Source organism: Vicugna pacos, chromosome 6 (assembly GCF_048564905.1).
Source record: "Vicugna pacos chromosome 6, VicPac4, whole genome shotgun sequence".
Lineage (NCBI taxonomy): Eukaryota > Metazoa > Chordata > Mammalia > Artiodactyla > Camelidae > Vicugna > Vicugna pacos.
The window spans coordinates 28,774,823-29,842,769 of record NC_132992.1 but is presented as its reverse complement, the minus strand read 5'-3'; the positions used below and the strand labels follow the sequence as shown (position 1 = coordinate 29,842,769).

General features: G+C 41.4%; 18 protein-coding genes, 4 long non-coding RNA genes, 4 other non-coding genes and 2 pseudogenes across 38 annotated transcripts; 14 read left to right on the top strand and 14 right to left on the bottom strand.

Annotated features, from left to right (window-relative positions):
* The first annotated feature begins 12,679 nt into the window (after nucleotides 1–12,679).
* LOC107032836 (olfactory receptor 4F3/4F16/4F29-like) lies at nucleotides 12,680–13,627 on the top strand. Its single transcript, XM_072963929.1, has one exon. The coding sequence runs from the start codon at nucleotides 12,785–12,787 to the stop codon at nucleotides 13,625–13,627; it is 843 nt and encodes a 280-aa protein (XP_072820030.1). The 5' UTR covers nucleotides 12,680–12,784.
* A 1,341-nt stretch (nucleotides 13,628–14,968) lies between these two features.
* On the top strand, nucleotides 14,969–15,729 carry LOC102528491 (olfactory receptor 4F21-like; annotated as a pseudogene).
* A 935-nt stretch (nucleotides 15,730–16,664) lies between these two features.
* LPCAT4 (lysophosphatidylcholine acyltransferase 4) lies at nucleotides 16,665–106,210 on the top strand. 2 transcript variants are annotated; one of them, XM_072962747.1, is made up of 14 exons: nucleotides 16,665–16,841; nucleotides 100,160–100,302; nucleotides 100,623–100,843; nucleotides 101,219–101,331; nucleotides 101,442–101,502; nucleotides 101,787–101,845; nucleotides 102,047–102,081; nucleotides 102,619–102,673; nucleotides 102,786–102,868; nucleotides 103,076–103,201; nucleotides 103,563–103,695; nucleotides 104,795–104,893; nucleotides 105,231–105,387; nucleotides 105,629–106,210. In XM_072962747.1, the coding sequence occupies exons 1-14, from the start codon at nucleotides 16,677–16,679 to the stop codon at nucleotides 105,781–105,783; spliced, it is 1,605 nt and encodes a 534-aa protein (XP_072818848.1). In that variant the 5' UTR covers nucleotides 16,665–16,676; the 3' UTR covers nucleotides 105,784–106,210. The 2 variants fall into 2 exon arrangements, with proteins under 2 accessions (XP_072818848.1, XP_006201664.2); XM_006201602.4 differs by lacking the exon at nucleotides 16,665–16,841 and adding an exon at nucleotides 98,668–98,915.
* Nucleotides 36,031–36,981, top strand: LOC102532001 (olfactory receptor 4F3/4F16/4F29-like). The gene has a single exon (XM_006201601.3). The coding sequence runs from the start codon at nucleotides 36,043–36,045 to the stop codon at nucleotides 36,979–36,981; it is 939 nt and encodes a 312-aa protein (XP_006201663.1). The 5' UTR covers nucleotides 36,031–36,042.
* LOC102531765 (olfactory receptor 4F3/4F16/4F29-like) lies at nucleotides 43,722–44,660 on the bottom strand. Its single transcript, XM_006201600.3, has one exon. It carries the CDS (start codon nucleotides 44,658–44,660, stop codon nucleotides 43,722–43,724), a length of 939 nt encoding a protein of 312 aa, XP_006201662.1.
* LOC102528742 (olfactory receptor 4F3/4F16/4F29-like) lies at nucleotides 53,582–54,556 on the bottom strand. The gene has a single exon (XM_006201759.2). The coding sequence runs from the start codon at nucleotides 54,545–54,547 to the stop codon at nucleotides 53,582–53,584; it is 966 nt and encodes a 321-aa protein (XP_006201821.2). The 5' UTR covers nucleotides 54,548–54,556.
* LOC102529005 (olfactory receptor 4F3/4F16/4F29-like) lies at nucleotides 65,891–66,835 on the bottom strand. Its single transcript, XM_006201760.3, has one exon. The coding sequence runs from the start codon at nucleotides 66,827–66,829 to the stop codon at nucleotides 65,891–65,893; it is 939 nt and encodes a 312-aa protein (XP_006201822.3). The 5' UTR covers nucleotides 66,830–66,835.
* TRNAV-AAC (transfer RNA valine (anticodon AAC)) lies at nucleotides 90,144–90,216 on the bottom strand. The gene has a single exon. It is a non-coding gene; the product is annotated as a tRNA-Val (tRNA).
* Nucleotides 106,211–106,774: 564 nt separating the features above from the next.
* NUTM1 (NUT midline carcinoma family member 1) lies at nucleotides 106,775–117,176 on the bottom strand. The gene is made up of 8 exons (XM_072962746.1): nucleotides 117,153–117,176; nucleotides 116,272–116,367; nucleotides 113,877–114,591; nucleotides 111,768–111,896; nucleotides 110,565–110,704; nucleotides 109,770–110,056; nucleotides 109,343–109,459; nucleotides 106,775–109,005 (listed from the first exon to the last, which is right to left on the bottom strand). The coding sequence occupies exons 2-8, from the start codon at nucleotides 116,285–116,287 to the stop codon at nucleotides 107,014–107,016; spliced, it is 3,396 nt and encodes a 1,131-aa protein (XP_072818847.1). The 5' UTR covers nucleotides 116,288–116,367; nucleotides 117,153–117,176; the 3' UTR covers nucleotides 106,775–107,013.
* Nucleotides 117,177–118,023: 847 nt separating this feature from the next.
* On the top strand, nucleotides 118,024–118,833 carry NOP10 (NOP10 ribonucleoprotein). The gene is made up of 2 exons (XM_006201604.4): nucleotides 118,024–118,157; nucleotides 118,456–118,833. Exons 1-2 carry the CDS (start codon nucleotides 118,104–118,106, stop codon nucleotides 118,594–118,596), a joined length of 195 nt encoding a protein of 64 aa, XP_006201666.1. The 5' UTR covers nucleotides 118,024–118,103; the 3' UTR covers nucleotides 118,597–118,833.
* Nucleotides 118,834–123,025: 4,192 nt separating this feature from the next.
* On the top strand, nucleotides 123,026–202,304 carry SLC12A6 (solute carrier family 12 member 6). 5 transcript variants are annotated; one of them, XM_072962741.1, is made up of 26 exons: nucleotides 123,026–123,115; nucleotides 123,250–123,507; nucleotides 167,595–167,639; nucleotides 179,205–179,299; nucleotides 180,314–180,445; nucleotides 181,477–181,623; nucleotides 182,981–183,035; nucleotides 183,509–183,639; nucleotides 184,328–184,569; nucleotides 186,561–186,775; nucleotides 187,572–187,730; nucleotides 187,913–188,011; nucleotides 188,268–188,325; nucleotides 190,800–190,974; nucleotides 191,277–191,395; nucleotides 192,611–192,709; nucleotides 194,588–194,707; nucleotides 195,552–195,656; nucleotides 196,219–196,387; nucleotides 197,711–197,906; nucleotides 198,443–198,612; nucleotides 199,295–199,426; nucleotides 200,013–200,120; nucleotides 200,325–200,509; nucleotides 200,899–201,032; nucleotides 201,968–202,275. In XM_072962741.1, the coding sequence occupies exons 2-26, from the start codon at nucleotides 123,264–123,266 to the stop codon at nucleotides 202,057–202,059; spliced, it is 3,426 nt and encodes a 1,141-aa protein (XP_072818842.1). In that variant the 5' UTR covers nucleotides 123,026–123,115; nucleotides 123,250–123,263; the 3' UTR covers nucleotides 202,060–202,275. The 5 variants fall into 5 exon arrangements, with proteins under 5 accessions (XP_072818842.1, XP_072818841.1, XP_072818843.1 ...); XM_072962740.1 differs by having other exon boundaries at nucleotides 123,067–123,507; nucleotides 201,968–202,304; XM_072962743.1 differs by lacking the exons at nucleotides 123,026–123,115; nucleotides 123,250–123,507 and adding an exon at nucleotides 143,137–143,367.
* A 2,407-nt stretch (nucleotides 202,305–204,711) lies between these two features.
* Nucleotides 204,712–209,303, bottom strand: EMC4 (ER membrane protein complex subunit 4). Of its 2 annotated transcripts, XM_006201605.3 has the most exons (5): nucleotides 209,092–209,303; nucleotides 208,642–208,756; nucleotides 205,996–206,149; nucleotides 205,530–205,690; nucleotides 204,712–205,285 (listed from the first exon to the last, which is right to left on the bottom strand). In XM_006201605.3, the coding sequence occupies exons 1-5, from the start codon at nucleotides 209,175–209,177 to the stop codon at nucleotides 205,250–205,252; spliced, it is 552 nt and encodes a 183-aa protein (XP_006201667.1). In that variant the 5' UTR covers nucleotides 209,178–209,303; the 3' UTR covers nucleotides 204,712–205,249. The 2 variants fall into 2 exon arrangements, with proteins under 2 accessions (XP_006201667.1, XP_006201668.2); XM_006201606.4 differs by lacking the exon at nucleotides 205,530–205,690 and having other exon boundaries at nucleotides 204,977–205,285; nucleotides 209,092–209,284.
* Nucleotides 209,304–209,331: 28 nt separating this feature from the next.
* LOC140696841 (uncharacterized) lies at nucleotides 209,332–214,754 on the top strand. The gene is made up of 3 exons (XR_012073403.1): nucleotides 209,332–209,470; nucleotides 211,663–211,747; nucleotides 213,908–214,754. It is a non-coding gene; the product is annotated as an uncharacterized lncRNA (long non-coding RNA).
* A 6,004-nt stretch (nucleotides 214,755–220,758) lies between these two features.
* On the top strand, nucleotides 220,759–262,669 carry KATNBL1 (katanin regulatory subunit B1 like 1). The gene is made up of 10 exons (XM_006201607.4): nucleotides 220,759–220,983; nucleotides 251,100–251,230; nucleotides 252,170–252,210; nucleotides 253,493–253,772; nucleotides 257,599–257,717; nucleotides 258,579–258,629; nucleotides 258,722–258,811; nucleotides 259,149–259,238; nucleotides 260,064–260,157; nucleotides 261,691–262,669. Exons 2-10 carry the CDS (start codon nucleotides 251,114–251,116, stop codon nucleotides 261,721–261,723), a joined length of 915 nt encoding a protein of 304 aa, XP_006201669.1. The 5' UTR covers nucleotides 220,759–220,983; nucleotides 251,100–251,113; the 3' UTR covers nucleotides 261,724–262,669.
* A 26,716-nt stretch (nucleotides 262,670–289,385) lies between these two features.
* EMC7 (ER membrane protein complex subunit 7) lies at nucleotides 289,386–302,853 on the top strand. Its single transcript, XM_006201608.4, has 5 exons — nucleotides 289,386–289,698; nucleotides 293,472–293,591; nucleotides 298,707–298,845; nucleotides 300,140–300,220; nucleotides 302,386–302,853. Exons 1-5 carry the CDS (start codon nucleotides 289,463–289,465, stop codon nucleotides 302,536–302,538), a joined length of 729 nt encoding a protein of 242 aa, XP_006201670.1. The 5' UTR covers nucleotides 289,386–289,462; the 3' UTR covers nucleotides 302,539–302,853.
* Nucleotides 302,854–315,891: 13,038 nt separating this feature from the next.
* CHRM5 (cholinergic receptor muscarinic 5) lies at nucleotides 315,892–317,941 on the bottom strand. Its single transcript, XM_031672973.2, has one exon. The coding sequence runs from the start codon at nucleotides 317,867–317,869 to the stop codon at nucleotides 316,271–316,273; it is 1,599 nt and encodes a 532-aa protein (XP_031528833.2). The 5' UTR covers nucleotides 317,870–317,941; the 3' UTR covers nucleotides 315,892–316,270.
* Nucleotides 317,942–319,521: 1,580 nt separating this feature from the next.
* LOC116278054 (U6 spliceosomal RNA) lies at nucleotides 319,522–319,625 on the bottom strand. The gene has a single exon (XR_004187476.1). It is a non-coding gene; the product is annotated as a U6 spliceosomal RNA (small nuclear RNA).
* An 11,881-nt stretch (nucleotides 319,626–331,506) lies between these two features.
* On the top strand, nucleotides 331,507–486,006 carry AVEN (apoptosis and caspase activation inhibitor). Its single transcript, XM_072962748.1, has 6 exons — nucleotides 331,507–331,944; nucleotides 367,037–367,214; nucleotides 476,253–476,323; nucleotides 481,661–481,756; nucleotides 484,380–484,740; nucleotides 485,534–486,006. Exons 1-6 carry the CDS (start codon nucleotides 331,660–331,662, stop codon nucleotides 485,647–485,649), a joined length of 1,107 nt encoding a protein of 368 aa, XP_072818849.1. The 5' UTR covers nucleotides 331,507–331,659; the 3' UTR covers nucleotides 485,650–486,006.
* On the bottom strand, nucleotides 357,930–358,002 carry TRNAA-CGC (transfer RNA alanine (anticodon CGC)). Its single transcript has one exon. It is a non-coding gene; the product is annotated as a tRNA-Ala (tRNA).
* On the bottom strand, nucleotides 372,222–373,107 carry LOC102526929 (lupus La protein homolog pseudogene; annotated as a pseudogene).
* LOC140696843 (uncharacterized) lies at nucleotides 469,090–470,998 on the top strand. The gene is made up of 3 exons (XR_012073405.1): nucleotides 469,090–469,229; nucleotides 469,479–469,598; nucleotides 470,913–470,998. It is a non-coding gene; the product is annotated as an uncharacterized lncRNA (long non-coding RNA).
* A 126-nt stretch (nucleotides 486,007–486,132) lies between the features above and the next one.
* RYR3 (ryanodine receptor 3) lies at nucleotides 486,133–681,528 on the bottom strand. Its single transcript, XM_072962745.1, has 77 exons — nucleotides 681,470–681,528; nucleotides 670,684–670,892; nucleotides 668,922–669,097; nucleotides 668,000–668,036; nucleotides 666,162–666,325; nucleotides 663,230–663,395; nucleotides 656,679–656,765; nucleotides 655,050–655,276; nucleotides 652,828–653,635; nucleotides 650,469–650,669; nucleotides 645,624–645,726; nucleotides 644,673–644,810; nucleotides 627,024–627,297; nucleotides 625,342–625,456; nucleotides 623,698–623,827; nucleotides 622,620–622,723; nucleotides 619,288–619,423; nucleotides 609,627–609,807; nucleotides 608,304–608,415; nucleotides 605,699–605,819; nucleotides 597,155–597,324; nucleotides 594,549–594,769; nucleotides 592,142–592,232; nucleotides 590,366–590,506; nucleotides 589,026–589,189; nucleotides 586,887–586,965; nucleotides 583,217–583,306; nucleotides 581,922–582,068; nucleotides 581,652–581,714; nucleotides 580,424–580,499; nucleotides 580,179–580,302; nucleotides 577,613–577,728; nucleotides 577,010–577,077; nucleotides 575,939–576,060; nucleotides 570,904–570,953; nucleotides 570,449–570,509; nucleotides 568,282–568,520; nucleotides 566,662–566,743; nucleotides 557,438–557,568; nucleotides 553,058–553,378; nucleotides 550,551–550,791; nucleotides 542,064–542,151; nucleotides 541,870–541,962; nucleotides 534,391–534,561; nucleotides 534,014–534,073; nucleotides 532,378–532,509; nucleotides 531,798–531,910; nucleotides 528,855–528,951; nucleotides 527,135–527,241; nucleotides 526,677–526,728; nucleotides 526,072–526,128; nucleotides 524,851–524,950; nucleotides 524,622–524,701; nucleotides 523,129–523,205; nucleotides 520,570–520,643; nucleotides 520,297–520,314; nucleotides 519,801–519,881; nucleotides 519,239–519,327; nucleotides 518,180–518,308; nucleotides 515,028–515,132; nucleotides 513,182–513,263; nucleotides 511,196–512,526; nucleotides 509,281–509,339; nucleotides 507,896–508,067; nucleotides 506,712–506,798; nucleotides 504,605–504,805; nucleotides 501,363–501,493; nucleotides 497,709–497,751; nucleotides 497,119–497,246; nucleotides 496,511–496,571; nucleotides 496,042–496,188; nucleotides 493,089–493,223; nucleotides 491,742–491,898; nucleotides 490,625–490,689; nucleotides 490,153–490,253; nucleotides 487,988–488,039; nucleotides 486,133–487,080 (listed from the first exon to the last, which is right to left on the bottom strand). Exons 2-77 carry the CDS (start codon nucleotides 670,846–670,848, stop codon nucleotides 486,985–486,987), a joined length of 11,013 nt encoding a protein of 3,670 aa, XP_072818846.1. The 5' UTR covers nucleotides 670,849–670,892; nucleotides 681,470–681,528; the 3' UTR covers nucleotides 486,133–486,984.
* Nucleotides 491,893–498,569, top strand: LOC140696842 (uncharacterized). Its single transcript, XR_012073404.1, has 2 exons — nucleotides 491,893–492,857; nucleotides 492,979–498,569. It is a non-coding gene; the product is annotated as an uncharacterized lncRNA (long non-coding RNA).
* TRNAA-CGC (transfer RNA alanine (anticodon CGC)) lies at nucleotides 502,967–503,043 on the bottom strand. The gene has a single exon. It is a non-coding gene; the product is annotated as a tRNA-Ala (tRNA).
* Nucleotides 675,432–768,457, bottom strand: LOC140697036 (ryanodine receptor 3-like). Its single transcript, XM_072963890.1, has 23 exons — nucleotides 768,278–768,457; nucleotides 767,150–767,249; nucleotides 764,112–764,205; nucleotides 759,236–759,310; nucleotides 756,551–756,707; nucleotides 741,195–741,368; nucleotides 738,636–738,757; nucleotides 727,184–727,352; nucleotides 725,720–725,855; nucleotides 723,478–723,573; nucleotides 721,897–722,015; nucleotides 713,527–713,660; nucleotides 711,561–711,802; nucleotides 703,321–703,513; nucleotides 693,660–693,876; nucleotides 689,565–689,669; nucleotides 687,878–687,981; nucleotides 686,611–686,694; nucleotides 684,820–684,979; nucleotides 683,328–683,475; nucleotides 682,239–682,444; nucleotides 681,470–681,644; nucleotides 675,432–675,499 (listed from the first exon to the last, which is right to left on the bottom strand). Exons 1-23 carry the CDS (start codon nucleotides 768,455–768,457, stop codon nucleotides 675,432–675,434), a joined length of 3,258 nt encoding a protein of 1,085 aa, XP_072819991.1.
* Nucleotides 768,458–770,216: 1,759 nt separating this feature from the next.
* On the bottom strand, nucleotides 770,217–829,910 carry LOC140697035 (ryanodine receptor 3-like). The gene is made up of 6 exons (XM_072963889.1): nucleotides 829,899–829,910; nucleotides 828,937–829,056; nucleotides 803,535–803,642; nucleotides 776,843–776,917; nucleotides 774,131–774,209; nucleotides 770,217–770,251 (listed from the first exon to the last, which is right to left on the bottom strand). The coding sequence occupies exons 1-6, from the start codon at nucleotides 829,908–829,910 to the stop codon at nucleotides 770,217–770,219; spliced, it is 429 nt and encodes a 142-aa protein (XP_072819990.1).
* A 121,904-nt stretch (nucleotides 829,911–951,814) lies between these two features.
* Nucleotides 951,815–964,635, top strand: LOC140697094 (uncharacterized). 3 transcript variants are annotated; one of them, XR_012073915.1, is made up of 4 exons: nucleotides 951,815–951,947; nucleotides 955,233–955,283; nucleotides 959,191–959,234; nucleotides 964,322–964,635. It is a non-coding gene; the product is annotated as an uncharacterized lncRNA (long non-coding RNA). The 3 variants fall into 3 exon arrangements; XR_012073913.1 differs by lacking the exon at nucleotides 951,815–951,947 and adding an exon at nucleotides 953,017–953,588; XR_012073914.1 differs by lacking the exon at nucleotides 951,815–951,947 and adding an exon at nucleotides 954,793–954,913.
* Nucleotides 964,636–1,027,690: 63,055 nt separating this feature from the next.
* Nucleotides 1,027,691–1,039,786, top strand: LOC102534147 (transmembrane and coiled-coil domain-containing protein 5B-like). 5 transcript variants are annotated; one of them, XM_072962736.1, is made up of 13 exons: nucleotides 1,027,691–1,027,808; nucleotides 1,028,096–1,028,164; nucleotides 1,028,640–1,028,684; nucleotides 1,029,373–1,029,522; nucleotides 1,029,829–1,029,946; nucleotides 1,030,259–1,030,309; nucleotides 1,030,877–1,030,945; nucleotides 1,032,426–1,032,482; nucleotides 1,032,974–1,033,033; nucleotides 1,033,580–1,033,644; nucleotides 1,037,937–1,038,012; nucleotides 1,038,261–1,038,304; nucleotides 1,039,385–1,039,786. In XM_072962736.1, the coding sequence occupies exons 2-13, from the start codon at nucleotides 1,028,112–1,028,114 to the stop codon at nucleotides 1,039,581–1,039,583; spliced, it is 987 nt and encodes a 328-aa protein (XP_072818837.1). In that variant the 5' UTR covers nucleotides 1,027,691–1,027,808; nucleotides 1,028,096–1,028,111; the 3' UTR covers nucleotides 1,039,584–1,039,786. The 5 variants fall into 5 exon arrangements, with proteins under 5 accessions (XP_072818837.1, XP_072818838.1, XP_072818840.1 ...); XM_072962739.1 differs by having other exon boundaries at nucleotides 1,027,692–1,027,808; nucleotides 1,028,096–1,028,168; XM_072962737.1 differs by lacking the exon at nucleotides 1,032,426–1,032,482.
* The last annotated feature ends 28,161 nt before the right edge of the window (nucleotides 1,039,787–1,067,947 follow it).

Sequence of the window (1,067,947 nt, the reverse complement as noted above, 5' to 3'; positions counted from 1 at the left end):
GTAACATGTCGTCAGCATATAATGACACTTTTACCTCTTCTTTTCCAATTTGGATCCCTTTTATTTCTTTCTCTTGCCTGATTGCTGTGGCTAGGACTTCCAGGACTATGTTGAATAGGAGTGGTGATAGTGGGCATCCTTGTCTTGTCCCAGATTTTAGTGGGAAGCTTTTGAGTTTTTCACCGTTGAGAACTATGCTGGCTGTAGGTTTGTCATATATAGCTTTTATTATGTTGAGATATGTTCCCTCTATACCCACTTTGGCAAGAGTTTTTATCATAAATGCGTGTTGAATTTTATCAAATGCTTTTTCTGCATCGATTGAGATGATCATGTGGTTTTCGTCCTTTCTCTTGTTGATGTGATGGATTACATTGATTGATTTGCGTATGTTGAACCAGCCTTGTGTCCCTGGGATGAACCCCACTTGGTCATGATGTATAATCTTTTTTATGTGTTGTTGGATTCTATTTGCTAAAATTTTGGTGAGGATTTTGGCGTCTATGTTCATCAGTGATATTGGCCTATAATTCTCTTTTTTTGTAGTGTCTTTGCCTGGTTTTGGTATCAGGGTGATGGTGGCTTCATAGAATGAGTTTGGGAGTATTCCCTCCTTTTCAATCGTGTGGAAGAGTTTGAGAAGGACTGGTATGAGTTCTTCTTTGTATGTTTGGTAGAATTCCCCGGTGAAGCCGTCCGGTCCTGGACTTTTATTTGTAGGGAGGTTTTTAATTGCTATTTCTATTTCCTTTCTAGTGATCGGATTGTTCAAGTGTTCAGTTTCTTCTTGATTCAATTTTGGTGGACAGTATGCTTCCAGAAACTTGTCCATCTCCTCTAGGTTATCCAGTTTGGTTCCATATAGTTTTTCATAATATTCTCGTATGATATTCTGTATTTCTATTTTGTTTGTTGTAATTTCTCCATTTTCCTTTCTTATTTTGCTAATTTGTGCTGTCTCTTTTTTCTTCTTTGTGAGTTTGGCCAGAGGTTTGTCGATTTTATTTACTTTTTCAAAAAACCAGCTTTTGGTTTGGTTGATTTTTTTCTATGGTCTTGTTAATCTCTATTGTATTTAATTCCTCTGTGATCTTTATTATTTCCTTCCTTCTGCTGCTTTTTGGGGCTTTTTGTTCTTCTTTTTCTAATTGATTCAGGTGGTGGGTTAACTTGTTTATTTGAGATTGTTCTTCTTTTTTGAGGAAGGCCTGTATCGCTATAAACTTCCCTCTTAGCACTGCCTTTGCTGTGTCCCATAGGTTTTGAGTGGTTGTGCTTTCATTATCATTTGTCTCAAGGTATTTTTTAATTTCAGCTTTGATTTCCTCATTGATCCATTGTTTTTTCAATAACATATTGTTTAATCTCCATGCTTTTCTTTTTTTCTCCTTTGTTTCTCTGTTGTTGATTTCCAGTTTCATGGCATTGTGGTCAGTAAAGATGCTTGAGATAATTTCTATCTTCTTAAATTTGTTGAGGTTTCTTTTGTGTCCAAGTACATGATCGATTCTGGAAAATGTTCCATGTGCACTTGAAAAGAATGTATATTCTATTTTTGGGGGGTGTAATGCTCTGAAAATATCCACCAAATCTAGTTTTTCTATTGTAGTATTTAATTTCTCTGTTGCCTTGTTTATTTTCTGTCTGGAAGATCTGTCTAGTGATGTTAATGCAGTGTTAAAATCACCAACTATGACTGTATTCCCATCAATATCCCCCTTTATCTCTGTTAGTAATTCTTGTATGTACTTAGGTGCTCCTATATTGGGTGCATATATATTAACGAGTGTAATATCTTCATCTTGTATCACTCCTTTAATCATTATAAAATGTCCTTCTTTATCTTTCTTTATGGCCTTTGTTTTAAAGTCTATTTTGTCTGAAATCAGTACTGCAACACCTGCTGTTTTGGCTGTTCCATTTGCATGGAATATCCTTTTCCATCCTTTCACTCTCAATCTATATGTGTCCTTCTCCCTAAAGTGGGTCTCTTGTATGCAGCATATTGAAGGTTCTTGCTTTATTATCCAGTCTGCCACTCTATGTCTTTTGACTGGAGCATTTAGTCCATTAACATTTACAGTAATTAATGATAGATGTGTGTTTATTGCCATTTTGAACTTATCTTTGCAGTTGAATTGGTATATCCTCTTTGTTCCTTTCTTCTTCCTTTTGTGGTTTGGTAATTTTCCTTTGTATTATCATGGATTTTATTTAATTTTTGTGACTCCATTGTAAATTTTTGACTTGTGGTTACCCTTTTTTGTAAATCTATTAACCTATACCCGTTTTTAATAAACTGATAATAACATGATCTCAAACCCATCCTACTGTTAAAAAAATTTTTAAAAAGAAAGAAAAAAAATTCTATATTTCCCTGCCTCCCTCTCCCACTCTCAGTGATTTGTATGTCTTCTTTTATAATTTCGTGTTTTCTTTATTTGTAATTCATGAGTTATCACCTTTCCAGTTGTACGTTTCTCATTTCTGTAGCATCCTGCTGCTTTTCTATTTAGAATAGCCCTTTCAATATTTCTTTTAGCATGGGTTTAGTGTTGCTAAACTCCTGCAGCTTTTTTTTGTCTGTGAAACTCTTTATTTCTCCTTCTATCCTAAAGGATAGCCTTGCTGGATAAAGTATCCTAGGCTGCATCTTTTTTTCATTCAGGGCTTTGAATATATCTTGCCACTCCCTTCTGGCCTGTAGTGTTTGTGTAGAGAAATCAGCTGAGAGCCTTATGGGGGTTCCCTTGTAGTTCACTCTTTGCTTTTCTCTTGCTGCCTTTAGAATCATTTCTTTATCCTTGACTCTGGCCATCTTGATTATGATATGTCTTGGTGTGGGTCTATTTGGGTTCTTCCTGTTTGGGACCCTCTGAGCTTCCTGTACTTGTATATCTGATTCCTTCTTTAAGCTTGGGAAGTTTTCAGTCATGATTTCTTCAAAAACCTTTTCAATCCCCTTTGATCCTTCTTCCCCTTCTGGGACCCCTATTATGCGAAGATTGGGACGCTTTATATTATCCCATAGGTCCCTTATGCTATTATCATTATTTTTTATTTGCTTATCTTGTAGTTCTTCTGAATGGGTGCTTTCTGTTGCCCTGTCTTCTAGATCACTAATTTGTTCCTCTGCATTAACTAGTCGGCTTTGCACAGCTGTTAGATCATTCCTCATCTCTGTCATTGAGTTTTCCCATTTTGCTTGGCTCTTCTTTATAGCTTCAATTTCATTTTTGACATATTTTATTTCTCTAAGCACTATCTCTTTTAATTCCTTCAGCAATTTGATGACTCCTTTTTTGAAATCTTGATCTAGTAGGCTATCGATGTCTATTTCATTGAGCTTTCTTTCAGGGGATTCCTCTTGTTCTTTTAATTGGGAAAGGTTTCTCTGCTTCTTCATCTTGCTCATACCTCTCTGGCACTGTGGTTTATGAAGTATCAGTTGTCTATTTTGGATCTTAAGGATTTTATCTATCTAATGCCTATTTAGGAATAGAACTTAGGAAAAAAAAAGAAAAAAAGAAAAAATAAGAGAGAGAGAAAGATTTTTAAAATAAGGGAGAAAGAGGGTTTGAAAGCAGTGTGTAATGAATAATAGAAGAGCAGGTTGAAGCAGAGTATTAATCGGGTGGAGACATCCTTTTAAAACCTTTAAAAAAAAGAGAGAAAAAAGAAAAAAAAAGGGGTGGGGAGATGAATATATGTGTTTGAAGCCTGTGTCTAATCAATAACAGGACATCAAAACTCAAGAGAAATAGAAATGAATTAAGAAGTAAAAATTAAGAGAGTAATTGAAAATAGAACAGGTAAAAACAGATTTTAAAAAAACAAAAACAAAAAACAAAAACAAAACAAAACAAAACAAAAAGGGGTTGTCGGTGTTCTCCTGGAGTCTGTGTGCTTTTAATGTGAAGTCCTTCTGTCTTTGTCCTGTTTTGGAAGCTCAGCTTGTTTTCATAGGCCCTCCGTCGGCGCCCTCTTCTGTGCTGCTCCCAGCACCCGTGGGCAAGAAGATCGCGCCTCCTCCTAACAGGGGGTCAGATGCAGCTCTCCTCTGCTGCGGGTGAGCGGGTCACCGCCCCTCCGGATGCCGTAGTCAGATGTTGCAGACTGGCCAGGCAGGATGGCGGGTCGTGCCCCCTCTCAGCACCTCGGTCAGGGGCTGTATTCCTACCCTACAGGTGGGGGGCCGCTCTCCCTCTGCCTGTGTCGCCGGTAGCTCGGCTGCTCTGTGCGGCTGCGCGCTCCGCCCTGGTCGGCGCTCCACCCTCCCGGCGCTCCACCCTGGCTGGCGCTCCGCCCTGGTCGCGCTCCGCGGTTGGGCTCCAGGAAGACCGAGGGGCAGCCTCCTCCCTGCTCCGAGCCAAGACCCAGCTGCTTGTTTGTCTTTGTGGAGCAAGTTCTCTGAGGGACCAGGATGGAAGGATCCTATCTGCCCCGGGCTGTAGGCCCGTCTCAGTCTGGCCCTTGAGGCTGCTAAGCCCTTCGGTGTGGATGCAGGTTTCGCCTCTGCCCCCGCCTGGGTGCTAAGCGCCGGAGAATATGGCGGCTGTGCCTGGGCCCCGCCTCTCTTCCCCTGAAAAGTTTCCGCGGGTTTTCAGAGATGGGGGTATGCACCCTTCCCCCGAGAGCACCTCAACCTTGCTGTTTTATGGAGGGCCCAGGTTGTTCTGTCCTGTACACCCACAGCCACGGCGCCCAGCCCCTTGCAGTCCCCCGGAGCTGCCTCCGTGCAGCCGCCCCCGTCCTGCGCCCGGCTTGTGCAGCCTGGCCCTGCCCGCTGCTGCCGGCCCGCGTCTCAGGCTGGGTGTCGGGGGGACACTCTGTGCCCGTTTAACTTAGTTCTGTCAGACAAGGGCTGCTCTGTACAGATCCGAGCCTTGGAGGCTCCCCCTCCGTCCCGCTGGCCTCTCAGTTGGAGAGCGGAGACCCAGCGAGCGAGCGCCAGTCCTCTGCTGCTCCCTCCCCGCGGGACCCTTCCCGCGCTGCTTTGCCTTTTGTTCTTTCTTTTTTCCTTTTCTCCTACCAGATTTTTGGTGTCTTTATCTTTTGAAGAGGGCAATGATCTGTTGGAGTTCCGCAGGTGCTCTGGTTGGCTGAGTGGGTCTGTAGATGTGGGTCTTGGTGTATTTGTGGGAGGGGGTGACTTACAAGCGTCCTTCTACTCCGCCATCGTGCCTCTTCTAATTCATTCTTAATTGATACTAAACAGTGGCCATAGCGCATAATTGGTCTCTGCATAGATTCAGTGATGTGAATTTCCCCTCACTAGGTGATCTGGCTACCATCATGGCTGAGTGCCCAAGCTGTCCATGCAGAAGTAAATCCTCAATACATTCTAAGGTGACATACCTCACTGTACTCTCAGTAGACTCACTGTCCAAGTGTTCTGGAGGGTTAGAGACTTGTGTTTATAGTGCTATAAATGTATTCTTGGTACTGACTTTTCTTTCCCAAGCATGGTGCTTCTGCTAACACTACTATTTATGGACTTACACCTTTTCTGACTTATCTGTTCCATCCAACTTTGGCTCTGGACACATTTTTATACAAAATGAAGTGTGACAATAGGCTCACACCCATAAAATTCACTATACTTATTCATGCTCCATAGCCCAGAAAAAAAAAAATCAGTGATTGAGTGATGGAATGACCTGGTGAATGCTCAGCTTTGTACCAACTGGAAGGTGAACAAACACCTTGCATGATTAGGATGCTGCCTATTTGATGTACATAACTTAAACCAGTGACCAATATATATTGCCATCTGTTCTATAGTCAGCATATGTGAACCCAAGGTAGAAAAGTTCACTTTAACAACAGGACCAAATTATTTACTATGGAAATTTATGCTTTTTATTTTTGTGAACTTTGGTTTAGTTATTTCAGAGGTTCTAGTGCCCCAGGAAAGAATGTTTCCAATGGGAACACAGCTAAGACTGGCCTCTGACAACTTTGGGCTCCTCATGGCACTGAACAAGCAGATGGAAAAGAGCTTGCCTCTGACAATTGTGGGCACAAGGGCAAGAGTGAAAATAGAAGTCCATAGGCAGTATTGAAAAATTTTAAAATTATAAATCAAGGTAATATAATCTTGAGTACACGGTGTTCTGTCTTTCTATGTTGATAAATATATGTTGCTGCTGCTGCTTCTCTAGTGTCTTGTTATGAATCTTTAGGACCTTTGTTCTAGTCAAACCAAATAGGTCCCTATGGGTAAAGTCCCTTGATCAATAAACTTCTTCTAAACTGTGGTCTTTGCCATATCACTTGGTCACTGTCCTCTAGAACTGTTCATTAGCTTTATTTCCACAATAGCAAGATATTATGGCACTTTTTGTTAGAGGACACAGGAAAATCCAAGACTGTATGAAAATCTCTTTTTCTTTGTACAGGTAAAATTAAAGAATGAAGGTAAATGTAACAATAAGTAGAGTGGCTCTAGTGTCAGACATGATTCCTTTGCTGAAACCACTATGGATATGAAGGCATGTGTGTTCTAAAGCAAGGTAGCTAGCATCTGGAATAACAAATTGACTAGTAGTGGAGAATAATTGTGAAAAGGGTATTGACATGTTGGAGAAGGTAAACAAACTAGATAAACAATTTAACTAGAATCACATAGGTTAGAGTAATGTAAAAGATACTAGGAAAAGTCAAATGACTTTATAATGTTCGGGGTCAAAATTTTGTTGCCAGCAATGATCATATGAATGCTTCTCACCCTCTGCAATTTGATGAGCAGGTAAGAAAAATTAGTGACACATGAAACTTAAGAAAACAAGGGTTCTTGTAATCTTCATTAGTTTTTCAAAAGAGACAAAGTATAAGCTGATTCTCAGTGAAAATGGAAGAAAATCTATTAGGTACTTGTAAATTTTTCAAGATGTAAGAGTCTTACAGATACCTGAATAGAAGAGACACCCAAAGACCCAAATCTGAATAAATTATTTCCACTGTAAATGTCAACTTAAGATATGATCTGCAAAATTCACAAACAAAATGAAAACTACCAGGAGATCAACTGGTTTTCCTGTACTCTTATGTTCATTACAATTTAGAATGTATTTTATAAATTTTACCTCTAAACTGTCATTAGAATGCAGAAAGGTTCAGAGAAAGTTGACAAATGTGATTTTTTAAGGTGAAAGGTAGACGGGAAAGAGTTCCTAAGAGGAAATGTAAAAAGGAATTTAGTTTTTGAGTCTTGAAAACAGAAACCTAAGGGATGGCTTAGTTTGTTGAGTTTTTATAGATAAAAAGTTAATGAAAGGGATTCTGAAAATTATATTGCATACAGTTATAAAAAGCTTTAAAATGGTCTTGAATTAGGGAGGCAGACTTTTTACTCAGGTATAAAGGAGAGTTTTATGACAGTTTGAAACATAAAATGCAGTCCACTTTAGCTGAGGTAGATTCTAAACTCAGTATTTTTAGATTGAGAAAGTAATGTATATGAATGATGGTTTAGATTTTCAAAACTGTAAGATGTCTGTACATCATTTCAGCTTGATAATTCAATTATTTGGTATCTCAACTACCAATATTTCTGTCATCTATAAAGAATAAAATTTCTAGGAATCTGTTTCTGGAAGATTAATCAATTCTATATGGATCAAGAGAAAGGATTAATCACAATAAAAGGAAAACAGCTGGAACTTTACTTTTATAACATGTATATTTAATTAATTACATGATTATAATTAATGTTTGAGAAAAACAATTTTAAAACTTTTTCTTCTGATCACAACTAATCAATTAGCGATGGTGGTTTTAGAACTTAATCAACCAGGAGGTTGATTGTAGGTATTTGATGACTTCCAGGTAAATAAACATCATATCCTGGTGTCTCCATCTAGAATCCTATTCATTAACTGTTGCTCAGGGCATAAATAGGATCCTGGCTATGCATGCCTCAAGTGTATTTAAAACGCTGACATGTGAGTTTCACGCATCAAACTGAATTTCAATATTTTCCGATACTTGGTTTTATATTTCTTTTCCTTTTAGTATATCTAGGGGAAATTTATTTTTGACATATTCTTTCTTTTTTCCATTACTCATTTCAGGATAACTAAGAACAATTAGTATTATCCTATTAGGTTTCATATTTATAGCTCCTTCCCCTTTGAACTCACTTTCTTCAAATTCCCAGTTCTTATGCAGTTGAAGTGTATTGGAGAGCAAAAACACAAATAAATTCACAGCTAGAGGTGTATAGCTGATAGAGGCATATGGAGAAAATCTTCCAAGACACAGAGCTTTAAAACACTTTAGACATAGTACTAAAAGTTGTTTATCATTACAGAATTTCTGAAAAGTAGACCCAGAAAGCAAAGCAAATCATGTCTATATTCTCTTGGTCATTACATACATACTTTTCCTTAATTCTTCTTCCTTTTTAGTTTTCATTTTGACAAAGTTTATTTCTTTTCCCTTAATCCTTCCCTTTTATAATCTTGATTTGAGGAGGGTGGTTTTGTGTGTGTGTATGTGTTCTTAAGAACTTCTCTCAGTCTTTTTATCCATCTTCTTAGTTACATAATCAGCCATATTTTCATGTTTTTCAACCACCTAGTTATATCCTCTTCTGACTTTGTTGAATTACTATATGATAAACACATATATTCTATACCTACTACTATTTTAATTGCAATCTGATTTTCCCATGTTGAAGGCTACCTTCATTACGTTTAGGTCATAATTTCCACGTCATTGAAAGCTTTAGCCAATTTTTCATAAAGGCGATATTTTTGGTATCTCCCTCCCTCCTTTTTTATCCTAAGCATGTGTTAGCAGTTGAGGTTACAAAAAAAGGATAAACACAATTGTTCTTCTCAATCTATTTACATGTAAACTAACTGTAAAGTAATGTGATCAGTGATGCTTTCAGGAATGATAAAGTGCTATGAGTAGGACCATAGAAAAGGAAGGTATGAATCTGCTTAGACTGTGAAGAGGTGGTATATGAGAGAGTTTAAACATTATAGCATGTGTTTACTTTGACATGTGGACTATACTTCTCTTCCATAGAGAAGAGTAGTGGTGGAAAGGCAGTTGGGAAGAAGAACCAGTATATTTAAAGTCATGGAGGCATGTATAGTTTAGGGCATTGTCAGATAATAAATAGGTGATGTTGGATCATGAAGTGCAAAAAAGGAAGTAGGAAAAATGAGAAAATGAGGTTGTAAAGAATCAGATACCAGAGGGCTTTGATTGCTCTTTGAGCAGTTTGAGAGTGATCTGGAAGCAAAAAAGGATTCATTAAAGTGTTAACGCTATGATTGGAAATGTTTTGAGAATTGTTCGATTTTGTTGGAATAGCAAAAACACTTGAATGATAAGATCCTAACGAGGTTTTTCTGTACAACTAGTGAGAACTGATGAAAGCAGGGGTGGGGAGAAGAGAAAGGAGCAGATACATGGCAGATGCATTCAGTTAGAAAAGAAATTGTGACATATTTTATCCATTTAAAAACTACCCAAAACTTTATGATTGGCACTGGGTGTTTAACTTCAGTATTTCACAATGGACATATGTTATTTTTAATCAGATTTTTTGGCAGTTAACCTATTACAAACAAATTTGAAATCCTTTATCCTATCAGATTCCTCTCTTCCTCTCCAGAGAAAATAACTATTCTGAAGTTTGGAGAGTTCTGTTCAAACTTTAATATTTCTACTACTTATAAATGTATTTATATTTAAAAATAGTTAATATTTATCAAAATTTACAAATATTGTATTACTTTACATGCATTCTTTTATAATTTGATGTTTTTTAGTCAATATTATATTTTTGGTACTTGTTCATGATGACAAATATCAGTCTAGTTGGTTCAGTTTCCTTTCCAATTAATTTATTACATTGTCTTAATTTACAAAAATTTACTTATATATGACCTTGTTTTGGACATATATGTTATTTCCATTACCAGGGGCATATTAAAGAATTAACTGGATTAGGTGACAAATACTATCTCACATTCTTGGTTCTATAAGACATGAATTTTCTCCATTTTACAGATGGGAAAAGAGGTCAAAGACAAAATATGTGTTACCCAAGGTCAACAGGTAGTTAAGTGACAGAATGTGCAATATAGTTTTTCAGATACTATATTCATTTCATTATCCCATGCAGCTTTTAAAATAGAATAGAAATAACTGCCATAAGATTTTGCAAGAGCTAAAATAAAGATACATTCAAAGAATGAAGCAATCATACATAGTCTACTTTTAATATGAAGTCTCAGATGGAACATAGAGTCCCTGAATCGACACTAAGATTGATGATCAACCTCAATATACCTTGACTTGAATGCAGCACTCAGGCTTTTTATTGAAGATCTGTCATGTTCTCTAGCATTCTTCTAGGCACTGTGGAGCTTACAAAGAAATGTCAAAAGTAAAATCACCTTATAATCTGTTCTGGGAGTTAAATACTAGAAGCATAAAACTACTCAGGTTGGAAGAATCAGGAGTGATTTCATGAAGGCAGTGAATACAGACAGCTTTATGGAGGCTTCTAGTTAGTTAGCTCAGTTCCCTGTGAAGAAAAAAAGATTGAGTAGAACGAATTAAACTAGAATCTTATACCATCAGTCCGTCCAAAAAACCCTCTGTTCCAAATAAGAGTATTTGCCTGAACAAGTAAAGTGAAGAAATGTTTCAGCAAACTGCCAAGTTTCCCAAGACACTGTGATACATTAATTAGCTGAAGACAGTAGTCAGGGATGAATAATCATGGAGATCAAGATAGCAGTTACCAGTATGTCAATATGTGGCAGTCATTCGTTATTAGACGGGCTTATCTACCATCATCTCGTCACATGTTTTTATTCAGGAAGTCATGAACAAATAAACGAAAATAGGAACTGGTCAGAAACCGAATCTTGGAGTCAGTAGATTGAGGTTCTAATATAAACTGTAACACTCAGTATATTTATGGTTTTGGTCAAGTTATTTAACATAATTGGGTATTTATTTCCTGATCTATAATGACTTGAGATTTCCCTAAATTAGGGATATTGAATTTATCACTAGATCCCAAAGCGATCTTCTACTTTTGATTTTCTTTCAAATATTTCACTTTACTGAATTCCACAGACTCTTGATCTTTCCTTCTTTCCTCACGTAGTCAGGCTCTAATGAGAGCAAATACATTTTATTCACTCTTTCAGCAAATAATTTATTTGTCATCTAAATTTTTGATACATTGAATTGAAGAAGATATATTTGGTATATACCTTTATGGGGCTTGCAGCCTAGTTGGGAAGGACAAATTGAACAAATAGTAAATTAGATTTGTGGTAAGAACTAATAAAAAATAAAGTTCTTTGAGAGCAAATCAAACTTGCACAAGAAGATAGTTTAATTTCTGTCACTAAGAAAATGTGAATATTATATTCATCATAATTATTTATTGAGATATATTTTCTGATATGAAGTTTTATGCTCCCTATTAGTCAATAGTGCTTTTTTTAAAATTCATTTATTTACTATATCTCACGTGCTGAGTGCTGTTAGGGCAAGTGAAATAAAGAGAAGTAAACATAACATTTACTGAATACTTAATATAGCTATATAATTAAGATGTATCAATTATTTTACTAATTACAATTTAATAGATATATTAACTGAGAGTCAAAGAGTTTAAGTCACTTGCCCAAGATCAAGTTGTTGGTGGTTGAACATTGGTATAAATCTTGGTAATCTAAACCCAACACCCATATCCCTTTAACTAAGCTATGATGTATTTCTAAATAAGAGTAAGTAATTACAAGATAATATAAGTCCTTATATAGATATTTGTACAAAATGGTTTTCAGTACAATATACATTTCATAATTTTAAGCTTTTCAGGTCATATGCTAAGTACACTAAGACAGTGTTTCTCAAATTACTTGTGTTATAGGATAAGTTTTTTTCTTTACTTTCTAGTCTTTCTTAGACTATTACTTCTGTGAAATACAAAATCAGAAACTTGGGGTCACTGTATATCAAATTGCTAGAGTACTCACTCACAAATTCTGTACCAAATATGATACAAACTGGTAACACCCAGCTTATGGACCTGCACATCACTGTGTGGATGACTTTTCTTTGCTTCAAGGAGTACAAATATGAATGAGTCAAAATCCCTGCCTTCAAGAAGCTTAGAGTCTACTTGGTGAGTTAGTAATCAGCTCACTATGATACAAAGAATAGTAAAATAAAAACTACTAACAATAAAACAAGACTTTGTAGATGTGGTAAACATTTAAGTAATATTGAAACTAAATATAGTCCCACAGATGGGGCCAAGTGAAGGTTTAATAGGCTTGGAGGAGATCGCAATAGTGGTTAGTTCTGTGACTGGAGCCAGATCATATTGGTTTTTAACCCAAAAAAAAACAGTTGGGACTGAAGTCCTGTAACTCTTGTTGACCGTCTTACTATCATGGCATCCATCCTGGGCAGAAGCAGAGAGTATTAAATGCAGAGACAACTTGGTGTTAGAGAATATGCATGACAACCAATAATGTTTCTGCGTGAGCACACTGCAAAGGCTGTGAGATAGTCTTAATGCTAAGGTATAAATAGACATTCATAACTTGACCTCTCTTCTAATTTATTTACATAATTATGAAAATTTACATTTTCTCCTATTATCCTCCTTCAGGTAGCAGTGCCTACAAAACCAATATATGGAACAAATCACTCTGTGGTGTCAGAGTTTGTGTTCCTAGGACTCACCAATTCCTGGGAAATACAACTTCTCCTCTTTGTATTCTCCTCCATGTTTTATGTGGCAAGCATGATGGGAAACTCCCTCATTATTCTCACTGTGACTTCTGACCCTCACTTACACTCCCCCATGTACTTTCTGTTGGCCAACCTCTCCTTCATTGACCTGGGAGTTTCTTCTGTCAGTTCCCCCAAGATGATTTATGACCTTTTCAGAAAGCATAAAGTCATCTCCTTTGGTGGCTGCATCACTGAAATCTTCATCCACGTCATTGGTGGTGTGGAGATGGTGCTGCTCATCGCCATGGCCTTTGACAGATATGTTGCCATATGCAAGCCTCTCCATTATCTGACCATTATGAGCCCAAGAATGTGCATCTCCTTTTTAGTGGCTGCCTGGATGACTGGCCTTGTCCATTCCATGGTTCAACTGGCTTTTGTGGTAAACTTACCCTTCTGTGGTCCTAATGTGTTGGACAGCTTTTACTGTGACCTTTCTTGGTTCATCAAACTTGCCTGCATAGACACCTACCAACTAGAGTTCATGGTCACAGCCAACAGTGGATTCATCTCTGTTGGTTCCTTCTTCATTCTGATCGTTTCCTACATCGTCATCATTCTCACTGTTCAGAAACACTCTTCATCAGGTTCATCCAAGGCTCTGTCCACACTTTCAGCTCACATCACAGTGGTGGTCTTGTTCTTTGGTCCCTTGATATTTTTCTATACATGGCCATCTCCCTCCACACACTTGGATAAGTTTCTGCCTATCTTTGATGCAGTTCTCACTCCTTTCCTGAATCCTGTTATTTACACATTTAGGAATCAGGAAATGAAGATGGCAATGAGGAGGGTGTGCAGACAGCTAGTGAATTACAGGAGATCTCTTAAGTGATGATTGTATTGTAAGAGCTCTTGTTGGTTACTGATGTTCATTACTGATGATCAAACTCAGAGAGAAGCTCTGGTTTGTCCTATCTTGACTTGATTATACATATTGAATCCATTTTGTCTTTCTGTTAGGAGGGAAGAAAATCCACTTTTGAAAATATAAAGTATTTGTAAACCAAAGCTTATAGTAATCTTGAGCCTCAATTCCTAAGGAATAATATTTATATGAAGTACTTTTTAGAAATACCTCAGAGGGAAAGTTTCTTTAAGGCCTTCAGAATAGGGGGAAGTATCTCCCAATCTACCCTAAGTCAAGATGACTTCATCTTAGTTTGACTACACCTGCAAACACCTATTTCCAAGTACAGTCACATTCACAGATACTGGGGCTGAGGATTTCAGCATGTCAATTTAGTAGACACAAATCAACCCACAACAGTAGTGTAAGTAGTATAAGTAACTGAAAATGTTGGATAGCTACCTATTAATGAATAAAAATATATTTAAAATACAAAGTAGATGTAACTTTAGCTCTGTCATTGGCAATTAACTGTATGTTCTAAGTAATGGAGCATGTAGAGTCAACATAAGTCAAAACAAGTTATTCTTGTGAGCTAAAGAATCTGCTAACTAGGAATATGACACATACATTAAAGAATAACATTTACAACTTTTAGTTGAGAGTAGAATGAATACGCTAACATAAATTTGTCATGTCATTCTAACAGAGAAAACCAAATTCTAGTCTTCATGCAATATAGTATTTAATGGTAAAAGCATTGCTAACTTTTAAAAAATAAACCCATCAAAGCTGAGCTATTCCAACTTTGCCAAAATACTGACATATATCATTTTTTCTCTTTACTCATTATTTAAATATTATATATTTATTTATACTTATATTCATACATGTGTATATGTATATATGTGTGTGTATATGTATATATATGCATGTGTATATATGTGTGTGTGTGTATACATATGATCAAGGCAAACAGAATTCACTTCTTGAATCTTCTACAGCTTTCAATCTCTATTTTGTTTCATCTTTTACTGTCCTCTTTAAGATTTTGGAATAAGCAGATATTTTATCATAGGATAAATTTATCCTTTTTTCACCTTAATGAGCAAAACCAGATCCCATTACCTTGCATTGTTAATTGTTTTTTTTTCCATAATACTTCTAGTACAGTTTTAATCATCCATTTTATGACTTTAACCAAATTATGAAGAATGGAACGTTGGTCGATGGAAATTGCTAAGAGGAGACACTTAAGATACAGACAATTATGCTAAACTGACCAAAAAAGCTTCTTGCTGAGGGCAATACATATATTTAATAACTATGTATTTTCTGTTAGCTAATCTCTCCATCATTGACCTGATATTTTGCTCTATTGCAGCACCCAAGATGATCTGAGATCTTTTCAGGAAACGAAAAATCATCTCCTTTGGGGGCTGTATAGCTCAGGTCTTCTTTAGCCATGCTGCTAGGGGCCCTGAGATGGTGCTGCTCATTGCCATGGCCTTTGACAGATACGTGGCCATATGTAAGCCTCTCCACTACCTGACCATCATGAGCCCACGAGTGTGCATTTTGATGTTAGCAGTTGCCTGGACCGTTGGTCTCACTCACTCATTGGCCCAGTTGGCTTTTGTGGTAAACCTGCCCTTCTGTGGCCCTAATGTCTTAGACAGCTTTTACTGTGACCTGCCTCGGCTCATCAAACTTGCTTGCATAGTTACCTATAAACTGCAGTTCATGGTCACTGCTAACAGTGGGTTCATTTCCTTGGGTGCTTTCTTCTTGCTCAACCTCTCTCACATCTTCATCCTTGCCACTCTCCGGAAACACTCCTCAGGGGGTTCACCCAAGACTCTTTCCACTCTGTCAGCTCACATTATTCTGGTGGTTTTCTTCTTTGGTCCACTGATTTTTTTTCTATATGTGACCTCCTTCACCATATCTGGATAAATTTCTAGCTGTATTTGATGCAGTTTTAACTTCTTTTATAAATCCAGTCCTCTACACTCAGAAACAGAGTCATGAAGATGGCAATGAAGAGAGTGTTCTGTCAGCTTATGCATTTTAGAAAAAATCACTAAGTGGCTTTATTGAAACACACAACATCCAAGGGACCATTGATAAATTTCTATCCCTAAAGAGCCAGTTCTCATGCAAGAGGGACCATCTTTCTGAGGTTTTATCTTTTTCTTTCATTTAAAACACATTCCTCTGTTTCTTCTTTTTTCTTGACTCTCTGTGTTAATTCTCTGTGTGAAATAAAACAGCCACTCCTCCCAGTCTTGAAGGAGCGTCTTGCGTAGGATATGAAGCTTATGGTTCAACCCTGCCCTAGCTCTTTCTTGGTTGTCTCTCAAAATTTTGTGATTGAGCACCCTATTTTATATTTAATGGCCCTGGTAGTTGAGGTGGGTGCCAAGACCTGTCAGCCCCCAAAGAGGAGGATCCTAGATTCAGGGTGATAGGAAACTAGACCCTTAGGCAGCAGCTTTTAAAGTCTGCAAATAGGTACAGTCCTGAGGGGCCACACCATAAGCCCCACTGTCCACCAGAGCTCAGCGATCTCCAGGGGTCCCCTGGGTGGCTGTCGCAAAAACTGGGGCTCCGGAGGAGTGTATGGTCCTGTCTGGGAGACAGAGGTGAGCTGTAGTGAGGCAGAGAGAGCACAAAGATGCCTTTGTTCCCTGGAGCAGGTCCATCAGAGGCCCCTACACTGGGGGCCACACCTGAAGCTGCCCCTCAGGCTGAATCTCCAGGAGGAGGTAATCACAGAAAGCCTGGGGGTGAGTCAGTCTGCTGTCCGTCAGGTGCCCTGGGGTGGTAGCCAGCCAAGAACTGTCTGTCCAGTTGTTACAGTCCCATGGGACCCAGGAACGGGAAGCCCTCGGGCCACCAGAGCCAGGTGATCAAGGGGCGTCGCCTGGGCGCAGCTGCAGAGACAGGGCACCAGCCCCGTGTGAAAGCTCCCTATATGTGGGGGCGGGGGAAGAGGGAGGTCCGGCGCCTGGAGCGCCGCCAGAGCGGGAAGATGGCGCCAGGCTCCGTCCAGGAGGCGCTTGGCAGCCTCCAGACGTGTGTCCAACCAGCTGCCTGCCTCCCAGGCCGAGACTCCAGGACAAGCAAAAAGCAAGCGAGCTTCTCCCACACAGTCTGGGCGGCCCTGAGTCTGCGGCTCCCGCGCCGGGCCGGGCAGGTGAGTCCGAATTCCGGCCCTTTAAGAGCCGATTCTCAGGTGTTATGTGGCAGTGAGCCCTGCTGGTTTGCACAGCTAGATGTTTTGGAGGCTTGTCATTCAGGTGCAGGTCTTAAAATCTGGTGGTGCCTGGTGTGGGGTTCAAACCCTTTGCCCCTCAGCGAGAAGCTCTGGGTTGGGAGCTCCTCAGACTGTGGGGCGGTGCGCCGGCCGTGGGGGAGGGGAGGTCAGGAGGCGGTTGGGCCCCGGCCTCGCCTTACCTGCTTTGATATGGGCTTTCTCTCCTTGGCCAGATGTGTAGGAGCTGCTCAGCCAGATTTTAGGCCTTTTCCAGAGGAAGTTGTTCCACATGTAGCTGTAGGTTGAATGTGTTCACGGGAGGAGGGGAGTCCAGGACCCCCTTATGTCGCCATCTTGAGCCAGATCGGGAGTCATGGTTCTACTGTGGATGGAAATCATCAATGAACAGTGTATAAGAGGAACAGAAAAGAATTTAGTTGAGCAAACTGAGGACTATAGCTCAGGAGACAGATTCAAGAACTTGAATTGTGCTCCACAGGCTGCAAAACAGGGCAGGCTTACATAGGCCAAAAAATGCAAAATTTTGTAAGTTGTTAAGAATTGGATTGGAGCTGGCAAGAAGTTAAGGAGCTTGTTAAACAAGGGTTTTGGGGGCCCAAAATGGTTGCAGTTACTAGAGGAGACTTTGCGACTATAAGATTGCAGTAGGCAGCTGTTGGCAGATACTGTTTTGAGAACAGCTGGTGGTGTCCTTAACTGATAATATTCAGAAAATTGAAGTTCTCAGGAATACAGGGATATGTCTGAAGCCACATTCACAATGGCCTCCCAGCTCCATTTTGAATGCCTGAACCATAGTTACTCCATTTTGAATTTCAAATGCATTATTTTCTTTAATAGTTAAAGCAGATATACAATGCATGTTTAATGGGCTACAAAGGGTTATTTTGTTTCGCTGGAAGTTTAATCCTGCCTAAACCAGAATGACTACCCCATACCTCAATATGAAAATTTCTTTCATCACTATTATACATCACTGAGCGTTCATGACCTGCATCATTGATGTGGTGGGTCTACTGTATTCTCACTGAAAAATGAGTGTCATTCTTCTCTGAAAAGAAGGAGGGACTTTTATACTGAAAGTATAGAAATTAAAGATTATATTAACTCTTGCTTTTCAGTTCCCAAATTATGATGCCAGTAACATGTTTTACACATACTAAATAATGATATAAATAAGTTTGTTTCTTAGGCTGACCATACTAGTATTTTCAAACTATTCTGCCCTTTAGTTGGTACATTTGTTAACATGCTTCATTATCTATTTGTATCCCATTATCTTTTTCTCCTATTCTACTTTATTTAATCTTTTGGTAATAGATAAACAGTAGAAAACAGCTTTCAAGTCTATGGTTAGTTACAAATTCTAATTTACAGATCTTGTTTTCATGCTTTTTTCTATATGTTGAAAAATGTTCTTTAGTTTTAGCCAAGTAGATCAGGTATTGGCACACTTTTTCTTTAAAGAGCCAGATTATAAATAGTTTTGGATTTGTGGGCCATATGATTTATGTTGCATATACCCAATTCTGCTGTTATACTATCCAAATAGCCATAGACAACATATTAATGAATAGGCATTGCTCAGTTCCAATAAAACTTCATTTATAAAAACAGGCAGGCCAGATTTGGGGTGCCCACCTTATAGATCTGGCTATTCCTCCAAATATCAGTCTTTGTCTTAAAACAAGAGTCTGAAATGAAAAGCAACATAGCATTTCACAGTGTTCGCAGTTAAAATTCAGAGATTCTGGTCCCAACAACACGGACTCATTTGCTGTGTTATCTTACCCAAGTCACTTAACCCCTGAATTTCAGTTTCTTCAAAGGCTACAATAAAATTCACAGGTGTATGGTTATGACTGAGATGATATTTGAACAAACTTTATCAATTTAAAACTTAGGCTAGATTCCTTTCCTGGAGTGTAACTGTTTGCTTGGAGTATATCAGCTTAAAAAAAATATGTTTATCTTACAAAGCACATTAAACTTACCTTCTGCTTTGTACTTTCTCTCTCTCTCTCTCTCTCTCTCTCTCACACACACACACACACATACTACACATCTTGTGATGATCTACATTATCTTGTCTTTTCATAATATTGTGGTATGTATTTTCATTGCTTTATGTCACCTGCCAAATTGAAGATTTAATACTTCCTTCTTCCATTCATTGGTAAAAATAATAATGGGAAATAGTTACAGAGTACATACTCTGAGTCATGCACTGCTCTTAGCTTTACCTGTATTAACTGATTTAATCCTCACAGCATTCTTTGAGATAGATACTATTAACATCCCCTTTTACAGACTAGGAGAGTAAGGCACAGAGGTTACATAACTTGTCTAATGTTACTAAACATTATATTTCAGTTTAAATCCAGCAGTCTGAATCAGAAGCCAGATTTTTTTTTTTAGTTCCACTAGCTTTATTTACAAAATATTTGAAATACAGGTTCTTTTTTAGCTACAGGTGTTTTATTTATTTACTTATTTTTTGATAATCAGTTCTTTTTCTTTATTGAGTTATAGTCAGTTTACAATGTTGTGTCAATTTCTGGTGTACAGCACAATTTTTCAGTCATACATGAATACACATATATTCGTTTTCATATTCTTTTTCACCATGAGCTACTGCAAGATCTTGAGTATATTTCCCTGTGCTATGCAGTATAAACTTGTTTATCTATTCTATATATACCTATCAGTATCTATAAATCTCGAACTTCCAGTCTGTGCCTACTCACCTCCCTCCCCCCTGGCAACCACAAGTTTGTATTCTATGTCTGTGAGTCTGGTTCTGTTTTATATTTAAGTTCATTTGTCTTCTTTTTTTTTGAATTCCACATATGAATGATATCATATCATATTTTTTTTCTCTTTCTGGCTAACTTCCCTTAGAATGACATTCTCCAGGGACATCCATGTTGCTGCAGATCACATTATGTTGTCATTTTTTATAGCAGAAGCTAAATTTTTAATCATTGTTTTATTTTTCTTCTTACATAATTGGTTGAATATTGATCCCTGGAGAATCCTAGTTTACCTTTCTTCATTTAGGGCCAATTTGTCTACGTTATTTTTCCCTATATTTATGTCAGTTCCTTATTGATGGTAAAACATTTCTAAATTAAATAAATTATGTTGTGAACACACTGAAATTATGTTATATACATACAGCTCATCTATTATATAGTGAATATTTAATAACAGGGGAAGTTGCTCAAGATAGATAAATAAGTGAAGAAGGCAGTGGGGAGGTTATAGCTCAGTGGTAGAATGCATGTTTAGCATGCATGAGGTCCTGGGTTCAATCTCCAGTAACTCCACTAAATAAATAAATACACTTAATTACCTACCCCACCAAAAAAAAAAGTGAGAAAGGCAATAACAAAACAAGACTTAAAACGATCTGTTTTGTAAAATAATATATGTATATAAGCTAACATGTTAATAGTGATATTTCTTCCTTGGGAGGCTATAGATGGTTTTTATTATCTTCTTGTACTTACAAAAATAGATACAAAAAATCTCAAACCCTGGTTTTTTTCACAGATTTTTTTATGTTGAATTTTGTCAGAAGCATTTGCTAGCCTTTGTAAATCATAATCACTGGTGATAATTTATTTGCCTTCATAATTGGTCTCTAAAAGAATTCTAACAGTCTTAATTTTTAGTCTCAGAAATTGCATTGCTTTTCTCCTAGTATGTCTTTGGTGAACCTACAAATCATTATACATTTTGTCGCCTTCTCCCATGGGAGAGTATATCTAAGTGATCTGGAGGTACATCATTCACTGAATGACTTTTAATCAACCTCTGAGTTTGGTACCACTGGGAATACTAGGATGCTTTCACATACAATTGCTGGACCTTTTAAAAATGAAGGTTACAATGGCAATTCCTAATTGTCTCTGTAATTTATGAGAAAATACACTATGGACTGGTTGATTTTAGTTTTAACCTTTGGTGTTTGTTTTTGAAAATGAGTGAGACCAACTGGAGTTGTCACCAGGAATATCCTGTAGGCTAACTTAGAGGCAAGCACTGAAAGCCGGTCACATACAAGAAAGTTAAACTCCTTTTGACATCTTTATAAAGTAATCAAAAATGATAATATTTATGCAAGAAACTATGGCAGATTTAGGATATGTGGTCTGCGTGTCTCCTAATGATAACTGATTGTCTGCTGTATGCACAGTGTTCCAGGAGTTATGGGTAGATGGGATATAAATATGATTAACTGCCCTTGACTTTGGAACTTCACAGTCCAAGAATATTGGGTCTTTGGAGAAGGAAACGGTATCTATTTTCATTGCAAGTTAGCAGAAGGGAGATAAAGAATGAAAGGAGAAAAAGGCTTCCTATGTGTGGATTTAGCAACAGTTGAAGTAAAGGGAAAGTTGACCTTATGCTCTTTAATCATTCTGTATGGTGCCAATTGATTAGATAAATACATTTCCAGTATCAAAGGAGGAACAGAGCTCATTAATGAGAGAATTCACAGACGAATGTTGTTAAAATCCCTAGATCTTAAAGTAGTGTGATATCTATATTTTCAACTCTTTTTGATCACTTAATTAAAATTACTGTTTGAAGCCTGAAAGCATGAGTCTCTGATGCCTAGTATTTAAGATTATTACGCTTTAAGCTTTTATGACCTAACATTTTTAGAGCCCTGCCTCATGCATTCTGATCATGGGTTTTCAAATTCTCTATTTAATTGTCTCTACACCAGGTAAAATTTAAAGGACTATATTAAATTAAAAAGCATTGCAATAAGTTATCTTATAAGGAGAGAGACTAGAAGCCTAAGTTCAGATGTTTCTGAAAGTTTGAATAATTTATTGAGAATTATTTTATACCTTTTATATAGTTAACTTTTTTCTTCCAGTTTTATTGAGATACAATTGACACATACCACTGTATAAATTTAAGGTGTAAAGAATTATTTGACTTATATACATCATGAAATGGTTATTACAATCACAATAAGTTTAGTGAATATCCAGGATCTCATATAGATACAAAATTAAAGCAGTAGAAAAAAATGTATCCTTGCAATGAGAACTCTCTTAAGAACTTTCATATATATCATACAGCAGTGTTAATTATATTTATCATGTTGTACAATATATCTCTAGTATTTATTTCTCTTATAACTGAAAGTTTGTAACTTTTGACTGCCTTCATCCAATTTCGCCTCCCTTACCTCTTGCCTCTGGTAGCAGCAAATCTGATCTCTTTTTTCTATGAATTTGTTCATTGTTTCTGAATTATGATTGACCTAAAACACTGTGATGGTATGATCGTTCCTGTTACACAACATAGTGATTTGGTATTTCTATACATTTCAAAACAGTCACCACAATAAATCTAGTTATGATCTGTCACCACACAAAGATGTTATGTATTTATTGCTAAACCCCACTCGGTACATTTCATACCCATGACTCATTGATGTTACAACTGGAAGTTTGTACACATGTGATTTGATGACTATCTTTAGTGTTATGTTTGGATTCAGTTCTCTTTTTTGTATGTGTATCTATTACACATTTTTGGTTTGTGGTTCCCATGAGGTTTATATATAGCAATCGATGTATATACATTATTATTTTTAGTTGCTGATCTCTTAAGTTCAAGCGTATTTTAAGCCCTGCATTTTAACTCCTCCCTCTTACATATTTGCTGTTTAACATCATATTTTACAACTTTTTCTTTTGTGAATCTTTTAACAAGTTGTGGGTATAGATGATTTTGCTCCTTTTGTCTTTTAAACTTCCTACTAGCTTTATACCTGGTTTATTTACTACCTCTACTGTATATTTGCCATTACCAATGAGATTTTTCCTTTTGTAATTTTCATATTTCTAATTGTGGCTTGTACTTTTTCACATAGGAAAGTCCCATTAGCATTTCTTATAAAGCTGGCTTGGAGATGCTGAACTGTTTTAGCTTTTACTTGTCTATGAAACTTTTAATCACTCCTTTGAATCTGAATGAAAGCCTTGCCAAGTAGAGTATTCTTGATTGTAGGTTTTTCCCTTTCATTATTTTAAATACATTTTGCCACTCTTCTGGTATGCAGGGTTTCTGCTGAAAAGTCAAGTGATAGCCTATGGGAGTTCCTTCTATGTACCTTGTTACTTTTCCCTTGCTCCTTTTAATATTCCATCTTTACCTTTGACTTTTGCTATTTTAATTACAAAGTGTCTTGGTGTGGTCCTCTTTGGTTTAATCCTGTTTGACACACTCTGTACTTCCTGAACATGGATATCTGTTTCCTTTTGCAGATTGGAGAATTTTTCAGCTATTATGTCTTCAGATATATTCTCTGTCCCTTTCTCTTTCTCATCTTCTGGGACCCCTATAATGTGAATGTTAAGACACTTGATATTATCAGAGGTTTCATAAACTGTCTTCATATCTTCTTATTCTTTTTTCTGTTCACCTTCAGTGATTTCTGCTACTCTGTCTTCTAGCTCACTGATCTGTCCCTCTGTATTATCTCTTCTAGTGTATTTTTTCATTTCAGTTATTATTATTTATTCTTCAGCAGTTTGGTTCTTCTTTTGATTTTCTAACTCTTTTTTTTAAAGCTTCTAATTCTCACACTCTTCATCCAGGCTTCTCCTGAGTTCTTTGAGCATCTTTACAATCCTAACTTTGAACTATTTATTGGGTAAATTTCTTAACTCCACTTCACTTAGTTTTTCTTCTGGAGTTTTATCTGATTCTTCATTTGGAGTATATTCCTCTGTCATATCATTTTTTTAATTCACTTTTTTTATTTCTTTGTATTTTGTACATCAGTTATGTTTCCCAATCTTGGAGAAGAGGCCTTTTATAGGAGATGTCATATGGTGGAGTGACTACTCTAGGTGGTCTGGTAAGTGTGGGTGGCCCCCAGTCCAGTTGGTTGCCAGGCCTGCCTTGTGCAGGCACTGCCAGCTGCTAGTATGTTGGGCTGGGCCATGAGTCAGCTGTCTGCAGAGCCCTGAGGGATCCTGGAGCTACTGCAGGCCCACTTTGCAGCTGAGTTCCAAGGTAGATAGCTGCAGGGCCAGAGGTCTCAGATCTAAGGTCACCCTGTTGGTTCCTGTTGGTTCCTGGCAGGTTTGGTTCCTGACATGGCTGGCTGTGGGGTCTCCTGGATGTCCCAAAGCTGGTGTTGGCCCTCTGGTAAGTGGGGCTGAATCCTAGGACAATTGACTCAGGGGTCCAAAGTGTCTCAGAGCTGCTTTTAACCTGCTGATATGTGGGGCTAGTTCCTGACATATCAGACTCTGTGATCTGGGGTTTCCTAAAGTTTGTATCAGCCTGCTGGCGTGTGAGGCCAGATCTGGGGTGATGGGCTAAGGGTTACAGGCTGTCCCATTGGCCTGCTGGTTGGTGGGACTGGACACAGAATTCTGGGATTAGTGCCAGCCTGCTCCTAGGTGAGCTGGGTCTTTCCATGACAGGCTTCTGGGCAACAGTGGTCCTGTGGCTGGTGACTGCCCACTGGTGGATGAAGCTGGATCCTGGGTCTCATGCTGGGTAACTGGTAGGCAGAGCCAGGTCCTGGAGCTGGTATCTCAGGGATCCTGGAGGACTCAAGTATCCTGGAGCTGGTGTCACACCATTGGTGGGCTGGGCCAAAGCCCAGGGTGTCCCAGGACAAGTGCTACTCACTGGTATGTGGGGCCAGGTCCTGGGCCCTCTGGTGGATAGGGTCAGGTACTGAGGCAGCTACGAGCTCAAGGGGTCTTAAGGCACTCAGCCTGGTGGTGCATGGGGCTGTGTCCCTGTCTGGCTAGCTGTTTGGCCAGAGTCATCCCAGTACTGTTGCTGACAGGCTAGGGGGTGGGTCTGGACCTGGTGTCCAGTGTCCTCCTGGTAGTACAAGCTTCCAAAAAAGGCTTCTGCCAGTGTCTTTGTCACCAGGGTGAGTTCCAGTTGTGTCCTGCACCTCCAGGAGGCTCTCCAAGATCAGCAGCTGGGTCTGACTTAGGCACCTTTCAAATTACTGCTTCTGCCTTTGGTCCTGGACCTTTGAGATTTTGTGTGTGCCTTTTAATTTTAAGAGTGGAGTCTCTATTTCCTACAGCCTTCTGCCTCTCCTTAAAGTAAGCCTCACAGGCCTTCAGTGCCAAATGTTCTGGGGGCTGGTCTTCCTGGGACAGGATCCTCAGACTGGGAGCCTGATGTGGGGCTCGTACCTCTTGCTTCTTGAGGAGAAACTCTGCAATTGTAATTATCCTCCCGTTTGTGAGTTGTCCATCCAGAGATATATGCATTGACTATGCTGTGTCTCTAAGCCTCCTACCCATCTTACTGTGTTTCTTTCTTTATAGTTTTGAGTATAGAAGATCTTTTTTGCTGATCTTCTGGTCTTTCTCAGCAACAGTTGCTCTGTAAATAGTTGTAATGTTGCTGTGCACGTGGGAGGAGGTGAGTTCAAGGTCTTCCTACTCTGCCATCTTGGCCACCACAACCTGAAACTTTGAGTAATTTTAACTTGAGAATTACATGTGTCCTTTCTAGTAAGCTAGAAGATTGGAAATAGTGTAAATAATGGCGTTTTTGTGTAAGTGCGAATACCCCATTGCAAGGAGTAATTGTGTACAGCCCTTACAAGGATGCTCCTGTGATACTCCCCCAAAACAGGACTTTGGAGGAGTTCAAAGGGGTCATTCTAGAATGCCAAAATTAGTTTCCATCAAAGAAAGAGTATTGATAGTGATATAGATGTAAATTATGTGTAGATAATCCATCTCTGGCATTACCAGGCTACCTGCCTTGTAGCCCCACATGATTTCAAGTAGAACCTTGTTTTAATTTTATATGAGTTCATCCACAACTTTTTAAGCTAAAATGAGAATGATTTTTTTTATCGGTTTATGCTGTAAGTCAGTCTTGTCCAGTTAGAAGCCAAACGATGACTTATTTGAAAATTTAGTTTTACCCTTTTTGTTGTCTCTTATTTCAGCTATTACTTTGTATATTTTCAGTGTGTTTAAATACAGATTTGTCTATATTATCTGGCTTTTTAGCTTATTTTTGTGTTTTAAGATGAGTCATTGATAGTGGCTGCACCCATACTAGGTTTTAATTTTCTAGATGTCACTAGTTGTGAATAGGAACAAATAACCCTCAAGTAAGATATTCATTACCTGTGATTTGCCAAGGTGGGAAAGGAAAAGTGGAGAAAATTTTAATTATGAACAATTACTCCTATAGCTGTGCCAGCTCCAAAGACAAGGAATAGGGTTCTTTCTCCCAGCAAGAGAAAGAGCAAAAGAGGAGAAAATAAAGTTTCATCTTCCCACGATACATTTTTATCTTTGTTCTACAGCTTTTCTGATACACACACACACACGCATTATTTCTTTTGACTTTTAATGTGATTGTTTTCCTTGATAATCTGGCAATTTTATGCATTGTTTTATGAATGCATAAATATCCATTCTGGAGCAAAATAATTTTGCCTTTCAAGAATTTGTGACTTGATAAATCCTTTATAGGTATACCTTTTTCTAGACTTCCTCCCTCCCACCTTCAAAATCAGCTTCTGCTTATACAGAGCATTTGAGGTAAAGGCACTATAAGATACCTTGACAATGTTTCTGTTTATCTGTATTATATCAGGGTCAACTAGAGAAACCTGACTTATACTGAATCAGCCTCAGGACTCAACTGAATATTTATAACTTTATTTCACGAAGAACACGCGCAAAGCAAATCCCTCTGGGATAGCAGTTTCAATATTCTTGCAGACCAAGTGCTCTGCAGTGAGGCAGTTAGATTTGGCCAATAGCTACCCCAGAGGAAGATTTTTTTCCTCTCTTATGAACATCCTTTGATTGGACTGTAGGAAAGACTGGTTTTTTACCTCAAGTAATCAGGTCGTGCCTAGGCAACAGGGAAATAGTTCCTGTTAGGAAAAACTGAGAATGACTTGGAAATGGGCAAAGAGATTGCTGGGCGCCCTTTCAATGGAATACTAGGCATTGCCTGCATACTGGGATCTTCTGGGACTATATGGTTCTTTGGAATGTGGACCTTTGTCTTTGACTAAGCTATTTTTTTTAACTTTTTTTATTGAGTAATAGTCATTTTACAATGTTGTGTCAACTTCCAGCGTAGAGCACAATTTTTCAGTTATATATGAACATACATATATTCATTGTCACATTTTTGTTTTTGCTGTGAGCTACCACAAAATCTTTTATATATTTCCCTGTGCTATACAGTATAATCTTGTTTATCTATTCTACATTTTGAAATCCCAGTCTATCTCTTCCCACCCCCGCCCCCTTGCCAACCACAAGTTTGTATTCTATGTCTGTGAGTCTATTTCTGTTTTGTATTTATACTTTGTTTGTTTGTTTGCTTTTTAGATTCCACATACGAGTGATCTCATATGGTATTTTTCTTTCTCTTTCTGGCTTACTTCACTTAGAATGACATTCTCCAGGAACATCCATGTTGCTGCAAATGGCATTATGTTGTCGGGTTTTATGGCTGAATAGTATTCCGTTGTATAAATATACCACATCTTCTTTATCCAGTCATCTGTCGATGGACATTTAGGCTGTTTCCATGTCTTGGCTATTGTAAATAATGCTGCTATGAACATTGGGGTGCAGGTGTCTTTCTGAAGTAGGATTCCTTCTGGATATATGCCCAGGAGCGGGATTCCTGGGTCATGTGGTAAGTCTATTCCTTGACTAGGCTATTTTATAATTCTATTGAGATAGAATTTAAATAGTAGAAAACCAATGACAATGCTTGTATGTCCTGTTCAAGAAATGGAAATGATTTCTGTTCTTGGCAATGCAAATACATTTCTGCCAGTATATGAGTCTCTGTAAGTCAAATCCCCGTTTGTACTGATTTTTAACATCTTACTAGGTCCTTCATTAATTAATAATTTTGTATGATTGTCATGATTTTAGCTTTTTGACAATGATCGTCTAACCTTTCTATCCTTGCCAGCTAGCCCTGCACACACATGTGCAGAATGTGAATAAGTGACATGACCTAGGCTGCCCCTTACCTACAATAGAACACCAACAACTGGGCCAGCAGGTGCTGCTTACCTAACACATCTACCTGGATACTGCCAAGTAAACAGTAAAATTCAAACACTGTTTTCAGAATTAGAGACAGAGTCAGATCGTGGACTTTCAGCTTTAACAGATTTAGTCTCTTTCTCCACTTTTCCTCTGAACTACCAGTCTTTGATTTTTCAGTCTGTGGCTGGACTGGATTTAATAAAATGTTTCTATTGAACATTTTTTTCTCTTAATTTTTTTCCATGTAATTGCTTTTATTTATTTATTTTTAACATTTTTTAATTGATTTATAATCAGTTTACAATGTTGTGTCAAATTCCAGTGTAGAGCACAATTTTTCAGTTATACATGAAAATATATATATTCATTGTCACATTTTTTTCTCCCTGAGCTACCATAAGATTGTCTCTTAATTTTTATTTCATCACACCAAGAAAATGGAAATTGAGACTAGTAAGACTCGAAGACAAGTGCTTTTTTAAGACTCCTACACTAGTGACTCCTTCAACAGATTTTAGTTGGGGTTTTTACTGAGATATGGCTTACAAAATATTTGTTAACTTAGACTGGGATGGTGGTACAGCTTGTGCATTTTCAACATTCTGGTGACTTTTTTCATGACTGGCAGCTCTAGTTCAAAATATGGTATCTGAAATTCAGCAACCTCCAATGGAGGGTAATAGAACAGATTACTTTAGTGCTGAATCACATGTGCACCAAAAATTAGAGCTCGAACCCTTTCTTTGAAGTTTTCAGTAAGAGCTACCTGTCTTTGCAGCCAATCTCTAATTTGGGACACAGCCAATTTGTTTTGTTTTGTTCTGGGTTTCTTTTTCCTGTAAATTTGCTGGAAGCATTAATGAGACAAGGAAAAGGAAATTGATGAAATTACAGAGTAAGGATCCAAGGTCATATGATGCTGTGAAAAGCCATACTTTTTCACTCACGAACTTTTATGAGACTCTGTGTCTGAAAGCAGTTTTACGGTGGGGAGGGTATAGCTCAAGTGGAAGAGCATGTGTTTAGCATACACAAGGTCCTGTGTTCTATCCCTAGTACCTCATTAAAAAATAAATAAATAAACAAACTTAATGACCTCCCCCAACAAAAAAACTAAAAACTTTTAAAAAATAATAAAAGCAGTTTTATGAATTGAGAAAAGAAAATAGAAGCAATAAATTCTGAGGAGTAATAAATTCTTAGGCGCAAAATCAAATCACAAGCAGTAACCACCCTGAACCATAGCTAACCAGTCACTGTAGAAAAATATTCTGGAAGTACCTCAAAGAATTGAAAATACCTACCAGGTGATCCAGCAGTCCCACTCAGGGCATATACCTGAAGGAAATGAAATCACTATGTTAGAGATATCTCCACTCCTGTATTCATTGCAGCATTATTCACAATAGCCAAGACATGGAAATAATTTAGTGTCTATCAATGTATCAGTAGATAAAGTAGCTGCGAGATTAACAGGTAGGTAGGTAATAGATGCATAGATATTGGCATCTTATTCAGTCATAAAAAAGAAGGAAATCCTGCCTTTTGCAACAATATGGATGAACCTTAAGGTATTATGCTAAGTAAAATAAGTCAGGCAGAAAAAAACACCATATGTTCTCCATTATATGTGGAATCTAAAAAAGTCAAAGTCAGAGACAGAGAACCAAATGGTGATTTCCAAGGCTTGGTGGGTGGAGGACATGGGAAGATGAAGATGTTGTTCAAAGGGTACAAACTTCTAGCTGTAAGATAAATATGTTCTGGAAATCTAATGTACAGCATAGTGACAACAGTCAACAAAATTGTATTATATACAAAAAGTTGTTAAGAGAGTAAATCTTAAATGTGATCACCACACACACAAAAATGGTAAATATGGAGGCAATGAGGTGTTAACTAACTTATTGTGGTAAACACTTCATAATGTGTATGTGTATCAAATCATTAAATTGTACACTTTAAACTTACAAAATATTGTATGTCAATAATATCTCAATAAAGCTGGGGGGAAAGCTACAGTATTTACAAGGACTCCTACAAAGAAATTTTAGTGTGATTGCTGAATTAGATATAAAACTGGTTAATGTTCAACAGGCCATCAATATCTGGGGTTACCTCTTCGACGGGACAGAAATTATGTGCATCTCTACTGACAAAAAGCTATAAGTGAAAAAGGGAACTTAACTAAGTCTATACCCCTTAATAAATACTTACTAGATGAATTAAGTGTATTCCCCTAGGTAATTTTTGGGTAAACTTCATATAATATAATATTGAAAGAATGTACCCCAAACTTTTGCGTTCAACTTTTGTATTTTTTATGAGTTTGTTGTCCTGTTAATTTTCTTCCTTTATGATTTGTCACTTCATTCTATTTATTTGCTTTTTACCATTCTACTACATTTGAATTACTAGAGCAGAAGAAGGTTACGTCAGCAATTATTAATTTATACTCCTTTATTTAAAATGTATTTTGTTTTAATGATTTTCATAATTAACATATTTTAAACCTAATAAAATTGTATTGAGGACCTTATTTTGAATTAAATAAACTTACTGCACTTAATTGCATGTCCTTGTATTAACAGTCTTCTTGTGAATTATTCTGTATTATTCAGATTTGCTGTACTCTAACAATTCTCGTGATTGGTTTCCTATTGTTTCTCCAGGAAGTAAAGTGTATGGACACACATCTCTTCCTCTCCATCTCTGTTTCCACCCTGTCTCTGTTCTACTCTGTTTCTAATCCAGGTGTTCCCATCCTTTTCCATTATTCTAACTTTCATATTTACTTACGCTTGCTGCTTAGTTGTTGTTTAAACCTTTGAACACAACATGAGACTTAGTTGACAAAATGTATCAAGATTTCTGAGTTCTGCAACTTTTTTCAGGAAAGTTTTGGACTTTTTTCCATTTAAAAATTAGAAAATAAATTTTTCTTTCACTACAGATTCCCCTGGGTCCTTTAATAAAATAAAGATTTAAAATGTATAAAGACAAAATGGTAAATCTTTATTTTTTATAAGAAAATTACACACCTCTCTTTCCCTCCCTCATAATCCTATGAGACAATTCCCTTGGCCTGATGACCTCAGTCTGAGCATCCCAGAACTCTGATGCATCACTTGGTCACCACCCTCTACTAAAGCTCATTAGTCATTTCTCTCACAATAGCAGTGTTTTAAATAGCTTCTTGTCCTAGGGAAGGTTGGTGGAAAGAAGTGGGCAATGCTTGTGCACAAGAGAAATTTTAGTTTGTGGAACTTCTCTGACTCCCTGACCCTGAGGTATCTGAGATCTTTGGATAGATTAGGTAGGTAGTGGTGGTGGAGAGGGGTGGAGGGGCTGGTGGACTATACTCTACCCCAAGAGGAATCTCCTTCTCAGGTTCCTATGCTTCCAGAGAGGGAGGCTGTAAACAATGAGCAGGAGCAGAAATTGTATAGAGAAAGGCACATGAAAGAAAATGATGTTGATTTTTTTGTAGTTTTATTGATAAGTAGTTGACATACACCACTCTATAACTTTAAGGAGTACAGCATGATGATTTGATTTATATATATATATCTGGGGTTACCTCATATATGTTACACACACATATATATAGTGAAATGTTGGGTTTATTTAACATCCATCATTTCGTATAGGTACAATTAAAAGAAAAGAGAAAAAAATTCTCCTTATGATGAGAACTCTTAGGATCTGTTCTCCTAACAACTTTCCTATGTACCACACAGCAGTGTTAACTCTAGTCACCACATTGTAGTGAAGTTGATTTTTAGTGGGAATCCAATTTGGAGAATCAAGATGGGGAAAAAAGTAGTTACCACAAGCTGGCAATTGCTGTCCCTGCTTTTAAGATCTCTGATCTGTATTCTGTGTTCTCCATAAACCAGGTCATCTTTGATTCACTTGCTGTATTGCCCAGAGTGTAAATTGGTTAAAGAATTTCAGTGTGACCTCTAGCCCCCAAAGATCTCTATCTCTTTTGATGCTCCATTCTGTTTATTATACCAAATACATGTGTTACTTGAAAATTCTAAGTATTAAGTTCCTGAGTATTTCTGAATGGTATCACAAAAATATTCCATCTAGCTTTTGTCCAAGTTTGTGATTCCAAGCTTCATCAAGACTCTAACAGTTGCTTGGAAATTTTATCTTTTAATAGATTATAGATTTCTACCACTCTACAAATTTTGTGCACATAGCATATTGTCTTACTTTCCACATTTTCCCCGAAAAAAGCTTTTCTTCTATATTATTGAAATTGTAATTTCTGATTTTTCTTTCTCCACTTGGTCACCATTTGTTATCTCTCTACAATCTTGATTTTCCATTTACTGTTTGATTTCACCTGCTATCCTTAATGGCACCAAAGATATCTCAGCCCAAAATCCATGCCTTTTTCTTAGGCCTTTTCTTTTTGATCTCTTTGTGGCATGTGAAAGTAAGAGCTATTACTTCTTTCACATTCCTTTCTCCCTTATTTTTCTTGTTGTGCACAGAAACAGGGCTTTTTAGAGGCAAATAATATATAAAATAGTGGTAATAGTAATGTAATAAGGATGGTGACAAGTACAAGATACTTGTTTTTTTGGGGGCCTTGCACGGATTCTCCATTAACTTTCTTTTATCTCTTTATATATCATCCTTTAAACAAATCAGTTTTCTCATGAATTCAAATTTGAATGACTTACAGATTTTTGATTCTACCTGGGATCTTTCTGGCTTGTCAACTATTACAGTTTCTTATGAATAAACTGCCTCTTGATTTTGGTGACTCTTTTACTGGCACCAAAACCTCAGTGTATTTTGGTTCTTTCCCATTCTAGTGAGCAACCACTTTTCTCCCTCTTACCTTGTAGCAATAACAGGTAGATTTAAATCTAGGCTCTGCCACTATTAGCTATGAAATCTTAGGTAAGATAATTTATGTATGTGTTAAATGTTTACATGTGTAGGATGGACTATTTTTCTGAGTTAAATAAGATTCTTTTTTTTCCAGCTTTATTGAGGTATAACTGATATATCACATTGTGTAAGTTTCAGGTGTACATTTTTAAAAATTCTTATTTAAAATTCACAATAGGAATAATTGTTTGAGGTTATGAACAAATAACCATATTTTTCATGATTCAGTCAAATAGCAATGGATTTGGAATCAGAAGGCCTGATGTTTGGTTCCAAACTAAGTAACTCTTTGTCTTGGGATAAGTTGCTAACTTCTCTGAATTTGAGATTCCTCATCTACAAATGAAAATAATTCTACTATTGGAAATATCTACCCAACATCTAATCATAAGAATCTAATATGTAAAAATACTTAGTAAATATGTGCCAAACAGATAATGTATGCTTTTCTGGCTCTAAAATTCCATCATTAACTATTTCAGGAATTTTTGAAATATGATTTAAGAATATCTCTATTTTCTTCTGTGACTTTTAAGAATGGCATGGAAGACAACTACTAATTATATCAAGAAATATGTAAGTTCTCTGCTCTGCTGGCTGCTGTTGAAACTGTTGCTTATCTCTCCCTCCCTTGCTCCCTCCTCTCTTTTCCTTTTACATGCTTCTGGTGTTTCTTAAAACTACAGAAGTTAAGCCATGGACCACTATATAAGCCTTGAAATGAGTTTTTCCTACTGCACAGCTGGAAATTTATACCAAGAATATCAGGCACTCTCTTGAGAGTGGTTGAGAAATGTGTTTATGCTCAGTTTTGATTTTGGAAACTTTCTTTGTTCCTACTGGACTTAATGTGAAAATATGGTGGAGTAGGAAAACAGGCACTGTGAAAATTATAGTCTAGGAAAAAAAAACAGCTTTACTTCAGAGATCTTTGCTACTTATTTCATTCAGTATTTTAAGAAACATAAGAGGCAGAAGAAATGGTCTTTATCCTCCTCGAAGTTACAATATATTTCAGGAGAGAAAATCTGTAATATTAGAGCTATTGAAGAATTATGATAAGTAGCAAAAGATTTGCTCTAAATAAGGGATCAGTTATTTTCTTTTCTCAGAATCCCTTCCCCTCTCCTCTCAGCTTATTAAACTCCTACTGAGTTTTCAGACTCACATCAAGTCCATTCTCCAATGTAAAGCTGACTCTAAATTTCCCAATGCTCTCTGTCCTTCCTGGCCAACAACAAACACCTGGAGCTTCTCCTGTGATATCATATTTTAGATGGAGAGTTATTACTTTTCAATTAAAATTTAAGTTTCCTGACTTCCAGTAATAAGAGAGGGAAGAGATTAATATAAAGTAGAGTTACTAGGGAAATTTTCATGGAAGAAATGGGGTTTTGCTTCACCTTTAAAGGATGAGCAGTGACTGGAAATGTTCTTACGTTGCACTGTGCAGTGCATAACCACTAGCTACACGAGGCTGTTGAGCACTTGAAATGTGGCTACTGCAACCGAGAAAGTGGATTTCTGATTTCATGTAATGGCCACATGGAACTAGTGGCTGCTGTTTTGTGCTGAGTAGGGGTTGGCTTATGTCTTCTCAGTCTACTTTTCTGCCATGTAGACTCTGGAGCCATATGTGGACTAGAAAATCTAGATTCTCCGTCTATAACTGGTTGCTTGTTCCTTTCTGGACCACTGTTTTCTCATTTGTAAATGATTAACTTGGACTAAATAATCACTAGTGAAATTTGCAGGATAATTTTATGACCAGTCTCACTCATCATGCACAGCTGAGGGGTGTGTGTGTACAAATGCCTACCTTAAAAGGCAAAGTTTGGGATCCATTTTTTCTGTTGCTGGGTTTCTCTTGCCTTTTCACTTACAGCCCTGAGGCTCTTTGTGTGTCCATGTACCTTTATTTTACCAGCCCTTAACTGTTTAGGCTGCAGCCTCCCCCTTTTCTCAACTCATCTAGCTTTTAGCTGCACATCTAAATATTATAGGAGCAGGAGGGCTTAACACAGACATGTTTGACCCACTAGCAAGAGAACGTATCTTCCATGGTAACAGTGTATTCCCTGCAAAACTGAGTAAGAACAGGAGAGGTTCATGTAGTACCCCACAGTTCGGGTCAGGAAAGAGACTGGGCATTAGATCCCAGACTATTGGGAGATTTGAAGAAGGGAGATGAGATAGGAAGGATAAAAGGGACTAAGGGAGAAGGAGAAACAGGAGAGGAACAATGGTTCTATGATAATTATGACGTTAGTGTGCATTTCTTCATCCCCAGCAAATTCTAAAAGTAGGGGTCCAATAGCTATAACCAAGCTATATCACAAACCTCAGGGATTGTGAAGAATCTCATGAGATAGATCAAATTGGCTACCTTACCTTCCTTGAACTTCCTATAACAAGCCCCTGGCCAACCTTGCACTTCTTGGCCCTGTCCTGGCTGATAAGCACCCTACTAGGTAATTTCACTTGTACCTGAGCACCTATTCAGATACCCTGTGCCGTGAATATCTATTCTACCCCTTCCTTGGACCTGTCTAGTCTAGAGTCACCCCTGTTGTCTGTACCTGGTTCTCTTATGCTCACCTCTACTCTGTGGGCATTACAAAAACAATTGTAGATAGTAACATATAATGACTCAAGAGGGATATTATATGCCTGAGATTTCTTAGTCTCACCTCACAACTTGAATGGCTGAAGAATTGTTTAAAGAACAATTTTAAAATAGAACTAGTTCTTTTTGGGGGGTTCTGACAAATGCCGCCTGCACTTCTTCTTTCTTCTTCTCTATGTGATGCACTGTACCACCTTCCTTGCGCCTCCCAATCCTTACCATGCACATCTACTATGTTCTCATATTTGTTCTACTCTCTTGTGCTTATAGATGAATAGTCCGGGGGGCTGTAGTAAAAGGGATATTGCATGTGGACGTGACCCAATTGCTTTAGGTGACGACGAGTGAAATGCTTACTTAGTGATGATACGGCCTTCAAAAAGAATTGCGGGGATTTACATTCTTCATCGTGTCAATATCCTTGAATAAATAATCATTATAATATAGAATTATTAACATTCTTATTTAAGTTTCTTTTCCCTTTCTTTTATCTGGAAACATTCCAGCTGATAAATCAATGGATGGAACAAATTACTCTATGGTGTCAGAGTTTGTATTCCTGGGACTCACCAATTCCTGGGAAATACAATTCCTCCTCTTTGTGTTCTCTTCTGTTTTTTATGTTGCAAGCATGATGGGAAACTCCCTCATTATTCTCACTGTGACTTCTGACCCTCGCTTACACTCCCCCATGTACTTTCTGTTGGCCAACCTCTCCTTGATTGACCTGGGAGTTTCTTCTGTCATTTCTCCCAAGATGATTTATGACCTTTTCAGAAAGCGTAAAGTCATCTCCTTCGGTGGCTGCATCACTCAAATCTTCTTCATCCACAGCATTGGTGGTGTGGAGATGGTGCTGCTCATCGCCATGGCCTTTGACAGATACGTTGCCATATGTAAGCCTCTTCACTATTTGACTATTATGAGCCAAAATATGTGTATTCTGCTTCTGGTTGCTGCATGGATAATTGGCTTGATTCACTCTGTTGTTCAACTGATTTTTGTTATTAAATTGCCATTCTGTGGCCCTAATATATTAGATAGCTTTTACTGCGACTTTCCTCGGTTCATCAGACTTGCCTGCACAGATACCTACAGGCTAGAGTTCATGGTGACAGCCAACAGTGGGTTTATATCTCTGGGATCATTCTTCATATTGATTGTCTCCTACATTTTCATCCTCATCACTGTTCAGAAACAGTCTTCAGGGAGCTCATCTAAGGCCCTCTCCACTTTGTCAACTCATGTCATGGTGGTGGTTTTGTTCTTTGGTCCTTGCATCTTTGTTTATATCTGGCCTCACTCCACATCACACCTAGACAAATTCCTTGTTGTTTTTGATGCAGTTCTCACTCCTTTTTTAAATTCAATCATCTATACATTCAGGAACAAAGAAATGAAAGTGGCCATGAGGAAAGTATGCAGTCAATTTATTAATTATAGAAGGATTTCCTAAATGCCAAAGGTATTATGTCTCCTTTCTGACTTGGAATAGCATTAAATTTCTATTATTTTAATATCAGGAATTACAAAGTACTTTACTAATATATTAAGTGTCCCAGCTTAAAATAGCATGGTTTTTTAAAAAATCTTAACTGAGAAGTTGTGTTGCTGCCTATGGTTGGAGAAGGCATGTGGTATGGTAAAAAGTGTTTTCTGGAGAAGACCAATTGCTTGTCTCTCAGAAGACATTACCTTGATGAATATACTGTGGTCTAGACTTCAAAATTTAGTCTCTTTAATGTCAGAGTGAGTTATGTAAAGGAGTGCTGTTTGACATTAAATAAATTTATATTAGATGAAAGTATATGCATCAAGATCCCCATTTATTAATTTGCCACCAAAAAATCAGGAAAATGGCCTGACCTTTCACATAGCTATAACTCAGTTTTTCACTGTGGGGAAATTTCACTGTAGGAAATTTGTTAGTCAGGTGGTGATATGAACATTAATGAGCAGGGAATCAGAGCAAGAAACATTAGCTACATTATTCAAATATTTAATCATATCAGATTTTGTTGCTTAATACCTTATCTCCCTACTAGGATATGCCTGTCATCACATTTCAAAAATAAGATCCTTAGGCCAGGAGTTTTACCTGGACAGTGCTGGTTTGTCATCACAAGGTTTACCTTTTGACTCTTATTCATACTATATCACAGGCTCTAGTACTGACAGAGTCATTCTTCTTTCTATATGTAACCAACCAGCTTCTTCCTTTTCTTCTGCTGGCAGGACTGTTCCTGTTGGATTTGAATGATTTGAGTCATTGCAAACTAAATTTTAGTTTGGGAGATATTTTATATAGGACTGTATTTAGTGGAATGAGGGACTTGCATCAACAAATTTATAAATATCAATTCATACCCATTTCAGTAAAGAAGAACCAAGGTTCATTCTGAGAGATGTAGTGCAAATGACTCTGATCCTTATACATCCTTCTACATAGTCCATTCATCTTAACTGATTTATCATTAGTCCTTTGGTCTTATAAGTGGCTCTTATTTACTTTATAACTTATGATATTTGATAATTTGTTTGTCTTTTTTAATTTCCATTCCCCTTATATTATTTATTCATTTTTTGAGTCATTTTTTTGGACCCTTGGAAAACCAATACCTGTATATCAGTTTCTTTGATTTTTGTATGCTAGTACCTTTTCAGGTGTTATTAATCTCAACTCTTTGAATTACATGTGTCAGGAATCCAATCAAAATAAGCTTGAAGCAAAAAATATAATTATCAGAGTAATGCAAATTAAAACCACAATGAGGTATCCCCTCATGCCAGTCAGAATGGCCATCATTCAAAAGCCCACAAACTATAATTGCTGGAGAGGGTGTGGAGTACAATTTGATGCAGCCATTATGGAAAACAGTATGGAGATTCCTCAAAAATCTAAAATTAGCCTTACCATATGATCCAGCAATCCCACTCCTGGGCATATATCTGGAAGGAACTCTAATTCGAAGAGATACGTGCACCCCAGTGTTCATAGCAACACTATATACAATAGCCAAGACATGGAAACAAGATTATTCTGTATAGCACAGGGAAATATATACAAGATCTTATGGTAGCTCACAGAGAAAGGAATGTGACAATGAATATATATATATGTTCATGTATAATTGAAAAATTGTGCTCTACACTGGAATTTGACACAACATTGTAAAATGATTATAAATCAATAAAAAAAAATGTTAAAAAAATGTCCATAGACAGATGACTGGCTAAAGAAGTAGTGGTATATTTATACAATGGAATACTACTCAGCCATAAAAAATAATAATGCCATTTGCAGCAACATGGATGGATCTGGAGATTGTCATTCCAAGTGAAGTAAGCCAGAAAGAGAAAGAAAAATGCCATATGGTATCACTCATATGTGGAATCTAAAAAAAGAAGAGAAAAGAAAACATTAATGAACTTATCTACAAAACAGAAACAGACTCACAGACATAGAAAACAAACCTATGGTTACTGGGGGTAAAAGGGATGGGAGGGGATAAGTTGGGAGTTTGAGAATTGCTAATACTAACTACTATATATAAAATAGATTAAAAAAATTTCTTCTATATAACACAGGAAACTATATTCAATATCTTGTAGTAATCTATAATGAAAATATGAAAATGAATATATGTATATGTATAACTGAAACATTATGCTTTACACCAGAAATCGACACACTGTAACTGAGTATACTTCAATAAATATAAAAAAAAAGCTTGAAACGAAAAATAAATGTATAGTTTCAATTTTGCAAGAGGAAAAGATATAGATATCTGTTGTACAACAATGTGAGTATACTTAACATACTGAATTGTACACTTAAAATGGTTAAGAGTTATATTTTATGCTGTGTGTATGGTTTTTTTACCACAACTTAACATAAAAATTTATTTTTGAAAAAGGAACTTTTTGACTTGGGTTTTTTAGGATTTCCAGTAGCAGAGTCCACCCTGCAAACTCCAAGGATTCTCTCAATTTCACACTTTTTTAATATAGAATTAATCTTTAATTCTTTCACTCGTTTTACACTGATGGAGCGGGGAGGGCAGTTAGGTTTGTTTGTTTGTTTTATTTTTAACAGAGATATTGAGCATTGAACCGAGAATACACAATGAGGATAGAATAGTCTCTTCACTAAATAGTGTTATGAAAACTGACTATCCATGTGGAAAGGAATAAAATTGGACCCTTATCTTATACTATACACAAAAACCAACTCAAAATGGATTAAGGACTTAAATGTAAGACCTGAAACTGTGAACTCCTGGTAAAAATCATAGGCAAAATTTCCTTGACATTGGTCATGGCAATGATTTTTTTGATTTGACAACAAAAGCACAGGCAGCAAAAGAAAAAATAAACAAGTGGGACTGCATCAAACTAAAAAGTTTCTTTACAGCAAAGGAAGCAATCAACATAGTAAAAAGGCAGCCTTCAGAGTGAGAAAAAACACACATATCTGATAAGAGGTTAATACCCAAAATATATGAGGAATTCATGCAACTCAATAGGAAAAAAATTTTAAAATAGGGCAAAGGACCTTAATAGACATTTCTGCATATCAAAACCACAATGAGATAGCACCTCACACATATTAGGTTGACTACTATCAAAAAGTCAGAAGAAAACAAGTATTGACAAGGATGTGAAGAAAAGAAGCCTTGTACATTTACACAAGAGTGTAAAATGGTACAGTTAATATGGAAAATGGTATTCAGGTACCTCAAAAAATTAAAAATAGAACTACCATATGATCCAGTAATCCCACTTATGGACATATATTTAAAAGAAATAAAAATCATTATGTCTGAGATATCTGCACTCCATGTTTATTATAGTATTATTCATAATAGCCAAGATATGGAAATAACCTAGGTTCCCACCAAATGAATAGATAAAGAAAACGTGGTATATAGATACTATGGAATATTATTCAGCCTTAAAAAAGAAGGAAATCCTGCAATTCACAAAACATGGGTGTCCTTGTGGAGATTTTCCTGGGTGAAATAAGCCAGACATAGAAAGACAAATACTGTGTGATCTCACTTATGTGTAGAATCTAAATAAAGGAAGAAACAGAATAGAATGGTTGTTACTAAGGACTAGGGGTGGGTTAAAGGGGAGTCAAAGGGTACAAATTTTCAGTTACAAGATGACCTAAGGTACAGCATGTTGACCAGAGTAGGTAAGAATGTACTGTATACTTGAAATTTGCTAAGAGAATGGATCTCAAGTGTTCTCACTACAGAAAAAAAAAAAAAGGAGAGGAGGTAACTATGTGAGGTAATAGATATGTTCATTAGTTTGGCTTTGGTAATAATTTTACAGTGTTTACATAGATCAGAATATGTTGTACAACCTAATATATATAATTGTCATTCGTTAATCATACCTCAATAAAGTTGAGAAAAAAGAAATACAAGTAAATCTCTGTCTACTGCTAACTATTGAAATACAGACATCTGTTATTTTAACATCTACTAATGTGATGCAGAAACCATTTCAAAACAAGCTCCTACTGTTAAATATAGTAACTAAGAATAGACAGTTTTGTGTATGCTGTAAAGAGAGTACTTGAAGCTTAGTGTTCTTTTTTCTTTAAGCCCTTGTTGGGGTGCTGTAGAGGAGCCTAATGGCGTACAATCAGGAAGCAGTGTATCATTTCTCATTCATTGCCAGCTGTCGGTCAGTCATTAATACTGGCTCATCTTCTGCCTGGACTAGTGCAAACTCTGGTTCTATAAGAATGAAAGAATCCCATGAGGTGTCCACCCAGGCTTCAGTTTTCTCCTCAAATAACATGACTCTATCATAAACTAAATATCTCCAAGGAGTAGATGGTACAGTGCCCTCCGCTCACGCATAACTGAGTTTGAATACAAGGAAGTTTCAAAGTTATTTTATTATGTAAACTATCTCTGAGTGTTGACCCCTTTGAAGAGTAAATAGATGAATATTTTAATGATATATTAAAATAACAGAACCCAAATCTTAATTGCATTATATTTTATTGAGTTGATGCATGTTTTATGGTTGTTATTTTATGCTATTAAGTAGAGAGAGAAAATATGTTCAGATTTTAAAGGTACAGGTAAAATGGACCCACCAATTTGGGAGGCATTGGAGTATGGTCATTAAGAGCAGAGATGCTGGAACAGAAGCTGCTAAAAGCCGGCTCTAGTACTTACCAACTACATACATTCGTCAACCCTCAGCCAAAGGCTAATTTTGCCCCCCAAAAAATCTCTAACTTGGTTAAGCTAATATATTAGCCTGTAATTGTCCTAATAAGTGTATATTTGACAAATTAACTAACACTTTTAAAGTCCAAGATAAAATAAAAAGAAAAATGAATGTAGAAGAATAAAACAGCTTCCTAAAAGATTTCTGAAAATTATCAGGGGTCTAGGAAGATGGATTCATTACAAAGATCTTCCAAAAACGTCAGGCCTAAAGGGATGTGAGTATATATATGATGTGTTAAAAGAATCTTTAAAATAAGTAGACATTAGTGTACTTTGACCATAGTTATTAGTTTTCATATTAATAGCTCATTTATAGATCAGAAAGATTTTGTCTCTGGCCTATCCTTGTGTTCCCAAAATTCTAAACTGCCACAGCTGTTCAGTCATAGAAACCATGATCCAATGATAGAAACAGATCAAGAAATGCAGTAATGTTCATATACGAAATTCTTTTTTTTATTGTTATTTATTTATTTATTTATTTATTTATTTATTTATTTACTTTTATTGAGTTATAGTCATTTTACAATGGTGTGTCGAATTCCAGTGTAGAGGACAATTTTTCATTTATACATGAATGTACATATATTCTCATATATGAAATTCTTGAAGCTTACTTAAGATAACTGCCAAACCTTAATGAATGTCTATAGAGTATTCATTAGAGTAGAAAAGCAATATAGACAGAGGACTACTATTTAATTGTGGGCTTTTAGTAAGTGACATAGATAAAAGCCATGAATGAGACCATGGGTGAGTGATATCATTATCATCCAGTTATAAAATAACCAGGACCCTGTTCGAGAAATTTCTTTTTGGGGCTGCAAATAAAGAAGGAAGTTGGAAATACCAATCATATGAAATTGACACCAATGAAAAGAGTAATGACCTCACTGGTGTCACTTTTGCCATCACTGGGTCAGAAATAGAAAGGCAGAAAGCCAGTGGTATAGTCTGTTAGTGAAAAGCTCAAGAATCCAAATTAACAAGTGGGCCTAGATTTTTTTTTTCAATTTTTTAATCTAAAGTGAGAAGAAAGGAGTTTAACTATGTGAGGTGATAGATGTGCTAATTATCTTGATATTGGTAATCATCCCATGATGTATATGTGTATCAAATCACCACGTTGTATACTTTAAGTATATAAAATTATATTTGTCAACTTTTTCTCAGTAAGTTGGGGAGGGGAGTGTAGAAACCCGACTCTTGCCCTAGATCTCTCACTTCACATATCTGTGCCTGAGTATTATCATTTATAAAACAAATGAGTTAAGACAGATGATCTTTCAAATTCCAGTTCTGAAGTTCAACAATTCTATTATAAACCAAACAGTTACCTAGATAGCCAAAGGATATGGGGAAAAAGAAAGCAAACAGATACTAAACTAAGAAGGGAAGAAAATTAAACCAGTGAGATTTTATGGCAGTTTGGTAAGTAGTTTGAGAAAACGACATTAACCAATTCGAAATAGGGAAAGAATAACGGTGAAAAGGAATAATATGTTAATTTCCAACACTGAATTGTTGGATACACTGATTGGCACCTTTTGAGGAACAAGACAATTAGAAGTGGTGGATTAAGGTAATAATTAGCTTTGGTTTGAAGGATTTTATATGGTAATTATATGGAGAATGAGCAGAAAGCATTTCTTAATTATTGAAAAAAAACAAGATAAAATACTCACCACCCAGAGTTATCATGAATATTAAATAACATAATTTACATAAAACATCTAGCACAAGGTTGGAAATTCAGAAAGCTCCAGTGTTAGCTCTCTTTATCCTTATTAATTAAGGTACTAGAGATACACAGTAATGTGGTAAATGCCTAAATGTAACCTAGTACATAAAATTCTTAGAGATCTAAAATTTTAATGACATCATTTTTTTCTGTTGTCATTGAGGGAAGAGCTAAATTTCTTTATATTTAGAGTATTTAGTTCATATTCCTGTAACTCACAAGCTGATGGCAGAGTTTCTTCATTGCTGCCTTCATCTCCTTGTTCCTGAATGTGTAGATCACTGGATTCAGAAAAGGAGTGAGAACTGCATCAAAGATAGCAAGAAACTTGTCCAAGTGTGATGAGGGGAAGGGCCAAGTATAGAAGAAGATTAATGGCCCAAAGAATAAAACCACCACAGTGACATGAGCTGACAAAGTGGAGAGAGCCTTTGATAAACCACCTGAGGAGTGTTTCCAAACAGTGACAAGAATGAAGATATAAGAAATAATCAGTATGAAGAAGGAACCCACAGAGATGAGTCCACTGTTGGCTGTCACCATGAACTCCAGTCTATAGATCTCTGTGCAAGCAAGTTTGATAAGTTGAGGGAGGTCACAATAAAAGCTGTCCAATTCATTAGGACCACAGAAGGGCAAGTCTACAACAAAAGCCAGTTGGGCCACTGAGTGGATGAGGCCAAGGACCCAGGCAGCAGCCAAAATTAAAATGCATGTTTGTGGGCTCATGATGGTCAGGTAGTGGAGAGGCTTACATATGGCCACGTATCTGTCAAAGGCCATGGCAATGAGCAGCACCATTTCTGTGCCCCCAATAGCATGAATAAAGAAGATCTGAGCTATACAGCCCCCAAAAGAGATGGCTTTGCGCTTTCTGAAAATGTCATAAATCATTTTGGGAGCGGCAATAGAGCAAACCCCCACGTCAAGAAAAGAGAGATTGGCTAGCAGAAAGTACATGGGGGAGTGCAAGTTAGGGTCAGAGCTCACAGAGAACACAATGAGGAGGTTTCCCATCAGGCTTGACACATAGAATGCAGAGGAAAAGAGGAAGAGAAGGAGCTGGATCTCCCAAGAATTGGAGAGTCCCAGGAACACAAACTCAGACACGACAGAGCGGTTGGCTCCACCCATTGCCGCTGCAAGCAGAGATAGTACAGTTTTACCTGGAAAAGAGAATAAAGAAGATATCAACTTTGTGGGGAGTCAGTGATTGCATGAAAATATTGCCTCATTTCATACAGCCAGAACACCTATAATATAACCCCTTAAACAGCAGTTGCAGAAAAGATGCAAAACTCATTGCCGTAAAGCACTTTTCTAACTCCCCCAGCTTCCCTAAAATTTTCTAGGTTTTGAATATAATATTCTGCTGAAACAGAAGGGTTATGAGAAGCAGGATAGCAATGCCCTGGAATAACATGGGGGAAGAAAGAGGAAATGGAAATGGACTTACTGATTTCTCTCTCACAGTTTGTTACTCCTGCCCATGGATTTCCCCAAACCTCTGACAGTTCTGATGACTTTCATTTTTCTTACCCCCTTGATTACCTCCTATATGCAGTGCTATCAATTTCATTAATACTCTCCTGTTTAGCCTTGCTATTGCAGTTTTATCAAATCACATTCACCTTTTCCTCATAAAGAGAGAAGATAACATAGAAACCCTAAAGGTGTCCAACTTTTGGAGCTCAGTTGAGGGAGTGAAAGTGATCACAAAGCTTGAACTGGGAGAGAATATAACAGAGTTAGAATAAGTCAGAAAAGAGATTTGTACTGCAGAATCTAAACATGGATGAGCTAATGCAATGTAGCCAGCAAAATTCTATTTGATTGATATTTGTAGATCATTGTCCATGCCATGTTCACTTTTCATGGGTTCATGGAATGTCAGAAAGAACACAGCACTTGGATTCAAAAGAGTTGTAATTTAATCCTAGCCCTAAATCCATGGAAAGGGCTTAGACTTAAGTAGGGCAAGTTATTTCTCCAATCCCTTCCACACTCAACTCACTTCTTGAAGTCAGTTTCATCATCTGGAAGATAAAGGAACTGAGGTGGATGATGCTAAGTAATCCTTTCAAGCCCAACACTTCCATGATTTCGTAGCACGGTGCCAGCCCAGTATGTAGTGAAACTCACCATAATGATGGTATTCTCTGCAATGGATTGCTATCATATTCACCACCTTTTCCCTCATCTGCAGTTGGTTATTGGTCCCATATCCCATAGAAAGCCCTCTCTTCATATTTAATCTCCCTCTTCTCTAATTCCATTTGTACCACTTACATGATTTATTAGCAAATTATTGTAAATTAGCTATGTCGTTTATTTTACCCTTTATCATAACCATCAGTAATCAATCAACAAATATTTTCTAGATACCTACTAAGCACAATGTATTGTTCCAGGACATTATGGGTTTCCTGAAGTATTAAAATATTCACTACCCTTAAGGCATTTACATTTTAGCACATACAAAAATATAAATAACAAAAAAAGTACTTAAATAAAGAAAAAGTAGTATGATCATAGAGTTTTTGAAGCAGAAAACATAACTGTGAGCCAGAGTAATCAGGGCTATCTTCAGAAAGAAATCAAGACCTGTGATGCACTTCAAGATATGGATATAATTTATTTGGATATACAATTCATATCTGAATCAATGGAACAGAATAGAGAGCCCAGAAGTAAACCCGCACACCTACCATCAATTAATCTTTGACAAAGGAGGCAAGAGTATACAATGGAGAAAAGACAGTCTCTTCAACAAGTGGTGTTGGGAAAGCTGGATAGCTGCATGTGAATAAATGAAATTAGAACACTCCCTCATGCAACTTCATATCTGAGTCTTAAAGAATCATTGAGATATAATCAGAGAATATCTCCCGGTCTGAAGTAGTGTTTGATTATCTATGAAAATAATGAAAACAAGCCAAATTAAAGCAAAAACAGTGGCTACCATGGGCAAGACACAATTAACACCTTTACACACATGATCTTGTTTGATATTTATAATAACCATAAAAGTTAGTATCAGCTCCTTTTTACAGCAAAGGATATAGAGACTAGGAGAGGGAAAGCAACAGGTTAAAACAGTAAGTGGTAGGACTTACATTCATTCTCTGATCTGCCTCTTAACTAATATATAGAGAAGACTTTTCTTTCATGACTTTCTGATTATTTAACGCACTGTAGTCCCTTTCTGGATGCCCCAAGCTCTACTCTCAGTATCCTAGGCAGATCTAAGTAAAAGAAAAGGAAGCTTTGTCCTCAAATGTTCACAAGCATCTGGGTTTCTTTAGCTGCTTCAAACACATCCATAATTGATTCTGCCTATTGAAATAACCATCGTAGGAAAAGGCAAATCTGTATAATACCTGCATCTCGGAGTTCCTGGTTGAGTTCCCGGACTGCCATTGTCTTCATCCACATGAACTCCTTCAGCTTCCCATCCAGGACTCTGCTTGTGCTACTTTCTAATTAACAGAGGAAACAAAGGTACCCTTACCTCCACATCAGGAAATAGAATAAAGCCCAGGACTACACTGAGTCAAATTCTGTTCCCACTTACAAGACTTCCTCCTAATCTTTCTAATTCCCTTTCTTGGCTCTCAATCTTGGATAGCAATTGATAAAAAGGAAAAAAAAAAGGTAATTTCAGTTTCTGACTTAATGTGCTCTTTCTTCTCATTTGTGTTGATTCTTGTTCATTAAGCTTAGCTGAAGCTGCTTCTGTTGTACAAGATAACAATGAAGTGATTTTTTACGAAATGATCCTGTCGCCAGAAATGTCTATTCAGTACTGGCCTTTGGGGACTTCAACACTGTACACCAATATTCCTAAGCTATTTCTGTATTTGTCACCACTGCACTCATTTAAAGACCTAACATGTGACTATTACCAAAGAGTTAACCTACTCAATTTCCCGTGGTTAAATCTAGCATTTCTCCATTTACAAAAAGCTGTAAAAAATGCTGTTATTGTGAAAGATACAGCTAATTGGCACACAGGAGAGTACTGACCAAATGATACTGAAGAGACAGGCTCACCAATATGGGTTCATTTATCCAGGGGAATTGTCACCCAGAATCCTGGCAGACCAACACAGGAGGCTGGGAGTGAGTCACAGAAGGGAGGAAAAAGAGATCAGAAAAAATTATAAACACCATTTTCTTTACTTAATTTGAAATATTTATTTCCTGAGCAAGGTATATACTTTTCTTATATTTATATTAAATTAACTCCACCAAAGAAACTTAGCAGAAAGACAGGGAACGTCATAGAAGCCGTGTGTGTGTGTGAGAGAGAATTATCTATAAGGCTATTCTGCTCTACAATTAAAAGCTAGCATATCCATAATCTGTATGAAAGTATTTAGCTATTGATCCAATTACACAGCCCATAATTTCACATCAAAAATGATACTTTTAACTTAGAAATAACTGTAGTGTGTTGGACTTGGTTATGGATTATGAATCAGAAGACTTAAATTCTATTTAAGTTTGATCAGTAACTTACTCTGTAACTTCAGATAATTCACTTCATGTCACTATAGTATTATTTCCACACCTGTAAAATGAGCAGATTATAGAAAATGATTTCTGCAGTCCCTTCTGGGCCCAAAGCTTTCTGCACTGCGTACAGCTATAGTTTTCTTGTTGATTCATGGGGAAAGGAAGAGAGTACAGAAAGAGGAGATGAACATCAAAGAAAAAATCTGATATAAGGTCTATTTTTGCATATATGGCTTAGCAAACATAAGAAGAAGAAGACTCAGGAGATAAATACAATTCAATCTGAGCATGTTTTTACTAATTATTATAGAAGTAATAAATACAAATTTTAAGAAATAACATATCTGTTTGCATTACGTACAGCCCTATAATAGCCTAACTCTGATGACACATAGAAGTAAAGGGGAAAAAAATTAGCTAATGAGAAAAAAATCCTGCTAAGCTTAAACACAGTGTCATTCATTCATTGACATGAATTTCCTACAAAGAGTTGGTGCAGGAAAAAATATGCCACATTTTAAAAAGAGCCAGCAGTTAAAAGAAAAGACAAGGAAGGGAAGGAAGGAAGGAAGGAAAGTGGGGGAGGGAGGGAAGGGAAAGGGAGGAGAGAACAGGAGAGGAGAAAGACAAACACTACATTGTCCCTAGAGGGTAGAAACACAGGGGGAAAGAGCATGGTTAGAGGGCCATTCTGTAGCGACCAGGGCAATATGCCTCCATGTATGGAACATCACTCTGCTTTCTCCTTACCTACCTTCACCCCAGGCTCAGAGACAGAACCTTCAACCACAAGAAATGATGTATCCAGAATGAAGAATAGACCCCAAGCTAGGCAAATGGAAAAATTACTCATTTGGAATCCTTACATTAAATTTTCACACACACCCCCTGAAAAAAAAAAGGCCTAAGAAAGAGAAAATATAAAGGAGGAAGTAGAAGAAAGAGATGGAAAGAGGGTAAAAGGATATAGAAAACAAGATATTGGGGCAATATATCGTTTTGTAATAGGAAAGAGTGTAAGATTACCACAAACAACTGTGCTTTCTAAGTTGTAAAATGCTAAGTAAATTTGAAGTAACTTGAAAAAATTTTTAATTAATTTATTTATTTTAAATTTAATTTAAATTCAAAAAATCAAAAATAAAAAGAGCCATCACAATATCTACACAATTAAAAACAATTGTTAGGAAAGAGAATCCAGAAAAATATCACCACTCAGCAGATAAAAATCATGACCAAATATTTCACCATGAATTTTTTAAAATTACGGGTGTGATCAACTTTATAAAAAATAAAAAAAGACATCAAGGTGTAAAAGCTCAAAAATATTTGACAGGAAAAGAGACTAAGTATGAACAGACATATCTCAAGAAAGAATAGCAGAAAAAATAGTCATCACAGATATGAAGGTAAAATATCTGTGAAAGAGACCAAGGGGAAGCAGACACTGCTGAAACACAATAGGAGAGATAAAGACAGGGATAAGGACAGCGAAGTGGAAATGATGTAAGAGATTAAAAGGTGTAGAGAAGACACAGATACAAAAGATTCAATGTACACATAATTGGGGTCCCCAAGAAGAAAACACAATGAAACAGAACACATCGTTAAGGCTCTCACTTAAGAACATTTTCCAGAAATAAAGGAAGACTTGACTTTCCAGATTGAAAGAGCACCCATCCAAAAAACCAAAACAAACAAAAAACTATGACACAAAGTATTCAACACAAGGTATAACATTTGACAAAATACAGCACATTTTCTTGATGAAAACTCTTAGCAAACCAGGTGCCCTAAATTTAAGAGTTAGGAAGCTATTAAGCTTGAAACTTATAAATAAATCAAGGGGAATTTGAATATATATTGATTTGAATAAAAATGAAAACACTTAGAGTCTAATCTTTTAAAAAATTTTTATTCAAGTGTAGTTGATTTACAATGCTAGTTTCAGGTGTATAGCAAAGTGATTAGGTTATACATACACGTATTTTCAGATTCTTTTCCATTATATACTATTACAAGAAACTGAATACAGTTCCCTGTGCTACACAATAGGTCCCCATTGTTTATCTATTTTATATATAGTAATGTGTGTCTGTTAGTCCCCAATCCCTAATTTATCCCTCCCCGCCGTTTCCCCTTTGGTAATCCTATTTTGTTTTCTATGTCCATGACAAATCCTCCTCATTCAGAAGAACAGTTAGTAATATGAACCAAAGCCTTAAGGATATGGTTACTCTTTGCCCAGGAATTACTATCTATTTTATTCTAGAAAATAATAAAAAAAAAATACACAATGATGTGTTATAGCGTGCTTCCTATTAGTAAAATTTGACGACTGACTACATATACACCAAAGGAAAGCTGGTTAAAAAAATATATGGTTTAATTTATTTTATTCTGAGGCAGAAGCCACTGGGTGAGGACCTTGGATATAGTCCCAGTATTTTCCCTGTTGCTCCGTTTTGTGGCTGTAGGGGTACACATCAGATTGAGAAAAGCCTACTCAGCTCTAGAGGAATTCATGGAAAGTGAGCCACTCTTCAGACCTAGTCTACAGTCTGTGGTTTAACTGGTAGTGTCTGTGGGAAGATTGGGTCTGGGGATGGAGGGGGGTTGGTGTTCACTACTGCATTAATGCCCTTGTTACTTATCTCTTGATTTGTTCACAATCCAGGTATAAGATCCTATTTCATCATTACATGTGAAGAAGGAAAAAAATCAATTGAATAATTGCAGCTTTGCTTATTTAACTCCAAAATATTTAATTAAAAAGAAAGAAAATTAATGTTGTCTGGTTATTCATTGTATAAGCATTTATAAATAATCATATAATCCACTTTCCCCCCTCAAAAAAATTTTTTTATGGTTTAAGCTTCCAGTTATAAACTAGGTCCTGAAGATGTGATGTACAGCATAGTGGCTATAGCTAATAATACTGTATTGTATATTTGAAAGTTGCTAAGAAAATAGATCTTAAAAGTTCTCACCATAAGAAAAAAATTTTAATTGTATGTAATGATGAATGTTAACTAGATTATTGTGGTGACATTTCACAATATATACAAATACCAAATCATTATGTTCTACACCTGAAACCAATGTAATGTTAAATGTCAATTATAACTCAATTTTAAAAATAGGGTGAAAATCTTTAATGCATGAAGGCAAGAACTAAAAAAGAGAAGAGCCAAAATATCTTTCCTCAAGCTTGTGAGGGTCTAATCTTTTAGCTGCTGTTTACTGGCAAATTTGTGAAGGGGAGAGGGTAAAGATTTGTTAGAGCCATTAATTTTAACCTTAAACATTACCTTCCCATCCTTTACTAACAGTCTGTTGCTGACGATGATCATTCAGAGGTTCATGGATGGCAGGCCAGCTTCATAACAAACTGCCTAACCTATATGTGACTAGTGCTTTCACTCAACACCTGGCCCTAATTCATTTGGTAACTCAAAAAGAACAGTGAGGTAGCAAAGGAAACCATTAATAAAAGGAAAAGACAACCTACAAAATCGGAAAAAATATTTGCAAACGATGCAACTGACAAGAGGTTAATATCCAAAATACACAAACAGCTCATACAACTCATTATCAAGAAAACACAATCCAATCAAAACAAATGGGCAGAAGACCTAAATAGACATCTTTTGAAAGAAGATATACAGATGGCCAACAGGCACACGAAAACATGCTCAGCATCACTAATCATCAGAGAAATGCAAATCAAAACCACAATGAGGTATCACCTCATTACACCTGTCATGATGGCTATCATCAAAAAGGACACAAAGAGCAAATGGTGGTGAGGATGTGGAGGAAAGGAAACCCTCATACACTGGTAGGAATGTAAATTGGTGCAGCCACTGTGGAAAACAGTATGGAGATTTCTCGAAAAACTAAAAAATAGAACTACAAAATAGAACAGCAGTTCCATTCAGGGGTATATATCTGGAAAAAACCCCCACGAATTTGAAAAGATACATGCACCCCAATGTTCACAGTGGTGTTATTTGTAATTCCTGAGATAATGGAAGAAACCAAAGTGTCCACCAGCAGAAGAATGGATAAAGATGTGATGTATATATACAATAGAATATTAATCAGCCATAAAAAAAAAGAATAAAACTTTGCATTTGCAGCAACATGGATGGACCTTAGTAAAATAAATCAGACAGAGAAAGACAAATACTACGTGATATCACTTACGTGTGGAATCTAAAAAAATAATACAACTGACTCTATATGAAAAATGGGAAAACAGATGCACAGACATAGGAATCAAATTCATGGTTGTCAAGGGGGAGACGGAGCAGGGTAAGGACAAGTTAGGAAGGAGTATGGGAATAACAGATACAAATTACTATACACAAAATAGATAAGCAGCAAGGATTTACTGTATGGAAAAGGGAATTATACCCAATATCTTGTAATAACCTACAATCTGCAAAAAAAAAAAAACCCAAATTGCTATGCAGTACACCTGAAATTAATACAATGTTATAAGTCAACTATAGTCCAATTAAATAAATAAGTAAATAATGAAAACAAACATTCCTTAAAAAAAGAAAAGAACAATGAGATACTCTTTAGTTATTTAAATTATTTCTGAACAATATATTTGTTTTATCATAATTATATATGATGTATTTTATCACATGAAAACTTTAATACATTACTTAATTATACCATTTATATTTCTTCAGTTAAACAGTTCTGTAACAAATTTTCTTTTGTACTTTCAACACTTTTTCATTTAGTCAGTAACGTGGTTCCCATAATATAGAAATCCTTTGCGTTTTTATTTAGTGTTGCCTCTTTCAATCCATTTATAATATTTTAATATTCAAATAGCTTTCTTTGCCATATAAAAATGGTGGCTGTTACTTAGGAAATAAACAGGTTAAAACATAATTATCTCACACACTGAGGAGTATAGGATTTTACATCATCTATTCCCCCAAAATTTGATTCATTAATGATATTAATGTTTCCTGAGTTGTCACTCTGAGTTATCTCAAATTTCACCTTCCAATCCTAACTAATTAAAACCCTTAATGTCAATTAAATCTGAGTGTGGATGGTCAAGTCCAGATGTTAGCAGCCTCAAATTCTCAAAGCTACCTAGGCTATTTTCTTCATTTTGTTTTTTCCTTCAGATACACAGACACTGAGAAACTCAGAGGGCTTGGATATTGATACTCATGTATATTAGAAAAGAAATATCTTTGAGAATCACTACCAAAGAGAAGAGCATCCAACATTTTCTTGTGATGGAAAATGTACCCAATATGCGACATTTCTGCCTTTACCGATGTCTTCAGTAGTAACTGAAAAGGACACTACATTCCAATAATGAATTCATCCCTCCCTAGTGATTTCAGTTTCCTTAGATCAAGGAGCCTGTGAAAAACTGACCAGCTCAGAACAGAGTCCTTAATGAGAGATTTCACAGAGAGTACTGAAAACCAGTAACTACACTGAAAAGATTTGTGAAAAGTATAATAAAAGAGATTAACTTCTGAAAATAATCAAGATCAATCTGAATTTCTTGTACTGTGTGAAAAAAAATTCTTCCTAAAACTTAAAACCTTACCAAGCAGTCTCTTCATTGCCACCTTCATCTCTTTATTTCTAAATGTATAGATAATAGGGTTCATTAAAGGAGTAATAAGGGCATCAAAGATGGCTAAAAATTTATCTATGGGTAAGGTAGGGAAAGGCCACACATAGACAATAATGCAAGGGCCAAAGAAAAAGACCACTACGGTAATGTGAGCTGAGAGAGTGGAGAGGGCCTTGGATGAACCACCTGAAGAGTGTCTGCGAACCGTGACCAGGATGAAGATGTAAGACACAATCAAGATAAAGAAGGTGCCCATGGAGATGAAACCACTGTTGGCTGTGACCAAAAACTCCAGTCTGTATGTGTCTGTACAGGCAAGTTTGATGAATCGAGGAAAATCACAATAAAAGCTATCCATCTTGTTGGGACCACAAAAGGGTAAGTTCACAACAAAAGCAAGCTGGGCCACAGAGTGGATGAGTCCAGTGGTCCAGGCAACAGCTAGAAGAGAAATGCACATTCTTAGGCTCATGATGGTCGGGTAGTGGAGGGGCTTACAGATAGCTATGTATCGGTCATAGGCCATGACTATGAGCAGCACCATCTCTGTGCCACCAACAGTGTGAATAAAGAACATCTGAGTTATGCACCCTTTCAAGGAGATGACTTTATGTTTTCTGAAAAGGTCATAAATCATCTTAGGGCTTGCAATGCTGGAAACACCTGTGTCAATGAAGGAGAGATTTGCCAACAAAAAGTACATGGGGGAATGTAAATGATGGTCTGAGAGGATTGTGAGCACAATGAGAAGGTTTCCCAGCATACTTCCTATATAAAATACTGTGAAAAACAGAAAAAGAAGAATCTGAACCTCCCAAGAATTGGTGAGTCCCAGCAACAAAAATTCAGACACCACCGAGCGGTTTCCTCCATCCATCAACTTCGTGCACAAGGCTGACCCTGAAGTTACCTGAAGAGCATAAGAGGGAGAAAAACATAATTTGTAAGTTGGAAGAAAAGTCCTGGCTATACAGTTGCACAAATGTCAAAAACTAAAGATCATTTTGTCGTTGTATAGAGTTACTTAGAGCTTACATAGTAAAAGGATCTCAAAGAGCCAGAATCAGACATTGTTTCATGCCTAGATCTTGGGTATCATTTAATCATGGACCTCAAATCAGGTTTGGGCATCAGTGCATAATCAAGAAGGGAAAATGTAGACAAAGGCAACTAAGAATTTAAGAGAGGTGCATTAAGAAACAAGAGAGATTTGTCCTTCCTAATATCTACAGTGAAGTATGCCACAACATGGAAACATGTGCAAACAGGCTCAGGGAGCTGCTGGAGAGGTCTGTAATTTATCGTTTTTAACAGCTGCCTATTTCACGCTGTGGATAGACCATAATTTATTTACTAATTTCCCTATTAATCAGTGTTAACCTAGTTCTAGTTTGGAGGGACCTACAGGCAATGATGCAAAGAAATATGCTTATACGTATATCCTTGTGTATTAATGCTTCCCTATCTATGGCATGAATTCCCAAGAATGGGATCACTGGATCAAAATCACATATTTTTAATTTAGTAGTTTTACCTAATTCTTTCCAAAAAGACTGTAATAACACATATTTTCATAAGAATAAATGTTTATACTTTTTCAAATTGTTGCCAGTATAGTGAGTATAAAGTGATTTTGTTACAGTAACTTTCATATCCCTGACGACCAGTCATTTTGAACATGCGTTTTCTTGCAGTTTGGATTTGCTCTTCTGTAAATTGCCCTTCCATGCTTTTTCCTATTTCCTATTATGCTATCTTTTTCTTGTCAATTTTTGAGCTCTCTTTTTATAGTATAGATACTAAGCTTTTGTCATTCATTATATATTTTTCTAAGTCAATTATGTATTATTTTTGTTTATGGTTTCTTTTGTTATACCCAAGTTCAGTTGTTACATGATTAAATACAGCTCTTAATGTTTTATAGCTTTTGAGTTTAATCTTAAGTTAAGCTATCCCTTGCTCGTGGATCATACGTGTACACTCTCAGATTTTCTTTCAATATTTTATTATTTTTTCTTTTCTGTTTAGGACTATGCTCTATTACTTTTGTATATGGTTTAAAATATAAGTCCACTTTTAACTTCTTCCAGATGAATAGAATTGTACTGGTACCTTGTGTTATGTGGCCCAATCTTGCCACACTGAATTTACTTACCATTTTCACCATTGCTGAATTCTCAAATATTTTGGGACCTGCTTCTAAATTCTTTATTCTGTTTCCACTGATACATGTATCAACTTCTGTAAAAGTATCAATATTTCATAACAGTGGCTTTATACTATGTCATGATATCTGACAAAGCAGGTCCCTCCTTCATTGTTGGTATTTTCCATGCTTTCTTGGTTATTCCATTTAACTTAAAGACCCCAAAAGCCCAATGGACCTCTTGATTCAAATTGCTTTAAATTTGTACATTAACTTCTAATGAAGTAACATTGTTATGATGGTGTCTTCCCATTCAAAAACATCATGCATCTATCTATCTGTTCAAACCTTGTTTCACGTTCCTTAATAAGATTTTGTCATTTTTTGTACATGTTCTGTAACTTCTCTGTGAAAATTATTCCTGTGTATTTTTTAAACTTTTTTTTCTTGGCAATGTGAATGGAATATCTTTTCCATTTCTAGGTTCCTCTTGCTAGAAAGGAGAAATATTCTTTTTGTCTTATATGTAGCCACCTTATCACATTTTCTTATTGAGCATAGTAGTTTTTTTTACTGAAATTCCTTAGATTTTCTTAAGGAAATGGATTAATCATGAAGCCTTTTACGTGCTATTATTGTTTTTTCTTGAAATTAGCATCTGCTTCTTCCAATGCAGCTCTTCTTTCAGATCTATTATAATACTGCAAGCATCCCATCCATCCTGCTCTTCTCAAGTCTTCATTTGTTTTCACTAATCATAACTGAAATCCTACAACATAGGATAGCTGACCTCTCCCCATCTGACCTGAATATGGCCATCAGACGACTCTTCCTAGGTAGCACTTTGATTATATACCTGCTGCCACCAAAACATGTCCAGTGGTTCTTATTGCCTTTGAAAGTACAAATTTCTAATTTAGAATGTGCTTCTATAATTTGGCTCTGTACCATCTATCCAAGATCCTCTGACTTTCAAGAAATATTTATCCCCCTCAGTACTATCTGCTCTATTGCCATCAATGACCTCCTCCTTAACTCCTTGCACTCCGACTGCTCTCCCCTCCACCTTCTTTAAACGGGTCTCATGAAGATCACCAGATACCTCAGAGTAGCTAAGTCTTCATCCTTCTGATCTCTCCACATCATCTCACACTGTTCACCATTTCCTACTTTCTGAGAAATGTTGGCAATAGTGGGATGTGCAAAGACGTTGTCATCTCTCTCCCTATTGGTAATGTCTGTTCTACAGGTTGCACCTGAAGAAGGTAATTCCTCAGGTAAGAATTCTAACTAGAGTCATTAACATAGGGAAAGACTTACATCCTTGTAGGTTAGAGGCCAAAGGGCAGATCGTGCCTAAATAGACAATGCACAGCATAACTTTAAATATGGATAAGTATGTAAATACTAAAACCTGTTGTGGGCATCCTTTTTAGGGTGCCATACATGGTTTTCTCACTCCTCTCCAAACCCTTAGACGTAAGCTACTTACGATGATTATTTAGCATTATTTCCTTCTGCTGAGTCCTCAGTAGAGATAGAAATTATTGTTACCACCAGATACTGATCTTTCATGCACATGAAAAATGTCAAGGGAGTCATAAACTAAATCTTTTGGACAGTGACTCAGCCATATAATTTTTTTATGATATCCAGGATATCTCCTTAATTTTATGATATCCAGGATAAACACTTTTAATTATTAATGGCATCTCTTTTCTCAACTCTTTTTGACATATTAGGAGTTCTCTGATCCTACTCTATCTGCACATCATTTCTATCTCTTTAATGTGTTAATAAAGCTTGGTTGTAGCATGGTAATAAGAGTCTATCTAATCATAAATACACTAAGATTAATTTCTGACTCTTATAGGTCATACTTCTCTTTATTCTGATCTCATATTGGCTTTAGAAAACATTAATATTGTATTATTATATATCACATGTTATTTAATAATGTAAATATTATTCTGTACTATGCCCTCTGGAAATAAATAACTGTATGTAAGAATATTATTCATCATTATTAGCCATATGTTATAAACTCATCTGAATTAAGAATGTTCCTATTCTTTCACATAATTTCAGCTAAGACAATTTCTTTAAGTTGTGTCCTAACATAAATGTTACTTTTAAATTTGTTTTATTAATTGTTTCCTGCAGGATATAAATACCAAAACTTGTAACATTAATTCCTTCTTCTGAAAGTTTATAGTCATCCTCTAAAAATCTTTCATACCTTTAGTTGCTCAGTAACAGGGAAGAGCATCATAGGAAAGAGGAATATGATCCCTGTGTTATAGATAAGTAAATGAGGACTCAAAGAGATTAAACGAGTTGCCTAATTTTGCACAGATAAGTGTCAAATTCAAACTCCATTCTTGCCACTGTTTTAAAGATGCAATTGAATAAAAAAGTACTTGAAGGAAATGTTAAATTTTAGCAGTTGCTTTCTAGGAAGGGGCTGTAAGTTATTTTTTCCATCTTGTTTATACTTTTATATATTTTCTATTTCGCCCATGTATCTCTCTTTAAAGAAAAAATATTAATTAAAAAGCAAGTTGACTCCAGAATTCAGACTTTTTTCACTACACTACTCGCTACGTCACTGACAACCTAAAGTAAAAAATAACTTCATGGGCATGAGGAAGTAGCTTTTACTGCCAAGGTACTTGATAGAATTTCATAGAAGGCAAGTGGGTCTTTGGTGTCTACCACATCATCCCCAGCTCCTCTCCCATCTCATCATACTGCTTTCCATCCTTGCTCATTATCTACTACTCTCATACTGTCCCTAGCTATGCAAGACCTCCACTAGACATCCTCACCAAGATCTTGCATCTTCTGAGTTCCGAGCCTTCAAAGCATCATTTTCAATTACACAACTTATACATTGGGCTACTTCTACATGAAGTGTTAGGAGGAAATCATGCAATCACCTGGGTTTGTATAAAACCCAACTTTCATAACTCTCATAGTATTTTTATTTTATTTATGTATGTCCCTAATACTTTCGTGCTTCCTGAGTATTCCTGTCTGCTCCCATATATAACCCACCCTCCTTGCACACCAGAAAGAGACATCAACAACTTGACAACTTCTGATGAGTTGCCTGTACCTGATCTTAGTTCCATATAGTGAAGTTTTCACATGACAATGGTAGCTTCCTGGATTCCACTGTCTGCTTCATTTGTGTTGCATCAAAAACAACAAATGAATATTCTCTGAGCCCTAGAAATGACTCATATCCAGTGATGAAAATATTATTAATCCTATTGGCAAAGAAAGACAGTAAGAACAAGAACCCTCTCTTACCTCAATTATACAAAGAATCAATTCTCCTCAGATGGTATATCAGTTCCCTCCAAATTGTGCGCAAAGATAGAACGCCTCCATTATATAAAAGCTATACTTCCTAAAGGAGAGAAAGAAGAATTAGATTGATAGGTTCTGAGGCCCAAATGAGAGAATTTGAGAGTTTATAGAACACAGAAATTGAAAACATCACTTGGGAATTTATCTACTGTGAAGAAACTTAAAGGAAATAACAGAATAGGGGAATAGAAAGGAATAAAATAGAAATGATGAAAAAAGTTAAGAATGTTAGAAAAGAAATAGAAAAGATGAAAACATCATGCTTTTCCTCCTCCCTCGAACACCCTCTTCTACTCAGAATTCCCAGCCTTCATTCACCAGCCTGCTTAGTGTCATCTGCTCCAAAACAATCTCCCCCAGTACCCTGAGCAAGAGCCATACTTTATTCATCTTGATGCTCTTTTTGTCTGTCTTGTTCAGATTACATATGCATCAAATATGTTAAATAACAAACTGTAGATTAGGTAAAGAGAGGAAAATACTACTGAGCAGTCAATCACTGGAGAGAGACCCAAGGATAAGTAGGATTCATTTTCAATCTGCTATTTGTTTTACATACGTTTTACATGACAGTGCTTGAAGTAGGAACATTTTTCTCAGTTCAGGAGAGGGCAGTTTCACAATCTGATTGAGATTGTAACCTTTCCAAAACAAAGAGTTTAATACTGTTTTTCCAAGTAAAAAAAAAAAATTATAATTAGCATTTGGTGACCAAATGTTGGTGTGAGTCTTGGGAATAGCCAGCCCTTCATTGATTGGATTTTTCTGGGAATTATGCCTCAGAGTCCAGACTGATTTTCACCCAGGGAATAAAAAGAACAGAAGAACAGAGGAAAGAAAGTAGCTTCTGGGTACCAGATTTAATAGTACCTTAGATCAATATACAGAAACATTTATGGTTGAAAATGAGTCAGGAAAGGGAAAGAGTGTTGCTGTACTCTAGTACTAACTGGAAGTTTCATGGCAAAAACACTCTTCAATGAGAAAAGGTGGTAACAGCAAGTGAGAAACCACAGAGCATGAAGCTGTCTCTTACTGTAGCAATTTTCGCTCTAGATCCCTTTCAGTCCCACCAGACTCAAAATTCAGGACCTTAAACTGCAGATTTGTTTCATCAGAATACTGTCAAGTTATAAAATGTTAATTACTGGAGGCTAAGAGGTATTATTATGTCTGAAAGTTTTGGAATAAATACACGTTTTCAAAAAATACAGTCTTCCATAACTACATTTTATAAAAGAGTTTCTTGTACTTTTATTATTCTATAATCTTTTCCTACACTTATATTATTACCATCCTTCTTCAGGTATTATTGCTTCATATTAGCTCCTACAAAGAATTACAGTTGATTAGCTCTGACACCCCACCACACCCTGCCTTAACCTGATCAATAAAGGCAAGCAAGCAGTGGTGCTCAGTGCTGAACAGTCAGTATTTAACAAATACTCATTTTTAAAATATGCTTGGCTAATTTTTTCTGACGTAGCTTAGAATAATTTATATGGTTAATGTATCCAAATGGTTCATTCCTCATAAACACAGCCTCTGTGATCCGCTGTTACATGAATTCAGTGAAGTAAACCTATTGTCTGGGCTCTACGTATTTGTAGAGAATATCATGATAGAATTTAAAGATGCATCTGTGTGCCATTTATAAGACATGTATATAAAAAATACAGGTAGAAAAAAGGTAAAAGTAAAAATACTACAAAAATTATATATCCAGAGAAACCCACTAGCACAGCTATATCTATATCAGACAACATATGTTAAATGAAAAGGCATTATTAGGAACAGAAAGTACTACTATATAATGAAAGGTTCGATTCACCAGGGACATTCTAAAGTTGTATACAATTAATATCTTAGTCTCAAAATATATAAAGCAGAAATTCATTAAATACAACATTCTTTCAAACATAATAGAAAACTTCAATACATTTCTCACATTATATGTCAAATAGACAAAAAATAGCTATGTTATTATAGATTTGAACAATTATGAACAATATTAATGATTGAGTAAGCAATCATAATATGTTTGAAATATAAGGAACTTTGTACCCAGCAATTAAAGAACACAGTTTTTTCAAACACACATGGAGCAATTACAAAAACTGACCAAGTGAGAGAACATAAGTAGTTTAATGTATTTCAAAGAATCAGTATTAGATAGACCTGAATCTATAACCAAATGTGATCAAGTTATGTGTTTATAAAAGAGACTTTTAAAATTCTAATATATTTTCCAATTTTAAAACTTCTAAATAATTTGTGTTTCAATGAAAAATTTGTGGAAAATTTAAAATACTTAGAATGGAACTTGTGGCGTATGAAAGCCTACATGTACTTCAATGGAAATGAGAAAAGAAAAAAGCCCAAAAATTGAAGAGCTAGCTTTCCAACAGAAGAAGCTAGAAAATAAATAGAATACATTCAGAGAAAGTAGGAAACATAAGAGCAGGAATCAAAAATCCTGAAAATAAATATAAAGTAGGGAAGACCAACAAAGCCAAAAGTTGCTTCTTTGAAAAGACTAACAACTAGGCAGTCGTCTCATTAACTATATCAAGCAAAACAAAATTCTGTATTTGTATGTCTTCTTTATAGAAATGTCTGTTTAAACCTTTGCCCATTTTTGAGTTATTTGGGTTTTGCTATTCAGTTATTTGAGTTTCTTAGATATTTTGGAAAAACCTCTTATATAACCTCTTATGGTATGCAAAGATTTCCTCCCGTTCCATAGGTTGCCTTTCTATTCTGTTGATTGTTTCCTTTGCTGTGCAGAAGCTTTTTAGTTTTTTGTAGTGCAAAGTGTTTATTTTTGCTTTTGTTACCTGTGTTTTTGGTGTTATATACAAGAAATCATTGCCAAGACCAAAGTCATGAAGCTTTACCCCTATGTTTTCTCCTAGAAGTTTATAGTTTAGACTTACACTAAAGTCATCATCCATTATTGAGGTGAATTTTGTGTTGGGTGTAAGTTAGGGACCCAATTTCCTTCTTGTTGGGTGGCTTGGGGGGCAGGTGGATCTTCAGTTTTCAGTTTTCCCAACGCCATTTGTTGAAGAGACTATTCTTTCCCCATTGTGTATTCTTGACCCTCTTGTCAAAGATTAGCTGACCATCTATACATGGATTTCTTTCTGTGGAGAAAATGGAACTCTTCAACAGTTTTGGGAAAATAAATTGGTACCACCGTTATGGAAAACAATATTGTGATTCCTCAAAATATTAAGAATAGAACTCCTATACCAAAGAGATATTTGTACTTCCATGTTTATTGCAGCATTACTCACAATAGCCAAGATATGGAAATAACCCAAGTGTCCACTGACAGATGAATGAAGAAAATGTGGTATTTACATTCAGTGCAATACTATTCAGTCTAAAAAAGAAAGAGATCTTCCATTTGTAACCACATCCTCACCAACACGTATTATTATTATTATTTTTGATGGTAGCCATCCTAACAGATGTGAGGTGTTTTCATTATAGTTTTGATTTGTATTTCCCTGATAATTATTGATAATTAATGATGCTGAGCATTTTTTCACTTATTTATTGGCCATTTGTATGATTTTGAGAAAGGAGAATAAGACAGGACATATCCCTATTCCTGATTTCAAATTATATGACAAACCTTCAGTAACTGAAAGGCAGACATACAGATCAATGGAACAAACTAGAGAGCCTAGAAAGAAATTCATAAAATGACTTACAAATACTATTGTTAAATGAATTGTAGAACAATGTGATCTTACTTTGTGTAATTTTTAAATGCATAAATAAAAATGATAAAAGAAATTTTGACAGTTACATGTGAGTGATATCATTTTGGTAATTTCTTTTCTGCCTTGTGCTTATCTTTATATAACCTACAAATGTACTTTAGATTCTACTGGTTTGTTATCCTGAATAAGTTTACTTTAACCTTTGTGCTACATCTACTAGATTTTCCCATTCTTTCCCACTTCATGTGATTCAGAAGGAGAGTTGTTTCGTTCTCCCTCTCAGCTTTTATTTACCATCGCTCTTTGGGAAAAAAACAATTATTGACTTCCCATTGTAGACCAAGCAGACCTCTAGGTACAAAGAACAAAAAAAAGAAATCTTATTTTCTGCTTTATGGACCTTTTTTCCCTGTGGAGAGAAACGAAAAATAATTACAAAGCAGTCTTTCAAATAGATGTAAAGTCATGAAGACATTAAACAAAACACATGACAGAGAATGACTAGCTGAAATCTGAATAATGAGTTACAGCCCTGTGGACACCCAGGAGAAGCTCTCTGCAGGTGGAGGGAGGGGCCAGTGTACAGGACTCAGACCATGAGCTTGGTGTACTCAAGCCACAGAAAGTCCAAAATGGCTCAGAAGAGCAAAACGTCTCACTGGAGTTGGCAGGGCCAAATGTTTTCAGGCTTCGAGGACCCTGGTTAGGCACTGAGATAGAGTAGGTATCTACCTCCTGTCATGCTGTGGTGTCAGTCTGCCCTTAGCCTCCAGAGCTCTCCGTGAGCTTCTTTCCTACCAAGGCCTGCACTTGTCTCTGAAGACTGGTATATCATGGGTTCTAACTCCATTCCATAATGTTCACAAATTCATCAGTCCCCTCTACTCAAACCTTTCTGTTGAGTCGCACATCCTACAACGTTCCTTAGTTACTTGCTGTGATTTTTGCCTCAGAGACCCATTGTCCCTTCCTACAATTAAGTTGAATCCTTCTAACACAATTTTTTGCAGTTAACTGGCACAGGATTTAGAATATAGGGCATATTCAATACCTTCTTTGATTAATTGAATTTCTATCTATGAAATTTTTTTCATAATGTAGTCAGCTTGGTAATTTCTTGGTAACTTCTTCCAGCACATTAAAAAGCACCACAGATAATAAAGAGGATGTGGTATATATACACAATGGAATACTACTCAGCCATTAAAAAGTGAAATTTTGCCATTTGCAACAACATAGATGGACTCAGAGGGCATTGTTCTAAGTGAAATAAGTCAGACAGAGAAAGACAAATACACTATGATATCACTTATATGCAGAATCTAAAAAGTACAACAAGCTAGTGAATATAACAAAAAAAGATATGGACTCACAGTTATAGAGAAAAAATTAATTGTTACCAGTGGGGAAAGAGAAGAGGGGAAGGGCAATATGGGGGTAGGTAATTAAGAGGTAGAAGCTATTAGATAGGAAATTATGAATCATTATATTATAGACCTGTAACTTACATATTATTGTATATAAACTGTACGTCAATTAAAAATTTTTTTAATTTTAAATTGTAAAAAGAACCATAGATAACCAAAACAAGCTTCATAGAACTATTGCATAGTGTCTAAGAAGGCAATTTGAATACAAGAGAAGCAAAGTGTAGAAAGTAAATTGAATTGTGGCATTTTGAACTCTCTCTATCCAAGGAATTTAATAATCGAAAATACCCTACTTCTCTTAGAACAAGAGCAATTCCTTGATGAATGTCCAATGAATGGAGTTAGAAAGGAAATAAATAATTTGTAGATAACATGGAACATCAAAACTGAGAAGTGGCTTTAATGTTTTATTTCATTTTATTGAATGGGCACTTACATACCATTATAGACCGAGAATTGTTTAAAGCACTTTACAAATATTAATTCAGTTAACTTATGAGAAAAGTACCTTTAGCCATAAGGAACTGCCATTTTTCTAAGTTAAAATATCGAGTATTAGAAATTTCAGATGTTTCATTTTACAGATGACAGAATTTAGGCATAAAGAAGTTAAGCAATTTGTGCATTAGTAAAAAGCAGAGCTAAGTTTTCAAATCATGCAGTCTGCCTCAAGAGTCTGTGCATATAACCATGTCACTGAAAAAGAAGTTTACCTAACTCTGAGGAATCAGTGCTGATTTCAGTATACTTAGGGCAAAGATCAGCACTAACTGGGACAGAATTATTAAATAGGTCATTGTCTTTGCCCATTACCTAGCCCCCATTGTTCAAATCCCCAGACAGCACAGGAATACAGCTTTTGAAAGAACTGTAGTAGTTATAAGGCTTAATTCATAGTTACCATGTGCAGTATCTGAAATGCTTAAGAAGCCATAATCTAGTAATCCAGTTTCAGGATGATATGATTTTTTTTAATCAAAAATAATTCAAAATAACTTTAGCTTTTTGCTTTTATTAACTAAAGTATAAGAGATAGCCAATAATATCTCTTTAAAATCACCTTTTTATATTTTATCTATTTTTTCACACATTACAGCTTTTCCCACATTTCTCACTACAAAACCTAATGGAAAAAAATACTATTCTGAATAATTGCAAATTTTGTCATATTTCCAAAGCACTGTTCTTCAGATTCTGTGTCAGAAACACCAAAAGTCAATCTGACATATGAGAATCCTCAAAACTCAGAGTAGGAAAAGAAATAAAAGAGGCTAGTCCAGATTCCTCTTTATCAAGGAGGGACAAGAAAATGTGGAAATAGTCCTATATTAATACTTTTTATTCTATCACATTGCACAAGAAAGAAGAATACCACATCCTTCTTGGTTGTAGGCAGAAAACGCATTAAGAAAATTCTGGACATTGGTAATTAAACTAGTAAGTAAAGCATCATGGTGCTGTGTTTCATTGGATTCACGTCTGTGGCATGGGCAGGGAATGTTAGAGTTGCTTGTCTTTATTGATATCAAAAGCACTCAAAACAGCTTCCTGAAACTCAATACCTGACTGAGTATCCTCCTCACTGCCACCTTCATTTCTTTGTTCCTAAAAGTGTAGATGGCAGGGTTCAGAAATGGGGTGATAATTATGTCGAAAATAGCAAGGAATTTATCCACTGGCATTGTAGGAAGTGGCCATGAATACACAAAAATACACGGACCAAAAAATAAGACTACCACTGTGATGTGAGCTGACAGCGTAGAGAGGGCCTTGGACAAGCCACCTGAAAAACGTTGCCAAACAGTGACCAAGATGAAGACATAGGAGATAATCAAAATGAAGAAAGTTCCCAGGGAGATGAAGCCACTATTGGCAGTGACCATGAGCTCCAATCTGTAAGTGTCTGTGCAGGCAAGCTTGATAAATCGGGGAAGATCGCAATAAAAGCTGTCCACTTTATTGGGGCCACAGAATGGTAGGTTTACAACAAATACATGTTGGATCAGTGAGTGGATGATTCCAATGGTCCAGGCAGCAACCAAGAGTAAAATACAAGTTCTGAAGCTCATGATGGTCAGGTAGTGGAGAGGCCTACATATAGCCACATAACGGTCAAGGGCCATGGCGATGAGCAGAACCATCTCAGTTCCTCCAGTAACATGAATGAAGAACATCTGAACAATGCAGCCTTGGAAAGAGATTACTTTTCTCTCCTTGAAAAGATCAGAAATCATCTTGGGAGCTGTAATGGAGGAAACCCACATGTCAATAAAGGAGAGGTTGGCTAGCAGGAAGTACATGGGGAAGTGTAAATGGGAGTCAGAGATCACTGTGAGCACAATGAGGAGGTTTCCTAAAATACCTGTTACATAGAACACAGAGAAAACTAGGAAGAGGACAAGTTGCATCTCCAAAGAACTGGTGAGTCCCACCAACACAATCTCAGACACCACCGAATGATTTCCTCCCCCCATGGTGTCAGTCACTTTGGGCTCCAAATTTGCCTGAAACAACAGGAAAAATAAGAGATTGGGATTACTGGCCATATGAGTCAGGTTCCATTAGAGACGCAGAGCCACTAGGAGACAACATACTAAGGAATTTGTGACAGTGACAACCTTACTGATTCAGCAGAAGCCAATTCAGCAGTCTCTGCACGTCTGTTGTCTTTGCCTCTTCTGGTGTAGCTTGAAGCCCACAGGACAGGCATCAGGAAGAGAAGATGGATGTAAAATGCAAGAGAACAAAAATAAACTGGAACCCACAGTCGAGAACTGAAGACCTCAAGGACAGACTAAAACCAGTGTCACTGCTCTTTGCCTCGACCTTGATGGTGTGGATACACTGCAGAAGCTAGGGCCCTTCACCCCAGAGCTAAACGCAAACCTGGCCTGAAAGTCAGAGAAGCTAAGAAGGATCCCAAAGAAGGTGTGGCATTTGTAGTCACAGCCGTTGCCTCACATCAGTGAGATAAGTCAGCAGAGAAATGACGACATGTTAGAGCTACAAATATGGCTGCTGCTTCATTTCTGCCCTTGAAATAGAGTTGTAGCATGCATGAGATCATCGGTTCAATCCCCAGTATCTCTGTTAAATAAAATAATAATAAATAAATGAATAAATAAATAAACCTAATTACCCCCCAAAATAGGAAACCTAATAATCCTATAACTGCATTAAAGAAATTAAATAATTTAAAAGAGTAATTTTTAAAACCTTCCCACAAATGCAATTCTGATTTTAGTGACAACATCCACCAAAAATTCAAGGAATCAGTAATTGCAATTCTACATGAATTGAATAGAAAGAGAAAAGTTTCTCCTCTACTTTATTTTATGAGACTAATATGATGTTGATACTAAAATTTAACCGGTGCAATATAAGAAAAAAATTCCAGGCCAATATCATCCATGATTATAAATGCAAAATTGAAAAAAAAATGACCTTGCCAAAACCATTAGGAGCAATATAGCAGTTTGGGTTCCCCAAGTGCAAACACTGAGGTGGAGTTTGGAGTACAAGATGCTTACTAGAGATCAATGCCTTAAAAGGAAATTCAGAGAAAGCAGGATTGAGCAAAGGAAGAAGTGTCACCACACGGAGTCCTGCAGTGATTTTTGCCCCATCAAATTGTCCCACATCAGGTAGAAAGAGACGGGCAATTATACCACCCTTCACTCATCAGTCACTTGTGGGCTGCTCCAGATAGAGTGTGAACTCGGGGGTCTCTACTGCTGAAGCAGACGCCAGCAGCGGACAATTAGAGGCTGTCTGCTGATGGCATTCCCACAGCTGAGCAGCAGGTCCCTCCTTGAAGGGGAATCTGGGTGGCAGGGGGGACAGGAGATGATGGATTCTAGTCTAGACACATAACGTTCATAGTGAAAGGTGGACATCCAGGTACCAGTGTCCAGTAGTATTCATCTTTAAACAATTTTTTTTGCTTTGCATACTTTGCATACATAGATGATAAAAGGAAAAAGAAAAAGCAGAGGATTGTTAACATAAAATCAGATGATAGCCAATTATAAAAAGAAGAGAGAGGAATAAAACTAGAGAAACATAGGTGTTCCTAAGGTACTAAAAAAAAAAAAACCCTTTTAACCTGGCTGATAAGTGCACAGGAGTTGTTTTTACTATTTTCAATATACATGTATGTTTTATAAACCCTCCCGTCTATGGAATATATTTTACATTTTTTTTAAATGACAAAAATAGGAAGAGATGGATAGGGACATTCCAGAGAGAAAAAACAGCATGTGCAAAGGTACAGAGGTGAGAGTGAGCAAGCAGTTTTGTGGGGAGAACGATGGCTTTTTTGGCTTCAATAAAAGTTTGTGTAGGAGGGACAAAGGAGATAAAATGTACTACATGTGGAAAACAGATTGCTGAGGCCCTGGGAAGCCAGGCTATGGAAGATCAAATACTTCATGCTGGAGGAGTAGCCACGTGGGGTTTTTAAGTTGAGAAGGGCTTTATTTATCTAAAGTCCCGTTTTTAAAAGAAGCCACGGCTAGAGATGTAATGTAGAAACCACCTGCAGACATATGATCATTGACGCCACAAGAAATATTTATCTGGGGGGAGGGTGTAGCTCAAGTGGTAGAACACATGCTTAGCACACACAGGCTCCTGGGTTCCATCCTCAGTACCTCCTCCAAAAATAAAGAAATAAGTAAACCTAACTACTTCCCCCAAAAAAGTTTAAAAAAAAATAAAAGAAAGAAAGAAATTATTTATCTATAGTGTAAAATTCCAAGATTTAAAGTATGGGAAAAAGAAACAAAAACAGCGATAAAGGCAGAGGAAGGGTGTCAGAGAACCAGGAGCATTCAGGGCTCTAGAAGCCAAAATATGAGATTATTTCAAGAAGTCGAAGAGTGTTGCAATGGAATCAGGAAGAATAAGGATTAATTCAGTGTTGCTGGGATCGTTAATTAGACAGGAGGTATTTGAAGGCAAGAATCTATTAGAAATTCTTACTCATGTTCTCCCAGTGCTTAGAACATACCTAACACATCAGATATGCTCAACTAATATTTACGGAAGGAAAGAAGGAAGGAATAGCGGAGAGAGAAACTCAAGATTGGCCAGGGTTAGGTAAAGGTAGGTTGTTAAGAAGATTATTCTACTGAGAGTATACGATTTAAAAATAAAAAGGAGAAGATTACATAAAGAGAATCCAAAATAAAAGGACTTGTTGACAACTAAACAGGAGAACTAGGAGCCATGGAGGAGAATATGGAAGGGCATAGAGTCAGAGGTAATAAATCATAAGGTTCTGGAGTAGCAGAAATGTCTGAACGCACAAATGAAAGAAGGGTTAGCCTTGCAAAATAAAAGGGTCACGTGTTGTTCTGGATCAGGAAGGGAAAGGGAAAAGAACGTGTGAAGATACAAAGAAATGTTTTACATAATAAGGATTTTTGTTACAGCATAAAGAACACTAAAACAGTGACAGGTGAATTTGAACTGTACTAGAAATCAGAAAGTCTGTCTTTTAGTAGCCATACTGTTGAAAGTTGTATGAACTTTAGATTTTTACAGATACCTAAAATTATTTCTGCCTATTACTGTTCCTTTTTCCATTTGATTTTATTATCAAATAAAAGCTGAAGAAAAGATCCTCAGGTATCCTAGAATTTGAGTATTTGAGAAGGAAAAAAAAGTCTAAATTTTCCATTAATGTATCTGAAATTTCTTTGGGATGCAGTGGGATCCAGGGAGGCAAGGAAGAGATACCAAAATAGAAATAGGGAAGGAACCAGTAGATTGGAGGTTCAAGATGGTACAGTAGTGAGGATTAGCCACCAGAAATGGAAATACAAGGGTCCTGCAAAATTTGAAGTGCTCCCTGCCCCCAGCCTCTACCCATCCCAGCACATCTACAGCAGATTAATATTCCAAAACACTAGCCATGCCTCTCTACCACTCAAAATTGGTGACTTCCCATTGGCTTAAGAGCAGCCATGGTATTTTAGGGTCTCTGTGTTTTGGCCTCCAACACTATCGCACCGTGTCTTCAGCTAAATCAGTCCCTTCATCAACTCTGAAACTATCTTTTCCTGTTTTTCTTCAAACCACCCCCTCTGCATAAAATAGCTTGCCTCATCTATCTTGAAATGGTGCTCATTTTTCACAGCCCAGTTTAAATGCTGCCCATCTCATGAAACCTCCCCAGTTCTCCTGGCTAGAAACCTCCTTCCCCTCCTTTCCCATAGCACTTCATATTTATCATAGCACTTTTTGCCCTGTGGTATAGTTACATGTACATGACTCATATCCTGTCTCCAAACCCTAGAAGGTAGCACTCCTGTATTATTCATCTCTGTCTTCATACTCAGTTCCTAGGGTAGTTTCAGAGGGCAGAATTGTCTGTTCTAGGAAGTAGGTGTCTGCTAAATTAATTTTAATTAATTCCTTTGCAATTTCAATCGAACTGTTTAAGATAATTTAGAAAATGGAGATGGATATAAGGAGAAGGAATTGAAAGATGGTGAGGAGTGGGAAGAAAAAAAGACAAAGATCAATAAAGAAAACGAGAAATTAAACAAAAGAGTAAGAAATAGAGAAAGACAGAATGATGAAAACAATCATGTAGAAGAGAAAGAGAAAAGAAAAAAAGAATGGTCCCAGAAATTTCCCTCAAGTTCTGAGACTGAAGACTCATGGGCCCAAATGGAAAAATACAGAAAAAGAATTAAAAATCAGCTTACATCTTTAAAGTCACAAAGAGCCCAAGCCACACACCCAGTGAAAAGCTTTAAAAGGAAAAGCTAATCTCACAAAGACAGGACCTGAGTTTTCCTTCTCAGAGAATATTTGACAGAAAGCCTTACGGACAGAGAGAGCAGATCCTCAGTGTGAAACCAGAATTTCTCCCATTCTTCCCACTTCTTTTCTAATGAGACATTTCCCAAAGGTTTCTCCCTTGTTACCTTTCCCCCTCTCAGCTCTTCCTGCTCCAGGACAGTGATGCAATATAATTTTCTGAGTCTTATCTCCCACCCCAGGCAGTGACCTCATGGGGGAAAGAAACTGTGTCTTTTTCTCTGTATCCCCAGCACCCCGCACAATGCTATAAACATAACAGAAGCTTAGGAAGTGGTTTTTCGGTATTTTGGGTTTTTTTTTTTTGAATGAAAAATGAATGTACAAATAACCCAGATATCAAGGTTCTCTAATACTTCAGGAAGACTGGGGTTCAATTGAATAAATTAGAATATTTGACCTCGGCAATCACTTCAGAATTTTGTCTCCTCAGTCATTTATTATAATAACTAATTAAATAGTCATTGTGGAGGAAAAAACATGCAATTCCTGCTTCTTTGGCAAATACAGCCTAAATTGCATACTTCTCTTTGGCCTATGTAGAAGTTGTCTTTGGCAACTAAGACTAATGCTCTTACCAACTCTGGAGTGGATGTTTATCAGCCGACTAATCTGAATCAAGAGCTAAATCTAAACATTCCGTGTGCATCCTAGTGTTACACTCCTGCGTGCCTCCCAGATCATGCCGACTCTCCCACAGCGTGGCTCTTCTCCTTAAATACCTGACACCGTCTCTGTCCCTGTGTAAGGACCAAGGTCGTTTCCCCGCTGAGTATTTTTCAAACCTGGCCCATGGACTCAGCTACTTCTCTCAACTCTTTCTCTTCTGGGTGCCACTTCTATACCACAACTAAGTCACAGTTTGAAATCTCTAGTGGTGATTTCGTTAGCAGAAAGTATCTTCACCGACAAAACACAACAATCTGATTGAATCTGTTCTGCCCAGCCTTCTCACCTACCTGTTCTCTAGCAGACCTGAAGTAGCAGCATCTTCAGAAAAATCACATCTGGCATATGGAGCTATTTGAAATTTCCCCAGAGTAGAGAAGAGATAGCTTATTAGTAATACAGAGGGTAATAAAAAGGGGTACCAAATAGAACAGACCAATATGACTTTAATCTGTGTTGGGAATGGTCTCAGAGAGTAAGACTGGTTTTCCCAGAGCAACATAGGAGGAGGCAGTTAATGAATCACCTAGGGGAAGACATCCTTCATGAATAAATAACCTTTATCAGATTATTTTCCTACCCCAGGGCTTGAGGCACAGGTGAAGTCCTAAAATTTACGAAGATGTCTTTTGATTAGTTTATAATGAAATCATATTTATTATCCTCATATATGCATACATATGTAAGACAGTCACAAACACACACAATTTGATATTTATTTTCTGGGTACGTGCATTGGAGCAGATTGAAAAATTAGTGTTTTTGTTTTCGTTTTTGTTTTTTGGATATATACCCAGAAGTGGAATTGCTCAATCATTAGTTTTTTGAGAAACCTCCATACTGTTTTCCACAGTGGCTGCACCAATTTATATTCCCACCAACAGTATATGAGGTTTCCCTTTTCTCCACATCCTCGTGAACATTTGTTATGTTCTTTTTCACGATGGCAATTCTGACAGGTGTGAGGTGACATCTCATTGTGGTTTTGACTTGCATTTCCCTGATGATTAGCAATGTTGAGCATCTTTTCATGTGCCTGTTGACCATCTCTTTGGAAAAATGTCCATTCAGTTCTTCTGTCCATTTTTTAATTGGGTTGTTTTGTTTATTGATGTTGAGTTGTATAAGCTATTTACATATGTTGGGTATTAAGCCCTTATCGGTCATATAATTTGCAAATATTTTCTCCCATTAAGTAGGTTGTTTTTTCACTTTCATGATGGTTTCGTTTGCTGTGAAAAGGCTTTTAAGATTAATTAGGTCCCATTTGTTTATTTTTGCTTGTTTCCTTTGCCTTAGGAAAAAAAAAATTGCTCTTGACAAAATATTTTTCTTTACATGTTCGTAGACCATTTTTCAAGATAGAGAAAAGGGTGAGAGTTTGTGGAGTTCAAATCACTTCTAAAAACACTAGTTAAGATTCTAATGTACTAAGTTCTGTTATACAAGATAGTTATACAAAAGAAGAAGAAGAGAAGGCATGAACTCTTCCCTCAAAGAATTCAGTCTATACACCAAAGATATGTAAAGAAATATTTTACATAGAGTGATGGGTGTAGTATTAAAAGGTCCATATGAAAAATATGTAATCAAATATGATTGGAAGTATAAAAATGCTTCATCAAAGAGGTAATAGCTGAGTGACAGCTTGGCTCTGAGCAGTGACAGCCAGAGTAGCATATGTAGAGCTTTGAACATCTGAAATAGAACAGCACATTCAGAAGCTTACGAGCAGTTTGTGCATGGAAGGCTGTGGTTTGTGAAGAGCTGAGGATTCTTGAAAATAACTGTGGGCACCTTGGGTTAATAAGAGAAGATATGACCAAAAATTACAAGTCAGCCTGTGGTCAAAGAGAGCAGAAGGTTTACACAGGATGGGGCTAGGCAAACTGACAATACAGAGCAAAGTGAGATTGTGATTCCTCTTGTGTTTTTATCAGAAAATCCTAAATCTTGTTAGCTTTGAGGGATTAGGAATGGAAAAACCCAATATTCTTGACTTAACATGAGTTTGCAGTAGTATAATTCTTTCTCATTACTTTATCTCTAAACTCTTCTTACTTTTTACCTTCTCTGTCTAAATCTAAATAATTGGCAAAACTTAAAAAAACAGCCAGAGCGTAAGTGTATTCTTCACTCCATGCAGTCCTCCTTAAGTTGGTACTCCATGGATAATGTGTCCATGAAGTCTCAAATCCATCTATCTGTGTCTCCATAGAATTTACAGGTTTTTTAGTTTTTGATTATGATAGCTTACTAGACAGTTTACTGAAATATGGATATATTGTGTCTTTCTCTTCTTATATAGAACTGATTGATTCATATTGGCCAAAAAAAATTTAAGTCTTGGCTCTGAGTTCAAAAGGTATCAATAAAACTTTACCACTGCTAGGCTTTCAAATTGCTGTATGATGGAGAAAATCAGGCTATTCAGTTTTATTTAACAACTCATTAATTAACAATGGTTACATCTACAAGAGTGAATAGTTGGCTTTTGATGTTACTGGTTCAATAAACACATGGTAGATTCAAATATTTTCTGCAGAGTACCTCCTGAATGAATAATATATTGAATAACCCTAGGTTTTAAACATCTTACATTTTCACAAACTTTATAAACTTACCAAATATAAGCCTTTACTACTTACACGTATTTTAGCACCGTCAGTTGTGACACATACTAGCAGAGCCCACTTCATGTTGTACTGAATTTAGGTTTTCTCATCTTCTCGGAAAATATTCTCCCCTATATTTGTTCCACACAAACTATTTATAGAGGGTAATTTTTCAACCACTTCAAACTCAGCATTGATTCCTAAAATAAACGACAACTGAGAAGTATCATTAACTGTCAAATTACTACCAGCCAAAGGAAACCCTTGAAATAATTTGCCTTGTTTTTATTTTATTTTATTATTTAAGTATAGTCAGTTTACAATGTTGTGTCAATTTCTGGCGTACAGCATAATGTTTCAGTTTTTTAATTGACTATTGACCTTGATTCAGGATCCCCAACTCTGCGAGCAACTGTCCTCACTGAGAGGCTAATAGTCTTAAAAAAGTTTATTTTATCTGGACGTATTTATTCAGCTGCTACAACCAAACATGACATAATTAACTCATCATTGTTAAATGGATTCCCTTGCTTGGTTAACAGATGAACCGCTTGGAAATGTACTTTGGATGTAGTCTCAATTTAATTTTTCATTGTTGGGAAGAAAAATTTTGCTGTAGTGAGATACATTCATTCCATGTAAGTGTTCTAGTTTTCTGACTGCTGTTTTCTGATGAGTGCTTAGTCTGCTTATGATAAATGTATTGTTCCCCTCAGCACAGCTAGTGTCATTGCCTAATATAATGATCTGCTCTATAATTCAATAACAGAATAATTCACACTCCACTATGCCTTAAAAGCACATTAGAAGTCTACTTTTCTTTTCTCTTATCTTCTTATTTTGGTATAATGAGTATGTGCTCAAATATTATTCAGGGTTCAACCAAGGGAGGAGAACCAGTAGGAGATAGACAGACAGACAGACAGACAGAGAAACAGATAGACAGACAGACAGATAGTTAGATACATAGATATCAAAATATTTATTACAAGGAATTGGCTTATGTGATTTGTCTTAGTGTTAGTTTGGGGGGTTTCAGTGGTTACTGTAAGGTTTACAATATACATTTTTAACTGATTACAATATACCTTCAAATAAATTTATACTACTTCACATATAGTATAAGAAACTTTTATTCCTGGGTCCTCTCCTTTCTGCTATGTCATACAACTTACGTCTACATTTGTTACTATGCCCGTAACATGCTGTTATTATTTTTTCTTTAAACAGCCTTTTTAAAAGATTTTAAAATAAGGGGAGTAAATTAAATATTCACACACATATTTACCATTTCTACACCTCTTCATTCCTTTACATGCATCCAGATTTCTATCTCATATCATTTTCTTTTTGCCTGAAACACTGTAATGTTACTCATAGTGTAGGTCAGCATTAGATGAAATCTCTAAGGTTTTGTCTAAAAAAGTCTTTATTGCACCTTCAACTTTTCACTGAATAAAGAAATATATTTTCACTGAATGAGTTCTAAATGACAGTGGGTTGGGGGTTGGGGGTTGGGGTAGTTATTTGAAACTTTAACAATATTTCTGCATTGTTTTCTGGATTGCTTAGTTTCTGATGACAAGTCATTTGCTCTCACTCTGTATATGGTGAATCCTTTTTATCTGGCTGCCTTTAAATTTTTCTCCTCATCATTGGTTTTCAGCAATTTAATTATTTACTTGGTGAGATTGTCACATCCTTTTCTGATAGTTCTGCCATTTCTGTCATTTCTGAATCTGTTTCTGTTGATTTCTTTTTTTTCTGGGGGTCATTTTTTTCTGCTTCTTTGCATGCCTGAGAATTTTTGCATGGATGCTAGTCACTGTGACTTTTACATTGTTAATTATTGCATTTTGTTGTATTCCTTTAAATAGGGTTGGATTTTGTCCTAGAATTCAGGTCATTATCATCTTCCACTTTGCTTCTTAAATATCTATTGTAAGGTTTGGTGAGAAATTCTCTAAAGAATGATTGCAAAGCATAACAAAGGAAGAAGGAAAATCAAATCTTCCTTGACTGGTTCAGCCTACTCTAGCATTATTATTTTTCAAGAAATGTAGAAAACTGGAATGACTTTGAGGATTTGTTAGATTAGTTGGACTAGAAGAGCTTCTTTTAAGTTCACTACTTTCTTTAAATAAATGGTTTGTTTTATTTCCTAAAACATTCATGAGCTCTCTATAAGCTAAAATAATAAACAAGTCTTTTTTTCTTGTTTTAAAGTTGTGTTCTACAGAGTCCCCCTCAAAATATATTTCATCCATAATTACTAACAAAGCAAGAGATAAAACCCATCAAGCTTCAAGGATTGCCTATTGATCATATAACTAACTTTTCCCTTCCAGCATTCAGTCCCTAAAACATTAAATTCAAGTACCTGTTCACAGTGTTTTTTAAATTATATAAAGAAAATGTCTTTATATACCATATGATTATCTCTCCATTTATATAATAAACTTATTGTCTAATATGTGTTATATAGAGAGAACAGCTGATCAAAGTTCTGTTTCCTGATTCACTCTTTAGCCTTTAATTCTTCCATCTGAGTAATCAAGACATTTTAAACCTGTTTTTATCTCTTCTATTATTGCATTGCCCTTTTCAACTTACTCTCTATATCATTTCTAAATCACTTCTTTAAAAATACAGTATAGCAATCTATTAAAGCAAAAACTAAGGCTGAATAAAAATTTATTTCCCCCGGTTCTTGAAAATGAAGTACTGTTAAGACATCACAATCTCACACAAGCACTATTAGGCTAACTTCTCATTTTTACATAAGAATAAAGAGAACTATTTTAATAGCAGTGCGCTATTTACCTAGCCTTTGGAATACCTCTGATCCTACTACCTCTCATAATTCTTCCTGCTCTGGATGGCTTTTTCAGATCCCAAGCTCCTGCTCTGAATAAAGCTCTTTTTTCTATCTCACAAAATTGTATTGTTTCAGGAACGTTAGTGTATTGTTCAGGGGAGAGAAGACTGTTTTCCTGCTGGCCAGATCAACCTCAAGATCTGTGGAATTATGATTTCATATCAGGTCACTCTAGCATCCCTGGCAGCATCCTTGTCCTCCCTTTCCATCCTTTCCATCATAGCAGTGTGACTCTAAGGAAAATTGCAACTTCAAGGCTGATGTCTTTATGTGTATCTGGTCCACTAATGTTAAATTACGAAAATATTTATACCTTACCTGTATCCTATCCTTCAAAAATATTTTTACATATCCCCAAATAAGGCTTTGAAAACTTAAGATAACTTGGACTGAACTAACAGAAGAGAAATATTTCCTTCATCTTAGATTTCCTTGCTTATTAAATACTTGGATTGACCAAAAGGGAAGTAAGAGGGAAAAACCAATGTAATATATGGTAAAGATTGGACTTAGGGTCCTAGCTCTGTCACCTGTAACAATGTGGAAGTCATTTCACCTATCTGGACCTTAATTCTCTTATATTTAAATTAAGGGGGAAGAGTAGAGAATTGGACTAGATAACCACTGACAGTCTCTTCCAGGTTTAATTTCCTGTATTGCACAGGAATATATTTGAGCTATCTGATGAAGCAGAAAAGGAAAAAACATTAAAAAAAAAATCTTCCAAAAGGGCAATTAACTGTCGTACCTACTATTAGGTGCCACCCCTGGGATTTTATCAATGAAAGAAGCAAATATATCCCTACCCTCACCGAATCCAATGACAGAAAGGAGACAAACATTAAAAAATACATACATATATATAAATACATGATTTCATTCACACCATTAATTAATGAGTGAATTGACTGCCCAAGCTATTAATACTTTAAATAGTGCTACCAAACCTAATCTGGGCATTATTAGAAAAGGTTTCCCTGGAAAACTCACTTAAGCTGAGACCTGACTCTAGGAGATTTTCAGAACGTGAGGAAGCATTTTTAAATAAGGAAAATGGGAGGGAAAAGCAGAGAGGAAGAGAGATAGGTTATAATAGAAAGAACCATAAGAAAGTTGAAAAGGAGAAAAAAATCAAAATGATATAAGAGGTGGCCAAGATTTTCATAATGTCTACTTCAGAGTTAGAAATCTCAAAACGTAGCCAAATGTCAAAATTATCCTGAACGCTTATTACTACATTAGCTTCTATTCCGATAGGTAAAGTTGTTAATCAACAGTTCAGGATATAAATAACAATGCATTCTACTGAGACCACAAAATAGCCAATTGTTTTGCCCAGGGAATTGTGTCATGTCATCACCATAGGTTTTTATTTACTTGGCAATACAGTACAGAGAGAACAAATTCTTCCTGTGTCTGAGATGAGACAGGACCCTGGCTACCAGGAAAGGGACAATGTGCAGCATATCTGTTTAGCATGATAGAGGCTCCCTTGTAATTACAAAGAGTTCATGTCAACCTCACGGAAAGAGAACCATCAAGAAGAGAAAATCCCCAAGACTCTCTGTCTGACAACAGGAAGCTTACCTACTGGTTCACCTTCTTCCAGCCTCTTGCTAGAGCACTCCTCTCCTGCTTTCCTGGTTTGAAGGTCCCAGGAGACTGTGGGTCTCCATGGTACATCAAGCCTCCCTTTTGTTTCAAGATGTCTTCAGAAAGAATAAGTGTCTTGATTAGGAACTTGACACTTATACAAAACATTATGCCCTTAGGAACTTTCATTGCACTCTACATTTAGCTACAGATAAACAACCACCTAGAAATAAGTATCAAACCAGAGGAAAATTGGAGGTTCTAAAGTTCTAAAGAGCTGGATACCTGTGTCAATGGAAGCACTTTCAGTTTGTGGCAAAATAGCATTTGGTTGGTGTGACTGTCCTGGCTGTGATTAGATAACAGAACAATTGAGATAGTTAGTATGTAATCTTTCAGGAGGTTCTCTGGTAAGTAAAGATGAGAATAGGTTTAAAGATAGTCTTTTTATCTTGTTCATTGCATGGTAAATCCATAGTTGAATATATGGCTCTTGCTCTTCATGCGATGTAAGAAAACATTCAATAATACAGGTAAAGTCATGAATTGGCTGCAGAGTTGAGGGACAGATTCACCACCTTAGCACTAAATTGGAACAGTTAGTAACAAAGTGAGTGGGCTTCATAAACTTTCTAGAATAGAAATTGAGGCTGAGAACCAAACTAATAAAGTTTACGAACCAAATGAATGAGTTAATTAGTGAGCGATTTCTTCCTGTTGTCACAGATCATCTGTGCCTTCTAATCTTCCTCCTAAAAAGATCTCAGCTGCTCATTGGACCCTTTTAGAGAGAGGCAGTGTAGCACAGTGGTTAAGAACACAAACTCTAGAGGAAGCCTCCCTGGGTTTAAGCCCTGATTCCACACTAGGTGCGTAAACTTAAACAAGTTTCTCAAACTCTTTAAGCCTTAATTTCCTCATCGTTAAAGAAGAGAAGATATCAGCGTCTACCTAAGAAAATCATTTTGAGTCTTAAGTGAGTTACTATTCATAAAGTGCTTAGAAAACATACAACACATACAATAAAATTATTCACTGAATAGTCAATGACAGTAATAAATCCAAAAATACTGTTCCTTTGACTTTATTATGTAGGCTTCTTATTTTTCTCTATCATTTCAATTAGTTTATCATCATAACAATCAATACTATTATTATTATTCCCAAATGATCTTGACCAGCTGATTGTCTCATAATCTGTTAGTCTCATCTATATCTGTGAGAATTCAGTATCGTTACTTGGAGATGCTATAGGATCTCAAGTCTAATTTCAGGCTTTTCCCAAGATACCCTCATAATAGACAAAGCAATTCAAAGTAATGAAACAAAATAATTCAAAATAATGAAACCATTTTATCTACTAATAATCTATAGAGGCATTATGTAAGTTATATCTCAGTTTTTAAAAATAATCTACATACACAAAAGCGCACTGCCCTTCAAATAGCCACCTAGAAAATTCTATACTTACTCTGATGGTGCTGGCATTGTTCAGAAAATGTGGAACACTCACAGACTTATAAAACATTGGAGCTGGAAAAGTAAATATGGTTATTTTAGAGACATCTATTTGAATTTAGCAAAATATGTGTGTAGCAGGTATGACTCTAATCCACAAATTCAGGGTTACAAGAAATAGTGTGTTGCCTTATTTTCTTTTAATCATCTAAATCTGACTTTGAGCCCCATTCTGCCAGGCTGCTAAGAAATGCCATTCCATCCACTATTTGGGTTCCCAGTTCCCTAGTTGTGCCAAGATCCTGTGACCATTCAGCGCTGAAGCATGCGAGAGTTCCTTAGTCATCTTCCTAGACTGCTTAAGAAGTCCATTGTCCGAATAGATTGTGGTCCCTTCAGATTTATCATCTCGCCTCTTCCATGCACAGTTTGAGCACCGGCGTCAGAGGCGAGGCTAGGCGTCCCTGAGCCTGGGACCCAGGTTTCTAATAAGCACAAGTCCCAGTGACTTCTATCCCCGTCCCAGGCTCGAGTATCTTTTTGCTCTCATTCTGTCTGTTCTTCTCTTTCTTACTCCTCCAGGACATAAATTAAACTCCGCAGAGGTCATACTCTATCAAAACCAAAAAAGATTTATTGACTTATCAAAATTTGTATTTATAGCCTACAATATACATCTGAAGCAAGGAATTTCTAAAAGGACCTGGCTATGCACCAGGATTGGAGGCTATAAATACATGGAAAAATACAAGTTAATACTTCCAAAAATTATCCTACCACACATTAAAAACCCAATTTAATGGCTTTTCTTACTTGAAAGGCTTGGCTCTGAATGATGTTGACTATTCCAAAAAGTAAAATCTACTCTCAATTCATTCCATCTTTTACAGACACTCAGAAGACTCTGCTACCCTGAGATTGAACCAGCAGGATTCATTCTTAAATTACAAAAAATAATGTTGACTTGGAAATATGAAAACACACTTTATATTTTACAAGTGCTATAGTGACTGTCTTAGTTCGGGCTCAGAACTCAGCCATACTGGTCCCCTGATCTGATCTTGGACTTCCAGCCCCCAGAACTTTGAGAATTAATTTCCCTTCTCTAAAAGCCACTCAGTCTATGGTTTTGTTCTAACAGCCTGAATGAAGACAATCTGGTCTCTCTAATGGGACATTGCAAAAATGTATTAGTTCCAAAACAGAATTTCTGTGGAGGTTGATTTTGGTAGAGTGTGTCTGCCACCTACTGTAATTTTTGTGAATGACCAGCCAGCAAGGTTCTTTTACCTAAAAAAAAAAATTAAACCTCAATAGCACTGTTCGAAAAACTAAGAGAAGTGCTGCAAAGAATATCACCAGAGGTTTGTTTTGTTTGTTTGTTTGTTTTTTAATTGAAGTACAGTCAGTTACAATGTATTGATTTCTGGTGAAGGTCCCAGTCATGCATATACGTACATACATTCATTTTCACCGCCAGAGTTTGAGATGACCCAAGAATTATACCTCTCTTCTACCTTATGATCAGTAATGACAGAGGCAGTAAATAAGGTGGTTGGAGGCCAAACATCACTTTTGTTTTTCATAAGCTGATGTCGGCACGTGCTGTATGAGAGCTACATGCTTCCAATGCTGAATCCCAAATTAGACCCACTGCTAAGGCTTCAAGCCGTGCTGAACCATCACAGATCTTCCCCAGTGGGAACCTGTCCCTAAAAATCTTAGCACCTGGAGGAGCAGAGAAGACTGAATGGTGCCTGAGGGCAGAAAGGAGAGAAAAGACTGTCCACCTTCCCCCTCCACAGTCACCCGTCGGATGTGGTACATCCCTGACCCCGCAGTGCTGGGTGAACGTGGTCCATCCACAAGGAAGGAGATGCCAGGAAGCAGGAAAGACTGGCCTTCCGACTCCATCCTACCACACCCCTGCCTTTAAAAGGTCAGGACATGGTAAATTGATCAGAATGAATACATTACGTAAACAGGAAAAGCAGGAAAGACAAAGAACTGAATAAAATGAAATCTAAAAAATTTTTTTACCAATTCAGACAACCAATACATAATAGAATGTTAAATTATTTGTTATGAGAATTAAATTAGCCAACATATATAAAGCACTTAGCACATGCCTGTTTCTACCCTTACCCGCCCTGTGGAGTGAATCTTTTAAAGAGGAGAATAAACCATGTCTCTTCTCCACTCAAAAGCCTCCGTTGGCCTCCAGTTCTGCTCAGAGTAAAACCTGAAACTATAAAATGCCCCACGAGGTCCTGTGCGGTCTGGCCTCTCTGAATCCCCCCACCGCGTCCCCCATCACCCCACCCCTCCTCCATCCTCCAGCAGGCCAGGCAGGCCCCTCCTCAGATCTCTCCCCTCTGTCTGGAAAGCTCTTCTCCCAGGTAGTTGCATCATTCACTCCCTCTCCTCAAATGTCACCATCTCAGTGGGTCTTGACTGGTTTCAACCCCAATCGCACCACCCCAACCTGCTCTGCACTCTGTCCCCCATCCTTATGTCAGTTTTCTCTAGCACTTAAGTGCCATCTGACACTGTAAGTTTTTTATAGGGTTTTTGTTTGTCTTTTCTGTGGCGTGTGTGTGCTCACACACACACTTTTGTTTTTTCTTTTTAAATGACTTCATTAATTTCATGTTATAAAAAGAATACTTTTTCCTGCAACTGAGTGAAATTGCCCTGTTAGATGGAAAATTTTACACTGTGACAAAACAATATTCCATTAGAAACTAGTAAATGGACACACTAAAAGGTTTACCGAGAAAAAAAAAAAAGGAAATCACAAAACTACAAGCTTGTAGAGCAGAGGCCATATTATTAACCTCAGGGAAAACCTTAGGATTCAAGTTAGAAGGCAAAAGTCATAAAGGTCGTCAGGTTTAGGAACCTGGAAGCACACATTTGCTGCTCCCTCGTGTTTCCCTCCTGTCCACCACCTGCCCTACGTACTTGTCTACGTTGTCTCCCACTTCCTTATGGTCAATATGCCAGTTGGGCATGGCGCATCGAAAATTAGGGACACGTCACCTAACCCCATCGCAGCCCGACAGTTCCTCCAGGCTTCTGGCTTTCACGCTCTCCCAGATGGTGTGATTCCTTTCCATGCTGCACAGGGGCCGAGTCCTCTCCTTCGTTCTCCTGCTGGGCATTTTCCATATTGAGATTTTTAACTGCTTCTTCCTCTTGAGCACCATTGCTCCTGGACCTATCCTTGCTCTTTCCTCCTCCTCCCAGGAGTGCGTTACCCGGACACTTAGACCCGCACACCTCCTCTTTGGGGGCACCGCACATGCCCTCAGGGCCACCAGGAGCAGGGACCAAGAAGGGAGTGAGCAACGGCCAGGTCCACACACACACACACACACACACACACTCACTTTTGAGTGAAGCTCCTAGAGAGCAGAGATTGGTCTATTTTGTTCATGGCTGTCTCCCCAGACTCTAAAACACACAGCAGAGCAGAGTCAATGCTCGATAAATGTTTGCAGTGTGACTGAAATAATAAATGGACGTCTTGCCCAGTTTTCTAAATGTATGGTCTGCAGGCTGTTTCTAAGTCACCTGGTATGCTTATGGAAAAGTGCAGATTCTGAGGCCCACCCCAGACTTCCCGAATTAAAAATCTCTCATATTGGGTCAGGAAACTTTCATCTACCTGTTGGCACACAAAATTCTGAAAACAGCTGATCCCGCCCAGTCCAGTTGTTGCACAGGAAGGGTGTGGTGGCCAAGGCCACAGAGCTAGTTTGCAGAAAACAAGGACTACAACCACCATTCTCTGCTCTTTCCATTGCAAATTATTTTCACTTGAATCATCTAAAATGGTATCAAGATCCCAGGAAGAGCTTGGAAAATGACACTAGTCTTTGGGGCTCCTACAAGGAGGCCATGCAACACTGATTAAGACATTTATTTCTGACAAATAATTATTTTAAAAGGTAACCCAAAAAAAAGTAGTTCTAAAGCTTATATATATTTTCAGGAAAATATAAGTTTTAATAATAAATTTTTTTCTTATCCTTTTTCCCCAAAATTTCCACTACTACATTTCCCTGCTGCACGAAAGAGTAATAATTGATTTAAGTGATTTTTATTAAGTGGCACTAGGGGCTGTGTTCTAGAGCAGCAGTAACAAAAGAGACAAAGTCCCTACCCTCATGAAGCAGCCATCAGGGAAGCAGTTGGGAAAACAGTCAATAAAAGCAAAAATAAGTATATAATTCAGAGAGTCATTAGTGCTATAAAAAAAAAAAGGCTATTGAGATGGAAGGCAACAGGAGCAGGATGGGAAGGGACGAAGGGTGCTGCTTTATATCAGGGGTTCAGGAAGACCTCTCAGAGGGAATGGTGTCTGAACAGAAACCTGGATGAGGGAAGGAAGGAAGCCAGAGTAGGTCCGTGTCCTGAGTCAAAAGCAGCAGACTGAAAATGAAGATTCATCCTCAGGTGATTTATTAAGAAAATGCTCCCCAAGTGTTGGTGAGGATGTGAAGAAAAGAGAACCCTTGTGCGCTATTGGTGGAAATGTAAATAGGTGCAACCACTATAAAAAAAAAAAACATTACGGAGATTCTTCAAAAAGTTCAAAGGAGAACCATCATATGATCCAGCAATTCCACCTCTGGGTATTTATCTGAAGGAAATGAAATCACTGTCTTGAAAAGATATCTGCACCACATGTTCACAGCAGCATTATTTACAGTAGCCAACACATAGAAACAACTCAAGTGTCCATCAGCAGATGAATGGATAAAGAAAAAGTGGTATGGATGTATACAATGGAATTTTATGAAGCCATAAAAAAGAAGGAGACTTTGCCATTTGCAACAACATGGATCGACCCTGAGGGCATAATGCTAAGTAAAATAAGTCAGACTTGGAAAGATAATACTGTATGATCCCTCTTGTATGTGGAGTCTAAAAAAAAAATCATAGATACAAAGAACAGATTGGGCAGGGGAAGAGCTGGAAAATGAATGAAGGTGGTCAATCGCTACAAACTTCCAGTTATAAGATAAATAAGTCCTGGGGTTGTGAAGTACAACATGGTAACTATAGTTAACAATACTATATTTTATATTTTAAGGTTGCTAAGAGTAGATCTTAAAAGATCTCATCACACACACACAAAAAAGTGTAACTGTGTGAAGTGAAGGATGTTAACTAGACTTACTGAGGTGGCCATTTCCATATACAAACATCAAATAATTCATTATGTTACACACCTGAAACTAATATAATGTTATATGTCAATTATACCTCAGTTTAAAAATACAATTAAAAAATCATCATGTTGTATATCTAAAACTAATACAGTGTTATATATCAATTATATCTTTATTAAAAATTAAATTTAAAAATGGCTGATGAGAGCACTATTTCTTGAATTTTTTCCAAGAAAGGAAGGAAGGAAGGAAGGAAGAAAATGCTCCCAAGAGAAACTAGTAAAAGAGTTGGGGAAGCAGAAAAGGGAGGGAAGAAAGACAGGAAAGGGTGCAATCTCACGCAAAGTCTGGGCCTCTGCCAGATCCTGCAGGGGACCTTTGGAATGTGGATTATTGCTCAGGATTTAGAGTTTATCTCAACTGGAGTCAGAGGGGCTGAGCTTTCATACTTCTGCAGCAGTTAAGGACTGGGAGGGTTGGTACAGGAGGAATGTAAACTCCCAGTCACTTCCTTTGGTCTTTGCCTGAGCAAAGCAGCTCTAATGCTGATTTCATTTCCTTTGGCTGCATACCCAGAAGTTACACTAAGTTAAATAAGCCAGACACAGAAAGGCAGATTCTGTATGATCTCACTAATACGTGGAATCTAAAAAAGTTGAACTCATAGAAGCAGAGAATAGAACAGTGGTTGCCAGAGGTTGGAGGCTGGGGAAGACGGGGAGATATTGGTCAAAGGGTACAATCTTTCAAAAATGAGTAAGTTCTAGGGATATCATCTATATCATCATGACTATAGTTAATAGTACTGTATTGTGTGTTTGCAGTTGCTAAGAAAGTAGATTGTGTCTTCTAACTACAAAAAAAAAAGCTAACATTGTGAAGTGATGGATGTGCTAATTAACTTGATTATGGTAATCATTTCACACTGTATATGTGTATCAAATCATCATGTTGCATTTCCTAAATCTGTAGAATTTTAATTTGTCAGTTATACCTCAATAAGGCTGGTAATAAGCAATCTAATAGCCCAAGAACAGTCCACCTTAGAGAGTTGCAGATCTCAGCCATTAAAAAAGGCACAGACATGTTTTACCAAGGGTTCTTGGCAGAGCACTGACAGGGTCCACTATGGTGTGTTCAGGAACTGAAAGGCTAGGAAGGGGAGAAATGTGATAGAACTGTGATACTGGTTTCAGAACACAATTCTATTTTTTTCATTAAATAAATATTTATTGAGGACTTATGATGAGCCAAATGTTACACCAGTGATACAGAAAAAAATGTGGCCCAAGAGGATGGCCATGTCCCAGGTCTCTGTTGAGTCCCTGGGAAGCACCTCACCAAGTGTGGGTCCTTGGCTTCATGCAGGAAAGAATTCAACAGCAAGCCACAGTTGAGTAAAGGTAGATTTATTCAGAGAGATACATCTCCACAGACAGAGTGAAGGCTGTTTCAGAAGGCAAGAGAAAGGCCATGAGGGTTGGGTGCTCAGCTTAAAGTAAAAGTAGATACACACTCCATAGGCAAAGTGTGGGCCATCTCACTCAGAAGGGAGGGCAGCCACAAGGTGTGGGGTTGTTACTTTATGGGCTCAGTTATTTCATATGCTAACAAGTGGGAGGATTATTCCAACTACTTTGGGGAAGGGACTGGGATTCCCAGGAACTGGGCTACCGCCTACTGTTTGACCATTTATGGTCAGCCTCAGAACTTCCATGGCACCTGTGGGAGTGCCATTTACCATGCTAACATATTACAATGAGTGTATAATGAAGCTAAGTTCTACAAGAAGTCAAATCTCCCGCCATCTTGGGCCTCAAGGCCTCCTGGGGGTTGAAGAGTTGAATCTTCTGCCATCTTGGTATTAACTGCTGTGCCATTTCTTAAATGGCTGTGCCCTGCCCCCTTCCTTCTTGTGTCACCAGCCCTAAGGACACAGTGATGGACAATGGAAACACAGTTATCCTTTAGCACTTATAACCTGACCATGAATAGAAACATTACATTAATGTGAAGTACCACAGGACACAGGGTAGGCGAACATAAACCAGTGTGGGATTCAGAGAAGGCCCCCTGAATGTTGTGGGACATAACGGGGGCCCATCGGTGGCATGATGATGTGTCTGTTGGTAAAAGAATTTACCAGAGCTAAATTATGACAATAGAAAAGGAGTTTATTAAGGGTACACTACCATAGACAACAGTGGGCCACACATAATGCTCTTGAGATCCATCCAAACTGTTGTGCGTTTCAATATTTCATTCCTATTTATTGCTGATTAGTATTCCATGCAGTAGATGTACTATAATTTATCAAACCATTCACCTGTTGAAGGGCATTTTAGTTGTTTCCGAGTTTTGGTTATTACAGATAAAGCTGCTAGGAACATTCACATACATGTGTTTGTGTAGACATAAATTTTCGCTTCTCTGGGATAAATGCCTAGCAGTGTGTCTGCTGATGGGGTTGTATGTTTGGTTTTATAAGAAACTGCATAACTAGGGCTGTCCATTTCACATTTGCACAAGCACTGCACGGGAAATCCGGTTGCTCCACATCCTCACTAGCATTTGGTCTTGTCACTATTTTTTATTTTAGCTGCTCTAATAGGTGTGTGATTGTATCTCATTTTAGTCTTAATTTGCATTTCTCTGACTAGCGATGTTGAACATCTTTTCTGTCATTGGTTTATAATCTTTCTTCAAAGACTTCTTCCTCCTGAACCAGAATAACTGACTGAGACCACATGTTCATGTTCAGGCTTTGTCCTAATTAATATCCTTTACTCTCCTCAGGAGGGTGGTTATTTTTTGTAAAAGTCTTTGTGTCCCCCGGTGCTCTAGAATTGCCTGGGGTGAACACTAATAAGGCTCTTCATGACAAATTGTTTCCTGAATAGAAGCGCTGTGTTTGGAGCCACTGCCTCCAGGTGACAAAAAAAAAATGTTACAATAAAGGAGTACATATGTTTGTACATGTTCTGAATACATTATCTCTAGATCTTTTTAGCTCTGTAACTGGATTTCATAGTTCATTTTATACCTTAGGGCACAGATTGGCCTCAGTCAGAAGATCTGTAATGTAATACTAAGGAGTTAGTCTCTAGAATCAGACCAGCATAGATTTTAATTCCTGGTTTTGTCACTTCTGAGCTTTGTGACCTTGGACAAGTTATTTAAACTCTCTAAGCATTCATTTTCTCATATAGAAGATGTGGATAATAATGGCAGTTACCTTATAGGATTTTTGCTAAGATTATCTGTATGTATGAGTTATTTATGGTTGCATTACATGTCATTCCAAAGCTTAGTGGCTTCCAATAAGCATTATTTATTATTTGTTTCATGATTCTGTGGTTGACTGATGCTATAGGCTGAATGTTTGTGTTCCTCCAAAAATTCATATGTTGAAGCCCTAACCTTCAATGTGCTGGTATTAGGAGGTGAGGCCTTTTGGTATTAGGAGGGTAGAGCCTTCATGAATGGGAATGTGCCCTTATAGACCCTGGAGAGCTGCCAGGTGAGGACACAGTGCAAAGATGGCTGTCTATCCAGGAAACAGGCTCTCACCAGACACCAAATCTGCCAGGGACTTGATCTTGGATTTCCCAGTCTCCAGAACTGTTCTGTTTCTTTAGTCATTATTTTTTATAACACATTTTTGTTTTTTAAAATGTCCAGGCCAAGCATCTTGATTTGTTTATTTCTTCATGCTGTCATATCACTTGTTTTTCTGTCTCCTGTATTTCCTGTATACATGATTGGAGGTTTAGAGGCTTGATTATATTCAATTTAAACAGTTTTGGCAAGAATATAGCATAGTTAATACTGTGTATTTGATATGACATCCCCTAAGGAAACAATAATGTCAGGTCATTTCACTGTTGGCGAGGGTTAAGGCAGTGAATACCAGATCACTCCATCGAATGCACATATTTTCACCTTCGCAATCGGTAACTAATCTGTGTGGTTTTAGACCAGATAGCTATTGCTGCATAACAAGTCATCTCAAAATTGTGTGGCATTTAAAACAACAATTTATTTAGCTTATGATTCTGGGTGTTCACAATTTGAGCTCAGAGGGCAGTTCTCTTGGTTTCAGCTGGACTTCCTCATGCATCTCTGGTCAGCTGGGTGTTGATGCACTGTTCCTTTGGCACCTCAGACCTCCTTGGCAAGCTAGCCTGGGTTTATTTTCATAACATTGGTCAAGTTCTAAGGGAACAAGTGGAAGTGAGTGAGGCCCAGTGGACTGACATACTGTCACTTCTTCCACATTCTGTAGGTCAAAATAACTCACAAGGACAGTTGAAATTCATGGTATAGGGAAACATACTCCATCTATTCATGGGGGAGCATCAAAGCCACGTTACAAGAGACATGGCTACAGGAGAAGAGTTGGGACCATTCCTTACAATCAGTTTACCAAGAACATCATGTTTCCTACCAGTCTCTCCTAATGATTTTAATATCCTTCGATGATTTCTTCCTGAATCAGTTATCACATTGTGGTGACAAAAGGGTGATTTCTTTTTTGTAATGACATTTTAGTTATTTTTTTTAATGGAGGTACTGGGGATTGAACCCAGGACCTCGTGCATGTTAAGCAAGTGCTCTACCACTGAGCTATACCTGCCCTCCCCTCCCCCACTGAGTGATTTCTTAATTCAATAATTTCTTCTATATTTTTCTCGCTAGCATTCATCCATTTTCCCTCATTGTTTGAGCATATTATAGGCAACATTTTCATAATTATACAAGAAACACACACTGATATAAATTCAAACAATACAGAAATATGCAAAGTAGGAGGTGAAATCTTTCCGCAGTCTTACTCTCTAGAGGGACTCTTACAATTTTGTAAATATTCTCTCATATATATATAAAAATACATATAATATATGAAATAAAAATGAGATCTTACTTTACATAACAGATTTCAGATGTTTTTGAAATATCAAAATAAGCATCTTAAACTAATAAAAATATTAATATTTAAAAGCAAAATAAAGTGGCAAAACACTTTTCTCGAAAACTTGTTCTTCCTCTTACACTCCTAGTTTTCCTTAGAAATATGTGTTGTAAATCTATCATTACTGATCACCACTTCCACATCTAATTAACCACAAAGTCTGATTTAAACCCTGTCATTGTCCTTGGATCACAGTATATCATCCTCAACTTGGCCCACTAGCTACTCATCAGACCACTCACACCTGTTAGCCCCAGCGTCACCTCTTGCCACTCACTCTTTCTGCCTCAGTCATGCCAGATTTCCTTCAGTTCCTTGAACACTCTTCATGCCTTCTGGATTTGAACATGTGATTCCATCTCTTGAAACACTCCCTCCTTACCTTCCCCCAGCCCAGCCAATGCCTGCTCTCACCTTCAGTCTAGATATTGCTCCCTCAGTGTTGTGGGACACAACGGGGCAGCCGGTCAGTGAGCCAGTGACACGTGGGTTGGTAAAATAATTTACCAGAGATAAGCCATCTTTAAATTTCTTCTATTTTTACTGGGTTTAGCTATTGATCTTGGTATCCACCTACTTTTATGTTGTATTCCTCTCTTACTAAAAACGGTTGCCTCTTTGAGGTCCAAGATCCATGAACTTAGGAGTGAATACACCCCTCCTACTAAGATTGCTGCCATGAACCAGGCCAGCATCCTGGGGAGGCAGTCCTTGGATGCCACTGGGATCTCTTTCCACTCCCACGTTTAAGGCTGCCAGGGCCACATAACCCCGGACAGATTGGCACAATAGGCAGGGACGATGCAATGCCCACAGTTCAGCAGGAAGTAGATACAGAAGATGAGACCTTCGCCCCTGTTACAAAGATTTGTCACTGCCAATCTGTTAGGGGGGAATGTTAGGCCAACTGATGTCCTTCAAAGTTCAACAACCCCCATTCCTGGGCTCTCAGGTGTCTATCAGTGATCCCTCAACAGATAAAGTACATTCTTTACTGAGTGTGTTTGCCCTAACAAACTAACAGCCCTAGGTAATGCCTAATCTCACAATAGCTCAGGCTTATCAAAGTCATAAACCCCACCACCCTTCACAGGCCCTAAACTTCCTACCTCACCTACAACCAGAGCCTTGTGCACAAACCTAGGGCACCTTGTGACCCTACCTTAAAAAAGACCCCAACAACCAGCCCTTGGTGCTCACACAAGCACTTTTGCTAAGTAGAAAAATGCCAGTCTGAAAAGGTTTGTTTCTTTTTTTAAAGTCACATGCTGTATAATTCCACTTATGTAACATTCTCAGTATCCCAAATTGCAGTGATGGAGAACAGATTAGTTAGTGGTTGCCAGGGATGAAGGGTGATGGGGAGGAGAGGGACAGGTGTGACTACAAAGAAGTAATACAATGGAGACCTTTGTGATGACAGAATGGTTCTGCATCTAGGTTGTGATGATGGTTAGCTGAATATACATACAAGATAGAATGGTACAGAGCTGTATATGCACATTCTATAACTCCTTTTTTTTTAAGCAGGTTTAAGCAGGGGGAGGTAATTAAGTTTATTTATTTATTTTCAGAGCAGGTACTGGGGATTGAACCCAGGACCTCATGCATTGCTAGGTAAGCACTCTACCGCTTGAGCTATACGCTCTCCCTTGTATATACACATTCAAACAATGCCAGTTTCCTAGTTTTGATATTGTACTTGTTATATAATGACCATTGGGAGAAACTGGGAGAATGGTACATGGACCTCTCTGGACTATATTGGAAATTTCCTGTGAATATATAATTGTTTAAAAATACAAATGTTTTTAAAATTATGGTTTAAAATATACCTCAATAAAATCGATTTTAAAACTAATGAGAGGAAATCAAATAAATTAATCTTACTGAATATAGTATCTTGTTTCTCCTTACTTATGTTTTCCCTGGTCCTGATTCTTTGATTTTTTTTTAATTGAAGTATAGTTGATTTACAGTATTTATTAGTTTCAGGTGTACAAAATAGTGATTCAATATTTTATAGATTATATTCCATTTAAAGCTACTATAAAATAATGGCTATATTTCCCTGTGCTGTGCAATATATCCTTGTTGCTTATTTATTTTATACATAGTTGTTTGTATCTCTTAATCCCATACCCCTATTTTGCTCTTCTTTTTCCTCCCCATTGGTAATCACTAGTTTGTTCTCTAAATCTGTGAGTCTGTTTTTGTTTTGTTATATACATTTGTTTTTTTTTAGATTCCACATATAAGTTATAACATAGAATATTTATCTTTCTCTGTATGACTTATTTTGCTAAGCATAATATTCTCTAAGTCCATCCATATTAATGCAAAAGGCAGAATTTCATTCTTTTTATGGCTGAGTAATATTCCATTCCACATTTTCTTCATCTATTCATCTTTTGATGGGCACTTAGGTTGCTTCCATATTTCGGCTATTGTAAATAATGCTGCTATAAACAATGGTGTGCATGTGTCTTTTAGAATTAGTGTTTTCACTTTCTTCAGATGTATACCTAGCAGTGGAATTGCTCAATCATATGGTAGTTCTATTTTTGAAGAGCCACCATACTGTTTTCCATAGTGGCTGCACCAATGTACAATCCCACCAACAGTGTATTAGAGTTTCCTCTACTCCACATCCTTGCCAAAATCTGTTATTTGTAGACTTTTAGACAATAGCCATTTTGATAGGTGTAAGTGGTATCTCATTGTGGTTTTGATTTACATTTCTCTGATGATTAGCAATGTTGAGAATTTTTTTTCATATGTCTATTGGCCATCTGTATACTTTTTCAGAAAAAAAAGTCTATTCAGATCTTCTGCTCATGTATTACTTGGGTTCTTTATATTTTTATATTGAGTTATATGAGCTGTTTATAAACTTTGGATATTAATCCTTTATAGGTCATATATTTTGCAAATATTTTCTCCCATTCAGTAGGTTGTCTTTTCATTTTGTCCAAGGTTTCCTTTACCTTGCAAAAACTTTCAGTTATAATTAGGTCCCATTTGTTTATTTTTGCTTTTTTTTTTGCCTTAAGAGACAGATTTTTAAGAAAATATTGCTGTGATTTATATCAAGGAGTGTTCTGCCTATGTTCTGTTCTAGGAGTATTGTATTTTTAGGTCTTCTTTAGGTCTTTAATCCATTTTGAGTTTATTTTTGTACATGGTGTAAGGAAATGTTCTAATCCCATTCTCTTACATGTAGCTGTCCAGTTTCCCAGCACCACTCTTTGTCATAGATTAGTTGACCATAGTTGTGTGAGTTTATTTCTGGGCTCTCTTTTCTGTTCCATTGATCTATGTGTCTGTTTTTGTGCCAGCATCACATCATGCAGTTTTGATTACTGTAGCTTCATAGTATGGGCTAAAATCAGGGAGCATGATTACTCCAGCTTTGATCTTTGTCTCAAGATTGCTTTGGCAATTGGTGGTGTCTGTGATTCTATACAAATTTTAGGATTATTTGTTCTGGTTCTGTGAAAAAATGTCATAGGTATTTTGATGGGAATTGCCTTAAATCTGTAGATTGGTTTGGGTAGAATGGACAGTTTAACAATATGAATTCTTCCAATTCAAGAACACAGGATATCTTTCCATTTCTTTGTATCATCAATTTCCTTCATCAGTGTTTTATAGTTTCCAGAGTGTAGATCTTTCACCTCCTTGCTTAAGTTTATTCCTGGGTATTTTATTCTTTTTGATGCCATTTTTAATGGGATATATATATTTTTTTGCATTCCCTTTCTGATAGTTCATTATTAGTGGATAGAAAAGCAACAGATTTCTGTATATTATCCTGTATCCTGCAACTGTACTGAATTTATTTGTTCTAGTAGCTGTTTGATGGAGACTTTAGGGGTTTCTATATGTAGTATCATGTCTTCTGCAAATAGGGATAATTTTACTTGTTCCCTTCCAATTTGGATGCCTTTAATTTATTTTCTATGTCTGATTGCTGTGGCTAAAACTTCCAATGCTATATTAAATAGAAATGGCAAGAGTGGGCTTCCTTATCTTGTTACCAATTTTGGAGGAAAAGCTTTCAGCTTTTCACCATCGAGTATGAGGTTAGCTGTGGGTTTGTCATAAATGGCCTTAGGTTATGTTGAGATATATTCCCTGTATACAAACTTTGATTAGAGTTTACAATCATGGAGGTTGATATGTTAATATTGTCAAATGCATTTACTACATCTATTGAGATGATGTGATTTTTATCCTTCCTTTTGTTAATGTGGTGTATCACACTGATCCTTTTTTTAATATTAAGTCATCCTTGCATCCCTGAAATAATTCCCACTTGATCATGGTGTATGATCCTTTCTATATATTGTTGAATCCAATTTGCTAATATTTTATTGAGGATTTTTTGCATCTATATTCATCAGAGATATTGACCTGAAAATTTGTTTTTTTTTCTAGTGTCTTTGTCTGGTTTTGGTATCAAGGTAAAGGTGGCCTCATAGAATGAATTTGGGAGTGTTTGATTCTCTTCAATTTTTTTGAATAGTTTGAGGAGCATGGATATTAGCTCTCTTATATGTTTGGTAGAATTCCCCTATGAAGCCATCTGATCCTGGACTTTTATTTGCTGGGAGATTTTTTTTTTTATTACAAATTCAATTTTGCTACTAGTGTTTGGTCTGCTCAGATTGTATGTTTCTTCCTGATTCAGTCATGGAAAGTTGTATGTTAATAAAAATTTGTCCATTTCTTCTAGGTTTTCCAATTTGTTGGGATATAACTTTTCATAGGATTCTCTTATGATATTTTTGTATCTCTGTGATATCAGTTGTAATTTCTCTTCTTGCATATCTTATTTTATTTGGGTCTTCTCTTTTTTTTCTAGGGTTTGGTTTTGGTTTGGGGGTTTTGTTTTGTTTTGTTTTTTTGGTCTCTATTTTATTTATTTTTCTCTCTGATCTTCATTCTTCTTTCTGCTGACTTTGGACTTTGTTCTTCTTTTTCTAGTTCCTTTAGATGGAATGTTTATTTGATGGTTGTTTATTTCAGATTTTTCTTGTTTCTTGAAGTAGGCCTGTATTGCTATAAATGTCTCTCCTAAAATTGTTTTTGCTGCATTCCACAGATTTTAGAGTAGTGTGTTTCCATTTTCATTTGTCTCAAGATACTTTCTGATTTATTCCTAGATTTCTTCATTGACCCATTAGCTTTTTAGTGCATGCTGCTTACAGTCCATGGGCCTGTGCTTTTCCCGTTTTTCTTACTGTAATTGATTTCTAGTTTCACTGAATACAGTTCCCTGTGCTATACAGTAGGTCTTTATTGTTTATCTGTTTTACATATAGTAGTGTTTATCTGTTAATCCCAAATTCCCAATTTATCCCTTCCCAGTCCATTGACATTTAAGGTAACTTTTGATAGGTATGTACTTACTGCCATTTCCTTACTTCTTTTCCAGTTGTTTTGTAGGTCTTCCCTGTTCTTTTCTTCTTCTTTCAGTTTCTTCTCTTGCAGTTTGATGATTTTCCTTAGTGGTATGTTTGTGTTCCTTTCTCTCTTATTTCTGTGTCTATCATAGGTTTTTGATTTGTGGTTACCATGGAGTTCATATATGTTGACCTGTATCTGTTTGTTTTAAATGGGCAGTCCTTTAAGTTCAAACAGAATAAATTTGGTATGTTCAGAGGCTCAATTCTGTCATCAAAGAGCCAGATTCTTTGCCTCTCACCACTGTGCTATCCTAAGTCATCACTGGTCCTAAGGGTTAAAGGTAGCTCAAGCAGTCATAGATGTCACACTCAGAAACCTCCAGAGAATAAAGAGAAAGTGTTCATTCATACGCATTCTCATGAAGTGTAAGGAAACTTCCCAGAAGCTCCTCAACAGACTGTCCTTTATGTCCATAGTCCAGGGTCACACATCCATTCCAAGTCAGCCACTGACCAGGTGAAAAGGATAACCTCAGCTGGATTCCACCCAACCTGGCCACCCCTGTGGCAAATGGGTGTGTGGGGCAGCTAGATTTTTGAACAAAATCCAAGTTGTGTTAAGGAGGAAAAGGGAGAAAAGATCAGCATGTTCACTACAAATCCCAATCGAAGAGTTACTCTACAAAAAAGACAACATGTATAAAACCTCTGGCCCATCAGTCCAGCACTGACAGAATAAATTATACTAGAGCACCTAAATTAGAAGGCAGAGAGGAGAAGGGCAAAAACAAAGAAACTACTTCTAATTGCAGGCACATGTGGAATATTTTAGGAAAAGTTAATGAAGCCATTTAAAATATTAAAAATTGCCACAAAGACTGATATTGTTCTGTAATCACTGATAAGAAATCAAGATAATGAAGTAACAACCTGACAAAAAGCATGAACATTGCAGGAGACATTAAAGATGAACAAAAGATGGAAGAATAGAAATCTGTACCAGATACACTAAGGGTTTTCATCAGTTCCACAGAAAGAATTGGAAATTAGGACCAAAACTTTCTCTGTATATAGATAGTACATGGTTGTGTTTAATTTAATTACATAGTAATTTGCATATAATTATTATGGATTTGAGTCCTAAATTTAATAACTCATCATGATATGGTTATAGATGATTTATGCTAAATAATTAAAGGCACAAAAAGCAAATTATGTGTAATTATACATTTAATTAATTGCCTTAATTGAAAAAAATTAAATTATAAAAATATTGAAACTACTTTGGGAAACCAAGACATACAGAACCTGCCCTCCCTTAAATAGCAGGTAAAAGATATGGATGTACATAATAATCACATTGTACACCTCACACTTACATGAGTTATATGTCAGTAATATCTCAGAAAGGCTGGAAATATATATCTTTTTTAATTTTAAAAAGAGCTATGGAATCTTTTCAAAATCCTTAAGAAATAAATCTTGACTAGGATATCCTTCCATTTCTCTGAGAATGCTGGCTACTCGCTTAAGGATATAGGTAAGAATGTAGGTAGGTCAAGAAGGGAGGGAAGGGGAGGTCTAGACAGAAGTAAAGTGACTTCTGGGTTTGCCTAGTCCCCCCTCCAATGAAAGATTAATGGTACTCAATGACCCGGTAGGTCACTGGTCTGCCATTGTGCCCATTACCCTCAGGAAATGGTGTTGGACAAGGATGCAGAAGAGAGAAAGAAAACAAGCTGAACTGAGGGCAGCTTCTTTCCGCAAGCGATGAGTCTCTCATCCCCTTTTTGTCATAGATGTTATCTTTCTGATTGTGTTAACTGGCTGTGAATCTCAAAGTCTACCCAGTTCCCTGATCTCACCATCGCCTTAAGACCAAGGGCTGACCAGTTATGAGTTTTCTAGGACAGTCTGGAGTTTGGGGATGAAGGATATTACTTTGTTCTCTCACACAGTGGAGAGAGGGAGGGGAAGAAACAAAAACAGAGAAAGGGACTAGGAGGGTACTGAGGGCTGCGTCAAGGGTCATCCCAGCTCTCCAGGTTCGCGCTGCCCTTCCCCAGCCAGTTTGTCGGGCCCGTGGTTAGTATATGGCCAGCGCCTGGTTGGTTGCCGGAACCTCGCGGACTCAAGCGGTCCTCACACAACGGAACAGGCGGCCCTGCCTAGCGCAGGTAGGACCACGCAGATGCCGAGAGGTGCGAGGCACAATGCGGCCGCCAGAGGGCGCGAGTGCCTCAAGTCCACGCGCGATGGCGTCGACCCCACCAGGAAGGAAAGGTGGTCGGTCTCCTAGAGGCGGCTGGCACCCGGGAGCCCGCGGGGACAGCAGGGGCCCCGCCTCGCCCGAGCTGCGCGCTCGGCGAACCCGCCCTTCCAGTCTTATCCGCCCGAGGGCCCCACCCCTATCTGAGCTTGCAGGGTGACCTCGACGCCCGGGCGGGGTCGGAGGGCGTTCTCAGCTCCGCGCCCACCTCGCGGCCCAAAACCCTCTCTGAGCCCGAGCCCTGCGGAGAGGGACTTCTGGAGGGCCAGGCCCCGGAGCAGACCGCTCGTGCTGCGGCGTCCTGCAGCCTCGTAACAATGGCCGGAGGGGCTGCGGACAGAGCGGCGGGCGTTGAGGAGCAGGGTCGCCCGGGCGCTGGAAGCCCCGCCCCTCGGCCGGCTCCCTGACAACGTGGGCCGGGCCGCGCTGCCTGCTCCCGCCCCTCGGCGCCCAGCACCAGGCGGGGCCCGGGCCAGAGCGCCGCCGCCGCTGCAGCCGCAGCCACTGCTCTGCAAAGAGGGGCCGGGGGCAGGGGCAGGGGCGCCCTCCCTCCCACCTTCTCCCGCCGCTATGAGCCAGGGAAGTCCGGGGGACTGGGCCCCCCTCGACCCCACCCCCGGGCCCTCAGCGCCCCCCAACCCCTTCGTGCATGAGTTACATCTCTCCCGCCTCCAGAGGGTTAAGGTAAGGTGTGGGCGGGGGGCGTCGCGAGGACTCGTGGGGATAGAAAAACGGAGGCCTTTTAGAACCATGGCAAAGACGGGGATGGAGATCCGGAAAGGAGGTGTTTGAGAGGCTAGCGGGGCGGGAGTCCGGAGGTGCGCACGTGGGGGCGGCGGGGGTGGGCGAGGAGTCCTGGGAAAGACGCAGGCTTGGGCGATAGACGAGATTCGAGGTGTGAGAATTGTCTAGGTGAGGTTGAGGACTGCAGGGGACCCAGGGATAGGGGGAGATGGAGGACACTGGAGACTGCGGATGCATCCTGCGGAGGCCGATGGCTAGGATGGAGTTGGAGGCTACAGATAGCCGAGGGTGGGGGCTGGGGCGTGCTGAGTGCTTCTCGGAGGCTATGACTTGGAAGAGGTTTCTGGGCCCGGAGCCTGCACCCCGTGCCCTTCCAACAACCCCTCTTTCCACTCCCCCTCCTCCCGCACTGCAGCACCTCCTGGTGGAGGGGGGAGGGAGGTTGAGAAGGGGGTTGGCTACAGGAAGTGGAGGGCCCCGCTGGCCTCGGGGAGCCGGGGAGTGGTGTGAGAAGGGAGTATCAAGGTTTCTGTTCCCATCACCTCCCCTGAGGCCGGCTCCTGGTGCTTGGTTTGTTTACCTGCACTCTCCCCAGGGTAGCGCTTGGAGTCACCCTGGCTCCTGGCAACCCCGACCCTGTGGAGCAGGGCCTAGCTCTTCTCTCCCTGCTCCCCCAGTGCTGGGGGAGTGCTGCTGGGCAGAACTGGAGACTGGCCTGGGCCGGAAAAGTGGACCTTTCTCTCTTTGTGTTCCAGCCCTCAGCCTCCAAAGCCCAAGTGGAAAGCCCTATGCACCTGGTTTCTGTTGGACATAAGAGCTATTTATGGAAGAGGATGTGGGGAGGAGGAACTATCTCTAACCTACTCTACATCAAGCACTGTGCTGGGCGCTTTTGCAGGAGTTATTAAATCCTCTTAACAGTTTTTTTTTATAGATGTGGTGAGGACCAACTGAAAGATAGAAAAATGAGGCCTGTGATCCTATTAATCTTTTATCCTCTTTCCCTCATTGGTATCTTCATCCCACCTTGGATTCCAGTCCCATGTCCTGTTCCCACGTCACCTGTCTCCTGATCTACAGGGGGTGATGGCCCTCTACCCCTGGGACCATGCTTGTGGGAGAGGGAGAAGCCTGGAGGTAGCATGTCATAGCCCTTAAGGAGCCTTTTGTCCCACCTTCTGCAGTTCTGCCTCCTGGGGGCACTGCTGGCCCCTATCCGAGTGCTCCTGGCCTTTATCGTCCTCTTTCTCCTCTGGCCCTTTGCCTGGCTGCAAGTAGCTGGTCTCACTGAGGAGCAGCTTCAGGAGCCCATTACAGGATGGAGGAAGTAAGTGAGGGACCAATCCCTAGAAACCTAGCTCCTCACTTCTCTTCCCTGCTATCCATTCAGTTCTCTCTGTGGGAAGAGGAGGGAGGGTTCTGAAGCTCTGGGTAGGTGAGGGGAGTCAGCCAAGCTCAGACCCTGGTACCCCGGACCCCAGTCTAAGTGATACACCCTACTGTGTCCCAAAGGGACCAGAGACTCCAGCCCCTTCCCCCAGAATAACAGAGGGCAAAAGAAGGGCACCCACTTCCCTGGGTGTCTGAGCTTGGGGTGAATGAGGGCCGGGGTCGCTGCCTCTGCTGATGCCCAGCCTTGCTCTGCAGGACCGTGTGCCACAGTGGGGTGCTGGGCCTCAGCCGCCTGCTCTTTTTCCTGCTGGGTTTCCTCCGGATTCGAGTTCGGGGCGAGCGGGCCTCTCGCCTTCAAGCCCCTGTCCTCGTCGCCGCCCCCCACTCTACTTTCTTTGACCCCATTGTTCTGCTGCCCTGTGACCTGCCCAAGGTTGTGTCTCGAGCTGAGAACCTTTCAGTTCCTGTCATTGGAGGTGAGCGGTTTTAAGAGGGGTGAGGGGGAGAGATGACCACTCTGGACAAAAAAGACAGGAATCAGGGACACTCTGGAGAGAGCTGGCCTCAAGAGGGGAGGGAGAAGTTAGAAGGGATGTTGGCTGATACTGGCAGATGAAATGCAAATTATCACCACTTGTAAACCAGCCTCTTAGAATCTAAGGGCTGTGCTTAGACAGCATGTTAGAGGCACTCTGGTCAGTTCCCGAAAAGGACAACCTACCGTGAAAGGAGGGTCCCCAGGGCAAAGAGATCACTGAGAAGCATATCCTACTGTTGAGGCAGAGGAGGCTGCAAGTGTTAATGCCTTGGGTGGGAACCAAGTGACTCCTTGTATCCTCTCTGGACCCCAGCCCTCCTTCGCTTCAACCAAGCTATCCTAGTGTCCCGGCATGACCCGGCTTCCCGGCGCAGAGTGGTGGAGGAGGTCCGAAGACGGGCTACCTCAGGAGGCAAGTGGCCCCAGGTGGGTAAGGGTCTCAAGATCTCCTCACCTTTTATGTGTTCCTGAAGAGGTTTCTTTTCCCCTTCCACTCACCCCACCTCATTCTGGTTCCTTTTTTTTTTTTCCCCCAGGTACTATTCTTTCCTGAGGGCACCTGTTCCAACAAGAAGGCTTTGCTAAAGTTCAAACCAGGTGAATGAAACAGTAGTGGATGGTAGGGCCGAAGGAAAGGGAAAAAGGAATCCCAGATTTGGAGAGGGACTCTGGAATAACCCAAGAAGTGGAGAGGTGGGGGGGGAAGGGAGACAGGGAACCTCCTAGCTGACACTGAGAAGTCTCCAGAAGTCAGAGAAAATTATAATGAGATGGGACAAGGCCACACCTCATTGTAGAGCTGTTCCAGACCCCGTGCTTGATCTCTAGCTACCTCCATGTGCTAACCTCTGCCTGGGGGGTGGGGGTGGAAATGGGTTTAGGAGCCTTCATCGCAGGGGTGCCTGTGCAGCCTGTCCTCATCCGCTACCCCAACAGTCTGGTAAGTCTTTGTCCAAGAGAGGGGAAGGGGCACACAAGTCCAGCCCGAATGGGAATCACTGAGAACTGCTAATGCTGCCATGGGGTGTGTGGGGCTTTGGGTGGGGCTGGGTCCGGACCAGGGCCTCTGCTCAAAGAGGGTCAGCCAGTTCCAGGGGAGAAAAGGAATGCCTTTCTCCCCTCGCCTCTGCTTCTCCCATAGGACACCACCAGCTGGGCATGGAGGGGCCCTGGAGTGTGAGTACTGGTGTTCCTCGGGTGAGGGTGGGGAGCGGGGTCCCTTAGAATTCCTGGCCATCTGTCAGCCTCCGAACAAGGTGATCAGCCCATCTTCATCCTGGGACAGAGAACGCCAGAGGAAAGGATGCCTGTTTCCCTCTACTTTGTTCTCATCTCCATGTATAATCTGGAAGTGCTCTCAGCTATCCCACCTAGTCGTTCCTGCTGTGATGATAGTTTCTTTTGATTTAGTTCTCAGTTTCTAGGTGATTTTCTCCCTTTTTTGAGATCCACCAGCACCAAGCTTGTCTCTTGTCTTCTCCCGGGTTGCTCCGACCTCCCCTCACGTGCACCGCGCCCTCTGGCGTGGCCCTGCAGCTCTCTCTCGTCCTTCCACCTTCCTGGACCCTGGGCGCCCCCTGCACGTTCGTCCAGCTGACTGTATGCTAGTAGTTAATTTTTTTATCAATGGGCAGAACTTTGCCACCCCCAGCCTTGGGGTAGGGGAGCCCGTAGTTAGAGGTTGATGAGCATCGGAGGTCTCTTTTCTCTCAGGCTCAAAGTCCTCTGGCTCACAGCCTCTCAGCCCTGCAGCGTTGTGGATGTGGAGGTATGACCCTGTGCATGGGGTGGGAGATTGGGCATCTGCTGACCCCAGAAACCTTGGAAGGGGGGTCACCTCGAGCTCTGAGGTCCTGATAAAAAGCGTTTGTGTGTTTCAGTTCCTCCCTGTGTACCGCCCCAGCCCGGAGGAGAGCAGGGACCCCACCCTCTATGCCAACAATGTCCAGAGGGTTATGGCACAGTGAGTGTCCCACAGAGGAGTTCCTAGAACTGATAGACAGGGCAGAGGAACCACAGGAAGGGGTAGGGGCCTGAGGTTTTGAGGCAAAGGGCAGGAATGGGGCCGTGGGAAGGGCTCGTGGGTGGCTGGCCTCATCAGGAGGCCAGAGTCAGCAATGAACCCTCAGGGGGTTCTTCTGCCTCATTCCCCCTCCACTCCATCCTATAGGGCCCTGGGCATTCCAGCCACCGAGTGTGAGTTTGTGGGCAGCTTGCCGGTGATTGTGGTGGGCCGGCTGAAGGTAGCCTTGGAGCCGCAGCTCTGGGAACTGGGGAAGGTGCTTCGGAAGGCTGGGTAAGTGACCTTGAGGATGAGGGGGTGGGCAGAGTAACGTGTAGATAGGGAAAACGAAGAAGAAGGGAAAAAAAAGAATGGGTAGGAGGAAGAAAAGTCTCAAAAAAGAAAAAGTGGGAAGATAGAGGAATGTTTTAAAAGACAGTGGAGCAAAAGCAAGGAGGAATAAAGAAAGATATGTAATAACCCCAGTGACAGAAGTGGGAATGGCTCTCCAGAGACTATGAGTCAGAGCACATCTTAAGAAAACAGCAAATGTACCTGTGCTGGGAGAACTCTTGGGGCTGGGGCCAAGGGCCTGCTGGGTGATGTGTCTAGAAAGAAACCGAGTCAGCTCTCTGCCTTCAACATTCCGTTGTAGGCTGTCCCCTGGCCGTGTGGACACTGGAGCAGAGCCCGGCCGGAGTCGAATGATCAGCCAGGAAGAGTTTGCCAGGCAGCTGCAGCTCTCCGACCCCCAGACAGTGGCTGGTGCCTTTAGCTACTTCCAGCAGGTAAAAGATTTTACCTGCTGGCTTGCTCAAGATTTAAGGATGGTATCTGAGGGCCATGTGGTTTGCATCAGATGGCCATCTTGGAGTCTGGGCTGGATGTTCTAACAGCTGTTAGTAGATGGACATAGGAGGTCCACTGGGGGATTCTCTCTTTTTTTTTGTAATAGTCCCCAATGCATTGAAGAACAGTGTTGTAGTCGTTGTGGGAAAGAACAATGGAGAGATACTGAGATCCATAGGTTTCTGAAGCCACTTTAGAGGCTGGCAAAATGGGGGACCATCCAACCTGTGGGGCACTGTGTGAGGGTTTCAGAGAAGAGTCGTGAGGGTTAGCGGGAAGGTGACATACGGAGGAGGCAGCACCACAGTGAGGGGCTAGGGGGTTAAGAGTTTGAGATCTGGAAGCATCTGTGATACTTGGGCAGATTTTTTTTTTAAATATCCCAGAGCTTCTTTGGGGGTTTCCTGAACTTTTTCAGGAATCTTGGCAAACCATGTATTTCTTGGGACTTAACTGTTTATGAACAACCCCCCAGTGGTCCTAAGGAGTTCTTTTTGATGTAAGATGCAGACCATAGTTATCAACATCCTCTGAAAGGACAGGGAGTGGCCCAGCTGTGCCAGTTCTTCAGTGTGGGGCAGACTGTCCCTGAGAGGGGCATCCCATCGTAGCCTGTAGCAGAACAGAACCAAAACCCAAGCGCCACAGTCCCCCATAGGCCTGGCACAGCAGGCATCCTTGCGGTTTTGTATTTTTTGGTAAATTATGCCAGTGGCCCTCTTCTAGTTTGTTGGACCAGTTCTCCCACATAGGCCAGGTCTGGAGAGAACCAGTTTTTCCAGCTTGGGGTCAGGAAAGCCCTAATAGTATGTCAGAAACTTACTGGTAACTTCAGCTTACCTGATGGATTCCCTCATACCTAATAGATCTCGTGAAAGGAGAGCTATGTCACCAGGTGACTTGGGGGGGCATCGCCTGAGCAAGCCTGTGACCTGAGAGAACTTTAGGGGGTCCTGGAGAGTTCAGGGCTCACAGTTCAGAGGGGAGCAGACACGGGGTTGGTCCCCGCATCGTCCTGGTTTCTCTTCCAACCTCCAGGATGCCAAGGGTTTGGTGGACTTCCGAGATGTGGCCCTTGCACTGGCAGCTCTGGATGGGGGCAGGAACCTGGAGGAGCTGACTCGCTTGGCCTTTGAGGTATCAGGAAGTTGGGGGGGCGGGAAGGGCACGGGGTTGCTGTGCTTACCCCACCTGGAGGCCTGTGTGGTGTGCTGTCCCCAGTAGCATCTAGACAGTAGGTGCTTGGTATCCACCCCCATGCCACACTGTCCAAACTGCGGAGCCCCAGTGTCTCTCTGCTGAGGCCTGGCTGGGACCAGGAAGAAGGCAGCAGCTTTGAGGATTATAATTGTACAGAAAGGGCCCGGGGGCAGGAGGGCCTGGGCTCCGCACTCTTGGAAGAGGAGCCTGTCTAGCAGATGTGCAGCGTGATGGCACGAGGAGAGAGCTTGACTTGCCTCCCCTTTCCTCCTAGCTCTTTGCCGAGGAGCAGGCTGAGGGGCCCGGCCGCCTGCTCTACAAAGACGGCTTCAGCACCATCCTGCACCTGCTGCTGGGGTCACCCCGCCCTGCCGCCATGACTTTGCATGCCGAGCTGTGCCAGGAGGGACCCTGCCAAGGCCTCTCCCTCGGTGAGCCACCGCCTCCCGGCCTGTGAGGGAACAAGAGCTGGGGGCCAGGACAGGGGCCAGGATGTCCGAGAGGCGAGGCTGGGAGGAACCAACTGGGGAGACAGGATATGAACTTGCATCTGAGACAGTGAGGCTGAGATGAGAGAAACAGGACATACCAATTCGGAGGAAAGAGCGGGGGACCCTCTTCCTCTCCTCCTGAGGTCGCTTTACTTTCCCCGTCTCACTCTTACCTGTCCAGGTCAGTTCCAGGACTTCTCCCTCCACGACCCGCTCCACGGGAAGCTCTTCAGCACCTACCTGCGCCCCTCCCAGAAACCACATGCCTCCCCCCCAGGCAGCCCCCCGGCTCTGGCCAACGGGAGCGTGCAGGCCCCCAAGCAAAAGGGCGACTGAGCGCCCCGACCTCCCCAGCTCGCACCGGCCCACAGACTCAGGGCAGCGCCAGGGGCCACCCTTGGGCCTCAAGCCCATCTCTGTCCTGCTTGACTTTTGGTTATTGCTATTTGTTTTTTTAAGTTGGTTTTCATTTTCCATTTGTTTGGCTTTATTTTGTAAGAAACTATTTTATATATAAATATATATCTATATCTATTTAAAAAAAGGCAGGTCAGTCACACTGATGGTGTCATTAGCTACAAAGGAAAAGGCTTAATGATTGCAGGCTGCCCACTGGATGACCCTGAAGCTTCCCCAGGTTAGTCCCCTTGGCAACAGCTGGATGAATCCTTACTTCCAGACGGGCAGGGCTCTCTCCTGCACAGAAATGCAAATTTCATCTCCCTTCCTGTTGTCATACCGATAAACGCACATCTTAACAGGCCTCTTCACGAACCTCTTTTCAGCCTATTCCCTCTTGTTCTGTCCTCATTAGAGATTAAAAAATAGCTAACTACCATTCCATATATAATAGTCCTACTGAGATTGATGCCCCCTGTTGTGGAGCAGAGAGCTGTGTCAGTCGGAACCAGCCCTCCTGCCTGCAGCTCAGACCTGCCACATGGAAGTTTTCTCCCATGGGAAGAATTGGGAACATAAAGGTCCCTTCCATCCAGCTTCTTTTCAAGGAAGAAGAAAAGGCCTCCGTAATGAAGGTGCTGTGTCTAGGCACAATTACCTGTAATTATAATCCCTTCCATCTGTAGGGACAGATAATGATAGGATGTCCAGAGAAGCTCTCCCAACACCAAGTCCAGGCTTTGGATGAAGGAATAAAGTGATGCCTGGGGACTTCTCAGAGCTGGGGCTTATCCAGGAGCCTAGATAAGGCTGGAAGCTGGAAAGGTACCTGGATCCATCAAATTCGAGGCCACCTCCACCTCCTTTCTTTTCAGCATCTTACGCCATCTAGCAGCAATGCCATGAGTCCAAAAGGGCACACACAACATTTTCCAACAACAAAAATGTCTTTATTCATTTTTTTCCATACAACTCCTTTCAAAGATACTTCTCACCTCTCACCAAGAGGACCACCTCCAACCTAGCCAGCATGACCTCCCCCCACACTCGCCACTTTGGCAGAACAACAAACAGCATAGGGCCGAGGAGGAATGTCTGTGGGTGAAATCTACTCTGGGCCCCACCTTCAAGGATTGGCAGGTGGAACAGGATGGGGCCCACAGCTCCCTACTGGCTGCGACGTTGTTTCTTCCTCCTGCCCGTGACGAAGCTATCACGCCTTCTCTTACGAGGCTGTGAGGCGCGAACCGCTCCCAGGGCCAGAGGTTTCTCCCCAGGCGCCCCAAGGTCAGCCCCCGAGAAAGGCTTCTTTTCAGCCGGGGCTGGACCTCCAACTACAGCTTGCTTCCCAGACTTGGCAACTGGATTTGGAGGCTGGCCAAGGCCTCTCGCCTCAGGAGTCGGGGAGGGGGGTGCTCTGTGGCCCCTCCGGCCCCCTGAGAGCAGGCCTGAGGCAGAGCCATGACCCCTCCTTGGCGAGAGGCTAAGTTTAGAGGCCAAGAGGTAGGCAAAATTGGAGAGTTCTTCATCCTCCTCCTCTCCTTTGGCCCCATCTGCTGAACTGCCTGTTCCACTGACAGGAGGGGCTTCTCTCACAATTAAGGCATCCCTGGTTCCTCTTCTAGGGGAAGCGCTTCTAAGACCCTGGGGAGGAGGTGTTGATTTGGGGGTTCTGTGTGCATAAGACTCTCGATTGGCTGGTAAGGAAGCAAGGTCTTTAGGCTCAGACAAATCAGTATCCTCCCTGGCCTCTCCCTGGGGGTCATAAGGATGAAAACCTAGTGGGCAGGCGTCTTCAGCAGCCCCAAGCTGGAGGCCACAGGCATCTCTAACACTGAGTGTGTTGCCACATTTGGTGGCTTCCACCAGAGGAGAAATGGAACTGTCTCTGCCCCCTGCCTCTGGGCTGGCCTTGGGGAAGGAGGAGGTACCCTGGGGCCCCAGGATAAGGATGTTGCCTTGACTTGCAGGCAGGGGAGCTTCTTTGGAAGCCCCCCGTGTGGAGGCATCAATGCTGCTTTCCAGCAACGGGGGGCAAGCCCCAGCCCACAGATCACTGGGATCCTGAATGGTCTCAGGGCTCTGTCCTCTGTTTACTTTAGGCTGCGAGGCCGAGCTGTTGGCCCTCAGAGGTCCCAACAAGCTGCAGTAGTTTGTCTTTTCTAAAGCCAATGGGGCATCTGTGCTCCCACAGGGAACCGCACTGCTCCCCACGCCCCCCGGTGCTGTGGTTTCTCCGGGACCCAGAGAAATGCTGCTTCTGGGGCCCAATGCCTGGCAGCCCCGCTGGTGCTCAGTTACACACTCCCCATCGTGGAAGCTCTCTATGACCTCCTCGATTTGTAAGGGCAACTCCAGGCCTACAGTGTCTATTACATTGCTCAGCCAAAGCCCTGGACTGAGAGAGGCCCCAGCCACATCCCTGTCCCCAGCTGCTCTAGGGGAAGGGTCTTGATCGTAACTCTGAACCGTGGGAGGATCTCTGTCATCTCCCCACATGGCCCCTGGAGAGCCTTCCTGGGGCACTGCCAGTGGCTCCTCCTGAGGAGCTGCTCCAAGGTTCCCTATCTGTTGTCCTGTCTGCAGCCCCAGGGCCTGCTTCCCCAACCCCTGTCCTTGCAGAGGAGTCAGCTCTGAAAGGCCAACATCCAAATGGGGAACTATCTCGAGCTGCGGGCCTTCCTGCCAGCAGAGGGGCAGAGCTTCAGAAGCCCTGTCAGCCACCAGGGAGCGCCCAGGGGACCCAGCACCTCCCAGGTGGTCATCCACATGAGATGATATCTGGCCTGTAACCTTCCCAGACCCTCTTCTCTCCCTACCCAGGGGCCCGCGAGTTCCCTGTGGAGCTGCAAGTTCTAGCTGCAGGTCCCAGCCACTGGGGGATGGCAGAGGGTTCCCGTCCCTGCACAGCCGCCTCAGGCCACCTAGGGCCCGCTCCTGCCCTCCAGGCACTTCTCTTGCCCGCTTTCCCGGAGAAGCAGCCTTTCCAAGGCGAATGGTGCCCCCAGCCACCCGAGGCCCAGGGGAGGGCCGAAGCCGCCCACCCCCTTCTTCATCCTCATCAGAAACAGAGGGACTTGAGTCCAGTTGAGTGCCACTGCAACTTGGAGGTGCCTCTGCATCCTCCTCTTCCAAAGCCAGGAGTCGCTTCTGGACCAGCTTAGAAGGAGAATAGACAAACACTGTTCTGTATGTGGTTGTGAGAAGAGGTGCCTGGTGGAGTGATAAGGAGATGGCACTTGGGCAGGGCAGGGAACGCAAGCAAGCGTCTTAAGTGACGGTATCACAACCAGATACCGCAGCTCATCTTTTCCACCTTCTTGGGTCTTATTCCCATGCTTTGAGCCCTTACACCACCACCCCCTTTTCCATGGTCCCTTGCCTACTTGTTCTGCACCCAAAGCTCAGTTCTGAAGCCATACCATCGAAGATGGCATAGGTTTAGATAAAGCCACACGAGCTTCTTGCTCTGATGTTCTCTACCTCCGGGGTTTACCTGGGCAAGACTGAGTCCTTCTTCTTGCTCCAGCTCCTCAGTTAAGGCCAAGGGATCCCTCTGTTGTTCTGGGGACAGGAGATCTGCCAAAAATTGAGGGTGAATGACGGCCTCCACCTGGGGAACGGAAGGAAAAGTGCTGTGAGTTTGCCAGCAGCCAGGTGACAAGTGCTGTGACAGGAGGTAACCTGTCAACCAAGAGGCTCAAGAGAAGCACCACGTTGCCCCACCCCTACCCCCAACCCACTGCCTGGGTGGTTATAAACCACCAGCGACACACATCGATGTACGCACATACATGCACACACACTTCTCAGTATGGAAGAGAATCTAGTTCTTAACTGCCTGGGGCAGAACCTACATCATTGGTTCCCTCGAGTTCCCACCCCAGGATCTGCTACAAAGCAGCCGTGCAGGCCCAGCCCACCTTGGAGACAAAGACCTCCTGAGAACACAGCTCATCGATGTAGCTCAGGAGACCTGCGTCTGGATACAGCCCTTCCTCCTGCAGTTGCCCTTCTTCCTCTTCCTGTTTTCCATCTGACTCCTCAGGGGCCAAGTGACTCGCCACCAGCTCTTCCATGATGTCAGAGTACTCCTTCACAGCCTCTGCTGGGATCTCCTTGGGTGCCTCAGGGGCCGGAGGCCTCTGGGTTTTGCGCTGCCGCCGGCGGGGGGCCCGGGCCTTGGAGGCAGCCTTCTTGGGAATGTACACTGAGGGGCGAGGTGGGAAGGAGAGGTGGGAAGCGGCACTGAGACCACAGCTTCTGCCTCCCACACCCATGTGTAAGGGCAGCAACCTAGGTACACGGAAACGGTTCCGGACTGGATCAGGCCAAACCTGAAACAGTACCAGCTGTGGGAGAATATTTAGGAGCTGGAGGGTCTGAGAGAGACTCTGTATGAGGAATCTTGGAATCCCTGAAGTTCCAAGAAGTCCTTGATCCAGCCCCCATTTCTTGGGCAGATGAGGTATTATGTGCCTCAGTCCCAGTCTCAGAGAGTGGTTGGCTTACCTGGCCAAGATCAATACCTAGTTTGGGACAAAGGGGGAACCTGAGAACTCAGCCTCCTGTGGATGCCCTGTTTGGAACATCAAAAGCCACTCCCTGGAGGGAGACCGGTAGAAGCAAGGGCAATGCCTCCCTGATCCGGGACTGGTTCTGTGCACCTCCCTTTGAGCCTCTGGCTCCCAGCACCTGTTGGAATTGGGTGGCCTTACCTGGCTGCTGGCAAACCTCTGGGGCCAGGGGCCCTGGAGGATCAGGTTTCAGGGGGGCTGCAGGAGGCAGGCCCTGGAGCCCATTCATCAGCTGTGTGTTCTGAATCTGCATCTCCTCCTCGGTCTCAAACTCCATGAACCTGCAGAGGGTGAGGAAGGCCCGGGCAGTGCTGAGAAGACCAATATACTTTAGAAACCAGAAGAGATCTGCTCACAGACGGCTGGATGACAGTTCCCAGGAAACTTAACAAGGTCAGCTCCTAGTCCCTCCAGCTGCAGTCATCACTTACTGAACCGTCTAGCGCTTGTAAGCCTCACAGAACAGAACCGTAGCTCTCAGTTCTTGTTCATACTCAATCTCACCCAGCATCACAAAGGGTGTCTAGCAGCCATTAATACAGGCTTGTTGGCTTCAGTCAGGCCTATGCCACAGCCTGGCAAGATCCCACACGTGGGCCCTCCTCAAGGACCCATCTGCCCCTGCCTACAACCAAAAGGAACAGCTGAAATCCTGAAGCAGGGCCTGGGTTGCAATTCAAGGCAGTTCCCACCAGGAGGCAGTGCTGAGATCCCAGAGTCCTGAAACTGGGACTGGGGTCTGGGGAGGGTAAATCTAGAAGGTCCAGAAGATTTAGGGGAAAGAAAGCTTGGAGGAAAGGGTTTATTTTCCTGAGTTATTTTTTTTAACTAGGAGATTATCATGAAGTAGTGGGGGATATGAGCCAGAAGACCACTCTGGGCACCCAGGACCTTCCCCTCCCTGAGATGCCGGGCTAAACAATTTCTGTGCCATTGTTTCTAGAGGAGTGGTGGCCCTACGGTCTGCATCAGTCGCCACCTGCCACCTGTTCAGAGATAGGAAAGAATCTGCCTTCTAGGGCTTCCCTCATTGCTAGGTCCCTTCAGCGTGGAATTTTTTACACCAGTGCAGCTCCAGTCCCATCCTAAGAGCTTCAATATCAAAGCTCCTGTCAAGATCTGGAAAAGGGAGAGCCTCCAAAAGGAGATAGGACAGAAAAACCCAAGAGTTAAGGTGGTGAGAGAAGCCACGAGGATCCAGGGGACCCTATCCTAGTGTACACCCCTTGTCCTGCACCCCTTATAGTAATTGCTCACACCCAAGCCTCTCTTACCTGCCCCCATCCCTCAGCCACACAGCCACACACTCCAACCCTCAGGAGGATGTGGATTGGTCAGACTCACTTTTCTGCCATCTCATAGAAGGTCATCCGGTCAAAGTTGCTGGTCCGCTCCCACTCCTGTACAGCCCTTGGCAGTCCCTCCTCCAGGGTCATCGTGGGCTTCCGCCGGGCCAGGGAACGAAGCACTGGGCTAAAACCCCCACAGGGTGAGTCACATTCTACAGGTGTACCCCCCTACTTGTTCTGACACCCACCTCAATGCACAACCCCTGACCCGCATCAGATCAAACATGCCCCACAGTCACACTCCACTTCTGATTAGACTTCCAGACCCCCAACCTCCCAGCTATTCATTCACCATACTGGCCTTTCTTCCCACTGAAATGTACAAACCTAACACAAAATCAAACAGATTCTTCTTCCTACCTTCTAAGCTCAACTAGTCTTAATTCTCACAGTGCTATATTCTCAACAAAACAAGAAAGCACTCCTCTTATTTTGGGATTCATTGTAAAGTAGGCTTAACCCTGCTCAAAGGCTCTTGCATTTAAAAAAAAAGGCACTCACTATCTGAAATGAATCTCTAATTAAAGGTTGGGTGGTGTTTTGATTTGTTGGTTTTTAAGTGGTTTTGTTTTGTTTGTTTGTTTTTGTTTGTTTGCCCCTGAGATACCTTTCACAGTCAAATATCGATACTCTTTGAGCCCTTTGTGATTCAGTTTTGCCCTTCTAACTTCCCAGGAGTCCTCAGTCATTATTGGGCCTAGAATCACCTGGGGAAGATTGTTATAAACATGGATTCCAGTGCCCCAGAATCGCAGTATTGAGCATTTTACCAGCCACCCTGGTGACAGGCAGAGGGTCTGATCTGCAGTTTACAGGAGACCCTGCTCAGAGCCCCTGCACGTGGAGTGCAGAAATAGGCCAGGAGTTAGAAATTCAGCTTGCCAGCCTCCAAGAGAGAACTCAGAGCTGTCTGGAGAAAGCAGGGAGTCAGTACCAGGATCCACACCGAGGACTTTGGGGAGCCTTTTGATTTACTCACTCCTGAGTCAGGGTCGAAAGGGAGATTCTTTAGCAGTTCAGCCACTGGAGGGACAACATGTATATATTTTTTTAAGTTCAGGAAAATGCAGCATGTGTTAGATGGTGGTTTACGCAAAATGATAGTACAGTGCAGTTAAGAGAGGCAGCGGGTCTGAGTGGGAAGAAGATAAAATTCCCCAGACGCCTAAGGACTTTGCTTAATAAACGTAACAGCCCATGACCCTGGGCGCCCTGACCAATCATCCACTCACACAGACATTTTGGCCTTTGTGAGTCCTTTTCCTCTTCTAGATTGCCTTTTTATAATAACAATAGCGATAGCAGCTGCCATTTAATGAGGCATTCTCCACGCCAGGCACTCTGCTCAGCCCTTCACATGACCTCATTTCATCTTCTCAGCAACCCTCTGAGGTAGGTACAATCATCGCTTCTCGGCCTTTTGGCCTAGATCAAGTGTGAGGTAGGTACAGTCATCCCCTTTCTAGATGAGAAGACCGACCGAGGGCAACGACACTCAGTGCCCAGACCCCAGATGACAAATCCAGCGAGTGGTGGGGACTTGACCACTAAGCGAGCTCTACCACCTCCCTATTTCAACCTGAATGCTCCTGAATAAAGCAGGGGCAGTGTGTGTGTGGTGGGGGGAGCACACACAAGCTCCGCTCCCACAGGAACGGGTCCAGGCCCCACGCTCCTCATCCTGGCCCATTTGGACGGCTCAACTCCAAGTCAGAAGGCGGTAAAACAGAACCCGAGGGCCCTGGCACTTGGTATCGGAGACCCAAGCTCCAGCCACTGCTCCTCACTGTATGACAGGGAACCTCTCTGAGCTTCAGTTTTCTCATCCATAAATGAGGATTGCCATAAAAATGCTCGCCTGAACTCACAGGGTTGTGAGGATCACTCAGGAGAAGACACCGGAAAGCTTGTTATAATCTGGCAAGTGGGTAAAGAGGCTTGTTATCTTTGTTATTGTTACTATTATTTTCGTTCTCATGGCATCTCCATCTCTGTCATGACCTGCTCCCGGGCACTCCTAAATAGCCTAACCTCGTTTGTCCATCCCCAAATCCTCCTTATTTAAAAGCCTCTAGCATAATGAATCTCAGGTCCCCCCACTTACATAAGGAAGCAGGAAAGGGCCTCTGCATCAGGGCTTTGGGGTAAGTGCCTCCGTGCCAAGGCTTTGTAGTGCTGCCAGCGTCGGAAGTTCTCATAAACACCCTTGGAGGCATAGGAGAGGTCACCCAGGGAGGGCTCGGATCGGGCGGCTGCAGGACCTCCTTCCTCAGGTGCCCCATGTGGCCCTGGCCAAGCCTTTTCCGGGGATGCAGTGGGGGCCAGTTGGGCAGCCGGCGGTGGAGCCTGAGCAGGAAGGCCTGGGAGGCCCTCTGGGGTCACCCCAACAGCCTGAGCGGGCAGAAGGGTCTTCACGTTAGAGGCTGTCAGGAATCCAGGGGCAGGACCCTCGGGGCCCCCGCAGGGAGCGCCGGAGGCAATCCAATTGAGGGCGGTCTGAGTGAGGATAAAGTTCTGAGTTTGAGAGGACTCAGCTGGCCCCGCTTCCGTCTTGACTTTGACGATGACCTTGCCAGCTCCAGCTCCAGCTCCACTGGGGCCAGGGCCCCCATCCCCTGTCACCAACAATGAGCTGGGGAAAGCAGAGAGCACCAGAGGGTTGCCTGGAGAAAAGGCTAAAGGTGCGGGGGCCCGTGAGGGCAGCCCCCAGGGTGGCTGGGCAGGTGGGCCGGGGGCAGACTGGGGGAAGGGAAGTGCAGCAAAGGGAGCCAGGGCAGCTCCAGGTTTCACGGTTATGTCTGGTCCTGCCAGTGGAGCCGCTGTGGAGACAAAGGAAAAGGGGGAATGGAGGGGGAGAAAAAGGAGCGACAACTAAGGGCATCTGAGTTCCACTCTAGTCCCTAAAGAATCAGAGCACTGATTCTCAACAGGTGAGGCAGGGGATACAGAGGGGGAACTTGGATAGTTTGCAAATGTCCCCCAAGTGTTTTAGATGTCCCTGCCTCCCTGCTGAGAATGACCGCACTAGAGAAGCTGCAGTGGCCCTTGGACCCACACACACGCTCACACCCCCTGACACATGCCACCCAGAATAACGGGGACATCTTTTATTCCCATCCATTCCATTCTCAAACCACCTGAATCCTGCTCCCAGCTGCTCTGTGGTCCCTGCCACCACTCACAGAAGCACTGTTCCCAGGAGAGGATGTGTGGGTTAGATGTTTGCTTCCCAGAAGTTTTGTTATATAACAGCCAGGAATGACTACAGATAAGGACCAGGAAATGGGTAAGGGGAGGGCGGCTTGGGGAGGGAGGTTTCCAGAGCTTTAAGTCGCTGCTGCACAAGTTAAAATTTTATCTGTGGTCCTTCTGCTTGGCACTCCTCCTGTCAGAAATTTAGGGTCTACTTTTGAACAAGGCACAGACAGTTAAGTCTGGAACACAGTTCCTACTGAGAGCAGGGGTGCTGTGGACTCCAGTCGAAGAGACCAGGATAAATACATAAAACGTGTACTTAATTAGTCAGGACATGTCTCTTAGAACTTTGCATAATAATAGTAGATCGTCTGCCTAATTTCATGCTACCCTCCTCCCCCCTAATAAAGACTATTCCACTGGCAAGCTAACAACACTCAGCTTCCACTTCTTGACATGAAGGAGATGTGAAATAGGAGTAACTCTTCACCTCCACCACAGAGCAGGGGGCCAGGAATATTCCTACAAGTACGGAACACAAAGAAGTGGGTCTGATGGCATGAGTTCCACAACAGGTAGAAAAACAGCATCTCAGGGAAGCCCCAGTTCTCAGCCCCAGCTCCCCTGGTCCGGAGGAACCAAGGAAAACTGCTCCCTGAATTAAAAGAGAAGCCATCTCTGGGGCTGGAAGGAGCCAGGAGGCTCTGAGCAGAGGCAATTAAAGCACCTTCTCGCCTAGCCTCCGGGAGGACATTTCTTTAGACTTGGCCACAGAGGACCCCCACCCCACCCCGAACAGTTTTCCAGCTAAGGCTTCCACTCCCCTGCACCCCGCAATAAGATCAAGAGTGACCCCAGCTCAGTTCTCTCAGGGCAAAATTCAAGAGCAGGCTCCAACTGCCTAAAGACACCAGAATGTGGGCCTTCCCTTTGAAACCGACTGTGTCCCTCCTACCACAAAGACCCCTGCCCAGGCAACACAAGCACACACTAAAGGGGTCCCTCTTCCAGAGAAGTAAGTGGCTAACTGCCATACCTTCTATATCTACTCAGCATCTTCCTCTGAGGCGCTTTGATCTGCCACCCAGGAGGCCCTCTTCCTCCCTCACCCCCCCAGCCCTCATGGCTGAGTCTCCCTCCCCAGCCTCCCTATGTGGGTTCCCTCTGGGGTTGGGGGGTGGTCTAGTGCTCTCACATCCCTCTAGGTCAGCCCAGAGAGCTCGTCCCCAGTTAAAGTGTCAAATTGTGAATCTCCAAGGAGTGAGCAGGTGGCAGGGATCCCCCCACACACACCTGCAACTCACCTCCATCTGAAGCCATCCTCTCAGGTTTGGGCACTAACTGTGGATGTCTGGAAGCCTCCAGAATGAGACAGTCAGGTCCAGGCCCCAGAAGGTAATCTGCCTCCAGTAGATATGCAGGGATCCAAGAAGGAGGAGGTAAAGATAAGATCAAAACAGAACTAGAATCTAGAACTCAAGGCATTCTGCAGTGGGGGAGGGGAGGGGGCGATGTGGGGTGGGGGTAGGGAGATATTCCACGAAAGACCTTGGTAAGTACACAGTAACCAGGAATCCCCTCCAAACCAGAGTATGGCAACACAGTTGTATACCTTTTTAGGGCAACTTGCAAATTCTTCCCCAGATTCCCAACCACATATTTTGCACCTGGGTTCCCTATACAATTCTTGACCAATATATCTAGTTTTGTGCCTTTCACTCCCACCCAGTTCTGTACCTGACTTCCTGTTAATAGCAGGTTGTGGCAAACCCTTGACTTAATTCAATGTTGGCTGTATTTTCTGAACCAAATTCAGAGCACATAGTCTATGTACTTAAGGATCCAGGGAACAGAATGTTTGAAATTAGGTTTGTCTCAGAAGTCTGTGTATGCACATCATTTCCTTGGAAAGCTGTCCTGAAGTTCCCAAGTCATTTACTATCATCACCTCTGCAGTCCACAGAAGCCTCAGCGTTACCTTTGGCTGAAAAGCCCCACTCTATCCAAAACTGCCATTCAGCCTAAAATTTCAAGACCAAAAAGTCCCTTTTGTTCGTTAAATTATTTTCCTTGTTTTAAATTTTTGCTAAATAGTTTTCGTTTTTAAAATAGGTTAACACATCAGCGTGGTTCAAGTCAAACTGTGCAAAATGGAATATATAGCAAGTCTCCCTCCACTCCTTACCTCTGGAACCGAGTTCTTTAACCCTGAGGAAATTGCAGAGGTTTTTTCATTCAACTATAAGTAAATAAAAGCTATATTCTAAAAAAAAAAAAAAAAAAAAAAAAAAAAAAGTTTTCAGGTTACTCTGGTTGTAAAGTTAATATACATTACAGTGTTTTTGTCGTCATAAATAATACGCAACGATCACATTTGTAATGATATCTAAGTTCCAATTTTCATTTCTGGAAACTAGAGGCGTATACGGATAATTTGTACGTTCTTTTAAAAATCTAAATACTCCTAGGAGGTGCATTTTATTATGCTATTATTAGCTACTCACCACTATAAGAAAGAGCGTTGAATTTGTGGTAGAGACCTAAGTTTGAATCTTGGTTCGACCACTAAAACATACTTCACCAGTTTCATAAAATAACTTAACGCTCTCTGCGCGGGACATAATATTCAATACCCATCATGCACTCTTTACCGCCAATATTTTGAAATAGGGCGAGGGAACCGGATGTAAAAGAGGGGAGGGAAGAAAACTTTCTTCTTTCTTCCCTAAGGTAAAAGGGGCTCTGGACCCTGGAGCCTTTGTTCCTCCGAGTACTAGAAACCCACTGCCTCTGAAATGGGTGTGCATCTTGGGATAAAGACAGGATTCTATTCGTTAATGTTCAGTCTATACCCATCCCTACTCCCCTCCAACGCTTAGCAGTGCCTGGCACACAGTGGGCACACTCCACTTGTCTTAGGACCCCTGCGAGGTTGCGACTGGGTTGCAACAGGCCAAGTCCTGCGCTAGTGCGCGCCCTTACGGCCAGGGGAGGAAAGGTCTAAACTGGACTACATTTCCCGGCGTGCCTCTAGAGCGAGGCTTCCGGCTGTGCAGGAAGGAAGTTGACAAACACGTGAGGACCCCAGTTAGAGGCAGCTGCGCACGGTATTGGAACCTTCGGCAGCCGCGTGGTAATGTTTCTCCAGTATTACCTCAACGAGCAGGGAGAACGGGTCTATACCCTGAAGGTGAGATGAAGAAACAGGTTGTAAAAGAGTATGGCGAGAAATGTAGTTGGGAGGAGCGGTCGAGACAAGCCAGTGAGTTGCCTGGCTGGCCGCGGGGAACTGGAAAGCCGGGAGCCAGGCGTGGTAGAAGCAGGAGTGTATGACTGCTTGATCTGACCGTCGCGTCTCCTGTCTTCCTATTCACCTTTTTGGCGCGGCCCCTTCCCCATACCCCCTCCATCTCCCTTTTGATCCCAGTGATTGGGTTTTCCCACCGCTCCAGTCCTTAGATTATGTTCTCTTTTTCCTTCTCGAGCAGAAACTCGACCCTATGGGACAACAGACCTGCTCGGCCCATCCTGCTCGGTTCTCCCCAGACGACAAATACTCTAGACATCGAATCACCATCAAGAAACGCTTCAAGGTGCTCATGACCCAGCAACCGCGCCCTGTCCTCTGAGGATCTCTTAAAAGTTCGTGTCTCTTCTGCTGCCTGCTAGCCCTCGAGAGACTCTGAAATCAAGCTCTTCAGTCTGTGAGCCTTGGAGCCTTCTTACGGCCCTTGCTGTTTGGAATCCGGTCTCATCATTGCCCTTGATCATGTTTGTGTGAAGATACCATCCCGTTTTAAGGGGAAGAAGTTTGAATTTTCATATTTTGAATCACTGCCAGGTTATTAAAATGATTTGAAAGCGCCCTTATCTTGTATGTTGTGGGAAGAAAGGAGTGGTTTAAAAACAAAAACGAAGGAGATGAGAGGGAAGAGTACCCCAGGGGTAAGAGACCTCTTGGAAGAAAAACTGGTGATTACTGTAGCAGAATAGGGCTGTGAGTCATAGGAGAGTGCTGGGGAAGTGAAAGAGAGGTTGAGAAGGACTCTTCTGCAGCTGTCAGCATTCACTGAAGAATACCCCTCTGGTCACTTAAGTAATTTCTTGCCCCTTGATATGACATTGGACTCAAAATGGAAGAGTTGCTTGAAAAGTAATAGCAGCTGTATTGTAGAGGGGAGGCATTGAACTGAAAGCCAGGAAACCAGGATTCTCTCCTCTTTGTGTAACTTTGAGAAAGTAAACTTGTTTAGTTCCATTTTTTTTAAATCATTTCTAAGTTCTCTTCCAACACCAAAATTAATAGGACTCAGTGGTGGATTTTAATATATCTAATTTTTGTCCACAGTGTGCAACCATTGTAAATGAGAATGCCTTTATTGGGGGAGGGTATAGCTCAAGTGGTAGAGTGCATGCTTAGTATGCATGAGGTCCTGGGTTCAATCCCCAGTACTTCCTGTAAGAATAAATAAATAAGTAAACCTAATTATCTCCCCCCTAACAAAAAAAAGAGAGAGAGAGAGAGAATACCTTTATGCATATTTACTGCCCCTCTGGAAATCTTCCCCAGATTTTAGTCCTCTCTATCAAGGAATTCTCTTACATTCACCTACTTTGTTTTCTCTGGTAGCTACTGCTATGTGGAACTCTACATGGGTCTTAATTTAGAAGATGAGATAGAGATTCAAACAGGGATTTTTGTTGTTTTTCAGGCAGCTCTTAGGAATTTGTTGTTTTTTAGTCCTGGAAGATTTTTTTTTTAAGGACCTGCACTTTTATCATGGGGCAACTTTAAATTTTCAACCCAGTTACTTCAGATTAGAGAGATGTTGAGGCAAAATATTGTATATAGGCATTCAAGAAATGCTAGGTTGCTTCTCCCTCTCCTTATCAAGTAAATCAACTCATTATTTCCCAATCTTCTCATTTGTAGCTTTTGGCATTGAAATTTTTTTGTGTGTATTTTTTTATTGAAGTATAGTCAGTTTACAATGTTTGACATTGATTTTGAACATTCGGTTAGTGCTATTGATTTTAAAATTGCTTTGTGGAGACTATATTCCAATTACAATCTTCTTTTTCTATCACATCAAGGTTCTAGACTCTAGAAGCAGATGTAACAAATCAGCACAAATTTGATTTATCAAGACTGGCTTGGAAAGGGTTAAATATGTTTCACTTAGACTCTGATGTCTGTCCATCTCAGCGGAAAAGTTCAGGATAGCTGTTGACTACTGATAAAAAAAAGAATCTCTATACTTGGGTCATAGTTAATAGAAGACAGATGATTTTCAAATCAATTTCTTAAATTTATGGGAATGGGAAATAAGATACTTATTTCCTGTCAAACAATTTTTTATTTCTTAGCCTATTTGCTTACAGGGTTCTTCACATTGGAGATGAGGGATTTTAAAGAATTGTCCTATCCTATTAGGGGATAATGATTGAAGAAGTGTTATAAATTCTGCAAATGCCTAGAAAAAGGATCTGCTTTGGAAGTTTTTTAAGCACCAAACTCAATAAAGGAATTCTACCATTTTTAAAAAGATGTTGACTGCTATTCTGTCTTTGTTAAGTTTCCCCAACCCCACAAAATGAAAGGATTAGCATTGTTCCATGCTACCTATTGTGTAGACTGAAATGAGAAGACTTAGTTTGGAAATAGCTCTAGAAGACTTTCCTTAAGAGATCTGGGTATTAACATCTTCTGAGATGTGCTCAGAAATGGGGTAAGAGTCTTAAGTATAGTATAAAGTGAATGAAAATACACTGTGGTTTGAAATAAAATTCGACGTTGGAGAAATACAGGATGTCTTTATAAAAGGAAAGTAGGTAAGATTTGAATGGCCTGCCTGAAGAGAAAACTGATCCCTCAGGGAGGTAAATTTCTTGCTTCCTCAAGTAAGAAAGCTGTCAGCCTAAATCAACAGTCACAGCTCTGAGATGTACATTTTAACTAGAAATTTATTTCTCACTTTGTTACCTGGATCTCTTTAACCAGACTTTGGACTTTAAGTGTCATTTGATAAAAGGGAATTTCCTGGTTCAGGTCTTAGAGTTGTGATCTATTGCTAAGGATGATCTTAAGCATTTCCACTTATGCTGAGCAAGGACCAGAGCAAAGCCAGGGCCCAGATTGTTGAATTTAAATGTCTTGATCAAAGCTCTAGGAAATAACTTTTAAGCAAAACACTGATGAGTCAAATTTATTAAACACCTCTATTCATGCATTAAATAAACATGCTAAGAAAAATATTCTGGTGGCAGTAGTAGGGAAAACACTGGGAGTGGAGTCAAGAGAAAGTATTTCAGTATCTTTTCCAGGTCTAAAATTAGGCGGTTTCTTTAATGGAAATTTCAGTCTGATTAAAAAATGAACACAGTATTTTTTTTCCCGGTTTTAAAGTGTACAAAGTGATTCGATAGGTGTGTACATTGTGAAAGCATTTTTTCAAAGGGCAGGAAAAAGAAAAAAAGTTGGCACAAAGTGTGTATAAATTTGAGCATACAATGGTTTAGAATAGGCCACTACTTAAAAACTCCAATGAGGCTCATACCTAGATAAACGGTATTGATTTTTAAAGAAATTATGAATGCTACTTTGAGGGACGCTGTTATTAAAGAGAGATGGCCTTTGAGGTTCTGAGGGCATGAGGCATCGCCTGCTCCCTGAGATACCTCCACTTCCAGAGTGAGTTTGCAACACAGCAGGACAAAGAGGAAAAGGATGTGCTTTCCCAGGTGCACGCAACTCAGGCCCTCACACCCAACTACAGTTCCCGTCGTGCTCCGGGCTTCCCACGTTCGGCCCCGCCCCTCGAGGCAAGTCCAGCTGCAACTAGAGCGAGCGCATGCGCGCAGCCTTCGCCACCGCCTCGCGGGCTGCAGAGACTGGGCGGGGCTTTCGGGCGCTCGCGGGACGGTGCCGCCCTCAGACCGCTCCCCTAAGCTTCTCTTCGGACCGTTAACCTCGAATGAGGAAAGAGCAGGGAGGAAAGGGAGGGGCTGCGGCGGTGCGGGCAGAGCCCGCCGGGCCCGGGGCCGGGGGCGGCGAGGTCACGTAACTGTCGCTCTAGCGTCTGGCCGGGGAGGGGGCGCCCTCCCCGGCAGCAGCCCGAGCTCTCCTGCGCGCGTCGCGGCTCGGAAACAGTTACCCGCTGGTAAACAACAGCTGCGCGCGCATCCGCATCAGCTGGCGCCGGCATCCCGCACCTGCGACCGCCTCCTACCCTCATCCTCGCCGCTCCCTCCTGCTCAGCCGGAGCCAGCCTGCGAGGCCGGCTCCTCTTCTCTTAGGACCTGAAGGAAGAGCAGCGAGGCGCTGACCTTGCGCCCGGGCCCTGGTAGGGGAGAAAGCTTCTCCGGCAAAGGGGTGGCCCGTCCTGTCAAACGCAGAAGAAACCCGGCGAGCCGACCGGGGACTTGATGGACTAGAAGCGACCTGCCACGACCCAGAACTGCAGTCCGAGGAGTCTCATCCGCTAGCCGCCTCCTCCCAGATCCCAGGGACCCTTCTGCCAGAAGAGCAGGCGGACCACCCCCGCAGACCTCTCGGAGGCAGGAATCCGCTCTGCCCCTGCAGCCTCCTCTGCTCACCCTTCTCTCATTCTCCTCCACCCGTAGTGTGCGATATTTTCCCCGTTATGCGTGCGCACCTCTCCCTCCAAACCCCAGTGGATTATCGGCCTCAGAAACATCGGGTGGCTCTACACACACCTCCTCCCAGCCAGACCTGTGGGGTATTCACCTGATACACAACAGGTGGCTGGGTGTACACCGTTTCGCAATCAAATCTATGCTGTTTTCGCTTGCTAAGTGTGGGCCTGTGCGCACTTTGCTCAACTAGCTGTGGGACATTGACGGATAAAGACTAACTACCTTGACCGAAACCTCAGGGTCGAGGGCAGCAAGGCTTCGTCACCTGCTTCTCTGAGACCATGACACAGAGCCCGCAGCCCTGGACCAGGGCAGATGACTAGATATCTCTTAATTCTGAAGGAACAAAGTTACACGAGATTGGCATCCTTTTGACTTTTTTTTTTCCTTAAATATTTTTCAGCTACTGGTAGCACACTTTCTAGGACAGCCCCCTTAAATTCTGAGTAGAAGGATTCTGATTTGGGGCTTTTTTGGGTGGTGTAAATCAAGGTAATTGACGTTTTTTTTTTTAAGTTATCTCTTCTGTTTTTGCAGTCATAAGTAGCCAGCATAGGAGGAAGGGTTTTGCGGAGGGGGGGGCTTTTTTTTTTTTTGCCCTTATAAAGGAAAAATGCATCCTCCAGAAACCACCACCAAGATGGCTTCAGTTCGGTTCATGGTGACACCAACGAAGATCGATGACATTCCAGGCTTGTCAGACACCAGCCCGGACCTCAGCTCTCGATCCAGTTCCCGAGTAAGATTTAGCTCCCGGGAAAGTGTGCCTGAAACAAGTCGTAGTGAGCCTATGAGTGAGATGTCTGGAGCCACCACTTCACTGGCAACGGTTGCAGTGGATCCAGCCAGTGACCGGACTTCTAACCCCCAGGATGTTACTGAGGGTAAGTAGAAATGTAGATAACAGAATATTGCCATTACTGGCTTATTTATCCAGGATGACTTTACACTGTGAGATCATTTTTCCATTACAGAATAATCATCAGGAACCAAGGTACTTCTTTTTCAGAGACTTAGGAACATTTTGGAATAATGGTTAGCTCAGTGGCTCTCTGTGCAATAGTAATTTGACGTGTGGGAAGGTATATGGCAAGAAGGCAAGTAGATGTGCATTTGGCGTCCTCATTTTGGCCTCCTTAGAATTCCAATGGGTATTTTGTTTACGGATGAGTATCAAAGGATTTAATAATTCTTCAGCACAGGGAATCCTAAATTGTAAAATTTAGTGGAGCACTGGCTTTGGTGCTGTAACTATTACAGTTTGCTTTTTAAGGCCAATTATGAGTAGTTATTGATCATATCTTAGTTACTGGCTTTTTTGTAAAGACTTAAGATACTGTATCACAAAATTCTTTTTTTAAATGTATATTTTACAGAGACACTGGTTCAAGTAGCTAAACTTACTCAGGGGGAGGCTGGGTGGATCTGAGTGGGCTATCCTGTGGAATGGAGAATTCTAAAGAGGCTTTTAGGGCCTGGTTCCCACATAATTTTTTCACTTTGAACTTTAGATGGAATGTACTGAGTACTGAGTCTTTGTTGTCAGGAAATAGCACGCAATCCACTTCTGACTTATACTGACCACTGCAGACCTTTAGCTTCCTGAACCAATCTGTGTCAGCTGGCTTGAAGGTTCTCATTGGATTTAGTAATAAAGAGGTGATGGAAGAGAGAGGTGAGATAAAACCAAGAGGTCATGACATTTCTCGGACTCTGAAGTAGAAAAGCTTGAGAAATGCCGTACTGCTTTATATATTTAGTTTTATGCTGTGTTCTAACTAATGTAGATCTGTTTGGCAGTGAAAACTTGAGAATCTTAAAGGCTCTTAAAGTGATATTCTGCCCAAATTTGAAAACCCTAGCTTCAACCACTGACTTGCCCTTTTCCGGTGTCGTAAAATATTGTTCCTTCTAACCTAAAGGGTGCAGGAAACCAGAATGATTTTGGTTCCTTATTTCTGTTGTGTTTTTCAATGTCTGAAGACAAGGTAGATTTGGTCAAGTTTCTGGTCCTAGAATTCACTTATCCTTGACTAATCTACTTAACTATTTTCAACTTCTTAACAGACTTTGCACTATGTACCATGGTGTTAAAGTTAAATTGTGGAATAAAAAATAATTTATCATTTCCTCTTTCTCCAAATTAATTATAAATTGTAGTTTTAGTTCTTATCCATCATAATGTATTTAGGTTGTAAAAATACCAGGTAAAGACTATAACAGGGTTAATTTTCTTAATGTTGTAATTGTGTCCTTAGGTAATTTATAGTTCAGTGTTGTTAGGTTTGTGACTTACATATTAAGGAATTGTATTTGTATTCTGTCTTTAAAAGTGGATTTATTTCAGTCCTGGGTTAGCCTTGCAGAACTGGAGCCTTGACCAGGCTGCTGTTCTTATCTATAAGCATTCTTTGCAGTCTAGAGTGGTATCGTTTTACACCATAGGGGTAAAACTGGGGACATGTCTAGGTGAAACCTATCTTGTTTAGGTGGGCACAGAAGTCAAAGCTTGGCTCTCTAACACATTCCTTAATATTTAAATACTCTCTGGTTCTAGGTGAAAGGGAAATTAATAGTCCAGCCATTAGATCGCACTTCTCCCTAGAGTATTCTTGGGTAACGAGTTTTCTACTTTCCCAATGACCTACTTTTTCTCTTCCTATCTTTTAAAAAAATTCTTAGGATGACAATCATCCCATGATACATTTTCTCCACCATCAGAAGGAACTGATTAGAAATATAATTATTTCACCTGTGGCCTTGTAATATGCACATGCCCTTATTAGACTTAGATGTAGATCTTCAAAGGATGCTGTTGTCAAGAAAATCAAGGACATATGTTAATCTACATTTGTCTCTGGGCTGGATTTAGTGTAGGAAAACAACTGCTTCCTTTTCTACAGTTGACTGTCTCCTTAAGCTCATAGTGTATTTCAGAATTGTGTTTGCTATTTTACCGTTCAGAATTCTGTTGACTTTTTTTTTGGCCCTTTCCACATTCCTTCAGTGCTTGCAACATTGGTATGATTCTCCTTTCCCCACAATTCCCATACCTCCACATTTCTTCCCACCTTAAGTTTCTTATCTTGTCATGTACCTTTTACTTACCTTGCATTGCACAACCGAGGGAGGTGACACATCAAGTTTTAAATACGTATTTCTAACTGTGTTTTAATTTTTTTCTTCTGTTGGCCTTTTGAGTAGTAATTATCTTTCTGCTATCAAAGTATTTATAGTTCTCTTTCATTTTGTCAAGGTTCCATTAGAATTTATGGGACTATCCAGTTGGTAAATAAGATCAACAATCTCAGCACTGTACTTGCTTATGCATGAAGAATGCCTCAAAGATACAGAAGGAGCTGTTAAGAGTGGATACCTCTGGACAGTTATGAAAATGGAGTGAGAGTGGGAATTTTCCTTTGTCTAAACAATTCAGAAGGGCATGTACAATTTTTTGTATTGAGAGTGTATCACTTTTATAATTAAACAGATTTTTAAGAGGCATAGCATTTTAGTTAGGGAACCTCAGATGATCAGGAATCAAATTTTGGTCAACCTCCATTTTAATAAAGGAGGAAACTAAGTCCTACAGAGATGGTTATTTGTGAACTATGAATGGCAGAGCCAGGACTGAAGTGCAGGCCTCCTGACTTCTGTCCAGGGCTCTCCATTATGTCATTTTGCCTCTGCCGTGATGAACATGTTTTACATTTGCCTTATAACCATTTGGTTAACTTCAATGATTGTTTAAATAATAATACCAAAAGAGAGCAGAGAGCATATTTTTATATATCTTATACAGGCTATAATACATTTCAGCCTTGTGCAATTCAACAAGTGCTCCCTGAAGCTCTAATAAATGTGAGGCACTTTAGTAGGAATTGCGGGAAATACTCAGGTAAAATACAGGTTCTGCCTTTGGAGAGCTCGTGGAAATAGTGGTGAAAATGGCAAGAACACTTTCACCACTTACTGAGCACCTGTTATGGGTCAGGCTCCATCCTGGGTGTTAAGGATGCAGGACTGAAAAAAAAGAATCCAGTAACTGTTCTAAGGAAAGATATGATCTAATAGAGAAAGCAAACACATTTTCATATAAATTATAATGCTGTATGATAAATGCAGCAATAGAAGTATACAGAAAAATACAAAAAAAAAAGTACAGCAAATTTTGGAATAATACAGTAAAAAGACACAGCAAAGGAAACTGATGAACTGAGGTAAGATGGAGGCACCAAGAGACTGGAGGAGTTGAGGTGAAGTGGTGGTGAAACATGTAGAAGGGAAGACTGTGATCAGACAGTCGAATGGATTCAGAGGTGGGGCAGTTCCCGTGTTAACATGATCTAGTGTGTAAGTCTTGGGAGTAGGTTTCTGAAGTGGAGTAAAAATAAAAGCCAGTTGAGTCAAGGAGCTCTAAGTGTACCAACCTTGAGGCTGGCAGTGACCAAGTTTTTATTGAGGGGTGTTAGCTGGTAGACATGCAAAAATAATGTAGATCAGCCCCTCTTTCAAGGAGTCATCTTCTCTCTGAAACCTTTTCTCATGCAACCTCATACTCAGATAGACTAGATCAGTTCTTTATGTGCCTGTGTCTCTTATACAGACTATTACTATAGTGCCTATTTCACTGAATTTTCGGGTTTTTTTGTTTGTTGCTTACATATTATCTTTCTCAATTAGTCTGTAAGGTTCTTGAGGACAGGGACACAAAGTTGTCTTTGTATCTTTAGCACATAGTATTGTCAGCTGAAAAAAAATGCAGTCTACTAGTTGAGAATTATGTTTTATTCTGCACACTTACTGAGGACTTACGTCCAGGAGACAGCCTCTCAGATAGCTCTGAGGGACTGTTCTAAAGAGGTAAGGGAGGAGCCAGAATATATAAAAGTTTTTGCAAAAAAACCCAGGTAGTCGGAACATCAAACGATTACTGCTAATTAAAGTAAACCAGACATCTCAAGTTAATGAATTTAGGGCTTTTCTATGTGTGGGCAAGAGTCTGGGCTTATTGAAATGATTCCTTTGATATGCACCTTAGCTGTCTGGGGCCAGTACCATGTTTTTGTCCATCCTGAATCCCCTCAGGGTGCACCCTCAGGTAGAGGGTGGCTATAGTGGCTGATGGCTTGATAGCCTTGGCATCCTTTGTTTACTGATATGACAGGCGATATTCTTTGTCCACAGTATTTAAAAGCTCTCCAGCTGATTCTAATATAAAGCCAGAGTTGGGGACCATCACTCAAAAGTGATTAATACTATATGTGTGGGAAGAGTTTTCCCACATGAGCTGGGCTTTGAGAGTGAGCAGACGTTCACCAAGTGGATAAGGCACAGCAGGCTTTTCCTTAAAGGCCAGCAGGTCTTACACAGTATTTATCTACACTTGGAGCCATCACATTGCACGCGGACGTTTAGCCCACTCAGCTGATCTCCCCATTCTGTGTGTTATCAGTACGTCACATCAGCCTCCCATTCTAGGGTTAAATAGAGTAATATTTAACTAAGAATCAGAATAATGTTGGAAAGCTGTCTTTTTTATATATATGTAAGAATATGTTTCAAAGTACCAAGCACTTTTTTTATACTTTTGAAAAAAAATTCTAGTTTTTTTGCCTGAAACAAAAATCAGTGAATTACATTGTATTGCCAGTTGCAGGTGACTATTACCCTTCTTTTAAATATACCTTTCATATTATATGGTTATTGAGTATTATCCATTTGTGAAATAAAATTCATGTTTTATGGCAAGACAAGAAAAATTTAAACATAAAAAATTCTCTGCCCTTTGGCCTCCTCTCTCTCCATTGTGCATTGTGTATCTGCCTTATGCATTGACCAAACCTCCCCCATCAGGATGAACACCTGCTCAACCATAAAGAGCAGCTTCCTCCTAGCATCAACTCCCTAAAAGATAACTTTCCTTCTTGATCTTGTAAGGGGTCACATGACCCACCAGGATGATGCTTAGATCTCAATTATGTAAACTGTCAATAATATGTCATTTGATGTACAGCCCTCTGTCTCAAAAAACTTATAAAACTGTGCCTTGATTTCTAACCGGCGGAACAGTTCTCGGAGCTTCCTGAGATGCTCTTCCCGGGTTATAATCCTCATATTTGGCTCAAACAAAATTTTCCATTTCTTTCTTAGATCACATGATTAACTTTTCATCGCCACATTTCACTTTGGCACACTAATAGGGAGCTAAAAGATTGTCAAAGGAAGTAAGATGGATAGCTGTATAAAAGCACATGGATTTGGTATCTTCTTAGTTTGTGTGGTAGCATCCTCTGGTAGATTTTTTTTTTTAAGACAGATATCACTTGTGTGAAACATTTTGGTTACAGACCAAGTGTTTTTCTCCTCTTCTCTCTAGTCCATAGCCAATGATTAAACTTCATAATTTATTACTTTACATCACAAGTAGCATTCAACCAAATCCAGAATGTGGGAAGTTTTATTGAATAACTAGAATCTTCAACAAATAAATGGCATTGGGTGGAGAAGGAGTGATGGAAAGGGAGGGAAAGCTGTTACAGATAAAAAGCACATCAGCCAAATGAAATGCGTGGACTTCGGATCCTGATGTGAACAAAACAACTGTAAAAGGACACTTCTGGGAAAATCAAGAAATGTGGCCATGTACTTGCTATTAAATGATATTAAGGAATTATTGTGAATTTTCTTAGGTATATTTATGACATTGTGGTAATGTAAAGGCCTTATCTATAGAGATACATACTGACGTATTTACAGGTGAAATGAAATGTACTTCACCTTCCCCTCTCCAAAAAAAAAAAGTTGAAGAGAGATAGACAAGATTGGCAAACATTTATAAATTGTTGAATTGGAGTAAAAGGTAGTGAGGATTCATTTTAGTGTTTTCTCTGATTTTGTGTGTATTTGAAAATATCTGTAATACAAACTTTTAGAAGGTTGGACTGCAGTTAAGAAACCTGCTTTAATAGAAAGTACTTTCTTTTATAGTCTATCCTAGAATACTCTAGATATTTGATTGAATAACAGTGATTGGTAAGGTGATTGCTTCAACTTCTGGTCTTGTATCTTCAGTGGTCCCTTCTGTGTCCTCACTAATTCTTTCCATCAGGGATCTCATTTGTTTCCTGTCAGCGACACGTTTCTTGATTCCAGAGTCTCATAAACTTACTTTGATATTACCTGTGCTGAAATGGGAAAGAAGGAAAAGGACACTCCTGGGGACCTAAGAATCTTATAAATAAATCACGCTTTTTCATGTTAAGGCTGTTAGAATAAGGGAGTCACGTCTAATACTGATCTGTAAGGACAACATTTTGCTGTAAACTTTTGGATCGTGGCTGCTCTTTTTGCCTCCTCTGCCTAATAAGCACTTCTGTACTAGCTAGACCTTTGTGCAGATTCTAAAATGGCACCCCTTCCAAGCTTCAGTGGAAAAGAGCAGACTGGATCTCAGTCCCCCACCTCCTCGTCCTTTTGGCCTGACAGTCTGCACAGCTGCACCTGTCAGGCTTGTTGACTCAGTGATGCAAATTATATGTGTTTAAATTCCTGGTGATATGTTTCTTACCAGTAGGTATGAAAATTTGGAGAACTGTAGTACAAAACTATGAAAGTATTTTATTTTGTGAATGTATGAAACAATGTATTATTTTAATGACATTCTATAAGTAAATGGAAAACCAAGAGGATGTTCTCCATTAAAATGCTATTATATTAGTGTTTTGGTGTACTTTGTAGGATCCCTGCCATTATGTGTAAAGATATGAGCACAAAACTGCAGAACATACAACACACACTCACACACAGCACCTTGCTTTCACTGCAGAAGTTCAATAGTCGATTAATAGGAAATATTATTACCACGTTTGCTCAGTTGTAAGGTGTACATTTGTCACATTTAAAAAAATTGAAGTCTAGTTGATTTACAATATTGTTAGTTTCAGGTGTACATTTGTCATATTTTTAACATTTCTGAAATGGAGGTACATTTTACTTTTGAAGAATTTTGGGAACTTATAGTTAGCAAGATTTCAGAATCAAGTCAGTGTCACAAATAAGTCAATCTGATTTCAATGCAAAACTTGAAATTTTGAAGTTACCTCTGGATCTTTAAATGAAAACATGTATGGGTTAAAGTCTTTTTTTTTTTCTTTTGAAAAGTGAAGCTTTTGAAAAAAGAGTGAAGTTTTTGTACTTGGAAAGTACAGAAATAGAGAACAAAAGCTGTGCTATCAGGAAATGGCAGGTGTACTTAGGTCTTAATCCTAACTTTAGTTTTTGTTGTTTGGTTTTTAAATTTCCTGTTATCTTTGCTGAGAGCTGGGTTTCAGTCTCCAGTTTCCTTGCTAAATTAATCAGCGGCAGCTTCTGCTTTGCATTTTTATTACCCCATTGCTAAGCCTTACTATGTTACTTACGATCTTGAGAAATCCAGGCAAGATATTCAATTGATAGTGTTCATCTGTTTACAGTTGGAACCATTTGGTAGATAGCCTTAATTCTTGACAAACTGGCACCTGAATTTCCTTCATTTTATCAGACAAGTCTGCTTTTACTTTTGGGGTAAGGGTATTCATTTTTCATATTGCTAATTTTAAAAAAGAAAACTCTAATAATAAAGTTAACTCTTGTATATACATGTACATTTTCACTTTGAGGAGCTATAGAAATTGAATCCAACTGAAATTTATCTTCATTTTGACAGCTTTTGCTTTTAACATTTAAGGGATTTTGTTTTAATTGAAGTATAGTTGATTTACGATGTTATGTTAGTTTCTGGTGTATAGCAAAGTGATTCAGTATATATATATATTCTTTTATATATATATTCTTTTTCAGATGATTTTCCATTATAGACTATTACAGGATATTGAATATAGTTCTCTGTGCTGTATAGTAAGACATTGTTATTTACCTTTTATATATCTAGTAGTGTGTATCTGTTTTTCCCACGCATCTAATTTATCCCTCCCCCACCCTTTCCCCTTTGATAACTATAAATTTGTTTTCTGTGTCTGTGCAATCTTTCTGTTTTGTAAATTAGTTCATTTGTATCATTTTTTTAAGATTCCACATATAAGTGATGTCATACGATATTTATCTTTCTTCATCTGACTTACTTCACTTAATATGATAATCTCTAGGTTCATGCATGTTGCTACAAATGGCATTGTTTCATCCTTTTTTGTGGCTGAGTAATATTCTGTCACATATATACGTTTGTATGTATACTACATGTTTTTTACCCATTCGTCTGTCAGTGAACACTTTGGTTGCTTCCATTGTCTTGGCTGTTGTAAATAGTGCTGCTGTGAACATGGGGGTGCATGTATCTTTTCGAATTATATTTTTCTCCAGACATATGCTCAGGAGTGGGATTGCTGGATCATATGGTAAGTCTGTTTTTAGTTTAAGGAACCTCAATACTGTTCTCCACAGTGACTGCACCAAACTACATTCCCACCAACAGTGTAAGAGGGTTCCCTTTTCTCCACACCCTCTCTAGCATGTATTATTTATAGACTTTTAGATGATGGCCCTTTTGACCAGTGTGAGGTGATAATTCATTGTAGTTTTGATTTGCATTTCTCTAATAATGAACAATGTTGAGTATCTCTTCGTGTGCCTGTTGACCATCTGTATGTCTACGTTAGAGAAATGTTTATTTAGGTGTTCTGCCCATTTTTTGATTGGATTGTTGTTTTTGTATTGAGCTGTATGACTTGTTTGTATATTTTGGAAATTAAGCCCTTGTCAGTTGCATCATCTGCAAATAGTTTCTCCCATTTCGTAGGTTGTCTTTTCATTTTGTTTTTGGTTTCCTTTGCTGTGCAGAAGCTTATAAGTTTGATTAGACCCCATTTGTTTATTTTTGCTTTTATTTCTTTTGCCTTGGGAGACTGATCTAAGAAAACATTGCTACGATTTATGTCAGAGAATGTTTTGCTTTTGTTCTCCTCTAGGAGGTTTATGGTGTCATATCTTATATTAAGTTTTTTTAAGCCATTTTGAGTTTATTTTTGTGTATGGTGTGAAGGGAGTGTACTAACTTCATTGTTTTACATTAAGCTTTTTTTTATATCCAGAAATAATACTTATTTTCACAATGGCTAATTTATATCTTAATATACATGTAAATAATTATGTGGTTGATTTATTTTTTTCTAGTTTAGCAGTGTGCTAATTTACAAATAAAATTTTAAGAATTAATAAGAAATAGAAAACATTCTTCCCTATTAGATGAGGTTAATTCTCTTCCCTTTGCTAAAAAATCATCAGTTTTGATATTTTTTTCATTTTTTAAAAAGTCATTTTCAGGGGGAGGGTATATAGCTCAGTGGTAGAGTGCATGCCCAGCATGCACAAGGTCCTGGGTTCAATCCCTAGTATCTCCATTAAACAAACAAACAAACAAACCTAATTACCCACCATCCCCACCCACCAAAAAAAAGTCATTTTCTCCTGAGCTAAGATGGGATTTCTTCTTCAGGAGAAAGCTGAAGCTAATAAGGTTAAGTAACCTGCCTAAGGTCATACAAGTGATGAAGAATAATTATATGAACTCTACGTGTATGATTCTTATATGAATATTCTCATCAGTACACTTGCTCTACTAACAGTGCTTGGCTCCATTGAACCATTTATTAAGCTGCAAATCTGTGATACAGTAGACGAAGCATAAGGAAATGCAATTTTTATGTTCTGTGTATATTTTTGCAATTACTTTGCCTGGCATTGGGGGCATGAAAGGAAATAGTTTTGTGGGTTTTTTTTTAAAGGTAGTAAAATGACATGTTCCCTGAATAACTTAAGGTTCCATGTTCCTAAAAAGAAATCTGACCTAAAAATGTGCATTTCACTTCTTTTACACAAATGATGTGCGAATGCCTACGGCAGTGCGATAGTGCTGAATTACACAGTTACTGATTTAGTTACATTAGTTCATCTGCCATAAAGTTAATGAATATTCATATTTTGACTCAAGTCTCAGTAGATCTGTTTTTAAAATGGAATTTTGTTGCAGGGGAGGAAGGAAGCAATAACATAAAAGCACTTGTTTTCTGAGGTGAAAATTAACAAAGAAATTTTGTTTTGAATTATGTTTTCATTTTCCTTTTTTTTACATTTTTAGAAATATATCCTAAGTTTTAACAGTATGTTGCTCAACATCAGTTTTGTTTTCCACACACTATTGGTAGTATTGACTAGAAGCCCATCTACTGTCTTTCATAATAAAAGAATGAAATGTCATACATCAGAAATGACATTCTGAGTTACCAAGTAGTCCATGCTCATAGCTGCCAGGGCCTCCTCTTTGGTTGGCGATTCTTGGGTCCTAACATACCTGGGCGATAATGACATTGAGATAGGCAGTCTTATATAGGGAGTTACAGTGTTGTGAAGATAACAGTGGAGCCTGAGGGCTCTAAGTACCAAGAAGCTTTTGATAATGCCATTCTTTAGTATTTGGATCAGTAGCCAAAATGGATGGCACAGCTGTCAAATTAGGTAGCTATCAACCATCTTACTACCTTATTTCCTCTAGTGAAGACTCACAACTTTAGGCCCCTGCAGAAGTAACTGGGCAAGGTAGCAGCGTGTTGTGCTCTTAAGATTGTTCCTATGGTCATACTGTATCATACTTACAGTCCTGGTTTTATGTTGCCTTTTATTATATAGTTAATTGGATAACAAGACTACAGGCTCCTGGAGGGCAGGAACAGTGTCTTGTTCCCCATTGCATTCCTGTTTCCTGCCACATAGTGAACACTCAGATATATAATGAATAAAGGCACGATTCCTTCAACCTCGGTAAAGCATAAGCTTTTTCTGATGCTTTGATTTGGGGAACTCTTTTGTCATCCTTACTCTATAATACTACAAATCCATCAGAAAATAATGTCCTTTATGTATTTGTTATCTTTCAGTTATTAGTCTTAAAATGTATTATGTATTCATTACTGATGCCATTATATAAAACTCCATTTTCATAGACAGTATTATGTAATTTGGGGATTTAGAAGTTTTAAGCCTATCTATGATAGTTGGTCCTCATCAAAGTGATTGATTAATTCATTTGATTCTTCTACATAATAAGGCAAAATTAGAATTTATCATTTTTATATTTTAAATTAATATTTACTGTCCCAGTATCTGAGGGAGAATAAGATTTTGAGTATGGTAGATAGGAAAATGTATATACATAATGAGAATCTGTATACTTTTTAGGCACCAGTTATAGCTCTAAATTAAGTAGTGAGCTGCTCATTCTCCTTTAGTAAGATGTTTAGAACATTCTCTAACAGCCATTCAGAGTGTTGTATGCAGATGGTGCTGGACCATGAGTTGTTCATTACCTGTGAGGAGATAAGTTCAGAAATTTGAGAGTTTTTAGAACCTTGCATAGCAGTTTGTTAGAGAAGTTTATGTCTGTTGAATCTAATAATAAAATTGGAATTTATGTTTTGTGTATTTCATTTTCTAGTAATTTTTTTTGCGAAATTTTTAGCCCACAATGAATTGGAAATTTAAAGAAAAATAGTTCTTTACCAGAGATAATTTGCAAAGCACTGTAATAAAGCAATAGTTCACAGCCTTTCAAATGTTTGCCTAGCCTGTAAATGTTGATACCACCCTCAAGGAGGTGGGAGGCAGCATTTCCCTACCCACTACCTTAGCCCCTTGGCTGGGTGAATGTTTGAATGGAGGGTGGGAGCAGGGAGTGGTTTAGCCCTTCATGCAACTCGTATTTTTCTTAAGAATTGCTGCTCTAACACATACGACGTCTTTCATCTCTCCATATTTCGAGATAAGAAATTTAAAAATTTTTGGAAGTTCTATACTTTTTTAGAAGTTCTGTAATTCACATATTGTAAATAATTCTATAATTCAAATCTTTTTCCTTTCAAACATCTCTCGTAATAGGATGAATTATTACAGATTTATTATTATAAGATTTATATAATAAGGAGTATCAAAGGTTTGCATCTGAGGATAAAACGTAGTTAACCTTGGTAGCTTGAAGTTCTTCAAAAATTTATATTGATCGAGAAAGTTAAAGCAGAATGTAGTTAGTTTTCTACTTGTATTTATATTTTCTTCTGGGAGGTTTATTGTATCTTGTCTTATGTTTAAGTCTTTGATCCATTTTGAGTTTATTTTTGTGAATGGTGTAAGGGAGTGTTCTAGTTTCATTGATTTACATGCTGCTGTCCAGTTTTCCCAACACCATTTGCTGAAGAGACTGTCTTTATTCCATTGTATATTCTTGCCTCCTTTGTCGAAGATGAGTTGACCAAAAGTTTGTGGGTTCATTTCTGGACTCTCTATTTTGTTCCATTGGTCCATATGTCTGTTTTGGTACCAGTACCATGCTGTCTAGATTACTGTAGCTCTATAGTATTGTCTGAAGTCTGGGAGAGTTATTCCTCCAGCCTCTTTCTTTTTCTTCAGTAATGCTTTGGCAATTCTAGGTCTTTTGTGGTTCCATATAAATTTTATTATGATTTGTTCTAGTTCTGTGAAATATATCCTGGGTAATTTGAAAAGAATTGCATTAAATCTGTAGATTGCCTTGGGCAGTTTGACCATTTTAACAATATTGATTCTTCCAATCCAGGAGCATGGGATATCTTTCCATTTTTTCAAGTGTTCTTTAATTTCCTTCATCAATGGTTTATAGTTTTCCATGTGTAAGTCTTTCACCTCCTTGGTTATTAGGTTTATTCCTAGATATTTTATTACTTTGGGTGCTTTTGTTTCTTTACTTTCTTTTTCTGCTGATTCATTGTTAGTGTTAAGAAATGCAACTGATTTGTGAACATTAATCTTGTAACCTGCTACCTTGCATAATTCTTCAATTAGTTCCAGTAGTTTTTGTATGGACCTTTTAGGGTTTCCTATATATAGTATCATGTCATCTGCATATAGTAATACTTCTACGTCTTCTTTTCAATTTGGATCCCTTTTATTTCTCTCTCTTGCCTGATTGCTGTGGCTAGGACTTCCAAGACTATGTTGAATAGGAGTGGTGTTAGTGGGCAGCCTTGTCTCGTCCCAGATTTTAGTGGGAAGCTTTTGAGTTTTTCACTGTTGAGTACTATGCTGGCTGTAGGTTTGTCATATATAGCTTTTATTATGTTGAGATATATCCCCTCTGTACCCACTTTGGTGAGAGTTTTTATCATAAATGGGTGTTGAATTTTATCAAACGCTTTTTCTGCATCTGTGGAGATGATCATGTCGTTTTTGTCCTTTCTCTTGTTCATGTGATGTAGTACATTGATTGATTTGCGTATGTTGAATCATCCTTGTGTCCCTGAGATGAACCCCATTTGATCATGATGTATAATCTTTTTTATGTGACCATGATGTATAATCTTTTTTATGTGCTGTTGGATTCTATTTGCTAATATTTTGATAAGAATTTTTGCATCTATGTTCTTCAGTGATATTGGCCTGCAATTCTCTTTTTTGGTGGTGTCTTTGCCTGGTTTTGGTGTCAGGGTGATGGTGGCTTCATAGAATGAGTTTGGGAGTATTCTCTCCTTTTCAGTCTTCTAGAAGAGTTTGAGAAGGACTGGTATGAGTGGTTACAGGGACTTGATAAGAATTTCACTGTAAATATTTTGAAATTTTTGCATTAGAAGCAACTGCTTGGAAGTAGATTTCACTTTCTTTACTATTACTTGTAAAAATATCATTTATAGTCAACCAGATACGGTAAGCACAAAACTATTACTTGGTTACAGTTCTAGAGGTTCTTTCAAGTGTGGCTAGATCCTTCTAGTGGATAAGGCCATCTGAGTCGTATCTTCAAACTGCAGGAGTTTAGGAGAGGTTCATAAGATTTGAATCTGTTTCCAAATCAGAATCTATTTTTTTCTCAGCATTTCCACACTTGTGTGTGTGTGAGAGAGATTTAGAGAGATTTTTGTGAAAAGGTATAGACAGATAAAATGAATTGTCTATATTGTGTGTGCTCATGGAATCTAGTCTATTTTATTTTATATTTTTCCAGCTTTTTAATAGCATGCTGGTACCTTTGATCAAGCTTTAATTGCATTTTTAATTAAAACAATGCTATTATATAGCATGTATCTATAAGATCTTTCAGAGATGGACAGAATGACATTTAGTAAAACTCATGTGGTATTCAAAAAGTATGTGGACTTTTAATTCCAGGAATTTGCTTACTGCTCAATTGTAAATTTTCTTGCATTATGGATCCATTTTTTAAAGCATGAAATACTAGGGTCGTTTTAAGAATCATTTCAGCAATGAGATTATGTCATTCTAGATTATTTGCTTAGCTTTGTACAGTACAGTTCTCAGTTTCTTCAGACTAAGAAGAAATACTTATATGATTTGCTCTAAAAGTGAGTGTTTTTTTTGGCTTGTTTTTCTTTCTTTCTTTCTTTCTTTCTTTCTTTCTTTCTTTCTTTCTTTCTTTCTTTCTTTTTTTTACTTTTGCAAAGGAAGTATTTTATTTTTATAGAATGCTTATGGGGGCAGAGCTAAATGAAGTGTTATTTGGATCCATTACTTTTTTTTTGTATACATTTTTATTGAAATATGGTCAGTTTACAATGTGTCAATTTCTGGTGTACAGCACAATGCTTCAGTCATACATGAATATACATATATTCGTTTTCATTTTCTTTTCACCATAAGTTACTACAAGATATTGAATATAGTTCCCTGTGCTATGCAGTATAAACTTACTGTTTATCTATATTATATATAGTAGTTAGCGAATTGCTAACTCCCAGTTTATCCCTTCCCACCCCCTTCCCCAACCCACCCCATAACCATAAGTTTGTTTTCTATGTCTGTGAATCTATTTCTGTTTTGTAAATAAGTTTGTTTCTCTATTTTTAGATTCCACATATAAGTGATATCATATGGTATTTTTCTTTCTCTTTCTGGCTTACTTCACTTGGAATGATATTCTCCAGGTCTGTCTATGTTGCTGCAAATGGCAATATTTTATTCTTTTTTATGGCTGAGTAATATTCCATTATAGAAATATGCCACAGCTTCTTTATCCAGTCATCTGTTGATGGACATTTGAGTTGTTTCCATGTGTTGACTATGTTAATAGTGCTGCTGTGAACATTGGGGTGTATGTATCTTTTTGAATTAAGGTTCACTCTGGATAGATGCCCAGGAGTGGGATTGCTGGATCATATGGTAAGTCTATTTTTAGTCTTTTAAGGAATCTCCATACTGTTTCCCATAACAGCTGCACCAAACTCCATTCCCACCTATAGTGTAGGAGGGTTCCCTTTTCTACACAGCCTCTCCAGCATTTATCATTTGTGGACTTTTGAATGATGGCCATTCTGACTGGTGTGAAGTGATACCTCATTGTCATTTTAATTTGCATTTCTCTGATAATTAGCAATATTGAGCGTTATTTTTACATGCCTATTGGCCATTTGCATGTCTTCATTGGAGAATTGCTGGTTTAGGTCTTATGCCCATTTTTGGATTGGGTCGTTTGTTTTTTTCTTATTAAGTTGTATAAGCTGTTTAAATATTCTGGAAATTAAGTCCTTGTCAGTCTTATCTTTTGCAATAAAATTGAGTGTTCTTTTAAATGATAGCGTGTAAGAAAATATTACAAAGTAATAGAGAATCCATATGTTGAAATTAATTTTCCATTGACTTTCCGTTGTTTCAGTCTTTTCACTAAATCTTGTCTTTGTTTTTTAAATAAGTAGGTTGAGTAAAATAAAATGCTAGTTATCATGAGTTGTTAGCTGTGATTAAAAATAATAGAATAGTATAGTGTGATAAATTGTACTGTGAAAATACTACCCAAAGTAGACACATTCTTCTAAAGAATAGGCATGCTTTAAAAAAAGCCCCCAGAAAACAGGCATAATATAATCACAAGTAAAGTGTTTTACTAAAACTAACTAGTAAAATAAATATAATACATATAATATTTATCCCAATGTATAAAGCACTGTCAAAGTCATCTCATTATAAATGCTCTTTTTACCCTAGCCTGGCCTTATATCTTAGTACTTCAAAATACTATGTTTTTTTAATGTGAAAATGAAAATATTTCAAACCTGTATGATGACTGTTGTTCAAACATTACTCAACACTCTAGAATCAAATAGGAAAGGCATTTACGCAGGTGCCTAAATTTTATGTGTGAGGTGAATGTGATAACCACTATACCACGGAAACTAAATTTTATGTGAAACGGAATTTGACCCATAGGTGGTTTGTTTTATACTCAGATCCAAAGGTCTTTAGATTTCAGTGAACTTCTTTCAGTTCACTGTATTTTTTCCAACATTTTATTACAAAAACTTTCAAACATACACAAAAGTTGAAAGAATTGGATGATGAACACCCATATCCTTATCCTCCAGACGCTATAATTAACATTTTGCTCTATTTGTTTTATCACATATTCATCCCTTCCGTTGACCCATCTGTTTTTGAAGCATTTGAAAGTCAGTTGCACATGTCAGTGTGCTTCACCCCTGAACACTTCAGTGTGCATATAATTAATGTGATGTATAATTTATATTATTTTTGAGATTATTAAATTTTAAGTGAATTTTAAGTGAAGGCTTACTGAGTTTTGACAAATGCATATACCTCTGGAACGCTAAACTCTAGTATTACCATCACTCTAGGAAGTGTACCTCATCCTAGTCTTCACTTCTGTTGCCCGAGAGGCAATCATTGTCCTGTCTTCTTGCACCATAGATTACTTTTGCCTGTTCTAAAACCTCCTGTCAGTGGCTTCATATATTATGTACTCTTTCATTTAAGGCTTTTTTTCGCTTAGTATAATGTTTTAGAGATTCATCCACATTGTTGCAGGAATCACTAGTTCATTCCTTTTTATAGCTGAATAGTAATCCTTTGTATGAATACATCAGCATTTATCCATTCTCCTGTTGATGTACACCTGAGTTTCCAGTTTTTGGCTATTGTTAACCAGCTATGAACATTCTTATCAAGTCCTTCTGCGGGAATACATTTTCATTTGGGGGGTTAATACCTAGGAGTGTAATTGTTGGAGTATAGGGGAAATTCCCAGACTCTTTTCTAAAGTTGGTGAACCAGTTTACACTCCAGTAACAATGTACGAAAGTTCCTTTTATTCCACATTCCCACCAAATTTGGTGTTGTCAGTCTTACCAATTTTAGTCATCACGGTGGATGTGTAATTGTACCTCATTGTGGTGGTTTATTGTATTTTAAATAGCTATTTCTTACATCCCACCTCCTCTTTCTAACCTCTGTTTGTATACAGCACTCACACATCTCTTCTTTACCACTTTTCCCCAAACTTTTTCTGTACTCTTTAACTTTGCCTTCAATTGTTTATGCCCTTGCACTTTTATCTACAGTCCACTCTGAGAGGGAACTATTTTTAAGTTGCTGACTATAGCGGTATCAAAGCATCAAGTTGGTAAATAAATTACTCCTATCTTAGATTAACAGGAATTTGTTAGCTTTCTGCTTGTTTAGTTTGGGGATTTTTTTAGAGGGGAGAGGTGACAGTATAACATTTATACATAGGCTTATGTGTACAAGCTGCACAGAGACTTAGAAACAGAAGTGACTGTTTCCATTGACTTAGCGAATGTTCAACTCGCTTTATAAAATAAATATGAAAAGCTAGATCCTATTGGAAATATCCAGTGGCATTAAAGTATTAAAGACTTTAGAGCCTCCTAGAATATAATATTGAAATATTTGACAATTTGTTAGTTGTTTTAAGAACCTTTGAATAAGTTAGTAGAGTAGCTACTGGAGTTGTAAATATGGAAAAAATCACTAAGGGCTCTACCACACCTGACTTAGTTTCTTTCAGAGATAAAAATAGTTTAAAAAACTTCTCAAGTGACAAACATTTCTCCTTCCCTTACAGTAGTAATTCTCAACCTTGACTGCGTGTTAGAACCATAGAGGGGAACTTTTAAAAGTCCTGTTGTCCATGATCCACTCCGGAGCAATTAAATCAGTAGATCTGGGATGGGACCCAGGCATCAGTAGTTTTAAAATCTCCCCAGGTGCTTCCAATATGCAGCCAAGGTTACAAACCAGTGCTATACAGGACCCATTAAATAAAATTTAGGTGAGTATGTATGAATTTTCTTTCTATGAGACTTCTATTATGCTGCTTACCAACAGGGTATTATAGGTTTTTTTGTTTGGTATGTTTTTGTGTTTTGGTTTTGTTTTGCTTTACTTACCTCTTTTATTTTTATTATTATTTTTTTAATTGAAGTACAGTCAGTTACAATGTGTCAATTTATGGTGTACAGCACAATTCCCAGTTATGTGTATAATACATACATATATTTGTTTTCATATTCCTTATGGAGGTTTTTAAGTTAGGCTTCACCATTTACAAGTTCTGTGACTTTGGGCAAGTTCCCACCCTAATGTTTCTGTTTCTGTGATGACTTAATGAGATTATAATGAGAAGTTTCTAGTGCAAGGCAGAGCTCAAAGTAGGTCTTTAACAGCTATTGGCTTCATTCTCTTTTAGAAGTGGTATGTATTCGAATAAATGAGGATTGCAAGCCATCATTCTTTCTGTTAAATTCAGTACAGTCTTGCTTGTCAGGTGTTACTATTAGCAAAGCCCACATATTACATCATTAACATGGAAATTAGCACAGGGCTCAATTGAACTTCTTTGTCTAAGTGCAGAGATAGGACGTCATACTCTATAGTTAAAGTCATCAACTCACAATTTAAAACAGTTACCTGATAAAATATATCGAGAGTTAAGTATGTAACTTTAAATGTGTGCCAAAAGAACTATACATCTCTTAATCAGGGCTTTTCTTGGCTTTTTTTTTGTTTCATTTAAAACAATATTTAAACCCTCTGTACAATACAAACAATTCTGAACTCTTCCCTTTAAAAATATTTTGCTCTTTTAAACAAACTTGGACTTTGGGGAAGTTAATGTCTCTTCTTGGAGGTCTTTGTATACACTACAGCATCTAAAACTATGCCTTGTATAAAATATGTAGATATTCGTTAAATACTTGCTGAATGGATGTTCTCATCTGAAAGATAATTTGTATGACTGTTTTGACTATGCTTTGAAATAAAGCAACAACAGAAGCTTACAAATTGTTTGATTTTCTAAATTGACGTAGATCCAGTCTTTCTTTAAAAAGGAAAGCTTATGAAATGAACTGTTTCCTAATCTTCTTTCTCCTGTGAAGTACGAGGGCAAGAGGTTGAGATGGTGACATGCAAATAACTTAGGTGAAGGAAACAAGAGTTAGCACACGGTGTGCCCACTCTCCAGCCTTTGGCAGCTCTGGGAAAGCAGCCTAAACACTTCTTGGGATTCTCTTGTCTAATAACTGTAAGCTACGGGTGGAGTGCTTAATCCTTTTCAGTGAATGGTAAACACTGTGGAAGGCGTGTCTTCCAGCGTTCCACTCCCTTGGGGCTGTAGGTCACGTGAGCTGAAAGTACTTCCCTATTCCCAGCCCAGGTCTCCCGTGGGCAGTGATCAGAGTCTGAAAGGGGCATAGTAAGGAAGAGATAGTCAGGGAAAGTAGACTGGAAGGAAGCGTAAATACGGGAAGAACACAGTTTCCTGGCTATAATAATGCCACACTTCACCGTGACTAAGGTAGAGGATACAGAGGAGGGGCCAGCAGCTTCGGTCTCCCAAGAAAGGGAGCCCAGCTTAGCAGAGATAAAAGCCCCGATTCAGCATTCAGATGAACCAGGTGAGTACACAACTTGGGAGTGTTGGGAAACTATAGGGGTTGTTGTGAAAGCAATGGTAACTAAACTACTCAAAACACCTCCTTAAGAGTGGAGAAAAAGTATTGTGGGTAAAGTGTTTTTCAACCAGCTGTTTCACGCCCCTTGTATACCTGATATCTTATCTTACTTTTTTCACATTCTGGTTTGTTTTTCTCTACAATGAGTTCTGTGTTCATTACCTACAGGTGAAATTGAATCTGTGGCAACACATGAAAAGAGTTTTCAAGCAAAAAGAAAGGCACAGTAAAAAATTTAGGCTGAATTTAGAATTCACCTTTTGCTCTGACAGTTTAAATTATATCTGTAAAAGTACATAAACAGGGAGCATGGTTCAGTAGTTTTGTACAGTGGACTTTGCACTTGTGACTTCTCAAGTTATTCAGTATTTTGCCTCAGTTTACCAGTTAAACAGTAATTCAATAGTGAATGGTCTAAGAATTCTTTAATGAAAGAACAAAAATACAGTAGATCATTATGGTGACTAGCACAGCATCAGATTTAATAAATTTGCTGAATATAATTATCCCTATTATTTTCTCTAAATGGTAATAGTTAAACTTGCTGGGGGAATTGTGGTTTTGAGTTTTTAACATGCAATTAAAATCTGAGTTAATATTACGGTATTAAATATAGCCATAGTTTGAAGCCCTGTATATTTTAAGTCTGTAAATTTCACACATTGTCAAAGACTTCTTTAGTGTGTGAATAAAGGCTCAGGGAATAAGTAATCTCTCAAAATTCTTCCTGATTCCACGATTCTAACTTTTCCTATAGCAAGTAACATTTCACATTCTTTTCTGTAAAGTGTTGACTCCCTTCTGTCTTACTAAGCCTTCGTGAATTTTTAAGACTCTCTGACTTAAAGCTAAGACTTATTTTTAAAAGTTCCTTTTGTTTATTTTTTCCTTTTAGTGAGAGAATTTACTAGGGGAAGATGAGAAAGAAGGTTTTATGGAAACTCTTTGTCTGCCAGGTTTTCATTTTGCCAAATAGTGTGATAATTTTAAAGTAAGGTTAACCTACTTTGAACTTGAACCTGATTCTCCACAACTCTAGCTTCTAAGGGAGTTAGGTTCTCTTTTGAGATTGTGTGTATTTGAAGCTGAACTTTCTTTGTTGTGTGTGTTTGCTGCTTGGATTTTAATCCCTTTAAGCTTTTTTTGTTGTCGTCTCATTAATTTCACAAAATGCAAACAAGTGCGTTCTTCACCACCTCTACTGTATTTTATTATTTTATTACTCTGTTTTATTATTTCATCTTTACTGATCTCATAATGTTTGGGGAAATCTGCTTTATTCAGATTAGAACAGTGTTGAGATCATTTAATCTGTTAGTAACCACCTAGAAAACCCATTTAAAAAAGTTTTATAGCAATCAACTTTGTAATAAGTGACATGGCTAGGCTTTATTTTATTCCACAGTTAATTGCTTTGGACAAGGAAGAAATGACAGATACAATCTAACTTGAATTTAATAAGGCTTTTTATTTTGGCATTTTCTGTGACAGCCCAGAAAGTATCCACTTGAATGAACTATTGTTTGGTAAGTGAACAACTGATTGAAATATGTTATCTAATTTGTATTTATTTCTGTTGTACTATTAAATTAGAGAGGAAGAAGGAATGAAATGTATATGGGGAAAACCTCAAAAGTTTTAGGTTTTTTTCTGGGGAGTAAAATGTTCTTGAGGATAGATGGTAAGTTTAGAGCAGTTACTTGAAATGTAACAAATTGTGGCCCCTTGTTCTTCTGAGTTAAAATATCCAAAATTGATTGTGGTTTTGTTGCAGGCGCTTCTAACACTAGCCAGTTATGTAACCAGTCACTTTTTTTATTGAATGCTTTTCCTTCTGTATCTGTGAGGAGAGAAAAATACAATGTACCATCATATAAATAGAACATATTTAGATAACAGATCATCCTTTAAAATGTTTTTTAGAAGGTACTTATTTGAACATGTAATTTGACATGTACATTAGACATGTAATTTGAGATAAAATAGAAATATGAATATAGATATAATCTAAACTAATTTTAAAAAATTACATTGTGGTGCTCATTTTTTAATGTATAAAAATATCTAATCACTATGTTGTACGTCTGAAACTAATTATAATATTGTAAGTCAACTATACTTCAATTTTAAAAAAAAGTAGTGCATTAATCCCTGCCATGCCAGCTACTAGAATGCCAACTTAGTAAAACCCTACTTAATTTTGGTTTTGAAGAGAAACTCAGACTTCTTGACTGTATTCCTCCTTCCCAGTCCAGTTTAGGTGTCCACTCCTATGTTTTCTCATCAACCTGTCCATAGAAATAACACACACCACACTCTGTATTGCGGTCACCTATTCACTCATCTCTTTCCACAAACAGACTGACTATAGGCTCTTTGAGGGTAGAGACCTTGTTGGACCATTTTGTACCTCCAGGCCCAGACAAACTGCACATAATAGGCATTCAGTGAATCGACTTGTTCTCTGCTCTTTTTTATTCACTAAACACATTGTCAGTGCAAATGTCATGTCAGATGTTGTACTTTTTTCCTAAGGCTACAAAGGCATAGGAAGTTTAAGTTCCCCACCAGAGGCAGCAGAATGGCTTTGGAGCCAGGGACCTGGCTTTCAATCCCAGTCCTACTAATTACTGCTAATTAGGAGTAGTGATAATTTGTATTAATCATTACTTGAGTGACTTTGGGCAAGTTATTTAACTTCTCTAAGCCTTACTCATTGACAAAGGGAATAACAGTACTACTTACCCCACAGGGCGGTTGTGAATTTCACGGGAAAGTGAACATAAAGCACTTAACACACGTGTGACACGGCATTCAAAAATAAGAGCTACCATTTACTTATATTGTGACTAGTGGTTTAATAAAAACAAAAAGAAACAGCTTCAGATAACAGATGCTGGAGAATCAATATTGCCCAGAGGAGACCATGAACAGGTATCTCAGAGGATAGGACACAACTGATTCTTGAAGGGAGGCCTAGACAAGGAGATTACCAGCAATAGGAACAATTAGAAGTAGAAGAGGAAGGTGTAGAGCATGTGGCAAACAGAGGTTTAAAGTAGTTAGCACATTGAGCATGTGGCAAAGAGCTAAGGGAGGAGGCTGCTTGGAATGTTAGCAGTTTTATCCTCTCCCCACTGTAGGATAGTGGGTGCTGTTGCCTTTTTACAGATAGCAAAACTGAGGCTGTTGACAGTAACTTGCCTCCAACTACGTGATGACTAGTAGCAGAGCCAGTGTTCAAAGTTTGTAAATTTTATGTGCCTCTTATCACGCCACGATGCCAAAGTCCTAGCTTTTTAAGAATAAGAAAAACTTACTTATATCTTAATGTACATGAGCCACAGAATTTGATGTGAACATTATCAAATCTGTGATTTTTTTATAGGAACAAGGCAAGAGTTTTGCTGTTTATTGCATTTACTTTATCAGGTGTAAATATTACATTCATTCATTTATTTAAATATTTATTGAGTTTAAATATTTCTGTGAAACAATTGTTCCAAATCTTCTCCCCCACTCATTGGATCTTCTTATAGTGTCTGTGGATTGGGCAGATTTCAACTGCTGGATTTACCTTCACTTTATACAGATAGCAGATTAGAAGGTTTCTAAGGAAATTTTCAGAAATGATCCTATAGCAGAAAAGAAAGGAGCCTAACATTGGTATTGAACAGCATCTCCAAACATTAACTCTTAGTAATCCAGATGGCATGAGTGAGTACTATGGAGAGAGATTTCCTGTTAAATGGAGTTTACAGTTTATTGAGAACCCACAAGATGTTAAACTGTTAATGAAACATTAGTTCTTTTGTACCCATGAAAGTTTATGTTCTAAAGAAGGTGCTATGACTATCTTCTTTTATTGACTCACGTTAAAATAGGTTGAAATAGACAACTAAAGAGCTTTTTTTTATTGAGATGTAGTCAGTTTACAAGGTTGTGTCAATTTCTCATGTACAGCACAATTCTTCAGGCATACATAAATATATATACATTTTCATATTCTTTTTCCCAGTAAGCTACTACAAGATATTGAATATATTTCCCTGTGCTATACAGTATAAACTTGTTTATCCATTTTATAAGAGCTTCTTTGTATTGATAAAAAAAATCTATAGTGAAGATTTAAAACCTGTTTAACTATTCATATGGGGTTTTTTACCAACCCAACTAACAGAAGTTCAGATCTACAAGTTTGAAAATCTCAGGGCCAAAAGTTTATCCTTAAACTTGGCTCTTGAGGCATGTTTTTCTGCCTTCCTCCCCACCCACCCCAATAGTGCATCATTGTTAGGAAGACTAACACCTCCCTGAAGTATCTTCCCAATTCTTTTCACCATTTTTTTTTTTTGGTATAACATCACGGCAGTTTTAATACAACCACCAGTCTTTACAAAATAATTGTAATACTTTGTGCCTGAGCTAGCAGCATTTGCACTGTGACATTCCTGTATATACATAAGCATTTTATGTAAGTACAAATGTTAAAAGCAGAGTAACTTAAACAGTTGCCTATTCAAAGGTAAATAGACACTGTAGGTTATTTTTCTTCTGGAATCATTTTTGCTGCATAGTAAATGTATTCTTTTTTTTTTTTTTACTGTGTCTAAGACTTTAATACAGGACTACAAATCTGAGTCTGATTCCTTTCAGTTCTATACATCTTAAAACTTTGTTTAGATCATTAACCCTTCTTTGTCATATTCATGTTACACTCACACAGTCTTGAACACTTTCTTTCCCTATTTCAGTACTGTTACCACCAATTTTTTTTGTATATGTAGTTTTTTTTATTTAAGTTTAGTTGATGTGTAATATTATATAAGTTACAGGTGTACAATATAGTGATTCATGACTTATCACATTTTTTAGAATCTCTTATTCTCCATATTTTTCTTACTTAATGTATCAACACTCTGTATACTGTCTGCTACTTTTTTCCCCACAGGAGACATACTAGATTAGAACTGATTTAATTTGATAAAGATAAAATTTCTCCAAAATGTATCTACATACATATTGCTTAATACTTTATATTCTGTACTCAAAGCAACATTTAGTTTAGGATTATAGAAACTTTTTGAGTGTAATTTTAGTATATTGTATAATACTCAACAAGTTTTCAAATTTCAAACTGAATTTGGACATACAGGATAGGTTTCAAAATTGAATTTTAAAGACTCTAGCATCTCTTGGTTTTGCAAGTTGAAAGAGGAAACAATTTTATATTAAAATATCAACATTATAGTAATAATTATTGAACACCTACCATATGCCAGGTACTTTACACATATTGGTGTATTTAATCCTCACAACAACCAGGAAAGGTAACCATTATCATCATTTGAGAGATGAGGAAAGTGAGGTGCCAGGAAATTAAGTCGTTTTGTGATAGATGTGAAATTCAAACTAAAGTCTCTGTGACTTTAAAGTCTTTTTTCTTTTCACCACACCACACTCTGTACTTTAAACGCATATGTTTAAACATGTGATCTTTTCTGAAGTAGGCTGCTCTATTTTCTCAGTAGTTGATAATTCTTCTGAAGTTCTCTTTCTTTTGTGTTCATAGATTTCTTAAAATTAATTGAGAGTTACTTGGTGCTTCTAACTTTTCACGTGTTAGATTGCTTTTTTGTTTGGAGTAGAATATTTCCAAATGTGGAATATTCTTTCAAATAATGCTAAATATTGAGAAATCTGAACAGGTAGGGAATCTGGCTCAATCTGACAATCCTTTGGTGACCCTCCACTCCTCGACTTTCAAGGGAGGTGCACACTTATCAGTGAGATGGGAATGGGAGGCTTAAAAACTGAGGGTTATTGGTGGGAAAAAATGGGCATATGGAATATGGAAGTGAAAGAATTACATTTTAATATAACTTTAAGAATAAATATGCTACTTAAGATATGAAGGATGTGTTTATCTTAGTGTATTAGAAAAAAATTATATGATATTTCATTTTATGGATCTTATTACTTAGAATGAAGCTAGGTAAAAACACAAGCTGTTTAAAGAAAAATACCAATATATAGGTTGAGCATAGACATGGCAAAGATTGAATGTGGAACATAAATAAGGTAAATGGGTTTGATCCATTCCAAGCCCTCATGTATTAAACTGGATCTCATTTCCTTTCTAAGGTGTTCTTTATTGTTATTTTTTTTAATAGAGATACTGGGGGTAGAACCCAAGACCTCATGCATGCTAAACATGCTCTCTGCCACTGAGCTATATCCAACCCCCTTAGTCAAGCTCCTTTAAATCCGACTCACGTCAAGATCGTCCTTATTTCTCAGAGCTTCACATTTATTTAGGGCAGTAGCTAAGCATGATATAACCCACAGGTGTTTGGACCTCACAGAGGCTTTTTAAAGTGTTGACTTCTTTGCCAAGATTTGAATGTTTTTAGGATTAGTCTCTAATCAGGACTTACTTCTCAGAGAGGGTTCTGGGAAGGTGAAATCTCCCTGTCCCTCTGTTACTAATTCCAGCCCGGATATGCCTTTCTTGAGCCAGACGGCCCCTGGATCCGAAGAACAGTTAAATGCAAGTGAGGCCTGAGCTATGGGGGAGCCCTATCAGTGAGAGCTGGCACAGGACTTGTCCCTCAGGGGCTGGACAAGATCCTCAGGGTGAGGATAAGAATGGCAGATTTAAGAAAGAGCTTGGCTTGGCAGAGATCCTTGGACTTCACTGGGTGGGGGAGAAGGGGAAAGAGCCAGGGGACTGATCTCCCTACCCCGAGGCTGGAAGATGTGAGGAGACCTGAGAGCCCGGCTGTCAGGGGCCTGCTGCACCGCCTGCCCACAGGGGCAGAGACCGCTCTGTCTTCCTGTTCTCTTGGGACTGCTACCACTTGTGGTCCTCCAGTAATGAAACCTAAGCCCCTCTGAAGGAACAAAGAAAAAGAACCCATCTGGGGAAGCCAGGCAACCAGAAAGAGACAAGCACTTAGGATAAACAATGCAGTTGACCAGCTGAATAGAAGTGCCAGAGGAGGCGAGACAATAACTTGAATATAAAAATAATAAATCATAGGAGGACTTCAGGAAGTTCAAGTGAAGTATGAAAAAAGACTTATGGAGCAAAAAATATGATTTCCTAGCTAAAAACTTATTAGTACCTGACTTTTAATTTATGCACATACTTTTTTTTTTTCAATCTCCACTAAAATGTAAGCCCCATAAGAGCAGGAACTTTTTCTCTTGTACACACTGCTGACCTGTTGTTAATGCCCAATGTCTAGAATGCAGTCTTACACATAGTAAGCACCCAGCACATAGCTATTGGATAATTGAATGAATGGGTATGATAATTGATTGGTCTAGAAGATCAAGGAGAAGAAATATTTCAAAGTCCAGAGCCAAAAATACAGAGAGACTGAAAAAGACGAGAGACTTAAAGGATAGATTCAGGATACCTAACATGGCTCATAACACAAAAGGGGACAAATGGAGGAGAAGTAATAATTAAAGAAATAGAAAAAAATTTCCTGAGCTAAGGAGTCCAGTGTGCAGGTTGATGTCCCAGAGAAGATCAGTGTTGAAAAAACACACCTAGTGTTATTTTGGTAAAATTTTTGAACTCCAAGGATTTATCTTGGAGGCTTCCAGATAGAACTTCGTGTACCTATAAAGTATCAGACTCACATGAGAATTCTAATCAATCACACTAGAAATTAGGAGACAGTGGAAGAGTATCCACAGATTACCAAGAGAAAAAGACTGTAATTCCAGATCCTTATTTCCAGTGAAGATATCATCCCCTCTACAAGGGGGAACTATGCCACAAATATATAAAACTTTAGAAAGTGTATTACCCACTTAACTCTTCTGAGATTATTTACGAAAGATTTTTAACCAAATAAATGAGCCAGAACAGAGATCACAAAAAGAAAGGGATAGAAAAAGTGGAAAATGACAGACTCTTTGGGAATGTTATATAAATGCAAAGTAAGGACTCTAATCAAAAGGGATATACTTCAGGGAACAATTCAATAGTATTTATGACGTTAAAGTGCTAAATAAGTCAAAGCAAAACCTCGAAATTGTGGAAGGGAAAAGAGATAAGAGCTTTCCAAATGGAGATGGGGAGAGGAAGAAGTGCCAGTAAGCACATTTTGGCTACTCAGCATCATTAGTCATCAGGGAAATGCACATCAAAACCACAATGAGATCCCATTTCATGTCCACTAGGATGGTTTTCATAAAAAAGATGGACAATAACAAGTATTGACAAGGATGTGGAAAAATTGAAATCCTCATATACTTACGGGGGGAACATAAAATGGTGGGACCACTTTGGAAAACAGTTTGGCAGTTCCTCAAAAAGCTGGTCACAAAAGACCACATATTATATGATTTCATTTATATGAAATGTCCAGAATAGGCCAATTTATGGAGACAGAAAGTAGATTAGTGGTTGCCTTGAACTGGGCAAGATGGGAGTGAGATGGAGGCTGACTGCTAATGGGCACAGGGATTTTTTTCGGCTGGGGGTCCAGAATGTAAAATTAGGTTGTGGTGATAGTTGCATAACAATATGAATATATTAAGAAACACTGAATTGAACACTAAATGGGTGAATTATGTGGTATGTAAAGTATAGCTCAATAAATACAGCTTACATGAATCTCTAAGGCTTTATGCTGAAGGAAAGAAGCCAGTCTCAAAAGGTTACATACTGTAAGAGTTCATTTATTTATTTCCTCAATTATGGAAGATTGTGACATTTACTAATAATCAAAATATATATGCTTGTATGCATGTGTATAAACACATACATACACACTAAAAATAGGCTTTAATTGTAACATGTCCAGTAATTTCTATTTTAACTTCTCTTTATGTTTTAAAATCAAGAAAATGTTAAATTCAGCTTGCATTAAGTAATTAACCTTTTACCAAATGAGATAAAATCGATACAGGCTCTTAAAATACCAGAAATGTTTACCACATCCTCTTAGCCCCTGTAACACAAAGCCTCAGCTTCTTAGTTCCTTGGCTCTGTAGCTTTTTAGAATTTGGATGTTCAAGTCAATTCTTTCCCCTTTTTGTTAAAGAGGTAGTCTATATGGTCGGGCCTTACTCTTCCAAAACCATCTTTTAAAATGAAGAAAATCTGAGATATGTTTTTCTGCAGTGCATGAGAAATAATTTGGGTAATCCACAAAGCCAAAGAAGAACATAAGGTGTCAATGATCTTCTTGAATGTTTGCAGCAATCCCCAAATCCCTTCTTTGTTACTTCTTGGTGAAATTTACTTGGTGAGATTTTAACTGTACTGCCCTCTTCTGTCATTTATACTTTTCTTAGCTGATCAGTTTGTGGATTTGGTCCAAGAAACTGTCTTTACCTTTATATTGTGGGGCTTGATTAAGTCTGCTTTTTGCTATTATTCTTGCTGTCTTCTAAGTGTTATAGACTGCATTAAAATCACAATTATCTTCATCTCACATGAGCTCTTCAACTTCAGTGAATTTACTCCCGTACATTTAAGAAGAATTTTAACAAAATCTAGTTACTCCAATGAGTTCTGAACATAATTCATATCGTTTTCATTTTCTTTACACAAATCTGAACACCAAACAGAAAGGTAGCCTTCTAAGAACAATTTCTATTGCTTGGGACGCTCTGCTAAACAGCACTGGTTTCCTTGAGGGAGTCTGATACTTATGCTTAAGCATATGCACCAGAATTTGAAGGCTATTTTGATGAGCACCTGGTATTGGTGGCAGACCTGCTTATAGCTCCTAGTGTCTCCTTCCACTTCTGTCTTGAGTCCTGTATTGTCCCCCCCCCCATTGCTATCATTTTCACCTCCTCCAACTTGGTACTGTACCCCTCCCTGCACTACAGTGGGGCCCTGCTGTAAGAGATGGACTCGAGTGGCCTGGATAAGACTCACAACTGGTCCTGATTCTTGATCGACTCCAGCTTCAACAACTTGCCTGCTTTCTCTTTAGACCAAGTCAGGTGAATCAGAGGGAAGACTGCTAAATGAATTCTCATAAATTTCTTTAAGACTTGTGCATAGAGTTTTCTGCTCCCATAAGCATGTTTGGCTCTGCACTTTCATACTTCCTGCTTTAATAACCTTTCTCATCCTCTTAGTATCTACATTTGTTGGGGAAAACTGAGATGACTACATTGCAGTCATAGTTCTTTCAATGATTTTTCCTCCCCTATGTCCTTCTATAGTTTCACTTTCTAATAATGTTCTGATATTTCTGGGGCTTGACCTCAGCTCCTCTCTCTTTAGTGGTGAAAGTTTATCCTTTTTATCTTCAACTCTACATTTTGATGATAACTTTGAAAGTCTTTATCTCTTTTTTTTAAATGAAGTATAGTCAGTTTATAATTTGTGTCTATTTCTGGTGTATGCATAATGTTTCAGTCATCCATATACATACATATATTTCTTTTCATATTCTTTTTCATTATAGGTTACTACAAGATATTGAATATAGTTCCCTGTGCTATGCAGTAGAAACTTGTTTATTTTATATGTAGTAGTTACTATCTGCAAATCTTGAACTCCCAATTTATCCCTTCCCACCCCTGGTCTCCCCCCTGGTAACCATAAATTTGTTTTCTATGTCTGTGAGTCAGTTTCTGTTCTGTAAGTTCATTTCTGTCTTTTTTTTTTTTAAGATTCCACATATGAGTGATATCATATAGTATTTTTCTTTCTCTTTCTGGCTCACTTCGCTTAGAATAACAATCTCCAGTTTCATCCATCTTGCTGCAAATTGCATTATTTTATTCTTTTTTATAGCTGAGCAGTATTCCATTGTGTGTGTGTGTGTGTGTGTGTACACCACATCTTATTTATCCATTCATCTGTCGATGGACATTTAAGTTGCTTCCATGTCTTGGCTATTGTAAATAGTGCTGCTATGAATATTGGGGTGCATTATCTTTTCAAATTAGAGTTCCCACCAGATATATGGCAGGAGTTGGATTGCTGGATCATATAGTAAGTCTATAAACTCTTTATTTCTGTCATTAAACTTTTATGAAACTAGTACTGAATTTCTATTTCTGGGTAGTTCTCGTTCTCTTTGAAATCACTTCGCAATCAGTCAGTTAACAAACATGTATGGAACATTTTATAGCATGTACAAAGCTCTGTGTTACAAAATGTTATGATTGTCATAGCAACATTAAAACAAAGTTCTTGCCCGCAAAGCACTTATAATGGGTAGGTAGGACCCTCCCCCTCCCCCCCAAATTGACTCACTGGGCCACCTCTCATTCTCTTTCCTTTTAAAAAAATTTTATTTATTTATTTATTTCCTCCTTTCATTGTTAATCTTGGCAGCTGTGCTGCTGGCGAGTGGGGATATATGACAGCTATGAAAATTGGTGCCATCACAAATTTGGCATTTCCAACCTCAATTGCACTTTAACACTATTCAAAAATTCTATGTGATACTAGGTTAAATTCCTTTCTCTAAGTTTCTCACAAAACTTAAAATGCTCATTAAGCCCCCAGTCCTCCATTCTCTTATATTCAGCCTGTGACTGAACTTCTGCTTCACAGAATAAACTATATTTCCAAAATACCTCTTCCCAAATTTTTAGCATCATGTGTATTGGCCCCTATTCTTAACCTTATTGCTGCTTCTTACTTAGGATTCATCTGTACACCTGTGCTGTAGAGCCTTTCTTGCCTCCTCTCTCCTGTGTTTTCTACTTTATTGACTCCTTCCCCTCAGTGTATGAAAATATTCGATCTCTCCCCCACGTGTCCTTCTCTTTCCCCCTTTCCTCCTCTTTACCTCTCTCTTTCACCAATTGTTGCTCATTTAGTCTCCCAAATATTTCTCAAATCAGTCCTCATCTCCCTATGCTCAATGTGACTACCTTTGTTCGCAATAGTCCACTGTCAACTTCGTGTCTAGCCCTTTAAAGCCACCCATTACAGTAACTACCAGAAGAATGTTTCTCAAGTAATAAATCTCATCCTTTTGCTTTCCCATTTAAATTAACCCTGTAATGTCTCCCCATTGTCTGCAGAATAAAGTCTATACTGCTTAGCAGGTCATACATGAGCTTTCACCATCTAGAGCATCCTAACTTAACAGCCTCCATGTCTGTCACTCATACATACTGAACACCATAGCAAATGGTCTTGAATGCCTTTATTGTTTCCACACATTTGTTTAATCTTCCTAGAATGTTCTTTCCTCCAATTACCAAGGAAACACTTACTCTTGCTTTAAGACCGAGCTCAAACATCACTTCTTCCTTCATGGCTTCCCCTTTACATTCTCCAGGGACTCTGATATGATGTACACACTCCCACATCTCTCTGTTTGTTTTATACCTCTAATGTAGTCTTTAAGCACCTGTGGTAATTACTTGTCTTACCTGTATGTGCTCTAAGCCCCTTAAGGGTAGCTACTGTGTTCTCTGCATCTTTGTGTATCCCCTGATACCTAGCATATAGTCCAACACACATGCTTAGTAAATATTTGTTAAATTAGTAGATTGGTTAATTAAAAGATAATACAAGACAGCATATACCCAACAGTTCAGAGGAAGGTTAAACCTTTTAGAAAATTAAACCTCAGGATAGGGCTAAGGAAAGAAGAAGCACTTGAATGGGACCTTTGAAGGATGTAGCAGTCAGGTAAGTGGGGATGAAAGAGAGAAATTTTCAGTGAAAAATTGATACAAGCAAAGGGGCTTGGGTCTAGAACCTCATAAAGCCATGGAGAGTGTGGAACAGAGGGTTCATGACTAAAACCAGCAAACGATAAGGCTAGAGAGGAGTGAACTAGTGCTGGATTATAAAGGGACTTGAAACCTAGGATTAGGTTTTGGGAGTTCATCCTGTAAGTCAAAGGATTCAAACAAGTAAACCAGGATCTATTTATAGCTGTTTAAATCATTAACCTCTGCTACCACTGTCATTACCACTACCACACCCAGCCTGAAAATTCACAGCGGGAGTGGAGACAGAGCCTGTAAAGGCAGGCCTTTCCTTTCCTTGCAGGGACTTGAATCAGTCCCCGACATGATGTCAGAATGTACATAAACAAGAAGTGAGAATGATCTCCTCTTCACAAAATGGCTGGGTGCTGCTGGCACCGCTACTTAAACATCTTTGAAAGTGCTTGTTTTGTTTTGAAACACTAAAGCAACCTGATAAATGCAGAATTAATAAGGGGGAAAATACAGGATAGTTTGAGGATGGGAGAATCGGTGGCAGGGATAATAATTGAATTGTCTTAACGGGCCAAGCTGGAAAGAGACTCTAAATGATGGCGGTGCAGTGAAAAGAAGAGATTGGTTTGGAAGCCACAATTGACTGGACTTGATGAGTGAGGAATGGAAAGAAGCAGAAATTGGAAACATATGTGCTGACTGGTTGGCTTCTTATCTTACCTATTTTTTAATCAATTTTTAACTCCTCTCTCTTCCTGTCAATTAGGAATATATTATATATTAGGTTCAATAACATATGTATAATATTATAGACATAAATATATAACAATATATATTATTATGTACTAGGAATTACATGTACCTAATATTATATATAATATTATACAGGTATATTAGTAGGTGTCTATTTCCTGTTTTATTTCCAGAACTTCTCCATTAGCTCTGTCCTCATGGTCAGTTCATCTGACTAGAATGTCTCTCCTTCTCCATTTTCTCTTCCCCATTCTCCTTTTTGATGAAGTGTCCATCCTTCAAGATTTACCTCAGTTATTCCTTTGACACCATCTTTGACAACTGCTTTATTTTGTTTTCCTTCCTTTTTTGGTTCCCACAGTATTTGTACTTATCCTACAACAGTTATTTGTATTGTTGTCATAATTGTTTGCATATTTTCTCTCCAGACTTCTTGAGAACAAAGAGGTACTCTTTTGGTATCTGTAGTGTCTAGCGCAGCACTTGACACAAGTAGGCCTTCAGAGTACTGGCTGAGTTCGTAGTAACGACCACCTGTGACTACTACCTGGAGCCCACACAAGAGATGCATGTTAGCACATGGGTAAACTACAGAGATCTCGTAATGATTATGCCTGCCCATCTCTGATAGATTTGGCATTCATTTCATTTGCATATTGCACTCTTGTTTGCTTACCTGGAATATTGCTTTTATTTTAGACTTCCACACAGAGAATTTTCAATTTGTTTTTCATCTCCCTTAGACGTCTAAGACTTTTCCTAATAGGACCCAACCTTTCCAAGCAAATGATCCCGGACATGTGCCATCTTCATTCCTCTCCTATGATTGTCACGGTTATTTTAAAGTTCTGCTTAAAGCTCCTCCTGCCTCAGTCCACGTTGCTTCTCACCTTTGGGCCCTCCCAGCACTAAAGGCAGGACCGCAGGTTGGCAGCTGTACCACCACGGGCAAATCATTTCAGCTTTTTGAGCTAGTGTCTTCTGGAATGTGGGAATGATTCTTCCCTACAGGGCTGCTGTGCAGGTTTGGTATGATGACAGTAAGAACTTTTCCCTAAATTGAGTCACTTGACTATCTATACCTTTATAACCTTTCCATTTTTGTGGATAATTTTTTGTATTTATGTAATATTCTTAAATTGAGTCACTGCTTTTTTGGTTTCCTTTATACAAGAAACTGTCACCAAATGAAGCACAACATGCTTGCCACTTTATAAATAATGTATAAACTAAAAATAAGTGTAATATAAATGATGTTAATCTTGCTAGATACTGTTGCCAAGCAGAGGCTCTGAGCCTATTAAAAAAGAGTTTTGAAGAGATGTTACATATATTCTAGCACAGACATAAGAAGTTTCTATTTGATAAAGTACTTCAACTCTCAGGTAACAGGGTTAATGACAAGGGTGTAGGAAGAAGGTGGAATCACATCCTGATCATCTAAAACCACAGTTAAAACCCACCAAGATAAAAACAAGTAAACAAAACAAAGCAAAACAAAAAACTCCACCAAGTTGTTTAGAGCTAATGAATTTAATGAACTTTTAGTGTAAAATTATGATAAATATTTATGAATGCTTATAATCTTACAGAAGTAATCAAAGGTACAAAAATAACAAAAGTGAAATAGTTTGGTTACTAAGTATTTTCAAATAGTAAAAACAGAACTTTATTTACTGTCCTAAGTAGGTAATTGTTATCTCTTCCTAATATTGCTACCCTTTCAGCCCTGACTTTGTGTTGGATTCTGTAACCACATGAGCTTCCCTTGACCTTTTCATGCTCCGGGGAGGGATTCTTTTTTAGTTTCTTATGTTGAATTTGACTCTTCAACCAGATTATGAGTTTCTTAATGTCAGGAAATATCTTATACTCATTCTTTTATTCCTCAGATATCCAACAGTTTTAGGTGTGTTTAAGACTTACTGAATTAAATTATTATCCTTTATTTGAATTGGAGTCACTAATAAACCTGTACTGGAGATGTAGTACAGACACTCCTGGGCAATTACTATTGTAGTTATTCTATCAAAATAAAACAAAAGCCTTAAATCATATGTTAGTGCATATTTAGTTCATAAATGTATCAAACTTTGAAGTAAGATGGGTGAATCAAACTATTAATATCACATGACTATACAATTTTAACTCATTCTCATCAGCCCAAAGATTCACCCACATTGCTTTTATACGTGCCTCAGTATTACTGCACTGCAAAATGTTTAAAGTTCCAAGAAATATCCCTAGCTATTTAAATCCTAACTTTTACTAGGATTATTGGCAGCACTACAGTTTTTATTATTTCTCTTGAGGATCATTCATGGCTCATCTTAATTTTCTTAATAGTTCCCATTTAATGAGTATCTACCGTCTCTGTTCCTCACAGTAATTTTCCGTGGTGTGGTATTACTCCTGTTGCATGGAGAGTAAATTAAGGCTAAGAAGTATTATATCATTTTCGCAGAGTTACATGAATATCGTGTGGTAGAGCTAGGATCTCAGCTAAGCTTTATTTGCTTCCAAATCCTGTGTTCTCCTTTCATGATGCCTGTGTTTGCCCCGGGACAGCTGCACAGCTGTCACAGTCAGTGGGCCTCCTTTCACCACCTCCACTCATCATCACCAGCACTGCTCTTCTCCCGGCCTGCCACAACTCAGTAAATGGCATCTTTGTTCATCTAATTGCTCTGGAAAAAAAGCCTTGAACTCCCTCCTTTCTCTCCTGCTCATATCCAGTCCATCAGCATGCTAATTTGTGACTCCTTTCATTGAAACATACCCAGCACCTGGGTATGTTTCTCATCACCTCCACTACTTCTGAGCTGATCTGCCCTACATTATCTTTTCTTGAATCATTGCAAAAGCCTTCTGTTTTCTACTTCCTCACTTGCATCCTACCGTCTATTCTCCAGACAACAGCTGGAGCGACCATGTTAAAATATACACCAAAACCTTCCTATGGATCCCTAGCTCACTCAAAGTAAAATCAGAAGTCCTTACTGTGTCCTACAAGGCCCCACATGATCTGTGTCCCCTCCCCCGCCACACACATCCACCTCTAATCCCATATCTTATCACTCTTACCCTGCTATTCTCTTTGGTAGCTTAGCCTCCTTGTTTATTGAACATGCCAACGTGTACCTGCTTCAGGGTCTTTGCACGAACTGTGGCCTCTGCCTGCAATATATGCCTGCAGGTATTTATATGGCTAGATGCCTCACTTGGAGTTTCTGGTCAGATGTCACTATCTGAGAGACCTTTTTTAGATTCTGTCTCTAACCATAAATTAGCACACAACCCACCCCCCCCCCGCCCCACTAATCCTCTCTATTCTCTTACTGTGATTTTCTTGTTTGTTTTGTAACTCTTGTTACTCTTGATACATATGTTGTTTACTTATTGTTTGTCTCTTGCCCGCTATCATGTAAGCTCTTTGATGGCAAGAATTTTGTTACTAAATTTCTAGTAAGTAGAGCAGTGTTTCACCTGTAGAAGGTGCACAAAAAATATTTATTGAATAAAAAAATGAAAATAACTTCAAAATTTAAAAATAACGTGGACATTACTTTTAAAGACTAACTCTTGAGCTCTCTTTCCAGAATATATCACCAGCCACTCAACGTTTGCCACCTTCACTACAGTCATTATCATATCTATCTGCGATTTCTGCAGTAGACTCCTAGTTGGTTCTCCCATTTCTGCTCTTGCTCTTCCAGCAATCCATTTTTAACCAACAGCCTCCGTCTTCAAAAAAAATTAATCAGACCTATCATGGTGCTATTTAAAACTTTCCAATTATTTCATATCATTTTTAGAGTAAAATTCACCCTCTTTACCATGCACTGCAATACTACAAGATATATCTCCTACTCAATTTGCTGATCTTTCTGTTTTTCTTTTTTTTTTAAATCACTTTCTTACCCACTGTGCTTTAGCCACATTAATGTTTCCCAAACATGCCAAGCTTATTCCCATTTTAGGACCTTTGCATAGCTACTCCTGTGTCCTGGTCAAGATCCTCACATCTGTCTCCTTTACCTGCAGGTCTCATCTTAAAGGTTACCTCCTCAGAAAGGCCTTCCCTGTTCACCCAATCCAAAATAGCCTCTCCATTCTCTTTTCTTAATTTTGGCTTAAGATAAATGTTATAAAGAAAATAATCTTGATTATTAATTTTCTTTTATTCTTTGTCTTTCCATATCTGCATGAACACAGGAAATCTGTCTCCCCTACTTACTGCTCTATCCCTAGAAGACGAACAGTGCCTGGGACCTATTCATCACTCAAATATTTAAACAGATGAATGGTTGAATGAATGAATGAAGCTTTGTCATTGTCATCTGGGGCACTTCATAAAACTGCAGAATCTCAGGCTCCTCCCATGAGATCAAGTCATTAGAGTTAGTTATTATGTGACCCAGAAATTTGTAGTCTAACAAAAATTCTAGATGATTCTTTTGACTAGGCAGATTTGGGAGATCCTGATTTAATGGGATTATTGCTGAGTGAATGAATGAGTAAATGGGAGTGATGATTCAGGGAGTTCTGTCTTAACCTTAGTATACTGATATGAATTAGTTTCTTTGATATGAACATTTCCCAAGATGTATACCATAAAACACTAATTATACAAGATGTTTGATGAAAAATAAGACAGCTCTTCTGATGCATTTAGGAATGCTGAATATTTCATTCTTTGGAGATTAGCTAGCCAGCCCATTAGCATGTTGAAAGTTCTGAGAAATAAAACATTATAGAGGTCTACTTTGTTAAACAGATTTGCCAAATTTACCTAACATCCCTGCTCCAAATTATTTTCTCATCAAAACCCTATTAATTGTAAGGAATATGTACCATACATGAAGTACAGTTCGTAGTTCACTGCTACCACCACAGCCTGATCTCTCATGGTTAACTGTCTACACAGATCAGTTACATGGCAGATCGTCTAGACTAAACTATAAATCCCACCAGAAACTGTCTTTTTCAGCAGAAGTGGACTCTACATATCTTTTTAAAATTGTATTCCTATTATATTAAAAATCCAAATAAGGACCTTTTGACTCTCCTTTATGGGGTAGGCTACAACATAAATAGTTAAATGATTTATTAACTTTTTATATGCATTGCTTTACATTTCCATCTTATTGCTTAATTACTTTGCTTAAAATTACCTGATTTTTTCACCCATCTATTTATTTGAACCCAATTAATCACAAGTAAATTTTTTTATGTCTGGCTAGTTTCATTGCAGTCAGTTCAAAATCTATATAAAGATGATATAGGTTTTTCAGATTTAACCTTATTTCACCTTGTTTTCCCTCTTAAGTTTCCTACCAAAATGAGAACCTACCCAAAATAGAGAGGCAGAGTCTAATAAAGGTGAACGGTGGAGTCTTTGGTTCCATCTTTAATCATCTTTGCCTAATTCTCAGTCAGAATGATTTCTTATGATGATACTGCTTTGGTTTTTTAGAAGTTGGGAGTCCAGAAAATTAGAAATGTGTTAAGCCTGGTGACTTAAGGTATTTGGAAAGCTGAAACAGTTTTTGTAGTATGTCTAGATAATACAGACAGTAGCATAATAAGCTAATTGCCCTGATGTATATGCCCTTGGTCATGCCTACCTCTTTTTCTAAATGTTAGGCAATAATTTCCACTGTTAATTGTGTCATTTAGTGAAATTACTGATTCTATCCTGAATGAAGACTAAAATCTTCTACAGTGTTTTAGATGCAAGATACAAGCTAGCTTTTATTTGCTTCAGATTCTCTACCAAGAATAGTAGATGAAGTGATTAGCAAAGGAAATTCAGAAAAAGACTATTGCTATGGGCAAACTATGGAAGATAATAAGGCTCTTGAGAAAAGCTATTTATAGAGGCAGTTTTGCAAGTGAATACCACCCACAATCATTTTTTTCTCTGTTCTCCAAGGCACATGGCAAGAAACTAAATAAAGACTCCATCTTTTTACCATTTACCCTGGATAAACTAAATATATTGAGCAAGTACCTATTTTATAAAACTACTATATCATTACTATTACAAGGAAATTTCCGGTTCATTTTTCTGATGGCATTTACCTGTTGTGAAAAGTTGTATGTTTCTATTTTTATTTGATCTACCATTTTGACTGGTAGTGTGTCACAGGCTTTTATAAATAACCTGGTTGTATTATGACCTAGGAGTTGCTTAATTTAGGAAGGCCATCAAAAAGTTAAAATAGTTACATTGTTGGAAGATTGTTACCATTACAGGAAGTAATTTGGTTAAAAGTTAGTGTTACTTTGAGTAATATTTAGGACAACTTCCAGTATTAGGCAACCTTGGGTGTGTCTTCATTAGTGACATACGCAGGAGAAATGTTAAATGGGAGAGTTCAGACACAGGACAATAGAAAGTTGCCCAGACATAGGTCAGAGCAGTGTTACTATGTTGACTACACAATTTGGATTGCATGCCCAGAAACGCCCTTCACCTTAAATTGTGATTTTTACAGGCATGGCTGGTTTCATTCTAATGGGCTCATGAGCTTGTTTACTCCTAGACTTGCCCTTGTTTCAGCTTTTACATATATGAATGAAGCAGAATGAAGTTTGCAGATTCTTGGAGGTTAGACTTCCTATTACTAAATAAGTGTCAAGTGAAGATTGCCCTGCATGCCTTTAATCATAATAAATAAAAAATAAAAATCTAAATTGAACTTGTAGGGAACTACACAATAGACTCATTTCTGCTCTTCTCAAATACAGTTGTCCCTTGGAATCCAGGGAGATTGGTTCCAGGGCCTTCCCTCTTTGAATACGAAAATCTGCAGATGCTCAAATCTCTTAAGATGGCATAGTACAGTCAGCCCTCGGAACCCGTGGGTTCCACGTCCACAGAAGCAGAAGGCCGAGTATACAGAAGGGGGTTCAAAAGAAGGAGTCCTGCCTTGACTAGAAAATGCACACACATCATGTGTGAACAACTCAGAAGGCAAAAAAGTATATCATACAGTATAGAAGGTGATCATTTTTTTAAGGAAAAAGGTCATTAATATACCCCCCTCTAAAATCATACCTATTCTGTCTGAGTTATCTGAGATGTTTTTCTACTTTTTTCATAGATACATTCCCTGCCAATTCCAGATAACCTGTTTTAGGCTTTTGTACTTTGTTGTGGAACAAGAATTACAGAGTCTTGAGTAGCATGAACATAGGTTCTCAAACATCAAGACTATCTCTAACCTTTCTCTTTTGTCAGTAGTGTGATGTGTCTTTGGTCACTCATTAACCCAAGCATTCATCTTCTCAGCTATAGATATGAAAATCCAAGGTTCTCAGCTTTGTTCTGTCCCAGCACACATGAGAGAGAAAGGCATTCTCATGAGTGACAATATCTGGGACTCAAAATCTTGAGAAGGGTTGTTGATATAGTTTTAGGGAGAAAAATAGATGATGCTGATAACTCTTCTGCACCTTATCCTTTAGAATCACTAGAGTAGATCTAGATGATGACCAAAGTTCTGGTTCTGAAATGCTGTGATTCTTTCTCTACTCTTCTTAGCATGCTACTTATACACGGTCTTCTCTATAATGTAGTTTTCCCCCTGCAGGAGAGAAAGTGATCTAATACATCAACATATTGTAGAATTGTTAGTCCTACTTTTGTCTATGTATAACAACAACCCATATTCTTTATTTAGATAGGAAATTTTAAAATTTAAATTAAAAACTGGGAATTCACTTTCTGGCTTGTTAGGGGAAAATCTTAAAATAGAAAGATTTGGAATTTCTCTTTTTTAAAACAAAATTAAGGAAGAAAATCTAAAATATATCATTAAATGCTCACATAGCATTTAAAACTTCAGTTGTAGGAATCAGGTTTCTATTTTATTTCTTCCTTGATTAGAGTATGTAAAGTGTACTCTAGTGAACACTACATACATCAGAAATCAGAATTTGTTAAGTATTCTGATCAGTTCTTTCTGTCTGGGATGCTTGAAGTGTTAGATTTAAATACATATATATATATATATATTACATATATATAAAAATATATATGAACACCATGGAAAAAATTTTATTTGAATTTTGTTTTATATAGTAATTCTTAATCTTTTTTGTGTCTTGGACCTCTTTGGCAGTCTTAAGCCTACAAAATCAGAATAAGTTTTTAATGTGTAAAGTAGTACCCACACACATATAAATACTTATATTAAGGATTAAAAAGATTAAAAAGAACCCTATTAAAACATAGTTATCAAAATAATAAATTTGTGATCTCTAAGTGCCTCTTTATCAATGCATTGAATAAACCTAGCAGTCATTCTAATAACTACCTTGATTTCAAAGTAATATACTAGAACCTGAAAGATATGCGATATGTGCAAAAACTATAATGTGATATAAAATATCAGATATTATTGGTGACAGAATCACGGGTACTTTTATGTGGTTTGTTGCCTACGTTATATTTGGAGAAAATACTAAACTACAATTAGAGGTTAGTGAAAATAAAGACAACTTTTTCCCTTTGTTCACAGACCCTCCAAGTCTAAATTATTTTTATTCTCCAAAACATTCAAGGAATCCAGATATATTCCTCAGTATCTTAGGAGACTTAGTGTTTCAGGAAAGTGGAGCTCAGAGTCTTTTCCATAGTTAGCCCTTAAAGTTTTTCAAGCCTTCAGAATAAGCAATTGGTTGGTTGTTAAATGGCAATTGTTAATATCTCTTAGGATTGACTTATTGTCACTAACTTTATTACAGATTACTAAAGAAAGAGATACTCATAAAAGCTAATTTCGTCGTTTTGTCTCAAAGTCAAATCAGAAAATATCTGCTAGTAGTAATGAGTGCTTTACTTATGTCTTGACTCGCAGCTGGTATGGCCACTTTGTTCCTTGGTCATTAAAGAGAAAATGTAATTCATGTCATAGACCCTGAGTCGTCCTTCTACTTTATGGAATCACTATTGCCTGGTCAAATTTGTGTGATTTTTTTTTAATTTACTTTTTATTATAGTAAAATATGTATAACACAGAATTTGCCATTTAACCATTAAATGCACAATTCAGTGACATGAGTTAAATTCACAGTGCTGTGCAACCATTACCACTGTTTCCAAATTTTCTCATCAGTCCAGACAGAAACTCTGTACTCCATTGACTTAAAGAGGTAAACTGAGGCAAGCTGAAAACGATGAGTTTATTGGAGGAATAGCAGAGAAACTGCAATTTGGGGTTAGCAAACTATAGCAGGCACAGGTGAGTCCGCTGAAAGTTTAGGGCAGGTTGTATTTATGGGCAGGGAGTGTCGAGAGAGACGAGTTCAGTTAGAGTCAGTTAAAATCAAAAACAGAAACCAGCCTTGAAAACTTCCTGAGCAAGACTCAGTCCAGTCATAAAAACAAAGCTTAATTCAGCCCACAGAGTAAGACTAACCCGACTTGGATCACCTCCCACTCATGTCTCTGGCAAAACTTCCCAAAGTTGATATGAGACAACCTCTAGTCAACCCCTCATCATCTGAGAAAATTCCACTTCTGTAAATCAGGCATTTATGGGAAATCAGCCTCTTAGTGTTTAAGTCTGTCTTCCTGGGGGCTCAAGAATGAGACTCCATTTTACCTCCTCCAGTTCTATTCTAGATTGAAATTCTTTCACAACTCATTAAGAAGTAACACCCCATTCCCCATTTCCCCTCCACCCCCCAGCCTCTGGTAACCTCTTATCTGCTTTCTGTCTCTATAAATTTGCCTATTTGCCCTTTCTAGATATCTTATATAAATGGAATCATACAATATTTATTCTGCTTCTGGCTTATTTCCCTTAGTGTAATATTTTCAAGATTTATGCATGTCATAGCAGAACTTGATTCCTTTTTATGGTTGAATAATACCCCATTGTATGTATATATAGATCTTCTTCAACTTAAAATGGGGTTGTATCCCAATAAACCCTTCATAAAGTGAAACTATTGTAAATTGAAGTGCATTTACTACCAAGCATCATAGCTTAGCCTCGCCATCCTTAAACATGCTCAGAACGCTTACATTAGCCTACAGTTGGGAAAAATCATCTAACACAAAGCATGTTTTGTGATAAAGTGTTGAATATCTCATGTAGTTTATTGAATACTGTACCAAAAGTGTAAAAGAGAATGGCTGCACAAGTACAGAATGGTTGTGTGTGGGTTGTTTCCCCTGATTGCACGGCTGCCTGGGAGCTGTGGCTCGCTGCCCTGCCCAGCATCATGAGAGTATCGTACTGCATATCACCAGCCTGAGAAAAGATCGAGATTCAAAATTTGAAGTATGGTCTCTACTGAATGCATATTACTTTCACAGCATCATAAAATTGAAAGATCTTAAGTCAAACCATTGTAAGTCAGGGATCATCTGTATCACATTTGGTTTATCTGCTCATCTGTTGGAAGACACCTGAACTGTTTCCGCCTTTTGGCTATTGTGAATACTGCTGCTGTAAACATTGTCGTACGGGTATCTGAGTCCCTGTTTGCAGTTCTTTTGGGTATATACCATGGCTCACATGGTAATCCTTCTGGTTAACTTTTTAAGGAAGCTATGGGATTATTTTTTATAATAGTTCACTCTGTTTTTATTATCCTTTCAGTAATGTTTCTTGAACAATTTTTTATTTTGCTTATTTCCTGGGTTGACTTTTGTTGCTGATTTTTAAGAAATTGTTTTGGTCATTCATTTTTTCTTTTCTTTTCAATTGTTTGTCTTTCAGACCCGAGTCAGAACTCCATCACAGGGGAACACAGCCAGCTGTTAGGTATAGTATTACTGTGGGGACTGACTCTCTCTAAAGTCACCCTTTCCCTGCTTACACTAAGAGACATTACTCCCTTCTCTAATTCTATTTTCTATACCCCATTTCTACTTTTCATGCCTCAGCTTTTTTTTTCCTGCTGTTTCTGTTCCCAACTTGGTACATTTTAGGACTCTACCTCTGCAGTTGATTGCTGAGACTCAATTTGGTTACATTAAAAAGTAATATTACATGGTTTATGGCTTTTTAAAAAGTCTAAGAGTTACAGCTTCTTTTTCCCAAGATAATGTTTAAAAGAAGATATAATATTCTATAATACCTTGTGATCACCTTCATTTTAATTCCTGAATGAACTTCGTAAGAAGCACAACCTTAAGTAAGGGAAAGAAATTGATGTTTCAGTTCCTTATCTGTGAAATAAATTATGGAAATGAATTGATTTCTTTTAGCTATCACTTATTTAAATTGCAATTAGCTTGTATGTATATATACATCTCAGAACTGATAAATTTTTTAAATATAAAAAATAAAACAAGGGGGAGGGTATAATAGCACAAGTGGTAGAGTGCATGCCTAACAAGCATGAGGTCCTGGGTTCAATCCCCAGCACTTCCTCTAAACATAAATAAATAAATACACCTAATTACTCCCCTCACAAAAATAAAAATTTTGAATAAGATAAAACATACTCTGGTGAGGAATTCAAACAATACAAAAAGTATATATATAAAAAAGTTAAGGTCCCTTAAAATATTTCTTCTCCCTACCACCTTACCTCTACTCCCCCAAGGTACTTGCTGTTGACACTTTCTTGCAAATTCTTACAGAAATTTTTACTTACACATTTTCATATTATATACTGACTATCTTTTTTCCTTTTTCTATTAGTGGCATTACACTGTACAGACTGTTCTGTGATTTCCTTTTTACACTTAATATTTTATCTTGGACATCTCATATCAGTATATAAAGATCTGCCTCATTCCTTTATAGTAGTATTTCTTTTGTTCCTGCACTGTAATTTTATTCATGAGCATTTAAGTTATTTCCAGGTGTTTTACTGTTGCAAACTATGTTGCAATGAACATCTTGTACATATATCCTTGCATTCTCATTGCCAGTATATTTTTAGGGTAAATTCCTAACAATGGGCTTCCCTGGTTAAAGAGTATATGTATTTTCAAAAAGATACATCAACTTAAACCCCCCAATAAGGAGTATGGAGACATACTCAGATCCCTATCATCAAAAGTAGATATAATCAATCTTAATTTTTTTTAACTAGTAAGTGAAAATGTCATCTCTAGTTTGTATTTGTACCTTTTTAATTATGAGTGAGTTAAGTACTTTTAAATATATTAACAGCCATTTTATGTGTGTCTGTCTTTTGATTTGATGCTTACTTTGATTTATACATTGCTGAACTTTTAGCTGTTTGAATATATGCAGAGCAGCACTGGAAAATATAAGCTATTAAAAAATCCAGAATAGGAAAAATATTTGGCTTGTTTGCTTATTCCAGACTCAGAGTATTAGTTGAAGAAACTGGGATACTCTTTTTGTTCTTTCTATATTATGCACCTGTTTCTGGTCTTAATTCTCAATCTTTGAGTGAGTTTATATGCTGAAACAGTAACTGACACCTTAGGCACTTAGTATTTATTAGGTAAATGGTTTGACATGAACATATAGCTAGGAATCTGATCACCAGGGTCCTAGCTTTGTAGTATTGGGGCTGTCACTATTCTCTTTTTTATGCTTTTATATTGGATAATTTAAACTGTTCAAAATTAGTCTTCTCTGTATAAGAATTTCATATTTGGACCAGGACTTGATTAAGTTTTCATCGAAAGATTTTGGTTGATCATGAACAAATTACTTCTGTCTCTGATACATGCACAATAGGTAGAGACATTTCGGGAGCAGTTTATCATCTAAGCAGGAACACATGTGTCATGGAGGGAGGGAGAAACTTAACTAGAGAAATGAACAGTCAGGGGGAGTTGGTACCGTTCAACGGTACTGTGCTGGGTTTTGTTTCCAGTTATGCACTTGTAATAAAGGACAGTAGATGAATTAATTGTAGACAAAAAGAAATATTATGTGATTGTGAAGAGTTCTCTTAGTATTAGCTAAAAACCCTAATAGTATTTGCAGAGACTACTCCAGATATTAATCTCATTTGGCAGCCTACAATTGCATTCACTTTCTTTTTTAAGATTTTTAAAAATTTTTACTTTATTTTTTGAGGAGGAGGAGGTAATTAGGTTATTTATTTATTTTTACATTTTTTAATTGAGTTATAGTCATTTTACAATGTTGTGTCAAATTCCAGTGTAGAGCACAGTTTTTCAGTTATACATGAACATACATATATTCATTATCACATTTATTTTTTCGCTATGAGCTACCACAAGATCTTGTCTGTATTTCTCTGTACTATACAGTATAAGTGAAGTAAGCCAGAAAGAGAAAGAAAAATACCATATGAGATTGCTCATATGTGGAATCTAAAAAAAAGAAGAACATAAATACAAAATAGAAACAGACTCATAAACATAGAATGCAAACTTACAAACTTGTGGTTGCCAAGGGGGCGGAGGGTGGGAAGGGACAGACTAGGATCTCAAAATGTAGAATAGATAAACAAGATTACTTATTTATTTTTAATGGAGGTACTGGCAATTGAACGCAGGACCTTGTGTATGCTAGGCATGCACTCTACCACTGAGCTATACCTTCCTCCCTCCCCTAGTTGCATTCACTTTTAAATGAAATTTATCCAGTCTTCTAGCTAGATTCTTAGGTAAGTTCCTCCTGCTACCCTTGGTTCTGTCTTCTAGGTTCATTAGGTCAGATTATATTCTCCCTTTTTTCTCCTACTGTTAATAATTATCATCTTCTGTCTCCCATCCTAAGTACCTTTAACTACAGAGTCAAAATCCTTAAAAGGCTGGTTAATTTTTTTTTTAATTTGGAGTTTGCAAAAGAGATAGAGATAATTTTCTTATATTTTAATAATATTTTCTCAGAAAAGGCATTGGTAGCTTGAATTAAATTCTTTCCAGATCTCTACAAAAAACCTCGTTTAGTATAATTTGGCCCAGGAGGTGAAAATCTGCTTCAGTTGTCTTGCCTGCTGAATGGAGTTTATAATAGGATCTTTCAGACCTTCCAAATGCTTTTCCTGTCAACAGGGTGCAGTTATTTTAATATATCTACTGTTCCCACTGACTGACTCATCAAATCTCTTGCAAAACTCAGGGTCAGGCTGAGGAGATACATGGAAGGGTGAAATTGCAGTTGTAATGAATCAAGCTGAAGGCTTATGATTTATGAACTTTTCTGTGTGTGTGTGTGTGTGTGTGTGTGTGTAATTTTCAATTTAAAACAGTTTAGAAAGCAAGCAAGCAAATGAGTGGTGGGCCCTGGCATTTTTAGTTTTTACCAAGCATTCAGGGAAAAACAATTCCACTCTACTGCAGTTTCTCTCAAGGAACAGAAAAACAAGTAAACATTCCCCAGCTCCGTTTGAGACTTGCATACTGTTGATACAAAAACTTAACAATGACAGTATGAGAACACTATAAGCCAATTTTACTTATGAGCACAGATACGAATATCCTAAATGACATATTTGCAATCTAAATCAAGCAACATACAGTTGACCCTTACAACATGGGCTTGAACTGCTCTGGTTCTCTTACACTTGCATTTTTTTCAATAGTAAATACTACAGTACTGCACAGTCTGTGGTTGGTTGAATGCAGATGCAGAGGAGGAACCTTGGGTACAGGGGTCAAGTATGAGTTACACTTATTAACCCCCTGAATTATTTAAAAGTCAACTGTATTTTTAAAAATTACTCCTGTGACTAGTTGGATTTCTGCGAAAATACATGGTTGATGTATCATTAAATATATTTTTTAAAGAAACAAAAATACATAATCTGAGGGTACAGAGGCACAAACTGGCAGTATCGTCTTAAATTTGCTTATTACCACTTCGCAACTTATATAGAGTTTTCATATATGCCCTCTCAAAGTGAACCTCTCCACAACCCTGAGAAAATGAAGATACAAACCCTCAGGAGTTTCACGCTCACACGCAGGCTCACATTCAGACAGACTCCTTCTGACCTCTTGGGCACTGGGCTGGCCCAGTGAGCGGGATTTTTCTCCCCTCTTCCCTCTCTGGCCTGGTACCCATCCCAGGACCAAGGAGCGGAGGCCCCAGAATGGGCTCCTCCCTCATCCTCTTTCTTGCACTGGGACCGAAGCCTAAATATTAAGTTATATAATTCAGTGTTTAACATATTAAAGGAGAAACATAATATTAATAGTTGCAGAAAAAGCATTTGACTTGAAACACATCTAGTATTTAAATTCATGAGTTCATAATGATAATTTTAAAAACTGATCACCTGTGGACTATTCTAGTGAATCAATTCATTATTCTGAGAATGGGTCAATAAAGGGAAAGAATGAAGTATTTATCTTGCCTTTAACTATACCAATGAGTAACCAAATAGTAAATTAGAGGGAGTGTCTCTTTATAAATGTACTTCAGCTAATAAATTAAGGAAGAATAATAGAATAAGAACACCATCATTTGTAACCCCTCATAAATCAATGGCTCTAGGCATTAATCATCAACAATTGCTAGTATCTCAAAAAGAAAGATATCCAGATGACATATACCTCCTGGCAGAAGATGAAAATACCATTTTGAAGGAGTTTTCCTCCCTCCCCCATAAAAATACTGAATGTGCTTAAGCCACTAGATCCAATTAGCAATTTGTAGGAAATGGAAAAATCAGAGCAACATGTTAAACAACATCTCATGGATGCGATCATCAAAATACAGACCTTCCGAAACTTTACTGAACGCATGACATAGTTCCTTCAACAAATAATTTGCAAAGAAAAAGAATAGAAAAGAATAGAAAGCAATAGACTTAAAAGCTGTGGCAACCAGTCATAATGTGTGCCTTTCACATTGACTTAGTCACATAGTTCAGACCCAGACCTGTCCCACGGGAGATTAAGTAAATTTACTGTTCCTGTTCTGCCTGGCTCAGACCAATAAAGAACATTTGACAAGGGAGGAATCTGAGATTTGTCATAGGCCCAAATTGTAGTATTAGCGTTAATGGGGGAAAAAAAAGCAACATAGTAGCAATAATAGCACTACAATAAAAAAAGTGTTTATAAAGACCATTGGTATACCATTTTTCAGTATGCCATAACAAATAGAAATCTGAAATCTTCAGTAGAGCCAGTCGCGCTCCTGTCAGTTTTCGTCTGAATTGTGCCATGAAACACCACTAAGTTTCCCAGTAGTATCAGCATTATTTATATAGTAAAATGAGAAAAAAAACATAATAGTGATCTGTTGAGCTGTTTCATTAAAAGCATTATTGAAGCCAGTCTCAGTAGGTATCCTCCAAAGGAATCTTCTTAGGATCCTGGAGAATTCTAAAACAGCCATAGGATATGGGTTTGGTTTGTAGTTCTTGCAGAGCAAATTATTTGCAATTCAGAAACTAGAATTTTTATTCCATTTGGGATTTCCTGGGGTTATAGTAGTGACCCAGACTTCTAAAGGCTGTACATCTGAAGCAGCATGATTTCCCACCAAGATGTTCAGACAGAATTGATCCATGCCTTTCAGTATAACCACTTCTGATTTCGTACCTGGTTGATCCATGCCTTTTGGTTACCCACTCCTGATGAGAGCTTTGTTCCTTATCCGAAAAGCCTTGACTTTTCATAGTAGACCAGGAGCTCTTTGGGACCACTGTGAGTAGATCCTGGGTAAAGTGATCTGGGGGGCATCATAGGTCTCATAAATGCAGGCAAAGTCTCCAGAGACATTCTCCTGCCTCCGCAAAATTAAGGAAGCAAGCAAATGGAAGTTGGGGCAGAAATATCCAGAACCACAGTGTCTGAAAGTTAAGGTGGTTGCATCTGAAACTTGAGACTAGAGAGGCCCCAGACATAGAAATGCCAGGGCTATAGCAAGGGAAACCAGAGCTTTAGGAGGTGGCTTAGACCAGCGGGCAGCAGGATGGGGCAGGATAGCTCTGAAGTCAAGTTTTTATAGCAGCCATATTGTCAGGCTATTGAATAGTAGGGAAGTCATATGCTGAGGCTGGGACTACTGCTCCTGTAATCCTCAAGGCGGATGAAGTGGTGCTGAGTCTGGGAAATAACACTATTAAATGTCTACATCAATAAAGGATGCAGTTAGGAAGATGAGCATACTACTCAGGAATGAAAGACTGTTTAAAGAAAAGGAAAACAACTAGTTGATATTTAAAAAATGAAGTTAAACAGTAGATTAGAAACAGGCGAAGAGTGTTTGTAAACAAAAAGAAAACTACACCTAGACATTTCTTAATGGAGCTGCAAGACACCTAAGAAGGAATAGAAGAGAATAACTGAATTCTCAACAATAAAACAGGTAAAAACTGTCTTAAGTGTTCGCAAAAATGTTATTATCATAGAATCATGCTTAGTAAGACACTTGGGAATAAGGGCAAAATACAGACAATTGCAGATAAGTAAAAGCTGAGCACATTTTTCACCACGAGACTTGCTCTAAACTAGTGGTTTTCAACGAGGGGGGTCCCCCAAGGGATATTTGGAAATGTTTGGAGACATTTTGATGGTCACTGTTGGAGGTGCTCCGGGCACATAGTGACTAGATGGCCCAGGGATGCATTTAAACATCTTACAATGCACTGAACAGTCCCCCAGGGCAAATAATTTTTTTTTCTGAAATTTCATAGTGCTGAGTTTGAGAAACCCTTCTCTAAAGGAGTTCTAAAGGATGTACCTCACATGAAAGGAAAATGATCCCAGAAGACTAGTATTCTGAAATGATACAAAGAATATTGAACAAGTGAAATGGTAGATGCGGACCTTGACTCAAGTCAATATTGTCAGTATGAAATCATTTTAGTGTCTTGTTTGCGCATTAAAAAAAAAGACTACTGGAAATAGCAGACAGTAATATTATGTTATTCTGGAGGAGAGAGTTGGAACTGACTGAAAGAATAGAAATAGAATGTGGAAACTCCAAGAGAGAAGAGAGAAAAAATGGAGTAAGGAAAAATAAATCCAAAAATCCAGTAAGAAAATGAGAATAAGTCATAGAGAAAGAAGACCAAAGAGGAATAAAAAGACGGTAGAATTCAGTCCAAATAATTGCTAAGGTTGATGGAATGAAGTTGACAATTAAAAAGACAGATTGTCATATTTTTTAAAATACAGCTACTTGCAGTTTACAAGAGATCTACCTAAAGTTTAAGGACCCAGGAAAAATGGGAAGTTGAAGGCAGAAAAGGTTGTTTAACCAAAAGATAGCTGGTATAGTTATCATATTTTTCCTTACACTGTCATAGGATTTATTCTGCTTTCTTTCTGTCTTCCTAAACTAGGTACTTAGCTTGTATAATTTTTATTCATTTTACTTTGCTAATGTAAAATTTTAAAGCAGTAACTTTCACGTGAAGTGCTATTTTTGCTGGATCCTACAAGTTTCAATAGGTAGTGTTTTTATTGTCAAAGTGTGTGGGTTTTTTTTTAATTTCTAAATCTGCAAGGATTTTTAACTTTATTTTTTTATAATTAAATCCTAACTTAATTACCAAGATCATGTTTTATATTATATCTATTTGAAATTTGTTGTGTCTTTAAGATCTAGTATTTGATAACTTTCCATGTGTAAATTTTCCATGTATGTTTGATTACAAAGTATGTTCTCTAATTTTGGAAGCAGAACTCTACATCCATTAAGGTCAAGGTTTTTCATTGTGTTACTAAGATTTCTTTACCCTGGCTATTTTGTCTGCTTCATTTATCAATTACTGAAAAAAGTATGAAAAACCTCCTTGTGTGCTGGTAGATTTGTCAATTTCTTGGTATAGTTCTATCCATTTTTGCCTCAGATATTTTGAGGCATGGATGGATTGGTGGGTGGTTGGATGGATGGGTGGGTGGATATGGTAGGTGGTCTTTTAGGTTGGTTCCTATCACTCCTTTCTTCCTGGTATCCATGCCCTTGTTAATCTTCTCTCCTTTGAGTGAGAGCTGTACTTAATCCTGATTAATAGAACATGGCAAAAGCATGTCAGTTTCAAATGAGATTATAAAGACTGTTGTCTGTCTTGCACTCCCTCTCTGGCTCTTAGATGGCTTGCTTTGAGGAAATCCAGCTGCCATGCTATAAGCTAACCTATGGAAAGGCCCACGTGGCAAGGAACTGAAAAAGGCCCTTGGCGCACAGCCTAAAAAGAACTGAATTCTGCCAACAGCTATGTAGATGAGGTTGAAGGTGAATCTTAACCAGACCTTCAGATGAGACCAGAGCCCTGGCAGGAGACTCTGAAGCAGAGGGACCAGCTAAGCCGTACCCATATTCTTAGCCCCTCCTAACTATGAGATGATACGTATGTGTTAAGCCACTAAATTTGGGGGTAATATGTAACACAAAAAGAGATAACTATAAACAGTAGATGTATGTTTAAAACGTAGATGCTTTGTTGGTGAATTAAACCTTTTGTCATATGATTACCCTCTCACCCATAGTAAAGCTTTTGTCTTAAAATTTTTATCTGTGAGTAATAAAACTGTATCAGCTTTATTTTGGTTAGTATTTGCCTGATACATCTCTTACCTTTAGTTTTAGCCTTTGTGTGTCCATGTTATGTCTCTTGCCTGGATTTTGTTGTCTAATCCAGTCTGTCAATCTTTATGTTTTAACTCATGAATTTTGTCTATTTGCCTTATTATTGATATATTTGAACTGTTCTGCGGTCCTAAATTATTATTTCAGTTTTTTTCCACTTTTTGTTTCATTTTTAGTCCCTTACTTAAAAAAAAATGCTATCTATGTTTACCCCATCCCCAAAATAAAGGAAATAACATTAACACAGACTCATATCACGCTCTCCCCAGCTCCGACCCCAGTCATGTTGTTATTATCTAGAATAGGTCAGCGGAAAAAGGAGAGACTACTCAGTAAATGGGTTTGGAAGAACTATCCATATGCTAACTACCTGATCTGGTTTCTTCCTGTCTTTCTAGCCGCTCTGCCCTTTCCTAACTCTATTTTGGCCATGTTATCCATTCTGTTTAATGAATCCATTAAGATTGTTTCTGTTTTAGGGTCTTTTTAAATTGCTGTTCCCTCTGCCTGAAATGCAGGTTTTTCCTGACCATCCAATGCCAGTGATGTGCTATAGCCAGCTCATAACAGTAGTATGCATCTCTTCCCCAAACCACGTTCAGTGACTTCACATGAGTAACTTAAAATTAGCACATGGGAGTATTTATACCACGGAAGTTGGCAAATACTATAAATCAATATTTTTTAAAATTCTGAAGAGCCTGCTTACCAGCACTCTAATGATCTTATCTGAAGTTGTAAGTTTTTCCCATCCCCAGTCATAATCTGTCCCAGTACTTGCTTCATTTTCTCCATTGAACTCATCATTTTTTTTCAAGTTTTTTTGTCTTCTGTAATTTCAGTATACACACAATGGAAGTATAGTCTTTAACTGCCCTGTCTACTGCTATATCCCTAGTGCCCAGCATATTGTAAGAATTGAATAAATACTTGTTGAATTAATTGAATAAATGAATTACTCAAAAATGGTGATAATTTTAAGCTGTGTCATTCTCTTTAGAATTTTCTGGCCCATTACAGAAAGGAAAATAATTGCATTTTCCTTTCTTATGATTTTTTATTATGGGAATTTCCAAAGGTACAGTAAAGTAAGTAACATAGCATAATGAACCTTTATGAACCCATCACCCAGCTTCAGCAGTGTTGCAAATCTATTTTCAAGCCCCCACCAAGTTTTTTCCTGGAATACTTAAAGAAAATTTGAAACATTAGATGATTTTATTCACTCTTTAAAATAAAAAAATAAAAAAACCCAGTTCATATTCACATTCGTCTGATTATTTCCTGACATTTGGTTTGAGTCAGGATTCTAACAAGTTTCACATGTTGAAATTGATTGGCATGTCATCTTAAGTCTCTTAATTTATAAGTTCACCTTTTTAAATTTATGCTATTTTATTTGTTGAAGAAATCAGATTGTCATGTGGAATTTTCCACATTCTGAATTTGATGATTGCATCTTTGTGATGATGTTTAACATGATAGATTTAGAGGCTTGGTTAGATTCAGCTTCCATTCTTTGGGGCAAGAATACCTTGTAGGTTGCACAGTGAATTTCACATTGTATTGCATTAGAAGGTTGTATTGTCCCACTTTTAGTAATTGTAAGATGGGTCGTTGGGTTCCAGATCACCCTGATCTATCCTTTATGGAATTTACGCCACAGCCTTTTAATTAATGGTTTTAGCAACCGTTGATGATCACTCCTTAGATTTGTTCTTTATTAGAGATTGAAAATTGGTGATTTTTTTCTAATTATGTCTGCATTTATTGGCTAGAATGTTTCTATAATGAAATTTTCTTAACTATTTGGTTACCCTAAAATACAGTTGGTACAGAAAAGGCAGAATAATTGCTTGATTCCTTCCGTTATTTTTCACACTTCAGTGTTGTTTCCATAGTAACTCTGTGATGGTGACTAGTTGTTTTAAGTGCTTGAATTTCAGTTCATCACTTTCTTTATTTTTAGTGTTCATATTATCCTGTTTTTAGCCAGTGGGAATCCCTTCAGGTGGTCTCTTCTGTCCTTTGACATGACAGATTATTTTGATAGCTTGTTGAGTATTTCCTAAGCTCATCTTATATATTGAAGGTTATAGGACTTTAAATTAATTCTTTAATTTTTATGTTAATGTCTATTTCCTCAATATTTAAAATCTTAATTCTTAATGACATTTACACAATTTTTAAATGTTCTCTCTTTCTCGCTCTCCTACCAGATGATTTTACTTACATAACTTTTACACAATTAAAGAACCAAAGTTAAGAAAGCACAAACTCCTCTACTATTTTAGGGAACCCAATCTCTTTTTCTTTTTTTTTCTCCTCATAGCTGGTTCACCAAATTTTTGTAGGGTGTGCCTCTTTTCACATAAAAAGATACGTGGCAAGTGTTTGTACAGAAATAACACTTGGTTAAATGACCTAATGTCGTTTATGAAAAGTCAGACAGCCCTGAAGGCAGAGGGCTTTTACTGCCGTTATCAACAGCAACAGTGTGTAAAGAAAGTAGTCTTGGGGTGTCAGCGTTGTACACTGAGTAGGTTCTCAGTGACTATTCAATTTTTTTTATCCTAGATTTGGGTAATATTAAGAGTAGCATCGCTGTAGGCTAGAATCCTAAAAGAATACTGTTTTTGGAGGCCTTCATAGTGTTAAGAAAAGGAACGACCTTTACTTCTTATCGATTTGTTTTTGCTCCTGTTCGAGAGGGACTCACGTTCTGCAAGCAATGCTGATTGAGTTCTACCACTCTCAGATGGAAATTTGAATATGAAAATGGGTCCTGTTGTTACAGAGGCAACATGCTGTTATTTGGTGCTGATGCTTCTACAATATCAATGAAAAACTAACTAGGTTTACTTTTTTTTCCAGATGATGGGCATAAGAAAGCTCGAAATGCTTATCTTAACAATTCCAATTATGAAGAAGGAGATGAATATTTTGATAAAAATTTGGCACTCTTTGAGGTAATATTTGGGAGAAAACCAGGGAAGAGAGTTCAGGAACAGAGATTTTTCAAGATCACTGTTTCCCATCCCATTTAGTTTTCAAACATTGCCGGTTGGATAATTTAATAATTAATTGCTAAAATATAGTACTTATTACAGCTTGTCAGTGTAGTTGATTTAATCTGTATAATCTAATTTTGCAAATAATGAATAGCCACTGAATCAAATTTCTATGAAATAAAGGGGAAGGAATGTTGATACCACAGGCATATCGAGAACTTTGCTATCTCATTTAGCTAGGGTTTAAATGTTTACAGTGGAATGATCTGCTAAGTATAAAGTAGTGTACTTTTCAACTCTGTGTTTGGGATGACTGTCATTTACCTTAGAACTATTAACCAAAAATCAGGGTAGGAAGCAGGTTGCTACAGTAAGAGGATCTGTATGTCTTATCTGACTAAGACAGCATGGACTCTGGTGGGATCTGTGGCCACGTTGTTGAAAGGACCCTGATTTAGTCTAGCACTGCCTTTACTTTGGACAGTGATTTGAATGCCACTTTTCTCAGTGTACCTATTTTTTAAATGATATTTTCTCTTAGCTTCCTTCAAGAAAAGGTCTGAGGTGAATATTTTGTTCAGTCACAAAAGCTTTTGATTGATCTGTTCATGCTTGTGCTATGAATTATAGCTATAAATGTTAGCAGACCGTTAGCAGTACTTTGGTTAAAGAATGTTAACCTTTAGGAGGTTACAGCTATCCGTAGGGGCCAGTGTGGTTTTGTTTCTACTGTAACATTAAGCTATTAGAAAGAATCATAAAGCTTTTCATTTAAAAATTGTCTAAGTACTCATTATTTGCCCTGGTTATGTATTATAATGTGAGGGAAGAATAAAGTGTCATTAAATTTTCTTAAAATATTTACCTGTGAATTATTTTCTCCTTTACTTAGCCATTTTCTGATAGAGGGGTCATTTTGATGCTTATTTCCAGTGTTCATCATTCATTTCTTCCTCATTTCTGGCTTTATAGGAAGAAATGGACACCAGACCGAAGGTGTCTTCTCTCCTCAACCGCATGGCCAATTACACTAACCTGACACAAGGAGCAAAGGAACATGAAGAGGCGGAGAACATCTCCGAGGGGAAAAAGAAGCCCACCAAGGTGAGGCCTTGGAATAACAAGGATGAATGGAAAGAGCCCCACAGACAAAAAAGGAGGAGGTGTCCGGGGCATCACTCTCTGCTCAAGGACTGCTGACTACGTGATCTATCCCAGCCCTGTTCTAGGCACTGGGTAGGGGGGTCGTAGCACAAAGTGAACATACAGCGTCCCGCTGTCATGCAGACTAAATTCTAGTGTGGCAAGACAGTCCTTAAGCTGTTTGACTATGTTAAATTATACAGTGTATTAAGTGTTGATAAATGCTCTAACAGAATATAAGCCAGGTAAGGAGACTGAGACTCACCAGGAAGAGAGCCAGGGCTGGGGAGGGGGTTGCTATTTTAGAGAGATTGTCAGGGAAAGCCCTTCTGACACGTAATTTTTGAGCAGAGACCCTAGGATGAGGGAGTGAGCCATTTAATAGCTGGGAGACGAGCAGTCCAGGGAGAGAGAATAGGACTTAAAAAAAAAAGTATCCACACCCATCTAGGATGCCACCTCTCTGCTGTGAAGTTGTGGGGGTTTTCAAAGACCAAATATCAGTTTTTCTCAAAATGAAAATATGGAACAATATTACAAGTTAGCTTGTTGGTTGTTCAAGGAGAGCATGACCCTCAGATCTTCATTTTATCTACTACTTTTACCAAGTGCTATGAAAGATTTATGCCAGATTCTGAAGGAATGCCATAAAGTCATTATTCCATTTTTTTAAAAAAGAGAAAGCTAATGGCTTTTAAGAACAGAAGATTTTAAATTGTTGAGGGTACACTTAATAGTTTATTTATGGTCAAAAGCCTGTGTAAAAACCTATGTGGAGACCTATGTAAAGTAAAAACCTATAGCTCAAAGGTATAGTGATAGACGTTTGTTAAGATGGAGGGTGGGTCTTTTAAAAGATGTTGCTTAGACTTACCATCTCAGCTTTGCAATTAATACGGTAGTCAGGGCCCAAGTTTTTATGCAGAAGTAAAGGCATAAAAGCGCCTGTCTGAATGACTGTATTTTTTTCTTTTGTCAACATTTCTTTCCAGACCCCGCAGATGGGTACCTTCATGGGTGTCTACCTCCCGTGTCTACAAAATATTTTTGGAGTGATCCTGTTTTTACGCCTCACGTGGGTGGTGGGCACAGCTGGAGTTCTGCAGGCCTTTGCAATTGTCCTTATCTGCTGCTGCTGTGTAAGTCCCAAGTTGGCTCCTGGAGATCACCTACAATACTGAGAGAGCTCAGGAATATCATTCTTGACCTCTTCGGGAATAAAAGAAAGAATATATCCTGGGGAAAGACTCACAGTCCCAACAGGAGAGATTGTTTTGATATTAAAATCTAAAGGATTTTCAGTTATTTAGTGTCATTTATTTGCTGTTTATATCTGTAATATGATATACTTGAAATTACGAAAAAAAACTTCCATAGGGAGTAGGAGATATGGTCCCTGACTTCAAAGAATTCAGAATACAAACCACTTGAGTCTGATAACGCCAATGTTGTGGCAGAAAATGTTAGAAAACGTGAGGTACTACTCCAGTATAGTACTGATAAACAAAACTGATTGTTGTTTGAGGGTAAGAGATATTTGAATTGTTTTGAAGTCTCATCCACTGTCCCTTCCCTGGAAATTCAGGTGTTCTTTCCAGGTCCTCTCTCCATTGTACTGAGAACACTCTGATCTTCCTTTAAACTTCTCTTATCTGTGTATCCCAGCCTCCTCTCTCAATTTTATTGTAAGTTGATAGATTATTATAAAAATTTTATGTTATTATTCAGCTGTCTACTGACTCCTTTTACTGTCACCACTATATATTATACTCAGCCGACTACTGGGCAAAGCAGGGTAAACAGACATAGCCATGTCATTAATAACATAGTTATACCACCATTTTTTTCAGTGTCTTAGTCTTTAAACTTCAGGGCCATATTTGGCCCCTTGATTGCTTCTCGCATCTAATCATCTATCAAGGCCAATCAAGTCTGCCTCTGAAATCTCTTACTTTCAGCCATTTCTTTCTGTTCCCACTTCTGCCACTGCAGTCCTTACCTCCCACTGAGCTACTCCAGTAGCCTACTAACAAGTCACTCTGCCTCCATCTACTCCCTACCTGCAGTCCATTCTGCCCTCTGTCGCTGCCAGGTAATGTTTCTAGAATACAGTTCTTATGAGTCTTCAGTGGTTCCCCTTCTTAATGAATTTTGTTCTTGTTATTGTAGCCAGTCTTTAGTCAGTTTCCAATCTGTTTTCCAAGTTTTTAGCTAGGAAACCAGGGCAAGATCAGTGGTTCTTAATATCACCTAACCCCCTGATTACGACGTAGGATCATTTTAACAGAACACACCAGATACTTAGGAGTGTGACGAGTGTGATGTGTTGAAGGGCATCATCTCATTTCTGTACCATTCGGTGTGGCAGGAAACTCCCTCCATACAAGTAGGTAGAGTTAAATATTCAGTAAGTGCTCTGAGGTCCACAGAGGGGAACATAGTACAAAAATGCTGTCTTTTTACAGTAACAGTCTTCTCCTGTCCCTTTCTTTACAGACAATGTTGACCGCTATCTCCATGAGTGCCATTGCCACAAATGGAGTGGTGCCAGGTCAGTAGCTGTGACTGGACTTCAGGGTCAGTCAGTGCTTACTGTGTGTTTGTCCTATAAAGCCAGAGGTGCAGAATTCCAAGGAACAGAATACTGTGGTCTGTTGGCCATGGACACTAACACCATTTGACTTTAGAATACCTTCTTTAAAAACCTCTTTGTTTTAAGCCAGAAACCCTAATTTCTGTTGCATTGTTAGCTTCTTTTAGTTAGAATATATATTTTATTGGGCTATCTCATGCCCGTAGTAAGTATCCTTTATTTTTTTTAAAATACTGACAAATCGTGCTGCTTTATTTGGAGCATTAGATGTGCAGTATAAGGGTTCATCTTCTACTTCCACTAGGAAATCTACTTTTTATCACATTCAAGGTTTTCAAAACCCTAAAACATTTATCCTCCTTATTTACGACTCGTTTACGTTCTTCTTACTAACATACTTTATCCTGTTCACCTTCTGTTTTGTCTTTTAGCTGGGGGCTCATACTTTATGATTTCCCGAGCACTGGGCCCAGAGTTTGGTGGGGCTGTTGGCCTCTGCTTTTATCTTGGTACCACATTTGCAGCAGCCATGTATATCCTTGGTGCCATTGAAATTTTTCTGGTGAGTAGTGATTTAATTGTGTCTACCGTGTAGAAAACATAGAGATTGGGATTTATTTTGCCATTTGATCTCAAAGCTTCTGAGAAGTCAGCCATAGGAATCAGTGAAGTGATTGACTGCTAACCTGTTATTGACTTCCTTCTGGGAATATGAGTCAGAAGGCTGGGGGTATCCTTCGCCTGCCTGCTCCTTCCTCTCCCACACAGTCACCACTACCCTGCCCCTCAACCAAGAAGTTAAAATCTCGGAGGCAAGACTTGCACTAATGGGGAAAAAGTAAAATAAAGTTTATCTTTTTTTGTCTTTATCCTAATGAAATAAAATGTTTTTCATTTCTTTATTTATTCACTGGGATATATTTTTTTTACTATTTGAAGTAATAGTAGAAGTAGGACTCAAGATAATCATTACAATTGTTTTATATAATAGATTTGAATAGATTGTTAACACACTGCTTGTTTTTTCCATTTGGATGTATAAGTATTCAGAACAGCACATAGACTGTTCTGTATATCAGTGATATCCCATGTATGTAGGCATTTTAGATACAAATAGGAATTAGGGAATTAGGGTAAGTCTCCAGTCATTTTCTGTCTCAGTTTTGCTTTCCTTTGTGAAAGCAGATGTAGAGGACAACAGCCCTTTTATTTAATTACCTTGATCTCCTTTCTACTTCGTTTCTTAACAGGTGTATATTGTCCCCCGAGCTGCCATCTTTCGTAGTGATGACGCACTCAAGGAGTCGGCCGCCATGCTGAATAACATGCGTGTCTATGGCACGGCCTTCTTGGTCCTCATGGTATTGGTGGTATTCATCGGCGTGCGCTATGTGAACAAGTTCGCCTCACTCTTTCTGGCCTGTGTCATTGTGTCCATCTTGGCCATCTATGCTGGAGCCATCAAGTCTTCTTTTGCCCCTCCACACTTCCCGTACGTGCCTGTCTCTCTGACTAGCTGTCATTATTGGGTATTTCTTGACGACATCTGGTGATGTGATCATTCTAAGTCAGAATTTCAAGTCTCTCCAAGATTTCCCCCTTGGATAAGCCTAGTAAGCATCTATGCAGGAAGCCTCCCAGCAAATTGTGTTGTGTTGATCCTCTTCCTTGTGTCCCAAGCATAGAACTGGAGGCTGTGACCATCATTTGAATATAGATAGTAGGTTTTTCAAAACCTCCTGATTATAACTGTGTATATTTGAACTATTCATGAAGGGCTCTTCAGACAACATAGTTATTGCCAGCAACCTTTATGAAGTATTGAGATGTTAGGTTCCTTTTATTAAAGAAAAACGAAGAGAGTCAAGGAAACCTAAACTCCTACCTAAATATTTATAATTAAATTTTTTTATTCTGCTGTTAATACAATAATGGACTTTCATCTCATAAAATAAAGGGAAATAAATGTCACATCATCATTTGCATGTATCTCCCTCTGCACGTAGATTATATTACATACCACAAGTACCGCAGGTACCTTAAGGTATATTTTTTGAAGTATAATGGTAATGGATTTGTACAGATTTGTGATTCACAGGCTGACCTGTTTCCTGTTTGACTAGTAGTGTGGGGACTAGCCAGCACTGGGTGTTGTTTATAACCTATTTATAGAGTGACTGTCTTTGAAAAATCATCCAGATCATCCAGGGATCAAACTCATCTGTCTTATGTTGATTTAACCTGACTGATTACAGAAAAGTAGATTTTTCAAGATGAAAAAACAAGTCCATAGAGATTAAATGACTTGCCCAAAAACTAATTAATGGCAGAGCAAGAGCATCAGCTCTGTGATCTCCTGACTCGCAGCCCAGTATTTCTTCTGTTGTGCTAAGTGATGTCGGTCGTAGACGCCGTCACACACTTTCATCTGCTCATCTAGGGCTGCCAAGTAACTGAAGGCCCACTTGAGTCAGAAAGTATTAAAGACTGCATTCTGCCTGTATCTTAACTTGGGAAATTCCATTTTGTCTCAAGTTCTCCTTTGGTGTTCCTCCTCTTTTTGGGTGGCTAAAAGTTCATGATGTGGGGTCTTTTCTTTAAAATATTTCAGCAAAACAAACTAAAAAAAGTGAGAGGAGTGCATGAAACAAGACTGGGAAATGTTGAGAGTTGTTGAAGCTTAGTAATGGGTACATGGTTTATTGTGCATTTATGCTGTCCTTTTGCAGATTTTGTTACATGCTTTATTCCTCCCGAGAGGTATTTTAACTGTGGATGTATTATTCCTTTGTTTGTATTTATATCTCTGAGCTAAAGAAAAAAATAAAATCAGCAGTTTGTATTTGTATTATTCATAAATACCCTCGCTCCCACTGGGTCTAGGCTTAAGTTCAAAAACAGTTTTCTATTAGTCCACCGAGGAAAGGTCTAATTCTAGCCACGCTGTCTTCCCTGAACAGTAGCCAGAAGGTTGGGCCTTTTGCATAACATTTTCAAGGGGGTTGTTTTGAACATGAGGCTTTTTCTTAGGCCAGAAAGAAAGGGGTAAATTTTGTTTGAAGAAGAACAAAAGGACTCTAGATTCTTTTAAGCCTGACAATTGGTTAATAGCCAAGAAATTCTGTAAGATAATTCAGCACATCTTCAGACAGATCTTCTATCTGAATTCTATCATTGCTACCTACCACCTGTGGGACCTCAGGCAGACTACTTTTTCTCCCTAAACTTCAGTTCTTCCATCCACAAAATAGAATTACTAATAGTATTTTATGAGAACGTAAGGATTAAATTGGCAGAAAATGTAAGACACCATTTAGAGGTAGCCAATTAATATTAGTTCCTTTTCCATCCATGATATTGAAAACTCTTAGAGATAAGATTTTTTTCCTTTACAAACCTATATATTAACCTATTTGTAACCTATTTTCTTTTTTAAAATACCTTTTTTCCTCTTGCTTTATCTTTCTCCTTGTTTTCATTTAGGGTCTGCATGCTGGGTAACCGCACCCTTTCATCAAGACACATTGATATTTGCTCAAAGACCAAGGAAATTAACAACATGACAGTACCTTCAAAGCTATGGGGCTTCTTCTGTAACTCAAGTCAGTTTTTCAATGCTACCTGTGATGAATACTTTGTTCACAATAATGTCACTTCAATCCAGGGCATCCCTGGATTGGCTAGCGGTGTTATTACAGGTGAGTTAAAAAAGTTTGGGGACACCTTTTTAAAAAAATTTTTCTCTGAGGAAAATCTTAGCCTCTTCTGTTGTCCCTGAATACTCACCACCACCGTGCCTCTTCCCTCCTTAAATTCAGCATCCTTCTGCTTTTCTTTTAGTGAAAGTATCCTTTTTTCAGGACTCCCTTGCTGTGTTGTCTGTTAAACTTTATTGCTTTTGAAATCAGAGCTGAGCAAATCACTTTTTAACTCAAGACAATAAAATATTCTGTGTGTTATTATAAAATTGCCTATGTTTTTCCCACATTGACAACTAGAATGGAATCATTTTAAGGTCATAACATCCACGTGTGTTTTCCTAACTCATCTAAATTTTTGAAACTCTTTCCTTAAGTGAATTCTATCTTAGCTGTTTGGTCCACAAATTTCATTGCATGTAAGCAAGTTTACACTAAGGCGTTAGAAATAGCATTGATGTCTAATTTTTTTTAATAAGCTTTGAGAGGCATTCAGCTTTAGTCTGCTTAACTTTTACTAATTTGCATTGGTAAACTTAACTGCATTTGTATGTACCAAAGTATTTTGTCAAATTACATTTGAACCAGATGAAAAAAGGCATTGTATTTTTATTTATGTGTGCTTTATTGTATGATGTGTATGTGCATATACCTGTGCTTGTGTAGAAGTAAACATAAAAACTATATAAATGAAGAATCTGGTTTAGAATGTTCTACCCAACAAGGGTAGAAAATTATCTAACTATGTTCTTTGCATACTGCTGCTGCTGCTTATATCCCCTTTTTCCCACTGCAGAGAATCTTTGGAGTAATTATCTACCAAAGGGAGAGATCATTGAAAAGCCCTCAGCCAAATCTTCTGATGTCTTAGGCAGTTTAAACCACGAGTATGTCCTTGTTGACATCACCACCTCTTTCACTCTTCTGGTGGGGATCTTCTTTCCCTCCGTCACAGGTAAGCAGATGGGCTGTTGCCTATTTCAGAAGCTATCAGACCCAGGGAGTGATTTTTCTTAGGAGACAAAATTATATTCTCAGGCTTCCCAGATTTGCCTGTAGTCTTTGGTATATCGGTATGAATATCTAAGTGTCCAGAAACCCAAGAAGTTAACTTGTTCTTTTTTTCCTTCTCTAAAGGTATCATGGCTGGATCAAACAGATCTGGAGATCTGAAGGATGCTCAAAAGTCTATTCCCATTGGCACTATCCTTGCCATCCTGACTACCTCCATTGTCTGTATCCTTTTCATGAATCCAGTCTGAGTCTTAGTCATAGGAACATCCATAGAATGAGGGTGATGCGTATTTTTATTCCTGATAATAAAGGTATCTGCTTTCTACCACCTCACTTCTCACCACATCTCTAAAATTCGAGAAAGAACTTATAAGATTAGTGAGTTTAGCTGCTCATCTTACTGATAGAAGAAATATCCTGAGTGTTTATGTTTATGTTAGAGGGTGAAGGTCAGTTTCCTTGACTCTCAATGTCGTAGATTTAAGCAATGTTGTCCTTTTTGGTGCATGTATTGAAGGCGTTGTTCTCAGAGACAAGTGAGTAGTTGATTTCTTTATAAGAATCACGTGTTTGTCTTTCATTATGTTGATCATCCCGTATAGCCCCAAGACAGTTATAAGCTCAAAACCCAACCTGAGGTACAGATCACGACTAGCAATTAGAAAATATCTGAGCCTTGTGAATTCCACCTTTCATCTTAACAGAGGGCATTCTTTCCCCTGTTTTTATCCCGATCACTTCGTACAGGCCTTCAGGATCTTTTGCCTAGATTATTGTAATGCTCTCCCTTTCAGTTTCACCACCTTCTAATCTTTCTTCCACACTTTCGTCAGAATGATTTTTCTGGGGGAAGGGTATAGCTCAAGGGGTAGAGTGCATGCTTAGCATATACAAGATCCTGGGTTCAATTCCCAGTACTTCCTCTAAAAAATATATAATTTTAAAAAAAGAATGATTTTTCTGAAACAGCATTTTATCATATAAACCTTCCTGCTTCAGAGCCCCTTAAAACTCAGTAATTTGATTTTACCCTCTCTACAGCTTTCTGATCTCATCTCCCGCCAGTCCCTCAAGAACTCCCTGTTCTCCAGCCATAACTCAGAGTAGAATATGGCTGCTTGTTTCTGCTGTCCATCCACCCATACATTTGTGTGCAGTGTCACTTGCTTAGGATGGGTTACTCCCACCTGGCCGACTTATATTCATCCTCTAAGACTAGACAACATGTCTTCTAGCCTGTGAAGCTTTCCCAGACTCACCCAGCAGATAACCACTTCTCCCTTTGTTCAACGACTCTATTGAACATACTGTATTATTATACTTACCAGACTATATTGCGGCTACTTGTTCTCTTATTGCTCTCCCCTACTCAAATGGGTCCTTTGAGGATAGGAACGCTAATAGATACTATATAAATATTGGTGACAAAAATAAATAACACAGTTTATTGTTTCTATACTACTGTAATTGAAAATGGGTTTATAGAGCTTTGGTAAGTTATACCGTAATATAAAAATTAATAATAAAAAAACTTAGAACACAACTTTGGAAAGCTGTTGGACGTCATCTCCTTAAGTTTACACACACATACTTGATGCCTCAGTAACTCCAGTTCGAGGTATATCCAACACAAATGCACACATGTGTTCATTAAGAAATGTACACAAGAATCCTCTCAGCAGAATTGTTCTTAATAGGCAAAATCTGGAAATAGTCCAAATGTCTATTAGTAGTAGAATAAATAAATTATGTATTCATGTGATGGAAAACTATACAGCAGTGAAAATAAATGAACCACAGCCATGTACCCAAAGTGAAAAAGAAAAGAGACAAGAAGGATTTCCCAATGTTTAATGAAAGAAACCAAACATAAAACATATATACTGTGTTTTGTTTATTTAAAGTTTAGAAATAGGTAAAACTATATAGTATTAAAAGACAGGATGAGGGGGAGGCAGAAAGAGCTAGTGATTAGAAGTGGGCATGAGAGACTTTTAGTTACTGGCAATGTTCTGTTTCTTGACTGGTTGGTAAGTTACATGAATGTTTGTGAAAATTTGTTGTAATATGCATTTTTTTGCACATTACTTTTTCATATGTGATATTTTATTTAAAAATTGTTAAAACTATAAATAATTAAACAATGAGATGCCATGTTTTACCCATCAAATTAGCAGTGACTTAAAATTTTAATACTCGATGTAAGTGTGAAATAGGTATGTGCCATGAGGCATGAACCTCCATCTGCTTCCAGTGGGGATAGAGTTTAGTCTAACCTTTCTGGAAAGCAGTTTGGTAGTGACTTTGGAATATTTAAAGACATTGTTATCTTTTGTTGCACTTATTCCCTCTGAGGAATCTACCATGAGGAAAATGGTCTGCAGTGCGAGTGTTGATATGTGCCTGAGGATGTGAGTCACAGGATTTTCTATAGTAGAAAATCAGCACTAGAGGAGTGGGTGGTGTAAATTATGATGCAATATTATTAAAACTTTGTATTCATAAAGATTTTCATGACATAGGAAAACATACATGTTTTAAAAGAATGCAGAATTATAGATGCAGTGTGATCTCATCTATGTTTTTAAAAAATAGTAGACTGAAATATGTAAGCTATGCTAAATGTTAGCAGTTATGTTATGATTATGGATTTCCTCCCTGCTTTTTAAATTTTTCTGCAAAGAGCAGGTATTTTGATAATGTGAAGGGAAAAGCTTTTTTTTTTGATCTAAGTATAATTGATGTACAATATTATATACGTTACAGGTCAAGGGGAAAAGCTTTAATTAAAGTTTTGCTTATGTTCTGCTCCTACAGATTGTTTTCTCTTAATATAGGTCACTAGTGCCTTTTGATTAAATCTACCTACCTTCATGTTTATTAATATTCATGTCTAGCTTAATTTTGATTGTCTAAAAATTATAAATAGGAAAAATCAAGTGAATATCTCTAGTTTTTTAGTCTAAAGTAATTTCCAGGTTAAATCTCCCTACTCTGATTTCTCTGGCAGGTTTGGGGATGCTGTGAAAGGTAATCTGGTGGTGGGTACCTTGTCCTGGCCATCCCCATGGGTGATTGTTATTGGCTCCTTCTTCTCCACGTGTGGGGCTGGACTTCAGAGTCTCACTGGTGCACCGAGGCTGCTACAGGCTATAGCCAAGGATAACATCATCCCCTTTCTGAGGGTAAGTGACTCTTTCCTATGCCCTCTTCCCTTTTTCTCAGGTTTTATGAGAAACCATGTGATCTTCATAGACTTAGCAATTACAGGATCATATAATATGAAGACATGTAGGTTTTTAGTTCAAGGCTCTGAAAAAAACCCTAGTATGAGTTTATCTGTGAGTGGGATAAAGATATTTAAAAGATATCACATTTGTAGCACTATTATCTTTCATATATCTGAAACTATAGCATAGAGGAATCAGGGAGCATTGACTCAAACACTCCACACACTACTGTGTCTATTTCCTTTCTGTGTATACAGGTTTTTGGTCACAGCAAAGCCAATGGGGAACCTACCTGGGCTTTACTTCTAACTGCTGCCATTGCAGAGCTGGGAATCCTTATTGCCTCCCTGGATCTTGTGGCCCCAATTCTTTCCATGTAAGAGCAAGTCATCCTCTTCACTCATTCTTACTTACGTGATGTCTAGGACATGTTGATTTCCATCAGGCATATAACAGTAGTGATAATAGAATGAGCCAAGTATAGGTGTAACTTCACCTAAATAATAAATATTCCTGAAGGGTTTCATGTAAGGTTAACTTTCATAAGTTGTCATGGTTTCTTCCTACCTGTAAAACTTCAAAAACTCTTTGCCTTCATTTCTGATTCATTATCAGTTGATTGTAGCTTTTCTTACTACTGTTAGCTTTAATCCATTCAGCTGTGACTTACTACCTACCTGGCACTCTATATGCTGAGAATAAGCATAAGATGAATAAGACACATCCCCAAGGAGCTGAAGGTAGATAAAGAGACCAATGGTCCCTGTATAGTGTGATGAATGCTGTGGTAAAAGTGAAAGCTGAGTGCTGTAGGAGCTCTAAATTGAGGCATCTAACTGAACTGAGACTCAAGAAAGGTTTTCTGGAGGAAGTGACACTTGTACCTTGAAGAAGGACTGGTTATTTGCTAAGCTATGTAGGGGTAAAAGCTAGCCCAGTTCAGGAATGTGTGAAGGAATTGAGAGATGAAATAGTGCAGCGTGTCTGGAGAACTGAAAGTGCTTTGGCTTTGATGGAGTGGAAGGTGCGTGCTGGGGAGCAGAGCAGATCACAGAAGGACCTGAAACTCTTACCTGAAAGTCATGGGTAATCCTAGAACAAAATGATCATATTTATATTTAAGAATGATCCATCTGATATAAAAGATAGGTTAGAAGAAGGCTAAAATTGAGCTGGGAATGCCAATTGGAAGCTTATTTAACTAATCCAGCAAAGAAGAAATTTGAGCCTGAACTATGGTGATAGAAGTAGGGATGGAAAGGAGGAAAAAAGGTGAGAGAGATTTATAAATAGGTAGAATCCATAGGACTTGATAAGTGAATTTGGAACAAGGGTGATAGTGAAGAGGAAACTGGGATTATCCCAAGAAGAACTGGGTAGAGTGGTTGTGTCTCTCACTGAGAGAGAACTTAAAAGGATGAGCAGATTTGTGGGGAGGTTAAGTGTCTCTGCTTCCTAGTCTTAAACACAGGCTAGTGGGCTAAAACAAAGACTTAAATACAGCAAAGCTCTCTCTCTAGTTATTTAAAATAACCCTTGAAGAATTGTTTTACAATAATAATCATTCCTCTTACTTTTTGTATTCTGCCAGGTTTTTTCTCATGTGTTACCTCTTTGTGAATTTGGCATGTGCCTTGCAAACATTACTTCGAACACCCAACTGGAGACCCCGGTTCCGCTACTACCATTGGTAAGTCTGCTTTTGTCTTCTCTTTCCCTACATTTGGAGAGACCCCATCATTGAAAGAAGAAACCAGAAGATTCTGAATTCTCAATACAGTTTTTTTCTTAGTCAGCCATTTCTTACTGTCTGTTTCAACTTCTAGTACTCATATGAATTTCCACCATCCTACCTTGTTTTTTAATGTCTGGTTTTATAATAACTGATACTACCCAATTGAGAATAAAGGTCAAAACTACGAAATAAATATGTTCAGGCTGCTGTGTTCTTCAGGTTAAAACAACCTACCCTTTGCATATCTGCCTTCCTGTTTCCCTCTTGGCTGAGCTTCATCCCTTTGCATCTTTATTCTCGTGTTCTCATCTGTCCGCATCAGTTGTCGTTCTCCAGCTCTCTTCCTTAACGACAATTTCACTAAGTAATTACAAGTGTGAGCTATGGAGTCAGATGACCTAAGTTCAAATATCAGCTCTCCTATTTCCTAGCTTTGTAACTTTCAACAAACCACATAATCACATAAAATTTCATTTTATTTATATGTAAAATGGGACTAATATTATCTATCTCTTGTATATATTTAGATTTTATTTATTTGCTTTTACTTTGGGGGAGGTAATTAGGTTTATTTACTAATTTTTTTCTGATGGAGATACTGGGGATTGAACCCGGGACCTTATGCATGCTATACACACATTCTACCACTGAGCTATACCCTCCCCCTGTATCTCATAGGGTTGTTTTGAGATAATATAAAGTGCTTAGCACAGTGCCTGGTACATAGTGAAGCTCTCAATGAAATGTTGCTACAGCTACTGCTGTTGTGTTCAAGTCTCTTCAGTCCTAAAGGAGCCATCATGTTTTTAGCTACCATCTCATTTCTTTCCAATTCTTTTCTGTCATAGCTAAAATTTCTTTAATATGCCCTGTATGTACCTGTTGATATGCTCTCTTTGCTAACTTTTTCCTTGATCCCTTTCTAGGTTCACTTACCAGTGGTGGGTAGTGATGTGACTTTCATCTGGTACAAATTTAGATCTTCAGCTGATCTTAACACCTCTAATCCTCTTTCTAGCTTTTAACTTTTAAAGTTAAAAATTTGTTATGAACTTTTTTGTGTTACTATTTTGCCTTTGTTCTTTTTTCTCTTTACATCCTATATTTTCATTACATCCTGATCTTCTCCAGATTAACAGCTGTCCTATTCATTCTTTGAAACTTGTCATATAGCTAAGTGCATTCTGTACACAGAAGAACTTCAGTAACTGTGGTTGTCTACCTAATTTATTTGATCAAAACAAGAATTTCATTGTTTTCTTCCAAGTTCCTCATGTAAAGTAAGGAAACTGTCAGATTTTTTTTTCCAGTGGGTTCTGCAGTTATGCTAATAAATGTCATAAAGTTTTTAGCAATGTTCACATGAAATATTTTTTTTTGAAAGATCATAGAGTTGTTAATAATTCTAACTACAGGTCCTGTCGCTACTTTGCCATGTAGGTATTAATTGTCCTCATAACTACAGATGACATTAGTAGCATCCCTGTTCATTTATGTTTTCCCAGCAATGGGAAACATGAGTACAGAGGATGGTTTGGGGCTCGGTGTGGATCTACTAATTGTTGCCATTCCATTATAAGACAACTATAAAAATTAAGAAAAGAGCATTTGGAAATTTTTATAGAACTTTGACATTGTCCCAGCATCCAAGCATATAACAGTTTTTCTAGTAATTCATTTTTAGTGCATTGTGTAAAAAGTTCTGTCTGCAGTATATTGGAATTGAAAAAAATAATAATTTCTCACCAGTTTAAGAAGCACCTTTAGCACAGGCTTCTTTTTCAGCTGCTTAGAAAAACATTTTTTCATTTGTTTTTGTTTTTAATTTTCTAGGGCCCTCTCTTTCATGGGAATGAGTATCTGTCTGGCTCTGATGTTCATTTCTTCCTGGTATTATGCCATCGTAGCTATGGTAATAGCCGGTATGATCTACAAGTACATCGAGTACCAGGGGTGAGTCTGTGTACAACCTTGATCACTGCTAAAACTATCGAAACTGGCTAGTTTGGTTAGAGTCAGCTCAGTGAGAATTGCATTAGAAATCTAGGTGACTTCATCCATCAGTACCTAAATTTTGTATCCCTGATTCTCTTAGCCATCTCACAGGCGTAAGCCTTTCATCATTAGGGGAACCTGTTGAGAGAGTATGAATGGATTAATGAAAAGACAACTGAAAGGATATATTGAAATAATAATGATGTGTATTGAACAAGTATAACACAAATATAGATATTCTTGCTTATCTCTTAAGGCAAGGGATTATGTCTGAAGTAAAAAAGAAATTAGTCCTGAATAACTTTGTAACAACCAAGACTTCACTAACAACTTCCAAAAAGTAGGAATAAATAACACTCTGCTCTAGATTACATTGAGTTTCACTTTCTCCACTATTTTAAAAATAATTTAAACTTTGGAACTATAGTAATTTCCTAATCCAAATTGCTATTTTACATTATTGCTTTTGGATAGTCACATCAAGGGACAGGTGAGTGACCCGTCCAGCCTTTATTCCAGATGTTGTGCAGTATAGTCGTCAGTGAAGGGTAGTATTGATCTGCTTGCAAGGGGTTCGTTATGTTAGGAAAGAGCATTAATATGAGTTAATGTATATTAGTATATTCATTAATATGTAATTATTAAATATTAATAACCGGTCGTTAATATGTAAATAATTAATATGCATTTTAATCTTCTACTTTGCATGTGTGTTACTTTTAGATAAAATAAACTTTGGTTTCTGAAATTGTACTTGCTGTAGTTTGAATCTGTCTCTGCTCTTTTCTCCTCTTACTCCCAGAGCTGAGAAAGAATGGGGTGATGGCATCCGGGGGCTGTCCCTCAGCGCAGCCCGGTTTGCTTTGCTTCGGCTGGAGGAAGGACCTCCACACACTAAAAACTGGAGGTAAAAAAAATCAACAGAGGTCAGTGCTGCTTGGCACAGAGTTAACACACAGAATTGTGTGCTTCATTGATTACAGGATAAGGAGATCATGTGGCTCAAGGAATTTGTACTGTGGACCTGTTTTGACTGATCCTATATCCTTGATCCTCTGTTCCCCTTTTTTCATGTGATATATGATCTAGACTTCTACCATTTTTATTCTTCCCTCAAGATTGATCAATTTGAGGGGGAAGGATATAGCTCAGAGGTTGAGTGCATGCCTGGCATGCATGAGGCCCTGGGTTCAGTACCTCCATTTAAATAAATAAACAAACAAACAAACCTAGTTACCTCCCCCCCCGAAAATAAAGAATAAAAAACAAACAAAAAGTGATCAATCTGAGACAGTACGGGAAAAATTGAAAATAACTGTACAACCTCATCTATTTTCTCTGATCTCTTCCTTCTGTCAAATTACATGTTTTACACAGATCTCCCGAATTAAAGGGTAGAATTGTCCTTCTGTTCCCCAGACCCAGAGTGTTTTCTCACCCCACCCCTTCCCCTGCCAACCTCTCTACAGGCCTCAATTGCTTGTGTTGCTGAAACTAGATGAAGACCTTCACGTCAAGCATCCTCGCCTCCTCACCTTTGCTTCACAACTTAAGGCAGGAAAGGGACTCACTATTGTGGGCTCTGTCATCGTGGGGAACTTCCTGGAGAACTATGGGGAAGCTTTAGCTGCTGAGCAGGTAAGAGTCAAGGCTTACTGGCTTAGTGGAATTAGCTTACGGTTTTGTGATGTGGAGTGGTAAGACCTGGGATTCCTAGGTTAATCCTTTTCCTCGTGATCTAGGATGTCTCCTCCTTAGTGCTGACTTGATTGGTCATATTCTCCCAAATAATAAGATGAATCAGAAGATGGTAGTTTAGTCTTTCTTCCCATTTAAAAAGCATTTCTAAACATAAGATTATCAAGGCTAAGCACTGTTTCCAAATAGACACAAGACTCTGACTCAGCCCAGAGAGAAGCCATGTAAAGAAGTCATCTCTTGGACTGCAGTGATGTTTCCTCTCCATCTTGTGACAGCAAGGAGTAATGAGTAAATTTTCTTCCTCTTTACTAATCTACATGGTATCATGACCAAGATTCTTTTGCTACTTCCGATTAGCTTTGGGGATATTAGAGTTTTTCCTGAAGAAGAAAGAAAGAAATTAGTTTTCACTCTAATATGTAGAACTAACCCTGGGGAAACTTCAATTACATTTAAAAATTTTTATTGGATTTCATTTTGGAATGCTTTGAATCTCTAAAACTAGAAATGCTGAAGAAAATTAGTCCAGAATGATCATAAAAATGAATAAAAAGTACAGCATACAGTGGTATAGCTCATTATCCTAGCTATAGCACCGACTGAATCTGTGCCTCTGGGAAAATCATATCCATTTTCCACACCATTATTTCCTTCACCTTTGCGGCAAGAGAATGGAGTAAGTAAATGAAATATTATCTCCAGGTTGGCTTGAATAAATAAAAGAATAGTAAAGCAAATACAAATATCATCAGTAATCAGTGATATCATTAAAATATCCAAAGGGATATGGAAATAGGAGAAACAGAAAAAGAAAACATACCTAAGAAAATTCTAAAGTGGAACTGAATCATCGTATTGAATTTCTAGTAATACGAGTCAGGGCATGACTGGGACTGAGGAAGGAAGGAGATCATGTTCACACTCACCCCTGGCAAGTAAGAGAGAATAGTGAATATTCATTTTGTGAGGATCCCTGTTCTCAGTATGTTTGGTATGTTAGGAAGAAAAGCAGAAGAGAGGAAAAGGTAGAGGAACTACATGTAGACAAGCAGCTACACACGTAGTGAGCACTTAGAAAGTGAAATAGGCAAAGGATAACATAATTTTGGGGGGATAATTTTAACTTTTTGAATTTTTCTGTAGGAGATATGCTTTCATGTAGAGTTTAGAAAGAGGAGGGAGATATAATATGGAGAGGGAGCAAAAGTTAAAAGGTCCAGGGTGAAGTAGTTCAGTGTTGGAGCTCTGTCTCTCTTTCAGACCATAAAGCACCTAATGGAGGCAGAGAAGGTGAAAGGATTCTGCCAGCTGGTGGTGGCCGCCAAGCTGAGAGAGGGCATCTCCCACCTCATCCAGTCTTGTGGCCTCGGGGGCATGAAGCACAACACAGTGGTGATGGGATGGCCAAACGGCTGGCGCCAGAGTGAAGATGCTCGAGCTTGGAAGACTTTTATTGGTACAAAACACTTCTCATTCTATGCTGAGGACCCAAGTGGACCTGACTTCACCCCCTAGCCTCCTAAAGTAGAGTCTGCCGTCGCTGAGGGCACCTAGATAACCGCTAGTAGTAATAATCTGCTCACCCTACAGCCGCACATTCTGGTCATGACTTGTTTATCTTATCAAGTCTTATGTTAGGAATTATCTCTGAAATTGCCCTCTTTTCATGTGTGAGCTCTCAATGACATTCTCACAGGAATTGGAAGAATTGTTCTTTAGCATCAAAATCTCCCAAATTCATGTATCCCCCCTTAGAAATGTAGTAATCAGAATATACCTCATAATGTAAATCATGGTTCTCATTCTGAATCTGTTAGGTATTCAGATTTTTCTTTAGGATTTTGTTTCTTGATTTCGTACAACCTTCTATGTAGATAGGATACCTTGCTCAAAGATCTATGAAAGGGCATTAGCCTTTCTTTCCTGACATGGTAGGAAGCAAGGCACTCCTAAGGATTCACCTCTACTTATCCTGATTCTGTTTTCCCGTAGGCACAGTTCGAGTGACAACTGCTGCCCATCTGGCCCTGCTGGTGGCTAAAAACATCTCCTTCTTCCCCAGCAATGTGGAGCAGTTTTCTGAGGGCAACATCGACGTGTGGTGGATCGTGCATGATGGCGGGATGCTCATGCTGTTGCCGTTCCTGCTGAAACAGCACAAGGTACGTCGACACCTTTTTAAAAAAAATTTTCTCCCTTAACTTCTGTCCTGGTTCTCCAGAAAAAGCCATCCCCTTTCATTCTATAGTGTTAGAGCTTAAAAGAGTTGGGAATTATTCTTGGCTCTCTCATGATCCCAGTTTCAACCTTATGAGAAATAGTTTTCTTTGTAGTTGATACCTACCCATCTCCAAGGGAAATTTAGCAAATTAATAAAGCTCCATATGAACCCTTGGAAAAAACATTAACAAGTGAATACGTTCTCTAAAAAAGAAAAAAGACCAAAATCTTTTAAATACTGGAAACCTAAGGATGTCTTTATGTATCTTATACATATGTTTGTTCATCCTCTGGTAAGACTGAAATTTAAAATAGTAAATATTATTGTCTGCACACTGTCAACAGTATGCTGGCTGAATTAAGCACCCTCTTATTGTATCACATGCTATCTTTACCTTTTTGCCAGTTTTTATCTTGTTATGAAATAAGAACTCCTTTAAACTGTAATGTGCTTCTTAGTCAAGCTTTTGCCCTAGTACAATAAGACACCAAGTAAAAATCTAGGAGCAAATACCCTGATACCATACAAGGTTGTTCTAGGCAAAAATGCCATGTGTTTTAAGAAACAACTCTTTTTTTGCCTTCTTGCTTTTAATTTTCCGTGTATCTATGGTACTTTCTCAGGTGTGGCGAAAATGCAGCATACGGATCTTTACAGTAGCCCAGCTTGAAGACAACAGTATTCAGATGAAGAAGGACCTGGCCACTTTCCTGTATCACCTTCGCATTGAGGCAGAGGTGGAAGTGGTAGAGATGGTAAGAAAGTGGAGTTTGAGATCAGAGACCACCCTTCCCCCAGCACCCCCCCCCGGGTCATTCTAGAACCTCTTCTGGTTTGGGAATTTCTTCAGCTGCAAACGTGGATTAGTCACTTAGTTCCAACAAAACGTTAATATACTGATCCAGATAAATACAATGTGTGTGGAATGTGTATTTGGCGGTGGTTTTTATTTTTGCTTTCTTGTTTATTACATAGACCTTATATTTCTGCCATATTCTTGTCTGCTTAATGTAGTTTTATTAAGTTTCAATTCACATATTCATGCTAAAATCACACATAGCTTTTTTTTAAATAACCTGGCAGTATTAAAAATAAAAAGACTAGAGTCTGTGTTTTGTGTTTCAGAGAAACACATATGTAATGATTAGATTATAGAAAAGACTCAGGGCTTCTGGATTTGATCCACAATAGTGTAGTTTTGTAGCTCAATGATTGAACAAAAGCTGGAACCTAGGCTGATATTGTGATACTTTCTCTGGTTTAGTTTAGTGAGTGGAAATGGAAATGTATGGTTCTTTCTCCCTTGTGCTTATTGCCCACTCTGTGTGATGCCTACCGCAGCACGACAGCGACATATCGGCTTACACTTACGAGCGTACCCTGATGATGGAGCAGAGGTCCCAGATGCTCCGGCACATGCGGCTTTCCAAAACAGAGCGGGACAGAGAGGTGAGACCTTCCTGCATCCATCGAATCCTGGTCCTGTGGAATCTGTCACTGAAAAGGATGATACTGTAATGTTCTCACACCCTGACAGAGTCTTTCTTGCTTGCTTGAATAGTCATTCCACTATAACCACATTTCAAAATAACTAAAGATGAAGTGTGAGAGAAAATTGGGTATAGAGTCATAGCTGTGTTGGGCTTTCCTCAGGCACAGTTGGTAAAAGACCGGAACTCAATGCTGCGATTAACCAGCATTGGCTCTGATGAGGATGAAGAGACCGAAACCTATCAGGAGAAGGTGCACATGACTTGGACAAAGGACAAATACATGGCATCCCGGGGGCAAAAGGCCAAGTCAATGGAAGGATTCCAGGACCTGCTTAACATGCGTCCGTAAGTTTTCCAACTCACAGGCTTATCACTTAACGTAGTATCCTAGGTAGTGCAATAGATGTGACTTTGCCTGGATACACAGGCTAGAATCTGTTCTCATTTCACCTCAGATCTAACCATCTACTATTTGCCTATGCATATCAGCTACCAATTAACACTGTACACAAACTAACCACCCTTCTTCCTGTCCATACTGTGCTCCTTGTATAAAACAAACACGGAATGAGAAAACCCACAATATCAGTATTATAAGGCAATCATTTGTTCATTACATTATTCATAATCAAAGCAAAAAAAGCTCTGTCTCAAGTTTTTTGAAGTTGACGATGTACCTAGTTTTCTGTTTGCCTTAACCACCTCTGTTTCTTCCTGCCACGCTCCCCTTCCAGGGACCAGTCCAATGTGAGGCGGATGCATACGGCAGTGAAGCTCAACGAGGTTATAGTTAACAAGTCCCATGAAGCAAAGCTGGTTTTGTTGAATATGCCAGGGCCACCTCGAAACCCTGAGGGTGATGAAAACTGTATCCTTTTTAAGAGCGGAACTACTAGTAGGGAAGATCTTAGCCAGCGTCTCAGATGAGACAGTAAGTAACTGTAAAAGTCATTTTCTATGACTTCCCCTCTTGAAGAGGGAAGATTGTTAAAAGCCTTAGGCAAAGATTCTTACTGAGTAGTGAGATTACTCTCCATTGGGGGAGTTGGGTGTAAGATGTTCTCTGTGAACCCTAAAGAGACTTTTTTAGGTGGTATATTTGCAACATGACTTCTAATGTTCAGTGTATAGACCTCTTTCTGACCATCCTAGAGATGGAACACCCACATCCTTTCTCCTTTCCAGGCTCTGCCCACTTCGCAAAGCCTTTCTCTTGGCTGGAATTACGAGAGATGTAATTGAAGTGGAACCTCCTCTGAGGGGAAAAGATAAGGGTTCTTCTTCATACCCTTATCCAGGATTGGTTTTTATGGAACCCTTTGGCACTGCAGTGGCATAGACTAGTCCATTCCCACCAGTACCATTAAGGAAATGAGGTTAAAAGAAAAAGAAAAAAAGAACTGGCAGAAAAATCTAACTTGAACAGCTTCTCTTGGAAATTACTTGGATTCTTTACAGGAATCTTACAAGGCTACCCTGTGGTGGCTTTTTCTTCTTTTGGGCTTACTTGCTATGTAGTAATAACACATTACTTGTGGGTTTACCCCATTTTAAAATAACATATAGGAAAGACTCTAAGAAATGGGAAAGAGTCCTGTATTATATATGCAAAGAGACTAGGTCCCTAGATTACTTCAGTTAAATTGAATCCAGAGTTCAGACTTCTCCAATTCTGAGTATATAATAATGAAAACAACTGTGTTGATTTGCAGCTTTGTAGTCAGATAAACTCAGATTTTCATGATGCAAGGTTGTAAAGTGTGCTCTTCTCCTGCCAATTTGTCTCCTTGACAAATTCTGAAGACATGGAGTTCCTAGAAGTGCTCACCGAGGGACTAGAGCGAGTCCTTCTTGTCCGAGGTGGTGGCAGTGAAGTGATCACCATTTACTCATAATCTACTTCTGAATGACTCTCCTTGGCCTCACCTTTCCAAAAAGGTTCCCTCCTCCACAAAAGTGCCAGCTCTTTATTACCACTCCCATCAAGTAGAGACCTGTGTTCTGTACACATTGTGCTGAACTTTTAACGAGCTGAGTGAGACTCAAGTATTTGTGCAGGAAAGTACAAATAGATCTGCTCTCCGCTACCACATGATCTGCTATCCTTACAGAAGCAGCATATACTCCCTCAACACCAGAAGAATGCTCAAGTCCTAAAAGCCATGTCTGTACCAGTTGAAGGCAAGTTAGAATTAACATGCTAAACCAATAAAATGAATTGGTAAAAGGGATGCTGCGAGTTCACCTGAAGACAAAAAGCAAGTACACATCTAACAATAAGGATAAGTCTCAGAAGTCATGGTTCAATGATGACATCATGGGCGTAACAGCCAGAGACACAGCCTCATCATATTAAAGAATTCACGGCCAAGTATATGGGGACCTAACATCCTTGTGGAGATAACTGTGGCAAGCCAAAATGAAAATTTTCATTAGTGCATCCACTGCTCTCCAGGACTCTGATTTTATACATAGGGTACTAATATGTAAAAACTGAAACATGAAACTGCAGCCTCTACTTCCTCCAAAACAAGGTTCCCCCCAAATATGTTAAAGAACACACTGTTACTGTGTATTTCAGCTGTTTCTCAAAACCTGTTCTGTGGTTAAGATTGTAATACAGGCACTGTTACCATAGAAACGGGTTTTTAAAAGGTGGGGTAAAAATTCTTTCTTTCAGGTTCTTTTCAAATGGCCAAACTAAGGGAACTCCAAAAGGTAGCTATCAAAATTTACATAAATACAATCTGGTTACCTGTGTGTGATGGGCATGATACACAAGCTGTTATCTAGGAAATATAAATGATGATGCATTTTGACCAAAAGCTTCTCCTTTCCTTCTCCCTTTATGTCCTCTGGGTTACAGGCACGGATCAAAATCATAGGAACAAACACTAGGAAGACTGAGTAAAATCCTTCCTTAAAAGCTACGGACTACCCTTCAAAGGGGGAATCCAGCAATGGAATTGGAAGTTGCGAGCCATACTCCCTCGATAGTGCCAAAGTTACTGAGCTGCTGCTGCTCTTCTTACCTACTTCACTAAAGTTGTAAAGCATACAGTTGGCGCTGGCGTGATTCAAGAAACTTCTTTAAGAAACCGGTGGACTCGTTTCCAAAGCCATAGTGAAGACCTGAGGCATACACCTCAGTGCTCAGAGTATGAGCATTTTTTTTCCTTTCAATTTTATTCTTCATCTTGACTGCAGAAACTTGGATCTGAACTAGACTACACAAGCCAACAGTCTTCTGCTATTTCAGTTTTATTTCAGAAAGCTCTAAATTTGTCAAGGAAATGCTTGTGCAAATTTATCTTTTTATTTGCTAACATAAGTATCGCAAAACACCTGGCTTTCAAGCATAAGGAAACCACCCTGTGTAGCTGAGTAGTAATTCCATATATGTGAAATCTTCACTTACTCTACAGGATAGGGTACTTACAGAAACTATCTTGCCTGTATTCATGGCTGCTTTTGAATTTCATTTTATTAATGATAAATAATGCCACTCAGTGATTACCAATAGGATATGGAGCAGGCTGACCTGCTTCATAGCCTGTAGACTATTCATCGGACCCTTAAGGACAGAGGAGAAAAACCCTTCATTACGGCTTAAGATATTGAGTCATTTGATTTATTCCCTTTGCTCTTCTTCCAACCTTCAGGCCAAGTCAGGTAGCAAAGCAGACAAGATCTTTTAAGTCTTTTTCCCTGCTGCTCTCTGCAGAGGGTAGAAGCATTGTTTACAACATTTACTGCAACACTCCATTGCTTAATTGAGTCCAGCAGGTCCCCTAGGGTCCAGGCTATTAAAGACTCCATGCTATAAAGGTCAGCCTGCCCAGGAATTCCTCTACATTTACACACACCCTCTGGAAAAAGTGATATTTGTATATTTTTCCATATAGAAAAAATACAGGCAGAAAATAAGGTTACTTTTAGAAGAGCTTTTTGTGGCTGGAGCTCTGTAAGAATCCTTTAAAAGGGTGGGGGAATTAGTGGCTACTAATACAGCCCTTCCCCTAATGCAATCACTGTTACATGGGGAACTAGTTACTAGGCCAGATTTAAACTCATCTCTGTCTAGAGCATTTCATGTCTATGTGTTGCTTATGTTGTCTGCAAAGTGTCTTGTCTCTTTTAATCACTGCAAATAAAGCAATAAGGAAAACTTGATGAGAAAATGCACCTTAGGGGAAGGGGCTTTGTGTTTCAAGAAGGAAGAGAAAGGAAAGACCTCCTCCTGCTTTTTGAATGAGATCCAGCTTTTAAGTCTTAGCTATGACTTTGCCAGGGCAGGTTATGACAATATTCATTCTCCAACTGCTGGCCCTCTGCCCTTTATAGCTATCTTAAAGGCTTAGGTTTGAATTGCAGCATCTGTTTTGACAGGTGTCAGGTTCCTCTTGGCAGGGGAAAGATCACTACTTTGTATCTTCCGTTGCCTCAGATTCCTGTGGCCCCTAGTGATCCCCTCAATCCTCATTCCCCCTAAACGTGTTAAAATCCATTTTTTGTGGATATTAAAGTAGCAATTATACTGTATTTTATGTGCTTTTTTGGTCTGGTTTATTTTTCATCATGTATAATCTGAATCCAGCATTAGTTTCTCCAACCTTCCACAAGTATCTCCAACAGAATTTTTATGTCCCAGTTTGTGTTAAATAGAAGTGAAATATTAAGGAGAATAGATTTAAGGGAAACTTGTGAAACTTTTTTTTAAAGCATTGTTCTCAACCATTTAATTTATTAAAAGGAGATGCTGCTGTGGTTCTTGATTTAGCAACAACCATTCTTTTGTTTACATAGTTACGGTTTTATTTCTTGTTTTGCTCTATACTGGAAACATAAATAAAGTTTTCTACATTATTTTCAGTCAAGGGTTGTGGTATAATTTCTTGGTGTTTGTAGTGATTGTACATTGTCTTTCTAGGATTTGTCGCCTCACCATGGGGAAAAGAGAGCTTTTGGTTCTTTTTCAGTGAGTGATAACGTTAAGGGTTAGTATGCTGAGGAGAAGCCTCTAGGCGTCAATAAGGTAGTCAGTGAGATCCAAATACATAGGCACCACCTGCTCCTTTCTCAGATTCACAAAAGCAGTCCTCCACCACTGAACTCCATCCTCTGAAACAAGAAAAAGTGAACAGGTGAGTCGTGAATGAGTTTTGAAATAACTTCCTGAATTAAGTACTTTAATCACAAGTTCATTTTGCTTAATCCTTAAAAAAATAACAACTTTCAAACACCTAATGGATCTTATTTCTTAAGAAACGAGCTCTAATACCAACTCTGATCCTCCACCATCAAATGGGCCAGCTATTGACTGTGCATTACAACTGCCCAAAATTTAACTTTCCCTTTGCCTTACCTCAGGGGGCTCAATGAAGGCTAACCAATCTGATGCATGTGTAGGCAACAGTCCCATTGACTGGCACTTATAAACAGCCAGTGCCAAACCCATAAGGTTCCCGATGAGATACACCAAACCCTGAAGAAACTTCTGGCTTGAACTTTCTAGCATCTTGAAAGCTGTTGGGATAACAGGAATTGTCAAAAACCAAAATTCAATATGAATCAGGCTATATATTAAAATAATATAAATAATACAGTCATATAGTAAGACAACAAATAGAACCATTAAAGGTGAACAAAACACCATGATGAGCACTATTTCCCCCTCCATGTCACCACCACTGCCATCACCACCCTGCACACACTCCCACTGCAACTAGCCGAGAGCTGGCTGTGCCAAAATTTCCAATACAGGTTTTGCCTAAGAATTTGCCTTTGATTCTTAAAGCTTAAGGAAGGGTTATTATTTTAAGAATACTTACTGGCTGAAATGGCCATGAGTGCCTGAATGGGTCTCCAAGCCATCATACACACCATCATAGTAGGGAAGATGGAGATAGTATTGCCCGCCATGTACATTATGAAGAGGTTCATGGGAATTTGTTTCAGGGGACCCAAGGCAATGTCCCAGCAGCGCTAAAACAAACACAGTTTTAGCCTCTGATCACTATCTGAGAACACAGTCCCACATTTATCCTATCACTGATGTTAAATCAAATGAACACAATTCCCAATTCTGTGCTTTTGGCTAAGCTGAATCCTCAATTCCACAACCTCTGCCCTTCTCCCACTTTGCCACAGGAAGCTTGCTCTTCTACTAAAGACAAGGCATCCTCACCATTTATGTTTTTCTCCATGGGCTTTCCAGTTGTCATTTTCCCCCATGACTTCAGCTAAAGAAAAGACTTCCCTACTTTTCTTATATCTCTGCATCTATCATTGTCCCATCTACAAGTGAAGAACTGGATAAATCCACATACTAGGAGATTAGCACACCTCAGTAACTAATAGAACAATCAAATCAAGATAAGATCTGAGTGCCATTATTAACTTAACCCAACTGACACAGGGAACATTGCACCCAACAGTTGCAGAATTCACATTCTTTTCAAACACACATAGGACATTAACAAAAACTGACCACTTACTGAGCCATGGAGAAAGTTGTCAATAATTCTCAAAGAACTCAAATCACACAAAGCATATTCTTTAATTATAATGCAATTAGGCTAGAAATCAGTAACAAAAGGTAACTAGAAAATCCCCTATGTACTGAAACTAATAAATGTACTCTAAATGATCAATTAACCAAAGAAGAAATTACAATGGAAAATAGGAATACTGTTAACTGATAACAAAAATACCATATATTAAAAGTGCAGAATATAGAGCTTTGAGAAACTTACACCTTTTAAATACATGTTAAAAGACTAAAAGTATCTAAGCATCTATTTCAAGAAATTAGAAAAAGTAAATTAAATGCAAGGAAATTAAAGGAAAGGAAATCAGAATAAGAGCAGAAATTAATGAAATTTCCCTTAAATCAACAAAGCCAAAGGTGTTCTTTGAAATGATTAATAAAAGCAAAACTGGTGAGCCTGATGAATAAAAAAGGAGAGAAATATTCAACAGCAGGAATGAAAAAAGGGATATCGCTATAGGTCTTGCAAGTGATCATATTATAAATTTGGGGAAATGGTTAAATTCTTAGAAAAAAATATGATGTACCTAAATGGCATAAGAAATTGGAAATTTAAATAGTCTTACAACTTTATAATATACCACTGTCCACTGGGGTTTATTCACATAAAAAAATAAATGGCCATATCTGTAAACAATTCCCTAACATGTCATTTATATAGACCATTTATCTGGGAGTTTAAATATCAAATCATTCATACAACAGAACTGTTCCAAAATATTTTATGATAATTACCTTTAAAATCAGGCTATTTTAATAGCATTTTACTATCATGTATTATTCATGTTACACTTCGATGCCAAGATGAAAAATGATAGGATAGTTATCAAGAAAATTAACAGCTCAGTCATTTTCATGTTGTGAAAATCATTGTTTCTTTTCAATTGTTTCTGTTTTTGTTTTTGTTTTTTTGTGTGTGGGGGGTTAAATAGGTTTACTTATTTATGTTTAGAGGAGGTACTGGGGACTGAACCCAAGACCTTGTGTGTGCTAAGCACATACTCTACCACTTGGGCTATACCCTCCCCCCCTAAAATCACTGTGTTTCATAAAACAGAGATCATTTAATATTGAACAATATTAAGACTGGGAGGAAAGAAAGTGCCAGACACTGTTCTAGGCACTTGGAAGTCAAAGTCTTGCTCTCGTGGTGCTTACAAGAGTGAAAAGAGAAGTAATAAGTGTGTGTGTGTGTATATATACATATATATATATACACACACACACACATATATATATATATCATTCATATATGGAGAAATAGAAGTGAATGAATGATATGGAGAAATATAAAGTAGGAGAACAGGATAGGGAGTGCCATGAGGGTAGGCTTCACTAAGAAAGTAACATTTGAGAGACCTACAAGGGATGAGACCAGCAAGTCATAAAGGTATCTGGGAGAAGAGTATTCCAGGAATGGGAAGAACAAGTATGAAAAGTTTGAAATAGAAGCTTGCCTGGCATATTAGGGAGCAGCAAGGAGCCCATTCTGACTAGAGGGGTGAACAAAGGGGAAAGTGGTAAGAGATGAAATGGCTTAGACCAGGATGATAGATTAAAACAATAAGAAGTCAGATTTTGAATCTATTTTGAAGGTAAAACCAACAGACTAACCTGACAGACTGGTTGTGAGCTATAAGGGAACTAGGGTAGAAAAAGATGACTTCATCTGGAACGCGATGCCACTACTTTCCATTTTCAACCTACCTTCTTACACCTTATGTCCCAATATCTTTTATTTTTCCATTAATTGAGCATTTCTGGAGCTATCTCAACTAATGTAACACCAATCTCAAGCAGTTTAGCTACCAAATATTCAGGGTAAGGGCCATCTACAGTAAGATATTCATATGCTGCCTGGGAGAGGAGGGTGGGTGTGTAGGTCAGGACTGGCCCAAGGACTACGGTGACATCTATACCTCTGTACCTTCTCCACTAGGATCCGGTCTGTCTCTTGCACGCTGGTATCAGGCACTTGCTTGTCCAAGTAACCAACCGGGTACAGCGAGTCTCCCTGGCCACCGCCCCGGTCACTTCGGCCCCTAGAGACCAAAACCAAGAAACTGAGGCCGCAGCCTCGCACATTTCATATCCCACATTACCTGTTCTTATCATAGGAATAAAGATCCTCAGATGCAGCTACCGAGATTACACCAAGCCCCCTCATGGGTTCATCAGACCCTTGTCTATCGTGAAGAATGAAATAACCATCCTTTGGATACAGAAACCTCCACGAGAGAGAAGCCGCTAGCTCCCCAGGAGTCGCCTTTGTGTCACCCATCCTTTTCAGAGAGTTGCGCCTGAAGGCTCAGGTCCTATGTCTTTGGGGCAGTTCTGGGGTGAAAGCTCTGATGTCGAGCTCGCCCCGGCTCCTCACCTGCTGCCTCCTCCAGGTCCGCTCAGCTCAATCGCCCACTTGAAGCGCCGGCCTCGGTTGGCCACCAGGCTCCCCTGGGCCGTCATGGCAACGGCCGCCAACCAAAGCTGCCAAGACCCCGACTCTAAAGTGTAGCGGAGTCTCAGGCCCACTAGCTTCCGCTACTTCTCGGGCTCATTCTGCAAGTCCACTTCCGGCGCGTAAGTACAGACGTCACTTCCGCCCCGGAAATTTTCCGGCGGCAGATCGGAAAGAGTACTGGGAGCTACAGACCCTGGAAGGAGAGAAAAGCGGGCGGAACGCAAAGGTTCCTCAAAGGACCCCCCCGCCCCTTCCCTCCTTTCTGAGGAGGGCTGTTGGGCGTTTCCTGATCTCAGAGGTGTGCTTTATGGGGCAAAGGGAAAGGCCATTCTGACTGCGTTAGGAGTTGAAGCCATGAAAATCTTCTGGAGCTCCACTGAGCTCCCGGGAACACAAGATTCAAATCTCTGTTTAAATCTTTCACCACGGATTGTGTGACCTTGAGTGAATTATTTAGTGGTTTCTGAATGTTGAATGTCCACCGTGCGCCAGAAACTGTGTTTATTATTTCATTTAATTCTCTCAGTAACCCTGCGAGGTAAATAATCATCCCGCATTCTGCGCAAAATCTAAGAGGCAGTGTGGGCGTAGAAAGGCGCTTTGGCTCAAGATTTGAATCCTGGCTTCAGTACTTAGTTGTGTGACCTTGGGCAAGGTAAAGTCTGTTTCAAAAGTTTTCGTATGTGACAACTGCGTAATCTACCTACTTTCAAGGCTTGTGAGGGTAAATGGAGGAGTGCTCACCACAAATGCATGACGTGTTTTTTAAATTATTAAAAGTTTGTTTAGAGGGAGGTAATTAGGTTTGTTTGTTTATCTTTTTAATGGCGGTACTGAGGATTGAACTAATACATGTTAAGCGTGCACTCTACCACTGAGCTATAGCTATAGCCTTCCCCCCTGTTTTTTTAATGTCATTGAATCATCTCCAACAATATTCGTAGCGACTGGGCTTTTGTGTTCAGTTGTATACCTGTATTGTAATTTAACTTATTATTGGGTGTTTGTTTCCTGTTTTTTCCCCTGTTTTATAACCGGTGTTGCTGTGAACATCTTTGTACGTCTTATTTCCTTAAGTGAAATTCCTAGAAATGCAAATTGCTGGATTAAAGAAATGCACGTTTTTAAGGAATTTTCGCTTAAAATTGCCCACTAGGAAAATCGCACCCATTTACATTCTACCAGCTTCACAACTTTTTTAAATTGCCAGTTTGAAAATGGTACTGTATTATTTTTTAATTTGTATTATTTTAATCCAAATTATTTGATGGGAGGGAGTGCTGTGGTGGGGAGGTAATTTTGAAAAAGGGCCTCCTTGACCAACTAAAGAGTTTGGACCCCTGAAGATGATGGTAGTCTTGACATTCTGAGTCCCACTTCCACTTTTTCTGATTTAAAAATATTGTGTTCATAGCTGGCTATTTGAACAAAGCAGGAATGAAAAAGGCTTTTCCCCTTAAAATCTATTCTAAAATATGTATCTATCTGATATACAAGGCCCAGCTTGTAAATTGGTTTCCTGCTTCTTTCTCTTTTTCTCCGTTGATCACATTGTCTCTGACACACCTTTGAGATTCATCTCAAGCTTTACAAAGGCCTTGGCCCCATTAAATATCCTATTTGTCCCTCTGTATTCTGCATACAAGCACTTAACCACATTGCATTGTTTGCTGACATCCCCTGAGCACTTTAAACACACACACACACACACACACACACACACACACACCCCACTACCCCAAATTCCTTGAGGATGGAAGCTGTATGTTAATTACCTTTGATTCCACAATATTGCCTCATAAAGTACTGAATAAATGTTTAGTAATAATGAATGATATTAGAATAATGAATATAATAGAATAAATGAATGTAAGTAAATTTAAAGTAAATATAATAATAAGGTGGGGAGGATATAGCTCAAGTAGTAGAGTGCATGCTTAGCATACACAATGTCCTGGGTTCAATCCCCAGCACCTCCTCTAAAAATAAAACAAATAAGTAAACCTAATTACCCCCTCCCAAACAAAACAAAACAAAAAAGTTAAATAATTTTTTTAAAAGGATGTATTGTACAACATGGGCAATAGGCCAGTATTAAAAAGAAGTAAATATAATACAAAACTGAATATACTATAATTAGATTTACATAAAATAAAATAAAGGAAATGCATTAAAAATGTTATATTTTGTATGTGGGTAATGATTTCCATGCAGTTTTCTCTGATTTCCAAACTATTCCTGTTACGCTTCTCTAATAAATTTTAAAGAAACACTTTAAAAAAAATACTCAATAAAAAATGTTTAAAAAAAAACACATTGTAAAATTATTATAAATCAATAAAAAATGTTAAAAAATAGTCACTCAAATCATATATTCCTTCCCTTTTAAAGTACTCCCCCAGTTGCTATAAAATTTTTTAAACTGTAACTCAAATCAAAATTTCTTTGGTCTCAATAGGGTACTCTAAATCTTTTATTCCTTTATCCTAGGACTCCTCATAGTGTTATTTTCTAAAACGTGTTCCAAAGAATGTGAAGATACTGGGACTGAACTGAGGAAAGGTTCCAAGGTCAAGTAAGTTTGAGAAATACTGCCTATTGTGGAGGGAGGGTATAACTCAAATGGTAGAGTGGTTGCTTAGCATGCATGAGGTCCTGGGTTCAATCCTCAGTGCCTCCTCTAAGAATAAATAAATAAATAAACCTACTTACCTCCCCCCAAAATAAAAGTTAAAAAAAAATACTGCCTATTGTATTCCACACATAACATCCCAGAGAGTCTCAATGCTATTAGCATAACCTTAAAACTACCAGAAATGATTCGGTAAAGAATCTCATTTTGTTTTCCAATCTACCTGAACAAGAAGCTTTTCTTTTTCCTGTCACATCTGTTAATGTCCAGTGGGATAAGTGTTCCATAGAACATAGTGGGGGCAACCTGCTGTATACATGCTAGAATTCAAGAGAAAGATGATGACACTCTTTAAAGCTCTGATTGATGTTTCTTAAGGATTGTTAGACTGTCATTAGAAATAATAGATCCTTTACGGAAATGGAGTTTCAGATTGGAATTAAACTTCTGAGGATCCAAATTTTTGTACAAAAATGTGTTTTGCAAGAAAAATAAAGGGAACCCTATATTCTACTCCTGACTTCAAATAAACTCCTAAGAGAGTTAGGAACCCTCTTGGCCTTTATTTCTTTATCTGTAAAATAAGGGACTTAATACCAGATGACGTCTTAAGGGTACCTTCTAGTTCTGAAATGTATTTTTTTTAAAGAACTTATCTTACATGTTATTCTTTCATAAACATATATGCATAGGAGAAAGACAAATGATAAGCGTAAAGGAGTAATGCGATTTCAGATCATCTTTTTTAAATTGTGCTTTCCCAGACTTTTCCTAATCCTCTGCAAGTGCATCTACCATTTTTGGATTTAGAAAAATATAAATGTTATTAATTACAACATGACGTAGTTCTAAACCTAGAAGCATCATGGTTCTGTCCTACATGCAGAGGAAACTCATCTTGGGAGCCCTTAAAAATACTGATGTCTGGGCTACACCTCCAGAGATTCTGATTCATTGGCTTAGGGTGGAGCAGGGCATCAGTATTTCTTTTATGGCTCTCCGGGTGATTCTACTTTGCAGCAAGGACAACCACTGACCTAGAGTGTTTTGTTGCTCTAAAGTAACAAGGTTTGAATCTACACTAAGTAAATTTAAATAATCTTTAGTTTTTGAGAGCCTCCTCTTATGCCTCCCACTGGAATAAACTTGAATTAGAAAATAATGGGAATACTGAAATTGTAGAAATAAAATTTAAATTTCCCTTTGTGCCTTTGAGCAAATGTAATTTTAATTAAAGAAGCTGTGAGGAGGAAAACCATGCTTCCACATGTCTTACAAATTGCTTTGTTTGACTTATAATTTGTGCCATTTACATGGTTTTGGTATTTGTTTTTGTATCTCACCCCCCACCTCTTTAGGGGTTTAAGAAGCTATTTCTAATACTTCACACCATTCTCTTCAGAGCATTTGCATTTGGATTGAAACTTAAACAAAGAAATTTGGTAGTCACACAACCAGATCCAGAATGGATCCTTCTAAAAGAAAAAAAGCTTTTATACATAGGTCTAAAGTTTTTGGTCTATGCCATTTCACAGCATCTCTGTAATAATATTCGGCTATCCTCACTGGTCCTACCAGTTCTCCCAGTGTGCTCTAAAAGCTCCCAGGCCTTTTAGCAGCTTCAGTAAAATGGGCTTCCATTGCAACCTCCAGTTGCTTGTGTTATTTAACTCTACTATCATTATTGCCTTCCGGAAAGGGCCACCTTACCGTTGCACCATTCATGATGCAATTTATTCCCTGTCAGTAACAGGGCCTTAATAAGAGGAAACTTTTTCCTCCCTTTTGTCTGTTTGGATTTACAAACCCTTTAGTGGAAAAAAAAATTACATATATATATGTATATATATATGTATATATATATAGTTTTTGATGTATATATATATAGTTTTTATATATATATATATATTTGGTAAGATCCTACCTCACAGTTCTTATTGGGTTTCTACATCATTTCTATGCAGATTACAAATTTTTCAGTTTCTGGTTCATGGTTCTGCAGTGTCATGAAATGCCCCTGTCAGCAGTTGACATGATTTTGTGCTGAGAGAAGATGTTAGTAATACCATTCTTCATTAGCAATTAACCTTTTTTTCATTTCAGGAGCACTGTTGTGCAGTTCACATTTTAACATTCCCATTATAGCACCTCCCTCCAGCACTTCCTTAGGAAGCTGGGAGGATTGCAATTCCCACAGATCCCATTAAAGGATAAGAATGACAACCGTAGCATGAGTCATAATGATACATCACTCATGGCCTAACATGTTTCTTCAAGCTTGGTTACTGTGGATTCATTCTGGTGATTAATTTCTGCTATCTTGGAAGCCGGCTAAACTGTCTCTACGTCAAGAATCCGAATGACCCATCCAGGTCTTTTGTGGCATTGTTTTCTATGTGCTAATTTTAAAAAGCCTCAGTGGGTTCAGATATAAAGCATTGTTTTATAGCCTGAGTTTTTGGAAGGAGGATTGTTGTGGACTGAATGTTTGTGTCCTCCCATAATTCATATGTTCAAGCCCTAACCCCCAATATATTTGGAGATGGGGCCTCTGGCAGGTAATTAGGGTTAGATGAGGTCATGAAGGTAGGGCTCTCATCCTGGGATTAGTGTCTTTAGAAGAGACACAAGAGAGCTTGCTCTCTCTACCATGTGAGGAGGTGGCTGTCTACAAGCCAGGAGGAGAGCTTTCACCAGGAACTGAGTCAACCGGCACCTTGATCTTGGACTTCCCAGCCTCCAGAACTGTGAGAAAATAAGATTCTGTTGTTAAAGCCCAGGCAGACTAATAAAAGGATGAAGTGGGATTCAGAAGAACTGAAGGAGAACAATAAGTACCTTTTGTGATTATTGAAGAGTTTTTGAAAGATAAAGTCATCCCTTGAAACATATAATAAATGTAGGATTGTTTAATTTCTGGGAGCTTATTACATAAATGGAAACATACTAAACACTGTTCACTGACTTGTTTTTTCACTTACTCCATCTTGGATGTCTTCCGTGTCTGTCATTCAGATCTACCTCATTGTTTTTAAAGGCTACAGAGTATACGTGGCATGGATGTATGAACTTAGTTAACCAGTCCCTAATTGATGGGCATTTATGTTTTACTATTACTGAAAAACAAATGTTATTAGGAACATCCCTGGGTACTTTGTCAACACAGTTCTGTAGGAGAGTCCTACAATTAAGGTCACTTACAACACAGGTTATACAGTTAAAATGTTAATAAGTTCAAATAGGCCCTCCAAAAATGTACACTTTGAAAGATTTGTGGGCTATTTAGTGTTATATATAGTGAGTTAAGTAGTGTCCCCCTAGAATTCATATGCACCTGGAACCTCAGAATGTGACGTTAATTAGAAATAGGATCTTTGCAGATGTAATTCGTTAAGATGAGGTTATACTGGATTAGGGTGTGTCCTAAATCCAATGGCTGGTGTCCTTATAGGATGAGGAGAGGGCACACAGATACACAGGGTAGAAGTCCGTGTGACAATGGAGGCAGATTGGAGTAATGCAGCTACAAGCTGATGCTTGCCAGAGTCACCAAAAGCTAGGAAGGGCAAGGAAGCATTCTTCCCTAGAGCCTACAGAAAGATAATGGTCCTGCCAACACCCTGATTTTGGTTTTCCAGCCTCTAGAACTGTGAGAGATTATGTTTCTTCTGTTTTAAGCCATCCAGTTTCTGATGCTTTGTTACTGTTGTTCTAGGAAACTAATACAAGTTTCTTTCTGAAAAAAGATTCCATTCAAATGAATTAAGCTAACCAGGATTAGCTTAAGTGGGAAATAATAACAAGTAATAAAATAATAATGCCAAAGCTGCCAAATCAAATCCTAAACTTTAAAAAATTTGCACAAAAAGTTTTAATTTCCCAACTGCTGTGATTAGTTTCTTTAGTAAAATGACTTTCAAAAAATTACAAAAGGAAGGCATTTGCTGTGTAAAGTGGAAAATACAAATAAGTAAAAAAAAAGATAATCAACAAATCCTGCCATGCAAAAAAAGTGATAATAATTTTCACGGACATTTTGATTTAGATTCTCCCAGGCTTTTTTGATTTATATTTGGACTTATTTAACATGTTTTATAACACGCTATTCTATGAAGGGCCATATTTTTATTTTTAAAGAAAAAGTATGGTTAAATCTTTCAGTTAAAAAAAAGTCTCTAATACCTCTGCCAGATGTTCAGGTTCTGTTGCTTTCATCCTGGCCAAGGTCATGAGGCACCACCACGCTGCCCCCAGCTTCCACACTACCCCCCCCCGTCCCCCGCCCCCGGCCTGCGCTGGCGCCACCCCAGCATTTCCCGTGACCTGAACAACTCCTGCTACTCTTTTAAGATAAGAGTAATTCTGTGGAGTATTTGTGCTCTCGCCCTTAAAGAATTCGGAGTTCAGGTGAATTTGGGTGGCGCTGCCTGTATCTTTTACAGATTTGCAATTAATGATAATATTTTAAAGACCCTGAGAAGCACTACAGTAAAGCAATATTTGTTTAATCCAGCAGTTACCAAACTTCTGTGGTGAAGGAAGCCATTTCTCTTTCTTCTCCTTCTTCCCCTTCCTCCTCCTCCTTCATCCTTTTCTTCTTTTTTCAATCTGTTAACATCCTACAGAAATGATATTCTGAAGAACACAGCCAATTTGGGGTAGGAACTTGCGTTCAGGTTCAGGCTCAATTTTGTTACTATCAGGCTGTTTTTACCTTGGGTCCAGTGCCAGAAAATGGACTTCAGTCTTAGTGATCGTCCTGCAGCTCCAGTCTTTTGAGGCTGTAGACCTGCTATGCTCTTTCAAGCCCCTTCCTCAAGGACGTTATAGTGCTTCTGATGATTGCTGTCCTGTCCACTCCATTTCCTGCCTGCCTGCCGCCTGCCCTTGACCTCCTCTCTGCTGTGCCTGTTTGTTAGGGGACCCCAATGGTATGGAACCTCCTAAACAACCACATAGTTGGACTTGTTTTGTGAATGGTCTCAGCTTTCGGATGCCCTGTGCTGATCAACAGGCCAGCAGCACCACAGCGAGTCTGTCTCCCTGGCATTGGCCCCTCACCTGGAGCTGGTCTAATTCCAAGACTGCTTTTCCAAGGCAGCAGTCAACCAATTGTGTTCTTTATCCTGGAAAAATCACTGAACAGGTGAAGTTAAGAGTGGAGAGTATTTTGCAGACAGAGTCGCAATCACTGTGCTATGTACTACTGAAGTGTCTTACGTAGGTTACTGTATTTCCCAACAGCCCTGGAGAGGAGAGTGCTACCATCCCCGTTGTGCAGTGAAGGTAAAAATGGTGTAGAAGGGCCCAAAGGCAGTGATCCGGGCTTCTGATAGAGATGAGCCTTGCTCCAAAGCTAGTGTTCTTCCTGCTCCAACATGCTGCCCCCTACCAGCTTCCACGTGGCGGCAGTGTACCTAATTGCAGGAAATCTATGTGGCAGAGAAGGGAAATGGTCTGTTTGGATTCAGCTTTGAAAATCTGTAGATAACAAATATCGTCACTGCTTTCCACTGCGGAAGTGTAACAGAGCTGCCTCTGAAACAAACTTTTAACAGGAGGATCCCCTACCACTCAACAGTCCCCACGCTCCCCCAGTCCAACCCCCGCCCCTTAAAAAAGAGCCCCAGGACTGCTGCTGCCACCAAGGAGGGCATCTGCGCTGCCGTGGTGTGTGAAATGATCATGAATCTTACAAACTAGGAGTGAGCTTTGCTCACTTCTACGGCTACTGCCTTATCTGAAACTTTCCCTACTGCCATTCTTTCCTTCCACAGCCTGCACAGGAAGGTGGGGAAGGGAGGAGCAGAAAACAAGGGATCCACTTCTCACTTTGACAGCCAACATCAACGGCCTGGAATTTTCCGAGGGCTCTGAGGCTGAGCAGTGGATGTAGTTCGCTATGGGAAGGGTGTGCTATTGTTGTCTTCAAGCTCTGTCCTCTCTCAGGTCTGGCATCAGCCTGCATGGATGAGAATGACATCATCGCCCTAAATGCTGTGACTCCCTGAACCTCCCGCCTGCACTACAACACTTTCATACCTAAGGCTCAATCCTCTGTCCCTCCCACTAGCCATCTTGTATCCTGGTAAGAGATTAATCCTTCTGAAGTGCTGATTTAACACTGTCACTTCCCCACTCATTGCCTATGCCTTTTTTTTCCCCCAGTTTCAACTGCCATTTTGATTATTATGTGCACTTATATTAATTGGCATTTCAATTAATATTATATGGATTGACCTACATAATGACATTTATCGTAAGAAAGCAGTTAACAAAGTTGTAAGATATTACCTCACTTCTATTCTTAAATATAGTTACATTTGCATAGTCAAGTATCTGAAAAAATACATGTTTAAATGCAAACAGCTCTTACCCATGAGTAATAGACTTTCAGTGGTTTCGAGTCATTTCTTTCCTTCTCAAACACCTTTGCTGGATCTTTCTAGATCTTCACAACCTGTCAGGTGACAGTCTTTCCTCCTGTTATTCTCTAGAGTTCTCTCCACTCCACTCAAATTGGGATAGATAGTGGTCCTGGAATTTATTTTGTTTTCTCCCCATCTCTCTGGAACACCCTGCCTGTCAAAGCCTGTCCAGCCTGTCAGGCCCAGCTTAAACCTTCCTGGGCGAATCCTCCTCGACTCTGCTCAGAAGTGTACCTATGACTTTGCCTGAGAGGTCTTCTCTCACGTGGGTGTTTATAGTCAGGGTTACTCTACACACCATCCCTGAATGATGTCTGTACCCCTTGGAGAGAGGCATGGAGGCCAGAAAGGCTAACTCAGCTGCCTGTCCGCTCAGATGGAAGACATATTAAAGGTAATCAGAAGGCAGGACTGAGGGAATGGCTGGAGGGGTGAACGCCCTTGGAGACTGCCCACTGTGAGGGCTTGTGGGGAGCCACCTTCTAGTGCAGAAGGTCTGGTGTTGCAGGGATAGTAAAAATATTTTATGGAATACATTTTTTTAAAATCTATTTAAAAAAACTTCATTGAGCTCCAAGGAAAAAAATTCAACTTTATTGACCGAAAAATATCAATGAAGAAAATTGACCTACATTTTCATCATTAAAATGGCATGTATTTCAAAAGTAGCAATATGAAGGCAAATTTCTTTATTTTCACCTTGTTATGTTGACACTTGGCAGGCACGTGAGATGTAGGAGCCAGAGCCACTCATCACTGGTGTAAACCCCAGGACCGGAGTCTGCAGACGAATCTGCCTGAGACTCTTGCCCTAAGAAGCTGTAGAAATGAAAACACCAAGGTTCTCCTCTGGCCTTCAGTCGACCTGAGGCCTTGTTTTAGCTGAGATCCTTGTATGTTAATATAGCAGGTGCCCTGAGTCCTAGGACTCCGTTATTTGCCTTACCTCATCACCCAAACTTCCTTAAGGGTAAGGACTGTGCTTACATGCTTTTCACCCTCTTCTAATGAGGGCCCCACACAATGCCTTTTGCATAGTGGGTCATCAGGAAATTCCTGTTTGTGATCATGATAGTGAAGAAATAGCTTGAGAGAAAGTGAAGTCACCCATGTGCTGAATTTTTATTTTCTTTAAAACAGCACACCCACCTAGTGGAACTCATCCTCAGGGAATGTTTTGCATTGCACCCCTTAGAACCCAACGCTCCTGCTCCTTTCACTCACTCACCCTCCTGGACTCTTTAAACAGTCCCACCTGTTAACAGGCGTGGCCCCACGCAGAGGCATGTGCCTGCTTGTGCTGGGTACAATCTGAGAGGCTCTCAAGAGCATTGCTTATGGAAAACATATCCTAAAAATATTTCTCCCACCGACCTAAAGTAGTGCCTGAAATTTTCACCTTTACTTAATTTTTTGTATTAAGTAAGGACTTTGTTACTAGGGAGGAAAAATACATTGTTATTGTCACCTAATGGTATTTTAGCTCTGATTCGTTTACCTGCCAGGCCTCCCATTGCTCTGAACTCCCACAGCATCTGGGATATACCTTTTATCATAGCACCCACCACAGTGTACGGGAATGACCTCTTTCCCTGTTTGTCCAAGCCACTGTGAGCTCCTCCAGGCTGTCTCCTGGTACAATGTCAGCATGGCACGTAGTCGGCCTTCAAAAATATTGTTGAACCCAACCCTGTTCCTTAGGTAGCCCTGGGGAGTTCTGAAAGGAGTGCCTAAAGAATTGAGTCAGGGGTTGTGGAGTCTTGCAGTGAGAAACTGCTCCATCAAATACGCTACTTGATTTGCTTCTCCAAGGGATGAGAGGTCCACCAAAGACAACGTTGCTTCTGCTACAATTTGGTTAACCTTGACCAATAGCTTATCTCTGAAGATGAGTAGATTGTCTCTAAGATGAAGAGAATTACCCTGAGTAATTAAGAGCATGCTGGGGACAGATCCAACCCTGACCTCATACTATAGTGTTCCTCATCCCAAAGAGACTGAGCCTGCTTCCTGGGGACAGAGTCTACATTGTTCATATTTCTTGTGTTCTTAAGAGTCTAGCGCAGAATCTGGCACATATTAGGAACTAAAAAAATAATAGCTAATGATTATATAGTGCTTACCATGTGCCAGATACATTCCTCTAAGAATTTTATATGTATTTACTCGTGTAATCCTCATAACTATGAGGCAGATACCATTATCATCCCCATCTTACAGAGAAGGAAACCGAAGCACATGGGAGTTTATAGGACTTCCCCAGGGTTACAGAGTTCCGGAGTCTGTGCTTTTAAATACTTTGCTTTAGGGCACTTAAATGGGAGTGAATGAATAAACCTATCCCTGCACCATATTTTTACAGCAGATTGTACCTCCTGGTACAACACATAAAGCACCACCTCCCCCACTAGACTTTCACTAGCACAGGTCATTCTTACCCACACTCAAAGCAGTATTACTTGCCCCACTGCAACAAGAACACCATGCCTGCCTGTGGCCCCCAGGGGGCGCTGTGGCCACACGTCCTCTTCCCCCTCCCTCCGGTCCTGCGCGGCCCGAGACGGGCGGGGCCAGCGTGGGGCGGAGTCTCCGGGACGCCCACGGGGAAGGTATCCCGGCGGGCCGCGCGCGCGGCCGCGTTTGAATGGCCCTGAGTGGGTCTCGTTCGGGAGCCGAGGGATAGTCCAGGCTGCCGGGCGCAGTCGGTCAGCGCCGGGCTGGACGGAGGCGCCGCGGTACCATGAGGCGCCGGTAAGTGACGACCGGGCGTGCGCCAGCTCCGCGCCTTTAGCTGCCCGGCCGGGGCCCGGCTTCTTCTCGGGCCTGGCCGCGCCCTGGGCCCACCTGCAGGCCCCGCGGCGGCCTCTGCTCGGCCCGGCCCGCGGCGGGCTGCCGGGGTCGGGGGTCGGGACGGCGAGGCCGCCGTCTCCCGGTGGAGCCCCAGCCCCGCCGCGGTGGGGAGGGCCGGGGCGGGCGCGAGGGGTCCGGGCAGGGAGGGGCGTGGACGGAGCCTGCTGTCACTTATTTATCTTCGGGTGGAGCCGACTTGTGCACCCCGGGGAGGGGGAAGGACGCCGCGCGTCTGAGGTGATCTGTTTGAGGACAGGTTTTCCCGAGAGCCGCCTAGGCCCGGCCTTGGTATTTCCTTACTTTCTGTCGGATCCTTGCTTCCCTGACACATAAGCTTTTGTTTAGCAGGACAAAAACGACATAACTGCATAAGAATTGCTGATTGCCAACTTTAAAAACCTCATTGTGTTTTCTGAAAAGTTGTTCTGTAACAGTACCTAGGCTTTTACCACGCTCTTAAATTGGCTTTAAATATGGAGATAACAAAGAGTTGATTTGTTTTCTTGTGGCTTGTAAAATTCCTTGAAAACAAAGGTGTCTATGTCAGTTTCTTTGCAGATTTAAAAAAAAAAAACCTAACAGAAACTATGTTTGTAATAATCACCAGCTTAGCACTGGCGAAAACTATGAGAAACGCGTCCACCAAATAGCTTTAATTTGTGTAGTTTATCCTGGTTTAAAAAAATTTTTTAACAGCTTCAGACGTGAATCAGGATTTTATGTATTGAGGCTGTTACTTGGCTAATAACTAGCGACGTAATAATAACGATGGTTAATATTTATTTTGTGCTTTCTGTATGCTAAGCAGTGTTTTTTGAGAGCTTTGCTTTGGGACAGATACTGTTGTTGTCCCCATTTTGACAAGGAGCAAATTGAGGCACAGAAAAGTAACTTGTACCAGGTTACACAGCTAATAAATATAATTGGGAGGCTGGCTCCACACTTTTAACTTTGCTGCTCTACTGCCTCCTTTATATGTGGCCCTTTTTAGTTTACAAAGCACATTCAGTTCATTTACTTCTCTCAACTAGGGAGATAGGGATATAATATATGTGTGAGGTGCGTTTGTATACCCATACATACTCACATTAAACCGAGTTCTCAGCTCTTGTTGACATAGGTTTTGTAACATTGAGCAAAAACTCCACTGGCTATTTTAAGAGTTTATAAAATTCATGTTTGTGTTGTAGTTTATAGTTTTAATCCCTTTGTATCATTTCCTAAAAATGTAGAGAACAGTTTAAAACCTATGTATTCTTTAAAGTATACCATTATATATTAATGTTTCCTTGTGAAAATTTATAGAGTTGTTACTCTGTACTTAAGTGATTATACTTAACTAATAGCTCCACGACAAGAAATAAGTTTCAAAAAGCAAAATCACTTCGTGAGAAATCCGTTTACGCTTATTTACAGCATTGCATTTATATTTCATTGTTCAGTTATCAAGCAACATTAGGCCGAATTGGTTATACAAAAGAAACGTGCCATGACAGCAGACCTTAGGGAGGTTAGTCTAGTTTGGGATATGAGATTAACAAGCAGCACCGAAAAATATATATGTGTGTACATATGCGCGTGCGTGCGCGCGCGCGCGCACACACACACACACACACAATATTCTTCATTAGTGCAGTGGGTGTATGCTGTGCTGAACTGAACTGAACAGAGCAGTAATGCTTCTGCAAAGAACCCACAACTGAAGGATGGGATGTAGGGTATTGAATATAGTGTGAATAGGGAATTTTAGTCAGGAAACATTGTGTTTAAAGACCTGGAATTGGGAATGAAAATGATTTTTCTAGGGAACAGTAAGTCTGGTCTATTTGGAAAGTTCCTTTTAAGGAAAATAAGATGATGGCGGAAGACTTACAAGGAGTGTTATACAAGACACATGTGTCAGAGAAGCTTAGGTTTGACGTATGCATAAGCAGAGAGAGATGATTTTGGAAGTTTAAAAACTTTAAAATCCCAACTGCTGACAGTTTTTCCCCTCAGGGGACATTTGGCAACGTCACAAGTTGGACAGGATTGGGGTCGGGGTGCTGCTGGCATCTAGTGGATAGAGGCCAGGAATGCTGCTTAAACATCCTGCAATAGGACAGCCCCTCCGTAAGAAATACCCCAAATGTCAGTGGTGATGAGTTGAGAAACCATCTTGTAGGTTGATTGTTTTTATAACCAGCCTCTGCTTCCATGTGCTGTAGGTAAGTATGAATGATGAATTTTCAGAGCGTGAGTACAGGCAATATTAAAGTTGGGGAGAAACTGACTCAGATCTCAAGAATGCAGCTGGCTGTTCTGAAACTTGATTTTTTTGTTTTTTAATAGTAATAAGAATGGTGAAGTACTAGGAAAGTTCTGGAAGATGCTGTCAATTTTACTTTAAAATGAGAATCTGGTGTTTCTGTATTTTATTGTTTTCAGTAAGACTTCTTAAGTGTTTTTGGAGGGAGAAAAAGCAGCGGCGGCTGTTGGAGTCTTGGGGAAAAGGAGAGGTTATAAGGAGATAGGATAGGTGCAGTGAGAATGGACAGGTAGTGCTAAAATGAGACAACTGTTTAAATAATATTTTTTCTAAGTTTGAAAATAATTCATGTTCATTGAAGGAAATTTAGGAAATGTAGAGAAAGTGAGAAAAGTAAAAACCACTTATAAACCCTCCCAAGCAGAAAGAATGACTATTAATGTTTTCACGTGGTGGTTCTTTTCGAATCTTTTTTTATGCTGGTAAGTATTTCCTTTTTATAAAACTAGAATTATACATTTTTCTCCTTGTGGGGTTTTTTTGTTTGTTTAGTTTTTTTTTTTTTGACTCAGCATATCATGAGTATTTCCCATTCTTTGAGAAATGTTCTTTTTAACAGTCATTCTTTGTGTTTTTTTGTGTGTGTTCTTTTGAAATTGAGAATTTTGCTTTGTATTCAAAAGAAATTTTGAAGGAAGAAATAATAGAATATGATGACTGACTGACTATAGGAAACAATAGGGGTAAAAGTCTGTGATATCTCTGAGGATTTAAATCTAGGAAGCTAAAATAATGGTGTAGCTACTGAGAAATTGGGATTCTCATAAAATTTTTAATCTTAGGTATGTAAACTACTGTTTACAGAGACACATAATGAGATTTTAATGAAGACTCCTGATGCCTGTCAGTTTACATTTTTCCTAAAACTGCTATAATGAAACATCTTCCTTCGTTTTCTTTTCTTTTTGTCTTTCTTCCTTTTTTGGGGGGGACTGAGCTTATTTTTCAGTTCTTTCTTAGCAAGTTTTCCCCTTTCCCTGTCTTGGAAAGTTTTTTTAAAGTATATTTTCTGTTAGAATACTAAATGAGGCTCAGGTTTGTTGGTCATGAATCTTTACTTTGAGAGATTAAATGACTGGTTTGGCTTTTTTAAATGTTTAGAATCCTAAAGTTTATAAGCAAAGATGAGTATAACTCTTTTCTGGAGGAGGAGGAATTATCTTTACAAATGCTTGTCCAGTGATGGGATGCCTCATAACATCACACCAGTTAATATTACATTGCTGTTTTATTAATTATTATACTTGTTGACCTGTATCAGTTAATTTGATGTTTTTTGGAAAATGTATTTAGGAAAGTAAATTAAAAAGAAAAAACCATTAACCTAACACAAATAATACTTTTATTGGAGATACACACTTTTCAAATTAGGTAGGACATAATTTGACCTTTTTACTTTTGACTGTTGAGTACTTCTTGCTTACCATTCTCTCCCTGCCCCATCTTCTTACTAATAGCAAATATCCATTAACTTTGGAGGAGTTTTGTATTTCCTTTGTTCTTGGGACATGGTGAGGGTAGAGGTGGGAGGAAAGAGTCTTCTGAAAGGTCCTCCCAATTTGCCTCCCCTAGAATTACCTCATTCACTTTTACAAACTGCCTAAAATTCTTTTTGCCTTTAACAAATCACCCAGGAACCTACTACCTATGTATGAATCATGAATGCCCATTCTAGCATCTCTTCTCACTAGTATAATCTGAAAGCAAGCAGCTTGGTGTTCTATGAAAGTGGCTGTAACGCTGGCAGTCACAGTTCTAACCCTGGCTCTCCTATTAGTGACTGAGTGTTCTTGGGCAAATCTCTTAATCTTATCTGTAAATTGAAATCATCTCCAAGGTCCTTTCTAACTCTACGAGTCTGTGAATCTATGAAATATTTGCTTTCCAAGGGTAATTACCAAAGGGGAGACTATTAATCTTTCACATCTTAGCGTGAATTAATCATAGAAGATTTCTTCCAAAGGTATTTGTAAAAGCTCCTCCCATATAATAAGATTTGGGCGGGGAGAATTTTAGAGTGGAATTTAAATGCCACTAGAACACAAGCTTCAGGAGGGCAGGGATCTTTGGTTCACTTATGTTTCCTCAGTGCCCAGCATAGTAGTTATCATGTAACGTGTACTTAATATTTGTTAAATGAGTAAAGGAATGAAGGAATGGTTGTTGTTGAGGAAAGACAAGCTTGTTAGAGTGCCGATGGGTGCTCTGAGTACCTTGAAAGAACTCAGAATACAAACCAACCTGATTACAACCCAGTAATTCCTACAGTGTACAGGTACCTCCTAGTTGTTGTAAAGCAGCCATTGTTCACTTGGTTGTCTTTCAGAACTATTAAGAAATCAGTGTCCTCGCTGTCCCTGATACTCACAAAATGCAGCTTTGTCTATCACCAGATCTTACTTGAGTGCCAGCTTGACTTTTCAGTGTGCCTTTTACTCTTATTTGGAAAAATCTATGCCCTGCTTATTCCCTGTACCACTTAATATCATCATTAAAGTATGTTTAGTGTTGTCACAAAAATAAATCACATATATTCATTAAAATTTGGCCTTTCATTTATGGAGGATTCATGGCACAGCAATTAGGAACTAGTACGCTTGGACTTCCTATTTCTACAAGTGCCATATAAAATAATCTTTAAGAATATTTTTAATCATGTGATTCCTATACAAAACTTCTCGATAAGTCTATTTTGTCTATAAGCTAAAGGCCAAGATTCCGGACCCGGCATTCACAGATTCTGCATTTTAACCAGTCTTCCTTTCTAGTCTGTTTCCCCTACAGTGACCTGGACTCTAAATATTATTGAATAGTCAGTGTAGATAATGATGAAAGAAAAAGCACGGTTATTCTTACCTAGAAAGTGTGTTTCCAGATAAGGAGAGTCTGGCAAACTATTTCTCAAGAAGCCTCTTGGCATTTGTTATTTGGCTGAATTATTAATTCAATGAAGAATAGCTTGAGGGACAAGAATCCTTAGAACTCTATGTGAAGTTTTTTCTCTCCTTGTTGGCAGACCTATTTGGAAACTAAGTAATAATCAGAAGGAAGTTAAATATATATACAGTGTATACGTTAAGTGGTATTAGTTGTTACTTAGTGAGAGTGACCATATCATTCTGTGGCCACAACATTGCTTGGATGGCTTACCAGTCTGGATGGGCTGAGTTATTTTGCAGGAACAAATAACCACCAGATCTCAGTGGTTTAAAATAAAAAAGGTTTATTTCTCCTCGATTCACATTACATGTGAGTTATCTGAGGGCTCTACTCTGTGTTGTCCTTGCTCAGGAGTATGGACAGATGGAACCTTAACCTCTGGCCTGTGGCTGATTACCAGAACAGAGGGAAGGTGGTAAGAGTAAATCACACAAGTGGTGCTTCAAAATTTGTTTATATTTCATTGGCCTCGCCTAACTTCAGGATAATGCGCAAGTATTATAAACCTATCATGTATCTGAAAGGAAAATGGAATATCATCATGGCACAGTTTTAATGCTTACCCCAGTTAGGCACTCTCCCACTGACATTGTAGAATATTCTGTTACTCTTCTTTTCCAGCTGACCATTATCTTTCATGATTGACAGTCTTTCTTTAGATATGCTCCTTCACTTCTCAGCTGTTCATTAAGCCCCCACTATATGTCAGGCACTGTTCTAGTTACAGTGAACGTGTTTCTTGCTCTCATGGAGCTCACAGTCTAGTGGGAGAACAGAGACAATGAGTTAATTTCAGATAGTGCTAAATGCTATGAAGGGGAAAATAAGGCACTCCTGTAGAGAATGATTGGAGATGAGGGTGGGGTTATTCTCGAGTGAGTGGTCAGGGGAATCTTCTGGGATGGGTGACATTTGAGCTGAGAAGCAGCAGCCCTGAGAGTATGTGGGAAGAATATTTTAAGCAGAAGGAATGGCTTGGCCACAAAATGAAAATGACCTTGATGTGACCTTGAACTGACCTTAAGGACAGAAGGCCAGTATGGCTGGTGAATTTAGGAAGAAACTGATACTGCAGTCCAAGGGAGAGATGATGGTAGTTTGATCTGGATGGTGGTAATGGAAATGGAGAGAAATGGACAGTTTGGGAATATATTATAAAGGCAGAGTCAGTGGGTTGGCTGTAGGGAATTTAGGGAGAGAGAAATCAAGGATTAATCCTTTGTTTTAGGCCTGAGCAACTGGGAGGATGGTGCTTCTATTTACTGAGTTAGAAACAGTTAGGAGCAGATTTGAGAGAGTATTAAAGTTCTGTTTGCAATATGTCAAGTTCAAGAATAGATGACTGTTAGACATCCATGTGGAGCTGACTTGTAGGACGCTGGGAATATGAGTCCAGAGTTCAGGGGAAACACTGAGATGACTGATTTTTTTCTTTAATAAGGCTAATATGTTAAATTTGGTTACAGTTAAGTGTTGGACCTGGGAGTTACTTCCTTAAAATAGTGTGTGAGTCCTCTGCTGGAGAAAGGAGTGTTCCCTAAGAGAAGGGGGCATTTTCAAACTCTAGTATATGTTCTGATTTCAGCCCAGGAGATGTGGTGGTAGCAAACCTTTGCAGCTGATAGGATGTGCAGTAATCCTCACAAGCGTTCGAGGGTGAGAAGCATTAATAACCGTTGTTATAAAAAGATGCTAGCATCATCTTTTGTTGATTTCTTTAATTCTCAAAGGACAATCTACTGTAACGTTCAAGGTCTTAGGGTATATATATTTCACTCTACTGATTTCAAAATTAGGCACAAGTGTTATAGACTGGTAACTCTAGTCCAAAGCATGACAATTAAGATTAGTTTATGTTAGCTTGTTTTTTAAGAGTTATTTATCTTACTAGTATATCTTTTCACATATATAGAGTCTGTCTACCTTGAAAGCATCAGAAATAACCTTTAGTAGATAAACAAGGGGTCAAAAAGGATCCTTAAGATGATGCTGTTTTTTATATGTGCATATATATTTCCATTTCTGAGTTTAAGAAAATTGAAAGGAATTAGAGTATTTTTCCTCCCTGTGAATATTCCCTGAAAAGTAGTGGAATATTCTAATAGGGAGAGTAAAGGATATTCATGAAAATATGCTGAGATAATCATCTATGTGGCTTAAGAAACCCTAAATCTTCCCAAAGATTCAGGTGTTTATACAGCCATAAGAAGATATAGATAATACATTTTAATTTAGTGAAAACATATTGCTTAACATTTGATAGAAAATTCAAAAACTCCAAAAGGGAACTCTCCCTTTCACCTCATCCCCTAGTCACACATTTCCTGTCTAAAAATGACTTTTGTCCCCAGTTTCTTATTTATCTTTCCACAGATACTCACTAAAGGGGAGAGAGGGTATAGATCAAGTGGTGGAGCACATGCTTAGCATGCCCTACGTTCTGGGTTCAGTCTCCAGTACCTCCATTTAAAAAAAACAAAGATACTTACTAAACATATAAGCAATCACTCATGTATGCTTTATTTTTTACGTAAGTAATACCATGCTGTTCTGCACCTTATCCTCCCCCATCAACTGTCAATAAAAGGCGTAAGTCACAGAAAGAAATGAAGTCTATAGGTCCAAAACTATTGATAAAGATGGTGGTAAAACAACCACCCAGTTACCAGAATTTAGGTAACTTTGTTTTCCCAGTATTAATCTCAATTCCTTAGTGTAGTATATTCACTGGGCTTTAATTACTAAAACTGAGGAGATGGTAGGAATGGTAATTCCTACTTGGTATCCATTTTTTAATTTTTATTTCAGGGTGACTTAGTCATAAGCGAGTTGGAATTCAGTTTGGTCTAATTGATTGAAATGATGTATCATCATGTCGTACCCACTGAATCACCAGAAATCCGTATTTTCATGCTTGACCTGCCTTCCTGAATTTGACATCTCTCAAACCAGTCTTCCATGAGAAACTGAATTAAGAATTTGCTGAATTTATTCAGTGAATAAAAAAGCCCTTGGGGTTTACTCCAGGTACTAGGGGGTTTGAGTTTTGAGTTGTTCTGAACATGGAATCAGAATAAGGGGATTTAAGTTTTATGATATGAATATTTAGTGGTACTAGACTCTGATAACTTGGTAAATCCATTTTCTCAAGTAGGAATAAACCTAGAAGTGTACTAGGAAATCCAGGTATCTTGATGGGGCACCGTTTTCCTGGGTAATGCGCGAAAAAGCACCGGCTGTACTTATTGCTGTGCTTCTCTTTTTCTTCTTCATTATTGTCCATCTCCTATTCCCCAGCCCCCAATCTATGCGCCATCTAATTGACACATTATTTGGGGAGAGGGTATAGCTCAAGTGGTAGAGCGCATGCTTAGCACGCACAAGGTCCTCTAAAAAAATAAATAAATAATTGACATTATTTCAGAATGTTAACTTTCAGTCAGAAGGGATTTAATCCCTAGAAGGGATTAAAAGGCTCCAAACAAAACTAAACAAGTCAACACAATGTATCATTACTGTACCAATGTCATAGTGTCTTATATCATTTCTAAAAAGCACAGTTAACATACCATTTATTTTGTCACTTTTTGAGTAGTACAAGTGTTTGCTGCCTTTGTGAACCACCACCACCCGCTCTGCCCAAACATACCTAAGCAAGGAATGTCATATTTAGAGAAAATCATGTAGTTTTTTCAATCTGGCTTGATATTGAATTTTTTTTTTAGTTCTTACTTGTGATAAGTTGTACCTGCTCTATACTGGGTCAGTGGCCTATTCAGCCCACCGTTTGTGTTGAACAGCCTTTTTGTAATAGTTAGGAAAATACATTTTACACGTTGATTAAGATTTAGTGAAACACTCATTGAGAGTCACTGGCTGAGTCCTGCTGGCCTAGCAGCTATTGTTACTCTCTGTAAAATGAGTCTCTAAATATCTTTGCTTTAAACCATTCTCCTCTATTTCATAGTTTAACTCAAAGAGCAGTTTTTTCCCTGTAAAATCTTTGATAAGTCCTATTACTATGCTTAACAAAATGTATGATAATTTCATGTCTGTGTTTCTCCCAATGTAAACCTTGTGGTGATGATGAGAGTTTTACAATAGGCAAGTTTGGGAAGTTTAAGTTTATGAGGAATTAAGCTGAAAACTACTAGTTGCTGTGATGTAGCTGTATGTCATACCAAGAATTCTTCTACTTTAAAGTGATTCAGGTCATTAAATTTTATGATTTTACAATTATTTTGTATTGCTTTCCATACTCAAGAATTTGTGTGTTTCAGGGCTTACACTATTTCCTCTAGGTGAACCATTTATGTATGTGTGTCAAGAAATAAAAGACTCATACACCAAGAAAAAAAAAAAAGAAACTTTATTTCTTATTACCGTATTGTCCTTTTACGTTAAAAAAGAAGCTTAATTCTTTTATTTAAAATGTGAATTTCTTTACTGTAGAAAATTGATACAGAAAAATAGGCCAAAGAAAAATGATTCGAACTTAACACTGTAGAAAAATAAACAGGAAAAAAAAGATTCAACTGTAATACCACTCTTTAGAAAGAACTTTTATCCTTTCAGTCTTTTTTGTTTTGTTTTGTTTTCTGTGCTCATATACAGAAACATATAACAAATTTAGGAACTGATATTAAAATTTACTGACACCACAAATCATGTTTCTCACACCGAAGATAACTTTCTTCATTAGTTTTGTTTACGTGTAACTTAATAAGAGCTAACATTTCTAGAGTGATTAACCATGTGCTAGACATTGTAGTAAGTGGATTATTTTATTTAATCCTCACAACACTACTCTGAAAATAGAAGGTTAAGTAACTTGTGTAAGATCACAGAACTAGTAAATGGTTAAAGCAGGATTCAAACCTAGGAAGCCTGACCCCAAGACTTGAAGGAAGTGTATCTCCACTTCAATGTATGGGCTAATCCTTTCAGTTTAATCACATAACAAAAATACAACTTATATTAACTCTTTCAAATGCAAACTGAACATGATATTGTTTCTAGTTTTTCAAATTTCCAGAGGGAAAAATTGATAATACAGAATTTTCTGTTATCAAGAGTACTGATAGTGGTCCTCCTCTACCTCTGTTGGCAGGAGTCTGGATCCAGAAGGCAACTGTCCATCTCTGCCTATTTGCCAAACTTACATAATTACCTAATTTAGAAAATATAAAGATTTAAAATAGAAGTTTAAAAACATTTTTTTCTATGAAAACTAGTTGGAATACTTTGGATAGACTGGATGAAGGCAAGTGACTAAAAAACGTCCTACCAAGTTCAGTGTAGGTTAGAAAGCTACGATGAAGTAAAACTATAACAGTTTAGGATTTTGCACCAATAACACTTTATATTATAAAGTTCTTGAGCCACTTTAAAGAAATCCAAAGTAGAAATCACAGCTGATGCTTATGCATTATTTTTAGATTTTAAATTAAAACGTTTAAGGTATATGTATACATCTGTCTCTTTTTTAAATGAATCTTCATTTGATATGATTTTTTAAATCAATTTGAATGACCAGCCACCACTCCCAGTAACATTATATAAAAGGGCTCTTACCATAAATTTCAAGAGCTGTAAAATCTTATTTTTCAAAGCTCCCTAAAATCATATTTTTCAACCAAGTAGTATGCTTATCCAAAGGAAATAATCAAATATGTACAAATATATGTATGGATGTTCATCATTTTCTGTACTAGCAAAAATGAAAACAAATGTTAATGGCAAAATATAGCATATAAATCTAAACTGCATGAGATGAAAATCACTAGAAAATTATTGGTGGTTGAGTTACTGGTGATTTTTAATTTTAATTTATTTTAAAGTAAGTAACATTTTTATGAAATGCAAATTTTGGTGTAAAGGGAGTATAAAGTAAAAAGTTTCTCTCCTGTTACCCAGCTTTGCAGTTCATCTTTGTGGAAGCATTCAGTGTTTGTTGAAATTTCTAAAGTGAGAGAGAGAATTTTTATCAGTGTTTATTTCTAACTTTTTTTTCCTTTTATGCAACACATTTCTTTCCTTTCTCAAATCCAGGGATGTGGAGAGCGGGCGGGAAGGACAGGACATAGTCTTCCTGTGCACAGCTGTTTTTGTTTCTCTTAACCCCCTTCCCTGACTTTCACATTATTCTTGTTGAGACAAAGTTGACTGTATCTGCAATCATTAAAGGGGACACTACCTCTAGCCCAGAGAGCAAGAACATGTCATTTAAACTATATCATTGCAGAACATTACAATATATATAGCCCATAAATGAGCTTTGCTCATTGAAGTAGTCTAGTATCTTATCTATTTCTTACAACTTATGTACAATTTTAACTATGTAGAAAGCAGAGAATGATATCATGAACATCCCAAATACCCTGCTTCAAATGTTACCAACATTTCGTTTCATTGATTTTCCCCCTTCTTTGTGCAAATCCTGTACATCTCTTTTCAGCTGTATAATGTATCTCTGACACTCTTTTAATAAAAAGAAATAACTATAATACCATTCAACTAGGAATAATTAACAGTGATTAATAATTTCTTACTTTCATACACTGCTGATGGGAATGTAAAATGGTACAACTTGTAAACAGTTGACAGTTTTCTTGAAGTTGAAAGTAACACCTTCCATATAACCCAGCCAGTCCATTCCTAGGTATCTACCCAAGAGAATGAAAATATTTGTTCATACTAAGACTTGTGCTTGACTATTCACAGCAGCTTTATTAGTAATAGCCCAAAGTGGAAGCAACCTAAATGCCCATCAGTAGGTGAATGGATAAATAAATTGTGGTATATCCATACAATAGAATACTGCTCTACAATAAAAAGGAAGGGACTATTGATATATGTAACAGCGTGGGTCTTTTTTGGTTTTTGGTTTTTTTTCTATATATATATTTTTAATTGAAATATAGTCAGTTTACAATATGTCAATTTCTGGTGTATAGCACAATGCTTCAGTCATACATGAACATACATATATTTGTTTTCATATTCTTTTTCACTGTAAGTTACTACAAGATGTCAAATATAGTTCCCTGTGTTATACAACTTGAACTTGTTTTATCTATTCTATATATATCAGTTAGTATCTGCAAATCTCTAACTCCCAGTTTATCCCCTCCCACCCTCCTCCCCTCCTGATTACCACAAGTTTGTTCTCCATGTCTGAGAGTCTATTTCTGTTTTGCAAATAAGTATGTCTTTTTTTTTTTTTCTAGATTCCACATATAAGTGATACCATATGATATTTTGCTTTCTCTTTCTAACTTATTTCACTTAGAATGACAATCTCCAGGTCTACCCATGTTGCTGCAGATGGCATTATTTTACTATTTTTTATGACTGAGGAGTATTCCATTGTATAAATACCACAGCTTCTTTATCCAGTTACCTGTCAGTGGACATTTAGGTTGTTTCCATGTCTTGGCTATTGTAAATAGTGCTGCTGTGAACATTGGAGTGCATGTATCTTTTTGAATTACAATTTTTCATCTTTTATGGATATATGCCCAGGAGTAGAATTGCTGGATCATCTAATAGCCCTGTTTTTTGTTTTTTAAAGAAGGCTCCCTTTTCACCATATCCTCTCCAACATTTATTATTTGTAGATTTTTTTGATGAGGGTCATTCTAACCAACGTGAAGTCATTCTTCATTGTGGTTTTGGGTTGCACTTCTCTAATAATTAGCAACGTTGAGCATCTTTCCATATGCCTGTTGGCCATCTATATGTCTTCTTTGGAGAAATATCTATTTAGGTCTTCTGCTCATTTTTTAGTTTGTTAGTTTTTGTATTGAGCTGTATATGCTGTTTGTATATTTTGGAAATTTACCCTTTGTTGGTCACATCATTTGCAAATTTTTTTTTTCTCTCATTCCATAGGTTGTCTTTTTGTTTTGTTGATAGTTTCCTTTGCTGTGCAAAAGCTTTTAAGTTTGATTAGATTCCATTTGTTTATTTCTACTTTCATTTCCTTTACTTTGGGAGACTGATTTAAACAAATACTGCTGTGATTTATGTCCAAAAATGTTTTGCTTTTTTCTCTTCTGGGAGTTTTGTGATGTTATGTCTTACATTTGGGTCTTTAAACCATTTTGAGTTTGTTTTTGTGTATGATGTGAGGGAACTAATTTCATTGATTTACATGTGGCTATTCAGCTTTCCCAGCACCCTGAAGAGACTGTCTTTCTTCATTATATATTCTTGCCTCCTTTGTCATAGGTTAATTAACTGTAGATGTGTGGGTTCATTTCCGGGCTCACTCTTCTGTTCCATTGAACTGTATGTCTGTTTTTGTGCCAATACCACACTGTTTTGATTACCATAGCTTTCTAGTGCTGTCTGAAATCTCAAAGGATTATGTCTCCAGCTTTGTTCTTTTTCCTCAGGATTGCTTTGGCAATGACCCAGAATAATTTTTAATGATATTTTCTTTTACTCTCAAATATATTCTGGTTTGGATAATAAACTATATGGTTGTTGTTAACTGAGTGACAAGATATGGTCGAAATGAATTGCTCTACAGTGTTGTCAAATTTGCCTTCAAAAGTATTTACATTTAATATAAGCATTATGAGTGATAATAGCAGTAATAAGTTGCATGTAATCTCATTTTGATCTTCACAACAGTCCCATTTTGCATTTGAGAAAACAGATTCAGAGTAGAATAAATGAGATCTGCCTAAAATCATGAACTAGAAAGTGATGAAAACTGCATTGTCTGTCTACACATTCATCTTTAATATCTCATGTTAATTGAGAGTCACCTAACCAATATGGTGTATTGGTTAGGAGTGGAGGCAGTTGTGACAAACTGCCTGGGTTCCAGCCCTGACTCTTGCCAGTTTTTTGCTGTTTGATCTTAGGGAAATTATGTAATCTCTCTGTGCCTCAATTTTGTCATCTATAGAAAGGGCATAATATGATATAACTACAGTGCCTATAGCTAACATATGGTAAGCTTTTCTTAAAGGTTGCTATTATTTTTAATGATATTATCATTATTTCATTAACACATTTGCAGTGGAACCTCCCTCTCTCAACAAAAAACCTCCCTTTCCCCCATATAAAAAATTAGTAAGGAATGTTTTGCTCATTTTTCCTTCTAATTAAAAAAAAATTAATCTCTAGTAGTATGGTACCTGATTATGAAGGTATTCGATATATAGATAAATAGTTTAGTCTTGATGTAGTAAACCAGTTCCACAGACTATGTTTCTTGGATCATCTGCATCGTTTAAATTTTATATATATCAGTCATGCATCAGTTAAGCTGATACATATCAGTAAAAAAGTGGGATGGTGACTAAGTCTGGGAATCAGTGTTAAATAAAATTCTACAGGCTTCTCAGAGCCTTTTTAATGTATTTAATTAATTTCTAAGGAGTTGTTTAACATCCAGCATATCTAAACTAAGTGAACAGACTAAAATATTCATCAAAATCTTTGCGGCTACTCTAAACGTAAGTTGGGAAATTCCATAGTAAACGGGTGGCAACTTTTGGAGATTTGAGGATTTTGCCAATGAACGCTATAGGTTGTAAAGGTTGATTTATAGGGACCAGGAAGAGACTGGAGGCAGGGAAATCAAATAATTCTTATAGTAATTTAGTCTGGAAGTGACTGGTCTAGAGTTCTCACTGTGGAAAAGCAATGATGTGAATGGATCATGAAATATTTTGAAGAAAGATTCAAGACTTAGCAATTGGTTTGAATAAAGGAGAGAGGAATCAGAATAACTTCTAGGTTCCTAGTCTGAGAAAAATTTGATGCCAGTAATTTAAAATGTAGTAGCTAGGAAGGGCAGCTGGTTGGTTTGATGTTGAAAGAGATAGAAGAGGTTTGTTTTAGATTTGTTGGCTTGGACCTAGCAGTGGCAGATCAGGAAGTCTAATACATAGAAGTTAGAGGAGAGACTGGGATTACAGAAATAACTGAAGCCATGAAAGCATATTTTTCAAGTTTTAGTGTAGAGAGAAGAGAGTTGTTGAAGGAAAAGGAACCAAAAGGGATTAAGGGAACAAGGAGAGTCGAGATAGTGCTGTGTCCTTTGAACAGAAAGATTGGGGGTAGGGACAGTGAAGTGATGAAAAAGCTAAATGATAATGAAGAATGAGCAGTCTGCTTGGCTGACCTCAATGGGCATCATCAGTGCTATAAAATCTCCCTTACATAAGCTTCAAGTAACCTTGAAGATGCAGGGGTTTTTTTGTTTTGTTTTTTTCTGAGATGAGAGGGCAGAATAAAAGCAAGGTTGTAAAGGGTTAAAGAGAAAATGGAAACTGTAAAGCACTCATTGTACCAATTTGGCAGGAAAGAGAAGCAGAGAAAGAGTATAGGAGTTGATAGGGGAAACCTGAGCAAGTTTGAAAGTAAAGGTGAGGAACCAGTTCAAAGGGAGAAATTGAAGATACAAAAGTGTGTGGGAGAGCTAAGTCCTGAATGAGGTGAGAAGGCAAAAATTGAGAAAATTAGATGGAGTTGCCCTAATTTTGGAAAAGTTAAAATAGATTCTTCTATGAAATGTTACCTCTGTGTTGGCATTATACTTTTTTCACTTTTTTACTATAGGGGAGTTTGTATAATTTAGCTACTTTTTGTAACATGGTAACCTGATTAGGTTAAAATATTTATTCATATTATGAAAATAATTTGTTACTGTAGAAAGTAGAGAAAAATGTAAATGAAGGGAAAAACCCATCTATAATTCCAACAGCAATAAATAACTTCTGAGACAGAAGAACAGATCAGTGAGCTAGAAGACAGATTAGTGGAAATCACTACTTCAGAATAGAAAAAAGAATAAAAAGAAATGAGGATAGTTTAAGAGAATTCTGGGGCAACATAAAGTGCTCTAATATTCGCATTATAAAGGTCCCAGAAAGAGAAGAGAAGGGAAAGGACCTGAGCAAATTTTTAGAGAGATAATAACCAAAAACTTTCCCAACTTGGGAAAGGAAACAGTCACCCAAGTCCTGGAAGCGCAGAGAGTACCACACAGAATCAACCCATAGAGGAACACACCAAGGCGCATAGTCATCAAATTGACAACAATTAAGGATAAGAAGAAAATATTAAAATTAGCATGAGAAAAGCAACGAATAATACACAAGGGAACTTCCATAAGGTTATCAGCTGATTTTTCAGCAGAAACTCTACAGGCCAAAAGGGAGTGGTATGATATATTTAAAGTGATGCAAGGGGGAAACTTAAAACCAGGAATACTCTTTCCAGCAAGGCTCTCATTCAGACTTGATGGAGAAATCAAAAGCTTCACAGATAAACAAAAGCTAAAAGATTTCAGCACCACCAAATCAGCTTTACAACAAATGTTAAAGGACCTTCTCTAGTCATCAAACCATAAGAAAAGAGAACAAAAAGAAGAAAGAGAAAAAAAGAGAGACTTAGAAAAGATTGCTTTGGCTGTTCCAGGTCTTTTGTGGTTTCTTATAAACTTTGGAATTGTTTGTTGTAGTTCTGTGAGAAATGCTGCAAGTATGTTGATGGGGGTTGCATTGGATCTGTGAATTCCTTTGGATAGTGTGGCCATTTTGATAGTGTTGATTCTTCCAATCCAAGAGCACAAGAAATCTTTCCATTTCTTTGTGTCATTTTGGTTTTCAGAGTATAAGTAACCTCCTTGGTTAAGTTTATTTCTAGGTATTTTGTTGTTTTTGATGTAATGAAAATATCTCTGCCAGTTATAAAATTCTGGTTTTAGAAGTGGGAAAAAAAAGTGAATGAAGGGCCACAAATGGCAAAATATCCTTTTCTATGGGTGAGTTGTATTCCATTACATTTATATACATACTGCATCTCCACAATCTATTCAACTATTGATGTGCACTTAGGTTGCTTCCATAACTTGGCAATAACGTTGCTGTTATAGCAGGGTGTATGTATCTTTTTGAGTTAATTCTTATTTTGTGGTTGTCTTTATTCTTTTGAAAGACATAGAAGAAACTTAAAAGACATATTGCTAAATGAAAGAAGCCAGTCTGAAAAGGCTACAAACTGTATGATTCAAGCCAAATGACATTCTGGAAAAGGCACAGCTATAGAAACAATAAAAAGATTGTGCTTTCCAAGGGTTTGGGGAGAGGGAGTGAGGGAGGAATGAATAGATGGGGCACAAGGGATTTTTAGGGCAATGAAAGTATTCTGTATGATACTATAGTGGCTACATGTCATTATGCATTTCTCAAAACCCATAGAATGTACAACAGCAAGAGTAAACCCTAATGTAAACTATGGACTTTGGTTGATAATAATGTGCCCATGTTCATCGGTTGTACCAAATTGCCACACTGATGAGGGATGTTGAGGGTAGGGGAGTATGTATATGGGGGTGGGGAGGGCTATGTGGGAACTCTGTATTTTCTGCTCAATTCTGTTGTGAACCTGAAACTGCTCTAAAAGGATAAAATCTATTAAAAATTAAAAAAAAACTTCTGTTAATATTTTGATACAGCCCGTTTGAATGGACTGATTATATACTTATAGCTTTTGAAAAGCCAGATACAGTTTTCTATTCTACTTTTAATAATACCATTATTGTTTGAGCATTCTTTCATTTCACAAGACATTTTTTGAAAATAGTGCTCTTAATATTCCATTGTAAGCACTGATCCCACTTGAATCAACATTGGCATTCTCAATTCCCTGTATATCACCTTGTTTGTTAACCTAATCCAAATTCCATTATTCAGCTTAAGGGCTGCAGATACCATAGTGGTTATTAAGAGTCTGGAGGCTAAATTTAGGAGGAAAGAATCAGTATCCCCAGGCCCTAAAGATTGTCCCAGAAAATCTCATCTTTACCTTCTAGTCCTCTTCCCTGTACTGAAATTTCTTGAAGGAAAAAGTCCATGTTCATCTTTTTCTTTCATTTTTTTGTGGGGCAGCTGCCTCCTGTGGAAGCCTATGATTTGTCTTTAAGCACTGTAAATGCCCTTGAGGGCCCTAGAAAAGAGAAGAAAAGGTTACCCTTATAGGATAAAGGAAGAATGGGAGGTAGGGCTCCCTTACAGTTTATGTTCATTTATCTCTCTCTTGTCATCTTCTCAGAAAAATTAGTACTCTCATCTTATTTTGCCTGTTTGGCTACTCAGGATTGAAAATGTTGACTCTGTTGTAGTTGGGAGTGCATTGAACTGAATGGCATGGATTCTATGCCATGTACTCTGCCACTAACTAACTAAGTTCCTTTGGGCAAGTTACTTGACCTCTTTGGGTTAAAATAATAATAATAGTAATAATAATAACAACAACAATAATAATAATAATAAGTATATGTATATGTATGTATTTATATATTAGGCTGAAGCTTTAAATTCTAAAAGCTCTTTATCTGTTACTTACTTATTTTATTATTATATAATAGTGATCAGTTTCAGCCTCAGGACCCTTAGGGAATACAGTTTGTAATAGTGAGAGTGACTCTGCAGTGGTGATTGGAGGAGAATCACTGTTGCCTGGAATGTTCATTATTATAGTTCTTTGTACACAACCATGCTTTGCTTTTCAAGAAGAGGAAAGAAATTGCCTAATGAAATTGCAGAGTTAAATACAATGCAAATAATTGATATATTGTAGTGTATTGATGTAAAAAGAAAGCTTAGTTTGATCTTGAGCTGTAAGTTTTTAGAGACAAAAGTCCAGACATGTTTCATTCCTGTAGGATGAGCTTTTCTCATTCTTGTGAGTAGTTAGGGAGTATCTGAACACTTAGAACTATTTCGTCTCTTGGTTTGGCAGCCACTGCAATAGATTATGTGAATAGATCCCTTCTCATCTTTATGGTAGGAGATAACTGTTACGTAGAGTGAATTCATCCCTCCAGCTCCTATGTGCTTTTATTTTTCTACCTTCTCAAGAATATACCCATAGCAATCCCTGTATTGCCTTGATTTAAGAAAATATGCACTATATCCAATGTTCAGAATAGTTGTAAGTTAGTATTTTGATCTCTTCTCAATACCTCCTAGCCCCTACTTTTATTCTCTTAAGGCCTTGTTTCCTTTTATTATTTTTCAAAAAGATTGTCCGTTCCAGTTTCTATAATCACTGCCTTCAACCACTCTTAATCCCACTTCAGATTATTCTATTTGTGTGTATTGACAAATGGCACTTAGAAAACACCTAGGAGCCTCAATAGTTGCTTCAAACTATTTGAATAGCACTGTTAAATGCTCTTGGAGAAAAGGTTAATCCTGTGTTATGGCCCAAGAAAAGTAATACCAAAATGTACAAAACTCAAAACAAAATGGAATTTGTAGTGTAAAAATCCCTTGTAATGAGAGTTTACTATTGCAGTTTTTATAATTTCCTTCACTTTTTAAAAATTGAGTTATAGTTGATTACAATATTGTATGTTACGCTTGTACAGCATAGTGATTCATAATTTTCATTTTAAGAAGCTACCAAACTGTTTTCCAGAGTTACCATACCATTTTACATTCCCACAATAGTATGTTAGTGTGTCAGTTTCTCTACATACTTCTCAGCACTTGTTATTGTCTATCATCTTTGTTATAACCATTCTAATGGTTGTGAAGTAGTATCTCATTGTGGTTTTGACTTGCGATTTTTCAATGATGTAAAATCCTTCACTCTTAAGCCAAAAAGCAACATTGTTTGCTCTTTAAAAACTATTTTAGCCTATAAAGGAATATTTTTCCCATATGAAAGGGGGACAGACTATCAATAAATAAATGTTATTTTCTAGAGGAAAAAAATTCAAATCTATAGACTTAAATAATACATATATACATACATATGTGTGTATTATAAACAGGATTAACCTATGGATAAAGAATTCTGGTAATCTGTACTATGAAAGAGTTAGATTAAAGTCTAAAGGTGAAATTGTTTCATCTATCATTTTTATATAGTACAGAATGGAATTTTTACTAATTCATTCAATATATACACATAGAGCACTTTCTGTGTGCTGGAGTGTTTTAGTCCGTGGTAATGTAGCAGTGAACCAGCAAGCAAGAGCCCACTACTCAAGGAACTTACATGCTAGTGGAGAATACATATGTTAAACAAATATGTATGTCTGTAGTGTAAATATTATGAAGAAAAATAGGATAGGGTAGGAAGATATAGAAGTGAAAGTAGGTGCTGTTTGAGAGGGTAGATCAGAGAAAGCCATACTCAGGAGTGAGTATTTACCTAAATAGAGCAAGAACCTAAAAGTGTTGTAAAGAAAGCCATAAGAATATATGAAGTGAAAGCATCCCTCAGATACAGAGTACAGCATATACACAGAGCGTTCCTTGGGATGAGAAATTTTGTAATCCATCCTCCACTGATCAGGCAGATTTAGGTGTCAGTAACCACAAAACAGTTTTCATACATGAGACCAAGTTACTTGCCTTCCTAAATAAAACCTTTATTGTTTTTAAATGGAAATTATAATTTCTGCATCAGAGATTGTGTTGATGATTAAACGAGGTAATGATATAAAGTATCTATAGTTCTGTGTTAAGTGATAAAATGATGGTAGTAGCTGTTACTTTGTTGGAAATTGTTATTGTCAGACTAGCCATTTTAGTATTTCAAAATTAGTCTTCTAACTAGTATTCTTTAGTGATCTTTGGGGTTGTTGTTGTTGTTGTTGTTTAATGTTTTAAAATGTGTATAATCTTAAACCACATACTACTGTTTTAAATATGTCGTAGTCTTAATGAAATAGGACCATTACTCCCAACTTCAAACTGTTATGCTTTTGATTATCACCCTCCTATATGTATTTATTTAAAAATATGAATGACGTTAGAGATCTCTTTCCTCCAGTTACTTTTCTTTCTTAAGGTCTGTTTGTGATAGGAGCAACTCCAGATTTATTGATGAGTTGACAAAAAGTTGACATTTTACAGATTGTTTAGTAATCAGATTACATCTTTTGACAGAAAAAAAGCTCTACTCATAGTGGCTAGTTTCCAAGCTTAGGTGTTAAAAGCCTATTTAGAGCTGATCCAGTAGTACTATTAGTTGGATTTCTGTAGGAAAATATAACTTTAATCCAACTCAGGATGCTAAAAATACATTTTTTAACATAGCACCTTCGAGTTGGTCTGCAGAAAGAAGCTATATCTCTCTCTGAATTCATATAAAACTAAATTTTCTATAAGTTCAATCTGTATATTATGTGAGATATACAACCCGGTAGAATTAGACCATCGTGTGATTATGTCCTGTCTTTCTGTTACATAGTAAGTTTCTTAAGGATAAGAACTTACTTACATCTTTGTTTTCCTTTCATCACTTTGTGTCGTTTACTCACGTATTTGTTTTAAATGTTATATTGACTGTGTTCAAAACTTGTAAGCAGAGCTCTGTTTTCCCATAAATCCAGACATCTTACCTAATTTATATCAGATCTCAGATCTCTCTTTCAGTAGATGGGCTTTAGAAATCTCTTCAGAGCAGTGCTCAGTTCTTTGCATACTGCATTTTTTTAAAATGTATGCCTAATTAGTATCTCTTAGAATAATGAAAATAAATCACCAGTCTTTTTATTTTTTTCTGGCCTCTCCAGTTTCCCAGAGACTTATAACAGTTAGACATTTATCTTCACTTTTCTGACTGAGCAGCTATCATTTTTACTCTATTGAGAGGGCAAAGTTTTGATTATCATTGCAATTTCCCTAGGTTTGAACTCAGAACTTCTTTGTAGGGGAGAGAGTGCTAATGTAAATGATAATATGTTTTTAATTTCAGATTCCACTTGCTCATTGATGGGATATAGGAATGTGACTGACTTGTGTATTAACTTTGCATTCTGCATCCTTGCTGTAATCATTTATTAGTTCCAAGAGGTTTGGGGGTTTTTTTGGGGTTTTTTTGTTTTTGTCTATTCATTCAGATTTTCTACATGGATGATCATATCATCCGTGAACAAAGATGGTTTCTTTTTTTTCCCCTTTCCAATCTATATTTGTTTGTTTCCTTTTCTTATCTTACTGTATTAGCTAGACTTCCAGTATGTTGAAAAGCAGTGGTGAGAGGGGACACGCTTGCCTTGTGCCTAATCTTAGCAGGAAATCTTTGAGTTTCTCACCATTAAAAGTGATGTCAGCTGTAGGTTTTTTGTAGTTGCTCTTTATCAAGGTAAGGAAGTTTCCCCCTATTCTTATTTTAATGAGAATATCAAGACTGGGTGTAAGTTTTGTCAAATACTTTTTCTGCATCAATAGAGATGATCATATAACTTTTCCTATTTACCTTGTTAATATGATGGGTTACATGGATTGTTTTTCAAATACAAAACAAATGTTCTATCCCTGGGATAAATCTCACTTGATTGTGATGTGTAACTCTTTTTTTTGTATTGCTGGATTCCATTTGCTAATATTTTGTTAAGAATTTTTGCATCTGTGGTCTTTGGCAGATACTGGTCTGTAGGTTTTATTTGTTTTTTTTTGTTTTGTTTTGTATTTTTTTGTCTTATTTTTGTATCAGAATAATATTAGCTTCATAAAATGAATTGAGAAGTCTTCCTTACTTGTCTAATTTCTTGAAAAGTGTGTGTGGAATTGGTGTTCCTTCTTCTTTAAACATTTGGTTGAATTTTCCAGTAAAATCATCTATCCTTGGAGATTTCTATTTGGGGAGTTTTAAAATTATGAATTCCGTTTCCTCAGTAATTATAGGGCTATTCAAGTTGCTTATTCATATTGAGTAAGTTGTGATGGTTCATGTTTATTGAGAAATTGGCCCACTTCTTTTATGTGGTCAAACTTATGTTTGTAGAGTTGGCTATAGTATTTTCTTATCCCTTCAGTGTCTGCAGGGTCTATAGTGATACATTCTTTTTATTCCTGGTATTGACCATTTGCATTTTCTCTTTTTTCTTCATCAGTCTCCCTGGAGGTTTGTAAAAAATAAATTTTTTTTTTGATCTTTCAATGAAGTAGCTCTGTGTCTTACTTTTTTTCCTAGTGTTTTTCTGTTTTCTTATTTATTTATTTATTTATTTATTTATTTCCTCTGCCTAGGTTTTATTTGCCTTTCTTTTTCTAAATTCTTGAAATGAAAGCTTAGATTGATTTGAGACTTTTCCTCTTTATGCATTTTAATGCTGTAAATTCCCCTTCAGCATTGTTTTAGCTGTATCCTGTAAATTTTAATGTTATATTTCCATTTTCATATTTCTCAGTGGAAGTTTTATTTTTATTTATTTCCCTGAGACTTTATCTTTGACCCATGAATTTTTTTTAGAAATATGCTGTTAGGTTTCCAGGTGTTTGGAAATTTTCCTGTTATTTTTCTTTCATTGATTTTTATTTTGATTTCATTGTAGTTGGAGAACATGCTCTGTATTATTTCAATTATTTTAATTTGTTGGGGTTTATTTTATAGCCTAGGATATAGTCTATCTTGGTATATGTTCTGTGGCCTTTGAAAATAATGTACTCTGCTGTTTTGGGATAGACTGTATTATAAATGTTTATTTGATCCTGTTGGTTGATGGTGTTATAACTTTGCTAAGTTTTTATTTGTTCTATCAGTTGTTGAAAGGGAATATTAAAGTCTCCAAGATTATTATGGATTTGTCTATTTCTCCTTTCAGCCCTAAAGTTTTTGCTTCATTTATTTTTTAGCTGTGCTTTGTGCATATGCATTTAAGATCGCTATGTTTTCTTACTATTTTGGCCCTTTTATTCATATGTAATGTTCTTTATCTCTGATAGTTTCCTTTGCTGCTTGGACATCTTTGTCTGATACTATTATGGCCACTTCTACTTTTTTAATTAATATTTGCATGATACATCTTTTTCTTTATTTTATTTTGTTTCCCCATTGTGATGAGGTCTTTTAAGATCTATCAGGATCTTTCTTTTATTTTCTGCCTGCTTATATCATTCTGTTTGAAGTGAATTTCTTTAAACAGCATATTTTTAGGTCATGTTTGTTAATCTACTCTGCCAGCCTCTGGCTTTTAACGGATATGTTTAGACCATTCATATATAATGTAATTATTGATATGTTTCCACCGTTTTATTTTTTGTCTCTGTTCTCTCCATTTTTTTTGTTTCTGTCATTTCTTTTTCTTACCTTCCTGTGGATTACTTGAATACATTTTAAGCATTACATTATGATTTATCTGTAGTGTTCTGGGGTATATCTCTGATATAACAGTAGCAGCAACAGTAGGTTTTAGCAGTAGTTCTAGGTATTATGTTACATATCCATAATTTATCAGTCTACTGATGGTGTCATTTTACAAGTTTGAGTGAGTGTGAAAACTTTACTTCTCTTTGTGTCCCTTTGCCCTTCCCCACTTACAGTATAATTGTCTTAAAAATTCTTCTGTGTATATTTTGAACCTCATTACATAATGTTACAATTTTTGTTTCAACCATCAAACGTAATTTGCCTTATTTTCTTTTTGTCTCCCTGATGTTGTAAGATTCCTTCTTTCATTTCCTTTCATCTGAGAATGTCTTGGTTTCCCCTTCATTTCTGAAGGATATTTCCTCCACATAGGAAATTCTGAGTTGACAGTTCTTTTTGTTTAGCACTTGAAAAATGTGCCACTGCCTTGTGACACTCCTTCAGTTTTCTTCATTTCCTCTAATAAGCACATGTTATAAATCAATTTCACTTATGTGAAGACTTCTCCCTTCAGCCTGCTAATCAGCTCCAATCATTGTCCTGCTTATATCATTTTGTTTGAAGTGAATTTCAAAGCCTTCATCCTGGGATCTTTCTTCATAATCATCATGAAAATTCCCTTTTCATCTCCTCTATTGACTCTCCATTTCTTGTATTTCTCACTTTTGTTTATTATCTATCTGACTCTACAGGAAGAATTTCGGGGGGAACTTTAAATATCTGAGGGTATTTTTCTCTTAGACTTGCATTCAGTTGATGATTAGGCTAGATATAAAATTTTAGATTTCCTAAAAATTTTGAAGGCATTGTTCTATGTCTATCATTTGTGTGTGTGACCTGGTTTGAGTCTCAGGGGGTTTTTCTTGTTTATTTGTTTATTGTATGTCTTCACTTTCTCTGGCTTTTTTAGTACTCTGAAGTATGACAATGATGTGCCTGGTAGGTCTGTTTTCATCCACCATGCTGACCCTCCCTGTGCCCTTCCGATTTGGAAATTCATGTCCTTAAGCCCTGTACGGTTTCAAATTATTTCTTTAATTTTCTCTTTGTTTTTTCTGTACTCTTTCTGAAATTCTTTTTATTTGGATGTTGGTTACTATAAACCAGTCTTGTGGGCTTTTAAAAAATCTTACCCTAAGTTCTAGGAGATAACCTGAACTTTCTCTTCCAACTTTTAAGATAATTTTGCTGCTATCTAATTACACCCTATTTTTAATTTCTAAAAATCTTTATCAGTTTGTTTTTGTCTCACTTGTGTTTTGTGTGTGAAATTTGTTCTTACCTTTTGAGAATTTTTGAAAGTCAGGTTTATTGAGATATTTACATGCAGTCAAAATTCACACTTTTTTAGTGCATGGCTCTTAGTTTTAACAGTTGGGTAACTACCACCATAATCAAGATATAAAACAGTTCTTTGGGGATCTTGACCATCACTGATGTGACTATTTTTAGGTGTGTGTGTATATGTCTGTTGTGTTTTCTTCTGAGACTGATCATAGTTTCCAAAGAAGCATCTTCTGTACTCTTCGCTGGAGTATATAAGCTTGGCTGCAAGCCTCTGTGGGGCAAGTGTTAGAAAGAAGGTTGGAGGTCTTAATATGTAGGATGTAAACTTTCATTGGATCCCTCTGTTTAACTTGGGGAAGGAGATCTAGGAATCTCTGTTTTAAATGGATAATCAGTCATGTACTTGTTCTTAAAGCTACCTTCATCTCACTTCTTGAGGTCTTCAGTATTGCTAATTTCTGAACCTTTTGGGGATTCTGCTTTTCACCTTTCTTTGCTGCTGATTTAGGATTTGGCTTTCTCAGATATGCTAAGTCATTTTTCACTTCTGCTTTGCAGTTTCCATAATGGTGCCATCTCCTCATCTTTTATTCTTTGTGCTAATGGAGTTTATGCCTTTAAAACCTTCCCTGCTGGCATTGTAATGGGGTTTTAGGGAAAGGTAAAAGTAATTGCATGTGTTTAGTTCATTATGTTTAACTAAATATCTCCCTTTCTCCCCCTACCCCCCTAAAAAGGGTGACTTACCTTGTGGACAAGATCCCTTTATAATCTAGCTTATGCCTGTCTCTCCAGCTTCATTTCTCACTCTGCTGCAGGCTACCCCCAGCCTAAGCTCTAGTCACATGTACCTACTTAAGAGATTGCCAAACAAATCATGTTGCTTCATGCCTTTCAGTTTTGCACATGCTATTTTCTCAATGTGCTATTTGTCCTTTAAGACTCCTCAGTGAAGCTTTGCTGACTTGCAAAGGTGCCTGCTGTCAGAGTTCTTATTGTATTACTGCAATTATTTATTTACTTTTAAAAAAGTCTTATCCTAGAGGTTTCTTACCCTGAGGACAGAAGTGGAAAGGCTCTCTCTGGATTAGCAGCAATAAATCTTAGAATATCCTGAAATTAATTACAGGATTTCATGTGTTCGTATTTTTTGAAAAATTATCTAAGACAAATTTTCTATTAAGTGTGTACATCAGAAATACTTGTGGAGGCTTTTAAAATATAATCGCTTTGGGCTTCATTCCAAATGTCTGCCAAGTTACAGTCTGAAGTTTGAGCCCAGAAAGGTGTATTTTCAAAAAGCTTCCTAAATGATTCTTTGGAACAGGATCTCTGTCTGTGATCTACATTAGAGGCCTGGCATATAATGAATACTCAGTAAATGTTTCAAGAAAGAATAAGGGAGAAGCTTGGGTACATGGCATGACCTGAAAAAAATTTGCTACCTGAAACCTGAGTGGGAAAATCGCTGACTTCCTCTGTTATATAAATGAAGTCACAGCATCTGTTTGCCTCCGTTGTATATAACTGGAGGAATAGGAGAGTGGGGATTATTTTTTTCAAATAGGGAAGAAATTTGGAGAGCTACCTGTAAGAATGAAAGAAAAATTTATAGATTAAGGATAAAACAAGTCAGATATATATAGTCTGATTTTGGTTCCCCTGGCTGCTTATGGTTTTAGATGACCCAGTGATTTGATTCCAAAAGTGTAGGTTTCTGTGCATTTGAATGTCAAGATACCACTACTATATAGACCTGACCTCATAAACTGTAAATTTAAATTTAATATATGGCTAGTGATATGGAAAATGAGGAGACTGATATGTTGCATTGGTAAAAAGTACATACCATATTATTGTAGCTGGTTGCAACTTAAGAGTGAGAACAGAAAGAGCTTTAATTTCCTGGAATGCCCTGCCTTGTGCTCGCTCTGTGTTTAAGGTTTTTAAAAATATGTAACTTAGAGCTATAGGCGTACCTTGGAGATACTGTAGATTTGGTTCCAGAGCACTGCAGTAAAGCAAGTTACATAAATTTTTTGGTTTCTCAGTGCATATAAAAGTTATGTTTACACTATACTATATGTAGTAGATTGAGTATGCAATAGCACTGTATCTAAAAAAATACATTCCTTAATTTAAAAATACTTTATTGCTAAAAAAAAAAGGCTAACAGTCACCAGAGCCTTCAGCAAGTCGTAATCTTTTAGCAGGTGGAGAGTCTTGCCTCAGTGCTGATGTCTGCTGACTGAGCAGGGTGGTGATTGCTGAAGTTTGGTGTGGCTGTGGCAACTTCTTAAAATAAGAAAGCAGTGAGGTTTGCTGCATTGATCGACTCTTCCTTTCATGAAGTTTCTCTGTAGCATGAAGTGCTGTTTGATAGCATTTTACCCACAGCAGAACTTCATTCAAAATCAGAGGCAATTCTCTCAAACCCTGCTGCTGCCTTATCAACTAAGTTTGTGTAATATTCTAAATCCTTTGTGGTCATTTCAACAATCTTCACAGCACCTTCACCAGGAGTAGATTACAGCTCAAGAAACCACTTTCTTAGTTCATCCAGAAGTAACTCCTCATCTGTTAAAGTTTTATCATGAGATTGCAATTCAGTCATATCTTCAGGCTCCACTTCAAATTCCAGTCCTCTTGCTGTTTCTACCACATTTGCAGCTACTTTCTCTGCTGAAGTCTTGAACCCCTCAAAGTCATCCATGAGAGTTGGAATCAACTCTTTCAAAATCCTTTTAATGTTGATATTTTGACCTCTTTTGATGAATCACTAATGTTTGTAATGCATCTAGAATGATAAATCCTTTTCAGAAGTTTTCAGTTTACTACATTATAGTCTTACAGAATATATGTTTCTTACGTAGTAAGACTTGAAAGTCAAAATCACCCCTTGATCTATGGGCTGCAGAATGGATGTTGTGTGAGCAGGCATGAAAACAGCATTCATCTTGTTGTACATCTCCACCAGAGCTCTTGGGTGACCAAGTGCATTGTCAATAAGCAGTAATATTTTGAAAGGAATCTTTTTTCTGAGCAGTAGGTCTCAACAATGGGCTTAAAATAATTCAGTAAACCATGTTATAAACAGATGTGCTATCATTCAGGCTTTGTTGTTCCATTTATAGAGCACAAGTAGGGCATGATTTAGCATAGTTCTTAAGGGTCCTAGGATTTGGGAAATGGTAAATGAGCATTGGCTTCAACTTTAAGTCAACAGCCATATGAGCCCCTTACAAGAGAGTCAGCCTGTCCTTTAAGATTTGAAGCCAGGCCTTGACGTCTCCTCTCTCACTATGAAAGTCCTAGATGGCATCTTAGATCTTCTGGATCACTTGCTGCAACTTATACATCAGCACTTGCTGCTTCACCCTGCACTTTTATGTTATGGAGGTGGCTTCTTTCCGTAAACCTTATGAATTAACCTATGCTAGTTTCAAACTTTTCTTCTGCAGCTTCCTTACCTCTCTCAGCCCTCATAGAATTAAAGAGAGTTAGGGCCTTCCTCTGGATTAGATTTTGGTTTAAGGAATGTTGTGGCTGGTTTAATCTTCTGTCCAGACCACTAAAACTTGCTCTGTATCATCGTTAAGGCTGTTTTCCTTTACCATTCGTGTTCACTGGAATGGCACTTTTAATTTCCTTCAAGAACTTTTCTTTTGCGTTTACAACCTGCCTGTTTGTTGTAAGAGGCCTGGCATTCAGCCTTCTCAGCTTTTGACAAGCCTTCTTCACTAAGCTTAATCATTTCTATTTTTGATTTAAAGGGAGAGACCTGCGACTATTCCTTTCACTTGAACGCTTAGAGGCCATTGATATTCATTGACATAATTTCAATATTGTTGTATCTTAGAGAACAGGGAGGCCCGAGGACAGGGAGGGAGATGGGGAATAGCCAGTTATTGGAGCACACACACATATTTATTGCAGTTATTCGCCATCTTATATGAGCATGGTTTGTGGTGTGCCAGAACAATTATAATAGTAACATCAAAGATCCCTGATCACAAATCATCATAACACATATAATAATGAAAAGTTTGAAATATTATGAGGATTACCAAATTGTGACAAAGAGACATGAAGTGAACAGATGTTGGAAGAATGGCACCAATAGATTTGTTTGATGCAAGGTTTCCATAAACTTCCAATTTGTTTTAAAAAAAAAATCTGTGAAGTGCAATAAAATGAGGTATGCCTGTATGTCCTCCGCTTTACTCACAAGCCTCTTTAACATAGCATAGAGCTGTTGCTGTATTTTTATATGTCTGTTCAGGAAAAAAGATCAGGCTCTAATGCTTTTTGTATTTTCCATTTATTATTTTTATTTTTTATCTAGGTATTTAAGAGATTATGGCATCTGAAACCCACAATGTTAAAAAACGGAACTTTTGTGATAATATTGAGGATCATTCTACTGATCTTCCTAGAAAAAGGATCTCTAATTTCACTAATAAGAACATGAAGGAGGTAAGTCCATGGTTTCTAGCAGTGGAGTGGGTAAGACAGTTATGTCAGTCTGTTTAGGGTGCTGTAGCAGAATACCGTAGCCTGGGTGGCTCATGAACAGCAGGAATTTATTTCTCACAGTTCTAGGGACTGAGAAGTCTGAGGTCAAGGCCCTAGCTTAGCTGGTATCCATTGAGGACCCACTTCCTGGTTCACAGATGGCTCTCTTCTCTCTACTTTCTCACTTGGTGGAAGGGACGAGAGAAAATTTCTGGAGTTTCTTTTATAAGGACACTAATCCTATTCATTACTCTTATGAAATAATCACCTCCCCAAAGCCCTATTTCCTAATATCATCACGTTGAGGGTTAGGATTTCAACATAGGAATTTTGGGGAGACACGGTCATTCAGTTTGACACAGTTTAAGCTGTTAAATCTATGGATAGTTCTAGTTAAATTGTTTTAACAATGGGAGGGTGACAATTTTGCTCAATCTGCCAAAATTAAGTAGAATTAATGAAATTTTGAAAACTTTTTATATTCCAGCAGCTCTAAAAACTTTTTGGCCAATATACTGTTTTGATGTAATTTAAATATTTTAGTTTAATTTTAGAGGAATCTCAGAGGTACTTTTTGCTCACCTCTTCAAGGCTCATTAGCACTGATACAATTTCTTAAAACCATATTAAAATTCAATTCACTTACCAAGCACCCTGTAAGTACAGAATGTGACTAGTAGCATGGAAACTAGCTGGATGGGTATGTTACATTGTCAGAAATAGCTACATACAATGTTGTTGCAACTAATGGTTGAGACTACGGCATTAGAACAGAAAAAGCTTTAATCCAAGAAACATGAACTGTTGAATTCAGACTTGTTGATATCGATCAACAAGTTCACATAGCTTTACTAAAGAACTTAAATATGTAGCAATATGCTATCTACTTTTATTTTTCAGGTTAAGAAATCTCCAAAACAGTTGGCTGCTTACATAAATAGGTAAGAGCTTCTTTAAACTTTGTGGGAAACAACAAATATTGAAAGCTGGGTAAGAGTGAAAATAGGGAAAAATAAGTCTTCTCTTTTATTATAATAATAATTTATTGTTAGACAGCGCCTTTGTTCCAGGGACTGTGCTAAACGTATCGATATTAGATAGATACATGTAATTATCCCAAACTAGTGATGACTGAAACTAAAGATCTGTGATTTCTTTAAAAGTCACACACCCAGAAGGTGGTAAAAATGTCATTTATTCCCAGGTCTGCCAAACTCTAAAGGTGCTTTCTACTAAACCTCTGGTTTTCAAGATATGATCTGAGGCCCCAGGGAGTCCTTCCAGGGAATTTGTGAGGTTGAAACTATCTTCACAACAATACTAAGATATTACTCCTCTTCCTCATTTTCACTCTCTTACAAGTGTACAATAGTTTTCCAGAGGCTACGTGATAATTGATGTTAACAATAGATTGAAAGCAGAGGGAGATATGAGAATCCATCTGTCTTCTATTAAACCAGATATTAGAAATTTTGCACAAATGTAAAACATTGCCCATTCTTCTCACTACATTTTTTGTTTGCTTTGGAAAATAAAATATTTTTTTAAAAAAATTCTGTGTTCATATGTAATGAACTTATTATTTTTAAATAAATTAACAAATTTTCTCAATTTTTGATTCAGTACATATCAATAGATATTGCACACATAAAAAATTCTTTTGGGGCCTCAGTAATTTTTAAGAGTACAAAGCATCTTGAGAGCAAAACATTTGAGAACCACTATACTAAACCATGAGATGTGCTCTGTTGTGTTTTATCTTATTCAAACAAATTAAATATACTTTAGCTTAATCAAAATAAGTGTTCTGTTGTATTATAAGTTAAAATATATATTCACACTTGCATGATTCAAAGTAAAATATTCAAACTTAAACTTTGTTAGAAAAAGATAAGTGACAAGAAATTGTTATAATTTTGTTGTAATTTTCTTATTCCCTGAATGCCCTGTAATACTTCATTTTAAAAGCATCTAGTTATTATGCCTCTTCATTTTCTTTTGGTATAAAGTATCATCCTTTTCATTGCTTTCTAGGTGGTTTGTAATTTCCCTTTTATTTTCCTCTTCAATCTAAGAGTTAAGATTTTTTAAAATTATTGTGCTTATTCTGATTTTAGTGGATTGTGATCACAAAATGTTGCCTGTTAAATCTTTGTTTTTAAAAACTTTTAAAGGTCTTCATATGCTTCTTTTTCATTTAAGAAAAATCAATTCTTTTTACAGAACAGTTGGACAAGCTGTGAAAAGCCCAGATAAACTACGTAAGGTGATCTATCGCAGAAAGAAAATTCATCATCCTTTTCCAAATCCTTGTTACAGAAAAAAACAGTCCCCTACAAGTGGGGGCTGTGACATGGCAAATAAAGAAAATGAACTGGCTTGTGCAGGCCACCTCCCTGAGAAACTACGCCATGATACTCGAACATATTTAGTTAACTCCAGTGATTCTGGTTCTTCACAGACAGAAAGCCCATCATCAAAATATAGTAGTTTTTTTTCTGAGGTAAGTCATTTACATAAGCTTAACTTCATTCTTGTAATTATTAGCTTCTTACTTTGCTGTATTCTACTAGTAAAATAATTCACTGCCCATTAAATTAAGACTATTTGAGAGATTGTAACTCCTGAGATAATTTTCTAGATTAACTAAATTTGAATCAGTAGTTTATTCCATTTCTCTAAGTTAGTGGTATCTCAGATGGAATGAAGTGATTGATAAGCTGCTGTAAACACCTAGAATGGCAAGATGGCCAGTAGAAATTTAAAGGAAGGGAAAAGAAGAAATTTTGCCTACAAAGTGGACCACAAAAGCCAGTTATCCAGGTTCATTTTGCTGGGCTCTCAAAATTGCCATTGGAAACTTCATTTAGGCAACCTCAAACCTGCTAAGGTTTGCTGCTCTTCCAGCCCAGGCAAAATTAGTTGTTTGAACAGGCTCAGAGGAATTGTTTTGGGTGATAGAAATATTCTAAAACTGGACTGTGATAATGCACAAGTCCATAAATTTATTAAAATCCTTATATTATATATTATCAATGTGTGACTTTTATGGTATGTAAATTATACTTCAGAAAAATCACTTTTATGAAAAATGGTCATTTGAAAGAATGGTTTGATAAAACTTATAAATACAAGTTTATAATAATGTTTATTATTACGTTTATTGTTCATGTTGTAGAAAATAAACCCAAAGGAAAAAATTATTCATGATTTCAATATTTATAAATAACAATATTAAATTTTTATATATCTTTTCTCTTCATACTATACATATTGATAACTTGATTTTTATGTTTAATAAATTTAGATATTTTTCCATGTCATTGAATAATGCTTCTACAGTTTTTTCTCTTGCAGTTTTATTGAGATATAATTGACATACAGCATAGTATAAGTTTAAAGTGTACACATAATGATTTGACTTACATACATCATAAAATGATTACCACATTAAATTTAGTGAATTTCCATCATCTCATATAGATACAGAATTTTTTAAATAGAAAAAAATTTTCTTTCCTTGTGATAAAAACTCTTAGGATTTACTCTCTTAACAGCTTTCATGTATAGCATACAGCAGCACTAATTATATTTACCAAATTGTACATTATATCCCTAGTACTTACTTACCTTACAGCTAGAAGTTCCTTTTGACTGTGTTCATTCAGTTCCCTCTCACCCACCTCTGGTAACCAAAGTCTGATCTGTCTTTCATAGTTTGTTGGTTTGTTTTTGATATATAATTGACCTATAATACTATGTCAGTTCCTGGTGCACAACATAGTGATTTGATACTTCTCTACATTTCAAAATGATCACCACGATAAGTCTAGTTACCAGTTATCACCGTACAGAGATATTACATGATGAATGGATACATAACATTACATTACTTGAATGTGCCTTAATTTAATTATGATTTGGTAAACTTAGTATTGTTTCTATCTAGCATGACAGTTTGAAAAGCATTTCCTATGACATACAAGCAGAAAAAAAATCTTTTTATATTAAAATAGTCCTAAGTATGTAGATGAAAGAAAATGAGCCTCATAAGTAGGATAATAATAATAAGTCAATAAGATGAAAGAAAGGTAGAAAACAAAGTGTTATTAACTAAAACCATAATGAAATGACACACAAAAAAGTTTCCATTTGTCAATAAAAATGTCCTTACTTGTAAAAATAAGATCCTGGAGTAATAGAAAGTTAGTAATGCTAGGAGAGGTAAAAGAAGTACATATGGTATCTGTGAGAAAAAAGGGAGCAAGGAGAATTTGATTTAATAGTGAATTTTCATGAACCCTGGAGAATAGGATGGTAACTAAACCTTAGTTTTAAAGAGAATTACTGTCAGACTAATTCATTCACAGTATTTATTGATAGCTCCTTAACTGTGCAATGTGTTCTACAGGCTCTTAGGAGATAGATTGTGGGTGAAAACAGGCAGTATCCCCTACTCAGATGTAGTTACAGAAGTGATGAGGGCAACACTGATCAGATAATCAAAGAAACTATATATCCTGAAGGATTCTGAACATGTGACTGTTATAGTCTAGAAATCTGGCCTACATTGGGACCTAGGTTGGTTCTTCATTTGAACTGAGGGAATAAACATTCCCTAGTGAGGATGCGTTTAAAAAAAAAAAGGAAAAATGCTTCAGTTGTGCGTTTATACTAGTGCCATAGGAGAGCATTTTTTCTAGGCTCTCCTTTTACTTTGCTCCCATTTTGACTACTTTCTGTAAACCTTCCTTAACCTCAAACTTCAGTAATAGGTTTATTGATTGTCCTTTTGTTTCAGACCTTTTCTCCTGATGTGGTACATGCTCTAAAAGCCTAAACCTAAAAGTGATACTTTTAGTATTTTGTTAAAGTTCACATATACATAACATTTTGACTCAATAGTTGTACTCCAAGATATATACCCAAGAGAATTGAAAACACAGGTCCACACAGATACTTATGAACAAATGCTTATAACATTTATAATAACCAGAAGTAGAAACAATACAAATGTCCATCAACTGACTATAGATAAGTAAAATCTTATATTTCATACTATATAATATTATTTGATAATTAAAAAGGAGTAAAATACCAGTATATGTTATAATGTATATAAATGTTGAAAACATTATGCTGTGTAAAGGAAGCCACGTACACAAAAAGGCCACATATTGTATGATTCAGTTTATATGAAGACTCAAATTAGATAAAATCATAAGAGATAAAAAGTAGATTAATGATTGTCAGGGGCTGGAGAGACGGGAGAATGGAGTCCAGGGTTTCTTTTAGGGATGGTGAAAAGGTTCTAGAATTCATTATGGTGATGGTTGCACAACTCTGTGAATGTACTTTTTAGTACTACTGAATTATACATTTTGAATGGGTAAATCTTATGGTATGTGAATTATATCTTAATCTGTTACTGAAAAAAATTGGAACTAGATATTCCAATTCTAAAACTAATCCTACAGAAGATTTTGTACAAGTGCACATATTTACATAGATATGTTCATTTGTATGTTTAGTTTAGGATGTTCACTGATGCATAGTTTTAATAGAGAAAAACCAGGATCAGTATGAAATTATGGTACATAAAAACTAGAGAATATGTAATTGTTCTTTTAAAAATGAGATTGATCTATGTTTTGATGTTGAAAAATCTTCATAATATATAAGTGAAAAAATAAGGTTTTAAACATACAGATATTAGACTATTTTAATTTTATATCTACCTAATATATCTAAAAAATGGTTTGAATGATGCTGACCACTCTGTTAACTGTGATTGCTTCTGGGGAGTGATATTAATTGTTTTTGTGGGCAAGTAAAGAGTATTCACTTTTTATTTTAGCAGATTTATGCTACTTGAACTTTTTACAATGGGAGTATATTTTCTTAGTTATATAGAAAAAGAAAATGAATGAATGAATTGAAATACTTGTCACAACACTGAATTTTTGTGGTTTCCCTCTCATGCTATTCAATTGGTAATGACTAGCCTATACATTTACCTTTTCCTTTAATCTGCATTATTATAAAGTAAATCTTAGGTTTGTAGGTAACTAAAAATAATTTATTCTATGAATTATTGAGTTTTAAAAGGAAAATAGTAGCAAATAAGAAAAAACATTGGTAAAAAATAAACAGGTCCTAAATTTATTCAAATCATATTGTTCAGCTGCAATATTCCTTTTTGTGGACCAGTAAAAGGAGTCACCTCTGCATAGTTTCAAAATATGTCTACCAGAATAATTTCATTGAAAAAAAAAGTTTCATGTCATATCTCAATATGCTTTTTAACAAATGAGGTTACTGCCTTTCAGGTTTCTCAGGACCATGAAACAATGGCACAAGTTTTGTTCAGCAGGAATTTGAGATTGAATGTAGCTTTAACTTTCTGGAGAAAGAGAAGTATAAGTGAACTTGTAGCTTATTTGGTGAGGTAAGTGTGACCATTTATGCTTTTGTTCAGTAAAAGTAACTTCCAATGTGTTATCTACAAATACCTCTTCTTTTTTATGTTATACTGGCTAAAATTTTAAACTTTCTATGTTTAGCTTCAGTAGTGACAGTGTGGTTTAAAAAACATTTATCACCAATCTAAGAGTAACCAAACTACAGAAAACCATCTGTTTTATCATACTGAACAAAGCTGTTTTCTTCTCTAAGATTCTTGTTTTTTTTTTTTAATATTTCTTCTTTCTTTTTTGGGGGGTCGGGTTGGGGGAAGTAATTAGGCTTATTTATTTATCTTTGGAGGAGGTACTGGGGATTGAACCCAGGACCTCATGCATGCCAAGCAGGTGCTCTACCACATGAGCTATCCCCTCCCGCTCTAAGATTCTTATCTATAAAACTAAGTGATAATATTATGGGAAAACCAACTTTAAAAAAAAATTCCCTTTGAAAATTTTAACCATTCCCTTCCTCACTATATTTAGGTCTCCTCAAATGTTACCTTAGTGAGGCCTTTCTTGACCACTTTATTGAAAAATACATATTTTTTCACACCCTGTCTCTCTCTTTCCCATTTTATGTTTCTCCATAGCACTTAGCACCATCGACATGCTTTATATTTTTACTTGTTTGTTGTCATTCTCTGCCTTCTCCTACTCCCTCATACTCAGACACACATTGAAATACAAGCCCTATCTCTTTGTTCATTGCTGTATCCCCAGCACACGACTCAGCATAGACACTCAGATCATTTGCTGAATGAGTAAATTTCTCAAAAGCAGTGTGAAGGTTATAATACGACAGTAAACAAGGAAATCAGCTCTCTAAGCAGTTTTGTTTCCCACAGGATAGAAGACCTTGGAGTTGTGGTGGATTGCCTTCCTGTGCTCACCAATAGGTAAAAAGAATATTTTTCAGGGAAAAAAGTCAGTTTAAAGAAGTGCAAATTATAACCTGTTCATATTTTTATAACTTAGTATTTATTTTTAGTTTACAGGAAGAAAAACAATACATCTCACTTGGCTGCTGTGTAGACTTGTTGCCTCTGGTAAAATCACTACTTAAAAGCAGATTTGAAGAGTAAGTGCTAATCTGAATCTCAATTCATTTTTCTCTTTTAACATCCTTGATATTGTGCCTTGTGAGTCCATAGTGGTAGATTGAGCTCCATGGGACATGCATGGTTTCTCTTTTCCAGGAACTCATAGTCCAGTTGGGAAAAGAATTTGGAATGATTAAAGAACAATTACAGAAACATCTATAAACAAGTTACATACAATATGGTTTTGTGAAAGTTGTGAAATACACTTTAAAAAGGGGAAAGATCAGTGTGTATGTGTTTTTTGAGGGGGGTGGAGTATCATTTTTTGTAAAGGCTTCTTGGATACTTGAATTTTGTAACAAAATGTCATTTCAGATATATAATAGTTGGTTTAAACTGGCTTCAAGCAGTCATAAAAAGATGGTGGTCAGAACTATCATCCAAAACAGAAATTATACATGACGGGTGAGTATACCTTTAAAGATAAACTCATGCTACTAAAATTTTCTTCAGGAAAGCAGCTTGATTAAACTAGGTGATAATTTTATTCCATGATTATTGGTATATAATACTTATTCTTTTCATTTTCAGAGGAATATTAAATTAGAATACTGTTCATATGGAAAAATTACACATGAAAGCTGAATTCCAGAACCCAGTAACCCCCTGTATCTCTTGTTCTGGCAGAACTCTACCCTTCATTTTAAGAGGAAAAAGCACAGCAATGATTTAACCCTTATAGCATCCATTATAAAGGAGTGAGAGAAAAAGAGATGGCCTTTCGTGGAATGAGTACTGAGGCACAGAAATGGAGGCAGCCTGCAGGGTCCTTTGGCTACCTAGACATTAACATATGAGAATCCAGTGTAGATGAGTACAGTTCTAAAAACTGTATTATAATCATAATTTGACTATTGCTTTGATGTGAATATATGTAGCTTTTCTACCAGATGAGCCAGATTATAATGAAGTTACCAAAAAAAGAAAAAATCTCCAGTTTGCTTAAAGTCCATAATTTACTTTCTAGGCTCTCAAAATTTTCCCACTTTATATCCATGAACTGGTCCAAATGCTCCAAATGCCTAGTTATTTTCTTACCTGCTTTAACAACTAAGTAACCTTTAATTTCCATGATTGGCATGTACTATTTTAAAGACTTGCTTGACTTCAAATGGTATAATTTTATCCTGATAAATACTTGAAAAGTTTATAACTGTTTTCATTATGTGTATTTACTACCAAAGTCCAGTCCTTCTATATTTGCATTTTTTTCTCCTTTTTTACTCCTAGAAATATTCAGATTTTAAAACAACAATTAAGTGGATTGTGGGAACAGGAAAACCATCTTACTTTGGTTCCGGGATATACTGGTAATATAGCCAAGGTAATCTATATTTAAGCTTAAAATTTTAAGCTTAAATCTATATTTAAACTTAATTAAAAATTAGAAAAAATATAATAGTGTTATGCATTCATAAACAAACTCTTTCAAATATCCAGTTCAGTACTACTCTAATAATGTCTGAAGTCAATTTCATATTTACAAATGATTAAGGTCCTCTGGATATGAATATGACTTTGACAGGGAACATAGGAATTGGTTATTGAATGCATTTCAAATATAGCCACAGAAATAATGTGCTAATAGGTATTTAATGACCTAGTTCCAATTAGAGAAAAATACTTGAAAAAAAATTAAGAACCCAGGTTAGGAAGGCATTTGAAAAGACAGTGACACTCAGGAAGCAAGAGGTGAAGAACACAATCAATTAGTTTTGGAATATTTTTACTTGGCTTTTGCTAACTTCATGGGGTTTTTTTTGAAAGTTAAATTGTTCTACTCACAGGATGAATTTGACATTGTTCTCTATTGATTTACTTATCTCTTAAAGGAAAAGTATGCTACTAGTTTAGATTTTAATTTTTAAACTTCTGAAAACATTGGTAGTTAAAAGTATAATTGCAGAAAAAAATTATTGTTAAGAAATATTTCCACTCTTTTACTGGGCATACTGCTATCATAAATAGGCATTATCCAGAAATATAAAAACTTTCTTTGGTTTTAAAAAAATATAATCTAAATAGAGGAATTATGTCATGGATTTATAAAATTCTTCTCAGAATATCTTCATGCAAAGAAGCATAATGGTGTATCAAGCAAGTGTGTTACCACTATGTATAATTTTACTCTGTAGATTTCTTAATGATGAAAATCTTACCAACAGAAATCAATTTCCTGAATTTTTTTGTTGTTGTTATTATTTTAATTCTTTTGACAATAGGGGTTGGAAATGAAGTAAAAGTTGATAGAAAATAGAATGCTTCTAGACAATACATGGTATATTACCTTGTTCTGGAAGTGCCTTGTATTCTTAGTTGTAGAACTGAAAAAATATTGTTTCCTTAGAAATTTGCTTTCAATTTTTAAATTTTTTATAAAGGGGGAACCTTTATTGTGAACATGACCTTAAAATACTGTATTTATTATTACAAGCAATATTGAATAATTAAAAGTTCTATAAAGTTCCTTAAGCTATGATAAAACCTCTTTTATAATATTAAACCCTCATTTGTAATTTTTTGAGGGTATAAATCAGAAAGGCTGTCATCAAGCTCGCCTAGATTTATATGGCACGGAAGGAACTGCGGTGATGATGTAATGATCTTGCTTAGCTATAAAAAAGCAGAGTTGTTTGATCACAGAAACTAAAACATTCACTAAGCACGTAGCAAACATTTGAGCACATGCTGTGTGCTACAAAAATACAGATAAGAGGAATAAGACAAATCTTTACCCTCAATAGTTCACAAAGGGAAACTAAGACAAAACAAGTGACAAAAAGGGAGAAGAAAATGGGGTGTGTGTATGTATATTTTGGTTACTGGCTAATAAAATGTTTTTGTTTTATTCTTTAAGGATGTAGATGCTTATTTATTACAGCTGCATTGAGAGACTTCATCTGCTAAATAGCATTTGGTAATTCAGAACATCCCTGGACTGTATGATTTCCCCAAAAATGTCTCATCTGAGAACTGAACTGTGAAAGAAATCAAAACCATTTTTTCCCTTTAAAAAGCCACATAGTGAAACCACTAACGAAACGCTAACAATCTACTTCACATTGAAGTGGAAAAATATCCAAAAAGAGCAGCTCCAACTTCAATGAGGTGAAAGTGCACTATGAAGATTGTTCGCCTTTGCTGCATTTGGGATTTATATGGTTATTTGGTAACGTTGTTTAAGAACTACTGGGTCTTAATGCAATCCTGCATAAGAATATAATTTATACTATGTGAAAAAATAAGACAGGACTTATTACTAGGAATCACCAAGACCAATCATCATTACGTTTTTTAAGATTATGTTTTATAAGAAGACACTTAAATGTGTTCAACTACTATTTTCTTATGTTGAAAGGACCTTGAAAGTTTAAACCATCATAGCAAATAATCAATACTAAAAGTTTTTTGTTCACACTGAGATACTGTGTATGCAAAATGCCTTAATTACTAATAAGCCAATGTGTAATATCTGTTTAAGAAAAGTAGAACCAACCATGCTTCTGAAATGATAAAATCATGGAATTAAATCAGGGGTTTCCACTCATGTAGAATGTTGTTGTTAAAACTTATTCCACACTATTTTTAAAACTTGAGACTATTCTTAGTATCTCTGATTTTTTTTTTTTTTTTGCCAGAATCATCATGTCATGTATGTATGTGTTATTCCTATATATAAGAAAAAGGTGAATATGTTTTTGTATGAATGCTTAACTGGAAATGTCCGTGGAGTTGGCTAATTTATATTCACTTTTTATTGCATACAGATTTCTAATATTTTCAGTTCTGTGTCATTTAAGTTTTCTTCATTTGAGTAAATTCACTAAATACTTCTATTTTTGCTTTTTTTAATTCTGATTTTATATGAATTCTGATTTTTTTCACTACTTATCTTTAAAGAATTACATATAATGCTTTAGAAATGTTTACATTTAGTGCTGACCTTGTATTTTAAATTCCAACACTTTACATTACTACCTCCTCCAATGGTTGGTATAAAATACCAGCAGACTGTATGAGGTCTTTTTTTTTTTTTAATACCAGTTTTAGTATCAATGAACTTCACTTCTGAAATGTGTGTATTATCTTGAAAGTGATTGGGGTTCAAATATCACTATTGGTGGTTCATACATCATCTTATCTTCAATAAGCCTGAAAGGCATCTGAGCAAAGATTTTTAGTAATTGAATTTCTCTGCAGTAATCCTTCCAGCACTTGAATGTAAATCTTTAGCATTTACCAAATTAGCCACTACTGATGTGAATCCCAAACAAGCATCTTTCTTTCTTTAAAAATGTTATATTTCACTGTTACATTTTTGTGTAGCTATATTTTATGTAGCTATGTATTCATCACAGTGAACATCAATTGTAATTGGTTATTCTCTAAAGTCTTTAGATTAGAATAATTTATTACTGCACTTCTAGATTTTGAGAGTTATTTAAGAAATTTGTTTTTCAGGAGGTGAGAATTTGAATTGTGAACCTGTGTCATCTCTATGAAACCTTAAGATGTTGAAATATAATCTTTTTTTGTTCCTATCCGTTTAGTTATCACTCTCTTATCTAACAGCTTCAACCAGTTAACTCAGTTGGTGCACAGTGCTAATGAGGCTAAGGACAGGATGTCAATCCTTTTAGTAGTTTATTAACTTTATACACATACACAAAATTGTTCATGGCTACAGACTGTACCTTCTCTTAGATATCGATCTCACAAATTCAACTCTTTGTCACAAGGAGGATGGTATGTATAGCAAAGCATAAACCCTTCATTCACCTCAGATGGAAAGATAACTCAAATAATTGGCATATGGGATACTACAGACCTTTAATCTTGTATTTAAAATAGTATTAAAAATAACAGTATCTAAAAATCTGTGTTACTGTAATTTTCTCTGGGTAAGATCATTAAACAGTATCTTCTAAAAATCAAACTTCAGTCAAAATTAAGTACAAATGCAAATGAAACCTAGTAAGAAAAGGTATTTTCCCATTGACACTGGTTTCCTATGCTTATGTTTGGGTTTGTTAAAGGAGAGTAGATGACACTTCATTTTAAGCACTCGGAGCTGTATAAGGCAGCAGTCTTTAACTAACTTACAAATATGATTCAGTGGCACACACTCCCAATTTCTGTTCTTGGCCTTTGCAGTTTACCTTAGTACCTACCTCTCTCAGTTACTGAGTTATGATTAGTATTAGGTAATTTTTAAATTCTTGGATAAAAGATGTTAGATAAGTAAATGTTGAACTCTTCAGTTGCTGTTAAGCTCCTCTCGTGCTTTTTAATCAGAACAGTGTTGATCTCCAGAAAGAGCCAAAGAAAGTGTTTACAAAGTATTTTGGCTGTTGTATTGACCTAGATTAGGACAATTGGTGTCTGTCATTGCTCATTTGTTGCTGAGTTACTAAGCAGTGTAACTGAAGGACTACCCAAGGTCTCTATGCCGTTTAATCTCGTCTACCTTCTTCAGCTTTCTGTACTCGACTTTGCTAACTTTGCAAGTCTAGGGGCAGGTAGTTTATTGAGGTGGTAGACGGTTATAATCAAGCAATTTGCTTCTACTAGAGATAAAGTAAATAGATTTTATAAGGAGTGTTCATGATCAGAATAAAAGGTAAAAGTTAGAAAGCAAGCATTATTAGATAGTTTTTAAAACTAATCTTTTGGCAGTAATTTCAAAGGTAATTGACAGATTATTTACATGAATCCTGAGGTGTGAGAATTTGGGTATAAATGTCTATATTTACTTTGACTAATCATTAATAACAGCATTGAACCCTAAGGACTATTAAGGAATTAAATCCCCTAAACATGCTTGGTACATATCATGTCCTAACCTTAAAAATGGTTATATGTATTCAAAGCTATATATCTAGACTTTGAAATATTAATTTTCTCAAACTTGTATTTGGCAAGTTATTGATAATAATTAATATTAATGGATAACTAATTTGAATAATGATTATTAGCTATTAAATGCTTATAATAGAAATCATTTTAAATGTTTATTTAGTTACTCAAGTTAGTCAAGGAATTTGAAAAAAAACAAAATTTAAGTTACTATTTTAGTAGTCATTCCCAGTTATTTTTCTTCCTATTTAAGAACAAGATGGTAATGTCAGTTGCCTTTGTTGATTTTAAGAAAAAAAAAAAAAAGACTCATAAGCAGCTGACCCAACTGGAGTGATCCATTTGGTTGCACTACTTATTTTTCAACACAGCCTTTTATTATCTGGATGACTTCAGATGAAAATAGTATTGCTGGACATTTGTTGGTAGGTATTTACTCCTACGTTACTCTTTCTCCCTTAATTTCTAATTCTTCTAGCTATGAAAATTGTTTTAAAACTTTGTGACACACTATTTCCCCTCCTTTTTATTTCTGTAACAGGCATATAGAATAAAAAGTTCATCCTTAAACATTGTATGATTCTAATTTGTAATACAGCTTGACTGATTCAGTAGCAACACCAAATATAACAATAAAACAAATACCACATATCATATAGCCAGTATACTGAGTACATTTTCCAATGCTGTACTTAAAATAATATTTACAATATTATAATAATCATAATTTTCTCTGGGTCAGATCGTTGACTTAACAATAAGTACTAAAATCAAACTTCAGTAAAAAATTAAGTACACTTGCAAATGAAAATAGTATATACCAAAATATTTTATCTTACAGACTGTAACTAATCATAAAACACAAAACGACATCATTACTGTGTACTGGTAGTTCTATGAAAGAGCAGCCACACAGCTGCCAGTATTTTTCATAGCAATGCTTGTTATATATTCTTTGTAGTTTACTATTCTCTGAACTACAAAGAAGTTTTCAGTTGGGAGAGGCCATGAGTCTAGATAAGGAGTCAGCTCTCAGATACATTTGAACTAGTGTTTTAAGTTCTATGCTTTACAGTATTCTGTATTTTCATTCATATTTAAACCAGGATTTCTTCTTTTAATTAACATCCTGGACCTGGCCAAGACTGTGTGACACTCTGGATTTATACAAAAGCTAAGAAGAGTTGATTCAGAATATTTTCTAGGGTAAGAAATAGTTGTGGGATTCCTGGAATACACCGAATTACCAGAATTACTTGCTTCAGAGCGCATGTTTAGGAAGCATGAAGTCCTGGGTCAATCCCCAGTACCTCCATTTAAAAAAAACCAAAAACATAGTTGCTACCCCCACCTAGGGATAAAAAAGTGTTCTGTCTGGGTCCTGCCTTTACATTCTCATTGAATATTCCTAATACCCACAGTTATCAAGTCACAAACCTGTGAGTCATCTTTCAGTCACCTCCAAATCACTCATCGAATCATATTGCTACAATTCCCTGTATTTCTCACATCTCCTACATCTCTCTCCCTCTTCTGCCATTATCTTAGTCTGCATTATTCCAGCAGCCTCATGACTGATCTCTCTGGCATTGATCCTGCTTCCCTATAGCCTATTCTCCATACAGGCCGCCCCAGAATAGTCTGCAGAGCACAAATTTTACCTTGTTACTCTTCAAGGCCTTTTAGGAGAGAGTATCAGTAGTGTGGTTTACAATGTCTTGACAAAACCCCCTCCTTTTCTCCCCTCCCGGTGCTCTAGCTAGAATGAACTTGTTTCAGTTTTCGGAAAACATTACACTTCATCTGCAAATATTTTGTTTGACTTGAACACTATTCTCCCACATCAACCCATTTATCACTGTCTTAGCCTTCAGGTCTCAGCTTAAACACACTTCCTCTGGGAAGTCTTCCCTAATGCCTCCTTGGCTGTTAGAGGTCTCTGCCACACATTCTCACTTCAGCGCTGTTTTTAGCAGTACTTGTCAACGTTCTGTAATTGCTTATTATGTGCTTTCCCAGTTGGATTGATAGCTTCAAGAGGCCAGGGTCTGTCCTCTGCCACATCCCCAGTACCTAGCGTTTACTTAGCCCACCAGTAGGCATTTAGTTCTCGTAATTCATCTAGTAAGAGTGTGGCATCTTTGGGCATACATTGTGTGTATAGAATTAATTTAGTAATCCAAAGCTATTTTGTGATAGCATAGCAGATAAAAATGAGTATTTCTAGAATCAGAATATCCAGTTTTCTCTCACTTTTTTGTTCTAGGAAATTGGTTTATCTATGTTCAGTGCTACAACAGAAAAAAACCTTAGTTAAAATCTGTTTGACTCTTAGAAGTTGTTACCTTTGTTTTTCTGTTGTATGGTTGCTACATTCCACACAAGATCTGTTCAAATGAGGACCATCTATAAAGTTCAAAATTAAGGTATTTTAATGTAATATGTATAATAATACATTTTCTTGGAATTGGTGTTTTGTGTTTCTCCTCTGCTTTTAAAACATTTGAGAATCACTTGAAATACGTTTCTTTTTCCTATAGGTTCCTTTTTTAAATTATAAAAGTAATTCATACTTACTTCTGAAAATAGAATAAGAAAAAGAAGAAAGTTAAATACCCATAATCTCATCCATGTGGAGAGGAACCACTGTGTCCGCCCTTCCAGATTTCTTATGTGCATGCGTATTTTTAATGCAAATGGATTTGTACTCTACATATTGATATTGGTATATTATTTCCTACTTTCCATATACTGGAAAAGCTTGAAGGTACCTGAAAACTGTTTTGTCTATTAAAGCTATACATTATGAGCAGTTACTATTAATTTCTTAGGGAAATTGGAAAAGGCAAAAAGGAAAAGTTTGAGAATTACTTTTGGTCTATTCTTAGTATAAGATACAGTTTTCTTTGACCATTGCTAATCATTACCTACTTTTTAAAAATTTTTAGGAAAAGGGCTTATAAGGAAAAAGAATATAATTTCTGTATTTTGGAAAGAAACGTAGGTTTGTTTAAATGATGCTAAGTATTTCGGAACAAAATTTCAACTTACACTGTAATGTATTTTCTCTAGCCATCAAACGTAATTTTTACGTAAATAGTACTTCAGTCCTTATTTATGAAACTGACATAATAATAAGCAGTACTATGAATATTGAGTCAGTACAGAACTAAGATTTGATTTTTAAGATTCAGCTCTGTCCAAATAAATTAATTCCTAATAATCTGACTCTCTCTAAAAACATTGTTTATAAAGAGTCCATCTAGTGGGTTGCTTCTAACTGAATAATTTTCTCTTTTGCCAAAATAATTATTCTTTAGAGTCTATATTCTTTTTTTTTTAGAGGCTATATTCTTAATTAAAAAGTAATCATACTACTTGTCCTGGAGAAAAGTCACTTAGTGCTGGAATGGAGAAAAAATTAATTAATGGTGACTAATAGGAAAAGAGGTAGGTAAAGCTAGTAATTATACACAAACGTACACACATAGTCATATATATATATATAATGTGAATATTATCCCATGCCTGGGATCAACCTATTAATCTATGCTGTAATCAGCCATAAAGATGATTATATCTCTATGCAGAGTAAAGGGAGGGGGATTTTCTTACAAATGGACGTACAAATGACTTACTGCATGAATCTTCTGTCATGGATTAGTGTTTTTACACTACTAATTAGGTGAAATCCCTCAACAATATGATCACGCTTTATATTGGCTTGCTTTCACAGAGAACCACTTAAATGTTTTAAAGAACAGCAATAAAATTTTATTCTCCCCATTATTTGTAAAATTATTGGTAATTGAAACTAGTATAGTCTGGTTTTCTTTGACTCACTTTTAAAACCAATTAACAGATCAACAGAAAATTGTTATTTAGTACCCTTCTAATAATTTTTAAACATTAAAATATGTGACTTTTTCAGTTTTGTCATTTATGAGCTTTTAAAAATAAAGATAAAATTGGTTTTTTAAAGGGGACTGGATAGCAACTGAAACAAAATAAACCTAATATGTTAGGCTTTTAAGACTGTCTGATAGTATTGATTCAGGGCCGTGTTATTGTTGCCTTAGTCTAATAAGTTAACCAATCAATAATTTCTGCTTAGTTAGAATATAGTTAGATTAATATGTGTAACAATTTCATTCTACAAATCTTCACAATATGAAATAGCAAAAGCTCACTTTAAAAGTTTATCATGATAACTAGAAATTATAAATTGTTAAAGTTATTTAAAGTAATTTGTAAATTTTGTTATTTAAATATTGACAGAAGTTTGGAAGTAAAAAAAACTGTAGTGATTATAATAATTGATACATGTTTGATGTCTTCAAGAGAGTAGCTGATGTTTTAGAAAACTATTACACCATGTATCATCTTAAGATTTTCTTTCACAGATGATACACTTTTGTAATTTGAACTAAATGAAAATAAAATGACTCTCTTTTTCTGTCATTTTTGTTAGGTAGTAGGACCTAGTAGTTCTTTGCAAATATAAATTGACATGGGAGGTCTTAGTCATAAAATCTGTGCTTAAATGACATAAAGCTTAGTGTTTTTCTTTTAAATGTTAATTCAGCTGTTGACTAGTATGATATTTGAGGAACTGCATTATATCTTTGTAATCAAATACTGTAATTAAAAGATATTTATAAAATATACACAGCTTCCATGAGTTGCTTGTAGCAGCTGGCACACCCCCATTTGTCAAATCACATGTGGTGTGAGTTTCATGTCTGCTACTTTTATCTCTTGATCAATCTTTTCTTTTAAGTAAAAAGCAGCAGCTGACTATATAGAAGGAAAATCTTCCTCAAATACATACCAGTAATATTTATTAGCAGTGATCTAAGTAGATTGTAACACTTGATAGTTCAGAAATGTGTACAACCGCTGTAAGCCAAATGTCTACAAATACCAAAGAAACATACTTAGTTCAGTACTCATCATTAAGCTGTTAACAAGTGTTTAAATTTTTATAAAGAACAGAACTTCAAAATTAAAATTATAAAAATCAAAGTTAAATTTTCGTTAAGAAAATTAAAGTTAAAAAATTAAAGTTAAGAAAAATCTATGGAATTTTTTTCTTCTTCTTCAAGTTAGACTAATAGAAATTTCTTTTCTCCTGGTTGTCATTCTGATTATCCCTAAAAGTCTTATTTCAACTAAGTTTCCTAAAAGTTTTATTGGAAAATTTGAAAGGTAGTTTTCAGTCCCAGCAGATGCTAACGGGTATAACTGAGGCTATGTCTAAAGTTCTCTGTTTTCTAAATATCACTGTTTCTGGATGCTACACAGAGGCATTAAGCTACCAGATACCCAGTGGGTAATAAGATGTTGGCTGATTGAGGTAGTGAGGCTGTCTGTAATCAACAGATTACTTGCTGTTAGCTTGTTGTTGTTAAGCAGAAAAGCTAGGTGCAGTACCTGTCCTCAAAGAGTTGTTCTAAAATACTAAATGTACTGTGATTCTAAAACAGTACTATCGGGAAAGACTTTGAAAGATTTAGATCTTACCTGTACTTTTTAGGAAGACCCAGATCTAAATAATTTCATACTTAAATGCATACCATAATGTATTAAACACTTTAATGTTTTTTTCTTTATGTAGTGCATGTTACTTTTTACTTCATGACTAGCTGCAGAAAAGGGTGGCTGTTTGTCCTGGTGGCAGTAGGTCATTCAGATCTTTATAATCAAAACTCAAGTAATAATTAAGTTTAATAGGGAGTTTGTATACCATCATTGTCTTTGTTTATTTTTAAGTTAGATGTATGATATTTATACTTAATGTATTAGTTCATTGTCCACACTCCTGTCTTTGAGTGCAATGCCATAAAGTGGATTAAGGCACAACTTTCAAAGACAGTTTGTCTTGGGTTTTTCCATCCTTCCCTTCATATTATGACTTAATTTAATTGGTAACTATTGGGAGGTTTTCCTTTCAAAAACTTGACCCAGAAGAACTTACATCATTTCCAGATCATCTTAAGCTTATTTTAATTTTTTAACAGCTTTGTTGAGGTATGAGTGGTATACAAAAACTGCACATACTTAATGCATATAATTTGATGAGTTTGGACATACCACAGAGTAATAAACATTCATCACCTCTAAAAGTTTCCTTTGTGTCCTTCTTGTGTGTGTATGTGGCAAGAACACTTACTATGAGATCTACCCTCTTATCAAAATTTTAAGTGCACAGTACAGCATTATGCACAATAGCCAAGATAAGGATACAACCCAAATGTCCAACAACAGACAAATGGATTTATTTTATATGTACAATAGAATATTACTCAGCCTTAAAAAAGAAAATATTAACCGTTTGCAACAACATGGATGGACCTAAAGACATGCTAAGTGAAATAAGCCAGTCACAGACAAATACTGCATGATTCTGTTTATATCACGTATTTAAAATAACCAAACTGAAGATGATGGTGGTTTCCAGGGGATGGGGGAAGTGGAACTGGAGAATGGTTGGTAAGTTGTAGAGGTCTGCTGTACAGCATAGTGCCTACGGTTAACAATAATGACCATCTTATTTAGCCATCAACACTTTTGGGAACTGAGGAGAATGTCCCTTAAAGAAACTAATATAATTCAGGTTTTTGCTAAAAATAAGGTTGATTCTTTTCACTTTCCTTTATGATACTTTGCTTTTTGATTTTCTTCTACATGTCATGTACACCCTTGTTCGCATTTGATTTTAGATTGCAAGTCTGCCCTCAGTTTGTGTCCTGCATCATGCTGAGTAAATGGCTGCTTGGTAAATAGTAAGTATCTGTTTTTCACTTTTTCTTTCCTGAATTGTTGCAGAAACATTCTTTCTAAATGGCTACGTTTGGCTTTTCAAGGAAAAAAAATCACATTTTAATTATAACTGGTGCATAAATGCAAAACTGTAACTCTCCTTTGGGTTTGTGATGCCATTATGTTTTATAGAAAAAAATTTATATATAAATAATGTAAAATCATAGTCTTTAAGTAAACCTACCACTCACCTGCTTCCAGATATACCAATTTAGCTAAAATACCATTGCCTGGTGAAATTGGCATTGTACAGTGGTTCTGCAATGACTGCAGATTGCATTCCTAATGCACAAGTTAAAGGCATATGCCAGAAGTACTCCCTCTGTAGGGGTGTGGTTTAGCCTGAAATAAATACAGTCCCTGAGCTGTCTCAAATGAAGTTGCTGAACTTTTAATTCCAAAGTTGCTTCTGTTCTAAAGTATTTGAATTTTCCCTTTTAAGGATTCAGAATGAAGCTATTCCTTAGCACATGCAGTGACAGAGGAGAAAGAGCACCAGATTAGGATCAGGGGATGCTACTTTTAAACACTTAAACACAGGCTCAGAGATTATCAGATGAAGTAGATTTTATATACGTGGATTAGGAAAAATCAGTCTGACTTCAGCTCAATACCCCAAATAACAACTCTGGTCCATGATAAAAAATCCTCAGCACACTATACAACTTCTGCTTTCACTCCACAGAAAAAGAGTATCTTGATAAAGCTATGTTAAATTTGGCTTGGAAAGACAAATTTAGACAATGTTTTATATCAACTTTTTTTTTATTTCTGATGGTTGTGCTGGAAGTTGAGCTAAATCCTTAATCCTTAATAAGCTTAGCTCCTTCACTGTAGCCTTGACCTTCCCATTTTTTGTATACTTAAGATATTAAAGATCTCAATAAATACACAACAGCTAGTTGATTATAAGCTTTCAGTTTCTGTATTTATAGAAGTATTACAACACTTTATTTGGAAGAGCACTCAGTAAGTGCATTGCCTTCTAACAAGATTTGCTGAGTCACTTGATTCAGTTTGTGATCCCTTCAGCACTTTTAGAGAACTTAAACATTGTTTCTGTAAAGCACCAGCAAAGCTGTAATTGTGTCTCATAAGCACATTTTTTTACTCCTACATGCAACTCTTGATTTTCACTCGTGAGCTCTTCCAACATTTCGTACATATTTACCCAAGACAATTTACCCAAAATCAGAGATTTATGAGAATCAGGTGGTTTCCGCCTCCTTAATTTTTCTCCCAAGAATTGTTACTGTTCAGTGTTTGCAGCTTTACACTCATAAACATTTTTCAGATCGTTTGACTTCTTGTTGATACTGTACATATGTATGTCTTATTGCAGATCAAAGATGATAATGCTGAAGGACACTAATACTTCACCCTTTTTAGAAGCTTTTGTTATAACTGAAGGCCCTCAGAAGAAAAAATTTCTGGAGATGATAATAGCTAACACTTACTGGAAGCAGTGTTCTGAGCACTTTACATGTATTAATCATTCTGTCCTCACAGCCACCGTATGGTAGGTTCTATATTGTCCTTATTATGAAATGAAGTTCAGAGAATTTAACTAACTTGTCCAAGGCTACACAGCTCATAAGTGGCAAAGCAGGCACCCTAGACTCTAGAGTTTGTACTCTTAACCAGTAAGCTATATTCCTTTACCAAAATAATAAGAGAGGAGGTGGGAAAGAGGGCTGGAGGTGGGACAGTCTAAGCAAAATTTGACCTTTGAATATGGTGTTTAATTAAGTATTACGATCATCCTTGACATACATGTGCATTTTATGATTCTTCAAAGAATGTTTTATTCTCAGGGTATGTGTCCAATCTTTTTTATAATACATGTTAAATCTTATATAGATGTTTTGATCAGTTTCTATTGTCAGTTTTTAATAGTAGTCATTTCTCTGTATGATCTAAAATATATCTATTTGTTCGTACCTGTTACATATACTTTTAACCATGTGGTTCTGCTACTGCAGCACCACACAGAATCATTCCCATGGTGCTATGCCTTTCCAGTTAAAGATGGAGCAAGAAAATTTCCATTTAAAATTTATTTTGCTAAATATAGCAAGAAATCAGTGGTGTTTATGCTTGTATTTTTCCTTGACTGTGGAGGTTGTAGTAGATACCAAAACCATCTTTGCATCAAAATTGGCAAGATCAGGTCTAATCTGTGGCCAAATTATAATCCACCAATACCCTAATAAATACAAGCAAAACTAAGAAAATTGATGCTTAAAAAACTAATAAACCTGTGCCTTAAGGTAGAGAAAAGCAGAAAATGTGCCATAAAGCAGAAAATCTGTAAGAAGAGTGTTACAGAAAGTCCTTTCCTCATTCATTCTATTTGTAACTATGACAACCTATAGTAAGGGTCACAAAATGAAAAGACTCCTAATCTGTGGGTGAACGTAAGGAATGATACTGGCTTCTTTTCTAACCTTAATTCCTTAAGTTGGAGGCTTGCATTCTGCCCACCTTCCCACCATAGTTTACTTAAAATGGACAGGAGGCTAATTTTCCTGGGAAATCTCTTGCCAACGATACATGTTTCATGAATTGGAGTCAGTTTTACAAAAGGCTGCCTTCTCTGGTCATGGGAAGCTTCACATGAGGAATGAATGGTTCCCTTTTCTGCCTCTTCCCACAAAGTGAATCTGGAGACTGAATTCTGAAATTAAATCAATCCTTTTCAAGCCTCAATTACTTACCCTCTCTTGTGTTTGGAAGCTACTTAAAACTGGTATACTAGGTGTTAGAAATAAAAAGGTCAGTAAGACTTGATTTCTGCTCTCAAGCAGCTTCCAACTTCAGCAATAGTATAGGGAAATATAGGACTTTATAGGCTCACGGAGGAAAGACATCTAAACAGACTGTGGGAAAGGAAACCATGAAGAAAAGATTCACAGAAGTATCCCAAGTTGAAGGAAGTTGAGTTAGCTAGCTGAAGAAAGGTAGTCAGGCATAGTAAACACTTTGTCTGAAGGCATTGTGATAAGAGCAAAAGGAAGGTGATAGGAGAGTTAAATGAGGCACTAAATAATAAAAGTTTTGTGAGCTTTGAGAGTAGTATTACAAGTCCTTAGATTTGAGTTAATATTCAGTGATTCAAAGCAAATAAATTACACGCAAGCTTATGTTTCAGATAACTCATTCTGGCAACAGTGTGGAAGAGGAATTGCGAGGGCTCAATGGAAGCAGGACACTTTGTTAGAAGGCTGTGGGGCTGACTCCAGCCAGATAGGGGAGAGGACCTGAGCTAAAGCACAAGCAATGGAATAAGAATAGGATATGAGAGAGGTTAAAGTGGACATTGTAGGAATAAGTGAATGATTGGTGTCCCAGTCATCCACTGCCCTAAAACCTACTGGCTTATTAAAGACTGAAGAATACAAGATCAACACAGAAAAGTCTATTGTATTATACAGTAGCAATGAGAAAATTAAAAATGAAATTTAAAAAACTATTCCATTTATGGTAGCACCAAAAAGAATAAAATACTTAGAAATAAATTTAATGAAATTTTATATGCTGAAAACTACAAAACGTTGAAAGAAATTAAAGAATACCTAGGTAAATGGAAAGACACCCTGTGTTAATGATTTGGAATAGTACTCCCGAAATTGATCTACAGATTCAATACAATCACTATCAGAATCCCAGCTGACTGCAGAAATTTTTAAGCTGATAAGCTGAAACTGCTTTAAGAAATAAAGCCTATTAATTAAGAAGAAAAAAAAGAAAGAACAGTCTGGTAGTTCCTCAGACAGTTAAACAGTTACCAAACGATAGCAATTCTACATGTCTAGGTATATACCCAAGAGAAATGAAAACATACGTCCACAAAGAAAAAAAAAACTTATACACAAATGTTCATAGCAGCAATATTCATAATAACTAAAAAGTGTGTTATAGTCTGAATATTTGTGTCCCCCTCAAATTAATATGCTGAAATCCTAACCCCCAAATTTGATATTAGAAGATAGAATCTTTGGAGTGATTAGATAATAAGGGTGGAGCCATTAGGAATGGGGTTAGTGGCCTTTTAAACTGAGACCCTAGAGGACTCTCTTGCCCCCTTCCACTATGTGAGGACACAGCTGCCTGTGATCTTGGAAGCAGGCTCTCATCAGACACCAACTGTGACAGGGCCTTGATCTTGAATTTCCCAGACTCCAAAACTGAGAAAGAAATGTTGTTTACACCACCCAATCTATGGTATTTTTGTTACAGGAGCCTGGATGGACTAAGATAAAGGGTAAACAATCCAAATGCCCATCAACAAAAAAATTAAATAAATGTAATATATCCATACAATGGAATATTGTTTGATAATAAAAAAGAAAGAAAGTATTGATACCTACCACAACATGGATGAACCTTGAAAACATTGTGCTAAGTAAATTAAGCCAGTCACAAAAGACCACATTGTATGATCCCATTTACATGAAATGTCCAAACAGAGAAATCTGTAGGGACAGAAAATAGATTATTGGTTGCCTAGGGAATGGTTTCAGGAAGGGATTGAGAAGTGACATCTAGAGGGGATAGGACTGGGGCAGGTAATGAAAATCTTCTAAAATTGATTATGATGACAGACACACAACTCTATGAATATACTATAAGCCACTGAATTGTATACTTTAAATGGGTGAATTATATAGTCTGTGAATTATACCTCAATAAAGCTGTTTTAAAAAAACATTAGTGGCATTAAAACAACTATTTTATTATGCTCACAATTGTGGGAGTCAGGAACTTGGGCCAGGCACAGCAGGAATGGCTGATATGGGCTCCACTGTGACTGGATCCTAAGTGGGTGACTGACCGTGTAGTTGTTTGGTACGGCTCCACTATGATCATATGCATTGGCATGGTGGAACCAGTTTGCACCAAATTCTGGGAAAGCCAGCTGTGCACATCCCAACTCCACCTTCTGTGGCATGACATATTTGTGGCTGGTTTTGATGGGAGTATTTATACCATGCAAGTTAGAAAATCCTACAAATTAGTATTTCTTGATTTGAGTATTAGAGCCAGGTACAAAGAAAAATGAAATGGAATGATATAGAAGCCTCTCTAAAAGAAGCCAGTGATCATTTTGTGCTTTGTTGTTTTTGTTTGTTTTTAACTGAGATTTCAACATAAGAAATAAGTTGTTGAGGGAGGGAAATAACTCGTGGTAAAGGGCATGCTTAGCATGAACGAGCTCCTGGGTTCAATCCCCAGTACCTACATAAAAAAAAGAAAAGAAATAAGTTGTTATCATGTGTCTCTCCCTAAGATGGCAGAATGAAAATTAAGACTAGAACATTCTCATGCTGCAGTAAGGCAGCCCTCTACCAACCTGGGTCTTAGGTTTTCCATGTGATCTGCTCTTGGAGAAAAGTAAATGATGTTAGCCTAAGAGTATTACAGAGCACCATGAAAAGCTCAGGAAGCTGTCATTTACTTTTCAAAGACAGCAGTTATCATTTTGTTACCAAGTTAAACTTGGGTCAGCTCACCTGTGTGCAGTAAAGCCAATCTACTGACACCAGGTTGTGATGAAGGAAAATGCAGCATTTATTGCAAGGCCAAGTGAGGAGTATGGGCAGCTTGTGCTGAGAAGGCTCGGATTCCCTGATGGCTTTCAGGGAAAGGTTTTAAAAGACATGATGAGGGAGAGGGTTTGGGGGTGCATGATCAGCTTATGGACATTCTTCTGATTGGTTGGTGGTAATTGGGAGTCAGCATCATCAACCTTCTGGTTCCAACCAGCCTGGGCTCTATGTGTTTGTGGGCAGCATGCAGTCAACCTTTTCTGCTTGGCGGGGAATTCAGTATCTGCAAAATAGCTCAAGGATATGACTGAAAATATTATTTATAGCCCTTGAGGAGGAACTAAAAGTCCTTGACCTTGTTTAATGGCTAACCTATTATTATTTTGCTTTGTTTGGCTGTTTTCCTTTGTTTCTGCATCATCTCACTCCTCTAATTAAATTATGGAACTTTGGAACTCAGGGAAGGCCTAGAGGACTAAAGTTTTTCTACAAACAGGAGGCAGGCAGAGGACATGGCAGTGTCCATCCTGGGAAGGCCCAATAGGGTCCTACTCAGTTACAATTTCAAATATTTTATGTGTTAAGTTTTTGCAATAGAAGGGACATACTGAAATCAACACAATTAGGGTCCCTTTGGCGAACCTCTTGTCCATTTGAGGGTGAAGTCCTTTGGGTTGATCTGTTCAGGAGTTCCTACTACTTCCATGTTTCCTCTCTATTTCAGCACAATAGTTTGGGAGAGTATGAACTCTAAATTCCGAAGTGTGTTCCGGCCAACAAATTGTGATGCACATAAAAGCAGAGTTTTAAAAACACATCTTCATTTTAAAAAGACCTTGTTCTATGCACCTGTTGTATGCAAGGATTTGTGGGCTCTGTAAGCAGGTACACATGAAAAAAAGAAGCTAAATAAAGTGGCAAAAAGCATATGGATGGAGGGGGTGTGGTTGTGTGTGTTGGGTTTTTTTTTTAAATATTTATTGGTGGGTGTGGTTGGACAGAGTTCTATTACTTTAGTCTGAAGGAACCTGGGAAATTACTGAAATTAGCAATGTCAAGCAATATATATCAAATGCCAAACTTATTCAGACCAAACCTATATAAACTTCCTGTGGATAGAAATTCTTTATCTTTGTCTTCTAATTGGAATAGTTGGATTACTGATGTCAGCCAGGCTGCTGTGTTCTTCATATTGTACAGTTAGTTGGGATTTGATAGGTCTGAGAAAGATTGGGGTGAAAGCATCAACACCTATGGTGGAAGCTAACCCTCTTCAGTCTCACTCGGAATCTGCTCAGATTTAATCACGTCAACTCACTGCTGCTAGTGACCTAATTGTAGCTTCCTGGCACCTTCACATGGTTTTAGTAAATTTAGAAAATTTTATGGGTAAAACTTTATGAATCTATTTGGCAGATTGTCTCTGAGGGAGGAGATTAAGAGAATTACTAAGTCTTCTCCCTTATCTTTTGTAGCGAATAGCTAGAAGGATCTTTCCAACATGCAAGAAGATCAAGATTTGAAATACATCAGTAGCTGTCCATGGCCTCAGGATAAAATACCTTGGTTTACCAGGCCCTTCATGTTCTTGGCTTCGTTTTCTTCTCCAGCTTCATCTTATCTTGACATCATACACATGGGCCCCACCCCCACACTGGGGGCCAGTGTTTTCTTTAGCTCTTTCATCTGACACACCCTACAGTTTCAATTCCAAGCTTTCAAACTTGCTGTTCCCTTTGCCAAGAACATGCCTCCCTCTCTCTCTGCCCTTCCCTCCAACCGTGCTCCCTACCGCCTCCTAAAATAACCCTTTCTTGAATCTTTGATTCTTAGCTTATTCTTCACTTCCCATTTTTGTTCATGTCAGGTTTTCCTCTTTCTGTTCCCAGTTTATTCTGCAGTGTTCCTATCATGTTCCATAAATAGAACTGGCTAGACTGCATTTCACCTGTTTTCTTGTCAGTAGCTCTTAGGATCAGTCTGTTTAACTCACCTTTGTATCCCCAGCAACCAGCTCCATGCATCCTAAATAAGAAGTGTCCAATGCCAGTTTTGTTGAATAAATGAGGAAACAAAGGAACAAAGGGCTACTGGGTGTTTTTACTAAACCATAATATTCAGATAAGACCCAGGTGTCTGTACTTATCAGTCATCCATTCTTCTTGGTGGTAGCCGCCAGCTAACACCTGTTTTTCTATCAGGGGAAGATTGATTCAGTAATAGAATTCCTGTAACAGGACCCCGCCAGGCTGTCAGTGAGCACATCTGCAAACCCTCCTCTGTTACTGCCATTGGGGTTTGTCACCTAACACATGGGATCATTAATTGTAAGACTGCATATTTTGTTGCAGAATTAATCTAAGGTGCCTGCTCAATAAGATACCCAGCACAGTACCCTTTACAGTGTCGTTGTTTGATAGATGTGTGCTGATAATTCCAATAAAACCCAGGGGACCTCCGGCAACTCATCAGTATTTCTACTAGTAGGTCCCGTGTGAATGTCGTTTGCTCCACTCTATTGGTTGCTCCTCTGACCAGTTCCCAGACAAGGATGGGGTAGGAAGCTCGGTATTCTGTTGTGAGCACTATCTACTTCTGTTCAGGGATTTCACTGTTAGCTTCTGGGCCTTTTCTGGCCTCACCTCACTCCCACTCTTAGCCATGCAGAGTCATGAAGTGTATGGGAATGAAAAGGTGTTCCTTTAGAAAAATGATTAGGGACCTTTGAGGACCAGAGTTGGGTAAGTCTGGAATAGGGGAATGGAACTGCTCTATTGGAAATCTAGTTGCTGAAGATTCTTTATCTGAAAATTGTTCATATTCATTTTAACATAATGGTCAGAGTACTCCAGCTAAAAGAACAGTGATTAATGCTGTTTGCTGATTACTGTTACCACTTTTCTGTCTGGAATTAGGGCATAAGCCTGTCACCACTGTGAGACTAATTTATTTTTGTTTTAGAAAAGCATTCTGAACCTATAAAAATATTGAATTACTATGTTGTACACTTGAAACTAATATAGTATTGTAAGTCAACTATACTTCAATTAAAAAGAAATAAATAAAATGCTTAATTATTAAAAAAAATTCTGATTTTGAAGGAGAACTTCTGTTTGAGATATAAAATTAGACTTCCAAATCTTGGATTTCCATAGCTTGTGTCTGCTGTGTGGCTTAGAATGTGTGAACAGGTGGCCATTTCAGGCTATTAATTTCTTTCTGTAAAAGGATTTTCCTGTGTGATTATAGGGGAGTTTATTTCTAAGTGATAGAAACAAATGAAAAATGGAAGGAACTAGATAAAATTACTTTAAAATAGATAAAACATTTGATTGTAGTGTGTATAATGGAAACACATAAATGTTTCCTCCTCCCATGGAACAAATATATGGTCACAGAAAGTATTTAATGAGCTATTCTGAGCATTTAATGAGCTATAATGATTCTATTTCTTGTCTTGCATTAATCACAGCAAGGTCACACTGAAATCATCTAGTGATTAGTCACCATAATAATAACAGTACTTCCATTTATTGAATGCTTTCCACATGTCTGTAACTGTGGTAAACGCCTCACTTCCATTGGTCTCATTTAATTCTCATAACAACCCTGTGAGACAAGTACTCTAGTCCCTGTTTTTTCCACCTGAAATTGAAACTGAGCAGAGTGAAGCCACTCAGCCAGGGTCGCACTGTTAGTAATTGACAGCCGATACTCAATCCCTGGTTTGACTCCAAAGCCTGTATGTCTGTTTTTAACCCATACAGTGTTTAAGTGTTAAGTTGCAGCTGGAGAGAAATTTGTATCCTGATGTAGGGACATAATGTCTGCTGCTGGAAATTTGCTAATAATTAAGAGCTGCAGACGAAGCATTCTGCTTAAAAAAATAAAGCTCAGCCAGAAAGAGAGAAAAATGCCATATGATAGTGCATATATGTGGAATCTAAAAAAAAAAAAGGACACAGATGAACTACTTATTATTTATAACTTAGACTTAAATATGATAAGCACATTTGACTGTCCTTTATGATTGGATTATACTGCATTCTGTTGATTCTTATTTTGTGGTTGGCTTTATTCCTTTGATAACTATGAAAGGTAAAATAGCTAAAGCTCTAAACTGTTCTTAGAAACAATGAACAGTACATATATGTAAATTTTAAGACAGTTTTATCTCTCAATGAGTTGCTCTTCCTAGAATAAAATTTGTTTTAAAAAAAAAAGAAAGTGTAGGAAGAATATAAAGAGGTCTTTTTCCAAGGCAGACTAGCTGTGGTAGTGGGAAAGTCTTAAATAGTGTGACTTATTTTACACTTTCTGGATATCCTAATGCTAGTTTGAGCAGTTAAATGTTTTTAGAGAGCTGACATTTTAATACCATTGTAATTATATTAAAGTACACAAAATTAAAAAAATAAAGCTCAGCATTTATATTATACTTTGTTTTCTAAGAGCTTTACCAGACTACTTATTTAATACGAATGCTTTCTCCTAAGTCAGCAGCTCTCAAACTTGGGGTGCATCAGAATTTTGGGGGGAGCTTGTAAACATGAAAATACCCAGGATCACATCCCAGACCCACTGAGTCAGAATCTCCGTGATTAGGGACCAGGCATCTGATGTTTAATAAGCTTCCCAGGTGATTCTGACACACCACACAAAGAAGTTTGAGAATCACTGAGGTCTGGGAACTGTGGGAGGGTTTTTTTAGGAATGATAATTCTCAGGTTTTAGAGTTACTTAAGACCTTACAGGAAGTTTGAGAATGGCTTTATTGTATCTCATGAATTCCAAACAATTAGCCTGTCCAAATTCGGAGAATAATTGTTAATTCCCACATTTGTATTATGACCTACCATAATGGAACTGACTGGCATCTCATTTTTCTTTTTGCTTTTCTCCTGATTGTTTATTAGTGATAATAACTAGCAAGTACTCTGTTTTGTATGTCTTGAGTCTTTTTCACTTGGTATGTGAAAGATATTCCTATAACCACTATTAACAAAATCTCAAGCAGTTTAAAACAACAACTGTTCAGACTCCAAATAAAGAATCACAAAATCCCAAGATTAAAGTCATCCTGCACAGCCATATGCTACTTGAATTCTCCATAATGGCATCTCCACCAAGTGGCTAAGTGGCCTATTTCTGCTAGATAGCTGGCTCTTCCTGGGAACAGTCTGTCAGACTTAGAAATTTCTTTCCTATAATAAGGTGAAATTGAGTTCTCTAGAGCTTCCATACACTGGTCCTAGTTCTAACCCCCTCATCAGAACTTCTTACTCAAATCAGCCAAAACTTTTGGTCAAGAAAAGTAACTGCCTGATTGCTATTTTCTGAAAGTTCACATGATGCCTCTCTCAGGCTTGTTTGTCCTGTGGCCAGGTTATCTGTCAGACTATTTTCTGTACAGGTGCACTTAGAATTATAGGACTTAGACTAAATTCATTGACTCATATTGTTTTTTTTTAAAATAAATGTTAGAAATTCTACATAGATCTATTTGGGGTATTTAACTAGAGAGGCCGATAGACAGAAGAAGGAATGTGACCTTACATTTTGTTAAAGCATTCTAAGCGTTCCATTTTATGTTAATGTTATTAGCATGCTTTGTTAGATATAGTAGCCAGATTTAAAGTTTAAAATGTTGTTTACTTCCTCTATGAGTTGTTCAGAACCTTCTAAAAACCTAGTGGTTGTTAATAGGTTTTTTCTAAATGAGAAATGTAATGTACATCAAGTTCCTGTGATTCATTTGTCCCTTTGAAGCTCAAAAACAAAAAAAAAAAAGAACATTTGTGTCCTCACTACCCAAGAGCTTTTTTCTAACCTTCCTTCTTTGAGATATGTATTTCCTTTTCACCATCCCTTCCCACAGACCAGAACTTGATCTGGAGTCCAAGAGAAAAGCAGCAAATGCATCACTAACCAGTGGTGCAGTTGCCACCAATGTTACCCTTTAATGCTCTGGATTCAAGGAAGCTAAGATAAGTTAGGTCACTGTTGGGAAGAGACATTTTCCTAGGACTTCCCTGCTGTAGTTACTCTTGATTGATTATAAGGTCCAAATTTTAGAAGATAAGCAATACAAATGTGAGTTACTACTGTGACCATTCAGGTAGGCTGGCCAGGGTGAAAGAATTTTTTTTTCTGCCATTTTAACCATTTTAATGGGTACTATTCAGTGGCATTTAATACAGTCACAATGGTATGCAATCATCATCAGTATCTAGTTCCACACAAGAGTGAAAGAAATTTTACTATGCTAATCACAGATAAAAACACTCTATACTAGCATAGACCAGCACAGAAAATCTCCAGTTCAATTATAATTTATGGTAAAGGTTAGCTATGTCCAAGAGACAGTCCCTTCTCCAATATCCTTTTCCTGGGGCCAGAGTGAGAAGCCAGCATTCTTCTCTATCTTTCCTGATGCTCCTGGACCTTTGTCCTGTCCTTACAGAATCTTCTTTTCTGAAGTGATTGTCATTTCTTTTTGTCACCCTTAACCAACCTATTCAAGATATTTTGCCACCACCTATTTAGCATCTGGTTCTATCTAGACTCCTACCATCAGTGACAACATTTTTAACATTCAGGTTGATTCCTCAGAAGTAAAACAAAGTACGAGAAAAACCACATATGTCACTTGTATTTATTTTAAAAGAGAAGAATATGAGCTTCTGAACGTGCTCCAACAACTGAAAATTACACCTTGGGAAATTATATACATGTTGAGCAATAAAGGACTGAATGATTGACATTTGAACTATGATATTAGATGTCTTAAGTTCTGATTTTTGGAAAATTATAGGCAAAAAATACTGATTTGTATCACTAAACTTTCTAGGGTTAATTGTCACACAGACTAACAGAGAAAGTGGGCTAACAATAATTTATAACTTAAAAGTAGGAAGAGCAGCAATTGAAAATTATGACCAACTCACAGCACTGCTGATAGTGTTTCAGACAGCATCTGTCTGAAAATTGTAGGAATTCTGTCTGCCTCTGCTCACCGATTGTGGGAGCTCAGCAATCTGCCAAGTACTGTATGGCTGCCAGACTTCCTCACGGAATTCTAATTTAGACTCTTTGGTGAACCAAGGCAACTTACGTATTAGACATAGTCAGCAGAGTGCCAGGGCCCAGGATACTTTTAAAAGCCCACAAAAATGTCTTAATTTCTTTTAAAATAAGAAGAAAATAAATAAAACAATAATAATATATAATAACAGACCTGCCTGGATCTTACTTGTCTTTATACCAATGCAGTCATGAAAGAGAATTTTAAATTTTTTTATGGAGGAAGGGGTGTTCGAAGGCCAGAGTGCCTGTGGCCCCCTAGAAACATGATGAGGCTTTGTTGTAAATTCTAATACTCTGCTAATGTTGCTTATGGATGCCATATTTTAATGGCTCTTAATAACTCACAAAATATAGCAGTTAATGCTATATGAAATTCCCTGGAACTGCCTGTCATTTGATAGGAACTAAAGAAAGAACTTGTATTTCAGCATCTGAATTGGAGGATCCTCATAGTCCACCCATGAGGAGAGGGCCATCCTTTGATGATCATACCTCTCCCCCACACCTTCCTACTCAAAGTATAGTCCGTAGGCTAGCACCATAAAGGAATTTGTCAGAAATGCTGATCCTTAGGCCCTACCTAGGCCTTCCTAATCAGAATGTACATTTTTACAAAATCTTAATATGTATGCATGGGAAAATTAAGAGGCACTGTCAGTTTTAGAAGACTGTGTACCTAGGAAATATTCTGAATTCTAATAGGACTTCTCCAAAAGTAGTATGATTGAGTTTAAAAAGTCCTTGATCAGCAACTCTACCCATCAAAAGATGAGTAGTTCAGATCTCACAAAAAGCAGAGAAATATTCCAACAAATGTGGAAAAGATATTCATAAAAAGACAGTAAGAAAACCATAAAATTCTTAGAAGAAAACAGGGGGAAAGCTTCATGATATTGGATGAGGCAATGATTTCTTGAATACGACACCAAAAGCACAGGCAACAAAAGTAAAAATAAACTGAACTACATCCAAATTAAAAACTTTGGTACATCAAAGGACAACAGAGTGAGAGTGCTACCTATGCATGCAATGGGAGAAAATATTTGTAAGTCATATATCTGATAAGAAGTTAATATCCCGACAGATGAAGAACTCCTACAACTCAACAACAAAAAAACAAGTCTCTTGAAAAATGGACAAGGGGTCTAAAGAGACATTTCTCCAAAGAAGATATGCAGACAACTAACAAGCACTTAAAAAGATAGTCAACATCATTGGTTGGTCCCTTTGGGCTACTATTAAACTGCATCGACTGGGTAGCTTACAAATGACAGAAATTTATTTCTCCCATTTCTGGAGACTGGTTAGTTCAAGATCAAGGCACCAGCATGGTTTTGTTCTGGTCCAGTCTGCTTCCTGATTCATAAGATGGCTGTCTTCTCGTTGTGTCCTCACATGGTGAAAAGGGCTAGAGATCTCTGTGGGGTCTCCTTTATAATACACTAATCCCATTGATGATGGCTCTATCCTCATGACCTAATCACCCTCCAAAGGCCCCACCTCTTAATACCATCAGCTTTGGGAGTTAGGATTTCAACATACGAATTTTGAGACAGTAACATTCAGACCATAGCACTAGTCGAATGAAAAACATAATGAGATACTGGGTTCTTACCCATTAGGATGGCTGTTTTAAACAACAACAAAACAGAAAACATGTTTTGTCAAGGATGCAGAGAAACTGGAGCCCTTGTGCATCACTGGTGGGAATGTAAAATGGTGCAGCTGCTGGGGAAAACAGTATGGTGATTGCTGAGAAAATTAAACATAGAATTAGTGCTAAATTAGCTTATAAAGGCTGGCACATGAGGTAGACAACACAGAGAAGGCACAAGGAGGGCTTAGGGATGCCTCGTGTGAGCCTGGAGTTCAACTCTTGTACTTCTTAGGTAATGTGACTGGTCTTGGAGACAGTCCTTTAGCCTCGGTTCCTATGGTGCATCGACCATTCCAACACTGCAGCCACAGGCCAGTGAGAAGTGGGTCTACCAAGACAGAAGAGCCCAGAAGCACAGAGGGCAGTAAGTGTTATGCAACTCCTTCGTTCTAACACTTTGGCTTCTTTTTCACTATTGTTCAAATACAGTAACTAACAATATATTTTAGCATTTACAAAGCACTTTTGCTAGAACATCATGTGATGTTTAAAATTTTGCCCCCTTTCTTAATATCAAAGATAATTATTTCCTCCTCCTGTTTGTAAGTTGCTTAGCACATCTTCACACTTTCCCACTTTATTTTACTTACGTTTTTCACAGAATTTAGTAGAAGGGAGGAGAATGGAAAATAGAACAAAGAAAGTGGAATCTTTCCATTGTGACTTAATTTTGTAGGACATTGAGGCAAGTTAGATGCCTCTTGAACTCCTTCTGAGTCCATTTCAGAGAACTTTCAAAGGGAACTTCAGAAAGCCAAACCTCAGGTCCTAGATGATGATAGGCATTTTTAAATATTAAGGGAATTGGCTCCAGTGTACTTGAGTGAAAAAGATTATCTCACCTACTTGAAGAAAATGAGGTTTGAAAACTCAAAGGGCAAAAATCACTTAAGGTAAATAGCAGGGTGTTTGAGGATTAGCACAGCTAAAGTTTCCCAAGCATTCGTCTAGTATTATTCTTTAAAAAAAAATTGGCTTAAATATAAGCAAAATAGCTAAGGGTATGATCCTCATTACTTTGTAGTCACACCTTCTAATCTACGATGACGACCAAAGTGTGAAGAATAGTTTGAAAAGCACCGTGACACTGAAAGATGCTGACCAGCAGAATACTGAGGCGGGGGGAAAGGATCAAAATCACCAAAGATGCCACTTCAAGTGATCATGAAAACTCTAGATCAGGATGGCAATTGTTTTTTGGCTGATTCAAATTTTAAGAGTTCAGTGTAAATTCTATACATACATACATACACACACACACACGCGCGCGTATATATACATATATATATTTAGTAATTTTAGCTTCTCCCGTTATTTTTAAAAACAGCTTTATATTTTAATTTATGTATTTATAAAATTTTATAACTATAAAAATATTTCAAAAAGTCAGAAACATAACACTTTTTAAAAAAAGAAAATAAATATTACCAGTAAAACCCAGCACCAACCTTTATAATCCATTTATAAAAATTCCTTCTATGGTTTTTGAGTGTTATCTCTGTCCCTATCCTTGTTCACCCCCTTGTGGCCATGCTATGAAGAAGCCAAGGACCAGGCAGCAAAAAAGAGAGAAAGCAAAAGTCCTGAATAATAAACTGATCACCTCTCATTTTAACAATATTTTCCGTAATTAAGACAAGCAGGTCTCCTTGAAATCTACATGGGTCAGGGTCTTGGAGGAAACAGATGGAAGACTTGAAATGGTGATTGTAAATTATCCCTTCATTAAACTTCTTGGAAGTATAGGCATTAGGTAAGGGAAACTAAAAGGGATGTCCAACTGATACTTCCTGTTGGCTGAACCCAACTGGAAGCACTCAGAGGGCAAAGGAACCAAGCTTTTGCAGTCCTTCAAGGTCCAACCTTCCAGGACACAAAGCAGAGCAAGCGTAGAAAATGGATCTGGCTGGCCAAACAGAGCACATCCAGTACAAAATCTTTCTATAATATTTCATTATAAGTACAGTTTCTTTTGCAAGGCATGAGTCCAAGGGCTACATTATGGAATAATTCTTGTATAATTTTTTGTTGAATATCTATGCAATTCCTGCGGTCTACTTGGAAAACACCAATGATAACAGAATTTCACACTACCTGAAAATAGTACTTAGGCTTCTCTCCTCCATCCAATGCCTGTGCAGAGGTATAAGCGTGGCAATTGAGGGGTCAAATCATTGGCTACTTCAGTTTTAGAGTGACAGTAAGGTAGGGGAATAGAGAAAGGCAGAAATGGGGATAGAGAGAGTTCAGTTGCTGTGTGCTGCAGGTCCTCTCCCACCCTTTGCCCCACATAAGAAGTAAACTTTCCAGCTTTTACTTGAGGTAATAGGACCAATACTGATTACCTATTAGTCAAACTGAACATGTGCTTAAGACACCGGCAAAGCAGGATCACCAAAAATATATGAAAGAAAATGAGAGATATTTGGGATGATGCTGTTTTTATTTCAGTATATTCATAAATTTTGTACCATTTTAGAAATGTATAATTTAACTTAATAGTTTAGCATAGTTTTTACGGTTCGTGTTGATGGGTAGCACATGACAATCTTTTTAGAGCATCCCTGTTCCTTCCAAAGAGTAAATGTGAAGAAATGGCTATCTTCAGAAGACGTAGGGAAAGTACCTCTAAGCAGCAGTTGCTGATGCTCAGAATAGAGTATGGGCGGCCCCCCCCCCCACCGGCGACTGCGTCCCTACCCCCAGGGGTTCAGGGTACTTGGCTCTTTTATCTCTTTTTTCAACTTTTGTCACTCCTCTCTGGGAGGCGAACTCTAAGAGTGGTCAAGTCTAAGGCCAACAGAAACCCTGGGCAAGGCACTTTCCTTTCTATCATAAGGAAATGAAAGGACTGGAGCGGATGGTCTCTTAAATGTTGGCTTAGCCCCCATTATCAACATTGACAGGTTTTCCCCACTCATCACGGTAAAGCAACCAAAACTGGACGAATGGTGTAATGTAGATAAATAAAAGCAGATAAATGCCCTCCAACTCTTATCCTTTTCACCAGAGGCAATCCTTACTAAATAGTTTACTTTTTTTTCCAGCTATTTTTCCATGCAGAGTTATTATTTCCATTAAACAAACGGAAGACTTTTCATCTTACACGTCTTGGGGAATCTCTAGAAGTTTTTAATTTTTAATTTTTAATTTCAAGGAGATCAAGTCTTTAATGAAAAAGACATAAAGGGCAAGTGCATTTTCCATTATGCTTGTACAGTATATTCAATCGTTAGTCTAGAAGTTTTTTAAACGCTCTTTTCTGGACTTTTTTTTTTTTTTTTTTTTTTTACTGAAGTCGGAGCCTCATTTGCAGACACTACTTCAGAGCCTTAGTCCCTCTCAGTCTTAATCATCTTTTACCCCCGTGAGATCCTCCGTCTCGCCGATGGCCACAGAAACCCACGCTTCACCACTTTCGCTTTGTCGGCGGCCCCCTTAAGCGGCGCTCCCCACACCGACCTCCGACTCGGAGAGCGCCGACTTCGCTGCCACACTTCCGCCTCGCAAGTTGATTGGCCAAAGACTGCTGCGCTCGGGTTTGAGCCCACAGCTCGCGCCGAGCCCGGCGCGCAGGGATGACGACATCGGGCGGCGGCGGCGACGGCTAGAAACGGGGAGGGTTTCCGGGGCTGCCGGCCTGACCGCCGAGAGCTGTCATGGCGGCCTCTCTGTGGGGCTTCCTTTCCGTCCTGCTGCTGCTGCTGCTATCAGGGGATGCCCAGAGCTCGGAGGTGTCTGGGGCTACTGGCGAGGGGTCAGGAGGGAGTGGGGTCGGCATAGGAGATCGCTTCAAGATTGAGGGGCGTGCGGTTGTTCCTGGGGTGAAGCCCCAGGACTGGATCTCGGCCGCCCGAGTGCTGGTAGACGGAGAAGAGCACGTCGGCTTCCTTAAGTGAGCATCCTGAGGGCAGGCGAAAGTGGTTGGGATGGAAGCTGGAAGGGAGTTCCCCCTAAGGGAGTTGAGTGTCAAGACCTGAGGACGTTGCTCTGCGAGGGTGAAGGGGCGGGTGCTGCTGGCGGTCTGTGCCTGAAGACCTAGAGAAGCAGTCAGACGCTTTCCCCTTCCCAGCCCTGTACCTCAAAAACGTGGGTGGCAGGTGCTCGCCCTAGGGCTGGAGCAGTGAAGTCACTTATCATTCAACTCCTTTTTGGTTCTGGTTGGGGACTACCATTCCTGGGCTCTGGGAACAGTTGGACCCCGTATTTTTCTTTTGCGGAATTCTTTCCTTTGCGATTCATCTGGCTTCCCTGGAATCTGGCCTCATTTTGCATTCATTTCAGTCTTTCGGTAGCTTCGTGTTGTGTAGAAAGATGCTAAGCAAGTGGGAATTCTCAAAGCCCACAGGGCTTCCAGTGATGACATAGACTGGGAGGCTAATGTTGCTGCTTCTAAGATTAATGGGCCCTGAAGTCCCTAATCAAAGCACGTTTTTTGCCTGGAGGTGGGATTGTTCTTTTTTTTTTTGTACTTGTGTTCATCGAGGGATTTGTAGCATCACATTTGTCATTTATGCGAGACTAGGGTTTCTCTACGGTGCTTACACGCTTCTGTCCTTTCTAGCTACTAGTAGAAATGGAATTTGAGTCTCTGTTAAATGAGAGTGGATTTATTAGCAGTCTAGTTTTGCAGCAGCCTGCTTTTCAGTGTCTAGGCACACGTATGATGTTTTAAATCTTTCCATCGCTGCTTGGAAAATGAAACTGCGAATTGAAAATATTTGGGAAAGGAAGTGTTTCTCTTGGGCTTGTATAGCAAGTGGTGTCTGAAAACCAGACAATTTAAATGCGGATATTTAATTCGAAATCTGATTTGCAAATATTCAGATTATCTGGGTGCCTTTGAATGAGAATTTCAACCTCAGATTAATAATGACAGGAAGCTTATATCCATTTTTAAAGTACTGTTTATCATTAAAATCTGGCATTAGGGCATTCTTTAGGTTTTACCCCAATAAATGATGTTTTAACGATAAAGCTCTCATTAAGCTTTGGAAAATTAGCCATAATGAACTGTTTGACCTCTCTTTTTTTCTTCTGCAGTGTATAGTTTTTTAAAACAGCATTTATTATTTTTGTTTGAAAATAATATATAATTAATATGTTTATCAAAGAAAAGAGAAACAAGAAAGTAGAGATACCAGCCCCTAACATTTTATTGTATCTTTTTTGGAATCATATGACCTGTTTTTAATAACAAAATACAATATACAGTACTTTGTAACCTGCCTTTTTTCATTTAATATTTTGTGAGCAGCTTGTGATACCATTTCATGTTCTTTCATTTGTGTGTAGAGAGGTTAATTGAGAATTAATATGAAGAGCTTATGGTGGCAGTCTTGTTGGAAGAGAGATAGGAATTTTGTCTTGTACCTAGCGTACTAGCATGCCATTTTGACTTAGATTTATGCTTGTTGGAGGTGGTTTGGGACTCGGCCAAATGAATTGCGGGGGAGTTTCAACTGACGACTCCTCATGCCGCTTGCTCTCACCACTGTGTATAAATAAACTGTAATTTATTTAGCTAGTTCTGTTTGGGGACATTTAGGTAGTTCTCAATTTTGGGGAATTATGTACTTTATGTTCTATATGTAAGATTATGCAGTATAATTTTTGAACTTTTTATTATGGGAAATTACAGGAAACATAAACAGAATAGCTTAGGAACCCATCACAATCTACTATTTGATTTCATGTCTCCTCTACAGCTCATTAATTTGTTTCTGGAATATTTAAATTTCATCTTAAACAGTAAAATTTCACTTTTAAAACACTATTATGAATCTATGAAAGATAAGGGCTTAAAAAAACCCTACCAAACCATTATTGATTCAACAAGGTAGATAACAGTGCCATAATATCATCAATACCCAGTCCATATTTGTCTCCCCACTTATCTCAAAAATGCTTTTATGTAATTATTTCACATCAAGATCCAATAGTGTCTACATATTGTAGAGTACATTTTAAAAACCAAATTTTCATTATAAAATTTTCAAATTTCATTACAAAATGTCTATGTTATCTTTTAAAGTAAAATATTTACCTTAGGATGAAGAATATATTTGCTTTTTCTTTAGGTTATTAGCTCTGTTATTTATTTTGCACAATCATTAATTTAATTCTCTTTCTGGATCTAGAAGAATGTTTTGAAATTTGTTCACTTAGGGTCTCATCAAGAAACAGAAGGGACACTCAAATTAGAATAACTAAAAGAAAGTTTAATGAAAAGATTAAACAGAGTAGTCATGGTGTAGGAAAACAACCAGATCATGCAGCACCCTAGAGTTTACAAGCCCAAGGTTATATCACCTCTAAGCCTGAAGGGAGGAGGGGAAGTAAAGGTTACAGGAACCTAGGAGGGAGGAAGGAACTACCTTGAGAGGAGCTGTGCCCCTTGACACAGTCAGAGGTGGCCTCTCAGGGAGAGAGCCACAGGGAAAACACACTAAACTTATTTTCTTCACTTCCTCCTGTCTGTGAGAGAAGGGTGGGGAGTGATCTGAGGGGCAAACAGAAGACATCCAGTCCAGGAATAAGTTAACTTGATGTTGCCATTTCAATTCTGTTTCAGTTCAGTGTATTTTAAAGTAGCAAGGAACACCTTTTCCTCTTACTTTTTAGTAAATATTGGGGATGTGGCAGAAAGAGCCTAATGCGAAAGAGCCTAATGATTTATGGAGCACTATTTTAACATTGTTATGAGACTGGCAATTCTCTGATAAAGACAGTCCTTTTAGAACCATTTGGTCTCCTGAAACAAACTTCTTTTTCCTCAGAATAGCAGTTTCTCATATAGCAAAACTAATTGATTTTGATTTGTGAATGTGAAATTATCAGATGGGATGGTTTTCTAAGTTGAGAAGGTTTAGAAGAAATCAGTAAGGGAAAGGTGGATGTTTTCAACTACATAAAAAATTTTAAACTTCTACATATCCAAAAAGAAGTTTTAACTTTGGTTAAAGTAAATGGGAACTATTTGTAACAAATAGAGCAAATAGTACTTTATCACCTTTTTGTAAAGAAGAAAAAAGAAGAAAACAAAATGCAAATTAAAACTAGGGGGAAAAAGCCATTTTTAAATAAATTGTTGGAGGGCACTGGCAAAATTAGAACCCTGATATTGTAGGAATGGAGCATATTATTCCCTTGAATAAAGACATGGCTGTAGAATTGGAATTGTTCTCCTGTCACCTGTCACCTCTCTTGCAGAAGGAAAAGAAGTACTTTCAAGGTCAGAGTTCTTTGCTCTGTGGAATGGTCTGGGGTATTTTCAGAACCCATGCAGTATAATTATGGAAGCTGAAGTGTGGGACAACTCTTGCCAGTTTTTGGTTTTTGTCTTTTTGCTAATTACTCTGGATGTCATTTGGAGGGTGTTGGTTTGGGAGTTAACAGATGATGTATTTTATTTCATTAAAAAATTGAAGTATAGTTGATTTACAGTGTTTTAGGTGTATAGCAAAGTAATTCAGTTATATATATATGTGTGTATATATATATAAAAATCTGTCCTTTTTCAGATTCTTTTCTGTTACAGATTATTACAAGATAGTGAATATAGTTCCCTGTGCTATACAGTAGGCTGTAGTTAACAGATGATTTAAAACATAAGAAAAGAATAAGCTGTTGATTGGAAGTGACTAAATATGATTTTCACTTTTGCAGGACAGATGGGAGTTTTGTGGTTCATGATATACCTTCTGGATCTTATGTAGTGGAAGTTATATCTCCCGCTTACAGGTTTGATCCTGTCCGAGTGGATATCACTTCGAAGGGAAAAATGAGGTGAGGACAACTGATTTAATTTTTACCAAAGGCTAGGCTACTGAATACCTACCTCATTATGTATTCCTTTTAGAATTTATAGTTAAAGTTGAAAAGCTTCTCATTTAAACTACAGACCTTTTTTAAAAAACACTTACAACATCCTTCTGTTGTTTTAATCTGAACATTGGTAATATTATAAACTTTAACTTCCTCCTGCTCTGGCTTAGAATTTATTTTAAAGCTCTTAATATGATTATATGGAAGAGAAGTACATTTTCTTACTATGGGAGCAAAGGCACTGTGAAAGTTATCATTGAAATGCTATTATTAAATTGGGAAGTAGTTTAATTTTTCTAAGTTGAAAGTATTCATCATCTGTTTTTCATTGGGATACTTTGGTGAAACCTCTTAGTGCCTATATAAAAGTTTGTTGATCTAGAAATTTCTGTAGTTCTTCCTTTCTAGAATATTTGATGTGTAATGGGAATTGAGTATTTCTTTGGAAAACAATAGATAACATTGTGGAGTTTATCTAAAAGTGAGGATCAAAATAAGAAAAAGAAAAGTACAGTATTAGAGGCTGGCAGACTAAGAAAAAGTTTCAGAATTTCTAAGCAGATAAACATACACTTTGAAGTCAAGGTGAGAAGAATTTTGGACTAATTCAGGCTGTGACTCTGGAATACCACAAACCTGTTTGAAGTTAGAATCAGTTGTGTAGAGGTCCAGTGTTCAGATTCAGCCTTCTGCTGTTATAACCCCAATTTATTTACTTGTTTATTTTGTGATTGTCTCATGCCAGTAGTGCTCTCTTTGGTCTAATCTGACCAGGAAGTATAGGAAGCAGTTTTCTTCCTTGCCTGCTTGCTTTCTTGAGGTGTAATTGACAGATGTGAAACAATTTTAATTGGTAATGTCTCTTCTTCGTTTGAGCTATCACAGAATTCCTCCATGTTTCAGTAATCAAGAAGAGGTCATGAAAAGACAAAAATAGTTGAGGGGGTTGGAGGAGCTATATTTCACTGCTGACCTTTTTGTTCTGTACCTGGCATATTTAGGTTGATTTTTTGAGACCCCAAATGGAGCTGACATAAGAGAGAGATGTTCGATTACTACCATAATATTTACGTTTGAGTTAATGTTTACTCCTAAAATGTTTCCCTTGTTCCTTTGGGGTTTTTTTTTGGTAATTGAAAGTTTTTAATGTGTAATATATAAATATTCTATAGTTAAAATAGTAAGTCATATATATAACATCTCACCCTTTATATCAGCTGCATATTAGTCCACTGATGGCAATTTCTATTGATGGACATGTAGAGTTTTCTTCTTCCTCTTTTTTAAATTGAAGTATAGTCAACTTACAATGTTGTGTTAATTTCTGATGTATAGCATAGTGATTCATATATAGATAGATAGATAGACTGACTCCTTTTCATATTCTTTTTCATTATAGGCCATTACAAGGTATTGAATATAGTTCCCTGTGTTATATAGTAGGATGTTATTGTTTATCTATTTTATATATAGTAGTTAGTATCTACAAATCCCATACTCCCAGTTTATCCCTCCCTACCCTCTTCCTCCTCTGGTAACCATCAGTTTGTTTTCTCTGTCTATGAGTCTGTCTCTGTTTTGTGAATAAGTTCATTTGTGATTTTTTTTTTTTTTTTTTTTTTTTTTTTTTTAGATTCCACATATGAGTGATAGCACATGGTTTTTTTTTCTCTTTCTGGCTTACTTCACTTAGAATGATGATCCCCAGGTCCATCCATGTTACTGCAAATGGCATTATTTTATTCTTTTTTTTATGGCTGAGTATATATACCACAACTTGTTTATCCATTCATCTGTCAATAGACATTTAGGTTGCTAATATGTCATGGCTGTTGTAAATAGTGCTGTGGTGAACATTGGGGTTCCTGTTTCTTTTTTAATTAGAGTTACAAACAGCTCATACAACTCAATAACAAAAAGACAAACAACCCAATCCAAAAATGGGCAGAAGCCCTAAACAAACATTTCTCCAATGAAGACATACAATAGCCAATAGGCACATGAAAAAATGCTCACTATCACTAATTATCAGAGAAATGCAAATCTTTTTCCTCTTTGAGAATGCGTAGTCAGCAGAGACAGTTATTCTGTGATAATTTAAATTCTTGATATTATTATTAAAACTGTTACCATAATGACACTGAAAGTATGTATAGTACTTTGTATCTGCAAATCCCAAACTCCTACTTTATCCCTACCCACCACCCCTTTCCCCTTTGGTAACCATAAGTTAGTTTATATGTCTGTGTATCTTTCTGTTTTGTAAGGAAGTTTATTTGTGTCATTTTTTAAGATTCCACATATAAGTGATATCATATAGTAGGATATGCTTTCTCTTTCTGTTTTTCTTAGTATGATGATCTCTAGGGCCATCCGTGTTGCTGCAAATGGTATTATGTTATTCTTTTTTATAACTGAGTAGTATTCCATTGTATACATTCCACATATTCTTTGTCCAGTCATCTGTCAGTGAACATTTAGGTTGCTTCCATGTCTTGGCAGTTGTAAGTAGTACTGTTATGAACATTGGGGTGCATGTGTCTTTTTGAGTTAGAGTTTTCTCTGGCTATATGCCCAGAATTGGGATTGCTGAATCATATGGTAAGTCTGTTTTTAGTTTTTTAAGAAATCTCCAGACTGTTCTCCATAGTGGCTGCACCAAATTATATTCCCATCAACAGTGTAGGAAGTCTCCCTTTTCTCCACACCCTCTCCAGCATTTATTGTTCATGAACTCTTTTAACAATGGCCATTCTGACCAGTGTGAGGTGATACTTCATTGTAGTTCTGATTTGCATTTCTTTGATAATTCTTTTCCTCCTATTTTTTAAATTGTTGTCTTAGAATATTCTACTTTATCCAGATTCTAATATTTCTTGCTATTGGCTATTCAGAGCAAGAGTGAAGCTTGGTAATACCTTGCAAATATGTTTAGAAATATTTTTTAATGGAGTAAATGGATTGTTTCAGAGTAATCGAACTTCATTAGCTGTTGACTTTCTCATGTCTTTTTATAGGCATAAAACTAAAAAAAATAGGTAAAATTCTAGTATGTTAAAATCTAAACTGTAGAGGACTTAGGACTTTTTATATATTTTAGAATTGCAAGGTTGGAGATGGAGGGAGGGTGTGTAGATTGCCATATACACTATATATAGGTTTAAAAGTTTTTTTTAAATATTTAAAATACTAAATACTAGAGGAAATGTGAGTTGTTAAAAGGGGATACTTGTCGATCAAAAGCTATAATTTATTTTCATTTATTCTTTTTACTTTGAATTTTGAATAAAGTAGTCTAAGCAAATAGAAATATTTTTCTAAATATGAAGTTTATTTGCTTTTTTACCTTCGGTAAAGAGTACTTCCTGCTTTAGCATTTAAGGACTGGTTGCAGCAGTGGGATTCATATTCTGAGATCCATTCCTGATAATTGGGTGCCTGAAGCATAGGTTAAAAAAAAAAAAACACAAGGTGCATATCATTTTAATAATTAGGAGGGGACAGAATAGAGTACAAAGTGGGATTCATGTACGATACTAATATTCTTGACCAATATTTTGTAAGTATGCCTGATAAGTTAGTTTCAAATATATGTGGACTTCCATTTCTGACATTTTGGCAGAATGAAAAATCTTAGAAGTGCTGGATAAAACATGATAAACATTATTTTAAATGTATATGCTCCCAAAAAATAAAGGAAATCCCCAGAGGATAAACTATAAACTACTTTGCCCCCAGGGGTTTTACTGTCACCAAAAGGCATAGATTTTATTAGCAGTATATAGGTGGGAGGCAAGCCTTGGGCTTGCTTGGAGTCAGAATTAGATCTAAGACTTGGTCCCCCCTTGACCCTTGGCCTAAAATCCAAAAGACCAGACTCCCAATCTGACCCTGGCTATTGGAGGGAAAAATCTATCCTGAAAATTGCTAGTCACAGTCTCACCCTCACTGAAATTTGGGGTATGAATTTATTGCTCCCTGCATGATCCAGAAATTTCCAGTCTGAATGATTCACGGGATGGTCCCTGTTCATAATCCTGGACTCCTGGCAGAGACAAACAACTTCTCTGTGGGCAGATACTCTCTATCCAGGCTCACACATGATGTCTACCTAACTTATGAAATACTAAAGAAAATAATGTATGTGGAGTCAGCAGATGAATCAGACCTCTGAGAACTTTAGATAGTAGAATTGTTGGATATGGGCTATAAAATGGTTTAAAGTATATTTGAAATGCTTAAACAAATAAAAAAATACTTATTACCTTAAAAATAAGATAATATCAAAATAGACCATAGATATTTGAAAAAAGAATAAAATTGAACTTTTACAATCAATATAGGTTTTAGAATTCAAAAATCAATGGATGTGTTAAGCAGCTGAACAGAGGTTTGATGAATTGGAAGAAGATCAGAAAAAATTACCCAAAAAGCAATACAGATAGAGGACGGGACACTGTGAAAGTTCAAGTTTAATAAGATGTGGAGTAAAGAATGAAAAGATCTAACACGTTTCTCATAGTTGTTCCAGAAGGAAATGATAGAGAAAATAGGGGAAGCAATTTTCAAAAAGTAAACTGGAATATGTATGAATGTGGGTGGTTAAAATTAGTGGCATCTCTGGTAAAAATGTAATATTACCTATGGTACTGTTGTGAGACTTTCTTAAATCCTGTTTTTCCTGCAAAATAGCTTTTAAAATTATGTGTACCCAATAATGTATTATTAATCAAAGAGCTTTAGAGTTAGAAGGATTCCAAAAGAACCTTTTTTTTTTTTTAAGAACTTTTGGTATCGCCAGAAAAGTTAAGAACTGGTCTAACCCTGCAGGACTCATAACAGAGCTATAGCTAGAAACTAAGTCTCTTGATTCCAAGCCTAGTGTTCCTTCTCTACATTTTGCTAAATATTTTGCACGTTTGATCAGATTTTCAAGATCAAAAGTTTAGATGTCAAAGCACTTTGGAAAAAGCTAAAGGTAGTTATAAGGCATTGCTGATATATTATAAGCAGTTCTTTTAACTAGTAATGTTTTTAATAGGATTATTGATGGTTTTTTTCATGTTGCTTTATCAGAGCAAGATACGTGAATTACATCAAAACATCAGAAGTGGTCAGACTGCCCTATCCTCTCCAAATGAAATCTTCAGGCCCACCTTCTTACTTTATTAAAAGGGAATCATGGGGCTGGACAGACTTTCTGATGAACCCAATGGTATGTATCAAGCTATGACAAAGTATCTTTACCAATTTCTAATTTATTTCGAGGCAGTTGAAAACTTCTAACTTTTATGAAAAAGAAAGCCTTGTCAGATTGTTGGATGAAAGGATTATTGTGAATAGTTTATGGATTTCAGGAAAATAGTAGCTTTGGGACAGCGTAATGAAAAGAATAGTAGTGAGAATGGCACGGTAGATTTGACATTGAAGTGTGCAACAGAGATTGAATAAATACTTTTGTTTAAAATGCAAATGGAATGAGTATGTGGTAAGTCACACACAGAGCTAGTAGTCTCATCCTTCAAGCTACCTGCATATTAGTCCACTGATGAATATGCCGTCATTTAATAAATTGCCCCTATTGATGGCACAAGTGAGGTTTTTCCCTCTTTTCTGAATGTGTAGTGAACAGAGAAATTACTCTGTGGTAATTTAAGTATTTGGCACTTTCATGAAACGATGTTTATGGTATTCACTAATATAAAATACTAAGCATAATTGTTTAGAAACAGGTTGACTTTTTTTTTGCTGTTTTTGAAAGTTAAATTATTATTGAAGTGTTGATCATATTTCTTGCTGATAGCACAAACAGGAATGTTTCAGGCTGTACATCCTTTGAGAGGAATAAATTAGTACCCAAAACCTGCAGTTAGGCATAAAGAAGCAGGAGGATAGAAAGGATGGGAGAAATCAGCAGTGAGACTCCAAAGCTAATTGAGAAATATCTTCCATGTTCTCATTTCTGAGATTACATGGAAACATATCCAGTGCTGCAAGCTCCTAGGTTATTTTTTTTAAACTTGTCAGCTATTTAAAGAACAAAACAACAATAACAAACCTTGTCTGCTATAGTAGTTGCCTAGCACTATATTTCACATTAATTGGTGGGGGTAGGGGACAGATATCATGTTTTCTCCAAGAACCACAAACCATCTGGAGGGAGAGCCCCACTGGCCATCAGGATCAGCAATCTCAGTGCCAGACTGCAGACTGAAGAAAGTGAATGGACAGCTCTGTGTGTAAACTATTTGTGTTAGGTAAACTGTACACTGCAGAATGACAGGTAGCACAGAAAGGAGGAAAGGTGTCTGTCAAGTCCACACACTTACAGGTAAGGCTCTCATTCTCTACAGCAGCCAGATATTCAGGAGCAGGATCATTCAGGAGAATTAAAGTGGGGGCTGCTAGTTTTATTCTATATACAAGATTTAATTTCATCACTGGTTGTTAGGTGCAGATTTTGTTCTACTGTTAAGTGGGGAAAACATTTGCTGATCTTTCTTTCACAGGTTATGATGATGGTTCTTCCGTTATTGATATTTGTGCTTCTGCCCAAGGTGGTCAACACAAGTGATCCTGACATGAGACGGGTAAGATGACTGAACCATGTTCTGATGCCTAGTCCATCCATTGTGGCTGAGTGGCTTGGGTTTTTTCAGCTTTATCCTAATTCCCAAGCCAAATTCATGTACAGGTTGTGTTGACCCAGTCTTATGTTCCTGGCACTTAATTAATTGTTTCCTTTGGACTAGATAAATTTGGTTGTTTCTGCCTGATAAGAGCTTAGGTCTCCTCATACAGCTAAAACATTCTGCTTAGTACTTGCCTTCTTGTACCTGACTTGATAAATAGTTGAAATGCATAATAATCCTGGTATACCTAACCCAAATATTGCACAAAATGGTAGCTTCTTATGATCTCTTTACTTTACAAAACTCTTTGGAGTATTCATTTAGTTTATGTGTTCAGACACACAAAAGAAATTTTGATAGACCAAGGAAGAAAAATAGAACAGTCGTTTTCAAACTCTCTGCAGTTTTCAAACTGCAAAACCAACTGTTTTGGCAAAGGGGAGGGGAGTTGCCAAGTAAGGTGCTTCAAATTTAGTGCCACCACTTTGTCTCTTTTAAATATTGGCTTCCATATAAAAGCTTCAGAGGTTTTTAAAAAACATTATCCACTCTTCCACCAAAAAACCATCAACAAATATCTCCCAAGTCCCAAGTTTTTCCATTGTATTTAATGTATTGATACATTTGCACCTAATTCATCACTAAAGAAACATTTATTAATTAATTTTTAGGTTCTGGGTACAAGGAATTCGAAAATGGATTATATGTTAGCCCTGTCATCAACAAGCCCATAGTCCAGTTAAATGTAGGAGATAGGATAGATTTATAAGGCCTTTTCTTACCATCAGAGGATTTTGTGTGTTTGTGTGTGTGTGTGTGTGTGTGTTTTAAATGCAAAAATAAGACATGTATAAATAAAAGTGTTTACCGAGGTAGTAGGTGATTAAGTTCTGTAGAAGGTGAGGCATTTATTCCAAGCTGGAATGGCGGAAAAAGCTTCATGAAAGAAGAAAGTGTTAATGATGTCAAAATTCCTTTTTGCTAAATTTTGGTGTCTTTGCCCCAGTGTTGGTCAGGAAGTATACATCCTGTACAATCCTGTATCTGTTAAGCCAGTTAACTCTGTATGATATCAATGGAAGGAAACATTAGAAGCCACATCACATTAAATGCTCATTCCTTACAAAGTGCTTTACATGGTAAGCAGTATAAAAACTTATTGATTCAAGAGCTTCAGAATTGTACAGTTGCAAAAATAGAGTTGATATATTTTTGCAGGCACTCAAGACCTATTATTATATCAAATTAATTTAATATTTAATTCTTGATTATTAGGGCATTTTAACATATTTATGTTTATAATGTTTCTTTTCCTCACCTTATTTATAAAAGCACTTTCTCCTTGAAAACTCATACATAAATTCTATCTTTGGGGAGAAAATCCAAGCCAATAATTGAATAAAAAGTTGAATTTTAAATGATAGATAATAGAATGTTGCTATTTTTTTTTCATGTCTGAACTAATACAATCTTAAGTTCACTTTTGGAATGTCACATGTAATTCAGATGAAGCAGACATTACTTTATAGATTGTTGGCTAAGTAAGGGGGAGGACAAATCCTCCAAATAAAAGTGCCAAAGTCCTTATGAGGTCCTGCCTGGGACTGTTCGTAATATTTTTGTTGCTTGCTTTAGATGCTGTAATTGAGGTCACCCAAGTCATACAGTGTTCACAGATTTACTAGTAAGGCCCTTAGGAATCAAGTCTTAGAAACTATTACAGTTATCTGATACCTTGATATATGCACCTAAAAAAAGCATGCATGTAAGAAAACACTTGTTAAAACAATAAGAAAGTATTTTTATCAAAAAACAAAGTAAAGCGGCAGGAATATAATTGTATATGTCCATTATCAGAGAAAACGCCCTTTATAAAAACATAAACTGAATCAAACCCTAGGCGACGTCTGTTGGATATTTACTTAAGATCAAAATGCTTAGTGGTGTAAAGGAGGCACTAAGCATGGTTTCTGAAGTGCTGTTGGGGATGACATGGCATCATTGCTCACAACTGGTACCTTTTACTTGTTCTGTTCCTCTCCTTCCTTAATAGAAGTGTTAGTTGTTAAATGGCTTGAAGGATCCCTGTGCCTTTCATATCATTGTGCTTTGTCTTCCTGCAGGAGATGGAGCAGTCAATGAATATGCTGAATTCCAACCATGAATTGCCTGATGTTTCTGAGTTCATGACAAGACTCTTCTCTTCAAAATCATCTGGCAAATCTAGCAGTGGCAGCAGTAAAACAGGCAAAAGTGGGGCTGGCAAAAGGAGGTAGTCAGGCAGGCCAGGGATGGCATTTGCACAAACACGGCAACACTGGGTGACATCCAAGTCTTGAGGGAAAACCATGTGAAGCAACTACTGTAAACTTGAGTCATCCATAAAGTTGATCTCTTATAACTGTTGTGTGTGGTAACTCTTCAGCACATGTTTTGTACTTGGTACACAAGAACACTCAGCTTTTGTCCTTTGTCTGTATGAGGTCGATATTGATGTCACTGAATTAATTACAGTGTCCTATAGAAAATGACATTAATAAATTATATGAAGTACTATACATTATGTATATTAAAATAAGTCTTAATCCAGAGATAAAATTATTTTGTCATTTTTTTTCCACTTAATGTTTTTTATTCCTGACAGTTTTCTTCTTTCATTATCTGAGGCTTGAACATGACCCCCTTTCTGTTTAAAAAGAAGTGTGATATTTTTAGAGCAGCATGCACCGTGGTTTTTTGTGTAATCAGATGTTTCAAAATTCTCGGTCCTGCCCTGCCATTTTATATTCCCTGATATTTGAAGTAGAAACACATGTTCCTGATGTAGTTTAAATTTTTATTTTTACAGTTGGTTTCAGAGTATGGATATATGAATTAGAATACATGTTACCGATTTTTAAATTGCGGTTTCCATCTGTGGTTTCATTTTAAATTATTGTATATCAGCTATGTGCTGTGATTCAGGGCAAGATACAGAGATGGATAATATCCAGTGCCTGTCCTCAGTCGGCTTTATTGTGTAGGGGGGAAGCACAGATTATAACAGGGAGTGAATGGCCAGGGAAAGAAGTGCAGCAGTAGGAGAGCCTTGTAGCCTGAGGGTGGAAAATCAACCTTCGCGTTCTGTGTTGTGATGTTGGTAGTACAGCAGAGGTAGCTTGAAAATCTCTTCATCTCTCCCAACGTTGATCCTCAAAGTTGTTGAATATAAATTACTACTTTCCATTCAGGAAGATCTCAAAAACCTTTTATGTCAGTAAGTTACAAAAGTTCACACCTTTTCTTTTGGTTGTTTTGATTAAATAACTCTGAGGCTACAGTATTGCTTCTAGCACGAGGCTCCTTATCCTCTCCTATGTTGAGCTTCCCTGTTGCATTCTTAGAGTTATTAAATCAGCAAAAAACAGCAACAGAAGGATTGGTTCCAAACTGTTGTTTTCCCTTTTGTAATAGGTGCCATTGTTCGTTTTGAAATGAGGTATGTGAGTTTTCTTTTAAAGAGATAAGTTCCAATGCAGGACACTTTTTAAACTGTATCTCTGTATAACATGCACTAAAGTTACCACACTGGTTAAGGTATGAATGATTAAGGTGGATAAACTAGTTAATGGTAGAACTAGGTCTTTTAAAATAGTCATTTATTGAAAATAACTAAAATATTAGAACACTAGTTGAATGAAAGTTGCAATTCAAAGGAGCCGGAATATAGTAAGAGTTGTATGACCAGAAATCATATCCAAAAATTTTTAAATTTGGATTGTCAATATTTGCACATGGAATGCCTAATAAGCTAGAAATTAGAAAGCACTTCCAAGGTAATTACCATTTCGTTTGCTAATTAAGAAACTATGTGTGGTTATTTTACATAGATTCTAACACAATCTGAATATTTTATATATATATATATATATATATATATAATATATATATTATAATATATATAATATATATATTATAATATATATAATATATAATATAATATATAATATATATATATAATATTATATATATATATTATATATATATATATATAATATAATATAATATATAATATATATATATATATATATCCCTTATCATAGTACAGAATGTTATTACATCATTCATATATGAAAAATCTTATCTTTGCCTAGACCCTTCATCAAATGCTTAGTGTGCCTACAGGTACAGAAATGATTGTATATTATTAATTAGATAATATGGAGTTGAGTGCAAAGAGCCCCCATTTAGCTGCTAACTTGCTTTGTGACTTTGGGCAAGTCACTTCCCGTCCTTGGACCATGTCTTATCTTGTTTGTTGTATTTCCAGCATTGAGCATGTAGGCACATAATAAATGTTTGTTGAATGAATAAATAAATGGGCCTCAAGTTTCCTCATCTGTAAATTGAGGGATTTGGATTAGACCTGTAAATTACTTTTCAGATCCAAAATTCCAATATAATTTTAACCCAATTCTATTATTTCCTACTCTTAAGAATTGAATGATTGGTGCCAACTTTTTCTTTTTTTACTTCCTTGGTTTCTTTCTGCTATTCCCCACTTGGAGACAAAATATTATTTTTGTTTTTCTTTAGGATCTTAGTATCTCTTTTTAAAAATAAGCTTTGTGTTTACAATTTTTTTTCTCATCTGCTAAATTAAACCTGTTTAGTGACTTTGTGGAAAACAGATCTTTGTTGCCCATTTTTGCTAGGAAATCCTGAGTGCCCAGGCTGGATTCATCGCTCCCAAGTTTTCAAGAAGTCTTTTAGGAGTCAAAACCTTGGGACTCATCTTGAGCCTGGTTAAAATTTTGAAAAAATTCGGCATTTTAACTGACGTGCCCAGAGTAGTAAAGTATTCTATCATTGTTTTCTTATGTTTCCTCTGACAGGAGGGAAGAAGCAGCCATTCAGCCTACTTTTCAGTAATTGGAAGGGCTTCAAGGTGGGAATCTTTTTCATTAAAGTAATCACTCAGACTTTCAGGAAGTTTGAGGATTTTTTAGTGTTCAACTGAAAAAAAAAACCTATTGAAAATATTTTTATTAAATATTTTAAAAATTAAAACAACTATTTTCATTTTTTTAATTGCCTTCCAAGTCACACATAGACATATTTTTGCATGATTACAGTCAATTCTTTAAAAATTGGGCAAAAAGTCACTTTTTAGGATAGTTTTTATATGCATTTTGTATTTAAACCCAACAAAAATTCTGCTAAGCACTCACCTCAGGGAACATAATACAGGCTGATGGCCCAGTCCTTTAGTGCAGTTCAAAGAGTGTGTTGAGGCAGGACCTAGTTGTACTGTGCTTTCCTTTTAGCATTTTTGGTGTGATTATTGTCATCAGAGTCAATTATTTTTTAATTTGTAAGGTATATGAGAATATCCAATTGGTAAAAGTGTTTATACTATTTAGGAGAACTTGAGGGTAGGTTTTGCAAAATTCAGATGTTGACTGTAAATTACGAACATTTTTTAATATTCCTGAAAAAAAGATGATGAAGTACTAAAATAGCTATTTTAGAATCCCCCCCCCCCCAATTTAGCTTATCTCTCCTCCCACAGTAGCACAGCTTTATCATGGGAGCATAGGGAACTCAAGCCTCTCACAGTGGCTTCAGTCTGGTAGGACTGAGCCAGCCTGTGCAAACCTGAGAAGAGGGAGGAGTAAATTAATAAGGTCAAGTGGTAAACAAGTGGAATGGGTAGAGCTGTAAAAACTAGCTGTGCACAGTATTTCTAACAGAAAACCTCTGACAAGGCATTTAATTCCACTAAAATTTAATAAACTAGTAATTATTGAAGATTCTTATATCTCCTTAGGTGATGTTGAAATAGAATTTTCCATATATATATAAATGAGAATGTAAAGAATTCCACTCAGTGAGCTTCTACTACATGTATTTGAATATTTTAAAACATTTCTAAATAACTACAGTAAAAAAATCTGAAAATATTTAGAATTAAATGATCATGAAAATTTGGTATGCAGATTAAGCAATGGAAACATTCTTAAAGTGTTATGAGGTAATTCATAAGAGACCATGAGGTGTATAAGGAAAGCTTCCTTGTAATCACTGCTGTCATGGAATTTTGTGTCACACAAAGGAAAACAAAATTTCGTTTCGCACTTGTCTCTCCACAGGCCTAGATGGACCTGCCTTCCCACTCATAACTGGTTGGACTGAGGGTGGGACTTGAGCCAGTCAGTTGGGTGGTGCTGGATCAGAGAAGGCAGTATGCTGATCCTGAGTCACAGGTAAGCAGAATCAACAATGAAATCTGCACATCTAAGGAAACTGGCCTGCAGAAGAGAGTACGGCAGACGCCCAAGTGGGAGAAAGCCCATGGTGGTCCCAGAGTTCGCTGGAGCGAGTAGCTGCTGGACAACCTTTCAGGTCCATGGAGTTGAGCTGCTCTTCCTGCAGGGAGTTGGTGAATGCTCTTCTCCACCATCTCCACCCTAACCCCTTATTTAATATCTGTCTGCATTTGGAGAATACCATGGCCAGTTTTAGCCTCTATGATAAGATGTGCAGAGCAGGTCTGGAGAAAAGCTGCCAGTGATTAATGTTGATACTTTCTATACAAATGATTCTACTGACCTCATGACTATATTAACTAGATATACTTTAAGAAGGATTAAAGTGGCTGTAATTTTTAGTTTGGTAAAGAGGGTGCTGAGGGGATTTTTCAAATCCTTGATAATCCCTTTAAAGCATATTCTGATGAACTATGTACCACTATGAAGTCTGAGAAAGGACATGGACTTAAATTTCAGCAGAAGGAACTAGCTTGTGGCTGTGAAGAGAAATTTCTTGGCATGGTAAACAAAACTGTGAGGTGCTGGTGACTGTGAGATTTACTCTTCTTTTTGTTCGTAAAAAATAGGGCAAAAGTTACCTCCTAGGATGGTTTATATGTAAGTTTCCTCCTATCCCCAGAAGTAAATTAGTTTACTCCCAGAATGTGAGGAATGGTAGGATCAATACTTCATAGAGGAGGAAATGAGATACATCAACAAAATTGGACAGGAGGGAAGGGCTGAGGAAAATCTAAACTCTGACAGTAGATTTCCTTCCTTTAATGTACATCTGTTGAGTTGTCATCCAGCTTGCCCCATAACTGGTTCTCCCCAAGGAGGCGTGCAACCCAAGGAAGCATTCCCTCCGCAGCTATATTTGTGGTATGTGGCTCTGCTTTTACGGCATCTCACCCAGGTTGGGCCAAAGGCTGTTCCTTAGAAATTTGAAATTAAAACTAAGGGACTAAAGGAGGAGATGGCAGCATAAAAACCTGCAAGATGTTCATGGCTATTTATTCTATCATACACACTACAGAAAAAGAGAAGACAGGTTGCAGGGAGAAAATATAGAATGAAGCAGTTGCACAGAGAGGAGCTGAAATGAAAGATGAACTTTGAAATTCAAATCCTTTCCTGAGGTAGCTGCGCTCTGGCCCTTGGCTTCCATAGCACTGCTGTATCCTGTAGTGTAGTGTTTCTGTGGGACGCCAGCTCCAGTGAGTGTCTTTCACTTGAATCCAAGTGTCCTAACTTACACACTTCTCCGGAATTGACCAAAATGATCTCCAGCCTGCTGAAAGCCTTCTCCTTTTTCCTCAGTCAATGCAGAATTGGCTCTGTTGCCTCCACACCCATCTTGAATGAATGGGTCAGAAGGAACTTCCTGAGGTAAGGGAGAGATCGGGTAAACACTTGTCCTGCCCTAAGCTACCCCTGAGCTATACCCACCCCTAAAATTCGTTTAATATCATGGAGCCCTCCCAGTCCGAACTAACTGCTGCCACCTTGAACTTGAGGCTCTTTTCTGTCCTCACTGCTTGAAGTTTTATGTATAGAAATATGGATGTGACCTTATGTATTTGATTTTGAAAATGTCCTTGCAGAATCCTACTGACAACCTCTCTCATTTCTGCACAACTACCTGACCTCTGCCTTGAGAAGGGGTTGGGTTATAGAATAGGAAGTTTAGGCTAAATCCAGACAGGGGAGGAGTCCTTTCTGAAAGGCATAGTATCTTGGCTTGTAGCCCAGGTACTGGGAACCAAATTGGAAAAAAAGCCTGGAGGATTGCTTGTGAGAGCTTCTAAGTGGAATGTTGAATGTAATCCACATTCATCTTGTCACTCTTACCCACCTTTTCTTTTCAATCACGTTACGGTTCTACCCTTTGTGGTTCATATTTCAGTGCTAGTTTCCCCTTCTGGGCTAAAGAGCAGGGGGAAAAAAGGAGGCCTGGAGAAGGGAGAGGGGAAATGTTTGTACTTGGGGAGGGGGAGAGCCTCCAGCCATCATTGGAGTGATTTTGTTTGTACCGTCATTCTGTCCCTCATTCTGTTAGTCTGGGTTCTTGGAGGCAGAGACAGTATCTTACTCCCCTCTACAACCCCAAGATTCCCACAGAGATCAATAATTACTTGCTGAACAAATGAGTAACCAAAGGAGTAATCAAGTTTCCTGGATGGTGGTTCTTGGATCTAAGAAGATGGTGAAAGAAAGAAGGTGGAAAGGTTTGGGGCATTTGGAGGTGACAAGTAGGAGAAAAAAAAATGATTGTCAGAAAAAATGAAACAAGGGTTACTGATTTTGACCAGTACCTATTCAATGTGGGCATAAACCCCCCCCCAAAGTGCTTTCCTTAACACTTACAAGAAAGTGTTCGGGATCAAATTAACAGTCCATTCAGCCTGATTACAGATAAAAAATAGCTTAAGGTCTTTTGTCCTGTTCTGAGATATAGACCCTCAGGGCCCCCGAGGGGTGATACTGGGAGTTTAGGAAGGGAACTTCCATTTGCAGACTTTCTGAGCTGCACTCTGAGGGAACGTGCCCTCAGCTAGGCTCCAGATGTGTGGGCCTAAAGCTTCCAGAGGTGCTTCTTGCACACATAGAAGGAACCTTACAAATCTGGTTCCATACCTTTAGTTTCCTATATTTTTATAGGTCAGGAGAGCAGAGGCAAACATGCATTTAAAAAATACTAGTTGACTGTCCTATGACAGGGCCGCCTTGTCCTGCCAGTTCTCTGTGATAGAGTTGGGACACTGCAGTCTTCTCGGCAGGGGCTCTGAATTGCTTCCCATTTGGTACTACCCAGCACTGGTCTACTGTTTGCTCTTCTATAAAAAAGGGAATGTTTTCTTGGTTGGTTACTGTTACCAGTTGATTTATGTCTCCTGAAAGTATTAGGGGTCTAACCCCCAGTACCTCAGAATGTGACCGTATTTGGAAATGGAGTCTTTATAGAGGTGATCAAGTTATAATGAGATCATTAGAGTGACCTAACCCAATATGACTGGTGTCTTTATAAAAGGGTAAAATTTGGACACAGAGACAAACACACAGAGAGAAGATGATGTGAAGAAACACAGGGAGAAGAAGGCTGCCTACAAGCCTAGGAGTGCCTGAGGCCACCAGGAGCTAGCAGAGAGGTCCGCAGCAGACCCTTCGGAGGGAGCATGGCCTTGCTGGTCCCTGGGTAACAGACTTCTGGCCTCCAGACTGTGAGGTAATATACTTCTGCTGTTTCAAGCCATCCAGTTTCTGATAGTGTGTTATGGCAGCCCTGGAAATGTATATAGTCATTTTAAAATTAGACTTTTTTAAGTCTTTTAAAAAAAATCCCTCCGGATGATGATTAATTTTTCTCAAGTTCAGAATTACAGAGGCCAGTAACCTTTGTAGGCTAAGCTGTATTGTGTGTGCGTCTAAAAGAGATGAAAAAGGGCATAAGTAACCTCTTTCTAATCTACATTCAGTTATGGATAGGAGCTCCCCATGTTAACTGAAGCCTTTTCTGCTTTTGAAGAACTTAAGTGATCAGAGTGGTCATATTTTCTGCAAGATAGGTACATTAGGATTGCCATACAGTGCTTAGCAGCTCTAGGTTTTTAAAAGTGTAGTTCTGTACGTAGAGAAAAACTGCGGGACCAACACTGAGATATTTAGCAGAGGTTATCTTTGGGTAGTGGAATTACTGGTAATTTTTTGTTATTTGCTTATTTATTTTCTACGTTTTCTAAGCAAGTATATGTTAATTTATAAATCACTATTATATAAAATATAGCAACTATAAAATGAAACCTAATATAGTTTTTATTTCTGACTCTCCTAGGTAGGCCCTATTTCTGGGTACAAAGGGTCTTTCAAAAGATTTTCCAGTCATGGCAGTGTAGTTTTTCAGGGAAAAGAGTGGTCCTCCACATCCCGGGTTAAATCTGTCTTCTGCCTGTGGTATTTTCCACTGCAGTCTGCTGGGTGGTATAGTAAGGGCACTGGGCTGTGGTTAGTACATCATGGTCAGTAATTCCATGACTTTTATTGAAAATGGCTGGACTGTAAACCTAGCTTTGGATACATATGGGGTTACTAAAAATAAGCACCAGCTCCCCAGGGAGTGATACTGGGGATATAAGTGGGTTGAGGTGGGTCTGCTCTTTGTTGACGGTAAGAGTGCCCATTCCTTTACTAGGACACCACTGAGGTGCATTCTTGCAAGATAATTCTCTCCAGCAAATCATTGCTAAAGGCTAGGAATTAAACTCTTTGGAGAACTGCTCTTAGCAGGAGCCTAAGGGCATCCTTGGGGGCATCTGGTGGTAATGAGACTTGTTCTAGGGCCATATAACGTAAGATTAGGACTTTTAAGATTTCTAATCTTTTTAAGATTAGACAAGTCTGAATAATGGTGAAGCCCTGCAAGCAGACCATTGGCTGTAATTAGACCTTGGCTTTCTTTGCCTGATTGCAGGTAATTTAATGTGGTAGCATAACCATACCCCCTGCCCCTACACACACACACACACACACACACACACACACACACACACACACACACACACACACACACACATTAACTCATCCAGAGAGATGGGGGACAGTGCAGTTCATTGGAAGGGTAGTTTACCCTGCTGTATGTGCTCTTTTTTATTTTAATATGACTATTTGTGTCAGTCTTTTGCCTGTCTTTACATAAGGTCTTCAGAATTGTTCAACTTCTTCTACTTCTGTTAATAAACAGAAGCAATTATTGAACCTAGTAACTTGGCTATATCTCTTCAACCTTAAGATTAAAAAAAAACACAAACAAATGTTGGAACTTTACTGAGACGTTGGTTTTTCACAGTGATGTGTATTTGCAATTCTGAAACTATCAAAGAATTAAGCAAGTTGAGCAAATGATGACTCTCACTGTTGGACAAGGGCCATACACATATGGAATGGGAAGAATTCTGTAGTGTTGGATTTGGATTGCAGATGTCAGTATGAACTTACTGTTTTAGTAAGTATACACGAATACATACTTCTTAGTTCCATCCACTGAAAGGGCCTAATAGCAATGATTATATCTTGATTCCAGAACTGAGTCAGGTAGCATCTATACTTAATGAAACCAGAGCTCCTTGAAGAAGTAACCGATTCTTGGACGGGGTTAGGGAGAGTGAAGATGAATCTGGAATATCTTCTCGTACCAGAAAGTAAGGGAGTGCTCCAGCAATGTTCGGGATATGCCAAAGGATCACAGGAGTCATCTTGAAGGGGCTCTCACTCCTTAAATTTGTGACAATTTTAACATTGAAATAATGACAGTAATGGATTTTAACCAATTACTAAATTAAGAGTTCGTGAGTCTATAATGACAATAAGTAAATAAATAATAATAATGAAGGAACAAGTCTTCCTTACAGTAGAATGCCAACCACTTGGCGTCACGGTAATAACTTATTTGGGTGAGAATGATAAAGAGATGCTGCAGTTACTGAGTGAAAACCTGATGACCCACCAGAAGTGTACAGAGGCTCAAAGTCTCTTTCCCAAAATTATTAATTGCAGAGGGAAAGTAGTACATTTACAGTGGAGAAACCTGAACCGAGTGATGAGTGTTAAGATCACCACTACTGGGATGAAGCATCTTGTCTTCCTGATGTAATGCACCAAGGATGCAATATCCCATTTGCCGTATTCCTGCCCAAGTCAAAGCAAACAAGTTAAGCTGAATCTAGTGGGAAACATCAGACAACCACAAATTTATGGAAATTAGTTTTTAAAAATTGGATTGAATGTATTCTAAAGAATGACCATATCATAAAAGCCAAAGGAAAGCTGAAGACCTCTCCCAGATTAAGAGAGTCAATGAGCTATGACAACTAAAGCAATCTGTGATCGTGGATTAGATCTTTACGGGAAAAGAAATTCTTACAATGAATGTTGTTTGGACAACTGGTAAAAGTTGATTATGGACTGTATTACATAATTATGTCTCATATAGTAATATTACAGCAATGTTGAATTTCCTGATTTTTTATTTGTACTGTAAGTTATATAAGATAATTTCCTTGTTCTTAAGAAATATCCATTGAAATATTTAGAGGGCAAATGGACGTGAAGTCTGCAACTTCAGATGGTTGAGAAAAAAAGATGTGTGTGTCTACACACACACATGCACACACACAGTACAAATGTGGCAAACTGTTAACAACTGGGGAGTGTGGGTAAATAGTATTGGAGTTCTTTGTATGATTCTTGCAGCTTTTCTCTAAGTTTAAAAATAGTTCCCCCAAAAAAGTATGTTTTTAAAATTTTTTTCTTTTGGTTCCTTCCTGGATTCTTAAAAAATGCATTTCCCTTCCCCTCACACTCTCAAACTGGGGTTCTTGTTGGCAAGAATTTATATAATCTCTAACTTTACTGGTGGAATGAGTGGGGGAGATGAGAATTAAATGCCTGGGGCACCAACTCTTCTAGCAATTGAAGAAGAAACGCTGCTGTTGTGTTTCGATGCAAGGTCTGTACTGGCTAAAGGGCTGTGATTTGCGGTCTGCAGTCTGCCCTACGTCCCTTGTCCTGGAGGGAAATGGAAGCATTTCAGTGACTGGAATCTTGTCATTATTTCATGTTAATTTAGTCACTGGTAACTGAGAGGAAAGGGGGCAATCACCAAGTTGGCAAGAGGGACGTGTATCCACATTGTGTATGAACCTCCTCCTTCTTAAAAGGCCAGGCTGTGCCAGTGCGTGTGGAATCCCTAACACAGATGGATCTGTCAGGCTCACTTGAGACCATTTTCTTATTTAAACACTTCGCCTTAGACCACTGTGTGGTTAAATTTCTTTAATATCCGGAATAATGCTAGTACCATACAGAAAAGCGGCCCCATCCCCACATCCTTTGCTGTAATTCCAGTATTTACAGTAGACAGCTGGACTGTCCAGTCCAGAGATTAGGTACAGATTTCACAATGACAAAGCTGACATCAGCATCAGCCTCAGAGGACACTCACCAAAGGAGCAGAGCAGAGGCCAGGAATATTGATAAAGTGCTGTAACCAAAAATTGTTCTGAAAACAGATTCCTCGACAAGCCATCAAATTCACAGCCAAGGAGAAACAAACCACAATGTTAGCAACATAGCAGCATCCAGTAAGTAACTAATCAAAGCTGTACAGAGTTTACTATAGACAGAAGTTTGGAGATGGGACATAGAAGGCCTAAAATCCGGAGTCAGCCCACACCCACCCCTCCACTCCTCAGGTCCCTGTAGTTTACAGTTGGATCTGTTCATTCTGAGGACCCCACCAGAGGCCTTATTCTAAAGAAGGCTGGTTTCCCTCAGGAGTTTGGGGCATTCTTTTTGTCTGTGTCAAGGGGCATAGGTAGACTTCGTAACCGGCTGTGTCCCAAAGCCAATGATAAAGAAGGAGGCATAGGCCTCTCAATTTCACAACAGACAGACAAAAAAGGCTAAGTTTTAGGCAGTTGTGGAGTGAGAAAAGTGTGGCCCCAGCCGTCCCTGCCCCTCTGTTCTGTGTTCTTTTGTTTGAATTAGCTTGTATCTCTCTCTCCTGTGATGTGAATGAGCTCAAGGTGCTCTTCTCTTGGAGGGATTCTCATTTTTGTTGGGAGTCAAAGGCTTAAACTAAAAGAACCAACTGTTTATCTGGAGCAGGTGGAGCAGGTTTGCTTATGAAGTCACACCCTGTTGGCATCATGTCCACTGGGAAGCCTCTGTCTTGGAGAATTGAGCTAGTTAATTCTCTACCAAGTTCTTGGCAGGTGTCAACCTGCCCTTCACAAAGCTTCAGCAGCTACATTGCTTCTAAGATGTTTCATCTCAACGTCAAATCCCAACAGGGCTGGAGATGCCGGGGTTTCCACTTCCCGAAGCTTCCTTGGGGCTCCATAGAAGAGGCCAAGGCACTCGTCAGTGGTGGTCTGTTGGCCTCCTATACTCAAGTATATACCGAATTCCCAGCATGACTAAACCAGCTATTTTTACATCCTCTCAGCAAATGAGGCTGAAAAAGAACTGGCCCACATTAAGTGAATAGAAGTCTGGAGATTTTTAAATGTAACTGTAGGTATAATCAACAGGTTAAATAATGAGCTGCTGTCTGACAGGGTGCTTCATCTTTAGAATCCTTGCTGTGTACTCTCCTGCTTGCTTTGGGGATCTTTCATTAGTTTTATGCACTGTTGTGTAGTTTCTGTTTCCTTTTTTTTGGTTTGTTTTGAAGGGAGGAGGTAATTAGGTTTATGTATTTGATAGAGGTGCTAGGGATTGAACCCAGAACCTCGTGCATGCTAACCATGCACTCTACCGCTGAGCTACACCCTCCCCTCTCATTTTCTTGTGCATTGGTTTATTTTCAGCATTATCATAGAAACCTCTTAGATTCAGTTTGTTTATATACACAGAAATTTAACTAAAATTTGGTTTTTGGATAATTCTGAGACTAAACGTTATGTTGATAACTTTTATTTTTATACAGTGCCCTCCGTTTTGCTTTTAAAGAAAACACGGTCATTTTTCATGGCAATAGTCAGCTTCACTGGACCTTAACTGTATTTTTCTGGACTTCTTATCTTTGTGAATTTAGAGAGGAAAGAATAAGTAAGTCATTTCTGAGCCATGATTTGAAAGACTTATTAAAAAAAAAAAAGCCTTTCCCCCCGCTGTCCCTCTAAATAGCACTCTGGCTAGAGGCAGCACGGTGACCAGCTTGTGCCTGGGCGTGAACTGGGGGTCTGGATGGGGAAGAAGTTCCAAAGCATGGAATGAAATCAAATTTGTTTTGCACGTTTTGCCTCAGGTTTGCCTTGTGAAGAGATTAGAAAGTAAAACCTCTGGCAGTTTAGAACTGTTATTAAACAGACTGGCAAAGATCTTCACCAGTGAAGGGCTGTCACAAAACGAATCTTCCTAAGAACAGAGCATAAGTAAATGGGTTCAAATAGGCACAAACCAGAATACACAGTATTTGTTTAGATAAAAGGAGAAAATTCCCACTGGTCAAAGCAAAATAACTGACTGTGGAGACTTGATCACCTTTATTAGCAGAATAGAAGCCCCTTAGAAGGACTATGTTCAGTTCTCAGTGACCTTCCAGACCCAGGATTCTGAGAGGAAGGGTGATTCTGTGTGGACCAGGAATTGGTACCAGTTGTGAAAGGAAAGAGCAAGAGCTTCGTTCAGATGTAAACATACTACAGTACGGAACACATAATACCTGTATAATAAATACTGGTTAGTTTATAAAGAAACAGTTCCTAGAAGCCATTGAATGTCACTTGGGTGACACTGACTTACATTCTCCCAGTTCTCACTGGAATGAGACAACTTCATAGACACGTACATACTGCACAAAACTCTGTGACAGGTTTCCACCCAGTCCCCACTGTTGCCCACAGCAGGTTAGACAGACGCTCCCTTGGTCATTGTTCATTGTGCCCAGTGCCTCCTCCTGTGAAGGCCGTGAGTCTGCCTCTTCACTTCAGTGGCAGACTCCAGTGGCATCAGGCGACCTTGGTTATAGACAAGAATCGTTCAATATGGCAGCAACTGAGGTCTCTGCGATTCCTTCCTTTCGGTGAGAGACCTCAAGCCTTTACAGAGTCCTTAGGGACTCAAAATGACAGACGTCTTTTCGGAAAGTAAACCAGAATCATCTTGCTCCTCCTCAGAGGACTTGGACCACGGTCATTCTTTTGAGAGTTGTTACTTTTCATGGGAGCTTGCTGTTTCCCTGCCAATACAACTTCTCTTCCACTTTTTTCTTTTTCCATCGGCAGAGAAGCAGCATCTTAAAGGTCTTCCTGAAGGTTCTGTTGCAGAGGGCATAGCAGATGGGGTTGACAGTGCTGTTGACGTAGCACAACCAGTAGCCCAAGTGCCACAGGGTGACTGGCACACACTTGTCACAGAAGGTGGAAACCAGGACCATGATGTTGTAAGGGGTCCACGTGATGATGAATGCCAGGAGAATGGCGCTCAGGGTCTGGGCCGCTTTCCTCTCTTTGACGAGGACCATCCTCTTTCGTTTGGTCATCTGATGGCTGAGGTTGGGATCGAGGCCTTTTGTCGAAGGGTCCTTGGACACCGGGAAGGAGCAGGGCATGATTTTCACCTTGCGACAGCCGTTGCTGGTGTCCTGGGTTCCATCAGCTTTTACCACCAATCGGAACTTATAGGCCACGCATTTCTGACTCTTGGGTCGCTGAGCAGCAGCTGGAGACAGGAAATATTTTGGGGTGTCAGAGTCATTTTTCTCAGTGTGAGCGTTCACTAACGTTTCCTTGGTCTCCTCAGCACTGAATTCTTCCCTTGGGCTTTCCTTGGCCTGGCTCTTGTAGACCACTTGAAAGACAGGGTCAATGGCAGGCTTGTCCTCATCTTCTGAGGAGGGGTAGCTGCTGCAGGTGGTTAGCTGCTCGGCTCTGGCCCACTCCGTGCTCGGGCCAGTGGCCTGGGATGGCTTCCCAGTGGTGGAGGTGCTCCTGCGGGAGGATGACCAGGACGCTTGGTTCCTTTCCCTCTGGGCCAGTGCGGGCCGAGGGCAGCTGAAGCAGGACCTGAGCAGAGCCTTGTGAGCGGGCTTCCTCTTCTCAGCTTCAGCCACAGAGTCAGAGCCCTGGAGGTCAGCCAGGTCTTTGGTTCGCTTCTCTGTTTCCCGGTAGATTCGGCAGTAGAGGATCGTCATGACAGAAACAGGGATGTAGAAGGCAGCAATGGCAGTGCCAAAAGTGATGGTGGGCTCCGAGAGGAACTGGATCTGGCACTCATCTGGTGGTACCGTTCGCTCCCCAACCAAGTACTGCCAGCATAGGATCGCCGGGGCCCAGAGGATGAAGGAGATCAGCCATGCCAAGCCAATCATGATGCCAGCCCTCTTGGGGGTGCGCTTAGCCCGATAGGTCAGGGGTCTTGTGATAGAAAAGTAACGGTCAAAACTGATCACCAGAAGGTTCATGACGGAAGCATTGCTGGCCACATAGTCCAGCGCAAGCCAAAGGTCACAGGCCAGGCTCCCGAGAGCCCAGCGGCCCATGAGGATGTAGGTGGTGTAGAGGTTCATGGAGAAGATCCCAATGATGAGATCCGCACAGGCTAAGCTGAGTAGGTAGTAGTTGTTAACTGTCTTCAGCTGACTGTTGACTTTGAAGGAAATCATGACTAAGACGTTGCCCACAATGGTGATCAGGCTCACCACAGCTGTCACGGCGGCAATGGTGATGACTTCCCATAGCCCATGGCGTTCTAAAGGCTGGTGACTCACTGGGGTGCCATTGACTGTAGTCGCATTGTGATAAGAGTCCCCTTCCATCCTGGTGCAGGAGTTTACATTAGGACAAAGTCTTAGGTTCCAGACTGTTCTTTTTTCTATCTCACCTCTCCTGGCCAGTGTCTGGAAGAGAGGGAAATACATTAGCTTCACCCACCAGCATGAATTTCTTTTCCACTCACTGTTTATAATTTCCAACAGGACGTTAAATGTGGTCCCACATCTATTCAGAGGAAGATGCTGAAATCTCTCAAGTTTTGATAACACTTAAGACATCATCCTTTTGCTTTGGGGGATTAACAGTACCCAGGAGCCTTTCTTGTACATGAGGCTGCTGCCCTCTTGTGGTTCCAATGGGCATTTTTTAAAAAAGTGCTGGGAGGCTGAGGAGGGCTAACAAAAAGGGAAAAAAAGAATTGGCATGTTGCAGAGCAGTAAAGAAGAGAAAGCAGGTGACGTTAAGTTACTTTCTGCTGCAATGGTCTTGAGGGCAGATCCTCTGTTTTTTAAGCTTCTGATAATAAGTACCAATTCTGTCATGCACTAGGGAAAAAGACAAGTTCTATCTACTTTTAGCCTCATTATTACTATAAATATAACTAAATTCAATTATTAAACATTATCGAGGCAGTGTTGTGAGCCAAGACTGTATTACACCGCTTCTCCCTGACTTAATGCACAAACTCCCCACGCGTACCTAGTTTCCATCTGGAGGGTTCAAATTTTGCCCCAGCTGCTGAAGATGATGAATGACCCTTCCTCCATTTCTGGGCTATTTGCAATATCATGGAAGTGTTTTAAATTAAATTTTTTTCTGATTATGAAGTAATATGCCCCTTGTAAAAGTTCAGGCAATGTCAAAATGTAGAACTTAGAAAGCAAAAACTTCTTGTAATTCCACCTTGCAGAGGTAATCAGCGCTCTAACTGTATTTTCACAGCTTTTCCCTATGCATATACATGCTAACAAATATTTAAACACAGTTGTTTTTAATGGGTGGATTGTTTTGTTTTGGGGGGGCAAGTAATTTGGTTTATTTATTTTTTTAATGGCGGTACTGGGAATGGGTGGATTTTAAATGTTTATACTCGGAATTTTGTTTTTTTGTACGTAGCAAATCATCATGGACATCTTTTGGATACATCTTTTGGATCAAAGCTATCTTTTTTCATTTTAATGACTTTACATTATCCCACTTAATGGATATACTATAATTTATTTAACCAATCCCCCATTGACAAATCCCAACTTTTTAAAAATAGAAGGAAATTTTTCCTTTTCTAGATTGAAGATCTATGTATATGATAAAAAAGCTTCGTTGGGTACAAAAGTGTAGATGGTAAAGATAGGTTTCCCTCCCACCTCTGACCTCCAATCTCCCAATCCCTGTTTTCCAGAAGTAGCCACTGTTACCATTTCTCTTCTTTCCTTCCAGAGATGTATGTGCATACAGTATATATCTGATGACATATGAAAAATACCATTTTAATTACATTTCAGGCACCTTACAGGATGGTGAAGGGAGAAAAGTCTTTGGTGACCTTCAGAGCACATCACATGGGCAGTGCCTGCTCTGCCTACTGGCCAGTCTTGACACTTCCTTGTTAACAGTAATTGATAGAAGGTGACAAATTTGTGAAAGGCTATAAATTTTCTTGGCTTTGTTTTGTATTTTCTTTTTAATTTTTTTCTTTTTAAATATGAAACTCTTCACAAATTTGCATGTCATCCTTGCCCAGGGGCAATGCTAATCTTCTCTGTATCCTTCCAATTTTAGCTGCCAAAGTGAGCACTGTTTTGTATTTTCAACTGTATATTTTTTATTTTTTATTTTTATTGAAGTATAGTCTATTTATAATGTATTAATTTCTGGTGTGCAGTGTAGTGATTCAGTTGTATATATATATATATATATTCCTTTTTATATTCTTTTTCATTATTGGCCATTACAAGGTATTGAATATAGTTCCCTGTGCTCTATAGTAGGATCTTGTTGTTTATCTACTTTATATATAGTTGTTAGTGTCTGCAAATCCCCAACTCCCAACTTATCTCTCCCCCACACCCTTTACCCCTTGGTAACCATAAGTTTGTCTTCTGTGTCTGTGAGTCTGTCTCTGTTTCTGAAATTTTTTGTCTGGTTTTTTTTTAATTGAAGTATAGTCAGTTACAATGTGTCAATTTCTGGTGTGCAGCACAATGTCCCAGTCATGCATCTATATATGTATGTATACACATATCATTTTCATACTCTTTTATTAAAGGTTATTACAAGATACTGAATATAGGGCCCTGTGCTATACAGAAGAAATTTGTTTTTTTAATCTATTTTTATATATAGTAGTTAACATTTGCAAATCTCAGACTCTGAAATTTATCCTTTCCCATCCTCTTTCCCCATAAGATTGTTTACTATGTCTGCGAGTCTCTTTCCTTTGTAGATGAGTTCATTAGTGTCTCTGTTTTGTAAATAAGTTCCTTTGTGTCTTCAACTGTATTTTTAGATCCTTTCCTAATACCTCAAGTTCACAATGGAATTGAATTGATATTGTCTTGTACCAAAGATCAGATTCTCCCAACTTCCTGATCTTGCACCCTTCTCCTTCACAGTCCAACCAATGCAGTCCCATTTACCCATGAAATATCCCTCTTATGGGTCCCTTTCCATTCCTGCTGCTACCACCCTGATCCAGCCTCCTGTTACAGTACACCAATAACTCCCTGGTGATATCAACATCCAGGTGACAGCAAAGCAAATCCCCAGGATGCCAGGTCACTAGACAGAGAGCCCCTAGCACCTGAAAAGATCAAATTTGCTCTCCACCCTACAATTCTCTGGGTGAATTTCATCAGACTGTTCCTACTTGTCAGATCTAAGTCATGCAGTTCAAGAAAGAACCTACAGAAATTCCTTTCTTTCTCATTCATTCCTCCTTTTCTTCCATTCCCCAGTAAATACTGAATGTCTTTTATGTGACAGACTCTAACACTGGGGATACCATCTCAGGGGTATGGTACTGCACACCATAGGGGCACAGGTGAAGGACATCTAACCCAGCCTAGTGGGGGTGGGGGAGGCACATCCTGAAAAGATGTTTCAGCTGAGACCTAAGCATGACTGGGCTTTAGCCAGGCAAGAGGTGTGTATGGGGATGGGTTGGGGAAAGAGCGTTTCAGCCCCAGAGGGGAAGAGCTTGTTTGTGAGCCCAGAGGCAAAAGAAGGCATCACGTCGAGGGAAACCTGAGAAGTAAGAAGTGAGACTGGAGAGGTTCAGCGGGTGGGTAGAAGGGGTGGGAGAGGATCTGAGAGTAAGCCCACTTTTGGGGAGAAATGTGTCCGCTATTTCCTGACTCCCCTTATGCTCTGAAGGTGGTGCCTTCCAGGGTGTGGGGGCATTGGTCTGGAGAGAAGTAATAAAATGAACTGCCTGCTGGCTGAATTTTTCTCAAGTCTTTGAAATAGAAATAAATGATGTTGTGCAGGGATTTAACTTCTCCACGTAATTTTATTAGAAGATAGCAGTTTATGAAGGTTTTGGGGAGTGTGGGTGTACATGTTCTCCTGTGAATGCATGTACACATATCACTGGGGGGTTTTCCTTCCTTGATCTGTTTTCTCATTTGCAAAAATAAGGAAATTGGACTGTGCAGTCTAAGATATCTACATTTTTCTGATTTTGTGTATTTTATAGTTTAATGGTTACTTTGATGTGTCAGCTTGGCTAGGCTGCGGTACCCAGTTGTTTGGTCCAACCCCTGAGGGTAGGTGTTGCTGTGAAGGTGTTTTGTAGATGTGATCAACATTTGAATCAGTAGCTTTTATTAAGCAGATTATCCTCCATAACGCGTGTGGGACTCATCCAATCAGTTGAAAGCCTTAAGGGAAAAGACTGAGGTCCCCAGGAGAAGGAATTCTGCCTCCAGACTGCCTTCAGATTCAAACTACAACATTGACTCCTGCTGGAATTTGCAGCCTGTACTGCGCATTTCAGACTTGTTAGCCCCCATAGTCCTTAAAAATTCCACAAAAAGTCTTTTTTTCTCTCTCTCTCTCTCTGATACATGGAATAAATACTTTGATAAATGGAAAAGAAGATCATTTATAGTGGCAAGTCATCTCATAATCATACAATTGAATCTGGCTTTGGGCAGCTTCAGTCTCAAAACCTGGTTCCATTACTTTCTGTATGACTTTGGATATGTTACTTAACCTCTTTAACTCTCAGATTTTTTAACGTTAAAGTAGGGATACTAAGAGTCCTTACCTCATAGGATTGTTTTAAGGATTAAGTGAGATAATGCGGGTGAAACGTTTTGCATAGTGCCTGACACAGAGGAATGTTCATTACAAAGTAGCAATCCAGCAAGAAGTACATCAAAATGCCTCCTGTTGTGGGCATGTGTCTGAGGCATGGTCTGTTCAGGGACAAGGTGGAATAAAAGGATGAGGCCATACTTTGGTGACCTTGAGCTGGCTGTTTTAGATGCTTCATGGTGCTAATGATTCCTCTCCCTTTAGTTGTTAGAGTTGGTCCCCTACCTCTGGGGCCATAGCAGATTGTTCCCGACCACTCAAGTAGAACAGCCTTGAAGAGAGCCAAGGCCAACAGTCCTCCTCCAAGTCTGCTCATTGCAATAGGATTACTGCAAGATTCTTGAGTGAAAAACATGGTTCCATAGTCAAATAAGCTGAGGATCTGTTGGTATCTTGTGGAATCCCATGAGATGGGTCGCACTTGGGAAATGCAGTTTAGTGGGAAACGTACTAAACTAGGTGTCTGGAGACCTGAGTTCTCATTTCGGCTAAAATCTTGTGGTTTGAGACAAATCTCTGGGCCCTTGTTTCCTCACATGCAAAATTAAGAGATTGGAATTGGTGATTTATCCTTTAAAATGAGTTCAGGCTTTTCCTATAGACTCACCATGGAAAACACTGAATATCGCATTAGTTTTAGAACTCAACTTTCCTCTATTCTCAGCCAGGGAAATGGCAGTTATGTATCTGCTCTCTAAGTTAGTGTAGGGAGAGCAGCTCTCAGCTCATTTCCTCTTCTGCTAAGCAGGCCTAACAGTACCGTCTCCATCTACCTTACAGAGTTGTTTTGAGGATTCCCAAATGAGATAACGTAGGAAACCAACAACTCCTAACGTCATTTTGGGGTTTTGATGATTAGCAAATGAAGGGTTTAGGTCAGTGGCTCTCACCATGGGCCACTTTATTAGAATCATCTGCGAGCTTTTCAAAAATACTAATGCTGGGCCCCACTCCAGACCCGTCAACTCAGAATCCACTTGGGAGACGCCGGGCTCCTGTTGTTTTGAAACTGCGCAGGTGGTTCTCCCGTGCATCGTGCAGCGTGGAAAACCAGTGCCCTCTCCAGATCCCTGCTATGCAGGGTGCCGGGGACAGAGGGGCAGGATTGCCCTCACCCAGGGGCACGTTAGACGTGAATCCCCAGAACCAGTGCTTCTCAAGATGCTTGTGAATTACCTGGAGGATCTTGTTAAATTGCAGAAGGCGAGGCTTGCAATTCCACGTTTTTCAAAAGCCCCTGAGCTCTCTATGCTGCTGACCCATGAACCATACTTTATTTCTTTATTTTTTCCCTTAACAGAGGCACTGGGGATTAAACCCAGGACCTTGTGCATGCCCAGCATGCACCTTACCACTGAGCCATACCCCCCTACCCCATGAAATGTACTTTAAATAGCAAAGTTGAGGATCATTTCTGAACTTCCCAGAGAAGGGAACCATAGCTTACAAACTGCTTTTGAAATTGGAATTTTCCAATTGAAATGTCCAGTAACAATTTGGATCCCCCTCTGCCTTCCAAGGACCTTGGAGCTCTTTTTATTTCTCCTGTTTGAAAATAATACATACTTCCTTTCCAGCTTTGCTTCCCTCTATTCTTTCCATTTTTCCGCTTACCTCAGTCTTGAGAGAATGGCTTTTCCTGCTTCCTAAGCTGCTGGGAATGGACAGACCAAGACATTTGTGACCTGAGATAGGTTCTGTGATGGACTGATTTTTGTTATTGTTGTTATGATAGCTGGATAATAGTGATAAAAGAAATGTTCACATATTTGAGGTATGGGGAAGTTATTCTGGCTTATACATCAGTTAACTTGAATTTTATGCTAACTAAAGCAGCCTGTTTGTGGCCTATCAATTCGTTGTACACCTGCTTTTAATTATTAAAGAAAAGGGCACACTGACCAGAAGTTAAGAATGTCCATGGTAAAAATAAAGATTAAATTCCCCTCTCCTTGGACGCCCATGCTGGTCCTCCTTTGATGATAAGACCCCCTTCCCAGGTGTCAAGGCCATACTGGCTTGCTGTGTACATGCTGGTCTGTTGTTTTTTTATTTTTTATTTTTTTTGAATCCTTGAAGAAAAGTAACCCTGATTTATTTAATGTTCTTTGTTTTGAATATAAGATATAAACTGTGCTGCTGAAAACCCTGCTTCTCCAGAGCAGTTTCTCAGAGTAATCTGGGAAGTGGGCTTCTGGGCTAGTCCTCAGTTTGGCTCAAATACAACTTTTTTTTCTATTCTTATAATTGATGATTGATTATTTTCATGGACAAGAGTCAAGGGTGAAAACTGAGTTTGAGGCATCATAGTCCTTCCACAACAAACTTTTTTGAATCATCAAAAGGTTTTTGAATAAAAGATTGTGTTTATGGAGAGATAACTCATTGTATCTGTGGTTATAGGGGGTCAGTGAAAATTCTGAGTTCTTATTTGGTTAATCAAACTTAAAAGTTCCCGTTTCCACCGCAGTGTCGAGAGTGTTTATTTCTAGGGTGCCAGCATCAGCAGAGAGCAGACAGATCACCCTTGGTTTATTTTCCATTACTGAACAGAAAACAAGAATCCCAGAGAGATGAAAGCCTCCTGGTTCCCAACATTGGCAGATTGCTTCTTGCTTCTTTGTTGTCAATAAATTACAAATGGAGCAAAATAACATAAAAACCAAAAAAGGTAACACTGTAGCAGATAAATTCCTTTCCTTGTGGCATGGCCTTGATGACTTTTGGAGCTTTGTTTTTCTGAAATACCTTTTTTCTTGAAAAGCTTTATGCCTGAACCACTCTTCAGTGTTTCTATAGCAACCACAGTGGAAAACTTTAATAGCATCTATAAACCAGTGCTATCAGGTGTAATGAAAAATATTGCTGGCCATATCAGTAACCAAAGGATGTTGAGGCCATTAAGTCAGTGAGCAGAGGGAATTCAGGGCGCAGACAAGCAGGCAGCTTGGCCTCTGCGGCCACCCACCAATTGTGCCCCCTGAGGGAACTCAGAATGTGGAACAACAGGATACTGGCCCTCCTAGACAGCTAAGGTGTATATCAAAGGAATGATTTCAGTGAGCCCAGACCTTTGCACCTTCTCAGACATAGAAGAGTGCTAAATTCCTTAACTTGAGATATCTGGTTTTCTTTAATTAACAGTAATGTTTTGATGTTCTGACTAGCTGATCTTTGTTGTAAAAACTCCTACTTTATATCCTGGCTCCTCCCTTGCCTTGCTGGAACAGCCCCTTAGAGCGATCTGAGAGGCTGCCTCCTGGGTTTGAGTCCTTAGAAAGTCTGCTGAATAAAACATAACTCTCAACTTACAGGTTGTGCATTTTGTTTCAGTCAACACAGGGCATCATCATGAAGCTCATGTTGTTCTGTATTCATGAGCTGCTCCTGCTCTCCTTCCTTTTCAAAGATAAATCAGAGAAAGTAAGTTTACACATGTGGTAACCTCGGGTTAGATATCAGGAAGAACTTCCTGTGACAAAATGTGTGAGTAATGTAGGTTCTGGGTTTGCCTTTTTTGGTTTCTGTTTTCCAGTATGTTCTATCTAATCTTTAACTGACAGAACAGAATGCTGTCCAAAAATGGTATGATTAATAACTTCTAGCAGGGAGGGTGTAGCTCAGTCTAGAGCATGGGCTTAGCATGCACAAGGTCCTGGGTTCAATCCCCAGGATCTCCATTTAAAAAAAAAAAAGACTTCTCAATGGTACTGAAGCAATAATACCTGGAGCAGAATTTTAATGTGACTTGTTTTTAAAAATATGATCTGTGTTCACCACTGTGCTAAATGCCGTGGGGCATATAAAAGAGATATACAGTGGACCTAGAACTAAAGGAGTTAAACTTTTACAGTTCTAAGAAAAAGAGGATATAAGAATTGTTAAGCCTTTACACCACATTAATGCAACAGAGAAGTCTATTACCAAGGCCAAAAAGTGTATTTTCACTGCAGCGCAGGAAAACAGACGGGATTGCTTTGCATGAGGACACAAGCTGGAGCTCTTCAGTGCATGCATTTGACCCTCAGGCCTTGGAGCTGCCTAGGTGGTTGCCTTCTGTTGGGATCAGTCTTGTCTCCTTGTCCCAGAGTACTGGGCAAATATTACCATTTTTTTATGTGTGCCATGGCATGAAAAAATCCGGAAAGTATTGCTACCAGTGGATTTATGTGAGAATCTGGAAGTCCAGAAGCTGTTGACTGTCTTGTCCAAGTCTTCCCAAGAAACTTAGAGGTGTAGATTTTATATTTATCTTTGAATTCCCAAGGTTAGTGTGTTGTTCTAGAAGCAACAAGAGAATGTTTCAAGGAGAGGGGAGGGATCAACTGTATCAAATGAAGCTGATAAAACAAAGATTAAGACGGAAGCCTGACTATTGGATGTAGTTACATGGAGATCATGTCATGTTGGTTAAGTGGTGGGCATGGGAGCCTTGTGAAGTGGATTAAAGGCTGAGTGGGAGGACTCTTCTGAGATTTGCTACAGAAGGGAGCAGAGAAATGAGGCAGAAATTGGATTAGGACTGGGGCCAAGACTTATTTTATATATATTTTGGTTTGTTTTTTTTAAAGAAAGATAGAAATATAACATGTTTGCAGCCTGATGTGAGTGATCCATTAGAAGGTCGGAGAGAGTGTGGATAGATGCTGGAGAGATGTGAGCAGGGATAGGACCCAGTAACAGGCACTGGCCTCGCACTGGAGCAGAGACCCCACTTAGTGACAGGAGAGGAGGCAGGGTATGTGGGCACAGACACCGGGAGGCTGTGAGTTACAGTAAAGGCAGTGGGGGAGAATCTTTTCTGATTGCTTCCATGTCTGTGAAGTAGAAAGCAAGATTGGCAGCTGGGAGTGAGGATGGAGGGAGAGAGGAGAAGGGGTCACAGCATGAATTCTGTATGTTAGGAGTTTGTTCTGTTCATTTTGGGGCATTCTCTATCCCTGATACCAGCTCTGGGGGCCAAAGGATCATTGTGACAGGCGGTTCACTTGCCCTCATTTCACCAGGTTACAGGCTGGGGATCCTCACCTGAAAGGGTAACTCCTGCTGGAGCCCTTCCCCCTGCAGCCCCGGAGCACCCCTCAGTAGTGGATGTAGCTGTTTACAACACATGGTAAATAACGAAACATAAGCGATCTTGTCAGAGTTTTCCAACTTGTATTGTTCATAGACTAAGCATCAGAAGTCAACTCAACTGTAGAAAAATCTGCCTGCTTACAAAGGATCAGGAAGATGCATTTTTTTCCCATAAAAATTATATTTGCAAGGGGACAGTGCCTTTTTCCTTTTTTTTTTTAAGTCCTATCATAACATCTACTTTCATCAAATACTGAGAGCTTATAAAATCCATAGTCTTGGACTAGGAATTAGGAGGCTTTCTTGTGATGTTTAAATGACCAAATACCACCTTGAGACGGTGGTTCTCAGGCTTGAGAGTGCATCAGAATCACCTGCTGGGGAATTGGCTAAACCACTGATTGCTGGGCCTCATGCCCAGGGTTTCTGATTCCTAGGCCTGAGAATTTGCATTTCTAAGAAGTTCCCTGATGATGCTGTGCTGCTGGTCCACAATTTGAGAACTGTTACTTAAGGAATTGGCTTCCTTAAAAAAATTAGGTCATATATATTTAAAAATACACAAAAAGTGCTGTTTATTTTCTTGAGGAATTACCTATGTAATTCAGGACTTTGCTTTTGGCATCCCATGAATCCTACCTCAGGGAAAATTGAATTTCTTATTCATGCAATGGCATATGTTTAAAATCAGGACCATCAAGTAAAAGCAATTGAAAATCCTCCTTCCCTTTTTTTATCTATCAAATCAAAAGGTCTCTGGCTACTTGCAATGCAGGAGGTAATTGTGTGCCATTTTTTGCCTTGATGACAGACACTTTTCCCATGTGGACCAGAATCAAATGGGGAAAGCATACTCGACATCTCAGATAAAAGAATTTCAGCTAGTTGTGTCCCTCAGTTAGAAAGTGTTAGCAGGGGACCTCTGAACTCTCAATATCCTGAACACTCCTTTGAATCTGACGGATGGGCGAGGGCATAGTAATGGAGTCCCTGGACTTCTGATGGCAATGCAGTGTAGACTTAAGAACACGGATTCAGAAACCAGACTGACCAGGCATGAATCTCAGTTCTGTCACCATTAGCTTGAGCAAATTTTTGAACTCCTTTGTGACTCAGTTTTCTTATCTGTAAAATAGGAGTAACAGTTTTGCATAGGAATGTTAATGCAGATTAGATGAGTTGGTATGTATCAAGTGCTTGGAATTGTGCCAGGCACAAAGTAAACGTTAAATAAGTGTTAGCTCTTACTATCCACAAACAAATCCCTCTGTGTCCTAATGATGTTGGCTGAATCTGAGACCCACTGATCTTTCCAACCTCATAATTTTGGATGCTTCTTGAGAGATAGGTATAGAGTCAAACCAATTTGTGCTAATGGGTCTCATCCAGAGTGATTTTGCCCCTTGGGGCATTTGGCAATGTCTGGAGACATTTTTGGTTGTCACAGCTGGGGGTGGGGGGTTGCCAGTGGGTAGAGGCTGTGGATGCTGTTATATTCTACAATGCACAGGACAAGCCGCCCCCCCCAAATTACCCAGCCCTAACTGTGCCAAAGTTGAGAGGCCCTGATCTATGCTACCTGGTGAGATTAATATGCGGATCTTCATCTTGGTGAGAGCCCAGATCTGGGGCATGCTGATGAATGTTTAACAACGTGTTTCTGCCCCTACTTCCAACAAGGCCCTGATTTGCAGAAATGTGCCAATTGCTGTGGTGTAAAAATTCTCACTGTAACCCATTTCAAGCAACCAACTTTATGTCACTGCACATGGAATTATGAAGAGAATGTACCAAACCATCATGGTTCCTGGCCCCTCACACTGGGAATGAGGGCCCAGGTTGTCCAATGGCTTCTCCTGCTAGTTCCTTTAAGGAGTGCAGAGAAAGGATAAAAATCTTGTTACTGTCCCTGTCTTCCTGTTTAGTGTTTCTCTAGGGTTAGGGTTATGAATTTAAGCTTAGCATGGGGATGAAGAACTTAACCCAGAGTGTCACTGACAGTCTTAATTTCACAAGATAAGGGGGAAAAAAAAAGGGAAGGAAAATAAAGTGTGGAGGTATTAAAAAGGGGAGGGGAAGGCCAGAGAAGAGTAGAGGGAAAAGAAAAATTGTGAGAAGTAACAGTGTCTATTTACAAAAATGTTATCTGTTAAGAGGATGAAGTAGCAGAACAATATAGAATACAGTGTTAAAACAACACTATTATGCTGGCAAACCCCCTCCCTCAACCCTGTATTTTCTCTCGTGACTAATGGCATCACTCACTACCTGGTCACTCAAGCAGGAAACCGGGGCATCACTCTCAACTTCTCACCTTGACTTCCTCACTTATAATTGGACACCAAGTCCTATCAGTTCTCCCGTCTCCCACGTGTCCCATTATCTCCCACCTTGGCTCTAAACTTAATTTAGGTCCCAATTATTTGTGGCCCGGACTCTTCCAGCAGTTTCCTAATGGCTGCCTAGAATTCTAATTCTCCTCCATAGAGTGTAGTGGTTAATTGCATAGACGCAGGCCAGACTGCCCTGGCTTCCAATCATTCCATTACCTACAAGCTGTGTGATCTTGCAAGTAACTCAACATTTCCTTTTTTTTTCTTTCTTCTTCTTCTTCTTTTTTTTTTTTATTGAAGTGTAGTTGATTTACAATGTTAGTTTCAGGTGTACAGCAAAGCGATTCAAGTTCTACATATACCTACATATACATATACTTTTCAGGTTCTTTTCCGTATGTTATTACAAGAAATTGAATATAATTCCCTGTGCTTTACAGTAGGTCTTTGTTGTTTATCTATTTTATAACAACATTTTTGTCTTAGATCCCTCATCTGTGAAATGGGGACGACACTAGTGCCACCTCACGGGGCTGCTGTGAGGTTTAGAGGAAGTGCTATGTGGGAGGTACTTAGACCTGTGCTCTGTGTTTTAAGATTGTGTTTCTCTCCAGTTTACAATCCTCCTGTGGTTCCCTTACTCCCACTCCAACCAGGCAAACTTTAAACTCCTGCTCAACATCAGCCCTTGGCTCCTGCGTCTGTTTCTCATGAAGCCCTGGGTGATTAATTCAGGCATGGTTTAACTTTCCTTCCTTCCAGCTTTCAGCTTGAACCTCTCACTGCACTCAGCACATCAGTACCATCAACTGTTTACAGAGTTATCTTCCTCGTGGACAGTGGCTTTTCTTTTTTCTTTCTTCTTTTTTAAAAAAATCTTCCAGACCAGGCACTGTGCCTAACACAGGGTACATAACTATATTGTGAACAGAGTAGACAATTAAAAGCAATGAGGAGTGTTTACTTTGGATGTAAGAAAGGGCCAGAAAGGACTAGGAAGAAAACATTTGTTATGCTACATTAATTGGATGATGGATGTTCTAGACCTTCTTTGTATTATTTTCATGTAGTTTCTGTAACAGAAAGTTAAAAATGGCTCCCACTATCCATGTAACTAATTACCCTTCGCCCCCTTGGTTAAAATAGACTGAATTCGTAAAATGGACTACGGCGAAGCAGTAAAAAGCAACAAAATACTAAATCATAAAACGTGGGTGAGTCCCTCAAACTTTCTACTGTATAAGTGAGACACACACACGTGAACAAACTGAGCCTGCCTGAGTTAGGTTACAACTACCCAGCTGTTTCATATCAGGCAAGTGGTTTAACCTGTGTAGGGCTAGTTCCTTCACTGCAGAATAACTGTAGTACCTACCTCAGAGCTGACAGGTGAATTAAATGCTCATGTGCTCAGTAAGTGTGAGCGAAAGCAGTCATTTCCACAAAAATTCTCTTGCAGAGCTGGGAGCCCCTTTTGTCCAAGACCAGGTCTGCACTGTTCTCCTCCCGGGGGCCTGCTGCAGCCCACACCTCACCTGGGACCCACCCGCCTTTCCCTCCACGCCTCCTCTTGAACCCTGAGTTCAGCGTAACTGTAATAATCATACATACTCAGTCTTGAAGATCAGGAGGTTAAACAGAAAGGAAAAATGAATTCCCTGGAAGTCTCACCGTTCAGGTAACCACTAATGACATTTTGGTTTATACTTTTTAAAACCTCTTAAGCACTTAAGCCGTATCTGTATTTCTGTCTTCTTTTAATCGGAAACGAGTTCATATCATACACACGGCTCTGTTTTATAACCCGTCGTCTTACTTACTACGGCCCCTCCCCCAGACCCACCCCTGTCCCCCACTTCCAGCGCCCACTGGTCGGGCCTTCCCTCCGAACCCCCGGCTGCCCCGAGCCCCGGTTCCGGCCCCACCTGCCAGGCCCCGGGCCGCCCCGCCCCGCCCCCGCCGGCTTCCATCCCCGGCCCCGCACCCAGCGCTCGCGGCCACCGGGGGCCCGTCGCTCGCGGCTCCTCCGTGCGGCCCGTTTCCGGTGGGGCAGGGCGTCTCCGCAGCGGCCCGGCTCCCGCGCGCTCAGCACCGCGGGCGGCGGCCAGATGCAGGCAGAGCGAGGAGCTCGGGGCGGCCGGGGACGGCGGCCCGGCCGCGGCCGGCCCGGCTGGGAGCGCGACCGCGAGCGGGCGGGGGCCGCGGCGGCGGTGGCGAGAGGCGGCGGCGGCGGCGGCGGCGGCGGCGGCGGCGGCGGCGGCGGCGGCGGGGATGGAGGCGGCCGCCGGGGCCGCGGCCGGGGCTTCCGGGGCGGCCGCGGCGGCCGAGGAGGAGGCGCCCCGCGAGGCGGCCGCCGGGACCCGGGAGGCCGAGGCGCCGGGGCCACCGCACCGGTAAGAGGCGACGGCCGGTGGGGTCGGGGTGGGGGTCGGGGCGGGGGGAGGGGGTCCCGGCCGGGAGTCCGCAGCTGCCCGTGGCTGGCGGGGCGGCGGCAGCGGCGCCTGCGCCTGCGCGGGACGGGCGGAGGGCGGCGGGGGCGCGCGCCCGGGTGTGCACGCGGCGCGGGCGGGTGTGCGCCCCTTGCTGCCTCTCGGCTGGGCCGCCCCGGAGGGTCAGGTCCGTGGGCTTCCCCAGGGGCCCTGGCCCCATTATTAAAGAACCCAGGGGCCGCGGCTGTGTGTCCGGGCTGAGTCTAGGAGGCCTGTTGGGTTCGGGCGGGGCGTCAGTGTGACTGACCCTTGTGGGGTGGGGCCACCAGGGCTTGGTCTCCAGGTGCGTTACCATACGGGGAGTCGTTCCTGCTGTTAGGAGGGAAGGGATTTGGGGGTTCTGTTCACTGCCTGTGCAGTGCGTGGCGCACCGTAGGTGCATAATAAATGTTTATTGAATTAAAAAATGCCCCCGACCGACCTGACTCTACAGTACTTAGGGGTGGGATCAGATGCATAGTTCTGTCTTCTTTAAATAACGTAGTTCTCTTTTATTGTGTATGCGTAGGAATCGGGTCACTGGCCTTCGTCTAAACGAATTTTCAATCTGTAAATGTTTCAGCAGGTCTTAGTTTTAATAGCAATATAATCGGTCATATTCACACATTCTTAGTTGGAAACGTCTTACACCTGGGAACGGAATGATTTGGGGGCGGACTCTTACACTCAACTAAAGGAGTTAGATTGTCATTTTAATGAGCTGTTCAGCTGTTATTTTAACATTTGTAGTACAATACTGTCTATATTTTGAATTCTCAGGTTCATAGATTTAAAAATTACTGTAGTTTTTGGTTGATTTAAAATTTCCTATTACTGAAATATTTGTAATATCTTAAGGGCAAAGTAGGTAAAGGCGTCCCTAAAGATATTAGTTTGTGTACAGAAATGGAGTTGGAAAAAATTTAAGATTAAGTGTAGCATTTAAACTTGTTAGGATCAAAGTAGGTAGTAAGTAAAATTTGAGTGAAGTGTGAAGAAATTGTTAGTTAGCTCACCAGGAAATGAAGGAAACTCAGATCAGTCTAGGGCACTCTGTATCACATTTTGTCTTTATAACAACATTATTTATAAGTAAACTTTATCACAGCTCTGCCAGGGGCATAGCCGATGCTGCAGCCACTGTTAGCACCACCATCATATTTTCAGGCAGAGCTGGACAAGGAGAGGTTGAAAAGATTATTCCTCCATTTGGGTTTGGGTTTGTGGTCTCTAAGCTCCCTACCACTTTTCAGATTCTGAAGTGCTGTTCATATTTAGGCTTGCTAAGAGTACAATTCTTGGTGCCTAAAGACTAAATGGGGGACGGGGGAGGGTGTAGCTCAGTGGTAGAGTGCATACCTAGCATGCACGAGGCCCTGGGTTCAGTCCCCAGTACCACCGTTTAAAAATTACATATAATAAATAAACCTACATTACCTCCCCCCATAAAAAAAGTTTAAAAAAACTACATGGGACAAGATTTATTAACCTGCCTGAGGCTTCCTTGTTCTCAGCCCCAAATGGTGATTAATTGAAATGATTAGAAAGAAAAAAAATTTCACAGTAGAGTTTTAGCCATGTAAGGACCAGGTGTTTAATACTGTCTATTCCCTTTGCTTTCTACTTTGGACCACTGCGTATGTGTCACTTATAAGTGGAAAACCAGACAAAACAACTTCTTGATATGGAATCCTCCAAGATAACTTAGTTGAGTACATTGCATCTCCTAGTCTCTTGCTCTTTAATCATTCTCTCCATAAATGGTATTAGCCCCAAGCCTTTGGAGTTTGGGTAAGCATATTGTAAGGGTAATTATCTTCACTAAATACCCACTAGTAGTGTAATATTGCACTTGATGCCATCACTAATTAAAAAAACCCAAATACTAGGCATTGCTTAGTATTATATTATAATCTTTCTGACAAAATATTAACAGGGAGGAAGTCAAGGCCTACTGGCAGTCCTTGGAAATTCTTTTCTTCCCTTGGAAAATCTAATAACTCCGATTTGTTGAGCACTGAGTATGAGATGAGAAAACTGAGGCACAGTTAAATAATTTACAGTTAGGAGAGCTTGAGTGGTTTACCTGATATCACTCAACCACCAAATTGCGGAGTCTGAATTCAGCCCAGGCATTTGGGCTCCAAAGCTGATTGTTTAAACTGCTGCCCTAACCTGCCGCTGCAGTGACTGAGATTTGAGGAGGGGATGCGTGGAGGACTGAGTGATCCTTTTCACATACCTGTTTTCCTGATGTTTTGAGGTGACTGTAAGGGAATACAGAGACCAAATTCAGTTATTTTTTTAATTACTTATGTCCAATAAAAGATAAGACAACTCTATTTATATAAACTTGGACACATTTCTTTCTGACCAAACTTTTGCTTTGCAAACAGCATATAAATCCTTTGCTTGAATAATAATTAGTACTAGAGGTCTTTGACTTTTGCTTTGCTACTGTTTCACTTAGTAAAAGGGAAATCTATGACTTTGATGTTGAAGCTTAGTGTGAACCTGGAGGAGGAAACAAGGGCAAATCAAAGCTACTGGCAGGTTTCCAAGGCACTTGCTGTTTCGTGGTGGCTGAAAGGAGTCACCCTCATCATGTCAGCCAGATAGAGACCGAGAGCTTTAATAAACTCCAACTCGAGTGACAGCCTCTAGGCTGCATTGCTTCTGTTTTCAGAAAGCCTGAAGCAGATTTGGTTAGAAACAGACCGTGCTTAAGTGTCCCAAAAGAAAACTGCTTTGAGATTAGCTCTTGGTAATGCATGACATTGGCCCTCTCGAACGGCTGCTTCAACCCTGTAACCATTTTGGCTTCCTGATCCTTGCTAGTGTATTATACTGTCTGAGGTTGGCTTTTCTCACTGACCGTTATTTCACTTACATGTTTTCATTATTGACACAGACGATCCTTGAAAATTCCTACTTACAGTCTGCCTAAAAAAATTTGATGTATTATATATGATGTTGTATTTTAACATTTATAATTAACATTTAAATCAATGGTTCTGATTGTTTCAGAACATAAATTTTCCAGCATATTGTATATATTGACATTTTAAATAGAACTGTCATGTTTCTTATACACAGAGGGAGTCAAAGTACTACAGTCACTTAATATTCACCATCATCTGTCTGCGTATCTATCTGTTCTCCCTTTTTCTTGTTTCTTTTTTTGATGTATTTTTTCTTCCAGTTTTATTAAGATGTAACTGATACACAGCACTGTATCAATTTAAGGGAAAGAGCACAATGATTTGACTTACATCATGAAATGACTGTCACAGTAAGTTTAATGAACAGCCATCATCTCATATAGGTACAAAATTTTTAAAAAAAATGAAAATTTTTTTCCTTGTGTTGAGAACTCTTGGGACTAACTCTTAACTTTCATATATACCATACAGCAGTGTTACTTGTATTTTTCATGTTGTACGTTAAATCCCTAGTACTTATTTGTCTTATAACTGGAAATTTTTATGCCATCATCCATTTAAGAATCACATCAATAAACTCTAGCAGTGAGATTTACATTATTCCTTATTCTTTTAAACTTGTGTTTTAATTCCACATCTCCTATAGAATTTGACCCAATCTAATAGATTTTCGACCTTGAAAATTTTTTAGTGATTACACTTTCTGCTTCCTTGTAACAAATTTTGACTTAAAGTGTTTTAAGTTAAAATTACATTAATTAATGTATAATTTATGTTAATTAGCAACTATTAAACATAATTATAAAATTTTATTGTGAATGTATCTTATTTTCCCTAATGAGTTTAGCTGGGTATCCATGGATGAATATTACTTATTTCCTGAATGAGACAGGATTCACTGTCAATTCTCTTCCTAATTATTATTTTTATAGATATAAGTGCTGAAAAACATCGTTCTCATAAATAGGTCGATGGGAATGGATGGAGTTTTGTCATATAAATGTCACTCAGTTCTTTGAATACCTTTCTAATTATGTGCCAAAGTCATTATTATAAAACGTGTGATGTGTCAGCTGACAGCTGGGTTAGGTCCTCCTTCAATTTTGTTGAAAACAAGAAATTGAAAACTGTTTTGTGAGAGGACCTGTTACTCGGTGTTGTAGTTATACTGTCTCGACATCTACACCTGTATTTAAAGTTATCCTTTGCCTGGGATTTGGGGAGCCCCACAGTGAGACCGAGGACGGCCGGGAAGGGGTTGCCCTGACCTTGCATGCTTTCTACAACAGACTGCCCTTAGGGAGGTTTATGGACAGTGAGTATCTGGAACTTGATTCTTTTAAAAACAGGCTTGCTCAGAAACCCTCTGGAAGACCTTTCTGAAGCCCCAGGCATGGGCACGCTCCATCTGAGGCCTGCTGACTGAGGCCAGGCCTCCTGAGCACACCCTTCTCTCAGGAGCTTGTGTGGAGCCTGCGAGAGGAGGCACCGCCAGGGAGCAGGGGAGTCAGTGCCTGAAGCTCATCGCACGGCAGTCAGAAGGCCCCGTTCAGGGTCTCCTTCCCCCACCACATCACCCCCTGGCCTTCTCACACCTGAGCCCTGACCCCTGCTGGTACCCCTGATTTGAGCTGCCTTATCCTGCCACAGCCCTTGCTTGACATTCTGATTGGTCTTCAGGACAGGGGCTTGCCTTGTTCACTGTTCAAAATGGAAAAACAAAAAGGTCACATTACTTACCTTTTTGTTTTTTTTCTTTAGTGAGATAGTTTATTGCATGAATTCACCCAGAGGGTTAGATTTTTGTTTGTTTCTTTCTTTCTGGGGTTTTCTTTGGGTTTTGTACCACGTGCAGAATATGATTTCCAGTTTTGTCATTCTGGATAGTGTTACTGCTTGTTTGCCACTACCGCTAGGATGGAAAACGGCAGGCTTGTAATTCAAGACTGCTACTCTCTGTTTCCTGGGGAATTAGGGGGTAGGTAAGCCATTTCTGCTTTTTCCAATTTTTTTCAGAAAAATTGTGCTTCCTTTCCACAGTTCTGGGCAAGTGACCTCTAGAGAGGCTGTGTAGGTCATTTGGTTTTAACCACACCATAGCATGACTTACTAGCCTTTGTTTTGGACATTAATTTAAGTGGTTGTAAAGATGTTTTCTATTCAGTTGTTACTTTTCCCCATGTGCTTTGAAATACCAAAAGGAGAAATAAAGACAATACTAACACAATTATTTTTATTTTATAGACGCTACCGACTAACTTATTAGAGCACTGCATTCACTCTTTAAAATTTCATTTTCTTTTGTTAGAACATTTGTGTGTGTGTGTGTGTTGAGTTACCAACGATAAATTCTTTAACACTTTTTCCTTTTCTTTCTTCCTTTTGGATGGAAATAATCAATAACTTTGTTGGTCTGAATATTTCTAAATAAGCTGTCATGGGGTAGTGCACTTATAATTGTTATAGATGATATTTCACTTTTGAATGATTTTGTCAAAGGATTTTGAAGAGAAATACAAATTGATATGCTTAACGTTATCCTGATATTGCTAAGATGCTGTTTTTAGAATTTGACCGAACTGATGTCTGTCAGCCTTAGATTACTTTAAAGACAGTTTCTGTGAAGAACAACACTCCCAAGGATGCTGTGTCTGCCGTCCATGTCACATCACTGGTATGTGCAAGTAACATGAGCATTAAAACATATGCAGGAGACGGAGAGAATGAATTTCTCGTACATACTTAATTCTGCCTATTAGGACTGATGCAAATACGTCTGGTCTGTATTTCTTTGGTACGAAGTCAAACTTATATTGAGGGATAGCAAACACATGTTAATATTAACCTAAGCAAAGCCTAATTGGGATGACAGGACTATTACCAAAAATCATACATACTCCATTTCTATGTTAAGCTGTGGGAAATTACTAACACTGAGGGATTTTTGTAAATGAATGTGTATTCTGTGAAATAGTCACCATATTTAGATTTCCATAATCTCTGGCTTGAAAGGACCCTTAACAGCTCTATTGTGGGAAAATTTAAAGTTTATAGCCTCACCTGGCTTCATCTTGGCTTCCTGGCGGGCAGGGAGAAGAGGGGAAGGTTCTGTTGAGGCTAGCCTTCATTCTCAAAGTCTAATGCAGTGTGAATTTCATTGAAATAGTGGATTTGGATCTGTAGTTCTATTGTGAATCTAAAGTTCGCATCCCCAAAAGAATATGAAGACGAATATATGTATGTATATGCATGACTGGGGTATTGTGCTGTACACCAGAAAGTGACACATTGTAACTGACTGTACTTCAATTAAAAAAAAAAATCGGAAAAAAGAAAAGTTCACATCCCAGTAGCTGGATTCATGATACTGAGGACGAGGATATTTCACTCTCATTTTTTTTCTTTTACTACAAGGCTGATAATAAAATAACATGTCTTTGTTTAATATTCGGGCTAATGAAAGCCTGGTCTTACTTTATATTCCTGAAGGAGGCTTAATGTCTGTTGTAGACACACAAACTTCAGGTCCTCCTGAAGAAGTTAATGAGTTTTCTGAGAGCAAAGCTTGATTTAAAAAAATGAGTATTTTTCTGAAGACCAAGCGTGGCTTCCTGTTTTCCCTTAACTGTCCTTCACTCCACTCCAGGTTTTGGCTCACTGCTTCCTTTTCTATATCAGTGCAATGACTTTATAGAACGACCCTTTGTTCTATTGAGTTGTAAAGAGTATTTTTTCTCTTCTTCACAGCCAAGAGAATCATTGAATTAAGAGGTGACTAGAAAATGTAATTTTTAAGAGCAAAGGTTGATTTTTCGTTTTTACAATTAGGAAGTAGACTTTAAGTGGAGGGGTTTTTAGAAAGAGTCGGCAGGAAGTGGGGGGCTTCCGGTTTGCACCTCACTTGCCTTCGGCTTGGCTTCCTGGGGGGCAGGGAGAAGAGGGGAAGTTTCTGTTGAGGCCTGAGTCTGGGTGTCCATGCTGCTGAGGGCACCTCGGTGATACCATGCAGAGTGGGGTTTCTGGAAACTTAGTTGTTAGAGTTGAAGAATTTGGACAAATGGTGGTAATTATTTCAGGAAGCTTTAGATAACAGGGGCTTGGAGACAAATGAATAAGTAGGGTATAGCGTCTCCAAACCTAAGTAGTCTGCTTTTTGCCTGTCTCTCTTCCTTCCTTTCTCTCCTTTTCCCCGTACCTGTGATTTTGTTCTTTCATTGTTCTTTCAGGGGATAGATCCCATGGTGGTCAATAGTGTGTGTTTTGCAGTGTAGCAGACTAGTTAGAATCCTACCTTCCAACCCCCTACTTAACTGGTGTAAAACCTCAGGAAAGTTGCTTGAGCTTTCTGAAACTGTTTCCACGTGTGAAGGGTGACTAAGTGTGTCTCCCTCACAAAGCTGTAAGAATTGAAGTTAGGTGAACACAGTCAAAGGTGATTCTTTTATCTACAGTCACTCTGTGGTCCTCCCTCATGTGGGGTCTTCTCTTCCTGGGGTATGCAGGTCACATGCAGAACTGCACAGGTGGTCGCACATACACGTGAACGTAGAGATGTATAGAATATTTAGAATCTGTATTCCTTATTGAACAAGATAGTATCTTCTTTTCATTTAAAATTTCCTTAAAAGCTTTGAAGCATTAAGTCTTGCAGCCTTCACTGAGAGGCTCTGTGTGTGTATTTTGGGGTATGTTTTCATCAGGAAATTTACACCTCTGCCTTAGCCTTCACTTCCTGCTTGTGTAGAGCCTCAGGGTCAGCCCAAGGTGAGAGATCAGGGCCTTTTCAGATCCTTCCTGGGCATGCCCCAGGCCTTGCACATGTGCCTGACCATCTAGAGTCCCAGGAATGTTTCAAAGCTTTACAAAGCCCCCTTGGGCATCTCATTCCCCAGTTTTACCTTAGAAGTTTCAGCCTCTTATGAGCCCACCTGGTATCATTGACTCAGGCAGCTGTGATTTTTGGTACTGGTGGTGTTTTTTTTTTTTTTTAATAAACTTCCTGGTTATTGAACTGTTTACACAGAGTGAGCTCTAAGTCTGCTGGAATAAAAATGAGATCTGAGAATGGAGCTTTTCACAGAGCTTCCGGAAAAGTGAAATAGTGACAGGTCTCTGGGGATGGGGCTTTCGGCAAGCTTTTCTGTCTTCTCCAGCGGCTGCAGGTTTTCAGAGTCATCGTTGTGGGGCTCTTGGTTTTCAGAGCTACTGCAGAGCTGGGTGGAGTGGAATTGGAAGAGGCAAGTTGCTGTTCTTACGTTTAGCTGTTTTTCTTGAATAAACACTCTTTGAATTGTTGCAAGGTTTTGGTTAATTTCCATAGCTTGGAAAGAGTTGGTTTTGACAATTTTTACCTGTGTTCTTGTTGCTTTTGTGGTGGAGTGGATTTTTGGAAGTCCTCGCGCCACCATTCTGGAAGTACTTCTATTCTACTAGTTTTTGAAGCTGCCCTTGCTACTCTTTCTAACTTTTGGAAGCTTCTTTTTCTATTTTGACAAAACATGTCTCCCTTTAACTGTGTTATGTGTAGACCAGAGTTCTGTTCTGTTCTGGGACAACAGTTTCTGATTGAGCCAAAACACAAAACTCTATTAAGAATAAAAAAGGTCCTGGGGGACTTTTTAATGTTTAATATGAGGCACTTAAAAACATTTTTTTTCTTTCTGAAACCATCCACTTGGCTTTGATCACATACATAGTCAGAGTATGTTAAGTAGGTGAAAGCTATTTTTAATTATTTAGTGAGATGTGATATTTTATTATTTTATGAGACTACTCTTATCATCCCCCTGAAGGGTTCTGGCACCTAATCTACTGTTTGTATTTCTTAGTACCTCCAGGGTGTACATTCACTCATGTAGGATCACTGCACACTATACCGTGGTCTCCATTATGTGAGTTCTTCCATCCTAAACTTATTTTAAGTTTGACCTCCTGCATTGTAACTCCCCTTGCTATCAAAATTCATCCCTGCTTCCTTCCTTCCCTTTTGCATCAGAGATAACAGGTATCTCCTAAGGCCTAAAGTTCTACGTATTCTGTTAAATAACAGAAAGATGCCAAGAAGGAAAGAAAAATGACCTATAATATCACCACCCAGAAATAGCCACTGTTAACATTTTGATGTATGTTCTTTTGATGCAAAACTGGAAAGATGTTATGGTAAGACTTTTAAGGAAAAACAATAGTATGTATTTATGTGAAAATTATAAGTTGTTTACAAGCATTTAAAATCCTGAAAGGGTGTGAATACATATCAAGCTGTTAATCTGTGTTTGGAGTGGGGAAAATATGGAGACCACATGGAACTTTATCTTTCCCTTTATACAGATATTTTGTAGTTGTGTATTATCAGAAAGATTTTCTGTTTTGAAAAGAGAATTCTGCAGATGTGCTTTGACTAGAAAACAAGGCAAGACAGGCAGGCAAGATGATGTACATACAGATGAGAGGGAGCATCTCCGGGTGCTGGGACTGCGAGGTGTCCTACACTGTGGTGAGTAGGAGGGTTTCGTGGGGAAAGATGACCCCTTCAGTTAGGACAGGTGACATTCCTGTCCCCCTCCTAGTTCCCTCTCTCCACACACACACACGCACACACACACACACACACAATTTTGTTTCTTTTCCAAGATTTTTTGAATCTTTAAGAGTAAATGGTAGACATGATGTCCCTTTACCCCTAACTATTTCAGTGTGTATTTTCCCAAAGCACGGAAATCTCTCACGTAACTACAGGACAATCATCAGTTGCTTCTCTCCTGCTTGTTCTCCCCGTCCCCAAGCCTCTAGACTTCTCACCTATTTTACAAGCTACTCAAAATTCTTTTTAGTAAGTTCCCTTTCTGCCTAAGTTGGCCAGAGTTGATTTCTATAGGTTGCAGCCCAAACTCTGGCTCCTATATTACATTTATTCACACTCTCCGCTTTTCAAAATCTTGTTCCTTTTCACATGCTTAGTTCGAACGCCACCGTTTTTGGGTGAAGCTTCGGGTTTTTCTCAGCAATGCTGTATTTTGTAAATATAGTGCTTACTTTTAACCTTCATTTTATTACAGCCAGTTATTTACTTGAAGACCTGTACAGGATACGGCCCTGTGGTTTTCAGAAAAAGTCCAATAAATGTTTTTTGAATGGGTGATAGGATGTAGAAAGTAATTTAGAAGGTAAATTGGGCAAGCCAGAGAGTGTGTTTTTAGACAGTGCCTCTTTGGGAGTTCAGGTCAGGGGAACCCTTTGTTTCATTTGCCTTTGTTACAATTTGAGGTATACTTTTGGTGATTGAAAGCTCAGTAACTAAAAAGTTACTGCTCTCCCAAGGGCCAGATTTATACAAAAGCTTTAAATCACATTGGATTTTATATTCTGCTAGTTCTAAATCTATTAAACTTTCCAGTTTAATGCAAGCCACAGATTTTTTTAAACTGTGAGAATAAAACAGGAATTATAGGATCCAGAGGTCTTATATCTGTGGGAGCCCTCTTCATTATTTTGTTCTGTTTAAGTTTTAACCTCATTTATTAAATATATTATTCAAGCTTGATTCTTATTTTGTTTGTATGTTGGAGTCCTTGCCATTTTACCTTTGCCATTTTATTGGTCAATTATTAAATAGGAATTTTTTTAAGGCTGTCTGGTTATACAGTTATGTATTTTTTTTATTATGTTTGATATATTAGATTCCGTAAGAAATTTTAGTGCTTATTTCTGTTTTTTTCCTTAACTATTTACTGAACTATTAGTGATGAATTGGCAAGAATACATGTCTGTTAAATTAAAACTAGAATTTATTTATAAAAATAACTATTAAAAATAGTTCTATGTATAGAATAGTGGGATTTGAGAAGAAAATTTTTTTGACCTAGCAGGGAATAATTAAAGTAACTAACTTTTTAGTAGTGTTTCTTTATGCTGTAAAATTAAGTCAGGACTAACCTAGGGCAGAGCATTTCTTATCTCTCAATTTTTAAATAATAATAATAATTATTATTATTAATTGTGTTTCTTTTGCCAAATAGAAATGGTGGGTTTTTTTCTTTGCTTCAGAGAGATGGTGGAAACATTAATTTGGTTGCTTATAAATATTTAAAAATCTATGTTAATTTCTGTGTAGATAAACTTCCTAATAAAACTATATACAGGAAGAACCTTTAAAACTATGCTTTTTAAGAAAAGTGTTGGTTATATTCAGTATTGGCTGAACCCAGATACTCTTTTGAGTGGGAATTGACACAACCCATAAATGAGGCCATTTGACATCAGAATTTAGCCTATGGCCTTGCAATTCTATCTTTAGCAATTTACTGATATGTCTGGACAGGTGAGAAAGGAAAGTAGATCATTGTTCTTTGCAACGTTGTCTAAAATAAGGAAAATCTAGAAACAACTTCCTAAATCTCTATTAAGAAGGACTGGTCAAATAAATTATGGTATGTCTATGCAGGGGGACACCATGCCGCTGTTAAAGAATGGGGTAAATATGGAAAATGTCTAATATTGAGGAAACAAGTTACTTCAGAGAAGTTCACATAGTATTATATTTGTGTAAAAAGATATTCATACATAGCTATAGAATGGAAGGCTAGATAGGAAACACGTGTAGTGGTTACCTTTGGGGGAGTAAGACTAGGAGAAAAGGAGGATTTTCTTTTATGTTTTTCTGTACTATTTGAATTTTATTTTGTTGCCGTGAACACGCATTACTCATATGAGTAAAGAAACAAATTAAATAGTAAGTTGAATTAACTAAAACTGCTTCTTTAGGTCCTGAAAGAAATCCTCACATTTAAAGGATGGCCAGAACCTCCCTGAGAAGGAAGCAGGCAGGGTTACATGTTAGTGTTAGAGTCTGTAGATGAAGAAATTGGTAGGTGGGTGGAGTTAGGCCTTTTCAAGGATACAGCCGAGTATTTGGTGCTGGGATTGGTACTTGAACTTGAGGTTTCTGACTTCTAGGATGAGACAATTTTTTGGTTTATGTTATATAATGATCAAAACAATGAATTGTGGGTTTTTTCCCCCTCCTAGAACCGTAGGTACTTTTCACGCTTTCCTATCAAGCATATATATCTTTCTTTTGTAATATAGCAAATGGTGAGGATATTACTGAATTGTAGCTTAACCCTTAGATCTGTTGACTTAGCCTTTCTAATTTGTTCAATGTGTATCTTATTACTCTTAGAGATAGCAAAAGGTGGAGTAGTGAAATGTGGAGATGGGAATGTAAGATTTTCAGCAAATGACACAGAAAGGGAGGTTTCCGCCCAGTATCCTAAAGTCTAGGTGTGTGGCCTCTCCACACTGCACTCCCCAGGCTGTAAAAGCTCTGCTTCCGTTCCTCAGACTCTAGTTCCTTAAACATAAGGGGTTCTGAGTGGGCCGCTCTGATATGTGATGTTAAAAAGACTGGGAAACTTTTGCATCCCACTTACTATCCCATCTCAATTTCTTTCTTTTATTAAATTGGGACATCTTTGGCAAACAAGTATTAATTCATTCTCATTCTCTCTCACTTATAAAACGTTTAAATGTGAAAGCCTTTAAGAGAGCACTCAGTTTCTGAATGTCATCATGATAGTTTATAATCAATTGCATCATTCTATAGATTTAAAAAATGTGTTAGATTCAGATGTGCTCTGTAAGCACACATTCTGGAAGTGCTGATGCCTTAAAAGTGACTGTGAAATGGTGATGCTTCATTTCTCTTTACAAAACTTCTGATAAAAGGATTTTTTTTTTTAATTAGAAGAGAATAGGACAGGTAAAAGCAAATGTGTAAGTGCTTTTTGGCCTAACCAAATAAAGGACAATCGAGCCATCTGTCAAATGCAGGTTGAACTAGATGTGTTAACTCCAAGGCCCTAGTCCAGCTCCGGAACAGCAATGAGAAGACAGTTCCAGGCCACTCCTAGGCGTCATCTGCACGGAATATGTATCCGCTCACGGCTGAAATGACACCAGCAGCCAAAGTGCAGTTTCAGCAGTGAACAGCAGGCGGCGGGAGCGGCCCAACATTGTTCCAAATGGGAGTAACATTCCTTTCATACCACACTGAGTGGATGAGCACGGAATGCGTGCAAACCTGAGTGTGTTCAAACCTTAACTTAGTGGGTTAAAACCAGAGCAACACAGGCTTGCTTGTAATTACAGTTCTTTACCCCTCACTTGTGACTACTTCCTAGATTGTTGATATTGTTGCAAACCAGACTGGAAATCTGAGAAATGATGTATGCGCATCATTCTCTTTTGTGTTTCTCCTCCCCTTGTTTTGCTAGAAACACTGAGGAAAAAAGAATGGGAGAAACAAGTTATAGAACAAAGTCTTCTTTTGATGTTGGGGTTTCTTGTGTCTTGAGAATGTGTGGGGATTATTTCTGATCATGGGTGTATATGTCGTGGTTGAAGGTAATTCAGGCAAAGAATATTAGCAAATGTGTGAGTTTAAGATGCTGTTTAATATTTTATTCTTAACATAGGCATTTCTAGATGAAAATGTTGACTGAAACTGACTTGTATAAACTCCAGATCTGGTATGTAGTCTCATATTTGTGAAATTTCATGATAGTTTCATTGATTGTTGTGCATGAATGGCTTAGAGTCAAGGTAGTGCTTGCAGAATACATTCTGTGGAATAAAAGCAAACTTGGGGAGCTGTTCTTTTCTTTGGGGTTATGAGTCTCTTCTGATACACTGACTTTTGTTTACACTACTCTCTTCATTTTCGGGATTTGAGAAAGTGAGTTTATAGCTGCAGTTTATGTGTGTGGTGAGTTTTGGTGCCAAGCCATCTGTACTTGCTCACTTCCAAAGCTGGTGTATCTTTAAATGCGTATTTATTTTGAAAGAGCAAATCAAAGAGGCACCTTTCTTTTTTAGTGCAGGAGCTGACTGTATATGTTGTATAAACACATGCAATTGGCCCTCTCTATAGCTATACATAGAGTAGTATGTGAATGAATATATGAGTTGCATATTCATATGCTATTTGGAAGCTCTTTATATCCTCATTTTTTCCTTATTTTTTTTTTTAGTGGGGGGAAGGTAATTAGGTTAATTTATTTATTTTAATGGCGGTACTGGGGATTGCACCCAGGACCTCCTGCATGCCAGACAAGCACTTTACCACTGAACTGTACCCTCCCGCTCCTTTTTGTTTATAGTAATTTTATGACTTAATAGTTTTCCCTAATGAATACTCTGTGGGCAAAATATCTTCCTTTTTTGTTTTCTGACCTAAGTACTGATGATGTTACAGACTGAGTGTTTCTATTTCCCCCAAATTCATATATTGATGCCTTCACCCCAGGTGACAGGTGACTGCTTTTGGAGATTGGCTTGTGAGGAGTTGACAAAGATTAAATGAGATCGTAAGGGCAGGGCCCTAGTCTGATCAAGCTGGTGCTCTGTAAGAAAAGGGAGAGAGACCAGAGCCCTCTCTCCTGGATACAGCAAGATGGCGGCTGCCTTCCAGCCGGGTAAGCTGGTCCTCACCAGACACTGAGTGTGCTGGTGCCTTGACCTTGGACTTCCCAGCCTCCTGTGAGAAGTAAATTTCTGCTGTTGAGGCCACCTTGTCTGTGGTATTTGGTTACGGCAGTCAGTGTGACTGATAGAACGGCTAACTTTCTAACCATAAATGAACAGGTGTTTTTAACAGCAGTTAATGTGAAGACTTCAGATGAAATGGAATAAGAAACTGATAGGAATTTTAATGCAAACTAAGGCCAGGCAGCTGTTACTGAAGTGAATAGTCCAGCCTGCTTTTTGCTGGAGCTTATATATATTGGTTGTTTTAGTCACTGATCTTTGTGTTCTCACTTGTGATTGTTTACGTCTATGAATAACTCTTTTTTTCTTCTTTTCCTTTAACATGTGAAAGCACCACCTGATGCTGGGGCTCTCTTGGCTAGAAGCAGGAGAGCTCTGTCTAGAGGCAGCGTGTTCATTTTTTATTGTTGCTGTTAACAAATTGCCAAAAAGCTAGTGGTTTAAAGCAAAACAAATTTCTTATCCTCTGGTTCTGGAGGCCCAGTGTGGGTCTCACTGGGCTAAAATCAAGGTGTCGGCAGGGCTGCGTTCCTCACTGGAGGATATCCCAGTTAGAGTGTTCCCAGCTTCCGGAAGCTGCCTACGTTCTGGCTCTTGGCCTCTTCCTCTGAAGCCAGTAACATAGCGTCTGTCTGACTGCTTCTGTGGTCAAATCTCTTTCCCTTTCTCTCTTTTTCTGCCTCCCTCTTCCACTTTTAAGGACTCCTGTGATGCCATGGGGCCCACTCGGAAAATCCAGGACCATCTCCCTGTTTTAAGGCCAGCTAATTAGCAACCTTAATTAATTCCCCTTTGCAGTGTCCCCTAACATAGTCGCAGGCTCAGGGGATGTGGACATGGGCATCTCGGGGAGGCCTTATTCTGCCATCACAGGCAGCAGGTGATGTATTTAATGGAGTGTGAGAAAACTTGGAGAATTAATTACTGGAGTTCCTGTCTTTCAGCCTGTCTTTTCCTGGAGGAATAGTGGTCTGCATTTCTCAACTGCTTAGAACCATGCCCTCTTTTGAAAAACAAAAATCTCATCTATTCTGTGGTCAACAATAAACATAGCTCCCCTCCCCACCCCCCTGCACCGAAATATTCACATGAAGTCAATCCCCCTTCCTGCAAGCCTTTGCACTGAGCGAGGTTTGTCCCACCCGTCCTAAGGCTGCATCTGGGCCGCTGTTGTGGACTTGTGGAGTATTTTAGGCCCTGGGCTTTAATGTTAACACTTCTGTTTCACTTAAAATCTGGTGGTATTTGCTTTATTCTTACTACCAGCCCCGTTTCTCCAATACTAGCAATTATTTGATACTGCTTTTGTGAACTTTATTTGAAGAGGTAAGCATGCCTAGCAAATATTTTCTGAAAATATACTTAAGAGGTAGGTAGAGTGTGGATGGTGCTTGTTCAGAAAAAGCAGAAGACCTACAATCTCAATTGCTTAGTCAATTCGAAGCTGATTTTCAGTCTCATTGTTGTATCAACTGAAATAACTCATAACACTAGAATAAGGTGATTACTTTTGTTGGTATGTGGTCTCAGAGCATGCATCCTGCAGGGAGATTTTATATATATATCATTATAAAATAGACTTTATGGACTTTATGGGAACAGTTTTAGATTTACAGAGAAATTGAGAGACTAGTTTAAAGTCCCCACATATACCACACCCAGTTCCCCTGTAGTTAACATCTAACGTTAACATGTACTCTTGTTACAATTAATGAACCAATATTGATGTATTGTAATTAGCTAAAGGCCATGCTGTCAATTTTGTTTTCTAGTAGAAAAGAAAAAATCTGGTGTTTGAGAATATTATGTTTTTGGGTGGGTAATTTGGTTTGTTTGTTTATTTAATGGAGGTGCCGGGGATTGAACCCAGGACGTCATTCATGCTAAGTACACACACCACCACTGAGCTGTGCCCTCCTCCTGAGAATATTATTTATGAAACATAAGTAATGTGTTTTGGGGGATGGATTCATGATGCTCTGTTCATCTCTAACTCTGTGATTTGACTTTGTGTTGGTTCTGGATCTGTGAAGACTGACTCTGAAGTGGATTTGAAAGTGACGTTTAGCTCTGAGGTTGAAAGTAATTTTTTTGGTTAGGGATGAGAGTGAGAGCGATGGTCAGATTACATCTTGCATTCTTCATGTGTCTATAGGTCTACCTTCCCATCCCACTTAGAGTAAAATTGGAAAGCCTTACGGTGCCCTGTAAAGGCCCTTCATCATCTGACTGCTGCCAGCCTGCTAGACCTCATTCTTCACTGTCTCCTCCAGGTTCGGTGCAGCGCAGCCGCAATGCTGGCCTTGCTTCTGAGCCTTGAACGTGGCAGGATTGCCCTCTCCTGAGGGCCTGGCGCGTGCCGCCCGTCTGCCCCGAGGTCACCACGTGGCGTGCTCCCCTGTTCCCTCTGATTCTCTGCTTTAACGTTGTCTCCAAAGAGGCTTCATTGATGGCTCTGAATAAAACAGGACTCCTGCATTCTCCAGCCCCTTACCCTACTTTATGTTTGTAGGGTTTTATCTGTCACTACCTGAAATCAGTGTGTTTTGTGTATACATTTATACAGACGTTGTACATCTATTTATTCATTTGTTTGCTGTTTGACCCCTGCAGTAGATTGTCAGCTCCATCAAGGCAGGGAATGTTCCATGCACATCAAACAGTGCCTGGCATAGTGGAGGCTCTCACTAGATACTTGTTGAATAGTGGACTTTGTGTTTAAGCATGGCATTAAAATATTCTGGAAACGTTCATATTTATTTTCTGTGAGCAGCTTTATGCTTTTCTTATTACCACTAAAAGCACTGAAGGGAGGAGAGGTTTAGCTGTAGTAAGTCTGGAACCACATCTGCTCTCTGGGCTCCTCTCTGCATTTAGTGCTCTAATTTTTTCCCCCCAAACCCAAACTCCTAATTTATCCTTCCCTGCCCCTTCCCCCCTTGGTAACCATAAGTTTGTTTTCTATGTCTATGAGTCTCCTTCTGTTTTTTAAATAAATTCATTTGTATCACATTTTAGATTCCACATATAAGTGATGTCATATGGTACTTTTCTTTCTCTGTCTGACTTCACTTAGAATGATAATCTCTAGGTCCATCCATGTTGCTGCAAATGACATTATTTTATTCTGTTTTATGGCTGAGTTGTATTCTACCGTATGTGTGTGTGTATGTATGTGTGTACGTCTATATATATATATGTATATACCACAACTTCCTTATCCATTCATCTGTTGATGGACATTTAGATTGTTTCCCTCTGTTGGCTATTGTACATGTGCCGCTGTGAACACTGGGGTACACGTATCTTTTCCAATTGGATTTTTCTCTGGCTCTATGCCCAGGAGTGGGATTGCTGGATCATAGGTTGAGTCTATTTTTAGTATTTTGAAGATTCTCCATACTGTCTTCCATAATGGCTGCACCAAACTACATTCCTACCAGCAGTGTAGGAGGGTCCTTTTCTCCACACCTGCTTTATTTATTGTCTGTGGACTTTTTAATGATTCTTCCAGTGTTGTATTTTGCCATGGCTGAGAAGAGCCAGAACGAGTATAAATGTCTCTGCCAAAGAATGCAGCATCGGTGAAAGTTTCCAACACGGGCCTTCTTTCTTTGGATGCTCTTAACAGCCAGAACGTGTGTAGATTAGTGTGCTTTGTCTCTAGCAACATACCCGATGAGCAACTGTTGACAATGAATAGTTAACCGCCTACCTGGCCTCTTAAACCCTGTGTGGTTGGGAGGGAAGGTAGGAGGCGAGGCTTACAGACTAGGGACTAGAATAGGACAGTGTTGCAGAGGTCAGGACGTTTTGGTTTTCTTTTCTTTTCTTTCTTTCTTTCTTTTTTTTTTTTTTTTGAGGGTCTGAGATAAATAGTGACACCTAAGAGGAGAATAAGCGGTGTGCACGAATGTTGTGGTTTTGTAAGAGTCAGTGATGGGGTTCTCTCTCCCTTGGCCATGGCATCAAGTGTAGGGTGGGAAGTGGGCTGGCCCTCAGCTCAGGTGTGCGGAGTCTCATAATTGCAGGCGTGATATAACGAGAGATGCGGGGAACAGGGGCGGCAGGATTACTAGGGGTTGCACAGCCACGGTGGTGTTGGCCCGCTTCGACCCATTTCTCCTGCCGAGGGCGGCTCAGCACTGTGGAGACTACCTGACGACTCGGAAAAGTAAAGAAACGCTGGCAGTTGGGAAGGGAGTGAAAAGCCAGGTAAGCGGGGACAGGGGACCGGGAAGCGAGTTTCTCATTGTTTGTCTTTTCTCTCTGGCCTTGAGCCAGAGGTAGGCGCTCAGCAGAGCTGCAGCCATGGTGCAAAGGTAGCTAAAAACGAAGAGAAAGTCCACCTTTCTGACTTGAAGACCAGGAAAATGCAAGCTGGAGAGTATGGGGGGGTGTCTTTTTTTATTTTTGAATCACTGGGTGAGTGGGGGCTGGTGGGCAGCATACCCTTTTGGAGAGCCAGATTTAGCCGGCAGCTAAAACCTCTCTAGAAATCCTGTCGTTCTGGCCAGAGGAACCAGGAAAATGGGTGCCTGCAGTCTGAAAGGTATGGGAGAATGCCCCCCCCACCTCCTGCTGCTTTGTTTTTTTCTGCATTGCTCTCTAAGGGGGCAGTGTGGGCAGCTAGAACTCCCAAGAGAAACCCCACATTTGGGCCAGAGGATTGGGAGGGTCCTACAGAGGAGGGAGCTGGAAGGGGGTCCTCTCCGTGCACGAAAGGACCAGAGGCTGGGGCTCCTGCTGAGCTGCACGTGGGGAGACACGCCTGAAGCAGCAGAGTAGCAAAAACCTTGGGAGCTGAGGTGACACTGGAACCGTCGCCCGCAGGAGGGGACGCAGAACTTGCTGTCTGGGTCTAACCAGGCTGGCTGCCTGGTGTGAAGGAACAGACAACCGTGATGTTCTTCAGGGGATTTTTAACGGGACCCAAAGTCTGCAAACAGCTTCATATTCAGGACGTTGCTCTACCTCTAAAAGTTCACAATATACCAGGAAAGTGTGACCAGTTCTTGATGCCAAACACAGTCAACGAATGCCAACCCCAGGGTAGCTCAGCTAATGGAATTCTGGGACGGAGACTTTAACGCGGTTAGGGTGCTCCCTCTGTGAGTTAGTCTCTGGACATGAATGGAAGGGAGCTATTCTTCTTCTAGGAGAAAACACAGGAAGAAATGTTCGTGACCTTGGGTTAGGCAAACATTTCTTTAGGTATAGCACCAAAAGGATAATCCACAAAAGAAAAAAATTTTTAGTTGGGCTCCCTGAAAATTAAAAACTTCTGACCACAGTTGAGAAACTAAAAAGATAAGCCACATAGGGGTATTTGGAAAATTGCTGTACCTTCCATGCAATTTTGCTGTGAACCTAAAAATTGCTGGAAAGGATAAATTATATTATCAAAAAAAAAAAAAGCCACAGACTTAGGAGAAGATATTTTCAAATCACCTATCCAACAAAGGACTTGTTCCAGAAAATATATAGAGCTCTGAAAACTCAGTGAAAGTAAATAATTCGTGAAAAAATGGGGAGAAAGATTTAAGCAGTTGACCCAAGAAGATAGATTGATGGCAAATACCACAAGGTGGTCAGCATCATTTGTCATTAGGGAAATCCAAATTAAAAACACGAGAAACCACTTTATGTCCATTAGAATGGCTTAAAAAACCTGACAATACCAAATCCCAGCAGTTTCTTATCAAGTTAAGCATATACTTATCACATGACCCAGCAGTCCCACTCTTAGGTATGTATTTACTCCAAAGAAATGAAAACTTACAGAGGCGTTTTTCACGATTGCCAAAAACAGAAAACAACCGAAAGGTTCTTTATCTGGTGAGTGGCTACACGAACTATCCGTACAATGGGCTGCAGCTTAGCAGGAAAACGAATGAACCAGTGGTACCCATGTCGACATGGATGGACCTACTATGAATGTACCAGGTTAAGTGGAAGAAGCTTGGATGGTGGCTTGATGGGAACCTTTGGGGTGAGGGGGCTGTTCTGCATCTTGACTGTGGTGGGGGTTACTGACTCCATTGGTCTTAACTCTTAGAACTTTGTATGTTACCATATGTAAATTGATAAAAGGGAATCATTGTTGGGGGCCCATCTAGTTAGTTTTATCAGATTCTAAGAAGGTAGGTGTTCCACTCTGAGTGGACCATTATTTTTCACATGAAATACTGTCGCGTTTAGGTAGGTCATCAGCCCTCTTCGGCGGTGAAAGAGAATAGTGTGTCTATTCAGCAGACTTTGTAAACCTGTGATGTCTTTTTTTTAAAAGTGAATTTTGCGCTCCAGCTAACGGAATCTACCATTCTGCATCAGGGCTCTGTCCTAGTTGCACCCTTACCGCTTTTGGAATGGCTTCGGGACCCTTAGATACAAGAACAAGAGGGGTTTGCGTTTTCTTTTTAGCCTTTAGTGCCCTGAATTGCTGTGACTGATGCCTGAAGGCTGGTCTTGGGGCTTGTGTGCAGAAGGAAGCGAGGTTTCTCTTGCTGGGGATTGTGACATTTTCTTTGGGACAGACCCTCTGTGTCCCAGGCTCCTCTCCATCCCTTCTGTTCTCTGGGGCCGCCTCTGAGATGGCTTGTGCAGAGCAATCTTAATGTTGAATCACGCCAGACATTTTTCTTCTCTGCTTGTCAAAATTGTGATGATGACAATGTGTTACTCTCAGGGAAGGGCTTTGAATTTCAAGTTTCTTCAGTCGAGTCCGGGCTGCCTCTAGAGACATCCCAGTGGGGCACTGTTTGGGGGCAGGTGAGCCTTTTTGTGCTCAGTGTATTATGGGAAGATACAGCATTTTTGTTCTGCCAAAGCTGGAGTTCATGTGCTAATGGGCTTTTAGCTTTTTCAGACTTACTCCTCTTGAGAGTGGCGATCACCATTTAAAATTCGCCAGCCACCTTGTTGGAGGAAAGCGATGCTTTCTCCACAAGAGTATTGCACACTGTTGGTGAGGATCTAGAGGAGGTGGAATCAAATTGTTGCTTTAAATTTCTATGAAGTGGAGATAAACAGTCTCACACTCAGACCTAAGATAAGGCTCTGGTCACGTCAGCATCGTTGGGATTTGCATTTTGTCCTTGTGGATTGAGAGCTTTGAGAAAATCCACCTCTCTCTGATGCCAGGTAAAAAGCTTTCTCCCTTCCTTACACGTCTTAGCTGCCCTTTCTTTTAATTAAAGTTTTTTCCTCGCTAATGTTGGAAGAGCTTCCTAAAGGTCACGCTTGAACAGAGCTGCAGACGGGAAATGCAGATTATAGTATCCTGTGTTCTCACGGGGGAAATTGTCTCTTGAATCTCCCTGCCTCTGAAAAGTGCATTTTTTCTTTCTCATTTTTCAATTTTGGTTAAAGTAGTGCGTGTGGGGAAGGAAGGAATTTTTGCTGATATGTAGCTGCGCTGTTGGATGGCAGAGGAACAGAGAAGGCAGTCCAGCCCGAAAAGTGGGGCATGCCGGCTGAGCGCCTTGCAAATGTCACGCCTTGTGTGGCAAAAGGAGGTTGCACGTGCAATGCATGCACTTGTCCTCACTGCAGACAATGCCGTCTTATTCCAGCTGCAAAGTGTTTGCCCATGAAACCTCTGAATTTGATTTTGGGAGAAGTTGTCATTTGGTTTCTGTGGCCGTGAAGGGAGCCCCTGCCTGACAAGGGTGCTATGAGCGCTCAGTCCTTCTCTCTTCAGGTTAATGTTGTCGCGTGTCAGTACTCTTGGAGATAAAGAAAAGATTTTAATATAAGAAAATCAGCCATCCCACCAAAGAGAAATGCATTTTGTGCAGTCTACTCATCAGAGAAGAATGGAAAAGGAGGATAAGTTCAAAAGAGGGGCTTCAAGTGGTAGGAAGCTAGAAAAAGTGGAAACACCCATTACATTATCTCCTAAGTGTCAAATAAAATACCCGTGCAGAGACTTCCTAGATTGGCCTAGTGATTCGTGCCTCCTCCTTGGGTCGGTGTATGTTTGGGCTGCCCCATGTCACCTAAGTTAGGGGCTTACAAGGAATTCTCCTAGATCTGTCCGTTCTTTCATGTGAAGTGGCAAATTAAACAGCTTTCACTGGGTAGGGCTTGAGTTTGGACCTTGTCTTTTTTTTTTTAAATTGTGTTTTTTTAGTATTTTATTTTATTTATTTTTATTTTGGTGGGGGGAGGAGGTAATTAGGTTTACTTATTTATTTTTAGGGAAGGCACTGGAGATTGAACCCAGGACCTTGTGTATGCTAAGTATGCACCCTACCACTTGAGCTATACCTTCCCCCCTGGACCTTGTCTTTAAAGACAGAACAACTAAAAAGTGTGGAGATGGTGTCATGTGTCTTCTGAAGTCTAACCTAGTGAAGTTCACAGCTTTTTGCCGTAAGGAGAGTAAGACTAATTCAGTCGAGGGATCTGAATGATGCAACATGCAGAACGTCTATGAAGGCACACGGGTTTGCAGCTGTGTAGCCGTAGCTTAGTTCAGTCACTCGTGGAAGCGTGGTGAGGGTGGCAGTCCATCGGACTGCGCCGGGAGGAGGTGTGAGAGGTGTGTTGTCCCAGATGGTGGCATTCCTCCTTTAATTAACACGAATAGATTAAGGTTCAGCTCACACCTCTTTGGTTATAGTTTCCTTTCCTCACGTTGTACCGGCTTGCCACGTGTTAATAGCATCTTCTGTTCTGGTTTTGACCATTTTTGCAAATACTCATCAACTCCTCTGCTTAATTGCATGTTTTTCCTTCTTGTCATTGATTCTGTGTGTCTTTCGCCCCACAACCTCTGGTCATATTTACTGCTTTGAAGTGTAAGTGACTTCTTACGATCAAGCCACTTCCCCATACTGTGAGCCTTGCTGTTTCCAGTGGTTAACATGAATGTGCTGCAGTGGATAAGTCTGGGTCAGACATTTGTTTTCTTGTGTGGTTGGTAAGTTTCTGGAGTAGGCATGTGACCTGTTTCTATATAAATATAATTATATGTAAGGGCTTGCCTGTCTTCCAGGGCTTCCTTGAAATTAAATAGATAACTAAACGAGTTTTGAGAGATATGAGGTGGTGTCATTAAAGGTAGTTTCAGAAGATGATTCTTGAATCATCAGCCTCTGGCTGGCTGCGTCTCTTCTGCCTTGTAAATAGTCTCGTTATTTTTCTCTGTAGGTAGTTAGCAGGACCTTCCCAAAAGCTTTAGAAACTAAGAGACTTAAAACATTAGTGAGAATGATTTGTTCTACTAAGATTTTGCTTGGAGAAGAGTCGTTTGCAGAAGCACTAAATTACATCCCATTCTGCCTCTTCCGTTAAGACCTTGGGCAAGTCCTTTTCTGAAACACAGCTCATCTCTAAACCTTCGGGGGCTTAAACCAGATGATCTACAAAGATACTTTAAGAGAGCTAGTGTTATTTCAGCCAAATTTTCAGTTTGCCTCCTTAGATTGATTGTCGTGGAGCAAGTTTGTAAGTCTGTAAGAATTCCTAATCGAAAGGTAGAAAATGACATTATCTAGTAGTAAAACCACTGTTTTGAGGCATGGAAAAGAGTAGATGACTTCATTAAAAAATAAAAATGTATTGACCCTGATTGTGTTGGACAACGTTCAGCAGCATACAAAAGAACTGTGAACGACACTGCAGTTCTTCTAAGCGTTGCTGGAGTAAATAGTTGCTAGTAACAGACTTTTCAGTCCCTTCAGAATCTCTGAATAAGGCTTACTGAAATCACTTGCCTTGGTACTTGGCATCTTATTAGAATTAATAGCTACGTGGTAACAGGGACATTGCAAGAAAAATCTTACGTGATAAATGTTTCAAAATAGCTAACTCCTTGGAGGACACTGCTTAACATTATTGGAACAAGGATGACATCTCCATGCTGTTTAAAATGGCAAGTGGAGGTGGTTACTTTGTCTTACTTTGCAGGGAGCATTTAGCACTTTATTCTAGGCTTTGTGATGAATTGTTCACAAGTGGACCGAATGGGTGACTTTGGGATGGGTGGGTGGGTTCCTCGTAGGTGAAAAGACACTTGGCAAATCATAATATTTTAATAAGCGCAAGAGATTATTCAGGAGACCGTGATACAGAGCTCTGAATGTAAAGAAGAAAGGAACCTTTCGTTTTTGTTAAAACACCTGTGCTCACTGGAGGAGGGTGTTCTCTAAGTGCTTAAACTGTTTCTTCCTTCTTACGTGCTGTGTAGCACACACGCACCCAGAGACACTGGGGTTTAGCTAACAGTGGGTTCACCACGTTTGTTGGCTGGATCAAAAAACTGTTAGAAGTATTTTGGAAAAGATTCAGGTCCTTTTGCACCTCACGAGATCAATATTGCTGAGATGCTTTTGACCAAACTGTCATGTGAAAGAAAAAAGGGGAAATTTGTGAGAGCAAAGAGACTGTCACAAGCAAAGACTGAAGGAAGCAGGAGATAAGAGACCACGTGAGAATGGTGGATGCCACTCAGAGTCCATCGCAGCAGTGATCTTTGTTACAATGTGTTTGTTACATAAGTCTGAAAAAAATCTGTTGTGCTCATCTGACAGTACCGTGAACTTCATTCTGATAAGGAACCTAGAAAGTAAAAATTCCCCCAGTTGTGTGTCCACAAAGTGATTACTGTTCAGATCTGCTAACAAAGGGTAGTTGCTTTTTCATGCTGCTTATTTTCATCAAATTATCTGAAGCAAAATAACATCAGTGAGAAAGAGATAGGAACTTGGAGAAGGAAAGGGATGGAGTGAAGGTCTCTGTGCGCCAAGTCACTGAACAACCGCTTCGTGGGTTGTTTCACCTTTTTTCTTCTCAGAGTCTTTCCACCTCACTTTTTTTTCCCTTCCATGTATTCATGTCTCTGAGCAAGATGGAGACTGGACAGCTGTTCTGTTTTCTCCTTTGCTCCTAAAGACTTTGTGTGGAGTTTCTAGGTACATACTTAAAGCGGTGAAATTGTACTGCGATAAAACATTTTGGATGTTTTGGGGGATTTATGATAAAAACGCTCTCATCCTTAGTATCGTTGTCCTGATAATAACAACTTTGTGTGGTATTTGATCATGATCCCTGATTGTTCCTGATTTTCACGTGAAATCAGTGTTCGCAAAGGGAGATGCATTTAAGGATGGCTTTTAATATTTCATGGCCCTGGAGCCCCCTCTTCTGTTGTTTTTAAGTGTAAAAATACGGACCTTCTCACATCGGGTACATCCCTGCTGCCTCACCACCCTTCCCCCCAAACCTGGCCTCTCTTTTCCCTTTCTTTGTTTCTTTTTCTGTTGTCATTGATCTGAATTTTGATTCTACTCCCAGCAGTTTCTCTTCAGAACAGAGCTTGTCCTACAGAGGTGCTTCGCCTGGTTACCTCTTTTTAATTAAAATAAATCTTGGGGGGGGCCATTAGGTCTATTTATTTATTATTATTACTATTTTTAATGGAGGTCCTGGGGCTTGAACCCAGGACCTGTGCTTGCGAAGCACGCGCTCTACCATTTGAGCTATACCTTCCCCCGCCGCCCAGTTACTTTTGAGCGTTGGTAAGTCCCTGGCTTACTCAGCCCTTCAGACTTTGCTGTGATGCCCTCGTGCGCACGCACTCCGAGCCCTGCTCTCCGTGGCCCGCCAGCTGGGAAGTGCCCAGTGAGCACCGCGGTATGTTCGCGGATGCGCAGTCTCTCAGCTGCTCCTCCCACAGGTGCTGGTACACGTGGGTCTTAGGACTGCTGGTGCAGTACCTGCCCGTCCCTGGGGCCGCACCCTGCCACCTAGGTTTTGGGCAATGTTCACGGAGTTTTGATCTTCCTGTCCTCGTTGCTCTCTGTGGTTTTTCCTGAGGGGATTTGGCAAGACTGAAAAACAGTGTCACCACTGCTACTGTCTGCCACGAATCCTCAAGTATGTTTTTCTTTTTTTCAAATTTTCCCATGGTTGACCTCCCTGGGCTTTGTTTTAAACAGCTCTCAGCCCTTGGTTAGAGGCGTGTTTCTTGCTAATTCTCCTTGACCCTGGGCACTGCCTTCCAGCAGGAGATAGCGGCTGTTTCCTTCACTGGACTAATCTCAGGCCGGGTGTCCACAGCTCGGGCTGAGTGGTACCCGTCCCGCAACCGGAGGTGCCTTCCCCCTGCTCCTCCCGGAGAGGCTGGCTGGTCCTCAAGGCATCTCCCATCCCCGCCGTCCTCCACTGCTGGCGCTTTCTGTTGCTCCCGTAATACCTTAAGTTTTATCAAAGCACATCTCTCACTGCTTTAAGTATGTGTTTACTCCTCTGATTTCCCCACAAAACAGTGGTTCTTAAGGGGAGGAACCTGGTCTTATTTTGATATTCCCCATGCCTGAACTTGGCACCCGGCAACCACTCGAGGAATGTTGCCAGTCGAGTCATGCAAGCAACAACGTGGCCCTCTTTGGATATATTGTAGGATAGACAGAGGTGCCACTTAGACTTGTGTTTCAAGAAAGAAATGTATTCTGGTAAGAAACTATGAAGGTGACCATTTTTATTTGTATTTTCAAAATGTGTGGTGGGAGGAGGCAGCACTGGCCAAGCCGCATCTACAGAGTCCATTTTGATTGTAACTACTAAAAAAGGTCGTGAGGAATTTAAGAAACTTAGCACAAACAACGATAATGATGGGGGAATTAGAACTTTGTGGGTATGAAGAAAGGAATGTGGTCAACTTGGGTAGAGGACACAGTCACAGACCCAGGTAGACCGGCCCAGTGTGATTTCCATGTGATCTTGCTTGAGAGCAGAGGGTAGATCAGGGCTACCCAGGTTCCTCCTAGACCGATAATTCTGTACCAATTTAATTTAATGAAGTTCTCTCCCTCTTCTGACTTGAGGGTTTGGGGAACTGGCCAGATCAACAACAGCTGTTTAGCGGTCTGTGACTTTTCTGGAAAGTGGGAGGTGATGACATTAAAAACCTCAGTAACCAAGGAAACCAACCCTGTGCTGGTGGAGAAGTGAGATGCAAATTTAACTGAGGGTCAAAGGAAAATCTGGCCTGTAGAGAACAAACTTATATAATATTGTATATCAGCTATTTATATTGAGATAGTTGATATACAATGTTATATAAGTTACAGGAATACAACATAGTAGTGATTCATTATGTAGTGATTCACAAGTTTTAAAGGTTATATTCATTCCATTTATAGTTATTACAAAATATTGGCTATATTCCCCATTCTATACTGTAGATCCTTGTAGCTTATTTATAGTACTTTGTACCTGTTAATCCCCTACCCGTCTTTCCCTCCTCACTTCCCTCTCTCCACTGGTGACCACTAGTTTGTTCAATAAAAAATAAATAAATAAAAAAAGAAGACTATCTGGCATTTCTAGCATTAAGCCCATGCAGTGAGATCCCAGGGAAGATGGAACAAGAGGCAGATGCACCGAAGCACCACCTGCTCCCTTGGAAAGAGAATAAACCGTCAGAGGCAGCGGTCCAGGAGAGTAGGTTTTATACACTAAGCTTACCCAGGAATGCTCAGTTTACATGCACTCTTCCTACAAAGCTTGATTATTTTTGTGTATATAAAACCTTTTAAATGTTTTTGATAAAGCAGAGTTTTTACTTGAAGGCCTCTTAGTTGCATCTCTAGTTATTGTGTGACTTAGAGCATAACCACAGCAAAAGGCAAATTGTCTTTGTTATTGTTGCATTTAGTGCTTCCTCTATGGGAAAAATTGTTGATGTTAATCTAGTTTGTAGAATTTTACCTGGGAGTTGGGAATCACAAGGAGAATTAATTTGGTAGTTGTTAAATCTTTTTTAGCCTCAATTCTTACATGGAGCTCAAATGATAAAGCAGATACAATGAAACTGATCTATTGCCACGCCCATCCTTCCTTCCATAAGGACTCCGAAAAGGACTTGCCCAAAGAATCGTTTAAAATTACCACTTAGTCCAATGAAATTTACCGCAGTCTTGCTTCCCAGACTACCCTGAAATCATGGAAGCATAAAACTCTCAAGACCTTCGCATTAAAGTATCCCTTATGCGGGCTGCCAGCCAACAGTAATTACCTTTCTGTGCCTCCGATTTTTAGGCAACTCTCTGAAACACGTGAGAAAGACAGAAGGACTTGAGGAAAGAGAGTTGCAGGGGCTGAGGGTGAGTGAGGAGGCTTGTGAGAAGAGTCATCGAGCAGCTGCCTTGAGGGTTGGGTAACCATCTTCTCTGTTCCTCAGATCTCACTCTGTTCTGTTTTCCCTTATCCTGACCTGTATACTGATTAGGAGCGACAAGAAAATCTGTAGGTGATTCTCTTGCTAGGGAAGCAGTTGAATTTGAATATAGTCTGGATCACTTTTTTCCCCATTCTTAATGGCCGCAATATTTTGGAGCTCAAATATTATATGCATTGTTCTGGGCTCAATAGATTATATATATGCCAATATTGCATATACTAATTTTTCAAATATGATCATGCCCTAATGTGTATTTTATTTAATATACAATGACAAATGGAAACATCCTTCTTAGTATAGCTGTATGCTGGGTATGCAGCGTATTTTAAATTTAATTATTTAATGTAATTTAGCTTCTTGAAATGATTCATAAAAATTATTTTTAATTCTAATACCAAAAGCCATCATTGAACTCTTTAATTATGATGGTGTGTGAATTTTCCTGTTGTTAAAAAGATAGTTTTTAAAAAACAGTGATTCATTAGTTGCTGCTTATGGTCCAAATGATTATGTAAAATAAAAATGACCTTAATAGGGTTACAAATACAGAAACTGGCAACTAGACTATTAACTAATGATATATTTTAGCTTGGTAACATTTAAAGATTTTATAGTAGGATGAATTAATATAATTTTCCAATTATACACACTGTAACATTTTTGGTTGGATATATTTGACAGTATTGCTTAATTACTGAAATTAGTTTCCAGTGATTTTCTGTTGGACGGTTTCCTTAAATATGTTCTCTTTCATATCTTTCTATCCCACCTGTTCCCTTCTGTGGTATAATTACATTTTGCGAGGAACAAACAAGGTGGTTGAAGAATGTGTGATTGACTATTTTCAACCTTACTAGGTTCAAAGCAGGAAAACCTTTTTTACACAGATTTACTCCAGAAGAACAGGGACCTTCCAAAGCTAGGTTCTGGAGTGTAAAAGGCTTTAAATAGGATCTGTTGTCTAGTTGTTACGTATTAGTAACTTCCCAAGTTTTACTGGATTGTCTGAGGGCTTTTCATGGTAAAGATAGTCTTTAAACACTGACTGTTGGTTTTCTGAAAGAAGAGGTAAGAGGATATTTAAAAAATAAAGTTGCCTCAACAATCTGTTCCTAGGCTGGCCAGTTAAATTAAGCTGATTGTAAGGTAAATAGGACCGCAGTTTCTGTGAGCAAATATTTTTATTGCTGTGTGTGTGGTACTTTCTGTCTAGTTGTCCTATCCATTATTGAAAATGAGGTGTTGAAGTCTAAATCTTCTTGTTGAACTATTCCTCCCTTCCGTTCTGTCAGTTTTTGCTTCTCATACAGTGGGGCTCTGTTGTCAGGGGCGTATATTTAAATGTTTAGAGTTGTTCTCCTTCGGACTGACTGACCCTTTTATCGTTGTATAATGATACATCTTTGTCTCTTACGGCAGTTTTGCCTTGAAGTCTATTTTGCCCGATACTTGTGTGGCCACTCCAGCTCTCTTTTGCATACCCTTTGTATAGAGTATCTTTTTCCATCCTTTTCTTTCACTTTAATGATAGTTTTGTCTTTGGATCTAACATCTCCTGTAGACAGCATATAGTTGGATTTCTAAAAAATCTATTCTGCCAGCCTCTGCCTTTTTGATTGAAGTGTTTAATCTGTTCACATTTAATGTTATTATTGATAGAGCTGGGTATCTATACCTGCCATTTTACTTTTTGTTTTCCACATGTCTCCAGTGTATTGTTCCCCTGTTCCTCCTTTACTGCTCTCATTTGCACCAAGTGAATATTTTTTAATGTAACATTTTAATTCCTTTAATGATTTTTCTCACTTTTTTCCCCAGTCATTTCCTTAGTGGTTGCTCAAGGGCTTACCACATACATTTGAACTTATCAGAATCCGCATCAGATAAATTAATTCCAATGAGGCAGAGAAACATTACTCCAATACAGCTCTTTTCCCCATTTCCCCTTTTTGTGGCATTATTGTTATACATGTTACATCCTTATGTCACAAAACCAACAACACGTTGTTATAATTATTACTTTATGTACTTTTCTATCTTTTAAAGAACATAAGAGAATAAAGGAGAGTAAACATATTTACAGCTTTTGTTACAAGAGCCTTCCTGTTTCCTATTTCTAGTCTTCATTTGTTTCTGTGTGTTCCCCATGTGGACTCATTTCCTTAGTCTAACACAGTTTTGCTCCCACTCACTTCCTTTTTGCTGTTATTGGCAAATACATTGTTGGGTCTATAACATACAGAGACTTATGTGTGTGTATTTTATACAGTTGCTTTTAAAATCAGTTATTGGAGGAGAGGCTATATCAGATACATGATTTGCAAATATTTCTCCCAATCTGTAGGATGCCTTTTCCTTTTGTTGGTGGTTTCCTTTGCTGTGCAGAAGCTTTTTAGTTGGTTGTAGTCCCATGTGTTTATTTTTACTTTTGTTGTCAAATCCAAAAACTCATTCTCAAGACTGATGCTAAGGAATTTACCACCTGTGTTTTCTTCTAGGAGTTTTATAGTTTCAGATCTCACATTCGAGTCTTTAATTCATCAGTTTTTGTAAGATAGGGGCCCAGCTTCATTCTTTTGAATGTGGCTCTCCCGTCTTCCTGTCACTGGTTAAAGAAAAGAGTGTCTTTCCCCCATTGTATACTCTTAGCTCCTTTGTCATAAATTACTTGACCATATATGCATGGGTATTTTTCTGGGCTCTCCCTTTTGTTACATTGATCTGTTTGTCTGTTTTTATGTCAGTACTGTGCTGTTTTGGTATAGCTTTGTAACATAGTTTGATATCAGGAAGTATGATGCCTTCAGCTTTGTTCTTCCTCAAGATTGTTTTGGGCTATTTGGGGTCTTTTGTGTTTCCATACAAATTTTAGGATTGTTCTATTTCTGTGAAAAATGCCATTGGAATTTTGATAGAGGTTACATTGAATCTGTAGATTGCTTTGGGTAATATGGACATTTTAACTATTAATTCTTTTAATCCATGAGCATGCGATAGCTTATGTTTGTGGCATTCTTGTTATACATACTGTGTTTGTGTTGTCAGTCTCTTTCATCGGTGTCTTATAGTTCACGGCATACACCAGACAAATTTCACAATGATGACATTAACATAATATTGATGCCTTCCTATTTGGTTTTCACATGCTTTTGTCTGTATTTTCTCATTTGTTCTTTCTCTCCAGCATAGAACTTTGTGTACTTTATTTTTGTCCTAGATTTTTGCACAAAATGAACCAAATATAAAATCTTTAGGGATTTTTAAGCTACACCTTTCTCTAAGTTACATCAAATGTCTTCTAACCTTTATTACTTCTTATTACCCTCTTGTGATGGAGGCTAATGACAACTCTTCTTGTCTCCACAGTTGAGGTGGAAGTAATGAGATTCTTGTTCAGTTATTTTTCTAAGTTGGGGATAACTGAGTCATTCAGCTGTGCAAGGCTAAGCCTATTAGAAACACTTTGTAAATATTAAATGATGGTGATGGCAGGGTCATTAATTCTGTCTAGGTCTCCAGTCCCCCATTTCAGTGCTTCTCTCACTGTTAATAGTTCCTCAGGTGTTTTACATCACAATCGTTTCACATTGAGCTAGTTATTTTGCTCAGGTTTACATTTTTACCATGGGCTGTATCTATGTTCAATTTTTTTTTTTTAACCAGCTGGAGAAGTCTCTCTCCACTCTGTTGACCCAGTGGACCAACAGAAGGATATTGGATTTTCACAGATTAAACCCCGCAAGTGCTTTCAGCTGTAGTTCTAGCCCCCAAAGTCGCATCAGTTGCAAAGCTATTTTCTTTAGAATATTCTTGGCATTTGTTATTTATATAGCAGATCTCATTCAGTCACATACCTTGAATCTGCCAGCATCTTTCGGTTCTGAGAGGTTTACAGAAATGGCAGGAAACCTAGGTTTCAGGCAGTCTCTGTAGTCTCTAGATTATAATGTGGATTGCCATCTTTTTGTGCTGTCAGAGGGGTTTATGATGATATTTGAGGGCTGAAAGTGAGCTTGAAACGTCAGTTACAACATTGTTTCATGAAAGCTTATGAAATTTGGTTCAGATAAGGACTATTGGCTAGTGTGAAATTTGTTAGGTGAATAATTGATGGGGAATTAGAAATTTGTACTGGACTAAAGTAACACCACACAATTTCCTAGATGAAGATCAGACTTCATCATCCAAACTCATTGGTTAATGTTAGTATTACTTCTGTTGGCTCAGCCATGTAGCATCTATCATTCAAAAAAAATTTTTTTTTACTTTATTTTTTTGGGGGGCGGGGAATTACGTCTTTATTTATTTTACTGGAGGGACTGGGGATTGAACCCAGGACCCTGTGCATGCTAAGCATGTGCTCTAACACTGAGCTATACCCTCCCCCTAGCATCTGTCATTTGGTGTGATGTAATACACGGCTCAGAACACCATCTATAATGTATTTTAGCCAAAAATATTTAACTTGACGCTATTGGGCATTTAGATTAAAAAAATTTTTTCAACCCACTATTTCCTATAAACTAATCTATAAACAAATAGCACAAGGAAGCAGCCAGACAGGTCCTTCTGCAGTCTTACCTGTACTGGTCTCTTCAGTAAATCAATGTCATAAAAATAGAAGTTGTGCTAGATTCAAAGAGACTTAAGGAACAAGCAGTGAGATACAATGCCTGGTCTTGAATTGGATACCAGCTTCAACAAACCAAGTATAAAGGAAATTTTTTGGGTCAGGGCAATTTGAAAATAGTCTGGATGTTATGTATGAATTGAAATTTACTGAAGTGCAGAGGTGGACAATATTGATGAAAAATCTGTTTGCCAAAAACTCTACATAAATATATACACAGTAAAACATTGGAAATATATACACTAAGATGTTAGTAGTGGTGCTACCAGGTGATGGGAATGTGGGTTATTTGTTTAGTTTTTTGCTTGTCTCTCCTAATTTTCTGCAATGTACATGTCTTGCTTCTGTATTAATAGAAACTTACTTAAAAGTCTAAAATAATTTGTCCTAATCAGGTGGATTGTTTTAATATATTTTATAAGTTTTTTTTCTTGGTAAGGGTTTTATAATCTTTGGGATTCTCCTTTGAATTATCTTTAGATTCTACATACATCTCTTTTTATTTTTTTTTTATTATTTTTTAATTCAAGTGCCATCAGTTACAATGTGTCCATTTCTGGTATACAGCACAATGTCCCAGTCAGGCATATACATACATATGTTCATTTTCATATTCTTTTTCATTAAAGGTTATTACAAGACACTGAACAAAGTTCTCTGTGCTATACAGCAGAAACTTTTGCCTCTCTCTTTTCAAAATTTAATTTTTTATTATGGAAAATTGCAAATACATATAAAAGTAGGTAGAATAATATAATGAATTTCCATGTACTCATCATCCAGCTTCAGAAATCAGCAGTTGCGCCCAGTTTATTTCATCTCTACCCAGCATTCCTCTCTACCTATTGTTTTGAAGCAAATCCCACATGTCCTATCTTTGTCTCCATAGTCAATATGTATTTCTAAAAGATAAAACCATTTAAAAAATGGTATCACACCAATCAATAAAATAACAGTATTTCCTTAATATAAGGAAATATTTTCTTATTATTCATATTTCTTCAGTCTTACAAGTGATTTGCTCTAGTTACGTTGTTTGAATCAGAGCACAAGTGAGTTCCCAACATTACGAGGGTCACGTGTCCATTAAGCTCTTGATCTTTTGGTTTCTCTCTCCTTCCTCACCGTTATTTTCCTTGTAATTTATTCGCTGGACCCTCTGTCTTCTTATTTTGTTATTTCTCACATTCTGCATTTTTCTGCCTGCTCCCTTGACATTTTAAAGCCCAAGACTGGAAACTGTTCTCTGGAATGCATCTGAGCAGGGCTCCCATTTAAAGCTTATAGAATATACTTATGGAGTATGTTTGTAAAAATCTGTAAATTGGAAGAACTGACTTCCATCCTAAAGTCCTTTGAATTTAAGACTCTTACAGCCTTGATTATTTCAGTAAGAAGAGACCTGTTGAAATGGGATACACTGGGGTAGACTTTAGGGATTCAGTTACAAATTTTCGATAGGAACTTATCAGACTTCCTTTTCAAAGCTAAATGAAAAGTTTACCTTGAAAGTACACTCGGATATAATTGGATTCTCTTGAAATATTATTTAATAACCTCAGAGAGCTTGGCTTATAAAATGTGCTCTTTATTGTGATACCTGTGTACTATTTTTTGTTTTGTTTTGTTTTGCCTTTTTAAAATCTCACTGCTCAGGCTAAGGTCCAGATTTCCACTGGCTGCTTATCGATTTGTCTCTAATGATTGCAGGTGGAAGATGACAGTGATGCAGAGACCTATGGAGAAGAGAATGAAGAGCAGGGAAATTATTCTAGAAGGAAGATAGTCTCTAACTGGGATCGATATCAAGATACTGAAAAAGAGGTCGATAATGAAAGTGGAGAATCACAGAGGGGGACGGATTTCAGCGTTCTCCTCAGCTCTGCAGGTATGAATTTCAGTTGCACGCACACTGCTTAGTGTTGTGTGAGTTGCATAGACATTTATGTTCCTTTTAAAAGAGCATTTTAATAACTAGCAATTCATCATTTGTTGTTTGGATTTTAAGTGCAGGTAAAGGACAGTTTGTCTAATGGTGTACGGGGGAAAAAATGACGCTTCTTTAAGTGGAAGTCAGGATTTCCATGTACTGATGCGGAATGACTTAAGTCCCGGTTGACATGGATGAAAGGCTTGATAGAAATGAAAAAGACAAAATTATGCCTCTCTTCATTGGGCAGTCTGAGAAATAGAAGTGTTTTCTTTGATTTCAGAGGAATCAGTACTTCTGTTTATACAAAGCTTTACAAAGTTTCTAGAATATATGCTTTTTTCCCCTTCTCTCTTAGCCAGGGATATGCATATTAGTAGGTCACATATGAAAGCCGTATGCGTCTGAACACCAAGCCTTTTTTGTTTTTGGACCGTCTTCTCTATCAAGGTGGAAGACTCCTTCCTTGTGCGACCAGCTGTTTTTTAAGATTGACTCTCTGGAGTGACGTGCAGCAGTGTGGAGCTGGAGAGGGAGGAGCAGGAAGTGGAGCAGGGCTGGTTGTGTAGGAGGCTACCCCCTAGGAGGGTGTGCCGTGAGAATTTAAAGGATGAATGGAGGATAGATTTCGTGGTTTTTGGGAGTTAGAGATGGGATGGTGAAAGGTGGGTGTATCTGTAAAAGGGCAACATGAGGTTTCCTCGTGGTGCTGGAACTGATCAGTATCTCCAACCTACAGAAGTGATGAAAGTGTGTAGAACTTAGTACACACACACACTCACTCAAGTGAGTACAGATAAAACTGGGGAGATTTGAGTAAGACTGGTGGATTCTATCTATGTCAAATGTCAATTCCTGGTTGGGATATTACACTATAGTTTTGCAAAATGTTACCACTGGGGCCAAGTGACTAGAAGATCTTTCTGTATTATTTCTTATAACTGTATGTGAATTTATAATTACCTCAAAAAAAATTGCCAGGTTAAAAAAAAATGAAGGATGAGGATATGAGATGCAAAGAAATAAAGTGAAAATAATATTTTAAGACAGTTTGTTTTGAATTCCTTCTTCTCCCCAACTTTTGTGTTGCTGTTAAGTTACACCTTTCTTTTTTCTCATCTGGATTTTTGAATGCCTATACCAAGCTGAGAATCGTAGAAGAATTGCATACATGTTTGAAGGCAATTCAAAATACTAGTCTAAGCCAACAGTTACGCACATTGGCTTATGCTTTTGGTTATTTATTTTAGCATTTCATTTATAACATAAAACTTGGCGTGGTTGAGGTCTCATATGTATTTTTCTTGCAGTCTGTTTTTGCTTGTGATTTCTTAAGTGGCTTGTTTATCTGTGATTAGTTTCTTGGGAGATCACAGCTGTCAAGTCTTTTGATAATGTGCTTACATTTCTTCCCAGCTCTGCTGTGATCTGTCACTTTCTTTTCACCACAGCATAAGCCTGGGAAGAGAGGCCATATGATGGGGGTAGGGCTGTATTGGTTTACTTATGAGATGTGGAATTCATTCTATGATCATAAAATATTAAGAATATCCTCTGAAATCCCCCCTGGAAACAGCAGGCACTCGAATAGTTGTTGAAGGAACCTCAGCTAGATACCAATCAATCAATTGGCCACAATTTAAAAAAAAAAGTCTAACAGTGCTCCATATTGGCGAAGACGGTGAACACTAAGAATCTCAGCTCATCTCCTCGTAGGAGAGCGAGCTGCCAATGTCTAGACAAGTTTAGGACGGGCACATCTAACAAAGTGATTTTTTTCTGGGTTATACATTTACTTGTACGACAGGGCAGTATACTAAAAATCAGAACCATTCCAAGGAATATGGTCAGCCTGTCTAGAGAATAAGCATGCACTCTACATTTAACTTAAGATCTACCCTCTTAGCAGATTTTAAGTATACAATACAGTACTGTTAGCTGCAGGCACCAGACTGTGCAATAGATCTCCGGGACTTACTTATCTTGCATAACTGAAACTTTCACAACCAGTTTCGATTAGTGGAGTGAGGTGGCATAATTACTCTAGTTTGCATTTCAGTCTTTTAAAGCGTATATAACCTTTTGATTCTATTTTATATTTTTCTTTTAGTATACAATTTCTTCCCTAAGTGCCAAAGTATCCAAAGTTAGACGTAACCTACCAACATTGAAAATTTTGATTTTCAATAAAAAAGTTTACGTTTAATTTCAGCTTATGGTGTTACAGTCTCTTCTTTGTCACTGTTGTTTCAGGTAAGGAGCACAGGCCCCTGAGTCTTAATGGATCTGGATTTGAATTCTGTTTTATCATGTTTCCATCTAATCTTAGGCAACACATTTCTCTCTGTAGGAAATGCAAGAATACTAGGAGGTAACAGTGCTTGATTTGATGATGTCAGCATCTTACCCCCAAATTAACCACTGATTTTAGTTCTACTTAGTAGGTAACCATGGTGCCTAGATTTAGTATTTATCTGATTTTTTTCTTTTTTTTGGTAGAAGCTTAATTAACTGTATTCATTAAGACCAATTTCTTTTTTTCTTGAATGTTAGACATAATAGAATTTTTGTATCTTTGTGTTCCTGAGAAATTAAAAGTTACCCTTGGGCATAATATAACTGATTTAATTGATTTATTGAGTCCTTTTTTGAATAATCAGTGGTGGTGATCTAAGTTGCTGAGCATTTAAAAGTTGGTGGCCTTAGGTTAAGTCATAAAATACAGACTTTTCCCCTTTTAGCACTTGGCTCCCTATAGTTATTCGTCTGTTTTTCTCCCTCCTCTCAATGTCTGCCACATACCACGAAGAATCGCCATTGCCAATGGAATGTGTGAACCAGACTTGGTCTCTCAGGCAAGGTGCTATGCTTTGGACTGTAATTGAGACAGTACTTTCTATTCCAGAATTAACTGTGCTGTGCATACTCTTCTGGTCCAGTCCAACTGCCATTCTGAAGGCAGACCTTTTGCTAAGAGTGTTTGTAGCTTAATGTGGTATTGTTCTCCTACTCAGATTTCCATGACAGCAGTGACATTTTTGAAGACCACTAGTAAATTCAAAGAATGAATTCCTATTGCGCACGCAGTTGGTATACATGTATGTGGATGTATTCACTTTGGAGGACAGTTGATCATTTTTCAGTAAAATACTTCCAACTTTGGAAGATACTCTAGAGAAATTCTAGCACGTGTGCACCAGAAGACATGTGCATGAATGTTCAGAAGAGCCACAAATGGAAGCAACTCAAGTGCCCATTAACAGTGGAATGAATATATAAATAAACAGATAAATCTCTCAAATATAATGTGAACACACCCAAAATACCTCAGTATGATCCTATTCACATAAAGTTCAAACATGAGGAAAAAAAAGTAAACTGTATTATTGAGGGATGCATTTTTAAATGATAAAATGAAAATCAAGGAAATGATTATTACAGAAATCAGGGTTGTGGTCTCCTCCAGTGGAGCGATGAGGGGTAATGACTGGGGAGGGGCGCATGCTAGGGATGGGGCGGGGTGAGGGAGCCTGCTGTGATTGTTGGCAGTATTCTGTTTCTTGACCTGGATAGCAGTTACTTATGTTTATTTAATGATTTTTTAAACTGTATGTATGTAATGCCTATTCTTTTATTTTACGTACTCTCAATACAGGGAAAAAAGTCTCAAAATGAATCTCTCATGGTAGAATTTCAGTTACTACCGTAGACCATGGGAAACATTTTTGGAGAAGCAGTCCTTTTCAGCACCCGCCAGCTGGGGTCTTCAACATGCAGGTGCTTTCTGCTTTGGTTGAGATCCTGGCCAGGGACAGTGGCATCTCATTTGTGTAAGTGGAGGATGTGGGAAGAGGATGAGTTTGCTTGAAGTCCTACTTTTCCTGGTAGGCTTGGGAGTCTTCAGATAATCTTTTTAGTAGTCCTTCTGTAAGCCTTCAGCTGGTAGCTTGTCATGCCTCCAGCTTTTCTTCTTGAACAGTAGTGTTCTTGCAGTTCTAACCTCTGTTTCATGAGCTTGGAAAACGGTACCATACTCTCACATTCAGGCATAAAAAGTTAGATCTTTAGCAAATTTTCTGCCTCCCACTTTTTTTCAAGTGGTGAGTTACTGAAATCACGCCATATGCTTTATCCTTTTTTTGCTCCCGAGATGTCACAGGTAGCCAGAGTTAGAAAAATGTTTACAGTGTGAGCAGGATGCACTGGAGCAATATTGAAAATAAACTTGAGACAAAATCTTTTATGTGCGAGTCAATAAGCTGTTTATTTTAAGTGGAACAAGTACTGATGAAATGATTAGCCCACGGTGGGCTCAGCACAGTTGTCCAGGCATATTTTCATTTAAAGCTGTTACAGGAAGAGCCCTTCTATTTACTAGATGGGGTGCTGCCTGATTCGTGAATCATTGAATGAAGCCAATTAGACTGTCAAAACAAAGCAGCTATATGTCTTCCTCAGGGTAATTTTATGAAAAGGTAATTTTGGGGGTAGATTTTTAATTATAATATTGTATATGTATTTTGCCTCCATCTCCTTTTGCCAGCAATTAGGCTGAAAGGGAAAAGAAAGCTTGTCACTCTGGCAGCCTGTACTTTTTAATTAAACTTTGAACCTCTTTCCCCATGAAGCAGCAGGACAGTTGAGTCAAATTTGCCCTCATTGATTCAGTTCTTTTTGTTTTTCTCTTTTTATACACTATGTATGTTATTCGTTTTTTCCACTAATATAATCTCATGTAACAAAGACAGTTTAGTGGAAGAACCTTCCCTTTTGATGTTTGAATAATTTGAAATAAGACAAACAACTAAACATAAAAAAAATCTTTATTTGGACAACGACAACAAAAAAGACAGGTTAGACCGCACACAGCACAACTCTTTCCTTTCTTACAGCTGGGCGTTGAAGTGGGTTGAATTTGATTTTTCTTTTTTCAAACCTCCAGCAATAAAAAAAACAACTGAATACCTAGAAGTTTGTTTGCTGCCCCTGCTGGTCTCCGGCACCATTCTGTGTTTTCTATCGTTTTGATGAATGTTCTTCTCTGTCTCTCTCTACTGGTCCAGCTGCCTCATTTTTGTCATGTCCATCATAGTTATCAGTTTGCCTTTCCTTGCTCTGAAACTGTTTCCTTTAACAAACCCAGCTTAGGCAGCTTTCATTCCCTTTCTGCTCCCTTTAGGTCTGTGACCTTTCGATTTCCATTTGTGGAAGGATTCTTGCTGATCCTCCGTGACTTCAGTGCTGTTTTTTGCGCCTCTCTTTGTACTTCCCAGCTCTCTTCTTTGTTCCTCTGTTGTGGGTTACATTATTGGCTTCTTCGGCTTTATTTTAGTGCTTCTTTAGCTTTTTCATGAGATAGAGTTGCTTCCCTCTTTTGCTCCTTTGATAAAATCTGTCCATTTTATTCCCCCACAACGTGAGGAAAGGAAATGTAGATCGTCTTTACAGGTTGCATCATCTAAGTCATCCAAAAATTTCAGCAAACATCCAATCTTTTCCAGAGATACCATTTCAGCATTTGTAGCATGTCTGTTTTCCTTCTTGTTTAGCTCTCAGTGTAAGTTACACTTTATTTTGTTTTCTCCTTTTTTTTTTTTACACAAATTAATCTTCCTTGAAAAGTATTAGAAGGTCTATGTCTATGCTTTTGGCCAGGGGTCTCATCAACTGTTTAGCAAAATCAGACACTGCAAATACTGATCCCTTAACTGCTTTGTATAAGGTGTTTCTCATTTGAATATTTTGTGCTTGACCTTTTTCTTCTAATCTTTCTTTTATCACCAAGGGTTGTATCAGTTGAGAAGCCTTTTATAAAAAGGAATCTTTTTTTTACATCACTTTGTATATTCATCAGTCATCAGAGAGACATTGTATACTCATCAGAGAGGATTTTGCATGGAAAGCTTCTGATTTTAACTTTATCTTTATTTCCATGAGTCTTCCCCTCCCGCTAGATTTCTGATTTATTATTAAAAGATATGAATTAGGAGCAGCCAGTTGGAAGAGGTGCATAGGGTAAGTTATAGGAAAAGGCAAGGAGTTTTCATGCTTTCTGAGGGTGCCACTCTCCTGGAATATTTCCATGAGTTTTAACTTTGATTTTTCCCTTTGTACTTCTATTAATGTCTGTAAGCAGTTCAACCTGTTGACTTTTATTATCTCCAGAGGTACTCAACTTTCATTCAGTTTGATCTGTTTCTTAATAAGTTTCTCATAACAAATTAAAGTCATTGAAATAATACTTGGCTTGATGATGGATTTTGGTCCCTGAGTAGCCACTTTCCCACCGTCTCTTTTTTCGGCGGTTGTGGCTGTCTCTCTGAGCTCAGTCCTGCAGAGCTGAGCCACGGGACCATCAGCAGTGACTAAAGTGTCTCAGGTTCATTTTACGAACCCAATGTTTATTTATGTAGATTATTAGATAAGCTTGATTATTCTTGCTAGAAATATCTTAATGAGAGGACATTAGTGAATCTTTTGGGTTTTAACTTGTATTCCAGATACTGTTCTGGTGGATAAACATCTAAGTGGCAGCGTCATCAAATCTGCATGTTAACAGCATCTCACACATTGCTCTCAGTGCTGCTGTCCCCCCGCTCAGTCTCTTTACTCTTGTGGACTCATACTTCCCTTTAAAAAATGACCATCATATAAAGGAGGGTTTTGGGGGGCAGAGTAAATGAGTGCTTGTGATCCATGTCATATTTAAATAGAAGTTGATAAGTTCTCTTTACTTGCTCTAGAAAAAGAATAAAAGAGCTATTTTGGTAAAGCCTTTAATGAAAGTCAGTTTGGAACCTGTTCTAATATAATAAGCATGAAACATGAGTTTAAAGGCTGTGAAAAGGGCAAATATAACCTTAGGATTGTGATAACAAAGTCATCTGTTTCATTAAGTGTCCCTGAAATGTACTGTGTGTATTTTGGTAGTAGAGTGGAAGGTGCATTTGATTGATGGATGTCACCAACTGTCACTTATTAGCTACATGTCCTTGAGGGATAGAAACTCTTGGAACTTCCTTTTTAATCTTTTAAAACTGTGAGTTAGAAATAATACCTGCCTTGCTTCAATTCCAGGATGGTTGTGGGGATCATATAGCATTATTGAAAAATTATGAAGGTGCTATACAGAGTTAAGAGTTATTTTGTAGGCAAAGAAAAACAAACTGCTGGGGTAGTGTGTAAGTGTGATGACCGAGAAAAGCCAGTTGTCCTGTTTGAAATTAGGCCATTAACATGGGGCTGTCATTAAAACAATGGCATAATACTGACATATGTAATTAGAATATAAAACAGAATGCCATTAGCTCATTTTCTCTTTTATGGGATTTATTGACCTCTTTCAATCTCTATGGCTACAGAGGTGACACAGAGAACTTGAAAGATGATTAAAAATGGGAAAAATCAGATCTTTGATGAAAGTTTATGATGCCAAGGGAAAAAGCCTGAAAGGTAATTTACTAATTGTCATATGTGTTCCAAGCCCTAAAAACAACGGGAAAAGACCAAATGTGCTCAACTAAAGTGTAGGGGATACAGGTCAGATATTTGTGTGCATTTTGTACATGAGATGTCAACTGGGCATATAAGGAAGTATTGGGGGATCATTTTGATTGGAAATCTTTCAAAATTAATTGGGTTTCATTTGACCAGAATGGATTCAACAGTGGTCCTTCCCGCTGCACACGGACAGGCACGGTGATTTATCAAGGAATTTTTTTTCACTGTATAATTCTGTTCTCCTGGCTTCTTTAAATTTTGCAGTGGTTCTATTTTATCCAAGTGCATTAAGTTAACACATCCAGTGTTCTCAGAAGGGTTAGGCTTAAGATAAATAAGCAAGGAATGTGTGTGTAAATGGATCCCTGTGGCCATTAGTGACCCTGTGAAAAAATGACCTTAAGCTGACAAGCTGATGACAGTAAGTGTTGCCATTTCCTGAGTACCTCCCGGGTGCAGGCTCTGTATAAGATGTGTCACATAGACTCTTTTCTGTATCATTGATTCAGAACTGTAACCATAGGGTAGATTTCATTATCTCTGCATGCGTTGAAATTAAGCCTTAAAAATAACAATAAATAATATGAACAAAATTCACGTGTGTAATAATACGTAGCAGGGTAAGGATTCAGACTTAAGTATGCCTGGATTCAAAGTTGTTATCTTTCCCACTTGATACTCTGCATTAAAATCTGCGTATATATCATTGTCTAAGATTCCCATTCTCTTGTCTATTTGTTTCTACAAAGGGAAGCTGTTTCCATTCGGTCTGCAGCTTGGGAGAGGGTTTGTGGTTGGTTAAGAAGCTGCCTTTGGGCTGGAGGCAGAGACTCAGGCAGAAGTCCAGAGGCCAAGGAGTCCAGTCATGCTTAAGGGCGAGCCTTTCAGAGGGGCCTCAGCCAGCCCTGTCTCAGGCTGGCCTGAGGAGTTTGCTCAGGTAGTTGTCCTTGATGAATTTCAGCTCCTCATCCAGGAAGTGTTTCTCCAGGAAGTCACAGGGATGGGAGTCTCTGTGGGTGAACCCAGGGCATGCAGATTCAGCAGGCCCTGGTTCAGGGTTTCTCCCAGGGCCAGGGCCCCCTCATTGACACCCAGGCTGTGACCCCACTCGTCCTGAGGCAGCTTCTGCATGTCCTGGAAGAGGACTCAGCTGCAGCCTTGGTTTTGCATCTTCTGGAGACGTTTGGCACCCTTGCATTTTTCCACTAGCTCATGGCCGGCCGTACTTCTGCAGTGGGAATAGAAGCCCGGAGAGAGAGAGAGGTATGGGAAGCCCATAGCTGCAGGTTGACCAGGTGGGTGATGGCAGCTTTGACCTGGTGGAATAATTCTGGTGGATGTGGGAGCCCATGGTTGATTGGAAACAAGGAGCTAACCACAAAAAAGGTGTTACTATTCTGAGAAGCAAGGAGATGGTCCTGGAGCCTTCAGCTGGAGAGGAGTTTAGAGGATGATCAGAGGCTCAAGCAGGGAGCAAATCGTTGGGTCTGTTCCACCCAATATTGTCGAGGTAAGAGACAGATCCAAGGACTGCCTGGTGCTGCTCATTCTTTTGGTTTTCTTTAAAAAAGCCAATATCATAAATGAGAAAAACTCAAATGTCCATTTTCCAGTTGAAAGGTGACATAACTCAAAAGATGAGAACACATAGAGGTTACCACTGTGTCTTCCTAGTGTGCTGTCATATTTGAAGTGGAATGGAAGGAATACCTTCACATGGTTTGTTATGAGAACACTACATTGGTCCCAGAATTTTCAGTTACCTAGGAATTGAATTGATGCTAATGAAATATCAGTATCTACTGCTTAACTTAGAGTGACTGAGTGTGGTGTACATTCCCCAAGTAGTGAGGATGTCAGCTTACTGCTTTTCATAACCTGTGATGAGAATTCCTCTTGGAAATTAAATCTGTATCTTACTGTTTTGTTGGTACTTGTGAAGGGGACTCAAGAGCCTGTCCTCCTCTATTATCCCTTAAATATTGCAGCCTGTGTGTTGTACATGGAGGGAAGTATTTCATTTATAATAACGGCACTGCTAGTCTCTTAAAATCGTGACGTTTGAGAGTTGGTTTTTTCTATTCATCTGTTGCTAGCTGAGTGGATAATTTATGTGGCTTTAGTATTTTTCCTTTAGAATTCTGGAATTATAGAGAGTTTTCTGCCTTGTGTTTATGAAGTTTAGTCATTACAGCAATTCATAGTGAAATTTGAGGTCATCATGAATAACTGTGAATAACCAAAATTAGTAGATTTCTAAATTTGTTATCACAAATTTTTTCCCCCACGATGGGAAGACACCATGCGTCACATATTTCAGAGAGACGGTCAGAGAGACCTTGGCTGTGTGGCATTCTCCTGTTTACAGATTTATAGAAACTTCCAGTTTTAGAGATGGAGAAATCCTTGGAGAGAATTCTTTCATTATCTTTTCATTTCTTGAGCTATTTTCGAACATTTCCTAGAAATTAAGAGGATGAAGCTTGAGATTAAATGACTGTGTACATGGTCATAATATCGACCAGCTGTCGTTGACTTCAAACTCAGGATTCCTAATTGCATTCATTCATTTACAAATGCTTAACCCGTGTCTACATGTGTCATGTGTCAGGTCAGGTGCTCAGGGTACAGCAATGCCTAAAACTCCCTACCATAGGAATATTGTTGGGAGAGGCAGCAAGGGTCCTGAGCATTCCTGCAGGTTCTTGCTGTACAAGCCAGGGATGCAGGACCCTGACCGCCCTCTATCTGGGGCAGTGCGCAGCCATGCGGGATGAGGGAGCGTCCCCCCTAGGCAAAGGTCAGGCTTGCTTCCACTTACTGTTAAGAACAGTGAGTCTCCTAAGCTTAATGTTCATTTCCTGTGACATAACCCACAGCATGTACATGATTCTAGGATGAGCTCTTTGAACTACCACTCTAAGGCAGAGGGGGCAAAGGAACCAATGCAAACAAGCAGGAAGCTTTGACTGTGAGTAATCAAGTCCCTACTCTCTTATCCAGAAGCCTTATGCCTTCTGCCAGCATCCGTGAAACAGTAATAGGCTAACTTATTATCTTACGAATAGGTAAATCTCAGACCCTGCATAGCCCTTGGCAAGTATCACTTATGAGATGATATAGCTGAGGAAACCATCAATTACAGTTCAGTGTGGGAGGCACAGAGTGTTGTGGGACAACTAAGGGAGGCTGGGAAGATCAGGGACGCTTTTCTGAGGGCATTGCTATTGGACTGATCATACTAGATTTTATGTCTGTTGAGGGTAGATCTTTTTATTGTTGGCATATGTCAGTACACAGCATGTGGTTCACAACTATAAGCTAGCTGAATGGATGAATAAACTGTTGTTTGTGGCTACTGGGTGTGATTTTGTGGCTACTGGCTATGATTTACTGCATCAGTAGTTCATACATTTGTTCCTAGAGTTTGTCTCCTTTTTAGAGACAAATGCACCCCAATGTTCATAGCAGCACTACTTACAATAGCAAGTACATGGAAACAACCTAAATGTCCATCAACAGATGAATGGATAAAGAAGATGTGTATGTGTGTGTGGATACACACACACAATGAAATATTACTCAGCCATAAAAAAGAATGAAGTAACGCCATTTGCAGCAACATGGGTGGACCTAGAGATTATTATACTGAGTGAAGTAAGTCAGACAGAGAAAGACAAATATCATATAATATAGCTTATATGTGGAATCTAACAAAAATGATACAAATTCTATTTACAAACCCAAAACAGAATCACAGACATAGAAAACAAACTATGGTTACCAAAAGGGAAAGGGCAAGGAGGGATAAATTAGGGGTTGGGGATTAACAGACACACATTACTATATGTAAAGTAGATAAACAACAAGGCCCTACTGTATAGCACAGGACAGGAACTATATGCAATTTCTTATAATAACATATAATGGAAAAGAATCTGAAAAGAAAATATATACATATGTACATGTATAACTGAATCACTTTGCTGTACACCTGAAACTAACATTGTAAATCAACTACACTTCAATTAAAAAAAACTGTAATCTTGTGAAGATAGTCTTCAATGAAAAGCAACTCATTTTACAGCCTAGCACATATCTATTCCAACAAGTGAGGAAAGTGGTCAAGTTGCAGAGTATCTTGTATGTGGATTCATTTAATACTAAGTGATATTAAGGCTCAATTATTTATTTTTGAACTTTTTATTTACCTAAAACTTCTTAGATTGTTTTTTTAGAGGAGGTTGCAATAATAGAATTCCCTTATACACTTCCCCGCATATTAAATAACATCTTAAACAGCACATTTATCAAAACTAAGAAATTAACATTGGTGTACTGCAGATTTCAGTTGAATTCCCAACCCCCCCCGCCTCGATGTCCCTTTGTTGTTTTAACTCAGGATACCGCGTTGCATTTATTTGTCTCCTTAGTCTCCTCTAATTTGTGACAGTTTTTAATTCTTTTCTGGGCTTGACACTTGCAGAATAGTGGTTATGTATTTTGTAGGACGTTCCTCCATTTGGGTTTTTCTGATGGTTTGTCATGATTGGATTGAGGTTATGGATTTTTTTTGGGAATACCACAGATAAGATGTGCCTTTCTTGTTGGCACACATGATATCAACATGACATTGCTGATAATGTTAACTCTGATCACTCGATGAAGATGGTATCTGTCAGGTTTCTCCACTGTGGTGACTTCCTGTTCTCTGTTCACTGAGTCCTACTCACACTCAGGGGGTGGGAATTAAACTTCACCTACTCAAGGGAGGAGTATCAAGGAATTTGTGAACATATGTTAAAACAATGACAGTAAATAATATCTTGGAGGAAATATTTTGTGGCTGTGCAAATACCCTGTTTCTCCTTGAAGTCTCAGGGGAACCAGTTCTCCCAGGAGGAGGCCAAGAATTGCCTAAGACAAGAAGTCAGCCTGCAGTGTCTAAACATTTGGCTTTTTAAACTTGTCTGTGCTTTATTGCAGAGCTATCTGTATTATAAATGGTCATATTCTTGTGTCATTGACCCTTCTGTTAATTTCTTTGAAGAGTAGAAGCATGTATATTAACTGAATGGGATGAATGAGGTTACATTCGTTAAGCAAGGTGAAACATCAATAATTGGTTAATCAATTACAAAATGCTCATTTTATCTCTTAGCACTTGTTGGCTACGAAGTAAGTAGGTACATATATATGTGTGTGTGTATATATGCACACCCATATGTATAGGTAGGTATGTGTATATATCTAGGTGTATATATAATGAATAGCTACATTCCAAATGACTTGTATACATGTCTAAAATCCGTTGATCAGAAAAGCTTTGTTTAATGTTGTGCTTCCTATGCAAAAGACAGTCACAGTGTCTCATGCAATCAAGAGGTGCAGTCTTCCAAAAGCTACCCATTAGGAGTTGATAGTTGAGAAGAAGGCATATTTCAGTGAGCCAGCAGGCTTCCCAACACATACTGCCTTTTTGGCTGATCTTCCACGGAAATTGGAATAATTCTAGGGTAGCCATTGTTGCCCCAAGGGTGCTGGCTAAACGGGCTGGTCCAGAGAGATAATGTGGTTAATGTGCTTTTAGAATGATAAGAGGAAAAACATTATGACATTTCGATGTATGACATAACCACTTATTCTGTACTGCTACTCTCAGCAGCCCCATAATCTAAACATATTTTTGCTTAAATGTTTGAGTAAGAGAAAATCTGGAATAGTAGTTATTTGGTATAGTGCTAGATATGGGTAAGGTTTTTTTTTAGCATTTAAAAAAATTTGTAAGATCATTAAAAAAAACATGATCACGATTTGGCAGCAGTGATTTAATAGCAGTCAGTCAAATTGAATTTGACCGTTGGACTGAAATTTAGCCTCTTAACCATATGCTATTGCTTTGCTCCAGAGCAGATTTTAATGATGAACTATTGTCAAAAATACTTTCATTTATTTCTTCTGATTTTGCAAAGCACAGCATTTCTAATTCTTGGGGTCATCAGAGTAGGGTTTGGGTGAGAAGGGTTGGAGGTTGGGAGGGGGGTACTCTTGCAGGAATTTGCAGTGGAGAAGGCAACATTGTTGTGAAATGTATTGGGATCATTTCATGTTAACTTAGGTGGAGTTACAATAACTACCTTAATTTGGGATAGAGGGAGTAGATGAGGTGTAGATATAAACAAACGTGTTAAAATTGTTCTTGTTTCTAGAGCACCTGGCTAGCTATTTGGCATTTGATGTACAATATTTTATTTAACTTCAAGATAATCCTGCAGGGTTGGTGTTAGACCATTTTACACTTGAGATTCTGTAAAACCTACAAATTAGGTTTGAGTGATTTCCTAATGTCATATAACTAGTACATGACAGAACTGCAGTGTAGTTTCCTATCAGTCTGATTCCAAAACCCATCACTGTTCTTTACTGAACTCTTACTTTCTGACTTTGCACACAGTTGGGTGTGCAGCAGTAGGCCCTTTGGGTATATTGTATAGAAAATGAGTCATTTCGTGCTTTGGGAACAATTATATCCCACCCCCTACCCCTCTTGTAGTTAAAAAAAAAAAAAAGCCAAAGCAAAACTTTTAGCTACTTAAAAAAGTTATCTCTGTTGGATAGTTTGGTGCCTTTTGCTCTTATCACGTGAATGGAAACATTACTCTGGTTTCTTGCTACTTGTCTCATTTATGCTGAAAAATATGGAAAACAAAATAGGGACTTATTTCAGCTGACTTAGATTATTATGACAGAGGTACTCAGGAGCTCTGATACGGAAATGAGTCTTTCTTGATAGCTGATAATTATTAACTCAAGCAAGAAGATAATTATGTGTTAATCTCCATATGCTGTGTATGTGTAAATGAAATTCATCTGCTTCTTATTGGGAAAATTGACAAGGCATAACTATGGTTAATATTTTTCACATTACCTTCTGGGTTTCTTATTTAGAGATCCTCCCATAACTTTGAGAGCAAATCCAAAGGGATTGTTGCCAGGGCTTGGGAGGAGTCTTGGAAAAAGTTGTGATTGTAAACTCAGTGTAACCTCAGTAGACCATTGGGCATTCCGGCAACTTAATGATCCTTATTGCAAAGAGTTTCTGAATCCCAGGTTAGTCTTTTTTTGAGTTTTGATTGGAGGCTCTCGTGCTGTCATTTTTAGGGTAGGCTTAGCTTTAACTGTATGAGAGCTATATTTTTTCCTTACATTTTCAAGTCAGAATGGTAATGCATATTAGTAACTTTCATTCTATTCCTTGATGCTTTAGTTTGCATATGGTGTAAGTGGGATTTGGGAACAGCTAAGATAACTGCCTATACCTCTACTCAGAGCGGGAAGTCATGTTGGGCTCTCTCTGTGATAATGATAAATGGGCCAAGTTGTGGGACAGGCTCTATCTTTAGACTTCCACCTCTTTTTTTCTCTTTGGTGCTCCCTTTTCTTTCCCATTTAGGTACTTGACTACCTGTTGTGGTGCCCAAGGCTTTTATGTATTCATTTATACATTGCTTGCTCTCAGGGTACCTCTCCCGGGAAATCTGTACACGTATGTTTGATGTTCATACTCTGTGCTCATGTTGTGTATGACCATCTGGCCATGACTGGAGAAATCGGAGGGAGCATTGCTTGGGAGGCTGTCCATTTGGAGCGTTCACGTGAGGGACTAGACTAGGAAAACACCCTTGTATCTGTAAAGCAACAGGTGGAGTGAAATCATTTTAGAACAGGCTGCTCAGTGAGGTCTTGTCAAGTTGAGACATTCCCAGTACACTGTTGCTTGAAAGGTATGCTGCTAACAAAAAGATATTATTAAATCTGGTTTATGTAGGAGGGTGCATGTCTGTCAGCTATACAGTGCAGCTCCTAAATAAGAATTTGCTGTTCCTGATGTAACTTTAACACAATGTATCTTCACCTCTGCATGTCTGATGTTCTGTGCCTCATCTCCACTGTGCCTGGTTGCTATGAGCTGTACCAGTTTACTGTCGGATCATGTAAAAAATAGTACTAATTCTACCAGAATATTTTGAGTCTTCTCCCCTGTTGTTCTTATACTCTCCTTTTTTTTTTTTTTGCTTTAACACTCTAAATCATAGTGAAAAAGTGAGTTGCTTCTTATTTTGAAATCCAGAGAATAGAGAATTGAGAACTGTCATTATATGATAAATTCATCACTAAAGCAAGTAAATGTTCACCTGAATGATTTCTTCTAATATCCAGTCTTAAATCTCTTGGGTTGCTCCTTCTATTCCAGTAACCAGCAGTTGACATAAAAATATGCAGCCACACATAAGTTGCTTTTTTCTTGACCACTGAAAATCTCTCTTGCTTCTCTATGCACACCCTTTAAGATCCCCAAGGCTGACAAACTAACTGCTCTTAGTTGAGTGAAGTTGGTGCATTTTGAACTTTTGGTGTCATTTTCCTCATTCTTCAAGGGGGCATCATAGAATGTACACCCTGAAACCATCTTAGATATCACTTTTCAAATTGGGAAGGGGAGACTCATGTGAGTTGGGGTTTAACCTAAGGCCATGTAGATACTTGTTGGAGATGAATTGCTCAGGTAAATATCTTTTCTGTAGGTTCATGAGATAGTGTGGTCTCTGAATCCTAACAGTAGACACTCCGTGGAATTCCAGTTTTTATTTGGAGAGGAATTTGAATTGATTCCTTTGGAGTTGTGTGTTTTGCGGTGAACGATAATCAGACTGGTATGTAGAGAGAAAGGAGAAGTTATTTTTTTTTCGGAGTTAAAGATTGTGAGTATTCCTCAGGGATGTAGACTTCCCTAAACATGCTCATACAGGTTGAAAAAGAAACCTGGATGCCACATAAGCCCCAAAGCCCCATCTATTGTGTGTGTTCGTTTTTGGTCTTGTTCTGCTGCCCCTCCTCTCTACTTTTGCCGGATACGGACATACATCTTTTTCTTCTATGCATTTTCATGTTTGAGACTTGGGACTTCAGTGTAGAAATGAATATTACTCACTGGTCTCCATGTTTGTGATTTATATTCTTCTAATGTTTCTTGGGTGTAGGAGCCATGGAAAGGGAAAAACTGAGACTGATTCTGATTTTTTTTTTGTTTTTCTCAGACTCTTTAGGGACCAATTTTCCTGTGTGTGTGTGGTTTTTTTTTTTTTTTTTTTGATCTCAGGAGAGACCTCCTCTGTCTACAATGGATAATGGATTTACCATAGTCTAGTACCACAACGTGTTCAGAGGCTGTTTGGGAAATACTAATAATACACAAGTGCCACTTTGCTCAGAATGGCCAGCCTATACTGGCTCTCTGCCTAGACTGAGACTTTCTTCTCTCATCGTCTACTCTGGTCCCCCTGCAATTTTTCTGGGGCCAGTTCATTTGTAGTTTTAAATAGGGAGCAGTGAATTCTGAAATAGTCTTTCTGATTTAAGCCTGGATGCTTGTTCATCTGAAGATCTTGTTACTGGAAACTTAGCATAAAATAGAGCACCTGTGTTGCTCCATTCGTAGAGTTTACAGGTTCAAAATTTCGCAGACACAGATAATAGGGATGTATTGAAAAGGAAAACATGCTTGGCCATCCTTTCCTTCGGAGTGCCCTTGAGGGAGCGAGCACGTATGACTTGTGCTCAGTGAAGCCGTCGGGCTGGGACACAGCCCCCCAGCTCTAAGTGTGCTGTCAGAGCCTCCTAACAAGGGAGGACGTGAACATATCAAACCGGAGCTTCCTGCAATGTGCGGTATTTCCTGTGCTTGTGGATAAAGGCGAGGGGATAGCAGGAGGAGCAGTGAGGAGGGAGGGGTTGTCTGACTGTCTCATCTTTAGCGCTTGTTGGTAAGTTCAGCAGATGACAAGGTAGCAGCCTATGAGAAACAGCATCTTTTAAGGGATGAAAATATCTGCACTCACTCCCAATTGTTAAGGCGAGCTTCCCTTTCCCCGGAAGAAGTCCAGCCTTTGTGTTCCTTTTAAGTGTAGCTATTGTTGTGTTTTTTGTTTTATTTTGTTTCTAAAAAGGGCAGTGGCTCGATTTTCCGACTGTTATTCGAGTGAGGAGATGCACATTTTCACTCTTCCTAGTTCTTTGGTATCGACTTGAGCCCAAAATACATTTAAAAAAAAAACACCATGATTAACCTTACTGCAACTAGTTTGTGCCTTTGTGACCACAGGTTTAGGTATCTCTTCTCTCCATAAGAAATCCCTGTTTAGAGTTGGTTTTCTTCCCAAGAGACTTTGTAATATTGATTATTTTATTTCTATCCAGGATGTTACTACACCACAGGAAGCAGACACAGAAGGAGGTAAAAGAAACTAGCCTATGGTTCTGTTGTCTAGGACATTTATTTTGAAAGTTCATCTGGGCACCCGAGACAGGAAGGATACAATACATTTTAAAATGTCTTTGTCTCTGTCTTCATATTTACATTTATTTAAAATATTTGTAATGAAGTTAGTTCTACAGTGAATTAGCTTTCTACCTTAAAAACCTTAAAGATGTAGAGTCTAACAGCTCCTAATACCCTTATGTCAAAGAATACAGCTGTATCGCCTACTGGAGTTTTTCTTCACAGACCTGTTTATAGAGGGGTCATAAAAAATCTGATGCAAAGGTGGCAAAAAATTGATACTTGTTAAAGCTGGGTGGAAAGTACATGGATATTGGTCATCTGTTTGAAATGATTCAAAATAAAATATTTAAAAATAAATGGAATTTCAAGAATATATTTCAAAATATTTCAAGATATTTTAGAGGGAAGAAGACATTGTTCACTTGGGAGATTGGCTTCAAAATAGGAGCCATTTGAGATTTTGGAATAATCGTGATGATTCCTTAGTAAACAGGAAATAGTACTGGGATGATCAATGAGTGGAAATGAATAAATTGTTACATAGCTGGTGTGTTAGCATAATTTGAAACATGTTTTTGGGAGATGGAAAATGATACTTCCTCTGGGCAAAAAAAAAAAAAAAAGGTCGCTCTTATCTACTCTTTCCTGCTAGATATAAAATTTAGTTATGTATATTTGTAGTTTAAATCCTTGAGCCCTATCTCACTCCCAAAGTAAATTACAGAGCCCACAAACCTGGCATCAGCTGAAAGCAGTCAAAATGTTTGGCATAGGGTTGTATATAAGGGAAATAATACTTTAAAGACATTGCTTGGCATTTCTAACAATTAAACTCTGTTGATTTCTCACAACAGAGAAATCATGCAAAGATTACATGCTCTTATGACAATTTCTCATTGTTTCTTTTCTAGGCCTTACTTCTTGATTGCAGATGGTACAATTTTCTGAGATTTTGTTCATTTTGCTCCTGGGTTAGAATATCTAGCCCAAATTATAGATATGTAGTCCTTGTTTATCAACTGGTGATTTATTTGAACCCTGGGTCTTAGTTGCTCACTCCTTGTTGAGACAACAGAAAAATTGAGTAGCATTCTGCATGTCTAACCAGCACTGTTTTGCAGCCCGGCCCACTTGGGCTAGCAAAAGCTCAGGCTGGACATAACTCATTCAAGGAATTTTAGATTAGAGTCTTGGGCAGTGTCTATATGGCATCAAGTCTGCGTATTACAATAGAGAGGAGTATTTTTGTGGATCCTCTAGATGGCAGGACAGTTAAAACAAATACACCTCAGGAGCCTTTCCAGGAAGCGTGGGGAGGGAGAGCAAGGAGGGGTGGGATGAGAAGGGGACCTTCAGGCCAGCAGGGCTCCAGGCTTTCTATCTCAGCCCACACAGGGCAGGTCCACTTTTAAGTGCTTTCTCTTACTGGTCTATCTGAGATCTTGTTTGCAAGAATGTAACACTGCTAGAAAACGATAGGATAAAGGTCAAAAAAATCTTGTATTGTGCACACCAACATCAGACCAGAGATTTCTATGAAGACTTTGAATGCATTCGTCCACATACCCTGAGCATCTCCAGAGACTGGAGCTGACTCCACCACAACACACATGGTGACGGGTTCTAGAGTGATGCTGGCCTGCTTCAACACTCTTCTCACCTTAATTTCTATCAGAGGATCAGGTGCAGCATGGACTATAGCTTTTGTCCCTACTCTGAAAGAGATCACCACTGTTGGCATAGATATAACAGATAAATCTGATACGATAGCCCTCAGACTCAGAAAGGAGACTTGACTGAGATACCTGCATAGGTTCATTCCTTACATAGACACTGAGTGTAGACTCAACGTAAGATTTGCACATATGTCACTTCCCCATTCTCATCTTTGAGTAGAAGGGAGATGATAGCATTACTTCCGTTTCTTTTGCAAAATGCTTATCCAAATTCTCCTGTAAGCACCTTCTCATAGCAAGGTCAGTTTCAATCCTTCTGGACGAAGTTCTGGATCACAGTATGGTATGGCAAATGCAATTTCCATGTATCAAATACAGCGAAACTGTGAGGGATGAATTTGCTGTCCTGTATTTGTGCACCTCATAATATCAGGTAATATGCTTGACAGGTCTGACCTCTTAATAGCCACTATTTCTGTACAACCGCTCCAAAACGTTCCCCACATTGAGACTCTTTTGTGTTGGTCTTGGTTGTTTATTACCAGTGAGTTGAAGCTGAGGTGTATTTCAGGACCACTATTCTTCTGCCTGTTTAATGAGATTGTGCTTGAGAATGTATTAGGGTACATTTCCACATTGACTTGACTGTTGACTGACTAGTCCTGTGCTTACCTGGGGAATAGACAGATCAGTGAGGTGTGGCCCTTGTTCCCGCGGCCCTCAGCCATGAGGTTGCGGAGTGAGATAGGCAAGGTAAGCATATATGTAGATGTTCAGTGCAATCTAACAAGATGTTATAAAAGAAGTGTTACCAAAATGCTGTGGAAGTTGCTAGGCATGAAAAACTCTTCTGTAGATATTACCACAAGGTACCAGAAATTACTCCGTGCAGAGGACTGTGTCCTTGCAACACATATGAGGGGAGACGTGCAGTTGATGGAGGATTAAATGTTAGTGGCACCGTGTTCTGTACTAAGCCTGATAGATTTAGATCATCCACCAGCATATTTAATTATTGCACCAAGAAAATTCTATTAACAGCTTAAAGGTGTTTATTGGGATAACTGAACTGGAAGCTGTCTGACTTTTACTGCTTGAGGAGCACATTATTGGATGCTACATTCCTATAATGATAATCAGTAAACGAGAAGCCCACATGTTCTGATGATGACAACAGGGTGACATCAAACCGTGAGTCTGTCTAGGTGGTCATGTTCGGTCTGGATTCTTGAGCTCTTTCACTAACACCTCCGATACCATTTGAAAAGTGGAAGTTGGCAGGGTCTTCCAACAACTGTTGAATGATAAAGGGGTAGTAATTAACCAGTACATGGGACTGCAAAATGCTCCAGGAATTCTCTGGCACAGCATTGTTTCAAGCAAACTGTGTGACTCTAGACGATAAAGCTTCAGCTTGGCTTCTAGTCATTCGTGGAGGTTTTTTTGTTTGTTTGTTTGCATGTAATCTTTATGGCTCTGAGTAAATGACTGATATTTTGAATTGGGGCTACTGCAGCTAAGCAAAGGATGAACTGCACAAGTGCTCCCTGTGAGAGGATTGGTTGTTCTGCTCTGTCCTTTGCAGCCAGAGCTACATAAAAGAAAAAGAGGTGAGATGGTCTGTGTCTGGAAGAGGAGCTCACAGTTTGTCTCCTTTGGTGTGCTTTAACTCCCAAATTGTTTTTATTTTTATTTTTTTTTTGCAAACTTTTGTTGAAGACTTTTATAGAACACACCCAATAGTTCTGCTTATTAAAGAGAGTCCTCTTCTTTTTTGAATTCATGTTTTCTTAAAAGAACAGTTACTAGCTTCCTCCTCACTCCCATGTGACAGTTCTGGCTTGTATGCCTCACACTGATTGATCTATGTCACGGATCACTTTACAGACTATCTGTAGGAGTCCCTTTCTCATTCAGACAGGTTCTTTCCTATTCTGAGTGTATTGATAATTTTCCCAGTTTCACAATTTTCACCTTTTCTGTTTGAACCAAAGTGGAGCTGTGCACCCCATCCCTTAGCTCTCCAAGTAGGAACCTTCCTTTACTGCCTGGTTGCTCACTGAGATTTTCGTCACTCCCACTTTATCATCCTCTGTGAATTTTATTAATGTGACGTTTACTCCCTCTTTTAAATTATTAATGAAGTAAACTGGGAAATGATACTTTTATCCTTCACAGTTGATGCTGTAAAAGTGACCGATGCAGTGCAAGCATCTTTCCCTCATTCAGCCCCTGCCATGCATCTCTTTAGCGTCTCCGTGAAATAGCTTGAAATGACAGTGTTCACATCTCTCTGGCAGCTAGTTCACACTGAGAGGGTATAATTATCTGTGTGATACCACAGCCGCTCACCGGCTCAGGTTGTGATGTCACAGCCAAGGATGATTCTCTCCCAGCAGGATGAAGCCGAGAGGAGATAAATCTCCATGCTGAACTGTCAACTTTCGTCAAATGGGGTCACTTCATGAAGAAAAATTAACCATAATAAGAAACAAATATACCACTAGTGAAGTATCCCGTTGAATTAAGCTTCAAAAACTATTGTATTATACTGGAATGAAAGAAATTCTTTCAAAAATTCTAAGGAAAAATGTGAAAGTTATAATCAGACATCAGTAAATATTTATTGAATTAAAAATATTTTGTAGGGCCGGTGCCTTTAAATTAAATGTTAACACTTAAAAATGAACTTCAGATGTATTTCTACTTTCAGATGCAAAATTATGTTGCTTGCTGTTTCAAAGATGACATACCAATCTAAAAAAGTCAGTAAAGACACTAAATGGATGTGTTTTATTTTGACCTATATCCTACTTTTGTATTTTCCTGGTTTAAATAGAAAGTTTATAGCTTTTGGATGATTTTAAATGAGGAGAATCTAATAAATATTATTGTAGGGACATAGTTACCAAAATGTTTGCTCCATTTGTATGAAAGGATCCAATAATACACCATACACAATCCTATTACTTTTATAGGATAATAATTTTATACTGTGTGTGTGCATAAAATAATTTTAAATTACGGAAAGAATTAGGCAGTCATTGAGTACTTCCCAAGCATGTTCGAAATCTCTTTACTTGTTAAATCTGTCAACACACACACACACAAACACAAGCACACAAAGTCCCATAAATAAACCAAATCTTCAGGTACTAGCATAAAATTCCTTATCCGTTTGTACCCAATGAGATGCTAAAGTTGGAGCAGTTTTCAGCTTGAATCATTGATAAATGATGTCTTAAAAATTAGCTGTTTTTATTCTTTTTCACCAAAGTGAAGAAGAGAATGTAGATTATTCCAAATTGCTGTAGAGATTTTTTTTGAAAGCTGTTCTTTAAACCTCAGTAATCATTATTCAGGATGGATTATTAAAGAGAAAAACCTTGAATTAGATAGAGAGAATGAAGAGTCACTGGGACTGCTGCTGACCAGGGCTGAAGTGGAGGAGGGGCTGCCCATCCATTGTCATTAGGAGGTAAGTCAGAGAAGCAAAGTCCCCACACTGGTGGGACAGGAGTCTTGGTGTACATTCCAGTGAGTATATAGAAGACTTCCAGGAACGTAATTTTATACCCTCTTCAGTTCTATTTATTAGAAACAAATTGAGCGTAATATTAATGTCATATTTTGGTCCAAGTTAATTAGGAAATTCTTTAATTATGAGTTGAAACATTAATATTTCTTACTTACAAAATCTGCATATTTTCAAAGGATGTCAGTTTATAAAATATATCATAATAAGAAGGAAAAAAGATGAAAAGTATCCTTAAGGGTTCAGGTAAGTCTCAGTGTAGATAAATAACAGTACTTTCAGTTAGGGCTGGCATACACAGTAAGTATCTTGAAATTTCTGAATAAACACTTTTTTCTGCAACAGATTGGTACTCTACACTGTTATTGCTTGTATTTAGATTGTTGCTTTCCTTTACTGGAAAATGATGGGTGAATTTCTGTAATGAATTTAAATGCATAAGATTTATGATATTTAAGGTTATTTATAGACTATCTCGAAAAAAGTGATGGGGTCATGCAATTTACTAATTAAAATTTGAAAAAGGAAAGCATTCAGGGGAATGGAAGAGAAGAATTTGAAATTCGACTCTTTTAGACAGGTACAGATATAATTAGATAAATTTATATAAATTTCCTATTATCAAAGATCTCTGTGTTACTGTGGTTTGCCTTTATTGTTTTCCTTATCTTCTGTCTTCTGAGCTCACAGAAGCTCATTATTTGTTGTAGGGCTTCTTTATGAAAAGGTTAAGCTTGAAACTTTTCCTAGAGAAATTATTTGAAAACTATTATGGTTGAATTTTTGCTAAAAATCTGTGTAGGGAATTAAAATTCTGACAAATCCTTTTTTTTTTTTTTTTTAAAAACATAAGACAGTCTTTCTAAAAATCTCATTATGGAGTGATTTCTAGGGACTTTCTAAAAGGCACTGAACCTTTTAAAATTCTTTGATGATTTCAGAGGTCTTTGCATTTTGCAGTGTGGGCCATTTGATCTGAGTTAAAGCTTTCGAGGCATTAAGATACCAGATATTTTTTTTGTTCTGTTGTTTAATCAGAAAATGTCCTCATTTATAAGTGTTATAAAAATATTCCCAGAACCTCAGGGTAAATTAACCCCTTTCTACCTTAGTTTGCTGGAGATTGCTTTTCTTGAGTGTGAATGAGACTGACGTCAGGTGTTTGATTTTTTGTTTTTTCGTTTGTTTGTTTGCTAATGGTAAAGATCAGTCACTGAGCTTTGTCCTTTTGCATCAATAGAAATAATATTAAAAATGCAGTAATTTTTCTTTGTTTTACAAGTGCCTGAGAAGCAAATTTATTAGAATATGACTGGTAAACAGCATCTGAATGTCTCTTGTGCCCCATTCAGGGCTCTCTTCATCCATTTTTTCCAAGCTATTAAATAAAACAGAATTGGGATTTTTAAGAGGAAGACAAAGATGGGACAAATCTAATGAAAAATGAATGGAATTTGGGGGATATTTTCTTATCTAGTTACAAATGGTTAGTTTATGCAGCATAAGTAAGGACAAGTGTTTACCTCAGAAGGCTTAACTCTGCTCAAAGCTTAAGGGAGGATCACATGAAATTCAAATCTACTGGCTCATTCACAGCATCGCAGGTTGAGTTTCAGCAGGCAAACATAAATTAATGTTATAAAATTTAATCTTACCTGGCAGTGGTTTGTTTGAAGCTGAGTAATTTGAATTCCAATTGAAAACAGCTTCAGTATCGGAATGCCTTCTCAGCTTCCTTTCGTGTTTTCCTTTACCACTGTGTTCTCTTTCTTGCTGAATCTCTGTGTCTGTATTCTTGGGAATCCTGCAGGATTAGTTAGGACAGCACGCAATAGATGAAGGTTCCATTTGGATAGAATTATAGAAATAGAAGGGGGAATTTTGCCTTTCTCTGATACCAGCCGTTTATCCGACCACAGACAACTTGAGTGTTCAGAACTTATTAAAAATTCATTGAATGTATCAGCAGGGAGAAATCCAGGCTCTTTCTATAGACGTTTTACGTTCTGCAAAAGTTCTGTCCGTATTTCAGATTTACACATGCTCCTGAATCAAGTTGCTTTTAAAAAAAAATTGTCTGGACTAAAAGCAGGGATGCTCTCTTGCACTCTCTGGCTTTCCTTGTTTCTCCCTTGACCAACTTTTCAGTCCATCAGCTTCCTTTCTGTAGAGGATGAAGTGATTTCTTCTGTCCTCCTTGTATTTCTGTAACACAGAGTTCTGGTCCACTGTTCGGTGACTAGCGAGGGAAAAATCCAAAAGGAGGTACGGCTTTATCATAATCTCCGGACAGTGAGCACACTTGGCATGAATGAAGAGCTGATATGAGCTATTCAAACCAGACAGCAAACTGATGGGATGACGCTTTCATACATAATAAACCCATTAATTACTTCTCCTGATGGACAGCAGTATGCCCTGAAAGGAAAAAAGGAAGGAGCAGCTGATCACATTCGGTTTAATAGGTGCTCCGTGTTTGAGCAGCCTGTCATTGAGAAGTGAATCCAGGAAAAGCAGCAGCTTTAGAATGTGATCAGGTAGAATGGGCAAGAGTTGTTTTGACAGACACTGAAGTGACGTATTTGGGGAGGAAAAAGAGAGCTGAGCAGAGAGGTAGCTGGAATCAGGTTCCAAAATGCTTGTGAAAATGTTCATTTTTTTCCCTGTTAGTCTTTTTGGCTGGAAGAAAGGAATCTGTGTTTTTACCTGTATGTTATTTGCAGGAATTTTGATGAGCTGTTTTCTCATGCTATAGCTTTTCCTAAAGAAGGAAAATAAATTTTAAAAAGTCTTTGAGGTAGAAAAGTATATTGGAAGTTTAAAAAAAATTGTGGCAAGGAAAAGGCTGCTTTTTGTGGAAGATGTATAAAAAATTGTCGGTTGTATTCGGAAAGAAATCTGGGGTAAGCAGAGAAAAGGCTGCTTTTTGAAAAACACATTTTTATAAAATCTTTTAGGCATATGCATTTTGTTGCTTTGGAATAATGCATCACTTGACATAAAAATTGAGCAGAGTCGTCATTTTAAGATGTTAGATGGAATTCTGAGTAGTTATATAAATGAATAGATCTAAAAATGTCAATTCCATAATTTTTTAACATCATTTTTAAACTATCACAAGGTTGTTCTTCCTACCTGTCCATAGAGTCCTTTTTAGGGGGGGTTTCTGGGCAATAGAACTCTTTAATTTTTGTTTAATTATGAAAAATTTCAAATTTATATAAAACTATGAAAAAATAATACATGAGCTTCCATAAACCTCTTACCCAGATTCAATAATTACCAAGATTTTTGCCACATTAGCTTTATTTAGCTTTTTTTTCCTTCTTAGCTAAAATATTTTAAAGCAAATCTCATTTCACCCCTTCATACTTTAGTCTGTATGTTTTTAAAGCATGGACACTTTCTCATGTGACCACTAGGCCATTATTATACCCAACAATAATGATCATATTTAACAATAATTGTCAGAGTTAATTGTTAATAATTCTTTGGGGTCATATTATACACAGTCTATTTCAAACTTTTCATGTCTCAGAAACTGTCTCTTTACATAGGTTTTTTGAATTAGGATCTAAACAAAAAACACACTACATTTAGTTGTTAGACATGAGAATTTTAAACACTGACTTAGATGATCATATATGAGAAAGAGGTAAAATGTAGTTTTATAGTAGTAGTATTTTCCTACACACATTCATAATATTAAGTTCTACAGGAGTGTGTATATATCTAGAATATTTCCTTGAATATTTTTCCACTTAACGTTATGTATGATAAATGATTATATGGTAATGACTGGCCACTGGTTAGTTTCATTGCTTTCTATGAGTTTTTTTTTTTTTTTTTTTGACTTGTTCTGGACTATGTAGTTCAGGATTCTGCCCCAGGCTATCGAGCCTACCTTTTGGGCTGGACCAATTCAGTCAAATATATTCCAGTGTCAGTTCTGTTTTATTGCTGAAAGAGACCATCTTGCTTGTTTACCTTATCAAATACAACAGAATATTACTATAATAAATACTCTTAAGTTTTAAACCATTGATTTAAAAAAATTTTTTTATTGAAGTGTTGTTAATTCACAATGTTAGTTTCAGCTGTACAACAAAGTGATTCAGTTATACATATGCATACATGTATATATTTTTCTTTAGATTCTTTTCCCTTATATGTTATTACAAGAAATTGAATATAGCTCCCTATGCTATACAGTAGGTCCTTGTTATTTATCTTTGTTTTATATAATAATGTGTGTCTGTTAATCCCCAAACCCTAACTTATGCCTCCCTGCCTTTCCTCTTTGGAAACCATAGTTTGTTTTCTATGTCCGTGAGTCTGTGTTTGTAAACCATTGACTTTTAAGCCAGTTTCAACATTTGAATGAGACTTAAGAGTTCTGGGAAGATCTAAAAAGAAAGAAGAAAGAATCAAATGGGATCATTGTGTTCGTGAGGACCAATGACTGTAATATTATATAATTATATAACATTCATATTATGTAGTAAGTGTCACATAATATATATCATATTATAAATGTTATATAATTATTTCCCAGTAATAGCAGTTTTTTTTCTCTTACGCATTTTTATTTTCCTGTAAGATTTGAACTGCCGGCTCCTTTCTGAAAAAGCAGGGCGTTTGGCTGTCTACTTAACTTTTCCAGGAATGCAGTAACATGAGGACCTGAAATAACTTGTATGCTGCTTTCTCCCCTGTTGAAATTCATTCTTCATTCTCATTGAGACTCTCTCTCCGCCTCTCCATCTTCTGGGTTAGATGAGAATGGGGAAGGTGGAATATGAGGAGCCATTAAAAGGGGACTGATGGAAACTGTTCCAGGCTCAAAGCCACTGTTGAGGACCATGCTCCCATGTCCACGGAAGGCTGTAAAATTCTGCTCTCCTGAGGTGTTGGTGGATGGTCCCCCTCTGGCTGTAGCTCCTGTCACGTGCCGTGTTGTGTGGCATGACTGCTGCCTTTGTATAGCTCTTGTTTATGTTCTCAGGCTGTGCCTTGTCCCTTAAATCTTGCTGAACAAGGAGTATATGTGTTTATTACCTACATATGTGCTTTACTGAAAGCTTGGTCAATAGTTGATGACTATGGCCTTTTTCTATTCAGTACATCTGTATAAAATGATGGCACAAAATGCTTCTACTTTCTGTAGGATAGACTGTGCTTCGAAGCAAGGCATCTCTGTGGGTAATACTGTTCAGAGATTTAATGGGTCGAGCTGATAGTTGGTTGAATAGCTTGTTCGCTCCACCTCTGCTCCCATGGGAAGAAGAGGGAAAGTCCCAGGGAAGGGACGCACACAGTAAAGCACAGTTTTCTTCTGTTCAGACGCAAACTCCCTTCCCCAACTCCCTTTATTCTCTAAATTTAAGTTGATCGAAACTCCCCCATTTCCACTATAAAAATGACCAAAGAACTTCAGAAGTTTCATAGTCTTCATAGATTTTTGAAGAACTTTGTGTATAATAAGATAAGTCATTTTTCCCCCCACAAAGTTCTTTCTTGCAAGAGTATTTGGTCCATTCCAGGAAGCAGGCTCACAGATGTTTTTGAGTCTTTTTTTTCTTTCTTTTTTTTTTTTTTTTAAAGCCACTTCATGTTCTTTGGTTCTTAGATGAGTAAGATTTGTGGTTCAGAACTTCTTCTGTGGCAACTACTCATTTTTAGGGCATTTAAAATATGGTCTCTGTTGAGTGTGATTACCTTTCAGTTAATAAACCAAGAAGAAAGTTGCATTTTAAAAGTACTGTAGAATCATGCAAGTTCTTTCTAAAATAAATACCCTTTTTATTTTGTTGCTCTTGTTAAAAATATCCAATCTTTGGCTTACTTGGGTGATAATAGATCACAAATATTTGGGTCCTTCCAAGGTACATGATACAGTTCTAGGTTCTTTGAATGTATAATACATCTACTTTTTGTGGCTTTGAGGCAGAGACTTATCAGTCCCATTTTATGAAAGCAGAAACTGAGAAGAGGCTCAGTAACTTGCTCAATTTGATCCAGCTGTGGCATGACTCCAGCAAGATGCACAACTGAGAAAAAAGATCGTGGAGCCTTTTCCTTTAGGTGTGAGACTCTAGGTATGACTGTGAGAGTGGTGAGTCTCCAGCAGGGCCAACACTCTCCCAAAATGAGATCTGCAGCTTCTCTGAGATCCCAGATGATTGGCAGATGACCCTGAGTTGACTCTTTGGGAAAAGGATAGTGAATTTAATACAGAAGGAATGTTTCCTTTCTAGCTTCCATGCTTAACAGTCATAAAGAGGTGACTTTTTTTTCTTTCTGAAATGATTTATTCTTTTACAGGCTTTCATACAGTAGTATGTTTTTTTTTTAATTTTTGTTTTTTATTTTTCCAATTTTTTTTTTAGCGATATGTTTTAGAATACTAGTCATTCATGTTTGATTAAAAAGTTTTAAACTAAGTATGGGGCTATCAGGGGATATGAACTAGACTTGAACTTACAATAAAATTGTTAGGGAACATTTGTCCATATGTATCACACTCAGATAAACTGACTGCATTTTTATCTTTAGAATTTGTTTTATGTTTCACTTTTAAACTTCTTTAGTTCATTAACCTTGGGCCTTAACCTGTGTCCTGGTGTTTGGCCCTTTCCAGTCTGTCCTCCTCCAGATTTTGACTTCTCCTAGTGAAGTGTAGACAGCCACTAGAGGTCTCCAGACCACACTTTAGAAGGCTGATTTTTCTAGGCACACCACAGTGAGTGGAATAGGTATGTTCCTGGGGAGATTGGTTAGTAATATTTCTCATTAAATATTTGTTAAGTGCTTCTTATTTTCCAGGTCCTAGACTAGGCTATGTTGTGGGGCTATGTTTTAAAAAAAGGTAAATAAAAGAATGAAAAGACAGCCTACAGAATGGAAGAAAATATTCGCAGATGATGTGACCAACAAGGGATTAACTTCAAAATAAACAAACATCTCATATAGCTCAATATCAAAAAAAACCAAACTGAACAGCCCAATCAAAAAATGGGCAGAAGATGTAAATAGACATTTCTCCAAAGAAGACATCCAGATGACCAACAGGCACATGAAAAGATGCTCAGTATTGCTAATTATTAAAGAAATGCAAATCAGAACTACAATAAGATATCACTTCACACTGGTCAGAATGGCCATGTTTAGAGAGTCTACATATAATAAATGCTGGAGAGGGTGTAGAGAAAAAGGAACCGTCTTACACTATTGGTAGGAATGTAGTTGGTGCAGCCACTATGGAGAATAGTATGGAGTTTCCTTAAAAAGCAAAAAATAGACTCACCCTATGATCCAGTAATTCTACTCCTGGGCATATATCTGGAGAAAACTACACATACCCCAATGAAAAGATACACATACCCCATGTTCATAGCAGCACAATTTACAATAGCCAAGACATGGAAACAACCTAAATGCCCATTGACAGATTAATGGATAAAGAAGATATGAGATACACACACACACACACACACACACACACACACACACACACACACACACACACAATGGAATATTACTCAGCCATAAAGAAAGAATGAAATAATGCCATTTACAGCAACATGGATGGACCTAGAGATCATCATACTAAGTGAAGTAAGTCAGACAGAAAAAGACAAATAATGATATTGCTTATATGTGGAATCCAAAAGAAATGATACAAATGAACTTATTTACAAAACAGAAAAAGACTAACAGACACAGAAAACAAACTTATGATTACCAAAGAGGAAGGATGGGGGAAGGATAAATTAGGAGTTTCGGATTAGCACTTACAAACTACTATGTACAGAATGAACAGCAGGGTCCTACTGTCTAGCACAGAGACCTGTATTTAATACCTTGTAATAGCCTATACTGGAAAAGAATCTGAAAAAAAGAGTATCTCTCTCTATATAACTGAATCACTTTGCTGTACACCAGAAACTAACATAACATTATAAATCAACTATACTTAAATAAAAAAAAAAAAAAGTAAGGCCTCTGCCCGTGAGAACCCTGCAGTCTAATGGGAACACTAAAGTGAGCACATTGTCACAAAACTGAATGTTAGGCATGGCCACGTCATAAACTTTTAGATCCCAATTACTGGGCCCTTCAGATTTCCTAGAGCTCTGCTAATATAATACTCTTGAACTTTCCTGTAGCCCTTCGTGTTCTGTGAGATCGCTCCTGCTCTCTTGATGAGCCCTGATCCCGCATCTGTAGCAGCCTGGGAGGAGCTGTCATTCTCTGGGGGAAGTAGGACGATTTGGATAGGCCCTGGTTTTTGTTTTCCATGCCCTTCTCAGTGGCTCTAGGCATCTCGTCCTTAGGGAATCACTTCATGTGAGAGTCGGCCTCTCCTGATCCCAGGGAACAAGATAAGCCCCACGAGCTGGGACCTTCTATTTCCATTTTGCTTTACACTAGAGGAATTTTTACGAAAGGGTCTGTGTCCAGTGTGCGTTCCTTGTACGTTAGGCGTAGTTAAATAGAGAAATGTCTCCTAGTAAGGTGCTTGTGCACTTACTCTGAGTGACCCACGAAGAGCACCCAGCACAGTGCCTAATGCATAGACGGCGAGTGCTCAGTGATGATAAATAATAGCATTATGATTATGGGACTTAATTTCAGCACTGGGAGGACTTTGTAATTTAGTCATTTAGTCTAACCACCCTTTTTATACAGTAAGTGGTAGTGCTTTTTGCGAGGCTGTTTAACTGGAGTTGCTATCTTTAGTGCTATCCGTTCCATAGAAGGAGGGCCAAAATTTTGATTCAGTCATTATCAGCTTAATGATTAGACTATTTCACAGGAGTTTTTGTGTGGATAAATGTTTTGAAGCAAATGGCAATTGTGAGTTTTAAAAGAAATTAAGGGTGAAATTAGTAAAGCACTAAACAAAATATTTTTATATAAACAGTGATGGTATAGAAAGCCTGGCAACTTGTCAGTCTTTTATTTGTAACAAAAGTTCCAGAGGGGACTCTGCAAATGATAGGTGAGTGATTTTCTGGATGGTGGATCCGTTTTTAAACGTGTAGAATCCTTGAATACTTAGGTGAGCCATAATTGAAGAAAAGGTAGTTTGGTTTCAGAAATAACTATATGGACGAACAGAAACATGGGGAGTCATATTTTATTTATTTTTATTGACGTACAGTCGGTTATAATGTGTCAGTTTCTAGGGTACAGCACAATGTCCCAGTCATGCATACATAAGGGGGGGTTATTTTAGATTAAAAATATTTTGACAAAATTTATACCTTAAAATCTGTTTTTAAAAACTATAGTAAGTAGCTAAATCTACAAATTACTTCAGGGACCTTTTAAGTGGCTAGCCCAGCTGTCTGAGCCAGCAAGAGAACAGTAAGGAATAGACATCAGTTCTTGGATGGAGGAGCTCTGGGGGGGTCCTCTAGGAGTTGAGACAGTTTTCATTTAACATTTTTATAAATTGTTTGAAAGACAGAGGATAAGAGGAAAGCCCCAAGATTAGGTAGTAACATATAAAGCTGTTAGGGATAAATTCTTGAGTCGAGCTCTGTGAGTGAGAAGTGGTAGATGCATTTCAATGTGGGTATGAATAAGTGAAAACGGTAGTGCTAACAACTGTGTGGTGATCTGCACTAGGATAAGGGGGGGGTCATAGGGAGGTTTTAGCAGCGGCATTCCATGATTTGCTATGTTTTTCAAAGATCTCTGTGAGTTCTATGTGGCATGGTAAGAAATTGAGATTGGTAGACCAGTAAGGAGATTGTTGTGATGATCTAGGCAAAATACGACGGTTCCCGTCTTAGTCAGCTGGGACTGCTGTAACAAAATACTGTGGACTGATGGCTGAATCAACAGGCATTTGTTTCTCACTGTCCCGGAGGCTGGGAAGTCCACGTCAGGTTCTGGTGGGGGCCCTCCTCCTGCCTCGCACACGGCTCCCTTCTGGCTGTATCCTCACAGGGCCAGGAGGGGAAGCCCTGTTGTCTCTTCTTACACGGGCACTGATGCCGTCCGTAATGGGAGCGATACTCTGGCAACTTCGTCTGAACCTAATTACACCCCCAAAGCCCCACCTTCTAGTGTCATCACCTTGGGGGTTAAGAGTTCAGCATAGGGATTTGGGGGCACACAAACATTCAGGCCGTAACAGTTCCTTTGACAAAGGTAATAACAGCAGAAAAGGAAAGAAGTGGACGGACGAAAGGAGTATTTTGGACGTATGAAAGATAGAACTTGCTGATGAACTGAGAGCACAGTTTTGAGGCTGACTCTCAACAGTCTGGCTTGAGTAACTGTGGGTGGAGACACCTTTGCTGAAACTGGGGAAGTGTGATGAGGAGCAGCTGTAAGGGGAGAGACTCCAGCTGGGCTGTGGATCTGGTAGGTCTTACCTACTTAAATACTTGGGGCATGTGAAAGAACACAGTCTTTATATGTGGGAATTCATAGACTCTTATATGTTACCTTTGTAAATAGGTCTTTTTCTCTGTTTTTAATGATGGCTTTTTATTTATTTTTTGTAATAATTTTTTTTGACTTTGGGGGGAGGTAACTAGGTTTATTTATTTTTTCAGAGGAGGTACTGGGTATTGAACATAGGACCTCATGCATGCTAAGCATGCGCTCTACCACTTGAGCTATGCCCTCCCCTCTTTAATGATGGTTTTTAACCTCACCTTGTTTCTTCTTCTCTCCACTATTTACATGCAACACACACTCATCATACCTTCACTCCTTGAAGGTATTCCAGGGAGGTAGGAAAGGAATTGGTAAATCATTCTTTCTGTACGGGATTTGGTTTGAAAAAGCCACCCTGGGAATAAATATTCTCATGCACATTTCCATCCCTGCCCTCTCCCCCAACCTGGTTGAGAGGAATTTCTTTAAAATCTTTAATGAATGGGTTTTGACGTAATTCAGATTTCTTGACTATATTTTGATGTTTTGGTCACACTGGCTCATAGGCAGGAAGGGATCTCCTCAGATGGTCTAGACACCTCATTTTCTAGCTGAGAATGCTGAGCATCTGAGAGGCTGGCGTTTACCCAGGGATGCGGATCTCACAGCTGGTTAACAGGAGAGATGTTAGACCAGGAGAGCCCCAGGAATCGGAATCCCAGCCTATGGTTCTTTCCATGAAACATATCCTTTACTTCTCAATTTCTCTCGGAAGAGAAATTCTTGTGAATAATAAGAGAAACAAAACTTGTTTTTACAAGAAACACGTTTGATATGGTGAAAATAGTTATATTGTTCTGTAGAGAGATTTCATACTTAAAATTTGATAGGACTGCTACTTTAGTCCTCAGCCGAACAGTTTAGCACCTAAAATATCTGGATCATTGTAGGCTGGTTGTGTAAGGGTGACTAAGAGGGAAGTGTTCCCAGGCAGCTGACATGGGGTAAGGGAGACAAGCATATAAATGAACAATGTTGTCCTTAGTGTGATGCTTACTGAAGCGGCTACAGGATGGGTGATAAAATGGGGCTTGCACACAGGAGGAAATGGTTCCTCCTGGAGAGACCTGGGAGGCTTTCTGGAGGAGGTACGTCGGGGGTTGACCTTGGCTAGGTGCTCTATGAACCTCTCCTGAAGAATCAATTTTCCGAAGCCCCTTTTATGTCTTCTTGTTTATCCCAAAACGTTAACAAGAGACTCCTTGTGTGCTAAGTGAAGAACGTAGTTTGAGATTACGTGTAAGACATTTAAAATATTTCTAATGGGAGTGGCAAGAAAAATCTGAGCCATGCGCGTGCGCACAGACTCTCTTCCTCTTTTTAACCCAAGTACTCCGGTTGCCATAACAACCTGGTGATGGTAGTGCATTTGCTAGTTCGGCTGAGGTTGTGTCAGCAGTTCCATTATAAGCTGCAATTTTCAGGATTTTAAAATTCAACGTCACATTCATGGACGTGACACGTAAAATCCTATCCATCGATTTCATTTTCCCGTCTAGTTGAACACCCAAAAGTCATTCTCCTCTCCCTGCACGTTGACAGAGTCCATGTATTGTGTCTGGGCTTCTGCTTTTGTCTGCGAATATTTTATTGCTAAAGGAAACCTCCATCTCTGATCAAGTTCTCTGATTTTATAACGGGGAGACTCTGAAGGGTTAGATGACTTGCCTGAGGACAAATAATTCAACAAGAATTAGTGAGGGCGTTGAGTTCAGCAGTATCTGTGCTTAGCGAGCTCCTGGATCGTTGGTTAAGTCTCACAGCGACATGCCTTTAATTTATTTAAATGTGTCTTTCTGTATATTTGATGTGTGTCCTTTCTCGTATAACAGCATTCTTTTGTCACACTCTGCACTGTGGAAATTTGTTCCTGTGTTTGTCCAATCTCCACCAAACGAGCTTCTCCAGGGCAGACTCCAGGCTTTACCCGTTTCTCCAGCATTTGCTGGGAAAGACCAGCTCTGCCCCTTCTTCCTTCTTGCTCTGACTCAAGTTGACTTGGCTTCTGATCTTCTTTGTGGCCTGTTTCTAATTCTCAGACCCGAGGACCTGTTACTGGTTTGTTGTGGTTTGACTCTTAGCACTCTCCTCTCACTGGAGGGCCTGAGAGGGGAGATCGGGAAGGAGGGTGTTCTAGGCAGGGGGAGCAGCACATGCAAAACTCTGGAAACTCAGCGCTTGGTGCTTTGAGGGCTGTCACTTCAAGAGAAGTGCTGTAAGGAGTGTGAGAGGTGGGTTAAAGAGGTGTGGAGGGACCTGGAGGTAGACCTGTACTGGACTTTCTGCTAAGGAATTTAAAATTTGTCTCATCCATAATAGGGACCTACTGAAAGGTCATAAGTAGTGGAGTGATATGAGGAGATTACCTAGAACTTCTGACTTGAAGACTGAAATTTGCATGAAGAGAGGGAGGCACAGCTAGCCACGGTCTCTGCAGTAGGAAAGTGTAGGCATAGAGAAGGGAGCGGAGAATTCTGCCCACCGCCTGGTGATAGGGACCTTCTACAATTGTGGTGATGTTTCAGCTGGATTTTAACTGGTGGCTAGGATCACACCAGGCAGGGAAGTGGGAGAGATGGCATTTGAGAGATGAGAAGCAGCTTGAATGAAGGATTTGGAGGCAAGAACACGGTTGGCACGTTAGGAGAATCTTGATTGTGCCAATACTGGTGCAGCAGAAGGTCTGATGAGCCTGGGTATGTTGGGCTGTGACCAGGTTGCCACAAGTTTTTGGTGTAGACTTTATGCTCTAGGTAGATAGGAGCCATGGTCTTTAAAAAAGCAGCAAGGAAACTGAGCTGACATTGAGAGATAGTTCTGGCACCTTAGAGACCGAATCGGACAGAGGAGACAGGTGTGCTGTTCTGAGGGACCTGATTAAAACTGGAGGTGTCTGTTGAACTCTGGGGTGCTGGGATTAGAAATGTTAGAATTGGAGAGTAAGAATCAAACAGGAGAGGCATCTCAGAGGTGAATGTGCCAGCTGTGGGGACTGACTGCATAGAGCAGAGGAGGGGGAGGAGTGGAGCAGGCACTTTTCTCACTCAGCCTTCCAAGTGGGTTATTTTGCCATTTATCAAGGCGAGGAAAACAGGAGGAGGAGACAGATTTGGGTTAAAGATAATATTTAAAGAATTACATCTCAATGCTAAAAATCGAGGTATCATTTGCTTCTAAGATGCTCAGATCCTTTGCGGACATTTAGATGAGTGTTGACAATTGTATACACCTGTGTAATCACCTTCCCAAACAAGCTATAGACAAGTGGTTCTAAACCCATGGGGTGCATCGGAAGCACCTGGACGGCTTGTTAAAGCATAGTTTGCTGCACCCACCCCTAGCGCTTTGGATTTGGTAGGTCGTGGGTGGGGAACTTGAGAATGTACATTTCTGACAGTCTCCAGGTGCTGCTGGTTCAGGGGCAGCACTCTGAAAATCCTCTGATAGAAAGTGCAGCCGTCACTGTGGAAGGGTCTTTTCTTCAGTCTCCCCCACTCCCCAGAGCACCGCTGTTTGCGCTCTGTCATCATGATCAGTTTACCTTTTCCTGGATGGCGTACGAATGGAATCACACAGTGCATACTCTCTTACGTCTGTTTTTCTCACACACTGTCATGATTTGGGATTCGCCTGTGTTGTTGCGTGTAGTTTATTCCTTTTTATTGCGGACTCGTGTGCTACCCCATGAACATAGCACAATTTGTTAGTTCTGTTCACAGATCTTGTTTTAGTTCCAATTTGGGGGCTATTATGAATGAAACTTCTTTGAACATTTATGTACAAGTCTTTTGATGGTCATGTTTTCGTTTCTCCTGGGTAAGTACCTAGGAGTAGAAATGCTGGATCATAGGGTAGATTTATGTTCAGTTTTCTAAGAAACTATCAAATCATTTTCCGTAGTGGTTGTAATTAACTGGTTGAATTGCGATTAAATGTTAATTGACTCTAGTGAGGTTGCTAGATTTTGACTAGACTGAAGGACTTTTGTCCAAGAAGTTTGGTAAAAATCGCCCCTTGGGACATACGCATAGTTCATCAACAGTGAGGCTCCTCTTCTCCAGTCCTGAGAGAATTTAAATCTATACTTGGTCTTAAAAAATGTAGTTCACTATTCATTCGCAGGACATTTATTAAACAGCTACTGAGTGCTAGTCACGTAAAGGTACGTGGGTCCCCGTACCTGCACCAGGGAGCTCACAGGCAAAATAAATTCTTGTGCTTTAAGAAGATAAAAGGCAATACTTTAAACAGCTCTTAATTCTAGTTTACCTGAATGTCATTATCCTAGAAATCCTAAGCACCAAAGAATCATTACATAAGCAAAACCCCAAACCCCCAAGACTTCAAGCCTTTTATGTCACTGGGAGAAAGACGAATTTGTCCTTTAGTGACAAATGTCCTCAAGTGGGTCACCATCTGGGAAACAAGTGGAATTCAAACCTCAGACCATATAACAGGATAAAGTCTACATGGGTCAGAATTTTTACTGTGAAACAGAAACCTCATAAAAGTTTCAGAACAAATCACTGACACGTTCATTTCTAATGTCAGTGTGGAGATTCTAAATATCACACACAATCCAGAAACCATGAAAGAGAAGACTTTAATTATATAAAAATTAGGCATTTCTACATGGTAAAAACCATAACCAAAGCAAAAAGACGAATGATTATGTGCGTGGTGCTGGGGAGGATTGTAACTCATCTTATGGAGAACTAATTTTCAATATATATTATATAATGAGCTTTAACAACCCTATTAAAAATGGGCAAAGGCTATGAGCAGACTGTTCACAGAAAATGAAATGCAAATGACTCTTAAACATGTGAAAAGATGCTCAGCCCACTCATGATAAGAGAAATGCAAATTAGAGTTGAGCTGAGATACATATTTTCAGCTGTCAGACTGACAGACGTCAGAAAGTTTGACTGGACACTGCGTTGGCTAGGGTGCATCTGCTTGTCATGTTGGAGAAGGACGCTGGGCTGAGGGACCAGCGGGAGCAGAGACAGGGAGGCTGAAAAGTGAGGTTGGCAAATTCCAGTAGGGCAGGGAAAGGAGGGGCAAGCATACTGGCAATAGCAGGGCGTGACAACAGCAAACTAGTGTCGGGGAGAAGATGGGGAAACTAGACATCAAAATGTTCATTCCCGTGGAGGCACACAGCCCTGTGTCACTTTTTAACGACTGATCAGGGTCACCACAAAAGGTTGCATTATGCCCAGCATTTTTTATTTAAGGAAGCATTAAGAGAATTCTAAATTAGACAAATTTAGCACACCCAGTAAGTGATAGTTTATGGATAGATTGTTTTTCCATTTATCTCAAATTTAATTGTTCAAGGAGACTTTGTATTTTGAAGATACTGGATGAAATGAAACACATCTCTGACCGTTTTAGATGCTTCTTGGTAACCTTAGCTTCTCTGACAGTTATGTTACATCACTGAATGTTTAGGCCTATAGTGGCCAGTCACCTCCCTGTCCCTCAGGGGTCGTCAAGGAATAAGTGACATAATTTACTGATGGGGACAGAGATATGAACGGCAATTGCTTGATTTTGAAAAAGCAAGTACTGTGTGTAATTTAAGAGAACAGTGTGTTTATTTTTAATTCCCATTTCCTCCCCCGTATTTCTTGTCCTTTCTTTATTACTTCTGCTTCACTGCTAATTTTATTCTCAGAACTCTAAAATTCATAATGCTCTTTAAAATGAGGTAATTGTCATTTTTCTTGACTAGCTTAGTATTGGAGGCAAAAGGTTAGATCAGAAACGACTTGAGATACCTTTTGGTCCAAGATGTTACTCTCTGTGGCACTCTGTGATTTTAGCAATTGCACATTGTGGATTATGCCTTCAGATTTTATAAGTATTAGGGGCAAATAGGGCACCAAATATTTAATGAGATTCTTCTCTGCTTAACATTCCTAACAAAGAATGTAATTATATGCTCAACCCAAAAAGTTAACTTAATTTACATTTTCCTTCTTACTCACAATTTGGTTGCTAGCTAGACTTCTAAAAAAAAAAAAAATGTAATCCTTTGCCCAAGTGTATTTCAATAGCCTCTTTGAGTCACTAAGGCAAAGTCTTTAGCAAAAAGATAAACCTTAATAGAGTACTTTGAACGTGGATCAGCATAGATCCTATAGGATTTTCTGATAGGCAAGGCTGTAGGTGCTGCTAAAAAAAAAGACAATATTGTGATGTTACATAATTAGTGTTGTCTGTGGTATCTGAAAGGTCGGCATATCATTTTGTATTGAATTCTTGGGCAGGTTGTGACTGTCCAAGATGTTTTGTATCCTGTGAAAAACTGTAGAAAGATAACCATCTGATACTTGTCAGTGGTCCTTTCAGGGCCTTGTCTAGGTACAAAAATCTAATGATTGAGAAATGGTGACGCTGATAACTCAGGTATTACTCATCACGGTTAAGAACAGTTGTGTTAGTGAGACTAGATGTCAATGGAGAAGTCTTGTGTAGTAACCCTGGGATCCTTGGAAATCTGTGTTGTGTCCTTGGCATGTTTTGTTTTCCTTTTTGAGATCCTGTGGACAAGAGTCATGTCAAACTTGGCATTTTTCTATGTATGTAGCTGTCTTCCTATAGTGCCATGCTAGGCACTCAAGTATAGTTACTGGTTGGTTGAGAAATTTTTGTGTTGTTTTCCCTAGTTGGACAGTTTTATTTCCACATCCAGTTCAACCATCTCAGAAAATCAGGTAAAACTGAGCTGTCATACAAAAACCTAACGCATGTTTACTCTCTATTTTCCTATTTATGCTGTTTGGGAGACATTTTAAAAATAACGAGTTAATACTGTTTCATTATTTATGCAATTTCATCTCTTTTGCAGAGATTGATTGTAATTTTTGTCATAGAGCATGTTGATGTCTGACTCAGAAAGAGAAGAAATGGTGAAATTGCAGTGAATGAGACTTAATTTCTCATTTCCCTCCAGCCAGCAGATAACTACAGGTGCTTCCAATTATGGGCAGGCGTCTCTCAGGACAGACAGCAGGGTGAGCGCAGGGGCCGGCTTCTGGGAGTGCGGGGAGTAGGTTGCAAGGTACTTTGCTGCCTTCTCAGTGCTTCGTCTCTTCCAGCTTCCTCCATCTGTATCCTTGAAAATTAGAATGAATTGTTTTCATTTCTGATGTGGAAAACAGACTGGCATTTTTCTAACTGAAGATAATATTAATCACCGCCCCCCCCCCCCCCCCCCCCGGTTGTGAGCTGCTGTTGTCTCTGTAGCCGCCTGCGCACCCTCTTCTTTGTAAGGCGAGACCCGACGGAGTGAATTTGGTTCTAAAACAACCTCTTGTTACTACAGCCACGTGAACCCTGGGTGATCTAGAGACCCTCCTACCGAAATTGAATAGATTTTCGAGCTCTAGAGCTGTGCTTACTTGAATGGAGAACAGGGACTTGTGTGTGGTGGGTACTCAGGAAATGAATGCTTGGCCTTGGTCTTGGCCGGCCTTATGGATGGAGTTGAGAGTGATTTCCCTGGAGAACAGAGGCCTCCTTCTCAGTTAAGGTAGAACTTGACTTTGAAGTCCATCATACTTTCCTCCTGTGCTACCTTGCTCTCTCCTAAATAATTTCTTTTTATAATAATTTTATATTCATGGAGTGTGTGATACGTTGCTAACAGGGTCCTAAGAACGTAGGAAGTAGCCTGCACCTCCAGTTCTTCTGCCTCACTGGTTGGCTTGGCTTGTTCCGGGGTGACCCTGACTGAGTAGGTAAGTACCTTTTCCCTCATAGTTGGGGGCAGCCACATAATAAAATTTCCCCTGGTCCTATTATGGATGCTAGAGACTGCTTGTCATTTGGCATGAAGTGAATTTACCTTTTGAGGTCACGCTGGCTCAGCTGGCTAAAAGAGTACCTGGCAACTTTTTACAGGCTTTGAGAGAGGAACTGGAGGCTGTAGAGGTAGCTGAAATGATAAACACTGTAACTTTTATCTTTCTGTTAAATATTTAAAATAAGTTTCATTTGTAGAAACTGTAAATAGAAGTATCTTAGTGTTACATGTGTATGATACAGCTGTGATGACAACTTAGTTCCTTGAGGGCAGAGGCAGTGCCTTCTGTCTTTGAGGTGCCAGCCCCTGGCAGGATACTTGGCACACAGCAGGGCCTCAGTTAATGTTGAAATGAATTGAATTGTCATACTTAACCTTCAAAACCCATTTTATTTTAGATGCATTCTTGGAGCTCTCAAGTTCTTACCATGGTATCCATGAGTAGAGTGATGGCTTTTTTTTCCTTACATTTTTAGCATCTTTAGATATTTATTGAAAGATACTAAAAGTATTACTTAAAAGCATTATTTCTTTATTACTGTGCCTTTTGCATCAATGACATCATTAAAATATGGATGTTCTTCAGACATTTAAAATTTACTTTAACAATATATAAGATAAATTAAATTACTGATGCTTGATTCCTGAGTCTTGGTCATTTTGTGCAGCCACTGAGACAGCTGGTACAGGCAGTTGAGAAACATTATTTGATCTTCTCATAAATATATCAGATATTTTTAGAAGGAGCATGTGGTCTCTTATGTTTATATCTAATTATACACATACTTGTGTATGTTTACACATACAGTGTTAAAAGATTTGATGCCATTCTTGAAAAGGAAAGACCTTTAAAACAGTTGGAATTGTTTGTGTGTTTTCTACATACTAGGAACTTATTGCAGTATTTTTCATCCATCACAGACAAAGCCTAGCTGTCATTTTTGGTCCAAACGATTGTGTCCAAGGGAGTCTAAGTGACTAAACTTCATGATTAAATTACTTACTTATTCACGTAGTCCCCAAGTACATCTACATGTTACAGGTATTTCTAATTCCTTCATTTTTTCTCCTAGACTTCTTATGACAGTTTTCACGTTTCCTATTTTGCTAGTTGGGGAGTGTAGTTTTCAAGAAATTAAAGCACTAGGAGCGCTCCGGCTGTTTGACTTTCCCCTGCCTCACGCTGGGAGCGTTCACTGTTGTGATTTGCCTGTATCATAGGTCTCCAGATGATGCATATGAGTCTGTCTGACCCTATTTTCTCGGAGTTGGTTGGGAAAGGAGGCTGCAGGGGCTGGGAGTCTGTCACCTCTTGCTTCATCTCCCTGTTGTCAGTGGAGCCCCTCCACTTCATCCCACACCCATGCCTAGTGTCCCTGAGGCCAGAGCTCTTCCGATTCCATGCCTCTAACCTCATCTGCCCCTTAGAACCTTTTGCAGAAATTGTGAAACTATGAAGAACCAGCCATAACCCATGCAAATCAAAATTCAGATCAGAAACTCTGGAGGGAGGGACTCACTTTAATTTTTTAAAGCTCTCCAGGTGATTCCAATGTGCAGCCAGGTAGGGGAGTCACTGCTGCAGTGGGTTCTTCCGTGATCTGGCCTCTCCCTGCATCTCAAGCCCCTTCTGCCCCCTTCACCTGCCCCACCATCTACCCAATAACCCACCCTACCATGTCCATCTCCACGTTGTTCACCCACCAAGCACGCACCCCTGTCGAGGTCTGTGCAGCCACCCCTCTGTCTGGAATGCTCTTTCCCTGGGTATCCAATCAGTTCCCTTCTTTCTTTCCGGTTTCTGCTGTCTAGCAAGAGCCACAGCAGACGCCCTGCCCTGCAGCCCCTTGCTCCAGAGCAGTTACCACATCTGATCTGTCCCAGATCCGCTTGCTGGTTTCTCACGAGAGCGGAAGCTCCGTGGGAGCAGCCTTAGCTGGATTCCCATGGGGATTTCTGAGCATCTGGGACCGAGCCTGGCCTGGAGTAATTGCTCGCAGTCTGTTAGTTGAATATATTTTTCTAGAGAAGTCTTCTTGCTGGCCTTGGAGGGAGAGTTGGTTACATGATTGTGTTGTGTTGGGCAGGAGCTCTGGGGAGTCTTGGCTGTTTCTAAGGTTCTTCAGCTTTCTTTCTCCTGGCAGCCCTCCCTGCACCCACACGTCAGAGACACCTGTGCCTTTGTTCCCAAGCCTTTCTTCTGGGTGCCCTCCTAAGGTCACGTCTCTCGGGCTGCCGGGTCAATTGCCTTCTGCTTTTGGCCACTGTCATCTCTTCTCTTTGCCCTTTGGGATTTATGCTTAAAAAAAAAGTCTTTAACGGTTATTTAGGTGAGGGTTCAGGAGGGAGTAGCAGCAACATTCGTATCTGACCACTCTGCTAAACCAGAAGTTGGGCCCTTCATTAATTCCTCCTTCACTCACTCAACAGATTAATTTCCTCATCACCTCTGTGCTAGACATGATGAATAAATTACGTGATCCCTGTTCTCACTGAAGTTGTGTCCTAGGGTTAGTGAGTGGTGAACTGGGATGGGGAATCAGTTCTTTTTATTCTTGCAACATTTCTGTAAGTTTGAAGTTATTTAAAAATAAATATTTTTAAAATGTGTCGTGCAGGGACTATGTCCCGTGCAAGAGCCTCCTATGCCGTGTCAAAGATTCTAAAGGCATTGTGAACCACTGAAGGTTTTTGTTTCTTTTTTAATGGAGGTACTGGGGACTGAACCTAGGACCTCGTGCATGCTAAGCACGTGCTCTGCCGCTGAGCTATACCCACCGCCTCACTGGAGGTTTTAAGCAGGGGAGTACCATGATAAGTTTTGGATTTAGAAAGATTAACTCTGAACATAAACTAGGATGAGTCCGAGGCATACAAGACTGGAGGAAGGGTTGGAAGCTTTTGCCCTAATCCAGAAATGATGATGGCCCTCGGATGAAGCACTGAGGCTGCAGAAAAGCCGCTTTCCCCATAACACCCATTTTATCAGATTCCCTCGGAGGTAAGGCTATTTCTGTGGTAACGCAACCTGCCGATAGACCGTTCTTAAGGACAGTAAGCTTGTTCTGATGGACTGAGTGTCTCTTGTGGTTGTAGCCAGAGACGAAATACTAGGATTTATGACAAAACTGATACTGCAGGACACAGAAAGACCCACTGGGAAGTAACAAGGGCTGTTACTGCTAAGGGAACAGCTCCGTGCGCTGTCATTAGATGCTGCCCAGAACTGACTTCAACTTGTCCGAGGGATGAAATGTGGGAGTTTGTGCCAGTAAATTTCTTTCTAGTGATCTCAGCCTTGCATTTTCTGTCTCAAGGGGTTGCGTATTTCTATCGGTTGGACAGCCTCCGCTCCTTCTTGTTGCCATGGAGAGACTGTCCCTGCTCCACTAGGCTGTTAAGTACCTTAAGAATTCTGTATATATCTGCTTTAGTGGAAGGGCATTTCTAGCATTTTTGCTTCAAGTTTTTCTCCTAACAAAAGAACTTTAGGTTAATTGAATGTTTTAAAATTTATGTTGACTTCCATTCCACATACGGGTATTGTTCTTTGTGCTCACTGTCAGAGAGCTTTGTCCAGAGAAACTTCAGTCCAGAGGAATCCCACTTTTCTCCTACAATTTAGCAGGCAATTGAGCAGAACTGTAGAACTGGTCAATTCATTGCCTAGATAATAGGTTCCCAGCACTGAGCTGGGTGTGATTGGGTTCTCTGATCTGCTCAGGGATCATGGCTTAATTAATCTTTATATTCTCTTTCAGTTACCACAGTCTAGTTGCTTGCTTTGATATCTGTTGAATTGAGCAGAGGATGTGAGAGAAACACAAGGTTTTGTTCTGTGAGCCATATTCAGCGCGCGTGGGACCCTTAGGCAGCTTCATTCAGTAGGTGCCTGTGTCTATGGAGTAAACATGGTAACATCAATGATCAATTTTACTTGAAGATTTAGGACAAATAAAGTGATTAATTTTTTTAAATGGTGGTAAAATACACGTAAGATAAAATTTACTGTCTTAATCATTTTTAAGTGTCTAGCTCAGTAGTGTTAAGTATATTCATATTGCTGTGAAAGAGATCTCCAGGACGTTTTCATATTACAGGTTTGAAACATGATACCCATTAAATAACAACTCCTCTTTTTCCCCTTCCTCCAGCCCCTGGTAACCACCATTCTACTTTCTGTTTCTATGAATTTGACTACTTTAGATACCTCATGTAAGCGGAATCATACAGTATTTGTCTTTTGGTGATTGGCTTATTTCACTTACCATAATGTTTCAAGGTTCGTCCTCATGGTGGCATGTGACAGGATTCTTTTCTTCTTTAAGGCTGAATAATGTTCCGTTGTATATATATGTCACATTTCATTTATCCATTCAACTGTCAGTAGACATCTGAGTTGCTTCCTCTTCGTGGCTATTATGAATACTTCTGCTGTGAACATAGGTGTGCAAATATTTCTTCAAGACTTATTTTCAGTTCTTTTCGACACATACCCAGAGGTGGGATTGCTGGATCATGTGGTAGTTTTATTTTTAATATTTTGAGGCGCCTCTATACTCTTTTCCATAATGGTCACAACATTTTACAATCTCCTGACAGTTTCTCCACATCCCCACCAGGACAAACACATTTTTATTCTTAGGTTAAAACAAATGTACTATAGTATTGAATCTTACATTTTGAATGACTTTTAAAGGTAAAACAGAAGACTTCAAATAAATTTTGATTTTTGTGGTAAGTCCTCTACCCGAAGGACTACTTTGGTAGAAACATTTGAGAAAGAATTGCAAAAGAAATCCTCAGAATAATCTAGTTGGGAAGAATTCATACACCTACTTGAAGATAAAGAACATCTTCCCGAAGCAGCATGTCACAGAGAGCAACTTCATCTTTAAACACTAAGTACCATAGGTATTCAGTAGAAGAGTGAAGTCTGATTATGTCAGTTACAGAAGACTTCCTGAAAGTGACAATTTTGATTAGGTGCTTAAAACAGGATCATAAATGTGAATTAACAGCAAGAAGACTATGCATTAATGTAAGGAAAAATGTGATCTCATAATTGCACAGGCATAGAATTTGACATTGGGAACTGATATTCACTGCCTTTTCTTTTCTGTATTTAGTAACAGTTATAATCAGATGTAGTAACTGAGTTATATTTAATGAGGACAGTTTCTGTATTTTTATTGTGATTTTTCTTCGAGATTTGATAGTAAGTCTTCAAATGCCATGATGATTTGTGTCACCGAATTCCTAGGGTGGATTTAAAAGTCTACTTAATAAATACCGTTTTGTTAGCTAATCCCCTTGGACCAAGTGTTTTTGATGCTTGTGATTTGTCGTACGCTGTTCCTTTATTTTCTTTTTCTTTGATGTGGCTTGAAGGAAGAACACTTACTGTCAAGAAAGCAAATGTTGAAAAACTGAAGTGTGTAGATGAATAACCAAGTATTCTACTTTTTGCAAGTATTGCCCCATCTTGTGTGAATCTGAATCAATCTTAATTCTAGGGGTGACTTATGGTCAGCTTTCATACTGAGAACGTGAGACTGTTGTTTCCGTAAGTCTTACTTTTTTCCTTGTTTTTTGGTTTTATTTTACAAAGTGATTTTCTCCTTTTGTAGGGTGTATTGGTGTTTCTTAAGACTTGTCCATGTTCAGTTTTTAAATCTCCCTTCTGGTGATTTAAATTATTCTTACTTTGGCTGTATTTTAATTACCTTTTGCTTTTTCTGTTTTGTTTTTTTAAATGAAAACTGTGAGGTTACCAAAACTGAAACTAGAACAATCAGACGAGAATGGATGTAAGTTACATTTTGACAAGGCAATAGTAATTTGAATCTTTGGATCAGAGAGCCGGTGATGGTTCCATACACTTGGCCAATATTCTTTGGTAGTTTTCAGCTGCCTGTGTCGGGGGAAAGCCTTTCTGTTTGCTTAATCTTGAAAAACTAGGTGGTGGAAAATTAATTTCACATTTAGGAATTAGTAAATGTCTCTTTGATATAGAATGTAGAAGCAGAAAACAAATCAGTTTCAGCTTAGCAGTGTGTGAATTAAATATCATCACATTTGAGCAAATGGTGTTTAATCAGGCAGCTCCTAATGCAGCTTCCTTGGAGCACTGATTTTATAGGGCGTTAATAGATACTCTGTGAAGAAAGAGTTTTGTAGTTACTTGGATTGAGGAACCCTGGGTTAAACAATATAAATCAGATTTCTTTAGGGCTTTGTAGGGCCTTTAATACTTGCATGCTCTTTTTTAATTGCTCAGGAATGAGGTATAACATGCAGCATTTCTGAAACATTTGTGGCTTTTTTTTTTTCTTTTTCTTAGAGCATCTTGCAGACTGGTCATCTGTAGAACAAACTGTAGAAAGATGGGTTAGGAATTAAGGGGAGCCAGAGTTTTGTTGTAGGTTACAGGAAGGATGTACGGTCCAAATGAAGTTGAATCCCTTATGGTCATCTTAAGAGGTAAGAATCTGACAGATCACACAGACATTTCAACTGGCTTTTACGTGTGCATCCTGCCCCCCAGTTTCATAGGTATGACTGAAGTCTACCCTGGGGACAGAGAGCAACTCGGACAAGATATCCTGCCGAACAGTAGCTCCCAACAGTGTTTTTGCACTTCAGAACATAGGGAGGAAAGTGAAAGGCTGATTGATGAGAGGGAAAAATAAAAGGTTTTGTTTTGTTGAAATACTTAGTGTTACTTGATTTTATACTCTTTCATTTTATATATTAAGAGATAATAAGTACCTTAATGGGTTTTCAAGATTGTTAAGAAGGAAATTGAGATGCTGATTTACATTACCTGTTCAATCCAAATTATTATCTCCAGCTCACTGTACCACATTTTCCCCATCTGTGGAAAAGAGTTTATAGAATCATAGAATTTCAGAGCTTTTAGAACTTTTAACAATGTCATCCTGTTTTTAAGAATGAGAAAGCTGAAGGCTAGGGGTATTATGTCCTTCTCTTACTTAGTTCACAGCCAGTTTATGGTGGGGTTTTGACTAGAATTTGAGTCTTCTGATTCCTAGCTTAAAATTCTAATTCCTTTTGCAGCCAACTTCTTGGTGTGGAGTGATCTCTCTCTCCCTCTTCCTCTCTTCCCCTCCCTCCCTCTCCATCTCTCTGTTTCTTAAGAGTTTACCTCTATAGAGGACTTAGTCTTTAGCATATTTTATTCAGTTGTACACTTATTCCATAAAAAAAAATTGATAGTCACTTCTAGCCTCTGATTTTATCTCCTAAAATGGTGCCATTTTACAATTTGGTAATTCATGAATTACAGGTAATTATTAAAATTTAACCAAATTCTGGGTGATCACGTTGGAAAACCAGTGATAATTCAGAGGGAGGAGTCAAAGACTGCTGGGAGGTTTCAAGGGTTCAGTGCTGGGACAGCAACAATGCCATTAAGAGAAACAGGTGTATGTGACACTGGGGGCTTGGCAAGAAGCTTGAGTTTGTGTTTAGATATCTAGAATTCATTTAAAATAATAACTGTATCACTTATTCTGATTATTTGATTAGCACATTCTCAATTTATAAAGAGTGAACAGTATGGCATGTTGATGAATAAGGTACCGCTAAGAGGTTCCGTGTGAGTGTTCTGCGAGGAGTTTACATTTGTGGCAGTTCTTTGTATGTTCTAGAATCAGATGTTAATTTTTGATTGGCTATGTGTGTGAAAATACTGTCTCCCAGGAAATGGCCTGTTAAAAAATTTTTTTGTCTTGCATAATTTAATAAATTAAAGCAAAGTGGATCACAGATCTGAAAGTAAGAGCTACAGCTATATACATATTCTGGGCAAAAAAACCAGAAGAAAATCTTTGAGATCTTGAGTTGGATGAGTATTTTTTAGATAAGACTGCAAGTGAACAGATTATGAAAGAGAAAAGTTAATAAATTTGTCTTCATCTGTCCTAGTCTGATCGGGCTGCTGTAACAAAGCACCTCCATAAACTGGGTGGCTTGTAACAACAGAAATTGGCTTCTCACAGTTCTGGAGGCTGGGAAGTCCAAGGTCAAGGTGCTTATATGGTTGGTTCTGGTGAGAGCCTTCTTCCAGGTTGCAGGCTGCTGACTTCTCATTGTATCCTTACGTAGTGGAAAGAGACTGGCCTGCTTTTTACTTTGGTTTATGGTGTCCTTTGTTCAATGAGACTTTTAAAATTTATAGTAACCAAATTTGCCAGCGTTTTTCTTAATTGTTTCAGGTCTACTACTTTGAGAAATCCTTCTTTTTTCCCAAGATCTTATGTGAAAATATTTACTTGTCTTTCTTTTAAATTTCTTATTTTTAAAAGTTAGTCCTTTAATTCACTTAGGTGGGTTTTTTTGTTTTGTTTTGTTTGTATTAGTCATCTCATGCTGCCATACAAAATGCTGTAGACTGGGTGGCTTAAACAACAGAACTTTATTTTCTCACAGTTCTACAGACCAGAAGTCCAAGATCAAGGTTTCTGTTGAGGACTCTTTTCTCGGGCTGCAGACAGCCACCTTTTCTCTGTGTCCTCACATGGGGGTCAGGGGTTAGAAAATGTGCAAGCTCTCTGGTGTCGCTTCTTATAAGGGCACCAATTGTATCATGGGGGCCCATCCTCATGATCTCATCTAAACCTAATTACCACCCCCCGCCAAAGGCGCATATCCAATACTGACACATTGGGGGTTAGGACTTCAACATACGAGTTTTAAGGGGACACGGTTCTGTCCTTGGCAGGATTTTGTTTTGTTTTATTTTTTTCTTTTTTCTCTATGGCTAACCAGTTGCCCCGGCATCATTAATTGAATCATTCATCCTTTTCCCACTGATTTATAATGACATAAAGGTCACTTCTAGAGTCTTTTTTTTTTAATCACTTCTCTTTATCTTTAGTTGTACTGCCACCACCCTGTTTTAATTATTATAGTTACATAGTAAGTTTCAGTATTTGAGAAAGCAAGACTCCCACTTTGCTATGCTTTAAAATTGTCTTTGCCATTCTTGGCCCTCCCGTGTGAAATTTAGGAGTAGTTTTTTTGGGGGTGGTGATAATTAGGTTTATTTATTTTAATGGAGGTACTGGGGATTGAACCCAGGACCTCATAATGCTAAGCATGTACTCTGTCACTGAGCTGTACCCTCCCTCAGGAGTAGTTTGTTAAATCACACACACATAGACAAACTAAAAATTAACCCCAAACTTAAGAATTTTGTTTGGATTTGCATAAAATTTATAGATGATCTGGAGAGAACTGACTTCTTTGTAATATTGAATTTTCCCATCGATGATCATGGCACATACTCCATTTATTCAGCTCTTTACTGTTTTGTGTTTTTTTTTTGGAAGTATAGTTAATGTTGTTTTAATTTCTCATGTAGAGCATTTCTATTCTTGAATAAGACATTGTAACTTTTTTTGATGACAATTTTTGATATATTTTATTGTATTCTTAGGCAACTTACAGTTTTGTTCAGTTGGTACATAGGATTTTTTTTATCATTTATATTTTCTAGTTATCAATGGAACACATTTGATTCAGTAACCTTAATGAACGCATATTAATTCTTGCAGTTTGTCTGCAGATGCATTTGCATTCTCTGTGTACTTGGCCGAGTTGTCTGAGTGCAAAACGAGTTTTGTTTCTTCCTTTCCACTTCTTACACCACTGATTTCTTATCACACCAGTTTTTGCAGCAGGTTGAGCAGAGGCACCAAGGAGGACATCCTTGTTTTGTTTTTTGACTTGAGTAGAAATAATTCTAAAGTTTCACAATTATATATATTTGTTGTAGATTTTTGATAATTTTTTCAGTTTAAGAAAATTTCCTTCTATTCCTAATTAAAACAAATTTTTTTAAATCTGGAAAGTGATTCATTTTATGATTGTGTTTTCAGGAAATGAAATGGTTACTCTTAGGCCCATTTCTTGCCAGCAGCATTACAAATAAATGTGTGACCATATGTTGAGTCAGTGAGAATGACTTTTTTAAAAAGCAAAATAATGAAGGACTCTCTGTCAGTCTTAAACATTTATGGTACATTATAGAGAATCTGGAAAATACTCAAACACATTAAAGGAAGTAAAAATTAGTCATAATCTCTCTGTTGAAACTTTTCTTCTGTTCATATTTTACAAAGTAGAGAAAGCATCCTGCTTCTGTTCACCTCTGCTTCCTGCTTGGTAAACACTGAACAGATATGTATATATTGTTCCTACCTTTTTTCTCTACATGCAGAAATGAAGTAGACTGATCATTTTTATATATATATTTATAAACATATATGATCATTGATACAGATACATATACACAGCCTTAAAAAATCCCCAAGAGGGAACATGTTATAAATATTTTGTACCTTTTTTTTTTAATTGAAGGATAGTTGATTTACAATGTTGCGTTAATTTCCAGTGTTCAGCATATTGATTCAGTTATACACACATATGTAGTCTTTTTCATATTTTTTTATTATAGATTATTACAAGCTATTGAATATAGTTCCCTGTGCTATACAGTCAGTCCTTGTTTATTGCTTTTATATATATAGTAGTTAGTATCTTATTTTACACCTTATGCAACAATATTTAATTGAAATCTTCCTAGGTTTTAAAAAAAATGCTATGTAGAATTTCCTTATACAAATACACCATAATTTAAACATTTCCCTAGTAAAGTTCTTCCCAGTTTTTGACTCTTATAATTGAACACACATGCTCATATATCCTCACCTCCTTATGCTAGCTTTTGTCCTGTGATAGACAGAGCAGTCCTTTTTGTAGGAGTCTAACTTCCCATGTCTTGAAAAGTTATTTTTATGGCAACTTATGACAAAATGATTTATTTATTTTAAGTGTCTCAATTTTCATTTTTTGCATTTGTAATTCAAAATAGGAGAAAATACAGCCATCGGCATATGTGAATCATGTCTGCACATTATTACCATGGAATCATAGCACTTGAGTGGATCATACCACTTTTCTCTTTTTTAGGCAATAGCTTTTTTAAAAAATTGAAGTATAGTCAGTTTATGATGTTGTGTCAACTTCCCATGTACAGCATAATATTTCAGTTGTACATACATATATTTGTTTTCATATTCTTTTTCATTACAGGTTACTACAAGATGTTGAATATAGTTCCCTGTACTATATAGTAGAAACTTGTTGCTTATCTATTTTATGTACAGTAGATAGTATCTGCAAATCTCAAACTCTCAGTTTATCCCATCCCACCTTCTTCCCCCCTTGATAACCATAAGTTTGTTTTCTATGTCTGTGAGCCTGTTTCTGTTTTGTAAATTAGTTCATTTGTGTCATTTTTTTTTTAAGATTCCACATATGAGTGATATCATGTGGTACTTTCCTTTCTCTTTCTGGCTTATTTCACTTAGAATGATGATCTCCAGGTCCATCCATGTTGCTGCAAGTAGCATTATTTTATTCTTTTTTATGGCAGAGTAGTATTCCATTGTATAAATATACCACAATTTCTTTATCCAGTCATCTGTTGTTGGACATTTAGGTTGCTTCCATGTCTTGGCTATTGCAAATAGTGCTGCTATGAACGTTGGGGTGCATGTATCTTTTCACATTAGAGTTCTCTCCAGATATATGCCCATGAGTGGGATTGCTGGATCATATGGTAAGTCTATTTTTAGGTTTTTAGGTTTTCTATAATGGCTGCAGCAAACTACATTCCCACCAGCTCCCTTTTCTCCATAGCCTCTCCAGCATTTATTGTTTGTGGACTTCTGAATGATGGCTCTTCTAACTGGTGTGAGGTGATACCTCATTGTAGTTTTGATTTGCATTTCTCTGATAATTAGTGATGCTGAGCATTTTTTCACATGACTATTGGCCATTTTTATGTCTTCCTTGGAGAAATGCTTGTTTAGGTCTTCTGTCCATTAATGGATTGGGTTGTTTGTTTTTTTCTTATTAACTTGTATGAGCTGTTTATATATTCTGGAAATTAAGCCTTTGTCACTTGCATTGTTTGCAAATATTTTCTCCCATTCCGTAGGTTGTCATTTTGTTTTGCTTATGGTTTCCTTTGCTGTGCAAAAGCTTATGAGTTTAATTAGATCCCATTTGTTTATTTTTGCTCCTATTTCCATTGCCTGGGTACACTGCTCTAGGAGAATGTTGCTAAGATGTATGTCAGAATGTTTTGCCTATGTTTTCTTCTAGGAGATTTATTGTGTCTTGTGTTATATTTAAGTCTTTAAGTCATTTTGAGGTTATTTTTGTGTATGGTGTGAGGGAGTGTTCTAAATTCGTTAATTTACATGCAGCTTCCAGCTTTCCCAGCACGACTTGCTGAAGAGACTCTCTTTTCTCCATTGTATGTTCTTGCCTCCTTTGTCAAAGATTGACTGTAAGTGTGTGAGCTTATTTCTGGACTCTCTGTTCTGTTCCATTGAGCCATATGCCTGTTTTTGTGCCAATACCACGCTGTTTTGATTACTGTAGCTCTGTAGTAATGTCTGAAGTCTGGAAGGATTATTCCTCCAGCTTCATTCTTTTTCTTCAGTATTGCTTTGGTGATTCTGGGTCTTTTGTGATTCCGTATAAATTTTAGGATAATTCTAGTTCTGTGAAAAATGTCCTGGGTAATTTGCTAGGGATTGCATTAAATCTGTAGATTGCTTTGGGTAGTATGACCATTTTAACAATGTTAATTCTTCCAATCTAACAGCATGGGATATCTTTCTATTTCTTGAAATCATCTTTTATTTTCTTAATCAATATTTTGTAGTTCTCTGCGTATAAGTCTTTCGCCTCCTTTGTCAGGTTTATTCCTAAGTATTTTATTTCTTTGATGTGATTTAAAAAGGGATTGGTTTTTTTGTTTGTTTGTTTTGTACTTCCCTTTCCTGATATTTCATTATTAGTGTAAAGAAATGGAGCTGATTTCTGTATATGTCATATGTTGCTGTGCCACTTCTGAAGTGGTCTTCAGTTGCCTGTTTTTATAGATGAAGACCTAAAAGTCAGAAATCATTTCTGGGGTTTGAGATGGGCATGATTATTTTCAAAGTAAATAATACTTGAGACCTATAATTTGCCAGGCAGGGTGCTTATCTGCTTTACATATATGATTTGATTTGATTTGATTTGATCAACCCTACAAAATTGGTATTCTCATTTACCCTTTACAGTTGAGGAGACCGAGGTTTAGAATTTAGGTGGGTAACTTCCTGAGTAACACAGAGAGTGGTAGAGTTGGAGTTTGGAACCACACCTTTCTGATAATAGTGCCCATATTCTTTTTATTAAATTACTTCCTTTCAAAGAGACTGTGTAGCCAGGACACTAAGTGTATACATCATACGCAGATTGTGTCTATAGTGTATTGATTTCACGATGCAAAGAATTAAGTATACTCATCATTTACCAGTTAGTCAGCATCTTTGGTGAGGATGTTAATATGCTGCTGGGAGAGACAACAGAGAGGTTGCCTTGTAGGGAATCATTCCTATTGCTCAAAGTCTCTAAGGTTATTTTGAGATAGATCAATACAAAAAACAAAACAGAACTGATGTGGGCATACATAAGACTTTGTGTGATTTTTGTTTCACCCCTGCAAGTTCTTTTCTGTTCTTTGGTTTTCTAGGAGAATTGTTTGCAGTCTAGCTCCTAAAGATCTTTTTAATCATATTATCTTAATTTTATTAGGTACTTTTGCTAAGTAATAGATTGAGCATCAGCAATGAGCAAAAAGGGATTTCTTTAGCAATGAAAATTCCTTTTCTCAAACCAGTCTTTTACCATTATGGGTCCCTCTTTCTGTTGATGCTAATATTTAATTTCAAACATGTTTGACAAGTATAGAATCTAGGCTAGTTGATTTGTCTTAACTTGTGATCCAAATCTTAATTGTAAGCAGAGATCACTTATTAACTAACTTGGTGATTTTTTTTTTAACTCAACATTTTGAATGAGCCTTTACTACTTTCTCTTTCAAATACATTTAGAACCTTTTCTGACACTGTGAAGGAATATATTTAAAAATATGTGCAGCCACCAGTCAGAATGGCCGTCATTCAAAAATCCAAAAATGACAAATGCTGGAGAGGCTGTGGAGAAAGGGGAACCCTCCTACACTGCTGGTGGGAATGCAGTTTGGTGCAGCCACTATGGAAAACAGTGTGGAGATTCCTCAAAAGACTAGGAATAGACTTGCCATATGACCCAGGAATCCCACTCCTGGGCTTGTATCCAGAAGGAAATCTACTTCAGGATGACACCTGCACTCCAGTGTTCATAGCAGCACTATTTACAATAGCCAAGACATGGAAACAGCCTACATGTCCATCAACGGATGACTGGATAAAGAAGAGGTGGTATATTTATACAATGGAATACTACTCAGCCATAAAAACCGACAACATAATGCCATTTGCAGCAACATGGATGCTCCTAGAGAACGTCATTCTAAGTGAAGTAAGCCAGAAAGAGAAAGAAAAATACCATATGAGATCGCTCATATGTTGAGTCTAAAAAACAAAAACAAAAACAAACAAACAAAAACAAAGCATAAATACAGGACAGAAATAGACTCATGGACAGAGAATACAGACTTGTGGTTACCAGGGGGGTAGAGGGTGGGAAGGGATAGACTGGGATTTCAAAACTGTAGAACAGATAAACAAGATTACACTGTATAGCACAGGGAAATATACACAAAATGTTATGATAAATCACAGAGAAAAAAAAATATGTGCAGCCATAAAAATTATTTTCCCATACACATTTAAGAGATTTATATATTTATTATTATTGTATTTGGTCTACTTTATGATTAATTTTTTTAGAAGAGAGAAATCTCTCATAGCATCTTAATAAGTTTGGATCTTTGAGATTCAGAGCCATTTGATTTCTCTAGAACAAAGATTTCCCCTTTCTTAGATGCCTAAATTCTAAAACGTGTAATGTTTTGACTCTATAGCTTAGTTGTAGTGAACTTTTTTGATTTCTCACTTTTAGCTTTTGAAAAAGGACAGTTAGCTTGTCACTGAGACCTTTGTCATAGCCAGAGTTAATGTGTGATGTAGGGATGCTGGAGAGTGACTTGAGTCATAGGCTGCATCTCATCGATATTGTAAAGGTAACTGGGGAAGGGGTGAATGTGGGAAAACAATAGTTGTTTTAACAGATTGAATCCTAGAGTTGAAAAAAATTCACTGTCTAGTCTAGACTTTATTTTATTTTTATTTTCTGCTTTATTTTTATTTTGGGGAGGGGAGATAATTAGGTTTGCTTACTTATTATTTTTAGTGGAGGTCCTGGGGATTGAACCCAGGCCCTCATGTGTTCTAAGCATGGGCCCTACCACTGAGCTCTCCCCTCTCCCCACCCTAGTCTATATTTTAGACTCGCCAGTTTTACAGCCATTTGGTAAAGATATGGACAGGATGTTCCTTTGTATCATGGTGATATCCTCCAGCTTATTCTGTTATAGCTCCTCATCTTGTGATCATGATTGAAATACTGAAGGCTTTTGTTACTGGCCACTATATAGTCGCCATGTGTCCTGACTTAATGGTTTCTCTGCATCTCTCCGTGGAGCTGGACAGATCACTTTGGTCTAACTATGTTCTCCCAGAGCTTCACAACCTTGTTCCTGCTTCCAAAAGACCATCATACTCCAGCAGGTGTAGATAAGAGCTATCTTTGGAATAATATGTTCCACGCCTCTCGAATGACACAGAGTGATAGTGACCTGCTTAGAATAACCTTTGTGGTTTTGGAGCCGCAGGCTATAAGAAGGAACATAATTCTTTCAGGTTTCCCTTCATCTCAAGCATTGGTTAATCATGTTCTGTCTCCTAAAGTCAATGCTTGAGGCAGTGGCTTCCAAACTTTCTTGAACAGGATCCGAGTAAGAAAGATAGTTTCTATTGCTACCTCTTCCCCCTTGTGCAATAGAAATAAAAGATTCATGCCATCTTACATTTACTGCAGGCAATGTCTTTCATGTATTCTATCACTTATTTAACTTGAAAATGCCTACTGTTTTGCTTTAACAAAACACGAATGTCTCAAGACTTGCAATTTAAAATAATACTGGCTTGGGCGGGTGGGTATAGCTCAGTGGTAGAGTGAGTGCTTAGCGTGCATGAGGGCCTGGGTTCAATCCCCAGTCCCTCCGCTAAAATAAATAATTAAATAAACCTAATTACCTCCCCTCCAAAAACAAAAAATAAATACATAAATAAAATTAAAAAAAATAATACTGGCTTGAGATCATTTATCATTTTCCTTCATAATTGCTTATTATTCCTGTTGCGATTTAACTTCCTCATAGAAGTAATCTTCCAAAACTGTGTACTTTGTAATGTAACACACATAACACGTTGCTATCCTGAGACTCTGTCTTGTGTGTGTGTATGCGTGTGTGTGTGTGTGTGCGCGCACGCGCTCCTGTGTAACTGACAAGATTACTGTATGATTTTTCAACATGTGGGTCCCCTGGTGGACATGGAGACGCCAGATTATTTTGTTGATCTAGAAATAGTAGTTACGGACTTGCCAAAGTGTGTGTGTGTTATTAAATAGTATATATTACAAGGAGGACCAAAGGGTCTCACAACTGGTTTCTCTTCTTCAATTTCTGCTCATTCATGTCAGTAGATGTAACTTGTGTATAACATCTAATGGTACTTGCATCTACAGGGGCTTGCGTCTTGTCCTGGTAAGACATACTTATTAACTGATTTAGTGATTTTCAAATTTTTACATGCTGGAAGTCCATTCAAACTAACCTTACACGATGCCAGATAGTACTTTTCACTTATTTCCCTCGATATCAGTATTATCTCAGAATTAAGCCTATTCAAATAAGTGTGAAGACAGGATGTTTTATTCTTTCTCTGATCTCTCTTTTCTGTTAGAGGGATTATTTTGACTATGATGAGCTATTTTCTCTGTCACAAATTAGCTATGCTTCTAAACGTGAGAAAGAGATCTTTCTAACCAATTAGATCTTGTATTCTGCTTACTACATAAACTGTAATGGCCAATCTATTAAGGAAAGAAAGATGAGATAAAATTTAAAATTAAATACTTGGGGTTTTTTTGTAATACTGTCTGTCTTAATGAATTTAATGAAAATACTCAGCATAGTTTATTTTTGGCAAATAAATAGGTTTTAAAAGGTCTCTTAATTTGATGGTTATGTGCTGACCTAAATAACTGCAAAATAAATTCATACAAATGATCCTATAAGTGGAATGAAATATTTAAGTTTGAGTTTTTGAAAGCTGCCTTTCTGTAAGGGAAGGTGGATGATGGTTTATGATTCAGACTGTAGATGGTTTATTCATTGTTTATACGATACCTGTCGTTGTAGTCATTCTGAAAGAAAAGCACCTATTTGTAACTTCTAACTTTTTTTTTTTTGGAATGGGTGGTGTATGCAAGTGAAATAGAGGATCTGCCCAGGGAAGAAGAGGGGATATTTAAAAATCATGAAATTGTGGTTATTATGATTATCATGCAGTCTGCCCTTAGTATTTCTTAAATTATAACAGATTGCTTTTCATTCAGAATTTCATATTTAATGTGATAATCTTAATTTTGGGTCTAAGTGACTATTTCCATGGCATTTTACATTTAGCAAAAAAGGTATAGGCTGTTTCATGTGAAAGGAAGAGGGACTGTTTTGCTCAAAGAGGTACAGATTTTATAATTTATGCATGTTTTACTCGTGCTTATATTCTTTTGTAGAAACTTTCTTTATGTCTAGGACCTGACTTTTACTTGGCTTAACGTGGACTTGAAATTAGTATTTGCTTAATAAACTGTCGTCAAGGATTACTAAAGTGGTTCTTTCTCACAGATGGACTCAAAATAGTCCTAGGGTCATCCTGTACTTCCTTGTCCCGAGTGGCTAGGTATCAGGATGCTATCCCGAATCAGATCTTCATACCTCTAATAAAATCTTCTCAACTTTGGAACATGGTTTTGCTTACTCCTAAAAGATTAGGAGACCACAGCCAAAGGGACAGAGAAAGATAGCAGAAGATTATCTGTAAAATGATGGAAGGTATTTGTTACTTTTTTCTGTTGTCTCAAGGACTTACCATGTCATATTGGGACGATTTCCTAATCTCATCAAGACATCGGTGTGTTTACAGGACCCCTCTGGTGTATCTCAAGCAGATCATTGATTTGCAGCACTTACAAAGAAACAACTGGACAGATTTTTTAAAGCAGCAATTGTGCCAGTTATAAACGAGCCTGCTTGTCTTCATCAGTCTGTTATCATATGCTTTTTATTCTGTTCACTACTAGTTTAATGCCTTCTGTTCCTATTTGTTCTGAATAAATTTCCCTTCTCAGATATGTGAAGATTAGACTGATCTGCTTCACTGTATTTAGGGACACTATGTTTCCCATTTATCACCTGCTGCTAATCTTCAGCAGGAAAATTAAATTGACATTTGTTAAAGGATGTTTTGATCTATCTTTGAAAAGGGTAGTAAAGAGTAATTAGTCACAGTAATACCCCTCCTCCCCATTTTGTGTGCAAATTTAGGTTGCTCGCTGAAACAGATTCTAATTTTGTAATGGTGGTAGAGAATTCTTGCTTAAGTTTTATGGTTGGTGTAAACAATCAAAAACCCGAGGAATCCTGGAAGCATTTGTAAATTAAGCAGCCTTAAAAACTAGTGACCTTTCCTTCAGTAGCTCACAAGGCTGGCACCAGCACTGATCCTACAGTGTTTTCCTTTTTCCCTCTTGATCCAGAAGGGGCCGTAGCTAGGTCTGTCTCAGCTGTGTGATGTAGGAGACTCACTTGAAATCATCATTCACAATATGGAGTCAGGACATTGGCGGTGTGACTTTAAATTTCCTAGGTGATGGGGTTTAGCATTTCTATGCCTCAGTTGACCTGGGAGGGAAAGAGAATGAATATGGGAGGCAGAATGAAGCAAAGAGCAACTGACTCAGGAGCTAAGGTGCGCATGCGCACTTTGTATGCTGGGCGTAATTGATTCTGCTGGGCGTAATTGATTCTTCTGGGCGGGGCATCCCATTCTCCACCCCCACGGTTCTAAAGCTCCACCCAGAGTGTTTCCTCCCATCCCCAATCAGCTGCTTCTTGGAGAGCGCTCTGCTCATTTTACTGTCCTCCATCATTCAGCTTCAAACCCCTTTCTGTTTATTAGTCCTCAGAATGCGTGCTTCAGCCTAGACTTGCTGGCTGGAGTGCTTTTTCCCTTGGATTTTTCAGGGCGCCTTCGCAGCCAGCCCCACAGCCCTGCCTGACTGGGGTTGATCTCCTCCTTTCACCTTGCCCGCCTGGCGTCTGTTGTCGGATTTAGGAACACCTCTCTTAGATTTCTTTCATAACATGAGCTGTAAGACTTCAGAGCTTTCAAGTTTCCTTGTGCAGAGACCTGTCTCTGAATTGACAGAACTCAGTAAACAAGACAGGTTTGTTCTTGTCTTTGTTGTAGTTGGTTTATCTTGAGTTTCATGGAACGTTTAGTACCTCTGCATCATTGAACAGAGGGAACTTCTTTTTTGACTGAGTGTTGAAGAGAACCAAGTCTAACCAAGTCTTTAGCTTACAACTTTACTCGTTGGATGATTGGAAGACTTTTGCATGGATTATATTCTGCCTTTATACATTTCAGATCTAGTTTTCTCTCCACTACCCACATTCTTCATCACCAGATCTGATAGGGCACACAGCGAGCTCTCCAGCCTTGTACATGTGTGTGCTGATGCTGAGTGAGCTGGCACAGTGGGAATATTCCTGAAAGCTATCCCTATACCAGGGTGGCCAGCACTACAGAAGTGACTACAAACCACATACATATGTCCTGCTAAATCCCAACTGTGTCTCCAACTCAAATCCCCTTTATCCAAATCCCCTAAAGGCCCATGGTCACACCAAAGCTACCCCACACAAGGGAAAGGGTGAAGGTGGATTGGAAAGGAAGAGTGCTCTTAACAGATTGCAGTTAAAATAGCTTACATTTGCAAATTCTACAAAAATGTATCACCACGTGAATATACTGCTGGCCTCCCAGGGCCTTGGAAGGAGCCTGTGCTAGTGAGGAGCCCCAGAGTTTAAGTTTCATTAGCTTGAGACCTGACCTGGGACCCTGGGCTGCAGTGCTTGCACCAGGACAGACGTCTCCTCGAGCAACAGAATACAAAGAATCTATAAGGGACTAAAAATAGCTGTGTACATGTACAGCTGGGGCCAGTCATGAACAACAAGATACAAAAAGATCAAAAACCCAACTGCCATTTCTGAGCAAAAGGGTCCTGTGCATGATCCCCACACATGGCACCATCAAGGGGGTGGGCAGACCACATAAGCCACCTCTCTGGCCTGAGCCCTGGGCCCACCCCTACCCTCACACTATTTAAGGGACCAGCTCACCTCCCACGAGGGAGCAAACAAGGGAAACTGTGACTTGTTTTCCCTCCCTCCTGCTGCAGCGCAAGTCCCAGTAAAGCCTTGACTGAACTTCTCGTCTGGCCTCTTGTCAATTTCTATTGATTAAGGAAACCAAGAACCCTGGTCGGTAACAGCTTTATCATAAACTGCCTCTGATTGCTCTTTTATCTTCTATGGTTGGGAGCAGTGCCTTTGGGAGTGTCTTACTATATAGTTGGCACTCGAGAACTCATGGAAGTGATGACTATCTGTGTCTTTGGCATTGTTGGTAATAATGGTGGACAAGTTGTTAGCGCTCCCCATGTGCCAGGCTCTGTTAGGAGCACTTAACATGTTATTTCATTTAATCCTTAGGACAGCCCAATGAGTTAGGTGCCATTATTATTTCAAATTTAAAGAGGAGAAATCTGAGGCATCAAGACTTCAAATAACCTGGCACAGCCAATAAAAAGCAGAGCTGGGGTGGAAGCTCAGGCTCCTCAGCCTGCATCCCTCCCCTCACTGCACGCGGCTCGTGCTGACGGAGCTGCCTTGATCCTGGCCGGACGGAGGTCGGGAAGGAAGCCTGCCGTTGTCCTTAGTATGGATGTCTCCTGTTTTTCCTGCTGTGAGAAAGCAGTGAAAAAGAGTCATAAGAGAGATGCTACAGTGAAAGAAGTGATAAGTAGGGTTCCTAAGAAGAGGAGAGTTCAGACTGTTTGGCTAGGGAGAGGGAGTTATTGAAAAACTACTTAATTTACCTGGGACATTTAATTTCTAAAGGCGTTCTTTTCACATTTTTGATGTTTAGAGTCAATATGTGCTTCACAGATGTATGTAGGTGGTATGTCCCCTCCTCATCATCCGAAAAGCTGTTTTTAAACTGATGGTACAGGGGGGACAAGTATAACTCAGTGGTCGTGTGTGTGCCCTGCATGCATGAGGTCCAGGTTCAATCCCCAGTACCTCCACTATACATGAATGAATAAATAAATAAGTGAATAAAGCTATTTCCCCCAAATAAGTAAATAACAATAATAAAATAAACTGATGGTACAAATGAAAATGGTATCTTGCGAAATATCTTCATTTGCTGAGAAGGAGTAAATAAGAGAAAATAGGTTAAATAATACAGGAAGACTTTGATGAAACATAAGAAATACTTTCTTAATGATAACACTAGAACAGTACACCAAAAAAAGGTATAGAGTATCAATCTCTCGAGGTATATAAATGTGATTAAGAGCTTTCCATTTCAAATAAGTTAAGGGGTTGAATTCTAGCCATGGTTTGGGAAACTTCCTGTCACTTCAGAAAGACTCAGCATATAAACTGTCTTTGCTATGGCACCTTTTTATATAAAAAAGTCTTTATTTGTGTACCTCATTCACTGCATCGTACTACTTTATGTTAGTCCGCCCTCACCTGTGCTTATGTACAGGAATTACTTTTAAGTGTCTTATGCGCTTAACAACCACTAACCTACACTCCTGGCTGCCTTCTGGTTCCGATGGCCAGCAGTGCTGTCGCTGGAGTGACTGGAGCACAGGGAAGATGAATGGCAGTGGAGGGGTCCCACTCTTCTTGTACCCATTCCTTCAACCAGAGTGTCACAGATGGCCATCAAAGACCTCCTTCCCTGATGGCCAGTTCTACCCTAATCCTGTTGGGGTGAGGTGAGCAGCCCTGGTTTTGTTGTAAAGAAAGGAGGGTATCAGGAGGGAGGTTTGAGGCAGATTTCCCTCCATCCACTGTCAGCCCTAATTGTTTATCCTTCTGGAACTTTGTAGAAATGGTATCATGAGGTGAGGCGGAGTGGTGCTTATTTTGGTGATTGTTTTAGGGAATCATCAGGAGGAAGGTCCAAGGGGCTTGTGTGAAGTCATCACTGAGTTGCTTAATAAACCAGAAGATATGTAAAAGTTAATGTAGTTTTATTGGAACACAGCCACACTCACTTATTTATGTATTGCCTACGAGGGCTTTTGTGCTACACTTTTGCGCTGTAACAGAGAGTGAGCAGTGGCAGCACAGATGATGTAACCCATGAGGCCGAAAATATTCACTGTCCCCAAAAGAGTTGGCCGATCTTCATGCTGCGTTTGTAGCACTGCCGGCTCTTACAATAGTCACAGGATAAAGCAGTACGCCTAGGTGAAGTAACTGTGATGACTCTTCGTTGATGCACCTGCTTGACTACTATTGTAAGGTTACACATAATTATCATTAACATTATGGGAGTTAAACATATTTCAGGGATAGAATAAATTCCCAAGGACTCATTCCTTCAGTTGGTAAAACAGTGTTTGACTAAATCTTACATTACTAATTCTTTCTACCTAATCAGGATGTTTCATTGAAATGGAACAAAAGCATGATAATTACCTAGCTTATATCCCCGTCTTGTCAGCGTATCCCTTTTTAATTTAGTTTGCCTTAATCTTGTACAAATTCTCTAATTATAGTATAAAATTTGTAGCCTTAAAGTATGTGTTCTTAGGTTAACTCAGAAAGCATAAGATTTACTTTGAATGAATGTTTATTAAACATATTCATGATGCTGATTAGAATACATATAAAGCAGATGTAAATTCAGCATTTTCATTTACTCATTCATTCCTAACACAACTTTGAGCTTTGTACAGGGAATTCTGAATGTCCTAAGGATTTGGTCACAGGACAAGAGGGAAAAAAAAATAAAGGAGAAACATTTAAATATCAAAGGTAAAGCAGAGGAGGTCTCTGAGCTAATACGGAGGATTAGATTGTCAAATCAGATTCACAGGAATCAGATCTTCGCTGCCATCAGGCTTCACTAATAACGTTCAGGGATACAGATGGTCCCGAGGCAACACAAAGCGTGATGAGGACCAGGACTGCCATCCTGCTACCCTGGTCCCCTCTGGCTGCATTAGGATCCTCTGGCTGGCGTTCAAGGTACCATGTCTCTGAGCAGTGCCTGTGGTGCATCAAGACACTGTTTCCCTTGGGAAGCATGTCCATTTTGTGTTCTGATGGTTACATAACTTACATGAATATTTTCCAAGGGGTTATACTCCAAAAATCTAAAGATTCCAGATTTGTTAACCATTATGATCCTGGACAGATTAGGTACATCTTGCTAAAATGATTCCAGATAAGGACTCTACTGCTGATAAACACCGTTAGATTTTTTTGTCAAGAGCTCTGACGCTAGTTGTTTATGAGGAGAGTAGACCAGGTTGACCACCCTGTTTCTTTCCTAGAGCATTTCCACACCCCAGCCCCTCCCACTCCGCAAAGGGAGAAGGTGAACTGTAGGCTCGCTGCCAACCGTTTCTTCCCAGCCCCTCTCCCTAGCCTTGCCGCTCTCCCTCCTCGCCGCCCCTGCTCCCATAGAAACATTTACTCTATGGAAGACGATAAAACACCTGAACGAGGAGGCAGAATGATACAGGCATATCAGTCAGCACGTGCCCTGAGTTTTTCTTTTGTTCTTTTTTTCTGAATATTCTTTGGGCTTTGTGGATGTGCTTAAATTTTGAGTTTGATTCTTGCACCTAGAATTTCAGAGTAGGAAGAGAAGTGATTCAGATGAATCTGACTCTCAATCCTCACTCTGTTGTCGTTTTCTCACCATCCCTTCTGCCACTCTGTGGGGTGTGGTTTAAATATATTCTCCCACCATTTCAAGGCAATGCATAGTCTGCTCCCAGCTTACCTCTCCAGCTCTCTTGGTTTCTGTTTTCCTAAAGAATACTCCTTGCCAACGAGACAACCACCTCTGTCTCCAACACGTGTCCCTCATCCCTATGACTTCTGGTAAGTTCCCTCTGCCAGAAATGCCTCCCTCACTTTTCTCATTCCAGCCTGAGTTCTACTCCTTTCTGTTACAAACGAAATCTCACCTGTCCTGCCAAACTGTTTCTATCAGTTTACAGCTGGCTGTCTTCTGAAATACTAATAGTCACTGTGTGTGTCTATTGTCTGGAATGTGCCTGTTCCTCTCCCTAATTAGTTTGCGAGCTCCTGCAAGGTGGGCACTGTTTCACATGGTACAGGACTGCAGAGGTTAGTCTGTATCTATTAGGAATTGGTCCATGTGTTGAGAGTACTCGAATAATAGTAATAATAAAATATGGGCAACTTGAAATATTTTTTTGAGTTGGTAAGATACTTGTTTTCTTTTTTTAAACAATATTTATTTATTATTGTATTACTGAATTATTTTAGTTCGGCCTGGACAGGTAATTAGGTTTATTTATGTTTGGAGTAGGTACTGGGGATTGAACCTAGGACCTCATGCATGCTCAGCATACACTCTATCACTTGAGCTATATCCCACCCACCCCCACCGAGTTACTTGTTTTCTTTGTTTTTCCCATGTTTTGTGTGTGTTTTTGAAAATCAGATCTGTCCATCCTGCATGAGGCCAGCGCTACAGAGGCAGCTGGGTGGAGGAGAGTGGACGACTCTGTAGCCAATACAAATCCCAGGGCCACCGGGACTGTGCGTATCTGACCTTGAGCGAGTCACGCGGTCTTCTATTGCCAACTGTCCTCATCTGTGAAATGGGGCAGTAATAGTGTTTCCTGCCTGTGGTGGCTGTGAAAGTGAGGTGGGTAATGTCGGGAGAAGGTGAGCAGTAACTGGCATGTAGCAGAGTTGCTGCTGTTACTTATTTTTACTGTCAGCGTTGTTGAGATACAAAAAGTAGGAGCCAATGGCTTTTCTTTAAATGTCCTACAATCAGTCAATCGTTAATTGGTGCTTAAGAGGTTAAGTGACTGGGGGAAGCTGGCTGTGCCTTCAAGAGATTTTGACGATATTAGAGGATGAATTCTGATGCCAGAGGAATTCGTGCTACCTAAATAGAAGAAGGGTTCTCAGGACACACTGATTTCCAAAGTCAAGCTTTTGGAAATGGAGATCCTGCCTGACTGGACAAGATTGCCCTTCGTTAAGCCCAGAGGCTTGATGAGGTGGCAAAAAGGAAAGTGCAGATGCTAGCCTGTTTCTTGAAGTAATAACTAGCAACTTCGCAAGAAGACTGTACAAAGTAAGGTGCTCTGGGGCTTATTATTATTATTTTTTAATTTGCAACAAGACCTGGTATAGAGAGTGATAACTAGGGGACAGAAATAGACATGGGGAAATGGAATCCATATTCACAAAGATACGGAGAATTGGCATGGCGGGGGGGCTGTCTCAGAGCTAACAGAATGTAGTTACCATGCTGTAAGCTTTTAGGTGTTCAGTCATTATAACTTCGTAAGTGCAGAACATGGGAAGGAGGCTGAGAGAAGACAGGTGCTATCAGCTCAGCTAACTCAGTGAGATTCTTTTGATGGGTCTTCTAAGAGCCAGATTTTAAAGCAGACTGTTTGAAATAGAGATGGCTACTAACTAGTGAGAGGGAATGTTATTTTGATATACGTATCAGTGGAATACAGATTAGAATGGTTAAAAGTCAAATGCCACTTCCTAACAAATCAGCGAATATAGATGAGACAATAATAGTCACTGTGGATGAAGGTGTAGTGTGAGAGGCACTCTGATTATGTAGTTAGTGGCGATGTAATTGATAGAACCTTTAAAGTATTATAACATGTTTCTGGATATGAAAAAAGTTCTCCCTTTTAATAACTGTAGTGTTCTAAGTCTGTCAAGAAATAGAGGATCAAAGACTGATGCATGAGGAAGTTAACTGAATCATCATTTATAATGGAAAGTGGGAAAGTATTTAAATTTCCACCGATACTAGAATGGTTGAATTGTGTGATAACTATAAAAGGGAGTATTATACAGCCATTAAGTTGGGCTCTGGAAGAATATATGGGAATTTTGGACATATCTGATTTAGCATTTTATTTTTTAAATTGAAGTATAGTTAATTTACAATGTTGTGTTAGTTTCAGGTGTACAGCAAATTGATTCAGTTACTCATTCATATATATCTATATATCTATTCTTTTTCAGCTTCTTTTCCACTATAGGTTATTACAAGATATTGAATATAGTTCCCTGTGCTATACAGTAGGACCTTATTGTTATATATAGTAGTGTCTATCTGTTAATCCCGAATTCCTATTTTATCCCTCCCCACCACCTTCCACTTTCCCCTATGGTAACCATAAATTTGTTTTCTATGTCTGTGAGTCTATTTCTGTTTTGTAAATAAGTTCATTTGTATCATTTTTTTTAGATTGCACATATAAGCAATATTATAATATGTTTTTCTCTGACTTTATTCTTTTTTATGGCTGAGTAATACTTCATTGTGTATATACACCACGTTTTCTGTCAGTGGACATTTAGGTTGCTTCCATGTCTTGGCTATTGTAGATAGTTCTGCTCTGAACACTGGGGTGCATGTACCTTTTAGAATTAGAGTTTTTCTTTGGATATCTGCCCAAGAGTAGGATTGCTGGATCATATGGTAAGTCTATTTTTAGTTTTTTAAGGAATTTCCATATTGTTTTCCCTAATGGCTGCACCAAACTACATTCCCACCAACAGTGTAGGAGGGTTCCCTTTTCTCCAAACCCTCTCCAGCATTTATTATTTATAGACTTTTTGATGATGGCCATTCTGACTGGTATGAGGTGATACCTCATTGTAGCTTTGATTTGCATTTCTCTAATAATTAGTGATATTGAGCATCTTTTCATGTGCCTGTTGGCCATTTGTATGTCTTTGGAGAAATGTCTACTTAGGTCTTCTGTCTATTTTTTGATTGGATTATGTTTTTGTTATTGAGTTGTATGAGCTGTTTGTTTATTTTGGAAATTAATCCCTTGTCAGCCACATTGTGGGCAAATATTTTCTCATTCTGTAGATTGTCTTTTAGTTTTGCTGAGCAAAAGCTTTTAAGTTTAAATAGGTTCCATTTGTTTATTTTTGTTTTTATTTCCATTACTCTAGGAGACGGATCCAAAAAAATATTGCTGCGGTTTATGTCAGAGTATTCTGCCTCTGTTTTCCTCTAGGCGTTTTATAGTATCTGGTCTTGCATTTAGATCTTTTATCTATTTTGAGTTTATTTTTGTATGTGGTGTTAGAGAATGTTCTAATTTCATTCTTGTATGTATAGCTGTCCAGTTTTCCCAGCACCACTTACTGAAGACACTGTCTTTTCTCCACAGTGTATCCTTGCCTCCTATGTTGTAGATTAATTGACGATAATTGTGTGAGTTTATTTCTGGGCTTTCTATTCCGTTCCACTGATCTATGTGTTTGTTTTTGCTTCAGGACCATACTGTTTTATAGCATGTATTTTTTTTTTGGAGGGAGGTTATTTATTTTAATGGTTATTTATTTTATTGGGGATTGAACCCAGGATGTTGTGCGTGCTAATAAGCATGTGCTCTCTCCCACTGAGCTATACCCGCCCCAGGATCATACTGTTTTGGTTACGGTATCTTTGTAGGATAGCCTGAAATCTGGATGCATGATTCAGTATTGATTTTAAATGGTGTAGTTAGAATGTATACAACTTACATAAAATTGTGAACACAGAACATGACCGGATGAAAATAAAATGAGGGGTTATCTCAGTATGGTGAAATAAAAGGTAATTTTAATTTTCTGTATACATTTTATTGAAATTTAAGGGAAAAAAACCTTGTTTTTACTTCTATAATTAGAAAAGAGTTATTAAAAAATGAATGGTTGTACTCTACTGTGGTCTGAGCTTGTCAGCATAGGGCTGTCTAACGGCCTGTGTCAGTGTAAGTTAACAAAGGCACTGCCTTGCCCGCTTTAAGTCTGGCCTGGCACAAAATAGGTGTTCTATAAATATTTCTTGATTTTATATTAATCTCTGGGGAGGTTGGACTAATTACTTTGCCTCTCCCTGTTGGCTGCTCAACAAAATTGAGGATTTTTTTTTTAAGTTGGTTTATTTCAATCAGGATCCAAACAAGAACCATAAGTTGCTTTGAGTTAATATCTCTAAAGGCACTTTTCTATTCCACACCTCCTCTGCCCCAGGTTTCCATAACCCTCCCACATCTTGCACTACATATGTCTTCCTGAAATTCCTGTCGGGAATGAGGATCCTAAATGTAGAGAGAATCACTTTTTTTTTTAAACTGAAATTCAGTGGAAGGAATTTGGTCACAATAAGTGTTTGAAGTTAGACTTTGTAGAAAAGCATTAAAAATTATCAAGGGCAAACAAAAATTCAGCTACTGAAAATGGAAAAAATGAGAAGTGTATTTAGAAAATTAATCAAACATTTATTGAGGGTCCTTTATGTACTTGCCACTGTGCTCGAAATCCAAAGCTGAATCAGATGTGGCCCTTGCCCTCAAGCTCACAGTCTAGCGTGAGACAGACATTCACACATGTGAGTTGTTAGGAAACCATGTGGTAAGTCCGGTAGCAGAGGAATGTCCGGACTGTTATGGTGATCAAAAGAGGGGTGCTAATTCAGGCTGGTGTGGGCAAAAGGAGCCCTTTCTGGAAGCAGGTGGTGAAGGTTAATGATAGTTACTTTTAAAAATGCATAGTGGTGAGCTAGGTGAAGGAGAAAATGGGACAGTCATTCCAGAGAGAAGGATCAGCGAAAACCAGAGCATGGAGGTCAGATACATTCTAGTACACTGGAAGGTGGAGGGCAGTGTGTGCCCATTACTGGAGTATAAGGTGATGGGTAGGTAGTGGTCGGGGGTCAGGCTGACGAGATTGGCAGGGAGCAGGTAACGATGCTCTTTGCAGAGTCTTAAAGGTGGTAGACTTTATCTTCTATGTAGTAGTTACTCAGGGGTTTTAAGCAAAAAGTGACAGTGAGATTTGCAAATTAGGAAGTCTCTCTGGTGGAATATATAGCATGTGGTTTAGAGGTACAAAGAGAACATTCTCTGACATAAATCTCAGCAGTGTTCTCCTAGGGCAGTCTACCCAGACAACAGAAAGAAAAGCAAAAAGTAACAAATGGAACCTAATTAAACTTATAACCTTTGCACAGTAAAGAAAACTATAAACAAAACAAAAAGACAGTCTACAGAATGGGAGAAAATATTTGCAAGCGATGTGACTGACAAAGACTTAATTTCCAGAATATACAGACAGCTCATACCACTCAAAAAACCAAAAATCAAAAATGGGTAGAAGACCTAAACAAGCACTTTTCCAATGAAGACATACAAATGGTCAATATGCATGAAAAAATGATTAATATCACTAATTGTCAGAGAAATGCAAATCAGAACTACAGTGAGGTATCACCTCACACCAATGAGAATGGCCACCGTTCAAAAGTCCACAAATGATAAATGCTGGAGAGAGTGTGGAGAAAAAGGAGCCCTCCTATTCTGTTGGTGGGAATGTGATTTGGTGCAGCCACAATGGAAAATGGAATGGAGGTTCCTTAAAAGACTAAAAATAGACTTTCCCTATGATCTAGCAATACCACTCCTGGGCATATATCTGGAGGAAACTCTAATTCAAAAAGACACATGCATCCCAATGTTCATAGCAGCACTGTTTACAACAGCCAAGACATGGAAGCAACCCTAAATGTCCATCAACAGATGACTGGATGAAGAAGATGTGGGGTGAGTGTATGTGTGTATGCGTGTGTACTACTCAGCCATAAAAAAGAATAAAACAAAAATAGTTGAGATGGTAAATTTTGTTAAGTATCTTTTACCATGATTTTAAAAAGCATGGGAGAATTCCTCATGTTGTAGTTGTTTCTAGTGCCCTGTTGCCTGTAGAAGCAGATATGTCATGAGTCTAGGTTAGGGTTTTGCTGGCCAGTGTAGAAGGGAATAAGGGTGCTAATGAGAGTAAACACACGTGATCAGCTAGTTCTGGGCTAGGGGGTGGATGGGGAAAAATGAGAGGAAAGGCTTTTAAAGAGCAGGTATGTTGGGAAGATGCCAAAGAGATAGGAGATTGTAAACCAAGAAGAAGAAAGAGAAGTTCAAATGCATTCTGTGAAAGTGACACTTAGTATATGTTCATTATAAATCCACTTCTCCTGTTAGCTGGGAAGTTCTTAGAGGTTGCTTGGAATTGGTCTAATTTGTGCTTTGTAATAATTGAGGAAATGAGTCTAAATATGTAAATATGCTCAGTAAAATTATCAATTGGAAGAATGTGTGTGTGTGTGTGTGTGTGTGTGTGTGTGTTGTCTCACACATTTGGAAGGAGGATATCACACTTGGACAATGTCTTTTGCCTCCCTGTCTTTTCCTTGTGTGTTCTTATCTTGAGCTACGGATTCCTGAGGTGTTTGCCAGGTGGGGCTCAGCATTTATCTGGTCCGTCCCCATCCCCTTCTTGTTTTCTGTCCAAGGGGAGTTGATAATCTACTGAGATTTGGGGAAAACATTATAGATGTTGACTTCACCCTATAGATTTGGACTCAGTGGCTTTTGGGTGGGACCTGAGCATTTTTGTTTAAACAAGCTCTTTTGGATGATTCTGATGATACGCATCAAAGTTGCACACTTACTTTTTGAGAAATACCAATTTTGTCTTCCTAAGGTTAGAATTACCTTGCTGTATTTGCCTTTGCTCAATAATATTACCATTACCCAATGTCTTTAGACACTGCTGAAGTTTGGTGTAGAGTCTGGAACTTATTTTCCTCTTTTGCTAAGAAAATTTATGTCAGCAAGATACCGATATGGATCTTTTTCTTAAAAACATAAACAAAAGTGGAGACGTGCTATTTCATGTGTTTGATGAGAAGTCAACAGCATTAACCTCCATTAAAAAAGGTAGATTAATTTTCTCCACATTGAGGAAATTCTGTGGAGTCATTTGAAACCATGTAATTTATAAGATAAAGTTTAATTATACAAAAAAAGCATGCTTTAATTTAAAACACTAGGAAGACATAACATGCTTCATTAAATTTTATAGAATGCTCTGTTTTTCTTTGACAAATTATAGGAAGGCTCAACTTGTGTTGTCTAAATTATTTAACAAACAAGATTTAGAGGAAGGTTGCTAGATTTCTAACAGCAGTTTGATGTTGAAGGTGCATAGTGAAGCTAAATGAACTTAAATTTTATGGTTATTTAAAAGAAACTTCAAGAAGTTTTTTTTTAACATTTTTTTTATTGATTTATAATCATTTTACAATGTTGTGTCAAATTCCAGTGTTCAGCACAATTTTTCAGTCATTCATGGACATATACACACTCATTGTCACATTTTTTTCTCTGTGATTTATCATAACATTTTGTGTATATTTCCCTGTGCTATACAGTGTAATCTTGTTTATCTGTTCTACAATTTTGAAATCCCAGTCTATCCCTTCCCACCCTCTACACCCCTGGTAACCACAAGTCTGTATTCTCTGTCCACGAGTCTTTAGATTCCACATATGAGCGATCTCATATGGTATTTTTCTTTCTCTTTCTGGCTTACTTCACTTAGAATGACATTCTCTAGGAGCATCCATGTTGCTGCAAATGGCGTTATGTTGTCGGTTTTTATGGCTGAGTAGTATTCCATTGTATAAATATACCACCTCTTCTTTATCCAGTCACCTATTGATGGACATTTAGGCTGTTTCCATGTTTTGGCTATTGTAAATAGTGCTGCTATGAACATTGGAGTGCAGGTGTCATCCTGAAGTAGATTTCCTTCTGGATACAAGCCCAGGAGTGGGATTCCTGGGTCATATGGTAAGTCTATTCCTAGTCTTTTGAGGAATCTCCACACTGTTTTCCATAGTGGCTGCACCAAACTGCATTCCCACCAGCAGTGTAGGAGGGTTCCTCTTTCTCCACAGCCTCTCCAGCATTTGTCATTTTTGGATTTTTGAATGACGGCCATTCTGACTGGTGTGAGGTGATACCTCATTGTAGTTTTGATTTGCATTTCTCTGATAATTAGTGATATTGAACATTTTTTCATGTGCTTTTTGATCATTTGTATGTCTTCCTTGGAGAATTGCTTGTTTAGGTTCCAAGAAGTTTTTAAAAAGTAGATTAATCTTTGCCAGGCCTGCCAATTGCTTCTGCTTTGTTTTTCTTAGGTACCTAGAAGAATCTGCTTTTACATAAGAAAGCTGAAAGTCAAATAGCTCATTTCTGTTTCTGTTGCATGATTTTATTAGAAAATAAAACAGGTACAGAAAACTGCAGAAAATCGTTTATAGCTTAAGCACAAGGCAGATACCCTTGTGATCACCACCTGGGTGAAGAAAGAAAACTTCATACCCCAGGGGTCCTCCTTACACCCCATCCCAGTCGTAGCCCAGTCCTTCCCTCTGTTAGTAACCCCCGTCTCAGTTTGTCATAATTACTTCCTGTGTTTTAAAAAAGTTTTCTTACTCAGTTAATGCTAGACACTATTGCTCCTTAAAACCGTTGATCTCTTTTTAAAAAATCTCAATCAATGTATGTCAGCACTGTTCAGCAATGGGAGCCATATGTGCAATTTAAAATTTTTTAGTTAGTCTCATTATAAAAAGTAGAAACAAACAAATGCAATTAATGTTAATAATGTATTTTACCTAACTAGGTAGATCCAAAATATTCTCATTTCAACATTTGATCAATGTAAAAATTAGTGAGATGTATTTTGGGGGAGGGAGGTGGGAGGGAGTACTAAATGTTTGAAATCTGTGTTTCATGCTTGTAGATCGCATGTTTTAAATCCTCCTGGATTTGGCTCTTGCATCCTGGAAGCCCCGTTTCAGCTGGCTGCTGTATACTTGTGACACGCCCATTATTTTTTTTGGAGAGGGGAGATCCTTACTTCCTGTCATTCAAGATGTTCCATACTTAGCTTGTACCTGCCCTGTTTCTCTCAGGAGCCCTGGCTTCTTTCAGTGCGATGGTTCTAAAGACCAGATATGGGTGCTTGGTGTTTGCATAGCCCCCGGGTGCCTTTGCTAGGTGGTTCGAGATAGGGAATTCATGTGTGTGTGGGTGTGTGTGTGTGTGTGTATACACATGCTGTTACATGCACACAGGCGCACACCCACACACTTGTATGTATCGCTACACAGGCTTTTTTTTTTCTCCATAGTCATGAAATTCACACCAGTACTTCCAATTCCAGTCTGTCCCCACAGGGTTCCTTTTTGCCTTCCCCTTCATGTTTGTGTGTTCCTTCTTTCACAGTGAGAACTCACTCTGGTGCTCAGCAATATCAGCCCATTCACTTACTTGTTCAATTTCGTATTTCATCTAATGTACTAGTATTGTTTCCAAACTGCTTCTCTCATTTTCCAGCACAAAAAACAAAACCACCAGAAAAGAGTTGGGGATTTATTTGCTGTTTCCCCCACAATTCAGAGTATACAGTTAAATACAGTATTTATAAGTTTCTTAAATTAGTTCTTTCTCCCTCCCCCGCTCCTTCAGTGTGGTTATGATATTCATTTGAAATACAAAGACTTTTTTTTTCTTTCTGTTTTGGATATTTCCTCGCCTTCCTACCTTTACTGATTGAATTTTCTGTACAACATTGCTAAGCTTCCAAAGGTTAAAACCGTACAAGGCACATCCAGGGAAGCATCACTGCCTCCTGTGTCTCCTCCACCCTGCTTCCCCCAATTCCTTGGAGGTGATTTCCATCACTGTTTTCTAGCTTATCCTTCTCGTGTTTCATTTTATTTAATTATTTTTTATCAAAATTTTTTAAAATTGAATTTTAGTTGATTTACAATGTTGAGTTAGTTTCTGGTGTATAGCATAGTGATTCAGATATAGATATATATCCCATATCCTTTTTCATGTTCTTTTCCATTATAACTTATTACAGGCTACTGAGTATAGTTCCCTGTGCTATACAGTAGGTCCTTGTTGTTTATCCATTTTGTGTATAGTAGTTTGTATCTGCTAATCCCAAACTCCTAATTTAATCCTTCTCCCTCCCTTTTCTGTTTGGTAACCATAAATTTGTTTTCTTGTGTCTGTGAGTCTCTTTCTGTCTTGTAAATAAGTTCATTCTTATCATTTTATAAGGATAGGCATACATATGCTTTCTTCTTTCCCCTTTCCTTCTCACAGACCATGTCCAGAGGAGGCACATCTGAGAGACAGAAAGTGGGTACGTGGTTGCCTAGGGCTGGAGAGTCTGGGCGCAAATGAGGAGTGACTGCTAACAGGCACAGGGGTTGTTTCTGGGATGATGAAAATGTTCTAAAATTGTGGTAATGATTGCACGACTCTAAGGGTACCAAAAGCCATTGAATTGTGCATTTTAAGTTGGTGCGTTGTATGGCATGTGATTATATCTCAGTAAAGATGTTAATTTTAAAAAGGTAGCATGTTGTATATGCTCTTTTTGCACTTTGCTTATTTTACATACAACTGTATCTCCTGGGAATTACTTCAGTTGGTTCACAGAGATCTTTGCTTTTTTAACTAGCTACTTAGTACTCCGTTCTGTGTATATAATATAGTTCATTCAGCCATTCTCCTCTTCTTGGACTTTTAGGTGGTTTTGAATCTTTTTCGATTATAAATGGCACAGCAATGAATAACCATGTGCACATACACTCTCACACTGTTGGGGGGTTATTTCAGGGTACATTCCTAGAAGTGAGATTGCCAGATCAAGGGGAAAATCTTATGCAGTTACAAGATAATGCCAAGTCTCCTCCATTTTGCATTCTCACTAGCAGTGAGTATGTGTCTCCCCTTTGCCAGCAGAGTTTATTACCAAGCATTTCAAATTTTGCCAATATGATAGCTGGAAAACTATCTTATTATGACTCAAATTTGCATTTCTCTTGTTGTGGGTCAAGTTGAATGTCTTTTCATATTTTAAGGGGCATTTTGATATCTTTTTGTGAATTGTCTTTTCCTGTTTTTGACTGTTTTCTGTAGGACTTTTATTCGTGTTCTTCTTCCATGTTAAAGTGCTCCTTGTATATCAGAGGTGTAACCTCTTATCTCTGTAGCATGTTGCGGAGATTTTCTCCTGGTTTGTCTTTTGATTTTGCTTATGCAGTTTTTATGTAGTCAAATGATCAATCGGGTTTTTTTGCATCTGGATTTAAAATCGTAACTAGAAAGCCTTTCTCTATCCTCATGTTAAAGAGGAATTCACCTATATTTTCTTCTAGTACTTGTTGAGTTTCATATTTTGCATTTAGATCTCTGACACATTTGGAGTTTATTCTTTTGTGTAGTTTGAGGAATGGGTCTAATTTTATCTTTCTCCGATAGCCATCCTGTTGTACCCGTCCTGTTTATTAAAAGGGCTGTCTTTGCCTCAGTGGTTTTACGTCTCCATCATATGGTAGAGATGGGTCTATTGCTGGACTTTCTGTTCCACTGGCATCTCTGCGTGTGTGTGCTATGCCTGTGTTACTGAAAGAGCCTCTTTAATGTGTTTTAATATTTCTCACTCTTTGTTGTTTACTTATACATACGGTAATGACCCCCACCATACAATGTTGTTTTCGCTTTAAGCATCCATTGTCTTTTCATGAAGTTAAGAGAGAATAGGAGAAGTGTTCTTTATATCTGCTCACATAGTTACCATTTCCAGTGCTCTTCGGTGATTTCTGTAGGTCTTAGTTTCCACCTAGTTCCCTTCGATGACATTAAGGTGTCCTTAGCAAGAGCAAGGGACAGCTGTTCATCTGTTTGAGTCTCCTTTTGTGTTCCCGAGGTGATGGCAGAGGACATTCTTAAAATTTCTGATTTTATGGAAAAAGCACTTGAGTTGCTAAGACTCATTTTGCTATGACTCAGTGGGCTGATTGTCAGTCTCAGAGGAAACGTACAAACTTCAGTGACTTAGTGTAATTTGGATATGAGAGTGTTACTGCGTTAGGTCTCATCTCAGCCTCACTGCACTTGCCACTTAGCGTATTGCCAGTCACCCCATCGTGAGGCTTAGGAAATATTGCAAGGCAATTTTAATATTAGATTAAGCAAAACATAATTAGGAAAGTAAATCTGCTCAAAGCCCCTTATGTTCTGTAATGTGCTGTACAGTCCCAGATTAATGATGCTGTGGTTGTCTCTGTTATCTTCTTCATTAATTGAAAATTGTTGGGTTGACTGTTTGGGAATCAGTATTATTTGGGACCTGTATATCTATTTCTGTTCTCTTTAACACCAGCCAGTTTAAAAGTTGAACAGTGGGTTTCAGCATTTGTTTGGAAATTAGGCAGGGCTGCTGTGTTTAAGTTCTTTGTAATTTTTCTTTTGTCTCTTAGATCTTTACATGATGATCTATAAACAAAATATACAGTCTATAAATTAACGTTATATTAACTTTTGCTAATGAATGTTAGAAAGTTCTTGCCAAACATAGATTCTAGTCACTCGCCTATATGGGCTCGGTTCTTTCCCTTTGCCGTTAGTTCGTCAGTACATCAGCCAGTACACGTGAGTGTCGTGTGTCACCAGTCTGGGTGTGCTGATGGATTTGTTCAATTAGCAGTGAAAGACAAGCTTCTCCCTTAAAAGAGAACACGGGGGAGCTAAGGTTAGAACAACTAAGCATTTCAAATGGGCAGAACCTTGGCTAAGATGCCCTCTTTGAGAGCTAGTAGGTTCCATGTTGGTGGAAATCCGTACTTGGGCTTGTTTTGTACTGTAGTTTTGCCCTTTTACCAAGAATTATCCTTAATATTATAGATAATAATTTTGTGATGAGTCTCACTGGGATGCCCATATTTAAATAACCCTTCCTAGGAATATTTTATTTCTCCGTATTTAGAAAAAAATTTTTGAAACCGAATTTTAATGACTACTGTTCCATAACTGATAATTTTAAATTATTAAGCAAAAGCTACCATATCATGTAGAATACCTTCCAAGTGCAGTCTATTATCTTCGTAAATGGTGAACGGAGGAGCACTTGGGGAGCAGTGAACTTGATTGTGCCCCTTCTGAAAGGCGTTGTGTTCTTTCACTTAAACTTAGCAGTCACTCTGTGAAGTAGATAGGATTAAAGTGCATTTTACAGGTGAGAAAGTTCAGAGAGATGAATTAACTTTCCTGAGGTCACAGAGCTAATGAGTTGTGGAGCTGTGTTTTAAGCATCCCTCTCTTTGACTTCCACTACCTCATGGTGCTTCTGAAGATCCACAGGTAATTTATATAATGCAAGGAATATATAGGTGACACAGATCTTTCTTGAGGCCTAGAGTTCCTTCCCTTTCCCCTTGTCAAATCTAGTTATTGGAAGATCCAGTGAAAAAATCGTGAACTGACTTGCCTTTCATGGCTCGCTCTCTCTCAATCCACAACTGAGAAAAAGCAAGGAACTTTGTAAGTCGTTAGCTAGCTGTTGGCCTCTAAGTGATGGGAAGTTTGCTATGATGATTCTTAATTGCTACTCAACTTTTCTGTGTAATTTAGAACAAATTAGATTTCTGTCTTTTCATGCTGCCAGTTAGATGAATACACAATGGCTTTTTGATGTTTAAATAATCTATGCTTTTACTTTCTGAGCTCTGTCTTATTAGTCACTGTGTTTAACTCTTTAACTGTCTCAGTTTATGGCTCAGAGACTCGTATTTTCAAGCCCTTGTGCTGGGAGTGTCTTAGATTTCAAATTTGAGTGTATGCTTTTAACAGAGAATTCTTTTCCCATTGGGTCTTGCTGTACTGGATAAAATGTATACCTCTTTTCCAGCCATTGCATTATTATTTTTTTTTGATTAAGAAAATTTTTATTGACGTATATTCAGTTTACAGTGTTGTGTCAATTTCTGGTGTACAGCGCAGTATTTCAGTCATACAGGAACATACACATATTTGTTTTCATATTCTTTTTCACCATAAGTTACTACAAGATATTGAATATAGTTCCCTGTGCTATACAGTATAAACTTGTTGTTTCTATTTTATATATATTAGTATCTGCAAATCTTGAACTCCCAGTTTATTCCTTCCCATCCCCTTCCTCGCCCTGGTAACCGTAAGTTTGTTTTCTACATCTATGAGTCTGTTTCTGTTTTGTAAATAAGTTGGCTTTTCTTTTTTAGATTCCATATATAAGTGATATCATATGGTGTTTTTCTTTCCCTTTCTGGTTTACGTCACTTAGAATGACGATCTCCAGGTCCATCCATGTTCCTACAGATGGCATTGTTTTAGTATTTTTTTATGGGAGGCATTGGATTATTTCTGAGAGTCACTTTGAATGAAAGGTGTGTAGTGCCCTATGAAAGGTGATGTAAAATATTTGATTGTTTAAATGGATCTCATGAAGAAGAGAAGGAAATGCAAATTTACAGCCCAGATGAAAGTAGCGAGTGACGCTGTTGGTTCCGTGGTGCAGATGTGCCTGTGCCCTCCTGTTGCTCAAGGGCTGGGTTGTCTGCTGCCTTCACGGGGACACCTGGCCGGTGCAAGGGGATTTCACCACGTGTTTTGCTTGACCCCTGATGTGGCATTGGCACAGAGGTGGCTGTGACACTGAGAGTCAGGAGGAGCAGTGGTGGTGCTAGAGTTTGTCCCCAGAGGAATAAGGAACATTTATTTAACATCTATAAATATTTCTGAGAGAGGGTTTTAATGAATTGGACTCAGTACAGTTGAGTTTTTGGAACTGTTCTCGCTGTTTTAGCTTCTCTCCCTTAATTCAGTGTTGAGTCACAATGATTCATTCCTGTAAAGTTGTTTTTCTCCCGAAGAGCTAAGGCACCTTAATAGGGAATATTTATGATCTTGAGATCTGCCCGGAAGTGAGCCCATGGAGAATCGAAGTGCTAACCAGCTGGCGGTGGCGGTGGAACTGGTGTGTCTCCTACCCTTTTGTTAGAGCTGCCTGCTGTTGGCTAGACTCCGGAAGAGTCTGATTTCTTTTCATCTCTGTCCCTGTAAGAGTAAGTGCCTCGGTCCTCGTGCAGAATGTTCCTGTTATTTCTCACCACGGGGTCCATTAGGCAGATCTCCCTGCATCATGAGTAAGGCTCCCTTTGGTGAGTTGGGCATTTTACAAGGTGAATTCTGGTACTTCTTAAAATCCTAGGGCAGAAATTTCTCTAGTGTCTGTGAGAGGGGAAGCCATGTCCAAACTCACTTTAGCCATGGGGCAAGTAAATGGGCACCAGTACTGGTAGAGTGACCGTCAGGCCCCAGTGACTTCTGTCCGCTTTTTGCCTTCGTGGCCAGGGTTCTTATATTCCCAGGCACAAAGCCTTGCAAATTTGGGGTATGTGGTAAATGTGTTTGCTTTGTGTTATTTTTGTTTCTCTTCTGATCTTCCCTGCGGGTGATTTCTAAATAGACAATGCAATAGTTGTCAGGCCAAGTTGACAGCCACCTCACGACTTCCTACCCTGCCTGTTTTTTATGCTCCCTTGAAGTCCCTGTTGACAGATCTCAGAGAAAGAGAAGGAATGGGTGCCTCCTGCAGACGCCAAGGGGACCCCTGAACGAGACTCGTTTCAACAGGCAGTCCCTTGATTACTAGGCACATTTTTTTTGTTGCTGTTTTTCATTTGTTTGTTTTGCCTTTGTATGTCAGGCCCTTTATTAATGGTTCCAGTAGGAAGGAAGAGGTTTTTTTTTTTTTTATTGAGATATAGTCAGTTTACAGTGTTGTGTCAATTTCTGGTGTACAGCATAATGCTTTAGTTATACATATATGTATATTCATTTTCATATTCTTTTTCATTATAAATTACTATAAGATATTGAATATAGTTCCCTGTGCTATATATCTATTTTATATATAGTAGTTAGTATCTGCAAATCCCGAACTCCCAATTTATCTTCCCCCAACCTCCCCACGCCCTGTAATCATGAGTTTGTTTTCTGTGACTGTCTGTTTCTAAGCACATGTTCAATGCTTAAAAAAAAAAAGTCCTAGATAAATGCCACATTGTGGTGTTTATAATTTTATATTCCTGTTAGATTACAGTAATTTAGTTATTCTCAAATTGTTTTTATTTTAAACATTTAAAAAATGAACTACTGAGGTGATTTTTAACTAGTAACTTGATGGGAGAAGGAATATAGCTGACATTTTTAGCATCTCACCAAAATCCTTCTACTTCTAAAGCTACATTGCTAATTCCGAGGAACAGTGTGCTGACGGTGCCTGCAATTAAAGAGGCTCTCACCTCTGTAGACAATTGCGTGTCTTCCAGCAAGCGTTACTGTTAATGGGAAGAAGATTCCTGCTTTCTTGTTCCAACCTTGAACTGGTAACATACTGATATTCATCCACATTACTGTTAGTGCATTAACAGAGTATAAAATCACTTTATAGGCACAAGTGGGCCAGTAGTTTATTCACATGACAGCTCTTTTTTTCCCCCTGCACATTTCACTTTTGTCTTTTTCTCTGAATTGCCAGCCCATTATCTAGCTTTTTTCCCCTCTCTAAAGTCAAAGGCATGAAATGTTTTGTTTCTGGGTGTGGAAGTAAAGATGTTTCTGCTGTATGCCTTCCTGAGAAACCTGGGATTCTGCAAAATCACACATTCAGATAACAGGGCTTAAGGGGAAAATAGACGTAGGAGCTGGCCACTCAGAACTTATTCAAGTTTGTAACTAACAAACTTAAGCACGAAAAAAATAACTAGCACTTAGGGAGACAATCTGCGGGACAGCCCAGGCAGGCAGCGCAAAGTGGCCAGAGGCTGCCGCAGGGGATAAGAAGGTATGAAAACACGTTAGTCTCCCCGGCAGCTTCAGACTTGAAGCATCACGTGGGGGACAGTGGTCATGCTTCCTGTGTCCAGCTTTGTCACCCCAGACCTAGGTGACTGCCACATCTTAGCTGGTCTCACCTCCAGCAGCAGCCCTCTGCGTCAGCCAGGACTCGGGACTCCTGGGGTTCTGGCCATTAGCTGGGTTCTTTGTTTTTTTAAAACATTGATTTGTGCACAACGGCCAATATACAGAAACAGCGTAAATGTCCTTTGATGGATGGATGAATGGATAAAATATATGGTATATACAGACAATTGAATGTTATTGAGCCTTAAAAGGGAAGGAAATTCTGACACATTCTACAGCACGGATGAACCTTGAGGACATGCTCAGTGAAATAAGCCAGACACAATAAAGGACACGTATGACTCCAGTTACAGGAGGTACCTAGAGAAACTGCCTCAAATTCAGAGAGACAGGGAGTAGAATGGTGGTTGCCAGGGGCTGCAGAGAGGAGGGAGTGGGGCTTACTGTTTAATGGGTACAGAATTTCAGTGTGGGAGGGAAAAGAGTTTCTGATGGTGGTGACGGTTGTGTAACGGTGCGAATGGACTTAATACCACTGAACTGTACACTTCAAAATGATAAGAATGGTAAATTTTATGTTACATATTTTACCACAGAAAGTTTTAAACATGGATTTGTAAAGCGTACATTGTTGTAGATGAGTAGTCTTATCTGTTGTGTTGCGAATATTTCTCTTATGTTGTCATTTGTCTTTTAATGGGTGGCTTTTGGCCCTACAGATGCTTTACGTTTCATGGAGTCATCTGCATTTTGTCTTGTGTTTATAAAGGTCATGTTCACCCCTAAGGCTGTAAAATATAAGATTTACCCATGTTTTCTAGCACTTTTACCTTTTTTTTTTTTTAATATTTAAATCTTTGCTCCATGTACATTTATTTTGGTGTTGGGAATTTGATGCTCTGGGACAGTACAGCAAGGGTATTTTTAGTGCATTATTGTTTTCAAGGATTATTAGGATTTCAGGGAAACAACCTTTGCTCTCTATTTGACTCTTACGAACTGCTGAATTTCAACTTGTACAGGGTTGTTGGAATGGAGAGGTGAAGAGAATGAAAGACGCATGACAGCACGAAATCTGTGCTTCCAAGGCAACTGCTTGATAAATTATAAGGACTTTTACAACATGCTGGCCTAAAGCAAGGTTACATTTCCTTCATTCTGGATGAACTGACTGAGCAAAAAAAAATTCTGGATGTGTGAAAAACACAGAGCAGAGGGTTGGCAATGTCCCTTAAGAAACAGTGTCTCATTTAAAAAGCATAATCCAGTTTGGAAGCAAAACAACCTTGATACCCCAGGCTTTCCTGGGAGGTCACCCTCAACATTCCCAGAGCGTGTAGTGGTAGCCGGCCTCCGGTGGCTGCCTCTGGGGCATTGCAGTGTCTGAGTTGGGAAGAAAGCAGACGGCCTTTGCTTCCGTCATCTGGAGTCTCAGTTGTAAGGAGAGACCGGTTAGCTTAGTGCCCCGTAGCTGTCAGCAGGAAGCTGGAGCTGGGCGAGCAGGGGCATTTCCTGGTGATACCTGGATGTTGCAGCGCCAGACCAGAGGTGGTCCGCATACTGAGATGGAAGACAGTGCAAGTCCACAGGCACTTTTCTTCCTGGTTTGGTAGGAAAAGCGGTGGCCCATCAGCTAGGAGAACTCTGTCCTAATCCCTGCTCTGCTGTCAACTAGTTGTTTGAGGTTGGAAAGTGAGTTAACCAATGTGGGCTTCACTTTTTTATATCTGTAAAGCAAGGCAGTCAAATCAGAGGGTCCCTAAAGCCCCTCAGGTGCCTCTAATACTCTCTGTACTGCATCGGCTCAGAGGGCTTCTGCCTCTTTGGGGTGAGTGTTCCGTTTCCCCTTCCGTGTTTGCCTTCCCTGCCCCCTGCCCCTCCCACCCGTCTCACGGACACAGGAGAACAGACACGAGCATTTGACTCCAGCTCTGATCAAGAAGTCAAGGGACACACACACCTGTTCTTAGGTAAGTGAGTGACTTTGAGCTTGACCTTACTCATTTTCTTTTTGTTAGGATAATTGCATTAACAAAGTAGAATTTAACGACTTAATATAAATATACGCTTTCATGGATATAAGGACAGTAATTCATGTATAGGAGATACTCAGAAAATCTGAGAAGGTCAATATATTGGAAATGTAGGGAAGACAGTATGCTCACTAGTACAGTGAACATAGACAGATGTCGTTTCACTGGGGTCAGAGCTTTGGTTAGATTGGGTCCAGGAGTGAATTTTATTTTCCTTTTCCCTACTTGGGAAGAAAGAATTTCTGGAGATTCGTGTGGACCCTACATTGAGAGGATGGGCATATTGTGAGGGTAGGACTATACAGGTTTATTTAGCATCGAATACATGTCAGGTACTGGAGTAGGTGTTTCAAATATATTATCTCTCATCCTGGAAATGGCCCTACAGAGTGAGTGTTATTATCCTCATTTTTCCCAGTGAGAAAATTGAGGCCCAGAGAGTTTCAATAATTTGCCCAAGATTTCACAGCAAATAAGCAATGAAAAGTATTTCTGACCTCAAAGCCCATGGTCTTTTACATATACTGTTGTGATGCTGTGATTTATAATATGAAATCGATACTTGGTCTTCCTCCTTGTTTCTGGCACAAAGCTTCTAAAACCCTTGGAATTTCCCAAGCAACTGAGAGCCAAAAGTTTTCTTTTGCTATGTCAGTGAGATGACTTTTGGACCCCACTGAAGGATGGGAGCTGGTTGCCAGGAGGACCATCCCTGTGATTAGAGGGTTGGAACTTTCAGTTCTACCCTCCTGACCTCTGGGGAGGGGAGGAGGAGTGAAGGTTGAATCTGCTGCCAGTGCCCAGTGATCTAATCAACCAAGCCTATGTAATGAAGCCTCCATAAGCTCCCAAGAACAGGGCAACGGGTAGCACAAGTGTGTGAATGTGCTAAAAACCATTGAAATGTGCGGTTTAAATGGGTAAATTGTTTGGTATGTGAATCACATCTCAATAAAGCTGTCGTTAAAGATAAAAGAAAAATTTAGGAAACAAGGCTCTCAATTAATTGAGGGTAGGGAAGGCACTAAAATACACATGAGTGGCTTCCCTTTTCATGATCTGTATTTGCTTTTGAACTACAGTTAGAGGGACAGCGCCCAGACGCGTTCGTCCACCCCTCCCTTCCTTCTAGCCCAGGGGCCTGTGAGGGAAAGGGAGGAGGACGTCTCCTGTTACAGCTGAGGGAGCAGCAGGAAGCTGGACACTGTAATGAATAGTTGATGTTGCCACTTACGAAACTGAACAGTTGGGAGTTGGAAGTAGAGTTTGATTTAAACTTTTTACCTATAGCCAAAAGTCATGTTTTAGCCTTCAAGGATATTATATTGTGGTGGAAGAGAAATCTGACACCATAATGGGATTTTAATTGACTTATCTGGCTATGCAGTCAGATTTTTTGTGTTTAAAATTTAAAAAAAAAGTGTTTTTCCATCTCCTTTTCTGCCCTAGAGTTGCGGGGATCTCAGACAATTGAGAACGTTAGACACAGTGTGGCTTTGTGGGAGAGGTGACCTTCTATATCCAAAAGATTTCAAGGACTCATTTCCATAGAGCAATTACAATTACGTAATCCTAGAGAGCTTAGAAGAAAAGGGAGGGGAAATAAAAGGTTCTTAAATACAGACATACGTATTAGACAAGAGTACATGCAGTAATTATGACCTTGGCATTCTCGCTGTGAATTTCAGCAGAGTTGCTGTCACCCGCTTTCTCCATTCTGTGTACTTGTTTACACATGACTTTCTCCCTGTGTGGGGGAAAAAGAGGGTAGCTATGGTTTGAGGATCCTCAACTTTGTAACCTACAAGAATTGAGTTGCTCTACGCTCTGGGAATACTCTTTTGGAGACAGGAATTACCTACGAGAATTGTTTCTCTGTGAGTTAGAAATCATACTAAATTTTTTGTGCCAACATGCAAGTTAAAAAAAGGCCTTTACTGAAGCAAATAAATAGCATTTTTGAATTCAAGCTGCATCTTCAGGAGGGATCTATTTCAGCAGATAAATGAAATAGGTTACACATAGTGTAAAAGAGTTTGGGGCCCTCCAGCTGTGTCCAGTTCTGATGTTGGGTGTTAGCTGAGTCTGTAGGGAAAGTTCACAGTTTGGGCACCAGTAATTGCAACCTGGGTGATAAACAGTCCAGAGAAAGATATTTGAAAAGTCCTTTTGTCATGTTAGGAGAACCCGTTCCTTGTGTTATCTGGGCCGGGGTGGGAGGAGAGGACTGGTTTTACGGCTGTTAGTCTCTCCCCAGACATCTACTGAGTGAAGTACCGGCTCCTTGTTTAGCTATTCGACCACCTGCTACCTGGTTCCCACCTACCTTTCCAACATATCCCACTTAGAACTTCTGCTTTCATCGTATTGAATCCCTCTTTGCTTATCACCCACCCTTTCCTGTCCCTGTCATATCACATCATAGCGTTTCTTCCCTTGGCTTAGAGCATCCCACCTTTCTCCTACATGTCCCTGGCACACCCAGATCATACCCCAGGGCTGTTTCCAACATCATGAAGCCTTCTCTTAGCCCCTCTAGAGCTTCTGAACCATTGCACTTTATACTTCTTCCTGTGTTTTTGTCATATTTTTGCCTTGTTTCGTAGCTACTTGTGTGTGTTATGGATTGAATTGTGTCCCCTCCAAAGAGATGTTCAAGTCCTAACCCCCAGTACTGGGGCATAGGACCTTTCTTGTGAATAAGGTCTTGATTATAAAGTCTTATAATTAAGTTGAGATGAGGACATTGTGGATTAGAATGGCCCTAATCCAGTGACTGATGTCCTCAAAAGAGGGCCATTTGGACACAGACACAGGAGGGAGACACGGGGGGAAGAAAGCCATGTGACCGCAGAGGCAGATCCTGCAGTCATACAGGCACACACCAAGGAGCACCAAGGAGCAACCAGAAGCTCGGAAGAGGCAAACAAGCATCCTCACCTAGAGCCTTCAGAGAGAACGTGGCTCTGCCAACACCTTAATTTCCAACGTTTAGCCTCTGGGAGAGAGTAAATTTCTGTTGTTTTAAGGCACTCACTTTGTGGTACTTTGTCAAGGCTGCTTAGGAAATTACTGCAGTATTTTATCTAATCTTGACTGCTGCCTGTCCCACCCCCTGCCCCCATAATGCTGTAAATTGTTTAAGAGTTTGGGCTGTATTTGACTCATCATTATCTTCTCAGCATTAACAGATTTATTCTGTTCTTTTTTTTTAGAGAAATTAATTCATGGCTATTGAGGTGTAATTTATGTACAGTAAAATTCACTCTTTTCAGGCATACATTTTACAAATTTATAGTCTGTGGCCACCATCACAATTAAGACGTAGGACCCTCATAGTTTCCCTGTGTCTCATTGCAGTCGCATCTCCCTCCCACCAGCCCCTGGAAATTGATTTGTGGGTTTTGTCAGTTTTCTGAATGTCATATGCATGGATTCGTGTACCGTGCCCCCTTTTGTGTCTAGCCTCTTCCGCAGTGTGTAATGCACCTGACATTCATTTATGCTCTTGCACTTACCAGTAGTGTTTTCCTTTTTATTGCTCACTCAGCTGATTTATATTGAGTGTCATTATGCTAGCTATTGTGTTAATGTTCTGCAGATACGATAATGAATAAGGTAGGTATCCTGCCTACTCTCTTGGCGTTGGTGGATTAGACAGGTACAAAACAAAAATGTCATAAGTGCTATGATGGTAAAAGTGTAGTATATTATGTGTGCGCAGAGAGGGAACATTTAACTTAGATTTGAAGCATCATAGAAGGTTTCTCAGAGGAACTGATATTGAACTTGAGACCTGAGAATGAGTGATTTAGACTCCAAGAAGGTGATGGGGAGGAATGAATGTAGGTTTGTACCAGCTCATGAGAGTTGATTGTTAAAAATTTAGGAACTTTGCAAGCTGGTTGTTAAACCACTGAAAAGCTTGAAATCGGCCATGATGGGAGTATTTATGCCATGGGTATTATTAAACACATCCAATCAGGACTCTTTTTTTTTCCCAGATAATTTCCCTGCACACTACACTGGACATGGTCAAGCATTATAGCCTGGGGAGATAGTTAACAGTAAAAGCAAGGAAGAGCATAGTGTTTTTATTTTTAAAGTGGTAATCTAATTTTTTTAATTTAATTTTTTTATTGAGGTATATAGTCAGTTTACAATGTTGTGTCAATTTCTGGTGTACAGCACAATGCTTCAGTCATGCATGGATATACATATATTCATTTTCACATTCTTTTTCACCATAAACTATTGCAAGATATTGAATGTAGTTCCCAATTGGTATCTGCAAATCTTGAACTCCCAGTTTATCCCTTCCCACTCCCTTCCCCCCTGGCAACCACAAGTCCATATTCTGTCTGTGAGTCTGTTTCTGTTTTATGTATAAGTTCATTTATCTCTTTTTTTTAATATTCCACATATGAGTGATATCATGGTATTTTTCTTTCTTTTTCTGGCTTCCTTCATTTTGAATGATGATCTCCAGGACCATCCTTGTTGCTCTAAATGGCATTATTTTATTATTGCTTATGGCTGAGTAGTTTTCCATTGTATAAACATACCACAACTTCTTTATCCAGTCATCTGTTGGTGGACATTTAGATTTTTTCCATATCTTGGCTATTGTAAATAGTGCTGCTATGGACATTGGGGTGCACGTGTCTTTTTGAATTAAGGTTCCCTCTGGATTGATTTTAAAATTTTGAAGTTTCTGACAACCAGCAAGTTTGAACATCTTGTCCTGTAATAGCTTCTTCTGTCTATTCTCTTGTCCTCAGTTCCTCTCCACCGAGTGTGTTTTCTGAACTGATTTGTTGGGGTTCTTGGTATATGAAGGATATTAGCCCTTTGTCTTTTTTATCTTGCTAATTTAAAAATCCAGGCCAGTATCTTTGTAGTTTCTTTTGCTTAATAGAGCTTTTCAGTTTAAGTAGTAAAATCTGTTTATCTTTTCCTTTATGGATTTTCTGACTGTCAAGTCTTGCTTTGTAAAGTCTTAGCCCATTCTAAGATGATAAAACTGTTCCCTTCTGGTTTGTCTTAGTATTTTTGTAATTTCATCTTTTACATTTATATTTTAAATTTATCTGAAATTTGTGTGTGTCTGTAGCAAGAAATGTGAAAACCTAATGTAAATTTCTTCCGTATGGATAAGTGAATTGCCCCATTCATGGCCAGTATGTTCTTTCCCTGCTGATTTGAAATGCCATCTTCATCACCAGCCGAGTTGTATGCCTGGGTTTCTTTCTGAAGTGTGTGTTTTATTTTCCTGTTCCTCTGCCAGGACTATAAGGTTTAATGACTATAACTTTATAAGCTGCTATTTGACTTGGTAGGTAGGGATCATTCTTGCTTGTTATTTATAAAATTTCAGGAAAGTCTCGTTTGTTCTTATGCATTTACTCTCGCAGATGAAACAGAGGATAGTTGACAAATTCTCCCTCTACCCCAGATTGCGATTTTTATTGGAATTGCATTGAATATAAATAACTATTTGGGGAGAAACTGATGTTTATACAGTTGTAAGATTTCATCTGAGAATGTTATATTTTTTCCATTTATACCTATTCCTTATCTTTCGTTACTTGTTCCTCAAATTTTATGCCCTAGTAACACTAAACTGCATGCCGATACCCATAATACCTGCATTTTCTCACTTTCTGATTTTGGCCAAGCTTTGTCATCCTTCAGGTCACGCATCAGCCCTTCTAGGAACCTTCGCCTGACACTGCTCCAACCTGAATTAATCACCCACCCCTCAACTCCCCACACATACACACTCAGTGCTCATAAAGTGATGTGTCTGTCTTTGTATGATGTCTGATCGCTTATTTCTGTAACCATGAACTTATCAAGGACAGCCATGTCCTGTACAGTGTTATATTTTCAGCACTTAATACAGCCTAGTTAGTACATTTTTGTTAAATGAACAAACAAGAATCCTTCTTTATAATTTTATAATTTTCTTCATCTAGATCTAAACATATCCTTTTAAGTTTCTGTTGCTGTCATGAAAGAGTTCTTTTTCCCTCACTACTGTTGCCTAATTGTTTATTGATAGTATGTGGAAAGGTTATTGATTTTTTTTTTCCATCTGTCTTGTTATCAGCCTTCTACTGAATTTCTCTAGTTTGTCAGATAGACTCCCTTGGCTGGTATTAAATTGTTGATATTATAGTTTGGGAAGAGGTGGCTGGAAGTGACAGAGACAGGTTAAAACTTATTCTATCCTTTAATAAATACTTTCCTATTAAAGGAAGATTAGAAATGTTATTTCAGAAGATATTTTAATTTTCCTTTGTGTTAAATAAATATTATTTAAGTGAGAAGTAAACCAAGTTCATATTTGGCTACCTTATATGATGTGGAGTTTTTCCCTTCTCAATAAATCTTGGCCAAATGACTAAGTGCTGTTGTGAGGTAAATTTGGTTATATTAATATTAATGAGTTATGCAGATGAATAAGTTGAACATGAGGCTGATTTGGTCATTGGAACTTCCTGATAATTGATGGGTGAATTTCGAGATTGTCTTTCTTCCCTCTTATTCCAGAATAACTTTTTATGATAATGATAAATTATGTACTAATGTTTGCTGTAGAGTTATTTCTGGTAAAGAAATAAAGGAAATTTAATATTTAGTATTTACATGTTTTTCTTTCCGTTGTGAAGCAGGAACAACTACAGGAGTTTTTTTAGTACCAGTGTAGCAAGAAGAACTTTGAATGCCTGAGAACAATGGCAGTTTGTTCTTTATTTCCCATAATTTAGGCTCCACATTTGACATTTGGCAGTAGATGATTGGTCTTGGAAGGCATACTTATTCAGGATGAATTTCTGACCTTAATCTTTTTATTCACTCTCACTCAGGATTACAGTAGAAATTGATTATAGTAGAAAGCAAATGTGAGCCTTCAAACAATCGCGATACTTGGCTATCGCTCTTTCGGTTTTGTTTACCTCCCGTGGCCCCGTGGCAAAAGGCTTTTGTGTTATCTTTCCAAAATTGGTACAGGGAATTTAGCTGAATTGAGTGATATTTTTGGGAGAGCCTGGGCATGACTTGGCTTTGGGGGCCGCAGAATAGGAGAAACATCCTAGTTTCTACTTACTGTTTGCTTGGTGATGATGTTAACAACAAGTAAAATTACTAAGCACTTGCTTTTCGCTGATGGCTGCGTTAAAGCACGTTACGGACGTAGCTCATTTAATCCCCATAATCCTGTGAAGCTAGAAACTGTCATGATCCCCATTTGACAGAAAGGAAGTGGAAGCACCGGAAATATTGGCAACTTTCTTAAAGACAGATAGGCACTAACCTGGGGCCAGGATTCAAACTCAGACAGTCTAACTTCAGAGCCTGATCATTTAACCACCATAAAAGCTTAAATGTGTTATTTGTGCTTTCATTTGCCAAGATGAATATTCCTAAATTAACATCCCCAGTTTTGCTCTAGTGGCTCACTTTACTTCCTTCCTGTCTCTTTTCCCTTTTTCCTTGAAAATGAGGTCTGAGGATTTAATTCAGTATCCTCTAGGTTGACCTTGTTTTTCTCTCAGCACCCAGGTCTTCAACTTTAATAGTGTCACTGAATATTCAGTGACATAGGGTAGATAGTGTTGTTGAATTTGTTGAGCAAACCTTTGTTGATTCTTAAAAATACCATGAAATTAAAAAATGGATCTTTTAAAAAAATTTTTTTAACATTTTTTACTGAGTTATAGTCATTCTACAATGTTGTAAAAAATGGATGTTAAGGTCTCAAATGAATACTTCATGAATTTCCTTTTATACCCATGATGTCCAGTTATACCATATCCCTGTCAGCACTGGTGGTTTATATGATCAATGAATCAGACATTCTTGAGTTAGATAAGACTTACACGAAACCAGTTACCTGGTCATATAGCAGTGTCGATGAAAGACATCTCTGAGGCTGAAATTTCACTGTGATCCCTGTGGATTCTTGCCTCTGGGGACTGGATGGCAGGAGCAGTTGAGAGTGAGCTCTGAGCTCTGGTCTTGGGCCAGAGCAAACCTACCATCTTGATCGTGCTTGTCCAAGATCACGTAGTCTTCAGTGTCACCACACGTCATGATTCGTAGTCCTTGATGAGTAGACCTGCTCTGAGAACTTTAGAAAGTTTAAATATGAGCCTCCCTCAATGCTGATGGTCCTTGCGTGATGCTGATCTCTGCCATTTTATTGTGGCATCCATATCATGGCTATTTTTGTCTTCACATAGGTGGCTAGTGTGTATTTTGATGTAGTTCATAAGTATTCACCACATAAGTGCACTACTGTGAAGCCAGCCTACTATGGTCATTATGCCATTAGGGGATCCCAGGCCAGCAACCAACCCAAGAAAAGGAAAAAAATCAACCAGGTTAATTATACAAATTCACAAAAATTTTAAAGTTAAAAAGAATAAAAACGCATGTAAATTACAGGATCTAATCTTTCTCTGGAGACAGTAAGTTACCTTGAAGAGCCGTACATCTATAAATAGAATTATTAGCTTTTGAATGTCACATACAACTGTAAAAAAAAAAAAATTGACTTCCCATTTGGCAGGAGGATGGACCTCTGCAGAAAAGAAATCAAAGAAAGCACTGCCAGAATTTATTACATTTAAACATTTTAAAATACATATTGCATTTAGAAACATTGACATTTCAAATAGCTATTTTTTCCCTCATTCTCCACCAGAAGAGAGAAAAATCTTAACATCCTCTCCTAAAGAGGAGTGATAAAAACTGAAATTTTATTTTGTAACAAGATACCACTTTACAATTCAATGGCAATTCTGACATAAAGATCGTTTTAGCAAGATTACATCTTCACAATGGCAGTTAGAAATAAATGCCTAATATGTGTCATTCACTAAAATATAACTTGAGAACACAAAAGAATGCTTTGTACAAGTAAGTGGAAACAGGCGAGTGGAATAATAGGAAGGAGTCTCGGTTCCTCTCCGTGTTGGAAGCCCCGATTCGGGGGAGAAAAGACGGTCCAGACATCACATTCGGGCGAGGAAATGAAAGGATCAGGGTTGTAGACCCTGGAGTTGTGTGTTTTGGGATGGGGGCCCTGTGTGCGTAACGAGGGGGGACCCTTTCTTGTCCTTCGGTGTGGGAACTCTGTGTGTGTGGGGGGGTCATGCCATTCCATTAGCCCCTCAAAGCAGCCGGCCTCGAGCATGGGCTGAAGAACCTCAGACAGCTTGTGATTCCTTCCCTTTAGAAATCTCCATTTAATTATGCACCTGTTTTTGAAATTTCCTTGAGCAGAGATCTTCTGGCTTCTCTTTGTATTCCATCTCTACATTACCAAGACGGGAGCGTGGCATGGAAAGTGACTTTTGTCTCTTCCACTTACTACCTCTTTTCCTTGGCAAATAAGAGAGGTTCAAAACTGGAGACAGTCAACTAAACTGCAATTAAAAAAAAAAGGTGGAGGGGGAATGGAATTGGATACCGCCCCAAAAAAACCCCCAAACCCAAACCCTGGATACAGATAGATCTTCCTCAACTTAATGATAGGGTTATGTATGATAAACTCCTCAGAAGTTGAAAGTATTGTTAATTCAAAAATGCATTTACTACACTAACTTACTGAACATCATCGCTTAGCCTCTCCTACCTTAAACGTGCTCAGAACACTTAAATTAGCCTCCAGTTGGGCAAAATCACTCTCTTGGTCGTTGACCCTCATGATCGCATGGCTGCCTGGGCACTGTGACTCACTGCCCTGCCCAGCATCACCAGAGTATCAGCATATCCCCAGTCTGGGGAAAGATCAAAATTCAGAATCCAAAGTATGGCTCCTACTTAATGTGTATTGCCTTAGCACCATCATAAAGTCAGAAAATCTTAAGTTGAACCATCATAAGTTGGGGACTATCTGTATATAACCTTTTTCCCTGGCTGATCACGATCTAATCTGTTCTCACCTGAATAAAAGCTCGTCAGTTAGCGTCCTGAATTTTATTTATGATGTCATTACTGGTGACCATACAGGTTGTGCATTGTTGTCAGTGACTTTTCTTTTTAAAAAAACTTTGCTCTATTATAATTGAAGCTTATCTTAATTTCATTACTGAATATTGCTGATGAGCAACTTGAGAATCTACTCATTTCCTGAAATTTTCAGGCATATGGTAGGGATACTTTCCTCCTGTCCAGATAACTCTAACAGCCACATTATACCATTATCTAAAATTAGATTCTGTCCTTATAAATTTCAGTTAATATTCTCTGCTTTAAAAAGCATCCTTCCAAAAAATTGAATTTCTATCTGATCAAGCCTCTAGTTCTACCTACCAGTTAATTGGGAATATAAGGAATAAAAGAGCAGATTAGACAACAATATGAGAGTACAAATCAGCAAAATCTAGGAAGTATAAAAACCAACAGGTCAGACACTCTGGTTTCTTCAACAAAATGCTATGAATATTAAAAAGATTTAGGAGACATCAGCTATCGCCACTGTGGGAATTTATTTGGATTATGGTTTGAGTACATGAACTATAAAAGCCACTCATCCCTCCCTCCCCCAAAGAAACCCAGAACATTTTATGGGGATATTTAAATATTATCTGTGTATTTGGTAATATTATGATTTTAAAATTCTTGCTGTTTTACATATGATAATATTATTGTTATATTATTAAAAAGAGACCTTACACTTTAGAAGAAGAGACCAAAGTTTAAAAAAAAAAAAAGCGTGCCATTTAGTTAATATGCAGAAAGCCGCAGATGGGGGGCTAAATTTGCAGGTGTGAGTGTTTAAAACAAATAGGCCATTAACTTGCTGAATTCTGCCCACTGACATCTCCTGGAAAGACAGCAAACCTGAAATGGAGCTGGTTAATTATGTCAAAAATAATTGCTAAAACTTGCCAAATGGAATTTGGTAAACAGATTCATTCCACTGGCACCTTGCCTAGCCAGTTTCTCATATGGTGGTTGTAAAAAGATTTAGAAGATTAATTCTTGCTTCAAAATAGCAAAAACACAAACATTTATTGCCATCATCCTACTCTCAAAACATAAGAGATACACTGATGATTTAGAGAGAGTACTCCGATAGTTCACTGGTGCAAATTCTACTTTGGGTTTTGAAACCTTGAAAAAAAATATTGCTATTTGACAATACCCATGAAAAGCAAAATATTTATTTTGAGTATGCAGAAAAACACAAACATGATCATCACACTGGGAACACTGTAGAGATAGCATCCAAACAACAGATGTTTCTATGTAGATAATCCACTGATGTTCCTCCCAGTTAACAATAAACATACTCTGAGAAGTTTTAAGTGAAGCTTTTGGAAATTCAGTCACATTTTAATTATGTCAGGGACTCAATATCTAAGTGAATCCGTTTATCATGGTTCATAGTTCAACTTCTCAAATTACTGTCCTATAATTTTGTGTTTTTGTCTATCAGATTTTCTTAAAACTCAGCTGTTGTTTAGATGTGAAATGGAAACGTGAGATAAAAGAAAGCCAAGTACACTCTAAGGCAGGTGTAAATAATGAGTATCAACACCCTTACTACTGACTTTCTCAAACAGATCCATCTAATATAAGGCAATTTGTGACTTTACAATAAAAGCAGTGCTTACAATTCGCGTCAATACTGCCAGGACCCAAAAAAGTGCCCATCGAAATTTGTTCAGTAAAAACAAACAGGCTTTTTCTGTTTCTTTGTGCCACACTTAAGCATTATATACTTGTCAACTATCATCAAAATATGTACTGGCCATCTGTCTATTTGAGGGGAAAAAACAGCCATGAAATGGCTATTTACCAAGTGAAATGGCAGAGTTGGGAAGGCTGGAAGTTAAATGTGGTCAAAACAGAGGCCGAGGTTCATAGTGAGGGATTGGATCAGGAAAGGTGCCAATCAGAACAACTGTGTCTTAAATTGCTAAAGTCTTGGAGACGGGGTTCAGTAGCCAACGTCAGATGCCCACGTTAGACCCTGTGGGCATCTCAGAGCAGGAACAGAGCCAGGAGGGTGAACGTCACCTCGTGGCCGATCTGAAACAGGAGACGGGCTGATGGTGTTATTAGGTGCGGTGTGTGCTCCTCAGGACCATTCTGTCTCTCACAGTGTCTCCTGTTCCTTCTATCACTGACAATGTAAAGGTCTGCTTTCCAGATTAGCGACCCTGGATGGTCATTAGGGAAGTGGCATGATCTTAGGCATAGAGGTTTTCCTTTGCCCACGTTAGTTAGGATAGCTTACCAAATTCCTCCGCTGCTTATTTGGATTCCTCCTTCTCAAGAATGGCTCGGCAGTGCGGTGCGGGGCGGGCGGGCACTGGCATCCAGCCACAGAATTGTTAGCTAGAGCAACGCAGTGCCCTGTGCAGACAAGGAGAGCTTCTGCATCTTCCACCCTCTTTGTTTTGGAGGTGACAGTTTGACAGACCTTGCTATTTTATTTAATTTTTTTCTGTTTCGTATTGTTTAATCTATAAACGGGGAAGATAGCTGTCACTTGAGAATCAGTGCATGTGTGGGTACTCACGTGAAAAAGTGTTTAATGGACGGGAATTAGGGCTAGTTGAGTTCCACAAGGCCTGGTTATCCTTGTGGAATACTCGTGGTTGAAGAATGCTGATCACAGAGAGGTAGGCCCCAGCCTTCTCTTCAGTCTCCTCTCGCCTCCTCACCCCTCACCACACGGGGGTCCCACTGGCCTGCCTTCTGCTCCTCATGGCCGGACCCCCTTCTGTCTGGAAGCCTCTGCGCATGGGCTTCCTCTGGGGAGATGTTGCCCTACCAGGCTCGCTCCAGGTGTACGCAAAAGCTAGATTAAGAGTTTCAAAACAAAAGGAATCTGGGACATGAAGAAGTTCACCAAAACTGACTTCCGCAGGCTCCACGTTGCTTCCGTGAGTTGACGCCAGTGAAAGTCTATTGACGAAAGTTCTCCTGTCTTCAGTTTGGGTGGTACTCGTGCTTGCCAGAGCTGCTCACTTGGAGATTTTATGAAGATTGTGCTTATGAGCAGTGAATTCTATTAGGAAAAACTTTATATGATTATTTTAAAATAAAAAGGTTTTATAGAGTCTTATGAGTGAGAGTAGAAACTAGAAGTAGAGAAGAGCAGTCAGAAGCTAAAGGTGTGGATATGAATTTGGATTTTATACTAAGATATGAATTAGTATCAGAATTGCAGTGAACTGAGCTGAGTTTACAGTAAGAAAATGAGACAAATCAAAGATAATGGGTAAGACTTATTCTTTCTTTCTTTTATTATTTTTTATTTTTTTAATTTTTTAACATTTTTTCATTGAGTTATAGTTATACTACAATGTTGTGTCAAATTCCAGTGTAGAGCACAATTTTTCAGTTATATATGAATATACATATATTGTCACATTCTCTTTTGCTGTGAGCCACCACAAGATCCTGTATATGTTTCCCTGTGCTACACAGTACAATCTTGTTTATCTATTCTACATTTTGAAATCCCAGTCCCTTCCCACCCCTGTCTCCCTGGCAACCACAAGTTTGTATTCTGTGTCTATGAGTCTGTTTCTGTTTTGTATTTATGTTTTTTTGTTGTTCCTTTTTTTTTTTTTTTTTTAGATTCTACATATGAGAGATCTCATATGGTATTTTTCTTTCTCTTTCTGGCTTACTTCACTTAGAATGACATTTTCCAGTAACATCCATGTTACTGCAAATGGTGTTATGCTGTCAGTTTTTATGGCTGAATAGTATTCCATTGTATAAATACACCACAGCTTCTTTATCCAGTTATCTGCTGATGGACATTTAGGCTGTTTCCATGTCTTGGCTATTGTATTGTAGTGCTGCTATGAGCATTGGGGTGCAAGTGTCATTTTGAAGTAGGGTTCCTTCTGGATCTATGCCCAGGAGTGGGGTTCCTGGGTCATATGGGAAGTCTATTCCTAGTCTTTTGAGGAATCTCCATACTGTTTTCCACAGTGGCTGCACCAAACTGCATTCCCACCAGCAGTGTAGGAGGGTTCCCTTTTCTCCACAGCCTCTCCAGCATTTGTCATTTGTGGACTTTTGAATGATGACCATTCTGACAGGTGTGAGGTGATACCTCAACATAGTTTTGATTTGCATTTCTCTGATAATGAGTGATACTGAGCATTTTTTCATGTGCCTATTGATCATTTGTATTTCTTCCTTGGAGAATTGCTTGTTTAGGTCTTCTGCCCATTTTTGGATTGGGTTGTTTGTTTGTTTCTTATTAAGTCATATGAGCTGCTTATATATTCAGGAGATCAAGCCTTTGTCAGTTTCATTTGCAAAAGTGTTTTCCCATTCCGTAGGTTGTCTTTTTGTTTTACTTATGGTTTCCTTTGCTGTGCAGAAGCTTGTAAGTTTCATTAGGTCCCATTTGTTTATTCTTGCTTTTATTTCTGTTGCTTGGGTAGACTGCCCTAGGAGTGCATTTTTGAGATATATGTGAGATAATGTTTTGCCTATATTTTCTTCTAGGAGGTTTATTGTATCTTGTCTTATGTTTAAGTCTTTGATCCATTTTGAGTTTACTTTTGTGTATGGTGTAAGGGAGTGTTCTAGCTTCACTGATTTACATGCTGCTGTCCAGTTTTCCCAGCACCATTTGCTGAAGAGACTGTCTTTATTCCATTGTATATTCTTGCCTCCTTTGTCGAAGATTAGTTGACCAAAAGTTTGTGGGTTCATTTCTGGGTTCTCTATTCTGTTCCATTGGTCCATATGTCTGTTTTTGTACCAATACCATGCTGTCTTGATTACTGTAGCTCTGTAGTATTGTCTGAAGTCTGGGAGAGTTATTCCTCTAGACTCTTTCTTCAGTAATGCTTTGGCAATTCTAGGTCTTTTGTGGTTCCATATTAGTTTTATTATGATTTGTTCTAGTTCTGTGAAATATGTCCTGGGTAATTTGATAGGCATTGCGTTAAATCTGTAGGTTGCCTTGGGCAGTATGACCATTTTAACAGTATTGATTCTTGCAATCCAGGAGCGTGGGATAGCTTTCCATTTTTTTAAGTCTTTTAAAATGTCCTTCATCAGTGGTTTATAGTTTTCCGTGTGTAAGTCTTTCACCACCTTGGTTAGATTTACTCCTAGGTATTTTATTACTTGGGTGCCATTTTAAAGGGGATTGTTTCTTTACTTTCTTTTTCTGTTGATTCATCATTAGTGTAAAGAAATGCAAGGACTTACTCTTTAAATATGAGACTCTGGCATACATTTAACCAGTAAGCAACAAACTGAAAGCACCCTTATATTCCTGATAGAAAAGGGTTCATTTTCTCTCAAAAACCCCACAGTATTGTCTGAGGGCATGCTTTGAGCCTCCTGCCTCATCATGGGATTACAGTGTTTGGAGATTTTGTTTAACGTTAACCTTGATGGAGAACTTTAGTTGTAAGAAGAAAACAGATGGATTAAGGTAGAACTAATACTATGTTTGAGAGACGTGTAAGAGGTCATAGGGATAGACAGACTTTCATTTTCTTTCCTATACTGAGTACTTTTTTGAAAGAGTGAGGAGTGGATGACCTGCCAGGAAATTCGGGGCAAGTATGACTCTGCTGTGGGACCAAGCTACAGACAGTTTTGCAGTGACCCATGGAAAGGACAGTGTCATTCTCCCAGTGGGGCTGTGCTTTTCTTGGACAGCTGCACTGAAAGTGTGTTTGAGTGTGTGTTTGAATTTGAGCAGCTTCCTGCAGATCCAGGCTGTTTTCCAGATAATGATGATTTGGCATTGATCTAGCTTTCCTTTTCATCTCTTCCCTCTGGAAGCGAATTGTATGTCTTTGCCAGACTGCTGATGGCATTGGATGGCAGCCTGCTACTTAAGGTATTAGACCTGGAATCTTAGATCATATTTTTGATGGTTTTCACCAGCTGTGATAACCAATGAAGTCAATATCTTGGGTGTCAGATAGGTTATAAATAAAAAACAAATAAGCTGTTCAGTGGGCTAAATCTTTTTTGAGGAAATTAACACCATAAGTATATAATTATATGTGTCTGTATGTTTAAAACAAAGAGAGTGCAAACCCTTCTACAGCTTTGGGGAAGGATTTTAAATTTCCTTTCAATTTCTTTTGTTGTTATTGTTTGTTTTGTTTTGTTTTGTTTTGTTTTGTTTTTTTGTTTTGTTTTGTTTGATACTTCCCTCTTGTCTCGTTCAACTTTAGGATTTGAGAGAAAGGAGAACAGGCAGTGTGTCTTCTGTGTTTATATTATTAGCACCCAATAGTGTTTGGCATGTAGTTGTGCCAAAAAATACATGAAAGATGAGAAAAATGAATAAATTTAATAAATGAATTGTTACTCCTGAGTCGTTCTTGCTTAACTTCACATTATGCCCATTTCCCCTGAGAAGGGTAGTAAACAGTGTTTGTTTTTGTCAAAAGACCTTGCATTGTGCTGGAAATGAGAATTTCATCCCACAGTCACTTCATAACAGAATTGGAAAAAAATGTTGAAAGGCATGTATTGTCTAAAATTAATTTTAATTACAGTTTGAGTAGTTTGGATGTTACAAATATTTCCCTGAAATAATTGGAGACAACTCATAGTTGGGTGAGTACAGTCACAAACTAGCAACTGACCCTTATTAACTACCTGCCTCTTGGGTAGGACCCTCTGGTAATTTGCCACAGAGATTAGTTGCTTCCCCACCCCATATTCATTTTCCCTTTTCCTCCTTGAACCCCTGAGTGTTTCCTGGGCACACAGCCATCTGGGAAGAAATCCATTCTCCTGTGATCCTTGTGGCTTGATAAAACGATAGATCCTGTTCTGGCCAAGAGAGAAATGATGGAAATGTCCTGTGGCAGTTTCCAGGAAAGCTTAACAGACAGGTGGTGCAGACTTTTGGCCTTTTTTCCTCCAACTCTTCTCCCATCTTGCTGTCTGGAGTTTTGGTGGCTGTCATCTTGGATCACAGCAAGAAGGGCCTCCTGGGAGTGGCAGAGCAGTGAACTGGAAGGAGCCTGGGCCACCCTACCAGCCTTTGACCACCCAAGTTGCAACTTCACGTAGCTGACAGAAATACAGCCTTGTATTTTGTTGAAGCCGTAATTTCTCAGATCTCTGTTATGTGCAGCCAGACATAATCTTCACTGACACCATTTTACTACAGATCAGTTCTAGGGTCTTATGAGTTCATTGTCCATCTGAAGATTAATCTCCTTATTCTTTTCTTTATTCAGCCCGGTCTTAACATTTGCTGTCATCTTGGAGTTCTGTGCCAGGGTTTGATGTTGGTCTTGTTTCGGAAAATAATTGATCTGAGAAGTTTGACTAGATTGTCTGCTGTGGTACAGGGTTAACACAGAATACTCACCAACTATTTTGGGGAAAACCAGCTGGATTCTAAATTCCAGAATGTCCTCATCATCCTTTGCTCATAAAGCCTAGAACCCTTTGATAGTACCCAAGTGTGTTTGGCGTTTCCTTCAACATAATCCATGCAGATGGGGAAACAACACATTAGGGGCGCTGGGAAGAGAGGCACATCCTATTATGTAGTGCTCAATGTGGATACTTGATGCTCAGGGGCCTTGGGGGCCCCACACCTGGTGAGAAATCTAATTAGAAGTCACTATTGAGCAGGAGGAGATAGTTTTCTTAACTCTCTTGTTCTTTGGGCTCAACCTAACTTTTTTATTCATCACTATAGTGGCTTGTATAGTCTTCCTCACAAAGACCAAAGTGTTGTTAGCTGTTGCCTTCAGGGTAAATGTTGAAGTGCTTGACACCTGCATCTAGAAAGGCTCATCCGTGGGAGCTAGGAGCTAGGGATGCCAAGGGCTTGTTCTGTCCTGTAGGCTGAACTGTGCATCGTCCCTGGATTGATCTGCGTCAGCCTGTGGATTTAGGACCCACCTTGACCTTCAAAATATGCCATCTCTCCTAGATGGGATAGAGAAATTCAAACGGAAGAGAGGGTACGTTTCATTTTCTACAGCAGCCATTGTGTTGATCAGGGGGACACATTCTCTTTCTATGAAGACTGTGAACTTGTCAACCTATAAAGTTTGTTAGTGATTTCCCATAGACACGGTGGCCTGGTTGAGGGCATAGTCTAAGGGGGCTGTGGGGGACATAAAGGAAGGCGATTGTGATACAGAAAAGCCAGGAAAATGGAGCTTAAAATGTAGTACTCACACCCGTCTTGACTTTCTAGAGTTGGTTTCTGAAAGGATACACCGCAGTGGTCTGGGCCAATTTTACAAGGAACAGATCCAAACACTTAGGACAGATGTTACTTACGGGGATTGCCACTCCTAAGTCATTGGAACTGGGTATGATGCGCCTTGGGCACATTTTCCATCTTTCCCGCTCATTCTTTGCATACATGTGATCTGTAGTGTTGAAACTGAACGTCTTTGCAGGTTTCTCTTTGCCCAGAGAAAGAGCGTCCCTTTGTGATCTGCCTGAGCTTCCACTGGAGAGCTCTGTGGTCAAGTTCTTTTACCTGGCTGAGGTCTAATGTGGCTGAAGGGGTAAGACTAAAATCCAAAGCTGTGTTATCTATGGCTAGCTGGTAAGTTTTTGGAAAACATGTTGGTTTTGTGGAATTCTAGTAAGTTTAGTGTCCGCTTTGTCACTGAACATGAGACGTGTTAGACGGGCTTGAGAAATCAGGCCGAGTGAGAATCCTGGGTGTTATCATGCTGTGACAGCTGGCACGTCTCCTTTATTCCTCTGATGCTACCACTGTTAGAATACCTAGGGTTCTATAAAGACATTTATTTTTTTAAAAGTACTTATTTAAAGGAACCCCTGAAATGATTCCTTTCCTAAAATGAAGAATTCTTTGTTGTTGAGTTTGGATTTTCGTATCTTCAGACGTTGTAAACATCTCAAAGACTAGCATATCAAATGTTATTAAATATTTATTGAGTATCTGTTTTTGTTTTCAGGAACTCAGATAGCTGAGAAGCCTGGTGGGAATGGTGGAAGGAGCTTTATTAGTTATAGTTGTAATAGTAAGTGTTAGGAGCCAGGAGGTCGTGGTGTCCAGCCGTTAACTGGCTGGTCCGGCCCTTGAGCGTCTCTGGACCTGAGGTTCTTTATTCTATAAAGTGGCGGTTACAGTGAGTGATGTCTGGTGTTCTGGCTTTTGAGATCTGTGGCTGCTTTGTCTTAAACGCATTCTGAGGTGGTCTTCCCTCTTAAGGAATTTCAGCTTTTTTCTAGATTTCCTTACTTCTGTTTGGCTCAGTTCCAACCATAACATGTGCTTGTTGTTTACAAAGGAAAATGCAACTGGGAAATGTATTGTGCAGAAAGGAAAAGTCTCCTTCAATCCTGCCCTATGAGAGAGAGTCATCCTTATAATAGGTATATAATAATCTCGACTTATTTCTATGCATATGTAGTATTTTTGTGATATATATATGTGCAGATATGTGTGTGTGTATATATATATCTTATTTATGCTGTACTAAAACTTGATCTTTTCATGTAACTGTAGAGATAATGAGCATCTTTTTTTTTTAAATTAAGGTATAATTGACATATAACATTAGTTTCAGGTGTACAATATAATGATTCAGTATTTATATATATTGCAAAATGATCGCCACAGTAAGTCTAGTTAATATCCATCACCATACATAGTTAAAATATTTTTTCCTGCAATGAGAACTTTTAAGATCTATTCTCTTAGCAACCTACAGTCATGCAATACCGTATTATTAACTATAGTCACCATGCTGTACATTACATAAACTACTGTTTTTTTTTTTTTTTTTAACTGGTGGGACTGGAGATTGAACCCAGGACCTCATGCATGCTGAGCACATGCTCTACACTGAGCTATACCCACCCTCCTAAACTACTGTGTTTTTACAATGACCTCATAGAATATCACTAACTGAATTTTGGAGGCACACCAAATATGCATTTTGGCCAAAATATCAAGCGTTAAATCATATTCAGCTGAAGCTAAAGCTAAATATCACTGTCATAGAATGGACGTGTTGGAATACATGAAAAAAAATCTGAAATTTCAACAAAACTGTTCCAGTGTTATATAAGTGTTTGGTAGCCAGATTTATTTTGACATTATACAGACTTTCCAATTTCTCACCCCTGCCTGCTGTTAGGTTGTTCCTGCCACCACTATACTGTGCTCCACGTTTGTGACACTGGACAGATGGTAGCTTGGCTGGGGTAGGGAGGGGAGCACCATGCTGGCGGGCTGGTTCTGCCAGAACAGAATACTACTGAGGGCAGTGGTACCTAAGCTTGTTGTCCTCTGTGTTAGTAACTAGATAAAGACTAGGGTAATGGGTCAGGTGAAGCCTTATCTCCTCGTGAACCCTAAGACTTGGAGATTTGTTTGATGATCATGAGTTTCATTGAAGGAATCCCCAGCATTGAAGCATCGTGCGCTGCTTGAAATGTTCTATTTGCAGAAGCATACTCAAGATCACGTACCTCACTTTCTGACATTTTTGCTGCTTTGCACAATTAGTTGATTGAGAAAATCTGTCATTAATTCTGGCTCCAGAAATGTGGTAGTAGAGCAATGTTGCTGACTTTCAAGATACAACAGAATTGTTTCAGTTATCAGCTGTGTCTCAGCTTTCATGGTGCACACACCATCTTTAGCACTGTTGCTGGAATAGAATGACATGAGACTTTTTATCATGTAGGAAAAATGTGAGCTCTCAAGGTACATCAGTTTCATTTAAATCCCCTCCCTCCACCTTTTTTTTTTTTTGCAGATTCTAGTGAATAAATTACTTCCTAATAAACAACCATTGGACTTAGCAGGCCTGCCTCTTTGGTAGTCCTGTCTGCAAAGCAAGATATTATGGGATCCTTGTTACCATTGTTCAAGCAGCCTACATAACAGACACTAGCTGCTCCTCCGTCTTGTTTGAGGATATTGTAAAAGTACCCAGTGAAGTAGTTCCACAGCCTCTTAGACATCATGAAATTAGTCTTCGGCTAAAGGAGAAGGAGGAAGAAAGCGCTAGGCTCCTTTTATGATTTCTGGTTCTGTTCGTTACACCGCGCTCTACTTAATTTCTGAACACACAGCTGATGAGTGTGACCAAAACTTCGAACGCCTATGACTCCAAAGGCACTCACACTTCACCATGTTTGTTCCATTGTCAACAATAGTTGGCTGTCCCTGTTCCTTCCTGGTTTCCATTCTACACTTCTTCATATTAGTGTAAGAGACCAGGACCTCCCTCAGCAAGCAAGTAAAGCAGGAGCAGGGTTGAATGCATTGTTTTTGTTTTTGTTTTTTGTTTTTTTAAGTTGAAGTACAGTCGGTTACAATGTGTCAATTTCTGGTATACAGCACAATGTCCCAGTCATGCATCTACATGCGTATATTCATTTTCATATTCTTTTTCATTAAAGGTTATTACAAGATATTGAATATAGTTCCCTGTGCTATAGAGAAGAAACTTTTTAAAAATCTAGTTTTATATACAGTGGCTAACATTTGCAAGTCTCAAGCTCCCAAATTTATCCCTTCCCACCTCCTTTCCCCTGGTAACCATAAGATCGTTTACTATGTCTGTGAGTCTGTTCGAGTGTATTGTTAATGCACCGTCCTGTCTTAAAGGTCTCCACTTGTTTCTGCACGTCCCACTGTTTGATGTACAGAATGTAGGAGCAGCCCGTTGCCCAATACCCACGTTGTTTTTGTACACGTCTCCACATAACTCAAGAAGAAGAATTTGGTAACGTTTTCCGGAAGTACTCTTGATTCTAGGATTCATAATCTTGACAAGTCTGGAGCTTGGCATTCTTTAATAGTTATTTAACCAGCTTTTTTCCCCCCAAACTAGCCTCTCTATGCTTTCTTTATTAAGATTTAAAAATTATCTTCTTGTGGAGTTTCATTTTTGTAAACAAAACGTGTTCAAAGTATCTTATTTTTCTCAAACATTTTTTTCTTTGTGTTTTTATGTGTATATTTTGTATGTCAAAAATTACCTCATGAGTGTCACTGTCATTTTTATAGTTTTTCTATTTTTGAGATGTTTATATTGCAAAATCACAAAATGCGTGACTGGTAACTCCAGCATGTTAACCTTTGTGGAATTTTTTCCCTTATTGTCTCTTATTTTTTATTTGTTTTCTCCCCTCTCTTAGTTTTCTGTTGTTTTGGTCTTATCTCCTGATATACCTGATGGCTTTTAATGAATTTTGGGCACTGTGTATAAAATATGCTAGAGATAATTCTAGGCTATTGATAATGTCATTTTCCCCCCAAAAGAATGTATCTTTCGCTTCTTGTAGTCAGAATCAGAAATTGAGCTGATTCACTGCTTTGCCTCGTGCTTTGGGAGGCTGGCCTGTTCCTCATTCTGAGATGTGGTTATCAGGGGCCTCACCCCTGGACCCTGAACTCCAGTTTTTGTCCACCCAGTGCCATAGGACTAGCCGAAACTCTCCGCAGCTTCACAGCCTCCTGGTTGTTACTTTATGCTCAGTTTTTCAGTCTCTCGGGCATCACCTTGGAAACTAACAAATGCCTTAGAGGGAAAAGCAGTTCTAAACGTTAGACTTACCTCCCTGTGCTTCTGTTCTGTCTGGGACCTTTGTCCCTCACTTCCTTGCTGCCTCGGTACCTCTCTAATGTCTTCAGATAGATTTTTGTGTGTCTGTCCCAGTGTTCCTAGTTGTTTCCAGCAAAGAGAATTGCTTTGCAATAAGCTCTTTAGCCACTGTTGGAATCTTAACCTGTATTTGAAGTTGAATATTTGGATGTCAAAAATAAATACATAGAGCATGCCTCAGGGCATCACTGTTATCTTGTGCTGATTACATATTATAAGATGTGTGCAATCATAGGATCATTTATAATGTAGAAGTTCAGGCATGCCAAAAATAACACTATTGAATGAGGCATTGTTTGACCAAGTTTTGTTTTATTTTGGTTTTGGTTTTTTGGTTTTTTGTTTTGAAAAGACTAAGTTTTAAAAATCTACCAGATTGATTTTTAATTTATTCATTATTTATTTCACATATATATTAACTGCTTGCATTTTTTATTCTCTCCCCTTTTCCTGTTTACCACCTAGGTGCTTTGTTCTGATTAATTTGCAAAAGCTCTTCTTTTGTAAGAGAAAGGCTCTTTGCCTATATGTGCTGCAAATGTTTATCATTAGCAAATATGGTTTCTTGGACTATTACATTTTCGGGTTTTTAGGGGCTTTTTTGTAGCCTTTCTATAGTCCTTTTAAAATATTAATATTGCACAGATATTTATAAGGAAAGTGCCCCCATCTAATCACAGTATGTACATGTACACGTACACTTACATCCACAGGCACAGACAAGACCTTATAAATATTATTCAGCTCCTTTCTATCATAATTTTGAGGGATCACATTAATTTGGCACAAGGGTACTGATTTTTCCCTTTCTCATGGTGAAGAGTGATGTTCTTGGTCTTTTTTACCTTGAATTTGATCTTGTCCAGTGTTAAGGTGTGATCTATGTGTTTTGTAAATGCTGGGGGTATGGTGTGGGTTCTGATTTTATCTTTCTCTTTAATTGGAATTCTTCACTTCTTTTTCCTCTCTTTTAAGTTAGAAATAAAGAATAGATTCTCTGGTTAAGTAACCTGAGAGGTGTCAGAGGAGGAGGAAGTGGGCCTGTCCCTGAGTCTTGAAGTATAAATAGGATACGAATGAGGAGAAGAGTGCAGGTTTTCTAGACCAGAGGAAAGATTAAAAAAGAAATGAGGATAGGATGGAAAATGAAATATGTGTAGGATGTGAACAAAGGGCTGACTGAAAGTCTGAAGAAATAGGAAGTAAATGTGGGTTAATGAGGCGGGACCACGTTTTGGAGACTCCTGAAAGCGAGGTGGAGAAATAATTCTTTATTTCTAAATTAGCTGTTCTTAATGCAAATAACCAGGTAAGTGCACATTCACAAAATAAGCCCTGTGTCAAAGCTTGCTGGGCAGCATCATCTGTCCTGCTGGTTTATCGTGATTCCTTTTCCTTTGTTCCAAGAGCTCAGAGCAGTGCCCCGTGATTCACGTGAACTAATCTCATGCACGTTCTTCGAGTTTGACTTTGCATTTGACATTCTAATCAGGTGGCTTTTGGAGAGACGATTGAGGTTGGTAACCCCACCTCAGAGAGAGATGGTGAGTCTGTCATGTCGTGGGTCTGTTGAGAACTGCCTTTCCTTTAATTTTGTTTTTCTCCTTCCTTCTCTGCTGTGCCCCCTGCCCCAGACCATAAATAGAAGTTCCCTTGCATACACTGAGCAGATGAGAGGCAGAGATGCCAAGCGTGGGTAGCTGGCCACGTCTGCAGACCTGGGCTGTTTAGATGTTTCTCAGGGAGCTTGTAGGACAGTGGCCCGCTGAGAGCTGGATGAAACAGCACGGTCACCAGCTGTAGTGTCGGGTGTGCCCCGCGCCCGGCATGCCGTATGAGGATGCGCAAGCCAGGACCTTCTCTCGGATGCTGCCACTGTGTTCCGGGTGATCAGTGCTTCAAAAATGGCATTTTTACTCTCAAAGGGGAGATTTAGAGAGCTGAGTGTTTGCCTTGACTGTGGCATAAAATGGTATGTGTGTTTTTTTTTTTTTTTTCTATTCCCAGGGGACTCCTTCTCGCAGTTCCGGTTTGCCGAGGAGAAGGAGTGGGATGGTGACGTTTCATGTCCCAAACAGGTAAGGTGAGGCTCTGCCGTCGGTGGGGGCTGGCGCTTCCTCTAACACTTTCACACTGTTGTTGAGACGGCGTCGCCCCACAGAAACGAGACAGCTCCTTCACGTTCAGTTTTGTCTCTGACCTAAATTGCTCAGAAAATTCCCAGGGAGCTTAGATTATGCAGGTCCTGGGTGCGATACCGGCCGTCTGTGTGAGCCACGCACACAGCCGCGGGTGCAGGGCCGGGCGTGCATAGCCATGATTTTGAGTGGATGATTTTGCCATCTGGCCTTCTTTTCCGTTTCTCTGAAAACTCTCCTTAGGGTTGAACATTCTTTTTTTTTTTTTTTTCCCTCCCACACTGTTTTTGGTGTTAGGTAGGAACACCATAGCTTCTTCATTTTAAATAACTCTTTTTCTATAAGTAGGAGAGTAAAGCTATAAAATAAGAGCAAATATCACAGAAGTCTTTCAGTGAATCCTTAAATCCCACATGCTTTATTTGCCTTGTGTTCCTGCCGTATTTTCTTCCCAAGGAGTTTTGATGATTCTCCAAGGAGGACTTCACTGATTCTTTCCATATGAGAGACAACAGGTATCCTTGCCCTTTAAGGATGCACAGAGGATGACTGGTGGCTTGACATGCGCTCCCTGACTTGGGGGCTAGAGGGTACTGTCCGGTGCAGGGGCCAGGCAGCCTGCCCACAGCGTCAGACAGGAGGCTGAGCAGCAGATCTGACGGGGTGGGGAGCGGCACCCCCCTCCCCCATCTGCTGTCAGCTCAGGATACACACAGTAGGTGGCTCGCACCCCCCAGGCAGGCTGGTCTTACAGTGAGTGGTTTGGGATGGACCCTGACTTATCATAAAGACAGAGGGGAGGGAAGTAACTTGTAAGGTGACTGTCTGCCACTTTACAAAGAGTATGTATTACCATGCAGAGAAAGTTGGGAATTAAAAATATCTCTTTGCTGGAGTCCGCGTAGTCACATCCCTGAGTACAGCTTGGAAGTGTAGGTCAAGGTGAAAACAGATGAACAGAGATCATCGAGGAACTCAGTGAAAGCCAGACATCTCCCATTTCACTCCTTGGAGCCGCGTTGGCTGTGAGAGTTTCAAATGATTCTGAGGTTCTTCATTCATCAAAACACTGAGCCCTTGTTCTTTATGAGGCCTTTTATTAGACGCAGCTTTTTCAGAGATGAACGAGACAGAGACCGTGCTCGTCGATCGCCCCTGGCCCCTTACACACACACGGCCCCTTACTGTAGCACAGTGGCTGACACGTAGTGGGTGATCGGTAACTATCTACATGATAGATGAAAAAGAATGCAGCCTAAAATAGTGGTATAATAAATGAATGAACATAATATTGTGGCAGAAAGCTACTTTGAGCTGGAAGTGATGGAGAATAGGACCGTGGGGAGAAGACCGTTGAATGGGCCTTGGTGGATGACTGTGGTTCTGATGGGCCACCTGGAGAATGAGATGGTCCTGGAGGAACAGGAGAATGATGAGATCCCAGAGATCACGCTGTGCTCGGAGCTGGGAGTGGAGCTGGCGTGAAGTTGGAGTGTGGTGTTCTCAGAAGAGGAGGCTTCAAGGGTAGGTCTGGGCCTCTTAGTACCAGCAGTTTGGTCTTTCTTTTTTCTGGGAGCAGTTTTGCTTGTGGGTTAGAACATGGACTTGGGAGACACAAACCTGAGTGTAAATCCCAGTTGCATGACCTGGGCAACCTTCTTTCCTTCTCCTGTTTTCTCATCTGTAAAATGGACCTAGTAATAAAATAGAACTCAGAGTTGTAATGAGGATCAAATCAGATTCTACATAAAAGCCCTTCCGTGCAGTTCCTGGCACGCAGGGAACACTCAGAGTTAGCTCTTATTTGTTAACAAAAGTTTTGTTTAGCAAGAAATGGGCAATGGAAGTGGTTAGGTTTGACCCCGGCAGTATTGGGAGGGAGGGGTTGAAGAGGTAAGAGGTTGGAGGCAGGGGAACCAGGTAGGGGAGGGTATTATGCTGGACGAATGGGAAGGGGCGAGGGCCTGACGGTGTGGGGCACGGAGGGGGGAAGATGGTTCACTGACCAGTGGGACTCCAGCCGAGGACGAGGTAGATTGTGTCACGGGCCAGATATGAGACATGAGGACAAGAAAGACTTGCAGTGGTGCTAAGCTTTCTAGCCTGGTGACTGGGTGAGTAGTGGTGAGTGATGGAGTGAAAGAAGGCAAGCTTGGTTGTGAATATTTTGCACTTAAGGTTTCAGTAGGACGCAGCTAAGACTGAATTCATCATTTTGCTGTAAGAACTGTTTGTGTCCCACTTAACTCCTCACTGGGTTCTCTTTCTTTCCGCTTCCTTGAGAGAGAGAGAGAGGATAAGAATTTAAAATTATGTATGTTTGTTCCTCATGCACTCTGTCAGTCCCCAATGCAGACAGCGACAAGACAATGAAGAGTTTGAAAGTGGGTCGTGGCGGAGGTCCTCAAAGGGCACCATGACAGGAGGGGCCTGGCGCCGTGGCTGTGACTCGCCTTCACACCTTTGTGGCTCACGGGCAGGGTGAAGGGGATGTGGCCTGGCAGTGAGGGTCCCTGCTTCCGCCATGGTGGCCCCCTTAGCACAGGGGAGTGGGGTTTTCAGATCTGTCCTTTGGACAATGTGGGGGCATGAAGGGAAGAAATAGGTGGGCGGAGAACTTCTTAGGGTGAAAAACATATCTATTATTATTTTAAATCACTTGAAGCTTTTTTATTTTTCATTCCGTTTTTTGTTTTTGTGGATGTAGTGACATTTACTCAGAGCTCCCTCGAGCAGCTGCCGAGGGCTGGGTGATGTGCGGTGGTTCCTGAACGCCTGGCTTCTTGAGGCCCAGACTCCCAGGCCCACCCCCAGAGAGGCCGGTTCAGAGTGAGGCTGGGAACCTGGGTCACGGAGCGCTGCCCAGCCTCCTCCCGGGAGCTGCTTCATTTGGGCACCTGTGCTGTCAAATGGACCTGTGGTCCCCGAGTCCCAAATGCATGTCGGCAGTGAGAGCCGTAGCCCCCGAGGAAGGTGGAATGGTCTGATTAAAGCTATAAGTGGGGTTCCTAGCAGGTTCTTTTCTCACCCATAGGTGTACCTTTGCACAGACGCTGAGACTCAGAGCCCGACTGGGTTCCTGGGTGGAGAGGAACCTTCAGGATTATGGATTCTCACCACCCAGACCGAGCGAGTTCTGTGCACACTAACGACAGAGGTGGGCTGGCGGGCTTGCTCTCACAGTCAAGCCTGGCCTCCCTCTGCCAGCCTCAGAGACCGCAGGAGAGGGGGCACCGGGGTGTCCCCGCTCCAAGGCCAGGCTGAGCGCTCCAGTGGCACAGTGACCATGAGGGTTGGCCAGGTGGCTGTGGGGACGGGGCTCCCCAGGCAAAGATGACCCACCAGTTATTTTAAAACATGTAGCAAAAAACCTAATTCATGGTTATTCCAATTACACCTGTCTTTCACTCTTTACTATTATAAGCAATTCATTTCAGCTCACTTTATATCTCAGGCCCTCAGCTTTAGCCCTTTAGGGGACAAACTGGTGACAGAAAAGGGGACGTCTTCTTACACAGTGGCATTTGATGGTAGGTTCTAGGCTTTGGGACTCCTGTAAGGAGTTAAGGAGAAATCACTGTGCTGGGCTGAAGTGTCTGGAGGGCCTCCTGGAGGCGGTGGCCTATCAGCTGGGCCTTGGGTGGTGGGTGGAAGTTAGGAACGTGGGGGGGGGGGACACTGCAGTAGCTGGAGGTCCGTCGTTCAGGGCTCGGCACACAAGCACAGCCCGACCAGTCCCCGGGTCTCGCAGACTTTCCGTTATTCACAATTTACCTGTAGTCATGTTGCACAGGATGCCAAAGGGGCAGAGGAAGTTTGGGCCCTTCTGGCCAGGCCGTAGCACGACTCAGGGTCCTTCTCTAGGGAGCAGAGAGAGCAGCCGTGAGTGGCTGGCGGGCATGGCGGAGGGAGAGTCCACGCTCTTCCATACACGTGTGTGTACACGTGTGACCTTGCAGACACCTTGGCCGTGGGAAGGGTGAGATCTCGTTTGTCATGGGGTGACTTACCCATGTGCCGAGCGTTCAGGATCACACCTCTCTAGTGGTTTGAGAGGGTCTCTCCAAACTTGGAAACAAAGGCTGGCCTGACCTTGATCACGCACAGGACGAGCCGAGCGCAGGACGGAGGAGAGACCTGCACAGGGACTGAATTTCCCGTGTTCTTACCAGGGCTTTATTAGCCTCCATCCTGTCCCCTGACTAATGTCTGTTTTTAGATGTCAGTTCCTTTCTTCCAGTTGCTGACCTAAGAGCTAGCGGTCCCCGGGAGGTTTCAGCAGGGCGGTTGGGAAGCTCCGTGGCTTCACGGAGCCCTGTGACTCCTGCCGTGGGGCTCGGGGGTTAGAGCGGGTCTGGATTTGGTGTTGGGGCTCTCCTTGAGTCCACCAGGACTGACGCCCCCTCTCCAGTAACTTTCAACCCATCTACCCAAGACATCTTTACGGTGGAATGGAGATGAGGTGACCCTGGATTTTCTTCTCCTTTGAAGTCAGTGATTGTCACGTAAGACACGGTTCTGCCTGGGCCCGTGACAGTCCCTAGACGGGGTGGTTGGTGGTGTCTGCCTCTAACGTGAGGTCATCGTAACCACCTTTTCGGTCTTGTCTTCTCTTGGGTGGCCAGGGCACCTAGAAGCCCCTGTGAGGGGTCATGTTACAATCTGGAATGTTTTCTCAAATACGGTCAGTTTGGGAGGTCATTGCTGGACAGGACTTTGCTTCTGTGAATGGGAAGGGAGCCAGAGGGAGCGTGGAGCGTACAGTGTGGGCCTCACGCAGAGCACTGCCGGCCGGAGGGTATGTTCCCACGCTCTGCTTGCTGGTTGGAAGAGAGAAGTGTACCCCACGGGCTCCTTGGGCTGTGCCGGTCAGCCCATCCCACCGCCCCGACAGCTCCTCCCTGCGCTCCTGAAGGTCCGCCATCTGAATTTGTAAGACAACGTCCAGTGAGAGTTCACTAAATGCTTTGAATTTTCTAGTAATTCCAAGAAACCTGTAGTTTCCAGGGTTCCACGCAGTCTTGATGTGGGACGATCATGACCCTGCTGCTGCTCTGACAGCCTATGGCTCCAGGGGCTGGTTTTGGTCGGGTTTATTTTAATGCAGAGATGATAGAAATTACAACCATAGCATGTGTGATTTATGAGCTGATGTCTCCCAGCTAAAAAGTGATGGATGATTTATTTACAGTTACTTCCTATCACCTTGTGTGCTTTTATTCCTGAAAGACCGTACGTAATCTTCTTGATCAATCTGTCTTTGTTTTTTTAATATAGAATCCAGCATTCTACGTGGACTGCGAGTCACTGGTGCGAGCCCTTCAAGAGCTACCTCTCTCCCTCCGACTCAACGTTGCTGCTGAATTGGTCCAGGTAAGACCCTGACGGCATCTTGAAGCTGGTGTGGGCTAGAGCAGGGGAGGAAAGGGGGGAAGGTGTGCCCCTGCAGGGTGTCTCAGACCCGGCTTTTCCTTTCTGTGCGCCGGGCTCCGTGCTGGGCCCTGAGGTGACAGGGGTGGACAGACAGATGTGGTTCCTGCCCTCACGCAGCATAACCCATTGGGAAAGTTGGGTATTGATCAAATTATCAAGTTGTGCTAAGTCCTGTGAAGGTGAGTACAGTGGGCTGTAAGAATGTATAATAGTGAACCCAGTCTACTGTGGCGTGATTACGAATGGCTTTCCTGAAGAAGGGACAGACAGGCTGAGATCCAAAGTAGAAGAGCATCTGAGCTGGGATTTAAGGAAGAGTGGCCCAATCAGACCGGCATTAGCAGCTGTACTGCCAGTAGTGATGACAGTAGCAGAGAACACTCTGACTGCAGAACGCAGAGCGGGCTGTATGCGGGTGGCTGTGTTTATAGGTAGTTCGGCACGTGGACGTCCGTGCAAGAGTAGATGAGGGGAGGCAAATTCGGACGCAACTGCACAGCCCAGGTGAGTAATACCGTAGCCTGGACCAGAGTAATGATGGCAGAGAACTGGACTTTATGAAGAGGCACTGCACAACAAAAATTAAAAATTAACAGGACTTAGTGAGATACTGGAAATGGAGAGGGAGCTGCAAAGACATCATCTAGGTTTTCCAACCTGTGCGACTCCGTGGTAGCTAGTATCAGGGTGAGGTTTGGACATTACGGGTTTGTGTTTGAGACAGCAAAGTGAAAGTATCAGTCAATTGGGTATAGACATTTATAGTTGAGAATTAAGGGCTGAAAATATACATTTGGGAGATACCAGTAAGACAGCTAAGAGGGAGGGGCCCAAGGGCTATATCATAAGGAACTTTGAAATTTAATTGTGGCTTGATTGGATTTTTTGGAAAAGTGAAACTATGGGCAGTACTAATTTTAAATAGAATCCCAGCAACTAAAATGACCAATTTTGTTCTGCTACTGAACGTGATGCTCCAGTTGAGCATAGTCATGAATTAGTTACCCCCCCCCCCATTGCTGTTTCCATGGCAAGCACTCGTCTTCAAATTTAGGGCAGCACATAGAATTCAGGGCTGGAGGACACTTAGGAGTGGAGCGGAGGAGTAGGATGTCATTTGCCTCTGATGGGAAATCACCCTGGGGCTTAAGAATATTTGGGGGTGTTTGGGACTGTCTTTGTGATTGGATAAGTCTGACTTCTCCTCTGAGTGTCCGGAGATGGTCGAAGTTCTGACATGCCTGGTTCGATCTCACACAGTGAGCAATGGTTAACAGAACACTTCAGGGAAACACTGAGATGAGGTGATGGGGGCCCCAGCACTCAGGAGAGAAATGGGAAATGTGAGCCTTTGAAAGTGATGGATGTCGGCAGTGGCAGGCCTTAGAGGAAAGATACAAAACAACTGCGGTAACTTTAAAAACCTGGTTAAATAGTTTTGAACCTACCCCCCCCTCCACCCCCAGTGATGTGGAGCAGTTAGTCTCAACTGTTTTTGCACCTTAGAATCACTAGGGGAGTTAACAAAAAATACCAGACAATGAATCCAGAACAACTGAATTAATGATTCCAGGATTAGAACAGGGAACTGCATCCCAGCTTTGCCCTGCCCGCTCACTGAGAATGCTGGACGAGTATTTAAGTTTGTGTGTAAAGTCATACTGTCCTGAAAGTCTTTAGGAGTCACTAGCAAACTGGATCTGCTCGGGATGCTTAAATGTACAAGTGAGGGGGCGATGCCTCCAACAGCGGCTGAACCTCCTCCTGGCCCCGTCCACGCTGATGCCAGGCTAGTCACCCCAGGTCTGCCCCAGAACCGTGGTTCTCGGCCTTCCTCTACGTCAGTCACCTGGGGAGTGTAACTTTACTAAATTATAACATGTGGAAGAGCACACACATGAGTCTTTATAACCATGGAATCAGCACCAAGATCCAGGATCAGAGTGCTGCCAACACCCGGGACCCCCCCCCCCGCACTCCGCCGAGGCACCGCCTCCCCGAAACCACCGTCCTGACCCCTCGTACTAGAGATGGGCGCTGCCTGTTTTTGGACTTTTTACACGTCATCGAATAGAATGTTTTCTTTCGGGTCTGGCAGTTTTTCCTCAACTAATGTTAGTGACAGCCGTTCTCTTTTCTCCTGGGTGAATCTGTCCCTTCACCTTGCTATTCCTGCATTTTAGTCCAGTGAACAGATCTGAGGTGCTAATAACTTCTTGGTGCCTCTACAGCTGTCTGGCTCATTGCAGGCTTAGGTACACGCTCACGTAGCCCCATGGGGCCGTCTGTTCTCCGGCTGGAGACAGGAACACCCAGCCCTCTTGATGTCAGCTCTGAGCTGGTTAGCACATAGCTGAGGGGGGGCCCAGTGGGAGGCGCAGCCTCCCTGTTGTGTTTCCGTGAGGTCTCCCACATTTACCGCCCGGATGGAGACACTTTGTGAACTTCCTGTCTGAGCTGAGTTTCCCAGTCCACCCAGTCTGATGGCTTCCTTAGCTTTCGTTTTTGCTTGAGCAAGTATGGTAGGACTCTTGTTTTTAACTCAACTGTGCTTCTCTTTCAGACCGCCCTGCCTTTAGAGCTTCCTCAGGTGAAACCAAAGAGAAATGATGATGGCAAGGGACTAGGGAAGCAGTTAAAGGGGCCCTTGGGGCCTGGAGGAAAGGGGTCCCTCTCTGAGCTGAAATCCGCCGCTGCTGGCTGTCCCACCTACCCGGGTAAAGATCGCCCAGGACCCGGCCCTTCCCAGGGTCTGCAGAACCCTGCTAACCTGCTGCTGTCGGCAGTGGACCATTTGGAAGAAGAACTGGATCTGCTGCTTAATTTAGATGCGCCTGTAAAAGAGGGAGGCGACCTCTCATCAGACCAGACAGCTCAGGACCTGGGATCCGAGAAAGATGGAGAAGCAGCCCAAGAAGAAAAAGGTAGGGCTTTCGTTTTCTTCCCACTCCCTCTTCCTGCTGCTGGTGTTTCTGTGCGAACATCCCCACCGGCCTCACATCCCTGCACATCTCCATCAGTGTCAGGCATCGATCTGGCCTTGTCCACTGACGTCTATTTCTGTGCACACGTCTCCGCTTCCCTCTGAGCTGACCTTTCTGACAACACTGCTCCCGCTCAATAAACCGGCCTTCCAATACTGCCTGCCTGCAGTATTAAACCTGGGCTGCAGATTGAACTCGTGCCATAAACAGGCATTTAGATCCTCTCGGCCTCAGCTGTGCAGCCACAGACCTTTCAATCGACAGTCTGAACAGGCCAGTTGACCGAGACTCTCTGCGTGCTTCTTGCTTGCTGTTTGGATCTTACTTTTACAGGAGAACACTTCTGCACCTGTGTGTGTTCTGCTAGATGGTGGCCCTCGTGACATGGAGAGGCGGACGACCACCCTGTCCATACGCCACATTCAGACTCTTAGTGGCTCTGCAGGATTGCTGCGATAGTAAAAAGAAAACTCAGCTATTGATCCTTAAAAAAAACCCCAAAAACTAGTGAACTGGGAAATTCAGCATCCAAATAAATAGAAGAGCAAATCTCAACCCCGTTTATTAATTTTAGATATTATTAGATCTTCTAGGGAGTAGAATAATAAGAGCATTTCCCCTTACTGTGAGCAATATTAGGGCCGATTTATGCCATGGAGCAAACCCCAGGGAAGCACTACCCCTCAGCTGGGGGGCTAACGTGAAGGTGTTAACACTGCTTTCATTTTCTCAGATCCTGCAAGAGCATCTGTGTTGGAGGAAAAGAATGTGGAGTCGAAGCAACCAAGTATATCAAAAAGTGTTACCGAGGAAGAGCTTGAAGACTGGCTGGACAGCATGATTTCCTAATAACAAAAGAAAAACAGACAGAAAAAGTACCTGAAGCCAACTTGGGCTGCCTTGTGCAGGAGGGCCCCAGGCTGTCCAAGAACAGCTGGCTGCCACGCATGCCCCGAGCCAGTGTGTCCGTCATGCTTAGCGCGGTAACGCCTACCTCTGTTCAGCAGCATCCAAAAGAATACATTTAAGAGGCTCATCGTATTTGTTCTCTGGCTTAGTAATTGGGTAGATTTCTTAAGGGTGGGAGACGTTAAGGCCCTTGTTTCTTCCTCTCACTGTTTACAGCATAGCAGGTGCGCTGATAAAGAGAAGCGTCCCAAGCAACCAGGCATGCATTTGGCCAAAATAAACAAATGCTGGTCTGTGGATTGCTTTTCCTTTCTTGTGCAGGGAACCTTTAGGCTATTTGTCATGTGCCCCTTTTCCCAGCAGTCACAGTGTGGTGGTAAATCCTCCAGAAGGTGGTGCATTACAAGAGGCCAAACCAACGGATGGGTGCGTATTACTTTATTGCAGTGGGCGCTTCATTTTATTTAAAGAGCCACCTAAACACAGCAGCTCCACTACTTACAGGGGACCAGAAAGCATTACTCAATTCGGCGTAAGATTGAGATTTTCCTGGATGGTTCAGTACAGTATTTTTCTTCTAATAACAGCAGTTGACAAGCTGTTACTGGAAAAAAAAAGTATATGAATAACCTTCAAGTGCCGTTTCATAAAGTAAGACAGAAGATCAACACAACTCATTAATGGAACTGTCCATCTCGAACATAAACATAAAAACTTGCATAGCTACCTCTAAAGAGGTTTTAAGGCACTTAATCGATATTTCAGTGTCGACAAAGTGGTGGTATTTTTTTTTTTTTCTACTTTAACTGCTTAAAGCTTTTCAAGCTGATTCTGGATACATTCACTAGCAAGTACCATGGGAGAAATGAGACTGCAGTTAAAATGATTTTTTTTTTTGTAGCTCAGACCACCTGCGTCACTAGTGGGAGGCTGTCATGTGACATTCGAGACGTCAGACCCTCCAGCCCTGCCCTCAGTGACGCCATCCCAGCAAACTCATTCGAACTGGAAGGCATTCAACGAGAGCATCCTTGGTGCTTTGTCACTTTCTTTTAACATTTTTGACAACCACGGGTTATCTCCCACCATGGACGTCCGTTAGGCACAAAAAGCCCAATCAATTCCCAAACTTCAGTTTTGTAACACACACACTTTCTTGTCAGGGAGGCATTTAGGAAACGTCCCTGTTCAAAGATGTTGCAGGACTGTAAGAGAAGGTTTTTATTTCACTAGGAGCTGGCCGTCCAGAACGGCGGAGGCTTCTCTCATGCGCGTTTACCCAAGCTGATCTTCGTACTGTTTCCGGAAGCAGTCGCCAGCCGGGAAGAAATCCCAGCACCTTTCCTGGTACATCTTCCAGACGTAAGATTCCTGGAATAACGGGAACAAAGTGGGCGTCTTTTTAAACCATAGGAAGGTGAACTCCAGCTTATGTCTTCCTTCAGGAATACTGACGTGGGTTTACATGAGGCCTGACAGACACGTTCGTTCTTGCTGTATTCCCAGGCTCTTTTGGGGGCAAAAGCTCACTGTTCCTCTCTCCTGGCACCCCAACCCCAAAACCAACCCACCCACCCACCCACAGTGAAACCAACTCAACGGTCGCCACTGAAGAGACTTAAATAGGCTGAGGCCATGTCTTCTGGTAGAAGCAGCAGATCCACTTAGAAGCCTGGAGCGCCCAGGCCGGACCTGGACCCACTTCCTCTCTTTCAGGTGCCTGAGCCGTGACGTGTTCCTACAGATACAGTGATGTCTGCTTTCTTGGCCACCTCCCTTTTCCTCCCCTGCTCTTGATCCTTACGTTTCTCTTCCATACTTAGTCACAGACTCCCTTTGACACAGCCTCTCACTCACGCTGTCACACCCCCACCTCCACGTCCCCAGCGTCACCCACACCCGGGGCCGTTGTCATGCTCCTGCCGCCTCTGCTCTTCGCGAGAGCCACCCCCTTGGCTTCGCATTGCCTTCCTCTCTGTCGTGCTCTCCCCACCTCCAGCTATGCTGCTCTGAAGCAGCAACCCAGAGGGTTTAGAAAATGTCAGGGTCTGTTGGATAACCAGGGGGGCCTTCTGGGATAGACTGAAGTTGCCTTAGAATTTTGGCTTCTTAGGTCACAAAGAGACGGTGGAACAATGCAGAAAGCGGTGGAAAACCGCACAGACGAGACTAGTGGCGTCCCCTGGCTACCACCTGGGCCTGTGCTCGGCTGGGTCCAGACTTAGCAGAGGGAAGCTCTACCGCAGCGGTATGAGTCTTATTTCAAGGTATTTCTCACCTGACCCGTGTGCTCTGTTTCGTCTTTATTAATCAGATACATCAGGAAGAACCTAGAACAAGGAAAAAAGGTGTAACAACTGAGAAAAAGACAATGTGAGATACTCTGCTTAGGAGACCACACTTCATGTACCCAGTCAAGTGAACCAGCGAGCGGATGGGACCCGCTGTTGACTGCTGACCACGGTGCCTTTCAGGCCTGGGGCCGTGTGGCATGACAGACCCCATCGATGGCTTTGCAATAATATATACATTGATCTTAAAATGAGCTTTCCTGCGAGAACAGGTCCATTTTACTGGTCTCAAACCTGGAGCTAAGATCACTTGTGAGGAAGGATTTGGCTACCATTTTATTGTTTTAAATGATCCTAAACAACAAACTGGTAACCAAAAACGCTTACTGTAGAATTTTCAGGAGTCCAGCATATCAGAATGTAGACTGATGTGTCTGTCTGAAAGGTCGGTCATGGAAAAGGAGGAAGCATTTCATCTCATTGAGTTGCCCTGATTCTTCCAGAAGTATGGTGTGTTTTTATCACAGACAACTGAGAAAGGCCTGCGTAGTTTCACTTGCTCTAATGGGGATGCATCTAAGGCTCGAGTCTGTCTGGAACACACAGGCATCCCAGGAGGCTGGGGCTGGTCTCAGCTCACGTCACGTGATCTCAAAGACAGCCTCCGAAGGGACCAACCCCGTGCCCTTCAGGAGAAGGATGGTGAGGCTGGTGGAAGGAAGACAAAGCAGAAATAGCATTTTTCTGAGGGTGGGGAGAGTCTGAGCCCCAGATTTTCAGTTCTCGCATGCTATTCATAGGCATATAGTTTTAAGTCATGGCCCACAGCAGAGGCAATAAATATATTAGTTTCCTTCCTTTTCCTTTATCAGACTAAGAAAGGAGGCATGGCCAATATCTTGTCCTGGAGGATACTCACTATTCCCTTCCTAGCAAGCTGATAGCACCACTTTTAGTGGGGAGTTTCAAACGTGGACAGGACGGTTTCTCTCCCCTTGAGCTTGCTGCTGGAAGGGGGTCCCAACCCAGACCCCACAACGCCCTCCTTTCACTCTTCTCTCTTCACTGGGCCTGACCTTGGCTGCGGCCTCACCTTTTACAGAAGGACACCCCATCTCCTCCATGAAGATGCAGACCCTCTTAGCGAGATGACTCAAGGTGGGGTGTGCTCATATTTTGCTTTTAAACCTGTGTTTTTGTCTTAAGCAACTCATTCGAGCAAAAAGATTTATCGTTGCTACTTTGACAGTAACACCTTTCCCTAAAGGTAAGGCCTGTTCCATCCTCAAGAAAAGTTAGAGCTTTCTGCACAATAAAATATAGACCCAGAGCGGGTGGGGCAGGCCGGGGAGCAGAGCCCAGCAGTTTCTTTCCTTGAAAATGATGAGTCACAGAGTCGGAACTGTCAAGTGATCTCTGTTCCTTAGAAATTCTCTAAGTTTTAAGGTTCATAGGCCCTGAGTAACTTGTTCTTGAGTGAAAAATTGATGATTGACCTACTGGGTGCCAGGCCTCAGGGGCTGGGATAGAGCAGCGTGAAAACAGGTACAGCCAGAGAAAACCCCGCTCGCGTGGCGCTCAGGTGTTACCAGGAGGGGACGGACCTGGGAGTCCTCAGAAGTGGCCCTGAGCTCCAGCAACCTGCAGGGCCCTGGCCACCCTGACAGGCCGGACTGGAGGGAGCTCAAACGAGAGTGAGAAAGGCACATCGGGCACTGTGAGCGTACACCCTTTTCCAGTCTTGCTGGAAGGGAAGGAGGAAGCAGGATGGAAAAGTGGGTCCACAAACTTTTTTCTTGCTTAGGGTTATAAAAAATATTATATGGTGATGGGAGGGCTGACATTAACTTGGAGCAGCACCAATCTATCAAAATTGGGGGGAGGCTGCAAGGGAGGGGATGGCTCAGCGGTAGAGCACACGCTTAGCATGCACAAGGTCCTGGGGTCACACCTCACCCCCCAAAAATACAAAAGAAATTTTTTACAATATGGGCAAAGATACAGGATCATGGCAATCCCTGCAAGTTCTTCCTAATTGGGAGGCAGAGACAGAGGAGGAACAGGCATCAGAGAGTGAAGGCTATGACAACTCTGTTTTCAGGCTGCCGCTCTCCCCACCGCCCCATCACCTCTGCTGACCAAGGATACTCACAAGTAGTTGGCTAAGTTGTGCTCTTGTAAGGTGTGTGTTTCAAAACCATGAGGGGTCGTGTCAAAGTAGTCATTGCCAATCCCACAGATGAAACATTTTGTCTAAGAAAAAGAAGAGGCAGTAATGGCATGAGTAGGCGTGACATTACAGGCAGGTGGAAAAAGGGTGATGGAGAGACACTGAAAAAGATTTCTCGCTTTAATGCTTTAGGCAGTTAGTCACCTACTGCACAGTGTCACATCGCTAGCTTCTAGCCAATGGGGGCTTCCTGCTCCCACCCATGCACGGGACACGGTGGAAGCAGCAGGTGGAGCAGAAAGGATGCCCAGAGCTGGTAGCTGGGCACAGAGACGAGGACAGGCATGGAAAACAAGCTTTGCTGGTAACTCTGCCTAGGGCTGGCCCTAATTAATAGAACCTATTTTAAAAATCCATTTGCTGTGAGAGAGAGTTGGCTGCAGGAGAACATTACCTCCATATCCTCCCGCACTTGTTCCTGCTGGTCTCTCAGCTCTCCAAAAGCATCGATAATCAGACCTGGAATTTTCAGTACAGAGACAGGCAAAGCGCTTTAAATGATCTGTTTAGTAGTCAGGGAGAGGAATGAGGAATACTAGAGGGAATAGCAGGGGCCACTTTGTCTCGTAAAAAAAATTAAAGCTGAACTTTTCAATTAAAGCACAATCAGGCAAAAAAAACAACTTGTTTTCAAACACTGCATCCCGGCCAGCCATTTCTCATTGTCCCTCAGGCTGCACCCCTGCAGTGTCTGATGCTAACTCTTCACTCCCCCTCGACACGCTTTCCTCCCGCCCCTCCTGTCCGTCTGCGTGGCCATTCCCTTCCCAATGGGCTCTTCTCCCTCTCCGAGCCCCTCGGGCATGCAGGCAGGGTTCCTCCTCAGTTTCTTTCCTTTTCTTTCTGGGAAATCTCAACACCCACATCTTTCACTGCCACCACTGATGGATCCCATTTCTTTTATTTGATTTTTGTAGTCAATACGTGTTTTGTGTGTGGTTATATTTAATAGTTCTACCCTATCCCGTTCCTGACTTGTCTCTCGCACCAAAGACCTGTGACAGTGAACTGCACCTGCATGTCTCTCAGGTACCTCAGGACTCCAACTCAATTCATCACCATCTTTCTCTAATTCCCGACTAACTGTTGACTAAAGATACCAGCACCCCTCCCCACAAAGAAGGGGAAAACAAGTCACACACTCAGAGCTCCTCTTTGTGCTCCTTCCCCACCCCACTGCCTGGGAGGAAAATGAGGAGGGCAGGAGTCAGGAGGCTGGGGGGGGGGCAAGACTAGCCACAGGAGGAATCTAGGGAGCAGCGGAGAAGGAAGGGATCACTTCAGAGGGGCCAGTGAAGGAGCCGGGGTCCTCTGTTAAGGATGCTCCAGTTTCCTGTGTCAGTGCTTGGGTGTAGCTTTGGCTTTATGTGCAGTAGATGCTCAAGAAATGTCCTTGAATTAACAAGTAAGTGAATGCACAAGCCTCCTTATATAAAAGTTAAGTCATAGATGCAGAAAGAACAAGAGAAGCTGACTGAGCCCTGTGCATACAAGAGAGCTGGCTACCATACCTTGGATGATGGCCAGCAGGATGACGATGACGAAGAAGAAGAAGGTAATGTCAAAGACGATGCGGTACATTTCGTAGGGGTCCCCGGCAGGGTCTTCAATTTCATCGCCGATGCCACCTCCAGCTCTCACTCCCACGTACATGTGGAACAGGTAACACTAGGGAAGAAAAATCACGGTGATTCAGGTGTGAGCCACAGCGTTCTGTTTGTTTTTAGGGAGATGGTCAGATCGTGCATGTAGCTAGATCGAAGTACGACAGCCCTGAGGCAGGAGAAGGGGCGCCTCATGGTAACACGTTCATACTGCGAACTGTCCCCTGCACCCTGGTGTCTACAAAGATGCAAAGGCTGTTACAGGTAGCCTCTAAAAGATATTTCTAACTCGTTTTTAAGAACAGTTTTGAACTGTCTGACAAACACATGAGAATTCACCAAAGGGGTAAAGAAGTTAAAAGACCCTTATGCCCTGATGAGGGTGGCATGTGCCACGTATGAAGGAAAGGCCTCACCCACCCACTTCCACGTCCTCCACGCACCTGAGAGGGCAGGGCGTTCTGCAGCGTCTCCCCCGAGATGCAGGTGTGCGCCTGCGTGGACACTGGGTCCTGATCACAGAGTGGGATGCGCTCCCCCACTGCTGTGGTAGGGAGGAGTGTGAGCAAGGGCAGGCTTACGGCTCTTAAGTCCAAAGCCAGGGACGGCGCTGGCCGCACGGCTGCTCTAGACACTGTAGGGTTGCTGTCTCGGGGGGGCTCGCCCCGAGAAAGCATACAGAGTTTTTAGCCAAAAAGTATCTCCGTTTTCTAGAGAAATGATCGCAGGCGCGGACAGCTTACTGTCACCTATCCCTGGAACACACTTTCTTTTCCTGAAATCTGGTTGTTGGAAATACTGAGAGATGCTACTGCAGCGGTACACTGGCTCAGCTAGACCTTCTGTCCCCTGACAGGACCCTGACCCCATCTTGCTGCTGTGACATTTTTCAGATGGCATGGCTGTTCTGAATGAACCCCCACTGGTTTGTGGAAAAAAACTGAGTACCAGACTCATGGGGCCTTGCTCCCAGCTCTCAGAGGCAAAGAACCAAAGCTTGACTTCCGTGAGAGGTGGACGCAGGTAATTCACATCGTCCCCAACACCGATGCTGATGGAGGATGACCCCTGCAGTGTGCCCCTCCTTCCACCGGTGCCCAGACGAGTGCTTGTGAAACCTAGTCCGTCTCTTTCTTCCTCCCAGCGCCCGCCTCCCTCTTGGCCGAGACATCACATCCTACTCTCATTTCTGTTCTGTTCGGGGGCCCTTCTCTCCCAGCCAGGCCGGGGGCCAGGCGCCCCGCGGGGTCTCACCGTCATCATGTCGTCACACTTCATATCGGGCTCCTCGTCATCCTCGCTTTTGTTGTAGAACTTGCGGAAGAAGTTGAACGCCACCACCGTGTAGAGATAGACCACCACGGCCAGCAACCCGACAGTCAGGACCAGCTGGGGGCGGGAGAGGGGGGAAGAGGAGGTGGGTCTTCTCCATCCTGAAAGTCGTGAGAGACTCCGAGAAAACAGGAGAGGGGAAGCCCTGGCCCCCAACACCCAGAATGTGATTGCAGTTGGAGAGAGGGCCCTGAAAGGGGTGATTACATTAAAATGAGGCCGGTAGGGCTCTGCTCCAATGGGACTGGTGTTCTTACCGGAAGAGATGAGGACACAGGAGGAGAGGTACCAGGCGGCCAGTGCACCGAGGGGTGTGCAGTGACAAAGCAGCACGAGGCAGCCAAGGAGAGAGGTCTCGGGGATTCTGTTACGGTGCCCCAAGCAGACTAACACTGGGGTGCCGCGCTGGGCACGTGTGAAGGGTGAGGACAGTGCTGATGCTAGGAGGGCGGTCACTTTGTTCTTTTACAGAGAGAGCAGTGACCTGAGGCTTCACGATGCAGCTTTTACTCCAAGGCTGCTTCTAAAGAAACTACAGGTTCTTTGGACTCACCCATATCCCTTCATCACACTGTTTCGTAACTAACCACGAACTGGACAATTGTCACAGCTTTGAAGTTACTTTAGGAATAATGATAGTTGAGCAAAGTGACATTCTCCATAACCAAGAAACCTGCCTCAGACCTTTGCCGGGGTCGTAGGGCTTTTGGGTTTATTTCTCAGCTTTAGGAGGAACCATAACTGAGGACGGCACGGGACCTGCCCATCTCGCCTCCCCGAGGGACCAGGTGTTGGGCTGGAGCTGTGAAGATCAACAAGATAAAATCTACGTCCTCAAGTGGTTACACACAACAGTGTGTGCCAGATAAGTACCAGGAGAGAGAGATTCAAGGGCTTGCTTCTTGAATGATGAATTTAGTAACCTGAACCTCAGACAGCAGACCTTGCAGAAAGCAGCTGGTTTAGAAAAAGACAAAGACGTTCGGCTTTGCACCAAGGAAGAAATGGGCTTGAACCTAAGTTCTGCCACTTAGCAGCTGTGTGCTCTTGGGAGAAATAAGCCTCTCCGAGCCTCAGTTCTCTTATCTGTCAGGTGCGTGTAACATCTACCTTGCAGGGCAGTTGTGCGCTGACTGCAGTATCTGGCACGTTTAAAAAAAACCATCTTGCCAGAGTTTAGTCAGCAAGCCCATGAAAGAGATTCGTGGTTTAAACTTTTCATTTAAGGTTCATCAAACATTTCATTTTATGATAATGCCATTAAGCCAAATCAAAATGCGAAGTTTCAACATCTTTTGGGAAAAGCCACCGTAATGGATAAAACTTCCCAAGACGCACATGTAGAAATAATAAATAATGCCCTTTCCCCCAGGAATCTATAAGGAAGCAGCTACCACACTCCAAGCGAACATCTGTATCACAGGTTCTGTCCTGACTCCCAAAGTTTAGCTTTTTGTATGTGGCACCGAATTGCTCTCTCGGGCTTTCCTCCACTCTTTTTAGTGTCAGCCGGGTAAACGCTGACTATTGCTGCTACCAGAAGCCTAGAGAAACAAGCCACCCTAACACCTGATGATCAAGTACCCTTTCATTTTAGAACAATTAAAGGTTAACTTGACTTTTTTTCTGGTTATTTTGATTTTTTAAGGTGTACAATACGATGATTTAATTTATGATGTTATAAAATGATCACCACAATCAAGTTAATTAGTTACCGAGTGTGCAGGGGACACTTAAGATCTCCTCTTTCCACAAATTTCAAGTGCACAGTACGGTGTATTAAACTATAATCACCATGCTTTATAGCTCCCCAGAACTTACTTACGTAATAACTGAAAGTTGGTACTTTTTGACCAATACTCCCCATTTGCCCCACCTGCCCCCAGCCCCTGGCAACTCCGGTTCTAGGAGTTAACCTTTTTTATGAGTCTACATATAAGTGACACCAAACAGTATTTGTCTTTCTGTGTCTGGATATTTCACCAAGCATAATGTTCTGCAGATTCATCCACATTGTTGCGAATGGCAGAACTGCCTTCCTTCACATGCCACTGCATGTTCGTAACAGGTCTGCCTTGTCCACTCATCCACCGTGGACACAAGTGGTTTATACTTCTTGGCTACTGTGCATGATGCTGCTGAGACCATGGGAACACAGGTGTCTCTGAGATACTGACTTCAAGATGAAGTCACTGGATATATACTCAGAGATGGAATTGCTGGCTCAGACGGCCATTCTGTATTTAATTTTCCGAGGTGCCACCATGCTGTTGCCCGTAATGGCTGTACCAAACTGAGCACATTTTAACTTCCTCCTTTGTTCCCTTCTCCTATACAAAGATTTAGAGATGTGAGGGAACATGTCTCATTCATGGAGTTGCACTTAATGAGGACTAAAATGCTAAGGATTTGAATCTGTTGGCAGGAGGAGCCATTGGGGGAGTTTAATCAAGGGATTGACCCTGACAGTACTGTAGAGGACACTCTATACTGATGAGACTGGATACAGCGATGGCCATATGGATATAGCACTATATATACAGAGACACACACACACACCTGTCTACACACATAGCTATGTATGTGTGTACATGTGTCACTGGTTTTTAACTGGAAGCTCGTATCAGAAGTACCTGGGCAGTTTTCTAACTACATAGGTTGATTTAAATGTTAAGGGTTTCTGAATCAGTATCTTATGCCTCTTGAGGGATGGCTGCAATTTTGCAAAACCAGTCACTATTCACTCCAGTGTTGGGCCAAGAAAGGTGTAGTATACACCGTGACACGTACCTTCCTGTCATGCACAAGTGTACTACCCGTTTTTTCCAATCCATCTCTAGGTCCGCCCCATTCTACACCAGTTTAAACCCAATACCTGTTTGCCGTTGTGAGTGACGGATGACAGGATCGTCCTCAGAGTCTTGAAGCCCATGGCGATGTCCAGCAGATGAGCAGCGAAGAAGAAGTTGTTGTAGTGGCCCAGGACTGACATGGTCGTGTACCAGGCGAGGTAGAGGAAGGACTGGGGGATGGAAGAAATGTAGCAGCTTTTCAGGCATTTATGCCTCGTGATGTGCTCATTAAACCAACTGTTCTCATCTTTGGGGGCAGGGTGAGGACAGAGGGTGTTTAGGTGCCGAGGAGCTGTGAGCCGGCCCCAGACCTGCCAGTGAAACCCCATGTGTCTTAACACTATTGCACGAGACAGTCTTGCTCCCTCTGCGTCTGTACTAAGGACTCCATGAGTCTTCCTGGGCCCCCTCCATAGCTTGTTTCTTTGCGGCATCTAATGACATCCCTGGACTAGGGGCAGAGGATTGTGCTTCTCCAGATGCCATACTTACATTGTCGGTAAAAACAACTCCCAGCTTCCAGATATGGTACTTCATGTCGATGGAACTCAGCCTAAAAGGGAACAAATAATTACAAAACTTATAAATGTCAAGATTTAGTTAAGTGCATAAAAAGGGGAAAAATTAAAGTTTTCCTCCTCTCAGGTTTGAGCTTGATCAAGTTGTATGTGTTCACCATGAGAAGGGCTGAATCACACATCCTGAAGTTTTAAATATTTTTAAAATTTTGGGGTTTTTTTGGGTGGGGTAATTAGGTTTATTTGTTTGTTTGTTTGTTTTAATGGCGATACTGGGGATTGAACTCAGGACCTCACGCATGCTGACCGTGTGCTTTACCACTGAGCTATGCCTTCCCGCCCTTAAATTTTAGTCTTTCTCTTTCAGCTCTATCAGGCATGAAGGCTGGTAGGTCTTTAGATTTTTAAAAGCAGTGCCCTCCTCCCCATATATTAGAACCCAGAAGAAACACTTAGGCCAGACCAGAGCTAGAAAGGACAAAGACACGATTGTGAGTTTTCCTCCCTAGAACCCAGTGGAGGACTGGAAAGACAGAGGGTCTATGTGAGCCAGACTTCGGGATTTAACACCTAAGCTCGTACCATGACACCAGGGAGGCCGCCTCTGCTTTGGTCTCTTCCACTGGGCTAAAGTCAAGGGCATTTTTGTCCAAACCCAGGAGTTCTGCAATGCGTTCTGCGCCATAGAGGTCTCCGTATTTGTTGATCACCTAAAGCAGAGAGGGCGACTGGGTGAGCTCAGGCCACGCGTCACCGCCAACGTTTCCTCCAGCCCCAGTGTCTTAAGAGCTATGTTATACTCTGGGCTCTTCCAAGGGGTCGATAAAGACATGATTCAAAATGCAACAGGAAAATAAAGAGAAAAAAATAACCCCCAGAGCAAACAGAAGTGATAAAGTCAATTAAGCAAAATCTGTTTTTCAAGCCATCTTTTAGGAGGGGAGAAAGAACCTGGGATGCAAGAAACAGTGGTTGTGTTAACTGTTTAAGACAGATGAGTGTGGAACGAACCCTAAACCTACATACGTCCATGTAAAACTCCTTCTATGACTTACAAGTCTTCTCATCAACATAAAAGCAGCATTAAATTTAAATCATGTTTGTCTATGGAGAACTTAAAAAAAATACATTTCTTCGAGGTCATGGAATTCACCCCCACTGACAAGGCATACCTTTCTCTTGACAAACTTGTCCCAGTAGTTATTAGGAAAAGATCTGAAAAAGAAAATGAAAAAGGGAGATTCTTAGCATGAAGGCAAGCACACCAAGAAACGCTGGGTTTGAGAGTCTGGACCTGTGATCTTCTAGAGTTTTGTCCTGCTCACTGAAAAATTCAAGACCTGACTGAAGTTCAGAGTCACTGCAGGTCTGATTTCTGGTTTCAGTACTTTGCGTTGCCTTCTGAAACACCTGGAAAGCAACTCTGCATTTTCGACTTCAAAGATACGGTTAAGAGCCAGGAATTGTGGTGACAGACTTGACAGAAGCAGGTATATGTGTCTTGATCTCAGTCTCACTAGAAACCAAAGCCTGTAGGAGACGCATACATTCAACCTGGACCCGCTGAATACCCTCTTTACAGCAGGCATGGGGCAGGTGCTGAGGACACAGCAGTGGGAGGTGTGGACAGGGTCCCTAACTAGGATGTTTCCAGCCAGGGGATCACAGTAGCTCTGTCAGCTCTGAAACACGACAGCCCCCTAGTCCATAAGGCCCATCAAGTTGGTGATGAGGAAGGAGGGCCTCCCTCTGTTCCTGGACCTCTCCGAAGAAGAACCCTGAGCCAGTGCCAACAGAGCAGCGATCTTTAAACAAGACAACAAAGCAATTTTCTGGATAGTTAAAGCAGTCTCTGTCTTAAACATCCAAATGCCACCTAAAAGCAAAAATGCTGGATTTATAGAGTAAACTGCTCCTAGGTTTCATCTCTGAGGAACGGGAAAAAATTACTTTGACTTTCTTTGTCCATTTTTCAGCTATTTGATTTTTTTTATGTATTGTGTTTAGAACCTAAAATAAACAAAACAAAAACATGCCAGTCTCCCTCTGTCCACACTGATATCTCCTTTCTCTTAAACCTTTTATACACGTGGTCTGTAACGTACAACTCAGCCTTGGCCCCATTTTGTCGTAAGTGGAAAAACCCACAAGTGATGCTGAAGGGCCACTGGCTGGAGGCTCTGGTCGTGACCCTTTCACAGGCGGGATCTTACTCTGGTCTGAGTATTCCTGCCCCCTGACTAGGTACAGAAGCTCATTCAAGGTAGAAAACATAATTTTACTTGGTAATAGTCCTTAAAATGTGGGGTAGGCAAAGAATTTTCAGAAGGGAACTGTATTGATAAATGACACATCTATAGATGAATGGTCAGGAAAAGTCATATAAGATGCTCAGCCTCTTTAGAAATCAGTGAAGTGCACAATGAGATGCCGTTACACACCTACCAGACGAGCCACGTTATCTGAGGGCAAGTGCCAACAAGGAGGCCGAGGAGCAGGAACTCACCGGGGGCTGGCTTCATATAAATCAGGACCAACTTTGTGCATCTTACTGTTCAGCAAATTCTACTCTACCTGGTCTCTGCCCTAAAGAAACTCTTTGAGTTGTGCACCAGGCATAAAAACATCCCTTACAGCGCTGTTTGGAACAGCCAGAAGCTGGAAACAGATGAAATGTACACTGTCAGGAAAATGGATAAATAAACGACAACATAGACGGAAAATGCTACAGTTCTGAAAATGACCAGACTGTGGTCACACACTTCAACACAGATGAGAACTGAATGTGGTGTGGAGCAAAGGATTCAAATGACAGCGCAATGCACGCTGTGTAACTCCATTTACATACATTTCAAAACCAGTTAAGATGAAACCATGCATCTAGGGACACACACCTAAGTGGTAACCCTACACACTAAAGCAAAAGAATGGATACCACTGAAGTCAGGAGAGGGGTTAGCTGGGGTCTGGGAGGATAGGACCAGGGCCGCTAACATCTGGACTTCAGAGTTTCCAGGGATGCTCCAGTTTTTAACCTTTGTAGTTCACTTTATTATTAAAATTATTAAAATATTATTAAAATACACACATACATTTTCTATTTCTTCTGTATGTGTATTTAACAATAGCAAAACAAAATTTAAAAGGTTCTCCAAGATATATAGTTAACTGAAAGAAGGTTACAAGGCACTACCTGCACGATGAGGCCATTCCTGTGAAGAACTGAAGGCTTATGGAGCTCAATTTTGCTATTGAAGTCTAGTCGCAATGTCGTGTTAGCTCCTGGTGCACAGCACAGTGACTCAGTTATACATACGTATATTCTTTTTCATTATAGGTTATTACAAGCTATTGAATATAGTATCTAAATGCTTTAAAACAGCCGTTCTACTTATTCGTACATTTCCCTATTCACGATCATTTAAGCCACTTCGAATAAATACTAGCAATTATCTTTGCTGGGACAGTTTAGTGTACTTGTCCCATTATCTCCTTAGGATAAATTTCTAGAAACTGAACTGCCTTTTTACTGGGACTTTTGTGCCACAGACGCAAGCATTACTGATAATTGCAGAAAGCTTGCCGAAGAATGGAATTATTTAATATTCAAAATTTCTGCACTATAATGACAATAGGTCAGAAATAAGTCTTAGTACTTTTTCTTATTTAAGCGGGGAGATGGGCAGCGAACTGCAGGCAGAAATGGGGCTTTGATTTGCATGCTCACACTTTTTTTTTTTTTTTTTTTTGCCTAAGAGAAGAGGCTTCCCTTTCTAAGGACTATTTAAAAAAACCCAAAAAAACCCAAACAAACAGAACTCAAAAAACTCAGCTGTGCCTTTGTCAAGCTGCCTCTCAATCTGCCTAAACATCTTTGCGTAAGTAGCATTTTCCTCCCCAGGGGTCAACGATTTTGTTTCTAGACGTGGATATTTTATTGGCGCAGTCAGCTTTGTTTACACATTCAGCCCTATGTCTTTACTTTTCTTCCATCACTTTACACTGCAGCTCTCATTCTTCCCTACTGGGATTACGCTGGCATTAGAGCGTCGCCTTCGCTAACTGTGACGGCCATTTCTTAAACAGGAAGGGAGTGACTAACAGCCGTGCGCCAACGTGCGCCAGGCATGTGACATCCATTCACGAATCCTCCCAGCACTGTGGGAGGCAGTATTCTCATTCCTCTATTAATGAAAAGGAAACAGGCTTTGAGAACTTGATTCCCTCGCCCCAGATCATGAACAGCACCGTCACAGAGCTGACTCCGTATCCACCTCTCTGCCTCCAGAGTCAATGCTCTGTCCCCCCACGTTGGTAATTATACTTGTGCCAACCAGGAAGGCAGGCGTAGCCCTGCAGGTCTTAACACCCCCACCCAGCTGGTCCTATTTTAACTGCTCATGGAACTGCCTATGAAATGATATTAGGAGAAGTTCAAACCAAGCTCTTTGTTTTAGGACAAGGCTTCAGAGACGGTGCTGTGACATCTGGGGACTCTGGAGAAGCTGCTCAGCTTGATCCCTTGGGCCAGAGAAACACTGTGTGACTCGAACATGGAAAACTGGAATAAGTAATATTGTGCTGGACCATCTGGTCTTAATTAAATTGCTCGGCACTTCCTGAGAACATCCTCTGTCCCCCTCTGAGAGATATGTACGGCTGTCAGAGGCACAACAGGCTACTTGATTGAAAAGGCAGCAAGAAAACAAGTCCCAGAAACCAAGGAAGGTTCCTATTCATGAGTTTCCGGGGCTGGTGAAGAAGACGTGATTCTCTTTATGGCAGAGACTCCTTTTTGGGTTGGGGCCGGGGGGAGGGGCACCTACGGGGTGTTGATCACCAGGCGATCCCACTGCCCCTTGATGTCATCTTCAGAAGGCTGTTCGGTGATATACAGGCCATCAAACTCCAGCTTCCTGGCAATTTCTTTTTCTCTTTTGAAGACCACCAGAGGGACCTGGGAGTGGGAAGACACCAGTTACTTTAAGAAGGCTTTCTAATTAGAACACCCTCTCTCGTGCACACCTTGCCAACTGGCCTTCCAACTTCAGGGCAGCAACCTCTTCGTAGTGGGATTCTTAGGGTGCGTAGCTGTAGGTCCACAGCTAACTAACTCACTTCTCACTCCTGCGGCTAACACACCTCCCTCTCCAAAGCTGATCTGACTTGGGTCAGCCTTTAAACAGCTGATGGTAATACAAACTGGGCTTGCTCCATCTTGGTGAGAAGGCCGTATTTAGATGAACTGCAGGGCCAAATGAATTTGAACTCCTAAAACTCAGGCTGGAGGTAAACCACGACTTAGAAAGGACAATAAATTAGTCTAGAATAGATTGGACAGCTGCAGGAATATGATGAAAAATTCCAACCCCCTCCAACAGCTAGGATCATACTCATCTCATGTCTCTGAAGTCTGGTTAATGAAATATGGTTTAATAGTCAGAATGAGGATCCGCTGGGCTCTGTATATAGTCTTTTCCTATTGAATTTTTTCTTCCTGAGATTCCTTCTGAGAAGAGCTCCTGCCAGGCACACTTGCTTGTTCCTTCCAATCACTCCCCATTCTCTTATTTGTAATCAAAGTTGTAACTTTGATTCTAGCCTAGATATGATGGCATGGCTATAAAGACCTACCACAAAAGGAGAATGTACACAGAAGATGTTGGGGAAATAATCCACTTGCCCCAACCCTCACTAGACACACACACTTCAAATAAGGGACAGAGTTAAATGAGATCAGAGGATCCTATGGGAATATCAGGCAATGAGATGGCAGACTAGCCAGAAAAGCTTAATTCACACAGAGCCAGGGCTTCTCATCCAGCTGGGAAGCTACTGGTTACTTGGCAACAACCCTGAGACCTTGGTCTCCAAACTGTTTTTTCCAGTGAGTCCTTCTCCAAGCTCATGACAGCCATGCACCCTACACTGCTCCTTTATTTTCAGCACACAAAGACAAAATTTAGATAATGGTTTGTAAAGAGTTACTGCCTACCTTTTTTTTTTTTAAACAACACTGAGGACATAAAAGAATCATGACAGAAAGGTGGTGAAGGCTAACAATGGGCATTGCACACTGGGTGGAATCAGTGACTGCTGTTGGTTCGGGGATGATGTGGGAGGGGAAGCAGAGAAAGATGCGCTGATGTCTGCTGGGTGCAGGTGGCTCTGAAGAGCAGTAATAATACCCAGTTTTGGATCAGCACTGATCGCTGGGATTTGAAGCATTCCCTTCAATCTTTTATCAGTCTATGTACCCTTGTAAGCAGAACTTCCACATTTTTATTTCCTAGATAGCGTTTCTTTTTCCCCCAAGGTCACCCATACATCTGCACCCCAGCCGACAAGATGACCTTGGATGGTGACCTAAGGAGTAGTAGCTAACATGCTCTAGTGTTCACTATTCTGTTTTCTTTTTCTTTTCTTTTAATGGAGGGACTGGGGATTGAACCCAGGACCTCGTGCCTGCGAAGCATGTGCTCTACCACTGAGCTACACCCTCCCCCCACCCTCCAGTGTTTGCTACTCTGGTTCTGACTACTTTTACACATGTTAATTCATTGAATCCTCTCAGCAACTTTAGCAGTTGGTGTTATTATTATAATACCCTTTTTAAAAAAAGAACAGAGAGGAAATGGAGGAATGGTGAGGTTAAGTGGCAGAATTGTGATCCTGGCTCCAGAATCTGTGCTTTCATTGTTACAGTGGTGCCCTCAGTGTGGTTTAGGGCACGCGCTCTCTCCAGTGGGGCAGCTGGGCTTCCTATGTGATCCTGCAGCCCGCTGGGGAAGTGAGGGCCTCAAGGATAGGAGAAGATTTCCTGGACTTTTTCCAGGGAGAAAATGGCTTGGTGTAGAGCCAAGGAAACTTCCTACTTAAGAGAAGTAAAAAAAAAAAAAAAAAAAGTAATGGGAAAAAAATTGTCGTGTAGTAGAAACAGATGTGGACTTGGAACATGTAAAACACAATGACTGAAGATGGCCATAACTGTCACAGGCTCTGAAGATGGCCCCAGTGAGCCATGCCTCCTGGTATTCATGCCCTGGCGTGCCCCCTTCACCCTCTGTGCAACAATGAATCTGGGCTGTCTCTATGACCTGCTTTAACCAACAGAATGCAGTAGAAATGGCACCTTGTTAGTTCTGAGCCTAAGCCTTAAGCAGGGCTAGCAGCTTCCTCTCGTGCTCTTTTTGGAAACCCAAGCCATCACCTGTAAGAAGTCCAGCTACTGAGCTGGAGAGAGCACATGGAGACGCCAGGTGGAAAGGGAGAGGCCCTGAGTCTCCATGGAGGGAGAGACCCCGCTACCCGAGCTGAGCCCAGCCTTCCAGCTGTTTCCTCACCAATGTGCCTGGCACTGGCATGTGCCATGGGGGACAGTCTAGCCCACGTGAGCTCCCAGCTGGTGGCTGATGTGGCCACATCCACCTGGAGCAGAAGAACAGCTGAAACGTGCCCAGTAAGACACAGAATCAGAGGGAGAAAATGGTGCTCATTTTAAGCCACTGAATTTTGGGGTGATTTGTTATGCAGCAATAGGCAACAGAAAAAGTAACTCATCTCTAATAGTTAAAACCTAAAAATTTTTTTAATGGAGGTATTGAGGACAGAACCCAGGGCCTCGTGTATGCTAAGCATGTGCTCTGCGGGTGAGTTATTACCCTCCCCCGAAACCTAATGCTTTTGGAAAGGTGAAAAGCATTTTTATAAACATTTTAACATAAGTTCAAAGATCAGAAGAAGCCGTGATTACCAGCTCCATGTGCGACTTAGCCCGATGATTAGGATTCTATGAGATGTAAACAGAGGTGCCTCACGTGAGACTCCTGGAGCAGGGACAGTGTGAGTGCAGACCACCCAGGGGCATGTTCATTGCAGATTCATTGTGAATGGCCTGGGTGGGGGGCAAGGGTCTGCAGTTCTAACCCAGCTCCAGGTGATGCCCACGCCACGGCTCCACCAACCTTGGCCTCTTAGTAAAGCCTTAGAGAACAAAGGGCCAGCTGGGTTCAGAAACGATGCTTCTTCCCCAAGGAGTCAGATTAGATTCAGAGCCACCAAGACTTACCTTCAGGCAGTAGTAGCCCACCACGCAGACCAAAGAGATGATGGTGTGGATGACGGCCAGGGCCCGCAGTGCTGGCGCCATATACCCCGTGCTCTCCTGCAGGACAAAGAACACCATTGCTTCCTCCTCGTCCTCATCATTAAAGGAATTCCACAGGTTTGCAATGTCCTCTGTCTCTTCTTCTAAAGGTTCCTCGGTGACCTGGCCCAAGACACACACTGTCTTAGAAACATCAGAGAGACCTCCGCCACGGGGCTCCCCCACGTATTTCACATCGCTGGCACATGCTGTGCAAACAGCAGGGACGCAGCGTTACTTGCTGAGTGAATGAAGATTTAGCTAATTTGTTCCTGGGAATCTCCAGTATCTCCAATAAGTGAAAACAAATTTTTTCAGAGACAGCTCTTACGAAAACATTTTTATGTTTCTACCAATTTTAAAGTTAGGGAAGTTTCACTACATATTTTATAGCCCCTACACAGCAGAAAGGAATCTCTGACATGCTATGGCCCAGGAAGAGGCTAAGACAAACACACACACACGCACATTTCCACTCTGTTAGCTGCTCTTCAACCAAGGCTTCACCTGCCATTCTTACACAGTGACCCCCCAGATCAGCACCTCTGAGGCTGTCATCCTGCAGGTCCAACTGCCTGCTGTGCTGGCTATCCTCGCCTGCACGGCTGCTGTCTGAGTCACCTCAACCTCGATATATTCAAAACCTGGCTGTACCACACCCTTCTACAGACTTCCATTTTTCTACTATGGGCAACAGAAAGCCATTAGTGTATCAAGTGGAAGGCTGACATAGGTAAGAGCGTGTTTTATAACAATTAGATTTGTGGTTTTAAAGAGGAAGGGAGAGAGGCATGAGAGAGAACAGCCAGTTAAGACTATGTCTAGAATCTAGGACCTACAGTGGGGCATTTGTCCACGGTGGGCACTGGGTGCTTAACTATCGACTATTGCCATGAGAGCATTGTATACAATTGTCAGGCTTATGTCACTGAAGACTTTAATTCTGATTTTATTATTATTATTTTTGATTGACATATAATCAGTTTACAATGTATGCTGATTTTTCATGATCAAACTTCATGTGATATCGTAGAGACGTGTCTGTAGTGAACTGCAGCAGCAATAATTTCTCTACATGATCAAGGGTTTATCCCAACATTTCTTTTGCTGTTCTCTCTTTAAAAAATGGTTAATGTTAATAAATGACAGGAATAGAAAAGTCAACATAAAGATTTCAGAAGGTGATCTCATGGGACACGGGTATGTGATTCTTTGGATGTGACACCTGGATGTGGTTCTAAAAGCTTTTATTGGGCACTGTCAAATTTGTAATCTTCATAAGGATGGACATATTTATAATGCCTTTCTACAGGTGCTACTACAGACATGAAATTCTTCACCTGAATATCATCTTTGAAAATGTTAAACAGAATTCTGTTAACTTAAATTTTAAGGATTGGCGTACTGTGTTGCTACGAGAGATCTGACTTTCGGCACAGTGCAAAGTTCTTTCAGAGGCATATGTCTTTTTTTGAATTCCATTTTGTTTTAAAGCACATTTAAAATGTAGTTTTCTCATTTAGTAAAAGTTGTCTAATTGATATAAAGAAATCCAGGACCTACATTCACTAATTCATTCTACTAACATTTATTATGTGTCTATAGTGTACAAGGCCCACTTCGCAATGTTGAAAATCTTCATTATCTTGACGAACCCTCTCTTCCATCTCCAGAAACCAGCTCGTATGAATTCTTCCTTCATCATGGTTCTAACATATGGGCTACGGATCATGGCTCTCTGTTACCGTACTCCTCAGGGAGAGAACTGTATTTAATATTCAGTTGGAGATACCTCTTAGCTCCTATTACAGGATCTTGCACCAACAAGCATCTGGAGAATTTATTAAGTAATCACTAGAACAAGCTATTGACATGGTGCCCTGACTGGCTTCCCCTGAAGTCTCTCCATTCTTCCCACTGCGAAAGACAGCATCCTTTTTGGAAGTCAGTGTCTCATTAAGAGCATAACTTACAGAACTTTAAAAAAAAAAGTATATATTTAGCAAAAAGCCCCTGAACGAAGTATCACCTTGTAAAAGAGCAGGATGAAGTTGATAGCGAAGGCTACAAACAGAGCAAGGAACCTCAGGTTGTAGAAATTCCTGGCCAGGTAGTGCTGAAACGAAAAGGACAGGCAGAAGTGGAAGAGCTCTGGGAGGGAGAGGGACCGCCCCTCTCTCACACACAAGGTCTTTTCTCATTAGAACTGACACAGGGCTAGTCCTCTTCTAGGAGAATCCTGGCCTTCTTATGATTTATTTGTGGGGGATAAGAAATGTTGATTTTTCTTTAAATTGCTTATAATGGTGCTCTGCTCTGGTTTAAACCTTAGGGAACCAAACGCCCAAACATGACCCAGGCACAGGTCTCAAGTGCCGCTATGAAGGTGCGTGCGTGTGTGTGTGCGTGTGTGTGCATGCGTGCGTGTGCACACGCGCGTGTGTGTACTCCACAGGAAGCAGTTGATTTGGAAATTATGAACGATCTAGGCCCACAAAAGACCCCTGCAGCTCCCACCCTGGCTGGAATCAGACTGTGACCTAGAGTCTTTGTCCCCTTGTAAGTCTCTGTTTGTCCTCTATTGGCAGGGAGCGGAGATCATTCGCATCCTCACTGCCATCTTTTCCGGAAAAACCAGTACTTGAGGACTGGAATGGTAGTGGCTCGGGGAAAGCTCTCACTCTGTCTGTGGAAGGGGCTCCCGCCCATGGTGCTGGGAGGGTGGTCCTGGCCAGCTGGCCATCAGCAACTGTACTTCTGAGGGCAACTGGCCAGAGAAAGGTTACTACAAGCTGTGCTGAGGGCAGAGGGTGTGTGGAGTAACAAGGTTTTTGCAGACTAGTGTGAGAACCTAACAACACAGGAATGTTCTTTCTGCCTCCAAATGATTGTGCTACTTCTAAACTTTTGGACTGGGATCGACCAAGTCCTCACTGAGCATACGTAAAGGTCCAGCCCTCCTGGAGAGAGCGTGGGGCAGGGAGGACCCCTGCGGGATGGAGGAGCGGGAGCTCGGTTCTCCCAATCAGCCCCTTTTCCTTTCCCTCCAACACAGGAGGGACAGGCAGGTACCCGAGGAGAGGGAAGGAAGAGGAATGAGAAAGAGGAGGAAGCACAACTGACCAAATGGTGGAACAAGGTCAGCGGCCACTCCTGTGAGGTCTGCCCGGGCCAGCGCCTGCACCCGAGTGGGGCCAGGGCTGGAGCGCTTACCAGCAACTTGGTCTGATAGATTTCCAGCCCTTTAAAGAAATTGGCCATGAAGGCTTCAGGCTTCTCAGCTTTCTGGCCACACCGTCGCTTCTTCCTCTTTGTCATGTCCGCCCAGAGGGCCTCGGGCTGCTCTTCTTCCTTGGCTGCATCCTCTTTCTCCCCATCTTCTATGCTGCAGGAACGAGAAATCCACTCAGCACGGAGGGCAGAGGGAAGGCTGGCCCTGGCGGGGAGACTAAACCAAGAAGAAATCTGGGCTGCCAGGGGTGGGAGGTGCATTATTCCCTGAGGGCGGGAACCTCAAGTCTTTATCACTTAAATGTGCCGGGATGTCAACTTTGTATTTAACGAGCGGTGTCCACTTTGATGAGTCATGAGCACAGATGAACATCAGTTATACATGAGCGACAGGAGGGAAGGGGGCAGGACACAACCACTGAAGGAGTGACACAGCAACTGAGGACAGGACAAGCTGGTTAGAACCAAGACGGCAGCAGACTCGACTTCTAGTAGACCTTGAGCCTCACAGTGCACGCACAGGTGCCATGACAGCTCTGGGGCTGACCATTAAAAGCCAGAAAGTGGGCAGGGCTCAATTCCTGGAAATCTCTACCCGAAAGTAACTGGAGTAAGTCTCCGACGTTAGCATATGAAATTACCGAGTCCATAAAAACTAACAACTCAGCACCTCGTGGTCGCTCTCTCCCTTCCTTGCCTTCTCAGATGGCCCTTGCCGTCTCTGGAGTGTGCATCTCCTAAGCCACTCTCCCTTCTGAGTGTGACGGACCCCACTCGGTCTATGGAGTGTATATCTCTCTAAATAAACTTGCTTTTACTGTACTGTGTCTTGCTCTTGAATTCTTTCCCTCATGAGGCAAGAACCTATTCTCCGGCAACATTAGTTTGTAGTCTTTGGAAATCTGGCTTACCAACTTTTTTCCCCTTCAAAAATCTTGTCCTTTATTTTCTAAGCTTTCACGGGAATTACCAACAGTACCTGTTCTTCTAAGTGTGCAGTAGGAATTAAATGAGATACTGTATTAAAAAGTTTAGCAAAAGGCTTGGAATGTAATAGGTATTCAGTAATTATTAGATACCACCATTATCACCATCATATGAAGTTGTGAAGTGTGAGTGTTTGATAATCTGCTCGGGCAGTTGGTGATACGCTGATTTACTATTTGGATTATAAAGTGAACAGGATGGTAAGAATCTGTAACATTGCACAGCTGGGGTAAAAAGAAACATATCCAGGGCTTGCATAATACCTGTTTCTTGCATGAAGAGAAATCAAGCTTTCTATTTAACGCAGCAACAGAACAGGAGATGCTATGGAGAACTACCAACCACAGCAATGAGAGTCGTCCATGCTACCGAGAACTTACTCTGCCTTCTCAGACTCCACTCTTCCTTCTGCTTCATGAGCTGTTTTCATCTCTGCTGCCTAGACAAAAGAACAGTCAGTCAAGCTTTCCTCACTTAAATGAGTTCATGGTGATGGGCCGTATCACTGGCCATTTTCCTCTGCTTGGTCCCAGGTCCCAGTGGCTTTCCCTTGTTATGAGTCTGCTTTTCTCAGGACCACAGAACGTTAAGTGCCCTGCTCTGCATTAAGCTGCTGGGGAGAGATGCTAAGACAAAGATTTCAAGCTTGAAAATGTAACTGCCCTGTTATTACTCAACCCAGAGAGAAAACTTGTGCCGCGGCATGGCCAGAGCCCGGGGGCAGTGGTCCTACTGCTTCAGGGGGTCAGGGAGAGACGGAACACAAATCATCCCAGGTCCAGTCCAGACCCCGCTCCTCTCAGACAGCACTCCCGCCCTGTCTCCAATTCTCTTCCACCACCCCAGTCCCTCTGATGACTATTACACTTAGAGTAAAATTCAAACTCCTTGCCAAGGCCTGTAAGGTCTATTTGACCACAGCCTGTCTCTCCATCCTCATCTTGCATCATTTGGCTCATTTCCAACACAAACACCCAGACCTTCATGCCTTTGCTGGGACACTCCAAATCCTTCCCTGCACCGGGACGTCGGCACAAGCCCTATCGCCTGCCTGGACTATGACTGCCCTGGCTTCTACGTGCCTGCCATTCCTTAGGACCAGGATCAGATGTCACCTTCTCAGATGCTACTTGAGCACCCTACTTACAGTAGGGCCCACATTCACTCTGTAACACAACCTTGTTGATTTATTTCTGCATGTGCCACAATGGTAATTATTTATCTGATGCCTTCTTCCACTAGAAGTTCCATTAAAGCAAAAATGTTGTCTCTCTTGTTAACCAATGTATTTCTATGTCATAGGAATACAGCCTGGAATGAGTCCCTGTCATGTGTCAAACTCTGTTCTAGGCCCTGGGTTACACCAGGGAGCAAGACAGGGTAAATGAATTAATGTTGTCAGATTGCTGATGACTCTGATGCTTCCTTCTCCGATGGGCCAGACCAGATGGGACTCCTCTCCTACACACTTCCATAGCCCCTGAAAGTCCTCCTTCCTGTGTTCTTCACGCCTGTACTGACTTGTCCAATGTCTATCTTTGCCACTAAACTACGGGAACAATGCATTTCTCATTCACAACAGTATTCCCAGAGTCTAAAACACTGGCAAGTGCGTATTAACTATTCAATGAACATTAATGTAAAAACTGACTAAAGGCTGTCTTTGGGCTCTGAGCTCTTCACGCTTTCTCCATACTCTCTTTCCTGCTAGGATGATGCTGAGAGTTGGATGCTGCAACTCCCAGAGCTTTCCGTGGCCAAGGGGCTTGGAGTGACTGCTAGCTATTCAATTAATCTAGTTGACAGACTTGCAGTCCAAAATGGATAGTGGGTGCATCTCGAGGATGAAGAGGTCCCACGCATGATAAAACTCACTGGGCACTGCGCTAAATCATAGGATAAGCTCTGGACCTTTTAGGACACTGTAGAAGTAGTCTTACCAGAAAGGTCTCCTTTATGTATATCTTACATGCTTTCAGTTACTAAATGAACCTGTGCGCCATGAAACCAACCTAACAGAGGTGTGCAAACAAGTTGAGGGTCATAGATCGTCCTGTTTGAACTCTACAGTGTACACTGGAAAACCACTCAGCAATCAGAGATTGAGACAGCCATCTAGGTCGCGTCTCGCCAGACACGGCAGGGCTAGAACGATCAGATCCAGGTAATCACAGGAGAGCTGGCGTCTAATACAACGCTGGCTCCCAGGGAACTGGTGTCAGTACCGGTGGTAAGGGAGAGCGGCAAGCCTCTTTCTGGGGATAAGGAAAGATGCTAGAAACAAATCATGCTTACCTGTGCTTTCCTTTTCCTCCGTACAGCACTCTCTAACGTAGGGGGCTCATCCTTGCCGATGATCTCAGACAGGTCACCCAAACCCACTTCGGGCCCATGCTTTACGCCACCTTCTTTCTTAGGGTGGAATCCAAAGAGATCCGACATAACATCCGCATCGCCCTTCTCCCCCTTGACGAAGGGTATGAGTTCCGTGGTGATGCCCAGCTCAGGCCCCTCTGCCCGCTCAGCCTCCAGAGCATCATCGTGGATACCAAACTGGGTCGGGTCAGGCATGTCGCCCAGGATCTTGGTAACTCGGATGTTCTTGGCCCCTTCCACGAGGCCCCCTCCGAACACCGTGCTCCAGAGGATCTGAAAGATTCCTCCCAAGATGGCGAAGACCAACCGGAAGAACCCCATGAACAACATCCAGAAGAAAGAGAAGAACACCTTCACCAGCTCCTTGAGGCTCATCTTCTTCACCTTCCTGTACTGCTTCCTGAGGTTCTTCAGGGTGGCCCTCCTCAGAAAGTTGGCCACGTTCCTCCTCACCGAGGCACAGGCCACGGCAAATGCAGAGGCACACTCAAAAGTCTTGTCGTCCTCCTCTTCACCCTCCATCTCCAACGTATACGGAGCGTCTTCCTCGTCCTCCTCCTCCTCTTCTGGCCGGTCAGCTGAGTCTGACTCAGAGATCTGAGATGCTAACTGCATCTCAAAGATGGTATCCTCACAGAAGTTCACGAACAGTTCCATCTTCTCCTGCTCTCCGCCTTCATTGACGACGTCAAAGATGAACTGTCGCTTCGACTCCTTCACCTGGGGCTTTTCCCACTGAGTTCGACTGGACTCGCTGATCTCAAAGTAAACACGTTCAATTTTCTTGGCCCCACCCATGATCTCAATGCGTCCGAGGTATGGTTCGAAGTAGTTTAGTACACTTTCTGCTGGCTCCAATAGACACTTAAGGCGAGAATCATTCGGCATATGCTCTGAGAGGTTTGTCAACAACACTGCCACGTTAAACCCTATGTCCTTGGCCGGCTCATGGAACCGGTCCATAAAATCAATGTAATTAAACATGTCATTCTCATCAGCTTCTGCGCACGAGAGGAGAAAGTCAATCTCCGACTGCGTGTACTGTTTTTGCCCTTCCATGGCCTTCTGGAATTCCTTTTTAGAGATGATCCCTTTACCATCAGGGTCATATTCTTTGAAAGTGTCTGAGCTGGTTAAGTCTTTAAGTTTCAAGAACATGTCAAAGAATTTCAAGATCATTTCTACATTGGTAGAGGACTCTACCAGGGTGTCAACCATCTGCTTGCCAATAGTTCCATTTACCACATTCCCTGTGAGGCAGGTTCAAAAAGACATACAGATACATAAATAAACCCAAGACATCTCGTAACTGGTCAGGCAGATATTTCTCGAAGACTTATAGGCCAAATCGGTCAGCTCGTTTCTGACCGAGATGATTTGGAAATGGGTAGGAGGGAGCAGCAAGCCATAAAGACTACACCACTAGGAGCCAAGGGGGACGGAAACATGGGGAAGGAGGAGATGGCCGTAACAGAGCCTTTTATCTGGCCTGGGGCCTGGGAAGTGCTTTCCTCATCAGATTATCCGGGACACATAGGGGTAAGTGGTGTCCCTCTCATCCCCTTAGACCTAGGAGGGTGCCCAACTAGATGGCTGGCATACACACTGGCAGCCAGATGTCCTGAAAAGCAATGGGGAGAGGGAGAGGATAGGGAAGAGCAAAGCTTGGAGGTTTTCCCCAGTTCATTCTGGCTTTCCTATTGATATAAAATGAGTCTGTTTCAGGCTTTGTCCATCAGACCACGTGCCCCTCACTCATTTTGTTTTGTTTCTGCAAATTTGGCTTTCTAACCAACGTCACATGGCATCAGTGACCTGCCAGGAGGATAATCTGCGTGATTAGTACGGTTAGTGCTGGGACCAATTACGGTTGTGTGAATGCCTAGTTATACCAAACAGCCCAACCTTCCAGGAGGGACAGAAGCATCACCACCATGTCCTGAAGGAGATCCAAGAGTTCCTTCAGCAGCTCGATCTGACTGGAATCCTAGAACAGAAACAGGAGATACCCCTGAGCTATCTGATCCCTCGGCAAAGGGCAGGGCAGTGAGCAAGGAGAGCCTGCTCTGGGAAGGCGAGGTGAAGGCTGCATCCAACTCCAGAATGAGCTCCCTTCTCATGTGAATGCAGACGTCTTATCATCCGATGCTCTGTAGCAGCGGGTGGCTCACTGTAAGCAGGGCTCATCCAGCAGAGTTCCTTCTCAGCTTTCCTTTTATCAGTACAATGTGGCAGATAGACCAGTTGTTGTCCAAAACTACTGAACAACCCAATCCACCAAAGAGCAGTTAGGTATCTCTACTAGCTTATGTGGCCATTTTCCATGCTGAAGAATTACCAGTGAGCTTAAATTATCAAGGTTATAATCACCGAGTGGGTTCCCCTTTCTTTCTGGATTAATTTCAGTTCTCCTGATTCTAGTTGGTGGTGATCTTGGTGCCACTGGTCCCTTAGAGTGTTATATAATCAAGGCTATTCCTCCGGATGGTTTCGATACTAGTCTGTTTGGTTTGAATTTCGGCATTGCCGAGTTAGCTCTGCGCTTCATAGCTACGTCACAGAAGGGAAACGATCCTTGGAAGATTGGAGGGGGGGAATCTGAGGGTTGAGACTGAGAAAAGAACGCACCCTAGGTAAGATTTAAAAAACCCTCTCTTTCACAGACGGTCTCTCACAAAGACATGGTTTGTTTGGCCAGCCCTTCAAATTTCAGAGGGACTTTTCTCCCCTCTTTAGAGTCTGTCATAGCTACCCACAAAATATCACAGAAGGGCAGAATGTCAGAGTTAGAAGAGACCCCAGGGGTCATCTATTCTAACTCCCAGCATTTCATAGACAATGAAAGCAAAAACCAGAAAGGGGAGGTGACTTCCTGGAAGACACCAGTGAGGAGGTGGCAGGGTCAGAATCCTGTCTCCGGAGACTCAACGCTGCACTGCCCCACGGGGCTGATGTCGCAGGGGACAGATTGCTGCCAAATGAGCAGCACCCCCGAGAACGCTCTCCTCCCATAAGGCCAGAGTCAAAAGGGGAAAAATGAAAGGGTTAAACAGCACATTCCAGAAGAGAGAGGCAGATGTGACAGCCTTGAAAAGTTTAGATACACATCATTTAAATGAATGCTGCAAATGTTACACTAATCAGCCTGAAACACATCCTGAAGTTCTCCCTCATGTGTTGCCATGGAGAGAGGCGATCGACTACTACATACGCTGCATGGATTTATTCAAAATATATGCTCTGAGCGATTCTGATTCATCTTGCCAGAGAGATGGGGAGTGAGAAGGAAAGGCAGAGATGGGGAGGAGGGGAAGCCAGGGTGAGAGGGAAGGGACGTGTGAATTACAGAGACATGCAGGTATCTGACAGATCACACAGGGTGGTAGATCACGTTCATAAACTGCAAAACAGTGACAAGGAAGCAAATGAGGGGATTAGCACCATAAAAAGCAAGTGTTGAGGCAATTATGAAAAGGGTAGGTTGGTGGGACACGAGGGAGGAAGCTGCATCCATGCAAAAGCCTGTCTGGGACCCCCCCCCCAAGAGGCGTTCATTCCTGTCTCCCATTGAGACAGGTTTAAAAATGAGTTTAAATTTAAAAAGCCGTTTAAAAATGAGACCTATTGTGCATGGCCTTTCCAGGCACTTGGCCAAGCAGTCGCATCCACAATGGGGACACCAAGGGGCGGGGATTTAACTTAGCATTTTACGCCAATGACACATCGGGGAGCGGGGAACAGGCCACAGTACCTGAGAGAGTTTCATCTGCATGTTAGCAAACACGTGGAGGAAGCCGACCACCGCGTCCCACAGCCTGCTGTGGGCCAGGCTCTGCTGGTTCCCAATGCAGGGGCCCTGTGGACAGGGGGACATTCTTATTTCACTTAAGCATCATCTGACATCTGCTTATACGTGAAGAGAGCTGTTTCCGAAAGTTACATGTTTTGTAGCTCAGTATCTTCCCCTCCCACCCCTCTTCATAAGATTCTTCTGTTTCTTCCTAAATGGAACCGCACTATTTATTTATTTATTTATTTATTTTAAACGGAGGTACTGGGGATTGAACCCAGGACCTCGTGAATGCTAAGCATGCGCTCTACCACGGAGCTATTCCCTCCCACCCTGCACCCTGACCCCCACCTTCTATGTCTAGGAAAAAAACACTAAGAATTTCACAGTGCAGCAATTTTCAGAAATTTTCTTTTAGCTTCAGAATGAACCCTTCAAATAAAATCTTACACTCAAGAACAGTATTGAAGAGTGAAATGCTCTGGTTGAAACAGGACTGGACTGTACTCCTGCTAACTCTAACCCACACCGTGGCCTAAGAGGGGTTCTGAGGACCTCCAGGGTTCCACAGAGCACTTATAAAACCGGGCCCTCGTGCACCCATTGTTTTCAGACAAAGCTACACCTTAAATGTGATGACCACATGGCTATCTACTCAAGTGAAAAAAAAAAACCTGAATTATATTCCTAATGTTCAACTACTTTTGGGATCTTCTTATCACCTCAACATCAGGTATACCATCTCTACCTTTTCTGAAAGCCAAACAAAGAGGGATGACTCGATGACCAGTTTGGGTTCTCCATGTCAATAATCTTTCCTATTTTTGAAGATCATTATTGAACCAATGTTTCTTTTCTTTTTAAAAACAAATTATTTAGAACGCTTCTGCATGGAGACTTGTCTATGCTTTCTTATTTATTTGCATCCATAGGGACTCCACATATTCATTTTATGCTTTGAGTTATAGTCCAATACTACTTTATTTTGTAGCTCTACTTTTTCCAGTTTTGGCCACCTTTCAGTTGGCTCCTGTATCCCTCTGACAGACCCCCATCACTTTCTTGTACTGTAGGGTTCTCCAGGCTTGTCATGTTTGTCTCCTGTCCCAGTTCTAGGATCAGCCATTTCTCTAAGGAGCTCTGCTTCTTTCAATGGAGAATGGTATGAGAAACCAAGATCTGGGCACTAGATGCGCTTGTTGCTACTGGGGTATCATTTTTTTAAGCCCTCGTGGCTGACAGAGCAGCAGATGTACATGTGTTATACTAATCCATGTGTATACACATATCTATACATATCTCCATATGTAACCATCTGTATCTATGTTAAGATGAACACGAGTTTAGCACACGGATGTCTCCAACGCTGTTCCCACAGGGGTCGTCTAGTCTCCTCTCCTTGCTCATCTGTAATCTCCCACGCCAACAGTGAGAAACCTGGCTCACTTTCATTATATGCATAAATGGTTTCAGAATTATTCACACAAATCCCCAAGGGAAAAGCTTCAGCAACCAAAGTGCTTATGTCTAGGTCCTTTTGCCTTTGGTCTTATAGACTCTACTCATTTCCAAAGTTTCTTAGGTCAGCACCTTATTCCCCACCCCTTCAGTGAAATTGTTTTAAATATTTTTTAATATGTTTTTACATTCGAGGCTTCTGTCACATTCTGCCTACATTTCTTATCCTTAACTCTTCCTCATCATTTTTTCTATATTTTTCTACCCTTTAATCAACCTCCAAACCATGCTTCAATAAAAAGTTTCCAAAAGGAACACTGACACTATCTAAAGTTCTAGAAAATGCTTGACACAATTTCCAGGGAAGAGGTGAGCAGGAGAAACAGTGCCTGCATCCCTCCATCATGTGAGCCTCTTTAAAAAAATCACTGCTCATGGACCTGTGGTGTCTGATCCCGAGAAGCCTCTAGAGCCCTTTCTGAAACAAAACTGAGTGTTGACAGAAATTCACATTTACCCAAAACAAGCTTTTCTAGTACTTTTGGGTTAAATTCTCCATGGAAAATTCTGGAGATCAGGATGGGTTCTGCAGAGAGCAAATCGGATGCTTGTCCGATCTGGTCAACGATCTTCAGAGGTATTTCACACTGTGTGAAACTTCAGATCAGTCACCGGTTCCTAGGTTTATCTCCCCAGGTTCTTACAACCCTTGTCCAGCATGGGTCGATCTCTTCACTAGAGTCTTTCTTTTCAAACTGATAGTCTTAGTCTGTTGTTCATTTTATTTATTTATTTAAACGGAGGTACTGGGGGTCAAACCCAGGACCTTGTGCATGCTGAACACACGCTCTGCCACTGAGCTATACCCTCCCCACTGGTGTTAATTTTACTAAGCAAATATGATCTGACTGTGCCAGTTGGCTTATCACATGGATCTTAAAAAATCTTACACTACATCACAGAGGACCACGATAATGGCTACTGATTTCATAGCAAGTTACGTGTGAGGACATCCCGCCTCTACTTCTTTTCATAACAGCTGGACCACTGCACGCAATGAACAGAAGATGCTTTGAACAAAGACTGCTGCAAGATGGAGACATCCAACCTGAAATGTACCTGTTGATCTGACAGTCACTGCACTTAGGTTATGTGCTTCTAAAGTTACCTTTTCTACAGCGTTAATTTCTGACCAATTAGTAGGATCTCATGACTTTTCCTTTGAATCACAAGACTCAAGATGACATCACTTGTCCCTTTATTCCTTCATTCTCTCCATCAGTTCTCCTCCACTCCACTCTCCCAGCTTACTGAACACCCCCGACACATGGCACATACTAGATTAGAAAATTTTAAAACGAACAAGAAATGTTCCATCTGCAAAGAGATCTCAGTCTAGGTGGGAAAGCAACATGTGACTAGATAAATGCAAACCAAGTGTGAGGGCGACGTACAGGTCACAGTGGGGTCCATAAACTACAGCTTCTCATAGAGTGTAGGTACTATTGGTTCCTATTTACAGATAAGAAATACTGTCAGTGCTCGAGCTGGATACATGGTCGACCTGTGCAGCCAGATATTCTGCAGAGAATCTGGACTGTGTGAATGTTAAAACTATCGTCTGTGTTTTCAAGCATACACTCAATAGTACATACCTGGATGTATTCTGTAAGCGAATTGAAAATCTGCTTGGTGACCGCCAGAGCTTTAGAAAAATTGTGCTGTCCAGATTCATCAATGATGTCCTTCCCTGAGTAATACCAGTAGAAATCGCTGATTGATTCCTAAGAACAACAAGTAGAGTTTAGTATTTCTCACCTATCAGTCAGTGAAGCTAAACTCACTGCGTGGGAAGAGGACCGGAGAATCCTACATCTCTGTGGCCTCTGTGACTCTGTGAAGCAGCACAGAGCTATCTGAGCCCTGGCGTCTTTTAAGTACAGATATTCCCCCCCTCAGGAAGGAACAGATAGGGGAGGGGACAGCGTTCAGCTGGAACCGGGTGACCATATTATAGGACGATTTATTTGTAATGAAAATGTACATTAAAGATAATAATTATCATCCAAATAACTGTAACAGCAGAAGCAACATCACAGCCAACCCTGTAAGTGCCAGGCGTTGTGCTGAGTATGTTACAAAAACACACCTCTCCATCTTGACTACACCCTATAAGACAGTACAACCCATTCTACAGATGAGAACGTTGGAACATAGGAAGGTTCAGTTGACTGCTCCAGGTCATGAATGGGTAAGTGGCAGAACCAGGCTGAGGAATCAGCAAAGAGAAAAGAGAATCCTTTTATATGTTTGTATACATGGATTTTCTTATTATTTGGATTTTTCTGCAAACAAGCCACGTGACTTCTCAACATAACTTGTAAACTCATCTTATTCCCACCACCTTCTGTCCTCTTTTTCCTAGTGAACGTCTGTTCCACTTCATAGCTCTGGAGCACTGTGGCTAAGTTTACACTGGCAAACCTAAAGTAAATCAGCAGTTCATGATAGAGGATTCGGTATTTAACCACTCCCCCTCCTTCAGTCTTCAAAGTCACATTTAAGTGTGTGGCTTTGCGTAAGTGTGGGGACACAGATTACAGTACTTCCCTTACTGGGGCTGGACTGTCTCCCCGGCTGTCTCTGACTCTGTGTAACTGTCTTCAGTTTCTGGAAGTGTACGTGAGGCGCGCCAGCATCCAACGCCCGCTCACCTGCAGGCGCAGAAGGTAGTCCACGGTGCTGATGATGACGTTCACGGTGGTGGTGTTGCCCATCTGCGTCCGCAGGAAGTTCTGGAAGTCTGAGAACACCAGGGCTGGGTCAGAGCCCATCCGTGTCACGCCCGGGGGCAGGATGGGGGAAGGCCATGCCTTCCTGGCTAAGCTCAGAAGAGACGCACCATGCCAAAAGCCTGACAAGGGCACACTGTGGGGGTCCTGGCGGATTCTGCAGGACAGAGTTCCCTCTGCCTGGAACCCTCCCATCCCAGTGACACCAGAACCTGGACTTAATGAACCCTGAGGGCCTTGACCACAAGGAGTAGGTGTTTAGATTCAAGGACTGAAGATGCTGGAAGTAGCTTAGCATGAGTGGTACTAAATAGCATTGGCCATGATGTTAAAGGTCATTTTACACAGGGTTTCTCATTGAAGAATGCATTAACTGCTGTCCTTGAGTTAGCAACTGGTTGTATTCAATGTGGCAACCGGAAATGAATCATAATTTTGCACCTGAATGCTGTTTTCCCTTGACAAATCAATCTGTTCTACTTACCACTGTTATGTCCTTCACAAAGTAGCTGTAGGAATCTAAAGAGATCGCGTGTAAACTCGTCATTCTGCAGTACTTTTTCACCTTGAAAACACAGAATACTGGTGAGCATCTGTTTGGCTTCTTAACATAGAACCCCTTCCAATACACATGACAAAATGCCAAAGAGCTGTGCCAAGAGGGTGTGGAAGGGGGACTTTGGATGAATGATGATAAACCCAGTCAAACTAAGACTGAGGCGATGCCCAACAAAGCTAACGTTGTTGGCCCCAGGGTGCATTTGTAAGGAAAACGAGGAGGCTGATGGTAGTAATGGTTTACAGTCCATAACCCATGCTTTGGAAGATGGAAGACACTTCTTTAATTAAACAGCAAACTACTGAGTTAAACTCAAACATGCAAGCACCAAGCCTAAGATGCGTCTGTGCTGAGGCAATTAAATAAGATCCCTTAGGACTCACACGCAGGGTAGGAGCTCAGGCCAGAAACTCAAACTTACCACGCTCACGAACAATGACTGGTGATCGGAGAAAAACAGAAGAAGACACAGTAAGAAAACCACAAACGTCAAGAGAGACTGTCTTTAGCTACGGCTGGCTCTGGGAACACATCAACCTGGATGCGCTCTATCAAAACTAAGGGTAGAAACATCTTGCTGAAACTTAGCAAGTCCTTGTGGATTAAGTAGCAGCGAGCAGGGGCTCTACCTGGAAATAGTTAACTAGGATTTTAATCGGGAAGAGAGCAGCCTTCACCTTCCTGAGTTACTTACGTGTTCCTTCCTCAGTAACCATCCCCAGGCCTTCAGCTTTGTTCTGCCTCTCAAATGCATTCAAATCGAGGACACTTGTAACAGATGAAAGAAAACAAGGTTCAGGGCTATGCACACTGGGAAAACGGATTTCTAAATGTCAATATACCCATCAACTAAGAACGTCCTGTCCTTGTATTATCATAAACGCACTAACGCATTACAGCGCGGCTGAGAGCCTATGAGTCCCTGGGTTTGTGATGCCTCGAGCTCACAGTCCTCGCCACACGCAAGGACAGGGGTCAGAAACATTTATGGCGACTGTCACTGTTGGTCCAGTTTGAGTCCTTCCTCCTGGAGGAAGATTTAGAAAGGCTTTCCAAATAAAGAAGGAATCATCTATTTCTAAGATTTCTCAAGGGCAAGTTCACTTTAAACTCCACTAATTAATGTTCATCTCCCATGTTTACCTATTTTCTCTGAGAATCACAAGGAATTGTGGCTTTGAGTGCTTAGGATGAAGACCAATGGAGAGAGCTGCAAACGATCAGATTTTGAAGGGTCACACCCTTTTATTGCATCATTCAGGAGCCAACAGTAGCCAAGATTAAGCTTTCAAGGGGCAATGGTATCCCTAGATGTTCCTGAACCTGTGACAAGCTGGCTTTCATATTTGTCCTCACCTTCCTCAATCTTCCCAGTCACATCCACCACCAGATCCTACTTAGCCAGGAAGCCCTAGTACAACTACAAATCAATCATGAGGCTAATAATGATAAATCTCCAACTGGGGCTCACTGCATTTCTCTAATAGAGTCTTACTCCTTCCCCAATATGAACATAAGAACATAAGAACACAGAATCTCACAAGAATATTGATCTTAGGGAAGCGTATGGCTGAGTCCAGTAAGATTCTGCAAAACCTCCTCTTCCCTTCACCATCAGGCAAAGGAAGTGGCTATTGGATTGGAAAGACTACAGGGAAAAATCCAGCACCCCCTCTCCCTCTTTAGGGAGTCACATATGTTCTGCAATTTAGATAAATCTCAAAGAGATTTATTTACTCTTATTGTTGGGTTTTCCCAGATTCTGTAAAAAGGGTCTGTTCAGTAACACAAAACTCTCCTTTGATTTTGGTTTTGCTGTCAGAGAATATGGAAACAGGACACTTGGACACAGCTGCTTTGAAGCGTCACTTCTGATTCAGGAGACAATCTGTACGGCAGACATTTCTGGCCCTTACTCCATCCTGAAACACCCATTTCAAATGGTTTAATTTCCTTAATGCTTCATTATCTCACAAATACATATTATTTTTATAATCAACAAAAAGCCACTCAAATATCTTAAAATTCCTGTTAGAACTCAGTTGGCCTCTACAGGTATGTCACCTGCCCCTCTAAGCCATCATTATAAATGAGTTTAGCGATATTAAGTACTACAGACTACCAAGAGAACTCTCACAAGCTTAACTGAGAATTGCATAAGCAACCTGGAACTGCTTTAATCTCTGCCATCTTTGAGTCAACGTGTACAATTTGATCCTCAGTGAGTCGGGTCTGGCAACGCTACATTGTCTTTTCCTGAGAGAGGTAATAAACGAATTGGCTGTTGGTGGGGGAAAAAATGGAGGTGAGAAAGAGGGACTGCATTTCAGCTCAAATATGCTCTCTGCAACCCCAGGGTACAATATTTACCCGATTAAATATGGCTTGCAATATTACGAAGTCCACCAAAAAGGAACGTCCATCCTCCATGTTTTCAAATGGACCAATGTTTGAATTTTAAGAATTATTAATTGGAGGCAAATGAGCTAGATAATTATAGCTTTGACTGCCTTCAGAATGAGCTGCAGACTATTCAAAATACATGTGAATCTTGGAGAATAAGCTGACACTTTTCTTAGAAAGATGGGTGGCTTGTTTCTGAAATAAGCAAGTAGGGTAACCTCATGACTTCTGGTTACCTATTGTTCACGTGTCAGGGGCTCAGCCACGAGGGGAGGCTTACACCACCGGGTAATGTACGTGGAAAGTTTAACGCTTTGTTTTTTAGACAATGTCAAAATGTTCCCATGTCAGGATGTACCTTTGTCAAAAAGGATGTGTCAAAATATGTACCCACTAAATACCTATTCAGGCTCAACGAATTGTTAAGGATAGTGATTAACAAAGTGCCTAGTGGGTCTAGTGAACACACAGCCTTGAGTTTTCCTTAGGGCTTCCTCCTTTTTTCCATTATTTTCTGGTTTGACTTTTTTGAGTGTATATGTTTAAGAAAAACACTCAGCTTCAAAGAAAACAAGATAACAAAAAAGGAGGTAAGGGCAATTAAAGCACCAAACAGGCGTAGGGATGTGTGTGTGTGCAGATTACATTTTCTACTCTGAATGCTATTCAAAGGTAATGTCAAAGGCTGGAGGAACAATGCTCCATCCTCTTAGCTTTCCAAAGTAGGTACTCCTTTCTCAGTAATTCCAAGATAAACTAGTTTATTTTGTGGCCATCCCCACCCCATCCTCCTACCCCTGAATAATAAAGAGGTTAAAAAAAATGCAATGGGTGGTTTCCCTGTATTTACCTGCAAGACTGCATAAGACCAGAAAGGCTTTGAAAGAACCCAGCATCCTTCTTCTCCTTTAGGTAATCTAACATTTTCTGCAAGGGAGACACATTTAAAAAGGAAAAACAATGAAAACTATGGCACAAATACTGACCCTCTTGACTGTGACGGACAGATGGCAGGTCCCAGCCAGGCACGCAACACCAAGTCAGACCCAGGGCGGTGGTTTGTAACCCTGGGTAAGCATCACAACTCTCCACCTGTGGACTAAGCCTTCCACGTGCTCAGCCCCGCCTCTGCTCATGGCACCAGAATCTCTTAGGGCGGATGCTCTATTTTGTGAAGGGCCACTGGTATTGAAAGTATAGTAGATCTTTGACATTCATAGATTTGCGGTCTGAAGTCTCTTCTTTTTAGGAACAGGTGCCGGGACTGTGACCCAGTCATGTTTACAGTTGCTGAGGTGTAATCTGAACAGCTCATGCAAGGTGTTTCATGCACCGGAGCAAGTAGCTTAGCTAGTAAATGAGCCTAGCTGAGAGCTCAGTATCTCTCTCACAGTGAGACTTAGCTTCCTCTGTTCTTTGTTACTGGGAAGCCAGGAATTTCATCTGACATATTAAAAAAAAAAGTTTTTCTTTTTTTTTTTGTAAAGGCTCTGTAAGAAAGTTAACTGATGGGTTGGTGACGGAAGAGAACAGAAAGTGTGTGTCTTTGAAAATGGTAGCTCTTAATGGGAAATTTGTTTGGGATAAATTAAAGGCTGGGAAAAATTACGTGCAATAATGGTAGTTCTGAATGTGGGGATTCTCAGAGGCTCTGGGATATAACCCTCGAGAAAGCCAAGAGTCTCTGAAATTTCATTTTCCTGTGCACACAGATGCTTTCATTTTTAGCCAGAGCCTGGAGTTCTCAGGAGACAGTGCATTTCTGTCTTCTGTAGCCAGTTCCAAATCTGATTGCTGAATGCATTCCAGGTGCCAGGCACTCCACTGTATGTCTCTGTGTGTTGTCTCATTTAATGCAGGGGTTTTTAGTTGCATTATTCCCTGCTACACCCTCACCCCTAGAACAGAGCCTGGCCCTACTGCATAGTCAGCAATCACTAAACAGCCGTTAAATAAATGAATAAATATATGAATGAACACAACAGGTGTGTGGGGTTGGTTATGAACCTCAACTCAACTGATCAGGCTCCTTGCTCACAATAAGACAGCTAGTAAGTAGAAATAAAAATGTAAGGCTTAGAAAACTTCCTCTAGAGCATATTTCTATAGAAAAGACATCAGCTAATGATGAAAAGAAGGAAATGCCTTTCTTTTTGAACCCTGGGTAAACCTTCCCTGTTCCCAGCTACTCAGATATGACTGGCCACTAAGGACAAACGCCAGTCAAGGTGATTCTGGGTGGACACCTCGGCAGCACAGTCAATATCTCTTCCCGGTAGTGTGACAGCTGTCAAGTGGGAACAGCGCAGGAGGTCCGCACCCTGTCCGGGGAGTCCCCATTACCTGCTGCACGCTGGCGTTGCCCCCATTCAGGATGGCGATCCCCAGCTTCAGCGTCTCAACCACCATGGGGCTCATCTCACCTGCCGTGGTGAAGAGTCAACTGAATCACCAAGGAAACAGAGGGTCAATCACGCCGACTGGGCTTTATCCGTATAAATAATGGCTTCACGTCACAGTGTGACATCTCCGTGGGAGCTGCAGGGGCCCGTGCAGGCACCCCAGGAATCACCTTTGCTGGCGCTGATCATCTGAAGGACCATCTCTGCGGCTCCGCGCTCGTGCAGCCGAGCCTGCTGATAGAGGGTTTTCTGCTTTTCCATTTCTTTCTCCTGGAAAAAAGAAAAAAAAGGGAAGGTAAAAATTTGTTCACCCTCAGGGGATTCATCCTGATCAAGTGAGTTGAGAGAGATCATCTCTACTTGCCTCAGAAGGCAACACACACAATTTCAAACAAAGCCGACCTCTCAAGTTCATTTTTAGATGCCGCCCGGCTTTCCAAAACTGTCTACCCATAATTCACTCACATTTTGATGCTAAATTTTCTACTTTTTGTACTGACAGGTAACACAGTCCATTCTCCTGTGATGCTATAATTATAAGAAGTGACCCCAGATTAAAATGTGTTTGTTTTCAATGTTCAGTCATACAGGAAAACCCGCTGAGGGGTCAGCGGGGGTCTATCTGCCTGAGTGTAGGAACCCCCAGCTTAACCAGAATGCTCAGACCACACATAACTGAGACTCCACAAGATAGGAGGTGCTAGAATGTCCAGGCTTCCCAGAACTGTAATTACATTCATGTACTTCTACTGTTGGATACTTCGTCTATAAAACAGCATGAGTAAACGAATATAGTATTATCTTGAGAGATGCAGGGACCGGCACTGCCGCAAAATCGTGATCGTTATTAAATACATTTACAGAATAACAGTGCAAAAGCCATCCAGTGTCTCCACTGCTTTGAATTTTCCCTTTGGAACATTTGAATTTGCCCTTCTGTGGCCCCTGTTCGAAAGATGTAGGAGGTCTCCCGGGAGAACAAAGCTGCGTGGCCGTCGGCTGACTGGCTGGCGGCCTGCTACCTTTCACTCGGCCGAGAGCTGGACAATGACCACACTAATGGGTGTGCCTGCCCAGGCTGACTTGTGCATTTGCCACCAGACACACAGGGTAGCTGAACTGTCAGCACCCACCCCTGAAGGCCCGCCTGTTGACGTCAATTTTTAAAAAATTTTTTATTGAAGTGTAGTTGATTTACAATGTTAGTTTCGGGTGTTCTATACTGTCCTCCACAGTGGCTGCACCAATTTACATTCCCGCCAACAGTGTAGGAGGGTTCCTTTTTCTCCACACCCTCACCAGTATTTATTGTTTATAGACTTTTTAATGATGGTCATTCTGACTGGTGTAGAGTGGTATCGCATTTGACTTCAATCTTAGTCAAAACTTACTTCAAATGTTTTTTCCTTGTCTTCCTCCTCTTCTTCGTCCTCCCCACTCTGACAACTCTGAATTCCATGGAGCAGGGAGAGAAGACAGACAACCAAATGAAAGGGGAGCCTAGTGAACGAGACTCGATTCGACTATGTGAGGCCAGGGGAGGGGATGTGACTCATGGGCACCCCAGGACCTCAGCACTCTGTAAAACCAGGAACATTCTGACCACTGCAGGGCAACATTCTACTCTAAACACCACTTTTGCAGTTACCAAGGGGTTCAGAAATGAGAAAGGGGAACACTGAGATCACACAGGCCATGGAGACCGATCTGGTTTAACCACAGAACTCTTCTACTGAGTCAAGTTCTGGTGTAAATAGAGAGACAGGAGTACAGGGAGCTGGTGCTTTGTCAACAGGAACCAGGGGCTCGGCCATATGATGAGACAAACCCAGGATGTGACTCCCAAAATGCCCCTTCCCATCATGAACTGTACAACGCCTGGAGCCCACGTCACGACCCAGTCCCAGGCCTCCCACTCAATGCGACAGTTTCTGTGTGCCTGAAGAGGTCCAGGGGAAGCGGAAAGACAGACAACGGGCAGAAAACCCAGGCGTACCTTGGCCATCATGCTGGAATAGGACGTGTACAAAGGGTCGTTTTCCAGTTTGCTGGAAAGAATGGAGAAAATATTTAGCAGGCTACCTTTGGACTCGGCAGAAAAGACTAACTGCTGTATAAATCTCAAGTTAAATGAACTAGCGAATGAATGAGAACCCCCCCCCCCAGATTCCTAGAAACCACTCTGAAAATCTGGGTCAGCATTCAGGAATTCAGTGACAAAATGACAGTTTCAGGCTGCTTAATCTTCAGACTCAGTGTCAGGCGTTATGATGAAAGGGTCGTGGCTTATCTAGTTCCTCTAGAGGTTCCTTGATGGCCAACAACAGGGCAGGCCAGAAGGGCTGCTCAAATCTGGCATCCCCTCTGCGCACACGGCCACCTGCTGGAGGACTGTCTTGGGTGGACACAGCCGCGCCTGTGCCTGGGATGAGCAGGGTGCCCTGGGGGGCTGACCTCCTCTCCGTGAGAGCGTTGCGGCTGAAGTGGAGAATGATCTGATGAAGTGGGTCTGGCTGCTTTTCCGTCTCCTCCTCCTCCTCCTCTTCCAACTTGGGGGATTTCTACACAAACCAAGGCAGACAGATTTTAGGCATGGGTTTCAGCACGTGGCACCGCACCGCCCGCGAACAGAGAAGGTAAAAGCACCAGGCACAGAGCGCATCAACTCAAAGCACAAAGAGAAACCACTGCGTCATACGTCTATTTCAGGACACAAGCCCTAAGGATGCAAGGTTTGGGAATGAAGTAGATCTTTTTCTCAGCCAGTCAAAGAAACTCATTCCAATTTGGGGTCAAAACAAAACGAAAGGAAAAGCAAAAGCCTGACTGCAGGGGAGGAGCTCCAGACCCCGGTCAGCGGAGCTCTCATGCAAGCTCTGGGCACCCGCGCTCAGGGGGGAAGCCCTGAAGAGCCCCCCCCCCCAGGCGGCATCTCTCGGCCAACACCTGACCTTCCTCTTGGAGAGCTGGGCTGGAAACGGGGGGGGGGGGCAAGTGTTACAAAGCCCTGGGGCCGTTCTGGGATCTACTACTATTCTAGACTCCACCCAGCAGGACATTTTTCCTTCCGGACCTCACCCCTCACCCTGAGAGCATTGCTGTTCCCGAGAGATGCCCTCTCGGAGCCCTGAGCCTTGCAGCCTCTCCTCTCACCAAGCCTTTTCTCCACCTCCTGTCACAGAATGGAGAACAGCAGCTGCTGCCAGAGGTACAGGTGGATTTTCCAGCAGTGGCAGACCCAGCTGGGGGGGGGGCCCTGTTCAGTTAATTGGTGTGAGCTACACAGGTTGTGTGAATGGGTCAGAAGGATGGGAGGGTTGAAAGGATGTTCACTGTCAACTTCACACTAATGGAGAGAGTGGGAAACCAAGCACCTGTCTTTCTCACTGACGGGAATGTATGAAAAGAACGAAGGGCTGGAAGGAAAATGAGGGGAAAAGGATGAAAGGAAAAAAAAAGGAAGAGGAAAAGAGGAAAATAAACGGAAAGACGGGAAAAACAGAAAGAGAAAGAAACACAGAAAGAGTAAATATGAGAAACACAGGGTAAGACTAGTGGAGACAGTAGGGACGAGAGAAAAAGATGAACAGAAAAATAAGGAGAAAGGAAAAGAACGAGGTCCTGGCCAAAGGAGAGGAGGGTTTATTGTCTCTCTGAACGAGGACGACGCTCAGTGGTGCTGCTGAAATAAGCTTTTCCCCTCACGTGTTGTTTCAAGTAGTTTTAGAGCATGGACCTGTTAGAGATGGGGTATGGCAAACTCCAGAAGGGCCAACTACAGAAATGTGAGATGTAGGAAGGGGACTTAGATGTGCCTTCCCCAAAGCAGAGCTACTGACCAGAAATGCAGGGCTTTGGCTAGGGTGGGCTGGCCTCCCGCCATCAAGGGTGCTCAAATCTTAGCATGAACTTCCCAGAGCATGGTTGTGCATCCCACGAAATATTAGTTGTGAATGATGAGGAGGAGGATGCACACAGGACTTCCACGTGACATTTATCCTCTGGCTCTTATCACTATTAGCAGGGCTTCCTCTGACAACTTTTCCAGTTAGTTCCTTTCAAAGGTCTATGCCCGATTTGTTGTGAATCTTAAACGGTCATAACGCACACACAAGAATACAGAAATCAAATTCATTCGCACCCGTTATCTGCTGCCAGTTGAGTCAGTACTTACAGCCAAATCCTGTACTAGTTTCTCTTCAAAGGAATACTCCTCTGTTTCTATCCAAAATCTCTGATAGCCATGGAGGAAGAGGTTAATAGAGCGGTGCCTGAGCGGAAGGGGTGAGAGTGAGGTCAAGAGGGGTCCACGGGACACCTGGTTTTAGTTTGGGTGGTTAACGGTTAGTAAGCAGTTTTGTACAATTCTCATCTTCTGATTGGTCAGGGGGAGCCAGGAGCACACTGAAAGCATTCATTTCAAAGAAACCAGAACCCTCCAATATGGCAGCTCCTGAAAGCTGGGAACACCTTCTCAATGAACTAAAAACCATCAGCGCAAGGCCCGGAGGGAGCGGTCATCCTCTTACCAAGATCTTACCAGGTCTTTATCACCTTTGCCCTCTAATGAGAAAGCATTCATTAGGCCGAGGAACGGTCCTAAAGTATCTGCTCAATGTGGCAGTTTGGTTATTCCTTTTGGCCAAACACCTATCCAGGTCATCCAATCTAAATCGTGCTGATGGCAAGCGATTTAAGTCTCAGATACACTGAAAACAGCAAAGTGTGGCTTCTTTACAGGGCTTCAGAGGGACCACAGCTGCAAGGTGCTCCAGCTTCTACTTGGGAAGCAAGGCCTGGGTGTGATGCACTCACTGGCAACCTTCTTCATGCCTCATGGGTTCTAGAGGTGGCCCTGGTGTCTGGGAACACTGAACAGACTGGCACAAGCCACTTACTCCCTGTAAGCCAGGATTGACTTCCGGGAACACGAGCCACTGATGAGCAGGTAAGTGGTCACCCAAACGTGAGGAAAGAAGGAAGGTCAAGGTTAAGACCAGCGTCACTGAGCCCTGGTCATGGCTTCTGGTAGAACATGGCCCCTACCATCTTTCTTCCAAATCTGACCAATCAGAATCCTTTTAAAATTGTACAAATTTGTGTTTTTATGGTCAGGCTAAATCATGGTCAAGAAAGGAGGAGTGTGCAGAGAATGAGGGGGGTCTCTCCACAGGTTACATTACCATTAAAATGGGTATAAGCCTGTCATACTGAGTTTTTTCATTAACCTTTTCCAGCCAAACCCGTTGAAAGGTGATCAGGAAGAAATTGTTAATTTTGTGTCTGGGGAAAAGCATACAGGTTTTCTTTTAAAAACTTACATCAGAGAAACTATTTTCACATAATAAAATACATCCCCTTAGCCCTTTAGTTTGGAAGACTCCGTGCAGTTTAGATCCTCACAAGACGGAGAAAAGGAGTGGTCGGCACCACTAGCTTCTTAGCTTTTATTGTTGCTGTTACGAAATCTACATGTAATCCTCCAGGCTAGGGGGGAATCCAGGGCAACCCCTCTAAAACAGCTGGGTTAGGTGTGGGCCACGTTTTATCAAGGACACGGGGATTCCTGGACCTACTATTACCCACTCTGGGGTAGGACGGCTGCAGGAGCAAGCCAAACAGTAAAGGATGGTACTAACATTTTCAGTAGCTTTAGAAAAAAAAATGCTTGTTTTTGAGAGATGGAATTGCTGCCCAGCTGGCCCTAGAGACGTGTGCTTAGAGCTGAGCCCTTCTGGAGCTCAAACTAGCCCAACCTCAGACACAGCTCTCCACCCAGGGCGGGGGAAGGAAGCAAATGCCTCCTGCTGTTTTCCCACTTCTACTAATGAACAGACCAAAGTCCCGTGCATTCTTGCCTTCTCTATGGGGCTATACATTTCACTTTTCTGCCAGGACTTCAGCAGCCTCCAAGCCCATGACTGCCTGACTTCATTTTTCAGCTTTTTATTAATGAATTCTACTTGGTTTTTGGCACCACACCCCATTCCAGAGACACTAGCCTGCTTTCTCAAGAGACCTTATGAGCAGGTGCTGCAGAGGCCACGATTCTTCACCGTCTTCAGAGACCCTCACCAGGGGAGCTCAGCTGGCCAGTCAGCTCGGGACAGGGTTATGGGACACTACGGACAAACGATGGCCAGGATGCACAATTCGATGAAAGCAAAATGTCAAGCACAAGAATATTCTTTCATCCGATTTTCCAAAGAAGCACATTTATTTACATGGGATTCAGAATTTACTTGGCCAAGTCCATTTATTTTTCTTGAGCAGGTGAGGATACTCCTATTGATTTGAAAGTTGATGAGACAGTGCTTGATATTCAACTACCAGCTTTGATTATGGATCAAAGGCCCAAACTTACTGACTCTGCAGTTGGTCTGAGGATGGGAATGTTACCAGATCACCAACGGCACTGAGTCAGTCTCAGTGGTCAACACTGGCCTGCTCTCTACCGATGCTCTGCCCTATGTTGACACAGCACACCCGTTCACACATATTCCAGAAAAGCCTTCACGTATTTTTGACATCAGAATATAGAATAATCAGGTAAAGGCATCATGCCCATGCCTGGCCTCCTGGGACATCTCTAACCAGTGCCCTTCTTTAATCTTAAAGGCAAGTATTTCACACTAAAGGATTCTCAGGTGACACTTCGGTACCTGCTGAGAAAATGTAGTAATTTTGGTGTCATCCAAGTAACCGAACATGGAAATATTGTTTGATCTCTGGATGGAATTTGGGGTTAAGTATTTTAGAAAACAGTTCCCTTTCTTCAGGGTACCTTTACATCCTTGCAAAGACTCCTACCTAAATAAAAACTAGAGAGGTTCCATGTGCTCATGTGGCTGAGTCTACAGTGCAAAATGGGGAGCTGAGGCAGGCTTGGGGGCACTAGGGAGTCTAGGTGAGTTTTCAGCTTTTATGCTTACCTTGATGACCTGAGTAGGCCGTTACACTACATGCAGACTGTTATGGCTCCATGGGGGAAGGACTCCAACCAAATTCTACCCTTGGGATCATGAGTGTCAGGGCCAGAAGAGGGCACAGATGTGGGAGGATACCTTAACTCCCATCTCTGACTCACACGCCAGGAGAAAAATGACAGACTACTTGCCTGGGCAGGTTGTAGAGAGGGGCCATCCTGAAACAGGCCACCACTGCCCGTTTCCGCTGCTTTGACAGCAGTTTGTGCCAGACTGCCTTCTTGGACCTCAAAGGCTGTTCCACCTGAGAAGAAAATCACATGGGCAGGTAGGTGCACAGTGGGCTGATCTGGGTGGCAGAAGACAGTCACCTCAGCCTAGACTTCTCAGCCCTGGATGAATTTTGATTTCTCAACTGTAGTTAGCAAAGGTGCCCAGCGGTAGATGATTCAGTTTGGGGAAGTCTCGGGTTTTCCTTCTCCCAACTGCTTTTGGTGGTTTCTTGCGTCACAGCAGCTTTATAAATGAGTAGCAAACTTGAATGGGCCATTTGAGCTAATGGCCAAAAATCTGTAAAGCACTGGGAGGGTTAAGCATGGAGGAGTCTCGCTACCACAAGGCACCAAGATGACACTTTGGGGTGAGCTGGGATGATCCTTGCTCCTTGCTGTCTTATGAGGGTGCTTTTAACTAAGGGCTGAGGGTGGAGAGGAGCTCTGTGTTCTTCAAGGTAGTCTGGCTCCCTCAATCCTCAGGGCAGATGCTACTTACCTGCTCCAGGTGGAAGACAGCTGCTGAAATTCTCTGCACACGCTCCACTGTCTTTTCTGGGTTGGAAGGTTCTTCACTCTTCAAGACATCTTTGTACAGGTTCAGCTGCCACTTTACAGCTGGGTCATCAGACTGCAAATTGAAGCACACACAGGAGATGAGCAATCTCTTATACCTCTTGTATCAAAAAAGCCTTTCACTCCCAACTTGGTTCCACAGTAATCAAGACTCTTTTCTATTAATGCCTCTCTCATTGTCCCTGCAATCTGTTTCTGGAACACTGTAGATGATTTATAGGAACTTCTCTTTCTAGCCTATATGTCTCTTAACCTTTCTGTCATACTTCCCTTCCCTTTCTATTTGTGCTGCATTATGATATCCTTAGATCAGTCTTCCAATTCATAAATTCTCTTTTCAGCTACATCTACCCAGTTTTTTAACCCATAAATTGGATTTTTAATTTCACTATTTTTCAATTCCTTAAATCACTTCGAGGTCTTTTTCAATCCCACTTCCCCTCTCCTTTATAAAACATAATGTCCAAGTCTTACTTTATGGTTTATATTGCTTCCTTTATCTCTTTAAATATTTCAAACGTACTTTAAAAATTCCTTTCTGTAGTCCTTTAGGCTTGACTTCTTCCTTATTTTCAGACTCTCTAATGGTGGATTTCCTGTCACGCTTTGTTTGTTTATTTGTTTTATATGAACTTGTCTTTGGGAGGAGTTTTGTTTACTGGCATCTCAGCCCATATTCTAGCAGGTGGAGAGTCCCTAAGTGGTTTTATGGCTGTTTTTGCAGGAGATTCATGGGTTTCACTGATTCAAGGCTAATTTTATGTAAGCTTCTTGCTCTGCATTTATGCACAGCGTGGAAAATTAGGCAACACACTCTTAGGTTATTAAAAACTCCAGCTCCTACAATACGGATTTGGGCTGGAGAGCTCTACAGGTTTCTCCAACTGCATCATCGTCTCCTCACTACCATAATTTAGAGTGCCTTTTTTTTTTTCTGGCATTTAGAATTTCTTTTTACTACCTTTTTTGTGGTATATTTTACCCTCCATTCCTATACGTCTGAGATGCAAAGAAGAGGCTCATTTGTGCCAGGTTAGTCTTGCATCTTAGAGCATAACATAGTGCATCTGAGGAAAGAGTTGTTCAGATTTGCAATCCTGGAAAAAAATCTCAAATAGCTTTAAAATCAAAATTGGTCCTGATTATTTCAGTGGATTTCTTTTTTTTATATACAAACTCAGATCCCTGGAGCTGGAAGTGCCAAAACTTCCCCCAGGTGTCTGCTTCACTCTTTAACAAGCCTCAGAGTCGGTAAATTCTGTGTCTTAATCTAACCTCCCTGCTTGGTTTGATGTTCACACAGTGGGAGGGGGGAAGACATGTTTTATTGGGTGTCTCTTTGCATCCTCTTTGGAATAGCCAAGAAAGAACAAAAATTAAAGGCAAAAAAATTTAAAAATAAGGGCAAAGAGCCGGTCCTACCAACTAAACACAAGTACTCTGACACTGATTTTAGAAAATATTTTTCAAAGAAACATGAGTAAACCAAGTGGGAGGATGGCACCCTGAAGCCAAGAAGGAAGCCTCTGTGAGTTCTCATTGCTTTCCTGCCGTATCACCTTTTCCTGCAAGTGCAAGTTATTCCGCAGATGTTCCTTCACCTCTTCATCTGTATCTTTCTGTGGAAAGAGATGTTAAATTTTATTTCTATAGGTCACTATGGAAATATAAAGCAGGGTACAGGGATGCACTGAGAGCCAATGGACAGTTTTCCTGGGATCTTTATCACATGGACAAAAGAAGAGAAATGACAGAGACTTGTCCCAAAGGGCCTGTGCTGACTCCCAAGTCAGCTGTGAAGACGAGGACGTGTTCCCTCTGTGCACCTTGGCTTCCGTTCATTGCTTGTCAGGGCAGGAGGACTAACCCTTCAGGGGCTGAGCATCGATTACACCACCTGCATTACATGCACAGCCAAAGCAGACGGGCGACTTACATAGCTGTATCGTGATTTTGCGAGGGAGATCAGCTCCTGATCACCTGGGGTGCACATATTCAAACCAATGGGTAGCATCTTCTTGAGCGCAGCCACAATGAGGGAGGTCTGGATGGAATACAAGTTTCCCCTCCGCTTTGTCTTCTTCCGTTCCTGGTCCTGTCCTCCAGACTAGGAGACGAGGTAGAAACAGAGGGGCTCAGTGACTCTGAAAGGCACTGCCTCGCCTCAGAGGCACCCTGCCTCCTGTGGCCCCATGAGTACACGTCGGGCCTTTCTACATTTCAGGGGACAGTAAAGGAGCATGTTAAACAAAGACAACCACGTGGCTATAGAAGACTGGCCCTGACCCCGAAACCTCTCCTTGTGCGCATGCTCACGGAACCACGTGACCAGACACAGCACGAACACCCACGGTCTTTGCTCACTTGCTCCTGGCCAGAATGAACAAACTGGTGTCTTTCCAAAAAGAATGCCCTGATAAGCTGACAAAATGACTGCAGAAAATAACCGAGAGTCCTGATGCTGGGCGGCAGTAAACAAGGGAGAGAGCATCTACCCTGGAACCACTGCTGGCAGCCAGGGCTGGAGCTGCTGTTTTGGAGCACCCACGTCCCTGCTCAGCTTCTGCCTCGAGGCAACGCAAATCCCCACAGGGAAAGGGAATCCTCAAGCGGGTACGGCGGCTTTGGGATCTGGCTGGGGGAAAGTTAGGAGAAACAGAGCAGACAAGCAAGAAGGGAATGCCCTGAGTCCAGGAGAATCTGCCTGTTTTGGCTGCACTTCCTCACCCCTTTCTGGGAACCAGTGAAGTGGTAGGTTTCAGAGAAGAGGCCAATGCACCGGGCTGTGGCAGACCCAGGCGACCAACCCGGGGCCTTCTGCACCCACGACACAGGAGCGGGGCATGGTGGGCGCAAGGAGACAGGCCCTGCAGTGACCTCACCTTCCAGCAGGCTCTAGAAGGGCAAAGCTGCCCACACGACACCTCAGTTAAGGGATTCTGCCCCAGCTGGGTGGGCATTTGCTGGAAATGGGGGAGGGCTGGATGGCCAGAAGCAGAGAATTAAGTCAGGGACCAGGACGGGACTGAGTCGGGGCCCCTCCAAGCTTAGCCTTACGGGGTACCCACGGGAGCTTGCAGCACCCAGGTAGCAGCGCTGTGGTTTACGACGGCACATAGACACAGGGCTCTGGGTGCAGGGGTCGGGCCACATGCCTCCCCTGAGACTGGCCTGGAAGACCCGCGACCCTGGGCGGGAACAGAATTCATTTTATGAAGGACTGGCTTTCTAAGAGGAGAGTAAGGCTCAGAATTATCACCGCCTTGGGGCTGATCTCTTTAAATGACCTTCCAAAGCAGGAAGGAGGTTCATAATTATTAACAGACACCCTGAAAATGGAGGTGACTTCCTTTACCCAGCTTGTGGCGGCTGCACCTTCAGCTGGTTACATCACAGAGACCACGGTGAAACCCCAGCTAGCAGAACCTGGTCTGGCCAAACACTGCCAGACAATTCGACTGTCCCCGGTGCTCCAAAACAACAGGTCAGACCCCGGACAGCAGTGGGAAAGAGCAGTGAGAAACAGGGGGGTGGTGAGGCGAAGGGGAGGTGGCTTCCGGAGTGTTCTAGACACACATGGAAAGCAGATTCACACAAGTTCGTTGAGAGAGTTAGCACTTTACTGAATGCTTGTGGGGTTCCTTACATGTTCTAACACCAGGCATAGAATTCTAAAGGCTGTGTCTAAGGCAAAACTCATTTAAAGTCTAAATTACCCTTGAAAATACCTTAGATCATCCATAAAGGATAGAACCCAGTTTTGTGTATATAAACCATGAGATGTCATGAACACAGACATGTAGAAGGTAAGTACTAACACTGAGTAGACAGTTGAGTAAATATGCAAAGTGGAACCATGTGGATTTGATCCACGACTTAAATAATTTCTGGTTATTTTATTTGGCCAATCTCACGTTGTTCTCATGATGAATACTGCATATATGATGTGACTCCAATGTGCCTGCTGCTTAGATAAAGTGTTTCTAATCTTTCCAATGATTCTGAGATGCCAACAAGTCAGCTTTATAAATGAGCATGATGCTCAGGGAAGTTAGCTGATTTTTCCAAGGTCACACACAGCAGTTAAGAGTCTGAGCCAACATCCAGACCCACCCATCTACCTGGCCATGGTTCCATTTTCCTTTTTTAACTAAGAGCTACATGTGACCTGGTTCCTGAGTGCAGAGGGCTTAGGACAATGGCAACAGACACACATTAAGGAGAGAGAGAGAAATATTTCCTAGCAAACATCTGCATAGGTTACTAGAAAATTGTCCCTGGGTTTATTCTAAATGTGGAATAAACCCACTCCAACCAAAATGTGGTTTAGGCACATTTTATGCCAAACTCATGGCTCTCTGCTGATTTCAAATCCTTGACTTTCATCCTTAGAAAACTCTATTTGATTCATGGGAGCCTTGCACAATAGGCAGAAATGTCGAGTGTGGACCACTAATGGCAGGCAGGCCCCTGCGGGGCACGGCAGAGGAGTGAGGCTCCCGGGCGCTCAGACCCGGCGGCATCCCTGTCTCTGTTAGCGGGCTGGCTGCAGAGTGGGCAGCTGGGGGAGGGAGCAGAGATAGCAAGGAGACCTCGGATAGGGCGAGGCTTGGCTGGCTTCCCCGGCTTCCCCATTCCAAGGGTGGGTAGGCCTACATTCACTCTTTGACAGGCAGTTGTCTTCCCTGGAGCAGGCCTGGGGGACCTCCAGGTGGGAAAATCCATTCTGTACCACCCCCATGGTGATCACAGTGCAGAGGGTGGCCAGAGCCTGGCACCTCTAATACTAGGACAGAAAAGACACGTCATGCATTTGACCTGTACCTTTACTTGCATGGCCTGTGTGGAAAGACAAGAGAAAAGAAACAAGGAGAAGTCAGTCAGTAAAAGCAGGGGTCCAAGGCATAAGGTACCACATGTTAGTCACAGCTCCTTTGCCCCCGTTCCTCAGCCAACACAACAGAAACCCAGTGGCACTGGAAGCCGGTTGAGCATGGCAGGAAGAGGGAGTGGGAGGTTAGGATGAAGGTTAATTGGATCAAAAGGACTTACACCCAGACCAAGCAGTGCACCCCCAGGGCAAGGTCATCTCAGAGACCACCAGCCTTCCAGAGTGTGTGATGCTCAGATCCAGGTGGACTTCAGAGCTGGCCGCCCACATGAACTCTTCAGATCTAATGTATTCCCCTCCCCTCTCCCTCCTGTCACTTGGGTGGGTTGCAGACAATCTGGCATGTAACCAAAGACCCCCATTTTCTTCCTTTCTTCCACCCACCACATTGTTGCCTCCAGGAGATATGTGGTTATAAAAAGAGTGAGGAGAACTGAGCAAAGGGGTCAAGTGTGTGCTTCCTCTAAAAAAAGGTCTGCTAAAAAAAAGGTAATCTAGGAATATCCAAGGTGGTTCAGAATCACCCCATAACCCAAAGCATGGGGCATCTCCCTCCTTGTGCTGTGACCTTTAGGTCAAAGTCTCCTACATGCTGTAGGCTCTAATTTTATTCTTTTCTTCACATATTACTAAGATTAGTTAACTCAATGCATTTTCCTAATGCCGGAGATGCTTTTTTTTCCTCTAATGTTGGCTGAAACTTTTTCTCTTCTAATGGGGCTTGAACCCAGGACCTCATGCATGCTAACCACACACTCTATCACTGAGCTATACCCTCCCCACCTTGAAACTTTATTTCCCCAGCAGAAATGGGTGAATTCCTACACCTTCAAAATCATTTCATCTCCCCATACTTTATCACCACAGTTTATGATCAGATAAACTATTTATGTGAGAACTTAAGGAAAAAACAGTCTCTTAGGGGAGAGGGAATTGGAGGAGGACATAGCACAGGGGGAGGCTTCGGAACAAGAGCAAACTTTTTGCACCGTCTGCCATGCTCCTCAGCAGTGCAAGGGTAAGTGAGGAAAAGATGAGGCAACCCAACATTAGACGGCAGAGGGAAAGGTGCATTTCCGGAAGCCATTCTGAGAATGAGAAAGTAAGAGAAGGAGGAGGGAGGGCAGGGAGAGAAGACAGGACGGTAGAGGATAGTGAGGGTAGGGTGGGGAGGGGTCGGGAGAGGCAGAGAGAGGAAGAGAAAGGGGGGAAGTGAAGAGGGAGAGGGAGGCAGAGAGTGAGTGAGGGAGGCAGAGAGCGAGAGAGCGAGTGAGCACTTGAACTGCCCAAGTGCAAGAGCAAAGGGAAAAGAAATGAAAGTGAAAAAAGGTGGAGGGAATCAGAAAGGCCAATGAACACCTAGGGAGCCGGGAGGAAGGGGAAACTCACATGTCCTTGAAAAGCAAAGAGATACCTTCTCAACTCTTCCCTGTCTCTTTTCAGCACACTGAAATCACACTCATGGAGTGGTGGCTTTGAGCAATGAGGCACTCTGATACTTCCTGCATCATATCTCTTTTATTGTCCATCATCTGGGTCAAGGACCTGGCATTTCTTGAACTAAACATGTTCTAACTTACCATTCCCCTCCGAGGAAGCTGCTGCCATTTTCCCAGAAAACAAAACAAGTTTAAAAACAAAACAAAACAAAACAAACACTTGCTCGGCTTAGTTAGGTATAGCCTTAACACATATTTGCAAACTGGTATTAAATAAACAACATATCCAATGAGCTCTCCCCAAATCTGCTTTAGCTGCTGGAAAGAGAAACCATCTTTGAACTGACCTTCAATCAATCACGTATGAACAGTGTGGCCCACTATGGTATTTTTTTCCCCACTTCCTTTCCATTTGCAGTGGCATGTGCCGTGTGTGTGAGCATGCAGCATTCCAGGACACGTCTTTCTGCAACGGCCGCCACATGCATTGAGGGCAATTTCATTCATACAACAAACAGGATTCCATTAAGGGTAGAGAGTAAAGCAAGCAGAGGTGATCATTCAGATCGGGTAGCAGAGAGAACGTCTAGTTCAGGGAGGCAAAGGCAATGGGGATTCAGCTGATGATCAGGAGAATGCCCCCTCTCTGTCCTCTCAATACGTAATTCTATATCCAAAAACACCAGAAATGGCTACAAGTTGCTGTTTATTGGAGGCATGGTATCTCTCTCTGAAACAATGTGCTGCTTTTATGGAATATTATTCTATCCTAGAGTTGCACTTAAAACTGACTTTCAGACAGGGCACACTAGGAGAGCTGGGAGAAGTCAGGCAGTAAGCGCAAGCCTGTTCTACAGATTGGTAAATTGGGGCCCAGAAAAGTTAAGTGAATGACAAGAGACCACACTTACAGTCAAGAGTGGGCCAAGAGTGGGACTTCGCTTCCTTTCCCTCTCTGGTTCTATTTACTACTGTACTTTGTGTCTCAACTGAGGCGACAGGAACAATATGAATACTCGTTACCCTGAGAAGCACAGCAAATACTACCTAACATCTAAGGAGAGTCCTGACATCCATCACACTGTAACTTTCACCCGTTCCAACATGGCTGAGAGAAAAACTGGCATACAATGTCAAGAGAAATGAAATGAAAACATTTGCTCCTGTAGACTAACCTTAGCAGCAGGGAAGAAGCACAGATTCTGAACATGACCATCCTCTGACAACCCTAACATCCCCTTTTCCTCACTCAGTGAGGTGAATGAACAATTTCAGGTTAGTTTGTTAGTAGGTTAGTTTTGAAATGTTATTCTTTTGTCACCTCATCTCTTTCCAAGTGTAAACCCAAGGACCCTGAGTAGCCACTCATTTCCAGAGGGTTGAGATATCTTGGCCATTTCTGCTCATCTGGGATCCAAATCCTTATACCAGAGTCATTTCCATTGCTTTGTTGCCATTGGCTGACAATAACAATGGATGTGAGCTGGTTTAATAATGAGCCAAAGCATCTACCCCAAGTTGAAGGTACCAAGGAATCTGTCTGGGATTCACTGGCTTTCTGTAGGTGGACAGGGTCAGAGGAGAGCCTGTGACAGCAGTAAGAAGACCCTTCAGAGGAAACTTAAGAGATGGATGTCCAGGGATCAGGAGTCTGAAAAATCCTTCCTCGTGTACCTCACATGAGCAGCCGTGTCTGCCAAAAGTCAAGTGCAAAATCAACTTTGGAAAATCAAATAAAACTTACTTAAAGCACAAAAGGATCCACCAAAAGGAAGGTTCTTTTGCAACAAAGATTCCTCTTGAATGTGGATGTCCACTCCTAATCTCTCTACACTGCATGTGCACAACTCTATTTATCAAACTTTACTAAACAGTGTATACCAAATTCTAAACTCTAAGAATCAATTTTTGGGTGCTGGAAGAAGCGTTAGTGTCAACATAGTTTAAAGACAGAAGGGGTGGAAAGTTCAGAGTGACTGCAGCTGCCCTGAGCCAGGCACGCTTGGTGAAGTTCTGGGTGCTGAAGTTTCCATTTTTGGTGTCATACCAGCCCCTCATCTGCAGCTCTGCAGACAAAGGTCTTCCATCCCAAATGGTTATTTGGAAAGATGCCCCAAGGGCTTTGCTACCAACCCACGACTGTCATCTTTCCAGAACTGGTTCTCACTTCTGAGGGGTCCCCGTGCACATGCCACCTTCACGTTCCTCAAAGGCAGCACTATACCAGCAGTGAGAGAGATGCACGTCTCAGGTGCGACACACCACTTCTACTTGACAGCACAATCAGCCCTCACCAAGGCACATCTCTCCAAGGAAGAGTCCAGGTAAGCCACAAGAGCCGGAAGTGAAACGGCGCATGTAAGTAAGTCTCGCTTTTGGGTGTACGCCTGAAGGAGGACGTCTGAGAATTCTCTCCAATAAAAAGAGAGAAGCCTCACTGTGCCGAGCTGGCTCAGGAGGAGCCCGGAGGCCAGCTCCCCATCCTGTATTTCCTGCTGCACCACAACCCGTCGGTTACTCTGTTTTCAGACAGGTGTTTGGAACACCCTCTTTCAAACATTTCCTTCAGGGCAGATGGAGATGTTTGGGTTTCTGAATGCAACTCACATGGAAAATAAAGAAGGCATTGAGAGGTCAGCGCAGGTGAAATAAAGCAGCTATTGGATGTTCCAGACAGGAGGAAAATGAGTGTACTGTAAATATATGTGCCAAGGAACTCTTCAAAGCAAGGCCATCTCCTCACAGCCAATTAAAAGCTGGCTCTAGGCACGTGTCTTTTCGTGGCGTCTCTACTTTAAAACAAGTAACAGCAGCTTTTGCTCCGGGGACCTCTCGAATGCCTTAGGCAAGTCTTAAAACGTAAACTTTCTGACACAGAAGCAGCTAGCTACTTATTCATAAAATGTGATGACCATGCTTATTTGAGTGCAGTCTCTTCTGGCTCATTCCCAAAGAAACAACAGTAGAGATTGTTGGGTTTTGTGGTTCCACCTAAATGCAGTATGGAGCTAATCCCTTCATAGCCCAAGACACCCAGTTAAGGTCAAGGTCGGAGAGTCTTTAGAACTGATTTCTACAGACTTACTTTTGACATCTTGCTTTTGCTGTCTCCAGTTAAAAATGCCAAGTTATTAATTTCATTCTGAATCACAAAATTTTGCTCTTCCCTCTTGAAGTTCTAAGTAGGGGGAAATAAAAAGGCAAACATTACAAGAAAGTTTTCCGAGGTGTGTACCTCTCACAGCCGACTCTAAACCCGGGGCCCCCGTGAGTGCTTACGTGAGATTTGCACCACAGGATGAAGACCTCTGCCACCATGCGGAAGAGCTGGTCAGAGTCAGCATCAGGGCTTTTGAGCCAGTTAGACCTGAGGTGAAAGATAAATGAATATGCTTGTGGAATTCAGCAGTGATGAGAACAGTCACACCCTAAAAATTATACCGACATCAGATGCACACATTTATTCACATAAAACTGCATAGAAGGCAACCTTCAGAGAGACTAAATATCAGTATACTTCTGGTGTGCTTAGACAGAGGCGTATAACTGAACATTTTTGAAGGACCTACAATAATCACTTCTATTTTACCGAAAGAATAGAGGATTACCTTAGCAAACAGATCCAGAAATCAACATTTCAAAACCGTCAAAGGTAGGTTTTTTTTTTTCCTTCTGTCCTTTAAACTGAAGAGGTGATTGAGGTTATTCTCTTAAGTTTTGGGACAGGCCTCCTGTATTTCTTAAATTAATCAGTTAATTAATTTATTTGTTGAAGTATAGTTGATTTACAATGTTGTGTTAGTTTCAGGTGTACAGCAAAGTGATTCAGATATATGTATTATTATTCAGCTCTATAATCTACAATGGAAAAGAATCTGAAAAAATTCTTTTCCATTATAGATTATTAAAGTTATTGAATATAGTTCCCTGTGCTATACAGTAGGTCCTTGTTGGTTATCTATTTTATATACAGTAGTGTGTATCTGTTAATCCCAAACTCCTAATTTATCCCTCCCCTACACTTCTTCTTTGATAACCATAGGACTGTTTTCTATGTCTGTGAGTCTGCTTCTGGTATATAAATAAGTTCATTTGTATCTTTTTTTAGGTTCCACAAATAAATGATATCATATGATATTTGTCTTTCTTCATTTGACTTACTTCACTTAGTATAGGTCCATACCATGTTGCTGCAAATGGCATTATTTCATTCTTTTTTATGGCTGAGTAGTATTCCATTATATATATCTCCACATCATCTTTATCCAATCATCTGTCGATGGACAGTTAGGTTGCTTCCATGTCTTGGCTATTGTAAATAGTGCTACTATGAACACTGGAGTGTATGTATCATTTTGAATTTTAATTTTCATCTTTTCCAGATATATGCCCAGGAGTGGGATTGCTGGATTATACAGTAACTGGTTTTAGCTTTTTAAAAGAACCTCCATACGGCCCTCCATAGTAGATGCACCAATTTACATTCCTACCAACAGTGTAGGAGGGTTCCCTTTCCTCACACCCTCTCCAGCATTTATTATTTATAGACCTCATGATGATGGCCATTCTGACCCATGGTGAGGTGATACCTCATTGTAGATTTGATTTGCATTTCTCTAATAATTAGCAATGTTGAACATCTTTTCATGTGGGGACAAGCCTCGTTTAATCCACAAGGCTGTCAAGACTAGGAAAGTCTTGGTCATTATGACATCTAATTTTGTCATTGACACTTGTTAAGTCTCTGAAATTCGAACCCTCTGTGAACAGTTCAGGCCTCACTCCTTTTCCTTTCAAAGCCACTTTTATGAGTGAAATTCATAAGACAGTATGCTTTTCATTGTTGTTTGAAGTGTACAGGTGAAGACCAAACATCTCCTATGCCCTCTGAAATGGCTTGGAAATTCCCTGTAAATAGGCATTACTCATTTAAAAAAAAAATAGACTACATTGAGAAATTTCACAGTGGTGGCAAGAAGGCTACATTGCAGCAGAATTCAGTCATTTCCTAAAAGTTATCTTGCCCCTAAGTATCTTACACCTTTGAATTACATTATATTTTGAAAGGCCTGGGTGAGTTGCCATTTTCAAATACCTGCATAAAGTAACCCATGAGAAGTCAAATTGTCTATCTTAAAGAAAACTTTGGCTCTCAAGAATGGTCTAAAAAGTCCAGTGTCCCTTGGTGCCTGCGGGGCAATAGCTATCAGCACCCAGTCAGTTCCCTAAGCCCTGGGACACGAGACTGAACTGCGCTGAGCAGCCTGTGCCTTCTGCCCATTCACGGAAGGCACCGGGCTAAGGAAGAGAGAGGAGACTCGTGAGGCCGAGCCCACCTGAGGATTCCTCTCTCGTCTGCTCAACGTTGGCCTTCCTGCCTCGAGCTCCAGCCTCACGGATGTCCTTGTCTAATCTTTCTTGTTTGCTAGCCTCTGCTTTACCACACGTGGTCTATCCAACGCTCACTCCCCTCTTCTGCCTTAGGAGCAAAGTCCTGTTTTACTTGGGGGGGGCACTGTGCCTTGCTGAAGATGACAGGACCCAGCCTCCTTTGAGGGACAGCCACGTAACCAAGTTCTGATCAATGAGATGGAAGAGGAAATTGTTGGATGAGCCTTCTGGAAAAGCTCTCTAAGAAGGATCAGAGAGCTGAAGGGGCCTTTCTGCCTTTCTCTTTCCTCTCTGGAATAAAAACATGATAGCTCGCAGTCTGGCACATTGTACCATAAAGTAACTTTGAAGACGGAAGCCAATGTTAAGGACAGAAAGACAAAGGAGCAGGGGTCTCTAATGATAAGCAATTACTGACCGTGGGTTCGGTATCTTTGGACTTCTTTTGTGTGTGAGATTTCACTTCTAATTTAAGCCACTCGATAAGGTATCCATTACTAGCAGCCAAAAGCAATCCAAACTTGAGCCTTGAGATTGGTAATGCTTTTTGATTTCTTTCCTATTGATTTTTCAGGAGCGCTTCTCAGGGTCAAGCATCAAGTTTTATCAGAACTGCCAGCTGTTCACTCTTTAGTGTTTTGGTTTAAATGAGCTGTATAGGTTTGCACCCTGCCTTGAGTGGGAAGAGGTGAGGGGTCACATCCTATCCTGCCACCAAGAAGAAGAGCCCTAGGGAGTGTGAGCAGCAGAAACACTGAAAACAAAACCTTAGGTAAACATTTCCTCGCAGGAGAAAGAAGAAGACTTGATAGCTTTGTCTTCCTATGGGAATGCAGTTCCAGTTGAATGAATTTTGTCTTCAACACCCCTCTTCGAAGAGGCAGATCTTTACTCTTTGTCTCTAGTTCTTCCTTCGGGTTCAGAATAATGGGTGCACATGAAGAATATCTCATTAAATGTTTTCCCTCAGGCACAGGGACTGTCTGCACCTCTCAATCCAGATTAAGACAGTCTTTGCAGGAGAACAGAAGACCCTGACCTCGTCTCTCCAATTTTCCTGGATCTTTCCTACCCCCAAGTGACATAACCAGGCTCTCCCCTCTCTGCTCCCAGTCTTCCACAGAATTCAGACCTCTCTCAAGATTCAGACTTCAGATCCTTTGGGGAGGTACTTAACTGGTTCGGGGGTTTCTTTTATCATCTGCTCTGCGTGCTGCCAAAAGGCAGCTGGGAGATGCAAGACTGGAGGTGGGGAAGAAGGTTGGGTTTAGAGGTGAAGCAGAAACAAAAACAGCAATGGTGCAGGGTATAGCTCAAGTGGTAGAGCACACGCTTAGCATGCATGAGGTCCTGGGTTCAATCCCCAGTACCTCCTCTAAAAAATAAATAAGTAAGTAAACCTAATTACCTCCCCTCCAAAAAAAAAAAAAAAAACCAAAATCTTGGATGATGGCACAAGGAAGGAGAGTTAGACTGCTATTTTCAAAATGACAAGTTATCAGGTTTTCCGAGACAGTAAAGCCAGTTATCAGCTTTTGAAAAGAAAGCAAAGCCATGCTCCTGTGCTCCCGACAGACTGTCTGACTCAGAGGTAAGAGCTTATCTCCACCTTGTTCCAAAGCCTCTTGTAGAGGACACAGGCTGAGACAGTCCCTGCACAGGATTTACCTGGATTCCCTTCAACAGTTTGAGAGATGGGTTTCACCCCAGATTGCACTGTCTAAATTTGTTCATTTCTGTTCTGAGTGGGTCTGATTTCCAGAAAAGATCTGAGCAGCTGCTGCCTCGTGCAGAGAGGGTTTAACCTCGCTGACTTGGGCTCCCATCATGAGGAGACCGAACGGGGACCTGCCCTGCTCTGACCACGCCACACGTGGAGTCCTTGCTCACTCTGGGTCAGCTTCAGGCTCAGCACTGACCCACAGAAGCGCCTCTTCAGAAGAGAGCTTTAGATGGTGAAGAAACTTGGCACACGGCTGTCACAGGGCTGACAGAAGTACAAAGGCTGAATGTGACGAGGAAAAGCCAGGCAGACAGGACAAGATGGCTCTCTTCAATATTTAAAGAGCTGCCGCAAGAGAGACTGGAGTGGTTTTGTGTGGCTCTAAAGAGCAAAATCAGAGCTGATGCTGGGAGTTACAGATTTGAACTCAAAATGGCTTGAGGTCGGGGGAGGGGGAATTAGATGAAGGTGGTTAAAGGTACAAACTTGTAGTTACAAGATAAATAAGTACTAGGGATGTCACGTACTACATGATTAATCTAATTAACACTGCATCTTATAGGAGAGTTGTTAAAAGAGTAAATCTAAGAGTTCTCACTACAAGGAAGAATTATTTTTTTCTTTTATTTTGTACCTGTATGAGATGTTCACTAAACTTATTGTGGAAAGCATTTTGTGATATATGTAAGTTAAATCATTACGTTGTATACCTTATATTTATAGAGTGCTGGATGTCAACTGTATCTTTATAAAATTGGAAGAAAAAAAAAGAATGAGAAAGAGTTGAAAACAAATGGCTCGAAACGTCTGAAGCTAGAACGGGAGGGGACAGTTGGCAGGGCTGCGCTGGTCGTCCATAACCGTGGTGGACGATCAGAGGCAGGAAATGTGCCTCCTGGGAAAAAGAAGGGGGTATTTTTTCACCCCGTTAAAGGTAAGATAAAGGGATCTCTAATATTCCTGCCAGCTCCACAATCCGTAATTCCAAGGAAGCTAATTCTTTTGGGGGAAGAAAGGACCTGAAGAAGGTAAAGGCACACACATAGGTAGGAGGTGTTTCTAAGCAGGGCTCAGAGGGCCATGAAGCTGCCTGGTGTTCAGGGAAGAATGGGTTGAAAAGTGGGGAAGAATGAATTAATGATGATCTCAAAGACTCTCTGACATTGCCATTTTTAGCAACTGTCAAACAGTTGTAAGAGAACTGTGTAAGAGGAACACACTCTATCCTGAGCCTCAATCGTCAATAGTGACAGACACAGTTAAAGAGCTATTCCCGGGGCAAACTTACTCTACTTTCCTTTTTGTTTGCAGCTCAAACTCTGACAAATTCCTTCTCTAAACTGCTAACATAATTACGTTCTCTGAAATAACTAAAATGATGACCCTCGAAGCAGGATTTCTTTTGAGAGAGTGAGCAGAACTCCTCCCAGCCAGGTAACAAACGATACATACATGTATAGCTATAGATAGTGTGTGTAAGGGGTTTATTTTGAAAAGCTAAATACAGGTAATCTTACATAAATTATTTCAAACAGGAAGTACAATGTACCATATACAACTAATGCTAAAATAGGCATATTTAGAACTATTCCCAGCCCTTAACAGAACGACATACCACTCAAAAAGTCAGCAATGTGCCCCCAAATATCCCTGGGTCCTTTTCAACGCCTCCAATGAAGTATTTCAAAATTAAACCTTCCTGAAGCTACATTTTAGGCTTCTAAACTTTGAGATGGTGTGGTCTAATAAAAATACCTCTTTGGTCTTTGCCTTCCATGGGGACCAACAGTCCTTTGTTTTGTTGCCTGTTCATGAACAGTAGCCTTCTGTGTCCCCAGTTCCTCCTTACTCAACTTAAATTCCATCGTCAATGTTTATAATTACCCCATTACACACACACACTCAACACCCTCACCCATGTTTCCACCATACTCATTTTGCAAAACCTCAACCCTGGATAAATCCAGCTCTCTTCCTAGTCTGGGCCCATCCCTTGTAGCCCAACTGGCTGGAGAAAAACAAAATTTGCCGAGGAGTCTCGCTTTAAATTCATGACTGCAGATCTCAGGTGCTTGGCAATCACTGCACTCCCCTGGAACCATCTGCCCTCCTGCTCTGCCTGGCCACTGCCTCATAGCTTCTCCTTCCTCCTCAGACCTCCAAGCGCCTTCTCCCCATCCTCATCCTCACTCTCAGCTGATGATCTTGCTTCCTCGTTCACTGAGAATGGAAGCAATCAGAAAAGGACTCCTATATGCCATTATCCATACAGACACACAAAGGAGGCGTGTGTGCGGGCGCATGTGTGTGTGCGTGTGTGCGTGTATCAGGAGCAGCACCCACGCTCCCTGCCCTCCTGCCCGCCGCTAGAGATCAGCCACCTGAGGCTGGCCCTTTACCTGCTCCAGGACACTGCTTTAGAAGTTCTCTCTCCCACTTACATGAGCAGTTTCCTCCTCTCCAAAGGACCATTCCCATTAACAAAGAAACACGCTGACAAGTCTCCCATCTTAAAAACTCTTCTCTCGAGCCTACTTCTGCCTCCAGCCTAATAGCCCATTTCTGTTCCCTTTTATAGTCAAAACCCTTGAACAAGTTGTCTGCACTGCCATCTCCACGTCCTTTTTTCCCATTCTCCTCCAGCCTACCCCAAAGAGGCCTTCATGTCCATCACTCCACTGAAACTACTCTTGTCAAGGTCACCAATAACCTTCATCCATCCTTTCCTCCTGGAAATCCTTTGTGAATTTGGCACCGAGGACACCACATTCTGTGCGTTTCCTCCTGTCTCACTGGTGGCTCCCTCTCAGGCTCAGTCACTGTTCCCCTCTCCTGCCTGGCCCTTAGTGTTGCAGAGCACAAGGGCTCAGTCCTTGGAGCTCTTGTCTCTCCCTCTCAGGCCTTACTCATCTCATCCAGCCTTGTGGCTCTTAAAGACCACACCTCCATATGTAGATGACCCTCAAATTCCTGTCTATACTAGACCTCTGGCCTGCACTCTGGACTCATTTCTTCAACCGCCCCTCAACATTTTCATTGTTATGCTGAAGACGCAACTCAAACTTAACATGTCTGAAAGGGGTCTCCTGATCTTCCCCTTAAAAACTTCTGTGCCCACAATCCTCCCCAACTCAACTGCTGGGAACTCCTCCTTCCAATGGCTCAGAATCGTCTTTGACTCACCTCTCTTCTCTTATTCCCAGTCTGCAAGTCCCAAGGGCTCTGCCTTTAAGATAGACTCGGAATCCCGTATCTTCTGTCGACTTTCACTGCTACCAGCCTGGCCCTAACCACCACCAACTCCTTTTATTTCTTTTTAATTGTATAAAATATGCATAACATAAACTTTCCCATTAGTGACACTTGATATGTTCATAATGTTGGGCAACCACTATCACCATCCAGTTCCAGAACATTTTCAGGACTCTGAAAGGAAACCCGAGTCCCATTAAGCAGACGCCCCTACTCCCCTCTCCCCCAGGCCCTGGTGACCACTAGTGTGCTCTGTTTCTACGAATTACCATCAGCCCTTGATTGGATCACCATGAACCTCCCAACCAGTCTCCTTCCTTCCTTGTTTGCCCAGATCCCTCATCCCAGCACTCAAAGAGTAAATTAAGTCATATCACAGCTTAGCTTAAAATCTGTACCAACTTCTCCTCTCACCAGAGGGAAAGCCAGCGTGGCCTCCAAGGCCCCGCACTCTTGGCCCCATGAAGATGGCCTCTCTGACATCTCCGCCTGCTCTCCACACCTCAGTCTTCTCCAGCGACACTGGCCTCCTTGCGATCCCCTGAGCATCCCAGACATACTCTTCCTCAGGGCCACCACTAGACGTTCCTTCTTCCTGGAAACATAACCCTTCCCCAGACCTGCATGGTTCCTGACCTCATCGCTTTCAGGTCTTTGTGCAAATGTTGCTTTCTCTGTAACATTCTTTTATGTTGTACATTTTTAAAAAGATTGCAGTATAGTTGATTTACACTGTTGTGTTAGTTCCCGGTGTACAGCACAGTGACTCAGTTATACACATAGACATTCTTTTTCATTATAGGTTATTACAAGATACTGGATGTAGCTCCCTGTGCTATACAGTAGGACCTTATTGTTCAGTAACATTCTTTTAAAACTGCCACCCTGGTGCTCCTAATTCTCTTTACTTTGCTTGTATAATTTACTTAGATAAGCAAATTGTAAGTAAAGTGTGTAAGTAAATATGCAAGTATATAGGTAAGACTATTGTAAGTATGTAAGTATTTATTTTTATTGTCTGCTTGCCCCACTCTCCTGCCAGAATGAAAGCTCCCTAGGCCTGACATCTTTGTTTGGTCTCTCCTGTTCCTTAATGCCTACAGCAGTGCCTGACACACAGTAATGTCTGCTGAATGCACATGTGACAACAGCAGAGAGGCTGGAGGGGGTCGCTGCTGCCCTTATTCGACCAACACCCTCTTCGCTACTATGGCCTGTGAGGACGGAAGGGGCGGCCACGCTACTGACCACACAGTCACAGTCAATGAAAGCAGTGCCCAGAGGTCCCACACCAGGGATTGGGGTGGGGGAGGAGGGACGTGGCCTCCCTCTCTCACCTGTAACGAAGCCCAGCACCATCCTTCCCCCCGGCGGATAGGCTTGCCGGGCCCTCTCTGTACCTGTTGTTGTCCACGTAGCGGATCAGCATGGGGTAGAAGGCGTACAGGTCTCTGCAGAGGACGGCAAACTCGTCCAGGATGAGGAGCTCCGCCTCCTGAGTGTCCCCTTTGCTGTCGGCTTTCAGCTGCTCCTCCTCCTGCACGGTCTTGATGGCCTTCTTCTTCAGCTTCTCCAGGGTTGGGATGAAGTGGCTTCTCAGCAGGTCCGGCCTGGCTTTGCTGATGATGGGCTGGGCGAACACTGTGTTTGCAAACAAAGGGCCTCTCCATCACTTCACATGTTTCGACAGTTGGTAGAGGAAAGAAGGGATACTGAAAGGTGAGGCTGTGCAAATCCATCAACTCAGACTGCACCTGCCCTGCCGTCACCTTCCACTTGGCACTTCCCTCTCGCGAAGCCACAGCTGCAGGGTCAGGGTGGGGTGGGGGTGGATAGCGCTACAGAAGGTCCCCATTACCCTTCTGCATCTCCAAGCCATTGGGGAGCCCCTGCCACTCCTGAACTTTGCATGCATGCACGACATTTGCTATACCCCTGAGCTTTTCATAGCAGGCTATCTTGTTTCACATTCATGGGGGTTTTGGCTTGCTAGCTAGATGGTAAACTCCTGGAAGGAAGCCTTTTATTCATATAACCAGCCCTGTGCTGAGTCAGGAGTAGGTACTCAATACTCTGCTTTCTGGTTATTTTAGAGCAAAATCTCTGGTTAAAAATATATTGACCCAAGCACCTTAGCCCCCAACCCTTGAGAACTGCCAACGTATTGGCTGGGGGGGGGGGTCCCCTGGGCCCTGAGGAAAGCAGACAAGCTACTATCTCCTATGAACGGACAGGCAGGCTGGGGTGGACACTAGAAGTCAATGAGCAGAAACCAGCAATCAGTGGGACTCGGGGTGTGATTCCAGTCCTCTTTAAAGAGAAAGATAAAACCTATATGTCTCATCCTGTTTCTTAAATGGGACATCCTTTTGGTCTAATTTCGTAATAAAGATCAGAATCAGAGTAATTACAAAAAATAGGTGCAATACAATTAACAAGAGCCACAAACCATTGACAAAGTGCCTTGTGTATTTGGTGGATTTCAAAGGCTTGTTAGCTCAGGACATTTCAACTGGAAACAGCCTACACTCCAGCACATTTTCTTTTTAATCGCACTTTGCCTTATTTTTCACTTTCATGAGAAGACTGTTTCAGGAAGAGAAGGTGAAGGCAGTTCTCTGCTGAGATGCAATCATCAGGAATTCGAAACGTAGCACTATAATGGCTCACATTTTACACCCCAGCCTCCAGCAGTGTGCACCTCTACTTTGGAGCTGAAATCAGAATGGCTATTCCAGATACGGGTGATCAGCGGGGGTTACTATTTAAAATCGACGTTGTTTAGGTACCAGAAATGAAGTGGCCTGATTCAACGAGCTCTGGGTTCAGCTGTGAAGTAACAGGCTGAGTTCAGTTCCCACCAGCGCAGCTCCTGCTGTGACATCTTTCCTCTGCACCTCTGGGGAAGCTAAGGGAATCAGCCCTTTGATTTCCTTCCTTCCCTTAATTCAGATTTACAAATTGGAGGTCTTCAACAAATTGCCCTAGAGTTAACAATATCCTTGGACTGACCGGTAAGAAAGGAACACCAACTTTATATACTCCTATGTTCACAGAGGCCTGTACTATCTAGGAGCCATCAGCACCCCAAATATTTATCATTCGAATCTCAGTTCCTTTTTAGAGACAGGGAGAGGGTAGGAAGGTTTTTCCCCTGGTCTTGCAGAGTTATATGTTCTCATTTGTCCAGGAAGCTAAGAGCTCCCACTGACCCAGCTGCTGTGTTTCGTGGCCCGAGAGATGGTGAGGGTAAAACAGCTATGGTGGAACCGTCTGTCTACACTGCAGGTCCAGCAAAGGCAATGACTTTCCCATAAGTGCTTCTGTCTCCTCGGACTGTCCTCTGACAGAGGACAATAAAATATTCGTGGTTTCCTAACTGCAGAAAGTATGGTTATTCATTTTCCAAGCCTCTCCTTTTTTTTGGAGTTGTTCAGGAGTAGAAAATCAACTAATAATACTCATTAAAAGCCCACTGCACTCCAGGAGCTCTGGAGGAACACAGAACAAAAACACAATCACATCACCGTGACGCTATGTGAACTTAAATTAGAGAGTATCTTAGAAAGCATAAAGTGAAATACAAATGCTGGAAACTTAACAGCACAGCACAGGGGTTGTGCGTTTTATGTGTGTGGACAACGCACAGGATCACTTACCAAGAAAACGTGGACAATTATTACTGTAGGAGCGAATGGGATTCGTGAGCGCCAAAAGCAAATAGGCAATGATCAGCTGAGTCAGGGAGTGCTTATCAAGGAGGAGGGCCTCCTGGAGATTTGAGGGGCCGGGATTAGCTGGGGAGCTGGGCAGGAGCACGTGCTCCAGGAAGCTCCACAGGGGACTAAGTCCGTTCTTTTCACCGTTAAATAACTAACGCGGGGCTGGGGAGGGGGCACCCGCGTACCTGCGATGCGCTTCATCCACGAGGCCTCGTCGATGCCCAGGTTGTTGTTGATGATTTTCAGAATGTTGCCCAGGACAACACTGAGGTGTTCAGAGGTGACCTTGGTGCACCAGGGGCCTGTGCTGGGGGGCAGGTGCTCAGGCCCCCGCTCCCACCAGTAGGACAGGTAGTTGCAGAGCATGGGCAAGATCACCTCGATGACGTGCGGCATCTCCGTGTATCGGGCCCCCGACTCGGCCAGGTCGTTGATTTCCTTCATCAGGCCTTCCAGCTGGGGGATGTCGGGGCACATCTCCTCCACCGTGTCTGGCATCCCCAGAACTGACCGAGAGGGCACAGGAAGAACAAAGGGACAGTAATTCAAAAGTGCAAGTGGTGCAGCCATCTCTCTCTGTCCGCTCCTCTTTAGACATAATTTTCCATCCCAGAGTCTCAGACAATTAAGCACCAGATGTGGAGGAACTTCTGCCTCCAGCTGCCTTTGTAAAGACTGTGGCTTCCAGAGGCTGGCTTATCTTGCTAGATGTCATATTCAGGTTAAAAACACTTAAACAGAAGGTTACAGGAGTGTAACAGAGACACAGACGAGGGATGTTTCATAAGATGTCTCTGTGATAAAGCCAGTCTCTTGGTTTCTCCCTCCTGGCCTCAGTGCATGCCCTGCAGAAAAGGCAGTACTAGGATGAGAAAAGCAACCCACTGGTGTGGAGTTGCCAACTGGTGGTTCAATCCACTGGATCATGTCTATACTGTTCAGAAAAGGAAGAAGAAACCTCTTGCATCAACAATTCTTTCAGCTGGGCCAGAAACCGTACTTTCTACCCAGTTGAAATTTGGGGGGAAAACACTGCACATACGTTTATTTCTGCATTTACAACAGAAGTTACTGATAACCTGAAGCAACCTGTGCCAAGACCTCTTGTTAATCCCTTGAGCCTTCTTGTTTCTAAAGGCTTACGTGCAAGGAATAGTGAGTTAGCCCTGTCTTCTCCTCACACCGAAGGAGTCGGGTCACTTCACTGAACGAGAACAGGCAGGATGAAATGATGACAGGCAGAGTTCAACATTAAACACTGTCAGATACAAGAACAGCCAACAGAAGAAGCCAGAGGACACCTGTCCTGTTCTCTTTAAGACATACGTCACTGCTTCCCCCAAGACAGGAGAAGAGACCAGAAGCAGTCTGAGCTTCCTGATGGGCGAGATGGTAACAAGGACTCCGAGTGGCGGGACACGGCCTGCTTGAGGAAGAAGCACCAGCCTGAAGGTCTGCACGAGGGTCCACTAATCTCACGGCCCCCAGAGTCCACCTGAGCCTGGGAGGCAGCTCACACGCAGACTCCACCCACAGGTCAAACTCCTCACCGTGGGGCTAAAGCATCACAAGGGCTGGGGAGTCTGAGAAGCCACAGGAAAATGTGGAGCCTTTTCCTGGAACATAAGATCCACGAGAAGATTTGAGGAAATTATTTTTGGTATTAGAGGTAAAATGCGAAGATCTCATGAATTTCAAAGGATAAAGCTGAAGACTTCAAATAAAGCATAGCATTTTGTGAACTGGGCTATGCCTGCAGGCCCTTGGCCACTGGGTTCCTGGCGGCGTGGAGTCTCTCTTCTCTGGATTTTAAGTCACAGGAATGGAAGAGTGAATGAATATGCATGGCCACAGCAAATTCTTCGGCCTTTAGGATTCATTGGAACACACTGTTTTGATTTCTCTCCTGATTGTACTGCCTGGAGCAGTACAGAATCATCCTGGCTACCTTGGAGACAAAGACTCTGTAGCTGAGATGAGCGGTTCTATGGCATAGTGTCCAGCTGCACAGTGACGGACCTGGGAGAGCGTCCCTGCTGTGGAGCATGCCCCGTGAGGCCCTAGCATCCTTTCTCTAATTACGCTTTTCTGTGGCTATCACTATGGCCTTTTGGCAAGTACAAGGCTACAGATCTCTCTTCCTTGGAAGCGAGGAGTGAACCAGTGTCCTTTAAAATCCGGACGATTCAAAAGGACTCGTAGCATGACAGCCAGTGAGCACTGAGCCTCTGGGATGTACAGCGGAAGGGAGTGGCAAGGGTCAAGCACGCTCCACCGCCAATGCTGGTCACTTGCGGAGAACAGGTCTAGCCTGTACCTTGCCGCAGAGCAACAAGAGTCGGGGGGACGTGAACACGAGGGTCTGGGGAGACTCTCACAGACAAAATCATTTGACACATACGGTGTCAGAATAAACAGGTACAGACAGTAAAGCCAAACATTCCACCTTCCAGCTCTGCACACAGAACAGTGCCAACTGCCACGATGCAAGTGAAATTTACAGCTGTTTGGCTGTAACATAATACATGAGAAGGCTGGTGTTTGGGGGAGTGTGTTTAAATGTCACATAGACAACACATCATCATGGACACTTTTTTTCTATCTACGGAGAACACGGAATTGCCTGAGGTTGCGTCACTGGAGTCATTATAATGACCTTTAAAAGTTATTTATGTGTAATTGGTCCTTGAGGGGAAGAAACATTTGTGATTTAGGCGGTGGTTTGTACTTCAAATGCCGCATAATAAACCCACAGAATGAATGCTGCTGAACTATCTACCTGAAAAACAGCTCGTCTGGGTGCTATTAGAATCACAAGGCTGGAAGTGGGGACCATTAAAACACACTGTCCTTTCATCTTCAAATCAATGGTTCCCAACGCCAGATCCGTCTGCCAGCAGTGGCAGCATCACCGGGAAACTTATTAGGACCCTCGGAATCCAGACCTCCTGAATTAGAAACGCTAGGGGTGGGACCAGCAAATCTACTTCAGCAAGCCTTTCGAGTGATTCTGATACACGCCAGCACTTGAGAACCACTGGGAACCACTGACTTAGATTCCAAAGCTGTATTTTCTTCACCAAGCAGCGCTTCCCTCGAGAAGACAGCGCCATCCCTTTGTAGTTTAGGCAGACAGCTTCCATGGGAACTGGACTTCCTTTTTCTCCGGCTGACTATTTCAATCAGGATGCGGAAAGTAAACTGGCTGGTAGCTAGGATGTTTTGGTCAATCTAATATTCTGATTCATAGACCACTGCCACACATAACCAAAGATTTATCTAGCTTTCAATAACTGGCACATAACAGTATTAAACCTTTCCTAGGCATATCTTAATTTTTGGATGAGTCCGAAAATGCTCCAGGATCTTACAGGATAGAAGACTTTCCAGTAAGAGTAACCTTTCTGGCAAAACACCAACTGTCAATTAACAGAGACGCCCAATTGACTGGAGGCTTGATAAATCAGTTCCTATTGTATTTCTAAACCAAGGACTCACATCACCTGTCACCTCACTTCATTTGTCACATCGCTTTCCCTCTTTGGGCCCTCAGGCCACCCACTTTGAATGAAGTCTATCTTCTCAGAGTTCACCAAGCTATCAGTGCTCCTCTGGTTCCAGGCAAACCTGGCTATCCCAGCACACACGTTCACGTACACTCGACTTTTCAAGAAGCCCCAGACTCCTCCTAGCCCTTTCCTCAGCCCAGGACGGTAGGTAAGCCTCCACTGGACGGCTGTCTTTTGAGTCTCAAGTCTTTCTGGGGCTCCCACGTGCACACACGTGTACATAACTGAAAGTCTGTTTTTCTCCTGTCCATCTGCCTTTTTTAGAGGGGGCGGGGGTCTCAGCCAAGAACAATAAAGGGCAGAGGGAACATTATTTTTCCTCCCCTCCAGCCGCAGACAACATGTAAACGAGAGGGTATGACTGCGGTCCAATCAAACGCTATTTACAAAAATCGGCAGCGGGCCAGATCTGGCCCATGGCCATAGTCTGTCTACTGCTGTTCTAGACCTTAGTGTGCCAACATTCCTATCAAATTCTCTTCCTTGTAGGATTTCAGTTCCTTCTGGTGTTTTTTCTATGTTTTATTCTTCCACGAAGATGGAGAACGTGTGGTCGTCATCCTCAGACACACAGCCTCTCTATGAACTGGAAGAGCTTAATAAGGTTATCAGTGCAGCTGTGCCTGCTCCGAGGATGCTCCGGAGAGAAGTGCACAGAGCAGTGCCCTGGTGCGCCCCCAGGTGCAGAAGGAGGGCAGAGAGTGGGGCCGGCAAGAGAACTCAGCTTTAGGATGCGAGGGATTTAGAAGTCCACTACACTGTCTCCTCATCTGACACGAGAGGAAACCAAAGTCTAATGATAACAGAGGACCTGCCCATGCCCACTGTCCCAGCAGATGGGGACATGCCACCCAGTCCCAGATCGGACCTCCTGGTCCCTCTCAGTCCCCATGAACCAACAGTGCTGCGGGGCTGCTGCCCCCGCCGGCGCGGCCTTCCTTCCCAGCTGCTTTCCTCTGCGCCTGTGGCTGGTGACCGCTGAGGGGTGGTACTTACTGGCCCTCTCCCTGGGGGTTTTGGTGTTGAAGACTGAGAGCGGATTGTAGCGGTTAAGGGTGGGTTCCAGGAAGGCCACTGGTATGGCGGCTGCCAGAGAGGCCAGGCATTCTCCAAGGGCAGGACGTTGCCTGGAAACAAAGAAGTCCATTTAGAAGTGGTGCCACCCCCATGCTGGCCCCCGGCATTGGTGGCCAGGCCCCTTTTCCAGGATATCTCAGGCCACTTCTCCATAGATTGCTCCACGGGACAGCCCTAGGCCCCAGGCTCAGCAAGGCTGCAGGCTCTGCTCCCTCCCCACCTTTCTCTGGACACTAATCAATGGTTTACAACGGTCTCCCTCCCTGGAACCTAGTTCTTGATACCTAAGGTGATGTAATACACTATGTAGCTTTGTTCTCTCCCAGCATCTCTGAGAGCAGGTTGTGCTGGCATCCAAAATGAATTCGATCTTCCTTGTTCTCAACATGTTTTGAAATGTTCTGTGTAATTACTCTGTGTCTATTCCCTGCTATCAATGTAGTTTATGTCTCTCGGTGGGAACAGTAGATAATGGGCCAAAAAGCACCAATAAAACACCAACTGAAAGACGTGCATTGCAAGACAAACAACAGGTCCTGAAGCATATTGTTTGATTTAGAGAAAAGAGCTCTAACACCTATTACTTTGCTTTCCTTCATAAACATTTGAGTGTCCGCCATGTATTAAGCTCTGGGCTTTTAAAAAAATTGAAGTATAGTTAATTTACAATGTTGCATTAGTTTCAGGTGTACCCAGCAAAGTGATTCAGTTATACATATATATACATATGTATATACACACACACACACACACATTTTCATATTCATTTCCATTAGTTTGTTATAAGCTATTGAACACAATCCCCTGTACTATACAGTAGGACCTTGTTGTTTATCTATTTTATATAGAGTAGTTTGTATCTGTTGATCCCAAACTCCTAATTTATCCCTCTCCCCCTTTCCCCTCTGGTAACCATAAGTTTATTTTCCGTCTGTGAGTGTCTTTCTGTTTTGTAAATAAGTTCATTTGTGTCGTATTTTAAAATTCCACATATATGTGGTATCATGTATTTGTCTTTCACTGTCTGACTTACTTCACTTAGTATGATAATCTCTAAGTCCATCCATGTTGTTGCAAATGGCATTTTAAATTCTTTTTTTTATTGAAGGATAGTTAGTTTATGGCTAAGTAGTTTTCCTGTGTGTGTGTGTGTGTGTGTGTGTATGTATGCATGTGTTTATATATATACACACACCACAACTTAAAAAAATTTTTTTTATTTCTATTTTTTATGGGTGGGGAGTTAATTAGTTTTACCTACCTACCTACCTATCTGTCTAATGGAGATACTGGGGATTGAACCTAGGACCTCCTACATGCTAAGCATGCACTCTACCCTCTCCCCCATGCCACATTTTCTTTATCCATTCATCTGTTGATGGACATTTACATTGCTCCCATGTCTTCGCTATTGTAAATAGTGCTGCTATGAACACTGGGGTACATGTCTCTTTTCAAGTTAGAGTTTTCTCTGGATAATGCCAAAGAGTGGGACTGCTGGATCACATGGTAACTCAATTTTTAGTTTTTAAGGAACCTTCCTACTGTTTCCCACAGTGACTGTACCAACTTACATTCCCACCAATAGATTGGGAAGGTTCCTTTTTCTCCACACTCTCTCCATAAGCTCTGGGTTTTAAGCCTCTCTAGGAAACAAGCAATCAATCAAAACCAAAATGCTTGGGATTCGTAATTCAGGTTTCCAGTTCTCCAGCTGAGAAGACTCACGCTGGCTTGCAGGATAACCAAGGCTGCAAGCGTCAGTGATGGGAACCAGCCACCGGCTGGTCAAAGCGGAGCTAGTACTGAAATAGTGCTTCCCCCTCGACATGGGCTTAGCCTTGCGTTGTAGTGTCTAACCCAGGTCCTTTCTGCTAGTGAGACGATACAGTGACAGCGCTGGCTTGAAGGGGCCTGTATGGGGACTGACATCTGTTGCTTTCTGATGAATGGGGGACCAGAGCATTTGTTTTCCACCCACTGATATCTTCTGTCCGCCACACACTGGCATTCAATCACAGACAGACTACACATCTGTCCTGTGAGTTGCACATGTGATGTCAGTTCCCAAATAAGCGGAAAAATTTCTTTCAATAAACCAGTAATGTGAGTCTTCTGTTAGCCCACGATATGAAGATAACTAGTGGAAAACGCAGACAATCGGTCTATAATTAAGAGTTGGAAGGACTTACAATGCTCAAGCTCACCTTGTGTGCCTGTCTCTGTGACTGATCAGCTCACACTGAGCGTGGACACTGTGTGTATGAAGCCTACTAGCAGAAGCCCTGGGAGCATCTCGGGGGATGTTACAGAACCGTCACGGAGACCACTGCCAGCTACAGCGGGCACACTCGGAGCCAAGAGCATACATCTACCCAACTACTGCAATTCTGTGGAAACAGAAAGGCATTCAGTTCTCAGGGTTCCCTCCAGCTCCCATCAAAACCCATACTGTGTTAACTGTGCTTCACTATGACCACAGTCAACAATTCCAGCAGTGCCAAGAGGCCAGAATGTCAAAGCTGCAGGGTCTCTGGACGGGATAACAAGCTAGGGGAGCCACAGTTCACTGAGGAGTAAGCCAGTCTCAACCTCAGCCTTTGTCTTCCAGGTGGTGGAAGCCCTTTCTCACTGAATGCGGAGGCACTACAGAGCCCTGAAGCAGTATCTTTATGGTCTAATTCTAAGGATTAGAATCAACCAGCAATGTCATTACAGCACAGAGAGAGACACATGTTTGAGTTAGATTAAAAATGTGATCTTAACTGATCCTGAAAAAAAATGACAAGACTATCTAGGGTGGAATGAGAATCTGCAGGGGGCTGGCCTGGGGTATCCAGAACTGTCCTGCCTGAGATGCCAGAGGGGCCTCCTGGACCAGAGAGAGAGAGGAGGGAGAGGGTGGGTGAGTGAGTCGGTAGAAAGCTGTGTAATCCTTGGAGCCCCCACGTGATCTGCAATCAAGTTACCCAACTTATGAAAAAGTGATCTTTTAATTACTCTAAAGGACAATTAATATATATGGTTTTAGTCCTTATCTTCTATCCTCTTAGGCTCGGATTTTAGGGGACTAGCTGACAGCTTATTTGGCCATGAAGTATTTGAGCAGGTAAGTTTCAAATCAGCCTCCAGCAAGCAAGAACGCCCTCAGCCAGGCAATCACTTCTTAGCTAACAGCACAGCCTTGTCTTCCATGGAAGGTCTGGCTGTTAAATCCCCCAATCCAGGTCTGCCTCGGAGGCACAGCAGCCCTGGATGACATGGGGTCCTCCTGGGCCCTGTGTAGGCAGCTGCCCAGGTTCCATGTGGAGGCAGTCAGTGATGAGGGAGCGGGGCTGTGCAGACCCGGAGACCAGGGTTCCCCTCTGGGACGCTTTGCACAGCTGTTTCACTTCTGAGCAGATGTGGGCGAGTCCTGCCCCCTCCACCTCTCCTCTTCCCCACCTCTCCTCCCCCTCATTCCTTCCCTTCTTCGCTAAGCTCACGGGGGTGATGGAGGCGTAAAAAGACACCAACAACTTCACGGACAACCAAGCAGAGTGAGGGCCTATGGACACCAAATACGAGGACCCACGAGGGGCTGTTTTCTCAGGCAACTGCGCATGTGGTGTTTCTCCTCACCTTAGTCTTGCCTTTCGAGGAGGAAGAGGACAGAAAGAGTTAAGTTATGAGGCGAGAGAAATACCAGTAGAGAATGAGCAGTGAAGGAAAAAAAATCTGGGTGAAAATCAGGAGTGACAAGGGGTCATATCAAATCTGAGACAAATTTCAGTTGCCAGGGAGGGGAACCTAGGACACATGTGGCCCTGTGCTGTCTTGGTACTAAATGGACCCATTATCCCTTCCTTTCTCTTTCTCTCACCAAATTTAAAGTCATCATCTCCCGAAAGTGCATTTCTAGAAAGTTAGTCGGATACAAAGGCGAGCCTTGGGGCGGAAGACAGCTCTCTGGTGCTCTGCTAACTTGCTGACTCACAGGGGAGGGACACGCACGTCCCTGTCCTCGCTGGTTCTAATTACTGACACACACGCTCTACAAGCTCACCCCAGGGTGTTTTCTAGTCTGGAGCACACAACAATGCTAATTAGCTGCGAGGGATAAAAAGCGGTTCTCCTGGCCTCCCTGTTAAAAGTTCCATAAAAGTAGAGCCCCTAAGTCTGCCGATGAATGCTCATGGCTGTGAAATACCAGAGTGAATGGCTCGGCCTCCAGGCCATAGGAGAGAGGGAGCCTGGCAAAGGGCTGCTGCTAAAATGCTTCTCTGGTTGTTAGCGCCCCCCAGGGGGCAGTGAGGGTGTGGACCAAGCAGAACCTGGATAGAGAAACAGCTCCATAGCAACCCAACGATCTCCTTGAGTTTACCCCTGGACAGAGACCCTCCCTCTCCCCGTCCTCCTCAGTTCTTACTGCCTGGTCAGTATTTTTCATATAATAGTACTTGGTCAATGTGACTGATTGAAGAGGGTTCAATTTGTATTAATTTGTATTTCGGTTTTTGTTACTTCCTGAGTTGATCTCTCAATTGTATTTCCATGAATCTTGTTTCTCAGGTACAGATGCAGAGACAAAGTCATCATAGTAATAGTGATTATGCCAGCACATATCTGGTGCTTCACAGTTTGGAAAGTTCATTCAAGAAAATCCTGGAGGACGTGAAGGAGGGGAAACAACACGCAGCAGAGGGGCGCAGTTCTAGACAGCAATACTAGGCGTCTCAGAGGCGCAGGGAAAGCGATGTTTGATCAGAAGCAATTGATCAAAGGGGGCAGGGCAGAAAGGAAGAAATAAATCTCTCTGAAGTGTGAAGGCAAAAACAGTTTTAATTTGAAATAAAATGGAAACTCAGTGCTCAATGTAGTCAACTTCCAAACTTAGTTTTCTTAACCCACCCCCATCAAAGGCTCTATCAATGAGTCAAAGTACCTCCTTGTTAAGGAATGTAAGTATTCTCCACGGTGAGATACGTAAAAGCCTTTATTCTCTGAAACTGTGTATCTGAAAACTTTGTCAGGGACCATCTCAGTATTGTCTCAATTAGAAAATACTCCAAAAAGGAAAAAAGGTCTCTACTCTGTTTCAACGACTTTTTCCCCCTCACAGTTACCCTTATAACTGAGGTGTCTGGAATCGTCTCTCTGCAGTGCACGCTCAAGCTACAGCCAGAAACCATACTAAGTAGCTCCACTGCAACCTACAGAACTCAGCAACCAAAGAAAGTGCAGTAAAAAGTGGTAGAGAAATGGTGGATTTTATAATGCTTTTCTCCCTAAAACCTGCGGGGTGGGACTGGGAAGAAATTTAGATCTATGTCGAAATTAGAAAATGTGTTAGCTTCAGACCACAAAGTATGGACCAGATGAAGTGAGGATGCTAAAATCGAAACGTGCTTTCCAGACCTAGAGCAGAGTATAGAGATCTCTGGAAGGGAATGTGGGGATTTTGAGGAGCCCAGGATATGAGTTTTTGGGATTTTGAGGAGCCCAGGATGTGAGTTTTTGCTTGAAACAATGAGGATGAAGGGTGTGAGCAGGCCCTGGGAGACCTGCTGGCCGTGCGTGTGAGGCCCACGTTCCATACTGCAGAGAGGCAGGCAGGACAGAGCAGGAAGGGGTGTGTGTGCCACCTGCCATGCCTATGCCCTGGGCTCCTGGCCTGCAAATCTCTGGAGGTGACGCGGAGTGGGAAAGTGAGACATCATCTGTCTTGTAGCTGCTGCCTCAAGTCCTCTAAAGTGGGGAATGAATGTGCATTAAGTCACAAAGCAAAAGGCCTATCCTATAGGACGCACCAAGTACCTCACCAACTCTCAACTGGGCCAGCCGCTTACCTCAGTTGAGGGAGGACACTGAAGGCTAAGGGTGGAAGCACTCCTAGGGCTAAAGGTGCCGCTGATAGAGTGAGGGTGAGTCCTCCACCAGCTGCTCAGCTCTGAAGCTGCCTGATGCTTCGTCCCTGTACACCCTCCTCCTCTTGAACACACACAGACACACACACGCATGCACACACACATACAAAGGCACGTGCATACATAAACGGGCTCCTTTCCGTTCTTGAGAGCTAGCAACTACCTAATGACCAAGAAACAGAAGAGAAACACAGTTCAGAGAAAGAATTATCCAGAAAACAGTAGAAATTCTTCTCTCTATACTCACAGAAAATTAAACAAAAGTAACTCAGAGAAAATTTGAGAAAAATCCAAACACAAAACAGAAAAGAACAGTTCGCTAAAAGCTACTAGAGAGAAAATGAAGGATGTGGGAGATTAAGGCAAAAGCCAATAAATACACATAATTTCCCTCCCCAAACAGCTAAGATGAAAAAGACCCAACAATATAATAGAACAAAAGGTCAGTTCAATAAAGGAAGACCAATTCTGAAGACTGAGGGGCATGTTAAATTCAGAGGAGAAGAGCAGGCTGATACAGAAAGGACCGCCTTGGGATTCGGGACAGCGAAGTGAATGCACTTCACGACCACAGACAGACCCCCGAGAGCAGCAGCGTCTGCCCGCGCACTGCACAGTCGTGCCCGTGGACCAGGTCACCGGGTCCAGGGAGTGCGCACTGTCAGGACACGAAGAAGCCAAGTCCACACACTTCTGAGGGAGGAAAGTATGACCCAGGGATTTTATACCATGGAAACTGTTCACATATAAAGTCGAGGGATGATAGCTCAAAATAGGCAAAGACTCAAGAGTAAGAACTCTTACAGAAACGACTGTATAATGATGAATTTGGTCAACCAAGAGATAAATCAAAATCAAAATCAAAATTTGGTAGAATAGATAAACAAGATTGTACTGTGTGTAGCACAGGGAAATATATACAGGATCTTGTGGTGGCTCACAGCGAAAGAGAATGTGACAATGTACGTATGTTCATGTATAACTGAAAAGTTGTGCTCTACACTGGAATTTGACACAACATTATAAAATGACTATAACGCAATAAAAAAAAGTTTAAAAAAATTGGGGAATGAGAAACTCACGGTTCAAAAGGACTTGGCAATGTACCGAATCATTTAAATCCAAATCAGGGTAAACAACTTAGGGAATATTAGTTCTAGAATATTCCAGAATAGAATGTCAATGTTATAAGGAATGCCATAGCAAAAAAGGAAAGGATGAAAGGATAGGAAATTGCTAAAAATATAAACGTACTAAATTTGCTTCTCTTTTTTAAAGTAGAGAATTCATGATGATTTTACCTAAGTGATAAATTTAAAATATGACTTGTGTGATAAAGGAATTCAGTTTTTAGCCTCAGCCAATAAGATTAAGTTGTAAGGCAATATTATGATCCCACATGTGTAAAAATGTACACGTGTAAAGTCCCTGGAGAGGTACATACCAAACTGTTACTCGGTGGAGTGGTTTGGGGCCAAGAGAACAGCAGGCTTCTAATTTTCCATACTTTTGTACTATTTGCTTTCTTGGAATAAGTAGGTCTTACTTTCACAATACAGAAGACAATAAACGAATAAAAGTCATTCACAGAGGCAGCGTGCGACTCTCGGATTTTAAAACTTCAGTTTCTTAGTTGCTCCATTAACCAACAGAGAGACAATAGCGGAGACTTGCTCTAGTGCTTCTTCAAAGCCTTGCTTTGAAGTTTGAGACTCAGGCACCAATACTCACAGTCTCATATACTGTGAATGGATGAATAAAGTACAAAAAGTCCTATGAAAAGCAGTCTTTCTGGTCTGTCATTTCAGAGTAGAACTTCCTTTGACTTATTTTTTGAGAAGAGAAAAATGCACAAGCTTTTCAAAAAAAAAATTGCACAAAGAAACTCACGTACAGATATATGTAGATACACACATATAAACTGAGTGAATAAGAAAAGACATTGAAAAAACACTCACAATTGCTTAATGGAAGTAAAGATGCCTTCCCTAAGTGAAATTCAATATTGAACAGAAAAAAATTGTATTCATTCTTTTTCTGGTTTGGTATAAAACATACTGAACACTTTTGTCTGCCCAGTTCCTATTCCTAAATGATGAAACTACTCATATTTCATGTTAAACAATAAGGAAAGCTTTGCAACCCTAAGGGATTAAAATCATAACCAACATAAATTAGTCATTAGTTCTTCAATTAATTTCTTGAACTCTACAAGCTACTTAAAGGCTGTAATCATGAAGACTTAGACATTTCTTCAACATTTTTTTGGTTATTGGCACATGAGATCAAGTCAACAGTTCTTCAGTTCTTGAAGGAGCCGGTATCTTTTTTTTGCTTTATTGAGAAACTGCAATTAGAACTTATGTATGCTTTGACGTGAAAGGAGGATTTAGCGTTGGTTTGTTTGATAACAGCGCCACACATTGAGGAGGCACGTGGAGCCTGGATGCCAAGGGGATGTTTAGATGAAGTAATTAAAGCACAGCTCAAACTCCTTCCAGTTTCCTTATATGAAAGGGCAAAAAAGGAAAAAAAAAAAGTCTCCCAAGGACAAGACTAAGTGTGGAGTTTGGTTAACGCTGTGTTTATCCTTATCTTCCCGGTGGATTTAAACAATCACACAACACAAGGCATTTGATGCTGAAAAGCAGGGGTCACCAAAGGCCTCCATTGCTCTGGGTAGATTAGAGAGCAGAGCTGAAACCCAAGCACCTTGGCAAACCAGCCTGTTCAGATCCAATGAATAGCATCTCTGCTACCAAAGCCCAGGCTTGTTTAAAACTACGGCTAATCTGACAGCCGAGAATGGTAAAGGTCCAGGGTCGTAGCGCACAGAAACTCATTAAACACGAAAGCGACTGCCTCAAGTCCCTCGAGCTTCGCAGCGAGCTTTAACCACAGGAACTCGGGAAGCTGTCTGGAAGCCGTGATTATGAAGAAAGAGACAATTCTTTGATACTTTTTGGCCACCAACACATGATTTAGCTTGGCTGCATTATTCCCACAGCCACCTACAATGTCCAGCTATCTCCACGGAAGTCATACATCTCAGTAGCCTCATTAACACTCTTTGATGTTGCCATAAACATTCTATAACCTAGGCTCAAAATCACCAAACCATCTCAGGGAGCATTTCCCTTCTGCTGGATTGAAAAGATGCTATTATTAAGGGTTTAGAGACTGTCAGTAACATATTTCTCAGCCCAAATGTGTTAGCCTCTTTTGTTTGCTAATTACCTTTCAACATAGATGTTCTTGCCCGTCCCGAGGGAGTAGAGGCTGCACAGTATGTGGTAGCATGAAATCTGCACGTCACCCACTGAAAAGAACAAACAGGAGCTGTCATTCCCGCGCATCGATCCCTGCTGCTCGCCCCCCACACCTGGAAAGGGTCCACCAGCAGAACCCACAGGAAATACATGTTGGCATCACCCAAGGGCCCAAGACCTCTCTTTCTCTCTTTTTAACAGATTTCACCCCTCTCTATTCAGATGCCAGTTGCTGAGCTGGGAGAGGCAACATTGTCAGGAGATGCCCTCCACTGAGCCATGCCAGTTCCCCTGTAGGACCTGGGATACAGATCACATTGCTTCCCAGGGAAAGGAATCTCATGATCAATGAGTCCTTCCATAGGCATTCTTTTTTCCTCCAATAGAGGGCAACACTAGTCAAATTTTATCCAGAGCAATGTTTCCTCCCCTGGAAAGAAGAATGCAAGAAATCTGAAGTTTGAATGAGAACTTTGTCCCTTTCCTAGGAAGATACATACATTGTCCCTACCTCTTCAGTGATAGAGCAAAATTCTTCATGTCCACCTCTCCCAAGTTCTCTGTATTTCAAAAGGCAATCCAATCATATCATGATTTTGCCATGCTTCCCAAGGGAAGGGCATATTTTGCTTAGGAATTCAGACAGTTTAATCTGCAGGCTACAAGCCCCTGTTAATGTATGGAACTCACAATAAGGCTAGGACTAATTCAGCACAAAGAGAACTAATTTAACTTTCTGTTTTTCACCAAGGAAGTGCAGCACTGTTTCCATGATACGGAGTAATGAGTTAACGTGGGGAGCGTATAGCTCAGTGGTGGAGCACATGCCTGGCATGCACGAGGTTCTGGGTTCAATACCCAGTACCTCCATTAAAAATAATAAATTAAAAAAATAAATAAACCTGATTATCTCCCCTCCTTCTGCAAAAGAATAACGAGTTTGTTCCCTTACCACTTCCCATAACTCCATGGAAATAACTGATTTTCATTGTTCTGGGATAGGGAAGACACAGCCTTAGCTACTGACAGCCAGTTAAACTAAATTTAATCACAAGCCAACATTTAAAGTGTGAAACTGAAGTTTGGTGGCAGAATAAGGGGGCTGGACATGGTACTAAATGCAAACTAAAATAAAACCCACCAACTACGGTCTTCTTCTGGAGGCTCAGATAATGAAATGTTAGCAGCTTTCCTTAGCTTCTGGTATCCAATGAATAAATTAAGGCTTCTTAACAGGAAAATTGGTGTCTGAGAAACCCTGGGAGCAATCCTCTATCTCCTGCTGGATTGGTCAGATAACCTTTTCAAATTAAGTGGGAACACAATGGCTGTGAGCTAAACCAGTGGGTGGAAAACTCTGGTCCTATTTGAACAACAGTAGGAAAAGATGAAGCACTATATACTCAGATTTAGGGATTTCTTCCCCTCGAAGAGTCTATCACTTCCTCTTTAAATCGAAGAAGGAAGAAGTGTGCAATAATGATCTGTTCTCCACCCTCAAGGTCAGCCTAAGTGAATGCACCACATGCTCCCTCTCTCTCTGTGGCCCGGTGCGTGTACATCCATGACAGACAGCAGGCTGACTCACAGAGCAAGTCCACCCCGAACTGATGCTGAGCAACGTGCTCAAAGATGGATGTCAGGATAGGGAGCAGAGCCACCGTGGTGTAGTTAATGTTCTGGGAAACGCCTTTGATCTGCGTCCTGGAATGGGTAAACTTCCCAAGCTTCAGGTTTTCCGAAGTCTTCTCCAAATCTTCTGCGGCGTTTTCAAAGAATGCTCGTAGCCCAGCCTTCGCCAGCTCTGAGCCTGACTTCACGACAGTCCTGCAAGCAAACAGTGTTCAAAACCAGAACACAACCTGGACCCTGGGCCAACCCTCCTAGAGGGACTCCCAGCGCGACCTGGGCAGACATTCGCCATCCAGTCACCCAAGGGCACCATGTCAGGGGAAATGGACAGAGAACAGATTAGCATCCAAAAAGAAACCTGGATCACACAATCTCGAAGGGGGCCAGCAACTGGATGGTATGTTCGGTTTGAGGGAAGTAGGGCTCAACTCTTGAGGAAATGGAGAGGGCGACTTAGAATGAAACTGATACTGGCCACCTGCTAGCTATATAATGTTGCAGCTGGCTACATTCTTCTGGAAATATGTAATTAAAAGGAGGTAGAAGGGAGCTTTTCTTGCAGCACCTCATGGGATAAAAGCAACATTTATAAGGACTAATTAGAAATATTAGCTCTCCTGTGATGCATGACTTCATAGAGCAAGAACAAAGAATTAAGTCAACTGACTTAACCTTAGATGTCCCGGCTTGGAGATGGGAGGGGAGAGGGACAGCCAGCCCCTTTTAACACAGACAGCTTCATCAGACCACGGAACACACCATGTGGGAAAGGAGATTAGCTATGGATGTCTGAGGTTTTCCCTCAAAACTATTTTATAAAACTGAGAATTGGAACAAATCACCAAGTCATCTATTATTTCCCATATTTCTACATCTTATTCACAAGATTACGACAGGCTTGCTACCAGGACAGACGCTTTCTATGCACAGCATTTTCATGGTAATCATCCAGCCAATCGGAAGAATAAAGACAAGTAAATGAAGTCAGTGAGGCTCACTCCTATCCTTTATGAGCCATTGCCCCGACTTTAAAATCCCAGGTTTTCTCAGGAATAATTATCAAACACACCGACCTGTGTGTTTTAAGAAAGCGGGCTCTCTTTCTAGGCATTCTGCATGCTTCTGGGAATAAAGATTCCTTATTCAGATTGCAAGGGGTTTCAATCCCTAAGATGCTTTGCTCTGATCCTGCAAATGTTGTGTTGTCTTAATATCTCTGTAATATGCTTCTTTCTCTCAAAACCCTGAAAATCCTCTTTAATTACTCTTAACTTTTTTGGGGTAAGCATTCTCAGTCTGCAGTCGATTTTCACCATCCGGCCACTCTTTTAGGCTGATGCCTCTCTTCTGCATTGGGTTTTGGGATGTGTGTTCTGCTCCCAACTTTGACAAGGACTCTGCTGACTGACTGTGTGTGAGAATCCTCCCTGTCAGTTCTTTGTACTGCTTCTCTTTTTTAATCTCATCAAATAACTTACATTTATGCTACCAGAATACACACACACATATATATACACACACATGCATATATACATAGATGTGATATATACACAGATGTGATCATCAAAGGATCAGAGAGAAAGAAGGATTCAACCTATTCTATTTTCCTTTCTTTCTTGTCCAGCCATTTTTCCATGGACTCGAATCTCTTTGTCTCTGATCTTCTGATAATCACATCTCCCTGTGTTTCCTTACTTGGAGGTTCTGAATTCTGAGTGCTTTGGTCCCCACTCCCAGGATACTTATGGCCTCATCACCCACCAGACAGCTCTTCCTTTTTTTGTTGTTTTTTTTTTTTTGTGGAGAACTAGGTACCAAGTAGCACTTTGCCACATCATGTATTTTATCTTCTGGAAGATGAACTTCTCAGTAAGAGAAGACAAGACCTGATCAGACGCTCCGCTGTTAACATTCAGCGTACACCCTGACAGCGGCTCTCCATCATGAGAACTGAGAAACAGAGTGTGCTAACGTCAGGGCGAGATCCATCTTTTCCCTGTCTTCCATTCTGTCCCCAGCTCCTGCAGAGCAGTGACACATCTTCTCTTCAGGACAATAATAAGTGAGGAAAGGGGCAGAGAGAAAGTCTTGAGAAACTACTGGGAAGATTTGGGCAGACTCACCTTGTGTCAAGTGTCTGTGCTAAGATGTGAAGACAGCTCACCATTGTAGCAGAATCACTCCCTAAAAGCAAAAATACCACCTGTGACTCTCCGAGCCCTCCGGCCCGTCATTTAAATGCAATTTTCTCACTATGCACAAATCACAGCCCAGCATAATTAACCAACACACCAAGTGCCAGGCCTCTGTTCGGGGACAAGGCATTTATCTCTGGCCTGACACATCGCTTTATGATGGATGTTAGAGGCAGAGCTTAAAACATTCAATGGTGTGGAAAATCTGAGCTGTCAAAGGGGTAGGGAGGTCATTTATCATCGTTCAGATCAATTTTTTCTGGCCAGTTTAGGTGACACCTTAGTCCTAAGGCTCTGGTTGCCTGCGGGAGCCACAGAGGAAGGCTAAAAAACAAGCTCAGGATAATTGCAGGGAGCGCGGACTCGAGCAATACTTCACTTACCGAAGAGGGAAATCCTGTGCCGAACAAGAGCAGCGAGTTTGCAGAACAGGCTGAAGCAGAAAAGAACACAAGTTGGAAAGGCTCAGAGATTCAAGGAAGACTCACTCGTACCCCGCCCCTTGGCCCCCGTGCTGTAAAATGAAGCATACAGAACGGCAGTCCAGGGAAATGCACCGTGTTCCTCTCAAAGAATCCTCTGGACCACACTAGGAAGGCACGTGATCCCCACTCTCCTGTTGGAGAATCATGTGTGGTACCTCGCAGGCGTCTCCAGTCTTACAGAAAACAACCCTTCTGCAACAGGTACAGCATTTTGCAATGAGCCAGATGTTGCAAACCATCCCTTGCTAAGGAATACCATAGGCTGAAACACTCACTGGTATAACATTCATGGATACATGGGGATTCTGGAAGGAAGCATGATTTTTCCATTGCTGTGGTGGACTGCAAATCATTTTCGCGGCCTTCACTGGGCTGTGTGAGGCCTTAGGTGGGAAGTGGGCAAGAAGGTGGGATTGGAAGACAGTTAAAGACTCAGGTATGGGCAATATTGTGTCCAACCGGAAACATTTTAAGAAATGGCTTTTCTAGGTGGGGAAGGGTCTAAGTCGGTGGTGGAGCACATGTCTAGCCTGCATGAGATACTGGGTTCAATCCCCAGTATCTTGGTTAAAAATAAATCAATCAATTAAAAAAAAAAATCTGACTACCCCTCCCCTCCCAAAAAAGAAAAGAAATGGCTTTTCCCCACCATCTCCATTAGCCTCCAGGCCTGGCCGGGCTGCTGTCCTAGCCGTGTCCACGCAGGGAAAGCCCGACTGTTCTGCTTTTACCGTATCTCCTCCTGTGGAACCCCTGGGGGCCCAGTTGTGTCCTACTGTTTTACTTTCCAGGCTGCCTAACAGAGGGCCTTGCGCAGTCAGGAAAGAGCCCGCGGGTGTTTCTGAACACGCTCCTGCGGGACCCTGCGCAGGGGCACCGCGGCCATCATCTGACCCGTGCCGCCGCCGTTCTCGGGCAGAGATGCCTCAGCACTCAGACATCATTTAACACACGCACAGCTAGACAAGAACTTGGCAGTCCCTTCAGAAAGCAGTCCTTCCCGGCGGAACAGAGAGAGGGAGAGCAGAATAAAATCAGCCTGTCCGGCCGTGGGTTCCTGAGGTGAGGCCAAGCAGAAGTCTTGCCCAAATTCTCCTCAGGAGCCATGGGCTTCTTGCCCACACAGGGCAGAAGTCTTTAGGCGGCAGCTCGAAGGGAGAAGAAATCCACCCAGAGTGTTGGTGGGGGTGAAAATGTGCTCACCTTGAAACGGTTTTCCACGAACGCCCTGGGCCTTTCTGGCCTATCTGCTGGAAACCGCAGCCAAAGTCTCTCATGGTTAGTCATTTGTTTTTGCAGGGGAAACAGGATGGAAACCCTGGCCTAGAGCTTGAGAGAGCTCAGAATAAGTTAACAGAAATTTGGCAGCCAGCTAGCGTGAAATTAAATATGGAGTGCTTCCTTTTCTCTCTCTCCCCATGGTGTTTTGGTCTTTTTCTGAGTTACGTATCTGGTGGAAATGCATGGAGCGGGGGAGATGCTGGAGGAATATGAGTCCCATGGCTTTGCCACAACTTGCTGGGCTGCCTCGGTGACGCCACTTCACTGCTCTGGGCTTTGGCTTTCTCATCTGTAGGTAGACAGGAATCCCACGACCCTCGTAGTTTTTAGCATAAGGGGCTGATAAACTCAGTTACTATTTCTGGCAAAATGCTTCAAAATGGACCCACGCTGTCTAAATACAAAATAACATTTTTCGAGTTCAAGCAGATCCTTGGGTTGTTTGATCCTAACACAAACGTAGCTCCCCTGGCTGTCAGAAGTGCCTTCTCAGGGGCCTGAGGTTTCCAGAGGCTCCTCCTTGTCCCCTCTGGGGCCCACGATTTAAGTAAAAGCATTGTCCTTTGCTCAGGGTTATGAGGGGCCCGAGTCCCCAGGCACCTTCCTCTCGTCTCAGGACCTGAAGGTGGTAAATTAAAGGGATCCCAGGGGAGAGATTCTGGAAAGCCCTGGTAAATGGCATCAGATGCAGAAGAGGTGGGGCCCGGGTGAAGGCTGAGAACAGAAGGGGCCTAGAAATCTGAGCGTGTTCAGCACAGATACGCCTGCTTGGATAGGAGGGCAGTGAGCACATTGATGGATCTGAAAGCTATTTGCAAGGCTGATCAGCTCCAGGTTGTATTCCAGCCGTGACAAATGGTGCCTGGCTGAACAAATGTTACATTTCCATGAATTAATAATCTAAGAAAAATAGATGAAGAAAACAGACACACCTGCTCTCTGTTGGCTTATCTGAATATATCACTTCGCTCCTCATTTCCCTAACTTCTTACAAAATACACTGGTGCAGCATGAAAATATCTAGGAAATCTTGCGTCTGTAATTGATTCTAAGTGTATCTCGTTTTGACCACATGGGCTCCTCCCTGCTTAATAAATATTAATAAACGAAGTAATTACAGTGCAGAGAAAATGATCTGGATAGAGAGGACGGGGCTTTCAGTCCTGTCCTAACTTACTGCCTGGGTCACTTGAGGTACTGAAGTGAATCTGAGCAAACCTCAGTTTCCTGATCTGCAAAATGAAGACCATAGTACACAGGCAGTTCCTGGAATTTAAAGCACTGTGCTGTTTCACAGCAATACTTCCCCAAGTGGGCAATACCTCGTGCATATGAAAATCTGAGCCCACTGCTTAGCCGTGCTGTGCTTAATAAATGCTAGCGAAATCCTAAGGTTGACTAGCCTCCCAGAGATGGTGATCTACAATGGCCAGGCCCTTATAAAATATAAATACACTGTTCATCGTCAATGGATGCTGGGGAACGGGCTGATAGACTGCGTCACTGTTGTCCATAATTCTCGGCCACTGAGAAGTCTAACCCATTCCCTGTCATTCATAGATCAAATATAGAGAGAACTTGAGACATGACAGGGTCTACCATCTAGCCTGATTAGGAAACATCCCCTTTGTCCTCAGCTCTGCTGAGACATCCGTGGGTCCTGCTTCATGGAACAAGAAGGGAGGCTGGTGTTTTGGATGAAAAATTTTTTTCTCTATTAGGAATTGAAATTGAATTATGTCACTTTAGATTTCAAATCTCACATCATCAAGACAGCATGGTATTGGTACAAAAACAGACATATAGACCAATGGAACAGAATAGAGAGCTCAGAAATGAACCCCCAAACTTTTGGTCAACTAATCTTCGACAAAGGAGGCAAGAATATACAATGGAATAAAGACAATCTCTTCAGCAAATGGTGTTGGGAAAACTGGACAGCAGCATGTATATCAATGAAGCTAGAACACTGTCTTACACCATACACAAAAATAAACTCAAAATGGATCAAAGACTTAAACATAAGACAAGGCACAATAAAACCTTCTAGAAGAAAATACAGGCAAAACATTATCTCACATATATCTCAAAAATCTCCTAGGACAGTCTACCCAAGCAACAGAAATAAAAGCAAGAATTAAAAAATGGGACCTAATGAAACTTACAAGCTTCTGCACAGCAAAGGAAACCATAAGTAAAACAAAAAGACAACCTATGGAATGGGAAAAAATTTTTGCAAACAATGAAACCGACAAAGGCTTGATCTCCAGAATATATAAGCAGCTCATACGACTTAATAAGAAAAAAACAAACAACCCAATCCAAAAATGGGCAAAAGACCTAAACAAGCAATTCTCCAAGGAAGAAATACAAATGATCAATAGGCACATGAAAAAATGCTCAGTATCACTAATTATCAGAGAAATGCAAATCAAAACTACGATGAGGTATCATCACCTCACATCAGTCAGAATGGCCATCATTCAAAAGTCCACAAATGACAAATGCTGGAGAGGCTGTGGAGAAAAGGGAACCTTCCTTCACTGCTGGTGGGAATGCAGTTTGGTGCAGCTAGGAATATACTAGGAATAGACTTGCCATATGATCCAGGAATCCTGCTCCTGGGCATAGATCCAGAAGGAACCCTACTTCAAAATGACACCTGCACCCCAATGTTCATAGCAGCACTATTTACAATAGCCAAGACATGGAAACAGCCCAAATGTCCATCAAGAGATGATTGGATAAAGAAGATATGGTATATTTATACAATGGAATACTACTCAGCCATAAAAACCAACAACATAACACCATTTGCAGCAACATGGGTGTTCCTGGAGAATGTCATTCTAAGTGAAGTAAGCCAGAAAGAGAAAGAAAAATACCATGAGATCGCTCATATGTGGAATCTACAAAAAACAAAACATAAGTACAAAACAGAAACAGACTCATAGACATAGAATATAAACTTGTGGTTGCCAAGGGGGCAGGGGGTGGGAAGGGACAGACTGGGATTTCAAAATGTGGAACAGATAAACAAGATTATACTGTATAGCACAGGGAAATATATACAAGATCTTGTGGTAGCTTACAGCAGAAAGAAAAATGTGACAATGAATATATGTATGTTCACGTATAACTGAAAAATTGTGCTCTACACTGGAATTTGACACAACATTGTAAAATGACTATAACTCAATAAAAAAAATGTTAAAAAAATCTCAGATAATCCACACCAAGACTTGTAAATATCAGATTCATTTAAAAAATTTTAACCTTAAAAAGCCTGATAAGAACAGGATTGAAAAGTGTTAATCTGTTTCTTCTCACTGTTGTATGTTTGCCTTTTGCAAGCTTCACAATTACCTTCACCTTTCTCTAAATGTTATTCCAGGATAGATGTTGAGCTGAATATACAAATTTTTCCCAAGTCCTACGTATATTTGTATATACGTAGTGTGCATTTGTCTTAGTTGCCAAAATGATGCACAGATAAGTGTGAATAAAGTCACTTTCAAAACCAAGATGATAACCAAAACCTCTGAGTTACCAATCATCAGTTAATTTCTCCAAAAGATTCACCATTTAGGCCCCAGGAACCTGAGGCTTTATACAAACCACATCAGCACCCTCTCTCCCTTTGTGGACTCACCTGGCCACCATTTCTTTCTCCTTATGGGAGGCATACCCGCTGCTGCTAAGGGGCTTCAGAGGGGATGAGAGAAAGTAGAGGCGGTGATTGGTGAAGTACTGGTCAACCAGCGGGAGGAGAACCTGAAAAGTTCACCAGAAAGGACATTTGAGGAAGCTAGCCAAAACACTTCCTTGGGTTCCTCTGAAAAAGTTCATTTCTCAATGAGCAAAAAGCCTCTGAACACTGGTTCTGGAATTTCCAGTAAACTCTACCCTGTGAATTTCAGCTTCCAACACCTTTTTCCCTTTGATACCTGCAACCAGAGGCCTTGAGATATGTGAAAGGACAGGGCGGGCCCTGACTAAGGGCCTGAAGTAATGCACATGGGGCTCGAGTCAACATTTTCAGGGGCGTCCTGTATGACAGCTGCACTCAGATGTGGCTTCTTGGGCATGGCATCCATCAGCACCCCTGAAGCATGGCCCAGCACTGCTGGCTTTGAGCGTTCTGTCTCTGCTTCTCAGAGCTGGGCTACCCCAAGGCCTCACTTGTGTTTAGTCCCCTGAGTAGTGTCATGTGGCTGAGACAGCTCACTGGCACCCAGATTCATTCTCCCCTTCTTTCTCTTGGTAATAGAAACCTCAAGGTTTCAGCTAGGCATGGGATCACCAGCTAAAAAAGACATTACCAGCCTCCTTTGCAGCTAGCTGAGGCTAAAACAACCAAGTTCTAGCCACTGGAACAGAACTTTAATAAAGCAGCAGCTTACCCTTCTCTCTCCTTTCCCTCCCCTTTCTCACAGGTGTGGTACAGGTGAGACTGTTTGGACCACACTGTCAGGGTCCACATCTCAGGGGGTGGTAGAGCATCAACAGAGGAAGAGCCTGAGTCCCCGTGTGATGGCGTGGAGCAGAACAGGCTGCCTACCTCCTCCGACCACCCACCTGCCTCGGGACTGCTCCACTACAGAGAAACACAGGTCTGTCTCATCACAGCCGTTCTTGGAGTTTTGGATCTGCATAACTTGTACCCTAAGTTGTACAGATCCTAAGAAGAAAGTAATTTGATTAAATGCAGAGAGTCACTTACTTTGGCAAAGAATTTGATCTCCTGGTCATGGGGAGACTTTTCAGTTTTCCCACTGCTGACAATGGCTTCTACAAAGATAAAAAGTAACACGAAGTTGGCCAGAGGTAAAGAAAACAAAACCAAAAATAGTCACAGCATTTAAAAAACAGAGCAGTTTTTCTAAAGGCTATGAAAAGGCCATTTGATTTTACAAAATAGCTAAGATTTTACAAAGTACTTTACAATTGTGACGGTTAGTTATTTCTTGTATCAGTTCTCTTGGGTTTCACTACCCCGTTTCCCCTTTATTGATGAGAAAGTAGCTTCAGAGAAGTCGAGTCATATGCTCACAGCCTCACAGCAAAACAATGGAAAACTCAGAATACGATGATTTTTAGAAAACTGACAAACGGTGCAACCCAACCCAGTAGGAAAACCAAACACAAAATTGATTTTTTTTAAGTGGGGGAAAAAATCTCAGCCACCATGTCCTCCTCAAAACCACATGTCTCAATAAATCATGAACAGCTCCAGTATGAAAGCATCACTCCCTGATGAAGAAACATCAAATTCTTTGATATTATGAGCACACATTTTTTGGTGATATTTCACAATGATACTTACCCAAATGGGCAATAAACTCTTGAGCAGAATCAACATATTTCAGGATCTTCTTCAAAAACTTATAGGCAAACCTCTTTTCCATGGAGGAGGCGTCCAGTTCCATATCCTTCATACCTCTTGGGTGGAAACAAGTAAACCCCGGGAAGTAACAGAGATAACTCAGTGACTTCAGTGCCTCTGCAATTTTCCCTGTGTCAACTCTGTTTTCCAAATGTTAATGGTTATTCTGGCCTAGTGCCCTGACTCATCATTTGACTCATTTCCCCTAGCACTTGATACCTGCCTCTGTGAGCATGCAACACCCCTGAACTATGATACTGGCTGAAAAGATTTTTCAGAAAGATTTTTATCATTCATTCAACAGATACTGAGCTAGGGGTAAATGAGAAATGCAAACAGGAATCCCTGCCCTCATGGAACTCACATGCTGGCTAAAAACAGATACGAACAGCATATAAACAAAATATAACTTACATGGAATGCTAGAAGCTAATAGGTTTTGTGAAAAAAAGAAAAACTAAAGCAGGATAAAAGGGCTGAAAAGTGCCTGAAGTCGGGGTGAGCAGACTGCAGTGTTAGATCAGTTCTGGTCCTACTGGAAGGATGACACTGCAGTAAAGGCCTGAAGGAGGTGAGCCACATAGATGTCAGGGGAGAGCGTTTTCCAGGGACAGAGAATGGAGGTGCAAAGGTCCTGTGGTAGGAGCATGCATGCTGACTTGAGGCCAGTGTGGAAAGGATGGAAGTGAGCCAGCAGAGAGTGTGGGGTAGGCAGTGAAGTAAATCACTGGGACCCTGTGGGTTGCCCTCAGCATATTCCTTTTGCTTGGAGGTGGGAGGCTATTGAAAATTTCGAATAGAGGAATGACACGATATGCCTCTCACTGTAACAGAATTACTCTAGTTGCTGGTTAAAGGTGATGATGAGGGCAACGGCTGAAAGAGGGAGCCAGGGCAGGAGGCTCTCCCAGCGAGGATGGTGACAGATTGGACGGTGAGAAGTGGTCTGATTCTGGGTATCTTAGGTAGAACCATTGGAATTTCCTGAATGATTGGATGTGGGTCGAGGGAAAAAAGAGAAGAGTCAAGGTTTTTGGCTTGAGCGCTGGGAGGAACAGACTGTCATCAAGTGATGGAGAAGCCGAGGATGGTGCAGGTCTGAGGAGAGGGTAGCAGGAAGCTGGGGGTTCTCCCTGGTGACTGGGACGCTGCTTCCTTATCTCCACATCCAAGTGCCCAATGGCTCCGGCACAGGGTAACTGCTACGAGGCTGTGTTTGCTGAATTCAGTGATCTTTTTCCTTCCCCACTATTTCTTTGATTTCTTTCTCATAGTAAAGAGGAATTTTTCCTTTCTGTGAGCAAGTTATTTACTGGCAAATCGCAGAACGTGTGCATCTTGGTGTGAAGAACAGGACTAAAATGACAACGGGAGTCTTTCTCAAATGCTTCCCTAGGGGCTGTCTCCCGCTCCCTGACCTTTCCTGCTCAACAATACGGCAAATAAGTTTTGTTATTTTTTTCTTATGAGTTACAACAGAAATATTTGTATAGATTTGTCTTCGGGTTTTTGCCATCCTGGGGCAAGAATTCAGTAGGAAACTGAAAGAAGAAGAAACTGAAAGAAGCCAGCTCAGTAGACATTGCTCACAGGAGAGCTGGCTTATCAGAATGTGGACGCTGGCTTGGTTTTGGTTCTACAAAGGACCCAGCAAGCACAGCCCAGCACCAACACTGGACCAGAGGGAAAGCAGGTTCTGCCTTTAAGACTTAAGCAGCCCAGACCATCCTCATCTACAACACATGTCTAGACAATTTGGACAAACCCAGGTTTGACATAAGATGTCTTAGGAAATCGTGATGGGGAGAGTCAATCTCCCCAATCTTGTTCAAACACTGTATCAGTCATGCTCCCTATTCCTGTGGCATTAAATTAAATATCATATAAAACCATCAAAAAGTGTGAAGAGAACTGATGATTCTGTGAGAACTATAAACTGTGTATTTTGCAGAGACCTGCAATTGGAAGTGTCCAAATACAGGGTTTCTGAATTAGGTAGAGGGAGAGAACTGTAAAGACAGGGCAGAAATTGAAAAAAAAAAACAAAAACAAAAATCCTAGAATTCTGCACTTACATTGTTTTATTTGGGCTTTGATTTTCACTGTTCTTTAAAGAAGCCCAAATTCCAGAGCTCTGGGGATGCATTATGGATGTGGTTTATAATTTCAACTAACAAAACAACATACACGGATAAGATCCAGGGGCCCAGAGTACAAGATTTGGGAATAAATGCATATTTGTATGCTTTAAGTTAACATTCAATGTTAATATATCATTTGTCATGATTCTTTGTTGTGACTGATTTTTCAAAATTCCTGTCTACCAGTCTTGCTTATGTCAGAAGAGGGGGTTATTCACGTTCCAAAAAAATTTTTTTTCTCATTTCAAAAGATGCAACCGCTATCTTACTCAGATCTATCTTGCAGGTGGGTGATTAAACACCTGGAGAGGAGAGACCACATGAGTCCGCCCCACCTCACTCACACCACCTGGAAGCTGACTTACCTAGAAACCACGACGCCATTCACTTGGAGGAATTTAAACAGGTCCTGCGCCTTCTCTCGGTCCCTGAACTTTTCCTTGGCAGTCAACGTGTCATATGGTACCAAAAGAGGGTGACTGCCGCCACCTGGGGTCGGTAGAGTGAGACAACAGAATATTTGGCTCTTCCTCTGCCCTTGGGGGAAGAAAAACACACCCACCCCTCCCCCAGCTCACCTTCCAAGGAAGATGCTGGGAACCTGGCTCACCTTTGCTCTCCAGTTCCAGCTTCTTCTTCTTGGCCCAGATATTGTGATAGTTCTCAGCTACCACCTCCACCATCCCCTGTGTCCCACCAGGGAGATGACGGAGAAAAAGTGAGAAAGAAAAATGGGTTCATATCTGCCAGGCTATTTCTGGCAGCCTCGGGGAACAGAACACCAGCAAATGCTAACAGTACACTGCCGAGTGCGCCCCATCATTAATTAGCCTGTGCTTATGCACCTCATTAGCTTCCTATCTTCCCAGACACACGGAAAATAATTTCTAATGCTGTCCTTCCCTTGTAACTTATTATCTTGGCAGTTTGATGCATTTCTGAGAAGCACACATTTCCAAGGGAAACTGCAAGCTGGCAGCACTTCATTTGTTGCGGGAGTTGGGCATCTGACTCCAGACTGGAGACAAGGAGCTAGAAGTGGGGTTCAAGCGAAAATTGAGAATATCTGAAAGCCTTTGGCTTAGCAAACCAAAAATAACCGCTTGTTGGAGAAAATGGCTGCAAATAAGATTTCTCCAATAAAATGCATCTTTCGAAAGCTTAAAAAAATTGTGATCTGGAATGAAGGGTGTGCTTCGGAAAGAAACTTTCCCTAAGGTCCAAAGGGTTGGTCTGATGGGCTTTCTGTGGAGTAACTGCCCCTCATTGGGCTGGTCACAGCCGCCAACATGTGCCCAGGGGAGGACTGGGAGGAGGCAGCTAAGGGCTCTTAGATTCACCCTACCAGGTGTACGTCCCTAAATCCTGCAACGTTTGTTCATTTGCACCATCACAGGGAACTCAAGTGAATCCACCACAGAATATGCAATGGTCCTCAGGGCTGGGGAGCCCTACTGCGATCGGGCCAGCACCCAGCCCAGGGGGTCGTCTCATAGGTTTTTCCCTGCCTGTTATTAGTCTTGTTACTAGTTACTTCTCCTGGCAGTTAGCAGTGCTGCTTTGGATCTGGCTACAGTAATTTGTTGTTTGTTCTTCCTTTTACTGAGTCATTAACTGTTACGACGTCCCTGGCAGAAGTGATGGGTTAATTCTGCTGGAACTCACTTAATTGAGAGGCCTCTGCTCAGTGCAGCCCTCTCTCACTTTGTAATTTCAGTGGTGATCCGTTTTAGGCATTCTTTCCCTTTTTTAATTTAAAACTCTTTGGATGGTTGTATGTCCTGCACTTGAGGGGTTTTAGAAAGTAGCTATGCTGCTCTGAACGCATCAACACTGACCTGGAGCTCTCTGGAGAGCACAACGTTGGAGAGGTCCAGGGGAGCGGGGCTGTAGCTGTTGCCCTAGGAAAGCAAAGGCAGAGTCACTGGGTTTCCCGTTATTTTCCTGATTCTCATCAGCATCCCCAACTTCAGCTGCCAAAGATGTGTCGTGAAAGATGCCCAGCGCCCACTGTTGAGGTCCTCACCTCTGAGACCCCAGGGAGAGCTTTCCCAGATTCTCATGGGTTCTACTGGCCCAGTGTTGGCTTCTGGGTGAGATGGCCATACCTGGCTGGCCTGGGACACGCTTCGTAGCTTCTCATTTTCCCGCTGTTGAACTAGGGCTTCTCCCTCTTTGGTCCTCTCCACGGTCCAGCCCACAGCCAGCATGGTTTTCAGGGACTCCCTGGCAGGCCAGCGATAAATTTCCTTCTCCTGGAAGAAAATGTGAGCAGAAGAGCTGTGAAGAGCACGCCCCAGGCACTCTGGCTGGCCTGCCTCCCTGCAGAGAAGTCGGATCCCACGGTGGTTCGGGTCTAATTTCCTCCAGCTTCCTCTCACTGGATCAAAATACCATCTCCAGCATCCCGCCCGAAACACCTGATCAGTCTGTCTGAGGTTTTTAAGTATAAGACCCTACAGTCTCCTGCTTTCAGAGGGGATGTACCAGACATGATCCACAGTTTGTGGATTAGGAGGAGGAAGTGACTTCTCTCGGGCTCCAGCTGCTGTTTAAGATGGGACCTGTCAAAATGCATCGGCGCAAAGCTCTTCTCTGAGCTTGGGAAGTAGCATTTCTTGAGCTGAGAATTCTCTTTGAGCTAGGCACAGTGTTACAACCGGTCAGCATGCACCTAAGAAACACCTGTCATCCTTTACATGTGACACGAGGCCTACAGCTTACAAAGAACTCTTACGGATCACAAGATAGGAATTCAGAGTTGAGCTGTACCAAATTTCATAGTTAAAAAAAACAAAACAAAACCCAAGGTGGGAGGGAATAGCTTAGTGGTAGAGTGCATGCTTAACATGCATGAGGTCCTGGGTTCAATCCCCAGTACCTAGGTTAAAGTTAATAAATAAACAAACAACCTCCTCCACCAAAAAAAAAAAATTAACATTAAACAAACCCAAGAGACCTGATCATGTTTTCCTGGGGACTCTCTTTTCTATTCCTTTTATCTGTCATGATTGGAAGTCCTTTCTTCTGAATTTTCTCCAGCAATTGAAGGATCCCCCTGGCCAACCTCCCCCCCAACCCCGCCTCAACCATCTAACAAAAGCCCTTCCTAGTTCAGTTGCAAGTGAACCACAAATGCATTTTGGTCCAGCCTCTGCGTGCTGACCACTGCTGCTTGCTCCAATGGGCTCTCAGAGCCAAACAGCAGAATGGGAGGCTGGCCTCTCGGACACTGGTCCTGGGGCTGTGACCCTCAAGCCAGCTCCTGAGGAGTTTGCCGAGCCCTGCAAAGTCTAAGGAACTGTGTGGTGAAGGTGCCCTCAACTCTTCTGCCACCTGATACAATTCCCAGGGAAGGGAAATCAGCATGGCCACTCGGTGTGACCAGTGGCCTGTCCCTTACCTTCTCCGTTAATGTCTTGAAAGGCCTGATCAATGGATGTGTCTTCACATTTTCGTCCAGGGAAATGCCGTATTTCCATCCATTCTGACTCTGTAGAAATGTTCTCAGGTCAAATATCCTTGACACCCAGAGAGCCCTGCTCTGTGACCCAAATCCCAGCTTCTATTTTCACTGAATGAATGGAATAATGGAATGTGACAGAGCTTGAAAATTTCCCTCCAAAACGTCTGCCTGATCCTTTCAGGCTGTCAGGCTCTCTGCCCCTGAATTTTGAACCCTGCTTCTGTATTTCTTCTTGTTTTAGAGTTTGTCCTCTCCACTTACTTGCTTGTGCTTCAGCGACAGAAGGATGCTCCAAAAGACCCGAGGGCAATGCTTTTCGGGTCAATGTGTCACAATCACAGGCAAGGACAGACGTCAAGGCTGAAGGCTTGTGTGCAGTGGACCTGCTGCCCACGGCACGGAGGAGGCTGATTTGGTTTGTGCCCCTTGCCCGCCAAGCCCAGAGCAAAATTGTAGCAACACATAGTTCCTAGAGTCACAGAAGTTTAAGAATTTCAAAAGCCATTCAACGAATATTGGTTGAATGCCTGCTACAGTCGGTGCCAGACTCTGCCTCAGGCCCTGTGGAGACAGAGGTAAGCCAGTGTCTCTGTTTCCCATAACCTCACAGCCCGAAGACTCCTGGCTGCCCCTCAGCCTCTGCCTCTGGCCACTGGTTAATGTGGCTGCTCCCCAGGTTGCTGTCCCTTCTCAACGCACACTTGCCCTGGGGGACGTAACTGAGGCCCACGGTCCACAGTGGACTAATCTCAAAGCAGGATTTCCAGCCCAGATCTGTCTCCTCACTCCTCATTTCCATCCCTATGTAAGCTCTGCTTGGATGTCGATGGGCACCTCTCAGTATGTCTGAAACAGAACCTGGCTTTTTACTTCTCGAAGTCTCTTCTTCTTGGGTTCCCTGTATCTCCGTGAACAGCACCAGCTTGCCCTCACTTCCCAAGCCAGAAATGTGGGAACCTTGACACCCCCTTCTCTCTGCACCGGTTCACACATGTTCAACCTCCCAGATCTATCTGTCGGCCTCTACCTGGCTTGCCTGCCAGTGTTTTCATTCAGGCCACGATCAGCTTGCACCGGATTCCTGCAACAGCTTCCTGCGCGGCCTCCCTGCCTCCAGTCTCGTCATCCCTCAGGGATTCCACGTTCTACACCACTGTGAGGCGATCCTTAGAAAACACCCTGATCAGGGCACTCTGCTGTTGTTACCATTTTCTGACTCCCAGCAGCCATCACAGTAAAATCCAAACTCCTTCCAGCCTCTGCTGCTACAGTGAAGACCTTGCTGGCTTTTCTAGGCTCACCTCCTGCCCGCCTTCCCCTGCCCCACTCCATGGCCCCATCACATGCGACCACGCTTCCCTAAAGCCGCCACACTCACATGCTCCTCGGGGGATGTGCCGGCTGCTCCCACAGCCCACAATGCACTTGCCTCCCTGTGCCCGCACAGCTGCCCAGCCTGTGCCTCATCCTGTGGGGCCAGCAGCTCAAGGACACATTCCTGGACCCCCACCACTAGGCCTGGACCCCTCGACCATGTGATTTGACCCTGTGTCCTGCCCAACACGTCACAGCACAAAAGGGATGATGGCTGGTTTATTTTGCTCCTCCCACAGCTTGTGAGGTCCTGGAGGGTGGGGGAAGGCACTCTTTTCCTTGTCCGATGACCACCTGGCAGTGCTGAGCGAACATGAAGCTTCCAGTCTCGTGGAAGAGAGAGATTCATCAAACACCACGCCAGGAAACGCACAGTTGGTAACGGGTATAAATGTGTAACTGCTGTAAATACAACCAGAGTGCTACAAATATACTGGGAAGGAGAAGAGGTAGGTGCTAAGAGGACCGCTCTCTGAGGAACCTGGGAAAGAGGAGTCCTAGGAATTCACACTTGGACGGATTTTGAAGGATGAACTGGTGAATGGTGTTTTCACATGTGTGAGTGCCAATGGTACCTGGGTCAGACGGGACAGATTCAGGTGTGTGTGTGTGTGTGTGAAAGAGGGAGAGGGAATGAGCCCAAGAGAAGGGGAGGTGGCTGGAGGGCAGAGGGGGAAGAGAGAGTCGAGGCTAGAGATGGTAGCAGAGGCCAGATTAAGCAGTGCCCATTGGGCCATGTTAAGGATTTTGACCTTTACATGCAAATAATTAGAAGCTATTAAGGGACTGTAACAAGGAGAAGGGGCTGGGGTGGAGAACATGACCAGCTTGGCAGAATATGGCCACATTTGCATACTGAAACTATCACTTGCCGGCAGGGAGAGGAACAGGCTGGAGACTCTGCACGTGGGCAGATCAGCTAGAAGGTCACACAACTGTCCGGACAAGAGGTGGCTGCAGCTTGGACTGAAACCGTGGCCCAGGGACAGAGAGAACTAGGCAAGCTCAAGAGCGACCGAGGAGGTCAAATCCACGTGTCTCAGGGATGGACTGGGTATTGTGATGGATTCAAGCAGGTGCCCCTTTTCCTAATTCACAGGCCGGCCAAGTGGGCATATATAAGGGGTGCTGAGAAAACACAGACGTTATAGAGCGAGAGTCTGCAAACTGTAGCCCTTGGGCCAAATCCAGTCACTCTCCTGTTTTATAAATACAGTTCTACTGGCCCCTAGGCACACTCTCACCCCCGTGCTATCTACAGCAGCTTATGCACTACAACAGCAGAGACGAGCAGCAGCAAAGGAGACTGTCCGGCCCACAAAGCCTAAAAGGTTTACTGTCTGGCCCTTTACAGAAAAAGCACACCGACCCCTGCTCTAGAATCACGAGGTATCAGTCCCTTCTACAGTCATAATGACGGTTGTTATCACGAGGCCCAAGTATGGCTCAGGGAAGAATAAGAGCAGAGTGCAGATCATTACAGAGGCTGAGCCAGGGCTTCAAGCTTCCCTCATCTGGGGAGCATCACATGGAGGTGGTTTCTTGCGGTGGAGCCGGGTCCATGGCTATGTGCTGTCAGCCGCAGCTGAGCAACGGCCCTGACGCTTAACTGGCTGCCCGCAGGAATCCTGGATGTCTTTGGCACATTCCTCCCCCTCTGCCTGCCAGCATAAAAGGGCTGACAGAGCAATTAAACTTATTAAGCAGCCTGACCTCATGTGGTGAGGAATTTTAAACACCAGATGGAGAGGCTGATTAATAAGGGAGTGTCTGGAAGTTGTAGCGCCGCCTGCCATAGGAAGACATGTGTCCTCCCCAGCTTCCTGGCAAGATGCAAGTTACGGCTTCCCATTTAATCTCCCCTTTTCCAATGCTCCATCCAAAGAAAAAAATTTAATACACGCCTCCAGCCCCGCGTTAAAGCATTTACGTCAGATACACGCAAGCACGTACTTGGGTGCAAACCCCAGGAAATGCGATGTTAAGAGACGTTAACATCCCCAGAATCGGTCCTTTCCTTGAGAAACACAAAAAGCAGCACCAGCAGCTGCTGCTGCCTGTTTGTCCGACCTCCACCCACCCGGGGAAAATTGCTGCTCAGAAATAATGACTGCTCTCGGCACGACGAGTATGTCACCGAGACAAGCCAGGCAGATTTCCAAGACTGGACCCTTTAATGTTCTCGGGCTGGTTTTCTTCCCCTGACAATTGTCAGTTGGATGATAATCCCTACCTTGTCACAGGCCCATTTATCATGTGAATGCTCCGCATACTTGGTGACGATGTATTCCAGTTTTTCAGGCAGGGAGAAACTGTGAAATGAAGGGGGAAAAAAATTACAATCTCCCCAAGCACTGCAGCCAGATGTGACGAAAAGATGGGCTGAAACGTGATCAACCAGCTGACCCCAAACCTGAAGCTGAACTTCAGACAGAGCGACCTTCCTGAGCTCAAGGCGCGGCACATCCAGGACCGGGTCACAGGCACACCCACAGCTCATCAGGGGCCTGCAGGAGCCTCTCCTGCACAAGTGGCCTCCCCTCAGCTGCTCTGGGTTCCCTCGGCTGCTAAGAACCACTTTGGCTCCTGGGCCAGACCTGTCCAGGTTAGGTGGTGAGAATCCCTTCATCCAAAGACACTGTCCTGCCATCATCTCACAGCTCTGATCTGGGAAAGGCAGAAACAGGCAGCTCGAGGACCAAATGATACAGAACAGCGCTTGTCTACCTTTTGGGGTTCAGTGACTCACGCTGAAATACAAGAATCATGGAAATCTAGCAGACACCTGTCGTTTCTGTCAGCCTCACAGTTTTGCCCCTTCTGTGGGCAATAGCGCCTCCACTTCCCTCTAAGGAACAAGTCTTCTTGCATTGCATGCAGTCTTCTGCGAACTGTCACTGAGGATGGGCTCTGACGAGGCCAAGCAGACTCACTCTCCCTGCAGTTGGAACACTGAGTCTCGCAAGACCAGGACAGCAAACTCTTCAGAGAGACTTGTCCGATGGGGACATCTGGACATTGTCCATTTGGTCGCTCTGTCTTGGTTCCTGTCCTTGCTGAGGCCTGCCTGGTCAGACTTTCCTTAGGTTTTGATCATGACCCGATATCCTCGTAATAAAGTTCTCTTCTATTTAAGTTTGGGCCAGAGTCAGTCCCCACTATTCACGTTATTCAAAGAATCATACTGCCGTCAGAGGTCTATCTAAGAAATCAGAACTCACAAAATAACCCAGAACACATCATCATTAGCACACAGTTGCTAGAGTATCGTGCTGTCTTACAATGTTTAGAAAAAGCACCCAAATGATCACACTTTTGGCCGTCCTTCAGCATACTGCTGTTTTCACAGGGCGAAGTTCTCCAAAGTCAGTTCCTGCCCTCCGTTTGGCCCCAGCTCGGTGGTTTACCATACCCCTTACTTTCCTTCCAGCAGGTTCAATTCTCTTTCCCACCCTCCGCTCAGCTCAAGGCTCTGTCTGATGGAATGTGAACCTAATTTTCCCAAAGACGAATTTTGCAGGTTATCAAAGCTGACAGCTCCTGGGAAGGGCGCAGGCTACGGCTGTCACCTGAGAACTCCTGCCATAAAACCAAAGTCAAAGGGGCTCCCATAGGATGCCTTCCTTACCTTGCCCTTTTGACAGCAGTGTTGAAGCTTTTCATTTAAAATGCAGCTGGAGATGAAGGCTGTATGCCCCGTGACCTAGAGTCATAATCGGGGCAGAGCTCCCAGAAGCCAAAAATCAGCCTTTGTTGCCTAATTCTTTGTCTGTGGCCAAATCATCGCCAGTGACAATCAGGGGGAGAAACGGAAAGGCACTACTGCAGAATTATTCCAAAGATCCAGCCTCCCTTGGCACAGCAAAGAGCAGGTCCAGATTCTCAAATGAGGGATCCCATGCTGTTCTGCCATCACACCCTGAAGCCTTGCCTGAGCTCAGCTGAGTGTTATTTATGGAGGTGTTCTGACGTATGACGCTATTAGACCTACACAGGCCTGATTCACAAAGAGCAAAGACTTTATCAAAGAAACTCATCAACAAATTAATTGCATCATTTGTCAGGGTGGTTCTTCGAATGCCTCTGGCAACATTTATCTTATCTTATAATAAATAAATCAACCCCACCCACCAAAAAAAAAAAGCCCAGAATACAATAAGACAGTAGAGAATGAAGTTTGCATGAAATAAACCATTGGAATTGAGGACAAAATCCAGTGCCTGATGTGACTTGTAGTGTCAGGGAAAAGGGTGAACAGTGTTGTTGGCAGGAGGGAAGGAAGGGGAGCTTAAGTTTCCTGCCACTTTGTGCAAGAGAAATGCTGGCCACTGGGCACAATGTAGAACCAGCTTAGAGATGATTCTGGACTCACTTCACGGTGTTGATGGGTTTGGGGTCAAAGTTGCCATCAGCATCCACCGAGACCTGCTTCTCCAAAGTGGCTGACATCCTGGTATCTAAGTAATCCGGTGGCAAGGCCCCGGCAATAGCGCTGAGACAAGGCAGGGCCATCCGGAAAAGATCTGAGTCATACCTCTGCGGGAGACGAGAGCGAGCATGTTAGCAAGACACCAGAACCACGGCCACCAGGCAGAACCCTTCACCAAGATGCTGGGAAAAAAATGCATGCCTTTGCCCAGGTGAACCAAAACCGGGAACGTGCAAGGCCTGTAATACGTTCCAGTGGAAACTGTCACTTTCCTGTCACGGAAAGTGACAATCTAGGAGGCCCTCAAGTCACTGTTGGCTTTAGGCTAAAAAGCCTTAAATCAAGGTTTAAATCACCATCTCCCAAAGAGTTCACTGCGAGAATATCTAAAGGGTAAAGTGTTCCTCGCTAGATGATTATATAAGGGGATCCAGCCCGCAGCTGGGGCGGGACCGGCAGCTTTGAGGGGGTCACAGGCTGTGTCATCAGCCGACTGCTCGGGGTTACACCCATCCTCTCCCAAACCCAGACAAGAAGGAATTTCAGCCGGACGCACAGGATTAGGGACAGCTTCCATCTGCTCGTACTCGACCAGAGGAACGTAAGAGTAAAGGACACTGAAGTGCAGGTGACTATCACACTGGAGCTACACACCCACTCCAGACTTCTGCAGGGAAACCAGACCCACTCATTTTCTCCCTTTAAAGTTGGTGAACCTTGAAAATCTAAATGTGGGTTCAGGGAAGTGGAGGCAAATGCGAGGGGGGCTGTATTCCAATCAGACTCCACAGCAAGGCTTGGGAGTCAGAAGCCCTCAGTCCTCCCTCAAACCAGTGGCCATGAAGAACCTCCCCCGGCCCCGAAGGATGCAAGGTCTTCGATGAATCCTACATTCCAGCCTCAGGGCAGACGTCAGGACTTCCCTGGGCTTGAACCTGGTAAAGGCTGGCTAACAGGGGCCAAACAATGTGAGTGGGAAGGGACAGGGGTGGGGGGAAGTTATCAAGACTGAAACCAGGAGACAGTTTTGTGATTTCCTCTGGAAGTTGCTCTCCATGCATCTGCTGCAAACTGCTCTTTCTCTTACCCCCGAGATGCGAAATGAGGGTTGGGGTAGTTCCTATTAGAGAGAGTCGGGGTAAGGGTGGCCATGATAGGCTTGTGACATGCTCAGCACAGCTCCTGTCACGGGTGGACGCAGACGAGATACCCGCTATTCTTCCGTGCAGGTGCTTGGGTCACGGAGGTTGGGTCCCCTTTTGCTCAGGAAGCACTGCCGTTACCTTATGGGACAGGGAGTCAAAAATCCCCCAGAAGAGCTTCTCTGTCAGGTGCAGCTCTTCCTCCACGGCCAGACCGTAGCTCCCCCAGCCCGAAGGCAGACAGTAATACTTCCAGCACTGCTCGTAGTGATTCGTCAGAAGCTGGGAGGTTCGGACAGGTGCGCACCAGCGGGGTGGGGCAGAGATGGTCCACAGGCACCAACAACACGCAGGGGAGAAGAAAACAGCACGCAGCCATCAGGAGGGCGACACCAACCATGGACACAGAGGCCCTCAAACACCCCTGGAATGGTCTGCACTCGCATCTGGTGAGTTCCAGCCTGAACAGAATCTGCCTGATTAATTCTCAGTACCTCCTAACATGCCCCTAGCAGTTCCTGGAAAATGGAGAGAAACTGCTTCCATTCCAACTGAGAAAACGCTACCCTCTGGAAGTAGTCACCAGGTGCTGTCCCAGCCAGTCAGGGGTGCGGAGAATTTCTTCTGGGATCTTTGCCTGTAAATCTGGGAGATCCTGGTAATGCTGATATGGGAAGGGGATGGGGGGAGCACGCTGTGGGTCTGAAGATTTTCTCTGTATTGATTACCGCCCCAGCTTCCCTGCCTTTGCCGTGAGCCTTCCCATGGCCCAGCCAAGCTACAGCAGTTCCCCACATGGCCAGTAGAGGGCACACGTACACTGCCAATGGTGCCACCCCAGCAAGTGGGAACCACCCGCTGATCTAAGGGGTAACAGTGAGCTTACTGACTGCCAATGACGATGCTTCTTTGGGAGCTGGAATCCCTGACAGCACAGGCCTGCCGAGGAAGCAATGCCAAGGTGAACTATGAAGAACTGCGGTTTTTATCTAAAGGACTTTTTGAGGATTAAAACTGGGAGTTTTAGGGTTAGTGAGGAAACGGGCCCGTGGAGGGCTGTGGAATCACACATGGGCTGTCTTCTGCCTGGCAGACTAAACTAAAGGCTCTGGGAATTCTGTTTCTCCCAGGAAAATGCTTCTGGAAATCCTTGCTTGGGTTCTTTCTGAAAAGAAGTTAAAGTTCTATTGAAACCACAGGGTAGAATTTTCAGGTATAGCTGGCCACGGCTGACTCTTTTTTGAGTAAGCAAATATGGCAGATGCCTCAGAGTTAAAAGACTCAAAACACTGCCCTCTGTGTGGGCAGGGCTGATTCTGGGTCCTTCAGGCCCAGGTGCTCCCAGACCTAGCAATAAAATGCTTGCAATTTTTGAGAAAATCAGGAATCAGGCAACAAGAGAGGGCTCTGTGGCCTTACTTCTCATCAATTAAAAAAATAAATAAATAAAAGAGAAAAGAAGGAAAAAACGTGAAAAATAGGATCTGTTATAAAAGGAAAAAAAAAAGCAAACAAGAGCATGGAATAGAAAAGGGACATTTTATATTCTGTACCTAAATGAATCACCATAGGGCCTTCAAAGATTTTTTTGAGACTGAAAAGGTCTGAAAACCTAATTAAGGCTGAAAAGCATAAAATCCAAGTCCCCTCACTAACCTTGCCTAAATAACAAGGAATTGGTGGAAACTGATTAAGGAAAATTGGAGCAGTTAATGAACCCAGCAGATCTACTCTCTTCAGCCTGGACACTGAAGAAGGGGTTTGATTTGGGGGAGGGGGCTGTATCTAGTCAGCTATCAACTTAAGGAGTAAAACCCATTTAAGGTGTATTTTGCTCCCCCAAGTGTGAAGATTGTGTTTGACGAGGCAGGTTTCCCGTGTCCTGGACTGCATCCTTGTAACGAGAGAGAGGTTTACCTTCAGAGGCATTTTGCAGTATTCGTTGAGTTGCGGCACATCAAAAACTAGACGTCGCAGGAGCTGCTGTAACATGGAAGGCCTCAAGTGACTGCAGTGTGGAGTAAGAAAAACAGAGGGACAGAGCGAGAAAAAGGGAGGAAGAAAGAATGAAAGAAACACTTCGCAATAACCATCTACTAGAGTAAGCTTCAGGACAATTAGCTTCTACAACACAAGATGTTGGGTAAACCACAGTCCATGACAGAACACTAAAAACTGAGGATGGTTAAAAATGCAGAAAGAGGGCCGTGGGGCTCATGACTTGAGATACACAAGGTTAAATTCCAGTCACCCTGTGACTAGGTGTTCCAAGGTCTACACGCACTCAAAATATAGCAGCTGATTAGGCGCAAAGAAATCTGTAACAGAAACATTACACAACGGAGGTGCGGGTGATTTTAGACCCTCCTCTGCAGACTGACCGCCTTCCCAAGCTCTGCCCAGAAGTTAGAGGTGACCCGCTGCACAGGTGGAATCTGGGGCCACCTACTGGTGGGATCTGAAGGGGACGTGAGGCCTCTCAGTTACTGCCTGATCCCCGACATTCTCATTATTGAAATCATTTCTTTGGGTTAAGGCTTGGTCCTCAAACAACTTCTTTAAACAGCCAATTATGTAACTAGAGAATAACTGATCAAATTAACAAACAGTTCATGGCCTTGGTATTTGGTGCAAGTAAATTCTGAGAGACAGACAGAGAAAGGAGAGAGAAGCAACGCTGACTTAGCCTTTGTTTTTAGATTGCCGAACCTTTTAAAACCTGGTAGAACACCTGGATTCTGCCCAGAGAAAACACCCCCAGACATACAGTTTGGCCTGTAAGTGCAGTTCACGAATCCCTGAACTCCTTCCAGAGATGCCTAAGGCGCCATGGAGGCAAAGGCAGGGACTCTGACGTGGGATGTTGGAATCCAGGGAAGAAAGCCTTGGAGGCGTCGGCGACAAGCAGGGTGTCAGGGTGTAGGGCCTGATCATGGTAGAGGGTCTCAGGGAGAAACCCCTTTGATGGGCACTGGGTGGAGACCCCCCTCTCACTCTCCACAGCCTCAGCACATAGGACTGTGCATGACACAGCTTGGCCCCGAAGTAGCTGAAGCCTGTGGGCCTTAAATAATAGAAAGCTAGCAGGTATAGGTTGACTTTAATACAGCATTTAAAATGGAAGGGCCGTTGTTACCTTTGAGATATAAATGCGAGGCTGCCTTTTAAGCTGATATTCTTAAAAGACCAATCAATTGCTTTTCTTCTCGGCAGCCCAGGCCCCCATGGCATAGTCATCTCTTGTGCGACTAGCGAACCAGCCACTCAACAAGAATCTGGACCAGACCCAGCTGCCTGCTAAAAGGGGTGATGCCTGCTGGTCCTGTCTCCCAGACCGCCCGGAGCAGCGGCTCTTGTCTTGGCTCCATCCTGGTATCATCTGAGGGAGTTTCAAAAGCTAGAGGCCTGCCTCTCACCCCGAAAGATTGTGGTTTTTTAGGCTGAGGTGTGGCCTGGACACTAGGGTATTCATTTAGTAGCTCCCCAGGTGATTCTTTTCTTGGGGGTTCTGTTTTTTCTTTCCCTGTTTCCTTGTTTTTTGGGGGAAGGTAACAGGATTTATTTTTGTTTTATTTATTTTTTAATAGAGGTACTAGGGGTTGAACCCACGACTTCCTGCACGCTAGACTTGCACTCTGCCACTGAGCTATACCGGCCCCCCCGCCCCCGGTGATTCTAACATGCAGCTGAGCTGTAAAACCACTGGTTTAAGACAGCAGGTCCTGGGCCTGGCCTGCGCTGCTGAGACCTGCCATTGGAGGAGCCCTTTGACTGGCCTGGTGTCGTTTTCGGATGATCCAGGCTCCTGGAGCGACTTTACCCCCTGTCCTTGCCTGGCTCTGATGCCCGTCTGCAGCGGTGGAAACTACTGCCTGTAATTCCCCACTGGGACTGGTGACTCTGTCTTTCCTTCGCTCCAGGTCTCGAGGGGCCTGGAGGTGGGTGGCTTTGATTCACACTTTTAGGATCTGGCCTCTGTGTAAAGGTCCACTCACCGAGAAGGGGAAAATCTGCTTCCGGCTTTATTTTAGGAACTGAAGTATTAGTTCTTAATCTGAATACTTCAGGCCTGAAGCCAGTCTCATCCCCCGGCCCATCAGCCCTCAGGGCCGGAGGCTGCGCTGTGCCCCCACTTACCCACCGTGAGACATGAGCCTCAAAAGAGAGGGGACCAGAAAGAGCCTGCGGCAAAGAGGGGACCCAGCACATCCTAAGGGGCTGAGCGTATTCTCAAACTAGATTGATCAGGTTCTAAATGACACGACGAAAGGAGGCGGATGTGGACGTGTACACAGAAGTGAAAGACGTGGCAGCGGGTACTTACTTGCAGATGGCAAGCAAACATTGCTCGATGGTGTCCCTCTGAGCTTTGGTGAGGGAACGGCCCTTGGAAAGCCTGTAGATGGTCTGCAGCGTAGAATCGATCAAAGAGGTGTAGTGCTCTGTTCCGGCAAAGAGCGGGGCGCACCGTGTGAGGAGGGGGAGCACGGCCGAGCAGAGGTACCTGTTCAGCGCCAGCGCGGCCTCTGTGGTGCTCAGGGCAACCTACGAAAGGGGGTTGCGATGCGGGTTAACCTCCCCGGGAAGACGGAGCCAGGTTTCCCCCTGCACTGAGCTCTCATCTCATGGGGCAGGGACGTTTCCACATATCTGTGTTTCACAGCGACAGACCGAACAACTTTTTACTTTGTCTAAGGAGGCCTATTTCTCTTTTGCATCTTAAAAGAAAAAAAAAATCAGGTTAAAAGAAACGAACAGAAGAGAAGCAAAGGCTGATTGGCACTGACTCATTCCAAGTGGTCCACAAAGGTCTGTTCCCTTCAAAGAAGAATCCTCAACCCTTATGACAATCAGCTGATGAACAGGCTAACTCAACACCCTCGACGTGTGTGAAGTCCAGCTGCCAGGCTACTGCACCTTCTTCTGGTGTTTGCTCTCTTTTCTCACCTGATGGAGACCCACTAGCCGTCCTCTTGTGACTTTGAGATTAGTCAGTGGTTACAGCAGGAGTAAGGTCTCAAACTCACGGGCTTTGTGACAGTTTTACACAGAGAAATTGGAGCTCTGACTCCCATCACCTAACTGACGGGCATCGTCAACCACCTGCAATCTGACCATTGACATGAGGGTGAGACATCACTGGAGGGCACCCGCCTCTGCCAGGGATAGCGTGCACAGGGAACGGAAACCGAGGACCTCCTCGAAAACTCTGCTGTAAGGCTCACTCACAATGTTCTCTCTCGCTCATTTAGACAGGCAGGATTTAAGGAAGGCCCACTTATTCACACTAAGTGTAGCCGCGGCGTGCTCAACTTCCATCTTTGAAAAGCGAAGCGCTTCAAAAGAAACCTTGAGGTCCCCGCAGATAAAATAATGTCCTTATTCCCTGTGATGATCACAGCCATTATAACTGTAACACATTTTCTCTCCCTTCTGATCTGATAAACTGTTTTCTTTGAACGGTACATATTTCTGGGTGTTCCTCTTCATTATCAAAAGTTTGCCTTCTAGGAATGGCAGGCGTTAGACGGAAAGAAAGAGCTCATCTTTCGCATTTATCACTTTAAAAGACAGAGTTGTTAATAGGAGGGAGGAAGAGCTTTGACTCCACTGACTTAAGTTTTCCAAAAAGAATGCATGAAAATTCATGTGCTGAGGAACCGAATGTAAAGCTGCTTTTGTGGTAGATGGTGCTTTAGACAAGCATGTGATGTGAACACCAGATGCTGGAATAGTATTTGCTGTTTATTTGATCTACAAACAAGTTGAATGCTTTGATCAGGAAACTTGGGAATGCCCCACAAGTTAAAAAATGATTATTTTTTAAATCAAGGAGCTTATAAGAAAGCTCAAGTAGCTGTGGAAGCACTGCTTTCATTTCACAAAACGGTCATAAGCCTGTAACACCGTCAAGGATATACCATTTCTTATCTCCATCCGCAGACAGAGACGAAACTCCCATTCTGATTAGGGCTCGTACTGATTTCCATTTCTGGGTAACCCCATCCATTTCTAGGTAAGGCAGGTAAATGAGTCAGCTCATCCCCAGATAAAGTAATGGCTAGCCGGCCACCCATCACCAGAGCTCAGACTTCTATCTCTGCTGGACACCAGGTGGAGCCTTTGAGAGACTTTATGACTGATATGCCATGGGCTCTTTAAAAACAACCCTAAACTGACCAAGATGTCTTTTAAAACTTAAACTGGTCGCACGGGTCTTTTCTCCTTGGATCCAGGACTCCTGGTGGACCGTCTCTCTGCTTAGTCCTGACCTGGGGCATCTGGCATCTACGCTTTCTAACTCCTGGGGCCTCCTGTCTTGATGTCTGTTGATGGTAGATTACCCCGCCTCACACTTGACTGTCAAACTTGGATTTGTACTTGGCCTCTTACACTGACCCTGTCATGTTCTGAGCTTCTGACCATGTTTCCTGATGGTCAGTGCCTGCAACTTAAGGAGTGATGGTGGGATGAGTATTTCCAGCCTATAATGCTGCCCAGCTGGCCTTTTTCATAAGTGATAGAGCCACAGTTCTCAGGTGAGGGTGGCTTTGTCCCCCCAGGTACATTTAATGAGATCTAGAATTGCGTTGGGGGGTGGTGCTACCAGAACATAGTACCAGTAGAGGCAGGGAGGCTGCTCAACATCCTACAAAGCTCGGGATGGCCTCCCACAATAAACCGTGCTGAGGCTGAGAAAGCTGGCAATAGAGATAGCTAGACTGAGTATCTGAGGTCAAGCTTACCTACATCTAAGTCTCTGGACCAATAAATTCGGATCTTCCCTTTCTTGGTTCCTCTCTTTTCTCACCCTTGAAAACAACTTAACTAATATGTAATCAGTGAATGGATAGAAAATACTCCCTTCCAATTCCAATGTGAACTATTTACAATGATGGGGAAAGAATTTTTCTTATTTTAACCACTTACCGTATCTAGAGAGGCAGAGGCTCTTAAGTCAGGTAAAAATCCAACCTCCAGCAAGTGGAGCAGGAAAGTCTGGTCCTTGATGCCATAAACGCGGTCCAAGAACAGCACCATGGGTGCCTTGTGGTCGGGGCAGAAGTTGGCCGCCATATCCGGCTCATAGACTGACCCGTCTGAAAGACACACGGAGAATGTCATCCCCCCCTTTCCTATCTCCACAGTCTCCAGTGGAACACAGAGCTTGTTTGTCTATGGCTTGTTCTCCTAACAAGAAACAGGAATCTGGGAAATCATACAATGTTGGGCCGGAGTCAGCTTGCCTTGGAAGAGCTGATTGTTAAAATTTCAGGAATTCTGTGAGCCAGTTATTAGATATGCCTATTATTAAAAATTACAATTTGCAGTTAAGTAAATTATATTTTAAAAGGCAACAGATACTCAACTCACCGCTTCCTAATTATCGTGCTATAAACTACATTCGAGGTTACTGACATCTGTTGTATTTGTATGTTGGAACTACAGTACAACAGGGTACTGAGTGCATTTTCTGTTCAACTCCATGATCAGGGGCAATCCGTCAGGAGCCTGAAATTGGTGGGCAATTGCCAGTAATCAGGGCTTGATTTATTGCTTTGTTGAATGATGACAGAAGAAAGAGAGCGAGAAAATGTGAGGCAGAGTAAATTGAAAAGTGTGTCATGTTTGTAGCCATTGTCACATAAACAGCACAAAACTGAGGAAATATTCTTTCAGTATTTAGAGACTATTGTCTGATTTAGGTGAATTCAGATCGGACTGTCCAAGAATTCTAACTTTATTCTAATAAAGAGGTCCAAAGATGGAGTGGGAAGATACCATGAAGAAAATAAACATTTCCTGACTTGGAGGACAAAGAGGATTTTGAAAGAGGATATAAAAAGGAAAAAGTCTTCCTCCTATTATTTTGTTAAAACCAAAAACTAGGAAAGACAGCCCCTAAATGATCAAGCTAAGTCATAGCATATTTTTTTTTTTTTACAGCAAACAGTACTTTCATTTTACTATTAGTTCAGCGGATTTACATCCATTTTGAATGTTGGTTCCAGCATCCTCAGATATGATTAGATATTGGCAATCCCAACAACACAGGGAAGTGTAAAGTTTTAGGTAGGTTACAATTAGTTACAAAGGATCTTAAGCCTTATCTCCCTATAAGGTTTGTCATATTAAATACTGTACTTTGTAAGGCACTCTGTGAGCTGCAAAGATTTGGTGCAGCCACTGTAGAAATCAGTATGGAGATTCCTCAAAAGACTAGGAATAGACTTACCATATGACCCAGAAATCCTGCTCCTGGGCATATACCCAGAAGGAACCCTACTTCAAAATGACACCTGCACCCCAATGTTCATAGCAGCACTATTTACAATAGCCAAGACATGGAGACAGCCTAAATGTCCACCAGCAGATGACTGGATAAAGAAGATGTGGTATATTTATACAATGGAAAACTGTTCAGCGAGAAAAAAATGACAACATAACGCCATTTGCAGCAACATGGATGCTCCTGGAGAATGTCATTCTTAGTGAAGTAAGCCAGAAAGAGAAAGAAAAATACCATATGAGATCGCTCATATGTGGAATCTAAAAAAAAAAAAGAGCATAAATACAAAACAGAAACAGACTCATAGACATAGAATACAGACTGGGAGTTCGAAATTTGCAGATACTGACAGGCATATGTAAAATAGATAAACAAGAGTATACTGTATAGCACAGTTGCACAGGGAAATATATACAAGATCTGGTGGTAGCTCACAGTGAAAAAGAATGTGACACTGAATATATGTATGTCCATGTGTAACTGAAAAATTGTGCTGTACACTGGAAATTGACACAACATTGTAATCTGACTATAACTCAATGACAACAACAACAAAGATTTAGTGCTGCTCAGCCCAGGACCTAACTGAGCCCAGGGATCGATCTGTGCAGGCCTCAGGGAGAGCAAGGAGAAAAGACACCTTCCAGAGAGATGGCTGCCTGCTTCTCCTCCCCTGAGCACCAGGGGGAGCTGTTTCCAAACATCAGAGGCTGATTCCCTCAGACACGCGGTGTTCTGAAGAGTATTTTTATGGGATAATAATGAATGTCTTGTGTCCAAAAAGTTAAGGAAACACTGGGTTCAACATTTATTTCTCAGTGGCTTTATAATCTTAAATGTGCTTCCTGAAGTTACAAAAGGTGACATATTTAAGACTGATGTCACTGAGATGGGGGAGTAGAGACCCAGCACTGGTCCCCCAACACAGACCAATTAAATTAAACAGCTGTCCATGAACAAAACCAGTCTGAAGAGAGTTCGAGAGTCCACGTAAGAAACTTCAGCAACATAGTGGGACAAAATATCTGAGAGTAAGTGCACAAAATGGGAAGGAAAACCAGCTTCGTTTTGTCTGTACCCCTCCGGCTGGCACTGCTCAGTGCAGAGTGAAACTCCTCAGCTAGGCAGAGTGCCCTTTGCGCGGAAGCAAGAGCGAGGTGGGTGACAGGTGTCCCAGCCTTCAGGGGCACCAAATGAAGGACCAGCTTCAGTTTCACTGCAGCCAGAGACTGGCAGAGCTGAGATGTCTAGTGATGGCGAGGAACAGGAGGAAGGGCAGGGGCCACCAGTATCAGCCACACAGCAGAGCCACCATGGTTCCCAGGGACTTGCTCGCTGAGGGCCCAGCAGCTTCTGCCACTGAAGAAACCAAAAGCCAGCACAGCTGCCACAAAATCCTGACTGGTTTTTGCCCCATAGGTCTTTGTGTTCACAGATGCCCAGCCACCTGTTCTGTCTCCATTGCCTCCCCACCAACGGCCAGAAACCAAGACCTGCACTGGCAGTCAGCCCCAGCCTCTGTGGTTGTACAAATACAAGGTGCCCCCTAGACCCCTTTGGCTGATCCCACTGCCGTACAGGCACTCAGGTTAGCTGTTCCAGCTGGATGCCAGCAAGCTGCCGGCCCAGCTCCCATCACTGGGCTCCACTGCTGTGCATGCATCCGGGTGAGACCCACGGCCACAGGAGTGCATGCTGACAGCCAGGGTCCCCGCAGATGCCAGTGTGCCCACAGGTGGCTCTGGGCTTGGGTGCTGGCCCTACCCCTGCTGCTCCCTGTGTGTCTGCAGTTGGCCTCTGCCACCAGAAAGGCACCTGCAGCTGGTCCTTGCATGTGTGTGTGCACCAGTGGCTCTGGCCACCACCACTGCCTGCCCTCGTCCCTTGTCACTACACCTGGAAGCACTGTGGAGGATCCCCAAAGTCCTTGCAGCCACTGAGGAACCTCAGCAGCATTTGCCAAGGACCATGCAGTTGTCAGTGTTGTTGACCCCAGTGTCCTGATGAGACATCACACCATCTCTGGACCCAAAGCTGCCACATACCCCTGCGCTTGGTGCCCTGAACCACCAGGCCTCAGGTCACAGCACAAGACTCTAATGGACCCCACCGGAAGGTGAAAGTTTTTCCTTACCAAAGCCAGTCCATGAAGTCTGGAAGAGGTGGCTGCTTCTTCAAATGCTCAGATACCTATCCAAGGCTACAGAGATCATGACGAAGAAGGGAAACATGACACTCAAAGAGAACACAGTAAACTTCTAGTAACTGAACCCAGAGACATGGAGATACATGAACTACCTGACAAGGAATTCAAAATAATTATTCTGAAGATGCTTAGAGAGCTACAAGAGAACGCAGATAAACAATTTAATGATGTAGAGAAAATACTACAAGAACAAAATAAGTTCAACAAAGAGAACAAAACATAAAAAACATAAAAAAGAACAGAAAAGAAATACGGAACTGCAGAACACAGTGACTCTGGTGAAGAATTCAGCAGAGAGCTTCAGCAGCACGCTGGGTCACACAGAAGAATCGGTGAACTCAGAGACACACTTTGAAATTACCGAGTAAAAAGAACAAAAAGAAAAAAGAATGAAAAGGGATAAAGAACCCCTACAGGACTTAAGGGACAGTATTAAGAGAAACAATTTACATATCACTGGAGTCCCAGGAGAAGAGAGAAGAAAGAGGCAGAAAGCTTGTATCAAGAAATAATGGCTAAGAATTTTCCAAACCTGATATTTGGACATCCAAATTTATAAAGCTAATAGATCATCCCCAAACTGCAACCCCAAACAACCTTCTTGAAGATACTTTATAATAAAACTGTCTAAAATCAGAGATACAGAATTTAAAAAAAAGCAAGAGAAAAAATTTCATTCAAGGGAACCCCCATTAGACTATCAGTGGATAACTCAGCAGAAACACTACAGGCCAGGAGAGACTGGGGTGACATATTCAAAATGTGGAAACAAAAACCTGCCAATTAAGAACACTCTATCCAGAGAGCTGTCTTTTAGAAATGAAGGTAAGATAAGTACTTTCCCAAACAATAAAATCTGAGAGAATTTATCACCACTACATCTGACCTATAAGAAATGCTGAAAGGAGTTCTTCAAGCTGAAATGAAAGTATACTAATTAATAACATGAAAACATATGAAAATATATCACATACTGTCAAAGATAAGTATATAGTCAGATCCAGAATACTCTAATACTGTAAGGAAGGAAATAAGATCAGAGCAGAAATGAATGAATTGAGAATGGAAAACAGTTAAAATGATCAACAAAACTAATAGCTGACTTTTGGGAAAGATAAACAAAATTAACAAGCTTTTAGCTAGACTTACTAAGAGGAAGAGAGAAAACTCAAATATATACAATTATAAATGAAAGAAGAGACATTACAACTGATAACACACAAATACAAAAGGTCAGAGGAGACTACTATGAACACTTATATGCCACCAAATTGGACAACCCAGAATAAATTGATAAACTCCTGAAACATACAACTTACTGAAAATGAATCATGAGGAAATAGAAAATTTGAACAGACCAATAATGAGTAAGGAGATTGAATTACAAATAAAAAATATCCCCCCAAAGAAAATTCTCGGAGCAAATGACTTCATGGGTAAATTCTACTAAAACTTGAAGAATTATACCAATCCTTCTCAAACTCTTCCAAAAAAAAAAATGGAAGAGGAAGGGATACTTTCAAACTTATTTTACGAGGCAGCATTACTCTGATACCAAAACCAGATAAGGATACTGAAAGAAAAAACTGCAGACCAGTATCTTTGATAAATATAGATGCAAAAATTTTTAGTTAAACACTAGCATACCAAATTGAACAGATCGTTAAAAGGATCATGTATCATGATCAAGAGGGATTCATCTCTTGGATGCAAGGATGGTCCTGGCATTCGCAAATCAGTAAATGTGATATACCACATTAACAGAATGAAAGACAAAAATCATACAATCATCTCAATAGATGAAAAAAAGCACTTGACAAAATTCAACTTATTTTTCTGATAAGAATTCCAATAAACTTGGTATAGAAAGAACACAACCACACATAATAAAGGCCATACATGACAAACCACAGCTAACAACATACTCAACAGTGAAAGGCTGAAAGCTTTTCCTCTAAGATCAGGGTCAAGGCAAGGGTGTCTACTATTTCCTCTCCTATATAATACAGTACCAGAAATCCTAGTCAGAGCAATTAGGCAAGAAAAATAAATAAGAGGCATTTGAATCAAAAAGGAAAAGGTAAAATTGTTCTGTTTGCTGATGACATGATCTTATACATAGAAAAATCCTGGTCTCCACCAAAAAATTGTTAGAACTAGTAAATGAATTCAGTAAAATTTCAGGATACAAAGCCAATATACACAAATCAGTTGAATTTCTATACAGTAACAATGAAATATATGAGAAAGAAATAAAACAGTCCCATTTACCACAGCATCAAAAACAATAAAATACTTACAAATAAATTTAACTAAGGAAGTGAAAGATTTATACACTGAAAACAGTAAGACACTGATGAAAGAAAATGAGCACATGGAAAGAAACCCTATGTTCATGGGTCAGAAGAGTCAATATTGTTAAAATGTCCATACTACTCAAAGCCATTGGTAGATTTAATGCAATTCCAACAAAATTCCAATGCCATTTTTCACAGAAATAGAAAAAAAAATAGTCCTAAACTTTGTATGGTACCACAAAAGACCCCAAATAACCAAAGCAATCTTGAGAAAGGACAAAGCTGGGAACGTCACACTTCCTGATTTCAAACTACATTACAAAGCTATAGTAATCAAAGCAGCAAGGCAATGGCATTAAAAATAGACACCGAGAGCAACACAACAGGATATAGAGCCCAGAAATAAACTATGCGTATATAGTCAACTAATATTTGACAAAGTAGCCAAGAATACTCAACAGTAAAAGGATAATCTTTTCCATAAGTGATATTGGGAAAATAGGATATTCACATGCAAAAGAATGCAACTGGATTTCTATCTTACACAAAAGTTTGAGTCACAAAAGTTAACTCAAAATGGATTAAAGACCTAAATGTAAGACTGGAACCTGTAAAATTCCTAGAAGAAAACATGGTGAGTAGGCTCCTTGACATGGTCCTGGCAATGATTTTTTGGATATGACACCAAAAGTAAAAATCAACATGAGGGACCTCATCAAACTAAAAAAGTTTCTGTGCAGCAAAAGAAACAATCAACAAAATGCGAGAAAATACTGGCAAACCACATATCTAACAAGGACTTAATATCCAAAATACATAAGGAACTCATATAACTCAACAGCCAAAAAAAAAAAAAAAAAAAAGAAAAAAAAAAACCAACTCTGCCCTCAAAACCTCTCACCAAACAATCTGATTATTTAAAATGGGCAAAGGACCTGAAGAGACATTTTTCCAAGAACACATGCAAATGGCCAACAAGTACATAAAAAGGTGCTCAGCATCACTAATCATCAAGAAAATCAAATCAAAACCACATTGAGATGTCCCTTCACACCTGTCACAATGGTTATTTAAAAAAAAAAAAAGGATAACAAATGCTGGTGAGGATGCAGAGAAAAGGGAATCCTTGTGCACTGCTGGTGGGAATACACACTGGTGCAGCCGCTATGGGAAACAGTATTGAGGTTCCTCAAAAAATCAAAAATAAAATAACCAAAGGATCCAGCAATCCCACTTCTGGACATATAACCAAAGGGAATGAAATCACAGTCTCAGAGAGATATCTGCATCCTTATGTTCACTGTGGCATTACTTACAATAGCCAAGGTATACAAATGAAATAGTCTAAGTGTCCACAGATAGATGAATGTATAAAGAAAATGTGGTATGTACACACATGCCCCAACACCCCCCCACACACCCCCACACACAGAGGAATGTTATTTATCTATAGGAAAGAAGGAAGTCCTGCCATTTGCAACACAATGGATGGATCTTCAGGGCATAATGCTAAATGAAAGAAGTCAGAGAGAGAAAGACAAGCATTGTATGATCTCGTTTATATGCTGAATCTAAAAAATAATTGAACCTATAGAAACAGAAGGTAGATTAATGGTTACCAGATGTTGGGGAAAGTGAAGGAAGTGGAAGATGTTGACCAAAGGGTACACACTTTCAGTTATAAAGATGAATTAATTCTGGGGATCAAACGTACAGCGTGGTGACTATAGCCAACAATACTGTGTTGTCTGCTTGGAAGCTGCTATGAGAGTGGAAGTTAAATGTTCTCACTGTAACGACAACACAACAACAAATGGTAATTACATGAGGTGAAGGATGCATTCACTAACCTTACTGTGGTAAACATTTTGCAATATATATAGCAATATAATCATATTGTACATCTTAAGTTTATGTAACATTATGTGTTAGTTATAGTTCAAAGATGAAAAAATGTGATACATTCCACATATTTCCCCAACCTTACCTGACTCCAAACCCCCTGTTGACATGTACACCAAGTAATACCTTTTACAAAAATGTTCCATGGAACACCAGTTTGGGAACCACAGTAACAAAGTCACACAATTTTTTCAATTCCTCTATCTGCCAGGAGGACGCTGCCTGGATAGCGGGTGGAGTGATGTGGAAAAACCATGTGCCTTTCGTAGAGTGGGAGTTTGTAAAGTTAACAGGGAGAGATGTCAAATGTCAAGCAGTACCAAGGGAGAGCTCGTTATGACCCATGGCCGTGAGGTACATAGGTACCATGGCAGAAGGGAGCCTGCGTCAGGTCCTCTCCTTCTGTGGCTCCAGCTGGCTGACAATCTAGGGGACACAGAGGCAAAGAAGGGGGAAGGCCTGGCGGGAGTTCTCCCAGTCCATCAGCCTCCTTCAGGAAGGTTAGAGTTCAGAAGACAGTGAGGTCTGGACTACCAGAATTTACAGGGCACGGAGTATGGGAGACTCGATGCAGGAGAGACGGGGAGACAGGGAGATGGGGAGACAGCAGCCGGCTGGAGCTGGGGGGAGAGAATTCCTCATCACCAAGATCTTCACCTGTGCAGCGTGCGTGTCCCGCAGAAGAGGGTGGGAAGAGCCCTACACTGTGGACAAAGTCCTGCCATGAGCAGGTGGCCCCAGGGAGACGGGAGGACTCAGCCTTCAGCTGCTTCCCTTACCTTTGTTCAGGGAGGGCAGCTTCAAGGGGATGCTGATGATCCCGACCAAGTCCTCAGTGGGGACCAGGGAGCGCAGGATGGACCTGATCCGGATGGCTTCCCCTTTTCCTGTCTGGATAAGCTGCAAGGCAGGTTTGGAGAGTGAGATAAATGAGGTTCCCACACTCCTGCTCCACCCCACCTTCAAACCTCTGGTGGTAAAACAGTTCTCCTTGTGGGGACGGGTGGGTACACGCCTACCTTTCCCTAATTGTTCTAGACACTTGTGGCCCCAGGGGAGAGAGGTGCTTTCTCCAGACTTCCTAGATGAGGTGCTTCCGAGGGAATAACCCTGGCCAAGGGGGGCAAATGGATTCCTTTGCCATGATTACAACAATCATGCAGTCTTGCTATTAAGCCTCAGCAGCGAATGGGCAGCCCTTATCTGCTTTCAGCGTGACCACAATACTGGGAGCTCTCAACACGACCTAAATGTTGACAATGTGGCCACAACTTGAGATCCTCAAGTTCTGCTGGATGTAGAAATGACTTATGAGTTGCAGTTTCCTGAAAGTGTGATTAATGCTGGGTATATGGCACACACGGGGGTGTAGAAGATGTCAAGGCGAACCTGAGCACCCCAGGGGAGTTACCTGGGGACGGATGACCAGACCTTTACGGCCACGGCCATGAGATGGGCCAACCCGCGTGTACAGGTGCACACCCTCCTGGGTGCAGGGGTAGCAGGTATGCTTCTGGGAAAAGGCTCCTGGCCAATAATGGAACTGTCATGGGCTCAGGATCGAATCTACCCAGGAGGTAGCTGGATGGCATGGTGGAACGTAATGCTGGAAGGCCCAGAGAAAGGAGAACGCCTGTGTGTGACCCTAGCTGTCACCTCCCATTCCCGTGGGCAGAGGGGAGGCTGTCAGCGATGATGGCATCGTCTTTCCGCCTCACTCAGATTACAGGAGCCAGGGGAGGAGTGTGTGTGTATTTATGAAGTGTCGAATCAGAGGGGCAGTAAGCAGGGAAGAAAGTCCTTTCCAGGTGGGACTCTGAGGGCTCAGCTGTCACGTGCTGCTGTCTTCCCGGGACTACGCCAACTGTGTGATCTGCTTTCTGAAGTGATGACGGGTGATCAGGGGAACTGACCTCCCACCCCTGCCAAGACTGTAGGACACCCTAGCATTTCCCTGGCCCCTGTTATTTGTTTAAAGGCACAGAAATGGAAAGATGGGCTGATGTGGGTAAGGTAGTTTTTCACAACAGGAACTAGAATGCTAAAAATTCTGATCAGCCTCCCTTTTGAAGATTCAGACTTTCTTCTCTCCAGAGTACTTTTCTCCTAGATTCTTCCCTATTGGAATAGTTTCCCTAACCACTTGTAGATAGATCTGCACACAGGCTACACACGTTTATTAGGTAAGATTACGACACACTGGAAGGAAGAAAGGTAGAGTGAATGCTTTAATGCAGTGTCTTCCAAACTGCAGTCATGACCAATCCGTGGCCTGTAAAATCAGTTAGGGGGTTGTGACCAGCATTAAAAAGCATGAAATAGATGAGGAGAGAAAATATTAGAGTGCACTGTCCATAATAAGGACATATTTTGTTTCTGGAATATATGTGTAACTAGGTTGCAGTGCAAACTCTATTTCTCACTGTAATCCAAATACATTTTTTTTTGGTCAAAAAGTTTGAAAGCCACAGCTTTAATTGATCCTGTCTTTCATTAGCATTTAACAAATATCCACTGTTACCTTGGCAGGGACTAAATCTATAACCTCATTAAAACCAGATACCATTGTCTGTATCACCCCGGTATGCACTGCAAGTGTTTTGGGCAGAAGCTCTGATATAATCCAAATGCAGTGAGCGCTTTGCAGAGAGGCAGGCATCTGAGTCCCGAATGAGCAAGTCTAACAGTTCTTTTAAAGAGTTACCGAGTATTTTTTTTAAATACAAAAAGCTGTCTTGTCTTTTCTGTTTTCACACAAGCAGCAATGATTTCCTCTCTCACTTACAATGTGAGGTTTTATGTGAAATAAGACCAATCTCTCTCAATCCCCAGCAGAGATGAAAAAGGCAAAGGAAAAACATCACTTTTTAGTTCAAAACTAGGAGTCTGAGAAGACACCCCATAAAAATAGGATAATCTTTCTCAGCATGACTGCAAAGCTCACCCCTGGGAAAAGGAAATCAAACATGAACCATGGGAAGACGCTGCCTTCCTGATGCCTAACACCATGGTCATCAAGAAAAGATGTTCCACGTGGAGTATCTCAATGGATGCAATCAAGCATCAAGTTGGTCACATGTGGACCAAATCGAGGCATCTGGAGACATCATTTTGGGAGGCTTTTGAAATACAGTATGTAGCAGATATGCCCTACTAGGGTCCCAGAGAAGTCACACAACACAGGGGTTTTCCCAGGAGTCATTCCTTAGAAAGCTGAAGAATCGGGTACCAGAGATGGAAACAACTTTTGATGTTGGCTAAAGGGAACGGAGAGAAAGGCGTGTTGACGACGCCAGAGACAGAAGAAGAAATGGCATTCAGGACATCTACAGGCTTTCCTGGTTCAAGCCTCTCCAAGCTGCCCTCAGGGAACTCATCACTTACATGCATTTCAGGAGCACAGCGGCCCAGCAGGTCTATCAGAGCCGAATAAAATGACATAATTGCATTGCCCATGTGCACAATCTCCTCTTCATCTCCACCGCCCTCTGTGCTGCTGAGAGAGAACCAACACAAGGAGGTGTGAGGAAGCCTGGCAGGTGTGGCCACGATATTAGACACGCTGTGGGAACACTCACTCTGCTCACCCTGCGCATCACACATCCTTTCCCCGGACACCTTCTCTCCCTCCACATGCCAATAAATTGGTTTAACTCACCATGCTCAAAGGACCCAAATATTTGTCCACAACATTCCTAGGGTCCCATGAAATTTAAGGTATGAGTACTGACGTGAGCTGATCATGCAGCCCACACGCTCACGGAGCGGCACTGTAACCCCCAAAGCTCCTCCTAACCATTCCTCCCCCTTTCCTTCCTGAATATCCATGGAAAGACCTTGGACAAGGAGTCAGGACGGCCAAGTCCACGTCCTGACTCTGTTGCTAACAACCTCTATGACTCTGGGCCTCTGTTTTTCTCATGTCACATGAGGAAGTTGGGACAGCTTATGTTTTGGGTTCTATCTAACTCTATCAGATCACCTACCAGAATTCATGACCAAAAAAAAAAAAAAAAGCCACTGGCTGGAGAGTTGCTTCTGCTGGTTTTTACCCCATCTCTAGATTCTGGGGTCTAACCTAGAGGCTGTGATAAAAGGGAAATGATCACAAGACATCATGAAAGGAAAGTCACAAGGCAACCCAATGATGTCCTAACTACCTTTAATCGTTAAATACCAAGAATGTTAATGCTGTGATTTTTCACATTCTGCAGCTTTCTCATTACCTAAAGAATCAAATCAAAACACTTTCAGAAGAGGAAGTGGAGGATCCTCCCTCTTTTTAAAAGTGAGGGACGAGATGAGACACCAAGGTTTTAAACACTAGGGAAGGGGCTGGGGTCAGTGACCAGAGCCCTGCTGGTCCAGGCCTTCTAACTTCTGTACGGCCTCCTCCCACGGTGATGCCACCGGCAGGGGCAGCGGGGCCGAAAGAGCTTGCCCTCTCCTCCATCTGCCAGGGGGCCTGAGTGGAGCAGGAGAAACGGAAGAGGGGTGAAGAGGATACTGATCGCTAAGCTTATGAGGAAAGTCAAGGTAACAACACGCTTGACAAAGTGATCTCAACTGTTTGAACCACAACCGCAAAGAACCCGGGCTTCCTCTGCCAGGGGGAGCTTACTGCCGCTTGCTGTATCATTCGTGCACTGACAGTATTTGGGAGCTCGCCAACCACATGGGGCCCAGAAGGCAATTCCATTCACTTACACTTCTCTCTTGTAGACCTGCGAGGGGAGGTCGAGGGCTGGGCTCTCGGAGATCTTAATGGCGCCTTGCATGGCCGCCAGCAGACCGTTTCCTCCTTCACCCCGCAGGGCTGGGCCGAAGCACTCGGGGCGTCTGATGAGCAGTTTGACCACGACACTAGCATTTTCCTCCACACTTTCACCTAAGGCAAAGAGGCATCATTACCTTCTCACCAGAGAAGAGCAACCCCCAGCACTGACTTCTAACAGATGAGGCTGGGGGAACAGTATGCGACTGAGCTTGTCACACACTCTTACGACAAGGAGGTAACACTGATGGGGAGCAAGGTGAGCCTTGATAAATTAGGTCAGAATTTGTGTATTGGAAGCATTACAATTAACCAGTAGAGAACGGAGTCTCACTTCTCAGTTTAGAATTTTGCACTGTTCACATTATTTCACTATATTTGGGTCCCCAGAGGGCAAGAAATACACTACTGGGTCTGCCACGGATTATTGATTAATTCACAAGTGACTCAGAGAACAAACGAACATGACATCTGTATTAACTCCCTGTGGGGTATTTCCTTCCCTCCTTGAGAGGAGGTAAATGGTAATTCCAGCGGGAGTGACTCAATGAACACCTGGAGAAGTGACCCGCCAGCTCTGGAGACGTATTCTCTCAGAGTCTGATACACACTCCAGAACCACCAGGTCTACAGGGATGGACCTCAGGGCATTTCAGGAATCACTCATCCACGGAAGAATCTACGTGATAAAGTTATCTTGGTTTATTCTTAGCATAGCTCTGTGGGGAGCCAAAGGTCAGAGAACTGTATTCTGCTGGTATTTCTCTTTGGAAGAACTGCAGACAACGAAGACAGGGTATCATTTCCCAAAGAAGTGAAGCAGTGGAACTTCCATGTGTAGAGAGGGACAGTCTAATTTTGCAGCTTGTTCAAACAACTTCAAAAAACACCCTTTCGGTCTCAGACGAAATCTTATTTTGTGTTGGTGTTTGGAATTTATCCCTGGGCCAAGCCTCAAAGACAAGACTTGTTGACACTGGGTACTGACTGAAGCCTGAGGAAAACGTTTTTGTAAAATCATTCGATATTGCAGGAGAGTTGAGCTCTATAATAGAGGTTGCTTCTTGGCATGCTGTTGGATTAATGATTTATTCTTGAATAAAAAATGACCTCCAATATTAGCAGGCGAAGGCAGTAAGTATTATCTCACAGGTTCTGTAGGTCAGGAATTTGGGAGTGACTGAGCAAGGTGGTCCTGGCTTGGGATCTCCCACGAGGTCGCAGGGAAGGTGTCAGCTAGGGCTGCAGTCTTCTGAAGGCTTGAATGAAGGTGGAGCATCAGCTCCCAAACTCACTCACGTGGCTGTTGGCGGGAGGCCTCAGTTCCTTACCATGTGACCTCTACATAGGGCCGCTGGAGTGTTCTCATGACAATTACCTGACAGTTGGCTTCCCACAGAGCAGAGGATCCGAGAGAGCGCAAGGCAGAAGCTGCGATTCCCTTACAACCTGTCACGTACTGTCACTCCTACCACATTCTACTCATTGGATGTGGTGTGCTGAGTCCAGCTCACCTTCAAAGGGAGAGGAGGCTCCATCTTTTGGAGGGAGGTGCGCAGAAGAATTAGCTACCCCAGGAGTTTAAATTCTGCTTAATGAAAATGTATGTGAATCAGCGTAGAAGTGCTGTGAGTAAAACGTTAGAATGAGAACCCAGAAAACCTGGCTTCTCTTTGCAGCTTTTTAGCAAATCGCCACGAGCATGTGTGCTGCACCATCACACTGGGTCCCACGTGCCCTATTGAGATGCTTGTGCCTCTTCTGGTTTTAGAGTGAGTCTGTCAGTCTAACCCACCTGCGGAGATTTCTCCCATCATGTCACAGCAACAGAAGGGCTGAGCTGGCTGTCCTAATACTTGAAATTAACCGGTGTGCGTCTCACACAAACCCACACTTGAACACACCTGCTGTGTCTCACACCCCTGGAGCATCTACCCACAGTCCTGGTCTGGAGCCTGGCCTGCGGCCATCCTCCTCTGTCACATGACATTTTATACCACAGGAAAAATTCAAGGTTGTGAATATCCACCACTGTAAGTTTCACAGCTGTGTAACTAGATTCAGACAATTTTTCACTAAACTTAAACAGCGCATCGGCACACATTCACTGTTTCGTAGCTCAATCCTTCAAGAAGAGACTAAAATTTTTATGAAGAAGCGTTTCCCCAAGTTCACCTAATAGAACATCAAAAAAGAATTTGTTTCTAATTGGACCAGAATCCATGGGAAGAAAACTCTCAGGAGATGCTAAAAGGAGAAATAATCACAGTAACGGGATGGTGGAAAGAATCAGTGAAGGCAAGGAGCCCAAGGAGACACTGAGTGGTAACACAGAGTCTAAAGAAGAGCTCAGATAAAGCGGTGAGACATGCTTTCCTGTGAGATGAACCTAGCGTTTGTACAGGACACAGATTAACCACAGTGTGATACTCAAAGGAAATCCCCAGGAGGATCAACATATTTGAGAGTAAATATTCTTAGTTACAGATACAGCTCACAGTTGACTACTTTCAAATGTTGTTGCCCCCAAATATTGTATCAGGCAGCACATATACCCACATTCCCAGTTGTCACTTTTCATCACAAGAATAATGAAGCTAAAGCTTTGAAATTTTAAGTGTCAAAAGTAGAGAAAAACCTTGTTAGTCAAACATATTTAAAAACTGTACTCTGACTCTTTCAGTCCTCAGGATGGAATCACTGCGGGTCAGCCCCCATCTTCACCAGCAAGCTGAATTTAACTGAACTCTTCCCAAAGTGATCAGTGTCACAGAGTTTAACAGAATGTGGAACAAATGTACAAAAGAATATGAAAAGGTCGGTATGAGTTCTACATTGAGTTTGCTATTGAATTTCATTTGCCAAATTTGCCTTATTTTATCTGAATCTCAGGTCTTCAGAGCTAAGCTAATTAGGATGGATGCAGCAACATACCCAGGAAGTCATCCCTTTATCACTGAATTGTGGTCCTCTGTGGCAAATGCCAAGGGACCCCTGCAAGAGGAAGGAACTGAAGTGCAATCACTGATGCTAATTGGAGAGGGGACCAAGGAAAAGAATTTCTCAAGGCTTCACAAGCTAGAGAGGACGGCACGATGAGAAGAGAGAGAACATTCTCTGCCTAATTACCGTAGCTCAGTAAACTGGACTGCCAGCCAAATCCACAGTGGGGAAGCTGAAACCACCTTGAGGACATTTTTCAAGGGGGAGAGAGAGAGATCTGAGCTAAACTAGTTTTGCCCAAGGGCTTACAAGAATGTTTGTGCTTGAGTTTCAAATGAATAATAAGCTTAATAACAGTGAGAATGTTCACAGAGCCTTTCTTCAAAGGCTCTCAACACTGTCTTTGCAGTACTCCCTTCTTTTCAACATTCCTGAGAAGTTGGATGGAAATGGAATGATTCTCCCCATTGGAACGGGAAGCGATCATTCCCATCACAAGGATGTTTGGTAGGGGATGCAATGATTTTCCTCCAGCCCACTGCTTTTCTTCCTCTATTTGAACCACAATCCCTGTTTTAAGTTCATTTGCCTGGAACGCTCTCTTCCTTCTTGTCCCTTTGACATAAAACCTTGACCGAGGTAACTCCACTGCATCCTTCTGGACCAGCTTCAACTTGAAAGCCCCAGAGGATCCAGTCTATTCAAACATCCCCTTCCTTCAGGCATTGAACCCCAGGGTAATTAATGAATTGCCTGTATCTGTATTTTTCTCATGAGACTGTATATTCAAAGAGAACAGGACCTCATGTCAAAATTATCTAACCCTGTACACTCCAGCGCCTTGTTAACATCATGTAGAGGCTTGAAATAATCAGATGGGAGGCTGAGGGTGACCATCCACCCCTGCATTACCAGATCAATTATCAGCCTTTGTTTACAAGAACCGAGGCTGTCCATTTCCTCAGATTATAAATTTAAGAGCAAGAACAACACCTTAGACATTTTAATCCTAATCACTCCCAGTCTTCAGTACCAACCACAGTGACGAATGATAATTACATTTTTTCCCCGGCTCTAAAAACATGAATACACAGACAGGAATGAACCAGCTGATGCTTTTAAGCATCTATACCTCTTATGTCCTTCAAAGTCAACAAGCTACTTGGTACTCTTGATCCTAAAAGATTTCTTTGCCAGCATTAATGAGATATAAATGACACATCCTAAAAGATTTATGGCTCCCAGCTCAACACCCCTCAGAATGCGCTCCCCACCCTACTCTGCTAAACCATGTCCATTTCTGTCTTCAGGATGTTATTCAACATTTGCCTTCTTCCCCAGGCATTCCTGTATTCCCTTTAGCAGAGTCCAGGAAGCACCATCATTTCTGGCATGCCAACAGTCACTTTATAGGTAGGTGCAGTTGAGTTTTTAGTATATATGTATGTTTCTGATAATTTTCCTTGAGTATGCCCTGTTTGCTGCCTTGACTTATAAGTGACTTTGGGGCAGAACTTTGAGAGCATGTCTCTTGTTACTTCACATAGCCCCTCATGTACTCTGCACATGTTGCAAGACAGATGCCCAAGTGATGATAAATCTGCCTGGAGAAGTAGATTCAGCAAAGCTAGGATACACTGTGTTCCTCACAACTAGGCCTGTAGCCTGAGGAAGACATCTCCAACACAGTCCAAGGACTCTAAGGAAGCACAGAATTACTTCCCCATTCCTCCTATGGATTGGTAAGGAATCCTTTCCTTCTAGGTATCCACATTAGGAAAGGATTAATCAGATACCCAGACACTTCTGCGTCTAGACTGGCTATAAAGTTTGCAACTTCTGGGTTAACAGACACGTCTCAATTTCAGTATTCCCAGAGTTAAATGCAACCCAAGGCTTCCCAGCAAGCTAATAAAAATAAAATAGGGAAAATCATATGCTTTAAGAAGTTCCTTTAAAGACAAATCTTGTTTAAGAAGATTTAACACCCAACATTAAGAGACACTAGTAGAATAATGTTAGAATTTTCTAATTCTATGATTTAAAAAAATTCTTGAGTGTAGTTGATTTACAATGTTAGTTTCAGGTGTACAGCAAAGTGATTCAGTTATACATACACATACATGTATACATTTTCTTTCCAGATTCTTTCCCATGAAATGTTACTACAAGAAACTGAATATAGTTCCCTAGGCTACACAACAGGTCTTTGGTGTTTATCTATTTTATGTATAGTCACGTGTGTCTGTTAGTCCCCAGTCCCTAATTTATCCCTCCCTGCCCTTTCCCCTTTGGTAACCATAGTTTGTTTTCTATGTCCATTAGTCTGTTTTCGGTTTGTAAATAGAATTTGTATCATTTTATTTTACATTCTACACATAAGTGATATCATACAATATTTGTCTCTAATTCTATTATTTAGATAAAGCAAGAACTTTTGATTTGGATTTTTAAACTGTTTTTTTTTTTTTAAAGTTTGCACCAAACGGAAGTTAAATAGTTCCACAATTTCTGGCAAGCTCAAAGGAGAATATGCTATTTCTCCTTGTTCATTAGGGAGACAGTGTTACCAAGGCAATAGGCACAATGGTTTGAGCAAAGTTTGGCCTCTGGAGCCAAACCACTCTGGTTGAAATCCTAGCAAAAGTCCCACTAGCAATCTGACTCTGGGAAAGATACTTAATGTCGCTAAGCATCAGGGTCTTAATCCATAAAATGATGAAGATAACTGTATGTAACTCACTAGACTGTTGCATAACATAAATAAGTTAATACATATAAAAGTGCTTTGAACAGTGCCTGGCACATGGAAATGCTCAGTAAGTGTGAACTGTCATTACCACCACCACCATCCTCACTCCCCACTGTCACCACCTCCATCACCACTCACTACTACCTACCACAGTTACCCCTACAACCCACTATGACCACCCACCACCCAGCCATCAAATCCCACCATCACCACCATCGCCCACTATGACCACCCCTAGCAGCACCCATCACTACCTACAAACCACTGTCACCACACCTACCATCACGAATTGCCACCCGCCTTGATTACCCCCCAAATCCACCATGGCTCCCACTCAACCATCATATCCCACCATCACTATCATCACCAACCACCACCCACCATCAGCACCCATCACCATCCACCACCCCCACTGTCACCATCACCATCACCCACCATAACCAATCTGATTACCATGAGCACCCATAACACTCTCATCTTCCACTGCTGAGCAGACGCCACAAATGTGGCCAGGAAGTCCTTTTTCATCACCTCTTAAATATAAAGACTTTGAAATAAAGACACAAAGACAAAGAGCTTTGAGGTCCCAAGGAATCTGTTTACAAGAGTCTTCGCATTTCAAATGCCCCAGTACCCTCAAAGGATCATGAACAACAGTGACAACTAACCCAACTGCAGGCTCACTCTGCTCCCAGCGCTGTGCTAATCTAAGTGCTCCCTGGATTATGTCATTTAAGCCTGACAACTCTGCGAGGTGCATGCAATTATTATCTCTCTTTTGTATACAAAAACCTTTGAGGGTGGGAAATTTGCCTCAATTCACAGAGCTGGTGAGAGAGCTGTATTTGAGCCTAAGACAGCCCATCCTGCAGCCCAAACCCTTCCATATCCCTCTCCTGTGACTGAGCCACTCTTTCCCCTCCTTTAGGTGCTCAACAAGGTTCTATTTTTCCCTTTTTTCATACTCGCCATCTCTCTCTCTCTCATGCTCTCCCACCATGTCAACGGCAGGTGGTCTGCAAGTCTACTCAGTCCCGGTCTGTTGCCTGATTGATCTCTATCCTATACCCTCATTAGGGGCACCTCCATTTCAGGGTCACACACCACAAAATCAACATTACCTGAACCACACCAGCTCATTACCTTCCATCTCAAAACCACTGTCTCCTTCTGGTTGTCCCTTTTTCCTTTTCTCCCTACCCTTAAATCTCTAAGCTTCAAAGTGTCTTTGGTTCCTTTTCTCTCAACATAATCATCACCACCAGCAAGGCCTCTAAATTCTGTCTCTGTAATTTCTTTCAAATGGATCTCCTCCATTCCATTCTCATCACAACCACTGTAATTCAGAAACTTATCCTCCTAACCTGGGCACAGAACCTCCCGGTGGTTCCCATCAGTTCTCTCTTCTGATAAAAATGTTTCCCAGTTCTCAGCACAGAGAATGAAGACTAATCTTTTCAGCTTTGCATTTAGAGTCTCCTCATTATAGCTGCCTACCTATCATTGAAGCCTCATCTCTCACCACTGTCACCCACGTATTCATCATCCAGACCAGCAGAAGACTGCGTTTCCTGAGCACAGCACCCTCCAGCCCTCAGGCCACTGCTCAGGCTGCTCCCCCACTGATCACTTCCCCTGCATCTGGAAATCTGACCCTTCAAAGCTCATCTCTAATGTCACCACCCCCAGGAGGCCTTTTCTGATCTTCCTAACAGGATGTGAGTTTCCCCTGGTGAAACCCCCTAGCACTCTGTCCCTACCTTCCTCCACTCCTGACTATAGGTGACCTCTGTCCATGTCCGTTCCTCTTACTAGATTGTAAATTCTTTGAAAGCAGAAGCCAACATCCTTTGCCAAAACCAAACGTGGCCTTTATATGGTAGAGACGCAGTGAACATTAAAGTGCACGTATCTTCCTCCTGATGGGCCAGTGTGACAGAGCTTGCTGCATTCTGAAATTGTACTGCTGAGAATATGTTAAAAAGGCATGAAACAACCTGAAAGCAAAGGAGGTGGGCGCAACATTTTGGTTCAGAGCTTAGTTCATTATGGTCATACCTAACCAGCATAAGCAAGTGTTGGGATCTGGCCATCCAGGGAAGAGCACGGCCAGTGAATTCCTCTACCTTCGTAACCCATGTAGACAGTCCCACTGCTGACTCATAAAGCTCTTGATCTTGACTGTGAAGGTGGCCAGGATGAAGAAACTGGTCCTGCCTGCATCTGGTTTGTGTCATACAGTCTATTTACATAATTTGGTGACCTTTATGAATCCTTGAAATCTACTTTACAAAAAAAAAAATCTCTTTTTTACCTCAGTAACTCTGCAATCATTCTGGGTCTGTGCTCATCTGGATTAGAAGTGGGACAGACTATGAGAAGATACTCTGAAACTGGCCTCAGAGGAAGACGGGGTTTAGCCACGCAGATGACAGGCAGATAGGAGATACGGTGAGGAACACAGAGAGGGAAGCAGAAGACCCACGTGCTTAAAAACGTGGCTGGATGAGTCCCGGGGGAACAAGACAGACCTCTCAAGGTCAGTGACCCAGTCAGGAAAGGGGGAAAACCACTCACATACTAAGAATTGAGTGCATTACGGTGTAAGAAAATAACCAGGGGGTCGGGGAGGGGGTAGCGAGACAAGAAGAGCACAAGGGAATATAATGATCCCATCATGGCAACATATTCTGAGGTGAATTCTCACACTTAGAACAATGGGCGTGATTGCTTATCAGCTGCAGTCCCTCTTTGCAGTCATTTAACCAGCCCAGCTGGGTGCGTCGGCCTGGAGCTCCAAACTTGGAGAAGGGAGAAGGAGCCTAACTATAACGCAAATACAAGCGAATTTGCATTCTAACAGCATCTCAGGAGACAAGGTGCAGTTTTAAGAAGGTAGTCTGTCCACAATCTTCAGGACATTAAACTAGTAAAAATATGGAATTTTGGTCGACTTGGAATTCACAATAAATGAGAGGTGTCTTATATTAAGAAGAAAATTAAATACCATATGAGATTGCTCATATGTGGAATCTAAAAGAAAACAAAGCACAAATACAAAACAGAAATAGACTCACAGACATAGAATACAAAACTTGTGGTTGCCAAGGGGGCAGGGGGTGGGAAAAGATAGACTGGGATTTCAGAATTGTAGAATACATAAACAAGATTATACTGTATAGCACAGGGAAATATATACAAGATCTTATGGTAGCTCAGAGAAAAAAAAGTGACAATGAATATATATATGTTCATGTATAACTGAAAAATTGTGCTCTACACTGGAATTTGACACAACATTGTAAAATGATTATAAATCAATAAAAAATGTTAAAAAAATAGAAAAAGAAAATGATTTAGGGTTTCTATGGCATTTTTTCTCCTGGGAGTCTTGTTACTTTTCACAGCTATTCAGTTATTCTTGAGTTTTATTCATTCACTCATCCATCCTTCCTTCCAACCATCATCCATCCATCCATCCCTCCTCCCTTCCTTCCACCCATCAGTCCTTCCTTCCATCCATCCCTCCATCCCTCCTTCCATCAAACAGTCTAAGGATCTGGAGCCACATTTGCATTTAATTCTATGAAACAGGTGAGATGCAGAGACTGATAAGCGCTCTCTTTCAGGAGAAGAGGTGCAGAGAGGTGAGAAGCCCAAGCCCGCACTGTGAGTTTTTCACAGGATATGGCCTGAGAGCACAGTACTCTGTCCACTGGACTCTCCTCTTGATCCCTGTCTAGCCTGATTCTCCCTGAGATCTTTCTGCCAGCTGCCACCTACCTGTAGAATCTATCATATTTACGGAGAGGAAGCAGTGCCAGGGATCTCCTTTTCCTTGCATGCACCTGCGATTATGCCATCCTAGGTCTGAAAGGCATGGAAAACTTGAGACTCACTGTTCACGAAGACGGCAAACCTCAGGAAGGACAGGTAGCGCTCCCCTTCAATGGGGTTCCAGCCGACGTCCGGGTATCCTCTGGCCAGAAGCATGGGGCAGCTCTGCAGGCCGCAGCCTGCCAAGTAGGTCACCACCTGCCAAGAACAATGCAAAAGTAAGGGCCCAGGTTTTCTAGGGAAGTTTTTTACGTAGCTGCAAGGCATGCGAAATTCTGGGAACTGAAGGACTTCTTTTCCCCTAGAAGCCAGCGGGAGCCCACGACTTTTCAAATAAGTAATTTAGCCGATTTGAAACCAGAACCTTCTATTCATTTTCGTTTCCACACAATTGACAAGACCGATGATCACGACTACGAAGGAATAGGCCATGTGCTGTCAGCTCCATGGATTTCCCAGTTCTGGCAAGAGGGAGCTGCCGTTTAAAAGCAGGCCTGGAGGGGAGGATACAGCTCAGTGGTAAGAGTGTGTGCTTAGCATGCACGAGGTCCTCGGTTCAATCCCCAGCACCTCCATTAAATAAATAAATAAATAAATAAATAAATAAATAAATAAATAAATAAATAAATAAATAAATAAATAAATAAAAGTAATCCTAACCAGGGTGCCTCTGGGGACACACTGGTGGATGTCGGCTGGCCATGCTCCTCTGGCCATGGTATTTCAAGACTATGCTGTATCACGTCACTGGCTGACTGAGGGGGCTCTTGACTCAACAGGGACCTCTCCTTCAGCCCTGGTTCAACAACAGCTGTCCCGGGTCAGGAGCTGAGACTGGCTGGTGAGGAGGCCATGGCCAGTGAAGGGCTAGGATCTCCCTTTGCTTCCAGGTTACCAGACACTTAGCAGAAGATCTCAGCTCTGCGACCTGGTGGAATATTTTAGAATCTGCCTACCTTTTAGAAGGTGCCAGGCCAAAAGCTCCACAAATAGACCTTTGCTTGAAATGCAGCTGTCATTCTAATTTAGCTTTTGATATTTTATGTATGCAGGGAGAAGGGGGCATCTTCTGTGCTGCGAATCTGCCATGTCAGCAATGGTGTTTTCACTGCTTAATTCCTGAGGTCTGGCACATAGCAGGGGCTCAATAAACATTTGTCAAACAAATCATGTATTTGCTGATGGCAAATCCCCTAAGTCGACTATTTGGCAAGAATGATGGACCTAAGTTAAAATTCAGTAAGAAGCTATCATCACATTTTTCCTTCTTAAACCAATAAGGATATCACTCTGTTTAGAGCTTAGATTACATTTGGGCTTAAAGATGTCTGGGAAAAAAACATCAATAAAGGCAGGCATTAGGCAGAGTTTTCAGGGTTACAGGTGCAGGGCATTTCACTGGTCACAGAAATAAGTGCTCAGGTGTGTATGTGTGGATGGTGGTTGTTCAGTCTCAGACCTGAATTCCATTGTGATCGATAGAAAGGCAGCATTTACTGGTCTGTCCCCTTCTACCCCAGGGCCCACACTTGGGTCATTTCCCAACACTGGTCTGAATAAAGTCTATGCACTCTGCTGAGCCAGTGGAACCGCTTGACAAGGAGGCAGTGACTCTCAGCATCCTCCTTTTTCAAAGGTTTCCCTAAGTACCCTCTCTGCCCTCTCCCAGCCTCCTGGCCTCCACTTATCACATCCTGCATCTTTGAGGGAGGCTTCAGTCCTTGTTGAGCAGGATCAGGTGAACAAATGAACCACAGCTGAGGATGGGGTGCTGAGCCCTGAACCCCGGGGCACCATTTTGTCGTAAGAGAATCCTTAGCTACTTTTAAATACAGGCATTGGTGATAATCACATCACCCAAGTGAACTCTGTTATTTATTGCTGTTTAACTGTATGAATAACTGTGTTGGACTGAAATCTGTCCCACTGGAGGCAGAGACCAGGGATGCCCAGGGCATGTACGGAACAGCTATCACACAGTGCACTGCTGGGCGCACAGCCCCGGGCCTGTGTGTGTACCGTTGGGGGGCTGTCTTGTTTCTGTTGCAATCAGTTCTTATTGAAACTAGGATGTGTTTTCTTTATGTTGGGGGAGGCTAATTACAATTAATTAATTATTTTTTAAATGGAGGTACTGGGGATTGAACCCAGGACCTCGTGCATGCTAAGCACGTGCTTTACCACTGAGCTGTACCCTCCCCCATCTCAGGACGCGTTTTCTCAAATACAGAGTCTGTTGAGTTGCTCCCCACTTAAAGCCCTCCACTGGGCTCCAGGCTCCTGGCTCTGCAGTGAAGCCCCAGTAACGTAACAGGCAGGTGCACGGCCTCTGGAGCCCAACTCTTTGGACCCCTGGCTCTGACGCTTACAAAACCCCACGGCACCAAGGACGCTACCTTATTCCTCAAGGCCTGTTTCCTCTCCTGTAACTGGGGCACCAATAAGAAGGCTTGTCCTAGGGGTCATGCGTATTAATTCCGAGCGGGGCTTGGAACACGGTGATCCCGCAGGACTGTGGACTTTTACTAGTAATAGCAATGGCAGCAGAAGGCCCCCTCCTTCCCGCTCCCCCACCCCAAGCACTCTGTGCCCCGTCACACCCACTGGCCGGTTCTCCAGTACCCCACGCTCTCCATCCTGAACTTCAAATGCTCCTGGCACGTGGTCCCCACATGTGTGGCTTAGCAGCTTCTGTCTGAGCCCTCAGGCTGTCTCTTCGCTGAGGGCCCTTCCTGACCCCCTTGCTGGGGGTCAGGTGCCCCTCTGCTCTGTGTCCCCAAACCCACCACACAGTGGATGGCCTCTGTGTGTCTCCCCTCAACCCCAAACTGCCCTGCTCCACACTCGGAAAATGCTCATCTCGTCTGCCAGCCAGTCTAGGAAATCATCCCAAGACGGGACGTGGAAAAGATGGGGGTGAGTCAGCCCCCACCCCCACCCCCACAGGAATGCATTTCACAACCCGACATGGGGCAGCTCAGCTCTGTCTCATCTGTACACGGAGAGGACACGCATGTGTGTTCTTTACCTTAATACTGATCACACAATCTTCTGTCGCGTCTCTTTCTTTAGTGGATAAAGATACAAATTTGATGACACAGAACTTTATCAGGAACCACAGGTCTCTGGTGGTTCCACGCAGACCAGTGGGGCTGGGACTTCACACACAGGGAACACAAGCACCACACGTCCACGGCAGTGGAGTTGGGGAGCCCTGCCCACAGGAGATGCTCTGGTCCCAGTTCTCGTCCGGCTGCCAGTGACTCACAACCCACTGCATTTTCATCACACGCTGAAGCGGTTCTGAGGGAGACCCAGCCTTTGGCTTGCATTTCCTTGGCTTGGCTGTGCTACAGGCAGGGGGCAAGCACAGTGCCTCCCCAGGGCCAGTTACCTTCTCAAGGTCTGGTTCCTCTAAGCCCAATGCCAGCTCGTTGTTGTCCATCACGGAGGAAGCTGCCACATCCAGCGGGGTGGACCCTCTCATCGACGGGGAGGCTAAGGAAGAAGAGGAGGAGAGAGCAAGGGAGAAAGAGGCCACCCAGCATGGAGCAGAGGTTGCAGTGCACACTAACGGCCGGGAGAGGGCAGCAAACACAAAACCTGGGTCACATCGCTGTTCTCCGAGGGGGCTGCCCGCCCAGGTTAAGAGCTGCTCTATCTGCTGTCCTTCCTTCCCACACTCCTTACTGACTGTGAATATGGCTTAAGTCAGAAAATTGGTTCACAGGCTCAGTGGGGACCACGTACATTCAAGTGCTTTTCTTAGGCTAGAATGGAGAAAAACTCCAGCGAGGGGCATTTTACAAAAAGGTTGCTGGCCTGAGGCTGCATCTGATACATAGGAGACCCGAGATTTCAAATTTCACGTGCACAGAACGTATGTATTTGCGTCTCGCACAGATTCATTTGGTTTATGTCCAGAACAGTGGGTGAGGCATATGTGTGTGCTGACTTTCGAGCAGTGGTGATGGATTTACACTGTTTGTCCACTGTTGTTCTTGGCCACTCTGCCTCGCAGCCAGGAAAAGCACCGGCCGGTTGGCTGGTGGGACAGGCATGCAGCCTGCAGCCAGCCTGCCGAGAAGGGACTGGACCCATGACCTTGGTCTCGTTAGCCATGCTCCCTGGTCAGCTGAATGGGCTGGGAGGCGCCGTGTCCCCAGACTACATCCACCACCTCAGGCAGCATGTCAGACTCTGAGCCACCGGTCCCCAGAGAGAGGAGGTAAAACCGGATGACTATGTCGACAGTAATCTGGCACCAGTGCTGGTTCGTAGCAACTTCTCCACTTAGGCTGGAGGGCAGAGACGTAGTATTATTATCCTCCCCGTTTTTAGATCAGGCAGGGTTCCTTCTTAGATTTAAAAATACCATAGGATGTACATGGCCTCCTTCCCTTTACCACCCAAGTGGTCAGCAGGGGGAGTGTAACCTCTGAGCTCGATGCACAAGTTACAAGGCGACATACCTAGGCCAACACTGCTATTCTCCAGCAGGTAACTTAGATGCTCAAACATGGCCTTCTGGTTTTGTCGGCTAATTCGGCAGAAATAGCACAGGAAGCGGCAACAGCTAGCAACCATCTTTGGAAAGGCGATCTGGAGAGAGAAGCAGAAAGTGCCAAGGAATCTAGCACACGACCTTTCTAAGACTTCAAAGAGCCTTAGGCTGAAGTCTTGAAAGCTGTGGACGGTTTGGAAAAGGAATCTCTCCTTACTTCCAAGACTTATTCCCAGGAGGGACAGAGAGGGCATACCTAAGAGAGGCTTCTAAAAATACTGAGAGCTAATTATAGTTCCTGAAATGTCTTCCTTTCGAAGAAAACAGATGTCAAACCAGAATCCCTGTCACCCTTAGATGTCACATGAAATTGCACAATCCTACACTGAACTACTGTTTCTAACTAGGAAGGGAATGGACAGAAAGGGGGATGGGTGATTGCAGACAAGTAAGGTCTAATACTATGTCAAACCTGAGTCCTCTGGGTAAAGGTTGGTCCCTGCACCTTGGAAGCCTCAAGAGCATCACCCTCTCAGACCAAGAGCCTTCCCCAGCTACTTCTGCCCTTGGTAACTACTCTCCCATGGGCTCCTGTAGCACCTGGTTACAACTGAGCACTGAGATGCCATCTCGTATTACCACTGATAGCGCCTGGCGTCTCTGCTTCACACAGTAATTAGCATCTCCAGGGTCTGGCCACGTCTTACGTTTGATCCAGTCACACTCAAGAAGTGGTGTCAGTATTAACCTCGACTCAGGATCCTAGAAAGCCCTCGATTTCTGGCTTTAGAACCATGGAGAGTGCTCTAGAAAGGAAGGTTCTGACAGCTACAGTCTGCCTGCTCGCTGAGGCAGCCAGGCTTTGCTCAGGGGTCTTTTGGAGAGAGTCCACTTTCCCAAGAGATGGGAGAGAAGCAAGTGAGGAAGAAGGGGAGCTTGGCTCCTGTTCTCCTTTACAAAACAACCCCTGCCTGTCAATACTGGTAGGACGACTTTCGCAGGACCCTGGCACTCTGGTGTCTCCGATGTCATCCACTGTCTTCCCTCACCCGCTGTCTTCAGAAGCCATCTAACTCTGAGGAGGACCCAGACAAGCTGGGATAAGTGCCCTGGTGGGCCCTATCCACACTCTCTTCCCCTCCCAGCAGGAGCTCCCCTGATGGTAGGCTCCTTATGGGGGATGAAGAGGGGGTGGGGAGCTGGCCAAAAAACCCAACATCATCGGGAGCCTGGCTCACAGAGGAACGCACACTCCAGTGGGAACACTGCCAGGATCGTTATTACAATCGTGTTCCCTTTCACAACTTTTCCTGACACAGTACAGAACGTGCCGGGCTCCTACGTGAGCCCAGAGGAATTCCATCTTACAAGAAGCGGGGCTGCAGAGTCCGGGAAGGAGACTGAGCAGCAGCGCAGCCCGGTGGAATGAGCGAGAAGAGCTCTCACACAGGCTGGACCCTACCTCTCGGCTCCTTCCTGGCTCGGTGCACGTCCCTCCTTCCCCCTGGGAGGAGTCGCTGAGGCAATGGGCATCGGCCACATGGCTGTGAACAGGTCACTTCACGTACCCTCGCCCAGTGGTCAAGCTCTGGTTAAATCCTCATCACGTTACCTGAGACTTCTCTGTACCCAGCACGTTCACCATCACCTCCATCACCGTTTCGTGCATGCCGAGGACTCGCATGAGGTTGGGGTGCTGGTAAAACACCTTGTTGTTCATTATGTCTCTAGGGTAAGGATGGGAGATGGACGTCAGCACTTGCTTACCTCAGTGCTATGAAATTCAGATACAAGAACATGCAAACACACAAAACGCCCGGGGGTGACGTAACACACGTGTGACGTGCTGGAAGGGTAACTCAGAAGGCACTAGGTAGGCTGGAATACACATGGAGGGGCTTTTTTAGCTGGTAGGAATATTTTGTGCTCTCTTATTTCTACTAAGACTTTCTTTCTTTGAAATATATCCTTCTAGTGACATATTAATCAGTTGCCCCTTGGTCTTTTTGCTGGTGATAGTTTTGAGACAGCTCAAATCACTGGATTTTTTTCTTCTCTTGTCCTTGTATCTATCTCTCTATGGACTTCAGTTTTCCAACTGATAGGGCTGTACCTTTTTCTTAAGGCAACTGTATATTAGGTACCGATGACTGTTTTGGATGGTTAGTCCTCAAAAACCAATGAAATTATCAACAGTGAAACAGAAAAGAATTGTTTTTAAAGTCATTCAGATTCAACCAGTAAAGCTGCAGGCAAATCAAAATGCAAAAGCAGCCTGTGAGCTGGCTGGGTGGTCCCTTGCAGTGGTGACTCTCTGCTCATCACTCCCCCTCCACCACCCCCTCCGCTACAGGCGTTAAGAGGAGACATGACCAGTTTTTAATGCAGCTGTGTCTACTGCCAGGGCCGGGGGAGGGGCTGATTCTGTAGCTCTTTTCTCTTCCCAAAAAAGTCTCTTCATGTCTATTATAAGATTCTTCTTTGGAAATGAACTTCAAGAATGCCTGCATCTCCCTGAACCCCACCCGGGTGTCCTCAGCATCCCTGTTCTGGGCTTCATTGATGCTTTTTTGGTTTGTGGGCTCAAGGGTGGTAGGACGGAGCACTGAGCAGCAGGAAGAATGCAGTTCTAGTGCTTGATTTCAATGGAGTAAAACTGTGGGCTGGTCAGGGAACCTTTCTGGGCTTCGGTTTTCTCCCCGGCAAAAATGGAACGACACTACCTAATTAAAGGACATCTTTCTGATGTGTAAAGTATAATTTTTCTGCGGTAAGACTTCTAAGGAAGAGCCACGAGCTACTGTCATGGGGAAGAGTGCCTCGAAGAAGTGACAAAAATGACTCTATGTTAGTCCCATGAAAAGGGAGAAATCAGGCCATAACTTTTTAGAGGGAAGTCTCGGAAAATTTCCAGTCAAAAGCTCAGGTGCTCAAAAGGTTTCTCTCCTGTTCTCTTGTTGGGCTGAACACACTGCCCCTTCCTCTGATTTTTTTCGTTGCCTCCCTGGGGCTATTTTTTAAAAAAAATCAGATTCTAGGTAAATATCTGCTCTTCTCCAAGACCTCCCCCTACTCTTCTGGCCACGCCCTGTCACCCTGAGTAGCCCGTAGTCTGGTCTCTCAGGGTACTGAAGGTGAGTGATTTAGCCAGGATATAGTCCCGCGAGGGGTGAAGTCAGGACAGGGGCACGCGGAGGTTTTATATGCTACGAATCCGGAACAGCCATGCAGCAAGGTGGTCCAGCTTCCCCCTCGAGGCTCCTCTGGGGACTTGCACTTGATGCGACGACCTACCCCAGACCGTTGATCATGAGCAGCTCCTCCTCCTTGCCCATCCGGACGCTGAGCAGGCAGCGAATCTGGCCCAGGGCAGCTAGCAGGCCGATGGTGTCGCTCACGGAGGCCTGGCTGATGGTGTAGGTCTTCCGCAGTGCCTGTAGTAGCTCCCCGATGCTGTCGTACTGCCTCCGCAGGAGCGTGAACATCATCCGGACCAGCTCCGCGTCCTGGATCTGGTCCTCTTGCGCCCAGCGGATCATGGTCTGGGAGACGAGCTCCTTCAGCGTCGCTGGAAGGACGACACAAAGGACCAGAGTTGTGGCTGTCGGGGCTCAGGAGCGCTGTGGACCTCCGCCACCTCACTCCATGATGACACAATCATCAGCTGGGCAAGGTTAAAAATTCTTTTTTTAAGAGGTGGGTATGGCACACAGAGAAGTAGACTATATCACCAAAAGGCAAATGTGTGAGCTGGGTTATGAGAAAAGGACAGCTCCACTTTGAATTGAAGATGCTAAATATTCTATTTTGATCAAGTGACGTTTGAAATGAGGCTGGACTTAGAAGACAGAGTAAGACACCATTCTTGCCCTCAGGGCGCTCACAAGTCGGTTCTTTACGTTTTCATTTTGACTTAAAAGGTAAAATTTATCTTTATTTTAAAACACGGTGTAATCCATACTAACGTGGGGGTGTGTGCTAGTGCCATGGGATAGAGTGGGAGCGAGTGACTCTGGGTGGGCGAAGGCACCAGAAGACAACACTGGTTGCTGGCTCCTTAAAGCAGCATCAAGTGCTGGGATTTCTCTACGGTAGGGACTGTTCTCCAGGTATTTTAAAGATACCATATACCACCAACTGAGGAAGCCATACCACTGATTCCAGAATTTGAAAACATATTTTGGATGACAGAAACATAAAAATACATTAAAGGATGGAGAGAAGTGGACCGAGAAGACGCTACTAGGTACAAGGATTTTGCAGTTGGACATCTGACCATCACCCACTGTCCTGCCTGTGCTGCCCTGGATCCGTGGCAGGAGCCAGTGATACTGTGTCAGAGGCTGCTTTCACAAGCATGTGGAGAGGGACCAGCATGACTCTGAACTTAGGATTTGTCAGGGCTCATGCTGGTTGCACAGAAATATGACTGGCTGTACAAGTACAGAAAAGACGGCTGAAGTGGGACTCAAACCAGCTCTGGGACCCTCAGAGGTTGGATGGACTGAATGGCCCCTGAGAGGTGCTGATTGGCATCGGTGTGGGAGGATGACCAAAAGGGAGAGGCTGATCTGAGCAGGAGGACTGAGTGGAAGGGGACCCTGCCAGTGTCCAGGAGGGCACTGCTCACCCCTCTCCACCTCATACACGTTTCTAGAATATGTCATGACAGAGGCGAGAAATGCTGCTCTGATATCCTAACTGCATCCAAGTCCAGCTCTGTCCACCACACTCCTGCACGGTATGTGATGGAACCGAGATCCTTAATTCAGACCCAGTGATGACGGCAGAGCTCAGGGGCCGATGAAGGTCACACAGTCCATCAGTGGGAATAAACCCGGCTGGGTGCCTTTGGGAGCCTGTGCTCCATCTTTAATGGTCTCACTTTCTACCTTGTGTCACTAAAGATGCTCCACAGACGGTCTTGGCTCGTCATAAGGATATAAAGGATATAAAAATAGACCTTCGCTGCCAAAGCTCCAGAAGAGATCTAGGTGTGAAGGATTAATTTTACTCACTGCTGTGTCTACCAACCCTGCAGGTGTTTTAGGTTCAGACGGGACACATAAGTTAAAGAACTTAAAAAAAAAAAAGATACCCAGGGCAGAGAGAAGCACAGTGAAAAGATGTTCCTGAGAGATCTCACCAGGCAGGGACTGCTGAGTGATACGTGTTAGGGAGGTAGTATCTGTTCCCTCTGGGGGAGAAAGGTTATTTATGGTCTAAGTCTGGGCCCCTCCCAGGAAGTTGCTTCCTTAGCAGCCAAATGTAAAAGTTCCTGTTTCTCCCAGTTAACAGTCACACCAAGGAATGAAGCGGCACAAAACCACAGACACACTTGGCTCCGATGTAAGTTTACCTAGTCCTGTAGGCACAGTTCCCCCTTGAGCCTGTGTTTGGCCTGAAAGAATTACAGCGCTCAGCACACGACCGAATTCTCTGCAGAGATAACGCACAGGCCACACGAAGGGCAGCAGCCGCAGCTGTTAATCAGCGCAAAGACCATCCTCTTTCCAACAGGGAATTTTACGGCATCATGATGAAACCAAGCAAATATTAGCTTTCCCTTAACCTGGCTTTCAGATTAATTCGGGATTTGGGTGAGCTCTTTAACACATATTGACTTATCAATCCAAATCAGCACCTATAGCCTAGAGAACACAACATTCCCAGCAAGACAGCTCACTGGAGGGCAAACGCGACAGGCAAACAGCCCTTCCACCTGCAAGGGTGGCGCAGGAAACGCCGCGTGGGGTTCTTTGTCCAGGCCTTCAAGGTAAGTACGAGACAATGGATACACAATGACCTGCGTGTGACCAAGTACCCCTCAGTGACAAAAAATGCGGCCCCAAGAACCTGGCAGAGAAAGCAACTCAGCACATTGGGTGTCGATGGGCAGCTGTAAGTCAGCAGAAGGCGCGAGGTTTAAGGCTGTTCATGTTGGACGGGGTTTCAAACTGTGAGACCAAGTTCCAGAAGGTGAGAGAAAGAATATAATGAGAAGAAAGGAAACTGAGGGGTGGGGGGGACAGTCTCAAGACTCCTGAGAAGCATGGCATATCTTCTGGCCTGATATATGCTAGAGACCTAGCACCCACCAAGCAAACCTAGGCTGGATCATGAATTTTTAAAGGTCTCAACACTTGTGGGACTGAGAAAATGGAGCTTTATACCCCTGGCAGCAATGCTGTTGCAAATTCCTCAGATTTTAATTAGCTCCCATGAACGAGCAGCAGAGCAGCATAAACAAACGAGGGCAGAGAGGTTAAAACAAACACACTTTCTAGAATGCAGTAGGCTCTCCACATATGTGTACATCTGAGGATTAAAATAATTAATGCATATAACAATGTCTGGCACATAGCATGGGCTTAATAAAGGGTAACTTTTTATGCTATGCATACTGGTAGCTATAAGAGTGTGGTCCACAGATCCCTGGGGTCTCCAAGACCCTTCAGGCAGTCTGCAAGGCCTGTTGTCTTTTCATAATAATTCCAAGATGTTCTTTGCCTTTTGCATTGTGGGGAGAGCTGCACTGATGGTGCAAAAGCAACAGTGGGTAACACTGCTGGGGCCTGAGCGTCAATCAAGTCAGCAGCACTGAGTGCTACGCTTTCCTGCCACAAACCCAGTGCATTGCCCAGCGTCACAGGACAACCTCCCGAGCAAAATACAAAAATTATTAACTTTGTTAACAATAAACTCTTGAGTTAACATCTTCTTAATATCCTGCGTGACAAAATGGGAACCGTGCCTAAAGCACTTCTGATGTACATCAAAGGTCAGTGGTTTTCCGGAAGAGAAACACGTGTGTGATGGTTGTGACTGTTGTGAGCTAGACTAGCTGCTTATCTCGTGGAGTGACACTTTCATGAAAAGAGTGATACACAGACTGTGGTTAATCACACTTGAGTAACCGACAGACACTTTCTTAAGAATGAAAGAAGCCTGTCACGTCAAGGAAAACAGCTCATGGTGTCTGATGCCAAGTTTAAAATTTGAGCTTTCAAGTGCAAGCTCGAATTTGAGAAACTGTTTATCTGCCACTGTGAATTTGACAGCTTCCCAATACTTAACTTTTCTGATTAAACTGTTGATATTAACGAACGTGATTTTAAAAACATTTTGTAGTAAGGTGGGCCAACATTTGAAAGCGCTACATAATTCGGTGAGCTAGTAATTTCCTGGTGAACAATGCATGATGTTACAAAAACATCATGGGTAAAAGAACCCATTTAACGTGCCGACAGATCCATGGATTATTAAATGACCAAATACAAAAACGTCTTTAATACGATTTCAGATTCGACACAGCAGTTAACTTTTGAGGAACTCGCTGAGTTTTGTCACCATATCAAAGAGCATCCACAATTATCTGGAAAGGCTACTAAAATACTCCTCCCCTTTCCAACTGTATTATCTGTTTGAAGCCAACTTTCTTCCTATTCTTTAACTAGATACAAGATTCTGTCTGTCTTCTAAGTCAGACAGAAGAGATTTATAAAAATGCAAAGCAGTGTCACTCATCTTTTTTTTAATTTTGAAAAATTTAGTTGTTTCTCATAGAAGTATGATATTTAGGTAACATGTAATGGGGTTTATTATTTTTATGATTTACTTATTCACTTACTGAAATACAGCTGATTTATAATATATTCGTTTCAAGTGTACAACATAGCAGTTCAATATTTTTGTAGATTATACTCCATTTAAGGTTATTATAAAATATTGGGTACATTCCCTGTGCTGTACAATATATCCTTGCAGCTTAATTTATACACAGTAGATTGTACCTCGTAACCTCCTACCTCTATCTCGACCTTCCTCTCCAGTAGTAACCACTAATTTGTTCTCTATGAGTCTGCTTCTTTTCTGTGTTATTCACTCATTTGTTTTATTCTTTAGATTCCACATGTAAGTGATAATATACAGTATTTGTCTTTCTCTGATTTATTTCACTAAGCATAATCGGGTTTATTATTGTTGTTATTATTATTATTATTATTTATAACGTTGTTTATTGCCTGTCTCCTCACTGGAATACAAGCTCCATGAAGGCAGGGTGCTTGGGTAGGCGCTCAAATAGATAACATGCTGAGCGAGTGAAGGAACCTTTGGAATCAGTCAGGAACGCGCGCACCCTCTGGGACGCATGCGCAAACACGCTCAGTCGCCCGGGACGCTGCCAAGGACATTCTCAGACGCGTGCACGCAGGCACCCGCCCACACCCAGGCCCGCACATCGCCACAAGACACAAGCCCACAGCCCTCCTCGCTCCCGCACATGGCGCTTTCAGACTCGCACCCAGCAGTCCAGATTCCTGGGTTTATTATTTTTTAATAAATTGACAAATATTTAAAAAATTTCTGTTTTAACTTTGAATTCAGCTTTAAATGTGTAGTGCGACAGATATAATCCACATAAACTAAAGCATCTTGGGATCCTTGGTAATTTTTAAGAGCACAAAAGGGTCTCCAAGACCAAAAAGTTAGAGAATCACCGATCTCTGTAAAAGGGCCTACATGAGGTGATGGCCGTGACCAGACAGCAAAGCTTTCCCTCTGGCTAAGATGAAGCCCTGCTCCATTAGGCTGTGTGATTCTAATCAAGTGGCTGAGACCTGAGCCTTGAAAACTGCAGCTTAGGAAGCTTTCTCTGTTTGTTTCTGGATGGGAGGTAGATTAACTGTGATTATAAGAAGAGTCAGACAGCTCCCATTGAGCAATAAAGTGAAGATTAAAGAATCATTATTGCGAAAATTGAATCCTGGCAGTCAGCACGGGGCCCGGCCACTACTCATTCATCACCAATGGGCTTCCCGCCAGCCTTAAGGGCCCTAAATGCTTCCCTCCACCATTTGGGTTGAGGATCAGTCACCTTCAGTCAGAGCAAGGAGGGAGCCGGTATCTTTCACTGCTCGGCTTTCTGCAGCCAGTATGATGGGGCACAGAGGGAAAAGGGGAGCTGCGGGCTGCAGAGAGAGGGACTAATCCTCTGCCCCCAACATGAGCTGACCTGTCAGCAATGACTTTACTCTCGTGAACACCGGAAACCAGGGCTGCCAACTCCAGAGGGCTTTGCCCTGGAGGCCACGTGTGTCTAGGCCTGGGGATACACCCCTCTCCCTGTTTCTGCCTGTCCTCCTCTTGTGACAGCTCAGTGACTTCCAGTTGGTGTCACTCCTAAAGTAGTTTATTAATTCAACGATAATTTCTGTTAAGTGCCCAATATTTTTTTATTTAAAAAAAAACTGAAGTATAGTCAGTTACAATGTGTCAATTTCTGGTGTATAGCACAATGTCCTGGTCATGTATATATATACATATATTTTCATACTCTTTTTCATTAAAGGTTATTACAAGATATTGTATATAGTTCCCTGTGCTATAGAGAAATTTGTTTAAATACCCAATATTGAGGAAAATACTCTATATGAAAATTATTTCAAGACACAGTGATCACCCACAGCAGCTAGCTGGGAAAACTAAATACACACATGTGAAGAAATAAACCGTAAAAGAATCGGTAAAACTGTGTTGCCCAAGACATTTAGAAAGATAAGACGATTCACATGAAGGTACAACTTCTATTGTAAGACCAACATGGACATATTGGACCGTATGTCCAAGAGAAACCAGAGAAGAGATCAGAGCTTCCTCTTTTACTTTTTCCCCCAATGAGTCCTTTACCTAAAGTTTTTTTGTGTGTGTTTCTAAAACAGGCCCCCATTTCAGGGAGACTAAAGAAGCAGGTAGGAAGAAGTTCTGTCACGAAGTTAAGAGGGGCCTTCCACGGGAGACACGGCATGAGCTGACACAAAAGACGTTCCAGTGGTTTGGAATGACATTTCCTTCAACAGCTGATCCACACAAACAGTGCATGCAGTAAATACTTCTTTTTTTCCCCCTGATATCCATGGGAGAAGGCTGACAATTTTGAAAGGATTTTCAAAAAAAAAAGCAAATGGAAGCAATCCTCCAGATATAGTCAAACCTCCTTCTTAACCAGAGACAGATATGACAAGAACAGTCACCACTAAATACTGATTTCATTTCTGCTGTCTTTCTAAAGACATCTTTGGAAACGCTGCCCTTTGATGACTCAAAACCCTTCGGTATTCATCAGAAACACACCTCCCGGAGGGGGCAAGGCTCTGGGAAAAAGGGAAAGGTGAGGTGGAGAGGTTACTGTCCCATTTGCTGTCACGTACGGCCCCCTCTTAGTTTCCCACACACGCCTAATTGCTCCACTCAGACCCTCCAGGTGATGAAACTGCTTCCACAGTCGGTCGCAACTGGAGGACTGATATCCACCGATTTACCCGATTCGAGAAGGCCTTGTCAAGTGCACTAGATGGTTCGGCTCGTGGGATTTTTAAAAAGTTATAGTGCTCTTTTCAAAAAGGAAAAAAGAAAGCTATGGAACCAACAAGCACTTGTTTTTCTGATGAGAAATAAAAATAAGTCCTATGAAGCAGAACGCCTTCAGGAAGCTAGACAGATACGTGTGGTTTCCTTGATGATTATGAATGGCTTCATTTATGAAATTATTAACATTCTGACTCACACTCCACTTTTGTAATTAGTGTAATTAGGGATAGTCCCATTTAGGCAATTATATCAAGTATATGATCTAGAAACCACATTTTAAATGATTGTTCAGGCTAACCCTGAGTGGAAGCATTTCTAAGGTGCCAGATTGTTCAGGGAGACTTGATGACTGAGACACTCTAACACAGCAGGGGCTCCCTCACTGCCTGATTTCTGGACTAGTGAGACATTCAACATGAGAAGAAAGGACTAGCGTGTCTTTAAATTAGAGCCAGGTTTAGTACATCAGTTTGGGAGCCCAGATAGTATTTATTGGTCCATTGTTTATTTCCTTCCACTTGTCACTCTGTAACCTGCTGTTGGACCTCAGAACCCTGAGCCCACCGTTCTGTGCACCATGCAAGCAAATTCTCTAGGGAGTCACCCATCTTGCTTGGTTTAACTCTTCTCTAAACGGTCTAACTACCAACTCTGCAATGCCAACTACAGTAAGAAGAAAGGTCATTTATTCTCCCAGTGCAGGTTTACATTTTTAGGCTTCAGAGGCCTGGAAAGAATCTTTTCTTTTCATCTCTAAATTTAGACCACAGTCCAAGTGGCCACCACGCAATGGAGCACAGGCTTATTATCAAAGAACAGACGTTGGCCACTGGCAGAGCAAATCCCTGCAGCTTACAGATTCCAAACCGATGCTGGTGCGACATTTCTTTGTGTGTGCTCTTGAATCTGGGTCAGTTTGGAAGAAAAAAGTATTCCAATTACATTGAGGAGAGGGAGCAGACAAAACCGCACTGTACTTAGCTGAAACTTAGAAAGCAATTTGTAATGCTCACCCCTACAATGGGAAAAGAAAAATAACTATCTGCCTCTAAATTGCATACATTTATTTTTAAATTCTAGGTGATTAAAAAGTTGGCTTGTGGTAAATGCTCTGGAGGCATAACAGGTGTGGAATCAAGTCCGAGCAGAAAGAACAAGTGTCCTGCGACCCCTGCTTTCTTCCTCCCTGTGGGAGGCTGAACAATGTGTCCCTCTCTCCCCTCCCGCCAAGATGTTTAGCTCTGAATTCTCAGGACCTGTGAATTTGTTACCCTACATGGCAAAGATACTTTGCATCTGTGATTAAGCTAGTGGTCCTGAGATGGGGCGATTAGCCCAGATTATCTGGGTGGGCTTAATGTAATCAAAGGGGCCGTGTAAGAGGGAGGGGGTAGGGTCAGAATCAGAGGAGGACTTGTGATGACAGAAGCAGAGGTCGGACTGGTACCCCAGCTGGAGGGGCCGCCAGTCAAAAAACGCAGGAGGCCTTTGGAAGCTGGGAAGGGCAAGAAATGGATTCTTTCCAGAAGGACTGCAATGCTACCAATCCATTTTCAACCTGTGACCTCTGGAGTTGGGCAATAATAAATTTATGTTGTTTCAAACCTCTAAACTCGTGGCACTTTGTCCTAGCAGCACCAGGAAACGAACCCACTCCCACAGACAGAAAGTCCTGGGTTGAGGAGATCGGACTCCTTTTTCTGGAAACTGCCCGTCAGACTGGAGTACCTCAGCGAGCGAGGACCACGAAGTACCACAGAAGCCGGGACCTGGGCGACAGCCGGTTTCTAAGTTTTTGCTGAGGCAACTGGAGTCAATGACAGGGTTGCTGATACAAGCAAGGGCGGCGACGATCTGGCCCAGAGCTCGTGTCAGATCAGAACAACAATGAACGCAGGGAGCACCCACCACAGAACCGCCCTGGCCCACTAGATAATGCACACACCTCGCAGACGACATCACCTCTGGCTTCTGGAACACAGCTTCTCGGCCTCTCCTGTCCCTCTGTACATCAAGGGCAGAACTGCCTGCGTCTCAACACCACCCACCGAGTAAATGAAAGATGCTCAAGATGACAGCCGTCAAGGCATCATGATCATTCCTGACCACAGAGCCGCACCCACTGACCCTCCTTCCTTCTCTCCGCTTTGGTACAGACACCTGCCTGTCTACCTTATGGCCCACATTCCTCCGTGAACGCTGACCCAGCCCCACTCCAAAGGTAGGCTCCTGCTGACTGAGTCACCAGCACATTTTATTTTCTGGGTCACACTCATTGGTTCACAAGCTGGCCTGTGACCACGCTGTCCAATCAAAGGTGACGTCAGGATCCTTGCCTCAAAGACCAGGGCAGAAGAGACTTCTCGCTGGTCCCTTGGACACTGTAGTGCGTGGAAGTGAGGCCCAGGACTGCAGCCACCATGTTGCTGCCAGTCTGAGAGCAAAGCTGGCCCACAGACCGCGAAGACTGGGGAGAGTGAGCAGGGCCAAGGGATTAATGCAACCCAGGGGCCAGCTCCATCTCCACACCTCCAGGTACACCAGTTAACAAAGTTCCTTACCAGCTACTCTATCTGGGTTGGGTTTTCCCTTATTTTTTTTGCTGAAAGCATCTGAAATGATAAACATGGGGGTCAAGTTCTTATGTATGACGGATACTTTACATGTTCACTTTGGAAGCTGAGAAGTATACAGACTTCTAAGTACCAGAACCTTCAACTGAGCACCGCTTTATTGAATTCGTATATTCCCCTCCCCTACCCCATCAGGCAGGAACTATTCTTATTCTTTTCACAGACAAGGAAACTGAAACATACAGAGGTCACAGAAACTTACCTAACATAACTAGTAAGCGGCAGAGTCAGGATCCAAAGCTTGGCTACTAGAATCTGAACTCACCTACTTCACCATCTTAGAGCTGCTTACTTTCAGCAGCTTCATAAAATTCAGAAAAAGAGTTATCTTTATTAGTGCTTTACATTTATATTATACTGCTTAGATGCTTTCTTAATAAATTCTGAAATGGATTCAGAAATAAATCCTGAAATCATAAAGCTTTAGCTCTTTTTCTAACTGACTCTCAGCTCGGTTGATGATTCACTTTCCTGGAGCCTTGATTTCTTCACCAATAAAATGAAGTGAGCAATATAAAATTCATGTGGAAGAAAATGAATGTGAGTGTGTTTTAGTGATTGGAGTGCAGGGTACTTTGTTCCAGCTCAGCCTGTGTGACCTTGGTCAAGTTGCTTTACCTCTCTGTGTCTCTGTTCATTTCTATAAAGTCAAGTCACTTGTGGCTTAATATTCTAGGATTCTATGCCTGTCTGACCCACTGAGCTCTTGAAAGGGATGTACTAATTTATTAAAATGGTGAATGAACACCTGTGGCTTCATCGGGTTAAACTGATAAGCACCAACAATTTTTCCTACTGCATTTGAATGCCAACCGGCCCCATCACGATGTTACCCAGCTTACTTTTACTAATAGTAAAACCTGAGATTGAGGCAATAAAGCCTTAAAATGCCAGCAGTTACTGACCATGGTGAGGAAATGGCCATTATCAAAGCATCACTGCACACGGCTAATCACTTACATCGAGGAGATGGGCTGTGACAATGTGATGGCATCTCTGATGACTGTCCTGATTGCTGGCAGAGGAGCCCTGCCTGTGTCAGGGGTCACATGGCACAATAACACCATCTAGATTTAGCTGGAAGATTTACTGGGCAAAGTCTCATGTCCTCTGTGCTCCAGAGCCTCCTCTGGGCTGAAAATCTGGTCTATGTTACAAAGTGGCCAAATACCCACGAGTTCTCAGCAAAGAGGGAGATATGGAAAATTCATCATGCAGCTTTCTCTGAGCTTTCCCGGGCCTCTCTGGTCCCTGTGGTACAGTTGCTACCACTTCTGCTTCATTTCAGCAGAACAAGGATGCTGTTGGGATCACTGAGAACACGGCTATGAGGCTATGAAAACCTGCAAGGAAAAGCCTGCGAAGACAACCAGGCATTGTTCCTGGGTGACAAGAAAGAATCACTTTGTTTACAACGTGTCATCGGGGCTCAATGAACAGGCACTGGCTGTCAGACCCGCGGCATGCGCTGTGCAGGGTCCACCCCCGGCTCTATATTTAACTCAGTGATCAGCTGAACATCTAAGAATGCATCCAGCCCTTGTTCATCTCAGCTCTATGTTTAATTTTTTTTGTACCTGAACACTTGTTTTCTACTTGGCTTCGCTGACTGGAGAATAAGGGTTAAAGTCCAACTGCTTGCTAGAATATTCTACACCTCATTACAACAGGAGTAGCCGACATTTACTAAGAGCTCCCTGTGTGTCAGGCCCTGTGCTAAATGCTGCATCTGAGTTATCATTTAACTCTTATGTGACCACATAAGAATAGGAAAGACAGATGTGGCAGGAACCATGTTTCTCTAACCACGATGGCCACTGTTAAATGAATCATCACTTTTTTTTTTTTTATTTTGGCCAAGAAACACTTCAACTTTTTTTGTTTGTGTCCATATTCTTTTTCATCATAGGTTACTACAAGATATTGAATATAGTTCCCTGTGTTGTACAGAAAAAACTTGTTGTTTATCTATTTTATATATAGTAGTTAGTATCTGCAAATCTCGAATTTCCAATTTATCCCTTCTCATTCCCTTTCCTCCCCAGTAACCATAAGTTTGTTCTTTATGCCTGTGAGCCTGTTTCTGTTTTGTAAACAAGTTCATTTGTAAGAGACACTTCGATTTGATGAATGGACCAAGGTTTCCGTAAACAGGTGGTCTGCTGAGGCGGCGCTGGGGTGAGTGCCTTACAGGAGCCTCTGTGCACAGCTGGACCCCACACAGCGCCCAGTCCCCCTGGCCAGGCTGCCCTTGACCTTGGCACTCAGGGAAGCCCACCTGTGGACAGTCTCGTGATAGCTGGATATTTCTGCTCAATCCAGTATACTCCCTGGGTGGTTTTCTATCTGGGCCAGAGCCTCCCCACCTGTGAAGGCAGAGACAAGCGCGGAAGCAGACAGCTTCACCCCCAGGCTGTCTCCCCAGCCAGCGGGATACCCCCTTCCCTCAGGCAGCCCCGCAAACCACCCGGAGACGGCACTTCTGCGCGTTGCCCAGGCTGCCGGCCCAGCCCGTCTCTGTGGCCTCCTGGGTCTCATTCATCACATGGAGATAATTAGCCTGTTGTTTTTGAAATCAGTCAACCAGCCTCATAATCACTTTTTCAGAAACACTCAGGCGATTAAATGACCGATAATGACAAGGGGGAAAGAGCAGAGAGAGAACAGATGATGGCTGTGGAAGTGTTAGGGAGGGAAACGCCGGAAATGAAGACGGAGCCGAGACAGGCAGCAAAGGGCTCCGCGATGGGAGGCCTCTGGCTTTACTCTGTTGGGAAAGTCATCACATTGCTTTTATTTTTGTTTCTATATCTGTTCAGGGTGGAGAATAAACAAGCTACCGCCCAGCATCCTTGGTATCTGCTTCCTTATCTCCCCTCCGATCCCTGCAGCGCCCTCGCCTGGGCGTCCGTGCATAATTCTGAAGGCGCACGGGTCCTGGCTGTAGTGCAAGATTCCAACCTCCGCCTCTTTTTCGCTTGTTGCAAGAACTTTGTCCAAATTATCTGGCTTCTCCCAGGCTTAGCTGCCTAGTGTACAAAATGGAAACCTGGTGGTCACTCTATCTGGTTGCTGGCTGTGGGGATAAACTCAGACGAGGTAAAAATCAGGTTCTAGCAGAGAACCTGGCACAAAGTGGGGGCTCAATCAATGGTAGCTTTGCTCTCTCCTGACAACCAGACTCTCTTCTCTGTCACTAAAACACAGGCTGACACAGGCTACCCCAAGGGTGGGCCTGACACCGACGGATAACATAGATTCAGAACACCTTAATTCTTTCTGCATTTAACCATATACAGATATATACACACATGCAAACATACAGGGTCCAGGGATTAGGACGTGGGCGTCCGTGGGATCAGTCTTGCCCACCACACCACCCTTATTCAAGTCCTCAGAACCTCTCATCCAGGGTCCTGCAGTGATGTTCCAGTGGACCTCCATATACTGAATGTCTCCTCGCTACAGCCCTTTGGATTGTTTCCTTGCTAAAACAGATTGACCAGTGCTTAATACAGTGCCTCAGGTATGGCAGGTGATCAACATTTTCACAGCCCAAAATACTTAAAATCAATGTTCACTCTGTGCTAGGCACACTTCAAAGCACTGTGCACATATTAACTAATTTCATCATCGCATCAACATAATGAACTGAGTGAGTATTAATGCTATGTCCATTTTACAGATGTGAAAACTGAGGCACCGAGATGCTGGCACACGCTCAGTCTCCCGGCTATTCTGTGGCAGAGCAAGAATTTAAGACCAGGCAGCCTGACTCCAGAGCCTGGTGCTCATAACTACCTCACTATTATTGAGCAAAAAAATAATTTGGTCCTCCAAAACTGTTCATAGCCATTGCTATGATGTTATCATATAAATAATAAGGATAGAAATTGGACTCAGGTGGACAAAGGTTTGAAGTTTTTATGCTACCACTGTGTGACTCTGGAAAGTGACCTAATCTGTCTTTGCTTCAGTTTCTTCAGCAGTAAAATAGGAAAAAAATTGTCTACTAAAGATATATTTTTTCTACTGAACATTTTCATGAGAAAGGTAATACAGAAGGGCTTAAGACAATGCTCAGGATGCAGTGCGTACCATGTACATGTTAACCCCGCCTTCCCCACAACTATAAGGCCAAGTAGTATAAAACACATGGCTATAATAGCAGGTCACATGCTAAGACTGAAGGCAGTTTAACCACTGGATTCTTCAAGACACTGTTCTAATACCACCCTACCTTTCCACTCTAGCCCATTCTATTCCTCTTCTGACTCAGCCAATCTCAACTCATTACCACTCTTGGAATATATTTTTCGCCTCTGGGCTTTGTTGAAGTAACTCCTTTCATCAAATATGCCTTTCCCTTATATATCTCCCCATCTACATTCTTTGTGGATGCTTTTCCAATGCCCTCCTCTGGCCACCTACTGTATTTCATCTTGACTCCTTTATAGCACATCCGATCTCATGATTATACTGAGTTGCCAGTCCATATCCATCTCCTCCTTTGTCTATAAGGTCCTCATTTTCTTCATCTTTGTGAGCCTCACATGACTAACATGCAGGGGAGGTCAAAAAGACTTATGCCAATGAGCTGAATGTGGAAACAAGTAAGATACAGCCCTAGTACTATGTCCTGGGAAGAAAGCAAACAAGTAAACAGATACCCTACCTAAGGTGGAAAGCCACACGTGCCCTGTTAGAAATTTCACAATATGGCAGGAGTAAGGGGGGATGGAGAATGAGGTTGAAAGAAAGGCTTCATGGAGGAGGTGTCTTTGTGTATATGAGGCTTTTCGGAGAGAATTTAAAGAGGCTTAGAAATATTGCTTGAGTGTCACAGATAAAACTTGGGCTAAGTTATCTTACTTCCTGTGTGAGTATTTGTGTTGGGGCCCAGGATTTATTTTGGTGAACAGTAGACTTTTCCCCCTTGTCAGCATGAGAAAATGCTGCAGCATTTAGGTGGGGGAGAATTTTGACCTAGGACTCTTAGGTTATTCCGGGATTGGGTAAGAGCTGATACAAGTAGCAGCTTTCTTTGCAAAGAGGAGATGATAAAAAAAGAACCTGCTGTGGGAAAAGCACTTGGTGAATGACGTAGGTCAGAAATGCACCAACTGTGAGCTGTGAAGTGACAGGTGATGTTTTTGCTTTGTTAACTTCAGACTTTAGCAAAAAGAGGTGGTTGGCCTCTTCTGGAGAAATAACTCAGTGGCTACACATTTATATCCAAGGAAAATCTACTTAAATTGTCGCGTGTGAGAGGCACTGGCCTTGAGCCAACAGGCAAAAGATTTTCTTGGGAAGTTGCTGGATCGGGATATTGAAAAGAAATGTGACTTTGCATGGTGGGCTGCTAAGAGATTTTTTTTTTAACTTCTTCATTATCATACAATCATTTGGTAAGACTGTAACAACTTCCACCACAATATGGCTTGGAAATACTTTGGGCAAATCCCTGCAACACTGACCCAGCTAGCAGGACTCTTATGGGTTCCAGAACACTGCTGCTTCCTCTTTTCTAAAAGTTGAGGTTCCTCCTGCAGGTGATCTGGCCAACATCAGCTGCTCATAGAAGAGAACCTGCACCACCTAACCTGAAAACTGAGTCCAGATTTTTGGCTGGGTGAAAGATGTTAAAATTTTGACTTCTCTTGGGTTCAGATTTCCTGCATATTAACAATGAGTCACAGCAGTGAGCTACCTCACAGATGTAGTAAGCGAGATAAAAAGATGATGGTTTTAAGAAGCCATTCTATATGTCACACTTGGACTGGGGGTTCATGATACATATGCTGATAAATTCTCTGGCAAGCTTCATGGGACAATGGAAAGAGTGTGGGATCAGAGTCAGAAGACCTCAGTCAAGTCACAGCTTTATTCATCTTGACTACCTTGCGCTGTTGACATCCAATCATCCGAAAATTTTTCTGGAACCACACAAAGGTGGAAAGAATAAGTGAACAAACAAGTCTCCCTTAACTCTTTCCAGTCCTATTTTCATGAACTATACAATGAAGGAGTGAAAAAGACTAACAGCAGTAAATGAATATATATGAAGTATTTGGTAAGTTGTCAATTCACTATAGCACGTCGTTCTCATTGCCTATACTTTTACTACGTCATCAAATGTAAGGGTAAGAGAAATGGTACGCAGTGACAGGGACAAAGTTACCAATATTTTAAAGGCCTGGAAACCTTTATGGCCACTGGCTATGTATTCAGAAATATCATTTCCATTTGATCAAGTTAAAAATGATTTTGGGGGTACGGCAGTTAAACCATTCTCAAGATTTTCTCTTAAAATGTCAGCCCGGAGTGACAAGCTTTATGTCTCTGGAAGGTTTGGCAGGGAGCCCCCATGCTGACCACCAGACATGCTTGGCCACCTTCTATTTCTGTTTCTGGGACTCCAGGACAGAAGACTTAAGACACAAAGCTTGAACCTCTCATAATTCTGCTTGTGGAAGGGAAGCAGTGTGGGGTGAACCGTGCAGTCTCATGCTGCTGTGGCCTTTCCGGTTTCCTTGCGCATCCTGCCAGAACAGACAGAATATGGTCTTTCTACCTGAGACCAGGGATAGCAACACTAAAGACTGCAATCCTCGGAGCCTGGATACCATCCTTAGAGTTCGGGAGACTTCACAGAGCCAGGTGATTTCACCTGACCAACTCCATTTACCTAACATGAAGCAGTCACCTTGTAGGACCCGCTGGTTGTGACATACTGTGTTAGAAAGAAGCATCTACTTTCAAAACAGACACTCTGCTGGTAGTATGCGGCAGCTCAGTCTATTTTTAGTTCTGCTTCAGCAGTAACCACAAAGGGAGTCTAAACTCACTTATTCAGGCCTTTGAAACCTGCTGGCATGTCTTCACCAAAGACCTCCCCTCCCCCGCTCCACGGTGACAAACAGGACTGATCAAGGGTTTTCAGTGCGACCGCTGCCAAGTACCCCATACACTCTTCCAGAGGCTTCTACACTTCTGCTGATAAATGGAGAGGATTCTTTCCCTTCAGAGATAGTCTGACAAAGATGGAAGGTCAGTATAAAGGGCAATAAGATGTATGAACCCCAAAGTAGTATTTTCAGACAAACCGATCTTATCTTGACAGTCTCCTGCTCTAGTCTATAACTTGAAAGCACGTTCTAAGATGGATAGGACCAGGGAACAAGACAAAAAGCAACCATATTAAACCTGGTAAATTCCTTCTTCTTTAGATAAGTAAAACATTTGCAGAATCTGGTACTATAGAGTAGACTGATTATGATATGCAACCTTCCTCTTGAAAGTTTATGGTTTATGGACAGAACACTGCCCTGCAGAACTAATCATGATCTTGTTTCGACATGGGTTGAAATGGTAGGAATCATCTGTACTGTAAAGACCAGAGAAATGAATTTGGACATTTGGGAATATTGAAAAATAGAAGGTTCGCTAGGATGGTATGTTAGGAAAATCATAGCCAAAACCCGAAAATAACCCCATCCAAAATTCCACATCCTATTCCTTTTGCTTCTCCCTCTTATTATTACATTGTTTCCTGACTGGGGCAATTTTCAATGCTGCGGAACCGCAAACAAAAGTGACAGAAACAACAACGGTTAGAAGAGGAGGAATAGGAAAACATACAAGAGAGAAGAACAGAAATCTGCTTTCAGGCATTTTAAAGCGGGCAGACAAGGGCAGATGCACCTAGCCATCCATCCCTTTCGGAAGACTCTGAAAGTTCCTTAAGTCAGGAGACAAGCATAGCCCCAGATACGCAGCAAGAAGTACCACCGCTTATAACAGAATGCCCAGATGCTTCTTTGAACCCCAGCAGCTCTTCTCTATCCCACACTATTGGTTAGAAAGCCCGTTACCTTAATTTAGTCTTAGAAGAGCCCCAGGCTGGCAAGTACTGTGACTGAAAGGCACTGTCACTTACTAGGGCTTCTCTCCTCTTCCTCCGATGGCTGCTCCTTCTCCGGCTTGGGAAGGCCTTTGATTTTATACACCAGGGCACGGAATCTTCCTGTCCAGGAGGCGTCTTCCTCCTCTTCTTCCTCTTCCTCCAGGGGAACCCCTAGGAAGTCACAGAACAGAGTGACCACCTCAAACAGTGCATGAAACCACCATATGATTCAAAGCCCAGAAAAACACTGCTTTCCACCCTTTGGAACTTTCTAAAGACACTGTAGGCAGCCTCCCATAAATATTCATCTACATGATGTCTTTGAGTTTTTAAAAAAGATGATTTCTTGATTATCAGAATATCAAGTAATTTCAATCTCAAGACTGAACTTTTCCTAACCTATACCCAAAATGGGCTCTAGAGTATCTGGAAAGAAAGAGTGAGTTATGTCAAATGAAAAGATCATCTTTTATCCATGTATTACTCACACCAACCACCCATGTACCAGCAGCACAAATGCTGACAGCCACTTAAAACCGGCAGATTTGCATCAGAGCAGGGAGAGCTGGCTTAGAATCCTGAAGGGCAGACATGACCATACTCATACCACTGCAGAAGCTAAGGAGCAAAGGGGATCAGAATCTTGCCTCAGCTGAGAGCAAAGTCCTCACCATTTAACTTTAAGTAAATTGGCCGACGTTTATATAAAGATCAGTTCTTTTCTTTCCTTCTTCAGAGACCCAGTTCCCTCTCTCAGATCTGAGCAAAATCTCTTCTAGGTAGAAGGCGTTTCAGTCATATATTATGCCTGGATTTCTATGTCTTGCATCTCCTCTGACCCAGATAGTTTGGAGAAAACCATTTCTTAGACAATTTGTATTGTAATTTTAAATAGAGAACTAACTTCACAATTCCCTACTAACTTCTAACAAAGGAATCGGGAACAGACCCGTCTTTGATAAAGCTTTTATCTCAGAAGCTCACCACAGTGAATGAGAAGGTCCTCGTGGAAGTCATAGAGCTCCTCCCGGATCTCCTCTGGGCACGGGCAGTTCTCCCCAAGTTGAAAGTTAAGAAGCATGTTGATCTTTGAGGGACAAAGAAGAACGGCTAGTTGGTTCTCAAGGTCTGTCCCAAGAACACAGATTCAACCTTAATCAGACACCTAACATTCTTTGCCAATTTTATTTAACTCAAATTTTTTTTTTTTGGTAAAGATGGTCAACCTTTAAAAGTAGCTTTCACTTTTTTCTTCTGATTATAAAGGTAATTTGTTAATGACATAAAATTTGGAGAATACCTAAAGAAGAAAACTTACTGAGATCGCTCCACTCAAAAATAACCACTGTTAATATCTGAGTTAGTATCTTTATGTATGCAGACTAAGATCATACTCTAGATAAACTTTTTTTTAAAAATTATAGTCGGTTTACAATGCTGTGTCAATTTCTGGTGTACAGCATAACAGTTCATTCATATACACACATACATTCCTTTTCATACTCTTTTCCATTATAGGTTACTACCAGATATTGAATATAGTTCTCTGTGCTGTACAGTATGAACTTGTCATATACCTAATTTATATACAGTAGTTAGTATCTGTAAATCTTGAACTCCCAATTTATCCCTTCCTACTCCTTCTTCCCCCAGTAACCATAAGTTTGTTTTCTATGTCTGTGAGTCTGTTTCTATTTTGTAAATAAGTTCATTTCTGTCTTTTTTTGATTCCACATATGAGTGATAAACTTTTTTGAAATCCAATTTTTTGACTTAATTTATCTCGAGAATTTTCTTGTTTTCTTAACCTGACCTTCAGCAGGTGCACTGCATCTCATCATATGATTGAACAGTAATTTATGTAAAATTTATGTAAAATGAATGATCTGCTATGAAATATTTAAGTTGTTTTAATTTTTTATCCTGATAAGTAAAGTTGGTTGGAATTTCCTTTTACATAATTTTTGTTCACATCTCTGATCATTTTTGAAGGATAAACTCAGAGGAGCGAAATGCCTGGATCAAAAGGTTTGCTCATTTTAGCGGCTTTTGATACAAATTGCCAAATTGCCCTCCAGAAAGCTCACAACAATTTGCATTATTACCAGATTTATACAAGAGTGTGTATTACTTTGCCATTTCCATTACGGTAATGAGAGTTAACCCATTTTCAAACATTTTCCAATTTAATGGGTAAAAAATGTCATATCCCTGTTGCTTTAATTTTGCATTTAATTGGTGAATCTGAACTTAGTTTTTCCACACAGGACTGTTTTTATCTCATATTCTATAAACTTCCCAACCATGTTCTTCCTCCATTTTTTCTGTTGTGTGACTATCTTTTTAGAAATTAATTGGTGAGTGCTTCGTACATCTCTATATAGAGTATTAACTCTTCGTAGTATACACACCAAATACACGTCCCAGGCTTTAGTGACGTTTAATTTTGTTTATAGAATTTTTTTTTGACACATAGGTTTTATGTTTTGCAATCAATCATCTTTTCTTTACACTTTTGTGTCAGAGATTCTTAACTGATTTTGTGCCATAGACCACTGTGACAGTCTGGTGAAACTCAGAGATTTTTTCCTCAGATTCATACTTTAAATATCTAAAATAAAATATAGATGATTATGAAGAGAAACAGTTATACTGAAATCTAGTTATCAAGATCATAGAAAACAGATGCGTGATATAGTGATATATGCTTATTTATTAACTCATTAAACAAAAAGCTGTAGTGGCAGCTCTTACATCCACTGTGATCTTGAACTCGTGATGAATGTAAATGACATTTCAAGGGATTATGACCACTGTAATACGATATGAAAAGATATGCAATTTCTGTGGGTGACAAAGTCAAGTACTAGTACTGGCTTTGCTGCCTACATCAAAAATGGAAAGAAGTGCCATCTGAGATTAATGAAAAGTTGCTAGAAATAAAGCTGTCATTCATCTCCCACTCAGATTCCCGGGTGTCTAAATCCTTCCACAGACCCATGACCCCAGGACTAGTGAGTATCTGGAGGCGCTGAAGTAACGACTAGACGTAATCTTGTCCATGTTGCTGCCTCAGGCAGGGAAACCAAAACTCCTCCAGGCACAGGAGGAGTCTCCCCTTCTGTTTAGGATTTCTCGGTTAAAAAAAATCTACAATCTCTTTTATTACGTCATGAGCCTTATTTAATACCGTTAGGAAGATCCCTATTCAAAGCTCCTACTGCAAATTAATTTTTTTGGAAGTAGTAGAGGTACTGTTTTTAATAAAATAATATTCATAAAGCCAGTTCAAAAAGTAATTTTTGTGGTCATTCCGCAATGTTAGATTATGGTACTATATTAACAACCTACACAGATGAGTTGTTTATTAAGTAAAAATAAGATCTGTAGATCTGGTTCCGGAATCAGCGGAGTTCATTTCTTACTCAGAGACATTTCCTGCAGTGGAACACTCAGGGAGCAAGTGCCTCACCAGCCTTCAGGGCGTAACACCCCAAGGGAGTGGGCTGGATTTTCTGCCGCAGGTCATCATACACTTTAATGAGGTCCTTTTCAAAATGAAAGGCTTGCTGACCATGCTCGGCTAATGTGCCAACAGCCATTGGACTCATCTTCGTTCTACCTGCTTTTGTGTTTAATTACATCCTCCAAGTATTTTTTTTCCATCTCTCTGTGAATACTTTATGGAGGTAGGGCTGAAACCTCTATTTTATCCTCAAAGTTTACAGAAGAATGAGGTAATCGTATCAGTGTTTTAAAATTCTAATTCCTATGCATCCTATATTCCAAGTGATTCTGCATTGCTATGCCTTGAAATTAATGGAAACCCTCCATATCTACAGGGAGGTTCCTTCCAGGAATGAGTGCTCTGGGGGTGGGGGGCGGTGGCAGATGGGACAGCTGAGTTTGGTAACAGTGTCCATTTCTAGACCAGCAGCATGAGCATCACCTGGCAACTTGCTAAACATGGCAGTTCTTGGGACTTACCCTGGACCTACTGAATTAGAAACCCTAGAGGTGGGACCAGCAATCTGTGTTTTATGGAAGCTTCCAGGGATTCTGATGTCTGCTCAAGAATCCCTGGTGTAGCTCATTAGGGAAGGACTTCTTGAGACAGAAACTTCTGAAGTGGGTCTGAAATGACTGTTCAGAGGACTGTCGAGAAGGCTAAAGGAGGAAGTGATGGTAGGTGCTGAGGATGGCAGAAGAGAAGACAAGGAGGCAGAGAGGAGGGGAAAGGAAGGGTGGAGCCAGCCTGGCCCTTCCAGGAGCCAGGACCATGAGTTTTGTGTCTAGGAGGCCAGTGTTAGACGGACACCCCAGTCCAGGCTGGGTTAAGGAGAGGCCCGAAAACAGGCATCTACTGGCTCACTGACGAAGGCGACACAACATGGCACGAGGCAAAGGCAGATACCTCGGACACTGAAACTAATGACAGCTTCTGGAATGTTTACTCCATGACAGGTTTCCCACTAAGTGAGCTAGGTGAATTAGCTCCGGGGATTCTCACAAACATCACCCACACTTCTTGGCCTGAAGGAATTGAGACAGAGAGAAGGAATGTGCCCCAGACGACACACTGAGGGATGGGGGACCCAGAACCAGAGCCGTGGTCTGAAGTCATTCTAATCACCACATCTGCTTTCCCATTTTTCAAAATTATGAGTCAGCATTTGCCCAGTGAAACAGGGAATGTTCACACCTGTTGCCAGTCGAAAAGCAGCCTGACAACACTTGTAAAGTCTTCAAGAATAATTCACAGTCCCTGCATTTTCCTCAGCACAGCACAGAGTATCTGCTCCCGTCCATCCAGAGCCTCCTTATTTTGCCTCCAGCAAAGAGATAAGCTCTGTCTGCTCTTTATCAAGGCTAGAACATTCAAGTGAATCTCAAAAAGCCAAGATCCGTGGTTCATTTTGAAGCCGGTCTACCTATATCCTATAAACTAGGCGAGGAAAGCAACAGGACCAGCCTGTGGTTGCGGCATTGACAATTATACCGACAATTTATGGACAGGCTGCTTATTAAATATATATACGATCCAAAGATGTGGTTTTAGAGACACAGAATGAATTTCTCCACAGAAAAATCTATCTTTTGAACCCTGAGGGAGCAGTGCCAAGCAGCCTGCAGGATATACGTGGGCAGCTGAGCCACGGGGACAAAAGGAAACAGTGTACAAGCTGTCCCTCTCTCACCTGCAAGTTTCTCCCCAGGCTTTTCATTCTTTTCAAAGCCACCTTCCTTCCCCCCAGGCAAGGCGGACTACAAGGTGGGGTACTGCAAAAAATGAAGACGACACATTGCCCAAGAGGCTTCCTGGGGCTGGACAGGGCTTCGAGGGGGTCCTGGTCACTGGGTGAGGGGGTTTGGGCCCTTGGAGGAGAAAGACTGTGCATATACTCTCTAAGTCGGGAAATGGTGACCATATTCTGTTGATTTCTGATGGAGAGTAGTGACTTCGGGAAGGACTAGACAGAAAGTCTTCTAAGGGGTGGAGCTGGATCCTGACAGCGATCTGGGCTTTGACTCACTGACGGGACATGAGCGAGGGAGGGCAGGGAGGAAGTCCTGCCCTACGTGCGGTTTCAGAGGGTTATTTTCCCACCCAAGACCACTGGCAGGTGCTCCTCAGTTGTGTCAGCACAGGACTAGCCTGTCCACTGGTGCCAGAAGGGGTCTCTCAATCTCTCCCAGTTCTTGTGCCTCCCCACCACTCCTCCTATCACCACCCCTGACCCCCGGCACATAAAGGCTTTGTGCATCCTGCTTCGTAGGGTTCAAATTCTTCCATAGGAACAGGACAGAGATTCAGGAAGGGGTTCTCACCTGCTCCTGCGGGGGTGAGCGGAACTCCCTGGTTTTCCGGGCGGTCAGGGCTGCAGACATGTTCAGGGCTTGCATGAGCTCATTGTAGCGGAACTTCTGATTTGCCTGGAGCTTGGAGACATAAATGTCGCCAAATGCCACAATGGCCTCCACTCGGTGCTGCAGCTCACAGTCACAGAGATAGCTGAGGAGCTCACACATCTGCAACAACAGTGTGCACACATGAATATAACAATGCTCTGCGTATAGCGGTGAAGCAGCCATCATCCTCACTTTACAGACAGTAACACTGAGACTTGGGCGATTTAAGGAACGGGCTCAGTGTCACACAGTAACCATAGAGCTATTACTTAAATTCAAGTTGGCCATTATTGGATGACTCTGGATTAGTACTTGACCCCAGGGACCAGCTCTTCACCACTGAGGCCAGAAGACAACAGGAAAATGAGCTCATTAAAGACATGTCTGCCTGTGGAAAGGAAGAACAGCATCTGAAGGAGATGGTTCTCCCAGGGCTCTCGGCTCAGCACAGAAACCACCCACAGCCGCACCTGTGAGCACTGGCTCCTTCCTGACATCCTCCGGTGCTGGATGATGGGAAATCGAGGCTTTCGTTTCCCTCCCCACCTTTCACTGTTTTTGTTTATCGGCTCTGTTTTTCTGTGATCAGTTCTTTAGGGTTGTAATAACTGATCTTATCGCTGTTAGAATTCGTACTAACAAGGAAAACAATAGCCATGCCTCGCTGAGCACTATTTGCCAGACCCTGTGCCAAGCACTTGCCATACTCTGTGTGTGCTCCTTGTGTTTTTGCTAAGGCAGAAGTTCTGTTAAACCACCTCCACTCAACCCCTCACATGTGACTACAGGACACTGTCTGGTGTGTCCAGGCACAGACGAGACCCCTGGTGGTGGGGTGCTCTCACCTAGCAGGACAGTCTCTGGCACATCTGCACACCTCTGCTCCCGCCACGTAAACTGGAACCTGGAGCTCATGCCCATCATACTTGTGATTATAATGATAACATTTAATTAAAAGTCACATGAGTCAATGAAACAGGAAAACCAAGTTGAATGACTAGGGAACATCTGTGAAAGCCAAGTTTGTTTTTTTTTTGAAGCCTAAAATTGAATGTGAGTTAGACAAATTTAAAAAATTGGGAGGCATAAAAATCTAGATGCATTCTGCACTCAGGTTGCCTTCCAATTACCTCTGAATTTGCAGCCTGCTTTAAAGACCCCAAACTGGCAATTGTGGGTGGTGTGTGACAGGCGTCACCCTTGGAAAAGAGGACTTCATGTGCCAATCAGGGGCTCACACTGAAGAAAAGGTCTTGGTCCTCCATCAGAGAAGCACATTTCTATATTTTAATAAAACACCTAAGATGTATATATATATAAAAATTACTACACTTCTCTATACTCAATATTTGATGACCTGACCACTTACCAACTCCATCACACTGAATTAGACAGCTTCAACTGCAGATTACTCTGTTATAATGTTTAATGATAACACAGATTTCGTATTATATTTTATAAAAATACATTTTAATGTTATGCCTTATTATATCGTCACCCACATTTTACAAATCATAAAGCTAAGACCGGTGGGCTGACTGACTCGGCAAACTTATTGAGCTGGTAAGCGGCCAAGGAGCAGGGGTTGAAATCCAGGGATGCCCGAGCCAGGCTCACTCTGCTGAGACAGACTCCTCTGTTTCTTTTCTCTCTTTTTTTTTTCTCTCTATTTATTTTCATTTCTCTTTTCACAGTGCTGCGAAGAAAAGAGCTAGCATCATTTTCAGTGCATCATCGATGTGAGCTTACATCAGGGAAGACTATGTTTTAGGAAACACTGAGTTTCCCCAGGTGATGCCAAGGGGCAGCTCGAAGTGAGCAGAGCTCCTAGCTCAGACGGCAGCTTCTCTGAGTGCCAGTGGGGCAGGCCCACGTGAGCCTGGTGGTCAGAGCATGGCAACAAGTGAGAGTGAGTGATGAGTGTGGTTATCCTACAATGCTAATTCCTTTGCTCTCCTCCACAGCCAGAGGCTCCTCCCTGTCTCCAGACAAGATCTCACAAGTGAGCCCTTTAGTCCCAAAGGAAGAGAGGGAAGATCAGGGCAAATCCATCACTGGTACTAGAAAAACAATTCTAGAGCACGTGCCTTATTGATGAAGGCTGGTATTTCTGTTGTGCTTTGGGGAGACTTAGGGAGTAGCTCCTGGCTCAGTAACAAGCAGGCCCAGTGGGCCCTTCTCCCTGAGCACTCCACGTTTAGGCCAGTGTCCACAGTCCCAGCCTCACCGCCAGGCTGCGCCGTCTCCCTCCCAGCTCTTCCCAAGGCCAGGAAGTTACCTGCAGCTTGACAGACTCCGGTAACCGGGTCTGCAGCAAGCCTTTGACGGGAGCCTCCTTGCCGGCCTCCTTGCTGGCCTTTTCCCCAGCCTCCACAGCCTTCTCCTCCACCTGCGTCACCTCCTCCTTCTCTGCCCCCTCCTCCATCTCTGCACTGTGTTCCCCAAACACAGAGGGGTCGATGAGGAGGAGGATCTGCCGAACGTCTTCATCGTCAAATACCCCCATGACCAGCAGAGTTCCAATGAGTTTCAGCACCGGCACAAACTGGAACTCCACAGACCCGCCGACGGGGTCCCGGATGTGAGCCCCGCTGCACTGCACGGCCTCCGTCAGCATGCTCAGCGCCTTCGTCTTGAGGAGCTCCAAGGGGATCTCGGGGCTCTGCTTCTGGTGCTCCTCGCTGGTCACGACGAAGCACGGGGTGGAGAACCTGAACCCTGGCTTGAGGCACGTTCTTGGGCCCACCCCAGGGAGCCCGTGCCTCTTGGACGCGTCGGGGTACAGGCGGATTTTCCGGGTGGTGCCGGTGATGGGGATGATGTACTCATTCTTCATCATCAGCTTCCTCTCCTTCGCGCTGGCCAGGTGGATGCTGATGAGCAGGTCATAGAAGCCAGAGCGCAGGAGGCCGGGGAGGTACTTGTTGTCAATGGCGTAGAAGAGCTGGGAGAGGTCCACGTGGCTGCACAGGGCGTAGGCCACCCGGCTGTTTCCCAGGGCACACACGGCGCTGTAGAGTCTCAGCGTGTGGTAGTGGAACTGCATCAGGTCCTCCTGCTCACACAGCTCCAGGATGTCCACACACCTGAGGGCGGGACAAGCCCGGGAGAAAAACAGGCCGGAATTCAGCAGAGTGCGTGCTCTCTGAATCCCCAGGGATTGCACCCGACCCAGTGAAGGTGGAGGGGCTGGGAGCCCGGAGGAGTCTCTGTCCCACCTTCCCTGACAGGTTATCATTCCTCTCCCAGTTCTCGTCCGTATCTCAGCTCCTGATCATCCACCACTTCTAACTACAAGGGACTCAAAAGTCTGTAAGACTTGAAAGACACAAGCTTATCAAAAATGAAAGTCATTATTAGGGGGAAAAAAACGAATCTTAAAACTGAAAACATTCGGGGACGTGACAGAGATGCCCCATGACTTGGTCCTCTTCTTTCTAGACTCAGGGGATCCTCGTTTCCAGAGGTAAGAGCGCCTCAGAAGACACAGCAGAAGCCCTCCCCCAGTCTTCCCTCTGCAGCGTCTGCGTCATCTCCAATCTGCCATCAGCCACGGGGCTTTCCCTCTCCTGGAAACACACACACCCCTGCACTCCTGTCCAGAGAGGGGACACTTCCCAATTTGAGATGGGATGGCATCACTTTATCCATCCTGACTTTACAGATCTATCTGCCTGTATATTACTGCCTTGTTGGTGGGGGCTCAGGGCGTGGCCTCACATCTTTGCTTAGGTTTTCCACTTTGTCTTACTCCTCACTGTGGCTCTGTAGACCCTTCACTGTGGCTCACTTCCCCCTCCGGCAGCTGCACAGGATCCAGTGGAATACCTAAATGGGAGCTACGTGGGTGACAAATGCCTCCATCCTCTAGAATGTTAAATTTTTAGTCCAAGGGGTAACAACATCCATAAAATAAAACTTATGTAATTCTTACTAGGTACAGAAGCTGAACTAGATTTTATCAACATGATTTCTTTTTTTCCCCCTCCTCCCAGCAGTGCTCTGGGTGGCACTTATGTCAGGGTACTGAGGAGGAGACTGAGGCCTGGAGTGCACGACTAATTCACTCAAGGCCACACAGCCAGAACGTGATTGTGCTGGAACTGAATGGTGGCATCCAAGAGGGCTTCCTAACGAGGTGGGACCAGAAGCCTGATCTGTGGTTCTCCAAGCAAGCTAGGCACACCTCATTCTTCCCCTTCTCACCATCAATAACACATATTGCTGGGTCTCACTACGTTTTTGATGAAAGGCATGGAAACTTTCCTGAGTGCAGGCACTCGGAGCTACAGGAAAGGCCCCGTGGCAGGCACGTCATTGTGAATACCCCGCTGTTTCTGAGCGAATAGCGAGAGTAGGGAAAGGGAAGAAGAGAAACCGAGCCCTGGAGGAAATGAGCCGTCATCTTGGGCCCTTGGTCAACGAGGATGCTCCTCCCTCCCTTCCGGCTGGCTGGGCCTCGCCTCCCCGCCTCCCCGTGTCTGCGGGCCCCTCCACTACCTGTTCTCCTCGGGGATGTGGAGCGCCATCATCTGCAGGGGCTCCAGGCACTGCACCACCCAGCCGTGGCGCTCGCTCACCCGCTCCGTCTCCACCTTCAGGAAGCTGTTGGGCATGCGGCTCCAGAGCACGGGCTGGATGGTTTGGACGTCCAGCCGGGGCGGGCACTGTGGCACTGGGTTCTTCTCTTCACTCTTAAATATGGCCGCAGACAGGGGCATCGCGTTCTGGGGCAAGGCAGAGAGGCATGAGAGAGGAGGACACACGGGCAACACAGAGCTCCTCAGTGGCTGGATAATGCACCTGGACTGTCGTAGCCAACAGGACTGGTGCATGTCAAAGAGAGACAATGTATCTAGGCGTGATACAAAAGAACAAATCTGACTCCCTCTTAGATCTGTTCCTTTGGCTTTAACCCTGTGCTCTGTTTCTTGCTGGTTCTGCGCCTTTTGTAAAAGAGTGTTGCCTGCAGCCTGAAATATACAGGATAGTCTGTTCTCAAGGCGCTGACTTTTAAGAGCGTTAACACTTTTCCATTCATATAAAGATAAAAAGTCGCAGAACAGAAAGTAGCATTTGTTTTGTTGGAAGTTTACAGGGACACCACGACCTGACCCACAGGGACAGCTGCAAGAACAAAGGAATCAGACACCAAGAAGCTGGCAACAACCAACCACCATTTCCCCCGTAGTATAAAAGGAGCCTGAATTCTTGAAAATTAAGTAAAAAGATTAAAAGAAAAAACTTGAAGGCTAGGACTTTCATAACATATGAGGTACACACGAATGTGGTGTTCATGGCCAGGAAAAAAACCAGACCTATTATTTGGTTAGAATTGTTGGTCAACAAATCTTTCTCTCTCTACAGTTGTCTTTTACTTTTAACAGAACCCTGTTCTTTTAAATTTTCAAATATTAAAATATAATAAAGAAAAAGGCAGCTGTACCCACTGCTTAAACCTTTCACTAATAAACCAAATGAAATACTGCAATGGAAGTTGAGTCCTCCTGCCATCCATCATCCCTCATTTTCCTGACATCCCCCCTCTTCCCAGAGCCAGCCATTATCAGGCATTTAATGAGCTTTTTCCACTACATAGTTTTATATTTTTATTACATATAAAACATGTGTTGTATATATGTAGTTTTGTGAGACTAAAGATTTATATGTGGTTAAAAAAAAAAAAAAGGAGCCTGAATTCTAACTTGGGGAAGATGGTTCCTTAGGACGTTAGTCTGCCATCTTCTTGGCCTGCTGTCTTTCTGAATAAAGTTGTTACTTGTTGTCCCAACACCTCGTCTCCCAATTTACTGGCCTGTCATGTAACGAGCAGAACGAGTTTGGACCTGGTAACACAGGGACCAACGAGGGCTTTGCCGGCATTAGTTAAGACCTTGCATAACAGGTTTACATGAGCATTCTTTCCCTCAGCACCAGGAGAAGCGGGAGCAGGGGAAAATGGGAACCTACGTCCTGTCGTGTGAGTTTCACGGGCAAGTGGAGGGGTCCCGGGGGCATATGAGAAGCGAGAAGTGACAGATTCCGTGTTCTCAGGCCTGAGCTTTTCCCTCCAAGTGGTTAGTGCACCTTCTCATGTCATAGCCATTAGACTAGGGGAGAGATAAATACCTTCAGCTTCCCAAGTTCAAACTGAAACAAAGAGGTGCTTGTAGGTTGCAGGAAGACCGCTGGAAACACTTTGGTATTGGGCTCCACCTGGAAACCAAAACAAATGGAGAGGTTTGCTCAGCATTATAAAATCATAGGAGGTGAAATCAGGGGTGTTTTAATCAATGCCCTCACTCTAACTCGAGCTGAAAGAGGACAGTTAACCGGCTGGTCATTGTCCACTGCTCAGAAATTCCTAGGGACCTGGTGCCTGCTGGTAGATGCAGTCACAGCTCACCACCTTAAACACTCCTCTTCCTCTCTCTCCACCTGGGACTGAACCATCTTGTGTCATTTCATTTTCTCTCTCGGGTAACTGAAGCCAGCAGCCTCCTCTGGTGGGAACTATCAACTTGCCATCATAGGCAATGCCTGCTCTGGTCACAGAGTAACGTGAGATGCTGGCTCTTCACACAGCATGGAGACCCCTGGCCACGGGCAGCTCCATCATTCATCGCTCCTACCCATGGAAGGTGACAACTGAAGGCAGTGCAGTGACTTCAGCACTATTTCTGAAGGCACACGGACATTGGTCAGGCGAGCCCGGGGACTGACAGCAGGGCTTCTCAGCCTTGGTACAGCTGGTGTTGGGGCCGGGTAAGTGTGGGGGGGCTGCCCTGTGCACTGGGGGACAATTAGCAGCATCGCTGGCCTCTGCGCACTAAGACGTCCATCGTACTCCCCACCCCCACCACAATCGTGACAACCCAAAACGCCTCCAGAGGTTGCCAGATGTCCCTTGAAGGGAGAAGTGCTCCTACTTGAGAGCCCGCTTTGCAGGCAGGGACCATGGGGTACTTCCCCAGGGTAACCTGAGGAGGCTGCCCCCAGCACCTGTCTCCTGCAAAACCTCTCCTTCTCACCTGGTTCCCCTGGACTTCTCTTCACCCCTTCCTCCCTCTTCATGATTCTAGTTCTTACATTAAATGGTGCTGAGTTCACCAGCTGTCTTTCAGCTGCCATTTAGATGAGGCACGTGGATCTGTGCATTTGTGACATCAGGAGCTCTACCTGTTACTTGCTCACTTTGATGGAGGGCTTTGATCAGACTGGGAGGACCATGGAAGAAGAAATGGGACTCTGATTCCACCAACTAAAGCCCTTTGCCTTTAAGCAAATTTAAACATTAGGACATTCTCACGACTCTCCCAACGCGTCAGATTCGGGGGTGCTGGGCACTGTGAACATACAGCCCAAGCGTCCCCCAGTGAGTGACCTCATGTACAATCCCCTCTCCTAGAAACGGACTTGTTTCTAGCAAACAGAATAAGGCAAAAGTGAAAGAACTGTCACTCCCTTGGTTAGGTTACATCATGTAAGACTCCTTCACAGCAGACTGGAGAGGAAGCTTCTCCAGCTGACCCCGGAGACAGAAACTGCTGTGTTGGGCGAGAGCCACGTGACCAGGGGTCCAGGGTCTCACGGGGCTGAGAGTGGTCGGCCCCCGGCTGCAGCCAACAAGAAACGGAGCCCCAGTTCTACAACTGCAAGAAACTGGATTCTGCTGATAACCACAGGAGCTCCACGTGGGAAGGGACCCTGCGCTTCAGAACAGAATGCAGCCTGGCCGACACCTTGACTATAGCCTTATGAACTCCCGAGCAGGGGACCGAGCTAAGATGGGCCCTGACCTCTGGCCCTTGGACACCGTGGGACAGCAAATGTATGACGTTTTCAGTCACTGAGTTTGTGGTGATTTGTTACGAGGCAACAGAAAAGGAATACAGTGATTTTCCTTTTGGTTAGGATATGTGTTACAGGCTGCTTTTAAACAATGAACTTCCCCAGTGCATTTAAACATAAGGTTTATAAACGCACCTTTTAATGGCTGGAAGTGCCTTAAAAGATGGTGTTGTCCAGTGCTATCATCTGCTCACTGTGAAGAGGGCAGATTGGTTAAGCCCCGGACTTGTGGTCGGCAGATGTCATTCCAGCACACTGCAGTGCGCACACGCGTCACACGTAAACATTTGCTTTATACCAGGTACGTCAGGTACCCACGGATGATATGAAAGGATGCTACCCCCTAAAACCAACATAACATGTAGGCACGGACTGCTAGAACTACCCGGCTGTGTCTGAAATAAGCTTTGCTGAGGACATTCAACAATTATTCACTGCCTGTCATGCACCTGCTTTGTGCCAGGCTCTGGGTATGCCATGGTGAGAGACACAAAGAGGAAATTCTGATTTGTGTAACTTCGGCCATAAGGCAAGAGTCGTCCCTGGGCTGGCCCTTGATTTCTCAAAGGCCCAACATGGGACATCAAGAACAATGTGTGAACCTCGTGCCATTGCAACCCGAGGCCAGCAGAGGTCTGGAGGCTGAGGAAACTTCACTTGGACCAGCAAGAAGCCCTCGAGTCTGTGCTCACAGGGAGAGAGAACTGCATTCCGCCGGAGGCTTCCTACGCTGAGCCAAATCAGCTGAAGAGGGTGGTGGGTTTTTAGATCCCTCAGGACTGGTCCCTGCAAACTTCACAAGCTACCCGGTCAAACGCCAGGGCCCTCCTCAAGCCTCCCTGCAGTGAGGAGGTCTTTGAAAGCATTTAGGATGGACACCTGCGATAGGTTTATTTCTACCATGCAGAGTACACTTCCACCATGGTAAACGATGGAAATTTCTCTTCCATCACCAAAATAACAAGAAAGCACAAGTGTGAGCTCCCGATGGGCGTACACAGGAGAGAAACGGAACGGGTGGTGTGGTAAGCGGAATCCTAGACAGTCCTCCTGACCCTGGGCTTGGTCCTGGGACCGTGTACGTCACAGGGCAAGAGGCATTCTGCAGATGTCAGGAAGGCTACTTACCAGCTGACCTTCCGACAGAACACGCTTGTGGCCTAATCCAACTGCGTGAGCCCTTAAAACGCAGGAGTTTCCTCCTGCCGGGGGCAGAAGGGCAAGTCAGAGAGAGTCAAAGCACGAGATGAACCGGACGTGCCCTTGTGGGCTTTGAGGGTGGAAGGGGCCTCGTGAGAGGGAATGTGGGCATTCCCAGGCAGCGAGAAAACGGGGCACCCAGAACTGCAGCCCACAACGCCAGCTGGGTCCTGCCAACAATGTGAATGAGCTTGGAGCGGATTCCTCCCAGAGCCTCCCAACAGAGCCAGCTCAGCCCAGTCGACACCTTGATTTTGGCCTTGTGAGAACCTGGACAGAGAACCTGGCCACATCTAGAGAAACTGTGAAGTGACACACGGATGCTGCTTTTGGCTGCTAATTTCATGGTAACTTGTTAGGCAGCAACTAAAAAATGAATACTCTGGCTTCCCAGCTGACTTGGTCAGTTTGACAACAAATACTTACGAGTACGAGGTGCTAGGTGCTGTTTCATGTGCAGGGGAGGCAGCAGTGAACAAGAGAGAGGGGAGCTGGTCTCTGCCGTCAAGGAGCTCACATTCTAGATGGGGAGTGTGCATTCTAATGGAGTAAGCAGCGAGCCCAGATTGGAGGCTGCCATGAAATGCATGGCCTTTCTTCCCTTTTGTGTTTAAGGTACCTTTTATCACTGGCTGATCTATTTTGTCTTTGCAATAATAGACATTCTCTGTCTAGTCACGTGTGAAGGTCGGGGCATAGAAACTAGCCTGAACTGAAAAGCAGCCCCTCTAGGAAATACTGAATCTTCTAGCTGGTCCTGTTCTCAGAGCCATGCGGCCGGAGGGCGGGTGGGAGGGGCGGGCACCGAGGAGTATCTCTTGAACATACATTTTCTCTCTCATTTCTCCCATGATTACATTAAGTGAGACAGAAAAAGCTTTTCCAATTGCGTAGCAGTGTTTAATGGGGAGGCCTGGAAACATTGTCTGAGAGAATCCTTCTCTCATTATTTTGGTTACTGGTCCTTTCTGAATACAAAGCCAGTGTATAAATAATGCTTCCCTGCTCCTCCCGAGATAATTGAAAAGTGAAAATGGCTACAGCTGCAGAATGACAATCATCCCACTGCCAGGAGACCAGACGCACAGCTGGACACGTTACTGTCTCGCGGGGAATGGGCAGTGGGTGGCTGTGAGGGAGCCTCCCCAGGGTCCCTGCACAGAGTCCGGACATCCGTTCCCACCTCGGGGTGGGAAAGGAGTGGAACCACTGAGCAGAGCCATCAGGATTTACATGCATGGAGGCACGGCAGGCATCCTGGTGGGGAGCGAGGCCAGGGCTAACGTGCAGCTCAGAGAAGACAAATGACCAGCCCGGCACCATCCAGGAACCGCTGTGAAAGACGGGGTACAAGTGGCACGGTACCCTGGTCTTTGTTGTACCATCTCGCTCTCACCATCATGGGCTCTTTCCTGAAGCAGGCGAATCACTGCTGCTGCAAACACCATAGGTTGTTTATTTACTTACTTATTTAGGTACCTTAAAAGTGGTTTTTTCTTGGAGCTCTCTGCAGCTCGGGGAGGACCCCTTAGTCAAACTCATTTCAAAAGTTAATGGGAAAAAGCTAATGGATTCTGAAGGATAGCAGTGATATCTATAAGCACCCCCTCAGGGGACTGGGGTGGGGGAGGGGAGGTGGACTCCTGGGAAAGTACTGGAAAAATTACTGCCTTACTTCCTGCTTCAAAGCGGGTTTTTGCAAAGGCTCCTTTCTGGGAGTGGCTGGTTGGGTCCCAGCTGATGACGCCACTTCTTCCAAGGAGGAGGAGGGGAAGGTGCAGAGGGCTACCCACTGCAGGAGGGGCTGGACAGGGCTTGGGGGGCGGCTCTTTGCAGGAAACTGCCCTCCCCAGGAAACCCCGTTTGCCTTGTCCCTTTAGCAACATTGTAACTAACTTTTAAACCAGGCACTGCCCCCTCCCCCTACTTTTCAAATCTTCTGATCACACAACGGGGTGCCTAATCTATTGGTTTTCTCCATAGATCACAGAAGTGGGAATGGAGAATAAGTAATGAACAGATGACCAGATCTCTTCCCTAGCTCCCCTTCGGTACTCTCACGGACAAACTGTGAACAATACAGCATCTGGAGAGATCACGAGAAGCCCACAAACCTGCACACACTGGGGGATGGTAATGACTGACTCCTCATCTCAATGATCCACTGTGATTACTTCCCCTTCTCCCTTTAAAACTGTCTCGGCTGAGAGAACCTTCGGAGACGCTCTCTGGGAGACACTGAGGCCATCATCTCCCCAGACTGCTGGCATTCTGATTAAAAGCAACTTTCCTTTCTATCTGCATTTATCTCTCTCACATGTTGATTTTTGAGTGGCCAGCAGCCGAACCTGAGTTCAGGAAAAGGCTTCCACGTCAGCAGGCTGTCCTTGGCCCCCAGGAAGGGTTCTGTCCATCTGTTTTCGGTCACCAACTATTTCAGGTTTGGGGCAGCTACCTTCTCTCCTCTGCATACCCCCAGCTCTCCAATCACAGGCCACACGACTGTCAAGGGGCTTTTCTGGGCTTCACCCATTTACCAAGTAGCAGAATGCTCTGTATCTGCTGTAGTTAGCTAAGCCTGCCACTGTCCTGGTCAGGACCCTTCAGGAGCAACTCATTTCTTACCAATACCCCCTTTCTAAATCTGTGACCATGCACCATCACCCATTCTATTCTGAGCATCGTCCTCAAACACACCTTATGCCCCACCACCCCCGCCCCAATACACTTCTTGTGCCATTCTTTCTACCTACACACTCTGCTCTCTCCACCCAGAAGAATTCTTTTTTTGTTTCAAAATTAAGATTTCTCTGTAATAAACATTTCTTTGATCACTCTCAATGGACGCAGGACCTTATTCTCTGAACCCAGATAACATTCTAGCCACATGTTTAAGAGACTCTCCATTCTCTATGTCAAGAAGGTTTAATACAGAAATTTACTCCCTAACTTAGTCTTTTCCGTGGTATACCCTGTAGAACTCCAGGCTTATAGAATACTACTAGTTGTTGAGGTTAAAAAAAACCAAAACAAACTTTTCCTGGTTAAATGAGAAATGCTTGGCTTGGTTTCTTTCTGAAAGGTTTCCTGTACTAATGCTCCTGCAAACCTTGCAAAGGAGGTTACAGTATGTAGTACTTCCCACGCTTACTTGGCCCTCAAAGACGAAAATCCGGCTGAAAGGAGATCAGGCTTCTTGTGGTTAATGACAGGTAAACCTACTTGTGTGTAACTGATGGCTTCCCCAGGTAGTTCTATCGAAGTTCACAGTCAATGAAAGACAGAAATACATTATTTATGTAAATACATTTTTAAAGGACCCTGTAAAAACTCCATACTGAAGGAGAATAACCTCTTCGCAAAGGGAACACTAGCTGGCAAGTTAATCAGTTTTTATAGGTGGATGTTTTGAACACAGGAGTTTCGTCAAGTGAGGAGATTTTTTCCCCCTCTGAATCAAATGAAGTCACTTTGCTCTTGCTTGTAGTCCTAGATGGCTCTGGACCACGCGGGAGCATTAACTCTACACACAGAGGTGGGGATGCCAGTTATGGAGAAGACTGAGGAGCAGAGCCCTGAGCACCCAGGCTGGGAATGCCGCTGCTGTGGCTCCAGAAGCCACCTCCTACCTGGTAGCAGGTGCCGAGTTCTCTCCCGTTGGCCGAGAAGGACAACATGCCCATGGCCAGGTCCACGAGGCAGCCGATCTCCAGGTCCACGTTGCTGCGACTCGCCCTTTGGGACGTGGCCACAATGTCCCCGCCCCAGACCATGTAGCAGTTGCTGCGCTTCACACTGCAAGCCAGAGGGAGGGAAGGGCACAGAACCAGACAGCAGCAGTTTGCATTTGGGGCTCAGGAACGAAAGGCCCCCAGAGCTTCCAAGGAAGCTTTCCAATCAGCCCCCAGGAATTCTTTTCCTAAAATAAATTCATTCAGCTTCAACCCAGTTCCCTTGGGCATGAAACACTCTGTTTAGGAATGCGGTGGTCAATCTGCTTCAAAGAGCAGTGTCAGGTGATTTGTTTCCCGCCTCGCTGTCAATTTGCCTTTCTGAAGCAGATAATGGGGAGGTAGTATTCCCACCGTAGAGATGGGAAGTAAAGGCACAGAGAGGATGACCGCCCCAGGTGGGCTACAGAGGGATCTGGCCTAAGAGGAGGAACCAAAATCTGTGTCGAGTCCCAGGCCAGTGTCAGGGCAAAAGGCTCTGAGACAGTTGAGAACTCAGGCCTGCGTTCCCTAGGATGGCAGGCCTAGGCCGGGAGGATGTGCCAGGTAGACAGTTTATCTCTGATGTCCTCCCACCTCCTCACGTGTACCACCCCGCCCTCTCAGCTCCGGGATCCTGCCCCTGCACTCTTCACCATCTACCGACCCCCAGAATGGAAACTCCATCTTAGGCATTTGAGATTTAAAAGCTAACTACAATAAGCAAAATGCCTCTAAAGCAACAAAGCCTGATCGATTTCCTCATGGTAAGTTTTCAAACCCTGGGTGGCTTTGGAGAAGCGTCACAGGGGTTCCCAGAGCCCCTCATGATGGCTGCAGGCAAGAGGCAGCCAGTCGGTCTCCTCATGAGCCCAGTCCTGGTGCTGTTCCTCTGAGGAACCCGATTGGTTGAAGTAGCATCAGGTGAACTGTCTCAGGCAAAAAGAGAGAGCTGCTCTGCACCTCATGCTAGAGCAGCCCTTTAATCTTAAGGTCAATCTGATCTGGCCTTAGAAAGCCAAGAGTTTCGCTAGAACTCTCCCAGGTTCTTTCCAGTTTGAAAAGTTTTGTCACTTTTCTAGACAACTGCAAGTCTCCTTTGGAAGTACTGCTTCACCTCCTACCCCCTCCCTCCTCCTCTTCTGAGGCACCAGTCGGGCTGGTTTCTCAGTGTGATGCCCTCAGGCAGGGCCAGTGCAAATTGTTTCTTCCAAAGAGTCAGAGCCACTGTTAGGTTTCCAGTAAGGTTAAACAGCAGCCATCCTATTACTGCTTTTCAGTGGTCAGCGCGCCAAGTACATTGATGACTGCAGAATTCAATTAATAATGAACTGAAGCTGAGGGAGTATGAAATGCCACACTTCAGTCATATTTTAAAGGGCCCAGATCTGTAATGCCTGAACACATCTGAAAATTCATCCTGTATTTATATTTCTTATTACACAAGGCAAAGAACCAAGAACTATCGAGCACCTACTGGGTCTTATTCTAGGTGCCAATGTGTCAGTGAATTTCTGCGATGAATGTGGTCACCAAGGATCAGATAAATCAAATGATCTTGTCTGGCATGGCAGAGCCAGCAAAATGGAACAGACCCAACCGGGATGGGAACGTCTCCTTTGTGTTCTTTTGGCTGAAGAGCAGTCCGGGTTGGTCAGCTGCTGTCACGTACTCTCCTTTCTAACTAAGCCAGATGTTGCCTCTGGTTACAGCGTCTACTCCGGGTCTCATAACATAATGGACATTCAGGAATGGTGATAACAGTGATGTTTATTGGGTGCTTGGGTCGAAGCACCGTTCTACACATTTGTCTATGTGTCATCTCATTTCATCCGCACAATACTATGTGAGATTGGAACCATTATTCTCATTTTGCATTTGAGGAAATTTAGACCCAGGGAGGTTAAGTGGCTGCTCCAAAGTCACGCCTCTAGTAAATACTGGAACCCAGTTTAAAGCCCAGGAGGTTTGCTTCCAAAGTCTGTGCTCTTAACCACCTGCCCACAGTGGTCCTTAGGGACATAGCAGTTGTGCCTGACCTCTGAACACTAGTCTATGATGAGCCAGGAGCATCTAATAAGCACTGATTGCAAAACATTCCTGACTTTGTACGGATGGAGGTCAGCACAAGAACCAATTTATTACATTTCTATACAAGCCTGTATGGGAAAAGACTCCATGAAATCTCACTCAGGTGGAAGTAAGGCATGGTCTGCTGGGTCACCTCTGGGGCATCGCTGCCCAAGGGTCCTTTCTCTGGTGGTACCCGTGGACTGGTGGGAGGGTATGGGTGTGCCTAAAACATATTTTCCCTTAGGATCCCTAATTTTTAGTCAGTGGTTATTATTCATGAATTTGCCACGTCTCTTTTATGTTCTTTATGCTTTCACCATTACAAACTCTTGGGAGGACGAGTTCTGGGTTGATCAGTTGCTGTGTGGTGTGTACATCTTTTTATTTCTTTGGAATTGACTTCTCTCAAGTACCTGTGGATTTCTCTCTGTCTTGCTCCGACACTGTAGAAATTGGGGCTTGCCCAGAAATCACAGAGAAGAGTCTGAGAGGCAGCCCAGACTTCCCAGTTGTCCCTCTGTAGCTCCCATCCCTGGGTCATGTTTTATATACACGATGAAGTTGTCCTTTACTTTGGTTAGTAACACTCCTCCCATCATATACCCTCTCCGCCCACCCCCCCACCCCCAATTTACTTAAGGGTTTTAAGCCATTTTCTCATTATAATAGAGGCTGGACTATTTCCTCGCTTGAAGTGTGAGGGGGAAGGGAAAAAGACTGCTGGGGAAGGGAGCGAGAAACCTGATGGCCAACCCTGCCCCCTTGAGAGCCCCCTTACCTTTCATGGACTCGGCCTCTTTCATCCCCCAGAGTAACAGTCACGGTACAGTTTTTACTCAGGTCGAACTTCTCACTGTACAAGTGATAGTCCGGAGTCACCCATCCGACCCAGACGCAGGAAGGGTCCTGCCCAGCAAAGATGCGGATTGCATAGTAGCACTGCTGCAGAGAGACCACAGCGGGAGTGAGTGACACCCCCCCCCCCAGCTGGGGGGAGTGGGCTCAAGAGGAGGAAATAGTGCAGGAGCTCACCTGGCCTCCTTTTCTTAAAAAGCACACACTGCTCTGGAGGTGTCCTGCACTGAATGCTAGACCGGGGGAAGGGCTGACGAGAGAAGCTGGCTTCCTTATTTCTCCCTTTTCTGTGTGCTTCAGCACCTAAACAATCAGGCGTCTCATCTGCCACCCTCTGCCCAGAAGATGCTGCTGCTGGGATCAGGGGCAGCCACTCAGAACGGTCAGCACAGGACCCTAATGCTCTTCTGGGTACCAGGGCTGCTGGGCACCTGTTTGCCCTCAGAGAGAGAACAACTGGGGGTCACCAAACTCAGGCTATGCTTTCCACTTCTGCCGGGAAGTGAAGGTTGTTGTTTATTATTATTATTATTATTATTATTATTATTATTATTATTATTACTACTACTACTACTACTATTATTATTATTATTATCTCTAATAAAGTCTCAAAAAAGATGCTACAAAAGAAAAAGCCCACATTGTGGCCAAATGTGCTTTGTGTGGTCATCAGGCTGAATGACAGGCAGGGCTGAAAACTACCAGAGTTCTTGGCAGGCACTGTAACAATTTGTGAAGTGTATCGCTGTGTTATTATCACAACTAAAGCACTGAGGTGAATGACTGCTTCATCATTTCCTTTATGAAACTGTGCACATTTATTCTAAACGAAGCCCCATAATTTCTAGTCGGTCCTATTTTTTTGCTTGGAAGATAAAAGGGTCAGCCAGACAAGCCTGTACTCGAATGCTGGCACTGGCAGCTCTTAGGTGTGACCTTGGACAAGTCACCTGTCCTTTCTGTGCTTCCCAGTGCCTGGTATTGTCCATCTCCTGGGATTGTGGTGCAAAATAAGAGGCAAGGTGATACAATGTGCCCAGTGCCATGCCCTACACACAGTGAGTGTGGGATGTTCCCTGGCAAGAATCTCACTCCTGACAGGTAACCTGTGAACATGGGATTGCAGGATAACTTTATAGAAGGGGCAACACGCAATTCTCCCAAAGGATGTTTGTTTGTTTTTTGTCTTTTGTTTTTTTTCTGTCAGGTGTTAAAGAAGGATGAGAGAGAAAGTAAGAAAGAAATTAGGAAGTGTTGCTTTTAACTACTGCCTGGCTTACAGAGAAAGGGCCAAAAGCAGCCCCCACCTTCTGGGCGTGCTCCCTGCTCCTTTTTCTCATTTGATTGCTTTCTGCATTATTCCAGCACTGCTCAGAGAGATGGGAGAGTTGATTCATAGAAGTTTACACAAAAGAGCAAACAAAAAGATTAAATTAAGAGGAACCCCTTCCTCCCCCATCTGATGTTCATTTCAATCAGAAAGGCAGTGCTGGGTCCCTGGCGGCAAGCAGGCAACAAGTACACAATGCTGCCAAACTAGCTGCTCCAGGTAGAGCTCGGGTTTGCACTCAATAACTGTCTTTCTTTCACCCACTTGAGAAATGCCACAGATGCGTTCTGGAAGCATCAAGATGGATATAAAAAGACACAGTAATTGGCAATTAAAGAGGATCTCTCGACAGATCTTTGCTGTAAAGGGCATATTACCAGGCACAGCAAAGAATCAAATCATGAAAACTGTAACTGAGCACATTTACTTACTGTGGTTGCGTGAGAGAGTATTTCTTGCATCTGTTTCCTGGGGGGAAGATAATCCACATTTTAGTTCCTCAGCTGTACAGAGAATCCCACAATCTGACATGCAACTGATCTCCACTGAATGATGAAGGCGAGTTTAGGAAGCCGGCTACTTCCTATACATGAGTGACCCCAACTGGACTTGTTCATTAGCAACCTGCTACCGCCAGGCAGGGCTGCGACTTCCAACTTTTGCCCTTTAGCCCAGATGGAAGTCAGAGCAAGGCAGAGGTCGGGGAGATTGTAATAATGTAGCCAGGGATTCCTCGGAATACACTATCCTGTTCTCAAGCAGGGTTGCTTGCTTGTTTAAAGCTTGGTAGATGACAAAACTCTACAGGAAACCCGGGCAAGACATCCATCAATGATTAAAAACAGACATTAACAGAAAGAAAGACAGCAAGGAACATATTCCTTATCAAGAAGGAAGAAGTCACATTACTCATGAGTCAAACAGCTGCTGGTTTGGACACTGGCCATAGTTACACAGAGAAGGCAGCGTTTGCCAACAGAAGCTTCAAACTGCACAGAAAGGCAACAAATGCCCCGCTCTTGTGCACTTACATTCTTTTTCCTGCAAAAACATGAATTATAGGTTGCAAGGAGGCTAGGGACTCACAGAGCTCAGAAAGAGCAGAAACTTGTCCACCAGATGTGACCCAGTTAAGCCTGATGGGTCCCCTAATTATATACCGTGCATGCACACCCACACATGCACGGGTGTGTGCTCATGTGTACACACGTCCTCGTGTCTTTACCTGGCAGAAAGCAGAGGGGCCCCTACCCACAAAGCTCTAGTGGTGCTGCCGCAGAGGAGGAAGCAGACAGACAGAAAGCCGGCAGCAGACACAGTGAGGCTCTCCGAGAGCTGGAGGCCTGCCCTCACCTTTTCTGGAAAGCCTCACTGTCCAGACAGGGGCTGTGACTGAAGGAAGAGTGACACTCGACAGGCATGCTCAGGCGGCAGTAGATCATGGTGGCACTGCTGTTTTGGGTGCCGAACGTCTTGTGGGTCACCTTGAGGCACGGAGGGCTGTCCATGGTGCCGTCGATCCTCACGACCTGGAAACACCACGATCCTCACCTGACATAGCTGAGCATCCGATCCGGATCCTGTCCCTCCTTCTCTCATGGACATTACCTATGTCAAGGCTATCTGTGCACTACAGAAGTTGTCATGAGTGATAACCAAACTGTTACACCCATCCTTCCGTGGACCCTGCCCTTTAAAGAGGAACACATCTGTCTCTGGCTGGGGAACCCAGGGATTTTAAAACATGCCCACTGGGTTTTCTGCAAGGTCAAGGGTGCCAGGCAGTGGGGTGATGCAGCGCGGTGTTCGCTGAGACTGGCCTTTTGGGTAGAGGGCAAGTGGCTGAAGAAGAAAATCTTTCCAAAGGTTTCTCTTGTTGGCGGGCATGAGAATATCTTACAGGAGAGGGTACCAGGAAGCCCAAAGCGCAAGAAGAGACATCAGAGTTTCCTTTGGCACTGACTCTCCTCCCAGTGCATTTCCCACCTCTACCACAGTCGCAGCCTGAGCACAGAGGCTTCTGGAAATACTGGAGAAATTCTCAGCTCCAGGGCACAAGCAATGCAGTGGGCAGGGTTAGAAGAGGAAAGATTGACACTGGATTTTTGCAGCATATGTTGGGGGGCATTTAAGGGGAGCAGAGGAAGTAAACACTCACAATAATAGTTTTGTTATGATCTGAGCATTTCTCCCTGCAATTCAGAAAACAGTTCCTATCCTGAGGTCCATGAGCGTGCTTGTGTACTTTTGTGCAGTTTGCAGATTTCCCTAAGTGGAGGGTCTCTAGACTCTATCGGTTTGTCACAGGGGTTCATGACTTTCCAAAGGTTTATGAGCCAGCTATCTAAAGTAAAGGTCAGGTAGGAACCAGAGAAATTGAAGTCTCTACTACTTAAGGGTGTGGGGGAAAGGGAAGGAGTGAGTCGATGCTGGTTGAATCCAGACTGGGAGGTGAGTGAGGGAGATTTACAGTCTAGTAGAAGCGAGCCATTGATCTAAGGCTTCAATGATTTGGAGCTGATCTGTCTGACCTCCTGCCAGCCCCATCCAACCCCTACGCCATGAGAGAATAAAGGTGACTAGATGTAGAGCCAGAACCCGAACCAGACTGCTCTCCCTCTCTGCTCCCTGCACAAGGCGGGGAGCATCACAGACAACTACCACACTTGCGCTCGAAGAGCTGGAAAGGGTTCTACAGCAATTCAACAGGCCTGAAAGACACGAGGCGCGAGCCCGGGAGGGTCGCGCCTGGGACCCGTCATCCCGAGTGCAGGGGCTGAACTGCTTTAGGAAAGCAACATTTGAGGCCCCTGGTTACTGTGTTACTCTGACAATATCCGTTTAGGAATGCCTGGAGAAAACACAGTGGCCCAAAGGTTTGGGGACTGACCTGCAAGGCGGAATCTGCAAGGTGGTTATCACTTGTAAAATGCCACTGAGCTGCCCCAACTAAGGTGCCTGCAATGACAGCGCTGAGGGCCAGCGAGGAGGCGGCCGTGGGTAGCCAGGGCGTGGACTGAGGTAAGCACCGCCTGGACACAGGACCATCAGCGTGAGCTTATTAGTGCTTTGGTTCCCCTGTCCTGCCAGGGCCACCTGCGACGTGGAACATTACCTCTATCTGTGGATGGTCCTTTGGCACATTGACAAATGTCGGGAGCCGCTTGCTGAACCACATGGCCACGTCTCGGTTCATGTTGACAGCAAAAGGTTCAAAGCCCTCTTGGAGGCCACACATGGTATAAAACTTGAAGGTGCTGGCATCTGTCCCGAGATTCATGCGCCCGATCTGAGAGAGTCCCAGGGAGCAGATGGGCACAAAGCCTGCAGGGTGGGGAGAGAACCCGGTCAGCCCAGGACCGTCCCAGGAAGCTGTGAGGAAGTGGACCCCGTGCTTCCTTAGCAGCTCTGGGATGCAGGAGGAAAGAGGACAGCATCCTGTCTCTCTTCCTGGCACATAAACTCCACAACAGGAGGCCACGTGGAGTCCAAACTGTAAACAAATTATCAGCTGGAAAAGCAAAACCGTAGGAGAAAAAGTGAAACCCTTTATCTGTGCCTTAGTTAAAATTGATATTAGATCCTGGGTAATTTTTATTTTATTTTTTTAATCTCTGGAGATACTTATTTTTTTAATTGAGGTACAGCTGAGTTATAATATTAGTTCCAGGTGTACAACATAGTGATTCAATATTTTTACAGCGCATACTCCACTGACAGTCATTACAAAATAACAGCTGTAACTCCCTGTGCTGTACAATATATCCTTGTTGCTTATCTATTTTATACATAGTAGCTCGTATCTCAATCTTGTACCCCTGTCTCATCCCCTTCCTTCTCCCTGCTGGTAACCACTAGCTTGTTGTCTAATATCTGTGAGTCTGTTTCTGTTTTGCACATACACTCATTTATTTTTTTAGATTCCACATATAAGTAATAACATAAAGTGTGTCTTCCTCTGACTCTTTCATTAAGCACACTACTAGGTCCATCCACGGTGTAGCAAATGGCAGAATTTCGTTTTTTATAGCTGAATAATATTCCATTGTATATTTATACCACATCGTCTTTATCCATTCATCTGCTGACAGGAACTTAGGTTGCTTCCAGCTCTTAGGCCCCAGGTAATTTTAAATATTGCCCCAAACTAAACAACACAAGAAGCCTAAAGAATGACTTGATGCAAATGACCTAACTTTTCTGGGTCTTAGCATCTTCCCCAGTGAAACGAGATGTCTGACGGTTCTTGTCGTTCTCAGAGCATGAGCGTAAGAAGTTTTGGATGCTGGCATGATGACTGCTTATTTACAAAATACAGTTTACAAACCCCACCCTGGTGCTATGATCCTCTCCTCGGCAGGAAGGTGAGATTTTTGAGCAGGCAGGAGCCGTAGAAAACTCTCCACTCCTACAGTTACCGTCCCTCCAAGCTCTCTTCTGCCCCCATCGTATTAAAACCTTGCAGTGCAGAACAGACCCAAAGCAGAAGTTCAAAGCGTCGGGCATTCTTGTTTGTGAGCTATATATGAATTATAATTGTAGACCAACAAATCACCCAAGCTGGGAAAGCACTGATTATTCCAGACTTGGGAAAATGTGAAAGGCAGGCAGCTGGAGGGCAGCTGAGGCTGTCAGGAGTACCCAGCAAAGGAGGAAGGGCTTGGAGGCTGGTGGCTAAAGCAGGACTCGGAGCCCCCGCAAGGAAAACTGTGCCACTCCTGGTGTTTATTCAAGGGGAAATTTAAAGGCCAATCTGGGGAGAATGTATGTTCAAAAGTAAGTCAGTCTCTCATAGAGACGAAGACCAAAATGTACTCTTCCTGGAGGGAGTATTTATATACTGTTTTCTAAGCCACAAAGTTCCCATAGAAATAAGTCACATAAGTGAAAGGTACATCCCTGGCAAGCTGAGATGGCTGCTTCCAGAAACTATGAACTCATTTAGGACACTATCTGATACCGTCTAATGCCATTTCTAAGGAAGAGGGCTACAGTGAGATCCCAGCGACGGAGGGGACATCTGTACAGAGCCCCCTATCAGAGCTGCCCACGACTGGTGGCCTCACCCCTCAGGCAGGCAGGCGGACTGGTCCATCACACAGGAACCAATTCGTTCACCATCCTGAGCACTGCTAGGCTTCTGGCATTGCGCTCCGGGCTGTGACAGGCGAAACCGTCCCCTTCCATGGACAGAGATTTTTATAAATACGGAATCTTTGGAAATCTGCCTCCAGTGTGAAGTAAGGATTGCTTGTCGGCAGAATTTCTTGGGTCCCTACTGGGACAGAGGGCTCTGCTCTGTGCTATGAGAAGATGTGAAGGAAGGAGAAGAAACTGTCCTGATCACCAGAAGCGTATAGAAATGGGAAAGGCAAATAGGATGCAGCAGAGTGAATGGCGTGCGCTAAGACAGAACTTGGGTTTCCGCTGAGGAGGGTAATCCAACCCAGAAAAGTACCACCACAGCAGTTTGATCTTGGAGCCACGATTATGAAGTGTTCCAGCCCTAATGTCAGTAGGTAGGACATCTTAAGAAAGTCTCTCTTCTTTCTTCTCGAATATCTTGAATGATGAAGTAAGTGAGCAGCAGACTCAAAACCAACAAGGACTTCTGAATAATTCAGGTCATGTAAATGACTTCCTAATGACAGGCCCCCCCCACCCCAGACAATGTAAGATACATGCAGAAAGGAAAACAGGTCATATTTGCACAGCTTTTTTTCCCAAGGAATTTGGGCAACCTCATGGCTCCTAAGCCAACAGCAGAGGGGACAGGATTTTGCTGAAGATTAAACTAAAGACTTGAGGAGCTAACAGACTTGACCAAGGTTATGAGAAGGGCAAGTGACAAAATGGGAAAAGATTCCACACCCTCTGACTCACGGACCAGCTGCCAGTCAGTGTGCAAGGGTGGGGGGAGTGAGGGCTACAGGAGAAGAATGCCCCAGATTTAAACGGTGGTTCGGTCCTGGGGCCGAGGGCTGCACTCGTTACAGAGTGCACTGCTGTGCCGTTGGGGCAGATGGGGATGGCCTGCATGACAACAGGCTCAGGAACTAAAGTCGAGGATGTCAAAGCCACGGGAGGGAGAGAGTGTCAGGGACCTCCCGGGAGCTAAGCTGGAACAGCGAAGACAGCTCTGTCCAGCAGCAGAGGAGAAGCTACACCCAAGGCTTGAGCCAGAAGAGAGAAAACTCAGAAAAGACTGGGAGCAAAGCTTAATCCTCATAACTCTCCAGCCCTGTCTTATGGGGAAGAATACTTGAAAACTGGATACCTGTAATCTGTTCCCCTCCCCGGGTGGAGAGGCTCCAGCTAAGCTCTCCACTTCTAGAACGTTTTTACTTGCGACATTACAACTTCATGTAACTTTACCGTTCTGCTTGATGGCCAGATAAGGGGGAACAATAATGATAAACCACACCAGCTAATATTTATCAAGTATTTTCTAGGTGTCAGGCCTGGGCTCAGTGCTCTATAGATTTAGCTCATTATTACACCCATTTTACAGACGAGGAAACTGAGGCCTAGCAAGTGGAATAATTTGCTTAAGGTCTGTCTTCTGGGAAGTATGCGGAGCCGGCAGGTGAACAACACTGCCAGAGGAACAGTCTAGAGCAAGCCGGGTGGGGGCAGGGGACCGAGGCCCAGAGGCCTGCTTTCTAATTCTTATCTCTGATGACTTGCATTGTGATGAACTCTTCCTTCCCTTTTCAGATGATTTTCCTAAGTGTTGGGCAGTTGACCACTCTGCCTCTAGATCAGGCAGCTGGAGATCCAGGACCACAAAGCACTCCAGGCCCCTTGGAGGAGAAGGGCTGCCTGTCACAAGCGGCCACATGGCTCCTTGGAGTTGGTCTGGATGGACAGATCCATCTGGAAAAGCTACACGGCATCACTGTGAACAATGACTCACACACAAGGATTTGCACTTAGTACACAACTCAATTAACCCCTAGCTTCAGATGAGACCAGAGAAGAAGATGGAAAAACAAAGGGCAAAAGCAATACTCCCTCCCTACATGCACCTAAGGAGAGGGAAAGGAGCGGCAAGAACACGCACACTGAAGTCCTGCAGAGAGGACCCCGGGTTCTGATAAGCCTTATGTGACAAAGCCTCACACAGTTTTGTGATTAGGAAGGGAGACAGCCAGGAGGTCACCTTTCTATAATTCAGGAGCTTGGAAAGAAACCAGTTGTAGAAAATCCAAACCATGGGTCTATTTTTCATCCAATTCGAACTGAATACAGATAGGAGAGCAAATCACCACCAGCAAAGGAAGAACTGAGATCTTGGGGGGAAGTGGTGAGATGGCTGCCCAGACCATTCCTGGGTGCGTCTCAGAGTCTCAATCCCGCAGCTCATGTTTTCCCCAATAATCTGCATTTTCTAAGCCTCATAAAGATGGAGTTCAGGGGCAGCACTGAGATGGTCACAAGCCTTGGAGGAAACACAGGAAACTAAAGGCCACGTTCCCCTGCCCCAGCCACTTTCTGAAGCATAGTACCCATCCAGAAAGAGGATGACAGGGCGACCCTCAGTAGCAGCGCGCTTGTGTGCAGATGGCAGTGACACTGCCTGCAAGTAAGCGTCATCTGCTGCCTATGGAAGAGCCGCCAGCAGAGCTAGGCTGTCTGTCGAACACTGACAAGTCAACAGCAGGACAGCCTCTCAGGCTGCCCCTGCAGACATCGAAGCTGGAGCAGGGTGGCATGTGCCCCAGGGGAGTGCCTGGCAGAGAGCAGCACAGGACACTAGCCCTAAAGCCTCTTCCAGACATCGTGCTTTGTTCGGTAGGATGTTCAGGATTTTATCTGCCTTTCCTTCAAATGGAATAAAAGAGAAGACTAATAGCAAAGGTTTCACGGTGGAAGCTTCTGAGCTTCCAGATGTCTTTTAGTGACAACACTGAGAGCTGTGATGGTCCAGGCTAGGGAACAAGGGAGGGAACAAAGATTAGGAAAATTCTAATAAGGCTGATAAGAGTATATTATCCATGATGCAGAAGAGGATGGAGATGACAACTTATCAGTAACCCAGAGGGAAAAACCAGCCACAAACTGCACTGCCTGCCCTCATCCCTTCCCCTCAAGGGCTAAAAACTTTGTACAGCACAACTCCACTGGGATAAATGGCCTGAATCAAGGCTGGTGACCAGAACACAGACATGTAGGAGATTCTGCTTCATGAGGGTCTAAAATGCTCAAAATGTTTTATTTTCAACAGATGCTTTTCTTAACAGCTCAAGGCAAGACTTGTGCCTCTTTCCACTTTAAGCAGAGAACAGAGATTCTATATGGTTTCTGCAGGCCTCTGGGCTATTGTCATCAAAGAATGGCACACTGACTCCCTTTCAACTGCCCTTCCCCCGACTCCTGAGCCACCACAGAACTGAAAGAGCTTCCCAATTATCTTGTCTCTGTGCTATTGAAGTGTGCTATAATACTGCAGTACAATGTATTAACGTAATACAGTACAATTCTATTATAAAACAGATTCCTAATAATAGACTTTGTCATTCTGAAGGTCAAATCATGTTTCTGTACACAAAAGGTCTATGAGGCATCTCTTTCATTATGACACAGATGATCTCTAAAAGCAGAGTTCTCCCAAAACATCTCTCTTCTTCATAGTATCTTCTGCTTGAAACTTACCATAGCCCCCTATGTCACAGGGAGTGAAGTCCAAGGGTGCCGGGCCCAGATTAGACAGTAAAGTTTCTTGAATAAAAAGATCAAGTCTTGGTATACAAGGCTATACCCTACACTTTCTCTTTCCAGCTTCATCTTCTATAAATTTCATACACAACTCTTCCCAAATATATCATCACTCTTTCCTGTAGTTTCCTGATTCCACCCTATTACTCTACCTACGTCTGCTGAGAAACACCCTTCTCCTTAGAGGTAGAAAGCTCATGTTCTTTATTTAAGCCTTCATTTCAATCCCATTCTTAGAGATTTTTCAACCTGTACTGGTCATTTGCCATTTCTAACCTACTGCTCTGCACTGTCAGTTACCTTTCTGTATTTTCCACTTCCTTATTTTTACAACTAGAAAATGAGCTTCTCAAAACTGCTACTACTTACATTTGTGTATACTTTAGATCACTGCTTTCAAGTGCATGTGAACCACTGGACTATCTTGTCGGAATGCAGCTTGCAATTCCGTAGGACTGGAGTGGGGTGTGAGACTCTGCATTTATAACAAGCAGACCACACTTTGAGTAGCAAGGCTTTGGACTTTACAAAGTTCTTAGAACTCTGCACACAGACAAGATTCTTACCTCCTCCTTATGTGGAGCCAAAGTCTCATGGATATGTAACCTCCCCCAGTCCACACAGAGGAAAGCCATGACAAGGTCGCTGGTCTTTGAACTCTTTCTACTCCAGGGAGCTACTTTCCTTGGGGTGAGCCTGAATCCACTAGTCCTTTGTTTTCCTCTAGCCTCACGAAGAGAGCACTGCCTGTGGTGGGTACTTGGTAAATACTTATTTCCAAAGAGAAGTGCTAGAAAATGGCTCTTCTGTACTGCCCTAAGGTCCACCTGCATGGTTTACTCCCCTCTGCCTCTGAACCAGCACATAAGCCAGTCTTTCTGCTGCCTTAAAAGACACATTAGACGAGATGGACTTCAGTGATATTTACAGAGCAGTCCATCTGAAAGCAGCAGAATACACATTCTTTTCAAGTGCGCATGGAACATTCTCCAGGACAGATCACATTCTGGGCCACAAAGCAAGTTTTGGTAAATTTAAGAAAACTGAAATCATATCAAGAATCTTTTCTGACCACCATACTATGAGATTAGAAATCAACTACAAGAAAAAAACTGTAAAAAACACAAGCATGTGGAGGCTAAACAATATGCTACTAAACAACAAATGGATCACTGAAGAAATTAAGGAGGAAACAAAAAAATATCTAGAGACAAATGAAAATGAAAACATGGTGATCCAAAACCTATGGGATGCAGCAAAAGCAGTTCTAAGAGGGAAGTTTATAGCGATACAAGCTTACCTCAGGATATAAACAGAAAACCTCAAATAAACAATCTACCCTTATACCTAAAGCAACTAGAGAAAGAACAAACCCAGTTAGTAGAAGGAAAGAAATCAAAGATCAGAGCAGAAATAAATCAAATAGAGATTAAAAAAAAACATAGAAAAGATCAATGAAACTAAAAGCTGGTTCTTTGAAACAATAAACAAAATTGATAAATGTTTAGCTGGACTCTTGAAGAAAAAAAGGGAGAGGGCTCAAAACAATAAAATCAGAAAGAAAAAGGAGAAGTTACCACTAACACCACAGAAATACGAAGGATCATAAGAGACTCCTACAAGCAACCATACACTAATAAAAATGGACAACCTAGAAGAAATGGACACGTTCTTAGAAAGGTACAATCTCCCAAAACTGAACCAGGAAGAAATAGAAAATTTGAATAGACCAATTGCCAGTACTTAAATTGAATCAGTAATTTAAAAACTCCCAACAAACAAAAGTCCAGACCAGACAGTTTCACCAGGCGAATTCTACCAAACACTTGGAGAAGAGTTAACACCTATCCTTCTAAAACTGTTGCCCCAAATTGCAGAGGAACGAATACTTCCGAACTCATTCTATGAGGCCACCATCACCAGACAAAGATATCACAAAAAAGGGAAATTACAAGCCAATATCACTGATGACCATAGATGCAAAAGTACTCAATAAAATACTAGCAAACTGAATCCAACAATACATTAAAAGGATCATACAACATGATAAGTGGGATTTATCCTAGAAAAGGCAAGGATTTTTCACTATCTGCAAATCAGTGCGATACAATACACTAATAAACTGAAGAATAAAAACTATATGATCATTTCAATAGATACAGAAAAAGCTTTTGATAAAATTCATTCATTTATGATAAAAACTCTCTAGAATATGGGCATAGAGAAATCATACCTCAACAAAATACAGGCCATATATGACAAACACACAGCCTCTATCATAGTCAATGGGGAAAAGTTGAAAGGTTTTCAGGAACAAGACAAGGATGTTCACTCTCACCACTTTTATTCAACATAGTTTTGGAAGTCCTAGCCATAGTAATCAGAGAAGAAAAAGAAATAAAAGCAATCCAAATTGGAAAAGAAGTAAAACTGTCACTGTTTGCAGATAACATGATACTATATGTAGAAAATCCTTAAGATGCTACCAGAAAACTACTAGCCTCATCAATGAATTTGGTAAAGCTGCAAGATACAAAATTTATGTACAGAAATCTGATGGATTTCTATACACTAACAATGAAATATCAGAACGTGAAATGAAGGAAATAATCCCATTTACCATTGCATCAAAAAGAATAAAATACCTAGGAACAAACCTACCTAGGGAGGTAAAAGACCTGTATGTACTTCAAAAATTGTAAGACACTGATGAAAGAAGTTGAAGATGACATAAACATATGGAAAGTTCTTGGATTCTAAATAAATGGGACCTAGTTTAATTAAAAATCTTTTGCACAGCAAAGGAAACCATAAAAAAATGAAAAGACAACCTATGAACTGGGAGAAAATATTTGCAAATGATGTGACTGACACGAGATTAATTTCCAAACAGCTCATACAGCTCAATATAAAAACAAACAACTCATTCAAAAAATGAACTGATGATCTAAAGAGACACTTCTCCAAAGAAGACATACAGTTGGCCAATAGGCACGTGAAAAGATGCTCAATAGTACTAATTATTAAAGAAATGCAAATCAAAATTACAATAAGGTATCACATCACACTGGTCAGAATGGCCATCATCAAAAAGACTACAAATAATAAATGCTGGAGAGGGTGTGGAGAAAAGGTAACCCTTCTACACTGTTGGTGGGAATGTAAACTGGTACAGCCCAATGGAGAACATGGAGTTCCTTCAAAAAACTAAAAATAGAGTCATCACATGATCCAGCAATCCCACTCCTGGGCATATATCCAGAGAAAACACTAATTTGAAAAGATACATGCACCCCACGTTCATAGCAGCACTATTTACAATAGTGAAGACATGGAAGCAACCTAAATGTCCATCAAAAGATGAATGGATAAAGATGTGGTATGTACACATGCGTGCGCACACACACACACACACACACACACACACACACACACAATGGAATATTACTCAGTCATAATAAAGAATGAAATAATAACATTTACAGCAACAATAGATGGACCTAAAAATTATTGTACTAAGTGAAGTAAGTTAGACAGAGGAAAACAAATATCATACGATATCACTTATATGTGGAATCTAAACTAATGATACAAATGAACTTATTTACAACACAAAAATAGACTCACAGACATAGAAAACAAATTTATGGTTACCAAAAGGGAAAGGAGGGGAAGTACAAATTAGGAGTTTGGTAATAACATATACACACTACTATATACAAAATATATAACCAACAGGGACCTACTGTATAGCACAGGGAACTATACTTGGTATCTTGCAATAACCTATAACGGAAAAGAATTTGAAAAATAATATATACATGTATATGTATAACTGAATCACCATGCTGTACACCTGAAACTAACACAACATTGCAAATCAACTGTACTTCCATTTAAGAAAAGGCACAGTTGGGTATGCATGCTGCAGATAATAGGTGTCTGTGGAAAGTGTGAATGTGATTTACAAAGCTAAAACACTTTGTAAGTAAAGAATATTTTACATGGATTAATAATATATACTTTCGTATTTCTTCTGCTCCTGCTTATGCAGTTTTATCCTTTTTAACTTCTTAGGGTGGGGACTGTTTCTTTTTGTGAAGTCTCAGAAACGTAGAGCTACCAGGCACCCTCAGGCATTTACAGAGGAGGAAATGAGGTACAAAGAGGTATAAAGTCAACCCAAGATGTCACAGGTGGGGATGGGCAGAAGCAGGACAGGAACCCAGGTCACCTGCCCCCGAGCAGCCTCTTTTCCTCTCAAGCGCTCTGCCTCCTCCTCATCTGTACTGAAGCAGTAAAGAGTGGCCAGGCACCAAGCTCAGGGACGTGAACACAGCAGGTATTAAGTCACTGCCATAGAACTTTATATCCGAGAAGGATGTTGGCACTTATGCAGTCTATCATCTTATTTTCTGGTACAGATGAAAAAGGCAAAGCCCAGAGAAGTCAAGCCAAGGCTCTGTGGGAGCCACACAGCTTGCCAGGAGCAAGTCAGCCACCTCGCCGTCCAGTGCTCCTTCTCCTGGAGCCAACAACCTTGTGTACATAACGTAGTTATGTAGATGGGAAATAAGCAGCACCCACTGCTCCTCTGTGCAGCTGGAAGCGCTGCCTGACAGCGGTCCATTCATGGCCATTACAATTGCAATTGTGCTTATTTCACAGCGTGTTTGAATTTCAAAATAAATTCTATTTCATTTAAGGAAACAGCTAACTCAAACTTTTGTGTTTCAATGATTCTCATCAAAGCATCAAGTTCAATTACACAAACATTCAGACTGACAATTCAAATCAGAAGAAGAGGATAATTCTTTTCCACTGATTTTTCTCTCCTGTGGGGGACATTAGTCCGTATGCAATTAGCATTTCCTTTGTGATACCGGGAAACCTGGGGAACCTTAACATGCCAAGGCGCAGGGCAGGGAATCAGAGGAGAGCTTCTTGTTCAGTCTCTCTGCAAGTTCAGACTTACATTTACACTATGCATACCAACTGTCACCATTATTTGTCTTGATTCTTCAAAAATGATGGTTTAAGGGATTGTTTTCACCACCAGGGTTTCAAATATGCCGAGGCCAGTGTGCCCTGAGTGAGGAGGTGGAAGAGCTCACTCTGCACCCTGGATTTTCCTTTATCCCATGGAGGTGTGGGGCGGGGAGGGGGGACGCTGGTAGACTTACCGTTGTGAATCTCATAGTCAGCGAAGGCAAGTTCAGAGCCTTTGTTGGTGATCAGCAGCTCCCCGTTCAGTGTGAAGATCATCGAAGCATCATCCAGGTTAATCATACATCCAACCACGTCTCCTGGCTGCCAGGTCCGTCCAAAATACCCACTCCCTTGATGCCAGCGCTGGCCCTAGAAAACAAGACCCCAGGACTTAGAGAAATGGAAGTCCTGGAGGCCCCTGTGCAGCTGGAGAGATGGCCACAAGAGTGACTGCCCCTAACTGGCAGTGGCACCTGGTTTCTACAAGGCACTGACCTTCTACCAAGGACAGCTCACAGGGAGAACTGGTCTACCTACAGATGCATGAAACCAAGATGTACAAAGCTTATCAGAGAAGATGGCCCGAGTCTCCCAGTGCCTTGTCATCTATGAAAACAAGCAGAACTCCCTCTAATACAAAGTGGTAAGATTCCCCCACATACTGGCTGCACAGGGTCCTGTGAGCCTCCTCTGCAGAGGGGGCCGTGGGCTCAGAGGCAAGGCAGACATGGAGGCGATTAGAGAAAGGACTGGAGTGTGCAATCTGCCCTTCTCCAGAACAAAGAGCAAAGTGACAATCACTACGTGACGATCAGTCAAAGGTCTAAATCAGCCAGTGTGGTGGCTCCTCACTTTTGAAGCCAGAGATCCAGAGACTCAAAACTTCTAACTTCTGAGGCCATTATTTTCTTCTGGGAGAAGAAAAACTTGGACTGAGGACGTGTGGACACTAGCCAGACTCACCCTGCTGCCTTCAAACACAAAGGCTTGGTCATCGGCCCCCAGCTCAACGTCCGGCCGACAGCCTGGCCTGGCCCAGCCGACGCGCATGTCTCCTCCGGTCACCACCTCAAACTCAAAATACCACTTTCCAGATCTCACGGCATACGACCGCTCTACTCGGAAAAACCGGATCTTGTCTATGCTGACTTTCTCCACAGCTGGGTCGGCTATCGAGAAGGAAAGGGTAGAGGGTGCAGGAGGGAAAGAACAGAACACAGGCTTTGAATAACTAGGTAGCATTTCTCAAAAGACTTTCAACAACAAAGACCTACGGGAGATCTCCTAGTATCCAGTGTAGTGTTCTGCTCAACACAGAATCACCACCCCTATCACCGTCATATCATAGCACCAACATGAGCTGCCACTGGCTGAGTGACTGCCTTGTAGTAGGAACTAAACCCCATTTTTTTCCTCACGGTAATCCTATCAGGTCAATGTTACTGTCTTCACTTTACAGGTGAAGAAACTGAGGCCCAGAGAGGTTCACCTGTTCAAGGTCACAGAGCCCAAGAACTGAGGAGAGTAAGGATTTGAACCCAGCTCTGTCTCACTCCAGATCCATCCCCTTAACCCCTTTTTACTGTCCCACTGGCCTGTGGTATCTCCTGGGGTATGAGACGACAGTGATATGTTAAATCATCGTGAGCTGGTGAGTTTAATCCACGCTAGAACACAAGTTAGAGATGATATTACCTAACCCTAAAGGAAGCTGGTACTCACATGTTTGGAAGATAAAAGAAACAAAGGCGACTTGGTTTTGTGACCAAATATTCTGAAAAGCTCAGCTATGCTGGAGGACAACCTACTCCCTGTGGGACTGGGTCACAGAAGTTGCTCATTATAGAAACATCTGTCAACGGGACATTGCTTTATTATCAACATGGTCTCCCTCCACCTACTTCTTAAAATACACCATTGAGTTCAGTGCCCTTCAGCACCTACATCACTTCTAATAGTGCAAGTTAGACCTACTGAAAACCAGCATCCCCCCCCCCAGAAGAAGACTTGCTTAGTAAACTGGGGCCAGAATGAACAGTCTCCCCTCATTACCCAGTTCTTGGTCTGATGGCTCAATGTTATAGCCATAACCGACAAACGTCCGAACAGCTTCACGAAGGCTGTCTCTGTTGGACTTCTTGGTACGCTCATCCAGTAGCGCGTATGGTACCAGGCGGGGGTTTCTTTTGTTCTTTAAATCCTACGTGGAGCCAGAGAAAAGAGGGGCTGAGAAAACACATTTCATCCTTGCACACAGCCTCTCCCAGCCACAGTTTCCCAGCAATCGCCCCGGCTTCCCCATAAGTCTGCTAGGTCATTTCCCAATGTACATATTTCCCACTTCTCTTCAGGATTAAACGAGTAGAAGTGGAAAATCTTTACTAATGTTCAAAGCTAGCATTCAAACCCCACATTTTAATAATGCCAGCCTGTGAATAAAGCGGAATGTCTTGAAACTGGAGAGAAACCTGCATTCCCCAGGCAAGGCGGATGGGGGTTCGTGTAACTATTCCCCTATGAAAGATCATGCCGTGATTTAAACAGTCAGGGCTTCCTAACAGCGGCCTGTTAACAGGGAGATATCTCTGCCTATAGAGAAACATCTGAAAACATGGCAGGGCTGCAGTGGGTCCGTCTCATTGTAGCAGGCACCTATTTGTCTTAGAGTCCTCCTCGTTTCCTTCGTGGGGGCTAAGAAGACAGTGACAATGGCAGTGAGAAGCCATCATAACCTAGCATGCTGTTGTGAGCCCCATACGCCCTTCCCCGCCACAGTTGCCCTAGCTGTGGTCTTTTGGTCCCAGACACATGCAGGTTTGGAGGCTTCGGTATGAGTGAACACATGTGCACCTGTGTTCACACAGCTGCCCCTGAACGTCCCTGATGCTGCCCCTGGGACTTAATGAGAAGCGTTCCAAAGTGAGAGGTGGGCCAGATGCTTTGTGGCTGAACCCTGGTTCTAAACTCCGTCTACTTCCTTGCTGGGCCCTGGCTCTCAGGTTGCGTCTGGACGAGCTAACAGCTGCCCTGGGGACTGAAGTAAGGGGCACAGGCTTCTTGGCAGGCTGGTCTGCCCCTTTCCGGGACTAGCTGCCCCACCTCCCCCTCAGTGTAGATACTCGGGGCCATCCCAGAAGCACTGCTGTGCTGTGATGCTGCTTATGTGGGCCTTACCTTGGCCTTGGAGAGTGCATGAAAGCTCAGCTCTCTATGGTGCAGGTAGCAAGACGGGGAATGAGGGACAAAGCAGCCAGTGGGCATATAAACAGGGCAACGTGGTCAACATGGACCAGACTGACAAAGGAAAGGTGAGCCTCTCCACCGCTGCAAAATTGGAGTTGTGCCTGGAGTTAATGTCAACGTGACCATTACAGATTCCATCCAGTCCCATGATGCTATAAATAATGAGTGCGCTGAGGCACGAGGAACAGAGTGCAAGGGCAACCTCCATCTTCCAGCCTAACACCCACCAAAGCAAAATGGCATTTTGATGGATGGTCCCATCTCCTGGTGTCTCCAGCAGGCCTGGCCCAGCGCTGCTCACCTGTTGAATGCCATAGGTCCATCCTTGTTTTAGCCTGTCTTTTGCCCAAACGTTGTGTGCATTTTCTGCAAGCTTATCGACTAGAATTTCTTGAGGAGGTAGCAGCTTCACATCAGACAAATCCAAAGGGGCAGGCTTATAGCCGTTGGACATCATGTAGCTGCAAGTAAATGGAAGATATATATTTTGAACAGAACCATGACTCCCTCATTTCTGATTTTAGATCAATAGCACAGGGTCGGAACACTATGATAATGAGGCTACAGTCACAGGGTCTGCCTTTGGCAGAATGGATAACTCAGCTTCATTTCAGGTCTTTAGATGAAGCTCCTAACCCTGCATCCTTTCTGCCAGTATGTGTCACAGACTCAAAGGCAACTGTTTGAGAAGTGGGTGGCCTGTGCAAATCCACTCTTACTTCTAAGAAAACTACTGCGTGCCCTACAAACTACGGGCACACTCAGTGTGATGCAACATTACCCAGAACTACTTTGTTTCACGTCAAAAACATAAAAAGTTATGACCCCAGTGGCAAGGACGGGGCCTTGAGCCAAATCGTTTCTTATATAAATCAGCAGGGAATGATCACTCAGTCTTAGAAAACTAATCCTTTTCTTTGAGAATTAAAAAAAAAATCATAGCGTCAGAGCATTTGTGAGCTTGAAGTGACCTTCATGGTTCCAGGAGTCACAGCTGCAAATGACTGCAAGTTGATAGATAAGCTAATAGGTAATGTGAAGATGGGAAAAGTCCAGTGCGAGTCCAGGCATATGCACTGTGAGTGGAGAGGAGCAGGGTCCAGCGTGGAGTGACTCACAGGACAGCAGCTGATCACAGACACATGGGAACGTGAGCACAGAGGCACCCGTGGCCCCAAGGCCACCGACTGCCCAGATCCGGGCCGGAACCGAAACGTGGTGACCAGTAGACCTGCACTGCTCAGTCTGCCTAGGAACCTCCGGGCAGCACGAGATGCAGGGTCTGCCGCAGGCCTGATGCTGCCCTGGTCCACCTTCCCAGGATGCCTGATCTTGGGCAGAGCCCACATGTGTTGATGGCTGAGCACTGACCCCAGCAGCCTCGGCCAACAGGCTGCTCTTCACCTGCTGCCTCTCAGATGTGCAGCTCTTGGCACTAAGAGTTGCCTCTGAGAGTGGAGCCTGGCAGCTCGGGAGTTTCACAGGGAAGAAGCGGGGAGATACGCACTTGATTAGAACTGGCACTGCCTGGGCTCAGAAGGAACGATGACATGTGCTCATGATGCGTGGGCACCCATGGCTGGCACACGGGAGGGCGAGCAGGCGAGCCCGTGGCCGCGCATCTGAATGTGTGAGAACACGTGACTCTCTAAACGTACGAGCGGGAGGGAGAGTAGGACACATGCAGATTTAGGGGCCAAATTAAATCTTGGCAGAGACACCCACTTCCACAAGGGATTTACAAGGCTGGCCCAGCGCCAGAGGAGTGAGTCTGTGCTGTGGCTCCTGAGCCAGCTGCTATGCTTGCAGATCAAGACGGCGCACCCATCCGAGCGCCGCATCTCCTGGCTCAAAACTAACGACGGTAGCGTAGGTCCAGGCAGGAGGAGCAAAGAGGGGAAAGCCAGGAAGCACAGTCCTTCTGTCTGTCTAGGGGGTTCAGGGCAGCCTGAGTACCTGGAGGAGCCGTCCTGAGCTGGTGCAAGAAGGACCTGGGGCTGTCACCTGCCTCTGGGCCCGGGCCTTCTGTCCTCCCAATTTAAAAATTCAGACTGAAGCATTAAAGGCACCAACTATTAAAAAAATCACCTACTTTTTGGGCAATTTGACCTTCTTTAGATCCTCTTCGGCAGCCGGGTTAACGTGAGCAATGTGACACCCCAGGGCCAGGAGGGTCCTGTGACGTAACAGAGAGAGGAGACGAGGGTCACCAGCAGATAAAGGACAGCAAGAGCCCTGGCCTGCATCTGAAGTGACCGTTACAACAGAACTTCATTTACAAAAACAGGTGGCTAGTCGGGCTGGCCTGTGGGCCTTGGGTGGCCGACTCCGGGATGAGACGCTAGCAGGCACGGGAGCACCACAGAACACAGGCTCGTTAACAGCCCCTCTGGGAAACATCTTCCAGTTTCCCTATTTGCATTATGACTGCATCCTGCGTCTCTGATTCCAGGGAACAGAGAGGATCGTCACAGCAAACCCACAGGTCAGCCAGTATTCACTGTGTGCTCCCCGCACAGTGTGCCTTGAGCTGCGCTGGACGCCATGAGGTGCCAAAGCTGCATCCTGTCCTGAGAAGTACGGTGTGACCGGGGACATCACATGAGGGAGCCCATGAGACAAGGCACTGTGCCAGAGCACCGCTGTGCCAGTACAGCCAGGGCTAAAAGTTCTGCACCGACAATGAGAGAACAGAGAAACAGAAGCCAGGGAGGACCGGTAACAAGCAGAGTGAATTCAAGGCGGGGGATATAAACTGAGGTCTGAGCTGGGGTTTTAACCATGGGTAGGATCACAAAGAAGCTCCAAGTTATTTTTAAATTGAACTTTAATGAACTAAAGCACATTTTCCCTTTGGTTTTTAGAAATGCCTTATTTAAAAAAATATTTATCTTCCTTCACCATTACAATAACTATGTATTACAATAAATACATGGGTAGAATTATTACTACTTCCATTTTGTAGATGAGAAAATGGAGCCTTAGAGGCTAGGTTAAGTTGTCCAATTTCAATATGACCTATGACCCACTATGTATCTTACCGTATTTTTTCTTGATTAAACATGAACTAAAAGAGGCACTTGGTCCTTTGATTCTAAGTTTCTCCTCTTTTCTTCTGTCTTTTCCCTGTCCCTGGCAAACAGCAAATGGTCTCTAAAGAAATAAATATGCTAACCAACAATGGTGGATGCGTTATGCACTATGATTAATCCTTTCGTGGCATGAATAATCACCATCTCCACTCGTTTATCAGGTTGCATCATGTCTTGAGGCAAGAGACACAGGTTTGTAGTTTAGTTTCACGGCATTCAAGCATCCACTCACTGTTCAGTCCAAATTCAATTCAATTAAACACTCACTTTAGAGTTTCGGTTGACATTTGTAGGTTATAATTCTTCTCAGTTTCGGGCAGCTTTGAAAACTCGACAAGGCAGGGGTGTTGTCTTTTATTGTCATCCCGTATCTAGGTGACAACATAAGAAAGAACACAACTTAAGTTTTGACAACTGGCACTGCCTTGGAAAACAGAAAAGGACACGCTTTGAAACATGGCCCAGGCAATTCATATCAGGCAAGACAAAGACAGCTGTCTGCTGACAGGGAAAGAGACGGTCTTCTCTCCACTAAATGAGACGCAGAGTTCCCAGGTTGCCAGTGGCTTGTGTTCTGTGGATGGTTTCTAGTCAAGTGTCTGCCTTCAGAACATACTTTCCCAGAGCAGCAGTTTCATGCGTGGTAGCCATGCTCCTGCCTGTCCCAAATTCACAGAACCACAGTGCCAACGCTGGGTAGCATTCTACAGAACAAAGGGCTATGAGATCGGGGCCAGGACTGTCCAATGGAAACATAAAGTCAGCCACCAACGTGAACTTCGTTTGTAATTTCAAAGATCCTAGCAGCCACGTGAGAAAAGCCAAAAGAGGTGAAATTAATTTTAATAACATTTTATTTAACTCAATGTGCCCCAAATATTCCCATTTTAATAAGTAATTAATATAAGAAATTATTTCTGAGCTATTTTATATTAGTTTTTCATAGAAAGTCTTGAAAATCCAATGTGTATTTTATACGGACAATGCACCTCAATTCAAACTAGTCACATTTCAGGTGCTCAGTAGCCACAGGTGGCTCGTGACTACTGTATTGGACAGTGCAGATCCAGTCATTAACTAGTGAATTAATTCATTCAGTAAGCACTTGCTGAGTGTTTTCTACATGGCAGGCAGTAAGCTAGACATTAGGAGTTCAGTGGTGAGCCGCGATAGCCCCGGCCCCATGAAGGATACAGGCCGATGGGCAGTAATAAAACCACCCTGGAAATAAACGTGAAAGTGCAACTGTGACGCGTTCTCAGAGGAGAGGCTTGTGGTGTTCTAAGAGCATACAGCAGAGAGGGGGTCATACACTACGGGAATATTTACGGTCGCTTTATCAATACCTAAGTGCTGGAGCACAGGGACCCTCAGTAACTGAGCGAGAACGTGCATAATTTGAGAGCATCAGGGTCATCGGAAGCTTCAGAATCAGGTCCTTCTGCCTGCAGACATGACCTTACACAAATGACAGAACAGAGCCAAGCTGCATCCTCTGTGAAAAATGTTTTCCAGTGACAGAGATTCCTTAACCTCCTCCGAGTGTCCATTCGTCTTAGTGATACATCTGGACACCAGATTAAACGTCTTCTGACTCACGACCAAGCGTCGGCCTCTTTTCACCACCCGTACGGAGAGGACAGCCTTTTCTGATGGGAGAGGGAGCTAGGAGGGCTCCTGAAGGAGGAGCAGATGGGTGACCGCATTAGACAGTCCCTGAATTAAAAAGCTGCCTTTGGGAGTATGAAGGAGACCATCTCCTGGGTCTGCCTGTGCAGAGCTGGTCTTCCCAGCACTCCTGTCTGCGGCTCAACAAACATCTGAGCGAGGCTGCCGTCTGCAGTGAGGGCTGCACGGGGGTCGGCCGACAGCAGTGGATGTGGGCTTTGAAGATGCCTTCCAGGTAGCGTGGCCCCCCAACCCTCCACCCCGGCCTGGCCACTGAAGCACATACCTTGCCGAAAGTCCAGCCCAGCTCTATCTTATTCATTCCCCAAAGCTCGTGGATGTTTTCTGCCAGCTTGTCCCGGACCTTCTCTAGGTGCGGTGGCAAAACCACCTAAAGGGAAGAGGAACCAGTTAGAAGACGGAACCCCAGGAGTCAACGGTACTGACATTTATCATAAAGTCTCTGTGGATCAAGTGCCCCAGTTGGATTCACTACACAGCACCCAGAAGGGACTGATTCTAGAGATTCCTTACCCTCTTGGCTTCCTCCGGACCCTTCCTCCCCTCCCTCCACACTCTCTCCTTGGGAGACCTCACCCACCCGTAGATGGTCACTCCTGACCAGTCTCCAGCCATGGTCTCTCCTGAAGTTCAGACCCACTGTTCTAATTGCCTGCAGGACTTTTCCACCAACGTGAACTCAATATGCTATTCAAAGCTGAATTAATTATTTTCCTTCAACAACCTCTTCTTGTCTTACTTTTATTTTCTCCTTTTGTTGAATGGCCACACCATTGCCTCAAGCCTGGAAGTCATCTAGCGTCTTCCCCCTTGGCATTATACCCTTCACCCTCCATCCCCACCCTCACACCTAATCAGTCGCAAAACCCAGTGTGTTTATTTCCTAAGCGTCTTTCTGAAGGTTCCCCTCCTCTGCATCACTCAGCCTCATTATTTTCCACCTAGACCATTGCAAGAGTTTCACACTCGGTTTCCCCAACTCCCCATCAACTTATTCTTCACACTGTGGCCAGAGGGATGAGCCCACAGCAACAAAATCACATCAAAACACTCTCTTCTTGAGGGTCCCCAAGTGTCCCCCGACACTCCTAAGACACAGACTAGATGTAGTAACCAAGCACACAGTACCACTCTTCAGTCCTCTCATCACGGTCCTCCCAAACACATCCTTTCCAAAAATCTTGAAATTCTCCCCAGAATGTCACACGGTTCCACAGTTCTGTGCTCGTGCATAATCAACCTTTAACCTCTTTAATCCTCCCCACGATACACATAATGTGTGTATACTGCCTCCCCTCCACGTCACACAGCAAATAACAAAGACTCTCTCCTTGACCAGACTCAAGACAGGTTCCTCTGAGTCCTCTGGGCCTTGTCCTCAAGACCCGGTTTTAGCAAGAATCTTGCTAATCAGGTTTAGCGATAATCCGCCACCCTTGATATCTGATCACCCTCTACACCTGATCGAAGGTCTTCAGCCCCCGTCCCCCACCAGGTGACATCAGATCACTCTGACCTGCCTTCAGCAAGGATCCATCCCAACCCCTGATGTTCCTTAGTCGCTTCCCATCACTGGCACCTCCCACCCCCATCCCAAACCTGCTCCTTGGCTGTAAACCCCCTCTTATTTGTACTGAATTCAGAACTGACCCCACCTTCCTTTTCCGTCATTGCAATAGCTTCTAAGCAAAATCTGTTTTTGCCAGTTCAACTGCTGTCTAGCTCTGGTGTAAACACAAACACTTTCCGTACTTATCCTCCTGGACTGAGCAGAGATGTCACTGCCTTTGGGGACTGCTCTCCAGTTACCTTCCGGGAGAGGTTCTCTGCGCTCTCCTGGCGCTCTGCTCATCTCTCTCCACATAGGTCACAAACTGGAGGCCCAAGTTTCTCTTTTTTACCCTCTTATTTTCTTTAATTTACTGCTACTCTAATAATAACCGTCAACAATAATCATATAATGATAATAATTTTATTACAATTTCCTTTCTTAGTCGACAACTCCCAAGATATGGGAAATTTCTTAGAAAAACCCACACTTCTAGTTTCCTTTGACCACTTGGAAGATGGCTGACACTGGCCTCACACTTGTGTCTGGGACTAAGAAATGGTCACCTGCTGAGGGAGGGCCTGTGCGCTTGGCCTCCTTCCCTTCTGACCGCCTCCCAGCCCCTACAAGCCTCACTGGATTATAATGATTATTAGTGTTTCCACTATTTACAAAAATCTCAATTATTTTTGATGGGGGGAGCCCATGGAGAAATTCTTTTTAATAGAAAATGTACACCAGGTCAGTAATGAATGAGGAGACCGTAAGTAGCCAGGAAAACTTAAACCACATATCATAATCACGACTTGCTTTCCAACTAAAGGCATTCTTTAAAAAAGAAACCCAACTCACTATTGCAGAGTCAAAGTTAAGCAGCATGATGTTTTCATAAGGAGCAAAATGGAGAAAGTTAACAGCAAACAAATGACAACTGGATTTGGGTTTTACTGGTTCACTCAGAGAATCTGTTTAAGCTAAGAGCTCCTGAGTCAGCCACAGCCTGTAAAAGGATTTCCCCCTGGAGGAAGCACGTGCTCAGTGAAAGGGGAAGGTGTGGGAAGAAGTCTCCACAAATGAGCCCACATCACAATTCCAGCGCCCTCCGCTGGTGGCTACCAGGGGCAGAGTAACGCGATGGTAACTGCATCCCGGGTGCCTGGGGCCCGAGACTGAAGTCCCCAGGGAAGGCCGTCAGCATCGAAGGACAGGTTAATGCAAACTGGTTATTGTGCCCCAGGCAGGACGGGGTTGACTCTGGGTAGCTTACATCTAACGTCTCCTTTGACAACAATTTCACAGAATGATAGATTCTAAAAGAATTACAAGATCTCATTCAAAAGAATAAAGTGCACCTTTCCAATGGGAGCCTCCCTATTCTTTGATTCCCAGCAATGTTTCCCTCCTTCCGGGGTCTGTACAAATTCAGCTTCGGGTCCAGACATCAGAGTTCTGCTTGCTTGTTTGTTTATCTCCACTCTGTGATTCCCAAACCTTCAGTTCTGTGTGTTTAGAAACTCTCTTCTCTCTAGTCCAGCCCCTTCCTCCCCTCATCAAAACCTGCCCTCATTCTTTCGAACTCTCTTTGAGGCTCGCTTCCCCCAGGAAGCCTTTTCTGAGTCACACACAGGGCTCCGACTACTGGGTGAGGAGGGCAGCAGAGAGAAGTAGGAATCACACCCGGGGGCACACTCTCTCCCTGCTGGGGCACTAGCCGCCCTCTGTCCACAGAAAAGCTCATTTAGTTCTTCGGCCTTCATCCTTCTTGTCTAGAACACACAGCAAGCAGACAGTCTGAATCCCAGGATCACCTCTGGCTCACAAACTCCTCCCCCGTTTCCTATCAACATTCTCAACTGCTCTCCCGGTGCTGTCCCGGGCTCGGTGAAGCAGGCAGGGCGCCACGGGGATCCGCAGTCTGTGGGAATTCACAGTCATCCGCTACAGGAGGGACGAGGCAGACACATGCCCATGCACACACCACTGAATGCAACAGGGTCCTACCGACATTCTGGAAAATACACGCTGGGGACCGTCTACAGGTTAGAAGAGCCATTTTCCTACCAACCATTAACCCAAGTGCCTCAGAGACAAGGTGCGGCAGAGACACTGAAAAGCCGTTGTATGCCTCTTGTAATCATGTGAACCTGTCTCTCAAGAAACAGAGACTCCGGAAAAGGAAAGAAAATGTCTGTTTATCAGCACCTTCAAAGCCCTCCGTGCTCGCCCGTTTCTCTCAGTTTTACTTCCCAACCTTCTCCTCCCTGCTCCTCCTCCAGCCATCCAGCCACAGGACAATATTCATCGCCACCTGTCCGTCCTTAGTTACCTCATTCCTGTTACTTCTCCCCAGGTGCCCCTCCCCATTTAAGCTTATTAAAGGTCCTGACTGAATTCCATCCTCTCTACACAGACTTTCAGAGACATTCTCGCCTAAAGCATGTCTCTAGCGTTTCCTCGTACATGCTGATCATCCTCCATGTTATACTCGAACTTTTAAAAAATAATACATTTGCTTCTTATCTCTCCAACTTCGTTGTGAATTCCCAGAGAATATTGGAATACTATGCCCCAACGATCCGAGTTCAATGCCTTGCACGTAGCAAGTGCTCAACTTGCTCACTGGGTGGGAAATCCTTAGAGATCGCAGTCTTTGCATACGATGGAAACGTGAAGAATAGCAGTTGTTCACTTTACACGACAATTCTAAAGCACATACGACAAGGGTGGTTCAAAGACAACACAGCAAGAAGGGGAATTTAACCCCGTTGCTTCATCTCAGTGGGCTGCCTCTGGTGGGCAGCCTGAACCTACCTGACTGGTGTCTATGGGGCACGGGATGAAAGAGGCTTGGGACAGAAACTGGGTGGTCCCCAACAGATCTCTGACGCCTTCGGCATCTCGTTTATACTCTTTGACAGGCTCCAATCTCATCTTTTCTTTTGGAAGCAAGGCTTCATAGCAAGGGGCATAGCCGGAGGGAGGCAGGAACTTAAATTCTCCATGACGTCCACCCATCAGGAAACGTACTCTGTTATTTGGAGAGACAGGAAGAGAGAGGTTAAAAAAAAATATCCCAGCCCAAGAAAGTGAAAGTTAAAGATCAGCTCCCCCACCCAAATTATTTTGTTGGGAAATGAATGATTTCAGATTCATCACAGCAAACACCCTAAAGTATGTGACAAAGCAGTGGAGAGAGAACCAATCATGTCGGTTCATGATCCCCATGGTCCTCAACTGACCCTGTAAGCTAAGTTCTTAAAAATTAACTTGTATATTAATACCACTAGATTTAAAAAAACAAGCTCACCCTTACTCTAGTAGGGAAATCACTACTACCGATATCATTACTAGACTTTGAAAAGAGTAACAGTGATAATGATGGCGCAATCATTCTCCAAAAAGCTCACATTGAAATTGTAGCTTAAGAACTTCAAGGCCTTTTACTTGAGAGAGAGCACTCACACAACAACAACAGAGAACATGATATAAATACTTGGGGAAAATAGGAAATTCTTATTTTAAGGTGCAGGTAAAAGATTAAGTAACTCACGAGTATTAAACAGAAATGCTGCACGCGCCAGGAGACAACAGAAGTTGACACGCTGCAGAGGCTGCAGTTCCCCAAAGCAGCCACACGAGGGCGACTCTGAGGAAGCATCAGAGCCATGGCGGGGCCAAAGAGGCTTTAAGTGTCTGCTCACAATGGTCCCAGTGCCTTCCTGGGGCACCACCACCTTGCCTGCATCCAGGCCTGATGCCTTGGCCCACTCCAGCAGTGTCCGCAGGGACCTCCCAAGGAAAGGGGAAGGGTACTTGGGCGCTCACAGCCACGGCAGGCGCTAATTGCCAATGCACTGAATTCTTTCAATGTTTTAATTTTGTTCTGGCTAAATTTCAGCTCCACATATGTTGTTAAATTAGAGTTGGGGTTAGAACCCAAAGCCCCTCCGCAAGAAGAAGGGCAAAGCGGACTGTCAACATGATCCTTCACAGGCTCGTAGGTTTTGTGACTAGACAGACAGCTTTTGCAAATCAACTGCAACCACTTTAAGTTGATGAAAAACTATGACTGTAGTTTTAAATAATTAAAACATGGCAAGATACGCTGCCCTGCAGGGTCAACAAAGGTTTCACACAGGAAAAATCCATCCACACACACAGCATCTGCACACATTCCCTACATCCCTCTTTCCCTCTGCTAAACAACTGCTAAATGAGCCCACACGACTCTCTGCACTGGGGCTCGGCAATGAGCAAAGAATCCAGTGTCCCTGGCTCAGAGCAGACATCCAATTAGACAAACAGACTTAATTACTGATTTGGAGACATCGCATGAGGGAGTAAAGAGGGAGACTGAAACAACTCGGGGAGGGAGGAGGTCCTAGATTGGAGTCAAGGAAGGCTTCTCTGAGGGGGAAACGTTTTTGTTAACCCGGAGGGAAGAGGAGGAGCCAATGAGTTCAAAATCTGCAGGAAGAGCATTCCAGGCAGAGGAACAGCACGTGCAAAGGCCCCGAGGTAGGGAAGACCTTGGGTGGAGGGCGACGGGGTTGAGAAACACAGGAGATGAAGTGGGAGGGGGCAGGGCTAGATCAGGCAGGGTCTGTGAGTTGCGGTTTTCTTCCAGATGAGGAGCTTCTGAGGGACTTAAGGAGAAGAAATACAAGATTCTTCTCTCTGCTCTCTGTAGACAGGTCTGGGGAGCAATGAGGAGGCACTTGGAGACAGCTGACACCAATCTAGCGCCAGTGGTAGATGAGGGTGGGTGTGACCATGGTGAGGAAGGCCAAGCTGGAAAGCAGCAGCTAAACTCCAACTTTGTTTTGGAATTAGGATGATAAGGAATTGGTGATGGAGTGGACCTGTGTGGAGGGGAGTGAGGTATATGCGGAAGGTTATAATCTAGCCAAGCTCCCACAGCAGTGCTTCCTGCTAGGTCTCCCTTCCTTTAACTGGAACATTCTGGTGGGGCAGCTTTGCAGCACAGTCTCAGTGTTACTGAGCAACTGTGACTGGGGAAATAGCCTAATGATAAAACTAGAAAATAAAAATCCCTGAGTTTTTTTTCCCCCTTCCCAATATAAACAAATTCTTTATCCAAAAAGCATTTTATAAAATGCTGTTTTAAAATTAATTATAGAAATAATACTCCCACTTTCCCATTTTAAAGTACTCAACAACAGTGATCCACGGCTGGAACCACAATTGTCCCTTGTGAATGTTCCTACACTAAATGTTACATAACAGGGCACGAGCTCTGTGTATTAAGAATATGAAAACAGCATTAGAACAAAACTGAGTCATCAGTCTGCAATGTTACTAACTTAGTGAACCTTCAGGAAATAATGATTAACCCTTAAATTTGTTGAGAACTTTACAAAATTCAATGGCAAGATAACAGACTGTGTTACTGACACGCTGAAATGATGAGATGAAAACTAAGTCGTTCCGAGCTAAGAATTAGAGTGGGAAGTCCTGCCTGTCTCCTCTCCGGGCTCACCCTTCCTGCGAACTGCTGAACGCCGGGAGCTTGTGCAGCCAGTGCACTCTCTGCTCCTCACTGGGCGACGGATTCCAAGACCCAGTAAATGATCTCCTATGAGGACGTCGAGATGGACTTAATTATTCGCAAGCTTTCTTGCCATTTGTTTAGTTTGAACATTTCTCTCATGTTTGAGGATCTGCTGTTGTCATCTGGATAGATAACAGATCAAGAAACGTGGAAATCTATGTCACACTGAAGAACAGTGCTGCTTTTACATCCAGTTATTAAAAGGAGAACGATAATTTGGTTATGAAGCTTACCTCCTCGAATGGCCCCAAAAACTATGAAATGAAAAATTAACACAGCCAGAAATCAGTATTCACTGCTTCCTGAAGTGTTTGTCTCCACACACCGTTATGCTGTGCTTCAGTGGGTCGAAGGAATGGTTTGGGGTGCTTCCTGAGCCCTGCCAGACAGGAGTCCTGCTCCCCAGCAGGTGGAACGGGAGAGGAGCCGGCATCAGGCTCCTTCCCTCGCTGCCCAGAGCCCGTGGGAAGGGCTCCAACAAACCCCCATCAGTACTAGCGGTCCTTCTCATAAACCCTCTCGGGAAATCCAGACTGACCAGGTCAAAGGAAATAACTAGGGCTAAGACACAGGGAACAATCAAAAGAAAGAAATGAAATACCCCGAACCCGCTTTAATGGAGGGTATTAAAATGGGATCCCCACTGTCTCGGTTTTAGCAGAGGTCCCAAAGGCAGGTAATTCAGAGGATGCCAGTACTTTCACATCCTAAAGTGGTGTACTGGACCAACTTGAGGCTCCATCAAATAACTGTGAAAGCGGTACAACTCTCACCTGCCACCCACCTGCACACGGATAAGTAAGGTAAAGAAGTCATCCGGAGAAAACGCAACAGGGAGAAAGGGCTGGGAGTTCTTTCCCACTGGGAGTCAAGTGAAAGCTTTAAGGAGCTACTCAGAAGCTTGCACATGTCCCCTGGAATTTAGCGACGGACATGCTGGACTAGTGGTAGCACAGAGCAGAAAAAAAAGAAGCCACCTAGAAAGGAATTCTGCACAGAAAGGCAAACAACTGAGCAGGGATCAGAAACCGAGGGGCTGGGGGAGGGGGGAGGTCCCTGCAGGTGGTGAGGGAGGGGAATTTGGAGGGAGGTGTTCGGGGTCTCCCGGAAGGGAGCAGCCAGCACAGGTGGTCAAGCCATGTCCAGAGAACTGAAGTCTGATGCTTCCAGTCTGGGGCTCTCCAAGAAAGCTCCAAAAGGGCCCTGGAAGAGAAATCTGTAGGGATTGTGTAACTGCTACCAAAGGCCTGAGGCAGCTGCATCCAGTCCATCAGACGTGCCCATCACCCAGTCATCTTGGCTCTGGGCTCGACCCTAGAAGGGCCTGAGACAGGGGCTGGAGCCTGACCTCACACTGCAGGGGCAGTCAGGCAGGACTCAAACATCAGCTGGAAACAAATCAAGGGCTTTTATACTATTCAAATGAATGGAACCTTTAAAGTATTGGCAAGACACTTCTTGTTCTTAAAAGGAGTAGTAATAGCAACAGGGCCTGCCCAAGAACTTATCCAGGAGCCCAGAGCACTGGATTTGAAGGGGTGGAAAGAGAAACAACAAAGTGACACCTATCTAGCCTACTTCTCCCAGTAAACCTGTGATCTGGCACTTCATGTTATCTTTTAAATCCGTTGCCTCACTTATCAATGAGAAACTTCCAATTGAAAAGTATATATCTCTTCTCTAAGTGTGTTCTTCTCTGCTCTTTGAGTTCCACTGACTCTCCCAGCATCACCAAAAGTGTTCAATTTAAAATAAAAAGATAACTTAAGAGTGGAATTCATTAAAATTTGTTCTTTATTCTCAGATTTTTTTCTCTATATTAATGGGTTTTAAAAAATCAATTTCATTAATCAATGTAATCTCTTCCACTAAAGCACTTGTATCATCTTCTGGGGTTCTTCCTATAACTGAGACATTCCATCAGCTCTCAAAGGTTTTTTTTTTTTTTCTTCCGAAAGTGATTACAGTAAGTGACTGTGTCCTTAGATTTCTCCACTTCAGAGAGAAGCAGTTGCTTCAGTAACAGCCGCTGGGAGGAGTGAAGTTTGGGGATGTGTAGAGGAATTTTTTATTTACTTGACTAATTTTAAAAACAGAGAAAACTGCATTGAAAATCCCCTGCTAGCAGTTTCAATTTCATCTTTGAAAGATTTGTGCATTTTTGCCTGCCAATTTGCAGAGGAGACAAGAACACCTATTGCAAATCCCCCAATTTGAGAGACTGACCCAGGAATAAAAAATACACTGAAAATTGAGACAAAGCTTTGCTGGGCTCAGAGAGGATGACTAAGTTTCCTTATTCACAGCATCCTAGCAAACCGTGAAGTCATTTTAGTCTTACTTGATGTCTCACTATTCAATAAGGATCCCTCCCAGGAGCTGGGATAATGTTCCAAAGAAGAAAAGGATACAGGCTGCGGTTAAGAGGAGAGAGAATTAGCAAGCTTCTGCTGACCTGAATTCAACTCATAAGTCATGATTCATAATTGCATCTTTAGTCCGTATCCCTAAGACAGGAGAACAAGCTAAGTTATGTATGTTCCCACATTCATATTTCTTTCTGGCCAGTGTTTGATGACAGCCCAGGGCAATCCAGCCAGCGCTCATCATGTTCTCCCCAGAAGTATATTTATCTCAGCAATAATTTCCACAGCATTGACCACACAAGCTGGAAATAGCTAAGCTATTGGTTACCTGAATTTTAGCCAAGCCTGGTGGATACCAACAGAAAACAAACAGCAGCCGCAAATACCAACCGTCTTTGGATGCTGTTTTTATAAATTAGAAAGGGCGGGTCAAAGCGTTATGGAAGACGATTAAGTAGATCTATGGGGAATTTAACTAGAGCTATAAAATATATTCTCCCACAGTGACTAACTCATCCATTTTCTGCCAAACTAAAAGGAGCACCCGAATTTCACTCTGCGCTGCGGCTTCTGTGTAACTTTCTCCGTGTGGTACATGCCGTGATGCTATCTGGCAGGGTGAGACTACCTTTTAATAAGAGCTTTCTGGCATCTAAGTCACTCGGCCTTTCGAGGGGGCTCCAAGGTCCACATGCCTCATCCCAAATTCTGTCCCAGAACGAACAGGGGTGTGACATCGTGAGCCTGCCACACTGATAATACCGTCCACGAACATCCACGCTCACTGAGAAGGAAACTAAGGTGGCACATTCATAATAGAAACGAGAGCACATATTGATTTGTGGATTTTGTTAGTAATCACTCATGCTACTTTTGACTTCACGGTGGGTAAATCTAATTGAAAAAGATTTTTGCTCTCCGATGCCTGCTGGCAGGAACATCCTAATCAGGTATTATTAACAACATAGCTTGTAATTACGAAAGTAATCGTGGGGTCACAAATTCAAGACGATGACCTCAGCGAAGACCATTAAAGAGGAGGAAATGGGACTGTGAGAGAGAAATCTAATTTAGAGGCTACAAAGAAGGTAAAGATGAAGATGAGAAACGATTCTGAATGCTTCCGTGATGGGAGAAGACTCTCTCTAGATAGGCGTAAGCTTGCACCTTGCCAGGAGAGGTACTACAGAACGAGGCAAGTGTTCTACTATATTGGGTAAAAACAATAATTCCTTTTCAATTTTGTTATTAAAGACATTTATTTTCAATAAGATATTTTAATTAACTCGGAATTAATATCTTGCTTTCTCTTTCTAGCTTTCTGCACAACTGAACCAAAGAAGTAGAGAGAGGAGGTGTTGGGTTTCAACACCAAACTGTATCTTACCAGCTGGTGTAAAAGTATCAGTATACTGATCCCATTTGCTCATAAGCAAAAATAAACCAACTGTCTACTCCAGCACAGGACCAGCGCTGACCATGACCAAAGACATCATGTGACGGACGGGGCGTACCTCAGTAAATGCACTTCTCAAGTATGCAGACACCTGCGATTCCATCTCTCCGACCATATCATGCTTTGAGAACCAAAGACAGGAATATATCACAGGTGATATCTTCCCAGTAGAGAGGAGGCTTAAGAGAAGTCAAGCCCCCTGATACCACTCTTCAGCTTACCACTCATTCAACTGCTATAATAAGCAAGAAGTTTTTACACCGAAGGTATTAACTTTTCAAGACAACACATGTGGACCCCTACTCCTCAAATTCTCGCAGTGGTTGTGCCTTACAGGTGGGTTAGACATCTCATTTTTCTCATCATCAAACTTTGCTTCTCTTTCTCCTGTGCACTGAGAAGGATTCAGGATCCTCTGACCTGGACACAAGCTACTAGGAACATCTTCGACATATGAATACTTGTCAGCCCCCTGTTTCTTCACCTTCTAGCTGCAATCTCTGCCAAGAGAAGATTTCCAAGAATCCCCAACAACAAGAAATGTACGCATTCAAACATCCTATCTCTTTACTCTGAGGGCGACTGGATAGATGAGTTAATGATTAAAAATCATCATGCAACACGCGAGACAATTTGGGGACAAAAAGAGTTAGAACTCTTGGGATAAAAATATTATAATGTGTTATAATGAGAGTTATAATACATTATATAACATATAGTGCCTTACAAATGTTAAAATGTGTCGTCAGACTAAAGTAATTAATGCAACATCCAGCTGGTACAGGGAAAGGGGCAGAGCAATGAACACAATAGTTAGCAACAGTATGTAGAAAAACAGCATGCACAGTACAAGCCCAGTTTAAAGTAAAATTATTGGAATGTTTAAGTAAAAAGGTAATATGGCTATCTCCGGGTGGGACGATTATGAGCTTTTGGGATTTTTTTTTTTAAACTTGCACTGTTTTTGTAAAAGAGAAGTAAACCAAACCCTCCCCCCGACCCCCCAAAACACCTAAGCGTAAAAAGGGAAATCACAGACTGGGGAGAAACTGAAGTCAATATGACAAAAGGTTAGCAACCTTAATATACAAAAATATGGCCCCCCCAAATTAAGACCAGAAAGGTGGAAAACACAGAACTAAAAAAAAAAAAAAATCGATGACCCTGGAATCCTGCTCCTGGGCGTATATTCAGAAGGAACCCTACTTCAGGATGACACCTGCACCCCAATGTTCATGGCAGCACTATTTACAACAGCCAAGACATGGAAACAACCTAAATGTCCATCAGCAGGTGACTGGATAAAGAAGATGTGGTATATTTATACAATGGAATACTACTCAGCCATAAAAACCGACAACATAACGCCATTTGCAACAACATGGACGTTCCTGGAGAATGTCATTCTAAGTGAAGTAAGCCAGAAAGAGAAAGAAAAATACCACATGAGATTGCTCATATGTGGAATCTAAAAAAACCCCAAAACATAAACACAAAACAGAAACAGACTCATAGACATAGACTACAAACTTGTGGTTGCCAAGGGGGCGGGAGGTGGGAAGGGACAGACTGGGATTTCAAAATGTAGAACAGATCAACAAGATTATACTGTATAGCACAGGGAAATATATACAAGATCTTATGGTAGCTCACAGTGAAAAAAATGTGACCATGAATATATATATGTTCATGTATAACTGAAAAATTGGGCTCTACACTGGAATTTGACACAACATTGTAAAATGATTATAACTCAATAAAAAATGTTAAAAAGAAAATTCGGTTGAAATAATATGTAAGAACAAGAAGCATAAAAAATGTTTAACCATATCAGTAATCAAACAAATAGGAAGTTAAAGCTTTAAGATACAATTTTCTCAAACTGGCAAAGATTAAAAATAACAGTAAAAGTTAATGAGGATCCAATCAGTTGGATATTCCTATCTGTTACTTTAAATGATACTACATGCCCAAATCCTGTATCTGAAATTTTTGCAGTTGTGTTTCAGATTTCAGAATTCTTTAGATTTTAAAGAAGGCAGAAGGCACGACAGAAAGTGTATATTAAACAGAACCTCCAGTTAGGTGCGAGGCTGTACCCCACAATCAAACACATTGACATTTCTGCAGTTACACATATAAATAGTCACAAGAAGTGGCATAAACCAAAGACCGAAAACAGCCTGATTTCTGTTGATGAGAGTTTTTGCCACAAAATGACTTCAGGCCAGGTTTTCTGGTGAAATGAGTTATGAAAAAAATGTATGGTTTTCAGAGCTTTTTAGATTTCAGAATTGTTGACAGTGAATTTTGAACTGTTCACACGATCTTCCTGAGAATCTATGTGGTCATGTGATTTTACAAATTTGGGCTTTAAAAAGATTATACCTTTTGACCTCCTGCTAGGAGGAACTAAACAGAAATGCAGACAAAGAGTTATCTTCAAGGGTGTTCATAATCATTTATAACAATAAAAATGAAATCAGCATGAAAGTCTAACACAAAGTAATGGTTCTATTATGGGACAGTCAAATTTATTTATTCTATGGCCATAAAAATCATTTTGAGGAGGATACTTAATAACTCAGTACTAATAACTTACTACTTACTGCTGAATGAAAAATAATCAAGACATAAAACTTCATATTTAGTGCGATGCCAATTAAAAAATACATATATCTGTAATATAAAAGACTTGAAAACATGCCAAACTATTAGTAGAGATTATAGCGCTTAGTATTAGGACGATGGATGATATTAAATGTCTTCTTTATAACTGCATCTTTCAAATTTTTTTATAACGAGGATGTAATACTTTTTATAATTATTAAAGTAACTTTCTACATAGGATTTATCTTATTCACCTTCCTGTTCATTGGAGGACCTTATATAAACCCTGGCAAGAGGAACACACACATGATCTAAATTGCTCTCCCCTTTCACCATCACTTTTTTGGGGGAGCTTGGCTCTTGGCACTGAAGCCCTGAAGGAGACGGCCACACCCCCCAGCTCATAGGCGCGGTGGGGCGGTGGGGGGACAGCGAGCTACTCTCCACAAAGTCACAGCCATAACTTACTTGACACCTGCTGAAAAGCTCACCACAGGGAAGAAGAGCCCATCTGTGTTGAAGTTCTCAAACATCCCCTGGACAGGCTGCCCGTTGATGCGGAAAGAGATGCTGGGCGCTCCAAGGTCCAGGCAACAGCTCACCACGTCGTCCGACCGGAGGAGGTGCTGGTTGATGGAGGCCACGGCTCGGGGTATGCGGCCTGGCGGGCAGAGAACAGGAAGGAGGCATGTGGGGGTCTGGAGGAGACGCCCACGGGCACCCGGGGGAGGCGGGGAGGTGGGATGGCACGCAGGAGGTCTGGAGGCGCTGCTGCGTTTGCTTCCTGTGTGAGGTGAACGAGAAATGGTTTCCTAAGCTTTGCGAGTGGGCCGCCCAAGTCCTGGGGGAGCGCTCAAGCGGCCAGGAACGAGAACAAACGAGCATGCAACCTGCTTCGTGTGTGAGCAGATTCTGTCCTGGTGTCTGGAGTAACGGGGAAACCTGCTTTGCTGAGTGTGGGGCCTGGGGCGAGGTGTGTGTGTGTGTGCATACGTGTGCTTGTTTATTTACAGATGTCGGAAGACCTGGGCACTTCACCACTGGATGCAGGGGCCATCCAAGTGAGCAGGGGCAAGGCCACCCCGCCATGACACAGTGCCGCAGGGTTGGCCTGCTCGTTTTAAAAGATTTCATCCCTTCAGAGAGGCAGGGAGACACATTGTCAGTTATGCTCTGTCCTGGTGATTTCTCTTGTTGTTTCATCTCTTTCATAAGATGATCTGTCATTTCCTGGACTAACTTACAGTCGCAAGACAATCACCTCTTAGGTTTTCTACAGCACACGGTCCCGTTCCGAAAGTTCTACAAGTAAATCACCATCGCCGCCCCGCCCACCCCTAGCAGATTTACAGTTCTACTGGGAAGAGGGAGATGAAGGGGCAAAAGTCAGGCATTAAAATGGGGTTTCAAGCAAAACATTTATAAAAATTTATCTTTTCTTGATCACAGGAGTAATGCATATTCATTTTAAATGTTAATCATGTACATAGAAAAGCATAAACAAGGAAAAAAAGGTAACAATACAACACACTGCTACTCTTACACACACACACACATATATATATATAAAAATTCACCCAAACTGAGATACTGTAGGTTTTGTAATTTGTTTTTTCTTACACACACACACACACATATATATAAATATTCACCCAAACAGATACTGTAGGTTTTGTAATTTGTACTTATAACATTACAAATATTTGACTATATCATAGGATATTCATTAGCAACTATATTTTAATGGCTTAATAATATGCCATGAAAAGGCAATTTAAAAAAAAATCCCCTTGGGATGAGGACGTGAGCTGTTCATAAATTTTGTACATATATCCATGCTATGTAATATTCCTAATCTCAGTTTAGAACTAATTAAGGTTTTCAGTGGTTACTGCTATTCTAGTAATAGATTCTAAACTAAGTGGTGGATTTAAAATAGTGAAACTACTACACTCTCCTAAACAAAAAAAATGTTAGGTACCCCCTTCTGTTTCTTTCAGGTGAGTGACAAAACCATGCTGTATTCCCTCCCACCCTTCCACAAACAGTAATGAGACTCCACACTGTGCCAGGTACTGTGCTTGGGGCTGGGATCAAAGACAGACGATTCAGCTCCTGCCCTTAATAAATCCAGAGTCGGGTGGGAAGTAAATATTCAAATAAAGAACTGCAATTGAGTATAATTGTTGGAATGGAGGTACTCACAACGAGATGCCTTCTAGAGGTAAAAGCAGAGGCTAAGTCAGACTAGGAACATGGAACAAGTGAAAACTTGAAGAATGAAAGGCTCACTAGATAAATGAGAAAGAAAAGAGCATTCTAGACAGAAGCTTACCTTATGCAGAGGAGTGTATGGCACATTTGCAGAATGGCTAGAGTCTGGTGAGGCTGGAACTCGATGGGGGACTGGGGTGGTGAGAGAGGGGAATAAGGCTGGACCAGAACCTGGGCTGCCTGCATTCTAGTAACACGGAATGTATTCAGTGCCTATTGGCAAATTAGGCTGGGATGGCCTCGGACTGTTTTTGTAACTTGGTACCTTGTTTCACTGCTGAGAACGAGGAACAACTTCCTCATTGTAGGACCTACAGTCAACACTGTTTAAAACAAAACAAATCTAAGCAAACCTGCTAAGTGTGTAGGTTTGACAGGTTCCCATATCGCCGTTTGAAGAGACTGAGCTCTCTCGGCGCCTTTTATGGGGTTTAGATACCCGAAGTCCTAGACTCTTCCCTTCCTTATCATACTCAAGTCTATTATGAAAGGAATCTATGCTATTATGACTCAACAAAACTTGCTGTAATTGTCTCATTCTTAAGACTTCTCATTTCCCCCTTAATAACCAATCTTTCTGGCTTCAACTGTTTCTTTTTCAATTAGTTTAACTTCTGGAAAATATCATGGTAGGCCTTTGAACAAACTCTAAGAGATTTCCATTAATTTGGGAAAATCAGGAGATAATTGAAATGCTGGGTTGGACAACTACCTTTATAAGTATCCAGATCCTCACTGGGTAAGATGTACAAATGAGAGGTGACTTCAACTTTCTTAGACCCACATCAACTAGGACAAAACTGATACGTTGAATTGTGACTCCAGGGCCCTCTCAGAGCTCACTGCTGGCTCCCACACCGGCCTGAGCCTTGCCAGGGAAGGGAACGAGCAGCTTTCATGGGATGCTCTTCACAGAGCAGCATTTTTGATGCCATCAGAGGCCAAATTCTGAGCTTTATTTAGCCCTCAATACACCATGGTAGCCCAGCACCTTCCTGAGGAAGGATGGCTGGGACAACCTCTCCTGTCCAGTTTGCTCTCTTAGTTGAAAATAACCACCAGGATGAGCAACTGTGTCCTTGTGGTGAATGACACTGTCTTTCACCACTTTTATTCTAAGAGACTGGGCACCAAGTTGCTATTGGAACACTTGGTAAGATCGCCTATAGGCAAATCAAAATCATAGTCTGAGCCCACATTTAAAACATATACAGTAGAGAATACAGAGTTTAGGACCCATATTATGTAGAAACTAAAGGGAGACTGGTGATAATCACTGGATAGAAAGCATATATTTAGCAAGTGCTTAGAGCAATGTAACGGGAAGTCTATTTGAATAAAAGAGTCCATTTCATATAATAATCATGTTGTAAAAGGTCATCTGATAAAGTACATCTAGTCTTAAAATGTGAGTAGTGTGAAGACTTGAAACTAGAAAATGCTGGAATTGTGAGATTGCTTTTGTACACCCTGTATTATAAAACTGTTCCCAACTGGAGGAAGCAATCTCAACCCCTGGGAGGGCCTTCATGACTCCGGGTGATTCCAAAGGGCCCTGCACCCCACATTTGAACAAGATGCTTGTCTGTCCAACGGAGCTGGCATGGGGGTGGGTGGGGAGCAGTCTTGGAGCTACAGAGGGCTGAGTTCAAACACCAAATCTTTATCTGCTGTGATTTTATTAGGAACTCAGCTTCTATGTCCATAACATGGGTACAGTAGTACCCACAGTGACGCTGTCAAGAGCCGTTTGTAAGGTACCATTATTATTCCTATGATTTTGACCAAGTAACTGATGTCCTGTGTACCACTCAAGAGGCAGTATAGTGTAGCGGTGTTCCTACAACCAGGTTCCCTGGGCTTCAGTCCTGGCTCTGCCACTTACTGTGTGACCTTGGGCTAGTCACTCAGCTTTGTGGACTCAATTTTCCTTATCTATCAAATGCAAATAGTAATGTCATGGGGCTACTGTGAGTTTTGAACGAATTATTCCATATAGAGTAACTCGAAGAGCCTGACACATTGTAACGCACAATAAATGGTATTAGTATTGATTTTGTAACTCCAGACACTTTAATAACTAGGCTAACAGTACATAAGCTGAGCAGAACACTGTAGGCATATTTTGTCTTTTATAACATTAGGTAAAAATAACAATATAGAAACTCATAGCACTGAGGGCTGAGTCCACAAAGTAATCTGAAAACTGAGCTATAGAAATCAATAAATCCCTTTATTGAAAGGCAGGGCTCAAGAACAGTCACTTTCAAATACACTTAAGATGTATTTGACCCTTTTAGCACAACCAACAGAAATGTGATGCTGTAGAAAGGAGAAGCCAGTGTGTCAAAGATTTTTTCTAAATTGCCTCAACTGCTTTTCAAGATACTAGGAAGGGTGAGTAATTCTGGGGCCACTTACTGGGACAGGCTAGGAAATACTGTGGCTTCTGCTAGTCTGAAGAAACCTGCCCTGTCTTAGAGGCTCGGGCCCATCTGAAGGTCCCCGGAAGTTCAGAAAGGCCGTTCCAAGCCTAGCATTTTAAGGTAAAGAAAAAAAGCCGCTTTATCATATGTCGCACATCTTCAAATTAACCTAAGGATGTATTACTGCGGACTCTCCTCTCTTCTGATGAGTCATGTGGACAACTGAGAAAACACTGACGTTCAGCACTTCCATCACCCCAGGCACCGCGGAGTTTGGTATTACAATGTAAACACCAATATCAGGCATTTGGAAAGAGGGGATTTGAGTACAGAAGAATGCTGGTGGGATTTCAAAATTGTATAATAAACAAGATTATACTGTATCGCACAGGGAATTATACACAAAATGTTATGGTAGCTCACAGAGAAAAAATGTGACAATGAGTGTGTATATGTCCATGTATGACTGAAAAATTGTGCCGAACACTGGAATTTGACACAACATTGTAAATGATTATAAATCAATAAAAAATGTTAAAAAAATGATTAAAAAAAAAAAGAATGCTGGTGTTGCACAGCTCCTCCCTGAATCCTCCCCTCTCAGGCGCTGGGGCTGGAAAAGCCCGAGTCACAACAGGGGTGTGTTTTAACAGAGGAACCAATACCCTGGAGCTCATCTTAGTACAGAGACAGGTAAGGACCCTCTCCTACAAGTTCTACTGTAGCACTTAATTACTCGATCAGAAGTCATGATAAATCAGCAAACAAAATTATATTTTATTCATTTACTTCCTGTATCACTTATCTCTTGGGAAGGTGAATTCCTCTGCTTCTTACAATTTTGCAAGGGAAAAAGTTGTTAAAAGGGAAGCGTAGGTGTGACTTCCTCCTATGAAACTGCTCCCTAATCAGTGTTGTACTATATAGGCTGCCCTGAGCCAAGTTCACCACCAACTGCAAAAGGCTACATAGGTACATAAAGGCTACTGTAGGGGAGGAGAGGTGACGCCATGACAAGAAAGGAGCCACTCCTCTGCAAGGAGGAGGGAGGGTTGGGCAGGATTGAAATGGGAGAGATTTGTACAGCTGATGCTTGAAAGTGACTTCACAGGCCTTGGTGGCTAAAAAGACCTGTTAAGCCTGCCCTCCCGCCATGCAGAGGAAAAGCTCATTCATATTCCCAGGATGTCACTGAAATCTCCTTCCCCATTCAGCATGGAACCTGGGTTCTTCATACCCTGAGGATGGGTCTAATCTCCTGGTCTTGAGTGAGACACTGAGAACTCTGAACTTGCCTTTATGACTTTCATCAACTTCACAGACAGTGAGGGAAGGGAAATCAGATATTCTTGGGCTAGTGTGTATCAAGAACCTCATGTCCCTCATCTCATTTAAATTCCCTAAGAGCCTCATATCATCTTCATTTTGTCTGAGGAATCCAAGTCTCTGAGAGGTTCAGCAACTTGCTCAGTGTCAAAAAAGCAAGTAAGTGAAGGGCTGGGATTCACACCTGGGCGTAAACTCCAAAGCCATTCTGTTTCTTCTTAACCAACCCAGAATTCTTCTACTGACAAAGTGTTAGGGGCTCCGCCATTCTTTGCAACTTCGGCCACATCTACTGTGCTTTAGTAAGTACATTAAAGCCCAGTCCAAGGCACTGGCTTAATTTATGCACACAGATGAGTTTAAAGTTAGTGGACCTGGGCGTTTACATCTGGAGCACACGCTGACATATTTATCTGTAGTGCCTTCTGCAGGACAGATGTTCCCCAGGTGCCGATTGGAGAATTCAGAATGATGCCCAGACCCAAGGAAGCTTTGCGTCTTAGGAGAAACTGAGTCTCAAGTCCCCTTCCCCTGTATTTCCAATCAGATGAGCCACTGCCGGTGATGACCATGCGGGCTGGGCACATCCAGCCTCCTGGTCTCGAGCAGACAAGAGGGAAGAGGTGGACACCAGACACTCCTGGGCTCTGTACCTCCCCAAACAATACACAATCAGATGGATGTGCAGGGTCAGAAATGCACTGACAGCAGCCCTTTCTGGATGCAAGATGTGTGGGTTCTCTTGCCTCTTTACTCACAGATGTATTTATTCTGCAGATTTTACAAATGGATACGCCACGTACTCCATGGAGTGCAGCAAAATCCGGAAAAGACTGAGTATGTTTTTCCCTTTGAGAACAGTTTCTTCTTGGAAACTAGGGGCAATTTGTTTCATTCGAGAGTCTGGATAGACTCCTATTTCCTGAACCAACCCAGCGTTCTCTTCAGGTGCAGCCTGGGATCCAGAGAACATGCTTGGGTCACAGTGAGGGAACGGCGTGAACTGAGCAGCCATCAGGAGGCAGGGGTCATGATTTTCTCACCTCAATTCCACTCACTCCCCCAGAGATTCAATTTCACCAAACTCAGGGGCTGCAGATGTGTGTGAGCAGAATGACTCTTTTCAAATCACTTCCCCAGAGACAACTTTCTGAGAGTCTTATGACATTTGGTGATAACCTAACCTCAAGGCTACCACGACTGTGTCACCACAGACACGGGGGCTGCACAACGGGGCTCTGAGAACCAGGAGGAGAAGACCCCCCACCCCATGGAGATGGGACCAGGGGAGGGTGAGTGGGGAGGACAAGAGAACAACAGGACTGTCACTTGACTCTAACTCATCATCCTGCCGTTTTGTACCTGCTCTTGTCTCTACCACACTGTCCCCTGGGCCACACAAAACACAGACATAGACTGTTTCTTCCCATACATCATCCAGGATAAATAAGTATATAAATCAATATGTTTACACCATTCCTAAAAGTTAAAACATGCTTATACTGAACATAAAACAGCATAAACTTAAAAAAAAAACACATATTGATCAATTGATGACTAAAGCAGAAATTGACACAACACTGTAAACTGGCTATACTTCAATAAAAACATATATATTGAAAAAAAAGAAATTAAAGACCAACTATAAGAAACATGTCACCAGGACCTAAGCTGTCAGTTTTAGCTGGAAGCTAAGGGAAGAAGGAAAACATGACGGGTAACGCAGTTCTCAGTCACAAAAGAAAATAAATAGGTTTGTCTGGTAGAGACAATTGTTCCCCTTGTACTAGAGGGAGTTAATTAAGGAAGAATTAATTCACTGTCATGGTTCCTCCTCTAAGAGGCAGGCGGTATACTGCTTGCGTAGGGGACATCTATAAGGGACACAATGTCTCCAGCTGCAGTTTTTCAGAAGATACAGGTCAGATGCGCTGTGGACAACAGGTGGGGGAGGTAGAACTTCTGTTCTGGGAGGAAGCCTGAGAGTTTGTCCCACATTTTCACGCAGGCAGGCAGAAGCCAACCGACTCCTCCACAGGCACTGGCCGGGGACATGCTTAGGGAAAGCATCACTGTTTAGGTACAAGGAGGAAGCTGCGAATTCTTTTAAGAGATGCCAGTCTACTCCGTGTCAGGCACAGAACCAGACGTTTTATAACGTGTGTCATGAAGGAGCATGTTGCATCCACAAGACGATGGACTTGCAGTCAGATCTGGATCCTTTCCTGTATGACTGCAAATAAGTTAACTAAACATCTTGTGTTCAGTTTCCATGGCTGTCACATGAGATTAATATTTCTACCTTAGGGGGTCATTGTAAGGATAAAGTAAGAGAAAAAATGCATAGAAGATGTGTAGCTCGCCGCCCAGTGAATAAATGCTGAGTCTTTTTCTCCTTCGTTTGCCCGTACAATTGTGACAATGCTATGCAGTTAGGATTGTACAGAAGCAGATGCTGAGCTTGAGAAAAGTTAAGTGACCTGTGCTAGACCAGGCAGCTGGACATGCCAGACTCGGGGTGTAAAAGCAGGACAGTCTCACTTTAGGTGTGACGCCTTCCCACCGAACCAACTAATTAGTTGGGACTTGAGTCTGTATCATCTCAACAAAAAGTAACCATCTCAATTTGAACAATTTGAGCCACAATCATCCCCAGTAAGAGATAAGAGGCAAGGTGCTTACCTGACCAAAGGTGCAGCCCGTCAAAGCCATAGGAGTACAGGTCGTCGCCAACACCGTTGCCTCCCCATCCTTCCCCACCTCCGGGGTACGGAGCATAGCCTGAGGAAGAGGCCCAGCCCACCCGCAGGTGTGTGGGCTCTGCTGTGAGGAAGGGGTCCACCTGGTCGATGATCAGCTCGAAGTACCACTTCTTGTACTGCGCTGAGCCCTCAGCGACTCCCAGGAAGATGTTTGGCCGAATACTGAAATTAAACACAGGACAGTTAGCATCTACAGACTCTCAGGAAACAAGAAAGCAAACTGAACCAGACCACGGGAGGTGTGGGCCCAATTAAACCGAGGGCAAGAGCAATTTTCTGATTCTTGTCTTGTTCTAAAGCAGAAAAGCTTCAAGCCTCCAATGCTTGATCAAGTTCTTAGTGGGAAGTGTCAGGATAACATTCATTCCATGATAAAATATAAAGGATATCTCTTTAAATATTCCATTCAAGGCAACTGACATTCACTGAGGGCCAACCATGGGTAAAGATGCAGAAAACATCACGTAGGGTTGTGATGCTTACAAACCCTGGTTTCTTTTTGTAAGTGAAAGAAATGACTCCAGTTTCACCTTCTATAAATTGGTTTAAGCACACAACTATTTTCATAACAGCAGCCTCTCCCTTTAGGCATTATAAATAATGGTCCCTTGAAAGCATTAAGAAGTCACTATTAGAAATATTCCAGACAGAGAAAGACAAATCGCATCACTTACATGTGGAATCTGAAAGAAAAGTCCAACTTGCAGAAACAGAGGGTAGAGAAGTGGTTTCCAGAGGCGAGGGGGAGGGAGTGGGGGAGCGGGGGGAGGCTTGTAAAAGGGCAAAAACTTTCCCTTATGAGTAGGTCTGAGGATCTAATGCATAACATGGTGATTATAGTTAACATCGTATTGTCTAATTGAAATTTACTGAGAGTAGAACTTAAATGTTCTCATTAAAAGAAAAGGTCAATCTGTGGAGTTATCACAAGATGTCAATGGGGAGGGCCCTTTCACGGTATCTATGTATATCGAATCATCGCATCGTACACTTTAAATACTTTACAGTTTTGTTAATTATACCTCAATAAAGCTGAAAAATTCAACCTAGATGACATAAAAGTTGGGGTGGAGACATCTCTACGAGGCCAACTTGTTAAGGGATAGAGGTTTTTTTTTTTAATGTATCCAGCAAAAACGGTTAAAGATTTGGGACAAAGCACTTGGAGTTGTTCTGGATGGAACCCTGCTCTCAGAGGTCCGCTGTTCTGGGCCGGGGCTATGTCCTTTTGGGTGGGCAAGGTACCCAGAAGAAAGTCAGTCTGTGTGATGGCTAAGGTCTGCGGGCCGCTCTGCACCTCAGATGGAGCTTCTCTTCTCACATTGCAGGGTAGGAAGTGGGCCTGGGTGGAAAGGTGCTGAGTAGCTGCCTAGTCCTGGCCCAGTGAGTTAATGACTCCCACGTGGCCGCATGCATGGGCCAGCAGGCTAGGGTTCTGCACAGGCCAATACTCTTCACACTGGCCTTCACAGATGGCCCTGGAGTCAACAGCCATATGCCCGAGGGAGTAAGAAACCAGTCTGAACATGGGACATCCCTTCTTTTAAAACATTAAAAAAAAAAGTTGGCATAACAAAAGAAAAATAAATTATGAAGAAGGTACAAGATACTCATTAATGTTTAAAATAAAACATGGTAGACATCTTACGGCGAAATTCCTTAGCCCTCGGATGGTCCGTTTACTCTACTTTCAGCCACTTCAACAGGAGAGGTTTGAAAGGGTTGGAGTATGAGGCTCTAAAAAGTACACTGTTGCCTAGTTTCATCTTATGTGCCCTCATCACCATGGAAATGACGGGGGGGGGTGGCTTTGTCATTCAGATCAGCCCCCTTCCTTTCCTTTCTGGAGACAAGATGGGCATTTGCAACGACGCTGGTGGCCTTACCTTGTCACATCGTTAATCAGCCGCGTCTGCAGGAGCAGATTTCTCCGGGGCAGCAAGTTGTCGCAGATCAGGTTCTGGTTGGCTCTCACTGCGACCCCGTTGCAGAGACAGAGGGAGCACAGCACATCCAGCACCTGCAGCCGGACACACCCAGCCAGACCTCAGGGCCACCGGGAAGGCAGCACGGGCAGCGCCCAACGGCCACAACACGTGAAGGCAGCGTGCCTCCAGGAGGTGGAGGCCAGGGGACAGGTGGGAGCCCCTTTCCAGAGTCAAGGCAGCGGCACCTGCCTCACCAGGCATGAGCGGGTGCTGCCCGGAGCCTGCTGCCTCTTGGGGAACGAGGTCAGGCTTCTTTCTGGGTACGTGCTGCCCTAGCCTTGAGTCCTGCCCCCCAAACCAGGCACGTCACTTGTGGTCACTATTCTGTTACAGTGAACAAGACTCTGAGCTCTGAAGACAGTCTGTCTAGGTGAGCATCCCAGCCAGGGCCAGGGCTGGGGGAGGCATCTGCGGCACACGGTCCAGGCACAGCTTCCTCTCGGGATGAGTGCTGGAAGGCCCTCCTTGGGTCTCCAGCTGAAACCAAGCTCCCGCCTGGCCTTGGGGGCCCCCTGCGCAGGACCGGGGGCATTCACTCAGGCTTTCACGGAAGGCACTCAGACTCCCACCTGGCTCAGGTCCCTCGCACGGAGCAGGCTTGGGACCCTCACGTGGGTGGGGGAGAGGTGAGAGCTGGGCAGATTCCAAGTCTTCAGTCTCCTGCTGTGATCTCATCAAAGCTCATTAAGATACCGTAATACACCTAGAAATCCATATTCAAAAGCATCCCACCTGCTTTCTCCCCTCTAGAGTGAGTGCAAACCACAGGAACAAGCAAACCAGGGGGCCCCTAAATCTCCGAGACCTGTTACAAGCAGCTTCTGCTGCACGTCATTTTCCAGCTGCCCGGGAGGTGGGAACAGCCCCTGGCCACCTCCACCGCGTGCTGGTCTGTCTGCCCTGTTTCACTGCACTGCCTCCTTGTTCACTCAGATTGTGTGCTCCCACGGCAGCAGAGCAAACTGCTGGGCCAGGCACGGCTCCTCCTTCTCCCCACTATGGGAGTAATGTGCCAACAGCAGTGGATAAATAACGGCCAGGACTGTGGCTGGCCGTGCCGACAGACACAATGCTTCGTGGCGCTGGAGGGCCTCGGGCTGTTGATGGCACTTGTATCCGTAATTCTCACAAACTAGTTTTCCACCTGACTCCCTGCACGACAATTTCGTTCCAGATAAACACAAAGCACATGGACAGGACAAGCAGAAAAGAACCCCTGGGGCGGTTTTACGGAGGATGCTGACCATTACCGCCCCCCGTGAAACACATCAGCGGTGGCTCTGGAAATCCAGAGGGTAATTTCTCACTCTATGAAAAGAGCCGGAGATGGCCAGGAAATTACTCATCACCTGGCCTATCACGCACGTTCATTTGCTTTGCTGTGGAGTGCTGGCAGCAGGAGCCCTGCTATCACAGCCAGAGGGACAGCAGAGCCCAAACCACACACAAGAGGGACGGCAGGAGAAGAAGGGCTCTGGAAAGCGCACAGCCCTGTGGAGTGCTGCCTCACCTATAAGTAAACGGGGCTGTACAGAACCTGCTGACATTGTTCGCGCTTTATCCTAGAAAGGCAGTTCTCTGGGTACAATGGAGGATGCGGGGGCAAACTTCCTTTTCTGAAGAAGTTTAAATGGCTTCTTTTAAAAGTGAAGGGAGTGTGGCCAGGCCAGCCCACCGTGCAGGACGTGCGGGCACAGGCCTAGGGCTCGGCGGTGCTTTCTGACAGAGAGGGGGCATCTCAGGGACTCCCGGGATGCATGGTTGGCCTTGGCAGGTACCGCCCAGTGGTCACCAGACGCCGTCTCCTGGTCCCGAGCACAGAAAGGCTGCATTTGCCAGCCTCCCCGGCAGTTATGTAGGCTCATGTGGCAGAGTCCCGGCCAGCGAACAGTGGGCGGACGCGATGTGCATTGCTTTCAGGCTTGGTACCTAAAAACCGCCTACACTGTGCTCCGTGTACTCTCTTCCCAGCTGGATGTGGAGATCCAAGGAAAGATGACAAAGGCCAAGCGTCTCCTTAACTCCACGTGGGGTCCAGCAGCGCTGGCATCACCTCCGAGCTTGTCAGAGTATGGACGTCAGACCTCCCTCCAGACTTAGCAGATCTGAGCCTTCATTTTAACACCATTCCTGAAAGACTCATAAACCATTCCAGGCTGTGAAGCCCTGTACTGGGGGAGTGTCTCTGAATGGCCACACAGCACGGAGCCGTCCCACTCACTGGCCTCAGACATGACTTCACTGTGAGTATTTGGGGTTGTCTGTCTTCAGAATCTACACACTGGCCCAACTTAAGAATTTCCCTGGTCCACTTTATGGACGTCATTTGCTCCTCAGCTGTAATCACTTCATCACTGACAGCCCATTTCATTCAAGATCCTCTTTTGCTTTTAACCTCCACTAGTCACTACCCCAAAGACTTATGTGGGAATCCTGCTTTAAAGATAAGAAATGTGTATTGTACATCTGAGGAAACATCATTTGGCTGCTGTATTTTGTCCTCAGCTTTTATCTATAAAAACAAGCTTTATTTTAAAACATGTAAAATGTACTTAATTCTGTGAATTTTATGTCATCTTCTGTGGTTGGAAAATGAGTGCTTTGCTGTCCCCAAAGAACAGATTTCGTTCTGCCTGCAGCTACCTGAACTGGGTGGCTGGGAACACCTCCACACTGCCTTGGCTGCTGGGGAGCTCACAGGTGATCTTATGGAGCTACCTCAGCAAGTCTGTGGGGGCTAACTGTTTGCTTATCGGTGCTCAACTCTGTCTGCCCCCACCCTAGACCCAGGCTTCTTCAGTTCCGATTTATACTTTCTCAGGACCAATTGAACTACTATTTTGCTGTGTATTTTTCTTACAGGTGGCTTCAAATCCTTGTACAACAAAGAAGATAATAAAAATATTTATCTGCAATAACACTGAGCAGGATTAGAGTAAGGTAGGTTGGGGGAGGCAAGTAAAAGGGCACATTTTATTTTTATTACTAGATGTTTAGCCCATGGGAAAAACAGAGGGGTGTTATAACTTTCAATGATTGTTTTTTTTTTTAACCAAATAAGTACTGCTAACATAGTGAGTTGCTTACCACGAATAGCTATCTGTTGGATGAGATGAGAGTTATACATCTATGTGAGTTTCCATCCATTCATTCAGGACGAGACAGGAATAGGTTCTGTCTGGTCATTCATTCTTCTTAGTCATTCATTACACCTCCAACAAACGCGTATTAAATGCCTGCTGTGTGTAACACATGAGCTTGGCCCTGTGGGGATTACAAGGTCCCTGCTGGGAAGGAATTTACAGCCTCTGAGAGGAAGATACGTGCAACAGAGCTACAGTGAAAGGCAGGGTAGAACCGCCACGTAACAGAGCGCACGCTGTACAAGAATGGAGGAGAGGAGACCTGCCCAACTGGGACTCAGAAAAAGCTTCATGGAGAGGGTGGCATTTGAATTAAGTTTTGAGGGCAGACAGGGTGCTGATGGTTCTGGAAAAGTTGACAGTGAGAAGATGCTGAGGGATCACTAAGAGTCTCATCACTGAGAAGTGAAGGGGTAGAGCGTGCTCAGAAAATGGGGAGTGGGCAGCGTACCCCACTTCTGTCCCTTTCACTCCAAAGCCTGTGTCCTTTCCCTCTGACTTTTTGACCTAAATCTGGTCATGCTTTAGGTGCATGGCAATGCTTTCCAAGGCAAGGACAGAGCTAACAACTGAAAAGTCTTAGGGAGGCGGGGGAGGTCACAATAACTGCCACTCTTGTAACTCTTCCTCATTCTAAGCATGTAACTGGAGGTGGCGTGGTACAGGGTTTCTCAAACCTACCACATCTACAAACTTTTAAAAAAGTGTCATGACCCTGAAGATCACCTTCATGGGCCCACCGGGGCCCTCAAACTCCAGTCTGAGAAACACAAACATCATAGGAAAATGCTTTCTGATTGTGAATTGCTCACTGCAAAGAGTTTTCTATTTATATAATGATAAAAATCAGAACACAAAATGAAACACATTCTCACAGAATATGTCAACTGCAGCTTGAGAAACAGTGGAAAGGATATTAAGCTTGGAGTTAGGGACCTAAAATTTCCTCCTGGCCTGTCATTAATTAGCTGTGTGGCCTCTGGCAAGCTGGTTACCATTCTCAGGGCTCACATACAGCAGCCTTGTTTTTGCCTCTGTCAAGCGGAAATAATAACAATGCTGCTTCATGGAGTCACAGTGAGGACTAAAGACAAAGGCACGTGAACACTGAGGACAGTGCCTGGCAGTTGTCAGATGCAGCACAAATGTTGGCTATTATGACCATCATCTTCCTTGTCATTGTTGCTGGAGGGCTTGTGCGGTGCCTCGTGGCTCTAAAATCCCACATATTTTGAATCACTGTCTTCATGGAAAACTAAGTGAATGGGTCACAGACGCCTGGAAACCTGGGGCTGGACAAAACAGAGCAGCCTGGATGTGAAAATACTGCTTTGGCATTTTCCAAGCAAAAATGAGTGCTGAGATGGAAGTCTGGCCTGCACTCAACACATTCTTTACCAAGCTACCCTAAATACCCCTGAGACCAGGTTTCTCTTTGAAAAGCTATCCTTGAATATTCTCTAATGGAGGATCTGAATTCATAGCAAGCCAGTCTCCATCCAAAAATCTATCAAAAGACAAAAAAAAAAAAAAAGGGGGACATCCTTGAGGAGACTATTTGTGCCACAATCACACTGCCTGAACTTTGACAGCATTGCTGGAATTCCTCAAACACTGCTTTGGCTCTGGAAGATTCAACACTACTCTGCTAGTGCACTCGGCTAACATATCAGACCAAGTATTGATCCTAACAAAGTAATGCAGCTCCTGAGCCTCAGTTTTCTCAACAGTGGAATGGGCAGGACAGGAATCAACTTTCCCCTAAGCAACAATCCATGAAATGCTTTGTGGCTTTTGGCTGGAAGAAATTATTACAAAGCTGGCCATTTATGAAGGGCGTTAGGTGGTGTGATCATAAGGCAGCCCTGAGAGCAATGAAACGAGAGCAGCTTTCCTGTCAAAGGGCCCCTCTTGACATCTGCACATCGCTCATGGCTCAGCCCATAGGGTTCCTGGGTGCTTATCAATTACTCTTATTACACTTTGCAGACGGGAAGGAACACACTGGGACGCAGCGAAGCTGTGCTGAAGCAGGAGCCTCATGCCTGCTTTTGATTTACCATATTTGGGAAAGCAATTACAGACCCCACATATTTCTTTCTATTCTTTGCCAAGCAATTTCACGGATGCTAAGGACCATGGCTCTTTTGTTTCCTAAGAATTATACATATCATCTGAGCAATGCTGCAGAGGCTCGTTCTCCTGCACCCAAGACACGTCTCCAATGTGCGGTGCCCGCAGCGGATGGCGAGCAGAGAGAAACAGTCACCGAATTGAGTTCTCTCCCCTCCGCATGAGCCCAGCTGCTGTCCCTCCTGTCCAATCACGCCACCTCTTCCTGAAATACACCTCCCAGCCTTGGAGAACCTGCCTGCACGCCATTAGTCAGTGCAGCCACCCCCATGTATGGGGCAGATGTTGAAGGGGCAGTATGAAACATATTTCAATAGATTTACCCCAGAGATCTTTGTGTCTTAGAGATATAATTCCATAAAAACAGGGGTGTTAGAACTTTAAGAGGCCTCAAAAAACTTGATATAGCATACCACCTTCAAAAGTGAGCTGGCATTATTTTTCACTTTCACAGCTGAAATGACTGGAGTGCAAAGTCACACACCCGCTTTGTATCAGAGGGAGAGTCCCGCAGCTTCCCCTCCCTGGCTTGTTCATGCAGATCATTTACTTCTCTTGGTTTGACTCAAGGCAAGTCTGGTTTTATTGAAGAACAAGCCATGATGTCAAGACTTTCTACATTATTCTAAATCTGATTTCTGTCTATCTTTTTTTTTTAAATGTAAGTATTATCAATTTACAATGTTGTGTCAGTTTCTGGTGTACAGCATCGTGATTCAGTCATATATATATATATATATATATATATATATATATATATATATATACCTTTACATATTCTTTTCCATTATAGGCTATTACAAGGTATTGAATATAGTTCCCTGTGCTATACAATAGATATCCCTTATTATCTATTTTATATATAGTAGTTAGTATCTGCTAATCCTGAAGGGGTATAGCTTAGTGGTAGAGTGTGCGCTTAGCATGCACGAGGTCCTGAGTTCAATCCCCAGTACTTCCATTAAAAAAAACACAGAGGAGAACTACAGTAATCAAAACAGCATGGTATTGGTACAAAAACAGACATATGGACCAATGGAACAGAATAGAGAGCCCAGAAATTAACCTATAAACTTTTGGTCAATTAATCTTTGACATAGGAGGCAAGAACATACAATAGAATAAAGACAGTCTCTTCAGCAAATGGTGTTGGGAAAACTGGACAGCAGCATGTAAATCAATGAAGCTAGAACACTCCCTCACACCATACACAAAAATAAACTCAAAATGGCTTAAAGACTTAAACAAAAGACAAGACACAATAAATATCCTCAAAGAAAACACAGGCAAAACATTATCTGACATAAATCTCAGTAATGTTCTCCTAGGGGAGTCTACCCAAGCAATAGAAATAAAAGCAAAAATAAACAAATGGGATCTAATTAAATTTACAAGCTTTTGCACAGCAAAGGAAACCATAAACAAAACAAAACAACAACCTAGGGAATAGGAGACAGTATTTGCAAAAGATGAGACTGATAAGGGCTTAATTTCCAGAATATATAAACAGTTCATACAACTTAATAACAAAAACAAACAACCCAATCCAAAAATGGGCAGAAGAACTAAACAAGCAATTCTCCAAGGAAGACATACAGATGGCCAATAGGCACATGAAAAAATGCTCAATATCACTAAATTATTAGAGAAATGCAAATCAAAACTACAATGAGGTACTGCCTCACACCAGTCAGAACGGCCATCATTCAAAATTCCACAAACAATAAATGCTGGAGAGGCTGTGGAGAAAAGGGAACCCTCCTACAATGTTGGTGGGAATGCAGTGGTACAGCCATTATGGAAAACAGTATGGAGATTCCTCAAAAAACTAAAAATAGACTTACCATATGATCCAGTAATTCTACCCCTGGGCATATATCCAGAAGGAACCTTAATTCAAAAAAATACCTGCACCCCAATGTTCATAGCAACACTATTTACAATATCTAAGAAATGGAAACAACCTAAATGTCCATTAACAGATGACTGGATAAAGAAATTGTGGTATATTTAGACAATGGAATACTACGCAGCCATAAAAAATAATAAAATAATGCCATTTGCAGCAACATGGATGGACCTGGAGAATGTGTCTAAATGAAGTAAGCCAAGAGAAAGAAAAATATCATATGATATCACTTATCTGAGGGATCTAAAAAAAAAAGACAAGTGAACTTATTTATAATACAGAAACAGATTCACAGACATAGAAAACAAACTTATGGTTACCGAGGGGAAAGGGGTAGGAAGGGATAAATAGGGAGCTAGAGATTTGCAGATACTGATATAAAATAGATAAACAAGTTTATACTGTATAGGACAGGGAACTATATTTGATGTCTTGTAGTAGCTTACGGTGAAAAAGAATATGAAAACGAATATATGTGTATTCATGTATGACTGAAGCACTGTGCTGTACACAGGAAATTGACACAACATTATAAACTGACTACAATTTAAAAAAAAAGTTAAATAAGCTAGCTCGCTTCCAAAACCCACCCTCTTCAAAAAAAAAATACAGAGGAAAAACATAAAAGTATTAGCTGATTTCTAATCAGAAACCAGACAACTCAGGAGGAAGTGGAGTGACTTCTGTACATGTTCTTTATGCAGTTTGGTATTAGCTTCTAGTTTCACTACTAAGCTTCTAGACGCAAGGGTAGGAGCGCATCCTGCAGCTGGCCTTGCACGGGGCTAAGTGGCTCATGCAGCCAGCTGTGTGCTAAGGGATAATGTTGAGCCGGGTTTGGGAAGCTGGTAGAAAGTGAGGAGGCCACCCAGGATCCAGCATGCCTGGCTCAGAGTGTGCTCCTAGGAAGAAAGGGTCTCTCAGGACCTCAGTTTCTATAGTTTTTTTTTTCTTTTTTTAAACTAAAGCCAAGAAAAAGAGTAGTCAACAGGCTCTCAATAACACACAACAGTTACTAAGCGGCAAGGAGGGAAAAGCCAGGTAAAGTCAGTCACTCGTTTGGAATCTTCTTTCTACACTCACCTTGTGATTCCGCCCGTGCTTATCCAACAGGGAGATGATAGACTTGATGTGACCCTCTGCTATCAGATTCAAGGCTTCTGGGCTTTCGATCAGAATGCAGTGCAGTACTTCCAAGATACCTATATGAACGCCACAAAAATCATTTGGACATTAAGTAACCTGCAGAACTATTTTTAGAAACCTGAGAGTGAACCGACCATCCCCTAGGGCACAGAATATCATCAACTCTTTGAAACTATTAAATATTTCTGGCCAAAGATGCAACCATCTCGAATAAACTTCAGGAGCCTCTGGTGACCAACCAGGCTATAATTTAAAGGTGAGTTTTATTCACCACTAACCTCATCTCCCTCTTGTGGACAAAAACATGACCCTTCTGTGCCATAACATAGAGAAGCAGCTGTAAAATGGAATTCTTAATTTGATCAAACCGAGCAATACTTAATTTAAGAACAGACAGACAAGGAGATACCCAGTTTGCTATAAATTCTAAAGATCATTCAAGTAATTTTGAAAATACTCTGAGTGTTCCTTGAATAAGAAGTTTTCTAAGAATCACTCCAGAATTTTTATTTTAGGTTTACTGGTGTATTAATAAACTATAATCTCACTAAATAAAGATTGTTTGGCTTTGCCCCCTTTTCTGGACACACAGGATGGTTTTCTGTACTAAGTGAAGCTTTAAGAGAAATGAACAGGTGTCTCTGCAGCCTGGCACCTACAGGGTAACCCCAGGGTGAAAATGTATGGGAAGCAGTTGGCCAGTATCTTTATCGGTTTGATTGAGAAGATTCCTCTTGATTTTGGTTTTTTTCCCCCAAAGTTTTCATAAATGTCCCTAAAGTGTCATGTGGATGGGAGGAAGCACTGAAGAAAGTGGAGGCTGAGAAAACATGTGTGTAGGTGGATGGGCCTGGAGGAGCCTTCCCTTGGCCTCTCTGTTAGAGCTCCTACCATCTCTGGACAACGATAAAAGCATTAAAACCTTTGAGCTTCCCAGAAGGGGACCCACACCTGTTATGTTCTCTCATTACTGAGGAATCAACTGTGGAGCCTCAATAGCCTGGTCACTGGCCAATAATGACCACTCATCTTGGCTCAAATCCTCTGAATCATAAAGAAGCGTTCTAGATATGATGTAGGAGTGATTCAGGAGCATGAGGATCATCATTTCCTCTTATTTCTTGCTCATCCTTCAGTCCTGCTTCTAACCAAAATAGCTCAGAGGACCACATCCAGAGAGGGTTTAGAAACCCGGAGAATAAGAGTGCAAGTAGCAATCAGGAGACCAGCAGCCGGGGTGAGGGGCGGTTCAAGGACCCAGCGGGTGGAGATGAAGGCACAAAGAGAAAAATGAAGCAGAAAAGGAAAGACTTTTGAAGTCTGGGCTAGAGGTGCTAAATAAAGTTATAAGAGTGCCAAGAAGATATGGGACTTTATTTCTTTTTGTTGAAGTAATTACTGAGGGTTTCTTGCAATCCAGTGGAAAAGAGAATTGTTCAGAGATTCAATTTTCTTTTTTTTTTTTTAATAGCACCCACCCCGCCACCTTCTCCGGGTATGTTTCCTGTCAGATCTTACCTGAGGAGGATTCTAGTCTGTCCAGTTTGCTGATTAGCCAATCAAGGTTATTGGAGAATTGAGCGCAATTGTTTCTGTTTCCACGGATGAGAGCAGCTGCGAACAAGACCATGTGTGACCAAGCAGGTTAAAGGGCACAATAGTGTGCGTAAGAACTTGGGAAGCTGTTCAGTACTCCACCTGCTCAGCAACTAAAAAGAACTGAACACCACTCTTCCCCTCCTGAGCCCTTTGATCCAATCTGGTTTCTGTATTTCGAAGAGTGAAAATCTGCCATTCACTCAAGGATTTCCAGAGGTTCTGCTAGGTGCCAGGCATCTGTCTACTTGCCAGAAACAGAGCAGTGGGAACACAACAACAGACTCCCTGCCTTCCTGAAATAGGAGAGAGGGACACTATACACACAGATTAATAAAACTGCTTCAGATAGTGATAAGAAAGCAAGCCAGTATCTGCTTGGTTACTGGCTTAAGAACTCGATTTCTTCTAGTGTTTTCATAAGTCTAGCTAGTGGGAGGTCCAAGAAGCTGTCCTCCAGTGCTAAAGGCATCCACATGAACACAGCTGAAAAGGCTGGCGAAGCTCAGAGGCACGTAACAACAAAACATGAAACTCTGAAACAGCGAAAGCACGTCAGGATACGATGGTGGTCCCCAAAGTGTGATCCTGGCGCAGGACTGTCAGTATCAGCTGAGAACTTGTTAGAAACACAGAGCCTCTGGGCTTATGCAGACCTACTGCATCGGACACTCAGGGGATGGGCCCCAGCACCTGTGTTTCAACCAGCCCTCCAGCTGATTCTGACGTTGCTCGTATTTGAGGGCCACCGGTGGATGACGGCGCAAAGGGAGCGAGAGAATACGCTGTTGTTAGATTTTCACCAGTCTAGACCCAGTAACCCTCCCTCCACCGGCCAGTGCTGGAGATGCAGCTCCGGAGCAAGTCCATGTAAACTGGCCCCCAAGTAGCTTGTTCTTCGTGCTCTTGTTTTCCAAAGGCTGGAGGGTTTTACAGATGCTTGTTAGGCAGTTGGATAAGGAAAAGACTTCCTCAGGACCTCTGCCTTGTGCTCCACAGTCACTGGAGGGCAGAATTCAGTCTCAACTGCTACCCTGCCTTTCAGGTCGGCCACAGCAAGGGGGTTAAGCTTGAGGCTCTGGGGCCAGGCGGTCAAGCCTGGGCTCGAGCCATAGTTCCCCCACTTCCAACATGTGCGACCTTCGAAGAGTTGTAAGCATTTCTGAGCACTAGTTTCTTCATCAGTGAAACAGTAACAGTACCTACATCTCACAGTATTCCTCTGAGGATCAAAAAGAGATATTCCACAGCCTAGCATACAGAACTTAACACATGTTAGCTCTTATTGTCGTAATAATTACTACTGAGTTCGAGCCATATCATCACAAAATGTTACAGTTGGAAGAAACCTTATGAGATCACACAGGCTACTCAGCCTGGCCCTTGCTACTGAGTATGGGTCTAACCTGACTTCTCTGGGCTCTCCCCTGGTCTGCTCAACTTTCTACAAATTTCCTCGCAATGGGACATTGACATCAGAGCAAAGCCCTCAGATGCCGCCGTGTCACCATGCCACAACAATTAAAGGGCCGCCACCTTCTTGCAGAAGCCAATACTGTCTTCTGCTGTCTTCTTCCTTAGGGCTGGTGGCCTGGGCCCACAGGTCACATCGGTCACAGGAGGCACTGGAATGTCGCCATGCACTCCGAGTTCTGAGAAGAAAGGCTGGATGCTGGACAACCCCTATCCCCAAGCCAAAGTCTGCCTTTTTCTTTCCCCCAAAATGAAGTAAGGAACAGGCCAAAGCAGCAGGAATCATGACTGCCCCACAAGGGGATGGGGACAGGGCACACAGGGGACGAGAGAAACCGTCCTCAGACTGCAGGTGTTGCAAGCTTAGCACTGGAGGGCGCCTTCAACATATTTTTGTCTCATTTCCTTACTTTAAAGATGAGCAATTGAGGTTCAGGGAGCGTAAGTGACTGTCAAGGGTTTCACAGGTAGTTTTGGCAAAACTGAGCACCATTTGCTTCTACTTGCTGTCAGTTTGGAAAGCACAATAAGTTACTGGTTAACAGAATGAAAGGCTGGGTTAGAATCAAATGTTAACAAAAGCTTCCAAGGAATGAGACTGGATGACAATCTTAGTTCGTCCCATGAAATGCCTGCAGACCACCCTTGGCCATCTTCCCAGGGGGAGAGAGGGCTCCAGGTGCCTACTTACCCAGCAGTTTGTACAGAAGGTTCAGAATTTCTTTCCAGGCCATGCCACTCTCCTCCCTGGCAATCCCTGCGAAGTGAGCGATGCTATTGTAGATATTTAAGCGATCAATGCAGTTTAACACAAGGGCCAACATTCCCTGTGAAGGTGAGTTGGGGAACAAATGAAAATACCTGATTAAAAATGGGGGATCCTTTTCGTGCTTTCCCTGCCCTTGTCATTCACCTTTTAAAGCTGAAGATGCTAACATGCAGGTAGACCTTCGTGGTGCCAGTTTGGGTTGTTTTTCTCCTGCTAAAAACAAAATATGCTTTTTTTTTTTTTTAAATGTCTCAGAGACCTAAATAGCATCCATTTTGGGAGTGAGTCAGCAGTCTCCTCTGACGGGTTTGCCCCCACATGTTTAACTCAATCCAAGGACACAGCAAAGCAGAGGGAGTGTGAATGAGTCTCAGACACGTGCTCTGGGTCTGGTGTGAAACGATTCTGACTCACTCAGAATACAGGACCGATTTTTCTCTTAGATGCACAAGACAACTTGTGCACCTCCCCCTCCCCTCCAGAAGAGGTGGAACTTGGAGACAGTAAAAGAGGGTTTTTAACTACTTTCCCATCTGCTGTACAATACTATGCCACCCAGCAAAAACATCTGTGCCAAGCTGTTCTTAAAGAGCAGGAGGGAGATGGTAAACATAGTTTCAGCAGGCGTACAGAATGTTCCCCCAGGCAAAGCTCCCAGAAGGCTGAGGACGACCAGGTCTGCCTCCCACACCACTGACTTTGGAAATGCCCATGGGACGAGCCGTGTCTCCAGGAATGGGGGCTGCAGGACACGACTGTGGCCTACTAGCGCCAAGTCATCACGTCCAAGTTGAGAGAAGGCGTGTGACTCTGTCCAAGGTCACACGCAGCCAGGGACGGAGGAAGAACTAGGGTCCAGGGCCCATTCAGTTCCAAGTTGGTATTTCCCCTATCTCCAAGCCCCATCCCTAGTGCCTGAGATGCTCAAGTTCGACAGGAGATGTGGCATCATCTGTATCTTTCAAATCAGCTCCTTCAGCATTTCTGATGTGGTGGAAGCTGCACATTTGTATTTTTCAAACAGGTTTCCAAGGCGATCCTGACATTTTCCCACATTTGGGAATCCTAGCCAATGCCATGCTCTAATAGCTGAGATTTATGGAAAAACAGATCTTGGATACGCAGGTGACTCTGAGGCTTCACAATATAATCTGGTTTGAATGCGCCAATGTACAAGCGCTACAATGCTTGCTGCTAATGTAATCAGGGGGCTGACAGGGAAGGGCAGCTTGCAATGGATCCTTTTCTTTCCAGCTTCCTCTCTTTCTTGTTTTCCGTTTCTTTCATAAACATGTGCATGTGTGCAGACAAAGCTACACTGCAGTCATCAGGGTATTTTAGCACTGGACACAAAGAGGATCTCGATTTTTAATTTTCTGGACTTACCTCTTCCTTGAAAAGATTCTGTCTGTTTTTGAGTGAGCGGAGCTTGTTCTGCTTGTCTTCATGCTGCATCTCCTCCTCCGGGGGCTGGAAGTAGGCAATCAAGTCCTGCAAGGTCTGTAGGACCTCTTCTATCGGCAGGGTGACAGGGGCAGTTGTGCGATTGTTTCCACTAAAACCACAAGACGGACACAGTTCAGGCAGGGGGACTCCAGCAGGACCCTGAGAAGAGTCCACTAGGCCCTGGCTCCCACCTGCGCCACCCTGGGCACTTGGACTGCTTCCTGGGGGAGTCACTGTACAGATGACCACAAATTGAAGTGTGCCGACACACAGAGCATCAGGAGACAATTTCTGATTCAATTTTAAAGCTATTTCATAAATAAAGGGAAATGACCCCTGGCTGTCTGCCACAGTCTTTCCTTTTTAAGTGGGGAACACTTTTAAAAATAATAAATTTATTAGCCCACAGTTCACACCTTCTTGGAAGAGGTTAAGCATCAGCTGGAAGAGTTTCCACCACTGGGTCTCTCCCCACATCTATACCTTTGTGCTCTCTCTCCCTGCATGTGTTCTTCTCTTAACCTGTGTGTGTGTGTGTGTGTGTGTGTGTGTGTGTGCGCGCGCGCGCGCGCGCACGTGCCTGCACACACCTGCCTCCCCACCCCATTTGTTAATGTCTCCTTTGTTGTTTCTCTTACGACTTCCTCTGTGTGCCCTCCGTTTATCTCCCCCTCCTCTCTTTCTCAGTGTCCCATGTCTCAACGTCTGCACCCCCATCAGTTATCTGCTCCACCATCTCCCTCGCTTTCTCTGTTGTGTTCCCCCCATCCTCTCTGTGTGTCTGTCTTTTTAACTCCCTCTGTCATTTTCCCCCAAAATCTCATAATTAAACCCTTTCAAAGAGGGAGGGTATAGTTCAGTGGTAGGACACATGCTTAGCATGCACAACACCCTGAGTTCAATCCCCAGTACCTCCATTAAAAAAAAAAAAAGCTGAAAAAACCAAAAACAGATCCTTTCAAAACAAGGGACCACAAACCTCCAAAGATGATAAAACGAGCCTTCATTTTCCTGTCTCCTTGAGGCAGGCTACACTGGTGAGGCTCTCAGAGGACTTCATTTAAGACGAGGAAAGGGGAAATAAACCCAGTTCTTATGGCCTGCGTCGTGGCCCCGGGGGATGAGAACTAGGTTAATGTATAAATAACATGAGGGGTTTTCCTTGTCAATTTCTAATGACCTCTCCTTTACATTTACAGTGGATTTGCATATATATTAATCTGGACATATGCTAAGAAAATATTGTTACCTAGGCTTAAAGCAAAGGCTGAACAAGCACTGAAAACACTCAGGTGTTATGAGTTGACAATCACAAAGTGACAGTAATCCCATTTTTGTGTAACAATGTCAAGTGCTTGCAATGAGGGCAGAACATGAGTGAATTTCAGGCAAGGAGGTACTTCTCAGTACTGTGTCCTGTGGCCCATGGCAGGTGCTCAGAAAGTAGTTGCTGATGACTGGCAGGGATATTGTTCGATACAAAGACAGTGGGGAAGAGAATCCCTTAAGGTCTGGGAACACAAAACCCAATCAGAAATGACTCCGTAAGTTTAGATTCATTGTAGGATGAACACATTTTCCTCAATATTTCCGGTCTGGCTGCAGGGTTTCTCTCTCCCTCTTCTTTCTTTAACATTTTGTGTTTACTGTAGACACTGATGCCTGTTAAGTGAGGAGTGCTTCTTCATGGGATAAAAAACGAGGATGTGAGCACAGGTTTGCAGGCGTTCCCGCAGCTTGATGGAGCAGCATGTGCACTACACAGAGGGTTAGAGAGCCCAGGCGACAGTCACCGCCATTTAACCCTGCGATATTAGGAGAGCCTCTAAGGCTTTCATGCTTTAATTTTACACTGAAAATAGGAAAGGTACATTCTACGATTGTCAGGGTCCTTCTGGGTCTAATTTTTTGTTCTGTGGGTTCTTATTGCTGGGTCACTTCATCTTGCCCTTTGAAGAAACATCAATGTAACAGCCCTCCAGGGAAGGAGCAGATGTCTCCTTCCTTCAAAATAGAACATGTACCACGTGCTTGGCACTGAGGACGGTGGTGAAAATGAACATGGCCTCCAGGTGGCTTCATGGTGCTGAGATTCTACTCTAGACCCTTGTAGAGCAGACTCATGAGGACCCAGATGGACAGGGACGAGATGACGCCTTAGTTCAGCACTAACTGAAGTTGGCCCGTCTCATATCTCAGCCTTCTTTCACTCCCTACAGCCACTGTCCCACTGCTTGCTCAGATCTTTGCCAAGGATTTCTCTTGTTAAATTCAAGCAAGATCTCAGGTGATTCTGAGTATTTACCATATAATTACCATAACAAAATTATTTACATATTGTTTCCTCCAAAGGTTAAACTCAGAGGACAGCTGGACAGTCTCTTCTCTTCAGCAGGATTTCTGAGATTCTTCCATCCATCACACTGTTCATCTGTCCTACTGGACAGTTCCCAGTGCCTGAACAGGGGATGATGAGATGCCACAGGAAACTTTAATCTTTCCTTTTTCATTGTTCCCACTTTATTTCTTTCACTTTAGTTTGCTCTCCCAGAAGGCCACTCCCTCTTTCTGGTTTCCATTTGTACATAGCATATATTGTTGGTTTCTCAAAAGAGGTGGGAGAGGAGAATCTATTTCCAAATTATTTTTCCATCCTTCACTTCCCAGTTCTTGCAAAAATTTAAGTACCATGGCTTTTTCAGCCCCCACCGTTGCTGCATTGATTTATTGCTCATTAGTCCTCCTTTTCTGTAAAACATCCTGTGGCTGGGAGAATCAAGAATCTCCCCCACTGAGGGTGGGGCTTCCAGAAGCAAGGAGTTCAAGGTCACCCACATGCTCAGGAAGGATCAGAGAGGGCCCTAGCCATCGATTCATCGCTGGCTGAACATGAGGCCCTGTGTAAGCAGAAAGTAAAATCCAGGAGAGACTTAAAACTGCCTGACCATTGTACATGTTATCCAACCCACACACAGGTCCAGCAACAAAGGGTAGCAGGCTAGCCTTACAAGAAATAATAAAGGAAGTCCTTTAGGCTAGAAGCACATGACACAAGACACTAACCACAATCCACGCAAAGAAATAAAGAGCACCGGTGAATATAATTATGCAGGTGAATGTAAAACACAATATAAATATGTATTTCTCTTTTGTTCTTGTAACTAATTTAAAAATGAATGTATAAAATAATTTTAAACCTGTATTGCTGGGCTCATAACACATGAAGATATAATATACGTGTCATCATTATCATGAAGAAGCTGAGAGAATGGAACGATATTGGAGCAAAGTTGATTTATTTTACTCAAGTTAGTATTAATGTAAGGTAGAATGTTTCAAGTCTAATACGTACGGAGCTCCCTAGAGCAACTATTCCTAGAGCTAAAAAAAAAAAAAGTTAAAAAAACTCATAGGAATTAAAATGGTACACTAGGAAATGTCGATTTAACGCAAAAGGCAGTAAAGGAAGAACAGAGGAACAAAAAGACATAAAATCAAAGAGCAAAATGGCAGACATGAATCCAATCATTTGAATAATTACACTATTTATAAATTGATTATACACACCAGCAAAAGGAAGAGACTGTCAGACTCCAAAAAACAAAACAAAACAAAAACAAAAACAACCCGAGGTATGCTATCTACAAGACATACTTTTGATCCAAAGACACAAACAAGTTGAAAGTAGAAGAACTGAAGAAGATACACCATGCAAATAGCAACTGTAACCTGCATTAAGACAGCTGGAGTGGCTCTACGAAACAGGCTTTGAGACAAAAACATTCATAGAGAGAAAAGGGAGACACTTCATAATTACAAGTCAATTTTGGGAGCAAGATGTACCTGTTATAAACATAAAGCACCCAACAACAGAGACCAAAATACGTCATGCAACAATCGACAGAACTGAAGGAGAAACAGACAATTCAACAATAATAGGGATTTCAACACCTCATTCTCAAGCAGTTAATGTAATAAACTATATTCATAAAGGACAAAACCACATAATCATCTCAATGGACGAAGAAAAATAATTTGACAAAATCTAACACTTATTCAGTATGAAAAGGTCTCGGCAAACCAGGAAGAGAAGAGAACTTCCTCAATCTGGTAAAGGGCGTCTACAAAAACCCCCCTTAACAGCATACTTAACGGTCAAAGACAGAATGTCTTCCCGCTGAGACCAGGAACAAGACAAGAATGTCTGTTCTCTCTACTTTATTCCACATTGTAGTGGATAGTCTACCCAGTGCAATCATGCAAAATAAAATAAAATAGAAATAAAGGGCATCTTTATTGGAAAGGAAAAAATAAAACTCTCTTAATTCAGAGATGATCCTATAAGTAGAAAATTCTAAAGAATCCATCCACACCCAAAAATACCCCCTCTAGAATAAAAAAACTTCAACTGAGTCACAGGAAATGATCGGTATTTTAAAAACTCAATTTCTTTCTTTTTTTTTTTGTGGGGGGAGGTGATTAGGTTTTTATTTATTTACTTATTTTTAATGGACATACTGGGGATTGAACTCAGGGCCTCATGTGTACTAAGCACTTACTCCACCACTGAGCTATATCCTCCCTGCTTAAAAACTCAATTTCTATACACTAGTATTTAAGGACAGCAGCAGTGAACAATCTGAAATAAAATTAAGAAAAAATTTCCATTTGTAGTTGCATCAAAAATGAATACTTAGGAATAAGTTTTACAAAAGAAGTGTAAGATTAATACACTGAAAACTATTAACATCTTGCTGAAAGGAATTCAAGACTAAATGGAGAGACATTCTATGTTCATAGTTTGAAAAATTCATTATTATTAAGATAAAAGTTTTCCCAAACTGATCTACAGATCCAATGCCGTGTCTATCAAAAGCCCACGAGGCTTGCAGAATTGTACAAACTCACCCTAAAACTTATATGGGAATGCAAAGGACCCAGAAGAACCAAAATAATTCTGGAAAAAAGTACAAAATTGTAGGAGGACTCACTCTAGCTGATTTTAATACTTACTATAAGGCTACACTAATCAAGACAGTGTTGTTTTAGCATAATGACAGGTATAAAAATCAACGGAATAAATTGAGGGTATAGAATTAAGCCCATACACTTTATGGTCACTTGACATTTGACAAAAGCACCAAGGTAATTTGATGGGTAAATGATAGTCTTTTCAGCAAATTGTACAGGGACAGATATTCACCGGACCTACATTCAGAAAGAGTAATTTAAATCCTTACTGCACACCATACACAAAAATAGATTCAAAATTGATGACAGACCTGAATTTAAGGGTTAATCATAAAGCTTTTTATAAGAAAACATGGGAGAAAATCTCAGTGACTTTGGGTTAGGAAACAAGTTCTGAGATATGATATCAAAAACAATGCATAAACAAAAATAATACTAAATTGGACTCATCAAAATTAAAACTTTCATGCTTCAAAAGCCACCATTAAGAAAATGAAAAAAAAGCCACAAACTAGGATAAAATATTTGCAAATCATAAATGTATTAAGAAACTTATAAGTGGAAGATACAAAAAATTCTCAAACCTCAATCTGAAGACAAATAGCTCAACTAAAAAAATAGGTTAAAAAAAATGGACAGAAGATCTAAACAGACATTTCTCCAAAGAAGACATACAGATGGCCAACAGGCACATGAAAAAATGCTCGATATCACTAATGATTAGAGAAATGGAAATCAAAACTACCATGAGGTACCACCTCATAACAGACAGAATGGCCATCATTAGGAAGTCCTTAAATGAGAAATGCTAAAGAGGGTGTGGAGAAAAGGGAACCCTCCTACACTGTTGGTAGGAATGTAGTTTCATTCAGCCACTATGGAAAATAGTGTGGGGATTCCTTAAAAAAACTAAAAATAGAGTTACCATATGATCCAGCAATCCCACTCATGGGCATATATCTGGAGGAAACTGTAATTCAAAAAGATGCATGTCCATAGAAGCACTACTTACAATAGTCTAAACATGGAAGCAACCTAAATGTCCATTGACAGATGACTGGATAAAGATGATGTGGTGTATGTATATACAATGGAATACTACTCAGCCATAAAAAAGAATAAAATAGTGCCATTTGTAACATGGATGGACCTGGAGATCATCATTCTAAGTGAAGTAAGCCAGAAGGAGAAAGAAAAATACCACATGATACCACTTATATGTGGAATCTAAAAAACAAAATGACACATGAACTTATTTATAAAACAGAAACTGACTCACAGAAAACAAACTTATGGTTACCAGGGGGAACGGGATGGGGAGGGATAAATTGGGAATTCAAGATTTGCAGGTACTAACTACTATACATAAAACAGATAAACAACAAGGTCATACTGTATAGCACAGGGAGCTATATATTCAATATCTTGTAATAACCTATATTGAAAAAGAATACGAAAAGGGATATATATATATATACACACAACTGAATCACTATTCTCTACACCAGAAACTAATACAACATTGTAAATTGACTACACTTCAATTAAAAAAATTTTTAAAAAATAGGTGAAAGATTTGATTACATTTTACTAAAGAAGGTACATTAATGCCTAATAAGGACATGAAAAAAAGTTCAAAATTATTAGTCATTTTGGAAATGCAAGTTACAACCAAAATGACATACCAAAATAACAGCTGTAGGCAAGAATATGCAGAAATTGGAATCGCATGTATTTCTGAGTGGAATGTAAAATGGTGTACTGTCATCCCTTAGTATTCTCAGGGGATTGGTTCCAGGATCCCCACGGACACCAAAATCTGTGGAAACTCAAGTTCATTACAGCCTGCCTGTCCACCATATCCACAGATTCTACATCCATGAATACGAAGGGTTAATTGTATCTGCTTTGGAAAACAGGTTTTCAGTTTCTTTAAAAGCTAAGCATCCCTAAATGTCCATTGATAGATGGATGGACAATGTGGTATCTATGTACAGCATGATGGTATTCAACCTTAAAAAGGAATGACATTCTGATGCACACTACAATATGAATGAACCTTGAAGTCATTGTGCTGAGTGAAATAAGTCAAACACAAAAGAGGCAAATACTGTATTATTCCACTTATATGAGGTACCTAGAATAGTTAAATTCATAGAAATAGAAAGTAGAATAGTGGTTACCAGTGGCTGGAGGGACAGTAAGGGGAAGTTACTGTTTGTAATTTCAGTTTGGAATGATGTGAAAGTTCTGGAGATGGACTGTGGTGATGACTGCACAATTTGAGTATTTAATGTCATTGATCTATACACTTAGAAATGGTTAAAATGGTTAAAATTGTTCAGAAAAAAAGGTTAAAATGGTAAATTTTGTCATGTACATTTTACCATAAAATATTACAAAGTTAAATATAAATTTACATATGGCTCAGCACTTCTGCTTCTTGGTAGTTTGTTTACCCAAGAAAAATGAAAACATATCCAAAGACTTTAACACTAATACCCATAGAAACATTACTGATAATCCAAAGCAGAAATGATCCAACTCTTCCTCACCTGACAATGTAAGCTGGGTGTGTCTGTGTGTGTGTATTCATATCTGTCTCTCTCTATATATACACACAATCATACGTACATACCTTTACGTGTATGTATATGTGTAATTTACATATATATAAAACACATACACAGAAATAATCTTCAGCAATAAAAAGGAACAGAACACAGTTATGTACTACACCAGAGATGAACCTCAAAAATGTAATGCTAAATGAAAAGGCCATATTCAAAAGGCCATAGATTATATGATTTAACAATTTAATGCATTAAACTGTGAGGGAAAGTAGATGATTGGTTGCCCAAGGCTGGGAGTGGCAACTAGTATTAAGTGTAATGGGCATAAGGAATCTTTTTAGGGTGATGAAAATGTTCTAAAACTGAATTGTGGCAATGGCTGTACAGCTCCATAAATGTATTAAAACTCATGGAGTTGTACACTTAAAAGGATGAATTTTATAATATGTAAATTATAACCCAATAAAGCTGTTTAAAAATAATTTCCTCATTGTTAGGCATGTAACTCCCACTGAATTTTTAAAAATAACAGCTTTATTGAAATATAATTCACATATCATACAGTCATCTATTTAAAGGGAACCATTTAATGGCTTAATGGTTTTTGGTATATTTACAGAGTTGTGCAGCCACTACCTAAATCAATTTTAGAACTTTTCATCAGCTTCTCCCCAAATCCCATACCCATTAGCAGTCACCACCCTCCTTTTCACCTGCTACCACCCCAGCCCTAGGCAACCATAAATCTATTTCCTATCTCTATAGATTTGCCTATTCTGGACATTTCACATAAATGCAATCATGCAATATGTGGTCTTTTGTGACTGGCTTCTTCCACTTAGCATAACATTTTCAAGGTTCTTCCATGTCGCAATATACATCAGTACTTCATTCTTTTTATGAACACATAATATTTCATTGTATGGATAGAGCATATTTGATTTATTCATTCACCAGTTGATAGATGTTTGGGCTGTTGCCACTTTTTGGCTATTCTGAGTAATGCTACTTGAACATTTGTGTACAAGTTTTTATGTGGACCCATGTTTCCTATCTCTTGGCCATACACCTAGAAATGAAACTGCTGAGTCATAAGGTAACTCTTTGCTTAGCATTTTGAGGAATTTTCAGACTGTATTTCAAAGTGGCTGCAACATTTTACATTCCCACCAGCAGTGTATGAAGGTTCCAATTTCCCCACATCCTGTCCCACACTTCTAACTGGCAGTTTGTTTGATTATAGCCATCCTAGTGAGAATAGGTATTACCTCACTATAGTTCTAGTTTCCTTTTTTTTTTTTTTTGACAGGTGATGCTATTGAGCATCTTTTCATGTGCTTATTGGCCATTTGTGTACCTTCTTGGGAGAAATGTCCATTTAGATCCTTCACCCATTTTTAAATTGGTCCACCTGTCTTCTTTAATGTTGAGCTGTGAATGTTTATTCCAAACATAAATCCCTTAATAGATGTATGATATACTAGTCTCCTACATGGGGGTGTTTTTTCACTTTGATAGTGCCCTTTGCAGCAAAAAAGTTTGAATTTTGATAAAGTCCAATCTATCTACATTTCCTTTTGTTTTTGATATCATATTGAGGAAACCATTGTCTAACTCCAGGCCATGATGATTTGAGCTTATGTTTTCTTCTCCAGGTTTTCTAGTTTTAAGTCTTACATTTAGACCTTTAATTCATTTTGAATTAATTTCTGTGTATGCGTGAGGTAGGGGCCCCTGACTTAAGAAAGATACAAGGGCAGAGGACGAGAGAATTGAGGGCCACCCCTACAGTGATGGTTCAGGTCAGAGTCCAGACTACCTAAAAACTCATGTGCATGTAGTTAATTTTTTCTGCCTGTACCAAGCCATTCATTATGTTTTTTGGTAGGGGGAGGTAATTAGGTTTACTTACTCATTTAATGGAGGTACTGGGGACTGAACCCAGGACCTGGTGCATGCTAAGCATGTACTGTACCACTGAGCTATAGCCTCCCCCACTTTTTAAAAACAAATCTTAAAAAAATTTTTTTTCAGGCCCTTTTTTTGGGGGAGGAGTGGGGAGGTAATTAGATTTATTTATTTATTTTTAATGGAGGTACTGGGGATTGAACCAGGACCTCATGCATTCTAAGTATGTGCTCTACCACTGAGCTATACCCTCTCCACCCAAGCCATTCATTATTATACCCTTTCTTTGAAGAAGGGGAGCAGTCTGGATGTAACGCAGAGTAGAAAGGAGATACTTTGCTCAAGGATCACGGAAAATGAGTGGCAGTGCCAAAAGCAGACAAAAAATTCCCATGGCAGGAGTACCCCTGGAGTCTACTTCCCTTTCTTCAATTTAGTAGCAGTTTGTACAACCTGAGTTGTACACGGTACGTGGCCAACCAACCAGAGATTGTATTTCTCACCCTCCCTGCAGCTAGATGTGGCCATGCGACTTGTTTTAGCCAACAGAACGCAGGATAAGGTGATCTCCTTCCAGGTCATATCTTAAAGAAAAGTAAGTTGCTTGCCCTCCACTTCTCTTCCTTCCCCTTTTTGCAGGGTAGACCTGAGATGTGGTGCTAACAAGCTATTTTTAATCATGAGGATGAAGAATACATAATAGGGCAGCTGGTTCTCAACAGTTGCTGACTATTAGAATCACCTGGGGAGCTTTCATAAAAAGCTGGTGTTTGGATCCCACCCCCGAGACTATGATGCAACTGGTTTGAGATGCCACGTGGGCATCAGGGTGTTAAAATCGCCCCAGATGAATCTAACATGTGGGCAAGGTTAAGACCTCTATTTCAGGGCAATGGTTTGTAAGCTTTCACATGCATCAGCATTAACTGGAGGGCCCATGAAGACTCATTTTTCTGATTCAGTAGGTCTGGGGTAAAACCCACGAATATGTATTTTTAACAAGTTCCCAGGTGATGCTGCCTGGCTGATCCCTGGACACACTTTAAGACCAGTAGGAGATCTCAAAGCAGCAAGACAGAAGGAACTTGAGCCCCAGTAGCAGGATGGTCTGTTTTCCCTAAACCACTCATCTCACCCACACCATTACTTGAAAGAGAAAGAAAAGTTTATTCCGAACCGCAACAGCAGCTTAGCCTGTATCCTAACTAACACACATCCCTTGGATCACAGTGTTTCAACAGGAAGGAAAGTAAAGGTATAAATTTTTTTCTCATTTCATGCAAATTCACACATGCAATTTAAACCCTCTAGGCTTTAGAGAGATTTTCCTATGAGAGGACGGCTTGGAACACTGCACTGTTTACAACAGAATCCGTTCCTCATGGTAATTGGTGAACACAACCCACAGAGCTCTGCTTTGGCAGCACTGTTGAGGCGGGAGGGATTATGATCCAAGCAGGCAGAGAAGTTACTTTCCCCACTTAAGCCCCAGCCTTGGGTGGGTAACCCAAGCCTTCTAATGCAAATCTGCTTGGATCCAAACCACAGTAACAATTCTGAATGATGCAGAAAAGCCTTTCTCAATAGCACAGAAGGTGTGGCTCTGCGTCTCCTCGCTCCTCCCCTCTTCACACACTAATACAAAATGATTTAAAATGCTCCAGCTCTCGCCACTTAATTTGCCTGAGAAGATCTTGGAGATTCATGACACCAACCTGAATAATCAAACGGGGCTTGGGCATTTGTTGGGAAAAGAGCAAAGCAGGCAGGAGCCCGCATACTGGGAAAGGAGTTTCAATCCCAAGCTCTCTGTGGTAAAACTCTTCGCTGGTGTGCAGTTATTTCCTAAAAACGCACAATGTTAAAAGAGGGCGGGGAGGTGGGATTGGATGGGCACGGAGTAGAAACTGACAGCTAGAGAAAGGGAGGAGCATGCGTACCTGACGAACTGGCTGAACAAGGCTGTCGTGTTCCGGATGATCCGAGCAGCCTGGGACTCCTCCTGCTGGCATCTCTGCAGGGTTAAGCCGTCATCCATGTGGCCTTCCTGATGGAGTATGACCTACCCCAGAGCCAAGGACACCAGGTCTAGGTTACAAGCCGGCCCGTCCATGTTTCTTGCAGTATTTCCCTCCTCCGTGGTACTCCTCCCCACCCAAGTTCCCCTGGGCCCATTTTGAAGGTGGGACATCAGTGAAGTTATTTTGCCCACACGCTCTATTGCTGACATATGAGTCACCCCGAGACACGGTGCTTTGATGAAAATGAAATTTTATGTGCCCTGTTGTATGAGTTACAATAGATTCCTTGGGCCTAGATGGGCAATTTGAAAGGGTGAAAACATACTTTACAATAGCTTCCGGGTCCCTAAAGACCAACATCCATGGGTTTTTCTTGTTCAGATAACACATTCAAAGCGGCCACCCAAACAAGAAAGTAATGAGAAATGGGGGAAATGCAGCTGTTAGAATGTTACTATGTGTCCTCCCGATCGTTGCAGCCGGGTTCCTAAGTTCCCCTCTCTGTTGGAGGAGTCCCACAACCCAAGAGCAGAGAGCAGAAGCCCAAGGCGGCAAAGATGGAGCTTCCTGTAAGGTGACTGACCACTCATCAGGTTTTTCACTGTGTCTGTTTCCTGCTGGTTCTTCTAGGTTCCTATTTTTGTTTCACAAAATGCTTAACACAGATTGGATGTCCTTTGTATTTTCAGAGGGGAACTTGCTCCTCATGAAATGGAGCTGGGCAGCCCCATCAAGGGTTGAGTATTATAACACCGTTTAGAGAGAGTTTCTGAAAGCCTCTCCTAAATTCACATGCACGTTACAGCAGTTACATGGATCTACAGACTATGACCCTGCAAGAACAAAGTAGGGACAGGCACAACAAATCAACCCCATAAACGGGGATCCCTTCTAGCTGGCAGGGTCCATTGAGTGTGTCCCCTCCCACCCAAACTTACACTCAAGGTCCACCAATTCCATTCTCTTTAAATGTCATCCTTATCTTAGCAGGTATGAAAAACTGTGGAAACTCTAGATGACATCATCATACTCTCTAGAGGACTTAATTTTCTTCTGATCAGCTGGTAGGGTAGATAATGGGTTTTTGGCATCGTTTTTCAACTTGTCCTTATTTGCCGGGTGTAGCCCCTACTTCCACGGTAGAGCCCTTCTGGGATTCATTTGAAAGCCTATTGTGTTTTCAAGCGCCATTCCAACTTGAGGGAACTTGAACCCCAGCCTCTGTCCCCCTAGTACTGTCATGCCGTCCACATCTCTGCTTCACTCTTCTCCATCACAGTTGGCCCTTTCTGTTTGCTATCTTAGCTTCACACCCTCTCCATGGTCAGCTTATGATCCCAGGGGAAACGGCACATAGAGTTTCAGGCTTATGTTTCTAAAATTTCCTCCACTCTGGAACGTGGCTCCCCAGGTCCCAGAAACCTCAGCTGACCTTATCTCTAATCTGTCTCTTCAGTCCAATGAAGGCGACAGAAAACCCCATTCCTTGCTCTGCAACTCAGCAGACATGCTCAGGAGAAAGTGGCGACAAAGGAGGAATTCACCTTAGTGAGTTACATTCTATTAGGGAACTTTAGTGCTCATCTCCCGGGTGCCTTGCTTGCTGAAACCTCCAAACGGTTTATTTATTTCTGTGTTTAATTCATACTTTACAATCGTTGGCAGAGGAATGGTGGGGTTCACACAAGCTAGTCTTTGTGGCCCCTTATATATTCTATTTTCTAGCTCCTCTTCAGAATTTTATTTTCCCTTTCCAGATATCTTCCTGGTATGTTTTACTTCACACAAAAGTAAGCTATTACCTTATGGTTTCCTCCCAATCTCCTTTTTCACAATGACCAGCATTCTAGGAAACTGCCATCACCTCCACATGAGGCTGACATAACACAAACTATAGCATACAATGCTTCCTTAGACCGTATTATGGGACTCCTTGACTACCCAAACATGTCTTTTGTAAGGAATTTTTTTTAAGGCAGCATCATGCCTTGGGCATCTATCTACTTTCTGGTTCCTATCCAAAAAAGCCCATATTATGGCAACTGAGTTTCTGGGGGAAAATGCCATATGTCTCCAAGTCAGCTTCCCACTGCAGCAGGCTGTGGTGGACCACTCCCATCGGGTTACATTCTCTGTGGATACAGCATCATTCTGCAGTACCTCATCTTTCTGCATGTTGGTTTCTGTGTGTTTGTTATCATGCAATCTGCGTTTTCTCTGTAGAGATTCTATTTAGTCTCTGTGCTATGAAAATTGCACAGTAACTCAATTATCCGCTTAAAAGAAAGAAGCAATGATGTGGATAATCCCAATACAGCATGCCACCAAAAGTCATTTAGTTCAGGTTTTAGAGCGTATGGAACATCTTTTATCTCCTTCTCACAGATTTATCACCTATTTTCCTGTTTTTTGTTTTGTCTTGTTTTGCACTGATTATGAAGTCAATGTGAAACAATCTTGCAACTTCTGACCCCTCACCTTTCTTTTCAGAGGTCCAAGGCGGGATGTCTTGGCATCCTGTGCTTTGTAGGTCACCCACAGACCACTGGCTACGTGCTGGACAAAGCAGACGGAATCTCCATACTTGATTTCCGGGACTCCCATGCCTTCTATATCTCGCTTGTGGCTGGAATCCAATTTCTCCTTGATTTCCTATTTCACAGAAAATGAAACAAATGTAGGCATGTCTGAATAAATAGAAATACAATAGATAAAACAAGTCACCTATGCAGAATTTGTAAGCCAGGGAACCGATTACCACAACAACCATGATGTGCCTCTCCAAGCCAGGATTTCAGAAAGGCTTGCTTCCCTTATCTGCTGTTAATTGTAAAATCAATGGATTCCAAATTTCGGCTACTTGAGTGATTATTTAAATCCACGGGGAAAGGACGCAGCCTGCAGGGTCTCTCTCTTTGGTTCTGATTTTATATAATTCTCCATCATTTTTTTCTACTTTCCTCATCCTGGCTTACATACCTTAATAACCAATCCACTACTGGCCAATTAACTTATTTTCAGCAGCCGTAGCTTCCATAACTTTAATGTTGTCTTATGTAAATGCCCCGACTCAGGTGCTTTAAACAGATCTTTTAACATCACATAAGTATCTTTTATAGACATCAGCAGAGATTCAGGAGTCAGCTCCTCCCTTGGAGCAGGTAGGGGCTGCTGGACCTTATGTTTAATGCGGTAATTGGCAGGTTAGTGCCTCCTGGCCTCCTCAGTCGTGCGCGACAGTCAATGGGTTTCATTCTTCAATTGTCACTGTTTCACTAAACCTTCTGTCTAGCATGGAAGCAGGAGCTGCAGTGCACCAAGCACCCACTTGGTGACAACCAGAGGTGCCCGTCACAGAGTGAGTCAGGAAGCAGAGCTTAGGGGCAAGGTAACTATGTTCCCTCCGCATCAGCCAGGGCCTCTGAAAGGTTCTGCTCTATTTCCATGTCTTCCCTACATCTTGTGTTAAACTGCTTGTTCGTAAAAGCCATTAGCGAGGCAGCACTGTGAATTTTTTTACAGAATAAAAATGTGCATGCTGTTCCTCCCCACCTGCGACTTCACTCTCATTTTTAAGGATGGAACAGCAGCAGCACACACAGCGAGCTCTAACCATGTGCACGGCGGTGCTCTAGGACTGCTGCGTACACCAATCCTTCATCACGGCCTCTGATGTAGCTACAGTTATTATCCCAGTTTGACATGGGAGAAAACGAAGGTACAGAGAAATCAGTAATTTGTCCAAGGTCACTCAAGAAGTAGTGAAAGAGCCAAGATTTAAACCAGGAAGTCCGACTCCAGAGACAGACTGTGCTCTTCCCATGGCCCTAAACTCCTACTCATCCTTCAATACCCTGCTCAGATGCCACCTTCTCTGTGAAGGCAGAGTTAGTCTCTCCCGCTGTATTTCCCCCGCACAATCTCACACCACCATTGAGTACTTAGCACATCATAATGTAAATGTGTTTTTTTAAATGACATTTTCCTTTTGCCAGGCTATAAGAGAATAACAGGTATGGGCCAGATTACAACTAATTTTAGATTCCTAATACAGAGAATCCAGTGCCTATCAATTACTTAACAAATGCGTATTGAAGGAATAAATACACATATTATATGAGTATTTTTTCCTTTTTAAATTTTAGCTCTTTCCTTCAAGCCTTCATAAAAGCAAAATTAGTTATTTTGTATACATTTACAGAATCATTTTGAGCAATGTCAGTCTGTTGCAAGAAAATTCTTATTTTAAAGTATGTTGAAATACTGGCTGGCTGGTTAAACATGACATTTCTCAAAACGAACACTTCCAAAGGCATGTATTTCTGATCATATAACTAAAGTCAGTGAGAAAATAGAATTGGATATTCTAGGATTTCTTCATAGGCAAGTGCTCAAGAATGCATTTATTCTACACAACAATGGATACTTGATCCTCATTTCAAAATATCCACATTTCTAGAGACACTCAAGCCAGCAGACAGACCCAAAATAACCCAAAGTTTTTATTTCTAGTCTGTTCTCTAACCATACACAGTGCAGTAAAATACACTGAACACACCGATTACATATTCAAGGTTAAAATACCACACTTTCTCAAATTATCAGTGACTATGATCACTTATATTATCACTTTTTACTGATTTAAACATGACTTTGTCAAAAGAAAATACATACTAGGATTAGTTTTTCTAGAGTCTCTGAAATAAACGAGTTATTATTGTTTGTAGAATGGGGTGTCATTCTGTGTCTCTGATTTACAAAATAGCATCAACTCCCCAAGTTCTGTGGCAGCCACTGCAGGGGCCACTTCTAATTTAAAGGAAAAACTGCCTGCCAAATGATCAACGTGATACATTACATTAACAAACTGAAGAATAAAAACCACATGATCATCTCAATAGATGCAGAAAAAGGTTTTGATAGAATTCAACATCCATTTATGATAAAAACTCTTCAGAAAGTGGACAAAGAGGGAACATACCTCAACATAACAGAGACCATAGATGACAAACCGACAGCTAACATACTCAATGAGGAAAAGCTGAAGGCATTTCCTCTAAGATCAGGAACAAGAAAAGGATGCCTATTCTCACCACTTTAATTCAATATAGTTTTGGAAGTCCTACCACAGCAATTAGAGAATGAAAAGAAAGAAAAGAAATCCACATTGGAAAAGAAGAAGTAAAACGGTCACTGTTTGCAGACTTGATACTATACATGCAAAAGCCTAAAGACACTACCAGAAAACTACCAGAACTCATCAAAGAATGTGGTAAAGTTGCAGGATACAAAATTATTACAGAGAAATCTGTTGCATAGCTATACACTAACAACTAAATATCAGAAAGAGAAATTAAGGAAACAATTCTATTTACCATCACATCAAAAAGAATACAATACCTAAGGAGGCAAAAGACCTGTGCTCTAAAAACTATAAGATGCTGAAGGAAGAAATTAAAGATGACACAAATAGATGGAAAGATATAACATGTTCTTGGATTGGAAGACTCAATATTGTTAAAATGACCATACTACCCAAGGCAATCTACAGATTCAATGCAATCCCTATCAAATTACCAATGGCATTTTCCACAAAACTAGAACAAAATTTTAAAAAATTTGTACAGAAACACAAAAGACCCCCAAATAGCCAAACCAGGCTCCCTGACTTTGGATACTAACAAACTACACTAATGAAAATCATGTGGTACTGGCACAAAAATAGACACACAGAACAATGGAACAGGACAGAAGGCACAGAAATAAACCTACACATCTACAGTCAATTAATCTATGACAAAGAAGACAAGAATATACAATGAAGAAAAGACAGTCTCTTCAATAAATGGTCCTGGGAACACAATGCAGCTACATGTAAAAGAATGAAATTAGAACATTTTCCAATATCATATACAAATATAAACTCAAAATGGATTAAAGACCTAAATATAAGACCAGATACTATAACCTACAGGAAAACATATGTAAAACATCCTTTGACATAAATCACAGCAAAATTTTTTTTGGATCTGTCTCCTAGAGTAATGGAAATAAAAACAAAAATTAACAAATAGGACCTAATTAAATGTAAAAGCTTTTGCACAGCAAAGGAAACTATAAACAAAACAAGAAAACAACCTATGAAATAGAAGAAAATATTTGCAAATGATGCAACTGACAAGGGCTTCACTTCCAGAATATACAAACAGCTCTCACAACTCAGTAACAAAAAACAAACAACACAATCAAGAAATGGGCAGAAGACATAAATAGACATTTCTCCAATGAAGACATCCAGATGGCCAACAGGTACATGAAAAGATGCTCAATATCACTAATCATTAAAGAAATGCAAATCAAAACTACAGTGAATTATTACCTCACACCAGTCAGAATGGCCATCATTAAAAAGTCCACACAAATGACAAATGCTGGAGAGGGTATAGAGAAAAAGGAACCATCCTACACTGTTGGGGGGAAAGTAAACTTGTGTAGCCACTATAGAGAACAGTACGGAGGTTGCTTCAAAAACTAAAAATAGACTTACCATATGATCCAGCAATCCCACTCCTGGCTATATATCCAGAGAAAACTCTAATTCAAAAAGATACATGCAGCCCAATGTGCATAACAGCACTATTTATAATAGACAAGACACGGAAACAACCTAAATGTCCATCGACAGATGACTGGATAAAGAAGATGTGGTGTATACACACACACACACACACACACACTCTCTTACATACACAATGGAATATTACTCAATCATACAAAATAAAACAATGCCATTTGCAACAACATGGATAGGCCTAGAGATTATCATAATAAATGAAGCAAGTCAGAGAAGAATGTCATACGATATTACTTACATGTAGTATCTAAAATATGATACAGATAAACTTATCTACAAAACAGAAGTAGAATCAGAGACATAGAAAGCAAACTTATGGTTACCAAAGGGGAAAGGGTAGGGGAAGAAGGATAACTTAGAAGTTTGGGGTTAACATATACACACTACTATATATAAGATATATAACCAATAAGGACCTACTGTATAGCACACGGAACTGTATTCAGTATCTTGTAATAACTTATAATAGAAAAGAATCTGAAAAAGAATATATATATATATATATATATATGTATAACTGAGTCACTTTGCTGTACACCTGAAACTACCATAACATTGTAAATTAACTATACTTTAATTAAAATTGTTTAAAAAAAAAGAACAAGAGACAGAAATATAGGAGCAACAACAACAAAAACTGAAACACACAAACCAACACTCAAGCCAACTCAACCCAAACCTAAACAACACCAACACAGCATTACGGAATTGAGAGCGTCTCTAGATAGACACACCTGACTTGGCTGACTGCAGGTGGGTGCTCTCCTTCCAACTTAAGCATGAACTGACGCTCCCCTCTCTGAACATGGCCCCAGACGCATTTACTCTACTGCTGGAAATGGAACCTCCCTATAGGATAGAGCTAATTCAGTCACTCCCTTTCAGTAACTCCCCAACTCCTACAGAATACCATTCTCACTTCTTACACATCACATACTTTAACCAAACTGGACTATGTTTCTTTGTCCTATCAAGTGTTCCTTCCCTCGGGGACCTTACTGACATTACACTTCCTGCTTGGAACTCCCCTACTTCGTCTCTGCATCTTTACATCTCATCCATCAAATCTTTCCCAGATAGGGGAGGGTATAGCTCAGTGGTAGAGTGCATGACTAGTATGATTGAGGTCCTGGGTTCCATCCCCAGTACTTCCATGAGATTTGCAGATACTAACTACTATATATAAAATAGATAAAGAACAAGTTCATACTGTATGTATAGCACAGGGAACTATATTTAGTATCTTGTAGTAACTTACAATGAAAAAGAATATGAAAATGAATATACATATGTTCATGTATGACTGAAGCATTATGCAGTACATCAGAAACCAACACAACATTGTAAACTGACTATACTTCAATAAAAAATATAAATCCAAAAAACCCCCAAAAAAACCTTACCCAGATCCACCCGTGCATTTTCGCTGGCCTCATGGCACTTGCCTTCCCCTCTCTCCAGGCTCTTCACCGTCTTTTGTGCTGTGACTCCTTCACTGGCACACTTCCTGTCCCCTGCTGCATTGAAAACTCTCCAAGGGCAAGACTGGGATTTCTCAGTCTTTGTGTTTCACACAATGCTCTGCTTAAAACAGGTGGCAAATAATTTGCTTTTGTTTTATTGGTTTATGGGCATCAATTTGTCTGTTTATCTGTATCAACCTTCCCTATGTTAGACTATGAGCTGATTCCAAGAAGGAAAAGATTACTTGTGTGTTGAAGGGTATTAATAATCATTAATTATTGATTAATTAATGTCTCCACTGAGACTTTATAAGGAAACGTTTGGAACCACATAACTGTCATATAAATATGCATTTGGTTTAGATAAGAAGTTGCTGCTCCCCGGACTGATTTAAAGGTTGTCTAGAAGGACAAGAAAGAAAACTGGAACTAGCGTTTGCCTAGTGCGTACTTGAAGTATTTTGCCAAGTACTTTACAATGACAACACCATCATGTGAATTTACTGAGGCCCTACAAAATGATATGATTATACATGACACTTTAAAAACGTTTTCTCTAAACCTTTCAATGGCCCTGCTGTTTTTATTTCCCTTACTTTATAGATGATAAAACTGAGGCTTGCAGAATTTGAGCAATTTGCTCAAAGCCAGTAAGCTAGTAAGTAACAGAACAGAATCCAAAATGAAGTGTGATTCCAAAGACCATTAGTCATTCGAATATAATTTTTTGAATGGTTACCATCAGCACAGTTAAATATTGATTGTATTAATACTTAAGTTGTTTGAAGGCTATTATAAAGAAGTTGAAAATACATGCTATTATTTTATGAAAAAAGTGGCTCTGGGTTTGTATAAACTTCAGGAGTCATACATAAAAACCAATAATGACAACAAGGTGATATGTTTTAGATTCAAAGTGCAACTGGAGTTTGGAAGAGAGCAATTCACTCCGCCTGGAGAGTTAGGGAAGATTTTGTACAAGCTGACACTTGATGTGAGTGTGGCCAGGAGGGAGAGGAGAGAAGAGGAATGTGGACGGGGATGGCATTCTAGTAAGATGGGAATTGTGTGTCAAGGAGAGAGGTATGAGTCCAGAAAGGGACTTGGACAACACGGACTCTGTCTTTACCCATAGATTCCCATTGCTCAAACTCACACTGTTAACACACTTTTTGTGGGAAAAGAGGACTCTGGACAAGAACTGTATCCTGATCCAGGAGTCAAAGGTAATGTTCGGATGGTATAATATGGACTCTGATGAGTCCCACAGTAGAAAGCGGAGAACAGCAAAAAGAACCAAGTAACCTGTTGAACTCCGTTAAACATAGCATTTTACTAAATTTTTTTGATAGAACTATTGTTAGTAGCATCTCTTGGGAAAAGCCAGCAGAGATAACAGGAATCCACTGAGAATTTTAAGTGGGGAAGAACACAACGAATGAATCTTAGAATAATTGTTCCAACAGCAATGTGAGCGACGGACTGAAAAGAAGCAAAGGCAAAGAGACAGGTGAGTTTCAAGCTCTGGTACAGAAAGTGTAGCATGATACCTGGAACAGAGGAGGTCCCAATTAGAGTGAAATTTGCTATTATTTGACATAATTGAGCCGTCCGTGTCCACAGACGACAAGAAGGTGCCTCTCCAACAGACTGTAAGCACCCAAAAATGATTTGGAGGAAAAGTAAACATGAGAAGATGGGTCCCAGTCACGCATGCTGGGATCAGCCACCAAGACAGTGCCCTGGGCTGTTCCCAGCACCCGCGGGAGCAGGCTCGTCTGCCTTGTTAGGGAAGGTGCATCACTCGAGCAGAAGCCGCGGTGCTGGGCTCTCTCCTCCATCTTTCTCATCAGTCCCTCCCTACAAAACCCCTTCAGGCAAGCAGCACTCTTGCTATTTCATGGATAAAGGAACACACTCCCCGTCATCCTGCTGGTCTCATGTCATCCTCACAACAGTCCTTCAAGATATACTTCTTCAAAAAGGGACAGGAAGGCTGCACAGCAAATGGCAGAGCCAGGAGTCAAACCCGAGTTTCTTCTACTTGGAAGCCCAGGGTTCTCCTTGACTACCCCTCTATTTGTTCCCTTTTGAACAGTAAAGACTTGGGAAATTGTCGATTTAAATTTTACAGGTGCTTTGTAGATTTCATTTAAAATGAAACGGCAGAAGTGGTGCTGTATCTGGATGAGTGAATCTTAAGATCCAAGCTTTCTCCTTTCTCCTCCCCTCCTTTCTTCCACACCCTCCTTCCCCAGCTGAGGACTTGGTGAGGGAACAGACAGAGCAAGCCAGGAGACAGGCACTCACAGCCCTACTCCAACACCCGTGATTTCACAGAGGGATGCGGCGTGAGCCCAGAGGCCACCTTGTTACAGGCTGGGCTGCCGAGGGTAAAGAACACAAGAGGATACAGTCCAGACGGATGCTTTCAGGACACAGTAGAGAGAGCAGTAGGTAGTTTTTAAAAGGGAAGTCACATTTGGCCAAGAACACAGATCTTAGCAATAGACAGATATTTGATAAACGCTGACTGAATTGAATTTAATGTTTTTATACACTGAGGAAATATTCCTTCTAATTGAGAACAGTGATAGCCCTCTGCCTTTATGTACTAAAGGAGGCAAAATTTGAGATTCGTCTCAATCATTCAAGACTTATGGTAGTCATTAAAAATAGCTATAAAATAAAAGGTTTCATGTGATAAGTCCTGCTTTAATGTTATTAATTCACCCTTCCCTGAAAGGAGGTGAGTGTTGTGAACTAACGCGGAGACATGACATCTAAACAGACAGCAGTGCCGTGCCAGAATAAATATTAAATCACATTACCCGACAATCCTTGGGGAATATAGCCTTGCAATGTCAAGACCATGGGAAAATGATGCAGAATCAAGTTCACAGAAATTTGACTTCGACGTTCAAATTAATGACTCTCTCTCCTTGAATGTTTACAGGGACTGTGTTGTGATCGAAAATGACACAATGATGATGAAAGTTCTTCTGTGAAGATGATGGATGTTAAAATGGAATAGATTTCATTCTATTTTAATGTGTGGCCACATTTACGTATCCCTTCAGCAAGCGATTTTCAAGCTTCCTACATGCTACACCGTGCTGGGTGCTGGGGTCCAGAAAAGGGGGGACAGGTGTGCTCGCAGGGGCTCCCAGTCGAGTGTGTGTGATGGCTGTAATGGAATCGTGAACAGGGCCCTGCGGGGGAACAGTGGAAGGGCCCTTCTCCTGTGAGGGGCACTTGACCCTTGTCTGAAGGCTGAAGAGGAGTTTGCTGATGACAGCGCATGGAGGGGTGAAAGGTACTCCAGGGACAGGTGCAGCAGTGAGAAAAGATAACACGTTCAAAGATGAATCGGACTTAGCAGGCTAGAGCTCAAGGCAACCGTGAGCTGGCGGCGACAGACACCATGGAAGGGCAGGAGGGGCTCAGCTCTTAAAGAATCTTTTATGACCGACTTCAAATGAGGTACAACCAGATTAAGAATTGTGTTCAGGGCTCCACAGAGGGCAGCTAGGAATCAAGGCCAAATCCAGGGGACTTGGAAACCCTGCTCTATCTAACACCCCACCTCTCCCAGATTAAGGGAACAAATGTGATGCTGCAGTTCAGAGCCCCCAGTGCCTCCCAGGCCTCCAGCTTGACTTGCATCACCTGCTGAACGAGAAAGACTCAAACGCCAACCAACAGCCCTGTCTGCTCACTCAGAGCTTGCTCAGAGACCGCAGTCTGATTCCATCTGAGCCGAGCCAGACCAGGCCAATGACTGCAGCACATGATCAGCCACCACCCCTCCATGAAGGCTCAGTCACGCGCCTGTCCTGTCCTGTGGGTACAAGATTCACAGGGGCACCTGCCTTCTTCCTCTAAGGGCAGCTTGCAGAGGATGTGAACACATACCTGCAGCTGTCCCAGGGCCCCGTCTGTACAGTCAGAGCCGTCAAGGGCTAATGCAACCCGACAGGGAACGCGGGGCAGGAAGCCCGTCACTGCCAAGTGACTCACAGCCCAGCTAACCCAGTGTCCCCCCCAGAACACAGGAGCCTACATGGGGCTCCTCCCGGGAGTCTCTTCTCCCCGTTTTCCAGATTCTCCAACATACAGAAAGCTTCAGATGAATATCCCTACTCAACGCCATTCACCAAGGCACAAAAGACACATTCTCTCCCCTTCTCAGCCTTCCCGCTGAGGCCCCCAGCCCCTGTGCCACCACCCAGACCCTGACATGACATCTCAGACCACTATCACGGAACACCTGCTACAGGCGGGAGTTGGCAAGACGACTCTGCCTTCCCACAGTTAAAAAACACAGCCGCAGATCTCTCTGCTGCAGAACATCACTGTTCCCCAGGGAGAGGAAGCATGCTCAAGAAAGCCAGCACCAAGCAAGGTAAAAATGCATTTACTAAGGAGGAATCCGGGAGCCCAGAGAAATCAAAGCCTCTCTCAGGTTCTTCCCCAAGAGCTCCCTGGATTGTGGTGGCAGAACTGTGTTCCCCACACGTTCTTCCTTCTTGTGGAGCTTCACAGTTAAGATGTGCAGTGCCCTGCCCGCACAGTGTCCCAAGGAAGCCCCAGCCTCCTGGAGGGAGGGGACACAACCTTATCTTGACTTGACACAGAAGTCATTTTAAGTTCAGTTCCTTTCAAGTTAAAATGAAGGTGGCTGGGCTGAATCCTGCAGCACCAAGAGTTATTTAAAACCTCTGACACAGTGATGCCAATGAACGCAACCACACCGCCAAGTGCACAGGACAATGTGACTCACGGGCGACTTTTCATCCAGCCCTGCTCTGCCGGCAGCTCCCTGCTACCAAGACGACTTCCACCCATCAGGTGCTTGCTTCCCTGTGCACGGAAATGGAGGGGCTTGGGGAGACAAGCAGTGAGCCGTCTGAGGGTAAACCGTGCTTACAGGCCAGAAGTGGTGCCAAGTGGAAGGAGGGTTTTGAGGACTCTCTGTGGTGCTCTGAGCTTTTCTGGCTTCCCCTCTGAGGCCTCGGCACAGCGCTAAGCCGTGCTCCACAAGGCTGAGCCAGGAAAGGGATGGAATGAAAGAGTCCCCTTGGAACAGGATCCTGCCAGCTGCCTGGAAGGCCACCTGATCCATCTGCTGTCACCAGAGAAGCCCCTTTCTGAAATGGTAAAGACCTCAGTGCCAGGCTGAGAGTACAGTGGAACGCTCCAATAAGGGACAAGCCAAGCTGGCATTCTTAGAAAGGCGTTTACTTGGTCATCGGTCATGGTGAGTCACTTCTTGTTTTCCACATCCTTCCCCCACTCCCGCGTCTGCTCTCTCCCCACGCCCTATGTCCAAGCTGTCTCTTAGGGGAAACTGGGATCATGCTCGTCTCTGCTTTTGGGACTTTCTGTTGCTGTATTTCACTGACCCTTTTAGCCAGTTGCAATGCCCTAACCCACCTGTTGGAGGCCAAAATGTTTTAGTACATGGACATAAACTTTAATTTAAAATCCGTCTTCAGAGAGGGCTTCAAGATGGCAGAATACAAGGATCTGGAGCTCACCCTCTCCCATAAATACATCAAAATTACATGTATGTGTGAAAGACTCACAGAATACCTACTGAACTCTGGTAGATCTTTTCCATCATATATTCTTACAAGAAATTGAATATAGTTCCCTGGGTTATACAGTAGGTCCTTATTGTTTTACCTATTTTATATATAATGGTGTGTATCTGTAATCCCAAACTCCTAATTTATCCCTCCCCCATCCCTTTCCCTTCAGTAACCATAGTTTTTTTTTTCTATGTCTGTGAGTCTATTTTTGGTTTATAAATAAGATTTGTAACATTTTTTTTAGATTTCACATCTAAGTGATATCATATGATATTTGTTTTCCTCTGTCTAACTTACTTCACTTAGTATAATCCCTAGGTCCATCCATTTGCTGCAAATGACATTATTTCATTCTTTTTTATGGCTGAGTAGTATTCCATCTATCTATCTATATATGTATATATGTATATATACACACACCCCCCCCCCATCTTCTTTATCCATCACCAGTTGATGGACATTTAGGTTGTTTCCATGCCTTGGCTATTGTAAATAGTGCTGCTTTAATCATTGGGGTGCATGTATCTTTTCAAATTAAACTTTCCTCTGGATATATGCCCAGGAGTAGGATTGCTAGATCATATGGTAAGTCTATTTTTACTTTATTAATGAACCTCTATACTGTCCTCCATAGTGACCACACCAATTTACATTCCCACCAACAGCAAAGGTGGTTCCTTTTTCCCACACCCTCTACAGCATTTATCATTTGTAGACTTTTTAATGATGGCCATTCTCACTGGTGTGAGCTGACACCTCATTGTAGTTTTGATTTGCACTTCTCTAATAATTTGCGATGCTGAGCATCTTTTCATGTGCCTATTGGCCATCTGGATGTCTTCTTCGGAGAAATGTATCTAGGTCTTCCGGCAGAAGATCTTGTACAAGTAGAACTACAAGGAAAATCATCACAAAACCAGGTAGGAGGAAAAAGAAAAGAAAAAGGAAATGAGGACAGGACCTGTCCCTCTGGGAGAGAGCAGCAGAAGAGGAAAAGCACCATCCCCCTGGGAAGCCCGCTTCCCAGCAGGGAGCGTAGCTGGGACAGAGGGGAGCTTCAGAAGCTTGGAGGAGCACAAGGAAGCTGCTTTGCAATGGACAGAATGTAGAGAAGCTTCACAGGTCTGTGTGACCCCTGGCCAGAGAGGCTACCCCGCTGGTAAGGGCTGGGACTGGGTGCTGGAGCTTGTGCTTCAAAGAGGACACATCGGGGAGAGGACTGAGGTTGACTGTGCAGAGGCAGCCTCAGGGGGCTGGAGAGTGTTAAGGGCTGAGGCTGGGAGTCCACCACAGAAATTACCATGGCTAGTGTGCATAGTGGGGAGGGGCACAATGCAGCTGCCCACAACAGTCTTCTCCACTAGCCCAGAGGGCACTGCTCAGCACCATTGTTAAGAGGAAATATTTGCAAATGATGTAACTGGCAAGGGCTTAATTTGCAGAATATACAAACAGCTCATACAACTCAATACAAAAAACCAACAACCCAGTCAAAAAACAAGCCGAAGACCTATACAAATGGCAATAGGCATGTGAAAAAATGCTCAATATAGCTAATTATCAGAGAAATGCAAATCAAAACTATAATGAGGTATCACCTCACATGGGTCAGAATAGCCATCATTAAAAATCCACAAATGATAATTCTGGAGAGAGTATGGAGAAAAGGGAGAGGGAATGTTGGTGGGAATGCAAATTGGTGTGGTCACTATGAAGGACAATAGGAGGTTCCTTAAAAGACTAAAAATAGACTTACTTTATGATCCAGCAATCCCACCCCTGGGCATATATCCAGAGGAAACTCTAATTCGAAAAGATACATGTACCCCAGTGTTCACAGCAGCACTATTTACAATAGCCAAGACATGGAAACAGCCTAAATGTCCACTGACAGATGACTGGATAAAGAAGTTGTGGTGTATTTATACAATGTAATACTACTCAGCTGTAAAAAACAGTAAAATAATGCCATTTGCAGCCACATGGATGGACCTCGATATCGTCACAGTAAGTGAAATAAGCCAGAAAGAGAAAGACAAATACCATATGCTATCACTTATATGTGAAATCCAATAAAAAAAAGCACACAAGCGAACTTCTTATTTACAAAACATAGACAGACTCCCAGACATAGAAAACAAACTTATGGTAACCAGGGGGGACAGAGGGTCGGTAGGGATAAATTGAGTTTGGGATTTGCAGATACTAACTACTACATATAAAATAAACAACAAGGTCCTACTGTATAGCACAGGGGACTACATTTAATACCTTGTAATAGCCTATAATGAAAAAGAATATGGAAAGGAATACACACACACACACACACACACACACACATACAACTGAATCACTACGCTGTACACCAGAAATTAACACAACATTGTAAACTATCACTCATACGTGGAATCTAAAAAAAAAGACACAAATGAATTTATCTAGAAAATAGAAATAGACTCACAGACATAGAAAACAAACTTACGGTTACCAGAGGGGAATAGGGGGTGGGAAGGGATAAATTGGGAGTCCGAGATTTGCAGATACTAAAATACATAAAATAGATAAACAACAACAAGTTTGTACTGTGTAACACAGGGAACTATATTCAATATCTCACAGTAACCTATAACGAAAAAGAACATGAATACATGTGTGTGTATGTGTGACTAACACATTATGCTGTATGCCAGCAATTGACACAACACTGTAAGCTGACTATACTACAATGAGAAAGTTTAACTTGAAAAAAAAACCCCCATAAAATAAAATCCTTCTTGTGCTGGGGATCTTAAAAAAACACAAGTGAGGGCAACATGAAGGAGATGTGCTCCGAAAACCAGGATGAAGTCAAGGAGCCAAGGCTCCATCGGAAGAGAAGCATATAGAAGGTTTTGCTCAAAGGGAATTTAGGGCAGGAAGCTCTCATTTCTTAATGCTTGAACTACGGGTGTAGGAAAAGCCTCACTTGGTTATAGAGCAACCGGGTGAGAAAAACCTATATGCCACAGAGATCCTCTGCCTAAAAAGACTGGAGGACCATAAAAAGAGGAGAAAAAGGGAGTCTGACTCCCTGCTTCAAGGAAGGCAGTGCTGAAAGACTGGCCTCCTCTGACTCATTATGAAGCAGAGATGCCCCATAGGAATTCAGCTGTCGGCTCCACACAGTCCTGCACGAGCAGAATCACCAATAAGCCTTTACTGAAATCGTCTTGAGAACACAAATTAAGAGCTATTTCTGGAAAAGAGCAAAGAGGAGTGAAACTAGAGAGGATGCTCTCAGCGGAGATGGTGAGCTGTCCTCCCAGGAGGCACGGGACCCTGGTAATGATGCATACGTCGTGCGGAGCCCTTCTCATGCTTGGGTGATCTGTCCAGAATGACTGTAAAGTGACAGGGTGCCCAACTGTCCATCAGAAGTGAGCTCAGCATGCAATTCTGACCATCCAGCTAGATCCAGCTCCGAATTATGCAGAGTCCAAGCCTGGCTGGCCATAAAGACAGAGGTTAAATAAAGTATCTATCTCTCTGCACATCAAATCCCAAAGCTACATGATTAGGGTTAACACAGCTACCACAGAATCCACCCTTAACAAAGGCTGGGGATGGGCAGGTCAGGACTGAGAGATCTGGACAGAACAGACAACCTAGGGAAAAGAACTGGTAACTTGCAAAATGTGACTAACTGCTGGATGACATCAGGTCCACAATTATCCCCTCTCTGCCTCTTTCTGAAAGAAATCACTTCCTTGATTTAAACAAATGTAGCTCTGAAACTCATGCCGCCGAGTTACCACTGCCTTATGGGAGTGAAGTATATGACTTAAAAGGCTTAAAAACCACTTAGAATGTATTTAACAACAACACTGTTTTCCACTAGCCTCTGAGCAGTACTGTCCATCCTGGGACTCTTTTGTTTTCTAGGGCTTTCCACTCTCCTTTAAAGTCTTTCTCTCTTAAGACTTTGCTTTTCATCCAAGGTACACATTCCTCAGTTCAAAAGATAAAAGACAAAAAGTGTTTATCATTGGTCTAATTTCCAATTCCATCTTTTTGCAGCCTACTTTCTTTTCAGTCAGTTCTACCTGGAGGTTTCAGAAGGTTCACTTTTAGAACAAGGTCAAAGTCCACTTCATTACACTTTACCTTTGATGCCCGGAAAGAGAAGGCTGTGGACTTGGTGTCTGATTTTCCCCGGTCTTGCAGTATAAGGCCTTGGTCCTCTGTCAAGGCCAGGTAGTGGCCTGTGGTGAGGTGCCGAAGTCGGAAAGCCTGGCCCCATCTGATGTTACTGCCACTCCAGCTGGGTGGATGAAACAGACAAGAGATTGCATTTACACAAAAATAAGTCTTGTAAAATATATATCCTGTGCTTTTCCACACATGCTCTGAGTTAAAACCCTTCTGGGGTTCATCCCCTGACTCCTGGATTGCTCTGGGATTGCATGGTGACCTACAACACAGGATAGTGTTCTCTTGTGACCTCTCTTAAGACAACCAACAAGGAACATGATCCTGGGCAGGTCAATGGTTTCATGTCACGGGAAGTCCTAAGCTTCCCATTTTTTCCTTCACACCACTGAAGTGTCTTGATGCCAAAAACTACAAAAAGATTGGGAAGCTTGCCTTACCTTTGAGAGAAACTTGTTTCTCGAAAAGCAAAGCATTTCCAAATGTGCCACCTCAACTCAAGCATTTTACAACCACCACTAATTTGAAAAGACATAGACACCCCTATGTTCACTGCAGCATTATTTACAGGAGCCAAGATATGAAAGCAGCCTAAGGATCCATCAACAGATGAATGGATAAAGAAAACATGACAAGTATACATACATAGTGGAATACTACTCAGCCATAAAAAAGAACGAAATAGTGCCATTTGCAATAACATGGCTGGACCTTGAGGGTGTTATCCTAAGTGAAATAAATCAGAGTAAGACAAATATCATATGGTTTCACTCATATGGGGAATCTGAAAAACAAATGAACAAACAAAACAAAATAACATAAAATTCATAGCTACAGAATATAGACTGGTGGTTGCCAGAGAGCAGGCAGGTTGGGGAGGTAAGCAAAACAGGTAAAGAGGATCAAGAGGTATAAACTTCCCGTTTTAAAATAAATAAGTAACGAGAATGTAATGTACAGAATGCTGACTATAGTCAGTAATCCTGTACTGCAAATTTGAAAGTTGCTAAGGAAGTAAATCTTAAAAATTCCAACCCCAAGAAAAAAATTTACCTCTGTGATGGTGACAGATGATAACTAGATTTCTTATGATAATCATTTTGTAGTGTATACATATGTCAAATCACTAGGTTGTACACCTGAAATAACATAGTGTGACTGTATGTCAATTATACTTTAATAATGAAAAGAATACCCTTTTCAAGGGAAACAGTAAAATATTTGTGCAGTTTACACTTAGCAGGCAGAGACAGATAATAAACAAGTAAAATAAGTATATATTGTGGTATGTTAGAAGATGGTAAATTCTATGGGAAAAAAGTAAAGCAGGATAAGATGGTTGAGATAAGGGAGATCCCATGATGACTGCCAACTTTCTGACATGTGGTCCTACATCAAAAGGTCGGTATTCAGCCAAAGGCATGGTAAGTGTTAGGGGAGAAATCATTCACTGAATAATCTGTATCTAACTTATCTTTTAAGTTGGAACAAGATGTTTAAGAAATACACATATCAACTTTTAAAATGACTCTCCTCTTGATCCTTGGAGTACCAACGAATGCAGATAACATTGGTAAGCCCCTGGGGATATAAAGAACCACAGCTGGAACTATATATACATACTTATATTGAGTTTTCAAAAAGTCCACCATGAAACAAGAACCAAGCCCTAATATCCTGAAAACAAGGGTATGTTACTGTAAGAATTTTAACAGGCTTGAGACTATAAATGCCACAAGCCAGCTAACAAGTGGATGCTCCTTAAAACCAACCAGTATTCTCTAAACTAGTTGTCTGCAGAGTTTCTCAGTAAAAAAAAAAAAAAGTTGAATGTACTTGTGTGTGTGTGTGTGTGTCTGTGTCTGTGTCTGTGTCTGTGTCTCTGTGTGTGTGTGTGTAAGAGTAGTTCTAATATTTCCTTCCGACCTCCAATGAATTATCTTGAGGACACCCTGGGGGCATAATACTCCTCACTGGAGAGAGTTTTACTTTGAACAAGTGTTCAGGGAGGGACAGAGTAGAGAGCTAGAGGGAAAGGCAGAGAGGGAGAGGCAGAGAGGGAAAACCAAGGATGGCAACGCTGACTCTTTCTTCTTCCCTGGAGCAGTTTAGCTCTAGCCTAATTTGTGATCCCTGTCAGCAAAATAAAGGTCCAGAGCTTAACTGGATCCCCTTCAGTAGTCTGATGTTTAGAGCTGACATGTATCTACTCGAGTGTCTGCCTCCAAAGTCTCGGCCTCCCATTCCTTCCATCAGGTACAACTGTTTCTGGCAAGTTCTGGTAAATACGGTTTCCTTCACAGCTACACTTCCAGGGGTGTTTTAGTCTTCCCTACCTCATGCCATCACAGCCACCACTCTGTCACTTAAAGCTACCTTGGCACTGGAGCCAACAAGACTACTGGGAGGAGGGAGACTTACCTGGGTTCCAGAGAATCTGTTTAAGAAAATAAATGGGAGATGAGCTTTGCTGCCTTTCAGTGGCTGGAAATCATGTGTGTGTGTGTGTGTGATTCGGCCAAGGAACTTTTTTTTTGAGAGTTTGCCAGGTGATGTGGAACAAATGAAATATTTAAGAGAGTGGACTGTCCCCCAAAACAAAATTATCTTGAAAAGAGCACCACCCTAGCCCCCCGTTACCTTATCCGAAGGGGTTCCACTCTCCACAGAGATCTAGCTCTCGTGCCAGCTCCCCCGGCTTCATAGAATACCCTCCTGTGAGCAGAGTTGGAGATTAGCTCCTTTGTGCTTGAGGCTGATCAGCTCTGGGCAGGGAACAGCTCCCTGCAGAGGCTGCTCAGAACCCACTGTATTTCTAACCCCTCAAGAGTCAGCAAAATAAGAAGCAGGAGTTAAAGGAAGGCACCATTTCCCAGTCTCTCTTAGAAGGGAAAAAGGGTGCTAAAGGGGAGGGAGCTGCTCGCCACATACACGTCATGGACACTCACAGACCGTAAGGTGTACAATGAAAGGACCATCTCCATTTCCACATCAGCAGTCAAAACAGGCCAGTCGTACATCATCAGATCAGATACTGAATACCCCATCCTTTCAGATGAAGCTCTCTGACAGCGTTTTACATCTTTAGAAAATGTATTTGTACTTTTAAAACATACATGCAGTACAGTGTGAATACACTTCCATTGTTCTAGGGAGCCTGGGATAAAGCTCTGTGCTCAGTTGCTGCAGTGTTTAGGACTTTATCACTGTACTGCTGTCTCCTTTCCTGCGTTGACAATAATCTTTTAATGTGCTTTAACAAATGTTTATTTTGGAATAACTCGAGATTAGCAAAAAGTTGCAAAGACAGTACAGAGAGCTTCTGTACAGTCTCACTGGGTTTCCCCTAATGGTATCAGCTTACATTACTATGGTACAGTTGTCAGAACTAAGAAACCGACATTGGCACATTAATAACTAATAACTAAATTCAAGGCTTTATTTGGATTTCACCAGCTTCTGTACTAACGTTGTTTCCTTTTCCAGGATCCCACATTGCGTTTAGCTGCCATGCCTTCCCTGTTTCCTTTGGTCTGTTAGAGTTTCTTAGTCTTTCCTTGTCTTTCACGATCCTGACAGTTTTGAGGAGTATGGGGTCATTCTGTAAATTGTCCCTCGATTTGGGTTTGTCTGATGTTTATCTGATGATTAGCAACATCTGTTTTGTAATCCATACAATAGGGACCAACCTATGGATATCACAGATTATGAGGAATTAAATCAACTACCTTAGTTTAAAGGTATGTCTCATGAACAGTGGTCCTTGGATTACCAGGTATACTGGATCTAGACACTTTCTGAGATCACGTGACCTTAGATCAAGCTTGAGCACGTACCTGCATTTAACTTCACTAGTTTAAAATCTTATCTTTACCACAGAGGGTCTGTATATATCACAATTGAACTATTTCAACCCCAGAAGAATTCCGATCCAAACAAATTTTGAGAGAACAGGTAATCAATGGGGGAGGGGAGAGAGAAAGTGTGTAGCAATTATTTCCTTCTCTGAAGAAGTAATATAATTATGAGTTGGTTAAAAAATAAAAGCCTGGGAGTCAGGCTGACCTGAGTTTGAATCTGTTAGCTGTGTGACCTTGTCAAGTCCCCTCACTTCTCTGTGCGTCCGCTCCCTCACCTGGAAAATGAGCCTGATAAAGGTACTTAAGCCACAGAATGGTTGTGAGAATTTACTTTTTTTTTTGAAGTAAATGAATGTGCATACAGATGTTCACAGATGTACAAAATACTATGTATTGTGGATTTACCCAAATTTTGTTTTAAATACAGATGATCATAAAACTACATTACATGGCAAACACAATGAAACACTAGATTAACACTACATTTAAAAATGTGTCTCAAATGTACAAGGACAAGACTAACCTACATAGTCTTGACAATTAGCTACTATGATAGGATTCACTTTCCTATAGGCTTTCAAAAAATTAACAGCCTTAAGATAACAATTTACACACCACAGAATTCACCCTTTTAAAGTGAAAAACAAGTTCTATGAATTCACACAGATGTGCAACTCTCACCACTACCTAGTCTTAGAACTTTTTAATTACCCCCAGAAGAAATCTGCACTTAATCCTACAGCCTTTTGTAGACTTGGAGGCACCTTTAGTCTTAAAAAGAAAAAATGTACCTACCCTTATTAATTTCATATTATGTGATACAATAAATTAGTGGTTACCTCTAGGTGGTGGGATTATAGAAGACATTCTAAACCTTTTTCAAATGTACACGCTATCAGGAAATATTAAGAAAGAAATTCTAGGCTCCTTGAGAGCTCCAACACCCTAGGTGTCTCTGGGCCAGGCCTGGAATGCTCACGACTCCTGCAAGCAGGAAAGCTGGTTGAGATTTTTCACTGATGCTTCGCCATCCTCAGTGAGGGCTGGAAGTGTCTCCCAGGTGGACAAGGTGGAGCAGGTCACCCTAGGTCACACGATTACATCTAAAGAATCTTCGCAGGTTAGTCCTTCCCACCTAGGAAATGAGGGCGGCTTGCTCCATTTCAGCTCACAAGGTTACAGAGGTTGAAACAACCTGCTCCTGTTCTCTGAAACAATTACCCAAGGAGAGGAGGAGAGTGGGTGGGGAGCTGAGGTGCTGTGAACGCTCGGCTGACAGCTTCGCCTTGGCTTCAACATGTTAAGTGACTTACCCCGGGGTGCCTGACAAGCCCGAGGCAGAGCCAAGGATCAGAGCCCAGAATTTACATTGTTCTTTTGGCTGAACCCTGGGACAGTCAGCCTCTCCCCCGAGCCAGGCTGCTCTCAGGGTTTACAAGGAACAGAAAGGGTTTCCTTTGGAAAGTCAGCCCCACTGCCATGGAATCACCTGCATGCCTTACTGGCTGCAGGGACCTTGGAGTGTAGTCTCCATTTCCTCTTCCTTTGTGCTCTCCCAAATTTTGGCATTCCCGGCCATCTTGGCCAGCTCTGAGGATTTACCTGATGACACATGACAATGATGAGGCTTAGTGGTCACCTCACCTAGACATCAAGTAATGCCAAAGCATCCTGTTTTCACTGAGAGATCAGCTGCTTCCGATATTCAGGTTCTAGTATAATGAACAGCTGCTTACTCACCCCAGTTTCAACCCTTTCACAGTTCCTTACAAGGGAAAGGAATAGCCTTTTAAATTTCACCTGTCAATTTCTTTTTTCCAAACTAAAATTAGATCACGTGGAATCCTTGGACAAAGGAAGGCCACTTTTATTCCTAATTCAGGGATGGTTTGCGTGCCTGCCTCAGGATGCCCATTCTGGGAATTCCTCTCCATCTGTTTCACTCTCCCAAGCACCGTCTTTCAAATACTTGTCCAGCTTTTCCTTTCAGTCAGGATCTTGCTGAACCATTCAACAGGAATGTGCACCACATGACAAGCTCCTCCAAGCAGCAGAGTTTGTTCCCAGGCTGCTTCTATCTTGGTTCTAAAATTAATGACACGTGTGTGGGGGGGTGTGGTAAAGGGTCACACACAGGTTATCACCCCAATTTTTCCAAATTCCTATCTTTAAAAAAAGATCAGGAAAGGGAAGGGAAAACTAGTGAGTTCTGCAATGTCTCACCTTCAATGTAGCCAGCTCTGCAAAACTCACTCACAAAACTTCAGTTCTTTATCCACCTGCAAACCTTCCCCTTACCGCAGTAGAGTAAGATGTTACAGAAACAGTATGTGAACTACTGCACAACTGAGGGAATCCTTACTTCCGAGGGAATCGGGTCAGCCTAACTTCTCTACTCAGAGATAACTGTCAACCACAGGACCAGTGCCAGGGAGGCAGTGGGTGAATTAATCGGGCACTTGCCATGGGTCTGTGCTTTATGTGTTCTAGACACTGTTCTGGGTCACATCTGGTTCCCACGGAGGGATACAGAGGGCAAAGCAAGTAAGAAGCAATTCAGAACAATAAAGGGTTATCTATTGTCAATAGATAGTTTCTAAGATGCTCAGCAACACATTCAAGCATGCTGCACTCGGGAGTCCCTTAGAACATAAAGGAAGGAAGGAGCCCTGGCTGGAGGGTCAGCATCTCTGGTTTTCAGGCTCCCATCTGAACTCATCCAGTGTGTGACCTTTCTCAGGAGCCGGACTTAGATGATTTCTAAGTTGTGTGGATGTGATCCTCTAAGAAATGCTGCTAACAAGGTTCCTGCAGGCATCATGAAAAACTAAGAATGTATTACAACCCAAGAGACCAGACCACTGCTGTCCCAAGTTCAGTCTAATTTGGATCTGAGATTTGATTTTAAAAAAATTATATCAGATTTCTATAGTTACAGGGGCCAAGATTTTTATGCTCTGTCCCTCTGATTATAAAAGGACTACTAAAGGATGCGTCAGTATGAATTTAAGACCTGGATTAGTATCTTTCATCCCTGGATTTTGAATTTTCTAGAAGCATCCATTGAGTGGATAACGAGAGGACCAAAGAACGCACCGGCCTCAACAGCCGCGTCTAAATGCTGCCGTTGGCACCATCCCTGCTAAATCCACCTCCAGCTGAATACTGACATTTGGTTTCTCCAGTTCTACTTGGTGATAAGCAGAATGAAATCACCAAACTCCACCTTAACTACTGAGCACATAAAAAGGGGAGTAATGGAGATGATCTGCCTGTGAAGACCCTGGCCAAAAATTTGCATAAGTGTGTAGACTCACTAGACCGATTATCTCGATTTTTATCACCAAAATGGGTGCTTCAGTCTACAACTGATGCTTCCAGAAACTCCTTAGATTTAGGAGTCCTCAAAGAAAATGAAGGGATTGAAAAGCACCGTAGAACCACCCGGCTAAGAAGCAGCATGTGTATGCAGCTCTTCCGGTGAGCAGACTCGAGCTTACTGCCTTTCCTGTTCTACAAACGGCAACCCATGACTGGAGGGAAGTCTGTCAACTGAGCAACGCTTACAGAATTCACATGGCCACATCCAAATGCAAACTCCCTAGTCGGAGTCACCTGAGACTGGAGAGAGGAGAAGGATGAAGCTATGGGCTCACCTGTGCTGGGAATCATTCTGGTCTGTAGACGGTATCGTCAAACACTCATCATGACCATGGAAGAGACGTACTACGTGCCCACCAAGCAGGTATCCTACAAGAGAACGGTATCCTACCGTGAACTGACAGGAAGTTTAAGAATGAGGACACTCTGTTTAAAAAGGGCAAATTCATGCAGATCTGAGTCAGTTATGTAAAACACCAAGAGAGAGAACATTTTGAGAAATAACAGATTCCATAAATTCAGGTCTCAGGTAGAAAAGACAAGGAAGTCAAAACTGAACATTGAAAATTAAACAGGGTTTCAGAGATGAGCAAGCCCAACATCAAAAGGTAAGGTGAAAACAGTGTCAGCTCACATCATTAAAAGTCAAATGGTCACCTGTAACTAATATAATTGCATATGAATTATACCTCAATAAAAATAATACAAAATTTAAAAACACACACACACATACACACAGCCCAAAGGAAATTTAAATTGCTACTGCTCAGAAGGTCAAGGTTTTCCAATTGTTTAGGATATAAATACATCCAATCAAGTTCCTGGATAAAATCTTACAATCTTGATTTGTATAGTTTGTGGCAAAATCCAAATCAAACTGCAGTCATGAGAAAGAAAGAAGGCTCTGAGAAGAAGCAAACTGTTTTTCTGAGCTGCCTTAGGAGGAGCTAGAATGTGTTTAACAAGCAGAAATCAAACCTGGAGGCTAGTCCCACAGCACCAAGGAGAAGGCAGAATGACGTTCCAGCATCCCTGAGTGGACCAGCACAGAGGTGGCTGTGCTAACATGTGCACGACTACAGCCTTCGTGGGAGGCTGTCATTGTTTGGAATGCCTCTTTAACAGTTGCCTTCAGAGCTAGTCTGCTCAATAAAACCAGTGACTCTGTTTGTATTTTTTAAAAAGGAGCATTTAGCTTTCAGAATAAGAAAAGGAATCTCAATAGGCATGGAGTTCAGAGACGGCCAGAACCAATGAATTTCAGGCACACAGTGACCAATTCGTCTTCAAATGAATTGTGAGCCTTCACTTAAAGGACGCAGTAGCAGGAGAGGGGCCCTCATTTGAGCTTCACCTTTCACGAAGAAATGGAATTTGTTATCCCTTTGAATTAAAAAATTCACCACGCTAGTCTGTTCTCGAGAGACCTATGGACCTAATATGTTCAATGTCTGTGTCAGGATTTTTAGAAAATCACATAATTAGATCAATTAGGGGCAAACTATTTTGACTGTTGGATTAAAACAGTAAGAATAAGTCCAAGCCAGAGGAGAAAAGCGTGCTATCAATGTATCTTGTACAGAGCCAGTCTGATGTTCCCTAGTTCTGTTTTGGTTTTTTTCCATCCAGGCAAGGCAAGTGCTTCTTAAACTTCCCTCCAATACTCAGACATCATTTCTAAGTTTCCTCTCTCTTACTGCACTCATAGTTCCAATTGCACACTTTTTACTTTAAAGTAATTCATGATTTACTGGAGAGGAACTGCTAACTGCCAATTTATTTAGAAAATTAAAACCTTCCATGATCTTGCTCTTGATTAAACTCTCCGTCATCTCATGACGGTGGGGCCACGCTCCATGTGGAGTCATCATTTACAGTCCTGGGGCTCGTCCAATCAATATTCTAACTCACATGCAGAACTGCCAAGTGCTGGCGCATCACAACATTTCTTAATTAAAATATACCAGGGCGACGGTCAGGAAAGAAGGGTCTTGCGGAGGCTCACTCACTCTCTCAAGGGCTGAGGTGGGATTCCCACCAGGGGATGCTGAGAGAGCATTTTCCACAGAGTTGGACGACTCAAGTCGTGATCAGCTACCCGGGCTACCTCACAAGGGTCCTCAACACTTCTAAAAGCATCGTTTTGAAGTGATTTGCAATTAATTAATCTCCACAAGCCCTCTTTCGGGACTGGGCAATCATTTTATTGCTACAGTGGAAATGAGAACCTTAACATGGGAGAAGATGCAGTCAAAACTTCCTTGGGGAAGATTTTAACTCAGAGTTTCTTTACTCCTGACAGAAAGGGAAAGATTGACAAGAGGTTTAGAGTGGTGGGTGAATTCTGATGTAAAAGAAGAGAGCAAAACATAGTCTGCTTTTTAAAACTCTTCTATCCATTGCCAAAAAAGTTAAAAACATGTTCCCTGATTATTCAACTTAGCTAGATGACTCCTGAAACTGAGGTACCACCTTGACAACTCTGGCTTCCCTCTATTTTCCAACACCATATCATAGAAAGGCATTCCAAGTTTGAAACTACAAGGCTCAAGCTTTAAAATGGGGTTAAAGCCTGTGATACGAGGCTTTAAAATTCTGATCTCACTATAAAGTGCTAGAATGGAATGTGATAGCCCGTAGGTCACTGACATTTGATCACTCTGCTCAGCTGTGATATCACCCATGAGTAAGGCAAGGCCAGTGTCTATTTATTATATAACTTGAAAGGTGTATTGACTTTGCCTGGCTCCAAGAAATAGGATATGTTGAACAAACTTTGATGATCTTACTTCTAAGGGAAAAATAAAATAGTGAGAAAATATCATTTGCTATTTTTAAATGGTCTTCCAAAAATGCAAGTAAAAACAAATGGCCAAACATCCTTTTATTACAGAGAAAGCCCTTCTCCCACCTGTATGGAGAGACGTGCTAGGGAGAAATATAAAAATATCACCTTCTTGGCAAATAATGCCTTCTAAAACTGAGCTCTGTATACTTATAACCAGAAATCATAAATAAAAAATGAAAAGTCAGTGAGAGAGGGAAGGTGTATCTCCAGGTCCTGAATCCTCACAGTGCCAAAACAACAGTGGACTCGAAAGGATTGAAAAATCGTGTCAAGAAAGTTCATGGAATCAGAAATCAGGACAGAAGATAATCCGTACTAACATCAGACAAAGGAATTTAGGTGAACCAAAAACATGCTGTGTACCGAGACGTTCGGGCGGGAGCTGGGAAGTCACAGAAAATGTCAACACACACAGTGCCAGACAAACAGGCAGGCGGAGGGCTGAATGCATATAAAGAAGCACACCTTCTTCTACGCTACTTCCTGAGCACGTAGGATGTACGTTCCAGAGGGTTTGCATGAAGGAGGCATCCACTTGTATGTTACCATTGGATATTGAGAGATGCTGCAGCAGAAACAGAAATGAGACATGATTTAAATCTGCAGGCCGGTCCTGACAAAAGCAGCTCACCTACAATTTCCAGGACTGACTTCAATAGCCTTCCTGTCATTGGGCTCTTTGTACATAGCCTGTGGGAGACTGCTCCACCCCATCCAGAATCAGCTTCCAAGAGGGACACTGTATTCAGGGCAGAGGAAATATTCAGCTCCAGAGGTGGCAGACAAGCGTTGACTTCATCCCCTCAGCTGGATCCCTGATTCAACAGGAAGTTATAAAATGTCTATTCTTGGTAGGAGAAGGGAACTCACAAATGGGAAAAATAACTCCAGCCTTCGGTCTGGGAAAAGTAAACTCTGCTGGCAGGATTGGCACTGAGAAGCTTAAAATTTTACCTCTGACATTTCTCTGATCTGCAGGTATCCCCCCCACTCCCCGCTGTCCCCAACTCCAAGGGCTGGATGTCAGTGATGCCTGCCTTGTACCGTCATCAGGTGCAAAATCTCACTTGCCTCTTCTAACAACTGTGACATCCCATATGCTGAAACGTGTTTTTTTTTCTTCCTCCAACATAAGTTTATGTTTCTTATATCCAACTCTCTCTGGCTTGTTCTTCACTGATGAGAGCTAGACAATGTGATAAACTCACAGTAATCACTGGTAGCTGATGTGTAAATAGGTGGCTTTCTCAAGAAGTGCTGGGGGCTAAATATTTAAGCCAAGTTTGCTTAATCTAACAACAGTACCTTAACCTAAAAACAACAACAACAACAAAAACTAAAAGTTACATTCTCAGCCCCATGATAATCTAGTATGAGAGAGAATTTAATCATGTCTGAAGTGTAATGTGTAAAGGCATCTTATGCTACCCAACCTGATGTGGCTCTGTTCTCGGCCATGTATTCCTAAAGGAAACTATTCTGAAAATGAAAGATGCTTGTATATGCATGACTGGGACATTGTGCTGCACACCAGAAACTGACACATTGTAACTAACTGTACTTCAATTAAAAAAAAAAAAAAGAGGTACTTACAAGGTATCTTTCAGAGGACACGCTGACAAGGATGAGGTCATCGCCAATTCGAACCTTTTCTCCCTCAGACCTCTGCTTGGAAGCAGGATGTATGGTCCACCAACAGGCTTCACCTACACAAAGGCTCCTTAAGTTAGTGCCTGCTTCATAGATGCCAGGGTCCCTAATTCTGTCCCTCATTCTCCTTCCTCCTAATGAGAATCCCTGACACACACACACACACTCTCATGCATACTCTAGACCTCAATTTCTATTTATCTATAAGCATTCCCCTTGGCCCCACATCTGCTCTTGACTATGGTTATCATTTTCATTTTCTCTAGAGACAGAAAGGCATTGTTTGGACAAGAGTATTGGAGGCCAGAAGTTATAGAAGCCTTTGAATATTTTTAATATATGTAGAAAAATGCTTTCTTCACAGGCATCCAGAAATCTTTCAGAATGGACTTCAGTGGTCTCCTGACTACTTACAGACTTTCATTTTTGTTCCACCCTCTCCCCATGAAATTCCACTAAATCATCAGTAATTCCACAAAAAAAAATCCAAGATTTTCAAAAGGCCTAAATCTACAAAGACTAAGACAGCAGGTGAGAAGGTAATGGCAAAGAAGAAAAACTGACATTTTGGAAAAAGGAATGTAGACAGATGCTTTTAACCAAGAGAAAGCTAAAACTCAAGTCTTTGGGGAAGAAAATGGATAAGAAGTTGATCTCAAGAAATAAGGCCATTCTTGCTACGTATTCTCCAGAAACTCTCTGGAATTGGAGGTAACAGTTCTTTGTGACGGCAACCATAGAAGACAGGGTTGAAAACAGAAGGTTGGCTGAAAATTTTAAAGGAATATTTAACCTCTGTGTCCTTTCCTTTATCATGCATTCCAGGTGACTCTTCCTCCTCCACCCTACAGAAGATTAGAAGTTAGATCCTCGAATGACAAACCGTTAGAGGGCTGGTTTTGGAAATACCAGGCACTGTCAAACAAGGGAGTAAAGAGTATTGCTGAAAATGGAGAATAATTAAAATTCTATGCCCTGATTAGTAAAACCCCAGATCCTTTCCCTTTGCCTCCATCCCTCAGTTTCCAGAATGCCAGCTGTGAGGCTGACCTCCCCCAACCTGAATTTGAAAATGGCTCTTTTGGGAAGCCAAACCACCCAATGTAAAAGATACTGCTGCTTGAGCATCTCCAGTGAAATGCCCAGGTCCCTGCGAGATTCCCTCCAGGTGAGGATGAACAGGTGAAAAGCCACAGCCTTACACTCAGGGCTTCCTGACAGCTTTTACCGTCTTGATCGAAACATCAGCTGGGACCAAGGATTACCTGACATGTGAGGAAGGTCTCTCACATGAACAACAGGAACAAACCAAAAAGTGGAGAAAGGGAAAAAACAAAGATTACAGAGAGCCAAAGGCAACTTTAAAAAATCTTAGAATTAATAATCTCAGATAAGAAAAAATAACATGGATGAAGCGGCTACAGAAGTATCCACAAAGGATTCCTTCAAAGAAAAAGAAAAATTCTTGGATCCTGAAAAAGAGAGAAACAAGTGGGTTAGAGGATAAAGTTGAAAAAAAAATCTCCAAAAAAGAAGAACGAAGAAAATTGATTAGAAATAGGAGTTAAAAGAAAAATAGAAAACCAATCTGGATAATTTCCAGAAAGCAAGAACAGAGAAAACAAGGGAAGGAAATTAACAAAGAGGTAATAGTAAAGCGTCCCCAAGGTTGAAGGACAAACATTTTCAGACTGAAGAGGCCTGCAGAATGCCTAGCACAGTGGAGAATGGACACAAGCACCAGGGCCCACTCCTGCGACACTCAGAACAAGAAGGACCCAGGCCAAGACACAGCACTGTGGAAATGCAGACATCAGGGCAGAAGAGAAGATCTAAGTAGCACTCAGAAAAAATAAACAGGTCACACACAAAGGATCGGGAATCAGAATGTAGACATCTCAACCGCCAGATCACAAGCTAGAAGAAAATGAAGAGTCCTCAGGATGCTGAGGAAAAAAAAATCCCAATGTAGAATACTGCTACGAATTATTTGTGAAGCTGGAATTAAGAAATATTCAGATAACAATTACCTCCCATGGAGCTTTTCTGTAAAAACTGCCAGATAACGGGCTCCACCAAAGGGATGTGATAAGCCAAGAAGAGAAAAAAATGTGAGATCTAGGAAACAGAATCTTGGAGAGAGGAAACAGGGATTTCCTGGATGAGGGTGGACGTTTCTAAGAAGATGAAACTGAGGATAGCTACTGTGACTGAATCCCTACTCAGGGGAGAGTTTCTGTTCTGTGGGGCAGTTTAGAAATGAATGACTAGGTCACAGAAAATCAAACAAACAAAGATGGCAATCATTAAACACTGGAAAACTCAAAAGTAATACGATAAAGTGAACTGATTATAGTATATCATGAGTTTCATTTGCAAATAAAAGTCACAGCTCCATCAATGTAAGTAGTTAATATTGATTTGGTAGTTATGTAAGAAACTGATGTAAATCTATAGGGAGGAGGGAAAGAGAAGGCAGGGGAGAGTGGAGACCAAGAGCTAAATTTTTATTATTCATTTAGGACATCAATAGATCATACTTAATCTGGAAAGAATAACTAAAGAGCAGTCAACTGTGTGACATACACAAGTGGGGAACATCCTAGAGGAGCTGCCCCGAGAGGCAGGGATCCAGAACGGGGAGGCAGGGTGGTGGGGCAGGTGACTGATGTTTTCAGTAAGCCTCAGAGCACTGTTTCTCTTCAAACTATGTGTAAGTATGGCTTTGATTTACTTTGGTTAAATAACTATGATCATTTGGATTATAATTTGGCTGAACTTAAAATTTCATGACAGAAGAGGCCTCTGCATCTGAAGGGGAAAGCGACATGTACATCCATCACATGCTCTGGACCGCTGAGGGGCACCAGGATGAAGGCGGTCCTAGAAGCACGTGGGAGAAGAGCATCCGTGCTCCCTCGCCTTCTCCTGGGAGCAGGGCAGTGGTCTGGAGCCCAGGGTTGGGCCGATCCGCGAATCAGTAGGATGTGTATGGGCCAGTTCGAGTCCCCAAAATACCTAAGAGTATTTGTAGTGGGTCTTTTTCATTTTTTTCCTTCCAGTTATAAAGCTATGTTTAAAACAAAAGCAACAATAAAAACTTTAGAGAAAGAGAAAAGAAAGAAGCCAGTAAGCAAAATCCAGGGCAAAATGGTCATCAGTTCTGTTAGGTCAGTCAAATCATTAGTATCCATTGTGTGTGTGTGGAGGGGATTTCCAGAAATGTTCAGGAAACTGCTTCCAAACTTCTCACATTCTCCTAGAGATTCAACTCAACTACAGAGCATTTTACTTGTTTTCAACTCAGAAGAGGTGTCTGAGCCAAAAGCGCGTTCACAGAACGAGCTGGGTAAAAAGCAATGCTGTTCTGTTGTATCCTGAGTGACTTTCCTCCTGGCGTGAGAAAACTCATGCAGGCGATACTGAACCATGTCTGAGCTGGATGGGTGTTCTCCTACCTCATGGAGAAGCTGGCCTTCTTCAAGGAGAATATGAAATGGGTTGGAGGTGAGGGAGGTAAAACAAACTATTTTAGGCTCTAGCTTTTCAAGAACAACTGGTCAACACTTTCCTCCCATCTTTCTGCCAAAGTCAGCTTCTGATCAGCCAGCTTGAACTTGGGTTGGTGCATGTTCCCCTAGTCTGTCAGCAGAATTCACACCATGTCTGATATTACAAATTTAGGAATAAAGTGCTGGAAGGAGTTAATTGTCTCTCGTATTTTCCCTCTATTTATTGGAGGCTCTAATAATTAAACAAAATAGCTTTCCTGAACACATGACCACAAGGTGGTCTCTCTCAATTTCCTCCCATCTCTCAAAAAGTCTAAAGTGGTTTTACTGGTATAAATAGAATGACCATATATGACTTTTCCGATTATGTGCTCCAAGACTGACTGCTGATTTATATTTAGAGGCCAACTTACATTCAGAATGTGTGGCACTTCACTCATTTTGTAATTTTCAGCAAAGGTTGACAACACCTTAGAGGAAATTATATTTTAAGAATAACACTTAAGTTGAAAACAAAGCAACCTCAAATCAAATTCAAGTAAAATCTTATTTTAGGGAAAAAAACTAGTGGGCTGAGGCAGGCCCACTCTCACTCTGAACAAAAAGGAGAAGAGGAGAGGAAGGGGCTCTTCTCGGGCGTTCTTGGACACCACTGTGCATGATGCAGAAACAGGAGGTGCACATGGCTTAAACTCTAGATTTTTTTTTCTAGAGCATCTGTAAAATTGGGCAATCTGGATCATTCCCTTATGAATTGACACAGTTATAGAACAACCAAGTGGACTTTGTCCTTCTTTGGCTACCCAACATGGAACTCCCCTCTTATTTGGGGGAAAATGTCATGATATTAAAAAGACTGCCCCCAAGTTAGACTCCTCCTGACCTAGGCTGTTTGCTCTTCCCTGGCTTCTATTTGTGCCCATTTCTAAGCCTGGGGCTCAGCTTCAGAACAGGTCTATGCAACATCCTTCCAGTAAACTCTCATTCTGATTGAGTTAATGGAATCAGTTTCTGCTGAAACCAAGAATTTTGATCAGAACATACCCAACCTCTAAATGCACAGAGATTACGTATGCATTGCCCTTGACAGCGAGTCAGAGCATCCACGAATATTTCCAGGCACAGGGTGCATCCTGTATCTCGAGGCCAGCTGTTCCCCTGCTGGATAATTGCAGATATTACAAAGTAGTTTCTTTCATTGGGGTGAAATGGGCCTCTTTTCAACATTTATCCATTGCTCCATTGATCTCTGGAATAACCCACAGCAAGTCAGCCCCTTCTTTGATACTATAAGAATAACTATTTGTTGATAGTTATTTCAGTCCTCTGTTCATCATTTCTGGTTTCCAGGGAGAGCCTGCATTATCCTGGTCACCACCTTCCTTAGGGTCCACTTGACTCATTATTTTTGACTGAACCCAAAAAACCAAAAAAACAAAACTCCAGTGTTTGCCAAAGTACATGATATATTGTACTGGTGGTAGAGGGCATTAAACAACATTGAATCACATAGTGAGGAACTTCTTTTATTACATTCAAGCCTTCTGACTCTACCAGAAAGTTTTAAGTTTGGAGCTTGTTTATCATGAATACTTTCCTAATATTTGCCAACATCTCTTTAATTCTTTAGTGATGTGGTTTCCTCTTCATTATATTTACTTTTATGGCAAGCAATTATCATTTTCCCAGTTATTGCAATGATATTAGTTTTGTCTATAAAATTTTAATTACAAAATTAAGTAAATTTGAAGAAAATATAAATGATAACAAAAGTAATGCACAGGGATGGCCCAAACCATGATGATGTCATTGACTAACATCTGGGAAACACTGCTTTAAGAATAGCTGGTTCTCTGCAGAATAAAATGGGACCACTCTTTTGATCTAGACACTGTACCTCATTATGCCAGCCCTTATGCTATCTTTTTTTTTTAAATAGTTATTCATTGCCATCAATTTCATCAGGGATAACTTCTCTACTTATTTGCAGTACCTAACCCTAAAAACTGTTTTTCTTTGAGGCTCTGCCAGACTGTGGTTAAAGTATTATGTTCTCCCTCATTCTTAGTTTCTATTTTCCATCACATATTATTATTATTATTATTATTATTATTATTATTATTTATTTATTTATTTATTTATTTATTTTTTCCTCCAATGTTTTATCAGACCTACTTCTTGACCAGGTTGGTTTGGAACCCCAAATGACTAACATTCAGCATCCTTCTCAAAAGCCCTCAGCCCAAGACCCCACTGAGCGGGAGACGTGTGCATGTGGGCTTACCTGTGGCATGTTCGCGTAGACCTACATCAAAGGCAAGTTTATCTGTCTGGGATCTTGATGTAGTCAAGCATGTTAGATACTGTGGAACAAGAGCAGATGCTAGTGAAGTCATACTCTCCTGTCAAATCTTGGCACCTCACCATAAGTTGGCTTCTAGTTGTCAATTTCAACATTGAGCTACTATGGAAAGGACTTGTTTATCTTGTTCATTGCCACAATGCTTCTGGGACATACTTCTATAATATATTTAAAACCTCAAAGATGTTCTTAACTGATGACCCAGTGATTTACATTGTAGTACTGTATGTTATAGAAATAAGTTTGAAATATTGAATTACTAAATATGCTTTAGTTCAAAGATACTCTAAGAAGCTTTAAACTGGGAATAATATACATAGAAAATAGGTGATTAACAATAATAGACTGGGGTTTCAAAATGTAGAATAGATAAACAAGATTATACTGTATAGCACAGGGAAATACATACAAGATCTTATGGTAGCTCACAGCAAAAAAAAATGTGACAATGAATATATATATGTTCATGTATAACTGAAAAATTGTTCTTTAAACTGGAATTTGACACAACATTGTAAAATGACTATAACTCAATAAAAAAATAATAGAAAGGTTGATAAACTTTGGTACATCATTTTATGGAGTATTATGTTACCACTAAGAGTGTTTGTCAAGAGTGTGTAACAGCATGGAACATACACAAAACAGTGCACGTATGCAAAATTTAAATGCCTTACAATCAGGCTAAAAGGAATGACATCAAACTGATAAGCTGTCTTTGGACAGTGGGAGCAACCATGATGACTTTCCTATTTCTATTTATTTTGTTTTTCAAATTTTCTATGAGCTTTGATTATGAGCTTTGACATTTCTCAGATTGTCTATTGTTTTCTAATTATAAAAATACAGGTGCATGTACAACTTAAACACTATTTAAAAATAACTTATTAAAGGACAAAAAATCCATGGCCTGTTCCCTGTCCCCTTTACTGACAGGCACAGAAGGTGGTCTCAGAATTAGATTGGGAGGCAGATATGCCCTTGGCACACGTGTCCTGAATGATACTTCCAGCTGTCTGCAATGGGAAAACCGAGAATCATAGCTTTGGACAAAGTCATCTCTCACAGGCTTTATTCTCAGAGCTGCTCCTAAAAGGAATTAGCCAGGGAAGTGGGTACAGCTCAGTGGTAGCGTGCATGCTTAGCATGCACGAGGTCCTGGGTTCAATTCCCAGCACCTCCATTTAAAAAAATAAATTAAATAAACCTGATGACTCCCTCCCCCCAAAACAAAGTAACAACAAGAACAACAAAAACCAAAGATCTGTAAGGAACAGGCCAGCGTGGAGTTGATGTTAACCCTGAGTGGCATTTCCTGGGGGTGGGAGGCAATAAATCTAATGATAAATAACGTAAGCGTTTCTATCTCTAACACAAGTTTTCAGAGTCAAGAGAAGTGCACCATTTGTGATTCTGTTTATTCTTTTTAGGTAGAAAAAGAGAGGTGCTAGGGATTTATTTACCCTCTAAGAAGCATCAGATCATCCCCTCTCAGTTCTAGAGACTGCCAGGGTACCAAGTTTCCCCACTCTCATGTTCCCCTCTCCTGCTCAGATAACCTTCCATTTGGTCATTTTCATTCTTTGTCCTTTGCCACGAGGGACTATAACAGACAAATGTTCAGGCTGAAAAGGTCAACTTCTTACCAGTGCTCAGGAAAAAAAAAATGCTGCAATAAATAAATAATTTAAGAGGCAACTGCTGCTCTCCCTGCCAAACTGACAGTTCAAGCTTGGAGCGGAACTTTGCAGCACGCTGCAGGTGTAAATGTGTGAAAGAAAAGTCTTGAATTAATGGAACAGTTTTCCACTAGGGCTGGAGAAAGAAATCGTCCTTACGCTGATTGCAGGTGAGAATGACACATGTAGGACTGGGAGTAAACGTTATTAGAGTTGGCACGTGTTATACTTGGTTGAGATTGTGATATTCCTCTTAAAACTCCCTGCAAAAGAATGCTGCAATATCTGTATTTTACAAGTTGTATTTATTTATATCTTGAAAAAACTGTTAAGTGGCATTGATTACCACCATTTTGGTTACTTCTGGTTCTCGATCCCTGATCAGGTACAGCCTGATCTGCCTTCTGTGACTACTTTGCTCCTTTCCTTCCTCCTGCCTCTGGATGAACATAATACCTTCAAATTCTTCCAGGACCAAAGGTACCAGATACCATCCTGGCTCCGTTAGCCGGTAAAAGAGGAGAAATTCCACAAAAATCCCATTTGATTGCTTCTCCTCCTATGCTGGTTACCCTTGTATACTCAAGTAACCAGTTACTCCATGGTTTATCTGATCATCCATTCAACAGATATTTACTGAGCGGCTAGTATGTCAAGGCACTGCGCTTGGTCGAGTTAGGGTGAGTTAAATTAAAAAAAAAAAGGTGGTCTTTTTTCTCAGGGAGCGGGAAAGAAGGTGGTCAGACATTAAAGCAAACACAAATTTAACACTGCAAACTGAGGTAAGCCATAGGAAGGAAACGCTAAGACGATAACGTGCTATCATTATTTACATTCCAAATGACTCCCTCTGATCACGTCACCTGATCTAGACACTAGCTGGTTCCCTGCCCTTTCTCTCCTCCTCATCTCTTCCCTCCTCCTTGAATGGGGAAAGGAGATCAGATGTGCTTACCATTCCGCTGAAAGAGTGCCGCAGGAGAATCGCGTGGCCGTATAGCAGGGTCCTGTGGCCACCGCCTTGTGCTGCCTGTGGGGAAGGAGGGAGAAATAGGTCAGCGCTGGCCAGGCCTGGCCTCTCTGAGGGCAAGCAGCACAAGAATTCTTGGAAGACAGACTACAAAGAGAAGACCCATTGCGAAGCTCCCAAGAAATTCATTCTAGAAGCGAGAGGCCAGCCTACAGGCGAGGGGGAGACTCGTAACCACAGCCATGCAACATCCTCGGGAGAGGGTGAGTGGGGCCACACCTCTTCTCCGAAATGGCCCCTGCCCGGGATCAGCAGAAACCCAGAGCTGTTCTACCAGAGAAGCACGTAAATGAGATAGGTGCTGCTTACCTTCCTTTGAAACTTCTCAGAAGCGTTCAGAGTGAGAGAGAGAAACAAATGTGATGTAACTACAGCCTAGTGACAGGAAGGCAGCTTGTGGGGCAGGCATGTGGTCACAGCCTGTGCCTTGTGGTCTCTTCCCTCCAAGGCACTCGTGCCTCCCATCCACTCACTTAAATAGGTCCTACTACCCAGATCTCACCCATGAGAGATGGCTCTGAAATCAGTGATGCGGAGCTAGATCCTCCAGTCAAGGGACTGACTCGGTGCTCTCTCTGCCTTGCCAGGTAGCTCAACCAGTGGGAGAGGCACAAGAGGAAGAGACAGCCCAACGTAAAGGCACTGGCGCCTGCATCTGACTTTTCCCCCAAGTCTAATTCACATACCACGATCTGCACTGAACCGTACGTGATATGAGATGAAACTATTATTGATTCCAGTTATAGGTGAGCAGGTAACATGGAAAACTGAAATCTACAAAAAATCCTAGAATTTTCTTTTTGGCATCAACATTTTCAATGTTTACTTAAATCTCTCCCCATCATGTTAACTTGTCATCAGAGACAGTCACAATGTTTTTGGATCACACACCCCTTTTAGGAAAAAATATTTGAGCATAAGCCCCCATTCCTAAATATGCACAAAAAGAAAAGATCAAAGCCTGAGATTAAAAGGAATCCTTTGTTTTCCTTCCACCTGCCAAGGGCACCTCTTATGCACCGTCTTTTACTTAGCACTACAGACCAGTAGCCCAAGGGGCAGGTTTGAAGATCGGTTCCTCTCCCGCATCCACCCCCTCATCAGGGCCTCGGGCGATGAAGGGGGAGGCTGGTGGAGTGGAAAGGCAGAGGTCTGGAGAGGAAGGCCTGGAGTAATTCTATTTCAACTCTATTTGGATTAACAGAATCGCTCTGTCAAAAGGATGATTTTTCATGTCATACAACAAGCCTGAAGAAAAGGGAAAAGATAAATGTAGTACCATGTTTTTACAAAAAGCTGATAACTATATACCAGTGTGGCTGTGGTTTTCCCACAGCTGTGGAGATATTTAAGTCTTCTCCAGACTTGGAGAAGAATAAGATGGAAGAATAAGATGCTTTTTGCAACATTTCGGAATTTCTTGAAGTCCTCTGAACTAACTTTAGTTGCTGTATTTACAAATATGTCAACGGCTAATGTTAAAATTAGTCACACGAAAAAATTTTCAGATCTCATCTAACTGGTATTCTCCCTGTATAGTTACAATATTACAAGTTCATTGATAGCTCATGATGGCTTATGTTGTGGGTTTCTGCTCGCAGACTAGTCCTACGTCTCCCAACTGAACACTGATGGTACTTCCCATGGTCACACCTTCCTCTTATCAATTCTGAGTAATAGTAAGTGAAGAGTCTGGGGTTGCTGACCCCCAAAATGGCACTAAGGAGCCTGTGCTCCCCCCCTCTGGCAATGCCGGAAGCATCTCCTGGCCCTCATGTCCTCTATTATGATGCCAACAGAAAACCAGAGTGTCTGAACTACCCCACTGGGGTGGAATGGGATGTCACGTGCCCACTCCTCTTTCCACTCAGGCAGTAGGTCTCAGACGCTGGTGAACATCAGCTTGTTAAGGCACAGGCTGCTGGACCCTACTCCACACCGTCTGCTTTCCTAGGCTGGGGGTGGAGCCCGAGAACTTGCATTTTGAACAGGTTCCAGAGGGTGTGACATTGCTGCTGCTGCTGGTCCAGCAACCGCATTTTGAGGACCACTGCTTTAGGGAGTGATCAAACTTCAGTGTCTGGAGGGTATAGGAGCTTTTTGTGCAGAAGCTTTGATCATCAGCCTCCTGGGGAGAGCTGTCATTGGTGCACACTGCATGTCAGGTGCCTTCCATACCATCCCAGCTCATTCTCCTAACTTGTCAAGGCAGGAGTGATTTCATACAGGGTGAGGAATTGGAAGCTCAAAGAGGTAAGGATCCTGCCAGATGTCATACAGCTGGATATGGTGATGGTGGTGGGAACTGAACTAGAGTTAATCCCGAACTTGAGATCATTTGGTCCTACTTTTTATCATATTAACATATTCATCATATTTAACATATTCATATCACATTATGTTATCAATATGTTATCATATTTAATATATTCATTTGCCTACTGTGTACAAAACCAGTGTATAAAGCACCAGGAAGAGGAGGATAGAAAAATACTCCCTCAGCTCCTTAACAAAGGGGAATTGATGCAGCTGGAATTAAATAAGCTCTAATCACACGGCAGACACAGAACTAAGTAAGTTAGAGAAAGATAAATATCATATGATGTCACTTATATGTAGAATATAAAAAATATTATGCAATTAAACTTTTTTATAAAACAGAAAGAGACATAGAAAACAAACATGGTTACCAAAGGTGGGGGGAAAAGTAGGAATTTGGGATCAGCAGATACAAACTACTATATACAAAACAGATAAACAGTAAGATCCCACCATATAACACAGGGAACTATATTTCGTATCTTGTAATAACCCATCAAGAAAAAGAATATACATATGACTGAATCACCATGCTATACACTGGAAGCTAACCACACTGTAAAACAACTATACTTCAATAAAAAGAACAGAAAACAACAACAACAAAAACTATACCTTACGAAGAAAATCCTGACTGCAAAATGATAGAAGAACTGGAGACATCAAACCCTAAGAGCAGAGAAGATCATTCTCTCATTCAGTTTCCACGGCAACATAAGGAGGCCAAAATTCTCAGAGTCATCCTTTACCCCTCTCTCCCTCTCACACTCTACAGTCAATCCAAAGTATCTTTGGTGCCACTTCCCAAATATATTCTCTATCCAACTACTGAGCGCCCTGCTGCCACCAGTCTAGTCCATCCTACTGCCCTGTCTCACCTAGACTAACTACAACAATGGCCTCCCAACTGTGCTCCCCGATGTACCCGTCCTATGTGCAATCTGAGCTAAAGCAGTCAGAGCCATCATGCTCATCCCCGCCCCGCCATGGCTTCCTTTCACACTCTGAAGTACGACACCCTCACCATGGCTCCCAAGACCCTGCATCAGGAACTGGCAAGTTTTTTCTCTGTAAGAGACCAGACAGTAAATATGTGGGGCTTTGCAGGGTGCATATGTCATACAGTCTTCTTTTTAAACAACTTTTTTTCAGAAATTAAAAGCCATTCTTATCTAGAGGGCTATACACAAGCAGGCACGGGCTGGATTTGACCGGCGATCCCTGCCCTACTTGATCGGGTTCCCTCTACTTGTCTGACCTCATCACCTGCCAGCAGCATGGTCTCCTCCTCTCCCTATGCTCCAGCCACATGGCCCTTCCTCTACTCGTCAGACAAGGAAGCTCCTACCTCAGGGCCTTTGTACATGTGTTCCCTCTGCCTGGAATGCTCTTCCTCTAACTCTCTCATGGCTCATTCCCATCCTTTATTCAGCTCTGTGGTCAGATATTGCATTAGAGAAGTCTTCTCTGATCATTCTTTCTAAAAGAACAATCACCTCACTCTACCACATTTTTTCCTGCTTTATTATTTTTCATGGTATATTTTATTAGCTGATACGATAATATCTCTGGTATATATCTCCCCTCCCTTCCCCTAGGACATAAGCTCCATGAGCCTATGTTGTGTTCTCTGAAATATCAATATCAATGTTATCAGTGCCTGGCAAACAAGAGGCACTCATTTTCAAACTTCATATTTGTATTTCTTAAAAGAAGGAATAATAATCAGACAAGGTGGTCCTTCTGTCTCCCTCATACATATGGAAAGAGAAACTCTCCCATGGTCAGCTGGTAAGCAGTGAGCTTGGATTTGAATTTGGGTCTAACTACATATTCTTTCTACCAACTCTTTTCAAGATTTGATGCTAATTTCTGGATAACATTTCAGGAAATAATGATATGCTACATCGAAGACTGCATGGATCTGTTCCCAAGGGGGATCTAGACCTCAAGACCATGGACTTTATTCAGATGGCAGTCCTGTTCCTGCTGGGAGTGACCCTGGCTGTCATCACTGGACATGGTACCACCTCACAGGATGGGAGTGGGGCAGGAGGCAAAGCCAGCAAAAGCGCCCTGATGCCATGAGCTGAGGAGAAATGTTCCACTAGATTGTTAATTCAATCATCCCGCCTGTCATCTCAGAATTGATTTGTCAGTGATATTTCCTTTGGTGGTTCCCAGAGGACACTGTCTCCAAGTTAGAAAATAAACCTCATATGGCAACAAAGAGAGGGGACCTCTACTTCTCTCTGGCCGTGCATGAATGTTTCAAGACTATTAGCTCTCTAAGCCACCTTCTTTTATAATCTGGAACCCCAGGTTCCACTTCGGGGATCCAGGCTCCTTGGAGATCTAACCTAACCCTTGACAGCTTCGGGGGCCACCTCCCGGGAGGGCTGGTGGGACGTGACATCACTTCCTGGATATGGGTGTGTGCACTCCCATTTTCCTTTCCTCCACCTGCCCCACATCCCTCCCACCCTTTTAGGCTATCAAAGAAAGAAGTCTTTCTAGAAGGTCACAAAGCAACATTTCTCAAACATGCTAAAGGCCCTTTACATTGCATAGGAGGTTTCCTTTGACACCAGTAAGAACTAAATAATGATGACACCATATAAGTAAACAACAACAAACCAGTAAGACCCAACAGCAGAAGCGAAAGCAAGGAATCCAGCAGTTTCAGTTAAGAAACATAAGGAAAAGCTTTAGTCACGGTTGCTACAAAATATTAAATTTTTAAGGAATGTACCTAAACCTTCAAAATGAAACCAAAAACCATTATTTTATACAATAAAATTTGATTTGGTGAAATGGGAAAGCGTACTTTGTTACAGAATGAGAATAATAGTATTAGTTAATGCTTAGTCTCCTGAATTTAGCTTACAAATTTAATACAGGTTTAATGAAAATCCCAGTAGGGTATTTTGGAATTCAATAAAATCACTATAAAATTAATCTGGAAATATAAACAGTAAGAAATTTTAATTTTGAAAAGGAACCAAACTTTGGGAAATGTTATAAAGCAAAATTCATTCATTCTGGTAATGGTTCAAAAGAAGAATGTAGCATAATACAGACAGTCCATCAACAAATCTGAAATGTAACATATGATGAAGCAGATTTTTAGGACAATGAGGGGAAGGCAGGATGATTAAGCAAATGGCTCTCTGACATATGGATAGCAGACCAGAAAAGTATTCAGTCAGATCCACATGAAATATAAAAGGTAGATTAAGGATGGGTAATGGAATTAAATAATTCATTTTAAAATTAAATTCTAAGATGATAACTAGCATGTAACAAACAGTCCACATTCCTTTACCGATCTAATACTTATCCATGCTTTGAAGCAACAGATGACCTCAAAGGAAATGAAAGGCAGATATGATTGTGCCAAGATTACTAAACTTCCAAACAATGGAATTACCAACATTTAATAGACTACAGGAATCCTTTTATCACTTTGACAAGAAGATTACTATCTCATTGAAATGTAAGGGAAAAACAGCATCAAATAAAGAAGTAGGCAAAGGATATGAATAAATGATTCCTATCAGGAATAAAATTAAAACATATGGCAGAGATTCTTTCTCCTCTTGTAATAAAGGAATGGCAATTAAAGCAACTTTGCTATGCCATTTCACATCAACTAAATTTTCAAAAGTAGGGGGAAAACCCTTAATGCGATCAGAGATGTAATTTAGCTAGTGCGATCCTGTACAAGGTGGCACTGAATACAACTCTTCTGCAAAACAATGCAGTAATATATAAAAAGAGCTATAAAGAAGTCCATAATCCTTGCTGTAGTAATCCTACTTCTGGGAGTAATTTAAGAAAAGCAAAAAACACCCACTGTTGTGATAAGAGCATCATAATGGGGGAAAAAAACACAAAAACCCCGAAAGCTCCTGAATTTCCAAAAGAAAAATATTGTCTAGTAAATCCCGAGGCGTCTTCAGGATGTTCTGTCCTGCAACCACTAAAGACGACAATTTACAGAGGCTACTGGAAACACAGAAAATGTTTATGATACACTGCTCTGAAAAGGGCAGAACGCAAAATGCCTTCAACTATTACACATATGCAAAACGATAAGGAAACCTAAAAAATCAAACAGCTGTTTGGGTGGTTGCAGAACCATTGGACTTTCCTTTTCCAAAATCTTCTTTAGCATTACTACCGCACGATCCTTTCAGTAAAAAGAGCGCGTGCGTGGGAGGCAATACCCACGCCGCAGGTGTTTCAAGGACTGGACGGCGACAAAAGCATTTTGTCTATTTGTTAAAACTTCAGTTGCTCAAAGTGTGATTAATTTGCCAGAATCCTCTGTAAATGACTTTACCTGCTGGAAAGGTAGTTGGCAAAGTGCACCTAGCATGCCTGCTGTTAGGCACTGACTCCAGAGTCCAGCCCTACCCTGGTGCTGGGTGGAAAGCCCCAAGATGCAGCCTTTATCCAAGACACCTCTGTCCCCCTCCGAGTTCCATTAGGCCTAGCCCTCAACTCAACAGGAAAAATCTCTTGCCCAGGGAGTCACTCCTGCTTGGATTCCAAACACACTTGCTCTTCCAGAAGCCCTTAGTGGACCCTTCACCTTGGATCCTACCCTTGTTCCTAAATACTTGGTTTCCGCACTATTTCATATTTCCCAAGGCTGCCTCCCCCAGCCGTTGGATTCCAGGTCCACCTTCCCTGACTACTATTGGTCATCATGCCCCTCTGGCCAAATTCCCAAGACCCTACTCAAGCACCCACTTTTCTAGGATGGGGGGACAGACAGAACTGCGTGATCAGTGGGAAAGATGGGACTCCCCAGCTCATATGGCACCAAAGGAACTGACAGTACATTTTCAAAATAGGTCTTGGATTGGAAACTCCTGGTAATAGGGACAATTTTACCCTTTAATGATAGTTAAAGTAGTATACTGGGATTTAGAAAGTGGTAGTAGGGCACATGAACAGGTTAGTTTAACTTAAAAAAATTTTTTTTATTGATTAGATAAAGAAGTTGTGGGATTTATATACAACGGAATACTACTCAGCCATAGAAAAGAAAAACAATGCCATTTGCAGCAATATGGATGGACCTAGCAATTATCATACTAAGTGAAGTAAGTCAGACAGAGAATGACAAATATCATATGGTATCACTTATATGTGGAGTCTACAAAAATGACACAAATGAACTTATTTATAAAACAGAAATAGATGCACAGACATAGAAAACAAACTTATGGTTACCAGGGGGAAAGAGGGAAGGGAGGGCAATACATTGGGAGATTGGTGATGTGGAGTCAGACCCAGGGAATATGACAAGAGAAATTCAATACGCACATTCTAGCCAACCTAATTCCTGTACTATGTGTGAAACCCTAAAGAGTCCAATGCTGGGCTCTAAACCCTTTTCTTCACCACCTTTTCTGGATCGGATACTCTACTCTTCAGCTAGACAATTTCCAAGCCCAGCTCTTGGTTCCCCACTTAGGGATACACAGACACCATAATAAGCACAAGGTATCATTCTTTTAGTTTGACACTTGGATTTTCCACTCGCACAAGGATGGTTAATATGACTCTAAAACTCGTAGTCAAAGATCTCTGAGCCACTGGCTAAACAGAAAGCTACACCATCAGGACAGAGTCCCCTAAAGAGGTTTCCCCCATAAGAAACCCTTCAAGTGAGTCTGGGCCAACTCGACCAGGACAGTGCAGGCCCTTACGATGAAGGCACTTGAAAGGAGGACATGTTCTTGGCATCCTTCATGGGGCTCTTGGGATACTGTTAAAAATCGAAACCATGAAATAGAATTTTAATGAAGTTCAGAAAAGAGGAGGAAGTGCATCGTCAGATAGCGCACCTCCCCAGATTCAATGATCATGGCAGTCTCCCAACCCACTTACTGACAGTGCAGACCCACGACCCACAGGCTGCAGGTACAAAAAACCCCAGGGAGAAAAGGCTGTAGCTGGTCTTCAGGGGGCCTATGGCGGCCTCTGCTCTGCCAGCTGCTGGGCTCTCCCAGCAAGGTCAGCAGGGTGACGGGGGCTCGGAGCCCCAGCTCCCACCCCTCAGTGCTGCCTGCTTCCCATCACCGCATATCCCAGGGCCAAAGAATAGAATGCTCCAAAAGCTGCGCACAAAGACAGGCTAGTGTCTTTTCCTTCTTTCACTTTTTCAATAGGAAAAGCACAGGCAAAACGCAAGCAATCCCTCCCCCGACTGTCTACCACTGAATGCCAAATTTACCATTCCCACGATTCGTAACTCATTGAATTCCGCCAGCCTACCCCCTTGGAGGCATCCAGCATTATTCTTCCCAAGTGAGAAGATTTTTGGCAATCTCATTTTTGTTCACATCATGAATTTCATGGCCACATGGAAGCATTTTAGGACAAAAGGATAGAAGTCCAGAGCCTGATGTGAGAAAGTGTGAGTTTAGGGTCATGAGCGAGCATCATCTGTAGCAAGAATCTGCGTAGCCAGGAGGTGTTTTCTTCCAGAAAGTGCCTACATTGCTTCTCTTCCGCACACATTTGGCCAAAAGGGTAAGTAAAATCTGAGAGATGGCTCAGATGAATTAGGGATCGCAGAGGAGCCCCTGGGATGACCCCGAGTTCACTATCTCCTGTGAGCACTTAAAGTCATGAGAAAGAAGAGCTGGTGGATGGTGCAGACGTGAGCCCTGAATGCACGACTGAAGACAACTAAGGAATCTCCTGCCTTTCAAGGGTTTCTGCTGTTTGAGAATGGTAGACATGTGCCACCGTTTTCCCTCCACCGTGTCTCAATCCATCGTGTTTGGGGAACAAATTAAATTACTTTTGAAGGTTCTACTGAGAGAGCTGGAATTTTATAAATGCTGATTCTGAAACTGGAGGATAAGCATTCTCCACTGAGGGATAAAAAGGGTGGCCATTGGGATGCCTCCAAATTGAGCATGGGGTCATTCTAGACGCATCCGTGCTTCCCTCTGAACAGAGACACCACAGGGACACCAGACAGCCAGGATGGCAGCTTGAACATGTTTCCTATTACAGTGTCTTAAAGGAGCAAATTGACAGGCGATATTCGTCAGGGTATTAATGATGTTTAGATTGATGACAAGAATGTTTGAAAGAGGTGAAGCAATTATTTTCTTCTCTGAATTAATCTCCCCCCCCTTCTCCTATAGCCAACTAACAGGTTTCTAAGAATCTGACACTGCCAAGTTCATTTTTTTACATAAAAGGATCCGGTGAGCCAGATTTGTTTTCCAGTCACTGCTCTAGTGTTTATTTAAAAACTCATCCTCGTCATTGATCAGGCCTCTGATCATACAGTGGACCAGAGGCCACATAGGGTCAAGATTAAGAACTCTACTCAACCATTTCCTTTCACCCAAGGTAACGTATAACAAATATTTCCTCCAAAGAGTTTAACAGCTAAAAGGTCACATTACCTTGACATAAAAATCAAAAACTGTCTGTAATCTACTATTTCTCCAAGAAAAAAGTCACCATTCATCCTGAGGATAACAAAACAGCAATGTTTTTTATCAGAACCACTAGTGAGTCCTACTGTGTGCAGACACCTCTGCCCTTCTAGGCTCTGGGGCAGAAAATGAACTCAATTATATTTTGGTATTTGGTCCTCCTTCTTCCATTCTACACTCCTTAACTCACTTTTTTTTTCTCTCCTGGATGCCCTTTATCAACACAACTTCTATTTCCCTATTTCCTTCATCCCTCTAAGCTCCTTGCACAGCTCCCAATTATGACCTTGTTGGATAGAGGGAAATTCATCCTGTTCTCTCTACATCCACACAATAAGCCTGGAGCCAAGTTTATTTCCGAGGAAAACAAACAAACAAAAGCCAGACCTTTCCTTGAAGTATAGGAAGTGGCCGTAGGTGCAGAAGCTGATTCTCAGAGACTTCTGTGTATGTGTATACGTGGGCCTGTGGACAGACAGAACTCCTAATACTTTCTGTGTGTCTATGGACCATATACTACTTAAGGGGGCAATGGCATGAGTCTCTCCTGGGCTGACTTTACAGAAGTGGTCCTCAATCCCAGCTATCCATCAGAATCATTAGTGGGACTTTAAAAAAGAAAACAAAGGAAGGAAAAAAAACCCACTACAGCCCCAAAGGCAGGGCCATTTCCCTAAGACTCTAATGTGGTAGGTCTGTGGTGGGGCCTGGAGCCCCAGGCATTTCTAATGCAGAGACAGGTTTGACAGCCATCACCCCTCTGGGACTTCCCGAGCTGTCTTGGACACTTCATGTAAGTAATCGGTATAATGCTTACTGTCAGAAAGTACGTCCCTCTTTTCAAAAGCATCACTCTGGACCAATGGCTGATTTTCCTTTTAGCATCTCTCCAGAATCCGACAAAACCAAAGGATAAACATGGTTGCCTCTGGATAGCTCTAGGACTAATGTTCAGCTCTAACCCTCAGTCTCTCAGTTCTGCTGCCACATATGTGACAGGTGGAAAGACACAGACTTCTTTTCTGTGTGGTGAGGACCCTAGGCAGTTCAAACTTGCTAGAAAAAAGAGTTTCAGGCCCACTACGATCACCCCTAGATCTCTATATCCATCTTCACGGTGCTCAAGGTCAGCTAGACCTGAGCTGCGTTACCTGCAATCTGGACTTCCCTCTCCCACTGGTGTGGACTCTGTAAGCCCTGGCAGGAGATGAAGCTGAGGGCAAAAAACACAGCAGATTAGGGGGAAGGGACTTTCACTTTTCTTCTCTTACTACTTGGTCCCCCTCTCCCCAGTCAGTTACTTCCAATCTTCTGTTCTCACTCTGGTTGCTGTGTCTCCAGCCCTCAAGGGTACACGTCTGCATTCTCACCTGCTACATTCTACTTTTATCTCGGGGTCTGTATGTAAGGTCTCTTAGATTTGTTCTGAATCATCTAACACTTGGGCAGTGCTATTTCAAAAGCCTAGCTCAAGTCTAAGTGGGTCCTGCCACCAACTAGCTCTTCTGTCAAAGAGAAAAATAAACCTTTTTCTTTTGAAAGTCTCCTCTGCTGATCTGTGAATGGAAGTCAGGACCTGGATACAGCAAGCACTATCTGATCTACTTCTCCCCATTGTGCAGGGAGTGAATTTATCACATTGGCACTCGGAGGATAACCACCTGGGAATGATACTAAAACCCAACTAACTAGAGCTACAAGCAACCACAGCAAAGCTTTGTGGGCAAGGGGGAAAAGGCACATTAAAATTAGCACCTGCTGTCTGTGAGAGGAGGAGGAGAGTGGCTCAGAAACTCCAAGTATGGTTTACAATTTGAAAAAAATTACGCCAAAATAAAACTAAATCTCAGCAGTGTCGATGTGTGACCCTTCAATGGCTGGGAACAAATCAGTCACTTCCTAGTGAGGCTGGTGGTTACCATTAATATAATGTGGTGATTTGGTACAGAAAAGAACACTGCCAACAACGAATTAGCTGAAAAAGAAAGAAATAAAAGATCCCATTTACAACAACATCAAAAAAAAAAATCCTTGGAATAAATTTAGCCAAGAAGGTCAAAGATCTGGACACTGAAGGATACAAGACACTGATGAAAGAAACTGAAGAAGACGAAATAAATGGCAAGATATCCTGTGTTCATGCACTGGAAGAATTAATATTGTTAAGATGTCCATACTATGCAAAGCCATACATATTCAGTGTGATCCCTATCAGGATTCCAGTGGCATTTTTCACAGAAATAGGAAAAAAAATCTTACAGAAAGGAACTCCAGAAAACCTCAAATAGCTAAAACATTGCTGAGAAAGACAAGCAAAGCTGGAAACATCACACTTCCTGATTTCAAGCTTTATTACAAAGACATAGTAATCGAAACCATATAGTGTCTACAGACACGTAGATCAAAGGAACAGAATTGAGAGCCTAGAAATAAACTCACGCATGCATGGTCAACTAATATTTGACAAAGGAGTCAAGACTAATCAATGGAGACAAGACTAATCAATGGAGAAAAGACTGTCTCTTCAATAAATGGTGCTGGGAAAACTGGGTATTCACATGTAAAAGGATGATCTTAACACCACTCAAAAATGAATGGAAATGGATTAAAGACTTGAATGTACAACCTAAAACCATAAACCTGGAAGGAAACAATGAAAAAGCTCCTCAACATAGGTCTTGGCAATGGTTTTTTTGGCTATGACCCTCAAAGCAACTGCAACAAAATTAAAATGGAAGAAAATATTCACAAATCATGTATATGATAAGAGGTTAATACTCAAAATATATAAAGAATTCAGACAACTCAACAGCAAAAAACCCCAAATAATTCAATCAAAAATAGGCAAAGGACTTGAATTGACATTTTCCCAAAGAAGACACACAAATGGCCAAGTATATGAAAAGGCGTTCAACATCACTAATTATTAGGGAAATGATACAATAAGATATCATGTCCTTCCTCTTAGAGTGGATATCATCAAAAAGACAAGAGATAACAAATGCTGGCAAGGATGTAGATAAAAGTGAACCCTCATACAGTTGGTAGGAATGTAAGTTAGCATAGCCACTGTGGAAAACAGTATGGTGGTTCCTACCATATGATCCAGCAATTCCACTTTTGGGTATTTATCCAAAGGAAATGAAATCACTATGTTTAAGAGATATCTGCACCCCCATGTTCACTGCAACATTATTTACAATAGCCAAGACATGAACACAGTCTCAGTGTCCATCAACAGACAAATAGACCAAGAAAATGTGGCACAGTGGAATATTACTCAGCCATAAAACAGAAGGAAACCCTACCATTTGTGACAACATGGATGGACCTTGAGGACATTATGCTAAGTGAAATAAGTCAGACAGAAAAAGACGAAAAACTGTCTAATTTCACTTACATGTGGAATCTAAAAAAAAAACTCAAACTCATAGAAAAAGATATCAGATTTGTGGTTCACAAGACAAGCGATAAGGAGCGGTGGAATTGGGTGAAGGGGGGTAAAAGTTACAGACTTCCAGTTATAAGACAAATAAGCACTGAGGATACAACATCTAACAGACAACTATGGGTAACACTACTGTATGGGACGTTTGAAAGGTGCTAAGAGAGTAAATCCTAAAAGTTCTTACCACAAGGGAAAAAAATTTTGTAACTACATGTAAAGAAGTGATGGATCTCAACTAAACTTACTATGGTAATCATTTTGCAATAGGTGCATGCCAAGTTGTCATGCGGTACACCTTAAATTTGTACAGTGCTGTACATCAATTACATTTCAATCAAAAACAACAACAAAAACAAAAAGAATATTGCAGTTCATCTCTACTCTTTACACCAGGAGAGATCGCTGCTGACTGTGAATGATCCTCAGAAATCTGAAGTAAATATGTTATCTAAAGAGTCTTCAGTGAAAGGGAGTCACAGGAACAGACAGACTGCCTTGAGCCAGGGCAGCTATAAAAATTCCTAGTAATTTATCACCGACTAGTAATCAATATGCATCTGTAGCTGTCTGTGCAGTGTGAAGAATCAAGGAAGAAGAGCTTCCTTAATACGGTGGAAAACTGTGCCATGAAACCAGAGGATGGAAACCACAGACACACAGCAGGTATTCCCCAAATGCTTTTTAAATAATGGAGAAAGGACAGCACAATACAATACAGCAGGAAGTCTGCTACCGCCAAGAGAAAAAATAGTTTAATAAGTGTTCATGTTTTAATAAAGCAAGAAAAACAAAGCGAGGCTGGACTTATATCAGTGTTATCACTGTGAACCTTGCATTCGCATTCTTCATAAAACTGAAGCCTCGATCAGTAAGTGCTTTAAGTAATCTCTTTCAGTATCACACCAATACCTCCTCCCACTAGTCACGGGGTGGGGCAACATAACACACACCTGTCACCCCAGAGTCTGGTCTCTAACATTATTCACCATGAGATGGAACCAGGGATTTTTAAAGAGTTGTGTAACTTCATATCTGTGACAAAAAATTGAGATAAGCTTTGGAAGAAAGACTCCTCTCAAAGACCTCAGCAGGAATAATAAAAAAAAAAAACTGGAAAAACAGAGAGGATCTGAGCATCACTAAGAAAATGACATGATATTTTGGGACAGGTCAGGTATCCACAGAGAGGTGTGAGTCTAAGATGACACGAAGGTCATGGGGTAACACAATATGTGAATGAGTCACTGTAACATATGTGTGAATTCCTACCAGTCTTAAAGCAGGGATTCTAAATTCAAATTATGATAATCCTGTGTAGATACTATTTTTCACTCACTAGATTATAAAATAAGGGTATAAAGTAGAAGGCTATTTAGAAGGTGGGAGAAAACTGGGTCACGTGTTTGGTTCTTGCATTGATTTTGATAACATGGTGACCTAGGTTCTTCCTTATTGGTGAACTACTATAGGGATCACTTTTCAAAAAAAATGTATTATGGAGTGCTGCAAGAGCTCCGTCTGGCGCAGAATGGTATTTAAGTTCCCGTGCGCTACAGACTAGACACTCTGGAGTGTCAGGAAGGTTGAGGACCCTACAGGTGTGATGTCTTCTCAGCCTTCCCTGCTCTGGGGCTCCTGGGATTTGTAAGGGAAAGCTAGACACAGCCTGACACTTCTGGGAAAGCTCAGATCAAGAGATTATATTTAAAATAGATCATATAGATTTGGAAGTCTTTTGGTTTGGAGGAATACACATATGTACAAGTGCTAAAAACAGGATTTGGGGCTGGGTGTACCTCTGTTTTGTGCTAGACCTGAGGAAAAGCTAAAGTGGCCCTTATTGGATGAAACACAAGTGAATGTCTAATACAGATTTCTCTTAATTAATTTGGGATGTTTCACAACAATTGGGACATCACTCTTCAGAAGGAGGGATTTAAACTATGTTGAAATCTAACGTGCTTATTAATACAAGAGATTAAATTAGATTCTGTTTTCTTCTATTAGAATTATATTTTAGTAGCAGCATACTACAGGGGAAAAAGAAATGAAGTAAAAAAGACAGACACAAATACATTCCTTTTATATAGGGGGAAATGTTTGGAAAGACAAGCATAAATGTGGGGAAATGTTGAGTGATATTTATTATTCACCAGGAAGAAAAATGCCAAAGTTCATAAATAGGATTAAAATGAAGCGAATGTATATTTCTAAAAGTACACAAGTCAGGGAGTCCTTATGGACAGAGAGACAAATGGGGTAAAGGAACTGGCAGAACCGAGGAGTATTTAATATTCTTGCAAGCACAAAAGAAACTAGGCGAAACAAGAAATCAGTTGCAACTGGACCTGTTAGCACCAGGATTCAGCAAGTGAATTTATCATTCCTGGTTTCCCTGGGAACAGCTCAATCTAATAAAATCTAATAAAAAATGGCAAATTAAGTAAATAGTGTTAGAGGTGAAACAACTATGGTCTAGTTTGCTCCACGTGGGGAAGAGATACAGTAAAGAATTTAAGAGGGGTCTGTGCCCTAGGAAAAGACTGAGGCTACGAGACCAAAAATTGGAGTTCCATATGAACAGATTAACTTGAGAATGCATTCTTGAGAGAGCCTGGGAGTACTGCAGTCCTACTGTTTCCACACTGACATTGACTGAAATCAGTGTTGCTAATAAATCACGGATTTGTCTATCCCTGTTGCCCTACATATCCAAGTGGCTGCCCAGAAGCAACAATGAATTGGAAAACAGTCGCTGCTCATTCTCCTGGTGACCCAGGCTAATCATCTGCTGCTTAGACCTTTCCCAGGCCTTGAACATCATCCTGGGGCTGAGGCCTGCCTGAGGGTGGTACGAGAATACGACAGGGTGCAGAATCCACCACAAAACTTACAACCCCGAATGGAGCAAGAAGTTCTGAAATGCTAGCCTCTTAGTAAATATTCACCTTCCTTTTCCCCTATTATTGTAAATCTCTGGATGAAACTGGTGCAGAAATGTGTTATTGGACTCAGTTAAAGGCTGAGTGAAGGAATTATATACTACATCAAGTCATTGTTTCCAAAATTTGTGCAAATCCTAAAATTGAATCAGGGTTTGCCAGCAGTCCCTTAAGCAAGCTGCATGGGAAAATCCCCATAAGGGGCAAGGCATAAGTAAAGTTGCTGGGGTTGTAACAAGGAGAGACAGTCCTACAGACTACTGGGGCGAAATGCCTGGTCCTCTTGCCCCTGAAGCTGCGTCTTGAACTGAACACACAGAGTCCTGCGCTGGCTTAGAGAATCAGCACCATGGATAGCTCTCTCTGCTTGGCTGACTAAAAGGTTCCTCAAGAATTAGAATTCAGTTACCTATACTCACTGGTAAGATTAAATCTGGAGACTTCTGTATTCCAGTAGTAAGTCTTAAAATTTCTAATACCGAGTCATAGACTTTCAGAAACAAACAAATCTATTTAAAGATATACACCTGGTTAGAAATATAAAGTAATGCACTCAATTTACCTTTCTAATATCTCACCAAAGACATAAAAGCAGGTATTTTCAGGAGCGATCATGCTACAAGTTTCCATCACTGGCCCCAGCCCACACCCCTGAGAGCAAGACTCAGGGGAGTCAGGAAGAGGAAGCACTTTCTCAAGCAAATTCCCAGAGGCTGTTCTTCAGCAGAAGCCTGCATGATGCTGGCCACATCGACATAGGAACAGCTCTGACTTCATTCTTAAGAACAACATCCCAGTTCTCCTGTTCACTCCCTCTGTTTTATAAAAACAAATGAGCAGTAGAGAAATGGGGGCGGGGAACCCAGCCTTCAGCCACAGATCACTAATAAGACGGCAGCATAGTATTCTTAACAATGTGCTGGCTCCACTTTTCTCTCCAGAATGAAAACATAGGCTGCACACAGGTGCTATGATCTCAGAGGCCTCTCCCTTCCAACACAGAGCTGAGACCTGGAGTTATCCACCAAAGAAGATGTGGATAACTACCACCATCAACTATCTGGGTTGATATCAACTATCAAAAATATTTTTGCAAAGCAACAGCTTTTCAGCCAAAACATGTGCCTGGTGTTTGGCCAAAACCACTTAGAACATGGAGCCCACAAGCTGTACACGAGAATAGGCCTCAGGGGTTCACAAGCTCAAGAACTGGGGCGACTTCAACAATAGGACCAAAATGGATCATCAACATAGTTGCCAATCTTATCTTTTGCCCAATAAGGGCATGAAAAAAAAAGTAAGAAAGAAAGCTGTCAAGAAAGAGAAAGAAAAAGGAAAGAAGGGAGGGAGGGCTAGAGGAAAGCGAGGAGGAAGGAAGGAAAGGAAAAGAAAGGAAAGGAGCTGTCACCTACACTATCACTATAATTTCCAAAAAGTAAATTTACCAACTTTATTTCCATTATAAAATACTAAAAAGGACATAATCACAGAGAACAAGAAAGGCAGACCTTTCCATTTATAAAGTTAGCTTAAAGAAACAATCATACATTGTCTTTATTTTCCTGATGATGACTCGCAAATTTCCTCATGGACAGACACTGGTCCCGAAACAGTGTCCCAAGATGTTCAGGAGCTATTAATGCAGTTCAGAGGACTCGTTCTGCAGAGGAGCAGAACAAGGCACAGAGAGCGGCAGTGCTCAGGCCAGAAGGCCAGCCCCCATTAGTCCCATAATTTCCTCCCACCTACCAGAGCAACAGCTCTGGAATGGGGAACACTGTCCACCTCAGTACCACCCCAAGTCTCAGCTACAGAAGACAGCAGGTAAGAACAGAAGTTTTCTGCCTTCAGCTTTCCTCCTCTTTCTCTACAGAGTAGGAGGCCTTTTTACCCAACAGGCTCCCTACATCTTCTTGTTCTTATTCTCGCTTTCTCTCCATTGATTCCATTTGGTCATTCCAGATCTTTCTGTCCTAAAACCAGTTATTAGTAATCATAGATCTGGGGCACTGGCTACAGGGTTTTTGCTCCAGGGAGGATTAAAATGCCAGTTGAGATCAGGGTTTCTCTGGCACCAAGTTAATTTTTCTTTACCAGAATATCCAAATAAGTGCTTTCATTAAACTTTCATGAAATGGAAATAAGTTGGCATTTTTTCTAGTTCATTCAATTTTCCCCACAAATATATAATTTAAACTCTGGTAGCTATTAAAAGTAAATTACATGATCAAAGGAAAAAATCTAATAAATAACCTGAAAGGCTTCCATTCTCCCAGGATTTCTTGAATTCCAAATGTGCTTCATTTGTAAAAGGTAAGCAAGTCTCAAAATGAAAATATTTCCCCTAAATTCAAATATTCTACAATTTAAGATTAAAACAAATTCCTAGCAATGCAGCTGAAATCCATCTCTCCCTCCTGACTAGTGATTTAAAAGAAAATTTTCAGCAAAATCTCTTATCAAAACACCCCCCACCTAAGAGTACAACTGTTTACCTAGTTAGTAAGTGCTGGAAAAAGTTTAGATACCTCAACCCCTCCTCATTCCTTTAAGAAACTTTAATGAAGATGTTCAATTTTTTTTTTTTGGCAATTAAAATGTGTCAAAGAGAGAGAGAAAGAGGGAGAGAAAACTATCTTTAGTCCAGCCCTAGGGAAGACACTCAAGCTTTCTAAGATGACTGAATTCAGTGTGACCAGACTACACTGACAGAACATTCCAATGTCCATAGCAAGAATGAGAAGAATTCCAGAGTTTGTGAAACATCAGCGAAGCTATATGTTATCACATTCGCAAAGTAACCTCAAGATCACAGAAGCAGATTGATTAAACAGGAGGCACTGACTTTAGAATGAAAAAGATTCCACCAAAGAAAAGGCAATTCCACTAAAGCTAAAACACTATATTCAGAAAGGGGCGATTTGATAGAGTCTGGAGCTTTAAAAATTAATTCTGTGGGTTCTCTGACTTGAAAACCCTTCTACTCAGGATATGAAGAAATGTAAAAAGCTAGTTAACTTTAATGGTTGTTCGTGACTGTTGAAATTAACATTGGCTCTGCTGCTGGTTCATTTTGGGGATGCTGCGTGAGAAACGGAAAATATCCAATTAGCTTTTTCCATTTTTATTATGAATTCCAGCCTTATGGGAGAGCAAAGCTGGAGTTGCATAATAGCCTGGGAGAGTCTGAAGCACCGAGAAGCTTGGATGAAGGCAAGCTTGCATGTTTGTCATCTCGCCCAGTTGAACTCAATGGCCCCAGGCCCTCTAGACCATATTCAGAGGGAAAAAGAGAGACTTGAAAAACAATTTTAATGTCTTGAGGGGGAAAAAAATGAGTCAAAAGGCAATTTATTCTTCAAATTGCAAAGCAGCAGTTGAACGAGCTTCTTGGCAACAAATTTCTAAGTGTGCAGCCACATCTAATTCCACCAGATTGAAGTGTGTGGTGTTTTGTTTTTTGTTTTGTTTTGTTTTTTTTAAATTGCAGAGGCACAGAGGATAGAAACTGCCCCAGAACACTCAGAAGTGAAAGGCCCAGTTCATTACAAATCCAGCTGGAGTCAGCTGTCCGTGCAGAGTACACCTGCAGTAAAGGAGTGAGTAACACCCATTCGGAAAGGTCACTGAGCTTGCAAAATAAAAAACAAAACAGTACATGGGTATTTTAATATCCTCCAATCTTGTTGAAAGCTTTCAAGTAATTTGAGGAATCTGCTGATACTATAGAGAAAAACCCCAATGGGAGTAAAGGGTATGGAGCTCCTACCTGGTGAATATTTTGTTATTTTAGCTAGAAGTTAGCAGTGGCATTCAATGTAAAAGTTTGTTTTTATTTTTCCAGTACAGTGCTGATGTCATCAAGAAACGAGCAAGCAAGCAACATACTATAGCCTGAATTTGTCTACAGCACTTTTTTGTAATTACATTTATGCAAGAAAATCCACCCAAGGAAAATGGTCAGTACCTACATCAGAAAATCTGGAATTTCTTTTTCTTAAAAATACTGGAAACAATCAATTAGATTTTTTCTTTTACCAAAGAGGAGTTTTCTTACCATGAAGTAAGGTCTTCCAGATGGCAAATTTTAGTTAGATATCATGTTATCAAAAGGCCAGTTCAACAATGAAGTATGAATTACTTGCATGCATTTCGTAAATTACATCTTATCAGAGAAACATTGGAGTCCATTATATCAGCATAAAATTCTAAAATTACAGCATAACATGAGAAAGAATAGTAAGGAGGGAAAAAAGCAGGATGAGAAGAAACATAAGTTTAATGACAATTTGGTCTGTGGAAAAACACATTAAAAATGTTAGTTTGGAGGCTTTTCATTATTGTTTAATTTCTGAAAATAATATTTGGCTCATTGAAGAATGAAATTCTGTCAAAACAATAAAATACATCAAATACATCCTATATTCTTCCACAAGAAGACTTATAGGAGATACATAACTCAAGAAAAAATTAAAACTGTATCATCATCACCTAGTGCTTTAGGGCTGCTGTTCAGGATGGAGCTTGAAAATTTTGCTTTGTCCACACCAAGGCAAAAAGACAATAAACACATTTATCCATCTACCTAAAATTATGGGAGCCAGGGTCTCCAGAGTAACAGCTAATGCATACAGGCTCACATATCCCCAGCTAACTGTGTGATGAGATACTGTCAGTGGGACACACCAGAGGAAGTGAGGTGGTGACACTTCTCCTTTCTAACTTGGTGAATTGCAACCACCACAGATGGAAAGAAGTTCCTCTGCATCTTGTTGTTTAGAGATGGTGAAACCAAACCCCACACTCAAACCTCCGGTTGGTGGCAGTGCTAGGACCCAACCTGACTCAGCTTAGTCCCGTGAGCAAATGTGAGTGAACTCTCTAACACAGGGAAGATTTTAAAGAGCAGTTTTTGACATATAAACCTCTCAAGTTTTCCCATGTAAGAGGAATTTCACCAAATAGGTATGGTCGTTATGTTGTTAATATAAAAATATTGTTTTTCTGTAGTAGGTATAGATGACCAGCTATGGGTTAAAAAAAGAAAGCGAAGCACTCCAAGTCAGAATGTCATTTTTGCCCTTTTCAAAAGAAAAAAGCAGCATCAAGTCAAGCAAGCTAAGGATTTAATACTCTGGTATCTTGCTCTTGCCAGTTAGGCAGTAGTCAAAGGTAAAATTCCTGGGATGAACAACCCGACAGGCATTGGCACTGGAGAGGGGAGGTCCTGAGTGGGAGCACCAAGGAGGTACTTTTTACAAACTAGCGCAAAGGAAGTTCAGGCCTGAACACCTAATGTGGCTACTTTGGCGCATCCTGGCTACCCTAGCTTTAAGGTGAATATGGGTAGGTCCTGCAACCGATATCCCAACCCATGCAGAAGTGACTTTGTACTTTTTCTCCAAAGGAAATCTTGTGTCTTATTCTAAAGGTGTAATTAAGGCCCAAGGTTAGATTTGTCTCATTAAGTGATTTCTTTCTTTCTTTCAAAAAATGTCAAGGGGGATGCGGTTTATTTAGAATTATGTACGTAGTTCCTCCATCAGTCTTGTTCCCTCCCTACCCACAAAATAAATTCTCATTTTGGTTCTTTTCTGACTAATACAAAGGGAAGGCAAAGACCTCAGACTGAGGTGACATGGGGATGATGGAGGTCATCCCTTCTCTTCCCTAAGAAAGAAATAACGGTGGGAACCCAGGACCCCAGGAATAAAGAGGTGAGGCCGCTTTCCGCCTTCTTCATTCTGGATGAGTTCGCACAAGAACTTAAAATTTGAGCACAGCCAGAATTCAAACTTCAGACCGGGGGCTTCTGCTTCCCCTCATCAACATCTGTTTTGATTTGTTCATTGCCGAACAATGTCAGGGGAGAAACATCTTTAGCAAATTCTTCTTAAATGATGCTGTCACCATTCTGTAACTAAATTTTCTGTGACTTTATAAGATGAATGAATGTCTTGAACTTGGCTAGAAGGTTAAGTATCTCATGACACATACTTCAAATCACCTTCACACAAATACAGCAAAATGTTAAGATTATGCCTCCTTGGCTATTTACAAGGTCACACGACGGTAGGGGGCAAACCCTAGTTTCTCAGGAGGCCTGGTCACAACATCCCTGGCCAGGACAATGGGCCATGCGCCCCGTGTGCATTTCTCTAGCGAATGCACTGTGTGTAGTATCCCCTACTCTAAAGGTAGGGCAAATGAAAGGAGCCTGAAGTTCCTTTTAGGGTTAATGGGACTCTCGTAAGTAATACAGAGAATTAAAGAACCACCTCTCAGTGAGGTTATCTGTGAGAAGGGTTCTTGCAGAAATAGGAACTTCCCAGGTTACATTTCCCAATCAAGTTCAAAAGGCTGATTGTGTGCTGGAATTCTGGATATTTTAGAATCTAAAGTCAAGTGTGATCATATACAACCATAACATTAACGCTTTTTACATGTATATTTCATCTTTTTTTTACGTGGTCAAAGTCTGACAGTGATTAAGTCAATTTTTATAGAAAACCACAGCCCTTATCTGGAGTGTAGCTGGTAATCGTATTAATCAAGGCTTTTCATTTTTAGAAGCATTATGCTCATTCACATCAAAATCCATTTGTGGTTATATGGCCACCGATTTAACATGCACCTGGTTATACAGAGCGGGATTCTCCCTCCTTTGAGGCATTTAAATGTGACTGATGGACCCGTGCCAGGAGGAAGCAGACCAGAGGTGAAAGAGGAATTGATACTCATTTCCACACCCACTGGCACTTGTTGGCATTTATCTCATTTAATTCTCCCCCGACCCTATGAAGGAGGTTGCATTTTGAAGATGTGGAAAGAAAGGTACAGAAAGTAGGAATAACGAGTCTCAGAGGTCACCCCATCCAGTATAGTTGGACTGAAAACACATCTGCCTGATTCTGAAGCCTGACTTTCTGTCCCTGCAAATGCTGCAAGCTCTGTATTCAGTCACTGTTAGAGGATGATGAAGAGTGAGGGCTCAGAGGGAGATGCTGACATCTCTTATTTAGCCCAGTGTCCTGCTAAAGGTGGCCGGGGACCTCACATTCTATAGGTTCCATCAATTCAAAGTGTGAAGATCTGTTAACATTTGTAAACAGGGATTTTACTTCAAACTCCAGCTATTTAATTGGCTACAGTGGCAAGCACCCATCTCTTGGCAATATTCCCCGGAATAACATCAGATAGGATTTAATCAGAGGTAAAGTCACCCAAGGCTGAGTTTAGCGAGGGTGGACTCAGGGGCACCAACACTCTCTGTCCCCAGGACCTCCTCATCATTCATTCTCCTTTTCAACATAAAGCTGAGTCCCACGTACTACGGGTTGCAGCAAAGGACATTTCAATAATAAACTCTCTGTGTTTAAACCAAGCCAGACACCTTTGTTTGTTAGCAGAAAGGGACTGCTGCAGAACTGTCAATCCTTGCAAAAAGACTTCTGCACACTCATCATGTGACTAAACAAACTGAAGTCATTTAAAAAAAAACAGTCCAGTTACTGTGCAGCAGTAAACAGACACACAAGGACCAATTTATGCCTAGAAGGAAAAATGACATTCTTCAAAGCATCCTGTTTGGTGGCAGTCATGATCATTAGTGAAAGTAGTATCTATTTAAAAGCAGTAAATGCCTATTTCCAAACAGAATGGACTGACATGCAAAGGAGGCGTCAACCCTGGCAAACATCCCCAGGCTCCCCAGAGAATCATTATGGTCTGTCACTTAACTGACTTCCTCCTTGATTCTTCCTCTTTTTCTTTTTCTTCCCTGCTGAGTATTATCATCTCAAATCAAATTAAGTACTAATAGTAAGTGTGCACAGCAATCACTTCAGAAAAGCAAAACATTCAGACTCAAGAGGTTCTAGAAAAATATTATTTCTCATAATAAAGATTGAGAGCCCAGATGGAAATGTGAGAGAGTTCCAAGAGGGTTATAGCAACTGAAGCTGCCATCCAGGTAACTAGTGGGGAACCACCAACAAACAACATTGCAATCATTTAAAAAGAGCATCCTCCCCTATCTTTACATCAAGTCCCTTCCTTCTAGCTCTAATATCTCTAGTTATTAATAATAATAATAATAGTAATAATGTATCAAGATAGGAAACAACTATTAGATCTCTCTCTTCTTTGGTAAATAGCAAAAAATGCCAGTTTGACATATGGGAAATTTCAGATCTGACTCAATATAGCGATTGTTGTCCAGTGAATATTTAATGAGAAAAATGTCATGGATTATCTTTTTTTGACTCTCATTTTCAAAAAGAATAGATTCCCCTGTTAATATTTAACATATTGGCTTTTAAATACTGGAAACTAAAGATGGCCTCAAACTTCTGCCATGACGTGGCTGGTAATTAAGGTAGGTCTTAGTCTTAGTTCTATGTTCCAGAACCAAGCATTCAGTCTTCTTAAGTTGGACTTCGCATTTCATTTGGAAAATAAACTGTTATTTATTCTTTTTTTTTAAAGCCAAGTTAAGACTATTATTTAAGTTCCTGGCAACAAAGAAGAGCAAGGATTATAACCAGAACTTTTGCATTTACTTTGTCATCTACAAGACACCAGAAACTACTCAAACTAAATAATAAAGACAAAGTCCTTTGAAAAATTTTTGAACGCAATAGGATAAAAGAATGTCCATGAGGTAATTCTCCAGTTAACATAGCTCTATCTTCCCAATTTCTGTCCTGGGGCCACATGTTGGTGGGGTCTATGATCCTGGTGGATATTCAAAGCAGTGATACTCCAAATCAAACAAGTCTCCTTCACTAAAGATGCCTGTAGTTCATGAGTTAACTGCCTTGGAAAAAAAGTCAGCAATTAAAAATAAGTTTGTTCCACTGAACTGGAAACATCTGAGGGCGTGTGCCTATGGGGGAGAGTGTGGGGTACTGAGGTCAGCGCAAGGGGGTGGTGAACACAGACTTCAGTGAACATCAAAAGAACAAAAACTCACCTGCGCTAATGCTCTAAGGAACAAAACAAAGCTATTTCCAGGTGACTGATGAAAGCCTGTTATTCTAAACCAAAAGAGTGGAGAATCACAAACACTGATGTGAGGGACCCTAGAAAACTAATCAAACATCCTAATTTTATAGATGAGAACACTACAGCCTTAAGAGATTAGAGGACTTATATATAGATCACGGTAAGAGTTGGAAGGTAACCTAAATGTAAATACTGGTTCTCTTGTGTCTCTGGTCATTGTCTGTTCTACCACTAAACGGAATACTTCTGTATGACGTATGAGTTCATTCCAGTCAAGTAATAAATTGTGCTGGGTACTGCAAATAGTTCCTACCTACCTGCAGCACAGGATGCAAAAAATCAGACTTGCTGTTATAGTACAGAGTGGTCAGAAATATTTACTGACTGTTGCTCAAACAAAGGCACCCATTCTAGACTTACGGGGTCAAAGGCTTCTCAGCTGATCTAACACCTAGACTCATTCCTTGAAGGAGACGTAAAGATTACATAAGGGATAAGAGAGAGGAGGAGAAAGCTGTTCTAAATGGAGGGAACGACCGACACTTATGATCAGAGGTAAAGAGAATTGTTGTGTTTGAGGAAGTGAAAGGAATTCAATGTGGTTGGATCACTGAATGCTTGGGTGGGGGTTGTGGTGAGAGACTGGGCAGGAAAGGTACGCAGGGCTCACTGAATCCTGAAGGGCATTATGCCCAGTTATGGAATTTGGAGTTTCTCTCAAGGAAATGGGAAGATAGAGAGTTTTAAACAATAATGTGTAACGATTAGCTCTGCATTTTGGAAAGAATATTATTCAGGCCATAGAATTAAAATACTTGATGCTAAATGAATATAAACTGATGTGGGTCATTATGGGAAGAGTCAAAAATTATTCGGAGTCTCTGGCCAAAGCCTTGCCTGGGAGACCTTTGGGAGACCATCATCCCTCAGTTAAATACTTAGAGACCATTTTACTCACAATAAAAACTCAAGAGAGCTCTGAATCTGCTCATCATGAGTGAAACTATGGCGATCTGGGCACATGTCAAAGATTCTGAATTCTACAGGAAATCCTCTCCAAACTGCTGTAACCTGGTTGTGTTCCACTGGGCAGTCATCAATCTCTGATGAGACTTTTCCAAGAAAAACGAAACTACCTAACTCATACCCTCCATCTCAAGGTGCTTTCAGCCTCTCCACATCTCCTGGTGGATTGTGGGTTCATGTCCTATGCCCTGCTCAGGCAGCATTAGTGGTGATCTCTTCTATTTTCTGGTGGAAGCTGGTTAATCCAAAGGAAGCAGAATTAGGACTGCTAAATAAGAGCAGAGGATCAACTCAAGGATCCTAAGGTTTTCCTGTTCAAAACTGGAGGAACAAAATGAAGTGTGTTCTTTTGGGCCATGTTGTGTCCCAATCCCCATCTAGGACATAATTCAGGTACTCACCCCTTTGCCGCCATTTTCACCAGTGTTGGCAAGCATTTCCTGCAGGGCTCTGACAGAGAGGGACTGCTCCAGCACAAAATTGCAGACGCAGAGATCTGGAGGAACAAACTGTGGAAATAAAACCAGAATGAGGATACCTACTCATATCAGTTGGGGATCGGTCACACAATAACATCTCAAGGGCAAAGAGCTATGAATCAAAGTAACTACTGGCTGGCTGGTTGGATGGATGCATGGACAGATGGACAGATGAGTACAAAGGCAGACTTTTCTTATTTAAGTTAAGATGAGTTTCAAGGTGGATTCTAAAGGATGAGGAGAAGAAAATCCCCAAGTCTCAAGGGAACAGTCATGAAGATGTCAGGATCAACTTGAGTGAGGGTTGATGGCACAGATGGGAGAAGAACCTACACACAACTTTGCTGAAGGAGGGAAGGCTGACTGACACTGATGTCTTGGTGGGACCAAAGGAAGAAAGTCACTGGGATCTTATCCACAATAATTTGTAAGAGGACAATGGACAGACCAGAATGTGGCTCTAGACAATAGTGACCCAAATAGGGAATCTATTTACTCATTAATAGAAAATCTGGACACTATAGTGTAAAAAGAGACAACAGAGGGGATTAAGAGATATTAAATTTAATTCTGAGCAAAGAAATGTCCAGAACTATAAGAACTGATGACCCTTACAACAATCATTCTAATTTATCATGTGCCTAGGTAATATCGTGGTATTCTGGAACATTTCTCAAAAAAGTTAAAGACAACCTTCTCTGCATACTGAAATAGCTAATGTTCACTGAGTATTTTTCTGTGCCAGGTATTGATTTAAGTGCACTGCATATATTAACTCATTTAATCCTCACGAATGCTCTTTATATAGGTATTTTTAATATTCCTGTTTACAGCCAAGAAAACTAAGGCACAGAAAAGTCAGGTCATTGGCCCAAGGTCATAGTTTATGCTTGGCTGAGTTGAATTCAAATCCAGACAGTCTGTTTTCACATCCATACCCTTGACTCTTCACTATTATTGTTGCTGATGAAAATATTACAGATTTTTTCACAATAAGAATACTTTCAATCAGCAAATACTTTATTATATTTATGTAAAACACAGTGCTTGATATTAAGAAAGATATAAAGACATGAAGAACAAAATTATTGTTCTTCCGGAGTTTACAATCTGGTTCCACAAGACACCATTTTCCTTGGGAATTCAGCTTACATTCACCTTGCATACCAAGCCTTTGTTTCCTACTTGGCAATACAGGCTGAACACTGACACCGTGAGAGGAACAGGAATGAGGGCCAGAAGTCACCAACAGCTACGACTACTACTTGGAGACAGGTAACACTGTTTCCATGAAGCCTCAATTTAGAAGTCAAAGCAAGCCAGCTACTAAGGCACAGATAACCTCTCTGACGTCCACATTTTCATTTTTAAAGTATTATTGGAATTGGCAATCTTTAAGTTCCCCTTAATTTTGAAGTGTTTGTACATTCTTCCTCCTCTTCCGCAACCTCAACGCCCTCAAAAATCAAATGATGTCTCGCTTGCTGGACCTGCCCACTCTTTCCCTTTACTAAAGTTTTAAGACCCCCTAAGCCAAGACTGGGTAATCCTATCCCAAAGGCTACTGGCCCATGGGTGACTTATGTTTTGAGTACTTTCTACTTGAATACTTTTCTATTCAGGGTCTTTATAGTCAGAAATCCTAAAAACCTAGTCTTCCCAGAATTCTAGTATTGCAGGAAATTGCCCAATTCTCTTTATGAATATGATGTAACTGAGGAGAAACTGTAACACGAGGAGGCAACAGCCTTTATTTTATATGTTTCTTGCTTTGTTTTCAAAGTCTATTCCTGCTGCAGGTAATTAACTTATTCGTATGGGACTTGAGCAAGCAGACAGCTGGTGATGCAGGGCAAGGCGTTGCATCCAGAGAGTGTTTTTACAGCATATACAGCATCATTACAGGTTCCATACAATAATATGGTAAAGCATTTCCCTAAAGACCATATGCCAAAACCCCATACAGTCTGACCCAGTCTCCCAAAAGAGGATACCATCTCAGAAGATTTTACAGAGGTTTTTCCCCTACTACTTCTTAGTCTAACTGGACCTCATGTCACCAGAATAGGAAGGAAAAAAAAGCCAAGGTTTCTTCACTAGAGCATGTGATTAAAGGGTGCATGCTGGCTAATCAACTGAACAATCCCAACACCCCCGCTCACTGTTACAAGAACCCTATTTAGTCCAGGCTCTTTAAGACAGAAGCTTTCACAGCTCCAAGTGCTAGAGATTCTGCCCTTCCTTAAGACTGTGTGATTCGGAGTCAGCTTTCTTTCCTTCTGTGTCTGGTTTGCTTGGACAGGGTAGGTGCCCTCCCTGGGCACCACCATCATCTATCCTGATGGAGGACCACCGATACTGGACAGTACGCATGCTCCGATGATATCTTTCTCTCCCTCCCAAGGTAGTTGTGATTTAATGACTGGTGCAGGTGAGTACATTTAAGCAGAGGGACAGTGAGCGTGGAGAAGCAGCAGCTCATACTGGAGCGCTGTATCTGCCACCGGTTTACCTAGTTTCCTTAGAGCTTAGTTTTTCTACCTCTAGACTGTGGTCCGTCTGGACTCTCTATGCTCAGGGATAAGATCACACCCCTCCAACAGCATGCAAAATACATGTAGGCGATGGTAACGGAGGGAACAGGGCAACAGAAATACCTGGAGAAAAGCAAAATGCAGCTAGAGACTTGTGATGTGAATGGAGTGCAGAGCACAGAGCCATCCGACCCGCGACGCCAGCTGCCAGCCTTAATTAAACTCCGCACCAGCCCGAGCTCCCACCTTCACATTCCCCAAGAATGAGCAAAGGCCATTCGTCCATCAAAGCTAATTTGTTTGCAGCGTGAGAGTCCCCCAGGAGGCCAGCTCATTGTCTCTGTGCTCTGGAGCCTGGGCCTCAGTCACTCTGCCTGGCAGGCATGGGGCATGTGTTTGATGATTCTCTGCACGGAGAGAAGGGTTCTGTTGACATCTGTTCTGAAATAGCGCCTCATCACTCTCCCCAGCCCTGTCCCCAGCCTAGAGAAGCGCTGTGTTTCCAAACGTCCTCCAGAAAACCTTGAGATGCCAGGGCTCTGTGTAAGCCAGGAACGAGGGATTCGTTTAGTCCCATATGTAGAAACGAGTGGAAGGGAAGGTCTAGGGACCCTCCGTGTTCCATACATCTATGTAACATACGCTTTACTGCCCTGAAAGTATTTTTCTGGGGCTTACTAAAAATCCAAGATGGTGAGAATTTCATACTCCTGTTATTGGATTCATTAAGCATTTTTTCTACCTACCTCTCCATCATATGCACTCAGCAGTGTATTAGTTCTAGACAAACCTTCAGGGAGATGAACAGAAGAATTAGTGAACAAAAGGGGACTGTCCTCCCTCTACTGTGCTGTCGTCACAGTCCCTTGCGGTTTATACAGCCCTTCACGCAGTGCAGTTGGCTTCACTAGATTATGGGTATCATGAAAAATCTGAGTCTCATTCTACTTTTGGTCTCCTCAGTACACAGAATAGCAAGTACTCAACTCAAGTCTTCTTGAACTGATGTTCTGTGTCCTGGAAGATGATCTGAGACTCTGTGACTGATGGTGGCTGTGGTGGCAGATAAACTGCACCTGCCAGGCTGAGCCGCTTCCCCAAATCTCCTGCATATGATTCAAGAGGCCCCCTTCTCTCACTGCCATGGGTCTCCCTCCCACTTCTCTGTTAGTCCTTCTGGCTCCCACACAGCCATGCCTCAGTGACATACCCTGTAAATGCATCGATGGCTTCGAATTAAAAGCAATGCAGGGTCTATTGGTTATAGTGGTTAACAGTCTAGCACAGGCCTGCCTGAGATCCTATATTGGTTCAACTGCTTATTACCTGAGTGATGTTAGGCAGGTAACTTGGTCTCTGTGTGCCTCAGTTTCCTTATCTGCAAAATAGAGATATAATAGTACCTACTTTTCAGAATAAACTGAAGTTTTTAAGTTTAAAGAGCTTAAACTACAGTCTGGTGCACAGCAAGTACTCAATAAATGTCAAATGTACCCAACACAGGGAAGTCAAATCAAAACATCAATAACTCAATTAAATGTTCATTTATAAGTCTAGTATTTTTGAAGTTTTTATTTTGTGTAAGGAAAAGGTGAAACCCCTGCCCTTCAAGGTTGAGTGGTCTAGTGGAGTACTGAGGAGACCAATGGGCAATTTCCAAAGTATGACCCAGAAGGCCCACAGGTGGGGAGGAAGGCATGTGAGGAAGCACATGGAGCTGCACATGGAGCTGCTCACAGCTGGAATGGAGAAGGGGGAGGGGCGCAAGTAGGGGAGATGAGAAGCGAGACGGAAGGAGAAACAGGTGTTAGACTGAGAAGGATCTTGAGACCCTTTGTCAAAGATTCTGGACTTTATCTTTGGAGCAATAGGCACAATTAAAGGGAGTGATAAAATTACATTTGCATCATTGAAAGATCACTGCAGGTCCAGTGTGAAGGGGGCTAGCCTGTGGCAGAGATACAAGTTAGGAGGCTGTTGCAATAAAGTGGTTACAAGGTGACAACGGCATGAATGCAAGTAATGGTAGTGGAGATGGAGGTAAGGCAACGAATATGGAAAATCTTCACAAGTTAGGAGAGAGAGGATCTGGTGACTACTTGGATGCAGAAGACGGAGAAGATGATGACTGGTGTTTCTGTTGGATGGGAAAAGAGTGCCAAAAAGGATTCAGCAAGAACAAGCCACATCGAGGGGCAGAACTACTGCACAGACAGTAATTACACACGGCAAATTGTTTCTGGATCTCCCATTTGGGCAGCAGAATGATGATGTCTTTGTGACGATGTAGGGGTACCTGCTGATGTCAGCAGAGGGAGGCCTGTCTGGGAGAAGAGGAGGAATCTGAGAGAATGATGCACACGTTCCACTAAAGGAGAATTTCTGGAGACACAGCAACCAAAGTCAGCCCAGTTAACCTCACTTTGCTTTCCCACATCCATCAGCAGTCAGCTGGTATTCAGAGGACCTAACAATGTGCATTCAGTGCTGTACTAGCTGCTGTGGGAACAAGAGAGAAAAGACATGGCTTCTATTCAAGGAATGTTTAAGCAATTTGAAGAGACAGACCTCCAGTACATTAGACTTTATGAAACAATGCAAAAGAGTTTATTCAATGCTAAATTAAAGGGTGTGAATTATATATCTTGCAGGACCCAGAGGCCTCTTCGGCAATGTGGTGATTAGAAGGGCCAGACTTGGCTGGAGCGTGACATAGAGAGGGTTTATGTGGCAAGTGGTTCCTGGAACATAGCCAAGAGGTCAAATTTTTGTTTCATGAATGAAAATTATTCTCTCCTCCAGAAAATGTGCCAGGACACTCAGGTCCCATTGGGTAGAGCGTGGCATTGAATAAGGCCAACTTCCCAGGGGAGAGCATCGGGATGGCCAGACATGTTACGTGTAGCTTGTATTTCAGGGGCTTTAAGCACTTCAAGACATGATCTCATCCACCTGCAGAAGACATTAGCTCATTTGTGGACTGCCTCTCTATTACTGATAATACATAATTATTTGTATTATGTTTATACTTCAAAGGCAGAGCCAGTGATTAACCAAACTAACACCTCCATCTTGTCCCAACCAGGTTTTATTTAAGTATTTATGCAGTTAAGTGTCTTTTAAACCTACCTTTGTCACCCTTGCTGAGTTTCTGATAGATTATAATGAAGAAAGTTATATTGTGAATGTTTACATCTGAAGCTGTTGCCCAGTCTCTGGATTTCTACAAAAATAGCTGATTGCTTTACAGCTATTTTTAGAGGTGGGTCAACTGAGATACAAAGGTATTACGTATAACTCATATGGGCAAGTGGAGAAACAATAGAATTTATATATGCATTAAAATGTATCTACTTCTATATATTAGGTAGCAGGTACGGTACTAAATTCTTTATAAATATTATTTCATTTAACTCTTACCTCAACACTTTTAGCAAAGAGATTATAGATTGCTACTTTATAAATGAGAAATCTGAAACTCAGAAAGGCTCAAACACTTCCTCACAATCACATGCTGAGAACAGCATTTAAATCCAGAACTCCAAACTCAACTCTGAGACTGTGTCCATATCCCTGAAGAGTAGGTTCCCATCCCTACACCAGTGCTGCAGAACCCCTAATACCGCTAGACTACCTCCTCCAAACTCCTTTCTACTTTAATAAGTTACGGACTTCATATTAGGTTCTTGACGGTCTCAGAAAGAGTTCCGGAATGGCCACTGGGGATGCAGAGACTACAGACTGCCATTAGTGGGGCTGTCAGAGGTCAAGAGTTTTATAAAACTGATATTCCTGGCAGGAAAGATCAGTTCCATCTTTACACAGTTCTGAAATCTGAGACCGACTTATCCTGTTACAAGCTCTCTCTTCCAAAATGCAATTCAACTCTGGGCATGATGGGGTAAGTTTCCACCAAGGACATACATATGCAGATTTTAAACATGTGTACATTTTAAACATTTTGAGGGAAAAGAGTCTGCCTACTTGTGTTAAAAGTTATTGTGAAACAAGGTTAAAATGTATAAAATCTTACTTAAACTGTTTAAAAATATATTTTGCTATGGTAAAGGATAGAGTCTTTCTGAAAATATATATAGAACATTTCAAAACATTTGAGCTCCAATTTTTGCCTGAACGTTGCTAACAAAAGCCACTGTATGTAAACAGTAAGGTGCACAAAATTTAAACTTATAGCTGGAAAACATTCTTTTTGGGAGGAGAGGAGAAAGATGTCATTCTTTCAAAGGAATGAAGTGAAGAAGGTGCCTTGTGATGCCTGGGAATCAACCATGGGAAAGGCAGTGCTCTTAGTATCACCGGTCTCTAGGTGGTTCTTCATTCTAGGGAACAGTGAGTGGCCCTGGGGGCACTGACAGCTGTGGACAGTCACCAGCGCAGAGCAAGGAGACTTACTAAGCAGAAGCACTCATGGCCATGAGCAGAGCGACTGCAGCATCTGCTGCCATCCTGGCCTGAGGTTTTCTCCAAGACAGAGGGAGTATTCAGAAGGGAAGAGATGGAATAAGCTGATTGCCCATAAGGAAAAGGAAGAAGTTTATCAAGTTATAGAAAGGTGTTAATATTTAACAAAATAAAGTAAAAAGTGTCTACTAGGGAGTTAAATATTTACTTGAGAAGAACACTTGCTGAAACTTTTCCTGGGTAAGGGAGGTGCCACTGCCGCCTAGAAGCAGGAAATTCAAATTGCAGGACAAATATCCTTCAACTGAAGTCTTGCCAAGAAATAGCAACTCAAGGTGATAAAGAACTAAAAACACCTACAATTACTGCTTCTTTGCCCTATCCCTCAAATGCCCAGATATTGGCTGTCTGACACTGATTGACAGATCCATTACCATCTAGCCTCTCATAGGGAGAATGTTCATTAATTCAAGTCAGAGTAATACTTGCAACATCAGTTACCTCTTGATGACGCTCAGAGATTTCTCACAAGAGCTAACACAAATGAGCTTGTTCTGGAAGCATTAATGCAGAAACATGGTGGGCCCAAGAACTCCTGGGAAAGACTGCTAGAAAGATTCCTGGGACCCTTCTGCAGGTGGTACTTGAAAAGAACATTCCAGCTGATTCTGAAGCAGGATGTGTCTCACCCCAATGTGAAAGACACGGCAGAGCAACTGGACCAAACAAGTAAATTTAGGTCTCTGGAGAGTAACTGATTCTTACCCTAAATCTTTTGTTAAAGAGTTCAGTTCATCAAAAGAAAACAATTTCTTTCAAGTGAATAACCTAATAATTTGAGATCCATATAATTATTGTTTTTATGATCTTGCCGGCTATGGCCCCAACCCGAAGTAACACTGAGGTGCCCTGGACGCCTATATTCTGCCGAGCATCAGGTGTTTCTGGCACAGTTAGAAAGAAAGTCACAAGAGCCTGGCAAAAATCAGGGCAGTGAAGCGTGTGTTCTTTAAAATAAGGAAGAAGGGGCAGCCAAAGAATCAGAGACAAAATGCTGGGCAGCTGGCCTGTAAAACTGCCTGCTGGGAGAATGCATAACTGACAGGCTGGATGGTTGATTCGGTTCCTGACTGAGCCAAGTTTTTCTTCCCTCCCTGGCACGGTCAGCATGTTAAATAACAAAGGTGCCAAAAGGTGGAAATGCGGAACACTTGCACCTGGAAAAAACAAGCTGTGCAGAGGAGCAGCAAATAATACCTGCTTGGTGGAAACAGTGGCTCTTCATATGGTCCTATAAACACGGCCATAAATAAAACTCTAGCTTAACGAGTAGCATGCGTAACATAAAAGCTCTATGGATGAGGAATGGGACCCTAAATTCCTAGTTTTCAATGGACTCACCCTGAGAAACTGAAGTTGCTTTTCTAAAGAGCCTGTATATTAGGAAACTAGCAGGAATCAGGAAGGAGGAAAGGCAGCTTGTTAGGAAGGAGATGACACCGGCAAGTGGTCCCATGTGCCATGAATAAATTAGGGCATCAGCATCAAACAAGACGAGGAGCACAGGGCACAGGATGGTGGAGTTAGAGTGGGCTGTGATGGGCAGAGGTACTGAAAGATGAGATGAAAGCTGAGAGGGTGGGCTGGTAGGAAAACCTAGTCTCAACCTAACGCTGATGTTTTAGTCTTGAGTTCAGTTTCCTTTAGTTTTCGTGGGAGGAATACTTACTGACCAACAGTGCACCGCCCCTATATTCCTCGGCTCTTTCACCTACTCTCTCTTCCCTTCTGAGAAAAGATGCGGTTGTTAGAGAATTTAGAAACCATGGTGAGGCTTTTCTCCATCACCACGCAGTGGAATCCAGCAGCTGCAGGAGGCGAGAATATGTGTCTCTTGGCCTCTCATTGCGTAACAGGAAGGAGAAGACTGAGGAAAGCCTTATGAGGCACCCACAAGGGCTGAGAAAACACCCTGCGTAACTAAAGGCTGATGGAACAGACACCAGGTACCCAAAGGTGGTGCCGTCCCCTTAGTGCAATCATCAGCACTGTTATGATCGGAGAGAACCTCCGGTGTACTGGGTCCTGCTTGACTGCAGTATTAGCTCCATAAGGCTCCTGGACTCAGGATCTGAAGTGGGCACGAAGCTCAGGGCACCAAAGAGCAAGCACAACATCTTGGTTTCCAAATGGTTTGAATTTTTCCCCCAATGCCTCCTTCCCACTCTCAAACTGAATCCAAATTCCAATGTGGAAATACAGTTTTTATTTCCTGTCCCCTCCAAGGAATTTTTGTTCCGGTAAAAATAAACATAGCACTATAAACTACGTCCTGGGTTAAAAACAATTTTTTTTTGGCAGGAGTATTCAGACAGACGTTGATACAAGTTGCAGTTTTTACAAGTCTTTGTGGAGGTAAGTAACAGTCATAAATACTCTTCTCCAATATGGAAAAACTCCTTCTGTATCCCATCCTCTTCAAATGCCTTATAGTGTCTGGGCTAAGCTACTGTCACTAGGTATTTGCATGTGCAAGGGTTAGTACCACACGCCCCCATGTGCAAGGGGGCATGTGGTACTCACCATAGATATTTTAAAGCATGTACACTGGAGAGGGATTCAGCACTGCCAGGAAGGAAGTAGCTGCATGAGTTAAGACTGTTCACTTAATAATAAGCATTGCTTCAGTGGAGGGGGCTACGTCCACTTCACTAGTGCCACCCTTACCAGGAAGCGTTCCAAGTATGAAGGATGAACAAATGTCAAAAGGCTCATTGAACTGTGGATATCTGCAGGAATCCCACCTCTCCAGTCTGGAGTCACTGATCCTTCACTCAGGCTGTGAGCCAGCTTTGATAAATACAAGGAAACCATTAAGAAATTCAGCCTCTTCCTACTTGAAGCCAACCTATCACTCAGCATCTAGTGAAGGTGGCCAGGAATCACCATGTCAAATACTGCCTGTGCCCAACCATCTCAGTTCACATGACAGAGCCTGAACTTGAGTTCCCCTCCTCAGCTGTTCCAGGTCACTAATCCAGGCTACTGAGATTTCCCATCAACAATGAGGCCAGATGATAGATGTTGAAGGGCAGGTTATCCAGAAAGGAAGGGGAACGGAAAAACCACAACCAGGAGGCACCTCCAATACACAAGGGTTGGGTCAACTCAGCACCATAAGAGAATGAACACACTGGTAGAAGCTGATGGAGTGACATCACATCTCCAAACAGGAGGTCCTTGCTCATGGCAACCCAAGATAAGCCTGTCAGACCTTATGAAGATCAACGCCTCAAATTAGCCAGTCACTCTCCATGGCATTTGTCCTTATGTTCTCAGTGACCAAGATGAAGATGAGGCCATGTATGGCTTCCCACTAAACTTGGACATTTTGGGAAAGAACCAAGTTCATTCATTACTACAATAATTGAAAACTTTCCATAGCAGGCTGTGTGTAAGTTCGAATGTGATACTAATGAAGATCGGAGCTTTGTCTCATTTTGTGATGACGTCTAGCTGCTTTGTCATTACTTAGTCAAACAAGGAAACAGAGGTGTAAGGCTGATGACTGCAAATTCAGACCTGCCACGGTTTCTGCAAAGTGTAGTCTCTGGACCACTTGCATAAGAAACAGGCAGGAGTTAAAAAAAAAAAAATTCTGGCCCCATCCAAGACAAGGATGGGGATTAAAGGATGTGCTCACTCAAGTTTGAGAAACAAGGCCTTTCCAGGTGAGCTCAGTGCCAGACTCTGCAGACACTGGCTTCGATCATCAACTTTAAAGATAAAGCATTCATGACATAATTTACCAGGGAAATTACGTAGTGAACAAAACCACAGTGCTCATTTTGCAACTTGAAAGGTGATCAGAAGAGGTTGTGGAAACTTCCTCATGAACATCAAAAAGTTCTCATATTTCTTGGCTATATTTTTCACAAAAAAAAAAGTAATTCTCTTCAGCTGCTGACTAAGAGATTTTGCTGAATGATAACACTTAGCCGTCGTGTGTTCACTCAGTCTCAGAGCTGGCATTAGATTCTAAAACCTCTCCTCATCTTTAGGTAAAAGAAGTAGAATTGTTTAAACCTAGATACAACAACTTATCAGGGTAGTAATTCAAATTTCGAGTCTCCAGTGACTGCTCCTGGGATGGAAGAGGTGAGGTGGTGATCAATAATTCCACTCTGTGCTCTGAGGCAGTAATGCACACGAACCATCTTGAACAGATGATAATCTGTTCTATTTTGCAGCGGAAATATGTTGGGATGTATAGTAAGTGCTAAAGTGGGGCTTGAGGCAAAGATCCTTGATGAAAGTGCTCTAATAAGAAATGGATCTTTAGGGTCAAGGGTTTTTAAATTTTGTCAGCCACTCAACAGCTCAAAACCAGCTGTCCGACAGAGGCTTACAAACAGCTTTCTTGTACCAACGGTTCTCATCTAAAGGCTTTGCATAAAGCTCAGTGGACTTGAAGTGGAAAGGAAGAAAAAGGATTTGAAAATCTCCTATCAGAAAAAGCAGCTAAATCTTGGAATGACTATGTTAAGAACCATTTGTAATCATTCCCTGAAATAATTTGGATGAAGAAAAACAAATTAATTCTCCATACTGTTCTGAATTATTTAAAATCACCTATTTGCTACACATCAGGAAATTAAGAACATGATACTGTTTGCAAATGATTCATAAAATGTCTCAGTTCATATAGTTTGTTCAGGTCGCTGGTTAAAAAACAATGAAACTATTACATGAACTACTGAAATGGAGAAATAAGGCTGACAACTCAATTAAATGCCTGTAATCTTACTTTTGAAAATATTCCAAATATTTCCTCTACAAAACTCTCCTCCTGTGGTGGCCAGGAGAAACAAAATAACCTGAAGGGTTATTTTGTGTAACATTTTTCAGCATGCTGGAAGAAGCGCAAAATCAGACCTCTTGAATCACTATCCAGTGTTGTTTGTAAACAATAATTTTACCTGGGAATTATGAATATGCACATAACTTCAAAAGATCACATAAAAGGTCATAATCATGACACACGTTTTATCCCCAGATTTGAGGAATAAAAATGATGGGTGTAACATGACTTGGGATCTAAAGACTCAAATTCTAACACAAATGCAATGCATCATTTTAATTCCATGTAAAAGCAACAACTGCAAAAGAGATGTTCTCCTAATCACAGGGGGGAAGAAAAAGGCAAGTCTTTGTCATCTAATCAGTAAGTTCAGGAGTTGGTGGAGGGAGAAAAAATACTGCTAATCGAGACCAAAATAGCAGCTATTAGGTCTAAAGAGCAAAGTACTAAGCGCTGCAGAGGAGCCCGGGCATGAATAACACCTGCTCATAATTCACCTGGGGCCATGCGCCTGCCGTGAACAAGTGAATGACCAACGAGCAGCAGAGCTATGGTGCCACTTCACACACTGAATAAATTCTTTGTGCAGATTCCCACCACTAAGGTGCAGACTGTCTTTAAATAAAAAGAGGGGACGGGTGTTGCCTCAAGCAGACAAGTTATCAAGACAGCATTAATAACTCAAATAGGAAGGAGGACAATAGAGATGGGCAGAGATCTCAGGGTTAAAACTGTTTCCTCTTTTTAACTAGGTCCTCGTATCTGACAAAGACAAATGCATTAATATACTTGGTATGTGTTGCTCTCGACTTTTATGCTATTCCTTTAGAGAATGGTTTCCTTTCTCATCCCTTAACTGTTAGAAACAGTAGAGCATGAGGTTCCATGTGGATGGAGAAATGGGAAGAAAACTTCTGGAGAGAAAATATTTTTGGCTGCTGAATGGAAAGGACTGGAACGCAGAGCCATGATTTTCAGTATCTGAGCATTGCTGGGACTGTGTTCCACCCCTCTGACTTGATGAATTCATATGTGGACCAATAGGAAATGAGCCTTTTGTCCCGTCTACACAAAACAGTCTCTGGACCAATTTGAACAATTTTCCCTTGAGGCTTTCCCGATTATAGATGCTCATTCTGCAACAGGGAAGGACAAATCTGACTCCATAATGGATGTTTCTTTTGTATTTTATTACTTCTGCCACAAGATAATCACTAAAAGGATGTTGCCTATGAGCTTAAATTATACATAACAGCCCATCTCTGGGAACTCTGCCTCCCAGGTCATGAGCACTAAGCTAAAATACCTTTGTTTAGCTCACAGGAAACATTCTGACCAGCCCCACCTGGGAATGACTGCAGGAAGGAAGACATTAACACATCCACTCTGGAGGCTGATGAGAACCAGGAAATGTTTGACTTTACTCCCTCCCCCTTTTAGTACAGAAGAAGTCTGAATTTTAACTCAGGCAAGATGGTTCTTTGGGGGCACTAATCTACCATCTTCTTGGTCTGCTGCCTTTCCGAATAAAGTCATTATTCCTAGCCAACACTTGGTCCCTTGATTTATTGGCCTGTTGTGCGGGGAGCAGTACCAGCTTAGACTCAGTTAACAGTTCTCTCATACTTCAGATAACCTGGAGGAGTTAGGCGGTGGGGTCTGTGTCCTTCCCCTGCCTGGGACTATTTCTGGATCACTGCTCTTTGAGGAGTTAACTCCTTCTCCTTTAAGCTTCCCACACCTGTCAGCCTCACCTCTGCTCCCTCCCTTTTTGCTGTGTGTGTATTTCCATGACGTTCCTATCTCCACTGAAACCTCCAACCCCTTCTCGCTCCTGGTCCTCGTGATTAAAATGTCCACGTTGTTATGTGTTGAACTGTGTGCTCCCCCAAAATATATGCTGAAGTTCCACCCTTCCCCTACAACTGTTCTTATGATCTGATTTGGAAGTAGGGTCTTCACAGCCCTAATCAAGTTAAGATGAGGTCATTAGGGTGGCGCCTAATCTTCTATGATTGATGCCCTTATAAGAAGGGGAAAACACCATCTAAAGACAGAGACGCAGAGAGAAAAGGTCCATGTGGAGATGGAGGCAGAGACTGGGGTTACGCTGCCACAAATCAAGGAACACCTGGGGCTGCTGGAAACTAGACTAGGCAAGGAAGGACCCTCCCACGAGGGCGCATGGCTCTGTTAACACCTTGATTTCAGACTTCTGGCCTCCAGAACTGGGAGAGAATGAACTTCTGTTGTTTGAAGCCACTTTGCTTGTGCTAATGTTATAGTAGGGCCAGGAAACTAATGGGCTACATGAATAATCGATCACGTATTGTGGCTTTTCGGTTATTTTGCTTCGTCTCGGTCAGTGATCTTCTACACTGCAGTTCAGCCACCACCCTTCATGGTCAGACACCTGGGGCCTGCTCGCAGCCAAACTGCTCTGCTCTGAAACCTCTGGCTGACACATCCCCCTGTCTAACCACGCAGTCACTTTCCAGTCGACGTGCTCACCCAACCACTCTCACCACGATTTACATCCCTTCTTCTTTTCACTCCCAGGCCCCTCCTATCTTTAGTTCTCTCCTCATTGAACCTGAAGTCCAAGATTTCATGGTTCAATCTCCTAAACTCTTGCCCTTTTGTCATTTATCACATCACCTGGAAACACTTTGCCCCTGGGAGAGTTTAACCAGCCACTTTCTTCCTGACCGCGCTGGGCCTGCCGAGGGCAGCTGCAGAAGAGAGCATTACCCAGAAAGTCGGCAGCACTGAAAGTTCACCGTTACCAGCCTCAACTGGCCCTCCCTGCTGGGCCCGCACACTGCTTAGCAATCCTACTGGTCTTCTCGAGGCGGCTCAGTCTCCAGAACTTCCTGTACACAACCTACAGGTCTATTCCCAACCTTGCCTTCCTCCTACTCAACGGAATAGGAGCTCGTCCTTCACTTGAAAGCCAATTCCTCATCTGTGTTCTTAGTACTGGTCCTTTCCGTTCCATCAGTAATCTGCACACCAAGTCATCCCTACCCTTTCCTGTAGCTCCTCCTCTTTTTCCAAGCAGCATGGGAACATGCTTACGTCTTTCCTATTACAAAAACCTTTCCATTCTCAGACCCCCTCCAGCTATCACTCTTTCTTTCAGAGATATCTGCACTGGGTGTCTATTTTCTTATTTCCCTCTCGCGCTCCACCTCCACTGAACTGGCTCTGCCCTCGTCACCCCATAGAGAGAGCTCTCACCAACATCGCCACTGGCCTCCGTGTCACTACATCTAATGGACACATTCCAGCCTCACATGACTTTGCCCTCACGTGGTATCTACTCTATTACCTGCTTCTCCTTGACACTCTTCGCTTGGTTTCTGTGGCTCCTATGACACTGCAAATGCCCATTTTTCCCTCTGATCTCTCAGGTTTCTCCTTATTCTCTGTGCTGTCTCTTCCTCTACTCATTTTAAAATATTTACATCTTCCAAGAGCTCTTCTCTTCCCTTCTTAATCCATATTTTCCCCACTCATTCTCAAAGCTTGATTTACTATCCTTAAGCCAATTTCTCCTAAATATTATCTCCATTCCAACCTCTCTTCTGAAATTCTGATCCATATACACCCAGATGTCTATCAGAATTTCTTCTTGGATGTTTTTCAGGCCTTTGGAATTCAATACACCCCAAATTCAGTTCATAAGCATCGTCACCACCCTCTGTCCCAACACAGTTCTCCAATATACTCTTTTTCACTAAATAATATGACATCCGTAGGCAGCTCAAGCCTGTAACTCTAGAGTCACACGGTGACTCCTCCCACTCGGACCCCTTCGCCATCCCACGCATTCCATTAACCACACCTGGATTCAATCTAATCCCTGTGTATTCACACCCATTGTAACACGCAAAACCACAGACAACCCAGGTACTGGTAAACGCTGCTCTCCTCTGTCAGTCAGCCCGTGTGTGTCAGAGCCCACCCTTGCTACTTCAAAAATCTGTGCCCTCACCGCTTTTCCTTGGCATATGCCAAAGCTGCACTGAACTTAACCCCCTCACTAATAGTGCCGTATGTTAGTTCCCCCACCCCACTCTCTCTCATTTTTATGGCCAAAATCTCTCCTTCTCGAGAGCCTCCTTTGTCTTGCTCATCATGGAAGCTCCTTCTTTATAATCCAGATTCTGCTTCAACACCATTTTCACTTCTTCCTTTTAACTCTCGGCTGCTTCAGAGAGCAGTGCGGGCTCACTGATGAGGCTCTGGCTCAGGCAATGGTGCAGCAGCTACAGCAGAATAACCCTCCTAACAATTAGAAACTACGGAAAAACATTAAAACAATAACTGTTTGAAGGCACTGGAGAGCAATATAAAGCCAGAGGGAATATGACTCTTGAAAGAAGGGAAGCCAAATAGGTGATATCTACAATTAATTAAATTTTCCCCTGAGGGCACTGCCCTGTTCAGGGGGCTCATGTGGAATAGACTTCAAGAAAAAAAAAAAAAGCTGCTGTGGAGTCAGAGGCCTGAGTTTGGGGTTGTCAAATGTCAGGAAATTGAAGAGGAGAATGCTGGAAAAGGAGGGAACCATCATATAACCCCCCCCCCCCCAATCAGCACACAAGTTCCTCTCAAATTTCTGGCCCACTCATCAGCTGTTCAGGGCAGCACTCCAAATATCCAATGGAAAGGAACAGCTGGAACGCTGCAAAGGAATGAAGGTTTGAGGAGCTACCCAGTTTTGGAGTCTCAGAATTTGTTGTTCAAGCCTTGTTATAGAGAGACGGTTAGGAAACTCTTTAGAACTTTCATTAAAACTCAGAAGGGCTACATCCCAAGGCCAAGACTATATCCTAGAATTAAAGGCAAAACTAAAACAGACCAACCCTCCAGAAGATCAAGCTGCTCCACCAGTAATTTAACTGCCTGCTGGACTGAAACACAATACTTTCCAGGGGCAGAAAATAGAAACCAGAATAACTACAAAATACCACCTACAAGCTTCCGTCTGTAATTTCAAAAATGACTAGACAGTCAAAGAAACAGGAAAATATGACTCATAATCAGAGGAAAAATCAGTCACTAGGAATGGATCCATAGGTAATCCAGATACTGGCATTAGTAGTCAAAGATTTAAAATGATTATTACAAATATGCTAATGAATCTATCAGGAAAAAAAATGGGAATAGTGGGAGATAAGAATGAAATTTTGAAAATACATAAAACCTTAGAAATAAACTATTGAAAATTTTATAATTTAAAAATACAACATCTGAAATAAATTCATTGGAGGGAGTTAATGGCACATTTACATTAAAGAGTCAGAAGACACAGAAATAAGTCAATAGGAATTATTCAAACTGAAGCACAGAGAAAAACCGTTTAAAAATGAACAGTTTTCGTGACCTGTGGAACAATGTAAAACAATTGAAAATATAAGTAATTGGAGTTCCAGAAGGAGAAAATAAATGCAGCAGAATTAAATATTTTAAGCAAGAATGGCCCCCAAATTTCCAAATGTTTATTTAAAAGCCCAATCAAGAGATCCATAAAGCTTAACAACATCCAGGCAGGATAAATACGAAGGAAGCTACCCTCAAAATACATCATTCAAACTGCTGAAAATCAAAGATAAAGAAAACATTTTTAAAGCCTTCCAAAGAAAAAGACTTATCACATATAGAGGAACGATAAGATGTTAGCTCATTTTTCATTAAAAAAAAAAAAAAAGGCCAAAAGACAATAAAACACCATCTTTAAAGCACCGAAAGAAAAAACCAGAAGTCAAGCCAGGATATTATAATCAGAGAAAATATCTTTCAAAAAAAATAAGGACAAAATAAAGACATTCTCTGTGAAACAAAAGGTGGAGGAGTTTGTCTTCAGCAGACCCGTATTATAAAAAATGCTAAAGGGTATTTTTCAGGCTGAAGGAAAATGCTACCAGATGGAAATCTGCATCTAAAGGAAAATAGAAGGAGCACTGAAAATGGTAAATATGTGGATATTATTTTTTAGAAAAGCTTTTTTCTTTTCCTAATTTCTTTAAAAGACAATTAACTCTTCAAAACAAAAATTATAAAGTATTGCACATTATATAACTTGTAGGAACAAAACACATGACAACAAAACATAAAGGATAAGGACAGTGGTATAACAGTAACTCAAGGGAGAGCGTGGTAAGTTAATGATTCATATTGTAATCCCTAAAGGAATTACTAAAAAATATTACGCAGAGGCAGAGCTAAAAAGCCAAGAGAGGAGATAAAATGGAATACTTAAAAACATTTATATTACTCTAAAGAAGGCAGAAAAGGACAGATAGGAATAAACTCAAAGGAGCACACATACAAAAAACAAATAGCAAGATAGTAGTTACTAAAATTCAGCAGTATCAATTATTACAATAAATGTAAATGGAATGAACACTCCAATAAAACAGGAGAGATTAGAGAAGGGGGAAGCAATTCCTCATTTTATGCCGTTTATGAGGGACATACTTTAAAGATACAAACAAATTGAAAACAAAAAGATGGAAAAAGACATACCACCCAAACAGTAAGCATAAGAAAGCTTATGGCTAAATTAATATCTGTCAATGTATACTGTTAAGACCAAGGATAAATATGAACAGTCAAGAATGAGAAAAGGACCAATTCATCAGATAATCAAAAAATTCTAAACATGCATGAACCTAAGAGAGCCTTAGAATACATGAAACAAAACTGACAGAGCTAAAGAAAGAGGCAACTCCTCCATCAGTTTTTAACACCTCCCTCTCAGTAACTGATAGAACAAGTAGCTATAATTTAGTAAGGATATCTATCTCGACATTCACAAAACACTATATTCAACAACTATAGGATGCAGTTTTTTTAAAACACACGTAGAACATTCACCAAGATATACCACATGCTGGGCCAAAATATAAGTCCCAATAAATGGCAAAGGATTAACATTATACAGAGTATGTTCTCTGACCATATTAAAATTAATTAGAAGTCAATAACAAAATCTACATTCCACTAATTCATTTGATTTTTAAAAACTATTCACTCATTCCTTCACCCTTTTCATCTGATGTACTCTGACTCTTCTTTGTATGTCACTTTTAAGATCACAAATGTCCTGCTAATCCGTAAATCCAGGCCTTTAAAATAATTAATTTCAGCACATGGGTAACTTAACTAACTGAATAAAAGCAACGATTTCTGAGGCCCTAATGTGTGTCTGCCCCTCTGCTGGGAACAATAAAGGCTATTTATTGCGTAAACAACATTTTGGATGTGTTAGGCCCCATGGTAAGCACTTTACAATTATAAACCCCTGTAACTGAATCTTCATAATAATCCTATGAGATGGAAACAGTCTTAAAGATGAAGAAAGAGGCAAAGAGAAGGAAGTCATTTGAACCATGGTCAGAAAGCTATTAGGCAGTGAAGCCAGAGTTACCAGGCCAGGAATCCCAGCTCCACGGCCATGTTTCTTAACTGCTGTACTCTACAGGCATATCTGGTTTTATTGTGCTTTGGAGAGATGGTGAGTTGTTAGGTTTTTTGTTTCTTGTTTTCAAATTAAAGGTTTGTGGCAATCCTGCAGTGAGCAATTTGATTGACACAATTTTTCCAAAAGCATTTGCTCCCTTTGTGTCTCTGTGTCACGTTTTGATAATTCTCACAATATTTCAAATGTTTTGTCATTATTGTGTTTGTTATGGTGGTCTGTGATCAGTGATATTTGATGTTACTACAACTTGCTGAACGCTTAGATGATTAGCATTTGTTAGCAATAAAGTGTTTTTAAATTAAGGTATGTACATTTATTATATACTGCCATTGCACACGTAACAGACTATGCAATACATGGTAAACATAACTTTTACATGCACCGCAAAACCGGAAAACTCGTGTGACTCCCTTTATTGCAGTGATCTAGAACCCAACTGGCGATATCTCCAAGGTCTGCCTGTATAGTCTTTAACTTCAGTGACCACAGAACGGTGGAGGGCAGGCGAAAAGACAAATAAACCATCATAATTCAGTGACGTAGATGTTTTGACCCCCTCCCCAATTTACAGTGTTCCTGTGCTTTGTATCTCCACACAAGGCCACTTAGTAACCTACCCTCCTTTATAAACTTACTTTCCAGAAAAAAAATAATCTTTTTTATATTGTAAAATATTAGCTATAAAAATTTTAATACTGCTTCATGTGCTCTCTGAGAGCATTTGCATTTTAACAGTTTCTGTGATTTAAGCAAAATACATATTTCTAACTTTGGAATGTCAGGCATTCAGAGGACAGATGCGGGAAGGTTGTGTGTGTGGGGAGGTGTGGTATGGAGACCTGCCCAGTATTCTCACAATCTAACCACTTGAAGAAATAGTTTCTTTCTCATTGCATAAGTTAGATCCTTGCTACTTTTTATTGCTAAGTTTTATAGAAACCAGACAATGATTCAAGCTCAGGAAGTCACTTAACTTTGTCTAAATTCTCATACCTTTCTTCTTGGTAAATGAGAACAGTATTTGCTCCCTTGGGTTGTGAAGATTAAACACACGAGTATGTAAACACCCACCGCAGGACATGGCATACACCACGTGATGCTTGATAAAAAACCAAAAAGATCAAAATTTCAACTTATTATTCTCTTTATATTACAAGGCAATGGAATTTTTTGAAGTAAGCTTTATAATTGTTTGGCCTTCCATAAGCTCTGAAGTCCACAGAGAATACTACACACTAAAATAGCAACCAGAAGTTCAAAAAAAGTACACAACCTCAGGCTGAGCCTCTGTCTCTGTAAATTTGCACAGGCGTAGGGGTTTCTGTTTGTTTTGGAGTAAACAGAAAATTTCTTTCTGAGCTGAAAATAATAAAAGCAATAGGAAAAAAAAGTTTTTAAAGCCAAGAACCTATCTTACTTTATGTCATGTACATAATTACAGTTGCACAATTGCAGACATTTAATTCTGGGCCTTGAGAACCTACACAACTTTTCAAAAACCATCGCAGACTACTTTCCATTCCACAAAAGGAGGTGAAAACAATAAAATTAAAATTTCCCCTGAAAGTGTTCAGTTTCAAAACTGGATTTGAAACTGGATTTTTCTTTGAATAAACCACCATCAGCAGGACACAGTGTTCCCCAACAAAGAGGTGGGACTTCCTTTTGGGACACTAGAGCCCGAAGACTTTAGACACGACACTGGCTCCTATAGGGCACTAGGGTGAGTAGTCTCACTTCAGTGATTTCATCATCATTAAAATCTGTGAAACAAACAAACCTTGGTCTGTTGGAACTGATTTTAAACAAAAAGTTCTATCTCTCTTTTTTTTTTCTTTTTGATGATCTACAATTAAGGAAAGTGGAACTCAGAGTTTGGAAGGGTGTCAGGGTTCCAGACACATCTGACAAGGCTAGGGTAGTTCAGTAGTTGTCCTCAGTGAAGATTCCTGCGGGATAAGGCTTATGAAATTCTTTTCACTTTTTGCATGAGAATTTGACCTTCACTTAAACGGCAAGTTTTGTTCTTGAGACAACCTGATAAAACGGCTATGTTAATTATGTTACTAGGGAACATTGCTTACGGTGAAAATAACCCCTGATTGGTAGCTTGCATCTGGACTGGGAAGACCACCAATGCCTCACAGGAAGCCCTTTCTTTGCAACTCAACACTTTTGCAGCTGGAGTGGGCATTGTGGGCAACTCAAAAGCTACGCCTATAAAGTTGTTACAAGATACATGAGGCTTTTAAGCCATGGTGATTCTCATGCCTGCCTGATGTGGACCTTGTCTCTTTGAACATGAGCTGTCGTCTGGGGTGGGGATTCAGAAGCCAGACCCTGGAGTGCTACAAGGATTCCCACAGGAGAGCCTGACCCTTCCCAGCAGGCAGGCCGTGCTTCCTGTCCTACGGAGCAGACAGGCAGCAAGTGGCGTATGAGCTTTTTATGAATCCAGGATGTTAAGCTGAACCAAACAAGACCCCCTGGTGGACACTGCAGGTACAACATAGATGAGATAGAATATTAAGGACCAGAGAAAAAAGTAGTAAACTCTTTTTTAGGAATAACTTTTCCACTTAAAAATGACAGTAAATAAACATCGGCTACTATCGATAAAATAAAGCAGCAACATTTCTCCTCAGTGTTTCCCGGTCTCTGGTTGTAACTCTGAGTCTTTCCTATAACACAGAATACCATTTAATTCCTCAAGCTGTGCTCATGTGAAATGAAAGCTGAATAATGGTACTTCCGTCCATCAATATCTGCAGTCTCAGGAGCCTTCCCAGAAAGGTGGGCCACTGCAAATAGGTGGCAAAGTCTCAGGGGCTCTCCACGGGGCTCGGCCGTCTCCACGTCTACAGCGAGTGCTGCTCTTCTCCAACTTCTGCATCTCACTTTTCTCCCCTCTCACTCCATGCTCCATCCAATATGACCTCTTTTTCTCAGTGCTCTTACACCAAGAGTATCTTTTGAGCACCTTATCTCCTCTCTTCCCTTTCTCTCTTTCTTTTCTCTAGAGTTCATCTCAGTTTTCTCTCTCTGAGCCTCAACTAGCTGAAATACCCTTGACTAGAACGTCCAAGGTCACCGGGTGGCTCTGTAGCCGGCTGGTAAGAGTGACGTTTGATGTCTGTGCCTCATGCCCGGCGCCAGGCTTGGGAATACACCCTCTCACTTCATCACATGGCTTATGTTAGTTCCCAGGAACCTGAGAATGGCACAGCTGGTTGTGAAATTCGATGGAAGAGAATAAGGAGACACCTCTAGTGAAAAGGGAGAAGACAAGCCAGAAGAGATGGGTGCACAGTTGGAGCTGACTTAGGAAAGCCTGAAGCCACAGAAAATGGGTTCACCTAACAGGCAGCTCCCAGGAGTGGTGGCAGGAAATTCTGAATATCTACTTTATCCTTTCCATGCACTTGACCCCGTTCTCCTGCGAGAAGCCCTCACGGTACACTTTCCTTGTACCATATATAAAAGAGACACTCACGCAATGGTAGTGGGTGTGTCAATTCCAACAACTGGTATATCCTTTCGGGAAAGCAGTTTAATACTGTTTATGCTCCTCACACCATTAATCCTTCTCCTGGATGGCATGCCAGGAAACAAAAGTAAACCAACAGGACCACATATATGAACTTTTTAAAATAACCACAGAAGACTACATAGCAATATGGAACTGGCTGAAATAGTCAAGAAAAAAACAGACTGTCTGACCACGCATGGTGAGTATGATTTTTGAAAACATGCAGGCACAGGTGCACAAAGGCCAGAGTGAAAAACAAAAATGAAAACAGTTGCGATAAGGGGACACAATTATGCATGATACGTCCTATTTCTTTTTAAAAGTCTCCAGTCTTAGCTGGTTTTACATTTAAAATAAAAAATTAAAATAAGAATAATCACTTAGTCAAGTGGGAGTCAGGAAGGATTTTTCTCATCCCTAATGCACTGATGAGTGGTGCAGGTTATTATTTTTATACCTGAGGGATACAAAGCATTCTTAGGTTATCAAAGACAGTTCTCGTTAATTTGTTTTAGGTAATCTGGTCTAGGTAAGATGAAATCACAATAGCCAATGGGTAAAGAGAGTTTACAGTGAGCTAGGCAGTTCACACGTATTAACTCATTTAATCCTAATAACAACCTTGTTAGGTAGCTACTATTAGATTCCCACTAAGCATATGAGGAAACTTAAGTTCATAAAGGTGAGGTACCTTGCTCAAGGCCCTGGCTTAGCTGCTGAGTGGTAGAGACAGGATTCAAAGTCTACCAGTCTGACTCCAGAGCTGTGCCCTAAACCACTGCCCTACGCCCCACTCAATGGATGATGAGAAAATGGTACCACTGGTTCCTAATTCAGGCCAGCACTCCTCCCACTGCAGCAGGCTGCATCTTATCTGGCAGATGAGAAAACTGAAAACAAGACTGAGTGACTTGCTCATGGTCATGTGACTCGCTAATGGCCGAGAATTAACTTCTTGACTTCTAATCTAATGATTTTCCTATTATCCCAGACTGCTGGGAATGAAAAGAAAAATACCTAGCTAAGAACAAAAGTCAATGAGAAAAGACCTCAGGGAAATCAAGCCTCAGACCTTTAAAAAGATAAAAATCTTCCCTGTCTCTTTGCTCTGCCATTTATTTTAATGTGACTCTGTCCTTCCGGTACTGGCCATACGTGCCTCTGATAGACATCTGTACTCAGGGACCAGCGACCTACATGGGAGGGAGGACGGATGATGGAGAGGAGACAGGCTCCCGGGAGATGTGGCCATCACCGTACACATCTGTGTCCTGGGATTTGGCCCAACTCGGCATATGTGGCCGTGCTGTACATGCTCATGTGGAGAAATGACATGCCAATCTGGTGGGCTGACTGGAAAATGTAACCACTTTCTGATTTCAAATAAAAAAGGTTCTGTAAAGAAAAACTGAGCTTGGAGGGGTGAAGGTTAATTGTGTGTCAACTTGGCTAGACTGTAGTACTGAGTTATTGAATCCAACACCAATATAGGTGTTGGTGTGAAGGTACTTTGTAGATGTGATTAACATCTACAATCACCTGACTTTAAATTACCCTTGGTAATGTGGGTAACTTGATAATGTGGGTGGGCCACCCCCAATCAGTTGAAGGCCTTAAGAATTAAAAACGGAGGTTTCCTGGAGGAAAAAAAAAATCTGCCTTAAGACAGCATTAACTCCTGCCTGAGGTTCTAGTCCATCTGGCCTACTGATTTCTCAGACTTGCCAGTCCCCATAACTGCATGAGCCAATTCCTTAAATTAAATCCTTTCATCCATCCATCCATCTATCTAGAAAAAGGGAGCAATATTATTGGTTCTGTTTCTCCGGAAAATCCTGACTGATATAAAGGTCTTCCCAGGACTGACTGCTGGGCACACAGGCCCACCTGACACACAGCTCATGAAAACCAGAAAGCATCTGAAAATGGAGGAAGCCAAGTTTGGCCGAGGAGATATGGTGTCCCATGCCACCATGCAGGCAGGAGCAGAGCAAATGTTTCTTTCTGGCCCTGGGTCACAGCAAGCAGCTGTAACAACCTCAGCACAGCCACAACTGAAAGTGGTGAGTCTGCTGTGAAATACAGGTTCAAGGACCCGCGAGTCCCTGCAGCAATAAAATGACAGCTGAGAGTAAAGGACACACACTCAGATTTCTAGTAACTAACAACGAGAAAGGTGGGCTGGGAGTAATAGAAGAGCCACCTCCATGAAGACTAACAGTGACCTCCAGGCGTCCCTGGTGACCTGGTGAACACCGAGAGACAGGCCCCTCTAACTCTTCACATTCCTCTGGGGTCCTACTGAACGGTTTCCCAGGCTGGGGAGAGTTACATTTTAAACCCGATTTGCTTCCCATTTGAAAAATAAATCTGTCCTTGCAAACTTCCTCCTTCTCACCCTCATCACCATCTCCGGGCAGTCCCGTCTCCTAGCTGACTGCTTGGGGGGCCAATAGGGAAGGTGCACGGCAGGTCATCAGTCTCACCTTGGCTTCTGATGTGGGTTCCAAGAAGCACAGGCGATTCCCTAGTCCCTCGGCTGCCAGGCAGAACTTCCTCTGCTCCTTGTGAATGTTCGCGATGCACTGGAGGACCACTTCATCCTCCTGCCAAGGGAACAGAGGCAAAGGTAAGCAGCGAGGGACTACTGCCCCGTGCAAAGCCAAGCCCCCAGGTTGCCTTGCTGTACGTTTATCAGGTATGTTGAGGGGTGCATGCTTTTAAATATGAGATAAAGGAGAGTGTGTTATTCACACGGCATAACCGAGCTTCTCCCCTGAGTCAGAACTCCACTCAATCCTGGGGTGGGGTCACGAGGAGCAAGTACATGGAACAGAAGCAGTACTTCATTATACAGCATCGGCCTCCCTCCCAAGATGTACAAAACACGCACAATCTGGGTGAACAGATGATTTCAACACTTGACTGAACATGAAAGTAAACCTAAGCAATTTCTCCAAATAAACAATAAAATAAGAAGGTGTGACTGAGGCAAACAAGGACAACAGCAGAGATCAGAGGGAAGTGGGATATGTGGAGGGAAAGTCCATTTTGTGTCATGTTGAGAAGGTGGCAAGAGACCTGTTTTGTCCGGGAAGGGGTATACGGGACGCAGAGGTCACACGTTCGCTAGAGGTGGCAGAGGCTGCTGTGGAGAGGAGCAGGAGAAGAGCTTTAGATTTGGGAAAGGAAGATACAAAGAAGCCTTGAGGATCCAGATCAGAAGGAGGACTTGGAAGTTAGTAGAGGAGCCACTCTGAATTCCCAAGGAGGGGACCCTCCTCCTATGCATCAGTGTCAAACGCAGCCCTCCTCAAATGGCAGAGACCTTGCCTGAATGGCATTCCTCTTGCTGATGGTCCAGAAATGAGATGGGCCTTCATTCACACTGATATGTGCAGCCCTTACACAACCCTGCCTGAGGCTGCGAGGAAAACCTTTTCCTTACCACATCGTCCATCCTCGCTCCTTCAGTCTACCTGCTCTCTCTCCAACACCACTTGACTTTGGGTTTCAAACATCAAATCTCCGGGTGTGGTTCAGGTAAAGGAGTAACCAGAGGAGAGCCGGCTGGAGATTCCTCCTTAGCAACGGCTCTCCTGTCCCCTGTCTCTCCATGTCTCCAGGGTTAGTGTCTGTCCTGGAGTATTGGAAAGGTATTAAATAGAAATGGTTTTCTTCAACTGTATCTACAACACACCTGGTCACCTGGAAAAACAGAATCCTCTACTGGGTGGGAACATGAAGAGATTCAATAGAACTGGTCCCCACAAAGAGGCCTCCCGGTGCCTAGAGACTGGTGGGGGCCATGGGGAAATTCAAGAAGCCACACATCACAGATGTACGAAGCGAAGACGGAGAGAATAAAAAAAAGCTCCACACTTTCAGTAGCACTGAAATGTCACTGCTCATCACTGAATTGAAACAGTAATAAATTCAAGAGCCTCTGCTTCTAGTGAAGTCAGAATTCAAAGGCTTCCTTTGAATTGAGACAGAAGAAAATTCCAGAATATCACTGCTTTCAAAACGTGAGCTCAGTGGAACCTTTGAAAAGAATGAAGTGTTTCCCCAGGTGGAGTCTCCCCAGATCCCACAGTAACCGGGGGCTGATACCATCCTCCTAACAGGCAAAGGCTGTGGAGGAGTACTTAGTCATCAAAACGACCGAAGGGCACCATGAAACAGGGGCCGTGGGGATTAAATGGTCTGTACTGCAAGAGGCAGTCCTTGATGCACATAATTTTCCTGTCCAAAATGTCGAGAGGACCTCCTACAGAAAAAAAAACAAGTGTCTCCCACCTCCACACCATTTGCTGATGAAAATCACAGGAGTGGATATATGGACCAGACTTCACAAACTGGTGAAAGTCAGTATGTATGACTGAACTATTACACTGTGCACCAGAAATTGACACGACATTGTAAACTGATGATATAATAATAATGTTGTTGTTGTTGATGATGATGATGATGAAGAAGTCATCTTAGAGTCTCTTCTGTGATCTCATTTCCTACGTTCTTTCCACCCCGAAGTGCTAAACTGGCTTGGGCTTGACCTCGCACTAGCTGCCTTGGGGTCTGTTTGTCTTCTGAAATTGACAGATGCTATAATCGACATGCTCACAACATAGGCTGCCAATCAACTAACGTGACACATGAACTGCCCTGGCTCAGAACCCACTTCCTGAGGAGCACCCATGTATGAGCGCTGTGCAAGCCGACACTGTGGGTGACACAGATGGGCGTGCAACTCTGGGCTCAACCTACCCTTCCCCAAACACTTTCCCTTTTTCCCATATGCTGTCAGGAACCATATGCTCAGCACTGACCTGGCTGCAGACACCACCTGGAGTGGCAGCCTGCACCTGCCTCTGCTCCAGACAGCAGCTATTATCTCCACAAAGCTTCAACAGACATCTGGAGCCTTGGAATGCTTGACCCTGAGATCTTTGCACCATTTGGAATCATGAGGTTTAGAATCATGAGATAAGTTAATTCAACCCATCTTATTAATTCTCTCACTCCCTAGTAAAACACAAAGCACAAACTTCTCCCACCCCAGTTCAGTTACCAGCTCCACCTAGTTTATTCATCCCTGTGCTGATAAAAACTTTCTCTCCTCTTGTTACCTCTCTTCCTTTTTCTCTTTGCTTTACATTGAACCCAGGAATTTCTAGAGAATGCTATTTCCAAGGAAGCCCCTTTAGCTGGAGGTTGCAAATTCCTCCACATTTGATATCTCCTCTCCTCAGAAGCTCGTGCTCTCCTCACACCCACCAGTGCCAACTCAGACCATCACTCTTCTGCTCAGGTGCAAAAACTCTCCTATTTTGAGGCATGTGATAACCAGTCTCCATATCCTCTTTGGCAGTCTCTCAACAGTTTTGTTACTTCCCCCACCACTTATCTGTCTCCTAATGACAATCAGGAAATTTGGTAAAAATTTTTGTGTGAATTCAACACACGTTGATTGATTATTCCCCAAGGACAAAGAATTCTTCTAGGATACCACGGAGTATGCTCAGTTTTGTAAGACAAGACCTGTTAATACTGTAATGATGGAGCCGACGGCTGAAAGGCCAGCCCACCGCCTCCCTCCACTCTGCTTTAGCCATCAAACCGAGTAACTTCAAGGTTTGTGCGGACAATCTATTCAAAATGAACACCTTGACAATCTATTCAAAATGAACACCTTACTTCCAGTCTTAGTAACACACTGTAATGAACATTCCTTTTCATAACCTAGAGTGATTCCAGTTCTAAAATCCAAAACTAGACTATCTTACTCTATAGACTCAATCTTTTTCTTGCTTTCTCAGCCTTGTTCACTATTCTTACTCTCCCTCACCAAGATGTCCAGTTCTGAGAGGGCACTGCCATCTCCATTATTTCCTCCACCCTAGCAAGCAGGATTGATTGTTTTCGATACAGAAAACAACGTAACTCTGAAGTTTTGTTCTCTTATAAATGTACACGGTTTGGGGATAATACATTTTCAGCTTGTTTGAATTTTATTTCACTGAAACAACACCATAAAATTTTCCCTTTTTTGTAGGACTTACAGCAGATTCAACTCAGTCAATATCAAATGATAATACCTTCCATGATTGAGAGAAAGAGAGGCAAACTAAAGAGGAGACATGTGAGGTCGGGGGCACAGTAATCAGTCACGGCAAGACCTTTCCGACCCAGCCTCTGTCCTTGAGAGTGAGGGGTGTGAATCTTCCAAGTCCCCAGGAGACAATCTCTGTAACATCACACTAATTGCTTCCTACCCAATAAGTCAAAAGGTCTGCCTGGCTTTTCCAGCGTCCCCACCCCCACTGTTGAGTTCTCCCCTCCATTGCTAGTCTTAGCTCTCCTTCACTCCTACTGCCTACTGTCTCCAAATAAGTCTTGCTCAGGGTCCATAAAATGCTCCTTCTTGAAATCCTTCCATTCCTTATTCAGCTCTGGGTTCTCCTAGTTCTCCTACCCTTCTGATGGATCCTTCCCGTGTTCTCATTCTCCTGCCAGGCATCACCCAAGGATAGGTCTTGTCATTTTCCCTTAACCGTCTCATCCATTCTTCAGGTTTCAGTTTCACTCTCAGGAGTCATGCCACCATCTGTACCTTCAAACCGGTGGCATTCTAAGGTTATGAACTCCCAGCTTTTCCTAACTTCATCCCTGGACTTACCAGTGCCTCGAACCAGTTTGTCCCCGTGCATCAAAAGACTTTCTTTTCAGTCTGCTCATCTTTTTATGTTTCCTGTGTTTGTTAATGGCACATCTCTGCAGCCCAGGCTCGAACATTATTATCTCTTATCTATCTGGGAGTCTCTCCTCACTCCTGTCCTACAGCAAATGGGCCAGAGGAAGGAGAGACGGGGGCTTTAGAGACTAGGACAAGACTATAGCAACACCGAGAGCATTCTTCCTCTGGTCTGTTATCATAGGCATAACTTTGACCTTATCACTTTCCTGCTGAAAACCCACAATGGTTCTCTCTACACTAGCCACAAAGCAAATACAGATTTCCTGAACTAGCACGTGAGGACCTTCACTTTTCAATCTATTTTTTCAACTTCCTCCCTATAAGGTTCCTTGGCCTTCTCTACCTCCATGCCATTACTCCTGCTGTCTTTAATTCTAAAGCTGCCTCGATTTGCTCTATTTCTCCATGTTCAAACATTCCCTAGCCTCCCGAGCTTAGCTCAAATACCACATTCTTTATGAAGCTCAAGTAATCTCTCCTCTTTCCGAACTTCCGTAGCAACATCACCATACTGTTGTATTATAGTTATTGACATGCATGCCTTATCTTCTATATTGTATATTTGTAAATGGCTAACACTGGTCTCTGTGTAATAGGCACTGTGCTTGATGCACAATGACTCATACAAGGTTTGCATCAACAATGGGACTAGGCACTACTGAAATCTCCATTGGACAAACGAGGAGCCCCTGTGCAGAGCACGTGCCTAAGGTCTCACGGTGGTGAGAAGTGGAGCCTGGTATCCAGTCCAGGCTCTGTACCATGCTCTCCCCCCCAACTCCTCCCAGCTGACTTTGTGCCCCTTGAAGGCAGGATTCCCATCTGGCTTGTGTTTACACCTGTCAGGATACTCACAAGCATGGGGCCTTATGCACACTATACACCCAGTTACAATTCATTAAATGGGTGTGTTCTGACCTTGTAACCCAGTTACTTATAAACTCTGTTAGAGCAGAAAACTGCTTCCTCCTCTGAGCTGGGGACATAATGTGCTTGGTAAACATATACTGGCTGATTGGGATGTGAAATCGGATTAAAAGAAGAGATTTTTCTCCTCTCACTCAGATAACAGTTGTAGAAAGGGTCACTGTTGCACTGATGAGTCAGAAATGAGTAATCTCACAAAAACGGAACAGATGCTGACATAAAAAAAAGTAATGGAGAATAAGCAATAATGAGGCTTTAGAGTCCATTTCAAAAGTTTTTAGTTTCTGTTAATCATTATAATAATTATTATTAATAATAATAATAACTATTCATTCTATATCATTCTGCTGAGATTTCCCCCTAGATTATTTAACATTCACAACACCACAACCATTTTAAGAATGAAGAAACCAAAGCTCTGAGGAATTAGGCAATTTTAATGAGTGAATATTTAATGAACAGTCATAATATTATGTGTCTCCAGGTTACAACATCTCAGTTTAATCCTTACAACCACCCCGTAAGGTAGGTACTAATATTCTATTTGTAGAGGTTGAGGCACAGAGAGGTTAATTAACTTGTCTAGCATCACACAGCATGTAAGCAACAGATTCTGACTTTGAACCTAGGATTACATAAATCAGGAGACTGTCCCCTTTACCACAGTGTTAACCTGGCTCTCTACTCCAAGACACTGACCTTAGCAATAGGTTTGAAATCATGTCTTCCTGACTCCAAGGCTCTGAGATGATGGTATTGATAAAAATAGATTTATCCCAACCCTCATATGGCCATATGACTTGAAAAAGTAACCACATCACAGAGCACAATGCCAGAGAGCTGAAAATCACATACAACAAAATTTCTCTGTGCCCAACGACCAACAGTAAAAGGAGTGAACGTCATCCCAAAACTTGTAGCAGAAGGAGGAAAATGATTGAAATCCAAGGTGTATCACATGTCAGCATGCCCCCAAGCTACGTGGCTCACAAGCGCAGGCTGTTCCTGTCATAGGTTCAGCCTGGGGTGGTGTTGAGTGATTGTCCCTGAACAAGGATATTCAGCCCTTGGCTCTCTTTGCTTAAATTTCGTATCATCACAGGCCGCCTATAACGGAGGGCCGTTCTCTCTATATTCCTCTAGCTAAAGAACTTTAAACTTGACGATGAAGGAAGCTTGCCTATTCTATCCTTACGGCTTCTTCCTGACACCCTAGGTCCCAGCCCAAGGGCTGGAATGTCCACCTTCCCATCTCTGAGTTGATGGCCAGGGGCACCTTGGCCCTCCCTCTCCTCCCCCTCACTGGGTCATTTGCAAAGAATGCTTTGGAACAAAACAAAACGGCTGACGGCCCTATTTAAGGTAGATCATTAGGCAGCTGATGACAGCCCTATAGTTAGATCTCCACATCACTGGTACCAAGAAGCTCGTGAGCAGGAGCACATGGGGCAGAGTGCAGGTCAGCAGATTTCATGGTCCACATTTAAGCGCAGATATAACTGCAGAGGGAAATCCACAACCATTTATCCCTTCAAAAAGGACCGTGTGGCCGAGCCACTCACCTTGAACATCAGGCACGATTTGGGGGAACTGATACAATTAGAGCTACCGGCTAAATATACACAGACATGTGCGACAGGGCTCATTCTAAGGCTTTACCCTAAAGCATCTCTTAAGTGACAAATAAGTGGGCTATTGGGATGATGAGACCATCCAGATTACTTCAGGACTAGTGGCACTGGCGGTCCACTGTATGTTCTAAACAGCAATCACTTTGACTGTTCGCTTCCTTAGAGTCTAAGCTCCTTAAGGGCAGGAGCCTGTCATCGCCCTGTGACTCCCCAGTGCCTGGTGTAGGACCTGACACTGAGTAGAAAAGGCACACGTATTTGTGAATTTAAGGAAAGAATCATGTGTCTTGAAAACAACTAATAATATTAAGAAAATCCAGTTCCTAATCCTCTACCCTGAGTGGTCCTCCTGTGGTCTTCTCTATCCCAGGACACGGCAACTCCATTCTTTAGATGCCCAGGCAAAAGAACAAAATAAAATCAAATCTTGAAATTATATGAGTTCCTTTTTTCTCTCACCCTACTTCCACACCAGCAACAAATCCTACCCATTAGATCTTCAAAATACATCTGATTGCATCCTCATCACCACCACCACCTGGTCATGCCGTTGCCTCTTGTCACCACTACTGTGATCACTTCTCAGCTGATTCCCCACTCACATCTCTTCTCTACAGTCGCCAGAGAAAAGCTTTTAAAGCCTAACTGAGACCATGTCTCTGTACTACTCAAAACTTTCCAGTGGCTTTCCGTCTCACTAAGGAAAAAGGAAGAATTCTTATGGTGGCCCTGAGGTCCTACAGGTACGCCCACTTCCCTGTGACCTCTCTTCCATCACTCTTGCTTGTTTAGTTTCAGCTGCACTGGCTTCCTTCTAGGGGCTCAGAATTTTAGTGTAATCCTTCCTCCAACCCCCGGCACTCACTGTCCTCTTCACCCAGAACGTTCTCCTCCAGATCCCTGCAGCCTCCCTCCCTCACTTTCTCTAGGTGTCTGCTCAGTGTCAGCATGTCAGAGAGGCCTTCCTCGGTCACCCCATATAAAATTACAACCCCATCCCCACTCTGCACTTCCCAGCTTGCTCAATTTGCCTTCCTTCCCAACTAGCTCTTATCGCCTAAGAACATATCCTTGTTCTTATCTCTCTCTTCCTCCATTAGAATGCAACCTCCAAGGACACTGTCTTGCCCACCGCTGCATCTCCAATGCCCGAAGTCCTGCCTAGTATGCGGTAGGCACTCAGTCACTAAATAAAAGACTAGTCGATTTATTTCTTATTAAATACAGTGCCCACAAAGACTTAGGAATTCATTATACTCTTATTGTTTTACAGGGATTATTCAAACATTCCTCAGTCTCAGCTGGAATTGTATGCCTATGTTAAGGGCTGGCCAACCAAAGAAGCAACCACAGCCTGCAGGGTGCTCTCTGCTCCAGCACCCGGAAGGAGTGTTGTTTCCTTTTTATAACTTTTCCCGTGGCCCAGAAGGCAGAGTTTGGAGCCTGATTATAAAATCTACTCAGCCTCCCTGATGGCTTGGTCCCTCTGGAACGTGCAGAAAAGAGGGCAAAGGGGAAGGCCTTCCCTATGCTGATTAGGGAGATATGCAGGCACTATGGTTGACAAAGGCAATTAATCCCCTCTCAGGCAGAACAGGCTGCTATCTGACATGGAAGAGCGTAGTGACCTGTGACATATTCTCCCAGAAATAATGGTCAATTTATTTAAATTTTGTATTCTCACAGGATGGAAAAATGGTGACCTAGTTGTTGGCATGGGAATTTCAGGCGCCACAGGAAGGTATTTTCTGTAAGCTTGTTTGTAACTTGATATTTTGAATACTCCCTCCCACACCAGGCGAGTGACCGCGCCCGGGGGCATACACATACCCTTTGGTTTCTTTCTTCCTTAGGCACATCAGCCAGGGTGAGGAATGAATGGGGAAAAGCTAGGATCCTAAAGTAAGTCATGCTGTTCAGTGTCTAATCTATGAGGTACTAAGGGTTGATAACAGCTATCACAGGGAAGTGTACGTCTCTGGACCTAACATTGCTATGAACTTAATTGTAAAAAGGGGGTCTGAGCAGGACCCTTCAGCTTCCCATGTCCATAGTATAACTGCTGATGGGTTTGGACTCCATCTCCAACTTGCTGCACCCCGAGCACTGTAACCCCAAGAAAGACACAAGGAGCACCCGATTCTGCTCCCACCACAGCACTGCTGAGACACCTTGATGAACTGCACAACAATAATTGTACTTCAATGTTATTTTATGTTATTCTTTATTTTAAGTCAATTTCCTTTGCTTTTGTCATTGGTTCTGGGATCTTTGGCTACTGAGTTGAGGCATTACGCCTTCCCTGGGCCCCGCAATTCACCCATGACAGTCCACCCATTTTAAGCCAGATCTAACAATCCCTATGCTCAGACAGATGGGCCACAGCATCATCTGTTTCTGTTTCTGGGGAATAAGCTAAGTATTGAGTTTCTGTCTACTGGCACAAGGTAGTGTCTCATACAGGGAACTTTCTGGAATTTTTCCCTCTAAGATTTATAGAAGAAGCAAACAAAACTAAATACCCTTCACGTAGGACACACTTAAATACTCTATGTGTGTGCATAATCACTCCAATTCACTGACAAATGCTGTAAAATCTCAAAGCAAGAACAAAGCATCCAGCCATTTCTAAACACAATCTAATAGCCTGAAAACTGTTCCTTTTTCAAAAAGGATGCTTGATGAAGTTAGCAGATTATAATGAAATTTATCAGCTGATATTTAGATGGCTAAGTCTTTGAAAGCAGATCGCTTAAAGACAAAAGAAATGTTTTCTAAGTTTAATGGTGCACAAAGCCCTATGAACTAACTATCCAGGACTAGTTTCTTTAAAAAGTTATCCATTTCTTCCAACTTGCATATGGTCATTTGAGAAATATTTGTGTGCCTGCTGGTGTACCAGACTCCGTTTCATGGCTTAGTGGGGAAAAGTGGTGAACAAAGGCAAGGCATCTGCCCTCCTGGAGCTCCCAGTCTAAGTGGATGACCATCTTGTCATGCTGTTTGGCTCCAATGGGCTGTAGGTGGCAGTGGTTTGCAGAGATGCTATAATTCAAGACCAGACGACTCTAAGACAGAGCAACACAGGAATGTTTGAGATACTTCGCTCTCCTCCCTGACACCTTTTCTGTCCAGATTGAGCTCCGGTGTATGTGTTTCTATCACAGAACTTACCCCTCCATAGAGAACTCTTGGATTTCTTTTTGAAATCCCCTCTTACCAGATGTTTTTCTGCTTGGAAGGCAAGGATCACACCCTGCCCATCTCCATCCTGTCTGTGCTGTACCCCAACACCTACCACATGGCCGACATGTCACAAATGTTTGTCGAATAAAAATCACGAAGTGAGGGAGAAATCGTGGATCAGAATAGTGGGTCAAATCTGAGTAAAAAGCTGTAGATCAAGAATACCTAAAAGTCAGGAATCAAAACCACGCTCTGGTGGGACTGTAAGACACACCTCACGAGGAGACAGAGGACCCACACAGAGACTGTTTCTACTAACAGCGATTCTCCAACATCCTCCTGGGATAGGACTCAGCGTCTAGTTCTCAGAGTCTAATCTGGGGTTCAAAGTTGGCTACTGTGTACAACGATTTCCCACATTTGAAAATTTGAGTTCAGCAAGGCTCTTCCTATGACAAATTGGTGAACACACAGCAGTAAGGGAAGGCGTGTGCTAGCAGGCAGCCTACATACAAGGAAAGCCCACCAGCTCCAGGTTAAGAACTTTATATTTCATAAAATTTCAAAGATCTCATCAAGTTAATCATTAGTGTGCCCATTCTACAGGTAAAGACACTTGGGCATAGGCTCAGATGTGGTAAGTAACTGCCTAGAGTCAGGCGGTTATGGCTTTTGTTCATCCGTTATTCATTAATTTATGAAGTATTCACTAATGCCTATTATATGCCACACACTGCTAGGTCCTGAGAATACAAAAATGCATCAGAGCTGGTAAGTGGGGATTTAAATCCTGTTCTGTGCGACTCCAGAACCAAGTTCTTCCCACTATACCAGGGCTCCTTTGTGAAGAAAGCGTTTCAGGAACTTAATAATTGATACCACTCCCACTGAGTGAAGCTGCTTTTTAAATTTCTCATCTTGTCGGGGCTGGTTGGGGGGAGGTGTTGCAGCTGGAAGTCTTTAATTGAAGGGGCAGCTTCTTCTTTCTTAAATACAATATAAACTCTCAATTGTTTCTTAATCGTATGTCAAGTGAAAATAGAACTTCAAGCTCCAGGGTCATTCTCTCTGTCCACCCCCGCTGCTTCCCCGCCATTCACAACCACACTGCCACCCCTAAGTCCTGCCACAAAAATTTCCAGACTCCACTATGTCCTATAAATAGGCTTAGAAAATGCAAGTGTCCTTCTGCAGCAAAAGTCCTCAGAGTGCTTGGCCAAACCAAAATCAAATGAAAACTAAATAAAATTAAAAGCATATGAGAAGGGGTTATTCAATTACTTAAGCCTAATTGCTTGATTCCTTTTGTTATAGAGACTAGAATTTATTCCATATTCCTTAGATGAAAAAATGCCATACTGTCTTTTTTTTTTTTTTAACATACAGTAGTGTCTGGCTCTGAATCTTTACTTGCAGTAATTTCAACCTCAGTCATGTTTAGGGAAGCTTTCCTCTCCCCAGGGCTGTATAACAATCCCAGGAGATGTATATAATCCATAAAATTTGGAGCAGAAACAGCTGTTCCTTAGTTCATCAAGATTGCTGCCAATATGCCCATTGTCCAAGCCTGTGTGGTCCATTTGCTGGCAGGGATCCAGCAGTTTCTCATCCTTTGTAACCACAGAGACTGGTACCCAAAGTCTTGGTGCTTCTTGTTCAGCATCTTGAAATTGACTTTCCAAACTGACTTGCCATCTCCTGGGCAATATATGGGTGGGGCCGAAGGTCTCTGCTATCTATAAATCCCCTATCATGCCCTTTCCTCCAGCCTCCAAAGCAAGGCTCTCTCAGGATTGGCCACTTAGCCTCACTCTGTCCAAACCTCAGGACCCATCCCCAGCTAGGACAGCCCAAAGTTTCATCTTCAAGGGACTTAGGGAAATAAAGTTCTCAGGGCAAAAGGAAACCCCAGATCTGCAGAACACAAAGACTAGCCCGTCTTGGTAAGAAATAAAATACAGAATTCCTTTTTATTCTGTATTTTTTTTTCTGAAATTTTCTCACTTTGATGTGTCAATAGGAAAAAAAAAAAAACCACCCACCTCTGCTGCAAAGCAGTGGGGCTCAACCACATGTGAACATGAGAATCACCTGGAGCACTTTTAAAATATGCCGAAGCCTGGGCCCCATCGGGACCCAAGTGATGGGAACCTCCAGGGAAGGGCACAGAGGGTAGGTCTCCCCAGGTGACGGATGCACAGTGAGGATGGAGAACTCCTTTACAGACTCAGGTCAGAGGTGAAAACTGGGAAGTCAGAGGAGGCTGGCAGATGTGCTGACGCAGGTATGGAATCACAAGAGAACATAGTACCTGAGTTTTGGATGTGGTGAAAGGAAAATCAGAGGGCCAAGATCAGGTATTGAGTTCTTTTAATCAAGGATCCAAAGGCTATGTCACGGTTGACCCAAGACCCAATCACTATAAGCTGTCATCTGCCGGCTCCTCAGCAGGTATGCTCCCCTGGAACAGAGCCCGATTCTTTTTTTCTATGGCTTTATAATGCTGCCTCATGAGACTTCTTTTCCTGAGTACGGGGAACTAGGAAGATGATCTGTCTGCTGTAAGTGAATCACCAGGAGAAACCAGAATCTCACAGACCTCTCCAAAACTAGGGAATCATAAATTAACAATGAACTGAGAAGTTTAAAACAGACAACTAGCCAGCAAGTACTTACTGCATGACCTCCATGCGCCTGACCCTGTCTGTGCCATGACACTTATGGCTCTTTCCTGTCCTTTCCCCAACCCACTCCCAAACCTCTCCTTGATGAGAATGAATGACTTCCTGATAACTTCCAAGCAGAGCGAGTAAAGCTATTTTGAATGAGTAACACTCTTTACAGTCCCTAAAGAAACAAAACTGCTTTGTAGCTAAGGGATAACTGAGCCTCAAAATGTCTAAAGGAACTGTTGACAGCTGCCCAGTGATCTTGAAAGGAATCAAGTTCTCTCCATGACAATACATTTTCTTCTCAGTGGCAGGGGTCAGAACATCTAAACAATGCTCCAAAGCTGACAGGTATCCACTTTACTTTCTCTTTCACACTTATTTTCTCCCTGGATAGAGGGGAAGCAGTTTTATTCTTCTTTCCTAAATGTGGGGGATCTTTGTGGTTGGTATCACACAATGTTAAGTAATTTGTGTGACTCAGAAGTAAATGTATTTCAAACAAACTTCTGAAATCACAGCTTGCGTATAGGTGGCCATGCACGTGTTGAACAGAATTCTAGTCACTGAAATATTTACGGTCCCAGGGATTAAGAAACTTTCCTCTAATAATTTTAGGTTGCAGATCCCTGAGTCAAGTTAGAATTAAGCAGCAGTACCCACTTCTTATTTATTTAGCTTTTTGAAAATTGATTTACAATGTTTATATATTATTATTATTATTACAAAATATTCGTTTCCTTTTATATTAAACAAATCAACAATGTAGGAAGGCCCCTATTTTACCCTACAGTTGCAAAGAACACAACTCTTGGTGCTCTGATGACTTTTGATTCTGCCCTGGCTGACTAAAACAGTACAGAGCAGACCACGCCAGCAGCAGCCAAAAGCAGTATCCATCTCCACCAGCAAACTGCTAACAAAGCGCTCTCGACCTCACTCGTCCCTGTATTGCCATTATCAGGTTCTCCTGGGCAAATATACCTCCAAACCAAGATGAGGGAAGGAAACACGGTCTACGTGGGGTCAAAGCATGTTTACAGGAGAAGCACAGCAGTCACTGAATTCAAACTTCTTGGGAGTTTGTCCATACAAATGAGGGAAAGAATTCACATGCAAAACACCGAAAGATAACAGAAAAAAAAAAAAAAACCCAACTGAAAGATGTAATACACTTTGCACACTTCTCTTTCCAAATTAAAAACTTGCTCTGTCTACCTGCAGTCTGTCCCCAATAACTAATCCTCTTGGCCTTCTGTGAGATCAATTCTTTGGGTTTTATTAGAGTTATTTAGCCTGGGGGATTCCAAGCACAAAGGAGATTTATCATTCCCCTACAAGTATGAGAAGGATTGATATATGGAAGATGGTCACCATCTGTCATCCACTGAGGTCAGAACGAGACAAGAGAGCCCTAAAAATATAGCAGGAAAGATTGAAATGAGATATGAGGGAGGACTTAAAGTGAGGGCTAAACATGACCATAAATTACCAAGATTGGTACCAACAGAATACAAAACTGTCTCCTCTGGGAGTGTCTAAAGTATCTTGTGATTGGAAGTTTGTAAGAATACACTCTGTGGAAAAAGCCATTAAAAAAAGATAATTTTTTGTCAATTTACCTATTTTAGCATCTCAATACTCACACACTAGAGGACTTAAGCATCATAAACATATAAACTGTGTTTAATTCTCCCTCTACTCTGCTTAGCATGGCACCATATGCAAATAAATAGGCAATGAAGAATTTTTGCTGCTCTTTGTTTATTTAACAAGGTAGATGGTTTGGCCTAACACTCTTCTCTAAAACCAACATCCAAAGACCAGGACTCCTTGGGGCTGCCCCCTGTGACACTGTGACAATACCTCATCTATTTTATTCAATGATGTGTGATATTATCTACCCCCGTGCAGCCAACTGCTTTCACTTTAGGTCACCCATAACCTCCAATTTGTCATATCTGGGGGATGTTTTCTGACTTTGTCTTTCTTGAGCTAACTACCTGGCCATGGACGGTGTGAATCTCTTCATTTTTCTGGAAACATCTTCTCTTCCGGGTTCTAAGGCAACACACGACTCTCTCACTGCATATCCATCATCTCCCCTCTCATTCAGCCTCTCTCATGCCTTGAGAGTGGGAGCATTTCAGAAGCTGTCCTCAGGCCTCTGCCCTGCTCATATGATTTACCAAGTGCCTCCCAGTCACTAGTTTCAACTGACACCTCCTTCATTTATGACTCCTCAATCTCTCCTATCTGTGCCCAGGCACCGATGTTAGACTGAAGGCAGCTGGTCATCTCCATCTGGAGGTCCCTGACACATCTCAAGTCAATTCATCCAACACATCTCCTTACCTTTCGTTTCCCACACTTGTTCCTTCTGGAGTCCCTATACGGATAAGAGGTACCATCATTCCCTTGCAGACCTATGGCAGGAGCCTGGACACTGTCCAGAGCTCCTCTGTCTCACATATCCAACTACAAGTTCTTTCCCTTCTCCCCTCCTCTCCATTCCCACTGCTTGTGCCTTGGTTGAGGCCCTGAGAATCACAACAGCTTCCTCGCCGAGCCTGGCCTTCTGTTTCTCTCCCCTCTATCAACCCTCAACCCTCTGTGCTCCTGCCAGAGTGACAGCCCCAGAAGACGGATCTGAGCAGCTCGCTTCATGGCTTAAAGCCCTCCTGCGGGTTCCCCTTACCTTTCAGATTCCTTCTCCTCATCCCCAGCTCCCACTCCCTTCTCCACAGCCTCAGTTCCCACCTCTGCCCCCTTCAACCTGCCCCCCGGCGCCCCACGTCAGTCCCCTGGAGCCACTACTGAGGTGTCATGCTCTTCTCCCACCTCTCAGCCTTTGTCCACACCATTCTTTTGGCCAACAACACCTTTCTGTATCACACGCCTTATTTTCTAAGACTCAATCACACGCCATCACTAATCTGGAAGGGCCCACCCCTGTGTGACCGGAGTACTCCCTGCATACCTCTGGCATTACCTTTATTACCTCTAACCTACTTGCAGTTCTGTCTGCCTCCCTCACTGGCTACACAATCCCTGATGATGGGGACTATGTCTGAGTCAGCTGTGTGCTGAGAAGGAGGCCTTCCACAGAGGAGGTGCCCAATAAATGCCTAATGAATGCATGACAGAGCTTAGCTGGCCCAGGGTTTTCAACTTAGCCTGTTACATACCAATATAGTCACAGGATAGTTTCTAGTTTCTATTGGTGAAGCCAGGCCACTGGATGGGAAAGGAGGTGGAAAGAAAAGGCCAACGTTCCATGCAACGGAGTAGCAGGCTAGTTTAAACAAAGAATTATAAGCCAGGGCCTCAGCCGCTTTCTCTGGTCAATTACTTTGCTTTGAGAGCGCTCAGCAACAGTGTTACTCTTGTTTTTTAGCCTTCAAGTCTCCTCTTTACTGGAAGCTCTTTGATGTTAGGAGCCATGTTTTTCAGTCCTCCAGTATCTTCACAGGACGTTGTCAAGGGAACCCCCCACCTCCCCCAGGAAGAACTGAAGGAATCCACCAGGGGGCTGTCCTCCAGGTTGAATTCCCACCATGCCTGTTGTTCAGGTACTGAGCTACTGCCAATTTTCAGGGGCAATTCCATCCCCCAAGCTGCAGCCCAACAGGAACCCAGGAACTCCTGGTTCAAAGTGAGTCCATCATTTACCTACAGATTCTCAGAAAGAACCCAAAGGAAAGGGAAGGTTGTAACTCACTGTGCCTCTCCAACTGACTCTAAAAATTATTTGTTGTTGTGCATGTGGGTTCCTTTGTGTATGACTTAACCCTATGTTTGCCCCTCTGAAGCTAAGACTTCCTTGAGAAACAATATCCTGATTACTTTTTCTTTTGATTGAGTCACCAACGGAAACCTGTGTTGATTACTGCAGAAACACAAAGACAATGCACCACCACCTGCTTCTTTTCCAAGCATAACAGGTTTATGGTATAATGGCATAGTCAACATTTGCATACAGATATACAGTCTTAGAGGATAAACTATCACTCTATACTATTCTAGTAGGTCACCTTTGAGTTAAACCTACAGAACTGTCATATGCCCCTCTTCAGATTTCTGCATTTTTATGGACAAGTAATCAATATATAGGACTTTCTCACCCAGGCAATCATGGAAACAGATGTTTTCTCTTTCTACTATGAGCAATGCCAGGCTTTTTATGGTGAGACTGCCCTAGAGGAGGAATACACAAAATTCTCCAAACAGCTAAAGGTAACCCCTAGCAAAGCTGGAAAAAGCTTGTGGAATCAGCTGCATCTGGACCAGGATCAGAGATAAGTGGACACAAAATGCTGAAAAGCCTTCTAAATAGCAGTTAAGATTAATGTTTCCATGAATCCTGCTTTAAGATGGCACTCAAACTGAAGAAAAGTTGAGAAAGGTTAAATTGACAAATGGATGTTTTAATAAAGATGTCAGTTTATTTAGAGCTTAGAGACAGAACACGTTGCTTCACTAGATTCCTTTCAGAAGCCATAAGCTACAATCCAAGTGGCTGCCCCTGAGAAGAAAATCCTAGTTTCAACAGCAGCAAACCCCCTGGAGTCTCTGCAGAGAGGGGAGCAGATAGAGGCAGAGGGCCGTGGGCCCTGCCGCCAAGGAGGTTTTATCTGACAAGTTACACATGCGGAGAGAAAACCTCCACTGGCAGTAACATATTGCTGTAGGTTTTTATGTAATTATGGTTAAAGCATTAAGATGTTTTTCAAGTCTGTCTTGTGCAATGATTGATCTTGCTACTTCAACTTTCGTATAAAATCCATTACAGCAGAGAGGTGAAGAGCACCAGCCTCTGAAATCAGCCTGGCTGGCTTAGAATCATCTCTGAATCGAGCCATGTGGTCTTTGGCAAACTTTATTAAGTCTTTGCCTCAATGTTTTTGCTTGTGAAATGGGAATAATAATTTCTTCAGGCACTGTTTTGAGATGAAATGAGCTAAAACCTCCGAATTAGTACTGGCACATGGCAAGCACTCAATAGATAATGGTACTCTGTTAAGATTACTACCGTACTTTATTTAAGAATAACCACCGTCCAGTGGCCTAGGTCTCCTTACGACAACTGAATAGCTTGGTCTTCACAGACAGATCGCTGAAGTCGCCCAAGTTACAGTCATGGTTCAGGAAGAGAAGTTGGGCTGATTTGGGGGTTTTCAGTTGCCTTTCTAACAACTGAGATGCTACTTTAAACCTAAACAATATAAAATCCCCCTAATGGATCACTGACCCAAACCTGTAACATCAGTCCTGTTTTTGGAAGTTGTCAGTTCAATGAGAAACATCTTGTTTCTGTCCTGCAATGAACTGTCCGCACACTGGGCGATGACCAAGACTGACCAAAGAGCAAGAAATGAGCTACTCCAGACCCCTAACCACGCCTGCCTGTTCACTCCCAGTACGGCTTAGATCTCTCCCATTCTTTGAAACCAGTTCTCTTTCTGGGAAAGACGCAAATCAACATGCCCTGGCCCACAAAGTTCTACCTTGCTCTAGCTGGTTGCTGGAGAACAGAGGCATTCTCCTGTCCTTCAACCAGACCTCCAGTGCCCTAGACAGTTTGATTAAGTCTGTGATGGCGATTTAATACAAGAAGCACCAAAACGAAATTCCTGAGTCCCTGGTTTGAGTGCTGATTAGATTACTCAATGGCTGCATGGCTTTGAGCAAGTCCTTACTTCTATGAGCCTTATTTACAAAATGGAGCTCATTGCTCAAGTCAGAGACAACTGTGAGAAGTTAACATAATGCCGATGTGTTCTATACATTGGGAAACAGTGCAATCACAACAAATATTAGTGACCCAAATTCTTAGCCTTCAACTTTATTTTTCAGCCTCCCAGTTTGTCTGGGGCCCTATCATCCTTGCCATGTAACGCCCAAGCTCCTCTCGGGACTTGACCTCTGGTCTCTAGATCTTCTGGGTTCCCTTCCATCCAGCCAAATTCTGGCAGGCTGCTGCAGATGCAGTAACAATCCCAGAGTTAACAGAACCTGTTGTCAGCCTCGCTAATGTAACTGTACATTCTTCCCAGGTTTTTTTTTTTTTAATTTGGGCTTCTCTTTCCTGACAATCCTGACGTCTTCTAACAGAGCCGTGCAGCCGGAGGGACTCTCCTCCGTTCAGCTTATGTTTGTGAGGCTCTAGCAAGTAAATGGGAACTGTTACTGTCCTGAAAGGTGCATGAGGGTGAAAAAGGGAGAGAAAGGAGAACAGGGTGCAGGACTGAATAGAAGTAATGACTGACAGCCGTCGCTATCTGCGGGGGAAAAGCAGCAGCAAGCCCCCATTTACTAGGCGCCTGTTGTGCACCAGTTCTGTGCGAGGCACTTTCTAAACGGTACTCCATCAATACTGACAATACCTCACATGCATTTTACAGATGAGAAAACTAGTGCGGCTTAGAGTCCGTGTGATTTGTCCCAGCCACATGGTGGTAGAGATGAAATGAGAATCCAGGTCGGCTGGGGGCTTGGGGGAAGGAGAGAAATGGGTGAGAGAGATTAAGATGTACAAATTTCCAGTTGCAGAATAAATGAGTCACAGGTATGAAATGTACAGTGTGAGGAATTAAAAAAAAGAATCCAGTTCTGCTGGAAGGGGTCAAGGGAAAAGTCACCTCATCTTTATGTTGTCTCTGCCAACACATGGTTGCTTCATCCACCTCAGTGGGTCTCCAGTAAGGCCACAGCGTGTTTCATCTCTGCTTCTTTCCAAGATCACTGCAAAGCTCAGAAGGGCTGGGAACAGGAACTGGGACTTTCGAGCTGACAAGTCACTAAAGTATGCCTCCCACCTTTGAGCAGAGCAGTGAGGAGTACCCAGATTAGGAGATACACAGTCCTGCTCTGTTTCTTGTGGTCCAAAGCATGTGTTCTGGGAGCCTTTTCTCTCCTGGCATCCACACGTGCACATGAACTGGGCATGACCAAAATCTGTTTATTCGACAAGGAGATCCAGGGAGCCAGGACTGATGCTCCCGCAGAGATAGGAACCCTGCAGGTTCTGCCATCTAAACCAAGGCTACGTATATAGTCCATAGGCTGACAATGTATTTAAACAAATGAACCAAAAAGCCCAGGGAGTGCTAGAGCTCTGTCCCGTGACAGACAGCCTCACCGCTCCACACGGTTTCGCCTCAGCACTCCGGGCTCTGTCACCTGCTGTGTGGCAGCACTGACTTGGGGTGGCCTGAGATGAGGCAGGAGGCAGTGCCTTTGCTCCGTGTAAAGCCACATTGTGGGGCCCGGGGCTTGGCAGCACCCGGTCCCTCTTCTCTCCTTCCAGCCTGAGGAATCAATTATGTGTTATCAACCCAGGATCAGGCTTTTGTTTTCCCAAATCACGTGCAGCCAGCAGACTCAAGGGCTAATTAGTTAGCAGGATTGGGGTGTGTGTGTGTGTGTGTGTGTGTGCGCGCAAGTGCACAGAAGGCAATGAAGAGTCTCAGCTTCTCGGTCAGGCGTGAGTCCACGCACCCCTGCTGGGTCAGACCATGCAGGTGAGTGATGCCACTCGCTGTTCTTCCACTGAGGGGTGTTCCTGGTAAGGTGTCTGAGGAACTAGCTGCTTGCTGCAGCCTCAGCGCCTCCCTAGGTCTCAATGCTTCAGTCCCGGGAAGGGCAGGGGAAAGGGGATTGCAAGGGGAGAGGGAACTCGAGGATACTTTGCTCTCTAGCAGGGAAGCGTAGGTGTGACACTAAGCAAAAATTCAGAATAGGTCTGTTTTCTTTGGGGTATTCTGCCACTTCATCCAGACTCTCTTCCACTTCCCCGACTGCCCTTTGTCTCTCTCCTTCCAAAATGTCAGTGTCCTTGTTTCCCTCTGGCAGATGAACACCTTCCTTTCATTGCACCACAAGCTTCCAGTCTTTGAAGCAAAGAGATCCATGCGCCAAAGTTACTGACCTCCTACACACCCTGTCAAAACTTCCAGGCTCGTGCTGTTATCACAAAGAGCGATCTGATTAAACTTTAGGGAACTGTCAGGATTTTTCCAGGTTTCATCATGGCATTTGGGTTATTTTTATACGCAGTATGGGACTACACATGGTGCTGTTACATTTTAAAATTTATTCCTGAGAACACAAATGTATTTCTGCAACGTGCTCAGTATCCTACCCTCCCACGGTGATATGCCGCAGACGGCCTCTCAGATGGCTTCCAGTGGTCCCTACCCTCCTGCGGTTCACATCCTCAGTAGGACCCTTGAGAGTGGCTAGACCTGGTGACTTCCTTCTGATGAAAAGAATGAAAAGAATGCAGCAAAATGGTGTATGTAATGTCACTTCCAAGATTAGGTTACAAAGAGACAGTGGCTTCCATGGAATGTGTCCTCTCTTGCTTTCTCTGGTGGATGCCAGCTGCCCCGTGAAGAGGTCCATGTGGTCAGACATGGCAATCTCTGGCCAACAGGAATCAGAGGCCACTAGCAGCCAGGTGAGTTATCTCGGAAGTAGACCCTCCCCTAGTAGAACTGTGAGTTGATTAGGCCCGTGAGACACCCCAGAGGACCCAGCTAAACTGCATCCATCCAGAGTCCTGCCCACAGAAATAGAAATCATAACTGTTGTTTGAAGGCCACTACGTTTGGGGGTAACTGGTTATGTAGCCACACGTAAGTAATTACACTGTGTATCACATGTTCTGAGCACGGAAACTCTCCCCAAGACATTGTTCTCAGACAACTAGTGTCATAGATATCTGACATTTGTACCACACCACCCTTTCTGAACCCATAGACGGCACAGATAATCAGTCACCACATCCTCTCCCCACACTCCAGGAAGTCACTTCAATCAATCGGAACGGACCACCAAGACAAAGCCATTTGTCCTCAGGAGCTGACTATATGAGAAAAGGGCCATCATCTGTCATCCTCTGTCACCTAATGAAGCCCTGAATCCGCTTCCCATGGCCTCAGTTCCCTCACTCTTTGATTTTCTTTAGGAGCACAACTACGCTGAAACAGAGAATTGATTTCCAGATTAATCTCACCTTTGCTCTGTCAGCTAAAGGCCACTTATGACTTTGTCATTGTCTGAGTGATTGGTATTTTATGTACATTTCCTTATTTCGTTAGGGTCCAGCCACCTTCAAATCTCACTTTCAAGGCTTTTTCTCTGTTTCTTTCTTGAGAAATATTTGCCTATTTCTCTAGGAAGTCTACAACAGTCTCCCCTGATCAAGGTGTTTTATAACTCACCACGAAACATGAATAAAGGACTGACCATCCTAAGACTTTCAAGATTCTTCTCCAATTCAACCAGAGCATCTTCGCATTGGTGGACTGGGCTGCCTCAGTCTTACCTACTCTTAGCCCCAATTAAACAAGATTCTGATCTAGAAGAGGAGGAGGAGCAAAAAGCAATCTTAGTGCTCAAATCTTTCCTTCTATATGAGATGTGTCAGGATGGGGGACTGCCTCCATGCTGTCATGTGTTTAGCAGCTGGACAGACTTCTGCTTCCCGGAGACAAGCTGCTCATGGTTGGGAGACCCTGTGTGGAAGACTCGGCCACCTCAAGGCACTGGGGACTAAGACAGGGTGGGCAGTGGGACCCCGAGACCAGCTTAGTACATGACACAGCCTCTCACAGCACCAGCTCTGTGCTATTTAACTTCACTGTCAAAGAATGCAAGTTGAAGCTATTATGCAGGATGATTTTATATCTATTCAATGATTAATCTTAAAAAATAATATATTTTTATTATGATTCGAGCTCTCCTACTTTCTAATTTGGGAATCTTGGGCAAATGACTTAGTTCACTGAGCCTCCACTTCCACATGCTTGACTGGAGATTTTACAGAGTCTAACACACGGCGAGTGTACACTAAACAGTTACTTATTGTGATTATCATCTACTGAAGTCAGTGACCAACAGAAAGTTGTGATCGAAGCTTTAAAGCTGTGCTGAACAACAGAACCTCCGTGATGATGGAAATGTTCTATAATCCATGCTGTCCAACATGGTAACGACGCGTCACATGTGGTTACTGAATATTTGAAATGTGGTTAGCTGAACGGAGGAACTGAATTTTCAATTTTATTTTAGTTTATTCAAATTTAAATAGCCACGTATGGCCAGTGGCTACCATATTGGACAATGCAGCATTAGAGGGATATCCTATCTCTGAAGCAGCCTGCCATTCTCACGTCCTTTCCACAGGGGGCACAAGTAGACTGCCTGCACTGACCAGAGAGCGCTGCAAAACATAACCTTGAGCTCTTGAAGAGCCCAAGAGTGCAATATTGCTCAGAGGAGAACACTTTGTGAATGGGCATGGGATGGAAAGGGAAGTCCTTTCAGGAAAGAGAGTGCATCTGACCTACTGTTAACAGGATATTTAATTCCACTTGTTCTGAAGAATACTTGTTATTTTGTACCCAGTTATCATCATTATCATCTGGTCACCCTAATGGCTACTGGCTGGCTGAAGTTAGGGGGTTCTTTGTGTGCAGCTAATGAGAGCATGGGAACTTAACATAATTAATCCAAGTTCTAAGCAATGAATAATAGATTACCCTTATTGACACTACATGAAATGTAGGTTACCTTCAAGCTACTATTAACACCTGTACATAGTTCACCTCCTTATTGATTAAGCACTTCTACGCCAGGCTAAAGACTAGAACACAAAGATGAACACAGTTCTTGACCTCACTTCTCTCATTCTAATCAAAGTTGGAGATACAAGCAAAGAATTGAGGGGGAGGATGAGAAGCACAATATGGGGGCAGAAAAGAGTCCATCAACGGCATACATTGGAGACAGAAGGAGGCAGTCAAGCAGGATTGTGAAGGTATCACAAAACTCGCCTTCCCCACAGTGTGTAAGGGAAGGATGGGTGCTCCTGGCAGAGAAGAAGCACACTCAGCACCCAGCACCTTTGAGAAGCATCAACAGTTCATGATTGACACTCAGGGGGCAAATCTGAGGGGAATATAGAAAAGTAAGTGGGGTGAGAACATAAGAGGTTATCTGAAGGAGTTTAGATTTTCTCCTAGAAAGGAAGATACCACTGAAGGATATCGAACAGCAGAGTAACAAGCACTGTGTGTCTGGTCAGTCTGAACGCTGTGTGAGATGGATTGGAGGGCGGCACGGGATCAGCAAGAAGACACCTGCACTCATGCAGGAGGGAGGGGAGGGTGTGCATAGAGGGGAAGGAGCAGAGATGGGGAATCCACAGTGGTTAACAATGGTCCTTTCTCTAAAAGAAAGGCTGGAAGTTCCCACACTAGAGTGAGTTTTATGGAGGAAGGTGTTTTAGAAGATTGAAATACTGTTACTGTCCTGGGCTTAATTTCATACCTCCAAATTTATATGTTGAAATCCTAACCTCAGTGCATCAGCTTTTGATTGCATTTAGAGACAGGGCTTTTAAAGAGGTGACAAAGGTTAAACACGGTCAATCAGGCTGGCCCCCAATCCAGTAGGACTGGTTCCCTCACACGAAGAGGAAATTAGGACACAGGATCAGAGGGGAGGCCATGTGATGACATTGGGTCAAGACAGGCATCTGTGCGCCGAGGAGGAGACGCCTCAGAAGAAACCAACCCTGCCAACACCATGACAACTCCAGAATTGTGAGAAAATAAATTCCTTCAAGCCACTTGGTTTGTGGTATTGTTATAACAGTCCTAGCGAACTGATAGAAGTATATAAAGTCCATTTTTATAACAACTTCCACCCACATAAAGAGGTGCTGGTGTTTATTCTAAAGCTTCAAGATCTGGGAGGGAATAGCTCAGTTTTCCTATGTCTTCAATTTAAAAAAGACAATCTTTTACCCCAATCTCTTTTGCCTGGTCCTCATGAGAACACTAATTTGAGCAAGAGAAGAGGAAAACGGAAGTTAGTTAAGCCAATGGTAGTGAAAAGCATGTTCTCACGATCGTGAAAAAAAGACAGGCTTTTCGTTCCCGTTCTAAAACTTCCTCATGCAGAAAATAAGTATCCGGGGTGGGGATATTCTTAAGAAAATGACCCCACTATCCTCAGGACTCTGGACAGTGAAGCCATTCCGGAGAGCTCACAGTGAGGCTTATGGGAAGGAAGTTAACAACAGCCCTACTGAGGTGCCTCAGGGTCTCAGGGCCACCAAAATCACGAGGCTCCACTTCATTACGTAAGTTAAAGCACTTCTGCTGTTGTTCATGATGGTACAAAATTGACATCAGTCTTCTCTGGCTGCAGAATGTACGTCTGGTACCCCACGACAAAACTAAGGTCAATTAAGTTGATTTTTAACTTTCATCAAAATACTCATTCAGTTCTTCCCTTGAATTTCTTCCTTGAATCTTAAAAGGGTTTTCCTGTACATGTGTGTATACGAGCATGTGTGTGTTTATTCTTGTGGCAAAATGAGATGAGGAGAGATGGGAATTGACATTCACATCTGAGACAGAAAAACTGAGAGGCAGCCTCTGCACAATTTCATGGAATCTACTAAAACCCAAGGCCTACCATGCGGCTGCCACACCCCCAACCAGGGGACCTCAATCACGGTAGCTAAGATGTGTTTCTTCTCTGACATGGCTAACAGGCATTTCAATGTAACTCTGCCCCAAACAGATCTTTTAATTTCCTCTCGTGTCTTCTTCACTTTTGCAAATACCAGCGTTCAACCAGCTGTTCAAACCTCAGACCTTCATTTCATTTTGATTCCACCTCTCCCTTCCTCCCTCCAACATCCAAACCCTCGACAGTTCCCATCACCATCACCTCTAGACATACCCATCTTCCCACTTCCCAGCACGCTCACGGCTGCCTCTCTAGCCCAAGCTCTCACCAGCGAGGCTCTGACCACTGCTGAAGCTTCTTAACTTGACTTCCAGCTTCATTGTCACCTCCAGCCTGGTCAGTCACCTTCGCAGTCCCACGGGGTCTTTCCTGAACCTAAAAGACCATCCCACTCCTCTGCTGCAAACCTTCAGCAGTGTCCAGTTTGTCTCAGGATAAATCCAAATGCCTTATTGCGTCCTCCAAAACCTGATGTGAGCTGCCCAATGCCGTCATCTCTCCCTCAGCTGCCGTCACCCCCCCCCTCCGGGTCACCAGGGCCCACTCACACTGGCCGTATTTCTGTCCTTGAATGTGACAAGCCCCTTATTTTAGGGTCTTCTGAACGGGCTTTCTCTCTACATACCACGCTCTTCTGCCCCTTCTGCGTGCGGCGGCTCACTCCGCGCTAGGGTCTAAGCCTTGTATATGGTGCTGGGACAGCCCCCTCGCCCTCGCCACCTCTCACACCACCAGTAATTTGTCAGAGCACCTGCCACAAACCGTATATATTCACGTGCTTTCTCTTCCTCACCAGAACATAAGCCCCCCGAGGGCAGGGAGGGTGTGCCTCCACCACTGTGCCCTGGGCAGGACCACTGCTCCTTAAACAACCACCAAACAAACATGACCTCCAGGCCAGGACTGGGGTATCTCACGCTGAACCCAGCACAGAGCGGCACTTTTTCGTCATTGCTCTGCAGCTGAAATTAACACAATAAGAAATACTTTTAAACCTTCTACTTTTCAGAAAGCCAATTAAAATGCAAGTCAGCTTCATAGAAGGAGCTGCTGCTAAGAAAACTGCCTGCTCTAACAAGCTTCCTGTTCACAGATCTGAACAATCAGTGTCACTTAACCTGTCTAACCAAGTCTATGATCGCCTCCTGGCCCCAGCTCCGAGAACGGACTCCGTGAACAGGCCATGACACAGAGCAAAATCCTCCCTCCCCGCAAATTTCATTATTGTGGGTCCTGGCTTAGTTCTCCAAGTGACGAAAACTTTAATTTCAAAAACCTGCTGACCACAAAGCCCTCAAGTTCGTTTCAGGCACATGGGGCACCTCGCTGTTAGCACCCCAGTGTAACCCACCGAGGTGAGACACCTCGGCCTCCTGCTTCGGCTGCCTCCCCAGTAACAGTGCTGCGTGGGAACGGAACAGATTTCCAGGCTGTCTTACACGGAACCCCAGGTGAACTGTCAACGCGTGGGCTGAAGTCACCAACGACAGCAGCAGCTGGATGAGAGCAGAAAACAAGAGGGATTAGAAGGAAAAATGTGACCAAGAGCCCTCCGCCGCTGTGTGCTAGTGTCCGCGGCCCAGCCGTGAAATCCTGAACGCTCGAGCAAGGTGGGCACTCTTTGTGTTTGTTTACTGAAGTAGAATGGATTTACAGTGTTGTGTTAGTTTCTGGTGTACAGCATAGTGATTCAGTCATATACACACACTCTTTTTCATATTCTTTTTCACTATAGGCCATTACAAGATATTGAATATAGTTCCCTGTGCTGTACAGTAGGTCCTTGCTGTTTCTCTCTTTTATTTAAAGTAGTGTGTATCATATTTACAGTGTGTCTGCCTCCTCATCTCCAGACTCTGGGGTCCCCATGTCGTATAAAATAAAGGGCTTGACAACCTGACAATTATTACTCTGAACGTCAAAACCTTCTTTACCATCTTAATAAGCCATATTTTTGATAAGATATTGTCACATTACTAGGGGCTGCTCGCTAATTTCTCGAGAAAAAAATGGATTAATCTCTTTTTAAATGGACTATAAATATTTGCTTTATTAAACAGCCCTTAGCGAACATAATTTAGCCCACTGTTAATCACTTAGTCTCATCACAATCAAGTTAAAAAATGATTCTGTGGCCTCACTGTGTCTGGTGGCCTATCTGAACAACCCCAGGGTTGCCCTTTGGATGTTTCTCACTTCCAGGGTTTGATTCATTTTCTAGCTTTCAACTAGAAATGCATTCTTATATGCAGTTTGTAATTCCCTCCTTCCTCCCACCCTCTGCTGTGCTGTGGTCTGGAAATTCTAATTAACAAAACAATTATAACCACCTAACTTAACAAACGCCCTTTGATTATCGCCCTTTTTGGTGAATGAGTACATGCACTTGGTGTTTTGACTTTGTGACTCCTATTTCGGTTGTTCAGAGGCCTCTGCTTATTATTAGATTGCCAATTATATTTTAAATGTTCAGATACTGGATAAGTGACCTCCAGATAAAGGAAGGACTGCCTGCCTTGGTGGAAATTTCTGTCTAAAACCTATTTGGCTTGAGGAAAGGAAATAAAAGGTGACATTTCCAAGCCATGTGCAATCTGCTGATATAGTCAGGTAGTTGTAACCTGTAGTGCTAATTGTCTTTGTTATCAGCATTGGCATTACGGCATATCACTTCTTTGCAAACTTATTCTCCTTAGTTTGGCCAGAAGCATCAGAGAAAACCATTTCAGAATGAAATCCTCAAATCTGATTCTTCTTTGAACCTTGGAAAAGAATTTTAGAATCAAAATATGAAGGCATTAAATGTATTAATATTAACTACTTAATACTAAGCAAAATAAACCAAAAAAAAAACTGAACATAAATGCTCAAAGGTTAAGCTGCATGAAAACTGCTAACTTGGTTCCAGGAGAATATAAAAATGAAATGGCATGAAACAATGTAATTAATTCATGGTGGAAGTGCCAACTGCTTGGCTGAATACTGCTTTCACAACCATCTTAGAGCTACATTTCCCCTCCTGGATGAGGGAAAAAAGGGCAATTTATTACTTTGATTACTTTATCATTACAGTCAACTTTCAAATACAACTGCAGGGGACAGATAATACCAAGTTGGAAATGAACAAAAATTTTTTTGGTTGGGACACACTCGAAAGAAATTCACTGACACTAACATCAGTTTCTGTCTTTACCTTCTCTCTGGTTTCGTTCTATAGTCAACAGATTTGGGCCCAGCTGAGTGGTAGAGAAAATGAAATTTAGAAACACCTTTGGATAATCCAGAAAGTGATAACTGAGAATTAATATGTTGAATGATATTCCAGTGATATGTCTAAAAATCATTTCCTTTCTGTACGATTAATATCTCTTCTCTTCTCCTCCTCTCAAGGAAATAATTTAGTCTCCAGCAAGAGGCTCATCATGAAATCCAGTGTGGTGACCATGTAATGATCTAGAACAGGTATTTCATAGTCAATAGCAGTAAGATATTTAGGACTTTTGGAGAAATCAAATGGAATTAAAAATCCAAATATATAAAGCAGGGCATTTACTTAAAAGCAGAGGTCTTTCAATAATGGACTTCTAGGGCATAAGGATTTTGTAAATTTAATTTTATACTCACAGAAAATATTTGGGAGAGCTGGTTTGGTCAGGTGGCTAACACCATGTGCTCTGGAGCCAAATACCTGCATTTCAGTCCCCATTTGTACTATCCATGTGATCATGGGAACATTATATAATCTTTCTCTGCCTCAGTTTCCCCATTTAAAAAATAAGAATATTAACAGCACCTACTCATCAAGGTTGTTTTGAAAATTAAATAATCAATTCAAAGCACTTCGAAAAATTCCCGGAAAATTCTAAGGGCTATGGAAGTATTGGCTAAAAAAGCACCTATTACACATAGGTTATCCCTACAAACGGGCTTTGGTCAAAGTGACATTAGTTAATGTTGCTGCTGAAATGGATGGTTCAAAAGCCAGAATGAACAGTTTGTCAAACAGAATAAAACGTGATGTGAAGTTTCCTCTAAGTATTCCTGACCCTAACTACCACCAGGATTGCAATAAATAAATTTCTGTGAAGAGTCCTAGAAATTTAATCCCTTAGCCTCAGCCTTGTTTGCAGCCTGCCTAGAATGATGGCAAATCCTCCTTCACTGAAGTGACCATCAAGATGTGGTTGGCTGAGCACAGAGTGCTTGATAATGACGGAAATCACTCAGTTGTGCTGTCCATGCACTGGGTAAGAAGCCACTGCCACACAAAGGTGAGGGACTTGAGAAATCATCGTCACCAGCATGAGAACGAGCCAATGAGCATCTGGCTGCTCCTGGACCCTGAGCTCTAAGCACTACTATTCTTGCTGCTGCCCTTCTGTTCTTGCCCCTTTGCCTTCCATGGTCAATGCCTATATCGATTTCAGTATTTCCTAATGTGAACTTCCTGGATCACCTCTATCAGACTCATCTGCAAGTTCAAAGATCCAGGTTTTCAGGCTCCACCAAGTTGAAAAAGAATCTCTAGGGATGGAGCCTGGAATTTTTAGAATTTTGAATAAGAAACCCAAAAGATACATAGAGATGCTATGTTGGAGAGTCACTTTGATATATGCAGGTTTCAAAGTTACAGTAGTGAAACTTCACATCTTTGTTATCAGGGCTGCCTTGTGCATTGTGTGGTGTTGGGCTGCATCCCCTGGTTCTACACCCCAGATGCCAGGACCACCACCAACACCCCAGCTGTGACAACTAAAAACATCTCTAGACATTGCCAAATGTCCCCTGGAGGACAAAATTGTACCTGGTTGAAAACCACTGAGCTATTCTCTGCTTAAACTCATGTGGATCCAGGACTCAGACAAGTGCTTCAGTGAAGCTGTGAGGCTCATGTGTTCACGTACATGCTTCCCTGCTTACACGGGTTCAAAGCGGTGTTCCACACATCAAGTCTCATTCTTATTTGTATTTCCTGTTACACCTCACCTGAGGTTGAACTTACTTTGTTCAAATATGAGTTATAATTTGAGGATTTCAAGGGAATTTGTTTTGAGCTAACTGGTGCTAGTTGCTCCAACATCAAACCAGAATGAGAGAGTTTTAAGCCAAGGAGCAAGCTCCATCTCCCACAGACCGGCCCTCTGATGCTTAGGTTATTCTAACCATGCTTGAAGGGAATTAATCCTAGCGCATTCAGTGATTTCAAATATCCACGCTTGTGTAATTATAACCCATAAGAAAAGCGCAAGTCCATATGTTTATGGATGAAGAGAGACTAATGAAGGATAATGCAATTGTGTCTTATCATTTTTGCACACTTGCTTCCTGTATGACAGCCAATGAGCTAGATGCTTATGGTTATTTCAGTGAAGCCTCTTAATAATCTCATAGCACTGGTACTATGACCACCCCCATTTTATTTATAAGGAAAGTGAAAGCTTAATGAGATTAAGTAACTCATCCATGATCACACAACCATTTTATGGTTGTCATCAGTTCAGTCTTAAAACATTCTGAATAAAGATTAGACATAGGGAATATTCCCTATTCAATTGTATGAGATTAAAACCCCATGAGGAGGAGAGGGGAGAAGACAGACTACTTTATTTGTGAGAATAAACTCTGGAAAAACAACAACAAAATAATGGCAAACTGAATCCAATAGGGTAAGGAAAAAAAATTATATCACAATCTAATTGAGCACCTTCCAGGGACTCTAAGACTGAGTACATAAATATACTTTCTGATGTTGCAACAATCATGTTAATGGGATAAAGTAGAAAAAACACATGATAATCTTAATACATGAAGAAAAAACACTGATATATTCATTCACAAAAAACAGAAATAAACCTAAAACCCCCTAGCAAACTAGGAAATGAAGGGAACTTGCTTAAGTCACCTTCAACGATAAACCACTGGACACAGTCCCTTTAAAAGTTAAAACAAGTGTATCCACTATTATTAGTACTATTCAACATTGTACTGTGCAATATGGCAAAAGAAAAACCCTGTTATCGTCTGCAGTCTATATACTTTCATGTACCGAAAGCCCAAATGAATCCAAAGACAAACAGAAATAGTAAGAAATTTACAAGTAGCTGGTTCTAAGATCAACATCCAAAAAAAAAAAAAGGTATTTCTATGTTCCAGTTATTAAAAAAAATCATAAAACGAAGTTTTTAAATATAACAAGATTTAAACAACACCGACAACAAACCAGGAAAATATCTTAACAAAAGATTATAGGACTTCTATTTTTTAACATTCTGAACTTTGGGTTAAAAAAACTCCTTACCTCTTGGCCCATCAATCAACAGTGGCCCATTCACTTTCACTCCTACATCAATTTCAGAGCATTCATAGAGAAACATTCTAATGTATTTGATTTATATCCTTGTTTGTACGAGTCCTCGTAAAGTGCAGATTACTGTTTTATGTGCCTGTGTATTTATCTGATGTACAAGGTAACATGCCATTGAGTCCACACTTCCTTGTAGTTATTATGTTTTTAAATCTATCAATTTCAGGAGAAAATCATAACCTTTACTGAAAAACATTACAGAAGACCTGGATAAGTGGACCATGATCCAAGAGAAAAAAAAATATTGCAAAGATGTCAACTAGCCTCAAATTAATCTATAAATTCAGTACAATGGAACAAAAATAACTAGTGTGTGTGTTTAAATTGGTAAGTTAATTCCAGAAATTACATGGAAGATGAAAGAAGTAACAATAGCTAAGATGCTTGAAAGAAGAATAATAGAGAATAAGGAAAGAAGACTTGTCCTACCACACAACGACACGCTTTTAAAGTTACAGTAAGTAAGAAATGTGGTGTTGGAGCCAAGATGAGCTTCTAAGACCAATGGAAAAAATATAGCTCAGAAACAGGCCACTAGGTAGATATTGTTAAGTTGGCTCACTCAATACTTATTTCAACCCCATTTCATTTTGTTTTCCTCTGCAGTAAAGGCTACCCAATTACTCTTTAAATTCCTAGCTTCCTTTAACCTAAAGGTAGAATATGTTAACAGTTGTATACAATAAGGAAAATGTTTTCTTCCTGCAAAATACAAGGTAAAGCATCACAAAGATTGAGCCTTTGTCCTTTCCACTTCCTCTTTTTCTGACTTCAACACAGATGTAACACCTGGAGATGCAGCAGCCATCATGTAACCATGAGGAAAATGTTAAAGATGTTAACAATGGCAGAGCTATAATGCAAGCCAAGTTGAGACTCTTAATGATGCCTTTGAACTGCTGTACCAGCCTGTACTGCTTTTTCCCAGACTACTTATTGCATGAGACAAATAAGCCCCATGTTAGTTTAACAGGTCACTGTAGTGATATTTTCTATTGCTTATTATCAAACAGAATTTTAACTTACACACATACACACACAATCTTAATACTGACAGAGGTGAAAGTATAAATCCTTATAATAAGTGATGCTAAGACAACTGGTTAGCTACATGAATAATAAAACTAGATCCCCACTTCACACACATACAACAATTCCAGTGGATTAAATGTTTAAAAGTAAAAAAAAAAATCCAAAAAACAAACTTTCAAATTTTTAGGAAAAAATAAGAATACTTTGGGCATTGTGATAAGGATCACTTAAATAAGAAACAAACAATATCACCTATCTTGAAAGGCTAACACATCAGATTGCATTCAAACTAAAAATACAGTTTTAATGCCAGATAAGGTAAAAGTATGGGTCAAAAATTGGGAGATCTTTTTAACATATAAACCAACAGCTTAACAGCTATAATCTACTCTGTGATGTACTTTGAAGATAAAATATAAGAACGCCTACAAATTATTTAGAAGAGAAAATAACTCAGTATAAAAATGGGGAAAAGCCATGAGCACACATTGCAAAAAGAAAAAGAAAGGAAACACTATTGTTGGTCAGTTTTTGAAAAAGATGCCCAATCTCAGCAGCAATACAAATTAAACACAACATGACACCATTTCACTCTATCAGATCTGCAAAAAATACACAAGTCCAACAAAAACCAGCACAGCAAGGACACAGGACCAGATGGACTCAGACACTGAAGGTGGGAACATAAACTGGTATAAGCATCACTCTGGAACAGCATTACAGCACTTGGCATCATACAATACGGATGAAGAAGCACACAGCTCATCTGACCCATCAATTTCGCCTCTAAGTATAAACCCTGCAGAAATTCTCAGCCAAGTACAAGAATGTTCACAAGAGCAGTTTTTGAAACAGCACACACACAAATACACACATAAAAAAATCCCAAGCTCTCCACTAAATGCGTTGTGATAAATGTAAGTATTAGAATATCATAGAACAACTGAAAATTAACTGATGAGAACTCCGTATAGCAACATAAATGAAACTCTCGATATTAAGTAATAATACAAGTTCAATACTACAAGAACACGATACAATTTATACAAGAAGTTTTAAAAAACAAATATTGTTTATTAGTGTTTAGAGAAGTGTAGTAAATCCTAAGGAGACGCAAGAGAATGACAACCACAAAATTTTGGTCAGAGGCTATCTCTGGGGAGGAGGGAAAGAAATGCAGTTAGGGAGGGACACAGAGCTACTGATGATGTCTTGTTTTAGCTGAATAGTAAGTACATGTGCTCATTTAATCTTTATTCTTTGTATCTTACACAGAGATACTATGCATTTTTATATGTATGGAATAGCTCATAAAATTGCCACGGTTCCACACTAAACTATTTTAAAAAGCCATGAAATTGGTCAATGCTGTTCTGTATTATAGAGAGGAGATAGTTTTAGACACATTGTAAATATGAGGAGGAATGAAGGGATTCCACTGAGTTCTAACATCTTCTGGAATAAATAAACTTAGAAATCTTCAAATGTGTAGATGACACAAAGCTTCTGCAGTAACATGAACTGCAAGTACCAAAACCACCGACTGCCACAGCTTTGGAGGTGATTTGCAGAGCAAACTTCTGAAGCTGTGACTGGCGAACAACAAGCTAGTGAATTTCACTATGAGCGAGCACAAGAGCACTTTTACTGAAAAAATAACCCATATTCTCCCAGCTGCCTAATGAGCTTTGTCTCTGGTACAACTTAGAAAAGAAGCCTTGATGACATCACCAACTATTTTTAATGATACTGACCTAGTGTGTTATTGCCTGGAAAAATGCCCACAAAATGTCAGCTATCATTAGAAAAGGTACAAAATATTACCCTATAATTTTAGAGAACAAGGGTGCTTACGCATTTGGTACATTGCGTGCAGCTCAGATTGTTGCTCTTCAACGAAAATGTAACGGATCTGGAGAAGGCTCAAAAGGATTAAGAGGATCAAGGGGATGAAGCTGTAGCCAATGAAGTGACACTAAATTACAAGAGTCCGCCAATCTAGAAAACGAGATTTGAAAAGGAATGTAACTAGAATGTATCACTTACCATCCAAAGGTAGAGACAAGTCATCTCAAAGCTTGAGAGAAGGAAGGAGGAACCAACATATACTGAAAATCTGAAATGCACTGGCTGCTAAGTTATGTGTTTTCTCTCTCACAGGTATTTTTATTTTTAAAACACTAAAAGTAATTCTTATATAGAGTAATCATGTGAAACTCATTATTTCAAAAGATGCTACGGAATCAAGATATAAATGGGCTATTCATTTTTACCTTTCCTTACCCTTATTCATATCCCTAACAATACATTTATTTATTTACACATTAATCTTCCCAAATGTCCTTTAAGCTCTTTGAGAGTATCCACTTACTTCTTTTTCATCTTTTATGTCCAGAACACAGAACGTGACAAGTTTTGGGTACTTAACATGGACCTATTTTTTTTAACATTTTTTATTGATTTATAATCACTTTACAATGTTGTGTCAAATTCCAGTGTAGAGCACAATTTTTCAGTTATACATGAATATATACATTCATTGTCACATTTTTTTTTCTCTGTGAGAACATGGACCTATTAAATGAAACGATGAACGACCAAATTAGCTTTAGATAAATCTAAGGTACACTAATGATCTACTAATAGAATAAAGAGTTTGGAGGCCTAGCCTTTGATATTAATGTCTTTTTTTTTTTTTAAATCACACCAGGAGGCTCTTCTGTAACAGTAGATTTTCCTAGAAGAGACAGCAAGCCCAGCAGTGTGGGGACTCCTGGGTCCAAACCCAGGTGGCAGTTTTATGCTTGGTACACACTGACAGAAAACATATGCCTGACTATATATAAAATAAAATGCATCTGTATACAGCGGATAGCAATGAGCTGGAAGGTCCCATTTCACCTTCCTCCAGAATGTTTGCATGAGTCAAAGCCTGATAAAGGAAAAGGTTAATATAGGTTTCGGGCAATGGAAAAACTAAGTGAAAAGTTTAATCAATAAACTAATTTAATGCAGCCAATATGATGGACATTATTTCCAAGGCTGTAAGACTAGATTAATTTAGGTTAAACAGTTGGATTCTATTGATTTTTCTATCCTCACTTCATATAAGCCACACACTGAAAAACTGATGCAGTGTGGAATTAGTGGGACTAGAAACAGCTTCACATCTTGTTCAGTACGAGTGCTTCCTGTGATCAAAAGCTGCTGGGTAGGATGGTTGACGATCTCAAGACTAGTTCCACTGTCATCTGAAAACCCGATGGAAATGCAGCATTGTTGGAAAGTTCAGGAGCAAGGATTTTAAGTGACAGGAGTTTTCACAACCCAGAGGGAAGGAAAAGTCCTGGAACAATGATTTTTCTGCACAGATCATGCAGCTACAGGATGAGGGCTGGTAGGTTAAATGCAGGTGTATTGTTTTGAAAACAGCGTCTATGTAGTTCTATAATATCCTTTGTGTTCCCTAGATACCAAGCTGTTCTTCCTTTTAACTCAGAGCAGACGTGGCTCTTCTCCTCCCGTACTTGTCACCTTTGTACATCGGCACCTGTGGTGGCTGTGATCCTCACAAGCTCCTATCATGACATTCATCTGGGCTTTCTCTGAAAAATTCATTCAGCCATGAAGAGAACGTCAACTTATTCTCATGTGAAATGGAATAATTAATATTTGTGAGGCACCTTTGAGTTAAACGGGAGCCAGCTGTTACATGCACATTTTACAAGCAGCCAAACCTGAAGCATGGCAAAGGGAAGCACGTGGGTGAGGGTGACCTCTTGACTTAGCAGCAGAAACACTTGATGATACAAAAACCTCCCCTAGCCCCACAAACTTCCCAGTCCTCTGCCCCCTCCACCCACAAAAGGGGTAACACTCTTCTGTTTTAAACTTTAAGTTAGATCAGTAATACACGAACACATACTTATTTAAGTCTTTTTGGCATTTCAGAAAGGGCTAAATCCTCTATGATCCTCCTCCATCCCGGTTTCCTCTTTCTTCCCAGAGGTAGAATTAGGTTTGTCTCCTTCCAGACACACCTACGCACACATATGCATACTCGTATAGCTATGGGTGATTGTATGTAAATGTAGCAACAGAAATTAGATAGTATCTCATAAACAGCATTATATATAAAGATAAAATTATGTATGCATGTGTGTGTGCATCAACTTTTTTTTTTTCCACTTGATACATCTTGGAGATTCCTCTGTGTTGCGCTGGAACATATCTAGCCTATTACTTTGAACTACTTCACAGTTCCCCACGGTGTGGAAATACTCTGTTATTTGGCAGTGGGCACTCTTATGCTTACCTCCTGCTGGATATACTGAAGCAGAAATACTGGGTTGGATGGAAACTTCCAACTCACCTTCTAAACTGGTGGTTCCAATTTATAATCCCACCAGCAATGAGAGTCCCAGTTACCCCACAGTCTCACATATTCTTGACAGTGTCAACATTTTTTATTTAAGGCAGTTCACTTTGACCCCCCTCTTTTCTGGGCCCCTGAGTTTAGTCACTTTTCTGAGCAGAGACAGGGAAGGTGGGTCTAAAAAAATGGAGAGATAAAAAAGCAATTTAGACTCTCTTCTGAGGCTGCCAGAAGGTGATGAGCTTACCAGCAGTCAGGTCTCTCAAAACAAACAATATACACCTAGCTTTTCCCCCCTAGTTTTCCCTAGTTTTTTCTGATGTTGGCTGGAAATCTACCTCATTCACCTGACCACATGCCCCTCTCACGTTAGACCAGCGCAGGCACCCCCAGCCAGAGGGCCCTCTGTGCTCTGCAGAACTTCTGGTGGAAGGAATTGTAGAAAACCAAAGAAATGTTTTCATCCTATTGCTGCTATTTCTGTTTCCCAAGGAAACACTAATAATGACCCATCTTCTGAAAAGAAATATTATTTGTGTCATACAGTATTTAACAGAGCTCTGCTCTTCCAAAAGCCAACTGTCAGAGGTACGCACTTTAAAAAGCTTCCTAAATTATTCATTGGATTTTTTTTTGATTTTCCTATACATGTTCAAAAAGCTCAATAAATCTACTTAAGCAAAATGTATAAAGGGGGAGTCCCTTACAATAATGTTTTGAGAGGGGATGTAGCAGAGTTTTGGGGAAGCACTGAGGACTCTGAGGAGTGTTTCTTCTTTTCAAAGAGCTTTATTAAAAGCACAATGGCAACATCAGCGCCGCCAGTGGCACTTTTAACCAGTAAATTAGAGCACCATTATGAGCTCAAATCTAATAATCACCATTAAAAGCTCAGCCTCCCAGAAGCTACGAGGAAGAGAGAGAGGAATCCTGCAGCACTCTATACTTGCCATTGGTTATCTCAGGTTTTTTTTAAACCTTTCTCAGAAGACGCTGGCTTTATTACTGCAAGAAAGGTAGTTTATAAAGAAAAAAAAATTAAATCTCTTTGAGCTACATGACAACCCTTAGTGACTCCTACACTTCACTAACGTAGGGCACTCATTGGGCTAAAAAAAATGTTTCCTTCCTCATCAATTTCCACATCCACCCATAATAACGGAGAGGAAATAAAATTATAACTTCTCTGTGGTCCCAGGTGGTGGTAACTCTTAAAAACACTTAGACACATTGAAAAAGTAGCCTCATAGGCCTCCTGCATCATCTGTTTTCAACAATAATGGGAGCATTAGAAAACACAAAGGTTCAGAGTGGGAAAAAAGGAGAAATAAACTCTCCAGCATCCCATCCCTGAACACAAGTACTGTTTCTTTCCCAAGATGTTGGAGCCATTGGTCATTGTGATGGGTGCCAGACAAGGTTCTTACGTAGGTGCTGTTCTTGAAATTCTCAGGTTTCAACAGAACATTTCAATCGCTTAAAGGAACAGAAATCACCAGATATTCAAATCACAGTCAGCTATGGGGTCTCATTACCTCAGATATTTGTAAAACTTTAGCCCAGGACCAGATGGCTTCACTGGTTTCTACCAAATATTTAAAGAAGAATTAATACCAATCCTTCTCAAACTCTTACAAAAAACAGAAGAGAAGGGAACACTTCCAAACTCATATTGAGACCAGCATTACCCTGATATCAAAACCAGATGAGGACTCTACAAGAAAAGAAAATTACAGGCTAATATCCCAGATGAACCTCAATGCAAAAATCTTCAACAAAAAAATAGCAAACTGAATTGAACAATACATTAAAAGGATCATACACCATGATCAAGCGGGATTTATTCCAAGAATGCAAATGTGGTTCAATATTTGCATTTCCATCAATGTGATACACCATATTAACCAAAATGAAGGATAAAAGTCATGTGGTCATCACAACAGATGAAGAGCATTTGATAAAATTCAATATCCATTTATGATAGAAACTCTCAATAAAGTGGGTATAGAAGAAGCAATGTACCTCAACATAATGAAGGCTATACATGACAAGCCCATCACTGGCAACACACTCAAGGGTGAAAAATCTGAAAAGTTTTTTCTCTAAGAACAGGATCAAGGCAAGAATTTCCACTCTCACCACTTTTATGCAACATGATGTTAAAGTTCTTGATAGGGGAATTAGGCAAGAAAAAGAAATAAAAGGTATACAAATCAAAAAGGAAGACGTAAAATTGTTTTGTTTGCAGATGGCATAATTTCTATATATAGAAAATCCAAAAACACTACCAAACCCCATTAGAATAAATGAATTCAGAAAGTTGCTAGATACAGAAGGTTTTGGTGTACTGATTCTGTATTTCTATACACTAATAATGTACTATCAGAAAGAGAAATTAAGGAAACAATCTCATTTTCAGTTGCATCAAAAAGAATAAAATAAGTAGAAATAAATTTAATCAAGGAGATGAAAAACATGTACACTGAAAACTATAAGATATTGGTAAAAGAAACTGAAGATAGACTGGGATTTCAAAATTGTAGAACAGATAAACAAGATTACACTGTATAGCACAGGGAAATACACACAAAATGTTATGATAAATCACAGAGAAAAAAATGTGACAATGAGTGTGTATATGTCCATGTATGACTGAAAAATTGTGCTGAACACTGGAATTTGACACAACACTGTAAAATGATTATGAATCAATAAAAATGTAAAAAAAAAAGAAACTGAAGATAACACAAATAGATACATCATGCACATGGATTAGAAAAATTAATAGTTAAAATGTCCATACTACCCAAAGCCATCTACAGATTTAATGCAATCTTGATCAAAATTCAATTGGTATTTTTTCACAGAGGTAAAACAAACAATCCTAACATTTGTATGGAGTTACAAAAGACCCTAAATAGCCAAAGCAATCTTGACAAAGAAGAACAAAGCTGGAGGAATCACATTCCCTGATTTCAAACTCTATTATAAAGCTATAATAATCAAAACAGTATGGTATTGGAATATAAACAGACACATTGATAAATGGAACAGAACAGAGAGCCCAGAAAAAGCCTGTGCATATATGGTCAATTAATTTAAAAGGAGTCAAGAATATACAATGAGAAAAAGATTCTTCAATAAATGGTACAGGGAAAACTCGACAACCACATAAAAAAAGGAAGAAACTGGACCACTGTCTTATACCAGACATTAAAAATAACTCAGAATGGATCAAAAACTTAAACTTAAGATTTGAAACTATAAAATTCCTAGAAGAAAACATAGGCATTAAGCTCTTTGGCATGAGACTTGGCAATTTTTTGCACATCAAAAGCAAAATCAACAAAAGCAAAAAATAAACAAGTGGAACTCTACCAAACTAAAAAGCTTTTACATAGCAAAGGAAACTCAACAAAATGAAATGGCAACCTGCATAATGGGAGAAAAAAATCACAAATCATTTACTGATAGGTGGTTACTATCTAAAATACGTAAAGAATACAACTCATAGCAAAACAAAAACCAGTTTGATTAAAAAATGGGTAGAAGATCTGAATAGATATTTTGTCAAAGAACACATACAGATGGCCAACAGTTACATGAAAAGATGCTCAACATCACTAATCACAGAAATGTAAATCAAAACCACAATGAGATATACCTCATACCTGTCAGAACGGTTATTATATATATAAAAAAAAGTGCTGTCAAGGATATAGACAAAAGGGAACACTTGTGAATCATTGGTGGGAGTGTAAATTGGTATAACCACTGTGGAAAACAGTATGCAGGTTCCTTAAAAATTTAAAATAGAACTATAAATAAAAATATGATCCAGCAATTCCATTTCTGGGTTCTTATCCAAAGGAAATGCAAACATTAACCTGAAAAAATATCTGTACCCCTATATTCACTGCAGCATTATTTACAATAGCCAAGACCTGAAAACAAACTAAATGTTCATCAACGGATGGATGGATAAAGAAACTGTGGTATATATACACAATAGAATATTATTTGGTCATAAAGAAGGAATAAAATCTTGACATTTGCAACAACATGGATAGACCTTGAGAGCATTATGCTAAGTGAAATAAGTCAGAGAAAGACAAAAACTGTATGATCTCACTTACATACAGAATCTAAAAATAAACTGAACTCAGATACAGAGAACAGGCTGTTGGTTGCCAGAGGCGAGAAGCAGGGGTTGGGTGAAATGGGTAAAGATGGTCAAAAAGTATCAATTTCCAGTTATAAAATGACTAAGTCATGGGGATGTATTAAAAGCACAGTGACTTCAGTTAACAATATTGTATATTTGAAAGTCACTAAAGGAGTGGATCTTACAAGTTCTCATCACAAGAGACAAAATTTCTAACTAGTGTTTAGTGCTAACTTCACATTGTGGTGATCATTTCACAATATATGCATATATATAAAAATCATAATGTACATTTGAAACTAATTTTTTAATTATCTTTCAAAAAAAACTTCAGTGAAAAACCTAACACAGTACCCTAGGGAAGCACATTAACAATTTTGACTTTTTTCATTAAAATATTTCCTCTAAAATACAACTCATATTATTCACTTTTAAAAATCAAGTCACAGGAAAAAAAAAGTCTGACTTGATTGGGTCTATGTGAATGCTAGAAAAGAATAGTAATCAGGTAATCTCAGAACTAGAATTGATCTGAGAGATTTTCCCACTCATCTTCCTCTTCAAAGAGAGAGAAAAAAAAAAAAAACCCTGAACAAAATTAAATGAAGTTCATACTTCCAATGTAGGCATTTTATTTTGCTTTACATGGATGTGAGAAGACCCAGAAACATGAACCTGAGGTATTTTGTTTTTGTTGTTTGTTCAATAATATAGAGGATTTTGTTTACCCAAGATTTTGGGGTCAGGATTAGTAAAATCTTCACAGTACAGATCTTAATATCTGCACACAAAGAGAGTTTTCACAAAAGAAATTAAGAGAGAGAAAATGAAGTGTTTCTTGGAGCAGAGCTTGTTAAACCTGAGACAGTGCCCATCATCATTAATTACCGAGTGCTCATATGTTAAGCGTCACAGTGTCATCTGATATAGAACCAGCTTATTCACTCTAACGCCGCACAAGAGATGGAGAAAGATGTAGGGGAGGAAGGAAATGTACCCTAGTTCTACCTGTATGACGAACATGCGGCTGACCTACAATTCCCGACTGTTCAAGAGCATCAGGGTTGCCTTCTACTACACGCCAAAGACAAAGACCTTTCCCTCATGGAGCTTACTATACAAATGCAATGGACATACGTGGACATATGTGGCACGTTATTCTACCTGATGGTTGAGATAGACAAAGGGGAGGAGGTGAGACAAAGAGATGGAAGGAGAGGAGAGAAAGGCTTCATCAGGACAGCATTTCCTGCGTGAACATTTCCAGTCTGCTCAAGACCGGCCCTTTGCTATTTTCTTTGACGCAGAGCTTCTATCCAGATTAAGACTTTCTAGCAGGAATGGGAGAAGGAAAACACAGCCATGACACTTCTCTAATGTCAGAATCTAGAGTCATGTTTTACGTTAGTGGATTCGGACCTGTTCCCTTTCCACCTCTGGCTTTCACTGTGATGTCACTGACTGGTGACTGGTCCCACTTGGAGATGTGAGGGAAGTTTTACATAGATGCATAAAAATTCATTTCAGAGAGAGTCACGAATAAACTTTCGGTGATGGGCTATGATACAAGAGCCAATTTCAGAAAATAAAACTCAAGGTTTTTTTTTTTTTTTAAGTCAGCATCCCAAAATGTATTTTTCAAGGAAGAAAGAACACTAGTCATAAATATTTACTGAAGAGAACATTCATAAACACACAAAATTGTAGCTATGTGCAGAGTTCTCTATTACTAACTACCAATCATCACAGTTGGAGTCTTTTTTTATCCTTAATCAGAAATATCTCATGACACTGGCTCTCTAAAATGATAAATTCAAGAAAGAGCAGAATATTAAATTTTGATACTGCTGTACTTTTACAATGAACATCCACTGACGCACATATCCATCCACACACACACTCTCTCTCTCTCTCTCTCTATCTCTCAGTTCAATGCTTTGCTCCAAATTCTCCTTTGGAACTTTGAATTCCAGTAAGTATGGAACCCAACAAGTACTTGCCAAGCATGGTGGAATGGAGAAAATGAGGCCCGAGAACCCCTGGACCTGGTTTTCAATCGTGGTTCTGCCACAAGTCAGCTGTTGGTTTACTGAACCTCTGTGAGTCTGTTTTCTTCAAATTAAATGTAGATGATACCAAAATATTAGAGCATTATTATGGGGAAGGCTGAATCCAATTAAATGTATGTAAAAGCATTTAAGAAACTATGTAACTCTTGTGTAGTTTTTGTACCTACTAAGCTGTCTTTGTACAAAAATATTACACTTTCACCGCTAAGAGATGGCAAGGTGCCACTTCCAGGGGTGACATTTTTAGTGAGTGGCTGAAACACCATGGAAGAGTGAGTGCCTGTAGCCCAAGGTCCATCCTCACTTCCAAGGCTGATTCCAACATCATCTCAAATCTGGAAGCAAGGTGAAGCACATAAAGGACCACGGTGGAGGCCTACGATCACCTCATTTTCTTAAAAACAAAGAAAAACTTTCAACTACGCGATTTCAAAGTTTTGAAATTAAAATATTTCAAAGTGTTCATTCGTTTCCTGGTATTTATTATTCTCTTTTGCCTTAACTGTCAAGCAGCTCAGAACTAAGTTTTTAAAAGAATACTCAGCCTGGGCTTTTTGCTAGAACTTTTCTCTCAGCTCACACATCCTTCCCCTTTCATTAATGTCTTTTCAAAAGAATGCGACTGAATTTGTAGCTTTGTATCATAAGATCAGAGAGTCAGGAAGGCAGGTAATAAACATTGAAGGAACACATCAATACATTTTCTTAAAAGATAAAAATCGACAAAATTGTGAGTCTCAACCTAGTAGAACTTCAGGCTACACAGCAGGCATCAGAAAACTCGCTGTAGACTGTAGATGACACAGTTAGTTTGTTGAGTGCTTAACTTCTGAATTGCTACCTATTGTGATCTCCCTCTTGACTTCTCTGCAAACAGCAGGATTTCTCTCGTCTCTCTGGTTTCAGATTTCACCACAAATTTAGGAGCGGAGTCAGGACTCCAAGTGGCCCCACCTGCCAACCAAGAAGGATGAACTATTTTGGAAATACAGTGAGGACATGAGGAGTCAGAATTTCCCATGGCCTCTGCAGAAAATGATAAAGACTACAATTTCTCTTACTTGATTTTCCATTTTTCAAAGCCACAGGGTAAGCATGAACATTTCTCTTGAGAAGCCTCGTTAACAGAAACATGTTACGCGATTGTGTCTCCCTCAGGGGGACTACTAAATGCCCTATACAAACTGGGTGTTCAGTAAAGTTGTTAAATAAATAAAACACCATCCAGATCAACAGCAGCAAATAGGATTCACCTTTCAGGAGTGTTCTGATGACGATATGGCCACCAGGAAAGACAGGTACATTTTAAGACGTGGAAACTCTACCTATAATCCTGACCAGCCACGTCAAGCCAGAGAACAAGGGGGTAGAGCTGGTTTCCACCAATGACCTGTGCAGATAAAGTAACTCTCATACTCACATTTGATCAAACCCCTAACATATGATATAAACAAGATACAATAAATGAGATGAGACAGAAGGGTCCGATGCAAAAACACCCATGTGACAATGGATAATCGCTGTAACAGAGGTAAGTGAGCCAGGGCGCAGCCCAGCAGGCCAGGTCGGGCTTCGCAGGGAAGGGGTCTTTCCACGGGCTTGAGAGTCAAGGACAAAGTCCTTATAAAAGGTTCAGTCAGGCAGAGGGAAGAGCATGCACTCAGCTCTCATCACACGAATGTGTCTGGTCGACGCTGGCCAGTGGCTCACGAGGCTGAGGGAAAGGGTGAGGCAGCAGACAAGACTAGACTTCCAGGCTGCAATGGGCCTTATAAGGACTGCCAAATAGTTTGAAGTTTGTCTTGAGAATGTAGAAATCCAAAGTGATTCCAGCAGAGGAGTTCTACAATTGGGTCCTTAGAAAAGTCAGTCCGCAGGGTGCACAACAGGCCCCAAATGAACAATCCCTGGGTGTGCTCTGCGCGCTAAGCCTAGAACCAAGGGCTGGGCCTGCCCTCCTCACAGCAGTCCAACCAGGCAGACACCACGGCTTCCCCTGTCTAGAAGTAAGGACACAGGTGCGGTGAGATCAAACGGCTTGCCCACGGTGTCACAGCTAGTGAGGCCTCTGCGACAGACTAGTGCCTCTGACCGGGGTCCGATTCCAATACTTACGCTCTTAGAACTAGAAGGGAAGGAGATCACAGGCAGGAAGAAAGGCAGGCAGGCCGCTGCCGCAGTCCAGCCCAGAGGCAAGGAGGGTCTGAAGCAGGGCGAAAAAGTGGGACTGCACAGCTAGCTAGCTTACCGCGATAGCCAGGAGCCGCCATTTCAGCAAACTGATCCCGAAAGCAACAAAGGCTATTTCAGAGAAAAGGACTAATTTTAAAAAAAAATTTGAAAGAATATTCCAATTACAACCATTCACTTGGAATACAAGTCTATAATCAAACATCATTTTTCACGGCAAAACCCAGAACATTTATCTGAAGACGCCTTGTGAACAAAAATGTCTTCAAAGCTTGGTATTACTTACTAGAAACTGTCTTTACATATCCCAGAACTAGTGGGCACAAAACCACAATGAGGTTGTACTTCACACCCACTAGGATGGCTGCAACAATACAATAAAACCACAACAAGAAAGGAAGATAAGTCTTGGCAAGGATGTAAAGAAATTAGAACCCTCGCACATCGCCAGTGGGAAAGTGAAACGGTGTAGCTGCTGGGGAAGACACTTTGGTGGTTCTTAAAAAGTTAAACATAGGATTATCCTATGACCCAGCAATTTCAATTCTAGATATATACCCCGAAGAACTGAAAACAGAGATTCAGACAGACACATGCAGGACAATGTTCACTGCAGCATTATTCACCATAGCCAAAAGGTAGAAACAATTCAAGCATCTTTCAACGGATGAATGGATAAACACGATATGGTATATACATACCATGGAATATTATCTGGTTATAAAAAGGAATAAGTTCTGATACCTGCTACAACATGGATGAAGCTTGGAAAAATTCAAAGTGAAAAAAGCCAGACACAAAAGGACAAATGAAATACGTAGAATAGGTAAATTCATAGACATAGGAAGATTAGAGTTTACCAGGGGATTGACAGGACAAGACAAACTTCAAAGTATTTGGGAGTGCGGGAAGTTTTTACTTAATGGTTACAGAGTCTCTATTTGGAGTGATGGAAAAGTTACAGAAACAGATAGTAGAGATGGTTACAAACATTATGAAAGAACTTAATGCCACTAAATTGCACTTAAAATCTACTTTAAAAATTGTAGAATGGCAAATTCTGTTACATATACATTACCACAGTACAACATATTTCTCCTCAAAGGAAAAAAAACAAAAACAAAAAGCAATGTGCAGAGTTGCCTCAGCCATTGCTGGAACCTTTCTTGTCTATAGAGCTATGTCAAACTCGGCCCCTGTGCTGGATAAGAATGACAATATATGCAAATGAACCTAGAACCTTCAAAATACACTATTTAAAATAATCCAATGGCTTCTAAGAACCTACAGGCTAACATTTAAACTATTTTACAGGAGATGCAAGGCCTTTCCTTACCTGCTTCCCACTCACTTGTCCAAGTCCAGGCTTGTCTCCCACATCACCTCTGCTTTCTCTGTAACTCTATGCTTCAGGGGTACTGACGCACCCCAGGACACGACAGGCTGGCCTCTCTCACACCTGTTTGCTCACGTTGCTCCGTGTGCTTAGGAAGGCCTCACCATCCACTTCCCTGCCCCAACCACCAACCAACGTTTATCATCTAGCAAATGCCTGATCAATCTGTCATCAAGTTTCACTTCTATGAAGACTTCCCTGAACTTCCGAGCCTCCTTACCCATGGTCCATTGCCTTTATTTATTGATCCTTCTATAATAGCAATTATAATATGCTAATTGCTTATTTGCATGTCTGTGTTTTACTAGACTGTTATTTTGTTGAAAGCAGTAATATGCCATTTCACTTCTCTAGGCAGAGACTAGTATTCCATAAGTGCTTGGGTTTTTTGTTGTTTTTTTTTTAAACAAATGGGCAAGACAGTAAGCTCAGGACTCAGCTGGTGAATAAGGACTCAGATCCCCACAAATCTAAGGAGTGGTCACCCACTGGTACTTCCTCAGTGTACTTCAATGGACCTAAATTTCAGTAGGAATACCAGGTATGAAGTAAAACATTGAACAATCAAAGTCAGAAAAGCCGGATTACCCACACCCGTGGGACGGAGAAATCCACACACTTCGGAACTTGAGGAAGTTTTCTGAGAAGGCAAATGGGAAACAGTCTATTGAAAATGCACTCTCTGTGAAATAGAATTGCTCAGTTATAAAGACGCACTGAAGTTGCAGTGCAATGACAGGAAACAGAATCTGAAGGTGAAAAATAAAGATGTTAGTAATCATCCAATGCTACCAACCTCAAATGGGTAATTTGATTATTTTTATCACAAAATATGTCTGTTTCTAAGCAGGAGACTGTCCTATGTGACTAAATAAACCTCCTTTAAAATCCAACCTTTTTGTTGTTCTGCTTCTGAATACATCTGATAATTGGGTTTTTCTGAAGCACTACTGAGCAGATGGAGTTGATATAAATACGGGGTTTTCCAGGCATCAGAAAGACATTTCTAATTAAAAATTAAAACTGATACTCTGATGCATAAACTCCCATGAGTGTGGTCAGCACTATTATCAGCCGTACATGAGCATAATTAACAATGAGCATTCAGCTCTTTAGGATAGAAATTTCCAACATTAGGAATGATGTTACCCTGGGCTTACAGCATTTATTTTTATTAAAAAAATTTTTTAAGCTTTTTTTTTTTTTTTTGGTGGAGAGAGGTAACTAGGTTTGTTTTTTATTTTAATGGAGGTACTGGGGATTAAACCCAAGACCTTGTGCATGCTAAGCACGCACTCTACCACTGAGCTATACCCTTCCCTTTTACAGCATTTCTTTATGGCTAAAGTTATATTTAGGATTATATTAAGGAAGACGTTTCTCCAGGCACCTCCTTCCTTCCTTCCCTCCAAGAGGCTGCCTGATTGTCAGGCTCCCTAGACTTCCCCCTTCCATCAGTGAGCTAATTCCGGCTCTGCTCAATTTCTATTACCTACAACTCCCATTTATACCATTATTTCATTTGAAAACCTCATTCCACGTCCCTCGCAGGCAGCTTTAAAGTAAATGTTTGACCACTTCTCAGTTGGAGCATACTTAGTCTAGCCTAGAATGGACAGGAGTCATCACTGAAGGTTACTGAATTTCTACCTCCCCTGTGCTCCTCTGGTCGTGCTAACAAGACCCTCCTTTTACTAGCAGTCCGGACCACTAGAGGACAGAGAATTAGACACAGATACCAAGATCTTGCTTTTCTGCTTATTTGGAGCTTCTCATGATCAGTAAGCCAGGGGAGTAGCCTGAGCCATTGCTCCCCTATGATGACCCGGGCACCCGCCCAGCCTTTGGAGATGACAGATATCCTGAGTCTTATCTCATACAGCCACCACCTGACAGGTGATGCCATGCTGGTCTCCAAGGCATTCCAAAAAGAAGTAAGTTGGACTCTGCTGTGACTGAGTCCCCAGGGACCTAGCTGAGAATTTTACCCAAAGGTCACGCCACATTTCAGCAGACCTTCAGAGGCTTTTAACATGCTCATTTCAGAAGGACATGGCTTGGCCTAGTCCTGAGTGTCCAGACTCATAACAGGTTCACATATGCCCTTTAGCCAGTCCAGCTTGTAAGTCCTCACTCAGATGTTCTGCATCTCCCACATCCAAGGGCTGGACCACAGTGCGGCTGATGCCACAGCAAGAAAAGATGGCGAGCTCCTCAGGAGGGCTGAGGTCCTCGGTCTCAACACTGTCCCCAACTGAAGCCTACATACAAAGCTGGGGTCCCTAGTCACTCCCCTGAGCCTCTGTGTTCCCAGTGTTAATACTTGCATATGCATCCTTTACATTTGAAAATTTGGTCCTCTCAAAATAGCACCACTAAAAACTGACCATTCCAAACATAAGAGCCAGAAACTTCAACTTGACTAATTACTAAGATCGATTCAGGAACCTGGCTCTCCCTAATCTGCTGCCCACGTACCTGCTCTCTCTCTAGTGGTTGGGCTGGATTTTCCTTGCATACCTTCCATTTTAACTTATCTGTTTTAACTCCCTGGGGTAACTCTGGGGAATTAAAAGCAACAGGGAGATGACAGCTCAAAGAGGTCCCAGGGAGGTTGAGGGCTGAGGCTTAGCCCACAGAAGCAGTAATGGGAAGAGCATTCTTGACTTAAGTCAAAAGATTTTCAACTGGCATTTTTGTAAGAATAAGTTCTGTTTATTCTGCGGTTAAATAAAAAAAGATAACACTGCTCACTCAGGAGTGATGTGAAAAATGATGGTAATTCAAAGCCTGGGATGCCTCCGAGTCCTTTTACATTGTGGCTGCTTTGTACTTATTGTACCAAGGAAAACACTTTTCACAGTCTTGTGGTTTTGAAATGAGATGTCCTTCTCATGCTGGTCTCTTATTTTTAATTTACTGAATTGTAAGCATAAACTTCCAGGTGCCTGTAACTCTTTGAGGTGGACAGGCTCAGCCTGATTACTGGAGGATTTAGAGAAAAGCAGGTGAAAATTGACAGCAATTTACAATGTCCCTCTGTCCCCCAAACCTTCATTAATTCTACCCTCCCCTAAGTAAGGTGTTTGGTTTATTGAAGCTCCTTTTATAAAGGACAGCTTTATTGAGATATCATTCACATACTCTATAAATCACCCTCTCAAAGTATACAAGTAACTGGTTTTCAGTGTGTTCACAGAACTGGGGCACTTTCATTAGCACCTAATTTTACTTTTTAATTTAAAAAAATTTTTATTGAAGTATAGTTGTTTATAATGCTGAGATAATTTCTGTTGTACAGCCTAGTGATTCAGGTATACATACATACATACATATATGCATATGTATCTGTGTATAGATATAGATATATATATTCCTTTTCATATTCTTTTTCATTGCATTACAAGGTATTGAATATAGCTCCCCGTGATATACAGTAGGACCTTGCTATTTATCTGTTTTGTATATGGTAGGTAGTATCTCCAAATCTAGAACTCCCAATTTATCCCTTCCCACTTCCTTTTAATAAAATGTACTTTCTTTTTTCCTTCTAAAGGGAAGGGCACCAGCACGCGGGGCATTTAGAGACCTGGCCCCAGTGCTCCACCTGCTCCTCACATGCTGGGCTGAAACTGACTTCTTTGTGCTTTAACTTCCTTATGTGCAAAATGAAGATGAGAAACCCTACTTATCACGATACTGCAAGAAGAAAGAGACATGAAGGGACCTCAACTCTGCAAGGAATAGCCTACAAGAAGTCCAACAGATTTCGTCTTACTCTTCTATGTTGAGAGAAAAACATTAGCCAAACTTAAATACCAACATGAGTACATGACACACAGGTGTGAATTAAGCTTTGTGGAGACATATACACAGGGCTCTGGGCTTGAGATGCCCGGGCCACCTGCTGAACACCCATCCCCCGACACTGGTTTCTCTATCTTTTGGTTGCTCTCTGCAGGTAAGGAGCAAGCCCACTCCCCTTTCTTTTTTCCAGCCTTGATGGATGAGCAACCCATCCACTTCTTCTATTCCATCCTCCAGGCAACTCAAATTTGTGAGTACAAGTCTGGATTCTCCAAAGGAGAAAGTGTGATTAGGGTAACACGTTAAGGATTGCTTGTGGGACGTCACCTATTGTCTGATAAATTCAAAATTATAGGTTGCATCTCCGTTCTCTTAGAGGCACCATAACAGTCTCTTAGTTTTAATTCTGCTAGAGGAGGGAAAGACTTTAAATCATTTAGGAGGCCAGCTGTGTTGTACTTCAGCTGCAAAACATGAAAGTTCTCAAGTGTGCTTGGCATATATTCTGAGCTGAAGCATACGCTGCTTACGCAGGCAAAATGTCCTTGTACCGCAGATGCCTGGTCAAGTGAGACACGGGGAGTTTACACATATGTGGTCCATCCACACTGACTCCCTTACTGCTGAGCACACACTGTATCACTTTTTCCTTCTGTTTCACATCTTGTAAGTGGGCACCAATTCAAATTAGAACCATGCCACTGCAGAATTTTAAAACTAAAAGGAGAAGCCTTAACAGTAATCAGACGCAATGCCTAAGTTTGAGAGAGAAAACGAAGCACAGAAAGTGCATCTTATGGGGTGACATTGTCAGATAAAGGTACTATCTCCATTAAGTGTCAGAACCCCTTACCAGAAAGATACTTTATTTCCTTACAACTTTTCAAACTAAAGCCGGGAGGGAAGTGCATAATTTTTTTAAATGAGAGAGGGGACAATGTTTGTGATCAGAAGACAGGGGAGTCCAATAGCAGTGTTACTGCTTTGTGGCCAAGCCCACCTCCGAGGGCCAGTAGCAACTTTCTGACTTGAAATGGATTCCCTGCCCCTTGCAGGGAGGTCAACAGCAAGCAGAAACAGGACAGACACCTCAAAGATGCTTGTTGCAAGTTGAAGAACTTTAAGTCTATGGTGCCACTGTTACCAAAAGAGAGAGAACTGAGGGTTTCAGCAGCCTCAACTTTTCACAGCGACTTTTTCAAATTTGACTTCCCTCCTTTACCGAATTCTTGATTCCCAGCCTCTGCCCACATCTCCTCGAGAACCTTTGCCCACTGATGATGCCCTGGCTCTTCTGTCTCTACTTGCTTTCTTCCTAATTGGTCTTACCCTCCTGCCACCGAAAGCTTAAGCTTCCCCCATCATGAAATACACATAGCAGGATGGCTGTGCACCACCCCCACGTCCTCCCACCGAAAGCTACTTATCTTCCTGCCTTTCCCTGCACCTTCCAACTTCTGGAAATAGTCATCTATCTTCACAGCTGCCTCTTCTTTCCCTCCACTCACGCCCTTAGAACTCAGAACTATAGTTTGGCTTCTGTCCCCAGCATGCTAGCAGATTGCCCTGATTCCCCAAAGCAACTCAACTTCCCATATCTTTTTTCCTACACCATCTGAACAGTTTGTGAATATGTCACTTGTCTTCATCCCTATTCCCAGGGTCTGAAGTCAAGGCTCTTATATCTCTGGACAATGACCTTATGCCTGGTCTTAGTGGGGCTTCTGTCCCAGTTACTCAATGACACTGCTTTCAGAGCTGTTTGTCTGAAAATACAAATCTGATGTCACCTCCTGTTCAAAAGCCTTCGATTACATCTCACTATAGGCCAGCTTATTCTACAGGAAATATTCTATAGGATCAAGTCCAGTTTCTCCAACTATCATTCCAGGATCATTTTCCTGTATGTGCTCCCACCTTTGGCTACACTGAACTCTGCCAGAAACCACTCTGACCAGCTCTTTCATGTCTTGCTGTCTTCCTTGATGCTTTTCTCGCTACCTGGCATGTTCTTTCTGTTTTTTCCATCTGTTCTATTTCTACGTTTTCTTTGAAGCCTAGTTCCAGTGTCAACTCATCTCTGAAGCCTTCCTCACTCCCTGGCTTGCCGTGATCACCCCTCTCTGGCCCTCCTCCGTGCTGCTCTAGGGCTGGCACACTTCTCCACCATAGCACTTAACACGCTGCACCGTAATTACTACCTTTAAAAGGAGACTATCTCATCTATCAAACAGCAAGGCTCCTCCACCAGGAATCAACAGTTCTCTACTTTGGTTTCAGAGTTCTTTCAGGCCTTTTGGAAATCACACTTGCTGTAGCATCTCTTTCTCATGCTCATCTTTCAAGAAGTTTGCTAGAATAGGATCAACTCTTGCCCAAGACATAAATCTTTTAAGAACTATCTAAATCAGCAAGAAAAGTGTTTGCACAAAATGAATGCGTTTTTGTCCATGTTTGCTGGGAAATGTAAATTACCTTCCTTTTCTTAAAAAGCACAAGGTCGCTCTTAGAAGCACAAACGCCAGAATTCAAGAGGTTACAAGAATGCCTCATTTTGTTTCCTTCAAAAGAGGAGAATCATTTTATGTATAAAAAAAACACCTTGGTATTAAAAAAATCAGGATTATCAAGATGGTACGCTTGCCCTTCAGATTTAGAGACAGGCAGGCCATTCCTATCCTCAAAAAGAACAGAACAATAAAAAAAGAGAGAACCTGCCCTATGGAATCTTCTTTTCTCAAATAGAATCCTTCTCTCTCGATCAAGACTCAACTCCAGCTGCCTTCCTCCTGGAAGACTGGCTTTCCTCCTCCTTCCCCTGACACAAATGCATACAAACCCTGGTTTCTCCATTTAACTAGCAAATGTGTTTGCAAACAGGAAGCTGCTGAAGTGGGAGGGTGTGAAACAGGCAAACCGGAGGACAGTTCTCAGCATGCACCAGCCGAGCTTGATTTAGCCGCACTGCTTAGCTTCAGAGTCTCAGACCCAACCCGTCCATCCCAGTGGTGCAGGGAAAGGCCCCAGTCCCATCCTCCTGCACCCCGGTGACTGAGGCTAGACCCTGAAGGGAAGCCACAGGGCTTTCCTCTCCTTTCACCAGAGGGCAAGGAGACCTCTGCCAACAAACATGGTCTGTTGGTCAGGATGGCTGCAAAGTGATCCCACTGCTGACAATCAAGTTATCTGATGGAAACCCACACACCACCACCTGCTGCCTCTCCCAAGAGCTTAAAGAGAGCCGGAGTTTCCGTTGTCAGCTCGCGCCCCCGGGAGGAGGGGCATCAAAGCCCAGACCAGCTCGGGAACATACCTCTGGCACTGGGAAGAGGTCACCAGCAAGTCAGTGCCCAGTACATCCCACCCTTCCCAGCCACAGGCCAAATCTTCCATTAAATGGACAACTGCATTCTTTTGCCAGAAACTCCTGACTGGATGAGCTGTGTCTGAGAGGCAGATGTATCTATTTCATTTCAGTGATCATATTTATCATCTGTTTGTCTAAGTAACTATTCGAAGCAACTTAGAAACTCTTTACTAAGGAGCCTGGTGAGTGGCAACAACAGGTGTAACTGACACACAAGAAACATACATTTGATATTACCTTCACAGTAATAGGAGATTTCCTGGCAGATAACCGTGACAAATTCTCCCCTGGGGGTTAATTTGGTCCTACAATGTCTTCACAGAGCTGATTACTACAGAAAACATCCAAAAGACAGGAAAGACAGAGCAGACATTTGCAAAGCGTCTGCCAGTTTTCTCCCTGTGTCTTGGGGCTTACTGCTGAGGTGACAGCCACCAGCAAGGTACATGCGAGGGCATCAGTGTCCCGCCAAAGAGAGGAGACCGGCACAGAAACACAATTTTCCAAACAAGACACAACCCCTCCGAAAATACAAAACCTCCAGCGCCCTCATGACTTTTTGTGTGTGAGCAGTCAGGGAAATTAACCCTTAAGGTAAAGTTCGGATTTTGACCATTTTGCTCAATTAATAAATGATTTTAAAAATCATAATTTTGAAGACAGAGCATCCCCAGAGAACAAGTGGTGTTATCTAATCACCCTGCATCTAAACCAGTCTTCTATCTCATTCCTTCTCATGTCTCTATGTGGCCACTCCTCTCACTATGTACATTTGAATAGAATGTACCAGATCGATCTGTTTGCTCTGATACTTGAAATTACAAATGTCTGCCTAGAACTGCAGGAAGCACATTTGCCTGCATCACTGAATATCTACCTCCAAGATATCAAGGTGATGGCTGAGGTTGTGCAGAGACAACAATGTATTGTTTACATTTAGTCTGGGCATAACTTCTCAGGGGCTCAACAAGACAATTTCAGCACTAGGTAAACAGACTTTCAAACCATTAGAGCAAGAAAAACCCAGGAAGAGGGGACTGAGAAACGGGGCACCAGCAGGAAGCCAACTTCTAAGTCAGTGATGGATGATGGATGTGACAATGGTACCCCGCTGGGCCCTCCACGCACTGCCGTGCTGTCTGGGGGGCCACACCTCTCCTGTCACTCCAGAGCTGAAAGAATTTACTGTGAAGTGAAACTTCTGAGAGATGTTTACAACTCAATTCCAACACTCTCAGACAACTGGATGAAAACAAGGCCACGAAGCACACGCAGACTACTCATTTCCTTCTGAGAGGTCGGCTTTCTTCTCCTGACAAGCTTTTCTTCTTCAATCTATTATGGATGGCTGGTCCTGTGTTTGAATAATGAGAATGAACTTCGGTGACAAAAAGTTTGTCTAAACTTATAACAAATCATTTTCACCATCTTGACGTGGAGTTAATAATTAATTTCCGCTGTCGAGGCTACCTGCTTGCTCACTTCAGTTCACCGCAGAGGATCCCAAGTGAGGGAGCCCTGGGCCTGTCAAGCCAAGTGTTCTGAAGAAGTGAAACAGCATCGTGTTCGGTTACTTAAGAACACATGAGGAGCAATAAGACCACCGAGTCTGAGGAGCAAGCAGACCACACCAGACATCTGCTTCCTCAGGGCTGTGACGCGCGTCCCCCATGGAGCTGCATCACATGGGCCGGTTACCCAGCTCTTCCCGCTCCCATTTATCACTGTACACAGAGCCCCAGATCGTGCTCATGCAGTGAGAGGTTCAATTTTTCCCAAGTTCAAAACCAAACAGTGAAAGAAAGGACACAGGATCTATTTTAACTTGACTTCTACCTTCTTTGGAGTTTATAACTGCTTTGGACTGCTCTAAGCTACGGACACAATCTGAGTCCCAGGAACACCAGACCCTGGTACTTGCAGGAGTCTCTTGGGTTACAATCCTCCTCCAGTCCAGTTCTGAAGGAAAAACGGCATGAGAACTGGCATTTCCTGATTCCCTGGAACTTTTTTTAGTCTATAACATAGATTTCCCCCAATAAGAGGGTTTTAATTCAGCTCTTTCTCAAGCACACCTAGAACTCTGGAAGTGAGAGACCCCTGAGATGCTGTACACCCACCTCTGGCCAAGATGGAACAAAAGGATCAGATTCCCCCTCCCACCTGAAACGACAATAGGGAAAAATAGGACAAGATAGTGTATACAAAATAATGGTTTTCAGGACACCGGTCATCAGGCAGTGAAGGGTGGTGAGCCCGACAGCTGCCCTACTTTCTGCTGGTGAGGGTTCCAGGCTGCGGCACAGGGAGGGGACACCCAGGGGCAGCCTGAGTGAAGGAGACAGAGGCTGAGAATCTAGAAAGACCAAAACAGCTGGTGTTCACAGGACAGAGTACCAGAGAGGCAAGAGCTGCCCAGAGAAGGGGCTCTAGACTGTGTCTTGGAACAAGAAAGCCCATCCTGTATTTCTAAGGAGAATGAACTTACCCTAGGCCATCGGCCAAACCAACTGGATAATGGGAAATTCTCCATCTGTCAGTGCTCGCAGACAGAAAGGCCACTGGTTAGCAATCAAAAAGTCAACCCCTGCTGCATTGTGAAAAAGATATTTAGGGCTTTTTTTTTTTTAACCCTCAACCTGGATACACATGCACAAGAGTGGATTTCTGTCAAATCTGCGAGGAATAATTTTCCAGGCATCGATCACTCTAAGTAAATGACTATATATCTCAAAGACCCATTTTTTTCCCCACTCAACAAGAGCACCAATTCAGGTTGAGACCAAAAATACTGACGTTCTGCCAGGTAGGGTTGCCAAATAAAATAAAGGATGGCACATTTAGGGCACACTTATACTTAGAAGTTATTTGTTGTTTGTCTTGAAATTCAAGTTCAGCTGGGTGCCCTTTTTTTTTCTTTTCAAAATCTGGGAACCTTACATCCAAGCAACACCATACAGAACACTACTAGATTTGACTCGAGTGAGGGCAAAGGGGAAGGAAAGAATCCCAGGCTGCCAGAACTGCTCAGATGGCAACGACACAACTCGTGATTAACCTGGAACCAGGAGGCCATACCAGGGGTAAATGCCTTTCTATTTCACACTCCTGTTTCCTATAGACGCTACTATTTTCTCTTTACCCACTCTCTTCCACTGCCAGGGAACAAGGTTTCCACTTAGCTAGTTTGAAGCTACGTGAACCCCATTCTACTCCATCTAATGACACAAAATCAGAGATACCGGACTCTCAGGTCGTGGTACTGGGGTGAAATGGCATGCCACCTCCCCAGTGCCTTCCCATCTCTCAGAGTATGTCCTCACAGCGGGTGCCCTGGCCCTGAGCACCACCCATCTCAGCCCATGCGGTCCCTCATTCTGCCTGGAGCACTCGCCACACCTGCCTCTAAGCTGCTCTCTCCCTCTCCCATCAGGCCTGTGCCCAGGGAGCCCTCCCGTCCATCCACACACAGCCCACTCCCGTTACTCTGCGGTGCTTCTCTGCTGGCAGATGTCTTTATTTGCTTTTCTATTTATTGTTGCCCTCTCTCCTGTCCTAGAATAAACACTCAGCTACGGCAGGAACTTCACTCTGTTCCTTGATGTACCCTCAGAACCTAGGCTGGAACCTGGCAAGTATCTGGAATTCAGTAAACACCTGAAGGAATCAAGGGACTGGCCTGAGGTCCTTCCCCACCCTTCAGTCCCAGCGCTCTCACCTGTTAGCTAACCTTCAGCTCTGCCCAAACTGAGTCCGGAGACTGTAGCCTGAAGTAGACTGTTGTCTGTACTGTATTACTTCAGGGTTTACAGGGCAGGACCCCCTGACACCCATTCAGAGACCCTCTGTCTTTTATTTCATGGTAATTCTTTATCCCTTGGCTCTTAAAAGCTTATCTTTGCAAAAAAGCTCCAGTGAAAATGTTCTTGAGAGGCAATTTAATCTCCTGTGGTCAACACTTTCACTGTCAGGCTGATGTGAAGAGATCACAGACGTTTTATGGAGGTGGGGTGAGGCCAGAGGTGGGGCGGAACAGTTGGAGGACTCCTGAGGGGGGAGCTGAAACGCACAGAGGTCCAGTTGTCTGGCCAAAGGGAGCTACTGATCTGTCATCAGTTGATCTACTCCTCGAGACTCCTTCCTCCCTAATCACCTAGCTCATCAGAGAAGATGGTGGTAAGAGGAAAGCATTTCTTTGGCATCCAGTGGGACTGCCATCCCCATGTATGTGACAAAGCACACAAAGTGTTCATGAACCACTGTGACACTCTCCATCCCAACCCCCTCCTACACCTGAATATGCTTTCTAGCCACAGCAGTGAGTAGCTAACTCAGGCTGGACTGCCAGAACACCACATCCTTCCAGGTACGCCGCTTTGTTCTAAGGTAGGCACACGATCTAAACATGGCCATTAAAGGTCCTTTTCAGAATTAATAGGGATGGTATCGCTTGGACTATCCAGTTACATCAGCAAATAAGTTTCCCATTGTGCAAGCTCATTTGAGTTGGGTTTCTCACACTTGGAATGGAATGAGCATCATTAACATAACGTCATTACTACCTACAGGCCTCACCTGCTTTTACAGGAATTGGAGAAGCATCTGTCCAGTGAGCTGACCACTGATTTCTACTGGAGAAACTCTTTATTGAACATATAATACACACAGGACAGACTATCTCAGCACACCAAAGAGAGTTTATGGTTCTCCAGATTTGCTCAATCCTATTTCTTTCTCCTACGGAAAGCAAGATAAACCTCCCATGGTCCCAGAATCTTATCTTTGGCCTAGACTCTTAGCCAAACAAAAGTCCTAGGGAACATCCCTAGAGAGTGGACACAAGACAGTTTCTAAGGTCACATCTTACCCAGTTAAACGCCAAGCCACATACTTAATGCAATGTGTCAGGAGTGCAGTTTAGAGCCTCAGTCACCGTTGCCAAGACTGAGGCCTTAGAGAATGAAAACCAGCCATGGCTGCTGGCTCAGATCACTAAGCCACCTCTCACACTAAAAATACCCACCCAAGAAGACCAAAGTTTTCTTTTGTATGGTTGGTAAAAAATATCATCACCTTTGACTCAGGGAATACTTGGTGCATTTACAGTATTTCCATCAACATTATCTCACTGGGACTTTCAGAGCAACCTAGGAGGTATTACAGTTCCTATTTTCTGAATAAGACAACAAAGGCTTTCCAAAGTTACCATGTGCCCAAGGTCACAAAGCTAGTTAGTGGCAGACCCAGGACTTAAACTCAGGCCCTTTCACTTAAGGATTCATGCTTTTCTCATTCTGCTTCCAAAGGAATAAGCCCCTCAGATACTTGACACCTGATACCAAAAAAAAAAAAGAAAGATTTTAAACAAATATTAGATGTATAGATTAAAGGTCCACATTCAATCTAGAAAGGAAAAAAATTAATCTACAGCTTTCAAAACTCAAATTAGCGTCAGTCCTATTTATACTCCTATTATGAAATTATGAACTCTTAATTTTTTCCATTTTCATTAAGACTTTGTTATAGTGGTTAATGCTTTTCAGTTTTTTTTGATAATTTGCTTGCTTTATATGCTTTTAACAGTGAGTCCAGCTTAGTCTTTTTCAATTTTGACAGTTGAAAGTAACAAACAGCAATTAAGTAGCCATTCTTCATTTACAATCATAAATACGTCCTTATTTTGTTGACATGTTTATTGTGCTAATCGAACTAGCTATTTCAGAGACAGTCTTTGTGCCATGGACAAGCCAGCTGGCTAAAGACAACGGTCTAGCCCACCGAACCTTAGCTTTGAGGTCAGATAAACTTCGATTCTGATCACAGCCACCCCTTCTCTGTGACCTTAGCCGAGATACTTAGCAGCTCTGAAGCTCCTATTTTTAATTGGTTAAGAATGGATGAATGTTTACCGTGCAGAATTGTCATGAAGATTAAATGAGCACACAAATGCGTAAATGTTCAATAAAAGCGAGTTCCTTCCCTTTAAAGATCACCAATATGTTTCACCATTTATAGTCAACCGTAGAAGCTAAAAAACAACAGCGCAAGCAATATTTTGATTTTATATCCTGTCATCATTTCTACTAATAAAAGGCACCACTCCAGATGCACGCGAACCATTATTTTACTATCACATCACCCGTGAAAGGGACAGGCAAAACACTTCTGACTGAACAGGAACATGTGGCCTGCTATTCAAGTGAGAAATGGCCATACAAAACAACTGCTTATCTCTGAGTTGACAAGATACTCCATATGCTTTTTGGCAATTGCATTTTTTTATTTATTTATTTTTTACAACTCCTCTAAAATTATGGCCAGTTAAGAATCTCTCTTCTGGCTTTAATTTGGAAACCACCCAAGACTTATTTAAAGAACAAACTCAGCCAAATCTAACTCAGAGTAAAGATATTTTTAAGAAATTGGAGGAAAACAATGGACTTGATTATGAGCAGCTAGATTCCACTTAACCGTTTAAGTTCAGCGTTGGATGTCAAGGACACACAGAAATACCTGCATATTATTACTGGCCATGAAGCTGCTGGGAGACAAAATGGTAGTTATTAACTTTCTTCAATGAGAAAAGAAAAAGCACTCATTTTACACTTTCTAAAATTACATTTACATCAATGCATCATACATGTTTATTGAAAGTTTTGTTACAGAATTATTATTCTATTCTAAATGAAATTTACAATTTGACCTAGAAGAATCTTCAGAGATTTCATCAAACCTATTAATATTAAAAGACTCACATCTTCATTTCCTGTGTATGTGTACCTATATATTTATATGCTAAAGATGCTTATATTTAATATGTATCAAGCATATACATTACTGGATAAAACGTACCATTGACATATAAAGTATTTCAGTTCATCTCTGATCACTAAAAACATCTAATAACTACTAACAGGAAAAACAAAACAAATCTCAGTATAGTCTTTAGAATTAGCTTCATGGCTTTAAGCATAGATCTTATTTAGAGTTTAGATTTGCTTTTCTTCACAAACCCAAGTATCTTTTTTATAAAGATGAAGATACTGGCTTAGAGTTTAAAAAAAAGAAAAAGAAAAAGTGTTATCACAAACTGGTTTAATTTGCTATCTACACACAGTTAGAAAGTAAATACCAAGAGTTACACCATACTAAATGGATCTTTCATCAGTCACTGGGTTCCAAACCTCTTTATAGAGTCCTGGTTCAGAAACGAAGTCTTTATGATTCCTCATGTTCAAATCAGCTGTCCCAGCCACTCCTTTATTTCTACACTGCCTCGTGATAAAGTGAAATGCCGGTAAGTGTTCATTTAAATAATTCTGTCTCCAGTCATCTGGTGGTGGATGTTGTCGCTCAGGGTGGGGTCATGGCTGAGACGGAGAGGCTGGCACTGCCCACTGCTACCCATGTGTGGAAAGCTCACTGACCACTAGCATCTCTGCAGCTGACACCATCATCAAACCTCATTAGTGTCGGCCCTATTGGGCGTATGATTTCATGACAGCAAATAGCACCAAGTCTACCAAGTCTACGCACACAAACTTGATATCCCAGCAGCAAGTCTTCCTAGTCCCTGAGTTGCAGCCCCTGGGCCCTCCTGCCCAGGGCAGTCCCGACAGACATGCTCTTAGTCTGTGCAGGACTTATGCAGAAGGGATCATCTCCAAACCTGGTGGCCTAAGTCTAGCAAAGTTGTTTAATATGTTAAGTCTAGCCTAGTATTAACAAAAACAGAACTAGCCTAACTGTCTGTATTTCCGCCATAAATCAGGCTCTAAAGTAGAGGACTGGGTTAAGATAAAGAAAGGATATTTACCCAAGGGAGACTGTGAATCTCCACAAGGATGACAGAAATACCAAGCACCTGGTTAACGCTTTTCACGCATTTGAGGCAACAGGTGTCTGCAAGCCTCCTCTGCATCGCCGGTGTTTGGGGAGTGAAAACCAACTTAAGAAATCTAAATTCCACTGTCATTTACTCATCATACCACTTCAGAAGTGCTATTCGCTGCCCCTCATCATCTATAAAATGGAAACAGCTATCATCTCCCTATTCTATTAGGAAGGCATTTGTGAACGAATTAACCACAAAGCAAGTATGAATTTATTAGTGTCTTATAATGTCTTCCCTATCTGATAGTCTTAACTGTACCAGAATATCTACAACCAAGAAAGCGTTCTTAAGATAAAACATTTAAACTGATACTTATGTCCTCTTCCCCTCAAAAAACCTCTCCCTCAATACTTTGAAGCATTTCTGCCAAAGGTATTTGCACGTTTTGCTTCCCTATCTGCTACTTTGTAATAATCACGGGGGAAGAACCTCACCTTTCTGTCAGAGGGAACTGCCCTGATTAAGAGGTCGTTGGGCCTTATGTATCTGTAGATTCTCTTTTTCAAAACTCATTGAGGAAACAGGGAGACGATAATAATTGATTCCCCAAATGCTCTCAAATCTAATATTTACCATCTTACAAATAAAAACTCTGTAAAGGTGGGGTACATACATTGTAAAGTGTATTCTTGTTCCAAAAATGTTTAAAAAAAGGAAAAACAATTTATCTTAGTTTTAAAGAAACATGACATTTTTTCCACATAGTATCACACTGAACATACTGTTTGTAATTCAATTTTTCAAGTAATATGTTGTGAGCATTTTCCCATGTAAAAATGCTCCTCCAGGTCAGAAGTTCTAGAATTTCCCCAGCATCATTTAAATGGCTATATAGCATTAGGCTAGGGAGCGGGACACAGGTGAATATCATCTTTGGCTGGCCTGGCCTTTTACAGGATTTTACCAGGTGGTTCAAATTCACACAATGTATGGAGTACTTGTGAAATCAGATACCTAAGACAACAACAAAGTTACACCTCTCCTGACCAAGGCTGTTACTCCAAGGATAAAATTAATCATTTCTGGAATGAGCTTTGAGAAGTTCAAAGTGCTCTATAAATGTAATGCAGTCCTTCCATCGGCTGAAGGAAGGCGTCCAAGGGTGTCTTGACACTATTCTCCTTCAGGATGGTTGCCCCAACAAGATAGGGCTATATTTAAGACTTCACAATAGCTCAGCAGAAGATATTTCTAAGTGAGCCTCTCGAGGGACACACCTCATGTGGTGTGGGTAAGAAGAGCGTTAGTTAGTTCATATTGGGCCCAAGGCTGCTAATGCCTGTAACATGTCCTGGGAACCAGAAAATCTCGCTCACAGAACCCTAGGTTGTTTCGGGGTGGCCGGCCACAGAAGGTGATGGAGGCACGCTGGGGCCTGCCTGGCAGATCATTTCTCTAAGATGACCCTGCCCAGGCCGCCCTGAGCCTAGGTGCATATGACTGACCTGGCCAGTAGCTCAGAGATAAGCGGTAAGAAGAGGGCATTAATAAAAAAAAATAAAAAATAAAGAAAAGGGCATTAAAAATTTACAAAAGAAGCTTCAGAGAGTATTTTTCTCATTCAGGTCACAGCTTCAGCGTATTGAACTGTGAGCTGGGGGAGAAAAGGGAAAGAGGGCTCACAACTTTAGCAATACCACTGCCCCGGGGAAGCCAACTCAGCAAGCTTGCCAAGGAAGCCCGTTTTTTTCTTTAAGACTCTGAAAACTCAACTCAACAACCTTAGTCCACCATCGTATGAAACTGCTCCTTCTCTTACCTTGTTCGAAAAGCTCCCCGTGAAGGAAGACGGTCTCCATGAAAAAGTTCAAATTAGGAAGAGAACTCAGCCTTCCACAGCCTCCTCCACCGACCTCTGCGCAGGGAAATGGCTCCGGGCTTTACCTGCGCTCCCCCAGCACGTGCATACAAAGAGCAACAGGCCCAATCAATTATCTTCATCGCTAGGGGCGGGGTCTTAAAGGAAAAGGAGCTCCAAAAAGGGGGCCTAGAGGGTGTGCGGGAAGAAGCAGTTTTCTCTTTGCCTTGGTGGGACACAGGGTCGGTCATTCAATTTATTATCCAAAGCAGGATGCTTTCGAGAGTGCAAAGGTATGCCACCAGTAATTACAGGACAGTAATATAAACCAGGACGGTCCAGATTACATGTGGCTCCCTTAGTGTTAGGCAATGTATTAATATGTTTGAGTCTCACAAAGATAATGCTAAGTGAAATTATTCAGACACAGAAGAATACATACGCAATTCCATTTTAATAAAGTTCAAAAAGATGTAAAACTTATCCAATGGATCGAGTCTTCCTCAGGCGAAGGAGCGAGAAGAAGAGGGGAGGGGCATGGCAGGGGCTTTGGAGAGTCTGTGAATACTCAATTTCCTGACCTGGGGGGTGGTGTATGGATTTTGTGATAATTCATTGAGCTGTACTGTTATGATATGTGCTCTTCTCTGTATGTCCTGTTTTAGTTTTAGAAATTTATTAAAAAGGAAGCCTTAGGATTTGATTGTACATATGCCTATATATATATATATATCTCCATATCTTTACAGCTACAGCTGTAACCATGGAGATATCTTTCTTTTACGGCTACTTTCGTATCAGCTGAGTCGCTTTTCTCCCTGCCTATGGGACTGGGGAGGTACAGGTAAAAGAGCTGTGATGTTCAGACAATTCAGGGTTATCATTTTGAACCCAGGGAAAGAGACCTTGGTTCTGGATCAACTTCCTAAACTGTAACAATGCAGATCTTAATAGCACTATAAATGCTGTCCTTAAATTGTTTACAAATACAACTTATGTCATGTGAGTCTCACCCCAATGTAGTTTTATTTCACAAGTGAAGAAATAGAAACTTAGAAAGAGGGGGTCACTTGTTAAAGGCGATACTAGGATTTGGCCCCAGATGCGACGGGTTCCAACACCTGTGCCCGTCACCATGCTGTCTTTTTGTGTTTTTAGGACTCCTGGTTTCTACTCATCTAAATCCCAGCCCTTGTGCAGGGCTCTGGATTGACATCTAAAGCTACAATTAGGAGAAACTGAACAGTCAACCTAGAGAACTGAGAAACATCAGCACAATGTGAAAGGTCCATTCTTAGCACGCCTGGGCAAGTGACAGCATGCAGTGCCCACCAGTCTCCACGCACCCCTGACAATGGAGATGCTCACTTCCTCTGGGGCGAGGGAGCCCCTCCGGGTGGGGGCCTCCCTCTCCTCGGGGCCAGGCACATGGGTCTGCACCACCCGTTACCCCTCAGCTCAAGGTCCCTGCCCACCTCTGTGGCTTCCTGGTGCTCCCAGTACCATCTCACTCCCACAAAGGGCAACCAAAGCCTCTCCTGCCTGGGCAAGAAAAGCACAGGGCAATCCCCTTCCCCGAAATCCCATGCACTCGTTTCACACAAAGCGAAACTATTGTAGATTCATTTAACGTTTGAAGATGTTCCACCGGGACAGTGCATTTTAGTCCTACCCGAATTTTCAGTGACCTAATTTTGACTCAGATCCACAATTTTCCAGCTGTGAGGTGGCCAGACACTCATGCTCTGGACAGGAAAGATATTACAAAGTCACAAATTCTTCTCACTGCTGCTACAACAACGTACAGTACACCTGACACCCACAGACGCTGTGGATGAAAGGCTGCCTTGACAGTTGCTAATAACGAAACCTATCAACTTTGCTTTGACCACTGACATTACAGGATATACCAGGCTTTGGACCCATCACAGAAATCAAATGTATTCTCTTCCCTTCTCTGGGAACATATAAGCTCCAATTCTTCTGCAGACATGATTCCTTGCCTTAGTATAATAGTATTAACAAGATATAACCAGCTTAGTTTCTTGCCCAAGGAAAGAAAGAGGTTGGTTGGGTTTCAAAGTCTATAAAAGGGGTGGGAAGAGGAAGATGCCTCAAAGTCTTCTTTCCTGTGGGATGAGGGATCTGTGGGTAGAAGGCTGACATCCCCCCAGGGCTCTGGAACCAGGTCATCTGTTACCTCACTGGGAAGAGTCAGCTCCAGATATCAGGGCCAGATCCTCCCTCTGCGCTAATGCATAGGACTGAGGGGCAGGGAGGGGCAGGGGTGGGGGCAGGGGCTGGTGAGATCCAAGATCTGAGAGTGACCGGAAACGGCAGCCCCAGACCCCATCTGACACACAGAAGTTTCTGTCTGCCTCAGACTTTGAAAAATACTTGTCAACATAGAAAATCAGGAAATTTCATCTACGCTTCTGTATTTACAGCCTCTCTTGAAACTCTTGGGTCTTGAGTTTCTTCTTAGCAGTGACTGGCTGGCGCTGGGGAGCAGGTGTGCCCTGTGGCTGGGTCACCTGTTCTCCCGTTTGCCACAGTCCCCAGCACGCCTACTGTCTCTTACCCTCGCCTGTGTCATCCCAGTGTCATCTGCCTGGCCATGTGATCATCAGGGCTTGAGATCTCTGACCTAGAGAGAGAGGGGTTGAAGAGATGAGGGGTTTGGAGAGCCTGTGAGGAAGTCCTACTGCTTTACTGAAAAGCAGGCGATGTGGCTCTCAGCAGGGGCAGAGGCCAGAAGACCACTGGGGTGAAAGCATGACCGTCCCCGTGGGGCATGGTTGGACTTGCCCCCCAAGATGTCAGCCACGTGGGGCTGGGGGTGCTCCACTCCCACCCCCACAGACTGGCTATGTTTTCCAAATGTTAATTGAAATAAGTGCAGTCCCAACAAGGCCTATGCAGGACTCTTTGAGTGAGGTGTGCTGTTCTGGGTTCCAGCTCTCAGAATTACTCACGTGGGCCAACCACAGAACACAAGATCACTTCAGACAACACCCATATCTCTCCCGCACCAAGGAAAAGCCCCGAAGCCAAGACGTCTGTGTCCCTGAATGCCAACACGGGTGGACAGGGTCTCTTACCCCCTCACTCAGGACAGACGTCCCCAGGGGACAGGCACAGCAGGCCAGATAAGAACTCAATCCCCCGGCCAACGGTCCCCAAGATAAATCACTCTGCTAACCAGAGAAGATTTACCAGGCAGGATCCACAGAGTGAAGTCCACGTTCATCACCACAGGGAGCAGCCAGATATGATTTCTAGGACGTCTGACAAACGTGGGGTTCCAGCTCCAGGGGAGGACTTAGTGGAGCTCCCGCCTGTGCCACTGGCAGCCTGTCAGTCACTGGGTCCGGCGCGGATTCTATCACCAGCTCAAATTTTATGCTCTGCCTGTCTGTCTGGTTTGCCTGTCAGTCACCCGAGAGCCTCGTCTGACATTTAGAAATGCCCAGTGTCAAACTACTCCTCATTGCATTATGCAGTGAGTGTTGAGATAAAAGGGCCCTGGATGGGTTCCATTCTAAAATTTCATTTAGAAAGGAACCATCACCAACATAGCAGTGCTCCAGGAGCTGAAAAGATGAAACATGAATGTATCATCTCTGAATGAGAAGTGGCTCCCCATCATCAGTCCACTGCTTGCAGTGACAGCTCCAGTGAGAGCCCCATATGTGTGACAACTATGGAACGGGTCACACTGATGTGCACAGAGCTATGAGGGTGAGCACTAGTTTCTTACAATCGGACCTTAAAACTGCCTTCTCTGTGTGTCTGAACAAATACTCTTGTTTTCCCTTTAAAAACTACCTTGACATCCCAGTCCTGGGAGGAACTCGCATTACTTTTTGGTCTGGTGGTTCTCAAACTTTGGCCTGGTAAAAATTCCAGTGTCAAAGCACAGGGAACTATAGTCATTACCTTGTAGTAATGAAAAAGAATATGAAAAGGAATATATGTACATATATGGTTGACTAAAACATTATGCTGTATGCCAGAAATTGACACAACATTGTAAACTGACTATACTTCAATTTGGAAAAAAAAAACAAAAACCTGCACTCCAGACCATCCCAGTTAAACCAGAACCTCTGGGACTTAGGCATCAGTATTTTTAAAAATCTCTCATGATTTGTGGTGTGCTAAATACCAGCCTGGTTCTCCCTCTCTTTTCAAATTCCAAATTTTTCTCCATTCATCTCTCAGAATTGGCTTTCAAAACTAATTTCCCTCCCTCTTGTTATTGCCCGAACCATTACTACATTATTTGGAAATGAGCTTGACTTGTGAAAAACAGAGGCGGTACATTTCACTTGGTAGGAGCCCCAGAGATTCAAAGATGAGCTTTTCTAGACCACATCGTTTCAGAATCAAATTAGCTTGTGGCCTCCGCCAAGAATCTCACGCAATGAAGGAAAGAATTCTTCCATTGAAATTACAGTTCTCTTCACAGGATAACACCCCAGAGATACTGAGGAGAAAATCAGCTCAGCGGCCAAAGTGACAACTTGTGACTCAACATGATGGAAAAGAAACAAGGTGTCTCATACCCTCCCCACTCCCTGTCCCCAGAAACAAAAGAGCTGAAATCTGGGCCAACCAAAACTGCATGGAAAGTTGGAACGTATTATGGAAACTGTTTCTTTTCTCTCTGACCAGTGGACTCAGATGATCAGTTCTGATATTCTGACTCTCCCATCTCTCCTCTGGGCTCTGCAGAAAAATATTTTCAACAGTGCTGCATTCTAGTGAGAGGTTTGTGTATCTGTTATGCCTTGCAGCCTTGCCCATGGTCTTAGCCATTGTAGGGTTGCCACCATGTTGATACAAAGGGCTGTTGTACTCTGGGAAGGAGACACTGCCATGCAGTGGGAAACGAGGATAATAAAACCCTTCAACCAACCTCCCAAGGTCATAGAAGAATGGAGAGGTCACCTGTGCCACATGGAGTGGTACAAAGGCACATGCTTTGGAACCTGACAAACATGAGTCTGGCCCTGTCACTTACTAGTTGGCTGACCTCAGGGAAAGTACTTAATTTCTTTGTGTTTCAGATTCCTCATCTGAAAAGGGGATTGCAACATCTAGCTCAGGGGGCTACCGGAAGTGCAAGATGAGAGACTCTACTGTAGAACACCTAACAAGGGCTCAGCCATGTGGCCCTGGACGGGTAGTGCTCGTTCTCTTTCACTGGAGAGACTGGGAAAGCCAACAGGAAATGCCATGTTGTGGTCCAAGGATCCAAGATTTGAGTTTGCCTGGTTTGGAATTCAAGTGTACCATCCGACACCAGCATAAACAGAGGTTCTGAGAGTTGACCAGACTGGCGATGTGTCAGGCCTAAAATACATGAGGGAGAATTCCTCATCCGGAGTGCTACCAAAGAATCACCCATTCTGGTGACTTTTTCACACTTTGCTCCTCAACTATGAGTTTTAGTGGGCTCATTATCAAGGTTCATGGAACATATAATTGCTTCCTTTCCTATAAATTATCAGCATTATCTATTTCTAACTCCACCTTTTTAAATATATAGTTCCTTCTCCCCTGATTCCCAGAAATGGCATAAAAAATATTGCATTTTCCCACCTGTAACATAGGTTCTCAGCATGGTCCTTGTGGTCTTTATAACAACAGTAGAAATAAAACTGCTCCACTGAGGGGAAAGCCAGTAGGTATGGAGAAAGTTCACTTGATTTATATGCTGACGTTCTGAAAACAAGCAATGATTATGACCCAATACTTCATCCTGGAATGTTTCAGTTCCTTGCTCAAGTTGGGTCAGTTATCAGATTCTACCTATTAACGCCAACGTAGGAGGACTGTCTCCTAAAAACGTTTAAGTCATTATGAGACAAGCTTCAAGACTAATGCTGTCAACAATATCCCTCCTGGTAGAGAGACGGCTCCCTGGGACAGAGGCGATGGGGTCCCAGCCACTCATTCAGGGACTTGAGAAGAACCTTTTTCAGTTTCCAACTCTGTAGACAATACGAGCTTTCCTGTAGTCACAGCTATCTATACGTCACGTGCCAGCTTCTTATGCAATCCACTGCCCCTGAGTATTTATCGAATATTCCTGAGAAATAGTAACAACTGCATATAAAAAGTTTTAGTTTTTCCTTTCATTTTCACCATACAACACAATTATAGATTCTCTTTGCTTCAGTTTCATCCAGTTGGGTTTCTGTCACAGGAGCTTTTGGTGACTGACTCGTATACTGTCAATACCACTCCAGTGGAGGCCGAGGTCTTGTATTATAAGCATTTTCTAATTCTTTGCCTAAGGGGCTTCCCTAGCCACAGGGGCCTGCTAAGCCCTCAAATGGAATAGACTGGAAGTATTAGGGAGTTAATGATCCAGGGAGTAGATTCAAACAAGACTGAAGGGAATTGGCGGCTAAATATCCAATTCCTTCGCCTCAGAACAACTCTGAGGCATGATGTACAATCTCCGAGGCCCCGAGCAGGACTGAGTCTCAGCTGCCCACAGGGGTCACCTGCTTTCCACCCTGGGCTGGCTTCCCTTCCCTTCCCTGCCTCACTTCCAGACTCCCCAACCAATGCTTCTTTAAGTCACCTTCTAAATAAACTACTTGTACTCCAACCTTTTCTTAAAATATGCTTACGCTCAGTCCAGCCTAAGACACAGACACGTGCAATGAGAACAGAACAGTTAACCATTATAACTAGAGTTTCTTCACGCCTTTATTCAACATCAGGTTTTTGAGGGTTCACTATGTAGCTGGACCTGTCCCAACAGTTAACAAGCCAGACACCATTGTTTTCTCATTTAATTTATAGTCTAGCAGGGGAGACAGACATAACAAGGATTTAATTGACGGATGCTATGAAGACGATGTGCAGAACATAACCACATATTTAACAAGACTTCTCTACGTCTGGGGAAAAGAGTTCCCTTAGGAAGCAGCTCTTAGCCAAGGGCTAAAGCATGGGTGGGAGTGAGCAGTGTAAAGAGTGGGTGGAACCATGTCCCAGGCAGAGGAAACAGCATGTATAACCCTGAGGCTTAAGGAGACAGCGCTGCAGAGTGAAGGTAAATGTGGCTGCAGCACCAAAAATACCCTATACTCTCTTCAACTCCCTTGTGAATTATTATATTGGGCAGAGGACCCTAAAGAAACTGAACGGACCATTTACTTTTATTTGGGAGCTACAAACTCAACACACTATTAATTCACTCATCTAATGACTTATCAGTTCTGCCTGTTTGGTCCAGCCCTCAAAAGTTTGGTTACTTTTAAACTCCATTTACCAACATGAAATCTGGAAGTTGTCCAAAAGTAAAATCCATTGGCTGCAAGGAAAGTGTAACTTCAGTGGAGGCACACTGGTTCAGACTGGTTGGACTACTAGTCCTTTCTTAGAAAATGTGTTTGGGAATGTGTGTTTGAGAACTACTCTTCAATCTTTGATCTGGTGGCAGTGGGGGTGTGGGGAGTGGGGTGGTTTGGAGAAATGAGAGAAAAGGGGGATGACTAATCTATTTCCTACTGTTTCATGGGTCCCAGAGATCACCTCCATATTCGGAGATTCACTAGGATTCACGGAACTCAGTGTATAGCTGTACTCTTGGCTAGATTTATCACAGCCATGTAGTAAGAATATATAGCTGGACCATAATAGAAAAAGACACAAGCAGAGAAATCAATGCCAGGCTTCCTTCTGCCTTCTCCCTCCTGTGAAGGGGTAGCCTTGAATGAGCTCCTTTTTTCTAGCAACGAAAAATGCAATAATGTGTGATGCTTCTGCCCGGGGATCCCATTAGAGATTCAGCACACATGGCCTTCAGTGGGGTCTGGTCACATGGACACCCTCTGCCAGCACATACCATGATCCTAGACTCCCAGAAGCAAGCAGGTGTTTGGCATAATCACACTGTACCAACAGTGTGGGCACAGTGGACTACCCATCTCTTAAAGGAATGAGTCAAGTGCCAAATTCCCAAAGGCCAACCTTGCAAGCAGATCCTTCTAGAGAAGACCTCAAGACTGCTATGATAACTGCATATCTACCACCCCTGGAAATAAGAAACTGTGAAACAAATGGGGGATTTTCCCCTATTTTCAGCATCCTATGATCAACAGAGAAAGATACATAACTTCAGAGGAAGTTTTATAGGAATTCCTCTTCTGCAGCAGCGTGGTCCTGAGTGGTTTGGAAATATTAGTATTAAATAGCGCAGGTGTAGTCTAGATGCCTCCAGGTATACAGGTGTTGAAGCCAGTCTTAGCCAAGCCATAAGAACAGACCAACCAAAAAACTTATCTTGTAAGTCCCCAATAGACAATACAAATGGGCTATACTTAATGATTGCTTTCATTTGAAAAGCACATTAAAAATTGAGATCATCTCTTTTTCTGTCTCCCAATGGTAAGAAACTGCTTATAATAAAAGTGAAGATTTCAGCAAGGAAGCCGACTTATCCAGTGACATAAAATCCATTTACAACAAACATAAAACATGTTTTCAGCAATAATTTACGTACCTGAAATGAGAGAAATTGGAAACCGATCAGCATAGCCTAAAAAAATGGTCCTCTTCATTGTAACTCTTTTATAGCCAAAGTGACCTTTCTTAGTGCCAAGGCAGCATATTTATAGGATGCTATTTTCTCATGTAATTCACTGTCATATTACATTTTCATAAATATTTCTGAAAGGTAGATCAGCTGCATATAATAATAACCATAAATACTAAACTGTATCCTTGAAAAAGCAATGTAAAAATGTTAAATTTTGCAAAGAGAGAATCATTCACAGTTTCACACAACACCTATTTTACTAGCATATTATCTTTTAGTCTCTGTCCACAAGCATATATATTTTATGAAGTTACGATCATACTGTACTTCTATTTTCAGATTGTTCAACATACAACAAATGTTTTCCATGTTTGTCTATAGATGTCAAGATGTGTTATCATTCCATTTCATTATTTGCTATAGATTAATTTTTAATATTTTTTTCATTAAAAGTTCTCAATCAGTGCCATCTAGACACATTGTTTAAAGTCAAATGGTCAAGAAATGAGTTGCAACAAAATGTCATGGTCGCCTGCCTTACCACATCCCAGCTGTTGTCATTCCCCAGTAGCAACCATTTTTATTTAAATGTTCCTGTTTAAGTTTTCAACTGATTGTCTTTGTTTCACTAAATAACATAGTTGTTACTTCTCAAATTACTGATTTTACATAGTATCTATTAGTTGCTACTTTTAGTTTCTTTATTAGCTTTCTTTGTATTTAGATACTATACTTATTCATTTCTTCTTCCATCTACTACAAGTAGTATTTTTCTTAATTTCTCACTCTGTGAGAATGAAGAGTTATAAGTGCCCTTATCCTCCCCTTCATTTCTCTTCCTCAACTTCCAATTCTGAACTTCTTGCTCATATTTACATTTTTTATAGTGTAAGATTAATATCTATTACATGTTGTTTTATATCCATGACTGTCGTCCATGCTTTGTGTATAGCTTAATTCTAAAAGTTGAAATCAATAAACAGTATCTATACAATGATGAGTCCATAAATACTGTTTATTCTTAGAGCTAAATGGTATGGTTTGATTATATTTCCTTTCCATGCAGGTCTTTATTTTTTCTTGAGTTTCTAGTTACCTTTGTTTTCCTACTTGCAATATTTATCTGATTCACTTCCTTATATTATCTAAAGAATCAAAGGGAGTAATATATTTGTGGAATCTCTTTTTCATACCTGTGCCTACTCTCTAATACCTTCTTCCTAAAATAATCTTTTCTCCTACTTCAATCATGACTAATTGCTACCAGTCAGTTAGTACAACCTAGTGTTGTCCTGGGACTCTCCTTCATTATACTCCCTGGGTCAGAATCTCACCTTCCCTTTTTTTTTCTTCCTCTTAGGACATATCTGAAAATACCTGTACCCTACCCTCATGCCTGCCAGATAATTTTGCTGGACAGAGAAATCTAAATTGAAAAACTTCACTCAAAAACATAAAGTTTTACCCCATGAACAAACTGCATCCCTTGTTGCAAATCAATCAATGTAATACATCACATCAACAAGAGAAAGGACAAAAACCACATGATCATCTCCATAGATGCAGAGAAAGCATTTGATAAAATTCAACACCCATTTATGATAAAAACTCACCAAAGTGGGTATAGAGGGAACATATCTCAACATAATAAAAGCTATAAATGACAAACCTACAGCCAGCATAGTACTCAATGGTGAAAAACTTGAAAGCTTCCCACTAAAATCTGGGACAAGACAAGGCTGCCCACTATCACCACTCCTATTCAACATAGTCTTGGAAGTCCTAGACACAGCAGTCAGGCAAGAGAGAGAAATAAAAGTGATCCAAACTGGAAAAGAAGAGGTAAAATTGTCACTATATGCTGATAATATGAGATATATGTAGAAAACCCTAAAAGCTCCACACAAAAACTACCAGAACTAATCGAAGAATTCAGCAAGGTAGCAGGTTACAAGATTAATGTTCAAAAATCAGTTGCATTTCTTTACACTAACGATGAATCAACAGGAAAAGAAAGTAAAGAAACAATACCCTTTAAAATAGCACCCAAAGTAATAAAACATCTAGGAATAAATCTAACCAAGGAGGTGAAAGACTTATACATGGAAAACTATAAACCACTGATGAAGGAAATTAAAGAAGATTTAATTTAAAAAAATGGAAAGATATCCCATGCTTCTGGATTGGAAGAATCAATACTGTTAAAATGGTCACATTACCCAAGGCAATCTACAGATTTAATGCAATCCCTATCAAATTACCCAGGACATATTTCACAGAAATAGAACAAATCATAATAAAATATATATGGAACCATCAAAGACCTAGAATTGCCAAAGCATTACTGAAGAGAAAGAAAGGCTGGAGGAATAACTCTCCCAGACTTCAGACAATACTATAGAGCTACAGTTATCAAGACAGCATCGTACTGGTACAAAAATAGACATATGGCCCAATGGAACAGAATAGAGAGCCCAGAAATGAACCCACAAATTTTGGTCAACTAATCTTCAACAAAGGAGGCAAGAATATACAATGGAATAAAGACAGTCTCTTCAGCAAATGGTGTTGGGAAAACTGGACAGCAGTATGTAAATCAATGAAACTAGAACGCTCCCTTATACCATATACAAAATTTAACTCAAAATGGAACAAAGACTTAAACATAAGACAAGATACAATAAACCTCCTAGAAGAAAATATAGGCAAAACATTATCTGACATACATCTCAAAAATGTTCTCCTAGGGCAGTCTACCCAAGCAATAGAAATAAAAGCAAGAATAAACAAATGGGACCTAATGAAACTTACAAGCTTCTGCACAGCAAAGGAAACCATAAGGAAAACAAAAAGACAAACTACAGAATGGGAAAAAATTTTTGCAAATGATGAAACCGACAAAGGCTTGATCTCCAGAATATATAAGCAGTTCATACGATTCAATAAGAAAAAAAACAAACAACCCAATCCAAAAATGGGCAGAAGACCTAAACAAGCAAATCTCCAAGGAAGAAATACAAATGATCAATAGGCACATGAAAAAATGCTCAATATCACTAATTATCAGAGAGACGCAAATCAAACCTATGATGACGTATCACCTCACGCCAGCCAGAATGGCCATCATTCAAAAGTCCACAAATGACAAATGTTGGAGAGGCGGTGGAGAAAAGGGAACCCTCCTACACTGCTGGTGGGAATGCAGTATGGTGCAGCCACTATGGAAAACAGTGTGGAGATTCCTCAAAAGACTAGGAATAGACTTACCATATGACCCAGAAATCCTGCTCCTGGGCATATACCCAGAAGGAACGCTACTTCAAAATGACACCTGCACCTCAATGTTCATAGCAGCACTATTTACAATAGCCAAGACATGGAAACAGCCTAAATGTCCACCAGCAGATGACTGGATAAAGAAGATTTGGTATATTTATACAATGGAGTACTATTCAGCCATTAAACCCAACAACATAACGCCATTTGCAGCAACATGGATGTTCCTGGAGAACGTCATTCTAAAGTGAAGTAAGCCAGAAAGAGAAAGAAAAATACCATATGAGATCACTCATATGTGGAATCTAAAAAAAAAAAAAGAACATAAATACAAAACAGAAACAGACAGACAGACATAGAACAAAAACTCGTGGTTGCCAAGGGGACTGGGGGTGGGAAGGGACAGACTGGGATCTCAAAATTTGTAGATACTGACAGGCATATGCAGAATAGATAAACAAGATTATATTGTATAGCACAGGGAAATATAGGCAAGATTTTGTGGTAGCGCATAGTGAAAAAAAACGTGACAATGAATGTATGTATGTTCATGCATAATTGAAAAATTGTGCTCTACACCAGAATTTGATACAACATTGTAAAAATGACTATAACTGAATAAAAAATGTTAAAAAGAAAATAAAAAGAAAAATTTCACTCAAAAACATGAAGTTTTACCCCATGAACAAATTGCATCCCTTGTTGCTATGATTCTTTTTCCTTTGTAGATGGCCTGCTTTCTTTGTTTATTTTGTTATTTTTTCCACCAAGAAGCTCATAAAAGCTTCCATTTATTCCAGGTATTCAAAATTTCTGAAACCGCATATTTTCTCTGTAGATCAAGTTTTATTCAGTTGTGCTGGACATTCAGTGAATCCTTTCACTCTGGTCCTTCAGTTTTACAAAATTATCCCAAAATATTTCTTTGATAAGCTTCTTCTTTCTCTTTTCTTTGTTCTTGTCCTCATCCTCCTAGATTTATTCTCTATGCCTTATTTTTTCTCTCATATTTTCCATGACTGTATGTCTTTACTCTACTTTGCCTCAACATTATCTTTCACACTTTCAGTATTTTTTAAAATTTCAGTAGTCACATTTTAAATATTTTGTTGTTTGTTCATTTTTTAGAGCATCTTGTTTTATGGATGCAGCATCTACTCACATTTTCCTGAACATCACTTTTAAAAATCTCTTACTATTTGACTTATTTGTTTTCTGTGAAGTCATTTTTTTCTATTCATTTTTCTTTCTTTTTTTTTTCATTTTTCAAACTTTCTTCAAATATCTGGTGATCCTTTATTATTCATAATTAAGACTCAAGCAATAAAAAGCTGAAAGTTACTTCATACCCATCAGGATGGCTACTATCAAAAAATCAGAAAATAACAAATGTCAGTGAGGAGGTGGAGAAATTGGAATCCTTGTGCACTGTTGGTGGGAATATAAAATGATGCACCTGGAATGGAAAACAGCATGTGGCTCTTCAAAAAAGATTTAAATAGAATTGCCATATGACACACAAATACAATTCTGTGATTATACCCGAAAGAATCAAAAGCAGAGTCTTGAAAAATCACCTGTCCATTCATGTTCACAGCAGCATCACTCACAATAGCTAAAAGATGAAAGCAAATCAACTGTCCATCAGCGGGTGAAAGGATAAAGAAAATGTAATATACAAGACAATGGAATATTACTCAACCCTTAAAAAGGAAGGGAAGTCTGACACAGGTTTCACCATGAATGAATCTTGAGGCACTATACATAGTGAAATAAGCTAGTCACAGAAAGACAAATACTGTATGATTCCACTTATATAAGGTATCTAGAACAATCAAATGATAAAGAATCGTGGTTGCTACAGGCCGAGGGGAGAAGGGAAATGGGATTGTTGTTTAAAGGGTACAGAGTTTCAGTTCTGCAAGATGAAAAAGTTCTGGGGATGGTTGCACAACAAGGTGAATGTACTTAATAATACTGAGCTGTGCATTTCAAAATGGTTAATATGGTTAAAATCAACTTACAGGAAGCTGCAGCAGACACACTGGGATCCTGCCCAGTATTTCTCAGTAATTACCATTTCAGCCCACACTGGCAGGATTCCAAACAGATTTGAGTGTAACAGTTCATGACAATTTTATCAATCAGGGATGTGGTAAAGAGCAATATTAATATAGTACATTCATAGTAACATTTTTCTCCAAGAGAATGGGCTGAAACCTTAAAAGGATTTGGACATAAGTGCTGATTATGATAAAACAAAGGCATCAAGAAATGAAAGACCAGTGAGTTGAAGAACTTAGTAGTTCTTAATTCATATCTTCTTCCAAGAAGACATAAATAAAGCAAACAAGGGGGTGGTGTTGGAAGGGAAAGAATTTCAGGCTCTGAATAAAATGAAATGCTACCAACTTAAGAAAAACTGCCATTGGAGGTCAAAAATTCTTTATAAAGATTTCAGGATTTTAAAATCCATCAATTCTCTTTTCTTGAAAAAAGTATGATTTCTGTTTTACAAAAGTAGACACTTCCAGAGAAAAGAAAAAAGGGCACTGGTGTCAGCACATTTCATGATAATTCTTGAAGTAGAGGCAGGTCATTCCTGCCCCAAATCAGTGATAACACAGAGGATGAATATTTGGCTTTGTCATTCAGATTTTAAACTTACTCTGAGGTTTTGTTTTTGTTTTTTTAATGCGAGAAGATAGGTACTTTTCAAGTTCAGGGTCTCCTTACTTTATATATAAAAGCAGTACCAGAGGCAACTATAAAAAAAAATAAAATTGACTAGAACCATATTGCTCATCATTCAGATAAAAATAGGAAGCCACACTTAAGTACCCCAGCAATTACAGGGGTTAAAAAAAAAAGCAAATTTCCATTGTCACTGTTGTTAGCAAAGAGAACATATTTCTCCATCTTCTACAAGGAAACCAAAAAAAAAAAAAAAAATTACCATTGAGTACAAAGGGTAGCACCTACTTTTAATTCAATTCTTCCAAGAGGCCCAGAAGTAATCGATAAACATCTATTAACTAATCACACTGCATCTCACGTCCGTGAATGAAATGTCAAGTGTTGGACAAATGTTGAAATTAACTCTTAATATAGATGAAAAGGTAGGAGAATAATGAAAAGGCTGAGCCACTGGTTTGACATCAAATTTTCCAGGAAGTGGTTTGGCTTTCTTCTTTCTATCCCTTGTGGGGACCATCTAGTTGTGGAGGGGAAGACATTAAGGCTACTGTATTACAGTCTTACTTCACCACTTCCACAGTTACCCTCTATCTTTAAATGCTTATGATACAGTCTTGGAAATTCCACATCACCACCCAATCAAACTTTAGAAAATCATTCATCAAAATAACAAATGCAAAGTACTCAATTTGTGTCTGCAAAACTGAATTACAATCAGAAGATCAAAGGAATTAACCAGACAATTTAGGCAAAACCTTCCCTGCTGCCCATGACCTGCATTATTTAGTAAACTAAATTGCCTTTCACTTCACCCTTTCAAGCCCCTAGAGAGAGGCAGATGAGGTAGACTGCTGGGCTCTGAAGGTTTAGAAAAGAACGTAACCAGTCAAGCCATCTTTCTTCAGTCTGGGTCCAAAAACTCTATCACATTGTACCCCAATGGCAAGATTGCTGGAAGGAGTCCTAGATTCAAGATCTAGGAGACCGAAATTACCTTCGTATCAAACAGGGGCAGAGTGTACAGGGAAAAAGTTGCTTTGGTTTTTCTGCCTCCATGATCTTACTAACTAGAAACTGGACCCTTGTGGTTTGAAACACAAGACTTAGGTGTTGTGGACTCCATGAAAATGCTGGATGTTAATCTATGTTATTAGTGTGAAATCCATAAGGCAATTCTTGGAAGACACCAACAAGGACCACCAGTCCTCTTAGTCAAAGAGTACAGATTGCCTAACAGAGGCACTTCTAACGTGACGTATCTAAAAACTGCGTTCATTCAAAAAAACAAAAACAAAAAACCAAGGAACTTTCCCTGTATCCCCTCTCCAATGACAGCAACACCAGCTAGCCAACTGCTAGACAACACAAACCTGGCAGTCATGCTACCCTCCTCCCTGCTCCTCAGACGCACATCCTGGGGCTCTGACATGCCCATCTTTCCCTCGTCCATCGCACTTGATCTTGACTCCCACTGCTGCACCCCATCACTGCTCCCTGGGAGTCCTGCAAGCATCTCCAGCCACAGCCTTCATTAGGTCCCCCACCTTTGTTGTTAGGCAGTCTCCATCTTCTTCTCCACTGCTCTCCTATCTTTTTGAAATGTTATCACATTGTTTCCTTATTTAAAATCTTTCAGTGGTGCCAAGTGGCTCCAGATGTAAAGACCTGCTCCTGTTTTAACTAAGATTTTCTTTCAATCAAGCTGATATAGATACAAGTTTAAAATTTCAAGTATTACCAAAGGCTAGACAGTGAAATGTTGACTTTTCACTCATCCCAGACCCTGAGAGCTCCTACTCTTAATAGTTTCTTCAGTATCACAAAATTTTTCAATGATACACACACATATATTTGTAATTTTACATAAATGGTTTTCACCTACTTTACGTTGCAGAATCTCTCATGTGAATCCACACAGACGTACTTCATTCTTTTGAATAGTATTCAGTTGCAAGTATCAGCCATAATTTATTTAATTAGCCGCTCTCTGTACAGATTTATGTTGTGTTTTTAGTCCTTTAGTCTCAGAAACAAAACTGCAAGGAAGGCAGAATGAAGCTCAAATACTTCAGCAGACAAGCTCTTTAGGATCTGGCTGCTGCCCACCCACTTTGTGTCATCTCCTCCACTTCCCCATACACAGTCTTCCTTCTGGCCACACTAAGCTACTCACAGTTCCCCAAAACACTGTGCGGCTAGGTTGCACCTGCCTATAACATCCTCTCTGCCTTTCTTTGTCTGGCCAACTTTCACCAGTCTTTTAAAAGTACTCAAATTATATTCGAATTTTGATATCCCTCCTTCCCCCTCTGAAATCCTTTGATTCCTGTGCTACACTATGTGCCCTGCATTCCAGAAGTCATCCTTCTACCTACCACTGCCCTAGTACACCTAAGACAGTAGATGGATGAAGGCAGGCGTATAGCTAGGTGAAATAATAGATGCCAGAGCAGAAGATGGGATGAGGCATAGAAAAGTCCAGTTGAAAACCATCACACTCCGTGGCAATGCCATGCTCATCCCCAACGAACAGAGCTCCTGCAGGACAGAGGCGAGCAGTAGAACGTGCTCCTAGGGGACAAACATCAGTGCACAACAACCTGAGTTAAATGAGCCACGAATCTGGCAGATACCCAGGAGGTCAACTGAGTGAGAGAAGGTGACATCTGGAGCTGTCGAGGATGATTCTGAGGGGTAGTAGGATTGAATTGAGTCTTGAAAGAAGAATTAGACTGAGAGGAACCATCAGGGTAGGAAGGATGCTATGAGAAAGCACTGGGAGGACGGTTATTTTGGGGCAGCTGAGGTGTGCAGAGGACAACAAGGAGGTGGGAAGAGGGCTGAGTTGAGGTCTTCATGACTGGAGGTCTAGGGTTGGCTCCTTTCTGAATTCATTCAATAAATGCTGACTGACTCTCTGGCTGTTCTGGGCACCGGTGTCAGCAGTAAACAAAAGAAAAATCCCTGACCTCACAGAGCATCTATTCCAGGGCTGCTGCTGCTAATTCCCAGCATGACCTTGAGCAAACCACTTCCCTATCGCATACCTGCCTCCTTCCGTGTAACATGCAGGCCTTGGGCCTTTCTAAGATCACTATTTTCTCCAATGTTCTAAGACTAATAGGAAGAGGTTGGAAATTTGGTGGAGCCAGATGACAGGGAGCTAAGGAAGTGGGGCTCCTGCATCTGGGCTGTAGAAAGTCTTTGTTTTTCTGTGTATGGGTAACACCTTCAAGGTTTCGGAAGTCTAGAGGGGATTGGTCTGATAATCTGAAGGCAGGAAAGAGAAAGTTAAAGGTTGGAAATGATTTAGGAGATAACTGATCCTTCTAAGGTGATGACTCAAACAGACATCCTAAGATTTCAAATCATGGGTGAAGAGCACAGATTTGATAAACCATGAATAAGCCACTGTTTCCTAAAAATACCATCTCTGTTAAGTAGCTGTCTATCAAGGCTTCATTGCTATGATGTGAGCCAAGATCAGCATAACTAGAAGGAGCTTTTCAGGCTAAAGACAACTTTGGATCTCTCCAAGACGGGGCTGAAGTACACAAGGACTGCTTCGTGGGCTCTAAAGAAATGTCCTGCATGCCAGAGGAATACCATACAGCCCAGACCGGCTGTCAAGCACTACACAGGGTTTGGCTTGACAGCGTGTAAATATACAGCTGGCTACACTGTGTAAGATGAATGAAGCCCAAGTAATGTGAGTTGTCTCCCTGGCATGCTGACAGTAAGTATGGCATGTGGAGTTTGCTCTCTTTAGCCCCCTCCCTAGAAAATTCTAGAGTGCTTATCTCCCTGTTATTTAATCGCTCAGCCAGCTCTCGTTCAGCCTTCCCATGGTTAAAAGAACTTTAGAAGTCACTCAAAGATAAATGTTCCCTGCCAGAAAATGCCTTAAAATAGAATGTTGTAAGGATTTCCCCGGAGCAAGAGCAAGTAATAGATACTTGCTAAAATACCCCATCTGGAGTTCCACCTCCGGCCTCCAAAGGCCAACTCGCTGGTCAGTCCCTTTGCTAAGCCTGGGGCACTGACAGTCCCCTTCTATAAGGTCAGCAGGGAGAGGAGTCACCAGTTTAGAAACTGGAGCAGGATTCAATGACTCAGTCTCAGTTCTATGTTTCTTGACTTATGAGTTCCATTGTTTGCTTCTCATTAGGTGAAAAACAAACGGAAGGATGAAACTAGGGTGGCAGAGTAGTTCAAGTCAGAGTCAAGCAGAGTCAAGTCTGCTAACAGAACAATGACAAAAGGCTTTTTGAAAGAACAACCATCAAACCAGACCTTGGTGTCTCTTCTGCCCCCAACCCCAAGGCACAACCCTGCAATTCCATCCCTTTTAGACTATAATAAGGAACAGCCACGTGGCGAGTCACCAATGACCAGGTGTCATTTCCATCCTTATTTCAGAATATTACACCAGTAACCTTTCAAATCCTTGAAAACCAAAGCGTTTTACAACATCATGGACAAACGTTTCTCCAAGTTTTATGTCTCCCACGCCGTAGCCAGACTGCTCATGCTCACTTCTTCCCTGGCCAGAAGACTATCAGAATCTGCTGTCATTTACCACCTCTCGTGTTTTTCCATAAGGGTGTGGAGACATTGCTACCCAGAGGGGTGAAGCTGCGTTCATCCACGGTTGTTTAGAGAGAAGAAAAGAGGATCTTGCCATAAAATAGAGAAGACTTTCACTTGGCTGAAATGTAATATTTAAACAGATATTCAAGCTACTTTCTGTCCTGATACTAACTTCTGAGAAGGCACATACTCGGGGTACAAAAACGTTCTAGTTATTCCACAAGGAAACACTAGGTCCTCTCTCCTCATCTGCTTCTTGACTAAATAACTTGGGTTTCATTGGCTGTCATTGCAAACCAGCTGATTACCAACCATATCAGCCTCTGTCAAAGATGAAGAGAAAGCCTCAAAATACAGTCCAAGATGCTTGGGACTAAAAATCCTTTAAAAATCCTGCTATGCATGGCCTCTGATCCCTTGACAACATTTTCCTCAAGAAACACCACCTGTGAACTTAAAGTGGGGTGAAGCTCAGGGACAGGGAGAGGGGCACAGAGGTTTCAGTTCTGATGTTCTGGGTCCCTTGAAGAGTTCCCAGGATTTGTTGAACAAAGTACTGAATAGAGAGGGACTAGCTCCTCTGAATCTGAAGTAATGCCTACAGGCCTCTGTGACTGTACATAATAACTACAATTTATTAAATGTTTATTCAGTGCCAAGCCTGTGCTAAGGGCTATATGTATACTAATTCTTTAAATTCTCCCCCCAACTCCTTAAATATTATTATCCATCACATTTGACTGATAAAGAATCTGAGGCATCAGGAAATGTATGTGACATGTTCAAGGTCACCCATGTAGTAAGAGGCAGAGACAGGATTGAACCTGGAGGAATCTAGCTCTCAAGCTCATGCATTTAACAGCTCTGCCACAAAGCCTTCCACAAGGAAAGTTCTGTGTCTTCACCACGCAGGCTCACTTGTGGCAGAGACATGCTCATATTTACTAAGGACTACACTTCCCAGCCTCCCTTGCAGCTAGGATGGGTCATGAGGCTGGGTACTGGACAGTTACATATGAATGGAAAGGATGTGAGCACATCTAGGGTGAACACTTAAAAATTAACAGAACATTGTAAGTCAACTATACCTCAATAAAAAAAGAACAAGGATATATTGTGCAGCACAGGAAAATATAGCCATTATTTTGTAGTAACTTTAAATGGATTATAATCTATAAAAATATTGAATCACTATGTTGTACACCTGGAATTAATATAATACTGTAAGTCAACTATAACTTAAATAATAAAAAGAAAAGCAAACCACCTACCATCACCAAAAAAAAGTCCCAATTCAGCTCCCTCTTCTATATCCATGGAGCCCTGGAAGGCATAATTTCCAGATGGCATCATTATTATACAGAAGCAGCTGGAGTGTCCCAGTCACTCCTTGGAGCAGAGCTACCCAGGAGAGCCACTCAGTTCCCACCAGGTCGTAATGTGAGGAAGAAAGAAACTTCCATAAGGTTAAGCCAGTAAGATTTCAAGATTGGTTTGCAACTCTGGCATAGCCTAACCAATTCTGAGCACACACTATGCAATTTACATCAGGTTCTAATTATTAGGGCCCATTATTGTCTATATCTGTCTGAGTCTGCATGAACTCCGCTGCTTTCCTAAGGTACTAAATTACCTTCCTGATCAAAAAGGCTTTCACTGTTTCTGCCAGATTTCTTTCAAAACATTGCCTCATGTAAGGATAAATAGATCAATGAAACAGAATAGAGAGTCCAAAAATAGACTCACACACATGTGGTCAATTGATTTTCAACAAAGGCACCAAGAAATTCAACAGGGAAAGGAAGTCTTTTCAACAAATGGTGCTGAAACAACTGGATATCTGTGTGTCAGAAAGCAAACTTCTACTCCTCACTCATTCCATGTCCAAAAATAAATCTGAGATGAATCATAGACATAAATTTAAAAATCAAAAAAACATCTAGAGGAAAACATACAGGATGAGAAAACGTCTTAGACTGGTGTAGTGGATGCCATGGTACACCATCCAGGTGGCCCTCCACCAGACCAAGACACGCATTCCTCCAGCTGCAGGTGTTTTGGCTTTTGTGGTTCACAGCTGATTCTCTCTTCGAATGTTTCTCCCTGCAAAAGGGATCCGCCTCATCCAGAGTTATATTCTGTCCCCAGGGACAGCCCTTGTCCAATGACTGAGGACACTGAGGCCTGCCCTTTGTCTCAATGTGGGACAACTTTGAAGGGTTATCCCATGAGAAATAAAACATAAGCTCACAAAAAATTATTCATGAGTGTCTGCCACAGCTTTATTCAAGATGGCCCCCAAATGGAAACCAAAATGTCCACCAGAAGAGAATGAACAAACTGCGGGGTATTCATACAAATGAATATGACTCGTAAATTAAAAGCAAAAACTATTGATATACCCAATGTCATGGATGATCCTAAAAACATTAGGTTGCGCCAAAGGAACCAGACGCAGAAAAGTACATACACTCTGATTGCATGTATATGAAACAACAGATTAAGTAAAACTATGGTGCTAGAAATTAGAAAGTGTTTGTCTCTGGGGTGGGGAGGGGGAATTGGCAAAAATGAACTTTCTGGCTTGACAGAAATGTTCTCTATCCTAATCAGGATGGTGGTGACATAGGTGTCAAAATTTGCCAAACTGTACTTTCAAATTCTGTGCATTTTACCATATGATGATTATATTCTAATTAAACAATAATGTTTGCCTGGCATCCAGGCTTGTGCTCTCACCCCCACACGTGGGGGGCATGGTTCTCTACCACTGTCACTTCCACTGTAGTAGATTTCAAGAGTAGTTCATAACATGACTCCCATGTTCAAGCCCGGAGTCTTGAAACTTCCCTATGTGGCATCATCCAGCACTCTGTCCCTCTCCTCTCATTCTCTCCTGCATTTTCTCTGGCTGGATTTCCCTCCTTTCAGGAGTTTTAAAACTCCTTGAGGACGGAGACAACTTTCTTCCTCATCTGTTCTCCATCTCTGAGTCCAGATGGCCAGGCTCACTATTTCACCAGCTAAAGAATCAACCTCTCTTCCATCCCCAGACCGGAGAGGACGTAACAGCAACAACAACAAGAACAATAATTGCCCTCTCCTGAGTGCTTACCATGAGTCAAGCAGTGTTCTAAATGCTTGTTTACTTTCTTAGTCCGTTTGGGCTGCTGTAACAGAACACCGCTGACTGCATGGCTAGTAAACAACAGGAAAGTTTTTAGTCCCAGTTCTGGAGGCTGGGACATCCGAGATCAAGGTGCCAGCAGGTTCAGCATCTGGTGAGAGCTCACTTCCTTGCTCATAGATGGACTTTCACGTGGTGGAAGGAGCAAGGAAGGGCTCTGGGATCTTTTACAAGGACGCTAATCCTATTCATGATGGCCCCGTCGTCATGACCTAATCACCTCCCAAAGGTCCCACCTCCTAATACCATCACCTTGGGGGTTAGGTTTCAACACAAGAATTTTAGGGGAAGACAAATATTCAGTTTATAGCATATATATTATCTCACTTAAAAATAGGGCAACTTCTTAAAGTAGTTATTATTATCCCCATTTTACAGATAAGAAAACAGAGACCTAGAGAAATTTGGCAACTTAACCATATTCATAGAGCCAACAGGTTAAAAAAAAAAAACCCAGGACTCAAACCCAACTCTATCTGACTCGAAGGTTGGATCCTCTCCACCAGACTCCCTTTGCTTTTGACATGCATTTAATAAAATATCTCTTACTTGAATAAAAAAATCTGCTTTTAATAATGTAGTGATTATAATAAGTGTCCAAGACAGTTTAAAAAACTAAATAACAGTGCTTTTTTGGTTTAGAAACAAGGGGCATCAAGTTGCAAGCTCTGATTTAGGTTGGGTAAAGCCCACCAAGGGCCAAGGCCACAGAGCAGCTGCTGACTATCCTGGAGGACTCTGCGAGACTTCCCAAACACCCAAATACATGCTATTGAAATTACAATTCTGTTCATTGCGTGTTTAATGCAATATACTTCACCTGCTCTCAATTACAATATTAGCATTTCATTACCATTCAGAGTACACTTTTGCTGTTTTTTTTTTAAAACCCCAAGAGATTCATTTCAGGTCACCAGATACAACTTCAAATTGTCCCAAAGAAGTGTGTTTGTCCTGGTGCATTGAGAAATCTTTCCTGATGTAACTAGGTGGGGATATTTTTCAATTCCCTCTGTTAGGGGCTGCTCAAAGAAAAGAAGGCAGAGATGGCATTGACGATGATTGAGAAAGGATGGGATTTGGGGTGTGTGTGTGTGTGTGTGTGTGTGTGATATTCAGCCGCTGTCACATATCAGTCAGCTGGGGAGGCAGCCACAGTTAACATTCAATTATTCAGATATTCAGGATCCAGGGTTCGAAGTTATTTTTCTTCTTTTTAATTTCTTTTTTTTGTTTGTTTTGGTTACTCATCTTCCTCCCTCTAGTTACCTGTCTTCTTAACATTTCACTACTGATTAGCTGCTCCGTTGGAGATGTGACAGAGAAAATAAAGAAGATACCAAATGGAACCAGCCGATTTTGTTTTTTGACAATCTCTGATTCAGAGACTTAAACCATCACACCAAACTATATTCCTTTTCTTTAATTATCTGTAAATTTCAGTTGACCTTTATAGTTTCTGATCACTTACTCTCTATTCCTACCGCAACATACAAAAATGGTTTTGACTTCCATGTCATCTGTCTGGAACTTTCACAAAATGTCACAAGTACTGGCAGGTGCCAGACACTTCGTACTGGGAGTTAAAAACAGATACCATGTAGGAACCAAATCCCTTGCCATGAAATAGCTGTTTGCTCAGTCCCCTGGAGATGTTTGTTGTATTTTAAAGGTGGTAAGGTCAGAACTCTTAGCCAGTTTTAAGGGAAATGCTATATTTTCAGCCCTACATACCATTTAAGCTGCTTAAAGGACGCCATTAGGGCACTTCAGGAAGTACTGTGCTCTGAGACTGAGATGCATGGCTGATGATGTGGTGCCCACAGCTCATAGGGCTGGGCTGCACGACCCTAAGAGTATAGTTCCCCCTCGCCCTCTTCATGCAAATCTGGGGACCAACTGCGTCTTCATGTAGCCACAACAACTGTGAGCCAAATGAGATGGTGCACTGCCTCTTCACATCTGCATTCGCTGCTTCCGACAGCCCTCGGTTTAATCATCTTCGACCTATTCAAGGGAATCCAATTTCATTGTTGTGGGTCTGCAGCAGAACTAAGAATTATGATGCCTTTTACAAAGATTATATGCAATTTAGAACACATCAGAATAGAAAAAGCAAGTCACCCCCTGGAAACTCACCCTGGACCAAAAACAAAACAAAAAATAAAACACAGAATAGCTGTTGCATCAGTATCTGACAAATGCCTAGAAATATATTTTGAGATTCCATTCAGTGGTGTATCACCAAAGCTGTTATCTTTCCTAAAAATAGATAGATCATTTACCAGCCCAGACCCTTTGCCTCATTATTTCAGTTAGAATTTGCAGCAAGCTTATGAAACAGGTAATTACTCAGTACGATTTATAGAGACAGAAATCACAAGAAGTTAAATAACTCGTTGAAAGTCTCTCATCTGGTAGGTGGACTAGGAATAAATACATCACATGATCTGGTATTTACATAGAGGTGGCAGATGAAGAAAACGGAAACGAGTAGGGACTCTAAGAACATGACATGGAGATAGATCCCTAAGACAGAACTGTCCTGGTCAGCCACCTGCAGGTGCTTACCGGTGAATTCTAGAGAGACCAAGGAGAAGACTTGATCAGCATAAACCCACCATTCCTGGAAAGCTAGCTGGAAGGGAATGGGGCCAGTGAACTTGCTGACAGGAGAAACGGCAGGGACACACCTGAGAAGGGTGAGACAGTATTTGCTATTGGCAATGATGTCCCCTCAAAATTCATGTTGAAGCCCTAACTCCCAATGTGATGATATTAGAAGGAGGGGCTTCGGGGGCGTAAGTAGGTTGATGAGGTTGAGATGAGGGTAAGGCTCACGGTGGGATCGGTGCCCTTATAACGAAAGACACCAGAGAACTCTCTCTGTCCCTGTCTCTGTCTCTGTCTGTCTCTGTTCCTCCTCCCTCCTCTTGTTCCCTGCCCATCAGGTGAGGACACAGCCATAAAATGCTACAGGATGGCAAGGCAAGAGAGAGCTCTTGCCAGAACCCAACCATGCCAGCACCGGATCTTGGACTTCTAGCCTCCAGAACTGTGAGAAAAAAATCTGTTTCTAAAGCCATCAGTCCATGGTAGTTGTTATGGCGGCCTAAGCAGACTAAGATAGCATCCCTGCCTGCAAAGGCTATTTAACCCAGATCGGGTGTGACATAAACATGGAGAGAGTGAGCGATGCCAGGGGATCTGCTGTCAGGCTCCAAGTTAAAAAATCCCAAAATCTTGGAGGAGGTAGCTAGATTGCAGTGGTCAGGAAGGCTGATGAGGTGTGGAAACTTGAGTGGCACCTTAAATTGTGGTAGGAGACAGAAAGGACAGGGCCTTGCAGGTGTGAGGCCAACACAGGTGGAATGAGAAGGGGAGGAAAGAGAGGGTGTGCTCGGCTCAGCCGGTGGGCAGGGAGAAGCATGGTGGAGACACATGGTGAAAAGCCAGGGTCTTCACAAGAGCAGAGGACCTGTAAGCCATTTAAAATCCACAGTGAAGAGATGACAAAGCTTCATGAGCCAGGCAGGGACCTGTCAAAGCCTGATTCCCCTGGCCTACAGACAGAACAGCACCTGTACCTCTTCCACAGCATGGCTGGGAGGACTGAACAGCCTCACCCACGTGCAGCATTAGCCCAGCACCGGGCACGCGCACACATCAACAAGTGTCAGCGATCATGCGCGCCACAGCGTCAGAAAGGCAAAGGTCTAGTTGGCCAGGGTGAGTGAGCTTCGACCACAGCCCTCCAGGCCTCAGCATCTTGGCTGAAATGCCCAGTAAACAAACTGGCCGATGCTCAGGAGGGCTCTGCAAAGCCAGCCATCACTGCTGGCTCAGCCTGCTGGCCCTCCACGAACTTCCCACCTCACAGCAGACCCCGGGCTCATCCATGTGTAGAACCTGGCAGGGCTAGCCACAGCCTGCGAGGTGTCAGGCGCTGTTGCATTTCCAGCCTTGTGCTGCCCAGTTGAAGAATTAGTCTCTGGTTCCCAGAAAGAAGACACGAGGTCTCCTGCGAGATGTCAGTCTGTCCCCAGCTCCCAGCTCCCTTTGTCCCCAATGGCTTGCCTTCTGAGAGAGAAACTGACTCCAAGTAGCAGAAGGCACTCAGGACCTAGGCCCTGAGAAGCCGCTTTCCAGCTGAGCGACCCCACCCCTCAGTCCCTTTAACCCCCTGCCTGCTCCCTCATGCATCAAACAGGATAATACACTCCCTCAAAGAGCTGTTCCAGGACCACATGAGATGATGTAGTTGAATGCTTTTGCTAAATATGTCAAAAAATAAAAATTAAATTTAAAAAATCTGTCTTGGGTTCATTTATTCATTAACCAAATATTTACTGAGCATCCTCTATGAGCCAGGAACCATTCTTGGAGGTAGGGATCAAGCAGGGGATAAACCAACCCAAATCCTCATGGTGCTTGTATTCCGGGGGCTATGTCTCCCTAGGATGCAGGTGGTAGACAGTGTGGAGAAGTTCACATCTCTATCAGCAGCTGCTCTTATGAGTTCTCTTCATTTCCAGTGTCTTATTCTGTCTTCCCTGCCTGTCTAAAGCGGCCTTAAACCCAACATGGCCTTGGTTCTGGCTTTGCCTCTGGTTCCTCTAGATGCTTTCCTTAACTTGCTTGCCTTGACTTTCTCCGTCCTGGCTCCCAGCCTTGCTTGTCTTGCACCAAAGCTGCCAACTTCCTGGCATGACAATTCCCATAAAATGCCCAGCTGGGAAATGAAAAAAAAACTGGGTACCTATAACCACTCCAATAAGTTTATTTTGCATCTGGGCCATAATAGTGATTACCCAGGATGAGAGATGAGAACCACAGCCAAGAACTGAGAGTCAGCACTCTTTACGGCCAGCTGTGTCCAGTCTGTGAGCAGTGCGGCTTGCCAGCCGCCTTTCTCAGCACATCTGGCTTTGGAGGTCTGGACTTCAGTGTTCTGAGCCAACGAGAGCACCAAGGGAATGATCACTGATGATTTTCTGACATCATGATTACAGGCCTCAAAATAACTCATCAGTAACAGGGTGAGAGGTAGAGGTGGGGCAGACCAGGTGGAAACCATGGCCAAGGGTGCAGAGTGAAGGGCTCAGCCTACTCAAATCTGTTCAGATGGAAACAAAAGCCTTTTTTGGAAAGTGTCTCACTGCACGGTTTTTATAGCAGCAGGTAGAAGGAAGAGCCTTCGGCTCCTAAGACATACTTCCAAGTCAAACCAATTTGGTTGCCATGGTACCAAGGCTCCTACAAAAAGGGGGAAAAAAGATGCATTTTCAAACACTTGTTTGAAATATTCAAATAAATGGCAGTGCAATGGCTGAAGTGTCAGGAGGCCCCTTCGATTCAAGTGAACAAACATCCACTGATGAGCACTTCCTATGTCCTAGGCACAGTATGTTTGGTGTGGGATGGATGCTCGGATGAATAAGATGCTGTCCGTGCTCTAAGCCTTCGTGCCCAAGGGGTTTATGATCAAGTTTGGCAGAGACATACTTCACAAAGAGAACTAAAACAGAGGGCAGAATGAAGGATAGCTACTAAAGTAAGGTACCAGTATCTATTCTAATTTACTCACTCATTAAAAATAACATTTGAGTCTAAGCTCTCTGATAGGTGTTGGGTATAGAGTGATAAGAAAAATAAACAGGATGTCTTCATTTACAGACTAGGGCAAGGAGAGACCTGAGCAACAGATGATAAATTAGAGATGAGTAATGATGAAGATGATATACAGATAGATAAACAAGTAGATAGATAACTTGACAGATGATCAATTAGAGGATGGATGATGGAAGAATGGACGGTAGGTAGGTAGGTAGGTATGTAGATAGATAGATAGATACATAGATAGATACATAGATAGATTGGCAGATAAAGCATTGCAAAGTGATTTTTGCCATGAAAGTACCAGACAAGATCCTATGATAAAAATGGTCCTTGAGCACAGAAGTGGGGAATTATTATAGCTGGAAGGAGGAGAGTAGGCTTCATGGAGACAGCATGTGAGCTTGGACACAGATGATAAGTAGGTTTTAACAAACAGGGAGAGGACCAAGAGCATCCAAGGACAAGAAAGTGAACACAGGCACAGAGGTGGAAGGATTCCAGTGGTCCTTTTGGACAGGAGAAAAGTGAGAATGTAAGGAGTGTTTGGAGGAGGAAGAGGAAGCTAACAAGATCCATGCCAGGACAGCAATCAGGACTCAGTTCCAGAGCCAGCCTGTCTGGTTTGGCCACTTCCTAGGCATGTGACCTTTACTTTTTGGTGATTCAGCTTCATGCTTTGCAAACTGGGGATTACAATGTTGCTTGAGGGATTAAATGATTTTATATAAGTCAACTGTGTAAAGTAGTATCTGGCACAGAATGATGCATGTTATGACTGAGCAGAGTGGTTGCTCCAGGTAAAGGCATTCTAATGGTGCTGGTGCAAAGCAAGAGCTCACTCAGCCCTCCTCCAAACTTGGGAAATGTCCCTGATGATGACTCAATGTCCCCAATAATGACACACTATCTTGAAGTGCATTGAGGAAGGTAAAGCTTTTGGGACACTGCCTTCTCTCTGCTTTAAATCTTCTCTTCCAGACCTTGCTGGGAGTTTGGTCCTTCAGACTAGTTTCTCGGGTCTCCAGGCACTAGGACCCACCACTGGACAGAGGCTTTCTCCCGCGGCTCTCCCTGCTTAGGGGCAGATACCCTGTGGAGCACGGCATGCTGAGAACACTGCAGGTGGAGAGACAGTGTTCCAGTGGGGTGGAACAGAGAGAGGTGACTCCCGGCATGCTGGGGAGAGCGATGGGCTCGCCGGGATGGTGTGGCCGTTTCATACTGATCACAGTTGCTGAAATGAACAACACTAACATGGGACTAGGAGGCACATCTAACCATCTCACATGCAGTCACAGCTCACATGCCCTCAGAAAAGCCCCAAAGGCAAAACCAGCAGAGGATATGGGCTGTTGAGATGGAACCCTGTTGCCCCACTAAGCCATCAGCCCCGAGGATGTTGAAATGAGAGATGCCAAGTAAATGGTTCACCAGACCTTGTGATAAGAAACCAGCATGGGAAAGAGAGAGAAAGAACTTTACAAGGAGAGAGATTCTCCTTCTCAAACTGCAAAACCAGGCTACGGCCCAGAATCTCGTCCAACCGATAGATTCAGATGAGCTAAGGTCATTCAAACTCTGTAGGGGTCTGTCTGCTCCTTGTGCTCAGTCCTGATGTCTTTTTGTGATTCTCTTTGCTGAACTGGTGGCTAGGCTGGCTTTTCCAAAGGGGCTGATTAGGCAGCATGAGGAAAGTTAAAGAGTTTTTGCAATCTACCAGCAGAATAATGAAATGTGACTAAAACCTGAGTTCAGTTTAAGCCTTTATTCCCTCTTCCCGCCTACACTGGTAACAACACCTATAGACATTCATTATGGAAAATATGTGTCATATAAACAAAGCGAAGGAAACTTCTCATGTAAAAGATCATTGGCTGCAGAGAAGCCATGCAGGTTTACATGAGTCAGTAACCTCCATGGGCCTCGATCTTCACGTCTGTAAAAGGGTGAGGCTGATCTGGGAGATCTCCTGGGTTTTTGCAATATACAAAGTCTGGGAATTTAGAGAAATGTCTCGTCATCAGATCAGCCTGCACTCCTACCGGGTGTAGCTTCAGGAATGTGGAAGCAGTTCACAAATTTATAATACTGTACTTCTAGATGAAAAAAAAGGGCTTCATTTGGCTTTGTCTTTTAAATTGTGGTATATACAGGCACTGTTTAACTTGTTAAGAGCAAATCCCTTTACTGGTAACCTTAGTACCCAACTGGTAATTGTGCTTCTTAGAAATGGTCCTCATCTAGCCAAAGTCTGGCCAGGATTCTAAGGCCTCATGTCCTCATTCTTCTTGCCACAGGGTTGTTCGTACATGTTCTTATGACTAGGAAAGCTGTATTTATTAGAGAATGTCCCACTGTTCAGATTTTTTTCATTAATGCAATTTAATTTCCCCACCATTTAAATTAAAATAAATGGAGGTAACATCAGCAAAATGGTGATTTTCTAATAGGAATTTCTAACCCTTGTCCCCTCCCGGAAACATCAGTTTGAATAACTAACCACACATGAAAATACCTTCACAAGATCCAAGGATTCCAGATGAGGAATTATAGCACTTGGATAAAGCACAGAAATAAGAAAAGACATATTGAAGAAGGTAGAAGAGATAAAGTCACATTACCCCCGTCGCCCCTTCCCCAAGCCCAGGCAGCCCAGCTTGGAGAGAGACACCCTCCCTCTAGGAGAAAGAGAGTGAAGTGGGGGCCCCATTTCACTGCAGACCCCAGCATGGCCCACCCCAGCACCAGGCCAACTCCTGTGACCCAAAGTGGCTCCCAGTGTGCTCCCTCCCAGTGGCCAGGTGTCATGGCCTAGGCAGCTCCATTGGCCTCAGGTTCCCAATCCGTTCCCACAAACCCAGGCTCCAGGTGGACCCAGTGTTAGGCCAACCACTGAAGCTCCAGGCCCCCATCAGGCCAGCTCCTGCAGGTCTTGACTCCAGACCAGATCCCATGGACCCAAGTTCCTGATTTACCCTAGGACAGGGCCAGCCCCACAGACCCAATCTCCAGGCTGGCTCCTGGGAAAACAGGCTCTTGGCCTGTCCCAGTACCAGACTACCTCCCAGGGACCCAGATGCTGGGCCCACCGCTGTGGTCACTGGCACCTGTCTGACCCCAGTAGACCAAGGATGCAAGTCTGCCCATGCAGACGCAGGTCCCAGGCTCTTCACCACAGACTCAAATGCCAGGCCCACCCTAGTGACAGCAGGCTCCAGGCTTGCCCCAATGTACCCAAGCATCAAGCCTGCCCACCCTCTGGCCCAGCCATAAGACCTGCCTACCCAAGGACTCCAGCACAACATTCTCAGACTCATTTCACAAAGCTAGCATAGCCTTGATACCAAAGCCAGATAAGAACACAAATAAGGCAACGACAGGTCAATATCCCTGTTAGAACTAATAAAGAAACTAATAAGCAAATTCAGTACATTTGCAGGATACAAAATCAACATACAAAATTCGATTGCATTACTACATCCTAACAACAAACTATCTGAAAAAGAAATGAAGAAACAGCCCCATTTATAACAGCACACTTGTTACTGTATATAATAAAATACTTATGAGTAAATTTAACCAAAGAGATAAAAAATTTGTACACTGAAAATTATACAACACTGATTAAAGAGATTGAAGAAGACACAAATAAATGAAGAGATATCTGTGTTCGTGTTCATGGATCACAATTAATATTGTTAAAATGTCCAAAGCTGAAAGCCAACTACAGAGTCAGTGCAATCCCTATTGAAATAGCAATGGCATTCTTTACAGAAACAGAAAAAAACAATCTTATCAATTCAATGCAATCCTTATCAAAATTCCAACAGCACTTTTCACAGAAATATAAAAACAATCTTAATATTCACATAGCCAAAACAACCCTGAGAAAAGAGAACAAAGCTAGAGGCATCACAATTCCCGATTTCAAACTTTACTACAAAACTATAGTAATCAAAACAGTATGTACTGGCACAAAAACAGGTACATAGGCCAATGAAACAGAATTGAAAGCTAAGGAAAGAACCCATGCATATACGATCAACTACTATTTGACAAGGTAGCCAAGATACAATCTCTTCAATAAATGGTGCTGAGAAAACTGGATATTCACATGCAAATGGAAATTGGAATGGAATTGGACCCCTACGTTACACCACTCACAAAAATTAACTTGAAATTGATTGAAGAATTAAATGTAAGGCCTGAAACTATAAAACTGCCAGAAGAAAAGGTAAGGAGAATGCTCCATGACATGGATCTTGGAAACATTTTTTTGGATATGATGCCAAAAGCACAAGCAACAAAAGCAAAAATCAAGACGTTGGACTACACCAAACTGAAAAGCTTCTGCATAGCAAAAGAAGCAATTAACAAAATGAAAAGGCAACCTATGGGATAGGGGAGAATATTTGTAAACCATCCATCTGATAAGGGATTCATATCCAAAATATACAAGGAATTCACACAACTCAATTGCAAATAATAATAATAATCATCTTTAAAAATGGGCAGAGGATCTGAAAAGACATTTTCCAAAGAAGACATAGAAATGGCCCACAGGCATATGAAAAGGTATTCAATATCATTTCCCTAATCATTAGGGAAATGCAAAACAAAACCACAATGAGATATCACCTCACCCTGTCAGAATGGCTATTATCAGTAAGACTAGAAATAACAAGTGTTGGTGAGGGCGTGGAAAAAAGGAAACTCTTATGCACTGTTGGTGGAGATGTAAATTGGTGCATCCTCTAAGGAAAACAGAATGGACATTCCTCGAAAAATGAAAACTAGAACTACTGTATGATCCAGCAGTCCCACATCTGACTACATACCTAAAAGAAATGAAATCACTATCGCAAAGAGGTATCTGCACCATGTTCATTGTAGCATTATTCACTGTAGCCAAGACATGGAAACAACCTAAGTGTCCCTCTATGGATGAATGGGCTTAAAAAAATTACATAATTCAGCCACATGAAAGAAGGAAATCTTGCCTTTTCTAACAACATGGATGGACCTTGAGGGCATTATGTTAAGTGAAATAAGTCAGACAGAGACAGACAAATACTGTATGTTCTCACTTATATGTGAAATTCAGAAAAGCCAAACTCAGGGATAGAAAAAAAATGGTGGTTACCAGGGCCTAGGGAGTGGGGGTTATGCGGAGATGTTGGTCAAAGGGTATAGACTTCCAGGTATTACGTGAATAAGTTCTAGGGATCTAATGTACATACAGCATGATGATTATAGTTAACAATACTGTACTATACACTTGAAAGTTGTGAAGAGAGCAGATCTTAAATGTTATCACCACACACACAAACAAATGGTAATTATGTGAGGAAATGAAGGTGTTAACTAAACTTACGGTGGTCATTTTGCAATATCCATGTATATCAAATCATCATGTTGCAGACTTCACACTGAAAAAATGGTTTTAAATCTTTGAGGTCAAAATAAATTTAAAAATAAATCCACTGTATCTAGAAGCTCTGAAGATGACAACAGAGTCAGGAAAAGATTATCCAGAGGGAAAGGGTAGGAAGGGGCAGGGAGGTAGAGACAGAAAAAAAAGGGAAGAAAGTGAGAAAAGAGAATTCAGAGATAAAGATGATGTCTCTGTAGTTTGTTCTTGGTTATTTATTTTCTTTATACTTTCTGAACTTCTTTCCAGAAATGCAACGTGACAGAATTTGACGTCTGGTAGTAAACGCCGTGTTTCCTGATTTGATGACACACCACTAGGAAGTATCACAGCCTCTGGCTGCTGAGAACAGTTAACTTACAAAAATAAAAACAATGCTTTGTTCTTTCTTTTTTGCAGTTCTTAAATCATCTGCAATGTCTTTAGTAGCAGTTAAATGAATGAATAAAGTGTCATGCTCGCGGTGCTAGAATGACCTCTTTGATACCAGACATAACCAATGTCACAGACATCCTTGCAACCCTCTAGCAATGGGGTGGCTTGTTTCTTCCAATGAGATGCCCTTCCATCCTCACTATTAGGAGATGCTTCCTTTTGTTGGGCTCAAATCAGTCTCCCTAACTCTCTACCAATTGTTTCTAGTTTTCCCATATAGGCCGTGTATAGCAAACCTCTCACATATAGCAAAATTCTCTCATATTTTGAGTAAAGCCGTCTACTGTGTGTCTCCAGGCTCCATGATCCCATGGGTTCAATGGTTCCTTCTAGCTCACAGTGCTTAAGCTGTTCAACATCCAGTAATTTTCCTAGCAAACCCCTCCTCCAATTTATCTTTGTCTGTCTGAGTGTAGTCCAAGTTCACATTAGTTCTCCATCAGGCATTCAGCTCACATTGAATTTGCTGTCAGTTTAAAGCCCCTAAGTCTTGTTCACATGTACCACTGCTGCTGTTTCTCTTAGCTTTTTGAGCAAGATTAATTCCTATAAAAATTTACCTTAAATGGGGCACATCTTTCCTAATTATTAAGATTTTTTTTTAATTTTACCATTCAATATATATTAGCTACTGCCGAAAACTTAGTGACATCTATAAATTGAAAAGCATGCCTTTTTTAACTTACCTAATTTATTGATAAAATTATTTGCATTCCAGTAAGTAATGAATTGATAAGTGTCCATTCATTATGAGCTTTAGTTACCAAGCACAATTCTGGCATCATTCAGTTTACATTTCTCTCTTTTGTTTATAACATTTTCACAAAAGACCTCATCAAGTGTGTTATGAACTATGGATATGTATGTAAAACACTATCTCAACCCTCACAAATTAAGGAAAATCAACTTTTTTGAAATGACTTAACACTTGGTGAACCTAAACCCACTTCTCCTGATCACTTTTTCTAATTTTGACAAACTCCCCTTTGTATATCTATTTATTTTGGAGGGGGAGGGAGGTAATTTATTTATTTGATTTATTTATTTTTGGAGGCGGTACTGGGGATTGAACCCAGGACCTTGTGCATGCTAAAGTTGCACTCTGCCACTTGAGCTATCCCCTCCCCACGCCCTTTGTGTATCTCTACTAGAGAATTGGACCAAACTGATGTTGAACTCACTATGCTTACAGTCCACTAGTCTTTAAAATCTACTTCTTTTTTTTAAATCTAGAAACTCCACATCCCTTTTCACCGTAGTCCTAAGCATTTTCTTTTCCTTTCAAGCTCTTAAAGATTCTGCAGAAGATTTAGTGATCTTGCTGCTTCTTGGTCCCATGGGATGTCAGTCATCCAGGCCAGAAGCCATGAGCTCTCAATCCCCTGCTGTTAATGCTCACTCTCCCAATCTTAAGACAAAGACAAGCACTCTGACCCCAAGGAGAAGGTCTGTCCAGACTGTCCCTTCTTGCTCTTTCTGCACCAGCTGAACTACAACAGCTCTTTGTGTTGCCATTGCTTTTCCACCAGCATCAGCTGATCTGAACCCTCAGCCGTCTAGGTACTGTGCTTACACATTGCTGTGACTTTGTCATACTCCTCCTGGTTATGTGTCCTGCTATTCTTCTTTGGCATGTGTCCTCCTTGCCTCTGAGTTCTTGAAGAAGCTCTAAGCATTCGTAATGCAACTGCAAATGATCCCAGGAATGAGGAAAGAAGGTAAGTTCTTAAATATGTTCTTAAATATCTTCTTTTCTTCCTGGATAAGATCATTTGCAAGTGGTTGAGCTGCTTTTTGAGAACTCTCTAACAACACTGAGCCCTTCTTACGTGTTAGAACTGGATGCCCTGGAATCACATCTCCTGCTTTTTCTGACATTTCTGAGGCCCTCTTGGCTTGTCTAGGGTCCCTGTCTAGTCTTCTTTAATTTTGTTCTGATGAACTCTACGGAATCGCTTTTTTCTAGAGTGCATTCTTCTCCAGCTCATCAATATCAATCTGGGGCTTCCTTTGTTGGACAGAATCCTGTCCACATTGTCACTTCTTCTACACTTTAGGAGATGACTTTTAAGTGCAGAGCATGTCAATGCATTGTCTGGCCTTCTGCTTTTCAGCTGAATGTGTCTGCCTATACAGGACCAAATATTTGAAGTCTCCCACTGCTCCTCTACTGTGCATTTCTCCTGGTCTTGTGCCCATGGTTTTACAAGCTGCTAACAAAAATCATGATCTGGTTAAAATGAGAATTTAGAGGAAAGGTACAGATGGAAAACAGAGGGATGCTATAAAGGGGTGCTTATGAGGTATGCATGGAAGGCAGCAATTTTGCTCAATCACCTGTTTTAAGGTAATCATAGAACCTCTTTGCTCCATGTGAAACAGAGGATAAGAACAGGTTTGTGCTGTGATGAACCAGTGAGCCACTGAGAGGCAAGGTTCAGTGCTGCACTATCCAATGAAACATAATGTGAGCCTCATGTGTAATGTAAACTTCCTAGTAGCCACATTTTTTAAAAGTATAGAAAGATGAAATACATGTTAGCAACATTTTATTTAACCCAGTATATCCGAAATATTGTCATCTCAGCATGAAATCAATTATCAAACGTTACTCTGAAATATTATCTATTTTTATAGTAAGTCTTTGAAGTCTCGTGTAGAGATCCCACTCACTACACGCCTCAATGTAGATGCTAGATTGTCATCAGAAATTCCCGATCTATATTTAGAGTTTATAAAATTTACAGTTGAACAAGTTGATTCTTGTATCCTTATTGTTCCAAATATATTTAAAATGTTTTCAATCGCTGGATCCAGCAACAGTTTTTTAAATTTAAAGGAATTAACATTAAATAAAATTAAAAATTCCAGCCCCCTGAGGCACTAGCCACATTTTAAGTGCTTATCAGCCACAAGTGGCAGTGATTACAAAACCAGACAGCACTGTGCAGAGACACAGCAAGGTTTGAATGTGATAACCTTTCTTTTCACAAGAATTTCTTGGGCTCAATACATCCTAATGATGTTCAAGCTAACATTCTATGACTGAGAAAACGCAAGCTACAAAAAAGATATTTAGTAATGACTTCCAATAATTTCATTTTACTTATCACAGTAATACCTACATAGACTTTAAAAAAATGCTAACTCAAGTATCTCAAGAGTGTGGTTTTTAGCCAGCACACACTTCTTAGCACAAATGTGGATCTGAAAACGCATGGTAGTAACTCCTATGAAATGTACGAACCCTTATGCTGAAAGCTAGAATCCACTGGCCAAAAGGATCCCTTGTATCCCAAAACTGAGCATTAGAGATCTGTACTGGTTAAAGGGGAAGAGAAGCCATTATCAAGTTCTGCATACTCAAAAAAATTAGTTATCAGATGTTAGCAAGCCAACAATCTAATGCAGAAGCAAGACGTTTTCATTAGAATGAGGGAGGGAGCTAAGACGGAAAATCTGGAGCAGCGGCCACACTGAGTAAGTAAGTTTCTCTGCCAAAGATGAAGAGAAGTGAAAAAGGAGGGCAGGCACTGCAGACGCTGCCTGCTTTCTCTCTGTTGCTGAAGGCTGACGTGTACCCACGGCACCCTTTCGATGATCATTATATGTTTATTTATTCTTTCAACCAATGTGCACAGAGCTGCCACATGTGTGGATCACTGGGTTGGGGAAGAAGTTAGGTCAAGGTGAGGATACAAAGAAATGTATCACTCACAACGTTGTCCAAAAGCCACTGCCCTTATTCTCTAATAGAGGAGAGAAGACCCAAGTCCAGCTAGCTGATTCTATCACCATGTAGAACATGTAGGTGGTGTAAGGAAGGGGGATCAATTACACAGGCAGTCCTCTGAAATTTCATAGGGTGGAAATACTAATCCTGTCCAGGAAGGCTGGGGAAACTCTGGGGAAGGGGATGATTTTAATTTCTTGTCTTGGGCACTGAAGGATGGCCATGTGTATGACGTTTCAGGGAAGGACTTTTCATGCATGGAGTCTAGTGTGGGAAGACAGATGGAGAAGCATGGGAGGGAACACCGAACAATTCAACTCAATTAACAACTGAGTGAAAGAGAGAGCTAAGATTGACAAGGAAAACTGTAGTTGGCCTTGGCTACCAGGCAAGGAGTTGGGTCCAGAGAGCCACAAAGGCACATCTGAACAGAGGGTTTAAACATATGTATGTATTTATACAAATGTGCAGGTTTATGCCCATGAAATGGTGATGATAGGATAATGATATGACAATGAGGATGATATAATAATAATGATGATGATGATGGTGATGATGATGATGATGATGGTGATGATGATGATAATGATGGTGATGATGGTGATGATGATGATGATGGTGATGATGGTGATGATGGTGATGATGGTGATGATGATGATGGTGATGATGATGATGATGGTGATGATGATGATGATGGTGATGATGATGATGATGGTGATGATGATATGACAATGATGATGGTGATGATGATGATGATGGTGATGATGATGATGATGGTGATGATGATGGTGATGATGATGATGATGGTGATGATGATGATGATGGTGATGATGATATGACAATGATGATGGTGATGATGATGATGATGGTGATGACAACTAACACTGAGTGACTGATTATGAGTGCCAGGACCTGTTCTCAGTGCTTCACATGCATCATTTCATTTAATTCTCCCCACAACCCTACGAGGTAGAGAAAACGGGGAAAACAGCAGGCTGTTCATTTTGGAACACAGCGAGGCCAAAGAGAACAGGAGACAAAAACACCGAACAACAAATGCAATAACACAAGCCGACAGGGAGTTCTTATTTATAAGAGCTGCAGTGCCTCCGGTGCAAAAAAATAAGTGACACACGGCAGGAGGCAGGAGCAATGTGTCATAAACAACACAACACTAGCCTGTCGGATTCACCTCCTGTGAGACACAGTGAAGACGGTCCGAAGAGGGTCCTGACTGGCTGTGGACATCTGGCCCGTGGCCTGGTGGCTCAGCCCCTGGAAGGGACTCATCAGCCAGCTTCTAATCAGTTGCCTTCATGGGCTCCTCCTGCGCTCTGATCACAGAGGGAGATGCTGGGCGTGGTCACTCTTTCTCTAAGTATGGCTCCTCGACAAGAAGCATCGGATCACCTGTGAATTGCTAAAATCTAGATTCCTGGGCTCCATCCCAGAATGATTAGCTCCAAATCACTGAGGGTAGGGTCTGGGAATCTGTGTGTTGAGTATGGCACCAGGTTATTCTTCCCACACTAGGAACCAGGGACCACTGACTCATGTACCAACTAAGCCACCGCCACTCCAGAAGGGAAAACACAAAATAAAGGGGTTCCTCAAGGCCGCGAGCTGTTAACTTCATAGGGAAGCAAGTCCTTTCTGCTGCTAATTTAACCCATATTTTGCATTAATAATGCTGCCTGGGGCTTGGGCACCTGCAATCCTTGCAGTTCCTTTTCCTTTGTTCTGGTTACGAAAGGTGTGATGCCAAACATCCCTGAACTTCATTCTCCCTCATCCTCTCCTGTGAAGTCTAACCGGTTGAAACCACCGTATCATTCACATGCTGCTAGAATGGAGAAAGCCACGCGTGGGCAGGCAGTCCTATTCCTACAATGTTTTTGCAAAAACGGCATTGGTGTATTTACTCACCATCCTCCCAATTAGGCTGCAGACTGCCAAGGGGTCCTACCTTTTGCAATAATTCTGCCACATGTTTATTGGCAGGCACTCAGCGGAGTGTCCCAGATGAGGAAGAAAAGAGCTTCTTTACCCAATAACAGCGCTGAGATCTAGCATCTCTTTTTCACCGTATACCGGAGGTGCGGTGGTGAAGTTACACCAGCCCAGATGACGACCTGCATCCAGGCTGAGAAGCCTCCAGCTAGCAAGGAACGTGCCAGGAGCTCCAGTTAGACGAGGAGCTGCCATGCACAGCATCTGTCCCTTAATAGTCACTGCTGCTCTAGGCTGGGGAAGAGAGGCAGGAAGGGGAGTGGAGGGGGAAGGGAACCAGGGAGGAAAGCTGGTGTCCAGCATCTGCTCAGACCCCGGTCTACTGCTCTGTGTCTAAGAGTAGAGAGCTGGCCATTCTCAGGTATGCACTAGATGCCTTAGCTGCCTGGGGCGACAGAAACCTTCCAGGAAAGATTCAAAACTAAGGCACCACTCAGGGGCAAACCCCAGCTCCACCCCTCACTGGCTGTGTGAGGGGTGGCCATCACCCTCTCTAAGGCTCCAAATCCCCATTTGTAAAATTCAGTCAAATATATATTAAGTCACTCCTAGGTATTTTCTAGAGAAATGAACTCATGTATCCTCAAGAAGACTTGTACATAAACGTTCATAACAGCTTTATTCCTCATAGCCAAAGACTGTAAACAACCCAAATCTCCATCAGTGGGTGAACTGATGAACTGCAGTACATCTGTATGATGCAACACTACTCAAAAAAAAAGGGAAACAACTTGCTAATACATGCAATAATGTAGGTGAAGAGACAGCAGATAGATCTAGAGACAGATGCATATCCTACTTATTATATGCTAAACAAGAGAAGCCAGACACAAAACAGGGCATGCCACTGAATTCCATTTATATGAAATTCTAGAGAAGACAAACCTAACCTGCAGTGATTGAAAGCAGATCAGTGATTGCCGGGGGGTAGGGGGTGGGCAGCTTGGGGACTGGCTACAAAGGGGTAGGAGGAAATCTGTTGGGGGAACCCTCTATCAGTGACTGTAGTAGTGGTTATGCAGGTTGATACACTTGTCAAAACTCATCAAACTGTTCATTCAAGTGGGTGCATTTTATTGTATTTAAATAACATGTCAATAATCAAATGTATTCATATATAGCACTACCATGTGCCCGGCACTGTCTGAGGTGCTGGGATATGATCAGGAACAGAACAGAGTCTCTGCCCTCTGAAGTTTACTTTCTAAAGAGGGGAGAAAGATAATGCATCAAAATAAATTCCATAATCAAAATAAAGACAGGTCAGGAGATACAGAGGAACAGAGGTGATATTTTAGATAAAGGGTCAGAGAAGGTCTCTCTGAAGAGACTACATTTGGAGCAGAAATTTCAATGAAATAGAGAGAGACAGAGAGAAGAAGAAAGAAAAGGAGAAGGAGGATGAGATGATCTGGGGGAAGCAGCCCAAGTGGGAACAGGAAGTACAAAGGCCCTGAGGCAGAAGTGTGGCCAGGTGGGAAAGCACTGAAGCCAGTGGGGCAAAGCTGAAAGCAGGAGACTGAAGAACTGATCCTGCAGGTCCTTTGAAGACTGTGGAGAGAATGTGGAACAAAGTATGTTGGAAAGTGAGTGGACACTTTTGTTTCTTTGTTATTCTTGCTGTTATTGTTGTATCTTTCTTTAATAAGAAAAAAATGATTTGATACCACCTAATTTACATTTTTAAAGCTTCACGCTTGTGCCGAAGAGGTGGAAGTGAGGAAAGACAGAAGCCGCAGTTATGAGACTACTGTAGTATCCATACAAGAGGGGACAGTGACCGGGACTAGGGTGTAGCAGTGGAGGTGGTGGAGGGTGGTCAGGGAAACTTGGGAGTAAAGAGTACCTACCTCATGGGGTGGCTCTGAGGAAAACCTGAAAAGAACTTCATATACTCTAAGAACCTAAATAGGACTTCAAATACTCTAAGCACTTGAATTAATGTTTAGAATAGCACTTAGAATATTCTAATGAAAATAGACTAGAAATGTGCTTAGAATATGCTAAGCCCATGAAACGTGTTCAGAACAGCACCTGGCATGTAGTTAAGGACTCAGTCCTGTGAGCTACAAGCTCACGCTCCTCTTTGGTAAAAGAACAATCACCCCTGTGGAGAAGGCAGCGCTCTGTGTTCCTGGCCAAAGAGTTGTGAGTGGGCCTCATTCTCACAAGTTTAATGACTGCTGAAGTGCAAGGGATTATGACAGAAGCAAAATTCAACAAAGTGTTAAAATTAGGGTAAAACAATTCCTGCTTTTTTTTTTTTTTTTTTTTTACAATACTGTTACCCTGTTTCAATAGTCACTACAAGCAGACTAAGTCAAAACTCTTGGATATTAGACTCCGGGACAGGAATTAAGGACCTAAGCTCCATCTGGGTCCTGGGTTGAATCATGTCAAAGTACCATGTTTCTGCAGCCCCCTTTCTACATTAGCACAACAGAGAGTTTCATCTGTGGAGACAGGACTGAATCCGATGCATTTCAATCTTCTCTAAATCCCTCTCTTTATGGGTCAGCTGGAGATAGTGTCATGCAAATTCCAAGTCAGCCAAATAGATGTTGAGAGAATTTTCCGGTAGAGAAATGGCATGTTTCCCTGATTGCTGTGAATTGCACTCACAGATGGGCTGGAGTGTCCCAACAGGTAGAGTACTCATCACAGAGTCATGCCTGCGCACCGGCCTGCTCAAGCCACTGGGGTTACTCTGGACAAGTCTGTGAACTCAGCATAATTATCCTCATTATACTGAGGAGGAAAGCAAGGCTCAGTGCAAATATGTGAGTTACCAACGGTCCCTCGGCCAGAATATGGATCAACCTGACTCCATACTCTTCTGATTAATCTGCCAGCACAGAAGTAAATAATGAGAGGTGACGAGAGTGCCCCACCCCTATGCTGTTGCTAAGGTGAAAAGCAGTAATGCTAAATATTAACTACTATATATAAAGATAGGTAAAAGGAAAATTTCTTTTGTATCGCACAGGGAACTATATTCAATATCTAGTAGTAACCTATAATGAAAAAGAATATGAAAATGAATATATGTATGTATATGTGTGACTGAAACATTATGACGTATACCAGAAATTGACACATTCTAACTGACTAAACTTAATTAAAAAAAAGAAAAAGCAGTCATGCTATAGTGGTATAAAAAGAGCTTGGACATTGCCCTCTTTCCAGTGAAATTTCCCATCTGGTCCAATACAGGTTTGCCATTTATTCAAAACAGTTCCCATCTAAAAGATCCAGACATGATCAGGTTTGACAGTGATGGTAAAAGGGAGAAAGTACCCTGTATGTTTGTTTTAAAACGGTAATTAAAAGTTAGTGAAAGGCTAGGCTATTTGTTAAAATATTCATCAATTAATTCCAAATTTTCTAGCATACTTATAAAGATCATTGCTCATTAAAAAAATTTTTTTAATTGAAATATAGTCGATTTACAGCATGTTAGTTTCTGGTGTATAGCATAGTGATGCAGCTATATATATATATTTCTTTTCTTTTTTTTTTCAATATAGGTTATGACAGGTATTGAATATAGTTTCCTGTGCTATACAGTAGGACCTTGTTGTTTATCTGTTTTAAATACAGTAGTTAGTACCTGCAAATCCCGAACTTCCACTTTATCCCTCCCCACCCATTTTCCTCCCTGGTAACCATAAGGTTGTTTTCTATGTCTGTGATTCTATTTCTGTTTTGTAAATAAGTTCATTTGTGTCATTTCATTGCTAATTTTAAATAGGCCTTACAAAACAACACAAAAGACAAAAACGCAGCAAGCTGGAAAATCTGGATGGGTTAGTCTAGAGAACTAGATTCAGAATTTTTAATGTGATAATTTTAAACTTGAAGGTGTTTGAACATCAGAGAAATTCGGAAATCCTGGAGAATTCCTGACAGATTAGGGTGATATGCAGTGATACGTAGGTCCCTAGGGGAGGAGAGTGATACCCAGGTCACGCTGTGACCTACACAACCATACCTTTTCTCTTCTCCAATGTGGCAATTAAGCTTCCTCAAACAAGTGAGTCCCTACAAGGGCAGAGGTGTTTGTTTGTTTGTTTGTTTTGTGGTTGTTCTTTCTCAGAGCGTTCAAGAGCAAAGCTGGTGTCATCTTAAAGTCCAGCAGTGCCTCGATAATCTAGGTCTGAGAAGTGGGAGAAGAGAAGGGACAGGCCCTCTTTCAGCATTTTTAGACCTCTGTTTACTGCAAACAGCACACATGTCCAGTACCAGGCCGCGGTGAGAAAGCAGAGACAGAGGCAGCAAACAGACAGGTAAAGGAAGGCAGGAAAGAGAAGAGAGGGATGGGACACACACCTCCCAGTTCCTAAAGACATTCCCAAGAGGCAGAGAGAGAGGCATGAGGCATAGTACTCTCTCCTCTCCAAAGAAGCATCCAGACTAGATTGCCTGACCATCAGTGACGCTGCTGAACTATGGCCCCCAAAGTCCTAATTTCCCATGTTAGAACTATTACTGTTTACCACTTATTAGAAGCTTATTATGATAAGCTTAGAGGGAAGTTAAATGTTGCATCAGTGCCTGGAGAGTAAACTTCACTCTTTCTACCAAACAAGTTCCTTAGGACTTGGGAGGAACTGTTTCTTTCCAGATGTCAGAGCTCGCAGAGGCTTGCAAGTGTCCTAAGATGAGCCTGAGACTCCACCTCAGTGACTCAGGGGACCTCTTTTCCCTTCGTGCCTTTTCCAGGTTTGCACAGTCGATCTAAGTTTGTGTCCCCGCCTCCATCCTGTGTCCTGGTCCCCTGCTGGGATCCTCCCAGATCACCTTGATCCGTGTATTGTGGGCAGCCCTACCTGACCCCACCCTCAGCCCAGACCCTCGGGAGCTGAGAGCTGGGCCTGGAGCGCTGAGACCCTGCTTGCCCGGGAGGGGAGCTCTGCCAATGCAGAGGGAAAGAGTCACAGATGGCGGTGTACGCATTACGATGGAAGCCTACGCTGCTATATTACATTCACTTCTAAAGTAAATCTTCCGTCAAGGCTAAGAGCTCATAATCTAGTCCAAGATGACACCTTTTAAAAACAGACTCGGTTTACAGAGTGCTGATATCTTTATCATTTATGCAGTTCAATTCTAGTGGTCTATTGCATACACTTCAATTTCAGCAATCATCAATCGACCAGATTTGAGCAAAAACATTCTCATATTTGCTAACAGGAAGCCACGCGGAAAGAACCTAGTGCTTCTGATGTAATGAATACAACTATAGACGCCTTATATAAACTTATAACACTAGCTTTCACAAATTACTTCTGACCAAGTGTGACTTACCATAACAATCCATCATTCTAATTACTGTTTTGGAGTTAACATCTTTTGTTGTTTGACAGCCTAACCATGAGGCTTACCGAAGTTAATGAATCCATAAGCCCATAAATTAAATATTTCATTTGGTTGTATTCTTTCAAGTGAGTGAAGTGAGCTGATCTCTCCTTTTCCCTACACAATTTTGGCCCATAAATTCTGCTTTTACTTCTGCTTCTCACCTTTACCTATAAATAACTCATCTGTGGCAATTCCTGGCCTACTTGTCTTTTCTAGGTCCTTTGCCTCTGGCTCTGTTGACTATTAGGATGGTCAGAAACAGGCCCTAACATCCTACCAGTCTAGACAATTGATCTTGACTAATGGAAAAAAACAGATGGGAAATTCCCATTTGGTCCCATCTGCCTAAATATTTAGCTTCCATGGGTTTTAACTCCTCTACTAACTCATTACATGAACTTATTGTTAATGATGTCAACTGTTTATTGGATGCTTACTATGTGGCAGTCACTGTCACAACAAACCATCTCTATACAGGTGAGGGAGCAGAGGGAAGAACACTTGAGTAAGCAGCCAAAGCAAGCGGCAGGTCTCACCAACCATCACAACAGAGGCCACTTCTAAACAATCACTGGGCCAACGTCTTGCGTGGCTATTATGTGCAGGGACTGTGCTAAGGAGCTTTGTATGTAAATCTTTAATATCACTTAGTCTTCAAAATACACATATGATGTGTATATAATCGTTTCCATTTTACTGAGGAGGAAACCAAGATTCAGAGAGAATAAGTGACAATCTTTTTCTACCCATAATTGCATTTATTTTGATAAGTTCTTAACTAGTGTTATCTCTTCTGTCTGTCTGTCTTCTATGCCACTGCATGTGTCCATAGAGAAAGGGTCCACAAATTCAAATTTGGACTTCTAAGTCTATCTCCAAAACCTCAGCCAGTAACTAGGGCAGTTCCATGTAGATCTACCCTCACCTACTTTTGTTTTCTTCACTTGTTTATAACAGTAATAACAACAACAAAACAACAATAGTAGTAACAACAACTTAAACTTCGATAGTACATGAAAAGCATGTCAGAATTCTTTATTGCTATCCATGTGACAATGCTATGAAGTAGGAATGATAATTATTCTGCTTTAAGAGATAAGGAATGTTGGGTTTGGTTGAGGTTATATAGATTGCCAGAGGTCAAGTATCTAGTAAGAGGCAGAAATGAGACCCTAACATAGAGCTTCTCACTTCAAATTCTGGACTCTTTCCAATAAGCCATGCTCCTTCGCTTAGATTCATCGAACCTCATTACATGTATGACTCACAAACCTCATAGTCCTTATCTGTCTCCCAGATTTCAGTACAGCTCTACTATCCACCTGCAGGGCATCTCCTTCTGAATGACCTCACTGGAAGTCTTACTCTTGTTTCCCTCACAGTATCTACAACCAGGTCCTGCACAGAGTGGGCACTTAAAAACAATTACTGAATAAATAAATAAAGGATTTCAAAGGCAGAAGGAGAGACAGTCCAATAACTAAGCTAAGTGAGGTGGTAGGGACCTGGTCCGTGTAGGAACCAGGTGACACCAAGCTCTCTTCCTCTGCACCTGACGTGAGTATGACTGGCATCAGTGCTGCCCAGCCCAGAAGACCAGGGGTGAGAGGCCACTTCCCTCTGGCATCTCAAGTGACAAAGCGCCTCCACAGAGCCAGCTGCAGTGGGAGCAACAGCAGCCTGGGAGGCCTAGACTCTCTGGATGTCTTATGACTGGACTGAAGGTTGGTTCTTTAAGACTCCATGAAGAAATCTGGCAGAAGAGAAGCCTGCAGATAATCATGGCTTTGACTGTCTCATGGTACCCACGGTAGCAACAACCCATCTCTAACGCTTAATCCACAGTGTGAGCCTGCAGAAACATCTTACAGCTCTGAAAGCTCAGTTTTTTCACCTATTCAATGGGGATAATAATATCTACTTCATAGCACTGAAAGGAGGCTGCTAAGTGAGGTATCACAAGATGCAAAATAAATACTGTCATTATAAGCATGAGTCTTTTTCTCCTTGCCATTAAATGACTGCAAATTGGAAATCTTCATGATTAAATATTGAAAACACAATCTCCTCCAACGCCATGCTTCTTTTGTAAGACAGAAGAGTGACGAGTCTGCCCAAAGCCGCTAATGACATGCTCTTGGCTGTCAGGGTCCACGGTGAATGCACTGAACGATGGTTCTGTCACAGACTAGCCAGTGAAGTTCAACTACTTTACTTGTGAATTGCTAAGGAAATGGAGGATCACAGAAAAGGGTACGCTTCCAGGTCAGCCTTGATAAACTATTCCCTGAAAGAGAGCTCTCCTTATTTTATAAAGTGTACATGTGACAGTTAGTGAGAAACTACTCTCTACCCCCATTCCTATACCGCACCTTCCCACTATGCTCAGAAAGCTGATCGAATCAATTCCAGAGCAGGTTTGCAAAGCAGATGAAAGACCATGCATTCGTGAATAATAAGAAGTCAAGAGCTGCATTATGAAGTGACACTTGGCGCTTAGCAGTTTCTCTATTTTTGTAAAGATGCTCTCATTTACAGGCTTTGAAAAGACTCTTGATATTTCCCCAGGGGGAGGTTCAGGGCTTCATACGTGGCATTAGTCAAAATGTTTGCACTTAATGCATGCAGTTTGCAGAACGAAAAGCAAACAGGAAGCAATGCTGTATCAGAAGAGGGTGGTGGGGGTGGAGCAGACCAGATTCCAATCAGAGAATTAGAACTGAGTGGTTGGAAACACTAACAAATAGGCATCTTACTACATGGTTCCTTCACAAGTGATTCCTCGGCAGGTGCTGCAGAGAGGCTGAATTTCACAGCTGCAAGGTCAAATACGTCTCTAAGGATTCTCCTAGGTTCACCTGTATCTGAGCAAATGGGATGTTAAACATTTATCTTGAGTAACGACAATAAACACTCATTAAATTTTGCATTTGCCAACTTCTTTTGCTATAGAACTCAAACCATTTGCCAGAATCACAAAGTGCCCTGAGGAGGTCATGTCAACCTTTCCTTTGATTTTGAGCAGTCTTCAGATGAATGGACGTCCAAACTGCTCTTGAAAGATCTCTCAAAAAGGAGGAGTCACAGCTTTCCATTCCCCAGGGCTATCCAGTTGGAAAATTCTTTTATAGAAGCTAAACCTCTCTTACTGGGAAGGAACTCTCTTTCACTTAGATGTTATAGGATGAGATGTGTTATTCTTACAGAGGATGCCTTCTTCTCAAGGGTCTACCCTGGCCCTGGCAGGAAAAAATACCAAGATCATTATGAGACCTTCTGTTAATTAGGGGGAAATGGCTCTACGGGAGTATTTCACAGAACTACAGCAACATAGAACTTTACAGCCAAGAAGAACCTTCATGGTACAGGAATCCAATCCATGGTTTTAAAGAGTGGATAATCCCCTACTAGTGTGACCTGTGCTAAACTGGGACAGCCTTGGGCAAACCAGTGTGTGGTGACCTTGTCACCCAGTCAGGTTCAATCTCTCAGCACATCTACTTAGCTCTACCTCCCAAATACACTTCAACTCTGGTGCCTTCTCTCCAGCTCCACTGGCGCCACCTGGTCCAAGCTCTTTTCTAGCTTTGCCTGTCACAGTCACTCTCCAACGTGTCTCCCTGTTTCCACTCTTGCCCCCCAAAAAATCTTTCGAACATGCCATCAAGAGTAGCCTCTTTTAAAAAAGAGATCAAATCCCATCAATATCCTCCATAAAATCTTTCAGTTGCTTACTCTGGCAAATAGAACAACTTAGAAATATCTTACCAAGCCAAAAATCAGACTTGGCTGTACAATGCTTCTTCCTCATAGCCAACTTAGGCTGTTCGCACTGAAATCCAAACTAAGTGCAAAATGCGTTCACATACCTTAGAGGACTGAAGGAGATGAAACAATACTGGATTTGCTGTTCTGAACGTGTCTACTTGGTATAAGAAATGTCAGAAACCTTGTAGGGTAGGTTCTAGGTTTGGGGAAGCACTTTACAAAGGAGAGCTCATGTTAGGGCTAGGGGAGATTTCACAGCCCAGAGTAAATACAATAAACCAAGAGAAGAGCAAATGGGTCCGCAAAGCCCTGATATGTTAATCGAGACATTTGGAATTGCTTATACATATTTTCTAGAAATGGTCCAGTTACAGCTTTAAGACTGACTCTAAATCCCCACCATATGTGAACAGGAACAGACTTCTGCTTTAAAAGCTAACTGTTGTCATCAACTTTGAACCTCACTGAGAGAAAACAAAGCCCTTTGACACTAAAGCTCCTGTGAATAATATCTCATACACTATTAGCTTAAAGAGTCTCAGCCCAAAGTAGCTGTGATGCAGATAAATACCACTGCCTTTCTAGAGCTACAGAGCTAGTGATGGGCAGAGCCAGACTGAAGCACCAAACCTCCCAGGTTTTTATGCAGCTACTTCCCCATGGCTTCAGTCTAGTTAAGTCAATAGGGGAGGCTTGAAAGTGTGGTGGACTTGGCCTCAGAGTGAGGATCTGGAACAGTGGTCATCAAGATAGGAAGAGGAGAAAGAAACACTGGTTGTATCAGAACAACTGATCTTGTCTCCCACCAGAGGCTTCAACCCTAAAGCAATCCTTTGAGAGTAAAGAAAATAGTGACGAAATTAACAACACGGGAAGACACTGTTAAGAGGGTGAAAAGACAAGCCAAAGAATGGGAGAAAATATTTGCAAAACACGTTATCTGGTAAAGGACATTTATCTGAAGATGTATAAAAAGAACTCTTAAAATTCAACAATAAGAAAACAAACAACCCTCTTAAAAATAGGTAAAAAAATCTTGAGTCACCTAAAGAAGATACGCAGATGGCCAAAAGCATACGAATAGATGCTTAACGTCATTTGTCATTAGGAACTGCGAATTAAAACGACAATGAGATGTCACTACTCACCTATTAGAATGGCTAAATCTAGAAAACTGACACACCAAATGCTGGCAAGGTTGCCAAGCAACAGGAAGTCTTATTCATTGCTGCCGGGAATGCAAAATGGTTCGGCTACTTTAGAAGACATTTTGGCAGCGTCTTACAAAGTAAACATTGTCTTACCATCCAATCCAGCATTCGTGCTCTTAGGTATTTACCCAATTGATTCGAAACTTTATGTCCACACAAAAACCTGCACATGAATATTATTTATAGCAGCTTTAGTCACAGTTGCCAAAACTGGAAGCAATCAAGATGTCCTTCAATAGGTGAATGGATAAACAATTCGTGATACACCCATTCAATGGAATATTATTCATTGAAAAAAGAAAAAGAGCTATCAAGCCACAAAAAGACATGGAAGAATCTTAAGTGCATCTTGCTAAGCCAGAGAAACCAATGTGAAAAGGCTACCTACTGCATGATTCTAACTACACATATGACCTCCTGGAAAAAGGCAAAACTATAGACACAGTGAGAAAATAGGCAATGGCCAGGGATTCAGGGGGAGGAGGGGCCCGAGGAAGCACAGGGGATTTTTAGGGTGATGAAACTATTCTGTACGATACTATAATGGTGGATGGATGACAGTAAACATCTGTCAACATCCACTGAACTTCATAGCACAAAAAGTGAATCTTAATGCACAAACATTTAAAAAATCATTTAGGAGATCAGAAATCATCAGGAAAGAATGAAGATGATGACAAAGAGAATCTAATTATATTGCAAATGTAGGAAATAACTCACGAGGGGAGCAGGGAGAAGATGCTAACCTACATGGCCTTGGAAATGAATGAAGTCTCTAACACTAATGGCAAAATGAACTGCACGTAGCCCTGTACTCTAGTTGATTTAGATGTTTCCCATAGGGGTCTGTATCAACAATTCTGATATGGCCACGTACACAGGCTAGAAGTGAAGCATACAGTAAACGGATGGTGGGTGGGAGGAAATGAAGTTTACAAATAAGCAAGAGGAGAAGCCTAGAACAATCCGTGTGTAAGGTATTAGGTTTGGAGATATTGATGAGCACTCATGCTTAAATTAAACAGAGATTATTCACAGATTATTACATTCAGATTATTTACACATATATGTAGATACAAAGGTTATTATACACGTATACATTTGTCAGTAAAAAGGACCTAAAATAAGCAAAACGCCGGTAGCAACAGGCACAGCCACTGCCTAGAACTTGGTTTCTAATATCATTTTTCAATAAAAGGAGAAATGGTTGATTCTAGGACTCAGGCGGGGAATACGCAAGGTTAGCCTGGAGCATCGTTTAGTGCCTGAAAGTAAGGAAGTGCTAAAAAAAAAAGGCAAGGGTTTGTCAAAGTGCGTCAGGAGCCAACTGAAAGAGCTCCCAAGAGCTGGAATAATATGAGAAACAAAATAAAGCAATATGGGATTATAATTCAAAGTATGAAACAAATATCCATTATTTCATACTGATATAAATAAATGATTGAATAAATTAATAAAGGGAGAGAAGAGACTAATCTCTTATGCAGACTTCCAAATAATTTATGTAGATGTTCTGCCCTCAGGGAGATGGAGCCTAACTCCCCACTCCTTGAGCGTGGGCTGTGCACAGTGACTTCCCTCCAAAGAGGACAGGGTGGAAAGAGGTAAAAAGCAACTTGACAGTGGAGAAAACTGACAAACACTGCATCAGTCAGGTGATCAAGGTCAACGCCAAGAGTCATACATCATCTTGATAACACGTCCCCTTGATACGATGTGATAAAATTGGCACTTCACCTTTGTGATCTTCCTCCCCTAAACCCAGAACCCAAGCCAAACTATGAGGAAAACATCAGGCAAATTCCAACAGAAGGACATTCTACAGTATACCTAATGAATACTCCTCAAAATTGTCCAGGTCACCAAGAACAAAGAAAGTCTGAGAAACTCTCCCTGTCCTGAGGAGCCTAAGGAGACATGACAACTAAATGTAATGTGGTGTCCTGGATGGGATCTGGGAACAGAAGAAGGACATGAGGTGAAAACCAAGGATATGTGAGTAACTATGAACATCAGTTAATAATTGTGTATCAATATTGGTTCATTACAAATGGACCATATTAATGTAAGATGCTAATAACAGGAACCATGGTAGGGAGGCAGAGTAATATGGGAACTCTGTACTATCTGCTCACTTTTTTCCTGTAAATATAAAACTGTTTTAAAAAATAAAGCTTATCAATAAAAAAAAAACCCACAACACCAATTTGTGTTCTATCATGGTATTTTTTAGGATCTTTATCAATAAAGCAACACAATTATGCTGGTTGCCTCTTGTTCTTTCTGGTATCTTATGAAGAGAGGGTCACTGGAGAACATTGTCTACCAGTTTTTCTGATGTTAATAGGATTTCTAATTATGACAAGACACCCCTCAAAATAAGGCATTTTGAACTAATGCAGTTAAACCCATGTCAATTCTCCCATTTGGATATTGACTTTTGAAATATTTCCCGGGATTAGGAGGTAAACCCATGGATAAATCACTGTATGCCCCTCCCAAATGGCTCTGGGTTCCTGGTCTTGTGGCTCCACATAGCACTGTCATGCTTCGGCAAACCTCTTATTTAAGGATTCAGGTAATAATTAGGAAAAGAGGACTTGTGCCACTCATTTCAGTAGCACTGCATTGAAACCACTTTAGGTCAGTATGTAACAACAGAATGTCATCGTTTGTCTATACAGAAATTACAATCTCTTTTTTTCAATATTTTTTTTGACTTGTTCCCCATCATTTATGTCTTTCTCAACCCAACATACACACACACGCACACATATGTGCACGTGCATGCAAGCACACAAAACATGAGTTTTATCTCTCTCATATTCCAAAAATCACTTGTCACTTTTATCTTAAAAACAGAAAAATTAGCATCCTTTAGAAGTTGGTTAAAGTAGTGTTGTTTAAGAAATAGAAAAAAATATAAATGATAGTTTTAGATGTTGATGGGAAAATACCTAATATAATTGAGTTTATGTTTAAACTTTTTTTTAATTTTGTTTTTTATTGGAGTGTAGTTGGTTTACAATGTTAGCTTCAAGCGTACAGCAAATTGATTAAGATATGGAGCTTAAAAAGTTGAAAACCAAGTATAACATAATATATGTTATATACCTAACATAATATAACATATTAAGAAATGGAATACATTAATATGCTATAATGTATGTAAATAATATACAGTAATATATTCAGAGGAAATTACCTGGAGAAATGCACTTCAGACTGTCCTGTAGGAAGATGTTATGAGAAAGGAGTTCATGTATGGATTTCTGTAATGTTTGAACTTTTATAAACAGAGCACAGTAATTTTGTAATTTGAAATGTTTCCAGTATTAAAAAAATGCTTATGTATTTCCTCTTGAATATCACATGGCCTGATGCAGTGAGGGGCTGGCAATTCTGGAGAGATCTGTGTACCCTCCCCTTTCGAGTTCTGCCAGGAGCCGGCTTGGGCCATGCATGACAGAGAAGGAAGTGTAAGACCCTCTTTAGTCCTATGGTTGATCTAGGTTACACATTACCTTCCCCTCTGCTCAACCCATGTCTAAACTTCTGTCACAAAAACATTTAAAGAAGCTTTTTCAGGAACCACAGGATGTTAGAGTTGTGATGCCATTCATTGCAGAAATGCTCTATTGAATCTCCACTTGGTGGTTACCAGCAGCTAGCTAGACGCAGGGACCACACTACCTCAACAAGACAGCCATTATATTCTTAGAAGTTTTTTGCTATTTCAAAAGAAACCTAAATGCTACTTAAAATTATAGAATAGCTGTTCAGTGACATCCTGAATAGCCATTTGTAATGCTGTGACTAGCATAATCCATGGCTCATTAAATATTAAATATTTATTGAATGCATAAGTTGACTATTAGGAGACAGGCTGACACTCTGTTCCATTCTTCCTTTACCTGAATTCGCATCAGATATTTTGGGCACTATATCATATAGTAACTACATAATGGAAAAAGCAATCATTGCAAAAACGCAATGAATCAGAAACCAAGAAACATGAGTTCTGTTTCTCGTTGTGCTATTTATCAAATGTGCAAATTTAGGGACGTCATTTCATATCTTTGAACTCCTCTTTCCTACCTGTTAAAATATGGGAAGGATTGAAAGGTAGATTTCAGTAATAAAATTCTGAAAGTAAGCAACAGCATCAAGACTTCTGTCATCCTATGTGAGCAGTCATGCCTAAGGCCAGGACTTTTCAATTACACTTATTAAATGTGGTCTTTATGTTTTGGCCTCCTATTTGTATATCAAGTCACATCTCCTACCATCCCACCACTTCAGCTTTCTAGTGGCTAGAGGTTTGATAACTCAACTGAAAGTACAATGAATTGAAAGTAGATCTTGTTGTCAAAAGAAACCATCTTCAAAATGTTTATTGGTCATCAGGAGTCTTTCGTCCAGAACCAGTCTTTGAAGTCAGAATTGAGTGGAAACATCTGAGAAACGTTTTGAAGGCAGTGGTCTTAGGAACTACCTAGAAATATCACTTTACCTAGGAAAATAAACACATGTTTTTCTCTATGAACTGGTTGATCCCAAAACTTCTTCTGAAAAAAAAATGTCCACTAAGAATGAACATATTAAAAGAAGTAAATGGAGAACTATAAGTTTTATTAGAAAAAACTTGCTAGTGTGGATACAGCCACAGTGGGGTTTAATTTTCCTAATATTAGTCTTAAATTGGCAATTGGTCAGTACTGGGAAATACTTTCTAGGAAGAAATAACTTTTTTTTAATTGAGGTATAGTCAATTTACAATGTTATGTCAATTTCTCATGTACAGCATAATGCTTCAGTCATACACGACTATACATATATTCATTTTCATATTCTTTTTCACCATAAGCTACCATAAGATACTGAAAATAGTTCCCTGTGCTATACAGTATAAACTCATTTATCTATTTTATATATATTGTCAGTATCTACAAATCTCAATCTCCCATTTTATCCTTTCCCACCTCCTTCCCCCCTGGTAACCATAAGTTTGTTTTCTATGTCTGTGAGTCTGTTTCTGTTTTGTAAATAAGTTTATTTGCCTTTTTTTTTAGATTCCACATACAAGTGATATCACATGGTATTTTTCTTTCCCTTTCTGGCTTACTTCTCTTAGAATGACATTCTCCAGGGCCATCCATGTTGCTGCAAATGGCATTATTTTATCATTTTTATGGCTGAATAGTATTCCATTGTATAAATATACCACAACTTCTTTATCCAGTCATCTGTCGATGGACATTTAGATTGTTTCCATGTCTTGGGTACTGTAAATAGTGCTGCTATGAACATTGGGGTGCAGGTGTCTTTCTGAATCAAGATTCCTCTGGACATATGCCCAGGAGTGGGATTGTTGGATCATATAGAAATAACTTTTCTTTACTCAACTCAGTGTTACCAAGACATATTTGTTCAGCCATTTGGCAGATTTTGGTACCAGGTAACACTGTTCAGTAAAGTCAGCAGGGGAGTTTCCTTTTTCAGTGGAGGTTTACATGGATGGATTGAAACCTCACCTTCAATAAAGGCAAAGAGTTTTTTTTTAATCTTTGGCTGATAGGTAGCCCCTCATTACTCAGCAGTAATAGTGCTTTATAAAAAGCAACAACAAAAATTCCAGCAAGTGAATGTGCATCTTTGAATTTAAGCTTGCAAAAGCATTTCAGAACTTTTCTCCTGGCAGAGAATTTCCTGAATCTTAAAGTAAGATTGTTAGAAGCTGCCATCTTTGGAAATCTTCTTAACTTTTCTTCATTCCACTAATCATGCTCCAAGGCCAGAAGATACTAAGAATTACTACTGTATGGGAGAAATGCAAATGCCCAAGACATCTTTCCCATTAACTAAGCAGTCAAGCTGTCTGCAACTGGGCCAGATAATCAGAAACTGAGGCAAAAACTTGCTTCTATTCCTGGGATGTGTCACCTCCCAGTTACTTCATCTGAAAAACAGAATCAAAACAATGGAGACTGAATATAATAATATTTAAATGTCCAACTATTTTGAAGATATCAAGATGTGTGGACAAGAAATAACACTAAAGGAAAAGAAATGTTTTTCCACTTATAGGAACAATCTCTTTTCCTGAGACAGTGAAAAATAGGCAAGGATGATCACATATCACTCTGAAGATGGAAAGGGCAAACAAATTCAAAAGATGGTAAAGTGAGAGCATCTGAGAAGTCAAACTGGGGGGTGGGGGAAAGCAAAAAATAGTGACAAAATAACCCCAAATAACTTCTCTTGTGTGATTCAGCAGGAGATACCACAAAGATGTCAGTACAAAAGAAAACACAAAGGGAGGTGTTTGTTAGACTTCAAAAACAAAGGGAATAAAAGATGAAGGCTATTTTTTATTTTCCGTTTGACAACAAAGGGCAGGTTAGGGAAACTGGGAGCTTGTGGGGAAGCAAAGAGCCACCCCCTTACTTTTAAAGAACTCAGAACTTTCAGAGGACCCATGGAAGCAGATTCTCTTTACTTACACCATGACGTTGCTATAAAATACGGTACTCCTAGGAAAGACAGCTCCATGCCCTACCTCAATGATGCTTTTTTTTTAATGTATATATAATGAGAAGGTGGGAAGGTAAGAAATCACGCTCCCTGATTCCAATTCCTCATTTCCATTATCAAAAAGAGCTTTTCTCTGGACGTTCCTTTCTGTCTTAATTAGCTGGAACAAAACAGAACATTTCAAACAACCAACACTGTTCTGTTCAAAGCCTTATATTTCTGCCCCTTAAGAACCCCATAGGATGAGAGATTATATCTAGACTCCCCATCACAGATCACAATTTGGCCTCCAACATTACCTACAAGGAGGGGCCAGAGTTTGACCAGAACTTCTGAGCTGTGAGTTAATACCTGTAAGAATTGTCTTTTGCTTTTGGAAATGGCTTTGAGACTGAGTCTCAGAGTATGACTGGGAGATTCGTAGTTTGATAACAATTGCAGTAAGAGCCAAAAATCTGAGGCATAGTTTCCAGTAGCTAGAGACAAACAATTTTAATGAAAATCCTTTAATTCTGAAAAGCAGCATCATGTTTCTGATTTCAAACTCTGGGGGATGGCAAAAGGAATCTGAAAGAGGAAACTGATACAAATTGGCTCTAACTACACTCAACAAGATCACTGGATCATATCAGGTACATCAGTGAGAGAACTGCTTTCCTTGAAAATGACTTTTAAACTATTATAGGTAATGGAAATTCCCCCTGTTCATACAGTTTCAACACCTAGTCAACGGATATCAGCTCATCAAGCGGAAAACTGGCATCTAGGTGTAACAGAAAAGAACAACTCTGACTCCACATTAGATCTGTTCCTGTGGTTTCACCCGGTGCCCCGTTTTCTAGGCTTAGTCTTGCTAGCGCTGAATTTTTTGTAAAAGAATGTTGCCTTTAGCCTGAAATATACAGGCGAGCCTATTCTCAAGGCTCTGACCTTTAAGGACACTAACACGTTTGCACTTATATAAAGATAGCAAGTTGCAGAATAGAAAATAACAAATTTATTTTGTTAGAGATTTTACAGGGGCACCATGACCTGCCCCATGTGGACAGCTACAAGAACAAAGAATTCCTACACCAAGAAGTTTCCAAAACCCAACCACACCCCCTCCCCCTTTTTAGTATAAAAGGAGCTTGAATTTTGACTTGAGTAAGATGGTTCTCCAAGACATTAGTCGGCCATCTTCTCAGTCTGCTGGCTTTCCGAATAAAGTTGCTATTCCTTACCCCGACACCTTGTTTCCCGATGTATTGGCCTGTCGTGCGGCGAGCAGAACGAGTTTGGACTCGCTAACAAAGGCTGTGATCTTAGTATAAGAAATTAACCTGAAATCTCAACTCAGCTGAGAAGAATGCACATGTCTCAACTTTCAGCAGGCCAAAATTGCTTTTATGAGTGTCGCTTTCATTATCTCGTGCTTTATTCCTAATTTGTAAAAATTGAGTTTGAGGCTGTGCAACAAAACTGTCAGTTTTTTCAACCCCAGAATATGGAAATTTGCAGATGGCAGGGGCCAGAAGTCAGCGAAGGCTCCCCCCAGGAGCGTTTATGTAACATATGCCTCCCTTCCTAAATGCTGAAGTCACCCACCCCACCACAGCTGTGGGGGCAGGACCTGCGGGGGCAGGACCTGCGGCTCCGCTGGAAAGCAGAACTTCTGCCCAGCCATTCCCACGTGAGTTCTCTTCAGCGTCCTGCTGAATCATTCGTGTATCATGCTAAGTAGGTATGGAGCACCCGGACTGGCCAGAGGAATCATTAGACCTAAATTCTAGTTCCAGCCCTGCCACTCATTTGCTGTGTGCCTTTGGGTAGGTCATCTTTGAACCTCTGTTTCCTCCTCTTAAAAAATCAGAATTCTGGTCTAGAAATAATTTACAAGGTCTTTGAGATCTGGTATCTTTTTATTTATTTTTAATCCTTTTTGGACAGAAGGAAGGCAGTGACAGATAAGACAGGGGTTTTGCTCTCCTGCAGGCTATGGACACCACCTTGAGAAAAGTAAAGTTCATCACTGGGGTCCTCTGAACATGCCTGGACCTCTCACATTAGTTCTTTTCAATAAAGTTTCCATGAGAGAATTCAGCTTTCGTGTTCTAAGACAGCCCCTCTCTGCGATGAAAGAACTTCCCTCCTATGCATCTAGATGGGTCCTAGTTATTCACCAGCTAGGCGAACTAAGAAAACAGCCACTCAGATCAATTTCCAGGTTGAGGTTCAGATGAGGAACTCCAACTAAGACCGCAAGATTTTACCTTCCTGTAGAACCATTCACAGAATTGCTAAAGCTACGAGGACCATGTAGGTCTTTCTATTCCAGTAGTTCTCAAAGTGTGGTCCCTGAACCAGCAGCAGCAACAGCACCCTGAAACTTGTTCAAATGCAAAGTCCCACTCATCTCGGTCCACTGAATCAGAAACTCTGGGGAAGGGACTCAGCAATCTGTGTTTTGACAAGCCACGCAGGTGACTCTAACGCATGCTTGTGCTGAGATCCACTGTTCTAGTCCCTGTACCTTCATTTTTGGATGAGGAGCACAAGAATGCAGGAAAAGTCCAAAAGCCCAAGCCTCTAATGTGTGGTTAGGTCTTGATTAGAATCAACTGTTATGGACAGAGTTATGTCTTCCCTCCAAATTCATATGTTGAAGCCTTAACCCCCAATGTGGCTGTATTTGAAGGTAGGGCCTTAATGAGGTAATTTGGGTTGATGAGGTCATAAGGGTGGGGCCATAATACAATAGGACTATCATCCTTATAAGAAGAAGAGACACCCACCATCTGTACCCACAAAGAAAAGGCCATGTGGGGACGCAGGGAGAAGGCAGCCATCTGCAAGCCAAGGACAAAGACCTCAAGAGAAACCAAACCTGCCAACACCTTGATCTTGGACTTCTAGCATCTAGAACTGTGAGAAATAAATTTCTGTTAGGCCATCCAGTCAGTGGTATTTTATTATGGCAGCTCTAGCAAACTAATACACCGGGGTCCTCTGATTCTCTGGATGTAAATATTTCATTTCAATTAAGTGACTCTGGAATTCTGGAATAAGTCTCCAACACCTAAAGGAACAAATGACTCTCTAGGACAGCTGTTCTGTCAAGTATGACAGATGGTAAAAAGGGCTTCCTGGAGCCCTGACCATGTGCACTGGCCAGACACTGCTCAGAGGGTTAGTTCTCCAAACCTGCAACTTGTGTAATTGTTTTGCCACAGTCATATGAGAGCTGTGGTCCTTCATAAGAGGGTTTAAAGGGGCCACTAAGTTGGGGAAAGTTAAGGAAGACTGGGTAACATAAGGTATTATGTTACCGTTTTCCGAGAAGAAGCAGGCAGTCATAGTGGGACAGGTTCCAGAAGAGCAGTCACCAAATGCCCTTTGGCCAGGCCAACCCTGGATATAACTCAAACTCAATCTTTCATCTTCCTCTCCCCTTCCCTGCTGGGCCATAAAAATATGCCTCTAGTTTCCATGGCCAGGTAACAGGCATTTTTACCCCTCTGATAATGAGAATCTAGAATCTAGAATCTAGGCTCCCTGAGGTCACGTTGATTTTTTTCCCTCCCTCATCTTTCACATCTACCAGGCAGCACCCGGTCCTGTCCACTCTGCCTCTGAGATATCTTTCAAATCCTTCCTGTCTCCTCTATCCTGGCTGCCCCTACTTTGGGTGATCCTTTTGTCATCTCTTGCCTGAACTAGAAGTCTTGTAACTGGTCCCCTGGTCACTGACCTTATGCTTTCATATCCTTTCCAAAATCTGGTCAGAAGTCTTCCCTCCGAAACACAGATCTCAGGCAAGGCTCTTCATAATCCCATCGGCCCCTCTGATTTGCTCTTTGGCCGCACACCCATCACCTCTGCAGGCATGGAAGCCCTACCCCTCTCCAGTTTCAGAATCCAGAGTGGCCCTTCCCTCCACTGGGTCTGAGTATGTAATAGTCTTAACTCTTTTTGGAAAATTCTCTCTCTCTCTCTCTCTCTCTCTCTCTCTCTGTGTGTCGGTCTGTGTTTGTGTGAAGTGTCACCTATGATATATATTTTGGAGAGGATATATATGATATAATAGCAACAGCCCTCCTGTCCCCACCCCAATAGAAGAGACAGAGTATTACCCATCTTAGGTAATATTCTCCTCCCTCCTCCCCTCCTCCATCTGTCAGAGGTAGCAGCTATAGTTGGTTTGCAGGCTTTTCAGTCTCTTGCTTTCCTTGGCAGTTTTACCACATGTGGATGTACCCATAAATAATATTGTTTAATTTTGCTTGTTTTTAAGAGAATCCAGTATTTGCAGTTTTCAAAGACTTGCTTTTTTACCATTATGTTAATAAGGTGTACCCACAATGCAGCAAGGAGCTAGTTCATTTCACTGTTTCTCTATAAATGTATGTTTCTATTTATACATGTGTGTAGTATGAACACTCTTTTCCATTCTATTGCTGATTGGTGACTGGGCTGTTTGTACAATATTATGAACATGCTTGAACACATGTCTACATACACATGCACGAGTTTAGAGGCTGTATCTAGACAAACTGCTGGGCCACAAGGTATGTGCAGGGGATCAGGCAATGCCTCATTGTCTTCCAAAGTAGTTGTACCAACTGCCAGTCATAACTTTTTCATCTATTGATAAAATCAGCTGATGATACTTTGTTTAGGATTTTGCATCTGTATTCAAAAGTGAACCTAGTAACTTTCCTTCCTCAAATAATATTTGACTGACTTTGGTGTAAAGGTTGGACTGACCTCACATATTAATCTGGGGGTGTTTCTTCTCTTTACATTCTTTTAAAAGGTTTTGCAAATTGGAATTATCAGTTGCTTGGCCTTTTGCTATTGTTAAATTTTCCTATGAAATTACCTAAGTCCTGTGTTTTTGGAGGGAACTTTTTTAATACAGTGATTCATTTTATTTAATAATTTTTAGGAGCACTCTGATTTTCTTTTTCTTTTTGAATCAGTTTTACTAAATCATACTTTTTTAGAAATTTCATTAACACCTGAGTTTTCAAAACTCTTGGCATAAAGTGGTTCATGATACTCTCTTATTTAAATCTCTGCTGCATCAGAGATTTAACAATATTATTCCTATTATGGTTCACTCATGCCTTCTCTTCTTTTGGACATCAGTCTTTTCAGACTTTGAGAAGCATTATTGATCTTTGTATTGCAACACAACCTATGTGCATTCTTAGATTTTTTTGACCACCTGCTTCCTTTCTTTCTTGCATGGAGCTCACCCACACTGAATTACCCTCCACTGTCACCTGGATGCAAGATCACACCGCTGAGTGAATGTGTCGAGTTCCCCACTTCTTGCTACTGTTTTTTTTTTTTTTTTTCCTTAATCTCACTCTCAAAGCCCTGGGCTTATACCTCTCAAATAAACAAATGTTAGAAACTTTGGTCTTGACCTAAGGTTCTGCTTTCTGGAGCACCCAGGCTAAAGCAGTCCTTCAAAATAACCAGATTTTAGCTTTGGTTTAGGGAGTCTTTCTATTTATTTATATCTGTTCATGTCTTTATCATTTCCTTCCTCTTATTTTCTCTGGGTTTATTTTCTGTTTCTGTTTGGTTTTATTAGTTTGTTTGTGTTGAATGTTCTTCAGTTAATCATTTATTCCAAATGTTCTCTTTTTCTAGTGATATTTTACTATCTATTCCTTTACAGAAAATGTTTGCTGACCGCTACTTTCAGGGTATAGCTTTTTCTCTATGTACTGCTTGAGTTACATCACATGAATTTTGCAATGTAGTATTTTCGTAACTCTTCTGAATTTAGTGTTTTCTCATATCTAGTGTGATTTTTTTGACTCATGGGTCATTTAGAAAGTGTGTTTCTTAAATTTCCAAACATGTTTTTTATCTTTTGGTAAGTGATTTCTAAGCTAATTTGTTCTGTGATGAGAGAATAGATTTGCAATACTGATTTTCTAAAAATGTTATAAATTCTATTCTCGGCCTAGTATGTGGTCACTTTTTAAATTTTTTAATGTATTTTGAAAATAATATGTATTCTATATACATATGTAAATGTGGTGTCTTATTAATCATACCTTTCAAATCTTTTGTATCCTTACTGATTGTCTGCTTAATCAATAAATTACTGAGAAAAGTGTTATATCTCCCACTAAACGGTGGATTTATCGGTTTCACTTATAGCACTGACCATTTTTGCTCTATCTTTTCAGATATATAATAAACTTCTTATAACTTCAAGGTGAACTGATTCCCTTATGAAGGTAAGCATTATCTCTATTCAATTCTAATATTTTTGTTTGAAAGGTTTTCTGTGTCTTAAGTATGTCTCTTATAGAACAGAATTTTTCTTATGCATCCATTCTGAGAATCTTCGACTTTAATAAGGTAAGTCCATTTAGTTGATTGTAATTATTCATGTAACCAGATTACTTTGAGCATCTAATTTTTTATTTCTCATTTTGTCTTTTTAGATTGACTTACATTTCTCCATTACATTTTTTTCTTCTTTACTTGCTTTAAAGTTATACAATTTTTCTTTCTTTCTTTTTTTAAAGGCAAATTTAGAAATTTTAACTTGCATATTTAACTGGTCTTAAATTAATATCTTTATGTTCCCACAACAATATAAAAGTGTGTTTATCATCAATCACCTCCTTCCTGATTTATATGCTACTATTGTCCAGAATTATGGATATCTTGATTTTTAAACCCCAAACTTACTGTTCCTTTTTTATATCAGCTTGTTCAGTGTTTTTATTTGTTTTAGTTTTATTTTGTTCTTCTTACCCTTTCCTCTTTCTTTTCAGACCCTCTCTCCGGGATCGTTTTTATCCCACGTAAAATACATCTTTTAGTTAAGTTCTATTGGTGGCAAATTTTCTTGGATTTGTTTTGTTTGGAAATGTTTTTACTTAGTCTTTACTCTTAAAAGATCTTTTCAGTGGATATCTTATTTTTCTGCATTTAATATATAAACATATATTTATGTACCTGTTTTTGTCACTCCAGAGTTATTTAATTGTATATTTATTAAAAATAATTATATAATAACTACATGTAATATATAAATATATATTGTATGTGTGTATTTTTGGTCATTGCAGGATAGCTAGAAGCATTATCATTAGGTGAATCAAGAAAACTAGGAGTGTATTTCTAGTTAGACTATTAAGAGTTTATTTTATTTTCTAGTGAAAAGTCTATTTCTAATTTGCTACCAAAAAATTAGTTAATTAAACCAGACTGTGCTTCAGTACATCTTTCTAAATGTGGAGTTAGCTAGCAATCGACTCTGTAAGAACATCAGCAAATTAAACAACTATAAGTGGGATGAATTTAAGGACAGGTTATTTTGCCTTAAACTATGTGAATGTACCCTAAGGTGCTTCGCATCAAGAACATTTAAAAACTGGTAATGTATTTGAAGAAGAATGAATCAATTTTAAAAGCGTATTCTTCCAAAAGGTCCAAAGGGTATTTGTCTAGAAAAAAGTCATTAATTCTAACGTATTAAAAAATATACAGTAGGAAGAAGAGGCTGAAAAACTTGAACACCAACCTTTAAAATAGGCTCTCTCAGCTCTGCTCATAGACCTGCAAAAAAGGCTCTTGAGTGCTCTGCTCTTGGGAGAGCAGCTACCTGAAAGTGAGGTGAAGTCCTCTGTATTTACAGAGGCTGGTAAATGTGAATACATTAAATCATCAGATGTACCCTCCTCCACCCAAAATAAAGCCCAAACCAAAACAGACACACTAAGCACAAAGATGCCATAAAAAACGTCAAATAGTCAAAGCAATCCTGAGAAAGAACAAAGCTGGAGCACCACGCTCCGTGATTTCAAGCTCTATTATAAAACTCTAGTAATTCAAATAGTAGGGTACTGGCATAAAAACAAACACATAGATCAACGAACAGAAGAGAGAGCCCAGAAATGAACCCATGCATATATGGCCAAATAATTTATGACAAAGGAGGCAAGAATATACAATGGGGAAAGGACAGCTTCTTTAATAAACGGTGTTGGGAAAACTGGACAACCACATGCAAAAAATGAAACTAGACCACTGTCTTATACTACACACAAAAATTAACTCAAAATGGACTAAAGACTTGAATATAAGACCTGAAACCATAAAACTCCTAGAAGAAAACGTAGGCAGTAAACTCCTTGACATAGGTCTTGGTGTTGATTCTCTAAATTTGAGACCAAAAGCAAGAGCTTAACAAAGGCAAAAATTAACAATTGAGACTACGTCAAACTAAAAACTTCTGCACAGCAAAGGAAACAATCAATAAAATGAAAAGGGCAACCTACTGAATGGGAGAAAACAAGGAGCTAACATCCAGAATATGCGCAGAACTCATACAATTCAATAGCAAAAGGGGAAATATCCAATTTAAAAATGGGCAGAAGATACAAATAGACATTTTTCCAAAAAAGACATACAAGTACATGAAATTGTGCCCTATATCATTAATCATCAGGGAAACAGAAACCAAAACCACAGTGAGGTTTCATGCCACCCCTGTTAGAATGGCTATCAAAAAAACTAGCAGTAACAAGTATCGGTGAGGATATAGAGAAAAGGAAAACTCTGCACACTGTTGGTGGGAACTGTAAACTGGTGCAGCCACTGTGGAGAGCAATATGGAGGTTCCTTAAGAAACTAAAAATCGAACTATCACATGATCCAGCAATTCTACTTGTGAATATTTATCCAAAGGAAACTAAAACACTAACTCAAAAAGATATATGCATCCCCATGTTTACTGCAGCATTATTCACAATAGCCAAGACATGGAAGCAACTTAAGTGTCCATCGATGGATGAATGGATAAAGAAAGTGTCATATGAGATATATATACACACACACAATGGAATATTATTCAGCTATTAAAAAGAATGAAATCTTGCCTTCTGTGACAACATGAATAGGCCTCGAGGGCATTATGTTAAGTGACATAAGTCAGGCAGAGAAAATAAGTATGATCTCTCTTATAGTGTGAATATATAGACACTATATACCTAGTCATAGATACAGAGAATGGATTGGTGGTTGCCAGAGGCAGGGGCAAGTGGGCAGAAAAAATGGGTGAACAGTTTTTGTTTTTTGGGTTTTCTTAGTTTAAATACATTTATTTGAAAATTAAAATGAGCACAAGATGCACCATACATAATCACACGGACCAGTCTTTGACATGGCTCAGAGTTCCAGCAAACCCTGAGTGGTCTAAGCCACTACCACCTCACCTGGACCACTGCAGTCCTCTTCCGACTGCTCTCCCTGCTCCCCTCCTCTCCCACTTCATGGAAGCTGGAGCTCTCAACCATGTCGCTCCCTCCTTAAAACCTCCCAAACACTTCTCATCAGATCAACATCTCAACTCAATCTCATCTCAACTTCCTACTATTTAAAGACAGAACACAATGGTCAAAGGTGGAGTCCCTGGAGCCAGATCACTTGGCTCTGTAATGGACAGACTGTGTGAACTTGGAGTAGTTCCATACCCTCTCTGAGCCTTAGTTTTCTTATGAGTGAAATGGAGATAACACCAGTACCTGCCTATACATCATAGGGTTGATGTGATCCCCACATGACAGGACTGACGTGGCTTACAAGATGCTGTTAGATCCGAACCCTCCTATCTCTAACTTCACATCCTGCAGTCTGCCCCCTGCTCATTCCACACTAGCCTCTTCAGCCTTAGGGCTTCTGTTTACTTTCTTTTTTTCCTCTTATGTTCTCTGTGGCTTCTCTCACATACCTTTCAGAGCTCAACTCAAATGTAACCTTCCAATCATTTTGCCTTAAATAACCATCCAGACCCTCTATCCCCTGATCATGCATCACCTTCCTTCATAGCTTTCAGCATTATAGGAAATTACGTCTACTCATTGTTTAGATGTTCTTTCTCTGTCTCCCTCACTGGAACATAAGCTTCATGAAGCCAGGAGTTCTATACGCCATGTTTACTATCCTATCCCTGGGGCCTACTACAGTGCCTGGTACATGGTAGGCACTGAAAAATTACTTATCAAATACTAGAATCAATGAAATGCTTACTAAGGCATACAGTTCTTCATAAATAAAATGTCAGTTACAGTTATTATGAGAGTATTAGACCTGGAATTTAACTTAAAAATTCTCTCACCCCATTGATTTTAGAGATGAATGAGCAATAGTCCAAATTTGCAGAATTCATGGCAGAGGTAAGACAACAACCCAAGTGTGAAATGAGTGGGTACTTGTCAAAAGATAATTCTGTGAAAACTAGTATTTCACTGCTTTTTAGTTCAAAGTTTGATTCTGTGCCACAACAGCCATTGGACTGATGAAGGGGACTGATACCCGGGACTGGGGGGTGCTGAGTGGCTATTCTTACAGCAGCTACAGTCTGTGCCATCCTGCAACTAGGATGCCTAGAATTCCAGTTATTATTCACTTCTATGAATCAAAACATCAAAGACTGATTTTAAAATAAAACTATCTAGCTACAGTATTGCTCAATCTTTAATATCCTAGCTCAGATTATTTCATAGAAACGAAAAGATACCGAACGGAGTCATGATATAAAGGAACACTGGAAAGGTAGACTTTGGAGGGGAGGCAAAACAGGAAAATTCGAGCACAGCAGAGCTAGCCTCCTGGATGAGCGAGTTTATGAGCAGCACCCCCGAGTGTGTGTGTGTGGGAAGGTACAGTCAGTCAGTGGGAGGAAAACTGGAGAGCAACAAATGACATGCTGGCAACCGTTCTCATGAGACTGCTTCAGAAAGGGGGAGACCAGGACAAAGAAAACAAAAACGAAGACACTCTTCTTTTAGTATGAGTTCTGGGAGTAAGCAGAAGACACAAGGAGGGAGTACAGGTAGGTTTGGTCGGTGTCTAGAGGACAAGGGAGCCCATAAAAGAGGTGTACCCCAGTAATCTGGGGATGAAGAAAATGTCACCCTAAAATTGAGGTCAATAAGAATCACCACTTTCAGATTAGCTACCCATGTGATTAATTGGTCTAAATTGTGCCTCCAGAGAATGTACCACAAGTAGTAACTGACCAGTCTGACTTCGGCCCAGAATGCCTCAAACTTGTGTAAGAAGGTGGCCTGGAAGGACCCTCAGGGTCTCTGTATTTAGATCCAGGGTCACTTCCTTTGGCCCATTTGCACTGCCATTTTGATTTACCAACTGCTGCCTTCTCAACTCCCAACTTTGGGCTCCAATCCTGGATTGTGAGGAATATCTTCCTCTTGGCATTACATCAGCACAGACAAACACCTCCCCCTGCAACACAGTCGGGAGTCTCCTGCAATTGGGCACCATCCTGTGGGCTGCTGTCCTGTGGGCAGGCATTGAATAAGAAATAGACTACCGTTCGTCAAGTTGTAGGAAACGGGTAATGTTGTGACAGCAAAAGATTCTGATGCTAAGGAAGACTGAGAATACGGAAAACTGGAGAGCCTGCATTTACTAGCGTGGCTCCAATTTCTAGCAGGTGATTTGTGTTCTACTTCTTCCTGACCAAAATACACCAAAGTGGAAAAGCTCTCCACACACTAAAATGTGAGCCTGATGCAAATTTCCTTTGAGAAACTTAAGTATCCTTTTGACATCGACAACTCCCAACTCATCAAAGAGTTTAATGAATTTCACAACCCTACATAGATAGGTGGCTTGAACCAAGTATATTCTCCTGGTAAACTCAAAGCCTGACTTTCCAGTTTTTATAGAAATCTTTTGGAACTTTCACAACCAACCATCACTCATGTCCCTCACTAAGTGAATTCCTTGGGGACATAAAAATTCTGGTTTCTCAGGAGACAAAGTTAAATATTCAATGTTGACTCACTCATGGAAGCCCAGCTCAGAAGTACATACCAGCTCTTACCCAGGAGGGAGTAAAAGTCACCAGTCCACGTGCTTGACACATCTTCCAAAAGCGCAGGGGAAGGGAGTGGGTGTGGGAAAGAGGAGGAGGCGGGAGACAGTCCCTAGGCTTGCAGACCAGACGTGGACAACCACAGAAGGGCCCCGAGCTGGGAGCGAGTGCTGTCGCTCTCACTTTCTGTTTCCTTTCATTGCAGCCCTGCCAGCCTATATTATTTCGGGGCTCAACTTTACTTGTATGAATGGATATTTCTAAAGAAAGACTGGAATAAGAGAGCTAGAAATGAGGAAAGAGAGAAATAGCTGAACACAAGGAAAAGATAGGGGAAAAAAACCCCACAATGTGAAGAAGCGAGCGAGGGAAGAAAGACGAGAGACTACGTAAGCATGAGAAGGGGGAGGAGAAAGGAAACAGTCTCACAGGTTTAGATGTATTTGAATAAAGGCTAGGTCTGGGTTTGCTAAAAAGCTGCACATGATTCAGGCATCTGAATGGCAATATTCAATCCACAAAGCAAAGTCCAAGACAACAGTTGCACCTCTGTAACATCTGGAAAGGCAGACTATAGATCCATCTTAACTAAAACATGGGAAATATGTACACTCATAACTGCATATTTTTCATGTTCCCAAAACTACAATGAAGCTCTCAGTGAAAGCAAAGAGAGTCTTATCTGGGGAAATTCACTTCAACAGCCCCATGCAGGCCAGGGATGGAGAAGGGGCCCATCTGAAAGAGCAGTGCAGGACCTGAGACCGGAAGAAAGGAATCAGAGAAGAGATAACTGAAGAGAAGGTGAAAGAAAGAAGCTATGATGGGTGGCTCTTAATTAAGCACATCTCCAAGGGAACAATGGTAGCTTGAAAGGGGACAGACAAAGCAGAGCTGTGGTAACAGCCCACACAGGGGAATCGATGATACTACATTGGTGAGCACTAGACAAGAGTTTAATTGAAACAGGAGGGATCAGATTTCAAGTAAACTTAGGTTTCCTCCTGTTTTCTCCGTTTCACTTTATTAGGTTGTCCTATAAATGTCTGTTCAGCACATGCTACAGGCTGCACTGTCTGCCGTTGGAGCTACACCAGAAACAACAACAGAAATCTAAGTGGGGGGAGGGTATAGCTCAAGTGATAGAACGCATGCTTAGCATGCACAAGGTCCTGGGTTCAATCCCCAGCACCTCCTCTAAAAATAAATAAATCAATCAACCTAATTATCCTCCACCCCCCAAAAAATAATAAAACACCTTAATCACAGATACACCACACACACACACACCTTTCAAACTTTATGGAAAATGAGTCAGTCCTATTACAAGTTTACATTAATACAGAATGGAACCTGCAATTTCTGAATGTAGAGTCCCTTTTTATAAGCAGTTAGGTAAAAACACGCCATTGGGGTGTCCTGAATACCTAGTCTAAGCAAGCAACAAGGTCTTGCAGAAACGAGTAGAAAAATCATTCAAGAAATCATGGAGCCACCGTGCACGCGAACATGAGCACAATAGGAAGCGTACGAAATCAGATAACTAAAGAAGACCTTTCCCCCCAGGGAGGGATTCAGTCTGGTGGAGAAAAGGAGATTTATATACCATGAAACCAAGTTTGCACAAAATGATCGAGTACCAGATCATTTAGTTCAGATGACAATAATTAGCAGTTACTTTCCAGTCATATTTCTCATTCAACTTTTAGCAAAATTTTAAACAATCTGAATGCATTGAATTATCATCTGCTATTTCTCTTCACCATTAGATGTAACCCAAAAGGCGAGAGCCAGGGCAGTAAGGCCTATAAAGTCTATTCAAGAAAGGGTCGCATCCCACTACCACTGTGGCTTTGGGGCTCACGTGCCCATGGCCTAGAAATGGCCTCTGGCAGGAGTCAGGAGTCGAAGCTTACCAGTCTGAGCTATGAGGGACACTGCTGATCCAGAGTCCTCCCTCAATAAGGCCTCTTTAATAGAGCTGTAGCCCTTCAAGTGCCAACCAGTTCCCATTTTCTAGATGTTCTAGATGTTCTTGAAGCACCTAATTCTTTCTCTGTCACCTTAAACCCCTTGGCCTGAGCCAAGGTGAATCATCTTTTATAGCTATAGAGTAGTTCTCACTCCATGAAGAAAGGTTTAGGTGCAACGTGAGACTTCTTTCATTTCATCTCCAAGGGCAAGGCCAGGTCCCCGTCAGTGGAGGTGCTCTGGCTAATGGCTTCAGACCTCTCAAGTTCAGTCTTTACAGATGTCATTTCTCAAGTGATCTATATCTGTCCTGAAGGGCCAACTAGATTCTCAGAGCATCAGATATACAGCTGTGAACTGAAGAAACCAATATAACCAATATAAAAAAGGTACCCTTACTTAATCTATCTATATATTCTACTTTACCAAAACCATGTGGTTGTAAATTAACATAAGCACATCAAATTTTTAGAGTCAATTATATTCATGTTAGCTAGTTTGCCATTGCCTAAAGAATTAAAGCCAGATCATCTTGATTTGCTCTCAAAATAGTTTTCCAGCCTTACCTCCCAATAGTTTTCTGTGTATCCTCTATCCTCTAGTCTTGAAAGTTCCTTGAACATGTCACATATTCTCACACCTCTGCGTTTTACTTTATGTTGATTCTTCTGCCTGAAACACACTTTTAACCCCATGTTCCATCTACCAGGACCTTATAGACTCCACCCAGTTCAAATATTCCCTCTCTTTTCTGACTTCCCCTGACTCCCTAGTCAAAATTAACGCTTCCTTCTAGGCTGTGTAATTTTTACCTTTAATTAACATATTCTTGTCCTGATCGGCTGTCAGTTCTTTAGATGCCTAAACTCTCCTACGGAACTTTAAGATGCTTGAGAACAGGATTATGTATTTTGCCCACCTTTAAACCTCCTTTGGTTCCTAGCACACGTCTTCTACACAGTAAGTACTCAACAAATGCTCGTTCAGTGGATGGATGGATAACACACAGCATCTCAATTTCCTAACACAAAAATTAACAGATGATTGACAGGGGTCTTTATGTAGCTATAAATGCCTTAGGACTCTTTTTGAAAGCCATCAGCTCTGATTTAGCTCAGTAGACCTAAGGGCGAAGAGACCTGGGCATCAAGAACGCAGCGAGGCAGGGACGTGGGCTGAGGGCAGCTCGCTAGACTCATATAAGAAAGTAAGAGGAGCGTTATCATAGTCCTACTCAGAACCCTATAGGAAGAAATCTCAGAAGATGGTTTAGAAGAACCTCTCGATTCTAAAGGAGGACTAGGGCTTGGAGGAAACAGACATCATATAAAAGTAGAAACAAGCTGAGCAAAATGAAAGCAGTAAAGTACATTTCAAAGCCAAACAAAAATCAGCCTTGAATTACCAACAACTTGAACTATTAATAAAATGGCTTCTTTTCATTTGTAGATATGAATGGTGGCTAAGTCACATTTCAAATCTGCATGTTCACATGCCGGTGGTGATTTACGCTATTGCCAGTACTGAGGAATCTCACAGAAATAAAGGAACCACATAGAGTGGGGACTGGTTTCTATCTGGTGTGGATTAGAGACTTTTAAAGCACATAGAAATCTTTTCCAAGGTAGACTGACATCAAAGTAGCCTTCAGTTACTCAAGTAAACATCATCTTGCCAACAACTAGAAACACAGAAACTATATAAAAATATCAATTGTCATCAAACTGGTCTCAATGATGTAATAAACACGTGCTCCATATATATGGAATTGTCCCATATCCATTTTCTATTTCCATAAGGACCTAGACATGCCCCATGTGTGTGTTTGACCCTAATAGTCAGGCAAACGTACATGTGATATCAGAGCCATCCTCTCAATTTTTACAAGCTGACTTCACATAAGTCATTGAGGTTACAAACTGAGAGATTAGTCCACGTATCTCCAAGTCCCCTGGATGATTCCATATGATTGGGATTTTATCTTCATGGTAACATACATTTCACTTACATCAGTGTCACCAACTGTAAGGGCACAGAGAGGGGAACCTGGGCATCGGGAACACAATGAGGCAGGGACATGGGCTGGAGGGCTAGCGTGTGAGAATTTATTCATTCATTCGACAACTATTTTCAGAGACCTACCATGTGCCAAGCACCATCCTTAGTACTGAGAATATAACAAAGAAAACAGACAAAATTCTTGAGTAGTAGGAGGGATGCAAACAGGCTAAGCAAATTAAATATACAGCATGTTAGAAGATGATTAGTGTGAAAGGTGAAGAAAAATCAGTGGTACGAAAGAGACAGTTCACATAAAAATCACACCTCTACTCATGGAAAACACTGAGTTCCATCGAAGATATTGGCATCTACAAAATAAGATTGGATAAAGATTATGAAGTCAGTGACGCTCAGCCTCTTTGCTCCTTAACCTTACTCTTTAGGTGCCATCTTCTTTTTTTCTTTCTTTCTTTTTTTAATGTACCCTCTCCTCCCCTATTTCTCTGGGAGATCCAGGGTAACCTACCATGGAACTGAACTTGCCAGTGCCCTAGTGACAATTCCTTATCTTTCAACCCCAAATGCCACGTTACCAAATTAAGGTTTTAGTTGGAGACAATCTGACAATCCAAGAGGAGGTACAGCAACATCTAAATCCACTCCTCACCCCAAGACGAGACATTTGCCTTGGACATAATGCCTTAAGCTGAAGGAGTATCTCGAATGTCAGGAATTTCATGCACTTGTCATATGGTGAGAGAGAAGCCTGGGGCCAAGAAGCTTATCTTCCCCAATGACATATTATACCTAACCAGAGGGCTAGAGAGAGGTTAACCCTAAATCTCTTTTACATGAAACCCTCAGATATACCTACTTTTAATTTCCATTTGATTTCCGGCATTTAAGCTAGGAGTGGAGCCTCTTTGGGTTTCGTGAAACATTTGCCTTCTTCTGTGTATTCTGGAGGCCTCACCAGGACGTGAACATGAGTGACATGCATTTAGCACAGCCAGAGACTGGAGCAAAGCCCGGGGATCAGTAAACGTATTTATCATCGCCTACGAAGCAGCTGGGAGTCAGGCATAGGTTCCTGTGGTCCATTAAAAGCATGATTTGGGACTGCAAGCTTCATGCATGCAGAAAACCAAGCAAGAACACGTGCACACCCACAGGATTTCATTTGGCTAAGGCTTCCAGGGAGCAGGTGGGACAGCTATTTAGATTTTTTTTCCAATTAATTGAGTTAGAAATTGTAGTAAATAAACAGTTTTAAGTACATCTTCTACCCTCTAAACAGTTCCCATATCACTGAAGAGCAGCTGTTTCAGGATCCCAGGTGGCTCGTAGAAGCACAGGCTGAGCACGGGTGCTGGGGACCTGGCAAAGGGGATCCCCAGCCACTGGGGAGGAGGATCTACCACTAAAATATGTATTATGTCATGTCATATATTGTAGCACAGAGGAGGAAATGTGCAGAGTATGAGATACTGCACGCATTAAGGGTCTACAAATAGCACCACATTTCAATATCTCAACAGCTATATGAAAAGTCATCAGTAGTCCCACTGTAGAGAGGAGAAAACTCTCAGGGTCTTACATTTTGCAAATGATCAATCCAGAATTCACACTCGGGTCTGTTTTACCCCGAGCTCTTAAATACTCTCCTACTAGAGACCATATGTGATGACAGTGTTGACCTGATGACAATGATGATAAGGTGATCTGAAACGGTAGTGATACCAGAGAAACCATCAACGTTAAGGTTGATAATAGGAGAGCACTAAGACATTCAATGAAAAAAAATTGGTCTGGCTAGGCAAAATGTGTACTAATTATAGTCATTTATGTGAATTGTGTACAATTATGCCTAATTATGAGTCACTACAATAATATTTATGTACCAAAAATAAATGTCAGAATAACTTTGATCTAAAATGTATTTGATTAGAACAGTGAGCTCTAGACATGTGTAATCAGGCTTCACTGTTGCCCAGGTTCTAAAGGCATGTGTGACATCTTTATAGCATTTTATACTTTATGAAGGTTGCTTTCTGAGGATGTCCTCAAGCACCAGACATTATCAGATGTTGGAGGGAAAGAGGCAGCTAATAGTAACAAAATAGGTCCTTACCCTGGAGAATCTTGGGGTCAGGTCATTTCCTCCTGACCCCTTCCTGTGAATTAGTTATGAAAGTCACCATTCTCTAGATTAGGAAATCAAGGCTGGAATTAATGACATAGCTCATCCATAGAGTTTATTTTTCTATTCACAACTAAAAAAAGTGAAATGTATTACTAATGAAACACCTAGATTCAGTACCAAAAAAAAAAAAACAACAAAAAACAAAAAACCACCCTCACTTTAAGGAAATCAAAAACTCATCCCTTCTATATTGTTTGGGATAAATCTCACTTTAACTTTTTAAAATATTATTTCCCATCTACTTAACCCAATTAAGTTTCAGTTGTTGGGACCAGCTTTATGAATGAAAATACAGAGCCAATTAGGGGGATATAACCTAATCAGAAACAAGGAACTATCAGCCCATGTGCCTGGACTTCCATTACACTTGTCACTCCTCAAGGACCAGAGAATTTTAACTAGGTAGACATCTACTCTCATCCAGGGAAGGGACAATTCTTAATAGGGATTAAATAATCAACACCATCTAATTTAATCCTATGGAAAGCAGAGAGGGGAAGTGGGAACAGTATTTGATAGAGAAGGGAGAGAGAAGAATTAGAAGCTTGGGCTGCTGCCTGCAGCAGCATCTTAGAGGAGAGGACACTGAAGTACGTAGCAAGATAGCAAGAATCCAGCTTTACTTTAGTTCCAGGCTTCGCATCTGCAGATACGAGGAGTCAAGCAGGAAGCATAGCCATATCTTTACAACGGGATGACCTTGTACTGTTGAAAATACAGCGAATCCCCTGAAAGGCAAATTTCCATACATACACTGAAAAAAAAAAAAAAACCCTCCCCAGACCAAGGACAATGAGTTGCTTGTGTTTAGGATTCTGCAAACCATGTTGCCCATCCACTGATATGGGTAATCCAAAATTGCCACAGGGAAAGTCAATCAGCATTTGCATCAAGTGGTTGTGCAGAGTGGACTGACCTTTCAGTCTGGGCACTTGGGGCCATGTCCGTTCCAGGCTCATCTCCACTCACAAGGCCTGGTCGTGTTACACTTCAGCAAAATGTCGCCAATCCAGACCATGGAAGAATCACAGGGTATTGTCTCTTTGAACTTTTCAACTATAAAATGAATGTGGGTGCTATTATTTTCAAGATTAGGAAAAATAACTCATCCGTGCTTATGGCCTGTGTTGTGGGCTGAACTGTGTCCCCTCCAAATTCACATGTTGATGTCCCAACCCCCAGTAACTCAGAATGTAACCATATTTGGAAACAAGGTCTTTAAAGAGGCAATTGAATTAAAATAAGCCATTAGGCTGGGCTCCCAATCCAGTATAACTGGTGTCCTTACAAGAAGAGAAAGAGACCAAGGGTATGTGTGCACAGAGGTGACCCCATGATAAGAAAAATACCATGTGACATCACTCATATGTGGAATCTTAAAAAAAAAAAAAAAAGGACACAAATAAACTTACTTACAAAACAGAAACAGATACACAGACAGAAAACTTATGGTTACCAGAGGGGAAAGGAGGTGGGAACGGATAAACTGGGAGCTCGAGATTTGCAGATACTGACTACTATATATAAAATAGATAAACAACAAGTTTCTCTGTATAGCACAGAGGATTATATTCAATATCTTGTAGTAACCTATAATGAAAACGACCATATTATGTGTATGTATGACTGAAACATTATGCTGTACACCAGAAATTGATACAACATTGTAAACTGACTATAGTCCAATAAAAAAAAAAAGAGGCAATAAAAGAAGGGTGATTTGCAAGCTAACGAGAGAGGCCTCAGGAGAAACCAACACTCCTCACACATGGGCTTGGACTCCAGCTTCCAGAACTGTGAGAAAAGAAATTTCTGTTGTTTAAACCCCCTCCTACCCCCGCAAAAAATAAATAAAATATGCAATGACATTTGGAGTAGCTAGTGTGACTAACGTCCATGTTGCACACTGTTTGTTGAGACAATATTAATAACTAGTATTTACAGAGGGCTTACTATATGTCGGGCACTCTTTTAAACACCTAACATGGATTAACTCATTTAATCCCCACAACAACCCTTTGAGACACCTACTGTTCTTACTCTCATTTAACCCATGAGGAAACAGGCACAGAAGTTAAAAAACTTCCCCAAGGGCATACACTTTAATAAGAACACTTTTGTACCATGGAAGTATGGAAAGCTAAATTAAACGTTATAAAAGGCAGCTGAAGTGACTGGTGTCATTGCCACCTTAAAACACAGCGGGGCTCCCTCTTGACCCCCAGGGAACATTAAGATGTCTTACTCATCTGCATTAACTCCCAGTCACCTGTCAGGGCCCGGCAGAGTAGATGGTCAATAAATGTTGACTGGAGACCCTGCTGACTTTACATTTCATGGTATCTATATCTCTATGACAACTTAAAGGGCGTTTAAAGCCTAGCACAATTAGAATTCATTTTGATGATCAAATGTATCATTTATTAAGCCTACTAACCTGTCTGCCTGCCAATCTCTCTCTCACACACACTGTGACAGATGAAACATTGTCTTTTGTGTTGACATTTTCATCCAGGGACCTTGATGTGTATTCTGAGCCTGATTCTACTCATAAAAATATTCATGCATTCCAGGCAGTGCATTCACTCAGAACCCGAGGGTTCATCCATGGCCGCAAACTGGCAGGCAGCTCAGGGTCCTGCTGCGGATGTGTTTCGCTTGGCCGGCAGTGTTTAAGAATTTTACCTGAATATGTAGATCAATCCCTCCTCTCTTTGCAAATAAAGCCTGATGCAGACGTTTAGTTACCTGCCTGGCCCCCAATGTGTTTAAAAGTGAGTCCTCTGATCTATAGGTACTTAAGGATTTGGAGCAGATTGAATTTAAGACCTCTGGTTCCTGGAGTTTATTATCTCTGGCCAACACTTGAGGTTGACAGGAAACTTTTCAGGCAATGGGGCAACTAAACATCTTTTATTCCAAGTTACTCCCTCCATATACACACAACTAATTCTCCTGGAGGAGACTCAGAATCTCTTCACTCCTATTTTCAAGGCATTGCCGAGATATATTCACTATTGCCATGTTTTCAAAAATGGATGAACAAATCCCACTCCTGGGCATATATCCAGAGAGAACTCTAATTTGAAAAGACACATGCACGCCAATGTTCACAGCAGTATTATTTAAAATAGCCAAGACTGGAAGCAACCTAAATGTGCATCGACAGGTGAATGGATAAAGAAGATGTGGTATATATACACAATGGAATACTACTCAGCCATAAAAAAGAATAAAATAATGTCATTTGCAGCAACATGGATGGACCTGGAGATCGTCATTCTAAGTGAAGTAAGCCAGGAAGAGAAAGAAAAATACCATATGATACTGTTTATTTGTGGAACCTAAAAAAAAAAAGGCACGAATGAACTTATTTGCAAAACAGAAACAGACTCACAGACAGTGAAAACAAACTTATGGTTACCAGGGGGGGAAGAAGATGGGAGGGGATAAATTGGGAGTTTGAGATTTGCAGATACTAACTACTATATATAAAACAGATAAACAAGTTTCTTCTGTGTAGCACAGGGAATTATATTCAGTATCTTGTAGTAACCTATAATGAAAAAGACTATGAAAATGAATACAGGTATGTATATGTAAGGCTGAAGTATTGTGCTGTACACCAAAAATTGACACAATATTATAAACTGACTATACTCCAATAAAAAAGAATCCAAATTTTTAAAACATGGATGAACTAAAATCCAGGGAAGGGCAGACAATCCTCCAAGTATTTGGTGATGGAAACATCACCAAATAAAGCAAATGCTTTCACTCTGAGTTTACCCACTTGACTGGTACATTCTGTTATGTTTTTCATCTTAAAATCCCTCTTGCAAAGAAATGAGATTTGCTCACGACATCACTACGGTTTATTCTTGGATTTCTTTTTTCTTGCCAGCCTGGACAGAAGAGAGGCTGACTAGGGGTGAACTACTGCTCTAGTTCAGAACAACAGCTGCGTGTCCCGGGTGATAGAGATGAAGGGGCTTGCGAGGGGCTCACACTCTGCCAGAATTCGCTGCCCTATTTTGATTTGACCTCTTGGATCCAGCTTTTGGTTCAATGCGAAGTTGTGGCCAACTGGATCCCTCTTTCTGCCCCAGTGTTATTTACAGTCTGGACCTGGTCCACGGCATAGAGTGCAGCAGTCCCAATCAATACTTCTTACACTGTGGACATTTATGTGCCATTGATGGAGAACTTTCCATTTCTTCCTGTAGTCCCACTGACTCGCTCTCTTTGCTCAGGCCCATTAGAGAATTCAACTGTGAAATCATCAGAGAGTGAATGCCAGGCATTCACTGGTGTGTTTGAGAAGCACGAACCTTCCAGTAAGAGCCTTTCCTATTTGCTCCACTGGGGAATAGGCGGCTCCCCTTAGTATTCCCCCCTCCCTTTTTTTTTTTTTTTTTTTGCAGTAGGAATTGTTCTAAGCTGGTTTCAGGGACTTTAAGCATTTCCTTGGGATAACGATGAGCAGCATGTCACCAAAGATGATAACTGACAATGGAGTTCTGTTGCTTGAATACCTTTCTACTTCAGGAAGGGGGTGCCTTAGTGCTCACACTGATGGAGAGTCACCTCATCCTATAAAAATCTGAGACTTTCCTCTTCTAACTGCTGTCTCTGATTCTGAGTTGCTGAGAACAAAGTATTTATGAGAACCGGTCCTGGCTGCAAATAGCGATCCTCCCAATGCCTGAAAGGAGGCTGGCTGCTTTCTCCCACAAAGCTCAAGGATTCTTCTCTTCCGATCAAAGGTCATAAGTAGATAAAGATGTAGTCTCTGTGCCACCCCCACCCCCAACTCAGACTTCCATGCCCTGAGGCCTCTCTGCTTCCTCGGTACCAAGGAACCAGAACCAGCGTGGTGCTCACCCAGGCTTGCCCTTCTCAGGAATGCTCCTTGGTGCTCTAGTGTTTCACCAATTCCTATCCCTTCAGAAACTGGCTCTGCTCAGCTGTTGATGATGCTAACCATTAATGGTACCCGCTGAGCTAACAATTTTGCATTTCCGCATTTTCACAGATGGGGTATCTTGAGTCGATGCCTTATCCCAGAGGCAGACCAAGGAGAAGGATGGCCTCATGCACCTGGGTCACACTGACACCGTCACCAACTCAGATTTTCATTCTTACACTTTCCTGCAAGCCGTGTTGCCTTGCTCATCACACCGGTCGGTTCCTATGGCATAAAACTGCACATCCATGAAACTCAGCAGCCTGTAAGATTCTGAACAGGCGGCAGCAGCTCTGTCTCCAGAGCTCTGTCCTGCCTCCTTGGCACCGGGAAAAGTAAACAGCAGTGAGCAGCTGTCACCCCAGAGGGGATGGCTCATGTCGGGTGAAATTTCTGAATCTCTTTGTCATCTGGTTTTAGGATATAATGTTTGCTGTCTTTCTTGAGCACTGAATCCAATAAAATAAGATCTCCTTCAGTAGACAGGCCTGGGTTGGGGTGGAGAGACCTGAAATTAATGAGGAGTTGACTGGCTAAGGAGAGGGAGGGTGAAAGAAAAAGAAAACACAAACAGAAAAAGGAGGCCTCGTGCCTCAGTCTCTCCTGCTTGTAAGGACTTGTTCCACCTGAAAGGACAAAAGCCCAGAGGATTCCTGTAGAGTTAGCAATGTGCTCTGAGCTGGAGGAGGGAAGAAATGCATGTGAGGAGAGGAGGCATGGCTCTTCTATGTTGGCATAATGCATCGTCAGTCTCGGAGCTGATCTGAACTTCGTTTTCAGACAATCAGGAATCAGAAATGACATCAGGAGGGGAAAAACCCAAACTCGGCACCTCGCCAGGCCCATTCCTTCAGCAGGATGAGGACGAAGGTGCCAGCACTTTTTCTTCCCTTGCTCTGAGTCGAAGAGGTGCTATGATGGCAAAACTCACTGAAGCAAAGGAAGCTGCAGTGGCTGGATATATCTTTGTCCCGAAAATACCCCACTGGCTTGCAAACAAGAAGATGGCTGAGAGGACGCCAGCCTGAAGCCGGAGGACCCGACGTGGCTCCCTGGGGAGAAGTGGTACCCTGCCGGCTCAGCAATGGCTGAGATCCCACCGCAGAAGCATCTGCTTCCTCCAGGGGCAGCCAAAAGGAACTTTTCAAAGGCCCTGACTCTCCACACAGATGTGAATGAAGCAGCAAAATCCCTGGGAGGAGAAGCAGGGTTAGCTTTAGAAGAAAGCTGGTCCCAGAGGGGAAGAGGAGGGGCTAAGAAAAGAAGCAGGAGGGAGGACACGGGAGGGATAGCTTTGAAAGGAAGAGATGTGGGAATCAATAAGAAAAGGTTGTCCAATGGGAAATAAGGAGCACTGGTCATTTTCTAAGAAGACAAAAAAGAACTCTGAATGTTCTGTTTGGTGGCTGGAATCCTGGGGGACTACCTGGCCTTCTGAAGGCTCTTGCACCAAATGACTTGCCTTCTCAAACAAGTCTTTTAGTCAAATAGATGCAGAGAAGCTGGCGTTTGCTTTAGTCAAGTCATTTCCCAAATACACCGGGACTGGACCAACATTGAAGACCGTCTAACGACTCTGGGATGAAGGGGAGGACCTGTGGCAGAGAGCATATTGGAGGAAGGGAAGAATGTGCTTTTCAACAAGATCTAGTCACAAGCAGGGTTGATTTCCTCATGCAGGAGAACAAGAACACAAGTATACCACCACACGAAGCACACCCTCTTCTCTTAGCGCATTGTTGGCATTGCTGTTTCCTCTCATGACACTTCCGTGAAGCTGTTAGAGCACTTTCTACCTCTTCATACAGTGGGGGAAACCTTCACTTTCTTAAGGGACTCATTCAAGGTCACAGTGAGCAACGGCCAGAAATAAGAATTCCTGCCTCTAAGTTCAATTTTTTTTTTTTACTACCTCATTCCCCCTCTACTGGATAAATCTTGTATTAAGGGTAGCTTAAAGACAGAGCTAATAAAGAAGGGTTTATATGGATGTGGGATTGTGGGAAATGAGCCAGAGTATTGGTTTCTGAAGACACAAGACTTCCTGGGCCCACACAAGAGATTGGTTAGAATCATGAAGGAGGGTGGAAGTCAATTAGAAAATGATGGAGCCAGTCGCTTCTAAAACAAACATTAAGTAGTAAGGTAAAGAGTCAAATGATGAGACAATAAAATCCTTCCCAGGAAGCAGTGAAAACAGCTGATCACAAAACAAGCAAAAGAGGCAAATAAACACGCAGACAAATAAACCCAATAAGATCCATTTAAATACAAATTCTTAAAAATAATTATCAGAGTATTGTGCCTTCAAGATAAATTCCACCCACTCTTTCTTTTTCAACATTTTCCCCTTTGGATCAACCCTAATGAACCCAAGAAATAGATTTGTTTTTCCTCTAAATCATTGGTGAAAAAGTAATGAAGAATTGTTTAAATAAACGTGTTTCACTGAAGTGTCCTCATTCTGCTTAACGATCGTATCAGCATCGGAAAAAAATATGCAGACACCAGACAAGCCTTATTCAACTGCAGACCTGTTCTTGGTCTCACTGCTCTTACACTGGCTACAATACATTCCAAATGCTTCCAAGCTCGCAGTCACCATCACCTCATTCCCAGGAGCTTGGCAGCTTACAGTCCCTCAGGACAATCCTCGTCATGGGCAATCAGCACCTCCGAGACAGAAGCTCCCTCCCACCGAACCCCCGACCCCACCCCAGTGCTGATGTGACCTTTCTGACGCAGTTAATTTCTGTGAGAAGGACCTGGCTTCCTTCTCACATCCACCATAGGCATTTCCCTGGAAAGGAGGGGTATTAGGTGTCTAGCTACTCTGATATAGTTCCTTAATAAGATCAGCTCTCTGAAGCCAAAGGAAAAGAGACCAAGAAAATGGGAAGTGATGTGGGGAGATGCAGAGTGTAAGAATATTCTGAGTTTTGCCATTTGAACCATCAAACCTAATTCTGCAGGAGAGCTCAGCCCTGCTCTCCAACAACATACACCTGGTGCTGGATCTGCATTCTAGCACTCCCTCCGTCACCACTCACTGTCACCCAAGCCAATGTGCTGCTGAAGGAAGAAGTCATTCGCGCCCACCCCCTCCCCCTGCCTCCCCAAAGGAAAGCTACCAAAAGCATGACATTGGCATCAGGGCGCTGTTATGTAAATAGACTCAGCGGAGGCGAGAGGCAAGCAGGAATCCATAAACCACCAGGGGAAAGGTCACTGTCACCCCAACCTGGGATGATGTGCTCTGGACAGACATGAGCTCAGGTCAGTGCCACAGCTCAAATTCAGGGATTTGTCCAAGTCACCCTGTAGGAAGGAGCCCAAGACCACAGGAGCAGTCTTGATTCCCGGTTCAAGTGCCTTCTCTTGTCCCTTGAGAGCTGCAAGTTTAGACGAAGGAGGACAATCTTCTACAAGAAGGGCTAAATCAGGCATCTATGACCAATCTTTAATTGAAACTAATTGAAACAAATGTCTATCTCACGTTGAGTTCTGTTTCAGTTAACTTTGTGGTGGGCAAGGGGTTGGCAAGGAGAAGGCTGTGATATTTTAAAAACAATAAGCTGAGGCTTGGAGGTTTTTCTTTCTCTCATTTTTAATGGATGCTGTAGTCCCAGAGGAGAAAAATCAGGGGGAGAAACCATCTTCTCCTTGGCACGCTCAGAGCGTGATGCAGTGCCAGCCACCCCACCAACCGTCTGGAGATAGAGTAATTGTCACTCTTCTCACTGTAACTTCTTGCTTTCAGATCAGCGGCTGGCAGGGTTATCTGCTTCTGAGCAGCTTCAGAGCCACGTCAGTGACACTGGCTACGTCAGCAAGAGCAATCGGAAGGGAGGATGATGCCGCTGCCAGCAGCAGTGGGAGGAAAAATTGTAGCCTTAAAGAAAATTCTCAGGTCTATCTGTCTAGCTGACTCGTTGACTTAGATGACTGCTGGTGACTTCAGAAGGCCAGGAGAGAACAGGCAGTGTTAAACAGCCATTTTAAAGTTTGGGATACTGGAGCATTTGGTTAACAAGCTGTGCTTACACTTCCAAACCCCTTGTGTGGGACCTGCCCCTGACTCAGGAGAGGGTGGGCTTCAAAGGTATCAGAGGATGCAACCAGGATGAACACCCCACCTAGCAAGTGCCGAAAGCCTCAGTACACATGCCCACAGTAGTTACTGCAGTAATTCTGGTCCATTTCAGGTCATCGAGAGTTCCAGCTGCTTTCATTTTTGTCACTAGCATGATAAACAGGACAGCATAACTACCAACAATTTGACAAGGATCCTCGACACAATGCTAGCCTATGGTCTATTTTTAAAAAGTAGGTTTAAAAGCCTCTGGTCTGGAGTGGCAGTCCTCTAAGGTTCAAGGTTACAAAGACGGGATTCTATTCCATTGTCAAAAATCAACCACCTTCTGGTCCAGGACAGTGTTATGATGAAGAGGAATTGCATGACTAACATATGGCCAAAATGCTTTAAAAGATTTTGTTTGGGGAAAAAAAAGAAACTCTAAGGTAAAGGTAAGTGGGGAGTTCAAACTGAAACACATCTTTAAACCCAGTCATATTCAAAGGTGAAAAATTTCCACTAAGAGCACAGCCCTGTGATTCTTGACTTCCCTAAAAGCAGCAAGATAGAGTCAAAATTTTGTTCAGATCAAAAACTTACATCAATTGGGTTTGAAGAAATAATTTGGTCTAACGCATGGATACAGAGGGAGAGGGTCAGCTCTGAAAGCAGCAGTTCTCATCTCGGTGTATTCTTAAGACTATGACCTCTGGACTAATGCTCAACGCCAGGCTCTAGAGGGATTTAATTTAACAGTATGTGACAACAATTATCAGTAAGCTGCTGGGCAACCATGGCCAAGTCACCTGATTTCCCATGCCTCAGTTTCACCACCTATTTTCTCCCCAATAAGCCAAAGATGAAGTTAAGCTGCTTCACAGGGTTACTGAGGAATATATTTTAAAAATGCCTAAGGTGATTACTAGAAGGAAAAGAATCAATGCCACATTCGGAGTCACTCACCCCTACGGTTACTTCCAGCTCTCCCTGGAAGCCATGGAACTGACAGGCAGTACCACTGCAACAGAGGTTCTTCACCTTGATTCACACAGGGGACCAGGGGTGGGCTTCAAAGTGAGCCCACGGGCTCTGATTTAGGGGCAGGACACCGATGACACAGTTTAAGAAGCACTGCTCTACAGCAAGCCTTGGTTACAGGTGCCTCCAAAACCTGTTACCACTGTGTGATGGAGAGGAAATGTCAGCCAAGGTGGTCACAGAAGCCAAGAGAAACACGTAGGATGGGGATTTCAGGACAACCACCAGAACTTCATCTTGACCCCCTGGGTCATCTATCCAACACTGAGCCTATCAGTCAGAATGGAATTTCTTCAATCAACAGTGCCTAATAAAAGGCAGAAGAAATGACTGACTGGGGAAGGCACAAGGTAGGAAGTACCAGAGCTGCCACCCACATAACAAGAACACCTGTTGGAAGGAAAGCTTAAGGAATTCACAGGGCTTTGGGGGGAACAGGCAGATTTACAACAAAAGGGCTTTAATGAGTCATAAGTGTGGAACTGTCCCGTGTGCATTGTGAGAGATGAGGACCAGGATGAAGAGATGGATAATTTGGTAGTATCAGAAGGTAGTATCAGAAGGGTAATGGGTCCCCACAGAGACCCAAGTCCCAGCCCTGACAGAGGAACCAAGTTTGAAAGAGAAATTGATTGTAAGGAAGCACTTCAAGGAGAGGGAATGGTGCAAAAGATGGACAAAAGCTAAGTTGTGAGCTCCAGAGACCAGGTTTGAAGGTGGCACTTGAAGAGAAGGAGAGAGGGAGAGAAAGAATTCCAAATCCCGTGAGCTAGGCAGCGCATATAAAATGATCTAACACTTATAGAGCAATTTACAGTTTACAAAACATTATGACATTCACTATTTCATTTAGTCCTTATCAATCCTGAAACGCTGGTTGAATTTTCTTCAGTTTACACATAAGGAAACTGAGGCTAGGAAGGGCGAACTATGCAACTGGCTCAAGGTCACCTGGCGGAAATCAGAGCTGGGACGCACCCCAGTGCCTCCCCCCACCCCTTCTGGTGGTCGCCCGCTTTGAAAACCTTTATCTTAACTCCTAAGGGGCAAGGTGGTTGTGGCTACAACAGACTCCACCCCACCCCCCATCCCCGCCACTTCCCCTAAAATCTGGGGCGGAGCAGCGCCCTCCGGTGCCAGGGAGGGGACCTGAGTGACGCGGAGCCAGAGACCGGGGTTTCCCTGTTCTGCGAGGCTCGGGAAAGCGGGCAGCAGAAGCCACTGCTCTTAGACTCGGGGCAGTGAAGTAAAGCTCTAGCAGCAGCTGCCAGCTTGGGGGCTTAATGTTCGAGGGGCAGCGCTGGGTGAATTCTCTTCCAAGCAATCCCAGGACTGGGACCCAACGCCTGCGCCCGCTTCTCGGACCCGGTTCCCCACGCTAGCCCCTGCCCGGCTGGTTCCCGCTGGCGGTTTCCCAGTGCGTAGAGGAGGAGGCAGGGAGCTGGGCTGGAGTGTTGGGGTGAAACAGCGGGCCGACTCGGAGGCGAAATCTTTCACTTCTGATCCTCCGGGTCAGAACACCCACGAGCAAACCCTGGCTGGAAGTTTGGGCATCAAAGGTTTCAGATCAAGTAGCAAGTTGCCCCGAGTGCAGTAGAGGTGGATATGGAGGTATAGGGTGGGGGTGGAGGTAGGGGAAGAAGGGACAGGCTAGAGAAGGTGCCCCTTCCCACGCAGCCCCCTCATGGCTCCGCGGGTGGGTGGCCGGTGCGCCCCTGCAGCCCGAGGGTGCGGAGAACGCGCCGGGCACCGGGCATCCAGCACCGCGCATCGGGCACCGAGGCGCAGCGCAGCCCCTCCTCGCCCGGCTCCGCGCTCCTCCCCACTTGCCCGCCGCCTCGCCCCCGCCTTGGAGACTCACAGTCCGCAGAAACTGGATCTCGTCCTCGCCTCCTTCTCCCCCTTCGGCCATGGCTCCCGAGGCGTCGGCGGTGCCCCAGCCTCCGGCGCCTCTGCCTCCCCCGGCAGTCGCTCGGCGTGCGCCCGCTGCTGCTGCGCTCTTTCTCCTGCTCCTCCTCCTCCTCCTCCTCCTCTTCCTCCTCCTCCTCTGGCTCCTGGCTCAGCTTCGGATGCGCCGAGCTAATCCCCGACCATAGGGAGCTGGGCTAACACTCCACTGCACTGCAGAGCGCCAACGCCAACCAAGCAGCCCGCCTACCCTCTCGCCTCTCGCCCCAGCCAAGTGCGCGGCGGCCACGCGGCCCGCGGAGAGCGCAGCGCCCGGCGCACGGAGCGGGCGGGGGCGGCGCGGAGACCCGGGCGGGGGCCTTGGAGCCTCCCACCGCACCGCACCGCGCCGCGCCGTGTCGCAAGCTCAGCGGAGAAGCGCGCCCCGCGGCGACAAGACGGTGCCCCTACCCCGCTCCGATTCGCAAACAAAGGCCAACTGGGGCACCAGTCCTCTCTCTTTGCCCACTTTGTCTGGGTTACCCTTTCTGCCCCCTAAGAGAGCCCCTTCCCCTCTTCAAAATCCAATCAGTACGTTTTACTAAACCCTTTGATTGTACATTGTTGCTGAACAGAGTAACCTCTCTGAACCTCGGGAAGCTTCCCCATTTCATCCACAATTCAGAGGTCGGGTGGCATCAGAACCCTTTCTCTCTGCCTACCCCTTATCTTCTAAACTTACTCTGCATTTTAGGTTGCCAGCCCTGTGAACTCCAAAACAGACAGAGTATACACAGTGAGACCCCTTCCAGGTCCTGGGACCGCTGCCATCCCACCCAGCCTTAGGTCACTTTCTGGAACAGAAGGGCTGTCAGGTTGGTCCTTGCTAAAGCTGAGCGTACGGGTCGCCTCCTTCTTCCTGCTGGCCAAGAAGTTCCAGGGCAAGAGAAGCTTTCAAGAAAGGGGACAGTAGGACAAGATGTACACCTAAGCTGAAGAGTAACCTAGAAGGTATATGGGTGACAGTTCTGGGCTAATGGTGGCAGAGGACACTGGAAATTCCAACCAATTTCTTAGCTTCCTTGTGGGTGACCTCTCTCTTGGTTCTACCTTATTAAGGCCTCTTTCCTGGGCTCCAGTCCCACATTTTCTACTAGACATCAGAGATGCTAAGAAAAATAATGTGCTTTTTTCCCCTTATGTTTTACCCAAACTGCTTCCTTCCAGAGGCTGCACCTTGGCCCTAGTGCCTCTTCTGAAGTCTATCTAGAATAAATCAAACCAACTGCACATTGTGACCCTTTACATATTGGAGTGCACCTGCCATGCTCACCTCTGTGACCCACCACCCACTTGCCCCTTCTCCTGCCTAAAGATTCCTCTTCCCCTCACCGTCCCCTGTAGCACAGTTTCCAAGGCCTACGTCATCTCTGATGACCTTATTATAAGCATTCCATTTTGTCTTCTTCCTCCTAAATTGTAGTGCTCTCCTCCCTTGTTTTGGACAGTCTGTCCATGCAGCCTAATATTGGATTGGCTTTGGGGCAGCACCAATGACACCTTCTGTCTGCATTTAACTAGAATCTCTATAGTGTTGTTTTTTTTCCCCTGCTTGAGCCACTAAAGTCAAGACTTCCCCACCTTGGTCATGCCCAAGTCCTTAAGTACCAGCTTTAAAAAAAATATTTCTTATAGACTCATAGACATAGAATACAGATTTGTGGTTGCCAAGGGGGTCAGGGGTAGGAATAGATAGACTGGGATTTCAAAATTGTAGAATAGATAAACAAGATTATACTGTGTAGCACAGGGAAACATATACAAGATCTTATGGTAGCTCACAGAGAAAGGAATGTGACAATGTATATATGTTCATGTATGACTGAAAAATTGTGCTCTACACTGGAATGTGACACAACATTGTAAAATGATTATAAATCAATAAAAAATGTTAAAAAATATTTCTTCCTATTATAATTCATTCTATTTATTTGTCAAAATATGATCCTTTAAGACATTTTAAAATCTAGATTACACTATCCAAAGTGCTAATTATCTCTAAATTATGATATGCATATCTTTGCCATACCACTGGATACCTTCTTGGGTCAATGATTATTTACTAGGTAAAGAATCTACCTAAATATATTATTTTGCAGCCCCAACTTTTTGCTGTTCATGAGGAGACTACAAATGCCTTTTTCACACACTTGACTGAAATCAAGATACATGAGATGGGACACCACCTGCTTTATGGGTCAAATGACTCACCACAAAAAGGGGTAGGAAAGGAGTGCTGTAACACTGAGAGTGCACTCTCTTGGATTCCTGGTGGTCCTTGCTTTCCTTTAGTGTACACGTGCAAAAGTGAGCTGTTCAATTATGTGGAAAGCTCTTCCATTCTCTAAGATATCCCCAGTATTCACCAATAACAATGCTGTAGTCAGGTGATCAAATTATTTCACCACTTCAGGATTTAATTCAGCCAGATCTGCAGATGTATCATTGAATATGACAGCTGAAGTCTTTGTCCTCGGGGTAATTGAAAGAAAGAGTATAAAGAAAAGAAACTAGTATAGAGATAGATGGACAGACAGACAGACAGATTTCAGATATTGGATTTTGATATGGGTTTGGTTAGTCCCCCCATCAAATCTGGGAGGGAATAAACTAAGATTAAGTTACTTGTCTAAGTGTATACATCTGGTAAGTAGCAGAGCTGGCATTCAGACTTAGATTTTCTGACGCCAAGCCTAATGCTTCTCAGTACTTTTTACACTATGCCATCTTGCTTCTAGGACAGCACAGTGGAAACCATCAGATTGAAACCCCCCACCCCACCCTCCCTATGCCCCCACATATCGGGTGTGCTCTCCCACACCCTGTATTTTAAATTGAGTCTTTCTCCAAGCCAGTCATTCCTCGTAGAGAGCTAGAGGACTTGGCCCTGAGGTCTTCCAGGATGTAGCAGCCACTACAGTCTCACTGGAAAAAGCCCAGCCTCCCAGGTTTCTAAACCCCTGGAGAAAGCCCCCAGCCGTTACTAAAATTTCAGTGAGGTGCCCGCAAAGCAATAATATACTTTTGGGATGCTCATGTTATTCAGAATCAGCCTTGGAAACCAGCAGCATTTGAATGTGAGACGCTGGACAGCTCCTATCACCAGCAGCTGTTTCCAGCACATAATAATAACCTGTGAGACCAAACTAGAAATTTTTAATTTTTATCCTTTCAGCACTTCTGTACCTTTGACACATATTCTTTATAAAAAGCCTGACAAAATCTGATTATTGAAACAAAATTCATGCATTTATTTTTCCCTCTGGCAAATTATCAAAATGAGGTTTTGGGCCTGAGGATTTTCTCACATACCAGGGCCTCTCATACGTGTTTTACCAGAAAGATTGATAGAGCTTTACAACATTAATGAAAAATGGCTATAGTCATATAAACCAGTATCTCTTTTGCTATGCTGTGTTACTCTTGGTGGTCAATTGCTCAAGTAGTGTTAATGAGGCCAGGATTGTGGATTCAGTCTCAGCAGGGCCAGTTAGTTTCACTCTGTTTGCTGGCCAAAGACCCTGGCCCCTTCACTCTGGCCAAGAGCCTCATAAATCTTTGCTGATTTAGCCATAGGGAAGACAAGCCCAAGCCCGGTGACTAACTAAGACCCACCATGCTTGGAAACACAGAAGCTAAGAGGTCACACTTGATAAAGATAGCCTTCACCCATATTATTGGAGGTATATTAAACTCTACACAACATTGACTTTGTCTTCAATATCCATTTCAGCCTCACCTCCCAACCACAGGAGTCATCCGTTTGCTGAAAATGCATTTCTCCAGTTAATTGTGCCTGTGACTCTGGCCTGCGTTGACTCACGTTCCCCCTGAGGAAAGTATAAAAGGCAGTGATGGGTTAAGTGTAGAGGTGAGGGGGCTCTGCTAGCTGGATCTTTTTGGATCCATCACTGTATACGTAAGTACTATCCATATAGTGACTGGAGGTTTATCTATTTTTCCAGTAGCAAAGAGAAAAAAACACCTTTTTGTGCTTTTTCTTCAAGTGTTTACACTGTGAGGCTCTTTTACTGGTGGTAGGGCAAGAAGGTATTGTCATCAATTAAACTTATGAAATAACTCCTAAAAAGAACACCTGCTTTTGATTTGGTGCTAACAGAAAGGACGGCAGACACACTTACAGAAGTCTTTTTGTTGTTGTTGTTAACGTTAAGAAATGACTATCATTAGTTTCCCAGATCTTTGCAGTAAGCTGCAAAGTTGATGAATTCCTTTGGTCCAAAGAATTGGAAGCCATACCAAAAAGCTTTGACTTGAATTCCTTTCCTCATTATCGAGGGAACAGATGCAGGAAAATATCTGTCTTTTTCTGATGGTAGCTTTTTTTCTCTCTCTTATAAAAGTCACAGATATCACAACTGATTAACACAGGCAAGGATTCACAGTTCAGGATACCTCCTGCCATTGAACCTGTGGAACTGTCTTTATTTTATTTTTTTTCTGATACCTTAAGACTGGAAGATTACATAATAAGGTCAAAGTTAATATGCCACTCTGGTGAAAGGCTCCTGAAACTAAACCACTCAAAGAGGGGGCTCTGTCCTGGGAAGTGGGGGGATGTTGACTGGCTCTTAGTGATGGAGGCAAACTGAGCACACCTTCAGGAGCCTGGGAGGCAGATCCTCTCACCCTGTGCCGTCCTTTGAGCTGATTCATCTTCAGGGCATCTTCTCCAGCTGAAAGAGTTTGTTAAAGCAATCAATTCAGCTGCAACAGTATTATCGCTCCAGGTCAACCTCTGTTTAACCTCAAACTTGTACTCTCACTACTATATAGCACCAAGCTTACTTTAGGCAGATGAGGGTTTGAATCCTGGGTAAGACTACAGTTTAAGGACTGTAGGACCCTGGGCAAGTGATTTAAACTCTCAGAGCCTATTTCATCTTCTGGAAAATGGGGATGAGGTTATTTTAAGAGTTAAATGATCTGATGATGAGAAAATGCTTATCAGGCGGTCTTGTAGAAGTGCTCAGAAAAAAACCCTGAGATTATCTCTTGCAAATTCGTCTCTCTCCTCTTTGTATTGGTTTCCAATGCCTGCCCTTCAGGTCTGTTCGTGCGCCTGCCTCTCTTAAAGTTCCATCTCATTTGACTTCTCATGAGACCTTTAATCACATAAAAAAAGACACAATGCCTCTGATTTCAAGAAACAATTTCCTGTCCCAGTAAGCAGAACATTTGGGGCAGATCTTATGCGTTGCGAGTTCATGGTGAACGCCAACACTGCTTTTCTGTGTTTGTTTCCTGCGGAGTTTTGTGCTGAGCTGTATTATGTCCGCATCTTTAATGAGAAATGTATTCTGTTGCTATGGCATATTGAAATTCCTGGCTTCCTGTGGAAGGTGGAATCCTAGGTGCCTGTCTCCCTCCGGTTTTGCCTAGGGCTTTATGAGATTGAGATCTAGTGGTTTATGAAACTATGCTTAATCAGGTAAGTCTCACTTACACTGAACTCAGTGCCTTTGATTTCTAGTTTCTGCATTTTAATTCTTCCTGCAGTTCAGTGGCACAGATTTATTGAAGCTCTTGCCAGCGACAATTTGCTCTGACCTGCTACAGTTTTCAGAGTTCCTGACGAAATAGGCAAGCACACAGTGGGAAGGAGACGAATGGCGTTTTGTGTCGTTTATTTCAGGTGCCAGGATAAGATCCACACTTCAGTAGGTAAAAATGGAGGTAAATGACTTTTACTCTGGTTCTAGGGTCATGTTTCTGTAGCCAACTTCTGGGTTAATCTGTCTCTCCAGCCTATGCTGGGCAGCTCTCATTTCTAGCGTCTTTGAGTTGGTGAAACTTCCTGTAAAATGATCAAGAAATGTATCAAAGCAAATCTTCTTTCTTCCTACTCTATAAAGATGCACAGTTTTCTGTTGGCTTTCAGAACTCCAGGGTTCTGGGATGCGAGCTCTGCTTCTGAAATTTCTTCTCAGTGTCACTGCTGCTGACAAGTGTGGCGGCTGGCCCCCAGACTAAGAGTTCGGAGACTGGCAGAGCTGCTGAGTGCCTCCTGCCGCTCTCATCTGAGATCCAAATAAAAGTCAGAGGTTTTAAACGCTACCCACCACATTCAACCTAGAATTGAAGAGGAAATAAGCATTCTAGCCCGGCGGGTCTGTAGACCAGTAAAAATCTGGAGAAAATTTCCAGCGGTACCATGAGGTTGCCAGCTTTTTCCGTTGCTATGAAAGCACATTAAAAACCCAACTGCTAATGCCTATTGTTTTATACAAGAAAGAGCGTGTTAGCGTAACAGTAGAAATGACAAATCTTAGAATCAAAAATAAATAAATTTGACTTTATGATCAGCTCAACACATACTTTCTCTCACTCCACCCCCACCCCCTTCTCTCCTTCCTTTGCTGCACAGGAGATGCAGACATCATCGGAGACCAGCCCTGGTTTGGGAATCTCCAATAAAGTCTACCTCCTCATTCTCAGATGAAGAAACTGAGGCTCTCTGAGGTCAGCTGAATTGACGAAAGCTGGGACTAGGCCCAGGTCTCCTGGCTCCTTGTCTAGTATTTATTTTCCCTACTTTCTTTGTAATGGAATTCAGGGTAATGTCCCAACGGTATGGCCAGATTCTGGAGTATCTTCTTAATCATTAAATAAAATGATTTTGTCTTCTATTAAGTTGTGATGGCAAGAGAATTGACTATGGTCTAATTCCTTAAAAAATCAATAATGCATGTGGAGGAATTCTCTAGTGGCCAGCTAGAGTACTTGTTCCCCAAGGCATGATTTATTAGTCTTTAAAACCAATAACAATGAAACTAAACAAATAAACAAAGCAAACCCAGAAAGTTAAGATTGAGGTCAGTCTTAAAGATGACTCACTTGTAACACTTAGACATTAAAACAGTGTGTTGAGGAGATTTGGGGATTGGCGCAGATCATATTTTGGGGTGGGTCTAAAGTACCCTTCATAAAAGCAAAGGATTAATTTACTAAGTTCCATGACGTACACAACACTTTGCACATTTTCCATGTCCTATGTTAGTCCCTATCTCAACATTCAAGTCTCTGACCTCCAAGATTAGGCGTGACATCCTAAGCATGATATTTTAATTTTGGTCCTTGTACTATTTCTTAGAACTAATACTATTTCTTCCTCATCCTTGGGGAGCACGATCCTGGCTCTCTTCTCCACCTCCTCAGATGACTTCTCTTCCTCGTCAGGAACAGGCATTCCCCAATAGTCCATCCTTGAACCTCCTTCATCATCTATAAATCCAAGTCTTATCCTCTCCTATGACTTCAGCCACCATCACCTCTAGGCCCAGATCTTTATTACTTAGCTCCCAACTGACTTTTTTAAACCCATGCCAAATACTTCCAACTGCGTATCACCATTTCTTCACACACAACATGGCTAAAACAAAATTCATCTCATAAGTAAGGACCCTCCCCACCAATGCCCCTTTTCCACCCCAACAGGCTTCTCCTTCCTCCCAACACCTCCATCTCTATTATTGGTACCATCCTCCTTGGAGGAACGATTACTAGAACCTAGGCCTTATTCCTCCAGTGACATGGCAAGGGAACCAGCAGAAGTAGTAAGTGCCACTCAGTCAAGATATCAGGACACACTGCTTCTCTGTGCTGCCTGGCCCCTACTCTGACCTTCGTAATAGAGTTTGGAATGTAAGAAACAAAATAAGACCTCCCATAAAGAGTCACCTTCAAACCACAGACCAAGGTCATCTAGACTTAAAAGATTTAAGAGCAAAGACAAGATTCAGGAGTTAATGATATAAAAGGAGCTTTGCCAAGGACTCCTAGAGGAAGCTGTGACTCTTATCGAATGGGCAGGGTACCTACCTGGATCAGTAAATTTCAAAGTCTCTTCATTATGGAACCCTATGTTTGGAATCCAGGCATTAACACGTATTAGCTTTGTGAACTCAGGTAAGACACCTGACCTTTCCTTGACTCAATTTCCTTATTTGGAATGACAACAAAATTAAAAATGATTAATAGGTTGGTTGGAGAATTCAAGTCATCAGTATCTGTAAAGCTTTTAGAACAGTGACTGGTGATAAACAGATGCTGAGTTAATGTCTGGTTTCCCAGAAGCAGGCCCTGAGACATGGGTTGAGGAGATGATCCCAGGAAATACCTGTTAGTAAGGAAGTGAGACTAAGTAAGGTGTAAGTCATCAAACCAGTTTCCACTGTGAGAAAGTGGGGCCTAATCTCCCTGGGGAACTCTGGGAGTCAGTGAGGAACACCCACCTCAGAGTCACCCCGAGAAGGACAAGGAAGCTGAGGTATTTATACACTCTCTCTGGTCAGTCCCTGTTGAAGGCTGCTCCCAGGGGTGTGAATTCTCTGGCACTTCCACCTGCTCTGGCTGCCAGAGAAAGCCCTCAGGCAGTTGGAAACTGGGCTGGCAAGTACTCTACAATGGTAGGACCCAAGGAGACACATGAGGACATTGTCTACCAGCACGCTCACTAAATATACCATCATCATCATCACTGAAGTCCAAAAGCAAAACAAATGAAAGCCAGGCTCTTCTGGCTGAAGCTGGTAGGAGAGAGTGGGGGTGATGAGCCCACGATTTGCACTGGGAGCCCAGTTCTCTCATCCCAGGTTACACACCTGAGTCAACTGTACAGAATCTTAAGAGATCCACAGAGAAGTTTGTGGCGCATATTTCATGGTGTCCACTACTGGGACACTTTCTGTCCTCGAGGAACTGCAACTTAGTTTCGAACACAAACTATAAATATAGTACAGGAAGGTAAGCAGCAATGGAAATTAGGACTTGCTCAGTGCCTATGAGTGGAGCAGAGGTTGTTTGCAGGGGTCAGATTGCCATTGGCTGGGGTAGCCAGAATGGGCTCCGTTGAGTAAACTGGATTACGCTCAGCCCTATATAACGATTGGTTTTCAATGAGAACAGAGCCAGAGGAGAATTTCCAGGAGGAAGCAGTACTGATTGGGCCCAAGAGTTCCCCTGACCCAGATGCTGGCTGTCAACATTGGAGGCCTGGGGCCTGAGACTGCCGCTTCACACAATTTCTCAGGTGTCCTGAAATACGCAGAGCGCTTCCTGCTGGCAGTGATGCCATTCTCCCGCAATCAGCACTCCCAGAGGCAGATCCAGCTTTCAGTCTCTCTCTCCACCTTGCACCCCTCTTCCATCTTAAATATTACCTTTCATGTCATAATAATAGCTATCGACAACTCAGTACCATTTTATAGATGAGGAGATTAAGAGTTGGGGTTAAGGAATGTCTCTAAAGCTGAATTTGGATGTGCACCCTAGTCTATTTTATTTCAAAGCCAGACCAAATCACTAGGATGGATGACTCCAGTTCAAGCAAAGAGAAGGGAAAGAGATCTTTTAATTACTTGAAATTTGGGATAGTCAAATTAGATCCCACAGATTGATCCAAACTTGTATTTAGAGTTTGTTGCTTCTCCCTCAGTATCAGCACAGCTATGGGGGCTCTCTTCTGAGGCTGCTTCTATCCCAGCAGCTGCTGCAAGCTTACGGAAAACAAATTGAGAAAGGACAAAAGGGACTAGATTGAAATCCATCTGAGTGACAGCTTCCTTGCCTTGGTCAACAGATGGTGCGTTTATGGCATTCTTGGATCTCTAGAAGAAGAATTCCTTGAGATCTGAGTTCAGCCCCATTTCTGTAAAAACTGCAAGGCTCACTCAGCTTGTACTTAACACTCCATCTGTTACCTTTTGGCAGTTTTTTTTTTTTTCCATCAAAGGTATTCATTACCTGAAGCTTCCTTTCGCTATAACAGATATGTTAAAGATATCATCATTCAGATATTCATTCATTCATTCATTTCCAATAAGACAGCTTAGAAAAGTAGAGACAGTGAAATATTATTCTTCAGTTACAGGTGAGAAAAGAGAGGTGATCAATAATGATCCTTTAATTTGATCTTTTCCTCTTGGGGAACACCCCCTTCCCTCCTGTCCCCTCCAGTCAACATCCCCAGAGAAAAAGCTCTGCAAGATTTTGGAATAGTCACAGGAAAGGCAGATGCAGCCTCTGCTCAGAGTTCCATTTAAAATGGTGGCTTGTCAATCCCCGAGACCAGAGGTCTTCTCCATTTTTCCCAGCAGATAAATCCATAACTGGACGATAAAAATCCTTGGGTAAAATCACACCATGATGAAAGGGATTAGATATGAAAAGATGGCTGTGGAGGTCACTTTCCAAATACTTCAGAAATATTTTAGGATATTCTGGGCTCAGTGGGGCACTGGGCTCTCTGGGATCACCTGTGTATGTGGGCATGCCATTCCAAATTTAGAATTTCATGCAGCTAACAAGAGCTTGAGAAGTTAATGTTGAAAATTTAAGACTAACTCTCTAAGGAGCAATTAGTCTTAATTGCCTGGCAGTGGCATTGTGTGTTTCTCTAATAGGATATATGCAACGAGCCTTCCCTAAACTTTTAATGATGATGACGATAATCGTAGTAGTAGCACAGCAGCAGTAAACTCACACTGACTGGGTGCCAGGCACTATTTGGTTTTTATATGCATTAAATCATTTGGTCCTATAACAGCTCTATGCAGTCCATATTATTATTGCTGTCCACATGATTTAAATGAGGCATAGAATTCAAGCCTAAGGATATATAGCTAATCAGTGGTGGGATTTAAGTACAGACAGATTGTATTAGTTATCTATTGTTGTATAACAAATTACCCCAGAACATAGTGACTTAAAAAAATACTTATAATCTCCCAGTTTCTAGGGTCAAGAATCCTCCAAGTGTGGCTTGTCTGGGTCTTCTGACACAGAGTCTCTCACAGGCTGCATTCAAGGTGCCAGCAAGGGCTGGCCATACCAAGGATCAATGAGGGAAGGACCTACTTCCATCCTCTCTCACCTATTTATTGACAGAATTCGTTGTGGCTTGTTGGGCTGAAGGTATCAGCTCCGCTGACAATCGGCCAAAGTCTGCCCACAGTTCTTTTCCACCTGGGTCTCTCCATAGGAGGTTTACAACATGGGAGCCTGCTTCATTAGAACAAGCAAGCAACAAGATTCAGAGAAAGAGAGAGAGAGAGAGAAAGTGCTACCAAGATGGAAATCACGACATTTTGTGACCTAATCTCAGAAGTTACCTCCCATCACTTTTCCACATTCTATTCATTAATGATTTTCTAGGTCCAACCCGCTCTCAAAGAGAGTAGACAGTACAAAAGCGGTGAATAACAGAGGCAGGAACACCAGGGGCATCCTAAAGGATGCCTTCTACACAGACTGCAGAGCCTAAGGCATCGGTCAAGAGAGGAGAGGGGACATGTTTTCCTTATGGTCAAATGCAGAAGATCCAAATCTATCTCAGCAAAGAGCATAGGGATGGCAAAGCTCTAGCTCAGGGACCAGCTCCATCTAAGATCTAAAGTGACTAAGTTTCAGGTCTCTTAAGCTTTGGGAGCTAGGTTTCCTACCTGATAAATTCTGATAGCTACACCATTTAGCTCTAAGGGAAAGGAAAATGAAGGGCTGGGAATAATGATTATTTCTCTAAGTCCTACTTTAAGGTTAGTGATGAGAGCAGTTTGACTCAGGAACACTCTTCCTTCTTCCTGTCTTCCTGTCCTCTGTCTTTCCATCTACAATCTTGTTTGTCTCTCTGTGGCCATTTCTCTGTCTCCATTCTGTCTTTCCTCCATCCTCCTCCCTCCTGACCAGCTTCCCCTTCCTATCCTCTTCTTGATCTGTATTTTTTTTTCACCCTTTATCCTTCATACTCCCTAGGTTGTTTTTAAATTTTAATTTATAAAGAAGTTTTAGGAAGGCAGAAGTCAGGATCAAACAGATTCACCATAAGGTGGTGTAATGGTCAGTTGTACATGTCACTTTGGCTGGACTATAGTACCCAGTTATTTAATCAAACACTAATCTCGTTCTGCTGTGAAGGTATTTTGTAGATGTGATTATGATCTAGAGTCAGCTGACTTTATGTAAAGGAGATTATCCTGGGTAATCTAAATAAGACTGATACAATCTGTTGAAACTGAGGTTTCCTTGAAGAAGAAATTTTGTCTGTGATCTCCAACATCAACTCCCGCCCAAAAGTGTTCAGATTTCTTGTCCTGACACAGCATGCCCTACAGATTAGGACTTGCCTAGTTCCCACAATCACATAAGTTGATTTCTTTCAGTAAAATTTCATATATATGTATATATATATATGTACACACACACACACACACACGCACACACTCCAATAAAACCAACAGAAGTTGAAAATATCTTAAGTCAAAAATGCATTTACTACACCTAACCTACTGAACCTAATAAACACTGTAGCTTAGCCTCGCCGACCTTGAATGAATACAGAGCACTTACATTAGCCTCCAGTTGGGCAAAATTATCTAATACAAAGCCTATTTTATAATAAAATGTTGGCTATCTCATGTAATTTACTGAATACCGTACTGAAAGTGGAGAACAGAATGGTCGTGTGGGTACAGAATGGTGATAAGTGTATCGGCTGTTTCTCCTCCTGACTGGGTGGCTGATGGGGAGCTGCGTGTCGCTGCCCTGCCTGGCGTCACAAGAGGGTATCACATTGCACATCACTAGCCAGGGGAAAGAGCAACATTCAAACTATGGTTTCTACTGAATGTGTATCACTTTTGCACCATTGTAAAGTCAAAAAATCGTAAGTCGAACCATCGTAAGTTGGGGACCATCTGTATCTTGACGTAGGTATAGATACATAGATAAATACAGAACTCACTGATTCTGTTTCTCCGGTGGAATGCTGAATGGCACAGGTAGGGGTGTCCCATAGTTCTGAAAGTGGTCTCTGCAGCTGTTGGGAGAGGAAAGCATATGTTCATTTTAAAAGAAAAGTCGATTAATTCAAAGAAATGCGTTTTCAGCAACACTTCTTTTCTTTCCAAATGAGAATTCTGGATGTCTCCCAAGTCCTTGAGAATACTCTCCTCAGACTTCTTCAGCCACTCTTCCCTGTCCCATCAAAACTTGCTTGTCATGGTTTCCATCCTCTCAGGGAACTAGTTGCTAATAAATTGTTCTCTTATATCCTGTTATTCACATTTATGTTCCTAACTCTGAGTCTTGCACATTTATGCCATTTCATACAGGTTTCTAGAAAGGCTGATTGATAAATTTACATTTAAATTGGAACAGTTAATATCGTAGCCCAAAATAAGACAATTGATCAGGGTCATGCACTGTGAGGGACAGTGAAACGGAAAGACTATGGGGCAAGATCACCTCTTCATGCTTCCCAAATCCTATCACCCAGCTGCCTAACCAGCCATATTCACACTACATTTCTGTGTCTGTTCCAGTACGTGGACACAGACATTAAGCCATGCACGCTGAGTCTGCCTAACCTCCACTAAAGATCACTGGTCTTACCGTGTGGTCTGGGGACCCCTCAAGGTCCCCAAAACACTCTCAGGAGGTTTGCTAGGTCCTCCTTTTCCACTTACATATCTGTGTGAGGCTGTATTTTCTTCATATACTTCAATCAAAACAACATACTACAATAGATTATAAATGAATAAGCAGATATAAGAATCATGCTTTCTTTTATTGTCATCCATTAAAGAGATGTGGAAAAATGTATGATTTTTTTTTCTTACTAATTTTGGGGAGAAACATGGTTATTTTGCATAAAACATATGCAATGAGCTTATTATTGATATTTTCAAACACATTAATAAGTACTTATTTTTAGAAATTTAATCTGTTTCAATTTCTAATATGATGAATATCATTAGCTGTAACCCACATAGACAAAAGCTCATTGTGTTCTTAATAATTTTTAAGAGAGTAAGGAATCCTAAAACCAACAAGCTTGAGAAATTGCTCCTATAGGTCACTGATGATCTTTCTGCTGGACCAGGAAGCAGTGTGTCCCTGGGGGTGACTGGCTGGCCCCAGGAATTGGGGGAAATTTAGAGTGACATGGAGCCTCAAGCCTGTCCCTCTCGCTAATGGCCAAATCCACATTAGACACCACGTTTTATATTCTTCCTTTATCGTCTACAGAGCCTAGCAGGGCTATGAGCACACAACACACACTCTATAAAATGCATCGGTTGATTTTTGTTTTTCTTCAATTATACAAAATGCATTAACTTGGAGTAAGGAGGTCTCTGTCATACAGCTCTAGAAGCTTAATGTCAATCTCAGGAGCTAAAACCTGAGCAGGTGGGAGACCCACCCTCCCTCAGCCTGGAGCCTGGAGCCTTTCCTCAGTCCGTGGAGTCCCTCAGTCCAGGAGACTCTGAAGTTTTCCTTTGGTTCGAGAAACTGGTGGGACATGACACCAATTTTTACAGCATGGGTCTTAGATGAACTCTAGATTAGTGATTGGTGGTATAGAACCCAAGGTATCCTGCTTGTGGACATGCTCTATTCTAGTGCTGTTAAGTTCAGACTAAAGTACAGTCACCAGTGCTGAGCCAAAGCTCATGCTACCGGCTGTGAGGTCTTGAGCAAATTTCTTATGCTCTGCCAGCCTGTTTCCCTACCTGTAAAATAGGAATAATAGTACTATGAGTTAAAAAGGTTGTGGTGAAAATGAAATGATATAATACATGCCAAATGCATAGCAGAGGGGCCTGGCACAGAAAAAGGCCTGGGAAAAATGTGCACTACTGCCACTCTTACGTATCTAGTACTTCTTTGTGTTAGGTAGATTAGAGGGGAGAAGATGGACTTCTGGTTCTTATTTGGTACTTAATCTTTAATATACTAAGCACTAGAGAGACACTGTTTCCTACAGTGCTTGCTGAGGATGGGAAAGGAAGAAACAGATTTGTCTGGCTTCTTTCTTGTTCTCACCAGAAGCCCAAAGACAGAGGAGGAGGACAGCCACTGATTCATTAAGGAAAATATGCTCCTGCAGTGTGTGAGTTTGGGCCAACCCCCTTCAATCCAGCAAGATCCTGTTTGTGCTTGAACAGGAGCTTCCCTTGCTGGAGGGAAAGGACATGGTGTTGATCTGGCAGCGTGTTTGTTTGCCACAGGTCTTCGGGCTGCTAGTTAACTGTCAGCACAGAGCTGGTTTTCAGGGCTGGAGCCAGGAAAACATACTCCCTAAGGTGCACATATTTGCAGTGTGACCCATGTCTTGGAAGCCCGTCACACAGATGGCAGTGGTCACCTGATTTATTTCCCAGGAAAGATTGTCTTCATAAGATATTATTAGGGATGAATGCTGCGGGCCATGTGCACCGAGGACAGGACAACAGCCACCTAACTTCAAAGGCTCCTCCCCTCCCAGGTCCCTGCAGGCTGGGCCCTGTCATCCGCCTGCCCAAAAAAAGATCTTTCAGCAGCAAGGGGACTGTGACTTGCCTGGCAGCTGCATTTGAGAATCAAAGGGCTGATTTCAGGCAATGGTACGCTGTTTGTCTGGAGACAGGCTTGCGGACTGCGCTCCTGTTCTGCTGAAGGAACGGAATGCAGAGTAAGGTCACACTGAGTGGCTGGCTCTAGTGTATGTTTGAATTAAAACCAGACTAAACAAGAAAACACCCACCACTTCACCAGTGATGCACTTGGTACCACAAGAGGCAAACTAACATGGGACAAGAGAGTGCTGAACGTGAAATCAACCAATCTGCTTGTTTTAGAAGAGGGCACCAAAATAAAAGGAAAGCTGAAAAGTCATAATGCCAGGTAATGTCTGAAAAGCAGCTGAAAAGAATGCACACTATTTAGCTAGAAGAGCAGAGGCCAAGGAAAGGATGCAATAAAACTTACTTTGTGAGTTTAACAAGCTGTTCCCATTACTACTGGATAAAGGAGGAGGGCACGGGTTTCTACTCGACTGTGAATTTGGGTTAAGTCATGAGAGCTCTGTTGCTGTGATAACAGGGAAGGTAATGGAACAAACACCTCAGTGAATCTTTAAAAGTGGAGGAGTCCCTGTGTGTTTGGAGTGGCTGCGGGCCATCCTTCAATTTTAGGCAGTGAATTGCACATATTGTAGTACATTATTTGTCACCTAATCTTTTGACCTAAAGAAACACTTTTGTTGGCACCTCAGACAGCAATGAGGAAATAGCAAGGATAAAAAATAACCAAGGTGACAAATACATCAAGTAGTGAACAGTAAATACGTTCTTAATGAACGAACAGGTCTTTAGGAACAAGGAAGCATAAATAGGGGAAAGTGGAAGGCTGCGGGCATGTGTATGCTTTTTTAATTTGCCAAGTGTATGTTCTCGTCTATGAGAGTCCCCCTCAACAATTTGGCGCACACTCCAGATGATCCACTACCCTTCCTGAGAGTCATACATCCACATAATTAGGTTAGGTTGCCCTCTGGTGGCAAGGAGCTAATCTGGCTTTTGATAAACTCTCTTCTGCCAACCCTCTGATTTGAGTTCAGTGTTCTGGTAGATGGCATTTTCATATGTAACAAGTACAAACTCACAATTTTTACGGAATAAAGAAACAATCAACCATAAACTAATCACAGTTCCTGTTTAATTTCTCATAAAGAATTCTAAAATCAATTTGGGATCCTGAAGAACCTAAGTAGTAATCACTGTGCTATTATATCAAAAGAGGTGTCATTAATAGGGATTCTCTGTTACCGAGATTAATAGAAAGCCTGATAAATAAGCTTTCACTGTTGATGGCAAATAAAACACTCTGGTTTATAAAGAGATGTTCTCAGCCAGAACAACCTTCATAAACCTACTTGAAATGAAACTGAAAAGATAAAAAGGCCAACAATTATGGAAAATATCCAGGAGATAAGAAAAGAGAATAACAATTGGTTTCAATCACTGCCTAAGCAACTAAACAGACAGGATTCTAGTCCTGACACTGTCATTATGTGGGTCTGTGTTCTTGGATTTCATTAGATACACTGAAAGTCTTAAAATAAATTTCCTATTTTTTCACTAAAATACCTCCAATATTACTTGCAATCTAAATATTAACCTAAGTAATATTAACTCAGTATTAATACACTCCAGAAGACTTCAGTCAGCATAGACCCAACACTATGTGCATACACATTATAAAGATCATTTAAAATACTGAATGCATGCGGAAGTTTCCCTCTGATTATTTAAAAGACAGTGGGAAATATGGCAGAAGCGAGTATCACAGTGGACATTTTATGGACGCAGTTACAAGGGGAGAGGCCGACAGTTCATCTCAAACTGAGTTTGAAGGAAGAGGCTGTAAGTGAGCCGTGTTCAGGGGCCCATCCGGGTCTACATAACGGTAGCTGTGAATGGGGTGAATAGGATGGAGTTGGGAGCTGGGGCAGATAACTCAGTAGATGGCCACTGCAAGGGCAAACTCATATCAGTCTAAAATAAGTGAATAATCTCTTGATCTGACCCTTGATAAGTACATGTTTTTGCTGCTGCTACTCGTGTTGATAATTAATAAGGGCGTGAATATTTTTCGTTTATCTCATTAAATTTAGGTAGTAGGACTAAAGCTATATTATTCAGTTAATGTATTCTAACTCATGCTACAAAAAGGTTTTATGTCTCTGTAAAGATTTCTTGCAAGGAATATGGCATAGTAAAAAAAATTTAATCTCTTAGATAAAAATGAATCTGAGCCTTAAATGTCTGCTATAAAATTCCATAATTTAAAAAAAGTCAAATTTTAATAGACGAATTTGAAACAGGAGCAAAGATCATTGATGAAGTGCTCCTTTACTGTGTTTTTACCTAACATTTTTGTTTTCAGTGTCTTTAAATTCATATGTTAGCTATTTCCTCTAACATTGCAAGCAATAGGATCATTAATTAGTGTTCCTTTTGTTAATTAGAGAAAAAAGGAGGGATTTCTCAAGATAGCAGACAGATTCCTAGAGAAGTCCACATGGTTCTTGTTTGATCCATCAATCCATTCATTTATTTATTCACCAGACACCTTTTCAGCAAATCTGTTTATGATGTGTGTACCCTTATAAGCGTAGCAAAGGTGAATAAGATCCTTGTATTCAAGGGACTTGCAATGTAGTAGGACCATCAGGCAACCAAATGTACAAATATAGAAAATAGGCTGAAATGGTTGCTTTAGAAGTTCATAGAATTGGAATTTCAGAAGCTAAATGGAGCTTAGAAACTATGGAACCTAACTTCTCTTATCATGCACACTCTTTAGAATAATTGGTATCCAGGGTTATTTCTAAACACTCTTAATATACATATAATATTACATATTATATGTATACTTAATAAATGTTATAGAGAGTATTAAGGAAAGACCCGAGAGATATGTATGTGGGTATTTGTGTATATATATATATATGTACATGTGTGTGTGTGTGTTTATGTGTATATATCTCTCTCTAAATATATATTTATCTATAGATATATCTTATGAAAACAGCCCACTTTGCATTTAAACAGTTTTAACTGAGATAAAAACCTCCTGATATTAAACAAACAAAAAAAAGTCTTGACTTAATTTAATTTTTACTTGGAAAGCTATACTGTCTATTTCTAGAAACTTTTTTTTTCCATGATCGATGCTTTAACATTAAACCCATCTCCTCCTAGGTCATCTGTTTTCTGGGAGAGAGCCTGAAAATATTTCTGAATCCTGGTTTGCCCCTTCTGGAAGAATTAAATTTATATTGTCTTTAAATGGGAGACCCATATTGTATCTGATCCATTCTAAGTGTAATGGGGTCACGTCATCTCATGATATTTGTTACATTTCTATTCATGAATTACACAGAAGTATGTGCTTTTGTAGCATCTGTGACACACTGATGGCTTGCATTATAGCTGAAGTTAACTAAAGCCCTGGATCTTGCTGCTCCAGCCATCACCCTGGCCAAGGGAACCATAGTATGTGGTAGGAGGGGAGGGGGCGAGGGAGGGCTAGTTACAGAAATGTCTTTTGCACGTACTAGGTCTCTGGAACAGAATCTGACCAGGTCGACAGAGGAGTGAACAGGCTGGCCCTTGTCTTTGTCCTGGGTTTGGGGACCCAGGCTAAGAAGAAGATGGAAAAAGGAGTCCTGAATGAGGGCAGGCCAGAAAGCAGGAGAAAATTAGAAATTTAATGTCTAAGAAGCAAGTCAAGATACAAATCAAGGTTCATAGTGCAACGGCTTCAAGCTGGAACAGGCAGGATGCAAAGAAGGTTTCAGAGGTGGAATCCAGAGCAGTCACTTGAGGCAATCGTAGGTCTTCCAGGAGTGAGCCCAGAGAATAGAAAGCTGTGAAGAGGACCAAGACTGTCCCAGCATCTTCACTTAATCAACGTTTACTCTGTGCCATGGCCTGGGCTAAACACTAGGTTTAAAAGATAAAGAGGATCTACACCCAGATCTCAGCGCTCCCAAAGCCCCCTTCGGGGGATAATCACAGGCCATCTACCTACTTAATGGGGTCAGTACAACGATGGAGAGACACACAGGAACCACAGAAGAGGAGCAAGACCTCTGGAGGAGGTGACTGTCTGAGTCTTACAGGATGGGAAGGAGTTGGGTAGATGAAAGGAATGGGGAAGAACTTTCTAGATGGAAGAAAAAAGTCAGGGAAGACCCAGAGAATGAGAAACAGCATGCCGTGAAAAGGAGCTACTTGCAGTTCTGTCTTGCTGGATTGTCAAGTGTAAGTCACTAGAAGTCAGATTTTTCTTTTCCTGTACTTGAGAAGTTACATTGAGAACCTAAGTAAAGGTCATTACATTTATTAATTTTAACATTTATGTTATTTGTTTTGCCCTTGCATAGTAGTCTCAGAATATTCTCAAAATATCAAAGGTCCATCATCACTCTTTCTCCAGGCTATAGATCATTGGGAAAATTTGATGAATATCCTTTTTCTAGTTTCCCCTAGTCCTTGATTAAAAAATAAAAATAAAAAAAGCTGAACAGTGCAGCACCAAGTTTGGAACTCTTCAGTGTTCTCTAGAGATCTCCTGCCAAACTGACATTGATCCAGCAATCAACAGCTCACACCTATGGTTATTTAATTAGCTAATTAAACATTCTGCAGGAATGAGAGATCCTATGGCTGCCTATGGCCAGGAAGTCTGGGAGGACAACTTGGAAAGGATCCAGGTATAAAAGTGCACCTGCCAAAGGGGAGACCAGGCATCAGAAGACAGAACGCCATGTCAATGCTGGAGGGAACCCAGTCCAACAGGCAGTCTCTGGAAACAACAGAAACAGACAACAAGCAAGTAGTCAAGTGGGGAAGATAGAGAATGTGGATTACATAGCATGCAGGCTTATTCTAAAAGGCGAGTGGGGAAGCATGCTAGGGAGGATATTTGGAAATCCAGGGGAGCATGCAACATCAGGAACAGAGCTGATGATCTAGTAGAACCTGAGCTCCTAGTCAACCTCGTGGGCTGTACTCCAACTTTTAGAGGAAGATATAGTAAAATCAAAGCATGGTCCCTGAGGTCAAAGAGGGCCAAGAATGTAGCAAGGATGAGTACTGGAGCATAGAAAGCCAGTGAGAACTGGATCTAGTTACCCGGATTTGGACAAGTCAGGACTCAGTTTCACAAGAGAGAGAACTAGAAATGCCACACAGAGTCAGAACTGGACGGGCCACTAGTGTGACCTGAGCTAGGCCACCTGATAGCCTCTTGCCTGTGGACAGAGCAAGCCTGAACCTGCAGGTGGGCAATCAGTAGCCTCAGGTTTAGGGAGAGGAGGGCTCCCGAGGCCAGGAATCTGTATGTCAATGGTAATAAGTAGCTCATATTTCTTCCTCTGATTCACACTGCAAAATTTGGTCCCCTGTCTCGCTCAGTTGGAGATTCTCCATTATTTCCCTGAGCCTTCAGTCTTACAGCCTAATCCCAAAGGGAATGAGATTACGCTGAAGCATCTTGCCCTCCCTGTGGGCAGCTGGCTTCTAGTGATTACTACTTCCCTCTTTCACGTGTTCACAGACTTGTGTTTCACAATTCATCCTAGATCTTGCGGGAGTCCAACATAAAGTTCTAGGCAAAGCTTAGAGAAGCTCAGTAAAGGGAGAAGACGAGTCTATGACTGGGGTGAAAATACGGGTGGTCTTAGGTGGTATTTACATGCGTCCCTGAAAGACAGAGACTAGGTGTCAGCTGGTAGAATGGGAGTGGAGAGAGCGATCTGGTGCAGAGATGGCTGTAGACTGTGCAGTCCAGTCTGGCCGGGGTATAAGACGTTAGGCTGGAGAAAGGAATAGTGTCAGAGCTCTGAGAACAGAGGATGTGAACTTAGCTGGGTACCTCCTGGGTGGTAACTGAAGGTATTTTCCTGGCCTGGGTGGAGCTTTAAAAGGAGTGATGTGAATAGTGAGAAAGCACCAGACAAAACCCGAATGACAGGCACTCTGTAAAATAACTGGCCTGTACTCTTTAAAGTATTGATAATGTGAAAGATGAAGAAAGAATGAGAAACTGTTCCAGAGCAAAGGAAAATAAACATGACAACTGAAAGCAACAGGTGACTTTTTTTTTTTTTAGCTCTGAAGACATATGATTGGGATAATTGGCAAAATCTGAATGAGGTCTATAGATTAGAAAATAGCACTGTATCAGTATGATTCCTGATTTTGATCATGGTATTGTGGTTATGTATGAGAATGTTTGTTCTTTTAGGAAATGTACACTTCAGCATTTAGGGGTAAAAGGACATATATCTGCAATTGTCAAAAGGTTCAGAAATAAAGATAATATACACACATGCATATGTCTGTGTATGTAACACATATGCCAACCACATATATATGGGGTGCATTGTATCTATCTGGAGAGAGAGAAAATTTGAAATGTAATAAAATATTAATAAAGGTTTTCTTGAATTATTTGTACTTTTCTTGAAACTTTTCTGTAGAACCCAAAATGTGTCAAAATAAAAGTTAAAGGAAAAACTAAACCCCATAACATAGATGGAGTGGAGTGACTGACCAGGGGTCTCCCAAGGGGCTAGTGCATCTGTCCAGGTGAGAAGTAGTAAGTGCTGGGTGCCGGCAGGAATAGACAGGAGAAGCAAGAGGCATTCCACAGGTAAAGGTGCCTATATTTGGCAACTCAATAGATATAATTCAGGAGCTCAGATGACTTGGAATCTTTAAGGCAGGATGCCAGAGAGAATGATGATCATGGTAGAGAGTGACTGACAACATTTCAAAATAAAAACTATAATTTTAGGAAAGAGATGTGAAGGGAAGTAACACAGACTGAGGCTAGAATCTCTGAACATTAATAGATATGTTGATCATTTTTGTTGTTGTTGTTGTTAAAGTATCCAATTAAATTTAATTGTGGTCCAGCTGGTAAATTTCTATTTGTGCAACCAGCCAGAAAAGAACCGCATCAATCCCGTGAAGATGAAGAGCGCTGAATGCTGAAAGGTAAAAACAGCAAGCCCTCAGGTTGTGAGAGAAGCTTTCAGAGGAATGCAGGGGCTGGGTTGGGCTGGGTTGCTCAGCCCTCTCTGACTCACAGCTCTCTTATAGAGCTTCTCATAGCCCACCAAGCTTTGTGTCTTTACCCACCACTTGTGGGACCAGGCTCAGTAAGAGGCCCCCGTCTACCAGAGCTTGCTGGTGCCCTCTCACCTGCCTTCGATATCCTGAAATGTTAAGCCTCCACCCTCCTTGCTTTTCCCAAGTTTCTTCTCTTATCAGCTATTGTGGTAGAACGATTTATCTGCTCACAATTCTTCCTTCCCTTCCTTGCTCATCACATGGACTTCCCACCCACTGACTCTGGACTGGGCCATCTGGAAGAAATGACAGGTACAAATTCTGGGCAGAAGCATCACCTGTATCTGTTTCCCCCCTTGTCCTCCTATCCTCTGCCTGAACCACATGCCCTAGCTACTAGCTCCTCCATTAGCCTGCTCCACGTGGACCCAAACCCTTGCACCCAAGTCTACACAAGCCCAGCCAAGTTCAGCCAGGCCAAGCAGAGCCACGGCTGACCTAACAGATACAGGACAAAGAAATGAAGGTTTATTGTTGCAGTCGTTGAGTTTTGGGGTTGTTTATTACACAGCATAATCACAACAAGAAGAGGTGGGTAACTACCAGTCTCTTGTCTATTTGGTTTGCAGCTTTTCCCTCTCCCCCTTGGATGTGATGCTTTAGAAGCTTTCTTTGGAACTACCAATGGCTTTTCTGGCCCCATTGGCCTCCCCCTATAAACCACCCTTAATCTGTGGATCATCTGGTTTCTGCTCACCATCACCCCCACAACTCTGGCCCATCATGACAATTCCCTGGTACTTGCATCACCACTGGATGTTTACAGACCCACAGATCAGGAGATAGACATGAGGTGGACAGCATTCAGAATGTGAAGGTCCTCATCTATGTGAAATTCAGTTATTTAGAAAGCTTTCCTCTTTAGAACACAATTGAAAAGGAGAGAAAAGTGATTGGGACAAGCATATCATAAATGCTTCCCAAGTTCAGGCCCAAGGGCACAAATGTATTACTCAGAGGAGAATTCCTCCCTCAGAACGTTATGCTTTTACATTGCATGCACTTTTAACAAATGCTCATATGGTTTTCAAGGCCACATCTGACAGGAGGAGGAGAGGAGTGCTGTAGGCAGGGACACTGACATCCAGGAGGAAGGACAGCTGACACTCTCATGGGAAGAGCGGAGATTAAAAACCAGGATGTTAATAAAAACAAAAAGCCCAGTGGCAAGGATCCCTATGCACCATGGGACAAGTCTCTACAGTAGGTCAAAGTCATTGCTGGGGTTTTCTTTTAAATCAGCATTTAGCTATCTCAACATGTTATTTTACAGGCAAGGGGCAGGGAGTGGGGGAAGCTCTCAAGTTAGTGGTGTCTAGGTGTCAACGTGCAGCTAAGCTTGTTAGAACTGCTATCAGAAAAACCTATCAGAAATGAATTCTGTTCAGTTGAGTGACAAGCACTACATGTTTTCTTTTCAGGTTTGAGTGGGTGGGGGCAGCAGTGGGCTGCAGTGAACTTCGTAAGCACAGAAGCAGTACTCCATGGTCTCATTAAGAGCAGGAAACTCTGAGTTGTTATTGACCTTCCTGAGTTTGCGTGTACCATCCCCTCTGCTGTAATGTCTCCCCCGAAACCTTCAACCCTTGCTTCCTTCTCTGACCAACTCCTGCATGTCTTCTCATTCTCAGCCTACAAACCATCCTCTGCGAGGCTTTCCCGGACTGCCTCCCCCTCCTCCCTAGTTTGGGCTGTGTCCTTCTGGTGCTGCACAGCCACCCCTGCCCACTCCAGTCATGCACGTCCTTGACGACGCCATGTTGTACTCGCCCGTTTAGACGTGGGCATCCTCACCGGACTCTAACTCCTTGAAGGCGGGCTCCACGTCTGTCTAGTGGAGACAAACAGCAAACTCTCAGTATGTGTTCATTAAACGGATAACGCTCCTAGGCAAGTGGCTATCCAACATCAGGGAATCTGCACTACAACCGCGATAACAAAATGAAAATACTCATCACATGTTATCCTGACAAGAAGGACACTGAGCTGTGTTACGGTTGGCAGTTCTTGATGGTGAGGTCAAGATTTTAGGTCATATTCCAGTATGCCCAGCCACAGGCTCCAACTTGGACTCTAAAGGTATCTTTCCCACTCATGTCCCTGCTTCCTGCAGGACATATGTGGTGGTACTTCCCATCTCGTGCTAGGGACAGCAGGACAGGGCTGGGCAGGGAGGAAGAGGGATGGCCATGCTGCCGTCTGGAAAGGAGCCGGTGTGCACACAGAATGAACAATGACTCTGGGGGACTGGGAAACCATGTGGGGGAAGATGCTCCCCCAAAGAAAGGCTTGTGAGGAGGAACCCTCTCTCAGACCCCAATCAAAGGCCATTTTGTTCTGGGCTATCAAAATAGCTTACAACCTTCAGATTATGAGACTGACATGCTGCTGGCAAATTTTTAAAAAATGGCTTACAACCATTGCTGTCTGCAAGTGAGTGGTTCCAGTTTTATAGAAAAGGTCAGAAAATGTGAGAAAATAAGAGGCATCAGGTAAAGCAGTTTGTTAGAATGGAAACTAGGAGTCTACATGTCTGGGCTGTAGTCCAGTTTTTTCACCAATTTCTCTGTGTACTTAACACAAGTCCCAGAGTCTGCTTGGGTCACAACATCTTCATCAGTAAGCAAGGAAAGTAAGCAAGATGGTCTCTGTCGTCCCCTCCAGCTCCCCATCCAGTTCCCCGAAACAGTATGTTCATCATGATGACTAAGAGTTATGAATTAAAAAAAAACTCAAAATACATATTTTAGCAAAATACTTAATGAAACGGGAAAGTGTTCATGATATACTTTTAAGTGAAAAAAGCAATTTATAAAGTGGCATGTAGTATGTTCCCAATGGGTATAAATATACACACATATATGTTTGTCTGTGTGGGTAGATGCATAGTAAAATTTCACACACACAGAAAAATGATCAGACTAAGACAAAGCAGATTATTACCAGTGGTGGCATTGGAATTACTGCTATTTTATTCTTGGTTGGGTTTTTGTATTTTTATAATGTTTCAGTAAAGTACGAATTTTACATTATTAACTGGAAAAAATAAATTTCTGTGAATATGTTCTTTTGATCATTAAGTTAATATACGTACCTTCTAATAGAGCTAATATTTTATACTTCTGTAATTAAAATTAAAATGATAGTGGACCACTAATGACTACAGCAGAGCTTTGTAGCTATAAAGTGAGCTATACCTGTGCAAATAGAACACAAGTCACTTCATTTTTGGCTCCAAATTATTAGAGTTCAAGCACCAGTGAGAACGGAGGCAAGCCACGTGGTCTGGAGCTTAGGAACCGCACAGGCTGCAGACACAGCATCACGTTCCTCCCGCCCTTTTTCTGAGCTGATCTCTGAGGTCCTCAGCTGCACATAGAGCCTGCTTCTTCCCTGCCTATCATCTGAGCCTTTGCTTTGTCTCCTCCAATAAATATTTAACAATTAGTGTGATAGTTCAATTCTGTCGCCAACCAGCTACGGTCACGCTGATAAGAAGAAATCACAACCTGCCGCTAAAGTGGGCCAAGCAATGGAAGTTAGGAGGAGACGGCCGTGTGACGTGAACCCAGAACAGGCGGCAGACGCTCACTCTCGTGGCACAATAAGCTTCAAACATTAGGTGGAAGATTAATTCCCACACTGCGTGATTTCTTTTCCTTCTTTTTAAATGATTATGGTATTGAGAGGAAAAGAGATATAGGGGGAGCTCTTGGCTGGAGTCAGATCTCTTCAGTGGCGTTTCCGCCCTGCTCCACCCTCACGACCTACAGCTCCCTCCTTTCAGCACCAGGAGCTTCAACACAGCGAATGGTATGATGCTAATAGCCTGAAGGTTTTAGAATACATTAGGGAACCCCCCAACCAAGAAAATACCCAAGACTTCAAGGGCTGTGAAGAAATGAATCATCCATTGCTGGAGTTGACCCCGCAATGCCAATTTTATTGAAGACAGTTTAATTTCATTTTGTAATTCCATCACCTTTGCCAGCATTTGGCTAGGAATAGGCTGGTGACTAGAAAAATCTGCTAACAAGACTTGGGAGAAGTCAGCTGAGGGCTCCTAAGAAGCACAAGAAGAATTAGTCTTGCTTCTTAAGGACATTGTCTTGTCTGCATGTGACTTTTGGAGCTGCCTCAGTCATCTTCTACCAGCCTAAGATTTAAGACGACATTAATGGTAACAGACCGGGGAGGTGGAGCAAAACCAGAGACTTAGCAGCATGTCTGAGCTCCTGAATCGAGCAAGCCTTAGCCTCTGGACTTCCAGTTATGGAAGGTCATACATTCCTTACGTTTAGCCACTGGGAGTTAGGGAAGAGGGAGAGGTCCAGGGGAGAGACCTGCTGTGGGTGAGAGGAGTATCCACCGGGCATAACTGTAAGGGGGAGACAGTGGTAGCTGAGCTCACAGATGGAGCTGTGTGACTTCGGGAGACCGGAGCCACCTAACCCTTTGCCTCCCTGATTAAGTAGAGTTTGCAATAAAGCAAAACTGAAGGAAAGAACTTCCCTTGGGGTTTTTGTGTGTGTGTATGTGTGTTTTCTCAGCCAATGTAGCAGGGTTACAAATAACTAAGACTCTGTACTAATATGTACAAAGAAGATGTAGTTAATTTTCTATAAGCCTCCACCCTTACTTGGTGCTGGAGGAACTTGCTAATTAACGTGCTAATTAAAGTTTCTGTCTCTTGGGGGTTAAACAATCTCCTGAATCGGACTATTCACAGTTCGGTTTCTGAGTGGGGCTGATATAAAGCATGTATTTTGTGTGACATGGTCTCTCTGGGTAAATTCTCAGGCTTACAGGAACATCTCTGTGGGAGCTGAGGCCAGTGCTGCACTACACCTCTTCTCTTTCCTAGATCTATAAAGTATATTACTGGGTTTCGTCAGGGCGTCTTCTAGGGGCTTGCTGCTCTCCGCTACAGTATGGCTCGTCTGATCTGCACCCTCAATTGGTAATCACTGTGGTGTGGCTGGTCCCATCTGGCCCTCTCAGGTCACGGTCTGGTACCCGCCCCTAGAGCCCGCAGTCCCAGGCACCTGCTCCTATATCAAGACCCCTCTCATAGGAGCCTCTTCATCCTGCTGCTGCCCTGGCTCCCCCAGCACTTCCCATTTCTTCAGCAGGCCACACGGACATCTCCGCAGGCCAGATGAGGCCAGCGGGGAGCCAGGAGCAGTGCCCCATGCTCACCCTGCTCCATCTCTGTCATCCACATTGGACATGGAGCCAAGCAGTAAGCCAGGGCTCCCCAAGAAGCAGTTGCCTCCTCCAGGCTTCTCCCAGGGAGCGGCACTGAGCCTCATGATCGAGGAGCCTCAGTTCCCACTGAGATGTTCCATAAGCCCACTCATTCAAGACTTGGGCTCCAAAAGGGGAGAAAATGCCTCCTTCCCTCTTTTCACAGATCTGAAGGTGTTGAGAAGTTCACGCTTATCATGTCTCCATCTCATCTACTGGCTTTCCCCCACCTATGACTCTAAGATCAAGAAAACCTGGTATGGAACTGTCAAAGAAGCAAGATTTGGGCCACAGAAATCCCTTCTCTACCTCCACAAATCTTTGCTTTTAAGACATTTGAAGTCACTAAATTGCTTAGGTAAAACCTTTCAGATTTGAAATTCAAATGGCCTTTTTTTTCTATGCAGTATTAACTTTTTCATCATGTGGTACAATGAGCCTCAAGGTTGCTTAGAGGTAGGAGGCCACAGAGGATTGGACTTAAAGGAAAAATGACAATAAATCAATTATATCCACCTATATATTATATATACTAATTATGTGTCTAGTGTATATAATCATATAATGTGTGTGTGTGTATATATATATATATATATAGCCATACTGGATAGCAGGGAATAAATGGAGACACAGGTTGGGGGTTATCCCATCAGCTACCCAGGAAGACAGAGCACACTGCCCCATTCTCTCCCTCCTCTGCAGCCCCATTGCCAAGGTAAGGAATCCAAGTTGCCTGGGCTTTTTGATCACCTATAAATCCTTCCTGAATGATTTGATAAACAGTTAAAATCAGTCTTACAGATTTCTATTCATCTCCACTGTTACGTTAAAGAATTATACTGAAAATGTTACAAGATAATCTTTGAATAAATACTGTTTAAATGAAGAGGGGTCTGTAACCCTGTCTAATTAAATCTCAAATTAAGCTTAGAGAATGAGGAAGGCCAAGTCTGTTAGGGAATTAAAAAGGGATAGAACAAATATCAAAATCACCATAGCAATAGCAAACCACATGCTGTCTGAACTTGAGATACCATTGGACCAGGAGAGTGTATAGTCATAAGAAGGATAGGGGAAAATCACTTATTTTTCCAGTATGGAAAGTAAAGTCAGTGTCTGATGAAGAAATTTTTACGTTAATGATTCCTGAATCTATCCTTTAAGACAGAGTTTTTCCTTTTTTTTTTTTAACTGCAACCCATAATTAGAAATGCATTTTCTTTTCTGCGATGTGCTCTTACAATAGGGAAGAAACTTTGTGTTCTATTACATGTTAACTATTAAAGGAATACTGTCTATAAGCTAAAATACACATCATGGCCCATCTCTGGGGGCCCTGCCTCCCAGGTAATGAGTGTTAGGCTAAAATACCTTTGTTTAGCTAACAGGAAACCTCCTGACCAGGCCCAACCGTGAATGGCTGCAGGAAGGAAGACATTAACACATCCCTTCTGGAGTCTGGCCGGAACCAGGACATCACTCTCTCCCCTTTTAGTGTAAAAGAAGCCTGAATTCTAACTCAGGGAAGATGAATTTTTGGGACACTAGCCCACCATCTTCTCGATCTGCCAACTGTCCAGATAAAGTCACTATTCCTTGCCCCAACAAATTGTCTCTCTATTTATTGACCTGTCCCATGGCAAGCAGGAAGAGCTTGGCCCCAGTAACATTCTGATCTATTCTGTTTTGTCCTAGTCTATTCATTTTTTTTTCAAATGCTGGTAGTGACCACTAAATTGACATCATGGCCCACTAGTGCATTATGATCTGTAGTTTGAGAAGTGCATGTTGCCTTTTAAAATGTTTCTCAAAATGTGATCCAAAGACCTCCCCGAACACACACTATTTCAGATTCTCCTTACATATGGGGTTCTCATTTTAAAATGCAGATTCTGAGGCCCTTTTTTCTTTCCTGGGCTCCGAACGTGAAGACATTTGCCTATGGCAGGGGCTCCCAGCCTCTATTCTTGTTCCGTCATGGGTCTAGGACCAGGGCTGGGATGATTGCAAACCATGGGTTCAAAGTAGTAAAGAGGGACCAAAGATAGAAGCCAAGCTCAGTGCTGAAGGAGGCTTAACAGGCATCAGATCTGAGGGGGTGAGGGGAAGCTCCAGGACAAATAGGGCACAGGTCAGTAGGCGAGAAGAGCAGGAGGTGCCAAGGAAAGTGGAACAAGGAGAGGGGGTGGGGCCTTGCTGGATTTGAAAGTGCGGAACTGAGCTGCCAGCCAAGGTCCAGATACGGTCCATGATCTGTCCTTCTGGCCAAAGACAGCGTCTGAGAGTGGGGCCTGTGATTCCAATTGAAATAAGCTCCCCAGGAGATTTTCATGCAAATTAAGTTGTAGCGACATTGCCAGGCACAAGTCATGTCATTCATTCTCCAAGAAGGAGAAGATTAAAATTTGCAGCTGCGGGCATGGAATAAAGGTCTAACATGCAGCCATCCACCAACGTGAAGTTTAGTCACTTCCCCATCATCATAAAGCACATTTACTTCTTTCGCTGGCATCTCCCTTCTACCCTCCTCCACAGTTTCAATAAAATATTTGATCTTTTGCCAGGGACCCTGTAACTGGTTTCAGTTGCTAACTGAAATTCAGATCTGCTTGTCACTACTAGGCGAGATGCAGGGCCCACATCCACCCAAGGACATAGGAGGGCAAACATGTTAGCCAGACTGAAACAGGACTTTTGAATAAAACAGCTTTGAGGGTAGGTCATCCAGGATCTGCAGAAACTTTCATCATCTTGAAAACCAAATCCAGAAAGCTAATATATTCATTTTTAATGAAGAAAATGTAACTCTCACGAAGATGAATGCTTGTGAGCCTCTCCCCGTAGGCAGTTTTCCTGGGATACTAAATAATCAGAACACTGCTTGGTGATCATGGCATCACAGCCAGTGGAACTAGCCAGGTGACCCTTCTGCCTATTGACGTTGGAATAGATGCATTTCAGGTCTTCTCTAGGGACACAGTTTTCCCCAGGTCAGTAGGTTCCAATCATGGGGCACTTATATTCTGGAAGTTTTGTAAACACGCTGCTGGCTGAAGAATCTCTGTATGTAAATTTTCTTTCTCATTTTTATACAACAAAAGTTTCAAACCTCTTTCTTCTATTTGTTTACTTAAGGAAAACTCAGACAAGCAAAATACACAAAATAAAAAATACCCTTCTGGACTGCCATTAACATTCTGGTGATTCTTCCAGACTCACTGGTTGTTATCTATTGTCATTCTGATTTTTCTGAGCACAGTAGCCTGTCACCCCTCCCTTCCCCCACCAGGGGTAAGTCCCAGCTCTGGGGTGGGGGGGGGGGAAGTGGGGACAGGGCAGAGGGGACAAGCAGAACACACACAGTTCTCGGGGTGGAATTCAGATGTGCTGAATGTGACGGCAGCAGTTTGAGCAGGCAGCAGTGTGCTACATCAAAACACAGAGGCAGACACTCTGAGAGCTTGCTTAGCCCACATTCTCTTGAAACTGAAATGTCTCCATGAGGTACCTCCCGCGTATGGGGAGCAGGTCTGGTCAGTGGTGAGCACGTGATAATTACTGCTGATAGCAATGGACCATTTTTTCCTCTGTCAATCACTGTTTGAATATTTCTTGAGGGTCTACTTTGTTCTAAGCACTTTTCCACACACTGAAAACACAGAAACAAATAAAACCCAAACGAAATCCTGCTCTTATGAAACTTCCATCCTCACGTGGAAGCAAACAACTTTTCAAACAAATGAAATAAATAGTACATTAAGTGGTGATAAATACTGTGGAGAATAGTAAGGCAGGAAAAGGGGGGGTAGCAGGCTGGAGGAGAGTAGGATTTTAAATACAATGATCAGAAAGACCCCTTAAAGAAGGTGCCACTTGAATAAGCATCAGAAAGAGGTCAAGTAGCCAGGCAGTGAGCTGTGTGAAAAAGCGTTCTAGGCAGAGGGAACAGCAAATGCTAAGACCCTGAGCAGCCAGAGTGGCTGGGTTGGGGTGTGGGAATAAGCAGAAAAGAGGAGACGAGGTCAAAGGCTAATGGGTTCAGGGAAGGGCCAGTTTGTGTAGAGCTTTGTTTAGAGGCCGCTGTAGTGACTTGAAACTCTACTCTCAAGTCAAACGGGAATCCCTGGGTATGGGAAGTAGGAGTGACCTATTCTGATCTCCTTTTAACAAGCTCCCACTGGCTGCTGTGTTGCAAGCAGACTGCTGTGGCCCAGGGTAGTGGGAGCCTTTTGTAACCCTTCAGGGGATGGGCAATGATTGCTCATCACGAAGGCAGTAGCAATGGAAATTGTGAGAAGTGGGTGGCAAGTTTTGGGGTGTGATTTAAAGAGGGATCTGTCAGGATTTGCTGACCCATTAAAAGTAGGGTTCAGAGAAAGAGGGGAATCAAGGTTAACAGAGCAACTGGAAGGATAAAGTTGCCATTTCCTGTGACAAGGAAAACCGTGGGTAACAGGTTGTGGGAGCAAGATCAGGTATTCAGTTGGATATAAGTTTGAGGTGCCTGCTAGACATAAAAATGGAGACAACTGTCCTTCAGGCATATGTTGAGAATATCAGTATGTGAGACAGAAGGAGATCAATTAGAGAGAAGTAAGTAGAGAAGAAAAAAGGTCTAACCAATCTGCAGAATGGGAGAAAATATTTGCAAATGATGTGACTGGCAAGGGCTTAATTTCCAGAATATACAAACAGCTCATACAACTCAATAACAAAAAACAAACAACCCAATCCAAAAATGGGCAGAAGATCTAAACATGTAATTCTCCAATGAAGACATACAAATGGCTAATGGGCACATGAAAAAATGCTCAGTATCACTATCAGAGAAATACAAATCAAAACTACAATGTGGTATCACCTCACACCAGTCAGAATGGCCATCATTAAAAAGTCCATAAACAATAAATGCTGGTGAGGGTGTGGAGAAAAGGGAACTCTTTTACATTGTCGGTGGAAAATGAGTTTGGTGCAGCCATTATGGAAAACAGTATGGAGATTCCTTAAAAAACTAAAAATAAACTTACTGTATGAACCAGCAATCTTACTCCTAGGCATGTATCTGGAGGGAACTCTAATTCAAAAAGAAACATGCACCACAATATTCATAGCAGCTCTATTTACAATAGACAAGACATGGAAACAACTGAAATATCCATCAACAGATGATCAGATAAAGAAGTTGTGGTATATATACACAATAGAATACTACTCAGCCATAAAAAAGAATAAAATAATGCCATTTGCAGCAACATGGATGGACCTAGAGATCATCATTCTAAGTGAAGTAAGCCAGAAAGAGAAAGGAAAATGCCATATGATATCATTTATCTAAAAAAAAAAGGACACAAATGAACTTATTTATAAAACAGAAACACATTCACAGACATGGAAAACAAACTTTACCAGGGGGATAGGGAGTGGGTGGGATAAATTGGGAGTTCAAGATTTGCAGATACTAACTACTATATATAAAATAGATGAACAACAATTTTCTACTGTATAGCACAGGGAATTATATTCAAAATCTTGTAGTCAACTATAATGAAAAAGAATATGAAAACAAATATATGTATGCACATGTATGACTGAAACATTATACTGTACTCTAGAAGCTGACACAACATTTTAAACTGACTATACTTCAATTTAAAAAAAAAAGGTCTAACGACTATCCCTGGGTCACACCACTACGTAGAGATCCAGGAGATGAGAAAACACCAGAATACAAAACTGAGCATGAGAACTCAGTGAGGTGAGGGAGGGAACTAGGAGTGAGAAGCCCAAGTGAAGGAGGAGGGGATGGCCAACTGAATCAGTACTGTGGGTAGCCAAGGGAGACAAGCTGGGTTTGGAAATGTGGGAGTTATTAACGGCCTCAACAACAGCAGTTTTGGTGGAGCCATAGGGGGATGAAAGCTTGGTGGTATAACTGAGCAGGACCCTATGGTGCCTTCCCAGAACAGATTCCATCCCCAACCCCTGGCCCATGTCCTCCACCTACCTCTCATCAGTAGAAAAGCTTTAGTCTCCTAGGCTTCCCTGAGTTCCAAAGAGTACATTTAATCAGAGAAGTGAGAAAATGCAAAAAGAAAGGAGAACAGTCAAGCAAGAGAAAATAACGATAGTTTAGCCATTAAACAAAGTCAAGGACATTTAGTTCATCCTCAAGGACTGTAGATAATATTCTGAGCCACATCCTTTGAGCCATTTTGCAGATACTGAAGCCCCCACGAGGTAGAAGTTAACTATATGCTGCTCATAAGCATGTAGACCCCAGACTGGTCAGAACCAGAAGGTTGATGATACTGACTCCTGATTACCTCACCATCAACCAATCAGAAGAATGTGCAGAGCTGATCACACACCCCACAACCCTCCTCCCTCACCATGCCTTTAAAACACCTTTCCCGGTAAGCCTTGGAGGGGTTCAGGCCTTTTGAGCACTAGCAACCTGGACTCCTTGCCTGATGCCCTGCAATAAAGGCTGCACTTTCCTTCACCACAACCTGGTGTCAGTAGCTTGGCTGTACTGTGCACAGGCAAGCACACCAGTTTGGTTCGATAATGGTGGGAGTGGTTTTAAGATAGTGTGTGAGAAGAGGAAGTGGAAACAGAATAGACAATTCTCTCTGCAGGTTTTGTTCTAAAGGGAAAGAGATAAATGGAGTGGTAGCCAGAGACAGACGGGAGAGTCTAGAGAGGGCTTTTGACTTTGATTTTTTTCATGGTAAGATAAATTGCAGTTTGTCTGTAAGCTGGTAGGCATGATCCATCAGAGAAGGGGAAATGATGGCCCAGGGAAGAGAAAGGAGCATTGCTGGTGGGGTGTCCTTGTGTAAAAGAGAGGGCGGGGCCCGAGGCACGAGTGCATGGATGCACAGCCAGACCTCCTCCGTGGTACCAGGACGCAAGCCAAGGCAGAGGACTTGGGCACAGACGCTCGTTACTGACCTGTGGTGGTGGTGGGAGTTTGTGGACATTTTCTTCTCTTTGCTTTTGGATTCTCAGTGAGATACAAAACAAGTCACTCGCTGAGAATGAGGTTGGGGCAGGAATTGTGGGAAGGTTAAAGAAAGAGAAGTACTTTGAGGAGAGGGGAAGAATGAATGGATTAAAGGAATGCACTCTTGCTGTAAGTGCTTTTTAGTAATTCATTCATTAATCCTTACAATAGCCCTCTGTACTAGGAACTGGTCTCCTCCACTAAAAATAAGGAAACAGGATGATGAAACAGAGAGCCCCAGTAAAGCAAGTCCTCATGAGAGGCAGGCTCCACCAGCCAGGGGTGAAAGCGAGGAGTACGTCATTAACAGACCTGCCTCAGACCATGAAGCACTTCAGGGGCTGGTTCTTGAGTATCCGTACGATTTGCCTTATTTTTTTTTAACCTCAGTGACGAAGGTCCATTCCATATAATAAGAAAAGTCTAATTAGCACAGTGCTAGAAAATATGAAAACTGACCCAGCCCTTTCTCTCTGCCGGTCAGAGAGTATGACGGGAGGTGGGGGTTCTTTTTACATCCAACAGGTCATTTCTAAGCCCTCCTGCCTCTTGGTTTGAATTCAGTTAGACTTCTCACGCACTGGCATAGTTCTGGTTCTAGCTCAAGAACTGTTTTATTACTTAGAGTCCCTGCACTAAAGCATTGCCTGAGAATGACAAATACGGTCTTTCAAAGACTAGACCTTTCCTAAGGAATACAAGAGGCTATTTTAATCAAGTTAAAGAGAGCGAGCTGGACTATTTAACATTTCAGTCCGTTAAGTTGATCTTATTTGCATAAACCACCTCTGACTGTAATTTGTGAAGAGTTTTCTGTGTATAACTCAACTTGCCAATTAACAGGAGTCTTTTCTTTACTGCCACTATTCATTCCTTTTCCTTGATCCCAGAGTTACAATTTTACCTTGATGTGTCAATACAAATGGTGACAACTACTGATCGTGTTGACATTCAGTCTCGTTCCAAATACTTTAATCAAAAATATGTGTAACCCCATGAATGACTGAAAAATTGTGCTGAACACTGGAATTTGACACAACACTGTAAAATGATTATGAATCAATAAAAAATGTAAAAAAAATATGTGTAACCATGAGTATCTGCCAACTGTTAATTAAAATAATTTTTTGCTACCATCTTCCCCATTTTAAGTAGCAGTTACGACTTTGGCATATGTCTTTATCAGAAAAGGAAACATCTACTTTTCTGTTTTTGGAGTAGTACATGAGGAAAAGACAGTGCTTTATGGCTTAAAGCAGCCTAGCTAAAATCTGACACGAGAACCCTCATTCAGATTCTAGTTTTGAGATGTCGACCCAAATCAATCTGACTTTGGTTTGGAAAAGGTTTTTTTTCTGGCTCACTTGGTCTTCATAAATGCTGTGGCCATTCACTCTGTAAATGCAAACTTGACCTGATGCGATTTTGGAGAAAAGGCTCTTTTGCAATGAACTGCAACCCCACACCTTTTCTCTCCGCTACCACCCATTTTCTGGATTCCAAGCTAACCTGGAAGTGAGAAAATAATATCTCAGAGTTCTCATTGACCCCACTTAGATCCATCTGCCCTGTAAGAACACATTTCCACGAAAATTATCGAGACCCCTTTAGTGGAAAAGGAAAAGGGTAGCATTCATATCAGTTGTCAGCACAAGGATGTAAAGACACACACAAAAGTAGTTTCATTTAACGGAAGTCATTGTTGTGCCAATAGTTTTACTGTATGACATTCACCATCAACAGCGAGATGGATTATGTACCCATCGTTAAAACGCTCACCACATCACATTTGGGGTTCATCTGAAAGGAACTGTGGCACTGTTTCGACCAATTTATACGACTCATAGTATTGAATAGCTGCCACATGTCAGTCACTGTACTAGTAACTGGGAATACGAAATCAGGGAGGACGCGGGGTTGGAGGGCACGTAGCACACTCAGACAGATGCGCCTGTGAAGGGAAAGTCCTGTAATGAAAAATGCTTATCTGGTGGATTCATTCTGAGTACCACAATATGGATTATCTTTGCAATCTTTGGATAGGTTGAATTGATTGAGAGATCTCTCTGAGATTATACTTGAGAAATTATTTCTAATTTTTGTAAAGTTAATCAAAGGTATGAGAATGCCTGAACTCACACTGAGGAACAAGAACAATAGTTTACCACTCAGTTAACTGTTTAAATGATAGATCAATAGAGAAATAGAAGTAGAATAAATAAAAATGCAATATCGTGGTGCTTGCAGATTAACTTCCAATCTATCCTTACCGCAAATTAGTGATTTATTTTCTTTGGCTCTTCACTGTCTTCTTCTTGTTCAGGTTCTATTGAGAGCTATTCCCGCTCCGCGCTGGTCTGGCCTTGAATGGCTGCTCCCTTGTATCAAGGCACTTGTTGCCCGTTTCAGAGCTCTGTTTTCTGATTTGCAAATGTACAGGTTCAGATGTTATATAATAGGTTCTCATCAATTTTATTTCTTAGGAGATTTGCTTTGTTAAGTAAGCTTGGCAAAATGCTTGCCAATATACACTCATTAACTGGGAATCGTTTCTCGATTTGCATACTGCTGATGCTTTTGATCCATCTCTATTCTGAATGTTCCTGAAGCCTCTCAGGAAAAATAGCATATGGGTTGCATTTGAATTGGAAAAGAATTCTCCATCGCACAGAAATTACAGGTGCCACAATTCTTATCTCATCTCTTAATCTTTAGACAGCCGTCTGTTTAGACACCAGCAAAGTCTTAGGAGCATGTATTCTAATAGGGGTTGTACTTTCAAACTGGAGGTCTACACAAAATTCTGTGAGATTAGTGAAGATGGGATAATTAATTGCCCTGGGTGTTGGAGGTTCCCTGGAAGACTTCACAGAGGAGCTAAACCTTGAGAAAAGACTAGACATTGACCAGGGAACCAAGTGCAGAAGGATTTCCAGCTAAAGAGGAAAGACATAGAGGGGGTAAACGTTCATTATACTTAATTCAGTCACTACTTTTAAGTAATTATGATCTAGTGTACTCTGGTTATACTACCAAAGACAAGGGCCAACCCTGGGAAATGGGGAGAAGACTTGCTCTTCAACTTCAACTTTACATATCTAGTTCATCCCACAAAGACCAGCTCTCCTGAAAAGCTGTTAAACTCCTCTTCACATCCAAAGTATCTGTCCCGCACCCTCATTCACTCAGGATGTTTGCTTTAGCTTTCCAAGGCAACAATTCTTTATTTCAAAAGGCCCAAGATAAAACCTCAATAATGGATCAGAACTGAGACAGCACTCTTTCCAGGAATAATGATATTTGAACAGGTTGATTCTAAATGCAAAAAGGTTTACTGAAAATTGGTGAATCTTTATTTGTGGAATTTTTGTTATTTTGGTAGATTGGTGGGGATCTGTTTTAGTACAGTAACTTTAATGTCTACTCTCATAACATGGAGAGACCTGGGTGAAATATCATCCCTCCCTTGAATAATCAGATGTTAACATTGTCTCTTAGCCACGGTAATCTTTGTTTCATTTGCCCTTTTAATCAAAATTATATTTATCCTGAGGGGAGAAGATACAGCTCAGTGTAAGAGCACATGCATGCATGAGGTCCTGGGTTCAGTCCTCAGTACCTCCATTAAAAAAGTTTTTTTTAAATAAATAAATGAGCCTAATTACTCACACCCCTAAACAGTATTTTTCACATTGCATGAGGAACTGATTTCACTGGAATCTGGAATATCTTCCTCAGCCTTTAATGTGTTTTAAAACTAGGAAGAGAGATGGCAATTTTTTTAAGTGCCAAGAAATTTTTACTCATTTAGCTGAACAAGATTGCATTATAGAGTGTTTTTCTTTTGAAACGAGGCTTAAAAATGGTAATTTACCTAACTTCTTTCATTTTTGTGCAAAGCCTTCTATCACTATTCTGGCTTCACTGCTAGTAAGAGAAAACACAATGGGAATACATCAACTAAAGCCTCTAATAAGATTCTGTAGCTATTGGTCCTAAACTCTAGGGAAACCGTAAGTCCCTAATTACAGTTTATCAATTGCAATTAAGTCTTTCAACTACTCCCTAGATGTCCTTAAGAAAAGGCAAAAGAGTTGCTAATAAATTCTAGAAAAGATTGAAAGCTCTTCCTGTCGCTGTCAAGGGGCCGCTAGGACATGTGAGAGAAAACCCTACCCTGCAGTTGGGACGTCTTTACCAGAGAGTAGCTACAGTTTTTCTGACACAGTCTCAGGACGCAGGTGTTCTGTGCAGTGGCTCTTGTGGAGGTGGGTTGGTTGCAGGCATGATGGCTCTGACTGTCTCTGTAGACTATGAATCCATACTGTGGAGGATCCTGCTAAACATTCACATTTTCAAGTATCCCAGTTTCAAAAACCTAGAGTTAAGCACCCAGGACGAGGCAGGTTGTGGATGGAAGAGACTTACTACAAACCAGAGAAGCAGGACAAAGATGAGATGTGGCAGTTAGCGTGAAGGGCAAGGATGGCATACAGGGGGCTGAAGGAATAATCCAGCAAAGCTGCCTGGAGCCACGCCATGAGCCTGGGATGACACTCAGCCTTTCTGGTGTGACAGCTGTGCCTTGCTTACGAATAGATGGAAAGAGCCCTCTGTTTAATTTCCTCTGATCAGGTCCCTTTAGTTGTAGTATCCTTGAACTGGAACCCTGTTCTTGGTTTTATATCTGAAAAGACTCAGCACCTCACTCCTGGTGTCTTGCCTCCTTCTCACATGCCACTGAAGGATAGGGAGCTTTCTGGTCATCTACAGCTGTGTAACAACAAACCACACACAAAACTTAGATGCTCAAGGTAGTTACAATGTTTCCTTTTTTCCATACAAACCTACAACTTGGGCAGGACCTAGTGGGAACAGCTACACTCCTCTTCAGAGGGTTAGCTGGGGACATTTGACTGGGGGCTAGAGGAACTACCTTCAAGATTTCGTGCTCACGTGGCTGGAAAGTTTGCACTGGTTATTGCCAAAGAGCTCAACCAGGCCCATAAGCCTAATACTTTGATCCTTTCTGTGGGCTGCTCAGGCTCCCTCAAAGCGTGGTGGCTGAATTCCAAGGGAACCTGGCAAAAGCTGCATGGCCTCGTCTAACAGCCTCCCTGGAAGCCACGCACTGTCACTTCCACAGCTTTCTCTTTATGGAAACAGTCACAAGGTAGGCCAAATGCAAGGAGGAAGGGACTTGGACTTCTCACTTGATAAGGGAGTGGCCAAGTCCTAGAAAGACCTATTATTATGGCCATCTTTGGAAAGTGTAACAAAGTGGTCCCTTCCACTGACAGGGGTCCTGTTCACGAGGCACCTGATGCTCTGTGTTCTCTCTACTCAAGTCCCACCAGTAGAGCTACCTACAAAGCTCCTTTGTAGAAGCTTCTGAATGTATTGTAGCCCTCACCAACCTTTGTTTCATGTGTCAACTGCATAATGAAAATGTAATGTCTGGATTACTCTTTTAAAATAAATTCTAAACTAGCTTGTAGACTGGTTTTCTCATCTGTTAAATTAAGCAGTGTGGAATAATTTCACAGGTTCCTTGAGCACTAAGATTCTTTCTCTCTCTGTATCAGTATGAAGAAGATTATGTACTATGAAGAACATTGTATACAACAACTGGCTTATATTCCTCAAAATATCAGGGTCATGAAAGACAAAAGAAGGCAGAACTGTTCCATATAAAAGGTGACCAAAGAGACATGACAACTAAATGCAATCCTGGAATCTTGGATGTAGGAAGAATGCTATAGAGAACACTATTTGGCAAAATTAACGTACTATACAAACAATAGCCATTATGCAAATACACATAGAATTTAAATGAGTTTGATTTGAATATATGTGAATTCCAATACTTAAGAGTGGCATGATTGACATTACAGCAATCATAGAAATCAACACTTCTTTATATTCCAAACACCCCCCTATCAGCAGCAAGGCATGATCAGGTGAGGCAAACAAATGGAAAATGTTTAACCAAATAGTCCCCCTTTTAGGACCTTTTAGTGATTCCAGCAGCAGCTCAGCTCCAGGTCTCCCTGACTTCATCTGACCTCCTTCCTAACCATGAGAGCCTCCTGCTCCCGCTGGCAATAGAGAAATGGAGCGAACACTCAGCTTCTGCTGCGGCTCTGATTGCTTGTGTCTTCACCTGCACCATCCTTGCTGACTCCCTTTGCATTCAAGACTTTGCCCACGTCTTATCTGTTCCACTGGCATCTGCCTACCCAGTTCTAAAGTTGGACAGGTCTCTCCTCTTAATCGAAAGTCCCCTCCGTCAGTCTACAGAGTCTGGGTCTGTTGGATTCCACGCTATGGGGTAATTCTGATGAGTCCTGGATCCTCGCTGACCTGTTTCTGTAAGTATCGGCATCAAGTTCCCATAAGAATTCTGTCTCTCATCCCTAACTGCTGCCAAATAGCAATTCCAATCTTTAACTTATGGCTCTCATCAATATTAAATACATTTTAAATATTAAAAGGTAGTCCTCATTTCACAACTGAAGTGACCCTTGGCTTTGCCTTTCTGTCCTCCACAGCTTCCTTGCTCACCTCCTGGCCCTCAGGCTGATTCACCCATCATGCCATGCCACCTCTGCCTACCTGGTCCTCTTTTCTCTCCCTCCCTTTTCTCCTGCTCTTATAAATTATGAAGCTCAATTTGGCTTCTTTCCTTCACTTCCCCCTTCCTCCTGTCATATGGGCCTTTTTTCTCACCCATTTCTGATTCTGCTCTAGCATCTGCAAGCACAGGAACTGTTCTGGGATGGATAAACAGAGAGTGAGGATGAGCAAGAAGATAAACCAGCAAACACAAGGTTCTCTTTTCTAAATGCGAGGAGGGAAAGGGACTGGAAACATTTATATGTTAATATATATATATTTTAAACTCCCATCATAATAGGTAATTGTGAAACACCACACAAAAGACATGAATGAATGTTCCCACAGTAAAGAAGGTGCAAAAAAAGATCAAATTTCTTCTTTTTTCTTTATCAAGTCAACTCTGCTCTGAGCCCACCTTTTCAAGATCAGTGAGATATTCAATATCAGTATGTTTCTGTCACTTCCTTCCCTTGCCACTTACCCTTCTTTGTGTCATACCAAGTGATTGTCTCCAAATTGTTTTCCACAGTTATTGGGCCAATTTACATCCCGCTAGCAGTATGTAAGATTCTTGTTGCTGCACATAAATTATTAGGCCATATGTAACAGTGTCTAACTGAAATTTTCATTGTTTCAGTGAATCCAGCTAATATAAAAGGCAAGATACCAGCAAAGTTTTCAATGACCCACTCTACTATAGGTGGCCTTACAGAGGAGAAATCAGATTTTTGAGTTTTCCAATGGAGGAATCCAGTGTTGTCATTATTTTGATCTACAATGATCCCACTGTCCTAAAATTAATCTGAGGATTCTCAGATTATAGATATCTTCCAGGTGTTAAGACTATCATAAGCAAAGTTTATCATGTTGGGCTAGAAAGGAGATAGATATAGATAGATATAGATATATAGATATAGATATAGATATAGGTATATAGGTGATGAAGCTGAAAGAGGTGATTAGACAGGCTCACTGACCCTGGCTGGTTATCAACAAGGGAAAGAAAACACTAGGCTGTTGAAAAACAGGACATTGTCTCTTACCCCGCAGCTGGCTACTTGGTTCCAAGGACATAGCCATACAACAAGATGTTTTATGTCCCACAACTGCTACATTGATTCCAAGGACATATCCCAGTATCCCTTTCTTTGTTCTCTTTCTCCCATGGAAGTTTCTGTTTTAGGGCTGAGCTCCACAGGAGGAAAAAGCCAGTAATAGAAGGTGATTGACACCAATGGTGTGAAGATAACAATGGCGGAGCCTCCAATAAAAGACCCCGCAGCCCAGTCGGGGGCTGGAGCTGACTGGACTGGCTACCTTGCTGACAGCTCCCCACTTGAGTGTTGTTTTTTTTTAATTTTTTTTCTTCTCTCTCTGAGCAATAAACCAGCTTTCTTTTACACTTTATCCCTCTGCCTCTGTTGAGAATTCTTTCTCAGTTGGCAGCCAAGAAGTCATATGTCTGGGGATGCCTTGCACACGTTTGGTAGGCTTTCCAATTTTGTGGGGGGGATCGCTCTATTCCCTAATAAAATCATTCATTATATTTTCATCCTGGTGTCATGAACTTTGATTACAAATTGTGCAATTCCACTGTTAGCTTGTGAGCAACTCTATTAGTGATATATAAAATTTTTATTTTATTCTGAGTTTTTTACCAAAATTTTTAATTTAGTTTTGATTGACAACTTAGTCTTAACATTATGAAAAGTTTTACAAAATGCGAAATAAGTAGTTCTCTTCTGAATCTCAAAAGGTTTCATTTTTCACATACTTGCATGTAAAGTAAGGAATGCAAGATCTTTAAAATGTATTAACTCTACATTTCTGATCTTCCAAGTATATAATCCAATGACAGAAAACTAATTCTCTTTAATCAGAAAACAAAGTTAATTCCTGACATTGCAACAATCTGTCTTGCCATGTTGTGATATTTGTAGAAAACTAAAACAGCATGACAATGCAAATCCTTCTGACTTGTGGGATTTCTGAGAAAAAAGTCAAAACCACGTTCTGCAGCCATGCAAATTAGCACAGACCACTTCCATAGCCTCAGGTTCTCGGACAGAACAGGAGCACTTCTCACTAAAACTAGGCTGTGGAGAATAAGAAGTTCCAACTCAAAATAGTAAAGAGAAGCCATCAATTCTTTGTTTCCCTAAGCTGCTGACACTCAGCGCTCCCTGGTGCATCACCACAAGTGTACTGCTACTATAGGGAGGGCTGTGGAAAGTCCAAATCGCTGATTGTTTGTAGACTTATTTTAAAAAACTGAGGTATTGAAAAAGTCTTCTTTGTCCTGATCCATAGATCATTCTTCCTATTTGCTACAATCACATGAATGGAACTACATCAAGAAAGCATGTATTCAGGTGTGTATTCACAGTGCGTGGTTCACATTCCTGGATTATACACTGTGCCAGAAAAAAGAATATATGGGCTATAGATAATATTCTGAACCAGGTCCTTTGTGCTGTTTTGCACAGTGAAGGAAACTATCAACAAAACAAAAAGGCCACCTATTGAATGGGAAAAGATGTTTGCAAGTGATATATCCAACAAAGGGCTAATATTCCAAGTATACAAAGAACTCATATACTCATACAATTCAGTGTCAAAAAACCAAAACCAAAACCAAACAACCTGATTAGAAAATGGGTAGACAAAGTCAATAGATATCTTTCCAAAGAAGACATACAAATGGCCAACAGGCACATTGAAAAGATTTTCAACATCATTAATTATCAGGGAAATGCAAATCAAAACCACAATGAAGTATCACCTCAAACCTGTCAGAATGGCAGTTCTCAAGAAGAAAACAAGCAACAAGTGTTGGCGAGGATGTGGAGAAAAGGGAACCCTTGTGCACTGTTGGTGGGAATGTAAATTGGTGTTGCCACTATGGACAACAGTATGGGGAATTCCTTAAAAAATTAAAAATAGAACTACCATACAATTCAGGAATTCCATTTGTGGATATTTTTCTGAAGAGCACAAAAATACTAATTTGAAAAAGACATATGTACCCTCATATTTTATTGCACCATTATTTACAACACCCGAAGTATAGAAGCAACCTAGGGGCCCATTAATCGATGAATGGATAAAGATATGTTATATATACAATGGATTATTTATTCAGCCCCAAAAAAGAATGAAATCTTGCCACTTAAGACAACATAGATGGACCTGGAGAGTATTATGCTAAGTGAACTAAGTCAGACAGAGAAACTATGATTTCACTGATACGTAGAATCTAAGGAACAAAACAAATAAACAAACATAACCAAACAGAAACAGATTCAAAGATAGAACGAACAGGCGGTTGCCAGGGGTAGGGTGGTAGGGAGATGAGAGAAATAGGTGAGGAAGATTAAGAGGCACAAACTTCCAGTAGCAAAATAAATGAATTTACTTATTAATGAGATATGAAATGCATAGTTTGGGAAATATAGTCATAATTACGTATTATCTCTGTATTGGGACAGATGGTAACTAGACTTGTCTTGGTGACCATTTTGAAATGTATTGAAATATTGAATCACTGTTTTGCACAACAGGAACGAACAGAGTGCTGTAAGTCAATTGCACTTCAAAAACAAACAGAAAAAGAGATTAGATTTGTGGTTACTAGAGGTGAGGCTTGGAGAAAGGGGGAATTGGAGAAGGGTAGTCCAGTTATCAGTTAAATAAATACTAGGGATATAATGTACAACATGATCAATACAGTTAACATTGCTGTATGTTGTATATGAAAGTCGCTGAGACTAAATTCTAAATGTTCTCATCACACGGAAATTTTTTTTTTTATTTAAAAAATTTGGATCTATGGGCAATGATGGATTTTCATTAAATGTATTGTGGTGGTCATTTCATGATGCATGTATGTCAAATCATTACGCTGTATAGCTTAAACTTGTACAGTGCTGTATGTCAGTTATAATTCATTAAAACTGGAAGGGATAAAATAACTTAAAAATAAAAATAACATAATAACAACAATACCAAGTGCTAGAAAGGATGCAGAGAAACTCATACATTGCTGGCGAGAAGGAACTTTAAGGAAAAGAATTTTAAGAGTTCCTGGCATGCTAGCTCCTTGCCAGCATAATTGAAACTCTTTCCTGACCAATGAAAATATTTGTTTTAAGCCAACTGATGCAAATCGATGGATACATTTCTCCCTCTCCAGGGTGCAAACTTTCAATTGTTAACTAGTAAAACCCACCCAACTCATGTTTCTAACAATAATCACCCCTCCACTTTTCTCCCCCAGCCAATTTACTCAGTGAAACAAAAGCCATTAGTTTACTGGTCTAGGTTCCATTCTCTGGCAAGTAAATCCACTTAGGGCTCATTTTGTTGACCACTTTTGTGGTCATCACGTATCCTTTTTCACTACGAAATATTTGAAGCATCTGACAGCCCTCACACCCTAGATAAAAGCAAAGGGGACTGACTTACTGTTCCAGGTGCTAGACTAGGTACAGGGTTGGGGGAGGATGGTTTACAGGTGACAGAAAGAGCAACTAAGGGAGAGTCCAAGAACAGTGTCCAGGGGAAAAGCCAGGATACCCAAGGTCACCTTGGCAGCAAGAAAGTGAAGTCAAGAGGGCTGAAGAGTGAAGTAGCAACTAAAGAAAGATGTGGCAAAGGAAGGAATGGGGAGCCACCAGACCAGAGCACAGGCTTAGGAGGCTGGTGAAGATGGAGCCTGGAGGAACTGCCTGGGATGATGGATGGAGAGAAAATTGTCAACAGTGCCAGAGTTGAGATGCTTGTAATAATGACTAAATAATCATAGTTAACATTTATTGAGCATTTAGAATTTGTTTCAGGCCTTGTGATAGGTCCTTTTTTTAAACCTCACAATAATTTTGTGAAGTAGGTACATACTATATATATTTTCAAATTAGGAAACTGAAGCCCAAGAGGTTGAATGACTTGTCCAAGACCTCACATCTGGAAAGTGGTGGAGCAGGTGTTCACATCACTTTGTTCTGATTCCAAAGCTAATGTTCAAACCCACTACCCATCTCAAATCTGTATCTATTTGGTATTATTTATATCTATAACTATGCCCATCTCTATGTTTACTTATAGCTGCATCATCTGGAACTACTTTATCTTTATTTAACACAGAATAGTGGAAAATAAGTTACAAATCAGTACCATGTGAAATGAGTAGAAGAATAAGGCCAAAGGAAAGATGCACCGACCACAATGTCCAGGATGGTCACAAAAATTGAGAGCTTCTAATGTGGCGTTTTTGCTTCTTGGTATCAAAATAAAAAGGGAAACATGGTCACTTTCAAAGTGTCTACTTGGGGCAGTAAGGTAAGAAGGGTTCATTTTTGGAAGGTTTTATGGAGGGGGTGAATTTCTGCAGTATCTTTAAGGAAAGGAGGGGTACAGTTTGGTGGAAAGAATATGTTCTTCATCACTGATTCTCAATCAGAGGTGACTACTGCTCTGGGGCATTTGTTAATAGAGGTTTTCAAATTGCGTCCCCAGGGATTGTGGATCAGCCTCCTGGGGGCCGTGGCCCTTTGCTGAGAATCCTGCTATGGGGCACTGTGTTGCTAATGAGAATGTACTAATGACAGTATGTACAAGGGAGTGTCTCTCAGGTGGGTTGGAAGGAAAGGGAGGAGAACACTGGTTCTAGATAGAGGGAGTGGAATGAGTCATTCATTCATTCATTCTACAAACATCAAGCATACACCATGTGCAAAGGTAATATAAGATAGAAAAATGAGACATATATCTTGTTGGAGAATGGATGAGAATTAAGTATTTATGAATGCCACGTACTGTGTTAGGAGCTTTACATATAATAGTTCATTTAATCTCTACCATGACTGTGTTAAGTAGGAGTAAGGCCCATTTCACAGGTCAGGAGACTTGAGCTCAGAGTGATCAAGTAGCTTGCCCAAAGTAACACTACTACAAAGATAGAATGAAACTCAGGTGCTTTCTGGAGCTAACTCCCTCTACTTCCACTCTCTATCTGCAGAAGCATCCCCTTCTTGAACAACTCCAGGGGGCACCATTCCCATTGAACTCTGCAAATGGTGTCCCTGGAGCACAACTGGGGAAGGGAATCAAAATGGCTTTGATTAAAAGACATTCTTGCAAGCGGTTAATAGGCCAATTGTGGAATGAAGACCAGTGTGTGCACATTCCTAAAAGACCAAAAGAGGAGAACAGATATTGGAGGGATTAATTCTGCCAGAATTTGGGGTTTGGTATCTGTGAAGGTGTTGGGGTAGTGGCATTTGAGCTGTGCTGAGAAGGATGGATATGATTATGACAGTTAATTGTTGTGTGGGGGAGATATTTTCCTGGAGAGACAGTGGTGTGTTCTGTAGGACCTTTCCAGGGACTTGAGATTAGTAAAATTTACCTGGAAAAGGTTAGACTTAGATCACAGAGAAAATTGAGTGTAAGGGACAGAAATGGACAGATATGGAGTCTTGGCACACACCTTTACTGATATCTCACCAATTCTGTATCCTGTTTCATCTTAGTCAACACAGACATGAATCCAAAACTGGTTAGGAGAGTGACACTGATATGTCAAATCCCATTTACAGTTCAAATAATTTAAGACCTCAGAAAATGAGGAGAGAATTCTGAAAGAGTGGGCAGTAGAGGTGGGTGTCTGGTCCTAACATTCCTCTTCCCTCCTTCTTGCTCTACCTTTATATCATTCTCCATCTTCAAAACATCAGACCTTTCCTTCCCAACAATTTGGCAGTTTCTTCAGGGAAAATAAAGGAGTTTGTTTTGCAGCTTTGTTTTGAATCCAACTTGGTGGGAATAAGGGCTTGCTGGGCTCATGGATAAGACATCTCTCAGATCCTTCCTGCTCTCAGACTTTCCTACCTCACGCCTCTTGGATGCATTGACCAGGTCTGGATTTGGTGCAGCCATTTGCACGTATATCACACAGAGCTTGTGAAGGAAATAAGTGATATCAATTACTACTAGGCCTGTGGATTTGCAAAAATGAAGAAATGTGTTCCATAGAGTTGACTGCTGTTTCCAAAGCGATTTAAACTGTACTCAGAAATTTGTTCCATAGATATTATTGCTCTTTAGGATGAGAATTAAACTATCCTAACATTCTGAACTCTGCTCCCACTCTGCCTACTGGGATGACGATGAGTCGCCTCCACCCCACCCACCCCTACCCTCTATGACATGCTGCCCCACCCTGCTAGAGATGACAGGTCCAGCTATATGTGGAGAATTCAATCATCAAGGAAATACCTTTTCCAAAAGTTCTGACATTCAGTTGGAAACCTCAGTGGAAGCAGAAGAGATCTCTGTCGGGAAGAGAAGGGTAAGCTCAGAGGGCATCGTCATAGGCTGGGACGCCTTGTGTGTGAAGAGAGTAGAAAGAAAAGGAAAACACAGGGTGAGCTATGAAAGGAGAAGAAGGTGGAAGGAATTAGAAAGATAATTAAAACAAAATAACTTAAAGAAAAGAGAAGAAAGAAAAGATGGAAGGTAAAGGGAGATTTGGTGTTTTACTTTTCTTAGATTAGTTTCAGTCCTAAACTTTAATTATGGAGCAATGGAGTGATACCATCCCTGAGAGCCCAACGTTTGTTTTCTTCTTTTCAACAGTTATATCCTGTTGTCCATGCTGCTGTTTCTGCTCCCATTTCAGGATCAACCCAGCCATAATATCCAGAGTTGGGTAAAAAGTAGGATGGCTATAGACCAACAGAAATCAGCCAGTCAACTTTTTGATGCCCCCCAACTTTTCTACTATTCTTTTCCCATAAGTCTCCATGAAGGTCACGGTTAGAAATAAACTCTCCGTGTGTTTGCCAATAGACAAGAGCTTGAGTCCTCTTAGCATTGTACCTGTGACTGGGCAAATGCAGGCAAAGAAGGGAAAGGGCAGCCAAAGTGTGAAACACTGTGAAAACAAAAAGATTTCTGTACTCCAGTGGGATTCGTTTATGAGATTCATTTATGAGATATGATCTGGCTTACTGAAATTCAGCAAAGTATAGCAATTGATCCTGGAATACAAGAGGGTCTAGGAGGCAAAGGTTTCTTCTTGGATCTGTCTTGCCTGGTCAAAACATTTCTCTTGAGCCAATGATTATGTTGGATACTAGGGGCTTCGTTTCCATAACACCTGTTTGTATTAACAATTTAGGAGACCTACCATGGGAGAATCTGGACAGGACCCATTGGATGATGTGTGAGTAATGAGAATGAGGAACTAGGGTGGGAAGTGACTATAGCAATTCAGTAAGGAAGAAAACCTTCACTGTGCAAGACACCATCCCCTCCAGCCCAGAAGCCTTCCTAGGGAGGAAGGAGCTTGGTGTTCATTCTTTGGAATTCACCATACCATAAGTGGGGTTTTCCAAGGTAACTAATGTCCCCAAAAGCAAATTAGTCTTATTTGGGGGGAAAAATCCATCACTATCCCTGCCCCCACCCAGCCCATGTGCCTACCTGACTAGGGTGGAAGGTATTCAATGTAACAAACTTCTTAGGAAACTGTTACAGAAGGAGATTGAAGACATTCCTCTCCCTTACAGGTATTTAAATGCTTTATAGGTGTGGCTTGGATTCCACATACTCTGTACAAAATTTTTGAAAACACATAAGTTAGAGCATAATTATTCATATGAAAAAAATATTTTATTGCCTCATAAAACATTTGTATTTTAATGGGCTCCATTTATAATATTTAAAATGAAAATGTGATTTGATTCTAGGAATTTACTTTATGCAAAACCCTGTAGAAATCAATTTATCATGGAAAGTGATAACAGAGGGCTGGTTAGGCAAAGTCACAACAGAAGATGGGGAAATGAATGAGAGGATAGCTCGTATGTTTTCCTGTCCTGAGTTTAGTAATGAAGATAATTTTCCTGCAGGCAGGAGATGATGGAAATACCGAAATTAGAAGCCACAAAACAGAACCTCGACTACCTTAACTCAGACCTTGAAAAGGACCTGCAGAGACTGGATAAGGCAAATCTGGTTCTTCTCAGAAAAATTCAAGAAAAAGAAGAAACAGTTCAGAGGTCAGGCTTTGCAGTTGGTCGGGGAAGGACTTCTCATCTGAACGCCCCTTGGGCTCAAGAGAGGGTTGGGGAAAGGTTAACTTCTTTGTCCTTGAATCTGGGCATGTGATTTAAATTCTGAAGCATAAACGGTGGTGCCCTCAAAGAGTTTTATGTGCAGATTTTTGCACTAGATTTCCACATTACACTGACATTTTATTGCCACCGCATTGGGCAGTCTACCCAGACTTTGGCAGTAGCTTCCCAAGCTGGGGCCCTGGCAGCCTCCTTAGGACTGAGCCACACCTGCCTGCCTCTGTTTTTCAGTCTGGAAAGGGAGGTTTTCCTGTCAGTTGGAAAAGCCAGAGAGAGGGAGGAGCTGATCCACATCCTATCTGAGAAGGAAGAAGCCCTAAGGGGTCTGGAAGTAGAGACAGCAAAGCTGGTAAGGAGGCACCTGGAAAAGGATGGTCTGATGTGTTCTGCTCATGGTCTGCGGCTCTCTTTCCCAGGGGACCATCACTGAGGTCATTGCCTTGTCTGTAGAAATCACAGCTGTGTAAGAGGGTGCTTTGGGAATGATGCACCCTGTAACGGGGTGAAGCCTGGGCTCTGGTCCCAGGTCACCTGTGTGGGGCCAGAGTGCCCTTTTCCCACTGGCGCCCCTCATCCCAAAGGGAATTTCAGTGGCTTGGGGAGAGGGGGAGGGTGTGAGAGCAGAGTGGGGTTAGTTGCCTTTACCTCTTTCTTTCCTCAGGAAAAAAAGAAGGAGATGCTGAGCAGGAATGTGGTGGAGGTTCAAAAGGAGGTAAGGTGTGCCCTGGGTTTTCAAGGGTAAGTCCCAGGATAAGTCTACCCTTGAAAGGAGGCTCATTCCTTAGGAATCCCAATAGAGTCAGCGTCTTCCTGAACTCTCCAGTCAGAAAGACAGGAGAAGGAGCAACCTACAAAATGCGTGTGCTCCCTCCTGACCCCGCCTCCCAAATCTCTTAGAACAGACTCTGATTAACTGATACCATCCTTTGTCCTCTGCGGATTACAGATCTGTGGTGGGAAGGCCAAAGAAATGTGGAGGGAGAGATTTGTCCCTTCCTCCCCCAACTTCTCTGCCCCACTTCCTCTTCCCTCCCTCCCTCCCTTCCTCACCTCCCTGTGCCATGGTTTTCATGCACTATGGAAACAAAAAGGTCTGTCCAGCCAGCAGGGAGTCAGGCAGCTTCCACAAGGAGACGGAGGTAGTTTTCTATCAAGCTTCTATTTGGAATCTGAACTAATTAACCATTCTTCTGCGGTCCTGAGATCGTCAAGCCTGCCTCTATCCCATGTTTCATGTGTATGCTTCACTCAGTGTACAATCTGGGGCATGGTATTTCAGATTTCAAGAAGATTCAAGAATGTTGGCCTTGATAAAGAAACCCTAAAGCAGATGTTGGCAGAATTAAAGGTGAGTAGAAACACAAGGCTAGAGATTCTCTGGGAGATGTGTTAGTCCTAAGTTTTGGGAGGCATGAGTCTCAAGGACTCTCCCAGGCTACGTCCGTCTGTGAGCTTCTAGGGGTGAGCCCACGTCCTTTGTTTCCTCTGCTTCACTCTCTGACTTGGGCAGTATTCACAGCATTGTCAGTCACACTGGTGGCAGAGATGACTACGACAGAACCTAAGTGGAGGCGCTGCTCCAGAGACCTCACCATCCACCAGTCACAGACACACGTTCTGAATACCCATTGGGACATGCCCTCAAGGAGTTTATGGTTTATTTTCATTTTTTGTATTTATTTATTTAATTGAAGTATAGTCAGTTACAATGTGTCAATTTCTGGTGTACAGCACAATGTTTCAGTCATACATACACATACATATATTCCTTTTCATATTCTATTCCATTACTAGAGTAACTACGCTTAGAACTATAGTTACTGTAGTTACTACAAGATATTAAATACAGTTTCCTGTGCTATACAGTTGTTTATCTATTTTATATATAGTGGTTAGTATTTGCAAATCTCAAACTCCCAATTTATCCCTTCCTACCTCCTTTACCCCCTGGTAACCATATGTTTGTTTTCTATATCTGTGAGTCTGTTTCTGTTTTGTAAATGAGTTCATTTGTGTAAGAAATTTATGATTTAAACAGCACACAAGTACAGATAGTCAAGAAGGAAGGACTACTAACTTTCACAATGATAGAGGGATGTATCAACAGTCTTATCTGATTTTCCAACCCATGGCTTACAAGCCAAGGATGTTTTATTTTTCAATATATTTTATCCTTTTCTTCTACTAGAAGGTAAACTCAATGAGGGCATGAATTTTTGTCTGTCATTTACTCCTATTTCCCCAGTGGCTGGCATGTAGTAGTAGCCCAGTAAATAGCTGTTGAAGGAATGAATGAATTGGATGCCCAGGTGAGGGCAGAAATCCTATGGAGAAGCTCTCTGCAGCTTCATGTGGCGAACATGGCAATTTGGCTGAGCACACCACGCCAGAGCCCTACTGTGCTGTTTCCCTCCAGAAAAGAGGCTGGAGGTTTCTCTTTTGCTCCGTGATTCAGGTGGCATGTTGAGCATGCCCTGTGGAATACAAGAGGGAGAAAGGGGCTGGGAGTTTTGGTCAGCTGGACTGGAGGAAGGAGGATGATTAAGCCCACAGACTGGGCAGTCAGACAACCAAGGTGTCAATGTCAGCTCTGCTACTGTGTGATTTTTAAACCAGTTATGCACTTAACCTCCCCTTGCCTTTGTCTCACCTGTAAAATGGGACTAAAAATAACAGTGCCCACCCCAGATTGTCATAGTCTGTCCTCCCTCTAGAATAGCCATTATTATCGTGCTCATTGCTGGTCTGGAGGGAGGGTGACCATTACCCATTTGCCTTCCACAAAAGCATGCTATTAATTTTCTGCTGTCACTCGCCATCTTCCGTAGGTGAGACTACAACAGTCTACAGAGTCCTGTGCAAATCAAGAGAAGGAACTAGTCAAGGTAGAGGCAGTGTCTTCCCCACTGAGGGTCTGTGCAGGACCCTCTTCCATTTGTAAATGGAAGAAAACCCCTGAGATCTTAGAAACAGGATAGCTCAAGGCATGGGCAGGGGAGGAGAAGGAACATCTGGCAGATGAATTTCTGCAGGTGAAGGGAAAGAAAGCTTGTATTAAAAATACTGGTCTTACAATTTCTTAAACACCCCTCCACCTCAAATACTCAAATACTTTCGTTGAAGCCCAAACCTCAGTGCCCTGAAACATCTCCTGATGTTTCACCCCAGAGGCATAGGAGAAGCTGGGCAAACAACTTCCTTTGCTCAGAATTAGAACCTGCCCATGAATGATGAGATCACTGCTTTGTGATGTGGTGGCTTTCCCTAGTAAGAAGTTGCTAGGCAACCAGCCAAATGTCCAAGGTGCCCGTTGGGAGCAGCCAAGGCTTGGTTGTGATTTAATCCATGAAATTTGTTAATTTTCTTTTCTTTCTAGGTAGAGAGTGACTACCAATCTGTGTACCAGCTCTGCGAAGACCAGGCGCACTACATAAAGGTACACTGCCTCTGGGGGAAAGTCAGAGTAGAGGAGGAACTTCTCCAAGGTCTCTTGGATCCTCATAAGGCTAAAATCTGACCCTGGGGAAAATGCCTTTTATACAACAACAACAAAACAGATGTATGTTGAGGGTTTACTTTGTGCTGGGCACTGTCACACATGGTATTCTTAAGCACTCAACACACAGTATTTTTCTCAATCAGTTTGTCCAGTAACTCTTTGGTGATGCTATTGTTATAATCGAGAGGACACAGGTTTCAAGGAGTTTGGTAACGTGCTCTGAAAACATAGTAAGTGTGAGAGCTGGGAATTAAATACAAGCAGGATCCAAAGAGAGAACTCTTTTCTCCCCCCACGTATGTCCATCTGGTCACTAATATCTCCTAACTTTTATTAGAACATCTTCCTGCTTGTGTGTGGACATTCATGCATGCACCATTTGGAATATTAGGAGTTAGGAGACTGTTTCATCAATGACGTAGTAATGAAATATGCAGAAATTCTTGATTATGATAAATACTCTTTTTTTTTTCCCATGAGAAGAAATACCAGGAAATTCTGAGGCAGATGGAAAAGGAAAAGGAGGTGCTGCTTCTTGAAAAAGAAGTGTAAGTTTGAGAAAATGACTTGGTTGATAGACTGCAGTGAGAGTCCCCAGGAGGTCTTTGAAGGGCAGGGTACTTCTCAGACCCGTTTGTGTCGCTATAAATGGCTCCCAACAAGTTACCCCTGCAACTTCTGCTCCACGTTCTAGATTGAAAAATCATCCGCATTCAAGCTTCTCTCTTGCTTTTCTCAGCAATTGGTGCTTAAAAGATCTCGTCTTTTATGTTCTTTTCATGAGTCCTTAGCTGAGTGTTATTCTTGAAAATTGATGGTGCTGACCATCTTCCCAGGATGTGGTAAACCCAGCACACTGGCTGGGGGCCCCCTTAATTCCCATATATGTATATTCTGTATCCATGGACTTGTATCACTTATAATTTGACACACTTTCCTTTGTTTATACTTGTAAATTGTGTTATGTATTATATTATGTAATATACATAGACTGCACAACTCTTAATTGGTATGTTAATACTACTCAGCTTAAGATATAGAACATTTTGAGTACCCCAAAAGGCTCCATTGGGCCCTCTTGTCAGTGAATATTCCTTGCAAAGGTAACCACGATTCTGACTTCTGTCATTTTTTATTGGTTTTGTCTGATCTTGAACTTCGTGTAAATTCAATATGTACTCTCTTGTCTCTGGCTTTTATAGAGATTCCTCCACTTTGCTGCATGCCCCGTGGTTCACCCCTTTCATAGCTGTATAGTATTCTGTTGAAGGAATATGGCACAATTTATCTATTTTACCACTGATGAACATTTTTGTTATATCCAGCTTGGGGCTAATCAACTAAAGCTGCTATAAAACATTCTTGTGCATGTCGTTTGGTGGGCATACGCACTCATGTCTCTTGGTTATACACCAAAAGGTCACAGTGTGTGTGTGTGTGTGTGTGTGTGTGTGTGTGTGTGTGTGTGTGTGTGTCTTTGGCTTTACTAGACAAAGCCAAATAATTTTCCAAAGTGGCTGTACCAGTATCTCTTCCCACAAAAATCTATACTAGGTTCTAATTATTCTACTTGCTCATTTTCACTTGGCATCTACAGTCTTACTAGTTTTAACCACTCTGGCAGGAGTGTAGTGATACTCAGTTTTGATTTTAATAATGCATTTCTTTACTGATTATTAATGGTGTATAACTTTTTCTTTTTCAAATTCTTATTGGAAATTTGGATGCCCTCTTTTTGTGTCTTTTGCCTGTGTTTGGGAGATTGTCAGTCTTTTTCTTGTTAATGTATTGGAGTTGACTCTATTTTTTACATAAAGTCCTTTGTCAGATATAGACATTATAGCCATTTCTATGGCTTTCCTTTTTTACTCTCTTAATGGAATCCTTTGATAAACAATTTTATAACTTTAAGGAAATCTGGTCCATCAAATTTTTTTTCTTTTTTTTTTTGTGCAGTGCTTTCTTTAGTTCATAAAACTATTCTCTTACGCTTTGCCCGAGAATATTTTGTTTGTTTACCTTTTATGATTTTACATTCAACTGAAATTTGGTTTTTTCTATGGTGTGAGGTAGAGATCAAGATTCTTTTTCTTGTGTGTGTGGATAGCCAGTTGGCACAGCACCGTTTATGTAAAAGACCATACGTGGTCAGTGGTGCTTTGTTTTATAGGTCAGGTAACCATATATGTGTGAGTCTGTTTCTGAATAATTTATTCTGTGCCAATGGTCAAAGTTGCTATCCTTGTGATGATACGAACACTGTGTTTTAAGTACTGTACCTTTATAATTGGTCTTGATTTATCATAGCTTAAGTTCTGCAACTTTCTGTTGTTCTTCAAGACTATCCTGGCTACTCTTGGCCCTTCGATTTTCCATATAAATTTTAAAATTAATTTTTCAATTTCTACTAAAAAAAGTGCTGATACTTTGATTGGAATTACATGGAATCAACAGATAAATCTGGAGGTTAATTAGTATCTTAACAACATTGAGTTTTCCAAGCCGTGAACATCATTATCCCTCCATGTATTTAGACCATCTTTAATTTCTCATAAAAATGTTCTGTAATGTTTGTTAGTGTGCTTGTGCATCTTTCATCAGATTTCATCAGATTTATTCCTAGGCGTATTTTTGATGCTGTTGTAAATAAGACATTTGTTTTTTGATATTCTAATTGATTACTGATCATATGTAGGAATGCAGTTGGCTTATAGACACAGTTGACCCTTGAACAACACAGAGGCTAGGGGAGCAACCCCCCTGCACAGCTGAAAATTCATTTACTATTATCACTTCTTCAAAAACAAAGGAACTGATAAATAACTCACCCAAGGGCAGGAAGCTGAAACAACTTGGATGGAATCAGGACTCAAACCCTAGTTCTTTTGATTCCTCATATTGTGATCACTAATCAAACACAAACTTTTCCCAACATTTAAAAATCTGTACAATGAAAATACTATGTTTATTGAAAAAAATCTGCTATAGTTCAAGCCCACGTTGTTCAAGGGTCAACTGTATTGAACTTGTATCCATCAACCTTGCTAAATTCACTTATTATAATAGTTTATTCATAAATTCTTTTAGATTCTCATCTGTAAGTAATGACAGTTGTATTTATTCCTTTTTTAATCTTTATATTTTTAATTCTTTTTCTTGCCTTTTTGCATTAGCCAAGAGTTTTACTACAACATTGGCTAGAGGGGGTGGCAGTGGGCATCCTTGAGTTTTACTCAGTTTAGGAGGAAAGTATCTAATATTTCACCATTAAGTAGTGTATGTGGGTTTCTTGTAGACATCCTTTATCAGATTAAGAAACTTCTCTTTTATTTTGAGTTTGCTGAGTTTTTTTTATAAACAGGTATTCATTTTTATTAAATGATTTTTCTGTATGTATTTAAAGGATTGTGGGTCTTTTTTTTTTTTTCCCCTTGGAAATGTACCAGTGCTCCTTCATGTTTAACAGGTCTCAGACTCCAGCTTTTACTCCCCAGCACTGCATCACTACTCCAATCTTTGCTCAGCTCTTGAGGCATCTTCTGCTTTCTGGACTTTCTTGAAATCTTGAGCTATTCATGTAGAGCTTAGGAGTCAGCTATCACCTTGATAGGGAAGTTCACACAGATACTTGAATTTATTTCTCTATGACTCCTTCCTCCCTTGGACTTTCCCCCAATGGTCTTGAACTCCAACCTCTGTCTCAGCCAATTGGTGCTGCCACTTGCTTCCTGGACTTTATCTGCTGGACCACAAATTGACAAGCGCCCTTGGGAAAAAGCCTGAATGAATGAGGAGCTCACTCTGTGTGCTTTACTTTGCTCAGGGTTTAGTATCCCCTCAGCTTCTGACTGCATTCTTCAATGCATTGAAACAGCTGTTTTATGTATTTTGTTCAGTTGCTTGTAGAGTCGGACTAGTCTGACACAAGTGGTTCCATCACAGCCAGAACCTGGAGTTTGTGCCCCTTCTTCCTTTCCTCCTCTATTTAATGTTTACAGAAAGATATTCCCATGTAAAGGCTAATAAGCTTTCACTGGATCTGACCCTCTGACAGGGAACAGCTCTAAATTCTGGACAACAAAACAAACGAATCAACATTCAGAAGGCACTGGAGAGTAAACAAAACCATGCAGATTCTGGAGGGGAGTTGACACTTGGAAGAAGGGAATAGCAGGGGATGATTTCCCCATTTTTATCACTTTTAGCCTGAGGGCAAGCTAAACTTGGTGTGTGAGGGTGAAGGAAATCACCTAGAGAAAACTTAGTCTCTCTGGGCTGGAAAACAGGACAGAGTTTGGGGTAGTCAAACTGCTGGATAAAAAATAGATGGAGAGTCTCAAATTTTGCCTACACTCTGCCCAAATCACAGGCTGACTTCCAAAACCATGCATGCTCAGGGCAGTCTATGAACAGCCCGGACTGAGGTTTGAACTGCCACCAAGAGACAGACTTTCTGCACTGTGAATCCAACATCAGGATTGTCTCAGTTACTCTTCACTGTCTTTTCTCTTGAAAATGGACCACATTTTCCTGTTTCTTTGTATGTTGACCAATTGTGAATTTTGAACACTGAGCATTGCAAATGGTATCAAGAATCTAAGAAATACGGTGAAAAAGAATATGAAAATGAATATATGTCTATCCATGTATGACGGAAGCATTGTGCTGTACACCAGAAATTGACACAACATTGTAAACTGGCTATACTTCAATAACAAAAGTTTCAATGCAAAAAAAAATCTAGGAAAAAAAATCATAGATGTTGCATGACTTAGAAAAGCACCTTTCATCAGCCCCACAGATTGTTATTTAATTCTTGCATCTGATCTTTTTCACCCAGATTCAAAGCCCAGAACGACTCTTCCCAAATAGTGAAACCTGGGTCAATTCTGGTGGAGACCATCCAAAGCAACATGGTAAGTCTCCCTTTTCTCGAGTTGAGGTTTTCTTCCATCCCTTCCTCCCCTTGCTTCTCTCTTCCTGTCCCCCTGCCCCTCCTCTTCTGGCCAATATCCCTAGAGTTAGGAAATAATGAGGCTCAGTACATTGCTTCACACCTGGCAGAGTCAGTGACTCCTGAGTCTAAGCTCTTAGCCACCCTACTATACTGCCCCTTTGTGACCACGTGGACAGGCACACCTATGGCTTTCATTGCTTCCCACAGGAGAAGACCATCATTAAGAAACAGAAGAGAATCTTTTGGTACAGGTAAGTGCTAGAATTGTATTTTTCCCCCTTATCTAGGTCTTTTTCATTCTATAGAAGTAAGTAACTTGATAAGAGCATACGGACTGAGGACAAACACATCTACCAACCAGAAAGTATCACGCAGCCCCAGATTTCTCCCAACCCTTCATTCTTTTCTCAAAACCAGAGTTATGCAGAACTTGGTGGCTGGAGAAAGTGGCTATTTTTGAGAATTTCAAGGTGACACCTGCAGGCTGCATTTCACTTTCAATTTGCATTCTTACAACTAATAGTATTTTCTATTTTTCAGATCCTGAATCTGATAATCTGCTAAACTCTTTGCTGGAAAGAGAGTTCAGGGTGCATTAATTCTCTTAGTTCATTTACTGCAGGATGTAAAATTTTAGGAAAAAAATTGTTTGAGCTGTGCCTTTTTTAATTTTTGAAATAAGGCGACTAACTCTGAAATGCTCCATGTGGCCGTTTGACAAAAAGCTTCGATTTATGACATTTCAAAATAGTTAAAGACTGAAGGCCTCAGGCCAGGTTTCAGGGTGGAATTTTCTTAGGTGCACACAAGAAAAAATAAACACACACACAATCTGTTATTGTTTGAGTTGGTTTCTTTGGGCACTTGATTGTTTAGGGAAAAATAACCCTATCAATTTATGTGGCTGTTAGCATCAGAAATGGCCCAGACTTATTTCAAATTCTAGAACTGCTTGCTACAGCAGATCTGAAGAAGGTCAGCGATCATGAGACTCTCAAGTGTGACAGTCCTGGACATTTTCTGACAACCCTCACAAAGGCCTGCAGATAATGCCTGGAAAGCCCTATCCTTTTGTCTCCAGCTTTCCTATGTGGATATCTATTCTGTTGGAGGGCTTAAATGTCAGGAGGGCTGTATGCAGTTCCTCACCGGCACATCAGTCCTTTTCTGTTATTGCCTGTCCCCTACCCTCACCCTTTGGGTCTCCATTCCCCACTTCCTCATCGGGCTGGCATGAAGAAAGCTATTCACCAGTCACAATGTGAGGTTCACCTCCTACTGCTGGATGCTGGGCTCTTTCCCCCTTGCTAACCATGACTGTCTCTCTGCAGGCATTTCAAGTATCTCGTCTTCATGGTCATGATCTTCATTAGGCTGCTGGGTTACATGCTTTTCTACCTGCAGTACATAAACCCAGACCTCCTTGTGGATGCCCTGCCCATGGTAATGAGCAGAGATACCTTGAAGAGGCTGAGGGACGTCTTATTTCCCTTCCTCACTCTGGAGGTGGAAGAAGTTCTACCACATTAGTCTGGAGTGACCTGGGGGCGTCACACTGCACCTGAGTGGAAAGGGGGGCAGGGCTGTGGCCCCAAGCAGGGGAAGGGCCAGGAAGGCAGTGGGAGCTCTGACTCAGAGTGGCTGCTTTGATGTCTGACTGCTTCATTTCATTCTCTCCCCTTGCTTTCCCTCCAGAGTGTCTCTCTTTCAAATAAAAAATATGTTTGACCATAGTTCACCGTGTTGGTCTGTGAATTTGGTCTTTGTGTCCTTTAGGGAGGATAATATGTTACCTTTACCAAAAGATTCTCTTCTGTTTCTTAATGATGGTCTTCTCCTGCAAGCTATAAAAGCTCTTTTCTTTTATATTACGCTGTGTCTTATAGGAGTAGGATATCCTGAAAAGCTGAACTTTTAGATGTACACAGATGGTTACTTGTTCTCAATTGAGAAGAAAATTACTTTAGAATTCAAGTGCTGTAATAAATTCAAATCCTAATTCAAATGTCTCCTCTGATCCCTCGCAACCTGAAACAGCCCCAGTTGCCTTCTTCCGAATGCTGCCTGTGCCTTCTGTGGGCTTCCCATACTGCCCTGCCCACTTCTACCTTGCAGTGTCATTGCTGTGTGTCTTGGTGGCAGGGCTTCTGACCCCTTGATTCTGTATCATCCCATATGGCCCCAAACACAACATCTTTATAAAGATTCCTTGAAGAGTCTGTAATTCTCTTCTGTGGCATCTGGAGGGTGACAATTGGAACCAGAATCGTGAGCCTAGACCCTGTAACGTGAGAGCTCTCTCTTTTGCTGCACAGCCAACTGGGCATTGGTGGTGGAGAAGGAAGGGAAGTGGAGGGATGTGCCACAGAACATGAACTGGTGTGGCCAGCTGGAGGTGTCTGCAGGGTATGGAAACTAAGTGCTGGAGACGCCTTTCGTGGCAGCTCCTTTCTCCCATGCACTCCTGGAGCTCTCACTTTCTGGTCACTTTTCTCCTTTCAAGACCATTCTGGATAAAGGTTTTAATTGATGTCAGTTGTGCAGCAATGTCCTGGTGGAAGGGACACACTGTATGTCTGCTTTGGCTGCAGACATGACCCTGTTTCACATTTTCTCTTTGGGGTCTGGGAGGAAAAGGTGAATGGTCTCAGACAAGGCTCCTAAAATGAAAAACTGATCAACATCACCCTCTTGTGGCCAAACCAAAGCTCTATTGCATTTCAGTGGGCTTCCCTCCAAAATTCAGTAGGATCAGCAAGTTGAAGCAGAAGGATGGATCCTGGACAATTCTTTGAGCTCTAATAAGTCTAACTAGTATTCATTCATTCATTCATTCATTCAACAAAGATTGAACCTTTTCCTTGGGCCAGGCAGTGTTTTAAGTGCTAGGATTATAGCAACAAACAGAACAGACAAAAATCTCTGCCCACGTAGTGAGTAGAGACAGATCATAAATAAATGATTAAAATAGGAAAATATCAGGTGATATGAAGTGATACTAAAATTTAGGTGGAGGAGGAGGAAGGGAGTGATGAGGAACAGCGTTACAATACTCCCTTGAGAAAGTAGCATTATAACTAAGACTTGAATGAGATGAAAGAGGCATGTGGATACCAAGGTGGGCCAATAGGGAGACAGCAAGTCCACGGCCTTGAAGGTGGAGAGTACCCGTTGGTGCGTATGAGGCTCCTTTGCCGATTCCCTGCCCAACCTCTTCAATGGTCCCGTCACCAAACTCCCTTCACTGGAATCCTCCAAGCTGAATTTTGGTTCCTGCCAAGACCCTGGCTGATCCACTGTTCTTGACCAGAAGCAAACTCAAGGATGGAGGATTTTGGCATTTGGGCGATTCTAAACTACAGATGTATGTGAAGAAAACACCTGCAGCTGGCTAAGAGATGTCTACGCAGTGTCATTTTCTGAGTCATTCCCATCTCTGGTCACTCGTCCCTCATAAGCTCATGGAACTCCTAGGCTCTCCTCCACCACCTACTGCTTCCCACAGACACATCCTAGACAAAGGTGGGCCCACCTCACCATTCAAGACTGGCCAGGAAATACCGGCTTAGCCCCTCCCCTGCAGTCAGCCATCCAGTGGGGAGTTGCAACCCTGAAGCTATGTTGGCAATCCACGTTGTAGAAGCACATTGGCCTTTTCTGCCACCCAGAGAGCCTGCCTTCAGGTAGGAAGCTGGCTTCAAAAGGGCCTGCATGCCATTTGCAAGCCTAGAAAGCAGAAAAGAGGTTACTGATGCTTTAAATGAGCAGTGCTGAGCTGAACACCTGACTTCCAGCCACTAGAAGCTTACCACCACACACTCATAAGCTTCTAAAAGATTTTAACAAAATAATATAAAACACCCAGCACAACAGAGGGCACGTGGTGGCCATTCAACAACACGCATTTCTTTTCTCTTATATTACAGTCTGCCTTCACCTAGTAAATCTTGGTTCTGTCTTGTATAGCGACACAGCAAAGTGACTGCCTCCTTTATATTTCTAGTTACGAAAATGAACAGCCTTCTGTTCTCCAAATGAACATTCCAAGTCCTTTAAGCTGTCATATGACATGGCTTCCAGATCTCATCGTTACCTCATTTATCCTTCCCTGGGCACCTGCCAAGCTGAACCGAATACTGCAGATGAGGTCTGACTGACAAGGCACAGTAGCCCTATTCCTTTAGTCTAAACACTGTGACTTCATTAATGCTGCCCTAGGATTTCATTCGCCAGTTTTGGCAGCCGTATCACACAAAGCTATGAGCTTGGAGTCAGTGGAGATTCCTAACCTTTCTGAACATGAATTATTATTTGCATCTCCTCTGTTTTGTATTTGCACAGATTTAAAAAAAAATATTCTAAATGTAGGACTTACCATTTGCTCTATTAAGTTTCATTTGTTGGTTTGGATGTTTCATTTTCAGTCTGTTGCAATCATTCAAAACCCTGATTCTATGAAGGAACTAGGACCCATTTAATGACCAGAGGGCCCCGGGTAGAATATAAATTGCTGAACTTTGGAGGCAGAGAGGCTTGGGGGTGAACTTTCCTTTGGCTTTGTAATAACTGTTGACCCCAGGTAGCTCATTAATCCTTTAAAGTGGCTACTAATACTCTCCCCTAGGAACCTGTTAGAACAGCTGCCAAGTTCTCTCTGTATTCTGAAATGGAACATCTTTGGGTCTGAAGACTTGAGTTCAAGTAAATGGATTAGGCACCTTCCTTATATCATCTCACCTATCTTAAAACTTAATTACCTTCAATTATTTTGGACTATCATTTTTTTTATCATGCTAAAGACCAATTCCTTTGATAGAGAAGGCTGATATGGAAAAGAATGCTTATTTTTTAACATTATACCCCATGCCCTAAGGAGTGGCCTGTCCCTATCATCTTTCCTATTCCAAACATAGCATTAAAAAGGCCTTTTTAGGATCCCAACAAAGGTGGAGGCAACTACAAGAATAGACCAAAAATCCTCATCATTTTTATATAAAAACCAGACCCTAACACAGGTGATCCAATATCAGTCTTAAAATTAGATCCACTGAAAGTAGATTTAGATGTCTTTTAAGGATCAGAGACACCTTAATCAATGGGAAGCACCAGAATTTTCACTACAAAAAAAAGCCTTCTTTTTTTTTTTTTAATGTACTTTATAAAACCTTTTTGCAAACCTCAGTATTGTCTTGGAAAAAAAAAAAAAAGCACTGAATAAACAAGCAAGCCTTGGACGCTGGTCCCAGCCATTTTGCTATGTATCTGACTTTCTACAAGTCACCTACCCCCTCTGGCCCTGAGGCTGATTCCTGAGTGCTTTCTGAGATTACTTCTGCTGACAGTCTTTGTTTTACAAACTAGTCCATTCAGATCTTTGCATGAGTGAGAAACAACCCTTCTCCTAACCTTCTCCAAGCCTGACCGGCTTCTGTCCTCCCAGTGGTCTTAGCCTTTTCCTGGCCTCTCCTCCTTCCCAGGGACTCCCTCTGGAAGCCTGGAAGTGCTCCCGCCCCTTTTCCTTGTCAGAAGTTTTAGTGAGTGATGCTTCTATAATTCTTCTTGAGAAGAGATCGTGTTTCTATTAACTCTGAGTTAAGTTTGGTTTAAAGGCTTAGTTCAATAAGCATTATTGAGTTCCTACTATGTGCCAGGAACTGCACAATCAATGTACTGGGATGGGGAGAAGAGAGGGGAACAGCTCAAGAAATAAACAACAAATCATGCTCTTAAAGACTCTCAATTGCGTGGCAGCTCCCCCACTCAATATCAAGGTTACAGGTAACTCTGAAGCGTCTCTGAACTAGGAATGCTGCCTTAAGGGGGGCTCAGCACTACCAGCAGCCACACTTTTTGCTCACCTGCTGTACTGCAGACACTGCGTTGGACACTTTCATAAGGTCTTCATTTCATAGCTTGGTGAACTGCCTGAAATTATCCAGACAGTAAATGGCAGAAGCAAGGCTCATAAGCCATCACTGGACTCCCCCAGGACCCACGAAAGGCAAGTAAGAAAGATATAATAAAGACCTTTGAAGTTATCTTTAAATACAATATTAATCTGCCAAACAGTAGAACTGTTAAGTCAGTAATTGTGATCACTTTCCCATTACTTATTTTTCTCTCCTCCACAATTTGTTTAACATTCCTATAGAGATCCAGCATCATTCCATTTGCTGTCTTAAATTTTCCTTTGGAGCTGAATTATCCCTCTAGTTTAATGATTCCCATTAAAATAAAAAATGCCTTGGATAAATGATTTACCAAAGCATGGAGGGCCATTCATATCTTAGTATGAATACAAAGTAGAACTGGGTTTTACTGGGGGAAGAGGAGGAGCTGAAGGAATTATCAAGGCTGTTGTCACCTGAAAGCGGGGGAGGGTGTTGAATTAAGTGAGTAATAGGGAAGCTGATGTGATTATTGGAGTAATGACCCTACCAAGAGCAGCTTTGCCTGAAACAGCCTTGGGGAACCCATGTGAAAGCTTTAGTTCTCACATGTGGCCACAGCACTCTCATGCTACAGCTTTTACTATAACATAATTTATAACATAATTGGATTTAGGGGGAACCCAACCTGGTCCAGGAGTGCCATTATCCCCGGCGGGTTGCTCTCTTGCAAAACCCAGTTGAATTGTTCATGGTGGGTCTTCCTCCCACACTCCAAATATATTCACCAGTTAGGATTTCATCAGCTCCTTTGAAATACTAGCCTTTATGTCATGGTCATTCACCCCCTGTGTGTGAGTGTCAGCTTGAAAGAACAATATTCGTTGCTCCCTCTGGGAGTTCAGTGAGTTTGAACCCGAGGGCACCATGGCCCCTGAGTTTAAGAGCAGCCAGCTCTGTGGCAGGGACCACGAAGGGGCAGGTGCTGCTCCCTCCACCTGCTTGGGCAGGTAGAAGGCTTCCCCGCTGCTGTCCTAAAGGCTCCCAGCTGCCAAAGCTGCCCTAGTGTGGGGCTGTCTCCAGTTTGCCAGCAGTCTGTAGGAGCCTGACCCCCTGCTTGGAGCTCAGGATTTATTTTTCTTCTGGGAGGTTTGTTGGCAGGTTGCTGAGGCCTGGATCAAGCCTGAGGCTTTTCTCAGCCCCACTAAGCTAAGTTGCAGAAGAGTGAAAGGAGCAAAGCAGTGACTTTCAGCAGTTATTAAAAGAATTGCAATTCAGGGGGCAGTGAGACGGGACGGAGGTGAAGGCCGGGGCAGCTTGGCAGAGGGGAATGTTCAAGAGGGTCTGATGGGAAGGGGAATGGATTTCCTGTCTATGGATCCTTCCTTTTGCTAGAATTTTCCTGCTGCAAAGGTAGGTGGTTAGGATATTCCCTACCTTCCAGGCCAGTTTAACCTGGACCCACATCTGCGGACAACTTTAAACAAAACCACATGACAGTTTAAACCCTGTACAGTTCACAGTCAGTGCTGCAGCCTGGAAAAAAAGAGAGAAATTTGAGACTAGATTTTTAAAGATCTATCTGCCTCTGTAGGTATGGTCTGAGTATCTCCGATCTAGGAAACTGATGAGTCAACAAAAGCAGGGAGCCCAGCACACCAGTGACTTCCTATGTCATGGGAAATCTATCCTTTCCCCAAGGTTCTGTCCTACTGGGAAGATCACCACTGACCAATCTTACAAGAAGAAATGTCAATTCACCCAATTTTCTTGTCCTTCCTACCTACACTACTGTGCTAGGAAAAATAAGCACAGCAGAATTGTGTACTTGATGATACAATTTCTACCTTGAAAGAGTTTATAATCTATTAACAAGGGGGAAAAAAAAGTACTTAGTAACTGAAACTCGAAGAAGAGTGAGGAAAGTACCGCTAAGAGGATACAGAGTGTCAAGGAGGCTCAGAGGAGACAGAAGACATTTAGAACAGGAAGGAGCTAACACGAGGTGTCATTTGATATCAGTATTGACAGAGAGATGGGATTTCAACCCTCCGAGATAGAGGGGGACGGGCTTTCCGAAGGAAGATGAGGAATGGTGATTCAAATACTCCGAGGCTTTTAAATAAGCTAAACTGTCCAGGGAGAGGGTAGAGCTCCACTAATCCTTTGAACATTGAAAGAAAATTCTCCCCAGAGAGAAAAATCTTAACAGCCGCTTACTCGATTACTAATTGTTCAAGAGACATTATTAATTATTTACTCACATATGGTATGCGAGAAAGAGTTCCAAACCAGATTCAATAAACATTGCTCTTCAGTGGATTAGATATTGACAGGATTGGAGGGAGGAGAGTTTCCCAGATCACCCTGAGGGTTTTCTGTATGTTCACAATTGCCACCCATACACGGAGGGCAAAGAGAGACCGAAGAAACAAATCACTCCACTGCCACTAAGTGGCAGTTTAATAAGCAAGAAACTTACATAGGAGGCTTGTCTTAGGTGGCCACAAGGCAAGTAGTGCTGCCAAATCCAAGCTTGTACTGCTCGCCCGAGGACAGGCCAGGCAATTGAGAGATGAGTTACTGGGGCAAGGAATAGCGACTTTTATTTGGAAAGCCAGCAGACCAAGAAGACAGTGGACTAGTATCACGAAGAACCATTTTGCCTGAGGTTTGGATGCTATTTTCGGTTTACAGAACAAAGACAGGGGAGGTGAGGAGGTAAAGTCAAAAAGGCTGTAAGTTGTTGCAAATATTTCCTGGTTCTGGCCCGACCCCGGAGGGGATGTGTTAATTTCTTCCTTCCTGCAGCCATTCACAGGTGGGCCTGGTCAGGATGTTTCCTATGAGCTAAGCAAAGATATCTTAGCTTAAGCTCAGGCATAGGAGGCAGGGTCCCGGAGATGGGCCATTATATATACTTTAAGCTATAGGCAACATCCCTCGAGTGATTAACTTGTAGCGAAAGCAACAGAAGCTAAAGTAAAAGAAACAGATCCAATATGGAGTCAGTCCCTATTACAGTAGATTTATGCAACTGCCCACCAGAATCTTAAGCTTTAACGAGGTTCAGTTATGTGTACCATCCAGACGATTGCATCCTTGAGGCAGCTTCTAGTGCAACAAGTGGGGTGGGGAGTGGGGCAAGTGAAACACATATTCCAAAGACAGGGGAGGTGTGAAGATTCTCCTATTGCCCAGGTCCAGCCCCTGGATCAATCACTGGTCATGTCTCCTAATGACCTCCTCCAACAACCTGCCAGGTGGAACTAACTAAATTCTTAAACCTTCAAGGGCAGTGATTTTCAGAGACATTCAGGCCAAAGTAAAGCATTATTTAGTAAAGAAAAGAAAAAGGGAAAGAACACTTTGTGAGTCTGTGGAAGAGGGATTCAGTTACTTCCTTTACACCAGAAACTCTCATTAGAGAGTAATACATACATTAGAATATTAAAAATATGGGTGCCTGGGCCCCAACCTCAGATAGCTTGATTTTACTTAAGGTCATTAATAGTTTTGAAAAGCCCCTACCCTCACCCCGGGCAATTCCAATATACTGCCAAGGCTGAGAACCACTGCTCTCAAAGCATGTGAACTACAGACTCTTCATGCAAACAGAAAGGTGGGGACAGCTATTTCCAAATTGGGAAAATAAGTCAGAAAAGGGATGGACATCTCTATGAGGGAAGACAGAGTTTGCCTCAACATGAACCTACCCATCTGATCACTCTCTCTTCATATTTACAGCTACTTTGGCATCATCCAAGTGGGTCTACAATGGCTCCTATTGACCTCAAATTGATAAGAATAGTTTCTTTAGCATATTGAGTTTTTCTTCTATTCCATAGAGAGAGTTTAGAGAGCACAGTGAAGCAACACCTTACCCCTTTCCAAATGTAGGAGGTAGCTGGGGAGGGTATAGCTCAGTGGTAGAGTGCATTCTTAGCATGCACGAGGTCCTGGGTTCAATCCCAATACCTCCATTAAAAAAAATTAAGTGAATAAACTTTATTACCTCCCCCCAAAATCAAATGTGGGAAGTGGAATAATGGGCCCCAAGATATCCACATCCTATTCTCTGGGACCTGTAAATATGTGACTCACACGAGATTTCGCAGGTGTGATTAATTTAAAGGTCTTGAGATGGGGAGATTATACTATTTTTCCAAGTGGGCTCGAGATAATCACAAGAGTTGTTTGAAGTGAAAGAGGAAAGGAGAGTCAGAGGTGGAGGCAATATGACTGAAGCAGAGGTCAGAGCAAGGGCTTTGAAGATGGAAGGGGCCATGAGCCAAGAAAGGCAGGCAGACCCTAGAAGCTGCGAAATATTTTGCATACATCATCTTACTTAATCCTCACAACATCTCTATTCCACAGGTCCTCTCATTGCCTATTTTATGGAGGGAGAGCCAGAGACTCTGAGGGTTAAAATTCGTCTTTCTTAGAATCTAAATGTCGCTAATTATAAGATTCACCATTCTCTTATTATGTGCCACTAGGATAAAAATGACCTTGCTAATTAAACTTTGACATGTCATCAACACATACCATTTCCAATCCTAATTCAAAAATCACAAAATAAATGAGATATAATTTTCCATGTGATAACTTTTACATTGCATTGTAGAAAAAATAAAAATATCAAGTTCTTTAAAACGTGTTCTACTTTGAAAAATTTCTTTTTGGAGCTCTTAAATCTGCATGGCCTGGAATGGTAGCCACAAGCCATATATACCTGGCCCAAAATGAGATGTGAGGTAGGTATAAAACACATCAGATTTCAAAGACTTAGTATGAGTTTTAAAAAGGTTAAATATCTCACTAGTAATTTTCTATATTGATTACACACTGAAGTGATAATATTTTGGATTTATTGGATTAAATAATATACAACATTACAATTATTTTACCTACTTTTACTTTTTAATGTGGCCTCTAAAGAATTAAAATTTTCACATGAGCCTTGAATTCTACTGCTGTTAGACAGCACTGCCTTGAAGCATGTGAGCAATTTGCTTATTGGGTAAAGTAGCACAATTCTGGAGTTATGGAGCTATCATGTACCTTTTTTCAGGAGAAAAAGGATGATATCCACAAAATCTACAAAATTCAGGCAGGATGTGATGTGTATGTGTGTGTGCTGCTGGAAGTTGAAGGGGTCAGGGAAAGATGCCCTAACCCCTTTTAGGTGTTCATTATGGAATATGTTGCTTTTAAACTTGTTATTGCACGAAGATGCACAAGACATAAAATTTACTATTTTAACCATTTGTAAGTGTACAATTCAGTGGCATTAAATATATTCACCATGTTGTGCAACCATCAACACTGTCCACATCCGGAACTTTTTCATCTTCCTGAACTGAAACTCCGTACTATTAAACAGTAATTCCCCTCTCTCTCTTCCTCCCAGCCTCTGGCAACTGTCATTCTACTTTGTGTCTTTATGAATTTGATTTTATACCTCATATAATTGGAATTATCTAATTACGTCCTTTTGTGTCTGGCTTATTTCACTTAGCATGACGTCCTCAAGGTTCATTCATTCCTTTCTAAGGATGAATAATAATATTCCATTCTTTGTATATGCCACATTTTGTTTATCCTGTCATCTGTTCATGGATGCAATATGTCACTTTGCATTTGAAACGTTACTTATAATTGTTCTACTTTTGAAGAGCTTTACCTTTGATTTATCTCGTATTCTTCTCTAGTGTATACTGAAAGTCTTACAGCATAAGGCTCTCAACAGATTCCTTTTAATAAATTGTGCTTTTCAGAGATATTTACAAATTGAGCAATTTTTACAAGAACCAGGAGTACACATTCTCTGCCACAATGTCAATAGATTTTGATAAGTTAGAAGAAACTTTGTTAACAAATGATTTGGCACCAGGTCTCACAGACAAGACAGTTCTATTGAGATGTCGAATTCTCATGCTAGAATTTAAAACTAGGAACCCAGTGTTATTCCATTAAAATACATATCCAGTGCCTCCTGTCTAGAGCCTTGGGATAAACAGACATTTAGCAAGGTTACCAGGCTCTAGTGAATCTGTGCATAGCAAACCAGGAACCAGGAAGCAAAACCCTTTCCTCCTGCAATGTCTCTCCAGTGTCCCCTACTGACAAAGTTTACACTTGGCCAGTTCATAAAGGAGCAATATTTGAGAGGCCAAGATCCAATTCACAGAGCAGGCAAAAATAGTAAATGTGGAACTTGGAGTCAATAATCTATACCTGGCACAAAAACTTGGATGAATGGTGGGAAAAGACCTTTACAAGCCATAGAGTGACAAGCTGAGAAATCCTTGTCTCACAGACATGGAGTGAAGAGAGTTTTTTGGGGGATGAAAGGTAAAAGCTCTAGTGATATACAAAAGAATATTTGTTGGGCGTTCAAAATGCCCTTGGTAACCTGAAACGAATAAACAGGAAAACCCTGGCTTCTGTAGGCAAAAGTGCTTAATAGAGTTACATAAGGAGGATTATGTGGTCCATCTCCTCTTCCCAATGGGTGAGACTGTATATGTTCTTTTAGCAAATATTTAATGAACACCTACTAGGTGCACATACTACTCTAGTTACCAAGGAAGCAGCAGTAAACAAGGTAGACATGGCACCTGACCTCTTGGCCCTTAAAATAAGACAAGACAAGGAATGAGAAACAATTAAAGCAACAGACAATTAATAAGACAATAAATAACAAGCAAATTAAAACAGATGTGAAAGATGAGATATGCAGGAAACACTCTGGCTGATGTTATAAAAAGTAACTGTGGAGAAGGGTCAGCTGAATTGGATGGGGTGCACTGGAAAGGTCCTCTCTTGAGGTGACAGAGCTAAGCAACAGAGGGCCAAGGGAAGAGCACTATGAGAAGAAAGAAGGGCAAAGTCCCTGAGGCAGGAAACAACTGGCTTTCCTCAGAGTGGGAGAAAGGGGGTGGGAAGGGATAAACCTGGGAGTTCGAGATTTGCAGATGTTAACCACTATATACAAAAATAGATAAAAAACAAATTTCTTCTGTATAGCACAGGGAACTATATTCAGTATCTTGTAATAACCTCTAATGAAATGAAATGAATATATGTATGTATATGCATGGCTGGGACATTATGCTGTACACCAGAAATCAACACATTGTAACTGACTATACTTTAATTTTTAAAAAAAGAAACAAGAAGGCAAGCCAACACTACATGCGGAAAAAGTTAATTCCAGAGAGATCAAGTGAAAATTATGGAATTAGAATTCATATTCTTCTTTCTAATGGATCACCTGGAGGAGAAAATCATTAAAACGATAACTGGTACCTAGAGCAAAGACTTCTAAGATATTAAAATGTCAAAGGAATAGAAATTTACAGAGGCCTTGAGAATGTGCCTCAAAAACCTTAATTAAGGGAACTTAATCAACTAAGGGCCCCAAACTCTGAATGGATTTCCATATTCTCTCCCCCTTTTATGAACACAAGAGGGACATTAAGGCAAATCTGCTCCTAGAGATAAGATACTTCTGATGGCCAACTTTGGTTCCAGGACCCCTCATGGCCTTGCAGAACCTTCCCGGGACTGCCTAGATGTCTAGGATGCTTCTACCCAACCTTCCTTTCCCCATTCCTTTAATTGTGGTCAAACTGGCATCATGCTCTGATTGTTCTCCCAGTCTTTTCTGGCTCCTTCCTCCACTTTCTGTCATAGGTATGTCACCCAATAACAGCTTTATGTGTTTAATCACATGTTAGTGTCTGCTTCTTGGAGGACCTGGACACACAATTCTTTCTACCACTTTTTCTTCAAATATTTCAAATGGGAAAATAATCCTAACTAATTCAGAGCCAGTTCCTTCTTTCTTGGGGGAGGGGAGTCACTACAATCTTTGAGTTGAAATGTGTTTATTTTGGAAGTGGATGTATAGAAATTTTGGTGATTCTAATCTGACATTATTAAAGTTCAGTAAGTGTCCCTTTTTAGAAATAAGAATATAATCCACCTAGATGATAGATTGCAACTCTTAGAAATCTCCTTGAATATCTGTGGAGAGGATTAAAATGCCCTGTAGTATAGGACACCCACATCATTATTTTCATAAAACAAATTTTCTCAGCAGTAACTCAAGTTTTGGTTTATGCACTTGAGTAAAACTAGATTTGAATGAGACCTTAGGAATCGTTTGTTCTAACTCCCTTCCCTCCTTTTTTTTTTCAGAAAGAGAAATTTAGGTCCAGAAGGAAAAAAGGGCTTTGCCCAAGGGCACACATGCTGTTGGATCAGAGATGGGCTCTGACACAGGTGCCCAAAAGCTCAGCACTGTGCAGTGGGCACCTCTCCACGCTGCTTCCAGCTGAAGGAGCCTCTAGGCAATGGGACAGCATTTAAGGGAAGATGTGCTCCACATTTTGCATGGCCCCATACAAAGTCAGGGAAGCGGAAATAAGAGCAGATTTATTGTTAAGTGTTATGAGGACCTGGATTCTGGTTTAATCTCTCCTAAGAACTGCTGCCTGGCCTTGGAAAATTCCTGTGGCACCCCTGGATGTTAGCTTCAATTGTAAAATTTTGGTGTCAAACTCAGTCATCTTCAAGGTCCTTTCTACGCTTACATTTGACGTCTGTCTTTGGCAGACATCATGGGGGAAGGTGTTGCCAAATGAGTAAATGCAGAGTACAGCCAAGGGAAGTCATGGGGCCAAGGAATATTTGACTCTTGTACTTTCAGCTAAGTATCTAAGTTTCCCAAAAAATTAAACAGCAGAGGCGGCTATGCTATATACTACCCAGGATACACGAGCACATGATAAAAATAATAACCAAAAATTACCCAAATAAAGGAACCTCAGACTGAAAAAAGTATCTTGCTCTTCCTTTCCCTATGTAGCAAATTACCTGATAAAACCTATTTGAAGACAATTTATTATAAATTACCTATTAGTTCACTAGCCTCTTCAAATGTCAACTCTTACCACAGTTAACACTGGGTATCTTACAGTCATTTAAGAATAACATTGCAGTCATATGGTTTGAGCCCATCTTAGAAATGTTAAGTCGTGCTTTTGCCTGTATTAATGCAGAAAATATAAAGCTATTTATTTCATCTGTAATTTTAGGCTCTGTGCCACATTCTGATTACCATATAAGTCGTCTTCTCTTTTGTCTCCAAGACAAGAATTTGGGTTGTTAAAAATTTGAAAAAAATATTGCTAAGAACTTCTCATACAGTAAGCTAAACTGGGCTGTACTGTGTGCCCTCCATCTGCCCTCCCTGTCAACTCTCAGCCTTTTCTACCTGCTCTTTCTGGCCCTGGAGGTTGACAAGTATTGACTACATTACTAGGGCTCCCCTGCTTTCAGTTGGGTCTAGTCAACGTGGACCACCTGAAACAGGTAAGAGGGAGAGAGGAAGGTGAAACCAGGGTATTCATTCTCGTAGCTACTCCCTGAGAGGTTACCTCCCACTGGCTATATCCCTCAACCAGGGAGGAGAAACCCAGCCCTGCTCCTCGCTGGTTCTGGTAAACTTTGTCTCTGTGGCTTAGAGGTATGGAGAAGAGAGAGATCCACTGGACTAGGCAGTTAGAAGATCTTGGTTGAATTTTGCCAGAGTGCTTCTGAGATGCAATGGATGCGGAGTCTGGAGGAAAAGTAGAGGTGGGGAGGTGTAATTTTGCTGTGAAAAGAAGAGAAATGGAAGAAAAGTCCTAGGGGGAGAGATCTTGCGGAAAGGTTTTTGTTCTAAGGCTAGAGACCTGAGACTGTTTGAAGGCCGACGGGAATTCAAGCATAACTGGCCTGGTGGACCAGAGAGAACTGCCCAATGGCAGACAGAAGCCAATACTATTGCACAGGCTTTCGAGAGAGAGAAAGTTTTATTGCGAGGTCAACCAACAAGGAGACAGGAAGCAAGGCTCTCAAATCTGTCTCCTTGTTCCAGGATTTGGAGTAATAATATAAACGGTTAGGGAAATTTCAAAGTTGGAAGCTGATTGGCTAGTCTTAAATCAGTCCATGAACTACTCATGCTGCCAGAAGCCAGATTTTCCTTATTGAAGGACTTCTTGCTTTGTAAGGGGCTCTGGTGTTAACACTTCTATTCTTTGAGTTCAGTAGACTAAAGATTTTTGGTTGTAGGGTTATCCTGGAGACAGGGGTTCCCATCTTGCACATGCCCAGTGCTGTCTCTGTAAAATAACTCCAGGTTTGATTAATCAACAACCTATTTAAGGAAGCAAAACCAGTTTAAGCTGGTCAATGTTTTATGTGCTGTTTCAATAGGTGGGCAGAGACTAGATCAGAGGCACTGGTTGAGGGGGGAAGCATTTGACTTGAACAGCTTGGGTTTTTAAGAATGGAGGCTATGGGGACCATGCTTACAAACACACTTTTAATGGTCCATATGTAGGGGACTTGATAAAATTATTTCCCAGGAATGTGTATGGTTTCTGCGAAAGAAAACACTAAAGTCAAGGAGTTAGACGGAGAGACTTCAGGAAAGAGTGAAGTTTTAGCACCTGAGGAGAACTGGGAGGAGAGTCTCAGGACACACAGAGAAGTCAGAGAAGACTCAGGAGAGGCTGGATATGGTGAAACTCCCTGTCTGCAGAAGAAAGGATTGCTCTTAACAGCACAGGTGTAGAGAAGTTTAACTGGGATTGGTCCAGCTTTGTGGGTTTTACCTGGTGGCTGCAGGGGACACATGTGGAATTGAGGATGCTGACAAGAGCATGACAATGGGCTCTAGACTTAGTGATGAAGGAAAGTGTGATCAGTAGAGTGTTGATAATGATGAAATAAAATTCATACTGTAAGACAAAAATCCAAACAAAATTTTTCCTCTGCTGATTTGAGCTTCTTCCCTTCTCTCTAGCGTGCATTGTGCATCTGCGTTAGGCATTAACCAGACCCCCCCAACAGCAGACATACCTGCTCAACCATCAAGATAATTTAGCTTCTTCTGGCGCCAGCCATGTGACAGCTCAGAAGATAACATTCCTTTCTCAATCCTGTATGAGTTCACAATGACCAACCACTTGCATCAGATGTGCAGATGTCTTTGGTGAACTTTATGTTCAATGCCGATATAAAATTTCCCTTAAGGACAGCAATTGGTATGAAACAGACTGGGTCACACCACCTGGGGAGATACTGGGCTGCACCTCATGAAAGATCTTAGCTTAAACACATATGACCTTATTAATGTTACCAGCTATATTACTTGTATTCTGCATATTTTACAAGATCATTGTATCTTGCATTACCAAACGTATGACTGAGCCAGTAAAAATAATGATGACTAGGTGACTTTAAATGACTGACCAAATATAGTTCTGTAAGATCAATGATTGTAATAGTATAACTGTAGATGTGGGAAGAAACAACAAGAGGGAACCATTTCCTGGACCATGACAGACTAGGAAGACAGGCAGTCCAGAGGCTTTGGGCTACTGCTAACAGGACCTAGCCCAGTAATAGCATATTAAGTGGCCTATCAACAAAACTCTTGCCTCACCTGGAAATAAGCATTTTCTAGCACCATGGGACAAACTGGTCACAAAATGCCTCCCAAAACTTGGCCAAGATTAAGACCAAAAGGGAGGAGGTTGTAAAATAAAGAATGACGGCCACCATCTAGTTCTAAAGGAATCAAGTCATTAGTCACTTAAGTCGCTGACCTACAATAAATACACCCTGAAAGGTACTCAGGGCAAAGATCAGAATGAGGCACTTTGTGCTCTGGGAAAACTGGCAGAACTAGCCTTCAGATGGTTAGTTATTTTCAGGAGAAAATTTTGTAAGCCCCATTTCTTGCATCTTTCCATATGTAGAAAAGCACTAAAACCATTAACTAAGATATCTGTTCCTTGAAAATAGCAGTAATCTTCTATCAAGAAATGTGCTTGATTGCACGTACCTCTTCACCAAAATCAGGTCTTTACTTCCCTCCCCACCTTACTCCTTCAGGACAGTGCTAAGAGCTTTCTGAAAGACAGTCTCTAGGGTTATAATCCTCTGGTTGGTGCAAATAAAATTTTCCATTTCTTTCTCAGATCGACTATTGACGCTTTTGTCAACAATTACTTAAAGTAGGGGGAATGAGTCTCATAGGGACTTTGTGAGGATTAAATTATCAACAACCAAAACTGTGTCAGGAACTGTGCGGGCAGGTCTGTAAGTTTATCCCACGTATAAGCTAACATCGTAGCCTGCCGCAGGATGCGAGAGTCCTAAGTCAAAAACAGAACTTCATTGCTCACAGTCCCAGAGCTTCCCGCTCATTTGGACTAGTTCTCTAGGTCTCCCAGGTCCCATGGGGGCAACGCTAAATGAGTGTGTTAGACATTCGCACACACAGTGGGTTGAGTTACAGGAGAGGACGCTCAGTTTGGAAATTGACCACTTTCTCGTAAGCAAAACAAACTTACTCTTTGTCCGGGGGTGGGGGCTGGGGCGGGCATTACTTCATACTTCAGGGTTATGTGCTGCAGACACAGCTCTGAGAAATGGCCTGGCGAAAGAGCGGTTAAAGCCCTGCATTCTTGGCACACCCAGCAAGAACACGCAGGGATGCTTAGACCACTGGCAGATTGCTTCTTGCAGTAAGTAAAGTCTCTGACTGACGGTAGGTTTCCAATAGATATTAGCCATAATTGATGATCATGTTGTTATTCATGATTAAGTTGACTCCTACTTAAAATTCAGGGGAGAGAAATGAAGGAATCAAAGATCCACAGTCACCGGTGCACATATTTCACTAGCAGGGACTTGCCACTAAGCTCTAGCAAAATGAAAACTCAGCAGTGTTTGACTTATTTGGAGATAAAATGCAAAGAAAAGGAGAACTAGAAGTCTTTGAATAAATTTTTTACAGAGAATTATTTTTCTTAATACTATTTAAGTATGAAATGTGAAGGTGGAACACGTGATGAAATGATTAGAGCAAACTATAATGGAATCACATTTCTGAAAACATGGTGGATAAGTGTGAGCTGCCGAGAAAGAACTATACACTTGGCTGAGAAGGTTAATCTTCATTATATACCACTTACTTAAGAATTTGAAAGGAGACAACCAGATATATAAAACTAAAAGCAAATTTCCAGAATGGCTCCAAAGTCAAGGGAATGGACTCAATGACCTCCCCAGACAACTAAAATAAGATCTTTTTTAATGATCTATGACATAATTTGAAGGTTATATAAACACACACACACCACTTTTAAACCCAACCACCAGCTCCTTTTCCTTGGATTTCTTCTCCAGCTTCACAAGAAATAGGGATCCTCTCCACTCTGCTGATAAATTGGTCTAGCATGTACTTTTTCTTGTCCCTGACTCTCTGATATCAAATTCTTTATGAGATTGAGAAGGCATTCTCTGTCAGAGAAAAGGAGTTTCCTTATAATTGAATACGGAGCAACCACTATCCTTTATGTGCTCTGACAGTAATCTCAGTTGAAAGGCCATTTTCTCCGGCTCTCTGGAACAGAGCATCAGTTCTGGAGGGTACTAGGAAATGCTTTTGTTAACACTATAGGATTGTCCCTACCCAATCCTCTCCCAGCCCAAACAAATATTCAGTGTTTATGCCCTTGTACCACCCATAGTCATTGATCTAAAGTGGCTAACTCAGGTTTTTATTTCTAACTACGATTGAAAAATCATTTTTTCAAAAACAAAACAAAACTAAGCACAAAGACGACACAGGACTGAGCCCAGCTCCACTCAAACGAGTCAAGTCGTGGCACAAACTGTCCTCTTAAGTTTATTATTCTGTCTAGTTAATAGGTTTTTGCCCAAGTACTTTATTTCAGATTAGCCAGCTGGGGCCACCTTCTGAACCTGGTTTGTGAAGGATTTGGGACAGCTGACTTAAATTTCAACTGGGTTTGCTTGCTCAGCTGGGGCACCGATTTGGTGTGGCTGCATATCTTAGGCTTGAGGGCTGCAGGTGCAGTTTTACCAGGTTCACCTCTAGGCGAATCCCAGGTTCCCGGGAGTTCAAAGACCACATGCAGCATTTTCCCTTGTACATCATTATGAGGATGAAGGGAAGAGGGGGTGATCGCGACTACAGCAAAATAAAAGCTTCTGCCTAGTTCAGCGGTGGGGCTTTCTAATCTTTCACATACACATTATAAGAGACATTTATTGTTAGGAAATTTCAACTGACTATTACTTTATGTAAATGCCATTTGTTTATGTGGGACTTTTAAAAAATCTATAAACTTCCCCAGTCATTTCTTCCAAGAACTCAGATTGCAAGAACTCTTTCAAAATTAACTTAACCCTTTAATTTGCTCCCAAATAAACCAATTAGCTTATTGAGGGAAATTACTGAGAAAGTAAAACAGAAGAAGGAGGTTCCTCCCAGCCCTCCTGTTTTCTTGAATTTAAATATATTTCATACAGTCAAGATAAAGTATCTTGTCTCTATCTGGTCTTACAGCTTAAATTATCAAGATGAACTAATTCTTGAATGCTGCCCTAAACCAATGATACTCAAATCTCTAAAATAAAACTTAAAAAGAAAGGAAATTCTAAGGATGAAGATTATCTTCCTATCAATTAATCTCCTCTCTTTCATATTCTAGAATTGTGTAAGACATGGGTGTTCAAGTCATGTACTCTCTGGCAAGAAGCCAATGAGTCTCTGCTCCAGCATGGAACTAGGTGAGTGTACTAGGGAAGGTAATGAAGCCTGTGATTAGCAGAAACATCTGGTTACCTTAGTCCTACCGCCACCTCCACTCCAAGTGTGAACTTGCTTTTATTTTTTTTTAGTTTTTAATCCTTTGAGGCATAATACTGAGGAGATTATTGATTTAAGAATATGTGGTACAAATAATAAACGCTAGAGAGGGTATGGAGAAAAGGGAACCCTCCTACACTGTTGGTGGGAATGTAAATAGGCACAGCCACTGTGGAAAATGGTATGGAGCTTCCTTAAAAAAATAAAAAAAAGAGTTGCCATATGATTCAGCAATCCCACTCCTGGGCATATATCCAGAGAAAACTCTAATTTGAACATGCACCCCAATGTTCATAGCAGCACTATTTACAATAGTCAAGACATGGAAGCAACCTAAATGTCCAACAACAGATGACTGGATAAAGAAGTTGTGGTACATATATACAATGGAATACTACTCAGCCATAAAAAAGAATGAAATAATGCCATTTGCAGCAACATGGATGGACCTAGAGATTATCATACTAAGTGAAGTAAGTTAAACAGAGAAAGACAAATATCATATGATATCACTTATATGTGGAGTCTAAAATATGATACAAATGAACTTATTTACAAAACAGACAGAAAGTCACAAACATAGTAAACAAACTTATGGTTACTAAAGGGGAAAGGTAGAGGAGGGATAAATTAGGAGTTTGGAATTAGTAGGTATAAACGTCCTGTAGAGGCAAAGTCATGCGTGCTTTAATATTAATTATATCATTTAATCTCATACCAGCTCTTTAAAGCTCAGAGAGATAATCTGAGATATGGTTACCAAACTGAGACTAGAGCAAAGATCTCCCATTTCCATGACCAGGATCCTCTTCACCAGCCCACCTGTACACTAAAACAAGTGCTAAAAAAATATTAATGATTGACTAAGTGGTACCTAAAGGCCTAGATAATTGTTTATATAAGAGATTTATGTATGAATGTGCCACAAACCCTGAAAGTTCCCTTTTCCCTATGAGAAGCTTCTGAAGGACCTAAAAGAATCTCTCTAGATTTCTATTTATGCCCTCCATCCAAGAACCTCTACTCTATAAACTGCTGTTGATTCCTCACCGCTTTCTACCTCCCCACCCAGGACCTTTGACTGATGCCCCTCCTAGACCTCTACCTGGCTCCAGTGTTTGCTTTGCCTCTGGAGATAGTCCTTGTTTTGTGCCTTGGTGCCCCCACAGACCCACACCTACTGAGCGTAGGATCCAGAAAACTCTAATGGCCACAGCTGCCTGAACAGCCCCTTGGCTGGGAGGAATGCTCATGAGATGAAGTTCAGAGTGACCAGCCTTGGGAAAAAAGGGATTATGGAAAGTTCTGAAAGGCAAAACCTCAGGATAGTAAGATCACATTTTTGTAATCCCTATGAGAACTCTCAGGAAGAACCTATATTTCTAATAGAAACTTAAGGGCTTTTCATTATTATGATTTATACAAAAAACAAAACAATAGGGTTCATAGAAAATGTTCCTTGAATGTAGAGACTGAGTCATATTTGCTCTTAGTCCCAGAGACTAGCACATTACATGACACACGGTAAGCCCACAACACTTTTTTTCAATAAAATCCCAACTTGTGCTTGTGTTCACTCAAAATCATAGAAAGACCAGGCAAGTTGATGGAAGAATCATTGAATATAAAAAGAGGTTATTTGTGTTTACCAGCTGTCTCTTCTCACACTCCTGCAGGGAGGGAGAGATGCATGAGCAAGCAATGACTCAGAATAATGAACTATTACAATCCAAGAAATCCTGGTGTCAAGTTTTGGAGAGGAAGCAAGGTGCTGCTGGCCATTCGTAGAGACAAGACTTGAAGTGGAGAGGAAGATAGTTTTGAAACTGTTAATATCCAAGGTATGATTCACCAAATTATTTTGTTCTATTGGAGCTATGTACACATAAGATGCAGAACTTCCTGAAGATCACCAGCCCTTAAGAATGACATGAAGTAGACTTCAAATGCTGGGATCACAGAGTGATCACTCTTTCTGTGCTGGTCCTTTATCTTTAGTAAATCTCACCTTATCTCTAGACAGACATTCACTCACTCACACCCACACACACAGATCCCTGACTCATTCTGGTTCAGGAAAGGGTACACAGGTACCTTATTACCCAGGATAACATTGGATCCAAGGTAACAGTGTACTTGATTGGTTCTGGGTAGATGGCACTTTTTTCATTTGCATCATTTAAAATATATCGTACAACTCCCATGTTAATTCTTACTTACATTTGAGTCATAAATCTCTTTGAGAACTAATTTAAAAAGCTATGGACTATCTTTCCAGAAAAATGAAGATAAGAACACAGGCACAATGTTTTTCAGACACACATAATTTCAGGACATTTATAGATACTTCTGAAAGAGAGCCTTAAAGTCTTCACATCAAAAAATCTCTGGGAACTGTGGGAAGAATATTTTTATGAAATAGGAATTATCATTACATAATCAATCTACTGATGCAAGTATTTATGACATGGGTTGTTGCAACTCAAAGACCTTTGAGGAAGGTCAGGCAGGAAACCTAACTGAATGACTCAGGGAGGACATAAGGCATTGGCCTTGAAAATGGTAGGGATGTGAAGGCCTGGTGAGCTCATACCCCCAGAAGAGGCAGGTGCTCCTCAGCTTACCACTTGGCATGTAGGTTCAGTATTACCAGAATTTAGATTTTTACCGAAAGATAAAAATCTAGATTTTATTATATTTCCTGATTTTCACCAGACTGTGCAAGCAAACAAAAGATGACTAGTTACACTTCCCTAGACAACATTTAGTTAAAAATGTTTTAATGTGCAGAAAAGAAGAAAGAATTATGCAGTAAATACTCATACACTCATCACCCAGTTTCTGTAGGAAACTATTGGCGTTTCTGCTTGATCAGATACCTATTCATCCAACCATCCATCCATCTTAATTTTTATGAATTTCAGGACACTCTCACTGAAACACTTCTGGTTGCTCATATTTTGGTCTCTATTTTGATCTATTTTTATTTATTTACCTGCATGTATGTGTGCATGTGTATGTATGTGTGAGTATGCACACACCCAAATGTATGTTTTAAATGAAGCTTCTGTGTCTGAGCTTATATGTTTGGGATATGAAATAATTAACCAGTAGCACCCCTGCACTGCTGTGGGTAGGACCGAAGCTTGATGGTGTCATGGGAAGCAGGTGAAATGGATGAGGGTGGGAAATAATACGGGGGCTCAGAATCCAGTTTTTGCATAGATTCAAATCTGGGAGTTACTTTTTCTGCCTAAAATTGAGAATAAAAACAACCCTCCCATGGCCACAAAGAGAATGCAAAATGCTGAATGTGGAAAAGCGCAGCAATGACCTAATCGGGTAACAAGGTGTGCAGAGCACACCCTCCCGAGACAGAGAGGGATGGTGAGAGGAAGGACACGCGATCAGACAAGCTGTTACTGTGGTAATTAGTGTCAAATATTTTCCTGATCATATTGGAGAGAAGCAGAGTCCTCATATAATAGCACAATAAATAGACACAATAAAAGTGAAATGTGTATGATCACATTCTGATCGTACCTTCATGTGCTGTGCCAAGCAGAGTGCTAAGTGCTTTGCCACATTTTAATTAAAAAAAAAACAGAAAAATCAAATTATGAGGTAGGCACAGATGAAAAACTGAGGTTTAGAAAAATCTTGAATCTCAAAAATTGCCCTAATAGGAAGTGGCAGAACTAAGACATACACTCTGGTCTGTCTCCTTCCAAACACATCCTCCTAACCACACAATTAAACTGAATCCTCTAAAATGTTTCAATATTGGAAACATGCGCCTTGGGAACAGGATATGACTAGAATTAGCTACAACATTTGTGGGACCTGGTGCAAAATGAAAATGCAAGGTCACTTTCTCAAAAATTATTAAGAATTTTGAGAGAGACAGTAGAGCATTACATGATGTGTGGGGGCCTTCTACACTTGGGGCTCTGTGTGACTACAGAGGTCACAGGCCCATGAAGCTGGACTTGGATTTGGTGTTAGAATATGGACCTGAGACCCCCAGAAGGTCATTTAAAGAACAGAAGCTAGGCAAAAGAAGATGAATCAGTGCAGACCAGAAGAGAGAACATTAGCTCTCAGGTCCCCCAGCCTCTTTCATCAGCTGAAAGTAGAAATTTATACTGGAAATACACTTCACATTGTATTTGTAGTTTGTGGCTTATAGATTATATAGTAAAATGTAAGTAGAATTCAATTTCTTGGCTTGTTGTTTCATAAAGTTCTCAAGTTAAACAACTATTCCAGTGTTGTTGTCGTGGGTTCTCTGGACTGAGTCCTTCCTGACCATTGCTGTCAAGATTGTGGTGTCCCAGTGCATGAAAATAGGTAAACTTCCCTGTCGCACTGCCACACCTCCCAGGCCTCTCCCACAGTTGTGGCTTTTGCCGACCATATTGTGTGATTTCAGTTCCAGGCAACGACATGTATGCTACATGTGATTTATGCATAAGCTCCCGCAGCCCTCACATCCCCTCAATCACAGTCTTGATCTTCCAAGATCAAGACCCGTTTGTACAGAAGGGGCTTAAGGATAGAAGGGAGGCAAGTGAGTCACTGCATGTGATGCATGCTAATGAACACAGCTGTCCTTAGGCAGAACGATGAAGCTGTCAAACTTATGTTCAAATTGCTTCTCTCTGCTTCCCTACTCTCCTACTGGTCATCCTTTTCTCCTTGGCATGGAACCTCCTCCGAGGGTCCTTTATTCCTACTATTCCTTTGCCTCCTTCAGATTGGCTGATTCCCCATCAAACCCAGACCTGACTTTGCTTTCCTCTCAACAGGTGTTAGCTGACCTCTCTCTTTCCCTTAGGCTGTCCTATGTGATTGGCCAGGAGGAAATTAATCTCATGCATTCATTTGTGCCAAGACTAATGGCTAACACTAATTTGATGGATTGCTCTCACATTTTAATTCCTTAGCTCAAGGATGAGTGATGAGGGTACATCAGGTACTCAAGCTGAATCTTTGCAAGAGCACCTCCAACAGAGGGGCTATTTCCACTGCCTTTGACTGACATTAACAATAGCATACGTATTGTACTGAGAGGAAAGTCCTGTTCTCCATGAAGCAAGTGAAACAAAAAGGGCAATAAATATTTGTTCACTGTTAAATGAAAATTTCAATGATATACTTCCTGCTTGTCAAATATTGAAGTTAAAAAATGAATGTTGTTGAAGATAAAGTGAAATTGGCACTCATATACAGTGGAAGAGAATAAACTGGTGCATACCTTCTGGAAGAATAAGGTCAATGGGCCCTGCGGGGTCTGACCCTGCCCCTCTCTCCAGTCTCATGTCTCACCTCTCCTTCTAGCTCTGAGTCTATTCACACTGGCTTCACTCAGCTCTTCAGCCGACCTCATGTTCCCTCCTGCATGTTATTCTTTCTGCCTGGGTGGTTCTTCATCCTTCTTTTGACTAATCATTTCCTGCTCATCCTGCAGACCCCAGTTTAAGAGTCACCTCCCCAGGAAGCCTTCTCAGGCCACCTCCCCCTCCCCCGACCCCCAAGTCTGCACAGACTCCCTTATATTCTGCTTTTCGGAACCGCATTCCTTTCCTGGCGGTATTTAGCTGAGTGAGTCATGATGCTCTCCTTTGTCTGGTTATACTACTGAACTGTCTCCCTTTGTGAACTATAAGCTCAAAGAGGGCAGGTTTGTGTTCACCTTTCTATCCCCAGTGCCTAGAAGAGGGCCTGGTATTTAGAAGGGGCTTAAGAAACACTTGTGGATTAAATCAACAAACAAATACTTGCTGGATTAAATAAATGAATGATGAGATTATGATCCATTTTGATTTTTCTCCTTTGTGCTTTCTTGTATTTTTAAAATTTCAATGATCATGTGATACTTTTATAATAAAAAGAAAGTCATTTTTAAAAAGCTTTTCTTTTCCTTTAAGGCGGCAGCTGTTCTCTGCAGAGCCTGATGCCTTTGGCACTGATTCCTTGGATTGGTACTGTTCTAGGAGCCTGAGCCATGGAACAGGGTTATGCTGCATTGTAGGAAATCCTGCCCCAGCTGGGGACAATCTTCCCTGTCCATCACCTCTTGGTTTTTGGCCACAAAGCAGTGGATTCAGTCTTCCGCTGTGATCTCTCCTGCCTTCAGAGAGGCAGCCTAGTGGCTTTCATGACTCAGCAGATGACCCTTTGACAAAGCAGCGTACTTGGCTGGTCTGCCAGCTAATGATGAGACAGTGGGGTTTTACCGAGTGCAAGTCTTGCAGTAGTATCTGAGGACGTGTCTCTTGGCATGAAACCCTCACATCACTCCACTCCCCTTTATTCAAAAGAACTTTAGTCATTATGATTTCTCCTGTCATGTCAAACCTAAGCTTTTCCGGGGAATTAACATGAGAGATTTAAAGGTTTCAGCTTGAGACTCAAGTTCTTACTTTCTTCCTACAAACTGACAGCATAAATGCAATAATGGTTGTAGCTACGTGAGAGGAATTTCTCCATATGGCGTGTCAGGTGGCATTTGAGATATTTTTAATACTTCTGTAGGCAGGTTAAAAAAAATCTTTCCAGTCTGCAAACATTTTACCAGCCTCCACAATGCTCACCTACACACTGCAATGTTATGGGAAAAATTTGTCATTTCCAATCCTAATGAGTTGGAGAATAAATAAATATGGATGATGCATCAGAAGGGACTGAGCCCCCTCAATCTAAACAGTTATCATTCTGGTGGGCCGAATGGGCATCTAAATAACATTCAATCGTTATTTAAGTTCTGGCTTTTCCACGGCCTGATTTATCATTTCTCAGACTATGAATCCACATTAAATGACAAAGTGCAGCACAAAGCCTTGTTTTTCTGAGTCTTAGATTCCTGGATACACATGCTACAGAGATTGGCATCTTAACACCATTAACTATATTTGGGAAATTTGGGGTTGATGAATAGTTGCTGATTGACAGAATAGCATCTCTACAAGAATAAATGTGGCAGCAGGCAAGATGTATTTATCTGGTGTTGAGATGCAAAGCTGATTACACAGCCGAGGGCAAATGAGGTGGAAACATCTTGGAGATTAGGTTTGCTCCCTGTGTCCTACATTTCAGAGGGATGTGATCATTGGTTTCATGTTTAATGTTTCCCACAGACAGCTCTTCTCGGGGTTGAAATAAATGCAAAATCTATCCTGGAAATTGTTGTATGTAGAAATTTAGCTCAGTCAGGACAAAGAACAACAGTGAAATTAGTGGTCTCATGGCAAGCGTTCTGGGATAACCATGTCATCTCTTCTCTGTGACAGATGAGGACCTGAGATCCAAACTGGGTAAGGTGATTTGGGCCACAAAGTTAGTGTAATGAAATGTTGGTCCCTTTCTAGAATTACCTGTTACACTGTTGTATCCTGTCAGAGCACAGTCCTTCTTTGTGAGGGGGAAAATCCATTTCCTGGGAGTGCTCACTGGCTGCTCTTCCAATCCCTGTTTCTGTCATGTCTCCCCAAACTCACTTGCAATGTCTAGTCCCCAGTTTCACTTCAGCTGATCTCTCTCCTTGGCCACATATGGGTTCTACAGACGCCTGCTCTCTGACATCAGCTCAGGTAAAAGAAACTCCTTGCTCCTGTCTGGTCACATAATTAGAAGGCGGGACTCTGAGGCCACAGATTATGCCACCTGCCACATCTAATTTCTCCTTGCCTCCCCCCACCCCACCTAGATTGGAGTCCTTCCAAATGGAACCACCAAAATGTTTGTGCCCTTTTCTCTGTGTCTGGCCTCTCTGCTTCTTTTTCAAACATCTCTTCTGATTTTTCTTTGACACTGAAGTAACTCACCTCAGGGATGGACAGAGGTACCATTGAACAAAGCAGATCACTTATTATATGCCAGGCATTATGGGGATAAAGAGGTAAACCACAGTCAGTTCTCTCCCTCAAGGTGCTTTGAACCCAGAGGAGGAAACAAATATGTCTGTGGCCCTTTATGAGGGACAAGGGGTTAAGAGAAGTACAAACGATGTGCTACAGAAGCGCAGAGCTGGAAGTGAACTCTGACAGGGAAGGAGGGAAAACCTCAGGGAGGACGTGGCTTGTGAGCTGCAGCTTAATGGAGGGAGTACCTGTTTATCTTCTTCTCTGAAAGGAAAGGTTTAGTGACATCCATGGTTTTCATTGGCTATAGAAGGTCACAACAGTAGGACTGAGAAGCCTTGCGTATTTGCAAGATCCATCTGAGTCTAGAGCCTGGCTTAGGTTTCTCTTTCTCCCTTTCTTGTAGGAAAGGGATGGCTTCAACTTTTGAGGGGAGTTGAGAGTTAGTGATCTGTGAGCCATAGTAGTAATGTTTCTTGCTGTGAGAGGTCATGGCAGAGGAAAAGGGAATGTGTGCATTGCAGATGTTCCCCTCCCATCATCTCTCCTTCCTTCCTCTCCCCAGTCCAAGGTCAGGAGAAGTCCTTTTGGGCAGTAAGCTGCTGGAGTTACTAAATGCATTTCACACAAGCTAAACAGTCCTTTAGTGCACAGGAATCACTGGGGATGTTTTATTACAATGCAGATTCTAATTCAGTAGATCCTGGGTGCCCCTGAGATTCCGCACTTCCAATAGGCTTCCAGGTGAAGGTGATCCTATTGGTCTACTGACCACACAACAGAGTGAATGTCACTATCTCATTTCACTAGATGTGAACTAAGGGGTAATGGAGAGTTTGGGAATGCATGGGGAGTTACATGAAACCCTTCTATCTACCACTAAAGGCTTAAAAAGAGGACATGTAAACATTACATGAAGCCCAAGTAGGCAGAAACCATTTTTCTGTTTTCTTGGTTCCACTTAGAAAGTAGACTACTTTGGTAAACAAAATGACCAAATTCAGTATATAAACATTCATATTACATACTTCAGAGAGGGGTACGATTCTACGGGGATTATCAGTGATAGCTTCTTCCCTTAGGAAGGCAGAATGGTGCACTGCAAAAATGTGGGTCTCTGGGTCAGAAGGATTTGGGGTTAGGACTCTCTCAATTGTATAACCTCAAATGAGTTATCATTCTCTCTAATCTGTTTCTCATCTTTGGAATGAGGATAATACCTACCCTGCTGGGTGGTTGGGAAGACTAGCAATTATGTTTGCAAAGTGATCTCTTCAAGCCTGATCCAGATTGTGTGTCCTCAACTAAGTTCTGCTTCACCAAAGTCAGGAAATGGGTTTCATTGAAATGGATAGCCCCAAAGTCTAGTACACAACTAACATATATTAGGCCCTTAGT

Excerpts from the sequence above, each read along its gene's own strand:
- LOC107032836 (XM_072963929.1), top strand. The coding sequence starts at position 12,785 with ATGTTTTATGTGGCAAGCATGATGGGAAACTCCCTCATTATTCTCACT.
- LPCAT4 (XM_072962747.1), top strand. The coding sequence starts at position 16,677 with ATGGCGCCAGGCTCCGTCCAGGAGGCGCTTGGCAGCCTCCAGACGTGT. Across the intron at positions 101,503-101,786 it reads TTTGCTAAAGTTCAAACCAG|GAGCCTTCATCGCAGGGGTG; the intron begins GTGAATGAAACA and ends AAATGGGTTTAG. Across the intron at positions 105,388-105,628 it reads CTGCCAAGGCCTCTCCCTCG|GTCAGTTCCAGGACTTCTCC; the intron begins GTGAGCCACCGC and ends TTACCTGTCCAG.
- LOC102532001 (XM_006201601.3), top strand. The coding sequence starts at position 36,043 with ATGGATGGAACAAATTACTCTATGGTGTCAGAGTTTGTATTCCTGGGA.
- LOC102531765 (XM_006201600.3), bottom strand. The coding sequence starts at position 44,660 with ATGGGTGGAGCCAACCGCTCTGTCGTGTCTGAGTTTGTGTTCCTGGGA.
- LOC102528742 (XM_006201759.2), bottom strand. The coding sequence starts at position 54,547 with ATGGATGGAGGAAACCGCTCGGTGGTGTCTGAATTTTTGTTGCTGGGA.
- LOC102529005 (XM_006201760.3), bottom strand. The coding sequence starts at position 66,829 with ATGGGGGGAGGAAATCATTCGGTGGTGTCTGAGATTGTGTTGGTGGGA.
- NUTM1 (XM_072962746.1), bottom strand. Across the intron at positions 110,705-111,767 it reads TTCTATGAGATGGCAGAAAA|GTTCATGGAGTTTGAGACCG; the intron begins GTGAGTCTGACC and ends CACCCTCTGCAG. Across the intron at positions 109,460-109,769 it reads AGGAGGTCTTTGTCTCCAAG|GTGGAGGCCGTCATTCACCC; the intron begins GTGGGCTGGGCC and ends TCCGTTCCCCAG.
- NOP10 (XM_006201604.4), top strand. The coding sequence starts at position 118,104 with ATGTTTCTCCAGTATTACCTCAACGAGCAGGGAGAACGGGTCTATACC. Across the intron at positions 118,158-118,455 it reads AACGGGTCTATACCCTGAAG|AAACTCGACCCTATGGGACA; the intron begins GTGAGATGAAGA and ends CTTCTCGAGCAG.
- SLC12A6 (XM_072962740.1), top strand. The coding sequence starts at position 123,237 with ATGCATCCTCCAGAAACCACCACCAAGATGGCTTCAGTTCGGTTCATG. Across the intron at positions 190,975-191,276 it reads ACATCATCCCCTTTCTGAGG|GTTTTTGGTCACAGCAAAGC; the intron begins GTAAGTGACTCT and ends CTGTGTATACAG. Across the intron at positions 195,657-196,218 it reads CCACACACTAAAAACTGGAG|GCCTCAATTGCTTGTGTTGC; the intron begins GTAAAAAAAATC and ends ACCTCTCTACAG.
- EMC4 (XM_006201605.3), bottom strand. The coding sequence starts at position 209,177 with ATGACGGCCCAGGGGAGCCTGGTGGCCAACCGAGGCCGGCGCTTCAAG. Across the intron at positions 208,757-209,091 it reads GGACCTGGAGGAGGCAGCAG|GGGCCGAAGTGACCGGGGCG; the intron begins GTGAGGAGCCGG and ends TTTGGTCTCTAG. Across the intron at positions 206,150-208,641 it reads ACCGGATCCTAGTGGAGAAG|CGCTGCTGGGACATTGCCTT; the intron begins GTACAGAGGTAT and ends TGTTTGTTTTAG.
- KATNBL1 (XM_006201607.4), top strand. The coding sequence starts at position 251,114 with ATGGCATCTGAAACCCACAATGTTAAAAAACGGAACTTTTGTGATAAT. Across the intron at positions 257,718-258,578 it reads CTTGTAGCTTATTTGGTGAG|GATAGAAGACCTTGGAGTTG; the intron begins GTAAGTGTGACC and ends TGTTTCCCACAG. Across the intron at positions 260,158-261,690 it reads ATACTGGTAATATAGCCAAG|GATGTAGATGCTTATTTATT; the intron begins GTAATCTATATT and ends TTATTCTTTAAG.
- EMC7 (XM_006201608.4), top strand. The coding sequence starts at position 289,463 with ATGGCGGCCTCTCTGTGGGGCTTCCTTTCCGTCCTGCTGCTGCTGCTG. Across the intron at positions 289,699-293,471 it reads GAGCACGTCGGCTTCCTTAA|GACAGATGGGAGTTTTGTGG; the intron begins GTGAGCATCCTG and ends TCACTTTTGCAG. Across the intron at positions 300,221-302,385 it reads GTGATCCTGACATGAGACGG|GAGATGGAGCAGTCAATGAA; the intron begins GTAAGATGACTG and ends GTCTTCCTGCAG.
- CHRM5 (XM_031672973.2), bottom strand. The coding sequence starts at position 317,869 with ATGGAAGGGGACTCTTATCACAATGCGACTACAGTCAATGGCACCCCA.
- AVEN (XM_072962748.1), top strand. The coding sequence starts at position 331,660 with ATGCAGGCAGAGCGAGGAGCTCGGGGCGGCCGGGGACGGCGGCCCGGC. Across the intron at positions 331,945-367,036 it reads GCGCCGGGGCCACCGCACCG|GTGGAAGATGACAGTGATGC; the intron begins GTAAGAGGCGAC and ends TAATGATTGCAG. Across the intron at positions 476,324-481,660 it reads ACGTTTCATGTCCCAAACAG|AATCCAGCATTCTACGTGGA; the intron begins GTAAGGTGAGGC and ends TTTTTAATATAG.
- RYR3 (XM_072962745.1), bottom strand. The coding sequence starts at position 670,848 with ATGAATCTCGGGACAGATGCCAGCACCTTCAAGTTTTATACCATGTGT. Across the intron at positions 589,190-590,365 it reads TTGACTCCCTGTCCCATAAG|AGGTATGACTCAGATCTTTT; the intron begins GTAACGGCAGTG and ends CGTCTCCCGCAG. Across the intron at positions 566,744-568,281 it reads GTTCGGGGTGGACTTGCTCT|TGGGTGACGTGCAGATTTCA; the intron begins GTGAGTCAGCCT and ends TGTTCTTTTCAG.
- LOC140697036 (XM_072963890.1), bottom strand. The coding sequence starts at position 768,457 with ATGAGGGACAGAATTAGGGACCCTGGCATCTATGAAGCAGGCACTAAC. Across the intron at positions 711,803-713,526 it reads CTGATTAACGATGTGACAAG|TATTCGGCCAAACATCTTCC; the intron begins GTAAGGCCACCA and ends GTTTAATTTCAG. Across the intron at positions 684,980-686,610 it reads AAGGTCAAATTGCCCAAAAA|CTACATGATGTCCAACGGCT; the intron begins GTAGGTGATTTT and ends ATTTACTTGCAG.
- LOC140697035 (XM_072963889.1), bottom strand. Across the intron at positions 803,643-828,936 it reads AACCCACATCAGAAGCCAAG|TTTGTTCCTCCAGATCTCTG; the intron begins GTGAGACTGATG and ends TTATTTCCACAG. Across the intron at positions 776,918-803,534 it reads GTGAAAATGGCGGCAAAGGG|GCAGCACAAGGCGGTGGCCA; the intron begins GTGAGTACCTGA and ends CCTTCCCCACAG.
- LOC102534147 (XM_072962736.1), top strand. The coding sequence starts at position 1,028,112 with ATGCTGCTGTTTCTGCTCCCATTTCAGGATCAACCCAGCCATAATATC. Across the intron at positions 1,028,165-1,028,639 it reads CCCAGCCATAATATCCAGAG|GAGACCTACCATGGGAGAAT; the intron begins TTGGGTAAAAAG and ends TTAACAATTTAG. Across the intron at positions 1,038,013-1,038,260 it reads AGACCATCCAAAGCAACATG|GAGAAGACCATCATTAAGAA; the intron begins GTAAGTCTCCCT and ends TGCTTCCCACAG.